The sequence below is a fragment of the Lissotriton helveticus genome, chromosome 4_1, assembly GCF_964261635.1.
Source record: "Lissotriton helveticus chromosome 4_1, aLisHel1.1, whole genome shotgun sequence".
Lineage (NCBI taxonomy): Eukaryota > Metazoa > Chordata > Amphibia > Caudata > Salamandridae > Lissotriton > Lissotriton helveticus.
In genome coordinates, this window is record NC_136063.1 from 1,027,889,605 (window position 1) to 1,028,949,532 (window position 1,059,928).

Below are 1,059,928 nucleotides of genomic sequence, written 5' to 3' on the forward strand. Positions count from 1 at the left end.
ACCACATTGTAACCACAGCTGCCACAATGGCATGGAGGACAACAGTAACAACAACTGCTAGCATGAGAGGAAAAACAGTAGTACCCATAGCTACCAGGGCAGTGTCCACAGCTGCCAACATGGCTGGAACTACAGCAACTGTGACAGCTTAGTCACCATAGTGGGAAGCAACAGCAAACTCAGTGTGGGAGTGCAGGTTTGATAAACAGGCGTGGAGGCTGTATATATTTTCAAAAAGAGCGTGGTTTATTAGCAGTAAGTGAGTTATCCACTGGGGCAGAGTGTCTCTCCTCTTGGTCTTCTCCAGAATCACTAGGTGGGGAGCAGTAAGGGGTTGTCGTAGAAGATGTTCCGGGCTCCTCTTCAGTCTTGGTGGGGTCTCCCCAGAGGCTCATAGAAAAGGAGATAGAAATGAAGCCGTCAGACACTCTTTCCTAAGTATGAATTTATGTCTCTACCAGTCACCACACCTGGGAGTGATGGAAAGGATGTTTGGGAAGAATGTGCACCGGGGAAAACCGTTTTTAACTAGGGACACGGGGAAAATGGTAAAGAAGAACCATCGTCCAAACTTAACCTGTGGCGGTTGGTTGCTGCAGAAAATGTGACCATAAAGGGGGGGAGGAATGGAAGAAAATGATAAGGTTCGTGCTCTCATGGTCAGTGCCCGTTTTCCAATACCAATGTGCTTAGCGACTTCTTAATAGTAGAAGCAAGGTCAATACCCCCAAGCAAAATACCCCTACCCTCCCCTTACCACACCTTCCGCCTCCCGCTTTCACCTTCCAAGTCCCCGGAGGCGGTATCACTCACCGGCTCCACCGCAACTCTCCTGAGTTCCGGCCGCTCTCTAGCCTCCTCCGGTGGACACCACCAACCTTCGGTCCACTGCTCCTAAGGATCCTCGTCTTCTTCCTGACCGACTTCAGGCTCCGCGTTCTCCTGCATTCCCGCGTTGTCCTCCTCAGGTTTCCTTTGGTCTTTGGCGTATCCTCTCTTCACTTGTCCGTTCTCTTCTTCGCTGGTCGTAGACGACTCCTTCCTGTGTTTCATTGGATTGTAGTATCCACTTCCTGGTTCATCTCCGCCTACTTCCGGGGTGTTTACTGGGCCTCGCTGTGGAGAAACATTACATGGGGATAGTGATTGGTATACACGCGATTCCTCCTCCAAGTCCCAGGATGCATTAGGCTGTCACTGAAGCACGGAATGTTCGTTCCAGGACGCCTTAAAGGTGAGGCTGGCGTCCTCTTTATCACATCCCCTTTCCCTTGCTGTCTTTGGACTTGGGATCTGACTGTGGGGAAACCTAGATAAGTAGTCCACAGTCCCTTGTTCGATACCTTTCCTATGTCTGGTTTGAAACCTATAGGGTTGTAGTGACAAAAACCACCTTAGCACCCTCTCATTATTGCCTTTATTTCGGGCTAGCCACTCTAAAGGGGCATGGTCAGTGTATAGGGTAAACTCCCGCCCCTCAAGATAATATCTTAACGTGTCTATGGCCCACTTAATGGCTAATGCCTCTTTCTCTATGGTGGCATAGTTTCTCTCTCTGGGTAACAGTTTACGGCTTATGTACAGAATAGGTCTTTCTCCCTGTGGTGTTTCTTGTGACAGAACTGCTCCTATCCCTTGATCTGATATGTCAGTCTGAAGGACAAAGGGCAGAGAGTAATCTGGACTTACTAAAACAGTCTCTGCAGTGAGGGATGCTTTCAAGGACTTAAAGGTCTGTACTATGTCCACCGTAGGACACTTTAGTATTTCTTCTGTTTTAACAGATTTTTGGAGTAAGTTAGTCAAAGGGTCTGCGATCTGGGAAAACCTTGGAATAAACCGTTGATAGTACCCGAGTAACCCCAGGAAAGCCCGGAGATCCTTTTTGGATTGAGGCAAAGGTATTTCTGAAATGGCGTTCAATTTAGATGTTCCGAGATATCGTACGGTTTGAGCTGCGAGATGACTCTTAGCAGGAATCTTTTTCAGACAGTATTGTCCTAAGGTTTTTATAACCTAAAAAGATGTAGCATATGTTGTTACCAGTAGTCACTATAGATAATTATGTCATCAATATATGCTCCTGCATACCTCTCATGGGGTTGTAATATTACATTCATAGCCCTCTGAAACGTAGCCGGAGCACCATGTAATCCAAAGGGTAACACTTTAAATTGGTACAATCCATCAGGAGTAGAGAAAGCTGTTTTTTCTCTATCTTGTTTTCGGAGAGGTATCTGCCAGTATCCTTTACATAAGTCTAGCGTACTTATGTATTTAACCCTCCCTATTCTCTCGACCATTTCATCCAACCGGAGAAGGGGATCGAACTCTGAAATTCTATTGACTTCTCTAAAGTCAATGCAAAAACGTACCGAGCCATCCGGTTTCTGCACGAGAACAATGGGTGAGTTCCACTCACTCACAGAGGGCTCAATTATGTCCATTTGTAGCATCTTTTGTATCTCTTCTTTAATGGTTTGGCGCGGGCCTCCGGGATACGGTAGGGTCTAAGGCGTACTCGTTTCCCGGGAGGGGTTTTTATGGCATGCTCCAAAAGAGTGGTCTTACCAGGGAATGAAGAAAAAGTATCCTGAATTGGCTCTAGGGTTTTTACCAGTCCATTCAAGAGTTCAGGGGAAAGATCAGCATCTATGCATTGATAGAACAAAGGGGTCTGGGCTTCTGTTGTGTTCACGTCTACAGGTACTGGATCCTCCCATTTCTTTAACAAGTTCATATGGTAAATTTGTGAAACATGTCTAGCTGGATATATTTCAACCCAGTAGGTCACAGGGGTGACCTTCTTCAAAACAATATAGGGTCCCTGCCATTGCCCCAATCGTTTTTGATCGGAGGATGCCATCATTAACAGCACTGAATCCCCTATGTTAAAAGATCTTATCTTAGCCCTTTTGTCATATTGTTCTTTCTCTGCTATTTGTGCTTCTTCTAAATTATTTCTTACGATTGTCCTGATTTGTCCTAAGCGGGTATGTAGATTAGAAACATAGTCTGTCAGTGGTTTGGTATCATTAGGCTCTGTTTCCCATTTCTCTTGGGCCATTTCTAGAAAAGTACGCGGTTTATGCCCATGCAGCAGTTCAAAGGGGGAGTACCTGGTACTCTTTTGTTCCTTGTACCTAATGGCGAACAAAGCGAGAAGTAACATGTCTTCCCATTTTCTGGATTCTAGGGCTAGGAGTTTCTTAAGGGTGTCTTTAATAGTTGCATTGTATCTTTCAACTAACCCATCCGTTTGAGGATGATGGGCAGCCGCCCTAATTTGTTTTACACCTAACAGATCGCAGACTTGTTTCATTAAGCGTGACATAAAGGGTGTCCCTTGATCCGTAAGGATCTCTTTCAAGAATCCCACCCTGGAAAACACTGTTATCATAGCTTTAGCTATGTTAGGAGCATCGGGCCTCCGTAAAGGTAGGGCTTCAGGAAACTGGGTAGCATAATCAACCATGGCAAGTACATAACGGCACCCACTACGAGATGGTAATAAAGGCCCTATTATGTCCATGCCCACCCTACTAAAAGGCTCACTTATAATGGGAAGGGGTTGAAGGGGTGCTCTGGGATAATGGCATCTGCTATTTCATTGGCACACTGGGCATTCTCTGCAGTATTTCTTAACTTGTTGATAAATGCCGGGCCAATAGAACCTTTCATAATTTGTTTTTCCGTTTTATCTACCCCGAAATATCCGCCTAATAAGTGGCTGTGCGCTAAGTATAGAACTTTATCTCTGAAAGGACCAGGCACTAGCAACTGGGGGTTCTGGTTGAGACTTCCTTTCCTGTACAATAACCCCTTCCTCTTGAAAAAATAGGGACCTACGTGGTGAGGGTCTTCGTCTTCTAAGGCCCTGTTCCAGGCCTTTTGTAAAACTGGATCTTCTCGTTGTGCTGCATGAAAACTTCTGTCGGTTTCCCAGGGATTCTCATCCTGTATAACTGGCATGACCAACCGACTCTTGCCTTTCTCCGCCCTTCTTATCTCTCTTGCTTTTCTTATCCTTTGATGGTGGCCATTCTTTATTGATATCTTGCGAAAAAGGAGCAGTGGCCCACCAGTCTTCTTCTTCCTTCGGATTCCCATGTAACAGCTGAGATAGCTTTGGGTAATCGTTCCCAAGTATAGCCTGTTCTGGTAAGCGGGGTATGAGCCCTAGCGTTAAGGTTGTTCCCGGATCACTAGAATGTTGTTTTTGAACCTGAGCGGTGGGGTAGGGCTTGGTATCACCATGAACACATCTTATGGCTACTGCTCCATCAATTGGGCCTAAGCGCGACCCTAGATCTTGAGGTCGAACCACACTATGGAGACATCCGGTATCTGCTAAGGCCATCATAGGACGACCATTCACAGCTACAGTACAACGGTAGGGCGGAAGTTTTTTTTCTTGCGGGGAGCAGAAGTAGTTACGGGTTACACCGATTTCCACGGGCTCTTCCTTTTGAGGACAGAACCGAGCAATATGTCCCATTCCCCACACTGAAAACATTGGGGTCCCACAGGAGGAGGTCTGATTATCGGGGTCCCTGGAATAATAGTAACAGGCTCTGGATTTTTTTGTACTGTAGGTGGTCGGGGATGGCGATGTACTCATGGACCTCCTGTTTTACCTGTAGTCTCCTCTCACCCCTTCTGAATTTTCTGGGCTCTGTTGTATGCACTTGCTATCTCTACTGCTGTTTCAAGAGTCAAATTGGCTTGTTGTCGCACCCACCTCTGAATGGGTGGATGAAGTGAGGACAAATACTGTTCCAAATAAATTTTAGCCGACGGGGAGGCAAGGTGGCGGCCGCTCCAGCGGCCGAGTGAGAGGGTCTGCAGGGCCCCTACCTGCTGCTGACCTGCCTGGCGGTGCTTCTGCTTGTTCCCCCTCTCTGGGTGCATCGGTGTGTTGGCAGCACTCGGTAGCGCTGGCAGTGGTTTGATTTGCCCTCGGCGTGTACCGCGGCATTGCCATGGCTTTGTTAGCCTTGACGGCTGGGATTTTGAAGGTACCTTCACTGACTGGACCGGGACCGGGATTGCGGGCGGACCAAGGATCGACGCGGCCGCGGAGCTGTGTTGGCGCTCTGCTGCTCTGGCAGAGAAAGACTACAGGTGCGATATCTGTGCACTTTTGGATTTTTGGCTTTTTGGCGTCCCCTCGACGAGGGGGGGAAAGTCAGCGGAGAGTCAGCAGCGGAGTAGGCGGAGCGAGGTGAAGCCGGCTGGAGTCAGTGTTTTCGGCCCGAGGAGAACTGTGGAGGCCCCCACTGCCGAAGCTCGGTACTGTTTTTGACCGGTAAGAGCTGTAAGAGCAGTAGATCCTTGTTTCAAGCCGTGGCCTGCAGGGGACATTTTGTGACTTTTTATCTAGCTATTTGTATGTCCGCTGCTGCAACATACTTGCAACATACCTGCAATTATTCCCGTATCTTGCTCCTCCTGCAGAATAAAAAGTTCCTTTTTTTTTCTCTCTCTTCTCTTGCTGCTGCCATGGCTCCAAAGGGCAAGGGAGCCAAAGGAAAGGGCGCTGCCAATGTTGATGTCAATACTACAGTATCTACAGCTGCAGTGACTGTTTCTTCTGTTTGTAATAAGGATGCTGTAGCTATTAGCTCGAGTTTGAATGGGACAGCTACTCCTGAGATCAGCACTAATGCTTGCACTTGTAATGGAAGCACAAGAGAGAGTATCATACCTGATCTGTTTAAAAAGAAAAATATTTTTGCGGCGAATACACCTAAAAACATTACTCAGATGTCAGCCATTTCCAAACAATCTAACGGGCATGGCATTGCCGACCCTTCAGGAGCCGTTTCAAAACAACGGATACAGCTGAATCCCTTGCCGCCACCCGGAACTTCCGCAATTGGAGACTTGGGAACTTCTCAGGGGAGAGATACTGAGGACGAGCTGGCGGATCTCTGTCATGCAGTTGGAGAAGTCAGAGTCTCACCACGGGCTAATGATGGAGGCTCTCAGGCAGATAAACCGCACTTTAACGCCAACTCAACTAAGCGTGATACGGCCAAGGAAAGGGACACGCTGATGCCTGCTGTAAATGATGGAGATTCTGTTGGCTCAGGGGGGCAATTCTATTCTATGTCAGATGTCTCTATAGCATCAGAAGGAGAGAATTGTGATGGTAACGACAATGAGCAGTTCTCTCTCTCAGGTGACTGGGTAGACGAGGGCATTCCATCTTATGAAGAGGACATTTTAATATCAGACTCTCTGATAAGTCAAGAGGCTCTTGATACAGTTCGGAAGATTCCGGAATTGCAGAATCCCCCCTTTATTAATAGCTCTCACATGATGGACCAACCACAATGGGAGGGGGAGCCAGAAATCTAAGAGAATCAAGGAGACATGCCCGTTAATTTCGAAGGAGAAGGTGAAATTACGCTGAAATCCATTTATAACCTACAAACATCAATGTACAAGATCATTATGGCTCACAGAGAGGAGACTAAAGCGGAGGGGCTTCGTACACAGGGAGCTGTTAGAAAATTACAAAATGTGGTCCGTCGATTAGCCAAATCATGTAATGAAATCACCACGAGAGTTCAGGAAGCAGAAGTCCGGATCTCAACTGTTGAGGATGAGCTTTCCATTCAGAAAACTTCAATTAATGAGCTGCAAAAGACTGGCCTGGACACTGATTGGAAGCTCACCGATCTGGAAAACCGCGCACGCTGAAATAATCTGCGCATATTGGGGATACCAGAACATTCTGAGGGAAAAGATGCACGTCGATTTGTCGTCGATCTTTTTATAGCAGCTTTTCCAGACCTCAAAGATTGGGACTGGGATAAAGGAATTATAAGGGCTCATCGCTTTCCCTTCACTCAGAGAAGAGATGCGGGTAGGGATTCGGGGAAACCAAGGGCTATCCTTATCTGTTTGCATAACTATCTTCTGCGAGAAATTTTGTATGATCTGGCTAGACCCCTACAAACTAGGAAGGGTTTGTGGCACAAATTCTTTGTGCGACCTAACTTTTGTCAGGTAACTGTGCAACAACGCTGGAGGCTCAGGCAGCTAATGTCACCCATTCAAGATAAGGGGGGCAGGTGTTTTTATTAAACCCTGCAAAACTGAAGGTTGTTTACAAGGGGAAAACAACCTTCTTTGTATCAGAGATCAAAGCACAGCAATTTCTGGACGCAATGTAACCTTAGTCAGTGAAGGATTTATTTACAGGAAGAAGTAACTAATTACGTATCTTTCTTTCTCTGTTTTTGTTGTGAAGGGTAACTTAACTTTAGGGTGTTAAATGGGCTTGGACAGCACGGGTAGGGAGCCTTCCTTCATGACCACTCCCCATCAATGAGGACTTCCGTCCTTACGCCTCTGTTGGGTGGGTTCTTTGAGGGTGGGGGTGGGGGGGTGGGGAGGGGGATGGGGGAGGAGGGGGGGAAGGGGTGGTGATCTTGGGGCAAGGAAATATAGTAAATGGCCAGTCTATGTCAATTAAGATTCAAAATGTGTTTGTATCTCTGCTTTTTCGCCCTAATACATTTCCTATAGCTAATGGCACTTTTTCGGCTTGTGACCGGTTTTTGATCAGACAGGAAAATGGGTAAAATTTTGTTTTGTTCGTGGAATGTGTGCGGGTTAAACGATAAAAGAAAAAGGGGTATAATGGGACAGATGCTGAAAACGATGTGCATCGATATAATATGCATTCAAGAAATTCATCTGCCCTGGAAGAATAGAGGGTGGCTTAAGGACCTTGGATTAGAGGTTGTTGGCAGTTCGCGACAGACCTCCACTATAAGGGGAGTAGCTATTCTGAAAAGATTTGGGGTGGGGCAGGTCAGAAAAACTAAGGAGGACCCTTTGGGTCGATGGGTAATAGCCGAATTGAAATTTGGTGAAGTAATTTTGACTGTCTGCTCAGTTTATGGGTCTAATGTTGACGACCCCTCTGTTTTACATCAATTAAGTATTGAATTAGCCCTATGGCCACCTTTGCTAATAATGTGCGGGGATTTTAATTTGCACTTAGAGGAGACATTTGACATACACAGCAGCAATCCCTACGCTGGCAGGAAGAAAAATGTATACAGAGCTGTTAAAGGTATTGTTCACGAATTTGGATTAGTGGATGTAGGGTTTCTTAGATCCGCGAAGACATCTGGGTGCCTCTTCTTTTCTGCTCCACACCAGAAGCACTTCAGGCTTGATTATTTTTTTGTTGCTGCAGGGCTTATTAATACTGCTGTAAATCTAGGATATAAGGGTCTCCCTAAGGTGATTTCTGACCACAATCCCATTGTTCTTAGCATTGATGTAAATTTTTCACAAAATTCGAAACCCTGGTCCTTTGAACGAAAACTCCTTTATGATTCATCCTATATTGAACATATGAGTAAATGGATTCCAGAATTCTTCTAACACAATAGGGGATCAGCCTCTATTGAGGTAGTATGGGATGCGTTTAAATGTGGGATACAGGGTGAAACATTGAGTCATTCATTAAGAAAACAGAGGGACCATAGGAAGAAGGAAGAAGCGGAGATTAATAAACTGAGAGACCTTGAGATACAACTTATGCAGGCATGTAAACTTGCACAACAACTTGCTACATTCCGATCGGAGGTTTATGAAGTCGGGGATAATTCAGGGAAGCACCTTGCTAAGCGATTGAGGCAGAAGGCTGTGTTCTCTAGTATAGAGAAAATAATGGATGTTGCAGGGAAAACGGTAAATAATACTACAGAGATACTTGAGGTGTTTCGTGAATTCTATTCTAGACTTTATACAGAGGACGTTGAGCCGGAACTCGAAGCCAGGGTAACTAAGTTTATTGACCCTGTTGTAAATGGCATTTTAGCAGAAGAAGAAAGGGAACAATTGGACTTACCTATTACGTGGGAAGAAATAGAATCCTCCCTCCTGTCCTTAGCATCGGGCAAAGTAGTAGGGCCCGACGCTATTCCTCTGGAGTTTTTTAGGGTTTTCCGATCCATTCTAAAACCTGAATTAGCTCCTTATTTATAGCAGCGCAGCAGGGTATCGCCCCTTTGTCCTGGCAAGAATCAATAATTACAGTCTTTTTAAAGAAGGATAAACCTCCCCTTCCTCCATCGTCCTTCCGCCCTATCTCATTGATCAATACAGACAGTAACATTTTTTCCAAGATCCTGGCTTCACGACTTTCCACTGTCATAACCCCATTGGTTTGCAAGTATCAACACGGCTTTATCCCTGCACGGGATACAGTCGATCATATTCACCGAATTATTACTTTTCTAGACTGGGCCCAGGCAACCCGATCAAATATTTGGCTAATCCTATTAGACGCTGAAAAGGCCTTTGATAGGGTTGCCTGGGCCTATCTGTGGGATATTCTGGCTAGAAAAGGGTTTTGTCAGGCCTTTTTAACGGCATTAAAGTCTATGTATGCTGTCCCTAAAGCACGTATCCGTATTAATGCACAAGTATCTTCTTTTTTTTCAATCACTCGCGGTACTCGACAAGGCTGCCCTTGTTCTCCTTTACTTTTTGCACTTTATATTGACCCTTTAGTTAATCGTTTTAATTTGGAAGAAAGGATCAAACCAATTTGTTTAGCCAATGTTAGTTATCGGGCACTAGCATATGCCGACGACATTGTTGTCGTTACAACCGATGTCCAGACTGCGGTACCGGTAATCAATGACTTAGCCTCCCAGTTTGGATTATTTTCAGGGTATAAACTCAATTTGACAAAAACCCAGATTTTATGCTCAGGGGATAACGACTAGACTAATTTTCTGACTGTTTCGGAGGTTACGTACCTTGGAATTAAAATTTACCTATATCCGGTATTCCGGAACTAAATATGAACCCGGTGCTAGCTAAAATAAATTCTATTCTAGAACGTTTAGATCATCTACATTTATCTCTGCATGGCAGAGATAATGTTTTAAAAATGCTTATCCTACTTAAGGTATTATACATGTATCGCTCTATACCTTTGGAATTCCCTCCCTCGTCCTTTAAAAACCTAGAAAGGGCGACATCTAGATTTTTGTGGGGTTACAAACGTCAGCGGAAAGCCCTTAAAAAAATGATCCTCAGTAAAGATTTTGGAGGGTGGAACGTCCCGTATTTTCTGTTTTACTATTTTGCGGCGACCCTTCAAGTCATCAGTCCTTTGATAATTGGGGATAGAGCCCGCATTTCTGTCTGTAGCACTCCGTCTATTTATGAAATGATTTTGGGAGAAGAAATGAAAGCCCGTTTTCTCAAGTTGATAGAACCCAGGGCCATATTATCAAGGAAGCTGCGGTAGTTTATCGCCGCTTTACCGGCAGGAAACTGCAGGTAAAGCGGTGATAATGGCCTTGATAATGTTATGTTATGTTATGTTAGCCTCATTTATTAGGCGCACAGCTGCTCCAGCGAAGGAGCGTCCTGGCGCCAGCCAAGGTAGCAACACAGCACAACAGCACAAGACGGTGCCCAAAAGAAAAGCTAAGGAAGCAGGAAGGTTTTTACAGCTCGCCGAAAGGAGAGCAAATCCCTGAGGGCACGAATCTCAAGGGGAAGGGAATTCCACAACACTGCGGCGCGCACTTGAAATGAACGACCGCCGGCCCGGCAGCGTTTGAACCTTGGAACGACAGCAAGTTCCAGATCCGAGGATCTTAAAACACGCCCCGGGACATAACGGGACAGAAGGTTGGAAAGAATCAAGGCAGGAGATCCCTTGATGATCTTGTAGGCAACACAAAGGACCTTAAACTGGATCCTTCGAGCAATCGGAAGCCTATGCAGCGCGCGGAAGGTCTTAGATGTAGGACAGAATCTAATATGAGATTCGAATTTCAATCGAAGCCCAGGTTAGATGTTCACACATCTAACCTGGGCATCGATTGAAATTCAAATCGCATATTATCAAGGCCATTATCGCCGCTCTATCAGCCGTTTCCTGCCGGTAAAGCGGCGATAAATTACCGCAGCTTCCTTGATAATATGGCCCCAAGTTACTATAAAAAAAACGAAATTTAAGACGTTAAAAGCAGCATTTGGTGTGTGGCAAAAAGTCCGGAAGCATTTGGGGTTATCTAAACTGGACGCATACACACCTTTTGAAGCTTCTGGTCTATTGCCTTCTGCAATCTTTTGTGATTTACCTTCCATTAGGTGGAATTTAAAAGGTATATGTTATTTGGGCGATCTGTTTTGTGATGGTCAATTGGCCTCTTTTCAGGAGCTTCAGAGCAAGTACACCTTAAGTAAAAATGATTTTTTTAAGTTTCTTCAGATTCGCAGCTTTTTTCAAAATTCACTTTTTGTTTCAGCTACTAGTATGAATAAAGTCCCCCTCTTGGATCATTTACAAAAATAAACATCAATTGGTACTTTGTACTCATGCTTGATGCAGGAATTTGGGGACGATCTAGATCAGTGCCAGGTGAAGTGGGTATGCAAATTGGGGATACCTGATATTGATGTTTTTGAGTCTGTTAAACTCGCTTCCGAATGTTTGATTACTGGGATGATGAAATCTCAACATTTTATGTGCATATATGACCTTTATTACACTCCTAGTAAAGTTGTTAAATGGAGTACTACAGCTGGGACGAAATGTAATCGCTGCGGCTTATACGCAGCAGATGCTGTACACATGTTCTTTCAATGCCCTAAGCTTGGAGAGTTTTTCCAACAAATAGAGTGCTTTTTGGCTGTAGTTCTTAAATCTGATGTCAAGTTAACTGCAGAGCTGGTACTAATTGGCTTAGTCTCGGGCACTTCAAGACCCAAACCATTAACCTGTTTTCTTTTTATTTGCATGGCGGTTGTCCGTGCTTCTATCACTAGGGAATAGATTAATCCGGACCACCCTTCCTTCTTCAACTGGAGGGAAAGATTATTATTTATGTATAACATAAAAACTGCTATGTATAAACTTAAGGGGGTCAAAAGAAGGGCTCTGGGAGCGAAAATATGGGCGCCAATAGCTGATTGGATCTAGTTATTGTTTGTCCTTGCATCTGTAAGCAACTATATGTTTGTTTTGAATTTGTGACTATCCATTGCTGTATTTCCTTGCATAAAACAATAAACTTAAAAAAAAAGATTTTAGCCATAATTCCATCCTTATCTGTAGTGGTTGGCTTTAGCCACTGGTAGGCCATGTCTTTTACTCTAAAGTATAAGGCTCTGGGGGTTTCTTGGGGTCCTTCCTTCATCTGGCGCAATTTCAATCTATAGGTCTCGTCATCTACTCCCAGCCTTTCCATGATGCATCTTTTTATATCCGCATAGGGTACCACACCTTGTACTGTGGCTGCCTGATACTCTGCTTGCAAGTCACCCAAAAGGAGGGGCCCCAGATACTGACCCCATTTGTCGGGTGGCCACGATGCGGCTGTGGCCATTCTCTCCAAATTATTGAAGAAATAATCAGGGTCATCCCCGCGTACATATTGTTGTAGTACTACAGAGGGTAGAGTGGTAGGCCCTCTCTGATGTCCTAGGGCTTCAGCTATTTTATCCATAGCGCTCCATGTGTTTGGCTCTGGCCGGTGAGCACTTGCTGCAGCTTGCTTCTATCTTCTTCAACTACTGTCAGGAAGCGTTCCTTAACTTTCCCCAAATGTTCCTGGTTTTCTGCCATTTTAGCCATCGCAGCCTCCATTTTGCCTTTCCATCCCACTTCTGACACCACTTGTGGGAGTGCAGGTTTGATAAACAGACAAGGAGGCTGTATATATTTTCCAAAAGAGTGTGGTTTATTAGCAGTAAGTGAGTTATCCACTGGGCAGAGTGTCTCTCCTCTTGGTCCTCTCCAGAATCACTGGGTGGGGAGCTGTAAGGGGTTGTCGTAGAAGATGTTCCGGGCTCCTCTTCGGTCTTGCTGGGGTCTCCCCGGAGGCTCATAGAAGAGGAGATAGAAATGGAGCCGTCAGACACTCTGTTCTAAGTATGAATTTATATCTCTACCAGTCACCACATCTGGGAGTGATGGAAAGGATGTTTGGAAAGAATGTGCACAGGGGAAAACCCAGTTTAACTAGGGAAACGGGGAAAACGGTAAAGAAGAAACACAGTCCAAACAACCTGCGGCGGTTGGATGCTGCCAAAAATGTGAACATAAGGGGGGGGAAATGGAAGAAAAATTATAAGGTTCGTGCTCTCGTGGTCAGTGCCCGTTTTCCAATACCAATGTGCTTAGCGACTTCTTAATAGTAGAAGCAAGGTCAATACCCCCAAGCAAAATACCCCTGCCCTCCCCTTACCACACCTTCCGCCTCCCGCTTTCACCTTCCAAGTCCCCGGAGGCGGTATCACTCACCGGCTCTGCCGCAGCTCTCCTGAGTTGCGGCCACTCTCCAGCCTCCTTCAGTGGGCACCACCAATCCTCGGTCCACCGCTCCTCAGGATCCTCGTCTTCTTCCTGACTGACCAGGCTCCGCGTTTTCCTGGATTCCCGCGTTGTCCTCCTCAGGTTTCCTTCGGTCTTCGACGTCTCCTATCTTCACTTGTCCGTCCTCTTCTTCGCTGGTCGTAGATGACTCCTTCCTGTGTTCTCTGTTTTTCATTGGATTGTAGTATCCACTTCCTGGTTCATCTCCGCCTACTTCCGGGGTGTTTACTGGGCCTCGCTGTGGAGAAACATTACACAGGGATAGTGATTGGTATGCACGCGATTCCTCCTCCAAGTCCCAGGATGCATTAGGCTGTCGCTGAACCACGGAATGTTCGTTCCAGGACGACTTAAAGGTAAGGCTGGCGTCCTCTTTATCACACTCAGCTACAATCACAACGGTGCTACTACCAGTAGTCTCTGGTAGAACAAGCATTTGAGATGCAATCGGTCTCGCTTTTTGGAACTTATAAGCATTTAGCCGTGTCCCTTGTTTCTTGTTACAGGGCTCCGTACTGCCCCCCACACCTGGGCTGCCTACTGCTTTTATTCTAGAGTCCAAATCACAATTTCTGCCGTTGATCACACTTGTTATATTCTTCTCACTAATTAACATGTAATGCAAGTACATTTCATAAGATGCATTGGAACACTTGCTCCCCAGCAACCTGTCTTCTCTGAAGCTGCTCTGAAATGTAGACAGCAGAGAGAGAGAGCAGTTGCAGTGGAGAGTGGCTGGTGTTTCCAGGGGTCGCTCCTGGTATCTGAATAAACTACTATAATTCATCTTAAGTGTCCTGCCTCTTCAAAAACACTGACTTAGAGTTAGAAGTTGTTTCTTCCTTTCACCCCATGAAGCTGCGCAGGCCATATAAAGCTGATAACTATGGAATCAAGCGTTGGAATTCGTGTTCTCAAAGCCAACAATGCGGCGTTGCACAATAAGTAGAAATGCGCACCACGGAGTGTGGTACCAAAGTAAAGAATTTGACTTTCAGGCCAACCCCGTATTAGAGTCTGATCTCGCGATGTATGTCACGCCAGCTTCCATGTCAGATTCCATGTCAGATTTCAGGTCACGCCCTACAATAAAACGAGAAATCCGGATGCAAGCACGTAAAAATATTCACCGCAGGCTTTAACAATAAAATGATTAAAACATTGAAATAGCAACTTCGATATTTCTCATTTAAAAGACTCATATTATTTTGTTATTATTTTTTTTTTTCCAGAAATTATGAGGATCTAATTTATTTTTGGTTATGATTTTCTAGTAACCATGAAATATTTATTCGTTTTCATCACAAAAGAACCCCCTTTTTCCGCAAACAATGCCATGAAGTAAGCACTGCCCAGTCCAGAGTACCTTGTAGAACTCGATAATTTTCGCTCTCAGGGAATACTTACTAATATAACAAGAACTTGGCACAAGACTCTGAAAATATGAAAAAGACATCTTTATTAAACACAATTAAGTGAGGCTACGTCACCCAACTGCCTTAGCAATTGAATGAGGCAGTCTGCTGAATGGTCTCAGCACAGACCTTTTATACCATTTATTATGCCCTAGGCACACATTTTCTCTTTGAAGTACATTTTTGTTGGTCATTCCCAGGACGTGCACACAAACCCACTTTTCAGTTTGTCAGCCCAAAATTAATCATCAATCAAACCCATAATAAACATTCTTCTTTAGACAAGCTGGACAAGACCCATAATGAAAAGGCCCGCAGCCCACATCATAAATAGACCATAAAGAAGGAACAGGAACAGATAGGAGCAAGATAAAGTGGTGTGTGCGTGTTCAATAGACATTGCAATGTCCTGCTCTTTGATCTCTATCTGACCAGCTGCCTAACAAGGAACTGGCTCAACGAGGTCAGCCTCGGGCAAGGGAGTCAGCTTTCGCCAGGTCATGCAGGAGTCAACACAAACCCATGCTAAGGTTAAATACTTAAATACTTATTCTGCCACAGTGAGGGCCTACTGTAAGGGCAATCCACAAAATGGCTGCCGTTCACAAAATGGAAGCCAAGGGTTCAGTACAAAAATGACGATTTCGAGGTGAAATCGTTACTGGAATATGACGAAAATGCTTGTACATAGTGCACTAGCCATTCTCGGTCTTTTGATATAAAAATCGTCATGCTACGACAAAGTTTATTACACGAGTCCAGAATTTTCAGTACCACAGACGCTCTTTTTGCCCTTACATAGGCAATAACCTATACTCACGCTAGTCTGAGTCCAGGTCTATATTTATTAAATCATCAAGATGTTGTTGAAGCATAATCCTATTACTTTAGCGACTCTCTCGGGACAGGTCTCCTTACACACGCCATATACAAAGGCCATATATGGCAGGACCAAAATAGGGAATGCCTCTATCTGTAGTATGTGGTATAAGACCACACACCCAACAATTACTGATGTTCACTACTAACTGGTAGTGAAATGTAAATGAAAATGCAGAAACTGTACAAAAGGAATTATCAGTAAACTCTGACCTCCTAACTAGTCCATGTTTAGGTAAAATCTGGAAAGAATGCAAAGAAGTAGAAGTAGGAAGGGACATAGGTTGGGAGGTGGGTACAGATGTGAATTGGGCAGCAAAAACAATCCCACCCAAAAAAGACAATGCCATGTTTAAAAAAAACTAGAAAACACGTCATTAAGAACATATAGACAAAGTAGTGACCGCTTATACAAATGAAATCATAATTTTTCACAACCCTAAGCAAAAGGTACATCCTAAAATTATCTAGTAACATTGTAGGTTTTCCTATGCATTTTCTGTAATTTATTATATGTTCAAGTGAAACGGTGGTGACCCTCATTAATGCTCTGAGGTGAAAAGGGGATACTCTTTCACAGAAAATTGACTTTATTCTGCTTTTACTAAACAGAATACTACTTTAAAATAATGCCAGCAGAACAATAAAATCATTCTCCTAACATGTAGTCTATACAATCACACGGAAACCTCTTGTGAAACCAGCTATGCCCAGAGTCTGTTCAAAAAGCCTCTCTGGCAGACTTCTATTGTCCAATCAAGTCTGCTCCCGTTGTTGCATGGGCCTTTGGATTCAGGCCTCCCTTGCTCTTGATGTTCAGTATCTGTTGGAGTGCCCTCCTGGCAAACACTCATAGCTCATTCACAAAGTCTCAATGTCTCAAGGCAGTGCACCGTATCTCTCCTCTGCGGCAGACACTACAGATATTGTGCGCTTCATTGATCAATGGGCACAGATCATCTTGTGCAGACCCGGGACCATTCTCAGACTCCAACACTCATCATTCAGTGTCAGAGGACGCTCAGTCTGCTCTTTCATGGGTACCAGAATGGAGTGCCTTTCGCCGCTCTTGGATCCTCCGGTGCACTGCACTTCCGTTGAAGCAAGGGAAAAAGGGGTGCGTGGCCAAAACTCAGGCCAAGGGGCTCAAGGGACTGCACACTGTCAGAGGTTAACCAGCACATAACAGGCGGTGTTTTGCACTGAAATCTCAAGGGACTGTGGCAAAACCAGCTCCTTCTTCTTGATGTTGAACGCCTTCTGATGAAGCAAGTGCGGTGCTTTAAACAGTTCATTGTACAACAAGGGGACTGCAAACAGGTGGCCTGCGATCTTCAAAGGAGTGGCCACACGCCATGGGACAAGTCTGTGTTGGAATACACTGTCATTCTCAAAGGCAACACAAAAACAAAGGCAATAGGCAAACCAGTGTCTCTAGGCTCTTCAATTGGATTTCCGTGTGAGAGCATATCTTTCATCATCATAGTGACATGGGAATTCTATCAGAATGGATGTCCTCACACATAGTGGCATCGTCTAATTGAGTTAACACATTTTATCTCAATTATTACATATAAGTGTTCCTAAAATCCTCATCTAGAACATCTTAAAAGCGGCATCACATACATATTATCATAATAATTGTGCATCAGGTGGGACTATGCAATACAAAAGCTAATTATCAAGATGTGGAAACAAAAGACAAGAACTAGAGAGTCCTGGTATTTCCATTATTTATAATACATCTGGTCCATCAAAAATTAAAGCAGTAAAAAGGAACTAAAAACTAATTTTAGAATAGGCATTGAATTTAAAAAAAATTTAATGTGTCTCCTATTGAGGTGGAAAGTTTATCTTACTATAGTATTGAGTCAGTTAATCAGTCCTAACAGTACTAACAGTCAGACTGGAAAAACATCAGAATAGGCCTAAAGAAATTCTTAGAAATCAGTCTAGTTATGCAACAGGGAATTATACATAAAATGGGGGTCCATGGTACATTACTGCAATCTGAAAGTGCGAACCTGAACAATATGCTAATAATAATAAAAAGCTGTTTGGTGAAAGGAATACGGAAAAGAGAATAGGACATATCTAAAAAATCCCCAATAACTAGGCCTGAAACAGGTGCTTGGGTGATAGTCAGGCATGTGACAAAAAATGAAACCTGATTTCTTTTACGGTCCAGAGCCATAGGAAGGCCACTTAGGAAGCAGAATAAAACTGACTAATGTGAAAGAAATTAGGTCACCATGTACAAGAGTCACAAATCTATAATTTATCCTTACGTCCAATCAGGATATATAATTTTAGGGCTGCCTGTCCTTACAGGAGAGGGCAATATCGTGACTACAAATGACACAATTTGCTGTTTATTTTTCTTCAATACTTATAGCCAAATTTGACATACACTGGTGAAGTGTTGTCTGTCTGGTTCACAATATGAAAAAAAGAAAAAATCATATCTGTGAATTTTAGTATCAGCAAAAATTTAACCCAACTGTTGACAGCGACACGTATCGTCATACATGTCACAACAACACGGGTGAATTTGTAATAATTTTTTAAGCAGCAACATACAACTAAAACATGCAAAAACGCACAAAACGGATGTCAAGCCATCAGATATACTCGCTGTAAAACGATAGCATACATAAATGAGAGGTGACACATAATACTGTGTAAGGATACCCTCCTTTTTGACAGTAGATCCCCAATAGTGGGTATCTGCTGTCAAATACAACCAGCGAGAACAATTCATGATAGATCAAAATACACAAACATGAAAAACGCATGGACATTTTTTTTTTCAAAGGAGTTGCGCAAAAACACATCTTTGTCTAACCAACCAAACTCACGTGTCTTGTCTGCTTTAAATCACCCAGAATAATCCATGAATGGTCTGTAGGCAAAAGCAACAAAAAAACATACACAACACACAAGAGAGACATTTCTGACAACAAGCGAATTTCAATTATAACTTTTAATCAGAAGACAAAACATTATACACATTAAGAAACACAAAAATAAATTTCCATTACTTAACTGTTACCATCTTGCCAGTCACCTTGCAACATGAAGCCCTTTTGAGTTTTTAGAGGTAAAATCCTTTCCATGACACCTAAAATTAGCCCTGTGCCACAATCTCTATGATAAAAACTTCTTAATTGGCAAATCGTTCTTACTTATTCATGTAGGCTTCAAAATTTTAGTAAAAGGCTGCATCTTATTTTTTTTGTCTAACACTTTTGCAACACTTCGTTTTCTGTCAAATAAAAACGACTAGCAGACATTATTTTTTAGAGCAAAAATACAAATGTCATGATGTTGGGACTTTTAAAGAAACCTTTCAAGAAATCTCTATTTATATTTCCCTTTGGAATTAAGTCTTTAACTTTGAACCAGAAATTCGACCTTTCAAAGGCCTGTTTAGCAATGTTATTCTGCATTTCACAGAGACAAGGCTCGAATTTAAAAGGTCACAATGCCAACATGACAGAGACAGAAAGCCTACTACATTTACTGTGAAGGGTTCACACATACCAGTTTTTAGAACAAATGTTTGCTACCACCCTACACAATGGTACTCATTTTAGCAACCTAACATTGATGAACGTCTGAAATGGGCCCTGCTAAATTTAGAACCTTCAACCCTGATATTAAACACAAAGTTCTGCACCGGGCACATTGGCTCACCGAGCTATGAAAAACAACCTCAATAACAACCCACAAGTTTGTATTATACCCAAATGTATGCATTTACTGAAGCCAGAGACACTTTCACTATGGTAAATGACAAGAATCTGTGTTAAAAAAAAAACATTTAACTCAATTTTGACTTTTATCTTTGGGGCACTTAAAAATAAATATCCTATAATTGTTTTACAAATTAATCATCCTCAGGATGTTATTTACACGTTACAGGACAAGACATTAGTCATATCTTATGTAAATCCTTGGAAAAATGAGCTTTTTACGCCTGCGCCAAGTGAAAACCAACATGCAAATTACCTAATTACACCGTAACACATAACTTAAATCAGATTTTAATACTGGGAGGTCATAGTATGAGTATTAAGCTTTATAAATATCAAAAAACGATTTTAAAAAGCATTTATTTTTTTCTCAAATAATTTTTCCATAATTAAGCATTTTTCGTTCAATGAAACCAATTATCTGTTTTTATGATAACTCCACATATAAAGGTAAGCTGCATCCCTTGCCTATCATTTTTAGATGCATTCATTTATGCGCCTACGCGCAAAAAGCCTAACTTAAAACATGACATTTTTCGCGCCATTTTTAAAGGGCCGTCAGTATTTAGCAAAAGAACCAAAAATATACTTTAAAAAAATTGCTTAAAGAGAAGAAAACCCCATTTGGATGTCTTCCAGTGATACAAAGTGATGAACCTTATTTTTGTAACCCTCTAAAACACTACTCTGAAATGAAAAAGATCCAACTGTGCTAAATAAACGTTCCAATGCTATTTATGGCCTTTGAAAAACAACATCTGCTGCCTTAAGGCAAGGAAAAGCTGAAAACCTGAAAGAGTGCTGAAACCTGAGCACGCTTTTAGTTTTACTGAAAACAGACATTTCAAGTTTTTAAAAATTTGTGTGCAAAAAGATGCATTTAAATCTAGCAAGAAAAAAATTCACTTTTTTTAAAAGTGTTTGCCTTTTACATGTACACAATGCATGTAAGTAAAAAAACTACAAATTCGTTTTGATACAAAAGACACAATTATTTTTTAGGCCTTCATATTCTTAGTGAATGTGAATTTTAACATCTATTTTAAGCATTTAACAGTTTGCACATATGTGTTTTTGCTTAGTCTGTATATTAAATAGCAACACATAGCGATTTTTAGCATGTGACATAGAAAATTGCTGGAGTGTTATTTAATTTCTACTTAATATTAATTATTCTGACATTTTACTTAACAGACTGAAAACATCAAGAAACCTACAAACACATTGAGCTCATTGCAGACATAAAGAGAAAAGATTTAAACACTCAGGACACACAATACAGTGCTATAGCTATTACTGAAGTTACACTAATGAGAAAAACCACATAGACATTGAAACAACACATTGAACCCACAAATCGACACTCAGGACGAAAATAAAGCCATTTGTAAATACTAGCTAAGTCATATTTACAAGAAACACGTATTATGTCATATTGGATGCTAATGACAAGGGTAACTCGTCATGCACTGCCCATTCATTTCAATGGAAATTAGTGAATAAGAAGAATATTGCCTTAGCACTAAAGGGGGTAATTCCCTGGGGATACAAAATCACCAAAGAAGAAATATGTTTTATAAATCTAAACCTATTAGATATCCCCTTTAGGGGAAGCCGGCTAATCCAAATGTATACAAAGTTGGCCAACACAAATCTCCAAATTCGCTAAGATCAGGCATCTTATAGCTCACTAATCTAGCTTCAAACTTCAAGGGGCTATCCCTATCGATACACTCATAAATATACAAGACCCTCGGTTTTTGAAAATTGCAACATTCAAAATAAAACTAAGGACAAATCAAACTAAGAGCTAAGGGCTGGGAGCGACCCACTTATACTTCAACTAAAGCAGATGGAGAAAATTCTCTTCATTACCTGCCTACACAAATTGCAATTCGCATATATAAAACATATACAACCCTATCAAAGCTATACCAAACAAATAGTTGTCCAAATTCTAACTGCCAAGTTCTAACTGCACTAACAGTCTCTTTTTTTTTTTTTAAAAACACTTACGCCAAAAAGGTTCCTCAGTCAGGAGTGACATCTTTTGGAGAGTTTAAGTCAGAAAAATCAAAAATATACTGGGCCGCAGAGACAAAGTATCCCCCAGAACCTCTGTGCACAGAGTACCTCTTTTAGTAGATTTCTGTCTTGCCTCCCCCAGTAGATTTCTGTCCTCTGACAAGATTACTCCTCCAGATAGTCACTTCTTGATGAGGCCCATCGTTGGTCGCGCCATCTGTAGAACTCGATAATTTTCGCTCTCAGGGAATACTTACTAATATAACAAGAACTTGGCACAAGACTCTGAAAATATGAAAAAGACATCTTTATTAAACACAATTAAGTGAGGCTACGTCACCCAACTGCCTTAGCAATTGAATGAGGCAGTCTGCTGAATGGTCTCAGCACAGACCTTTTATACCATTTATTATGCACTAGGCACACATTTTCTCTTTGAAGTACATTTTTGTTGGTCATTCCCAGGACGTGCACACAAACCCTGTTAGACGGACCGGGAGGGTCGGCCGAGGATAAGGGGAGAGGTCTCCGGGGAGAGCCGTCTCCAGTGAATCGTACAGACAAGTAACTCCCCCCCCCACAGACGGACACCACACAATGATAAAGTTCAACGATACTTTATATGCAATTCTTCAAGTACGGTAGAATGGTACAAGGAGGTCTGGACTCAGGGGTCCCCTCTATTCTGGTCTCTGTTTGGGAAAAGGGTAGCGGGACAGTCTTGTTACCAAAGAGATGGAAATAGCTCTCAATCCTCGAGCTCGGTGGTGTAGATGAACGGGCCGCGGCGGAGCCAGCAGGTCCCGTGATGGATGAAGGAAGACGACGGTCCGCGGCAGAGCCAGCAGGTCCCGATGAAGGTGGTGGTTACAAACGGTCCGGGGCCACGCCAGCAGGTCCCGACGACGATGAAGGATAGGGTGGTTCCCAAAGCCGCGGCAGCGCCAGCAGGCAAGACGAGGGTGCACAAGACAGAGCTACGGCAGCGCCAGTAGTCCGTCAAGGATGAGTTCTTCTTTGCGTCTCTCGACTCCAAGATACAACTGCCGTCTGGCTCTGGAGCTGTCCCAGTTATAGGGCTGGTGTGCTTTGATGTCCGGACCCTCGCACTTGGAGGTCGGGAGGTCCGGGATGAGGGGGTTCAGACACCCAGCAGGGGGGTGGAGCCAGCGCCCGGGGAGGCGATGGGCGAGCGGTACCTGGCGGGGGAGAGCCATCGACACCTCTTGCTCCCATTGACTGACCAAGTAGCCCGCTCACCTCCTGGGTGGATGTTGGTGCCGGAATGTCTGAGGCCTGGCCGGGCCCAGGGTTGAGGTCGATCGGGGGCCAGGCGGCCTCGTGGTGGAGTGTCCAAGATGGCGCCCAGGATGGGCGCGCAGGCCGGTAGTGGGTCGGCCTACGCGGTCAACAGGTTCGAGTGTAGGGGTCCCTGCGGGGACGGTGGACGTGTAATGGTGGTGTGTGGTACTTGCGTGGCTGGTTCGGGCCTGGTTGGGCCGGGGGAGAGCGGCCCTTCATGTGGCCTGTCCAACATGCGTCCCCCCCAGCTGAAGGCGGGGAGAGTTACCCATTCTCTTGGGGACTCTTCTCGTCGAGGCGGAAGAACCGGGACAGGCCATCTGCGTTGGCGTGATCTGGCCCAGGCCGATGTTCAACTGTGAAGTCCATCCCTTGTAGGGAGATGGACCAGCGTAGTAACTTCGGGTTTTCCCCCCGCATCTGCATCAGCCACTGCAGGGGTCGGTGGTCGGTCTGTACCCGAAAGGGTGTGCCAAAGAGGTAGGGCCGGAGCTTCTTGAGGGCCCATACCACCGCAAAGGCCTCCCTCTCTATGGTGCTCCAGCGTTGTTCCCGTGGTAGGAGTCGCCGGCTGATGAAGGCCACCGGCTGATCACGGCCTTCGGTGTTCGCTTGAGACAGGACTGCCCCAATGCCATGGTCGGAGGCATCCGTCTGGACGATGAACTCCCGGCTGTAGTCGGGGGCCTGGAGCACAGGGGCGGAGCACATGGCGGCTTTCAATTGTTCAAATGCAGCTTGACACTCTGGGGTCCAGTTGACTTTCTGGGGCTGATTTTTTGACGTGAGCTCTGTGAGGGGCCTCACGATAGTACCATAGTCTTTCACGAACCTTCGGTAATAGCCCGTGAGGCCCAGGAAGGCCCGTACCTCGGTCTGGGTAATGGGGGGCTGCCAGGACTGGATGGCGGCAATTTTTAGCTGCAGAGGGGCCACCAGGCCGCTTCCCACCTGGTGCCCGAGGTAGGTTACAGACCCTTGCCCAATTTGACATTTGCTGGCCTTGATCGTGAGGCCAGCTTGCTGAAGGGCGTGCAGCACTGCTCGGAGGTGGCGGAGGTGCTCGGACCACTGGTTGCTGTATACAGCGATGTCGTCTAGGTAGGCGGCGCTGAATCCTTCGAGCCCCGCCAGGACATGATTGACGAGTCGTTGGAATGTTGCTGGGGCATTCTTCATGCCGAAGGGCATGACTGTGAAATGGTAATGGCCATCGGGAGTGGAGAAGGCAGAACGTTCTTGTGCCCGGGGTGTGAGGCCGATTTGCCAGTAGCCCGCCGTCAGGTCGAAGATACTGAGGTAGCGGGCAGCTCCCATGCGGTCGATTAGTTCATCTGCCCGGGGGATGGGATGTGCGTCTGTCCTGGTGACCGCATTCAAGCCCCGGTAGTCGACGCAGAACCGGAGTTCTGGTGTGGTGCCGGGGGCAGCTGCTTTGGGGACCAGTACTACAGGGCTGGCCCAGGGGCTGTCTGAGGGCTCGATGACCCCGAGCGTGAGCATTTTGGCTACTTCCTCCTGGATGCAGGCCCGTACCCGATCTGGCACGCGGTAGGCCCGGTGGCGGATAGGGGGGCTGTCCCCCGTGTCCACATCGTGCGTACACCAGGAAGTGACACCTGGGGTGAGGGAGAACAGGCTGGCGAATTGTGACAGGAGAACTTGGCACTCCTGGCGTTGCTCTCGGGTGAGGGCCTCTGAGAGTCGGACCCCCTCTACGGAACCATCTTTCTCCCGCGTTCGTAGGAGGTCCGGGAGGGGCTCGGAGTCCTCTTCAGCCCCATTGTCTGTGGCCATCAGGAGGCTGAGTTCTGTCCGTACAAAGTGCGGTTTCAGTCTGTTAGCGTGGAGGACCCGGAGGGGGTTCCGGGAAGATTCCAAGTCGATGAGGTAGGTAGCCGGACCCTTGCGCTCGACCACTTTGAAGGGCCCTGTCCACTTGTCTTGTAGGGCGCAGGGTTCGGTGGGGGACATCACCCATACCTGTTGCCCAGGTTCAAATTCGATGGAGGAGGCATTCCGGTCATACCACCTTTTCATGTCCTCTTGACTGGCCTCTAGGTTGGCTTTTGCTAGTCCTCGGAATCGCCGGGTCTGGTTGCGGAGTGTTAGGAGGTAGCGGAAAACATCTGGTGGGTTCTTTAGAGGGGGCATCTCCCAGCCTTCCTTAACTAGGCTGAGCGGCCCTCGCACGGGGTGTCCATATAGCAGTTCAAATGGGCTGAAGCCCAGGGACTTCTGGGGGACCTCTCGATATGCGAAGAGGAGGCACGGCAGCAGCACATCCCACTGGCGACGGAGGGGCTCTTCCAACCCCCCGATCATCCCTTTGAGCGTGCGGTTGAACCGCTCAACGAGGCCGTTTCCTTGAGGGTGATAGGGGGTCGTGAACCGGTAGGTAACCCCGCACTGTTGCCAGAGAGATTTCATATATTTCGAAATAAAGTTCGTGCCTCTGTCACTGACGACCTCCCGGGGGAAGCCCACCCGGGAGAAGATCCCCATCAGAGCCCGGCCGACTACCGGGGCTGTCACAGTCCGCAGGGGAACAGCCTCCGGGTAGCGGGTGGCGTGGTCCACTAGCACCAGGATGAATCGATGGCCTTGTTTTGTGCGCGGGTCCAGGGGCCCTACGATATCGATTCCGACCCTCTCGAACGGGGTGGTGACCACGGGAAAAGGTTGCAGGGGGGCTTTCAGTTTGCGGCCGCTCTTCCCACTGGCTTGGCACGTGGGGCAAGATCGGCAATGCTGGTGTACATTGTCCCTCATCTTGGGCCAGAAGAAGTGGGTCACCAGGCGGCTATAGGTTTTGTCTTGACCCAAGTGTCCTGCCAGGGGGACATCGTGGGCCAGGTTTAGCAGAAAGTCTCTAAAACGGAGGGGTACCACTAGGACTCGGCTGGCCCCCAGCTCCGCGATTCTTTGCTCACTGTACAGCAGATCATTGTCCCAGTAGACCCAGTGAGTTCCGGAGGTATCCCCTGCGCTTTGGGCTAGCGCTTGCTGGCGGAGTCCCTCGAGGGAGGGACAGGTCTTTTGTTCTTGGCGAAATTGTTCTTGCGTGGGCCCACCCTCTTGAGGCCACTGGTCGAGGTTAGCGAGGGCTGGAGGTTGAGCTGGTTCGGGGGGGACGTCACGGTCGGTGGTTTCGGCGGGGGCGACCGGAGGCGGTGGCGCCGGCCATTCGAGTTCCTCTGGGCGGGTGTTGGCACGGGCGGTCATGGACCGGGTGGTGACGCACGCCCAGTCCGGGACGCCCAGCATCCTCAGGTGCTCTTTTCGTTCGACTGCTGCCCATGGAGAGCTTTCCAGGTCATTACCCAGGAGGCAGTCTACGGGGGCATCATCTCGGACCGTCACCTTCAACATGCCGGAGACCCCTCCCCATTCGAAGGGGACGCAGGCCATCCGACACAGACTTTCTGAGTTATCGGCTGAACGTACAGGGCAGAGAATGTTTGGTAAGTATTGTTCGGGGGTCACCAGGTGACAGCGGACGGCTGTTACACTGGCCCCAGTGTCACGAAGGGCTTCAGCCCGGCGTCCATTGATGCCCACCCATTGGCTGTACTTCTGGGTATTAGCGGGTAGGGGGACCCGCGGGACCATGTCTCTCCCCCCTAGGCAGGCGAGAGCCATGGCGGCTGGCTCCCATTCTTGGTGTTCCTGTTCATATTCTTCTTGTTCCTCTGAGATCTGTTCCTCCCCCAGAGCAGCAGCGGCTACTTGGCGGGGTCTTGGGCTCTGGTACTGGGGGCAGTTTGGGTCGTTTGCATAGTGTCCGACTCGTTGGCATCGATGGCAGGTAACATTGGCTCGATGTCCCGGTCGCGCTGGGGTGCTGCCCCGGTTGGCCGGGGGGGTGGGGCTGGTAGTGAGGGTGACCGGAGCGTTGCTTCTTCCGCGTCCTTGGCCTCCACCTCCTCGGGGACGGTGCTGACCATTGTTGTTCCGGTTCTGTTCGGAGGACCCATTTCGACTCACTCTGGTGATCTCCCACCGGTCTGCTTCAGCTGCGAGCTGCCGGGGATCCGTTAACTTGCTGTCGAGGAGGTGCTGACGAAGTTCAATGAAGCAATTGTTCGACAGATGCTCCCATACCATAAGATTGAACAGTTGTTCGTAGGTTGTGACCCTGCTTCCTTTGATCCAGCCCTCGAAGGCTCGGCTAAAGTAATTGACATAGTCCACCCAAGTTGTACCTGGGATGCGGGTGCAGTCTCGGAACCTCTGACGGTACATCTCGGGTGTGAGGCCATAGCGGGTGAGGAGTGCAGCTTTCATATGGTCATAGGAGGTCATCTGGTGGTCCGGGAGTTGCAGCAGGGCGTCGCGGCCCTCATTGAGGAATCTCCCCCACAGACCGGCCCCCCAATCGCTTTTATCGATCCGGTGTGCAGTCATAGCGATTTCATAGGCCTTAAACCATTGCTGGATGTCGTCCTCTCGGAAGTATTCTCGAACGACATCCTTGGGGATGTGTACCTTCTTCTCTGTTGCCCCTGGAGTGTGGGGTTGCTCGGGCACCCCTGCTTCTTTATTCTGTTTGCGTAGGTCGATTTCAGCTAATTTCCGCTCATGTTCATATGCCAGTTTCTTTTCCTCGAGCTCCCTTTGTCTCTGTTTCTCCTCTCTTTCTTCTCGGAGACGCAGGTGCTCTAAGTTGATTTTCTGTTCGGCCAACTTTAGTTCAACGTCCATTTTGAGCCGGGCCATTTCCAGCTCGTGTAGTCGGGTTCTTTCTCGTTCCTGGATCTCGTCTGGCGAGAGACCCGTTCTTCGTTCTTCAGGGGCCATGGGGGTTTGTGCTGCGATGTCTTGATCGGGGGTTCCGGCAGCCCCGGTTTCTGCCCAAGATTCCAGGGCCTGCTTAAAGTCATCTTTGGTATTTAGTCCGGTGGTAGCGATACCTAATTCAATACAGAACTGTTTAAGTTCACGATGGCTGTACTCGTCCAATTTCTCCATCTGGAATTTCTCCGTTGATCCGCTGTCTTTAGTTGACATCGTGATTCGCCGTGGGGTGAGCTACTCTCTGTACGGTTTATGCGGTGATTCGGATCCCGTCGCTGGCCACCAATGTTAGACGGACCGGGAGGGTCGGCCGAGGATAAGGGGAGAGGTCTCCGGGGAGAGCCGTCTCCAGTGAATCGTACAGACAAGTAACTCCCCCCCCACAGACGGACACCACACAATGATAAAGTTCAACGATACTTTATATGCAATTCTTCAAGTACGGTAGAATGGTACAAGGAGGTCTGGACTCAGGGGTCCCCTCTATTCTGGTCTCTGTTTGGGAAAAGGGTAGCGGGACAGTCTTGTTACCAAAGAGATGGAAATAGCTCTCAATCCTCGAGCTCGGTGGTGTAGATGAACGGGCCGCGGCGGAGCCAGCAGGTCCCGTGATGGATGAAGGAAGACGACGGTCCGCGGCAGAGCCAGCAGGTCCCGATGAAGGTGGTGGTTACAAACGGTCCGCGGCCACGCCAGCAGGTCCCGACGACGATGAAGGATAGGGTGGTTCCCAAAGCCGCGGCAGCGCCAGCAGGCAAGACGAGGGTGCACAAGACAGAGCTACGGCAGCGCCAGTAGTCCGTCAAGGATGAGTTCTTCTTTGCGTCTCTCGACTCCAAGATACAACTGCCGTCTGGCTCTGGAGCTGTCCCAGTTATAGGGCTGGTGTGCTTTGATGTCCGGACCCTCGCACTTGGAGGTCGGGAGGTCCGGGATGAGGGGGTTCAGACACCCAGCAGGGGGGTGGAGCCAGCGCCCGGGGAGGCGATGGGCGAGCGGTACCTGGCGGGGGAGAGCCATCGACACCTCTTGCTCCCATTGACTGACCAAGTAGCCCGCTCACCTCCTGGGTGGATGTTGGTGCCGGAATGTCTGAGGCCTGGCCGGGCCCAGGGTTGAGGTCGATCGGGGGCCAGGCGGCCTCGTGGTGGAGTGTCCAAGATGGCGCCCAGGATGGGCGCGCAGGCCGGTAGTGGGTCGGCCTACGCGGTCAACAGGTTCGAGTGTAGGGGTCCCTGCGGGGACGGTGGACGTGTAATGGTGGTGTGTGGTACTTGCGTGGCTGGTTCGGGCCTGGTTGGGCCGGGGGAGAGCGGCCCTTCATGTGGCCTGTCCAACAAACCCACTTTTCAGTTTGTCCAGCCCAAAATTAATCATCAAACAAACCCATAATAAACATTCTTCTTTAGACAAGCTGGACAAGACCCATAATGAAAAGGCCCGCAGCCCACATCATAAATAGACCATAAAGAAGGAACAGGAACAGATAGGAGCAAGATAAAGTGGTGTGTGCGTGTACAATAAACATTGCAATGTCCTGCTCTTTGATCTCTATCTGACCAGCTGCCTAACAAGGAACTGGCTCAACGAGGTCAGCCTCGGGCAAGGGAGTCAGCTTTCGCCAGGTCATGCAGGAGTCAACACAAACCCATGCTAAGGTTATGTCCTTAAATACTTATTCTGCCACAGTGAGGGCCTACTGTAAGGGCAATCCACAAAATGGCTGCCGTTCACAAAATGGAAGCCAAGGGTTCAGTACGAAAATGACGATTTCGAGGTGAAATCGTCACTGGAATATGACGAAAATGCTTGTTCATAGTGTACTAGCCATTCTCGGTCTTTTGATATAAAAATCGTCATGCTACGACAAAGTTTATTACACGAGTCCAGAATTTTCAGTACCACAACCTAACCCGTCATTTCACGTATTTATATAAAATATTATTTTTGGGTGCACTGCTAGATAAGTGGCCTGCTCAATGTCGCAGTGACTTGACTTGACTTTTGCCAAGCAAGTGCTTTATTTGCAGTGGCTACATTGCCTCTTTTCAGCGTGACGTGGCCAATAAGCGATGCAGATGTTTAGAACAAACTTTTGAAAGTCCAAATAGTGAGACATATGGGGAATGCAATGTCAGGCAAAGACAACATTCTGATGTGCAATGGTGATACTTTACACAGATGGCCACATAATTTTGTTTTCTCGTTTTCTAGAATACATAGGTGTCTCCATTACCAACATACACACATATATCTCTCTAAATGTTTTCTGAACCTTGAGGTTTCTTGAGCCCTATTAAAAGGCACACTCGCCTCGGGGGGCACATTTTGAATATTACATTTTACCCCGCTGCCCACGTCTGACAGAGCAATATACTCCATAAATATTTTTTTTGTGGTCAGTTTCATTACCACGTAAATAAAATACAATACTGCGAATTTTTATTGTGGGTGTTATTTAAACAAAAGGTTCTAATTGTCTATCACAAGTAGCAAAAACACATGCATGAGACATTGCTAAGTGCACAGTTATTGATTATGCTGTACTCAGATTTAACTCAAGCACATACACATATAAATATATAGAGGAATGGTCTAATTAATTACACCAAGATTAAACCAAGATCCACGACACGTGACAAATGCAGCTCTAGCACACCGAATGCGGATAAAATCAGTGAGTCTCAGCACCTTGTCTTAAAAAAAAAAAGTTCATAAAAGAAGCAGATGCTTTTCAGGTTTGTCAACCAATAATAACAGAACTATAATAGCATGCCTTGTGCTTTTTGCACCCCACAAGCACGGTCATCGTCCACTACTCCAGCACTAAAACCCTTGTTGCCAGCAGGCTCTACCCTTTAATAAGGCCCCTTGGAGTGTCCTCTCGCAGGAAGTACAGCTTGGGGCTGGACTGGAGCTGCCCACTAGTCGTCTCCTCCCACAGCAGCTGCAGTTCCGTTATGCAGACCGGGGGGGGGGGGCACAGCAAAAGGAAGAAGTCGCCAAGGCACGGGATCCTGTCTCTGCCCCCCAAGCAGCACTGGAAAGCCTTGCAGAAGGTATACGATCTGTGCGACCCGCAAAGGGAGCCGACACACTGTAAAGGGGGGAGAAATAAAGCAGGATCACGCGAGATGTTAACAGCCCCGACACATGTTAATGGCACTCGGCCTGGGCAGTGGAGCGCTCCTGGGGTCAGTCGTGCCCCTGAAGCCTCAGGTATGACTGGCTGCGCATCCTGCCAAGGTTAGGGGTGAGTGGCAGGGCAAGGAACGCGTGTCAAGGAATTCTTCCTGGAACAGATCTTTTTCCCCTGCCGCCCCTACAAGCGAGCCCTACAAGTGGGATAATGAACCTCCCTCGGTTTCATACGTGCAACAGCGCAAATATAGCTGTTTCTCCGCAGTAATTATGTCTACAGCTTAATGAAGCTCTGATACCAGCCACACACAAATAGTCAAAACACCTTGTTAGAAGATGTCCTGCTTTGAGCGATTTTTCGGTACTTTAGGCTAAGTGCCTGGTAGCTAGTGGCCATGATTGGAATCTTTAAAAACAAGAAAGCTTACAGTGCAGCTGTGGATGTAAAGTAGGCGGTGGCTCGCACCTTCGGTTTGAGCTTCCTTCCACTCTCAAAACCCCCAGCAGACATGAGCATGAGGCATCGACCTCGCCGGGTTTGTGAGCATCGGAGGGGTGAACTTGCTTTGTTTGCGCCCTGCCTATTGGGGAGCATCGCAGCGGTGATTCAAAAGCCTGGGCTGCAGGGAGGATCTTAAATGCCTTAGATGCTAGATGCTGCAGGCACTGTGCCAAAAAGTTAAAGGTGCGTGGCTGCCATAGTGTGTAATGTGAAGCACTGAGCATGACTATAAACATTGTCGTGCTGGGGATGGGCAAACATGGCACAGGGATTAAACAACAGCGCGCCCGGAGTGGTGTGTGGAAACCAAGCACCCCCCTATCCATATCACTTCCTGTTTTTCCATGTGCGAGACTTTTGGCTCATGCGTACAATCTCAGGAATCGCACGCATGTTAATGCTACTTCTTTAAAAACAAGCATTTGCAATGCAATAGAACTTGAATTTACGAGAGTCCTATTGTATTTAAAACATGAGTGCGGGTGGGCAAAAAGGCACAAACAGGATTGCGGGGGGTTTTGGTGGTGTGAGAAGTCACGGGAACAAATTTGTTTTTAAAGTAAAGGGGCTGATAGCCATGGAAGTATACAAATGACAACATGGCCATCAGGAGGAGAGACTAACAAGCCGAAAACCAATCAGAAAGCAGCATTTAGGATGTAAGCGAATCAAAAAGATGGGCAGAGAGTGGGCGGAGCTTACACGAAGCTTCACTGCTACAGTATATATTACATGCCTCGCGAAGCGAGCAACGCATGCGCTGCAATGCTAGGCGAGACCTAAAAATGGCATCAACAACAACTGCCCCCACAGCACCAACAGTAACAAAGACAAAAGCTTTTAGCATAACAGGCTACAGGAGCAATGGCAGGAGTAACATCTGTAGCCAGTGCAGCTCTGAATTCAGCCACAACTTCACTCCCTATAGCAACAACAATAGCTGCCTTTCATGGCCCAAGGGCTATATCAGATCAGGAACACAAGCAACACCAAACTGATTTGGTCAGGTTGGGGCTCTTTATTAAGGTGCAGCTTGAGCCTTGTGTCACATTGAGCACTAGAACTGTGTATGGGCAGACCCTTGGCACTTAGCGAATCTCATTTAGAAAATAGCATTGTCAAAGCTACAAAGTCCAGCTATGATGTGTTGATGCAAGTAAACATAGGCTTGCAGGCATTCATTGACTATTTCTGTTTCTTACTCGCGAAAGCAGCCTTTGCTGTGCCATCTATGCCTATGTCCTATTTTTTATCACCTCAGATTGCAGTGACATGCAGGAGGTTACATAGTGACACAGTAGAAGTAGTCTGTACGCATTTGTGCTTGGATGTGTTTACATGTATAACCATATTAATAGGGCACCTATTGGCTTTCTCAGTCCTTATTTACTCTGGGGGTGGAAAACAGAAAAAGGGCAGGATTGTGGCAGTTATTGCGCTATTCCCATTACCTCCCAATTCCAGTCTTTCCCAGTCCTACTGTTTTTAGTTTTGCATTCTGTGAGTGATATCATTTTTTTCCCGCAAGATGACTCATTTCCTGTAGTCAAATAAGAGCTTTTGTGAGCCCTGTGGGTTAGGTGGCTGCAACTATACTAAAAGAACTACGTTAAAAGAAATACAGAAGTGTCAAAGCAAAACATTTTTACAAAACGGAAAACAAATTAGAGCAATTCATGTCTATCCCCTTGCCTTCTTTCCAGAACTGGGAAGAGAATTACAAGTTAAGACACTTGAGGTTAGCTCATGGGTCAAAAAGGGGAGTGATTATTCCGATTTTCAACCTTTTCACTCCAGCTGTTTTACCACTGGTGTGCTTTCACACTGGGTACTACAGTACTCTTTTGTTACCATATGGTCTACATAGGCTACTATAGCCCTTTTCTGCTATTACACAGTATACTAGAGTACTGTTTTGCATTCACATGCAAAGTGGGGAAGGACACACCAAGATTTAACTTGTGCCAAATCCCTGTACTGCTGTATGCTGACAACGCTGTCCCGATAGCTAGGTCAGCAAATGGCCTACAAATACTGCTTGATTCTTTTAATGTTTTTATGAATGTTCTGGGGTTAAAAGTTAATCACACTAAATCATTTATAATGAAATGTGGACCAAAAAAATCCAAATCTAGGAAATTTTTATTGGGGAGTGAAGAAATCAAGAAAGTCCCTCATTTTACTTACCTGGGGGTTCCATTTGATGTTGATTTTAATTGGAAACTTGCTTTAAATATTAGAACGATGCATTCTCAGAATTCGAATGATGCAATTTTTAGGTTTGCTAAAAGATTGGGCCATAAGCCAACTAAAGAGATGTTATGTATTTACAAGAGTAAAAGCCTATCAGTGGTAACCTTTTGGGCTGGGGTTTGGGGATACGTAAATTCTAAATCACTTCCAATAATAGAAAATACATTTTTAAGAAGACTTTTCTCAGTGCCCCAGAGCTCCTCTGTTTCTTTTTGTCATGAGGAAGTTGATCTGAGTTATTTGAAAGACCATATTGCATATCAACCACTGTTGCTCTGGATAAAAACCTGGAAGAATCCAGAGGCCGCCCTTTGTAGGACAATACTGGCAGATTGTATGAAGCTGGATAATAGCCTAGATATACCCTGGTTAAGGAATACCAAAACTGTTTTTGCCAAAATGAGGTCACAGAGTCATGAGCGGGTAGGCCCTATATGTAATTCGTCTGGTCACCCAGAGATTTACTGCCAGCCACAAAAAGAACCCGCCCTCTATCTGCAAACCAATTTAAATGAATGGCGGAGATTTTTGTTGACTAGGCTGCGTCTAAAAACGATACATTTCTTAGTTGCTTTCCCTATTCAAGGCTCATGGTTTGCATCACTCCCTGTCTGTCTGTGTGACAGTAGCTCATGCCAAAGCACTACACACTTTTTTTTATTTTGTAGATTCTATACCCCCCAGAGGAAGCAGTTCATGTGTCCATTATGACTTGCAGCAGGGATTAGAAACTATAAACTGGCAATGGAATACCTACTCTCCCTAGGAACAAATGAGATTACATAGTGCCTCTCACTGATTGACTTTGCCTGCCATTGAGGATTGCTTTTGGGTGTTTGTTTCGTGCTATCTCTGCTTGCTCCCTGAGGCACGCCAGCTGGTGTGAGCGGTTCCGCAGTCGGCGGACAACCAACTCGCTCCCAGTCTGGTATTGCCCAGGTTGAGGACTTTGGCGTGTGCATAGCGTAAGGAGCCTACCGGGGGACTGCGAGGCCCAGCATTCTCCATTCCGCACAGTTGGTGCCTCTTCCCCCGGCGGCCATGCCCCCTGACCCCAGTCTTCATTACCTTTCGCGACACCCGCTTCGCGGGTGCCGCTCACTGATTGACTTTGCCTGCCATTGAGGATTGCTTTTGGGCGTTTGTTTCGTGCTATCTCTGCTTGCTCCCTGAGGCACGCCAGCTGGTGTGAGCGGTTCCGCAGTCGGCGGACAACCAACTCGCTCCCAGTCTGGTATTGCCCAGGTTGAGGACTTTGGCGTGTGCATAGCGGAAGGAGCCTACCGGGGGACTGCGAGGCCCAGCATTCTCCATTCCGCACAGCTGGTGCCTCTTCCCCCGGCGGCCACGCCCCCTGACCCCAGTCTTCATTACCTTTCGCGACACCCGCTTCGCGGGTGCCGCTCACTGATTGACTTTGCCTGCCATTGAGGATTGCTTTTGGGCGTTTGTTTCGTGCTATCTCTGCTTGCTCCCTGAGGCACGCCAGCTGGTGTGAGCGGTTCCGCAGTCGGCGGACAACCAACTCGCTCCCAGTCTGGTATTGCCCAGGTTGAGGACTTTGGCGTGTGCATAGCGGAAGGAGCCTACCGGGGGACTGCGAGGCCCAGCATTCTCCATTCCGCACAGCTGGTGCCTCTTCCACCGGCGGCCACGCCCCCTGACCCCATTCTTCATTACCTTTCGCGACACCCGCTTCGCGGGTGCCGCTCACTGATTGACTTTGCCTGCGATTGAGGATTGCTTTTGGGCGTTTGTTTCGTGCTATCTCTGCTTGCTCCCTGAGGCACGCCAGCTGGTGTGAGCGGTTCCGCAGTCGGCGGACAACCAACTCGCTCCCAGTCTGGTATTGCCCAGGTTGAGGACTTTGGCGTGTGCATAGCGGAAGGAGCCTACCGGGGGACTGAGAGGCCCAGCATTCTCCATTCCGCACAGCTGGTGCCTCTTCCCCCGGCGGCCACGCCCCCTGACCCCAGTCTTCATTACCTTTCGCGACACCCGCTTCGCGGGTGCCGCTCACTGATTGACTTTGCCTGCCATTGAGGATTGCTTTTGGGCGTTTGTTTCGTGCTATCTCTGCTTGCTCCCTGAGGCACGCCAGCTGGTGTGAGCGGTTCCGCAGTCGGCGGACAACCAACTCGCTCCCAGTCTGGTATTGCCCAGGTTGAGGACTTTGGCGTGTGCATAGCGGAAGGAGCCTACCGGGGGACTGCGAGGCCCAGCATTCTCCATTCCGCACAGCTGGTGCCTCTTCCCCCAGGGGCCACGCCCCCTGACCCCAGTCTTCATTACCTTTCGCGACACCCGCTTCGTGGGTGCCGCTCACTGATTGACTTTGCCTGCCATTGAGGATTGCTTTTGGGCGTCTGTTTCGTGCTATCTCTGCTTGCTCCCTGAGGCACGCCAGCTGGTGTGAGCGGTTCCGCAGTCGGCGGACAACCAACTCGCTCCCAGTCTGGTATTGCCCAGGTTGAGGACTTTGGCGTGTGCATAGCGGAAGGAGCCTACCGGGGGACTGCGAGGCTCAGCATTCTCCATTCCGCACAGCTGGTGCCTCTTCCACCGGCAGCCACACCCCCTGACCCCATTCTTCATTACCTTTCGCGACACCCGCTTCGCGGGTGCCGCTCACTGATTGACTTTGCCTGCCATTGAGGATTGCTTTTGGGCGTTTGTTTCGTGCTATCTCTGCTTGCTCCCTGAGGCACGCCAGCTGGTGTGAGCGGTTCCGCAGTCGGCGGACAACCAACTCGCTCCCAGTCTGGTATTGCCCAGGTTGAGGACTTTGGCGTGTTCATAGCGGAAGGAGCCTACCGGGGGACTGCGAGGCCCAGCATTCTCCATTCCGCACAGCTGGTGCCTCTTCCACCGGCGGCCACGCCCCCTGACCCCATTCTTCATTACCTTTCGCGACACCCGCTTCGCGGGTGCCGCTCGCTGATTGACTTTGCCTGCCATTGAGGATTGCTTTTGGGCGTTTGTTTCGTGCTATCTCTGCTTGCTCCCTGAGGCACGCCAGCTGGTGTGAGCGGTTCCGCAGTCGGCGGACAACCAACTCGCTCCCAGTCTGGTATTGCCCAGGTTGAGGACTTTGGCGTGTGCATAGCGGAAGGAGCCTACCGGGGGACTGAGTGGCCCAGCATTCTCCATTCCGCACAGCTGGTGCCTCTTCCCCCGGCGGCCACGCCCCCTGACCCCAGTCTTCATTACCTTTCGCGACACCCGCTTTGCGGGTGCCGCTCACTGATTGACTTTGCCTGCCATTGAGGATTGCTTTTGGGCGTTTGTTTCGTGCTATCTCTGCTTGCTCCCTGAGGCACGCCAGCTGGTGTGAGCGGTTCCGCAGTCGGCGGACAACCAACTCGCTCCCAGTCTGGTATTGCCCAGGTTGAGGACTTTGGCGTGTGCATAGCGGAAGGAGCCTACCGGGGGACTGCGAGGCCCAGCATTCTCCATTCCGCACAGCTGGTGCCTCTTCCCCCGGCGGCCACGCCCCCTGACCCCAGTCTTCATTACCTTTCGCGACACCCGCTTCGCGGGTGCCGCTCACTGATTGACTTTGCCTGCCATTGAGGATTGCTTTTGGGCGTTTGTTTCGTGCTATCTCTGCTTGCTCCCTGAGGCACGCCAGCTGGTATGAGCGGTTCCGCAGTCGGCGGACAACCAACTCGCTCCCAGTCTGGTATTGCCCAGGTTTAGGACTTTGGCGTGTGCATAGCGGAAGGAGCCTACTGGGGGACTGCGAGGCCCAGCATTCTCCATTCCGCACAGCTGGTGCCTCTTCCCCGGGCGGCCACGCCCCCTGACCCCAGTCTTCATTACCTTTCGCGACACCCGCTTCGCGGGTGCCGCTCACTGATTGACTTTGCCTGCCATTGAGGATTGCTTTTGGGCGTTTGTTTCGTGCTATCTCTGCTTGCTCCCTGAGGCACGCCAGCTGGTGTGAGTGGTTCCGCAGTCGGCGGACAACCAACTCGCTCCCAGTCTGGTATTGCCCAGGTTGAGGACTTTGGCGTGTGCATACCGGAAGGAGCCTACCGGGGGACTGCGAGGCCCAGCATTCTCCATTCCACACAGCTGGTGCCTCTTCCCCCGGCGGCCACGCCCCCTGACCCCAGTCTTCATTACCTTTCGCGACACCCGCTTCGCGGGTGCCGCTCACTGATTGACTTTGCCTGCCATTGAGGATTGCTTTTGGGCGTTTGTTTCGTGCTATCTCTGCTTGCTCCCTGAGGCACGCCAGCTGGTGTGAGCGGTTCCGCAGTCGGCGGACAACCAACTCGCTCCCAGTCTGGTATTGCCCAGGTTGAGGACTTTGGCGTGTGCCTAGCGGAAGGAGCCTACCGGGGGACTGCGAGGCCCAGCATTCTCCATTCCGCACAGCTGGTGCCTCTTCCCCCGGCGGCCACGCCCCCTGACCCCAGTCTTCATTACCTTTCGCGACACCCGCTTCGCGGGTGCCGCTCACTGATTGACTTTGCCTGCCATTGAGGATTGCTTTTGGGCATTTGTTTCGTGCTATCCCTGCTTGCTCCCTGAGGCACGCCAGCTGGTGTGAGCGGTTCCGCAGTCGGCGGACAACCAACTCGCTCCCAGTCTGGTATTGCCCAGGTTGAGGACTTTGGCGTGTGCATAGCGGAAGGAGCCTACCGGGGGACTGCGAGGCCCAGCATTCTCCATTCCGCACAGCTGGTGCCTCTTCCCCCGGCGGCCACGCCCCCTGACCCCAGTCTTCATTACCTTTCGCGACACCCGCTTCGCGGGTGCCGCTCACTGATTGACTTTGCCTGCCATTGGGGATTGCTTTTGGGCGTTTGTTTCGTGCTATCTCTGCTTGCTCCCTGAGGCACGCCAGCTGATGTGAGCGGTTCCGCAGTCGGCGGACAACCAACTCGCTCCCAGTCTGGTATTGCCCAGGTTGAGGACTTTGGCGTGTGCATAGCGGAAGGAGCCTACCGGGGGACTGCGAGGCCCAGCATTCTCCATTCCGCACAGCTGGTGCTTCTTCCCCCGGCGGCCACGCCCCCTGACCCCAGTCTTCATTACCTTTCGCGACACCCGCTTCGCGGGTGCCGCTCACTGATTGACTTTGCCTGCCATTGAGGATTGCTTTTGGGCGTTTGTTTCGTGCTATCTCTGCTTCCTCCCTGAGGCACGCCAGCTGGTGTGAGCGGTTCCGCAGTCGGCGGACAACCAACTCGCTCCCAGTCTGGTATTGCCCAGGTTGAGGACTTTGGCGTGTGCATAGCGGAAGGAGCCTACCGGGGGACTGCGAGGCCCAGCATTCTCCATTCCGCACAGCTGGTGCCTCTTCCCCCGGTGGCCACGCCCCCTGACCCCAGTCTTCATTACCTTTCGCGACACCCGCTTCGCGGGTGCCGCTCACTGATTGACTTTGCCTGCCATTGAGGATTGCTTTTGGGCGTTTGTTTCGTGCTATCTCTGCTTGCTCCCTGAGGCACGCCAGCTGATGTGAGCGGTTCCGCAGTCGGCGGACAACCAACTCGCTCCCAGTCTGGTATTGCCCAGGTTGAGGACTTTGGCGTGTGCATAGCGGAAGGAGCCTACCGGGGGACTGCGAGGCCCAGCATTCTCCATTCCGCACAGCTGGTGCTTCTTCCCCCGGCGGCCACGCCCCCTGACCCCAGTCTTCATTACCTTTCGCGACACCCGCTTCGCGGGTGCCGCTCACTGATTCACTTTGCCTGCCATTGAGGATTGCTTTTGGGCGTTTGTTTTGTGCTATCTCTGCTTCCTCCCTGAGGCACGCCAGCTGGTGTGAGCGGTTCCGCAGTCGGCGGACAACCAACTCGCTCCCAGTCTGGTATTGCCCAGGTTGAGGACTTTGGCGTGTGCATAGCGGAAGGAGCCTACCGGGGGACTGCGAGGCCCAGCATTCTCCATTCCGCACAGCTGGTGCCTCTTCCCCCGGCGGCCACGCCCCCTGACCCCAGTCTTCATTACCTTTCGCGACACCCGCTTCGCGGGTGCCGCTCACTGATTGACTTTGCCTGCCATTGAGGATTGCTTTTGGGCGTTTGTTTCGTGCTATCTCTGCTTGCTCCCTGAGGCACGCCAGCTGGTGTGAGCGGTTCCGCAGTCGGCGGACAACCAACTCGCTCCCAGTCTGGTATTGCCCAGGTTGAGGACTTTGGCGTGTGCATAGCGGAAGGAGCCTACCGGGGGACTGCGAGGCCCAGCATTCTCCATTCCGCACAGCTGGTGCCTCTTCCCCCGGCGGACAAGCCCCCTGACCCCAGTCTTCATTACCTTTCGCGACACCCGCTTCGTGGGTGCCGCTCACTGATTGACTTTGCCTGCCATTGAGGATTGCTTTTGGGCGTTTGTTTCGTGCTATCTCTGCTTGCTCCCTGAGGCACGCCAGCTGGTGTGAGCGGTTCCGCAGTCGGCGGACAACCAACTCGCTCCCAGTCTGGTATTGCCCAGGTTGAGGACTTTGGCGTGTGCATAGCGGAAGGAGCCTACCGAGGGACTGCGAGGCCCAGCATTCTCCATTCCGCACAGCTGGTGCCTCTTCCACCGGCGGCCACGCCCCCTGACCCCATTCTTCATTACCTTTCGCGACACCCGCTTCGCGGGTGCCGCTCACTGATTGACTTTGCCTGCCATTGAGGATTGCTTTTGGGCGTTTGTTTCATGCTATCTCTGCTTGCTCCCTGAGGCACGCCAGCTGGTGTGAGCGGTTCTGCAGTCGGCGGACAACCAACTCGCTCCCAGTCTGGTATTGCCCAGGTTGAGGACTTTGGCGTGTGCATAGCGGAAGGAGCCTACCGGGGGACTGCGAGGCCCAGCATTCTCCATTCCGCACAGCTGGTGCCTCTTCCCCCGGCGGCCACGCCCCCTGACCCCAGTCTTCATTACCTTTCGCGACACCCGCTTCGCGGGTGCCGCTCACTGATTGACTTTGCCTGCCATTGAGGATTGCTTTTGGGCGTTTGTTTCGTGCTATCTCTGCTTGCTCCCTGAGGCACGCCAGCTGGTGTGAGCGGTTCCGCAGTCGGCGGACAACCAACTCGCTCCCAGTCTGGTATTGCCCAGGTTGAGGACTTTGGCGTGTGCATAGCGGAAGGAGCCTACCGGGGGACTGCGAGGCCCAGCATTCTCCATTCCGCACAGCTGGTGCCTCTTCCCCCGGCGGCCACGCCCCCTGACCCCAGTCTTCATTACCTTTCGCGACACCCGCTTCGCGGGTGCCGCTCACTGATTGACTTTGCCTGCCATTGAGGATTGCTTTTGGGCGTTTGTTTCGTGCTATCTCTGCTTGCTCCCTGAGGCACGCCAGCTGGTGTGAGCGGTTCCGCAGTCGGCGGACAACCAACTCGCTCCCAGTCTGGTATTGCCCAGGTTGAGGACTTTGGCGTGTGCATAGCGGAAGGAGCCTACCGGGGGACTGCGAGGCCCAGCATTCTCCATTCCGCACAGCTGGTGCCTCTTCCACCGGCGGCCACGCCCCCTGACCCCATTCTTCATTACCTTTCGCGACACCCGCTTCGCGGGTGCCGCTCACTGATTGACTTTGCCTGCGATTGAGGATTGCTTTTGGGCGTTTGTTTCGTGCTATCTCTGCTTGCTCCCTGAGGCACGCCAGCTGGTGTGAGCGGTTCCGCAGTCGGCGGACAACCAACTCGCTCCCAGTCTGGTATTGCCCAGGTTGAGGACTTTGGCGTGTGCATAGCGGAAGGAGCCTACCGGGGGACTGAGAGGCCCAGCATTCTCCATTCCGCACAGCTGGTGCCTCTTCCCCCGGCGGCCACGCCCCCTGACCCCAGTCTTCATTACCTTTCGCGACACCCGCTTCGCGGGTGCCGCTCACTGATTGACTTTGCCTGCCATTGAGGATTGCTTTTGGGCGTTTGTTTCGTGCTATCTCTGCTTGCTCCCTGAGGCACGCCAGCTGGTGTGAGCGGTTCCGCAGTCGGCGGACAACCAACTCGCTCCCAGTCTGGTATTGCCCAGGTTGAGGACTTTGGCGTGTGCATAGCGGAAGGAGCCTACCGGGGGACTGCGAGGCCCAGCATTCTCCATTCCGCACAGCTGGTGCCTCTTCCCCCAGGGGCCACGCCCCCTGACCCCAGTCTTCATTACCTTTCGCGACACCCGCTTCGTGGGTGCCGCTCACTGATTGACTTTGCCTGCCATTGAGGATTGCTTTTGGGCGTCTGTTTCGTGCTATCTCTGCTTGCTCCCTGAGGCACGCCAGCTGGTGTGAGCGGTTCCGCAGTCGGCGGACAACCAACTCGCTCCCAGTCTGGTATTGCCCAGGTTGAGGACTTTGGCGTGTGCATAGCGGAAGGAGCCTACCGGGGGACTGCGAGGCTCAGCATTCTCCATTCCGCACAGCTGGTGCCTCTTCCACCGGCGGCCACACCCCCTGACCCCATTCTTCATTACCTTTCGCGACACCCGCTTCGCGGGTGCCGCTCACTGATTGACTTTGCCTGCCATTGAGGATTGCTTTTGGGCGTTTGTTTCGTGCTATCTCTGCTTGCTCCCTGAGGCACGCCAGCTGGTGTGAGCGGTTCCGCAGTCGGCGGACAACCAACTCGCTCCCAGTCTGGTATTGCCCAGGTTGAGGACTTTGGCGTGTTCATAGCGGAAGGAGCCTACCGGGGGACTGCGAGGCCCAGCATTCTCCATTCCGCACAGCTGGTGCCTCTTCCACCGGCGGCCACGCCCCCTGACCCCATTCTTCATTACCTTTCGCGACACCCGCTTCGCGGGTGCCGCTCACTGATTGACTTTGCCTGCCATTGAGGATTGCTTTTGGGCGTTTGTTTCGTGCTATCTCTGCTTGCTCCCTGAGGCACGCCAGCTGGTGTGAGCGGTTCCGCAGTCGGCGGACAACCAACTCGCTCCCAGTCTGGTATTGCCCAGGTTGAGGACTTTGGCGTGTGCATAGCGGAAGGAGCCTACCGGGGGACTGAGTGGCCCAGCATTCTCCATTCCGCACAGCTGGTGCCTCTTCCCCCGGCGGCCACGCCCCCTGACCCCAGTCTTCATTACCTTTCGCGACACCCGCTTCGCGGGTGCCGCTCACTGATTGACTTTGCCTGCCATTGAGGATTGCTTTTGGGCGTTTGTTTCGTGCTATCTCTGCTTGCTCCCTGAGGCACGCCAGCTGGTGTGAGCGGTTCCGCAGTCGGCGGACAACCAACTCGCTCCCAGTCTGGTATTGCCCAGGTTGAGGACTTTGGCGTGTGCATAGCGGAAGGAGCCTACCGGGGGACTGCGAGGCCCAGCATTCTCCATTCCGCACAGCTGGTGCCTCTTCCCCCGGCGGCCACGCCCCCTGACCCCAGTCTTCATTACCTTTCGCGACACCCGCTTCGCGGGTGCCGCTCACTGATTGACTTTGCCTGCCATTGGGGATTGCTTTTGGGCGTTTGTTTCGTGCTATCTCTGCTTGCTCCCTGAGGCACGCCAGCTGATGTGAGCGGTTCCGCAGTCGGCGGACAACCAACTCGCTCCCAGTCTGGTATTGCCCAGGTTGAGGACTTTGGCGTGTGCATAGCGGAAGGAGCCTACCGGGGGACTGCGAGGCCCAGCATTCTCCATTCCGCACAGCTGGTGCTTCTTCCCCCGGCGGCCACGCCCCCTGACCCCAGTCTTCATTACCTTTCGCGACACCCGCTTCGCGGGTGCCGCTCACTGATTGACTTTGCCTGCCATTGAGGATTGCTTTTGGGCGTTTGTTTCGTGCTATCTCTGCTTCCTCCCTGAGGCACGCCAGCTGGTGTGAGCGGTTCCGCAGTCGGCGGACAACCAACTCGCTCCCAGTCTGGTATTGCCCAGGTTGAGGACTTTGGCGTGTGCATAGCGGAAGGAGCTTACCGGGGGACTGCGAGGCCCAGCATTCTCCATTCCGCACAGCTGGTGCCTCTTCCCCCGGCGGCCACGCCCCCTGACCCCAGTCTTCATTACCTTTCGCGACACCCGCTTCGCGGGTGCCGCTCACTGATTGACTTTGCCTGCCATTGAGGATTGCTTTTGGGCGTTTGTTTCGTGCTATCTCTGCTTGCTCCCTGAGGCACGCCAGCTGATGTGAGCGGTTCCGCAGTCGGCGGACAACCAACTCGCTCCCAGTCTGGTATTGCCCAGGTTGAGGACTTTGGCGTGTGCATAGCGGAAGGAGCCTACCGGGGGACTGCGAGGCCCAGCATTCTCCATTCCGCACAGCTGGTGCTTCTTCCCCCGGCGGCCACGCCCCCTGACCCCAGTCTTCATTACCTTTCGCGACACCCGCTTCGCGGGTGCCGCTCACTGATTCACTTTGCCTGCCATTGAGGATTGCTTTTGGGCGTTTGTTTTGTGCTATCTCTGCTTCCTCCCTGAGGCACGCCAGCTGGTGTGAGCGGTTCCGCAGTCGGCGGACAACCAACTCGCTCCCAGTCTGGTATTGCCCAGGTTGAGGACTTTGGCGTGTGCATAGCGGAAGGAGCCTACCGGGGGACTGCGAGGCCCAGCATTCTCCATTCCGCACAGCTGGTGCCTCTTCCCCCGGCGGCCACGCCCCCTGACCCCAGTCTTCATTACCTTTCGCGACACCCGCTTCGCGGGTGCCGCTCACTGATTGACTTTGCCTGCCATTGAGGATTGCTTTTGGGCGTTTGTTTCGTGCTATCTCTGCTTGCTCCCTGAGGCACGCCAGCTGGTGTGAGCGGTTCCGCAGTCGGCGGACAACCAACTCGCTCCCAGTCTGGTATTGCCCAGGTTGAGGACTTTGGCGTGTGCATAGCGGAAGGAGCCTACCGGGGGACTGCGAGGCCCAGCATTCTCCATTCCGCACAGCTGGTGCCTCTTCCCCCGGCGGACAAGCCCCCTGACCCCAGTCTTCATTACCTTTCGCGACACCCGCTTCGTGGGTGCCGCTCACTGATTGACTTTGCCTGCCATTGAGGATTGCTTTTGGGCGTTTGTTTCGTGCTATCTCTGCTTGCTCCCTGAGGCACGCCAGCTGGTGTGAGCGGTTCCGCAGTCGGCGGACAACCAACTCGCTCCCAGTCTGGTATTGCCCAGGTTGAGGACTTTGGCGTGTGCATAGCGGAAGGAGCCTACCGAGGGACTGCGAGGCCCAGCATTCTCCATTCCGCACAGCTGGTGCCTCTTCCACCGGCGGCCACGCCCCCTGACCCCATTCTTCATTACCTTTCGCGACACCCGCTTCGCGGGTGCCGCTCACTGATTGACTTTGCCTGCCATTGAGGATTGCTTTTGGGCGTTTGTTTCATGCTATCTCTGCTTGCTCCCTGAGGCACGCCAGCTGGTGTGAGCGGTTCTGCAGTCGGCGGACAACCAACTCGCTCCCAGTCTGGTATTGCCCAGGTTGAGGACTTTGGCGTGTGCATAGCGGAAGGAGCCTACCGGGGGACTGCGAGGCCCAGCATTCTCCATTCCGCACAGCTGGTGCCTCTTCCCCCGGCGGCCACGCCCCCTGACCCCAGTCTTCATTACCTTTCGCGACACCCGCTTCGCGGGTGCCGCTCACTGATTGACTTTGCCTGCCATTGAGGATTGCTTTTGGGCGTTTGTTTCGTGCTATCTCTGCTTGCTCCCTGAGGCACGCCAGCTGGTGTGAGCGGTTCCGCAGTCGGCGGACAACCAACTCGCTCCCAGTCTGGTATTGCCCAGGTTGAGGACTTTGGCGTGTGCATAGCGGAAGGAGCCTACCGGGGGACTGCGAGGCCCAGCATTCTCCATTCCGCACAGCTGGTGCCTCTTCCCCCGGCGGCCACGCCCCCTGACCCCAGTCTTCATTACCTTTCGCGACACCCGCTTCGCGGGTGCCGCTCACTGATTGACTTTGCCTGCCATTGAGGATTGCTTTTGGGCGTTTGTTTCGTGCTATCTCTGCTTGCTCCCTGAGGCACGCCAGCTGGTGTGAGCGGTTCCGCAGTCGGCGGACAACCAACTCGCTCCCAGTCTGGTATTGCCCAGGTTGAGGACTTTGGCGTGTGCATAGCGGAAGGAGCCTACCGGGGGACTGCGAGGCCCAGCATTCTCCATTCCGCACAGCTGGTGCCTCTTCCACCGGCGGCCACGCCCCCTGACCCCATTCTTCATTACCTTTCGCGACACCCGCTTCGCGGGTGCCGCTCACTGATTGACTTTGCCTGCGATTGAGGATTGCTTTTGGGCGTTTGTTTCGTGCTATCTCTGCTTGCTCCCTGAGGCACGCCAGCTGGTGTGAGCGGTTCCGCAGTCGGCGGACAACCAACTCGCTCCCAGTCTGGTATTGCCCAGGTTGAGGACTTTGGCGTGTGCATAGCGGAAGGAGCCTACCGGGGGACTGAGAGGCCCAGCATTCTCCATTCCGCACAGCTGGTGCCTCTTCCCCCGGCGGCCACGCCCCCTGACCCCAGTCTTCATTACCTTTCGCGACACCCGCTTCGCGGGTGCCGCTCACTGATTGACTTTGCCTGCCATTGAGGATTGCTTTTGGGCGTTTGTTTCGTGCTATCTCTGCTTGCTCCCTGAGGCACGCCAGCTGGTGTGAGCGGTTCCGCAGTCGGCGGACAACCAACTCGCTCCCAGTCTGGTATTGCCCAGGTTGAGGACTTTGGCGTGTGCATAGCGGAAGGAGCCTACCGGGGGACTGCGAGGCCCAGCATTCTCCATTCCGCACAGCTGGTGCCTCTTCCCCCAGGGGCCACGCCCCCTGACCCCAGTCTTCATTACCTTTCGCGACACCCGCTTCGTGGGTGCCGCTCACTGATTGACTTTGCCTGCCATTGAGGATTGCTTTTGGGCGTCTGTTTCGTGCTATCTCTGCTTGCTCCCTGAGGCACGCCAGCTGGTGTGAGCGGTTCCGCAGTCGGCGGACAACCAACTCGCTCCCAGTCTGGTATTGCCCAGGTTGAGGACTTTGGCGTGTGCATAGCGGAAGGAGCCTACCGGGGGACTGCGAGGCTCAGCATTCTCCATTCCGCACAGCTGGTGCCTCTTCCACCGGCGGCCACACCCCCTGACCCCATTCTTCATTACCTTTCGCGACACCCGCTTCGCGGGTGCCGCTCACTGATTGACTTTGCCTGCCATTGAGGATTGCTTTTGGGCGTTTGTTTCGTGCTATCTCTGCTTGCTCCCTGAGGCACGCCAGCTGGTGTGAGCGGTTCCGCAGTCGGCGGACAACCAACTCGCTCCCAGTCTGGTATTGCCCAGGTTGAGGACTTTGGCGTGTTCATAGCGGAAGGAGCCTACCGGGGGACTGCGAGGCCCAGCATTCTCCATTCCGCACAGCTGGTGCCTCTTCCACCGGCGGCCACGCCCCCTGACCCCATTCTTCATTACCTTTCGCGACACCCGCTTCGCGGGTGCCGCTCACTGATTGACTTTGCCTGCCATTGAGGATTGCTTTTGGGCGTTTGTTTCGTGCTATCTCTGCTTGCTCCCTGAGGCACGCCAGCTGGTGTGAGCGGTTCCGCAGTCGGCGGACAACCAACTCGCTCCCAGTCTGGTATTGCCCAGGTTGAGGACTTTGGCGTGTGCATAGCGGAAGGAGCCTACCGGGGGACTGAGTGGCCCAGCATTCTCCATTCCGCACAGCTGGTGCCTCTTCCCCCGGCGGCCACGCCCCCTGACCCCAGTCTTCATTACCTTTCGCGACACCCGCTTCGCGGGTGCCGCTCACTGATTGACTTTGCCTGCCATTGAGGATTGCTTTTGGGCGTTTGTTTCGTGCTATCTCTGCTTGCTCCCTGAGGCACGCCAGCTGGTGTGAGCGGTTCCGCAGTCGGCGGACAACCAACTCGCTCCCAGTCTGGTATTGCCCAGGTTGAGGACTTTGGCGTGTGCATAGCGGAAGGAGCCTACCGGGGGACTGCGAGGCCCAGCATTCTCCATTCCGCACAGCTGGTGCCTCTTCCCCCGGCGGCCACGCCCCCTGACCCCAGTCTTCATTACCTTTCGCGACACCCGCTTCGCGGGTGCCGCTCACTGATTGACTTTGCCTGCCATTGAGGATTGCTTTTGGGCGTTTGTTTCGTGCTATCTCTGCTTGCTCCCTGAGGCACGCCAGCTGGTATGAGCGGTTCCGCAGTCGGCGGACAACCAACTCGCTCCCAGTCTGGTATTGCCCAGGTTTAGGACTTTGGCGTGTGCATAGCGGAAGGAGCCTACTGGGGGACTGCGAGGCCCAGCATTCTCCATTCCGCACAGCTGGTGCCTCTTCCCCGGGCGGCCACGCCCCCTGACCCCAGTCTTCATTACCTTTCGCGACACCCGCTTCGCGGGTGCCGCTCACTGATTGACTTTGCCTGCCATTGAGGATTGCTTTTGGGCGTTTGTTTCGTGCTATCTCTGCTTGCTCCCTGAGGCACGCCAGCTGGTGTGAGCGGTTCCGCAGTCGGCGGACAACCAACTCGCTCCCAGTCTGGTATTGCCCAGGTTGAGGACTTTGGCGTGTGCATACCGGAAGGAGCCTACCGGGGGACTGCGAGGCCCAGCATTCTCCATTCCACACAGCTGGTGCCTCTTCCCCCGGCGGCCACGCCCCCTGACCCCAGTCTTCATTACCTTTCGCGACACCCGCTTCGCGGGTGCCGCTCACTGATTGACTTTGCCTGCCATTGAGGATTGCTTTTGGGCGTTTGTTTCGTGCTATCTCTGCTTGCTCCCTGAGGCACGCCAGCTGGTGTGAGCGGTTCCGCAGTCGGCGGACAACCAACTCGCTCCCAGTCTGGTATTGCCCAGGTTGAGGACTTTGGCGTGTGCATAGCGGAAGGAGACTACCGGGGGACTGCGAGGCCCAGCATTCTCCATTCCGCACAGCTGGTGCCTCTTCCCCCGGCGGCCACGCCCCCTGACCCCAGTCTTCATTACCTTTCGCGACACCCGCTTCGCGGGTGCCGCTCACTGATTGACTTTGCCTGCCATTGAGGATTGCTTTTGGGCATTTGTTTCGTGCTATCCCTGCTTGCTCCCTGAGGCACGCCAGCTGGTGTGAGCGGTTCCGCAGTCGGCGGACAACCAACTCGCTCCCAGTCTGGTATTGCCCAGGTTGAGGACTTTGGCGTGTGCATAGCGGAAGGAGCCTACCGGGGGACTGCGAGGCCCAGCATTCTCCATTCCGCACAGCTGGTGCCTCTTCCCCCGGCGGCCACGCCCCCTGACCCCAGTCTTCATTACCTTTCGCGACACCCGCTTCGCGGGTGCCGCTCACTGATTGACTTTGCCTGCCATTGGGGATTGCTTTTGGGCGTTTGTTTCGTGCTATCTCTGCTTGCTCCCTGAGGCACGCCAGCTGATGTGAGCGGTTCCGCAGTCGGCGGACAACCAACTCGCTCCCAGTCTGGTATTGCCCAGGTTGAGGACTTTGGCGTGTGCATAGCGGAAGGAGCCTACCGGGGGACTGCGAGGCCCAGCATTCTCCATTCCGCACAGCTGGTGCTTCTTCCCCCGGCGGCCACGCCCCCTGACCCCAGTCTTCATTACCTTTCGCGACACCCGCTTCGCGGGTGCCGCTCACTGATTGACTTTGCCTGCCATTGAGGATTGCTTTTGGGCGTTTGTTTCGTGCTATCTCTGCTTCCTCCCTGAGGCACGCCAGCTGGTGTGAGCGGTTCCGCAGTCGGCGGACAACCAACTCGCTCCCAGTCTGGTATTGCCCAGGTTGAGGACTTTGGCGTGTGCATAGCGGAAGGAGCCTACCGGGGGACTGCGAGGCCCAGCATTCTCCATTCCGCACAGCTGGTGCCTCTTCCCCCGGCGGCCACGCCCCCTGACCCCAGTCTTCATTACCTTTCGCGACACCCGCTTCGCGGGTGCCGCTCACTGATTGACTTTGCCTGCCATTGAGGATTGCTTTTGGGCGTTTGTTTCGTGCTATCTCTGCTTGCTCCCTGAGGCACGCCAGCTGATGTGAGCGGTTCCGCAGTCGGCGGACAACCAACTCGCTCCCAGTCTGGTATTGCCCAGGTTGAGGACTTTGGCGTGTGCATAGCGGAAGGAGCCTACCGGGGGACTGCGAGGCCCAGCATTCTCCATTCCGCACAGCTGGTGCTTCTTCCCCCGGCGGCCACGCCCCCTGACCCCAGTCTTCATTACCTTTCGCGACACCCGCTTCGCGGGTGCCGCTCACTGATTCACTTTGCCTGCCATTGAGGATTGCTTTTGGGCGTTTGTTTTGTGCTATCTCTGCTTCCTCCCTGAGGCACGCCAGCTGGTGTGAGCGGTTCCGCAGTCGGCGGACAACCAACTCGCTCCCAGTCTGGTATTGCCCAGGTTGAGGACTTTGGCGTGTGCATAGCGGAAGGAGCCTACCGGGGGACTGCGAGGCCCAGCATTCTCCATTCCGCACAGCTGGTGCCTCTTCCCCCGGCGGCCACGCCCCCTGACCCCAGTCTTCATTACCTTTCGCGACACCCGCTTCGCGGGTGCCGCTCACTGATTGACTTTGCCTGCCATTGAGGATTGCTTTTGGGCGTTTGTTTCGTGCTATCTCTGCTTGCTCCCTGAGGCACGCCAGCTGGTGTGAGCGGTTCCGCAGTCGGCGGACAACCAACTCGCTCCCAGTCTGGTATTGCCCAGGTTGAGGACTTTGGCGTGTGCATAGCGGAAGGAGCCTACCGGGGGACTGCGAGGCCCAGCATTCTCCATTCCGCACAGCTGGTGCCTCTTCCCCCGGCGGACAAGCCCCCTGACCCCAGTCTTCATTACCTTTCGCGACACCCGCTTCGTGGGTGCCGCTCACTGATTGACTTTGCCTGCCATTGAGGATTGCTTTTGGGCGTTTGTTTCGTGCTATCTCTGCTTGCTCCCTGAGGCACGCCAGCTGGTGTGAGCGGTTCCGCAGTCGGCGGACAACCAACTCGCTCCCAGTCTGGTATTGCCCAGGTTGAGGACTTTGGCGTGTGCATAGCGGAAGGAGCCTACCGAGGGACTGCGAGGCCCAGCATTCTCCATTCCGCACAGCTGGTGCCTCTTCCACCGGCGGCCACGCCCCCTGACCCCATTCTTCATTACCTTTCGCGACACCCGCTTCGCGGGTGCCGCTCACTGATTGACTTTGCCTGCCATTGAGGATTGCTTTTGGGCGTTTGTTTCATGCTATCTCTGCTTGCTCTCTGAGGCACGCCAGCTGGTGTGAGCGGTTCTGCAGTCGGCGGACAACCAACTCGCTCCCAGTCTGGTATTGCCCAGGTTGAGGACTTTGGCGTGTGCATAGCGGAAGGAGCCTACCGGGGGACTGCGAGGCCCAGCATTCTCCATTCCGCACAGCTGGTGCCTCTTCCCCCGGCGGCCACGCCCCCTGACCCCAGTCTTCATTACCTTTCGCGACACCCGCTTCGCGGGTGCCGCTCACTGATTGACTTTGCCTGCCATTGAGGATTGCTTTTGGGCGTTTGTTTCGTGCTATCTCTGCTTGCTCCCTGAGGCACGCCAGCTGGTGTGAGCGGTTCCGCAGTCGGCGGACAACCAACTCGCTCCCAGTCTGGTATTGCCCAGGTTGAGGACTTTGGCGTGTGCATAGCGGAAGGAGCCTACCGGGGGACTGCGAGGCCCAGCATTCTCCATTCCGCACAGCTGGTGCCTCTTCCCCCGGCGGCCACGCCCCCTGACCCCAGTCTTTATTACCTTTCGCGACACCCGCTTCGCGGGTGCCGCTCACTGATTGACTTTGCCTGCCATTGAGGATTGCTTTTGGGCATTTGTTTCGTGCTATCTCTGCTTGCTCCCTGAGGCACGCCAGCTGGTGTGAGCGGTTCCGCAGTCGGCGGACAACCAACTCGCTCCCAGTCTGGTATTGCCCAGGTTGAGGACTTTGGCGTGTGCATAGCGGAAGGAGCCTACCGGGGGACTGCGAGGCCCAGCATTCTCCATTCCGCACAGCTGGTGCCTCTTCCCCCGGCGGCCATGCCCCCCTGACCCCAGTCTTCATTACCTTTCGCGACACCTGCTTCGCGGGTGCCGCTCACTGATTGACTTTGCCTGCCATTGAGGATTGCTTTTGGGCGTTTGTTTCGTGCTATCTCTGCTTGCTCCCTGAGGCACGCCAGCTGGTGTGAGCGGTTCCGCAGTCGGCGGACAACCAACTCGCTCCCAGTCTGGTATTGCCCAGGTTGAGGACTTTGGCGTGTGCATAGCGGAAGGAGCCTACCGGGGGACTGCGAGGCCCAGCATTCTCCATTCCGCACAGCTGGTGCCTCTTCCCCCGGCGGCCACGCCCCCTGACCCCAGTCTTCATTACCTTTCGCGACACCCGCTTCGCGGGTGCCGCTCACTGATTGACTTTGCCTGCCATTGAGGATTGCTTTTGGGCGTTTGTTTCGTGCTATCTCTGCTTGCTCCCTGAGGCACGCCAGCTGGTGTGAGCGGTTCCGCAGTCGGCGGACAACCAACTCGCTCCCAGTCTGGTATTGCCCAGGTTGAGGACTGTGGCGTGTGCATAGCGGAAGGAGCCTACTGGGGGACAGCGAGGCCCAGCATTCTCCATTCCGCACAGCTGGTGCCTCTTCCCCTGGCGGCCACGCCCCCTGACCCCAGTCTTCATTACCTTTCGCGACACCCGCTTTGCGGGTGCCGCTCACTTATTGACTTTGCCTGCCATTGAGGATTGCTTTTGGGCGTTTGTTTCGTGCTATCTCTGCTTGCTCCCTGAGGCACGCCAGCTGATGTGAGCGGTTCCGCAGTCGGCGGACAACCAACTCGCTCCCAGTCTGGTATTGCCCAGGTTGAGGACTTTGGCGTGTGCATAGCGGAAGGAGCCTACCGGGGGACTGCGAGGCCCAGCATTCTCCATTCCGCACAGCTGGTGCTTCTTCCCCCGGCGGCCACGCCCCCTGACCCCAGTCTTCATTACCTTTCGCGACACCCGCTTTGCGGGTGCCGCTCACTGATTGACTTTGCCTGCCATTGAGGATTGCTTTTGGGCGTTTGTTTCGTGCTATCTCTGCTTCCTCCCTGAGGCACGCCAGCTGGTGTGAGCGGTTCCGCAGTCGGCGGACAACCAACTCGCTCCCAGTCTGGTATTGCCCAGGTTGAGGACTTTGGCGTGTGCATAGCGGAAGGAGCCTACCGGGGGACTGCGAGGCCCAGCATTCTCCATTCCGCACAGCTGGTGCCTCTTCCCCCGGCGGCCACGCCCCCTGACCCCAGTCTTCATTACCTTTCGCGACACCCGCTTCGCGGGTGCCGCTCACTGATTGACTTTGCCTGCCATTGAGGATTGCTTTTGGGCGTTTGTTTCGTGCTATCTCTGCTTGCTCCCTGAGGCACGCCAGCTGGTGTGAGCGGTTCCGCAGTCGGCGGACAACCAACTCGCTCCCAGTCTGGTATTGCCCAGGTTGAGGACTTTGGCGTGTGCATAGCGGAAGGAGCCTACCGGGGGACTGCGAGGCCCAGCATTCTCCATTCCGCACAGCTGGTGCCTCTTCCCCCGGCGGACAAGCCCCCTGACCCCAGTCTTCATTAACTTTCGCGACACCTGCTTCGCGGGTGCCGCTCACTGATTGACTTTGCCTGCCATTGAGGATTGCTTTTGGGCGTTTGTTTCGTGCTATCTCTGCTTGCTCCCTGAGGCACGCCAGCTGGTGTGAGCGGTTCCGCAGTCGGCGGACAACCAACTCGCTCCCAGTCTGGTATTGCCCAGGTTGAGGACATTGGCGTGTGCATAGCGGAAGGAGCCTACCCGGGGGACTGCGAGGCCCAGCATTCTCCATTCCGCACAGCTGGTGCCTCTTCCCCCGGCGGCCACGCCCCCTGACCCCAGTCTTCATTACCTTTCGCGACACCCGCTTCGCGGGTGCCACTCACTGATTGACTTTGCTGCCATTGAGATTGCTTTTGGGCGTTTGTTTTCGTGCTATCTCTGCTTGCTCCCTGAGGCACGCCAGCTGGTGTGAGCGGTTCCGCAGTCGGCGGACAACCAACTCGCTCCCAGTCTGGTATTGCCCAGGTTGAGGACTTTGGCGTGTGCATACCGGAAGGAGCCTACCGGGGGACTGCGAGGCCCAGCATTCTCCATTCCGCACAGCTGGTGCCTCTTCCCCCGGCGGCCACGCCCCCAGACCCCAGTCTTCATTACCTTTCGCGACACCCGCTTCGCGGGTGCCGCTCACTGATTGACTTTGCCTGCCATTGAGGATTGCTTTTGGGCGTTTGTTTTGTGCTATCTCTGCTTGCTCCCTGAGGCACGCCAGCTGGTGTGAGCGGTTCCGCAGTCGGCGGACAACCAACTCGCTCCCAGTCTGGTATTGCCCAGGTTGAGGACTTTGGCGTGTGCATAGCGGAAGGAGCCTACCGGGGGACTGCGAGGCCCAGCATTCTCCATTCCGCACAGCTGGTGCCTCTTCCCCCGGCGGCCACGCCCCCTAACCCCAGTCTTCATTACCTTTCGCGACACCCGCTTCGCGGGTGCGCTCACTTATTGACTTTGCCTGCCATTGAGGATTGTTTTTGGGCGTTTGTTTCGTGCTATCTCTGCTTGCTCCCTGAGGCACGCCAGCTGGTGTGAGCGGTTCCGCAGTCGGCGGACAACCAACTCGCTCCCAGTCTGGTATTGCCCAGGTTGAGGACTTTGGCGTGTGCATAGCGGAAGGAGCCTACCGGGGGACTGCGAGGCCCAGCATTCTCCATTCCGCACAGCTGGTGCCTCTTCCCCTGGCGGCCACGCCCCCTGACCCCAGTCTTCATTACCTTTCGCGACACCCGCTTCGCGGGTGCCGCTCACTTATTGACTTTGCCTGCCATTGAGGATTGCTTTTGGGCGTTTGTTTCGTGCTATCTCTGCTTGCTCCCTGAGGCACGCCAGCTGATGTGAGCGGTTCCGCAGTCGGCGGACAACCAACTCGCTCCCAGTCTGGTATTGCCCAGGTTGAGGACTTTGGCGTGTGCATAGCGGAAGGAGCCTACCGGGGGACTGCGAGGCCCAGCATTCTCCATTCCGCACAGCTGGTGCTTCTTCCCCCGGCGGCCACGCCCCCTGACCCCAGTCTTCATTACCTTTCGCGACACCCGCTTCGCGGGTGCCGCTCACTGATTCACTTTGCCTGCCATTGAGGATTGCTTTTGGGCGTTTGTTTCGTGCTATCTCTGCTTGCTCCCTGAGGCACGCCAGCTGGTGTGAGCGGTTCCGCAGTCGGCGGACAACCAACTCGCTCCCAGTCTGGTATTGCCCAGGTTGGGGACTTTGGCGTGTGCATAGCGGAAGGAGCCTACCGGGGAACTGCGAGGCCCAGCATTCTCCATTCCGCACAGCTGGTGCCTCTTCCCCCGGCGGCCACGCCCCCTGACCCCAGTCTTCATTACCTTTCGCGACACCCGCTTCGCGGGTGCCGCTCACTGATTGACTTTGCCTGCCATTGAGGATTGCTTTTGGGCGTTTGTTTTGTGCTATCTCTGCTTGCTCCCTGAGGCACGCCAGCTGGTGTGAGCGGTTCCGCAGTCGGCGGACAACCAACTCGCTCCCAGTCTGGTATTGCCCAGGTTGAGGACTTTGGCGTGTGCATACCGGAAGGAGCCTACCGGGGGACTGCGAGGCCCAGCATTCTCCATTCCGCACAGCTGGTGCCTCTTCCCCCGGCGGCCACGCCCCCAGACCCCAGTCTTCATTACCTTTCGCGACACCCGCTTCGCGGGTGCCGCTCACTGATTGACTTTGCCTGCCATTGAGGATTGCTTTTGGGCGTTTGTTTTGTGCTATCTCTGCTTGCTCCCTGAGGCACGCCAGCTGGTGTGAGCGGTTCCGCAGTCGGCGGACAACCAACTCGCTCCCAGTCTGGTATTGCCCAGGTTGAGGACTTTGGCGTGTGCATAGCGGAAGGAGCCTACCGGGGGACTGCGAGGCCCAGCATTCTCCATTCCGCACAGCTGGTGCCTCTTCCCCCGGCGGCCACGCCCCCTGACCCCAGTCTTCATTACCTTTCGCGACACCCGCTTCGCGGGTGCGCTCACTTATTGACTTTGCCTGCCATTGAGGATTGTTTTTGGGCGTTTGTTTCGTGCTATCTCTGCTTGCTCCCTGAGGCACGCCAGCTGATGTGAGCGGTTCCGCAGTCGGCGGACAACCAACTCGCTCCCAGTCTGGTATTGCCCAGGTTGAGGACTTTGGCGTGTGCATAGCGGAAGGAGCCTACCGGGGGACTGCGAGGCCCAGCATTCTCCATTCCGCACAGCTGGTGCTTCTTCCCCCGGCGGCCACGCCCCCTGACCCCAGTCTTCATTACCTTTCGCGACACCCGCTTCGCGGGTGCCGCTCACTGATTGACTTTGCCTGCCATTGAGGATTGCTTTTGGGCGTTTGTTTCGTGCTATCTCTGCTTCCTCCCTGAGGCACGCCAGCTGGTGTGAGCGGTTCCGCAGTCGGCGGACAACCAACTCGCTCCCAGTCTGGTATTGCCCAGGTTGAGGACTTTGGCGTGTGCATAGCGGAAGGAGCCTACCGGGGGACTGCGAGGCCCAGCATTCTCCATTCCGCACAGCTGGTGCCTCTTCCCCCGGCGGCCACGCCCCCTGACCCCAGTCTTCATTACCTTTCGCGACACCCGCTTCGCGGGTGCCGCTCACTGATTGACTTTGCCTGCCATTGAGGATTGCTTTTGGGCGTTTGTTTCGTGCTATCTCTGCTTGCTCCCTGAGGCACGCCAGCTGATGTGAGCGGTTCCGCAGTCGGCGGACAACCAACTCGCTCCCAGTCTGGTATTGCCCAGGTTGAGGACTTTGGCGTGTGCATAGCGGAAGGAGCCTACCGGGGGACTGCGAGGCCCAGCATTCTCCATTCCGCACAGCTGGTGCTTCTTCCCCCGGCGGCCACGCCCCCTGACCCCAGTCTTCATTACCTTTCGCGACACCCGCTTCGCGGGTGCCGCTCACTGATTCACTTTGCCTGCCATTGAGGATTGCTTTTGGGCGTTTGTTTTGTGCTATCTCTGCTTCCTCCCTGAGGCACGCCAGCTGGTGTGAGCGGTTCCGCAGTCGGCGGACAACCAACTCGCTCCCAGTCTGGTATTGCCCAGGTTGAGGACTTTGGCGTGTGCATAGCGGAAGGAGCCTACCGGGGGACTGCGAGGCCCAGCATTCTCCATTCCGCACAGCTGGTGCCTCTTCCCCCGGCGGCCACGCCCCCTGACCCCAGTCTTCATTACCTTTCGCGACACCCGCTTCGCGGGTGCCGCTCACTGATTGACTTTGCCTGCCATTGAGGATTGCTTTTGGGCGTTTGTTTCGTGCTATCTCTGCTTGCTCCCTGAGGCACGCCAGCTGGTGTGAGCGGTTCCGCAGTCGGCGGACAACCAACTCGCTCCCAGTCTGGTATTGCCCAGGTTGAGGACTTTGGCGTGTGCATAGCGGAAGGAGCCTACCGGGGGACTGCGAGGCCCAGCATTCTCCATTCCGCACAGCTGGTGCCTCTTCCCCCGGCGGACAAGCCCCCTGACCCCAGTCTTCATTACCTTTCGCGACACCCGCTTCGTGGGTGCCGCTCACTGATTGACTTTGCCTGCCATTGAGGATTGCTTTTGGGCGTTTGTTTCGTGCTATCTCTGCTTGCTCCCTGAGGCACGCCAGCTGGTGTGAGCGGTTCCGCAGTCGGCGGACAACCAACTCGCTCCCAGTCTGGTATTGCCCAGGTTGAGGACTTTGGCGTGTGCATAGCGGAAGGAGCCTACCGAGGGACTGCGAGGCCCAGCATTCTCCATTCCGCACAGCTGGTGCCTCTTCCACCGGCGGCCACGCCCCCTGACCCCATTCTTCATTACCTTTCGCGACACCCGCTTCGCGGGTGCCGCTCACTGATTGACTTTGCCTGCCATTGAGGATTGCTTTTGGGCGTTTGTTTCATGCTATCTCTGCTTGCTCTCTGAGGCACGCCAGCTGGTGTGAGCGGTTCTGCAGTCGGCGGACAACCAACTCGCTCCCAGTCTGGTATTGCCCAGGTTGAGGACTTTGGCGTGTGCATAGCGGAAGGAGCCTACCGGGGGACTGCGAGGCCCAGCATTCTCCATTCCGCACAGCTGGTGCCTCTTCCCCCGGCGGCCACGCCCCCTGACCCCAGTCTTCATTACCTTTCGCGACACCCGCTTCGCGGGTGCCGCTCACTGATTGACTTTGCCTGCCATTGAGGATTGCTTTTGGGCGTTTGTTTCGTGCTATCTCTGCTTGCTCCCTGAGGCACGCCAGCTGGTGTGAGCGGTTCCGCAGTCGGCGGACAACCAACTCGCTCCCAGTCTGGTATTGCCCAGGTTGAGGACTTTGGCGTGTGCATAGCGGAAGGAGCCTACCGGGGGACTGCGAGGCCCAGCATTCTCCATTCCGCACAGCTGGTGCCTCTTCCCCCGGCGGCCACGCCCCCTGACCCCAGTCTTTATTACCTTTCGCGACACCCGCTTCGCGGGTGCCGCTCACTGATTGACTTTGCCTGCCATTGAGGATTGCTTTTGGGCATTTGTTTCGTGCTATCTCTGCTTGCTCCCTGAGGCACGCCAGCTGGTGTGAGCGGTTCCGCAGTCGGCGGACAACCAACTCGCTCCCAGTCTGGTATTGCCCAGGTTGAGGACTTTGGCGTGTGCATAGCGGAAGGAGCCTACCGGGGGACTGCGAGGCCCAGCATTCTCCATTCCGCACAGCTGGTGCCTCTTCCCCCGGCGGCCATGCCCCCCTGACCCCAGTCTTCATTACCTTTCGCGACACCTGCTTCGCGGGTGCCGCTCACTGATTGACTTTGCCTGCCATTGAGGATTGCTTTTGGGCGTTTGTTTCGTGCTATCTCTGCTTGCTCCCTGAGGCACGCCAGCTGGTGTGAGCGGTTCCGCAGTCGGCGGACAACCAACTCGCTCCCAGTCTGGTATTGCCCAGGTTGAGGACTTTGGCGTGTGCATAGCGGAAGGAGCCTACCGGGGGACTGCGAGGCCCAGCATTCTCCATTCCGCACAGCTGGTGCCTCTTCCCCCGGCGGCCACGCCCCCTGACCCCAGTCTTCATTACCTTTCGCGACACCCGCTTCGCGGGTGCCGCTCACTGATTGACTTTGCCTGCCATTGAGGATTGCTTTTGGGCGTTTGTTTCGTGCTATCTCTGCTTGCTCCCTGAGGCACGCCAGCTGGTGTGAGCGGTTCCGCAGTCGGCGGACAACCAACTCGCTCCCAGTCTGGTATTGCCCAGGTTGAGGACTGTGGCGTGTGCATAGCGGAAGGAGCCTACTGGGGGACAGCGAGGCCCAGCATTCTCCATTCCGCACAGCTGGTGCCTCTTCCCCTGGCGGCCACGCCCCCTGACCCCAGTCTTCATTACCTTTCGCGACACCCGCTTTGCGGGTGCCGCTCACTTATTGACTTTGCCTGCCATTGAGGATTGCTTTTGGGCGTTTGTTTCGTGCTATCTCTGCTTGCTCCCTGAGGCACGCCAGCTGATGTGAGCGGTTCCGCAGTCGGCGGACAACCAACTCGCTCCCAGTCTGGTATTGCCCAGGTTGAGGACTTTGGCGTGTGCATAGCGGAAGGAGCCTACCGGGGGACTGCGAGGCCCAGCATTCTCCATTCCGCACAGCTGGTGCTTCTTCCCCCGGCGGCCACGCCCCCTGACCCCAGTCTTCATTACCTTTCGCGACACCCGCTTTGCGGGTGCCGCTCACTGATTGACTTTGCCTGCCATTGAGGATTGCTTTTGGGCGTTTGTTTCGTGCTATCTCTGCTTCCTCCCTGAGGCACGCCAGCTGGTGTGAGCGGTTCCGCAGTCGGCGGACAACCAACTCGCTCCCAGTCTGGTATTGCCCAGGTTGAGGACTTTGGCGTGTGCATAGCGGAAGGAGCCTACCGGGGGACTGCGAGGCCCAGCATTCTCCATTCCGCACAGCTGGTGCCTCTTCCCCCGGCGGCCACGCCCCCTGACCCCAGTCTTCATTACCTTTCGCGACACCCGCTTCGCGGGTGCCGCTCACTGATTGACTTTGCCTGCCATTGAGGATTGCTTTTGGGCGTTTGTTTCGTGCTATCTCTGCTTGCTCCCTGAGGCACGCCAGCTGGTGTGAGCGGTTCCGCAGTCGGCGGACAACCAACTCGCTCCCAGTCTGGTATTGCCCAGGTTGAGGACTTTGGCGTGTGCATAGCGGAAGGAGCCTACCGGGGGACTGCGAGGCCCAGCATTCTCCATTCCGCACAGCTGGTGCCTCTTCCCCCGGCGGACAAGCCCCCTGACCCCAGTCTTCATTAACTTTCGCGACACCTGCTTCGCGGGTGCCGCTCACTGATTGACTTTGCCTGCCATTGAGGATTGCTTTTGGGCGTTTGTTTCGTGCTATCTCTGCTTGCTCCCTGAGGCACGCCAGCTGGTGTGAGCGGTTCCGCAGTCGGCGGACAACCAACTCGCTCCCAGTCTGGTATTGCCCAGGTTGAGGACATTGGCGTGTGCATAGCGGAAGGAGCCTACCGGGGGACTGCGAGGCCCAGCATTCTCCATTCCGCACAGCTGGTGCCTCTTCCCCCGGCGGCCACGCCCCCTGACCCCAGTCTTCATTACCTTTCGCGACACCCGCTTCGCGGGTGCCACTCACTGATTGACTTTGCCTGCCATTGAGGATTGCTTTTGGGCGTTTGTTTCGTGCTATCTCTGCTTGCTCCCTGAGGCACGCCAGCTGGTGTGAGCGGTTCCGCAGTCGGCGGACAACCAACTCGCTCCCAGTCTGGTATTGCCCAGGTTGAGGACTTTGGCGTGTGCATACCGGAAGGAGCCTACCGGGGGACTGCGAGGCCCAGCATTCTCCATTCCGCACAGCTGGTGCCTCTTCCCCCGGCGGCCACGCCCCCAGACCCCAGTCTTCATTACCTTTCGCGACACCCGCTTCGCGGGTGCCGCTCACTGATTGACTTTGCCTGCCATTGAGGATTGCTTTTGGGCGTTTGTTTTGTGCTATCTCTGCTTGCTCCCTGAGGCACGCCAGCTGGTGTGAGCGGTTCCGCAGTCGGCGGACAACCAACTCGCTCCCAGTCTGGTATTGCCCAGGTTGAGGACTTTGGCGTGTGCATAGCGGAAGGAGCCTACCGGGGGACTGCGAGGCCCAGCATTCTCCATTCCGCACAGCTGGTGCCTCTTCCCCCGGCGGCCACGCCCCCTAACCCCAGTCTTCATTACCTTTCGCGACACCCGCTTCGCGGGTGCGCTCACTTATTGACTTTGCCTGCCATTGAGGATTGTTTTTGGGCGTTTGTTTCGTGCTATCTCTGCTTGCTCCCTGAGGCACGCCAGCTGGTGTGAGCGGTTCCGCAGTCGGCGGACAACCAACTCGCTCCCAGTCTGGTATTGCCCAGGTTGAGGACTTTGGCGTGTGCATAGCGGAAGGAGCCTACCGGGGGACTGCGAGGCCCAGCATTCTCCATTCCGCACAGCTGGTGCCTCTTCCCCTGGCGGCCACGCCCCCTGACCCCAGTCTTCATTACCTTTCGCGACACCCGCTTCGCGGGTGCCGCTCACTTATTGACTTTGCCTGCCATTGAGGATTGCTTTTGGGCGTTTGTTTCGTGCTATCTCTGCTTGCTCCCTGAGGCACGCCAGCTGATGTGAGCGGTTCCGCAGTCGGCGGACAACCAACTCGCTCCCAGTCTGGTATTGCCCAGGTTGAGGACTTTGGCGTGTGCATAGCGGAAGGAGCCTACCGGGGGACTGCGAGGCCCAGCATTCTCCATTCCGCACAGCTGGTGCTTCTTCCCCCGGCGGCCACGCCCCCTGACCCCAGTCTTCATTACCTTTCGCGACACCCGCTTCGCGGGTGCCGCTCACTGATTCACTTTGCCTGCCATTGAGGATTGCTTTTGGGCGTTTGTTTCGTGCTATCTCTGCTTGCTCCCTGAGGCACGCCAGCTGGTGTGAGCGGTTCCGCAGTCGGCGGACAACCAACTCGCTCCCAGTCTGGTATTGCCCAGGTTGGGGACTTTGGCGTGTGCATAGCGGAAGGAGCCTACCGGGGAACTGCGAGGCCCAGCATTCTCCATTCCGCACAGCTGGTGCCTCTTCCCCCGGCGGCCACGCCCCCTGACCCCAGTCTTCATTACCTTTCGCGACACCCGCTTCGCGGGTGCCGCTCACTGATTGACTTTGCCTGCCATTGAGGATTGCTTTTGGGCGTTTGTTTTGTGCTATCTCTGCTTGCTCCCTGAGGCACGCCAGCTGGTGTGAGCGGTTCCGCAGTCGGCGGACAACCAACTCGCTCCCAGTCTGGTATTGCCCAGGTTGAGGACTTTGGCGTGTGCATACCGGAAGGAGCCTACCGGGGGACTGCGAGGCCCAGCATTCTCCATTCCGCACAGCTGGTGCCTCTTCCCCCGGCGGCCACGCCCCCAGACCCCAGTCTTCATTACCTTTCGCGACACCCGCTTCGCGGGTGCCGCTCACTGATTGACTTTGCCTGCCATTGAGGATTGCTTTTGGGCGTTTGTTTTGTGCTATCTCTGCTTGCTCCCTGAGGCACGCCAGCTGGTGTGAGCGGTTCCGCAGTCGGCGGACAACCAACTCGCTCCCAGTCTGGTATTGCCCAGGTTGAGGACTTTGGCGTGTGCATAGCGGAAGGAGCCTACCGGGGGACTGCGAGGCCCAGCATTCTCCATTCCGCACAGCTGGTGCCTCTTCCCCCGGCGGCCACGCCCCCTGACCCCAGTCTTCATTACCTTTCGCGACACCCGCTTCGCGGGTGCGCTCACTTATTGACTTTGCCTGCCATTGAGGATTGTTTTTGGGCGTTTGTTTCGTGCTATCTCTGCTTGCTCCCTGAGGCACGCCAGCTGGTGTGAGCGGTTCCGCAGTCGGCGGACAACCAACTCGCTCCCAGTCTGGTATTGCCCAGGTTGAGGACTTTGGCGTGTGCATAGCGGAAGGAGCCTACCGGGGGACTGCGAGGCCCAGCATTCTCCATTCCGCACAGCTGGTGCCTCTTCCCCCGGCGGCCACGCCCCCTGACCCCAGTCTTCATTACCTTTCGCGACACCCGCTTCGCGGGTGCGCTCACTTATTGACTTTGCCTGCCATTGAGGATTGTTTTTGGGCGTTTGTTTCGTGCTATCTCTGCTTGCTCCCTGAGGCACGCCAGCTGGTGTGAGCGGTTCCGCAGTCGGCGGACAACCAACTCGCTCCCAGTCTGGTATTGCCCAGGTTGAGGACTTTGGCGTGTGCATAGCGGAAGGAGCCTACCGGGGGACTGCGAGGCCCAGCATTCTCCATTCCGCACAGCTGGTGCCTCTTCCCCTGGCGGCCACGCCCCCTGACCCCAGTCTTCATTACCTTTCGCGACACCCGCTTCGCGGGTGCCGCTCACTTATTGACTTTGCCTGCCATTGAGGATTGCTTTTGGGCGTTTGTTTCGTGCTATCTCTGCTTGCTCCCTGAGGCACGCCAGCTGATGTGAGCGGTTCCGCAGTCGGCGGACAACCAACTCGCTCCCAGTCTGGTATTGCCCAGGTTGAGGACTTTGGCGTGTGCATAGCGGAAGGAGCCTACCGGGGGACTGCGAGGCCCAGCATTCTCCATTCCGCACAGCTGGTGCTTCTTCCCCCGGCGGCCACGCCCCCTGACCCCAGTCTTCATTACCTTTCGCGACACCCGCTTCGCGGGTGCCGCTCACTGATTCACTTTGCCTGCCATTGAGGATTGCTTTTGGGCGTTTGTTTCGTGCTATCTCTGCTTGCTCCCTGAGGCACGCCAGCTGGTGTGAGCGGTTCCGCAGTCGGCGGACAACCAACTCGCTCCCAGTCTGGTATTGCCCAGGTTGGGGACTTTGGCGTGTGCATAGCGGAAGGAGCCTACCGGGGAACTGCGAGGCCCAGCATTCTCCATTCCGCACAGCTGGTGCCTCTTCCCCCGGCGGCCACGCCCCCTGACCCCAGTCTTCATTACCTTTCGCGACACCCGCTTCGCGGGTGCCGCTCACTGATTGACTTTGCCTGCCATTGAGGATTGCTTTTGGGCGTTTGTTTTGTGCTATCTCTGCTTGCTCCCTGAGGCACGCCAGCTGGTGTGAGCGGTTCCGCAGTCGGCGGACAACCAACTCGCTCCCAGTCTGGTATTGCCCAGGTTGAGGACTTTGGCGTGTGCATACCGGAAGGAGCCTACCGGGGGACTGCGAGGCCCAGCATTCTCCATTCCGCACAGCTGGTGCCTCTTCCCCCGGCGGCCACGCCCCCAGACCCCAGTCTTCATTACCTTTCGCGACACCCGCTTCGCGGGTGCCGCTCACTGATTGACTTTGCCTGCCATTGAGGATTGCTTTTGGGCGTTTGTTTTGTGCTATCTCTGCTTGCTCCCTGAGGCACGCCAGCTGGTGTGAGCGGTTCCGCAGTCGGCGGACAACCAACTCGCTCCCAGTCTGGTATTGCCCAGGTTGAGGACTTTGGCGTGTGCATAGCGGAAGGAGCCTACCGGGGGACTGCGAGGCCCAGCATTCTCCATTCCGCACAGCTGGTGCCTCTTCCCCCGGCGGCCACGCCCCCTGACCCCAGTCTTCATTACCTTTCGCGACACCCGCTTCGCGGGTGCGCTCACTTATTGACTTTGCCTGCCATTGAGGATTGTTTTTGGGCGTTTGTTTCGTGCTATCTCTGCTTGCTCCCTGAGGCACGCCAGCTGGTGTGAGCGGTTCCGCAGTCGGCGGACAACCAACTCGCTCCCAGTCTGGTATTGCCCAGGTTGAGGACTTTGGCGTGTGCATAGCGGAAGGAGCCTACCGGGGGACTGCGAGGCCCAGCATTCTCCATTCCGCACAGCTGGTGCCTCTTCCCCTGGCGGCCACGCCCCCTGACCTCAGTCTTCATTACCTTTCGCGACACCCGCTTCGCGGGTGCCGCTCACTTATTGACTTTGCCTGCCATTGAGGATTGCTTTTGGGCGTTTGTTTCGTGCTATCTCTGCTTGCTCCCTGAGGCACGCCAGCTGATGTGAGCGGTTCCGCAGTCGGCGGACAACCAACTCGCTCCCAGTCTGGTATTGCCCAGGTTGAGGACTTTGGCGTGTGCATAGCGGAAGGAGCCTACCGGGGGACTGCGAGGCCCAGCATTCTCCATTCCGCACAGCTGGTGCTTCTTCCCCCGGCGGCCACGCCCCCTGACCCCAGTCTTCATTACCTTTCGCGACACCCGCTTCGCGGGTGCCGCTCACTGATTCACTTTGCCTGCCATTGAGGATTGCTTTTGGGCGTTTGTTTCGTGCTATCTCTGCTTGCTCCCTGAGGCACGCCAGCTGGTGTGAGCGGTTCCGCAGTCGGCGGACAACCAACTCGCTCCCAGTCTGGTATTGCCCAGGTTGGGGACTTTGGCGTGTGCATAGCGGAAGGAGCCTACCGGGGAACTGCGAGGCCCAGCATTCTCCATTCCGCACAGCTGGTGCTTCTTCCCCCGGCGGCCACGCCCCCTGACCCCAGTCTTCATTACCTTTCGCGACACCCGCTTCGCGGGTGCCGCTCACTGATTCACTTTGCCTGCCATTGAGGATTGCTTTTGGGCGTTTGTTTTGTGCTATCTCTGCTTGCTCCCTGAGGCACGCCAGCTGGTGTGAGCGGTTCCGCAGTCGGCGGACAACCAACTCGCTCCCAGTCTGGTATTGCCCAGGTTGAGGACTTTGGCGTGTGCATAGCGGAAGGAGCCTACCGGGGGACTGCGAGGCCCAGCATTCTCCATTCCGCACAGCTGGTGCCTCTTCCCCCGGCGGCCACGCCCCCTGACCCCAGTCTTCATTACCTTTCGCGACACCCGCTTCGCGGGTGCGCTCACTTATTGACTTTGCCTGCCATTGAGGATTGTTTTTGGGCGTTTGTTTCGTGCTATCTCTGCTTGCTCCCTGAGGCACGCCAGCTGGTGTGAGCGGTTCCGCAGTCGGCGGACAACCAACTCGCTCCCAGTCTGGTATTGCCCAGGTTGGGGACTTTGGCGTGTGCATAGCGGAAGGAGCCTACCGGGGAACTGCGAGGCCCAGCATTCTCCATTCCGCACAGCTGGTGCCTCTTCCCCCGGCGGCCACGCCCCCTGACCCCAGTCTTCATTACCTTTCGCGACACCCGCTTCGCGGGTGCCGCTCACTGATTGACTTTGCCTGCCATTGAGGATTGCTTTTGGGCGTTTGTTTTGTGCTATCTCTGCTTGCTCCCTGAGGCACGCCAGCTGGTGTGAGCGGTTCCGCAGTCGGCGGACAACCAACTCGCTCCCAGTCTGGTATTGCCCAGGTTGAGGACTTTGGCGTGTGCATAGCGGAAGGAGCCTACCGGGGGACTGCGAGGCCCAGCATTCTCCATTCCGCACAGCTGGTGCCTCTTCCCCCGGCGGCCACGCCCCCTGACCCCAGTCTTCATTACTTTTCGCGACACCCGCTTCGCGGGTGCCGCTCACTGATCGACTTTGCCTGCCATTGAGGATTGCTTTTGGGCGTTTGTTTCGTGCTATCTCTGCTTGCTCCCTGAGGCACGCCAGCTGGTGTGAGCGGTTCCGCAGTCGGCGGACAACCAACTCGCTCCCAGTCTGGTATTGCCCAGGTTGAGGACTTTGGGGTGTGCATAGCGGAAGGAGCCTATCGGGGGACTGCGAGGCCCAGCATTCTCCATTCCGCACAGCTGGTGCCTCTTACCCCGGCGGCCACGCCCCCTGACCCCAGTCTTCATTACCTTTCGCGACACCCGCTTCGCGGGTGCCGCTCACTGATTGACTTTGCCTGCCTTTGAGGATTGCTTTTGGGCGTTTGTTTCGTGCTATCTCTGCTTGCTCCCTGAGGCACGCCAGCTGGTGTGAGCGGTTCCGCAGTCGGCGGACAACCAACTCGCTCCCAGTCTGGTATTGCCCAGGTTGAGGACTTTGGCGTGTGCATAGCGGAAGGAGCCTACCGGGGGACTGCGAGGCCCAGCATTCTCCATTCCGCACAGCTGGTGCCTCTTCCCCCGGCGGCCACGCCCCCTGATTCCGGGCACTACACTTGCGTAAGCTCCACCGCGACGTGGGACGCGCGCTGCACGGAGCGCGGGGCGAAGACCGGGCAAAGAGCGGGCCGTTTGAGGCCATTAGAGACCGGTGGAGACTGGACTGGGCTACTCCCCTTGGCCTCTACTTTGTTATTGTAAATTCACCTGTCTGAGGCGCTTGCAGACCATAAGGTGCTATGTCCACGCGTGAGTATAGAAGTAGGGCAGCCAAAGGGAAGTTGCAAAATGGGACACTTGATGATTTTATTACCAGGACTAACTCCGCCATAGATATGGAGATTAATAAAATGCAGCATAGGGTCTCTATCGAACTCGATGCAGCTAGAAGGTTATCCCAGGAGCTGACTATGGCCAAAAAGTCCTCTTTAGGTCATTTTGCTCTTGCCAAAACACCTGAACGCTCAATGGGCCCAGCTCCTATTCTGACGCACGCAGTTATCCATCAGCCAGCAGCCGCATCTTTTTCAGCCCCAGCATCGATGGTGGGGTCTCCACGTTCATCCCCCCCCATCCTTAGTCCATCATTGGGTGGGGTGGCTAGGGTTGAGGGGGACCCTCCGGAGACGGTACCTATTGTTAAGTGTAAGGTAATGAGCGGGAGGATTTCCCTTACCCCCCAAAAGGGCGCCATCCATAAACGAAAGCGTAATAACACATCTGCCTACTCTAGGAAAAAGGCTAAGGTTGCAAAGGCTCAGCTCTTTACGGGGACAAAGCTTATTGTTAAGGGGGAGGGTTGCTCCCCTCCCCAGTTACCCTTTCATGCACTACCTCATGTATCCCACGCATCCCTTCCTATGGGAAATAATTGCCCCTCTGCATTAGAATTTAGTTTAGCAAAATCGGTGGGGGAATTTGACAATCTTGCAATAGAAAGTGAGAATGGTGGGGTACCACTCTGCACGATAGAAGGGAAGGATGTGGAATTTATGGCGATTGTTAACCCCCTTGGAAGTTAGACTCTCACGAATAGAAAACCAGCTGCTTGAGACAGAAAAAAGCATTCTAACTTTAGCTACCCTGAGCATATCCGAAAATAAACCGACTAGCTCACTAGTCGCTACTCTTATTCCATCAGTACCTGCTGTCATTCCACCAGCAGCTCCGGTGATTAAACCCATTCCGAAACCTCTGCATAAGGTCATTACAAGCACTTCCGTTAAGAGAGTAGCGGAGGGTGCAAATCAGCTGCCGGCTCAAGCTGCACCAGCCCCGAAAGCCATGGCAGTCCCGAGGGCTAAAGACCATAATACTTACCACTCCAGTCCACAGAGAATAAAATCTAATAAAAATCATTATAGGGGCTATGTTGATCTTCCCCCAGATGTAAGACCTTATGTAGTTGTGTTAATGGGGGTGCCGGAAATTCCATACCAACAGCAGGAAGACTTTGGGTCATTAAAAAATAAGGTAATTCATTGGTTTAATGTAAATAGGCCGCTACCCAATCACCTGAGAAGCAAAATTTCTTACGGTGCGACGGGTCCCTTGGATAGGTACCTCGCACAAATCTATCACAGGTGATTGTGTTATTGTTTCTTTTGAAGACCCCAATACTGCTCACCATATTCATTCATGGAACAATCATGGAGTAAATTCGCCCAAAACACCTAGACCCCTAACTTATTTGTATCCCCCGCGTTCACACCCTAATACGGGGGGAAACTGGAACTGGATTCCGGCGAGAAACTGTGTACAGGGTGGGCTATCCAACTACTGGCAAGATATACATGGCGGGTGGAATGGGGCACCCACTTATAATAGATTTGGGTGCCTTGAGGATGTGGATTGACTTTCCCATAGGGCTTTTGACACACCGTCCTTAGCAGATTCGTACTGTTCTTTGTCTTGCCCTTCACCGCGCTCTGCCTCTCGACCATTACAATGTCTCCCTGGAAGCTGCAATCTAACTACAGGAGAGACTAGGCACATAGAGGGGGATGTTGTTGAATATCGTGCGGGTGGTACACTCCCTGAGCCAATAATTGATAAAATTATCCACCTAGATCCAGGTGGCCAAAACACTAAGGATAACCCCCTTCCTAAGGCGCCGTATGTAATACGCTCGCTGCCAACAGAGGGTTTGCCCTGCCCTAAGTACAGCCAGTGCAGGGCAAGCGGGTGCATCTCTGTATCTAATACCAATGATAAGGCGGGGGCTCTCGGCGTGGTGTCCATACTTTCTTGGAACGTTGCCGGGCTGGCCAACAATTTAGATTCCCTGGAGTGGGCGGAACTCATTGAGGAACATGACATATGCTTGTTCCAGGAAACGTGGGCCAGGGAAAAACAGTGCCGCACAGGGTACGCTTCTTTTAACATTCCGGCCAAATGGGGTGGGAAGGGACGACCGTCTGGTGGCCTGTTGATCTGGGTAGGTTCCCACCTCGGTTGCAGGGCGAAAAACCTTGAAACCAACTCAGCGGACTTTCAGTGCGTTGTTTTGGAGTGGGCATCTGGTGCGAGTGTGGCATTGATAAATGTATACTCAAGACCGGCTGGGATAACAGGTACTTCGGGGACAATTGAGGATCTAGCTTTGTTCCTCGACTCTGCCACCCTCTGTCCTTCACTTGTAGTTGGGGGGGACTTTAATACCCAGTACGAGCCCCTCCCGGATTTTCTGGAAGGGGTAACTAGCGAAGAGGATGACCTTTGGGAGATACCTACCGTGCCGGGCCCCCCTGTAAAGTCATGGTCACCTCTAGTCACCCAAATAACATCTTTTACCTTATCCCACTCACTGAGGGCCTGTAATGGGCGGTTCAAGGGAGATATTCCACCTAAGCCCACCTTTAATAGAGTAGGTCAGGAGTCACGGATAGATTATATCCTGGTTTCAACGAAGGATTGGGCTAAAGTGAGGGACTTTGGGATAGTCACAAGGACTGACAGTGACCACAATGTATTATCGCTGAGGTTCGTGGTCCAGGGAATGCCCACTAGTACCCAAGAAGAAAATCTAGCATTTCCTGCTGGGTTAGTCGCAACTAGCAACAGACGTAGAATCAGATGGCCAAAACTCCTGGAGAATCCCAATGATATCCAGAGGTTATACGCGCTTGTGGTGCCTGCCCTTGAAAAAGTTGTGGATCTCATCCCCCAGTTATCCACCCCTGTTGAGCTTACTGTGCTTGGGGACATTCACTCTGAGCTCTGCTCTAACCTAGCAGAAGTACTGAACCCTGTGGCTTGGACGTAAAAGGCCAAGGGGAGAAGAGCCTCATGGTACAATGCTTCTTGCAGGAGAGCAAAGGAAGATCTTTTGGAGTCCCTCAAAATTCGGGAAACCCCCAGTATGATCAGGGAAAAGCGGTTGGCCTACAAGCTTCTCCTTCGCAATGCCAAAATGGAATGGGACCATGACAACTGGTCTGAAATGACGGCTGCCCTCGTACTACGAGATGCCCGGAAATTTTGGCAGATCGTCAAGCATGGCTCTGCTGAACCTATTGCGGCAGTAGACGCAAATATTGCATCTGCTGTGTGGGAGGACCACTTTAAAATCCTGTACAGCGTGGCCGATTTGGAACAACTGGGTAACCTACCCGAAGTAGCAATGGTCCAACCCACTGAACGTATATCCCCTATGGATGGGTTTACTCTGGAGGAGCTCATTATGGCGATTATGGGCCTTGCTGCTGAAAAGGCGCCAGGCTTAGACAAGCTCCCCGGTGACCTCTTCAGGCACGAAGTTAAGATCTGGGCCCCGTATCTTAGGGTGTTGTTCAATGCGATCTTGAATGGCATGACGATCCCCCCAACTTGGCTGGGGGCAGAGATAGTGCCCATATTTAAGAAGGGATCGCCTCTGCTCCCAGCCAACTACAGGCCAATAAGCCTGATAGACGTTTCCCAGAAGCTTTTTACTAGGCTTATTCTGGATCGTCTGTCGGATTGGATAACGGAATATGACATTCTGAGCCCATATCAAGCAGGGTTCAGAAGGAAGGTCTCCTCCATAGACCAGGTCTTTCGGCTGGCCCTTAGTTTTTGGAAAACGGTACAGTTGGAGGGTGGCAGCCTCTACACTGTATTCGTGGACCTAAGGACGGCCTTCGACCTGGTTCCCCGCAGAAAACTCTGGGAGGTGTTGGCCAAATTGTGGGTCCCTAAGGGCTTGCTGGAGATGATTATCCGTCTCCACACTGCCAATTTTGCACAGGTAAGGTGTGGTAAGGAGGGGGCCCTATCGAACAGGTTCCCCGTTGACAGGGGGGTAAGGCAGGGCTGTGTGCTTGCACCGACCCTGTTCTGCCTCTACATCAACGGGGTAATCTCCCACCTGAATGGGGTTGATAACTCTGACGCTCCTAAGCTGGCAGGCAGCAGGGTGCCGGCGATTATGTTCGCTGACGACACCCTGCTGCTTTCAAAGTCTTCTATGGGGATCCAGCGTGTTCTTAATGGTTTTGTGGATTTTTGCGGGGAACATGGTCTAGAAATTAACACTCTAAAGACCAAATTTATGGTCTTCAATCCCCCACCAAAATTCCGTTCTAGCCCCCACATTGGGCCAAGTAGACTCGAAAGGGTGCGAACCTTCGAGTACCTTGGAGTCACGTTAAACGAGAAAATGTCCTGGTGCCCACACCAAGAGAAAGCACTACTCAAATTGGTACAGTACTCGGGTGGGATTATGAAGCTCGTGGGAAAAAATAGGTCATCCATCCAACCCGTTGGTCCACCTCTCCAGATCTACAGGGCACAGGCAAGGGGGGCTGCCATGTACGGTAGTGAGCTCTGGGGCCATGCAGTTTCTCCAGACCTGGTGAAAGAGGAGAATAAGTTCATCAGGCGGGTGGTAGCACTTCCCCCCAGCACGCCTCTTGTCCCATTAAGGTTAGATTTGGGGATGAGACCTCTCGATGAAGATCTGGCACTGCGTACCTTGGTTTATTGGCGTAGGTTGTGGGCGGTTCCAGAACTGATTAGTTATAGGCAGGGGCTCCAGGAGGTGCTTGCTATGCCTAATGCAGGGAAAATCAAATGGTTAAATTCATTCAAATTCAAATATCACTCAAATTTGTAATGCCATGTTCCAATCAGGGATTTTCCCGGACAAACTAAAAAACACATTATTGAAACCCCTCCTGAAAAAGATCGGTCTAGACAAAACTATCCTAAAAAATTACAGACCGATTGCCAGTTTGCCCTACCTGGCCAAAGTAGTGGAGAAAGCCATGAATAGACAAATAGCTGAATACATCGAACAAAATAACCTCCTGGACGACTCTCAGTTTGGGTTCCGGAAACTACATGGAACAGAGACTGCTCTTATAAAAGCTGCTGATGATATTAGGACCATCAGGGACCAGGGAGGAACAGCGATACTGGTCCTGCTGGATCTCTCTGCAGCCTTCGACACGGTCAATCATTCCATCTTGATTGACCGTGTCAAAGAAATGGGCATACACTCAAGGGCCAAGGATCTTCTGTCTTCTTTTCTGTCTAACAGAACACAGGCAGTGACCTTGGGATCAATGCAATCTACTGATCTTGCCCTCCCATGTGGCGTTCCGCAAGGCTCATCCCTAAGTCCGACACTTTTTAACATCTATGTGTCGGACTTAGCTAGGGTGATTAAGTACTACCGGATGAGCCTGACCTCATACGCCGACGACACCCAGTTGGTGATCGCCATTAAGAATGATGGCGAGGAAGTATCCGCCCGGTTTCAGGAAGGTATGCTGGCAATCAAGGGATGGATGGCCGAGAACTGTTTACGTCTTAACTCGGATAAAACCGAGGTAATGATTTTTGGAAAACTATCTCCACAGTGGTCTACCACATGGTGGCCGACTGCACTTGGAGCTCCTCCAGAACCTGTGCAGAAGGTTAGGAATCTTGGAATCATCTTCGATGATAAACTCAACTTCTCCAGCCACGCCAATCAGGTAGCCTCATCGGCCTTTTACAAGCTTAAGATCATCAAAAAAATCCTGCCCTTTCTTCCTGAGAACACAAGGAAAACAGTGGTGAGCTCCTTGGTAATATCCTCCCTGGATTATTGCAATGGATTATTTGCAAATGCACAAGCACGGGTGGTGGCCAAACTGCAACTTATTCAAAATGCTGCGGCAAGGCTACTATCCGGTACCCCGAAATTCCAGTCCATCAAGCATGTAATCAGGAACTACCACTGGTTAACGGTGAGAAATCGCATCAGATTCAAGAGCTTGTGCCTCACCTTCAAAGCCCTTAATGGTCATGGCCCGGCGTTTCTCAAACAGAAACTAGTCCACTATCTACCTAAAAGATCTTTAAGATCTGAACAGAGGCATCTATTAACAGTGCCGCGTACCAGGACGGTCACTTGGGGTGACAGATGCTTCACTAACTCCGCGGCCAGACTCTGGAATACTCTTCCAGAGGAAATCAAATCTTCACCCTCGTTATTTCAGTTTAGGAAACTGCTGAAAACATGGTTGTTTGACCAATAACTGTCCAGGGACCACTTCCTAAGGTAGATAAATGCTCAGTCAGAGAATTTTAGCAGAGTCACAGCGCCAAGACACCTACGGGTATATGCTGCGCTTTATAAATTTAAAAAAAAATAAATTAAAACTGAGTTGGAGGGTCTAGGCCTACTGACCCTCTGGTCTGACCCCTTATCCACCTGTCCATTAATTTCCAAAAAGAGGCTGGCAAAGGTTTACTACGACAGCAAAATAGCGGCACTCTGCCGTCGACCAAACCTTGGGACACTGACGGAGTCATTTTTACGTATCAAGGACATCTACAGCTTTGAACCAGCCTTGGACAAATTATACCCTGCCTTACTCAGGAAACTCTACTTGCAATGGAGGCACGGGACTCTCCCACTTCGAGCCCTTACTAGCAAGTGGAGCGAACCCGCCGTTAGCTTATGCCCGGCTTGCAGAGTGGCCAATGAATCTGAGCTGCACATAATTTTTTTCTGCCCGGCTTATAGCGCGACTCGTAAGAAATGGATTGTTCCTGTATGTAGGAATTTGGGGTCTGTGGAGTGTCTGGCCGCATTCAGAGTGCTTAAAACTGACCTGACGGACCACATTGTTTTTGCCGTGGCTAAATACCTAGGTTCAATGTGGTCTCTGAGAAGACAATGCCTCAAGGCCGGTCTCTGAACTTTACCGTAGTAAAACTGTGATACCTTGTACCAATGAAATACTCTTACGGACTCCGCTGGATGTTGCAATGTTTTAACGTTTTAATGTTTTAATAATGTTTAATGAAATGCTTCTTCAATATCTTTTATGGTGATAAATTACCGAAATAAAGATTTATGGAATGGGATATTGCATTTTAAACTATATTTTTACTGTCAAAGTAAAAGTCAAAAGATAGCTTTATTCGATTTTACATAATAAAAATCATAAAAGCATTACAAAAAGCAATAAAAACAAATTACAATCAATTCCAGAATTAATTAGCATGCGAAGATACAGAACGATGTTAAAACAGTGGGTGAATGTTATTTAAATTAGGGATCAATTCATAGATTTCCTGCATCTAATCACATTTTTCAAGAAAGTTGACACAGAAAACATAGTCATTTCATCTTCCAGCAACATAAGTTTCAAAAGGGCCGGTCTGCACTGTCTCAATCCCCACTTTTTCAACAAATGGATTAAATATTTATTTCGTGCAAGCGAGTCAAACTTACAGAACAAGACGCAATGAATAGTAGATTGCTTTGAAATATCATCGCATGGGCACGGTGGTAGATCTTTTAACCATAAGTTATTTTCTGGAAACGATACCAGTCTAAAGAAGCTGTCCCCTCTAAAATGCGTTAGCAGCATTCTAGAGAAACTGCTCTGTACCAGAATTAAATACTTTTGTAAACCACTCCCGTGCAACATTAACTGATTCTGTATTACAGAGCCCTTTGTCCCTTCCATGTGCCATTGTTTTAATTCTAATAGTTTTAAGCATTGTTCTTTCAGTTTTTTTCTAGAAATAGAATTCAGACTACTTGGAGAAGAGAAATATTCAGGGTGTCCAAGTTCACCTAAAAAGGACTTTACATAGGAAAACCATTTAATTTTTTGTCCCTACTGAAGCTCCAAACAGTCCTGTATGATCTCTCTATTAAGGGCGGTTTTCTTCCGTGTTCCAAACTTTATGCCAAAGTAAAACCGGGCTTATTTTAATTAAATCGGACACATAGGACAGCCCGAGTTCTTTGTGGCATACATAACTTGATGCTGAAGGTGGGAGTGCCAGCAAAAATCGTAAAAACTAATTTTCGCAAATTTGAATATCTCTGATGTTAGTAATCCCCCATATTCCTGCACCATAAGTTACTGTAGACACACATTTCGACTTATAAATTTCGAGGAGAATATGTACAGGACGAGCCCCTAATTTAGTAGCAAATTTCTTTACAGCTCCAATAGCGCGAGAAAACGCTAGTTTCCTCGCTTCTGCTGCCGACACCCATGTTCCCTTTTTATTAAAAACTATTCCTAAGTAGGAAAATTTTTCTGTTGACTCTATCTTAGACTTTTCTAAAAAAGTGTTGCAAGAGACATATCTTTTAGATGTACAACACATATTAAAAGTTTTAGCAATATTTATTTTTAGTCCTCTCTCTCCCATATAATCCGCAAAGGTAGAAAGTGCTCTCTGGAGACCCACCTGAGTTCTTGACATGATTACCGCATCATCTGCGTATAAAAGAAGTGGTATTGGGACACCTTTACTTTGGGGGAAATCCGTTTTGGCCATTTGTAGTTGGGCAGCCACACTGTTTATGTACAAATTAAATAAAAAGGGTGCAAGAATGCAACCCTGTCGCACTCCTTTCCTTATATGAAAAACAGATGTGCATTCATAGTGCTCACAGGCATCCTACTGTACCGCCCCCCCCGGTCACCCTGGTTCTTTTTCTAGCGCTCTCCTGGACACGGTAGCAACACAAGCCCACTCCATCACCAACTTCATGATACTAGGAGACCTGAACATTCATTTCGATGACCCTTTAGATACTGGGGCAGCCGACTTGATCACAGATCTAGCGGCTCTCGACCTCCACCTCCTAAACTCCGGAGCTACACACAACAAAGGTCACTTGCTGGACCCGGTGTTTACAAGCACCCCCACCATGCAATTCAACGAGTCCCTCCCCCTCCCCTGGACGGACCACTTTTTAGTCTCTTTCCAACTATTAGGACCTTTCAGGAAATCTCAAAAACCTCCCACTTACACCAGGGACAGGGCCTGGTCCAAGCTCCCCACCGAAGACTGGGCCAGGACCCTAGAGTCAACTACCCCTGCCCATGCAGAAGACCCGGCTATCGCCGATAGTAAATTCAGAGAATGGATTACTACCTCCCTGGATTCAGTACTCCCATTTAGAACCCGGGAGGACAAAAACGGGAAACCAGGTTCCGCCCCGTGGTATACCCCGGAACTTCGATTACTACGTAAAAAATGCAAGAAAGCCGAACGGCTATGGAGGAAAGACTGGCAGCACGCCAGCAAGGAAGCCTACCAGAACTCAGTTAGATTTTACAAAGCCTCCATTAAGCGCTCTAAAGCCTCCCACTACGACACTCGGATAAGAGAATCTACCAACTTAGCTAGGGAATCCTTCCTAATCGTAAAAGAGCTACTGAAAGTACCAACCACTCCTTCCTCCAACGCCCCCCCTGTTGACCGAAGCAACGAATTAGCCACCTATTTTAATGACAAAATTGCCCGAATCTTAACATCCCTCCCCCCCCCCTGTCCCTCTAGTCACACGGACAATGAATCACCCTCCAGCCAAGCAGGAAGCAGCATGCGCCCCCAACTAGCTACATTTAGGGCAGTAACCTGCAACGAGGTAGATGCAACCTTGGCCAAAATGAAAAGCGGATCACCTCTGGATCCAGCACCAATTAGATTCCTCAAAACCGTAGCCCCTGTCATAGTTCCCACGATCACAGAGCTTATTAACAGCTCGCTTGCACAAGGATCTGTCCCAGATAGCTGGAAGAGCGCAGTCGTGAAAGCACTCCTTAAAAAACCCCAGCTAGACCCAGCAGACATGGCAAACTACCGGCCAATCTCACTCCTCCCTGGCATCAGCAAGGTAGCCGAGAAATTGGTCAACGGACAATTGTCTCAGTTTCTCGAGGCAAATAACATCTTACGGCAATCCCAAACTGGGTTTCGCCCGGGTCATGGCACTGATACCGCCCTTCTGGCCGTTATCGAGGAGGCAAGGCGCATTTTGGATTCAGGAGGGTCAGTGGCAGTGATCCTCCTGGATCTTAGTGCAGCCTTCGACACAGTCAACCATCGTGTCCTCCTCCAACGGCTGGCGGCAGCAGGGCTCACCGGGATAGCGCTCAGGTGGATAGAGTCCTTCCTTGCCGGGCGCACGTTCCAGGTATGGGACAGCAATCACCACTCGTCCATCCTCCCCCTCACGAGTGGGGTTCCCCAGGGATCATCTCTAAGCCCTACGCTTTTTAATGCTTATATGGCCCCCCTTGAAGACGTGGTGACACCCTTCGGCATCAAAATTGTGAGTTACGCGGATGACACACAGCTGGTCGTCTCCCTATCCCAACTAGACGACCACCCAGACAATTTGGCAAATTGCCTTACGAAAACCTATGGCTGGATGTGTGAATCTTCACTCAAATTAAACGGGTCGAAGACCGAAGTGATGATCATGGGAAAGCAATGGGTGACCATCCCCCCATCAGCCTGGCCAGACGTGTTCGGGGAAATTCCCACCCCGAAAAAAGAAATCAAGACCCTAGGAGTCTGGCTAGAACCCGAGCTATCAATGAAAACACAAGCGGCCAAAACTGCAGGAACCTGTTTTGGGCTTATGCGCACCACCCGCAAGATTCTTCCCCTACTCCCGCCCACCTCCAGAAAACTCCTAGTCCAAGGACTAATACTGTCACGGCTGGACTACAGTAACATGGTTTACCTGGGTGCCCCTGAGGCCACCTTGGCTAAAATACAACGAACACAGAACGCTGCAGCCCGACTACTCATGAACCTTCCCTCCAGAGTGTCAGCTAAACCTGCCATCAAAGCCCTGCACTGGCTCCCGGTGCGTCGAAGGGTGGAATTCAAAGCCATGTGCACGGCCTACAAACTGATTAATGGAGCTGGCCCTCCGATTCTCAGCGACCTGGTAACTCCTTATATAGCTCCCAGATCCCTGCGGTCCGAGAATGATCATCTAGCCAACATCCCCAAATTCAAAAAGACACGCACTGGAGGCCGACGCTTCTCTGTGAAAGCTTCCACCGGATGGAACTCACTCCCCCGTACCCTCAGACTGGAACCCAGCTATCTTATTTTTAGAAAAAAATTGAAAACACTTCTATTTCCGAAATAACGTCCCCCCTTTCTCTTCTTTTCTTCTTTTCTCTCCTCCATCTCATCTGGATATCAAAATCATTACAGCGCGGGGATGCCTTCGGGTCACCAGGCGCTCTACAAGTCGTTAAAATAAATAAATAAATAAATAAAATAAATAAATTCGCCCCTGTTCCCAAAACGTACTTTGGCCCCAGCTCCCCTATATAGTTCTTTAATGTATTTCAACAAGGTAGTTTCAATGCCAAGCTGCGGCAAAGTGTCCCATAAAATCTCATGAGTAAGGCAATCAAAGGCCGAGCTCAGGTCGACGAATGACAAGAACAGATTGCCCTTTTTTTGCAACAACGTATTTCCCTACGAGAATGGCCAAATTTAGACCCTGCTCGACTGTTCCTAAACCCACCTAAAAACCGTACTGGAATTTAGAGAGAATTTCTACCTCATCTGCCCATGCTTACAGCCTATTCAATATTGCTCGTCCTGCCACTTTCATGAGCGAGTCTAAAAGCGAAATCGGACGATAACACTTTGGATCGTTTCGATCCCCCTTTTTGAAAATGGGGACCACTACCGCCTCCTGCCATGTATCAATAAAACCTGTATTGTTACTACTATGGAGGACATTTGTCAAGAGGGGTGCCCATAGATCCATGTCAGATTTATAAATATCTACGGGCACCCCATCTGGGCCAGCCGCTTTTCCTGCAGCGCTTTTCGCTATAGCCAGCTCAATTTCAGGTAAGGTGAATGATGGTCATGGGGAATAAACTTTGTATTCTAGCCATTTCCCTCTCCTGAGGATTATTATAGGGAAGTTCCACTCTAGCATCCTTCTTATATAAGTTTGTAAAATGGTCTACCCACGTTGCCTCATCAATGGCCACCTCCAGAGTATCTGGTTTTCTTTCAATAAAGAAGGGGGCATTCACCGCCTTCCAAAAGCCCACCGTGTCCCTCAAGATGCATGCTTGATGTAGTGTCCTCCAAGCCTCCTCTTTTAATTCGTTTTTCCTAATTTTAATTGCGGTATGATATCTTGCTCTGGCCATTCTAATTTCAACAACATTTTTGGATCTTTCTTAAGGGTAGATTTTAGAGCTGCATGAGCTTTACTGCAGGCTCTACCAAACCATCCACCCCCCTCGATTTTTAAGCCCTTTTTAGATGGTTTGGTTAGTGCCTTATGAATTGCTTCAGAAATCTTCTAAAAAGCCACCACTATTTGGGCGCTTCCAGTATTTTCTATAAGACAAATCATAAATTCATCACGGTGTTCTTTTATTAAGTTTGCCATAAATTTCGTGGGCTCAACTTTATTCCACTTTATGTTGTACCCATTCTGCCTAGCTAAAGCTATTCCATATTTATAAAGGGTTTCCACAACATTGCCAGATTTATTACTATTCTGGACATAGCAAATAGAGAGGCACATAAGGTAATGGTCACTCAATACAGACTCCCCTCTATAACAACCTAGTACATAACCAGAATGACTATTTGAAATCAAGGCAAAGTCGATCACTGTGGTGCAACCCCTGCCCATTAAAGTTGGTAGAAAGGGGACCTGCAGGTTACATAATTCATTTCCAAACCCCAATTCCAATGAATGGATCAAGGAATTGAAAGCACTCCCCGCACTTGAGTGTTCAAAGTGAGTGCAGGGATCGCCTTTCAGATTTAGAATCCCAAAAACTCCTTGATTACTTTGGGTGCATAGATGGCAATTTAAGTCCCCCAACAACACTACACACACGTCCTCCTGTAGGTTTTCGAGCAGTTGTTGCACGCTTTGCACAAGATCTGCCAGTGTCTTATTTGTATCCTCCCTGGGGATATTGTTATACAAATTAATTAAAATGATAGTTTGTTTTCCACCCAGGGATAAGACCAATATTTGATAATAGTCTGATGTTAAGGCGCTCTTTTTAACCATGATATTTACAGTGTTAGCTATATAGGTACATAAGCCCCCGCGTTTCTGCCCCTTTCTGAAAGCTTGGCCGGTGTAAAAAGGGTACGAAAGCCATTTAAATGAGTCACCTCCCTGTCCCAACATTCTTGAAAGCAGATAATACTAAATTGTTCTATATAAGGGACACAGCCTAACACCTTTAATTTGCTCGATAAACCCGCTATGTTCCATGAAAGAAAAGTAATGGAGTCATTATCATCCTTCTGCTTTGTGAGGGCAACTTGGTTATTTGAGACCGGGAGGGTAGCTAATTTTGGTATTTCAGTTTCCATAAGATCTATGGGACTCCCCTGATCCTGACAATTGGATTTTGGGCTAGGCAAATGATTCGGGTGGATCCTCCTTGAGCAAAATCTCCTCAAGCTTGTAGTTCACTCAAGTTTTGATACATTCTCACTCACCAATTTTGTTACTATGTTGTTATTTAGGGTGTGTGTTCTGTTTGCTGGATTTAAATAATGATCTTTCATATTGCCCCCCTTGAGTCCTGGAGATTTCTTTTTAGGGCTCTGATGTCAATCCACCATTTCTAGGGAACTATAACGATTATCTAAATAAACACCTCTCCACCTAGCCTCCTGTCTTTGGCCGTGGTCGGGCACCCATCCCCTATTTTGCTGTGTCACAGTTGTCCATTCATCCTCATAGGTCAAAGGGGTATTACGTGTATAGAAGTATGCTAATGGTCGAACCTCTATGGGTGACTGCACACCAGTGTAGCTCCTGCTAGTCCAATTACATATGTACTCTACCGTACGTGTATCATTAAAACTGACCAATATGCAATTTCCAGGAGTTGTTTTGATAGTTGTGCCCACCCACGGAGCTCTGCGCACCATTAATATTCTACTTGTAATGTGAGGTAGGAGGGGCCGATTTGTGTTTAACCAATGGGACACCTTATTTTTCAAAGCCACAAAGGATTCCTCCTTGGAAGTTCTAAGCTCTGGTACTCCTGTTAGTATAACCAAGTAGGGGCTCGCTTCGGGGGGTAGATTTACAGTGGGCTTTCTTAGCGGTACACTAAACTTTGAGTCCCCTCTGAGTGAGCTGTCTAGAGTTTTCCGTGTTTTTTGAACCCCCTCTGTGGATTTACCTCCAACAGGTGATTTGACCAAAGGGATTGGTACTGCTAAGTTGGTAACAGTCTGATTCATTGTTTGGGCAAGAGTCGATTTGTTACTGGGCTTTTGTGCCACCGGATTAGTTGTTTTCAATATTGCACATTGTGGTGCCTTTTTTTCTTTGATCGGTCCTGTCCAGTCCTTCGAGTTTACTTCTAAAATGGAGAGTTGTTTTTCAATCCTTTTAAGCCTATTTACCAGCAGGGCAATAGCGGTATTAAACAGAGCCCCGATTTTTACCAACAATGTATCAGCAATCTCATCTCCTGTTTCCATGATTTCTATCCTCACCATAGGTGCTAATGTTTCGGGCTGTATAGCCAGTGTGTCTGAAATATCCAGTTCCACACTATTTTTCTGCCTTTGGGGTGTTATTATATTTCTCATGCCGTTAGCTACTTTTGCTTTTCTCCCTCCCCCTATAGTTGTATTTGCTCTTTTTCTTTTGGGTTTTGCTCCCTCCTTCCTCTCTCGTAGTTGGCGTCAGTAGCGGACCGATGTGCGAATAGGCCGAAGGCAGCACAACGCGCCAAGATCCGGATGTCACCGTGGTGGTTTCATAGTTGAGAGGCACTTCATCTGCAGTGGGGCGCCGAGATCCGGATGGCACCGAGGTGATGTCTAGCAAGTTGCTGTACTGGTGTGGTCATCCTACAATGCTGAAACTCGGCGTGGGGCGCCCCATTAGCCTGTGAGATGGCGTCAGTAGCGGACCGATGTGCGAATGGGGCCAAAGGCAGCGCAACAATATTTTCTGAAGAGAAGACACCAAAAGGCGCTGAGATTCCAAGATCCGGATGGCACCGAGGTGGTGTCTAGCAAGCTATGCAGTTGAGTTGCGTGCGCACTTGCGGCGAATAGGTCGAAGGCAGCATAACAATGTTTTCTGAATAGAAGACACCACAAGGCGTTGAGATTCGGTTACCACCGAGGTGATGTCTAGCAAGTTGCCGCACTGGTGTGGCCATCCTACAATACTGCTCCGAATAACGGCGTGGGGTGCCCGAAGGGGGGGGGGGGGAGGCGGCGTGAACGGGCCTTCCTAGGTGGAGGCTCGTCTGCTGTAGTGGGGCGCCCCTTTACCGTTTCAGTTGCCATTCAGCTTTGTTTCGGCTGCTCTTGATGCTACAGCGACAGGCGGCTGCAACAGGACTCTCAAAATGGCGGCCTGTTCTTTGGATTTGGGCCTGGTCCACTAAAATGGCCCTGGGACACCTTAGAACTCGGACGCTCGATTTTTTTTTCCTTTCCTGTACATGCAAAAAAAGGTAAATGCCCGGTACGTTACACGCTTCATCTGCCACGATGAACTCTCCAGAGGAACCGAAAAAAAATATAGTTATGGTAACTATACCATGCATCGTCATATGGAGAGGTGGCACCAATTAATTATAGTGCTGCATAAAAGAGAGATTTGGAGGAGAACCCCTGACCTGCTAGTACATTCATCAAAGAAGTGGCACTGACAGCATCAGAGGCAAGGGAAACGGTCCCAAATATTTAGAAGAACTTTGGAAAGATTAAAATGACATGTTTAGATTGTGGCAAATTAATTTCATGTGGACAGATGAGTGTTACTCTAATAAATACAGCATATGAACATCATCATAGTCGATGGTTGGTAGAGACATTTTGACTATATCCTGGACCTGCCCGTCCTCGCCCAAAATGGCGCCGGAATAAATGGGACTCGTAACTCCTTGTTGTGTACTGGTTGCAGAACCTTGAAATCACGAGATACGTATGCAGTTTTGAAGCACATGGCGGGCGGGGACGAGAATTGATTGAATATTTCGACATCCCTATTGATATTAAGTTCTGATGTGTTATTGATTACTGTACTATTGAAAGTTCGAATTAACGTCACCCATGGTACTTGCCCGCAAATGTATATCTAGATAATTTTATTGTAACTGGCCCTGTCGTATTTTAAATATAAAATGTACGTCCACCGATTCCGTAACTGTTAGACACCTTAGTTCTTGCAACCTAATGGCCCACCCGTTACGTTCCTCTACAGTGTAAATGTCTACTCATCATATACGATTACAGTTTGCTCCGTGGCCGGCCCACGTGGTTATAGGCTCGTATTTGTATAATGAAATTTTCACAATAAAGGTTTTTAAAAGAAAACATGGTAGTAGTATATACATTGGTAAAGTTTTTAATAATAGTCACTGTTTTAGAATCATTAAAAGGCAAGTGAAATAAAGCAGACCAATTACATGAAGGGTAAAAGGTATAATACGAAGGAACGCAGTAAAGATAAATGGTCAAGGGCTGTTGTGTTTTCTATTCCTGCAACATAAAGTGATCGATAAGAATCTCATATTCAGGCGTATCGGCGACTAAGACAGCAGGTCGACCCTCTTTTGCTCAACGGCTCCGTCATGGGACGAAGAAACGCTCTTTTTCTCGAAAAAAGAATATATTTTACTTGCAGGACAGTTGTAAATTTTCGGGAAAGTACATTAGCCTGGAACATTATAACATATATTTAAGAAAAAATAATGTTCGGAAGTAATAAAAAGCGTAATTTTTAGGTCATATGACCAAGCCTTTCATCATTAGAATAAGAAAAGTAAAATGAACCAATGAAAAGTTTTATTAACAAGTCACATGACTTGTTATGCTTACGTTACGCGCTGCGCGCCCCGGATGACTTCCGGATGCGCTAACGCGGCGCGTCATATGACGCATTACGCGACAACGCAGGTCCAGAATATAGTCAAAATGTCTCCACCAACCAGCGGTCGGAACACAACCCCTTTCAGCAGGCTAAATAGTTCTGTTAAATGACAACAGAAGGGACAGGCAACAAGAACCATCAGTCAAAGAGGGGAGGGCTAGTTCTTCTCTACCGGGTTACATTGGGGCGCTACCGGAACTGATCGAATTGGTAGTCTACAGTGTTTCTGGATGTTTCAGACTGAAGCTGGGGTTAGCATGAGAGCAGTACCATTTCGTAGCTCCGTCGTGGCCATTCCGCAACCAATCATGGCAGCCGCTCTTTATCGTTATTTTGGGCGGGGTGCGTGGCGGAGCCGAGCTGTTTTGCAGCCATCATTGTGTGGAGTTCAGTTCATTTCACTAGTTTTGTATTTGTCATGAGGGGTTGTTCCTAATGTTTCTATTTTAGCGAGGTCAAAAAGAGATCCCGTTAGTGGCCTACTGATTTTGCTCGATTCCTTTTCTTTTTTTTTACACGATTTTTCGTTATCTGCAAAGACTAAACAGAGTATTGCGACTCTGTGTTTGTTTGTAAATAGAGAATGAACCAAAGAGAACCAATTCTAAAACAGTAAATACTTGGATAACAATCAATCAAATGGAGAGAGAAGCAGGCACGACGTATTACAACGGGGGCAAAGGCCTGCGTTAACTACCCTTAACTATGTGCAAAGAGAGAGTACTCCTAATAGAAATGAGGGGGGGGGCACCATTCAAAGCAGATCAGTGTGCATAAACACGAAAATGTTTTCACTTACCACGTACTTGACATTCTACAGCTTATGATATTTGCTATTAAAAAACCATTGAAATTCACTGAAAAAAACATAGGTTATAGATCATATATAGTTAGGAATTAGCATTTACAAAACCTTGAAAATTCACTGAAAAAACCATAGGTTATAGACCATATATAGTTAGGAATTAGCATTTAAAAAACCTTATTTTACTCACACAAAACCATTGAAATTCCATATATAGTTAGTTGCACTAACTATATATCGCGCACCCGCAATCCACTGCTGATGATCTCACATATTACATCATTCATGACATGGTCAGTGACATCACTGATGACATCACTGATGACATCTCAAATGACATCACTGATGACATCACTGATAACATCTCATTTGACATCAATGACCACATCACTGATGATATCATTCATGTGACAATACAATGCATCTCCTCATATTTTAATATAACCTCTGTTTCACCCAGTGTTAAATACAGAGTATAATTTTTGAAACCATTGACACACCAATACTAGTTACTACATATGTACTCACTGATTCCTACGTCTACACACACATTCACTCATTCACCCATACAATCATTCATACATACAATCACTCATCTTTACAACACTATCATATGCACTCATACACCTATACAGACACTCACACTCTGCCACTCATCCATGGAGTTACTCACACACCTAGTCAGTCCTGTAAAGAATCAATCACACTTCCATTTTCTTGTCTATACAGTTAAACATAGAGCACCTTATATTTTCAAACATATACTAACACATACTTACCTTGTTATACAATCATTGATATAAGTACACATTGATCTGCACAGAGTCACACACCTCCCAGCCAGCCACACACACACTCAGTCTCCCATACAAATACTTGGACAATCAATCAATAACCCATATAGTTACTCATATAGCTACTGATCAACACATGCAGCAGTTTACAGAACAACAGACATAATGATGCACAAATTAAGACAGTTTAGTCACTAACCCATGCACTCAGTGAGACACATTTAATCACTCACTCATACAGTCAGTCATGCACCTACTAAATCCTTCGTCCAGACACTTATACATCCACTCATTCTTCAATATGTAAGACATATTTAAACTTTACAGAAACATAAAATCACTGGATGTTGTTATCAGTGATGTCATCAGTGATGTCATTTGAGATGTCATCAGTGATGTCATCAGTGATGTCACTGACCATGTCATGAATGATGTAATATGTGACATCATCAGCAGTGGATTGCGGGTGCGCGATATATAGTTAGTGCAACTAACTATATATGGAATTTCAATGGTTTTGTGTGAGTAAAATAAGGTTTTTTAAATGCTAATTCCTAACTATATATGGTCTATAACCTATGGTTTTTTCAGTGAATTTTCAAGGTTTTGTAAATGCTAATTCCTAACTATATATGATCTATAACCTATGGTTTTTTCAGTGAATATATATATATATATATACTTTACTAAAAAAATAAGCCATTTACAGGTAAATATAAACCTATATATATTCATATGTGTGTGTATAGATAGATGTTTGTGTGTGTATATATATATATATATATATATATATATATATATATATATATATATAGCATTTATACTTACCTGTAAAATTGTTATATTTTAAAACGACACCTTAACTCATGCTCACATTGAATGAATGAATGAATTAAATGAAATTTATAACCGCGCAACTAAGCCCGAAGGCATTGACTTCTATCCCAACATATACTGCCTGCTAAAATAATTTGCCACTTTGCCAGTGATAACCGCATCCCCAGAAAGGTGCTTCAGTTGTCTTGGCAGAATGAAAACCTATCTTCGGTCAACAATGGGGTAAGAACTACTCTCTGGACTTGCAATGATAAACATTTCACGAGCACATTGTCCTCCTATAGAGGCAATTGTTGACGAACTGGCGAAAAAGGGCCGTCGCTTTGAAATGGCATTGTGAAAATTGGTTATATTGTGTTCCTAAAGTGCTTTGTAGTAAAATATATTAAATTGTCCTTTTAGTTCAGTACATTCTGTTCCTTTTTCATAAGACAATAGCATATAAATGCATCAAATTAACAAAAATGTGTGCTCTAATTGCTGTCCAGTTTCAAATGCAGAATTCACCACGTTTTCTCCGCTTGACCTGAGCATTAATCGATACTGATTATCTGCCATTTTAGCCACGCCCCATTGATTAACATTAGCCACGCCCCTTCATTTGCCATGTTAGCCCCCCCCCCCGAAATTTAGACCTAGTTGCGCCCCTGATATGTGGTGCAACTAAACTGAGTTAGCGAGCGGGTGGGCAGTTGGAGCACGGGGCTCTCGGACGCTAAGCTATAATTTATGTTTTTTATTTCGATTCCTTGTCAATGAGTGTGTATTAAATACCACAGCCTGCCGGGCTGTGACCTAGACTGTCAGCTGCCTATAATAATTACGATGGGTGACGCGCGTGTTGCTTTGCCGGGGGAGGGGGGGGGGGAGCGGGCGCCGCCTGGGAGACTCCGAGTTGTGGGCACCAGCTACCAGCAGGCGTGTTACCACTGAAAATGAGTAAGTGCTGGCACTGGCAGTGTGTGTTTCTAAATCCAATACTTATGCAGCTTTAGGATATGGATAGCAATATCGAGAAACGCAGGGTAGCGGCATTCTGTCTCTAAAGCACACACTGTTTCTATCTTGTTTTACAATATGGGGGGAGGGAGCTTTGTGTGGCCCGCTCTTAGACTCACTTTGTTCTTCAATGAAACGCTGTGTGATGACTAACTTCCGAATTAAGGAAGTGGCACTCTTGTATTTTGACATTGATGGGGTTGTCTATTTGCGTGCAGCACAAATCTTTTCACTATGCTTATTTAGAGAGCAATGTTGATGGTGCGGAATTGGAAAGGATATATAGCAACTGCACAAGCAAGGTGGTGATGAACGTGGAAACTTGAGGAACCTGAGGCTGAAACCATTTTCCACTGAACTCCAGAGCCAGGAAGTAGCTTTGATGCTCATTTACTGAAGTGCAGATCATGTGCCGCTTTTGTTGCCATGAGAGAACTTTTTTAAGCAAGTGTCAAATTGAAGGTGTGATTAGTATGCCACGGTGTGTTCATGATGTCGATTACGATCTTGTTGAAATTCTTCGAAACCATACCATCAGAAGCTGAACGGCCTTTCAACAGGGAAGGTACAATTGTAGGAAAGGAACCAAATGAGGGTATAACAGTGGTGGCGCATGAGACGGGATGGGATAATCGCCTGGCAGATCTGAGTACTGTTGCATCCTGGCCCTGACATCATTTAACAATTCCCCTTCTCCCACCACGTGTCAGCCCAGAGACAGGGAGAGTGAATGTGCAGCGCAACATGGACACACTGATGCGGAGGAGCCATGTCCGGTCAGTGCCCATGCTGTGGCAGGATGTTGCATTTCCTGTCTGCCAGACGGGCCCCAGGGGACCCAGGAATTCCCCTGCTGAAGCCGGTGTTCGAAAATCGATCACCTGCTCACCTCCTCCTGACCCCCACGTGATGTGCAGAGCCCAACTTCTGCCCCAGATGTACCACGCCAGAGTAAATCTCATAGTGGGAGCAGATGGCACAGACACTGTAGCTGGGCTCGCTGCGTGACTCTCAGAAGAAGAGACAGGCTAGAGATTCACGTGGTGCCAGCCAGCAGCTCCTCGGTGGATCGTTCTGAGAGCTGTAAGGAAATTCAGGAAAGTCAGATATTAATTTAATAATATCCTGCTGCTGACATATAAATATTTGTTACGAAAATGATTAGGAGGCTCCAGCATGGCATAGGGCCCTGCAAATGAGCACACTACAGTTGTCTGTCTGTGTTGAAAATGCGCTAAGTTTGGTCTAAACTAGCAGTTTTGCTGATATATTACTAGTGCAAAGTGTTTAACATCCTTGCTTGCCAGTGACATTATGAAGCAGCACCCTTTATTTTCTCAGCACAGTTAGACTAGCTAAGTCAGAGATAAGTCATGTGATTATTGTTCCCACTGGAGAGAAGTCAGAGTTTTCTCTAGTGGCTGTTTTCACTCTAACCATTAAGTAGCGCAGAGGGTTAAAGTCTACCAGCATATTTCATTGTACTGTATTGTATGTGGATAGCTCAGTGAGTTGCTGTTTTTGTCACCGAGATCCCTTTGTTACATGTGGTTTGGCCGCACCTGAAGCTAAGGGTGCTGATTTTTTTTTAGAAATTAAATAATAGCTTCAAAAGCACCTTTTTGCAGAGTTTGACTTCCTTGTTGCTCAAATGTGTGACTTTTGATATTTGTCTATTTCTATTGACTTAGGGCCGTATGTATGAACACATTTTCCCATAGACACAGTATGGGTAAAACCCTTTGATACATCTGACCAATAATTCCATGTCGCAAGAAAGTGCCACTCTAAGTGTTACACATTTAGTTGTTGCCTGACTCTCTTAAATCCACTGAATCTATGAAAATGTCACACATAAGCAATCTGAAACATTAGCAGCTATACTCAAATGGGTGTAACTTCTGCTATTGATAAGATTCCCTCATTTTCATTGCTTAATTTTCTAGCGAGAAAGTGTCACTCATAGTCGTTTAAATGTCACTCATAATTACAATAAAAATATGAAAATGTCACACATAGCAATCTGAAACCTTGGCAGCTATGCACAACACGAGTCCAAGAAGCAGAGCACTGTCGCCCCAGCATGATTGCAGAGATAGTGCTTGCTGCAGGATAAATATTTCAGGATGTGGGTCGATCAATACAAGCCCAATAGAGAGAAAATATAATCGTTCACGGAGTGTTCCTCAGCCCTGAACTGGCTGTCATTCCCTTCAGGAGCAAGGCCTGTTGATTAGCAAGATAATGAAGCCACACCCTATATCTACGCAATCCTAAGCTGATGCTATAATTAAAACTAATTTCGCTGCTCAGCGGCGCGTGAATAACAAAATGTAGAACAAACAGAAGAGCTCCGCAGCCTCATTACTTATTTTCACACATTTTTACAAACCGAAAGCAAGAATTTAATGTGCAATTACAGGCGGTATGATTGACAATTTACAAGTTGACAGCCAGAGTTCAGAGCTCAGAGTCAAAATCGTGCGTGCCAGACCTGAGTAGACTGCCGCCCAGGTTTGTCATACTTGGCCGCTGAATGCCAGTGGCCATCTCAGGAAACGATTGGGAAATACTGTAACTCTGCACAGAACCGGCTTTGTTGTGCAAACACAGCCCTAACCGTGATAGCTGCCCTTTCTAAAACAGTTTCTACCCTTCTCCCGATCTCACCATACTCCACTGGTTGTTCTTTTCACTCGACTCGGCAGGCTTATTGAACATCAGCGCGAAGACGTCTGGTACGCACACTAATAAAACGTGATGCCTACATTTTAAAAGCAAAATCTTTTGAAATGCACAATTTTTTCACTTCTAAACTTGGCTTGAAATATTTGAGGAAGAGGGTCAGTGAAGGTGTTAGGAGGTGTTATATGGAGAAATTGCAATATGTGTGTGACACAGACACGAAAACGCTTTGGCCACCAGAGGGCAATGTTCAGGGCCGATCTGATCGGCTGGAGCACTTTCAGTTTCAGCATGCGGCCGATTAGATCGGCCTGTGGCACTGAGAGGGATTGCTTATACATGCACAGACTATCTGCATCAGCAGACGCAGGGCACAAGTTGTAAAAAAATAAGTGGGGGGACGCTGTCACCGGAAGTGACGTCACGACCGGAAGTGACGTCATCAAAGGTGGCTAGCACCATCAGTCTTGGATTTTTTATTCAGGAAAAAGTGCCCATTAGTGCCACAAATCCAGGTTACATCAAACAGCCCTGAATCCAAATGGTACATCAAGGGGGAGTTCAAAGCAAACACACAATGTTGATTGACACTTCCGTATATGTTACTTCCACCACACACGTAGGATGTACTCTGTATCTCCTGCAAATCGAGCAGCGTGTTGAAATTCAATTAAAACTTTAAACCATGTGCTCACAAATACAAACATAAAAAATAATTAGACTGTCCTTTATTCCTAGGGCCGGGGTTTGTTGTTGAACAACCACCACCTGGAGTAAGGTACATTGATTTACAGGAAATTGCCCGCTCATTATAAATACTACTGTCGCAGCCAATGAACCCTGATAAGCCACGGCTATCCGAGCCGAGTGTGTCATCAGCGCGTCAGTGTCTGTTTACAAACAGCTCCCTTCCCTCTAACACTCTCTTTTCCCCCTCCGAGTTCAGAAAAATATTTGCTTCGGATTGGCTCGTTTGAACCACACGCAGCCTCCCTCGCGGCGCCTCTGCAACCTGCCTATGTCCTGCTAAATATGTTCAAAGAGGGCATCCGAACAGTCAAGTGGAGCGAGTAGACGAGTAAAGTGGTTTTCCTGGGAAATCGTCTTCTTTAATTAAGAACAAAAAAGCATTTCTTTCCCTCTCCAGCTGTTTGGCAGGGGGGACGGCGTCCCCCCCACTGCCCCTGGTAAAATAAGTGGGGGGATGCCGTCCACCCGCGTGGTACCCCGACTCGAGCCCTGAGCAGACGTGTAATGTCACTTGCTTGTCACACCTCGGTTGGCCGATTACCAGCACCTCACGGGCAAGGAGGGAGCACAGACGGGCAGACAATGCTTGGGGTTCGAATCTTTACACTCACTCTTGAGCGCAAAAGGCATGGTTTTACCATGACTACTGATGCACAAATCGGGCAAGTAACTTTTGTCTAAACGGCAATAAAGTGATGATGATGGCTGCATTTACCACGTACGTGTTCTTGTTAATTTATCCTACTGATGGGTGTTTATTCGCAGCAAAGTGGTGGGAATGCGCGGGCACACGTGAATTCTGCTGATTTTTTAAAGCCTTTTTTTGGAAGTGGGGGTCCTTGTAAGACCCCCTGAGCAGGTCTAGGGGGTCAGGGTGTTTCTACCCTGCCCCCTTTTCTTAATTTTTAACTCCCCCCCCCCTTTTTCTTGTGACTCAGTTACCGAGCCACAAAATGGCTGTCAACACTTCCTGGTTTGAAGTGTTGTCAGCCAATCAGAGGCAAGCTCATGCTTGTATGGTTAGACTCCGCCCAGATATCAAAACTTTTTATTTTTTGAATTTTTCAGGAACTACTGAACGGACGTACACCATTTAACAACAACTTTTGCAATGAAATAGCTCTCGTATTAGGAAAGTGTGAGCTATTGGTGTTTTTTAATATGTGTTGGCTTTGAAAATATATAAATTAATAGCATTGTTATTCACAAAGCCAATAGCTTACACTTTCCTAATGCAAATCCTATTGGCTATGGCTATGCTTGTTGGTAGCAAGCAAGGACAGTGCTGTTGTGGTGCTGAGTGATGCTGTTGTGGTGCTGAGTGATGATGTGGTTGGGCTGAGTGATGTGGTGGTGTATTAGAGTGATGGGGTGGTGTCCCAGAGTGATGTGGTGGTGTCCCAGAGTGATGTGGGGTGTCTGTGAGTGATGTGGTGGTGTTCCTGAGTGATGTGGTGGTGTCTGTGAGTTATGTGGTGGTGTCTGTGAGTGATGTGGTGGTGCCCCTGAGTGATGTGGTGGTGCCCCTGAGTGGTGCCCCTGAGTGATGTGGTGGTGTCTCTGAGTGATGTGGTGGTGTCCCTGAGTGATGTGGTATTGTCCTAGAGTGATGTGGTGGTGTCCTAGAGTGATATGGTGGTGTCCCAGAGATTTAGTAGGTATATGAGGTTAAGACTGTATGTGGAAACAGTTGTTTGGGTGAGCGAATCTCTTTATGGGTGTGGTGATGAGTAAGTATATTTCTCAATGATACATGTCCAACAAAGTAGAAATATAAAAGGGAGTATATGTGACACTTGTGGGACACCCCCGCGCCGCACGGCCACCAGCGGCTGTGTGTGCCCCCTGCCTGCCCTCTGCCTCGCTGCTGCCTCGTTTTGCCGGCTGCCGCCTCTGCGAGTGTCTTTTGCCTTGTTTTGACGGTATATTGTGCTTGCTTAGTTTAACCTTCTTTTTCCCCTGTTTAACGCTTATTTTGTGCCTGTTTTATTGTATTCTCCGTGTTTGCTCTCCTTCCTTGTTGTCCGCCTACCTCGTCGCCCCCCGCCCTCCCTTCCCGCCACCGCCGCTTGTCCCCGCCCCTTTTGTCTTCTGTAACCCTCCCCGCTCCCGCCTCCCAGCTGCCCCGCCCACCCGCGCACTTGGCCTTAAATGGCGACCGTGCGACGCAGGTGAGTGTGACCCACTTGTGGGACACCCCCGCGCCGCACGGCCACCAGCTGCTGTGTGTGCCCCCTGCCTGCCCTCTGCCTCGCTGCTGCCGCCGCTGCGAGTGTCTTTTGCCTTGTTTTGACGGTATATTGTGCTTGCTTAGTTTAACCTTCTTTTTCCCCTGTTTAACGCTTATTTTGTGCCTGTTTTATTGTATTCTCCGTGTTTGCTCTCCTTCCTTGTTGTCCGCCTACCTCGTCGCCCCCCGCCCTCCCTTCCCGCCACCGCCGCTTGTCCCCGCCCCTTTTGTCTTCTGTAACCCTCCCCGCTCCCGCCTCCCAGCTGCCCCGCCCACCCGCGCACTTGGCCTTAAATGGTGACCGTGCGAACGCGCAGCGTTGACGCGCAGCGGGCGCGCCGATTGTGCGCCGAAGGCGCGCCAAAGGTAAGCCCGTCTGCGCCCGTCCGCGCCTGGACCGCGCCCAGCGCCAGGACCCCTGGACCTCGACCTCGAAGACCCCGACCTACCCGCCTGACGTACTCAGCCGCCACCCTCTTCGCTCTCAACACCGGCCGACTCCCAGAATGCCACCAAGCCACTCCAAGACGCACCCACGGACCCTTCAGCTGCCACGCCTGCAAGTTCACCTGCATCCGGACCTGCCTCGCACCAGCACCCGCCAAGCCGAACACCAGCAGCAGCCACCTCAAGTGCATCCTGCTCAACACCCGCTCCGTCCACAGACACGCCATCGAACTCTGGAACCTCCTCGACACCACAGCTCCAGACGTTGCCTTCCTCACGGAGACCTGGATGAACGCCTCTTCAGCTCCCGACATCGCCATCGCCATCCCAGAGGGCTACAAGATCGTCCGGAGGGACCGAAACGCCAACCAGATGGGAGGAGGCATCGCCATCATCCACAGGAGCACCATCCGTCTCACGACCAGCACCGACAACACCCTGACCAGCGCCGAACACCTACATTTCCAGATCCACACCAACCCGAACACCACCCTCAGAGGCACCCTGATCTACCGACCCCCTGGACCACGCACGCAATTCAGCGAGGACATCGCCGACTTTATCAGCCCGCATGCCCTCCCCTCCGCCGACTACATCCTCCTGGGAGACCTCAACTTCCATCTGGAGAACAACAACGACCACAACACCAGCACCCTGCTCGACAACCTCGCCAACCTGGGACTCAAGCAACTGGTGTCCACCCCCACCCACCTCGCCGGACACACACTCGACGCAGTCTTCTCATCCAGCACAGACATCGACTTCAGCCACGCCACAGAGCTTCAATGGACGGACCACAGCTGCGTCCACTTCACCTTCAAGAGAACAACGTCCCACCATCACCAGCAACAGGCCGCCCGCAGAAGCTGGAACAAGATCACAGCAGACCAGCTCGCCACCTCCCTGAGCCAGCACCCTCCTGCCAGCTCAGCGAACCCCAGCCAGGCCGCCGACAACCTCACGAAGTGGATCAGCAACTGCGCGGACGAACTCGCCCCGCTGAGGACCCCGCCTAGCAGACCCGGCAGCAAGAAGGCCCCATGGTTCACCGACGAACTCAAGAGCTCCAAGAAGAACTGCCGAGCCCTCGAGAAAGTCTGGAAAAGGGAACCGACACCGGACAACAGGACCTCCCACAAACTTGCCACCCGGAAACACCACCAGCTGATCCGCGCCGCCAAGAAAACAGCATTCAAGGACCGGTTGGACAACAACGCACACAACTGCAAGGAACTCTTCAACATCGTGAAAGAGCTTTCCAACCCCAGCGCAGGAAACAACGACATCACCCCATCGCAAGAACTCTGCAACTCCCTCGCCTCATACTTCCACAACAAGATCACGGACATACACAGCAGTTTCAACAACCAACCAACGCACACCATGACCGACCAACCACCCCCCCCCACCACCACCCTCCACGCCTGGACCCCGATCAGCACCGAAGACACCATCCGCACGATGAACTCCATCCACTCCGGATCACCGACCGACCCCTGCCCTCACCACGTCTTCAACAGGGCCGACGCTGTCATCGCACCCCACCTGCGAGACATCATCAACACCTCCTTCGACACCGCCATCTTCCCTGAGAGCTGGAAACACGCCGAACTCAGCGCTCTACTCAAGAAACCAACAGCGGACCCCACCGACCTCAAGAATTACCGCCCCATCTCGCTTCTCCCGTTTCCAGCCAAAGTCATCGAGAAGACCGTCAACAAGCAGATGGCCGCCTTCCTCGAGACGAACGGATCCCTCGACCCCTCACAGTCCGGCTTCCGAGCCAAACACAGCACCGAGACCGCCCTCATCGCCGCCACCGATGACATCCGAGCCCTGATGGACAATGGAGAAACAGCGGCCCTCATCCTCCTAGACCTCTCCGCGGCCTTCGACACGGTCTGCCACCGCACCCTAGTTCGGCGCCTCAGCAACATCGGAATCCAGGACAAGGCGCTGGAATGGATCATCTCCTTCCTCGACGGAAGAACACAGAGAGTCCGCCTACCACCGTACAAGTCAGAGGCCTCCGAAGTCATCTGCGGCGTCCCCCAAGGATCATCCCTGAGCCCCACCCTCTTCAACGTCTACATGAGCCCCCTCGCGGCCATCGTACGCAAACACCACCTCAGCATAATCTCCTACGCCGACGACACCCAGCTGATCCTCTCCCTGACCAACGACCCCACCGCCGCCAGAGCCAACCTGCACGAAGGGATGAAAGAGGTAGCTGAGTGGATGACGACCAGCCGCCTGAAACTGAACTCGGACAAGACGGAGGTCCTCATCCTGGGCTCCTCACCCTCCGCCTGGGACGACTCCTGGTGGCCTCCCGCCCTGGGCACCGCACCCAAACCGACAGACCATGCACGAAACCTGGGCTTCATCCTGGACTCCTCCCTCTCCATGACCAGACAAGTCAACACCGTCTCCTCGGCGTGCTTCAACATCCTACGCATGCTACGGAAGATCTTCTGGTGGATCCCCACAGAGACCAGGAAGACCGTCACCCAGGCCCTCGTCACCAGCCGACTGGACTACGGTAACGCCCTCTACGCCGGTACCACCGCCAAGCTCCAGAAGAGACTCCAGCGGATCCAAAACGCCTCAGCCAGACTCATCCTCGACATCCCACGATCCAGCCACATCTCCGGACATCTGAGAGACCTTCACTGGCTCCCCGTCAACAAGAGAATCACCTTCCGCCTCCTCACCCACGCACACAAAGCCCTGCACGACCAAGGCCCGAGCTACCTCAACAGCCGAGTCAACTTCTACGCTCCCAGACGCCACCTCCGATCAGCCAACCACGCCCTCGCCGCCGTCCCCCGCATCCGAAGAGCGACTACAGGAGGAAGGTCCTTCTCCTACCTGGCCGCCAAGACCTGGAACTCCCTCTCGTCCGACCTGCGCCTGACCGAAGACCACCTCTCCTTCAGAAAGAAGCTGAAGACCTGGCTGTTCGAGCAGTAGCGGCACCCCCCCCCCCCCAGCGCCTTGAGACCCTACGGGTATGTAGCGCGCTCTATAAGTGTCACTGATTGATTGATTGATTGACAGTTGTTGTATATAAATAAGTATACATAAGACTCAGTGGTTGTATGAGTGACTGTATCGAAAACTGTATACTTGTAATAGTGATTTTATAACACACTAAGTATGTGAGGTACTGGGTTTTTAAGAACCGGCACAGAACCGGTAACCCAGCGGTGCCAGGGGATCAACACCCAGAGACCTCGGGTTCTCCTGAGTCAGACCTACAGAAACTCGGAGTCTTCCAGGTGAAGTCAAAGATTAGTTTATTGGCTGCAACCAAGGTGACAGGGTCCTAGAAGTACGATACGAGTATATTCAGGAGACTGCACACTTTCACGAAGTTAGGCTTCCCTTCTTATACATAATATTCAGCCTTGGGCAAAACATTCCTTGGATTCGTGGTATTTCATTTATGGTTACTGATTACAAAAGAAAAGCAGAGTCATGATGACATGTACATATTTCACGTCGTGCTGCCCATAACAAATCATCCGGCAAGGCCCAACATTTCATCAGATATCGCTGGACCCCTAATAAAAATGGTCACCTCCCCATCATAAAGCAGGTGAAGAAAAGGAGTGGAGAAAGATGTGAGCGAGATATGGCAGGTGTGCGCGCTGAAATGGTTTTATGGCTGGTTGTGCCTAGATGCTATCTTGCTCGGCCACTGGGAGGGAACTGACCTAACGAGTTCGGCCTGGGGCAATGGTTCTAACTTGTACTGGGGTCAGGGAGAAGTCGATTAAGGAGTATGTGTCCTTGTGGAATCAAATTCAACTGGATTAAGCCCTATGTAAAGGGCAACATGCAGCTAAGGGGTTAGAAGGTAAAAGACGATTTCGAGGTGAAATCGTCACTCGAATATGCCGAAAATACATGTACTTGATGTACTCGTCATTCTCGGTCTTCTGATACCAAATTCGTCCTATTTCGATGAAGTTTTTATTCTCGAGTCCAGTACTAGAATATGAATCCAGATTTTTCAGAACCACAGACCCTCCTTTTGCCCTTACATAGGCAATTAATCTATCCTCATGTTAATCTGAGTCCAGATCTATATTCCTAAAGTCATTGAGATGTTGCTGCAACATCATTCTAGTGCTGAGCTCATGTCTTGACACAGGTTTCCTTACACATGATGTAACACAGAGGCCACATATTGCAGGAGCACACTCTATGCATAGACAGAACAGGAAAAGAATGGCTAAGACCATCCCAATGACCATCAGAATTTTCCATCCCCAGGCAGATATCAGTTCCCAGAACCATCCCATTAACGACCAATCTCCTTTATCCACATGAATAGATTCGGAAATCTTATGTAGTTTGGAGATGGCCCCGTACACTGTCGGAGCATTATCTGGAATAAAAATGCAACAACTGGACTGGATCAATTTGCATACTCCACCTCGGTCCGCCAGTATTACATCCAAAGCGACCCGGTTCTGAAGGGTCATCAATCGATCCGACTGGAGCTCAGCAGTCAGGTTACTAAGGGCACCAGCAGTTTCAATCACGGTGGATTCAACTACCCTTGTCAATTGCCTTATGTTTCTGCTGTTAGCCATGGCTCCCCAGAACGTCAGGACACCCATTGCAAAGTCACCAAATTCTTGACCTGCAGTGTCTTCTTTACTCAGAACACCTCTAACTACCCTTGTCTGATGGTAATCCGCCGCTGCTGTGTAGGTGGGAGGTAACAGGAATGAAACAAAACATGAGCCCGAGAAGTCAGGGGGCAACCATGTATAGGCTCTATCATGGCAGATGAAATAAGTACCCTTTGCGGCTAAAAAGGCAGGGGAAGTCTGAGATCCAAAAACGTACGTTTCTGTACAGACACTCTTCCCTAGCTGAGCTCTGGGATTCCTACCAATACCTTGCAGACACAGGTGACCTTGATGGGGTACGATCCAGATAGGGGACGATCTCTTGGCTTTCTGTTTCTCACTTAATGTAATGCCATATCCGGTCACATTCCAACCTACATATGCAAGTATCTCATCATCCGGGGTATCTTCGTAAGAAGTTACTTCCTTGATCATGTCAACTATACCCTTGACTAGGGCGCTAGTCTTGAGGTTGTCTTTTACAGAACGTAGGGGTTGGATTTCTCGTGCATATATGAACATTGTCCTATATGCCCATACTGACCCATTGTGACTAAATGGCAGGACCAAATAGGGGATACCTTTATCCGTGGTGTGGGGCATGAGACCACACACCCAACAGTTGGTTGTGTTCATTACAAGTTGGTGTTGGTGTAATAACTGAACGAAGGAGTTATTAATGAACTCTAATCTCCTATTTGATTCGTGGTCAGGCAAAGGGTGGAAAGAATGAGAGGAAACAGTAGGAGGAGGTATGGGTGATGTAGTGGGCGCAAATGTCACATGAAAAGAGAATAAAACATAGCTTATCAAAAAGACCATTACGCTAAATAGCATAAAAATACACATTATTATAAAAATGTTCTTCCTTATTGTTTTCAAAAGTCTCTGCTTAAAGTTCATTTGTTTGGCAGGCCTCTCCACATCAGGAAACTCCATCCTCTCTAAGGTGCTGCCCGCGGCGGTAGGTTGTTTCTGCTAAAGTATGCTTCCGTCAGTCTAGGGCAGCTCCCTTGGACCAACTGGAACCAGCGACCTATCGTCGTTAGCTGCACCCAAAAGTCTTTAATCAACCGCGACCCTAGCAGCGGAACCCGGATGGCGGTTCAAAAAAACCAAAAATAAGCAAGTTACCTAGATGGGAGAATCTGCACTTTCAAAAATAGGATTTGGGGAAAAAAACACATTTTTTATTAGTCCACAGGTTTTTCTCTCGGATCATAAAATAAATCACGTTTACTTTAGTCTGTTTTTCTTGGTCGCAAATTGTAGCGTCTTTTCCCGGGTACTGTCTGGTCCAGAAATAGTAGCTCAGGTTCCACAGAGTTCAATTGTTCTGATGGTGGCGCAGTGTCTTGAAAAATGTTCCCACTTTCACAATCAGGATTAGCTTCTTTTACACGTTCATTAGTTGTGCGCTCTGAGTCAGTGCCTCCTGTCCGGACCCATTGGTCATGTGGCAGAGGGAAGGGTATTTTCTTTCAATGGATCCCGTGGACCCAATTGGCCTTCCCCTCCACCCTAACAGCCGACCTTGTAGACAGGAGGACGAGGTGAGGCCCGGTCCATCTGGGCTGGTCGTTTCTTGTTCTTTGGAAGTTTCTGACAAGCACCCAGGAACCGGGGTCAATGGAGTGACCCGGTGTCTCGGAGACCGGAGGCAAGGTGTTGTGGACCTGTTGATATAAAACACGCAATTTAGCCGTCAATTCATACAAATAGTCAAGCAAAATGGGGTGTTGCAGCTCGCTAAACTTCGTGGGCCTAGGCACTCCCCATATGTTGGCTGGCCGACCAAAGATTATTTCATAGGGGCTGAGTTTCACTCGCGAATGCACAGTCATTCTGGTGGATAGGAGTGCTAAGGGTAGAGCGTCAGGCCATTTAAGACCTGTGCTCGCTTGGATTTTGGCCAATTTAAGTTTAAGCGTGCCATTGTAACATTCCACTAATCCAGCTGATTGGGGGTGATTTGCAGCATGGAACTTCTGCCTAATGCCTAGCCCTTCACACACTCTTTTCATCACACAACCCACAAATTCACTTCCGTTGTCAGACCAGACCATTCTAGGCATTCCGAACCTGGGGAAGAACTCTTTCACAAGGGCTTTCGCTGTGGACAAGGCAGTATTGTCCCTTAGGGGATAGGCTTCTACCCATCTTGAGAAGGCACAAACAACCACGAGCACGTATTTTAAGTTGTTGCACCTTTCCATGTGTATGAAATCTAGCTGCAAAACCTCGAACGGATACGTAGGAGGTGCAAAATGACCAGCTGGAGTTGGGGTTCCCCTACCAGGATTGTGCTTCAGACATACCATGCAATTCTTGACAACATTCTCTGCACACTTGGGAATCCCTGAAATCCTCCACACATGGGCCAACAACTCGCAAATCCCTTTCGCGCTGATATGGGCCATCCCATGAGCCATTGTAACCACTGCAGGCACATATGCATCGGGTAACAACCATCTCGGTTGCTTTGTCGATTCAATCCAACAACCATTCGCATCCATTCTCCCTGTACTTTCCCTCCACATGCTTAACTCTTTCTCCGTGGCCTCAGCTTGGATGGACTTCACACTTTCTATCGTGTCTTCACATATTCCAACATCACCAGTCCTTCTTTCTGGGCTCACAACATACATTCGGCTCATCATATTCTTTGCAGTTCCCTTAGCAGTTTCATCTGCAAATGCATTTCCACGACCAACATCATCAGTCACTTTCTTGTGAGCACTACATTTCACGATCGCTACTTTCAGGGGCAACGTCAGTGATTCAAGAAGCTCATTCACCAACTGACCATGCTGAATCCTAGCTCCATGCGAAGTCAGGAACCCACGTTCTCTCCACAATCGTCCAAAACTGTGAGCCACTCCAAAAGCATACTGACTGTCGGTATAGACAGTCACTTTCATTCCTTTGGATAACACACATGCTCTCGTCAGTGCCACGAGTTCAGCGGCTTGAGCTGAACCATGTGGTATTCGCGCAGTTTCAATGATTGTGTGCAAAGTTGTGACAGCATATGCTGTAGTCACATTACCATTTGGGAGTTTAAAGCATGAACCATCCACCCATAATGTACCATCACATTCAGCAAGAGGAGTGTCGAATAAATCAACTCTCCCTTTCGTCTCTTCCTCTGTTCTGAGGAAACAATCGTGCTGTTCTGAAGCATCCGATTCCTCTGTAATTGGTAACAATGTGGCTATGTTCAAGGTACTGCACCTTTTTATGTGCACATGGCTTGCTAGTAGCGTCAATTCATAACTGGACAGTCGAGCGCTAGTTAAGTGCTGTGTCTTGGTCCTATTTAACAACGTGTCTACTGCATGCGGGACCATCACGATTAGTGTATTATTCATTACTAGACCTGCAGACTGTCGAATAGAAACAGCTGCTGCTGCTGTGGCCCTTAAACAACTTGGCAATGCTCGTGCTACCGGATCCAAAGTTGACGAAAAATAGGCGCATGGCCGCTGTCTATCTCCGTATAACTGAGTCAGTACAGACAATGCACAGCCCTCCTTCTCGTGGACATATAATGTGAAAGGTTTACTGTAGTTGGGGTTACCTAACACAGGGGCCGAACATAATGCTGTGCGTAATTCGAGAAAACTTTTCTGACACTCATCAGACCAAGGAATGGGATTGGGTGTATTTGTACACGTTAGTGCCAATAAGGGTTTGGCTAATAACGAAAAATTTGGAATCCACTGTCTACAGTACGATGTAATGCCCAAGAAAGCGCGTACTTCTCTCTGCGTTCTTGGCACATGCAATTTTGCTATTGCCTGAATTCTTTCTGGGGTCAGTTTCCTCCCCTCCTTCGATAAGAGATGACCTAAGTAGGTCACCTCTTGTCGGCAATATTGAAGCTTGGAAAGTGACACCTTGTGATGCAGATCACATAGATGACGCAGTAATGCCAACGTGGCCATTTTACATATTTTCTCAGTATCCGCAGCGATGAGCAAATCGTCCACGTACTGTACGAGAGTGGAACCTTTGGGCAAAACCATTGTGTCAAGCTGACTTTTCAGAGCTTGACTGTATATTGAGGGGCTTTCGCAGTAGCCTTGAGGGGCGCGTTTAAAGCGGAAGCTGCGACCACCTAAACTAAAGGAAAAAATATCCCTGCTTTCCTCGGCAATCGGGATACTAAAGAAAGCATTCTTCAGGTCAATCACCGAAAACCAGGTGGCAGAGGCTGGAATCATAGTCAATAATGTTGTAATGTCGGGGACAACTGGGAACTGTGGCACCACTATCTTATTTACTTCTCTAAGATCAATCACGAATCTATACACAGGTGGCTGAGAAGGGTCAGTTCGTTTTAAAACAGGCAGAACAGGACTATTGCAAACATTGCCTTGTGTTTCTTCAATTACGTCTTTTTCAATCAACTCGTAAACAATCGCTAGCAAAGCTTTTTCGCCCTCATTGGATATCCTGTATTGGGGAATTCGTGGCATTTTGACATTCGACTTCAATGTTACAACATATGGTGGAATTTCTAAAAGACCTACATCATTCGGACCAGTAGCCCAAAGAATATCTGGTAGAAGTGCCAATTCTGCTGGAAGTGCATTTCTCGACAAATACATGGGAGAAACCACTTTCTTACCTAAAGTAAGTTGTACTCCTGAGGGGGAACAGTACAAAGTCGCATACAATCTTTTTAGCAAATCTAATCCTAGCAAATTTTCACCACAACCTGTTGTCAAAATAAGGGGTGCTTCGAATTCACAAGGACCAACAGAAAGAGATAAAGGGTCAGAAATCGGATTTCTAACCGGGGCGCCAGAAAAACCTACGGAAACGTTCATTTCGCCAGACAAAGGTGCGCCAGGGAGTTTGGAGTGCATAATAGAACTCTTTGTAGCACCAGTATCCAACAGAAAAGGTTCTGACACACCCGATGTAATCACCTCAACGTAAGGTCCACTCTGATCTACTGGAACTGAAACATCTCCCTCTCCTTGTCTTAGGCTGTCCTAGCAATCATTACTCTCCCACTGCTCATTTTCTGTGTAATACTCGTCAACGTAGTATTGAGCTGTCCTGTCAGATACGTTATTTTGCTGGTCAAACCTGTTCATAGAGTTTTGTGGTGGAAGGGGACGTGCGTCCTGAGGGGCGTTTCCACGCCCTCTACCTCTAGGCGCTTGCTGACTACCACGACCTCTTACGCCAGAAATTCCATTTGCACGTTGTGGTAGGGCAGGACAGTCATATTTGTAATGACCCTCTTGTTTGCAGTATAAACACTGATTGGGACCTACGCGGTTTTGATTGTAATCGAATCTTTGTAAGTTTCTCTGATATTGTTGAGGCTGCTGAAAAGTGTTCTGGTAGTTATTCTGACTATTATTATTTTTATTACCACCACCACGTGGCGGATAGGCTTGCTATAGTAAAACCTTCGTTTTGAGTTCTCTAGTTTTCTTTTCTACTTTATCTTTCTCATCTTTGTCTCTATTCTCGTAGTACTGTGCGGTAGCTAATATCTGGGCTGACGATGAGACTGCCCAAGAACTTTCCGAATCTTTCAATTTCCTACACAAGTCTGGAAGTAGGTTGTGCACAAATTTATCGACAAACAATCTCTGACCACCTTCTGTGGTCATATCTTGACCGCTGTGGTCAATGAATGTTTCTTCAAATCTGGTGAAGAAATCTGAAACAGTTTCTTCTTTCTTTTGCTTGCATGCAGATAACTTATCCCAATTTATGCGTATTGCAGGCATTATCGTTTTCATGTAATCTACTATTCTACCAGGTAGTTCCGCTATCAGAGGCTCAGGCTTGGCACCACCAACTTGTCGTGCATCTGCAGCAGTAATATTAACCCACGTGTCACCTAATTCCTGGTCATGATCTACATGGCGAATTTTTCCCCATAAAGGCTGTGGAACAACGTTCCCGAATAACATATCGATATCGGCCAAATTCATTATACATGACCCAGCAGTTTGCGACAATTCTTTATAGTACCCTGCAGGATTTTTACGCGGATCTGGTAGTGTTTGTTTGAGTGCTAAAACTTCAGCTCGCTTCCAGGGAACATGTACCCATACACGGTGAAAGTGGGGCAGGACAGGTGGGACAGCTGTCGCGTCACCCTCTCTCCATTGTGGGGGAACTTCTCTCATAGGGTATTGTCGTGCCTTTTTCCTACTAGATGCACTGGATTCCGATGGTGACCCAGAACTGCTTCCCTTACTTCGATATGAAAATAGCATTTCAACTGCTTTTTCCACATCGGGACCTACAATCATACCCTCTCCAAATTTAAATCGTACACGACACATCTCTTGTGGGATGCATTCTTGATCATTGTCTTCTAAATCTTCGCCAAGAAAGACACACATCTGTTCGAACACATATCTCTGTGTCGCTGCTTCCCATTGATGGAAAACTTCCATGACAGACTGTACATCATATTTTGCAGTGTCCAGGACCCATTTCCGAGCTAAACTATTCAGGGAATCTCTCTCTTGATAATCAGGCAGTTGACTTCGCAACTGTCTTCTACCTATGTTAGGGGTCGTAGCAGGCGACCCGAAAAGAGGTAAAAGAAGATTAGTAACAGTGCTGGCCATTTTCTGCCGAAGGGAAGGTGAAACTGAAGGACAAACAGATGAAAAAACGGGGTGAGATAAGGCGGGGGTAGAGATGGCAGAAGAGGTATCAGGAATAATAGATGTGGTACTAGGCAAAATCATAGAGGGGGCATTAGGAGATGTAGAAAATACAGTAGGTAAAATCGTAGAAAACACAGGTGAAACAGAAGTGGTCGGTGGGCCTGGAGGAGGCTGCACCGGAAAAGTAGGAGCCAGCTGAAGAACAGCTGGTGGGTGCTGTGGAAGAGCCAGAGGCGAAGCTTGTGCAACTAAAGGTTGCGGGGGTGCTGTGGCATTCTGCGCATAGGGGGGTGGTGAAGTTAATAATTGCGACATTAATTGGTCTTTTTCACGCTCTTTTGCTGTCCCTTGCTGAAGAGACGGCAAAACTGGATAACATTTATCTATTGCCATTTTACGTTGCCTGTGCAACTGCTCATTTATCTGCTCTTCCTCATTATCTTTAAACTGCACGGCAGCTTGCATTACTGAAAGTCCCCCTTCTCTCTTATTTTTCTTAGCTAATTTAATTTCTTTTTGTTTGGCTTCTTTGCGCCATAAGCGGAAAGAGTCAAACATCGCCGGCCGGGCTTTCTTTTTGAAGAGTTTAACTTCAAGGTTGTCTAAGATTTCAGAATCAAAGCTACCATATTGGGGCCATTTTAAAACACCATCTTTCCTAGTGTATTTAATCCATACCTCGTTGTAAACGATGGGGCCTACCCCATGTTTAACGTATAGCTCGTAAGTCGGAGTTCCAACTGGAGGAACCGGACATGAGTCCTCCAATCGGGAGTCCCTATTATTACTACCAAGACAAAACCAATTCCCGAGTCTAAGACTAGGCATCATCGCTCTCTAGTCTAGTTCCAAAACTTCAAAGGATTTATCGATTACGATATTTCTCGTGAATACACGAGTCCTTCGGTTATGGTGCTTGCAAGTACCAATAAAAACCTTTTGTATCTCCAAGATACCACAAAGTAAGTCCAACTAAGGACTGGGAGATGCTCCACTTATACTTAACTGAAAAATATCGATGGCTTCACCAGAAGACTCGTCTCAGCGTTTCGCTCTACCGAAAATTTCAAGGGTCCAACATCAGGGCGATAGCCAGGGCAGCAGTCCTTGTAGCCGTCTGGAAGCGGGGAACCTCGCAGTAAAGACCTTCGGACCACGTCGACATGCAGGGGTCGATGAGGTGGTGGGCCCTCCTCCGGAATTTTCACACGAAGCTCCTCACGATCTTCAGGCTGATTGGTACCACTGGAATCGCCCCAAACGCTGGGCGCCAACTGAGGTACTGGGTTTTTAAGAACCGGCACAGAACCGGTAACCCAGCGGTGCCAGGGGATCAACACCCAGAGACCTCGGGTTCTCCTGAGTCAGACCTACAGAAACTCGGAGTCTTCCAGGTGAAGTCAAAGATTAGTTTATTGGCTGCAACCAAGGTGACAGGGTCCTAGAAGTACGATACGAGTATATTCAGGAGACTGCACACTTTCACGAAGTTAGGCTTCCCTTCTTATACATAATATTCAGCCTTGGGCAAAACATTCCTTGGATTCGTGGTATTTCATTTATGGTTACTGATTACAAAAGAAAAGCAGAGTCATGATGACATGTACATATTTCACGTCGTGCTGCCCATAACAAATCATCCGGCAAGGCCCAACATTTCATCAGATATCGCTGGACCCCTAATAAAAATGGTCACCTCCCCATCATAAAGCAGGTGAAGAAAAGGAGTGGAGAAAGATGTGAGCGAGATATGGCAGGTGTGCGCGCTGAAATGGTTTTATGGCTGGTTGGGCCTAGATGCTATCTTGCTCGGCCACTGGGAGGGAACTGACCTAACGAGTTCGGCCTGGGGCAATGGTTCTAACTTGTACTGGGGTCAGGGAGAAGTCGATTAAGGAGTATGTGTCCTTGTGGAATCAAATTCAACTGGATTAAGGCCTATGTAAAGGGCAACATGCAGCTAAGGGGTTAGAAGGTAAAAGACGATTTCGAGGTGAAATCGTCACTCGAATTTGCCGAAAATACATGTACTTGATGTACTCGTCATTCTCGGTCTTCTGATACCAAATTCGTCCTATTTCGATGAAGTTTTTATTCTCGAGTCCAGTACTAGAATATGAATCCAGATTTTTCAGAACCACATATGAATTACTATTTATATGAATAAATAAAGTGGTGTTTGTATAGGTGTGTAGCTTAGTAAATATAAGTATTATCAATTGTTTGCATAAGTGAGTAAGATGGTTGCATAAGTGAATAGGATGTGTGCTGGTGTGTGGTGTGTGATGTCGATGTAGGTGTATAAGTATATTTAATAGGGTTCTATTGATCTTTGTCAGCATGTATGAGTGAATCTATAGGTAAGTGTTTAGATGTGTGTATAGAGATAGGAATCACTGAGTGGGTTTTTAGAAACTTGTATTGGTGTGTCAATGGTTTCAAATATGGTACTCCATATTTTATAATGAGTTTGGAAAGGTTATACTAGTGTATGATGAGATGTATCAGATTGTCACGTGGATGATGTCATCAGTGATGTCATAAGGGATGTTATTTGAGGTGTCATCAGTGAGGTCACTGACCATGTCATGCATGATGTAATATGTGACATCATCAGCAGTGGATTGCGGGCACACGAGTTATAGTTAGTACAACTATATATAACAGATGAATTTCAATGGTTTTGTACGAGTGACATTTCAGCTAACTATAACACCCCCAAAACCTATGATTTTTTCAGTGAATTTCTAAGGTTTTTTAAATGCTAATTCCTAACTATAACATGTCAGAAACCTATGTTTTTTCAGTGAATTTCAAAGGTTTTTTAGGTTTAAAGTATTTTATTCAGCATCTCACACAAAGACCAGCAAACATCAACACAGGGCGTTCTATTAGGGTGGGGCGAATCCCAATCCTGGCTGAACCGGTTACATGCAATGAATGTTATCAGCCCCTTGCAGCTACATCTGAAGCGCCAGTCCACAGTATGAGATAATGTTCATTTTCAAACTCCCCCCCCGGACCCCAACAACCCAACTCCCGGATCCCAACCTCCCCCCCCCCCCCCACCCACATCGTCCAGTGCACCAACCTCAATTCAGTCCAATCACAAGACCCCCACTCGCCGGGGAAGTACTCCTCCCACAAAGTTACAGAGCCTGTGCCTCAGGACTCGTGAGCCGCAGGAGGCGGAGGTATTTGGGGCAGGTAATTTCCGTGAATTCCATCAACAGCAGGGAGTGAAATGGCTGCCAAAGCTCAGAGAATTGTGATATATCCCCTGCCACCATCAGCGACAGTTTCTCCATGCCTAACACATGCCACAACCTATGGAACCAGCCCGAAACCGAAGGTACCGTGGCCGTGCGCCAATGGATCAAGATATTTTGTACCGCTGAGCCTAGTGCAATGGCAATCTGCCTACCCCTGCGGGATCTAAGTGGGTACATTAGGCTGTTCGGGAGCCCTAGTAGTGTGTAGGCAGGGAAGCGCGGCAGTTCAATGCCAAAATGCGTATCAATGTTGTCCAGTACCTCCTTCCAATATGCAGCCAGGAGAGGGCAGTCCCATAGAATGTGTGTAAGTGTACCTCGGTGTCCACACCCTCTCCAACACACTGCCTCCTTGCTGCGGTCGAATTCGTGTACTCGCTCCGGCGTGTAGTACCAGTAGGTGGAGACTTTAGTTAGAGTGTCAGTAAGGCCCATATGGTACGCTGAATGCCGTGCTCTGTAAGAGATGTTCTCCCATTCTTTAGGGCTCAGTGTCCTCCCCAATTCCCTTTCCCACCTCTCCCTACCCGGGTTATAGAAGTGTGTGGACGGAGGTTGCAACAATTTATACAGGTCTGTAATCAGTTTAGAGTCTGAAGTGCGTGTAAGCAGCCATTGTTCATAAGGTAGGAAGCGCCTGTCAGCAGTCTCCCGCACCTGAGGCTGGAGGGCCCAGTGGCGTGCCTGCATATAGCGGTGTCTCTCAGTCTCAGGGAGGGAAAACTCCTGTCGGAACTCTGTGAAGGGGATCACCCCGCCCTGATCGTACATATGGCACAGGGCCCTACAACCTGCCCCTCGCCAGTGCGCAAACGCGCCCTGTTCCATGCCCGGGGTAAAATCAGGGTTATCCACCAACGGCGTAAGCGGCGACGGGAAGGAGGTGAGACCGCACGTAGTGGCGGTAGCATCCCAAACCCGCAAAGGCACTCGTGTAACAAAGGAGGCGTACAGATTTTTAGGACGATGAATCCGGCGCAAGAACGGGATCTCCTGCAAGGGTCGCCCCGCCACCGCCTGGTCCTGAAAGAGCCAGTTCTTGTCGGACTCCCACCTACTCCATTCTACAAGACAACGTAACTGCACCGCTCGGAAATATCTACGAAAGTCCGGGATCCCCAACCCTCCCATCTCAGGGGCCAAGAAGGAGAGGGGTCTACGCATTCTGGGCTTTTTCCCCTGCCAGACAAAACGTGAAACGTCCGCTTGCAACTGCTGAATCCACCCGACCGGAGGCTGGAGTGGCAGAGCCCGAAACAAATACAGTACCTGCGGGAGAATAGTCATTTTAACCGCAGCAATCCTGCCCAACCAGGAAAGGATACCACGGCTCCAGCGGTGCAGCTCCTCCTTAATTTTAACACCCAGGGCCGAATAATTGGCCGTAACCATGGCCGGCAAGGTGGGCGCTATCTGGATTCCAAGATAGGGTACCGCCGCCGATGACCAGATCATTGGGAATCGGCTCTGCAAATCCACCCTGGTGGATGGCGCTAAAGAAACATCCAGGGCCACCGATTTCCCCAGATTCAGCTTAAACCCCGCAACCGCGCCAAAGGAGGCCAGCTCCTCGACGCAGGCCGGGAGGGCAGTCCGCGGCTCATCAAGCGATAGGATGACATCATCAGCGTAGAGGCTAATGGCGTGTGTAAAGCCACCCATCCTGATACCGGTCACGGCCTGGTTATCACGTATACGCTGGGCGAACGGCTCCATATAAAGAGCAAAGAGCAGGGGCGAGAGTGGACACCCCTGCCTGGTGCCCCTCTCGATATTAAAGGCCCGGGAGGCGAACCCATTCACCCGAACCACTGCAGTCGGGTGCCTGTAGCAGTTGAAGACCATAGTGCGGAACCTGTCCCCTATGCCTGCCTTCACTAACACCTGTTCCAGGTAGGGCCAGTGCACTCGGTCGAACGCTTTCTCAGCGTCTACCGTTAACATCATCCGCTCCCCCGGGATCCGGGAGGCCTTTTCGAGCAGATGAACAATCCGCTTCGTGTTGTCAACCGTCTGTCTCCCCGGGACGAAACCTGCTTGGTCAGGGTTAATAAGACCTGACAAGTGCGGGGCCAAACGAGCCGCCAGTATCCCAGTATACAATTTCAGGTCGACGTTGAGAAGGGATATCGGCCTATACGAGCCACAGTGCACCGGATCCTTCCCGGGCTTGGGGATCACCGAGATGGATGCTCGCAAAAGATCAGGTGGAATAGCTCCCTCCTCGGCAAAGGAGTTGAAAAGTCGGGTCAGGATAGGGGCCAGTGACGAGCAAAACGTCTTGTAGAAAAGCGCGGTATACCCGTCCGGGCCCGGCGCCTTGCCATGCTTAAGCCGAGCGATGGCCGAGATCACTTCCTCAATTCTAATGGCCCTGTCCAGGTGTTCAGCTTGCAGGGGATCCAGGGAGGGCAATGCGACCGTATCCAAGTAAGCGGCCACAGCCGGTTCATCCGGAGGGTCTCCAGCGTAGAGGTCCTCGTAGAACCCACGGAAAACGGCCGCGATGTGGGCGTCCTCCGTCTCCGTGGTCCCCGTACTGCAAGTGATCGCCTTTACCAGCTGACTCTGACGCGCCGCGCGGAGTCTGTTGGCCAGGAGCTTACCACAGCGGTCACCTCCCGTGTAAAAGGTATGGCGCAGCCGGAGAGCGGCGTATTCCGCTCGGTCCAAATCCAGAGCCGCCAGGGCCTTCCTAACCCCCTTAAGCTGTCGCCATATTCTAGGGGCCCCTGTCCTGCGATGGATCTGTTCAAGCTCGCGAGCCTTATCAGTGAGTTCCTCCCTCTTAGCCTGTCTCTCCTTGTTATCGGCGGAGGAGATCGCTAAGAATTCCCCCCGGAGGACCGCTTTCAAGGCTGCCCACTGTGTAGCCCGGGCGGTGTCTTGATTGTCATTGTGCACCAGGAATTCCCGGAGAGTTCCCTCTATGCGTTCCACTACCACCTTCCTGTGCAGTAAAGTATCCCGCAGGCGCCACGTGCGAGGGGGGAGGGCCACGGGCGGCAAACGCATCGTAGCATCGACCGGAGCGTGATCCGAAAGGGACAGCACTCCTATGTCCGAGCCTGAGACCAGTGCCTGAACCGGGGCAGTGACCAGCAAGTGGTCCAGCCTCGCATACGTCTTATGCGCATGGGAGTAATACGAGTAATCCCGATCCGCTGGGTGCATGTTGCGCCAGATGTCTAAAAGCCCCACCTCCGCCAACCACTCCTTGCCGTCGGCCGAGAGCTCCCCGACCTGCGGGTAGCGCTGTGCCGACCTGTCCATAGCCGAATCAAAGACCAAATTAAGGTCCCCTCCCAGAATAACATGTCTATCCTGTGAGGCCGTGATATCCTCGACCGCCGTTCGCAGGAAGCGCTCCTGTCGTTCATTGGGGCTATACAGGGATCCAATCGTAAACGCAAGACCCCCTATCCTGAATCTATAGGCCAACAGTCTACCCTTTATTTCTGTAAGCTTGTGGAGGACCTCCCCCTGAAAACGACTGGACACCAAAATAGCCACCCCCGCAGACTTAGAGGAACTAGATGAGAAGAACTGTGACGGGAACTTACGGGAGCGTAGTCTATGTGTGTCGTGCTGCAGCAGGTGTGTCTCCTGCAGGAGGCAGATGTCAGCGTGTGTATTCTCTAGGAGGGAGAGCACCGCCCGCCGTTTGACAGGGTTGTTCAGCCCCCTGACGTTCAGGGTAACCACTTTAAAAGAAGAAGGAGGCATAGAAGAGGAGAGGCAGCAAGCAATAGGGACCCCTCCCGCGGGGATGGAGCGCAAGAGCCCACAATATGAACACAAGCAACAAAGCAGAAAGAAAAGCACAAATGCAGAAGCAGCCTCGCAACGCAGGCAAACCAAAGTGTAGGGCCACCTGCAAAACTCCCAACAGGCGCACTGTGCACTGGACGACCCCCCTTCCCCACCCCAACTCCCGGATCCCCCCCCCTACCCCCGAAACAACCCCCGAACTGTCCCCCCACATCCTTCCCCTCCCCAGTTCCCCCCCCCTACCCTGCAACTCACACCCCAACTTCCCCAGAACTTCTCCAAATAGTCCCAGACAGGCCCAAGCGGACCAATCCGTGGAATGTTACCTTAGTGGACGTCCAGCCACACGTGCCCAATCCGGCGCCCCCTCCCCCCACCCCAAGCCAGCAATTGGAACGGTGCTATGGTGAACTCCCCCCGGAGCACATTCAAGCGGTCAAAGCCACCTCCTCCACGCTTCCAAGCTCCTCAGAGGCTGTCCGGACAGCATCTTCCTGTGCAGCCCTAATAGTCGGAGATCCCGGTCTTCTCGACCCTCCCGTCGTCCTCCTACGTGCCACTCGGTGCCATCCCCCGTCCGTCGTGCGCCGCCTCCTCGGCGTGTGGGATTCCTCCTCCGCCGCAGTAATGCCCAGGATGTCGCAAGTGTCCTGTAGGGATCTCAATTGGTGAGTCTCACCTTGCCACTTGAAAATTATACGGAAGGGGTGACCCCAGGAGTAGGGCGTGTCATGCTGCCTGAGGAAGTCTGTCACAATCTTAAACGCCTTGCGCCTCTGAAGCGTGAGAGTGGACAAGTCCTGATACAGCGCCACAGGGCGATCGCGAAAGGTGAGTGAACGTGCTTTCCTTGCCTCCCCCATTATCCTCTCTTTCAATGGGAAGTCAGGGAGGAACGCTAGAATGTCCGGAGGGGGGCCATTAGCCCTTCTGACGGGCCCCACCCTGTGAGCCCTGTCAATTCTGATGGGGAAATCATCCCCTTCGCCTAGGACTGATCGAAAGAGTTCCTGTAGGTACTGAACGATGTCCGGGGTCTCCTCCGAGGATGGCACACCTCGGACTCGTATGTTGTTTCTGCGTGACCTATTCTCCAAATCCTCATTATGCAACTGGAGGTCCAAGTGCTGCTCCCGGAGAGTCAGCACTTCTTGCTGCAGAAAGGTGATCTCCTCATCTTGTCTGTGCGTAGATTCCTCCGTCGTGGCCACCCTCTCGCCCAGTCCGTCCACCTCCCTGCGGAGCTCTCTCACCTCTCCCGCTACTTCCTGCTTCAGGGCCTGGAAGTCCTCCCGCAACGTGCCAAAGAGGGATTCCAGAAAGGATCTGGTGACCGGGGGTTCCGCCACTGCGCCAGACTGGGAGCTCCCAGCCGTTCCAGGTGAGGAGGAGGCCCTATCTCCTCTGTTCTGAGGTCTGCCGAGCATCTCCGGCAGCGTGCGATCGTTCTTTTTACCACCCTTTGGATTGGCCATGATGCAGGTCCTTCCGCCGACCCGTGCGCCTGTCGCCGCGATGCACACCACCGGTCCACGCTCCACCAGAAGTCTGCTTTCAATCCGGGGCGGACGTTGGCTTGTGCCACTCCTAAAGTCCGTAGCCTACCAGGGTCGGGTGATGAACCACAGTGCAAGACGGGGCGCCCCTCGTTCGAAATCTGCTCCCAACGCCGCACCCCCGGGGGCGGGTCGCGGCGCGGAGGTCCCAATGCGGCGTCGAAGCCCGCGGAATCCGGGGCCAAGGCCTTCACCCCACCATCATGGCTCCCAGCAGTGCTGCACTACAACTCTCCCCTCTCCTTCCTAGGCTGCACCCCAGTCGTGGCTCCCCCAGTCGCATGTACCTTCAAGAAGTCCGCTGTCGGCTCCCCTGGCGGTGTCACACAGGAGCAAGCTGGCGCCGGGAAGCTGTGGGGGTCGCCGATCCGCTACGTGCCTGCGGTCTCCTGGTCACAGTCAATGCCCGTCAGGGGCGCGCCTCCGCATTCGGCCGATCCCGGCCCTCCGCACTACTCGGAGAGGGCCGCCAAGCCGGGCACTCCCGTAGGTCCCTCCCCCGCAGAAGCAGCACCCCGGGCGTAGAGAGCACCAGCCGGCAGCTAATGCATCCGCTGCTTCAGGCGTTCCGTCCGGGTCGCCGCGAAGAGCACCAACCTGTTGACGGGAGTCGGCAGTCTCAATCCCGGTCTCCACGCAGGACTGGGCGAAGAACCCCGGTCTCACTTTGCCGCCATCTTGGGCCGCTGGGGGAGGGGCGGAAGCTCCTCAGGCACCTCGCAGTGCCGTGCAGGCACGGTCGGGCCCCCGGTCCAGGGCCCGCCAGCTCCGATCAGCTCCGTCCACTCCGGTTGGGCAGGCCTCCGCTACTCCGCCGCCCCGCAGTCCTCCACACCGCCGGGACGGAGGCGCCCCGTCAGCTCAGGTCGGCACCGGCCAACCACTCGGCCCTCTGAACACGGTGAGTTCGCGCCCTGCGGGGTTCAGCCGGCGGCAGTCAGGCAGCCCCCGGCTCCCTCGCTCCTCCTGCGACACAGTGCAGCTCCGGGGGGGAGAATTCCGCTACAGATAGGGCTCGGGGCCTTGGACGGGGTCAGGAGCTCCGGCAGACACGTCCTTCTACTCCGCCATCTTGGCCACGCCCCCTCAAAGGTTTTTTAAATGCTAATTCCTAATTATAACATGTCTGAAACCTATGTTTTTTTCAGTGAATTTCCAAGGTTTTTTAAATGCTAATTCCTAACTATAACGTGCCTGAAATCTATGGTTTTTTTCAGTGAATTACGCAAAGAAAGAAAAAAAAGAAATGCAGAAAGAAGCAACAGAAGTCCTCAAAGATGAAGAAAGGTGCAGGAAGAAGGAAAACGTGCAGAAAGAACAAACAGAAGAGCAGAAAGAAGCCTTGTTTCCAAATCATCCTATACCCTCAACTTTTTCAGACAGATACTGGTGGTAACGGAGTCTGACTAACCAGTCCTACAGCCAGTGCCATGTTAAAAGACACTTATAATACATTAAAAACACCTACATACACTAGGGAACGCTATGCATTGGGGTCCCCCTGTGATTAGCATGATCTCCTCTGTAAGCCCCTCTTGTATAATAGGGTGGGTGGATTAAAACGACCTCTTAAAACGTGCCACAGGGCGTGTTTGCACCAGATTTGACAAGAAGAACCCTCTGCCTGAGGAGAAGGAACTGGGAAAGCTGAAGGAGGAATACTGTCCCTGACCTGGGGGATTGGCCTGCAGCGGTTGCCTTTCTGCTGAAGGAGAGGAGAAAGACTGAAAGACTTTATTTTCAACTTGTGCCAAAAGATCTCCAAGGGCTTGGAAGCGAGCTTGCCCCCTGAACGAAGTCCCTGGACCCGTGGACTTCATCCGCCTCGAAGAGAGCTGTGGGAAACGCTGTTTTCCGTAGTTGCCGAGGCCGGGAGCTGTGTACGCCTCGTACGATCGACTCGTGTTCTGCCAAGCACCGTATCAAGCACCGTCCGCCTCAATCAACGCGGCTCTCCGCTCGACGACTCGTACCAACGACGTCCACGATCCGTAGCTCGCACCGTGACTGGCCGACAACGCAACGTACATCACTTCACTCATCGAATCGCACAGGTTGGAACGACACGTACACTTCCGCTGAGTTCAGGTCTGCCGATCGCACCTGGAGAGGGGTACGCTTCGCACGTCCGCGTCACACCGCCTCGCACCGCATCAAGGACTGAACAACACAGCTCCCGCAGTATGGCTCGTACGCCGCAATGTAAGCTGAACGCACCACATCAAGCACCATCCGCCTCAAACAACGCAGCTCTACCCTCTACGACTCGTATAGACGACTTCAACAAGCCGAAGCTCGCACCGTGAGTGGAGGACAACGCATCGTGCAACGCTTTCTTTTTGCAACGCCCGTCCATGCCGGACGCATCACTAAAAGGTACTGTGTTCGACTCGCACAAACATCCTGAACGCATCGGACCGAAGCGTCCGCTGCACTTGTTAGACTCTGTGTTATTTTCATTGCTGTGCGAGCCGGACAAAGAGTACGAATCGCACAGAACTCTAAAACTAAGCATTTTATCAAGATCTCTTTATTGCCAATAGTATTGTGGATTATTTTTGTCGTTATTTGGTCTTGTGCTAAGTCTTTATATAAAAGCTAACTATTTTTTATATAAAATCTGTGTGGTGTCCATTTGTAGTTTTGTCACTGGGTTACTTTATGTGGTCACAACTGCTCAACTTACAAATCCTCTAAAATAAGTCTTGACTGCTCGCGCCAAGCTACCTAGAGGGTGAGCAGGGGTTATTTTGGGGAGAGTAATTCCCTTGCCCTGACTAGAGGAGAGGGTCCGTGCTTATCACATGTACCTACCTGTGCCAACCAGAGACCCCCAATTCTAACAAGAGGCGATTTTGATTCGTGCTGCATTTTGCTTAGCATTTTATGGCGCATTCAGGGTGGAGGAACTGGTTCCAAGGAACAAAAGGGAATCGCAGGGTGGCCAGGTGAAATTAAACAACTGGGGCTCCATGATGATTTTCTTACATAAGTCCAAAACTGATCAAGGAATGAGGGGTGAGCCATAATAGTACACAAAGCTGTTGGTAGTACATGCTGCCCCGTTGCTAGATTGGGGGCCTTCATGGCACAATGGGCGCGGGCCACAGCAGGGCCACTTCTGATACTTGAGGATGGGTAACTCCTCACTGTCTTTCAGTTTGAAAGGGTCATGGGTTTGGCCATTCAGGAAGCTAGTCTGGATGCAGCTAGTTTTGGGACTCATTCCTTTAGGATTGGGGTAGCCACAGAGGCAGTGGTCAGGGGGCTGCAAGAAGAACAAGTCAAGAAGCTTGGCAGGTGGTCCTCTAATTGCTAAAAGCCTTACATGCGGTTGCACATGCTATAGCCCGTAGTTTCTGTTTCAGTCTTACTTGCAAGTTGACATCCTGTGACTCATTGGTATAATGTGGCATAGTGCTATGTTCAGTGGTATGCTTGGTCTTTGCAGTTAAGCGGTGCACTGACGGGGTTTTTCTGTTTTACGTTGCTTGCAGTTTCTTCATCTTGTGACTCAGGGGAGAAGTCTGCACTGGTCCACCATCACAACAGCAGGAGGTCACCTTGTCACTCAGAAGGTCAGCAGTCCATGAACGAACGGCACAGGTTATGGCCCAAGTTCACTCTCAGGCCCGAGAACAACAAGAAATGTGGATTGTGGGGCATTCGTATGTCCGTCGTTTAAAACGTTCTTTTCAGGAGCACTTGAGGCCAGGGCGCGTAAGTTGGGGACAAAAATAGTGTTTCATTGTCAGGGTGGAATGTGCGTGGGGCAACTCAGGGAGCTGGTGAACCGTGCTTTAAGAGAAAATAAGGACCACCAGCAATATGGATCCTGCACCTGGGGGGTAAAGACTTGGCTCGCCTGGAACGGAGGGTACTTGTGGAAGAGTTGCTTACTGAGGTGACATGGTTGGGAAGGCGGTGGCCCGATGCCATGATAGTATGGTCTCACATGATCCCAAGGTTCCTGTGGAGAGGGGGGCGAGTCGGTGCGGTGTTGAATCACGCGGTAAAGCGGATCAACAATAAGTTAGATAAGCTGTTCAGGACCCTTAAACTGAAGTCAATAGGGCTTGGGTACATCCGGGGGAAACAGTTTGTCTTGCAGGACGGGGTTCACCTCTCAGCAAAATGGAATCAGGCATTTATGGAGGACATCTTAGAATGGTTGGAGAGCTCAAGGCGCGGGACATGGCCTCTCAGGGGGTTTGAGGGGGAGACCAGATAGTCGGGCAACTATGCTGGTCTGTGGCGGTAAGGTCCTGATTGGTAAGCATAGTCTTCGGGACTTAGTGGTCAGCACCATGTAACTCCAGGGGCAGTAACAGCTGGTGTGTAGGCTGTCAGGGTACAGGGGTTGGGGGAGTCACTCTTTCCAGTGGGCCTGTGACCACCCTCGCACCCGCATGCGCATCAAGGGCGCGAGTATGCAAATGTTAAGCCCCCATTATGGAGTTTAAGGCTTAGGGCGTAGGGCGGCCCAGGGGAAAGTATCTGTCCGATAAGCCATACCCCCTGCGCAAGCTTACTCCGTTGGAGTATTTGTTCGTTTACCGGGACCAGGCGGCTGCCTGTCATTGACCTTGCCATAGGCTCTAGAGGAGGTATGCAGAAAGTATACATATGCATGTTAGATTACAGTAGAAGTGTTCTCTGTATTAGAGTATGTTAAAGTTAGTCAAGTGGGATTATGTGTATAACAATGCATCTGGACTTTCTACGTAATTGTACATAATGTCAATATTAATCAATGTTTTTTAATTTTGTATTAAATACGGCTGGGGGGTCACACCCCAATCCAAAATTTGTGTGGGGTTAAATGATTGGCTTCATGAGTTGATGGGGTAAAAAGGTTCAAATCCCTTACTCGGAAAGACATGAGCATTAGGTTTGTTTTTTGTTATCTTGCCCTAGACAGGGGCTACAACCCCTGACCCCCTAAAGTGAATAAGATGCAACTAGTTTTTGCTAGGGCAGGATGTATTCTTAATTGATTTTTCCGGGAAAAATTCCAATAGTTCACATGAAGTGTTTGAACATTTATTCGCACTCTAGAAACCAGAGTGAGTGAGATGAGTGAACAGCCAACACGTGTTTCACCCCTTACACGGCCATCCGGCCTGGGGCTTCCTCACGGCGGTTTGAAATAAATAGTAATCCATCAGCGTCGTCAAAGTATCGGGTGTCTAATCCAATCTAAATTCTCTGCGTAATGCCGGGCTAGTGAATTCGTTCTGGTGTCTTCTCTGCGTGTGTTTGCGGTACCCGGCTTGGGGTTAAATGATTGCCTTGGACGAGGGAGGGAGATCCCGTCCATCCAAGGGTGGGACGGTTTAGGTCCAAAGGTAAGAGGACTTAGGCAGTGCCAGGCCATATGCCGCGCAACTCTGAAAGTGAAAGCACGCAGCACACTGAAAATAAACAAATCAGACCTCCTGCCTCAAGTAGGAAAAATGCAATAAAGAATTAGTGCTCACGGTGTAAGAACCGAAGTGAAGTGGCCAGTAGCCATGGGATGACTCAAACGTTGGTGATTTTTGGTTTCTGCGCACTTTCACTGTGTCCCAGTGGAAAGTGCATGCGCACTCTGAGTGCATGTGGTGAGATAGGCCTGCCCTCCCATAGGAATGCATGGGGAATGTATGTGTCCCTGGTAGTTCCTGATGCGTGGGGTGTGCAGGCACGAGTCTGGTATGTGCGGACTCGTGTGATTGAATGCTGCACAATGATGCGTGCAGCAAGTTTGTGTCTAATATGGAAGTGCCACTTCTAGAAGTGTGCCTGTCTGTGCAGTGAATGTGCTGGCGTGTGATTGGCTGGAGCTGGCTGGGTTGCCAGGCTCCATGAGTCATGATGGGTCTGCCCGGTGGTGAGTGTTGAGATTAGCATGTGTGATGTGAGGGAGGGGTGCACCTGGGTCCTGAATAGGGCTGGGCTTTCCCCCACACAATGCTGGCTCCGCCCCCTGTGGTGTGTCTAATGTCCCTAGCCCTGCCAGTGAATAGAGTGAGGGGCTGAGCACATCAAGAGTGCTCACAAACCAGCTGCGACTGGTTTTTCCCCCCACCCTGAAGCCAGACAAAGGATTTCATGTATAAAAAGGGGCTGTGTCTCCTTGAAAAATGTTCTCTTCCAGGATCCTATCTGAGGGGGAGCTGCTGCTGCTGCTGGGCGCCAGGAGGACCGCCACTTGGACTGCCTCCCCTGCCTGGAGGCCCAGTGAGCTGGCTCTGGGCCCAGCCTTGCCCCCCGCAATCTTGCTGCAGTCCTAGGAGGACTTTGTTCTGGACTTGTGAACCTTTATTTGTGCCCTAGCGCTGGGAGCGCTTTACTTTCACCTCCAAGCGCCTGAAAGCGCTTTATTTCGCCCATAAGCACCTGGAAGCACTTTATTTCGCCCCTAAGCGCCTGGGAGCGCTTTATTCTGTCCACTTGTGTCATTATTCACCTAGCGCAGGGAGCGCTTTATGTGTATATAGCGCTTGGGAGCGCTTTATTTTCCTTTCGCGGCTGCCCACGCCGCGTTTTGCCGTGAGCCAACCCCGGATTGAGCCCGAGATTGTCCCCGCCGCCGCCTGGCCCGCAGCAGGAAGTCAGGCAGGCCGGGGGCGGGACCGAGGGACAACAGGAAGTCACCCTACTTCCCCCAGGGCTCCCAGGAGGAGGGAGAGCCCCGGAGTGCTGCAGGGAGCGAGGCTCCTGTGTAAGGGAAAGAGCTCTGTGTCTGCCAGCGAGGCCCCGGAGGAGAGGAGCCCCGCCCACGGCACCAGCGCGACCGACGCCAGCCCCCACCACGTTCGAGGAAGCAGCGCCAGAGAGGAGATCCGCCCCAAGGAGCTGCCGCTACACAGGGAAGCCGGTGAGTGCGGGCGTCTCGGCAAGGAGCTCCACAGCTCTGGGGGCAGTTTGCTTTCAACATAGAGCGGCCCCGGTTGGCAGTGGGCCGCTCAACGAGTAGCTGGGGCATTTCTGACAGCCCGGGCCCGAGAGGCTCCACAGTTGTTTACCCCGCCATTTTCTTTCGAGCCCAATGCATTTTGGGCATTCCTTTGTAATCGAGTCCCCCGAGCGGGACTCCCGCATTGCGGCCGCATTCTTTCTTAGAGCCTGCGAGGCTCGGGGGCATTTTAGTGTTTCGTGTCCCCCGTGGCTCTGGAAGGCCGCATTTGGTTCTTTAGAGCCCAGAGAGGCTCTTTGTTGCCCATTTGTTCTCGAGTCCCCCGAGAGGGACTCCATCACTTCGGGGGCATATTTCTATTCAGAGCCTGAGAGGCTCAGGGGGACATCGTATTTGTTTAGGGCCACGAGGTTCCAGCATTGGCCCCATTGTCTCCCCAGCTGACCAGCACTTAGTGGGCAGCTGCTTCGTTTAGGCCCCCGACATTTGGGACAGTCACAGGTTGTGACCTTATGTGATTGCTGCGCAATTGTTCCTTGCTGCACCGCTGAAGGTATATTTCTGCCTCATGTGTTTCCCTTCCCTACACCTCTTAATGTGTTGTTTATGCATCATGTGTTCTCCTGTGCTGCACCTCTGAATGTGTTTTGATGCATCATGTGCCTTGTTCTTACACCGCTGAATGTATGTTTATGCATCATGTGTTTTGTTCCCATGCCTATACCCCTAAATGTATGGTGATACTTAGGTGGTTGTTTTTCTCCTAGTACAGGTGTTGCTAGTTAGGTCCTGGTTCCCTGCGCAATATTCTCCTAAGGTGGTTAGGGTTGCGTAGGTGGTACTTAACCTTTACCAGTAGTTACTGGTTGTGTGCTAAAGTGATTATTATTCTATGATCTACAACGTGCTATTTCTAACAGTATTCATAGTGCTAAGTGTCTATTCCTGACAGTGGTCCATGTGGCCCTGTCTTGTACATATCCCCTGTAAATTCTGCCCGTGCCTGTTGGCACATTGTAAAGTGTGTGTTTTTATCTAATGGTTTTTGGTATAATACAAAGGCTATTTTTATAAGTTCAAGAAGTCTTTATTCGATTAGTTCATCATAAAAGACATAAAATACAGTATATACATATAAAACCGTTAAAACAAGTATTAAATCATTTATAGCTAATCAGCTTCTTGTACAAATATGCAAAATTTTAGAAAGGGACTCTGATACAACCATAGGTCAGCAGGTTACAAAAGACTAAGCAGTCACCATTTGGTTAAATTTGATAAGCCTGCATCTTAGCACCCATGCCCACCCAAGGAATTTAGCGACCCCCACAACAATAAGAGACTCCAAGTTGGTTTTTAGCAGTCTAGTAGCTTCCGCAGCCGATCTGGTACCTAAGTTTCTACAAACCGGTCTTAGCCATTTAGCTCTGGGGGCAGAATAAAGAGGGCACACATACAAAAAGTGATTCAGGCTTTCCCCGGTACCTTGACACCTGGGACAAAACCCCGACCTTTCTATTCCCCACTTTTTGGTAAACTCCCCAATTGGAAGCGAACCGCATCTAAATTGAAAAAATAATTTGCGGTCCAGGGGTTTAGATATGGTATCCCAGAACCATTCAAGCTTGGGCGCGTCCTTATGTACAATAAACAGTCCAGTAAGGCTGCTTGAACTCGTTTTCAAGTACATGTTATGAGTCACCCAATCCCAGTAACATTTTTTTAGTTCCTTTTTAGAGGGGAAATTGGCTGACTCAGGCGTGGACCAGAGATCTCCAAGACCCAAAGCTAGTAAAATGGCCTTGAGGTCTCTGAACCATCCGATGTTTGTGACACCAGGGCTATTTTTGACCTCCAAGCATGCAGCAGCATAATGGTGGAGTTCTGGTGTTGTCCACAGACGGCGCCAGAATGTTAGTGGACGAAGTCTTGCTTGATCCTCCACCGAGTGGCACCCCAAGTCATAAAGAAGGGGAGTTAGTGGGGTCGACTGTGGCAAACCTGTAGACATTCTCAAAAATTTATTTGGAGCATGTTTTAGTGGATCCATATTGCTACCACCCCATAATTCCGCACCATACAGGACTGCAGATAGAACCTTACCACCATAGATCTTAATAAGCGGGGACGTCGGCCTCGTAAATGACCCTTTGTGTTCCTTGATCAGTGCCCCGCCCAACTGTTGGTGTTTCAGGGTCATGAGCTCGATCTGATGGGTCCAGCTCAAAGTGTCACTAAAGGTAACTCCCAGGTAGGTGAAGTGCTTTGTTTGCTCCAGGGGGATATCCCCCATGGAGACCCTGGCGGTTATTTGTTTGTGCCCCCTTAAAACCATAAATTTGGTTTTAGACACGTTCACTTCCAGCTCATATTCGCTGCAGAACCTCTCAAACCTTGACAGTGCCTTTTGCAGACCATGTCTGGTACGTGAAATCAAGAGAGTATCGTCAGCGAACATGAGCAGGGGGATACGCATGCCAGCCAAACTTGGAGCATCCGTGGAAAAGTTGTCAAAGTATTTAGTGACCCCGTTGATATATAGGGAAAACAAGGTAGGTGCCATGACACAGCCTTGTCTGACGCCTTTAGCCACTGGAAAGTTCTCCGTCACCTCACCCGGTTTACCCCAGCGCACATAAGCAAAAGTCTGGGCATGGAGGTTCACTATGATACGTACCAATATGGGGGGCATACCCATCTCCAATAGGGATTTCCATAAGCCTGCCCTCGGGACCAGGTCAAACGCTGACCTAAGATCCACGAAGGCCGCATACAGGTTGCCTTTACCCAGGGTGACTGTCTTCCAGTGCAAAAGCATAAATCGGAATGCCTGATCCAAGGTGCTCACATGGGAGCGGAACCCAGCTTGGAGAGGGGTGAGAATGTCATACTCCTCTATCCATGCCTGGATCCTAGTGAGCACAAGACGGGTTATGATCTTCTGTACCGCGTCTATTAAACTGATCGGCCGGTAGTTGGATGGAACCGACCGATCGCCCTTCTTGAAGATAGACAATATTTCAGCACCAGCCCAAGAATCAGGTACTCTGGCGTCTGCTGCCAATGCATTTACCAAACGCACCAGGTATGGAACCCAGAGATCATGATCCTCTAGAAAAATATCCGCTGGGATACAGTCTGGACCAGGCGCTTTTCCCCTAGGAATGGCTTTCAAAACTGCTTCAACTTCATTAGCCGAAAACACAAGAGTGTCAAAAGATAATGGCCAGCTAATGGGAGCATTCGCAGTGTTACGACATCTAAATTGTTCCACAAAGTGGGACACCCATTTTTGAGGTTCAACAGAAGCGGGGCTTGGGCGATCATCCTGTGAGCTACCCCACCTGAGGAGATGCCAGAACTGCTGTAAGTTCCTAGAGCCACAGGCCTCAGGTAGAGATGTCCATCGCTCGTTGTCCCACGCGGCTTTGGCCTGACGTTTGGCTTTATTAAAAGCCTTCCTACTTTCTGTAATTAGGGCAGGGTTCTTTGATTTTAAAGCCTTAAACAGATCTGCGTGGGACTTTCTGCAGGCTTCATTAAACCAATTTAATGGTTTCCTGCCCTTCCCTTTCCCTTTGTTTGCAACGTACTTAACAAACAAAGATTTTAGGGACTGAAACAAACTGGCATGAATAGTTGAAAAATCTGAGATCTGTACATCACACTTTTCAATTTCCACCAGAGTGTTTGAGACCAGAGCTCTAATCTTTTTGCGTGCTTCCACGTCTACCGAAACCTTTGGCCAGCGCACCCTCCTCATATCTTTCGTGAGTACAATCGCTTCCTCAACAGGATTAGGCTGTCGTGCAACCGTCCCTACAAAACTAAAATCCTTCAGTTCTGCCACCAAGGGTTCGTGGTCACTTTCTTGGCGCGGTTTAACAATCATATCCAAAACCACCGGCCACATTTTCATATCAACTAAAATGTAGTCAATACGACTACTGTGCCTACCATTAAAAAAAGTGTGATTACCCGTCCTGTCCGAGCTAGTTCGACCATTGAGTGCTCGGAGCCCCCAGTTCAAACAGAGACCTTTAATATATGTGGCTGCCTGAGACCATTTAATTATCGGGGGAATTTCAAGTTGTGGGATCCCCCAAGTCTGGTCCTCTGCTTCAGTTAGTAAACCATCGTCATAACTTAATGGTTCGAAGCAGGTGTTAAGGTCCCCCATCACCACTACATGTCCGAGATTAACATTGGAACTTAAAAAATCATCTAAACAAGTAAGGGTGTGCGAAACTCTGCCACCCGTCACTCCCCTGGCATAAACATTAATCAGCATTATAACCAGCCCACTGCATGTTTGAATGCTAACTATCAGTAAGTCAGGACAATCAATAAAAATTTCTTTGACAGTTACACCTGCAGCTTGGCGAACCCATGTTGTGAGGCCACCCATAGCCCGACCTCTCAGACCTTTGGTCGCAGGCTTGTAAAAGTTCAGGAAACCTTGGAAATACACTGGGGTAATTGCCCAAGTCTCCTGAAAACACCAAATATCTCCTTGATAAATGAACTCCACCCAATCAGGAATACATGTGCGAGATTCTAAACCTGCAATGTTCCAACAACCCATAACAGTACCCTTGTTGTACATTAACTCACATAGGTTAGTAGTCTCAAAAGGGTGAGAATCATTAGACTGGGGAGGGGTTGCTTCAGGCACAGAGGCAACCAGGCTCGTACTTGGCAACATCAAACCCGCAGGCCCGGCCTGAGGACATGGCTCTGGATCTGCACCCGCTATAATAACACTCTTTAGGAAAAAAGGGGTTAATGCCATTTCCAGTGTGCCTATCTCCACTCGGTTAGCCATGCCCCCCTCAATACAATTACAGGGTTGTTTGAATAAACTTCCATTGATGATTGATGAATTGAACAGAACAACCCTCCCTCCCTTATAATCCAAGTTAGATTCATCATCCCTTATCAACGCTACTGGTCAATCATTTGTTGATAACCCTGCTAGGGGGTCATAAAGGTTCCTCAACGGTATATTCCAGTGGTCCTTAGGGTTCAGACTAGATGGATGATGATAAGCTGGATAAAAGCTAGGGAGCTGTTGGGCCTGAGGAAAAACATGGGTTAGAGGAGCTATGGGGTACAAAGTATTATTTGGTGCGGGATAGTTCAGTAAGACTGGTGGGCCAGGAGGTTGAGTTTTGATTTTAGCCCAACCTGGTGTTTGCAAGGGACAATTGTAGCTAGATTGGTTATAGGAACAATACCGTTCCTCGGGATTAATTTGAGGTCCATGGAAACTAGTTGTAAAGTTGGACCATTTGAGGAGGCTTTTGGTGTTTTTAGCATGGGGTTGTTCAATTGGGTTAATCAGGGTCTCAGGATAAAAATAACTAAGGTTCCTGGTACAAACCCCTCCCTCATGTTTTCCTACAAACCAATCTGAGATATAGGATACTACTCTGTTATCCCTAAAGTTGATGATGACTATATCACCCGCTATATCTTTTGGGCGAACCCCCACCCATTGACATCTTCTGACCGAAACAATATCCCCATTAAGATGTGCAGGAAGGGGTCTATTTGTCTTTAGCCAAAAGATGACTTTATTTTTTAGGCTTTCATAGTTTTCCCGATCCCCTTCCGAGACTGGTGGCACGCCTGTCATTACAATAACAAAGTTCATGGAATCCGGTGGTAAGTCCACGTTGTGCCTCCTTGATGGGGGTTTGTGGGGATTACCGGTTGAGGGAGCCGATTTACCCTCCCCTTTCTTTGGTTGTTGCACAGTTCCCTGTAGAGGGGGTTTGGTAGCGACTACCCTGGGATTCGCATTGGCCGTATTAGGTGGTCTTGGGGGTTTAACAGCCACTGCAGATGCTTTATTTGAATTTGTATTACCTGCCGTGTGTAAAGCACTTTGTGGGTTAGTGGATACACCCTTGCCCTTAACTGAAGTAGTAGGTTGTGTTAACTCAGAGGACACCAATAGGCGATCCAATTTGTCACTCAAAATCCTAACACGCTCCAGCAACGGTAACATGTATGATTTAATGAGCTTCTCTATGAAGACACAAGACGCCTCACTAAACCCTTCAGTAGCTAAGGCAGGAGTAGGCGAGTTTTGTGGTTCTGGCGCCGGTAGCTCTACTTGAGGGGAGATTAGTTGGTCAGGGACTACAATGGGTGGGGGTGATGATACTATCTGGCGATTTTGGCCTTTCCTTTTTACCCCACCCTTTCTCCTTCTTTTTCTCGGTGGGGAACGCACCACCCTCTTTACATCATCAGACTTAGTACCAACGTCACCCATACTCCTCAAGGGTATGTTCTCGCCGGGTTCAACACAGACCAGTGAGGAGTTCGGCAACGTGGGACAAGACCCAAGGTCCCTAGGTTGGCTATCTGGAATGTTTGCATCAACAAAGCTCGAGTGATCAATGGGAATACAAGCTAACTGATCACCACTAGTTGCACTAACACAAGGCGGCGAAATAATAGGAAACCTAAAAATGCTGGGGGTTTGGTTGATATCTGTACCATCATCCTCAATCGAGCTCAGCCCACGGGCATCCGTAGCCTGAGTAAAGTTTGAGTCTGAGGGGAAGGGCAATTGGCTTCTCTTCAGTTGCTCAATAGAGCGTCGTCGCTCGGCTCTTCTCTCAGCAAGGAGGAGATCCCTATCTACATCCTTGATAGTTTTTTTGAAAAATTTATCAAGAGGGCCAAGTGGAAAAGTGCCCACACCAGGGGGGGCTGAGTGACTCATATCGAAAGAGATAAACAGGATATATTAACTACCCGTAAAAATTGCCTTATTACAATGTTAGCAGCGGCACAGAAATGGGCAACCAACAGAGAAATAAATAATTAAAATAACATCTACATTAAAAGAAATTATCAATACCCTGGCCCAGCCCGGCCTCCTGCGGCCCCTGACGGCCACAGACGGTCCCGCCCTTGTCCCGGGCTTCTCCCGGGACGCTCCCGCACGCTCCCGCTAGCGGGTACAAGCCTTCACTTTTATAAATGGTCCGTAGAAATGTAGGCGGGGCGTGGAGGACAGGGAGAGCGGCCAGGTGTTGGTAGGCAGGCGCGGTAAGCAGAGACTTCTGGTCCTAGAAGTCCTGCTCCGCGCGCTCGCAGCCCTGGTCCAGTCCACGCTCGCACAACCCGGCTCCCTGGTGGCACTGGAGCGCAGCGGGACCCGCGGAGCGGGTTCCGCAAGTTGTAAAGGTGAGAGTAGGGTTCAGGAATGCCCAAAGACCTCGGCAGCAATAATCACGAAGAAAGGCGTCCCACGGCGGTTTCTCAGTTCAAGCCTTTTAATGAAATGCAGGCGGGCGTGGAGGACAGGGAGAGCGGCCAGGTGTTGGTAGGCGGGCGCGGTAAGCAGAGACTTCTGGTCCTAGAAGTCCTGCTCCGCGCGCTCGCAGCCCTGGTCCAGTCCACGCTCGCACAACCCGGCTCCCTGGTGGCACTGGAGCGCAGCGGGACCCGCGGAGCGGGTTCCGCAAGTTGTAAAGGTGAGAGTAGGGTTCAGGAATGCCCAAAGACCTCGGCAGCAATAATCACGAAGAAAGGCTATTTTTATATATAACCTTGTGTGGAGTTTCCTTTGTGGTGGGCCTTGGGTGTTGTTGCTGGGGGTGCACGCGCAAACACTTAACTCACATTGCCTCCAAGTTTAGCCTTACTGCTCGTGCTACGTTACCAAGGGGGTGAGCAGGGATTATCTTGGCGTGTAACTTCCTTGCCCTGACGTGGAAGTGGTGGCCTCTGACTGACTTTGGCGCAAGCCCAGGCCAGCCAGGGATCCCATTTCTAACATTGGCTGGCAGCGGAAAGGATAAGGATTTGTGTTTGCGCTGTACCACAGTGGCAACTGGCTGCACCACAAAACTCTGCATTTTAGATAAATCACATTTTGGGGATTATTGTTTTTTGAAGTTCCATATTTCTTCTCCTGAAGGTATCATTGTGTAATTGTGTCCAGTACATTTGTTCCCCGCCCTGCGCCCAGAGTTTGGTACCTGTGTCACGTGTGGTCAGGTTAAGGAATCAGGGGTGGTAGAAACTGCCTTACCAGTCTGAGGGGGGGGGTTGTGTGTGGATGAATGGTGTGTTGCACTGGACAAGTGAGTGTGAGTTCTCTGGGATAGGGAACTTGCTGAATACCTTTGTGAATTGTGTACTCCTGTTTAAGCTCAGGCCCCTAGGTTACCTGTGTTAATCTTTTCTCTAGAAAGTCTGCCAAAATGAAGCCTGTTTTTGATTTCAGTGATCTAGATACCTACAGTAAAGGGGAGCTGGTAAGGTTCTGTGAAGAGAGAGACATAGGGTGGGGTGAGTCAAACTATTACGGACTTAGGGACCGCCTGATAAGATGGCAAGAGGATCAATGGGATCTTGAGCGCAGTGAGGAAAGGGCCTGGGCCTCACACCTTGAGGGTGGTGGGCTGTGGAGAGCCCTGAAGATTCAGAAGAGGGGGGAGAAGATGACAGTACATGGGTGCCAGTAGAGAGCGAGGACCCCATAGATAGGGAGTCCCTTGCTGGGTCCAGTGTAGGGGGCAGCGCCCCATCCCTTTCCCGGTCCCTGTCCCCAGAGGAGTTGGAAGATAGGAGGGAAGAGAGGGAGCACCATCTGGATTTGGAGAAGCTCAGGTTAGAGCATGCCAAAGAGATAGCGCAGCTGGGTGTGCAGGAGAGGATGGCGGAGGCGGAGAGGGACTTTGCCAGAGAGAGATTAGCTCAGGAGGTAAGATTGTTCCCTGAGCGCAGTTTTAATTTTCTGGACTCCCCAGGGAGGGTTGAGTTCAGTGGTGGCAGCTATATAGGCATTAGTGCAAGAAGTCCCACTCCCAGTTCCCAGAGTATGGTACCTGTTTCCCCAGAAGAGGAGTATAGGTTGAAGTTCAGGGACAGTAGGAAACTGTCTCACCAGTCTTGAGAGGAGTTTGCAGGGGACTGTCAGTGTGCATTGATTGAGTGGTTAGAGGTTCCCACGGGACCTGATTTTGACAAACTGTTTGATCTTATTCTCAAGGAGAAAATGCTGAGTCGTTGTTGGCCGGAGTTGCGCCAGCACTTGTTGAGGTGTGAAACCATGGATCCTTGGGAGCTTGCAAGATAAGCAGACCGCTGGGAGAGTGCCAGAGGTTCTCTAGAGTCATTGGTGAGTGACTCCAAAAGTAGTGGTTCAGGTATCTTCCAGCCCAGCGTGGTGGAAGAGGCTCAGTGTAGCCCAGCTAGGTCCCAGGATAGCGAGGAGGGTGTAGGGGCTTACTGCCTGGCTCAGTGGAGCAGGAGTAAGTGGGAGACCGAGGGTCCCCAGACGCACAAAGCCCTGCCTCAGGACTTGGATGGTTTCTGTAGGGAACACCAGGTTGGGGACCTAGGCTGTCCTGTTAGTCCATTTGAGAAAGATCTCCTAGTGAGTAGAGGACCTGGAGCATCTGTAAACAGAGCTCCTGTGGTTCTAGAGTCTGGCAGTACCGCTCCGGTAGGGAGGGTACAGGAGTCCAGCATGAGGAGTGATTGGGGGATGAGTTTCCCAGTGGATGCACCAGTGGACCAGGGACTAGCCAGTTGGGCTAGATCTTCTTGGGGGGACCCGGCTGGCGCCACTTCTGTTCTGGGGGATCTTCACGCACTGTCAGGTGGACAGGGGACGGGAGATCTGCGCCAGACAGACAGTCACACAACATATGTGTCATTTGTTAGCCTCAGGGGGATGGTGTGTAAATCTACAGAAGTCCTGGAGTGCCAGGCATTTATTCCACCAAAGGTTCTAGACCCGAGGTTGGAAGGCCAGGTTCAGGATCAGCCTGACCTGAAGGGTAGGACGACTGTAACCAGTGTCCTGACAGGTTCTTCTTCCAGAGGAACCTCTCCAGTTGGGAGAGTGCAGACCTCTGGAAGGGGGTGCAGAGGGTGGGAGAGCCCACCTCTGACCCCGGTGCAACCTGAGGGGTTAAACCCTGGGTTGGAGTGGCGTTCTAGGTGTACCCCTCGTCAGAGGTGGAGGAACCCTAGAAGAAGAGGTAGGGGGAGGAGAGCCTTCCCCGAGACTCCTGGTCCACTTAAGGGTGTAGACCCTAGGCTGGAGAACCAGTGGCAGTCTAGTCCTGTCTTGCAGACAGGAAGAGTGGAGAATGGCTACTATGTGCCAGGGGTTATTACCCCCCGCTCTGCGAATAGGCAAGGACCAGTGGCACCTGGGTGGCCCAGGGCCTGGCCGCCGACAGCTCGGGAGTACCAGTGGGGTAGCCCAGTTGGTCCAGACAGTGTTTTGAGACGGAATCCCATGGGTTCACCGCAGCATAGAACAGGAGGGTGTCCCTGCAGTTGCGGGCCCGCGTCCGTGTTCTATCGCCCCGAGCAGGGAAGCCCATCACGGTGGTGATTGGTCTACCCTGCGTTTTGGCTGGAAGGGGGTTGTGTTGGACTTGGCCCTTCTGGCAGGTTCACCCCTAAACTTTTTGCTTTTAATGGTGACCTGGTGATGGTGATTTTAGGGTTCTGGGCACTTTCACTGTGTCCCAGTGGAAAGTGCGTGCGCACTCTGAGTGCCAGTGGTGAGATAGGCCTGCGCTCCCATAGGAATGCATGGGGAATGTATGTGTCCCTGGTAGTTCCTGATGCGTGGGGTGTGCGGACTTGAGTCTGGTATGTGCGGACTCGTGTGATTGAATGCTGCGAAATGATGTATGCGGCGTGTATGTGTCTAGTGTGGAAGTGCCACTTGCATACATGGCTGTGCGTGTGCTGTAAAGGTGCTGCCGTGTGATGGGCTGGCTGGGATGCCAGGCTCCATGAGTCATGATGGGTCTGCCCGGTGGTGAGTGTGGAGATTAGCATGCTGATGGCTGGGGAGGAGTGCACCTGGGTCCTGACTAGGGCTGGGCTTTCCCCACACAATGTTGGCTCCGCCCCCTGTGTTGCGTCTAATGACCCTAACCCTGCCAGTGAATAGAGTGAGGGGCTGAGCACATCAAGGGTGCTCCCAGACCAGCTGCAACTGGTTCTTCCCCCACCCTACCCACAGACAAAGGAATTTACAGTATAAGAAGGGGCTGTGTCCCCTTACAATTTGTTCTCTTCCAGGATCCTATCTGAGGGGGGGCTGCTGCTGGTGGGCGCCAGGAGGACCGCCACTTGGACTGCCTCCCTGCCTGGAGGCCCAGTGAGCTGGCTCTGGGCCCAGCCTTGCCCCCCTGCCTACCTGAGAGACTCTTGCTGGACTTTGGGGGCCTGAACTTTGCCCTATAGCGCCTGGGAGCGCTTTGCTGTTAATTGTTGATCCCCTCCATCACCTGGAAGCGCTGGATTCGTCCCCTAGTGCTTGGGAGCGCTTATTTCAGCCACTAGCGCTTGGAAGCGCTGTAATTGCCCCTAAGCGCTTGGGAGCGCTTTTGTTCACAGCCGGTGCCCACCCGGCATTTACCCCTCATATTTGCCAATTTTAGAGTCTCCTAGCAGGTGCCCAGCCCGCCGGGGACCTTGCCGCTATTTTTGTGGACCTTGCTGTATATTTAATTCACGGGAGCCCACCCCGTATTGCCGCCAGTTAAAGGAAATCGCCGCCGGCCCGCGACCAGGAAGTCAGGCAGACCGGGGCGGGACTGCTGGACACCCCCATGACGTCATTCCCCGGGCCACGCTCTGATTGGCTGCCGGCCCGGGACCTGACTGGCAAGCAGGAAAGCGGAAGCAACGGCGCGAGGAGCAGGGCAGCTGCAGGTGCAGGCGGGGCTCCAGTGTCTGAGGAGAGCCCCGCGCTGCCTACAAGAGGAGCCAGGCCGACGTCCCTCCCCTGGAGCTCCCAACAGCGAGGCAGAGCCCCAGAGGACAGCGAGAAGTGTTCAGGGACGGGACCGGCAGAGTGGCCCTACAGTGCCGGTGAGTGGATCTAGCCGGTAGGAGAGGGTGCGAGGCCGAAGCCCCGTGGTGCTAGTTTGGGAAGAGGGGGAGGCGTCAGGGCACATTGCCGGTGACCGCCACCCCCCCCTCTCTCCCTGGTTATTTTCCGCAGACGGGGCATCCCTCCAGAGCCTGAGAGGCTCCGACCTGGGGCATTGCTTGTTTTAGAGCCCTGAGAGGGCCCCGGGGGCCATTGTGAGTTTGAGTCCCCCGTGAGGGACTCCAACAGCGGCATTTTTGTGATTTGGAGCCCCGAGGCTCCTGGGGGCCATTGCGAGTTCGAGCCCCCCCGAGCGGGACTCCAACGACACCGCACTCCTTTACTTGGAGCCCAGAGAGGCTCTTGAGGGCATGTTGTATTTAGAGCCCAGAGAGGCTCACCGCCCATTTTGTATTCAGAGCCTGAGAGGCTCAGGGGGCATTGGATTTGTTTATGGCCACAAGACTCCAGCGTTGGCCCCATTGTCTCCACAGCTGCCCAGCACTTCGTGGGCAGCTGCTACGTTTAGGCCCCCCCTGACATTGGGACACAGGGCGTCCTAGCCCCAACAAGGCCAGAGGGCCTAGGGACAGTCACAGGTGGTGACTTATGTGAGTTTGGCGCAATTGTTCTTTTGCTGCATCTCTGATTATTTATGCGTCATGTGCCTTGTTCCTACACCTCTGAATGTGTTGTTTATGCATCATGTGTTTTCCTTCCCTACACCTCTGAATGTTTATGCATCATGTGTAATGTTCATATGCCTATACCCATAAATGTATGGTGATACTTAGGTGGTTGTTTTTCTCCTAGTACAGGTGTTGCTAGTGAGGTCCTAGTTCCCTGCGCATTATTTTCCTAAGGTGGTGTGGGTTGCGTAGGTGGTACTTACCTGGTACCAGTAGTTACTGGTTGTGTGCTATTTTGTGCTACAGTGATTTATATGCTATGTTCTAAGTGATATTCTAAGTGCTAGTTCTAAAAGTTCCCATTCCTGACAGTAGTCCATGTGGCCCAGTCTTGTACATATCCCCTGTTAATTCTGCCCGTGCCTGTTGGCACATTGTAAAGTGTGTGTTTTTATCTAATGTGTTTTGGTATAATACAAAGGCTATTTTCATATATAACCTTGTGTGGAGTTTCCTTTGTGGTGGTCCTTGGGTGTTGTTGCTGGGGCTGCACGTGCAAACATTTAACTCACATTGCCTCCAAGTTTAGCCTTACTGCCCGTGCTACGTTACCAAGGGGGTGAGCAGGGGTTATCTTGGCGTGTAACTCCCTTGCCCTGATGTGGAAGTGGTGGCCTCTGACTGACTTTGGCGCAAGCCCTGGCCAGCCAGGGATCCCATTTCTAACACTCGGCAATCCTCTAGCCCAGGATTCGGAATTGAGGTTGCTGTAGCAAAGCGTACCCGCTTCACATCCCGTCGAGCCGAACATGCACGCTAAAGTGAGGGGCCGCAGGAAATCTATTTGACTGAGATCTCCTGTTTGCGCAGCTTCCAAGGATTTTACCTAGAAGGTAACTCTGACAAAGGCAAGGATCTTTTCTAATTGATATTTGATGAGTGCAGCTGCATAGACATAGGACGCCCTCCGCGTGATGCCGGAGGTGAGTGCTTTTAAATCATCACCCCCCCCACTTGGTGGTGGGATATTCACACTAGCTTTTTTATTTAAATGTTTGTATAATATTGTATTTTTAATACAGATTTGTTAGGAGCAGGCTTACTCCTGATACTTCAATTTTACTGAATATGCGATCAAACTGTTGAGATACGAGGCATTCCAGCTAGGATCCTGGCTTCTTTTTTGACTTTTATTTCTCAGGACCTTCCCGTTTACATTATCCACTAACCTAGTCCTTATGATTTATGGCAGGAGGAAGATTTCTTCGCTTTCGATAATTTTATGGTCACAGCTCGCCTGGCGGGCTCCGGATAATACATAATCCTGCGATTGACTGTGCAGGTTACAAGTTACTAACAGAGTCGAGCTTCTTAAGTCTCCTTAGAGAATGTATGATTAAACAACTACCTCGAAGGCTAAACAACGACCAAAGCCAAACAACTATGTACTGAACCACAACTTACTGAACCACGAACATTAATCTATTGCCATACACTCTGAATCTACCACCACGTTCAAAACAACTCATGTTTGAATCACGATCCAAAAAATGTAATTTAATTAAATGAAACAACACTTCTATTAAAAACTACTTTTAATAAAGAATCTTGGGGCATATTATCAAGAAACGGCGTTAAAATTATCGCTGCTTTAGCGGCAGAAAACTGTCACTAAAGCGGCGATAATGGGCTTGATAATATGCCGAGGAGAATTCCAATAGAAGCCCAGGTTTTGGTGAGAACATGGGCTTCTAACGGAATTCTCCAAGGCATATTATCAAGCCCATTATCGCCGCTTTAGCGCCAGTTTTCTGCCGCTAAAACGGCGATAATTTTAACACCGTTTCTTGATAATATGCCCTATTGTGCCTCTACTGTTCCAGACTGGCCCAGTTACTCGCACTGAAGCAATGTTTTGCTGCAAATCAGCCCTTTTCAAAGAAAACCCAGTAACGCTTTTGCCACGACTATTACTATTTGTGTTACCTCTTTCCAAAAATGCCTATCTTGGAAATTGGGTCATCACTTCCACTGGTTACCACTTGATATTTGTTAATTGCGTGCTGTCCAAATAAGCGAGTGTGTAATTTTAACTGTGCCGTGTCAAGTTACATCCAGCCACTAGATGTCAGTTTTGCCAAAATACTGTACAAGTGCTGTTCATTTGCAGCTAGAAACGTCTGCTTATAATTAGTCCAGTTTCAGTTTTTGCACTTGGTCGGGGTTTTAAACTCAAGGTCATGAACATGGACATACTTTTTAGCCTCCTACCCTTGTCACATACTTTAAATAAATACCGATGGATCACTAATTGTCGTGCTTGCTTTTAAAAAGATGTTCATACTTTAGTAAACATAATATTGTTGAATTCTTTATTTAAACCAATTATACTAATATGATCTGTTGAAACCGTTTACCATATATGTGAACTTATAAATAAACTTACCTCTGAAAATTAGTTGTAAATGAAGTAGAAGTTAAGGAGGCCGTGGTTCAGGTCAAGTAGTGGTTAAGGAGGTCGTAGTTCAGGTACAGGTTGTTGTTTAGGATTCGTTGTTAAGCCTACTCGTTGTTAGAAGAAACGCGATATTAAGGTTGTTTCCCCTCCTTAGAAGGTGAGCTCCCAATCATGGACTCACTTTCCTCCCACTTTTACACGCACAATGAATTCTAAATATACTCCTTTTTCTTCTACAACACACCTTGCACAACTGTCCTATTGTCCTGATGAAGACTCTTTAGTGATGTCATTGATTTACACACGGTTATAGGGGTCGAAACGCTGACGTTCATTATTAAGAGTTGGTGCCCAACCAGACCCATACAATAAAGGAGGTTTGGCTAGGGTTTCTGTTATTGCCTAAACAACTCTATGAAAAGAAATATTGATGTTACATGTGCTGTGTTTTCTTTGTTAAGTTTGTATTCTTGGTATATGTACAGTCACTGTCTATTCCCTTTTATATGTCACTATTGTAGATAATCACTTATGTTAGCTGTGTAGGTTTTATACGTGTCTAGTTGTCATTTTCTAAAAATATATGATTTTTTTCAAATACATTAACGTTTTTTCAAGTTGATTGTCTTTTTGTTTAAAATATCGGTGGTGTGCGTTTGTTAAATCATTGTTGATAGTCCCACCCATGGAGGACACAACATCTCCATGTGTCCTCCCCATGGAGGACATCTGAGATGTGGCAGAACCACTGTTCGCATAATGTACCTATCCCCAGGTTCTGCATGTTACTGGACTACCCCATTAAGATTATCAATTCCAGCTGCATGTGCAGTGCAAACTGCTTGAACTCGACTTCACCCTCACCATATGTGGCAAGGTCAAATCTCTTCGAGACATGTTGTATTCAGAATACAGGCATGGTACCCCAAACACTCTCCGCCCATCTTTTCTATTGGCTCCTGTCACTGGCCTTTGTAAATGGTGGCTTTTGATTGGTCAATAGGCTTAGCAGTCCCTCCTTAGAACTGCCTTTTCTCTTCTTGCAACCTCCCATGAGGACACCCCTGTTACATGTGTTGTTACTTGGTATGTTTTAATTACAGCCTTGTAGCACTAATTTCTTAAATGGCTCTCCTTCAACGCTTTTTGTTTATTAAACCAGCGTGACACGCCTGAGCTGGAATAATGGCAGCTATGGTTGGGATCGCCGAAGGCGGCTGCACGCCTTTTTTAAAGTTGATTTACTTTTTTTACAATGGTGGCACCCGCGCTTAAGCTTTAAACATCTTTAGCTAAAGCGTTAGTGCTGCAATTGCCTAAAAAGTAAAGAAATTAAAAAAAAAATGCTTTGGTCTATTTCTTTACTTTTGAAGCAGTCGCAGCATCTTCCCTTTAGCTTAAAATGTGGAAAGCTAAAGCGTGAGTGCTGCGATTAATTTGCAATGCAATAGGTCTCGCATTACTGAAAGTTTGAGCTAGTGGCGATACATTATTATTAGCAACACCAATAACTAAAAATGTCAGTAATGCGAGACCTAGTGCATTGCAAATACTTGTTTAATGACAATTCTCTCAAGGTGCATCATATTAGTATCAACATCCTATAAGATGGCGCTCATCGTTGCCCCTCTTGCAAACCTTGAATCTCGTGAGACCAGAGGATGTTGCAGCGCATGGACAGCGGTATAAATGGGCGTTCGTATTGCTACCCTCTGGAGTCACCCGCACGTGTTACGAGAAGCGGTCAGAGATAGTTTCGACATAACAACAGTCTTTATTGCTCAGTTCTTTCTTTCCTTTTTTCAGTGCTCCAAGAGGCAAGTATGATATTTTTGGCGGGAGTTAGGAGACCGAGACGGTTTGGCTCTGCTAATCCAGTTTGTTCTAAATATGTGTACGTTTTTGAAAAATGAGAAATACAAGACCAGAGTATGACTTTGATTTGTCCTATGCATTGTAATTCTCTCTATATATATCTTGTACTGTTTAGGCAACCTCAAAAAAATATTATTTTCCAACTCAGCGCCTTAAGAAAGTTCTCGGTGGGAGTCAGGAGACACTTATTTGACCGGACATCGGGTTATGTAATACCGGTAATACAAGATTTAAATGTGATTCTGACCAGCTCCCGCATGCATGGTTAAAAGTCATTATCCGTATATTTTGCACATTGATATAATACGATTCTGCGATCTTGAGTCAGAATGTGATCTGTTTTCCAATCACTGATATTAGGGAAAAAGAAAAAAAACAAAGGACAGTTACTCTATGCAGGAGGTGTTCATGGCACCTTATTTGATTGTCATGCAATGAATCTAGTAGCCAACACATTGGCATGTTGACCCATGTGCTTTATTTGTCAAGGTACAGCAAGATTCTTAGCCGGTTTTCTGCACATCAGGGTGCAGCTGTATATTATGATATACCCGGACATGAGCACAAAACTGGTAAGACCTGTGAGCACCTTAGTTAAAAATTCCACAAGTGGTTTGCTATCATACTTAATTATTTCTTTAATATTCTTTATCGTTACTTTTTCTCCTCCACTATGTCTAATAGTTTGGCAAATTTGTATATGTTTTCCATCTGCTGGACCAGTTGAAGCAGGCAATCCTTAGACTGAAGTATATCGGTTCCATACATTGCATTCAGCCGCCCCCCATCTTCTCTTCATGGGTGTCCACGCCAGGTTTTCTGGCAGCGGTAGAATGTAATCAGCCAGGAGACCATTACGGTTAGTGGTGCTGACCCATGGGTGATTTTCCTGGGCTGACCTTCTCTTTCCACTAAGATCCTTATTACACCTTCACAGCCGACTGCAATAGTTGCATGTTGTCAGAAAATAAAATGTGGAAATAAGGGCTATATGGTAGAGTGGACACTGAAGGTCGCTTTGTCATAAAATTATATGAAGCTGCAAACCTCCGGCGTTGTATTCTAATTAGTCACACAATTTTTCAATTTTCGGGGGTCGTACCTCAAGAAGATACACAACTTCTTTCTTATACACGCATCTTCTTTTTATCTTTTTATCTATTACAAAGGCTTCATTCATACCATAAGCTTGTATATGAATAAAATAAATGATTAATAAGTTGAGATATTGGATCGGGCTGTCCATATTGCATTTTCATATCCATCTATCCACAGATAGCCCCGCCACTCACCTATAATCAGACATATGAGTGGTCCTGATGAAGGTCAATAGTTGTCATTCCCACCGAAACGTGCGTGGACCTGGTTGTTGTGAATCCCCAACTGACATCATCATAGCGGATATCGTTAGGAGTTCTCTCGCCGCCAATTCTAGAGGGGTGTATGTTCATGTGGTTGGGTGTTTAAGTGTGAGAAGCGAGTGTGTGAGTGAGTTGCTGTGTATGAGGTCAGAATGGTTGTATGTGGTTGGATACATAGGGGGTACATGACATGTCATGATCACTATTGCTCTGTTGCTGTTTGTATAGTTCCCAAATGGATCTTGGTATGAGATGCAAGTTACAATGTAAAGTAATAGCACATTTGCAATCATGAATAACTTGTGGGTTCATTCACTTTTTTTAAATTATGTATAACTAGATTATTTCCACTTTTTGTATTAACGCGAAGTAGAAATTAAAAAAAATATGTATAATTTTTTTTAAATAAAAACTATATATATAAATGATTGTTTTACATGTATAATTCAATACGTTCCATGATGGACAGCCCTTAGAGTTCTAGCTAGTCTACAAGGAAGCAATACAGGTCATGCAGGAGAATTACCCAGTATCCTTTGGGCCTCATTTATGAGAAGTGACTCATCGCTGCGTGAAAGCAGCGATGCGTCCCTTCTCAGTGCGCACTCCTTGCGACATGATGGATGCCTCATATTTACTGTATGACGCATCATGTCGCAAGGCGTTACAGATACGTCAGTATTTCTGACGTATCTGTAGGCGCAAAAGTGAGTCAGTATTTCTGACGTTTCTGTAGGTGCAAAAGTGATGCATTGCTGGAGTGTGTCAAAAGTGACGCAACTCCAGCAATGTGTCCTTTCGCATGGGGGCAAGCCCTGTAGGAAGGTGGATTTCTGACTTTATGGCTACCCCAACTTTTTGCCTGGTGTTTTTGCTGGTTTTTGACTTAGTTGGCCTGGGATCCTGCTATTCAGGGCCCCAGGCTATCTGCTCGCTCTATAAAATGGACTCCATGTACTTTATGTACATATCAGATTGGGTATTGGGTCACCTTTGTGAGTCCCTGTATAGTGCACCATAGGTACCCAGGGCATAGGTGCATCCAAGTCCAACCAGGGGCTGCAGCATGTATTATGCCACCCCTGGCTGGCCCTCCAAACTGACACCACAGGCTGATCACTCAGCCTGGGTAAGGTGGTGTAATCACCCCTTACTTAGATATAGTATCCCTATATCTACCTATACATATAGACACATAGATACCTATAAGCCACTCCTATGGTAGGCCTCGACAATCCTGGAGGCAGAGTGCTTGGTTATATGTGAGAGGGTTCTCTGGCATGAGCTGAGCCCCTCTGCAGCTTGTGGAACCATCTCCTTATAGCTGTTCTATGATATAGCCATACCATATACTCTTAAGTGCATTATAATCCTTGCGGTTAATGCTAACTTTGGTTTGATTTTATCGAAACATGTCGTGTAAGGTGTCAAACACTTTGGAATACTACCCCCCACCAGTCCTGGCGGCGGGGGTAGCATTCCACACTTCTAGAGGGAGAAGATATGTCAGAAGTGCTTTACCCGGTTAAAGTTAAACAGAGCCCCAGCATCACAAAATGAATGCTGCTGCCACAGACACGAGTCTGACCTCCTACTGCTGGACGAAACTCCGGCAGGGGAGGCCTGGACAATAGGTTTCCTGCATTGGGAGGTGCTAGCACCTCCCCAGACAGCCTGTAGTGTATTGGGGCTGGGTGGGTTGAGTGGAAAGATGCTTTTCCAGACACTGCCTGGGGCACACAAGGTGCTCCATGCATAGCCCGGTTCAAACCAGTGCTGGGGCACTCCAGCCCACTCTGGCGCGAAACTGGACAAAGGGAAGGGGGTGTAACCACCCCCTGCCCTGGTCCCACCCATAGGAGGGACCTAGAAGGTAATCCAGCCCTTTAGTTTAGTATAAAGATAGGAGCTGTGCCCATAGGCATTGGATTATCCTGGAACGAAACTCTGATACAGAACTCTTGGACCTTTGACGTTCTATACCGACTAGAAGACTGAAGACATCTCCCTTGTGGTTAAGGAGTGACCAGCCTGTGCAAACAGGCACCATCAGTAACTTGATGGTTTGCTTTGTCGACGCTCCTACCAGAACCCGAAGACTCCGCAACTCAGGACTGGACTTCTAGACTTCTCCCACTCTGACCCACATCCACAGCCGAGCTGAGACCCGTGGCGGACACGAGAGACTTGGGACCAGATTCCATGGACAACCAGCATTTTGCTAACTGCATCGAAACGCGAGGTAACTCGCAGTTGTGCATTGGGGTACGAGAAGCCCCAGACCCGAGCACCACTTGCACTGAAGCTCAGCCCTCCACACTCCAAGATTGCACGTGGGGCCGCTCTTGCATTTGCGCTCGACGCATTTTCCCGGCTCCTAGTCCATTGGCTAGTGAGCCCCCTGAAGACATCCTTTTGAAACTACACTACTAGCCTGGTTGCTCCAGGCTTGCTCCAGCTTCCTTCCAAAAGAGAAGCGTCCCAGACCTTGCTGGTCTGACTCGAAGCTAATCTTCACTTCCTGAGTGGGTTGCGGTTGCTAAGGTTTGTTGGGTCCAATCCGGATACCGACGCCGCAGTCAGCCAGAACCTTCGTGGGACAGCTCGTATCCAGCTCCTGGTCATCGTCGACACCTCCTGGACCTCATGGCTGCAGAGACAAGCTTCACATCTTCACCTGCAAAGCATCCGACATCGCCTGGTTCCTTCCTGGTTCCTTTCCGGTCACTGGCTATTGACCCAGACTCTGTCCCCTCTGCTTTCAGGTTCTTCACATCGTCGATCCACCTTTGGATCGACCCGGACACTCTTCCACTGGCCGCTTGCTGCATTTCTTCGCAGCACTCCATTGTAAGCATCGACGAAACCCGACACCGAAAGGCACGTATGCACCCGGCTTCCCTGGGTGAGGTAACACGAGTACTCCGGTGCTCCCGTGGGTCTTGACTCTCGAAGTGTTTTAGTATCGAGGGGTTTTGCCGTAGTCCATCCGGAAGTGCCCTAAAACAGTAACTTTATAACTTCTTCGATTCCCATTGTAACTCAATGGTAACCCGCGTGTGAGTTTAGACACTGCACACGCCTCCCGTGGTCCTCCTACTTCCTAACTCTTCGTTGTTTAGTGTAGCCCCAGCGATTCTCCAGGCCCTAGGCCTACTCACTGTTGCTGTCATGGTTCTTATACCACTTACTTAGTATGTGGTTCGTGAGGCCCCTAGGGCATTACCGTATTTTGTGCAACTTAACATATGATAATTGAGTAACTTGTGATGTACTTCGATCTCTGACCTCATAAAGGGTGCAGAGGGGTTGTGTTTAGAATAAATACATATATATTGGATATATACCTTGTGTGGTGTCCTTTCATTTGGTATTCAAGGGATTATAATTGGTAAAACAAACAGCTTCACATGCTCTTTGGAGTTTAGCCTAAGACTGCTGGTTCATGCTACCACTAGGATAGCTTGTCTATAAGGTTGACTTTACAACCACCATCAATAAGGGTCGTTTAGACTGGTGCAAGGTGCCCACTAGAATAGTGGACATCATATGCCAGGCTAACTTCTCACAAGCCCCATGTGAAAGGGCCTGCGTCAGTCTTACGCCTGCTGTGAGGCAGGCGTAAGATATTGACAAATTTGCACCCTAGAAGTGGTGCAGTGAAATCTGGTAGATTTCACTGCGTCACTTCTACGAGGCTTACTTGCGTCAGAACGCCCCCCCTGCATACATTACACCTGACGCAGGTATAATGTAGCGCAGGGGTTTACAAAGTGATGCATCTGCTTAGATGCGTCACTTTGTAAATAGGGAGGCATGTTTACGCTGCCAATGCTTTACAAAAAGTGACGCAACGGAAGCGCAAAACTGTGGCAAGGCCTCATAAATAAGGCCCGCTGTATTTTTCCCCCTAGCGCTTTGACCTTTGATTTGTTTTTAGGGGTACCTTTGCTCATGTAGAGTATAATACTTCTATGTAGAAACATGTTATAATTATCATATTCTTTTCCTTCTAGGTATCCCGTCTTCACAGGTTAACCATTGAGCTAGAAATGGCAGATAAAGAATGCACATTAACAAATTAAATTATTCTTTGGAATGTGCTAATAAAGCCTGGTCGAATATATTCACATCATAATTTAATTATCTGCTCTAAATAATTGATCCTGAGTTGTGAAGTCGATTTCATAGAAGTTGATAATTTCATTTCTCATTTGTTATCATCATGTAAAGGGCAGAGAAACACAGAGAGAAAATAAGCAAGAGCATCAGGCCTCCTTTCTGATAATTGTTTATTGTGAAAGATTAAAAGATGATCGATTATGTGTTATTAGTTAGGAAGAGAACAGGAAGGGCGAGAGAACAACTTTGTGTCAGAGGCTGAGACGGGCCATGAAGAATCGCTTCACCTTCATCTACTGAAGGTAACGGGGGCATCTATTCTTCACCTGCTGGGCTCATCACTCATCCTCCCAGCGCCGAAAAGAACAGCAGACGATGCTGTGTATGGAACAGAAACTGCAGCATTCAAAGCAGGGGCGTGAATGTGACACTCTCTGAAACTCAAACTAGGCTGAGTACATCTTATCAAGCCAAAGAGATGAGGGTTGGTTTGTTCTAAAGTTGCACAGTCGATGTGTTGCAGCATTTTCTGAAATTCTCATCACCTGTAAAGATTGAACCTACTATTCTGTTTATGAAGTCACTGCACTCATTGTGTGCATAGGATAGGGATTTGACTTTCAAATAAATTGCCAAAATATATCCATTGTTTCCGAGTGTTTTTGTGCCTTTCCAACATGAGCGACGGTTTGGATTCATCTCATTTTTATCGAATCGACTGATACTTTAAACATATCCCCCCCCCCCCCCCCCCCCGGTGCTGCTCAGTGCGTTGCGGAGCGGTTGCAGTCAAGTTGGGTTTCTGTCTCGGGTTGGCGCAGTGACAAGGGCCTCTGTGCAGGGGGGCTAGAGAGACAATTCTGGGGCCAAGTTGTGGAAGGACCAGAGATATCAATCGTTCAGTGTGCCACGCTTCCACTACAGTCACACCTCATGATCCTCACAAACATGTCCCATGTTGGACAAATCACAAAAAGCAACCTCACAACAATGAGCTCTGAAGGGCTTCGAGGCACTTGGAAGATAATTGTAGCACTTCATGACCTGTCATTGGCATGAAGTGCTATTTAAAAACATTTGCACCATCCAGAAAGCGCTTTTAGCCTTGCACGGCACTGGAAGGCGCTATAGAAAGAGAAATACAATACAAATAATAGATCTTTATGTGCTGCCTGTAAACAAATGTTAGTATTTTTGAACACATGAGGCCACATTTAATTTTTAAATGTTCGTTTATTGAGTTTTCCAGTAAGTGCAGATAACAGAGCATTACAGAGTCTTTAGTGCAGTCGATTCATAAGCAAAACATCCTCTATTTTACCATTGTCCACCTCTCCCCCAACCAGCCTGCCCTTGATTCGATAAACCGACATTTAGAAACGGATTTGCAGCTGCATCTGTTCATGGGTGAACGGATGAATGTAGGCGCCCCCTCCCCTCCCGCTACCAGCACCCCCCCACGAGCTGTTCTTAGGGCTGAGGAGGTTATTGCCTGAAGGGGTCGAAGCAACAATGACACCACTTTGTAAACACATGCAGGGGCAGGAACCAGGCATGCTGGCGACCCCAAGCATGGAGACCCCAGGAGGACAGTATCTTATTTATTTATGCGTTTTTATATAGCGCGGACTTTACCCGAAGGTGTCAGAGCGCTTCACAATAGGAACAGAACTGATACATGAGAACATTACAAGTGAACAAATTACAAAATCAAACGCTAAGTTACAGGAGGCAAAAGTGACAATCGTGAGCAAACAAATACAAGAGGTAGCAAACGGTGCATTACAGGAGGGAAAAGTGACAAGTGTGCAGGTTACAAAAGCGAACAAAGTACAAGTAGAGGTAAAATACTGCAATACATGGCAGACACTCAAACACACGAACAAACGTTACATAGAAAATGGTGGCACTTGTGCAAGTATCGAAAGCAAACAAAATGTAAGAGGTAACAAACAGTGTGTTGCAAGAGAAAAGTGACGTGTGCATGTTACAAAAGAGTACCAAACACAGGTAAAAGGGTAATACTGCAATAAATGGCAGACTCAAACCACAAGAACACACTGGGAAGGCACTTCCATAGTCATGGAGAATAGAAATTTTCTATAATAAAAGGTCTTCCTTCAGATAGTAGAGAGGGCATGAATTAAATTTGGAAGTGTCTTTGAAGGAGGAGAACTTTAAGGTCAGTTTTGAAGGCCTGGGAGGAGGAGGTGGTCCGGAGCTGAGGCGGAAGTGAGTTCCAGATTCTCACCGCGTTGCCTGAAATGGATTAGGCCATCGATCTTTCCTTCTTGAAAGTGGAGGTTCAAGCAGTAGATTTTCTGCATTTCGTGATGGTCTAGAGCACGGGTACTCATAGTACAGCCCGCGGGCCAGGGGCGGCCCGGCAAGCCTTCCCTGGCGGCCCGCAGACCGTGCAGACATGGTACCCGTGTTTGTTTGTTTTTGAAAGAATCTCAGCAAACACCCCTGCTGAAGTGCGATACAGAGACTCTCTGTGAGGGCCGGGCGATTTCCGTCAGAGTGGGGCTGCAGGGGCCTAAGAGGTGAACAAAGCCTCATTAGCATGCAAGTGGTCTTTAAAGACCTGTTAAGTGCTCGGGTGCGGCTGGCTGGCTTGCTGAGTGTGTGTGTGTGCCCAGAAGCTGTCTCAGCCTGGGCACACACAGGCAGGGTGAGATGAAGAGGGAGAGGGAGGGAAAGGGAAGGAGACAGAGATAGACAGACAGAGGGAGAGCGAGGGAGGGAGACAGAGGCAGACAGAGGGAGAGGGAGGGAGACAGGCAGACAGAGGGAGAGCGAGGGAGGCAGAGGGAGAGCGAGGGAGGCAGAGCGAGGGAGACAGAGGCAGACAGGGAGAGCGAGGGAGGGAGACAGGCAGACAGAGAGAGAGCGAGGGAGGGTGACATGCAGACAGAGGGAGAGCGAGGGAAAGACAGAGCGAGAGTGGGAGACAGAGGGAGGGAGACCTCAGAGTGAGGGAGACCTCAGAGTGAGTGAGGGAGACCTCAGAGTGAGTGAGGGAGACCTCAGAGTGAGGGAGGGAGACCTCAGAGTGAGGGAGACCTCGGAGTGAGGGAGGGGGAAGGAGAGAGAGGGAGACAGAGGGAAGGAGGGAGAGGGAAGGAGAGAGAGGGAAGGAGGGAGAAGGAAGGAGAGAGGGAGAGAGAAATAGAGGAAGGTAGAGGGAAATAGAGAGAGGGAGAGGGAAACAGAGAGAGAGAGGGAGAGGGAAACAGAGAGAGAGAGGGAGACAAAGAGAGAGTGATACAGTCAGAGTGAGTGAGACCGAGGGAGTGAGACAGTCAGAGTGAGTGAGACAGAGGGAGAGAGGGAGTGAGAGGGAGTGAGACAGTCAGAGTGAGTGAGACAGAGGGAGAGAGAGTAGAGAGAGGGAGGGAGAGAGAGAGGGAGGGAGAGAGGGAGGGAGACAGAGAGAGAGAGAGAGAGAGAGAGAGCGACAGAGAAAGAGAGAGAGAGAGAGAAATGTGTGTATGCCGGGTCTGGTGGCTCAGTGGACGAAGGCATCTGCTGCAGGGACCTGTGATCAACCTCATGGTCACTTTTTTTTCTAGCCCCGCCCCCCCCCCACTGACCCCTCCCCCACCGGTGCGGCCCTCGGACACAAACCACACTGTAAACTTGGCCCCCGAGAGAAAGTTTGTGAGTACCCATGGTCTAGAGCCTCCAGAGAGTTTCAGTTTATTCGCCAGGTAGCGAGGAGAGGAGGAGTGCAAGGCTTTGTGGGTGATGCATGCAGTCTTGTAGATAGATCTTGCCACGATGGGAAGCCAGCGGAGGGTGGATAACATTGGTGTGATGTGGTCGCTTCTTTAGGCCCCATAAATGAAACGAGCTGCTGAATGGAGAACAGACTTAAGGGGGAACAGGTGGGATTTGGGGAGGCCAGTAAGAAGAGAATTGCAGTAGTCCAGTCTGGAGAGAACCAGCGATTAGACCAGGGTTTTAAGGTCATGCTCCAGGAAGAAGCGACAAATCCCCCAAAGAAGGCGCAGTTGGTATCGAGCAGACTTTGCAATTGAATTAATGTGGGAGAGTAGATTGAGTTTTGTGTCGAGTATGACACCAAGGGATTTTGCTCTGTCAACAATGATGGGTTTATTGTTCCGTAGATTCATCTGGTCCATCCATGATTGAACCGCGGGAGGAGAAAGTGAGGAGGAGAGGAGGAGGAATTCAGTTTTGGAGGGATTCAGAATCAGTTTTGAATGGAATCAAGAGTAGAGCTTAGGACGGAGAGATCGTGACTGGAGGCAAACTTGAGGTTGATTTGAGTGTCGTCTGCGTTGAAATGATAGTGGACCCCGGATTTACTTAGGAGATTTCCCAGTGGTTCCAAATAGAGATTGAACAATGTAGGTGCAAGTATAGAGCCTTGAGGCACACCTTGACCCACCGCCAAAGGAGATGAGAGACTGTCCGCAATTTTGATCATTTGGGATCTATCAGAGAGGAAGGAAGCAAACCATTTAAGCACAGTGCCCTCAATGCCCATTCTCTGTTGAAGAGTGTTGAGGAGGGTGTTGTGATTGACAGTGTCAAAGGCTGCAGAAAGGTCAAGGAGAATAAGAAGACAAGACCCCCCTGAATCGAGCATCCGCAGTGCGTCATCAATCACTTGCAGCAGGGCTGTTTCAGTGCTGCAGTTTTGGATGAAGCCGGACTGAAAATTGTCAAGATCATAGTCCTTGATATGACGAGAGAGTTGTTTCGCAACACATATTTCTGTGATCTTCGCAAGAAAGGGTAGGTTAGTGATGGGGAAGAAGTTGTTGAGGTCATTCGCATCAGCAGTGGGTTTTTTAAGCAGAGGGGTGACCTGCCCAGTTTTGAAGGGAACAGGAAGGGAGCCTTGACAGAGGAAGAGGTTGACCAGAGTTGTCCAATAGGGAAGAGAATGGGTATAGAAGTCAATGGCAATGGCACTGGGGATGGGGTCAAGAGAATGGTTGGAGGGCTTTGTTTTGAGGATGCACTTGAGGACATCTTCAGAGAAGGGGTCGAAGTTCTGCCAAATGGCTAGTGATTTGCGCTCCTCTGGAGGGGTAGGATGAGCGACCTGATCCACAAGTGATTTCACTTTTTCGTCAAAGAATACAGCAAAAGCTGCTGCTTTCTTTGTAGAATCCTCCAACTTGGAGGTTGGGGGAGAGCAGTTAGTATTCTTGATGAGATCAAATAGTTTTTTGGGTCTATTTTTGGCTCAGTCAAGGAGGGTTCTGAAGTGTGATGCTTTCCCAAGGAAGATGTGCTTGTGGTACTTGGATCTTGCTGAACGAAGCGTGGCCAAATTATCGGTGGAGGGCGCTTGCCTCCATTGTTTCTCCAAGAGTCCTAGGTGCTTCCTTTCTTCATGGAGGGATTTGTTGAACCAAGGTGCTGAGGGAATGGGCCTTCTCTTTTTGCTTTGGAGAGGAGCGATGTTCTTGATTTCGACTGCAAGGACTGAGAGGCATTGGGAGGTGAGATCGTCAACATCTTATTTCTTTTTCTCCTTTCTCTTATAGAAAAATTCCCTAAATACCTCCTGAAGGGACGCTAGTTAGGTGACCCCCCGAGGGGCCCATTCCCTCCTGACTAGTGTTTCCTCACTTTTCTGAAGCGGTAAGAAATTTTTTTAAAAAACCTGACCTAGCGATAACTTTTGTCACGGGCTGTGGTCACCCACTTTTGGGGAAAATATTCCTGGTCACTTTTAATCATGCCCACTCATATGTTTCTTTGTTCCCGGTGGTATGTAATCACTCCAGTCTATTGTCGGTCTATTATTAGTCTCATTGGTGTAAAAACTCCTTCGGTCTTACTTTATGAGTCTTATACTTGGTTCTTCTTTCATGGTTTTTCCACTATGCACTTCTCTCTTATTAAAATAATCTTATAGATACACTGTCTTTGTCCTAAGTCTTATTCTGTTGTTTCACCGTTTTTCTTGACACTGTATTCATGTCTTTCCTGTCCCCCAGACAGCCTTGTATCCCGATTCCATTACTAAGTTAAATTTTAAAACATATGTTTTTGTCTGCAGATTCTGTGTCCCACATGATTTGTACAGCTCCGCCCTGACGAAGGTGCAGTCCCGGCTGGGGCTTTGCCTCGAAACGCGAGGTGGCGTTTTCTCACTGGGGATATTGCGACTGATCTTCTTTCCACCTCCCCAATGATATGTCTTCATTTATCATCTCGTGATCAGTCCAAGGCTGTTATGTATATTTTTTGGCATGTAGTGTGTATGTGATATGGTGTGTATGTTACTCTTTTGTATCAATGATAGTTTGATAGTTGACACTTCATGTGTGGGACTGTTTTGACAATTTGTTTGATATTTTGTACATTACAACTCAGTATGTGATGGATATTTATGTACTTTTTTAAAATAGATCAAATTGACTCAATAAAATGTTTATATTTTGTTCAATGAAAGATTCTCTGTCTGTCTTGGGGGCTTTTGTCTTGTTTATTAACTGACCTACTAGTTAGGCATATGATCTAATATTTATAGGCAGGTATCTTTTTTGATTTGGTATTACATATTTTCCCCACTCACCTGCCTGTCAAACAATTGGGGGTCCCCCTTTTTTCCAGTAGTTGCTTCACAGCCCTGTGCTGTGGGGGTGTTTTTTGAGAAACTGGACTGGATAATTGTTATCGTGGTATATGTCACAATAATTTTTATATTCTGATCACATTTTATTGTATTACAGATTTATTCACAAAACTTTATTGGTCCACTTTTTTGTTGTGCACTAACCCAATCTTGTTGTTCTTCTTTTCTTTCATTTTTTTATTTTGTTCACTTACATTTATTCAGTATGGAGAGCATCAAAACATTCCGATTTTCCAACGAGGACTTTGCCAAAATGATTGTCGCCTCGGTGGGCAGTGACAAACAGTTAACCCTATCTAAGGGCCTGGAGGGTGAATGGACAAAACTTAATTTACGAAAAAATCCAAACGAACTGAACTTCATGCCCATTTTATATTGGATTACCTTAAGGCAGGAACCATCCCAATTGGTTTAAGGGTCCGCAACATCCCTGTCCTATTTGTAGAGATCAGACAGTTCCTGGAGAAATTGGCCCTTATATCCAACAGATGCTCCAGTGACTGGATGATGCTCATTGTCGAAACCACCAGGGAAGTGATTGCTTTACTTGCTAAAGAGATTGAAGAGTTGGAGGAGAAGTTAAGAAAATTAGAGGAAATTAGTGCAGAACTTGATTCATTCTCAGATTACCTTTTGAAAAGGAAAACTGAGATGTTTAGAAAAGACATTCGCCTATTTTCACAAGATCGCGCCTACCCGTATTTAACTGCTAATTATTACAGCAACATGGAAGAGCAGAATCCTCGAGGATCTAGCCCCAGGTGGGGCAATAGACGGGTGACAACCTTTTCTGATACCACCGATTCAGAGAGTGAGGGATCTAATAGCTACGAACCGAACTATGATCCTAATTATAACCCAAACTTTCAGGCCAGACAGGAACCCTTTGAAAGACCAGCCCAGTCGAATCGTTTTTTAGGCAACCGCGGAGGGAATTTTCGCCCGAGAAACCGGAATCCCCATCAGGGGAATTACCATCAGGGTCAGGGCCAACCCCAAATGTATATCCAGACCAGACAACATCAATACTGGAAAACATAAAAAACATCCTGGTTTTTAATCTCTCTGAGGCGGACATTGATCCTGGGACGGTCTGTCTGTTATCTAGGGGATTATCATTTGTCACGACTACCAACTTCAATAAGTTTGAGTTTTTGAGAGACCTATACGTATTTTTCCGTAAAATAAGGTTACGGAAATTTTTTCTTAATAGGTCTGCAATTGAAACTCTGGAAAATAGATCGGGTCTTAAACCCCCTTCTGACTTCACCCCATCCCTGGATGATATTGGAAGTGAAGTTGGCATTTTTGAGAAGGCTGTTACCTCCAAAATCAATAAGATTCTCAAATATGTTCCAAAACCTCCTTCAAATCTTCCCAGAAGTGAAGAGAAGACCCTTACCTCATTGAAATCCAACAAACTTCTAACCATTAAGCCCTGCGACAAAGGCGGGGGCATCGTGATTTTCGATACCCCTACCTATGTGGAAAAAATGAATGAATAGTTATCATCTACCGACCATTACAAAAGAATTTCATCTAATCCGGAAGCCACTTTGAAACAGCGCATTCTACAGTTGGTTGAGGATGCAGTAGAGATGGGTTATATATGCCAAAAGGAAGCTGAGTTTTTAACCCCCAGCTACACACGCACACACGCCCATAATCTATGAGGTCCCCAAGACACATAAAAACACCTCAAATCCCCCCCAGAGGCCCATTGTGTCGACCATAGGGTCGGCCACTGAACCCCTGTCCAAATACGTTGACCAATTCTTAAAACCTTTGGTCACAGATTTGGAATCTTTTGTGAAAGATACTGGCCATTTCATCGCCAAGATTGATGGAACTACCTACCTGGAAGATAAGAGAACTCCTGGTCACCCTAGATCTCGAATCTCTATATACTAACATACCGCAGGAAGGGGCTCTTAGGGTGGTGGAGGATGTCCTATCATCCAAACCTGAGATCAGTAATGCGCCATTCATCATTCAATGTCTTGAAGTGGTCCTTGGGGAAAACTACTTTGAATGTAATCATGATTTTTTCCAACAAATCCGGGGCGTTAGCATGGGGGCAGCATGTGCACCCAGTATAGCGTGTCTATACATGGGGCACTTTGAACGCATTAACATCTTTAATGAGATAGCCCCCTTCCATGAAAATGTCCGGGCTTGGTCCCGGTTCATTGATGACATCTTTTTTATATGGAAGGGGGACCAGGAATCTCTTAATGAGTTCCTTCTATGGATTAATGCTGCAGACAACAATCTGAAGTTTACGGCACAGTCCAGCAATAATAGGATTGAATTCCTTGATATTTGGATTGAACATTGTAACCATGAGATTTATGTATCCCTTTTTACCAAACCTACTGCTAGGAATACCCTTTTGCAGTATGGCAGTTTCCATCTTCGCTGCCAGAGGGATAGTATCCCCTTTAGCCAATTCCTCAGAATCCGGAGGAATTGTTCTGATATCAAGGATTTCCTTCTTTAAGCTGATATCCTTAAAGAGAAACTGACCCTTCGTGGTTATCCCCACAAACTGCTAAAACATTCTTTCAAACGTGCTAGATATTACAATAGGGAGTCCATGTTTGAGCCCAAAGCAAAAGAACCTTTGGACCAAATTGTCTGTGTCACTCGACATTCCAATTTGAACCACAAGATAAGACAGGCTATCAATTCATGTTGGTACCTCCTAAACATAGATAATGATAAAGAACGTTTGCAAAGAACTATCTTTGCCTTCAGGAGGAACAAGAACTTGAAGAACCATCTGGTAAGAGGAAAACTACAGGAACCCCGTGAACTATCTCAGAAGTCCATCTGCGGTGCTGGCCCTGTCCGAGGCAACCATCATTGTGGCAACTGTCAGTCGTGCCCATATGCCTTTATCGGGGATACTATCATCACCCCGGTGCGCACCATCACCCTTACCAAGATGACCAACTGTCGCACCCCCAACGTGGTTTACATAATTCTATGTCCATGTGGTCTTGCATATGTTGGCAAAACCGGTCGAGAGGTTCGCCTCAGAATAGGGGAGCACAGATCTAATATTCGAATGAATAGATCTGGGGCTCCTCTAGTGGCCCATTGGCAGGAAAAGAAACATGCGGAAAAAGACCTTAAATGGTCTATATTGGGGAAGATCCAAGCCTACCCAGGCACCAACCCCACCTCTTTACGCAAGAAAAGAGAGGTGTTTTTGATCTACCTCCTCAATTCTGTTCTAAATGGCCTTAATGAAGAATGCCCGTGGGCCAACCCGATCGTATAATGGGACCCCCGCGGCTGGGGGGGTTGGGCCCCTTTCGCCATTCAGTTTGACTGAAAGACAGACGTGTTCTCCTGAACACGTGCGTTCCTTTACTGTTATGAAAGGGCTAGTCACTCTATCAGGTTCGTGGGTCTACCTGGTTTTGGTTTACCCGTATGCTGTTTCTCCCTATTGAACATACACATGTTGTGTATTTTGTCCTTATAAATATGTCTCCGGTCTTGTAACTCTATAGGAACATTAATTTGTTTTATTGGATGTTCTGTTTAACTGTTCACATACAGGTAGGGTACATATTGATAGGCGCCCTTACTTCCTGTAGTTGAACTATCCGACATGATACGTACTTCGTGGCCTCCACAATGTGCAGCAATCCTTTTTTTGGGCCCTTTTTATTTTCATTGTTATTATTATGTTTCCCTTTTTATGCAGTGTTAGTCCCAGTTATTGTATTCAATGGTTTTATTCGTATCACCCCCTTTGACTCTCACTCAACACTGAAAGATGGCCGCCCGTTTGTCACTATATCCCTATGCCGACCCCTACCGCAAGTCCCCTTTCTCTTTTTATGCCACGCTCGTTTCGCGATGCCGCGGCTCGAACCTTCAGGATATTTAAACCGGACAGGAATGTGTTCCAGTCATTAGCTCCTGAGCTGCGGACACCCGGTGATCAACACGACCGCGGGCCGGATTTCGCGCCAATCTTTTTCTATCCAGGTGAGTCCGGGTATCCAGTCAGCAAACTCTATGGGCGGGTAATTACCGAAATATCTGTATATAGCTGTCCATACGCTATGGGGGCATGCCCTTTGAGATCGTGGATATATCCACCGTCTTGTCTGTCTTTTACTGAGTTATTGGAGGAGGGGGCTCGTTAATAGCATATTCCCTTGGTAGTATTGGAGGGGCGTTAAGCAACTGATACTACCGGTTTTTCAACGGAAGCTTTCATCTTATGATTGCCTTTACCGAGAATGTTCATTATTATTGTTATGTTGTTTGCAGGGATCGAGCTTAGATATTTTCCTGTTCATTGAGGTTTATCCATCTTCACTTCTCCCTCATCTCCTTCGGTGTCTATATCTCCCTTGAACTCTTTTAAACACCTATCAAGTTCATCGGGAGTCCACCGGTTGAGTTCACCTTGTTACCTTGGCCCCCGATATCCCGTATCTCGTTATGAGCAGGTTGCGATCTTTTAACTATCCCAACGGGCAGACTGGACCGCCCCTGTCCCATTGAATACCCTCAGATTAGACAAAGTGGATGTTTTGTCCCCATTTTCATTTGAATTGCGTGTGAGGGTACTTGCTATTTTCTATTAGAGACTCTACATTGTTATACGGGCCGGATAGAATACGGGCAAGTGCCCCTAGCCTCTTGCTCCCTGATTTCAAGCTCCATCACGGGAGGACCAAGTGCGAGATATGTCCTCATAATTCGGCCATGGGATCCGAAACCCTGGTAGGTATCTATGGTCCTGACTTTAGACTTTATGAAACAGGACACCTTTAGTCCTCCATGTCTATAGTGGAGTAGTGTGGCTCACTGGTTAGAGGCGGCAGACCCGAGAGCAGAGGACGGCCCGGGACCAGGGTTCGATTCCCGACGCGGCAGGTTTCTGGACCAGGGTCAGCGGACTCGATAATTCTCTCGCCTCGGTGCCCACTCTGATCAGCGATCACACTCGGCAACTCTGGGCACTAGCTTGCCTCATCTTCACTAACGGCCCCACCAGACCGCCGGGGATGCCTGGTCTCACCCTGGAGATACCCATTAAGGGACCATCTCTCAGGGAAGCCAGGAAGGGTTTCGCAGCGGTCGAAGCGCGGAGGTACCCCTTCGGGAGTGATTCCAGCGCTATATAAGCACATAATTAATTAATTAATAGGGAGCCTGTCCCATTTCCTATTTCTTTTTCCCCTTTCTCTTCTAGAAAAATTCCCTAAATACCTCCTGAAGGGCCGCTAGTTAGGTGACCCCCGAGTGGCCCATTTCTTCCTGACTAGTGTGTTGAATAACTCCTCATTTTAAGATTAAAAGTAAGCTTCTTTATTGGCAGCACGATATACATCTTGTCATGGTGAAGTCCAGCATAAACTGTCCTTCAACAGTAAAGCATAACAATCCCTAGGCATGTGGAATATAGAACACAATCAAAGAACAACATGTCACATGCAGTGGCATGTGAACACTACACATATTTCTTAAAGAGACACAGTGCTACGAAGGAATGTAACATATCCCCCTTTTACAAAAGAAAACTAAAACCACAAAACTATATATAAAATACAATGAAAAGTTTAGTATGAACCAAAAAAAACTTAAGCATAATCAGCATATCTCTTAGGTAAATTGATGGTACGTTTTGTATCTTTGACCCTATAAGCCACTGAATCATTTTTGACAATATGTCTCTTCCTATCAGAAATATCATTGTCAACATTTTCAATTCTGGAACATTTGGCCAACCTTTTAATATTCCAAATCCTACCATCTTGAGTCATGACCCCGTTTGTAAATACTTTTTTAATCACAATAGGATTATTAAACTTGTTAGAACCCTTGGCTAATAAACCTGGTTTCAGAATCCTAACCCATTCTCCCACTTGAAAATCTTGTGTTTTTGTATTCCATTTTTTATCATAACACCTTTTTGTTTTCAATTGCTTGTTTTCCACTCGTTTAGCAAGGTCAACAACCCTCTCTTTATCATCCAACAATCTGCTGTAACATTTCTCCTTTAACCACCATGGTAACACGTTGGATGCAGGATTGCGACCCTTGAAAAGTTTAAAAGGACTCACCTCCGTAGTAGAATGAGGCATAATACGATAAGTGCATAAACGTTCTCTTACCGCACTCACTTAATTTGCTCCACTTTTGACAGATTCTACAATGAAATTCTTCAGTACCGGATTGTGTGAAACATTGTTCTCTGAAATACCTACGCCGCTGACGCTAAACCAAACGGCCTGCGTATGTACTGAAATAAACCTTGTAGTGTTATAAATGCCGTGACTTTTCTAGATTCCTCTTGTCAATTCAATTTGATGGTAAGCTGATCTGAGATCTAATGTTGAAAAAAATCTTTGCCCCATCTAACAGTGAAACTAACTCATTGATGTTTGGCAATGGGTGACAATCAATAACAATATTAGCATTTAAAGCTCTCAGATCTACATATAGCCTCAATTTTTGGTCCCGTTTTCTTACCAAAACTATGGGAGATACCAACTCCGATGATTCTATCGGCTCAATGATGCCCTCATCAAGTAACTCCTTCAACATACCTTTAAGTTCCTCTCTGATATTAATTGGGACACCCCTAAGTTTTTGTACGACTGGAGTGTGGTTCTTTTTTAATACAATATTATGTGAGAAATTTTTAAGTTTACCCAACTTTTCACAAAACACAGAACTAAAACATTTAACAAGATTATGTCCTTTCTCGACATTCGTGATATTTTTGCAAATGGAAGAATCAATCACTGAAACTGTACCCATTAAACTATCATCACAAAGCGATACAGGTTCTTTAGAACGAGGATTTAACTGGATCCCCAATTTCCATTGATCAAACCATCCTAATACATTAACTCCTTTGACAGATATATACAGCTTAATATTGGCTTTTCTGTTTTTAAAATGAATTTCCACCTGAAAAAAACCAACCATGTCAATTCTTGTGCCACAAAAACGTTTGGCAACAATATCGGAATCCTTCATATTATTTAACATTTTGGAACCAGCTAAAGTCTTACTGAAATATTCTTGAGATATAATGGTCCATGGAGAACCTGAATCTACCGGATGTACGTTGTTACAACGCAGGTTGTAACAACGCATACCTTTACCACGCGGCCGCTACAACGCAAGTCGTTACCACGACTTGCGTTGGAGGGCGCGGATTTAGGATTTTTATAATTTAATATTCCAACACCAGTCCCCGTAACAGTAGGGAAGGTGTTGGAATATAAATCTATAAAATTCCTTATCCCACAGCACCCTCCAGCGCAAGTCGTGGTAACGACTTGCATTGTAACGGCCGCGTGGTAAAGGTACCGCGTGGTAAAAACTTTGTGTAAGTGTGGTAAAGGTTGTTTACCGAATCGACCATAAGGGATAACTCACACTCACACACCCTGAATATGCAAGTTGGTGACTTGTAATGTAGCATAGCTTGATCATCCACAATGGATACAACAAAACCTTTTCCCCCATTGCATTCAACTTCCTTAATAGTATTAACATTTTCTTCCGATAATAAGGAAACAGAACCCTTATTATGTAACTGAGGGCGTTTGTCTCTACACATGTTGCTAAAATGACCGATTCTTTTGCAGAAATTACATTCTTTTCTCAATGCTGGATAACCTGAAAATGAAGCATAGTGAGATCTATTCCCACATCTGTAACACATCCCCTGTGAAATAAAGGTATCATTGGTTTTTTGTTTAGGTCTATAAGAATTGTATCTCGCTGTTGATTGAGAAAACTCATGTTTAACATCTTGTTTGTGTTTGATAACACAAATTTCTTCTTCAGCACTTTTCTTTTCAGAGTTGTTTCTAATAGTGTACATCCATAAATCAGACTGTTCTTGAGCTTTGGCTATGGCAATAGTCTCACTTAAGTTTGGATCACCCATTACCCAAAGTTTATCCTGGATTTTTTTACATTTGACGTGTACAATGATCTGATCACGTATCATTTCATCCGTCATCATACCAAAATTACAATGTAAACTTAATGATCTTAATGATGTTAAAAAATCATCAAATGATTCATCCTCCTTTTGTTTCCTAGTATAAAATTTGAAACGGTTGAGGGCGATACTAATGTTAGGTTTGAATCTTTTTTCAAGTCTTGCTAAAGCCTCTGTGTATACATTTAAGGAATCTCCTCCTCCTTCAGTTTGAGAAATTATTTGAGGTAAGGATCTGAAAATAACTTGACCCTCCGAGCCAAGACAATATAAAAGAATACTTTTCTTTCTTTCAGAACCCATCCTTTCACCATCGATAGCCTTCATGTAAGTCATAAATTCTTCTTTCCACCTTGTCCATGGCATAGGTGGCTCACCCTTAAGCTGAAGAAACTTGGCAGGTGGATCAAATTGCATAGCCAAAGTCTAGATATCAATTTATAATGACAATGAAATGTAGATAAGCTTGGTTAATGAGCAGCACCAAAAACGTTTGTAAAATTATATGAATAAACTTCTTAAAATAATATTGGGACTTTTGAATGAAAGAAACTGAAAATCAGAAAATGCTATAAAGTTATTAAATGTTTGATTTATCATGCAAACGAAATAGCTGGAAATTGTAAAAATTGTAAATAGGAACAGCTCGTGCTTGTTTAATATTATATAGTTCCACTGAAAATGAGAGTTCCTGAGGTTGGCAAAGCGTTGATAAGATAAATAGAACTTACTTCTTCCTTCTGTTTCCAAATACCAACTAGCCCAGGAGATAAACAAATTATTTGTAAGTGCTGAATTTCAAAGCTTCAAGTTATCGCGGAAAAGTTGCTCGTTTCATAACCATGGAAATTACAAAAACAAAATGGCCGCTGTGCATGTGTCGTAATGAACGTGATGACACAAAAACGTTCATACGTCACTGCGCACACTCAGAAGAAGCAGCAATGGAACTCTGCTCAGCAAGCACTGCCGAAGATCCAAGTAGAACGTTGCAGGTATTTACTTTTTAAAAAGCGCACTTCTCAAATATCGCACTTCAGCAATGTCACAATCTTTCCTGCTAGTATACGAAATTGTAATTATATTGACAATAGTCAAAAATAGATAAAAGCGAAATTTCAAACACAGACGGGCATTCTTTTGTGTAAATAGTACGAAATTCTCAGTACCTCGTAGAAAATAGCAGAAAAGTAATTAAGATACAGCCGCAATCAGGGCACAAGTAGAATCACTCTCAGCCGCTGGTACAATCAAAGTACATACATATACAATAAGAAATTTTACATACCAGTTGAAAAACATCGAAAATGAAGAAAATTTTTTGGGTCCAACACCACTAAAACTCGTGCGGCACAGTGGTGATTTCCCTCATCGCCAAAATCGTTGAATAACTCCTCATTTTAAGGTTAAAAGTAAGCTTCTTTATTGGCAGCACGATATACATCTTGTCATGGTGAAGTCCAGCATAAACTGTCCTTCAACAGTAAAGCATAACAATCCCTAGGCATGTGGAATATAGAACACAATCAAAGAACAACATGTCTCATGCAGTGGCATGTGACCACTACACATATTTCCTAAAGAGACACAGTGCTACGAAGGAATGTAACATAGTGTTTCCTCAATTTTCTGAATTGGTAAGAAATAAAAACCCTCCCCATACCTAGCGATAACTTTTTTCACGGGCTGTGGTCACCCACTTTTGGGGAAAATATTCCTAGTCACTTTTAATCATGCCAACTCATATGTTTCTTTGTTCCCTGTGGTATGTAATCACTCCAGTCTATTGTCGGTCTATTATTGGTCTCATTGGTGTAAAAACTCCTTCGGTCTTACTTTATGATTCTTATACTTGGTTCTTCTTTCATGGTTTTTCCACTATGCACTTCTCTCTTATAGATTCACTGTCTTTGTCCTAAGTTTTATTCTGTTTCACCTTTTTTCTTGACACTGTATATTACAGGCAGTTTGCGCTCCCTTGTGATTATTTTATTCATGTCTTTCATGTCCCCCAGACAGCCTTGTATCCCGATTCCATGACTAAGTTAAACTTTAAAACATATGTTTTTGTCTGCAGATTCTGTGTCCCACATGATTTGTACATCTCCGCCCTGACGGAGGTGCAGCCCCGGTTGGGGCTTTGCACCGAAACGCGCATTGGCGTTTTCTCACTGGGGATATTGCAACTGATCTTCTTTCCACCTTCCCAATGATTTGTCTTCATTTATCATCTCGTGATCAGTCCAAGGCGGTTATATATATTTTTTGGCATGCTGTATGTATGTGATATGGTGCATATGTTACACTTTTAGATGAATGATAGTTTGATAGTTGACACTTCATGTGTGGGACTGTTTTGACTATTTATTTGATATTTTGATCATTACAACTCAGTATGTTATGGATATTTATATACTTTTTTAAAAGAAGAGATCAAATTGACTCAATAAAATGTTTATATTTTGTTAAATGAAAGATTCTCTGTCTGTCTTGGGGACTTTTGTCTTGTTTATTAACTGACCTACTAGTTAGGCATATGATCTAATATTTATAGGCAGGTATCTTTTTTGATTTGGTATTACATATTTTCCCCGATCCCCTGCCTGTCGAACAATTGGGGGTCCCCCTTCTTTCCAGTAACATCTAGGTTCGGGTATAGCCTTGGAAGTGACAGCAAAGCTGATTCACAGAGGGAGGGCCAAGAGTTATAGAATGTGCTAGGTGAAGAGAGAATGGGATGAGGAGGTGGTCAGACCAGCCTACGTGAATAGGGGTAGCGATAGAAAGCATGCCTGCTTTAGAAATAACAAGGTCCAGGATTGAGCCCTTAGAGTGTGTTGATTCTGTGCAGTGTTGGATAAGATCGTTTGTAGAGAGGAAGGTGGCCAGCAAATTCGCGGAAGAGTCTTGCGGAGAGCCCCAGTGGAGATTGAAGTCACCCACAAAGGTCTGATTGTCTCTTTGCAAGTATGAAGTCAGTGAGTTCCTCCATAAACGAAGGGCCGCTGCCAGGTGGGCGGTAAATGGCATGGAATCTGAGGGGTGACGGTGGTGTAGTTGGAGCTCAAGAGATAGGCATTCAAAAGTGCGGAAGGCGCTGATAGGAGAAACCTTAAGTTGAAGGGAGTTTCTAAAGATGACTGCAACACCTCCCCCAACTTTGACAGTTCTGTCATTCCTAAAAATAGAATAGCCTGAGGGTAATAGGAGATCAAACATAGAGTGAGAGGTATTGTTGAACCAGGTCTCTGTTAGGAAGAGCATGTCAATATTGTGAAGGGTGATGGTATCGGAGATTTCGAGTTTGTGTTTTATTGCAGATCTGCAGTTGTGGAGCAGATAGCGCAGCTCTGTCAAGACTGTTTTGGTGACGGGGCACTTGGGCTAAGAAGGATGATAGTGATATTGTACTTATACGGGGGTGCATGGGAGGGTTTAGGTGGATGCTTGGTTCTGACAGAAGAGATGGTCGGGTCGGAATAGTGTAGATAGTTCGGTTACTCGGAGATGCTGGTTGAAGAAGCGTGGCGTTCAAGGGCTTCTGTTTGTGAACGATGTTTGCAGACGACAGGTTATGCTTGGCTATGATGGGGTGAGGGGGCAAGGTGCATCTCGTGGGAAGGTGAGAGTTTTCCAAAAGAGTTGAGGTGAATGGGAAAGTGGAAATCTTGGAGCTTAAAAGTGAAATGGTAGCTACAAGCTGGGAGATGGAGGTGATAAGAGAACCTAGCTTATTTTCAAGAGAGAGTAGGACAGAGCACGGAAGGTTGGGTGTCTCGATGGCAACAGGAGGGGGTGAAATTGGTGGTGGAAGGCAGGGAGAGGTGGGGGGACAGGAGGAGAGTTGGGGTATAGGGTTCAAAGGTGGGGAAAGGTGAAGGTTGAGAGCGGGGGTTGGTGTATCAGAGGTGAAGGGAGAGTTGTCTTTGTTGGCGTGGCACAAAGGAAAGGATTAAGGACATATTTAGGGGGAGATGGGTGCAGATCAAGGCGGTGGGGTGGAAGGAGAGGGGAGGACTGTGAGGTGTAATAGGAATGTAGGATTCATTTTCCACCCTCCTGTGGTCTCCAGGGCCCTTCTCTAAATCAGTAGGGGGGCGGGGGCGGGGGGGAATCTGTCCATCCATGTCCACACCTGCCTTGGGCCCTGATAATGATGATTTCTGTGTTTTTTTAATAAATATCTCACATGTTTGTGTGGAACCATCGTGCTTGAAGAGCAGCTTACATAGTATTACTCATTCATCGTTGAGGCTTCTGAGGAGTGACGGGCGAGGGAACAGGCGAGAGGGACTGATGAACGGTTGAGTGCAGGCCTGGGGGGATGGACAGGTAGAGGTCTGGGTAATAAACAGGTGACGGGGAGAGACCACAGGAAAGAGGGAGAGCCCGGAAGTGAAAGAACAACTGCAACAAAGAGAGATGGACTAGAGCAAGGGTGGAGGGGGAAAGACAACGGGGCAGATTTACAATTACTGGCGCATCCCTGCAAATTAGCAGGGATGCACCAGTAATTGTGCGCACCATGGGGCAAAATCTTGTAGATTTCACTCAGCCACTTTTAGGAGGCGTTCCTGCGCAGGAACGCCCCCCCCCTGCGCCGGAACGCCTCCTTACAGCGCAGGGCTTTACAACATGACACATCTCCCAGATGCGTCAAGTTGTAAATACCCCGCACCATGGCGCATCTTTTGCGCCGTCGCTGCATCACAAAAGTGATGCAACGGTGGCGTAAAAGAGGCGCAAGGGGCTTGTAAATCTGCCCCACAGAGTTTCGAGGGTTGTATGACACAACCACGCTCTCCTTTGCCGTACATTTCTTAACAACACAGGCAGAACAATGAATTCATCTGAACCATGCATTTAATTTACAACGCAAGGGGGGCGCTGGACTTTGGAATAGTATAATTTAGTATTCCAACTCCAGTCCCCGCAACAGTAGGGAAAGACGCCAATTCACCTATGCAAATCATTGTAACAACATGCATTTTAAATGGAAAGCTTCGTTCAGACACATTCGTTGTTCTGTCTGCGTTGCAAAGGCAATGCGTTTTTCGGTGGTCGTTGCATCTGCTGTGTCCCAGTTCTGAGCTCTGCTGCCCGAGTAATGAAACCAAAGAGTTCCAGGGACACGCAAAAGGAAGAGTAGTTCCAGGACAATAGCAACAGAAGACTACAACTCAACCAACCAAAACATTGCAAGAATGAAATGCTCAATGGGCAGAACAAACTCAAAAAAAGGGAGGAAAGCCATCTAATTAGAGGCAGGAAAGTTACATAAAACAGGAATAGACCAGAAATTAATACAATCATGACCACAGGGCCATTCCAAAGATCACTCAATTTATTATATTCTACTCAATAGGTCTTCATCTGAAACTCTCTATTCATGACCTAAAAAACAGAGTGACCCTTACAAGAAGAGTAGGGCTTATTACAAAGTGTGGTGACAGCACAAGGCTATGTCTGCGATGGAGAAAGCCGACTCCCCTGTCATACAGCGATCAGCCTCCTTTCCAAGCCTTATCCGCCAGACCCTAATGGACTTGTACAGCAGCACTGAGCAGAGACTGAGTCACCAACGAAGATAGAAGAGAGGCAACTGGATCAAGCTGAAATTCTTGCACATGACCCTGAGTGAGTGAGGCCCTCATCACAGTGAGCATGTGTGAGGGCCATTTTGGAGTCAGGCAGGTGCGTGTGAGCTATTCACGGCCAGCACTGCTCCCAGCTCAAAGCGTCTGCTCCGACCATGGCAGGTCCCAGCAGAATGAACATATGAGGACGTTTGGAGTCATCGAGCGCTGCCTTAACTTACTCTTTTGATTCTTGGACCACAAAAGTTCAGTTTCTTGTTGAAACCATAAGGGGAAATTTTTAGGTTGGGGATTTTTATTAGGTTGTAGTGGTATATACCGTAAAATTTAACAGTAACTTTGTGCACCCACGTTTGCTGAAAGCTCCAATTATGTCATTCGAGGTTCATGATCTACAAGTACCTGTACACATGCACACTGGAGCAAGGAGGTCTTGGAGTACAGTAAGAGAATCCTTTCTTACTAGGCAACTCCAACTATTCCTGACACAAATATTGTGGTTCAGGCTTGACGTGAATGTAAGAATGGGAAGTGGAGCAACTGGTCAATTACAATGTGGGACAAGCATAAGTTGATGCCCAGTTTGGTAAAGATGAGAGTGAGAATTCTGCCGTGCTACGTCCAGGATGGGAGGGAGACTGTAGTAAATATTAGAACAATTCCAAATTATCTAGCATGGCACAACATTTATGCTAGGTGTTGCCCAAGTCAGGATTGAACTCCCTATTAGGATATTTTTGCCAGATTTCATTTTAGCAGTAGGACAGATTTTAAAAGCTTGAAAGTGACTTTAGTTCTGAGTGTGGGTGCGGCCCTCAAGTTGTCTCTCAGTGCAGGTGAATCTGTATGCATGCAGAAACAACAGGTCACTGAAAGATTAGGATTCAGGCATGGTGCACTTCCCTTACGTGCCGCCACTCATAAGTGGGGGGTGAAGCTCCACAAAAAAATTGTCCGACCTGTAATAATAGTACGGAGACTGACCTACATGTGCTGTTTTTTTGTCTAGGATTTAAGGAAGTAAGACATTGCTGGCCACGACAGCTATGCAGGAATCTTGGAACTTCACATTGTTCACAGGCATTTAGGATCCTAAAATATGATTGTAGTACGCCTATCGTTTATTCAGTGTCCCGGTATCTGTTTTCTATGTGGTGTGTACGCCGAGCAGTTTTAAAGAAGAGCTAGTCAAATTAACTCACCCTATTTCCCGATTATGATCAGTAATCTTACTTTTTTAATATATGATTTTGTATAGAATGATTGAGATACTTGTTTTTGTTTAGAATATTTATTATACCCTACAATTTTTAGCAATCAAATATCTTAATATATACGTCTAATTTTAATGTTGAAAAAGTCGTATTGATTTAATTGTCTTTTTATATGTTTTACCTGTGCTTTTATGGTCATATCAGGCCGAAATAAAGTATCTCTTGAACTTGAAAGATTAGGATGTGCATTAAGCCAATATTTGGTGATGCAGAGAATGCCGAAATTGCATTAGAAACTCAGGCTGAAGGTTTTTGGGGGAGTGTCGGCTGACCTGGCATTTATCAGCACACCCATTAGCCAAATTAGTTAGCGCTTGGACTGGAGGGCATGGAGGTGCTGGTGCATCTGAAACTGATGAGTTTATACAATCGTGCTCATCTAAAATGAATGCTGGTGGCTCTGAATAGGGGTGCCGAAATTAGGATTAACAAAGTGTGCTGGTTTATGGAATTTCTTCGGGGAGCGGAACCGTTGAATGTTACTTGGAGAGTTCTGTGGGTGTTACATGGGCTAAGAGAAGCTCCAGAGATACAACCAGGATTATCTTGTAGACAAGCTCACCATCTCTGGTGGTTCTCGGCACACCAGCAGCCAGGACACCACCAGACTGCAGACTAAGAAGTGTCCAAAAGGAAAAAACAAGACATCAGACCTTTTCCATCCATGCACCGGGGGTCTGGACCCTGTATCCATCAGGACCGTCTCAACGCTGCTCTGATTTAAGAAAAAGCTAAAGGCGCACCTCTTTAAAACACATTACATTACAATGCATTAACCATTGACAATTCAGCTCCCACCCCCATCATTGGTTGACCGTAGGCGTGACCCTTTACAGCGGTGCGCTGTCTTTAGGATACGTTTGCACTTTAGAAATACTATATACACATGTATTGGGCTGTGCCTTCTTGTCCAGTAAACAAACTGAACTTGATAACTTGTTATCTTGAACACCAAATAATATGCCCTAGATGTTAGGATATAGGAATGCCACACCCCTGCAACGACCGCACACACACTAAAAATACTACTCGTAAATCATGTGAGAATAGAAAACCGGGGAAAACTTACTCCTTTTTGACTCAGGCCCTCGGTGTTCTGAGTGGGGGCTCGAGGATGAAGCATGCTATTGGAGTATTCTAGTGAGTGAGAGTCTTTAAAAGCAATAAATGATTCCCAGGTGAGGAGAGGCGTCGCCCTGCTTCCATTCCTTTTTGGTTTGCTGGTGTGACCAAACAGATGCCATATTTGAATGTCTACATCTTAAATGTACGTCTTTTATTGGTGAATTCTATCGTCAAGTGTTTTGCTGCACATTCTAATCACTTTCCCAGGGCCGCACGTCTGTGTCAGTTTCCATGTGGGAATGTAGCTAAGCGAGTAAAGGTACCGATTAAGTTACTTTCTACCTTACCCTGCTTTGTACAGAATCCGTTGTGAAATGCTTTGACACTTATGGCCTTTGTTCGTGCTTCACAAAAACGCCCAAGAAATCAATAACAGGTAAGATAGTGATTGGCAGTCAGATTTTCTAAGCCCATGGGTTACCCTGGAGTCAGGCGAGGTGACGCAAGGCAACGCATGGGCTTAAGAAAGACTTACTAAGCCACGGAAAGCCACAGTGCGTGGCTTAGTAAATCCAGAGTAATGCAAGGGATCACAAAAGGCTCCTTGTGTTACTCTGCGTTGGGAAGGCGTTCCATGGGTGGAGCACTGACATTCCCGTGCATCCACCCATGGATTTGGGTGCATTACCGTTTACAAGACTTGCAAACCTGGGAATGCGTCAACATCATGTGGCAACCTGACAGAGGACTAACAAAGAGAAATATCTTTATTTCTCCTTGTTATTTCCTCTTTCTAAGTTTAATTCATTCTGCAGCACATGTAGTAAGAAGAAAATGCCTCTCAGGATTGTTTTTGTGCAGGAAGGTAGTGCTTCCTGCACAAAACAATCCTACATCCAATAAAGGCACCCCGAACCATGGCACAGGGGTGCCTGAGATGGCGCAGCAGCACTCTTGGCGCCAGCGCAGGAAGAGAGCGGGAATGCATCATATCTTGGCAGATACAGCGCATGTCTGCTCTGTCCCTGTCACGCAGCGCAGCAAACTGCCTTGTTCCATTGTGTTGCATGACGTTTTGTTAAATATGCCCCTGACATCAATATCAGCCTCACAATATCCATCTAATAGATTGATTAAGAGAAATCACCCAAACCACCAGTAAAGCAAAATAAATGTATTCAAACGTTGAGTTGATATCTGTGAGTTTGTAGCTCATCTGATTCGTCGCTTGAGGCTGAAAGAGAAACAAGTTACAATTACACGGAGGACGAGCAAGAGTGTAAGAAACATCTGATATCCATAGCATTATACATTACATTTTTTACTATTTGTAAAATATGTATCTCTCTAAATGCACCCACAAAAGTCTCCTCATTCGTTAGCTTTGGCTGATTTTGATCCTTTGTAATTCATCATCGTCAAACCATTTTTCGGCCAATCTTGACCATAAAAGTGCATATAAACATTGCTAAAATTCATAACATATCTATAAAAACCATGTAAAGTGCAGTGTGCAAAACATAGCTTAAAAAACAAAAGGTAATGTAAGCATCTACAACAGGAACAAGAAGGATCGTTGCTATCTCAGGAGGTTACACAACTTGTACCTGACAACAAAATCCTAAGTGTGGGTCCGCTCCGTCACAGGGATGTTTGGACCCCCTCAGAACCCGACATATTGTCCATCGAGACACATGAATACAATCCATTTCAAGTCATTGTATATCTGCTGTCTTAGATATTCTACCATTATCCCTTGTTTTCCAACTAATCGATCAAAGCCGCCCAAAAACAGGCAAAATGGAATAAAGATTTAAATGCATCATACAACTAGATAAACATGCTAGGAACCGCTAAAACTACCCACACCATTAAAATCCTGTGCATCATTAAAACCCGTTTTACTTTGAAAACATGCTGCAACCTTAGGGATCTCGATGTAAAGTGAATGAATGAATGAATGTCGCCTCAGTGTCATCTAAGAAGCATTTTAAGACCCTTATAGCCGCCGGCCTCACGCCTTCTGGTCACCCACGCACAGCAGAGGTCTCTGCTCACAGCAAACACAACTGGCCGGGAAGAATTGTTCTGTAAAATCCCTAAAGGGGGCAGATACTGGCGGGATCCCAGATGAAGGCAAATAGGATGAAATCCACACCCCCTCACTGTAAATATGAATGGAAATGACGTAGATAATCAATATTTTCAATTGCCAGGTGATGACAAAACGAAAATGTACATTAGAGGAATGTGGAAGCGTCTCGATGTAAAACTCTCCACGTGAAGGGTCCATCCCGATGTCTCCTGTGCGAGTTCTCTTCTCACAGTGACAAATTTCACTAGAGATATCTCGAAGCGAGGTGAGGGTTTATGTTCCAGATACTTTGCTGTAAGACTTCCCTCTGAGGTGTTCACTTGCATCCTCCCACAATGTGAGCACAATAAGACTTCAGAACAACCTCGGCCAAGGGGGGGAAGAGACACTGGATCACTTCATCAACTTCCGAACCCTAAGGTTACAAACGTCTTGTACATGACAAAGCCGAGGTGCAGTATTGAGCACACAAGATTACAATATTTCCTTATATGGAGCTGATTGGTCAGTGGTCCATATTCATACCCAGTATAGAAGGGGCTCAGGACAGCCGGATGCTGAACTCTTTGCAGCCCTTTATCAAAGAACAATGGCACGAAGGGAGCGCCTTGAGGGACATTAAAAAGAGTTCTACGAACATAATTGTTTCTGCAGCTGTCGATATTGATGAATTTACATCACCCATATCTCAGCCCCATAAAGAGCGGCTGACTGAGCCTCCGCTCTTTAAATCTCCAGAGCTGCTGCCACAGGCCTGGAGATTGATGTGTGTGAAAACTTTAAAAGGGGCCTTGAGGTGCAGAATAGATCGACTCTTCTCTATCAGTGACCCTCCCATCATTCCATCTGCCTACTCTCAAACCCAAATACTCAAATCTCTCCACTGTTTCCGGTTGTGTGGTGTCTATATAGATGTTACCCTTGAAGGACCTATGGGGTTTTAGGGCCATATATTTTGTTTTTGTTAGCTTCATTCCAAGGCCCTTGTGATCAGAATAGTTTTTAAAGCTGGACAAAGATTTCCCAAGCCCCCAGGCGTTCTAGATAAAAGAAGGGAGTCATCTGGAAAACAGGGACCAGGTCTAGAAACATCTTTCAATTTGGGTGAGTCGTGGGTGCAGTCCCGAAAAATTATTTTGGCTAACAGCTCCTTAGACTTCTCGCAGTTTGGGTTCAGAGCCTTTCACAGTACAGAGCTGGCCCTAATAAAATCAACGGAGGAAATCAGAGAGGCCGTGGATAGGGGAGGAAGTGGCATCCTAATCCTCCTGGACCTAACCGCGGCCTTCGATACAGTCCACCATGGGGTCCTGCTGAATCGGCTCTCGGACATTGGAGTTAAGGGTTTAGCATGGAAACTGCTATACTCCTTTCTGGCGGATAGGTCCCAGACCTTGGATCTTGATGGAAACATCTCTGACCCCTTTTCGCTTCCTTGCGGGGTGCCACAGGGTTCATCTTTGAGCCCTACGCTTTTTAATATCTATGTGGCCCCCTTGGCCAATATCATCCAGTCATTTGGGTTCCAGCTCACCTCCTACGCTGATGACACACAGATTGTGTTGTCGCTGACGGAGGGAGTGGAAAGAGAAGCAGGGGACAGGTTTCAGAAATGTATGAGCTCTATTTCCATCTGGATGTCAGCCAACTGTCTGAAGCTCAACTCAGCTAAAACGGAGGTGATAAAGTTCGGCAATAATCCCCGGGTCTGGACACCGGACTGGTGGCCAGAAGAGCTGGGAGACTGCCCAACACCTTCCAGGAAAGTCAAGAATCTGGGAGTCCTAGTGGAAAATAAACTCACCATGGGGGACCAAGTGAACCAGGTGACCTCATCCTGCTTCATGGTCCTCAGAATGATCAAAAATATCAAGCTCTTCCTCTCAGCCAGCAACTTAAGGACGGTTGTTACCGCCCTGATTTTGTCCCGTCTGGACTATTGCAACAGCCTTTATCTTAATGTACAGAAACAACACATGTACAAGCTGCAACTGGTCCAGAATGCGGCAGTTAGATTGCTGTCGGAAACGGCTAGGTTTGCCTCGGTTAGAGGTGAGCTGAGGAAACTACACTGGCTCCCAATCCCACTGAGATCTCGGTTCAAGGCCCTTTTTGTGGTCTTTAAAGCCGTGAATGGTATTGGCCGGGAGTTTCTCAAGCATAGACACACATGGTATGTCCCTAGCAGAACCTTGCGCTCCTCTGGTTCCAAACTAGTTCAAACATCCATGTTTAAGAAAACAAATTGGGGAGGCAGAAGTTTCTTTCACTGTGCCTGGAACAAACTCCAGTTCCAACTAAGAAATGCCCCGGATTTAATCTCCTTCCACAAGGGTCTGAAAACTTGGCTGTTCTCTCAATAACAGCTCACAGATGTCCCAGGTAATCCAGTACTCAGCACCAGGACACCCCAGGGTAGCAGTGCGCTTTATAAGTACAAATAACATAACATAACATAATTAATGGAGAGAAAAAAACACACCCGCCCCAACCCCCTCTTTTCACAGGTATGAGTTCAATGAGCCCCCCATCTTATCTCCAGCAGACCTGGCAGCCCCCCCTTTTTCCCCAGCGGCCCTGGTTTTAACTGTTCTCACGAAGTCTCATGATGACCGACAAGAACGAGGCAGGAAGACCCACTTGTTTGAGCGATGCCCAGAGAAAGGATCTTGGGACCAAATCAAAAGCTGACCGTAGATCAATAAAAGCAATATTCAAATGACCCTTAAGATTAATGACTTATTTCCATTGAGTAAGTGAAAAGCTAAAGGCTTTTTAGGGACATTTTAAAAAGAAGCTTGTTTTTAGATGATGTTAAGAGGAGTTTTTACCTTATAATCCATTTTTATGACATGCTGATATAATGGCATTTTGATTGCTCTTATATATGGGCCCTTGGGATGAGGAGTGGGTGCTCCGAGTTAGGCCCATGTAGCGAGGAGGCAGCTTATGCCTTACACTGTCCTAGAAAATATAGTTTAAGCTGTGACCTTTTGCACACATTTGCCTGCACGACAATGTTGGATTAGTTTCTCTGAAAGTACCTTGTCTATACATCCAGCTCCGCACAACATTATCATGATGCCTTGAACATCCTGTACTAGGCCTCTCTACGCACTAGGTACAAAAGTTGTCCTGTCTTCACCCACGAGGCGACAGCGCTATTTATATATCCATAACATCACTCATCTAACACTCACATCATGAAGGCTGCTTTTTATTAAAAATAATAGGCATCCCGATAGATTGGTGAGAAGGCAGTTCTCGGCTGATACTGAGGGTCCCTCCATGCTGAGAAATTACCATGCTCCAGTCTGACATTGCTTGAGGAGTGTCCAACTCGAGACAAAGACGGGGTCCTTCACTCTCTCCCATCAGGTAATGGGGTTGGATCGTCCCTTGGGGGGATTCTGAGCTCTACACCCATACACACTCTAGGCACATTCAGAGTAGGGTTCACATCATAGGAGTATGTTAGATTACCATATTGCGAATATGACTGCATATATTCATTGCTTCAGCACCATGGTAGAAATGTATCTACTGTTCACTCTTCTGGTGCTTGTAAACTCCTTTATTTGCTACTGTCTATTAATCATTATGTATTTTATGCACGAATAACGTTGGTTTAATCAATATTATTGAAAATGTCTCACTGTGTATTCTCTGTATATTCCTCTGACAATAAGTGAGCACGAGTGACTGAGCGAAAGGTTCGGTACTGTTTCCACGATTCCTAAGGAATCAGGGTTGTCATGTTCAGTGGTTGACTTTTCTATAGGTATTGCTGATTAGAGGCTCTACTTGATTTAAATTGCTTTTCCCAGGATAATGCGCACTCAAGGTGGGAGTTACACTCAACTGAAGCAGCCAATGACCATGGTCTGTTCTTGAAATTACTGAACAATCAAGCATTTTATCCCACAATCAGTGTCCAAAAAGAAAGAGTCTAGTCGCCTCTTACACCTCCCTCATTTAAAGGTACGTAATCACACTTGATTAGATGTTAATCGACCATTGCAGGCTTAACACTGTGAGATAAAGATAACTGGGAGACCTGGACGGCACCTGCAGTCCAAGGTACAAACGGGGGATCAAGTACCGGGATACCCATGGCTTCATCTTCCTCTTCTGTTATCAAATATATCCCCTCTAGGGTTTGAAGGTGATAATAAAATCCCCACCAATAAGAAGGTATAACTTCAAATAAAATCAGAAAGAAGAGAATCTAAAACAGTTATAGTTGGAGACTCCTTAATGAGAGTAAGTATGTAAGTAATAATTTTATTTGTACATGGTTAATTAAAACCTTTACAAAACAATTTAAAACATTGCTAAAATTTAGCCTAAAATTCGTTTTATACAACTTTCTAAAACTTAAAAAAAAAAATGTACTCCATATCAATTTATAACCTTTATATTTAAAAGTTCATGGCTGCAGGACACTGTGTCAATGATTTTCAGTCCAGCTTTTTTTTTTAATCCGCTGGGAGCGTGCTCTTCTGTCTTTTCGCCACCAGTTCAAAAACATTTGTAACCCAACAGTTTAATTTTGTTTTGCTGGGGTTGAAGCACAGTTTGACCGCCTGCCTGCATGTTCGAACACCATATAGTTTGAACGATGGACGCAGTAAATCCTACCTCAGGTTCTTTAGTTTGGAGCAGATACAGTTACGTGGATGACATCTTTGCCAGCTTTGCACAAGCGACAGTAGTGTGGAGAGTTCTTTCTTTCCCAAGGTGGGAGATGGGAGGCAGCTGGAATTACACCTAGGCGTAGTTTTAAAAACGTTTCCTTTGTCTTTAGATTCATACCGATGTTAAGATACTCTTGAGGCTGCAGTACTGTATAATCGCTGAGTGTAATCCAGCCATGGGCTCTTTTGGATAATGTCTTCTTGTCCTCAATTGAGGAAATAATACGTAATGATTTTTTCGTGATTTTTTTTAAAGGTCAAAAGATCAGTAGAGATGTCCCAAAGGTCTGACAGACCCAAGATTTGAAGTGAATTAAATAAGTAGTCTCTGGTAGAGGATTTTTGTTGGCGAAGCAGCTCCTCCCATAAATTTGAGTTTAAAGAACCAACCTCGGCACTCCGAATCTTGTGCCAGGTTGTAACGTACATGCCACGTCTTTCCAATGTTTGTTTTAACAGACCAAATTCTAGCCGTATTTGAGCTGGAGAAAAGTATCTTGGCAGATTGAAGATTGCCCTATATAAATTTGCTATCACTATGTCCAATAACACTGCATCCTTTCCTTGAAGGGGTTCGCACCCATATGTAAGAGTCGGTTGTAGCTTTGCTTGCAAGACCTGGAGCAGCGGATTAAGTGTTAAGTCAGGGAGCTTGGCCTTTAGAGATTTTATTGTCAAACAGGTCACAGTTTCCTTCCCTCGCAAGGATTCCAGTTGGGGCTTGAACGTGTTCTTGTGGTCCAAGACTACTCCCAGATATTTATAAGTGGTTACCAAGTCCAGCCTTTGTCCGTTTAGATGCCAGATGTGTTTCCTTTTTTTCCAATGATTCACTACCATAACTTTAGTTTTGGCAAAATGTATTTGCAATCGGTTCCTTTCAGAGAATGTATGAGTTGCATTCAAAAGATGTTGGAGGCTGATCGGAGTTCGACTGATTAAAACCAAGTCGTCTGCGTACAACAGATTGGACAGTGTGGTTTTCCCGAGTTTTGGTGCGTGGCAGGGGCAGTTGTCAAGTTCTCCCGACAGGTCCGCAATGAAAAGGTTAAATAAATATGGTGCTACAACACATCCCTGTTTTGGCCCTTTTGTTGTTGGAATCTGCTTGGAGAGGTGTGTTCCTGCTCCTAATTTTACCCCTTTCCAGGTGTTTGTGTGCAGTAGTATCAATTGGTCTAAGAGTCATTATGGTATACCCCAGTTTGCCAATTTCCGCCAAAGTATATTCCGCTCAACATGATCGAAAGCAGCAGTATAATCAATGAAACACAGGTAAATCGGAGTTTTGGTTTCTTTTGCTGCATCCATCAAAAGGGTCAAGGCCATGATGTTTGTAACGGTCCCTTGACCTTGGCAGAAGCCTGTTTTATTAATAGGAAGGATGGATTTGTCGGACGCCCTTGTTCTTAACTCCTCCAGTATAGTTCCTGCAAAATACTTGGCCTCCACGTCTATGAGGGCAATAAGACGGTAGTGATTTGGACAATTCCTACTGCCCTGTTTGAAAATTGGGCTTAGTACTGATCCAAACCAGGACTCCGGTAATGTCAGAGTGTCCTTTATATTTTTGAAAACAGGGGTTAATGCTACGGACCAAAATTCGGCGTCTGATTTATACAACATTGGTGTGATACCATTTGGACCAGGGGCGCCTGTCGGTCTGCCCCTTGCTATTTGTCTCTTGATTTCCGCTGATTTGTGAATGGAGTGGTCAATCTCAGCTAAGGTAGGAAAACTTGAATCTAGCCTTAAATTGCCTTCGGAGCAAGGTTGCTCGGTTCCTCCTGGGTCTGATGCTTGAAAAGTTGCCATTATGCAGTCGTTTCTTGTTTTTTCTCTGCAGACTACTTTATTGGGCCCCGTTTTCCTTACTTCTTCAAGATACTCCCTGTTGTCAGCAGATGAGTTGTTGAAATGCTTAAAGAGGTAATTTATCCATGCTTCCTCCGTTATGTTGGAATTTAAGCCAGGATGGCCTGGATTCTTTAGTCTTTTGATCATGTGCCAAAACCTTGAGCTGTTTCTCCGTTTAGCTTCATAGAGGAGTTTAACCCATAATTTTTTATTTTTCTGTTTCTTGTTTTCCCATTTCATCCTTTTTAGCAGTTGCTTTGCTTCCAGTAAAACTTTTTGTAATTCTTGGTTTAATGGGTCTTTCCTCATCTGCCTCAAAGTTCGGTTTATGATCTGCTTATGGATTTTCATTTCTGGAGTGGGTTGCATTTTGGTCGGTGTTCTCGTCTGATGCATTAATCTGTTTGATGGCCCTATCAATAAATTCTTATCGACAGCCAAGATGAAGTTTTGCCACCCTTCTACCGGTTTACTCTTACTTTTTTCTGATTGCATATAAAGAGTTTTTACCTTTTGACATATAATATTGATATTGCATCGGAGCCGCCTTAGATTTGGGGCCACTTCGATATTAATGCCTGTAAATGGCTCGATATTATGAAGTGAGTTAGCTTTTATTGTTATTTCTTGAGGCAGGTGGTCACTGTATTCGCTGGTCCCAATCTTGAATGCGGATACAATACCAAGCATATTTAGGGATGTAAATGTGTAATCCAAATAAGAGGATTGCTGTTTTGAGTGGAACGTTGCGTTTGGCCAGTCGTCCCCCGGAAATCGCCCATTCAAGGCTCTTAAGTTAAGATGTTCTAACTGCCGTAATAGATCTTTTGAGCAGTTTGTGGCTTTCTTGATGATTGGGGAGCCCTGACTGGGCACTTCCCATGCAGGGTTGAGTTCTTGGTCAAGAGCGTCACCTTCTCCGGAACCAAAAAGATACATGTTAAGGTCGCCTGCTAGAATTATATAGTCAGAATTCTCTTCATCCAATATCTTTTTTATGGCTTCAATCAATTCATTGGCAGCTTTTCCTTTACGTTTCGGGTGGATGTAAGCATTAATTACTATAACTTCTTTGCACTGGCTGTTTAGCCTGAGCGCAATCTTTACCTCCTGCATTACGCTGGGAGGTGTTATATGGGATGCTAGTGCTGAGATCTCTCCTATTGTTGCTATGGAGGCCATGATCATTAGGCACCCTGATCGGCGACCAAAATCGGAACACCTTTTTGCCGGGATGCAGCAGGATGTGTATCCTTGGAGGTAAAAGTCCATTTCCTCCCAGGTCTCCTGCACAATAGCAAATCAAATGCGTTTAGGTATTGCAGGAACTCTGTGTCCTCACTTTTGCAAGCTAGACCGTTGATGTTCCAAATACATATCTTAATTTGTCCGGAGTTGTTCAAGACTTGATTTAGATTACTCTCCCTTTGTCAGTTTGTATGATCTGCTGTATAAATGGTGCGCTGAATTTGCCTCCAATTTTGTGAGGAAGATGACCAGGTGTGACGTACATCCCTTGAGTCTCCTGATGATAGAAAGGTCTTTGTGTCTTGGGGATGTACTCTTGGTGAGGTGCTCCTTGCTCCCTTTAGAACTGACTTGGTGTCTTTCCGTAAGGGTGTCCCAGTGAGGGGTAGGAAGGGCGTCGGATAGGGCGGTAGTTTTTCAATTTCAAGTTTTATACCCCATTGCTTAAACGTACTCACTTCCTTCATGATGTTTTGGACTGTCTCTTTGGAGTTCCAGGTTGCTTTGGTTATCTCTGAGCATTGTAGATTATTGTTTGACTGGAACTCTATTCAAAGCAGATCAGGAGCCAATATTTTCTAGGCTTGTGATTGAATGTAAGAGTCTCAGTATGTTTCATATATTCAATATATCATCACTGCCGCGCAATGTATATTGTGGGGTAAGCAGAATAGTAGCCGTGCTATCCCCGTGGTGCACTGCAGTTTGCTTTGCTCGAGTTGCCTTGCTTCCGGTGTCGCCGAGCTGTGGTGAATGGCTTAAACTGCTACTTGTGGGACAAGTTTGTTGTGTCCTACCGTGCCTTTCTCTCATTTATCTCTTGCGATATTTATTATTCCCCCTGTTTGTGTCTGTGATAACTCTGCATTGCTGGACAGAATGTTGTTGCCGATTTCTGTAGTTAAACTTTGTTCAGTTTTAATGGTCCTTATAAAATCAGGGTTATTTACAGTTTGAGTTGTTTTTGTTTGGGGGAGTCCCTCCTTCTTTCCAAGAGATGGAGATTTATGAGATGCGTCACTGAGTGGTGTACTCAAAGCCACCAATGGTTTGGCAATATATGCCGGGGGAGAGTCCTCAGAGTCTTCGGGTGAGAATTGGCGCTTTGTTTGACTTACATGTTCAACTTTTGGACTTTGGGTAATTGCTATTGGGGACAAATGTGATTGTGATTCTTTACAGGGTCCCCTGCTAATTGGGAGCTTGTTCCTTCCCTTCCTTTTTTTCTTCCTACGAGTTTTACAAGGACTCTGGACGTTGGTTGATGCACAGTCAGCTGTAGTTGAACCTACTGCTAGTAGTTGAGCCATGAGTTCAGCATCCGTGCTCTCTGATAATAGCAGAAAGCCGTCCCTGCCTGTCATATTCAGATTGCTATTTGCTGTCCCTGCTGTTTTTAATACGTCCAAGGCTCTTTTTTTTGGTTCAGGGGGGTTGATGTTCTTTGCAGAGGTCTGTGACATGCTTGTTTTTAAATATGCTATTACGTCCCCTATCATAGATGGCATGGTTAGTAACTGGTCTATGATCGGTTCAGTAGAGCTTGATGATGGTGTTGCTTGGACCGTATAGGCCGATTCCTGTCCTCTCTTTATGAGGCCATTGAGTTCTCATATTTTCAAGTCAATTCCTGAAATGGAATCAGCCATTGTTTGTAAGACGTAAAGCTGCAAGTCCCTTTTGTGGGATTGAAAATGTAGCGCTGCAGCTGAGTCTTGCAGGGTGTTTAAGATTGTTATCCATAACGACTCCGAGGTTGGGCTTTCAGCATTGTTGCTTTTTTCCATTCTTGGAGAGTTATTTGCTGCTATCATTGGATTGAAATGAGCTGGTTTCAAGTTGTAGGAGGCTATCAGTTCTTCCTATTCCTGGGTAGCTATAAAGGTCATGTCATTATTTGTTGAATGAGAGTCATTAAAAGGTAGCAGAGTCCGACGTTCTACGAGCATATGTGCTGTTGGACTGTTATATATTAATGATTGTTCCCAGGTGTCTTCTTGGGCTGTTTCAAGTGGTTTTATTTGAATAGGAGAACGATTGTTTAATTGGGAAGATAGATGTTGTTGTATTCCATCCTTGAGGTCCAGTTCATTTGATGCAGCTGATCAATCATATTGCGCTATTTGAATTGCATTCATTCGGTTGGGAGAGCTGTTGTTTAGTTGAGCAGATAGATCTTGTATATTTCCATCATGGATGACCTGAACCTTGATTTTAGCTGGGGAATCTAAGCCCACATTTTTTAGAATGCTGGTTTGACTTGAGTTTGTCTCAACTCCACTGGTTAAATGGAAGTGACCGTGGCAGTGTTTCAGCAACTCAGAGGATGAGTCCGTCTCCGGTGGGCTGTTTTTTACGATGACCGTACTAGGACCGGATGAGCCAAGTGCAATCCTACTTTGACTACTTTGATTGTTTTCTCCTTTAGCTGATAAGTCGGTACTATCACCCCCACACCTGGTTCCGGTTATCGTTGTGGTTGTCGTAGTTGCCGCTTCGGATGCATCCCCTGAGCGGAGTTGACAATTCGTCCCTGTAGGCTGAGGGGTCACAACTGGATTACTGCAAAGGACTGCAGTCAGTTTTACTTGATAATAGCAGTGTTTGCAGCCCTTCTATGCTCCCGATCTTCGAGTAAATAGCGTTCTCTGGGTCCTTCAAAAAGGAGAATTTTGTGTATATCTTTGGCTGGTAGGTACGTGTTTTTTTTCTTGCGGAGCTTCCTTTGATGGTTATAAGATCGTCAGGGCTCTTTAACATTGTAAGAGATAATGATCGCTTTGGCGATAACTCCAGTGTCTGAGATGCCGTTGGCATCTGGGAGGTCAATAACGGTATACTGACGCCAGGGAAAGTCGGTGTGTCAGTGTTAGTAGTCCCTGACACACAATTATTACCACAAGTCATGGAGGTTCGTGGACGATGGATTGTTGGTCGCCCGGCGAATAGCTAGGAGCCAAGAGCTATGGTTAAGACGGTTAATGTGGCTTGCCAGTGTGAGTCATGGGAGTTCGTGGACGATGGATTGTTTGTCACCCGGTGAATAACTAGGAGCTAAGAGCTATGCTTAAGCCGGTTATTGTGGCTAGTTCGGCAACAAGCAACAGTGGGCGATAAAAGGATGAGGATAATGCAGTGTGATAATGCACGGTGATAGAGTGCCAAGGCTAGGACGGGGTAAGAGAGCGGGGCAAGAGAAGTGTGGCTCACTGGTTAGAGGAGGCAGACCCTGATGCAGAGGTCAGACCCGGGACCAGGGTTCAATTCCCGACGCGGCAGGGTCTTGAGCCCAAATGTCCACGGACTCGATAATTCTCGCCTCGGTGCCTACTCGAATCATGGGTTCACACTCTGCAGCTCTGGGCAATAGCTTGCTTAATCTACTACGCCCCCCCCGCGGCGGGATGCCTGGTCTTCACCTTGGGGATGCCCAGTAGGGGTAATCTCTCAGGGAAAGCCAGGACGGGTTCCCAAAGCAAGCGCTAAGAGACCTGTCGGTGATTTGGCGCTATATAAATCGAAATTAACATAACATAACATAACATAACTGGGTGCTTCAGGCTTCAGGCTACTCCCAACCTAGTTGGGCCGCCTCAGCAACAGCAACACACACTTTCGAGCTGACTCTGACGTCAACCACGCTCTACCACTTTTTCCACTTGCAACTAGCGCCAAAGAACCCCCCGGGCACCAACCCAATCAACTTCTTGGTGCCGTGGCTGGGGGCAGCTCCTCACCTCCACTCTGCTATGTCGTCGTCAGTCAACGGTCTGCCCGGTGCGAAGCACAGGAACTCCAACGTCAGTCCTGTGTGGATTTGACTCAGTGTTCACCAACACGCCAGCAAAAAACCTGGACTGGACTGGACTGGACTGGAGTGCTCAAGCAATCGATAACCAATGGCTAGGGCTGATGTCAGCAGCAGTCATCAGTAAGCAGTAGCAGGAGCGTAGTAATCTGCCCCAAGCAGTCAAGCAGCCCAGCAAAAATGAGATGTCCGTTCTGCGCCGTCAAAAATGTCAAGCTGTCAGTGGGAGGGTGGGACTGCAATTGTAGGTCACCCTCACCACAACCCGCGTTACCACACGCTGCTCCCGCTCCCACTTCTGCCCTGTCCCTGTCCCGACATGCTGAATGGGACCGGGCGGATCCAAGGTGGTATCGGGCGAGCGGGACTAAAGTGGCGTTGGGAGTCGATTATCACCCCCCCTCAATAGGGATCAGCTGGGGGGGCGGCAGCACCCCCACGATGTAGTGGAGCCGCGGCATCTGCTCTCGTTGTCGGTATGGTGGTGGATCGGAGGACCGGCAAGCTGCAAGCTGCGGACCGGATTCACAGCCTGAAAGCACTGACTAGGGGATGGGAAAGACGATTATAGATCGAGTAAATATTAATCCTCATACCACAAGGTTCAAGCCCAATATATCAGGTGAATTGATACGCAAGTTTAGTGATATCTTCATTCAGATAATGAGTCCTCCTGAGGCACGGCCCGCTATTGAAATGAAATGGGTACTAAACCCATTCTGTGAATTGGTTCCATTGCCCATGCTTCCTGGAACATTAGTATATAACTGTCCACCCTTGGAAGCCCTTCTAAATCCTCTAGATTAGGGCGTAAACCTGCAACGTTCCCCAACATTTTAATAATTTAAAACGTTGTTCCTCAACTGAATCTTGCAATGAACAACACGTGCCAGGAGAGGACTTGCTCAAAAGTTGGTCTGGAACCTCGTCTGTGTTGTTGAAATTTGAGTAGCTGGTTCATCTAAAACCGTTGAAGAAGGGTAAGAGAGAAAGTTTGCTGAATGTGTAATAATTGCTTGTTTTCAGTGCTGGAGCAGAAGGACAGATGTTTGTACGGGATGCTCTCTGTGTAGTCAAAGGTACATCGGTTTTGTCTTGTACCAGGTTTGTGGGGGAGCAGGTGAATGAGTGATAAAGGGAGGATAAAGCTTGGACTGGAGGTGGTGTAGGTAAGACATGTGCATCCCGAGAAATGAGTCCATCCCTAAATTATGTCCAGCCAAAGTCAAGTACATAATATCCAATATACCCCCTCCTTGGCATTTGTAGCACCCCCCCATACCAGGACGGACAACGGAAAGACAGCAGCGCTGCGTCCTGAACCAGTAAATACCTTTGTTGTTTAGTCTTCGCATGTGAACTCTCCCATATTAGGCACATCAACCATATCAACATCAGGTGCTTTTTCACCTTGAACTCTTTTAACTGATGACCCCCTACACGGATTAAGTCCCGGTATCACAGAGACTTCGGTAAGAACGATGGCGCAAATAATCCAAGAGTCCATCTCTGGGCACGACCTGCCAGCAGAGCCAGTGGAAACCTTTGGAGCTACAAAGACTATTTCTCTTGTACTTTATGAGAGCGTTTCATAGATTCAGATAGATTAGGTCTGGCTCATGTGGGCTTTCAGGATTGGACGTCACCAGAGAAGAGTTAGTTTCATTAGTAGAGAAAGGAAGGTCCTCTCTGCTGCTAGGTCAGGCTTGATTGTTAGAAGAAAGGAGGTGTCTGTTTGCTTTCTGACCTCCTGGCTTTGACTCTTTTTGCTGCTTTAGTGTCTCTGCGCACTTTCTCACTGCTGATCTGTGTTAAAGTGCATGCTCTCCTATTGTAAATTGTATTATACATTGGTGTTTCCATGATTGGCATATTTGATTTACAGGTAAGTCCCTAGTAAAGAGCAGTGAGAGTGCCAGGACCTCTAAAACAAATGCTGCTCGTGGGCCTGCAACACAGATTGTGCCAAACACACAAGCAGACTTTCAAAGGAGTCTCAGACCTGCCACTGCAGTTTCTGCAGGCAGTTTTAACTTTCATTTCAAATTGGCAGTGTACCCACATTTCAGGCCCTAACCTTCCCTTTTTCTACATGTAAGCCACCCCTATGGTGTGCCCAAGGTACCCCTATGGGCAGGGTACAGTGTATGTCAAAGTTAGGACATGTACTCGTGTGTGTGACATGTCCTAATAGTGAAATACAGCGTATTTCATTTTTCACTATTGAAAGGCTTTCTGTTCCATAGGATAGAATGGGAAATACTTTGTTTAACATCTTACAAGTATAACTTCCCATTGGGAGAAGATTGAGAATTGAAGCTTAGGATGCCTTCACTTTTAGGAATGGTGATTTTTATGTTGTAAGTTTGGAAATAACACTTTTAGAAAGTAGGTATTTTCTTGCTTAGCCATCCTGTGTTTCTCTGTTGGTCTGTGGATTGACTGTCTGTCTTTGGAGTTACAGGGGTTGGAGATGTGCATTCTCTTCAGACAGTCATTGGGGGGGTTGAGGTGTGCCTTGCCTTTCCTGGATCAGCAAGGGCTGGGCTGAATAGACTTGGGCTGCATTTAGAGTCGTGGGAGGAGATTTCCTTGCACCTGAATGGGCCTGGTCTGCGCTGGAGAATGCAGTCTCCACCTCCTGCCAGAAAGGTGGGCCAGAGAGGACAGAACTGGTTGGACTGAGCCCTCACACTCTGCCACAAGAGAACAAAGAAATTTGATATGAATATCAGGGCCCAGATCCCAGAACTTTAGGACTATTGGACCAAGACACCTGCCACAAACAAGAGCTAGAGATGCTGTGAGGAGGATCAACCACGTTGTTGTATTCTTTGTTGTGTTGGCCTGAAGTGGCTGCTTCTGTCTTGGACAGAGAAACGACTGGACTGAACTTTCTGCAACTTCTTTGAGTGAGCTTCTCCAAGGGCTTGAGGTAGAGTTTGCCCCTATTCAAGAAGTCTCAGGAACAGCAAAGACTTCATCTTCATCTGCTTTCACCACTGGTGTTAGATTTGGGGGTCTCAAGTTGGCAGAGGTAGGTACCTTTGACAAATAGGGACCCTTGAGTCTAGTCAGGGTAAGGGGGTACAATCCTAAAATAACCCCTGCTCACCCCCTTGGTAGCTTGGCACAAGCAGACAGGCTCATCTCAGAGGCAGTGTGTAAAGCATTTGTGAACACATACAGTAACCAGGTGACAACACTACAGATGGACACCACACAAGTTGTATATTAAAAATAAGTATTTTTATATAGACTTAACACAAGACCACAAACAACAAATATCCACAATACTGTACTTAAAAATGGTAGAATTAGCTTAGTTCTCTTAAGATTTAAAATGTGACACTTTGAATTCAATGAACCTTAGGATGAGTAACGCTATACAACGAAAGTGTTGCAGGGAAGGTGATGCGTTGGTTCCTTACACGCAAGAACGGTGATGCGTCGGGCATGCGTTGGTTCTTCTCTGTGAGGGGAGGTGATGCGTCGGATTCTTACTGCGCTTCCGTGGCGATGCGACCATCAGCGCCGTGATGCGATGACGATCCGGTGCAATAAACAAAAATGGCGTCTTCTCTTGGATGCGACACGCCCAACGGCCATGCTGCGACTCAGCGATTCTTCTGAGCCACGTCAGGTCCTGCGACACGCTTCTCCGTTGATGCGGCAGCGTCTGATGCAACATCGATCATCTTCTCCGGCAGCTGCGGCAGCAACACGCTTCTTCCTGAGTCACGCTTCCAGCTCCTTGAGACACGCAGTTCCTCAGAAAGCTCAGCACCACTGCAGGCACCTCCAAAGAACTCTTGGGGAGCTGGTGGGTGAAGTCTGTTGTCTCTGAGACCTCAGCAGGAGGCAAGCTCTTTCTCAAGCCCTTGGAGATCCTTCACAAGTTGATGAAAATAAACACAAAGTTCCTCTCTCTTTTCTTTGGCAGTCAGGCAACCACTGCAGGCCAATCCCCCAAGCAGCACTTCAGCTTAGGGATAGTCTCTCTTCACTCTCTCTGGTTCCTCTCCTCAGCAAAGGTTTCTTATTGTTTCCCAAAAGTGATCTAAAGTTCTGGGGTCTGGGTCCCCCTTTTTATACACAGTTTTTCTTTGTTCTCTGAAGGCAGAGAGGCCTTTGCCTAGTCCAAATCATTTCTGGTCAGTCCTGGAGCACTCTGTTTACATTACTCCTTCTTTCCTTTCACAGTGTAGGGCAGGGACATCAGACGCACCACAGGAGGTGGAGCCAGCATTGTGGAGGGAAGGCACAGCCCTATTCAGGTCCCAGGTGCAACTCCTCCCACCCTTCTACATGCATATCTTTCTATTCAGTCTTGTGCTGACTCAACCTGTCCCCTGGAATCCCCCAGCCCCTGTCACTCAAACTCCAGACAAGGAATACACAACCTAGCAGAGGCAGGCTTGGATGGTTAGACAAGAAAAGACCTACTTTCTAAAAGTGGTATTTTCAAACACAGAATGTTAAAACCAACTTCACTAAAATATGCATTTTATCATTCTGAGTTCAGGCATACTAAACTCGAATTTCCACCTAGTTCCCTGTGTCACTTAGGATTATAAGATATAATAATCAAACTGCCCATTCTAGCCTATGGGGATCAGGTAGCATTGCAATAGTGAAAAAGGTAAATGGCTGTAATTCACTATTAGGACATGCCACACACACCAGGGCTTGTCCTACCTTATACTTACAATGCACCCTGCCCTTGGGCTTACCATCGGGGTGACTAATATGCAGCAAAGGGATGGTTTAGGGACTGGCAAGTGGGTGCACGTGCTCAGTCGACATGACAGTACCAGACTACACAAAGGCTCTGCACAGCAGGCCTTAGACACACTTTTACAGGCTGTTTCTGTGGGTGGCACAACCAGTGCTGCAAGTCCATTTGCAGCATTTGGTTTACAAGCCCTGGGCACACTCAGTGCACTGTACTAGGGTCTGACAGTAAATCAAATAGGCCAATCATGGAGTCACTAATCCATACATCAATTTACAATAGGGAGAGCATATGCACTTCAGCACTGATCAGCAGTGGTAAAGTTCCCAGAGTCATAAAACAGCCAACAACAGGTCAGAAAAAATATAGGAGGAAGGCAAAAAGTTCAGGGATGACCCTGCAAAAAGGGCCAAGTCCAACAACAGGGAACTGCTTGTTTTGAGCTGCAACAGAGGAAAAGGTAGCCTGAAGCCGTCCACAATACCACTGCTGGATCTGTGATCCGAAGGCAGTGCAGAGGGCAACGCTGCAATTCGCACTGGAACCCTGGTCTCACTAACGACTACGCCTGCTACCACGCCGCTGCTTGCACCGTGACCTGTTAGCACAGCACTTCGCACCGCCTTGCACCGCCGCCCTGGTACCTCCAACTATGCTGCTCCATGCCGACATTGATGCCGTTCCAACGCCGACATCGACGCCGCTGCTTGCACCGTGGTTTGGGGGAACCTCTCATAGGTTATACAACGCACTGCCCTCATTCCACACCACACCCTTGGGCCACCAACACCGGTGCCATCAACTCCAGTTCGTCAGCAATGACTATGCTGCTCCCTGCACCGTGACCTGCCAGCACCGCATCACTTTGCACCGCTGCCCTGGTGGCACCTACGCCACTGGATGACCGTTACTGAGCTGCTGCCTGCACCGTGACCTGAGAATGTGCCTCCCAGACCATGGATTCTGAAATATTTTCCCAAGAATGGAACCCGATTAGTATTCTTCTTGCTGTCTATCAATAGACTTTCCTTTTGTTAACTGTTTCAGATATAGGGTGCTCCCCAATAGTTTGCTCTTTTTATTGTGAAAAAAGCTTTTACGAAACTGTTATCAATTGCAGATTTTTCTTTTTACTTATTGATGTTATATACACCTTTTTACACATGCACATACTATTTACAAATGACACCATGGAGACAAAAGACAATCAATGCTTGACTGTATCTTACACTGAAACATTACATGACTGCATCACAAAAACCTATGTGAGACCTCCTTTATACGGATAGCCTGGCACGGGTGAAGGTGGCCACTGTGCAGTGTAGAAGGGAGAGAGAGAAGGGTGCCTGCTTCATATATGGCATGAGTGAAGGTTGATAGCAGATTATCAGTAAGGTGGCCACTGGTCAGTATAGAGGGGACCTTATTGAAGCTATCCACTCTCATATGCCCGAATCAAAGGTTCATGAGCAAGGGTCATAGGTTCTAGGGACAAAGGGGCATATTTACAATGAAATGGCACACCGCGGTGCTCCAATCAATTTACCTGCACCACGCCATTTAAAAAATGCAGGGATGCGCTGTATTTATGAGAATATGACCAGTGTTTTCCCTTGAGCCAGACCTGAAAAAGCTGCATAGTGCCAGAGTGCGAGGGTGCCTGCGTTGTAGGCAGGATTGTTTTTATGTAGGAGGGGGCACCTTCTTGCACAAAAACAATCCCCAGAATATTTTCCTCTTTCTATGTGTGCTACAAAATGCATCACGAATAAAAAGAGGAAATAACGAGGAGAAATATAGATGTTTCTCCTCGTTGAGCCTCCCCTGGGAAGGCGTAGGCTTTTGATGAATTCCCGGGTTTACCAGTATTGGTAAATCTGGGAATGCGTCAAAATCCATGGGTGGATGTGTGAAAATACCCACACTCCACCCAAGGAACGCCTCCCTGGGGCAGGCTCATGCAAGGCAGCAAATTGCACTGGTCTTGCATTTCTCCAGATCTGTCAAGCTGCTGAGGGACAAGCAGGGTGGCTTGATAAATATCACCGAAGTTTTGTGTCACCGTTGTACCCCCTGGCTTGGAGCAAGGGTGAAACAATACCCTTGATAACTATGTCCTTAAATTTGATAGATCTTTGGAGAATTCAACATGGGCATACAAGAGAGGTTCCTCTTTCTATTTCTCACCACACACCACCTTTTCCAGGATGGATTTTGCACTCACACACCCAGAACAGAGATCTGATTTCGGAGAGGTACAATATCTAGACTGTACACTCTCGGGCCACGCACCCCTGAATGCTGAACTCCTGAGCCGTAGGTATGTAGCTACAATCCCACAATGGAGTCTATAGACCCATGCACTAAAAGACCAGGTGTTTGGGGAAGCCCTAAGGGACGCAATCAGGGATTCATTTGTGGGAACAATATGAAAGGCGTACAAGGAGTACCGTCCTTTGTAAGGCAAAGTCTTGCCGATTCAAAGAGGCCATACTTAATGTTCAGCTGCCGGGGCTTGAAGGATAAGATGGTTTTGCAGCGGTCAGTCATTTCTTTTGAGAAAAGACAGCCATCCGTACTCTGTGGCCGTCCTGGGTGAACAATTCTTGTGCCCGTGCAGCTGTCAGGATTTGCCTTGTCTGGTCATGCCATAAAAACAGGCAATCAGCGGCCGCGGGCGAACGTTAGAGTCCTTGTGAAGCGGTCCTATGCGGTGGGCCCTTTTTTAACTCCGGGATTCCGGAAATCCTAAGAAGTGGACATTGTCCCTGCGGCTGCGGTCCTCAAAGTCGACCAGCTTGCTGCGGAGGAAGGGGATTTCTTGATCCCTGTCTGGCACCATACTCAGCCAGCCCTCCAGTGCCGTCAGCTTCTGATCTAGTGCCTCCGCACATGAGTGAAAACCAGCCAGGTCCGCCCGGATTGATTTGGCTTCATCCGCCAGTATGGATATATTAGAGTCCATCCACTCTAATCTGCTACTAACTGAGCAAATTTTCTGTAGGATGCGGTTCATAGTGACTCTCTACCGGGGTCGTCGGGGAGGCCAGAGGGGCGCTCGCGGGTGTGTCGCTAGATTTCACGACCATTGTGCGTGGTTGTTGCTTTAGCACCTCCGTGAATAAGATCTGCCCAGAGGTCATACTCCCTTGTTTTGTTGTGTTCATTCTCACCCCGGTACCATGACTCGCTGTTGCCAGACTAGCCTCAACGGACAGTCTCCTCTATACGGTCAGACTCCTTTCTACAGACAGACGTCACTCTACAGACAGCTCTCTACGGACAGACTTCTCTCTACGGACAGACCCCTCTCTATAGACAGAAACTTTTCTATGGACAGAATCTTCTATGGAAAGTCTCATCTCTATGAACAGACTTCTCTGTGTGGACAGACTCCCCTCTACAGACAGACTTTTCTTTATAGACAGACCCCTCACTACGAACAGACACCTCTCTCTGAACAGACTGCTCTCTAGATACAGACTCCTCCCTATGGACAGACTCTACGGATGGACTCCTTTCTACGGACAGACTCCACTCTATGGACAGACTCCTTTCTATGGATTTACTACTCTCTATAGATGGACTCAACTGTACAAACACTCATCTCTATGGACAGACTCTTCTCTATAAACAGACTCCTTTCTAAAACAGACTCCTTTTTTATGAACAGACTCCTCTATGTGGACAGATTCTTTGGAATGTTGGGGTTTAAACTGTAGATGACAATTGATGGGGAGGGGGCTCTGCACATCTCTATACATTAATACATCTACATGAAAGAAACCTTCTTTTCTAGTCTCTCGAGTCACTGCCCCCCCCCAAGAGACTTATCCCCAAGAGGGAACATTTTATTATTTAAAAGCATCTCTGCTTGTGCTCCTGGTCACATTGTTATCACTGCAGAAGGGGGCAGGAAGGATGAAGGGCTGAAGCTCCCTGCAGCTCTCACACCAGCCTCAGCTCCGCTCATCCCCTGTAAGGGGGGAGGGAAGGATGAGGGTCTGAAGCTCCCTGCAGCTCCCACACTCATGGGGTAGGGTTTTAGGGTTTAAGGTAGTGCAGTGGTGTTTGTGTACTATAGGGGGTCATATTTTAGCGTTTAGGGTAGTGCAGTTGTGTTTTGGTAGTGTAGGGGGTTGTGCTGGGGATAGTGTTTTAGGGTTTAGGGTAGTGCAGTGGTGTTTGAGTAGTGCAGGGAGTCATGCTGGGGGTTGTGTTTTAGCGTTTAGGGTAGCGCAGTGGTGTTTGGGTAGTGTAGGGGCTCATGCTGGGGGTAGTGTTTTAAGGTTTAGGGTAGTGCAGTTGTGTTTGTACAGTGTAGGGGGCCATGCTGGGGGTAGTGTTTTGGGGTTTAGGGTAGTGCAGTGGTGTTTGTGTAGTGTAGGGGGTCATGCTGGGGATTGTGTTTTAGATTTTAGGGTAGTGCTGTGATGTTTTTGTAGTGTAGGGTGTCATGTTTTAGGGTTTAGGCTAGTGCAGTTGTGTTTGGGTAGTGTAGGGGGTCGTGTTTCCGGGTTTAGGGTAGTGCAGTGGTGTTTGGGTAGTGTAGGGGGTCGTGCTGGTGGTAGTGTTTTAGGGTTTAGAGTAGTGCAATGGTGCTTGAGTAGTGTGGGGGTTCATGCTGGTGGTAGTGTTTTTAAGGGTTTGGTGTAGTGCAGTGGTGTTTGTGTAGTATAGGGGGTAGCGTTTTAGGGTTTAGGGTAGTGCAGTGGTGTTTGGGTAGTGTAAGGGGTCGTGCTGGTGGTAGTGTTTTAGGGTTTAGGGTAGTGCAGTTGTGTTTTTGTGTAGCGTAGGGTGTCATGCTGGGGTAGATTTAGTAATTTGAGTAGTGCAGTTGTGTTTGGGTAGTGTAGGGATCATTCGAGATTAGGGTAGTGCTGTGGTGTTTGTGTAGTGTAGGGAGTCATGCTAGGGGTAGTGTTTTAGGGTTGAGGGTAGCGCAGCTGTGTTTGGGTAGGGGAAGGGGGTCGTGCTGGGGTAGTGTTTTAGGGTTTAGGGTAGCGCAGTGGTGTTTGGGTAGTGTAGGGGGTCATGCTGGGAGTAGTGTTTTAGGGTAGCGCAGTGGTGTTTGGGTAGTGTAGGCAGTCATGCTGGGGGGTTGTGGTTTAGGGTTTAGGGTAGTGCAGTGGTGTTTGTGTAGTGTGGGGGTCATGCCGGGGGCAGTGTTTTGAAGGGTTTGGTGTAGTGCAGTGGTGTTTGTGTAGTATAGGGGGTCGTGTTTTAGGGTTTAGGGTAGTGCAGTTGTGTTTGGGTAGTGTAGGGGGTTGTGCTGGTGGTAGAGCTTTGGGATTTAGGGTAGTGCAGTTGTGTTTTTGTGTAGTGTATGGGGTCATGCTGGGGGTCATGCTGGGGGTAGTGTTTTAGATTTTCGGGTAGTGCAGTGGTGTTTTTGTAGTGTAGGGGGTCGTGTTTTCGGGTTTAGGGTAGTGCAGTGGTGTTTGGGTAGTGTAGAGGGTCGTGCTGGTGGTAGTGTTTTAGAGTAGTGCAGTGGTGTTTGAGTAGTGCAGGGAGTCATGCTGGGGGTAGTGTTTTTAAGGGTTTGGTGTAGTGCAATGGTGTTTGGGTAGTGTAGGGGGTTGTGTTTTTGGGTTTAGGGTAGTGCAGTGGTGTTTGGGTAGTGTAGGGGGTCGTGCTGGTGGTAGTGTTTTAGGATTTAGAGTAGTGCAGTGGTGTTTGAGTAGTGTGGGGGTTCATGCTGGGGGTAGTGTTTTTAAGGATTTGGTGAAGTGCAGTGGTGTTTGTGTAGTATGGGGGTAGTGTTGTAGGGTTTAGGGTAGTGCAGTTGTTTTTTGTGCAGTGTAGGGGGTCATGCTGGGGGTAGATTTAGTGTTTTGGGAAGTGCAGTGGTGTTTGTGTAGTGTAGGGAGTCATGCTGGGGGTAGTGTTTTAGGGTTTAGGGTAGTGCAGTGGTGTTTGGGTAGTGTAGGCAGTCATGCTGGGGGTAGTGTTTTAGGGTAGTGCAGTGGTGTTTGTGTAGTGTGGGGGTCATGCTAGGGGCAGTGTTTTAAGGGTTTGGTGTAGTGCAGTGGTGTTTGTATAGTATAGAGGGTCGTGTTTTAGGGTTGTGCAGTAGTGTTTGGGTAGTGTAGGGGGTTGTGCTGGTGGTAGTGTTTTAGGGTTTAGGGTAGTGAAGTTGTGTTTTTGTGTAGTGTAGGGGTCATGCTGGGGGTAGTGTTTTAGATTTTAAGATCTTCCGTTTTTTTGCGTTCTATTGGAAGGCTGTGACCATTAATAAGGGTAGTCTTTACCTGGCATTCATAGATCTCAAAACGGCGTTCGACCTGGTCCCTCGTGCAAGATTGTGGGATGTCCTGGAGAAGATGGGTTTCCCAGGGCCACTTTTAGGACTCATTGTGAAGCTCCACGAGGGGAATTATGCAAGGATCAGATGGGGCACCCAGGGACACCTGACAGAGAGGGTGCCAGTGAGGAGTGGAGTCCGCCAGGGAAGTGTTATGGCGCCGACCTTGTTCTCCCTCTTTGTGAATGGTGTTGTGGACCATCTGAGGGAGGAAGCGGCCGATGCGCCATCCCTGGAGGGGGAAAAAACACCTACCCTACTCTTCGCGGATGACACCATCTTGATCTCCAAATCCCCCATAGGCCTCCAAAAGCTCTTGGACCGTTTTAGTGTGTTTTGCACCGACAGAGGCCTCACCATCAACACCTCTAAAACAAAGCTCATGGCCATCTCACCCTCCGAAAGATTTAGGAATAATGTTGTGCTTAACGGTGACCCCTTGGAGATGGTAGATTCTTTCGACTACCTGGGTGTTAGGGTAAATAGCCGGATGAGTTGGAAGGATCACATGGCCAAAATGTTATTAAATCATAAAAGAGTTTCCGGGGTGGTTTTAAGGGAACAGCGGGAGTCGATGAGTAAACCGGTGGCACCGACTCTCGCAATCTATGAAGGCCAAGTATTACCGGCTGCCCTATACGGTTCCGAGCTGTGGGGATTTGAGAACACAACGGATTTAGTTATATCCGAAAATAAGTTTAAGAGAAATTTGGTGGCCCTCCCAGCTTCCACCCCGCTGATTCCAATGCGGCTAGATTTGAGTAGGCAATCCCTTAAAGATATAGTGCGCTTGCGCCCACTACTTTTTTGGTGCGACTGAGAAGGACCCCGGAGCTCCATAACTATGCAGCAGTACTAGATGAACTCATTCTGCTTAATACGGGCAACACGATCAAGTGGCTGTGTAATCTGAGGCAGTTGGTTGTGCAACTGGGCTTGAGTGAATCATGGATAAGCCAAACACCGCCTCCCAAGTCAGTGATTAAGAAGCTCTATTGGAACTGGGTCCAGGAGGAGGCACTATGCAGAGATGGAGGGTGTCCCCTCTCTGAGCGGTTTCTCGAGTCCAAATGGACAAGGAAACTTGAACCCTTTCTAGACTTCATAGGGAAACCTTTGGATAGATCACTTTATTTAAAACTCAGGTTCGGGACTCTCCCGGTGAACGGTTTCACCTCCGCGTGGAATAACCTTGGTGGTCTATCGAAAAAGGCGCCCTGGCTGTGCAGCCCCTAATGAGTCTGTGGCGCATTTTTTCTTCGCCTGCCCGGCATATAGGGTTGCTAGGAAGATATGGCTAAAACCATTATGTAAGGGGTTGGGCTTCAGATGTCATAAAATGGCCCTACACTCTGCACTGACACATCTTCTACTGCCATGGTGTGTGGGGTGGCTAAATACCTGGGTAGCGCATGGCAGATACGTATCAGGAGGGCTAAGCCCACCCCCCCACATAACTTAATTGCCAGATGGCCCCCCCCGGCAGGAAGTTTTTATGGCCTTTTTGCACTTGTTTTAATGAATATTTTAATGATTTTAGATCTGGGTAGTATGTAATGATGTATGTATTCAAGGATTGTTGGGTTCTTGTTTCTTACTCTTTTAATTGTACTGCATAAATTGAATACTTTTATGATTAATTTTTTTTCTCGAATAAAGTATATCCAGATTTTAGGGTAGTGCAGTGGTGGTTTTGTAGTGTAGGGGGTCGTATTTTCGGGTTTAGGGTAGTGCAGTGGTGTTTGGGTAGCGTGGGGGTCGTGCTGGTGTTAGTGTTTTAGGGTTTAGAGTAGTGCAGTGGTGTTTGAGTAGTGTGGGGGGTCATGCTGGGGGTAGTGTTTTTAAGTGCTTGGTGTAGTGCAGTGGTGTTTGGGTAGTGTAGGGGGTTGTGTTTTCGGGTTTAGGTTAGTGCAGTGGTGTTTGGGTAGTGTAGGGCGTTGTGCTGGTGGTAGTGTTTTAGGGGTTAGGGTAGTGCAGTGGTGTTTGGGTAGTGTAGGGGATCTTCTTGATGGGGGTAGTGTTTTAAGGTTTAAGGTAGTGCAGTGGTGTTTGGGTAGTGTAGGGGCCGTGCTGGGGGTAGTGTTTTAGGGTTTAGGGTAGGGCAGTGGTGTTTGGGTAGTGTAGGGGGTCATGCTGGGAGTAGTGTTTTAGGGTTTAGGGTAGCGCAGTGGTGTTGGGGTGGTGTAGGCGGTCATGCTGGGGGTAGTGTTTTAGGGTAATGCAGTGATGTTTGGGTAGTGTGGGGGGTCATGCTGGGGGCAGTGTTTTTAAGGGTTTGGTGTAGTGCAGTGGTGTTTGTATAGTATAGGGGTCGTGTTTTAGGGTTTAGGGTAGTGCAGTTGTGTTTGGGTTGTGTATGAGGTCGTGCTGGGGTAGTGTTCTCGGGTTTAGGGTAGTAAAGTGGTGTTTGGGTTGTGTAGGGGGTCATGCTGGTGGTAGTGTTTTAGGGTTTAGAGTAGTGCAGTGGTGTTTGAGTAGTGTGGGGGTTCATGCTGGGGGTAGTGTTTTTAAGGATTTGGTGTAGTGCAGTGGTGTTTCTGTAGTATGGGGGTAGTGTTGTAGGGTTTAGGGTAGTGCATTTGTGTTTTTGTATAGTGTAGGGGGTCATGCTGGGGGTAGATTTAGTGTTTTGGGAAGTGCAGTGGTGTTTGTGTGGTGTAGGGAGTCAGTCTGGGGGTAGTGTTACAGGGAAGTGCAGTGGTGTTTGGGTAGTGTAGGCAGTCATGCTAGGGGTAGTGTTTTAGGGTTTAGGGTAGTGCAGTGATGCTTGTGTAGTGTGGGGGGGTCATGCTGGGGGCAGTGTTTTTAAGGGTTTGGTGTAGTGCAGTGGTGTTTGTGTAGTATAGGGGTCGTGTTTTAGGGTTTAGGGTAGTGCAGATGTGTTTGGGTTGTGTAGGGGGCGTGCTGGGGTAGTGTTTTAGGGTTTAGGATTGTGCAGTGGTGTTTGGGTAGTGTAGGGGGTTGTGCTGGTGGTAGTGTTTTAGGGTTTAGGGTAGTGAAGTTGTGTTTTTGTGAAGTGTAGGGGGTCATACTGGGGATAGTGTTTTAGATTTTAGGGTAATGCAGTGGTGGTTTTGTAGTGTAGGGGGTCATGCTTTAGGGTTTAGGGTAGTGCAGTTGTGTTTGGGTAGTGTAGGGGGTCGGGTTTTCGGGTTTAGGGTAGTGCAGTGGTGTTTGGGTAGGGTAGGGGTCGTGTTGGTGGTAGTGTTTTAGGGTTTAGAGTAGTGCAGTGGTGTTTGAGTAGTGTGGGGGTCATGCTGGGGGTAGTGTTTTTAAGGGTTTGGTGTAGTGCAGTGGTGTTTGTGTAGTGTAGGGGGTCGTGCTGGTGGTAGTGTTTTAGGGTTTAGGGTAGCGCAGTGGTGTTTAGGTAGTGTAGAGGGTCATGCTGGGAGTAGTGTTTTAGGGTTTAGGGTAGTGCAGTGGTGTTTGTGTAGTGTGGGGGTCATGCTGGGGGCAGTGTTTTTAAGGGTTTGGTGTAGTGCATTGGTGTTTGTGTAGTATAGAGGGTCGTATTTTAGGGTAGTGCAGTTGTGTTTGGGTTGTGTAGGGGGTGGTGCTGGTGGTAGTGTTTTAGGGTATAGAGTAGTGCAGTGGTGTTTGAGTAGTGTGGGGGTTCATTCTGGGGTAGTGTTTTTAAGGGTTTGGTGTAGTGCAGTGGTGTTTGTGTAGTATAGGAGGTCGAGGTCGTGTTAATGGTAGTGTTTTAGGGTTTAGGGTAGTGCAGTTGTGTAGTGTAGTGGGTCCCGTTAGGGGTAGATTTAGTGTTTTGGGTAGTGCAGTGGTGTTTGGGTAGTGTAGAGGGTCGTGCTGGGGGTAATGTTTTAGGGTTTAGGGTAGTGCAGTGATGTTTGGGTAGTGTAGTGGATCGTCTTGCTGGGGGTAGTGTTTTAAGGTTTAGGGTAGTGCAGTGGTGTTTGTGTAGTGTGGGGGTCATGCTGGGGGCAGTGTTTTTAGGGTTTGGTGTAGTGCAGTGGTGTTTGGGTAGTGTAGGAGGTCATGCTGGGAGTAGTGTTTTAGGGTTTAGGGTAGTGCAGTGGTGTTTGTGTAGTGTGGGGGTCATGCTGGGGGCAGTGTTTTTACGGTTTGGTGTAGTGCATTGGTGTTTGTGTAGTATAGAGGGTCGTGTTTTAGGGTAGTGCAGTTGTGTTTGGGTTGTGTAGGGGGTGGTGCTGGGGTAGTGTTTTAGGGTAGTGCAGTGGTGTTTGGGTACTGTAGGGGGTTATGCTAGTGGTAGTGTTTTAGGGTTTAGGGTAGTGCAGTTGTGTTTTTGTTTAGTGTAGGGGGTCATGCTGGGGGTAGTGTTTTAGATTTTAGGGTAGTGCAGTGGTGTTTTTGTAGTGTAGGGGGACATGCTTTAGGGTTTAGGGTAGTGCAGTTGTGTTTGGGTAGTGTAGGGGGTCGTGTTTTCGGGTTTAGGGTAGTGCAGTGGTGTTTGGGTAGTGTAGGGGGTCATGCTGGTGGTAGTGTTTTAGGGTTTAGAGTAGTGCAGTGGTGTTTGAGTAGTGTGGGGGTCATGCTGGAGGTAGTGTTTTTAAGGGTTTGGTGTAGTGCAGTGGTGTTTGTGTAGTGTAGGGGGTTGTGTTTTCGGGTTTAGGGTAGTGCAGTGGTGTTTGGGTAGTGTAGGGGGTCATGCTGGTGGTAGTGTTTTAGGGTTTAGAGTAGTGCAGTGGTGTTTGAGTAGTGTGGGGGTTCATTTTGGGGTAGTGTTTTTAAGGGTTTGGTGTAGTGCAGTGGTGTTTGTGTAGTATAGGGGGTCGTGTTGGTGGTAGTGTTTTAGGGTTTAGGGTAGTGCAGTTGTGTTTTTGTGTAGTGTAGTGGGTCCCGTTAGGGGTAGATTTAGTGTTTTGGGTAGTGCAGTGGTGTTTGGGTAGTGTAGAGGGTCGTGCTGGGGGTAATGTTTTAGGGTTGAGGGTAGTGCAGTGGTGTTTGGGTAGTGTAGTGGATCGTCTTGCTGGGGGTAGTGTTTTAAGGTTTAGGGTAGTGTAGTGGTGTTTGGGTAGTGTAGGGACCGTGCTGGGGGTATTGTTTTAGGGTTTAGGGTAGCGCAGTGGTGTTTGGGTAGTGTAGGGGGTCATGCTGGGAGTAGTGTTTTTGGGTTTAGGGTAGCACAGTGGTGTTTGGGTAGTGTAGGCGGTCATGCTGGGGGTAGTGGTTTAGGGTAGTGCAGTGATGTTTGTGTAGTGTGGGGGGTCATGCTGGGGGTAGCGTTTTTAAGGGTTTGGTGTAGTGCAGTGGTGTTTGTATAGTATAGGGGGTCGTGTTTTAGGGTTTAGTGTAGTGCAATTGTGTTTGGGTTGTGTAGGAGGTCGTGCTGGGGTACTGTTTTAGGGTTTAGGGTAGTGCAGTGGTTATTGGGTAGTGTAGGGGGTTGTGCTGGTGGTAGTGTTTTAGTGTTGAGGGTAGTGCAGTTGTGTTTTTGTGTAGTGTAGGGGGTCATGCCTGGGGTATTGTTTTAGATTTTAGGGTAGTGCAGTGGTATTTTTGTAGTGTAAGGGGTCATGCTTTAGGGAAGTGCAGTTGTGTTTGGGTAGTGTAAGGGGTCGTGTTTTCTGGTTTAGGGTGGTGCAGTGATGTTTGGATAGTGTAGGGTGTCATGCTGGTGGTAGTGTTTTAGGGTTTAGAGTAGTGCAGTGGTGTTTGAGTAGTGTGGGGGTCATGCTGGGGGGTAGTGTTTTTTAGGGTTTGGTGTAGTGCAGTGGTGTTTGTGTAGTATAGGGGGTCGTGTTTTAGCATTTAGGGTAGTGCAGTTGTGTTTGGGTTGTGTATGAGGTCATGCTGGGGTAATGTTTTAGGGCTTAGGGTAGTGCAGTGGTGTTTGGGTAGAGTAGGGGTCGTGTTGGTGGTAGTGTTTTAGGATTTAGGGTAGTGCAGTTGTGTTTTTGTGTAGTGTAGTGGGTCCCGTTAGGGGTAGATTTAGTGTTTTGGGTAGTGCAGTTGTGTTTGGGTAGTGTAGGGGTCATTCGAGCAAAAACCTAGGCACACATAAATTAGAAGGGATAATCTGTTAGTGTAGACATATATAGTACATTAAGCAAGCCAACAAATACGGAGATGATCTCTTGATGAGTTTTGAATTTGTTCAGTCTTTAATTTTCAAGAAAAACCAGCCGACGCGTGTTTCGTCGCATTTGGAACAATCTTTCTGCGACTTCCTCAGGGCTGGAAAAATATACAAGCGAAACTAAGAGACATATATATCATGATGTAACGGAATGTTTGTCCAAAATTATGACGTGACTTTTATCATATTCCAGAAGTGACTAGAAGATGGGAACCCAAACCTCATAACCTGTTTAGAAAACACAAGTGCAGGCAAAATGATCATGTATGAGTAGTGATGGTAGAAAAACCATGCTGTGGAGACACAAAAAAGCCCAGATTGGAGACTTGGAAAATATCCTCTTTGTGAAATGTGTCTGTCTAAATAACATGTGTGGGCACAGTGTGAGGTTTAAAGAACTGCAAATCGTGTTCGTGAAAAATGGAAACCATCTAACCTGTATTCAAGGATATTAGATAGATGGATTTTCTGTGAGGGGAAAGAAAAGGACAAAGCGAAGGAGTAAAAGGGGGGAAAAGATAGAAGATAAAGGCGGTTTATAGAGAGATGGTAAGAAGAAAGTTCATGAAGAATGGACCTGTGTCGGACTCAGAGAAATACCACCATATGGCAAAATTATGCCATATGGAGGAAGGAGCGTGAGTGGGATACGTAAAGAAAGAGAGAGGGAGAAACAAGGACCTGAGTGGGACGGTATGCGTATCAGGGGATACAAAAACAGAAAAGATGGGTCAGAACGGTAAAAGGAATGAACATTATATACATAAAAGTGCTCACCGCACAGCCGGTGATAATTCCGACCTGTCCGGGCCCGAGACAAACTGGTCAGCTTCAATACTATGCAAGGGAATCTGATGAAAAGACGGACAAGAAAGGAATTTCCTTTAGTCTTTTAAGGTTGCTTAAGGTTAACTTATCAAATTATGTAAGATGCTCTTCAGCGCTCCGAGGTCTAAAAAAAAACACCCAAAGGTGTCGATGGGGTGAACCGGAAAAACGGCTGTGGTATGGCCGAAAACTGCAAAACATGAAACAAAAGCTTGTTTTAGCAAACGACCCGTGCCTCACTGCAGCACCTCAAAACACAAAAAAACACGCAACTGACGAGCAAAAGCTTACCAGAGTGTGGCAGTTGGTCTCGGTGGACGATGTGAGGGAATGCAAGAGGAACAGATAACTCCTCATGCGTCGGTAATCTGGAAAACAGATTCCGACGTCAGTATAAAAATTAGAACTCAAATTCAAGTTCGAGCATTTGTATAGCGCACTACTCACCCAGAGGGTCTCAAGGCGCTTGGGGAGGGGATCATTATTTGTCGAATAGCCATGTTTTAAGTTCTTTTCTGAAGGAGATGTTGTTTTGAGTAAGGCAGAGGTGAGTGGGGAGTGAGTTCCACGTCTTGGCAGCAAGGAATGAGAATGATCTGCCGCCCATTGTGGATTTTCGGATGCGTGGGACTGCGGCGAGGGCTTGATTAGACGATCTTAGTTGGCGGGTGGGTTTGTAGAATGACAGTCTAGTGTTGAGGCATTCGGGTCCTAGATTGTAGAGGGCTTTGTGTGCGTGGGTGAGAAGGCGGAAAGTAATTCTTTTGTTGGCGGGGAGCCAGTGGAGGTCTTTTAAGTGTCCGGAGATGTGATCTTGGTGAGGGACGTCTAATATGAGTCTCGCTGATGCGTTTTGGATGCGTTGGAGTTATTTCTGTAATTTTGCTGTGATTCCGGCGTAGAGGGTGTTTCCATAATCCAGTCGACTCGTGACCAGTGCGTGGGTGACAGTCTTTCTTGTCTCGAGGGGGATCCAATGGAAGATCTTTTTGAGAATGCGAAGTATGTTGAAGCAGGAGGATGAGACTGCGTTGACTTGTCTGGACATCGAGAGAGAGGAGTCTAGGATGAAGCCAAGGTTACGTGCATGGTCTGTGGGAGTGGGTGCTGAGCCCAGTGCGGAGGGCCACCAAGAGTCGTCCCAGGCAGAGGGGGAAGATCCTAGGATGAGTACCTCGGTTTTGTCTGAGTTGAGTTTTAGGCGGCTATGTTTCATCCATTCGGCTACTTCTTTCATGCCTTCGTGAAGATTGGTTTTGGCTGTTTTGGGGTCTTTGGTGAGGGACAGGATTAGCTGGGTGTCGTCGGCGTAAGAGATGATGTTGAGGTTGTGTTGACGCGCGATGGAGGCGAGAGGACTCATGTAAACGTTGAAGAAGGTGGGGCTGAGTGGAGATCCTTGTGGTACGCCACAGATGACTTCAGTGGGCTCTGAGTTGAATGGGGGAAGTCGAACTCTTTGAGTTCTCCCAGCGAGGAATAAGATGATCCAGTCAAGGGCTTTTCCTTGAATGCCAATGTTGTTGAGGCGTTGTATTAGGGTGCTGTGGCAGACTGTGTCGAAAGCGGCGGAGAGGTCGAGTAGAATGAGGGCCACCGTTTCTCCGTTGTCAAGTAGTGTTCGGATGTCGTCAGTCGCTGCGATGAGGGCGGTTTCGGTGCTGTGTTTGGCTCGAAACCCAGATTGAGATGGATCGAGGGAGTTGTTGGATTCGAGGAATGAGGCGAGTTGGCTATTGACGGCTTTCTCAATGACTTTGGCCGGGAATGGGAGGAGGGATATGGGTCGGTAGTTTTTGAGTTCCGAGGGGTCTGCTGTGGGTTTCTTCAGGAGGGCGCTAAGTTCGGCGTGTTTCCAGCTATCTGGAAAAGTGGCAGAGTTGAACGAGCAGTTGATGATGTCGCGGAGATGGGGTGCGATGATGGAGTCAGCTTTGTTGTAGATGTAGTGGGGGCAGGGGTCTGTTGGCGAGCCAGAATGGATTGAGTTCATTAGGCGGGTGGTGTCTTCAGTGGTGATTGGGTTCCAATTGCTAAGGATTTTAATTGGCTGGTTAGGATTTGAGGAGGGTGGGGAGGGCTGATCGCTGGGGGTGTTCTCGAAGCTGTTGTGGATGTCGGCTATTTTGTTGTGGAAGAAGGAGGATAGCGCATCGCAGAGGTCTTGGGAGGGAGTGATGTCGTTAGATGCTGCGGTGGGGTTGGTGAATTCTTTGACGATGTTGAAGAGTTCCTTGCTGTTGTGAGAGTTGTTGTCGAGACGATCCTTGAATGCTGATTTTTTGGCGGATCGAATCAGTTGGTGGTGTTTGCAGGTGGCTGCCTTGAGGGTGGCCATATTGCCGGTGGTTGGGTTTTTTCTCCATGTTTTCTCCAGGGTGCGGCATAGCTTCTTGGATTTTTTAAGGTCATCGTTGAACCAGGGAGCCTTTTTGTTGGCTGATTTGATCTGGTGCTTTTTCAGGGGTGCTAATTCGTTCGCACTGAGGGTGATCCATTGCTTGAGATTGGTGGCCGCTTGGTTTGGGTCCAGTGAGAGGGTGGGAGGGTTTTGGTTGAGTGATGTGAGGAGTTGGTCGGAGGTGATTTTGTTCCAGTTTCTTCGAGGGATAGGTTGTGGGCGGTTGTTGTTCAGGGTGGTTTTGTAGCTGAAGTGAACACAGCTGTGGTCCGTCCAATGGAGAGCTGTGGTGCGATCGAAGGTGATATGCTTGCTGGAAGTGAAGATAGGGTCGAGTGTGTGTCCGGCAGCGTGGGTGGGGGTGTCAACAAGTTGTTTGAGTCCGAGGTTGGTCAGGTTGTCTAGGAGGGTGGTGGTGTTGCTGTCGTGTTTGTTTTCAAGGTGGTAGTTGAGGTCTCCTAAAAGAATGTAGTTCTCGGAGGCGAGGGCATGTGGGCTGACGAAGTCTGTGATGTCATCGCAGAATTGAGTGCGGGTGCCTGGAGGCCTGTAGATGAGGGTGCCTCTAAGTGTAGTCCTGGGGTCGGTGTGGATCTGAAAGTGGAGATGTTCGGTTGTTGCAAGATTATCGTCGGAGCTGGTCGTGATTTTGATGGTGTTTCTGTGGATGATGGCGATGCCTCCTCCTCTTTCATTGGTGCGGTCTTTCCGGATAATCTTGTAAGCGTCCGGTATGGCTATGGCGATGTCGGGTGCTGATGATGTGTTCATCCATGTTTCTGTGAGGAAGGCGATGTCCGGTGATGCAGTGTCGAGTAGGTCCCAGAGTTCAGTGGCGTGTTTGTGGACCGAGCGGGTGTTAAGCAGGATGCACTTCAGGCGGTTGGAGTCGGAGTTGTGAGTGGAGGGAGTGGGTTTGGTGAGGGTCCTTAAGCAGTTGTACTTGCAGGAGAGGCAGGGGAATGGGCCGTGGGTACGTCCTGGGGTGGCTTGGCAGCAATGTGGTGTGCGTCCGGGATTGAGGGTGTGGAGAGTTGCGGCATCATATGTTGTTTTAGTGGGTTGGGAATGCCGGGGACCAGGGGCACAGGCGCTGGGTGCGGTCCAGGCGCGGACGGGCACAGACCGGCTTACCTTTGGCGCACCTTTGGCGCGCATGGGGCGCGACCGCTGCGCGTGAACGCTGCGCGTAAATGCTTCTGTCATATGTGGATAGTGGAAGGGGAGGGGAGAGGGAGGGTCAGCTGGGAAGGCGGGAGCGGGGTGGAGACTCGGGCAGGGCGACACAACAACAATATCAACAGCAAAATGGCCGGCAGCGCGAAAAGGATCAAGCAGCCAGAGTAATGCAAAATGTGCACCAAATACAGAATGAAATGGCAGTCAAGGCAGCACAGGTACAATGGTACAAGCAGCTAATTAGCAGACGAGGTGGTTCAGCTCTAATAAGGCACAGAGGTTAAAACGATCCTGCTATGTGAGTGAGATAAAAAAATAATAGCGATGTATTTAAATTAAAGCGTTCCTGCAATGCGCGTTAAATAAATAAATAGCAGCGGTGTGTTCAGGCAGCTGAGGAGATCAACGATACCAGGCTGTGAGGGGAGGCAGGTCGGGGAGCAGCGTGGAGGAGCGACCGCGTCTGTGGAGCACAGGATGGTCACAGCGCGATCTTCACAACGCGGGCCTGATAGTATTAGTGGGAGGGAGGGTCAGCTGGGAAGGCGGGAGCGGGGTGGAGACTCGGGCAGGGCGACAAAACAACAATATCAACAGCAAAATGGGCGGCAGCGCGAAAAGGATCAAGCAGCCAGAGTAATGCAAAATGTGCACCAAACACAGAATGAAATGGCAGTCAAGGCAGCACAGGTACAATGGTACAAGCAGCTAATTAGCAGACGAGGTGGTTCAGCTCTAATAAGGCACAGAGGTTAAAACGATCCTGCTATGTGAGTGAGATAAATAAATAATAGCGATGTATTTAAATTAAAGCGTTCCTGCAATGCGCGTTAAATAAATAAATAGCAGCGGTGTGTTCAGGCAGCTGAGGAGATCAACGATACCAGGCTGTGAGGGGAGGCAGGTCGGGGAGCAGCGTGGAGGAGCGACCGCGTCTGTGGAGCACAGGACGGTCACTCAGCAGATGGAGAATACCCTTAATCATGATCGGTCATAGTGGCAGAAGAGGGATATGATCCAGGGCACAAGCCCTGAAAAATAAGTGGGGGGACGCTGACGTCACGACAGGAAGTGACGTCACAAAAGGTGGCTTGCACCATCAGACTCATTGCCTCCCCTCGCTCACCCCTTAGGTGCGATTGCATCAGCGAAGCCAGTGCGTAAGCAGCGTTGTGAATGGGCTCCGATCTCGCCCCAGAGAGGCCAAAGAATGAATGTGTGGCTCCATTTGCTCCAGTTATCGAGCTCCCGGTAAAATAAGTGGGGGGACGCCGTCCACCCGCGTGGTACCCCAACTCGAGCCCTGATATGATCTTACCTTCAAGTATGTGAGCCTCTGTGTCTCGCCCTTGGGACACTGTGTTCCTGGTTGCGGACACGTGACCCATGACCCGGAAACGTTCTTATACCCCTTGCAGGTTTGCGCTAACAGAGTACGAAGGAACTAGAGCGTAAACCGATGCTTGAAGTGTTTTGGAAACGCGGGAGCCATGGCAACCGTAAGCTCCTAATAGGAAGCGTCCATTTGCCCTATGTAAGCGGCCAACAGATCGATATTATTTTATTGAAACAGTATAAAGACTATGTTTATGTGCGATGTCATGACGTGACCATAATTACGGATCTCCTGTGGTTACATTCATTTAACAAAGGGGCAATGGTAAACGGAAAAGGCCCGTAGTGTAGATGTTTTTTTTCACACAATATGTAGAAGTACTGTATAGATGCTGATTTAAGAGAAGAAATGCAGAATAGGAGAAAAAAGGATGTGTGGCAAAAAGAGGTGTATACAGGGGGACGTCATTTAAGGGATGCCCCTGTGACTTCACATAAATAAATGCAAGGGTATGCGTCACGATATGGGATACCCCAGTGACTTTACAATAGTAAATACATGGGAATTGTACCCCTTCCATAGTGTATTATTTAGTACAAATAAAACTTTGCATGTTATATTCATCTGTTCTCATAACGTTGCGTCGCTTACATGTTACAGACATGTTAGTGGTGTCAATATCTACAAGGATAATGCTTCGATGAACACCACTTTTTGACAAAAAATATCATGATGCGGCGGTATAAAAATAAACACGTCATATAAAAAGGAAGTACTTTGTAAGCATATTCTCTCATATGTTAAACCTTATCACAAATTCTGGCCAGAGACAAATCTAAGAAATAATTATGATGATAAGAAAAACCAGAAAAACTGAAAAAACAGAATGAGTGTATAATACAATTACTAAGAATTGCCAGTATACAATTTATGGAGTCATTCTTGAAAAATTCTAGAAAAGAGGTAGGAGAGAATTTGTTGTTCATGCGGATTCTGGGTGTCGGTATTCCACCTTACAAAAACAGGATTAATCACATATGAACCACAATGAGAAATAAATGCATTGTGTGCTGCGGGCCTCGTTCTACTTCAGTTAGTTACGATGGTTGTTAAAAAACAAATCAAATAAAGTGCATAAAAACATTTCAAAGAGTAGAAATTGTTTCACGTCGGGTCATGTTTACAATCGAAAAGGTGAGCGTGAGATCTTCTGTTGCATTGAAATCAAAAAGGTTGTTAATACGGTGGTGATTAAGCAGAAAAACAGTCAGAAGACACATGACGCCAAACAACAGTGCTTATAAAGGATGACCAATAAAGTTTGAAAAACGTAAGCATGCGAAAGATAAATGGCGTGCAATACTTTCCCAAAGGGTATTCTATCAGTGTAGGGGTCATGCTGGGGGTAGTGTTTTAGGGTGTATGGTAGTGCAGTGATGTTTGGGTAGTGTAGGGGGTCATGCTAGGGTTAGTGTTTTAGGGGAGTGCAGTGGTGTTTGTGTAGTGTAGGGGGTCGTGCTGGGGTAGTGTTTTAGGGTTTAGGGTAGTGCAGTGGTGTTAGTGTAAGTGTAGTGAGCAGCACATGTGCTGCATTGCTAGGCGAGACCTAAAAAGCATTGCACAAAGATGGCTGCCAACACTTCCTGGATTGAAGTGTTGGCAGCCAATTAGAACCAATTTTGTGCTTGTGTAGTTAGGTCCCGCCCAGATATATAAAGATTTTTTTCCTTTAATATCTCAAAAACTACTGAACGGATTGAACGGATTTACACCATTTAAAAAAAGGATGCTTTCTGAACCAAGCACTACCTTTTCGCCAAATTTGGTGTAATTCCCTTCAGTAGTTCCAGCTGTAGCCCTGTCTAAAGTTTCCTATGGGAAATTGATTTTCCGACCTCTTTTTAAAAACATTTCTCAGGAGCTACTGAACAGATTTACACCATTTAACAAAAAGAGTTCTCTCTGAAACAAGGGCTACCTTTTTGCCAAATTTGGTGTAATTTCCGTTTAGAAGTTCGGGCTGAAGCTGTGTCTAAAGTTTCCTATGGAAAATAACATGGAGAAAACATGTTTTGGGACCCCCCTTTTTTCTTGGCCCCAACTTGATGAATCATCCCGAAACTTTCAAGACAGGAGCTGACCAGAGTGCCCTACTAGTTTTGAAAATTTCACGAAGATTCGTCATCCAGCGCCAAAATTATTGGGAAAACAAAAAAATGCTTTTCATATGGAAACTAGGTCCTAACTATAGTAGCTTTGTTTGGCCAGATTGGGAGAAGGGAGTGTTCCTTGAGATCTCAGGGCAGGTACAGCGGCCGCTGAGACACCTGCAGTGTGCCCGCCTCTCACCTCAGAACAAGCCACCCTGTGGCAGAGACAGCATCAAGCAGCCCGGAGGCAGGGGTTAAGCACACGAGGGGAGAAATGACACCCTGCCCCAAGCATAGGCAGACCACAACTACTCCGAATTACATGAAAAGTGGGTAACACTCTCAAAGATGTGCAGATTACCTGTTCAGCCCCTCCACGACTATTTTACCCCCGTAAACAAAATTAAAGAGTAAGTGAAGGACAGAAAACACCAAATATGCTGACATGAGAAGAAGGAAAAACAGAAGAATAATTTCAAAAAGGGGGTGGTGATGGATAGAGTATCTGAGTTAATCAGAACACTCCTACCCAGTCAACAGATCAGGGCTTGATCCATCACCGTTTTTTAGCTCACTGCACCATCCCAGTTCAGAACCTGGCTATATGCAAATTAGTCTGTCCCTGGCCCAGTGCATCATGGGAACAGGGCAGACCAAACTACCAAGCCAATTCTTCACTGGAAAGGAAACAAGCTTCCGGGGACCGGTTTCTGGCATTACAGCCGTCTTCGGCCCGGCTTGCTTGAATCCTGATGGTGCAGTGAGCAAGGGACTCATGTCTGAGCATACCCTTCCACACTCATGGTGGCCAAAATAATTTCAAAAAGGGGGTGGTGATGGACAGAGTATCTGAGTTAATCAGAACACTCCTACCCAGTCAACAGATCAGGGCTTGATCCATCACCGTTTTTTAGCTCACTGCACCATCCCAGTTCAGAACCTGGCTATATGCAAATTAGTCTGTCCCTGGCCCAGTGCATCATGGGAACAGGGCAGACCAAACTACCAAGCCAATTCTTCACTGGAAAGGAAACAAGCTTCCGGGGACCGGTTTCTGGCATTACAGCCGTCTTCGGCCCGGCTTGCTTGAATCCTGATGGTGCAGTGAGCAAGGGACTCATGTCTGAGCATATCCTTCCACACTCATGGTGGCCAAAATAATTTCAAAAAGGGGGTGGTGATGGACAGAGTATCTGAGTTAATCAGAACACTCCTACCCAGTCAACAGATCAGGGCTTGATCCATCACCGTTTTTTAGCTCACTGCACCATCCCAGTTCAGAACCTGGCTATATGCAAATTAGTCTGTCCCTGGCCCAGTGCATCATGGGAACAGGGCAGACCAAACTACCAAGCCAATTCTTCACTGGAAAGGAAACAAGCTTCCGGGGACCGGTTTCTGGCATTATAGCCGTCTTCGGCCCGGCTTGCTTGAATCCTGATGGTGCAGTGAGCACGGGACTCATGTCTGAGCATACCCTTCCACACTCATGGTGGCCAAAATAATTTCATATAGCCAAGTTCTGAGCTGGGATGGTGCAGTGAGCTAAAAAACGGTGATGGATCAAGCCCTGATCTTTGGACTGGGTAAGAGTGGTCTGCTTAATTCAGGCACTCTGTTCATCACCACCCCCTTTTCTGAATCATTTTGTCCACCATAAGCGTGGAAGGGTATACTCAGATGTGAGTCCCTTGCTCATTGCACCATCAGGATTCAAGCAAGCCGGGCCGACGACGCCAGAAATGGCAGAAACCGGTCCCCGGAAGCTTGTTTCCTTCCCAGTATAAGAATTGGCTTGGTAGTTTGGTTTGCCCTGTTCCCATCATGCACTGGGACAGGAACAGACTAATTTGCATATAGCCAAGTTCTGAGCTGGGATGGTGCAGTGAGCTAAAAAACGGTGATGGATCAAGCCCTGATCTTTGGACTGGGTAAGAGGGGTCTGCTTAATTCAGGCACTCTGTTCATCACCACCCCCTTTTCTGAATCATTTTGTCCACCATAAGCGTGGAAGGGTATACTCAGATGTGAGTCCCTTGCTCATTGCACCATCAGGATTCAAGCAAGCCGGGCCGACGACGCCTGAAATGGCAGAAACCGGTCCCCGGAAGCTTGTTTCCTTCCCAGTATAAGAATTGGCTTGGTAGTTTGGTTTGCCCTGTTCCCATCATGCACTGGGACAGGAACAGACTAATTTGCATATAGCCAAGTTCTGAGCTGGGATGGTGCAGTGAGCTAAAAAACTGTGATGGATCAAGCCCTGATCTTTGGACTGGGTAAGAGGGGTCTGCTTAATTCAGGCACTCTGTTCATCACCACCCCCTTTTCTGAATCATTTTGTCCACCATAAGCGTGGAAGGGTATACTCAGATGTGAGTCCCTTGCTCATTGCACCATCAGGATTCAAGCAAGCCGGGCCGACGACGCCTGAAATGGCAGAAACCGGTCCCCGGAAGCTTGTTTCCTTCCCAGTATAAGAATTGGCTTGGTAGTTTGGTTTGCCCTGTTCCCATCATGCACTGGGACAGGAACAGACTAATTTGCATATAGCCAAGTTCTGAGCTGGGATGGTGCAGTGAGCTAAAAAACGGTGATGGATCAAGCCCTGATCTTTGGACTGGGTAAGAGTGGTCTGCTTAATTCAGGCACTCTGTTCATCACCACCCCCTTTTCTGAATCATTTTGTCCACCATAAGCGTGGAAGGGTATACTCAGATGTGAGTCCCTTGCTCATTGCACCATCAGGATTCAAGCAAGCCGGGCCGACGACGCCTGAAATGGCAGAAACCGGTCCCCAGAAGCTTGTTTCCTTCCCAGTATAAGAATTGGCTTGGTAGTTTGGTTTGCCCTGTTCCCATCATGCACTGGGACAGGAACAGACTAATTTGCATATAGCCAAGTTCTGAGCTGGGATGGTGCAGTGAGCTAAAAAACGGTGATGGATCAAGCCCTGATCTTTGGACTGGGTAAGAGTGGTCTGCTTAATTCAGGCACTCTGTTCATCACCACCCCCTTTTCGGAAAAACAGAAGAGGCACATGCGCCTAGGCTCACAGGGCCGAGGCTTTACATACCGGAGTCCTTGCAGGGTCAATGACAAGCTGTTCTGATAAAATAAAATAAAAAGTGCGCAATGGTGAAACATGAAAGTGGGCACCATGTTGATAAAAGAAAGTCAAAAGCGGAGTGTCAAGCACACGTCATGTATGAGACTCTGTTTTTCTTTCCTTAACAGTGCACAACTGCGGGACTGATTGTTGCTCAATACGGATAGTTTGCAATGGGTGAAGGTGGGCAGCATATTATCAGGACGGTGACCACTGGCCAGTATAGAGGGGAACGAGACTAGGGTGCCCCCTCTATGTGGATAACCTGCACGGGAGAAGGTGGGCAGCAGATTATCAGGAAGGTGGCCACTGCCCAGTATAGAGGAGAGCGAGCCAGGGGGGGCCTTGATATTTGCACTGGTCATTGGACCAGTGGCACAGTTGCTAAGGGCACAGCGCGGTAATGATAGTTTTCTGGTGGGCGATGCATCAGAGTTCACATCCCTATATGCTGATGTCATATTACTGACCTTTAGAGCCCAGGTGGCCCCCCTGGGACAGGATGGAGAGCATGATCGGGGAGGGTGGACACCAGTCTGGGTTTAGGCTGAATGTGAACAGATCTATCCTTTTTCACATTAATGCGGCTGGCCTGGGCAATGAGGCCCTCCTGATATACAACGCCGGTCCACCCCATGTAAGTATTTGGGAAGTTATCTGAGCACCAACCCCGTTGAGGTTTATGAGGGCAATGTGGGCGCTTCATTGACGGGGTTGGAACGAGGCATTGACAGTTGATGAAACCTTGAATTTACAGATGACGGTGAACCCTTTTCATTCAATAAACAAAACAGGGGAATATTACCTGAAACCAATGGAAACTGATGCTGAGTCATGGGAGGGACATGTAGTATTAACTGGTTAAACTTGTTATTTTTTATAAATATGTCTATGTATTATATTCATGTGCCTTGTTCAGGTAGTGATTATAACTGTTTGTTTAGTGTGTTTGACACACTCAAGATCTAAATAAATTGTTTCTGAATCTAAATCTATGAACATGAACCTCTGTCAATAGACTTCTGTCTGCAGATAATGTTCTTCTATCAAGAGACTCCTCTATATGGACAGACTCCCCTCTATACAATTGTCTACGGACAAATGTCACTCGACAGACTGACTTCACTCTACGGACAGACTCCTCCCTAAGGACAGACCGCTCTCTATGGACAGACCCCTCTCTATTGACAGACTTTGCTCTATTGACAAAATCCTCTCTAAGGAATAGACTCCTCTCTATGAACAGACCCTACACTAACAACAGACTCCTTCCTAACGGACAGACTCCTCTCCAAGGACAGACCATTGTCTATGGACAGACTCCTCCCTATGGGCAGACCCCTTTCTATCGACAGACTCCACTCTATGGACTGACCCCTCCCTATGGACAAACTCCTCTCTACAGACAGCCTCCGCTCTATGGATAGACTCCTCTCTACTGAATTGATTCCACTCTATGATATAGACTCCTATCTATGGACAGATTCTTCTCTATGGACAGACCCTTCTCTGCGGTCAGTCCTCTCTGAATGGACAGACTCTGCTCTACAGACAGATTCCTCCATATGGACAGACTCCTCTCTAAGGACAGACCCCTCTCTATCGACAGACTCCTTCCTAACAGACAGACTCCTCTCTATGGACAGAATACTCTCTACATACAGAATTCACTCTACGGACAGGATCCTCTCTATGGACGGACCCCACTCTATGGACAGACTCATACCTAGGGACAGACCCCTGTCTATTGACAGACTCCTCTCCATGGACAGACTCCTCCCTACAGACAGACCCCTCCCTACGTACAGACCCCTCTTCATGGACAGACTCCTCTCTATGGGCAGACCCCTTTCTACAAACAGACTCCTCTCTATGGACACGCTCTTCTCTACCAACATTCAGTTCTCCTTGGACAGGCCAAAGTCTATGGACAGATTCCCTGCTATGGAAAGACTCCTCACTATAGACAGACTACTGTCTACAGACAAACTTCACTTTACAGACAGACTTCGCTCCACGAACGGACTTGACTCTACAAACACTCTCATCTCTATGGACAGGCTCATCTCTATTAACAGACACCTCTCTATGTACAGTCTCCTACCTATGGACAGACTCTTCCCTATGGACACTCTGTTCTCTACAAACAGACTCCTCTATATGTACAGATTTCTCTATGGGCATTCTCCTCTGAAAGGACAGACCAGTCTCAACAGTCAGGTCCTCTCTACGGACAGACTCTTACCAATGGACAAACACTCCTCTCTATGAGCAGACTCCTCTATGGACAGACTTCTCTATAGGCACAGACTTCTCTCTATGGACAGACCCCTCTCTATGAACAGACTCATCTCTATGGACAGATTCCTCTCTAAGAACAGACTCCTCTGTGTGGACTAACTCCTCTCTGTGGACAGACTCCTCTCTGTGGACAGACACCCCTTAATGGACAATCTCCTCTCTACTGTACAGACTCGTCTCTACAGACAGACTTCACTTGATGGACAGACTCCACTCTACAAACCCTCTCATCTCTATGGAGGGACTCTTCTCTATAAACAGACTCCTCTCTATGGACAGACTTCTCTCTGTGGACAGACTCGTCTAGGAACAGACTCCTCGCTACAGACAGACTCCTCTCTATGGACAGACTCCTCTCAATTACCAGACTTCTCTCCTTGAACAGACTCCTGTGTGTGAACAGGCACCTCTCCGTGAGCAGACTCCGCTCTATGAACTGACTTTTATCTATGGACATGCATCTCTCTATTGCCACACTCCTCTCTCTGGACAGACTCCTCTCTCTGGACAGATACCTCTCTAAGGGTTGACTCCTCTATATTTATTTATTTATTTATTTGCTTATTGAGCGCCTGATTCAATTCCCGAAGGGATATCTCTGCGCTTTTTTTTTGCTTCTGCTGTTTAGTCGCTGTTAGTTTTCAGTTATGAGTAAGATTGAGACATAAGGAATGGGGATTGTATTTAGGGCAGCGTGAAAAGATATGTTTTGAGTTTTTTTCTGAAAGATTCAAGGCTAGGGATCAGTTTCAGTGCAATTGGTAGGGAATTCCAGATTATTGGTCCTTTGTACGATAGAGCGCGTCCACCTTGTCTGGCTTTCCTCACTTTTGGAACCTGTAGCAGTAGGTGGTTGCTGGAGCGCAATGCACGGCCGGGGATGTATGGTACAAATATTTTCTTAAGATATTTGGGACCTGTACCGAACAAACATCTATGTATCATGCAGCATATTTTAAACTTGATACGGTGTTTTACCGGCAGCCAGTGGAGTTGGTGTAGGAGGGGACGAGAGGGGGTTCTATGGGGAGCATTTAGAGCTAATCTTGCTGCCGTGTTTTGGACTACTTGTAATTTCTCCAGTTGTTCCTCATTAGCTGATACGTAGAGGCCATTACAGTAGTCCATTCTACCTATTATAAGAGTTTGAATGAGTGTTTTCCTGTGGTTGTCTGGCAAAAAGGGGAAAACACGTCGGAGCAACCCCACCACATGGAAGCATGCACCTGTCACTTGGGTTGTGTGTTCCTTGAGTAGGAGCGCTTGGTCAAGTTTTATACCAAGGTTTTTTACTGTTAGTTTTGGGTTTGGGACCGGACCCAACTCCAGAGGCCACCAATCTGGAGACCATAAAAGAGTTGCCCCCCAAACAGAATTACTTCGGTTTTTGTCACATTACATTGGAGATAGTTTTGTGCCATCCATCGTGCCACTGCTCTCATCCCGTCCGCAAAAGTTGTTTGTACAGTGGGTGTGAGGGTTTGGAAGGGAAACAGAAGTTGGGTGTCATCAGCGTATGACACCGGGGTAAATCCATAAGATCTTATGATGTTAGCTAAGGGGGCCACGTACACGTTAAAAAGCGTGGGGCTTAGGCATGAGCCCTGTGGCACTCCCTTAGTGAGCTCCCTTGAGATCGAAGAATGGGAGCCCAATTTAACACCTTGTACACGTCCCGAGAGAAAACTCTCCAACCAAGACAAAGCCGTTCCCTCCACACCTATATCCCTCAGTCTGTCGAGAAGAAGTTCATGTGACACCGTGTCGAAAGCAGCGGAAAGATCTAACAGCACCAGAATCACTGAGCTGAGCTATGGATGGACTTTGCACTACGGACTGACTCTACTCTACTAACAGACTACTCTCAATGGACAGACACCTCTCTCTGAAAAGACTCTTCTTGGTGAGCAGACTCCTCTCTACACCAGACTCCATTCTATAGACAGACTCCACTCTACAAACACTCATCTCTATGGACAGACCCCTCTCTATGGAAAACTCCACTTTATAAACACACTCCTTTCTATGGACGGACCCCTCTCTATGGACAGATTCCTCTCTATGGACAGACTTCTCTGTGAACAGACTCTTCTCTATGAACAGACCCATCCTTAGGGACAGACTCCTCTCTATGAACAGACTCCTATGTGTGGACTAACTCCTCTCTGTGGACAGACTCCTCTCTGTGGACAGACTACTCTGTGTGGACAGACTTCCCTCAAAGGACAATCTCCTCTCTACTGTACAGACTCGTCTCTACGGACAGACTTCACTCGATAGACAGACTTCTCTCTAAGGACAGACTCCTTTCTATGGACAGACCCCTCTTTAAGGACAGACTCCTTTCTATGGACAGACCCCTCTCTAAGGACAGGCTCATCGCTACAGCTAGACCCCTCTCTATGGACAGACCTCTCTCTACGGACAGAAGCCTCTCTACGGACAGACGCCTCCATATGGATAGACTCCTCTCTACAGGAAGACTCTGCTCTATGGACAGACGCTGCTCTTTGGAAAGACCCCTTCATAAACAGACTCCACCCTACAAACCCTCTCATCTCTATGGAGGGACTCCTCTCCATGGACAGACCTGCCTCTATAGACAGACTCCTCTCTATAAACATACTCCTTCCTATGGACAGACTCCTCTTTATGGACAGACTCCACACTATGGACAAACTCCTCACTATGGACAGACTCCTCACTATGGACAGGCAACTCTCTGTGAGCAGACTCTTCTTTGTGAACTGACTTTTCTCTATGGACAGACCCCTCTCTTCTGACAGACTCATGTCTATGATCAGACCCCTCTTTATGAACAGACCCCTTTGTATGGAAAGACTGCTCTCTATGGACAGAGTCCACAGTTTTGAACACAAGCTACTCACAATCTCTGTAATTCAATATATGTAAGTGTAATTTAAAAACAATTATTTTGAGGGGTGAGTATAACATAGGAATGCCTTCTTCCTCTATTTTATTAATTCCATTATTGTTGATTTTTTTATGGCTCTGAAGTGAACTGTCAGTAAACACATGAAAACCCCTTCCCAGGACAGACACAGGAATCTCACCTTGGTGTTCAGTTGCAGAGACCTCAGTAACTGAATCTTCTTAATCCGAGTAGAGTTTGAGTTTCCCCTGTGACAGCTTCTCCAGAAGAGCTTCTCCCAGGTCTGCAGAGCACTCATGTGAGAGTTGAACACCACCCAGGCTGTGGAACAAATGCAGGTGCATCAGTCAGACCCGGGGTATCTCACCCATGGGGATTTCATACGAACTCTAAGCCCCGTCTTCCCTGAGGGCGGGCTCTGGCCACACACACCCTGCAGAGGAGCCCCTGTGTCCGTCTGTCATGTCCAGACCCCACCTAGGACGCGCCGCTCAATCAAACCCATGTCTGGAGCAGCATCAGAATCTATTAAACCACACGTAGGAGGAGCCTTGGGCAGCGCACACCCTGAACTGATGTGCTTCAAGGCGCTCTTAAATGTGATGATGAAAGAGAGAACAATGCAATAAAGGCATTGCTTAGGATCACACAATCTGCTCACCAGGAAAGCTGCGATTGAATGTTATATTGTTTGTATTCTGTCTCACAAACCTACACACATTCTCTCACAGACCTAGCCACATTCTATCTCACAGACCTACACACTCATTATCAGGGGTCTGCTGCACCAGCTGGCAAATTAATGGCCCAACCGCTGTGCTTGCTGCCTACATGCCACCCACTCACAAACAGACAGACACACACACACACACATCCAGCCACACACAAACACAGACGCACATACACACACACACAGGTACACAGAGCCACATAGACACATTCACAGGTATACACTGCCACACAGACGCACACACACTCACACGGACATCCAGCCACACATACACACAGCCACACACACTAGGGGATACATCACACTTCCAGCAGTGATGTCATATGACAGTGACGATCAGCTGTCATTGGGCTGTCAAGAGGCTGAGACTGGACTTTAGGAAATGATTAGGGGGGTGTTGCACCTCCTACACCCACCTTCAAGTTACGCCCCTGACTATATACAGTCAAATGTACTTTCCTCATTGTTCTGTCCATCTTTAATATGGAAGTTTAGGGCCAGCAGCGGATCTGTTAATGGGCGGAGCACCTAGTTGTAGAAGGTGCCTGGGCAGTTATGGGCAGTTCTGCACCATTGTCGACATTTTAGTCCAAATACCTGAAAAACAAGCTTTAAAGAGTGCCCTTCTGCGCCATTAGAGGTGGGGTTGCTCCAAACTCAGTTCTCGGACTTGGGTACCCCCACTTTACAAACCTCACTTTTTGCACACATTTTATTGTCATGAAATGGATGTGTCTTTTCCAAAACATTATAAAATATATGTGTGAGCCCCACCTATGATGCATATTTTAGAAATCAATGACGTGATAAGAACTGCACAGCTCTGTACCTCAGCTTCTGTAGTTTGCAGTTTGGATGTTTTAGGCCTTCACACAACTTCTTCACTCCAGTGTCTCCCAACTTTATGTTGCCCAGCTCGAGCTCTGTGAGAGATGAGTTTGTTTCCAGGACAGAGGCGAGGTCTCCGCAGCATGCATTGGTGAGCGAGCACTCTCGCAACCTGCAGGAAAGAAGAGATATGGAGAGGAGTAAAGCGGAGCACAGACAGGGGCGTCACGACTTAAGTTTTATCATTATTTCCTTCCCGTCCTTGACTTACTCCCCTCTAGTGACACATCCCCACCTTACACATCCGACCATGCCCTGTTTATATAGGAATCTCATGGGGGAGTTCTCAGACTGGTAGAGGCAGAGCTAATTGGTCATATTTATAAATATATTAATATATGTTTTATGCTGCAGACCCTCTCCTGTGGTGCGAAAGGTCAACTCACAACTTTAGCAGTTGTTGCAGCTAGTTGTATATTTACACAGAGCAGCTTTGGGTCAGAGGTCTTCATCCATTGGTCTGTTATATTGTCATTCACATTTTGCTTCTATTCACCACAGTATATAGTCTGGGGCAAAGTGCCAGCCCTCTCTACCCAATGGCTTCCTTCATTCTGAGTGACAGCACAACGCCGACTCACTGCCTCCTAAAAAACATTCCTTTCTTCTCATTGGTAATGCTGATTTAAGGTGTTTTTCAAAATATTTTAATTATTTTTATGTTCACTTTAAACACCATTTTTTTGCCTACACTTTGGGTGCCACACTCTATACTGCTTTATTTCCGGGCTCATTTTTAAAGTTAGTAAGTGTCCCATGATACGAAGCCTTGCGCATGCGCAATAGTGGTCTGCTCAAAGACTGAGGATCAGTAAGATGTAGAAAGCGTTCTGATTATAAATAGCTCCAGAACAATATTTTCCAGATTAAAAATATCAATGATGAACAATTCCTTTCAAGTCAGTATTGAGGTGAGTAAGTTACTTTGAGCAAGTGTTATGAAGAACTTACCTCTATGTGAATTCTTTCACACAGAACTACACTATTTAAATAAACACTTCACAATGCATTGACACAAGCCCTGAAGCAGCAGGTAAGTCCATGAAACATGAGTTTGTAAGTGCAAACAGTCACCTCAAACCACAAGGACATCTATTTATACTGTGATGCAAGAGTTTCACAGATTGAATGGACCTCAGATCTGCTCCAGGTAGCGTGTCCTTTAAGCTAAAGGACATTCATTCATGGTAACTCAGTGTGGTTCAGTCCAAGGAATAGCACAGGAGGGTTCTTGCTATGCTGGCTTAAGTGTTCGATTTTAATTATAAAAGTTCCTTTTTCATTCTTAATGGAAATCTTGTGATATTGAAGAACTCAACATTGTTTTCAGTCTGTTGAATATTCTGCTGAAATTGAAAAATAAGTTTGTCCCCAAAACAGTACCATGTGTAAATAACTAACATGCCGGGTGAATCCTTGGATATATTTGGTTGAATACTTCGAGGTCGCCCAAGTGGGTAAAAATCCAATGATGCGTTGTAAAGAAGGGGCAGGTTGGTCGTGTTTGAAGGACAATATTTCAATACTAAAGCGATGAAAGACACATTAGTTTAGAGGAAAGTTCACTGTTTAGAGACCAATTTTGAATACACCACAAAAGTTCCCTTAGACTGCACAACATTTTTCTAATAAACTAACAGTTTTTCTTTTATTAATATTTCTAAAATTGTATAATTAAAAACAACATACATTTAGTTGTCCATGTAAAATTTCTCGGTCAATTTTCAGAAGCAGCCTTCCAATTTCCTTCCCTCTAAAAACAGAATCCTGTCACAAAACCGGAGGTTCGATTATTCTGAACCTTCTGTACAGTGAGCTCGAACAGCACACAGTGGCGGTACCTCTTATGGGGCAGAGGGGCGTCCCCCCACCTGAATTACCCTCAAAGGCCCAGTGATGAAAAATAAAATGATAATTCATCACCATTTTATTTGTTATCCCCCGTCCTGAACAGAGCATCAGGACAGGGCGGGGCCGCTGCTGAGTAACAGAAGCAGGGAGGAGTGTGGGCTGTCTATGCACTGTTTAAAGTCCACATCTTTTTTGGCCTGGCCTGTATGCGACAGTCATCCGCACGTGCACTTTGAACATCTCCAACTCAGTTGTCATTAGGCGGCTGGGTTAGAGCAAGCCCAAGCCTCCAAAGCTCTGTGGAACGCCGAGTGATGCTGCTCCCTCCAATCAGGGCGCTGTGGAGCGCCGAGTGAGGCTGCTCCCTCCAATCAGGGCACTGCTCTCATACTGCTTAAAGCAGCACCAGGATTGGTCAAGGGAGCTGCAGCATCCAGTACCTGGAAATAGAGGTCCGGAGCGGAGGACGTCATGTTCGTCTTCAGGTAAATGTTACCTTTTTTTAAATATTATTTTCATGAGCACCCTCCCATCACAGATGCAAGCCATCACCTGCTGCACAGTCAATAAAGCAATACATATAAACATGCCTGCATTATTAATAAACATGGCAGCTTATATGTCCAAAGGTTGATCAGGTTAGCGCACTAGTCATTCAGTGATATTTTGCCTCTTAGAGGGTAGGTGACATCATTGCCCCTGTATAAATAGCCCTGACTGAGAGCACACTTCCTCGTCTTCTTTGCTGCTCTAGTGGGACATATGAACTCATTCAGCCACCTTTATTTCGAAGCTGTTCTTTTAATATTGGGATATTGTCCGATATGTAGTGTGCAGCCCTGACAAATACCACGGTAAGGGCTAGACTGATACGCTTTAGTGTGGCGGACCACATCACCGCACTCTAATGCATAGTCACGCATTACATTAATAGTGCTTTGACACCATCCTGCATGCTGCTAGGCACAAGCCGGGAGTGACCCTCGGGGGGAGGAGCTGAATTAATAGCAGCAGGGGACCAGTAGTGACCTTCGCGTGGGGAGGAGCTGAATTAACAGCAGCAGGGTACCGGGAGTGACCCTTGGGTGGGGGGAGCTGCACTAACAGCAGCAGGGGACCGGGAGTGACCCTCGGGTGGGGAGGGGCTGCATTAATAGCAGCAGGGGACCGTGAGTGACCTTCGAGTGGGAAAGAGCTGCATTAATAGCAGCAGGGAACCGGGAGTAACCCCTGGGTGGAGAGGAGCTGCATTGATAGCAGCAGGGGACTGGTAGCGACCCGCGGGTGGGGAGGAGCTACATTAATAGCAGCAGGAGACCGGGAGTGACCCTCGGGTGGAGAGGAGCTGCACTAACAGCAGCAGGGGACCGGGAGTGACCTTCGGGTGGGAAAAAGCTGCATTAATAGCATCAGGGGACTGGGAATGACCCTCAGGGGGAGGAGCTGCACTAACAGCAGCAGGGGACTGGGAGGGGGGAGCTGCATTAATATGAGCAGGGGACCGGGGGTAATAGTGTCGTTCATATTTCCTAAATAAGTGGCATTTTTAAAAGTTCCGGAGATTATCCACAGTTCAGTCTATGGTGAAACCAGATAAGTCTCTTTCAGAAAGTGAAAAAAGTCTTTTGCTTGCTGTTTGTAGGATTTTTGGGCTGGCGTTTCTTCAGAAAACGTATCTAAGTTAATGAAATAGCCAGAAGCAGTTCGATCAATTGTTGGAATTGCAACAGGATTTGTAGAATCACTGTGTTTTCTTGTTTACATCGAACTAGTTGATCATTTGTTACATTTGTGTAGACAGGTGTGTCTGATCGAACTGTTACTTGAGTTTCAAGAGGAATTAGTTCCATAGCATTGTTGCTTAGTCCTTCATTTCTTACTGGTGACTCTTCGATGGTTATGAGCCTTAAAGTTTGAAACTCTTGGATAATAGCGAGAGGAGGGCGTCTGCTACTAGGGCGGAGACCACGAGGCCTACTGTTGAGTATTGGCCACATAATGTGGATTGATGAGGTCGATTGACACAAATATTTTCTCCTTTTTTCCAGCAAGGGGCGGCAGAAGTACTGTTCTTGTTCCTTGGACAGCTAGGACAGGTGCAGGTTGTCTGTAGGAAGGTCAAAATTCCTTCTTATCCGCAATTTTCTTTCTGACTAGATCCCCAACTCTTGGGACCCAGACAGGCCTTGCCGGGTCTGCAGATTTTTCCCCAGTGGCGGTTGGCTTCAGGTACACGTTGCTTTGTTTTGTTCTTAGTTCATTTACTACAGCCAAACAATCCTTGATATCAAAGGGTTTGTTATCTGCCACTGTGCTTTCACATTCAAGATCAGGTATCCACATTCTTGTCCCTAATAGGACCTCATATGGAGTGACCCCCCGCTAGAGAAGCTCTTGGCAGGTTATTGAGAGAGCGTTGGACCCCATGAAGATGTTTTACCCGGCCATCTCCTGAGCCCAATACTCTAGCTGTTAAAGATTGCTTTATGTCCCAGTTTTTCCTTTCCACAACAGAATTTCCCTCGGGATGGTACAGAGAGGAGTACCGCAATGCTACACCCAGACTAGGCATGGCCTCTTTGTAAGCCCAAGAGCTAAATGCAGGACCCTGGTCAGAATGTAGTGTGCCTATTGCGTATGTGCCGATAAAGACTCGCAAATCTTTTATAACAGTTCAAGCGTCAGCCGAGCGCTGAGGCTACATCCATAGGAACCTTGAGCATGAGTCCACTGCAACCATTATGTATTTATAATGGCCGTCCCTTTGCAAGGGACCACAGTGGTCCAGATTAACACAAGCTAATGGTTTGTCTGAAATTAACAGGGGTGTCTGCGCGGGACGTTTTACTGTGGAGACTTTCATCTGCTGGCAGATATCACATTCCAAGACATACTTATTGGTTTGTTTTCTCATGCCTGGCGACCAATATCGTTGTTTTAACTTGTTGCCTGTGGCAGGAATTCCAGCCTGGTGCTGGACATTCCAATCGCGGGCGGGGTCGTGACGGAACCCAGCCGTCATGCGCACATGCCACCCGTGGCTCATGATGGCTAGATTCCGTCATGAGCATCGAATGGGTTAATAAAGAAACGGTTGCAGAAACACCTGCAGGAGCAGAGCCTATCCCCTCGTGTGCTGCTAGGATTCGTCCTAATCTACGTTCCATGTTTGGAATTACTCTGTCCCCCACTCCAGGGATTCGAGCAAAAGGAACTTTGTTCACATTAATTATATATGAGTATTGAGTGGAAATTTCTTTGGAAGTGCTGCGCCACTGCCTTTGCTTGAAGCATTGCAAGCCAACATTATCTCACGGTCTATTCTCATTTTTGAATGAGTGATTACAGCTACGGAAGCCATGCGAACAGCCCCCTTTGTGGCTTCGTCAGCCAATGAATTCCCTTCAACGTGAACACTATCATGTTGATGACTCAGTGTATGTATCACGTGAGCCTTTGGTAGTTCGTTTTTCAACTGAACTACTTGTTCCCAAAGCGCTTTATGCTTAATTGTGCCACCTTTTGCATACTTGAATCTGTTTTAACCCAATTCTGTAAATATTCATTGTATGATTGAACACTGTAAAAAGAATCACACACTTTGAGTGTGGGGAATTCGCGATCCATGTTACTACTGCCACTATAAATGCTTTTAGTTCAGCTAGTTGAGCTGTACAGTCTCTTAGAGACTGTGTTTTAGTGATGATAGGATGGAATTTTCCATCTCGCATGCGACCTTTAACAATTGCACACACAGCACTGTATGCTTGCTTGCTTCCCGTTGCGTTTTGCGCTGATCCGTCAGTATAAATGATAAATTCATACTGATTGAGAGGCAGAATTTCAGTGGGCAGAGGACATTCTTGTTCATATTGCAGGAATGCTTGTGTCGTTAAATTTGGATCAAATCTGTATTCTACATATGTTGCAGCAAGAGAATTAACCCATTGCATCCATCTTAGATGTAAAGCTTTTGCATTAGGAATGCTTGCTTTTGTAACAACCTCTAGGGCTCGTACCAGAGTTAAGTCCATAATGTGTTTCCCCCTGAGCCAGTGCTCTTTCATTTGCTACTGCGGTCTGTACTGCTGTCAACATTTTCTCTGTTGAAGTGAAGTGCATTTCCGCTGTTGTGTATAAGTGGGATTTGTATGCAATTGGTACAGTTTGACCTTCACTAAAAGTTAAATATGTGTACCCGCACTGACCCGGAATTATACGGATCACCAAACTGCGTACGTTTACGTGTATCTGTAAGTGATTTGTAGCTAACATATTAGCTTGAAGTGAGCGCAGGATTTCTGTATGTTCCCGTGTTTAATGTTTTGCTGAGAAATCAGGTTTTATTAGTTTGTAGAGAGGTTTAACCCTTTCTGCGTAGTCTAAAATGTATGTTTTGCCGAAAATCAGGAAACCCAGTATGGACTAAGTTTTTTAGCAATTTTGGAGCAGCGCACATTTTTCTAAAAAGTTAGCTGCCAGCCATTTGCCTTCACTCGACAGCTCACATCCTAGAAATATGAGGTGGGCAATTCTTGATCTTTTAAAGTTGAATTTGTAGCCCTCAGAGGCGAGTCCCAATATGATGGTAATCACCCTGTTCAAGTGCCTATCTAATTCGTCTGTTAGATAAATATCATCGACATAAGACAATGCTTCATCATCCTATATTTGTAGTAACTCTGTTACCCTAGCTGAGAATAACCCTGGGCTGTTCCTGTACCATTGTGGGATACGACAAAAGTGACGCCGGGTCCCCATTATTGAGAATGCTGTTAAGTACCTGCTTTTAGGCACTATATTTTGGAGAAAAAATCCATTTGAGATATCTAATGCAGTTTTGTATTTTTTCCGCACAATGTTATTTATTAATGCTGCACTGTGTGCATTTTGTACTGCAAATGTTTTAGAACAAGAGTTCAAGTGTCTGTAATCCAAAACTAGATTATATGTATTTATCAGGCTTGGCCACAGGAAACAAAGTATTATTCATTGAAGAAGTGCAAGTTTCAATGACCCCACGGTATTCAAGTTGATCTAAGATCTCCCTGACCTGTTTTTTAGCTTCTTGCTTTGTTGGGTACTGCCTTTGTGCAGTTGGATCACTTTTTAGTGGTATTATGTGGTGGGGTGAGTCCACATCCATCCAACATGGTTTTTATATAATGCTGGGGCTAGGGCAACTGCCCATTTCCTGGGATATGTATATTTTAGATGAATTGTAATTAGGTCAGAGAAGGTTGGCCTAATTATTTCTTTGGCATATGGGTACTCCCTGACAAATACTGGCGGCCAATCGCATTCTTCTAGCAGGATATCATACCCCTCAATAATCTTTCCCAAAAGAGTCCATTAATTTTTCTGGCTTGTCTCCTTCCATTCGGAGTGTTATTTCATATAACTTGTGTGGAGCACAAAACCTAGTATCAGCAGTTTCTACTGTGATGTACTCATTCAGGTTCACTATCTCCAGAAGTTCCTTCAGGTTCTGGCGAGCTATTGATATTTCTGCTGCACTGTCCAGCATCGCCTAAGCCCATTCCCCATTCAGTAGCTGTGTCCTCAGTATTCTTGGCATGTCTGATTTTTAGACTTGCTACCTTCTTTTTTTTAAATTGAAGTTTGGATTTGTTCTCCAGAATGTGCTGCTTGTCTTTGGACTTTGTACGTTTTTCTTTGTGCTCTGACTTTCCTCCTTGTTCGGATGTCTTCAATGAGATCTGAAAGGGATGAGAGGAACGTGTATCAGTATACTGATACCCGTCAGGCTTCTTCAAATTCTCCTTATTCCTGAGGTTATACCTCTTTTCAGAGGGCTCCTTTTGAGGAGACATACCTTGGTATATTGAGGTCTGTTCTCTTTAATATTTTGTTTGTTTTCCCACTTTTTAGAAGAAGCATGGTTCTGTTTTGAACTGTCCTTCTCAGGACTTCCTGACAGCTCTGGCTTGAAAGCTTTTCCACCTAAGGTGTCTCTGCCTAATTCTGCATATGACTTTTGTATTATTCTGGGTAGTTCTTATTATTGTTCTGTTAATTCGACCTCCCTTAGGAGCTGGCAGATCGCCACTGATGCTGCTTCTCCTATAATTTTAGATAATATTATGGTAGATACCTGGTTGAAATTGTTTAATAATTTCATTCCAAAGTTCAGAGCAGGTTCTGTCCCGTATTCATTTTGAATTTGTTTAGGACATCTGGTATCACTGCCAAAGAAGGTATACCATTAGTTTTAGTATATATGGAAGCAAATACTGTGCCCCAAGAGGTGCAGTCCTCCAGTTGTGGTGTGATTCCCATTGGTAAGCAGATTGCTAACATTACGTACTTTTCATAAGGGCAGGTATTTGGAAATACTGTTTCCAGTTGTGTAATTGCCTGAGCTATCCAGAATGGAATTTGTTCACGTTTCGTGGGCATTTTACCCATGACTGAGTGTAAAGTTTGTGGAGTCATTTTTAGTGTGTTCCCCTGTTGAGGGGTTTGATTTGGTATTATCAATGGTGGCTGGACTCAATGTCCACATGACATATTGGACTAATTGTCTATAGATTTTTATTAACTCTTTATGTTGAGTAAGTAATTCACCTGTGGTGTGTAGCCGGCTAGAATCGGCCATGTAGCTCCTGGTCTAACTAGTGGACCAAGCCTTGTTATATGTGTTATGTGTTGTAGGGTGCCATTAAACCAGATATTATGTTCCTGGTAAGTGAGAAGAACCTCAATATCCTCAAAAGGAGTATATTCCGTGGGTGCTTCATCTTGTTTCTAGAAGTTAAAATAGTGTGTAACTGTATTTGCTTCTGGGAATATGACACAGGAGTAGAACACCTCTGTCTGAAATGCCTTGTGTGCCTCTATCACAAAGGCTACTCTACCACCCCTGGATGTTAAACTGTGTTTTATAAGTTTATCAGTGATGGCTCTCTTTAAGTTTGGATGAATGATTAGACCCTCATTGTCCGCTTCATCTAAAGCTGAATTTTGTATGATGAGCGCAGGTCAATATCAGGATCCCCTTGCAGTGACATTGTGTTTAGAACACGGACTTGGTTTCAAAGATAAAAAGATAAGGTGCGCAATATTTTTGGGACACTGTTGTTCAATATTGATAAAACCCAACAGCTAATACATAGGATTTCTCCTACTCAGCTGCGGAGGACTTTGTCCCTACCCACTCCAGACGTCTTTGGACTTTGTGAGTCGGGGTCTCTAAGAAAAGCATGACTGAGCTACTCAGAATCTACTGTTAAATTAGTGCCTTACCAAACATTGGTAGCGCCATGTAGTTTAGTTCCTATTTCCCTAAATAGGTTTTGCGCTTTTATACAATAGTGTTGGTATAGGACTGAGTCAGTATGCCCCTATCACTAATGCTAACCTTGTTTACCATGTACCAGCTAGCTCACATGGCCACTAGAAACTTCTTGGAGACAAGAAGGGAATAGTTTCTGACAACCACATAACATGACAACCCTGATCCCTCAGAATCGTGAAACACTAGACAACGTCTCGCTCAGCTAATCGTGCTTGCTTAGGTTCTAGAGTAACACGGAAATAACAGAGGGGTGTTTCAATAGGTATTCATTGAACAGCCTTTTTTCTCGTGTAAGAGATATGAGCTGTAACAATCATAAGACAGTATGCGAGATTTAAATTGCACAGCGTTATAAGCATAAAGAAATAGTATCGCTCTAGCATTGTTCAATACTTATGAATACATTCGTATACATAAAAACATATGACTAAAAGTACGAGTACTCATGGAATGCATCCCTAACTGAATCTACCCAAATGTACCTAAACTAAGTGTAGGACAAGATGAGAAGTAGGTGCGGTATTCCCATAGGATGTTATGCTGTAGTTTATTATGCTATGGTAGCTGCATTAATAGCAGCAGGGGACCGGGAGTGACCCTCGGGGGGGAAAAGATGTATTAATAGCAGCAGGGGACCAGGAGTGACCGTCAGGAGGGGGGAGCTGCATTAATATGAGCAGGGGACAGGGAGTGACAGTCAGGTGGGGAGGAGCTGCATTAATAGCAGCAGGGGACCGGCAGCAACCCTCGGGTGGGGAAGAGTTGCATTAACAGCAACCGGAGACCGGGAGTGACCCTCCGGTGGGGAGAAGCTGCATTAATAGCAGCAGGGTACTGGGAGTGACCCTTGGGTGGGGAGGAGCTGCATTAATAGCAGCAGGGGACCAGGAGTGACCCTCTGGTGGGAAGGAATTGCATTAACAGAAGCAGGTTAGGGGACCGAGAGCGAACCTCGGCGAGGGGGACCTGCATTAATAGCAGCAGGGGAACGGGAGCGACCCTTGGGTGGGGAGGAGCTGCATTAACAACAGCAGGGGACCTGGAGTGACCCTCGGGTGGGGAGGAGCTGCATTAACAGCAGCAGGAGACTGGGAGTGACCGTGGGGTGGGGAGGAGCTGCATTAACAGAAGCAGGGGACTGGGAGTGACCCTCGGGGGTAAAGCTGCATTATTAGCAGCAGGGGACCAGGAGTGACCCTCGGGTGGTGGAGCACTGCATTAATAGCACCACGGGACCGGAAGCGACTCTCGGGTGGGGAGGAGCTGCAGTAATAGCAGCAGGGGACCAGGAGTGACCCTCGGGTGGGGAGGAACTGCATTAATAGCAGCAGGGAACCGGGAACGGCCCTCGGGTGGGGAGGAGCTGCATTAACAGCAGCAGGGGACCAGGAGTGACCCTTGGGTGGGGAGGAGCTGCAATAAAAGCAACAGGGGACCGGAAGCGACTCTCGGGCGGGGAGGAGCTGAAGTAATAGCAGCAGGGGACCAGGAGTGACCCTTGGGTCGGGAGGGGCTGCATTAATAGCAGCAGGGGATAAGGAGTGAACCTCAGGTGGGGAGGAGCTGCATTAATAGCAGCAGGGGACCGGGAGCGACCCTCGGGTGGGAAGGAGCTGCCTCAATGGCCGCAGGGGACCGGGAGTGACCCTTGGGTGGCGAGGAGCTACATTAACATCAGCAGGGGACCAGGAGTGACCGTAGGGTGGGGAGGAGCTGCATTAACAACAATATGGGACCGGGAGTGACCCTTTGGTGGAGAGGAGCTGCATTACAGCAGCAGGGGACCGGGAGTGACCCTCTGGTGGGGAGGAGCTGCAATAAAAGCAGCAGGGGACCGTGAGCGACCGCCGGATGGGGAGGAGTTGCATTACCAGCAGCAGGGGACCGGGAGTGACCCTCTAGTGGGGGGAGCTGCATTAATAGCAGCAGGAGACCGGGAGTGACCCTTGGGTGGGGAGGAGCTGCATTAATAGCAGCAGGGGACCGGGAGTGACCCTTGGATGGGCTACAGCTGCATTAATACCAGCAGGGAACTGGTAGCGACCCCCGGGTGGGGAGGGGCTGCATTAATAGCAGCAGGGGACCAGGAGCGACCCTCGGTGGGGAGGAGCTGCAATAAAAGAAGCAGGGGACCGTGAGTGACCGCAGGTGGGGAGGAGCTGCATTACCAGCAGCAGGGGACCGGGAGTGACCCTTGGGTGGGAAGGAGCTGCATTAATAGCAGCAGGGGACCGGGAGTGACCCTTGGATGGGCTACAGCTGCATTAATAGCAGCAGGGAACCGGTAGCGACCCTCGGGTGGGGAGGAGCTGCAATAAAAGCAGCAGGGGACCGTGAGTGACCGCCGGGTGGGGAGGAGCTGCCTCAATAGCAGCAGGGGATGGGAGTGACCGTAAGGTGGGGAGGAGCTGCATTAACAACAGTATGGGACCAGGAGTGACACTCAGGTGAGGGTGAGCTGCATTAACCCTCGGTGGGGAGGAGCTGCAATAAAAGCAGCAGGGGACCGGGTGTGACCCTCGGGTGGAGAGGAGCTGCATTAACAGCAGCAGGGGGCCGGGATTGATCCACGGGTGGGAGGAGCTGGTGGGAAGGAATTGCATTAACAGAAGCAGGTTAGGGGACCGAGAGCGAACCTCGGTGAGGGGGAGCTGCATTAATAGCAGCAGGGGACTGGGAGCGACCCTCGGGTGAGGAGCAGCTGCCTTAATAGTAGCAGGGGACCGGGAGTGACCACCCGGGAGTGACCCTCAGGTGGGCAGGAGCTGCAATAATAGCAGCAGGGGACCGGGAGTGACCCTCGGGTGGGGAGGATCTGCAGTAATAGCAGCAGGGGACCGGGAGTGACCCTTGGGTGGGGGAGCTACATTAATAGCAGCAGGGAACCGGGAGTGACCCTCGGTTGGGGGGGAGCTGCATTAATAGCAGCAGGGGACTGGGAGTGACCCTCGGGCAGGGAGGAGCTGCATTAATAGCAGCAGGGAACCGGGAGTAACCCATGGGTGGGGAGGAGCTGCCTTAATAGCAGCAGGGGACCGGGAGTGACACTCAGGTGAGGAGGAGCTGCCTTAATAGCAGCAGGGGACCAGGAGTGACCCTCAGGTGGGGAGGAGGTGCATTAACAGCAGCAGGGCAGTGCTGTGCACACTGGCTGCAGACGGGAACCACACTCATTGTCCTCAATCTAGTATGTCTGGGTTTATTCTGATATAATCCAAAATGTGACATCAACTGATCCACCTGCAACTGCACAACGCAGCGCGGTCTGGGCTCAGCTGATTGCATTGATTGAATGGTCTGAGATGACTCTCTTAAAAGAATACTGAAACCACCTTAAGCAGTAAGTTTTGCCGGACCCTGACAGCAGCAAATGCAGAAAGAAGAATTAACGAGAAGAAATAAACACATTTATCTTCTTTGTGCCTCCCTTGGGACGCTCCACCCATGAAAGCCTCCGTGGGGCAGAGTAACGCAGGGCATAAACTCGCGCTGCCTCGCATCCCTTCAGATTTACCAAGCACCGCAGGGTCACGCAAGGGGCCTCGTGTGACTTGGAAAATCTCAGCTACGTCTTGCGTTACCTTGGGTGGAGCAAGCACGAAGCAAAACTTTGATAATATGCTCCTTTGGGACATGTGATATATCAAAAGTACACGTTAGTTCTGACTCAGATGATTTAAGTTCTGTTGTTTTAGTAGATGAAGTGCCCTATTTACTTGTTGTCGGTCAGGCCATCCTCCACAAGGGCACGGAGTAAAATACTCCATCGCCCTGGTTTAGGTCCTGACTATCAAATTTAGAAATGTCCTTTGGACCCACAGACAGTTCTAGCATTTACAGGAACCGTTGTCAAGGCGGTTCCTGTGAATGCATGGGAACTTTGACATATGACTCGCTCAAAGAAGACGGACCCGTACCACAAAGTTTCCAAAGTGGTTTATGTTTGAAAATTTAAAAAAAACAATGCCCCTTCACTATGGGTTGGGGTGTGGTGCAGTGGTCAGGGCGGTTGACTCTAGAGCACGGGGTTTGCAGTTTGATCCGCAGCAGCAGCTCAGTTCAGCACCATGCGACTCTGGGCAATAGTTCACTTAATCTTCCCAACAGCCCCCAGTGCCTTGAGACCCTTAGGGGCGATTAGTTCACGCTTTACAAAATACGGGGTTACCATAAGAGTCATCTTCCATGGTGAGGAGTAAATTTTTAGTTTTTTACTGTCCCTTACCACCAGGGTTTCCCTGTCGGTGACAAGCAATAAAAAAACAGCTATATGTCTACCTATCCTAATTGGGCAGGCAGACATATACGCAATTCTCCCTACAGCCCTTAATCTGTTGGGCCGTCAGAGAAGTTTATTTGTCCATGGTGGAGACAGACAAGTCTCAACCGTGGTCAAACTATGCTCAGCCTTCTTTTAAATTCTGCGGGCGAACATAATGTTGGCGGTAAGTACACTGCGTCACAACAGAGTATGCTTACGCCAACATTTAATTCAGACCCCATGTCTTTGTGAGTCTGACTCAGATAATTCAGTTTCTAGGTTTGTGATACATTCAGCAAAGGCCAAACGTTTCTCCAGAGACAACAGGTTAAGATTATAAAGAAAGAGATCTGATCAGTTTTGAAAAACAAAAGATTCTATCTTCAAGTGTTAGTCAGGATAGCGAGTGTGTTGTCTGCATCCATTTAGGTAATTTTTCCTGCCCCTCTTCACTTCCAGCTGTTCCGCATTTCAAGGCACTACATTTGAGATAGAACCTCTCGTACTCCGCTTTAATTTCCCTTTCAGAAGATGCGAGCGAGTTTTTTTTCTACCAAATGGAGGCTTGTAACGGAAGACCTATTTTGGGACTAGTTTCTGATATCTTGTTACAGTTAAATACAAGCAAGTGAGGCTGGGAGGCTCTATGTGGAAAGGTCGTAACAGGAGGAAATTGTTCTTGAGAAGTTACTCGACGCGATAGTATGATGTTACTTAGCATGCATTTACATAGCATGCTTTTACTACTCGGTTTTTACTTCGCAAAAGCATTTACTTTGCATTTTTTTTAGTACGCATGTCATTACTTCGCAAAATTAGTAATAACATTAGAATTTGCTTTTCTTAGCGGTACCTTACTTTGCATGCTTTTACTACGCGTTCAAAGTGTTTTAATTTTTTTTATTTTTTATTATTTGTAACCTAACCACTGTGACGGGAAGCCAGGGAAATAGGGGATTTGGGCGGGTTATTAATTAAAAAACATATCGGTTAACTACAGCACTACCCTAAAACCCTTTACAAACTACCCCCTACATTACACATACACTACAACACTACCCCCTACACTACACATACACTAGAACACTACCCTAAATCCCAAAACACTACCCTACACGTACACTACAACACTACCCTAAACCCTAATACACTACCACCTACACTACACATACACTACAACACTACCCTAAACCCTAAAACACTACCCCCTACACTACACATACACTACAACACTACCCTAAACCCTAAAACACTACCCTACACTACACATACACTACAACACTACCCTACACCCTTAAACACTACACCCTACACTACACATACACTACAACACTACCCTAACTACACTGCCCCACTTATCTCTCTCTCTTCGTAGTCCCTCTCTTCACCTTCAACCATAAATAATTTTACATTTTTAACATTATTTTTAAAAAAACGAAAAACGAAGTAAAATAACACGTAGTAAACAACATTGCGAAGTAAAGGCATGCTAATTAAAAGCATGCGAAGTAAAAGACAATGCGCACTAATAAATGCTAAGTAAAACACCTGCGAAGTAAAAGATGCGAAGTAAAGGTTGCTTCCCCTCGACGCATATAACCCTGTCAGAACTTTCAGCAGGTTCCTTCGGCAGGAAAAATAATATCATTCCTCTTTGGCAGTGATCCTCAGAATGAAAGTGTGACTCTGGCTCATGGTCACTTGTGACATTTCCAGGAAGTGCGGGTGCAAATTGTTCTCCACCTGCTGCTGAGATCCAAGTGCAACATTCAGGACGGAAACCATGTGAGACATCTCAGTGGGTTAATGCATGTGTCCAAGTTCTTTCGGTAACCTGTAGCCATTCATTTGAATTCTGTGTGTTATCAATGGACATGCTGCCGCCGGAGGGGACCAAAAGGCAGAGGAGCATGGACACAGAATTGTTCCCAGTGCGTCGACGGCAGGGTGCTCTTGCGAAAATCCGTCCTTCCCTCCTGTGATGCTCACCTCCCAATTTTTTTTTAATGCAAACAATTGTTCAAGTACACCACTTGGAATAGAGGCGATTTTTGGACAATTAAATTAGGGAAAGAGACCTACCCAAATGAAAGTAAAAAGTATAAGAAAGAAAAGTGCTACCCAACACCCATGTAAAAATTATTTTTCTTAGTTTTCAAAAAGGAATTTTTAAATATTATCAAAAAAGCGTATCACAAGCACATATACAAGGACATTAACCCCTTGGTCGTGGCGGTAATTTCGCCGCGGCGCTAGGGGGGACCGCACGGTGCCGCCATGCTCGTGACGGAACCACTCCGTCACGAGCCAGGGGCGCGCTGTGCTTGTGATGGAATGGTTCCGTCACGGCCCTGCCCGCTCAATAGAACGCGGCGCGCAGGCACGGCGGCCGGGCCGTGACGGAACCATTCCGTCACCAGCACAGCACCACCGTGGCTCGTGACGGAATGGTTCCGTCAACAGCATGCAAAGGGTTAACAATGGCGATCACACAGTTACACAAACAGCGTTACAAATATAAACAATGACAGGTGTAAACATACAAGTTGTGGCTGAGGGAAAAATACAAATGCACGTTTCAAAACAAAACAGAAATACACAACGAAACAATTGTGTCTCATTATTTAGAACCACATCTTTGGCGTCAACGGCCTTTCAACCCATAGATAAATGGAGGGTCATCATCAAGACAAAAGCATCAGATGTAAGAGAGTCCACTGAATTTCAATAAAAACGTCTAAAATGGAATATATGTACGTGGGTTTCAGAAAACAATTGACTTAAATAACACAGATCCTCAGAATTGTGACCTAGATCAGAGAGAAACTTCTCATAAAGCTAAAGAAAAATATGGTAAGGAAAACACCCGAAAGATGCGTACTATCTAATAAAAAGAAAATAGAAAATAAAGAAAAAAGTTATATCTGATTCAGGTGTCTCCAACCATTCGATCTTGAGCTACTGGTATCTTGCTGACACATCCAGAGTAGCTTACAGCCTTGAGTCCATTTGTAAATAAGGCTGGCTCAATGCAGTGTTGCATCTTCCATTTACAGTGAAAGAAGCCTGTGCTTATTTCAGTCAGGCCTCTTCAGCCGCAGGCAGCAAGACCTGGTAACGATCAGTGTGTCAATTCTGACTTATGACCCAGGATGGGGCACAGAGGGGAAGAGCTGAAGGACTGATGGATTTAACTCTTAAATAAAAGTTAATGTCAACTCAGTAACGTAACGGAGTGCGAGAACAAAATGTGTCTGAATGATGTTCAATGGGAGAAAATTAAGATGAACTGTTAACTTAATGATTGAGTTTTCTCTTCATTTTAATGTTCTTCCATTTCAAAGTGTTGCTTTTACACACAGCGGGCATCTTGCTCTCAGTGGCTGGTAGGAATGACAAGTTTATATCTGAAATATATAGCAATTTGGGATAAATGTACAAGGCAAAAAAAGTTCCATATTATGAAAGACTTTTCTGCACTTTCAATTTCTCCAAATTAAATAAAATAGTAGTTCAAGTATTTTGTTCAAACCGTAGTGTCTGACTCTATGGACGTTAAAGCCAGTGAAGCCGGGCGTGGGGGTGTCTAGTAACAATGCACGAGTTGCTGGGCCATTAGTAGCTCACAGTGATTTTCCCATAACATAAGTAGCTTTCACTACAGAAAAGGTTGGAGACCCCTGGTCTGACTGGAACTAAAAGCTTAAAACACCGACATCTGTTTTGCATGTAGAGGACGGATGTTTCTGTGAAAGTTGCTATCTGGGTCCAGAACCCACTTGGAGCATTGCTCTTTGGTGTGTGAACCCCAAATATCTTCATTTGCTTATGGGTTCACTGGTGTCATCCAGGCAAGCATTGTGAATGACCTCAGGGGCCTGCGGTATCAACAAGCAACAGAATTGTCCTACCGCTCTGCTTGCTATCTACATGCCACCCACTGACAAACAAACAGGCACACATACAGACACTCCCACACAGACACACACACAGGCACACATGCACAGACACACACAGCCTCAGATACACACATAGACACAGATACACAGCGCCACACAGACACACACACAGGTATACACAGCCACACAAACACACACAAAAACACACAGACACACACAAAGCCACATATAGACACAGCCTCAGAGAAACAGACAGACACACAGGTACACAGAGCCACACAGACATACACACACAGGTACACACAACCACACAGACAAACACACAAACACTAACACACACAAACACAAACACACACACACACACACACACACACAGCCACATAGACAGTGGAACACACAGCCCCCCACACACACACTAGGAGATATATCACACTTCCAGCAGTGATGTCATATGAGAGTGATGACCAGCTGTCATTGGGCTGTCAAGAGACTGAAACCTGACTTTAAGGAATGATTAGGGTGTTGTTCCACCTCCTACACCCCCTTCAAGTCACGCCCCTGACTATGTACGGTCAAATGTACTTTCCTCATTGTTCTTCCCATCTTTAATATGGAAGTTTAGGGCTAACAGCGGATCTGTCAATGAGCAGAGCGTCTAGTTTGAGAAGGTACCCGGGCAGTTATGGGCAGATCAACGCCATTTTCAACATTTTAGTTCATATACCTGAAAAACAAGGTTTAAAGAGTGCCCTTTTGCACCATTAGGGGGGGTTGTTCCAAACTTAGTTCTCGGATTTGGGTAACCCACTTCACAACCTTCACTTATTCAACTCATTCTATTGTCACAGAATGGATGTGCCTTTCCTACAACATTATAAAATATATGTGTGAGCCCCACCTACAATGTACATTGTAGAAATCAATGACGTGATAAGAACTGCAAAGTTCTGTACCTCAACTTCTGTAGTTTGCAGCCAGGATGTTTTAGGCCTTCACACAACTTCTTCACTCCAGTGTCTTGCAGATTATTGTACGCCAGGTTGAGCTCTGTGAGAGATGTGTTTGTTTCCAGGACAGAGGCGAGGTCTTCACTGCATGAACTGGTGAGGGAGCAGCCATGCAACCTGCAGGACAGAAGAGATATGGAGAGGAGTAAAGCAGAGCAGAGACAGGGGCGTCATAAATTCAGTTTTATCTTCTTCCCGTCCATGGCTTACTCCCCTCTAGTGACACATCCCCACCTTACACATCCAACCACTCCCTATTTATGTAGGAATCTCATGGGAGGAGTTCTCAGACTGGCAGAGGTGGAAATAAATGTACATATTAATGTCTGTCTTTAGTTTGTCTTAAGTTTGTCTTAAGTCAAACTTAAGACAAAATCCTAACTTTACTACTACTAAATGCCTTCTGTGAATACCAAAAGTAGTAAGTTTAGGATTTTGTCTTAAGTTAGTTCTGTGAATCGGCCACTACTTCTTTGGGCCTTCATGAATTAAAATGCGGGGGTCTGTTGCAGATTGCCAGCTTTGGGTAGTTCGATGTTCGCGGGCTTTAGATTGGATTGAGGCGCATCGTCCAATTTTTCTTGAGGAGCTTTGCATTACCCTGGGTATCGGTGTATCCGAGGGACGGCTGCAACAATGAGCAGTGTTGCCTACACCACGGACATTGTAGTTTGCTATGGCAAAGCTGGATCTATGCAGAGTTGCGGCTCTGTCATAGAAAACTTTGCTTCGCAAGATGGAAACGAGAGGAGGATTATTGCTCTCACTTTTATTAAGCAAAGAAGATTTGCTTTTGGGCAAAGGGAGCTTGCATGGAGCTGCTGACTTTGTTGAAAATGAATACTGGGTAACATTAACAAAAGGTTGCAGATCACAAGTTCACCAAATTTCATCCCAACAGTTTCTGCAACATTGAATGCCACGTGTAGGTCATAAGTTCACTATACTTTATCCTAACAGTTTTTGGAACATTCAACAGTATGTGCAGGTCAGAAGTGGACTATTTTTTTAAAGTTAGAAAATAACCTTCCAAATGCAAATAGTAGGTGTGGTTGCGCCTCTCACGTGTGATCTTATCCTATGTAGTGTACGTTTCAAACATTTTTTATAAACCAATGAGAAACATATTTTTTTTTACAAAAGTAATATGCACATTAGTTTACACCACATAATGTTGTTATGACACAATCAGTTATCGATTTCTGAAAAAAAAGCTTGTTTTCCACCTCTGTGATGTTGCAAGGGTTACATGGTCTTGTGTGTAACGTATAGGGATGAATTGGGGTGTAATATCGGCCGGGGTACTGTACAAGGAATATTCTTTTGCAGATTGAAGCTTGTGGGAAAATACTGGGGGGCTGAGGCGGGGGGGGGGGCTTTGACACAGACATGCTTTATTAACTTCAGTGAGATGAAAAAAATGAAATGTTGTTTCCACGCTTTGTGCATTGTTTTGTGCAGACTTCTGAAGGACATGTGAAAGTAAGTTAAGGTATTTTTAGGCAACGAGCTTGTGATGTTCCTGCGTATATCACAGGGGCAACAGATCGAGAGACTGGGAATAACACGTCCCTTGAGACCCCCCCACTCCTTTCCTCCCGGTCCCTAACAGTTTTTCTCCCGTGGTATGTAAAAGGAAGGTAACAGTGGCATGTGTGTGTTGACTGTCACGGGGCTGCTGGGGGCATCTGACGGGCAGACAGAAAGTTATAATCAATTTCTGTGCTATATAAAAAAGCCACACACATGGGCATATTTTAAAGGAAGTGGCAGAGAGAGTCGTTAGCGTTCTGGGCCTAATTTGTCTTTCCGCCACTTCAGAAATATGGGGCTGCACTATATTAACAAGGATATGGTGGAGCCTTGCATTTCTCACTGCAATGACGCTAAGTTTCACAACTTAGGGCCAACGTCAGCATTCGTGCACCAGAGTGTAAGGGTGTCTGCGAGCAGGGAGGTTTGTTTATGTACAAGAAGGTGTCCCTTCCTGCACATAAACAAACCTAAATTGCTAGTTTGTAATTTACGTGTGTGCTGCTTCACACAGCACAGATGTAACTTACAAAACAGCATTTTGAAAAGATGTTTATGTACAGGAAGGGATATCTTCATAACCAAACCATGGCATTTTGCTTTTTGTATATGTGCTGCAGAAGGCAATACACATGGAAAAAGCAAAAACGAGGAGAAATAAAGCATTTCTTCTCGTTTCTCTAAATAAAGACCAGGGTTTTTATGGTCTTAACTCTGGCGTTGCCTCCTATTAACGCTGCCCTTATTAATAGGATGCAGCATCAAAATCAATGGGTGTTGAGGTGGGATGCCCCTCACAGTACCCACTGGATGCCCCTTTCAAACTAAACATTGCGTGAAAGGGGGCTTTTTTAGCAAGGCAGTGTTAAACTATGTTAAGTGGCTTAACGCTGCCTTGTTAATAAGGCGAGGCCCCTATCGCCACCACAACATCAGTGAAAGTAACATTGTGGTGGCGATAGGGGCTTGTTAATATGCCTCAGAGTTGCAACTTACACATAGCTCAAATTTGCATTGCTCGATGATTGGTGTTAACATTTAATTGTGCTAAGGTATGTCTATGCTTTCACACAAATTATATATTGGAAGATGCGATAGCTATAAAACACAGGTATACATGTAGTTGTATGTTTCTTTTAAGTATGCTGCTAGTACGAAAAGGCACAGGAGATATATGCATTGTAATAGTAATATGACGACACTGTCAACTGTAACTTGAAAAGAGTTTCTGGTTTGCATTTGCTTAGGCTCAAGATTGTTAGTAGTTGGTGGGTAGTGAACATGGGGCAGGAAAATAACGTTAACAACATAGTGGGAAAAACAAATTAACTGTCAGTAATGACACAGACATGATACATTTAAAAAACAATTATTTTAAAGAACATGGCGTAATGTGCAGTATATGTGCCATAAGAAAAAAGAAAGTGTATGATTGAATTAAAATCAGAATAGTAGTGAATCGACATCTGATAAAGGGAGATGTTATCAGAAAAAGAGAATAGAGAAAGGACCATCTTGAGTTACATTTCTCTCGCAGCCAAAAAGAAATGTTATTATAAATTAGAACATCTCAGATGTTTATCTGCAGACTACATAACATTTAATATAGATAGTAAAGTTCCCAACTGCCAAGTCGACTAGCTCTGTAACAACTAGGCAGAGTGGAAACATCAAAAGAGCATAACCAAGTCTGTAAAGGGGATTCGTAAAGAAAGTTAATGTCTGAAATTCCAAAAAAGAAGGAAAAGCGGAAAGAGAAATAGTAAAATAAAAATAAAAATAAAAATAGTGTTCTTGAAGTGTAGAAATGAGAGCTTGTCAAATCTGGTTACCATGTGCACTTATGGAGATTCATTGGAGCTCAAGAACTCAGAAGCACGGTGATATGCAATCAGTTCCAAAAGGTCATCTGCACCTCTCCAAGCAAAGAGGGTGGCCATCCAATTTAGCAAGTTGAAGGAACAGACATGGTCATCATAATCTTCTGCAAGCAGGACCATGAAAGGGCAACTTGCATGATATTCAATGATAGTCCGTTGCAAGAGGCTCTCCGTATGAGCGCATGTACTGTATCTTCCCTTTATTGCGTTATTATAGGCATCCATCAAGCACGTGTCTGTGGAACAAATTTGGTCATGAGCCACTAATGGAGGCAGCAACACTTCATAATCCAGGGGATTGTGTGAAGTAGTAGAGAGGCAGACATGGAGATCGCATTTATAGTGGCACCGGAGACAAAAAAACAGGTTGAACACAGGTGATGTACACCTAGCGGAAATTCAGGCGATATCTGATGCCAAATATCGCAAATGGCAAGCATTTAAAAATTTGTAGCATTCGTCAACAGTTTAGCTCCATTTGTTCTGGATGGGGTTGAAGCAGAGGATGGGCAGCCATTTTGTAGTAGTGGCTATAGAACAACTTTTCCAGAAACAAGGAAAGAGCACCAAGGGACCCGCCAAATGCGCTTGGAAAGTTAGTCTGAATGAAATCCGGTATTAGTATAAAAGTAGTCTGAAAAGAGATAAGAAGGCAGGAGTGGTATAGTTTAGAAAAATGTGGTAGGCCTTGAGTTTCAGACTGATTAAATATTTGGTGTATAAATTGTGCAAAATGTAGTGGCAGATTTGCATAGAAGACTGAGTCAATGTCACTTGATAATTTAGCCACCTGTTATTTCAAGGTCGCACAATATGAGACCCGCTTGTTGTTGAAACAATAGCGCTTTCTGTTAGTGTTCGCTATGAATATATGTTTTCAAAGTAGGAATGGAAAGCCACACCAAACTATCTTCAAGCGCATGTGGGGGAGGAGAAAAGACAGTGCTTACACGTTGTGAAAGACTTGGTCTGTACGGGACGCCTGCTTGTAGGTCAGAGCACTTGCGGTTATTTGAAATAAGATGATTGTTTTTCAAATGCACACTGAGCATGGGATTAACAGCAGCTACTGGAATTTGTTTAAAAAACTATTTATATTGGGAGCTGAAAGTTAAAATTGCTGTTTAATTTAACTTGTGTATAAACTAAAGAATAGTGAACAAAGCAAAGTGTGGTGGTTCTCTGTTACTAAAACTTACTTATCTTCATTTTGACAGCAAAATGCAAAAACAAACAATGAAATTCATGAATAAAAGTAGTTTCAAGGTAGTGCAATCATGGAGGCTGTGGTATACAGAGATCAATCAATCAGACATTAGCAACAGGTACTACCCATGCACTCCCACAATAACTGAGAAATTACTCTCAAAGTCATCATTTGACTTAGGCAGTTTCCGTGCAGTATTGTAAACAGGAAGGTATAATCTTTTTAATAACACAGGGGCATATTCTAAAGCCCCTATCGCCACTTTTAGCAAAGTTGTCATTTTTTGAGTACAGAAGTATGCATGTATATATGTATACTTATGAAATAAACATAAGTTTCAGGGACTTTATCGTTAGAAATCTTCATTTAAAAAACCTTTGAAATTCACTGAAAAAAACATAGGTTTTAGGGACGTTATAGTTAGTTGGACATTTCTCTTGTACATTACCAGAGAATTTTGGACGTTGTAGTTAGTTGAGTTAACTATAACTCGTGCCTCCGCAATGCACAGCTGATGACGTCACATATTACATCATTCATGAAATGGTCAGTGACATCATAGATGACATCTCAAATGACATCACTGATGACATCATCCACGTGATAATCTGATGAACTTCCACACACCCTAATATAACATTTGATACAACCACTCTAAAATACAGACTACCATTTTGGAAACCATAGAGACACAAATACCAGTTACTACATACCCACTCACTGATTCTTAAGTATACACACACATGTACTCATTCACCCATACAGTCACTCATATATGCAGTCATTCATCAATAAAGCACTATCATATGCACTCATACACCTATACAGACACACACACTGCCACTCATCCATGCAATCAATCGCACACCTAGTCAGTCATGGAAAAAATCAATCACACTCCCATTTACTCACCTATATAGTTATACACACACCACCACAGTTATTCATACACATACTAACATATACTTACTCTCTTATATAATCACTGATACAAGCACATACTCATCAATACAGTATCTCTCACAGTCATTCACTCTCACATATAGTCATTTATATACTCCAACATTCACATATACTACCTTTCACAAATGTGGTTACTCAGACATGTACCACTGAGCCATTCATTCACCCACCAACACAGACATACACCCACCCACCCTTACAGTCCCTCACAAATGCACTCTTGAACCCATACACCCTGTGAATCACCTACTTACACATCTATGCACAGAGGCACAACCCCCCCCACCCACCCACACAGACACTCAGCCACCCATACAGATACTTAGAGAACCAATCAATAACCCATATACACACACATAGCTACTCACCAAGCCATGCAGCTGCTTACACACCAACTGACAGATTAATACAGACATTCACACAGTTTAGCCACTAACCCACGCATTCAGGAAGATACGATTAATCACTCACTTATACAGTCAGTCACGCACCTACTAAATCATCCATTCAGTCAGTTATATACCCACTCATTCTTCAGTATACCGTGGTGTATATATAAAACATATATAATCTTTACAGAAACACAGTCACTGGGTGATGTCATCAGTGATGTCATTTGAGATGTCACTGACCATAAATGTTCAACTAACCATAACGTCCCTGAAACCTATGTTTTTGTCAGTGAACATATATATATATATAGATACATATACCCCGTAATGTAAAACATTTAAAAAACAAACCATTTTAATTACAAATAAAGAAAGCAAACATAAAAAATGACAATTTACTAAAAATATTAATAATTGAAAATATTAGCCAGTTCATGTTTAGTATCTATAGTATCTATAAAATTGTAATGAAAAAATCTATTTATTGGTAAAGTTGGATTTATAATTCCAATTTTGAAAATTACACTTTCAGACAGTTGGCATGTCCTGCCCATAGCCTTTTCATACCTGCAGTCTATCTTATGTCACATGACTGGGTGTAACTGAAAGTTAGACTTTGTGAATTCCTCCCAGAAAGTCACACAATAGAGGCGTTAGGTGTGCCTGAATGAACCAATGGCTGTGCTCTGCCTTCACACAAATGACATCACCTCCACATTGTTATTGCAGCCAGCTTTGACACAGGGCAGAGGAGTCAGTAAATTCCATGACTTCTAAGAAACTTTCTAAAAGCGTCTCCCCCCTTCCAGAGGAAGGGAACCAGGTATAAAAAACTAAGACCCTCAGCCCCACTCTTCAGCTCAATTTCTGGATCTGCGGAAGGACTCTTAGAGGACTGCCTGCTGCTGTGACCTGCTGCACACTCTGGAAGACTGCCTTGCTATATCTATAAGGACTGCTTTGCTGCCTGGAGGCTGCCTTGAACCCTCAGAGGCCAGCCCTGCTGTTAATCCAGAGCATCTTCACCTGCACCCTGGACTACAATTGTGACACCAAGGACTAGATTTCGGGCCTCCTATTCAGAGCCACAGAGACACAAAAGGCTTCCACCATCTTGAATCCACACATGAACCCAGTCTGAGTAAGTCCTGTACTCCCAAGTCGAGTCCCACCAGTCCTGGACACTTGGTTGTGATGTGAAAGGTGCCCAGATAGCCAAAATCTAAAACTGCTCTGAAAACTAGAGTAGACTGGGACTGACCTGCTTGTCTATCTGCCCAAGGTGTATCTCTGGCTGGCTTGACTTTGCTGCTTCTCCCGCTATGTTCTTCTTCACTCCCCTCACCGGGCACCTGGACACACATACACAGGCACACACTAGCTCTCCCCAAGGTCGAGAGCCACCTGTGTCCCCCTTATCAGAAAGATTTATTTGTTGTTTATAACTAGGATGCTTTGCTAAGAATGTGAAATCGGTTTATTGTACCTCACAAACTGTATATATGGTCAGCTAAGTCTTCTGAACATTAAGATTCTTTCCTTAGACGCATTCTGTCGATACTCTCCCAGCCGCTGCTTTTAACTAAACAAACTTGTTCATATTTTGCCAAACGCCTCTTGTCTTTTCAGTTTTTTCAAGGTAAATTCATACCCAAGCAACAAACCCTTTCAAGAGGGGAGAAGCTTCTAGAGCTTTCCACCCACTGAGGTGTCAGGTAGGGGTGGGTGAAGAATTCAGCCCTGCATGCAGAGTTTGCAGTATTGCCCACTCACCGAAGAGTGCGGAGTTCTGAAAAAGTCCACAAAGTGATGCAAAGCAAGTTTTTTTCTCTTGTGCGGCTCACCACAATGGGTTGCTGAGGGCTCATGGGAATAAACCTCGCTCTAGACTTCCTCCCAGCGAGATTTCTCATCGCGGGTGGTTGCTGCAGGTCGGACCGCTTGCGTTGAGAAATCTGCTGTTCAAGTTGAGGAAACTGTCACTTGAGTATAATGTCTACTCTAGCAGTAGAAAGCAGCTTTGCCCTTTGGCGCAACACATGGTGCTGTTTGCGCTGATTTTACAGCATGGGGCAAAATCTTGGTACCAAAAATCAGCGCGAGCAGTGCGACTTAACAGACTGCCCCACTGGCAGAACTCCGTGGAGCGCGGCAGAGTTTTTCTGGCACTACGCAGAGTTCCGGGGAGTAAAAGTCTGCAAACTCCACCCAGGCTTAGTGTCAAGCCTCCCTTTTGCCTCCCTTTTTCCTCCTTCTCCTGCACAAGCTTGTCTAGGGTCACAATAGACTTTTGACAAGTCCTTTGTGAGAGTGCTCCGGCTGAGCCACAATGTGCAAGCATGGTAGGTGACAATTCCTCCCCATCATTAACTCAGAGTGGTCAATCTGGAGAACCGGGCCTTATGGGCCGAGCGGCGCAGGGTACGCCTAATATCTCCGGGTTCACCTGCCTTGTCAAACAGAGACACAAGACACTCTGTTAGGCGTAGAAAATTGGGTTTATTAGCTGCAGCTAAGCACAGTTATCCAAGAAGTACATGGTATGTTCTTAGGAGACTGCCACTTAATTCCGTGGCGCACAATCTTTTATAGGACACATATTTACAACGTCTACTCCCAAAACATACAAAACTGACAAATAGGATACGTTTGAAAACAAGCTATCAAGTATCTTGAATATGCCCTTCTTTCAGACCCCGTGTTCTTTCCTCCCCTCAAGTTAATCAATGCTAGTGCCTGTAATCCAATTTGCAGGTGGCAGGACGTATCTACGTGCCTCAAAGGATAGTTGTGTAATAGGAGAATACAAGGAGAGAATAGCGAAGGCCAGTCAAATAAGATAAAGTAAGAAAAGAATGGTGAGACCCAAACAGTCAACTAAGACAAGGATCAATCAGTCTAGACATGGATTAACAAACTCGGCCAGACCCTGACATCAGTTTCATAAACAAGGACAAAGGGTTACTTTTTAACAGAAGAGACGCATAGCAGCTGGAAAAGCAAAAACACTACCTTTGCCGTGCTGCCTGGGTGAAGGCAACACAAAATGGCGGCTGGACACAAAATGGCGGCTAAATACGAAGCGAAGCCGAAAACCACAGAACCTCAGCCCCTCCTTTTGCCATTACTCAGGCAAAACACAAAGGACTCAAGTTAGTCTGAGTCAATGTCAATGGTCATGAGGTCATTGAGCTGTTGCTGCAACATCATTTTAATGTTCTCTGTTTTCTGTGACACAGGCTTTGGGACACACAAGGTGGCACAAAGACTACAAATGGCGGGGCCACACTGCAAACAAAGACAGCACCAGAAAATGATGGCTAAAATCATTCCAAGGAAAGTTAACACTTTCCATCCCCATGTGGACAGTAGTCCCCAAAACCATCCCATCACAGACCAATCTCCTGTGTCCTGATGAATAGACTCGGAAATTACGTGTAACTTAGAAATGGCTTGGTATACTGTAGGGGCATTATCAGGAATGTAAATGCAGCAACTAGACCCAATCCATTTACAGACTCCTCCTCTATCTGCAAGGACAATGTCTAAAACCATTCTGTTTTGCAAAGTCATACGACGATCCGCCTGAAGTTCGGCTGTCAGATTACTCAAGGCTCCTGAAGTCACATTTATCGTAGCCTCAACAACACGAACTAGCTGTCTAATGTTTCTGCTATTGGCCATTGGGCCCCAAAAAGGAAGAAACCCTTTGATAAAGTCTCCTCCCTCTTGTCCAGCTGTGTCTTCAGAATCAATAACCCCTCTGCCATATCTTTTTTTGTGATGACCTGAAGGAGCAGTGTATGTCGGGGGAAGAAGGAAAGCCACATAACATCTTCCTGAAAATTAGATGGGAAGCCATGTATAGGCTCTATCATGACAAACAAAATATGTACCTTGAGATGATACCAACGGTGAAGAAATCAAGGGTGAATAGATGTATGTATGGGAACAAACACTCATTTCCTGTTTATTCTTATTATTCTGACCATTTATCTGCAGACATAAGTTACCTCAATGAGGTATGGTCCAAATTGGCAAAGATCTTCTTTGTCTAGCCTTATCAGTGAGGCTGGTAACGTAACGAGTCACGTTCCAACCGTCATATGTTCGTTTCTCATCAACGGGAGTATTACCAATCTCTGCAATTTTAGCCATAGTCACTATTCCCTTTATCAAAGAACTATGACTAAAATCTGCCCCACCAGTATATGGACCACCAGGAGAATATCGAAGTTGATTCTGGTATGCATTAGAAAACATAGCCAAATAAGCCCAAGCGGAACCTTCATAAGAAAACGGAAGGACTAAATATGGCATCCCTTTCTCAGTGTTATGGGGCATAAGCCCACAAACCCAACAATCAGTAGTGTTGACTACCAGTTGATGTTGATGTAACAACTGGATGAATGAATTGTTGAAGTATTCTGTTCTCCTAATTTGCTCATGATCTGGGAGTGTATAGAACTTATGCGGGGAGGTAGTAGTAGAAAAAGGCAAAGAAACAGAAGTTGGAGCAGGTGTTTGCTGCATAGTGTGGACAACCCAACCCACACAAGCTAATAAAATACATAAACATACTAAAATACACAATGCTACGCCACATCGACTAAACAATAATTTCTTATACTTGTTTTTCATTTGAACCTTTTTATCATTCCCTCCCACTTTATTATCCATTCTCTAAAGCGTTGCTCACGGTAATCTTCCTAGATCACTTAGTTGTGGTTATTAGCCGTCCTATGACACTGCAAGTCCTGCAGACCTATGTCACTACTCAGGTCACAGCCTAAGACTCATACCGTGACCCTGCAACTTGATGGATAGTGAAAAAGGAAATGTCTTTCAAAAAGAGTAACCAGAAAAAAAGAAAAAGTTCAATTGTCTTTAGTCAACCTAGGTCTTAGGTTGTACTGCGTCTTGCCAGGTATCGTTTGATCTCGAAACAAAGTCTCTGGGTTCGTTGTAGTCAATCGCAAACGTGTTGGTACAGCTTCTTGCAACACGTCGTCATCTTCTTTCTCAGAACTTGTCCAGTCCAGGCGTGCACTACTGAAAGGTACAAATCGGGGTACTTTTTCACTCTCGCTGTCACCTACACCTTCTCGGACCCACTGGTCGTAAGGTAAAGGCAAAGGTACCCTCTTACAGTGCACGCCGTGGACCCAATTTTTCTTCCCGACGACCTTCACTGCTGTACGTGTTACGAGGATCACCTGTCGCGGCGGCCCCCAACGAGGTTCCAAATTCTTCTTCCTCTGAAAATTCTTCAGACAAACAAAATCTCCGGGTTGAATGGAATGACCTGGATCTGAGGAAGCCTCCGGCAAAGCATTTTGAACCTGTTGATGAATAACACGTAATTTAGTGGTGAGGTCATGCAAGTATTCAACCAACAATGGGTATGGAATATCCAAATTATTTTTCGGTCGAGGGACTCCCCAGACATTGGCTGGGCGCCCAAAAACGACCTCATAAGGACCAACAGCCTGATTCATGAAGCGAAATAGCGCCCGCAATGGCTGCGAAAACGCAATTGCGGGTGCAAAACACGGAATCGGCATTCAAGTACGAAATAGCGAAATCGCAAAAAAATAATAGCGAGCGGAATAGCGATTACGCTGTAAAAGTCGCAGACTCCGGGAAGTCGAGCATTAGCGATAATGAAATAGCGACCAACCACGGAATCTGCGAATTGAATAGCGAAACGCAATATTGTCTCAATCGGCATTCATGAAAGAAATACATTAGCGAAAAATCGCTAAATCGCACATTAGCGCGGCGCAATTTAAGGACAACTCAAAGCAGGTGGTAACCATAAAAGCCATGATTAACCAAAATTTGAAAAACTGTTAGCCAATCACCAACAGGTCCAGGCCTGACCAATCACACATAAGGACATTCAGCAGCAGCAATAGGCGTTCCACAATGCCTGGGATGTACATGGTGGTGAGGCGGCGAAGGCTACAGCGAGCAGCACGGAGGAGACGCATGAGGCAGGCAAGGATTTACCGGCAGCGGGTCACCTTGCTGGGGCAAACCAGAGAACAGATTTATGCTAAATACAGGCTGAATGGGGAAATGATCACCTGGCTGATACAAGAACTCGACCCCATCATGCAGCACCCAACAAGGCGAAACAATTCTGTGCCCACACATGTGCAGGTATTGTGCAGCCTGCACCTCCTGGCATCCGGCAGTTTCCAGGGCATAGTAGCCGCTGCTGGGGGGATTTCCCAGCCCACCATGTCACGCTGCCTCCACACTTTTGTTGACGCCATGCTCACCCAGCTCCACCGGCACATCACATTTCCCACGAGCCAACAGGATTTGGACCTCACAAAACTACAATTTTATAATGTTGCCCATTTTCCCCATGTCCTTGGCTGCATAGACTGTACCCACGTCGCCATCTGCCCACCAGCTGGCACGGAGTATATGTACCGCAACAGGAAGTCGTACCACTCCCTCAACATACAGATGGTCTGCAATGCCAAGACCATCATCACTGACATTGTGGCCCAGTACCCAGGGAGTACCCATGACTCCTTTATCTTCAGGCACAGCGGACTCCACACACGACTGATCAGGGGAGAGTTTGGGGAAGGACACCTACTTGGTAAGTACACTTTGTCTACAATGTCACATTGCTATGAAGTAACTGCGCTGCACAGGCAATCAACATCTGCTCCTCTCATTCAGGTGACAGTGGCTACGCCCTACGGGAATACCTCCTGACCCCTTACCTCAACCCTGCCACACCTCAGCAACGCCGCTACAATGTTGCGCACATCCGGACAAGGAACTGTATTGAAAGGACATTTGGCCTGCTCAAGAGCAGGTTCCGTATACTGCACAAGACAGGTGGGGCCATGTATTACAGTCCTGCAGCGTGCTGCCGCATTGTGGCTGTCTGTGCAATGCTTCATAACATTGCAACCAAGCGCCGGATACCAGTTGACATCTCAGGCAGTGAATCTGAGGGGGACGACCGGCCACCAGCACATGCGCACCATGCACGCGGGGAGAACCCAGCTGAAGGCCACAGACGTCGCAACCACATCACAGCTAACAATTTCTAGCCCACCCCCTTCCCCCACCCCACATATCACAATTGCATGCAAACTGTAATGATTACACAAGGCGTATGTGTGCACCAAAATAAATATATTTGTTTGAATCACAAAAAAATAAATGGGTCTTCGTAACAACTATTTACAAAATGCAGTATTCATGCATACTGCATGAGACGCTCCATGGCAGGCTTAAGTTCAGCCTGCGCCTGTGTCCCTGACACAATGTCATTGGCGCCTCCGGCGCACAATTCCCAGGCGCCTGGGAGCCTCTTCCTCTTCCTGGGCAGCTGGAGCTGGGGCAGCCCTTGTGCTGCGCCTAGGTGGGGGGGCCTGCGTGGCAGAGTGGCTGCTGACACTAGAGGCACCCTCACTAGCATCATCACCCCCCACAAATGCCGGAATCACAGGTGCGTGCAGTGCGGTGACGGCGGTTGTCAAATGCTCCAGCACCCGGGTAATATCCTCGCAGCACTGGACGAGTTGGTGCTGCTGGGTTAACGAGCGCCGCGCAAGCAGGGTGGTGGCATTTGCCGAGGCATAATTGGAGCGGCTATAGGTGGACAGCCGGCTCAGCAACTGGTGGTGGCGCCTGCTAGCAACACTTCGGTGCTTCACCAGCGCTGCAGTGTTGTGTTCCATAGCCGTCGCCATGCGGTCAATGGCCGCCGTCATGCGGTCCACCCTCTCGCCCACTCCCGCCACATTGCGGCCGATCTTCTGCAGCTGGAGCTGGATGGCTCCTTGCTGCTGCGACTGGCGCTGGTGTAAACGCAGCATGCGCCGCTCCACACTCATGCAGGTGTGGAAATGGCCATTGCCCCTCCTGGTGGTCGGCCGCTGTGTAGCGGATGTGGCTGGCCCAGATGGTGGTGGACGAGCTGCAGGTCTTGCAGCAGCTGGTGTTGCAGGTGCGGCAGGTGTGGTGGGTGGCCTGGCCTTGGCAGCCGGTGGGCCTGAGGCGGATGCAGCAGGCAAGGTGGGTGGCCTGGCCTTGGCAGCCGGTGGGCCTGAGGCGGATGCAGCAGGCAAGGTGGGTGGCCTGGCCTTGGCAGCCGGTGGGCCTGAGGCGGATGCAGAAGGCAAGGTGGGTGGCCTGGCCTTGGCAGCCGGTGGGCCTGAGGCGGATGCAGAAGGCAAGGTGGGTGGCCTGGCCTTGGCAGCCGGTGGGCCTGAGGCGGATGCAGCAGGCAAGGTGGGTGGCCTGGCTGCTGGTGTTGGCGCTGCCGCAGGGGCTGGTGGCTGGGTAGCAGGTAGGGATTCCTCCTCCTGGGCCTCCTCGTCGATCAGCAGCCTCTCACTGTCGCTGCTATCTCCCGCACCTGTGAGGGTAAGTGGATACTCATTAGGTGCATGTGACTGTCAGACGTGCAGATGTTACATGCATGCTGGGTGTCATTCCCTGGGTGGCTGTGTATTTGCGCACTTTGGAACCTTTCGGGCCGCATTGTGGTACTACTACATTGTGGACATACTACGTCTCCCACAATGCTTCAGGGCATTTCCTGATGCACGGCATGACTAAGGGCCAATGAGTGAGCCTATTTGGTCAGGGGCGGTCATAGGGGACAGGGTCGCAGTCGCATTCCACTTACCTTGGGTGTCTTGGGTGGGGCGGGAGGAGTCCAGAGGGGTCACGCCAACACACTCCTCCCTCTCCAACGTGTCCTCTACCCGGTCCTCCAGGGGGGTGTTGGGTGGGACAGTCGGTCCACCACCTCCGGTGCCTGATGCCTCACCAAGGCGCTCCGCCACCCTCTCCTTGGCACGCCCTCGGAGGTCGTACCACCGCTTTTTTAATTCCTCCAGGGACCTGTCCGCAACGCCCACAGAGTTCACGCTTGCGGCAATCCCCACCCAGATCCTCCTCTTCTCCTGCTCTGGGACCCTCCGGGAGTTTGCACCAAACAGCTGGTCGTGGTTGGCCACCACACCCTCTATGAGGTTCTCCAGCTCCTGTTCGGAGAATTTCAGTTTGCGCTTGCGGCCAGCGCTGTTGCTGGGTCCGGGCTGCGGGTCGTCTGACATAGCGGTCGCTATTTCGGCGGGGTCGGGATGCGCAAACGGCGGGTTGGTGGCAGCTTTCCGTCGTGGACAGTCGACTGATAGCGTCACTGTGGTGTTTGGGGGTGGGATTTGGCTGCTTCCTGGTTGTGATGTCATCACGGTGCTCGGAATGCGTCTTCCCGTTTTCCAGATCCCGCGAGAATGCGACTCGCAATCCCGTGCAATCGGGATTGCGAGCGCAATCTCGTGCGATCGGGATTGCGAGTCGCAATCCCGATCGCAGGTACCCGGAAATAGCGATTATTCTGCGTTTTTTGTGGGTCGCTAACGGCTTTAGCGCCCGCATGCGAGTCGCTATTTTTTCTCCGAAAAGTACATGAATGCCGTTTTGCGTTTCCTCAATAGCGAGTCGCTATTGATCGCTATTAGGGACACGCAAAACGGCCCGTACATGAATCAGGCTGTAAGTCCTAAACGAGAATGTACAGGTGTTCTCGTAGAGAGAAGTGCCAAGGGTAAAGCATCGGGCCAAGCAAGACCCGTGCTGGCCTGAATCTTTGCTAATTTGAGCTTGAGAGTGCCATTATAGCACTCTACCAAACCCGCTGACTGAAGGTGGTTTGCCGCATGGAATTTCTGCCTAATACCAAGACCTGCACACACCTTCTACATAATTTGACCTACGAATTCACTTCCATTGGCACTCCAGACAATGCGCGGCAAACCAAACCTCGGGAAGAATTCCTTCAAGAGGACTTTGGCAGTGGACAAAGCAGTATTATCCTAAGGGGTAGGACTCTATCCATCTGGAAAAGGCACAGACCACCACCAGAACATACTTGAGGTTATTGGAACGTTCCATATGAATGTAATCAATCTGTAATACCTCAAAAGGATACGTAGGGGGAGCAAAATTACCTGCCAGAGTTGGGGTTCCCTTTCCTGGATTATGCATCAAACAAACAATACAATGCTTTACCACATTTTCCGCACATTTAGGGATACCTTCATTCTGCCATACTGGAGCCAGAAGCTTGTATATTCCTTTCGCACTGATATGAGCTGGACCATGCGCCATAGTAACTACAGGCAGTACATAGGCATCTGGTAACAACCAATGTTGGTGTTCTGACAATTCCGTCCAACACCCTGTCACGTCCAACATTCCCGTACTCTCGCTCCACTTTCTCAATTCATTCTCAGTTGCTTCTTCTTGGATCATTTTCACACTTTCTACTGTGTCCTCACACATACCTACTTCTCTGACCCATCTTGCAGGACCTGCAACATACAGACGACTCTTGACATCTTTCGCTGTTTCTTTTGCTACCTCATCTGCAAAGGCATTCCCATGACCCACATCATCAGTGATCCTTTTATGTGCTCTGCACTTCACAATTGCTATCTGAGTAGGCAAGGCAAGTGATTCAAGAACGTCAGTTACCAACTGACCATGCTGTATTTTAGTCCCATGGGAAGTAAAGAATCCTCTTTCCTTCCACAAACGACCGAAGCTATGAGCCACGCCAAAGGTGTATTGGCTATCGGTGTAAACAGTCACTCTCTTTCCCTTTGCCAACACACACGCTCTCGTCAGTGCAATCAACTCAGCTGCTTGTGCTGAATTCTGTGTAATGCGTGCAGTCTCTACTACTGTATACAAAGTAGTAACAGCATAAGCTGCAGTCGTCTCGCCATTAGGAAGCTTGAAACAAGACCCATCCACCCATAGGATCCCATCCGGGTCCACGAGTGGTGTATCTTTTAAATCTATTCTGCCTTTAGTTTCCTCCTCTGTAGGAAGAAAACAATCATGCTGTTCTTGTGTATCTTTCTCTTCTGGAATAGGTAACAATGTTGCTGGATTTAAAACATTACATCGCTTGATATGTATGTGACTAGCCAAAAGCGTCAACTCATACCCAGACAAGCGAGCACTCGTGAGATGTTGCGTTTTCGTTCTGTTCAAGAGAGTATCCACTGCATGTGGTACCATAACAACAAGAGTGTGATCCAATACCAATCCAGCAGATTGGCGAATGGAGATCGCCGCTGCTCCTGTTGCTCTGAGACAACTAGGCAATGCCTTGGCTACCGGATCCAATGTAGCCGAAAAATAGGCACATGGCCTTTGTTTGTCTCCAAATTGTTGCGTTAAAACTGACAATGCACAACCTTCTCTTTCATGTACATAGAGTGTGAAAGGCTTACTATAATCTGGAGTACCCAACACAGGAGCAGAACAAAAAGCAATACGTAAATCAGAAAAACTCTTCTGACATTCATCAGTCCAAGGAAGAGGTAGGGGTGTATCTTTCAGAGTAAGTTTCAACAAGGGTTTAGCCAACAGAGAAAAATTCGGAATCCACTGTCTACAATAAGAGGTAATACCCAAAAAGGCACACACCTCCCTTTGTGTGGATGGTACAGACATTCGTGCAATTGCATGAATACGTTCTGGGGTCAATCGCCTTCCCTCCTTCGACAAGAGATGACCTAAATAGGTAACCTCTTGGCGGCAATATTGTAATTTAGAAGGTGACACCTTATGATGTAAATCAGACAAATGACGCAAAAGCGAAACAGTCACATTTTTACAAACATCCTCTGAATCGGCAGCCACTAACAGATCATCCACATACTGAATAAGAGTAGCACCTGGAGGCAAAGAAAAAGCGTCAATCTGGGATTTCAAAGCCTGACTATAAATGGAGGGACTCTCACTATAACCTTGAGGTACACGTTTAAATCGGAAATTTCGGCCTCCAAGAGAGAAACCAAAGAGATCCCTACTCTCCTCAGCAATAGGAATGCTAAAGAAAGCATTCTTAAGATTAATAACTGAGAACCAAACAGCCGAAGCAGGGATCATTGTGAGCAAAGCAGTAATATCCGGGACAACGGGAAACTGAGGGACAACAATTTTGTTGACCTCTCGAAGATCAATCACAAAAGGGTATACAGGAGGCTTAGAAGGATGAGTACGTTTAAGAACAGGCAGAACAGGACTATTACAAACATTTCCTCTCATTTCTTCAACCACACCCTTCTGAACTAAATCATAAACAATAGCCAACAGAGCTCTTTCGCCATCGTTAGAAATCTTATACTGAGGAATGCGTGGCAATTTAACATCAGGCTTGACAGTAATCACGTAAGGTGGAATTTTGAGCAAACCAACATCATTCGGACCCGTGGGCCAAAGCGTAGCAGGAAGTGAACGCAATTCAAGTGGCAGTTGATCCTTTTTTTTTTGGGGGGGGATTATAAACTTTTATTCGCCATCCATGCACACACACAGCTTTCCGCCTACAACCCTGGGGCCGGCAGCAATCTAGGATTATGTCAATATAATATGCAAGTCCAATGCTTCTGAAAGGGAGAAAGAAAGAAATTGTACCAGACACTGCACCGGCGTCGTCTGGTCTAGTTGTCCAAGCTTCAAATAAAACAACGATATTATTGTTGCAGGAACGCCGTTGCCCCAAGTCCTTACCCCCCAGTTCTCCGGGAGAATGAGTTCGGCGGCCTCCAGTGCTGCATTGGTAGTCTCATGGGGTGTGCGCACCCAACAACGTGGTCTAAGTCTAACCTTCCTAACCCAACAGAACCACTAACCCCCCTCCTTTCCCCCCTCGACTGCCTGTGTGCCTTGCCCTTTGTGCAACTGTCTTCTCATTGTTATGTGTCTTATGCCCAGACCTAAGCTTCCCGCACCCTCCCCACCAGCCCATTCTCTCACTCACTTTGTGCTCCTAACCGGAATATCTCCCTGTGAGGGCAGCCTATGTGTCCTGTGGTCTCCAGTGTCAGAGATAACCTAGGTGTCCCACCTGTGCGGCCCCTCAGGGAACTTTGAAATTATCTAGTCCTCGTTGCCTTCCCCCCCTCTCATTGCTCCTCTGTCTCCTCCTGATCCTCAACCGCGTTGTTCCTATTCGAATTGTATGTCAGGTATTGGTCCCAGAAGTTCCGTAGCCTACTCACAGGGGGTAGGAGCTCACTATACAGCTGAGATTGCGTGCAACTGTACAACATATCCCTTTCCCATCCTCGTTTAGTTGGAAGCGGGCCTCGCATCCAACACTTCGCGACCGCTCGCCGTGCCATAATTAACCCTATGCCAGCCAGGCGACGCGTAGCTAGAGGTAAAACTCTGGTGTGTCCCAGCAGAGCCAACGCCGGATCCACTGGGAGCTCAATCTCTAGTATCCGCCCCAGCTCAAGAAAAACATCTTCCCAGAAGTTGTTAATTCCCGGGCAGGACCAAGCTAGGTGTAGGAAGTCCGCCACTGACGCATTGCAACGTTCACATTCGGGCGTCTGCCGGAGCCCATATCTGTGCAAGCGTTCTGGAGTGTAATACACCCTCTGTAGAAATTTAAACTGAATGAGCCTATGTCTAGCATTCAGCGACACCCGTTTCGTGTTTTGGCAGCAATACTTCCACATTGTGTCACTTATCTCCGTCTGTAAGTCTCGTTGCCAGGGCCTGTCGGGCCTTCGAGGGTTCTTGTGTTCGGTGACACTGCCCCATCTTGTACAATCTTGCAATCATCTTGCAGCTCGATTGTGTTTTTATTACGTAAGTCAGTTCCGGCAGTTCTGATGGTTCCTCCATATCAGGCCCCAGCAGCTCCTGCAGTGCTGCGCGGTCTCTGTGCAGATGGAAACGGTGCAGCAACGTCGCAGCGACCTGGGAAGGAGCGACCTGGTCCCAGGTGACTACCCTCCCGTCCTTGAACAGGTCCCCCAACTTGAGTATGCCTAGCTGATTGAGGGCACGCGTGACTCCCTTTTCTCGCAGCGGTGGAAGCCATACAGCCCATTCTATCGGAACCAGTGGGGAATACAGCAGCGGGCAGTCATGGCTCCCAGCCAAAGAGTGCCAAGCGTGATTCGTAGTCGTAATAGAATCCAAAGTGCTCACCCGTCGCGTGGCCGGTTCAAATATAGTAGCCGCTGGCGGGTGGGGTTTCGTGAATAGCGTCTCTAGAATCACGTGGGGGATATTGCTATCCCCATGTATCCAAGTATGCAAGTGCATCGCTTGCGCGACCCTGTAGTACTGTTCTACATCCGGGGCTCCCAGTCCGCCTTGGTCATATGGGAGGGTCAGGACTTGCCACTTAACCCTAGGTTGCTTACCTCCCCATGCCAGTCGCGTGAGGGTCTGAATTAGCGTTTTGAAGAATGCCTTAGAGAGGACCACCGGTGGGTTGTTAAAGAGAAACAAAAACCTCAGGAGTACCAGCATTTTCATGAGCGCGATGCGGCCCATGAGGGACAGCGGCAACCTACACCATCTGTCAACATCTTCAGTCAGCTTCGTGTAAGCAACACCGTAGTTTCCCCTGACTAAGACATCCGGGTCTGGGTGTAGCTGTATGCCTAAGTACCTAACCGGGTCTTCCGACCACTGCAATGGGTAGTCCATGACAAATTTGTTCGTCGCCGGAGTCAGCGGGAATGCCACCGATTTGGACCAGTTCACCCCTAGCCCAGATAGGGCTCCGAACTGCACCACCTCCCTTAGTACTGGTGAAAGGTTGAGTTCCGGGTCTCTGACATACAAAAGCGTGTCGTCAGCATACGTGGAGATACAGATCTTATATGTAGGGAAATTAATACCTTCATGACTGTGGTATTCTCGGAGTGCACACGCTAGGGGTTCCGCCACTAGGGCGTATAGCAACGGGGAGAGCAGGCAACCCTGTCTTGTGCCCCTGCCAATTCCGAACGCCTCAGTGACTGTATCACCAATTCGTAGCCTGGCAGTTGGTTTATAATACAGAGCGCCTATCATTTGTAGAAAGGGTTCACCCAGGCCCAGTTTCCTAAGCACCCTGGACATGAATGGCCACTCCACGGAGTCGAAGGCCTTCTCCATATCTAGAAATATTGCCAACGCCTTATTCTCCGGCTTCACATGCTGCATCGTCCCCAGGACCGTGCGAATGTTGTATGTGAGGTTCCTAGATGGGATAAATCCCGCCTGTTCCGGGGCCACCAGTTCCGGGGCTAGAAGTGCAAGCCGCGTCGCCAGTACCTTTGCGTACAGCTTAGCATCAACATTGATCAAGGAGAGGGGTCTGTACGAGCCGCATTCCGAGTCTGGCTTCCCCGGCTTAAGTATCGTTATGATAAGTGCCTCTCGCATAGTCGGGGGCATGGAGCCTTCCAAGCATATATCATCAAATAATGCTGAGAGGTAGGGGACCAGTTGTTCCTTAAATGATTTGTAGAAGCCGACAGTCAGCCCATCGGCGCCCGGAGCACTACCAGACCGCATACTATCTAAGGCCTCCTCTATTTCCTCCCTTTGGATGGGCATCATAAGGAATTCTCTTTGCGAATTGGACAGTTGTGGCATCTTAATATAACTCAGGTATTCGTCAATTGCCCCTTCCATTCCCGTTGATTTCGATTCGTATAGAGCAGAGTAGTACCGCCTAAATTCCCCAACAATCTGTTCCTCGTCTGTGAGGATCCCTCCCGTACTCGAGATCAGCTCGCCAATTAGTAGTGGCCGTCGCTCATGCCTAATCATCTTAGCCAGGAGAGAACCAGGCCTTTCACCCTCGCCGTAAGTGCGGGGCGTAGCATATTTGCCCATGTGTTGTACCTCTTTGTCTGCCTCTGTGTGATATTCCGTCAGCAATTGTTTGATCTGGTCCAGTGCGTCTCCCTCTGGTTCCGCCTGATGCCTCCCTTCAAGGTCTGTTAGCTGACTCGCCAAATATTTAAGCCGCTGCCTAATGGACTTCAGGACACTGGAGTGTTTGGCCATGGCTATCCCGCGTATGTAGACCTTAAAGGTCTCCCATAGCGTCTGAAAACTTTCCACGGATCCCGTATTCGTCTCAAAAAAGTTTTCGATTTCATTCGCGAGTTCCCCTCGGAACACCTCGTCCAGTAATGAGTACGGGGGGAAGCGCCACGTAAATGGGGGGATCCCGCGCACTGGCGTCTCCAGGATCAGGAGGAGAGGAGAGTGGTCAGACAGAGTGCGTGGCAATATTTGACAGTCCCTCAAGTTATTGGATAGCTGTTGTGATGCAAGCCAGTAATCTATTCTAGTGTGTAGTGCATAATACGCAGAATAATGAGTGTACCCCCCTCTGGAGTGATGTCTACTGCGCCATACATCCAAGAGTTCCAAGTGCATCATCTCAGTTTGGAGCGCCGTAGCAGCCGCCGACAGGCTCCTGTGTGGTCCCGCAGATCTGTCCAGATCCGGGTCAAGGACCAAGTTAAAGTCCCCGCTCCAAAGCATATACGTGTAATCATACTTCTTGCATCTCCTGGCTAAGTCCACGTAGAAATCAGGTGAATCATAGTTAGGCCCATATACATTCACAAGCAGCAAGTCATGCCCCTGGCCCCTGCATCTGCAGATGACGTACCTCCCCTCTGGGTCCGTCTCTAGAGACGTCAATGTGAGTTTGGAGTGCGGGTTTACCCATATTAGTGTCCCCCTCGAGTGTGTGGTAAAGCCCGCTGCAACACTGCATCCCGCTAACCCTCTGTGTTGGAACATCCTGCTGGTGAGAGGTAAATGTGTCTCCTGTAAGAGGGCGAGATCTATGTTATGCCTGCGCAGGTAACTAAGGACCTTTCTCAGCTTCCTGTAGTCATTGAGGCCCCTGACGTTCCACGTCAGTGCCCTCAGATGAGTCCGTGCAGTGTCGGACTGTGGCGTAATGATCTCAGCCCCAGCCATAGTTTACAATGTGTGTGTGAAGACTAACTTGCAAAAGTATCCATCGTCCCGCGAAGCGGGGTCTGGTAGTCGGCATAGTGTAAATTTGTCGGTCCCGAAACTAGTGGGACTCACCCAATTGTCAGCTGGCAGCACCTTGGCAGTCAAACACAATAACCACTGGCACCCAAATACAAATACAAACCCCAACATTCCCCCCACCACCCACAGCAGACCCGCCCCAATTTGGCCTCGCAGAATCCCGTCCCACCCAACCCTCCCTAGCAACAAGTAAAACATTCCCATGTGCATAACGCTCAGAGGCAAAGGTAGCCAGCCGGCACGACCCAAGCGTCCAACTTCCGACTCTGTTGCCCGGCCCCCTTCCCTCCGCCCTGCACCATCAGTAATGTGTAAATGCACCAAACCTCAGGTCAATGAGTGTAATTCCCACGCAGTCCTCGTGTTGGTCCCCCTGTCCTCTCATTTCCATATGCAATCCCCTTACCCCGCCCACACCACACCCGTCCGAGACCTCCCCAGGGCTTGGGACCAGAGTGCACTCCAGTATTAGTCATTCCACATGTCCATTCCCCAGCCCCACTTATCTGTCTCTGCTCATCAGTGAGTCTCGCATCCGAGGCAGTCTGCCGCGGTCTAGGTAACTATGGATCCCTCTCACGAGTTCACTGCGCTCCAGACAACATAGATTCTGATCACTCTTGCTCTTCAAGGCGGCTTGATTCCGCTTCCTGCCGTTGCCCCGCTTGTCCATCCGTCTTCTCTCGCGCCCACGTCTTCAAAGCTTTCTGCAGGACTGCTGGGTCCGTGAAAATATGCGAGTGGACTTGTCTGTTCACTCGCAATTTGGCTGGGTACAACATTGCGTAGTCTAGGCCCAGTTCCCTGAGACGTTTCTTGTGCGGGGCAAAGTGTTTGCGTGCTTCCTGTACCCTCGCTGTGAAGTCTCGGAATATGGAGATGGATGACCCCTCAAATTGCAGTTCTCCTTTAGCTCTAGCCAGTAAGTGGCAGTTGATCCTTAGACAAATACATAGGAGAAACCAATTTATCACCCAAAGTAAGGTGTACACCAGAGGGGGAACAATACAATGTTGCATGTAGACGTTTCAATAAATCCAAACCCAACAAATTCTCACCGCAACCAGTCGTTAAAATGAGCGGGGCTTCCAAATCATAAGGACCAATGGAGATAGGCAAAGGACAAGAAACCGGGTTGCGAACTGGGGCGCCAGAGAGTCCTACAGAAACATTTGTTAAGCCAGACAAAGGTGCCCCAGGGAGTTTGGAGTGAATGATAGAACTTCTCATTGCACCAGTATCCAAAAGAAATGGCTCTGAAACACCCAATGCAACAACGTCAACATAAGGCCCATTCTGATCCACTGGAACTGATACCACTCCCTTGCTTTGTCCATGGCTGTCCTAGCTAGCATGAAAATCCTGATTTTCGCTTTCAGTACAATAATCGTCATTGTAATATTGTGCAGACTGGGAATTCTGCTGATCAAAATAATTCATAGAATTCTGAGGGGGGAAAGAACGCTGTTCCTGCGACAACCTCTACCCCTAGGTGCTGACTGAAAACCACCACGGCCTCGTGGCCCTGGCAGTCCACCATTACGCTGCAATAAAACCAGACAACTACTCTTAAAATGACCTTCCGCTTTACAGTAGGCACATTGATTAGGACCCAGCAAAGGTCGCGGAACAAAAGGTGCAGGTTTCTGTAACAATCTTTGAAACTGTGAAGGCTGTTGCAATTGACACTGAGCAAAACGAGGGGGATAAGCTTGTTGCAAAAGAACCTTCGTTTTTAACTCTTTAGTCTTTTTCTCCATTTGATCCTTTTCTTCCTTATCCCTATTTTCGTAGTACTGAGCAGTAGCTAATATCTGGGCAGACGAAGAAACGGCCCACGAACTCTCTGAATCTTTCAATTTATGTGATAATTCTGGAAGTAAATTAAATACAAATTTATCCACAAATAATCGCTGTCCACCCTCAGTACTCATATCTTGACCACTATGGTCAATGAACGTCTCCTCGAAACGGGTAAAGAAATCGGAGACACTCTCATCTTTCTTCTGTTTACACGCAGCTAACTTATCCCAATTAACACGTAGGGCAGGCATCATCGTTTTCATTAGAGTGATTATTCTACCAAGCAATTCTGTGATCAAATCATCGGGTTTAGCACCACCTACTTGTGCTGTATCCGCGGCAGTTATAGCAGCCCAATTACCACCTAAAGCTTGGTCGTGGTCTTCCCTACAAATCCTGGCCCACAATGCTTGAGTGACTGCATTTCCCATCAGCAAATCAATATCTGCCAAATTCATAATACACGCATCAACGGTCTGTGACAGCTCTTTATAATACCCAGCAGGATTCTTACGAGGGTCCGGTAAGGTCTGTTTAAGCGCCAAAACTTCCGATCGTTTCCAGGGGACATGTACCCATATACGCTGGAAATGAGCTGGGATAGCCGGAACAGCGCCTGCCTGTGGAACCGCATCTCTCCATACCGGAGGAACTTCTCACATAGGATAATGTTTCACTTTACGCCGGACCGCAGGATCAGGTTCAAGAGAAGCTTGAGAGAAAAAGGAAGACCTAAAAGTGACAAGTGTCTGGACGGCATCCTCAACGTCGGGACCCACAATAAGTCCTTTATCAAATTTAGCCTGTATGTCAAACAAACCCTGAGGAGGTAAATCCAAATCCATATCTCCCTATCCTTTAACAAGAGTATTACACATAACATTAAAAACATATCTCTGCGTGGGCGCATTCCAATGAAGAAAAGTGTCCAGGATATCGCGCACACTATACTGTGGACCACTCATGATCCAATTGTAAGCAAGAGAGTCCAACTTAGTCCAACTTAACTCGCTCATCAGAATCTGGAAATTGACTACGGGATTGCCTTCGAGACAAAACAGGAGTCAAGTTAAGAGACCCAAAGAAAGGTGAGAAAAGACCAGAAACAGTATCGACTAATCGTCGACGAGCCGTAGGAGAATCTGACAATAAAACAGGAGACAACGTATTAAGCACAGCAGGAGAAGAGCTAACAGTTGTAAGAGGAACTGATGGTAAAGGAGACTGAGGTACAGAAGTCCGTGGCAAAGGAGGTGGAAATACTGGAAGAGGCAATTGTGGGAGAGCCGGAACAACTGGTTGAACAACAGGTTGCTGAATAACAGGTTGTAATGGGGGTGCATTAGCACCTAGTACATAAGGCAGAGGTAATCTCAACAAATGAGACATTAAGGGATCTTCGTCAAGATCTTTATTCTGTGGGGGAGTAGACAACACAGGATAACATCTATCTATTGCCATACGATGCTGTCTATCTGAGACTTCAATCATCTGATCAGTCTCATTATTCTTAAGCTGTTGAGCAGCCTGTAAAATCGTCATATCTTGCGCTTTCTTATTTCTTTTTGCCTGTTTAATTTCCTTCTGTTTGGCTTCCTTACGCCATAGGCGGAAAGAGTCAAACATTGCCGGCCGGGCTTTTCTCTTAAACAAAATTGCTTCTAGGTTATCTAATATGTCAGGCTCAAAGCTACCATTTTGTGGCCACTGCAGAACACCAACTTTCTTCGTATATCGGATCCATGTTTCATTAAAAATAATGGGGCCAAGACCATGTGTCGAATAGAGCTCATAAGTGGGAGTTCCAACCGGAGGAATTGGACAAGAGTCTTCTACCTGGGAATCCCTATTACAGTCAAAACAGCAAAACTTCCTAAACTTACTATGCCCAGGCATTTCGTAACGAACTGGACTGTTCACAAACTTCAAGGGGTTAAAGCAATGAGCACAGCACAAACGTACTTACCCCTTGGCTTCGACTAGTGCAAAAGTCGAATAACAAAAACAAGACAAAAGGGTGGGCGCTACCCACGAATACTTAACTAAATGTTTTCTCACGCCAACAGATGTCCGTCTAACATCTCGCGATACCAATCATCACCAGAGGGCCAATGCAGGGCGGCAGTCAGGGCAGCAGTCGTCAGCAGCCGTCAGAAAGGAGTAGCCGTGCTGCAAAAGACTTTCCGTCCACTTTGACATACAGGGGTCGCTTGACGTGGTTCGCGAATCCTCTGGAATTTTCTTGCGAGGCTCCTCACGACCCTCGGGCTGAACCGCTACCACTGAAGTCACCCACACGTTGGGCGCCAGTTGGAGCACAGCACAAACGGAGCGGGGCAGGGCACGCCTACTATCTCTGGCTTCACCTGCCATGTCAGACAGAAACACGAGACACTCTGTTAGGCATAGAAAATCGGGTTTATTAGCTGCAGCTAAGCACAGTTATCCAAGAAGTACATGGTATGTTCTTAGGAGACTGCCACTTAATTCCGTGGCGCACAATCTTTTATAGCACACATATTTACAACGTCTACTCCCAAAACATACAAAACTGACAAATAGGAAAAGTTTGAAAACAAGCTATCAAGTATCTTGAATACGCCCTTCTTTCAGACCCAGTGTTCTCTCCTCCCCTCAAGTTAATCAATGCTAGTGCCTGTAATCCAATTTGCAGGTGGCAGGACGTATCTACGTGCCTCAAAGGATAGTTGTGTAATAGGAGAATACCAGGAGAGAATAGCGAAGGCCAGTCAAATAAGATAAAGTAAGAAAAGAATGGTGAGACCCATACAGTCGACTAAGACAAGGATCAATCAGTCTAGACATGGATTAACAAACTCGGCCAGACCCTGACATCAGTTTCATAAACAAGGACAAAGGGTTACTTTTTAACAGAAGAGACGCATAGCAGCTGGAAAAGCAAAAACACTACGTTCGCCGTGCTGCCTGAGTGAAGGCAACACAAAATGGCGGCTGGACACAAAATGGCGGCTAAATACGAAGCGAAGTCGAAAACCACAGAACCTCAAATCCTGCCAACATGCATCCTTCCTTTGTCGCATGTCTATGGGCAACACACAAAGACCAGCTGCCAGCTACATCTAGACATGTGACCCAGGAACAGGCCGCAGGTACCAAATGTTTAGGGCAACAAAATGGCAACTTTCTAAAAGTGCAAACATAACAAGATGATGCACGCAGTAAAGAAACCTTTCACCCCCATCATTCTTTTGCTCACTGTTCCACCCAAATTTAGACCCAGCCATATGCCAATCAGTCTTGACCCTGCTCTTTGTGGGAACAGTCCAACCCAAACTGCCAGGCCAGGTCCTCCTTGGACTGGAAACAAGCATCTTGTGACCAGTTTCGGGGCATCAGCCCTCATCAGCCAGGCTAGCTTGAATCCTGCAGTGGCACAGCGAGCAAGGGACACTCATCTGGGCATACCCATGGCCACTTGGGCAAAAATAGCAAGCACAACAAGATAATAGACAGAGTGCTGAAACCTTTCAAACCCTCACCCCCAATCAAGAGATCTGGGTTTAATCCATTGTTGTAGGAAACTGCTTCTTTTGGACATGGTTAGCATCACGTTTTGCCTAGAAAATTGTGTAATTTTGACTTTAAGTGTACAGGGTCCTTGCCTACCAGGTCCCCTGAGCCAAATATCTGTCCCTAAACTGTACTTATTTTCCACAATTGGCACCCCTTTACCTCACTTATAAGCCCCTAGTATAAAGCACCCTGGTACCTAGGGCCTTGTGGTTAAAGATTGTCCCTAAGGGCTGCAGCACAAATTGTGCTACCCTAAGGACCCCTCACCAAGCACATGCACCCTGCCACTGCAGGATGCATGTCTTGCTATGTTATGTTTCATATAGGGACCCTAATATAGGCCTGGGTAATATCATAACCTTTCACATACATCATCTCCCCTACAATACACAGTAACAAGCATTTTTAGGTAAGAACCTTTTACCTAGTTCTAGGCTTGGGCGCAGAAGGAAGGTTTCTATGAACAATAGTGTTCTATGACTTCATCTTTAGACTGACACAACATGAATGAATTTTCATGAGAGTTCTTGGAAACAAGACAAGGGGCTACATCCACCTGCATAATATCTACTCACAAGGTTCCTCCCATATGTCATCTTCATAATGAACAATGTCCAATACAAGAAACAAGCACAAAGGCACCCTATATACTTTTCCATATAAATAGAGCACCTCTCACTAGCATCATTTAGAGGGAACCAAGACTTCCAGGCCAACACATTGACCAGAGACGCTGAGGCTCCTGCATGCAGACGCTCAAGCTGACAGTGGTCTAAACATCCATCACGGGGTGATCAATTCGAGACCAGGATGAGGTCCCACACTCTCGATTCAGGTAATGAGGTTGACTAAATCCTAGCGGGATTCTTGGCTTCACACCTACTCACATGCTAGACACACTTAGGTACATCTAGATAGGCATTGTAGGAGTACTCGCTTTCTTTTATAAATGCATTTTATATCCATGTATGTTTTCATGACCATTGCAAAATGCCAGAGACGTCTGGAGTGGGTAGGCAAAAACTCCAGCACTGCTGACATGTGTCACGACCTTCAACACGGTTTCCAACAAGGTCTCACACATCATAAAAAAACATTGGCACACCCTGAAGACAGGGAACCTCAATTGGGACCCCCCCCACTTTCTCACAAGAATGCCAAATCTATAAAAGATGCTCTAGTATCAACATGACCGGTCCACCAGCAAAAGCCAGGGAACACCGTCCTGAATGCCAGGGGGCTCCCCAGAGTCACAGGACATTTTGCATGTGGCAATTGAAGCAAATGCCACCTGACTGAAACCACCAAGAATCTGAACCTAGAACCAGGCAAGACATGGGAACACACTAATTGCAACACAGCACATGTAATATACCGGATTGTGTGCCTTTGCAATCTCACTTACATTGGGATGACAAACGGAGAGGTGAAAACAAGAATCTGCGAGCATCGGAGCACCATAAGATGCAAGAAAAACACCACAAAAATGACCAACCACTTCCTCAAAGCAGGGCATACTACCAACGACATGCGCTGTGTCATAATAGAGGCTCTGGACCCTAACATGCCCAATATACAACACCAACTACTGCAGAAAGAGCAGAGATGGATCTATTGCTTATCCGGCCACAAGACAGGCCTCAATGACAATATTCTGTGGAATAGCCTCAATAGATCATAACAACCGCCCTGTTACACTTCTGTAGATCACATTCAGGCCCACTAACCAGGGACCATGAGATTAAGCTCTTCACAGACAACACAAGGATCTGGAAATTACCATTTCGTGCTATGATGCACGACGCCCTCTGACCTGCATGATGCACGATGCCCTCTGACCTGCAGTGCACACTTGCACCCACAGGTAACCCCCTAAGAAGCACGATGGTCTAAGCACCTGTACAGGGGCACTGAGACGCAGCCCAGATGACCACCCTATGACTAACGTGCTTTTCTCTTAATAATCACCTTTCCAACACCTAAACCGACTAAATACATTCGAGGTTCATTACACCTCTAGGAACAACCATAGGAACAACCATGATGTGCTCCCCACATGACTACTCTGGGGTTTACACATTGCACTCCTGACAAAAAAACCTCCAATATGGCCGCCGAATGGATGCCCACAGTTGAGCACCCAATCTATTCTTTGGGCAGACTAACGCGCATGCGTGCACATGCGGGCTAGTCTTTTGCCGAGTCATGCCCGGTCAACCATGCAGCCCGACACGTACCGGGGCTTGACTGATCTCTTTAAAAGCTGCTTCCCTTGCAGTACCCAGCATCAGCTGGGACTATGGGTGATGATACAGATTTGCAGCAGGACACTCACGAGACCAAGTAAGGAAATGCGCGCTCCAATATTGCCATCCATTTTCGAGCCCACCCAGACCTTCATGCTCACTATGGCGCTTTTCAATTGCAAATTGGGATGTCGTAAGAGAACCCCCACCGAGCCTCGATAATCTGCCACATACCAATAAATAGTGTAATTATGACTTAACCAATGTGCATGTTTTTAACTTTTTAACCACTCTATAATCGATCGTGCATGCACAATGTCACACGATTATATGGCGTTGTTCTTGAAACTAACTACCGATAAGCACAGTGTGCCTGTGGACCACTCTGCACAGACTCTTAGTGGCCCCCACACACCACTATGTGCCACAGCAAGCACAGACTATGGGCTCCACAGGGCGTCACCACCACCCTGTGGTAGCCACTGGCCTGCTCGTGATCGCACCATCATTCCATACTGCATGCACAATCCCACAAGCCTATGCTCATGTCAACATGTCGCTGCGATCACAGCAAGCTCAGCCTACATGCTCCACAGGGCATCACCACCACCCTGTTGTAGCCACTGGCGATTGTGCCATTATTTCACATTGCGCGCTTGCTCCCACTAGCCTATGCTCATGTATAGATAAGCACAGCATGCTTGAACTCTTCCGCATGTACCTGCAAGCATGGGCAACACAATCACTGTAGTAGTCATCTAGACAATGACTGTAGCACATTCTTATTGCCATAAGATTGTATTTTATGTTGCGATAAACTGTATGTCTTGTCATGTCTTTTCCTCTCCAACAGGTTATTTTTCAAGTGTCATTGAGTACGCCGACACTTATACCATACACCTTAGTGCGTGTGTAGGTACCGCACAGGTTTTCACCTGGTATCCTTCACCTTTGCCCCTCACTAATCATTTACTGTTCCTGACGAAAGCCCTTTCACTTTTTAAATGTGCTGAAACATGTAGACCGCCACACAGTCAACTACAGTAATAATTCATGGACAGTTGCACTACACATATTACTTTTAATCATTTCCTGAGCCGCCAATATTAAAATTTGAGGCAAGGATTCTCAGAGATATTTTTAACTTTAGTAACACACCTCACATCACATATTTGCACAACACCAGCTCCGCTGTAATCAGGCATCGTATTACAACCGGGGGGCACTCAGCCGCCCGGTTAAATGATGAAGCATGACACTACCTAGGTTGGTGTGTGAGGGGTCTTTTAATAACACAACATATATATAGGGTAGCACACCATTTGTTTACTCAATTAATCCTGTTTGCTTAAATCATGTCCATCAGTTTATACATTGCGTGCTCACAGGAAACATGCTCAGCCCGTGAAGCTCGAAATCAACTGAACAACATCCGAATGGGGGCACATTCCGGCCCCAACCTGTGGCACAGCGTTTTCAATTGCATTTGCATCCATCCAAGATATTCCGCCGAGCATGAGGATGACGATGCAAATTAATCCTGTTTGCTTAAATCATGTCCATCAGTTTGTGCGTGCCCCATTCGGATGTTGTTCAGTTGATTTCGTGCTTCACGGGCTGAGCACGTTTCCTGTGAGCACGCAATGTATAAACTGATGGACATGATTTAAGCAAACAGGATTAATTGAGTAAACAAATGGTGTGCTACCCTATATATAGGTTGTGTACCAAATTGTAGCCCCTTGGGTATGCACCCACAAAGAAGTGAGTGATTGAAGTATTTTGAAGAATACGCATCGTCATCCTCATGCTCGGCGGAATATCTTGGTCCTTGAAGCAAGTTTATTTTCAGAAGTCAGAATAAAACTGAAATTTTAATATTGGACATTTAATAAATGATATGCGCACAAATGTGTTAATGTTTAGCATTGTGCTTGGCAGTAGGAGCGACTGTTGCATTGCCCACAATGGATTATATGTTTAATTACACGACGTAGCGATCGGGTGCACTATGGGAGTTTGAGTTTTCTGAGGCTAAACAGGGAGGTGAATTATGGACCAGCTGGCGAATACATTGCGCTAACTAGGGAGGTTCATGGGAGGAGGGGCGAAGGCTATGTATAAAATCAGGTTGTTATAAAGGGAAGGTGATTCTTCTCCGGATTGAGATTTAGTGAGGAAGTTGTCAAGTTGTCAAGTTACCAGCGGGTAAGGAAATGCATGACTGGGTAGCCCCATGATGACAATGTACGAAGAGTAATGTACGTATGAAGATCGCACTGATAATTATCGGGAGTAAGAGGCCGGAGGATGTTGACCTTTCAATTAGTGAGACGTGGTTAGATAAAAGAGTTTATCTAGAATGCATTGCAGGTTGATGTGAACATGGATAAAAACAAAAACACTTGCGCAATGAATACGATTGTGTTCCATTATCAGGGCATAGAAGTAATGTATGTTTAACTGTTTGCTTTCAGTTTCCCCTGACAAAGGACCCTTGGAGGTCTGAAATGCATTGGGACATAATAAACTGCTTTTAAATGGATTCAGCACTTGTTGTGTTGTTGGGAGAGGTTCGGATGGCTCCGTAAGAACATAAGAAACCTTGAAAATGGCTTTTTCCTTGCATGAGGATACAGAACTGAGATGAATGGAAAAATAGAAAAAGAATCGTATGAAAAATGATGAAAATTAGATATAAGCGACAAAGGATTAAAAGTGGATGCAAATGCAATTGAAAATGCTGTGCCACAGGTTGGGGCCGGAATGTGCCCCATTCGGATGTGGGTCTTTTAACAACACCTAATGGGTCCATGTTCATACTACAAACAGTGATTGTAATACATACACATAGTGGGTCCATCCACATTGATTTAGTCTTGGGCAAAAACTCTGCCACAGCTGAGTATGCGAGATTTCCAATTTACTGGCTGCTGGTTAATCAAGCATTTCGTTCCCAAAATTGTGCAAAACACCTTATCTTAGTTCTTTGGGAAAGTTGTTTTCATATTCAGAAAACAATGACTGAAGACAATGATAATCCTGCAACATGTCTCAGAGGACGAGAAGGATGCAAATGCAATACATATCGCACCCAATGGCAGGCATTCGCTGACACTTAAACTTGTTAAACACGGTTTAACAGCCAGAAGTGGCATAGTAATATATGTGATAGAGGCACACAACGATTTCCAGACAGAGGTATTTTATTCGTGGGTTACATTCCCAGCAGCAAATCCAACAAAAAAGTTTCCTTATTACACGCATGAAGAAGTACCAGCGGGTTACACTCCGTATGAGGAGACTGAAATTCCACTCACCTACCAGGAACATTTATAATTGTGTAATGGTGCCCTACCCCACACAAGAAGAAGAGTAATACTTGGTCCGTTAGGAAGACAAGGAGCCGCATGGCCGATATTAGCGATCTATGCACCACATCCTGACACTGACACAATGCCTCATGATGAATTACTCTTACAACACAAAGAGTTGATAAAACTTTACAGGAACATTACACAATTCGTCATGAAGACACTTGCGGTCCAAACAACAGTAATTACAACAAATGCAGCTCCTACACAGAGCACACCTACTAAAATTACTCCACAAACATTACACGTGGTAATGGGTAAAATGCCCACGAAACGTGAACAAATCCCTTTCTGGGTATCCCAGTTAGAAGCAGTATTCCCAAATACTACTTCAGTTGAAAAACACAGAATGCTGACAATCTGCTTGCCCACGGGGAGTACAGCACAAATTGAGGATTGTACCTCTTGGGGTACAGTCTTCGCTGCCATATATACCAGAACTCACGATATATCATCCTTAGCTGTAATACCAGATATGTTAAGACAAATACAGAATGAGTACGGGGCAGAACCTGCTCTGAACTTAGGGATAAAATTACTAGGTAATTATGCCCAGGTATCAACGATTATATTGGCAAATATTAAAGAAGAAGCAGCATCAGTGGCAATCAGCCATCACCTACAGGAGTTCAGTGTATTAGAACAGGAGAATGAACTACCCAGAATAATTGAAACTGCATATACAGAGCTAGGCAGAGACAGTTTGGGGGGAAAAGCCTTAAAACCTCAACCTATGGGCAGTCCTGAAAAGGACACTTCTAAGCAGACACCGGCTTCTTCTAAAAAGAAGTGGGACAATAAAAAACAACAAAAGTCTAAAGACAACAGGTCTCAATTCCGAGGTAGATCTCCTCCACAGGAGACCTCTGAAAAGAGGTATAACCTTAGGAATAGGGACAACATTAGGAAACCTGACAGGAATCAGGATACTGATACACATTCCTCTTGTTCCTTTCAGGGTTAATTGAAACATTGAAAAATTCCGAGAGAGAAGGACGGTCAGAACACAAATAAAAGCACTGTTGTGGAGCATTTTAGGGCCCTAGTGTAATTTTCCCGATTCATGCCCATATATAGGTATAATTCACCCTATCCTTATAAAGGCATAGAAATCATAACCATATTTAGACTTAGCCTATGCAGTCCAAATACGGCATAGCTACTTCCATAGTTCCGAAAATCTACAACGATTTCTTGGAAAAACCCGCCTTCAGCAGTCAGGGACTTCCCCCTGCTTGAATATTGATTTATCCAAGAACTCATGGAGTTTTCAAAAAACTAAGTCTTTGATGACGTTATTATGTCCAACCTTACGTCAAACTCGTCACCTTTAAGGTATAAATATGCCCACACTTGCCTAGGCAAACAAACGATGGTTTGGAGCAGTTTGACTATCTACTTGCCCGACGCGCCCTGCTGCAGCAAGTGCCGAAGGAAGCCGACCCTCCAGCTGACGCACTGAGAGACGCTGTCCTTTCTCAAGCCGAGAAATCCAGCTCCAGTGTTTCCAGGATACCCTTGCGGGTTGCTGGGAAATCGAGTCCTGAGAGAGAGATACCAGACCTCCTTCATTCTAAAACCAAGGTATGGAGCGGATTAGACCCTTAGAGAATTCTTGGATTAGATTCTTGGCAAAGAATACTAAACTTAAGCTACACCTCACTTCTTCCCTTGTACTAGACCTAGGTTAGGTACACCGGGGTAGGAGTATTTTAGAAGCACCAGTTGAGTACTTTTAGTAATTATTTATCAATGTATGTATTTTATATATTTTATGGCTTATAAACCATACCATGCTTTTACAGTATTATTTTATAATACTCTTTGTACTGTACGCACTGTACTATGCAACCAGTATTACGATTGTAGCAGTTCATTTCCTCTGCATGAGAAAGAAGACTGTTCAATAAATACTTTTATTGAAAACGCCCGTCTCTCTATTTCTCTGCACCTCTGGTGATACGAAGCATGCACGATTGACTGAGTGAAATAACTATCTATTGTTTCCATGACTCTGAAGATACGTTTTATCTTGGGGAAACAAAGTTGTCATGTTTATGCGGTTGTCAGAAACTAATCCCTTCTTGTGAATTTGAGAAGGTTTCTAGTGACCTCTGAGCTAGCTGGCACACACAATTAAGTTTAGTATATTCCATAGAGACCTAGTCGACCTCAGTCCTACGTCTAAACTACAGGATATACTATTCTAATGAGCAGAGCCTATTGGGAATATAGGAACTACAATACATGGCGCCCAACGTTTGTTAAGGCACTAATTTAATGCTAGATACTAGAGTAACTCTGTCGTGCTTTTCACACAGACCCCTTTTTCCCCGTAAAATACTCCAAAAGACGTCTGGAGTGGGTAAAAAGGATATAATATCCGCCATAACTAAGTAGGACGAAAATCCTATGTATTAGTTTTTGGTTTGTTCAACGTTGACGGATACAGTGTTCCAAAATATTGTACACCTACTATTTGTTTCCTTGAAACTTGCTTGTAAACTTTCGGTCAACAAAATGTCTGACGACAAAAGGGACAGAGCTGCACTAGCAGCTCAGGCAGTTTTAGACGACACAAGTCTTCAACAAAATGACCCGGATGCTATACTCATCCTGGTAAATATAAGGAAAACAATCACTATAAAACTCATAGAAAATGGAGTATCGTCGAGAGGTGGTAAAGTAATGTTTGTAATAGAGGCACATGAATATTGGCAGACAGAGGTATTCTATTCATGGATTCTGTTTCCTGCAGCAAATGTAGTAACACATGAGTTCCACTACTACAAAGTAGAGGAACCTCCAGAGGAATACGTTCCTTTTGAGGATGTTGAAATTCCACTAACTTACCAAGAGCATCAGCTCTGGTTTAAAGGCGCCCTACAACATCAAAATCACATTACCAGGCTCGGTCCACTACGTAGACCAGGAGCAACATGGCCGGTACTAGCCAGCTATACACCACATCCGAAGAAATTGTTCCTTGAAGGAGGACTTTTTCAAGGAATCCGACGATTTAATTACCCGCCTAATGGACAGGGGTTACCCCAAGAGACTTCTGAGAAGATCTAGAAAAAGAGCTTGGTACCAGGACAGGTCAATCCTACTGACGCCAAAAGAACGTACATCATCCCAGGAACGGATGATATGCGTGACGACACACTGCACCAAAAGCAATGAAATCAAAAAAATCATTAATAAACATTGGAGCTTGGTGGCTGATGTTATCGACACCCCTGAACCACCGATGCATGCCTTTAAAAAGGCGAAAAACATAAGGGATAATGTGGTCCGTTCCCTGTTGGACACGCCACAGGCGCCGACCATTCGAGGACTTTGGAACCTACCGAAAGTAGTAGGCAATTTCAGATGCACCACCTGCAGAGCATGTCCCACATGTTGGGAAACTAAAAAAGTGACTCACAATAACCTCACCGTAGACCTCAGGTCCCTTACAAACTGCAACACCAGTGGAGTTATTTATGCTATTCTATGTCCATGTGAGCTCATGTATATTGGACAAACTAGGCAAAAAATTAAGAACCGGATCTTTCAACATTGCAGCAGGATCCGATGTCAAACAACAGGGGCACCACTAGTTGAACACTATCTGGACAAGAAACACATCCCAGAAGCTATGAAATGGGTGATACTTGAAAAAATCACACTGGGCCCTAGAGGAGGTAATTTGAATTCCATTATGAATACTAGGGAGTGCAAATGGATGCACACGTTCAATACCATAACGAAAGGACTGAATGAACTTGATGCTAACTTTGCACAAATGGCAGGACTTGACCCTGAGTAAACATGCCACAGTTTAACTATATTTGACGTACACTACTGATGCAGTTAGCACTTCAGGGACATGTAGAAACTACCCTAACTCTGATGATATCAACCAATGTATCCACAGTGTATTAAGTAATTAACCAACTGTTTGATTATCATATGCACAATAATCGTATTAACATTCTAGATGGGATTACCATGAGCAAGACATCGTGTTGGCCCACACATGTATATGGAATTAGTGCAAAATTTACTTAAACATGGTTTTTTATGTGACAATGCAGGTGTATAACCTAGACTGTGCAAGGACCAGCTGCCCACTTCGATGGGATACATCCATAGCATGTTTTGGTTTTGTCCGAATCATTGGAGTGTGAACTTGCTACCAAGACAGAATTATTCATTGACATGAATATTGTTCCTGACTGCATTCAGCCTGATGAATAACTACATTGCAGCCCTTCTTGAATGGGTTAATATTGCAGGAATAATGAAGGAACACATGTCTCATTTAATGCAGCCACAATAGGCCGCCCCTTGAAACAGGCCTTTTTTTCAGACGCCCCCTAGACAGGTTAGCACCTTTTTTCATACGGCCCCTTAGGAGACTTGCAGGAGATTGGTCCAGACCTGCCGAGCCTCCACAACTAGCACTGAGCTGCGGCACCGCGAGCTACCCCTGACTCATCAAAGAGTGCTGCATCCTGACGGCAGAGCAGACGCCGATCTAGACCAGGTAGGAGACCCGACGGGATTCCCTCCTTACTCCCCCAACAGACCCATAAAGCCCCTATGAGGTCCCACGTTAGTCTCTCACCGCCTTCACCGAGCGGACTTTAATCTTTAAAATGTAACGCTGATATGGTGTCATTTGACACGATGTTCAAACAACTAATGATTAATACCGTTGAACCGGGCCTCCTTCGCCCTAACTGAGCGGATTCTGTACTTTTAAATGTTTAAAATGTAACGCTGATATGGTGTCTCCACCGATCGCGTTTTTGTCCAGTAGAGCAACAATGATGGCCTTTTCTATAAGAAGCCATTATAAGACATTAAGACCGCAATAGCAAGGACTTTTACCATATTCCCTTTATAAATGCTCCGACTTTACAACTAGTTCCCTCTAATCCCTCTACAATGCCATGAACTTGTACGACTTAACAGTCCGTCTTCCAGCTCTTACTATGCTCATTTTTTGATTATTCAGAATGGTGCTATTTTCGCACTGAAAGAAGAAATCGTCCTTCATTGGACTTCCATCCGTGACAATTACACATGATCACAGGAACATTGCCCAAGTAAGTCTCCCGCCCGTTCTCCGCTCTTTAACGGGTACATGACTCAGCTACCAGTGCTTTTCATTGAGATATGTCCCTCACTTTTTAGATTTCCTTGGAGCCTACGCTGGTCCACGCAGGGACGGTTCAGACGTCGACCGTTCACAATAATGTAGGTATCCCCTTACCTATAGTCTTTACGATGAATTCAGTTCACCACAAGCATCTAATGCGACACTGTTTTAGGTGCTCACATTCGGTATCTATCCTGACGAAGACCCCAGCATGAGGCAACAATAACCCTTACAACCATACAGGGGTCGAAACGTAGACTACACCAACCCACCACGCCATAGGACTCAACGCAATGGATTTGTCTAGCCTATGTGTGATGTGATTCGGGAACATGTGTACTAATTTTAGTGTAAAGGCCTACTGATTCCAATGTGATGCTATCAATGTCACACTACCTTTACCCAGTCCCTCACAAACCCTACCACACCCCCTCCTTTCTTCACTGAGAGCACCCTCGTTGTAATGATTTGAAAATTACACATTTAATTATGAAGAGTAAAAGTTTATTTTATGATGTAGCAACTATATCCTACACGATTGTAAGAATAAATACAATCAAATCTTGAATATTGCAAGCTTTGTTGTTCACGTTGTTTATGAATGAATAATGATATGTATATGTGGTGAACTTTTGTACGAAGTAATACAGAAATATCTATGAATAATTGCGCAAACTCGGACCACTTTTCTTGTACTTACTTATTAACCCAGGTCCATGAGTTTTTAGGGTACACCCTGTTATAACTCAATACACCGCATCCTGACACTGGAAAAATTACAGGTCCAGAACTGCTAGCCCAGCTGAAACAGTTAAATAAAATACATAGACAATTGGTTCAATATGTCATGCGGACCTTAACAGTCCAACCAGCTGTAAGAATTCCACAGCACACCCCCCATCGGGGGAACACAAAAAAAAATCACACCACAGACTATAAAGTCATTCATTGGTAAATTGCCCGCAAAAAAGGAGCAAATTCCATTCTGGTTAGCCCAGAAAATTACTCAAATAGAGGCAGTATTCCCTGATAGTACACCTCATGAGAAACACAGAATTTTAACAATCTGTTTACCAATGGGGATTGCACCACACATAGAGGACTTTGACACTTGGGGTACAGTCTTTGCTTCAATCTACACAAAAACACATGGTGTTCCGTCTATGGAGGTAATACCAGACGTCCTAAGACAGATTCAAAATGAATACGGACCAGAACCTGCTTTGAATCTTGGTATGAAATTACTAAAAGATTTCAAACAGGTCTCGGCTATACTATTAGCCAACATTAAAGGTGAAGCAGCACCCGTGGCGATCCGCCAAAAACTAAAAGAAACATATTACTGAGCAACCATATGAGCTTGCCAGAATTATTGAAAAATCCTATGAAGAACTAGGTAGAGATAGTTTGGGTGGGAAACCTGTAAAAAACCCCAACTAACTGAAAATCCTGAAAAAGTGTTTATTAAAAACAATCTCACTTCTCTTAAGAAGAAGTGGGAAAATACCAAACAGACACTTCCTAAAGAGAAGCGTTACCACTCCAGAGGAAGGTCTCCTCAACAGGAGCCCTCTGAAAAGAGGTATAACCTCAGAAATAGGGATAATTTGAGAAAACCTGATAGATATCAAGATACTGATACACGTTCCTCTCGTACCTTTCAGACTTCCTCACAGAAATCCGAAAGAAGAGGACGATCAGAACAAAAGGAAGAACGTGTGAAGTCCAAAGACGAACAGCACGTTCCTAAAAATAAGAAAACTCAATTCACCAAGAAGAAGGTAGCAAGTGTTAAGCTCAGACATGCCGAGGATATTGAGGACACAACTCAAGAACGGGGAATGGGCCCAGACAATGCTAGACAGCGCAGCAGAAGTCACCATAGCTCGCAAGATCCTGAAGGATCATCTGGGGTTTTTGACCCCTATTTGAAAACACAAGAATTTCTACAATACGAACAAGAATGTCCTCAGCCTATTGAGATTCTGCCTCTAGAACATTACGGCTGTATAATTTATACAGACGGATCAGCACAGCCCGAAATTGGGGGTAAACAAGCCTATAGTGCTGCGTGCACGATTGTTAAAGGTCGCTGGCGCGAAGGTAAATTCAGACCAATGGTCACTAAAACTCAATCACTCGGAGATTTTACAGCTCAGCGAGCTGAACTACAGGTTTTCAAGATGGCGCTTGAAAATACAGATTGCGAATTTCCCACACTCATAGTGTGTGATTCGTATTACTGCGTTCAATCTTACAATGAATATTTGCAGAACTGGGTTCAAAACGGTTTCAAAGATGCAAAAGGTGGCACAATCAAGCATAAAATGCTTTGGGAACAAGTAGTTCTATTACAGAAAGAACTACAAAAGACTCACGTGATCCATACACTGAGTCATCAACGTGATGGCGTTCACGTTGAAGAGAATTCATTGGCTGATGAAGCCGTGAAGGCAGTTGTGCAAACGGCTTCCGTAGCTGCAATCACTCGTTCAAAAACAAAAATAGACAGCGAAATAATGCAAGCTGTCCTTGCTTCAGTAAAAGACAGTGGTAAAGCACTCCCGAAAGTCTTTCCAGTGAAGTACTCATATATAACTTATGCAAATAATGTCATTTTGCTCGAATCCCTGGAGTGGGGGATAGGGCAATCCCAAACATGGAACATAGGTTAGGACTAATCTTAGCAGCACACGAAGGGCTTGCCTCTGCACACGCAGGAGTTTCCGCCACAGTATCATTATTAAAACAGAGATATTGGTTTCCGCGCATGAGGATACAAACTAGAAACTATGTTCTGGAATGTGAAATCTGCCAAAAAATGAAAGTTTCTACAGTGAAACAACCTGCGCAGACACCCCTTCTGATTTCAGATAAAACATTAGCGTGTGTTTACCTGGACCACTGTGGTCCCTTACAGAGGGATGGCAACTATTAATATATCATGGTCGCAGTGGATTACTGCACAAGATTCATTTGGATGTGGCCCCAGCGCTTGGCTGACGCCCGAACTGTTATAACAGATTTCCGAGTCTTTATGGGCACATACGCAATCGGCACGCTACATTCGGACCAGGGTCCTGCGTTTAGCTCTCGAGCTTACAAAGAAGCCATGGCCAGCTTGGGCGTTGCATTGCGGTACTCAAGTCCATTCCATCCTGAGGGAAATGCGGTAGTGGAAAGAAAAAAAGTGACACAAAGCAATCTATAACAGCTAGGGTATTAGGCTCGGGTGACGGGTGGGTCAAACATCTAAATAGTGTCCAACGTAGTCATAACAATCTGCCAAGAAATTCTCTGGGTGGAATCACTCCTTACGAATTATTGTTTGGTACTAGAATGCTCTTCCAGGATCTTGATTGTCAAACTTCAGTGGTGGAACAAAAACCCTTTGATATCAAAGACCGTTTGGCTGTTTTACAGGACTTAAATGAAAGAAAAAGAAGTCTGAGTAACACAACACAAAGCCCAACGACCATTGAAGAAAAACCACCTGTCCCAGCAAGACCGGTCTGGATTCCAAAGATTGGGGATCTAGTCAGGGAAAAGATCGTGGTGAATAAGGAATTTGGGCCTTCTTATAGAAAACCAGTACCTGTCTTAGCAATCCTCGGAACAAGATCAGTGGTACTACTGCCGCTTGCTGGAAAAAGGGAGAACAGAACCGTATCCATTGACCTGGTAAAACCACATCATGTGGCTGATAATAAGTAGTATGCCCAGTGGACTCCCAAGAAGTAGCAGACGACCAAATCTGGCTACTATCCAAGAGGTTCAAACTGAAAGACTTATCACCTTTGATAAACCTCCAGTGAGAAAAGAAGGACTATGCAACAAAGTCATGGAACTTGTCCCTCTTGATACCCAAATATCAGTTCGTCAAGAAACTCCAGTCTACAATGATATAGCCTCTGACTATACCAACATGGCTAAGAAAGAAACAGCTCCAGCGATTCCGAAAAATCTGGATGCAATCCCAACAATTGACAGAACTGCCTCTGGCTATTTTATCAACTTCGATAACTTTTCTGAGGATCCCAGTGAACCAGAAACAACGCAAGAAAAAAACATTTTAAAGAAAAAATAACAGAACTCTTTTATCAACTTGAGAAAACATATCTGGTTTCACCATGGGTTGAATTTTGGATTGTGTTAAGTGTACTTTTTCTCCTACTATGGCTGGAAAAATGATAGATGGAAAATACAGTCCAATGGACACAGAAAGTAAGAACATCAACTTGCTCCTGAAACCTCACAAATCATCTCATTGTGAGCGAAGAGACCTGTCATCAGTAAATATCACAGCAGTTCCTATACCTGTCGGTATATCACGGGACACAACTGATTATGACATTTATGGCCCGGTGGAACTGTTGAAGATTCCACACCAGTTTAAGGTTTCTTTAAGTGACTTTGTTTCACCCAGCACATTTTCTGATGATTGGGACTTTGAGACTGTTAATAACATGATGACAGATTTAGAAATGTCAGCTAAATTCACAAAACATGAATACCTAGAAGGTTCATCTGATTATGAACAAATGTATTGTTTTAATCATTATGGTCAGCACTATTTGCATAAATCTGCAAACCCTAGAAATGTTTTTACTTATAATCAATGGGAACATTTTCCAACGTCGCCAAAGGGCAGCTCTAAAACATTTTATGAAAAGTTTCCCTACTTCTCAGGTGTTAATGTCACAAATCCAGAAACGTTTTATTTCAAAAATGTAAATAAGACAGGAATGAAAAACATGTTGACCAATACTAAACAAATTTATTCAGCGATCTTTTATGCTCATCTGTCTACATTAGGGTTTAACTTTTGGAAAGACAACATTGAGAAAGACTGTCTGGGGCACAAAAGACTGGCAGGTGCAAGGTTTAGAAGCCTTATTCAGGGCCTGCATTATCCCAGAACAAATAATGTTTTTAAATGATACTATTCAACAAACATCTTGTCTTGGCTTGGCTAAGATAAAAGATTTGAACAAACCGTTATAAATAACTCCATTCTTGATAGTAACAGCACTACAGATGAGGAGGTAGATGTAAATCAGATTTTACAACATAAGAGAACTAATCCTGATTGGAAAACATGGTTAATCTGGCCCACAGACACAAATAACTGTCAGGATAGATTCCTGAACAAAACACAAGAGTTCACACTGAATAGGCCAGATCCAAGATATTCCCAGAGACAACATCCAGGGATAGTAACAACTTACAGTGTAGGAAAACTATGCCTTGAGTGGCTACAGAAATCCACACTTCCAGAAATTAGACAACACTTAACTTTATTTAAAGAAGGGGTTGATTTGCGAGACTTCTTACTTAGTCCTCGTAAACAACGTCAAAAACGTTTAATATACGCCGGTATATATGCTGCTTACAATGAAGCTTGGAAAATAACGCAAATGGAAACTGCAGAAAAAATACGAGAAATTGATCGTATTAATTTAGAGAAAGCTCTCTCTGTAGTGGACAATGGGTTAACGACTCTGTCCTCCAGAATTTATTCTTTGGACAGCATTGTATCCTCTGCCATTGACATAATAGAGCAGGATTTGCTGATGTTACAAAATGGCCAGTCTCAATTGCGTTCTATAATGCTGCTAGGCTGGACGTTACAAAATCTCCGTTCAGGCTACGTGCCATGGCGTCTAATCAATTCCACGTCATTGTTTACTGTGTTTAACCTTACAGATAAACAAATCTTGTTGGCACAAAGAGGAGCAGACTATACGGTGCTGAGCATTGAAAAAATGGAAAGATTACCATTCACTGTTTCTGAGAAACCTGTCGTGGAATGGATAATACATGGCACCATCACGATACCAGTGACGATTTTCAAGTTTCAATATTGCTTAAGACACATACCAGCAGGCATGTATGAAAGGTTGGGTAAAGAATACATAAAGTCAACCTGGGATTTACTGTATACACACAAATGTTGGAGTGGGGGAAAGGAAGTATTTCTTAGCGGACAAAATTGTAAAAACTCACTAAGCGGTACACATTTATGTCAAGGTATTAATTTACACGGAGCCTGCGATGGTTCTTCAAATAACCTTTCTTGCCATCTGCACGGGTCACCAACAGCAGTGATAGATCCAGTTTTTAGGCAGCTATCCAATGGTAGCTATGTAATGTTGAATGATCACAGCTGTTGTGGCATGTTGCCAGGAAAAGCCTATCCAGTTAATGTGTCGGTCAGGGTCACTTGTTGTATGCAAGTATTGTTTCCAAAAAGCAAGACAGACAGGGAGTCGGCGTTATGGCCTTCACTGAATTTCTCTTCTATACGAATTGATACTTTAAGCAGAATGAAAGCCATTCTTTTGCAAAAAACTGTGCCACTGACCTCGTCCAGAGAGACGTATGAACTACAAGTTGCAAGGACTTCTGCAGACATACATACCTTATTATCAACAAACTGCCCAATATATTTCGTAGAAATGTTGGGTAATATCTTAAACATGTCTGATACGAGTGGTATTGCACATGTATTTAAGTCAGTTTTTTCGGGACTGTTAGCACCCTTTGAAGCAGTCCTCGGCATTTTTCCAAATTCCGTGCACTCTGTGTTCGGCGGTCTGCCTCTCATTTTGGGACTCGTAGCAGGAATTCTATTTTTGTTCCTTCTGCTCCGATATGGCAAGTCCAGTCACCAACGATACCCAGATTACCATGGAACAAGCTCTCCTAACATGCGGGATCGTGATAGAATAGCACAGATCCTTGGCTTGGCTCATTTAAGAGATCTGAATACCATTTGGTTCCTTTCGTTCAGACCAATCTGGCAAGATTGCATCTTACCGGTTCTACGATGCCTGCTTTGAGGAGAGGAATGCGTGTTAGACGTCTGTCTTACACTTCCATCAGCACTGCCAACGGATGTTGACGCTTTGCTAGGTCCGGTAACGACTCATGCATCGTGTTGCCCCCAACGGCTGCCAATTCTGATGACGGCATTCATTGAGATCTCACCGGCGAATTCCGCAACTGGTGAGGTACGAGGAACAACAGGCACACAGGTACTATCTGCTATGAACATTGCTAACACGGCAACTGACGCTGACGGCGATGCTTCACATCTGTGCACTAGTGATCTACTTAATGAAGTAGTTCCACTTTCACCTACTATGGTAGACGATCTCTTTGCCAGCTTAGACAATTTGATGTTTTCTCCTGACACCGAGAATAACTTTTGAAACTTGAACACAGTGTTCCATGGACTCTGAAATTTGGCCTTCGCTTTTTCAAAACATACCTTCTAACTGGGGAACTCTATTTTTCTACGGTTTTAAATTTGAACTTTTTCCAAAAACAGAACTTTTTCTATTGGCACAGAGTAATCTGCTTAAAGTAGAACTATTCTTAGAGAACAAGAATTCATTTTCCTAGAGACAATATTTGGCCTTGTCCTCAAAACCAAAACAGTATATTTATTCTGCTATGGGATGGTCTCGACCTTTTTCTTCTGTAAACACAGAGCCATTTCATAAATGTCGTTTATGATTCGTTTAGATAGCATTTCCAATGTCAATCAAATATGCTTTGATTGATAACTATTGCTTTTAAAATGCGTACAGTACAAATGCTCATTTATGTATACAACCATTTTTCAAATGCATTTTTTATGTATTTTTTGGTGGGATTGTAGACTCATGCTTTAGTTATGTTTTAGATGCTTACTAATTTAGTAATGTCAGTCATAATATGTGGAGTAGGTTTTGTGGAGCATTTTAGGACCCTAGTGTAATTTTCCCGATTCATGCCCATATATAGGTATAATTCACCCTATCCTTATATAGGCATAGAAATCATAACCATATTTAAACTTAGCATATGCAGTCTAAATACGGCATGGCTACTTCCACTAGTTCTGATAATCTACAACGATTTCTTGGAAAAACCCGCCTTCAGGGACTTCCCCCTGCTTGAATATTGATTTATCCAAGAACTCATGGAGTTTTCAAAGAACTAATCTTTGATGGCTTTATTATGTCCAACCTTACGTCAAACTCAGCACCTTCAAGGTATAAATATGCCCACACTTGCCAAGGCAAACACACAGTGGTTTGGAGCAGTTCGACCATCAACTTGCCCGACGCGCCCTGCTGCAGCAAGTGCCGATGGAAGCCGACCCTCCAGCTGACGCACTGAGAGACGCTGTCCTTTCTCCAGCCGAGAAATCCAGCTCCTGTGTTTCCAGGCTACCCTTGCGGGTTGCTGGGAAATCGAATCCTGAGAGAGAGATACCAGACCTCCTTCATTTTAAAACCAAGGTACGGAGCTGATTAGACCCTTAGAGAATTCTTGGATTAGATTCTTGGCAAAGAATACTAAACTTAAGCTACACCTCACTTACTTCTTCCCTTGTACTAGACCTAGGTTAGGTACACTGGGGTAGGCGTATTTTAGAAGCACCAGTTGAGTACTTTTAGTCATTATTTATCAATGTATGTATTTTATATATTTTATGGCTTAGAAACCATACCATGCTTTTACAGTATTATTTTATAATACTCTTTGTACTTTACGCACTGTACTTTGCAACCAGTATTAAGATTGTAGCAATTAATTTCCTCTGCATGAGAAATAAGACTGTTCAAAAAATACTTTTATTGAAAACGCCCGTCTTTCTATTTCTCTGCACCTCTGGTGAAACGAAGCATGCACGATTGACTGAGTGAAATAACTATCTATTGTTTCCACGACTCTTAAGATACATTTTATCTTGTGGAAACAAAGTTGACATGTTTATGCGGTTGTCAGAAACTAATCCCTTCTTGTGAATTCGAGAAAGTTTCTAGTGACCTCTGAGCTAGCTGGCACACACAATTAAGTTTAGTATATTCCGTAGAGACCTAGTCGAACTCAGTCCTACGTCTAAACTACAGGATATACTATTCCAATGCGCAGAGCCTATTGGGAATATAGGAAGTACACTACAGCACACACAGTCCAGAGACAAGCAGTGCGCTCAAGACTTTACTTCCAAAAAAGATGAAAAGCCAAAATCTAAACCTCAGTTTAAAAAAAAGAAGGTAGCAACCCTGAAAATCAGACATTGCCAGAATTCTGAGAACACAACTTTTGAACGGGCAATGGGCTACGATGATGCTAGACAGTGCAGCAGAAGTAACAATAGCTCGCTGGAACCTGAGGACATTTCTGGTGACAGCAGACTTGAATGATTACATCACGGTGGAAATACCGGACAAAAGGGTGAGCATCCCACATAAGGTATATGAAATAACTCTCCGGAATGAAGGGGACAAGCCCAGGAAAGTAAAATGTCTCTTTTGGAAGAACCTATCATCTGGTTATGACATCCTGTTAGCAGAACAAGATAGGCCTCCAGCATTCCTTTTGGAGTGCCGTAGGGGAGAAGATATAATTTTTTTATCCTTCTCCGACCACCTTCCCATACACCTAAAACATACATATGCACAGGAGTGGGCAGTAGCCCTAGCTCCAGCATTATACAAAAATAATGGGATGAGGATTCAACCCACCAAGTGATCCCATTAAAAGCTTCACCAAATACTCAGAGGCAATACCCTATAAAGCAAGAAGCTAAATAAACAGGTCAGGGAGATACTGCATCAACTTGAATACCAGGGGGTCATTGAAACATGTACCTCACCAATGAATAATCCTTTGTTTCCTGTATCTAAACCTGACAAAACATATCTTCTACTTTTAGAATACAGACATTTAAACACTTCCACTAAGACATTTGCAGTTCAAAATGCACACAGTGCCACATTAATGATTAACATTGTGCGGAAAACATACAAAACAACACTTGGAGAGGCACTTGACAGGGTGAGTACCATTATGATGGGATACGCCTCTGAGGGCTACAAATGTAACTTTAAAAAATCAAAAATTGCCCACCTCAATGTCCTATTTTTGGGATATGAGCGGTCAAGTGAAGGGAAAAGATTGACAGCTGACTTTTTAGAAAAGGGTGCGCTGCTCCAGCAGCAACATTTTTTTTAAATGTACAATCAATACTGGAATTCCTGAATTTTGGCAGAGCATACATTTTAGATTATGCAAAAAAGAGTAAAACGCCAGATATTGAACACAGGAACGCACAAATATCCTACGTTCCATACAGGAAGATATGATAGCTTCCAAACACGCGTAAACGTATGCTACTTTGTGATCCGTATAAAGCGGGCCAATGCGGGTACACCTACTTAACATTTAATTAAGGAGAAACAGTACCAATCACATACAAATCACACCTGTACACAAATGCAGAAATGCTTTTCACTTCAACTGAGAAAACCCTGACAGCAGTTCAGACCGCTGTAGCAAGAGAAAGAGCACTGGTTCAGGCGAAGCGCTTAATCGTCGTAACCCCGGTACCGGCTTTAGAAACTGTTACAAAGGCTTGCATTCTAAATGCAAAATCCTTACATCCGAGAAGGATACAATGGGCTAATTCTCTTACTGTAACAGACTTTGAATACAGGTTTGATCTAAGTTTAAAAACACAAGCATCCCTGCAATGCGAACAAGAATATCCTCTACCAAATGAAATCTTGCCTCACGATCAGTATTAATATATTATTTACACTGACGGATCTGCTCAACAGGCCATAGGGAGTAAGCAGATTCCTTGAGTGGGGGATAGAGTAATACCAAATATGGATCACAGACAAGGTTTGATTATGGCAGCACACAAGGGTTTGGGCTCTGCGCATTCAGGCGTTACAGCGACTATTTCACTATTGAAACAGCGCTATTGGTGGCCAGGTCTAACAAAACAAACTAAGGACTATGGGCCAGATGTAGGTAATCTCAATTGACCTATTCTTAAATACCGAATTTTACTGATTCGGTATTTAAGAATAGGTAAATGGGATGTAGATAATTTTTCGGTAACAAATACCGAATCGGTAAGATTTGGTAATTAAGAATCGTTATTTATCGATTCGGTATACCGATTCAGTAATTCCCATTCATTCCTGTGGGCGTGGAGGCCCATAGGAATGAATGGGAATTACCGATTCGGTATTTACCGAATCGGTAAATACCAAATCGGTAATAGGGGGAACCCCTTCAAGGGTGGCAGGGTGTCACATTGACACCCTGTTGCACCCCTGAATAGTGCATGGCTGCACATGTGGCACACATACATGCCCTAAGGGCATGTATGTCTGCCACATGGCACTGAATAAAAAGCACAAAATTGCTTTTTAAAAGGCATTCGGAATTTACCACCAACTAATAGTTGGTGGTAAATAACGAATCCTTAAATGTAAAAAGCACTCACTTGAGTGCTCTCTACATTAAGGATTCGGTACTTTACCAAATCTGTATGTTAAGAATTCGGTAGTTTACCGTTTCCTTAAGTTACCGATTCAGTAAATTACCGAATCCTACAATTTAGCCACCTACATCTGAAAAGCCTAATTCCGGTCGGTAACGGCCGAAATTTGGTAATTTCGGCCATTACCGACCGGAATTAGACTTCCTACATCTGGCCCTATGTCTTGAAATGTGACATCTGTCAGCAGATGAAAGGATCCACCATACCACGCACAGCACAGACATCATTAATAAAATCAGATAAACCTCTCGTATGTGTGTATTTGGACCACTGTGGCCCCTTAAAAACAGATGGGGCTTACAAGTATTTAATGGTTGCAGTGGATTTCTGCTAATGTTTCCTATGGGTTTAGCCTCAGCGCTCGGATGACGCGCGAACTGTTATAAAATATTTGAGAGTCTTTATCAGCACATACACAGTTGGCACATTACATTCTGACCATGGTTGGGCGTTTAGCTCACGGGCTTAGAAAGAGGCCATGGAAAGTATGTGACCAACCGTTCAGAAGTGGCAGGATTGGCTATGTTCTGGGGACAAGGCACATTGATGACAGTGGCAATTTAGTATAACCTAAGGCCTCCTTTGAATGCATGTTATGTTAGCATGGCTTATTAGAAGTATAAACGCCGTTTTACTTTTTGCCACTTTTGCACACAACACTGCACATAACTGTTTTTGTAAGTTAGGCTTCGTGAAGGTCGACACATGAGAAAAGGTTTGTTTTCAACATCTCTAGACTTACATCGTGCCCATAGTCTGCACAGTGAGTGCTGAAGCCGTCAAGGTTATCATAATAGGGTAGATGTTGTTCGACATGATCGAGTAACGCTTTTAGACAAAACAATTTGGCAGCTGTGAGCCGACAGATTCTGGCGCCTTTATTTTTCCACAGTTGCCTTGATTTCACACACTTGGAAGATTTTCCGTTTCCAGGGATGCAGAGAACTAATCAATCAATCATGACACTTATAAAGCACACTACACACCCGTGAGGGTCTCAGGTCGCCGGCGAGGGGGTGCTGCTAATGATCGAAAAGCCAGACCTTGAAGAGGCTCCTGAAGGTCAGTAGGTCCTGGGTCGGTCGTAGGTTGGTGGGGAGGGTGTTCCAGGTCTTGGCGGCGAGGTGGGAGAAGGATCTGCCGCCGGTGGTCATTCCTCGGATGCGGGGGACTGTGGCGAGGCTGGCAGAGAGGAGCTGGTGGGTGGGGGTGTAGAAGTTGAGTTGAGTGTTGAGGTATGCTGGGCTGGTCTTGTGGAGAGCTTTGTATGCATGGATGAGGAGCTTGAAGGTTATCCTCTTGTTGACGGGGAGCCAGTGCAGGTCTCTCAGGTGGGGTGTGATGTGGCTGCGGCGGGGGATGTCGAGGATCAGACATGCTGCAATCGCCTCAGGAGCTTGGCCGACGTTCCTGCGTTGAGGGCGTTTCCGTTGTCCAGCCTGCTGGTGACGAGGGCCTGGGTGACTGTTCTTCTTGTCTCAGTGGGGATCCACTTGAAGATCCTGCGGAGCATTCTGAGGGTGTTGAAGCAGGATGAGGAGACTGTGTTGACCTGCTTAGTCATGCAGAGAGTGGAGTTGAGGATGACCCCTAGGTTGCGTGCATGGTCGGTGGGTGTCGGGGCTGTTCCTAGGGTTGCAGGCCACCAGGAGTCATCCCAGGCTGAGTGGGTCGAGCTGATGATGAGGACCTCCATCTAGTGCGAGTTCGGCTTCAGTCGGCTGTTCCTCATCCATTCGGCGATGGCCTTCATTCCTTCGTGGAGGTTGGTCTTGGCGGTGTGAGGGTCTTTGGTGAGGGATATGATCAGCTGGGTGTCGTCGGCGTAGGAGATGATGTTGAGGTCGTGCTGTTGGGCAATGTGGGCTAGGGGTGTCATGTAGATGTTGAACAGCGTCGGGCTGAGGGAAGAGCCCTGGGGTACACCGCAGATGATTTCGGTGGCCATGGTGCGAAAGGGGGGGGAGACGGACGCTCTGAGTTCTGCCGGAGAGGAATGATGTGGTCCAGTCCAGGGACTTCTCTTGGATCCCGGCATCGTGTAGGCATGTACCTAGTGTGTGGTGGCAGACCGTGTTGAAGGTGGCTGACAGGTCCAGGAGGATGAGGGCTGCTGTTTCTCCATTGTCAAGCAGGGTCTTGATGTCATCAGTGGCGGCGATGAGGGCGGTCTCGGTGCTGTGGTTGCTGTGGAACCCGGACTGGGACGGGTCCAGGATGCTGTTCTCCTCGAGGAAGCGGGTCAGTTGCCTGTTGACGATTTTCTCGGTGACCTTCGCCGGGGACAGGAGCAGGGAGATGGGTCAGAAGATCTTGAGGTCCTTGGGGTCCGCCTTGGGTTTCTTGAGTAAGGAGTTTATCTCGGCATGCTTCCAGCTTTCTGGGAAGGTTGCTGTCTTGAAGGAGATGTTGATTACTTTCTGGAGATGGGGTGTGATGGCTGTGCTGGCTTTGTTGAAGATGTAGTGAGGGCATGGGTCCAGTGGTGATCCGGAGTGCATGGTGTTCATGGTCCCACTGGTTTCCTCGTCGTCGACGCTGGTCCAGGAGAGCAGGCGGTTGGTGCAGGTGGTGGTCATGGGGGCAGTGGTTGTCGGGGCGATCGTGGAGATGAAGCTGTCGTGGATGTCGGTGATCTTGCGGTGGAAGAAGGTGGCTAGTAATTCGCACATGTCTTGCGAAGGCGGGATATTTTTGGTGTTGGAACTGGGGTTGGAGAGTTCCTTCACGATGTTGAAGAGCTCTTTGCTGTTGTGTGCGTTATTATCCAGGCGGTTTTTGAAGGAGGCCCTCTTGGCGGCTCTGATGAGTTGATGGTGTCTGCGGGTGGCGTTCTTGTGGGCAGCGTAGCTGTCTGGTGTTCGTTCGCGGAGTAATTTCTTCTCCAGTTTTTGGCAGGTTCGTTTGGAGACCTGGAGGTCTTTGGTGAACCAGGTGGCTTTCTTGCTGGTGTGGTTGTTGGAGGGTGTCTTGAGCGGGATGAGGGTGTTGGCGCAGTCGTTGATCTACGGTCTGAAGTTGCGGGCGGTGGTGTTGGGGTCAGCGGGTTAGGCAGGTGGGCTCTCGGCGAGGGTGTTGGTTAGCTGGTCTTCTATGACCTTGCTCCAGCAGTGTCGAGGCATCTGTTGGGTGTGGTGGTGCGTGGTGAGCTTCCTGAAGGTGAAGTGGATGCAGTGGTGGTCTGTCCAGTGGGGTTCAGTGGTGTGGTTGAAGGAGGCGTGGGGGCTTACGCTGAAGATGGGGTTGAGCGTGTGGCTGGCGGTGTGGGTTGGTGTTGTCATGAGCTGTCTAAGTCCGAGGTTGGCGGGGGTTGTCAAACAGGGTGGTGGAGCTGGTGTTGTTCTCGAGGTGGGAGTTCAGGTCCCTAAGGAAGATGTAGTCTGTGGAGGCAAGGGCGTGTATGCTGATCAAGTCGGCGATGGAGTCGCTGAACTGTGGTCAGGGTTCGGGGGGGTCTGTAGGCGAGGGTTCCTCTGAGGGTGTGGTTGGGGTTGGTGTGGATCTGGAAGTGCATGTGTTCGGCGGTGCAGAGGGTGTCGTCGGTGTTGGTCCAGACTCAGGATGTTTCTGTGGACTTTGGCGATTCCTCCTCCAATGCCGTTGGTACGGTCCCTGCGGGTGATCTTGTAGTCTTCAGGGATGGCTATGGCGATGTTGGGGGCTGAGGTAGGGTTAGCCAGGTCTCCATCAGGAAGGTGACGTCTGGGGAGGTAGAGTCGAGAAGGTCCCAGAGTTCGACGGCGTGTTTGCGGGCGGAGCATGTGTTGAGGAGGATGCATCTGAGGTAGTTGGGTTCTTTTGTTGGAGGTTTGGTGGGCCGGATGCTGGTGAAGCCGCAGATCCGGCAGGTGAAAGGTCCTTGGGTGCACTTCGGGGTGGCCCAGTAGCAGGTGTCTTTTTGTCTGGGGTTGAGTGCGTGGAGGGTGTTGGCATCATAGCGGAGTCGGGCGTTGTGTCGTTCGCAGGTGCCAGGGGTTCTGGCACTGGGCACGGTCCAGGCACGGATGGGCGCAGACGGGCTTGCCTTAGGCGTACCTTCGGCGTGCCAGTGGCGCGGCGGCGCAGCGGCCGCCATAAATGGAGAGGTGGGAGGGAGGTGCAGCTGGGAGGCGGGAGCGGAGTGGCCAATGGGGGACGAGGGGGCGGGCCAGCAGGGGACGCAGTGGCGGTAACCGGGGATTGGAGGGGGCGCCAAGGGAGAGCAGAAGGAAAAAGGGGGGACAGTGGGGGAACAAAATCACGCTACAACGTGGATGAACTAACACACACAATTATACAGGACAATTATACAGTACAATACGAATCACCAAATCCAAAACGACGAGCAGAGCCTAAGCGGGCTTCGAACCCTGACACAGCGGCAGGAGCTGGCTGGGAGCACTGGTGCAGAACAGGTGGAGCTGCGCGGTGCGTAGGGCGACATGCCTGGAGGCAGGGTAATGCTGAACCAGATGTGATTTACTCTTACATAGGTCCTTTATAGGGAAAGTGTTATAACTAGGTGCTATACTACCTGTTTTCACCAGCATTATAATATGCTTTCTCCTTTTGTGTTTTATGGAATTGTAACAATGCTGACCATATTATTTCTAATCATATGTCTGCTTATGTTGGCTAAGATACTGCACCTGAGATCACGTCGTTAAAATAAATATTTTTAACTTTACCGTGTCTGCTCTTTACTCCTGTTGTGGACTGGTATGGGAGTATAACGAAAGAGTGTTCTCACTTCCCACCATTCTTGAGTTTGTACTAAGTTGCATGTTCTAGGTTGTATAATCATTGGTTGCTTTGCTATAGGATGAAGAGCTAATGTGACACAGATGCTAGCTGGTTTGGGTTTTTTCTAGGTACTGAGGTGAGTTTCTGGTACACCACAATTCACCGATGTCCTAGGTCTCTGTGCACAGTTCTGTGTATGAGCAAGATCCTTGGAACATGGCGCAACCAACAAATGTGGTCTTATTTGAGCCTCTCGAGTAGTGCTTATATCAGTCCACGACCCACTCACTATTGTTTCCGGATGATAGTGGTGTAGGGATAAACCTACCTATAGTTACATAGGCCTCTTCAAGCTTGGTAATATAAAACGGTTTTCTATTGAATTACTACCCAGTTGTGCTCTTAGAATACATTGTACTTATCTTACACTGTGTCGATATGGCTGCGGATGATATCCCAGTACACAGCCGTATGGCTGTGCGCACTCAGTTGCAGGATTTCCAGGTCTCTTTAGATGGCATGACAGTGGTTTTTGTTGTATCTGCAGACGCAGCGTACCCGTTTGAGTTGTTTTATTCATGGGTCACGTTTCCTGCGGTTGATGCTACTACTGGTGTTTTTCACACTTATACTCCAGCTGCCGTGCCTGTAGAGTACATTCCGTACCGAACACAGGATGTTCCAATTTCTGTTTGGCAGCGTGCCATTTGGTTTAATGGCGCCCTTCCCCAAAGTATGACAGCGGTCAGACAAGGACCCTTGTCGATTGCAGGCGCTTCTTGGCCTGCTAATGTGGCGCAGTGTACAGCTGCAGAATTAAGGAACCTTTATGCATCTGCGGTGTCAGTGATAAGGGGTCTGGTTCAATTTTTTACCCGGGTGGTACGGCACATCCAGTTGGGCTGAAGCTTAGTTCCGTTATGGTTAATGCAGTTATGGGCAAGCGTCCCCAAGATAAAGATGAAATGCCTTTCTGGCTTGCCGAGAAATTTGACCAACTGGAGGCAGTATTCCTGAATGCCACTCCTGTGGAGAAACACAGGATCCTTACCATTAGTTTGCAGAAAGACTTAGTGCCGGACCTAAATGACTGTACAACTTGGGGTGTGATTTTTGCGGCAGTCTATACTAGGTGCTTTGGCACCCAGTCAATGGCTGTCCTTCCCTCCGTCATTAAGCGTGTTCAAGATGAACACAGCCGGAGGCGGCTGTCCAGTTGGGAATGTGACTCATGGGGGCGTTTGACATGGTTTGCGATCTCGTCCTTGCTAATGTGAAGAAAGATGAAGTAAGCTTCCAGGTGTCTAATGCTTTGCGCGATGTTGCTGATGCCGACCAACCCCGTCCGTTACCGAGAATTATTACGGAGGCTTATAAGACCATTGGCCGTAATAGTGTAGGTGTTAAGCCTTTTGCTAAAAAACAGACACAGTTGCAAACTCAACAGGTGTCTTCTGATAAAGATGATCGCCAGAAAGTTCCGAAACAAAATTGGAGTAAGAATAAAAAGCAGGGGAAACAGCAACAGAAACAGGGGTCCTGTCTTGCTTCACCTACACCTGTCTCTACTCAGCGAACTTATGAGTTGCGCGACCGCACTACTATTAAGTCACCTGATAGATTTTAGATTCCTGAACAATGTTCTCCTCGCTCTTTGCAGGAAACATCGGTTTCGCCCACCAGTAAAGGAGCCACGTAAGGCTGACGGAAAAGGCAAGCAGGACGACTCATCACGTCAAAGGCCTCAGTTTCCAAAGAAGAAAGTTGCAGCTTTAACAGCGAGATATGCCACAGATAGTGAGAATGCAGCTTTGGGCACTGACGCTGTTGGACAGCGCGGCGGTGATTACCATAGTGCGAGAGGCGCTGCATCCACTACTGAAGGTGACAGCGACTGACACCTTTATTGTAGTAGAAACAGCTGACCCTAGAGTGGCTCCCCCTGACAGGCTTTTTGAAATTGACCTTTTAATTGAAGGTGACATACAGCGTACTATAAAAGATTTTTTGGGGAAAATCGGACTACGACATATCACATTTTACTTGCGGAGGTCGACTGGACCCCACCATTTGTCTTGGCCGCTCCACAAGGGGAGGAGGTGATCCTCCCCAGTTTTGCGCACACTGTCCCGAGGGAGCAGGCTCTGCGTTTTTCAGAAGATTGGGCTAAGGCGCTTGCGCCGGCTTTGTACCGTACTCATTGTGGCTGGGATAAATTCTCCCCCAGTCATGAGATTCCCTTGTGGTCTATGCCACCGGCTCAACCTCAATACCCCATGCGACGTGAAGTCAAAGCTCCTGTGGCAGAAATCCTTGAACAATTGGAATATCAAGGTGTGATTGGAACGTGTGTGTCTCCGATGAATAACCCTCTTTTTACTGTGACAAAGCCGGACAGCTCATACCGTTTGGTATTGGATTACCAACACTTAAATTCTCATTGTCGTACGTGTGCGGTCCAAAATACTCACAGTTCTGCTCTTGTGGATAGTCTTGTGCGTAAATAGTTTAAACCCACACTTGACATATCCAATGTTTTTTTTGCCCACAACATGTCCTCTATGAGTAGTCAATGGACAGCGTTTACCTGTGGCGGTAAACAACGCCTCTTTCGTCGTTTGGCGATGGGCTATAAGAACAGTCCTGGCCCCTTTGCCGCCTGCATAGTGTCTCTATTGGAGAGACTTTACCCAGATGCATGTTCGTATGTGGATGATATCTATCTAACAGATGATGAATTATGGCCGCATCTGTGTCACGTAGACCGCATAATTTGTCACTTTGCGGACTTCGGTTAGAAATTTAACTTTGCAAAGTCCCACATTGCAGAGTACACAGGGTTGTTCCTGGGCTATGAGCTCAACAATGAAGGACGAGGATTAGCTCCTCACTTCCTGGAGAAATACACACAGCTGCGAGCTCCCACAATACTGAAAAATCTACAATCTTTACTGGGCTTTTTGAATTTCAGGCGTACATACATTCCCGATTATGCCCAGCGTATCAAGCCTCTTTACGCTTTGATACAACCTACTTTCTCCAAATGGTGCTGGCTGCCTGAACATTCAGCCATCTTGCAATCTTTGCAGGCTGATCTTCTAGAATCTAAATTCTTGTTGACCGGTGATAACCACACCAACCTGGTGATAAGAATCGTACCAGGGGCGGTGGGTTTCACGTACCTCACTTTTAATGAGGGAGACACGGTCCCTATCGCTTACAAGTCACACTGGTACATCTCGGCTGAGTTGCGGTTTTCTGCTGTGGAAAGAGTTTTGACAGCAATGCAAATGGCGATTCTTAAGAAACGTGCACTGTCGCAGGAAAAACCCATTTTGGTTGTTACTCCGTATCCTGCCTTGGAGGCAGTGACGAAAGCTAGTGTACCAAATTCCAAAGCTTTGGACCCACGGTGGATAGAATGGGCAACGTCATTGACATCCCCAGATGTCATGTTCATTTTTGATTCCTCTCTGCAGACTCAAGAGTTCTTGCAGTATGAATTTGTTCATCCTGCTCCTCTGACCATGCACCCATTTGAGGATTTCCGTTGTAATATTTACACCGACGGAAGCACGCAAGCGGCTACGGATTCAAAGCACACATATTCTTCGGGTCTGTGCAATTGTGGTAGGTACTACGGTGGATGGTGAATTCAAGTCTGATGTCGTGCATACACAGACATTAGGGGACTGTACTGCCCAATTGGCAGAGCTTCATGCTCTGATGCTTGCATTGGAGTACGCAGATCCCAGTGTGACTACTCTTATCGTAAGTGACACCTACTACTGTGTTCAACCGTACAATGACAATCTACCCTTTTGGACTCAAAATGATTATCGGGACTCCAGGGGTCGCACAATAAAACATAAAATGATCTGGGTTCGAGTGGCTGAACTTAAAGAATGGCTGCCACTCGTGTTTGTAATTTATACTCTGGGTCACCTGCGTATTGGTGCTCACGCTGTTGGCAATTGTCTCGCAGATGAAGCTGCGAAGACAGCCGTTGCAACATATGCAGTAGTAGCAGTTACACATTCCAAAAGTAAGATTGATGATGACATCTTGGCAGCTATTGCCACAACAGAGAAGGGAGGTAATTACCCTAAAGGATTCCCTTCAAAATACTCTTATCATTTAAGTCCTGATAAAGTTCTGTTAGAAATGAGATTTCTGGTTGGCTAAGGCTTGCGCCAAAGCAAGGGCAAGGAAGTCACCCGCCAAGATAACCCCTGCTCACCCCCTTGGTAGCTTGGCACGAGCAGTCAGGCTTATCCCGGAGGCAATGTGTAAAGCATTTGCACACGCACCCACCAGCAACAACATCCAAGGCCCACCACAAAGGAAACTCCACACAAGGTTATATATAAAAATAGCCTTTGTATTATACCAAACACATTAGATAATAAACACACAATTTACATTGTGCCACTGGCACGGGCAGAATTTACAGGGGATTATATACACAGGACAGGGCCACATGGACCACTGTCAGGAATAAGCACTTGGTAGAACTAGCACTTTGTAGGAATAGCACTTAGAACATAGGATAATTGTAGCACCAAATAATACTTGCAGAACACAACCAGTAACCACTGGTAACAGGTAGGTACACACTACGCAATCCTAACCACTTTAGGCATATATCACGCAGGTAACCAGGACCTCACTAGCATAACTATACTAGGTAAAAAAAACTCCTAGGCATAAACCATATCTAGAGGCATCAAGACAGGGTGTGCAAAACATACTACACACAGTACATTTCTTAACACCCAAAAGCATCAGCACATAAATCATAATAGCACATAAATCACATTAGGGTCCAGGCTGCGCCACTGCGCCAAAACCTAAACGTAGCAGGGCCTAAACGCTGCGGCGGGCACTAAGTGCTGCACAGCTGTGGAAGGCCAAAGTAGGGGCGAAGGAGTGCGACTCACTCCTGTGTCCAAAGACATGTCCCTAGAAAAGAAAGAACCTAAACGGTGCAGCTGCCCACTACTTGCTGGGCAGCTGTGGATCAAAACTGCGACATGGGCTCTCACTAGCCCTCTGGAAGAAACACTGCGCAAAAGGTTGCGCATTTTAGAGCCCTCTGGCTCTGAAACAACTGTGTGCATGGGAGCACTCTGGCTCCTTAAAGAAATAAATGCCCCCATCGTAGGAGCCAGGGGGCTCAGCATGGGCTCCTCGGCCCTTTAAATCAATAATGTGCCCCCGGAGCCATCTAGGCTCTGAAAACTACTGGGGCCTCGGAGCCACGGGGCTCTGTAAGGGAAACTTGCCGCAAGGAGCCCACAGACTCCTTAAAGAGATACATGCCCCCAAGCCCCTCACAGGGACTTTTAAACAAATATGGGCCAAAGGGTGGAGCGGCCCGCTGCCAAACGGGGCTGCTCGAATACTGCCCCCCCTCTCTGGACTCCCTCGCGAAACTCACCGGGGGGCGGAGGCCGGACTCTGATCCCGGCTCGTGCAGCATGCGCGGGGGCCCTCCCTTTCACTCGGGAGTCCCGCCTGCCGGCAACATCGCTTCTCTCTCCAAGCTGGCGGCGGGCAGCCTCTCCGGTCTCCCTCTCCACACGGGAGACCGGCAAGGCGCGGAACAAAGGGTCGCAGTAGGTGGCGGGCAGCCAATCCCAGCGCGGCGGTGGGCGGGAGTTCCTGGAAGCACGCGGACGTCCTGCCCCGCTCCAGGCGCCAGGCCGCCTGACTACCGGTTTTGCTGCGGCGGTGACGCCGGCATCACTTTCGGGGGCAATAACGAGGGGTAGGCACCCTCGATAAAGAAACAAAAAGCAGAAGCGGGGTGGGCACCCGCTAAGGCTCCCAGAAACGGGGAGGCACCTGTAAATAATTAAATTGCTCCCAGAAACGGGGTGGCACCTGTAAATAATTAAATTAGCGGGGTGGGCACCCGCTGGGGCCACAAAAGGGCAGGAGCACTTCCCCCTCAGGGAACACGACAGCGCTCTGCCCATGAACGCAAACATAAAGCGCCTGCCAGGCGCTGGGGCACAACAACTACAAAATTTCCGAAGAAGGATCCCCCAGAGCAAAGGGTCCCAGCAGTCCTGGGCATCAGGAGGGGCAATGCAGGGCCCAGGGGCCAGCACACAGGGCACTCCAGCAAGCAGACAGCCCCCATGGCGGTCCCTCCTGGGCCCCACCAGCAGCAAGTCCCCTCCTGTTAGGATCCAGCAAGAACTCCAGGCATCCAGGGGCTCGGCAGGGCCCAGGGAGGCAAGCCTTCCCCTGGGCCCCAGCAGCAGCACATCCCTGGTAGATTCAAGTCAGGAAACAAGAACATTTTACATGAGGTCACAGCCTCTTTTTATACACACACTTCCTTTGTCTAAAGGTGCAGGCAAGGGGCGAACCAGATGCAACTGGTTCTGGAGCACTTTGTTTTGCTCAGCCCCTCTGCCTATTCACAGGGTGGGTCAGGGACATCAGACACACCAAAGGGGGTGGAGCCAGCATTGTAGAGGGAAGGCCCAGCCCTATGCAGGTCCCAGGTGCACTCCTCCCTGCCATCAACATGCAGATCTCTCCATTCACCACCGGGGCAGACCCATCCGGACTCCTGGAGCCAGGCACACCAGCCAGCTCCAGCCAATCACAAGCCAGACAGTCAAATCACATTCACTGCACAGACAGGCCAACTTCTAGAAAGTGGCACTTCCACACTAGACAATAAATCCGCGCACATCATCGTGCAGCATTTAATCACACGAGGCCGCACATACCAAACTCGACCCTGCACTCCCCACACATCAGGAACTACCATAGACACACATATTCCCCATGGATTTCTATGGGAGGGCAGGCCAATCTCACCCACGCACTCAGAGAGCGCACGCACTTTACACTGTGCCACAGTGCTAAAGTGCGCAAAGACCAGAAATCACTATAATGAGGTAACATTAAAAGGCAACAAGTTCAAGGGTGAACCTGCCAGAAGGGCCAAGTCCAACAAGTTCCTTGGATCACTGACATAATATCGACTACAAAAATATAGGCATTTAAAATATCGACTCCAAAATATAGACTACAAAAATATCGAAGTCCTATCTACAAACAGGTAAGTACAAAAATATCGAATCAAAAATATCGTTTAAAAATATGTACTTTGTAAAAATATCGAATTTATTAAAATTAATGTAAAATTAAAAAAATATTAAAAATAAATAACTAAAATATACTTAAAAATACTTAAATAACCTTAAAATTATTAAATAATTATTTTAAGTTATAAAAAAATAATACCATTTTATTTGTTAAAACATATATATATATATTAACATAATATTATTAAAAAATATACAATATTATTACCGTAGCATAACAAGAGTGTTAAAATTACTATTCCCACTCCAGTGAGTGCAACAGTAGGGAAAGCGTTGGATAGCGTAGGGGTAAAAATCACTATTCCCACTCCAGTGAGTGCAACAGTAGGGAAAGCGTTGGATAGCGTAGGGGTAAAAATTACTATTCCCACTCCAAAGAGTGCAACAGTAGGGAAAGCGTTGGATAGCGTAGGGGTTAACATTACTATTCCCACTCTAAAGAGTGCAACAGTAGGGAAAGCATTGGATAGCGTAGGGGTAAAAATTACTATTCCCACTCCAAAGAGTGCAACAGTAGGGAAAGCGTTGGATAGCGTAGGGGTAAAAATTACTATTCCCACTCCAGTGAGTGCAACAGTAGGGAAAGCATTGGATAGCGTAGGGGTTAAAATTACTATTCCCACTCCAAAGAGTCCAACAGTAGGGAAAGCGTTGGATAGCGTAGGGGTTAAAATTACTATGCCCACTCTAAAGAGTGCAACAGTAGGGAAAGCGTTGGATAGCGTAGGGGTAAAAATTACTATTCCCACTCCAGTGAGTGCAACAGTGGGGAAAGCGTTGGATAGCGTAGGGGTAAAAATTACTATTCCCACTCCAGTGAGTGCAACAGTAGGGAAAGCGTTGGATAGCGTAGGGGTAAAAATTACTATTCCCACTCCAGTGAGCGCAACAGTAGGGAAAGGATTGGATAGCGTAGGGGTTAAAATTACTATTCCCACTCCAAAGAGTGCAACAGTAGGGAAAGCGTTGGATAGCGTAGGGGTTAAAATTACTATTCCCACTCTAAAGAGTGCAACAGTAGGGAAAGCATTGGATAGCGTAGGGGTAAAAATTACTATTCCCACTCCAGTGAGTGCAACAGTAGGGAAAGCGTTGGATAGCGTAGGGGTAAAAATTACTATTCCCACTCCAGTGAGTGCAACAGTAGGGAAAGCGTTGGATAGCGTAGGGGTAAAAATAACTATTCCCACTCCAGTGAGTGCAACAGTAGGGAAAGCATTGGATAGCGTAGGGGTTAAAATTACTATTCCCACTCCAGAGAGTGCAACAGTAGGGAAAGTAAATACTTCATATATTATTTAAAAAAAGATACATTAATATCTATAAAAAATTATTTAAAAGTAATTACCAATTTAATATAATATAATAATGAATCAATTAAAATTACAAATTACAATTAATTACTACAATTAGTTACCTATTAATAAAAATGTATTACAAATTAACAATTAATTAACAATTAAAAATTCATTAACAATTAATTCAAATGAAATACAATTAAATAAATTGAATTATTTAATTAATTATAAATAAATTACTTCCCACCCTATTCCCCTATAAACCCACAACCCGCTACAGAAAATAAATTAGTAAAATTAACATAATTAGCAATTAATCAATTGAATAAAATTAATTGCCAATTAAAATGTAATTAATTACCAAGTATAAATTAATTAACAATTAATTAAAAATGAATACCATACATATTTAATTAATTATAATTAAATTACTTCCCACCCTATTCCCCTATAAACCCACAACCCACTACAGAATTAAATTACGCAAAAATTAAAAAAACAAAATTCATTAATTTAAATAAATTATAACATAAATACACACTTTTCACACATATAATAACATAAAAAACACTATAAAAAATTCGATATTATTAAAAATTCGATAATTTTAATAAACTATATTATATACTTCGATATTTTAACTTTCTATATTTTTAACATTCGATATTACATTACCTACCTTAAAAACGATATTTTTGATGTCTATATTCTGTCCATTCGATATTTTGTCCATTCTATATTTTAAACTCGATATGTCCATTCGATATTTTTTACTCAATATTATGACTGTTTACCAAGTTCCTTATGTGAGAATTAACGATGTTGGTGACAGGTTAGTACCCAACGCAGACCACAGACAGACTGACTTTGATTACAGCAGCCCACGTTGGGATGGCCTCTTCACATGCCGGCGTGTCAGCTACTGTATCTCTTCTCCAGCAACATAATTGGTGGCGGGGTTTGTACAAACAGATGCGTGATTATGTCCTTCAATGTGGCATTTGTCAGCAAATTTATCCTTCTACTACTGCACGCCCGCCCCAAACTCAGTTGTGCATATCTAATAAACCACTTGCTTGTGTTTATTTAGATCACTGCGGTCCTTTCTCCTCTGATACTGCGTATAATTACATCTTAGTAGCAGCTGATTCTTGCACACGCATTGTGTGGTTGTGGCCTCAACGCCGTGCTGATTCCAGAACTGTCGTAAGGGATTTGCGTGTCTTTGTGGGAATTTTTGCGTGAGGTACCTTCCATTCAGACCAGGGTCCAGCGTTTGCCTCTAAGGCGTACAAGGATGACAAGAGTTCATTGGGGGTCCAGGCCAAATTTTCGTCTCCATACTGTCCTGAGGGTAATACTGTTGTGGAGCGGATGAACCATGACTTAAAGCAATCCTTGACAGCGAAGGTATTAGGACTGGCTAACCCACCTAAATAGCATACAACGTGCACTAAATAATCTCCCTAGAAGGTCTCTGGTTGGGCGGACCCCATACAAAATGCTCTTTGGCAACAAAATGTTTCTTCTGGACCTTGAAGGTCTAGACATGGTGGCGGGAGCCGCATCCTTTGACGTAGATGAACATTCTAATGTTTTACAGAACCTACAAAAGAACAGAGACAGTCTTGAAAAGGAACATTTTCCCTCCACATCTGATGCTGCGTTGCAGATTCGGGTAGTCGGCTGGCTACCCCAAGATGGCAAACTGGTCTGAGAGAAGATGGAGAACAAGAAGGAATTCGGTCCCGCCTATAGAGCTCCAGTTCCTGTGCTTGGCGTGCAGTGTACAAGAACAATCATTTTACCTCCTCTTCCTGGGCGAAAGGGGAACAGGTACATTTCCATTGACAATGTCAAACTACACATGGTGGCCGATTCTTCATAGTAGGACACCTGCGGTCTCATGTCCGGTGATGGTGAGACACTCTGTTTTGGCCTCGGATCCTGCCATCGGGCCTGATGTTGCCATTGAAATTAATACAGTTGCGAATCCTTTATTGAATCCACCTGCTGGTGATACTCTTAATGATACTGAATATACTTACCCCACTAACTTATCTATGCCTGATTTGGAGACCCGTGTGACTAATCATTGCACTACATTCAAGAAAGAACTTCAATTAGACTAATTGATGGAACTTTTGCTCCCCACTCCTCTTCACACATCATGAAGAGGGACCAGACATTTGTGACCACAGACAGACTGACTTTGATTACAGCAGCCCACGTTGGGATGGCCTCTTCACATGCCGGCGTGTCAGCTACTGTATCTCTTCTCCAGCAACATAATTGGTGGCGGGGTTTGTACAAACAGATGCGTGATTATGTCCTTCAATGTGGCATTTGTCAGCAAATTTATCCTTCTACTACTGCACGCCCGCCCCAAACTCAGTTGTGCATATCTAATAAACCACTTGCTTGTGTTTATTTAGATCACTGCGGTCCTTTCTCCTCTGATACTGCGTATAATTACATCTTAGTAGCAGCTGATTCTTGCACACGCATTGTGTGGTTGTGGCCTCAACGCCGTGCTGATTCCAGAACTGTCGTAAGGGATTTGCGTGTCTTTGTGGGAATTTTTGCGTGAGGTACCTTCCATTCAGACCAGGGTCCAGCGTTTGCCTCTAAGGCGTACAAGGATGACAAGAGTTCATTGGGGGTCCAGGCCAAATTTTCGTCTCCATACTGTCCTGAGGGTAATACTGTTGTGGAGCGGATGAACCATGGCTTAAAGCAATCCTTGACAGCGAAGGTATTAGGACTGGCTAACCCACTTAAATAGCATACAACGTGCACTAAATAATCTCCCTAGAAGGTCTCTGGTTGGGCGGACCCCATACAAAATGCTCTTTGGCAACAAAATGTTTCTTCTGGACCTTGAAGGTCTAGACATGGTGGCGGGAGCCGCATCCTTTGACGTAGATGAACATTCTAATGTTTTACAGAACCTACAAAAGAACAGAGACAGTCTTGAAAAGGAACATTTTCCCTCCACATCTGATGCTGCGTTGCAGATTCGGGTAGTCGGCTGGCTACCCCAAGATGGCAAACTGGTCTGAGAGAAGATGGAGAACAAGAAGGAATTCGGTCCCGCCTATAGAGCTCCAGTTCCTGTGCTTGGCGTGCAGTGTACAAGAACAATCATTTTACCTCCTCTTCCTGGGCGAAAGGGGAACAGGTACATTTCCATTGACAATGTCAAACTACACATGGTGGCCGATTCTTCATAGTAGGACACCTGCGGTCTCATGTCCGGTGATGGTGAGACACTCTGTTTTGGCCTCGGATCCTGCCATCGGGCCTGATGTTGCCATTGAAATTAATACAGTTGCGAATCCTTTATTGAATCCACCTGCTGGTGATACTCTTAATGATACTGAATATACTTACCCCACTAACTTATCTATGCCTGATTTGGAGACCCGTGTGACTAATCATTGCACTACATTCAAGAAAGAACTTCAATTAGACTAATTGATGGAACTTTTGCTCCCCACTCCTCTTCACACATCATGAAGAGGGACCAGACATTTGTGAATATAACTGCTTGGCCCGTTTTAGATCGGATTGTATGGGATGCTGTAAAGTTCCAGATACATGGGCCCACAGAGGTTATTAATGTTCCCAGATTACTCCGTGTTTCTATGGGGGGTGTGGTTAAACAAAATATCTGCATTGATGATTGGGACGTCCAAGCCGTTGAGGCTTTATTTTCTGATTTGAAATATTATGCTGCTTTTGATGCTGAAGATTTATAACAAGAGTCTGTGAACTATGGTGATTTGTTCTGTTACCAGCACTTTGGAAATCACTTTCTGCATAAAACAAATACATTTAGAAATGTAGTTAATTACACACAGTGCGAACATTGTCCCGCACCTGTTGAAGGCAGCTCCAAAACTCTGTTAAAAAAGTTTTCATATTTTACTGATTTTAATCATTCAAACTCTGATACATTTTATTTTAAGATGACTGAGAAGTCCTCTTCCAAGGTTAGACTCACCCACACAAAATTACTGTATTCAAAGTCCTTTATTGACCAGTTGGCTGTTGGGGGCTATGAGTTGTGGAAAGATACCATTGATCTTAAATCTGTTTGGGGTTCTAAAAGTTGGCAAGTGCAAGGCACTGAAGCTTTGCATCGTGCATGCCTCATCCCGAACCATATGTTGTTTTTGAATGCTTCTATTTCACAACCCACCTGCTTTGGATTGGCTACTTCTAAAAAAATTAAATGCTCTTTCATTTCCTGATTTGGGTGAATATCTCCATTTGAATAATTACACCAGTACTTCCCTTACTGATTTACAGACCCTGTTGTAAAACGCATCCTTTAATATTTCTGGTCTGATCCTGAAGGCTGGCTGCTGTGGCAAAAAAGTGCAGATTCCTGCCAGCACCGTTTTCTAGGTCTGACCCCTTGCTATACAGAGGTTAGAGTAGATCCCCGTTTTGAGAGTGGCCATTCTGTCACTACCTATTCTGTTGGCAAGCTATGCCAAAGTTGGCTTAGGCACTCCACTTTAGCGTCAGTGAAATTACATTTATCCAAATTACCTGACACTGTTGACCTGAATGACTTCGTGAAAGATCCTGCAGCATGCAAATCTAAAAGGTGGATATATGCTGTTTATAACGAAGTTTGGAAACTGTCACAAATCGAAGCTGCTTCTAGGCTCAGAGCTATTGATCAAGCTAATTTAGAAAAAGTACTTGCTGTGGTAGATAATAGCATTAACACCCTTTCTTCCCTTATTTACACATTAGATAATATTGTTTCATCTGTTGTTGATATTGTACAAGAAGACGTTGCAGTTCTGTACCATAGACAAAATCAATTGCGTTCTATAAAGCAGTTTGCATGGACTCTTCAAATTGATAAATCTGGCAAGGTGCCTTGGGATTATATGAACACGACATCTTTATTTTTGCCTTTTAATTTGACTGCTAAACAACAATTTATGTTGATGAAAGATGCCACATTTTCACTGCTGCATATTGAAAAACTGGAACCATTACCATTTTCAGTGGCCGAGGCAAATTCGGCAGTTTGGCTCATCCATGTGTTAATAACTCTACCTTTCACTTAGTTTAAAATTGAGTCTTGCATGAAACACTATGTGATAGGTAGATTTGAACCTTTAGGTGGTGCTTATCTTCATGAAGTCTGGAATCTCCCGTTTACATATAGGTGTTTGAGGGAAGGAAAGGAAGTTTATTTGAAAGGTGAAGACTGCACATCCACACCAGATCACTCATTAGTCTGTAGAAATCTGCAATTGCATGGTTCTTGTAATGTACTAGCACCAAATCTTGCATGTGTTTTGAAAGGCACTCACCCCCCGGCTATTACACCAACTTTCACGTTGCTTGCAAACGGAAGTTATTTGTTATTGAAAAATGAAGATTGCTGTGGTATGCTTGCGGGAATACTGTACATCGTTACTGTTTGCCAACGTGCTGTTTGCTGTAAGAATGTTCTGTTTCCTCCTCTACAGGGGAGGCTCTATGTATCCATCTGGCCTTCTATTCTGACCTTGAAAGCAGAGTTCAACAAGATGAGTCGAATAAGAGGACTTTTGTCCCAAAAGGAAGTCTCCCTTACATCTGCACGTGAAACCTTTGTGCTTCACGTTGCAAACACCCGTACTGAGGTACATGCCTTATTAAATACAGATCTCCCCCTGCATTTTGGTGCTTTGATTCAAACAATATTTAATGCCTCGTCTACCACGGGCCTGACGCACTTTTTTAAAGTAGTAAGTTTTGGCCTTGTGACCTCATTCCAAACTATATTTGGTGTGATATCAGCTTTTTTTCATTCGATTTTTTCAAGTGTCTTCGGTAGTTTCCCGTTAATTCACGCTTTGGGAGCGGGTGTACTGCTATTGATTTGCTTACTCCGAAATGGATGCACATTTTGTGCCCCACGACAATCTGCCCCGGCTGCTCCAGCTTCGTAACTGGATGCTAGAATACTATGGTTCACTGCCTCTGGCGACTCTGAGTATGCCGTATGGTTTATCTTTCCGGTTTTCATACTTTACTTGCGTGCAGCCTGTTTTCCATTGCCTGGATTGTGGATTTGAAGGGGCCCTGGATTTGTGTCTCTGCAACACGGTGTCTCCTGACCTGGATTTTAATCTACTAATGAGTCCCTTAGTTGCTCATGAAATAGATTGTTCTGGTTTCAGGATTATGGCCTACGCAGTGGCTCATGGGGTCTTGGGCAATTGGAACATATGGACTGCGGACAATGACTTTCTGGCACGCAGTTATCTCGAAGAAAGCACGAGTTGTCCTCTGTTAGACCTGTCAGCCCTAGGGTGGTCTTACCCCGTTTTTTCGCCCTTGCCTTGTATTTTCCACCATCTTTTTTGTTGGACCTAGGTCTATGGGCGCCAATCAGTGCTAAGGTGCAGGTGTTCTCTCCTACCAACATGGCTGCCACAGGCCCCTGCTACTGCAGAGTGGTCTTTTTAGTAACACATTAGTAGCCAGGAGCAGGCTGGGATACAGTAGCAATGCCATCCTGCCTTTTGTGCCCATAGCCCAGACTGTGGAAGCTCCTGGAACCTTCCGGAACTGGGGAGGGGTTACACTTTGCTGCCTTGAGAGAGTGGTCACCTGACCTAGGGGTATTTAGGCGGTAGGGCCTAGGGGAGGAACCTATACCACTGGAAGTGACTGGGCCTAGGCACTGCTTTCTAAGTTGAGTGAGGGACTCTACCAAACCCACTGATCTGGCCCAGCATTGGGGAACCCAGGAACCACCTCCAGTGAGCCAAGGGAACCATGCCGCCTCTGTGCCACCAACTCAACCCCCTTTCTTCTGCCCCCCTAAGAAACTACATAAGAAGGGTGCAAGAACCATCAAGTGCCGCAAGGAAGCCCTACCTACAGTGAGGACTGCTGGGGGATCAACCAGGTAACCGCGCTGCATCATCCAGGCGCTTTCCTGCACGATCTGTGCCCCCCTGTGCTGTCCTGCCTCAGCTATCTCGCCCTGAACTGCCAGAACTGTTTGCTGCTGGGGCTGTCTGCCTTTTAAGCGCTCCTATTTCTCAGCGCTAAAACCTCCTTGCGCTGTCCTGCCCAAAACTGTGCCTGGGAACTCCAAAGCGCCGCATTCCTAAAGCGCTGCTTGCCTGACTCACCGCTGCAGCCCAGGTCTTATCTGCGTGCCCCATTGCAGTCCTGTTGCTTCTAGGCTCTGTTGCCTCCTAAAGCACCATTGCCACTCAAAGCGCGGTGCCCCCCAGGGTGCTGCGGAGTTCGGAGAGCTCACCTCCTGTTGCCCCGTCACCACCGCCGCCCGGCGTCATCTGTGCTGTCGGAGTTGTCCGACCTCTTGCGCGCCTACCGTTTCTACCGCGCGGCCCCCTGAGCCTGGGGAGGGCCGCTGCGGGATTGCCCTGTAGGCCGCGCCGGGCCTAGTGAAGCCAAGGAGTGCGGTGTCACGTGGCTGGGGCGCTGGCCACGTCACTGGCCACGCCCCCAGCCCGCCACACACGGTGGCTGCTGCTGCCGCGCCCGCCGTAGGCGCACCCTGATAGGCGGCGGCCGGCGCGCCCCCAGGATCCACGCCCTGATAGGCTCCCGGCCCGTGAGGAGTCCCGGAAGGCCGGAGCCACGCTGGGCCTGCGGGAGGCTCCGGGAAGAGCGCCGGAGCCGCGCAGGCCTCCCCTGGCCGGCCCACTCGACAACAAGGCCGGAATTCAAGTGTAAATCCTCCCGGCGGAGGGCCCCAACTCCGAGGGAGAGCGGGGCTGTCGAGGAGCCCCCAAAACCCCAAGAGGCAGCCCCGTGACTGCTCCCCCCTGCCGGAGAGTGCACCTGGGCCCTGTTGGTCCTGCTTAATCCCGTGTGGGCCCACAAGCGCTAAGATGAGAGGGGAAAGTCCCACAGGTCCCCCTGAACTGGGTATTAGCCCCACATGGTGACTATTTTTGTAATAAAGTTAACCCCTGGCTAGGGGAGTGTTCACTGTAGCCTGCCCTTAAGCAGGAAGCTGAGTTGATATTATTGATGTGCCATGCCAGCAGAGGTTCTTATGTCTAATGATCCATGAAACACTGTTTTCTTTATCCTGCTTAGATCCCATGTAGATATTGAGGCCTACCTAATGAAATGTTGATCGAGTTCACATGGAATGAATTACGTACCTATTCTTTTATAATGAAATGTTGCCTGAGTTCTCATGGAATGATTTTACCTATGCCTACAATGAAATGTTGCCTGATGAGTTAATGCTGAATTGATTACAATGAATTATTTACCAGCAATGAGCCTAATCTAGATAAAAGCATTTGTTTTAAAAAGATTAGCTGGTGTGGTCTTGGTTTATTGCGTGCGTTTTCTGTCTCACTGTGAGTGTGTGCTGCATGGCTACTCTACACCTTGCTTTCGGGTGCCTCCCCGCTCGCGCCAAGCTACCGCAGTGGAATTGGTGACCCCAGTTCTCACATCGTCTGATGGTGCTAGAGGCTCCGGTGATTGAAGAACATGTATGTTCATTTCCATTACTTAATTAGATGGCTGAAATGTTCATGGAGGATTTCAGCTTCATAGAAACGTACTGGACTCGTGAACTTTTTCTCTGATGCATAAATGTTTTTTACATTTTTTTTAGGTCTTATTTACAACATGGCCACCCATGGATGTTTTCATTGACTTGGTTACTTTTTAATTCGGATTATTACTCCCAATTATCAAGTTTGGCAAACATTCTGAACTTGGTTCTGTCTCATTCGAACTTGAACTTTGCGTTCTATCGTGCCTCCTTTATTGTGCGTTCTCCCATCAAGGGAGGGTGTAGTATGGCTTAAGGCCTCCTTTGAATGCATGTTATGTTAGCATGGCTTAATAGAAGTTTAAACGCCATTTTACTTTTTGCCGCTTTTGCACACGACACTGCAAATAACTGATTTTGTAAGTTAGGCTCTTGAAGGTCGACACATGAGAAAAGGTTTGTTTTCAACAGCTCTACACTTACACCGTGCCCCTAGTCTGCACAGTGAGTGCTGAAGCCGTCAAGGTTATCATAACTGGGTAGATGTTGTTCGACATGATCGAGTAACGCTTTTAGACCCAACAATTTGGCAGCTGTGAGCCAACTGAGATTCTGGCGCCTTTATTATTCCACAGTTGCCATGATTTCACACACTTGGAAGATTTTCCATTTCAAGGGATGCAGAGAGCTACTTGCTGATCCAGATGTGATTTACTCTTACTGAGCGGAAAGGTAATGGGGTCCCTCACACAAGCCTAAGAGACCCTCTGTAGTTTATAAACATAGCTCCTATATAGGGAGGGTGTTATAACTAGGTGCTATACTACCTGTTTTCACCAGCATTATAACATGCTTTCTCCTTTTGTGTTTTATGGAATTGTTACAATGCTGACCATATTATTTCTAATCATATGTCTGCTTATGTTGGCTAAGATACTGCACCTGAGATCACGTTGTTAAAATAAATATTTTAACTTTACCGTGTCTCCTCTTTTCTCCTGTTGTGGACTGGTATGAGAGTATAACGAAAGAGTGTTCTCACTTCCCGCCATTCCTGAGTTTGTACTAAGTCGCATGTTCTAGGTTGTCTAATCATTGGTTGCTTTGCTATAGGACGAAGAGCTAATGTGACACTGATGCTAGCTGGTTGGGGTTTTTTTAGGTACTGAGGTGAGTTTCTGGTACACCACAATTCACCGATGTCCTAGGTCTCTGTGCAGAGTTCTGTGTATGAGTAGGATCCTTTGCAACAGCAATATTCTATCAGTAATGGTAACATCAGTGGATTAAATGGAGTCATTATCCTCAGGCGATTTGCAAGTTTGATTGTAAATGGCAGCTTCAATCAATCAATCAATCAATCATGCCATTTGTATAGCGCACTACTCACCCGGGAGGGTCTCAAGGCGCTTGGGGGGAGGGGTATGCTACTGCTCGAACAGCCAGGTCTTGAGTTGTTTCCTGACGGCGAGATGGTCCTGGGTCAGCCGAAGGTGGATGGGGAGGGAGTTCCAAGTCTTGGCAGCCAGGTAAGAGAAGGATCTTCCTCCGGCGGTGGCTCTTCGGATGCGTGGTACGGCTGCGAGGGCGAGGCTGGTGGACCGTAGCTGGAGGGTGGGCGTGTAGAAGGTCAGGTGGTCGTTGAGGTACTTGGGGCCCAGGTCGTGGAGAGACTTGTGTGCGTGGGTGAGGAGCCGGAACGTGATCCTCTTGTCGACGGGGAGCCAGTGCAGGTTCCTCAGGTGGCTGGAGATGTGGCTGCATCGGGGGACATCCAGGATGAGTCGGGCGGAGGCGTTCTGGATGCGCTGGAGTCTTTTCTGTAGCTTGGCTGTGGTTCTGGCATAGAGGGCGTTTCCGTAGTCCAGTAGGCTGATGACGAGTGCCTGGGTGACAGTCTTCCTGGTCTCGGTCGGGATCCAGCGGAAGATCTTGCGAAGCATATGCAGGGTGTTGAAGCACGATGAGGAGACGGCGTTGACTTGTCTGGTCATCGAGAGGGAGGGGTCCAGGATGAAGCCCAGGTTGCGTGCGTGGTCGGTTGGCTTGGGTGCGGTGCCCAGGGCTGGGGGCCACCAAGAGTCGTCCCAGGCGGAGGGCGAAGATCCCAGGATGAGGACTTCCGTCTTGTCCGAGTTCAGTTTCAGGTGGCTGTCCTTCATCCACTCGGCGACGTCTTTCATCCCTTCGTGTAGGCAGGTTCTGGCGGTGTCGGGGTCTCTGGTGAGGGAGAGGATCAGCTGGGTGTCGTCGGCGTAAGAGATGATGTTGAGGTTGTGCTGGCGTGCGATGGCTGCGAGAGGTTTCATGTAGATGCTTGAAGTTCAAAAGAGGAAATCAAACTGTTCTTGTTCCGCCAATCTCTGCCTTGCAACAGAACAAAGGCTGCCCCAGTTTTAATCACTTTAACTTGAGGAGTATATTGAGATTCACCTTTAAAGACAAAAGCATTAACTTTGAAATCACACTCCCATACCTTGTGCTTGGTATCATACAAACTCTTTTGTTTGTTCTGTTTCTCCAGCACACTATCTCTTACACTTAGATCATGTGAATTACCTTCATCCCCAGCGGACTCACAACCTGAGGCAAGTTGTAGCCAACCTGGGCAAAGTTTAGTTTTTGCTTCTCTACCTCTCACACAACTTAAGGGAGACACACCAGAGGTAGAGTGAGGAGTAGTTAAGTAACTCCAAATTTTGTCTACTGAAAATGTTATCACATCTAATCGAGCAGAGAGTGAAGTTTGGATACCTTGTTTTAGAATACAATTAGCTCTTTCCACGTGACCATTGGAAGATGGACTATAAAGAGCAACTTTCAAATGTGTAACATCAAATCTTGTTGTAAAATTATTCATTTCTCTAGACACTAAATGTATTCCATTGTCTGTGACCAAGAACTGTAGACATTCAATTAAAAATATTTTCTTAAGAAAGTCAATAGCTGATTTATTGTACTGTGAATCCACAAAAGAGTATGGAATCCATTTACAAAAGTAATCAACCAACACTATAAGAAATTTCTATTAGATGGCAATAAATTGAAAGGCCTGGAAAAACCAAGAGCTGCTTTAACCCAAGGAACTGAAGGCAAAGATACAGGCTGAAGTGGCTTGATAGCGGTAACCCAATGTTTGTCCGAAACCAGGCATTGAAGACCCCTATCAATTAGAGCAGCTACCATCCTGTTCAAACCAGGCCACCAGAAAATTTGTTTCAATTTTTTTACTTGTAGACGAAATACCTAAATGACCATTATGAGCCATCATAATGATGCGCTCACGTAAACTTGATAGTGGAATAAACAAATTGCCCTGCATACAAATTTGTCCAACATATGAACTTTCCACAGCCACGCTAGCAAAACTATGCAATTCTTCAGATTGCAATTTCCCAGATGGCCATTCTAACTTAGTAAAGTTGAAGATCTTCTGAAGATTTTCATCCTTAGCAATGACAGACTCCCACTCTTCCTTTGATATTATCCCATTGCATGCATGAACAGCATCCACTATAGCAACAACACATTCCTCATCCCCTCCAATATCAGGCTCCAAGCTTAGAGGCATGAAGGATAAACAATCTGCTATAAAATGTTTCCCACCTTGGATGTATTTTATGGACATGAAACTCTTTTAGTTTTGAAAATAACCTCATTAAGCGTGGCAACGCATTGCCAGTCCATTTCCACTTAGTAAATATACTAGTGGTTTGTGGTCAGTGAATAAGTAGAAACATGTTCCCCAGATATATGTCTTAAACGTATCCACCACCCAGACATAGGCAAGGCCTTCACGCTTGATGGTACTATAGTTTACCTCAGCAGCAGACAAAGTGCGTGATGCAAATGCTACTGTATTCTCGTGTCCATCGACAAATTGTCCAAACACTGCTACAATACCTTTTAGACAAGCATTCACCATGATAAAAGATTTACCATTCGGGTCAAAAGATTGTAGAGTGGGAGCACTAAGTACTCGGTTGTACCAGCAAGGCGTACCCCGGAACAAAACCTGCATAGTATTCGAAAAAGTCCTAAAAAGGATCTTAGGGTAATGTTGTCTTTGGGAGCAGGAGCGGATCTTATGGCCTCCACAATACAAGCCTTTGGATTAATCCCTTCTGCTGAGACGGTATGGCCTAAGTATTCCACTTGTTGTACAAACAACCTACACTTATCCACTTTCACTTTCATACCATACTCTTCTAATACTTTAAATACTTTGTTTACGTCAAGCATATGCTCTTCTTCAGTTTTTGAATATACTAGTATATTGTCTTTGTTCGCCTGAACCTGAGGCTCATTACCAAATAGGGCGTCCATCATCCTCTGGAAGACACTTGCAGCTGATGCAAGGCCAAATGGGAGCCTCAGGTACTTAAACGCTCCAAAAGGAGTGACAAAAATAGTTAAGGGTTGAGATTCTGAATTTAGTGGTATTTGGTGATGAGCAGAATGGAGATCTATTGTGGAGAAACACAGCCCGTCCAATGTTGACCATCATTTCTTATTAGCGTGGAAGGGGGTGACAGTCCACAAGTATGTTCTGATTTAGTGACTTCAAATCCACACATAATCTCAGATCTCCTGAGCGTATTCTGGTCAAAAGGACGGTAGAAACCCACTAAAAAGAATCAGTTTTAGCAATAATGCCTTCAAAAGTAAGGGATTCTAGCGAAACCTTCAAATCATCCCTTATACTTAAGGGTACAGGGCGGACTTCGCAAATAACCGATGTTAAATACATTTTTAGCTTGATCGTGTGTTCAAACCTGGGGAATCTGTTGGCCATTGAGTGAGTCTTGCTGATTTGGTTCTCTACAGCTAAGAAAGCCATATCTCCTGGTACTACGGGAACAGCATGCCCTGGGCGCAGGTAAATTCCTAATTTGTCCAAGTCATGGCAACCAATGATGTCCCTTCCTTTCACTGCAACATATACATTGGTGCTGATTTGTCTATCCACTCAAGAGACGTAATAAAGTAACATGTAAGCTCAATGTGCTGTTCGCCAAAAGCATGAGGACAAATATCAAGGGAACTCAAAATTGTTTCAACTGGCCAATGCTTAGGGAATGTGGAATCCGCTAATATTGTGACCAGTGCACCCGAATCTGCCATCATTGTAATGGTCTCACCACCCACTGTAGCTTGGCAGAAACGCCCTTTGATGGCTCCTACTGGGTCAAGAGAAGGGGTGTCAATAGTGAGAATAACATTAAAAAATCTCGCACTACACTCTCTCAACTCATCAGAAAAATTGGAAATATCCACATGACTAATTCTGACCTTATCAGAATTAGCCGATATGCTTCCTCATGCTCCCTGAAAATGCCGCACTCAGGGACAACTATTCATTTTTTTCCTAAAGCAGGACAAGTGGGATGGTTACCGAAATGACTCCTCGAGCCACACCTGTAACAAATTCCCTTCTTAGGTTTAATTGCTTTGTTAAGGGTAGCCTCCATTGAATCATCTGTAATAGATTAACAGGAGATGAACTAGGGAAATCATTATTTGTATGCAAACCTAACTATTTGTAACCTGAGAGGTTATTATTAACCTCTCTATACGTTATGTTATGTTATGTTATAAAGTTTTTGTATAGCACCTATCACCGCCGGTCTCTAAGCGCTTAAACAGAAAGAACATAACATGCTGTCACCCCAAAACCCTCTGCTATCTCTGATTAGGCCGGAAGTATTGCCTTTTTAAATAGGTACGTCTTCAATTTCTTCCTGAAGGAAAGTAGCTGTGAATCTTCCTTCAGACTGGCCGGTAGCTCATTCCAAAGTTGCGGAAGAATCACCGAGAAAGCTCTGCCTCCTTTAGTTTTTAGTTTAAATCTGGGTTGAGTCAGATTGGAGTTCTGACCTGAGCGCAGAGTTCTGCCGGGAACATACCTCCTCAGGCGCTGCTTAATGTACTCTGGGGCTTTACCAAGGAGTGCCTTATGGGCCACACAGAGACATTTAAACTGAACCCTGAGCTTCACAGGCGGCCAGTGCAGCTTCCAAAGGAGTGGGGTTGCATGTGAGTTTCTCGGTAGAGAAAAAATCAATCTAGCTGCATCGTTCTGCACGACCTGCAGCTTCCTCAGCAACTTCTGTGGCAAACCAAGATACAGAGCGTTGCCATAATCTTGCCTCGAGATTACTGTAGCAGAGACGATGGTTTGTAGGGTGGAGGCTGAAAGAATAGGGGTCAGCTTGCGTAATTGCCTCAACACACCCGTGCAAGAGCCTACCACAGCCGAAACTTGAGGGGCCATGGTAAGATCTGCGTCGATCTTTAGACCTAGACTTTTTACCACCGTACCGGGAGTAGGAGTTTTTCCTAATTCTGGGGGCCAGTACAGATCACCCCAAGGATTTGCCTGGTTGGTGAGCACCAGTTCCTCCGTTTTCTCAGCATTCACCTTCAAGAGGTTGTTGGTCATCCAATTGACCGTGAATCTGAGCAAGTTCCTCACTGATTCCTGACCCTCCCTTGTATCTTCCAGCTGCACCAGCAGCTGGGTGTCATCTGCGTAGTAAAAGATTTCACAATTCCTACGTATGAGCTCCTCCATCAGTGGTTGTAGGTAGATGTTAAAAAGTAAGGGGGAAGTGCGGACCCTTGGGGCACACCCCATGTCACCTCACTAATCCCTGACAGCTGGTCCCCCATCTGAACCCTCTGAGTGCGTCCTGACAGGAAGGATTCTAGCCACTTGAGCGCCTGTCCTGTTATCCCCAGCTTAGCGATACGGTCCAGCAAGATGGTATGGCTGACCCTATCAAAAGCTGCCGACAGGTCTAACAGAATCAGGGCGCATGGCTGTTTCTTGTCTGCCCTGACTCTCAGCTCATCGGTGACTGTGGCCATAACTAGTTCTGTACTATGCTGTGGCCGGAAACCAGCCTGTCTGGCATGGAGTAGATGGTGTTCCTCCAGAAAGCTGGCTAACGTGTTCAGGACGTGTTTTTCTAAGATCTTACTCAGGAGTGGTAGCTGGGAGATAGGCCTATAGTTTTTCAGTACCTTAAAATCGGCTCCCGCTTTCTTGAGGAGTGGGGAGACTCTAGCTTCCTTCAGCTGGGCTGGAAGGTAGCCCGCTTCAGTGAGGCATTCAGTAGGCTCAGTAACTGAGACTGAATACCGGGCAAGGCCAGTTTAAAAATTTTCGGGGGGCAGGGATCTGTGCTAGAACCTGATTTGACATGGCCAACAAGCTCCGCCAGTCGCTTTTCATCAATATATGGGAAGCTGTTCATGGTCCCCGTATGCAGCTGACTATCTTGGCAGGATGGCAAAGGCGGTCCAGCTGGGATCGTAGTAATATCCGTCAAGATGTCCTGTACCTTCTGGAGAAAGAAGCCTTGAAAGGTATCGCAATCGGGTTGATCACCCGCAAGACTTTTCTCGCCCAGCTGCGTAAGTTCCCTTAAAATCACAAAAGTCTCCCTTTGTTTGTTTGTAGCCTCTCTAATCCTGTTCTCATAAAAGGCGGATTTCATCGCCAGGATGTCCATCTTGTAACTAGCAAGAAGTGATTTAAAGGTTAGTGACTCTGCTGGACAGTAATTGAGTCTCCACCTTCTCTCCGCCTTGCGGAGGACTTGCTTCTTTTCCTTGAGAGAAGTGTCAAACCATGGGGCTCCCTTTCCTTTTGTTCTAGTCCTCTCCATTCGCCCTGGGGCAAGCTTATCTAGCAATATCAATTGTCTCATTCAAGGTCGAGTTTTTACATGTCAAATGTCTCTCCTTAACCTTCTTGGAGTAACAGTTAAAATCAAATTGGTCTCAAGTAGAGGTCCACATTGTTCTCAAACTCACACTTGGACACTAATACACGCAATGTAGCAATATATTCCTCCATAGTCTCATCCACAGCCTGTTTGCATTTAGAAAAATTCTCAAATATGCTCAACCATTCCTTCCATTTAATATCAAGTCTGCCTGGTTTCTGTAGGAAGGGAGGAGGGTGCATAGCTTGAACAGTTGCCATGATACTGAATCTCAAAGTTGGAAACAAAATGTTTCACCTGAGTCAATGTGTGAACAAAAAATCTCACCTGAAACAGGGTGCACTCATCAAATAAATCCTCTCAGTCTCCAGCATTTTCTGTATTTGTCTTCCTGCATGACAGGCCCAAAACAATGAGGATTAGTGGGAAAACGCTGCTCAGAAGCACCCAATAATTGCAAACGCGGGAACAGCTGCTTGAAAGAAGTACATGGACTCCTACGTCAAGCGTGTGCATCAAGACGCTCAAGACGCAGGGTGACAGGTCAAGTAGGCATTGCCAAGATGCAGAAGAGACGTGGTCCTGGTAGCGTCACAACAGGAGGAAGGCACACGAAGGCTTGAATCTTGGCTGCAGTCAAAAACTCCGGCAGCCTCGCAATGGCAAACATCCAATACAGGATAACGAGCAAAAATAAAATAACACAAAGTCTCATGAACAGAGATCTGACTCACGGTCACACCTCAAATGTGATACAGTGCACGGCCGTAACACGTCCAATAACAATGTTCGATCAGTGGGTCTTCATGTTCCCCAGAAGAGAATCATAGTGAAGATTCTTTTTGTTCTCCCTTTCTCTTCCTTTGAGGCTTACCCCACTCCTGGTACCAACATGTGGGAAGGGAGCAATGTAAAGATTTGCAAGAGAAACAGGCACTTGTAGAAGTTCAAAGATACATCTATTCTAAGCGAACAACCCACCACTAAGGACGCATTCAGATGCTTCAAGGGACTCACCAGGAATGACCCTTGAGTTCCAAGAACCATCCCGCATGTTCCGTAGAACATGGAATAACAATCAAAAGAATACAGTAGAAAGCGATGAATTGCACATGCTACAGTGCCACAGCAAATGGGTCAGGAGTATGGGATCTTAATTGACTCCATAGGCAAAGTGGCAGGAGAAGACTCATGGGGGCATATTCTCAAGGACTTATTGCCGAGTTATCGGCACTTTAGTGCAGCAAAAGTGGTGAAAGAATTATCGCCCCATTCTCAAGCTGATGCAAACTGCAGATCTCGCCAGTTTTCCAGCGATAGCTTCCACTAAAAACATCACCACAGATGAGAGCGACAACTAACGCTAATGATATGCAGAGTAGGCGTTCCCATGCAAAAACACGCGAAAACACCACTTTGCGATATTCTCAATGACCAGCCAGACCTGCGATCCAAAAACAGGCGATAAGGCGCGTTAGTAGCAGGGATTCAACACCTGCCCTTTACTGGTGTAAAGCAGGATGACTACCTGCAGTATGAAAGGGAGCCCAGCACACAGCCACATCTGGAGACCAACACATGTCATGGAGACAATGATCATGCAGCTCGGAGACCCAAGAGGTCCACAACACCCACCCATTGTGGACATGCGCAGACAGGCATGGCAATACTGTGCCGTAGGAATGCAAGTGATGCAATCGCACAGCGCACATAAGTATGGGTTCAGGGGAGGGAGGAGCAGCTGTGAGGTAATGTAACACACAGTGATGCTGCTCATATGCCACATGCAAGACATGTCAAAAATGAATCCCAAAGTTGCATACATCCCACACCACCCCCAACAAGCCACTTCACAGTTCCTGAATACAAGCAGATGACAAACCAACACTAGGGACGAAAGCTCCTTTGTCTGAACTATCAGGCGGAAGCACATCTGCACCTATGACCTCGGAATTGCATGTGCCCGGCACCCCCTGACAGATACTATAGCAGCTGGTGCCGACTCCCACACTACGCACAGCCAGACGAGAGACCAACGTATACACACCCCACACACAGGAGTCCTTGCTCAAAGCTATCTTGCATGGAATGGCCTCCACACTTACTCCTGCAACATCCCAGGCATATAACCGGTGCACACTAAAATAACTCATTGATCTGAGACGTGGCATTTCATCCACAGAACTGGCACAGGTCAGAACAGTGCCTCTTCAACAAGAGCCACTAACGCATTGGCCGAACATCCCGGACACATGCACAACCCCTGTCACGTGGAACTGTAGCATGCGCGAATGCTGCATTTACTTGGGGCACTGTGTAACAAGTGAAATGCAGAGGCACTTGTTAAGTAAGTAAAAGTATTTATTCCAAAAGAAGAAACTCCACCCGGCAACGGAGCGTCTGATCAGCGGCAAGCCAACGGTTACAATGGCAAACCGTAGATCTAACGTCCATGCACGGATGACCAGACATTTGTAAGATAACATGTTATACACGAGCTCTTAAACATATCGTCACACGCCGCGTGGGGCTCCACGCGGCGTATGACGTAACTTTATACATTACATCACCTTCCTCCTTACAACAGCAAACAAAGAGGAATTAAGTAAATACTTAAAATTTCACAAATTCATTGTACCTTTCTGGGGTTTTAATACGTCTGCCGAATGAAGAAAATTGTTGATTAATGGCAGTGTTTTGAATATCCAAACCATGTCTGACAGGAAGTGGTTCATCAGAATGACACGGAACATCCAAATCATGATTGACCGGAAGTGATTCATTAGATTGACTAGAATCATTCGCTACATGTGGACCATTAATCCAAAAAGACCAGTCTAAATCATCAGAGATGTTAGAGTACACTCTACTTTTAATAATTTCAGCTTGACGTTCTGTAATCCTTACTAATTGGCGCTTATTCCACCAACCTCTTTTATTAAGGAAAGCGGACCCTTTGCTGACTTTTAACACTTGAACAGGTGTACAAAATTTTGAACGACCTTTCGTTACCTTTCCAGGACTTTTAATTAACACCCAGTCACCTACTATAATATTCACAAGATTACTGTTTAAATCCTTGTCAAAATTTAATTTCAGTTGATTTTGTTTTTCTCGTACAACATTCTTAATTGAATGAAACTCGGGAGGTTTCTTTACAGAATCTCTTTGTAACCATGATGGAAACAAAACAGAACGATTTTCTCTCCCCCTCAAAAGGGAAAAAGGGGATACGCCAGTTACACAATGAGGGGACGTGTTGTAATGCCAGACTTTTCGGGTAACAAATTCTCCCACTTTATAACCACAAGATATAGCAGTCTGGATACCCTCCTTAATTACTCTATTTCCTCTTTCTACGAGACCATTTGAAGATGGGAAATATAAGGCTACTTTAAGTTGTTTAATATCTAACTTTTTTAAAAACGTATACATTTTATCAGACACAAAATGTGTACCATTATCTGTAACTATAGATTTTGGAGTTCCTTCCAGATCAAAAACTTTCTTCAGAAAAGTAATGGTGGAATTTGAATCTGGCGATTTAACAAAGTCAAAGTATAACCATTTAGAAAAATAATCGACTAAAAGGATCACATATTTATTCTCCTGTTGAAGAATGGAATATGGACCTGAAAAGTCTACTCCAACTTTTTCCCAAGGTGAATCGGGAAATTCCGTGGGGTGTAAAGGCATTCTCGTAGTGCGCCAATGTTTGTCTGATAATAAACACTCAGGACAAGTATCAATTAGATTCTTGACCTGAGCATCCAAGGACGGCCACCAATAGTTTTGCTTAATCCGCATAGAAGTCTTTGTTATTCCTAAATGCCCCTGATGTGCCAAATTAATAATAGATTCTCTCAGTTTAAAAGGGGGAACAAATTTCTCACCTTTGCGAACAATATCGTTTTCAACAAAGAGTTCATCTGCAACTTGAGCGAAACTCCGTAGCTCTCCGCTCAAATTTCTCGGTTCAGGCCAATGGTGAGTAGAAAATTCCATAACTTTCAAGAAAACATTATCATCTTTAGTGGCATTTTTCCAATCTTCCTCTGAAATGATAGTACTAACTTCATTTATGGCATCAACTAATGTGACGCATTCTACATCTTCCACTACCGAGTCTTCTTCATCATCTTTGCACATAGCCATTCTGGATAAACAATCAGCACGAAAAAAATTTCCACCTACTATATGCTTAACTGTAAAATTAAATTCTTGTAATTTTGACACTAGCCTCATGAGCCGAGCTGACAAAGATGTAGAGTTAGATTTAGTAAATATATAAATCAGGGGTTTGTGGTCAGTAACTAACTCGAATTTCCTTCCCCAAATGTACATTTTAAATTTGTGAACCGCCCAAGAACAAGCTAACGCTTCCCTTTCGATTGTACTGAATCTTTGCTCAAAATCTTTTAATGCTCTAGAGGTGAATGCAACTGTTTGTTCTTGTCCGTTCACTCTCTGGGTAAGAATTGCCCCTAAACCTGAAATACTTGCGTCTACTGTAATAATTGAGGTGGCATCCTCCCTAAATGCATGTATGGCTTTTGCAGAAATAATCATTTTTTTGACTTCACAAAAAACTTTATTTAAATCATCGGTCCAAATGAAATTTGACCCTTTTCTTAAAAGTTGTCTCAGTGGCTCAACTAACTGCGAATAAGATTGCACAAACCTGGCGTAGTACTCTGCCAGACCGAGAAAAGATCGCAAAGCGTCTTTATCTGGGGGAGGTTTTGCATCTTCAATAGCCCTAACAACAGAAACTTTTGGAGTAATGCCTTTGTCTGAAACAGTATGACCCAAATAGTCAATTTTATTTACTGCAATTTTGCATTTTTCCTTATTAACTGTCATATTTTTAGAGATTAAAATTGATAGGACTTTTCTGAGAATTTTGTTATGTTCGTCTAAAGTTTCAGCAAAAACTAAAATGTCGTCCAGGTATGCTTGAACGCCTGTAATTCCTTGTAGTAACTCAGCCATTAACTTCTGAAAAACACTACCTGCGGACGCCAGCCCAAAAGGAAGGCGCAGGAATTTGAAAGCCCCGAAGGGAGTAATGAAAGAGGTGAGTTCTTGTGACTCTTTAGACAATGCAACCTGGTGGTACGCTGACCTCAAATCTATCAGTGAAAACCACCTGACCAATGTTTGCTAGTAGTTCATGGATTCTTGGTAGGGGATGACAGTCGATAATAATGTTCTTATTTAAAGAGCGTAAATCCGCACACAACCTAATTTTTCCAGTCTTTTTTCGAATGACTACAATTGGTGCGACCCATTGAGAAGAATTAATAGGGGAAATGATACCTTGTTTGCATAAATCATTTAACATTTCTTTTAATTCTGTTCTAACGCTCAACGGAACTGATCTGACTTTGTGTGCTACAGGCTGAGCCTCTGGGGTTAATCTTAATTTATGCTCGAATCCTTTCACGCTCCCAACCATCTCTTCAAAAACGGGTTTAAATTCTGATAAAATGTCCTGAATATTTGCATTAGAATTCTCTATGCTGGCCACAGGAAGCCTATCAGAAACTGCTTTGAATTTAGGCAAGTCTCCAACTTTGATGGGATTATCCTCACCAGGAACCAGATAAAGTCCCATCAAGGCTAAATCTTTCCACCCCACAATGTTTTTACCTTTTTCGGCCACATACATTTTTGTAACTGTTTCTCTTCCCAGACACTGAACCAAACCTTCAAAATAACCCAACATATTAATATCCTTCTCCCCAAACGCTCTTGGATTGACATCAGATTCCAATAATTCAACTCTTTTGTCCCATTTTTCATAAAAGGTAGAGTCTCTGAGGATGGTATATGGCGAACCCGAATCCGCCATGACCTGCAATTGAACATTATCAATAATGGCGGAACATAAAGGACCCTTAATAGATTCTACATCGCCATTAGAATCCAAAGTTACAATAATGTTTTTAAATGAATTTGCACAATCATCTACATCAATGCAATTAATATTAGGGTTTTTCTTTGCAAATCTACAAACGCCTTGAAAATGGCCTATTTTTTTACAAATGGAACAACGCTTTTTGATACCTGGACAGTTTGTAGCATTTGCTAAATGATCCCTTGAACCACATCTGTAACAGAAAACGTTCTTTTTCTTTTGAAAATTTTTGATTTGACTTTTGTTTTTAGGATTAATTGCACAAACAATACATTCTTGGTCAGAATCAGAGTAGTCTAAAGCGTTAATTCCTTGATTAGATGGTTCCATTACAACCTTACTGGTTAAAGTGGAGCGTTCAATACTAAGTGCCAGGTCGATGACTTCACTTAAAGATGGATTTTTACATCCAAGAATCCTTTGTTTGATTTTTCTAGAGACACAATTGAACACAAACTGATCTCTTATGAATTTATCCGGGGAAGGTTCAAAATTACATGTGATAGCAAGAACTCTAAACGCAGCAATGTATTCTTCAACCTTCTCTTCCTCCTTCTATTTCCTGGAATAAAAATTGTGTCTCTCAAGCATGATGTTAGGCTCATCACAAAATTGTTTTTTAAGTCTAGCGATGGCTTCAATATATATATTCCAAGTATTATCTCCACTTTCATCTTGAGAAATAGGAGGGGCAATAGGAACAATACTTTTAAAAATTTGTTGGCCAGCTTGACCTAAACAACCAAAAAGTAATGCAAATTTTCGTTGTGCAGAGTAGCCAGCAGCATCAATGGCAACTAAATGATTCTCGAATAAATCAAACCATTCCGACCAGATAATGTTAGGGGTACCTGGTTTACTCAAGAAAGGAGGTGGCTGTGTAATCTGATGCCATTGGTTATCAGTCATGTTCAAAATTGAAGGGGTAAACAAGGCAACTCCTAACAGACTTTAAATGATGCAGTTATCACCAATTTGTGAATAAGTAACTCTTAACAGACTTTAAAATAATGCAGTTATCACCAAATTGTGAATAAACGAAGTAAATGGTATTTAGAACATATAGTTTTCTCTTGGACTGATGGAGCGTGCGTATCGCAGTAGTGACACGCAGAGGGAGCAATTTATTCAAGCGTGCGCATCGCTGATGAGAATACAATTGAATAAAAGAGCGAGCGTATCGCTGTAATTGTTTGTAACATTAATATGTAGATTGTTAGAAGCGTGCGTATCGCTGAAGCAATACGCGTCTAAGTCTTTTGACTTGGTTCGTCTTGAACATATTTTTTCAAAATAAACTAAATGGTTAACAGTACCTTGTTCCAGACGGGGAAAACGTCTACCTTTTGTGTTTGTTTTCTTTCGTCGAGCGCAAACCAATAGAAATGCGCGTTTAAATGCACGATTGTAGCCGTCCAATGGGTGAGGGTCGATCTGGCCAAAAAGAGAATGTGTGGCGAATAAACGAACCCCTCTCAGTTTTTGATAACCCTATTGGATGTCGAGACGTGCTGAAATGCTCCGGATCCGTAAAATGCAGCCAAACACGAAGATGAAGAAGTGAGGTGCCGTTGTCCAGGATCGTAAGTGATTAATTAATTTGTAATTTGCGTGGGAAAGGGTGGAGTTTGATCCCCAGCGTCGCCAAATGTAACAAGTGAAATGCAGAGGCACTTGTTAAGTAAGTAAAAGTATTTATTCCAAAAGAAGAAACTCCACCCGGCAACGGAGCGTCTGATCAGCGGCAAGCCAACGGTTACAATGGCAAACCGTAGATCTAACGTCCATGCACGGATGACCAGACATTTGTAAGATAACATGTTATACACGAGCTCTTAAACATATCGTCACACGCCGCGTGGGGCTCCACGCGGCGTATGACGTAACTTTATACATTACACACTGCCATTGGCAGTGCTGCAGATCAGTTACCGGCTAAGCTTCCGTCTTGCCAACGTCACCTGCATTCAGCCTGTGTAGCATTATCGATTGTGCATATTCGAGTGGTGCATGGATGTCTGCCTATCCAACAGGATGGTAGATGAACTGGATTTTGACATGTGTGTGCGCCCCCTGTTGGCACACGACGAGTACTGTCACTGTAATACCCGTTTATGGAATGCCTTGCTAATTGGCTTACATGCTGGCAAATGGACCTGGGAGATTGTACACATCCTCCTGTGCAGTGACCTCATTGAACTGCTCCTCTATTGGGCTGTAGTGCTAATTGGTGAAAGGGGGTGGACGCAGCACATCTATCCGGACCTGCTAATGGATGGACTCACCGTCCTGTTTGATGGAGTCGACAACGACCTCATGTTGAAAATGATGGCCTATGAAGCTGCAATTGCTTTCATGGACGAATAGCTACGTACCTGCAGCCACAACTGATTTGAACCCATTGCACATGTCCCGACACCTTGTTGCATCTTGCAGATCTGGTCCCATATCCCATGACAACAGTGGAAATGGCTGCATTCGCCTGGACTCCGACTACATGAGCGGACAACTACGCGGCTTAACACACACCTGTGAAAGGTGATGCACTTCCCCGGAGTAGACAGCGGCGATTGGCAACATTCCAAATTCTGATATACTGCTGCATTGGTCTGCATGTTGTGGCACTTATCTTGCCCCTACTGACATGCATATGCTCACAAAGTCTATGCACCTTCACTTGTATTCAACTGTGATGAGTGTTGATTTGAATGGCAATGGGTGTTTCACTGCCTATCTGGGCCACTGCCATACATGCGCATTGATAGCATTACCCAGGGAGTACCTTTTTATTGAATCACTGTCCCCACATTCATCCACACTTACATACTTGATTGATCATAGCCTTGACACATCTGTGTGAATTAGAATGTTAATTCACATTCAGTGGTTGTGTTGAAGCTGGAGCAGTACAGGTTCATGGAAACCCCACTTCACATTTTTTCCCCTTGGAGGTTCAGCCAGAGTCCTTTATGGATTGACAAGTTCAGCGGAAGTGGAAGACTTCAGTCTGTAGTGTGTTTGCTGTGTCATTGGTAACCAAACAAAATATGGCAGTCCATGTCGAGGTTCCAAGGTGAGTGTCACTGGGTGTTTCGGGGGACAGTGGAAGGCGTTATTCCAAGGCATGATGCAGAGTGCGGAACCAAGCTGAAACTGGCCATATGGCCGAGATGAATGCTACCACTTCATTCTGAGCACAAAGCCGGATTCGTCATCATCATCATAGTCCTCTGATGTGTCAGGTGCCACACATGTTGGTGGTGGTGTTCTCTCTGCATCACTGTGTGGCAGTGACACATCAGGGGCCGGAGGTGGAATGTCTGCTGCACTGTGTGGCACTTCAGGGAGCGGAGATGTGGATGGAGTGGTAGCAGCAGCATTCATCCTTGCCAGGCCTTGTGGTGGCAATGCCATGATGAGGGTATGCAGGGCATGGAAAACCCAGCTACCTCTCGCTGGTGTGCAGCCATGGCAAACATTCTTTCCTCCTGCATCCACTCCAAGCTCTCCATCATTCTCCTTATGCTTATGTGTCCCAACTCCTGGCTGACATTGCAGGAGCCACTCTGACTAGACAGTTGTTCTTGGCTCAGTGTCATGACTCCAGCGATGTCAGCCATGGATTGTTGGACAGCATGGAGCGGACAGTGGGTGTCCGTTAGGGGCTGGAAGTGGTCCCTGATGGGACTTAGACACCCACGATTGGCAGTTAGTTTGGCTGCCATAACATGCCATGACAGTTCGCTAATGTATTGTTACAGTTTTTATCCACAGAATAGAAAACACGGGAAAACCCACTTTCAGTGAGCCCCATGCAAGTTGCTTGTACATATAAAGTAAGCCCTGGAATAGGAATTTTAAACACTTTGGTGGCAAACAGATAGAAGTAGTATGTTTAGCTTTTATCTACTTCTATATTTCATCTCGTACTCCACGTATCCATTCTTTATCTCTTTTTATTTTCCTTGAATTAGTTTAAGTGAAGGCAGTCAACATTGTAAACGAAGAGGGTTAAATAGTATGGTCTTCTCAGTGTAACTTCGAGTAAGGAATGATTAACACTAAACCATGTCATTTTTCAATGTGAATTGTATCTTAGTTTATTTTTTATTATTTTCAGATTATTGTGACATTTCTTGACGAAGGTGTACTTTGCGCCGAAACGCGTGTCGAAGGTTTATTATTCTGCCACTTTTTGGTTTTTAACTTTAATTCCTTTTGTGTCAACCATGTATAAAACAATCAAGACCATGATGCTTTTAAAATCCAAATAAATTTGTATTTTTAACTTAGAATTGCTATTATGTCAATAGGGCATTGAATAACTGACATTAAATCTTTGTATTTCTTATACTCTGGTTGTTACAGTGAGTTTATTATTATTACATACATATATGATAGTGATATAATTAAGTTGCCCAGGAATTTTTTATTAATTGTGTATTACCCTGTCCTAGGAATTGTACTAGCAATTTGTCAGGGGGTCCTTGTTACTCACACCAGATTTTTCTCTGTGGACAGACTCCCCTCCACGGACAGACTCCTCTCTATGAACAGACTTCTCTCTACAGCCAGACTCCTCTTTATGGACAGACTGACTTGCCTCTAGAAACAGACTCCTGTCTATGAACAGACTTAGATATATGGACAGACCCCTCTCTATGTACAAACTTCTCACTACAGGTACACACCTCTCTATGAACAGACTCGTCTCTATGAATACACTCCTCTCTTATAAATAGGCTCCTTGCTACGGACAGACTCCTCTATGTGGACACTCTCATGTCTATGTACAGACTCCTCTCTGTGGACAGACTCTTGCCTGTGAACAGACTCCTCTCTACCAACAATCTTCTCTCTATGGACAGACTCCTCTCTATAGACAGACTCCTTTCTATGGACAGACTGACTCATCTCTATGAACAGACTCCTTTCTATGGACAGACTCCTTTCTATGGATAGACTGACTCGTCTCTATGAACAGACTGCTCTTTACCAACAGACTCTGTTCTATGGACATACCTTTCTCTTAGGACGCATTTCTCATTACGGACAGACTCCTCATTATGAACAGACTTTTTTTTCTATGGAAATACTTTTTTCTATAGACAGACTCCTCTCTATGAACTGACATCTCTCAGTGGACAGACTTACAGACGTCTCTCTATAGACAGACCACTTTCTGTTTACAAACCTCTCGCTACGAACAAAGTCCTCTCTACCAAAACTTCTCTCTACAGACAGATTCCTCTTTATGGACAGACTGACTCGTCTCTAGGACCAGACTCCTTTCTATGAACAGACTTAGATATATGGACAGACCCCTCTCTATGTACAAACTTCTCACTACAGGCAAACACCGCTCTATAATCAGACCCCATTATATGGTCAGAACCCTCTTTATGGACAGACAGGCTCCTCTCTATGAACAGACTTATCTCTATGACCAGACCCCTCTCTGTAGACAGACATCTCTATATGGACTGACTCCATTCTAAGAAAAGACTCCTCTCTTATGAACAGGCTCCTTGCCAGGGACAGACTCCTCTCTGTGGACAATCTCGTCTCTATGCACAGACTCCTCTCTGTAGACAGACTCTTTTCTACGGACAGACTCTTGTCTACGGACAGACTCCTCTCTACAAACAATCTTCTCTGTATGGACAGACTCCTTTCTATGGACAGACTTTTTTCGATGGACAGACATTTTTCTATGGACAGACTTTTTTCTATGGACAGACTCCTTTCTATGGACAGACTGACTTCTCTCTAGGAACAGACTGCTCTCTATCAACAGACTCTGTTCTATGGACTTACCCTTTCTTAGGACAGATTTCTCAGTACGGACAGACTCCTCACTATGAACAGACTTTTTTCTATGGAAAGACTTCTCTCTATAGACAGACTCCTCTCTATGAGCTGATGCCTCTCTGTTGACAGACACCTCTCAGTGGACAGACTTACAGATGTCTCTCTTTAGAGAGACCACTCTCTGTGGACAAACCTCTCGCTACAACAGACTCCTCGCTACAAAAAGGCTTCTGTCTATGAACAGACTTACGCATTGAAGCGCAAGTCACTGCCTTGCATTTCTCTGCATGGTGGGGGGTTACATGGGTGAAGCGCTGATCCAGCGGCCTATAGGAAATATATCATAAACAACGCTACCCAACTTCATAACCTATATACAAAATTCTACACTAACTTATGGACCCATTTATAAACATGACATATTTGGCCCTACTGAATCAGGTGGTCAAATTAAACCTATGTACACCGTATTTACAAAATATATACAATTATATACATCTGCGGAAAGAATATTGCCATTAGAATAAATCCTAACCATTTAAACGACCACCATTGGCGATGGGATCTAGCTAATAGTAACCTGCACTTCTGAATAACCAAGACCAGCTTGTTTGTCAAAAGTAAGATTTTATTTACTAAATTATGGTATTTCAAAATGAAATTTTATTATTGTAATTTTACTAACATTAAAATAAGCATGTTTGAAAAGCTTCATGAGAAAAATACATTTTAGTAAGAAATTCAAAGTTTAAGTAAGATTTTAGCAGTTTAGCATTTCTAAAGCCTAAGTCCCTAGCTAAGCTAAATAAATGGAAAATAAAGTAAAGTTCTTTGAGGATTCTTACGTGCTCCACGCAAAGTCCAGCAGCACTTCACCCTCATCGGAAAGTCAGAAAGCAGCAGCCAGCCCATCCCTAAGGGCATGACTTTTTATACCTTTCTATGCTAGCTAAACTAAGCGAAGGAAAGTTTTCAAAAATCCACGAAGTCCCATTGGTTCAGAGTGACAAGTGACATGTCACCCACATTTCAAAAGTTCCATTAGGTCACGTTTCTTAAAGACCATTGTCTTTTCCGAATGCAACCAGGAGCTTCCTTGGTTTGCAACAATTGTAAATTAATGTTCTCACAGTGTTCATTTCATTTCCGCGGGTGCCAAGTTAGAGCTGACAAAATTGTCCTTTATCACTGACTTCCGACCTTGGCCACGTCCGACAAAATGGTGACAGCATGTCAGATTTGCTTAGTGAATGCAGCTTTGACGAATACTTTTTTCAGAATGGGCATCTCGTGACTTGTGCAGAAGTAAAATTCAGCTTTAGTAAACTCGAGCAAACTAGGCCCAAAAGCAGGCAACTTATGCTTTCTAGTAATAAACAAACACAAGAAAAGTATTAATGTAAGAAATAATGTTGATTCTGTATCCACCCTAGGTTTACTAATTAATTAACCCTCCCGATTAGTCTAATGTTACCTAGCAAATGCAAACAATTAAGCAGCGTTTATATCTACCAGTCTTCATGAATCCATGAAACTTATATGCACCTAGAATAGTAGAAATGACATCACATAGACAAGGGAAAGCAAAAATAAGCACATGCTTCTTTTAAGTTTGCTGCAGTTAATAATGACAAAAACGAAAACAACAAATTATTTTTATTATTTTGCACGAACAAAAAGATGCAACATTTATGCACGTTTATGAGCACACATGTTAGTCCCCCCATGTGTAAAGTTTAATCTAGGTTGTATTAACACGATACATTACAAATTATTAATATTATTATTCATGTTATGGAAATATGACTTTGCGAGTTTAAACAACATTTTGTTTTCTATCTCGCTCCATCAACTCCCTCATCTGGTGATTAACAAATCACCACACCAACACCCAAAATTTTGGTAATTTAAATTTCCGAGAAATTGATTCAAATTCATTTGTATCAGTAATCCTAAAAATCTGTTTCTACATAATCTTTGGAATTAGCATAACGCTCTCTATGTAACTCCTGTAATTCAATCTCCCTTTCTTCTTCTTTTCTAAGTTTATAGATTCTTTTCTTTTCTTTCAACTGCTTCTTTCTCTTATGCAACAAACAACCTATTTTTGTCAAAATAAAAATGAATACTATTATAATCAAAGGTGCCAAAATCTTGCCAAGAATTGAACTACCAATATCATGAAACCAATTTTTAATTGCTTGGAATCTTTTTGAAAGTTTCCCTGTAAAATCATCTTCTTCTAAAGGAATTATCTCTGAATGCATTTGTGTAATGTTTTTAATGTACATCTCAATATTCTTACTTTCATCAGGTATATATGTGCAACAATGTTGTACATGTAAAATGCCACAGACTCCTCCCTCTTTTGCTAGGAGTATGTCTAAAGCAAGGCGATCTTGAATCACCATAGATCTGATTGCAATTACCTCAACATTCACTAATTGGAATCCATCAGCTGTGTCTGTTGACAATCTGTCAACAATTGTGGACAATTTTCTAATTCTCCCTGCATTTAGGGTTATACCAACAAAAGGTATTACTGCTTGAAAAATATCTCCCAGAACTTCTGTAAAAGTTTCTCTTTTGACTCTATTTACATAATTATGAATTTTGAACAATCCGTCTGAATCTCTATCAACATGAAACACTTTAGGAAAAACAATTCCCACATAACAAGTTCCATACCAATGGTCTGGAAGGTTGTAGTAGGCTTTGTCACCACAAACAAAATAAATCCCAGGGAAGATTGGATCTTTTCCACCTTTGAATCCCCAACCTCCCAAAATCTGATAAGTATCTTCACAGTTACTTGCACCTACAAAATAATTATCAAAAAGTGTATTATCTCTTCTAATGCAAAGCTTTCCACTAACTGGTTTATCTATGTGAATTGCAACATTTTCAAGCATTTTGCCATTTAATTTCTCATCCTCTTTTTGCCAGAATTTTGACTTAGTCTGCTTGACTAATTCATTTCTTTTGTAAATTGCTCTTCTCTCCTCAACCATATTCAAAAATTTCTTTCCCTCAGCACTCAATTTGCATGTTAGATTATTCTTGTAAGCATACTCGTAAGTGAGTTCGTTAGTAACAAGGAAAAATTCTCTCATTTGTTTAGCTTTCTTGTGCTTATTTAAAGCACCCTCAATCTTTATATTCGCAAAAATCTCGTCAAAATCTGAATAGTAATATTCTAAGCGTCCAGTCTGATAAAATAAGCTAGTTAACACACTACATGTTACACCATATGTAAGAGGAAGCATATTGTATGTCACTCCCTCAGAAACAGAAGCAGGTAACTTGACACAGACATAGCAGTCTTTAGCATCCATTACCTTGACATATTCACTCAAAAGCTTAGTAAATGTATTACTTGAAAAATCACTAATAGATTTATCTTGATGAATGTTAGGTTGATGATCAATAACTTTAGCAGATGCACTATGTTTAGTTTGACTAACCAAAGCTTTGCTTGTCATGTTAACTTTGTGTAATTCTCTATTCATCTCTAATGGGATGATCACAGCTAAAACTAACCAGAGCAGAATTAAAATGAGCAGACACACCAGAGTCATCTTACAGCATCTCTTAAAAACAGAACACTTTGAAGTGCTCTCCTTAACATAAGGCATTTTTGGTTAGTTTTGCCACAAAATTAAAAACAAAATTTATTTTAAAATTTCTAAGAATTAAACTATTTATACCCCCCTTTTAAAATAATTTTATTTTTAAAACCCTAAACAAGTTTTCTTCGACCTTATGTCATACATAAGATTTCTTCAACTAAACAGTTTTTCTTCGACCTTATGTCAGCTAACAAATTTTCTTCAGCCTTTTGCCAAATTAAAATTTCTGTACTTCAATCATTGTCACTAATTTCCTCTATTTCCTTTTCTTCTTCACTACTACCATAAATGTCAATAACGGGTGGAATTACTAAATAAGTCCACTCAGGAGACTTGTATTTCTGGTTTGGTCTCACTATTCTTTTTCCTTTTCTCGACACCACTTCAATTTTCCTTCCAACTCCCACTTCCTTTCCAGGAATCTTTTGACTACTGATTTCTTCAACTTGCTCTTTAGGTTTCTTGATCAACCTGACTCTCAATCTTCCACCAGGCCAGTAGTCTGCTTTTCTCACGTATTTCTTCTTTGGTTCAGAAGCATTTGATTCTGACTTCCAAGCCCTTTTCTTTCTGTTTTCACTTGCACCATCCACGTCACTTTCTTCAGTTTCGTAGTCTGAAATTTCAATTGACTCAGGAACTTCTCTATTCGGCAGTTTTACTCCTTCAGGAACACTTCTCTGTTTTCCAATACTGGTACTTGGTAATTCGTCTTCTTCTTCTTCTTCAATTACCTCCAACTTCCCAGACTTTGGATTTCTGTTCCTTACTTCAGAGCTTGTTTTCTGCTTTTCGATACTCTCCTGGTCTGAAACTTCTTTTTGTTTCGCTTCTCTGTCTTTAATAGAAACAACTGAATCTTCAGTTATCTTTCCTTTTAACAGATTCTCTTCATCTTCAGAATCTATTTCAATAATTTCCAAGTCTTTTCTTGTTGAATTTTCATCCACAGGTATAGGTTCCAGATGTCGACCTTCTTGTCGATCTTCAGGATCTGGATTTATTTCACCTTCTGCTTCAGAATCAGAATCATCTGTAGTATCACTTTCAATATCAGAACTCTCAGGAGTTGGTACTGGAATAGTATGACTAGGATGAATCCAACGTTTCAATCCTTTGCATTTTACAGCATTAGTAGTGATCAAAATTATTTGCCTAGGCTTCTGCCATCTAGGAGCCAGACAATTTCTTCTCCGATGTACTTTCGTTCTGACCCAGTCACCAGGTCTCAGGTCATGTGTCAAAACTTTCTCATTTGATTGTGCTTCAGTTCCCACCTGATTAGATACAGAAGTCACTATATCAGATAACCTTTTACAGTAATCCAAAATAGCACTGTCATTTATGCTCAACAGTTTACCTACAGGTACAAAAGCTTGCCTCATAACTCTTCCCATTAAAATTTCATGAGGACTCAAACCTGTCTTTTTATCTGGTGTACTTCTTAATGACATCAAAACAAGTGGAAGAGCATCTGTCCACTTTACACCTGTTTCAAGACACATTTTTCCAATTCTGTTTTTAATTGTTCCATTAATCTGTTCAACTACCCCAGATGCCTCTGGTCTGTATGCACAGTGTATTTTCTGCTCAATGCTCAAAGCTTCACAAATTAACTTCATCAGTTTGTTATCGAAATGGCTTCCTCCATCACTCTCAATAGTGACTGGAAAACCGTACCTTGGGATAATTTCTCTGAGCAGTAGTTTTGCTACTGTAATTGAATCACAATGTCTTGTAGGAAATGCTTCTACCCATCTTGAAAATAAACAAACGATCACAAGAACATATTTTAAGCAATTGTGTAAGGGCATTTCAATGAAATCCATCTGTAACCTCGTAAAAGGACCACCCTCTCGACCAATTATTCCTGTCCCCACCAATGATTTTCTGTTTGGATTCATTTGTTGGCATGATAAACACCTTTGACAAAAAGATTCTGCAATTGTTCTGAATTTAGTATTGAACCAAGTCTCTCGGAAAAGTCTAATCATAGAATCTCTTCCAAGATGTGCTGGGCCATGATATAATCTGGCCATATCTGCAATCAAACAATTCGGTAAGACTACTCTGCCATCTTTGTAAACCCACACTCCATCTTCATCACGTGGTCTACAATCTGATCTTAACCACAGATCTTTTTCCTCATCATCTGCTTCATTTTGTAAGTCTCTAATCTCATTCCATGTTTCTACAACTGTTGTTAGCATTAATGAATTTGAATCAGTTTCTTTACTTCTTTCCCGATTGTATGAATAACCTTTTCTTGCACAGTATTTTGCCGTTTCATCTGCAAATGCATTGCCTTTTGAAATATAATCAACTCCTTTAGTGTGCGCTGCACACTTGACAATTGCGATTTCTTTCGGCAATTGTATTGCTTCAATTAATCTCCTTATGAAAACTGCATTTTTAATTGGAGATCCTGCTGATGTCATATAGCCTCTCTGAGACCAGAGTTGTCCATAATCATGTACAACTCCATACCCATACTGACTATCAGTAATGATGGTAACTCTTATATCCTTTGATACTTAACAAGCACGAATTAAAGCAATCAATTCAGCCACTTGTGCTGATCGAACTCCTTCAAGACATGATGCTTCTTCAACATCTGCAACTGTGCAGACAGAATATGAGGCTTTCAAGACACCTCCTTCTGATCTCAAACATGAGCCATCTACAAAGTAGACAAAATCTGATTCAGATAGAGGTCTATCTTTGATATCATGTCTTGGTTTCGTGCAGAATTCCATAACATCTAAACATTCATGTTCTGTTTCGATGTTATCAATGATCTCAGAATCAGGCAGTAATGTAGAAGGATTTAGATTCAAACATCTTGAAATCGAAACATTATCTGCTCCTAGTATGATTTTCTCATACTTTGTCAATCTGCTGCTTGTCAGATGCTGAGTTTTACCTCGTCAGCAATATTTCAACTGAATGAGGCACAAAAACTTTTACAGGAAATCCCATAATGATTCCTTCACTCTGTTCAAGACTAACACTTGTAGCTGCAACTGCTTTCAAGCAACCTGGTAATGCTTTTGCAATGGGATCAAGAACTGCAGAGAAGTATGCAATAGGTTTCTTTAAATTCCCATGTCTCTGAATCAATACAAACAATGCACATCCTTCTCTCTCACTACAGTACAGTTCAAAATCCTTCTCATAATTCGGCATACCTAAAGCAGGAGCTTGGCATAAGCTCTTTTTCAAATTCTCAAAAGATTCCATCTCAATTTCATTGAGAATAATTGGATCTTTTACATCAGACTTTGTCAGTCTCTGTAGTGGTTTTGCAATTACTGAAAATCCACTTATCCATTGTCGACAGTAACCAACCATTCCCAAGAACATCCTGACTTGTCTCTGTGTTCTTGGAGGTTGCATTGCTTGAATCATTTTAATTCTCTCAATTGTCACTTGTCTTTTTCCCTTTGCAATTCTGTGACCAAGATATTTTACTTCTTGTTTGCAAAACTGTAATTTTCCTGGAGACACTTTATGTCCCTCTTCTGCAAGGCGATTTAACAGTATTATTGTGTCTGTCACACAATTTTCTCTTGTCTTTGCAGCTATCAACAAATCGTCAATATACTGCACTAACGTAGACCTACCTGGTAAGTCCAAGTTTTCCAAAGATCTTTTTAACAATTCGTTAAAGATTGAAGGACTTTCTGTATAGCCCTGAGGGATTCTAGACCATCCGAGGGTCTTACCTTGGAATCTGAAAGCAAAGATTTCATAACTGTCTGGATGTAAGGGAACAGTAAAGAATGCATTACAAAGATCAATGACAGTGTACCATTCAGCATCATGTGGAATCTGGTACAGAATTACTGCTGGATTTGGAACCACAGGACAACATGGAACAACTATTTGATTAACCTTTCTCAAATCTTGTACGATTCTAAATGCTCCATTTGACTTTTTAACTCCCATAATTGGTGAATTACAAGGACTACTCTCCATTTCTTTTAATACACCTTGTTTGATTAATTTTTCAATTATAGGCGTAATACCTTCAATTGTTTCTGCTTTCATTTTATACTGTGGAATGTTAGGAAATTCTATTCCCTGTTTCAATGTAATTTTTACTGGATCTACGTTTTTCATCAGACCCATCTCGTTCCCAGTAAAATCCCATATATCAGGTTTCACTGTTTCCTTGAGCTCTTCAGGCAAATCTTTCTTTTCAAATGCAGGAAACAATTTTGTTTCTTCTGCTTCCATCATCATCATTGTCATTCTGTATAAACCATCTTCCTCCATTGTTTGTAACTCAACTCCATCAGGAGAACAATATATTCTGCAATTCATTTTACACAGAATATCTCTGCCTAGTAAATTTACTGGACTACTATTACAAACCACAAATCTGTGTTTGTCTCTATAATTTCCAATTTCAACTGGAACTGGATCAGTTAAATCAGTTTTAATTTGTTGATTGCTTACTCCAACAACTTGGATGGTATCCCCAGAGAGAGGTAGGTTTTCAATTTCCACTGATCTAACAGTAGAACGGGTAGCGCCAGTGTCCACTAGAAAAGTGATGTCTACATCGTTAACTTTCCCGTTTACAAATGGACCAGACTGGTCAACCTCAAGAGTGGCTCCAACAACACACTCTTCCTCCTCTCTCGGGCACCGTCAGCAATAATCATCAGAATCACTGTCTTGGCTTTCTGTTAACAAAAATTGTTGTGAAGCATTTTGCATTTGCACCCTTTGTTGTCTTTGCTGTTTTTGCGGTTTTATTACCTGTTCATTTCCCTGAAATCCCACATTTGGATTATATTTTTGAACTCCCCCACAATTCGGAAATGGTGGTTGTGGCAATTGATCCTGACAGTTATTCACCTGTTGCTGTTGCTGTCGCTGAATGTTTAACTCGTTTAACCCCTGTTGCATCTGTAGCTGTTGCTGCAGGTCAACACCATTCTGCATCTGTGGATTTAATAAGGGATTCTTTAAGTTTCTAGGAGGTTTAGGACACTCGTCTCTCCAATGTCCAATTTCGCCACAATTAAAACAAGGTAATCTTTGTTTCAACTCCTCAATCTTTGGGCTAAATTTTCTTGGAAAAATATTACCTTTAAGCTTTCCTTGTATCTGGTTCGTATTTCCAGTTTGAACAAAATTTGTGTTCTTATTTCCCATGCTGGCAATTTGTTGCTCAGCCACCTTTACCTGAGCCCACATGGCTTTCTCTTTGAGCTTCTTTTGTCTCACCTCTAACTCATCACTGCAATACTTAGCTTTTCTCAGAATATCATCCACAGAAAGTGATTGCCATCCTACAATGCTATTCCTGATCATATCTGCAATTTCAGGTTTTAGTCCATAAACGAATCTATAGATAAAATGACTCATGTCCTTTTCATCTAATTTTTCATAGCCACTGTATTGTTTAAAAATTAACAGTAACCTCTCATAAAAGGAATGAACTGATTCTTTTGTTTCCTGATTTGTCCTTTCTATTTTAACCCAATCAACTTCTTTGGGTGGAATTTTGTTTTTCATCCAAACGATCACTTTTTCGTAAAAATCCATTACAAGAGGATTTGGGGCACCTGTTTCTTTGATTCGTTCAGGTTCTGTTTTTGGCCAACTTATTGATATTTTACATTCTGTCCAAAGATCTGATGGTACGACAATGTCGAAAAATCCATCTAAATCAATCCACAGAACTTTTGACACTTTGATAAATCTATCCACTTGTCTATACCACTCTACCGGTTTCTCCCTCAATTTTGGAAAATCATTTGTAAATAGCAGTATGTCCTGTCTTGACCAAGGGACATGAACATATCCTCCACCTGCAATCTCTCTCATTGGATATTGTTTTGACAATTTTTCCAATCTTTCATCTTCCTTCTTTTTCGTCCATTTTACTCTCCATTTATTGAGTTCTCCCAGGTTTTTGATGTAAACAATCAAATCTTTTATATGCACTATTCTTCCCATTGAGTTCAAACTCTCAATGTCACTTTCCGAAAAGTCTAGTCTGTAATGTTTTGCAAAATTCTTTTGTTTACTCACATCGATTTCAAGTTCGGCTGCTAGATCTTCTAATTGATCATATTTATTTTTTGTTTTCCACTGAATACTTTTACAAATGAACAGTAGTTCATCATCTCGATAATAATTTAAACTATCTGGACCAATTGTTCCAATTATTAATTCTTCGATATTTGCTTTTAATTTAGCCACATCAAGTTTTGGAGTAGTTACCCTAACTTCAGGACTCCCTACATCTGAAATAGCACCCATTGGTGTTTTTGGAGATAAATCCTCATTAAAGGTTAAATCTGGCATTCTCGATCTCGAAGAGTTTATTTCGGATATGTCTGAGTAAAATTTTTCAGCAGCCTTTTGAATTTCTGCATTTAAAGGAATAGTTAACCCTGTTTTGTTTGATTCTTTTTGGTCAAATACAGGTTGAACAGGACCAATCGTTACTGGAACTGTCACAGCTTCCATGCTTTTTGTCATTCGTCTAATTAATTCTTCTTTAGATTTAAAATATTCAGCAGAATCAACAGCTTCGACATTTCTTGTTTCCCTTGCATAGTCTTTTGGAGCTTCCCTTGCTCTTGGAGTCATTGTAAAATGTCTACCTTCATTTCGAGCATTATCAAATTCTGGTCTTCTTGGAGTTTCAATAATTTCACAATTATTTGGATAAAGTTTAGGAGTTTCATTAATTGGAGGTGCACTCGGTGAAGTTTCAGTAGAAACCACCGGAGTAGACCATGATCTAGGAGGTCTCAAAGGTTGATTCTTTCTAGCTGTAGTGTATATTTCTTCCATAACTGCATCTTCAGATTCGCTTTCTATAGATTTCCCAGCAGGAGTACCCATAACCATTTCCTGAATTAAATACAATCCTTCACTCATGTTTCCCTGTCTCCACATTCTCAATCTGTCTTCATGAGTATCTCTTCTCCAAGGTGGAGTTTTAGTAGGTCTTTTAATTCCACTAGCTTCTCTTTGTAATTGATACATCTCATCTTCCCACTCAACTAAAGCTTCAAATTGAGTTGGTCTCGGTTTTGGAATAAGAGCATTCATTTTCTCTCGTAAATTTCTCAAGACTTTTACATTAAATGAACCATCATCAGGCCAAGTTAAAACACCGTCGTTCTTAGTATAGCGTTTCCAGCTATCGAACCATAAAACAGTATGATATCCATATTCACCTTCCATGTACGCTGCAGGTGTTTTATACTTATGAAGTAATTTACCACCTCGCGTTTCGATTTTCTTGTCGGGTGAAAATAAATTTTTAAGTTTCTGAAATAATGTTGGCTTTTTCTCAACATGTTTAAAATGATAACTCATTTTTAAAAGTAAAATTTAATTCGTAAAATCGTTCGTAAAATATTTCCGGGATGTTCCGCAAAGCAACCAATCCGTGCGCGAAACACACCAACAAACCAATGACAGTTGAGCTACGTCAGTTTCCTGCTCAACGAATAAAAATGGAGTTTTTCTGAAGGACCAATCAGCTTACAGGTCGTCAGAGACTCAAGAGCCAATCAGAGTATATCTTGTGACGTAGGTCACCCAATCCCAGCGCGGCTCTGTGACGTACACAGCAGCTGCGGTTTCTCGCTTCTCACTCCTAGCGCTTACCCCTCCTTCACAAAATCTTTTCACAGCGCCATTTTAAGGGCACTTTTCAGTGTAAATTAATTCTTAAACAATGACAATAAGGACTCATCTGTTTGTTTCACTATTTAGGATAGTTTACATACATTCAAGTATCCACACTTCGGAATAGTCGGCGCTATTCACACTAAGGATAATTTTCAATCGTCGGTAGAGTAACTCTTACCCCACCCTTCTAACACGTAAAATTATGAACTCGTTTTCCTCTGAACGCACCGCGAAGTGACAGTTCTAAGAGTTCCACTTGAATCATAAATTACAAATCAAATTCGCACTTTCACACGGAAAATTCCCTAAATTCAAACACACATGAAATCCGTACAGGACTCTCACCTGTTTATAGAAATCATGCACTGTTAGCAAAATAACGACGTTATCCGTACAGGACTCTAACCTGTTTATAGATATAAAACATGTACCCCTACAGGACTCTAACCTGTTTATAGATAATCATGCACCGACGCTACTCTGCCCTTCATTCAAGCTCGAATATAACTAATACTTTTATCACAGTGAGTTTTATGGAAGGCGCTTTGTCCCTATTCTCATGCTGCTCTAATTTCTTAGAAAACCCTCACTTTACAAGATTCACACCTAGCCCTAACACTGTGCTGCACGGCGACAACACTATGGTACACGGCGATACCACTTGTGATACTCGGCGATATCACTGCAAACAGAACAGATGACTTGCGTGACTAATTTCTCGCCACACAATCTATACCGGTATAGCTTACAGATAGCACGAAAAACAAACTCAACATGTGTTAAAACATCGATCCTATTTCCATACCATAACACTTTAGTAACCCTTAGCAACCAACATATTACCTTGGTTACCCTTAGCAACCATCCTCTGCTACCAGAGAATTGATCCAGCGGCCTATAGGAAATATATCATAAACAACGCTACCCAACTTCATAACCTATATACAAAATTCTACACTAACTTATGGACCCATTTATAAACATGACATATTTGGGCCTACTGAATCAGGTGGTCAAATTAAACCTATGTACACCTTATTTACAAAATATATACAATTATATACATCTGCGGAAAGAATATTGCCATTAGAATAAATCCTAACCATTTAAACGACCACCATTGGCGATGGGATCTAGCTAATAGTAACCTGCACTTCTGAATAACCAAGACCAGCTTGTTTGTCAAAAGTAAGATTTTATTTACTAAATTATGGTATTTCAAAATGAAATTTTATTATTGTAATTTTATTAACATTAAAATAAGCATGTTTGAAAAGCTTCATGAGAAAAATACATTTTAGTAAGAAATTCAAAGTTTAAGTAAGATTTTAGCAGTTTAGCATTTCTAAAGCCTAAGTCCCTAGCTAAGCTAAATAAATGGAAAATAAAGTAAAGTTCTTTGAGGATTCTTACGTGCTCCACGCAAAGTCCAGCAGCACTTCACCCTCATCGGAAAGTCAGAAAGCAGCATCCAGCCCATCCCTAAGGGCATGACTTTTTATACCTTTCTATGCTAGCTAAACTAAGCGAAGGAAAGTTTTCAAAAATCCACGAAGTCCCATTGGTTGAGAGTGACAAGTGACATGTAACCCACATTTCAAAAGTTCCATTAGGTCACGTTTCTTAAAGACCATTGTCTTTTCCGAATGCAACCAGGAGCTTCTTTGGTTTGCAACAATTGTAAATTAATGTTCTCACAGTGTTCATTTCATTTCCGCGGGTGCCAAGTTAGAGCTGACAAAATTGTCCTTTATCACTGACTTCCGACCTTGGCCACGTCCGACAAAATGGTGACAGCATGTCAGATTTGCTTAGTGAATGCAGCTTTGACGAATACTTTTTTCAGAATGGGCATCTCGTGACTTGTGCAGAAGTAAAATTCAGCTTTAGTAAACTCGAGCAAACTAGGCCCAAAAGCAGGCAACTTATGCTTTCTAGTAATAAACAAACACAAGAAAAGTATTAATGTAAGAAATAATGTTGATTCTGTATCCACCCTAGGTTTACTAATTAATTAACCCTCCCGATTAGTCTAATGTTACCTAGCAAATGCAAACAATTAAGCAGCGTTTATATCTACCAGTCTTCATGAATCCATGAAACTTATATGCACCTAGAATAGTAGAAATGACATCACATAGACAAGGGAAAGCAAAAATAAGCACATGCTTCTTTTAAGTTTGCTGCAGTTAATAATGACAAAAACGAAAACAACAAATTATTTTTATTATTTTGCACGAACAAAAAGATGCAACATTTATGCACGTTTATGAGCACACATGTTAGTCCCCCCATGTGTAAAGTTTAATCTAGGTTGTATTAACACGATACATTACAAATTATTAATATTATTATTCATGTTATGGAAATATGACTTTGCGAGTTTAAACAAAATTTTGTTTTCTATCTCGCTCCATCAGCGCCGGTAATCCCATGCATCCACCAATGTATTCTGAAGCATTCCTAGATTTACCCTCACTGGTAGACATGCAAATTCTGCAGAATTACACGCCTCCCCATAGAGGTGTAACAAGGAGAAATATGTTTATTTCTCCTCATTTTTTTCCTCTTTCTAAGTCTGCTGCATTATGACGTCGCAGGACAATAGCAACGTCCATAAAGAGATCCACTGAATACAGAAAGTCAATTTTATTTTTAATGTCAGTCCTTCTGGAGGAGGAGAGACCATTCTCTTCCACATTGTCCAGTAGTTTTAGGGCAGTTATCGCCACAGCTTATGAGGGCAGTGCTAAGGGGGGTTCCTGGTTCTATAGAGGCATATTCCACAAGAGGAAGGGCCACATCACTGGCACAGTGCATGGGGGTCTCCAAAGCTGGCATATGTAAGGCAGCTACTTGGGCTACACCTTTTTATGTTAATTTCTCATTACAGGCTAGAAGTGGCACAGCAGTCTGAGTTAAGTTTTCGGTACATCAGTCATAATGGAGCAGTAGCAGGGAAGTAGTTACCCTTTCTGTTCTTTTTTTTGGTTGTTTCTTGTTTATGTTTCCTGTATTGTTGCAGAGAGATGTGGAAAGGTTGGTAAATCGTTACAATGTTGTTATCTTTCTGATATATCTGGGTGTTTGGTGATTTTGTTTCTTGATGATGAAGAAGGTATCTTGGTTACACCTGATGAAGTCAGGAACGGCACAAGTGAGGTGAACTGAAGGGGAGGTAATGGCTGGATTACGTTCTGGTAATCTTTATTACTCCAATTGTTCCTCACTTGCCCAGTACGTATGACCCTCCCCTCCCCCCTCATTCCTCATCAGCCTATTTGAGGGCTTCCTACAAACAGGAAATGAGGTGGGGTGAGACAGGGTTTTTATGGGATACCTCTCTGTAGTCATGGAAAGTGAAGAAACCTTTACAATGAGTGAGGCGAGGGCAGTAATGCTGCCACATTACTCCCTGAAATACTAGGACGAGTGAGGAAGAGTTGGAGTAATGAACATTACCAGTAAGTAGTCCAGCCGTTAACAACCCAGGTTATCCACCACTGGTGCCTGCTGTTATTCAATGTGCGCCTCAGTCAGCGGCAGGATACCCTCCCGGGTGATAGTGCGCTCTACAGATCCAATGACATCACTATAACACTGCGGGGTGCAGCAGGACAAACACGTCTCCCAGGTCCATTCGTGATCAGGAGGACAAACGCTGGTTTATAATTTGCATTTTGGGACTTGTAGTCTTGTTCTCCCAATATAAAACCAGAACTACAAGTCCCAGAGTGCAAACAAAGAACCTGCAGATAGCCATACATTGACCTTTGACATTTGGCACCTATAATAACACACTAATATAGAAAGTAATCACTCTTATGTCAGCTTCTGGCTAAATGGGCCCCTTTATCAGGGAGGACTCGGACCTCACTGCACTGTGCTGGGATTATCACATCCCGTCACCACAACACAGGCCCAGGGTCGGCTTTAAAATAGAGCGGGGATCGAAGGGTGACAAGCTGCTAGAAAGGCTGTCGAAATCTTGGCTGTGTAGTGCTCACGCATGCACATATATCTCATTCATACACACACATGTTCATACATGTTCACAAACAAAGCACTCTCTGACACACATGCAGTGCTTGGAGGATTTGTAATATCATTAAGAATAACTGATTCAGGTGTCTCCAACCAGTCGATCGCCAGCTACTGGTATCTTGCTGACCCCTTCAGAGTAGCTCGCAGCCTTGAGTTCATTTGTAAATAAGGCTGGGTCAATACAGTGTTGCATTTTCCTTTTACAGTGAATGAAGCTTCTGTGTTTTTTTCAGTCAGGCCTCTTCAGCTAAAGCCAGGCCTGCTAAGGCTCAGTGCTCAACTGATTTATGACCAAGTCAGGGGCACAGAGTGTGAGAAGTTAGCCTGGCATATGATGTTGATGAAGCAAAGCTTTGCATATTTTGCGGCTTGCCGAAATCAAGAACCTCGTTTATGTGTAACAAGGTAACCCGTGTATGTTTTACTAACATTTATATTTAGTTTGGAGAAAGACCGTGAAGCTTGCACATGTGTTTTACTAAAATAATTACTCGTGTCCCCTAAAATGGCCGCCGCTTGTATTTTAGTTACTGCGCATGCGTCAGCCACACTCACGTGTCCTGACGCGTCTGCAGAAGTGGAGGGAAAGTTATGCGCATGCGTAATTCATAGCTGTGCTTATCATGTGGTACAGCTCGTGCCACTGCTCTTGTGTCCGTCTCAATGTAGCTAACATTTAATTGCATAAGTTTGTTTCTTGATGATGAATTAAAAGTACCAACCCTGTGATGTGTTTTTCATAATGACATTATTATGTATTAATTTGTTTTCGCTTGCTTTTCATGTACCGCGGGAAATGGGGGTCTGAGTGAGAGGAGAGCCATATTGGAGGTCCCTTCTGCGCCTGTGCGACATTCGGCAGCACGAGGGACCTTGGCCGATGGAACATAGCCAGCTGGCAGTGATGGGCGAGATGCTCCTGAGAAAGTCACCTCTGCCCTGCGAGAACAGCGAATGTGGCTCCTTATATGATACATTGTATTGTTGCGCTACTGTTAGCTCATGGGAACCCCAAATCTGCTAGGCGGTACCCAAATATGTAAATGAAGGCTTCAAATCGTGTATTGTGATTGGTGTGTTACCCAAACCCTACCTTAGGACCAATCGAAATTGAGGGATTCTGACACTTTGCAACATTGGGGGGTGGTACACTGTCCCCAAACTGTATATCTACCCTGGGTTCACCTAGTGAACCGTCCGACTTGTCTGGTTTAGCTGACCTGTCACTGACCCAACGCACTCAATAGGTGACTGAAGATACAGAGCGCTGCGGAGCACTCTGTCCGAATTTGACCATAGACTAAGGTTCTACTGAACCTTAAAGTGCTGGCAAAGCACTTAGCTGGGAGTTCGCTGACCCAATCGGGGTCTTGATCGATAGCTGCAGAGCGGGTGGAGCGCAGGCGTTGCTTCCGAACTGTGGGTTCCGGTCCTGTCCTGAAGAGGGTCCTGTCCTGAGGGTTTGCTGTCCTGTCCTGAGGGTCCTGTCCTGATTCCTATTCCGAGGGGATCCTGTCCTATCCTGGGTGTCCATTCTGCACCTACTGTCCTTTGAGGGGTATCCTTCCTTGAGGGTTTCCTGTCCTTAACTGACCCGTGGCCAGGGTTTGGTTTCCACACCTTTCTAGGTAAATATCACTCTGAACCTCTTGAAATTCTTGCACCTTCTGAATTTCTAACTTTTGCTTAAATAAAGTCAACATTGCATATGTTATATTTCCATGCCTTTCCGCAACTATTGAACAGTCATTTATAATTTTTGCAAAGTTATTCCTATGTCTTCTCATTTGTTAGAAATCATATTTTGCATAGCAGTATGTCATTTCCTGATATGGTCTAGAACTTCGTTGCCTAGGTTGTTCAAAGGCCCTTTCACCTTAAGTGAAGCGTGTTATTCATTATAAATTCTTCTATAGTCACACACACTTAGTCTATCACTGTCTAGATAATACTGACTTATATAGTATCTTTTCTCGTTACATTTTATTAGTACTTTGATGATTACTCTGTCATTATTTCTTTCTGCCTATGTGATTTACGTTATCTTGGTTATTGATTGCCTTATTTTACTGTACCTCATGCAAGAAAATATTGAATTTAGATAAACATTTTAAAACTTCCAGTTGTCCGTGGTCATTTAAACAGTATTTGAATGTTATTGGTTGGGTTTGTATTTTGCTGCCTTTCTTTTTACAGCTAGCTCCCTGATTCATTGTGGTCATTAGGCACCCGCATCGGTGGATGGTAAGTCGGGTGCATTGAAAATTGGTAGCAGGGAACACACACACACCAACCTGATAGAGCTCGTGAAGTCACCCGATCGATGTATATGGTGATTTGAAAAGTATATGGGCCCTGAAGCCGGAAACGGCGAAAACTGTTGGCCGGGTGGCCTCGCGCGCTCTATCAGTTTTCTGGTAGATCAGAGGATGGTTAGGGACTAGCTAAAGGTTAGGTAGGACCAGTTAGACTAGTTAAGTCGGAAGCTGCTATTATATTAATGCTGCTAAAAGAGCGGCTGTTCTGAGGGAACTGATCACTCTCTTGTGAATACGCTGCTGAAATTCATGAATTACTGTATTGCTATTATTCTTGTTCTTATATTGTTATATGTACTAATCCATGCAATTGTCAACCGTCTTGTTTCTTGTTGTCCGAACTCCCCGGGGAATTGAAAGGGCAAGTGGTGAATAGAATCCATTGTCCTGAGGTCACAGGTTCGAGGAAAGTTAGGTGCAGGTTAGGATAACCGGGAAGCACTAACTAGGGTTTTCTGAATACATGTGTGAATAAATGACAGTAACGGGGTTCATTGGCAAAATTCCCATAGTGGCGTAACCTAGTAAGGGTCACATCGGAAGATTAGCAGGTTCCTCGGAGCTAGCGTGAAAACAGAGGGGTCCGCTGAGAAACCTTAAACTCGGAATATATCCCGGAAAGAAGTGGATGAGTTTAGGGGAATAACAGGTTCACCGATGCTAGAGTGAAGGGTAGGCGGAAGAGATCTGCCCGCAGCGAGTGAAAAGTAAATGGAAGTAGTTTACTTGCAGTAATAGAATTCTTTCTCTGTCTAGACACTTGAGCACTGTGGCGAATGTGTATTTGTTGTAAAATAACCAAGCACCGAGCACTTTAAAAGAAAGAAAGTTTCCGTTACCTTGTGAAGGGAGGGAGTCAGTCGCGAAGCGCCTCTGACGTCACTCTGTGCCGCGCTGGGATTGGTAGAAGCAGCAGGCGGGTAGCGGAGCTGAAAATTGTAAAGGAGGGGTGAGCGCCAGAGCGTGGGAACTGTCTCACGAAGGGGCCGCGCACCCATTGGCGGAGCTTATTTTGTGTCGCGCACCCATTGGTTGCACGAATTTCTGAAGCGCGTTCTGATTGGAGGTAGTTTGTAAACAAAGTTAGCGCAGAAGTCGTATGTGGCACTCGCGGACTACAGAGACGCGACCTGATCCAAGGCATCTAGGGTTTGAAAGGGATCAGTGGAAGGCTAACAGATACGATATTATGTACGGAACCAAGAGAAAAATGTCCCTTGTAAATAAGGTGAAAAATTATTTTAAAACGGACAAACCGATTAAATCTAGGGAAGGTGTTCTTGTCCCAGCACCCAATACTCCCGCCTCATTCATGATGTTTGACCGAGGGTACAATACCTGTGTGTGGCTGGAGAATTGGGTGAAGTATACAAAAGATGACGGAGTATTGGCTTTTCCGTTAGATGGTACTTTCAATGGTAGGATCTTATTTAATTTAAGAACCCGAATGAATGAGCTGCATCCCAGACCAAGACTAACGCAGTATGAGGCATTAGAGGAATGGGAGATTGAGGCTTTTGAAAGAGAAAGACCCCGAATGGACAAGGGTTTGACCAAGTGGTACCCCAGGCTGAAACAGGAGTCCAGGGATAAAAGGATGAAGCAGTGGAGGCAGAGCATGATTGTTGAGGGTCTGTTTCCCATGATGCCGGCATGTCATAACATTGGAGCGGGTGAGAAAAGTACTGAAAAATGTAAGCATTGGGGGGCCCTGGGGGATTCAGATGATGAACTAATAGATGACATCTGTACCAGAAGTCCGCCACCTTACAATGAGGGAACCCGACCTTCCAGTGTAGGAGATGTTCCCCGACGCCACTTCCTAAAGGAAGAAGACAGGTCCCTGGGACTGGGAGGGGGTGGTCAAGTATTACCCTATCCTGAGAAACCCGAACTGGCGGAAACAAGGGAGATATATCCCAAAGTGCCCGCAAGTCAGGAAGAAAAATATCCACGTACGAAAACTTTTTTCCCCAGACCCTTGTATGAAAGCGAAGAGAAACCTTCGAATTCGGGACTGCCTTTTGTTCAACCTCCATATGGGGAAGAGCGCAGGTCCTTTAATACTGGAACTTTATTCCCGAAACCAAATTATGGGGGAGGACCGAGTGAAACGCATCCTACTGCCCCGAGTTTTACTCCTCTGCCTACTGCCCCGAGTTTTACTCCTCCATTGACCCCACAGATATTACATGACACAACTCTAAGAAGGGTACTAGTGGAAAAGGAGCAAGAGGCTCTAGCTAGACAAAGAACAGAAATAATTCAGAAAATTTCTCAGATAAATACCAGTCCTGAGGCATTGACTATTCCAGTAACTATTGGACCGGTGGTCCCGTTATACGGAAATGGTCAGGGAAATCCGATTACTCCAGTCATGACCCCAGTCATAGCAACCCCGAGACAGGAACCAATCATCATAGATGATCAGTCCAGTGAGTGTGAGTCTGAAGTTGCATTCTTGGAATTGCCAAACAAACAGACTGGAAAGGGAATACAGCAGAGGTATAACCCTTTTAATACAAAAGAAATTAAATTAGAGACAGCAACCGGTACTAGGAATGTCCCTCTGGTAACTCCGGATGAAATTGAGAGTTGGAGTCGTGAATTAGAGAAGCAGACTCCGCAAACAAAGCCTTTAGATCTCTACAAGCTGAGGGTCGAAATAGAAGAATTAATGGCAGGAAATGTGGGGTTGGATCGATTGAATACCTACTCTGAAGAAGAATTGTCGTTCATATGTAAAAGCTTTACAAGGAACACCAGAGTGCTCCATGAAAAACTGACCGAAACAGCAGTTAGTATGGGGGTAGATATCTCCAAATCCAAGCCCTTACAGAAACCGTACAGAGCAGACTTCTCAGACAAAGATATAGAACACCTGAATGTGGCAGGGAAGAAGTTGCAGATTAAAGAGTTACTGGGGGTACTGCAGAAATGGGGAGATGTGGAAAAATGGAGAAGCAGGTGGGCGAAAAAGAGGGAAGAGGTTCGCTCCCGACAAGTGACTCCCGAGTTTGCTTTAAGAGAGGTAGAAAAACCTGAGCAGTTATGCCCCATGCGCGAAGTTCCAGGGGGGAAATATGTGCATGTCCCCTGGTCTAGGCAGGATATTGTGTCCTTTACGAACGATTTTCCAAAATTACGAGAGAAACCAGTTGACTGGTACCGGCAGGTGGAGAGGTTCGTGAAGGTACAGAAATGTCTGTGGAAAGACCTGGATGGGTTTTTCGACATTGTGGTTCCGGTAGATTTATGGACCCAGTGTAAAATAGCCATAGATTGGCCCAGTGAAGAGTATCCCAGAAACAAGGAAACTGGAGAGCCATCAAAGGATGTCATGCGAAAGTATGAGCAGGTAATTCAGCATTTGAAAGAAAAGGTGCCCGCAAAGGAAACTGATTGGACAAAAATAGATAGAACGACACAGGAAAGGGACGAGACAGTGCACTCCTTCTATGAGAGGTTATTGCAGGTATTTAAAACATACAGTGGTATCGACAACATCGACCTGAAGGATATGACGCACTTTATTTACAGGTTTGTAAATGGTTTAAGACCTGAAATTTGTCAGTGGATAAAAGATAATAAAATCTGTTGGCATACTAAGAAAATGGATGAGGTCCTGCGGTACGCTAAGTACTGCGAGGACGAGATGGCAGAAAAGAAAAAGGCCCTTAAGGAGAAGGTTATGTGGGCTCAGGTGAAGCTCGCAGAACAACAGGAAAAACAATTGAGTAACATGGTTAAAAATGCTGAGAACAAAGGTCCTGGGGGAGGGGGTGGAGGAAAGCCCCGGCCCAAATTTAGCAGGGAAGAGGCTATGAAAAAATTTCCCTGCCATCAGTGCGGCGAAATTGGACACTGGCGAAACGAGTGTCCCCAATTAGTCGATGTTAATGAGACAACTCCTGATTTAATTCCACAGACGCAGAAAGAAAGACCAAGAAAGACTCAACCCCAGGTAAAAACAGTTCAGGTGCCTCGAGCACCCAAACAGGTATACAGGGGAAGACAGGCAGAAAATGAAGAGATAGAGGTTTGGGAAAGCGGGGAGAACAGAAATACAGCAACTTCGCAGTATCTGCTGAATGATACCTTCCTTTGTAATGATCAGGACTGACGGGGCCTGAGAGGGGAGGACGAGGAGTGCGTACTTGGCGCTTCCTTGCCGGTAGACCAGTCTGGACCATATATTGAAGGAAAGGTTGACGGAAATGATGTCACCTTTCTGTTGGACACTGGCGCTACCCGTTCTACTGTAAGAACAGTGGACGTTCCAAACCTACCCCTCTCGGGAGAAAATATCCAAGTAGTAGGTGTATCTAATCAATTGATTAGTACTCCTGTTACCGAACCAATGGAGATTTCAATTGGAAATTTTAAACAGATGCATAGATTTGTCGTCTGTGACACCAGTCCAGTAAATTTACTGGGACGTGATTTGCTGTGCAAAATGAATTGTACCATCTTTTGCACACCAAAAGGTGTTGAAATACAGACCCCAGATGAAGACGGCATTTATAAATTATTGTTGCTTAGACCTGACTCAGAAATTAAAAGATTGACCCTGCAGGACTTGCCCCAAGAACTACAGGAAGCCGTAAAACCAGAGGTGTGGGATTTCACTGGAAAGGATGTGGGGTTGATGAAAGATGTGGACCCCATACAAATAGCCATCAAGGACAATGCAGTATATCCTAACACTAGGCCCTACCGAATGAATGCTGAAGTGAAAGCAGGTGTCACTCTGGAAATACAAAAATTATTGGAAGGAAACATCATACAGGAAGTGATGAGCAGCCCATGCAACTCACCGATTATGGGCATCAAAAAGCCTAGTGGCAAGTATAGGGTAGTGCAGGACCTGAGAAAGGTTAACAAAATTGTAGTTCCTTGCTGCCCTATTGTCCCAAACCCTGCAGTAATTTTGTACCAGATTCCTTGGGATGCTGAGTGGTTCACTGTGATTGATTTGTGTCATGCATTCTTTTCGATACCCCTGCACCCCGACAGCAAATTTCTTTTCTCATTTGCTTTCGAGGGTCACGTGTATTGTTGGAACAGGGTCCCTCAAGGGTATACAGAGAGTCCCTCTATCTTTAATCAGATCTTGAAAAAATGTCTAGAGACTTTGATCTTACCTGGGAACTCTGTGTTAGTCCAGTACATAGACGACCTTCTACTGGCATCTAAAAGTCACCGGGACTGTGTAGTTGACACCATTGCCCTCCTAAATCACCTGTGTGAGAAAGGGCATAAAGTGGCCCCTGACAAACTACAGTTCTGTGCAAAATCAGTGAAATATCTAGGACACCAGATAGAAAAAGGTGTCAGGAAAGTCACTTCAGAAAGGGTGAGAATAATTCAAAAAATGCAGTTGCCCCGGACTCAAAAAGAAGTCAGAATGTTCCTGGGTGTATTAGGGTACTGCAGGCAGTGGATTCTGGGATTTGCAGCCTTAGCCAGGCCCTTGATAAAAATGACCACGAGAGGAATGCCAGATGTTGTACAGTGGGACGATGAAAGTCTAATGGCTTTCACAAGATTGAAAAACTGTCTGTGTACAGCCCCTGCGTTGGGAATGCCAGATTATTCCAAAGAGTTTGCACTATTCTGTGACACTCGCGATAATTGCGCATTGTCAGTCCTGACTCAAGAACATGGCACAACCAGGAGGCCTGTGGCCTATTTCTCTGCCACACTGGACCCAGTAGCTGCTGGGTTACCAGGCTGTCTGAAAGCAGTAGCTGCTACCTGTGCAAGTTTGGAACAGAGTGAGTCCATTGTCATGGGACATCCTGTGACCGTGTATGTTTCACATGGAGTGGTAATCTTATTGACCAGAACTAAAACACAGTATCTCACCCCTAGTCGGCTGACTAAATACGAGAGGATTCTTGTGGGTGCAGCAAATGTAAGCATTGTTAGGTGCGGTATTCTGAACCCTGCCACCTTACTCCCCGACCCCTTGGAAATGGAGGGTGGGGATGATGATGAACATGATTGTATTGATCTGACAGAGTTCAGTACCAAGCCACGCCCAGACATAAAAGAAGTACCATTGCCTGAGCATGATAAAGAACTATTTGTGGATGGTTCCTGTCTAAGACATGAATTAGGAGGCTTGAGTGCTGCTTATGCAGTAGTGTCTTTCACAAAAATTGAACAAGCAGGTTACCTATATAACATCAAGTCTGCACAAGTAGCCGAATTGATAGCCATGATAATGGCTTGCAAAATTGGGAAGGACTTACGCATAACAGTGTATACTGACAGTCAGTACTGTTATGGCGTTGTGCATGACTTTGGCCAATTATGGCTGCAGAGGGAATTCATGACTTCCTCAGGTACTCCCATTCGGAATGCAAAAGTTGTTCATGACCTTTTAGAGGCCATCCAGTTGCCCAAAGAACTGGCAGTGGTAAAATGTACTGCTCATCAAAAGAGCATGGACAGAGTATCTCTGGGAAACGATTATGCTGATCGAGTGGCTCAATGGTGTGCCAAAGATCGGTATATTGTAAATCCAAAACGAGGGGGGCCAGGAACCAGCTGCCAGCTTCAGGTGTTTGAGGAAGTGCCTACATGGGATGAGGTGAGAGAGTGGCAGGAGTCGGCTCCTTGGCAAGAAAGAGAAAAATGGAAGGAGGATGGCTGTAGACCGAGGCGTGTGGATGGTGTGATTTTGGGCCCAACTGGTATGCCTGTGTTACCCCGACACTTGCTTGGCACAATGGCAAGATTAATACATGAAGGATCACACATTGGTAGGGATGCCATGATTCTGGTATTTCAACAGACTTGGTACAGCAAAAAGTTCAGGAAGGTAGCAGAGTCCCTCTGCCAGAGGTGCCTGTCATGTCAACAGATGAACCCAGGCAAAAGGACAATGGTTGAACTGAGCAAGATTGGGAGGTCAGGGGGTCCCTTTATAAAAATACAGATTGATTTCATCACCATGCCCCTTTGTGAAAGAAAGAGATATGTCCTTGTCATTGTGTGCGTATTTTCGAAATGGGTAGAAGCTTACCCTACTCCCAAAAGTGACGCACTGACAGTAGCGAAGTGTTTACTAAAAGAACTGATACCTAGGTTCGGAATACCATGCATTATTGAATCAGATAAGGGTGGACATTTCCAGAATGACATACTGGCTGAACTCTGTAAGGCCTTTGGAATAAGGCAGAAACTCCATTGTGCATACCACCCAGAGGCTTCTGGAATAGTGGAACAAGTAAATGGAACTATCAAAAACAGACTAGCAAAGCTGACAGATGCTACTGGCATGAACTGGGTGAAGGCCCTGCCCCTGGTCCTGATGGGACTGAGAAGTGTTCCAGACCGCAAGACAGGCCTAAGTCCCCATGAAATCATTATGGGAAGAGTGATGAGACAAGCATGGGTGCCAGGAAGCAAACTGTTGAGTATTACTGATGATTTGGTGCTTGAATACTGCAGAAGATTGGGTGACCAAGTGCGTTCTATCTCTCGCCAGATTGGAGACGACGGCATCCTTAATCCAACGACTCCTCTCCACAACTTGGTTCCAGGAGACTGGGTCAAAATAAAGAAGCACACTCGATCAAGCTGTCTGGCACCAAGGTGGGGAAAGAAACGCCAAGTAATCCTGGTAACAACCACTGCAGTGAAAGTCGCAGGTGTTCCCCAGTGGATCCACGCCGGACACACTCAGAAGGTATTGCCAGACAAAGGATTTGAAGAACCAGGGCAACCAGCAGAGGAACCTGAAGAAGTCAGACCAGTAGCAACTGACAACGAGCAGCCCAGCACCAGTCAGGTTGCAGGAACAGCAGACGTTGGCCCAGGAGTAGTTGACCGCGAACTGCCAAGAACCCAGCCTGCTGAAGAGGTCCAGGAAACTGAGCCAGGAGTAGCTGAAGACGAGCTGCCAAGCATATGGCCAGAAGAATGGATACCGATGATTGATCTGACCGAAGATCCTATCAGAACAAGAGAACGACTTAGTGAGGGTAGAGAGTGGACTAGTCAGGAAAAGCAAGGCACAGGCGAAGATCCTCAGCCACTTGAGATTCAAATCAAAACTGAGGAAGGAGAAGGTCAGACAGGGACAGAGCACGTGATTGATACAGATCCAGTGAGTAAGACTGAACAAATACCCGATACTGAACAAGTACCCGATACTGAACAAGTGCAGGATACAGAGCAAGTGTTTGATACTCCTCCGCTAACTCCTGATGTGGATAAGGGACAGACTAGACATAGAGTAATAGTTCGAGCAGAAGAAAATCAAGAGATCGAAGTGCTTGAACAGGATCAGATAGGGTTAGAAAAACGGGTTCAGGAAACAGAAACAGGAACAGAAACAGAGACAATCGAAAGCCAAAAACAAAATATTCCTGAACAAGGCCAGATTAGCAACCAGGCAGAAAAATTTGATGCTAGCCCTGGAACTAGTCAGATAAGGGAAGTAGAGGAAGAAAGTGGAGAAGAATTACCACAAGAAAAAGAGAACAAGAGAATAAGAAAAGAAAGTGAAGTCCAAGTACCGACTAAGAGACTAAAGAAAAGAAACAACCTTGAGCCTAGGTTTGTAAAAAGACTAAGACTAAGGATAAAGACAGTGGAAGAAAAACGTGCAGAAGCAAGAAGAAGTGCTCGAATAGCAGAACAAGAAGAAGACTCTTCCAAAAGAAGGAGTGAGCGAATAAAAAGACAAAACAAAAAGTACAAGTCTCCTGAATGGACACTGGTTTTGGAAGAACTTGAAGATCTTGATATAACTGACGTGAGCGACGGAGAACCTGTCCCAGAGTACTCAGCTGAAGAGGAAGACGAACCACCGTGAATTTGCACAAAGTAAGCGAGTTGTGTAAAAAGTAAAAAAGAGGGGTGAGAACACTCCTACTGAGCTAAAATGTCTGATTCAACAGTGAATGGTAGTCCTAGTTGCAGCCGTTTTAAGACGTGTTGCAAAGTGTGTATATGTAGTGTAGTAGTGCTAATAGTTATCTGGATAGGATTAACAATTTTCATTCCCTTTGCTGTAAGTAAAGATACTAACATTGTCCCTACTGAAGTTGTAAATACTGACAATGAGGAGCTGACAACACAGAGTGTAGAAAGACATGAGAGAGCATTGAGACAAACTAAACGAGACTTAGAAGCATCAGATGAGAAAGGACTACATTATCATGGCATGAAGAACAGGACACATTTAAATGTTTTCGCAAACTTGTTAATACACTATGTAGAGACTATGGAAATCGAAGATTGCTATGTCTGCATGAAGCTACCTACTTCGGTGGCTGAAGGCGTGACATACCATCATCTGCCATTGACATATGGAATTTCCTGTAGCATTTTAGCTAGTTTATTTTACAAAAGGGGACCGTTACAGTATTATTACTCTAACAATGACGTGATCTTTTCTGAACTTCCTATACGTGGGAACTTGAATCCTGTACATACCAAAACTGACACCATAAGATATATGGGAGACTACTTTCTGACTATAGGGAACATTGACATAGCAGACGCACACAGAGATAACTTGACTTGTTCTTTGCGTGAGCAGGAAAAGATGTTCCTGAACATGGCAGAGAAAAGGAGAATTAAAATTCAGAAGAAGGCTAATGACGAAAGTCAGAAAAAGCCAAAGTGGGCAGAAAACATGGAAGGCACCTCATCTGGTGGAGCGGGTCCTGCTCTGTTGCTGGATTTTGAAAAGAAAGGCAAGCTATGTCTTCACCGCGAGAAGACTAGCTATTATAATAATGTTTTCATTGGTTCCAGTGAATGCGAACATAATTACAAGGTAATTGGAGGTTGGGGTTTCAAAAATGGGTCAGAGCCTGTGTTTCCTGGAATTTATTATATTTGTGGGGACAAGGCTTATTTCAAATTGCCGGATCACTGGTATGGAAGCTGCTACTTTGGCATTGTTTTCCCGAAAATATACCATGTGAATGGAAAAGCTGGAAGCAATGAAGATACTAATGGCTTAGTGCGTAGTAAAAGAGAAAGTATAGGTGAAATTATGGGTAGTATTTTCAGTGCACTGATACCTGGAGTGGGAGTGGTTCTGAACACTCACAGAATTTGCAAATTGTCTACTATAGTAGATGTGCTGTCTACTGAAACAGCTCATGGATTCCTGCTGGTAAATACCGAAATGGTTGCGATCAGATCAATGGTTTTACAAAATCGACTTGCTCTTGACACCTTATTAGCGAAAGAGGGCGGAGTCTGCCGGATGTTGAAGGCGCAACATTGTTGCACTTATATTCCGGATAAAAGTGTACAGATCAAAAGATATGTGAAAAACATTACTAATTTGGCAAAGGAACTCAAACCACTCGAGGTTGATAGTGCCTGGAAGAGACTGGTAGATGGTCTCTCAAATGTAGGTCATTGGCTTGCTAGCATAGGTAAAAGCTTATTATTCAAAATTCTGATGCCAATTGGTATTATAGGTCTTATTATACTTTCCATTTTCTTATGCTGTAAATACCGCAAGCGCACCAAAAAGCACGAGGTTAATGCAAGAGGAGTGAAACGAAGTGTGGATGAGATTGAATTAGAGGAAGTGAATGATCAGATATACAAAAAGGTGAAAACTTCTCACCCGGCTAAAACTGAAAGAGAAAAGTTAGAGCGGTTGCTGGAAGAAATAGAACTTTATAAAGTGTGAAAGAAAGTTGGCATCTGGTTCCAGTATAATTTGTGATGATAGTAGATATCATCAAAGAGGGGATTGATGAAGCAAAGCTTTGCATATTTTGCGGCTTGCCGAAATCAAGAACCTCGTTTATGTGTAACAAGGTAACCCGTGTATGTTTTACTAACATTTATATTTAGTTTGGAGAAAGACCGTGAAGCTTGCACATGTGTTTTACTAAAATAATTACTCGTGTCCCCTAAAATGGCCGCCGCTTGTATTTTAGTTACTGCGCATGCGTCAGCCACACTCACGTGTCCTGACGCGTCTGCAGAAGTGGAGGGAAAGTTATGCGCATGCGTAATTCATAGCTGTGCTTATCATGTGGTACAGCTCGTGCCACTGCTCTTGTGTCCGTCTCAATGTAGCTAACATTTAATTGCATAAGTTTGTTTCTTGATGATGAATTAAAAGTACCAACCCTGTGATGTGTTTTTCATAATGACATTATTATGTATTAATTTGTTTTCGCTTGCTTTTCATGTACCGCGGGAAATGGGGGTCTGAGTGAGAGGAGAGCCATATTGGAGGTCCCTTCTGCGCCTGTGCGACATTCGGCAGCACGAGGGACCTTGGCCGATGGAACATAGCCAGCTGGCAGTGATGGGCGAGATGCTCCTGAGAAAGTCACCTCTGCCCTGCGAGAACAGCGAATGTGGCTCCTTATATGATACATTGTATTGTTGCGCTACTGTTAGCTCATGGGAACCCCAAATCTGCTAGGCGGTACCCAAATATGTAAATGAAGGCTTCAAATCGTGTATTGTGATTGGTGTGTTACCCAAACCCTACCTTAGGACCAATCGAAATTGAGGGATTCTGACACTTTGCAACATTGGGGGGTGGTACACTGTCCCCAAACTGTATATCTACCCTGGGTTCACCTAGTGAACCGTCCGACTTGTCTGGTTTAGCTGACCTGTCACTGACCCAACGCACTCAATAGGTGACTGAAGATACAGAGCGCTGCGGAGCACTCTGTCCGAATTTGACCATAGACTAAGGTTCTACTGAACCTTAAAGTGCTGGCAAAGCACTTAGCTGGGAGTTCGCTGACCCAATCGGGGTCTTGATCGATAGCTGCAGAGCGGGTGGAGCGCAGGCGTTGCTTCCGAACTGTGGGTTCCGGTCCTGTCCTGAAGAGGGTCCTGTCCTGAGGGTTTGCTGTCCTGTCCTGAGGGTCCTGTCCTGATTCCTATTCCGAGGGGATCCTGTCCTATCCTGGGTGTCCATTCTGCACCTACTGTCCTTTGAGGGGTATCCTTCCTTGAGGGTTTCCTGTCCTTAACTGACCCGTGGCCAGGGTTTGGTTTCCACACCTTTCTAGGTAAATATCACTCTGAACCTCTTGAAATTCTTGCACCTTCTGAATTTCTAACTTTTGCTTAAATAAAGTCAACATTGCATATGTTATATTTCCATGCCTTTCCGCAACTATTGAACAGTCATTTATAATTTTTGCAAAGTTATTCCTATGTCTTCTCATTTGTTAGAAATCATATTTTGCATAGCAGTATGTCATTTCCTGATATGGTCTAGAACTTCGTTGCCTAGGTTGTTCAAAGGCCCTTTCACCTTAAGTGAAGCGTGTTATTCATTATAAATTCTTCTATAGTCACACACACTTAGTCTATCACTGTCTAGATAATACTGACTTATATAGTATCTTTTCTCGTTACATTTTATTAGTACTTTGATGATTACTCTGTCATTATTTCTTTCTGCCTATGTGATTTACGTTATCTTGGTTATTGATTGCCTTATTTTACTGTACCTCATGCAAGAAAATATTGAATTTAGATAAACATTTTAAAACTTCCAGTTGTCCGTGGTCATTTAAACAGTATTTGAATGTTATTGGTTGGGTTTGTATTTTGCTGCCTTTCTTTTTACAGCTAGCTCCCTGATTCATTGTGGTCATTAGGCACCCGCATCGGTGGATGGTAAGTCGGGTGCATTGAAAATTGGTAGCAGGGAACACACACACACCAACCTGATAGAGCTCGTGAAGTCACCCGATCGATGTATATGGTGATTTGAAAAGTATATGGGCCCTGAAGCCGGAAACGGCGAAAACTGTTGGCCGGGTGGCCTCGCGCGCTCTATCAATGTCACTAGTTCTAGTGGGCACCTTGCACCAATCTAAATCGACCCTTATTGTTGGTGGTTGTAAAGTCAACCTTACAGACAAGATATCCTAGTGGTAGCACGGACCAGCAGTCATAGGCTAAGACTTCAGAGAGCATGTAAAACAAGCTGTTTTACCAATTATAATCCCTTGAATACCAAAAGAAAGGACACCACACAAGATATATATAAAACATATATGTATTTATTTCTAACACAACCCCTCTGCACTCTTTATGAGGTCAGAGATCGAAGTACATCACAAGTTACTTAATTAGCATACGATAAGTTAGACAAATACAGTTTTGCCCTAGGGGCCTCACAAACCATATACTAATCAAGTAGTATAAGAACCACGACTGAAACAGAGAATAGGCCTAAGGCCTAGGGAATCGCTGGGGCTACACTAAACAACCACGGGTTAGGAAGTAGGAGGCCCACAGGAGGCGTGTGCAGTGTCTAAACTCACACACGGGTTACCATTGACTTAGAATGGGGAACGAAGAAGTTACAAAGTTAATGTTTTAGGACACTTACGGATGGACTACGTTAAAACCCCTTTAAACTAGGACACCTCGAGAGTCAAGACCCACGGGAGCACCGGAGTACTCGTGTTACCTCACCCAGGCAAGCCGGGTGCATAGGTGCCTTTCGATGTCGGTTTCGTCGTCATTTTCTATGGAGAGCTGCAAAGAAGTGCTGCAGGCTACCAGAGGAAAAGTGTCCGGGTGGATCCAATGGTAGATCAAGGATGTGAAGAACCTGAAAGCAGAGGGGACAGAGTCTGGGTTACTAGTCAGTGACCAGGAAGGAACCAGGCGATGTCGGGTGCTTTGCAGGTGAAGAGGTGAAGCTTGTCTCTGCAGCCACGAGGTCCAGGAGGCATGAACGATGACCAGGAGCTGGATACGAGCTGTCCCACAAAGGATCTAGTTGACTGCGGTGTCGGTATCCGGATTGGACCCAACAAGCTTTGGCAACCGCAATCCACGCAGGAAGTGAAGATTGGCTTTGAGTCAGACCAGCAAGGTCTGGGGCGCTTCTCTTTTGAAGGGAAGCTGGAGCAAGTCTGGAGCAACCAGGCCAGCAGTGTAAATTCAAAAGGAAGTCTTCAGGGGGCTCACTAGCCAACGGACTAGGAACCGGGAAGACGCGTCAAGCTGAAATGCAGGAGCAGGCCCCACACGGCACTCATGGAGTGTGGAGGGCTAAGCTTCGGTGCAAATGGTGCTCGGGTCTGGGGCTTCTCGTACCCCAATGCACAACTGCGAGTTATCTCAGCAGTTGATGCAGTTAGCAAAATGCAGGATGTCCAGGGAGTCTGGTCCCACGTCTCTCGTGTCCGCCACAGGTCTCAGCTTTGCTGTGGATATGGGTCGGCGTCAGAGAAGTCTGGAAGTCCAGTTCTGTGTCACTGAGTCTTCGGGTTCCAGCAGGAGCGTCGACAAAGCAAACCGGCAACTTACCGGTGGTGCCTGTTTGCACAGGGTGATCACTCCTTGACCACAACAGAGATGTTTTCAGTCTTCTAGTCGGAATAGAACGTCGAAGCTCCAAGAGTTCTGTATCAAAGTTTCTTTCCAGGATAATCCAAAGTCCTGGGGACACAGCTCCTATCTTTATACTGATAAAAGGGGCTGGATTACCTGCTAGGTACCTCCTATGGGTGGACCTGGGAAGGGGGTGGTTACACCCCTTTCCCTTTGTCCAGGTTCGCGCCAGTGCGAGGCTGGAGTGCCCCAGCAACTGGTTTGAACCAGGCTATGCGTGGAGCACCTTGTGTGCCCCGTGCAGTGTCTCAGAAAGCATCTGCTGATGCAGCCCTCTCTGTCCCAATACACATCTGCCTGTCTGGGGAGGTGCTGGCACCTCCCTGGACAGGAAACCTATTATCCAGGCCTCCCCTGCCAGAGTTTCATCCAGCAGCAGGAGGTCAGACTTGTGTCTGTGGCAGCAGCATCCATTTTGTGATACTGGGGCTCTGTTAACCCTAATGGGTAAAGCAGTACTGACATGTCTTTTCCCTCTAGAAGGGTGGAATGCTACCCCCGCCGCCAGAATTGGCGGGGAGTAGTATTCCAAAGTGTTTGACACCTTACACGACATGTTTTGATAAAGCCAAACCAAGGTTAGCATTAACCGCGAGGATTATAATGCACTTAAGAGTATATGGTATGGCTATATCATAGACAGCTATAAGGAGATGGTTCCGAAAGCTGAAGAGGGGCTCAGCTAATGCTAGGGTACCCTCTCACATAAAACCAAGCACTCTGCCTCCAGGATTGTCGAGGCCTACCATAGGAGTGACTTATAGGTGCATATGTGTCTATATATAAGGTAGATATAGGTATACTATATCTAAGTAAGGGGTGATTACACCACCTTACCCAGGCTGTGTGAACAGACCTGTGGGGTCAGTTTGGAGGGCCAGCCAGGGGTGGCATAATACATGCAGCAGCCCCTGGTAGGCCTTGGATGCACCTATGCCCTGGGTACCTGTGGTACACTATACAGGGGCTCACAAAGGTGACCCAATACCCAATCTGGTATGTACCTAAAATACATGGTTACAATTTTAAAGCGAAAGCAGATAGGCTGGGGCCCTGATTAGCAGGGTCCCAGCCCAACTAAGTAAAAAAAACAGCAAAACACCAGGAAAAAAGTGGGGGCAACCATATAGTCAGATTCCACCTTCCTACACCGAGGTGAAGAAATGAACGACTGATGGATTTAACTCTTAAATAAAAGTTGATGTCAACTCAGTAACAAAACGGAGTGCGAGAGCAAGACGTTTCTGAATGATGTTAAATGGGAGAAAATAAAAATGAACTGTTAACTTAATGATTGAGTTTTCTCTTCATTTTAATGTTCTCCCATTTCAAGGTGCTGCATTTACACCCAGGAGGCGTCTTGCTCTCAGTGGCTGGTAGACATGAGATATTTATATCAGAAATATATAGCAATTTGGGATAAATGTAAAAGGCAAACAATTTTCCATATTATGAAAGACTTTTCTGCACTCTAAATCTCTCCAAATTAAATAAAAGTGTAGCTCAAGTATTTTGTTCAAACCGTAGTATCCATCTCTATGGACATTAAGCTTAGAGTCAGTGAAGCGGGCGTGGGGGTGTCTGGTAACAATGAGCAAGTTACTTGCCTTTAGTAGCTTCAAAATCAGAAGTAGCTCTCACTACAGAAAAGGTTGGAGACCCCTGGTCTGACTGAAACTAAAAGCATTCAACACCGACATCTGCTTTTGCAAGTAGAGGACAGATGTTTGGGTGAAGGTTGTCATTTGGGTCCAGAACACCCCTTGGAATATTGCTCTTTGGGGTGTCGGTTCACTAGGGCCATCCAGGCAAGCATTGTGAATGACTGTCATGGGCCTTTTGCCCCAGCAGGGATATCAAAGAGCCCGACCGGTGTGCGTGCTACCTACATGCCACCCACTCACAAACACACACACCCACATACAGTCACACACACACAGCCACACACACAGCCTCAGAGACACACTTAGACAAACAGACACACAGGTACACAGCGCCACACAAAAACACACCGACACACACATACAGGTATACACAGCCACACATAGCCACACAGGCACACACAGGTACACACACCCACACAGACACACACACAAGCACACACACACACACAAATGCACAAACACGTACAGAGCCACATAGACAGTGGAACACACAGCCACAGCCACACACACACACACACACACACACAAGAACTAGGGGATATATCAGACTACCAGCAGCTAGGTCACATGACAGTGACGACCAGCTGTCATTGGGCTGTCAAGAGGCTGAGACCTGACTTTAAGAAATGATTAGGGGTGAGGGGTTCCACCTCTTACACCCCTTCAAGTTGCGCCCCTGACTATATATGGTTAGATGTACCTTTCTTATTGTTCTGACCATGTCCATCTTTATTAAGGAAGTTTAAGGCCAGCAACAGATCTGTTAATGGGTGGAGCATCTAGTTGGAGAAGGTGCCAGGGCAGTTATGGGCAGATCTGTGCCGTTGTTGACATTTTAGCCCAAATACCTGAAAAGCAAGCTTTGAAGTGCACCCTTCTGCACCATTAGAGTGGGGCTTGTTCCAAACTCAGTTCTTGGACTTGGGTAACCCACTTCACAAACCTCACTTATTGCACACATTGTATTGTTGTGGAATGGATGTACCTTTTCCAGAACCTACAATGTATATTTTAGAAATCAATGACGTGATAACAACTGCACAGCTCTATACCTCAGTGTGTGTAGTTTGCATTCAGGAAGTTTTAGGGCTTCACACAACTTCTTCACTCCAGTGTCTTGCAGTTCATTGCCGACCAGAAAGAGCTCTGTGAGAGATGTGTTTTTTTCCAGGACAGAGACGAGGTCTTCGCAGCTTGACTCAGTGAGGGAGCAGTAATCCAACCTGCAGGACAGAAGAGATATGGAGAGGAATAAAGCAGAGCAAAGGCAGAGGCGTCACAACTTCCGTTTTATCTTTATTTCCTTCCCGTCCTTGCTCCACTCTAGTGACACATCCCACCTTACACATCTAACCACGCCCTGTTTATTTAGGAATCTCATTAGGAGAGTTCTCAGACTGGCAGCGACAGAGCTAGATGGACATATTCAAAAATATAATAATGAGTGTTTTATGTTGGAAACCCTCTGCTGTGGTGTGAATGGTCAACTCACAACTTTAGCAGTTGTTACATCTAATTGTATATTTACACAGGGTATAATGCACAGAGAGATGTTCTTTTGTCAGTGGTCCCAGTAGGACTAGGTGTTTACTCTGCGGTGTTCATACAGAAGAGCACTGCGCCCTGTAAGGCTGGTGGTGTTTGTCCTGCAGTTCTTCTCTGAACACAAGATTACAGCCTTGAGCCATCCACAGCCATCACATTTCTAATTTCCACAATATCTTTTAGTGGCCAAGATACAGCTCATTAATCTTGAAGACACAAGTTGTGCCCAGCAGTGCTGCCTGTGTCCCGGAAGTGGTTGTTTAACTCTCTCCTACAAGCCGTGATGGTGTTCAGTGGGGGGTGTGGTGAAAGAGGCCTCTGCTGTCATGAGTTTAGGAAGTGACAACCCTTGACAAGGCCTCACACACAGATCCGCCTCTGGGGGTGTCACAGACATGCACACAACCCTTCAGTGTGACACTGGCTCATGGTCACCTGTGACACTTCCAGGAAGTGCAGGTGCAAACTGTTCCCCACCTGCTGCTGAGATCCAAGTGCAGCATTCAGGAAATAAACCATGTGAGGTAGCTCAGTTGGTTAATGCACATGTCCAAGTTCTTTTGGTAACCTGCAGCCATTCATTTGAATGCTGTGTGTTTTCAGTGGCCATGCAGCCATGGGAGGGGCCCAAAATGCAGAGGAGTATGAACGCGGAATTATATACAGCGCATACCCCGACGCCTGGGTGGTCTTGCGCATGTCCATCCATCCTACTAGCTCTGCGATGCTCTGCATCAGCTCCTCAGCAGCGACGGGGGGCCACGAGCAGCCAAGGCCCTGTCCAGGGGAGGGGTACACTATCACCCTGGACATGTCCATCATAGATGCACAGATTTGTTTACTGTGCAGTGCAGGCAGGGTGGTGGTGCAGGGAGGCTTCAGCTATAAGGATGAAGGGCTGCTGTGGTGACAGGAGTGCTGGCAGATGAATTGGAGCAGTGGTGTCAGACAGCAGAAGTTGTAGTGTGCGGTGGGTGCCCCCAGATGTAGTGCAGCTGTGCTGACAGGGTATTGAGGGAGACTGCGGATGCAGTGTTGGAAGGAAGACAGGGCTGGTGATGTGCTGTGGATCCAGGAAAGCAGTGGCTCATGTGCGGGGGGGCATTGTTGGCTGCCCGGTGAATGGTAGCTTGAACTAGTAGTGCCTCTGTAGGACATCTTGCTCTCCAAGGAGCTGAGAAATGGTGCAGGATGTGACAGCGGACAGATATCGTGCTTGATCCATACAAGTTTGCACAGTTCCCCATCCCCCCTGTATACAAAGGTGTCTCCTTGTGGTAAATAAATAAATAATACCCTATTTTTCAATGCATAAACAAATAACAGATAGCTCAATAAAATAAGAGTCAAGATTCGAGGTAGTAGGAGTTTCTTGCAGGTTTAATACAGCATAAGGACAGGAACAGGACAACCTGCACAGAAATAGGATGGCAAGCCTGGCAGCGCTGCCAGGGTCTGGACAAGGGAAGGAGTAAGGAAGGAATCTGAATGAATTTTAAATAACAATACATGAGCATATATACATAGCGCAAACACATAGCATTACATTGCAATAGGCGTAGCAGTGGGTGGAGCAAGAGGCGTGACGCGTAGCAGTCGCGAAAGATAAGGGTGAAAGTAGGTGTAACTGGGCGTATACATAGACATGTGATGCAAACGTAACAGAATATGTCATGAATGGGGCGGAAACCATGGAGGGGGCTACCTAAGGAGCCGGGACCTCTAACCTAATGGTGCGCGCAAACTGGCAATGACGTATTACTAGGAGAAGCTGGGGGCTATGAACTCTGTGCTAGGAGCAGAGACTAAAGTCTGGAGGGTCGGAGCGACATGTACCTAAACCCTATCTAGTATCTGATGTTTAGGGAACATGTTGATATAAACTAGAAGTCAAGAGGGGAAAGGCTAACAGACACTAAGACTGGAGCATGCATTATTCTACATGTAGTGCGTGATGAAGAATATTAAATGACCATTAAATGCAGTATTTCTCTTAACATGGAGACCTAAAGGCTAGACAATGACGGAAACTATTGATGCAGTTCAGTAGCTCAGGAATGCAGAGAAGGAGGGCTGAACTGATAACTGGAATCATAACATAGTCTTGGCAGACTCAGAGGCAGAGCCAAGCTGCACCGGGCACTGCGAGGCAGGAAGTAAGTGAAGGGTCGAGGATACAGGTGGGGGCTGGATCGCTCCTCAGCGAGGGCTTCAGGAGACAGGAGCTGAATCTGGTGTCCGGGCCCTTTTGAGGCCTAGAAACGGGGACTTTATAATGAAATAACGTGCACACTGAGAAACGTGGCAACATAACTTTACATAGGCCTGATATTCGTAGTATTCACGAGAACTGGAAACTGACATACTAGAGGTGGACACAACTGTAATTGCGTCTTTAATCAAACATGGGGAATAACATATGCATATTAATCATGCACACATAACATATGATGGATGACACGTAGGGACACAGAACATGGCAAAATTTACTTTTCCACATTCCCTCCTTGTCACTACGTTTCCATCAGGAAACATCAATATTCATGATACCATCTATCATTTCATACAGTATCATTTGCTCGTCTCGAATTCTCTTGGAACTGGATTTAGAACGGGACTTGGGACTAGGAGTTATACTAGGAATACAGGATGTAGCACAAATGCCGCAAATCGCAGGGCCACATTGTATACAGAGGCAGCAGCTGAATATGACCGCTACTGCAATACCTAGAAAGGACAAGACTTTCCATCCCCAGGCGGAAATTATACTCCAGAGCCAACCGGACCATGTCCAGGTGCCTGGATCTTGGTGTAACAGATGGGCAATTTTATGAAGTCTGGTTATAGCTGAATAAACAGACGGCGCGTTATTTGGAATGAAAATGCAGCAACTAGACCCGATGACTCTACAGGCCCCGCCCCTATCGGCCAGTATGACGTCAAGGACGAGACGATTTTGCAAAACGACAAATCTCATAGCAGATTGCTCCTCGGTTAAGTTACCTAGAGCAGAGGCAGTCTCATTTACTACAGCTTCAAGGGTTCTGGTTAATCTGCGGATTAACTTACTATTCTGGACAGGTCCTATAAAGAAGAAGAAACCTTTATTGAAATCTGTATACTGTTCTAGAGTGGTTTCAGTATAATCGACAATTGGGGACTCAATTTCCCTTCTATGTCTAATGTGTACTAGATGTGTGTTTCTGTGATAATCAGATGGGGCTAGGAAAACAGGTGGCAGTAGGAAGGCAATGTAACAGGTTCCCTCCCAATCGAGGGGCAGACGGACGTATGCAGTTTGACCACAAATAAAATAGGAATGACGTGAAGCTTTGAAAATAGATTTCCCACTGTCACTATACTTGACAATAGTAGTACAATCACTATGTCCTACATGTACAGAACCATTATTACGGACACATAATTCGCCTTTGACTGGTAGTACTGAAATTGCGGGTAAGTCTGGAGTAGTATCAGACTGAACATTCAGGACCATGAAATTCGACGAATAATTACCTAAATTATGCACTTCATTTTCTAGATCTAAACCTATTCGGTGAGGGAGACCTTGCTTGTCTGGGAAACATGTACTGTTAAGAAAAGACATATCTGTTGAGGATGACGTTAACGTGGACCATGCTCCACACGAACCATTATGTGAAAAGGGATAAGGAAAAAGTGGCAGAACTCCCTTCGGTGTCTGGAAAGGGGGAGTCGACCACACACCCAACAATTAGTGGCATTGCTGGTCTGGTGTGAGTAATGTAACATACGGATAAAAGTATTATTACGCATAGCGAGTCGGTAAGAAAGTTCATGAGGAGGCAGATCACTAAACATGTGCTCTATAGTAGCATTAGCAGACATATTTACATGAGGAACTGGAAGATATAGGTAGAATGCATAACTGGTGCAGGAAATCATAATGCTGAGAAATAATATGAAACTTAGAAAAACGATACATCGGATTGAGTTTTGACTGACTCTCTCACTATGGGGGTCTATTTTATACATGTCAGAAACAGTCTAACCGTTTCACCTAGGGGAGGACTTAGACAATCAAACTGACTGACTTATTTTACTAGACCGGAGTTTCTGTTTATACTCCTGTTGCGGAGTTTCCTCTAACAGGGGAGGGTTTGAATCAATGTCATTTGCGGGACAGTCCTTGAGAACAATGCTTTGGCAATCCTTCAAATCCTGGGAAATGTTCTTTAAGGCAGGTTTCAGTCCTTTAAACAGTTTGACATGAGAAAGGTGTATCCATCCTTTTCGGCCTTCTAACTTCACGGCTGTACGGGTGGTGAGGAGGACCTGCCGGGGCTGCTTCCAGCGGGGCTCCAGCGGACTTGATCTGTCAAAATTCCTCACCATTACCATGGATCCTGGAACGATTTCATGCGGTGCCACCTCGGTATTGTCTGGAAATGCGGCGGCAACCTGTGAACGACATGAGTTGAGGGCAGACATCAAGGAAGCTAGGTAATCTGTCAGCATATTACTTGAAACATCGGTAATACTTCGGGGTCTAGGTGTACCCCACATATTAGGGGGGCGGCCGAATACGACCTCATACGGGGACAGACCTGATCTGGAATGTGCGACCATACGCATGTAAAACAGAGCGACTGGCAGAGCTACTAGCCAGTCCACACCTTTTTCTTTACAAACTTTGGCGATGCGGATTTTCAGGGTCTGATTATGTCTCTCAACGAGACCAGCTGCTTCAGGATGGCGTACACAATGGAACTTCCACTGGTACCCTAACAAAAGGGAAACGTGCTTCATGAGTTCAGATGAGAATGGCTGGCCGTTATCAGAATATACGACTCTAGGGAGTCCATAACGAGGGAAGAATTCACGAACCAGCTGCTTGGCAGTGGTCGCGGCTGTGTAATCTGGGACTGGATATGCTTCTGTCCACCTGGACAAAGCGCATACAACTACAAGGACATACTTGAAACCTCGACATCGCTCCATCTGAATATAATCCATCTGGAGGACTTCAAAAGGGTGGTCAGGGGGCTGGAAACCACCTTGTTCCACCGGGACACTTTTACCTGGATTGAACTGACAACATATCATACAGGTACGGACTTTCTGCTTAGCTGCAGCTCGTAAATGCTTGTTGAACCAAATGTTCTGGATACTGTCTATCATTGCTTTTTCTCCTAAATGTGCTGGACTATGTGCGGTATTAATAATGACTTGAACCATAGAGTCGGGGAGAAACCATGTGGCTCTACCCTTCGTTACCCAACCTTGATCTGTCTGGACCCCTCCTTGTTCGGACCATTTCTTGATTTCATCGGGAGTAGCATGTAACTGGATATCTATGACATCTTGAGTAGGGTCCTTAACTGTCATACATTTAGTCGGATCTGGAGTGTGTGTCATGTTAACTGGAATGTCTGGAGTCTGGGCTGTAAGCTTGGCTGTGCGATCTGCTAGATCGTTACCCTGGGAAATAATATCAGTGACTTTCGTATGTGCCTTGCACTTCATGATGGCAATGGATGTCGGTAAATGTATTGCATCTAACAGAGCTTGAATAAGGAGACCATGCTGAATCTTGGTTCCATGAGAAGTCATGAAACCTCTCTCCTGCCAGAGCACTCCAAAGTCGTGTACGACTCCAAATGCGTAGCGTGAATCTGTGTAAATATTAACTTTCAGGTTCTTGGCGTGTATGCAGGCTTGTGTCAGAGCAACTAGCTCTGCTGCTTGAGCGGACAGAGTGTCAATACGGTGTGTCTCAATAACTTCAGTGTCAGTAGTCACTGCATACGCGGCGACTAGATCTCCTGTACTGGTTCTCATGCATGAACCATCCACATAAAGTGTCAGGTCAGGGTCTGGTAACGGAATATCTGTCAGATCTTGTCTTGGTTTTGTCGTAATGTTAATTACTTCCACACAGTCATGTGTGTCAGGATTTGAATTAGCTGATGGTAACAGTGTAGCAGGGTTCAGAATGTTGCAGGGTCTGATTTCTATGTGTGGCTGGAACAGTGTCAATTCATAACCTGTTAAACGTGCAATTGTCAAGTGCTGAGTTTGTGTTCGATTTAGAAGAACTTCAACGGAGTGTGGAACTTGTACTGTCAGGGAGTGTCCTAAAACTATGGAATCACTTTGTCTAATAGCTAGTGCTGTGGCTGCAACTGACTTGAGGCACGCAGGCAACGCCTGGGCGACTGGATCTAATGTGCTCGAAAAATAAGCACAAGGCTTGTATTGTCCTGCTTGATCTTGTGTGAGAACAGATAATGCTGTACCTTCACGTTCTGTGACGAAAAGTGTAAAAGGCTTACTGTAGTTCGGTGTTGCTAGAACTGGAGCTTGGCATAAAGCTTTCTTTAACTCGTTGAAACTAAGTGTATGTTCAGATGTCCAAGGGAGAACAGTCGGTGCGGCTGCCTCCTGTGTCGTTAACTGTATCAGTGGCTTGGCTAAAAATGCATACTGAGGAATCCATTGTCTACAATAAGAAGTAAGGCCGATAAAAGCACGTACCTCCTTCTGGGTCTTGGGCTGAGGAAGACTCGCTATCAACTGGATACGGTCTGGTGTCAACTGCCTACCCCTCTTGGACAGTAAGTGTCCTAAGTATACCACTTGCTGGACACAGAATTGAAGCTTCGAAGGGGACACCTTGTGCCCCATCTCGGCTAGGAAATACAGAACTGTAAGTGACGCACGCTCGCAGTCACGTTCAGAGCGGGCTGTGATCAGTAGATCATCGACATACTGGAGCAGGGCAGTGTCAGTTGGCATGTGAACATTATCAAGTTGTCTCTTAAGTGCTTGACTGTAAATACTAGGACTTTCTGTGAAACCTTGAGGAGCGCGTGTGAACATATAGCTCCTTCCATTTAAACAGAATCCGAAAAGAAACTGGCTGTCTGGATGAATTGGAACACTAAAAAATGCGTTCTTGAGGTCAATTACTGTAAAGAACGTGGCTTCGGAATCAATGGCTGTCAATAGGGAAGAGATGTCTGGGACAACTGGGTACTGAGGAATAATACATTTATTAAGTTCTCGTAGGTCGATCACTAATCGATATACTGGGGGTGCATTCGGATCAGTACGTTTCATGACTGGAATGATCGGAGAATTACATACGTTGGAGTCAGTTTCTACAACTACTCCTTGAGCGATGAGCTCGTCAATAATTTTGGATAAGGCTGCTACAGCCTCGGGTGGCAATCTGTACTGTCTGATTCGTGGTAACACTACACCTGGTTTGAGAGTCACACGATGGGGTGTGATTTGCATGTACCCTACATCAGTTGGACCTTGCGCCCATAAATACTGCGGAACATTAAACAATCGTGGATCAAAATCACGTAAAACATAGTGACCCTTAAAGTCACGTAGGAACAGACGTATTCCCTCTGGGGAACAACATATAACTGCACCTAACTCTTTCAGTGTTTTAATGCCTAATAGATTTTCTGGACATGACTTAGTAAGTAACAGATCAGTAGTACGGGACAATGGACCTACTTCTAGAGTGACTGGCTTTGAGATTTCATTTACAATGGGTTTTCCTGAAAATCCAAGGGAAACATTTCTAGAGCCTGAGAGCGGAGCCCCTGGAACTTCGGCGTGACTAATTGTGGTCCTACTTGCCCCTGTATCAATCAAAAACTTTCTGTCTTTCCCTAGTACTTGACTATGAACATAGGGACCCTCTTAATCTACAGGTACCTCGATGAGAGGCAAGCCTACCTCCCTCTCTAGGCTATTTCATGAATACTGCTGGTATTCTGGATACTCAGACTGTGCATACTGGTACATCTGCTGTGTAACATGCTGTGTTGCAGCAATAGGCTGCGGTACTGTAACTGTCTGATGTGCATTCTGTGGCTGAGGAGTCTGTGAAACTTGTTCTTGTCTAGGCGGACGTGGTCTTTCTTTAGTCTTACCGGTAGCTATGTTGTGTTTCAGAACTGCACACTCGTTTATAAAATGACCTGGCTGTTTACAATAATTGCAGTTCCCTTTAACGGGAGCCGCAGGATGATTGGCTTGATTCGGACCCCTCTTCTGACTGTCTTGAGGAACGGATTGTGCAACTAGTACTTTCATTTTCGTGTCTTTCATACGTTTTCTCTCGTGTTCTTGTTCTTCCCTGATTCTATTCTGGTGATACTGGAGCATCTGCAACATTTGGGACGGGGTATTAGCTTGCCAGGTACTTTCGACTTTCAGAACTCGATTTTTAATTGGTGGACTTGAATTCTCGACTAATTTAGTAACAAAGAGATGAGGGTATGACTCGCTACTTGTCTTGAGGCCACTGTTGATACTAAAACATTTTTCAAATCTAGAATAAAAATCACTAATATCTTCGTCTTGTTTCTGTTTACAGGCTGAGATTGCATCCCAGTCTTCCTTTTTCGTTGTTAACAATCTGGGTAAAACCTGAATCAATAATTCTGGTAATTCTTTACATTTCTCTCCTAGACCGGTACCTGGTACACGTGACTTATCTTCAGCTTCTAGAACTGTCCAATCTATCTTTTTCTCTCCCACCTCCCATTCTTTTTCCTTAAGCTTTTCATACACCCCTGCGGGCAACAGAACTTTTAACATTTTAATTATATCTGGGTAAGTGTATTCTCCCATACGGAGCATGTCTTTTAATTCTCTATGGAACCCTGCTGGATCTTTGTCATGACAGGGAATTAATTTCTTCATTTCAAGGAGTTCCATCTTTGTAATCGGGGTATAAACAAACACTCGTTGCATTTCACCATCCTCTGTCTTAACTGGATGCACTTCTCGTAACGGGTTCTGTCTTTCTATGTAAAATGGTTTACTTTCTGGGGGTGAGACATGAACAAAATGCGGGTTCAGAAACGTTCTATATTTGTGGCGCTGTTCTAGAATGACACTAATTAGATCGGTACCTAGACCTCTCCATCTATACTGGAGTAACTCGTTCAGGATATCATGTAACGGACCTGGATCAGAGTGTTGACCCTCATACAGAGTAATGAGGTGCTGGATCATATACATACCCACCAGTCGCTGCTCGGCTGGGGGCAATTTCAGAAACATTTGTGCCACTATTTCGTCTGGAAAAGTGGTAGAATCAGTAATCCATCGGACTGCTGATCGGGCTAGTTCTTGTTCATGCATGGTACTTAACTCACTATAACCGATTCGTGATTTCAGAATGTGATCGGTAGCTTGAAATACTTGTTCTAGAGGACCTTGTTCTGGTGCTGAATGATGGGAAATTGACTTGTATTCTAGGCGTAAATGGCGATCTGGAAATCTAGATTTTCCTACATACGCTATTCTGGCGGGATTCTCGTCATCTTCCTCTTCAGGATCAGAATTACTTTCTTTCTCGCTTACTTGTGCTGCTTTACGTTGTTCGTGTATCTTTATTATTTCTCTACGGATTTTCTTGTACATACTCTCCATAGCACTGATGGTATTATGTTTACCCTCGGCTATATTATCACTCCACTTTGTCAGGATTTTCATTTCGGCCTGATCTTTAGACGGGTAATCTTGTTCTCTTATTAGACAGTTAATTAAAAACTTTAATATCATACGCTGGATCTCAGCTTTCCTTTGAGACATGGCATCACTAATACTTTCTGGATCATCCCCTGTACGGATGAAACGATATATTCTGTCTAGATCTTCTTTCATGTTTGGTAGGGTGACTAGATACTCGGTCACCCTCCTTACGCGTACTGAATATAAAACCATATTATTCTCGCCTGGAACTGGGTCATAGACACATTCGCCAAGGGCTTGCCTGATTTCTGCAACGGACTTATTACTCTTGGGAGTACGTTGTGATGCTTGAGCATGTAATTCGAGTGCTGATAAACGCTTGCGTGGCGGCGGGGTTTGAGGAGGACCTCCTCCTGCGGCCCCTAAACTAGAATCGTTGACTGATATTCTTCGTGGCAGTGTGGCGGGAAATTGAAATGCTGGCTGGACCGGGGGTACCGTAGCAGGTACTGCAAGGGGTACCCCGGTATCTGGAGGAGCGGGGTGTGCCTGATTTACTGGGACTGGCGGAGCGCGAACAGGATTTGCATATTCAGGGACTGTGTCGTCCAGATAGGACGAAATAAAAATATCAGCTGCGGTCGGTTTGTGACGTAGCTTGATCGGAACTAATGGTGGCGGAAAATTACTGGATGCCTCCGGGGTCGCTTTTGGCAAGCCCTCGGCAAGAAGAGGGTACATACCCTTAATAAGGGCATTCCTCTGTCTGTCTCTCTGTTCAGTTTTGACTTGTTCACCTATCTCGATTAGTTCTTTTTCTTGGGCTCGCTCTTGGGATTCTCTACTTAATTCTGACTTTCTGATTTCTTTTTCGGTTCTTTTATGAGATTCTTTGCGCCATAACTCGATGGCATCTTTCTGTGACTGTCTGGCTTTCTTTTTCCATAATGCCTCTTCTACTCTCATGATGCACTCGGCATCCCACGTACCTGATACAGGCCATCTATACTTTTCTTCTAGCTCCTTGGTATACTCTACCCATAAATCTAGATACAATATGGCGCTTATGCCATGCTTCTGATACATAAAGTGACCTGGGCTGTCCCTAGGCGGGACAGGAACTGCTGCTTCCAGCAGACCTTTTCTGGTTTTTAACTGACGTAATTTCGAAAAGAGCGGCATGACTGTACTATAATCTGGACACAATACAATACACAATAAACACGATACTTATTCCCCATTCATACCACGACATTAAAATACATGAAAAACATTTAAAATAACAGTTCGAACAGAATACCACCTGAAATACTGAGAACAGAACACATGAATTTTCTCGAGAACAGAACTGACTAGAACAGAAACTAGATGCACTGCTAAAACAGTACGAAACTTACCGGTCTCATAAAGAGACACGTCAGGACCCGCATCCACCGAAGTGGACACTTCGTTTGTGGGACTGTGTACCACCAACCCACAGACCAGAGTCAATTAAATTGACCCTGTCTAGATACCACCCCAGTAACGGTACTCACCGGGCAGCAAGAACGGAAGGCCTCGGACTGGACTGGACTGCTACGACGACGGACGACGAACTTCGGACTTCGGACTTCAGTTACGGGTGGACCTCCGGATACCTCGGACCTTGGACTCTTGGCTTGGGCTCTGGTCGGGACTCGCCGCGTTCCTCCACCGTCTCGTCTGGATGCTGGACCGCCTCCTCCGTTTCCTCCGTGGGCCTGAGGGATACTTGAGCAGAAATATCTGCCACTGCGCAGAAGAGTTCCGTCACGACTGCAGAGGGTCAGGGGGTCGGCGTGGCTTCACCGACGCGTGGGGAAAGGGCAAGTCCCTATTCGGGCGCCATTATGTGGTAAATAAATAAATAATACCCTATTTTTCAATGCATAAACAAATAACAGATAGCTCAATAAAATAAGAGTCAAGATTCGAGGTAGTAGGAGTTTCTTGCAGGTTTAATACAGCATAAGGACAGGAACAGGACAACCTGCACAGAAATAGGATGGCAAGCCTGGCAGCGCTGCCAGGGTCTGGACAAGGGAAGGAGTAAGGAAGGAATCTGAATGAATTTTAAATAACAATACATGAGCATATATACATAGCGCAAACACATAGCATTACATTGCAATAGGCGTAGCAGTGGGTGGAGCAAGAGGCGTGACGCGTAGCAGTCGCGAAAGATAAGGGTGAAAGTAGGTGTAACTGGGCGTATACATAGACATGTGATGCAAACGTAACAGAATATGTCATGAATGGGGCGGAAACCATGGAGGGGGCTACCTAAGGAGCCGGGACCTCTAACCTAATGGTGCGCGCAAACTGGCAATGACGTATTACTAGGAGAAGCTGGGGGCTATGAACTCTGTGCTAGGAGCAGAGACTAAAGTCTGGAGGGTCGGAGCGACATGTACCTAAACCCTATCTAGTATCTGATGTTTAGGGAACATGTTGATATAAACTAGAAGTCAAGAGGGGAAAGGCTAACAGACACTAAGACTGGAGCATGCATTATTCTACATGTAGTGCGTGATGAAGAATATTAAATGACCATTAAATGCAGTATTTCTCTTAACATGGAGACCTAAAGGCTAGACAATGACGGAAACTATTGATGCAGTTCAGTAGCTCAGGAATGCAGAGAAGGAGGGCTGAACTGATAACTGGAATCATAACATAGTCTTGGCAGACTCAGAGGCAGAGCCAAGCTGCACCGGGCACTGCGAGGCAGGAAGTAAGTGAAGGGTCGAGGATACAGGTGGGGGCTGGATCGCTCCTCAGCGAGGGCTTCAGGAGACAGGAGCTGAATCTGGTGTCCGGGCCCTTTTGAGGCCTAGAAACGGGGACTTTATAATGAAATAACGTGCACACTGAGAAACGTGGCAACATAACTTTACATAGGCCTGATATTCGTAGTATTCACGAGAACTGGAAACTGACATACTAGAGGTGGACACAACTGTAATTGCGTCTTTAATCAAACATGGGGAATAACATATGCATATTAATCATGCACACATAACATATGATGGATGACACGTAGGGACACAGAACATGGCAAAATTTACTTTTCCACATCCTAAGAGCTAAAATATGTCAGTTAGTGATATGTGCTGTCTCGCTCAAATACAAGTAACACACTTGAGTCCCTCGACGTTTAAATAATTGTTTAATTTGTTTTCCTGATGGTTCGCTGACCAAATATCAGCTCTGAAAATATTGTGATACAAAAATATCGTGATATAAATATTGATGTCAAAAATATTCTACACTTATAACTATCAAAATATGGGAAAAATATTGTTGTCACATATCATCGTATAAAATATTGTTTTTAAGTATATGTGGATTTAAATAGTAATTATTAATATAACAGTAATATAATCAAAATAACATATTTAAACAAATATAAGATTAAACGGATCTAAACAAACTTAAATATACCTATGTATATATGATACATGGATCCTGCTCTTTCCCTCCACATTCCACTTCACCAGCATGGAAGGCAAACACAGAAAGACGTCACCAAACACCAGGACACAATCTGAGGTTCGTATTTTTTTTCTTTTATTCTTTTCTCTTCATATCAATAGCAAAGTGCTTGTGCATACAGGAAACAAATGACCTACGCGTTTCGGCCACAGGGCTCTGTCTGGGTCATACATACATACATATACACATATATATATATATATATATAGTTAAAAGACTGTTATTAAGATAATAATTCTTAATTCTATTATACTTTAATAATGTCCTACATAATGTAGAAATGTAAAAAAGAATATATATATATATACATATATATATATATACATTTACATATATATTACCTACTGGCGGTCGGCAGTAGATAGTTATAGTTAGGACCTATTATCCATAGGAAATCCGCAACATTGTGACGAACAGGTGACGAATCTTGCAAAATTTTCAAAACTGGTGGGGCGCTCCGATCCGCTCCTATCCTGAAAGTCTTGGGGTGATTCGTGGAGCGGGGGCCAAGAAAAAAGGGGGCTCTCAAAATGTGTTTTCCCCATGCAATTTTCCATAGGAACCATTCATCGCGGCTACAGCCCGAACTGCTGAATGGAATTACACCAAATCTGGCCAAGAGGTAGTGGTTCAGACTTGTGCCTTTTGCTTGAATGGTGTAAATCCTTTCAGTAGTTGCTGAGAAAATCAAAAGTAAAATCACATGTATATCTATGGCCGCCGTGGACAGGCGCATCCTGAGCGCACCCTAAGCGCATCCTCCTGATCACGCACTGAATGCTAATTGGCTGTCAAGTGATTGTCAACATTCGAAACCAGGAAGTGTTGGCAGCCATTTTGTGCCTTGGTAGAAGCAAGGCTGAAGAAGTCAGTGGAACAAGTGTGCAAAACGTATAAAGGGGCAGGTTAGAAATACCCTGAACCTTTAGACCTGCTTAGGGGGTCCCACAAGGACCCCCAGGGCCCCCCCCCCAAAAAATATATTGTTTTTAATAACGGCAAAATGCGAGCAGGGTGTGCGGATCTAATGAAATGAAGCGCAGGCTTAGTAATTAGCCACCGGGGGGCCAAATCCTGGGGGAAAGATATTAAATTCATGGGGGCCCCAGATGGGACCCCAGCCCCGGGGACCGCTACCCCCCGGGCTTACAAAGTAAATGGTTGGGGGGCTCAAAGGGCACCACCCAGAAAAATTCATGGGTGGGAGGCTCAACGGCCCCCCAGCCCCGGGGACCGCTACGCCCCGGGGCTTTCTTAAAAGTGGTGGAGGGCTTAATGCCCCCCAAGACCCGGTGACTACCACCCCCGGGGCTTTCTGTATTGTAGTCCCCCTCCTGGAGCCGTTGAGGGCCCTGGGTACCGCCACATCCCAGGGCCGGCTCCTGCAGTGTCTCGGGTGCCCACCACCGGGACACTGCTGATTTCTATGAGAGGGTGGGAGTTTCGTGACTCCCGCTCTCCCATAGCAAACTTGGTTTGGATTTTAAAAGAGAGAGCAGGGAAACCTGCTCTCGCTTTCAAAATGCAAACCATATTGCTTTTCCAAATGGGGAGCTGCATGTTAGCAGCTCCCCATGCGGAAAAGCAATGCCGGCTCCCGAAGGACGCGGGGAGCTGGCTGGGACCATGGGGGCATTAGGGCTCCTCCCACGGTCCCCAACGTTGCATATAGGCCCTGGGGAATGGGGTCCCCGGGATAATAGAAATTAGTGATAGGTGCTATTTTTTTTTTTACGGTAAAATTAGGAGTCACGCACCCAGCGCGGCGCCCAGCGCAGCCCCCTGGTGTGAACGCGTTGGGTGCACGACTCCTAACGTGTAGGGTGCGTGACTCCAGCACATTGGGTGCATGACTTCTACGCGTTGGGTGCACGATTCGGACACGTTGGGTGCGCAACTCCAAGCAAAATAAAAGTAATATTTTTCAGATACACATTAAGCGTATGTGTTTAGATCTCGGGTGGCTCTAAAAAGAGCCGTTGTGTTTATTGAGAGATATTGGTACCTACAAGTAAGTACCTATGCGGAGTCTAAAGTTGATGAGGAAGACTCTGTTACCCTCACCTGTAAAATGCACACAATCTCTCCTATAGATGCCATCCATATTGAAACGCAGATTGTTGTGGTAAATTGACCCCATCCTATAATCTCAGAGAAAAGCAGAAACAGATTTATTGACATGTTTGCTAGCTTTCTCAATCTGTGGATAAAATTGATTGGTCCAGTTCCATTTCTGCCTTTGGCATATGTTAGAATAGACAATGGCAGTTTGGGGGAAAGTGACATCAATTTTCTAAAGGTGTCCTTCATAAGTATTTCCAGACTCACCCCAGTCAAAGGGCCTGGGTCATGGCCACCACAGTGCACAATTATGAGGTCAGGGTGTTGGAGATGCAAAAAGGATTTAACCAATGGCATCAATTGGAGCCACTTTAACCCTCGCTGTCCAATCCATTTAATGTCTACATTTGGCAAAGCTAGGTCTTTGTCAATGCCTCTATTTTCTGCATACCTTTGGCTCCAGAAAATATAAGATGCAGTTTTCAAAAAAGAAAAGCAACGATTGCTTGTTTGACAACATTCTAGACTGACCCTCAGCCCCACTCTTCAGCTCAATTTCTGGATCTGAGGAAGGACTCTCAGAAGACTGCCTGCTGCTGTGACCTGCTGCATACTCTGCAAGACTGCCTTGCTATATCTATAAGGACTGCTTTGCTGCCTGGAGCCTGCATTGAACCCTCAGAGACAAGCCCTACTGTTAATCCACAGCCTCTTCACCTGCACCCACGACTACCAGAGTGACACTATGGGTAGATTGCAGGCCTCCTGTTCAGAGCCACAGAATCCCAAATGCTTTCACCATCTTGAATCCACACATGAACCCAGCCTGAGTGTGTCCTGTACTCCCAAAGTGTCCCACTAGTCCTGGACCATTAGTAGAGAGGAAAAATTTGCCCAGAAGCCCAAAAGCTAAAACTGCTCTGAGAACAAGAGAAGATCGGGACCAACCTGCTCGTCTATCTGCCCAAGGTGTATCTCTGGTTGACCTGACTTTGCGGCTGCTCGCACTATGTTCTTCTTCACAGCAACAAATTCCAATCAGCAGGTCTTTCGCATAACAGGTATCTAAGCCCCAAAAACTGTCTTCAGCTACAGCCTGCTTCCTCGTCCCATTGGAGATGTTCAACTTTCACAAAAGAGATTAAATCCGAACATAGAAATCTTCACAGTGGCTTCGACCCAAGGCTTCCCGACGATGATGTTTCCTCCTCGAACACCACATGCAGGCTTGTCCGCTGCATTTTACTCTAAGAAATTGGGTTACTGGTTGGGGGACGTGAAACCCTACTCAAGAAGCAACCATAATCCTTGTAGAGGAGGCACAAGCAAACCCCAAATTAACCTGGTCTCAACCCTCTGGTAGCTTGGCACAGAACAGTCAGGCTTAACTTAGAGGCAATTTGTAAAGTATTTGTGCAACACTTCAAACAGTAATAAAGTGAAAAATGCCAGGCAAAAAGGACTCTACACTAAGTTCGAAAAACAAAGCTTTCTTCAATATAAAAGACTAAAACAACAAACATCCAACCAGTAGATACATGCTGTTTTAAAGATTTTAGGGAAAGCAGCACGATAAAGCACAAAGCATCAACTGTGCATATCTGGTTGTGCCGGACTAAGACAAAGTCACAAGCTCTAGTTGACAACAAAAGAAAGTGGGCTGGCCACAGGTGGTCAGTTAAGCCCGCTGAACAAAGTTCCTTAAATTCTGGCTTGTGGAGAATTGTGAGGGTCCACATCATGCAGCGATGCGTCGGTTCCAATGTGTGGCGAGGCTATAATGTGAGGTCCTGGTCACTCTTAAAAATCTCTTCACAAACTACTTGTTGTGGTAAATTGACCCCATCCTATAATCTCAGAGAAAAGCAGAAATTTATTTATTGACATGTTTGCTAGCTTTCTCAATCTGTGGACAGAATTTATTGGTCCAGTTCCATTTCTGCCTTTCGCATATGTTAGAACAGACAAAGGCAGTTTGGGGGTAAAGTGACATCAATTCTCTTAAGGTGTCCTTCATAAGTATTTCCAGACCTACCCCAGTCAAAGGGCCTGGGTCATTGCCACCACAGTGCACAATTATGAGGTCAGGGTGTTGGAGATGCAAAAAGGATTTAACCAATGGCATCAATTGGTACCACTTTAACCCTCGCTGTCCAATCCATTTAATGTCTACATTTGGCAAAGCTAGGTCTTTGTCAATGCCTCTATTTTCTGCATACCTTTGGCTCCAGAAAATATAGCTGTGTCCCACAATCCACACTCTAAGCATCTTGAAGGGAGGTCTGGATGCAGTCAGAAGGTGTCTATATGTGAAATGGCATTTTCAGGAGTAAGATTTTTCTAAAATGGTGGATAAGATGCAGTTTTCAAAAAAGAAAAGCAACGATTGCTTGTTTGACAACATTCTAGACTGAAAAGTAGTCTGCATGTTTGTTTTTTAAAAGCATATTTTTTATTGGTTAAGAAAAAAGTGTTTGAAAGGAACATTAGATAGGATAAGCTGATATTTTGAAAGGCCAAGCACACTTGCTGTTTGGATTTGCAGCACTGCGTGCTGAACTTGTGACCTGTGTGTTCAGTTGAGTGTTCCATGAACTGTTACTATGGTAACAGGCATTAAGCAGAATGGGGGTAGGGTTCAAAGTTGAATCAATTGGAAAGGGTTGGGATGTGTAACCAATAGAAATGTGTGTTAGCTTTTGAATTATTGTAGGAAGCAATGTGATTTGATATTTACATGTATATGTGTGCAGAATGAGAGGGCAGGGTAGAAAACTCTACCAATAATAAATGTACCCAGTGTCTCTTCTTATACTTAGGACGTGGACTGCTTCAAGCTCCTGTTCACTATGCATGTAGTTCTCTAACCACCTTTACACTGGGGTTTCAGGCCTACAATTACCCAGTCAGTATCCATACACTACAACAAATACCCTGTTACTGCTCTTGCAATCCTATAGTGACCCTTTCAGCACCATGTACTAATCCATTCACTGAAGAAAAATTCAACCAATGATAAGTTCACCCAGTGTCTCTCCTTGTACTACTCTAATTATTCAGTCAGTATCCATGTAGTCATGCAGCGAGCCAGGCCTTAGGACATGGACTGCTTTAAACTCATATGCATTATGCATGTAGTCTTCTAACCACCTTCACACTTGTGTTTCAGGCCTACAATTCCCCAGTCAGTATCCATACAGTGCAGCAAACACCCTGCCACTGCTCTTGCAATCCCACAGGGACTCTTTCAGCACCATGTACTAATACATTCAATGAAGTAAAAATCAACCAATTATAAATTCACCCACTGTATCTCCTTATAGTACTGTAATCATTCAGTCAGTATGCATGTACTCATGCAGTGAGCCAGGCCTTAGGACATGGACTGCTAAACTCCTATGCATGTAGTGGTCTAACCACCTTTACACTTGTGTTTCAGGGCTACAATTCCTCAGTCAGTATCCATACACTGAAGCAAACACCCTTTCACTGCTCTTGCAATCCTATAGTGACCCTTTCAGTAGCATGTACTAATCCATTCACTGAAGAAAAACACAGCCAATTATCAAATTATCCAGTGTCTCTCCTTGTACTTCTCTAATCATTCAATCAGTATCCATGTACTCATGCAGCTGCTTTAAACTCCTGGGGCCCGATTCACAGAATGAACTTCAGACTCAATCCTAAACTTACTACTATTTTGGTATTCACAGAATGCACTTACTACTTTTGGCATTCACAGAATGAACTTACTACTTTTGGTATTCACAGAAGTTAGGATTTTGTCTTAAGTTTGACAAACTTAGGGGGGCGTGGCCAAGCAGCATGGCCGACAGGACGTGAGCTCCACCAGCTCCCGTCCTGAGGACCCAGTTATCCTGCATATTTATCCTACCTGGGTTGTTTTTTGCCTGATTCGGGGGCCGGAAGCTCCTCTCACACTGGGGGGCCCCCTTCCTGGAAAACCGCCGGCAGACATCCGCGAGTTGCCCCGGAGGCGGTGCTGGCGCTCTGAGGGCCGGACCTCTGCATACGTGAGGCCGGGGTCTGCGGCCCGTACCGGAGTGGTGTTGCGGGGGCGGACCGGCCTTGCGGCACTCCCAGGTGGTCGAGAAGCCGATTGAGCGACGGCAGAGCCCGCTCCCATCTGGGGCTCCGCCTTGGAAGAGATCGTGTGTGGCTGGTGGACCTGCGGACAGCCTCTGCTGTGTCTCTGCGGCTTTGTCCTGGATCCGGTGGGTAGGGACGTGGCGGCGGCCGCCCTTCCCCCAGGCGCTGCTTGAAGAACGGAGCGGGAGCCTCCCGGTCGGGTGAGCGCTCCTCGGAGAAGATCTCCTTTGTCTTTTGGGGTCCTGAGGAGCTGGCCTGGAGCCTGTGGCGGCCGAGGTGTGCGAGGCATTGCAGGACATACAAGATCGGATCTGCGTCCCACCCCCACTGGACCGCCATCTTGCTCCTATGCCGAGGCAGCCGTTCGCCACAACAAACGGGCTTGTAACCCAGAGGCCCGCTGCCCCACCACCATAGGCACATTGTTGGCGAGAGCCCTGGAGGCTTGGGAGGTCGTACTTGTGGGCATAGGGGTGAGTGACTGCAACCCTGGCTCCCTGCTCCTCACGAGGGGACTGCCTCCTGCGGTGGCCTGCTTGCCCCGGGCCCCACCACCTGACCGGCGGAGACCGTATGTGCTGCTGGCTTTGCTGCCTACCATCCTGCGGGCCCCAATCCTCTCTTGGGTGCCTTCTGCGGAGTCGGACTGTCGCTCCAGATTGCACCTGCAGTAGCTGCGCCCCTGGTTGAGGCTGAGTGGCATTGCTTGGGCCACAACACTGGCGATACTGGCCTTCCCGGGCACCCCCCGTTATGTTATGTTATGTTAATTGAATTTTTGAGCGCACAGCTGCCCCAGCAAAGGGGCGTCCCGGCGCTATATCTGAGAAGGTAACATAACTAACAACACAGAAAAAGTAGGGGGTAATTAATAAGGCAAAGGAAAAAAATAAGTTTTAACAGCTTTCCTGAAGGACAAAAGGTATTCTAGAGAACGAATGTATAGAGGGAGTGCGTTCCACAGTTTGGAGGCCAGAACCGTAAACGATCGGCCACCCAGTCTACATTTTTGGAAACGAGGAACAAGTGCCAGATTTTGGCCGGCAGAACGAAGGCTGCGCGAAGGGGTGTATGAAGTCAGAAGGTGCTGGAGAATGGTGGGAGTGTCAGTTTTAAGAATTTTAAACGCAAAGCAAAGGGTTTTAAACTCTATGCGTCTAATTACAGGTAGCCAATGCAATTTGTAAATTGTACTACGGGCTGAGCAGAAGCGCAGCAAGCCCACTAGGGCCCTGGCTGCCGCATTCTGAACCCGTTGGAGTCGCAGGACTTCCGCCTGGTTTGCGCCCACAAACAGTGAGCTCGCGTAATCGAGCCTTGATAATACGCTAGCTTGTATCACCGTCTGGCGGGTGGGGGCATCAAAAAATTTGAGGATAGGCCTCAAACCGCGCAGAATGCCAAAGCACATGGATGCCACCTTCTTGGTATGGAATGAAAAAGTCAGTTTGGAGTCCAACCATACGCCAAGATTTTTAAGTTCTGAAACAGGTTTTGGGGGAGGACCCAACTCTTTAGGCCACCAACTAGCACCCCACAGATCAGGATGTTTCCCCAGTACCATCACCTCAGTTTTGAGGGCGTTGAGTTGTAAACAGTTGGCGGTAAGCCAACTAGCAACAGCCCTCAAACCATCCGCAAAGTTCGAAGCCAGTTGGTCAGAGCCCCCATTAAGAGCCACCGCCAGCTGGGTATCATCGGCGTATGATATCATAGTGAGACCCCAACTCTTCGCAACCTCCGCCAAAGGTTGAACGTAGAGGTTGAAGAGAGTGGGGCTCAACGCCGAGCCCTGCGGGACTCCTTGGGTGATGGCATGAGGCTTAGATCTAAACGGTGGCACTACAACCTGAAAAGATCGTTCCGAAAGGAACGATTGAAGCCAATCCAAAGCCCTGCCTGAAATACCTGCCTCACCAAGCCTACGTATAAGAATGGTGTGAGAAACAGTGTCAAAGGCGGCACTAAGGTCCAAAAGGACCAGTGCCGCCGTTTGACCTGCATCTAGTACAGAGCGGAGGTGTTCAACCATGCATAGGAGTGCCGTCTCTGTACTATGTCCAGATCTAAAACCATTCTGTGTAGGATCAAGTAGGTGTGCAGAAGCCAGATGTTTTGTTAAGATGTTATTCACATGGGCCTCTGTGATCTTTGCCACCCAGGGAAGGAGGGAGATAGGTCGATAACTCTCCGGCTTCAACGGATCCAATCCAGGTTTTTTTATGATGGGCATGACACAGGCAGCCTTCCAAGTGGGTGGAACTGAACCGGTGGTAAGGGATAGCTCCACCAGGTGGCGGATAGGAGGAAGGCAGACGGACGCTGAGTCCAAAAACTGGGCAGGTCTCAAAGGGTCGTCCGGTGAGCCAGACTTGACCTTGGCCGCTAGGAGGTTGAACTCCTGTTCCGATGGTATGGGAAGAGAGGCCAAGCACTGAGAAGTACGCAATGCTAAGGTCGTATTGTCCGGGTCAACTTTGGGAAAAGAGCGATATATGGCATTTACTTTTTCCACAAAGAAGCCTGGAGCTGCCTAGAGTTGAGATCTGGTGTATGGCATTTATGATTTGAGGAGCAAACTGGAGGCATGCACCTGGGCGGCGGTGGCTGAGTGAGGTCCTTGGCGATCCACTGGAGGGATTGATGAGACTTCTAACTGCTGGCAATGTGCACGGATAGGATGTCGCGGTCCACCCAGCCCCACACCATTACGCAGTATACTACCCGGCGGCTGCCATCGCAACAGATTACGCGACAGACAGGTCAGGAGGAGAGTGCGGATGGGCCGGCGGAGCCTTCCCGGGCGGACATATTGAAAGCTATACAGGGATCCCATTCGGCGCTGGATAGGCAGATAGAGACTGTATCGATTGATGTCAATCTTTTGCGGACGGATCTCCGAAAAGTGGCGGATAAGGTCGCAGATGCTGAGGGTAATATTACCCAACTACAGGGTGAAGTGGCCTCCCTACTGAAGAGGTCACGCACCTCACGGCCACGACGCATGCATTGGAGCGGAGAGCTGAGGACGCAGAGGGTAGGGCGCGTCGAAGCAACATTAGGGTCCTAGGTGTGCCGGAACGATTGGAGGCGGGGAATGTAGAGCGCTTCCTGGAGACCTGGATCCGGACTCAGCTGTGCCCGCACGGCCTGTCGAATGTCTTCATCATCGAGCAGGCGCTTATGCCCTGGTCCCCCCTCCGCGCCCGGGTGAGCCCCTGAGGGCACTGATTGCAAAGATCCTAAACTATAAAGACCGGGACTGCATCTTGAAGGCGGCAAGGGAGGCCGAGTCTCTTAAGCAAAAGCTCCGGGAGATGAAGCTCCAATATATGCTATTGTATCCGGCCAAGCTCAAGGTGCTCTCACAGGGCTGGGCGCACTTCTTTGAATCCCCGGCGGACTTGTGGGAGTGGCTGGAGATAAGGGGTGACGACCTGCCCCCGGGAGAACGTGGGGGGCCCCGTGAGACGTGGGGGACCCGTCCTCAGAGACGACGTCGCGGAAGAAGAAGACGCCGGTCTGGATCGGAGGGCTCCGAGGGGCCTAGAGTCACGGTGGGAGAAGATGGTGCTCTGCTTTTGGAACCTTCATTGGCGGTGGCTAGCCCGGAGTCCTCGGGCGCGTCCGCCCCTGGGGAAATTTTGGTTCCGGACACCTTGCAGGACACTGTGCCAGGTACAGACTCTACGGCTCCGGTGATCCCGGAGACTGGACTTTCCGAGCCACTGCCGGAGACGGCTCCGTCTTGAGGTACTGTCTGGTTTATAGAATGTTGTCCTCCGCTTTGGGGGGCCTTCTGTAGGGTCTCTGGACTGTGGAGGATGCTTGTGACCCGTACTATTTTGCCTTTGGATGGTTCGGTGGAGCGAAGGACTTGCATCCTACTGAAGGGGGTCTATGAGATGGGAACCATATATATTTGGATGGAGGGGAGTCCGACCTGAGGCCGATACCAGTAGCCATGTCTAGGGACTGTCCTGTAAGCTTGGGTCCCGTGGGGAGCTGGAAGGGGGGGGTGGGTGGTGTTGGCTTGGTTGTTTTGTGGGTGAGTGTTGTGTGGGTTGAATGGGGTGGCTGGGTACGTCCTGGCACCGGCAGGGGGAGGGCAGGGTAGCATGTTTTGTTGTTGCTGTCATCTTGCTCATGGGTGGAGGTGGGGGAGATGTTCTGGGGGGTTGGGGGATCGGGGGTTTTCGGAGGGTGGGTTGGGTTGGGAGCGGGAGTTGTTGCTGGCATCAAGTATACTGTGATTAAGGTTTCTGTGTGGCTGGTCTGGCCGGCTGGACCTTCCGGCCTGGATAATGTTCGGGCCCGAGGGTGGCGGATCACATTGTGTGTTTCATATGGCCCGGATGGGCGTAATCACCGACTATGGGTTTTAAATTCTTAACCTGGAAAGTGCGCTGATTGGGCACTTGCACCAAAAGACACAGGGTCCTTTCCTTCCTCAGGCGACATAGGGTCTCCGTTGCGTGTCTCCAGGAGACCCACGTGAACAAGGAGGGTGCTCAGAGGCTGTCCAAGAAATGGAGGGGCCAGATGTTCCACTCCTCCTTCTCCACTTATGCCAGGGGGGTTCTAATTTGGGTGGCGCCTGGGGTTCCCTGTGCCGTTCAGTATGTTGAGGCGGACATCGAAGGCAGGTACCTGCTGCTGCGGCTCAGGTTGAATGGTAGGGATTTCCTGCTCTTAAATTCCTATGCACCGAATGTCGATGACCCTGTTTTTTTTCCCCATCTTCAGGAACTCATTGTCTCGGACCTAGATGCCCCCTTCCTCTGGTTTGGGGATTTTAACTGCGTGTTAGATCCGGATCTGGATCGGCATCCTCCTCGCTCTGGCACGAAGCCGCGCATGACGGCGCGCCTCAGGGAAGTGTTGCATAATTTGGGGGCTGTGGATGTGTGGCGTACGGGCCACCCCACTCAGAGGCTATATACTTGTTATACCCCGACGCACGACACCCACAGTAGGCTAGACCGCATCCTTGCGGCCAATATTGCCACGTCTCTCTCCTTGACGGTTACCTACCAAGCCCGTTTCCTGTCGGACCATGCTCCAGTGACTTGCATAGCGCAATGGGCTGACCAGGCTGCGCGTCCCCGTACTTGGCGGATGCCAATGGACCTTCTGCAGGACCAGGTGGGGAGGGACCATGTGGCGACTGCCCTGACTGATTATATAGATCTGAACTGGGAAGGCGGTGATTTGCCCTACTCTACCAAATGGGAGGCCCTGAAAGCGGTGGTGAGTGGTGCCTGTATGGGCCTCACATATGGGGTCCGGAAGCAATTGCTCTGTGACTTAAGGGATGCAGAGGATATACTCCGGCGCTGTCAGTCTCTGCCAGATCCCATTGCCTCGGACCGGGAGGCGGAAAGGGAGGCCCAGGTGTCCGTTCATGACATTCTTACCCGTCTAGATAAGTATACTTTGGGCCAGTATAGGCAGCGTCTCCACCGCGAGGGTGACAAGTCTGGTCGACTGCTGGCCTGGATTCTTCGGCGAGAATTCGCACCGGAGCGGATAGTTGCCCTACGGGCTCCTGCTGGTGGTATGGTGCACTCGGAGTCTGATATTCTTGAGGTCCTCCGATCTCACCTGCAGACGGTGTATACGGCAGACCCCGCGATCACGGAGGCCTCCTACCGGCCTTATCGCCAGGGATTGGCTCTCCAGGTCCTCTCGGAGGAGGCGGCGGAGGAATTGGATGCGGCATTAATACTCCGGGAGGTCAGAGTGGCGTTGGCCGCCCTACCACGGGCTAAGGCGCCGGGCGGAGACGGTTTCCCGCCTGAATTCTACCATTCGTTTGGCGATGTCCTGGGCCCCCTCCTCTTGCTGGTTTTAATGAGGCCCTGGGGTCTGGCGTTCTTCCGCCCACCATTAATCAGGGAGAGGTCTGTATGATCTTGAAACCGGGTAAAGATAGTTGCGACCCCGCGGCGTTCCGGCCTATCACTCTGATCAATACAGACGTAAAGATCCTTACCAGGCTACTGGCCACTCGTCTGGCCCCACACATGGCACACTTGGTCCATCAGGACCAGTGTGGGTTTATCCCTGGTCGTAACACTGCGATGAACCTGCGGCGTCTGAACCATATCCTCCACGAGGTGCGTGGTAGCGGGGATCCTCAAATCCTGGTGTCAATTGACCTGGCTAAGGCCTTTGACACGGTCAGCTGGGGTTATCTATTGGAGGTGCTCCAGATGGCAGGGCTAGGGCCAGTGTTCTGCAATTGGATCCGAGTGCTCTACGGGGCGCCCGGTCTAGTTTTCGGCTTGGGTCGGCCCGCTCCGAGGAGTGGTCCTTGGGGAGGGGCACTCGTCAGGGGTGCCCCCTGTCGCCGCTCCTGTTTGCCCTGGCGATAGAACCCTTGGCGGTCTCCATCCAGGCTGAGATGGCGCAATGGGGCATTAGGGTGGGCGATACCGTGAACGTGATCTCCCTCTATGCAGACAACGCTCTGTTCTATCTGACCTCCCCGAGTGACTCGCTCCCCGCTTTGCTGCGGTTGTTGGACCGCTTTGGTGCGGCCTCCGGGCTGCGCATTAACCCTGGGAAGTCCCTGATTTTTCCGCTGGCGGGATGTGCTGTCGATCCGGGCGTGAGCCTCCCGTGCCTAGGGCTGAGATGGGAGTTGGAGGCCTTCCGGTATCTGGGCATTCAGGTGGCTTCGTCTGACGAACACCTGCTGGTCGCAACGCTGAACGGGTGCTCTGCTCTATGCACCAGTCTAAGTCCTTCTGGAATACGCTTCCTCTCTTCCTTGTGGGGCGGTTAGCGGTTGCTAAGATGGTGATGCTGCCTAGAATATTGTATGTCCTGCAAAATACTCTATGCCCGCTCCCCTCGCGAATATTTCGCACGCTCAACTCGCTGCTCACATCTTTACTCTGAGCGGGCGGACGTAGTAGAGTTGCTCTGCATACTGTGGTCCGGAGTTGGGTGGCCTGGAGGCCCCGAGGTTTGACCTCTATTATTACGCAGCGCAGATAACTGGGAGCTGCAGCTCCTGGCGGGCAGAGCGGACGAGAAGGCTTTGCGGGTGGCTTTGATGCAGGGACGGAGGGCGGACGAGGCCCTGCCCTATGTGGTGCGCCATGCGGCGGGAGTCTGGCAGCGAATTGTGGAGAAGGTATTGCGGCAGGCCCCCTTTCATAGGGAGCTGCCGGTGTGGATCTTGGCCCCGGTGCTAGTGCGCCACGGACGCCTTTGACCTGAGCAGGGGACAGTACCTGCACTACAGGGGACTCCAGGAGATGGCAAGGGCGACCTGGCCCCAGTTCCCGGAGGTGCCTCCACTGACACACACCCTCAACATCCTCCTTTCCTGCGGTAGAGGAAAGCGGCTGATCTCTCTATTGTACTCAGCCATGCGACGGGATTCAGCCCCGCCAGTCGCGCCGTCCTGGGCGGCCTGGGAGGCGGACCTGGGGATGGCTCTGGAGCCGGGACAGCGCAAACGTATTGGGCTCCTGACCCGGAAAGTCTCGTGTAATGCACCGTTCAAGTTGATCCACTTAAATTTTGTGCATCGCACCTACATGACCCCGGTCTCCCTGAATCGCATCTCGCCAGATAGGCCCTAGGTGTGGGGCGGAGAGAGCTGGATTCTTCCATTTGGCTTGGGAGTGCCCGCAGGTCGGTAGCTTTTGGAGGGTGGTGGTGGAGCATATTGGCCGTGTTACGGGCCTCCGGATTGCCCTGGATCCACTTCATTGTCTCTTGGCCCTGGTACCCAAGCCCAAAAAGAGGAATTTGTCCTACAAGTTTCTACAGTTGTTACTGGTGCTGGCAAGGCGGCGTGTGGCTATCACTTGGATGGGGCAGAGGGCCCCCGAGTTATCCCTGTGGCTTAGGGATGTTAGAGAGTGGTCCTTGGCTGAGGAAACACACATGCAGCGCACGCGCCGCGATGAAAGGCTTCAGGAGGACTTACTAGCTTGGAGGATGATGTGTGCTGAGGGGTTGCCTGATGATGACTCGGATGCCACTAGTGCCGAATTGTTCACCCCTGAGGGGTCTGGGTCCGAGGAGGATGGGGCGGGAGGCGAGGTGGAGGGACCTGTTTCAGAGTAATGCCCTGCTGGGCGCGCACTAATGTTCGCTATTGTATAACCCTGTGATTTGTCTTGATTCCCAGAGGATTGCTTATAACTGTGATGTCTGCACCCTATCGTGCCATGAGAAAGTAACCGGACTTTTGCACGTACTCTATTACTGATGCCATGTACGGGGGGGTTTGTTCTGTTGATATGTGTTTCTATTGGAAAACTTAACTGTACAGATGGATGGGAGACGGGCTCAATGGAGGACGTAGGAGGAGGAATAAATGAAAAACGGTGGATACTAGAGATGCACGTGTACTGTATGCAAACGATTATGATTATCTTTGTGGCACCTTCCAACTATACGCCGCCCGGCCTCCGGGCTGTGGGCCACGTGGCTGTGTACTATCCTGAATGTTGCCTTTGGTTAATTTCACCTCTAAGTGCCTACGAGGGGTTCTATTTGATTATGTCTTTTATGTTTTCCGCAATAAACATATTTTTCAAAAAAAAAAGTTTGACCAACTTAAGACAGACTTAAGTTAGGATTTTGTCTTAAGTCTGTCGTAAGACAAAATCCTAACTTATGTAAATACCAAAAGTAGTAAGTTCATTCTGTGAATGCCAAAAGTAGTAGGTGCATTCGCTGAATACCAAAATAGTAGTAAGTTTAGGATTGAGTCTTAAGTTCATTCTGTGAATTGGGCCCCTATGCACTATGCATGTTGTAGTCTAACACTTGTGTTTCAGGCCTACACTTTCACGGTCAGTGTCCATACACTCCAGCAAACACCCTGTCACTTCTCTTGCCATCCCATAGTGACCCTTTCTGCACCATTCAATCATATTCATTGAAGTAAAACCCAGTGTCTCTCCTTGTAGTACTGTAATCGTTCAGTCAGTATCCATGTACTCATGCAGTGAGCCAGGCTTTAGGACATGGACTGCTTTAAACTCCTATGCACTACGCATGTAATCCCCTAACCACCTACACACTTGTGTTTCAGGCCTACAAAGTAAATACTAAATGCTGAAACTAGTTGGGAGACTTGAATGTTTTTATAAAAAATTTTTTTATTACATGTCGAACACGAAAACATTTCGTAATATTTTTGCAAGTATGGTGTTTTGTAAATAATTGAATGTTTATGTGTTTCTTACGTTAATTTATTTATGTATTTCAGAAATGTTTATGTGGCTCCTGATGAAGGCGTTGGTTTAAACGCCGAAACGCGCGTCGAGAAAGTATTAATTGCCACTTTTTACTTTTTCCCCCCTCACTTTTTCTGATTATATTAATTTGTATGAATTTTGAGATATTTTTGATTGACATTCTTAATTGATATGTTTATATTTCTCTGTATAAATTATTTTAGTATTGTAACAATTGTCTGCCTTGTCTAAAACTTTTTTTAAATTTGTATAGCTACAATATGCTTTTAAAAGGAATATCATTAAAAAGAGTATAATTTTTTACATTTGTGTTGTTTTGGTGTTCGATAAATTAGCTTCTCCCAGTTCTAATAATCCTGAAATGATATTACACATATGATTATTTTCCCTGTTCCAGAGATTATCAAATTTTAAACAGGGGGTCCTTGTTGTTTACATTATATCAGGCCAACAAAGCGCCAGTCACTATCCATACACTGCAGCAAACACCCTGTTACTCTCCTTGCATTCAAAGATCCTAATTCTAAAATATGAAGTTCTCAGAATTTTAAGTTATAAAAAATAACTGAAAAAAATGTGTAGTGTTTTTTTATTTCTTTTACTGTGAAGGTAAGTTTGACTAAGTATTAAAATGCACAATGGCCTGTGTTTGCACAAAGGTGAAGAAATGGAAGATGGACAGAGTAGATATGTGTGGAAAGATGCTCTGTGGGTGTTTTAAGTTACAGGATAAAGTTAACAGCAATAGTGAGTGTCTCTAGGGCCAACAACCCCACAAGATATGTGCAGAAAGTGCGAGACAGTTGCATTGCAAACAACTATAAAATGGTACATGGCTTTAGAGCACCTCTCAGTAACGTAGCTGTATGGTGTTCAATAGAGAGACATAGTGGGCTACTAAGGTCCAAGGAGTTTCAGGATTAAAAGAGACTAAATTCTTTAACTTAAAACACGTCACAGAGTGTGTTTGCACATGTCACATCAGGCCCCATCCCTTCCCTTCACAACTCTATAAATATGTCCTATCAGTTTGCCAAAATCTAAGTACTTATACATTTACCTTCCTATCTCTTTGCAGTACTGAAATTACTCTAATTTTTAGTCATACAGTTAAGGATTGGCCAAGCCATTAACCCTAGTACAAGTTAATTTCTTTATATACTATGCAAGGAGATCTGCAAGAAGCTACAAAGTATTAATACAGTCTTGAAAACATTCAGTTTATAACTATGTAGTTTTGGAATCTCCCTGTCATAGGATATCATGTGACCTGAAAAAAAAAGATTTGATTGGTTTATGATATTTCCCATTGTACCTATTGAATACCAATCATTTCAATCATTCTTCTTTGAGCATGTTTGGAGACATAACGCTGTGCTTACCTCCTGTCACTCTAATGCAATTTTTCAAACAATGAACTAGCAATATATTGTTATTGTAACAGTCTGCCATTACCTAAGCACTTATGTGGCACATTTAGAAGCATCCTGTGCCAACAATATGTCACTTTTTGTAACATAGTTATAGCGCAAGACAATCTTTCATATTTACAAAGAGAAGAAAAGGTACTCTGTGTACCTTTTCTTCTCCATGTAAATTCGACCTCATCATACACACCACTTTGCATTAAAAGGGCATTCTATTGGTGTTGCTGTGCATGTTTGCACAGAACACTCATAGAACAAGACACATCTCCAGATTTATCAGAAATCACAAATCTGGACATGTGTGTGACTGCTGCACCATCCTCCAATTGGTGTAGCAAGGCACAATAAGGAGAATTGTTTTCATTTCTTCTCATTTTTTCTCTTTCAATATATGCTACAATGCACAGCATACATTTTAGGAGAAAAATGCCTTCACTGATTGTTTTTGTGCAGGAAGTTGTGTCTTCCTGCACAAAAACAAACTCCACACGACACAGATATCCTTCCACCATGGTGCAAAGGTGCCTGTGTCACCACATGGCTGCAATTTAAGCAGCAGTGCAGAGGGAAACACAGACTTGCAACATATTTATGTACATATGCTGCATCCCTGTGCTTTGGAAGTACCACAGCACACTGCAGCTAAAGAGCTTACAGTGTCATGCTGCAGCACTTCCTTATAGTTCTGCACTTATACATTCACCATACACCACACATTCTTTCAGTCAATTATGCAGTACACATACATTCATCTAAACTTTCACACACTACCATACAAATATAGCTCTTTTTTTAACCAGAGAAGTTAGATCTGAAAAGAACTCTTTTAAAAAAAAGTTTTGTGTTTTTCTGAATGACTTTTTTGCATTTTTATTTTTAAAAAAGAGAAGTGAAGCAACAAAACAATGAACTTCTACGCGCCCACAATCCACTGCTGATGATGTCACATATTACATCATTCATGACATGGTCAGTGACATCACTGATGACATCTCAAATTACATCACTGATGACATCATCCACGTGACAATCTGATACACCTCATCATATACTAGTATAACCTTTCATCACTCACTATAAAATATAGAGTAACATTTTTAAACCATCGAAACAGCAATAAATGTTTCTAAAAACCCACTCAGTGATTCCTTGGTCTACACACAAATCTAAACACTTACCTATAAATTCACTCATACATGTTGAGAAAGATCAATAGAAAACTATTAAATATACTTATACACCTATATCAACATTACCCACCAGCACACATTTTATTGACTTATACAGTCATTCTATTCACTTATACAAACAATTGATCACACTTACATTTACTTAGCTACACACTTATACAAACACCACCTTATTTATTCATATGTAACTCATACTTAGTGACTTATAAAATCACTATTACAAGTAAACATTTATCTCTACAGTCACTCATATAATCACTGAGTCTTATGTATACTTATGTATATACAACAACTGTCACAAACACTGCATTTTATATTTCTACTTTGTTGGACATGTATCATTCAGAAATAGATTTACTCATCAATACACCAATAAAGAAATTCACTCACCCAATCAACTTTTTTCACATGCAGTCTTAACCTCATATACCTACTAAATCAACTCTTTACACATCTTTGGACAGTCACACACCTCCCACCCAACTACAAACACATTCACTCTCCTATACAAATACTCACTTAACTATTAAAAACTAATATACAGTTTCACATACCTAGTAACCAACTTATACCCTAGTTTACACAACAAGAGACAGAGTGATACAGATATTCACACAGTTAAATCACTATCCCATATATTTAGTGAGACACTTTAAATTAGTCACTTAGACAGTCTATAACAGTGCTACTAAATCCTCCATCCAGACACTTATAAATCCACTCAGTCTTCAATGTAGATTCTTATATATATATATAATACCTATTTAAATATGGAACAAACCACATTCACTGGATGATGTCATCAGTGATGTCATTTGAGATGTCATCAGTGATGTCACTGACCATGTCATGAATGATGTAATATGTGACATCATCAGCAGTGGATTGCTGGCGTGCGAGTTATAGTTAGTACAACTAACTATAACAGAGAAATTTCAATGGTTTTGTACGAGTGACATGTCCAGCTAACTATAACACCCCTAAAATCTATGGTTTTTTCACTGAATATATATATAGATACATATACCCCATAATATAAAGCATTTAAAAAACTAGCCATTTTTATTACAAATAAAAAAAGCAAACAACAAAAAAATGACAATTTACAAAAAATATTTAACACATTAAAAAAATTAATAATTGAAAATATTTTATTTGAAATTGACAAAAACATAATCATTTAAATTGTAACAATATAAAATAAACTATAACATTTAACATTTAATACATATACTATTCCCAGTACAATTTATACAAAAGTATGCACACTATTATAGTAAGGAGAAATACAATCTACTAGTCCCACTTCATGCAATACAACAGTAGACAAGCATTAGAAATGCAATAGGTCTCGGATTTATTTGAGTTAGAGCTACTGGCATTGTAAATGCCAATGTCTTTTAGCCATGTGTTATGGAGTGTATGCATGTGGTGTGTAGGAGAATTATGTGGGTTGGATTGGAATTGTAGCAATGGTGGCATGCTGCGCTTTAGATGAATATGTTTAAAAGTAAAGTGCACCATACTGCGATTGCTACAATAGTTAATTGTGGATGCGTTAACAATTGATGTGTGCACTGATGGCTGGTGGTGTGTGTGCCTGTAGAAATTGTGCACTGAGGGCTGGTGGTGTGTGTGCTTGGTGGAAGCGTGCACTGATGGCTGGTGGTGTGTGTGCCTGGTAAAAGCGTGCACAGACGGCTGGAGGTGTGTGTGCCTGGTGAAAGCGTGCACTGATGTCTGGTGTTGTGTGCCTGGTGGAAGCCTGCACTGACAGCTGATGGTGTTTGTGCCCGGAGAAAGCGTGCACTGACGGCTGGTGGTGTTTGTGCCCGGTGAAAGTGTGCAGTGACAGCTGGTGGTGTGTGTGCGTGGTTGAGTGTGTGGTGGTGAGTGTGTGGTGGTGAGAGTGGTGTGTGTGTGTGGAGAAAAGGACTCTTAGGCCACGCCCACTACTGGTGCAGTGGGACGCTAGGCCCGAGCTGGTTCTGGTGATATTTACAAACTGCTCGACCTTTGACTTTGTGGTTTATGATGTCACCATAAGCCCTGGGTGGCAATAGTGGACAAGATCACACTGTTGCCCTTTATCTGGTCTCTCCCATAGGCCGACTTCCTTAAGGAGAGACCTTGAATGCAGGTGTCAAAGGTCAACGTCCCCTCCACCCCTGCCTTGATTGTGCTCTAAGCTTCAAACGGGGCCGATTCGTGACTTCCTCCGATTTTGCAACATTGCCTTCACCCCTGCCCTCCCGCCCCCTGGCAAACCAGTTAATTACCCTTTACACATACAAATCTCACCCCCTGGCCAACCAAGAGCCTCTTTGTGCTCAGTAATTCATCGCCCCAGCCCCCTCCTTGGAATTCTCCCCCTCCCTGCGCAGGCACATTTACATGGTTATTGTCTGTGGAGCTCACGCCCATGAATAACCCCCCTCACTTGAAGGAAAAGTCTCCCTCAGCCTTGAGGGGTCTCCAGGGTCGGTTCACCATCCCCTGGTGAAGAACTGCAGTCCAAAATCATATCTGAGTACACAATGAAAGTGAGTTTAAACACAGATAACACTGGGCATTGTTGTAGCGCCCACCGCCCTCTTGGCGCTAGAATAATGCGCGTCATTCGCGTCCGCTGGTGTGTGCCTTTGCAGTGATCTCAGAAGGATGAACGCCGAGTTTGGTTCTGAGGGAGTCGAACCAGCAGCACCTCTGCAAAAGGCGCTTTAACCCACCGAGCTATCTCCAAGCTCCACGGGTGCCCAGTATGGCCCCCGTGAGACCATGGGACCCAGGTCTGCAAGCCACGACTTCGAGGCGCGTTCCCCTGTATGAAACCGACCCGCATCTTTGAGAGACTAATAACGAATGTGGGCTACTGTGTTCAGCTGAATCGGCCCCCTTTGCCTTTGGTACACAGCGTCCGATCACTTTTTCACTTTGTGTGATCACCATGGGCGCCTGCACTTGTACATGTTATCTAGATTGAGGCATGTTGTCTGGAACGCGTACGTTTGTTCACCTTTTTGTTACCGTGTCATAGGACTGGTTAGTTAACAGACTGCTGGTTAAATCACGTCTGTCCATGTTCAGCACTAGGTCATTCTAGCGCTTCGATGACAGTTGTAAACAGCGCCACGCGCCTCGCATGGCGGCGGACACCACTGTAGCGTGTGAGGGGCAAAGGGTAACCTAGGCTGCGGAGTGGGGCCTAACTAACATATGGCACAATGATAAGACACGGAGGCTAGCTACTGCTTAAGGGCCAAAGACCCCGAGCGGCCTTGCGCCCGTTTATTTATACCCGAGGGCGACCCCGCCCCCAGGCTGCCCGGAGCCGCTGACTGGGAGTTGGGTTTGGTCTCAGGTTGTACCTTTGGCTTCGCGGTATCTCGGGCCCCGGTTCATCTGATGATCCTATTGCGGCACCTTCGGGGTCTGGTGGGGAGGCATTAGAGCTCGTGTTACCCCGGATTGGCGAGGGTTCAGTGTCACGAGGATCCGGTGCTGTGTTCGGAGGCAATTGGCAGTCCCTCGTCGAGTTCCATGTCCCTTGATGTTTGTTCTTGCACTGCTTCACCTGGGGACACTCGCTTAAACCAGGATACATGGTGCCGTGGATGTTCACAACCTCCCATATTTCCGGCTCAAACGTTGTTTGGTATTTCCAATGATGGTGACGGGTCTTGAGGACCGCCTGATCTCCTACTGCAAGTGGTCTGATTCCTGCTCCCCTTGCTCGGCTCGCCCTCTCATTTGTGCTCCGTCTCCGGTCCTGTGTTGCTTCGTGATCTAACTCGGGTGCCCGCCAGGCTGGGCTCACTGGTACACAGTCTCGAGGGGGTCTCTTAAACATGATGTGTGCTGGAGCACACTTGGTGGTACAGTGTGGCGTTTGGCGGTATGCGTTCACAAACTGAGACAAACATTCTTCCGCTGCTTCTCCTTTCTCCACGCCAATTTTGAGTGCCCGGTTCATTGTCCCCATAAACCGCTCCACCTCCCCATTGGCCTGTGGCCATTGCGGCGTGATCTTCCTGTGGCGTATGCCTCGCCTTGTTAGGTAAGTTTGGAATTCGGCGCCCTGGAACGGTGGCCCATTGTCCGATCGTACTTCATCCGGGAACCCCAGCATGGCGAACACTCTGTCCAGAGCTGGCTTTACGTGACTGAAGGCGGTGGAGGGGACCACCTCCACCACGGGGAATCGTGAGCATGAGTCAATCAGCACCATGGCCTGGCGCCCATCAGGGAATGACCCGAAGTCAATGCTTATCTTGGACCAAGGTGTATCACACAACTCCTCCGTGATGACTGGATGTGGTGTGGGCTCCTGGCTCATGATGATGCAGGAGTGGCAGTTGCGGATTTCTTCTTCCACCGCGCTGTCCATGCCAGGAAACCACACCCTTCCCCGTAGCCGAGCCTTCGTCTTTGCTATGCCTTGATGCCCCTGATGGGCAAGTCGTACAACTTCCTTCTGCAGGCCCGAGGGAATGACTATGGTGGTGCCTCGTAGAACCACTCCATGTGGTCCTGTGCTCAGCTCACTTTGTACGCGCCACATGTGTTGGCGGAAGGTCTGTTCCTCTGCCGTGAGGGCACCCGCCCCGTGTAAGAAGTGTTTCCAACTTCGGTCCTCCAGGGTGCGTTTCACTCTATGAAGACACTCATCCCGGTCGGTGGCTGTCCCAATTTCTTCCAGCGTGAGGGCCTTGGGGCACGCCTCCTGTGACAGGATTCTCACAAATTCTTCCAGCTCTTCTAAGTCTTCGCGCTCCAGTAGTGCGGAGTCATTGTGCTGGTGGCGTGAGAGAAAATCTGCGGGGTTGTCTGCTCCCGGCCGAAAAACGACCTTGAACCTGTACGTCTGAAGCTGGACAGCCCACCGCTCAATCCTGGGTGGCGCAAGTCTGGTCGTCCCCGCAAATAGCGGAACCAATGGTTTGTGGTCTGTTACAACCGTGAATTCATGTCCGAACAGGTAGAGATGAAAGTATTGACACGCCCATTTTATGGCTAGCGCCTCTCGTTCAATCTGTGCATAGCGCATCTCAGTGGCCGTCAATGCCCGGCTCGCATAAGCTGTGGGCACCCACGTGTGATCCTCCGTCTTCTGTAACAGGACCGCCCCCAGCCCGACCGGGCTGGCATCTACGACCACCTCCGTCTGGCGATGTGGCCTGAAGTATGCCATGACCTTATCGTCAATCAGGGCCTCTTTTATCGCTCGAAAAGCATCGTCTTCCTTCACTGACCATGTCCACGGTTGTCCTGCTTTGGTGAGGACTCTCAGTGGTTCCGAAAGGGACGCCAGATTTGGAATGAATCGGCCACAATAAGTGGCCATCCCTAGGAAGCTGCGGACTTCCGTTGCAGACATCGGCTTGGGCGCCGACCTGATGGCCTCCGCTTTCTTGGGGTCCACTCTGAGCCCCTCACGAGAGAAGATGTACCAAAAGAATTCGACTGACTCGTTGTAAAAAGAGCACTTTTCCCGGTGCAGCGCAAGTCCATGGTCTGCTAGCCGTTGGAGCGTAGCTCGCAGGTGCCCATGGTGTTCTTCCAGTGTCTTGGAGAACACCAGAATGTCGTCACTTAGATTAATGACTCCAGATAGTCCCGATAATGTTTCTCTGATCGCGTTCTGAAAGACTTCTGCAGCCGAGGACACCCCAAAGCTCAGACGTTTGCACCTGCGGAGACCGACATGGGTCGAGAATGTCGTGATGTTACGGCTGTCCGGGTGTAGCTCAAGCTGATGGTAGCCTGCGTTTAAGTCCAGTTTGGAAAACCATTTGGCCCCATTTAAGTCTGCCACTATGTCATCCATAGTCGGCGTCAGGTGACGTTCCCTTTTCACAGCCATGTTCGGGAGACGCATGTCCACGCATAGCCGAATTGCGCCCGGTTGCTTTGGCTTGGGCGCAACCACAAGGGGTGACACCCATGGTGTGGGCCCTGACACTTTCTCGATCACTCCCAAATTCTCAAGTTTGATGAGCTCCTCCTCCACCTGCGGCCGCAGGTGGAATGGCACCCTCCGGTGCCGCAGGGCAGTCGGCCTCACTGTGTGGTCTATGTGCAACTTAAACACCTTCCCTCTTAGCCGTCCCAATCCTTGGAACAGTGTCGGAAAGTCTCTCAGCAAGGCATCTGCGTGTCGCTCGTGCACTTGGTTGGCGAAAAACACGAGTTGTAGGTCCTCCGCTGTGTGGCAGCTGAGCAGCGTGCCCCTTCGGCCTCCTGTAACATGGAAATTGGTGTGCACCTTCTGGTCATTGCATGATACGGTCACCTCAATCACTCCTCGTAGGGGCAATGGTTCATCACTGTCGTAGGTGTAGATTCGGGCTTTTGAAGGCAAGAGTGGTGGGCGAGGATGGAGCTGTTCATACTGCGTGCTATCCATCACGTTCACCGATGCCCCTGTATCGATCAGTGCCTTCACCAGGTGTCCCTCAATGTCAACCTCGCACATAGGTGGCGGTCTTTTCCTGGATCCGTCTCTACCCACGAAGGAGACGAAGAAAACGTTGTCATCTTCCTCCTCTTCATCCTGCCGGAATGCAGTCTGATGTGTGTCGTCGCACGGTCCGGTGTCCTCAAGAGAAATCTGGCGTATTCCTTGGGTGACGTTCCTTCCGCTTGGCCCGGCACGGCGGCTGCTGCGGCACACCTTGGCGAAATGGTTCATTTTTCCACAGTTGGAGCATGCCTTGCCACGTGCAAAACACCGTCCGTTCGGGGGATGGTCCATCCCGCAGTTCCCACACGCGGACCGGGAATTGGGTGTCAGCTGGTTCTTCTGCGCGGAGGGCGGGGACCGTCTCCGCACCACATCCACGTGTTCCTCTTCGCCGGCGCCACGGGTCCGTCGAGCGCAGCCTGCATAGCTTCCGCTCGCGCGTTCGAGAGCTCATGCGACCTGGCCAGTACCAGGAACTCATCCAGGCTGATCCGTGGTTGTCGTAAGATCAAACGACGCAGTTGAACGGACCTGCATCCTTGTATTAGTTGTGCTCTGATCTCCAGTGTCCTGTCGGGCAACTCACACGACGTTGCTAGCTTGCGTAACCTTGCGTAGAAGACGTCGATCGCCTCCCCTTCCGCCTGGCGGGCCTGGCGCAATTTGAACCATTCAAAGTCAGGGTTTGCGTGGGGGTCGAAATGGCGGTTGAGGGCTGTGATTGCCGCCGTGTAGTCGTTGCTTTCTCCTCTGTCAGGCAGGGTTTCGAACAGTTCATAGAGTTCATCGCCCCCATAACATAATAGGAGCGAGCGTTTGACTTTATTGTCAGTTTCCCTCACGCCCACAAAGTAGTGCTCTAGGCGTCCAATCCATAGGCGCCATCATGCCGCAGCCGTGGATGGCTCAGCCAGCTCGCTGAATGGCGGAATCGGGGCCGCCATGGCATGGCCCAGCGTGGCGGGAGCAACGATCTGCGCAGGGACTTGAGGTGGCAGACCCCCCTGCACCTGTCCTGCATTCAGCGGCGGTAATGGTGGGGGAGTGGGAACTCGCTGGGCAGGTCCTGTGGCTGCTGCCCCTCCGGTCACCTGCACACTCATCTCTGGTGTTAGCGTCGTCTACTGGCAGAGGGGTGACCCTGGTGACCCTCGGTGACTTGCTGCGTGGCACGATGTCAGCTCCGTGTTTTCTTGCTGGGCAGCCGCTGTGTAGTGGAGTACCCCCCTTCTGCTGGTGATTCTGGGCCCTTGGTGGCTTCTGAGCAGTGGTATTGGGCTTGCCTCGCCCAAAAACGGCCGAATTGGAGCTCCGCGAGATGCTTCGGTGGGGTATCCTTCCCGCTTCCGCGAGATGCGTGAGCTTTTGTAGGGGGAGCGGCGAGGGCCGAGCCAGTCCCTCCGATACGCGCCACATGCGTCTCCCCTCCCACGCGCACATAGGCCGACCGTCTGCACTAGAGGAGCGGTGGCACAGGGCCCAACGACGAGGCCACCATGATGCCGGCTTCCCAGCAGACGCGGCTCTCCCTCCACAGGGTGGCTCACCTTTCGCGCAGCGACAGGCGCTAGAATCCCGCCGACCCTGGCAGGCCTGGAATGATCAGCACAGCGGGGTGGCACCCGCGCGGGACAATTGCGCCGGCCGCATGCTCCAGCGCAGGCAGCGCGAGCGCGGCTCCGGCGACACCGCAGGACACAGCAGGTATGTCCGCGGGGCGAGGCGTGGGCAGAAGACCCGCCTCGTCGCCAATGTAGCGTGTGAGGGGCAAAGGGTAACCTAGGCCGCGGAGTGGGGCCTAACTAACATATGGCACAATGATAACACACGGAGGCTAGCTACTGCTTAAGGGCCAAAGACCCCGAGCGGTCTTGCGCCCGTTTATTTATACCCGAGGGCTACCCCGCCCCCAGGCTGTATGCGTGCATGCGTGCGTGAATGGACGGGCCGAATGGCTCCGCCAGTACAACCACCGAATGAGGGGGCATTTAACACCGTATGTGGGGGTGGGGGAGGGGCCCTGCACACCCCAAGGACAGGCAGGGGCAGCGTGCAGGCCCTGAACGGATCCAGGACAGGCAGAGGCAGTGAGCAGGCCCTGCACGGATCCAGGAAACGCAGAGGTAGTGTGCAGGCCCTACACGGAGCCAGGACAGGGAGAGGCAGTGTGCAGGCCCTGCACGGAGCCAGGGGCAGTGTGCAGGCCCTGCAAAGACCCAGGACAGGCCGAGGCAGTGTGCAGGCCCTGCACACCTCAAGGACAGGAGGGGCAGTGTGCGGTCCCTCAACGGATCTAGGACAGGCCGACGCAGTGGAAAGGCCGACGCAGTGTGCAGGCCCTGCACGGATCCGGGACAGGCAGAGATAGACAATAGACCCCACCCCCACCTGCTCACCAACCACTTTCATTGTGTCTTTCGTGGTCTCTCTCCCAATCACTTCGTTTGCACCTTTCCCTCTTCACCCCACCCGCACCCTCCTTCCATCTTTTTCTGCCCCCACTCGTCGACCGAGGCAACCATGCCCTGCCTTTTCTCGTCGGAACGAACGCCAGGCGTCGCACGAGCCCCTTCAACGCCTGGAGACAGTTTTGTTTTGATTGTCTCATTATTTTCAGCCATGAATGCGAACTAAAAAGTGACCGGTAGGGGGCGGCACCGGCACTTCCAATGAAGGTTATGATTTTTTTACGATCGCGAAGGTGTTTGGCATCGAAAAGTTTCATTTTGTGTTTAATAACGATTTGTGCGAATGTAGTTTGCTGTATGGCTGAATATTTTTGCTTTTCTTGCAGTGTGTAGTATTTTTGGGAAAACCACTTTAACAAACGAACACCTTTGTTTTTGTTTTTTTAATCCGCATGTTCCCCCCTTCCTCCTTAACAATCAACACGATAGAAGGATTTACGCGGTTAATTGGGTTCAAAGTGGGAGATTTGCATTTCAAAATAAAGTCAAGGCTTGTGTGAAACCAAACAATAAGGTGATGGACCTCAGAGAATACAAAGCAAGGCAGGATAGCCCATGGCGTCAACGCGCCTGTTGCTGCTGTGTGCAACATTCAGCTTAGACGGACATTCTTACTGGGCCGGCTTTGTCCTTCATCCTTCCAAGTTTGAAATGTACACTGTGAATTCTACAGATGCCCTAGTGCTGTATGGCCGTCCCCTGAGAAGGAGTTAAAATGCCGTGACTCTCGCCTTAATCCATCTAGACTGGACTCAGCATTCAAGCCAACATCCATCAAAAGGGGCATTTTAATTTAAAAATAAACGCAATGTTTACTGCACCATTGCCCCAACGGGTACAATTAAACATACAAAAAATATACATAAAACCAATAACTTTTTACCTTTTACAAAGCCATGCAATTGATAACTCATTAAAAACAGCGTTTGGTGTTTTTTACTCAGATACTTTCAGTCCAGGAGTCCACCTACCCGGTGCTTTTCGATGGCATGTCACTTTACACACTTCACAACCAATGGCAGGTCGGAACGCTGCTGTGGAAACGTGGGGAAAGCAAGCGTTAGGGAAAGCATTGTTCATTCATTGCTTGGCCTCTGTGCTGGAAGCCTGCAGTGCTCGCTGGGAACGGATGGAGGGCGGGGCTGTCTAGGGACGGCCAGATGGCTCACACTGCAGAAATGTTTATTTTATTTTATATGGTGCGCGTGTTGTCCGAGCTGACGTCAGAGCGCTTTGATGAAAAGGCACAGTAGACGCTGTAAACTAGGTGCATTTAGAGTCGAAACAATCGAATCAGGACGCTCAGGGGTAATAAGCGCTAAATAAATAAATAAATTGCCGTGCACTTCTGTGTTCGTCACAGAAGTGCTCTCTGGATGAAGGAAGGTTGTGAGTTAAGTTTTTGGTGACCCGCGGGCGGCACGGCCGGGAGAGGCGCGATATTTAAAAACAAACCATATTTTAAGAGGAGGACACAGCAAACATTGGGGCACACGCGTCCGGCATCTGGCTTCCATTAACACGGACCAACAAGCTTTGCAGGGAGCCAGCATGCGCGCACACACATGTGAAAAAAAAATAGTAAATGCATAGATGTGAATGGCCGCCAAACATCTGGCTTCAATTACCGCGGACGATGACAGCTGGTAATTGATGAAATATACACTTCTCAGGCTCGTCTCCGCACGGAAAATGCAGGAAGTACAGCAGCTCAAAATCCTATAGCCTATTGCGTCCTGGCTTGTAAAAACACAGCCATGCGCCGGCCAATTGCCAAGCAGCTGCCATACATTCCGAGGAAAATTCACGCGCTTCTCTGGAATGTCCAGGGCACCTCGCCGCACTCGCCTCAAGAGGACTCTGAAGCCACACCCACTTCGTGGAGTGTAGGCCGAGCCCTAAAAAACGATTACATTACACAGGGGTAAAATGTACAATTCCCACTCCAGCCAGTGCAACAGTAAGTAAAATCTAGGATTAGGGAGGGGTAAAATGTACTATTCCCACTCCAGTCAGTGAAAAATTAGATACAAGCCAATTCACTTCAATGTAATGAAATAATTTCAACATAATAAACAATTAAAAATATAAATTAGTAAAAAAGAAATATGATTATATTTTTGGGTAAAAATTAAATACGATAAATACGTATGACAACGTTTAATACACATCATAAAGTACTACACATATTATAATTGAAATACAAAACCATACTCTCAAAATATTAAAAACTAATGAACACAATATAAGTTACATCAATAAAACACAATACAATTATGAATATATATAAAATAATGAATAACAATTTTAAAAAATACCTATTTTGTAATTTATTACTGAATTAACTTTCTGCCCTACACTTCAACTAAGTACACAACACATATCTAAAAATCTTTCACAAAATAATACTATTTACACATAGTACATAATGAAAATATTAGTTAAAATATTCATAATAATTATTTATTCCTAAAATAATTATAGTTAATTACCGCCCAATGATTTAGCCATAACAATATACTAACAACCCACACCAATTATATAACTTCCATCATTTTCATAAATAAATCCCAAGTAAACAATTATTATTAACTAATAATTATCTAATAATATTTGTTATATTTAATAAATTCTATTTTTTGACTGGAACCAGGTAGGCAGTTCATGTTTAGTATATATGACATTGTAAGGAAAAATCCTCTTTATTGGTAAAGTTGGATTTATAGTTACAATTTTGAAAATGACACTTTCAGACAGTTGCCATGTCCTGCTCATAGCCTTTTCATACCTGCAGTATATCTCAGGTCACATGACTGGGTGTAACTGACAGTTAGACTTTGTGAATTCCTCCCAGAACGTCACACAATAGAGGGATTAGTTGTGCCTGTATGGACCATCTGCTGGCAGGATGGGGGGGGGGAGCTGAGGATAGCCCCACTTGCAAATAAATAGGCTGTGCTCTGCCTTCACACAAATAACCTAGCACATCCACATTGCCATTGCAACCATCTTGCACCCAGGGCAGGGGAGCCAGGAAGTTCTACATACTTCTAAAAAAACCTCTCTAAAAGCTTCTCCCATCTTCCAGAGGAAGGAAACCAGGTATAAAAAATACGACCCTCAGCCCCACTCTTCAGCTCAATTTCTGGATCTGAGGAAGGACTCTCAGAAGACTGCCTGCTGCTGTGACCTGCTGCATACTCTGCAAGACTGCCTTGCTATATCTATAAGGACTGCTTTGCTGCCTGGAGCCTGCATTGAACCCTCAGAGACAAGCCCTACTGTTAATCCACAGCCTCTTCACCTGCACCCACGACTACCAGAGTGACACTATGGGTAGATTGCAGGCCTCCTGTTCAGAGCCACGGAATCCCAAAATGCTTTCACCATCTTGAATCCACACATGAACCCAGCCTGAGTGTGTCCTGTACTCCCAAAGTGTGTCCCACTAGTCCTGGACCATTAGTAGAGAGGAAAAATTTGCCCAGAAGCCCAAAAGCTAAAACTGCTCTGAGAACAAGAGAAGATCGGGACCAACCTGCTCGTCTATCTGCCCAAGGTGTATCTCTGGTTGACCTGACTTTGCGGCTGCTCGCACTATGTTCTTCTTCACAGCAACAAATTCCAATCAGCAGGTCTTTCGCATAACAGGTATCTAAGCCCCAAAAACTGTCTTCAGCTACAGCCTGCTTCCTCGTCCCATTGGAGATGTTCAACTTTCACAAAAGAGATTAAATCCGAACATAGAAATCTTCACAGTGGCTTCGACCCAAGGCTTCCCGACGATGATGTTTCCTCCTCGAACACCACATGCAGGCTTGTCCGCTGCATTTTACTCTAAGAAATTGGGTTACTGGTTGGGGGACGTGAAACCCTACTCAAGAAGCAACCATAATCCTTGTAGAGGAGGCACAAGCAAACCCCAAATTAACCTGGTCTCAACCCTCTGGTAGCTTGGCACAGAACAGTCAGGCTTAACTTAGAGGCAATTTGTAAAGTATTTGTGCAACACTTCAAACAGTAATAAAGTGAAAAATGCCACGCAAAAAGGACTCTACACTAAGTTCGAAAAACAAAGCTTTCTTCAATATAAAAGACTAAAACAACAAACATCCAACCAGTAGATACATGCTGTTTTAATGATTTTAGGGAAAGCAGCACGATAAAGCACAAAGCATCAACTGTGCATATCTGGTTGTGCCGGACTAAGACAAAGTCACAAGCTCTAGTTGACAACAAAAGAAAGTGGGCTGGCCACAGGTGGTCAGTTAAGCCCGCTGAACAAAGTTCCTTAAATTCTGGCTTGTGGAGAATTGTGAGGGTCCACATCATGCAGCGATGCGTCGGTTCCAATGTGTGGCGAGGCTATAATGTGAGGTCCTGGTCACTCTTAAAAATCTCTTCACAAACTACTTGTTGTGGTAAATTGACCCCATCCTATAATCTCAGAGAAAAGCAGAAATTTATTTATTGACATGTTTGCTAGCTTTCTCAATCTGTGGACAGAATTTATTGGTCCAGTTCCATTTCTGCCTTTCGCATATGTTATAATAGACAAAGGCAGTTTGGGGGTAAAGTGACATCAATTCTCTTAAGGTGTCCTTCATAAGTATTTCCAGACCTACCCCAGTCAAAGGGCCTGGGTCATTGCCACCACAGTGCACAATTATGAGGTCAGGGTGTTGGAGATGCAAAAAGGATTTAACCAATGGCATCAATTGGTACCACTTTAACCCTCGCTGTCCAATCCATTTAATGTCTACATTTGGCAAAGCTAGGTCTTTGTCAATGCCTCTATTTTCTGCATACCTTTGGCTCCAGAAAATATAGCTGTGTCCCACAATCCACACTCTAAGCATCTTGAAGGGAGGTCTGGATGCAGTCAGAAGGTGTCTATATGTGAAATGGCATTTTCAGGAGTAAGATTTTTCTAAAATGGTGGATAAGATGCAGTTTTCAAAAAAGAAAAGCAACGATTGCTTGTTTGACAACATTCTAGACTGAAAAGTAGTCTGCATGTTTGTTTTTTAAAAGCATATTTTTTATTGGTTAAGAAAAAAGTGTTTGAAAGGAACATTAGATAGGATAAGCTGATATTTTGAAAGGCCAAGCACACTTGCTGTTTGGATTTGCAGCATTGCGTGCTGAACTTGTGACCTGTGTGTTCAGTTGAGTGTTCCATGAACTGTTACTATGGTAACAGGCATTAAGCAGAATGGGGGTAGGGTTCAAAGTTGAATCAATTGGAAAGAGTTGGGATGTGTAACCAATAGAAATGTGTATTAGCTTTTGAATTATTGTGGGAAGCAATGTGATTTGATATTTAAATGTATATGTGTGCAGAATGAAAGGGCAGGGTAGAAAACTCTACCAATAATACATTTACCCAGTGTCTCTTCTTATATTTAGGACGTGGACTGCTTCAAGGTCCTGTGCACTATGCATGTAGTTCTCTAACCACCTTTACACTGGGGTTTCAGGCCTACAATTACCCAGTCAGTATCCATACACTCCAGCAAATACCCTGTTACTGCTCTTGCAATCCTATAGTGACCCTTTCAGCACCATGTACTAATCCATTCACTGAAGAAAAATTCAACCAATGATAAGTTCACCCAGTATCTCTCCTTGTACTACTCTAATTATTCAGTGAGTATCCATGTAGTCATGCAGCGAGCCAGGCCTTAGGACATGGACTGCTTTAAACTCATATGCATTATGCATGTAGTCTTCTAACCACCTTCACACTTGTGTTTCAGGCCTACAATTCCCCAGTCAGTATCCATACAGTGCAGCAAACACCCTGCCACTGCTCCTGCAATCCCATAGGGACTCTTTCAGCACCATGTACTAATACATTCAATGAAGTAAAAATCAACCAATTATAAATTCACCCACTGTATCTCCTTATAGTACTGTCATCATTCAGTCAGTATGCATGTACTCATGCAGTGAGCCAGGCCTTAGAACATGGACTGCTTTAAACTCCTATGCATGTAGTGGTCTAACCACCTTTACACTTGTGTTTCAGGGCTACAATTCCTCAGTCGGTATCCATACACTGAAGCAAACACCCTTTCACTGCTCTTGCAATCCTATAGTGACCCTTTCAGTAGCATGTACTAATCCATTCACTGAAGAAAAACACAACCAATTATCAAATTATCCAGTGTCTCTCCTTGTACTACTCTAATCATTCAATCTGTATCCATGTACTCATGCAGCTGCTTTAAACTCCTAGGGCCCGATTCACAGAATGAACTTCAGACTCAATCCTAAACTTACTATTTTGGTATTCACAGAATGCACTTACTAGTTTTGGCATTAACAGAATGAACTTACTACTTTTGGTATTCACAGAAGTTAGGATTTTGTCTTAAGTTTGACAAAATTAAGACAGACTTAAGACAGACTTAAGTTAGGATTTTGTCTTAAGTCTGTCTTAAGACAAACGTAAGACAAAATCCTAACTTCTGTAAATACCAAAAGTAGTAAGTTCATTCGGTGAATGCCAAAAGTAGTAGGTGCATTCGCTGAATACCAAAATAGTAGTAAGTTTAGGATTGAGTCGTAAGTTCATTATGTGAATTGGGCCCCTATGCACTATGCATGTTGTAGTCTAACACTTGTGTTTCAGGCCTACACTTTCACGGTCAGTGTCCATACACTCCAGCAAACACCCTGTCACTTCTCTTGCCATCCCATAGTGACCCTTTTTGCTCAGCTGCTTTGCGAACGAGTGAGCAAGCGAGTGAGGGAGGGGCTTCGCGCCAACGCTGCTGCTGCCGCCGGTGACCGACGTTACTGGGAGCCGCTGTGGAAGCTGCCTGTGGAAGCCGCGGAGGGGTGCCGCGGGGGAGCCATAACCCTCGGAAATGCCCTGAGCACCTTGTGTGACCCTAAGCACCTCAATACCTCCGCACGACCTGAAGGCTGCGAGCGCTGGAGCCCGCTGTGAGGCGTTGCTGAGAGCCGTTGCTGGGAGCCGCCGGGAGCCGGGAACCACGGAGGACGTAGCTGCGAGAGCTCCCGAGTCTCCCTGCTTTCCCTGCATCTGCACATGAACGCTTGAACGTTTGCAACCCGGGCTGGGCTGGGTTGAGCGCAAACAGACAAAACAGCCAGAGCAAGGCACATAGCAAGTCAAGCAAAAGACTATTTATCGAGCGCCAAGCACCAGGCACCAGGGATTCAGCAACATTGGGCTGAGCCTGTAGTGCCACCCCACCCTTACACCTCATCTCTACCCCTACCGGATACTCGATAACTTGATAACTGCTGGCTGTCGGCTGAGGGTCAACTGCTCACGGGTGACGACTGACGGCTGGCTCTGCTCAAGGAACGAGGCGAGGAGGTTGGATGTGGCCCTTCCGCGACTCCTATGTGGCTGCTGATAGTCTGGAGGTAAGCCGCAGCGCTCTTGCGGAGGGGGCTGCGAAGCATGGATCCGGCAGGGGGGGGGGGAGCATCAAGGAGCCCTAAGGATCCCCCCAGCTACGCAGGCCCCTGAGTTCCTGCCTGCATTACTAGCCTGCCTGTTATCAAGCTCAGACGAACTAAGCTGAGCAAGGAGCCCAGGCGGTGCCTTGGAGGTGTAGTTGGAAGCTGCACCGACTGGACCATCAAGGCCGTCCACTGCCCCCCTATTGCCCTACTGCCCTATAGCCCCTCTGCCGCTGTTTGTTGTCTACTGGACGCTATTGGTCGCTACTTTGTCGGACAGAATGCCGCCCGGACAGCATGAAATCAGGGCGCGTCCGTGGATGCTCTTTGAGCAAAGGAGGTACAAACAAACGCAAACGTACGTTGAAAGCTTTCGATGGGACAAGAGAGGAACCACCGACCAAAACCAGGCAGACAACACAGAGCGAATGCTCATTAATCGACATAACAACTGATAATTCTGACTTTAACAGCCCAAGAAGCGAGCAAACAACAAAATCAGATAAGAGTAGCAAACCAAAAACCTGCCACTCTGTGTTCCAGCCAAAATCTATACAAAGTTCTGCTTCTTAAAAAATGCGGAGGACACCTTACTCTCAAATGTAAACAAATCTTCAGGCCTACAGCAACCTATCGAACCATCCCAGCCCCCTCAGCCTGCACAGTATATTGGCACACTGAAACCAATATGCAAGGGAAGCCCTAGCCCCAGCCCTACAGCCAGAATCGCCCCACAAGTGACATCAACCCCTCAGCGTGATAAAAGCTGCACTACTCAGGACTTTACAAACACTGGGATAAAGCCTGGAATGAAAATTGTCTTAGAAACAAATCTTATTCAAATACACAGGACAAACAACGCAAAAAACCTGTTTACAGACAAACTCTATAAGAGCTATACAGACCTCGACAATATTGCTAATGATACACCTTGTGAGGAAAATATAATCAGCACGCGCAGCAAAACCAACGCACCAACGAACTGCGAACTGAAAAGCGAAGAGGCAACAAAGTACCTCAGCGACCTCAAGGAGGCAAACGTAAGCGCTGAAAAGGAGCATTGGAAAAAGAATAATCCAACCCTGGGAGCCTTAGCTTCATCTCAAATCGCACAAGAGATTGACTATAACAGAACATCGAGGCCTGAGAGGGTTATAGTCAACACAGACAGGCCACCAACTTCCCCGTCAGAGGTGATAGAAATATCCTCATACCTGGGAAAGGAAGAGTGGGAAGATCTTCTAGCTGCATACTCCCAAGATAAAAGCAGAAGCGAGATAAGCGCTAATACACCGATTATGATAAGTGATGGCTCACAGGAACAACTGGCAGAGGGTGTAGGGGCGTCAGAGAGGGGTCAAAAACGATCCATAACTTCAGGAAATCAAGCAGAAACCCAAAACACACAAAGCAAGAAAGCGCTTGGCCCAGTCTGCTTAAAACAATACAACTCCTGGTAGAAGCCCTCAACTGCCAATCGGATAAAATGGACACCCAATTAACGCTACTGGACACACTGGCTGTATTTGTGGTCGGCATTGATGGGAAGCTGGGCACGCTAAGCACACTTCTTCAAAATAAGCTGGATCAGCCGCAAGACGCAATCGGGAACAACAGAGGTGGATGTGGATGCGGCCTAATCATCGACAAACTGTCGACACTCCCAACAATACTGAGCAACCTGTGCACACAGCTCAAAAGGTCTGCCAAGTGCCAACAAACCCACCTCTGCAACGGTATCTTTGAAGAAGAGATAGATAACTCAAGGAACAAGGAACTGCTGGCAATTAACGAACAAGGAAACTCCAAAACAAGAGCCCCCTCACCCAACATATCCAAAAGCATAGAGGCCAGCGAAACTGGAACACCAGACCCTGCACTCTCTGATAACTTGGAAGAAGATAAAGTATACACAAACATGAATGCCAAACAAAGAAGAGCAAAAAAACGGAAAGGTAGGAAACATAAAATACACTCGAACCGCGAAGGCTTTACGCATCTCTTTGGGAACATCCCAGCCACAGAACAAAGTATAGTTCAATCTGAGGGAGGCACTTGCATACCAGAGTCTGAGGGAGGCACCAGTACACCTGAGACTCCTGCCAAGTTAACAAGCCCAACTCAACTAACCGACAGGAAGGGGCAAAAAACTAAGAACTCGAAAACACTCAGACATATTATACATGAAAACTCCGAAGCCGGATCACAAGAATTACACCTCCAACTCTGTGGGGCCAGCAAAGCAACTCTTGAATCCGATTCGAAACGGCTGCCAAAATGCAGCAGGATATTTGGTACTAATCTTCCTCAAATCGCAGAGCAAGAATACACACCGGGCAAAAGGCCTGGGAACAATCCGGGACCAAAATATGTAGGGAAGGGCAAAGGGTCGTCATATAGCCAACTATCCACAATTACTCAAGCGATCCCGTCTACACACCTATGGGTGGGTCAGTTAGAAGAAGAACCAGCAACCACAGCGACTGCGGACCTCACGCGCCACCCCCCTTGGCCCGGAGCGAGCTACCAACCGGCTAAGCCGCCTGTACCAAATCAGCATAAATCTGGCCGAGAAATAAGAGTCACTGCAGTTAATACTAAGCGGTCTGAACCAACCACAACACGATTAGCTGAGCATATGCCACCAAGCCAACTTAATATAGAGAGTGGGTTCACAAATGAACAAAAAAATTTAACAGGCGCCACATGGTTCAACCCGGATTACATATCGCAAGGAAGGCACAATACACTCAACAGATGCAACATCCTACGACTGCTATTCCCAAATTCCCTCCTTGGCAGAAGTGAAAAGCTCTGACCTTGTATCCATCGAATTTATAGACGATGACTGCACAGGCAGAGAAAAAACAAAAGCAACATGGACAACTATGGCAATCTCTCAGAAAATACAAGCCGAAGCAGAGACCTTTAAAAACTGGGGGATAACAATAAAACCATACACAAAGCCAAGATATCCAGAAATATTAATCCCGGTGGAAAAAGGTGGCAGATCAAGCAACCGCAAAAAGTCCCAGAACTTCTGTTCTGAGAGGCGCGGCAGGGCCAGGTGGAACAAATAATGACCAACATACCGGCATCACTCGACGGATCGGAGACGAGAAAATACTACCCACTGGATTGTCTGACTTAAGATGGATAGCCAGAACTATAAACAACAACAAATGACAAACCGGCCCTAAGTTAAGTGAACGCAATCATGACCTATTACGAATATGCTCGTGGAACATCAACGGCTTAGCCTCTAAAATATCAGACTCAGAGTTTATGGACTATATTAGAACCTTCGATGTCGTGGCACTACAAGAGACATGGCTTGCAGATCCCCCGCATCTTCAGGGATACCTGCGCTTCTACACCGGCGCAAAAAGGACAGCCAAATACGGGCACCTGCAAGGTGGCCTAGTAACTTATGTATCAGCTACAAGCATCCTTACGGTAAAAGAAGTTGGACCATCTTCTACAGCCGCGCTGGCAGTTAACTTTCCATTGGCGCAATTAAAAACAGGCATCGCTGATACCGACTTCACTTTAATCAACGTCTATGTTCATCCGAAAAAGAAAACAAAAGCAGTCAAGGACCTATGCAACTATATGGAGGAGTGCATAAGGGAAAGACCTACAACCAACGTCATGCTCACTGGGGACTTAAATCTCAACCTCATGGGTATCACTCAAGAAGATGAGATCCTAACCCAAAACCCAATTTGGGGCATCCCACTACAAGGGAAGTCGCAAACATCCAAACAAACAAAATTAGGCAACAAGACTATAAGATTTGGAACATTTTAACATCAGGGCTCTAAATGGAAGGTTTTCCGGAGACAACCCTCCGGCCCCCAACATTTCACTCAACAAGAACAAGTAGTATATTAGATTATACCTTCATTTCACTACCACTATTCCAACACATACGCTCTTTTCGGATAGGCCGAAGCGGAGACAGCGATCATTGTCCTCAAGAAACCACTCTCGAAACCGTGAAGCCCAAATTTGAGCAATCCAATAAATCAAAAGAGTCTGTCCATACCATCAACTTCAAAAAAATCAAATACTCAGTAGCAACAGATGAAACCCTAGTTGAAACAGCATTTTGGGGCTCGCACTGGATCATGCGAAACTGCTAAATGGAAACAATTCACAAAAGCTATGTCTATTTACGCTACAAGATCTAAGCCATATGCAAAATCAGGCTACGACAGATCGAGCAAATTTACTCAAGAGCATAAAGAAAAAAATGAGAGGCACAAAAACATCAATTTACCGTACATTGAGAGAACTTCAACAGAAATCCATGGATAAAGTAAAGCATGACCACCTACGGAAATTAAAATCAACTTTGAAAAAACTAAAATGGGAAGCTAATAAATCCATGGAGGATAATCTATGGGCAAGATTTCACTGTGATATTAAACGAAACGATGGGGCTAGGTTCTGGAAATCCATAAACTCGTTCATAAGACCTACGCACCATGGGGTTTCATCCAATATCACAAAGGAGACATGGGCAAACTATCTTGGAACCCACTTTAATCAGGCAACGGGAAATAACCAGGTGTCAATACCGGACCCCGAGATGGATATCTGTAAAAAACTCTCATCCAACAGCGACATCAGCTTCCAAGATGGCCAGAACTCAACTCTAAATGACGATTTGCCGAATTTACAAAATACTATCCAGCGCCAAATTAAGAAAGGAAGAAGTGAGGGAGCTCCAGGACCGAATGGAATCCCTCCAATCCTTTACAAACAAGACGTGAAAGGTTGGGCAGCAGCTCTTGAACCCCTTTTCTTGGGGATAAGACATTACAACATCCTGCCAAGCTCCTGGAAGGGTTCCATCATTTCTCCAATTTTCAAGGCAGGAGACAAGGCTTCCCCACAAAACTATCGATTGGTGGCCTTAATTGATAATGAGGCAAAGTATTTTGCAGGCATCAACCTAGATGAACTGTTGGCATGGGCCACGGAGAGATCCCTAATTCCGGTCAACCAGACAGGCTTTGCCAAATCAGTAGGTACAATGACCAATATTTTGACCATGGGCATGCTCATAGATAAGGCAGAATCAAACAAAATGCCCATCCATTTCTGCTTTATAGACTACAAGGCTGCCTTTGATCACATAAATCGGAAAATGTTATGGTCTAAACTGAACGGCTGGGGATATCGAGACCTCTGTTGGATCTGCTGATCAACCTTCATACAGAGACCTGGGTACAGATAAAGGTGGGGGATGGATCAATTCTGTCTAGGCGTATACAGACCAACAAGGGCCTGAAACAAGGCTGTGTCCTGGCCCCACTCTATTCAACCTGTTTTTGGGCGACCTTGTACCGATCCTAAACAGCTGCAACTCCCATGCTCCTAAGCTAGGAGGGCTCCAATTACCTTGTCTACTATATGCAGATGATATAGTCTTAATAAGCCACACAAAGGTAGGGCTTCAACATCTCCTGAATGCAACATATAGCTATTCAAATGAAAATGAACTGACCATAAATCTGGAGAAAACCCAGACGATGACCATCAGCAAGAACAAAAGAAAATCATCATCATGGTTCTGGAACAAGACAAGAATCGGAGACACGCCAATATACAAATATTTAGGTGTAAAGATTGATAACAGCGGGCAGTTCTCCACCCAGAGAACAAGCATACGAGGAAAAGGGCTATCTTTGGCAATCTCACTTAAAACACTAAACAGCAAACTAGTAATCCGCGCTAAACTCCTCCCAACAATCACCTATGGGAGCGAGGTACTTAGAGGCAGAGACGCCAAGATCCTCGATAATACAATCACAGCTGCTTATAGAATTATTTTCAGCCTGCCCAAGCAAACCTCGCCAGCACAAATCAGGCTAGAATTTGGCATCCAACAACAGCTCCTGGCAAGACAGGGGGCCTACATTTCAGCCTGGGACAAAGTGAGGAAATCCAAACAATGAACAATAAACGAGCACCTATGTACGGAGCTAGTGCAACATCCATCCTCACCAGCAGCCAAGTTCCTCACAAGCAGCCTGGCAAACATGGGATTAAAGCAGCTTTGGGACACCCCAGTAAACCATCCAACACTTAAAAATTGGTCAAGAAATCGATCAAACAACTATCGTGGGTTCAAGATAAGGCAGCCCTTTCTAAAAGAACGCACGGTTGGATGACCTTGAACTCTTACTCAATGAAAGCACCACAGAGTTACTTTGGTGTGGGGTACGCCAAATACGCTAACATGTGTTTCTTAAAGTACAGGTTAGGCTTGCTACCCTGCATCCAAAACTTCCCCTGCTGGCTAAAAACCAAAGCAGGCTCCCTTTGTCGGTTATGCGGCCTAGCGCAAGAGGACATGCTGCACTTGATATGCTCCTGCGAGAAACTGCTGGACGAACGGAAATACCTGCTGAAACACCACTTAAATCGACGAGCGATACGCACATGAAGGAATGCAGTTCTTGCCTGTTTTTCATCCCAGGATCCTCAGCTGAATTGCAGCTTTGTAAAATTTATGAAGGCAGTGGAAAAGAAGATGCCAAAAAATTAATCTCTAAGGGTTTCGATATTGCTGATTAAACATAACACCACCCTCTGTCGTGGTTGACTTTATGAGAAAATGAGGGTATCGGGAAACCAAAAATATTTTATAATACAAAACAGAATCAAAATTTTAAAAAACTAATCGCACAGGATGACATCTTGTGCCTAATTGAACCGAGGAACTGTGACTGCGTTATACCGGTTTTTACCAAACATGTAGTTTTAATATTTTTTTTGTTTTAAATCTGCTTTGTATTGCAATTGTTTTTAGTACCTATGCTTAATAAAAATTACTTACTTACTTACTATAGTGACCCTTTCAGTAGCATGTACTAATCCATTCACTGAAGAAAAACACAACCAATTATCAAATTATCCAGTGTCTCTCCTTGTACTACTCTAATCAATCAATCAGTATCCATGTACTCATGCAGCTGCTTTAAACTCCTAGGACCCGATTCACAGAATGAACTTCAGACTCAATCCTAAACTTACTACTATTTTGGTATTCACAGAATGCACTTACTACTTTTGGTATTCACAGAAGTTAGGATTTTGTCTTAAGTTTGTCTTAAGACAAACTTAAGACAGACTTAAGGTAGGATTTTGTCTCAAGTCTCTCTTAAGTCTGTCTTAAGACAAACGTAAGACAAAATCCTAACTTCTGTAAATACCAAAAGTAGTAAGTTCATTCTGTGAATGCCAAAAGTAGTAGGTGCATTCGCTGAATACCAAAATAGTAGTACGTTTAGGATTGAGTCTTAAGTTCATTTTGTGAATTGGACCCCTATGCACTATGTATGTTGTAGTCTAACACTTGTGTTTCAGGACTACACTTTTACGGTCAGTGTCCATACACTCCAGCAAACACCCTGTCACTGCTCTTGCCATCCCATAGTGACCCTTTCTGCACCATTCAATCATATTCATTGACGTAAAACCCAGTGTCTCTCCTTGTAGTACTGTAATCATTCAGTCAGTATCCATGTACTCATGCAGCGAGCCAGGCCTTAGGACATGGACTGCTTTAAACTCCTATGCACTACGCATGTACTCCGCTAACCACCTACACCTTGTGTTTCAGGCCTACAATGCCCCAGTCACTATCCATACACTGCAGCAAACACCCTGTTACTCTTCTTGCATTCAAAGATCCTAATTCTAAAATATGAAATTCTCAGAATTTTAAGTTTAAAAAATAACTGAAAAAAATGTGTAGTGTTTTTTTATTTCTTTCACTGTGAAGGTAAGTTTGACTAAGTATTAAAATGCACAATGGCCTGTGTTTGCACAAAAGTGAAGAAAGGGAAGATGGACAGAGTAGATATGTGTGGAAAGATGCTCTGTGGGTGTTTTAAGTTAAAGGATAAAGTTAACAGCAATAGTGAGTGTCTCTAGGGCGAACAAACCCACAAGATATGTGCAGAAAGTGCCAGACAGTTGCATTGCAAACAACTATAAAATGGGACATGGCTTTAGAGCACCTCTCAGCAACGTAGCTGTATGGTGTTCAATAGAGAGACATAGTGGGCTACTAAGGTCCAGGGAGTTTCAGGATTAAAAGAGACTAAATTCTTTAACTTAAAACACGTCACAGAGTGTGTTTGCACATGTCACATCAGGCCCCATCCCTTCCCTTCACAACTCTATAAATATGTCCTATCAGTTTGCCAAAACCTAAGTACTTATACATTTACCTTGTTATCTCTTTGCAGTACTGAAATTACTCTACTTATTACTCATATAGTTAAGGATTGGCGTAGCCATTAACCCTAGTACAAGTTAATTTCTTTTTATACTATGCAAGGAGATCTGCAAGTAGCTACAAAGTATTAATACAGTCTTGAAAACATTCAGTTTATATCTATGTAGTTTTGGAATCTCCCTGTCATAGGATATCATGTGACCTGAAAAAAAAAAGAGATTTGATTGGTTTATGATATTTCCCATTGTACCTATTGAAGGACCGCAATCATTTCAATCATTCTTCTTTGAGCATGTTTGGAGACATAACTCTGTGCTTACCTCCTGTCACTCTAATGCAATTTTACAAACAATGAACTAGCAATATATTGTTATTGTAACAGTCTGCCATTACCTAAGCACTTATGTGGCAAATTTAGAAGCATCCTGTGCCAACAATATGTCACTTTTTGTAACATAGTTATAGCGCAAGACACTCTTTCATATTTACAAAGAGAAGAAAAGGTACTCTGTGTACCTTTTCTTCTCCATGTAAATTCGACCTCATCATACACACCACTTTGCGTTGAAAGGGCATTCTATTGGTGTAACTGTGCATGTTTGCACAGAACACTCATAGAACAAGACACATCTCCAGATTTATCAGAAATCACAAATCTAGACATGTGTGTGACTGCTGCACCATCCTCCAATTGGTGTAGCAAGGCACAATAAGGAGAATTGTTTTCATTTCTTCTCATTTTCTCTCTTTCAATATATTCTACAATGCACAGCATACATTGAAGGAGAAAAATGCCTTCACTGATTGTTTTTGTGAAGGAAGTTGTGTCTTCCTGCACAAAAACAAACTCCACACGACACAGATATCCTTGCACCATGGTGCAAAGGTGCCTGTGTCACCACATGGCTGCAGTTTAAGCAGCAGTGCAGAGGGAAACACAGACTTGCAAAATATTTATGTACATATGTTGCATCCCTGTGCTTCGGAAGTACCACAGCACACTGCAGCTAAAGAGCTAACAGTGTCATGCTGCAGCACTTCCTTATAGTTCTGCACTTATACATTCACCATACACCACAAATTATTTCAGTCAATTATGCAATACACATACATTCATCTATACTTTCACACACTACCATAAAAATATAGCTCTTTTTTTAACCAGACAAATTAGATCTGAAAAGAACTTTTAAAAAAATATTTTTTTGTGTTTTTCCGAATGATTTGGTTTACTTTTTTGCATTTTTATTTAAAAAAAAGAGAACTGGAGCAACAAAACAATGAACTTCTGCGCGCCCACACAATCCACTGCTGATGATGTCACATATTACATCATTCATGACATGGTCAGTGACATCACTGATGACATCTCAAATTTCATCACTGATGATATCATCAACGTGACAATCTGACACACCTCATCATATACTAGTATAACCTTTCATCACTCACTATAAAATATAGAGTGACATGTTTAAACCATCGAAACACCAATAAATGTTTCTAAAAACCCACTTAGTGATTCCTAGGTCTACTCACAAATCTAAACACTTACCTATAAATTCACTCATACATGTTGAGAAAGATCAATAGAAAACTATTAAATATACTTATACACCTATATCAACATTACCCACCAGCACACATTTTATTGACTTATACAGTCATCCTATTCACTTATACAACCAATTGATCACACTTACAATTACTTAGCTACACACTTATACAAACACCACCTTATTTATTCATATAGATAGTAACTCATACTTAGTGACTTATAAAATCACTATTACAAGTAAACATTTATCTAAACAGTCACTCATAAAATCACTGAGTCTTATGTATACTTATGTATATACAACAACTGTCACAGACACTGCATTTTATATTTCTACTTTGTTGGACATGTATCATTCAGAAATAGATTTACTCATCAATACACCCATAAAGAGATTCACTCACCCAATCAACTGTTTTCACATGCAGTCTTAACCTCATATACCTACTAAATCAACTCTTTACACATCTTTGGACAGTCACACACCTCCCACCCAACTACAAACACATTCACTCGCCTATACAAATACTCACTTAACTATTAAAAACTAATGTACAGTTTCACATACCTAGTAACCAACATATACCCTAGTTTACACAACAGGAGACAGAGTGATACAGATATTCACACAGTTAAATCACTATCCCATATATTTAGTGAGATACTTTAAATTAGTCACTTAGACAGTCTATAACAGTGCTACTAAATCCTCCATCCAGACACTTATAAATCCACTCAGTCTTCAATGTAGATTCTTATATATATATATATATAATACCTATTTAAATATGGAACAAACCACATTCACTGGATGATGTCATCAGTCATGTCATCAGTGATGTCATTTGAGATGTCATCAGTGATGTCACTGACCATGTCATGAATAATGTAATATGTGACATCATCAGCAGTGGATTGCTGGCGTGCGAGTTATAGTTAGTACAACTAACTATAATGGAGAAATTGCAATGGTTTTGTACGAGTGACATGCCCAGCTAACTATAACACCCCTAAAACCTATGGTTTTTTCAGTGAATATATATATATATATATATATATATATATATATATATATATATATATATATATATATACACATATACCCCGTAATATAAAACATTAAAAAAACTAGCCATTTTTATTAAAAATTAAAAAAAGCAAACAACAAAAAAATGACAATTTACAAAAAATATTTTACACATTAAAAACATTAATAATGAAAAATATTTTATTTGAAATTGACAACAACAATCATTTAAATTGTAACAATATAAAATAAACTATAACATTTAACATTTAATACATATACTATTCCCAGTACAATTTATACAAAAGTATGCACACTATTATAGTAAGGAGAAATACAATCTACTAGTCCCACTTCATGCAATACAACAGTAGGAAAACGATTACAGTACACAGGGGTAAAATGTACAATTCCCACTCCAGCCAGTTCAACACTAAGGAAACTGTAGGATTGGGGAGGGGTAAAATGTACTAATCCCACTCAAGTCAGTGCTAAATTAGATACAAACTAATTCATTTCAATGTAATGAAATAATTTCAACATAATAAACAATTAAAAATATAAATTAGTAAAGAAAGCAATATAATTATATTTTTTTGTAAAAATTAAATACGATAAATAGGCATGACAACGTTTAATACATATCATAAATTACACATATTATAATTTAAATACAAAACCATACTCTCAAAATATTACAAACTAATGAATACAATATAAGTTACATCTAAAAAACGCAAAACAATTATGAATATATATAAAATAATGAACATAATGTAAAAAAATACCTATTTTGTAATTCATTACTGAATTAACTTTCTGCCCTACACTTCAACTAAGTACACAACACATATCTAAAAATCTTTCATAAAATAATACTATTTACACATGTTACATAATGAAAATATTAGTTAAAATATTCATAATAATTATTCATTCCTAAAACAATTATAGTTAATTACCGCCCAATGATTTAGCCATAAAAATATACAAACAGCCCACACCAATTATATAACTTCCATCATTTTTATAATTAAATCCCAAGTAAACAATTATTATTAACTAATAATTATTTAATACTATTTGTTATATTTAATAAATTCTAATTTTTGACTGGAACCAGGTAGGCAGTTCATGTTTAGTGTATATGAAATTGTAAAGAAAAGTCCTCTTTATTGGTAAAGTTGGATTTATAGTTACAATTTTGAAAATGACACTTTCAGACAGTTGGCATGTCCTGCTCATAGACTTTTCATACCTGCAGTCTATCTTAGGTCACATGACTGGGTGTAACAGACAGTTAGACTTTGTGAATTCCTCCGAGAAAGTCACACAATAGAGGGATTAGGTGTGCCTGAATGGACCATCTGCTGGCAGGATGGGGGGAAGCTGAGGATAGCCCCACTTGCAAATGAATAGGCTGTGGTCTGCCTTCACACAAATAACGTATCACCTCCACATTGTCAGTGCAACCATCTTGAACCCAGGGCAGGGGAGCCAGGAAGTTCTACATACTTCTAAAAAAAACTCTCTAAAAGATTTTCCCACCGTCCAGAGGAAGGAAACCAGGTGTGAAAAATAGGACCCTCAGCCCCACTCTTCAGCTCAATATCTGGATCTGAGGAAGGACTCTCAGAAGACTGCCAGCTGCTGTGACAAGCTGCATACTCTGCAAGACTGCCTTGCTATATCTATAAGAACTGCTTTGCTGCCTGGAGCCTGCATTGAACCCTCAGAGACAAGCCCTACTGTTAATCCACAGCCTCTTCACCTGCACCCATGACTACCAGAGTGACACTAAGGGTAGATTGCAGGCCTCCTGTTCAGAGCCACAGAATCCCAAAAGGCTTTCACCATCTTGAATCCACACATGAACCCAGCCTGAGTGTGTCCTGTACTCCCAAGGTGTGTCCCACTAGTCCTGGACCCCTAGTTGAGAGGAGAAATGTGCCCAGAAGCCCAAAAGCTAAAACTGCTCTGAGAACAAGAGGAGATCGGGACCAACCTGCTCGTCTATCTGCCCAAGGTGTATCTCTGGTTGGCCTGACTTTGCGGCTGCTCGCGCGATGTTCTTCACAGCAACAAATCCCAATCAGCAGGTCTTTCGCATTACAGGTATCTAAGCCCCAAAAACTGTCTTCAGCTACAGCCTGCTTCCTCGTCCCATTGGAGATGTTCAACTTTCACAAAAGAGATTAAATCCGAACATAGAAATCTTCACAGTGGCTTCGACCCAAGGCTTCCCGACGATGATGTTTCCTCCTCGAACACCACATGCAGGCTTGTCCGCTGCATTTTACTCTAAGAAATTGGGTTACTGGTTGGGGACGTGAAACCCTACTCAAGAAGCAACCATAATCCTTGTAGAGGAGGCACAAGCAAACCCCAAATTAACCTGGTCTCAACCCTCTGGTAGCTTGGCACAGAACAGTCAGGCTTAACTTAGAGGCAATTTGTAAAGTATTTGTGCAACACTTCAAACAGTAATAAAGTGAAAAATGCCACGCAAAAAGGACTCTACACTAAGTTCGAAAAACAAAGCTTTCTTCAATATAAAAGACTAAAACAACAAACATCCAACCAGTAGATACATGCTGTTTTAAAGATTTTAGGGAAAGCAGCACGATAAAGCAGAAAGCACCAACTGTGCATATCTGGTTGTGCCGGACTGGGACAAAGTCACAAGCTCTAGTTGACAACAATAGAAAGTGGGCTGGCCACAGGTGGTCAGTTAAGCCCGCTGAACAAAGTTCCTTAAATCCTGGCTTGTGGAGAATTGTGAGGGTCCACATCATGCAGCGATGCGTCGGTTCCAATGTGTGGCGAGGCTATAATGTGAGGTCCTGGTCACTCAAAAATCACTTCACAAACGACTTGTGTTGCAAAGTCCAGCTTCAAGGATGCGTTGCACAATCGGGGCGATGCATCGATTCAAGGGAGCTGCAAGGCAGCAATGTTAGGTCCTGTTTCATTGTCAAAAATCCTGTCACAGAGGACTGGTGATGCAAAGTCCAGCTTCAAGGATGTGTTGCACAGCCAGGGCGATGCATCGGTTCTGAGGAGCTGCAAGGTTGCAATGTGAGGTCCTGCGTCATTGCATCACAGGTCCTGTGTGACAGGATTGTCGACAAAGTCCAACATCAAGGATACATTGCACGGTCGGGACGATGCGTCAGTTCTGATAACCGGTGATGCTGCAATGTGAGGTCCTGCATCACTGTTGACAATCCAGTCACAAAGGACTTGCGATGCAAAGTCAAGCATCAAGGATACGTTGCACGGTTGGGGTGATGCATCAGTTCTGATGAGCTGCGAGGCTGCAATGTGATGTCCTGCATCATTGTCGAACATTCTGTCACACAGGACTTGCATTGCAAAGTCCAGCTTCAAGGATGCGTTGCATATTCGGGTCAATGCATCAGTTCTGAGGAGCTGCAAAGCTGCAATGCGGTGTTTGGCATTGTCCTCGAGGCTGCCACTGACAAGGGTTGCGAGGGCCTGCACTGAGATGCATCACACAGTGGCAGTTTCGAAGAGATTGCCAGCTGTGGAGGCTATGTGGGTCTTTGCAAGGGGTCCAATTGACGTAGCAGCAGAGATGAATCGGTTGTGCTTGTGGTAGCACTGGCCAGCAGAGGAGATGCGTCTGTTCCGCTGGATCCACAGAAGCTGACAGAGTGACCTCAGGCCCACTTCCAAGGGTCCAGGGCTGGTGGGGGGCTGGCACCCCTTGGCAGGATAGACTCACAGATGGCAGAGCCCAGGTACTGGGTTCAAGGATGTTGGAGTCTTATGTCCCTGAGTCTTAAGTCAGGAGCCCAGCCAAGTAGCCCTTGGAGTCACTTTGGGACCCTGGGTTCAACAGATACTGGGGCAGTCCTTCTCACCCATGCAAGAGGGCAGCAGGTCAGCACAGAAGAGCAGCAGTTACTTCAGAGCAGCCCATCAGCAGAGTGGCAGTCTTTCAGCAGCACAATAGTCGTTCTTCCTGACAGACTATCCACAGGTCCGGAAGTGTACTGAAGAGTTGGTGTCTGATTTCCATTGTTTATACCTAGTTGTCCCTTTGAAGTGGGAAGCAGCTTCGAAAGGTTTCCACCCCGCTGATGTGTTAGGCATCCCCTTCCTCTCTGTTCTGGCCCCAGCTTGTCTACAGTCATAATAGAACAGTGTCAATCCCTCTGTGACACATATGTTGACATATCAAGAGGATAAAGTAGTTGAAAATTCAACTAGAGAGGGGAATGTTAATATTGGTGAATACGATGTCATCACACACCATGATATATGCAGGACCGACCACACCAATAAATGCAATGTCAATGTATGCCATAAACTGTGCACGCATAACCATTTTGATACCAGTAGAAACAATGTCAAATTCAAATTTCAAATTCTTTATTCGGTATATAATTATAACCATATAGCATACAGAAAAGATACATATAATACATCATAAATTTTAAAAGAAAGCCGATATCATATGGAGTCCAGGGCATGTACAAGGTATCCGCAAAAATGGGTAGGTAAAACAAATTATGAAAGATAGGGTTGAGATATTTGCCCAAAATGCATTACAAACTATTAAGTACATTATTACATAATTTCCTAAAGTGACTAAGTGTGTAGTCCCGAAATTTATCAAATTATATTGGAATAGCACATAAAATATTTATCAGTATAATTTCTAAATTAAAACATGTTAAAATTCATAATGTAAGATGATTTCATCTAATCAATATAGTGAATTATTTTAAAAGGATAAAACCAATACACCAGTGGTATACAGATTATTAAGATTGCTAAAAACATGTATGGGTCATAAAATGATAGATTTCCTTCTGGAAACACATTTTAAAATGTAAGAAGCTACATGAAAGCACACATCTGCGCTACTCAAGTCAAACATTAACTGCAAGGCTTCTTTAGTACTTCTTATGTTGGATTTTAGGAATAGAGGCTTTAAATACACTTTCCTATAAGAAGTATAAAATTTGCAAAAGAGCATAAAATGGCAGCAGCTCTGTTTGGATGTCTCATCACATGGACAAGGCAGAGTGCTACTCCTTCTAATTTGAGGAAAAGACACTAAGTGGTGTACAGTGCCAAGTCTCAACCGGGTCAAAACGAATCGGTGAGCATTTCTAGTAACAGTTGACAAGTATTGTTGGAAGCCTTCTGTGGTATTGTGTTCATTATAGAAGGCATATGTATGTTGGGAGGCATGTCTATTGGATCTGGCCTTCTTAGCATTTTCCAAGAACAGATCTTTAAACTCCTTTTTTGAGACCTGAATACCCAATTCTGGATTCAAAAGAGGGTCGAGATCAAAGACTGTCTTGAACAAAGACCGAATGTGTCTGAACCAGGGAATACGCATATGGTTGTCTAAATTTAAACAATCCTTGATAACAGTTTGTGTGAATTCTGTTTCTGCTTTAGACCAGATGGATCACCACAGGGAGAGGGGTCGTAATGCTGCCAGATCTCCAATGTAAGCTAAACCTACTTCCCTATGTGAGATCTCTATGGAAGCGGATGCCAGGGTACATAAAATACGATTTAGGAAAAGATTTTCCTGGTGTTGGAGCAGCTTACTGCTGCTTGTATTATGTCCCCAGACACCGGCCCCATACAGTGCAGATGACAGACACCTCATGGTGTAAATATGGATCATTTCTTTTATTCTGCGATTCCCCAGCTTAGTTGCGAATCGAAAGATGCTGGTAATGTTCCTCGTCAACTTTAAATGTACAGACTCCTGTTCGCTGGTCCAGCCCCCGTCCCCAGAGAAAGTTATCCCTAGATAGCAAAATTTCTTGACGGGTTCTAGTCTAACGATATCTAGGAAGAAGGTCCTGTTCTGTTTGATCATTTTCCCACATGCCATTGTAAAAGTTTTGGCCTTGTTAATTACTAGTTTCCGTGTGGCTATAAAAGCAGAAAAACTATCAATGAGGAGCTGCAGACCATTTTGGGTGCGCGATATAAGTACCGCGTCATCTGCATAAAGCAGAATTGGGATGGGCTTTCCATCAATACGTGGTGCATCCGCCACTACAGCTCTAAGTATCGTATCTACCTCATTAATAAACAAAGAAAACAAAAGTGGTGCTAAAACGCATCCTTGCCATATACCTCTGTTAACTTTGAAGAAAGGGGTGCATTCGCCAGCCGTTCCATAACGTACCTTGCATGTTAAAATTTCATATAATCTAGCCAGAAAATATATAATATCTTTCGGTGCTCCCATACCAATTAAAACAGGCCATAAAAGCGAGTGCTCGACCAGATCAAAGGCAGAGCTGAGATCGGCAAAACATAAAAAGAGATTTCCTTCCTTAACTGTAGTATATTTATTAATGATGAGGTCAAGGTTGACGCATTGCTCCATCGTACCAATCCCCCTCCTGAACCCATACTGTACCGGTGATAGAATGGGTTCCTCTTCTGCCCAAGTTTCCAATCTGGCCAGAAGGACCCTACTTAGTATTTTGATGGAGGAGTCAAGGAGGGCGATGGGTCTGTAATTGCATGCCTCAGCCCTAGAACCCTTTTTAAATAATGGTATAATAATAGATTGACCCCATGTTTGAGGTAATTCAAACTCAATGGCAGCGTTAAAGAAACGTGTAAGGATTGGTGCCCACAGTAGTTTCTCATGTTTATATAAATCTATTGGCACACCATCCGGGCCAGGGGCCTTACCGCCACTGCTTTTCTCTAGTCCTACCAAGACCTCGTTCAGAGTAACGGATAGTGCAATGATTGGCCATTGGCCTGAACTTTGTAAACTCAATTCATCTGAATTAAAAACCTTGGAAAAGTGCTCTATCCAATCTGCACAACTAACGTTGGAAGTTACTACAGGGATTGTGTCATTCTTTAGTAAAGGGCAATTGATTATCTCCCATAAAAGTTTGCTATTTTTTAGGGTTGCCGCCATATCTAATTGTTCCCATGCCTCATCTTGTAATTGTTTTTTCCTTATTGCGAGCCTAGTTTTATAAACATGCCGTTTTTCCCTAATTTGTTCCACATCTCTTGGTTTGATTGACATCACATGTTTTAATGAGGCTAATGCCTCCGTGCAGTCATTATCAAACCAACCAGTTGGGTTGGGTCTGTGTTTACGATTCTTACCAGTCAGTAAGCCCTCTATGGTAACATGAATCTTATTGATCCTGGGTAACATATCTGCCGGATTATACTCATCTTTGAGGCAATAACTTATGTCCTCACCACATGTATCTGTTTTCTCCGCTAACAGTTTATGCGGGTTGATTTTCGGCCACTTAATTCTAGGGCCATTAGGTCTGTAGGCCAATATTTCTTGGGTCGGTTTGCTATGAATACGGGTTTTGGGGCCCCAGCCGAGTAGGGTTAGTAAAATGCTGTTGTGATCGCTCACAACTTGCTCCTCAATCCATAAATCGCGATATGCGGTACCATTTGATATTAAGATATGGTCAATGTTGGATTTGTAATTCCTGCCCGTAAAAGTTGGGCATCTAATGTCTCCTCTCTTTTTGGAGCAATCCAGAAGCTCCAAGTCTAATTTTGCGGCCAATCTATTCAAAGCCAACCCATATTTGTCATGTGAGAAATGATTTTGGGTTTGGGTACTTCTGTCCTCTGGATCATAAATGGTGCCACAAATCCCCTTTTGGGCATCGACACAGGCTTGTAGGTTAAAATCACCTGCCCAAAGAATGACAGGCAATCTCTATAATTAATAAGGAGGTTATCTATTGCTATGTCTATTTCCCGTATCACTAGGTCTCTGTTTGTATTAAAAATGTTATTATAGAAGTTAATAATCATCAAATCATTAGTTTGTTGATGTTCAAGATAGATTATTAAAGCATAGGTACCAACTTCTATTTGTTTACCTAGTTTAAATTCGGTGAGCCCGGTGGAGATCAATGTCAATAGGCCTCCCTTTGCCCTACAAGCAACCGATTCCTCGGCATTGATGAAAAATGGAATATAACCTTCAACAGTAATTTGATCTCTATACCATGTCTCTTGGAGACATATAATGTCGTGCCCTTTTAAAATGAAATCATTCCAAAATGGGGTGTCAAATTTGCTATTTATGCCTGCTATGTTCCAAGTTATAAAGTTCAGGCCTGCTCCTGCTGCGTGTGATAATTGATGCGGTGAGGATGACCTGTGACTACCTATAGATGTTATATCAATGATATGCGTGTTATTAGGGTTGGGTGGGACATATGTATCAGTACAAGAAGTTTTTACAGAGTTACATAAATGTTGATCTTTCTCCAAAATTGCGGGGGGGTCCGCGACCAGAGCTAGATCGTTTATGGTAGATCTAGTGTTAGCTGTTATTTCCTTGACAGGGTACAGATTACCGGTGTTTGCAACCCGCACTTCCTCATTGCCCTCCTCCCGCCCATCATCCAAGGTTTCCACAATCGCTCCATAGTTGGAGCCCCTCTGGGAGAATTTATCAAATTTGATAGTTACAGGCAAATCAACCTTACAAAACAGTCAGTCCACTCTCTCTAGATCTGAGAGTGGGTCAAATCGGTTTAATAAAGGTAGATGAAACGTAGCCCTGTTATATGTGTTCCCTACATGTTGCCCCCTTCTGAAGGAATGGTAGTGATGTAAAGAGGGTCCTTGTCTCATGCCAGGATAAAAGTAGTGTAAATCTAGAGTTTGGATATCACCCTCTCTTCCAAACCTTGGTTCCCTGCGGATAAAATCAACCACCCAGGGATCTTTAAAACTCACAATAACACAATCGCCATCCAAGTCCTTAGTAGTCTTTCCAACCCAAGTTACCCTCCTGACATTGAGTATCTCTGTATTGGAGAAGGGGGGTAATGTTCTGTTGGTGTTTAGCCAATAAGTGACTTTATGCTTCAGATCCCTGTATGTTTCCCGCTTATCGGTTCCGATTGCGCGTACTCCTACCAAGATAATTGTATAAGGTAATGCTTCCGGAGGGAGGTTTCTACAGGGGGCTCGTTGGGATATATGTTTATTTTTCGTGTCACCCTGTGGCTTAGGCAGGTTGGTTGCTGTTGGAACTCGTGAAACTGGTTGGTTCTTGGGCGTTATACCTGCCCTAGCAGCTGTAGTACTAGCAGACCCCTTTGGGTTGGGATCTGGGGTACTTTTGTGTAACATAGTTGTCGCAGGGCGGGTAACCAAGGCAGTACTCGCATTGGGATTCTTGTTAGCATTTTTAGGGTTCAAGACTGTAGATTGTGTTACGGTATTTGGGTGTGAGATTTTTGGCAGTTTTAGGGCAGTAGTAATGACATCAAGTCTGGTTGTATTACCAGCGACTAGTTTTTCTATATGATCTAGTTTGGAGGTAAGCTGTTTCGTCCTTTCGAGTAAGGGTAACATTAGGGGCCTGACTAGCTTTTTCAATTTCTCCACTAAAGTCGCCTCACTACACCCCAGTTGGGTTAAGAGGGGATTTTCACTAACTACTAGAGGTGAAGTAACGGGTGGTACAGGCTCTCGAGGAACCCTTTGCACTTTTTTCCGCCTTTTTGCTGGCGCCTTCTTTGGTGGAGTGACACCTCTTTTTCTTTTACCAGGTGGATCAGTAATACTGATATTGCCGATAGCAGTAATCTCTGGGGGGTCTTTATTAGCATTCACGGAGATAACACATGGGGGAGACAATAATGCTAGTGATTTATCAAGACTAATGCTATTGTTAGAGATATTATGTGTTTCAATATTAACATGTGCAGTGTAAGCGGACCGGGGTAGCTGTGATAAAGAAATGGATAAAGCAGGTGAAATGGATAATGCAGGTGAAGAAACGTGGGAAGCATGAGGGGTCAAACTAATGGGAGTAGAGCTCATTAAAGAACACATCTCAGTGCCATCAATTCCCTCGGGTGAATGGTTTGTCACTGGACTCAGGGTGACTAGTGGAGTAGTGCTTGGTACAGGCTCGGGTGTTACAGACGTTGCTATCTTGCCAAGCGAAGAGCGCTTCCCTGTTAAAAGGTCCAGCGACAGACGCTTCTCCACTAATGCTATCTCTTTCTCTATAACCACCTTAGCCCGTGTCAGGAATTGGTCGATAGTGCCTGTTGCAACCCCCCCCAGTGGATGCGATGGTGACCTTACGGTCCTTCCTGAGTGTCCGTACCATTGTTCGACAAGAAGGCTAAGATGATGAACGGGACAGTTTGTTGTACAACAAGAAGGTAAATACCGATGTAGGTGGTCTGATGTCCAGTGTCCAACGCGACAGAGGGGTGGCACGGCCTCTGAGGGCCTAAGAGGGCCCGCCCTTTGCCCGGGCTTCGCCCGGCGTTCCGCGGAGCGGGTGGTCAGCCCCCTTTGTAGCGCCTCCTGGCGCAGTTGTGACTGTACCCACCTGCACCCAGCCGCTAAGGTTGCTGGGGTTCCGAGTCCTCCGCTCGGCGGCCGTGATGTTATCAAAGTGCGGCGGCGGGAGGAGTCGTGCGGCAGGGTAGGTAAATGGCCAGGGATTAGCTTTTCCTCCTCAGAACACCAAAGTTCGGTTCAAAAAGGTCTCCCCAGCTCCGCCGGTGATCAGCCCCCTTTGTAGCGCCTCCTGGCGCAGTTGTGACGGTACCCGCCTGCACCCAGCCGCTAAGGTTGCTGGGATTCCGAGTCCTCCGCTCGGCGGCCGCGAGGTTATCAAAGTGCGGCGGCGGGAGGACTTGTGCGGCAGGGTAGGTAAATGGCCAGGGATTAGCTTTTCCTCCTCAGAACACCAAAGTTCGGTTCAAAAAGGTCTCCCAATGTCTCACAATGTCAACGTATGCCATTAACTATGCAGGAATATCAATGTCATTACTAGTGGAGACAATGTCTATGTACGCTATGACAACTGTACTCATAATAATGAGCATGTTGGTAAATGTTACAGTGGCTGACATGTTACATATACATATTAACAAACTCATAGAATTGCTGTTGATTTTAACCGAGATGACCTCCCCATCAACTCGGAGTCGGAGATACGTGGTCAGATTGGCTCTGTGAGCCAAACCCAGGCCTACCAGTTGGCTGTTCAAAGTGGGGTATACTAAGCCCAAAGACAAATGCGCACCCAGGGAAAACCCTTATCAATCCCACAGATAGGAAGTCTTACCAAAAACAGGTCCGAGGCAATTGGCCCCAATATCACATATTTGGCCAAAGGCGGGTTCCTAAAATACCGTATAGTCACATGCCACATAAAGTTAGGAACACTTAGCCAATCAGGACACAGCATGCACACCAAAAGTAGCAATCATGCGTTCTCTCACGCCGGGCACCTGGACACACACACAGGCACACACTAGCTCTCCCCTAGTCGAGCGCCACCTGTGTCCCCCTTATCAGATAGTTGTATTTGCTGTTTATGACTAGGATGCTTTGCTAAGAATGTTTAATCAGTTTATTGTACCTCACAAACGGTTTATATGGTCAGCTAAACCTTCTGAACATTGAGAGTTTTTCCTCATATGCATTCTGTCAATACTCTCCCGGCCGCTGCGTTTAATTAAACAAACATGTTCCTATTTTGCCAAATGCCTCGTGTCTTTTCAGTTTTTCAAGGTAAATTCATACCCAAACAACAAACCCTTTCACAAGAGGAGAAGCTTCTAGAGCTCACTGAGGTGTCAGGTAGGGGTGGGCGAAGAATTCTGATCTGTCGGCGGAGTTCGCAGAGTTTTGCCCACTCTGCGAACAGTGCGGAGTTCTGAAAAACTCCCTGAAGTGATGCAAACCAGGGATTTTTCTCATGTGCGGCTCACCAACAGTAAGCTGATAAGTGCTCGCGGGAAGAAATCCTGTGCTAGAATTCCTCCCAGCAAGACTTCTCATCTCGGGTGGTTGATGCAGGTTGCGACCGCTCATGTTGAAAAATCTGCTGTTCAAGTTGAGGAAACTGCCACTCGAGTAGAAAGTCTACTCGCGCGGTAGAAAGCAGCAACGCCCTATGGCGCGACGCATAGTGCTATTTGCGCTGATTTTACAATATGGGACAAAATCTTGGCTCTACAAATCAGTGCAAGCAGCGCAACTTAACAGACTACGCCACTGGCGGAACTCTGTGGTGCGCAACAGAGTTTTTCTGGCACGTCGCAGAGTTCCGCGGAGTAAAACTCTGCGTAATCCGCCCAGGCTTAGCGTCAAGCATCCCTTTCCTCCCTTGTTGTGTGGCGTTTTAAGCTCTGAGTGAATTTTCCCGATTGATGCCCTTATATAGGTACAATTCACATTGCCCTAATATAGGCATAGAAATCAAACCCTTATTTAGGCATAGCCCATGCGAACCAAATACAGGCATGGCTACTTCCACCCGAACTAAACGTCACAACGATTTCTTGGAAAATCGGCTTAAGCAGTCAGGGAACTTCCCCTTGCTTGAATATTGATTTCTACAAGAACTCTGTTAGTTTTACAATGAACTATTCCCAAGGGGTTCATTATGACGTTCTAATGCCTGACTTTACGTCAAACTGTGGCATTCCTAAACACCTTCAAGGTATAAATATACCTTCACTTGCTATAGCAAACTACGGTGGTTCGGAGCAGTTTGACTATCTACTTGCCTGAGGCAGCTCGCTACAGCAAGTGCCGAAGGAAGCCGATTCTCCAGCTTACGCACTGATCAATAGGCTGCCCTTCTCCTGCCGAGAATCCAGCTCCAGTGTTTCCAAGCTCCCCTTGTGGCGTGTTGGGAAATCGAGTCCCGAGACAGAGATACCAGACCTCATTCATTCTAAACTAAGGTATGGAGCTGATTAGAACCTAGAGAAATCTTGGATAGATTCTTGGCAAAGAAAACTAAACCTATGCTACACAATCCTTACTTCTTCCCGCTTACTAGACCTAGGTTAGGTACATTTAGGTAGGCGTATTTTAGAAGCACCAGTTGAGTATTTTAGTCTATGTTATTTATGTATGTATTTTTATATGGCTTAGAAACCATACAATGCTCTTACAGTATTATTTTATATTACGGTTTACGCTGTACGCATTATACTTTACAGTCTGCCTATTGATTGTAGCAGTTCACTTCTCTTGCATGAGAAAGAAGACTATTTAATAAACCTTTTTATTGAAAACACCTGTCTCTCTATTTCTCTGCAACTCTGTAGAAACGAAGCATGCATGATTGACTGAGTGAAATACTTATATATTGTTTCCACGACTTTGAGAGATATATTCTTATTCTTGGGAAACAAAGTTGTCATGTTTATGCGGTTGTCAGAAACTAATCCCTTCTTGTGTATTCCAGAAAGTGTCAAGTGCCTCTGAGCTAGCTGGCACTCACTATTAAGTTTAGTATATTCGATAGAGACCTAGTCGACCTCAGTCCTGTAGTGTAGTTCCTATATTCCCAATAGGCTCTGCGCATTGGAATAATATAAACAGCAGTGTAGACGTAGGACTGAGGTCGACTAGGTCTCTACTGACTATATTAGACTTAATTAGTTTTGCCAGCTAGCTCAGAGGTCACTAGAAACTTTCTCGAATGTTCAGGAAAGAGTTAACTCTCTGGATTTAGACAAGAAGGGATTAGTTTCTGACAACCGCATAAACATGACAACTTTGCTCCCTCAGAATAAAGAGTGTATCTCTAGAGTCGTGTGAAAACAATAGACGGTTATTTCACTCAGTCAATCGTGCGTACTTAGTTTCACCAAAGTGCAGAGAAATAGAGAGACGGGCGTTTTCAATAAAAGTTGTTATTTATTGAGCAGTCTTCTTTCTCATGAAAGGGAAATGAATTGCCACAATTGCAATACTTATCGTGAAGTAAAGTGCGTACAGTAAAAGTAGTATTATGAAATAATACTGTAAAAGCATTGATATGGTTTCTTAGCCATATGATACTTTAAAATGGATAAAATATATACATAGATAAAAACATTGACTAACGTACTCAACTGGTGCTTCTAAGATACGCCTACCCCGGTGTACCTGACCTAAGCCTAATACGTGGGAAGGAGTAAGTAAGTAGCAGTTTAAGTTAAGTTGGTTTTTGCCAAGGAATTTGAATCAAGAATTCTCTTAAGGGTTTAGTCAGCTCCGTACCTTGGTAATAGAATGTAGGAGGTCTTGTATCTCTCTCTCAGGACTCAATATCCCAGCAACCCGCAAGGGTGACTGGAAACACCAGAGCTGGAATTTTCTCGGCTGGAGAAAAAGACAGCGTCTTTCTCAGTGCGTCAAAAGGGAGGGGCGGCTTCCTCGGGCTCTCGCATCAGCTGGGCTTCCGGGCAAGTAGATAGCCGCTCTGCTCCAAACCACCGTGTGTTTGCTTAAGGCAACGTTGGTATATTTATCCCTGAAAGGTGCCGGGTTTGACGTAAGGTTGGACATAAGACGTCACTAAGAACTAACAGTTCTTTCTGGATTCTAGGAGTTCTTGTGCAAATCAAAACAAGAGCAGGGGGATTTCCCGGGCTGCTGGAGGCTTGGTTTGTTTAAAGAACGCGTTGTACTTTCTAGGAGTCTAGGGGAGTAGCCTTGCCATGTTTGGACTGCATGGGCTATTACTGAATATGGATATGATTCTTATGCCATTATAAGGATATTATTTATTATAACCATATAAGGGCATAAATCGGGAATATCGAATTAGGGTCCTAGATAGAAACACAACACCCACTCCACGTATTTATGTCCATCATTACTAAAAACTAAGCAATATTAAACATATAACGATGCATGTGTGTTTTCCAACCCACCCCAAAATACACATTTCGCATTTGAAATGGTATATGGTAAATACACGGAAAATGAGTATTGGTACTGTACGCTTTTCAAGCAGTGTTATCATTCAGTTAAATGCATATATATATCAGCTGAATGAATTGCGAAAATTACACACGAAATGGCTCTGAATACAGAAAAGAGAAGGTCGAGACCATTTTATCACATATTTATACAAGTGCTGTACATGTGCCAGAGGCTGAGGTAAAATATTGTCTGTAGTTATCCTAAAAATAGAAGGTCTGTTCTCTAAGAATAGTTCTACTTTAAGCAGAGTACCATGTGCCAGAAAAAGGGTAAATATTTTGGAAGTGAAAAAAAATAATTTCGCTTTCAGGGGAAAAATAGTTCCAAATGTTTTTAGTAGCTTTTGTTTATCAAAACTGAAGGCTGAATTCAGAGTTCAGGGAACGCTGTGTGCTCGTTGTTTTTAAAAGTTATTCTCGTTGTTCAGGAGAGAACTTCATATCAGACAGCCTTGCAAAAAACTGGTCTACAACATCAGATGAAAGTTCGACCAAGTTCGAAAATGCTGAAATTGTGCATATGTGAGAATGATTGCTATCAATGTCAGGATCAGCAATGCTCACAGAAGGTTGTACCTGTGTGGTGCTGCTTTCATCTCGTACTCCACTGCCACCTACTCGTAGTGGTGAAGTCTCAACGAATGCTGTCATCAGAATAGGTAACCGCTGGGGACAACACGATGCATGAGTCGTTACCGGACCTAGCAAGGTATCTATATCCATTGGTACTGCTGATGGTAGTGTAAGACAGACGTCCAACACGCATTCTTCTCCGCATAGCATACATCGAAGCACAGGTAAGATGAAATCTTGCCAGATTGGTCTGAATGAAAGAAACCAAGTTGTACTTAGATCTCTTAGCCGGGCTAATCCGAGGACTTTAGTGATACGGTCCCGGTAGCGTATAGCTAGGATCGTTTCTCCCATTGTTGCTGGAGTCTTGTCTGTGGCTTGGCTTGCCATATCGGAGCAGAAGGATCAAAAATAAAATTCCTGCTATGAGTCCCAAAAGTAGAGGCAGACCGCCAAATAACGAATGGACAAAATTCGGGAAAATGCCCAGAACTGTTTCAAAGGGTGCTAACAGTCCCGAAAAAACTGTCTTAAATACATGTGCGATGCCACTGGTATCAGACATGTTTAAGATTTGACTTAACATTTCTACGAAATGGACGGGGCAATTTGTTGATAATAGGGAATGTATCTCTGCCGCTGTCCTTGCAACTTGCAGATCATACGTCTCTTTGGACGAGGTTAAAGGCACAGTTGTCTGTAAAAGAATGGATTTCATTCTGCTTAAAGTATCAATTCGAATTGAAGAGATATTCAAAGAAGGCCACAACGCAGCCTCCATGTCTGGATTGCTGTGTGGATACAATACTTGCATACAGCAAATGACCCTGGAAGTGACGGATACGAGAAAGGGTTTTCCTGGCACCATTCCACAAAAGCTGTGGTCACTTATTAGAACATAACTGCCGTTGGAAAGCTGTGTGAAAAATGGCTCTATCTGTTTTGCAGGAGTGCCATGCAGGTGACATGAAAGGTTATTTGAAGACCCTTCGCAGGCTCCATGCAAGTTAATACCTTGACACAGAAGTGTCCCACTTAGTGATTTTTTTACAATTTTTACCACTAAGGAATACCTCCTTTTTTCCTTTACTATAACATTTGTGTGTATAAGGTAAATCCCAGGTTGATTTGATGTATCCTTTACCTAACCTTTCATACTGGCCTGCTGGTATATACTCTTGGCCATATTTAAACTGGAAAGTTGTTATTGGAATTGTAATTGTTCCGTGTATCATCCATTCAATGACAGGTCTTTCTGACATTGTCAATGGTAATCTCTCAAGTTTTTCAATGCTCAGAATCGTAGTCTGCTCCTTTTTGTGCCAAACTGATTTGTTTATCAGTAAGGTTAAAGATAGAGAATAATGACGTTGTGTTGATTAAACGCCATGGCACGTAGCCTGAACGCAGATTTTGCAACGTCCAGCCAAGCTGTACAATACAACGCAATTGAGACTGACCATGTTGTAACATTAGCAAGTCCTGCTCTATTATATCAATAGCAGATGATACAATGCTGTCCAGTGAATATATTCTGGAGGACAGAGTCATTAACCCATTGTCCACTACAGTAAAGTGATTTTTTTAAATTAGTGCGATCAATTTCTCGTATTTTTTCTGCCGTTTCAATTTGTGTTACTTTCCAAGCCTCGTTGTATGCAGCGTATATACCGGCAGCTATGAAACATTTTTGACGCTGTTTGCGAGGTCCCAGTATGAAATCTCGCAAGTCAGCACCGTCTTTAAGTAAAGTCAAGTGTTGCTTAATTTCAGCCAGTGTGGATTTCTGTAGCCATTCGAGGCATAGTTTCCCTACACTGTATGTTGTAACTATCCCTGGATGTGGTCTCTGGGAGTATCTTGGGTCTAGCCTGTTCTGTTTTAACCCCTGTGTTTTGTTCAGGAATCTATCTTGACAGTTATTTGTGCTGTGGGCCAGATCAACCATTTTTTCCAATCAGGATTTGTTCTGTTTTGGTGTAAAATATGAGATACGTCTATTTCAACATCTGTAGTGCTATTACTATCAGGTCTTGGCTTCGAAATAGACGGTTTATTTAAGTCTTTTATCTTAGCTAGGCCAAGACAAGTAGTTTGTTGAATTGTGTCATTCAGAAATATTATTTGTTCTGGGATCATGCAGGCCCTAAATAATGCTTCTAGGCCTTGTACCTGCCAGTTTTATGAACCCCAGATGGTTTTTGTTTCAATGTTGTTTTTCCAAAATTCAAAACCAAATGTAGACATTTTGTCATAAAATGTTTCAGAATAAATCAATTTTGTATTTGTCAACATTGTTTTCATTCCTGTCTTATTTAACATTTTGAAATAAAACGTTTCTGGATCATGGTCATTAAACCCTGAGAAGTATTGGAATTTCTCATAAAATGTTTTCGAGCTGCCTTTTGGCGGAGTTGGACAATGTTCCCATTGGTTATAAGTAAAAACATTTCTAGGCTGAGCAGTTTTATGCAAATAGTGATCACCAAAATGATTATAACAATATAACTCTTCATAATTTGATGAACCCTGCAAATAATCATGTTCTGTGAATTTAGCTGACATTACTAAATCTGACATCATATTATTAATGTTTTCAAAGTCCCAATCATCAGAGAAAGTACTTGGTGTCACAAAGTCACTTAAGGAAACCTTAAACTGGTGTGGATATTTCAAGAGCTCAACCGGGCCAAAAATTTCATAATCCGTTCTGTCCCATGCTACCCCACCGGGTATTGGATTGGCTGTGATGTTCACTGATGACAGTTCTCTTTTCTCGATGTGAGAGGATGTGTGAGACTTTAGGACCAAGTTGATGTTCTGACTTGCTGTGTCCATTGTACTATATTTTCCATCAATGAATTTTCCCAAACTTAGAACCATGATGAGCCAAAACAGGAGGAAAAGTACACCTAACACAATCCAAAATTCAATCCACGGCGAAATCAGATATGTTTCTTTTAGTTGGTGAAAAAGTTCAGTCATTTTTTTCTTTGAAAGTTTTTGTTGCTGGCGTTTCTTCAGGCTCGCCTGGATCTTCAGAAAAGTCATCGAAATTGATGAAGTAGCCAGATGCAGTTCTGCCAATTATTGGAATTGCTTCCGGATTTTCATTTGCTTTTGGATTTTTCTTTGTTTCATTAGCATAGTCTGAGGCTACATCGTTGTAGACAGGTGTTTCTTGACGAACTGTTGCAATTTGGGTTTCAAGAGGCGCAAGTTCCATGGCTTTGTTGCATAGTCCTTTTTTATTCACTGCAGGTTTATCAAATGTGATTAGTCTCTCAGTTTGAACCTCTTGGATTGTAGCAAAATTTGGTCTTCTGCTATTTCTTGTGAGTCCACTGGGCCTACTACTTATTATTGGCCACATGATTGTGGTTTTACCAGGTCGATGGATACAACTCGGTTCTCCTTTTTACCAGCAAGGGGCGGTAGTACTACTGATCTTGTTCCGCTGACAGCTAAGACAGGTACTGCTTTTCTGTAAGAAGGCCCAAATTCCTTCTTCACCGCGATCTTTTCTTTGACCAGATCCCCAATCTTTGGAATCCAGACAGGTCCTGCTGGGACAGGTGGTTTCTCTTCAGTGGCTATTGGCTTTAACTTTATATTACTCAGACTTCTTCTTGTTTCATTTAAGTCCTGTAAAACAGCCAAACGGTCTTTGATATCAAAGGCTTTTTCTTCTACCACTGAAGTATGACTATCTAAGTCCTGAATGTGCATTCCAGTACCGAACTATAGTTCGTAGGGAGTGAGACCTTTTAGACAATTTCTTGGCAGATTGTTAAGACTACGTTGGACACTTGTTAAATGTTTGACCCACCCATCACCCGAACCTAATACCCTCGCCGTTATGGATTGCTTTATGTCCCGGTTTTTTCTTTCCACTACCGCATTTCCCTCAGGATGGAATGGAGAAGAGTACCGCAATGCAATGCCCATGCTGGCCATGGCCTCCTTGTAAGCCCGAGAGCTAAACGCAGGACCCTGGTCAGAATGTAGCATGCCAATTGCGTATGTGCCGATGAAGACTCGCAAATCTTTTATAACAGTTCTGGCGTCAGCCGAGCGCTGGTGTCTATATTTTAAGTGAATCTAGTCTTAAATATTATGAGGACGCATTTCTCCTGCTGGATTTCCACGTATAGATAGCCTGATGCTTTCTAATAAAGGGGTCCTGGCAATACTCCGGTCGGTTCACGACTGCGATCTCTGTTGCAGTCCGGACAACTCTTTGCAAATTTGTAATGTTGCAGGCTCATCCCCGGCCACCAGTATTCTGATTGTAATTCTTTTAGAGATTTCACGATCTCTTGGTGCCTTAAACCCTCTCCCATGTGTGCGTCTGCTATCAATAAGACTCTCCGGTTTGTGTTTGGAATTACTCTGTGCCCCACTCCAGGGATTTGAGCAAAAGGAACCAGAGTGTGCATCAATTATGTATGTATTACTGAGTGGATAGTTCAGAGGTAATGCTGCAGTCGCCTTTTAAACACGCTTTTACCGCCAGCATGGTTTCTCCGTCTATGTGTTTTTTAGAACGCTTTTTGTGGCTACGGAAGCCGGTTGAACCGCTTCCGCTGTGGCTCTGTTAGCCAATGAATTCCCTGCAACGTGAACGCCATCACGTTGTTGACTCAGTGTATGTACCACGTGAGTCTTTCGTAGTTCTTTCTGCAAAATAACTACCTGTTCCCAAAGCTTTTTATGCTTTATTGTGGCACCTGTGACATCTTTGTAATCGTTTTGAACCCAGTTCTGCAAGTCCTTATTGTAAGACTTGACACAGAAATGCGAATCGCACACTATTAGTGTCGGGAATTCACGATCGGCATTTTCAAGCGCCATCTTTAAATATCTGATTTCAGCTCGCTCAGCTGAACAGTTTCTGAGTGATTCAGTTTTGGTGACTATCGGACTGAATTTACCAAAGTGCCAGCGACCTTTAACAATCGCGCACGCTGCATTGTAGGATTTTTTATCCACATCGTAATGTTGTGCAAATATGTCCATGTAGATTACACATGTGTACTGTTCGAGAGGCAGAATTTCGATTGGCAGGGGATATTCTGCTTCATATTCTAGATATTCTAGTTTTTTCATTTTCGGGTCAAAATAGTATTTCACGACTTCTGCAGCAAGAGAATTTTCCCATTGTATCCATTTTGGATCTAATGCCACAGCATTCAAATTGCGTGGGCTTGTTAATCCCTCAAGGGATGATTCTGCTGTTAAGACAGTTATCCTCCTGTCTTGGGCTTGGGCTCTTTCATTTGCTACAGCAGTTTGAACCGCTATTAGAATCTTTTCAGTAGAACTTAATTTCATTTCAGCTTGTGTGTACAAGTGTGATTTGTAAGCTATTGGTACCGTTTCTCCCCCATTAGAGGTCAGGTACGTGAAACCGCATCTTCCTGGGATGACTCGGATTACAAGGTTGCGTATGTTTTCGCGAGTTTGCAATTTTGTTTTGGTTAACATGTCTGTTTGCAATGATCTTAAAATTTCTGTTTGTTTCTGAGTCCAATTTATTGGTTTGAAATCAGGTTTTATTAATTCATATAGAGGTTTTACCCTCTCTGCATAATTTAGAATGTATGTTCTTCCGAAATTCAGGAAACCTAGTATTGATTGTAAGTTCTTCAGTGTTTTTGGTGCTTGGAGTACAGCGCACTTCTCTAAGAAGTTGTCTGATAGGCTCTTGCCTTCACTTGATAATTCATATCCTAAAAACAGGACAGTTAGATGAGCAATCCGTGACTTTTTAAAGTTGAATTTGTACCCTTCAGCAGCGAACCCAAGTATTATGGTGTTCACTCTTTTCAAGTGAGTCTCCAGGTCATCATCTATGAGATGTATGTCATCGACATAGGATAATGCCTCATCATCATATATTTGTAGTACCTCGGTTACCCTTGCTGAGAATAATCCTGGGCTATTCTTGAATCCCTGTGGGAGTCGACAGAAGTGTTTTTGTGACCCCATTATTGAGAAAGCGGTCAAATACCTGCTTTCAGGTGCAATGTTTTGACAAAAGAATCCATTAGAGATATCTAATGTCGTTTTATATTTTTTGCGCACAATGTTATTCATTAGTGCTGCACTGTGTGAGTTTTGTACTGGAAATGTTTTGCAGCAGGAGTTTAGGTGTCTGTAGTCCAAAACTAGACGATATGAATCGTGTGGCTTGGAGACAGGAAACAAAGGATTGTTCATTTGTGAGGTGCATGTTTCAATCACCCCCCTGGTATTCAAGTTGATCTAAAATCTCCCTGACTTGCTTTTTAGCTTCTTGTTTAACTGGGTACTGCCTTTGTGCAGTTGGTTGACTTTTTAACAGGATTTTGTGGTGAGGAGAATCCTCATCCCATCCTACATGATTTTTATATAATGCAGGAGCTTGGGCCACTGCCCATTTTCTAGCATATATGGATTTTTTATGAGTTGAAATATGATTTGAGAAGGCAGGCATAATCATTTCTTCGCCATGAGGGCACTCCCTGACAAACTCTGGTGGCCAGTCTTTCTCAGCTAACAGAATGTCATAGCCTCTCGAAAGGTTATCCCAAAAGAGACCCCTTACTTTCCTAGTCTTGTTCCCCTCTATACGCAATGTTATTTCGTATAATTTATGGGATTTGCTAACTCTGGTATGTGCAGTTTCCACTTGAATGTATTTATTCGTGTCCACTGTCTCCAGAAGATTCATCAGGATCTTGCGAGCTATGGTTACTTCTGCTGCACTGTCTAGCATTGTCTGGGCCCACTCTCCGTTTTTCAGTTGTGTCCTCAGTATCCTCGGCATGTTTTATTCTAATACTTGCTACCTTCTTTTTTTGAAATTGTCATTTTTTACTTTGATGAGCAGGTTCCTTGTCTCTGTACTTGACGTGCTCTTCCTTGTGTTCTGACCGTCCTCTTCTTTCCGATTTCTGTGAGGAAGTCTGAAAAGATCGAGAGGGACGTGTATCAATATCTTGATATCTATCAGGTTTTCTCAATTTATCCCTATCTCTAAGGTTGTATCTTTTCTCAGAGGGCTCCCTCTGGGGAGACTTGTTTCCTCGGTCCGGAGATCTCTCTCTCCGTTGAGGAGACCTTCCTCTGGACTGGAATCGTTTTTCTCTGGGAGTGGATTGTTTATTACCATCCCAATTCTTTTTTGGAGTATTTAGATTATTTCTAATAAAGGTTTTTTCAGGTTTTTCAGTTAGTTGGTGTTTTACTGGTTTCCCACCCAAACTATCTCTACCTAGTTCTTCATAGGATTTTTCTATGATCCTGGCAAGTTCAAATGGTTGTTCTGCTATATCTGTTTCTTTCAATTTCTGGAGGTAAGTTATATCCTCCATTGCCAATTGAACTAACTCTCTATATGCCTTTGTTAGTTCCTTTAGTTTAACTAAGAGTTTTTTGCTCGACATTTTTTCTATGTCGAGATCTGGTGTGTAGCTGGCTAAAACCGGCCACGTGGCTCCTGGTCTACCTAGTGGACCGAGCCTGGTAATGTGATTTTGATGTTTTAGGGCGCCTTTAAACCAGAGCAGGTGCTCTTGGTAAGTTAGTGGGATTTCAACGTCCTCGAAAGGAGCGTATTCATCCGGAGGTCCCTCTATTTTATAATAGTGGAATTCGTGTGTTACAGCGTTTGCTGATGGAAAGTTTATCCATGAATAGAATACCTCTGTCTGCCGATGTTCATGGGCCTCTACCTCGAATATGACTGTACAACCTCATGGTGATACTCCATTTTCTATAAGTTTTTTAGTTATAGTTCTTCTTACATTTACCGGGATGATTATAGCATCCGGGTCATTCTGTTGGAGAGTTGTGTCATCCACTAAGAGCTGAGCCGCTATTCTAGCTCTCTCTGTTTCATCGTCACTTTCCACCATTTCTACTGACAGAAAGTTATTTTTTGTTGCAGATCAAGTTTCAAGGAAACAAAGATTAGGTGCACAATATTTTGGAACACTGTATCCTTCAACGTTGACTAAACCAAAAACTATACATAGGAATCTCTTCCTACTAAGTTCCGGCGGATTTTAACCTTTTACCCACTCCAGACGTCTATTGGAGTTTTTACAGGAAAAAGGGGTCTGTGTGAAAAAGCACTACCGAGTTACTCTAATGTCTTGCGTTAGATTATCGCCTTACCAAATGTTGGGCGCCATGTAGTGTAGTTCCTATATTCCCAATAGGCTCTGCGCATTGGAATAATATAAACAGCAGTGTAGACGTAGGACTGAGGTCGACTAGGTCTCTACTGACTATATTAGACTTAATTAGTTTTGCCAGCTAGCTCAGAGGTCACTAGAAACTTTCTCGAATGTTCAGGAAAGAGTTAACTCTCCGGATTTAGACAAGAAGGGATTCGTTTCTGACAACCGCATAAACATGACAACTTTGCTCCCTCAGAATAAAGAGTGTATCTCTAGAGTCGTGTGAAAACAATAGACGGTTATTTCACTCAGTCAATCGTGCGTACTTAGTTACACCAGAGTGCAGAGAAATAGAGAGACGGGCGTTTTCAATAAAAGTTGTTATTTATTGAACAGTCTTCCTTCTCATGCAAGAGAAATTAATTGCCACAATTGCAATACTTATCGTGAAGTAAAGTGCGTACAGTAAAAGTAGTATTATAAAATAATACTGTAAAAGCATTGATATGGTTTCTTAGCCATATGATACTTTAAAATGGATAAAATATACATACATAAAAACATTGACTAACGTACTCAACTGGTGCTTCTAAGATACGCCTACCCCGGTGTACCTGACCTAAGCCTAATACGTGGGAAGGAGTAAGTAAGTAGCAGTTTAAGTTAAGTTGGTTTTTGCCAAGGAATCTGAATCAAGAATTCTCTTAAGGGTTTAGTCAGCTCCGTACCTTGGTAATAGAATGTAGGAGGTCTTGTATCTCTCTCTCAGGACTCGATATCCCAGCAACTTGACAAGGCAGCGCACGGCTGCTTAGAGCGGTCTGGGCGCTCTGTGAGTAGCGCTGTATTTTAAATTGCTATTTCTTCATTTTAGGTCTGTTGGGACCCTTGTTTCTAATTCCCCCTTACCTGCACTATAGATTGCCATCTCCACCGCCGTTTGGCGGGTCCGGTGCCTGGGGCGGGCCGCCATCTTTGCTTGGGACAGAGGCGCATAGTTAGAACAGCGCTTCACTGCGCATGCGCCAAACTGGGAACGCCTATTTAGGGCGAGTCCCTGCATTTCTCTCCCTTGACAAGGCAGCGCACGGCTGCTTAGAGCGGTCTGGGCGCTCTGTGAGTAGCGCTGTATTTTAAATTGCTATTTCTTCATTTTAGGTCTGTTGGGACCTTCGTTTCAAATTCCCCCTTACCTGCACTATAGATTGCCATCTCCACCGCCGTTTGGCGGGTCCGGTGCCTGGGGCGGGCCGCCATCTTTGCTTGGGACAGAGGCGCATAGTTAGAACAGCGCTTCACTGCGCATGCGCCAAACTGGGAACGCCTATTTAGGGCGAGTCCCTGCATTTCTCTCCCTTGACAAGGCAGCGCACGGCTGCTTAGAGCGGTCTGGGCGCTCTGTGAGTAGCGCTGTATTTTAAATTGCTATTTCTTCATTTTAGGTCTGTTGGGACCCTCGTTTCTAATTCCCCCTTACCTGCACTATAGATTGCCATCTCCACCGCCGTTTGGCGGGTCCGGTGCCTGGGGCGGGCCGCCATCTTTGCTTGGGACAGAGGCGCATAGTTAGAACAGCGCTTCACTGCGCATGCGCCAAACTGGGAACGCCTATTTAGGGCGAGTCCCTGCATTTCTCTCCCTTGACAAGGCAGCGCACGGCTGCTTAGAGCGGTCTGGGCGCTCTGTGAGTAGCGCTGTATTTTAAATTGCTATTTCTTCATTTTAGGTCTGTTGGGACCCTCGTTTCTAATTCCCCCTTACCTGCACTATAGATTGCCATCTCCACCGCCGTTTGGCGGGTCCGGTGCCTGGGGCGGGCCGCCATCTTTGCTTGGGACAGAGGCGCATAGTTAGAACAGCGCTTCACTGCGCATGCGCCAAACTGGGAACGCCTATTTAAGGCTCCTCCCTTAGCGTAGCGGGATCGCGTAGCGGGCGCGTCCTCGCGTGGCCGGAGTCGTGCCAGAGTCCTGCCCGTCTGCGACCGTCCGCGGCAGGACGCGCTGGACGTGGCTGGGCTCTGACTTTGCTCCTGGCTGTTCCCCTGTCCATCATGCTGTGTTACTCTAGAGATAGTCTTTTAGCCATCAATCAGTCACGGGAGATCTGTGGCACGCCTCGGGCTGATCCCTTATGCGGCCCTTTTACGTGTGGGTGTGGATGTTTCACTCTTTCCGCCCCCTTAAGTAGGGGCTGTAGGGATGGCAGCACTGTGGCTGTTAGTCCACAGCCTTCTATCAGCATTTGGAATTTAAACGCTAGGTCGCTTGTCAAGCATCATCTAGACATTTTTGACCTGCTAGGCGATGACTCTCCAGACCTATTCTTCCTGACCGAGACTTGGCTGCAGGACGCCGACACGGCCGTTGTCAGCTTGGCCTTTCCACCGGAATATTCGGTATTCACTCTTAACCGAGCTTCCAGAGGTGGAGGGATAGCTCTTGCAGTTAAGTCCTGCTATTCCTGTACCTGGCAGGGTCAAAGAATTTCGGGCTGTGAGAGCGCAATGTTTAAGGTAGCCATTACGCCTAATTTCACCCTGTCGGGGCTTTTGATCTATCGGCCCCCAGGGAGTGAAGTAGCTTTTAGAGCGGCGCTACCAGATGCCATTAGTGTACTGGCTGCAGGGTGTTCTAACTTCTCCATCATAGGGGATTTAAATATGCATTTTGATAATCTTGCTAGCCCTACGGTGTCCAGTTTCTTGGCAGATCTTGAGGCGCTCCAGCTGACTCAGCTGGTGTTACAGCCCACCCATTCAGGGGGCCATATCCTCGATCCGCTTTTCACCAACCTTTCGGAAGCCTGTATTTCCAGCTATACACCATTGGCATGGACTGATCATTATTTGATACAGATCCACTGCCCGACACCGGCTATACAACCTAAGTCAGTGGTGTGTTCCATCCCGAGATGACGTTGGAACAAGCTAAAGCTGGATGAGTTTTTCCATCTTTTATCAACCGACCCATTTGACACTACCGGGTCAGCTGATCAGGTCTATGATAGGTTTTGTGACTGGGTCACCAGGGCCTTAGACTCCCTCATCCCAATTGTATGCTGTAAAGTGGGGACTGGTAAATCCAGCCCTTGGTATGATGACTCGCTGCGGGCATTGAAGGTTTCCTGTAGGCGTGCAGAGCGGGCCTGGCGCAAACTCTACGACAGCGGGAAGAAAATCTTGTACCTGTCTACGGTGAAATTATATCACCGGGCAGTGTGCAGAACCCGCGCCGCCTTCTATGCTGCACAATTCAGGACGAGTTCTAACCCGTCTAAGGCTATCTTCAAGGTGCTGAAAGATCTCACTGCCAAAAAGGTTACGACGAGCCACCAGAGCTCGGTTGAGCACTGTGAAAAACTAGCTGGTTTCTTTCTGGAAAAGGTCAACGCCATTTATCGGGCCTTCCCGCTGACGACTCCCTCGGCTAATCCACCTCCTAAGCCATTAACATCTGAGGGGTTGCATTCCTTTCCCATTTTAACATCAGAAAGCCTCGATAAATTGGCTCACCAAGTGAAGTCGGGGTCCCCTGCGGATCCGCTTTGCTCATCGGTGTTTAAAGACTTAGCGGTACATGACACCTCACCGTTATGCTCGTTGATCAATACGTCGCTTACTTCCGGCGTAGTTCCATTAAAGTGGAAACAAGCTGTGGTTCGTCCTATCCTTAAGAAACCTAATTTGGATGGCAGCAAGCCTGAGAGTTATCGACCAATCTCACTCTTACCATGGCCTGCTAAGGTGACTGAGGCGCATGTCAACGCGGTCCTCTCGGAACATCTACTTCATGCTGACGTCCTCGATGTGACGCAGAATGGATTTAGGGCCGGTCACAGCACGGAGACTGCTCTGCTGTATATGGTGGAGCATCTTCGCTCCGTGCTCGATGCGGGTCAAACGGCGGCGCTGGTGCTATTAGATCTGAGCGCCGCCTTTGACACCGTATCGCACCCGATCCTTCTGCGTCGCTTAGAGGAAGCCGGTGTCACCGGCATCGCTCTCCAGTGGTTCCGGTCGTTTTTAGCCAATCGGGCCTTTAGCGTGACCGTCCCGCCGTACCAGTCCAAATACCATCCTTTGGACCTGGGGGTTCCTCAAGGCTCCTCGCTGAGTCCTACGTTGTTCAATCTTTACGTAAGGCCGCTAGCTGAGGTTGTCAGGCAATGGGGTATGACAATGGTGTCATACGCCGATGACACCCAGCTAGCGGTTACGATCAGCGGGGATGCCGATGTTGATGCCCCCAGGTTCCAGCAAGGACTGCGGGCGGTCGCCGGCTGGATGACGTCCAACTGTCTCCAGTTGAACGCTAGTAAGACCGAGGTCATGATTTTTGGCAAACAATCGGAACGCTGGGGAGAGAGATGGTGGCCAGGGGAGCTGGGTCCGATTCCCATCCCAGTTGCCGAGCTTAAAAACCTCGGGGTCTGGCTGGACCCTTCCCTAACGTTTGCTTGCCATACCAAGCGTATGGCTGCCTGCTGCTTTGGTATCCTGCGCGGGCTCCGTCCAGTGCTCAAGTTCTTTGACGCCTCCACTAGGCAGCTCATGATCCAAGCTACCGTCATCTCTAGGCTGGATTATGCGAGCTCCCTGTTGGTAGGTTTGAACCAGGCTGAGATTGGACGCCTGCAACGGATGCAGAACGCTGCAGCAAGATCGGTGGCAGGATTACCTAGATCTTGCCCCACTTCCAGTACTTTGCGCTCATTGCACTGGCTCCCGGTGGCCCAGCGGATCCAGTTTAAGGTCCTCTCGGTCGCATATAAGATTCTGAAGGGATCCCCAGCTGTGATTCTGTCGACACTTTTGGCCCATTACATTCCAGCCCGAGCTTTAAGATCTGCTGATCTAGAACTGGCTATTGTCCCGCGCTTTAAGCGGAGTAGGGCTGGCGGGCGCTCCTTTAAAGTTCGGGCAGCGGTGCTTTGGAACTCCCTTCCCCCGGCGATTCGTGCCCTTGGGGATCTTCTTTCTTTTCGCCGGGCGGTGAAAACCTTTTTATTCCCTTAGTTTAAGTGTGCTTGATTATTGTTTCGTTGTGTTGTGCAGCTGCCTTGTCGGGCGCCAGGACGCTCCTTGGCTGGAGCATCTGTGCGCCTAATAAAAACGCATAACATAACATAACATAACATAACAAGGGTGACTGGAAACACCGGAGTTGGAATTTTCTCAGCTGGAGAAAAAGACAGCGTCTTTCTCAGTGCGTCAAAATGGAGGGGCGGCTTCCTCGGGCTCTCGCATCAGCTGGGCTTCCGGGCAAGTAGACAGCCGCTCTGCTCCAAACCACCATGTGTTTGCTTAAGGCAACGTTGGTATATTTATACCTGAAAGGTGCCGGGTTTGACGCAAGGTTGGACATAAGACGTCACTAAGAACTAACAGTTCTTTCTGGACTCTTGGAGTTCTTGTGCAAATCAGAACAAGAGCAGGGGGATTTCCCGGGCTGCTGGAGGCTTGGTTTGTTTAAAGAACGCGTTGTACTTTCTAGGAGTCTAGGGGAGTAGAGCCTTGCCGTATTTGGACTGCATGGGCTATTACTAAATATGGATATGATTCTTATGCCTTTATAAGGATATTATTTATTATAACCATATAAGGGCATAAATCGGGAATATCGAATTAGGGTCCTAGATAGAAACACAACAGTCCTACGTCACATCCATAGTATATACTATTCAAATGCGCAGAGTTTATTGGAAATATAGGAACTACACTACACCCTCTCCTGGCACAAGCTTATCTGGGGTCACAATAGACTAGTGACAAGCCATTTGTAAGCGTGCTCAGGCAGAGCTGCGATGTGCAAGAGTGGTAGGTGAGCATTCCTTCCCATCATTAACTCAAAGTGGACAATCCTGCCAGCACGTATCTTACCTTTGTCTCATGTCTGGGAGCAATACACAAAGACCAACTGCCAGCTACACCTAGACATGTGACCCCGGAACAAGTTGCAGGCACAAAATTGTTCGGGCAACAAAATGGCAACTTTCTAAAAGTGCAAACATAACAAGATGATGGCTGTAATGCAGAAACTTTTCAACTACTCACCCCCAGTCAAGAGATATTGGTTTAATCCATTGTTCTTTAGCTCACTTCGCCACCCCGTTTGGACCCAGCCATATGTAAATCAGTCTGGTCCCTGGTCTTAATGCAAACAAACTGCCAGGCCAATTCCTCCCTGGACTGGAAACAAGCATCCTAGGACTGGTTTCAAGGTTTCACCCCTCATCAGCCAGAATAGCTTTAATCCAGTGGCACAGCGAGTCCAAGACCCACGTCTGGGCTTACCCTTGGCCGCTTGGGCAAAAATAGCAAGCACAACAAGATGATGGACGGAGTGCTGAAACCTTTCAAATCCTCAGCCCCAATCAAGAGATCTGGGTTTAATCCATTGTTGTAGGAAAATGCTTCTTATGGACATGGTCAGCCCTCACTTTTTGCCTAGAAAATGGTATAATTTTGACTGTAAGTGTACAGAGTTCCTACTTACCAGGTCCCCTTTGCCAGATCTCCTTCGCTAAACTGTACTTTTTGTTTCCACGATTGGCAACCCCTAAGCTCACATACAAGCCCCTAGTAAAAGGTACCCCTGGTACCTAGGGCCTTGTGGTTTAGGATGGTCCTTAAGTACTGCAGCATGAATTGCGCTACCCTAAGGGACCCCTCACCAAGCACATGTACCCTGAAACAGCAGCCTGCGTGACTTCCTGCAGACAAAAGTGAAGAGTCGACATGGCACACATCCATGTGTACCATGCCCACAAACACTGCATGGGATATAGGCAAGACACCCCTCTAGCAGACCTTAGCCCTAAGGTAGGGTGCACTATATCTCCTTTGAGAGCATATCTGCATGAACAGATGTGCCCGTGCAATATCCTTGTCAAAAACTGGATATGTTAAGTGTCCAGGAAAGCCATGGTAAGTTAAAGGGCTGGACACTCCTCATTATGAGTTCCACATCTACATGGTGGCTTCACTAAAGTATGGGATATTTAGTTCCAAATGTCTTAGAATAATAATCCTGCACTGATTGCAGTAGCAGATGTATTCAAAAGTGCACACAGAGGACCCGTTAGAGGGGTCCCCTGAAACCTACCAACCCTTAGAGTGGACACCGACTGGCCCGAGCCAGCTTGCTGCCACCAGACAGTGTTCTGGCATCATGGGGGGTGTGCCTTAGTGTTCTGAGGCCGAGAACAATGCCTTTCCTGGGTGGAGGTACTCACAACTCCCCCTGGTCAGGAAAAGCCCTCCGTGGCAGGGAGCGTCAAAGGCCTTGCCGCCTTTGAAACGCGAACCCAGCCTCTCCTGTTAGAGGGAGCAGGCCCCCTTCCTGTCCTCGCTCCTTTTTTGGCTGGAGGATGGACGGTAAAATGTAGAAAGAAAAGGGAAGCCCCCCCTCTGCCAACTCCACCCCTCAGGTGCTGGAAGTGAGATGAAGTACACTTTTCAATGCTCACCATCTTGAAAATAGTGGGAGGGACAGGAGGTAGGCATTATATTGGGCGCAGACACCCAGGTAAAGGGCCCATTGGCCACTACCTGTCATCCTTAAATCTGTAATATCCTTAAATCTAGTATTTCAGTGGCTTCCCCAAGCCCTGAACTTCAGTTCATGATGATCTAAGAGGAGGCGGACACCAAAGAGTCTCACCAGCAGGGAAGACTGCAGAGACCAACCTACTTTGCCCCAGCCCTAATGACTGCAGCCCTCGCCAATCCTGCACCAAAAGATGATTTGTCCTGCAGGGCCTAAAAAGGAATCTAGAATCACTGAGCATGGGAATTGAGGATAGAAACGCTATGAATATTGTATTACAGGAGACCTGGGAAGTGCAAGAGGGGTGATTAGCAAGATTTTTAGAAGTAGTGCAATTAAAAGCAAGTTTGGTTAGCCCACTGATGGGCTTGCTTTAATTATTGGTGTAAAATATGGGATTGAGGGGAGGTTATTATTTCAGGAATATGCTAATTTCCTGACAGTTTCAGTGAGTGGTATATTACCTGATAAGTAGGGCAAGAGGGAGTGAAAAGTATGCCCAGATTTCCTATTAATTAACAATTACTTCCCTCCAAGTGAAACACTGGATAACCAGTCGAAGGAGCTTGTAGCCCTGATGGATAGGGTGAGTTTATATTTCCCAAAGGTTGCTATCATGTTAATGGGAGACTTTAATTACAAAATCCCATCTAATTCAGTAAAGGACGAGTTTCAAACAGAGAAAGAAAATATCCTGGGTATTTGGAGTTTCACCGGGTGACGGGAGAGGGAGGAAACTGGATCTGTTGCTTGATAGCGTAACTTTAACCCTTCTGAATGGGAGATGTGTAGGGGACCAGCCGGCGCAGTGCACCTTCGATAATGAAGAATGTGGACATTAATAGATTATATTATGATCTAATGTTTTGGTTTGGTCAAGGACCTAGTGGTTTAACTGGCAGTGATCATAAACCTATAAGTTTTACACTGCAAAGGGAGGTTCGATTAAGAGATGAGGGGCAAAAGGTTCCAACAACATATAACTTGAATAAGTGCAGAGTAATATGGACTGGTAAGCTGAAACGCCATGTACAAAATGAAATGAAGGAAATACTTAAAGTACAGTCTTCTTTGATGCCTGTAGGAAGGGAGCGATGGAAAGATCCGCAAGAGAAACAGGCAGTTGTAGAAGTTCAAAGATATTTTTATTCCAAGTGAACCATACGACAGAGGACGCATCCCGATGCTTCAAGGGACTCACTAGGATGACCCTTGAGTTCCAAGAACCATAACAATCAAAAGAATACAATAGAAAGCAGTGAAGTACACATGCTACATCACCCTCCCCATAAAAAAAACATAGGTAAGTATAATACAACTCATATTCTTTGTAAGCTTAATACAACTCATATTCTTTGTAAGCTTAATACAACCCATATTCCTTGAATTTTGCTGGCACTTTAACTATTCTTGAAGAACGGATGACCACAGCACCTTGATTGACTAGAATATTTGCTTCTGTGACCAACCGTTCAGAAGTGGCAGGATTGGATAAGTTCTGGGGACAAGGCCCATTGATGTCAGTGGCAATATTCTAGTCAGTAATGGTAACATCAGTGGATAACATGGAGTCATTATCCACAGGCGATTTGCAAGTTTGATTGTAAAGGGCAGCTTGAAGTTCAGAAGAGAATATCAAATTGTTCATGTTAAACCAACTTCTGCCTTGCAACAGAACAAAGGCTGCTACAGTTTGAATCACTCGGACTGGAGGAGCATATTGAGATTTGCATTTTAAGACTCATCAACTTTGAAATCACAATCCCATACCTAGGGGCCCATTAGGATGTCGGACGGATTGTCACTGCCATGCGGGCGGTGGCGATCTGCCCGACATCCTTGCCCGCCCGCCACCCATTTCCCCCCGCCATATTACTATGGCGGGGGGGACCGCGGCAGGAAACACCGTCCGCCTCTTTTCCGCCCCGTTTGCCTTGCGACCGGGGCGGAAAAGGGTTTATATGGTGGTGGTGTCTGCTAGACACCACCATACATATTAGGATGCATGCAGGAGGGTGCCTTTCCGTGGCGGGAAGGCATGCGGTCTTCTAGTTTGGGGGCCCGTTTCAGGCCCCCAGGATGATGGGGGTGGGGGAGGCACAAGTTCATGCACAACGTGGTAGGCACCGCGCACAGCCTGCCACGTTGTGCATGCACATGCACGACATGCATTTTAAGCATTGAGTGCTGAGAGCACCGCCCGCCACAATGTTAAAAATGCAGGATACGTCCGCCACTGTGGCGGGCGCATCCTAATTCCCCCCACGGGACTCCCGCCCCTTATGGCGGGAGGTCCCGTTATCCGACAGGATGGCGGGCAGACAGAGTCCGCCCGTCATCCTAATGACCCCCCTTGTGTCTGGTATCATACAAACTCCTTTGTTTGTTCCGTTTCTCCAACACTCTATCTCTTACACTTAGATCATGTGAATTACCTTCATCCCCAGCTGACTCACGACCTGAGGCTAGTTGTAGCCAACCTGAGCTAAGTTTGGTTTTCACTTCTCTACCACACAGACAACTGAATGGGGAAACACCTGTGGTAGAGTGAGGAGTAGTTAAGTAACTCCAAATTTTGTTTTCTGAAACTTTTACCACATCCAATCGAGCAGAAGGTGCACTTCGGACACCTTGTTTTAGAGTACTTTTAGCTCTTTTCACATGACCATTGGAAGATGGACTATAAAGAGCTACTTTCAAATGTGTAACATCTAAGCTTGTTATAAAATTCTTCATGTCTCTAGACAGAAAAAAATGTGTTTCATTGTCTGGAACCAAGAACTGCGGACATTCTTCAATTAAAAATATTCCCTTAAGAAAGTCAATAGCTGACTTAATGCTCATAAATCTGCAAAAGAGTAGGGAATCCATCTAGAAAATTAATCAACCACCACAATAAGACATTTCTAGTTAGATGGTAAAAATCCAGAGCTATTTTAACCCAAGGAACTGAAGGCAAAGAGACAGGATGAAGTGACTTGATAGCAGTGACCCAATGTTTGTCCGAAACCTGGCATTGAAGACACCTATCAATTAGAGCAGCTACCATCCTGTCCAAACCTGGCCACCAGTAGACAAAATACCTAAATGACTATTATGAGCCATCATGATGACGCGCTCAGGTAAACTTGATGGTGGAATAAACACATTGCCCTGCATACAAATTTGTCCAACACATGAACTTTCCGGTGAGCAGTCAAAATATTGACTTTTTAATATCGAGTTAACCATAGTGATACACTTAAATATCGATGTTCTTTATATCGATGTTGAAAATATCGATTTGAAGTGTTTTGTAAAATATCGATGTTAGTAATATCGATTGAAAAAATATCGACATGTCAAAATATCGTTTTTGTATATTTGAATTTCTTTAGAGTTAATTTCAAGTTATAAATTATTTTAAATGTTATAAAATAAAAGAATATTTTTATTTTTTTTAGGAGTGGGATGTTGGTTTTATAGGGGATGAGGCTGGAGAGTGTTCTAAAAATATTGTTTACATTTGTAATAATTATTTAATTTAAATTATTAATTTAAAATGTAATTTCGAATTTCAAATAAAAATTTGGGAGCGGGATGTTGGGTTTATTGGGGATAAGCGTGGGGAGTGTTTTCAAAATATTATTTTAATTTGTATTATTTTAAAATGTAAAGTATTAATTTAAAATGTAATTTCGAATTTCAAATAAAAATTTAGGAGCGGGCTGGTGGGTTTATGGGGATAAGGATGGGGAATGTTATAAAAAAAGTATTTTATTTTTGTCTTAATTTTAAAAATTAAAATATTAATTTAAAATGTAATTTTGGATTTCAATTAAATATATAGGAGAAAAGGGTTTATAGGGGAAAAGGGTGGGGAGTGTTTTAAAAAAATTATGTTTTAATTTGTAATACATGTTAAATTAAAAATATTTTAAAATGTAATTTCAAATGTTTTAAAAGAATAATTTAGTATTGGGATGTTGGGTTTATAGGGGATAAGGGTGCTGATTTAAAAAAATAGTTTTTACATTTTAACAATTTAAAACAATTTTATATGTAAATTATCAATAAAATTTCATTTTTTAAAATACAGTTTTATGAGTGGGATGTTTATAGGGGACACGTGTGGTGAGTTTTGTAAAAATTAATTATACATTTATAATACATTCAAAATAATAAAATATTAATTTAAATTTGTTTTATGTTTTAAAATAAATGCAGTAGTGGGAACCTATTCCAATTAAATAGTGACTGGAGTGGGAATAGTAAATGAATTAAGTTTAGTGTCCAGCACCTACCCCAATTAAATGCAGCCTGGAGTGGGAATAGTAAATTAATTAAGTTTAGGGTCCAGCACCTACCTCAATTTAATACTGAATAGAGTGGGCGATTTTAATTGTTACACCTGCCAGTATGCTTCAAGGGGACTTTGCGACTTTATCTCCTCCCCGGATAACAATGAAGATACCTCTAATCATTTTATGCACTAGAAAACAGGGGAGGCACTAAATAGCTTTTTAGCACATTTTAACTTAGCTTTTGCGAATGAGCTATGCTCACCACCGATACCTTTTAAACCCTCTTTTCATGGAAGAGGGTTAAGTTCCACCATTGACTTTGTACTCTTTTCTAAGTTGCACGCCTCCTTGATATCCTCATGGGATACGTTAGATCATATATATGGTGATCATTACCCCATAGCCTTTTCTATTTCTTTACCATCCCTTACTATAAGTCATTGTACTCATTTGGTAAGGTATGACCAACCAATCGCAATAGGGGCGGTAAATGGCTACACTCTTAAATGGGAAAAAATTGAGCCTGCTGGCCTTCTAAAGAACTTAATAGAGACGAGGTGGGAAGACGTGCATATCTGCCTGTCTATGACAGAACACCCTCAAAACATTTTGGAATCCTTTTCAAAAATACAAGAAACCCTAAAAAAGTTACTTACCCGCCAGTTTAAGACAGGACCCTCTATATTTAGAGGATGGTTTGATAATAATTGCACACGAGCACTTAAGTCATTGAAAAAGGCCTTACATTCCATCCCGAAGTCCTCATCTGAGATACGTCAGGCTAGATGTCGCTATCGCCATGCTATCAAAAGCAGGATTAAAACTTTGAAGGTGGAGGCCTGGCAGACACTGTTGTTAGCCTCCGAAAGCCGTGACTCCTCGGCTTTCTGGAAGCTAGTCAATGCCCCTCTTCCGTGGGTTAAAATCCCGGAGAATAGGTTAGATCTGGCCATTGATGGAGATAACTGGTAAACTCCTTAGCACACGTTTAGTAATTTCATAAGATATACATGTATTTCACTATACAACAAAATGCATTTCAAACAAAATGATCCTTAGTATTCAAGGTATTCTTTGGTGTGGTTTTTATTTCAGGAGACGTCCCAGCCAACACGTGTTTCGTCGTAAAGGGAATGTAACCCACGACTTTCTCAAGGCTAGTCTTCTTGTTGTTGATATTTTGAAGTTGAGGTGATACTTCCGACCCTCAAGGGGTTCTGTTGGGGATTTATTCGAATCCGGTGATTCTTGTAGAGGTATTCAGTGTTAAGAGTGTTCAAAAGTGCAGCTTTCGCTGTAACTTTCAGTCGTGCAATTCCGTCCCCTCTGCCATGTATGCGAAGCCTTGAGAAAGTCGTGGGTTACATTCCCTTTACGACGAAACACGTGTTGGCTGTGACGTCTCCTGAAATAAAAACCACACCAAAGAATACCTTGAATACTAAGGATCATTTTGTTTGAAATGCATTTTGTTGTATAGTGAAATACATGTATATCTTATGAAATTACTAAACGTGTGCTAAGGAGTTTACCAGTTATGTATGGCCCTAGCCAGCTTTAGAAGAGGGAAAGTGGTTCTCTTCTCCTTATAGCACTGTCCCAAGATTTATCAATTAAGAACAACATAGGTGGACTTTCCTGTGTGGCACCGGTACCTAGAATCAATACCACTAAACCCGATCAAAACATTGATGGAGATACTTGGGCTGCTTATTTTCAACAGCTGTATAGCAACCTAAGTTTTCTAGGGACATCTCCAACGGATCACATTCTTCCCTCTCCTACTATTACAGTGGGCTTGAGAGAGTGTGTTCCTGATTTCGTTTTCTCATGTGATGAAGTTATCCTTGCCATTAAGGAGAGCAGATCTGGCAAGGCACCCGGTCCAGATGCTATACCAGTGGATGTCTATAAGGCTGAAATAGATTTTTGGGCCCCGTTATTAACATCTGTTATGAACTGTGCAAATGCTTATGGCCTAATTCCAACTTGGCTAGAAGCCATTGTGGTACCTATATATAAACAAGCATTGAAAATGCAATAGGTCTCGCAATAGAAGAGTTTGACCTTTTTTGTTTTGCAAATGGATGAGTGGCGTTGCGTGGATGAGTGGCGTTGCGTGGATGAGTGGCGTTGCGTGGATGAGTGGCGTTGCGTGGATGAGTGGCGTTGCGTGGATGAGTGGCGTTGCGTGGATGAGTGGCGTGTGTGAGTGGCGTTGCGTGTGTGAGTGCCGTTGCGTGTGTGAGTGGCGTTGCGTGTGTGAGTGGCGTTGTGTGTGTGAGTGGCGTTGCGTGTGTGAGTGGCGTTGCGTGTGTGAGTGGCGTTGCGTGTGTGAGTGGCGTTGTGTGTGTGAGTGGCGTTGCGTGTGTGAGTGGCGTTGCGTGTGTGAGTGGCGTTGCGTGTGTGAGTGGTGTTGCGTGTGTGAGTGGCGTTGCATGTGTGAGTGGCGTTGCGTGTGTGAGTGGCGTTGCGTGGATGAGTGGGGTTGCGTGGATGAGTGGGGTTGGAATGCAATAGGTCTCGCATTAGAAAAGTTGTAGTTATTGGTCTAGTAAATGACATATCTTATTTATTTTTTGGTTGTTAAAATTGCTAAATTGATGGCTTTGTCATTTACAATGCCAATAGTTATAACTTTCGCGAATGTGACACCTATAGCATTTGGAATGCAACATGTTTTGAATTTACGTGACTTATATGGCAGCTCTGGTCGTTATGCCACATCTCTGGAGAGCAGGAGAGTGCAGCAGGGGAGAGAAGCACAGCAATGCAATAGGTCTCGCATTAGGAAAGTTTGAGCTATTGGTATTGTAAAGGACACATTTTTTATGTATGTGCTTGTTTTGAAAATAGAGTAATTAATAGCTTTGTTTTTTACAATGCCAATAGTTTTATCTTCCGCAAATGTGACACCTATTGTAACACAATATGTGTTGTGAGGGTGAGTGAGGGTGAGGGTGAGGTGTTGATGGTGAGGTGTTGAGGGTGAGTGAGGGTAAGGTGTTGAGGGTGAGTGAGGGTGAGGAGTTGAGGGTGAGTGTGAGGGTGAGTGAGGGTGAGGTGTTGAGTGTGAGGCGTTGAGGGTGAGTGAGGGTGAGGGTGAGTGAGGGCGAGGGGTTGAGGGTGAGTGAGGGTGAGGGTGAGTGAGGGTGAGGCGTTGAGGGTGAGTGATGGTGAGGGTGAGTGAGGGTGAGGGTGAGGGATTGAGGGTTGAGGGTGAGTGAGGGTGAGGGTGAATGAGGGTTTGAGGGTGAGTGAGGGTGAGTGAGTTTGATGGTGAGTGAGGAGTTGAGGGTGAGGAGTTGAGGGTGAGTGAGGGTGAGTGAGAGTGAGTGAGAGTGAGGGGTTGAGGGTGAGGTGTTGAGGGTGAGTGAGGGTGAGGTGTTGAGGGTGAGTGAGGGTGAGGGTGAGTGAGGGTGAGGTGTTGAGGGTGAGGGTGAGTGAGGGTGAGGAGTTGAGGGTGAGTGAGGGTGAGGGTGAGTGAGGGTGAGGGTGAGTGAGGGTGAGGGTGAGTGAGGGTGAGGGTGAGGGTGAGGGTGAGGAGTTGAGGGTGAGTGAGGGTGAGGGTGATGAGGGTGAGGGTGAGTTGTTGAGGGTGAGTGAGGGTGAGGTGTTGAGGGTGAGTGAGGGTGAGTGAGGGTGAAGGTGAGTGAGGGTGAGGTGTTGAGGGTGAGTGAGGGTGAGGGATTATTGAGGGTGAGGGATTATTGAGGGTGAGTGAGGGTGAGGGTGAGTGAGGGTGAGGGCTTGAGGATGAGGAGTTGAGGGTGAGTGAGGGTGAGGGTGAGTGAGGCTGTGGGGTTGAGGGTGAGTGAGGGTGAGGTGTTGAGGGCGAGTGAGGGTGAGGGTGAGTGACGGTGAGGCGTTGAGGGTGAGTGAGGGTGAGGGTGAGTGAGGGTGAGGAGTTGAGGGTGAGGGTGAGTGAGGGTGAGGTGTTGAGGGTGAGTGAGGGTGAGTGAGAGTGAGGGTGAGTGAGGGGTTGAGGGTGAGGAGTTGAGGGTGAGTGAGGGTGAGGGTGAGGTGTTGAGGGTGAGTGAGGGTAAGGGTGAGTGAGGGTGAAGGTGAGTGAGGGTGAGCGGTTGATAGTGAGTGAGGGTGAGGGTGAGTGAGGGTGAGTGAGGGTGAGTGTGAGTGAGGGGTTGAGGATGAGGTGTTGAGGGTGAGTGAGGGTGAGGGTGAGTGAGGGTGAGGAGTTGAGGGTGAGTGAGGGTGGGAGGGTGGGTGAGGGTGTGTGAGGTTGTGGGGTGAGGGGTGAGGGTGAGGGTGTGAGGGTGAGTGGGGGTGTGAGGGTGAGGGTGTGTGAGGTGTGTAGGGGTGAGTGAGGGTGAGTGAGGGTGAGGGGGGGTGAGGGTAGTGATGGGGTGAGGGTGTGAGGGGTGAGGGATGAGGGTGTGAGGGTGAGGGTGTGAGGGTGAGTGAGGGTGGGCGAGGGTGAGGGTGTGAGGCTTATTGAGAATGTGTGTGGGTGTGTGAGGATGTGTGAGAGTGTGTGAGGGCGGGTGTGTGTGAGGGTGGGGGTGTGTGAGGGTGGGGGCATGTGAGGGTGTGTGGTTGAGGTCATGAGGGTGAGTGAGGGTGTGTGAGGGTGTGAGGGTGAGTGAGGATGTGTGAGGTTGAGGGTGTGAAGGTGTGTGAGGGAGGGTGGGGGTGGGTGAGGGTGTGTGAGGGTGTGTGAGGGTGTGTGTGTGAGGGTTAGTGAGGGTGAGTGTGTTGTAAGGGAGGGGGGGTGAGGGTGGGTGTGAGTGAGGGTGTGTGAGGGTGAGGGTGTGTGAGGGTGTTTGTGTGTTGTGTATTTGTGTGATTGTGGTGTGTGTGCTTGTGTGTGTGTGTAGTTGTTGGTGTATCATTGTTGTATTATATGTTTTGGAAATGTTAAATAGCAGAAGTGTGACTGTCCCATAATTATATTAACGTATTTAAGTTATTGCGTTCTAGTTTTTTTTTGGAATCCCGTACTATTTTGATTGACGTCCGTGTCAGCCAATGAGATTTCAAAATCCTCTCACGTTGCGTAACAATTTACTCGCGTCTAATTGGAAATCCCCATATTGTTGAAAGCGGGTCCCGTGTAAGGAGTGTTGGCTTCGTTGTCTGTTCCGTGCATCGTTCGACAGGTAAGTTGTTTTTTGTTGTTTGTTTTGTGTGTGTATAGTGTTATGAATTATTCGATTTGTTGTTTCCTATTAGTTTTATTGGCATAGTAGTGTCTTTGTTTTGCAACGAAGGATGTTTATTTTGAATTGTCGGCTCTTTATGTATGTAATGCATTGTATCCTATTGTTCAGATCTTTTTTTTTTTTTTTTTTTAAAGACCTTTATTGAAAAGAAAGGCAATTACAAATCAACAGGAGCCCTGAGGCTCACACGTGCGGTACATTACAAAGTACTGAAGCACAAAGGATTCATTACAGAAGGACTGAGGTCTAGTTTTAAAAGTTTTCCTTGTAGGATAGACATGAACAGGATAACGTGGTGCAACAAGGCAATACTGTTATAAAACAATCAGGATAGGTAATCGTGAAGCAGAAGCAAACACCAGAGTCACTACGTAGCACCCAGGAAAGAAGCGTCTAAACCCCAGGGAAGGAAAAAGGGGAAAAGAATAGAAGGCCCATAGAACAAAAAGAAAAATTAAACAAAAATAAAGCAGCCCCACCCCCTAAGTACCCCCCACCCTGCACCCCTGCAGCTGGCTACGGCCTGACCCCCCCTAGCAGTGTGCCTGTCGCCCAAGAAAAGGAGTCCCGAAATATAGAGAGGAAGAAAAGGAGAGAATCCTAAAACTCTCCGAAAAAAGAAAAAAGTGGGGAGGAGCCCACTACCCGTCCCCCAGCTCCGCCATTCCGTACCAATAGTTCCGACAGTGGTCTGACGCACAACAAGTATAATATGTACAATATGCAGCGAAAGTGGAGCCGCAGCAGCAGCGCGCAATATATGTAAGGCAACAACACCCAATCCAAGCGCACGCCCCCGCTATAATCTTCTATCCCCACCGATACATGTCAGGGTCACTCAAAAAGACTAGATCCCTCGCCGACCCACCCACAAGAATGGCGCAAGAGTAGGAGTCAGTAGCCCGATGGCCATAGCACGGTCCCAAAGCACAGAGTGGAGCACAGCGGCAATATCAATAAACAGAATACCGACAACATGTCCCCTCCATCACAATCAGTAACCAGAAATCCATCAGTCCAATAATGGAAGCGTCTATCCTTGTCCCGTCCTCTCCTTACCACCGCAGACCCGTGCAGTCAATGTAGGTGCAGACGGCAATCCAGGGAATAAACCACGATGCAGGTGACACGGTGCAAATAAGGCAATGAAGTCCAGGAGTCCCAAAGAAAGCGCCGAGTATGCCATCCCAAACTCTCCGAGGGTAGCCAGGGCAGGGAGGGAAATCACTGTATACATCTCCTCCCGGAGCAAATCTCGGGGGTCTGCGAACATGGCAAGGAGGGAGGGCTCGCGTCGTGGCGAAGGTTCCAAAGTATACGATTTCGGGAGCCACTCTCCCGTGACTGATGGCAGTGGCAGGCTTGGGGTCACGAGGGTGCCACCGACTCCAGTGGACACCACCGGAGCACAGGCGAAGGTGGAACAAAGAACGGCGCCGAGTTCCTGCGCGTCGGCCATCTTAGGGCGAGTTGAAGCACTGAGGATGCCCTCCATTTTGTCCAGCAGGGTGTAGCCAGAGCATAGAGCCTCAGATCGGAAGGAGAGGACCGCTTCCAAAATGCTCCCAGAGCTGTAAGAGGGAGAACACAATGTATCAGGCATGTTTCTCCACTCAGTGAGTCCAAAAACACCAATCACGGCCAATTAGTCAGGATACACAGCAGCATGTCCGCCATAGCATCAGGCAGGGAGACCCCGGGTAGGAACAGGCAGCGCACCCTAGAAGGACAGCCAGGCACGCTGCGAAGTCAGATGTCTGAGCCTGGGTGCAGACAGTAGGGTAGTCCGTTCAATACGTCGGTCCGCTTGGTTTCGAGCGCCTGGCCAGATCGGAAGCCCATCGCCAATAGCGGGACGAAATGCAGGCAATAAGCACACAAATCACAGTGCAAGTGTCCGTAGCGGTAAGGTTGTAGGCTGGTGCAGTCGTCGCAGAGCCAAAAGTGCAGCGGGACGAGAGTGCGGGGTCCGCTGGCCGATGATAGCCGCCAATCGGGACCGCTCCGTCACTAAGTCCGGGGGGGCGCGTCTGATGACCGGCCTCGATAGACACGCGAGGCCCCGGTCTGTGCGCCGATGCGGGCCGCCCGCTGCGTCCAAGTATTTCTCCGACTTGCCAAGGAGTAAAAGCTTCAGGATTTCGTGAAGGGTCAGCGAAGCGCGTTTGCTATCGGAATTAGCCACTGCGGTGCAGGATATCTGGCAGGAGAAGCTTGAAGGCGGAGACGGTCCCCGGAGCCGAGGGACTACACGTCCGCTCCGAGCGCCATCTTGGCTCCTCCCCCTATTGTTCAGATCTAATTTTTAAAATGTTTGCTTTTGGTTAGTAGTTGTGTTAATAATTAGAGCAGTGTTTTTTTTGTGTAATTGTGTAGTATGTTGTATATCTGCGTGAATATTTTATATTGTTTCAACTCTACGTTCTGTTATTTCAGTTATTATTAAATGTATGTTTGTATAGCTTTTTATTTTGATGTGTATGTAAATTTCGTGCTGTGGTTTGTGATACTTCCTCTTCGTTAATAATCAATGCAATGTCTCCGCTTTGTGTTACGATGTATTTTTAAAGCAATATTGTCTTCTTATATATGCTTTCTCCATGTTGCTATCAGAATTCTGACTAATGTCCACATTACTGTAGAGTAGCGATTTTTTTTTTGTATATTTGATGTAATTTCGTGTGAATAAATGCTCGTGTTATATTCGTACGGCTTTTTGTGTAACTCTTGACAATTGTGTTTAATCCGTCCCATTCCCCGGGTGAATAATGCTTATTTATTCCCCCAATAAAAAGTAGGCTGTTTCACATTTGTGTTTGTACATCCTCGCCCTCGCTTCCTGCCAGATATTTTTTCGTTGTTTTGTTGGTGTTATATTGTCCGAATCATTTTTGTTTTGTGACCTGAAGCCTGATAAACATCCTTGCATGCTGTAGCTCACATTTGGGAAGTAGATTTTGTGTGTAACGTATCTGATGCACGACTCCGTTGACCCCCTTTGTTTTTAATTTCGTCCTAAAATTTGTTTATGTCTCAGAAAATGGCATAAAATTTATCAATTTGTTAAATGCACAATAATTTTTTTTAATAGGGTGGAATAGGAGGCTATTTTTTGAGTCTTTACTTATATTGTGTTTTGTTTAGTTTAATTTGATTGTTTATTTGGCTGGTGGATTAGGATGGCGTATTTTTCCTTTGGATTTTGTTTTCTAGGATGTATTTCTGTTGCGTATCTTGAGGGTGTATTTGGAGGGTGAATTCGGCTGTTAGTTTATTAGGGTGGATTAGGACTCTGGATTTCTATGTTGGAGTTAGAGTGTGGATTAGGATGGTTTATTTCTATTCTTCCTTTGGATGCTGTATTTGTGTGTGTGTGTGTGTGTGTGTGAGGGTGAGTGAGGGTGTGTGAAGCTGAGGGTGTGTGACGGTGTGTGAGGGTGTGTGAGCGTCAGTGAGTGTGTTTGCTGCATGTCTGATGCTTGTGGATGTCTGATGCTTGTGGATGTCTGATGCTTGTGGATGTCTGATGCTTGTGGATGTCTGATGCTTGTGGATGTCTGATGCTTGTGGATGTCTGATGCTTGTGGATGTCTGATGCTTGTGGATGTCTGTTGCTTGTGGATGTCTGTTGCTTGTGGATGCCTGATGCTTGTGGATGCCTGATGCTTGTGGATGTCTGATGCTTGTGGATGTCTGATGCTTGTGGATGTCTGTTGCTTGTGGATGTCTGTTGCTTGTGGATGTCTGTTGCTTGTGGATGTCTGTTGCTTGTGGATGTCTGTTGCTTGTGGATGTCTGCTGCTTGTGATGCTTGTGGATGTCTGACGCTTGTGGATGCCTGACGCTTGTGGATGTCTGTTGCTTGTGGATGTCTGTTGCTTGTGGATGTCTGTTGCTTGTGGATGTCTGTTGCTTGTGGATGTCTGTTGCTTGTGGATGTCTGTTGCTTGTGGATGTCTGTTGCTTGTGGATGTCTGTTGCTTGTGGATGTCTGCTGCTTGTGATGCTTGTGGATGTCTGACGCTTGTGGATGCCTGACGCTTGTGGATGCCTGATGCTTGTGATGCTTGTGGATGTCTGATGCTTGTGGATGTCTGATGCTTGTGGATGTCTGATGCTTGTGGATGTCTGATGCTTGTGGATGTCTGATGCTTGTGATGCTTGTGGATGTCTGATGCTTGTGATGCTTGTGGATGTCTGATGCTTGTGGATGTCTGATGCTTGTGGATGTGTGATGCTTGTGGATGTCTGATGCTTGTGGATGTGTGATGCTTGTGGATGTGTGATGCTTGTGGATGTGTGATGCTTGTGGATGTCTGTTGCTTGTGGATGTCTGATGCTTGTGGATGTCTGATGCTTGTGGATGTCTGATGCTTGTGGATGTCTGTTGCTTGTGGATGTCTGTTGCTTGTGGATGTCTGTTGCTTGTGGATGTCTGTTGCTTGTGGATGTCTGATGCTTGTGGATGTCTGATGCTTGTGGATGTCTGATGCTTGTGGATGTCTGTTGCTTGTGGATGTCTGTTGCTTGTGGATGTCTGTTGCTTGTGGATGTCTGTTGCTTGTGGATGTATGATGCTTGTGGATGTCTGATGCTTGTGGATGTCTGACGCTTGTGGATGTCTGACGCTTGTGGATGTCTGACGCTTGTGGATGTCTGACGCTTGTGGATGTCTGCTGCTTGTGATCCTTGTGGATGTCTGACGCTTGTGAATGTCTGCTGCTTGTGGATGTCTGCTGCTTGTGGATGTCTGATGCTTGTGGATGACTGATGCTTGTGATGCTTGTGGATGTCTGATGCTTGTGGATGTCTGATGCTTTTGGATGTCTGATGCTTGTGGATGTCTGATGCTTGTGGATGTCTGATGCTTGTGATGCTTGTGGATGTCTGATGCTTGTGGATGTCTGATGCTTGTGGATGTCTGATGCTTGTGATGCTTGTGGATGTCTGATGCTTGTGGATGTCTGCTGCTTGTGATGCTTGTGGATGTCTGATGCTTGTGGATGTCTGTTGCTTGTGGATGTCTGTTGCTTGTGGATGTCTGTTGCTTGTGGATGTCTGCTGCTTGTGATGCTTGTGGATGTCTGACGCTTGTGGATGCCTGACGCTTGTGGATGCCTGACGCTTGTGGATGCCTGACGCTTGTGGATGCCTGACGCTTGTGGATGCCTGACGCTTGTGGATGTCTGATGCTTGTGGATGTCTGATGCTTTTGGATGTCTGATGCTTTTGGATGTCTGATGCTTTTGGATGTCTGATGCTTTTGGATGTCTGATGCTTGTGGATGTCTGATGCTTGTGGATGTCTGATGCTTGCGATGCTTGTGGATGTCTGATGCTTGTGGATGTCTGATGCTTGTGATGCTTGTGGATGTCTGATGCTTGTGGATGTCTGATGCTTGTGGATGTCTGATGCTTGTGATGCTTGTGGATGTGTGATGCTTGTGGATGTCTGTTGCTTGTGGATGTGTGATGCTTGTGGATGTCTGATGCTTGTGGATGTCTGATGCTTGTGGATGTCTGATGCTTGTGGATGTCTGATGCTTGTGGATGTCTGATGCTTGTGGATGTCTGATGCTTGTGGATGTCTGATGCTTGTGGATGTCTGATGCTTGTGGATGTCTGATGCTTGTGGATGTCTGATGCTTGTGGATGTCTGACGCTTGTGGATGTCTGCTGCTTGTGATCCTTGTGGATGTCTGATGCTTGTGGATGTCTGATGCTTGTGATGCTTGTGGATGTCTGATGCTTGTGATGCTTGTGGATGTCTGATGCTTGTGGATGTCTGATGCTTGTGATGCTTGTGGATGTCTGATGCTTGTGGATGTCTGTTGCTTGTGGATGTCTGATGCTTGTGGATGTCTGCTGCTTGTGATGCTTGTGGATGTCTGCTGCTTGTGATGCTTGTGGATGTCTGTTGCTTGTGGATGTCTGTTGCTTGTGGATGTCTGTTGCTTGTGGATGTCTGTTGCTTGTGGATGTCTGCTGCTTGTGATGCTTGTGGATGCCTGACGCTTGTGGATGCCTGACGCTTGTGGATGCCTGACGCTTGTGGATGCCTGACGCTTGTGGATGCCCGACGCTTGTGGATGTCTGACGCTTGTGGATGTCTGACGCTTGTGGATGTCTGTTGCTTGTGGATGTCTGCTGCTTGTGATGCTTGTGGATGTCTGACGCTTGTGGATGCCTGACGCTTGTGGATGCCTGATGCTTGTGATGCTTGTGGATGTCTGATGCTTGTGGATGTCTGATGCTTGTGGATGTCTGATGCTTGTGGATGTCTGATGCTTGTGGATGTCTGACGCTTGTGGATGTCTGACGCTTGTGGATGTCTGACGCTTGTGGATGTCTGACGCTTGTGGATGTCTGCTGCTTGTGATCCTTGTGGATGTCTGTTGCTTGTGGATGTCTGTTGCTTGTGGATGTCTGATGCTTGTGGATGTCTGCTGCTTGTGATGCTTGTGGATGTCTGATGCTTGTGGATGTCTGCTGCTTGTGATCCTTGTGGATGTCTGTTGCTTGTGGATGTCTGATGCTTGTGGATGTCTGATGCTTGTGATGCTTGTGGATGTCTGATGCTTGTGGATGTCTGCTGCTTGTGTTGCTTGTGGATGTCTGTTGCTTGTGGATGTCTGTTGCTTGTGGATGTCTGTTGCTTGTGGATGTCTGTTGCTTGTGGATGTCTGATGCTTGTGGATGTCTGATGCTTGTGGATGTCTGTTGCTTGTGGATGTCTGTTGCTTGTGGATGTCTGTTGCTTGTGGATGTCTGTTGCTTGTGGATGTCTGTTGCTTGTGGATGTCTGATGCTTGTGGATGTCTGATGCTTGTGGATGTCTGATGCTTGTGGATGTCTGATGCTTGTGGATGTCTGATGCTTGTGATGCTTGTGGATGTCTGATGCTTGTGGATGTCTGCTGCTTGTGATGCTTGTGGATGTCTGTTGCTTGTGGATGTCTGTTGCTTGTGGATGTCTGTTGCTTGTGGATGTCTGCTGCTTGTGGATGTCTGTTGCTTGTGGATGTCTGATGCTTGTGGATGTCTGATGCTTGTGGATGTCTGATGCTTGTGGATGTCTGATGCTTGTGGATGTCTGATGCTTGTGGATGTCTGATGCTTGTGGATGTCTGACGCTTGTGGATGTCTGCTGCTTGTGATCCTTGTGGATGTCTGATGCTTGTGGATGTCTGATGCTTGTGATGCTTGTGGATGTCTGATGCTTGTGATGCTTGTGGATGTCTGATGCTTGTGGATGTCTGATGCTTGTGATGCTTGTGGATGTCTGATGCTTGTGGATGTCTGTTGCTTGTGGATGTCTGATGCTTGTGGATGTCTGATGCTTGTGGATGTCTGATGCTTGTGGATGTCTGATGCTTGTGGATGTCTGATGCTTGTGGATGTCTGATGCTTGTGGATGTCTGATGCTTGTGGATGTCTGACGCTTGTGGATGTCTGCTGCTTGTGATCCTTGTGGATGTCTGATGCTTGTGGAAGTCTGATGCTTGTGATGCTTGTGGAACTCTGATGCTTGTGATGCTTGTGGATGTCTGATGCTTGTGGATGTCTGATGCTTGTGATGCTTGTGGATGTCTGATGCTTGTGGATGTCTGTTGCTTGTGGATGTCTGATGCTTGTGGATGTCTGATGCTTGTGGATGTCTGATGCTTGTGGATGTCTGCTGCTTGTGATGCTTGTGGATGTCTGCTGCTTGTGATGCTTGTGGATGTCTGTTGCTTGTGGATGTCTGTTGCTTGTGGATGTCTGTTGCTTGTGGATGTCTGTTGCTTGTGGATGTCTGCTGCTTGTGATGCTTGTGGATGCCTGACGCTTGTGGATGCCTGACGCTTGTGGATGCCTGACGCTTGTGGATGCCTGACGCTTGTGGATGCCTGACGCTTGTGGATGCCTGACGCTTGTGGATGTCTGATGCTTGTGGATGTCTGTTGCTTGTGGATGTCTGCTGCTTGTGATGCTTGTGGATGTCTGACGCTTGTGGATGCCTGACGCTTGTGGATGCCTGATGCTTGTGATGCTTGTGGATGTCTGATGCTTGTGGATGTCTGATGCTTGTGGATGTCTGATGCTTGTGGATGTCTGATGCTTGTGGATGTCTGATGCTTGTGGATGTCTGACGCTTGTGGATGTCTGACGCTTGTGGATGTCTGACGCTTGTGGATGTCTGCTGCTTGTGATCCTTGTGGATGTCTGTTGCTTGTGGATGTCTGTTGCTTGTGGATGTCTGATGCTTGTGGATGTCTGCTGCTTGTGATGCTTGTGGATGTCTGATGCTTGTGGATGTCTGCTGCTTGTGATCCTTGTGGATGTCTGATGCTTGTGGATGTCTGATGCTTGTGATGCTTGTGGATGTCTGATGCTTGTGGATGTCTGCTGCTTGTGTTGCTTGTGGATGTCTGTTGCTTGTGGATGTCTGTTGCTTGTGGATGTCTGTTGCTTGTGGATGTCTGTTGCTTGTGGATGTCTGTTGCTTGTGATCCTTGTGGATGTCTGTTGCTTGTGGATGTCTGATGCTTGTGGATGTCTGATGCTTGTGATGCTTGTGGATGTCTGATGCTTGTGGATGTCTGCTGCTTGTGTTGCTTGTGGATGTCTGTTGCTTGTGGATGTCTGTTGCTTGTGGATGTCTGTTGCTTGTGGATGTCTGATGCTTGTGGATGTCTGATGCTTGTGGATGTCTGATGCTTGTGGATGTCTGTTGCTTGTGGATGTCTGTTGCTTGTGGATGTCTGTTGCTTGTGGATGTCTGTTGCTTGTGGATGTCTGTTGCTTGTGGATGTCTGTTGCTTGTGGATGTCTGATGCTTGTGGATGTCTGATGCTTGTGGATGTCTGATGCTTGTGATGCTTGTGGATGTCTGATGCTTGTGGATGTCTGCTGCTTGTGATGCTTGTGGATGTCTGTTGCTTGTGGATGTCTGTTGCTTGTGGATGTCTGATGCTTGTGGATGTCTGATGCTTGTGGATGTCTGATGCTTGTGGATGTCTGATGCTTGTGGATGTCTGATGCTTGTGGATGTCTGATGCTTGTGGATGTCTGACGCTTGTGGATGTCTGACGCTTGTGGATGTCTGCTGCTTGTGATCCTTGTGGATGTCTGATGCTTGTGGATGTCTGATGCTTGTGATGCTTGTGGATGTCTGATGCTTGTGATGCTTGTGGATGTCTGATGCTTGTGATGCTTGTGGATGTCTGATGCTTGTGGATGTCTGTTGCTTGTGGATGTCTGTTGCTTGTGGATGTCTGATGCTTGTGGATGTCTGATGCTTGTGGATGTCTGATGCTTGTGGATGTCTGATGCTTGTGGATGTCTGATGCTTGTGGATGTCTGATGCTTGTGGATGTCTGATGCTTGTGGATGTCTGATGCTTGTGGATGTCTGTTGCTTGTGGATGTCTGATGCTTGTGGATGTCTGTTGCTTGTGGATGTCTGATGCTTGTGGATGTCTGCTGCTTGTGATGCTTGTGGATGTCTGATGCTTGTGGATGTCTGCTGCTTGTGATGCTTGTGGATGTCTGATGCTTGTGGATGTCTGATGCTTGTGATGCTTGTGGATGTCTGATGATTGTGGATGTCTGTTGCTTGTGGATGTCTGATGCTTGTGGATGTCTGATGCTTGTGGATGTCTGATGCTTGTGGATGTCTGATGCTTGTGGATGTCTGATGCTTGTGGATGTCTGTTGCTTGTGGATGTCTGATGCTTGTGGATGTCTGATGCTTGTGGATGTCTGCTGCTTGTGAGGCTTGTGGATGTCTGCTGCTTGTGATGCTTGTGGATGTCTGTTGCTTGTGGATGTCTGTTGCTTGTGGATGTCTGTTGCTTGTGGATGTCTGTTGCTTGTGGATGTCTGTTGCTTGTGGATGTCTGTTGCTTGTGGATGTCTGATGCTTGTGGATGTCTGATGCTTGTGGATGTCTGATGCTTGTGGATGTCTGATGCTTGTGGATGTCTGATGCTAAGCATGTCTGATGCTAAGCATGTCTGATGCTTGTGGATGTCTGATGCTTGTGGATGTCTGATGCTTGTGGATGTCTGATGCTTGTGGATGTCTGATGTTTGTGATGCTTGTGGATGTGTGATGCTTGTGGATGTCTGTTGCTTGTGGATGTCTGTTGCTTGTGGATGTCTGATGCTTGTGGATGTCTGATGCTTGTGGATGTCTGATGCTTGTGGATGTCTGATGCTTGTGGATGTCTGATGCTTGTGGATGTCTGATGCTTGTGGATGTCTGATGCTTGTGGATGTCTGATGCTTGTGGATGTCTGATGCTTGTGGACGTCTGATGCTTGTGGACGTCTGATGCTTGTGGACGTCTGATGCTTGTGGACGTCTGATGCTTGTGGACGTCTGATGCTTGTGGACGTCTGATGCTTGTGGACGTCTGATGCTTGTGGACGTCTGATGCTTGTGGACGTCTGATGCTTGTGGACGTCTGATGCTTGTGGACGTCTGATGCTTGTGGATGTCTGATGCTTGAGGATGTCTGATGCTTGTGGATGTCTGATGCTTGTGGATGTCTGATGCTTGTGGATGTCTGATGCTTGTGGATGTCTGACGCTTGTGGATGTCTGACGCTTGTGGATGTCTGACGCTTGTGGATGTCTGACGCTTGTGGATGTCTGACGCTTGTGGATGTCTGCTGCTTGTGATCCTTGTGGATGTCTGATGCTTGTGGATGTCTGATGCTTGTGGATGTCTGATGCTTGTGGATGTCTGATGCTTGTGGATGTCTGATGCTTGTGATGCTTGTGGATGTCTGTTGCTTGTGGATGTCTGATGCTTGTGGATGTCTGATGCTTGTGGATGTCTGATGCTTGTGGATGTCTGATGCTTGTGGATGTCTGCTGCTTGTGATGCTTGTGGATGTCTGATGCTTGTGGATGTCTGCTGCTTGTGATGCTTGTGGATGTCTGATGCTTGTGGATGTCTGCTGCTTGTGATGCTTGTGGATGTCTGATGCTTGTGGATGTCTGTTGCTTGTGGATGTCTGTTGCTTGTGGATGTCTGTTGCTTGTGGATGTCTGTTGCTTGTGAATGTCTGTTGCTTGTGGATGTCTGTTGCTTGTGGATGTCTGTTGCTTGTGGATGTCTGCTGCTTGTGATGCTTGTGGATGTCTGACGCTTGTGGATGCCTGACGCTTGTGGATGCCTGACGCTTGTGGATGCCTGACGCTTGTGATGCTTGTGGATGTCTGATGTTTGTGGATGTCTGTTGCTTGTGGATGTTTGATGCATATGGATGCTTGATGCAGATTGCATGTCTGCTGGGGTGACAGCGTCAGTACAAGTCAAGCTCTAAGTTGGTGTGTGCTGGGACGGGCAGTGTCAGAACTGGTTGCCTCGGGGAAAAATACAAGTTCTCCCTGTAAATAAAGAAAGAGGAGGTGAGAAAGGAGGGTCCGGCTTGGAGCTGGGAAAGAGGCTGAAAGGGAGGGGAGAATGCATGGAGCGTATTCCAATGAAGTCTGTTGCGAGGCGTGGGGGGTGGGGGAGGGGAGCAGGCATATGGTGTGTGTGAGCAGCCTTTGATGTGCGAGAGAGTGGCCGTGAAAGAAGTAAACAGCAGGCATGTAATTAGGGGGGAGGAGAAGTCGCGCTGGGGTGAATACCTGAGGCCAAGCTGCCCGCGGGAGGGAGGCTGATGGCTGTGATGTAGACGCGCGTCGTGAACTAGCCTCTTGTTGCCTGTGGGAGGGAAGACGGAGGGAAGGCAGAGAAGGGGAGGGGGGAGGAGAAATGCGACACGGCGGGCAGGGGAGGGGGCGGAGCGGGGAGAGGGTGTGAAAGCAGCAGGGGCCTGGAGTGCGGCTAAGGGAACTGAAGAAATGCGACACGGCAGGCAGGGGAGGGGGCGGAGCGGGGGTGTGGGAGGAGTGCGCCTGAGGGAAAATACATGCAAGGCAGGCGGCTGGGGGCATGTGCACGCGCTTTTAAGCTCAATGCGCATGCGCATTGAGCTTGAATTTCACGGGCACTGCAAGGAATCGCCACGATTCCTTGCAAGTTGGTTAAAGACTGTTTAAGCCCCCATAGTCTCGCAAGCTCGATGCGCATGCGCATCGACAGGCGAGACCTAAAAAGGGGATAGGCACATACCCTCTTGTTATCGTCCTATCTCCTTGCTCGATGCCCTAATGAAAATTGCGGGACGTATTATCCTTAAACGTATGAATAACTGGACAGAGGAGGCTGATGTCCTCTCTAGATTTCAATACGGTTTTAGAACAGGTAGGGGTACGGTCGAGCAGAGCTTCCATTTATATTTCTTAATTTCTAAATATGTCGAGGCTAAACATGGTAACATTTTTGTTACATTTATAGATTTAAGCTCAGCCTTCGACTGTGTTGACCACAACCAGTTATTGAGAGTTTTAGAGCACTTAGGACTGAACTTATCTATTCTTAATTTTATCATTGCTTTGTATAGGGATGCAGGGGCCAGGGTGCGGTACGGACAGAAAGGGGAGTGCTCCTCAAGATTCACCATTGGCAGAGGTGTGAGGCAGGGGTGCATTTTAGCCCCCCTGCTTTTCTCGCTCTACATAAATGCCGTTGGTGATTTCATGCAGAGTGTTGAATGTGATTACCCTAAGGTAGAGGGTCATGCCATCCCAATCTTGTTATACGCAGACGATGCGGCTATTTTGTCTCAAACAAGGTTGGGGCTGCAAAGGGCGGTCACTAAATTTACTCTCTTTATGAAAGAAAAGGGTTTGAAGGTAAACATTGCTAAAACCTTTTCCCTGCCTGTAGCAAGGGAATAAAGAAAACCCCATGCCCGATATTTATCGAGGGAAAAAAGATAGACACTGTTGAACAATTTCCATATTTGGGTATTTGCTTTCATAGAAAGGTGTCCTGGCAGCCCGCTGTAAAAGCCAGGAAGCTTGCTTTCTCAAGAGCGATTGGCGCACTTCGAGATTTTGCTAGTAAAATTGGGGGGAGACCAGTCAAGCAGCTTATTACCATTTACAAAGCAAAGTGCGTATCAACGGCAATCTATGGGGCAGGGCTCTGGGGCTTCAATACAATAACATCAATCCAGAAGGAAGAAAACAAGTTCCTCAGATACCTCCTAGGTTTGCCGAAGTCAACGTCTACTTATTTGACGCACATAGAGTTGGGGCTACCGTTTATCTCTGATCCAATTAAGATTGAGCCCATTCTCTTATGGCATAAGCTTTGGACTACCCCAGAAACGGCTTTTAATCGTGAAGTAATAGCTGATTGCCAAAAATTGGAGGGGGCAAGACACATAAAATGGATGTCTTTCGTTGAAAGCATGTGTCTGGAAATTGGCCACCCGGAGTTTTTCATCGACCCATCGAGCCTGGAGCAAATATCGAGGAAAGCTCTGAGAAGGCTCTTAATGGACCATTTGGAAGCCAAAAGATGGTCTATCCAAAAGGACAATAAAACTGTTTTGGCTTTCCAAAGGATCACTATGACCCAGGGTCTTCAATTATACTTGGCAACTGACATTAATTGCTTTTCAAGAATGCTCCTATCCAGATTTAGATTGGGCTCCTTTTTTCGGCTAATTACTTTCCCCTCGTGCAATGATTGGTCTCGAAACCTGCTCCCTTGCCCTTGTGAGGATGTTGCATCCCAATCTAATATACATTGCATACTTTTCTGTAAATATTATCAAGTACCTAGAAAATCTTTATTGAAACCTTTACTGAAGACCTGGGGACTGCGGTCTTGTAAGGATGCTTTTGTTCGTCTACAACAATTGGAGAATAGGGAAGTGATACTTATTGTGGAAAAGTTTTTAAAATTGCTGCTAAGGTTCAGGAAGTCAATATGATACATGAAGTTTTTATAATTATTTATTGACTATATAGTCTTCTTAATATCTTTTGTATTGTAAATGTTACATTCCTCGGTCCCTTGCGAAGCCATGATTTACTGGCATCTTATAGATCTATATGTGTTTTTTTTAAATTGTAATTCGATTATTGTAATATGTGCTTTTATGATATCCTTGTGATTATCGAATAAAGCTTATTGAATTGAATTGAGTGGGAATAGTAAATTAATTACATTTAGTGTCCAGCATCAACCCCAATTAAATATTGACCGGAGTGGGAATAGTAAATTAATTAAGTTTAGTGTCCAGCACCTACCCTAATTTAATCATGACTGGAATCGGAATAGTAAATTAATTAGGTTTAGTGTCCAGCATCTACCTCGATTAAATATTGACTGGAGTGGGAATAGTAAATGAATTAAGTTTAGTGTCCAGCACCTACCCGAATTTAATCATGACTGGAGTGGGAATAGTAAATGAATTAAGTTTAGTGTCCAGCACCTACTCCAATTAAATATTGACTGGATTGGGAATAGGAAATTAATTAAGTTTAGTGTCCAGCACCTACTCCAATTAAACATTGACAGGAGTGGGAATAGTAAATGAATTAAGTTTAGTGTCCAACACCTACCCGAATTTAATCATAACTGGAGTGGGAATAGAAAATTAATTATGTTTATTGTGCAGCATCTACTAAATATAGACTAGAGTGGGAATAGTAAATGTATTAAGTTTAGTGTCAAACACGTACCCCAATTAAATATTGACTGGAGTGGGAATAGTACATGAATTAAGTTTAGTGTACAGCACCTACACCAATTAAATATTGACTGAATTGGGAATAGTAAATTAATTACGTTTAGTGTCCAGCATCTACCCCGATTAAAAATTGACTGGAGTTGGAATAGTAAATTAATTAAGTTTAGTGTGGAGCATCTACCCCAATTAAATACTGGATTGAATGGGAATAGTAAATTAATTGAGTTTAGTGTCCAGCACCTACCCCAATTAAATATTGAATGGAGTGCAAATAGTAAACTAATTACGTTTAGTGTCCAGCTCCTACCCGAATAAAAAAACTTGACTTGTGTTGGAATAGTAAATTAATTAAGTTTAGTGTCCAGCACCTACCCTAATTTAATCATGACTGGAGTGGGAGTAGTAAATTAATTAGGTTTAGTGTCCAGCACCTACCTCAATTTAATACTGAATAGAGTGGGAATAGTAAATAATTACATTTAGTGTCCAGCACTTACTCCAATTAAATACTGACTGGAGTGGGAATAGTAAATGAATTAAGTTTAGTGTCCCGCATCAACCCCAATTAAATACTGACTGGGGTGTGAATAGTAAATTAATTAAGTTTAGTGTCCAGCATCAACCCCAATTAAATACTGGCTGAAATGGGAATAGTAAATTAATTAAGTTTACTGTCCAGCATCTATCCGAATGTAATCATGACTGGAGTGGGAATAGTAAATTAATTAAATTTAGTGTCCAGCATCAACCCCAATTAAATATTAACTGGAGTGGGAATAGTAAATTAATTAAGTTTAGTGTCCAGAAGCTACCCCAATTTAATCATGACTGGAATCGGAATAGTAAATTAATTAGGTTTAGTGTCCAGCATCTACCTCGATTAAATATTGACTGGAGTGGGAATAGTAAATGAATTAAGTTTAGTGTCCAGCACCTACCCGAATTTAATCATGACTGGAGTGGGAATAGTAAATGAATTAAGTTTAGTGTCCAGCACCTACTCCAATTAAATATTGACTGGACTGGGAATAGGAAATTAATTAAGTTTAGTGTCCAACACCTACTCGAATTTAATCATAACTGGAGTGGGAATAGTACATTAATTAAGTTTATTGTGCAGCATCTACTAAATATAGACTAGAGTAGGAATAGTAAATGTATTACGTTTAGTGTCAAACACGTACCCCAATTAAATATTGACTGGAGTTGGAATAGTAAATTAATTAAGTTTAGTGTGGAGCATCTACCCCAATTAAATACTGGATTGAATGGGAATGGTAAATTAATTAAGTTTAGTTTCCCGCATCAACCCCAATTAAATACTGACTGGGGTGTGAATAGTAAATTAATTAAGTTTAGTGTCCAGCATCAACCCAAATTAAATACTGACTGGAGTGTGAATAGTAAATTAATTAAGGTTAGTGTCCAGCACCTACTCCAATTAAATATTGACTGGAGTGGGAATAGTAAATGAATTAAGTTTAGCATGCAGCAACTACCCCAATTAAATATAGACTGGAGGGGGAATAGTAAATTTATTAAGTTTAGTGTCCAGCACGTACCAAAATTAAATAGTGACTGGAGTGGGAATAGTAAATTAATTATGTTTAATGTCCAGCATCTACCCCAATTAAAAATTGACTGGAGTGGGAATAGTAAATTAATTAACTTTAGTGTCCACCACCTACCATAATTTAATCATGACTGGAATGGGAATAGTAAATTAATTAGGTTTAGTGTCCAGCATCTACCCGATTAAATATGGACTGGAGTGGGAATAGTAAATGTATTAAGTGCAGTGTCCAGCATGTACCCCAATTTAATCAAGACTTGAGTGGGAATAGTACATTAATTAAGTTTAGTGTCCCGCATCTACTCCAATTACATATTGACTGGAGTGGGAATAAGAAATTAATTAAGTTTAGTGTCCAGCACCTACTCTAATTAAACATTGACTGGAGTGGGAATAATAAATGGATTACGTCTAGTGTCCAGCATCTACCCAAATTTAATCATGACTGTAGGGGGAATAGTAAATGAATTAGGTTTAGTGTCCAGCACCTACTCCAATTAAATATTGACTGGAGTGGGAATAGGAAATTAATTATGTTCAGTGTCCAGCATCTACCCCAATTAAAAATTGACTGGAGTGGGAATAGTAAATTAATTAAGTTTAGCGTCCAACACCTACCCCAATTTAATCATGACTGGGATCAGAATAGTAAATTAATTAGGTTTAGTGTCCAGTATCTACCTCGATTAAATATTAACTGGAGTGGGAATAGTAAATGAATAAATGTTAGCGTCCAACACCTACCCAAATTTAATCATGACTGTAGTGGGAATAGTAAATGAATTACGTTTAGTGTCCAGCACCTACTCCAATTAAATATTGACTGGACTAGGAATAGGAAATGAATTAAGTTTAGTGTCCAGCACCTACTCCAATTAAACATTGACTGGAGTGGGAATAGTAAATTAATTAAGTTTAGTGTCCAGCACCTACCCGAATTTAATCATGACTGGTGTGGGAATAGTAAATGAATTAAGTTTAGTGTATCCAACACCTAAACTAATTTAATCATGACTGGAGTGGGAATAGGACATTAATTAAGTTTAGTGTCCAGCACCTACTCCAATTAATCATGACTGAAGTGGGAATAGTAAATGAATTAAGTTTAGTGTCCAACACCTAACCTAATTTAATCATGACTGGAGTGGGAACAGGAAATTAATTAAGTTTAGTGTCCAGCACCTACTCCAATTAAATATTGACTGGACTAGGAATAGTAAATTAATGAAGTTTAGTGTCCAGCACCTACCCCAATTTAATCATGACTTGAGTGGGAATAGTAAATTAATTGAGTTTCGTGTCCAGCACCTACTCCAATTAAATATTGACAGGAGTTGGAATAGGAAATTAATTAAGTTTAGTGTCCAGCACCTACTCAACCTAGCAACATTGACAGGAGTGGGAATAGTAAATGAATTAAGTTTAGTGTCCACCACTTACCCGAATTTAATCGTGACTAGAGTGGGAATAGTAAATTAATTAAGTTTAGTGTCCAACACGTACCCCAATTAAATATTGACTGGAGTGGGAGTACATGAATTAAGTTTAGTGTCCAGCACCTACACCAATTAAATATTGACTGAAGTGGGAATAGTAAATTAATTAAGTTTAGTGTCCAGCATCTACCCCGTTTAAATACTGGATTCAATGGGAATAGTAAATTAATTCAGTTTAGTGTCCAGCACCTACCCCAATTAAATATTGACTGGAGTGTGAATAGTAAACTAATTATGTTTAGTGTCCAGCATCCACCCCAATTAAAAATTGACTTGAGTGGGAATAGTAAATTAATTAAGTTTAGTGTCAACCACCTACCCGAATTTAATCGTGACTGGAGTGGGAATAGTAAATTAATTAGGTTTAGTGTCCAGCATCTCCCCCAATTAAATACTGACTGGAGTGGAAATAGTAAATTAATTAAGTTTAGTGTCCAGCACCTACCCGAATTTAATCATGACTGGAGTGGGAATAGTAAATTAATTAACTTTCGTGTGCAGCATCTACCCCAATTAAATATTGACTGGAGTGGGAATAGGAAATTAATTAAGTTTAGTGGCCAGCATCTCCCCCAATTAAATACTGACTGGAGTGGAAATAGTAAATTAATTAAGTTTAGTGTCCAGCACCTACCCGAATTTAATCATGACTGGAGTGGGAATAGTAAATTAATTAACTTTCGTGTGCAGCATCTACCCCAATTAAATATAGACTGGAGTGGGAATAGTAAATTGATTAAGTTTAGTGTCCAGCAGCTACCCCAATTAAATACTGGATTGAATGGGAATAGGAAATTAATTGAGTTTAGTGTCCAGCACCTACTCCAATTAAACATTGACTGGAGTGGGAATAGTAAATTAATGAAGTTTAGTGTCCAGCACCTACCCCAATGTAATCATGACTTGAGTGCGAATAGTAAATTAATTGAGTTTAGTGTCCAGCACCTACTCCAATTAAATATTGACAGGAGTGAGAATAGGAAATTACTTACGTTTAGTGCCCAGCACCTACTCAACCTAGCAACATTGACAGGAGTGGGAATAGTAAGTGAATTAAGTTTAGTGTCCACCACCTACCCGAATTTAATCGTGACTGGAGTGGGAATAGTAAATTAATTAAGTTTAGTATCCAACACGTACCCCAATTAAATATTGACTGGAGTGAGAGTACATGAATTAAGTTTAGTGTCCAGCACCTACTCCAACTAAATACTGACAGGAGTATGAATAGTAAATGAATTAGGTTTAGTGTCCAGCATCAACCCCAATTAAATACTGACTGGAGTGTGAATAGTAAATTAAATAAGTTTAGTGTCCAGCACCTACTCCAATTAAACATTGACTGGAGTGGGAATAGGAAATTAATTACGTTTAGTGTCCAGCATCTACCCCAATTTAATCATGACTGAAGTGGGAATAGTAAATGAATTAAGTCTAGTGTCCAGCACCTACTCTCATTAAATATTGACTGGAGTGGGAATAGGAAATTAATTAAGTTTAGTGTCCAGCACCTACTCCAATTAAATATTGACAGGAATGGGAATAGTAAATTATTTACGTTTAGAGTCCAGCATCTACCCCAATTAAAAATTGACTGGAGTGGGAATAGTAAATAATTAAGTTTAGTGTCCAGCACCTACCCTAATTTAATCATGACTGGAATGGGAATAGTAAATTAATTAAGTTTAGTGTCCAGCACCTACTCCAATTAAACATTGACAGGAGTGGGAATAGTAAATGAATTAAGTTTAGTGTGCAGCATCAACCCGAATTAAATATAGACCGGAGGGGTAATAGTAAATGTATTAAGTTTAGTGTCCAGCACCTACTCCAATTAAACATTGACTGGAGTAGGAATAGGAAATTAATTACGTTTAGTGTCCAGCATCTACCCCAATTTAATCATGACTGCAGTGGGAATAGTACATTAATTACGTTTAGTGTCCAGCATCTACCCCGATTTAATCATGACAGGAGTGGGAATAGTAAATGTATTAAATTTAGTGTCCAGCACGTACCCTAATTAAATATTGACTGGAGTTGGAATTGTAAATTAATTACGTTTAGTGTCCAGCATCTACCCCAATTAAAAATTGACTGGAGTGGGAATAGTAAATTAATTAAATTTAGTGTCCAGCACCTACCCTAATTTAATCATGACTGGAATGGGAATAGTAAATTAATTAGGTTTAGTGTCCAGCATCTACCCTGATTAAATATAGACTAGAGTGGGAATAGTAAATTAATTAAGTTTAGTGTCCAGCACCTATTCCAATTAAATATTGACTGGAGTGGTAATAGGAAAATAATTAAGTTTAGTGTCCAGCACCTACCCGAATTTAATCATGACTGGAGTGGGAATAGTAAATTAATTAACTTTCGTGTGCAGCATCTACCCCAATTAAGTATAGACTGGAGTGGGAATAGTAAATTAATTAAGGTTAGTGTTCAGCATATACCCCAATTAAATACTGGATTGAAAAGGAATAGTAAATTAATTGAGTTTAGTGTCCAGGACCTACTCCAATTAAACATTGACTGGGGTGGGAATAGTAAATTAATTAAGTTTAGTGTCCAGCACCTACCCTAATTTAATCATGACTGGAGTGGGAACAGTAAATTAATTAGGTTCAGTGTCCCGCACCTACTCCAATTAAATACTGACTGGAGTGGGAATAGTAAATGAATTAAGTGTAGTGTCCAGCATCAACCCCAATTAAATACTGACTGGAGTGTGAATAGTAAATTAATTAAGTTTAGTGTCCAGCATCTACCCCAATTAAAAATTGACTGGGGTGGGAATAGTAAATTAATTAAGTTTAGTGTCCAGCACCTACCCTAATTTAATCATGACTGGAGTGGGAACAGTAAATTAATTAAGTTTAGTGTCCAGCACCTACCCCAATTAAATATAGACTGGAGTTGGAATAGTAAATTAAGTAGGTTTAGTGTCCAGCACCTACCCCGATGAAATATCGACTGGAGTGGGCATAGTACATTAATTAAGTTTGGTGTCCAACACCTACCCCAATGTAATCATGACTTGAGTGGGAATAGTACAATAATTAAGTTTAGTGTCCCGCAGCTACTCTAATTAAATATTGACTGGAGTGGGAATAGTAAATTAATTAAGTTTGGTGTCCAGCATCTACCCCAATTAAATACTGGATTGAATGGGAATAGTAAATCATTGAGTTTAGAGCCCAGCACCTACTCCAATTAAACATTGACAGGAGTGGGAATAGTAAATGAATTACGTTTAGTGTCCAGCATCTACCCCAATTAAAAATTGACTGGAGTGGGAATAGTAAATTAATTAAGTTTAGTGTCCAGCACCTACCCTAATTTAATCATGACTAGAGTGGGAACAGTAAATTAATTAGGTTTAGTGTCCAGCACCTACTCCAATTAAATACTGACTGGAGTGGGAATAGTAAATGAATTAAGTGCAGTGTCCAGCATCAACCCCAATTAAATACTGACTGGAGTGTGAATAGTAAATTAATTAAGTTTAGTGTCCAGCACCTACCCCAATTAAATATAGACTGGAGTGGGAATAGTAAATTAAGTAGGTTTAGTGTCCAGCACCTACCCCGATTAAATATTGACTGGAGTGGGCATAGTACATTAATTAAGTTTAGTGTTCAGCAGCTATTCCAATTAAATATTGAATGGAGTGGGAATCGTAAATTCTTTATGTTTAGTGTCCAGCATCTACCCCAATTAAAAATTGACTGGAGTGGGAATAGTAAACTAATTACGTTTGATGTCCAGCATCTACCCCAATTAAATATGGACTGGAGTGGGAATAGTACATTTATTAAGTTTAGTGTACAGCACGTACCCCAATTAAATATTGACTGGAGTGTGAAAAGTAAATTAATTAAGTTTAGTGGCCAGCATCTACCCCAATTAAATACTGACTGGAGTGGGAATAGTAAATTAAGTTTAGTGTCCAGCACCTACCCAAATTTAATCATGACTGGAGTGGGAATAGTAAATTAATTAAGTTTAGAGTGCAGCACTCACACCTATTAAATATTGACTGGAGTGTGAATAGTAAATTAATTACGTTTAGTGGCCAGCACCTACTCCAATTAAATATTGACTGGAGTGGGAATATTAAACTAATTATATTTAGTGTCCAGCAGCTACCCCAATTATATATTGACTGGAGTGGGAATAGTAAATTAATTAAGTTTAGTATCCAGAACCTACCCCAATTTATTCATGACTGGAGTGGGAATAGTAAATGAATTAAGTCTAGTGTCCAGCACCTACTCTCATTAAAAATTGACTGGAGTGGGAATAGGAAATTAATTAAGTTTGTGTCTAGCACCTACTCCAATTAAATACTGAGTGGAGTGGGAATAGTAAATTAATTAAGTTTAGTGTCCAGCACCTACTCCAATTAAATATTGACTGGAATGGGAATAGTACATTAATTAGGTGTAATGTCCAGCATCTACCTCGATTAAATATGGACTGGAGTGGGAACAGTCAATTTATTAAGTTTAGTGTTCAGCACGTACCCCAATTTAATCATGACTTGAGTGGGAATAGGAAATTAAATAAGTTTAGTGTCCAGCACCTACTCCAATTAAATAGTAACTGGAGTGGGAATAGGAAATTGATTAATTTAGTGTCCTGCACCTACTCCAATTAAACATTCACTGGAGTGGGAATAGTTAATTAATTAAGTTTAGTGTCCAGCACCTACCCTAATTTAATCATGACTGGAGTGGGAACAGTAAATTAATTAGGTTTAGTGTCCAGCACCTACTCCAATTAAATACTGACTGGAGTGGGAATAGTAAATGAATTAAGTGTAGTGTCCAGCATCAACCCCAATTAAATACTGACTGGAGTGTGAATAGTAAATTAATTAAGTTTAGTGTCCAGCACCTACCCCAATTAAATATAGACTGGAGTGGGAATAGCAAATTAAGTAGGTTTAGTGTCCAGCACCTACCCCGATGAAATATTGACTGGAGTGGGCATAGTACATTAATTAAGTTTAGTGTTCAGCAGCTACTCCAATTAAATATTGAATGGAGTGGGAATCGTAAATTCTTTATGTTTAGTGTCCAGCATCTACCCCAATTAAAAATTGACTGGAGTGGGAATAGTAAACTAATTACGTTTGATGTCCAGCATCTACCCCAATTAAATACTGACTGGAGTGGGAACAGTGAATTAATTAAGTGTAGTGTCCAGCACCTACCCCAATTAAATATAGACTGGAGTGGGAATAGTAAATTAAGTAGGTTTAGTGTCCAGCACCTACCCCGATGAAATATTGACTGGAGTAGGCATAGTACATTAATTAAGTTTAGTGTCCAACACCTACCCCACTTTAATCATGACTTGAGTGGGAATAGTACATTAATTAAGTTTAGTGTCCCGCAGCTACTCCAATTAAATATTGACTGGAGTGGGAATGGTAAATGTATTAAGTTTAGTGACCAGCACGTACCCTAATGAAATATTGACTGGACTGGGAATAGTATATTAATTAAGTTTCGTGTCCAGCACCTACACCAATTAAATATTGACTGAAGTGTGAATAGTAAATTAATTAAGTTTAGTGTCCAGCATCTACCCCAATTAAATACTGGAATGAATGGGAACAGTAAATTAATTGAGTTTAGTGCCCAGCACCTACTCCAATTAAACATTGACATGAGTGGGAATAGTAAATGAATTACGTTTAGTGTCCAGCATCTACCCCAATTAAAAATTGACTGGAGTGGGAATAGTAAATTAATTAAGTTTAGTGTCCAGCACCTACCCTAATTTAATCATGACTAGAGTGGGAACAGTACATTAATTAGCTTTAGTGTCCAGCACCTACTCCAATTAAATACTGACTGGAGCGGGAATAGTAAATGAATTAAGTGTAGTGTCCAGCATCAACCCCAATTAAATACTGACTGGAGTGTGAATAGTAAATTAATTAAGTTTAGTGTCGAGCACCTACCCCAATTAAATATAGACTGGAGTGGGAATAGTAAATTAAGTAGGTTTAGTGTGCAGCCCCTACCCCGATGAAATATTGACTGGAGTGGGCATAGTACATTAATTAAGTTTAGTGTCCAACACCTACCCCAATTTAATCATGACTTGAGTGGGAATAGTACATTAATTAAGTTTAGTGCCCAGCAGCTACTCCAATTAAATATTGACTGGAGTGGGAATAGTAAATTAATTAAGTTCAGTGTCCAGCACCTACCCCAATTAAATATTGGCTGGAGTGGGAATAGTAAATTCTTTACGTTTAGTGTCCAGCATCTGCCCCAATAAAAAATTGACTGGAGTGGGAATAGTAAACTAATTACGTTTGATGTCCAGCATCTACCCCAATTAAATACTGACTGGAGTGGGAATAGTAAATGAATTAGGTTTAGTGTCCAGCATCTATCCCAATTAAATACTGACTAGAGTGTGAATAGTAAATTAATTAAGTTTAGTGGCCAGCATCTACCCCAATTAAATACTGACTGGAGTGGGAATAGTAAATTAAGTTTAGTGTACAGCACCTACCCAAATTTAATCATGACTGGAGTGGGAATAGTAAATTAATTAAGTTTAGTGTGCAGCACTTACACCAATTAAATTTGGACTGGAGTGGGAATAGTACATTTATTAAGTTTAGTGTCCAGCACGTACCCCAATTAAATATTGACTGGAGTGTGAATAGTAAATTATTACGTTTAGTGGCCAGCACCTACTCCAATTAAATATTGACTGGAGTGGGAATAATAAACTAATTATATTTAGTGTCCAGCAGCTACCCCAATTAAATATTGACTGGAGTGGGAATAGTAAATTAATTAAGTTTAGTGTCCAGAACCTACCCCAATTTATTCATGACTGGAGTGGGAATAGTAAATTAATTACTATTAGGGGCCCATTAGGCTGTAGGGCGAATCACCTCTGACCGCATGGCGGTGGTGATCCGCCCTACATCCTTTCCCACCCGCCACCCATTCACCTCCCTGCCCATATTAGTATGGTGGGGGTACCGCAGCGGACAGGAAGACCGTCTGCTCCTTTTCCGCCCAGTCAACAAGTCAACTGGGCGGAAAAGAGTTTAATATGGTGGCGGTGTCTGCTAGATACCGCCATCCATATCACGATGCAGGCGGGAGGCAGCCTTTCCATGGTGACAACGAAGGCATGCGGATTCTGAAGTTGGGGGCCTGTTGCGGCCAGCCAGGATGTTGGGGGGCGGGGGGCATCTTTGGTACCCCCCTGCATGTGCATGCACAACATGGCAGGCACCACGCGGTGCCTGCCACGTCGGGCATGCATATGCATGACATTAATTTTTTGCATTGCGGCGGGTGCTGCTGAAAGCACCACCCGCCACAATGTTAAAAATGCAGGATGCGCCCGCCAGTGTGGCGGGCGTTTCCTCATCACCCTGACGGGATCCCCGCACTTTTGGTGGGCGGTCGCTTTTCACATCAGGATGGCAGGTGGACAAAGTCCGCCCGCCATCCTAAAGATGCCCTTAGTGTCCAGAACCTACCCAAATTAAATATTGACTGGAGTGGAAATAGTAAATTAATTAAGTTTAGTGTCAAACTCCTCCTCCAATTAAATATTGACTGGAGTGTAAATAGTAAATTAATTAAGTTTAGTGACCCGCATCTACCCCAATTGAATATTGACTGGAGTGGGAATAGTAAATTAATTAATTTTAGTGTCCAGCACCTAATCCAATTAAATATTGACTGGAGTGGAAATAGGAAATTAATTAAGTTTAGTGTCCAGCATCTACCCCAATTAAATATTGACTGGAGTGGGAATAGTAAAATGGGTGGGCCTGTCGCACAAACACACCCATATTCTGTCTCACAGACATACACACAATCTGTCTCTTAGACCTAAAAATATTCTGTCTCACAGACCTACACATATTCTGTATCACAGACCTATACATATTCTGTCTCACAGACCTACAAATATTCTGTCTCACAGACCTACACATATTCTGTCTCACAGACCTACACATATTCTGTCTCACAGACCTACACACATTCTGTCTCACAGGTACACACCGACACACACAGACACACTCACACATGGATATATCACACTTCCAGCAGTGATGTCATGTGACAGTTATGACTAGTTGTCTTTGGGCTGTCAAGAGGCTGAGATCGGACTTTAAGGAATGATTAGCGACATGTTCCACCTCCTACACCCCTTCAAGTTACGCTCCCGACTATATAAGGTCAGTTGTTCTTTTCTCACTGTTCTGTCCATGTCCATCTTTAATATGGATGTTTAGGCCAGCAGCAGATTTGTTAATGGGTGGAGCTTCTAGTGGGAGAATGTGCCAGGGCAGCTATGGGCAGATCTGTGCCGTTGTTGACATTTTACTCCAAATACCTGATAAAGAAGCTTTAAAGATTGCCCTTCTGCACCATTAGGGGGGCTTGTTCCAAACTCAGTTCTCAGACTTGGGTACCCCCACTTCACAACCCTCACTTATTAATCCAGCAGAGATGGAGAGAATCGCTTACAGACACTCAGGATCTCCACATCGTTTCAGAAGGGTAAGCAATAGAGGTTTCTCCTCACTTCCAGGAACCTCATTTCGTCCCTACTCCATGGCCATCGGTTCCAGTGAGGTCACGGCTCCATCTTCTTCCTCATCAAGATGAGTCATCATTCCTGTCCCTTCTCAAGAAAGGAGGAGTGGATGTTATTCCCCTGTATTTATTGTGAGAAAGATTTGGGAGACTACAGAATGACCATTGATCTCTGTTTTCTCAATACTCTTATCCCGTAGGTACTTTAAAATTGAACATTCTTCTGCAGGTGATTTCATGAATTGGGTAGAGAAATCTCCTGACCACAATAGAATGCATGCCTGCATGTTCCCGGAGCACCGTCCCATCAAAAATATCTTGGTTTTGCCATGGACAGACATCACTGACATGCTTTCAGATCATAAATCAGACTCTACAGAGCTTCAGATTTTCCATCAATTGGCCAAATTTCCACCTGGCGCCATCCCAGAATCTGTAGTATTTTGGGAAGGTTTTTGACACCACTACAGGCTGTGTCTTCTTACCAGAGACGAGGAGAAAGAGTGTTCAGAGTCACCTAAGAGACCTATCAGGAGGATTGGAAGCTTCAGCAAGGCAATGGCAACAGGTTCAGGAGGGATACAGTAAGAATCTCTTTTGCTTAGCTAGAACCGTAAGTTCTTCAGATTCATATCCTTTTTGAATAACTAAGTACAGTTTTTTGGTTTAGTTCTTTTCCGTTGGCAGTAACTCAGAATATTGTTTTGTGATCTCGACGCCACCTTGGGATGTCGTCTGTCATACACTGAATCATTGGATGCCTCAGCAGAACAGTTACGAGCATATGATTCCTGTGACGGATGCAATTCCGGAGTTCCTGGCACGGTGGGTGGACTCAGACTCCCTAACAATGGGATCAGCCCCCCTGTACCAACCCTGTTGTCCTTACAACCGATGACAACAGTGTGGAATGCAGCTGTGTCGGAACTATCTTTCACTCAGGGTCATTGGAGTGTGTTGGAAAGGGGGAGATTGTCCAACGAGAGAGAATTAATTGCAGACTGAGGAGCGATTCTGGAAGTATCTTATCATTTGCAGGGCAGACCCTTAATAATAAGAACAGAGTATCTCATGTTTGAACCACCTCTTTGTGGCAATCTCTTCTTCTATAAATGAGATAACTAACTGGATTTGACTCCAAGCTCAGCACCATCTATTGCCCCTGAGGGCAGTATTTATCAGGGGAGTCATCCATTTGCAGGCAGATTATCTGGACAGAGTATTTCCGTGTTCTGTATCAAGCCCAGCAGTATTCCAGGCGATCTCTCAAAGGTGGGGAGCCTCTCAGGAGGATCTATATCTGAGCCTCAACAACGCTCACCATCAGGAACTCCTCACAAGAGTGTAGGAGACTCAGGCAGCTGGGGTAAATGCCCTGTGCAGTGCATGGCCTGTGGGCATCCCTTATCCACAGGATCCTAGAAAGTTTATAGAGAGAGCGGTGGAGATGGTGTTAGTCCTTCCGGATTCGAGAAAGAGTACTTGGCCCAAGTTGGAGCGACTAGGATGAGCGTTAGGGAACGTTGTTGCAGTTTGCGTACCACTAACGGAAGTAGTGGGAGAGGAGGAAAAGCGTACGCAAATAGTTCTGACCAGTTCATCCATATCACATTGCCTTTGGACAGTATTTATCAGGGGAGTCATGCATTTGCAGGCAGATTATCTGCACAGAGTATTTCCGTGTTCTGTATCAAGCCCAGCAGTATTCCAGGCGATCTCTCAAAGGGGGGAGCCTCAGGAGGATCTATATCTGAGCCTCAACAACGCTCACCATCAGGAACTCCTCACAAAAGTGTAGGAGACTCAGGCAGCTGGGGTAAATGCCCTGTGCAGTGCATGTCCTGTGGGCATCCTTTATCCACAGGATCCTAGAACGTTTATAGAGAGAGCGGTGGAGATGGTGTTAGTCCTTCGGATTCGAGAAAGAGTACTTGGCTCTCTTGCTCTGTCAGCTCGCGGTAGAATGAATGCATGAATGAATAAATGAATAATTGATGTTTGTAGAGCGCATGGCTACCAGAAGGCCTCCCAGCGCTTAGGAACAGAACCTACACAAATGATCTTTGAGCGGCCAGGAACAGGAACGTTTTAAGCTGTCTACACAAGGACAGATAGTGGTCATCCAGACAAATGTGGTTTGGAAGAATATTCCAGCTTTTGGAAGCAATGTAGGAGAATCATCTTTCCCCGCTCCTAGACTTATATTTCCTAGGCTATCCATGCGCTTATTCCCAGAGCGCAGGGCTCTACTGGGACGATAGGGAGAGATGGAGTGCAACATTGGTGGGGCCTTAGAAGATAGAATCTTGTGAACAATGCATAGGACCTTGAATTCTCTCTGCGACTGGGAGCCAGTGGAGAGAAGCTATTTATGATCACGCAGATTCCCTATAGGGGGTCTGTTGGACTTGGCCCTTTTTGCAGGGTCATCCCTGAACTTTTTGCCTTCCTCCTATATATTTTTCTGACCTGTTGTTGGCTATTTTATGACTCTGGGCACATTACCACTACTGATCAGTGCTAAAGTGCATATGCTCTCCCTACTGTAAATGAATGTATTAATTGGTGAGGGTGTGGGTATCTGGAGGCAAAGTTTAGGAATTTTGCGTTTTCGTGGGTGGCAAAGAGGTCTATCTGAGGTTGTTCCCACATTTGAAAGAACGGATGAAGAACTTGTGGATGAAGTTCCTATTTGTGGATTTGTTGCGTTTGTCGACTTAGTAGATCTGCCATGGTATTTTGTACTACTGGGACATGTTGGGCTAATAGGAAGATGTTTAGTGGTATAGCCCATCTCCATATCTGCTGTGCTAACTGAGAGAGATGCAGAGAGTGTGTCCCTCCTTGCTTGTTTATGTAATACATAGCTGTCATATTGTCTGTGCGGACTAAGACAGCTTTGCCTGACACTTGAGTTTGAAAAGCTTTTAGGGCTAGAAACACAGCTAGTAACTCTAGGTGGTTGATGTGCAGTAGCTTTTGTTGCGGTGTCCACCTGCCTTGCATGGTGTGATGCAGGAGGTGGGCTCCCCAGCTGGAGAGCGATGCGTCCGCTGTTAAGACTATTTGAGGAACTGGCTCTAGAAACGGTCGCCCTTTGGAAAGGTTTTGGGTGTTCCACCATTGCAGAGAACGATGAGTCCGACTGTCTACCAACACGAGGTCTGTTAGTTGACCGTGAGCCTGGTTCCATTGGCGTGCTAGGCACTCTTACAGTGGACGCATTTGCAATCTTGCGTGCGGGACTACGAATATGCAAGATGCCATCATTCCTATGAGCTGCATGAACACTTGAGCTGGTAGTGAGTGTTGCGGCTTGAATTTTGTTAGAAGAGTTTGTACACTTGTTACTGGAGAGGGATACGTTAGTGTTAGTTGGGTGTTTATTGTAGCGCCAAGATACTGTTGCATGTGTCAGGGTTGTAGATGCGACTTGGTGTGATTTATTGTGAATCCCAAGTTGTGAAGCAGTTGAATGGTAGCGTGGGTGTGTTGTACACACTGGTTGTATGAGCTGGCTTTTATGAGCCAGTCGTCCAGATATGGGAAGACATGTATGTGCTGTCTTCTTAAGTGTGCTGCTACTACTGCTAGGCATTTGGTAAACACACTTGGCTCTGTTGTGACTCAGAATGGGAGCACTTTGAACTGGTAGTCCTGCCCGTCTAGCACAAATCTGAGATATTTCGTGTGCGCCGCGTTGATGGGAATATGGAAGTAGGCGTCCTTGAGATCTAAAGTGGCAAGGAAGTCGTTTAGCACCAGTAGTGGAAGGACCTGTTGAAGTGTGACCATATGGAAATGGTCCGACTGAATGTGAACTTTTAGAGGTCTGTGGTCTAGGATGGGTCTTAGTGATCCGTCCTTTTTTGGTATCGGAAAATACAGTGAGTATACTCCTTTGTTTTTGTGGTGCTCTGGAACTATCTCTATTGCATTTTTCTGCAGGAGGGATATTACCTCTTGTCTGAGCAATGTTAAGTGTTCCTGTGACATTGGGCGCTGCCTGGCTGGTATGTTTGGGGGTGTAGATTTCATTTCCAGACAATAACCTGATTGAATAATTTGTAACACCCACCTGTCTGATGTGTTGTTTTCCCAGGCTGGCAGGTATTGCTGGAGTTTTCCCCCGACAGGAGTGGAGTGGGGCGGGGCGGGGGGAAGAGGAAGGGAGTCATTGGGCAGAGCGGGAATTGTTATTTTTACCTCTGCCCTTGTTGTTGTTACCCCTGTACCCACCCCTTTGGTAGCCCTTGCCATAAGTGGATTGTGTAGGGGCTTTGTATAAGGCTGAGGCTGTGTCTGAGGAGTATCCTCTGGTGGCACTTCTAGAGGATGAGCGACAAAATGAATGTCTGGGAGCCTGCGACTGCAGGGCTCCCATAGATTTGGCGGTGTCTGTATCTTTTTTCATTTTTTCGAGAGATACATCCACATTGGGTCCAAATAGGTGTTGCTCATCGAAAGGTTGATTAAGAATGGCAGTTTGTACTTCAGGTTTGAAACCTGATATACGTAGCCAGCCGTGTCTGCGTAGTAAGACTTTGGTGTTGACTGCTCTAGACGCAGTGTCTGCTGCGTTGAGGGCACACCTGATGGAGGTGTTTGTAATGTTTATACCCTCTTGGATTAGTTTGTTTGCCCTATCCCTGTACTTATCAGGGAGGTGTGTCATTATTGACTCTAATTCGTCATAATGTGCTCTATCATATCTTGCTAACAATGCCTGTGTGTTGGCGATACGCCACATATTTGCTGCTTGAGACGCAGTTCACTTTCCTGATGCGTCTAATAACTTAGACTCCTTATCTGGTGGAGCAGCAGCACCTGATGTTTGCAAGTTTGCTCTCTTGCGTGCATTGGAAACTACAAGTGAGTCTAATGGTACTGGTCCCTTAATGTATGTTGGATCAGAAGGGGCGGCTTTATATTTCTTCTCTATACGAGGATTAATGATTCTAGTTCTGACTGGATCTTTGAATACTTCAGAGGCATGTTTAATTACTCCTTTGAGCATTGGTAAGATGGATGTAGACCTTTGTGCGTTATCAAAAGTATCCATCAGGAAGTCTTCGTCTACAGGGTCTGTGTGTATGTCTACCCCGTGATATTGTGCAGCCCTGTGTATCAATTCTTTAAACCCTATGGTATCTTCCGGTGGGGAAGGCCGTGAGGGGTATAAGTCATCCTGAGGGACATTTGGGACGTCTGGAGTGGTGTAATCATTCCATGGGTCGGGTGATCCTGCAGGTGTGTCTGGATCAGGCATGTTACCCCCCCATATCATCAGAGCTATCATTCCTATGAGAGGATGCTGGGGAATGCTGTGGTATGGGAGTTTGTGGTGATGGCATAGGTGGAGGAAAAGGGCTAGGCAGTCTTAAAGGCACAGTAGCAATGTCCTTTCTCTTTGGATGCGGAGCTGGGGCTGGTTTGTCCAGTGGTCGCTTTTTCAGGGCCAAAATCAACTGTCCAGTGATTGGGTCCTTAGCCAGAGTCTTTGGGCAGGGTCTGGATAATATACGTCTTCTGCCGGAGGCCGATCTGTAGGTGCGGAAGCGGCTTGCTTTGGCATTTTGACTAGGTCCTTTTTCGGGGAGGCCGGAGTTTTTCTCGGCTCCGAATGTTTTTTCGGTTCCGGATGTTTTTTGGGTCGGGTGTTGTTTTCGGGTCCGGTAGCTTGTTCGGATCAGATGCTTTTTCGGTTCCGATTGTTTTTTGGAATCCGAAGGTTTACTTGGTTCCGACCTGGGTTTCGGTGCCGATGGTTTGGGCGTCGGCATAGCAGGCGTCGATGTCTTTTTTGGTGCTGGTAAGTTGGCGCCGGCACCATGCGAAGGCTGGCTCGATCCCGAGTTGCCTGAAGGCTTAATTGGCTTCTTCGCCGGGCCTGAAGGTGGGGCAGTAGAAGCGGAGTGTTGGTGTGCACGCGAGCCTGAGGGCGAGGGTGTGACCGGGGCCTTCTTTAGGGGTGTCGAGGAAGGGTTTGGGTCGACGGTCTTACTTACGACCCGTTGCGCTGGAGTGATGTCCTCGACATCGGAATCTTCTTCCTGTTCAGAACCGCTGTCGACGTCTTGTTGTTCAGGGACATTGATGCCTTCCTCAAAGATGTCGTCCGGAATGGAAGTTGAACATCGAGCCATAGTTCTTCTCGCTCTTCGGTCCCGGATAGTCTTTTTGGAGCGGAGAGAGGCACAAGCTGAGCAGTCCTTTGCCTCGTGCTCCGGAGAAAGGCAGCAGAAATCCAGCAGAAATGTCGGGAGTCAGATACACAAAGTACCCACACAGTCCCCCACCAACATAACTCCTTACTGTTCTGGAGAAGTGACCTCTCGCAACTGCCTGTTTCCGGGTCGCCGCGCAGCCTGTTGCGACTCTAGAGGCTCGAAATTTTATGCTGCCATCACCGTCAACAAACGGTCTGCCCCCTCACGTGACATGCGTGAACATCGGAGTACTATTAGATGTGGCAGATCTAATACGAGGCTCAAAACGCACTTCCTGGAGCTGGGACATACGCCAGAGGATCTCAGGTGGACTCCCGACATTTCTGCTGGATTTTTACCAGACTTTGCATGTTTATAAACGCTTATGCCGGTAATGGATGACCTCTGTAGGCGATGTGATTACATCAATTTCACAGACAGTGGGACATGGCGTATGCTAAACATTTCCTTGTTCCTAAACACAGGTTGTGCTCTTGGGAGACTTCCCTGCCGGACGCCATTTCTAGTTTGTAATATTGATAAACTCAATGAGTACACGGCTGGGACCAGCTCACAGTGACTATATAATTTCATGTTGGATGTTTGCCTTCTCGTAAATATTATATATTTGAGAGAGGTTGTACATACAATAAGATGTGGTAATTTGTTTTATGCAGTTTCTGACATTTAATTATCTGTCCTTTTAATTAATACCCGGGGTGAGAATTGCGATCACCAGCAGGGTTTTGCAGTGCATAGGTAGACGCTACAAGTAATCATAGACGGGGCACATGGTAGACACAACAGAATTGGATGCTTGAAAGGGGATTTCCTATTTTGGCACGTAAATGTGAGTACATATATCATTATGCTTCTTTTCAGTATTTGGACCCCGTGTTTTTGGGAATCTCTTCCACACGTGATGATCAAGCTATGATCACATAAGACTAGTTTACTTTGGCACTCTGACCGAATTGCGGTCGGGCCAATCCCAGGACTGGGAACGATAGATGTCCTGAAGAAGACCGGGTGACCTTTGAGGCGCAGTAAGTCGGTCGGAACATGTTGGCACAAGCAGTATTAGGAGGGGTGTTGTGAGAACCTAATTTTCTCATCTAAACACGACCTACCTTATCTTCTTTTAATCCTGGTTGAGGAACCTATAAATAAAGTTCTGATTGGTATCCTCAAACCAGGTTTAGAGCACTTCCCATTAACTGCACTTTGTCGTATCACCATTCGTATTTGTATTTTTGATTTGTAGAGCGCCTTATCACCCAGGGGTCTCTAAGCGCTTGGCGGGAAGTGGATACAAGTGGACACAGAGTTGTTTAGGGGAAGAAGCTAGATGGTACCCCATGCCTCCTGGAATAGCACGGTTTTTAGCTTTTTCCTGAAAGGCATCAGACTTGTTTCCTTGCGCAGGTTCTCAGGCAGTTTGTTCCATGCACTGGGGATTGTGTGGGAAAACGTGCGACCTACTATAGAGGACATTTTGAACCGTGGGCAGATCAATAGTGCGGCTTCTGCTGACCGTAGATTCCTGCAAGGGGCATACGGGACAAGACGTTCCTTGATGTATTTAGGGGCTTGCCCATATAGGGCTTTAGGCGTAATGCATAGGCCCTTGAACTTGGCCCGTTGGTTTATTGGCAGCCAATGAAGTTTGCGAAGAAGGGGGGTGGCATGAGTCCTTCTTGGCTTGTTAAAAATTAGCCTGGCCGCATCATTCATAACGATCTGAAGTCTGTTCATTAGTTTTTTCGGAGTACGGACATACATGACGTTGCCGTAGTCCAGCCGTGCCAGGATTAGTGCTGATACTGCTCTCCTGAGGGTGTCCACCGTCAGGATGGGCGACAGTTTGCTTAGTTGTCTCATTAGGCCCACACAGGTGCCCACTACAGCTGAGACCTGGGCTGACATAGTGAGGTTGGCATCTACAACTATGCCAAGACTTTTAACTGTTTCTGCCGGTACTGGGGGGTTTCCTAATTCAGTGGGCCATAGGAGGTCACTCCAAGGGCTAGATGATGATGTAATTGCAAGCACCTCCGTCTTATCAGGATTGATTTTTAAGGAGTTTGCCGTCATCCAATTGAAGGTGAATTTTAAAATATTTAGCAATTTTTGATCTGCTGTTGGAGTGTTACCAATTTGATTTGATGATCTGGGTATCATCAGCGTAATTGTATATACTGCAGTCCATCTGATTCAGTGATGAAATGAGGGGCTGCAGATATGCATTGAACATCAAGGGTGACAGGGCCGAGCCCTTTGGGACTCCGCAAGTGATCCTTGCTGTCTCTGATATCAGGTCATCCAGTTGTACTCTTTGAACCCGTTCCCAGTCACAGGGTGGTATTCACTGCTCTATCACTGTTTTTGTTATATTTGTATTGTGTCTTGTGATTTCTCATTCTTTACCCCTTCCCTTATGCTCCGCCCTGAGTGTGGCTACACCAGGGCGTTTTGTAAGCAGACCCGATGATGAAGCATGTCACACACTTCGGTGTGTGTCAGGGCAGTTTTTCAAAACAGATGTATTTTTGTCTGTCCCGTGTTACACGTGTATTCTAATCTCCTCACCCCTTCTTGTGTGTAAACTGTGCCATGGGGGTTCGGGATGGTGGAGTTGTGTAATCTTTTTGAACCTCTCCACTCTATTGTGATTAGTGAAGTGCACCCAATTGCCAGTCCCTAAACCTTCCCTTGACTTCATATTAGTCACCCCTATGGTAGGCCCACGGGCAGGGTACATTGTAAGTACAAGGTAGGGCAAGCCCTGATGTGTGTGGCATGTCCTAATAGTGAATTACAGCCATTTTCGTTTTTCACTATTGCAAGGCTACCTGTTCTCCATAAGCCAGAATGGTCTGTTGGAATTATTACATTTTATAATCCTAGCAGACTCAAGGAACATGGTAGAAATTGGAGTTTTGTATGCCTGGACTCAGAATAATAAAGTACATATTTTAGTGAAGTTTATTTTAATATTCTGTGTTTGCAAATACCACTTTTAGAAAGTAGGTATTTGCTTGCCTAACCATTTGAGCCTGCCTCTGCAAGGTTGTGTATTCCTTGTCTGGGTTTGTGTGTGACAGGGCTGGGGAATTCCAGGAGACAGGCTGGGGCAGCTCGTTGGTGAATAGAGAGATCTGCATTTAGATGGGAGGGAGGAGTTGCACCTGGGACCTGAATAGGACTGTGCCCGCCCCCCACAGTGCTGGCTCCAACCCCTGTGGTGCGTCTGATGTCTCTGCCCTGCACATTGAAAGAAGAGAAGGGAGACTGTCAACAAAGTGCTCCAGGACAGTACTTGCCTTCCACAATGCTGGCTCCACCTCCTGTGGGGCTTCTGATGTTCCTGCCCTGCACTGTGACAGGAAAGGAGAAGTCTGGTAAACAAGAGTGCTTCAGAACTGGTTTGGACTGGGCATAGGCACCTCTCCCCTCAGAGAACAAAGGATTTTGGGGTATAAGTATTGGGATCCTGATCCCATGAGATTAGATCACTTCTGTACTTACAAGATGAAACCTCTGCTGAGGAGAAGGAACCTGAAGAAGAGTGAGGAGAGACTATGCCCAAGCTGAAGTGCTGCTTGGGGAATTGGTCTGCAGTGGTTGCCTTGCTGCCAAAGGGAGGAGAAAGACTTTGTGGACTTTTCTTTCAAACTTGTGCATAGATCTCCAAGGGATTGGGAGAGAGCTTGCCCCCTGAACGAAGTCCCAGGACCAGTGACTTAACAGCCTTTGTGAATTGCTGCTGGAAACAAGTGGCTAAAGAGGCAGGGAGCTGTGACCGACCCTCACGACCGGCCCGGTGTCCTGTAGGCACCGCTTCAAGCAACGTCCGCCTCGAACAAGGCAAGCTCTGCGCCCACTGACTCCGTCCTGACCCCGTCACCGAGCCATAGCCTGCACCACGACTGGTAGACACCGTGACGTGCAACGTCTCGTCACACCGAATCGAACTGGTCTGACCGACGCAGTCACTGCTGCGGACTTCGAGTCCTGGAACCGCTCCGGAGTTGGGCACCGCCTCGCATGCTTTGCGACACACCGCCCAACTCGCACCGCTGTCCGGACTGATCGACGCCAGCTCCCGAACTCCGGCTCGTTCGCCGCACTGCAAGCACCGCATTGAAGCACCGTCTCGCCCTGCAACGCAAGCCTTGGATCCACCGACTTTGTCAACGGGCCGCTGCCTGCACTGCATCGAGGGACAACGCAACCTAAAATGCTCCTTTATGCACCGCGACGATCACCGGAACCGGCTCGCACATCCGTGCCGGCCACCCCAAGGAAAAGGTACTGTGTCTGTCGGCATTTGAGTGGGCCCGGACCGCCGCGGTCCGCTGGATTTGTTAGACTCTGTATTCTTTCAGCAACGCTGTAGATGGACAAGGCTACCAACTCGCACAGAACTTTGATTGAAGCCTTTTTAACCAGAACTCTTGAAACCTAATAGTACTGTGGATTATTTTTGTTGTTTATTGGTCTTGTGGTAACTCCATGTAAAGCATACTTATTTTTGATTTAAAACCTTGTGTGGTGTCCATTTGTAGTGTTGTACCCCTTGTCCTGACTAGAGGAGAGGGTCCCTGTTTGTCACAAGTACCTACCTGTGCCAACTAGAGACCTCCAATTCCAATTCTAAAAGGGTCTGTAAAAGGAGGCGACCTGCACAGTTTTGCTCTGTCTGTAGCTTTTTTATCGTTGACCGCGGGGAGCCCAGATAGAGAGTGTTTGCGTAATCTAGACGTGAGAGAATCAAGGTTTGAATCAGCAGTTTCCTGGCATTGAAAGGCAGCAGGGGGAGGATTTTCCTAGTGTCCCATGACTGATCCCCTGGTAGACATGCAAATTCTGCAGAAGTACACGCCTTCCCATGGAGGTGTAACAAGGAGAAATATGTTTATTTCTCCTCGTTTTTAGGTCTCGTGACTAGCGTTAAACTGCGCAACACTGTTCGCGCAGCGAGAGTCCTTTTGACGGGGTTTCAGAAATGGACCCTGGAAACGAACACGGGTGCGTGTTAATTTCCTATGGTCTTCTCTGATTGGGCTTGGAGTGCCTGTTGTTTTGTAACAGAACACGCAATAGGCCATAGGCGGTCGCGTTGCTCCGCCAATGGCCAATTGGTGTCTGTTACGTGCACCAAAGCCCATATGTGTTCAATTATCGTGCCCAGACATGGGCGCGATAATTGCAGACATATGCCTCACAGTGGCGCGCGCGCCCGTACCACTCGCTGGCTTTTTTTTTATCCATTTCACAGGGAAGCCGTGTTTTGTTCGGTGTTCTCTGCACCTTTCCTGCCGGGTTGGTTTCTTCCTCACACCGTGCCCAGTCCTTCATCCTCCCGAGGGCTGGGCCCCTGACAAGCTACGGGGGCAGTGTTGGCATCTGTTTCCATTCCATTCTGTGCCTTCCATCTCTGAGTCTACTCCTCCTGGCTGTCCCCATGCGTGTTCGTGTGCAGTCACGAGGAAGCCCCTGGTGCCCAGCATGGGTCCTACCAGAGCGACATGGGCGGCAGTGCTGGGGGAGTGCCCACCTCGTCACCAGTGACCCCCGCGCACCCCTTGACCTCCCCCCGCCTGCGGTACCAGGCTGCAGGCGGCTTCCTGCGGTGAGAGGTGAAGAGCCATCTGTCAGGCTGCGGGTATATGCCAGGGCCCGGTGCTGACACGACAGGCAGGGCCCGTGCGGAAGGAGGAAGATGGAGCGAGGGCGGAGTGAGTGTCACCGGTTGCCCTGGACAGAAGAGACAATGCAAGCTGCTCCTTGGGTTACTGCAGCTGCCATCTCTGTGCACCCGGGGGCGAGAGGCATGGGAAGGGGCGAGTGAGGACTGACCACTTGGCATTCTCATACTTCCAGCAGGACTTCAAAGCATCAGGGCCCCAACACAAATGTTTTCAAACCAAAACACAGCTACACAGACCGCTTCCCACACTAGACGTGCAACAAAAGCTCATGCCCCCACCCTGAGGCCCGTCTGGAATCACCCGGATCATTTTTAAGCGCTATGTCGTCATCCTAGCTGCGGCTGTGCGCTATACACATTCAGGATGGCAAATATGACCAGCGAGCCCTCTTTGTTGGCACACCATTGAATCTATGTCTACCTCTGTCTTTTCGTTACAGAGCTGCATGGTCCATTTTAGAGCATTTATGGACAGAATCCCTACTCTCTTCACACCCCTTCCCCACCACACATAGTCTCTCCCACCCAAGAAGCCCCCGGTAACCTAGGCGACAGTACGTGTTTGACCTAGGTAACTTCCAAGTATGCGTTGCTTATGACTAAAAACAATGCCCATCATGGGCGAAGGACGTCACCAGGGAAACAAGCATTTGCAATGCAATAGGTCTCGCATTATTAAAGTTTGAGCTATTGGTTTTCCATTATTATTAGCAATGCCAATAGCTCAAACGTTAATAATGCGAGACCTATTGCATTGCAAATGCTTGTTTCCTCTTTCTAAGTCTGCTGCATTCTGACGTCGCAGGACAATAGCAACGTCCATAAAGAGATCCACTGAATACAAAAATTCAATTTTATTTTTAATGTCATTGTCCAGATGTTTTAGGGCAGTTATCGCCACAGCTTATGAGGGCAGTGCTAGGGGGGTTCCTGGCTCTATTGAGGCACATTCCATGAGAGAAAGGGCCACATCTCGGGCACAGTGTATGGGGGTCTCCATAGCTGCCATATGTAAGGCAGCTACTTGGTCTAGACCTTTGTATGTTTATTTCTCATTAAAGACTAGAAGTGGCGCAGAAGTCTGAGTTAAGTTTTAGGTACATCAGTCCTAAAGGGAGCAGGGGAGTAGTTACCCTTTCTGTGCTTTTTTTGGTTGTTTCTTGTTTATGTTTTCTGTGTTGTTGTAAAGAGATATGGAAAGGTTGGTAAATGGTTACAATGTTGTTATCTTTCTCATATATCTAGGTGTTTGGTGATGTTATTTGTTGCTGATGAGGAAGGCATCTTGGGTACACCTGATGAAGTCATGAACGGCACGAGCGAGGTGAGCTGAAGGGGAGGTAATGGCTGGATTACGTTCTGGTAATCTTTATTAGTTCAATTGTTCCTCACTTGCCCAGTACGTATGACCCTCCCCTCCCCCCTCATTCCTCATCAGCCTATTTGAGGGCTTCCTACACACAGGAAATGAGGTGGGGCCTGTTCCCCCAGCAGACAAATTAAATAGCCCGACTGCTGTGCTAGCTGGCGACATGCCACCTACTCACAAACACACAGACACACACACACAGCCTCAGAGACACACAAAGACACACAGACACACAGGTACACAGAGCCATACAGACACACACACACTCATAACCTAGAGGAAATCTCTACTTCCAGCAGTGATGTCATATGACAGTGATGAGCAGCTGTCATTGGGCTGTCAAGAGGCTGAGACGGGACTTTAAGGAATGATTAAGGGGTTGTTCCACCTCCTACACACCCCTTCAAGTTGCGCCCCTGACTATCTATGGTCAGATGTACTTTCCTAATTGTTTTGTCAATGTCCATCTTTAACATGGAAGTTTAAGGCCAGCAGCTGATCTGTTGATGGGCGGGACATATAGTTGGAGAAGGTGCCCAGGCAGATCTGCGCTGTTGTTGACATTTTAGTCCAAATATTTGAAAAACAAGCTTTAAAGTGAGCCCTTCTGCACCATTAGAGGGGCTTGATCCAAAATCAGTTCTCAGACTCGGGTACCCCCACTTCACAAACCTCACTTATTGCTCACATTTTATTGCAATGGATTGGATGTGCCTTTCCCACAACATTATAAAATATATGTGTGAGCCCCTCCTATGATGTACATTGTAGAAATCAATGACGTGATGACACCTGCACAGCTCTGTACCTCAGTGTGTGTACTTTGCAGCCAGGAAGTTTTAGGCCTTCACACAACTTCTTCACTCCAGTGTCTCCCAGGTTTTTATTGTGGCTCAGGTCGAGCTCTGTGAGAGATGCATTTGCTTCCAGGACAGAGGCAAGGTCTTCGCAGCCTGAAACTCTGAGGGAGCAGCTACCCAACCTGCAGGACAGAAGAGATATGGAGAGGAGTAAAGCAGAGCACAGACAGGGGTGTCGCAGCTTCAGTTTTATCTTAATTTACTTCCCGTCCTTGACCTACTCCCCTCTAGTGACACATCCCACCTCACACATCCAACCATACCCTGTTTATATAGGAACCTCATGAGGGGAGTTCTCAGAGTAGCATAGGCAGAGCTAAATGCACATATTTATAAATATATGAGTACGTGTTTCATGCTGGAGACCCTCTGCTGTGGTGTGAAAGGTGAACTCACAACTTTAGCAGTTGTTGCAGCTAGTTGTATATTTACACAGGTTGTGATGCACACAGAGAGATATTTTCCTCAATGGTCCCTGCGCCACGAGTTGTTTGCTCTGAAGTTTTCATACAGAAGAGCACTGCACCCTCCAAGGATGTTCAGTTTTGTCCTGCAGTTCTTTTCCGAACACTAGATGGAAGCCTTGAGCCTTCGACAGCTTTCCATCATACAGCCATTACATTTCTAATTTACACATTATCTTTTAGCCGCCTTTGTGAGCTACCCCAGTCGCCTTTGTGAGCTACCCCAGCCATTTGCTTCTCCCAGCAACTGTCCCCTACTGGTGCTGATATCCACTTTTCATCGGGAGAATTGGCAGGAAAACTAAGATTGGAAGGGGGTGTGCCCACCTGTACCAACCCCACCCCTCAGGGGGGGAGGTGAAGTGAAGCCCAACTCTGAGTCCCTGCCATTTTGAAGATGGAGGGACCCAACCAACCAGAGTGAGGCGTATGCCTCCTTCCCACTGGAGGGTGGCATAATAGGAGGTTTTACACACCCTAAGGAAGGGACCCATTGGTCCCGTCCAGTACCTACCTAAGATCAGAGCCAAAAAGAAGAAGCAAGAAGAAGTACAGACAGCCGTGTGGAGAGAAGAGGAGGTCCCCAACTGACTTGTCCCCAATCCTACCGGCCTGTCCTGACCTCAGACTCCCCCAACAGAACCTCAGTGTGTTCTTCAGCCAGCAGTCCTCAAAAACTCGGAGAACCTGTCTCTGCAACTAAAAAGGACTTTGTCTCCCACGAGCGCCGGACTTGCTCAAAGGTAAATGATTCTGACTTCAACCGAGTACTTGAGTCGCCAACACTCTGCCCCAGGCAAACCGAGCCCAAGACACCCAACACCATCAGGAGGACCTCCAAGCAATCCTAGCCTGGATCTCAGTGACCCCTGAACCTTAACAAGCTCCCAAACCAATGCTACAGCCAACAGCTAAACGGTCCCCTCAACCGTGACAGAAGGCGGCACCCTAACCGACTCTGTAACTGAAGCAGTCCAGAAAGAGCAACCATGACCGCCCGACAGACTCCATCACCGAATAATTGCGGTCACAGGACGATGACTCTCAAAGACTCCATTCGCCTCAACAGCAGCTGACTGACTCCGAGGGAACTGAGACCGAATCAGCAGCCTCAGCCAAGACCCCATCCCACACCTGGCCACCTCAGGGCAGTTGGTGGTGTTGTTTTTGTTGGCCACTGGGCCCTAAAGTGTTGACCTCAACCCCAGGAGCTTTTTGTTTCCTAACCTGGTGGCCTGCTTGCCCGCAGTCCACAAGCCCACAACCATGCTTAGCCCGTTGGCTAACGTGTGGTCCCGGCACTCTGTACCCAGCCGCCTACTTGCCGCTGGTGGTACGAGTCGAGTGCCCATCTTTCCGAAATCTACTTACGACCCATAACCTTTGTTTTGTAGAACCAAGACCAAATGTGTATTGTATAATAATGATATTCTACAACGTATTATCCATCTTTCTTTCCTCAGGAAATGTTCCAGCCTAGTATCTAGAGATACCTGGCTGTGTAAGAAAAGTAATTGCAAAGTAATTTTGGCTATCTGCAAATGAAAAGTAATGCTACTGTTAGGCCTGGGCGGTAAATTCCGTTCCGCTCGGGAAATTTGCGGAATTTCGGTAATTTCGCGTTCCGCAGAGAACGCGAAATTGTCAAAAATTCTGCGTTCCGCAACTTCACGAAATTTTTTGCTTGTTTGCGTTCTCAAAATGCGTGTTCGAGAGATATTTCCCCTCGAGCACGTAAACAGCAATGGCGAACAGTAAAAAAGCATCGCGAACAAGCAATTCTGCGTGTTCGCGGGGATTTTTTACCTTTTCGCAGAGATTTGCGTAACGCGATTATGCAAATTCCGCCCACCCCTAGTTTCAGTAAATGATTCACTGCATTTCAAACTGTATTTAAATTACATATGCTTGCAAAGTATTTTGATACTTACCTGTACCAGGCCTGGCTTGGTTCTAGAAAATTAATGTAACTAAATAATATTTTTAATCAAACAAATTGGGCTGAATTCAGTCTTCGTGTGAAGTATTATCTACTTTTACCTCTGCCTATCTTTGGCGATCCACTGGACTCTGTGCACACTATACCTTACTGTGGTATAGTGTATACCGAGCCAGCTTCCTACATGAATCACAGGCAACTTCTAAATGCAACTAATGAAATGTTGAGGCGAAAATTGTACACAAAGTTATCACAAGGGAACTGTAGGGGTACAGTTCCAGACAGTCCTAATTTGAACCTGCTCCCCAGTTATTCAAAGTAGTGGTAAGATCAATGCTACTCAGCAGGCTCAGTCCTAGGTCAGTGACTCCCACCTTTGCCTCCATTTCAGAGAAGGAGAAGCTGGGTGATCACCCATAGGCAGAGGCTACACTTGCGCCCGCTCTGGGTTTAAAATACAAATCCAGCTTCCTACAAGCAGAAGTTGTAGTGTGCAGGGGGCACCCACAGATGTAGGGCAGCTGTGTTGACAGGGTGTTGAGTGAGTCTGTGGATGCAGTGGTGGTAGGAGAACAGTGCTGGTGTTTTGCAGAGGATGTAGGGGAGTATTGAGTAGGGGACGCACCAGCAGATTTACAGCAGCTGTGCTGGCACAGTGATGAGGGATAGGATTGATGTTGTGGTGGCAGGAAGACAGAGCGGGCACTGTGCTGTGGATGTAGGAGAGCAGTGGTGGCAGACTGCTGACGTAGTGTGCAGAAGGGCACTCACAGATGTAGGGCAACTGTGCTACGGTGCTGGGGAGACTGTGGATGCAGTGTTGGCAGGGGGACAGTGCTGACGTTGTGGTGTGGATACAGGGGAGCAGTGGCTCACGTGGGGGATGGGCATTGCTGGTTGCCCAGTGAATGGTAGCATGAACAAGTCCTGCCTCTGGTGGCCATCTTGCTCTCCAAGGACATTTGAAATGGCATAGGATGTGACAGTGGACAGATATCGTTGAAATAAGCATTTCCTTTGGGTTCCCGGTACCCTTGTTGCCATAGGTGTTGTTTCAGTGCAATGCTTGGATTATACCCATATTCATCTTTTCGGGTTTTTGCTGTTTAGTGTTTCTGCTCATGGTTTGGTAAAGCTGATGATGTGTTGCAGGATATTCTTGCCTCTAGGGACTGTGGCTGTCACCCTGTAGGAGCAGCAGAGGGCTTTATGATTCACCAGACCTAGTGTCACACACGTATAGCGTGCAGTCACCCCATGCGTGACACAAGACAGCCCTGGAGTTCTGGTGTGATGACTTATCATTCGTTACACGCTCTCCCTCACAGTCACAAGATATAGTGCAAACTTAAGCACAAGGTGCACTACTAGGGCTTTAAGTGTGCTGCATCTCACTGGTGCTGGGCACCAGCAGTTTTTTAAAGGGGGCCTCAAAACGGGTCCATATCGGGTTCTGTTTTGAGCCCTGGCACAGGTGGTCAGTTATTTTCTGAACTGCATTGACACTGCTCACCTCTCACTAGTGTGCACTGCCCACTCTATTGGACTGGAAAGTATTTTCCTTAGACTCCTCCTTCTAGCATTATGCTTAAGTTAGCATTTGCTGCAACATTTTGCTTTTAGCCGCCATCTTGTGTGATGATCAAAACTAACTTCTGTTTCATCCTGCCTGCCTCAGCAGAAATCAGCTTCGACATTTTTTTTAATTTCTTCAATGCTGAGCTTTGTTGCCCTAATGAATACATTATTGTACCATTGCATACTCTTGTTAGATAGGCCTGTTCTCATACTTACAGTGGTGGGCACGGGCGGGGTGGCCTTAAAGCTGAGATAGCAAGTGTCTGATCCCAGGAGTGTAGCTCATCTTCTGTGCCTTTGTTAACCTGCTCCAACTGGAAATTTCCAGTTATGCGCGGGTCTTGTTGGGTATTGGAAATGTATAACCTCAAATGTCATATTGGCGTGGTCAGTCCCTCTGCAGCTATCCGAGGAGGCTGGTCAGACTGGACTCCGCTTGAGTGCAATACTAACATATAACTTGGTTTGTATTCTCTACTGTCTGACCGACTCTTCATTTGTATGGAAGGCTGAGAGGGGTCGCGAGTGACCTTGGTGGCCCTAATCGGGTCACTTCATTCAGTTGGTGCCCGAACAGGAACCCCATCGGGCGAGTGACCCATCTTTGCCCATGGATTGGTGAGGAGGACGGGCCATGTTGGGTCGGATGGGCGGCCCAGGAAGCCCTGCACGAGAAAGCCTAGTACTCGCAGCTGCCCCACCTGTCTGACCGGGCGGTGCATTGCCCAGTGGTCATCCTGGCTGGGGTCCTGAAAGGCAAAACCCTTGGATATGACCGTTTGATACGGAGAGTCGGCAGTGGAGAATATATTTGTTTGACCTGTGTGCACCAGGTGAGTTTGCTTTGGTTCTTTGTGATTGTGGCGCCATATTGGTTTAGATTTGTCACAGTCTGAGGATCATTTTGGAACAAGTGCTTGAATTTGTATTGAGTTCTTTATGAACATGGTACCAATTTTTTATTTGTTTTTGATGGGGTCTGTGGACCAACTTTGGTAACAGTGTCTGTGAAATATCTGTTTGAACAAGTAGTCAGCATGTTTTCTGTGTGTCGGGGTGAAAATGCCCTGTCTCAGTAGGCTGTGCTGTGTGGGGTGTTGTTGTTGTTCTGCTGATGCTCGGTTGGAAGAGAAACAGCCTGCGCCGGCAGAGGGCACTCTGAATTATGATATGTACGTTAAACATGGCCTTGGACCTATTATATTTAGTACGTTATGGCACAAATATAGAAGGGACAAGGCCAAGTTGCAGTGGCCATTAACAGGTACCTTTGATGACAAAAAATTGAATTACTTGCAGAAAAAAATGTTTGCCAAAAGAAGTAGACAGTCAATGTTTGATTATCTTCAGGTGTGGCAAAAGGAAGCTAAGCAGACGAGAATGAGAGCGGAGGTCCGGAAAGAAAAGACGCAGACAGTAACTCAGAAAGCTGTAGTGTATGACAGACAGAAAATAGAGAAAGGGATGGAGTGTGCGGATAGGAGGTTCAGATTGTAATGTGTCATGTCCTATGTTTCTAGGGAGGAAGATGATCCGTTCGTGGAGGAACTATTAGAGACTCAACCTCCACCTCCATATGCTCCACAGAGAATATTTCCCGCTGTTCCCCTGCCCTAGCCATCTGTTCCACCTGTTTCTGCGGCTCCTGTTTCTTCTGCTAGTGACCAGGCTGTTTTGGTCATCGCCTCCCTGACCTCTCTTTCAACTTCGATCCCTGCAGTTACCATGACTGCTAGTCTTCCTACTAGACCTGTCACTTCTGCATCTCTTTCCCCAGTTCTCAAACCTACTTCACAGCCTATGATAACATTGACAGATGCTTCCGTTGCTACTGCCTCTCCACTCTCCAATACCCCAACACCATTGTGTTTTGGAACTCCAGTGTGCAGATTTGAAAGTGGTGACTGGGCGACTGTTAAGGAGTGATTGGGATGGATGGTGATATGATCTGATGTGGGAGATGAAGGGAAGAGGATGGTAGCCAATCAGGCCGCCCAGTGGCCTCGTAACCCAGTTTACAGCATGGAGCATGTGTGAAGTGTGCTGAAAGATTACAAGCTGTTCGTGTAACAGCATGCCCTTAAACACATGTTAATTGTCCAAACAGTGGCTCTCGAACAATACATATACACACCTTAGATTAAAGACCCATAAAAGTGCACTATGCATTCAAGAAGAATTAGAGAAAAAGAACAGATAAAGAGAGGCCTGAAAGAACCATAATATCAAAGAAAATCTTGTACAATGTATAAATACTTTTAATCATGCAAAAAAACTGATTAAGACAGTTACACTCCTACACAATACAAAACACAGCACATATCAAAAATCAATCAAACGAACAATGGCAGAGGAAAATATTTCGAAGACAATCAACACAGAAAATAATCAAAGTATTAGTGTCCTCAATGATTTAGGCCATGTTGGAGGCGTCAACGGCGTTTCAACCCCAGGTGGTTTTCAGGGTCATCATCAGGGCTAGAAGATTCAGGATTGGGAAGCAACCACTTAGCACAAATTTCTAAAAAAGCTGTTTACCATGAAAATCCTCCTTGACTTCCACGTAGGAAGGTATATTTGTTATACATGAACAAGAAGGTCCAAAAGCTGAAATTACAAAAGTCAACTATCTGAATATCAAATCCTCAGTTGGGGGCATCCGAAAACCAGCGAAATACAATTACAATTCAGATTATGAAGAAGCTCAACAAAACATCCGAGCTATCTATCGAGAATTTTTATTGGAAAAGACTCGGCGTGTTGAATCTCCGAAATGCAGCGACCAGCACCAAATGCCGCGATGACATGTCAGCAACATTGATTGGATTGTGTAACAGTGCTTTGATGGCAAAACACCCTAGATCATTTATGATATTAGGGACCATGTGTATGCATCTGACATGGCGCCTGATCAAGTTTTTTGTAATGTTGCAGTGTTACTCGGTTATCGAGGTAGGTTAATTCAGAAAAGCCCAACGGCGATATCCCAGTTTCCAATGAGGGAAGTTCACCCCTTATATCACCAGAAATAATAGAGTTAAAGGATGTGCAGGTTGTTGTTGTATGGCAGTGGGTGGAAGCCCGTTTTCAGGTGCAATGGGTGGATACCTCGTGGAAAAGGAGTGAAGTATTGTCCCTTAAGAGCCAGTTACCCAATCCTAGAAAAATCCTACTGCATATTACAAGGGATTGACGGAAGCAGTCTCGTCGACAGTGATGATAGACATTGAGATGTTCTTTGGTTTGTTGGTGCCAGTTGATATTTGGCGGCAAGTACCTACGCAAGACCACGCTGTGGAATTGTGTGGTCCTTGGGAAGAGAGTAGATGAGGGACAAGGAGAGGAAGCCTGGTGAGAAGCATAAGGCTGAGAATACTAGCTTTGCCAGGTCGAATTATTACGTATATGCACTCTCTTATTCCCCGTAGAAGAGTAGATTGGGACAAGTTAGCAGCATGTCGCCAGAAGAAAGATGAAAGTGTGTCCGATTTTTTTACTTGGTTTGAGGGTGTGTTCTTGGATTTCAGTTGGCAGGACTTGTCAATGGAAGGAGGTGTGCGATTGTTCGTTAACAGATTTGTTATGAACCTGCCTCCAGAGATCGCGACTCGGTTGCAGGCCTTGGAGAGCACTAGGACTACCTCCTGCCCTTCGGTGATCTTGAGTATGGTGCAGTATTATGAGCATAGAGAGAACGAAGAGAAGGAAAAGGTGGAGATGACAAATAAGGAATTGAAGACAAAGGTATTGATGCAGCAGGCGTCTAGGAGCAACAGTGGAGGACATGGTACTGGTCCGGCCCGACAGCTGCCCCGCATTGGCAGGAATACTGCTAGTGCCTGTGGGGCCGAACCAGTACTCATAATGCAAGGAGGAGAGGCACTGGCGTAGTGAGTGCCCGGCGTTGTTGCAGAAGGTTGCGGCCCCTAGGTAACGGGGTTCTAGAGGACAGGGTTGTGGAGCAAGTGGACCCGACAGGGCTCAGGAAGACAAACCATTGCAGGGTCCTTGTGATCAGAACTATTTTGACAAACCTAGAGGGAGACAGTATTATCATGATGATTTGGACGAAGTGACTAGGTTGTCCCACAACTAGGACAGCCAGGTAAAGGGTGAGGGACCAGTTCAGATACTTGTAGATCAGCGCTGACCTCACATTACTGCTGGTTTGCAGGGCTCAGCTAAGGAATTCTTGGTGGATACAGGTGCAATGAATAGCTCTGTTTCTCATTCACTGGTCCCCAGGGGAGCCTTGTCTGGCCATAATAATGTTTCGGTAGGCTTTTCGGGTGTGCCGGTTGTGAGCCCCATTTCAAAACCCCTTGCCCTGACTATTGGTCATTTTACTGTTGATTCAACATTTTTGCTGACAACTAATTGAAGAGAAAATATGATGGGACTATGTTATGTTATGTTATTATAGGTCTTCTATAGCGCGTGGCTACTCCAAAGGAGTGTCCCGGCGCTTTATGGTCCAGACCAAGAAAGAGAAAAGAAACATACACCACATAACAATAAGAGAACAGAACAGCAAGGGCAGAATAGGACATTGTGAGACTCTAGTCAGTAAAGAGCCAGGTCTTTAAGCTCTTCCTGAAAGCAGATAAGTTGGACATGGAACGCAAGGACAGAGGTAGGGAGTTCCAAAGCTGAGGGGCTAACAGCCTAAAGGATCGCCCTCCGATACGGGCTTTCTTTATGCGGGGGACTACTGCTAATGCCAATGACTCTGATCTTAAAGATCGTGCCGGCAGATAGAAAGCCATCCTCTTTTGTAAGTATTGGGCCCCCGCGCCATGCAAGGCTTTATGAGCCAATGTCATAGCCTTGAACATTAACCGCTTCCGGATGGGGAGCCAATGTAAGGTTCGCAGTAGGTTAGACACCCTCACTCGTCGATGCAGGCCAAAGATGGCACGAGCGGCAGCATTCTGGGTCACCTGCATACGCTGTAAGAGGTATTCCGGCAGGCCCAGATACAGGATATTAGCGTAATCGAGTCTGGACCCGATGAGGGCCTGAACAGTTATTCTCCTATGGTCCTCCGAGAGTAGCGGAAAAAACTTCCGCAACATCCTGAGGATACCGAAACATGTTCCTGTAAGGGTCAGCACCTGAGATTTGAGAGTAAGCCCATTGTCTATTTTAATTCCCAAGTTCTTGGCTGACTCGGAGGAGTTGGCTGGAGGGAACATGTCAGCCGGCCACCACCCCTGCCAGTCCGGTTCCGAGGGGCATCCGAAAAAAAGTATCTCGGACTTATCCGAGTTGCACTTGAGGCTGTTCAGTTGGAACCAGTTAAAAACAGCCCCAAGGCACTCACGGATACTATCCCCCTCGAAATCTTCGCCCCTACGGCAGGTGAAGAGAAGCTGGGTGTCGTCAGCGTAGGAAACGATCTGGGCCCCAAAGGATTCCACCAAAGCCGCCAAAGGGGTCATGAAGATGTTAAAAAGAGTTGGGCTCAATACTGAGCCCTGAGGAACTCTGACTCCCAAAGGCGACATTTCGGCAGATCCAGGGGAGGCCCAGACTGTTTGCCGGCGGTTGGTCAGAAAGGAACGAAACCAACTGAACACCGAGCCCCTCAGACCGATGGCATGTAGCCTTATGAGGAGATCCTCATGGGGGACGGTGTCGAAAGCCGCCGACAGATCCAACATAACCAACATCACCCTGCCTCCGGCATCCAGCGCCTCCTTAACAATCTCTGAAACCTCCAGGAGTGCGGTTTCTGTACTTAGGTTAGGTCGAAAACCTGATTGAGACGCGTGCAGAAGTTTGTTAGATTCCAAAAAATTGGAGAGGACGCCATGAATATGTTTCTCCAAGATTTTCGTGAAAGCCGGGAGGAGCGAGATAGGCCTATAGTTAGCAGGGGTGTCTGGGGCAAGGCTAGGCTTTTTAAGAAGAGGGATGACCATGGCCTGTTTCCACAGATGTGGAAGGGCTCCCTGACTCAAAGAAAGGTTTAAAATGGGATTAGCAAGAGGGTTAAAAACTTCTGCCATTCTGGCTCGAAATTTGGCAGGGCAAGGGTCACGTGGTGATCCAGATTTCAAACTCATCATAAGTGCTAGTGAGGACGATTCCGTAAGAGGTGGGAACGCCGCTAGCACGGGGCCGGAGGTAGGCACATAGACTGACTCTTCCAATGAGGGCGGGATACCAGTTATAGGCCTCGGGGGAAAGGAATCCTGTATCTGCCTGATTTTGGTGGTTAAAGAAGTTGCATGCTACAATGTACTGTTCCCCGGCAGTTGTCTATATTACAAGGGGTCCTAGAGTGGTCAGCAGTGTTTGTCCAAGGATGCACCCCTTCCTGCTGAATTTAAGGATGTGCTGGCCACGTTGTGGGCTACAGGTGATACGGACGTAGGGCTGTGGCAGATACCCCCGGTTTCAATTAGGGTAAAAGACAATGCTGTTTTGCCTAGAATTCCTTAGTACAAGATACCGCAGGCTGGGGAGCGAGCTCTATTACAGAATATACACAACTTGATTAAGTCAGGAGTTGTTGAAGAGACGACTGCGAATGTGTGTAACAGTCCTATCCTTCCTATTCTTAAGAGGGCACCCTCGGCTTACTCCGATGACCAGCCTGATGTCTATCCCTTTATAAGTGATTTGCGTGAAGTGAATAAGATAGTGGTCCTTCTGTTCCCAGTGGTCCCTGACATCACTGCCCTTTTGACAATGATTCCTTCCTCTGCTAAATTATTTTCCGTAACCGATTTGAAAAATGCATTCTTTAGTATTCCGATCCATCCAGATAGCAGGCACCTGTTTAGGTTTGCCCTAGCCTGCAGGAGTTTTAGATTCTGTCGAGCTCCTCAGGGGTATACTGAAAGTCCCAGCATATATAGTCAAGCTCTAAAATGCCAATTGGGTTCCCTCACACTACCCCCAGGTAATGTATTGTTGCAGTATGTGGACGACCTGCTGATTGCTTCCGATACTGAAGAAGGTGGCAAAGATGCAACAGTTAAATTGTTGCTGCATTTGGCGCATCACGGACATAAAGTGTCCCTTTCAAAATTCCAATATTGTCGACAGGAGGTCACCTAATTAGTTCACCTACTGTTGAAGGAGGGAAGGAGACTAACACCTGAATGCATTAGTGCTATTGTTAAAATGCCCTTCCCTATAGAGGGATGTGCGAGCTTTCATTGCCATTACTTTGCATTGTCGGCACTAGATCCCTAACTTTTCATTACTAACAAAGCTGCCGCTGCAATTAACCACTAAAGATGTGCATGAACCCTTGTCCTGGACGCCTGAGTGTCAGCAAGCTTTTTAACAGTTCAAAGTTGCGCTTTGCTCTGCGCCTGTGCTTGGCACGCCTGATTACACAAAGTCATTCTTGATCTATATACAGGAGACGGCCGGTTGTGCACCTTCTGTCTTAACAAAGACATTTGGAGGTAAGCAGAGGCCATCTGCTTATTTTTCTGCTTTGCTCAACAACATAGCAAGAGCCCTCCCGAGCTGTCTAAGAGCGGTCACGGCTGTGGCCGTCTCTATCCGACAATCGGCGGGGCTCATTCTTGATACGGATCTCCCAGTTATGGTACCTCATGCTCTGGATACAATTTTGAATAAGACAAGGACGCAGCACCTTACTAGTGCGCGTCTGACTGGTTATAAGTTGACCCTTTTCACACCACTTGTCACGATCAAGTGATGTGCCATCCTGAACCCAGTCACGTTACTACCCCTCCCTTCTGAAAGCTTGGAAAGCGACATACATGATTGCATTTTATAGACTGAAGAATAGACGAAGGGGCAGGTAGACTGACTGATGTTCCCTTATCTGACCCCAAGGGGAACTATATGTTGATGGCTCTTGTTTCAAATTACTGGATGGCACAGCAACTGCTGCATATGCAACTACTACCCTACACACAGTAGTTGAGACATCATGAGTTCCCTATCAATCAGCCCAAGCATCAGAGCTAGTTGCCCTCCTTCGAGCTTGTGAGTCAATTGAGGGACTGCCTGTCAATATTTAAACTGACGGCTAGTATGCCTTCGGAGTTGCCCATAATTTCGGGCAGCTCTGAGAAGAGAGAGGCTTCCTGACATCACATGGGTTAAGGATTCAGAACGCTCCCTTGATACATAGACTTTTGTCATATCTGCACGCCCCAAGAAGTTAGCGCTAGTGAAGTGTAGTGCCCACAAGGCAATTACTGATGATGTGGGAAGGGGAAATGCATTTGCAGATCAAATAGCTAAGAAGACAGCTCGAACGAAGATGAAAAAGATGTTCGTGGCAGGTCCCACCCGATGTTACTATGTTTGAGGACACAATGGACAGTGTGAAAGAAATGCAGAGTGAGGCAATGATTGAGGAGTTGGCAATATGGCAGGAGAGTACAGCATTTTTAGACAAGGATGGGTGCTGAACGGATAAGCCAGGAAAGCAAAGGTGGATGCTGCCAGACGCATATGTCCTCCTTGTAGTCACCATGGCGCACGGGCAGGCTCACATTAACACCAAAGGTAGATGTAAACTACTAGACCCCATGTGGCAGAATGACAACATCTCCAAGACAGCTGCTCACCTGGTGAAATACTATATGGTATGCATGAAGCATAATCCTGGAAAAAGCACTCCTACACCCCTGGTCATATTGCAACCCCCTCTTTCCCTTTTGAAGTCCTTCAGATGGACTTCGTTGAGATGGATCGGGTCAACAGTTTGAAATACGTGTTAGTGGTTGTCTGTGCATTCAGCAAATGGGTTGAGGCTTATCTCACTAAAGAGAACAGGGCCTTAGCCATGGCAAAAGAACTCCTGAAAGAGTTTTCCCTCACTTTGGTTTGCCCCGTTTGATCTCGAGTGACAATGGCAGTCACTTCAATTCAAAGTTCATCCAGCTGGTGTGTGATGGCTTACAAATAAGGCAGCGGTTCCATGCTGCTCATCACCCCCAGTCAGCAGGTTTGGTTAAGAAGTACAATGGTATTATCAAACTGAAAATGGCACAAATTCAGGAAAGTACAGGACTGAAGTGGCCAGATGCTTTAACATTAGCCCTGTTGTCCACCAGAGCTATGTCTCACACTAGGACAGGGTTATCACCGTACGAGGTCGTGTTCGGCTGCCCTGCAAGTGTTTGGTAGACTACCCCTATGAGTGGACAAAAAAATCCCGTTCTATTCACCAACAGATCCAGGACACCCTGCTACTGCAGCCAGAGGGGCCCGGGCATGATATCCAACCTGGTGATTTCATCCTTGTAAAAAACTTCCAGCGGAAAGGAGGTTTGGAGCCATGCTGGAAGGGACCTCTTCAGGTGCTCCTTGTGACCAGGAGCACTGTGAAGGTGACCGGTCGGAAGAACTTGATTCACACGCACCATTGTCAGAAGGTACCACTGTCTCTTACCTATGACCAGTGGGTGCTTCAGGGCATTGGTGATCACGAGACGGAACAGGTGCTACACTCCATCCCCTTCTCTGATGCCCAACTGAAGTGGACGCAAACAGAGGAGGAGAACAACGCTGCGTTAAATGAGGCAGTGCCCCCTGAAATAAAGGCCATCTAGAATTCCCTTTCTATTGGCCCATAGTTGCTTGAGCCCCAGTCCATTGGCCCCTCTGAGTTTGAGCCCCTTTTCATTGATGACTCTGTGCCCGGAGTGACTAGATACAATTTGCGTCCTCGATGAAGGGACAGTGCACCAAAGGAGAAGTCAGATTAGTAGGGATAGACTGAGAGGCTGAAGAATAGAGTGTGTGTACCCTGTCTGTAGTACCAACGGTAATTTAGGGAAAGGGAGATTGGGGCATTGTTCAGACATTGGGCAGGATAAGCTGAGGGTGTCTTCCTGGAGAAGGGAGAGTGCCCTTTCCTGAACGGCGTGGCATTTCTTCCAAGGTCCGTGATTGCGCAGCCCCACCGAAGTGCTCACAATAGCACAACCGTGGATGAACAAAAGGAGTCTGCCACTGGCTCTTAACGGATGATGGGAACATTTTGCCCATTCCTTTGTTTCTTTGTTGCCAGCCCAAAGTCATTGCATTTTGTTTCCTCTAATGATCATGTATCTTTTGGTCGCTCAGTTGTTGAGGAAGAATAACCTTTTGAAGCCCCATGTTCAGAGAGGGATGGGGTGAATGGTTCAGTTGGTCAAAAGGGGGTAAAATAGTCTTCATAGTGATTGTTCTGGTCTCTATAATAGCTATACTTGGAATATTGTGGTTTCTGAAAGAAAAATACCATGTGCATTTTTTGATTGGTACAACACCTGTTCCCCCTGGGCATATATTTGTCACCCTAGCCCCTCACAAATGTGAACATAGGAAAACATATGTTGACAATGTGTTACTCCAAATGCTGCATCTGGCACATGGTACATCCAATATTACAAAAACTGTTAAATTTGCGGACTTCTCCCTTCTATAACACACAAGAATGATGTCTTGTTGTCAATGCCCTTCTCTTATCTTGGAAGCTGTGAATCATGGTTCCAGCTTTTTACTATGGTATACACCCATTATCATTCTGATGCTATGAATATGACCTCTGCGGACTACGAGACTGTATTAGAGTATATACATGTATATCAAGTGTTTACCCCGGGGGAACAAGGGGCCCCGATACGTTGTCTCCGACAGCTTGCATAAATGTCTATGAAAGGGAACATAATGTCACCTGGCTTCAAAATTAAATGTTGGATTTCCAGAGGTTTAATGTCACTGAATATAATAAGTCTCTCCAAATACGTAATATTACCCAGGATGTGGTTATGCCAGTGCCAGTGGTTAACACAACGGCGAGTTTCTGTGTTCATGGAATTGGAAAGGTTAAGGTGAGAGTGAGTAATTGCAATTACACCTATGTACTGAATTCCGAAAGTAGCCCACCTCTGTTGCCTCTGCACAATGCCTACTTTGTTTGCGGGTCCCAGGCTTATGTTTGGTTCCCCGGGGAGGGTCTGGAACGTGCTATCTCTTTCCTCCTTCCCCCAGTGTATACAGCGCCCTCCAACTACGACAGGGATTATCGATTGCAGAGTAGGAGTGCCCATATATCCCGTGTTCGAAGGGTTATTAAAACAGAGGACACTGATCAGACAGGCAAAACTTGGCAGCAGTTCACTAATGCTATGAAAGGTATTGTTCCCTTTTGTGGCCCCATGCCTAATATTCTCAACATCCGTGGGCTCACTAGGGTGGTGGAAGGGGTCATTAACACCACAGCAGGGATCCTGACCAACCTAACAGCTGAGCTTTAGGCTACGAGACTTGTTGCATTGGAGAACAGGATGGTGTTAGACGTCATCCTAGCTGATCGGGTTGGAGCTTGCCACATAAATGGCAGTAGCTGCTGTGTTTACATACCGGATTACACCCCTAGTGTCTATACTGTGATACAGAACTCCACAGTCTTGCATCTGACATACACAAAGAAAATGTTACATGGTCTTTTACTGGGTGGTTTTGGGGTCTATTCACGTCTTAGGGTTGGAAGATTTTCATCTTCCTGATAGCGATAGCTGGTATCATATTAAAATGCTGTCTGTGCATACACTGCCTTTCCTGCCTGCTGTGCCTGCTGTGTACAAATACTGACGCCCCACCCCAAAGTCCCAGACCATGACTCTAAGACAAAGGCCATGATGATGCAGGATATCCAGGACCTGATGTCAATCGATGAGGGCCTTTTCGAATATTGATGGTATATGAATGGATTTGTAATATGCTCATTACATAATGCTGACAGTTCTAGCTCTAAATAGTAGCAACAGTAGTTAGCAAATGCTCAAAGGGGGTCTGTTGGACTGGAAAGTATTTTCCATTAACTCCTCCTTCTAGCATTATGCTTAAGTTAGCGTTTGTGGCACCATTTTGCTTTCAGCCGCCATCTTGTGTGATAATCAAAACTAACTTCTGTTTCATTAAGTTATTTATTTTATTTGCAAAGTTTTATATAGCGCTGGCTACATCCGGAGGCATTAGAGCGCTTTACATGAGGATCAGCGAGTTACAGCTTACATAATTACATGGCTAAAAATAGACAGGAGAAATACATGAGATTACACAAAATTATAAATTGTTAGCGCATGCACACGTCTTATGGGGAGTGAAAGGTAAAGGGGGAAAGGTAAAACAGGGGTAAGAAATGCAGGTAGGAAACACAACCTGGGGACGAGTAAAACAATCTCTGATGTCCTACTGGGTAGGTGATGGCTGAGGGATGAACCAGAGCCAAACTCCTCAATAGCTGCATAGGACAGCTCCACCGGGCATCAGCCAAGGTTGCTCGAGCACTGCGGTATGTACAGACAGTTATGGTTTCTGCCCAGGGGACATCGGTAAAGTTCCATCAAGAGCATCGGTCACGGAGTTACAGGGAAGCGTTATCCGTCTCAGCCTCCAGCTATCCCCAGGTCAAGAGTGGTGAGCGGAGAGGTAGAAGGGGTAATTCCAAAGTCTGCAGATCATCCCCATTCTCCGCAGTAGTAGTGAGAGTTGGGTATTTGAAATTTGGGCATTTCTTAGCCTCGACCAGATTGTTTGCCGTGGGTGGATTTCTTTTGTGGCAGCCTTTCCGGTGCAAAGGTTGGTGGTGTGCAGCGTGGCACCCGGTTTGAATCAGAGGAACAGCCCCGGTGCACGTCTTGGCGGTGCACTTGTTGTGAGGCTTCCATGGCGCTCTGAGGGAATGGGCGTGTCTCACAGCAGTGGTCAGCTGGGAAATTCACCCAGAGGGCAGAGACAGCAGTAGCTGACATAGCTGACATTATTTTGGCGGTAGATACAAGGGGAATGCCTCACCAGGCTATGAGGCAAACCAAGGAGCCTGCAGGGCAGAATTCAGCGCAAACCCAGGGGCTAAGACAGGAATCTCCACTTGTGAGCACTGAGGTGAATGCAGGTAAGCCCAACGACTCCTGTCTTTTGAAAAAGCAGCTGGAAAATACAGGCAAAGGGAAGCAGAGGAAGTTAACGGAACATGTACAAGCCGGGGCCTGAAATTAACTAAGGCAGTGGAAGAAGGGGGGCTACACTTTATGGTGATAATCTAGCCATTACCCCTGTGTTGCCCCAACAAGCAATCACTGATTTTTTCAAAACAAAGGATGGAACAGGGAGCCAAATCTCCATTGAATCTCCGGGTAAATCATGCGCCAAGATATTTATTCAAGTCTTACGTGAAGGAAAGGGGGGCACCATCTTGGTACACCAGGAGGATCAGGAGGATCTGGAGGATAGTGAGACGCTGCCTAAAGTTGTGGGCAACAACGGTCCTGCACTCTATGCAACCAGCACACTCCCAATAGATGGGACAAGGGATCTGGGAGGGATCACTGGTATGGATGTTACCCCGAGAACAATGGCGCAGGGAGGTACTGGGAATGAATCCTAAAGGGTACCTGACTTCCAGCTAATGCCCTATCTATGCTACCTGATGGTGCCTCTGGGGAGCCGGCTTATACCATAGGTCTAGACAGGTTATTATCTATCGACATAACATCGGATGGGACTGATAAATTATTTTCCCACACTGAGGAGTCAAAGTCAGGAATCCCGGATTCCGGCCGCAGTGAAACAGAGTGCAGTTTATCAACTTCAAACTCTAGCACACTCAAAGCACCAGAGACTGCACTCAAATGCCCAAAACATTGGAGAAGTTCCAAGGGCTGTAAGGGCCATACAGAATCGTGAAAAACACAATGGAAGATGCTCTGCTGGCCCTGGACTGAAGTGGGATTATGCCCATACAAAGATGACCCGTAGACGTGGTTCCCGTCCAGGTAGAACACTCCTTAGGTGGACATCAAGCTGAGGGGGCAGCTACTATGAACTCTGGCTTGAGTTTGAGTTTAGAGAATATTAAAGGGCACTGGGCAGAGACACAGGCTGATGGAAGGAAAGCAAGACAGGCTAAAAAGAAGTTGGAAGGAGCTGTATGAAAAATAGAGAGATTGGTGAAAGGTTGAACACCATGGAAGAGAGAACATCTATTGTTGAAAGTGAACTGTCTTCTGTAAGAGAGCAGACCAAGTCTCATGAAGCGCAACTAACAGATGCCATGTGGAAACTGGACGATTTGGAGAACCGCCACAGAAGAAATAACCTTCACATCCTTGGGATCAAGGAAGGCCTGGAAGGGGATTGCATTTGTTCTTTTATTCTTGACCTCCTTAAAGTAGCTTTCCCCGAGCTTACGGGTTGGGACTGGGAGCGCAAACTGCAGAGGGTTCACTGGTTTCCATTTACCCCTCATGAAATGTCTTGTAGTGATCTAAACCAATCAAGAGCCATCTTGGTCTTTTTTGGCAATTTTATGCTTAGGCGGGCCATATCAGAGAAAGACAATCCTTAGGCAAGACGGCAGAATAAGGAGTTTTCCTTTTTTGTCCGCCCTGATTTCTGACATTACAGTGGAGCGCAAATGGCGATTACTGCAGTTAATCAAGCCTTATTAGGTTTCCGGTTTTGAAGCATTTTTGCTGTCCCCAGCTAGGTTGAAAACAATTGTTAGAGGGTCTGTAAGGTTCTTTAATTCCGAAATACAAGCCAGAGAGCATTTGGACTAGGCTTTGACGGAGTAAAAAATTGAATAAAGCAGGTTAGATAAGGGAGCACTGTATAAAGTGGATCTTGCCCAATCCCCTTCTACAAATGGAGGGGGTGACATCAATACAGAGAACAGGAACATTGGACCGAGCCACAGCGAATCCTAAGAGAATGTGGCTTTGGGACATTTGGGATAACTGGGTAAAGACAGCATGCCACTGATTGTTATCTCTTTTTTTGCTTCTCTTTTCTTTTCTCTTCTTCCCTTCTTTTCCTACATTATGTGATGAGTTTGTTATTTTTACTGGTCCAATGATTAATACCAAGATAAACAGGTAGCTTCAGAGGAAGGAGCTCTTCCCCTATTGCTACCATGGTTTAAAGCTTAGCACCTGTTTAAAGGAGTCTGTTCCAGGCTGGCAGCACGTTTAAGTCTCGGGATGTTTTTTTTACATTCACTCCATTGGGGAGAGGCCGAGATCTTCCAGTCAGATGCAGCTGCTTGGATCACTTGACACCTGATAGAAAATGGAAAATGAGGTCTAAAAAAAAAACCCAACAAAAAGAGGGCCGAGGTCAGATCTCGCGAGATAGGGGGTTCCTTATATAGATAATTTATTTTAAAATGGCCCCTCCCTTTTTTTATTTATATTTTTTGATTGGTCTACTTTCTGACAGTATGGGGAAATACTTTTTCCGGCCCGCTCTTGCTGTGTCATGCATGGTTGGCTTAGTCTATAATAATGGTTGTAAGGGGTGTCTAGGGGGTCAGGGGGGTGGGTGATGCAGCGGTTCTTGCTCTCTATCACTCAGACCTGGTGGTTCTGGCAGCTTTCAAGGGTAGGGGGGTAGATGGAGGGTTGGGTGAAAGGGGGCACGGGGTTTGGGAAGGGGGTCATGTGGCAAAAAGTTGGTATGTAATTTGCAACAAAAGTTTTTTTTTTTTCCAGAGTTCCTATTAATTGTTGAAGAATACTGTGCAAATAAGAATGGTACAGAGAGTTTTTTGTGGGAAGCATATGCCTGTGTCATTATGGACAGTAAAGATGATCTATCGGTATAATGGCTAAGTTACGTATCGCCACTGTTAATATCTGTGGACTAAATGACAGTGCTAAAAGAAGAAAGATTCAAGAAGATATTACATTTCTACAAGCAGATCTGCATTGTCTTCAGCAGACTCACATACATGGAATGACAGTAATTTGCTTAAGTCTTTGGGGCTAACAGTTGTTGCGTATACAACTCAAGATGTTAGGACTAAGGGGGTGGCCATTTTAATGAAAGGCAGTGTTATTACACCTGGGAGAAAGGCGGTGGATAAAAATGGGAGATGGATAATACTGGGTGTATAGGAGGTATGGGTTCATTTACATTATGTTCAGTCTACGCTCCAGTATTAGATTACCCTGGTCTATTGAACATTTTAGCACATGGACGTCTCTGCACACGTTTGCCAGACACTATTGTCTGGATTCTTAGCTTCGCTGGGAGGTATCTGTTCAAAGGTATGGAATCTGCAGCTAGATGTCTCTATCAGATGGACTTGTTACTTACCTTCAGTAACGCCTTACCTGGTAGACATATGATCTAGCCGCAAATTCCTTACCAACCCGCCCATCCATAAGGTGCAGGACCATCCTGGCCTGCATCTTATGTAGTCTGCGGGGATATGAATATTAATGGGTCCAGAGGTGCTTCAGGTGGTCAGGGGGTCTCTAGTGAGGGGCATAAACCACAGTCCTCTAGGGCAATTAAAAAACTTAAGGGATATTGGATTGGTGGATGCATGGCCTAGTTTAAACGCCCATGAGCCTGGATATACCTATTTCTCTGCTCCTCACCACAAATTTGCTAGGCTGGATTCTTTTTTAACTTCACCATCCTTGCTTCAGGAGGCCCGGGCGGAGCTTTTTCCCAGAGTAATGTCTGATCAGAATACTGTTGTTCTGAAACTCTCTTTTGTGGGACTTAGAAAGGAATATAAGAGCTGCTCTTTTGAGAGGGCACTCCTATTTTATCAAGAATATGTTAAATATATGAAGGGTTGGATTATGGAGTTTTTTGGTAACCACAAGGATAATGGCCCACAGAAATGATTTAGGATGCTTTCGAAGCAGCAGTAAGAGGAGGTACACTGTGATATAGCTTGATCAAACAAAAGAAAGGGACAGGGCGGATTAAAGGGCTCTATCAAAAACTTGCTTTTTTAAAGAGTTAATTAGTACTGTGACCAGAGGAGGACATATTTCTCATGCTCTGAATTCAATAACTGTAACTAAAGTCTGTCTGAATGATTTTAATGACAAGAAGACAGCAGGGACATTCCTTGCCAAGAGACAGGATTGCTACGAATACAGCGAAAGTGTTGGCCGATTATTAGCAGTAACGGATAGGCAACAGATGGCAGCAGGGCATATAGAGCAGGTTAGCAACATGCATGGAAATATAGTCTCAGACCCTGCAGACATTTGGGAGGCCTTTATGGTATTTTATGAGGAATCATATAGGGCTTTCCCTATAGTTAGCCTCCAACTGTATGGTGAACTGGCTGATTTTACCACAAATCAATCAATCAATCAACAGCATTTGTAGAGGCACTACATACCTGTGAGGGTCTCAAGGCACTGGGGGAGGGGGGGGGGGCGCTGCTGATCAAACAGCCAGGTCTTGAGTAGCCTTCAGAAGGTTAGCCGGTCTTCGGTCTTTTGTAGGTTCAGTGGGAGGGTGTTCCAGGTTTTGGCGGTGAGGTGGGAGAAGGACCTCCCGCCGGTGGTTTTCCTTCGGAAGCACGGGATGGTGGCAAGTGCGAGGTCAGTGGAGTGGAGCTGGCGGTTGGGGGTGTAGAAGGAAAGACGTTTGTTGAGGTAGTCTGGGCCGGTCTTGTGGAGTACCTTGTGTGCATGGATGAGGAGCTTGAAGGATATCCTCTTGTTGATGGGTAGCCAGTGCAGGTTTCTCAGGTGGGGGGTGATGTGGCTGTGACGTGGTATGTCGAGGATCAGTCGTGCCGAGGCGTTTTAGATGCGTTGTAGTCGTTTGATGAGCTTGGTCGGGGCTCCTGCGTAGAGGGCGTTTCTGTAGTTGAGTCTGCTACTGATGAGGGCCTTCTTGTTTCTGTCGGGATCCACCTGTAGATTTTGCGGAGCATGCGGAGGGTGTTGAAACAGGAGGAGGAGATGGCGTTGACTTCCTTGGTCATGGAGAGCGTTGAGTTGAGGATGATTCCTGGGTTGCGTGTGTGGTCGGTGGGTGTCGGGGCTGCCCCCAGCGCCGTCGGCCACCATGAGTCATCCCAAGCTGAGGGTTTGGAGTAGAGGATGAGGACTTCCGTTTTGTCCGTGTTCAGTTTTAGTTGGCTGGTCTTCATCCAGTCGGCAACGGCCTCGTGGGGGTTGGCTTTGGCGGTGATGGGGTCCTTGGTGAGGGAGAGGATCAGTTGAGTGTTGTCGGCGTAGGAGATTATGTTGAGGTTGTGCTGTCCGGCGACGTATGCGAGCGGGGCCATGTAAATGTTGAACAGTGTCGGACTGAGGGAGGAGACCTGGGGTATGCCGCAGATAATCTCGGAGGCTTAGGATCGGAAAGGGGGGAGGCAGACGCTCTGGGTTCTGCTGGAGGGGAAGGAGGTGGTCCATTCCAGGGCTCTATCTCAGATCCCTGCGGTGTGGAGGCATGTTCATAGTGTGCGGTAGCAGACGGTGTCGAAGGCGGCGGAGAGGTCCAGGAGGATGAGTGCTGCGGTCTCACCGTTGTCCAGCAGTATCCAGATGTCGTCAGTGGCAGCAATGAGGGCAGTCTCGGTGCTGTGGTTGCTGCGGAATCCTGTTGGGGGAAGGGTCCAGAATTATGTTTACTTCGAGGTATCGGGTTAGCTGTCCGTTGACAATCTTCTCGATGACCTTGGCCGGGAATGGGAGTAGAGAGATGGGCCGGAAGTTCTTGAGGCCTTTAGGGTCAGCCTTGGGTTTTTTGAGTAGGGCGTTGATCTCAGCGTGTTTCCAGCTTTCTGGTAAGGTTGCGGTCTTGAGGGAGAGATTGATGACGTTGCGCAGGTGGGATGCGATGGAGCTGCTGGCTTTGTTGAAGATGTGGTGTGGAAATGGGTCTGATGGGGAGCCGGAGTTGATTGTGCTCATGGTCTTGATGGTGTCAACGATGCTCACGCTGGTCCAGGCTAGCAGGGGGTCGTGGTAGATGGTGTGCGGAGAATCTGTTGCATTCCTGTCTGTTGGGGTTTTCTGGGTGTTGAAGCTGTTGTGGATGTCTGCTATCCTACGGTGGAAGAAAGTGGCGAGGGAGTCGCACAGGGCTTGCGACGGCAGGATGTCGCTGGTATTAGAGCTGGGGTTGGAGAGTTCCTTCACGATGTTAACGAGCTCCTTGCTATTGTGTGTGTTGTTGTCGAGGCGGTCCGTGAAGGAGGTCCTCTTGGCCATCCTGATGAGGTGGTGGTGGTCACGGGTGGTGTACTTGTGGGCTGCGTGGCTGTCCAGGGTCTGTTCGCTGTGCCATTTCTTCTCTAGCTTCCGGCAGGTTCGCTTGGAGGCAAGGAGTTCTGGGGTGAACCAACTGGCCCTCTTGCTGGTGGCTCTGTGGGGGGGTTTCTTCAGCGGGTCGGGGTGTTGGCGCAGTCGTTGATCCTGTGTCTGAGGTTGCGGGCAGCGTAGTTGGCGTTGGAGGGTTCGGTGGGTGGGCTGAGAGCGAGGTTTGTGTGAAGTTGGTCTTCGGTGATTTTTCTCCAAAAACGGCGGGGGATCTGTTGGGTGCAGTGGTGTATGGTGGGTTTCTGGAAGGAGAAGTGGATGCAGCGGTGGTCGGTCCAGAGGAATTCGGTGGTGTAGCTATAGGCGACATGGGGGCTTGCGGAGAAGATGGAGTCAAGCGTGTGGCCTGCGGAGTGGATGGGCGTTGTGACGAGTTGTCTCAATCCGAGGTTGTCAAGGTTATTGATCAGGGTTGTCGAGTTGCTGTTGCTGTTGTTCTCCAGGTGAAAGTTCAGATCTCCGAAGAGGATGTAGTCGGGGGAGGTCAGGGTGTGCGTGCTGAAGAAGTCTGCTATGGAGTCACTGAACTGGGGTCAGGGTCTGGGGGGTCTGTAGACAAGGGTGCCTCTGAGGGTGGAGTTGGGGTCTGTGTGGATCTGGAAATGCATGTGTTCGGCAGAGCTGAGAGTATCGTCAGTGCTGGTCGAGACCCTGATGCTGTTCTTGTGGACGATGGCGATTCCTCCTCCGACTCCGTTGGTGCGGTCTCTGCGGGTGATCTTGTAGCCAACAGGTATGGCTATGGCTATGGCTATGTCGGATGTGGAGAAGTTGTTCTTCCAGGTCTCTGTGAGGAAGGCGAAATCCGGGGATGCTGTGACGAGCAGGTCCCAGAGCTCAACGGCGTGTTTGCGTGCGGAGCGGGGGTTCAGTAGGATGCATGGAGGAGGAGGTGGTTGGGGTCTTTCTTGGCGGGTTGTTCGGTGGCTCCGATGCTGGAGTAGCTGCAGTTCTGGCAGGTGAAAAGACCATGTGTGCATTTCGGGGCGGCCTTGAAGCAGGTGTTGGTCCTTCCTGGGGTGAGAGCATGGAGTGTGCTGGCATCAAAGTGGTGGTGGTCGTCGTGGCAGGTGCGGGGATCACGGGTTATGGCGCTGGGCGCAGTCCAGGCATGGACGGGCGCAGATGGGCTTGCCTTAGGCGCGCCTTCGGCGCACCCGCTACGCGCATCCACCCAGCAACCGCCATATATGGGGATGTGGGAGGGAGGAGTAGCTGGGAGGCGGGAGGCAGGGGCAGCGCATGGCAGGGATGGGGCGTGGCCACAGGGGATGCAGCAGCGGGAACGGGCAGCGAGGGGGGGACAGAGGAGAAAAATGAGCACAAGATGCAAAAGTCAATCAGAAGAAAAAACAGGCAAAACAGTGGCAGCGGGGGGAGACGGGAAAACGGGCACAAGATGCAGAAATCAAACAGAGGAAAACAGGCAAAACTATGTCAGCGAGGGGGAAGACTGGGGCAAAACGGACACAAAGATATAAACCTAGGGCCTACCACTTGCCACGAGGGATGAGGCGCATGTGGTAGCCTGTGGGTGGAGATGGGCCTCAACTTTCAGCAGCGGCAGGGCACACTGGTGGAGCTGTGTGGTGGGGGAGCAACCTACCAGCCGGTCAAGGGTCTTTCAGGAGGAGGGTGCCCTACTGGGGTTGGATGTTTCTTTTGAAGAGTTCCACATAGAATGCGGAAAATGCCTCAGGGGATTGTTTTTGTGCAGGATGATGCCCCTTCCTGCACAAAACAATCCTCCTTGCAATGCAGCTACCCTTGTACCATGGTGCAAGGGTGCCTGCGTTGGCACTAGGCAGACAAAACAGTGCCAGCACTGGGACATATAGCTCAAGGCCCTTAGACAACTCTTCTGTAGAACAATGGGAGGAAGTGCCATGTGATTGGTCAGACTTTCACCTGAAATTGTGACAGATTTTCAGGTGCATACCTTATGCGAGGCTATGGGCCTCTTTCCAAACTGGCAGTGACTTATTCCTATGTTAAAGGCAATGAGATGGTGGTCCGACCATACTCGAACTTCAGGTGTGTCAGGGGAAATCGTGTGATGATTAGTAAAAATTAAATAAAGTTAGTGCCGGCTATGTGAGTCGGACTAGTCACACATCGAGAAAGCTTTAGTACGGCCAAACTATCCATAAGGCTCCTTCCCTCCTGGTGATGGGACTCATCCAGGCATGGCCAGCACAGGTAAGAGTGGTGGGGCGGTCGGGCGCTCTTACCTGTGCCAGCAACGCCTGGGCTCACCTACTTGACAGTTGAAGTCACCAAACAATGTGAAGTTGAAAAATGTAAGTATATGAGGAGAAAGTGCATCTCCTAAGTCTGGTGACGGAGATAGTTGGGAATCTGTGCTGTCTGGAGTTGTCGAGGGTTGAGGAGGAGGTGGTAGGGGGGATGGGAGTTGGGGAGATTGGGGATAGCTGGTCACTTAGGTTACTTAAGTTAATATAACTAATTAACAATACAGTGTATCCAATCATAAAACCACATCCTTATAAACTTTCATGGTGTACACTCAGGAAGGATAAGAAAGATCAACAACAACAACAACATACGGATGTCTTCAATAGAAATGGAAAGGGGCTTGCGGCAGCTATAGAGTGCACCTATGGAGACGCCGCGCTTGTTCCGGAGGGTGAGAGCAGCAGTCAGGGGCAGGACTAAGAGCTGGTATCTCCCAACAAATATGACTCTCATACACGTGTATTCAAATGATCTCTCTTCGGCGGTATATACTGGGTACCCGCTTTCTTACACGTGCGTGCGTAATCATTGAGTCATTTTTTGTATTGTGCACCCTCCACCAGGAGGTTTTGCCTTAGGTTTAAGGCAGTAGTGATCGTGGATAGTGGGGGGGGGTTATGGTGGTGGTGTAGTTGTTAAAAATCCGGACAGCCAGACAAAGACAGTTTTAATAAGTCTGGATTCGGACTGTAAGTAAAAAGTTAGGTGCACTTTCTGAATTGGTTAGGGATTCAAGTGCATATTGTATATAGAGTTTAAAAAGAGGTCAACATGTTTCAGCCTTTGGTAGTCAGAGGATCTTAGGCTTTCGTCAGGACCAATGGGGGTGAATAAATAGTGAAAAAATCGTTGTGAGAAGAAAAGAGGTAAATTGACCGGATTCCTCGTGATTCAAGGTTTCATTGTACCTGAAAAATAAAGAAACACACACACAAACAACAAACAGGGAGATGGGGTGCGGGAAAACACATATTATGTACAATAGTACCTTTTAGTTATTTAAGGAACTAGAAAATGGCAATACTTTTCTCATACTCATTTCAGGCGTCAACTCTTCCTTCGTCATACTTCGGTGGGCAGGAAAGACTAATACTGTATTTAGGTGCCCATAAATTTAACATTGTACTTTCTTAGTGCGTGTTCTATAGTGAGAACCGTTGTAATTTGTGGCCGCTTTTGTGATTGCATTCACACTCCAGTCACACCATGCTTACTATCACATATCATTCAGGTGTTTGATTTTTTTCGTGCCGAAATGAATTATGCACATGCTCTTATGACCCGAGATTGTCTGTGAGTCATTATTTGGGCAGTGCATTGTGCGTGACTCGAGTGGTGCCCAATGCGCTATGACCGCTTTTATTCCTCGTGCATACCTTGTTATATTTGAAGAAATACTTCCTCGGGGATTAAGGCTGATCGAGAGAGGTCTTACTAGAGGTGTATTAAAAACAAAGTGTTACCAGAGGCGATCTCGTACTTGCGGTTTTGCTCTCGCGCTTGGTGCGCTCGGCTCTCAGCGTTACCTTAGTGCCTTCTTACTCGCTCTTCGCCGCATGTGCTGGCTCTGCCTGTCATCACCCGGAACTACAGGGCGGTGTAGTTCCGGGTGGATTTAAACGTAGTGATGCTAAAAATGGAAGAGTTACTTTCCGGTCGTTCTTTCTTAGCATTGCTACTTGCCCATTTTTCACGGGTTGGCGTTAATAAAATTAAATTAAAATAAAATGAAGTAATATTTGGTAGCAATTAGTTTACTAAGATTAGTTGTGCAAAGAATTATTAAATGCATCAGTTTTAGAAAAGATGCTTCACGATCGATCCAAGTCGATGGTTATTGCTATCTTATGGAATCTCTAATGTATTTTATTTAACTTTTGGGGGGATAACTAGGTGAAATTACAGGTGAAATTACAATATTTGGTAATAATGTTACGAAGGGATATTGCTCGTTTCAGCCGTTTTTTGTCGAGTTGGTGGCCCAAGGTGCACGTGAGGGAATTTTTTAAGCTAGTATGTTATAAGTTGGCATGGGAATTACCAAGTCTTGTGTGAAGGCACTCAACTTCTATTATGCTCTCATAAAGCACTGCCAAATATTTCGGGTATGTGGTGTGAGCAGAATAAACAGTCCACACGTGTTCTCTGTTTGAGGTACATTGTTACAGACGGGCTTGGAATATTAATTATCTGTTGAGGGACAGCCAAGGAACAGAATCGTTAAGGCCCTGAGTATCTGTTTTGAGCCTGTGGACCCAACGTTGTTCCTTTTCGAACAATATTCTTGCAGCGTTTCTGTCTACTGTGTCTAGACTTTCTAGGATTACCCAGTGCAGGTCATTGGCTGTATGTTGTTTCTCTTTGTAATGTGATGACATCTTTGTCGTGCTTTTCTTGCAGTTCACATTACTCCTGTGTTCACAGAGTCTCTGTTTGGCTTTTCGGCAGGTCATCCCAATATATCGCATGTCACAAGGGCATGTGATCATATATACAACGTGGCTAGTGTTGCAGTTAGTGTGTTTTTTCAGTTTCCATGAGAAGTCTGGAAGTAACTGCAGTTCTTTCGTTGGTTCTGTGGTTGCACACACTACGCAGGTCCCACAGGGGTAGTGTCCAGTGATTGGGGGGTTATTCCATAGACCTGGTTGCTGTTTTTTCTTTTTCGGAGGTGGTCTTGTGTGGACCAGAAGATCTTTTATATTGCTGCTTCTTTTGTTTGCAAATCTTGGTTTTGACCAGGTCAGGGTGTTGGATGTTATAATCCTCCAGTTACGGTTGATTATCTTTTTCACGTGGTTTGTTATTGGGCTATAGGTTGTTACACAGGTAGTCCTGTCATCGGTCTGCTTTGGGTGACTTTCAAGTAGAGATCCTCTTGGTTGATTTCTAGCTCGTTTGGCACAGGAATTGATAATTCTTTTGGGGTAATCTCTAGCCGTTAGTTTTTCACAAAGATCGGTAGCTTGGGATTTATAGTCTTTTATGGAACTGCAATTTCTCCTTAGTCGTAAAAACTGACTGTATGGCAGGTTTTCTCTCAAAGGGCGGGGATGGAAGCTATTGAAGGATAGCAGACTGTTCTTGGCAGTGGGCTTGAAGAATGTTCGAGTTTGTAAGGTGTTTCCTTCGGCAAAGATGGTTATGTCTAGGAAATCGAGGCTCTGCGCATCGGATGTGTATGTGAATTTGAGGCATTCATCTTGATTGTTCAACCACCTATGGAAATCTGTTAATGATTCTCTGTCTCCTTTCCAAATTAAAAAGATATCGTCAATATATCTCTTCCAGAAGAGTATATGACGAGAGAAGGGGTTGTTTACATTATGGATGTAAGTCTGTTCGAAAGTGCTTACGTAGAGACCTGCCACGCTAGGAGCAAAGGTACTCCCCATAGATGTACCATGTTGCTGGAGATAGAGGTTGTCTTTATATTGGAATTTTTTTTCCATAAGGGCCAGTCTGCAGCATTCCAGTACGAAGTGTCTTGGAGTTCGATGGTTCCATTCGATGTTGAACAATATTGGTTCGAGAGTCTCTAAAGTCTTCTGTTGTGGAAGGCTTGTGTAGAGGCTCTCGACGTCTAAACCTACTAAGAGCATGCTGTTTTCTGAGTACTCAAAGTTCTCCAACTTATTGATCAGGTCACGTGTGTCTTTTAGGTAGGTAGGCGTGGTCTGGACCAGTGGTCTCAGGTACTGGTCCGCAAATTGTGACAATGGTTCTAGAATGGAATTGATCCCCGAGACAATTGGTCTTCCTGGTGGGGGCATCTTGTCTTTATGTGTCTTGGGTAGGGAGTAAAAGTATGGCGTAACTGGTTCTTTTGTTATCAGATAGTCCGCCTCTTTTTTAGATACCCAGTTGTTACACTCTGCTTCCTCAATCATCAGGGCTATTGTCCTTTGTAAACGTGGTGTTGGGTCAGTTGTAATCACTTGGTAGAATTTGGTGTCCGCTAATAGAGTCATACATTGATTATCATATCCTTCTGCTGATAGTAGGACTACACCTCCGCCTTTGTCCGCAGGCTTGATGACTATGTCATGATTATCTTTCAATTCAGTCAGAGCGATTTTTTCCGCTTTTGTTAGGTTCTGGAATGTTCTCGGAGGATGTTGATTTAGTTCTTCAACTTCCTTCATGATGGCCTGTTCGAAGGTACTAATCTCAATGGGTACTTGTGAGTTAAGTGGGCAGAAAGTGGACTTGTTTCTTAAAGAGGTGTCTCCTTCTTGAGGTTGTTGTTCTCCTTTGAAAAACGCTTTCAGTTTCAGCGTGCGGCAAAAGTTTGCAAGTTCGCACTTTGTTCTGAAAATATCTGTTTTTGGGGTTGGCACGTAGCCCAATCCTTTGTTCAGGACACTTGTCTGGTTCTCTGTCAGTTCTAGTCCTGTTAGGTTGACTATTAGATTGTCGGGCCTTGTCCTGTGTTGGCTTTGGTGACGCTTCTGGTTTGAACCTGTCGCGTCTGGTCGGACCATGTTATTCCTTTTTGCCTGGACCTCCGGTTGTTCTGGCCATTCCCTAAAAAAGGACGGCCTTGCTGGTAATTTTGAGCACCTTGTGGGGGCATTTGGTGGTTCATGGGTATCGGGAAATATGGGTTTGGCCACCCTTGAAACTGGGGATTAAATGGATGGAATGGTATTCCTTGTCCATTGTTTTGAAAATGAGGGGGGCGCCAGTAGTTGCCACGGCCTCTTTGTTGTCCTCTTTTGTTCCTGAAGTTTCCGCGACCTCGTGGTGTGGTGTCATCTCCGCTCTGGTTTGAGCTGTTGTCTGATGACATGTTGTTTGTGTCCGAGTTATCATTAAGTTTGTAGTCTTTGCTTCCAAGGAGAACCTCTTCAATTCTTTTGCAAGTTTCTGCAATTTTGTCTGTGTTAGATAAATTGCAGAAACTTGCAAAAGAATTGAAGAGGTTCTCCTTGGAACGCATTCATCCTTACAGTAGCAAAGACTACAAACTTAATGATAACTCGGACACAAACAACATGTCATCAGACAACAGCTCAAACCAGAGCGGAGATGACACCACACCACGAGGTCGCGGAAACTTCAGGAACAAAAGAGGACAACAAAGAGGCCGTGGCAACTACTGGCGCCCCCCTCATTTTCAAAACAATGGACAAGGAATACCATTCCATCCATTTAATCCCCAGTTTCAAGGGTGGCCAAACCCATATTTCCCGATACCCATGAACCACCAAATGCCCCCACAAGGTGCTCAAAATTACCAGCAAGGCCGTCCTTTTTTAGGAAATGGCCAGAACAACCGGAGGTCCAGGCAAAAAGGAATAACATGGTCCGACCAGACGCGACAGGTTCAAACCAGAAGCGTCACCAAAGCCAACACAGGACAAGGCCCGACAATCTAATAGTCAACCTAACAGGACTAGAACTGACAGAGAACCAGACAAGTGTCCTGAACAAAGGATTGGGCTACGTGCCAACCCCAAAAACAGATATTTTCAGAACAAAGTGCGAACTTGCAAACTTTTGCCGCACGCTGAAACTGAAAGCGTTTTTCAAAGGAGAACAACAACCTCAAGAAGGAGACACCTCTTTAAGAAACAAGTCCACTTTCTGCCCACTTAACTCACAAGTACCCATTGAGATTAGTACCTTCGAACAGGCCATCATGAAGGAAGTTGAAGAACTAAATCAACATCCTCCGAGAACATTCCAGAACCTAACAAAAGCGGAAAAAATCGCTCTGACTGAATTGAAAGATAATCATGACATAGTCATCAAGCCTGCGGACAAAGGCGGAGGTGTAGTCCTACTATCAGCAGAAGGATATGATAATCAATGTATGACTATTAGCGGACACCAAATTCTACCAAGTGACCCAACACCACGTTTACAAAGGACAATTGCCCTGATGATTGAGGAAGCAGAGTGTAACAACTGGGTATCTAAAAAAGAGGCGGACTATCTGATAACAAAAGAACCAGTTACGCCATACTTTTACTCCCTACCCAAGACACATAAAGACAAGATGCCCCCACCAGGAAGACCAATTGTCTCGGGGATCAATTCCATTCTAGAACCATTGTCACAATTTGCGGACCAGTACCTGAGACCACTGGTCCAGACCACGCCTACCTACCTAAAAGACACACGTGACCTGATCAATAAGTTGGAGAACTTTGAGTACTCAGAAAACAGCATGCTCTTAGTAGGTTTAGACGTCGAGAGCCTCTACACAAGCCTTCCACAACAGAAGACTTTAGAGACTCTCGAATCAATATTGTTCAACATCGAATGGAACCATCGAACTCCAAGACACTTCGTACTGGAATGCTGCAGACTGGCCCTTATGGAAAAAAAATTCCAATATAAAGACAACCTCTATCTCCAGCAACATGGTACATCTATGGGGAGTACCTTTGCTCCTAGCGTGGCAGGTCTCTACGTAAGCACTTTCGAACAGACTTACATCCATAATGTAAACAACCCCTTCTCTCGTCATATACTCTTCTGGAAGAGATATATTGACGATATCTTTTTAATTTGGAAAGGAGACAGAGAATCATTAACAGATTTCCATAGGTGGTTGAACAATCAAGATGAATGCCTCAAATTCACATACACATCCGATGCGCAGAGCCTCGATTTCCTAGACATAACCATCTTTGCCGAAGGAAACACCTTACAAACTCGAACATTCTTCAAGCCCACTGCCAAGAACAGTCTGCTATCCTTCAATAGCTTCCATCCCCGCCCTTTGAGAGAAAACCTGCCATACAGTCAGTTTTTACGACTAAGGAGAAATTGCAGTTCCATAAAAGACTATAAATCCCAAGCTACCGATCTTTGTGAAAAACTAACGGCTAGAGATTACCCCAAAAGAATTATCAATTCCTGTGCCAAACGAGCTAGAAATCAACCAAGAGAATCTCTACTTGAAAGTCACCCAAAGCAGACCGATGACAGGACTACCTGTGTAACAACCTATAGCCCAATAACAAACCACGTGAAAAAGATAATCAACCGTAACTGGAGGATTATAACATCCAACACCCTGACCTGGTCAAAACCAAGATTTGCAAACAAAAGGAGCAGCAATATAAAAGATCTTCTGGTCCACACAAGACCACCTCCGAAAAAGAAAAAACAGCAACCAGGTCTATGGAATAACCCCCCAATCACTGGACTCTACCCCTGTGGGACCTGCGTAGTGTGTGCAACCACAGAACCAACGAAAGAACTGCAGTTACTTCCAGACTTCTCATGGAAACTGAAAAAACACACTAACTGCAACACTAGCCACGTTGTATATATGATCACATGCCCTTGTGACATGCGATATATTGGGATGACCTGCCGAAAAGCCAAACAGAGACTCTGTGAACACAGGAGTAATGTGAACTGCAAGAAAAGCACGACAAAGATGTCATCACATTACAAAGAGAAACAACATACAGCCAATGACCTGCACTGGGTAATCCTAGAAAGTCTAGACACAGTAGACAGAAACGCTGCAAGAATACTGTTCGAAAAGGAACAACGTTGGGTCCACAGGCTCAAAACAGATACTCAGGGCCTTAACGATTCTGTTCCTTGGCTGTCCCTCAACAGATAATTAATATTCCAAGCCCGTCTGTAACAATGTACCTCAAACAGAGAACACGTGTGGACTGTTTATTCTGCTCACACCACATACCCGAAATATTTGGCAGTGCTTTATGAGAGCATTATAGAAGTTGAGTGCCTTCACACAAGACTTGGTAATTCCCATGCCAACTTATAACATACTAGCTTAAAAAATTCCCTCACGTGCACCTTGGGCCACCAACTCGACAAAAAACGGCTGAAACGAGCAATATCCCTTCGTAACATTATTACCAAATATTGTAATTTCACCTGTAATTTCACCTAGTTATCCCCCCAAAAGTTAAATAAAATACATTAGAGATTCCATAAGATAGCAATAACCATCGACTTGGATCGATCGTGAAGCATCTTTTCTAAAACTGATGCATTTAATAATTCTTTGCACAACTAATCTTAGTAAACTAATTGCTACCAAATATTACTTCATTTTATTTTAATTTAATTTTATTAACGCCAACCCGTGAAAAATGGGCAAGTAGCAATGCTAAGAAAGAACGACCGGAAAGTAACTCTTCCATTTTTAGCATCAGTACGTTTAAATCCACCCGGAACTACACCGCCCTGTAGTTCCGGGTGATGACAGGCAGAGCCAGCACATGCGGCGAAGAGCGAGTAAGAAGGCACTAAGGTAACGCTGAGAGCCGAGCGCACTAAGCGCGAGAGCAAAACCGCAAGTACGAGATCGCCTCTGGTAACACTTTGTTTTTAATACACCTCTAGCAAGACCTCTCTCGATCAGCCTTAATCCCCGAGGAAGTATTTCTTCAAATATAACAAGGTATGCACGAGGAATAAAAGCGGTCATAGCGCATTGGGCACCACTCGAGTCACGCACAATGCACTGCCCAAATAATGACTCACAGACAATCTCGGGTCATAAGAGCATATGCATAATTCATTTCGGCACGAAAAATCAAACACCTGAATGATATGTGATAGTAAGCATGGTGTGACTGGAGTGTGAATGCAATCACAAAAGCGGCCACAAATTACAACGGTTCTCACTATAGAACACGCACTAAGAAAGTACAATGTTAAAACTATGGGCACCTAAATACAGTATTAGTCTTTCCTGCCCACCGAAGTATGACGAAGGAAGAGTTGACGCCTGAAATGAGTATGAGAAAAGTATTGCCATTTTCTAGTTCCTTAAATAACGAAAAGGTACTATTGTACATATGTGTTTTCCCGCACCCCATCTCCCTGTTTGTTGTTTGTGTGTGTGTTTCTTTATTTTTCAGGTACAATGAAACCTTGAATCACGAGGAATCAGGTCAATTTACCTCTTTTCTTCTCACAACGATTTTTTCACTATTTATTCACCCCCATTGGTCCTGACGAAAGCCTAAGATCCTCTGACTACCAAAGGCTGAAACATGTTGACCTCTTTTTAAACTCTATATACAATATGCACTTGAATCCCTAACCAATTCAGAAAGTGCACCTAACTTTTTACTTACAGTCCGAATCCAGACTTATTAAAACTGTCTTTGTCTGGCTGTCCGGATTTTTAACAACTACACCACCACCATAACCCCCCCCCACTATCCACGATCACTACTGCCTTAAACCTAAGGCAAAACCTCCTGGTGGAGGGTGCACAATACAAAAAATGACTCAATGATTACGCACGCACGTGTAAGAAAGCGGGTACCCAGTATATACCGCCGAAGAGAGATCATTTGAATACACGTGTATGAGTGTCATATTTGTTGGGAGATACCAGTTCCTCGACTTGTGAACCCATGGTTTAAGCAGGACAAGTGATCCTTTCCCCCTTCTGATTATAAAAGTCAACCTTGGAGACTGAAAGGATCTTCACTCTACCTCCCCCATCCCCATGATTATGCAGGACTAAGAGCCCCAGAGACCAGCAGGCCATGAGAGAACCGGCAGCCCCTCCCTCTGACCACCTGTGGGCCATATCTACCTCTCGCGCCTCCCGCTTCACGAGAGACGCCGTGCTTGTTCCGGAGGGTGAGAGCAGCAGTCGGGGGCAGGACTCAGAGCCCCAGAGACCAGCGGGCCACGAGAGAACCGGCAGCCCCTCTCTCTGACCATCTGTGGGTATTTAATTGTCTGAGGACTCCCGCATCGCGGGATGCGCGTGGGACAGTGACGTGCTAAGCCCGGGCAAAGGGCGGGCCGTGTGTGGCCGTCAGAGGCTAGGCTGGCCCCCCCTTTCAAGCACCGATGTTTGAGGGTGCACTGGATCCTGTTGGTGCTGACCCCTGACCGATGAGACAGGAGCAGGTGCCTCGGACTGTGAGTGACTAGGCGGAGCTGCCACCACTGAATTTCTGTAACAAATGCATATGGTGGGGTGGAGCTGGGTGGCTTGAGAAATTGGTTACCAGGGGTGACTTTATCGATATTATAGATTGACTTTGGGACTTGGAGTTGCATTTGGCTGTGTCTGCTAACTTGGCACCTAACTTTGCAGGCGAGTGTTAGATCAGCTACATAATGGCCAGTACTGTGCAAACAAGATCAGCCAAACGGTCTAATGGTATTCCATCTAACCCCAGCTCTGCGACCAAACAAAAGAGAGCACTCACCCCCACAACTGCACAGCCCACTGCAATTGACCAAATGTTGCAAAGGGGGATTGGGGTGGTATCCAGTGAAATAGAGCGAACTGAAAGACGCCTATCATTAACCCCACAAATCGACCGGACTGCAACAACTCAAGAAACTGAGAATGATATCATGGTTAATTCCCCGCACAGCCCATTAGCGTCACCATTTTTGGAGATTCCATGTGCTCAGATGGTGAACAAAGTTGATCCGGCGAAACCTAAAGCCGGGAGAAAGGCATCCACCAGTAAGAAAAAGGGGGCTAGTCTTAGAAAATCTAAGTCTAGGAAGTGTAAAACGACCCCTGTTCAGAATGAAGTAATAAGTGTGGCAGGGGAGGAGGCCGGGCATGTGACGCAACTGCGAGTACCCCCATCTGGGTTTCCCAACTTATAATTGATCTACAGTGCCATTTTAAACAAGTGGTTAATACACAGATGAAATTAATTGTGAGCAGACTAGACAAAATTGTAACGCTAGTGAAAACAAGGGGGGAGGGGGTCAGGGTGGCACTACGCCCCCCATCACTGTAGCTAACCCCAATGCCCCTGAGACTATTGTAGAGAATGGGCACAGCAGACCACCCGTTGTGCAAACCACCACCGCTATGGATTTAATACTACCCATAATTGGCCAACAGCCAAGTACCAGCGGTGCTCCCATTAGAAGCACCCCGAGTACAGGGAAGGTATCTACTGCCCCATCAACTACTATTGCACAAGTCCTAACTAGCGATGCCTCCACCAGAGATACCCCGAGTATTGGAAAGGCACCTACTGTCCAGTCAACCACCACTGCACAAGTCCCAACTTATAAGCGGACCACCCCGGAACCCCCATTACCGGGTCAACCAAGAGGGTCATACGTAGTCATACTTGCGGGGGTGCCAGAATTGAAGCCAGAACATACAGAATCTCATGAAGTACTAAGGAATAAGACTATGTTCTGGCTAAATAAGAACAGGCCGCCTCCAGGGAATGAGCAGGGGAAAATCTTGCATGTGCGGAGAGTGAGCTGGTTGGGGAATAGGAATAAGGACATTAATGGTAACTGTGTGGTGGTCAATTTTAGGGACCGTAGAGTAGTTAATCACATTTTAATAGGGGGACCTGTAACCCACCCAAGCAGTATAGGATCCTTGCCTTTGGATTACTTTTACCTGAGGAGAAACCAGAGTTATAATCAAGGCCCTGCTTATCAGGGAAGAAGCGATAGTCTCAATGATGGAAAGGGACCATGCCATCTAAGAATGCCAGGTGCCTTCCTAGGAAACCCGGGTGCACTGAGTCTAAGGAACCGTTTTGACCCCTTGATGTCATTAGAAGAATTGGATTGACTAATGTACAGTAGAGTTCCCTTTAAGAAGGTTTTAGGGGAAGAGGGAGGTTTTATCATCACCCATCAGGCTGTACCCCTATTCCCCTACCCCGCACTGAATGAGCCCACTAGTGTTGAAGATGATTTGAGTTGGGGCGCGCAGTTGATGTATAAGAATGATAGCCGGAATTTACCAACAATGGTAGAAGTGGCCCCAATAATTGAGCATCTTATTAAGAGCCCTCTTGACTCCACTATTGTTTCTGGACTTGCCTTTGGTCTTTGCCTAAGTTACTAGGGAGTGAGGACGTATTGGGAGCAGATCAATCCTCTCTGTCATCTTTTAGACAAATGACTCCATCTGGGCCTACAAGACTCAATGTTGATTTAATTTGTGAAAGTTCAAATGACAAAACTCGTGCTACACCTCAGCCCACAATAAGATATATGCAAGGGGGGCTCAAACTAGAATCGTGGAACATAGCTGGTTTATCAGCTAAATTTGATAACCAAGAATGGAGGCACTACATCGCAAGTTTACAGATAATCTGTTTGCAGGAGACTTGGGCGGTAGACAGTAGTCCCTTTCAATTAGCGGGGTATAAGCGTTTCTCTGTGCCCGCTCAGAAATCAGTGTCGGGGAGAGCCATGGGAGGGCTTTCTACATTTGTTGATTTGCATATGGACGGAGTGTGGACCAATTTAAACTGGACCTCAAATAATATGCATCCACTGGGGTTCTCTAGAAATGGGTTGAATGTGATACTGATTAACCTGTATAATGCCGCTGTAACTAAGGGCAAAGAATCCATAATACAGGAAGTAGATAACAGGTTAAGTGCGGAGACAGCCCGGAGGAAGGGGGCGGTGGCTCCGTTTGTAGTATTAGTTGGCGATTTCAATTGCCATCTATGCCCTACCTATTGCCCCCCCAACGTAGAGTGGGTGGAGGAAGGCACGCATCTCGAGCATACGAGTGAGGGGATTGAAATAGGCAAGGTACTGAAAAGCCATACTCCTTGCGACCAGGAGCGCTGTGAAGGTGACCGGTTGGAAGAACTGGATTCACACCCACCATTGTCAGAAGGTACCACTGTCTCTTCCCTATGACCAGTGGGTGCTTCATGGCATTGGTGATCACGAGACGGAACAGGTGCCACACTTCATCCCCTTCTCTGATGCCCAACTGAAGTGGACGCAAACAGAGGAGGAGAACAACGCTGCGTTAAATGAGGTAGTGCCCCCTGAAATAAAGGCCATCTAGGATTCCCTTTCTATTGGCCCATATTTGCTTGAGCCCCAGTCCATTGGCCCCTCTGAGTTTGAGCCCCTTTTCATTGATGACTCTGTGCCCGGAGTGACTAGATACAATTTGCGTCCTCGACGAAGGGACAGTGCACCAAAGGAGAAGTCAGATTAGTAGGGACAGAATGAGAGGCTGAAGAATAGAGTGTGTGTACCCTGTATGTGGTACCAACGGTAATTTAGGGAAAGGGAGATTGGGGAATTGTTCAGACATTGGGCAGGATAAGCTGAGGGTGTCTTCCTGGAGAAGGGAGAGTGCCCTTTCCTGAACGGCGAGGGATTTCTTCAAAGGGCCGCGATTGCGCAGCCCCACCGAAGTGCTCAGAATAGCACCACCGTGGATAAACAATAGGAGTCTGCCAGCGGCTCTTAACGGATGATGGGAACATTTTGCCCATTCCTTTGTTTCTTTGTCGCCAGCCCAAAGTCATTGCATTTTGTTTCCTCTAATGATCATGTATCTTTTGGTCGCCCAGTTGTTGAGGAAGAATAACCTTTTGAAGCACCATGTTCAGAGAGGGATAGGGTGGATGGTTCAGTTGGTCAAAAGGGGGTAAAATAGTCTTCATAGTGATTGTTCTGGTCTCTATAATAGCTATACTTGGAATGATGTGTTTCTGGATGAAAAATACCATGTGCATTTTTTAATTGGTACAACGCCTGTTCCCCCTGAGCATATATTTGTCACCCTAGCCCCTCACAAAGGTGAACATAGGAAAACACATGTTGACAATGTGTTCCTCCAAATGCTGCATCAGGCACATGGTACGTCCAATGTTACAAACATTTTTAAATTTGCGGACTGGTCCCTTCTATAACCACAAGAATGATGTCTTATTGTCAATGCCCTTCTCTTATCTCGGAAGCTGTGAAGCATGGTTCCAGCTTTTTACTATGGTATACACCCATTATCATTATGAAACTATGAATATGACCTCTCCGGACTACGAGTCTGTATTAGAGTATATACATGTATATCAAGTGTTTACCCCGGGGGGAAAAGGAGCCCCAATACGTTGTCTCCGACAGCTTGCATGAATGTCTATGAAAGGGAACAAAATGTCACCTGGCTTCAAAATTAAATGTTGGATTTCCAGGGGTTTAATGTCACTGAATATATTAAGTCTTTCCAAATATGTAATATTACCCATTATGTGGTTATGCCAGTGCCAGTGGTTAACACAACGGCGAGTTTCTGTGTTCATGGAATTGGAAAGGTTAAGGTGAGAGTGAGTAATTGCAATTACACCTATGTACTGAATTCCGAAATTAGCCCACCTCTGTTGCCTCCGCACAATGCCTACTTTGTTTGCGGGTCCCAGGCTTATGTTTGGCTTCCCCGGGGATGGTCTGGAACGTGCTATCTCTCTTTCCTCCTTCCCCCAGTGTATACAGCGCCCTCCAACTATGACAGGGATCATCGATTGCAGAGTAGGAGTGCCCATATATCCCGTGTTCGAAGGGTTATTAACACAGAGGACACTGATCAGACAGACAAAACTTGGCAGCAGTTCACTAATGCTATGAAAGGTATTGTTCCCTTTTGGGGCCCTATGCCTAATATGCTCAACATCCGTAGGCTCACTAGGGTGGTGGAAGGGTCATTAACACCACAGCAGGGATCCTGACCAACCTCACAGCTGAGCTTTAGGCTACGAGACTTGTTGCGTTGGAGAACAGAATGGTGTTAGACGTCATTCTAGCTGATCGGGTTGGAGCTTGCCACATAAATGGCAGTAGCTGCTGTGTTTACATACCGGATCACTCCCCTAGTGTCTATACTGTGATACAGAACTCCACAGTCTTGCATCTGACATACAAAAAGAAAATGGTACATGGTCTTTTACTGGGTGGTTTTGGGGTCTATTCACATCTTAGGGTTGGAAGATTTTCATCTTCCTGATAGCGATAGCTGGTATCATATTAACATGTTGTCTGTGCATACACTGCCTTTCCTGCCTGCTGTGCCTGCTGTGTACAAATACTGACGTCCCACCCCAAAGTCCCAGACCATGACTCTAAGATAAAAGCCATGATGATGCAGGATATCCAGGACCTGATGTCAATCGATGAGGGCCTTTTCGAATATTGATGGTATATGAATGGATTTGTAATATGATCATTACGTAATGCTGACAGTTCTAGCTCTAAATAGTAGCAACAGTAGTTAGCAAATGCTCAAAGGGGGGTCTGTTGGACTGAAAAGTATTTTCCATCAAATCCTCCTTCTAGCATTATGCTTAAGTTAGCGTTTGTGGCACCATTTTGCTTTTAGCCGCCATCTTGTGTGATAATCAAAACTAACTTCTGTTTCATTTAGTTATTTATTTGCAAAGTTTTATATAGCGCTGGCTATAACGGGAGATATTAGAGCGCTTTACATGAGGATCAGCGAGTTACAGCTTACATAATTACATGGCTAAAAATAGACAGGAGAAAAACATGAGATTACACAAAATTATAAATTGTTAGCCCATACACACGTCTTATGGGGAGTGAAAGGTAAAGGGGGAAAGGTAAAACAGGAGTAAGCAATGCAGGTAGGAAACACAACCTGGGGACGAGTAAAACAATCTCTGATGTCCTACTAGGTAGGTGATGGCTGAGGGGTGAACCAGAGCCAAACTCCTCAATAGCTGCATAGGACAGCTCCACCAGGCATCAGCCAAGGTTGCTCGAGCACTGCGGTATGTACAGACAGTTATGGTTTTTGCCCAGGGGACATCGCTAAAGTTCCATCAAGAGCATCGGTCACGGAGTTACAGGGTAGCGTTATCCGTCTCAGCCTCCAGCTCTACCCAGGTCAAGAGTGGTGAGAGGAGAGGTAGAAGGGGTAATTCCAAAGTCTGCAGATCATCCCCATTCTCCGCAGTAGTAGTGAGAGTTGGGCATTTAAAATTTAGGCATTTCTTAGCCTCGACCAGATTGTTCGGCGTGGGTGGATTTCTTTTGTGGCATCCTTTCCGGTGCAGAGGGTGGTGGTGTGTAGCGTGGCACCCGGTTTGAATCAGAGGAACAGCCCCAGTACACGTCTTGGCGGTGCACTTCTTGTGAGGCTTCCATGGCGCTCTGAGGGCATGGGTGTGTCTTACAGCAGTGGTCAGCTGAGAATTCACCTGGAGGGCAGAGACAGCAGTAGCTGACATAGCTGACATTATTTTGGCGGTAGATACAAGGGGAATGCCTCACCAGGCTATGAGGCAAACCAAGGAGCCTGTAGGGCAGATTTCAGCGCAAACCCAGGGGCTAAGACAGGAATCTCCACTTGTGAGCACTGAGGTGAATGCAGGTAAGCCCAACGACTCCTGTCTTTTGAAAAAGCAGCTGGAAAATACAGGCAAAGGGAAGCAGAGGAAGTTAACGGAACATGTACAAGCCGGGGGCCTAAAATTAACTAAGGCAGTGGAAGAAGGGGGGCTCCACTTGATGGTGATAATCTAGCCATTACCCCTGTGTTGCCCCAACAAGCAATCCCAGATTTTTTCAAAACAAAGGATGGAACAGGGAGCCAAATCTCCATTGAATCTCCAGGTGAATCATGCGCCAAGATATTTACTCAAGTCTTACGTGAAGGCAAGGGGGGCACCATCTTGGTACACCAGGAGGATCAGGAGGATCTGGAGTAAAGTGAGACGCTGCCTAAAGTTGTGGGCAACAACGGTCCTGCACTCTATGCAACCAGCACACTCCCAAAAGATGGGACAAGGGATCTGGGAAGGATGGCTGGTATGGATGTTACCCCGAAAACAATGGCGCAGGGAGGTACTGGGAATGAATCCTAAAGGATACCGGACTTCCAGCTAATGCCCTATCTATGCTACCTGACAGTGCCTCTGGGGAGCCGGCTTATACCATAGGTCTAGACGGGTTATTATCTGTCGACATAACATCGGATTGGACTGATAAATTATTTTCCCTCACAGAGGAGTCAAAGTCAGGAATCCCAGGTTCCGGCCGCAGTGAAACAGAGTGCAGTTTATCAACTTCAAACTCTAGCACACTCAAAGCACCAGAGACTGTCCTCAAACACCCAAAACATTGGAGAAGTTCCAAGGGCTGTAAGGGCCATACAGAATCGTGAAAAATCATGGGAAGATGCTCTGCTGGCCCTGGACTGAAGTGGGGTTACGCCCATACAAAGATGACCCGTAGACGTGGTTGCCGTCCAGGTAGAACACTCCTTAGGCGGACATCAAGCTGAGGGGGCAGCTACTATGAACTCTGGCTTGAGTTTGAGTTTAGAGACTATTAAAGAGCACTGGGCAGAGACACAGGCTGATGGAAGGAAAGCAAGACAGGCTAAAAAGAAGTTGGAAGGAGCTGTACGAAAAATAGAGAAAGCCTGTGTTGAGATTGGTGAAAGGTTGAACACCATGGAAGAGAGAACATCTATTGTTGAAATGAACTGTCTTCTGTAAGAGAGCAGACCAAGTCTCATGAAGCACAACTAACAGATGCCATGTGGAAACTGGAGGATTTGGAGAACCGCCACAGACGAAATAACCTTCACATCCTTGGGATCAAGGAAGGCCTGGAAGGGGATTGCATTTGTTCTTTTATTCTTGACCTCCTTAAAGAAGCTTTCCCCGAGCTTACGGGTTGGTACTGGGAGCGAAAACTCCAGAGGGTTCACTGGTTTGCATTTACCCCTCATAAAATGTCTTGTAGTGATCTAAACCAATCAAGAGCCATCTTGGTCTTTTTTGGCAATTTTATGCTTAGGCGGGCCATATCAGAGAAAGACAATCCTAAGGCAAGAAGGCAGAATAAGGAGTTTTCCTTTTTTGTCCGCCCTCATTTCTGACACATTACAGTGGAGCGCAAATGGCGATTACTGTAGTTAATCAAGCCTTATTAGGTTGCCGGTTTTGAAGCGTTTTTGTTGTCCCCAGCTAGGTTGAAAACAATTGTTAGAGGGTCTGTAAGGTTCTTTAATTCCGAAATATAAGCAAGAGAGCATTTGGATTAGGCTTTGACGGAGTAAAAAAATGGAATAAAGCAGGTTAGATAAGGGAGCACTGTATAAAGTGGATCTTGCCCAATCCCCTTCTACAAATGGAGTGGGTGACATCAATACAGAGAATAGGGACATTGGACTGAGCCACAGCGAATCCTAAGAGAATGTGGCTTTGGGACATTTGGGATAACTGGGTAAAGACAGCATGCTACTGATTGTTATCTCTTCTTTTGCTTCTCTTTTCTTTTCTCTTCTTCCCTTCTTTTCCTACATTATGTGATGAGTTTGTTATTTTTACTGGTCCAATGATTAATACCAAGATAAACAGGTAGCTTGAATCGGAGGAAGGAGCTTTTCCCCTATTGCTATCATGGTTTAAAGCTTAGCACCTGTTTAAAGGAGTCTGTTCCGGGCTGGCAGCACGTTTAAGTCTCGGGATGTTTTTTTTACACCCCCTCCATTGGGGAGAGGCCGAGATCTTCCAGTCAGCTGAAGCTGCTTGGATCACTTGACACCTAATAGAAAATGGCAAATGAGGACTAAAAAAAACAACAAAAAACAAAAAGAGGGCCGAGGTCAGATCTCGCGAGATAGCGGGGTTCTTTATATAGATAATTTATTTTAAAATGGCCCCTCCCTTTTTTTACTTATATTTTTTTATTTGTCTACTTTCTGACAGTAGGGGGAAATACTTTTTCCAGCCCGCTCTTGCTGTGTCATGCATGGTTGGCTTAGTCTATAATAATGGTTGTAAGGGGTGTCTAGGGGGTCAGGGGGGTGGGTGATGCCGCGGTTCTTGCTCTCTATCACTCAGACCTGGTGATTCTGGCAGCTTTCAAGGGTAGGGGGGTAGATGGAGGGTTGGGTGAAAGGGGGCACGGGGTTTGGGCAGGGGGTCATGTGGCAAAAAGTTGGTATGTAATTTGCACAAAAGTTTTTTTTTCCAGAGTTCCTATTAATTGTTGAAGAAGACTGTGCAAATAAGAATGGAACAGAGAGTTTTTTTTGGAAGCATATGCCTGTGTCATTATGGACAGTAAAGATGATCTATCGGTATAATGGCTAAGTTACGTATCGCCACTGTTAATATCTGTGGGCTAAATGACAGTGCTAAAAGAATAAAGATTCAAGAAGATATTGCATTTCTACAAGCAGATCTGCATTGTTTTCAGAAGACTCACATACATGAATGACAGTAATTTGCTTAAGTCTTTGGGGCTAACAGTTGTTGTGTATACAACTCAAGATGTTAGGACTAAGGGGGTGGCCATTTTAATGAAAGGCAGTGTTATTACACCTGGGAGAAAGGCTGTGGATATAAATGGGAGATGGATAATACTGGGTGTATAGGAGGTATGGGTTCATTTACATTATGTTCAGTCTACGCTCCAGTATTAGATTACCCTGGTCTATTGAACGTTTAACAGTTTTAGCACGTGGGTGTCTCTTCACACGTTTGCCAGACACTAGTGTCTGGATTCTTAGCTTCGCTGGGAGGTATCTGTTCATAGGTATGGAATCTGCAGCAAGATGTCTCTATCAGATGGACTTGTTACTTACCTTCAGTAACGCCTTATCTGGTAGAGACATGATCTAGCCGCAAATTCCTTACCAACCCGCCCATCCTCCTGGGATATGAATAATAATGGATCCAGAGGTGCTTCAGGTGGTCAGGGGGTCTCTAGTGAGGGGCATAAACCACAGTCCTCTAGGGCAATTAAAAAACTTAAGGGATATTGGATTGGTGGATGCATGGCCTAGTTTAAAAGCCCATGAGCCTGGATACACCTATTTCTCTACTCCTCACCACAAATTTGCTAGGCTGGATTCTTTTTTAACTTCACCATCTTTGCTTAAGGAGGCCCGGGCGGAGCTTTTTCCCCAGAGTAATGTCTGATCAGAATACTGTTGTTCTGAAACTCTCTTTTGTGGGACTTAGAAAGGAAAATAAGAGGTGGTCTTTTGAGAAGGCACTCCTATTTTATCAAGAATATGTTAAATATATGAAGGGTTGGATTATGGAGTTTTTTGATAACCACAAGGATAATGGCCCACAGAAATGATTCGGGATGCTTTTGAAGCAGCAGTAAGAGGAGGCACACTGTGATATAGCTTGATCAAACAAAAGAAAGGGACAGGGCGGAATAAAGGGCTCTATCAAAAACTTGCTTTTTTAAGAGTTAATTAGTACTGTGACCAGAGGAGGACATATTTTTCCAGCTCTGAATTCAATAACTGTAACTAAAGTCTGTCTGAATGATTTTAATGACAAGAAGACAGCAGGGAAATTCCTTGCCAAGAGACAGGATTGCTACGAATACAGCGAAAGTGTTGGCCGATTATTAGCAGTCTTGGTTAGGCAACAGATGGCAGCAGGGCATATAGAGCAGGTTAGGAACATGCATGGAAATATAGTCTCAGACCCTGCGGACATTAGGGAGGCGTTTAGGGTATTTTACGGGGAATTATATAGGGCTCCCCCTATAGTTACCCTCCAACCGTATGGTGAATTGGCTGATTTTACCACAAATCAATCAATCAATCAACAACGTTTGTAGAGGCACTACATACCTGTGAGGGTCTCAAGGCGCTGGGGGGAGGGGGGGCGCTACTGATCAAACAGCCAGGTCTTGAGTAGCCTTCTGAAGGTTAGCAGGTCTTCGGTCTGTCGTAGGTTCAGTGGGAGGGTGTTCCGGGTCTTGGCGGCGAGGTGGGAGAAGGACTTTCCACCGGTGGTTTTCCTTCGGAAGCACGGGATGGTGGCAAGGGCGAGGTCAGCGGAGTGGAGCTGGCGGTTGGGGGTGTAGAAGGAAAGACGTTTCTTGAGGTAGTCTGGGCCGGTCTTGTGGAGTGCCTTGTGTGCATGGATGAGGAGCTTGAAGGATATCCTCTTGTTGACGGGTAGCCAGTGCAGGTTTCTCAGGTGGGGGTGTGATGTGACTGTGGCGTGGTACGTCGAGGAACAGTCGTGCCGAGGCGTTTTAGATGCGTTGTAGTCATTTGATGAGCTTGGTCGGGGCTCCTGCGTAGAGGGCGTTTCTGTAGTCGAGTCTGCTACTGATGAGGGCGTTGGTGACTGTTCTTCTTGTTTCTGTCGGGATCCACCTGTAGATTTTGCAGAGCATGCGGAGGGTGTTGAAACAGGAGGAGGAGATGGCGTTGACTTGCTTGGTCATGGAGAGCGTTGAGTCGAGGATGATTCCTAGATGGCGTGTGTGGTCGGTGGGTGTCGGGGCTGCCACCAGTGCCGTCGGCCACCATGAGTCATCCCAAGCTGAGGGTTTGGAGCAGAGGATGAGGACTTCCGTTTTGTCCGTGTTCGGTTTTAGTTGGCTGGTCTTCATCCAGTCGACAACGGCCTCGTGGGGGTTGGCTTTGGCGGTGATGAGGTCCTTGGTGAGGGAGAGGATCAGTTGAGTGTTGTCGGCGTAGGAGATTATGTTGAGGTCATGCTGTCCGGCGACGTGTGCGAGCGGGGCCATGTAAATGTTGAACAATGTCGGGCTGAGGGAGGAGCCCTGGGGTACGCCGCAGATGATCTCAGAGGCTTCGGATCGGAAAGGGGGGAGGCAGACGCTCTGGGTTCTGCTGGAGAGGAAGGAGGTGGTCCATTCCAGGGCTCTGTCTCAGATCCCTGCCGTGTGGAGGCATGTGCATAGTGTGCAGTTGCAGACGGTGTCGAAGGCGATGGAGAGGTCCAGGAGGATGAGGGTTGCGGTCTCACTGCTGTCCAGCAGTATCTGGATGTCGTCAGGGGCAGCAATGAGGGCAGTCTCGGTGCTGTGGTTGCTGCGGAATCCTGACTGGGAAAGGTCCAGGATTCTGTTTTCTTCGAGGTATCGGGTTAGCTGTCCATTGACGATCTTCTCGATTACCTTGGCCGGGAACGGGAGCAGAGAGATGGGCCTGAAGTTCTTGAGGCCTTTAGGGTCCGCCTTGGGTTTTTTGAGTAGGGCGTTGATCTCAGCGTGTTTCCAGCTTTCTGGGAAGGTCGCGGTCTTGAGGGAGAGATTGATGACGTTGCGCAGGTGGGATGCGATGGAGCTGCTGGCTTTGTTGAAGATGTGGAGTGGAAATGGGTCTGATGGGGAGCCGGAGTGTATTGTGCTCATGGTCTTGATGGTGTCAACGATGCTCACGCTGGTCCAGGCTAGCAGGGGATCGTGGTCGATGGTGTGCGGAGAGTCTGTTTCCGTTCCGGTCTGTTGGGGTTTTCTCGGTGTTGAAGCTGTTGTGGATGTCTGCTATCTTACGGTGGAAGAAAGTGGCGAGGGAGTCGCACAGGGCCTGCGACGGCAGGATGTCGCTTGTGTTAGAGCTGGGGTTGGAGAGTTCCTTCACGATGTTAAAGAGCTCCTTGCTATTGTGTGTGTTGTTGTCGAGGCGGTCCTTCAAGGAGGTCCTCAAGGCCGTCCTGATGATGTGGTGGTGGTTGCGGGTGGTGTACTTGTGGGCTGCGTGGCTGTCCAGGGTCTGTTCGGTGTGCCATTTCTTCTCTAGCTTCCGGCAGGTTCGCATGGAGGCAAGGAGTTCTGGGGTGAACCAGCTAGCCCTCTTGCTGTTGGCTCTCTGGGGGGGTTTCTTCAGCAGGGCGCGGGTGTTGGCGCAGTCGTTGGTCCTGTGTCAGAGGTTCCGGGCAGCGTCGTTGGCGTTGGAGAGTTCGGTGGGTGGGCTGAGAGTGAGGTTTGCGTGAAGTTGGTCTTCGGTGATTTTTCTCCAAAAACGGCGGGGGATCTGTTGGGTGCGGTGGTGTATGGTGGGTTTCTGGAAGGAGAAGTGGATGCAGTGGTGTTCGGTCCAGAGGAATTCATTGGTGTAGCTATAGGCGACATGGGGGCTTGCGGAGAAGATGGAGTCAAGCGTGTGGCCTGCGGAGTGGGTGGGCGTTGTGACGAGTTATCTCAGTCCGAGGTTGGCGAGGTTATTGATCAGGGTTGTCGAGTTGCTGTCGCTGTTGTTCTCCAGGTGAAAGTTCAGATCTCCGAGGCGGATGTAGTCGGTTGAGGTCAGGGTGTGCGTGCTGAAGAAGTCGGCTATGGAGTCACTGAACTGGGGTCAGGGTCTGGGGGGTCTGTAGACAAGGGTGCCTCTGAGGGTGGAGTTGGGGTCTGTGTGGATCTGGAAATGCATGTGTTCGGCAGAGCTGAGAGTATCGTCAGTGCTAGTCGAGACCCTGATGCTGTTCTTGTGGACGATGGCGATTCCTCCTCCGACTCCGTTGGTGCGGTCTCTGCGGGTGATCTTGTAGCCGACAGGTATGGCTATGGCTATGTCGGATGTGGAGGAGTTGTTCTTCCAGGTCTCTGTGAGGAAGGCGACATCCGGGGATGCTGTGTCGAGCAGGTCCCAGAGCTCAACAGCGTGTTTGCGTGCGGAGTGGGGGTTCAGTAGGATGCATGGAGGAGGAGGTGGTTGGGGTCTTTCTTGGCAGGTTGTTCGGTGGCTCCGATGCTGGTGTAGCTGCAGTTCTGGCAGGTGAAAGGACCATGTGTGCGTTTCGGGGTGGCCTTGAAGCAGGTGTGGGTCCTTCCTGGGGTGAAGATGGACTGTGCTGGCATCAAAGTGGTGGTGGTCGTCATGGCGGGTGCGGGGATCACGGGTTATCGCGCTGGGCGCGGCACGGTCCAGGCGTGGACGGGCACAGATGGGCTTGCCTCGCTACGCGCGTCCGCGCAGCAACCGCCATATATGGGGAGGAGCAGCTCCGAGGCGGGAGGCAGGGGCAGCGCATGGCAGGGAGGGGGCCTGGCCGCAGGGGATGCAGCAGCGACAACGGGGCAGCGAGGGGGGGACAGAGGAGAAAAATGGGCACAAGATGCAAAAGTCAAGCAGAAGAAAAAACAGGCAAAACAGTGGCAGCGGGGGAGATGGGAAAACGGGCACAAGATGCAGAAATCAAACAGAGGAAAACGTCAGCGAGGGGGAGACCCCTTGATGTCGTTAGAAGAAGTATTGGATTGACTAATGTTCAGTAGAGTTCCCTTTAAGAAGGTTTTAGGGGAAGAGGGAGGTTTTATCATTACCTATCAGGCTGTACCCCTATTGTATGTATGTATGTATTTATTTTTGTAGAACGCACATATCACCATTCGGTCTCATAGTGCTGACAGAGTTTTAGGAGATACAGAAATGAAGAGGTATTACATCATTGCCTTGAATAGTAGAGTTTTGAGTTCTCTCCGGAAGATTTTGTGATTCTGGTTTGATCTTAAGGCCGTAGGCAGGGCGTTCCATGCCATAGGGCCAACCTTCGAGAAACTCCTATCTCCATTTCTAACCGTTCGAACTCTTGGTATTTTTAGGAGATATTTGTTTGAGGAGCGCAATGTTCTTTCCGGGCAGTATCCCTGAAGCTTGTTTTTTAGGTATTTGGGGCCCTGTCCATTTATTGATTTATGCACTAGGCAGCAGATCTTAAACCTTATGCGCTTTCTGACTGGGAGCCAGTGCAATTTCTTCAAACACGGGGCGGAAGGAGTGCGTGGGGGCAGGTCAAGAGTCAGTCTGGCTGCTGCATTCTGGAGTGTCTGCAGCTTAGTTAATGTACCTTCATTCGCATCAGCCAGAAGTGCATTGCCATAATCAAGGCGGCTGATGATTAGGCCTTGCATCAGTGGTTTACGGTAGAGCAGGGGTAGCCATTTGAATATTTTCCTTAGGCTTCTCATGAGACCTATGCAGGTGTGAACTACTTTGTCTATGTGGGGTGCCATGGTCAACTTGTCGTCTAGGGTAATGCCCAGATTTTGAACGGTACTTTTTGGAGATGGGCAGGGTCCAAGTTCCTGTGGCCACCACTCATGCGACCAAATGGATTTGGCAGCGCCGAAGAGCATTATTTCGGACTTGCCAGCATTTAGCATCAAGAAGTTATTGGTCATCCATGACTTTATCTCTAACATGCAGTTTCTGAATCTCGCTTTTGTCTCAGATGGCTCACGGTCAAGGGTTATGAGGATTTGAGTGTCGTCGGCGTACGACAGTGTGTCGAAGCCGAAGTCCCTAATTAATTTGGCCAAGGGTGATACATAAGCATTAAATAGGGATGGGCTTAAAATTGAGCCCTGGGGCACTCCCTTATTGTTATCCATTGCCCCTGACAAAAAAGGTCCTGACTTGACCCTAGAGCATCGCCCTGCAAGATAGCTTTGGATCCAACCTAGGCCTAGGCCTTCGACACCCATCCCCGCAAGTCGCTTTAGTAGGACCTTGTGGGATATGGTGTCGAAGGCCGCCGAGAGGTCTAGCAGGATGAGGATGGCTGAGTGTTTGGAGTCCAATGCTAGCCGGACGTTGTCAACCACCTCTATCAGTGCGGTCTCAGTGCTGTGAGAAGCTCTGAACCCCGACTGCGAGGGATCCAGGAGCATATGTTCTTCCAGATATTTAACTAACTTTGTGTTGATAATAGATTCCATCACTTTACCAAAAAGTGGTAACAAAGATATGGGGCGGTAATTTATCGGTTGTTTAGGGTCTGCGTTGTTTTTCTTCAAGATTGGCCTCACAGTGGCTTCTTTCCAGAGGTTAGGGAAAGTAGCACGTGTTAGAGACGCATTAAAGATGGATGTTAGTGTAGGAACCAGGGCGGGAGTTAATTTTGCTAAAATCTGGGCAGACGCAGGGTCTTTAGGAGATCCAGATTTAGCTTTTCTTAATTTGTCAGCTACCTCATCCTCCGAGATTGTTCTGAAGTCAGATAGATTCTGTTTTACGAGGTTTATGGTAGATGGGTCTACGTGGCATACTTCACTTATTGGGCCAGTTTCTGTGGGCAATGATTCATGGATTATATTTATTTTATCTTTAAAATAGATAGCTAATTTATCAGCCCATTCCTGGGACTCCTGTGCGATCTTTTGGCAGGCAAGGGGGTTTGAGAACTCTTTTACAATAGAGTAGAGTTCTTTCTGGGAATTTCCAGCTGCTTTAATTTTTTCCCCAAGATAGTTTTTTTTTGCAGTGGCTATACTGCTCATGTATTCTTTATGTGCTATTTTGTATTGTAGTTTGTCAATGGTGTTTCTTGATTTGCGCCATTGTCGTTCAATTTTCCTTGTAGCTAGTTTAATAGCTTTCAATTCATCAGTGCACCAAGGCGATTTCATTTTCGGGCAGTTTATTTGGCGTTTGGGGGCTATAAGATCCAGGGTCTTACTGATTGCGGAGTCAAAATCTAGTGCCGATTTATTCAGCTCTATGTCCTCGCTTACTCTCGGGGGTACAAAGGTTTTGGAAAACGCTTCTAGGTTGATCATCTTCCATGGGCGGCTCATCATTTTTTCTTTAAGATGCTTAGGAGCAGGCTCACTGGTTTTAATAGTGAATTTGATTATTACATGGTCGGACCATAAGACGGGAATTAGTTCATTTATATGCGTTTCTTGGGAGTTGGTGCATACAATGTCTAGCGTGTGACCTGCTTTGTGTGTGGAATCGGTTTCAAGCAGTCTTAGGTCAAGGGATTCAATACTATGCATTAGTTCCATAGTGTAAGGGTCCTCGTGTTTTTCCATGTGGTGGTTAAAATCGCCTAACAGAACATTTTTACACGCTAATATATGGGGTGCTAAAATGCTAACTAACTGGGTGGCAAAATTAGCTTTGGTTTCTGGGGGTCGGTAAATCAAGGCTCCTTTCCATGACTCCTTCCTATTATTATAGGCAAAAGAGAAGATTAAAAACTCTCCCAAGGAGTCTAAGTGTGTGTCGATGATGGTGATTTCAATTACCTTTTTGTAAATTATCGCAGTCCTTCCCCCTCGTTTGTCGGTTCTATATAGTCTGGCTATTTTGTAATCAGAGGGCAAAGCTGCCGCTATGTCCGGACCCGATGTTTCCAATAGCCAGGATTCGGTTATAAAGAAAAGATCCGGGGCTTCTTGATCAAGTATGTCCCAGATTTCTAGTGCGTGTTTAGGAAGCGACCGCACATTTCCGTATAAGCAAGTTAACTGTTTCCGAGTTAACGGAGGGCTAGGTTTAGTTAAAAGCTCAGTGTTTGCTAATTTGGTCGGGTTGAGGGACTGGAGCTCTGTGCGAGTATAAGTGATCATTTTAGATGTTATATTAGTTTTTACCTGGTTGCTGACAATGAGCCGTCAGAGCGTAAAAGAGAGTTGGCCTGTCGTCGGCCTGGCGCGGACAGGCGCAGACAGGCAGGGCTTGACTTTGGCGCGACTTAGGCGCGCTGCCTGCGCGTCGCTGCGCGAGTCCGCTCTGTGCACTCCGCTATATGCAGGAGTGGGCGGGACCGCCTTCCGGGGGGTCTAGAGCGCTTACCGGTGTGGGCTACCGGAAGTGCTGTTGTGGGAGGAAGGACCCCGCCGTGCTATCGGCACAAGCCGTGACGGATCGGGCGTCCGACAGGTAATCAGGGGCACCAATTCAAATTCACCACAATATATTTCAATCGTTGTGGAAGAATGCAATGAAGGATGCCTTATTTAAACACGGCGCTGCACAGTTAAAATTCAAGATACAAGCTGGCTCGTAAAATTCAGACAGTCTCGTTCTTTGTTACAAATTCAAAAGTGCTCAGGTGCTCACGTGCAAAATGCGGCTTGTAAGTTTCAGTTTTCAATTCATACAGGTTTTAAAATTCATACAATGTTAAAAATGGGCGAAGCAAGAGTTGCCTTTCAATCACGCAATCTCTTAGTAATCTGTTCCCCTAACCCGCACTGAATGAGCCCACTAGTGTTGAAGATGATTTGAGTTGGGGCGCGCAGTTGATGTATAAGAATGATAGCCGGAATTTACCAACAACGGTAGAAGTGGCCCCAATAATTGAGCATCTAATTAAGAGCCCTCTTGACTCCACTATTGTTTCTGGACTTGCCTTTGGGTCTTTGCCTATGTTACTAGGGAGTGAGGACATATTGGGAGCAGATCCATCCTCTCCGTCATCTTTTAGACAAATGACTCCACCTGGGCCTACAAGACTCAATGTTGATTTAATTTGTGAAAGTTCAAATGACAAAACTCGTGCTACACCTCAGCCCACAATAAGATATATGCAAGGGGGGCTCAAACTAGTATCGTGGAACATAGCTGGTTTATCAGCTAAATTTGATAACCAAGAATGGAGGCACTAGATCACAAGGTTACAGATAATTTGTTTGCAGGAGACTTGGGCGGTAGACAGTAGTCCCTTTCAATTAGCGGGGTATAAGCGTTTCTCTGTGCCCGCTCAGAAATCAGTGTCGGGGAGAGCCATGGGAGGGCTTTCTACATTTGTTGATTTGTATATGGACGGAGTGTGGACCAATTTAAACTGGACCTCAAATAATATGCATCCACTGGGGTTCTCTAGAAATGGGTTGAATGTGATACTGATTAACCTGTATAATGCCGCTGTAACTAAGGGGAAAGAATCCATAATACAGGAAGTAGATAACAGGTTAAGTGCTGAGACAGCCCGGAGGAAGGGGGCGGTGGCTCCGTTTGTAGTATTAGTTGGCGATTTCAATTGCCATCTATGCCCTAACCTATTACCCCCCAACCTAGAGTGGTCTTGCTGCCCGGTGGAGGAAGGCACGCATCTCGAGCATACGAGTGAGGGGATTGAAATAGACAAGGTACTGAAGAGCCATACTTTAGAACATACTATTGATTTGGTCACTCTTGGAAGGGATGGTGCTGTCACCCCAACCTTTAAAGGCAGAGGATGTAGTTCGTACATAGACTACATTATGGTTTCTAGTTTATTTAAGGACTGGATAATAGGGGCTGAGATAGAATGGAATATATTTAGTGATCACAACCCTCTAGTTCTCGAGATAAGGAACTTTCCCCCTATAAAAGATAGGATAAGGGAGATGGCAGGAAGTATCGAGAAAGTATTGGACCAGGGAAGACGCTTGAGATGGTCTAAAGTCGATGGGGAGGCCTTTTATAAATTGCTATTGGAAATTGGAAAATAACCTATCGGGGAGTGTTTAGACCTCTCTGTGGAGTGAACGTTTGGGGTTAGGGCATTTGAGACAGTAGCCCACCTGATAGACGGTCTACTTAAATCCACTACCCTTGTGAGGTCACACACTGCCCCGAGATGGTTTAACAAAGACTGTTCCCGAGCACAGAGGGATTTAAAAACCAGTCTGAAAAGCTTCCCCCGCGACAAGTTTAGAATTACGCAGTGTAGGAGCGCATACAAAAAGGCGATTAAATATAGGAAGTCCACCCTCCAATTACAAGCCTGGGAAGATCTAAGGGAAGCAGCAGTGAGAAGAGATATGACTGCGTTCTGGAAAACAATAAACAAACCATGTTTCCAGGACAATAATTCTCCAGAATTTGGCACAACTATCCTGCCCGAACAATGGTGTGACCATTTTAAAGGTCTGTTCAATCACTCAGAGGAGAATAACTACAATAAAGGGGGGGGGAGGGTTGCCAGTGGGTTTTCTCTGTAGAATTCTCTCTGGGGGAAATTACAGTGGCCATCCAGGGTTTATCACGGAACAAAGCCCCGGGTCCAGGTGGCATTCCACCTGACCTCTTTTTAAGCAATGTTGATTTATGGGACCATATCCTGACAAGGATGATAAATGTGGCTGTTGCAACTGGCCTCCCGCGTTCATGGTCATCAGCAACAATAGTCCCAATTTTCAAAAAGGGGAACAGGGACAACCCTCAGTGTTACCGAGCGATTTCACTGATAGATGTGACAGCTAAAGTTCTGGGTAGAGTGGTCCTAATGCGCCTTACTGACTGGGCTGAGGATCATCGAATTATTACCGATGTCCAGTATGGATTCAGATCAGGGAGATCGACGATGGATCAGTGTTTGAACCTCTATCTGTTGGTGGCTAAATATACTATAGCCAGTAATGAAGAGGTATATCTAGGGTTTATGGATCTCACCGCAGCCTTTGATCATGTCAACAGAGAGAAGCTGTGGACCCTGATGACCAGTCTAGGAGTGGATCAGGGCTTGGGAAACATTTTGAGAGCATTGCACTGGAACACCTCTGCTAATGTGCGCTTTAATTTGGAAGGGGGTACCACAGAATCCTTTCCCTGTAACAGCGGAGTTAGACAGGGATGCATTCTGGCCGCCTCTCTGTTCTCTCTATATATAAACAACCTAGATCAGGCATTAGGCAAATTAAAGGTGGATTCCCCAAGAGTAGGAACTCGACCCGTCCCAGTGCTGCTGTACGCGGATGACGCGGTACTGCTAGCCCGTACTCCCGAAGGACTCCCGTGTTTGATAGACGGGTTTGTTAGTTTCATGGACACCCTAGATCTATCAGCCAACCTGACTAAGTCCTTTGTCATGTTGGCTGGCACTAAACCCTGTAAGAAGTTTTCCTATAAAATAGGTACACACAAAATAGGACAGGTACAAACCTTCATCTATCTTGGCCTGTTATTCGATGGGTTTTTAAATTTTAAAACATTATTTGAAGAGCGATGTACCACGTTAGTGGCCTCGACCGGTGCTATAATGAACTATGGGCGTAGGCTGGGGAGGTGGTCACCGGAGCAAATTATGAACCTATATAGCTCAATATGCTGTTCAAAAGTGTCTTATGGGTCAGAAGTTTGGGGTTTTGCAAATATACAGCAATTACAGCTAGAGGAGAACAAATACCCGAGGAAGGTGCTCAAAACTCCAAAAAGCACTTCGGTCCTGATTGTCCATGAGGAACTGGGGAGGCCTTATATTGAGGTTCTGGTAAAGGTTAGACCCCTCATGGCCTGGCTAAAGATTTGGACCAACACGGAGGCAGACCTGAGTAAACAAATTATTAGAGATTGCCTGGATAGGGATAAAGGAATGAGAATCCCATGGCTAAAGTACGTGAAGACCTCCCTCGAAGGAATTGACTGCGGGGATCTCTTCACAAATCCAGCGGAAATTATCCCTCAAGACAAACTCTGAGTTAAGAGAATATTTTGGAGCAGGTAGCCTCACGTAGCGCAGTAGTCGAAGGAGGCAAGCCCACAGTCTGCGCTCACAGTTTGGTCAAAACAGGGGAGGGTATGGAACCTTATCTCGCTCTCATGTCCAACGCACAGAATAGATTTTTAATCACCCGTTTTAGGCTCAACCTTTTACACCATCTACTGGCCGATCTGCCAGGTTTTACTTTAACAGTTGAGCAGAAGGGTGCCTGCGGCTGCGACAATCGGTCCCTGCAAGACACCCTTCATTTTGTACTATTTTGCCCATTTTATGTATTACCCAGGCGTAGATTTTTTGTAGGTATTTTAAAACAGGTTAAGTTTAGACATGCTAAGGTCGCCCTATTATTCCTGCAAAGGGCCAACGATCCCCTCACGTTGTTTTGTATTATGAATTTTATCAAGGTTGCTTTAAGGCTGAGGAACACAAGAGGGTTGTGCTGATTGAATTTCATATAAACTATTTTAAATTCAACTCTGTAGCAAGCACTTGTTGTTTATGAATTGTATGTTTTTTGTCCCTTTTTAACTGTATAAATATGTACTTTTATGGTGTTTTCTAAATACCGAATAAAGGATTATTTGATTTGATTTGAGCGCACCTATCCTTAGTGGAGTAACCGTAATCTTAGTGCACAAGGTGCATGGGACTGGAGATTCAAACCCCTAAATCTCCTCAGATACAAAGTATCCAAAAATTCCTAAAATACAATAGTCCAGCACACTTAAACCAAACCGTAATTCGTCAAAAAATAACTAAACATGTATGTCAACATTTATCATTCATAAATCAAGGTCACAAAATGGCAATTCTAGCAGAAGTTGTATCTCCAAATCCTTTATTAATGACTTCTTTTTTTCTCTTTTTTTCAACAAGTTAAAAGACCGTAGCCAACGAGTTTAATCCTCGTTGACTTCTTCAGGACAGGATAGAACACTGTCTAAAATCTTCACCATATATTTCCAATTTTATAATTTTACTTTAGATCTAGAGATAAGTCATGATCTAATATCTCAGATGTGGAGCAAAATCAAAATATGTTAGGCACGAACATGGGGCCCGATTCACAGAACTAACTTAAGCCAAAATCCTAAACTTACTACCATTTCGGTATTCACAGAAGGCACTTACTCATTTTGGTATTCACAGAAGGAACTTACTCATTTCGGTATTCACAGAAGTTAGGAGTCCTAACTTTAGGACTCCTAAATGGATTCTGTGAATACCAAAAATCTTAAAGTTAGGATTTTTCTAAGGTTTAGGAGTAGTAAAGTTAGGACTCCTAACTTTAGGACTCCTAAATGCCTTCTGAGAATACCGACAGTCTTAAAGTTAGGATTTTTCTAAAAATCCTAACTTTAAGACTGTCGGTATTCTCAGAAGGCATTTAGGAGTCCTAAAGTTAGGAGTCCTAACTTTACTACTCCTAAACCTTAGAAAAATCCTAACTTTAAGATTTTTGGTATTCACAGAATCCATTTAGGAGTCCTAAAGTTAGGACTCCTAACTTCTGTGAATACCGAAATGAGTAAGTTCCTTCTGTGAATACCAAAATGAGTAAGTGCCTTCTGTGAATACCAAAAAGGTAGCAAGTTTATGATTTTTGTCTTAAGTTAGTTCTGTTAATCGGGCCCCATGTTTGTGCCTAACATATTTTGATTTCGCTCCACATCTGAGATATTAGATCATGACACATCTCTACATCTAAAGGAAAATTATAACATTGGAAATATACGGTGAAGATTTTAGACAGAGTGTTCAATCATGCCCTGAAGAAGTCCACGAGGATACTATGGTACCTGAGGCCAAACGACCCATTCGAGAAAACACAAAACAATCCAGTGCGGCGCATCTTAGTGACCAAACTGCAAGTGGTGTTGGTGAATGAGGTGAAAGGCTGACCAGGGAATCAGATCCAATAGTGGTCAAAGGTGTAGAAGAGGAAGACATTTTTGTTATGCAAATCAGCCCTGTCTCCAGCTGTGCAGCTCACCCACATCAGCAACATCGCAATGGTACAAGACTCTGGTCGAGACACCAAGGCAAGAGCGCACAGTGTCTGCCCCGGTGAGACGCATATTGAGCCTACCAATGTCTGACCTCAAGAAGTCACCTGCATCAGTGGCACCAGAAAAAAAATCCAGGCTACTATTCCTGGCATGTTTAGGCAGGAGGGGCAATACGAACGCAACCACCCAACGGCACGTTTGTACATCACAAAGCTGGCTAAAATGTTAGTGCTGGACTTCCTCCCTTTTCACTTTTGTGTGAGGGGCAGGTTCTTTAGAATTTGAGGTAGCCGCCTGCCCGAAATGGGAGATTCCCAGCAGGTCCTATTTTGCCAGAGTTGCTGTTCCAGCGCTACATCACGATGTGATGGAATTACTTGGACAAGCTTTGCAGCAGAGTGCTGTTCACACTATCCACCTGACAACAGACATGTCGACCAGTTGCCAGGCCACTGATTACATGTGAATCACTGCTCACTGGATCTCTTTTGTGGGGGTTAGAGAAATGAAACTCGCAGGTGTTGAAAATGTTGAGAATTTTAATGGTGCATTAAAGCATGCAGCAGTAGTCATGTTCGCCATGGAGAAATCCCATACTGCTGCAAACATCTTGAAGACTTCAACAACAAGGTCTTTCAATGGCTGCAATCAAGAGGGTTTAACATTGGATTTGTTGCTATGGACAATGGCAGTAATTTAGTTAAGGACATGGCCGATGGTGGATATTTCAGGGACCTGTGTTTGGTGCACTGCATTAACATCATTGTTCAAGACTTTCTGAAATAAGCATTTGCAATGCGATAGTTCTCGCATTAGGAAAGTTTGAGCTATTGGTATTGTAAATGACAATTTTTTTATTAATGTTTTGTTTTTGAAAATAGCGAAATTAATAGCTTTGTCATTTACAATGGCAATAGCTTAAACTTTTGTAAATAACTTTTGTGAAGATTATGTTCAGTGTATTTTATTGTGACGAAAATCCAAGAACAGAAGTGAAAAATTAACATCTTTTTGTTACATTTGTAATAAGACTTGAAAAATTGAGAGAACATATTTGAACCAGGTGTTGAATGGTTGCACAGATTGATGCTGTGGTGGCACTGAGTGATGTTGTTATGGCGAACGAGTGATGCTGTGGCGTTCAGTGTAGCTTTGGGAGCGCATAGTGATGTTGTGGTGCCCCTAAGTGATGCTGTGGTGGTTCTGAATGATGCTGTATGCTATCCTATGTTTTGTTTTGTTATGCTATGCAATGTTTTGCTATCCTATGCTTTCATTTGTTATGCTATGCTATGCTGTGTTTTGTTATGCTATGCTATGTTTTTATTATGCTATGCTATGTTTTGCTATGCTATGCTATGCTGTTTTGTTATGCTATGCTATGTTTTGTTGTGTTTTATTATGCAATGCTTTGTTTTGCTATGCTATGTTTTGTTATGCTATGCTATGCTATGTTTTGTTGTTTTTGGTATGCTATGTTTTGCTATGCTATTGTATGTTTTGATTTGCTATGCTATGTTTTGTTGTGTTTTGTTAAGCTATGCTATGTTTTATTGTGTTTTGCTATGTTTTGCTATGCTATGTGTTGTGGTGTTTTGTTATGCTATGCTATGCTTTGTTATGTATTGCTATGTTTTGTTATGCTATGCTTCGTTTTGTTTTGCTATCCCATGCTTTGTTTTGTTACGCTATGCTATGTTTAGTTTTGCTATCCTTTGATTTGTTTTGTTATGCTATGCCATGTTTTGTTGTGCTATGCTATGTTTTGTTGTTTTTTGCTCTGCTATGCTATGCTTTGTTATGCTAAGCTATGTTTTGTTGTGTTTTATTATGCTATGCTTTGTTTTGCTATGCTATGTTTTGTTATTCTAGGTTTGTGTGAGGGTGAGGGTGTGTGAGGGTGAGGGGGTGATGGGTGTGAGGGTGAGGGTGTGTGAGGGAGAGGGGGAGGATGTGAGGGTGAGGGGGTGAGAGGGTGAGGGGGTGTGAGGGTGAAGGGGTGTGAGGGTGAGGGTGTGGGGTTGTGAGGGGGATGGTGTGGGGTGGTGAGGGGGTGTGAGGGTCAGGGTAACAGGGGTGAGGCTGTGTGAGGGTGAGGGGGTGTGGGGGTGAGGGTGTGTGAGGATGAGGGGGTGTTAGGATGAGGGGGTGTGAGGGTGAGGGGGTGTGAGGGTGAGAGGGTGAGGGGGTGTGAGGGTGAGAGGGTGTGTGAGGGTGAGTGTGAGGGTGTGTGAGTGTGAGGGTGAGTGGGTGTGAGAGTGAGGGGGTGTGAGGGTAAGGGTGTGTGAGGGTGAGCGGGTGTGTGAGGGTGAGGGTGTGTGAGGGTGAGAGGGTGTGTGAAGGTGAGGGGGTGTGAGGGTGAGGGGGTATGAGGGTTAGGGGGTGTGTGAGGGTGAGGGTGTGAGGGTGAGGGGGTGTGGGGGTGTGAGGGGGTGAGGGGGTTTGAAGGGGTGAGGGGGTGTGAGGGTGTGAGGGTGTGAGGGTGCGTGAGGGGGTGACAGGGTGAAAGGGTGTGTGAGGGTGAGAGGGTGTGTGAGGGTGAGAGGGTGGGTGAGAGGGTGGGTGAGTGTGAGAGGGTGGGTGAGAGGGTGAGTCAGCGAGACCTAAAAACAAACGAGTTATTGGTGCTGCAAATGCCAGTTTTTATGTTATGTTTTTTTATTTGCAGTGGAGTGATCATTTGACCTATTTAAAGAGATAGGAAGGAAAGGGGATGGAGAGCAAACAGTGAAAAGCCGTGGGAGGTACGACTAGTGGTTACACTGCTGCCGTCACGCCATATTAAACCTGCATCTGTCCCAACACTAACAATGGGTAAAGAAAGCAAGCGGCTCACCGTCATTATCCCACACAGAACACAAAATCTATTAAAGCAGGCGGAAGACATGAGGCAAATGAGCATGCGCTCAATAGAGACACATTTTATATGCCACATACGTAAAACGTGCGCAAACAGTTGAGAATGAAACAGATAAAAAAAGAGGAGAGAAATAAAGTTTCCGTTAAGCAGCAAAAAGGTGTCAAGTAATCTAACGTTATTACACAAAAAGTAGAGCTTAAGTAATCCCATACCACGTAATGAGGCGTGCACCGCGCTGATCTTAACCAACGGGAATGGAGTTGATAAAAACAAATTACCAGCTTCCTCGTCACATCTAAAGTGCCAATGTGGAGAGGGTAGGGAGGAGGAGACAGCTGCAGGCTAGGAGAGGGAGCGAAGAGCAGCTGCTCGGAACGGGAAGCAATTAACAAGGGAGGAGTCGCACTGCGCTGTGCAAAAGTAAAGGTGTGTGTGTTAAAGGGCGGTGCTCAGCTCTGCAAAGGGCATACATTATGAAAAAATAAAGGCAAGCTTAAAGTGAAAGCTGCACCTTTAATAAAGACTTGATGTTTTGAAAAGTGGATGCAGCGAGCCTTGCATAAAAAAAGGCGCTCAGCCGCTATTAATTCAGTGAAAGCGCGGCATGTTGCGCTTTGAAAAATAAAGACTTTGTGGTTTAAAATGGTAAAATAAAAAAATGGCGCTGCCGCTATATTTAAAGAGAAAGCGAGACATGCGAGCATTAGCAAATAGAGAGCGCAGCTGTTCATAATTACAAGGAGAATTGCCATGTTCCTGCTCTGGCCCACGGATGAATCCAAAAGGGTTAATGGTGAGAGCTCCGTGCCTGTGCGCTCTCTGCATTGCTGTGGGGCGGGGGAGTGCATTCCTTTCAAGTCTGATGTGGGGGGCGGGGGAGCGGCAGCCTTTGAAGTCTGATGCCGAGGCACAGACAAATGGTGGTGTGTGATGTGGCTGGCGATAATGTGCACGCGCATAGCTCACATGAACTGTACACGATCCGCAGCTAGGTAGACTTTTCTTTTCCGCTTACTATAATCTCACCTATTTATCCCTGCGGGATAGAGCAGGCGAGACCTTAAAAGAAGACCGTGTCAGCACCTTACTGACCACCTGCAGAAGAATCTGCATACATTTCAGCCCCTCTTTTAAAGCCCTGAGGCAGCTGAGGATCATTCAATGTGAGCATAGAATGCCAGTCAAAGCACTCATCCAGGAGGTGCCAACACGTAGGAACTCAACTTATTACAGGCTTGAACAGTGCAGACCACTCAACGAATATGTCATGCAAAGACTAGGGGATGCAACTGTGAAAGGCATGATCATTGAGATGGACCAATGGGGCCTAGTCAAATGCCTGACTGAGATGCTGCTTTTATTGTAAAGTCATGCTGTGCCCTGGGCACCCCCCACTTTTTCGCAGACTGGTACTGGTGGCAACTGACTATGACTGACCCTTGGCTCTACCTAACCAGGCCCAGGGTATGCTGAAACACACACTTAGAATTCAGGGAACGCTAAGGTACACTATGGGTTAGGGTACCCCTATGATTGGTGTGGCTCACTGGTTAGAGGAGGCAGACCTGGAAGCAGAGGTCAGCCCGGGACCAGGGTTCAATTCCCAGCTCGGCGGGGTCTTGAGTCCTAAAATGTCCATGGACTCGACAATTCTCGCTCCGGTACCTACTCGATTCACGGGTTCACACTCTGCGACTCTGGGCAATAGCTTGCTTAATCTCCACAACGGCCCCTCACGGCGGGATGCCTGGCTTTCACCTTGCGGATACCCTGCCGGGGTTATCTCACAGGGGAATACCAGGATGGGTTCCCTAAGCAAGCGCTTAGAAACCGCTCGGTGATTTGCGCTATATAAATTCCTGTACATTTACATTGGCATGACCTCCCCTATAAGTTCCTAGTACATAATTGGACAAGGGGATAAAAACTACCTTGAAGTCCCTAGTATATAATAGGGAAAGGCAGTTTAGAGGCCAGCAGCCCTTACTGTACTTGCATGTGTGCATTGCTGAAGCCTGAGGTCAGTTTAAAAGGAGCCCCGTGTTGCAGGACTGCTTTTAAACTACACATTGTGCCCAAACTCGACTTTGGTGTTTGGGGCACTTAAAACTTAATGACTACAATATTTTGGCATGTTAGGTAGCTCCAAGGTCTTCCTTAGGTGTCCCAGGATGGGGGGAGGGGGGACAGGTACTGAAAAGAAGGATCCGTTCAAAATGGGGTTTATATGCCCTGAGGTTAGTGAAATTTCACATTTAACTCCCCACATTGTAGTAAAGTGCTTCCCAAAGTCAGGTTGTGTGCTAGGAGTACAGTGGAGGTAGGATCTGCAATATTTTGACATATTCAGAACCCCTAGATTCTCCCCTAGGTGTTTCAGGGGTGGGGCGTGGAGTCCTGTAGATATAGGCAGAGTCCTTATAAAAGATGTTTGCAAGCCCTGGTAGTGGAGAAATTGGCCAGTTCATTTTTCTTATTGTAGATCCCCAGCCCTTATCACATGGTAAGAAGTTATTAATTAATAACTCACAATAGGGATAGGCGAAAATATCATTCAATGACTCAATAGAATGGTATTGATAAATCCAACCATATGCTATTGATGATTTCATCCTAAATGTACAGACACAACGTTATAAGACTTTATTGTCCTACAGCCACAGTTCAACTTTCTAGTGGTCTGCCCTGATTGGCGATAGTTAAGTGGATTAGCCAGGATGCTGTGATGAGGTAGTAAGTAGTCCCTGGGGTGGCAGGGCCATTGTGGGAGGACAGGGTTCTGTTGCAGAGGAATGCCAGAGCAAAGGGAGGAGACATAAACAATGGTCTTCAAAGTGAGGAGGGGACAGGTCCAAGAAGCCAAACCCATCTACACCCTTACCCTTTGAACGCAGCCAGATGTCAAGCTTAAGGAAGGAATGTGCAGATGAGAAGGGGGATGGATATTATGGAGATGAGCCATCCTGGAGGTTGGTTTAGCCAGCTTTTGCCTCTCTGCTGAGACTTCAGCAAAATTAAATTTTGGAGAAATGGTGCTCTCTGGGAGAATATAGTGCCACACTTTGGAGAATATTGTCATACCCGGGGGTGTTGCCCTGCACCTCATTCGACAGGAGTGCCCTCTTTCTTGACCCAGAGAACTTAGAATAAGTATCTGAGAGGGACAGAGCATCTCATTTCTGCTACTTCAAACTAGAAGAAGGGTCCATGTGGAGAAGACTGGGCCGGCTGCATAATCTGGAACTACAGCCCTGTGGACCTAACTTGCTACAAAAGAGTGGACTCCCTGAAAACTACAGGTTAACAGTGCTTACCTGGACCATCACCACCAGGAATCCCCAGCCTGGAGTACTGCCAGAGTATTTCTGCGGGTTTTGTCCAAGTGGTTCGTGGGAACTGAAGTACCAAACTTTCAAGGACCATATTGGAGCTTCCATACGCTTGGAGTAAGTTTTGGACACTTTCGGACCTTCTGAGGAACTTCAAGAAGAAGTTCCAGAAGTTTGGAGAACTTTGGAGCAACTTTGAAAAAAACCTCCATAAGTGGACCAACTCGGTCTAGCCATCCAAGCCGGCGACTCTCAACCACAAGCCAGCCTGCCGTCCAGGTTTGTCCTGCTGAAAAGCTCATGAGGTCTGACTTTCAGAGTTTGACCAAGAGCTCATCGAAACCCAAGCCAGTGAACCCTCACCAAAGTCGGCCTGGTGAAGAGCAGCGAGGGACCCCTGGAGAAAAAGCTCCATAAATGTTTCTAGTCAGAACATAGGAGAGATGACCAGAACAAACCGGAAGAGTTAAGCCACCGACCTACTACTGCGATCTGGCCTGGATCTCTAGTTGGTCCAGCTGGAAAGCTCCATAAGTCTGACTGCCATATGTTTGACCGGGAACTTATCACAAGGCAAGCTGGCCTACCTTCACTGAATCTAAACTGGCTGAGTTCTTTGAAGAACCCTGTGAAGAAAAACATCAGAAATGTTTCTAAGTCAGAAGGTAAAAACTTTGGCCGAGGCCTACCGTGAGAGGTAACAGCGCAGGAATCCATCGCGGTCGATCTGAAACTTTGACTTTGTCCCAGTCTAGCACGACCAGATTTCCCAATAGGTGTAATAGGTTTCTATGTGCTATATCGTGCTAAATCTTTAAAAATTCATATCTATGGTTCCCTAAATTGGATTTTTTCGTTTTGGTGTCAGTTTAAAGCTTTCCATGTCAGACTTTCTGACATGAAAATCTGTCGGATAGCTACTTTGGCAGCCCCTAGCAGGGCACCCATTCTTCCATAGCCTCCAGTTTGTGAATCCCTGCACCATGTGGCAGTCACGTTGAGGTATCTGCCATGGGATGCAGGGATTAACAGAATCTCCCATTTCTCCATGGGAGATTGTGTTACGGCTGGTTTACGGCCACAGCACAAGCTCCCATAGACAAATGGGAGTATGAGACTGCACCATGTGTGGTCGCATTGTAATCAAGGTGTCGAGATCGCTGACTGTAGGTCAGTCTTCCCGAGACCGCAACATCCTCCGACATCGTAATTAGTCCCTTTGCATCATCCATCATTACATCTGAGCCACAATTCTTGATACACGTTACAAACCATTACTGGCCACATTAATTCCTTTTTTAGTTCTGAAGTGCAGCCTTCAACTTCAGAGCCTGAGGACAGGGCTGTTGGCTCACAGCACCCTAAAACAATAAAAAGAACACCAGCAACAACAGGAACAGTAGCATCAGCCCCAACATCTGCACATGATTGGTTTGTAAATGTAAATGTTTGTAAATGTTTTTGAGCTTGTAAAGCGCACTGCTACCCGTCCATAGGTCTCCTGGCACTGTATAACTCTGGGGAACCCGTCCTGGCTTTCCCTGTGGGATGGTCCCTTGCTGGGAGTCCCCAAGGTGGAGCCAGGCATCCCGGGAATTGGTGGGGCCGTTGTGGAGATTAGGCAAGCTAATGCCCAGAGTGGCCGAGTGGAACCCCTGATTAGACTAAGCACCGAAGCGAGAAATATCGAGTCCGCTGACCGAGGTCCACGACCCTGCCGCGTCGGGAATTGAACCCTGGTCCCGGGCCGACTTCTGCTCTTGGGCCTGCCGCCTCTAACCAGTGAGCCACACTACTCCACTTTCTACTATCTGGATGATCCAAAAGAGGCCTATCTTGATCAAAACCCATTGGTGTATTGGTATGGGAAGAGGTGCCAATGGCCAGTGCTCAGCAGGATGGCAAAAACCACCTAGCTTGTCAGATAGCCAGTGTGCCTGCTGAGTGTGTGTTCAGTGCAGCTGGTGCAGTTGTCACAGTGAGAAAAACACGTCTCTTGCCCCAAATCAAGGAGGGGTTAAATATGATCAAATTGAATTAGCACTTTATACCACTGAATTATACCATACCTGAAGTACGACAGGAGGATGAGGGTGATTGATCAGACTCAGGTCATGGTAGTAGTGTGTTAGATGATCTACTTCTAGGTAAACCACCTGATTTTGAGGACAAACTGTACTTCCCTGACTTGTAGGCCTGGGTAACTAACCAAAGAACTTTCTCTATCGCCAAACTTCATTGATGACAAATATAAATATAGCTAGGGTATCATTACTTTATTTTGTTTGTTTGTGTCTGACTGACTAATGCAGCCCCATCATTTGTGACACATTTTATTGCCGGATTGGAGTTACACCAGTGTGCAGTGAAGAAGCCTCCCCCAACCCATTTCCCACAAGGACATTGGAGAGACAAATTTGTGCCTATCTCCATCCCATGCCTATCTATCCTTTCTTTATTTCTCTATCTGGACTGCCCAACATTATTTGATATACTGTCAAGATTTCAACAAAGCGGGGCTTACCAGACAGCCCGTACTGCCTGTTTTGTCCTTCGGACTTCCTGAGGTTCAACAACACAGGTGGTGGTTCTGCAACTTCCTCGAGGCCTGACCTGTCCTCTCTACAAGTTTGAGGCCAATATCCCTCGTCAGAACCGCTGGAACCGAGCCCCTGTTCAATGCATCAACTTGTCGTTGCCACGGCGTGTTGGGTCTGTACTCCAGAGATCTTCAGGCTACAAGAAGCTCCAGCCTCCGGGATCTCTTCCTTCCAAGCTCAGCGTCCTCACTGCACCTTGGGCATTTGCTTATGGTGAGCTGCTTGAGGTCCTCTTGCAAGTCCTGTGCCATTGGCCTGTGGGTCCTCGAGGGTCTTCTTCTTCAGTGGGCTCCCCTGCTTGCTTGGGGCCTGCTCCTGCTCTCCTGCTGATGGTGAATCCATTTTACCTTGCTCGTCCCAATGTTGCTCCGTCTTCGTTCTCTATGCTAGTTGGTCTGCCAAGGCTTGTTGGTGCTCCCGTCACTTACATTCTACTTGGGACAGCATGTGCATAGCTCCTGTTCTTCCTCTGTGTCAACTGGTCCTCAGTTGCCGTGACAAGGTCACCGTTGACTATTCTGAACCTCAAGACATTGTGGGCGTTGTTTCTTTGTGTGTCTGGTCAATCCTGAATGGCATAGACTCTGTACCCTCTGCTTGCAGGTTCCTCACTTCCAGAATCCACCCTTGGATTCCTTCAGAATTCTCCACCTTCTTCTCCAGAGGCATTTTCTTCCAAGTCTTCCATTGTCGTCTACGGAGTTATCCTACATCTCTTCACCCCTCTGCACCTGGCTTCCCTGATGTAAGTAACCTTGTTCCTGGGGCATTCAAGGGTGGAGTGGCTCTCCAACCTTCTGTCCTCCAAAGGAATTCTACAGGGTCCTCTAGGAAGGGTCCTTCTTTTGCAAAACTGTAACTGCACCTTCTTGAATTGCATCCATGTCAGGATGTGGTTTTCAGAATGTTTCCTAGCAGTCCTCCTCTGCAGTGAAGCTTGGGAAATGAAGAAAGCACTGTAGCAGGAGCCTCGGGAGGGAGCTGATACAGCAGCAGGACAGAGAGCAGGGAAAGACATAGCAAGAGTGACTGGGATAAAAGGAAGGTAAGAAAGGGGTGTAGATTGAAAGAGGATCAGATAGCAAACACCTGAGTGAAAACTAGACAGCAGCAATAGATATAGTGAGAGAAGAACAGATTTAGGAAAGTGCGTATGAGTGAGCCAGAGAGGAGGAGAAGGAACGGAGGAGGGATTGGGAAAGGGGCTAGAATGAAAAGATACCTTGGACCAAGATGGACAAAACTGCTAGCAAATAACTCGGTTAAAGAGGATTGAGGACAGGAAAAATGAGAGAGGGAGAGAAGGAGTAAAATAGACCATGGAAGAGTGGAAAAAGAGGTTATACTCTGTGATAAAATAGCAAATGATTTTGTGAGAGAGAGAGAGAAATAGAGAGTAGAGGTGGAAGGATCTTTAGAAAGAAGGCAGAATGTTAAGAAAGAAGGGCGGAGGAAAAATAATGGGAGAGATTAAACGAGGGGAGAGAGAGTTGTGATGCAATGAGAGACTGAAAATTCGGAAACCGAGATGGAAGAGGGGAATGGGCAAGGCAGAGTTGGGGGGAGGGAAATGGGGGACAGGACTAAAAGGGAGGAGCGAATGTCTATAGAGGGAGAGGAGGAGATAGAAAGGGGAGTCGAAGAAGGGAGGAAATTAAAAGAGCAACTAATAAAGAGTAAGGTAGGGTGGACTGACCACTCTGAAAAACATAATAGTGATGGAAGCAAAGATAAGTGGAGTAACAAGCATTGGCCGCGTAGGCGTAGAAGTGACGGGGCCGTCAATGTGAGACAGTGAGCCATTGACTGGAGGAAAGGCAAAAGCTAATCAGCCATGGCAGCGAGCAGTGACAGCCTGCAGGGCACACCGAGGCTGCAAACCCTGGCGTGCAGCAAGAGTGCAGGATAAAAATACACACACATCAACCTCTGTATTATCAGAAGCAAGGATTCGGAGACAAGAGAGTGTTGCACACAGAAGCAGCAGACACACGAGGGTTTCATAGGATCGCCGATGCCTCAAAGCTGTGGCAGCATTAATGGCCAAGTGGCCGTGAAAGTGACGCAGCCATGTGGCTGTGAAAGTGAATGTGGGCTGTAAGGGTGCCCGTGAGTGATGCACTTAATGAGCGATGACGAGTCAGCAAAGCGAGATGGCGCCTGTGCTCGTAACTGTGCGCATAACCACACGAGAGGCCACACAAAAAGCTGTGGTTGGGTTTTTAAAGCCCACTGACTAAATGACTCACCAGGACAACGCATGCGCTGGCTCAGGCGAGACCTAAAAAGCCATGCCTTCCCTGGACCGGAAACAAGCTTCCGAGGACCGGTTTCTGGCATTACAGCCGTCTTCAGCCCGGCTTGCTTGAATCCAGTGGCAAAGCGAGCAAGGGACTCCCGTCTGAGCATACCCTGCCACACTTATGGTGGCCAAAAGCGGTACAAAAGGGGTATGCTCAGACGTGAGTCCCTTGCTCGCTTTGCCACTGGATTCAAGCAAGCCGGGCTGAAGACGGCTGTAATGCCAGAAACCGGTCCTCGGAAGCTTGTTTCCGGTCCAGGGAAGGCATGGCTTGGCAGTTCGGGCTGGACTGTTCCCATGAGGCACAGGGTCAGACTGATTTGCATATAGCCATGTCTGAACTGGGGTGGCAGAGTGGGCTAAAGAACGGTGATGGATTAAACCCAGATCTTTTGACTGGGTGTGAGTGTTTGATTGGTTCAGATGCTCCGTCCATCACCACCCCCTTTTGTACCGCTTTTGGCCACCATAAGTGTGGCAGGGTATGCTCAGACGTGAGTCCCTTGCTCACTTTGCCACTGGATTCAAGCAAGCCGGGCTGAAGACGGCTGTAATGCCAGAAACCGGTCCTCGGAAGCTTGTTTCCGGTCCAGGGAAGGCATGGCTTGGCAGTTCGGGCTGGACTGTTCCCATGAGGCACAGGGTCAGACTGATTTGCATATAGCCATGTCTGAACTGGGGTGGCAGAGTGGGATAAAGAACGGTGATGGATTAAACCCAGATCTTTTGACTGGTTGTGAGTGTTTGATTGGTTCAGATGCTCCGTCCATCACCACCCCCTTTTGTACCGCAGCCCAGAAAAGAGCCCATGTGGTACCTGGGCCATTCTGCGTGAATCTTTGGGGGGCACCACATGTACCTCCTGGGCCCATAGCGGAGGACCACAGGGGAAGGGGTCCCTGCTGCGGCCCCCAAAGTTCCTTTCCATTTGCCTTTACATGGCGATTGAACCACCATGTAAAGGCAGAGGGAAATGGACATCTTAATCCCTACACCGGTCCCTGTACAGGGCACCACCCCTGGAGTAGAGAGGTGCAGAGTTCTGACAGCAGAGCTATCTTCCAGCCTACGTAGAACAGAGAGGACTAGAGCTCTGACAGCAGAACTATCTCTCAGCCTACGTAGAATAGAGGTGCGGATTTGTCCCTCTCTGCAGCATGAGGTACCTTTCATCTTACAGCTGCCCTCTCTGAACCCTGCTCTGCTTTTCATCTAACAGCAGTTCCTCTACGATGCCTGCTCTGCCTTTTGTCCCAGTCTAGCACGACCAGATTTCCCAATAGGTGTAATAGGTTTCTATGTGCTATATCGTGCTAAATCTTTAAAAATTCATATCTATGGTTCCCTAAATTGGATTTTTTCGTTTTGGTGTCAGTTTAAAGCTTTCCATGTCAGACTTTCTGACATGAAAATCTGTCGGATAGCTACTTTGGCAGCCCCTAGCAGGGCACCCATTCTTCCATAGCCTCCAGTTTGTGAATCCCTGCACCATGTGGCAGTGTGGCAGGCACGTTGAGGTATCTGCCATGGGATGCAGGGATTAACAGAATCTCCCATTTCTCCATGGGAGATTGTGTTACGGCTGGTTTACGGCCACAGCACAAGCTCCCATAGACAAATGGGAGTATGAGACTGCACCATGTGTGGTCGCATTGTAATCAAGGTGTCGAGATCGCTGACTGTAGGTCAGTCTTCCCGAGACCGCAACATCCTCCGACATCGTAATTAGTCCCTTTGCATCATCCATCATTACATCTGAGCCACAATTCTTGATACACGTTACAAACCATTACTGGCCACATTAATTCCTTTTTTAGTTCTGAAGTGCAGCCTTCAACTTCAGAGCCTGAGGACAGGGCTGTTGGCTCACAGCACCCTAAAACAATAAAAAGAACACCAGCAACAACAGGAACAGTAGCATCAGCCCCAAGATCTGCACATGATTGGTTTGTAAATGTAAATGTTTGTAAATGTTTTTGAGCTTGTAAAGCGCATTGCTACCCGTCCATAGGTCTCCTGGCACTGTATAACTCTGGGGAACCCGTCCTGGCTTTCCCTGTGGGATGGTCCCTTGCTGGGAGTCCCCAAGGTGGAGCCAGGCATCCCCCGAATTGGTGGGGCCGTTGTGGAGATTAGGCAAGCTAATGCCCAGAGTGGCCGAGTGGAACCCCTGATTAGACTAAGCACCGAAGCGAGAAATATCGAGTCCGCTGACCGAGGTCCACGACCCTGCCGCGTCGGGAATTGAACCCTGGTCCCGGGCCGACTTCTGCTCTTGGGCCTGCCGCCTCTAACCAGTGAGCCACACTACTCCACTTTCTACTATCTGGATGATCCAAAAGAGGCCTATCTTGATCAAAACCCATTGGTGTATTGGTATGGGAAGAGGTGCCAATGGCCAGTGCTCAGCAGGATGGCAAAAACCACCTAGCTTGTCAGATAGCCAGTGTGCCTGCTGAGTGTGTGTTCAGTGCAGCTGGTGCAGTTGTCACAGTGAGAAAAACACGTCTCTTGCCCCAAATCAAGGAGGGGTTAAATATGATCAAATTGAATTAGCACTATATACCACTGAATTACACCATACCTGAAGTACGACAGGAGGATGAGGGTGATTGATCAGACTCAGGTCATGGTAGTAGTGTGTTAGATGATCTACTTCTAGGTAAACCACCTGATTTTGAGGACAAACTGTACTTCCCTGACTTGTAGGCCTGGGTAACTAACCAAAGAACTTTCTCTATCGCCAAACTTCATTGATGACAAATATAAATATAGCTAGGGTATCATTACTTTATTTTGTTTGTTTGTGTCTGACTGACTAATGCAGCCCCATCATTTGTGACACATTTTATTGCCGGATTGGAGTTACACCAGTGTGCAGTGAAGAAGCCTCCCCCAACCCATTTCCCACAAGGACATTGGAGAGACAAATTTGTGCCTATCTCCATCCCATGCCTATCTATCCTTTCTTTATTTCCCTATCTGGACTGCCCAACATTATTTGATATACTGTCAAGATTTCAACAAAGCGGGGCTTACCAGACAGCCCGTACTGCCTGTTTTGTCCTTCGGACTTCCTGAGGTTCAACAACACAGGTGGTGGTTCTGCAACTTCCTCGAGGCCTGACCTGTCCTCTCTACAAGTTTGAGGCCAATATCCCTCGTCAGAACCGCTGGAACCGAGCCCCTGTTCAATGCATCAACTTGTCGTTGCCACGGCGTGTTGGGTCTGTACTCCAGAGATCTTCAGGCTACAAGAAGCTCCAGCCTCCGGGATCTCTTCCTTCCAAGCTCAGCGTCCTCACTGCACCTTGGGCATTTGTTTATGGTGAGCTGCTTGAGGTCCTCTTGCAAGTCCTGTGCCATTGGCCTGTGGGTCCTCGAGGGTCTTCTTCTTCAGTGGGCTCCCCCGCTTGCTTGGGGCCTGCTCCTGCTCTCCTGCTGATGGTGAATCCATTTTACCTTGCTCGTCCCAATGTTGCTCCGTCTTCGTTCTCTATGCTAGTTGGTCTGCCAAGGCTTGTTGGTGCTCCCGTCACTTACATTCTACTTGGGACAGCATGTGCATAGCTCCTGTTCTTCCTCTGTGTCAACTGGTCCTCACAGTTGCCGTGACAAGGTCACCGTTGACTATTCTGAACCTCAAGACATTGTGGGCGTTGTTTCTTTGTGTGTCTGGTCAATCCTGAATGGCATAGACTCTGTACCCTCTGCTTGCAGGTTCCTCACTTCCAGAATCCACCCTTGGATTCCTTCAGAATTCTCCACCTTCTTCTCCAGAGGCATTTTCTTCCAAGTCTTCCATTGTTGTCTACGGAGTTATCCTACATCTCTTCACCCCTCTGCACCTGGCTTCCCTGATGTAAGTAACCTTGTTCCTGGGGCATCCAAGGGTGGAGTGGCTCTCCAACCTTCTGTCCTCCAAAGGAATTCTACAGGGTCCTCTAGGAAGGGTCCTTTTGCAAAACTGTAACTGCACCTTCTTGAATTGCATCCATGTCAGGATGTGGTTTTCAGAATGTTTCCTAGCAGTCCTCCTCTGCAGTGAAGCTTGGGAAATGAAGAAAGCACTGTAGCAGGAGCCTCGGGAGGGAGCTGATACAGCAGCAGGACAGAGAGCAGGGAAAGACATAGCAAGAGTGACTGGGATAAAAGGAAGGTAGGAAAGGGGTGTAGATTGAAAGAGGATCAGATAGCAAACACCTGAGTGAAAACTAGACAGCAGCAATAGATATAGTGAGAGAAGAACAGATTTAGGAAAGTGCGTATGAGTGAGCCAGAGAGGAGGAGAAGGAACGGAGGAGGGATTGGGAAAGGGGCTAGAATGAAAAGATACCTTGGACCAAGATGGACAAAACTGCTAGCAAATAACTCGGTTAAAGAGGATTGAGGACAGGAAAAATGAGAGAGGGAGAGAAGGAGTAAAATAGACCATGGAAGAGTGGAAAAAGAGGTTATACTCTGTGATAAAATAGCAAATGATTTTGTGAGAGAGAGAGAGAAATAGAGAGTAGAGGTGGAAGGATCTTTAGCAAGAAGGCAGAATGTTAAGAAAGAAGGGCGGAGGAAAAATAATGGGAGAGATTAAACGAGGGGAGAGAGAGTTGTGATGCAATGAGAGACTGATAATTCGGAAACCGAGATGGAAGAGGGGAATGGGCAAGGCAGAGTTGGGGGGAGGGAAATGGGAGACAGGACTAAAAGGGAGGAGCGAATGTCTATAGAGGGAGAGGAGGAGATAGAAAGGGGAGTCGAAGAAGGGAGGAAATTAAAAGAGCAACTAATAAAGAGTAAGGTAGGGTGGACTGACCACTCTGAAAAACATAGTAGGGATGGAAGCAAAGATAAGTGGAGTAACAAGCATTGGCCGCGTAGGCGTGGAAGTGACGGGCCGTCAATGTGAGACAGTGAGCCATTGACTGGAGGAAAGGCAAAAGCTAATCAGCCATGGCAGCGAGCAGTGACAGCCTGCAGGGCACACCGAGGCTGCAAACCCTGGCGTGCAGCAAGAGTGCAGGATAAAAATACACACACATCAACCTCTGTATTATCAGAAGCAAGGATTCGGAGACAAGAGAGTGTTGCACACAGAAGCAGCAGACACACAAGGGTTTCATAGGATCGCCGATGCCTCAAAGCTGTGGCAGCATTAATGGCCAAGTGGCCGTGAAAGTGACGCAGCCATGTGGCTGTGAAAGTGAATGTGGGCTGTAAGGGTGCCCGTGAGTGATGCACTTAATGAGCGATGACGAGTCAGGAAAGCGAGATGGCGCCTGTGCTCGTAACTGTGCGCATAACCACACGAGAGGCCACACAAAAAGCTGTGGTTGGGTTTTTAAAGCCCACTGACTAAATGACTCGCCAGGACAACGCATGCGCTGGCTCAGGCGAGACCTAAAAAGCCATGCCTTCCCTGGACCGGAAACAAGCTTCCGAGGACCGGTTTCTGGCATTACAGCCGTCTTCAGCCCGGCTTGCTTGAATCCAGTGGCAAAGCGAGCAAGGGACTCCCGTCTGAGCATACCCTGCCACACTTATGGTGGCCAAAAGCGGTACAAAAGGGGTATGCTCAGACGTGAGTCCCTTGCTCGCTTTGCCACTGGATTCAAGCAAGCCGGGCTGAAGACGGCTGTAATGCCAGAAACCGGTCCTCGGAAGCTTGTTTCCGGTCCAGGGAAGGCATGGCTTGGCAGTTCGGGCTGGACTGTTCCCATGAGGCACAGGGTCAGACTGATTTGCATATAGCCATGTCTGAACTGGGGTGGCAGAGTGGGCTAAAGAACGGTGATGGATTAAACCCAGATCTTTTGACTGGGTGTGAGTGTTTGATTGGTTCAGATGCTCCGTCCATCACCACCCCCTTTTGTACCGCTTTTGGCCACCATAAGTGTGGCAGGGTATGCTCAGACGTGAGTCCCTTGCTCACTTTGCCACTGGATTCAAGCAAGCCGGGCTGAAGACGGCTGTAATGCCAGAAACCGGTCCTCGGAAGCTTGTTTCCGGTCCAGGGAAGGCATGGCTTGGCAGTTCGGGCTGGACTGTTCCCATGAGGCACAGGGTCAGACTGATTTGCATATAGCCATGTCTGAACTGGGGTGGCAGAGTGGGCTAAAGAACGGTGATGGATTAAACCCAGATCTTTTGACTGGTTGTGAGTGTTTGATTGGTTCAGATGCTCCGTCCATCACCACCCCCTTTTGTACCGCAGCCCAGAAAAGAGCCCATGTGGTACCTGGGCCATTCTGCGTGAATCTTTGGGGGGCACCACATGTACCTCCTGGGCCCATAGCGGAGGACCACAGGGGAAGGGGTCCCTGCTGCGGCCCCCAAAGTTCCTTTCCATTTGCCTTTACATGGCGATTGAACCACCATGTAAAGGCAGAGGGAAATGGACATCTTAATCCCTACACCGGTCCCTGTACAGGGCACCACCCCTGGAGTAGAGAGGTGCAGAGTTCTGACAGCAGAGCTATCTTCCAGCCTACGTAGAACAGAGAGGACTAGAGCTCTGACAGCAGAGCTATCTCTCAGCCTACGTAGAATAGAGGTGCGGAGTTGTCCCTCTCTGCAGCATGAGGTACCTTTCATCTTACAGCTGCCCTCTCTGAACCCTGCTCTGCTTTTCATCTAACAGCAGTTCCTCTACGATGCCTGCTCTGCCTTTCATCTTACAGTGGCACTTCTGCAGCCTGCTCTGCCTTTCATTTTATAGCTGCCCCTATCCACAGCCCTCTCTGCCTTTTATCTTACAGCTGTCCCTCTCTGCAGCCTGTTCTACCTTTCATCTTACAGCTGGCCCTCACCGCAGGCTACTCTTCCTTTCATCTTACAGCTGGCCCTCTCCGCAGGATACTCTTCCTTTCATCTTACAGCTGGCCGGAGCCTGCTCTGCCTTTCATCTTGTAGCTGGCCCTCTCCGGAGGCTACTCTTCCTTTCATCTTATAGATGCTCATCTCTGCAGTCTTATCTGGCTTTTATCTTGCAGCTGCCCCTCTCTGCAGCCTGCTCTGATATCCATCTTGACGCTGCCCCTCTCTCCAGCCTGCTCTGCCTTTCATCTTGCAGCTGTCCCTCTCTGCAGGCTACTGTTCCTTTCATCCTAGAGCTGACCCTTTCTGCGGTCTTCTCTGCCTTTCATCTTACAGATGCCCCTCTCTGCAGCCTGCTCTGACATTCATCTTGAAGCTGCCCCTCTCTGCAGCCTGCTCTGCCTTTCAACTTACAGCTGCCCCTCTCGTTAGCCTTCTCTGCCTTTTATATTACACTTGCCCTTATCTGCAGACTGTTCCACCTATCATCTTACAGTTGTCCCTCTCTGCACCCTGCTCTGCTTTTCATCTAACAGTGTTACTCTACGCTGCCTGCTATGCCTTTCAACTTACAGCAGCCCCGCTGCGGCCTGCTTTAACTTTCATCTTACAATTGTCCCTCTCTGCAGCCTGCTCGGACTTCATCTTGCAGCTGCCCCATCTGTAGCCTGCTCTACCTTTCATCTTACAGCCTGCTCTACCTTTCATCTTACTACTGGCCCTCTCCACAGACTGCTCTGACTTTCATGTTGCAGCTGCCCCTCTCTGCAGCCTGCTCTGACTTTCATCTTTCAGCTACCCTCTCTGCATCCTGCTCCACCTGTCATTGTACAGCTGCGAACCTGTCTGCAGCCTGCTCTACCTTTCATCTTACAACTGGCCCTCTCCACAGGCTACTCTTCCTTTCATCTTACAGCTGGCCCTCTCCGCAGCCTGCTCTACTTTTTATTGCCTGGAACAAGATCACAGCCTACCAGCTCGCGTCTTCCCTGAGCAAGAAGCCTCCCACCAGCACAACGAACCCCAGCCAAGCCGCCACCAACCTCACGAAATGGATCAGTGACTGCGCAGACGACCTCGCCCCTCTGAAGACCCCACCGAGCAGACCCGGCAGCAAGAAAGCCCCATGGTTTAACGACGAACTCAAGAGCTCCAAGAAGAACTGCAGAGCACTCGAGAAAACCTGGCGCAGAGACCCAACACCGGACAACATGACTGCCCTCAAGCTCGCCACCCGAAAACACCACCAACTGATCCACACCACCAAGAAAACCGCATTCAAGGAACGACTGGACAACAACGCGCACAACAGCAAGGAACTCTTCAACATCGTGAAAGAGCTCTCCAACCCCAACGCCGGAAACAACGACATCACCCCGTCGCAAGACCTCTGCAACTCCCTCGCCTCCTACTTCCACAACAAGATCGCGGACATCCACAACAGCTTCAGCACTCAACCGACGCACGCCACGACCGAACCACCGCCCCCCACCACCACCCTCCGCGCCTGGACTCCGATCAGCACCGAAGACACCATCCGCACGATGAACTCCATCCACTCCGGATCTCCGACAGACCCCTGCCCTCACCACGTCTTCAACAAGGCCGACACTGTCATCGCACCCCACCTGCGGGACATCATCAACACCTCCTTCGACACCGCCACCTTCCCGGAGAGCTGGAAGCACGCCGAACTCAGCGCTCTACTCAAGAAACCATCAGCCGACCCCACCGACCTCAAGAACTACCGCCCCATCTCGCTGCTCCCGTTTCCGGCTAAAGTCATCGAGAAGACTGTCAACAAGCAACTGGCCGCCTTCCTCGAGACGAACGGCTCCCTCGACCTCTCGCAGTCTGGCTTCCGGGCCAACCACAGCACCGAGACCGCCCTGATCGCAGCTACCGATGACATCCGAGCCCTGCTCGACAACGGAGAAACGGCGGCCCTCATCCTCCTGGACCTCTCCGCGGCCTTCGACACCGTCTGCCACCGTACCCTAGTACAGCGCCTCAGCAACGTCGGAATCCAGGAGAAGGCACTGGAGTGGATCATCTCCTTCCTCGCCGGAAGGACACAGAGAGTCCGCCTCCCCCCGTTCAGATCGGAGGCCACCGAAGTCATCTGCGGCATTCCTCAAGGCTCCTCGCTCAGCCCAACACTCTTCAACGTCTACATGAGCCCCCTCGCAGCCATCGCACGCCAGCACAACCTCAACATCATCTCCTACGCCGACGACACCCAGCTGATCCTCTCCCTCACCAACGACCCCACCACCGCCAGAGCCAACCTGCACGAAGGGATGACAGACGTGGCCAAATGGATGACGAACAGCCGCCTGAAACTGAACTCAGACAAGACGGAAGTCCTCATCCTAGGATCCTCACCCTCCGCCTGGGACGACTCCTGGTGGCCCCCCGCCCTGGGCAGCGCACCCAAACCAACAGACCACGCACGCAACCTGGGCTTCATCCTGGACTCCTCCCTCTCCATGACCAGACAAGTCAACGCCGTCTCCTCGTCGTGCTTCAACATCCTGCGCATGCTACGCAAGATCTTCCGATGGATCCCCTCCGAGACCAGGAAGACGGTCACCCAGGCCCTTGTCACCAGCCGTCTGGACTACGGCAACTCCCTGTACGCCGGAACCACCGCCAAACTCCAGAAGAGACTCCAGCGGATCCAGAACACCTCAGCACGACTCATCCTGGACATCCCCCGCCGCAGCCACATCTCCGGACACCTGAGAGACCTGCACTGGCTCCCGGTCAACAAGAGAATCACCTTCCGGCTCCTCACCCACGCACACAAAGCCCTACACAACCAAGGCCCAGGATACCTCAACAGCCGCCTCAACTTCTACGCTCCCAAACGCCAGCTTCGATCGACCAGCCACGCCCTCGCCGCCGTCCCCCGCATCCGAAGAGCCACAACAGGAGGAAGGTCCTTTTCCTACCTGGCCGCCAAGACTTGGAACTCCCTTCCGACCCGCCACCGCCTGACCCAAGACCACCTCGACTTCAGGAAGCAGCTCAAGACCTGGCTGTTCGAGCAGTAGGGGACCCCCCCCCCCGCGCCTTGAGACCCTCCGGGTGAGTAGCGTGCTATATAAATGCTTTGATTGATTGATTAATTGATTGCCTCCTACTGATATTCACTGGGTGCTTTTGCTGGATCAGGAGACCTGAAGCTCCTTTAACACTGGACAATCAGCTGTTTGAACAGAGCTCAGCACACTACTTTGACCTCTTTAGGCAAGACCGAGCTTTGAGGGACAGTCACAGTCCAGTAACGGTGACCGGTGCAAGGTACAACAAGCCTTGTGAAAGGGCAAGAGTAAATAGTTTGCAGATTGTATTGAAACGCGTTAGTTTTCAGCACCTGAGGAGATCCATCGTACAGCAGAGTGAGAAGAAGCACTGAACATAAGAACTGAGGGCAATACACACCTGTGATCCTCTGCACCCGAGGAGATCTGTCCAACAGCAGAGTGAGAGAAGATGCACTGAAGACTAGAACTGAGTGCAAACACACCTGTGATCTTCTGCACCTGAGGAGATCTGTCCAACAGCAGAAGAGAGAAGATGCACTGAAGACAAGTACTGAGTGCAATACACAACAGTCATCCTCTGCAGCTGAGGACATCTGTCCAACAGCATTGAGAGAAGATGCACTGAAGACAAGAACTGAGTGCAATACACAACTGTGATCTTCTGCACCTGATGAGATTGGTCCAACAGCAGAAGAGAGAAGATGCACTGAAGACTAGAACGGAGTGCAAACACACCTGTGATCCTCTGCACCTGAGATCTGTCCAACAGCAGGAGAAGATATACTGTAGAAAAGAACGGAGTGCAATACACACCTGTGATCCTCTGCCCCTGAGGAGATCTGTCCAACAGCAGAAGAGAGAAAATCCAATGAACACTTGAACAAAGTGCAATACGCACCTATGATCCTCTGCACCTGAGGAGATCTGTCCCCCAACAGAGTTAGAGAAGATGCACCGACGACAAGAACTGAGTGCAATACGCACCTGTGATCCTCTGCACCTGAAGAGATCTGTCCAACAGCATTGAGAGAAGATGCACTGAAGACTAGAACTGAGTGCAAACACACCTGTGATCCTCTGCACCTGAGGAGATCTGTTCAACTGCAGAGTGAGAGGTGATACACTGAAGGCAAGATGTGAGTGGAATAAGCACAAGTGAGTGTGCACCAGAAATGCCGATGCGAGAGGCAGAAGCTTATTCATAGGAGGGGCTGTGGTGGTGTAAGTGAGGCACAACCAGGAGAAATATCTTAATTTCTCCTAATGTTTCCTATTTGTATGTGTGCAGCATTCTGTGGTACACATAGAAAGAGGAAAACGCCTCTTGTGATTGTTTTTTCACCGGTGTTGGCGCACGGCAGCCCATTGTGTGCGGGCGGAGGAGAAAAGGGCAGGAATGTGCTGTATCAGATAGATTCAGCGCATTCCTGCCCTTTTCTTTTACTTTAGGAAAGCACAGCAGGAAGGCCTGCAGTGCTGCCCTATGGCAAAAACTCATAAATGAGGCCCTGAGGGCGGACTGCGAGGAAAGGCTTAGCAAGAGACAAGCAAATTGGGAGATCATTAAGGAGAGGGGGTAAGGGAGAGAGATTATCAGCGTGAAAAACAAATGTCCGCTCCTTTATATTGTCATTTCTAAGGGTCCGAGGCTCGTATAACAATGCACTCCCTGCCGTGGGCCTGAATCAGGCCCTACATAATCTGTACGTGTCCCCTCTGTGGCCTAACACACAATGATGCGTCCACCCCCCCCTAGAGAATGAAGAGGGCCTTGGAGCCCCCCGCAGAGAATGAAGAGCTCCTCGGAGCCCCCCCAGAGAATGAAGAGCGCCTCGGTGCCCCCCGCAGAGAATGACGAGGGCCTCAGTGCCCCCCGCAGAGAATGAAGAGGGCCTCGGAGCCCCCCGCAGAGAATGAAGTGGGCCTCAGAGCCCTCCCCCAGAGAATGAAAAGCACCTCAGAGCCCCCATGTCTCACGGACATTCCTTGGCCTTGTATCCAGCAGCCTGTCTGTTAACAGCAGGGAGACTGGATGGGGTAGGCGAGGAACAGACCTGCCCTCTAGTTAAGACGTATTCCCTTTGAGCCCAAAAACCTGAGAAACAGGCTTTAAAAAGTGCCCCTCTGCACCATGACAGAGGCTTCTTTCATGACCATGGATTTGGGCTTGGGTACCCCCACTTCACAAACCTGACTTAATTCACAAATGTTATTAATGGGTGCCTTTCTCACAACATTAACAGAAAACAGACAATCATGTAAACAGTAAATGCACATTTAAAATATACGTGTGAGCCCCACCTACGATGTATATTTTAGAAATAAATGACTTGATAAGAATTGCACAGCAGTAGTAGGGTGTTGGTGTGTGGGGTGAAAAATCAGCTGCAGTTGAGACACAGCTCAAATTGACTGTTTATGTTAGAAAGATGTTTAATAAAGATTTGAAATATGAAACGCAATTTGATAATGCTTTCTGGTATCAAAATATCTGCAATTCTCTTTATGTAATGATGTTTGTTACCTGTGCCTCGGATAATGGATAGGAATATTAAGATTGGCTCGGAGGGAGGAGCTTCGCGCGATTCCAAGATGGACGCGTGAGCTATGGGCTCCCGAGACCCCTTCCGCCTCCCGCGACTATCCTGTGAATGATCCTGATTATGACGACAGGTACTTTTTATTGATGCCCTGCTGATGCCAGCGTTCCTTTCCATGATCGATTTGGCCGTCGGATACTGGACTTACTGCACCCTGAACTTTGAGGCCTACATCGTATGCCAACCGGGGGCTTGCGTCCCCGAGGTACCCAGTTGGCAATCCAACAACAACGGCTGATAAGCCACGCCTCCTGCCCCTGGTGTACTTTTGGTTTCGTTTCTGCTCCTTGGTGTAAACGCCCAATTCCAGATCGGAGTTCCGATTCTGCTCTCGCTGCCAGCCTGTTGCTAGCGCTGTGTCCCTATCCACTCGCAGTTCCGAGCCTGCCACGACGAAGATCGTTTTGCTTGGATTCTACTATTCCCGTTGGAGCTCCTTCCACGTCATGACGGGCAGAACAGTCGTTGAGAGACGCGGCGCTAGAGGTTCGTCCCGAGGGGGGGTCACCCAATCTCAGACCATTGATCGATTTACTCGACCAAGGGGCTCCCCGGGCGGATCGAGTGGTGCCCTGGAGGAAGCTGGGGACGGTGCTCCTGATGACGAGGAGCCAACATTGAAAGATGTTATGGGCGCTATTGCGAGTGTTCAATCTGCCATGGGCCAGCAATATGAAACTCTGGCGGCTAAGATAGATACGGTGGCGATTGATGTCACCCTCATCAGAGCAGACCTTGGGAAAACAAACGAGCGTGTCAAATCTCTCGACCTCAAGAGTGCTAGTCTGACCACGGATGTCTCGGAACTCCAGACCACGGTCCGCTATCTTCGGACTACTTGTGACCTGTTTGCCAATCGGTTGGAAGATTTTGAGGGCCGGGCCAGACGCAATAACGTCCGCATTGTTGGTGTCCCGGAGAATTCTGCCGACATGCCTGTTGATATCCTGGTGGAGGACCTCGTGCTGAAGCATTTGGTCCCGAAAGGCCTAAGTACATTCTTCGCTGTGGAACGGGCTCACCGTGTCCAGGGTGGCAAGCCAAAGTCGGGGGCCGCTCCGCGGCCCATAATTGCTCGACTCTTCAATTTTCGTGATAGAGACGCTATCCTGCAAGCTTCACGAACCAATGGGCCCACTAAATTTGAGAACGTTTCAATTAGTTTTTACCCGGACTTCACTCAGGCAGTACAGAAACAAAGGATGGGTTTTACGGGTGTGAAAAGGCGCCTCAGAGACCTGGGACTGAAATATGCTATGCTTTTCCCGGCCCGCCTGAGAATCGAGCATGCTGATCGTGTGTTCTTCTTTGACCGCCCTGAGGTGGTTAGTGACTGGTTGGACACTTTGCCGACGCGTCATGAGGGCCCGGAGGACTCGAGAGGCGCTGAGGGAGGCGTGGAGGGCCAGGAGCAGTGAGTCTACATCGGCGAGCCAGAATCCGTTGCAGTGGCTTAGAGACTATGTTTCAAGCATGGTGTGAATGCCCGGGGGTGGGGGGGGTTCAGGGGATCTTCCTCCTCTGGGGACTTTTCTCTCTTTCTGTAGGTTAGTTCAATGGGGCGACAGGCACACTGCAAGTTGGGGTGGCTCTTAGGTCTACCGCAGGGGTGCAGGGAGGGGGGTTTGTATTTGATGGGTTCACTGGGGGTGGTGGGGGGGTTCTTTTCTTTTTGTTTGTTCCGAGGCTGTGCTTTGCTTTACATTTGCTTTCATGTGACTGTTTCGAGATGGGGAGGGCGGCCAGTCTTCTTCCGGGATGGGGGGTAGGGGACTTAGGGTGTTGAGCTGGAATGTTAACGGTCTTGGGGACAGGATAAAATGTGGGATTGTGCTACAATACTTGAAGAGATGTTCCCCGGATGTGGTCTTGCTCCAGGAGACCCACTTGGTGGGCAATACATGTCATGCATTGAACAGAAGAGGTTATCGTTTGGTGGCACACTCCGGCTTTACCTCGGGATCGAGAGGGGCTGGTATCCTGGTCAGGAATTCCCTTCCCCTGGAGTTAGATAACACAGTGTTGGATGACAGAGGCCGCTATGCTGGCATTACGGGGAGATGGGAGGGGAAATTGATTTCCATACTGTCTATTTATGTTCCGCCTGGGCTGCAATCTACCACATTCGCCGACTTGGGTGAGGTCATTTTGGGTTTGCCTGAAGGCTTGCTGGTGTTGGGTGGAGACTTTAATTATGTGGTGAATGGAGAGAGTGATTGTAGCCCCCCCAGGCTCCTCCCTACATCGCAGTTATGGTTGGGGAAATTCTTGGACGCCTTTGGGTTGGCCGACTGTTGGAGACAACTGCACCCTGGCCGGTTTCAGTACACTTTCCACTCTGGAGCCCATGGAAGTCTCTCGAGACTTGACTATATCCTCGTACCGATGGTGCAGTTGATCTCCGTGCGTGAAATTAAACACCTGGCTAGAGGGATCTCGGACCACTCCCCGATGTGGCTCCACTTAGATATCTGTTTAGGGACTGGGGGCCGAATTGCCCCAATCAATCCATGGCACTTTCGGAACCCCAAAATCAGATCTGAGGTGGTCAAATGCATACATTTTTATTTTGCCGAAAATGAGGGATCGGTGTCTTTCCCAGTCTCCCTATGGGAGGCCTATAAAACTGTGATCCGTGGTCAGACTTTGTCCCTGGTTGCTGATGGAAAGCGGCGTAAACAAGAAGAGGTGGTACGCTTGGAGTCTGAGATTACTGGGTTGGAGGAACGGTTGGAGGCTGGGGTTACGCCTGAGACACTGCATGTTTTGGCTCTTAAGCAATCTGATTACAGAGCTTTGGTGACTGCCTCGGCTGAGGCAATGCATCGTATGCAGCAGGGGCGTCTCTATGATGTGGGTGATAAAGCGGGGAAGTTGATTGCTTGGCTGGATAGGCGAGACAGATTGAATCGTGTGGTGCCTGTGGTTGAGAGAGTTGATGGAACGCAAGTCGTGGACCCGGTTGAGATAGTTGAGGTGTTTGCCCAGCACTTTCGGGTCGTGTACGCGCCGGTTTCGGGCTTGCCGGAGGAGGACTCGCGTTTGCTACTTCGTGATCTTGAGTTGCCCAGTCTTTCGGAGTCAGACGGGGTATTAATGGAGGCTAATTTCTCCATCGATGAGGTTGCGCTCGCTATTCGCTCTCTTCGTTCAGGGAAGGCTTCGGGCCCTAACGGTATACCGGTTGAGCTGTACAAGCTATGCCCAGACAAAATGGCGCCGTATCTGCTGCGTATGTTTGCGGCGTCGCGAGACCTTGGATATCTTCCCAGGGACCAGAGGCTGGCCTCTATTGTAGTCATTCATAAAGACGGCAAACCCCGCGAGCGCTGCTCATTGTATCGCCCGATTTCACTTTTAAACGCTGAACCCAAGATATTGGCGAAAATACTGGCAAACCGACTGGCCACGGTGATTAGCGGACTGGTTCACCCTGATCAGTCCGGTTTTATCCCCCAGCGCAATACTGCACTCAATCTTCGTCGTCTGCATGGCGTCATCGCGAGGGCGGGGTCTCTTAGTGAGCCGGCCATCTTGGTTTCTCTTGATGCTTCGATGGCCTTTGATACGGTCGAGTGGCCATATTTGTGGGCCACTCTCGCCAAGTTCGGTTTTGGTCCTAAATTTATTGCATGGGTTAAACTACTGTATGAGCAGCCGTTGGCGCAGGTGGTGGTTAATGGTAGAGCTTCGGAGCCCTTCGCTCTCGGGCGAGGCACGAGGCAGGGATGTCCTTTGTCGCCGCTGTTGTTCGCACTTGCGCTCGAGCCGCTAGCCGCCTGGCTCCGATGGGAGCCCTCCCTAAAGGGTATTCGGTGGTCCCCTGATTTCGAAGACCGTGTATCATTATATGCCGATGACATCTTGTTGTATTTGACGTCCCCCCGTAAGTCACTGGGAGTTCTCTTTGATGTTCTGCGCTCCTTTGGACGTAACTCCGGGCTGGTTATCAATTGGTCCAAATCCTGCATCTTCCCGCTCACCGGTGACCCTCTTTCTTTGCCCCGAGTATGCCCGATCCCGGTTCGTACTGATGGTTTTAAGTATTTGGGGATTTATATTTCACTTGACCCTGTGTTGCGCTTTGACCAGAATTTGCTGCCTCCGCTCGCCCGGCTTCGGTCGGACGTCGCGGCTTGGTGTAATTTGCCCTTATCCCCTTTGGGACGGGCAGCCCTGTTTAAAATGATGTCTCTTCCCCGGTTCTTGTACGCCGTGCAAAATACACTTGATCTTGTGCCGGCTAGCTACTTTCGCGAAATTGAGTGCCTCCAGAGGAAGCTAGTGTGGGCTGGCCGACCCCGTATTGCGTTAGCTAAGCTCACGTTACCCTGGTACGATGGGGGCATTGCGTTACCTGATATACGACGATATTATTGGGCATCTCAACTGAGTGCTGTAAACCATGCTATGTACGGTCCAGTTCCGAATCCCGCTTTCGAAATGGACCGGTTACTCTTACCCGGGGGAGACTACTACAGGGCATTCTATTCTCGAGGAGCTAGGAAGAATTTGACGGGACCCACTGGAGTGGCGGTGCGGGTATGGGGCAGCGCGACCGCGGCTACAGGCTGGACTGATAGGCTGACCAGAGCGACCCCTCTGTTTGCCGCGGAGAGGCTGGGTGAACTATGGACTTCAAAAGGGTTTGATAGATGGGATCTCATCGGGATCAGTAAGTTGGGTGACTTCTGGGTTAAGGATAGAGTTAAGACCTTTGCTGAACTGCAGCAGGAATATGGTTTGAACGATTCGGAATTTTTTCGATACCTTCAGGTTCGTCATGCCATTGGGTTGGTTTTTCCGGCCGGTTCTGACATCCCGGAGAGCTCTCCCCTGGAAGACAGGGTGCTGGACGGACATGTTCCGGACAGCACTATCTCCCTTATTTATAAGAAACTTATTAATACTCGATCAGACTTGCTTGTTCACCTACGTAGTACCTGGACTAACGATGGGCTGGAACTGGATGATGAGGATTGGCAGGCCGCGATATCCTCTCCTAAAGAGGTTGCGATTCCGGCGCGTCTGCGACTTGTTCAGCTGAAAATTCTGCACCGGGTCTATGTCACGGGTCCCCGATTGATGCATATGGGTTTCTCTGAGGATGGATTGTGTCGGCGGGGCTGTGGTATGCTTGCTACCTTCCTCCACATTGTATGGGAGTGTCCGGAGGTTGTGTCTTTTTGGAACGGAGTACATGCGGTGATGAGTGAAGTTACGAATGTTAAGTTGCTACCTGAAGCCAGGCGCTGTCTACTGAATGTATGGGAACCGAATGATTGCAATGTTGCTCAGACTCAATGGGTGACCCTGGGGAACATGGTTGCGAAGAGGGACATTGCACAATTGTGGGGATCTCAGAGGGCTCCATCGGTCTCCAGGTGGGAAGACAATATGGACTGGTGCATGTTCAGGGAGAAGATTGTTTATATCTCCCGTGGCAGACCCAAAAAATGGGGTAGGGTATGGGACCAATGGAACTCATTCCGTGGGGATATATGCGACCCCCCTTTCATTGATCCCCCTGACACTCCTTGTTCCCCTTGACTGTACGTCTCGGCTCCTTCCTGTTCTGTGTTATCGATAGGTCATTGGCTCTGGGTCCCCCTTCTCCCCCCCTTTTTTGTTCTCCTGAAGGTTTTCCTTTCATATTGTCTTTGGACTGTCTCTCCCCGCATCATGTGGAACAGACCTAATCACTAGGGCATAGCCTTGTTTTTTCTCTTCTTTGTTTTTTCTTTGTTTGGTTGTTATAAAATGAAACCTTTCAATATCCTGTAGTTCTGGAATTGACCGATATCATGCACCATGGCTGCCGGACCCCTGGTTGTCGGCTGATGAGCTGTGTAACTTTACTTTGTTTTGCGATATTGCACTAGCCGGCCCAGTGGGTTGTAGGCATATATCTGTGTTTTATTTCTTACAAATAAAGGTTTTAAAAAAAATAAAAATAAAAGATTGGCTCTTTGAATACATGTGGACTTAATAACCCTAAGAGGAGGCAGGTTTTGCCTAAAATTTTGCAGCTGTTACGTGTTGACTTACTTTGCTTACAAGAAACGCATATTCCTTTGGCTGATAGGGGTCATTTGAAAAATCGAGGGTTGGAAGTAGTTGTATGTTCTAAGCAAACTGGGGTTAAGAAAGGGGTGGCTGTACTCATGAGACGAGGGCTTGGTGTCTGTATAAAGTCTGCAGCAGATAAATGGGGACGTTGGGCAATTGCTGAAATTTTGATTAATCAAAGTAAATTTACATTCTGCAACATTTATGGTTCTAATCTGGATGATGATGAACTTCTGAATTATATGAATATGGAGCTTGCTCAGTGGACACAACCTGTTATTATGTGCGGTGACTTTAATATACATTTGGAAGCTCAGATGGATATAAGAGGGGGAAATGTATAGACAGGTAGAATAAAACAGGTATTTACATCATTGAGGGGTTTGGTTCTAGAGCATGGGCTCCATGACGTTTGGAATAGACTATACCCTGATGATCCTGGTTTCACCTTTTTTTCTTCCCCTCACTCCAAATTTGTTCGGTTAGATTATTTTTTTGTTTCCTTTATACTGTTAGGAAAAGTCAGCATCGAGTTACAGCCCAAGTTAGTATCGGATCATAATCTGGTAATATTAGAACTTGTTGTAGGTCCTGAGCTAAGAGAAGCAAAATCGGCTTGGTCGTTCGAGAGAAAATTATTGCTGGATGAGGAGTATTGTCAATATATGAATACAATAATTGTGGAATTTTTCTAAATCAATAGAGAAACGGCTGAACAGAAAATAGTATGGGATACCTTTAAGTCTGTAGTTAGAGGAGATACTCGCAGCTTTGCAAATTATAAACATAGAAAAATCCTGGCTAAACATAAAAAGGATGCTGATTCAGTCATAATGGTGGAACGGAAATTAGCTAATATGATTAGGCTGGGCTAAGATTTCTCTAAGGCTCAAACTGGTCTCAGTATTAAAAGAGCAAATGCGTACGCTAATCTAGCAGATCAAATAGTGGATAAATATACTCAATATAGGGAGGAAGCCTATGAATTCAGTGAGAAAACCGGCAGAGTTTTGGCTAAGAGGCTAAGGGAGAGAGCTGCTTATAATGAGATCACTAAAGTTATGGATATAAATGGAACTCCGCAAGATACAAAGGAGGGCATCCTTGGAGCTTTTCAAGGGTTCTATCAAGCTTTGTATAGTGAATCAGGAGCAGAATCACAGGGAAGCCAGGAAGAAATACATTTGCAAGAATTGATATCTGAGGGATTGTCAGATACGCAAAAAACAATATTATCTGTTCCCTTGGCATGGGAGGAAGTAGAGGAGGCTTTACTAGGCTTAGCACAGGGTAAGGTTATGGGCCCCGATAATGTACCGCTTGAATTGTATTGAACTTTTCGGAATATCCTGAAAAAGGAGCTGTTAGAAGTCTGCCAACAGGCTTTTTTTTTCTTTTTTTTTTTTTTAAACCTTTATTGTACAGAAGGCGCGCACAGATACGGGCCTACAACCCACCGGGCCGGCCACCACAATAAAGAAACATACGAGGCAATACAGGAGAGACAACAGGATTTCTAAATAGCTCATATGAAAGGCAAAGGCAACAAGTCTTTGAGTCGCCATCACGGACAGGATAAAAGTAGGTTAATTTTATAATAGAATAAAGGGTGTCACAGGATAATGTCAATCTATAAAGTCCAGAGGGCCGTGGCGGGCCGTGAGCAAGCCGAAGTCTCCAATACAGGAAAAGACCAACAGAACAATACATTTTGGCAAAGGCAGAACTTGAGTCCCACATCAAGAACAATCACAATCGCTGCTCAGCACCCACCCGCCACTATCAGGGCACATAATAATAAAACAGCGAAAAATACGTTTACATAACTAAAAGCCCTCCGTTACAACGACCCAAGGGAGGAAAAGAAAATGGGGTGGGGAAAAGGAAAAAAGGGGAGGAAGAGGACATCAAAAAAGGGGAGGGGGAAAGTAAGGGCGCAGCGTCAGTGCACGCCCCCCACGGCTAACAAAGCACCCAATACTAATTCGGCACATGGAACTAGTGGCAACAGGAGAAATGAATGCGTAGTAAACCGTGACAGCAGACATACCAAAAGGGCCATGCCAGCACAAACACCCCGGGGGGCTACGTGCCGACACCGCGCCACGAAATTAGGGGATACATAAGAGCCATAGAACCAAAAAGAGGAACAAGGAAAGATACAATAAACAGACCCCCCCACCACCCCGCACAGCCCACCCTGCAGAAGGCTATGGCCTACCCCCCAGCAGCGTGCCTGTCGCCCTAATTAGAACCCGAAATATAGAGAAATATAAGAAAGAAAGAATCACTTAGATGAAAAAAGGGGGGGGAAGGGGAAACAGGGAAAAAACAGCGGGAGAGGAGCCACATAATCAAAACCCCTTCAGCTCCCACCCCCCCGCCCGAAAATACTCAGAGCCCACGGGAAGATAATAAACACACGGATAAGCTCCAGGAACGTAAAGACGTATCAAACATAATCATACAATTATGAACGGATCACCCAACCATACCACAAAATAACAGTCCACAGAGGCAAGATCAGCTCAAGCCTGCCCTCGTTTTTCGCAAACTGTAATCGTCCAGCGCACCAGGAACCAGATCACATAAAACAGGAGCTGAAGAACAGGGAGTCGAATCAAAAATACACTCAAGTTGTAGCGATCGTGACCCGGATGATCCAGAAAGTACAGTAACCACTTCAGGCAAAGCAGGCAAAGTTCCGATGAGAATACGGAGAAAGCCGGTCCAGCGGCACCGTCACAGGATCTTCGTACGGCCATGTGAGGCAAAAGCGGAAAAGGAGACCCATCAAGGTCGGTCCAGACGGGATCCAGCCGGGGAACCTCCGGAGCAGAAGGAGGCACAGGACGAAGAAGGGCAGCGGACCCCCGCACATCCACACCATCAGCAGCCTCCAGGTCCACGACCCCAAGGAAAGTTCCAGCAGCACACAACAGAGATGAAGCCGCACAAACCGAGGGGGGTCCGGCAGGCCCAACAAAGGGACCCCCCTCCAGGATAGCGGTCGGTGCGGTCATGGGTGCCCCCCAGGAGCGCAGGGCGGTGAGGATGTCCCGGAGCGTAGGCTCACCTTTACAGTATTCAGCAAACGTGCCGCGCGGCGGACTCGCATCGCCGGTCCCCGCAAGGCCGAGAATCATGGGGCCGGCCGCCATCTTAGAAGCCCGGCGGGGCCGCTGCGAACACCGACCCCCGCCCGGATATCAGCGGGGCAAAACAGGATACCGGCAACCACCAGCGGAGGTGCCACCAGGGCAGGAAGGGGAGCCACCAGAAGAAGGCGATGCGCCGGCACCCCGCACGCCGCCGGCACCGTTCTCCGAGTCCGGGCGGAGGAACTCAAAATGGCCGGGCCGGAGAACAAAGGGGAGACGAGCCAGATGTACGGTCAACCCCGTCCATGGAAGTCAGCTCCCCAACACCAGGCCGCAGGACCGCCGGACCAGGTTCGGGAGGCCGCAACCGGTCTATTAGCACATCGGCCCCTCCGACCGACTCCACACCACCACCAAGGGCCGGCCACCGCGCCCCGTCCAGCCCGGGCGCCGCCAAGGAGTGCCAGGCCCGGCCGCTCCGGAGGCCCCGAAGCAGACAGGGGCGTAACTCAGGATCCGTGACACCCAGGAATCACCGGAGCAAACGGTAAGTGCCTGTGAGTTATCGTCGTTCCACTGCACATCGTGGAATACTTCCCGGGGCAGGATAAAGTACAGGATATTTGTTGCAGACAGGAGAGTGATCGGAGCCGAGCTAAAACGCGGCCATCTCGGACGCGAGCTTGGCTCCTCCCCTGCCAACAGGCTTTTTTAGGTAATGCGCCTGATTCTTGGTCCAAAGCAATAATTGTGGTTTTTAAAAAGAAAGGAAAAAAAGATACAGAAATGGGGTCTTATAGGCCCATCTCATTATTAAATTCAGATAGTAAAGTATACTCAAAATTAATGATTAAGTGATTTGATGCCAGGGTTGGTGTCTCAAAGACAACATGGATTCATTCGAAGGAGGGACACTACAGATCATGTTAGAAGGATCATTTCCGTGCTGGACTGGGCACATGGTGCTTACTCCCCTGTTGATGTGGCCCTGTTGGATGCTGAAAAAGTATTCGCCAGGGTCTCATGGAAGTTCCTGTGGTCAGTTCTAGCATGGAAGGGGTTTCCGAAAGAAATTATTTCAGCCATTCAGGCATTATATTGTTATCCAATAGCTGCTATACGTATCTCGGCTAGTCTGTCGGGGATATAGCGATAGCAAGGGGGACAAGGCAGGGCTGTCCTTGTTCCCCCCCTTTTATTCGCTTTGTACATTGAACCATTCATATCCACCTTGGAGAATAACGCTGGGATAAAACCTGTTGTGATAAATAATGTGTCTTATAAAGTTTTCGCTTACGCGGATGATATTGCCGTGGTTACGTCTGATAAAAGCAATGCCATACCGATGATTATTGAAGCAGCTGAGGTATTTGGACAGTCTTCGGGTTACAAATTAAATGTCTCTAAGACGCAACTGATTCACTCAGTTGCAGGCCGACCATCTGATATTAATTTTGAACCAGAGGCAACTTATTTAGGCATTAGGATTTCTCCAAAAGTCGAGGATATTATCTCCTTGAACTTGGATCCAGTAATTACTTCTTCAAATAAGATACTCAAGAGGATTAATAAGTTACATCTGTCTCTTTATGGACGCAGCAATGTCCTAAAGATGCTTATTTTTCCCAAATTTCTGTATATATTTCAGACCATTCCTTTGCTTATATCAGCTAGTTTTTTCCAGCATTGAAAGAATGTGTGGGAAGTTTTTGTGGAGTTATCGCCGCTTTAGAAGAGCTATTAAATGGTGCATGCTTCCTAGAGCGAGAGGAGGCTGGGGTGTTCCCAACTTCCGTTTATATCACTGGATCGCTATATTACAACATATGGGGGTGATAATTTTGCAGGACGATTCTACGGAAGATTTTGCTGCACCGTCTATCTATGAGATGTTACTGGGAGCTGAGGCGAGGCAAGGCTTAAATCGTATAATTGAACCTAGCTATTACAAAAAAAACAAATTTAAAGTATTTTTGACTGTATTTGAAATATGGAAAAAAGTTTTTAAAAAACTTGGTATAGTCCCTAACCTGAATTTGGAAACCCCACTTAAAAACTGTTTTTTACTTCCGCACATATTTAGAGATCAGGCTATGGGTAGGTGGTGTTACTGGCATCTGTAAAATTGGGGTTTTTTTCAGAGGGAACAGTTTGTTTCTTTTGAATATTTGCAGAGGAATTATAAGTTAGCCCGAATAGATTTTTTCAAATATCTTCAGATACGTAGTTTTTTTAACAAAAAATTATCCAAAACCAGATTTTACTAAAAAGAATAGAAATCATGGAAGCAATTAAAGGAAGATCCAAAATGGGGCCTCTATATCAGATTCTCATTGAAAAGAAGGAGGATGACCTTGAGGGTTTGGAGGTAAAATGGCAAAATAGATTAGGGATTGAGGGCATTAAATTTGAGAGATTTATTGATTTAGCTATGAAGGTTTTTTTTAATGGCCCTTTACAGAGCCAGCTGTCAATATTTGATTTATATTATACACCGGAAAAATTATCTAAATGGAATTCCACAATTGGGAATAAATGCAACAGGTGTGGGTTAAAGCTGCGGATGCATCTCATATGTTTTATTTTTGCCAAAAGCTTACTCAGTTTATTAAATAAATAGAGTTTTTTCTATTAAATTCTTTGGGCATTCAACAAAAATTGTCGGTCGAGTTGGTTATTTTTGGCCTCCAGGAAAACCCGACAAATGCCTTAACATCAGCTGATGAAGTATTTATTTTCATTTGTATGTCCATTTTTCGTTTATGTATTACCTCTCAATGGCTCGACGCTGAACCCCCAAGCTTTCTTAATTGGCTATCCAGAGTATTATCCATCTATCATCTGGAGATTGCAGCTTATAAAACTAAGGGTATGAGAAGAAAAGCCTTGGGGTTGAAATTATGGTCTCCTATTGCTAATTGGTTATAATTATGAGGCCTCGTAAGGCTCAAATGCTAAATGTATTTCTCTTTTTTTTTTAAAAAGATTGTTTATGGTATTCTGTGTTTATTTTCTGTTATTGAAAAGTTTAATTAACTATGATGTATTCTTCCTTGATGGTTTATATTTTGTCTGTACTGTGTTTTCTTCTGTATGCTGATAACAATAAAAAAATATTTAAAAATAAAATTAAAAAAAGAATTGCACAGCTCTGTACCCCAGTTTCTGTAGTTTGCAGTTTGGATGTTTTAGGCCTTCACACAACTTCTTCACGGCAGTGTCTCCCAGTTGCTCATTTTCGCTCAGTTCAAGCTCTGTGAGCTCTGTGTTTTTTTCCAGGACAGATATGAGGCCTTCGCAGCATGAATCGGTGACGGCGCAGCCTCGCAACCTGCATAACAGAAGAGATATGGAGAGGAGTAAAGCAGAGAACTGACACGGTAACCGCAACTTCAGTTTTATCTTCATTTCCTTCCCGTCCTTGACGTACCCTCTTCTAGTGACACATCCAACCTTACACATCCAACCACGCCCTGTTTATATAGGAACCTCATGAGAGGAGTTCTCAGACTAGCAGAGGCGGAGCTAAATGTACATAAATATATTAATATAGGTTTTATCCTGTAAACTCTGCTGCGGTGTAAATGGTAAAGTCACAACTTTAGCTTTTGTTGCAGTGACCTGCCTATTATTACACTGCTTGTTATGTAGCATAGACTGGCTTCTGATAAGAAATCTTCAACCATTGGTTTGTTAAAACGTCGTTCACAGTTTGTTTCCGCCCTCCACAGCCTACAGCAGGGGCACTCAAAGGCCTGTGCATTTTGTTCACATCCACCTAAAAATAGTTCCTTGATCTTTAGTGACAAACTGGATTTAAAATGTGTAATTTATTTTTATATTAATTTTAAAAACTGGTTATTATTTTTTCCTGAACCATTGTTGCGCAGTTAGATGATTTATTTTCAAGTTAAAAAGTGTTTAAATGACATTTCAGCCGATTTTTCTTTGAGTGCTTGGTTAGATGGTGATGTAATCTGGTCTCATTCACCAATAATATTAAAATTCATTAAATAAATTAAATGGTTATGTGACGTTACAACGCATGCCATTAGCCCGCATGCAGTTGCAACACCAAACTTTACCCCGACTTGCTGTTGGGGGAGTGCTGGAAGTTGGAATAGATTAATTTTCTATTCCAACTCTAGTGTGTGCAACAGCAGCGAAGGTGTTGGAGTTAAATCCAACACCGTCTACCCACTGCTTCACACCTTTTTCGTTGCAACATCATGTGGGGTAAATGCATGCGTTATAACGGTTGCGGTGTAAAGGCTGTTTCCCAAATTAAATGCTTGCTATTTAAAAACATAATTATTAAAACAGCTACATCACTGAATAATTAAAAATATGTTTAATTTGTAATGCCAAGTAATGGCAAAAGAAACAATTCCAAATAGTCCTATTTCTGGTGAGGGACCGGATCTAGTCCTAATACATTAAACTCCAAGCATGATATGACACAGTGCCAAGACTTGGTTGAGTGGTCCTTCTTCTGTGTTTATCTTTGTAGCCTCCAGGTGAAGGGCAGCCATTGGCTGGGGTTCCTGTTACTCTTTAAAGGGATTCCGGTGAGTGATAATAGGTCACCTAATGAGACAATTTACAAAGATGCCTCTTGTCATATGTGCTAATCTCAGCAGCACTGAGCACACCGTGATCCTCAGCAGCTCTGCTGTCTAAGCACACTGTCAACCTCAGCAGCTATGCTATCTGAGCACACCATGAACCTCAGCAGCTCTGCTGTTTAAGCACACCCTGAACCTCAGCAGCTCCGCTGTCCAAGCACACCGTGAACCTCAGCAGCTCTGCTGTCTAAGTACATTGTGAACCTCAGCAGCCCTGCTGTCTAAGCACCCCCTGAACCTCAGCAACTCTGCTGTCTAAGCACACAATGAACCTCAGCAACGCTGCTGTCTGAGCACACCCTGAACATCAGCAGCTCTGCAGTCTGACCACACTGTGAACCTCAGCAGCTCCGCTGTTTAATCACACTCTATAAACCTCAGCAGCACTGCTGACTAAGTACATTCCACAAACCTCAGCAGCAGTGCTGTCTAAGCACACCGTGAACCTCAGCAGCTGTGCTGTCTAAGCACACCGTGTACCTCAGCAGCTCTGCTGTCTAAGCACACCCTGAATCTCAACAGCTTTGCTGTCTTAGCAAACCGTGAACTTCAGCAGATGTGCTGTCTAAGCACACGGTGTACCTCAGCAGCTCTGCCGTCTAAGCACACCCTGAATCTCAACAGCTTTGCTGTCTTAGCAAACCGTGAACTTCAGCAGCTCTGCTGTCTAAGCACACCCTGAACCTCAGCAGCTCTGCAGTCTAAGCACACTGTCAACCTCAGCAGCTATGCTATCTGAGCACACCGTGAATGTCAGCAGTGCTGCAGTCTAAGCACACCATGAACCTCAGCAGCTCTGCTGTTTAAGCACACCCTGAACGTCAGCAGCTCCGCTGTCTAAGCACACCGTGAACCTCAGCAGCTCTGCTGTCTAAGCACATTGTGAACCTCAGCAGCCCTGCTGTCTAAGCACCCCCTGAACCTCAGCAGCTCTGCTGTCTAAGCACACAATGGGACAAGCATGGGGAGCGTTTTCGCTCCCAGCATAGCCGGTCTTTATGTAGCCCATTTTGAAAAAACCTACATACAAACCATCACCAACCCCTACACAGCAAACATCAAAATATGGCGTCGCTACATCGACGACATCCTGATCATCTGGGAAGGGAGTCAAGAAACCTTGGATAATTTCCTCTTGTGGATCAACAGCTGTGACGACTACCTGAGATTGACAAGCACCAGCAGTGCCTCTGAATTAGCCTTCCTAGATCTCAGTATAAAAGCAGACCAGAATGGCTTAACGACCACAACTTTTTATAAACCAACATCAAGAAACTCCCTCCTGAGGTTTGATAGCTTCCACCCCAGACCTCTAAGGGAAAACCTCCCTTATGGTCAATTCTTGCGACTCAGACGCAATTGCAGCCGGATCCAGGATTTCAAACAACAATCAACCACCCTAATCCACAAACTGGAAGACAGGGGATATCCCACCAGGATTTTGAATACCACCTGCAAAAGGGCACGGAATCAAAATAGGGAGGCCCTACTCGAGGCAACAACAAGACCGCCTGAGGAACCGACCCTGACCTGTGTTACCACGTACAACACTGTATCAAACCAGGTCTCCAACATAATCAACAGGAATTGGAGGATTATAAACTCAGGCAGCAGAAATTGGGAAAAACCGAGGTTTGCCTACAAAAGAGCAAAAAATCTAAAAGACTCCCTAGTCCACACTAGACCTCGACCCAACAATGCCTCGAGAGACAACACCGTTCTCAACGCATGGGGCTTACCAAAACTTACAGGACACCAGCCGTGCAATAACTGCAGTGTATGCCACTTAACATTTCCATCCAAAACCCTGGAACCAGGAAAAACATGGACACAACGTCAGTTCACCAATTGCAATTCTTCCAACCTGGTGTATCTAATAACATGCAGATGTGGCCTACGATATGTTGGGATGACTACCCGCAAGGTACGAACCAGAATGACGGAACACCGGAGCACCATCCGATGTGGCAAAAACATAAGTAAATTGACAGACCATTTTTTGTCCCAACACCACACCCCTAATGATTTTACTTGGACTGTCATTGAACAGTTTGACATAACAGAAAACAACGACAGGCACCTCCTCCAAAAGGAACAACGTTGGATATACAGATTGTCCACACATACTGGGGGGCTAAATGATTCCATACCCTGGAATTCATTAACAAACTGAACTAAGAATTAGCCTAAACAATATGTCCCTTTGTCTTCTCCCTTCTCAACAAACGTATACCACTGTGCATCTGAGTGTGCTGCCATTGTAATCTAATACCTAACCATTACCCATCAGTAGTGCCCCTTCAAACTGTAATCTTTTAACTTTTCATAACCCACAAGCGTCCTTAAGCTTGTTCACTCTACACGTGCAATATAAACGTGCAATTTCAAGCCCCCTAGCGCATTGGCCGGACCAGCGGGCGCTCCCTTTGCTCCCCCGCCCATGCGCGGTAGCCGGGCGCTCTCATTGCTCCCTCGCGCATGCGCGGAGAGCAATATACTAATGCGCATGCGCCCGGCGAGGGCCACTCCTTCGCGCATGCGCACAGCTACAATGACATGGCGCTTCGCGCAATTGCACCCCTCCCTTTGTTTCTACACTTACACAGGTGCAAGCAATAACGGAGGCTTTATAAACATGACCGGCCAGGCCCTCCTTTCACAACCGGGCGCCGCAGAAGGACGACAGGTCCAAGGAGGAACCAGGCCGACAATTTCGTGAGTAACGAGACAGCGCACTACAGCTACCACTGGGGTAAGGTGTTGAGGTCTTCCCTTACAGGTCGGATGATTTTAAAAGCTGTTACAACCTTCTTTTAGGGTCTTTTTCTCTGCCAGGCGACCCAAGGAGGCTTTGTACAGAAAAATACTGTGTGAGGATAATGCTCTTTTACTTACCTGAACCTCACATTGGTATTTTCCGTTTTCTAGCTCACCACAACAACCGGCTTCTAGATAAAATCCACATGAGTCTTGTCACTGACAAGACCACACTTTAGCCATACATAGTTCGTTCACTCACCTTATAAGACGGTTGAATGACGGCTAAACTTGCAATATAATGCTAATGTGACTCTACCCTGTACGTCTGTCTGTGTCCCCCTTTATGTTATATGTAGCAAAGCGAGAGGGATCCCCCCTCTCACCCATATAGCACCTTAGGGAGTGCTACACATAGTAAATAAACACACTCACTATAATTTAGTTTATTTATTTAATTCACTTTTTACACATACTCACTAGGTCCTGAGGAAAGCCTGTTTTAAATTAAGAAAGGCCAGGCTGAAACATGTAGACCACACAGGACACTGGAGGTCATAATCCATACTCCAACGCGTCCGTCTGCCTTTTAATACACCAACAGAGGCCCAGTAAATTAAAATATTGTTTTACCCTCGGGTACTGGGACCATCTGTATGGTTTTTTAATTTTCACCTTCACACTCACTACACTGCACACTCAGCAAGTATACCAGCTCCGCAGTAATCTGGCGTCGAAGCACACCCGGGGCACGCTAGGTGCCACTGTGGTGGGCCCGATGATGAAGCATGCCACCAACTAGGTTGGTGGGTGAGGGCTTTCTGAAAAACCTACTGGTTTCCTTGACGCACGTACTCCATTGAGTCCTTTCCTTTGTAACTTAGCTAGTCCTCTTTGATTTTGACATAATCACACAATGAACCTCAGCAACGCTGCAGTCTGAGCACACCCTGAACATCAGCAGCTCTGCAGTCTGACCACACTGTGAACCTCAGCAGCTCTACTGTTTAATCACACTCTATAAACCTCAGCAGCACTGCTGACTAAGTATATTCCACAAACCTCAGCAGCAGTGCTGTCTAAGCACACCGTGAACCTCAGAAACTCTGATGTCTGAGCACACTGTGAACTTTAGCAGCACAGCTGTCTAAGCACACCGTGAACCACGGCAACTCTGCTGTCTCCTATAAAATACAAAATTACCCCCTGTATAATTTCTTTTATGACTCAACTTTTGAGTGACACAAACTAGTCACAATACAGTTTGTGAGGTATCATTTATTTATACCTTCTTATTTTGTTGTTTTTTCAATCTTTTTCAATTTCATTAATGTCTAAGAAAAACACCATGACAAACAAATACACCACAATTCAACATATATATATACAATTTCAAAATACATCTATATACAACCTGCACATCGAATTTCCTTTTTGTCAACAGACATTTTCATCAACAGACATTTATTGCGATTAGAGTTATTTAATAACACTAATGAAAATGCTATGCAGCATCTGCCTGAACAGTCCACTACCTATGAACCAATGTAATACAACAAAAAATAATACAATAATTCTACAAAGAATACATTTCAAAAAAAGTAAAGAAAAAGAAGAAATTTTGCGAAGACCACAACTGAATTCATTGGTCAACTGGACATTTAAAGTGCATATTTTTCAAATGCCGACGCGTTTCAAACCCTGTCACTTGAATTGTTGGGTTCTCATCAGGGCTCTTTCGTTTATAATTGTCTGTGAAATATACGAAATAAACTTTATTTTAGTTTTTGTCTATCCTAATAGATTCCCCATTTATATCTTTACTTATTGGTACTACAATTTTACCTGATTTCCAGCCTTTTGCCGGTCCAAGGACTCTCTTGGTCAGTTATCATTCAGCTTACATATTTCCTACAATACAAGTAGTCAAAATCAGCCCTAGTTGTTGGTACGAACAGGATAGTCATTCTAATGCTTAAGCTCATCTCAGACGTACCCAGTGGTGTCTTCAGGTTAATGTGGACACCTCGTGGTACTTCGTGCTTGTTCTTTTGTCGTAATTGACCTCGGTTTGTACAACCTGCAAGCCACAATATGGCATTTTAGTCTCCTGTTATGCTTTCAAATCACACGCACTCACAGACGAAAAGGCATACCTTCAACTCTGGGGAGGCAGATTCACCGTTCTTAACCTCAGGCTCTTGGGCTAGGATTAATCTCGAGCGCCATTCTGGGCCATCGTCCTGGGATTTCCTTAAATATAAATAAGCGGGCGTTTGTTTTAAGTTCCCCGTATTATTGCAACTTGCCGGATTAGGCACGCGACTCGGTTTTGGCGTCTTACCTGTCCGTTTGAAGCTCCGAGTTCGACTGAGTCAGTCGCTGAGTTTGGCGGCCATCTTTGAATGTGTTCTTTATACTCGTTTGTTTCATTGGAAAGGATGGCGGCCATATTGCAGTGTAGTTTGCAGTTTTTTTTTAAACATTCATAATCTTGATATTTCTGATAAAGTATTTAGCCCAGTCATGGCGCTGTCGAATTTTAAAATTAAATAGGCTTCTTTTTTCAACAGCATTTTTTCAACATCACCGCTTATTTGCTGGTGATCGGATGTGAACAATACAGACCACCTGAAATCATTTTCTCCATGTTGTTTCTCAATAAAGTGTTCGACCATTGGGGTAGATACAACTTTATTTTTTATTCTAGACCGGTGCTGGGTTATTCGCACATTTATTTGCTGAGTAGTTTTGCCTATGTACAGTTTTGGACAAGGGCATACAATGCTATACACGACATTGCGTGTTCGACAGTTAGAGAAACCAACATGTTTCCATTTTACATTTTTGTGCTGGAACTCTTTGCCCTCGATTGTATTGGCACATGACACGCAATTTCCGCACTTATGGTGTCCTTCAATGGGTTTCATACCCCATTGCGACAATAAGTCACTTTTCAATTTAGGTAAGGCTATGTCTGCCCGTACCACTTGTTGGCCAATATTTCTGTTTCTCTTATACGCGAAGAGGGGGCGTGGAAAAGGGCACTCTAGATTTTCCAACAGGTGCCAATTTTTCAGTACCATCTGTCTCAACTTGTTAGTATCAGGGCCAAACGTTGTTACACATACGAGTCTATCTAATGCCTCCTTCTCTTTTTTCTCTAATAGACACTCCCGTGGTGTATATCTTGCCCTCTTGTGAGAGTGCTTGAGCAGTTTTTTCGGGTATCCTCGATGTTTCATTTCCTCGCAGAATTTTTCTGCGTGTTGGTCAAAGTCCCTTACTTCCGTACAATTTATCCTTATTCGGAGCAATTGGCCGTATAGCAAGTTGGCCTTCAAGTTTCTTGGGTGCGCACTCTGATGGTGCAAAATTGTATTACGGTCAGTTACTTTCTTAAACAGAGATGATTTTAGAGTCCCTTCTGAACATGTGATTTCTACGTCCAGAAATGTCATTCTGGCACTACTCGAATCAATGGAGAATTTAATATCCTGATGTTTCGCATTTAACCAAATGTGGAACTCCATCAATTCGGCGTGGCTCCCCTGCCACAGGAGCCACACGTCGTCGATGTAGCGGTACCACTGTTTAATGTGTCCTTTGTATGGATTGTTGTTGTCCACAAACCTTTTTTCATATTCTGCCATAAAGAGGACAGCCATCTCAGTAGTTCTTTTTTAGTGCCACTTCCGCCAGTTTTAAAATAAATGTAGTTGGAACCCTGTGTGGTCGCTCTCTGGCTTCTAAATAGAGCTCCATTACTTCTAGTGCTTCCTCCTGAGGTATCTGGGTATACAATGATATTACGTCCATTGTTACCTTAAGTTCTGCTTCAGGGTCAAACTCGGTTTTCTCGACTTTCAATAGGAAGTCGGTGGTGTCTCTTAGGTACGATTTTACTGTCCTGATAAATGGTTTTAGAAAGAAGTCCGCATACTTCGCAATGGGCTCCAAGCATGAGTCGCACCCAGAGACGATTGGACGTCCTGGGGGATCTCTTTTGTTTTTATGGATTTTTGGGAGGAAGTATAGAATGGGAGTCCTTGGGAATTTCTTCACCAAGAACTCGCATTCTTTAGGGCCCACAAACCCTTCTTCTCTTCCTTGACTGATGATTTCGGCTATTGTCCCTTGAATTCCTTTCACAGGATCCTCCTGTAATTTCCTGTACCACACTGTATTGGAAACTTGTGATAGTGCCTCAGCTAAATATTTTTCTCTAGGCCAGAGCACCACCGCTCCGCCTTTATCGGCCTGCTTAATCACGATGGACGAATCTTCTTTAAGATTTTTCAATGCCACTCTTTGGTTTTTGCTGATGTTTTGTTGCACATATTTTTTACTCTTTTCCAGCTTAGTTATTGAAGACAGCATTGTTTGTTCGAAAGCGTGAATCTGTTTAGGGATGTTTTGGCTTGGGACAAATCTGGATCGATTTCGTAGACCCGTTGTTTCGTTGTCTGGGCTGGAGGATTGATTAGAAAAAAAGACCTTCAGTCTAATCTTTCGACAAAACTCAATCATTTCAAGTTTAGTTTTTGTGAAATCAGTATATTGGCTTGGGACAAATTTGAGTCCAAGATTTAAAGCAGACTCCTCATCTTTTGTCAAGACCTTCGAGGATAAATTGACTACCGTCGTGGGACACCCTACGATTTGTAATAATTCCTTCTGGTTCGCATCTCCCATTGGGGCTTGAATCTCGCCTTTGGTTGCGGACCTTTCTCTAAAAAAGAGACCTGTTTTTTGCCTGTATTGCCTCGTGCCTCTGATCCAGATGAATCAGATGAGGAAGTCTCTGAGAAAGTTTTAAATCTGTAGCGGGATCTGCCCTGATAATTCGATAAAGCCCCTCTTGAGTCTGGCTATGTGTAATATTCGTCCTTTAAGAAGGGGTATGCCTTTTCGGAGTGAATGATTTAGAATCTTTTTCGTATTGTGCAGTCTTGTTGTTTATGGTAATGTCTTTAAATAAAATAATTTCTTTTTCAATCTTCTCTAAGAGAGCTTTAGCTTCTGGAATGACGTCACTGTTCTGGATCGCTTTAGTAAGGTCCTCAATCTCTTGAAGTTCTTTAACACAGAGTCTTTGGGCTGTTTCTATTGTATGCACCATTAAGTCACGGCTACATTTGGTATTTATACAACTGAATCCTTTCCTATATTCGATGTCCTCTGTGAATATGACTGGTGTGTTCTTAACCTGGAGACCCCACGGAATTGTACCTCCCACCAGATGTTTTAGGAGGAAGTGGCCATGGAGTTCAGTCCGGATGTGCTTCTTACTCAGTCTCACTAGTTTATCTGACTCGTTTTGTTGTTGGGCCGAAGTGCTTAGTGTTATATTTGCAAATGGGGATGACGCTATTAGGCTTTGTATATGGCTTTCAGTAAACGACAGAGTGTCTTTCTCAGCCATTCCAGGGGAGAAATTGACTCCCCACGTGATTAAATCGATATGTCAGTGAAAAGTGACTTAGTCTTTTGCCCTTGCTACTCTCGCGGGTAGTTTTTGTCTATCCTAATAGATTCCCCATTTATATCTTTACTTATTGGTACTACAGGTAAAATTGTAGTACCAATAAGTAAAGATATATTTTTTGAAATGTATTCTTTGTAGAATTATTGTATTATTTTTTGTTGCATTACATTGGTAAAGGTATTATTATAAATAAATGATACCTCACAAACTGTATTGTGACTAGTTTGTGTCACTCAAAAGTTGAGTCATAAAAGAAATTATACAGGGGGTAATTTTGTATTTTATAGTATACTGAAGGTCCAACCCACTGTATGTCCCAGGACCTAACTCCATTGTTTAAAGAGTATAGAGCGGGTAAACACCCGCGAGAGTAGCAAGGGCAAAAGACTAAGTCACTTTTCACTGACATATCGATTTAATCACGTGGGGAGTCAATTTCTGTCCTGGAATGGCTGAGAAAGACACTCTGTCGTTTACTGAAAGCCATATACAAAGCCTAATAGCGTCATCCCCATTTGCAAATATAACACTAAGCACTTCGGCCCAACAACAAAACGAGTCAGATAAACTAGTGAGACTGAGTAAGAAGCACATCCGGACTGAACTCCATGGCCACTTCCTCCTAAAACATCTGGTGGGAGGTACAATTCCGTGGGGTCTCCAGGTTAAGAACACACCAGTCATATTCACAGAGGACATCGAATATAGGAAAGGATTCAGTTGTATAAATACCAAATGTAGCCGTGACTTAATGGTGCATACAATAGAAACAGCCCAAAGACTCTGTGTTAAAGAACTTCAAGAGATTGAGGACCTTACTAAAGCGATCCAGAACAGTGACGTCATTCCAGAAGCTAAAGCTCTCTTAGAGAAGATTGAAAAAGAAATTCTTTTATTTAAAGACATTACCATAAACAACAAGACTGCACAATACGAAAAAGATTCTAAATCATTCACTCCGAAAAGGCATACCCCTTCTTAAAGGACGAATATTACACACAGCCAGACTCAAGAGGGGCTTTATCGAATTATCAGGGCAGATCCCGCTACAGATTTAAAACTTTCTCAGAGACTTCCTCATCTGATTCATCTGGATCAGAGGCACGAGGCAATACAGGCAAAAAACAGGTCTCTTTTTTAGAGAAAGGTCCGCAACCAAAGGCGAGATTCAAGCCCCAATGGGAGATGCGAACCAGAAGGAATTATTACAAATCGTAGGGTGTCCCACGACGGTAGTCAATTTATCCTCGAAGGTCTTGACAAAAGATGAGGAGTCTGTTTTAAATCTTGGACTCAAATTTGTCCCAAGCCAATATACTGATTTCACAAAAACTAAACTTGAAATGATTGAGTTTTGTCGAAAGATTAGACTAAAGGTCTTTTTTTCTAATCAATCCTCCAGCCCAGACAACGAAACAACGGGTCTACGAAATCGATCCAGATTTGTCCCAAGCCAAAACATCCCTAAACAGATTCACGCTTTCGAACAAACAATGCTGTCTTCAATAACCAAGCTGGAAAAGAGTAAAAAATATGTGCAACAAAACATCAGCAAAAACCAAAGAGTGGCATTGAAAAATCTTAAAGAAGATTCGTCCATCGTGATTAAGCAGGCCGATAAAGGCGGAGCGGTGGTGCTTTGGCCTAGAGAAAAATATTTAGCTGAGGCACTATCATAAGTTTCCAATACAGTGTGGTACAGGAAATTACAGGAGGATCCTGTGAAAGGAATTCAAGGGACAATAGCCGAAATCATCAGTCAAGGAAGAGAAGAAGGGTTTGTGGGCCCTAAAGAATGCGAGTTCTTGGTGAAGAAATTCCCAAGGACTCCCATTCTATACTTCCTCCCAAAAATCCATAAAAACAAAAGAGATCCCCCAGGACGTCCAATCGTCTCTGGGTGCGACTCATGCTTGGAGCCCATTGCGAAGTATGTGGACTTCTTTCTAAAAACCATTTATCAGGACAGTAAAATCGTACCTAAGAGACACCACCGACTTCCTATTGAAAGTCGAGAAAACCGAGTTTGACCCTGAAGCAGAACTTATGGTAACAATGGACGTAATGTCATTGTATACCCAGATACCTCAGGAGGAAGCACTAGAAGTAATGGAGCTCTATTTAGTAGCCAGAGAGCGAGCACACAGGGTTCCAACTACATTTATTTTAAAACTGGCGGAAGTGGCACTAAAAAAGAACTACTTCAAGTTCAATGACCAGTTTTTTATGCAGATTAAGGGGACCGCGATGGGTTGCCCTTATGCCCCTGAGATGGCTGTCCTCTTTATGGCAGAATATGAAAAAAGGTTTGTGGACAACAACAATCCATACAAAGGACACATTAAACAGTGGTACCGCTACATCGACGACGTGTGGCTCCTGTGGCAGGGGAGCCACGCCGAATTGATGGAGTTCCACATTTGGTTAAATGCGAAACATCAGGATATTAAATTCTCCATTGATTCGAGTAGTGCCAGAATGACATTTCTGGACGTAGAAATCACATGTTCAGAAGGGACTCTAAAATCATCTCTGTTTAAGAAAGTAACTGACCGTAATACAATTTTGCACCATCAGAGTGCGCACCCAAGAAACTTGAAGGCCAACTTGCCATACGGCCAATTGCTCCGAATAAGGATAAATTGTACGGAAGTAAGGGACTTTGACCAACACGCAGAAAAATTCTGCGAGGAAATGAAACATCGAGGATACCCGAAAAAACTGCTCAAGCACTCTCACAAGAGGGCAAGATATACACCACGGGAGTGTCTATTAGAGAAAAAAGAGAAGGAGGCATTAGATAGACTCGTATGTGTAACAACGTTTGGCCCTGATACTAACAAGTTGAGACAGATGGTACTGAAAAATTGGCACCTGTTGGAAAATCTAGAGTGCCCTTTTCCACGCCCCCTCTTCGCGTATAAGAGAAACAGAAATATTGGCCAACAAGTGGTACGGGCAGACATAGCCTTACCTAAATTGAAAAGTGACTTATTGTCGCAATGGGGTATGAAACCCATTGAAGGACACCATAAGTGCGGAAATTGCGTGTCATGTGCCAATACAATCGAGGGCAAAGAGTTCCAGCACAAAAATGTAAAATGGAAACATGTTGGTTTCTCTAACTGTCGAACACGCAATGTCGTGTATAGCATTGTATGCCCTTGTCCAAAACTGTACATAGGCAAAACTACTCAGCAAATAAATGTGCGAATAACCCAGCACCGGTCTAGAATAAAAAATAAAGTTGTATCTGCCCCAATGGTCGAACACTTTATTGAGAAACAACATGGAGAAAATGATTTCAGGTGGTCTGTATTGTTCACATCCGATCACCAGCAAATAAGCGGTGATGTTGAAAAAATGCTGTTGAAAAAAGAAGCCTATTTAATTTTAAAATTCGACAGCGCCATGACTGGGCTAAATACTTTATCAGAAATATCAAGATTATGAATGTTTAAAAAAAAACTGCAAACTACACTGCAATATGGCCGCCATCCTTTCCAATGAAACAAACGAGTATAAAGAACACATTCAAAGATGGCCGCCAAACTCAGCGACTGACTCAGTCGAACTCGGAGCTTCAAACGGACAGGTAAGACGCCAAAACCGAGTCGCGTGCCTAATCCGGCAAGTTGCAATAATACGGGGAACTTAAAACAAACGCCCGCTTATTTATATTTAAGGAAATCCCAGGACGATGGCCCAGAATGGCGCTCGAGATTAATCCTAGCCCAAGAGCCTGAGGTTAAGAACGATGAATCTGCCTCCCCAGAGTTGAAGGTATGCCTTTTCGTCTGTGAGTGCGTGTGATTTGAAAGCATAACAGGAGACTAAAATGCCGTATTGTGGCTTGCAGGTTGTACAAACCGAGGTCAATTACGACAACAGAACAAGCACGAAGTACCACGAGGTGTCCACATTAACCTGAAGACACCACTGGGTACGTCTGAGATGAGCTTAAGCATTAGAATGACTATCCTGTTCGTACCAACAACTAGGGCTGATTTTGACTACTTTTATTGTAGGAAATATGTAAGCTGAATGATAACTGACCAAGAGAGTCCTTGGACCGGCAAAAGGCTGGAAATCAGGTAAAATTGTAGTACCAATAAGTAAAGATATAAATGGGGAATCTATTAGGATAGACAAAAACTAAAATAAAGTTTCTTTCGTATATTTCACAGACAATTATAAACGAAAAAGCCCTGATGAGAACCCAACAATTCAAGTGACAGGGTTTGAAACGCGTCGGCATTTGAAAAATATGCACTTTAAATGTCCAGTTGACCAATGAATTCAGTTGTGGTCTTCGCAAAATTTCTTCTTTTTCTTTACTTTTTTAAAAATGTATTCTTTGTAGAATTATTGTATTATTTTTTGTTGTATTACATTGGTTCATAGGTAGTGGACTGTTCAGGCAGATGCTGCATAGCATTTTCATTAGTGTTATTAAATAACTCTAATCGCAATAAATGTCTGTTGATGAAAATGTCTGTTGACAAAAAGGAAATTCGATGTGCAGGTTGTATATAGATGTATTTTGAAATTGTATATATATATGTTGAATTGTGGTGTATTTGTTTGTCATGGTGTTTTTCTTAGACATTAATGAAATTGAAAAAGATTGAAAAAACAACAAAATAAGAAGGTATAAATAAATGATACCTCACAAACTGTATTGTGACTAGTTTGTGTCACTCAAAAGTTGAGTCATAAAAGAAATTATACAGGGGGTAATTTTGTATTTTATAGTATACTGAAGGTCCAACCCACTGTATGTCCCAGGACCTAACTCCATTGTTTAAAAAGAACTCTGCTGTCTCAGCACAAGGTGAACCTCAGCAGCTCTGCTGTCCAAGAACACCATGCACCTCAGCAGCTCTGCTCTCTAAAGACACCATGAACATCAGCAGCTCTGCTGTCTAAGCACACTGTGAACCTCAGCGGCTCTGCTATCTAAGCACACCCTGAACCTCAGCAACTCTGCTGTCTGAGCACACCCTGAACCTCAGCAGCTCTGCTGTCTAAGTACACCGTGAACCTCAGCAGCTCTGCTATCTAAGCACACCCTGAACCTCAGCAGCACTGTTGTCTGAGCAAACAGTGAACCTCAGCAGCTCTGCTGTCTAAGCACATGATGAACCTCAGCAGCCCTGCTGTCTAAGCACCCCCTGAACCTCAGTAGCTCTGTCTAAGCACACAATGAACCTCAGCAACGCTGCTATCTGAGCACACCCTGAACATCAGCAGCTCTGCAGTCTAAGCACACTGTGACCCCCAGCAGCAATGCTATCTGAGCATACCGTTAACCTCAGCAGTGCTACTGTTTAAGCACCCGTAAACCTCAGCAGCTCTGCTGTGTAAGCACACCCTGAACCTCGGCAGCTCTATTGTCTAAGCACATTGTGAAACTCAGCAGCTCTGCTATCTAAGCACCCCCTGAACCTCAGCAGCTCTGCTTTCTAAGCACATGATGAACTTCAGCAGCTCTGCTGTCTAAGCACACCATGAACCTCAGCAGCTCTGCAGTCTAAGCACACTGTGAACCTCAGCAGCTCTGCTATCTAAGCACACCCTGAACCTCAGCAACTCTGCTGTCTGAGCACACGTGAACCTCAGCAGCTCTGCTGTCTGAGCACACGTGAACCTCAGCAGCTCTGCTATCTAAGCACACCCTGAACCTCAGCAACTCTGCTGTCTGAGCACACGTGAACCTCAGCAGCTCTGCTTTCTAAGCACATGATGAACTTCAGCAGCTCTGCTGTCTAAGCACACCATGAACCTCAGCAGCTCTGCTCTCGAAGGACACCATGAACATCAGCAGCTCAGCTGTCTAAGCACACCGTGAACCTCAGCAGCTCTGCAGTCTGAGCACACTGTGAACCTCAGCAGCTCTGCAGTCTGAGCACACCGTAAACCTCAGCAGCTCTACTGTCTAATCACACCGTGAACCACAGCAACTCTGCTGTCTCAGCACACTGTGAACCTCAGCATCTCTGCAGTCTAAGCACACCATGAACATCAGCAGCTCTGCTATCAAAGACCACCCTGAACCTCAGCAGCTCTGCTGTCTAAGCACACAATAAAGCTCAGCAACACTACTGTCTGAGCACACCCTGAACATCAGCAGCTCTGCAGTCTGACCACACTGTGAACCTCAGCAGCTCTGCTGTTTAATCACACTCTATAAACCTCAGCAGCACTTCTGTCTAAGTACATTCCACAAACCTAAGCAGCAGTCGTGTCTAAGCACACAGTGTACCTCAGAAACTCTGATGTCTGAGCACACTGTGAACTTTAGCTGCACAGCTGTCTCAGCACAATGTGAACCTCAGCAGCTCTGCTGTCTAAGAACACCATGCACCTCAGTAGCTCTGCTCTCTAAGGACACCATGAAGATCAGCAGCTCTGCTGTCTAAGCACACGGTGAACCTCAGCAGCTCTGCAGTCTAAGCACACTGTGAACCTCAGCAGCTCTGCTATCTAAGCACACCCTGAACCTCAGCAACTCTGCTGTCTGAGTACACGTGAACCTCAGCAGCTCTGCTGTCTAAGCTAACTCAATGAACCTCAGCAGCACTGCTGTCTAAGCTAACTCAATGAGCCTCAGCAGCACTGCTGTCTAAGCACACTCCATGAACCTCAGCAGCGGTGCTGTCTAAGCACACCATGAACCTCAGCAATTCTGCTGTCTGAGCACACGTGAACCTCAGCAGCTCTGCTGTCTGAGCACACGTGAACCTCAGCAGCTCTGCTGTCTAAGCACACCCTGAACCTCAGCAGCACTGTTGTCTGAGCAAACAGTGAACCTCAGCAGCTCTGTTGTCTAAGCACATTATGAACCTCAGCAGCCCTGCTGTCTAAGCACCACCTGAACCTCAGTAGCTCTGTCTAAGCACACAATGAACCTCAGCAACGCTGCTATCTGAGCACACCCTGAACATCAGCAGCTCTGCAGTCTAAGCACACTGTGAACCTCAGCAGCTATGCTTTCTGAGCATACCGTGAACCTCAGCAGTGCTACTGTCTAAGCACCCGTAAACCTCAGCAGCTCTGCTGTCTAAGCACACCCTGAACCTCAGCAGCTCTGCTTTCTAAGCACACGATGAACTTCAGCAGCTCTGCTGTCTAAGCACACCATGAACCTCAGCAGCTCTGCTCTCTAAGGACACCATGAACATCAGCAGCTCAGCTGTCTAAGCACACCGTGAACCTCAGCAGCTCTGCAGTCTAAGCACACTGTGAACCTCAGCAGCTCTGCAGTCTAAGCACTCTGTGAACCTCAGCAGCTCTGCTATCTGAGCACACCGTGAACCACAGCAGTGCTACTGTCTAAGCACCCATAAACCTTAGCAGCTCTACTGTCTAAGCACACCATGAACCTCAGCAGCTCTACTGTCTAAGCACACTGTGAACGTCAGCAGCTCTGCTATCTAAGCACACCCTGAACCTCAGCAGCTCTGCTGTCTAAGCACATTGTGAACCTCAGCAGCTCTGCTGTATAAGCACCCCCTGAACCTCAGCAGCTCTGCTGTCTAAGCACACGATGAACCTTAGCAACTCTGCTGTCTGAGCACACCCTGAACATCAGGAGCTCTGCAGTCTAAGCACACTGTGAACCTCAGCAGCTCTGCTGTTTAAGCATACTCCATAAACCTCAGCAGAACTGCTGTCTACGCACACTCCACGAACCTCAGCAGCGGTGCTGTCTAAGCACACAGTGAACTTTGGCAGCACAGCTTTCTAATCACACCATGAACCACAGCAACTCTGCTGTCTCAGCACATAGTGAACCTCAGCAGCTCTTCTGTCTAAGCACACCATGAACCTCAGCAGCTCTGCTTTTTAAGCACACCGTGAACCTCAGCAGCTCTGCTATCTAAGCACACCCTGAACCTCAGTAGCTCTGCTGTCTAAGCACACTCCATGAACCTCAGCAGCACTGCTGTCTACACACACTCCATGAACCTCACCAGCAGTGCTGTCTAAGCACATCGTGAACCTCAGCAGCTCTGCTGTCTAAGCACACTGTGAACCTCAGCAGCTCTGCTGTCTAAGCACACTGTAAACCTCAGCACCTCTGCTGTCTACGCATACCGTGAACATCAGCAGTGTTGATGTCTAAGCACACTGTGAACCTCAGCAGCTCTGCTGTCTAAGCACAACGTGAACCTCAGCAGCTCTGCTGTCTAAGCACACTGTAAACCTCAGCACCTCTGCTGTCTACGCATACCGTGAACATCAGCAGTGTTGATGTCTAAGCACACTGTGAACCTCAGCAGCTCTGCTGACTAAGCACAACGTGAACCTCAGCAGCTCTGCTGTCTGAGCACAACATGAACGTCAGCAGCACTGCTGTCTGAGCACACCGTGAACCTCAGCAGCTCTGGTGTCAAAGCACACCATGAATCTCAACAGCTGTGCTCCCAAAGAACATCATGAACTTCAGCAGCTCTGCTGTCTAAGCACACTGTGAACCTCAGCAGCTCTGCTATCTAAGACCACCCTGAACCTCAGCAGCTCTGCTGTCCAAGCACACAATAAACCTCAGCAACACTGCTGTCTGAGCACACCCTGAACATCAGCAGCTCTGCAGTCTGACCACACTGTGAACCTCAGCAGCTCTGCTGTTTAATCATACTCTATAAAACTCAGCAGCACTGCTGTCTAAGTACATTCCACAAACCTCAGCAGCAGTGGTGTCTAAGCACACCGTGAACCTCAGAAACTCTGCTGTCTCAGCACAACGTGAACCTCAGCAGCTCTGCTGTCTAAGAACACCATGAAGATCAGCAGCTCTGCTGACTAAGCACACCGTGAACCTCAGAAACTCTGCTGTCTCAGCACAACGTGAACCTCAGAAACTCTGCTGTCTCAGCACAACGTGAACCTCAGCAGCTCTGCTGTCTAAGAACACCATGCACCTCAGTAGCTCTGCTCTCTAAGGACACCATGAAGATCAGCAGCTCTGCTGTCTAAGCACACTGTGAACCTCAGCAGCTCTGCTGACTAAGCACACCGTGAACCTCAGAAACTCTGCTGTCTCAGCACAACGTGAACCTCAGCAGCTCTGCTGTCTAAGAACACCATGCACCTCAGTAGCTCTGCTCTCTAAGGACACCATGAACATCAGCAGCTCTGCTGTCTAAGCACACGGTGAACCTCAGCATCTCTGCAGTCTAAGCACACTGTGAACCTCAGCAACTCTGCTATCTAAGCACACCCTGAACCTCAGCAGCTCTGCTGTCTAAGCTAACTCAATGAACCTCAGCAGCACTGCTGTCTAAGCTAACTCAATGAGCCTCAGCAACACTGCTGTCTAAGCACACTCCATGAACCTCAGCAGCGGTGCTGTCTAAGCACACCGTGAACCTCAGCAGCGCTGCTGTCTCAGCATACAGTGAACCTCAGCAGCTCTGCTGTCCAAGCACACCCTGAACCTCAGCAGCTCTGCAGTCTAAGCAGACAGAGAACCTCAGCAGCACTGCTGTCTACGCACACTCCACGAACCTCAGCAGCGGTGCTGTCTAAGCACACCGTGAACCTCACCAACTCTGATGTCTGAGCACACTGAACTTTGGCAGCACAGCTGTCTAAGCACACCGTGAACCACAGCAACTCTGCTGTCTCAGCACACCATGAACCTCAGCAGCTCTGATTTCTAAGCACACCATGAACCTCAGAAGCTCTGCTGTTTAGGCACACAATGAACCTCAGCAGCTCTGCTGTTTAAGCACACCGTGAACCTCAGCAGCTCTGCAGTCCAAGTGCACTGTTAACCTCAGCAGCTCTGCTATCTAAGCACACCCTGAACCTCAGCAGCTCTGCTGTCTAAGCACACTCCATGAACCTCAGCAGCACTGCTGTCTACACACACTCCATGAACCTCAGCAGCGGTGCTGTCTAAGCACATCATGAACCTCAGCAGCTCTGCTGTCTAAGCACACCGTGAACCTCAACAGCTCTGCTGGCTAAGTGCACTGTTAACCTCAGCAGCTCTGCTATCTAAGCACACCCTGAACCTCAGCAGCTCTGCTGTCTAAGCACACTCCATGAACCTCAGCAGCACTGCTGTCTACACACACTCCATGAACCTCAGCAGCGGTGCTGTCTAAGCACATCGTGAACCTCAGCAGCTCTGCTGTCTAAGCACACCGTGAACCTCAACAGCTCTGCTGGCTAAGCACACTGTGAACGTCAGCAGCTCTGCTGTCTAAGCACACTGTGAACCTCAGTGGTGGTTCTGTCTAAGCAAACTGCGAACCTCACCAGCTCTGCTGTCTAAGCACACCATGAACATCAGCAGCTCTGCTGTCTAAGCACACTGTGAACATCAGCAGCTCTGCAGTCTGACCACACTGTGAACCTCAGCAGCTCTGCTGTCTAAGCACACCATGAACCTCAGCAGCTCTATTGTCTAAACACACGGTGTACCTCAGCAGCTCTGCTGTCTAAGCACACTGTGTACCTTAGCAGCTCTGCTGTCTAAGCACACTGTGAACCTCAGCAGCGCTGCTGTCTCAGCATACAGTGAACCTCGGCAGCTCTGCTGTCCAAGCACACCAAGAACCTTAGCAGCTATGCTGTCTGAGCACACCCTGAACCTCAGCAGCTCTGCAGTCTAAGCAGACAGAGAACCTCAGCAGCACTGCTGTCTACGCACACTCCACGAACCTCAGCAGCGGTGCTGTCTAAGCACACCGTGAACCTCACCAACTCTGATGTCTGAGCACACTGTGAACTTTGGCAGCACAGCTGTCTAAGCACACCGTGAACCACAGCAACTCTGCTGTCTCAGCACAACGTGAACCTGAGCAGCTCTGCTGTCTAAGCACACCATGAACCTCAGCAGCCCTGATTTCTAAGCACACCATGAACCTCAAAAGCTCTGCTGTTTAAGCACACAATGAACCTCAGCAGCTCTGCTGTTTAAGCACACCGTGAACCTCAGCAGCTCTGCAGTCTAAGTGCACTGTTAACCTCAGCAGCTCTGCTATCTAAGCACACCCTGAACCTCAGCAGCTCTGCTGTCTAAGCACACTCCATGAACCTCAGCAGCACTGCTGTCTACACACACTCCATGAACCTCAGCAGCGGTGCTGTCTAAGCACATCGTGAACCTCAGCAGCTCTGCTGTCTAAGCACACCGTGAACCTCAACAGCTCTGCTGGCTAAGCACACTGTGAACCTCAGCAGCTCTGCTGTCTAAGCACACTGTGAACCTCAGTGGTGGTTCTGTCTAAGCAAACTGCGAACCTCACCAGCTCTGCTGTCTAAGCACACCACAAACCTCATCAGTTATGCTGTCTGAGCACACCCTGAACCTCAGCAGATCTGCAGTCTAAGCAGACAGTGAACCTCAGCAGCTCTGCTGTCTAAGCTAACTCAATGAACCTCAGCAGCACTGCTGTCTAAGCACACTCCATGAACCTCAGCAGCGGTGCTGTCTAAGCACACCGTGAACCTCAGCAGATCTGCTGTCTAAGCACACACTGAATCTCAGCAGCTCTGCTGTCTAAGCAAACTGAGAACCTCAGCAGCGCTGCTGTCTCAGCATACCGTGAACCTCAGCAGCTCTGCTGTCCAAGCACACCATGAACCTTAGCAGCTATGCTGTCTGAGCACACCCTGACCCTCAGCAGCTCTGCAGTATAAGCAGACAGAGAACCTCACCAGCTCTGCTGTCTAAGCTAACTCAATGAACCTCAGCAGCACTGCTGTCTAAGCACACTCCATGAACCTCAGCAGCGGTGCGGTCTAAGCACACCGTGAACCTCAACAGATCTGCTGTCTAAGCACACAGTGAATCTCAGCAGCTCTGCTGTCTGAGCACACTGAGAACCTCAGCAGCCCTGCTGTCTAAGCAAACTGTGAACCTCAGCAGCTCTGCTGTCTAAGTAAATCATGAATCTCAGCAGCTCTGCTATCTAAGCACACCATGAACCTCCTCAGCTCTGCTGTCTAAGCACACTGTGAACCTCAGTAGCTCTGCAGTCTAAGCACACTGTGAACCTCAGCAGATCTGCTGTCCAAGCACACGGTGAACCTCATCAGCTCTGCTGTCTAAGCACACCATGAACCTCAGCAGCTTGGCAGTCTAAGCACACTGTAAACCTCAGCACCTCTGCTGTCTACGCATACCGTGAACCTCAGCAGCTCTGCTGTCTAAGCAAATCATGAATCTCAGCAGCTCTGCTGTCTAAGCACACTGTGAACCTCAGCATCTCTGTAGTCTAAGCACACTGTGAACCTCAGCAGCTCTGCTATCTAAGACCACCCTGAACCTCAGCAGCTCTGCTCTCTAAGCACACAATGAACCTCAGCAACACTGCTGTCTGAGCACACCCTGAACATCAGCAGCTCTGCAGTCTGACCACACTGTGAATGCCAGAAACCGGTCCTCGGAAGCTTGTTTCCAGTCCAGGGAAGGCATGGCTTGGCAGTTCAGGCTGGACTGTTCCCATGAGGCACAGGGTCAGACTGATTTGCATATAGCCATGTCTGAACTGGGGTGGCAGAGTGGGCTAAAGAACGGTGATGGATCAAACCCAGATCTTTTGACTGGGTGTGAGTGTTTGATTGGTTCGGATGCTCCGTCCATTACCACCCCCTTTTGTACCGCTTATAGCCGCCATACGTGTGGCAGGGTATGCTCAGACGTGAGTCCCTTGCTCACTTTGCCACTGGATTCAAGCAAGCCGGGCTGAAGACGGCTGGAATGCCAGAAACCGGTCCTCGGAAGCTTGTTTCCGGTCCAGGGAAGGCATGGCTTGGCAGTTCGGGCTGGACTGTTCCCATGAGGCACAGGGTCAGACTGATTTGCATATAGCCATGTCTGAACTGGGGAGGCAGAGTGGGCTAAAAAACGGTGATGGATCAAACCCAGATCTTTTGATTGGGTGTGAGTGTTTGATTGGTTCGGATGCTCCTTCCATCATCACCCCCTTTTGTACCGCTTTTGGCCGCCATAAGTGTGGCAGGGTATGCTCAGACGTGAGTCCCTTACTCACTTTGCCACTGGATTCAAGCTAGCCGGGCTGAAGACGGCTGGAATGCCAGAAACCGGTCCTCGGAAGCTTGTTTCCGGTCCAGGGAAGGCATGGCTTGGCAGTTCGGGCTGGACTGTTCCCATGAGGCACAGGGTCAGACTGATTTGCATATAGCCATGTCTGAACTGGGGTGGCAGAGTGGGCTAAAGAACGGTGATGGATCAAACCCAGATCTTTTGACTGGGTGTGAGTGGGTGAACCTCATCAGCTCTGCTGTCTAAGCACACCATGAACCTCAGCAGCTTGGCAGTCTAAGCACACTGTAAACCTCAGCACCTCTGCTGTCTACGCATACCGTGAACCTCAGCAGTGTTGATGTCTAAGCACACTGTGAACCTCAGCAGCTCTGCTGTCTAAGCACACCGTGAACCTCAGCAGCTCTGCTGTCTGAGCACAACATGAACCTCAGCAGCACTGCTGTCTGAGCACACCGTGAACCTCAGCAGCTCTGGTGTCTAAGCACACCATGCATCTCAACCGCAGTGCTCTCTAAGAACACCATGAACTTCAGTAGCTCTGCTGCCTAAGCACACTGTGAACCTCAGCATCTCTGCAGTCTAAGCACACTGTCAACCTCAGCAGCTCTGCTTTCTAAGACCACCCTGAACCTCAGCAGCTCCGCTGTCTAAGCACACAATGAACCTCAGCAACACTGCTGTTTGAGCACACCCTGAACATCAGCAGCTCTGCAGTCTGACCACACTGTGAACCCTAGTAGCTCTGCTGTTTAATCACACTCCATAAACCTCAGCAGCACTGCTGTCTAAGTACATTCCACAAACCTCAGCAGCAGCGCTGTCTAAGCACACCGTGAACCAGAGCAACTCTGCTGTCTGAGCACACGTGAACCTCAGCAGCTCTGCTGTCTAAGCTAACTCAATGAACCTCAGCAGCACTGCTGTCTACGCTAACTCAATGAACCTCAGCAGCACTGCTGTCCAAGCCCACTCCATGAACCTCAGCAGCGGTGCTGTCGAAGCACACCGTGAACCTCAGCAGATCTGCTGTCTAAGCACACAGTGAATCTCAGCAGCTCTGCTGTCTAAGCACACTGAGAACCTCATCAGCGATGCTGTCTAAGCAAATCATGAACCTCAGCAGCTCTGCTGTCTAAGCACATTGTGCACCTTAGCAGCTCTGCTATCCAAGCACCCCTGAACCTCAGCAGCTCTGCTGTCTAAGCACACAATGAACTTCAGCAGCTCTGCTGTCTAAGCACACCATGAACCTCAGCAGCTCTGCTATCTAAGCACACAGTGAACCTCAGCAGCTCTGCAGTCTAAGCACACTGTGAACCTCAGCAGCTCTACTATCTGAGCACACCGTGAACCACAGCAATGCTACTGTCTAAGCACCCGTACACCTCAGCAGCTCTGCTGTCTAAGAACAGCGTGAACATCAGCAGCTCTGCTGTCTAAGCACACTGTGAACGTCAGCGGCTCTGCTAATTAAGCACACCCTGAACCTCAGCAGGTCTGCTGTCTAAGCACATTGTGAACCTCAGCAGCTCTGCTATATAAGCACCCCCTGAACCTCAGCAGCTCTGCTGTCTAAGCACTCGATGAACCTTAGCAACTCTGCTGTCTGAGCACACCCTGAACATCAGGAGCTCTGCAGTCTAAGCACACTGTGAACCTCAGCAGCTCTGCTGTTTAGGCATACGCCATAAACCTCAGCATCACTGCTGTCTACGCACATTCCATGAACCTCAGCAGCGGTGCTGTCTAAGCACACCGTGAACCTCAGCAACTCTAATGTCTGAGCACACGGTGAACTTTGGCAGCACAGCTGTCTAAGCACACCGTGAACCACAGCAACTCTGCTGTCTCAACACAACGTAACCTCAGCAGCTCTGCTGTCTAAGCACACCATGAACCTCAGCAGCTCTGCTTTCTAAGCACACCATGAACCTCAGAAGCTCTGATGTTTAAGCACACCATGTACTTCAGCCGCTCTGCAGTCTAAGTGCACTGTGAACCTCAGCAGCTCTGCTATCTAAGCACAGCCTGAACCTCAGCAGCGCTGCTGTCTACACATACTACATGAACCTCAGCAGCGGTGCTGTCTAAGCACATTGTGAACCTCAGCAGCTCTGCTGTCTAAGCACACCGTGAACCTCAACAGCTCTGCTGGCTAAGCACACTGTGAACCTCAGCAGCTCTGCTGTCTAAGCACACTGTGAACCTCAGTAGTGGTTCTGTCTAAGCAAACTGTGAACCTCACCAGCTCTGCTGTCTAAGCACACCATGAACCACAACAGCTCTGCTGTCTAAGCACACCATAAATCTCAGCATCTCTACTGTCTAAACACACCGTGTACCTCAGCAGCTCTGCTGTCTAAGCACATTGTGTACCTTAGCAGCTCTGCTGTCTAAGCACACTGTGTACCTCAGCAGCGCTGCTGTCTCAGCATACCGTGAACCTCAGCAGCTCTGCTGTCCAAGCACACCATGAACCTTAGCAGCTATGCTGTCTGAGCGTACCCTGAACCTCAGCAGCTCTGCAGTCTAAGCAAACAGTGAACCTCAGCAGCTCTGCTGTCTAAGCTAACTCAATAAACCTCAGCAGCACTGCTGTCCAAGCACACTCCATGAACCTCAGCAGCAGTGCTGTCTAAGCACACCGTGAATATGCGGTCGGGTGAGGATCGAGCAGGTAATACCGAGCGGTTTCGCCGATAGGAACAATGTTTCCACGAGGTGATCCCGCCCTCGCCTGAGACCATGAAGTGCAATTTAGCACCAATACATATACGCCAGTAAGATACAAATCGTATGTATAAACACGCATGTCTAATAAGTAATAGCGCAAAAGAATAATATCAGAATCAATCCTATTTATTTAAATATAGGAGTGGTATATACAGGGCTGGACCCTGTATGGTCCTGATGAAAAGCTTGGGGAGCTTGAAACATGTCGACCACATAACACTGATCTAGCCCAATTTAAGGTTAGATAACAGTGTTACCCCATTTTATCATACCAAACTAGGAGCAGAATAAATTGTTGAGGCCCACTAGAACGGTATTTTTAATCACACAACCACTCCACCACCACAACACTTTACACCACACATAGCCTTTCACAAATATAGTGCTCCTGCGTAGTTCGCTAGTCGCAGCACGCCCCTTTTCGTAGAGAACTGGGATGGCCCCAATGATGAAGCATGTCACCGTGGGGAAACCCCGGTGAGTGAGGGGACTCTAGAAGGAAATTTTTCTTTCTCCTTATGGTAGACACTGACAGAATTACGCAGTAACCATACATACAAACTAGGTCTCTGAACCCATCACAGTGGGTTCCTGACTTTTTGATATAGACTGGAGGCTGACCTAGTTTGTTTATCCTCCCTCTCCCCCCATTTCTTCTAAGAACACCGTGAACCTCAGCAGATCTGCTGTCTAAGCACACAGTGAATCTCAGCAGCTCTGCTGTCTAAGCACACTGAGAACCTCAGCAGCGCTGCTGTCTAAGCAAACTGTGAACCTCAGCAGCTCTGCTGTCTAAGCAAATCATGAACCTCAGCAGCTCGGCTGCCTAAGCACACCATGAACCTCCTCAGCTCTACTGTCTAAGCACACGGTGAACCTCAGCAGCTCTGCTGTCTAAGCACACCATGAACCTCAGCCGCTCTGCAGTCTAAGTGCACTGTGAACCTCAGCAGCTCTGCTGTCTGAGCACACCGTGAACCTCAACAGCTCTGCTGGCTAAGCACACTGTGAACCTCAGTAGTGGTTCTGTCTAAGCAAACTGTGAACCTCACCAGCTCTGCTTTCTAAGCACACCATGAACCTCGCAGGTCTGCTGTCTAAGAGCACACCATAAACCTCAGCATCTCTACTGTCTAAACACACCCTGAACCTCAGCAGCTCTGCTGTCTAAGCTAACTCAATGAACCTCAGCAGTACTGCTGTCTAAGCACACTCCATGATCCTCTGCAGCGGTGCTGTCTAAGCACACCGTGAACCTCAGCAGATCTGCTGTCTAAGCACACAGTGAATCTCAGCAGCTCTACTGTCTAAGCACACTGAGAACCTCAGCAGCGCTGCTGTCTAAGCACACTGTGAACCTCAGCAGCTCTGAACAGTGAACCTCATCAGCTTTGCTGTCTAAGCACACCATGAACCTCAGCAGCTTGGCAGTCTAAGCACACTGTAAACCTCAGCACCTCTGCTGTCTATGCATACCGTGAACCTCAGCAGTGTTGATGTCTAAGTACACTGTGAACCACAGCAGCTCTGCTGTCTAAGCACACGTGAACCTCAGCAGCTCTGCTGTCTAAGCACACCGTGAACCTCAGCCGCTCTGCAGTCTAAGTGCACTGTGAACCTCAGCAGCTCTGGTGTCTAAGCACACCATGAATCTCAACAGCTGTGCTCTCTAAGAATACCATGAACTTCAGCAGCTCTGCGGTCTAAGCACACTGTGAACCTCAGTATCTCTGCAGTCTGAGCACACAATGAACCTCAGCAACGCTGCTGTCTGAGCACACCCTGAACATCAGCAGCTCTGCAGTCTGACCACACTGTGAACCTCAGCAGCTCTGCTGTTTAATCAAACTCTATAAACCTCAGCAGCAGTGCTGTCTAAGCACACCGTGAACCTCAGAAACTCCGATGTCTGAGCAAACTGTGAACTTTAGCAGCACAGCTGTCTAAGCACACCGTGAACCACAGCAACTCTGCTGTCTCAGCACAACGTGAACCTCAGCAGCTCCGCTGTCTAAGAACACCATGCACCACAGCAGCTCTGCTCTCTAAGGACACCATGAACATCAGCAGCTCTGCCTTCTAAGCACACGGTGAACCTCAGCAGCTCTGCAGTCTAAGCACACTGTGAACCTCAGCAGCTCTGCTATCTGAGCACACCCTGAACCTCAGCAACTCTGTGGTCGGAGCACACGTGAACTTAGGGAAGCACTGCTGTCTAAGCTAACTCAATGAACCTCAGCAGCACTGCTGTCTAAGCTAACTCAATGAACCTCAGCAGCACTGCTGTCTAAGCACACTCCATGAACCTCAGCAGCGGTGCTGTCTAAGCACACCGTGAACCTCAGCAGATCTGTTGTCTAAGCACACAGTGAATCTCAGCAGCTCTGCTGTCTAAGCACACTGAGAACCTCAGCAGCGCTGCTGTCTAAGCAAACTGTGAACCTCAGCAGCTCTGCTGTCTAAGCACACCATGAACCTCAAAGCTCTGCTATCTAAGCACATTGTGAACCTCAGCAGCTCTGCTGTCTCAGCACACCATGAACCTCAGCAGCGGTGCTGTCTAAGCACACCGTGAACCTCAGCAACTCTGATGTCTGAGCACACTGTGAACCTTGGCAGCACAGCTGTCTAAGCACACCATGAACCTCAAAGCTCTGCTATCTAAGCACACCGTGAACCTCAGCAGCTATGCTATCTGAGCACACTCTGAACCTCAGCAGCATTGCTGTCTGAGCAAACAGTGAACCTCAGCAGCTCTGCTGTCTGAGCAAACAGTGAACCTCAGCAGCTCTGCTGTCTAAGCACACTATTAACCTCAGCATCTATGCTATCTGAGCACACCGTGAACCTCAGCAGTGCTACTGTCTAAGCACCCGTAAACCTCAGCAGCTCTGCTGTCTAAGCACACCCTGAACCCCAGCAGCTCTGCTGTAAGCACATTGTGAACCTCAGCAGCTCTGCTATCTAAGCACCCCCTGAACCTCAGCAGCTCTGCTGTCTAAGCACACGATGAACTTCAGCAGCTCTGCTGTCTAAGCACACCATGAACCTCAGCAGCTCTGCTCTCTAAGGACACCATGAATATCGCAGCTCTGCTGTCTAGGCACACCGTGAACCTCAGCAGCTCTGCAGTCTAAGCACACTGTGAACCTCAGCAGCTCTGCTATGTGAGCACACCGTGAACCACAGCAGTGCTACTGTCTAAGCACCCGTAAACCTCAGCAGCTCTGCTGTCTAAGCACACCATGAACCTCAGCAGCTCTGCTGTTTAAGCACACCATAAACCTCAGCAGCTCTGCTGTCTAAGCACATTGTGAACATCAGCAGCTCTGCTATATAAGCACCCCCTGAACCTCAGCAGCTCTGCTGTCTAAGCACACGATGAACCTTAGCAACTCTGCTGTCTGAGCTCACCCTGAACATCAGGATCTCTGCCGTCTACGCACACTGTGAACCTCAGCAGCTCTGCTGTTTAAGCATACTCCATACACCTCAGCAGCACTGCTGTCTACGCACACTCCACAAACCTCAGCAGCGGTGCTGTCTAAGCACACCGTGAACTTCAGCAACTCTGATGTCTGAGCACACTGTGAACTTTGGTAGCACAGCTGTCTAAGCACACCGTGAACCACAGCAACTCTGCTGTCTCAGCACAACATGAACCTCAGCAGCTCTGCTTTCTAAGCACACTGTGAACCTTAGCAGCTCTGCTGTCTAAGCACACTGTGACCTCAGTAGTGGTTCTGTCTAAGCAAACCGTGAACCTCAGCAGCTCTGCTTTCTAAGCACACCATGAACCTCAGCAGCTCTGCTGTCTAAGCACACTGTTTACCTTAGCAGCTCTGCTGTCTAAGCACACTGTGAACCTCAGCAGTGCTGCTGTCTCAGCATACCATGAACCTTAGCAGCTATGCTGTCTGAGCACACCCTGAACCTCAGCAGTTCTGCAGTCTAAGCAGAGAGTGAACCTCAGCAGCTCTGCTGTCTAAGCTAACTCAATGAACCTGAGCAGCACTGCTGTCTAAGTGATGGAGCAGGTTAATGAACAATATTTTGTTCTGCCTTGTGAAGTCAGACTTCCATAATGTTTAATAAAACTAATATGTTTGCTGCATGTTATTAAACCAACCTAGAATAAAAGTTGAATTCATCAACATGAGGGTTTAACATTATGTGCTCTATGTTGCAGCAAGTACGTTTTAAGAATAATTTACTAACCTTGTTTGTTTGTCTATTTGTCTTATTAATTGCGGCTGTTTAATTAATGGCATGTGCCTATTTTATGTATGCTTTTGTCTATGTGGTGTCTTTTTATTTTATACAGGTATGTGGAGAATCCTGCTGGACTAAGTGAAGAATGGTAGATATAAATGCTGCTTTATTTGTTTGCTTCTGCTAGGTAATATAGACTAATGGGTTAATTAATTAGCAAAGGAGGGTGGGAAACAGAACAAATGTCTATTCCTTAATTAATTCATGTTTTATGTTTGTTTATATAATAGTTTTACAAATGAAGCTTAGAGATGGCTGCAGAAAAATAGCGCACTTTAAAAAAGTGACGCAAGAAAAAGGTGGCGCCGAAAATTGACGCTTTCTGAAAAGAGGCCTGTTGATGAAAAGGCCACAAGAGAAAATTATTCTGAAAAAGATGAGAAGCCTATGAACTTTTATTTTGAAAGGTTTGAAAAGAACTGCCAAAAGTGACTCTGTGGAGAGGTTTGCTAAATGTGCCACGGAAAGCTCAGAACGGACAAGCTCAAGGCTGAAAGGAAGAGACGTGATGAATTTTGCATTGCTTGAACTTCTTTGCTACAAAATGTAGCAGCCTAAGGAAGTGCTGCCAAGATTCTGTACATGAACAATGAGCTAGTGAATAAGTCCGGACATGAGGAAGAAGATGTCACAAATTTACTGTGGCATGAGGTGGCTCAGCCAATGGAGAGCTAGAATTCATCTGTTGGAATGTGAAAATAGTTAAATTAGCTTTAGTTTTAGGGTATAAGAATGGGCTCAAAGAACAGACATTTGGCTTGCGCTCGTGATTCCAGAGGGACGTGTTATGCTGATGGACAACATACGTAAGGAAAGCATTTTTATTAATTACTTTATTTCTAGGCGATGAGGGTAGAGACAGAGAGATAGTTAGGGTTTGGAAATGCTTATTTTTACTTATTTCTGCTAATGAATAATATTTCTTGTATTATGCTCTCTTTATTAATGCTGAATAAACCTCTCTTTATGACATTTTCTAATGCTTGTTAATAAAATTCCAAAACCTGAGTTTTTCTAGATATGTTTAAATAAACTGATGAAATGACAAGCTGGTCTTGTTTATTGTGGATAGTTTAAACAACATATATAGATCTTATCGCCTCATGATTCAGTCGCTCTGTTGTTGATATGGGCCTAGTATTGTATAGTATGTTTAATGGTAGTAGGTAGAGACATTTATGCAAAACTTTGGTGTGAGCGCTGGATCATAAGCACACTCCATGAACCTCAGCAGCGGTGCTGTCTAAGCACACCGTGAACCTCAGCAGATCAGCTGTCTAAGCACACAGTGAATCTCAGCAGCTCTGCTGTCTAAGCACACTGAGAACCTCAGCAGTGCTGCTGTCTAAGCACAGAGGGCGCCTCAGCAGCTCTGCTGTCTTAACACACAGTGAACCTCAGCAGCTCTACTACGTAAGCACACACATGAACCTCAGCAGCTCTGCTGTCTTAGCACAGCAAGAGCCTCAGCAGTGCCTCTTTCCAAGCACACCGTGAATCTAAGCAACACTGCTGTCTAAGCACACACCGTGAACCTCAGCAGCTATTCTATGTAAGGACACTGTGAACCTTAGCAGCACTGCTTTCTAAGCACACTGTGAACCTCAGCAGCACTGTTGTCTAAGCATACAGTGAACCACAGCAGCGCTGCTATCTAAGCAGGCATCATGAACCTCAGCAACCCTACTATGTTAGCACACTGTGAACCTCAGCAGCTCTGCTGTCTAAGAACAGTGTGAAAATCAGCAGCTCTGCTGTCTAAGTACACCCTGAACCTCAGTAGCTCTGCTTTCTAAGCACACCGTGAACCTCAGCAGCGCTGCTGTCTAAGCACACCGTGAACCTCAGCATCGTTGCTGTCTTAGCATACTGTGAACCTCGACAATGCTGCTGTCTAAGCACACTGTGAACCTCAGCTGCCCTACTATGTAAGCACACCGTGAACTTCAGCAGCGCTGCTTTCTAAGCACACAGTGAATCTAAGCAGCGCTGCAGTCTAATCACACACCATTAACCTCAGCAGCTCAGCTGTCTAAGCACACCATGTATCTGAGCAGCACTGCAGTCTAAGCACACACCGTGAACCTCAGCAGCCCTACTATGTAAGCACACCGTGAACCTCAGCAGCCCTACTATATAAGCACACCATGAACCTCAGCAGCTCAGATGTCTTAGCACACTGTGTACCTAAGCAGCGATGCTGTCTAAGCACACACTATGAACCTCAGCAGCTCTGCTGTCTAAGCACACCGTGAACCTCAGCAGCTGAGCTGTCTAAGCACACCGTGTATCTAAGCAGAGCTGCAGTCTAAGCACACACCGTGAAACTCAGCAGCCCTACTATGTAAGCACCCCATGAACCTCAGCATCATTGCTGTCTCAGCACACCGTGAATCTCAGCAGCCCTACTATGTAAGCACACCTTGAACCTCAGCAGCGCTGCTGTCTAAGCACACCACGAACCTCAGCATCGTTGCTGTCTCAGCACACTGTGAACTTCAACAGCCCTACTATGTAAGCACACTGTGAATCTCAGCAACACTTCTGTCTAAGCATACTCTGATCCGCAGCTGCGCTGCTATCTAAGCACATACATGAACCTCAGCAACCCTACTATGTAAGCATACAGTGAACCTCAGCAGAGCTGCTTTCTAAGCACACTGTGAAACTAAGCAGCCCTAATATGTAAGCACATTGTGAACCTTAGCAGCTGTGCAGTCTAAGCTCACATTGAACCTCAGCAGCTCTGCTGTCTAAGCACTGTGAACCTCAGCAGCTCTGCTGTCTAAGCACACTGTGAACCTCAGCATCTCTGCTGTCTAAGCACACGGTGAACCTCAGCAACTCTGTTGTCTAAGCACAATGTGAACCTCAGCAGCGTTGCTGTCTTAGGACACCGTGAATCTCAGCAGCGCTGATACATAAGCACACCATGAACCTCAGCAGCTCTGTTGTCTAATCACAATGTGAACCTCAGCAGCTCTGCTGTCTAAGCACACCGTGAACCTGAGCAGCTCAGCTGTCTAAGCACACCATGTATCTGAGCAGCACTGCAGTCTAAGCACACACCGTGAACCTCAGCAGCCCTACTATGTAAGCACACCGTGAACCTCAGCAGCCCTACTATGTAAGCACACCGTGAACCTCAGCAGCCCTACTATATAAGCACACCATGAACCTCAGCAGCTCAGATGTCTTAGCACACTGTGTACCTAAGCAGCGATGCTGTCTAAGCACACACTATGAACCTCAGCAGCTCTGCTGTCTAAGCACACCGTGAACCTCAGCAGCTGAGCTGTCCAAGCACACCGTGTATTTAAGCAGAGCTGCAGTCTAAGCACACACCGTGAACCTCAGCAGCCCTACTATGTAAGCACACCATGAACCTCAGCATCATTGCTGTCTCAGCACACTGTGAACCTCGGCAGCGCTGCTGTCTAAGCACACCGTGAATCTCAGCAGCCCTACTGTGTAAGCACACCTTGAACCTCAGCAGCGCAGCTGTCTAAGCACACCGTGAACCTCAGCATCGTTGCTGTCTCAGCACACTGTGAACTTCAACAGCCCTACTATGTAAGCACACTGTGAATCTCAGAAACACTTCTGTCTAAGCATACTCTGATCCGCAGCTGCGCTGCTATCTAAGCACATACCATGAACCTCAGCAACCCTACTATGTAAGCATACAGTGAACCTCAGCAGAGCTGCTTTCTAAGCACACTGTGAAACTAAGCAGCCCTAATATGTACGCACATTGTGAACCTTAGCAGCTGTGCAGTCTAAGCTCACATTGAACCTCAGCAGCTCTGCTGTCTAAGCACACTGTGAACCTTAGCAGCTCTGCTGTCTAAGCACACGGTGAACCTCAGCAACTCTGTTGTCTAAGCACAATGTGAACCTCAGCAGCGTTGCTGTCTTAGGACACCGTGAATCTCAGCAGCGCTGATACATAAGCACACCATGAACCTCAGCCGCTCTGTTGTCTAATCACAATGTGAACCTCAGCAGTTCTGTTGTCTAATCACACCGTGAACCTCAGCAGCTATTCTATGTAAGCCCACTGGGAATCTCAGCAGCTCTGCTGTTTAAGCACACTGTGAACCTCAGCAGCTCTGCAGTCTAAGCACAACATGAACTTCAGCAGCACTGCTGTCTAAGCACACATTAAACTTAGTAGCTCTGTCTAAGCTTAGTGAACCTCAGCAGCTCTGCTGTCTAAGCACACTGGGAACCTCAGCAGCTCTGCTGTCTAAGCACACGTGAACCTCAGCAGCTCTGCTGCCTAAGCACACTGGGAACCTCAGCAGCTCTGCTGTCTAAGCACACATGAACCTCAGCAGTTCTGCTGCCTAAGCACACTGTGAACATCAGCAGCGCTGCTAAGCACACCATGAACCTCAGCAGCTCTGCTGCCTAAGCACACTGTGAACCACAGCTGCCCCTTTTCTGCAGCCTGCTCCGCCTTTCATCTCACAGATGATCCTCTTTGTAGCATGCTCTAGCCTTCATTTTACAGCTGCCCTTCTCTGCAGCCTGCTCTAGCTTTCATATTACAGCTGCCCTTCTATGCAGCCTGCTCTAGCTTTCATCTCACAGCTGCCCTTCTCTGCAGCCTGCACTAGCTTTCATCTCACAGCTGCCCTTCTCTGCAGCCTGCTCTAGCTTTCATCTTACAGCTGCCGTTCTTTGCAGCCTGCTCTAGCTTTCATCTTACAACTGCCTTCTTAGTAGCCTGCTCTACCTTTCATCTTACAGTTGCCCCTCTCTGCAGCCTGCTCTGCCTTTCATCTTACAGCTTCCTCCTGCAGAATGTGAAGACGGCCTCAGAGCCCCCCATGTCTCACTGGCATTCCTCGGCCTTGTATCCAGCAGCTGGTCTGTTAACATCAGGGAGACTGGTGAGGTAGTTGCCCTCACTGGGAGGAACAGACCTGCCCTCTAGTTAAGACCTATTCCATTTTATCCCAAATACCTGAGAAACAGGCTTTAAAAAGTGCCCCTTTACACCATGGCAGGGGCTTCTTTCATGACCATGGATTGGGGCTTGGGTACCCCCACTTCACAAACCTGACTTAGTTCACAAATGTTATTAATGGGTGCCTTTCTCACAACATTAACAGAAAAGGGATGTATGTCATTACATCGCATACGAATACCACGCGTGCCATTACAACGCGGGTATTACTAAGAGATGTCAATGACATTGCATGCCATTACATCGCATATTTTTACCACGAGTATGCCATTACAATGCAAAGGCATGCATGGTAAAGCTATACTCGTGGTAAAAGTATGCAAGGTAAGTGACGACCCTACACCTATACAACACACTACTCCCATCACTACACTACCCTAAACCACTACTACACTACCCACACTACTCCCACCCCTACACGACCCCTAACCCTAAAACACTACTACACTACAACACTACCCACACTACTCCCACCCCTACACTACCCTAAACCCTAAAACACTACTACACTACAACACTAGCCACACTACTACCACCCCTACACTACCCTAAACCCTAAAACACTACTACACTACAACACTACCAACACTACTCCCACCCCTACACTACCCTAAACCCTAAAAACAATACTTCACTACCCACACTACTCCCACCCCACTCCAACCCCACCCCCACCCCTACAGTACACTACCCTACCCCAAACCACTACCCCCCAGCACAATCAGCCTTACCTCTTTCCTCGTGGTTCCAGCGTCGCCGTCTCTGCTCCCGGTTCCTGCTTCCTGCGTCGTCAGAGGTCCACGTCGTTGTGAGGAAACAGCCTCAGTTTCCTCACGACGTGGATAGCCATTACATCAAATGCGTTGTAAAAGCGCATGCGATGTAATGGTATGCGTTTTTACCACGCGTTGTAACATCGCATGCGTTGTAACGCATGCAACGTAATTGCAACGCGTGGTAAAAACCACTTTGAAATGGCGGTTCCCCACAGAAAAGAGACAATCATGTAAACATTTAAATGCAATTTTTTAAATATATGTGTGAGCCCCACCTACGATGTATATGTTAGAAATCAATGGCGTACAAAGAACTGCACTGCTCTGTACCTCAGCTTCTGTAGTTTGCAGTTTGAATGTTTTAGGCCTTCACACAACTTCTTCACTCCAGTGTCTCCCAGCTCATTGTCTCCCAGGTCGAGCTCTGTGAGGGATGTGTTTGTTTTCAGGACAGAGACGAGGTCTTCGCAGCATGAATCGGTGAGGGCGCAGCCTCGCAACCTGCAGGACAGAAGAGACATGGAGAGGAGTAAAGCAGAGCACAGACAGGGGCGTCACAACTTCAGTTTTATCTTCATTTCCTTCCCGTCCTTGACTTACTCCCCTCTAGTGACACACCCCTACCTTACACATCCAACCACGCCCTGTTTATATACGAGTCTCATGAGGGGAGTTCTCAGACTGGCAGAGACGGAGCTAAATGTATTTATTAATAAATATACTAATACATGTTTTATGCAAAAAACACTGTGCTGTGGTGTCAACTCTCAACTTCTATGAGTAGACTCGGGGTAACCCAATAAACCCTTGTAGGCTTGGGCAAGGTAAATGTTTAAGGTAAAGAGAGAGCTACAAGGGATTTTATTTGTTCACTAAGTACACTTAATTTTGTTTATGTCAGTCATGCGGTCATCAATTAATTAGACCCTTTTGTATCCATAGAATGACTAGTACATTCAAAATGTAGTTCAAAAAGTACATTCAATGAATCATAAGGCGAGGAGAATGGAAAAGAGCACACAGCAAATCAGTTATATCATGAAAAAATTATATTTGAAAGAATCAAAAGATCTGAATCATGGGGATAAACTTGAATTAATCATACAATAAAAAGTCATGAATAGCTGTACATATACATTGACACATCAATTCACAACATGTCATCAACTCCAATCATGGTTAAAGAAGACCGAATTCAGAAATGTAAAAAGGTTTCTTTCAATGCACAAATGCTGTGGAGATTATGTATTTGTCGACGTTTCGGTCTTCCTTGTTCACATCTATGAGACCATCATCAGGACTAGTATTTTTCACAAAGAAAGCCCCCTATGTAAAAACAACTATTGTAACGATGAACTGTTATTTATTGAATGTGAACAAAGATAATAATGGTATGATTTGTAAAAATTCCTGTTCAGGGTGCTGTAATTATGAACATGTTTACATGTAAAACTTGATGATATATGTATTGAGCTTTATACTTCCTTGAAGTAATTGTAATATTTCGGAAAAGAGTATAAATAAAATTGAAAGCGATACTTTGATGGTTTAAATATACATAAACTTAGTCATAATAAGAAAAATATCAATTTGATATCATTTGACTAATGTTTCTGATTCATTGTATTAAGATCAAGATTATTAAATTGTATGATGACTCGCATGTAAAGGTTTATTTATAACCGTTGATGAACATCAGGTTAGAACAAATAGATACCGTTTGTTACTATTATTAACCACTACAAAATGGCTGACCCGTTTGTTACTATTATTAACCACTACAAAATGGCCGACCCATTTGCATGGCTCCAGTTACCAAACTTTGTCAACAACCCTAGTTCTACTTCCGGGTCATAACATATAAAAAGCGACACATTTCAAAGCAGTCTTGTTGCTTGTCAACTCGGGACGCTGAAGGATTGCATGGTCGATATCGTATTCCGTGTGATATGTAAGTACTGCAAATAACGCTAAAAGTTTCTTGTGCAGATATCGTAGACTAAATGAAAGCATAGTCTTAGGATTTTTGTGAGCTTTATCTATGCTAACTGTGGCTGCCTGCCTGTCAAGTTTATCGTCATATTAGGCAAAATACTAATAATGGATGCTGCATTCTAAGCACCTTATATTTTATGACTTCTAATATGTCATAACAACTCTGTGCTCGGTAAGGGCGTGAATCTAGAGGCCTAATTGGAGGCATGATCTCTTGAAAGAATTACTGCAGCAAACCTGTAATGACCATGTGACTAGATTAATCTACACCGGGAAATGTTACCTGTATTGGCGTGAAGCCATATTTTAACACTGCGCTTTGAATTTTCGAGGTAACTGTCATATGATAGTCCTTTTTCTGAGAGTGTATGCAGGGTACCAATCTGAAGTATAGCTGACTATAGTCCTCTCAAAACATTGAGGATTACGCGTTTTTGGTAATGACTACTGTGACCTGAGTACACCGTTTAAATGGCGCTATTGTGTACTCGGCTCCCATATAACAATTGGCTTTAACGTTAAATTTGTTGCAACGATATGTGTTCAAAGAACAATATAAAATAGATAGTTGCAATATATCCTTCTATTTTAGATACCACGACTTCAGCCTGCCAACTATAAATTCCTGAAAAGATTCACTAACTGCCGCAACACTGATTGAACATCATTGCCATTACGGGTATGTCGAGTTAGATTACATTTTGTATCTGATTTATCCAGTAACCACTGTAGGATGTATATTAAATTGCTATACATCCTGCTAGATCCTGTTGACGAACAAATATTCAAAATTGAAGACCAGTCGCATCTGCGCACAGTCTTTAAAAGTGAGTTTTGGCTTTCACCAGTCTACTTTAGTGATAAAGAACTAAGGAGTACAACACTGTATAGCCTAAGGATCAACATGTCACTTTTGGGCATTTAAAAGAGGAGTACATCTATACTACTATTATAAAGAGAGAACTTTGAACCTTTGAGGCGGGTAAACTCAGGAACCACAGCTCCAATCCAAACCCCCAATACATCGTTGTAATTGTCAGGGTCTGCAGATGGACATAGGCTATATAAAAAAATAAAATATACGTTCTTTAAAATATTTATAATTTTAAAAAAAGTAGTCCCTTGGAAGTAGTGGCGGCCGCAGATTGCTCTGAAAGCTGTCAAGGAGCGACCAGTGAAATGGATGCAAATAAACGTGCTGATCTGAACTGCGTGTGGCTTTGCTTTAATTTGGGGCTTCCTGTTTAGACTATATGGATATCGGCTGTTTGCCCAGTCGAGAAGCGAGGCCCACCTTACGAAGGGTTCGTGCAGGCTCTGAGAAGGGGCTTGCAAAGACGGAACGAAGACAAGAGCAGCTCCAATGCAGGTGGTGCTGCCTTGAGCACGAATTCACTGCTGCAAAGCGCAATCTGAGGGCTTACAGCGCTTTACTTTACTCCACTTGGTGAATACTTGGTTCAAATTGCAAGGACTGTTGAGTGGCCCCACTGTGGGAAGAGGGCCAGCGTACTACAAGGCACAGAAGGATTTGTGATTTAGCCACGCCCACTGTGGCAGGTGCCAGTGATTATATGAGCAGACGCGGCCAAAAACTGCTCTTCCAGCCCTTCGTGAACAATGCCTCTGAAGAAAGGGTTATTTCCTGAAACGCGTCAGGCTTTACATGTTCAAAGATTGCTCTGAAAGCTGTCAAGGAGCGAGCAGTGATATGGATGCAAATAAACGTGCTGATCTGAACTTCGTGTGGCTTTGCTTTAATTTGGGGCTTCCTGTTTAGACTATATATATATATATATATATATATATATATATATATATATATATATATATATATATATATATATATATATATATATATATATACTACTATTATAAAGAGAGAACTTTAAACCTTTGAGGCGGGTAAACTCAGGAACCACAGCACCAATCCAAACACCCGTACATCGTTGTAATTGCCAGGGTCTGCAGATGGACATAGGCTATATAAAAAAATAAAATATACGTTCTTTAAAATATTTACGATTAAAAAAAAAGTAGTCCTTTGGAAGTAGCGCCGGCTGCGACGTGCGTGCTGACATCAGGAGCGCGGGTAGAGCGGCGTACAGGAGCGCGAGGAGGAGCGGCGGACATGAGAGCGGGGAGGAGCGGCGGACAGGCACTGAGGAGCGGCGGACAGGCGGGGAGGAGCGGCGGCTGAGGTAGGTGAAGCGGCCCGGGTGCGGCTCATTGGGGGCCTTGAAAGTGGCGGGTGCGCTCCGGGGGACCCACGGACAACGTCGGGGCGTGCGGGGGCCCTGAAGCCTGAGACAACGTCGGGGCGGACGGGGGCCCAGAAGCCTGATTGCTCCTGGACAACGTCAGGACGGGCTGCTAGTTGTTTAATAAAGTAAGAAGTGTGAGCATTTTTGCTCTTTTTTTTTGATACCACATCAATAGGATGTGTAGCACACAGTATCTGTTATGTCTGTTATTATTTTTGTAAATAGCTTACTGATGTTATTACACCTATGGATACATTCAGTAATTGTATATAATTGTTTTTACATAGGGGGCTTTCTTTGTGAAAAATACTAGTCCTGATGATGGTCTCATAGATGTAAACAAGGAAGACCGAAACGTCGACAAATACATCATCTCCACAGCATTTGTGCATTGAAAGAAACCTTTTTACATTTCTGAATTGGGTCTTCTTTAACCATGATTGGAGTTGATTGACATGTTGTGAATTGATGTGTCCATGTATATGTACAGCTATTCATGACTTTTTATTGTATGATTAATTCAAGTTTATCCCCATGATTCAGATCTTTTGATTCTTTCAAATATCATTTTTTCATGATATAACTGATTTGCTGTGTGCTCTTTTCCATTCTACTCGCCTTATGATTCATTGAATGTACTTTTTGAACTACATTTTGAATGTACTAGTCATCCTATGGATACAAAAGGGTCTAATTAATTGATGACCGCATGACTGACATAAACATAATTAAGTGTACTTAGTGAACAAATAAAATCCCTTGTAGCTCTCTCTTTACCTTAAACAACTCTCAACTTCAGCACTTGTTGCAGTGTCCTGTCTATTATTACACTGGTTGTTATGTATGCATAGAGGGGTTTCTGATCAGAAAACTTCACCCATTGGTTCGTTAAAATGTCCTTCACGTTTTGCTCCACCCACCACAGCAGACAGCAGGGCAATCACAACCCTGTGCACATTGTTCACATCCGCCTAAAATAGTTCCTTCATCTTCAGGGACAAAGCTGATTCAAAATGTGTTATTTATTGTTATAATAATATTAAACACAGGCTAATTACTTCAGGTGCCCATTAGATGCTGATTTTTTTTTAAGTTCCTAAGTGTTTAAGTAACATTGCAGCTGATTTAGATTAAATTCTCAGTTAGATAAACATGTATTCTTGGCTCCTTCACCAACAATAATAATACATTCTACTGGCATGAATGAAAGGCTTGTTTTTTTAAAACAATCATTAGAAAAATACCACATCAGGGATGATTTTAAAAATGTTAAGTTTGTAATCACTTGTGTCTGCAATAAAAAACTAATTAACATTCACACAACCTGCCAAGGCCAGACCAATTGGATTTGTCAGTGCTCTTTTCTTGGATTTGAACTGTTGGACTTGGCTCTTTTGGCAGGTTCATCCCTAAATTTTTTGCATTCTCCTAGCCTTTTTTTGTGACCTGGTGTTGGTGGTTTTAGGCCTCAGGGCACTTTAGCACTGTGGTCCAGTGTAAAGTGTGTGCGCTCTCTGTGTTACATTGGTGGGATTCCCTGATCAGTGTGTGTCAGTGGAAATTCCTGGTATGAGAGAAGCAGCACCGTCGAATATGGTATGTATGAAATTGTGAGAATAAATGCTGCGCAATGGTGTGAGCAGATTTATTGTGACTATTTGGGAAATGCCACTTTTAGAAGTTGGCATTTTTGTGTGCTATGTGTCTGCCTGCCTGATGTGAATTGCATGTCTGGCTTGTGAGTGACAGGGGCTGGTAGGTGTGTGTGGCTCCAGGAGACAGGGGGAGTTAGCGCTAGGCTGAATGGGACATCTGTGCTGGGAGTAGTGGGAGGAGTAATCCCCTGACCCTGAATATGACTGTGCCCAGCCTGGACAATGCTGGCTCCGCCCCCTGTGGTGAGTCTGATCACCTCGCCCCCACCTGACAAAGGGAAGAGGAGCTCGGAAAACAAAGTGCTCTAAATCCCCACTGAACCAGTTGCATCTGGTTCCCCAAGCCCTGTGCTCCAGACAAAGGAGGGAAGTGGTATAAGTATAGGGGCGGTGACCCCATGAGGTGGTTCTATGCTGGTGTGCTGTACCTGACTTGGGGGCGTGCTGCTGCTGGGGCCCAGGAGAAACTGCCATGGTGGCTTACCTCCCTGCTGGAGGACCCTGGGTGCTGGCCTCCCTGAGCCCAGCTGTGCCCCCTGGACCTGGAAGAACATTTTTGCTTGGGATGATGCTTTTTGATGAAGGACTCCTGCTTCTAGCGTCTCGTGAGCGCTGTGATTTATTTTCTTTCTTTTGCCCAGAAGGAGGAGAGTGTGAGCTGCGCTGCGCAGAGCTGCAGCCCCTTTTAGGGGGAATCCCCATTGTAGGGATTCACCCGTGATGCCAAGAGGAGCGTGTCCCCACCCCGCATTTTGCCTGCCTAGAGGGAGACTACTTGATGAGTATTTAAAATCGCAGGTGCCCACCCTGCATTTTGTGCCTTTGCAGGTGCCCACCCCGCTTATGTGCTTTGATTGATGGGGGGTTCCCACCCCGCTTTTCACCGCCGCAGCATGGGCCGCCTAAGAAATCTTCTCCCGGCCGCAGCAGGGCGACCAGGAAGTCGGGCACGTCTGCCTGGCCTGAGGCGGAGCCTGCGGCCGGAAACCGGTAGTCTGGAGCCTCGCTGGCTCCACATCGATGTCCAGGTCCCAGGTGCAGTGAGGAGAGGTGGCCAGGGCCACCGATGGCAGCAGAGGACTCCTGTGAGCAAGGGAAATCCCGCGTGCAGAGGAAATGTTGGCACTGGTCGGCGGAGCTCTCGTAGGGAAGAGAGAGCCCCGCATATTGCCAAAGAGCCAAGGAGAGGAGACAGAGTCTGCACGCAACAGCCCAGTGAGTGGGGCTGCATGCTGGCACCTTGCGAGTGCCTGAGTCCTGAGAGGGCCCGCAGTTGCGGGCTGTTCCAACGATGGGGGCCAGTCTTTCTTTTGGTATTGGTGCTCACGAGGCACCCGGGCAGCCATGCTGGATTTCCTGAGCGGCCCCCGCCTGATGGGGGGTCGCTCCAATGTCGGGGGCCATTTCCTCAATAGAGCCCCAGAGCGAGGCCCAGCAGCCCCGGGCTTTTGTTTCTGCACAGCTGCACCGCTGTAGCAGGCAGCTGCAATGGAGGGGGCATTTTTGATAGAGTCCCAATGGGGACTTGAAAGGCACAATGGTGCCAGGCCCTTTAGCTTGTTCTCAGCTGCGCCGCACGAGCGCTGGCAGCTGCAGAATTTTACATATTTGTTCAGAGGGCATAGTGAGGGCCCAGGCCCACATTCTACATCATAGCTGCAAGGCAATTAGCGTCAGCTGCAACGTTTAGGCCAACAGTTCTTTAATTTACTATGTTCACTTTGTGATGGTTCTGGTAGTGGTCCAGTTAGCCCTGCCAGGTGTATATAATCCCTGTAAATATTGCCTAGTGCCTGGTGGCACAGTGTATAATATGTGTTTACTATTCTAATGTGTTTTATGATAATACAAAGGCTCTTTTTGATATAACCTTGTGTGGAGTTCCTTTTGTTGTGTGCCTAGTGTGTTGTTGCTGTGCGTGTGTTGCGCAAACGCTTCACACATCGCCTCCGGGATCAGCCTTACTACTCGTGCCAAGCTACCAAGGGGGTGAGCAGGGGTTATCTTTGGCGTATAACTCCCTTGCCCTGACTACAGTGGTGGTTTCTGCCTGGCTTTGGGGCAAGTCTTAGCCAACCAGAAATCCCATTTCTAACATGAAGCATACCATGGAAGCGCAAGTGATTCCTGCCTTTCTCTCAATTTCTCAGTTTTCCTATTCTCTCCCCTCCTCCCTGGTGCTCTCTCTCCCCCCCTCTGCTTTCAGATGCCCCCCTCCTGCTTCCATTCCATTTCATTTTCCGCTCCGCCTGGAACTCTATTGGGTGATTAGCCGCACTTTATAAATCCTGATGGATTGATTGATTGATTGATTTATTGAGAGGTGTTACAGGAGAGGCTGCTCCTTGTCAATCCAATCATACACCCTCTTCACTCAGGGAAAATGACTTTATAGAGGGGTGAGTTTCTGATTGAAGCCTTTTACAACCAGCCTTCCCCCATAGAAAGATCTCAGCAAAGAGGCCATGTTGTCGTAAAACTGAACAATTCACTCTGTGTGGAGTTGTACAAGAAAGAGCGAATGTTTCATCAAACTCTACCATACACAATCTGTACCCTGTTAACACATGCTACCACAGGGCCTAGCCTTTCTCTAAAACCTTGCACACAGACCCTTTAATCTGTTCAGAGATATCAGTAGAGAGCTTGCTGTTTGTAAACCCTTTCATACCCTGTGTTCACTCAAAGAAAAGGTCTTTGCAGAGGGGTGAGTTACTCACTAAAGCTTTTTACACTCACCCTTTATGCATTCGAGAGGTCTCAGCAGAGAGGACATGTCATAAAAAAACAAGAGTTCACCCTGTATAGAGTTGTAAGAATAGAAGTTAGTATTTCATCAAACTCTGCCATATAAATCTGCACTGGGCTAATATGTGATAACACAAGGCTTTGTTTTTCTCTGAAGCCTTCTACACAGACTCTTTACTCTGTCCAGATGTGTCACTAGAGTAGTGAGGGTGCTGTTAGTAAACAGAATCATACACCCTGTGCATTCAGAGAAAAGGTCTTTGCAGAGAGGCGAGTTAGTCAATAAAGCCTTTCACACCCAGCCTTTACCCCGTAGAGAGGTGTTAGCAGAGAGGGGGTGTTGTCATAAAAAAATAGATTTCACCCTGAATAGAATTATAAGACAAGGGCAGGCTTTAATCTAACTCTACCATACATCATCTGCACCCTGTTAGAATGTCATTACACAAGGCCTAGTGTTTCTCTGAAGCTTTCTATAAAGACCCTTGTTGAGAGCAGAAACCGGATGTTTCATCTTCTTGAAGTGCATGAGAGGGTTTTACTCGCTCTGACGCCTCCTGCAGGCTTCTTGCAGAACTTTTTCAAGAGTTCTCAACGCAAAGTTAAGAAAACATCAATATAGATGTTTTAAGTGAGAGTGTATCGTTACAAAGTGTATGAATATTAAGAGAACCGGACATGTAGCAGCCGGTATTCCTTTTATCCTGTTCCATTTTGTTTAACTGAGCACTAACTATTCTTGGTTCCTTGACTGTAATATGTTTTGTAAAAAAAGCTGTTATTTTACATTTAAAAAAAAACTAAAAATGCCTTGGAAAAAAAACAAAATTAAGTAGTAGTTAGATATGGTAAAAATATTTTTTTAAATAAAAAAAACGTAGAAATTCACTGAAAAAAACAAAGGTTAAAGGGATGTTATAGTTAGGTGAAAATGTCAGTGACAACATAATGTTTTGAACAAAAAAAACACAGAAATTCACCAGTTACTTCCCACTTTTCTACTCATATCAACGTCATTGCTCAATGTACAATGATGACTGTGAGGGGTTTGAAACAGATAAAAGCTGTCCGTAGAAGGGCATTACATTTGGAACAGAAGTTGAGTATCTTGAAGAACTTGGCTTTCTCTGAACAGTAGTATACATATTGAACGGCGTGTGCAATGAGGATTTCTCATATATATGTGGTTGATTATTAATCTGACGTAGGGTGCCTGTGAAGTGTATTTTGTAGGGTCAATGTTCCATATAACACATGCTTGCTACACCTATGGGAGTTCAGTTCAATTCACATGTTGTGTAAAGCGCATGGCTACCCACCGCAGCCTTCCCAGTGCTATCGGTCCTAGCCGGAGTGATGGATGTTTAGGCACAAAGATAAGTTTTCAATTGTTTTCTGAAGCTCATTAAGTCGTCATCTAGTCTTAGGCTGGTGGGTAATGAGTTCCAGAGTTTCAGAGTGAGATAGGCGAACCACCTCCGCCTTCAGCTCTATAAACTCTGGGACAACAAGAAGGTGTAGGCGGTTTGACCTGAGATCTCTATTGGAACCGTATTAACATCGCTTCGGGATCTAGGCAGCATAATTAGGCTTGCGAGAGAGCAGTACTCCCACATTGAGGGTTAGAAGGCTCATATCTTATTCCACTGCACTAGTACATATATTGGTGGAGGGCACTGACACTCCGATATTTCCACTTAAACAAGACACTATATGTTCCTCCTATGTGTTGTGTGGGTAAAGCTGGAATTTGTGGTTTCCTTATTATATAGTATGTTGGTGCACCTCGCCGAGAAAGCAATTGTGGGACTGTGTCTCCTGACCTACAGCAACAGGGTTTATGTTTTTTTTTATTATCACAGAGTAACTGTTAGAATTGGTCCTGACTAATGCCTAAGAACCAAGAGCTGGGTCATGGAAAAGGAACAAACATGTTGACCATCTTAGGGGAATATGTTTTCCAAACCTCCTTTTATGTTCCTTTTAATACTATCCACTGGAAGCACTTCATTAAAATTTGTTTTTAGCCTACCAGGAGATAGTTTTAGACCCACTACACTTCATATACTTAGCCCTCTGCCTCTCACCCACACCTCAAGCTCTTCTTTATTACCTAAAAAGCATCTCAGCTGCTCTCCGGTGGAGAGTTGTAGCCCTCACCATGTACCTTGTTGTACTGGTGTGAGGAGGAAACCCAATGATGAAGCCACCCTCTGGGGGAGGAGGGTTCTCGTCCTTTAAGAATAGCATTTTCTTCACATATAATACCATGCTCTTAATGACCTGGCAAACCCTTATGTGTGCTATAAGTAAAAGGTACGACATGTACTTGTATGTTTTACATGTCTTGGTAGTGGCAAACACCACAATGTGTTTTGTTTTTCACAACTGTGAGACCTACTCCTCTCATAGGTTCACATTGGGAAATCCTTAATACACTTAAAGCTGTAATGCCTGATTAGAAAAGAGTGGCTTTGTCATGGTTCATATCTTTGGAATGGTAATGATAAATTCTATTTACTGGTTAAATTGGATTTAACAGTACTATTTTAGAAATCCCACTTTTGGACTTACCCTGACTCGGATTGTGGTTCCTGCTTGGACAGGGTGCATTCATCTGCCAACCAGAAAACCAATGTCTAACACTCCAGTTTGACAAGAGAGTTGAAAATGGTCCCGCCAGGCAGGAGCAAAGACATGTTTCCCTGCTGCTGTAGTGCAGGCTGGTAAACTACTATGGCCTGGGGGTAGTCTCCCCAGGACAGGGTTCCCAGTCCAATTAAAGGCTCAAGGAGCAGGTGTGAGGCCCCCTTCCATTTAACTTTAAGTGACGGCCCTAGGAATGGGGTCCCCTGGCCATTTTTAAGGCTAGTAGATGGGGTTGCAAGCTCCCCCCTCCTTAATAAACACATTGGGCCTTGAGATATCAGGTCCCAAAGGCCAAATAAATGCTCAGGGAGGGGAGCTGAGTGCCTCTCCCCTTAATCAAGATATTGGGTCACAGGGGATGGTGTCCTAGCACCTTCAACAGCTCAGGGAGGGGGCCACGTGCTTCCCTCCCCTATTAAATAGATTGGGCCCCAGGGGATGCTCCTCCTCTTCGAGCACACCATAGGAGTGACTGCACTCTTTCATAAATATCCTTGTTTCTTTATTCAATATAAACTGTCATGATAGTGTGACTCAGCGCTCCACCCGCAGCTTTCTTTTACAATAATTGTCGGGCCACGTACTACCCATAGATTGGGCGCCTACGATTAACACAAAGATGTGCGGCACATGTCGTTGTTCTGCAAAACTGACTAGCAAAACTGACAAGCCGGCAACCCATGGAGCCTACTGCCTTTTCCCGAGCCTCTTGGAAGCCTGGCGCCTTGCTGGGCTCTGTAATATTACTACAAGCACTTTAAAGCAGCTGATGCCCGGTTCCACGAGGTCTGTATTACAAAATTGTGCTGGTTAGAGAGAGTTCACACTCGGTGCCGATTGTGGGACTGGGCCTTGGCGGTAGTGTGTTTCCCTTTGTAGCATATTAGGGATTACAACCCCAGGACTCAGATCCCTTTAGAGCCTCTGGCATGCCAAACGGAAGCAGGTATTGCCCAGTGCAAAATACAGCCCTAAGGCTAACCTGAATTGGTCATTACAATTCTTAACAGGCATTGAGCGTTTTGCGTGCACCTAGTGCTGAGCACTTTCCGCTCTCGGTCGAGTGATTTTTTGGTGCCCTTCTGACCTCAACAGTGATCATGCACCAAGGGGAATACCTAGAGGAAGAAACCATCAAGGTCTTTTCTCTAGACAACGAGTGTTGTGAGGCGGTGGATGCCTCCATGGGACCTTTTGAAAGGTGACTGATGCAATTGGCTCACTCTTTCTCAGGGCCCCTGGACCGATTCCATGAAGAACTCCTGCCCTCGGGTTCTCTACAGGAACCAAACCACCCTTTGCTCAGGCCCGCCAAATGGAAAGTTGATCCTAGCATGTACCTCAATGCCTTTATTAGGTTGAAGAAGGCTTTCCTTGTTCACCCTGACCCAACAGACCTAGACGGTGTGGATGACGCCTTGGGCGCACCGCTCAATCTGACTTTGTCCCATTCCCTACCATCCCTACCATTCCCTGATGTCCTCCTCCTACTCCCTGTTGCACCCTTAGACATCCAGCTGCAGGATTCCTTCAACATGCTTGACCCGACGACTTGATGTGCCCGCGCTCGGTAGACTGATTCCTGTCAGCAAAAGTGGGCAAATACGTAGCAGGTTGACTGTGCAAACCTCTGGAGAATGAGGCATGGGCCCGTCTCTGGACGGAATGTCTGCGCCCCTCTCTAACTTGCAAGGTAGCCCTTATGCCCGAAACAGGTGCTAGAATTGCCACATTCCTCCTAAAGTACATTCGGGATCCTAAGAAGGGTATAGACAGGTCCTGGAATTCCTGCCAAGATAAACTATTGGATGTCATAGCGCCGCTCACAAGAATCCTGGAGATGGCAAAGGAAGCCAAAGCTTTCGGTAACATGAATTCCCACAACGTGGTATTCGGCTGGGTGCAACACGCTGTAATTTTCCTGGGAAATGTCAATTGTGTTCTGTCGCCAGAGAGACAATGGTCCCTCCTGATAAAGGTGGATCCCAAGCTGGGGAACTTGGCGGTGATGGAGGCAGGAGCAGCGGCTCGAGGGGGGTTATTTCAGGGAGCCCTTTATTGAGGAACTAGGGACATTTCTGGCTACATTTACTTTGTTGGGTAGGGCACAGGCTTCAATCAAGAATCACCCTTGAATTGTTTTCGGGCTGGCCATGGTAGAGGGCGCTCTGCCGGCCGCTTCTACACACAAGGCCCTCTTTGGGTTCAGAGCTTCTGCAAGGCCAGGATCCATCCCATTCTGAGGAGTTCTTCCCCACGAGAAGAGGCCATAGAGGCTTCAATGGTGAGGATTCCTCCAGGGGCAATTTCAATCTACCCAATCAAGACAGTGTTCTCTTTTCTTACAAACTAAAGGTGGAGCGTTGTCTGGCTTTGCTTCTTCACAATTAGGAAGCTCTGCCCTCCAATCCATAGATTCTGCAAACCATACAAGGCTTTCAAATTGCGATTTACGGTTCCCCCATACAACGCTCGCGTCCCCATCCTCTAGTTTTTTTCAGGGAACCAGGCTGCCTTGATAGATCAGGAGGTAGAGGATCTGCTCCGCAAGGAGGTGATCACCCCGAAATCTCTTCCTATTAGAGAAGCGGGACAAAGGCCAAAGACAGGTGATGAACCTCAAAGAATTCAACGAGTAGTTGTTGTACTGCCATTTCAAAATGGAGGACATACAGCTTTTGTGCTACCTCCTGAGGCTGTCTGAACGGATGGTTCATCTCGTACTCAAGGACGCTCTGCATTTATCCCCCTCATTGCAGATTCCTTCAGTTCTGGTAGTGGGACAGGGTCTACAATTTCAAAACCTTGTCGTTCTGACTCTTTCCAGCTCCTGGTGCTTTACCAACCTCTTGAAACGGTCATGAATCCCTCAGGTCCCGGGTTACTGTCTAATTATCTATTTCGATATTCTCCTCCTCATGGATCAATACCGGTTTACTTTGTTGGGGCAGCTGAAAAAGTCAGTTCATTTGCTAGAAAGCCTGTGGTTTCTGATCAACAAGATGAAGTCACTTCTGACCCTGTCCAAACAGACCACTGTTCTGGGGTTCATTGTCAATTCCACAGAGAAGACTTTGAGTCTCCCTTCTTGGAAGGTGGCTAAAATTCAGTGGGAACCCACGCAACCTCACTACGCCAGATCACGAGAGTAGTGAGCCTCCTGTCCACCTTGATCAAAGCAATCTTTCTGGGCCTGCATTTTCTTGGCCTTGTATTACAGGGCCCTACAATGCTTCAAGGCTTTCCAGCTCCGCAGGGGCCTTCAGTATTTGGAACGTGTTCCTTTGACAGAGGAAATCAGGAACGAGATGCAGTGGGGGTTGGTACACTTGGAAGCCAGGAACAAGTGCACCATTCGGCTCGGATCGGGATATAGTAATCTAATCCGATGCCAGCAAGGTAGGTTGGGGCGTCCGTTGCGGGGACTCATTCACCGGCAGAAAATGGTCTGTCGATGAGCAATCATTGCACATAAACTGCCTAGAGCTCATTGAGGGTTCCTTTGCCATAAAGTGCTGGACCAAGGGAAAGGTGAGTTGCTGTGTTCTAAAGATGCACAACGTTTCAGTGCTACAGTACATCAACCATCTGGGTGGCACTGGATTGAAGATACTGGTAGACCTAGCCAGGGATTTCTTGGTTGCTTGCCTGTCCAACAATGTAGCCATCACGGCACAGTCATTTCCAGGAGCATTCAACAAGGTTGCAGATTAGTGCTCCAGGGAGTGGTCGGACATGAGTCTCTGGCGAATTAACCCACAGGTCTTCAAGGCACTAAAGAATAGATTAGTTCCGTTCAAAGCAGATCATTTTGCATCTCACCTTGACCACGAGGTGGATAGGTTTTTTAGTTGGAGGCCGTATTCGCTGGAAGCAGTGAAGGATATCTCTCTCCGGCACTGGTTGAAGGAGAAGGGGTGCGTGTTTTCACCCCTTTGTAATGATAATGCATCAGTCTCAACACTGATATGAGCCAGAAAGCAAACATAGTCCTAATAATGCCATATTGGAAGTCTCAAGTTTGTTTTTTAGTTCTTCTGGAACTTTCCTGGGATTTTCCAATCCTTTTACCCCAAGCACCAGATGTTCTTCAGGATCTTCTGGGCAATAATCACCCTCTAATTCTGCAGGGAAGTATACCCCTCATAGCATAGTGTGGTGGATTACAAGGAAAGGTGGCAAATACTGGTCCTTTCACTTGAAGCTGAACGAATGCTGGCTATGGCCTGGGCTGGCGGAATGTTGCAGGGATTCTCCGTAGGCACAGAACTGTGCTTGGGACCACAGAGCCTTAGTAGGTATCATACTATTCCAAATTGGTTCCCACTCTCTCGAAGAAATATATACTAATTCAGACCAAATTAATATATGCATTTCTTTTTATTAATAACCTAGTCTTGAAAGTATATGATTACTGGAAGGACAATATTGACTTAAAATCGGTATGGGGCCCTAAGTCCTGGTAGATCCAGGGTGCAGAATCACTATTTCATGCATGTCTGATACCCATGCAAATTATCTATCTTAATGACACAGTGCAACAGACTACTTATCTAGGGTTGGCTAAGATTAAAGAATTGAACACTCCCACTATCCTTGGCCCTCTTTGATAATTGGCAATCTAATACAAAGTATACTGAAGATCAACTAAATATTACAATGAGAAACTGTACATTTAATTCTTCTTTGATAGCTCCGGCAGGGTGAGCATTAAGGCAGTCGGACATGAATGTTTGTCATTCTCATTTTGTGAATACTGTGTCTGGGTTCAAATTAAATTGACCTGATCCCTGATACACCCAAACCTCACGTTACAACACTGTTACTACTTATTCAGTAGGTAAATTATTTCAACAATGGTTTGAACATTCCACATTGTCTGAAGTGAAAACAGCATCTTCATCTCCTGTCCGAAGATATAAGCATATCTGAGGTCCTTTTGCCCAAATCCCCACTTTGAAGTGATTTGTTTATGCTGGTTATAATGAACTTTGGAAATTGTCGCAACTGGAAGCTGCAGTTCGTTTATGTCAAATTAATCATGATAATTTAGATAAAGTGCTTGATGTTGGTCGACATCAATATTAATACACTGTCATCTCGTATTTATACTTTAAATAATATTGCGTCATCAGTGATTGATATTGTACAAAAATTAGGTTTCCACCTTGTATTATGGATAAAATAAAATTAGATCAGTTAGGGAATTTAGCTGGACACTGCAAACACTTAAGATTGGGCGTGTGCCTTGGCATCACCTTAATTGTAGCACATTGTTCTTACCATTTATTTTGCCACACAAACACCAATCAATGGGTATGAAAGATGCTAGTTACACCACGGCACACATAGAAAAGCTTGAACAACTTCCCTTCATTATTGCGGACAATCATAATGCGGTGTAGTTAATGCATGGCGTTATCTTGGTACCCATTTTGACCTTAGAGTTTAGTGTCTGTATGAAACACTTCCCAGTAGGTAGATAAGAACCCCTTGGGAGCAGCTACACGCATGAATTATGGTCCCTGCCTTTTCAATATCGTTGCCAACAAGCTGAGAGACGTTTTTGAAGTCTCGCCTCAGCCAGGGCATGCGCTGCTCTGGAGAGACTTTTAGTACATGGGCTTAAAAAATTTGACCACACGCTTTTTGTGTGGCCTAGAGCATGCGGTTACTCACACAGTTACAAGCACATGCGCCATCTGGCTTTCCTGTCTCCTCATGCTTCATTAAGCGCATCGCTCGCGGGCACCCTTACAGTCCGCAATCCCAATCACTTTCACTTTCACGGGTGCACGGCCACGTCACTTTCACGGCCGCGCGGCCAATGCTTGTAATTCATTTACTTTCATTTTTCACCCCATCCCTTCCTGGTATTATTTCCAGCCAGCCTTCTTTAAAGCTTAGTTCACCATATCGCACACTAAAACGCTTAGAAGGGGCAATTAAGCTAGGTTTTGCATTGTTTCAGTAAATACATATTAGCCATGGTTTAATAAAGGACTCTAATACTTTATTGGTATTCCCCCCCCCCTAGAATGCTACATTCTTCTGATCCCCCGTTACTCACAGCATCGGAATACCAAGCATCGTCCTTCATTTGTTCCCAGGCTGGTGCCTAATTTCTAAATGAATCAGTGCCGGTGCTCAGTGGCGTGTGGCCGGGGCTGTTGCTTATGGGTACCAGACAGCCCTTGCCCTGTTCCTATATCTCACTCTTGCAGGTTCTGAGTTTCTCCTCTTGTGACGGGTTTTCCATTGTTCTCCCCCCTGTTTGTTATTCCCTCTCTTGCTTTCTGGGAAATGTCGATGAAGGGGAAAAAAGTGCCAGTCCCGAAAAATAGTCCACACTGGCTCAAATTAAGCACCACTAGACCCGAAAAAAAGTTCTCTCGTCCACATTAAATGAGCGATGGGCGTATAAAAAAAAAAGCCTTTGTGTAGTTCCTCGTTCTCAGATCTATTGCCCAATCACTCGTATATGAGGGGAACCCCGATGTTCTAAATACTAGGGCTGTTAAAATAGTTATACCATTTTCCATAGTTTTTATAAGCTTTATTTTATAATAGTCCAAAAGGCAGTTCAGGCAAGACCTAAAAAAGAAGACAGGGAGAACCGTTTAGCGGTAACTGGCCAGTACCCTCTTAGGTGCCCCATTTATCCCATACTTAATAAACCTCAGGATGATTCCATCTTGTTAGATCGACCTCCGCCCCAATTTAACTTTCCCTCTGCCCCTGGGGATGATCTTTCCGATGAAGAACATCTTTCTTCAGTCGATAAAGACATAGATAAGCAAGACGGGCGGCAGACTCGCTCTGCTTTGACTGTTGACGAAAAAGTCAATATCAGATCCACTGTTCGCAAAGAAGCTTGTGGGACTACTTCTGCTCCAGATCTTGTAGCGAAGATTCAGCAGTGGAAGGATTTAATGCAGTTATATTTTGCAGAGAAGGTTTCCTGGGAAGTAATAATTGGTTTTAGAACCGTTTCTAACAACTTAGAGCCCACTGATTTTAAAACATTTAAGTGATGGAACTTTCCTTTCGTCAATTATATCTGATCTAATTTGGCGAGTAGTTAAATTAAGACATGATACACTACATTTAAAAGCGGAGCAAAAAAGCAGTTAGTAAAGTTAAAACTGCGCAAACAGTTCAGACCTCTGCGCCAAAACAAAAAGTTTCGGGGCAAGATAATTACCCTAGTGATACTGTAGTTGCTGTGAGACTGATGTGTTAAGTTGTGATTTTGTATTTTCCTCCGAAGGGTGCGGAAACAAGTGCCGATAAAGATTCATATGATGCAAAGGAATATTTTGTCTATATTTGGGTCCATACACCTTGGAGTAGAGCAGATGGTATTGCTCTTAAAAGCTGCTTTGCCGGACCCGTGGAAAAATCTGGCCGCTTTCTATGAAGAAGTGGAAGGAGCCATTAGCTCCTGCACTATGACCTTGCCAGATATTGATATGTTTTTGGACTAATTTTGCCCCCTGATATGTGGAGAACAATTTGGAAAATAGATGATAATGTAGCATATGGTGATACTTGGGTGCATTTAGAAGAAATAGATGGGGCCAGGGAGCCTGCGCATAAACCACAACAGGTGATATTAGATCTTCCCAAAGCTATTGTGACTAAGTTACAAACTCTCATATCCCCTAAGAAAATAGTTTGGACAATGTTAGCATCTTGTAAACAGAAAGCGGATGAGTCAGCTTCTGATTTCTTTACATGAATTGAAGAGACATTCCATGACTTTAGTGGGCAGTCATTGACAGACGATACGGGTAAGCATCTGTTAGCGACCAATTTGTCGACGAACATGTTGCCAGAAATAGCTAGTCACATAAAGGCCAATGAGAGTTCATGGACAACGTCTACCCAAGTCACCATTTTGACTATGGCCCAGCATTATGAGCGTCAGGAATTGGAAGCAAAAGGAAAAGAGGATGAGAAGGTTAAGGATTTAAAGAGGAAAGTTATGTTGGCTCAAGTATATGCTCCACCATTCAGAAGTTGTGGTAGAGCTGTACCCCCTTTCTCTCGAACAACTTTGTCTTCTGATAAGTGTGCTTATTGTAAAGAGATTGGACATTGGCATTCTGAGTGCCCCCTTTTGCAAGGTCAGCAGTATCAACGGGTTAGAGGAAGCATGAGAGGACGCCCAGGGAATTCAGGGCAAAGGGGAGGAATTGGTTTGAGGCAGTTGAACACAGACCAAAGTATTCTAATACCTTTGATAGACTAAATCAATATCAAATGACAGATTATTCGACTGATGGTCTTGGGGATTCTGATTATGCATAGGAATGCCTAGGATGGGGGAAGGAACCAGTTGAGGTCCCAGTAGATAAGAAAGGTCCTTATGTTGATGCAAATGTCTTGGGCTCTACTGATCAGTTTCTGGTTGATACAGGATCTACTCGTAGTGCTTTGTCAAAAAAATTGGTTCCTAGGGCTCCCCTGCCTGGCGCAATGATAAGATCTATAGGATTTGATGGGACACCTACATGTAGAGGAAAAAAACAACAAGTATGTCCCTGAGCTATCAACATCTAATCTTTACCAACATAACAATCTGTGACTGGATACAATAGAGACAATCGCCTAAACCTTAGTTGTGTCAGCCAACACTCAAATAATCCACTTCAATCCAAACAATGTGATATAAAAATAGTATCTTCGATTTATTACATATACATTTTAAAAACACTTTCCCCATAAAACCATTTTGTATTGATACACATTTTATTACAGAAAACAAAGTCGACGCTGCGTTTCGGTGACTTCAAGTGATGTTCACCTTCTTCAGGACAGTTTTCTTACTATTTCTGTGAAGTTTCTAACAATGCTGGAATACGGAAATTTCACACTTCTGGGTCACTCCAGGTGTGTATCAGTCTTCAAGGAGTTCCAAGCCTAGAGACCATGGTTGGAGCCACCGTACTGGGTTTTTATATAAAAAAAAAAAATTCCAGTGCGTAGCCTAAAATCAACTCGTCAAGAAGCCTGATAGGGTCTACTTGTCAGTCGCCACTGGATGTCATCTGAGCTCGAGATACCATTATAGGTTATAATTCCCGAGGATAGTTTCTGGTCCTGTATTTTAGAGACCACTGTACAGGGTTAGAGGTAGTCTCTCCTCAATGGACCTATATTTAATATCACGGCCTCCCTGCTCACCCACCGGTCTCTCTTTTCCGATTCCCCTCTATTGTATCCAGTCACAGATTGTTATGTTGGTAAAGATTAGATGTTGATAGCTCAGGGACATACTTGTTGTTTTTTTCCTCTGTACTTACCCAGTCCCTATTGTATGTAGTAGGGTAACTCCCTCTTTATTTACACCTACATCTAGCCCACTGTCACAGCCACGTGCATTTAGTCTCGATAAATTCACTGTAGAAAGTCCATTTTTGCTTTCCTCTAACATGCCAGATAACATTGTGGGTATCAATATGCTCAAATATTTTCGTGCTACAATACGTTGTTCCCCAGTAGATGTGAGTGTTATTTTAAATGATAACTATCCAATGGTTGAGAGGTCTTGTCTCATTAAAGAGGATATTGCTCTGGCATCCTTACCTAGTGCTTTGTGGGCTAAATCAGATACCGATGTGGGACAAATGGTTATCCCACCAGTACATATTCAAGTGAAGGAAGGTGCTTTATTGCCTCGACTGCCCCAATATAAAATATCTCGGAAAGGCCAAGAAGCATTGACGCATCAAGGTGGGGATTGTGGAAGAAGTCCCTTATAACATCTGTAGTAGCCCTATTCTTCCTATTTTGAAAAAAGACACTGATAATAAAATTTACAGATTCATTATTGATTTATGAGAGGTTAACAAAATTGTGGTGCCCCAAAACCCGGTAGTCTCTGACATCAGGACACTTTTTACTATGGTTTCTCCTACTGCCACTACATTTAGTGTCTATTCATTCTGACTGCCGTTATTTGTTCGGCTTCACTTTGAATAATAGATCATACAGATTATGTAGAGCTCCACAAGGGTATACAGAGAGTCCTAGCATTTATAGCCAGGCATTGAAAAGGCAGCTTGATTATTTTCCTGTACTGAAAGGGGTGGCTCTTATTCAATATGTCAACAACATCTTGTTGGCTGCCAATACCCCTGAACAGTGTAAAGAAGGAACACTGTCCTTGTTATCATTCCTTGCCTCTCATCATCACAAAGTCTCTAGGAAGAAGTTGCAATTTTGTAGACAGCAGGTTTCCGATTTAGGTCACCTATTGTCTAAGGAGGGACGTGCACTCACACCAGATCGCATTCAGACCATTTTAGACACACCTGTGCCCTGTACTCAGATGGATGTCCGTGCATTGATTGGCCTTACTTCCTTTTGTAGACAGTGGATCCCTAGCTTTTCATACATTATTAAACCCTTGTTGGCCCTTTTGACTAAAGACACTCCGATGTTTCTCCCATGGACTACTGAATGCCAGAATGCCTTACAACAGCTACGTCAAGCTCTTTGTTCTGCACCAGTATTAGGAACTCCAGACTACACTAAAACTTTCACACTCTATTTACACGAGAGGGAAGGTTGTGCCCTCTCGGATTTAACACAGACACACAGTGATAAACAACGTCCTTGCGCATATTTCTCAGGTGTCCTTGATCCAGTTGCCAGCGCGCTGTCTGGTTGTTTTCGAGAGGAGGCGGCAGCAGCTGTGTCTATACATCAGAGTGAGGAAATAGTCTTGTCACATAGATTGTTTGTGTTAGTACCTCATTCAGTCAATACCTTGCTAAATCAAACAAAGACACATCATCTGACTAGTGCTCGCTTGACAGGATATGAATTGACACTTGTGGCCCCTCATATCACGTTGAAAAGATGTTTGATTCTGAATCTTGCTATATTATTGCCACTTCCAGCTACTCAGTCTGAGTCACAAGAGCTACATGACTGTATATCACTTACTGAAGAACAAACAAAGGGTTGTGTTGACCTACGAGAAAAACCGCTTTCTAGTGTTGATGCGGAATTGTGGGTCTATGGATCTTGCCTGAAGTTGCCTGATGATACTACATCTGCTGCTTATGCAATTGCGACACTTTAGACAGTAGTTGAGACAGTTCGTATCCCACGGAAGTCAGCTCAAGCAGCTGAGTTGATAGCACTGACAAGAGCATGTGAGCTTAGTACATATTTGCTAGTTAGCATTTACACTGATAGCCAATACGCCTTCGGCGTGACGCCTAGCTTTGGCCAGCTCTGGAAAGAAAGACGCTTTCTCACTTCACATTGGATACAAGTAGTGCATGGGGAATTAGTACATAGTATCCTTACTGCCTTGACCGATCCTAAGAAAATGGCAATTGTTAAATGTAGGGCACACAAGAAGGTTGACCGATAAAATTGGAGAAGGCAATGCCTTTGCGGATTGCACAGCTCAGGAGACCACAATGCAGCGAAGAACCACATCTATGTAAGTAGTTAAGTCACAGGTTGAACGTTGGCATGAGGCCAGGTGTTGGACTTGGCCCTTTTTGCAGGGTCATCCCTGAACTTTTTGCCTTCCTCCTATATTTTTTCTGACCTGTTGTTGGCTATTTTATGACTCTGGGCACTTTACCACTGCTGATCAGTGCTAAAGTGCATATGCTCTCCCTATTGTAAATGAATGTATTAATCAGTGGTTCCATGTTTGGCTATTTGGTTTACTTGTCAGACCCTAGTCTAGTGCACTGAGTGTGTCCAGGGAGTGTAAATCCAAATGCTGCTAGAGGAGGGTGTCGCCGCTGGAACGGTCGCACTGCACCGCATCGGAAAGAAGCGTGCCGCAACGAAGAGGAAGCGTGTCGCTGCTGCTGCCGTCGCAACTCCGGAGAACAAGGGTGTCTCCGCTGAAGCTGTTGCACTGCACCGCATCAGGAGAAGAATCTCGCAACGAGGTTGGAGCGTGTCGCCGTGCCTGCCGTCGCAACTCCGAAGGAGGGTGTCGCCGCGGGAACTGTCGCATTGCACCGCATCGATCAAGAGCACCTCGCATCCCCTGAGAAGCGCGCCGCTGTCGGAGCTGCTGCCGTCACATCTTGGATGTTGCCGCTGTAGCTGTCGCAACGTGCGGAAGCTTCACGCATCGTGGGAGAAGAGTGTCGCCGCTGGAGCTGTTGCCGTCGCAATGCCTTTGCGGATTACACAGCTCAGGAGACCACAATGCAACGAAGAACCACATCTATGTATGTGGTTAAGTCACAGGTTGAACGTTGGCATGATGCCAGGTGTTGGACTTGGCCCTTTTTGCAGGGTCATCCCTGAACTTTTTGCCTTCCTCCTATATTTTTTTTGACCTGTTGTTGGCTATTTTATGACTCTAGGCACTTTACCACTGCTGATCAGTGCTAAAGTGCAGATGCTCTCCCTATTGTAAATGAATGTATTAATCAGTGGTTCCATGTTTGGCTATTTGGTTTACTTGTCAGACCCTAATCTAGTGCACTGAGTGTGTCCAGGGCGTGTAAATCCAAATGCTGCTAGTGGGCCTGCAACACTGGTTGTGCCACCCACAGAAGCAGCCTTGTAAAATGTGTCTAAGGTCTGCCATTACAGAGCCTGTGTGCAGTCTGGTACTGTCATGCTGACTGGGCAAGTGCACCCACTTGCCAGTCCCTAAACCTTCCCTTTTCTTCATATCAGTCACCCCTATGGTAAGTCCAAGGGCAGGGTGCATTGTAAGTATAAGGTAGGACAAGCCCTGCTGTGTGTGGCATGTCCTAATAGTGAATTACAGCCATTTTCGTTTTTCACTATTGCAAGGCTACCTGTTCTCCATAAGCCTGAATTGGCTGTTAGAATTGTTACATTTTATAATCCTAATAGGCTCAGAGAACATGGTAGAAATTTGAGTTTAGTATGCCTGAACTCAGAATAATAAAATCCATCTTTTAGTAAAGTTTATTTTAATATTCTGTGTTTGCAAATACCACTTTTAGAAAGTAGGTATTTGCTTGCCTAACGTTTCAAACCTGTCTCTGCTAGGATGTGTATTCCTTTGTCTGGAGTTTGAGTGACAGGGCTGGGGGATTCCAGGAGACAGAATGAGTCAGCGCAGTGGTGAATAGAGAGATCTGCATCTAGATGGGAGGGAGGAGTTACACCTGAGACCTGAATAGGACTGTGCCTGCCCCCCACAGTGCTGGCTCCACACCCTGTGGTGCATCTGATGTCTCTGCCCTGCACAGTGAAAGAAGAGAAGGAGTCCTGTCAACAAAGTGCTCCAGGACTGTACTTGCCTTCTACAATGCTGGCTCCACCTCCTGTAGGGCGTCTGATGTGCATGCCCTGCACTGTGAAAGGAAAGGGGAAGTCTGGTAAACAGAGTGCTTCTGAACTGGTTTGGACCGGGCAAAGGCCCCTCTCCCCTCAGAGAACAAAGGATTTCTGGGTATAAATATTGAGACCCTGCTCCCAAGAAATTAGATCACTTTGGACTACAAGAAGAAACCTTTACTGAGGAGAGGAACCTGAAGAAACTGAGGAGAGACTATTCCCAAGCTGAAGTGCTGCTTGGGGGATTGGCCTGCAGTGGTTGCCTTACTGCCAAAGGAAGGAGAAAGGAACTTTGTGTACTTTGCTTTCAACTTGTGAAGGATCTCCAAGGGCTTGGAAAAGAGCTTGCCTCCTGCTGAAGTCTCAGGGACAACAGACTTCACCCCCAGCTCCCCAGAGTTCTTTTGGAAGTGCCTGCTGCTGTTTTGGGCCTTCTGAGGAACTACGTGTCGCAAGGAGCTGGAAGCGCGACTCAACGAGAAGAAGCGTGTCGCCGACGCTGTGCCTGCCGTCGCAACTCCGGCGAAAGGAGGTTGTCGCTGCTGGAACTGTCGCACTGCACCGCATCGAAAAGAAGCGTGCCGCAACGAAGAGGAAGCGTGTCACCGTTGCTGCTGCTGCCGTCGCATCTCCGGAGAAGGAGGGTGTCGCCGCTGGAGCTGTCGCACTGCACCGCATCAGGAGAAGAATCTCGCAACGAGGTCGGAGCGTGTCGCCGTCGCTGTGCCTGCTGTTGCAACTACGAAGGAGGGTGTCGCTGCAGGAACTGTCGCATTGCACCGCATCGATCAAGAGCACCTCACATCCCCCGAGAAGCGCGCCATCTTCGGAGCTGCTGCTGTCACATCTTGGACGTCGCCGCTGTAGCTGTCGCATCGTGCGGAATCTTCACGCATCGTGGGAGAAGAGCGTCGCCGCTGGAGCTGTTGCTGTCGCATCGTAAGGGTGTCACCGCTGCAGTCCACGCATCGGACCGAGAGCTTCTCGCATTCCCGAGAAGTGTGCCACATTTGGAAGATCTTCACGTCTTTATTTCTTTGCACCTGAACTTTGCCGCAATTCCCATCGCTGCGACATTGATTGTCGTGGAAGGGCAACGCAACTTAAGGTACATTGACGCAGAGTGTTGCATCTAAGAACTGAACTGAACTAAGCTTAAATCTACCATCTTAAAGTAATCATAGTGTGTATTGAATTGAATAGACTCTTATAAAGCGCATGGCTACCCGAAAGCATCCCAGCGCTGCGGACTTAACATAGGGAGCAGATGGAGTTATGGGAAAAGCCATGTCTTCAGTTGCCGGCGAAACGCTAGATGGTTGGTTTCCTGTCGGATGGAGAGAGGCAAGAGATTCCAAAGCTTTGATGCATTATATGAAAAGAGACGGCCTCCTGTACGCACCTTCTTAATTCTAGGGACCTCTGCTAAAAGAAGAATGTTAGAACGAAGGGTCCTAGTGGCATTGTAGTATTTAACAAGGTTCGTAAAGATAGGTGGGCCTTTGCCCTGCAAGATTCTATGAACCATGCACAGAGCTTTAAAATGAATTCACTCTTGTATGGGGAGCCGGTGTAATGCTTTTAAGGATGGTTTTGCTGAGGAGCGGTTGTTAGTACCTGTGAGGAGTCGTGCTGCTGAGTTCTGTACTACCTGTAATTTGTGGATAACTGAGGCCTGAGCTCCTAAATAAAGAGCCTTACCATAGTCCAGCCTTGATAGAATGAGGGTTTGGACTAAGATCTTTTTAGAATTCTCCGGTAATAGGGGCAGTATTTTCCGGATTGACCTCAGCAGACCAAAGCAGGTGGCCGCTGTTTTCCTGGCTTGGGTTCTGAAAGTGAGCTCATGGTCCAGCCAGAAGCCCAGACTCTTTATTTTCTTTTTCGGGATTGGGTCCGGTCCCATACATGGCGGCCACAGAGTACATGGCTCAAAGGTTGCATGATGGCCCATCAGCATGAGCTCGTTGAGTTTAAGGTGGGACTGACTCATCCAACTCGCGACTTTTTTAAGACATGAGCTCAGGTTTGTGGAGGCTGGTACTGGCTGGTTCAATGCCACAATGAGCTGTGTATCGTCTGCATAGCTAACAAGTTGTATTCCAAAGGGTTCCACTATTTCCGCCAGTGGGGACATATACACGTTGAAGAGAGTGGGGCTCAGGGAGGAGCCCTGAGGAACCCCACATTGCAAAAGGCATGGTTGTGAACGGGTGTTCCCTTCAAATACCTGAAAGTATCTTTTCTGGAGGAATGATTCCAGCCAAGAGAAGGCTGTGCCTGTCACTCCTAGTTTTTTTAGCCGTGATAGAAGGATACAGTGATTCACTGTATCAAAGGCTGCACTGAGGTCTAGGAGGATAATGGCTACACACCCTCCGGAATCTAGGATCTTTCTAGATTCCTCGACCACTGCCACTAAGGCAGTCTCCGTACCCTGTCCTGGACGGAAACCCGTCTGGGAGTGATGAAGTAATTTAAAAGTTTCCAAATATGAGGAGCTTCACGCGGATCCAAGATGGACGCGTGAGCACAGGGCTCTCGAGACCCCTTCCACCTCCTACGACTATCCTGTTTAATATCCTGGTTTAGACGACGGGTTTGACTGAAGGAAGCCCTGCTGATACGAAATCGTCTTTCAAAAATTCGATTTGGCCGCCGGACGCCGGACTCGCTGCATCTCGAACTTTATGGCCTACACCGGCCGATGCCCACGGTCTCAAGTTGCCGTAATGCCAGAGTGGTAATTGAACAACAACGGTCACTGAGACTTGATCGCAACCCTCGTGCTACTTTCGGTTTCGTTTTTGGTCGCTGTCCTCCGTGGCTTCCTGCCTGCCAGTACTGCTGGTCCACACTTGGCGGCCGGCCCCCAGCGCATCTTCTGTCTCTCGCATTTCCCGACTATTCACGGCGGATCCCTTGAGGGTTGCCTTCGCTGTACCCTTTTAGGGGTCTGCTAGGACTCCTCTGCCACCATGTCGGGTAAACCTGAGAGCGAGAAGCGGGCCACCAGGATTACGAATCGAGGGGGTTCTACTCAGTCTAATACCCTTGATCGCTTCACCCGCCCGAAAGGCATCCCTGGGGGGCTGGGTAAAGCCCCGGGTGAATCTGGAGAGGACCTTCCTGCAACAGATGACCTAACGTTGAGAGACGTCATGGGCGCCATTGCCAGTGTACAGACCTCCATGGGCCAGCAGTACGAGACACTGGCCTTGAAGATTGACACCGTGGCTATCGAGGTTAACCTCATCAGAACTGATCTTGCAAAGACTAATGAGCGGGTGAAATCGCTGGACATTAAAACGACAAGTCTCACTACAGATGTTTCGGACCTTCAGGCTGAAGTCCACAATCTCCGGAAATTTAACGACTTGTTTGCTCGTCGGCTGGATGACTAAGAGAGCGTGCCAGACGAAACAACGTCCGCATCATTGGCGTTCCGGAGCGTTCCGACCCCGTTTCTTTGGATCTTTTGGTTGAGGACCTCGTGCTGAATCACCTGGCACCTAAGGGCCTCAGTAACTTCTTCACTGTGGAGCGTGCCCATAGAGTCCCAGGTGGGAAGCCTAAATTGGGTGCGACGCCACGGCCCATTATCGCCAGGATCTTCAACTTTCGGGACAGAGATGCTATTCTCCAGGCCTCGCGCACTGGCGGGCCCACAAAATTTGACAATGCATCCATCAGTTTTTACCCGGATTTCACGCAGTCAGTTCAAAAACAACGCATGAGCTTCACGGGCGTGAAACGACGCCTCCGTGATATGGGCCTAAAGTACGCTATGCTGTTTCCGGCCTGCTTGAGGGTCGAATACGAGGAACGCACTTTCTTTTTTGATCGCCCGGAGGCTGCTAGTGACTGGCTTGATACTCTACCGACGCCGCGTGATCGATCTGAACATTCCGGCGGTGCTGAAGGTGGCCTGGAGGAACGGGTGGAGTGAGTCCCCGCCGGGGGACCGGCTTTATAGACTTGCAGCAGTGGTCTGACTACTATTGTGTGCATGTATATTGTCTACCCGGGGGTGGGAGGGCTCGGGTCTCTTCCTCCTCTAAGGGGTTCTTCTTTCTTCTCGTAGACTAGTTTAATGGGGCGACAGGCACACTGCAAGTTGGGGTGGTTCTTTGGAGCGACGCAGGGGTGCAGGGTGGGGGTGTGTGTGTTGGGTACTCTTTTGGGGCCGGAGGGGGGGTTTCGTTTTTTTTGTTTCTTCCGAGGGTTCATTTTCAACCACGATTTCCTGGATGTGACCGTCCTTATGCGGGGGGGACGCTGGGTACACTTTTGCAATGGGGGGTAGGGGGCTGAGGGTGTTGAGTTGGAATGTGAACGGGCTGGGCGATAGGGTTAAGCGGGGGATAGTTCTGCAGTATTTGAAACGTCTTTCACCCGATGTTGTCTTGCTTCAAGAAACTCATTTGATAGGGAACACTTGCCATGCGCTGAATAGGAGGGGGTATCGTCTGGTGGCGCACTCAGGTTTCACCACGGGTTCTAGGGGGGCGGGCGTCTTGGTTCGCAACTCCCTCCCCTTGGAGATAGATGACGTCATACTTGACGATCGTGGCCGATATGCGGCCATCATTGGACGATGGGAGGGGAAGACGATTTCCATACTCTCTGTCTATGTCCCTCCAGGACTACAGTCCACTACGTTCTCCGATTTAGGTGGGGTGGTTCTGAACTTTCTCGAAGGCATGTTAATAATGGGTGGTGACTTCAATTCAGTGGTCAGTGGTGCTGATGATCGTAACCCCCCCAGGGCTCTCTTGAAGTCGCAGTCATGGTTGGGTGATTTCCTTGACGTAATGGGTTTAGTGGATAGCTGGAGGCAATTACACCCTGGACAACTGCAGTACACCTTTCATTCGGGTGCGCATGGTAGTCTTTCGAGACTTGACTATATCCTTGTGCCAGCGGTGCAGATGGTCTCCGTAACGGAAGTGCGTCATCTGGCTAGGGGGATTTCGGATCACTCTCCACTCTGGCTTGGGATTGATTTGTCCTTGGGAGCGGAGGGCCGTGTTGCCCCGATTAACCCTTGGCACCTACGCAGCCCCAAAACTAGGGCTGCGGTGGTTAAATGCATGGAACACTACTTCAATGAGAACGTGGGCTTGGTGTCCTCTTCCGTTTCCCTCTAAGAGGCTTATAAGACTGTGATTCGGGGTCAGGCCCCATCTTTGATTGCTAGCGCGAGGAAAAGTAAGAATGAGGAGGTCGTTTGCCTTGAAAATGACATCACAGCTTTGGAGGAAGATTTGGGATCTGGGGTTACCCCTGAGACGTTGCATGTTTTGGCCCTTAAACAGGCTGACTGCAAAGCTCTGGTGACGGATGCAGCCAGGATGATGTTTCGTGTGCAACAGGGGCGAATATATGATGTTGGCGATAAAGCCGGGAAGTTGATTGCTTGGTTGGACAAAAGGGAGTGTTTGAATAGGGTTGTGCCCGTTGTGGAAGGGGTGGATGGTTCGCGGGTTGTGGACCCTGTTGAGATAGTCGCGGCTTTTGCTCAGCACTTCCAGAAGGTTTACGCGCCGGTCTCGGACAGACCGGAGGAGGACTCGCATTTACTACTGAGAGATATCGCGCTGCCTAGCCTCTCGGAGTCCGACCGTGAGCTTATGGAAGCAGACTTTTCCGTGGATGAAATAGCGCTTGCTATCCGTTCCCTTCGTTCAGGCAAGGCCACTGGCCCGAATGGTATTCTGGTAGAGCTGTATAAGCTGTGCCCGGACAAAATGGCGCCGCATCTACGTCACATGTTTTTGGAATCGCGAGATCTCGGACTTCTTCCCCGGGATCAGAGATTGGCGTCCATTGTAGTAATTCACAAAGATGGGAAACCCCGTGAGCAATGTTCGTCGTATAGACCGATCTCGCTTCTGAATGTTGAGCCTAAGGTTCTGGCGAAAGTATTGGCGAATCGTCTAGTCAGTTATTGGTGATTTAGTACATCCAGACCAGTCGGGATTTATCCCCCATCGTAATACTGCGCTCAACCTTCGCCGTCTTAATGGCGTCCTGGCGCGGGCGGGATCACTTCGTGAGCCGGCCATCTTGGTTTCTTTGGACGCCTAGATGGCCTTTGACACGATAGAATGGCCGTATTTATGGGCGGCTCTCGCGAATTTCGGCTTCGGCCCGCGTTTCATCGGGTGGGTTCAGCTCCTCTACGAACAACCGTTGGCTCAAGTGGTGGTGAATGGCAGGGCCTCGGAGTCCTTTGTTCTCGGCAGAGGCACGCGACAGGGCTGCCCATTGTCACCGTTGCTCTTCGCACTTGCTCTTGAACCCCTTGCCGCGTGGCTTCGATGGGAGCCGTCGCTTAAGGGCATTAGTTGGTCCCCGGGATATGAAGATCGTGTTTCATTGTATGCTGATGATATCTTGTTATACTTGACTTCCCCTCGTAAATCACTGGGAGTTTTCTTTGACGTTTTGCGCTCCTTTGGGAGAAATTCTGGCCTATCCATCAATTGGACCAAGTCCTGTATTTATCCGCTCACTGGAGAACTGCCCTTGCTGCCCCGTTTCTGCCCGATACCGGTAGTGCGTGACGGCTTTAAATATTTGGGGATTTATATTTCCCTGGACTCTGCGGTGCGGTATGAGAGGAATTTACTGCCGCCGCTTCGGCGGCTGCGGTCGGACGTCGCAGGTTGGTGTGCCTTGCCGCTGTCCCCGTTGGGGAGGGCCGCCCTGTTTAAGATGATGTCTCTCCCCCGATTCCTTTAAGCCCTTCAAAACACGCTCGATCTGGTCCCTGCTAATTATTTCCGTGAAGTTGAGGGCCTCCAGAGGCAATTGGTATGGGGCGGGCGGCCTCGCATTGCGTTATCAAAACTGACTTTACCTTGGTATGATGGCGGTATAGCGCTGCCCGACATCAAGCGCTATTACTGGGCATCTCAGTTGAGTGCTATCAACCACGCCATGTATGGACCTACCCCCAACCCTGCATTTGAGATGGATAAATGGCAGCTGCCTGGTGGCGACTTCAATAGGGCCCTTTATTCTAAAACGGCTAGGAAGACGCTTACTGGCCCTACTGGGGTCGCGGTGCGAGTTTGGATTAGTGCGACGGCAGCCACGGGATGGACTGACAAGCTGACTAGAGCAACTCCGCTTTATGCGGCTGAACGGCTGGGGAATCTTTGGGCGACGAAGGGGTTTGACAAGTGGGATCTTATAGGTATCAGTCGAGTAGGGGACCTCCTGATCAAGGACAGGATCAAGACTTTTGCCGAACTCCAGCGGGAATATAGCCTGAGTGATAGGGAATACTATCGCTATCTTCAGATTCGCCATGCATTTGCTTCGGTATTTCCGGTTGGTACCGTTGTCCCGGAATCTTCCCCCCTGGAAGATAGGGTGCTTGATGGACATGTCTTTGATAGTGCCATTTCTCTTATATATAAGAAGCTTATTAATGACCGCTTTGGCCTCCTTGTACAGCTCCGCGATGCCTGGTCCACGGATGGGCTTGAGTTGGACGACGAAGACTGGCAGGCCGCGGTGTCGTCTCCAAAGGAAGTCGCGATTCCGGCGCGTCTGCGGCTAGTGCAATTAAAAATGTTACACCGCGTCTATGTCACGGGTCCACGCCTGATGAGGATGGGTTATTCATTGGATGGGTTGTGCAGGCGTGGCTGTGGTATGCTTGCTACTTTTCTCCATATCATATGGGAGTGTCCGAATGTGGTGTCTTACTGGAGAGGCGTGCATGACATTATGGAAGAAGTGACGGGAGTGTCTTTAATGCCGGAGGCTAGGAGGTGCCTTCTGAACGTCTGGGAGCCCAATGATTATAGCGTGGCGCAGACTCGGTGGGCTACCCTCGGCAACATGATCGCCAAAAGGGATATAGCCCAATTGTGGGGATCCCAGAGGGCGCCCTCGGCGTCGGCATGGATGGAATGTATGGATTGGTGCATGTTTAGGAAGAAAACGGTGTATACCGCCCGTGGTAGGCCTAGGAAGTGGGGGAAGATGTGGGGTCAGTGGAATGCATATCGAGGAGAGATCTGTACCCCCCCCTCTGTAGATACCACTACTGTCCCTCTGTCTCCGTGACCTCGCATTCCATTCGCCCTTCTCCTGTACCACACGGTCTGCTGGTCCACTCTTGGCCCTCCTTTCCACCCCCCCTTTTGGATTTATCCTTCTTTAGATCAGCCTTATTGGCTGGCTCCCCCCCCCCCTGCTAGTGGAGATGGTCACTTCTACAACAGTCTTACCTTGGACTTGTTTTTGTGTTTTGTTTAAAATATAAAATGTGAACCTTTTTATTATCCTTTACAGTAGCCTACCCTGTTTATTGACGTGTACACCTTGCGCTTGTTTCCAGGGGCTGTTGGGCCTTGTTCTGTTTTTGGCTTTGCTGCGGATTATTACTGACCGGCCCTGTGGGGTTGTAGGTCTGTATTTGTATGACTTTTCTGAAAATAAAGGTTTTTGAAAAAAAAAAAAAAGTCATACAAGGATTAAAATGCACATTAAAAATAATATTGAAATAGTCCTTTTGAGTTTTTTATTGTTTGTATTATTGAAATGAGAACAATATGTGGCGACAATGATGTTTGATGATTATAAGTGAAACAGAGTATGATCAACTGCAACAAATGTGAGTTTTAATCCTTGTATGATTTTAATTCGTGAATACTATTTGATGTAAAAATAGCAGATTTCATTGTATTTTTTTTTAAAGAAATAAATATGACTGATTTTCAAAATTGAAAGAAAAAAAAAAAAAAAAAAAGTTTCCAAATATGCAGAGAGTTGGCGGTTCACGTGTCTCTCTGCTACCTTACAAATGCCCGGGAGAAGGGATATCGGACGGTAGTTATACCAATCTCCAGGGTCAAGATGTTTTTTTTTACTAAAGCTTTTACCATGGCCATCTTCCAATCCCGGGGTACTAAACCCTGTTCTAAGAGAGAGTTGACTAGATTGACCATGGGAGCGCTAATGACGGGGGCGACAGATTTATAAATGTTAAGAGGGGCAGGGTCCAATGGAGAACCACTATTAATCGTGTTAAGGATAGAGTGAGTAGGTTCCTCCGTGAGTGGGCTATAGGATTCTAGCATGGGGGAATACTTCTGGAATTCTGTTCCGTGCTGTATATGAAGGTGCTCCTTATTCACTGGTGGGAAGAGATCGAGTATACCCTGAATTTTAGTAGAGAAGAAATCTGCTAGCTTCTCACATCGGTGTCCTGTAGAATCAGGAGCCGTTGGGGGATCTGGGACTTTCATAAGTCTCTTCACTATTTTGAATATTTCCTTGGGTGCATTAGAGGAGGATATGATTTTTGCTTCGTAGTAGACTGCCTGTGCTAGTTTTAGTGCAATTTTATAGGAGTTAATGGCGACCCTTTAATTGTGTTTTTTATCTGTTGAGAAGTCTTTCCTCCATTCTCTTTCCAGTCTTTTGCACCCCTGTTTTAATTTGCGGAGCTCGGGGTGAACCATGGCATCTTATTTGATCCAGTTTTTTGTATTTTAGATCTCATGGGAAGTACTACCTCTAATGAATTCTCGATCCATAGGTGGAACTTACCGCTAGCTGTCGTGGGATCAGGGTGATGTGGGGGTATGGTGCAGAGCAGTTCCTTTTTCCATTCCTCCGTGCCTAATTTAAGCCACTGGAGGGCTTGAGTGTGGGAGGATATTACCACCGAATGGGAGGTGGTTGCCATACAAAAGGGACTAAAAAAGGGTCCAACCAGGGGATGGAAACAGGCTCTTTCCCTTTTAATTCTAAAATGTTTGAGAATATAGGATCCAGAAGGTGCCCTTTAATATGAGTAGTTTGATGGACTTTTAGGAGCAACTCACACGCTTCCAAATTGTGGGCAAGATCGTTAGTGATTACATCTTGGGGGTTATCAAAATGCAAATTGAACTCCCACAGGAGATTAAAGTTAGAAGCAGTGCTGGCCAGATTAACCACCGCTTCAAGCAGTGAGTTGCAGAATTGTCCCACAGCTCCCGGAGGGCGATATAGAAGGATCCCCACAAACATAGTAGAGGGAGTGAGTGCAATAGAGAACTGAATATTTTCACAATCTGAGAAGGGGCTGCCCAGAATACGACAGCCTAGATGGTCTTTGTAAAGGATAGCATCCCCCCCCCCCCCTTTTTTACCTGTCCTATCTGCTCTCCTGATCTGATATCCTAGGGGGAGTGCCTGAACAACATCCGGGTCTGAGCTAGGTCCTAATCATGTTTCCGTCAGGAAAAGCACATCAAGTGCGGTGTCCTGTAGCATCAGGGAGATTTCTGTTGCGTGGCTAGGCAAAGATCTGAAATTAAGCAGCACCATGTTGAGCTGTTTCCCATTCTTTGTGTGGCTTTGCCCATTAGGGAATAGCTCATACATACAACGCATGCAGTTCTGTTGTCTTTTCTCCAGGTCAATAGGGTGTTTGCATGGTGAGCTTAAGGTGTTCCTGAGTTGCAATATTGTGTCCCGTGAATAATGGATGGGGGCTGCAGAGGAACCAGCAGGGGTTCTGGGCCCTAGGCCCGGTCGGGCGCGGACGGACGGGCGCAGACGGGCTTGCCTTTGGCGCAGGCGCCATATTGGCTTTAAATAGAGTGAGGCGGGAGGGTAGTCAGAGAAAAAACAACCACTAGAACGCCTCCCCTCCCGGAAGTGTAAATTCCCCCGAGGTAGCTCCGCTCCTCTCCTCCACTCAAACAGCTACTAAAAAGCTGCGTTGGACCGGCAGAAGGAGTCGGAGTATGTTGCAGTATGCAGCAGTGACGGTGAGATGATAGCAATCTTATCCACAATTTTAAAATGGTGATAGAACAATGACTGTACAGTTATAAAAGATAGCAGCAATAAGTATAGAATAAGTTTAAAATTCTAAAAACAGAGTTAAACAGAGTTACGATGTCTGCATCAGTAACCGGCTCTACCTTATAGTCCGCTGTATTTGTCGTTTAATGGGCTTATGTTAACTCTGTATAAAGTCTACTTATTTTTTATATAAAACCTGTGTGGTGCCCATTTGTAGTGTTGTCACTGGGTTACTGTATGTGGTCACAAATGCTTAACTTACATCGCCTCTGAAATAAGCCTTGACTGCTCGTGCCACGCAACCTAGAGGGAGAGCAGGGGTTATTTTAGGAGTGTAAACCCCTTGTCCTGACTAGAGGAGAGGGTCCCTGAGTGTCACAAGTACCTACCTGTGCCAACCAGAGACCCCCAAATCTAACACCAGGCAACTTAGTGCTGGACATGCAACAATCCGCCTTTGCTGAGGAATTAGATCAATGGTCCAAAGAGGGAGCATTGGATGATGAGGGCTGTTAGAGGTAGCACCGCACTGTGAGTGCTGTGCAGCATAAGTAAGAGGTAGCGCCACACTGTGGATGCTGTGCAGCATCATTAAGAGGTAGCACTGCACTGTGGATGCTGTTCAGCATCGGTAAGACCTAGCACTGCACAGGTGTTGCTGTGCTGCATGGGTAAGAGGTAGCAGTGCACCGTGGAGGCTGTGCATCATCCGTAAGAGGTAGCAGTGCATAGTAGATGCAGTGCAGGCATCAGTAAAAGGTAGCACCACATGGTGGATGCTGTGCAGCATGGGTAAGAGGTAGCAGCACACCGTGGATGCTGTGCATCATCCGTAAGAGGTAGCACTGCACAGTGAATGCAGTGCAGGCATCAGTGAGAGGTAGCACCACACTGTGGATGCTGTAAAGCATACATAAGACGTAGCACAGCATGGTGGATGCGGTGTGCAGGCATCAGTAGGAAGTAGCACAGCACGGTGGATGCAGTGCAGGCATCAGTAAGAGGTAGAACCGCACAGTGGATACGGTGCAGCAACGGTAAGAGGTAGCACCACACGGTGGGAGCTGTGCAGCATTAGTAAGAGGTAGCACTGCACTGTGGGTGCTGTGCTGCATCCGCAAGATGTACCACTGCACAGCAGATGCGGTGCAGCATCGATAAGAGGTAGCACCACACTGTGCATGCTGTGCAGTATCGGTAAGAGGTAGCACCACACGGTGGATCCTGTGCTGCATCCCTAAGAGGTAGCACTGCACACTGGATGTGGTGCAGCATCTGTAAGAGGTAGAACCACACTGTGGATGCTGTGCAACATCGATAATAGGTAGCACCGCACCGTGGATGATGTGCACCATCGGTAAGAGGTAGCACTGCATGGTGGATGCTGTGCACTATCAGTAAGAGGTAGCACTGCATGGTGAAAGTGGTGCAGCCATCAGTAAGAGGTAGCATCACACAGTGGATGAGGTGCAGGCATCAGTAAGAGGTAGCACCGCACAGTGAATGCGGTGCAGCAGCGGTACGAGGTAGCATTGGACTGGGGATGCTGTGAAGCATGGCTAAGAGGTAGAACTGCACTGTGGATGCTGTGCAGCATCAGAAAGAGGTAGCACCACACAGTGGAGGCCATGCAGCATCAGCAAGAGGTAGCACCACATGGTGGATGCTGTACCGCATCGGTAAGAGGTGGCACCACACTGGGTATGCTGTTCAGCGTCGGTAAGAGGTAGCACCACACTGGGGATACTCTGCAGCATCAGTAAGAGGTAGCGCTGCACAGTGGAGGCTGTGCAGTATCAGCAAGAGGTAGCACTATATGGTAGATGCTGTGCAGCATCGGTAAGAGGTAGCACCAGAGAGAAGATGCTGTGCAGCATCGGTAAGAGGTAGCACTGCACTGTGGATGCTTGCAGCATGGGTAAGAAGTAGCATCGAACTGGGGTGCTGTGCAGCATCAGTAAGAGGTAGAACCACACAGTGGAGGCTGTGCTGCATCCGTAAGAGGTAGCACAGCACGGTGAATGCTGTGCAGCATCAGTAAGAGGTAGAACTGCACAGTGGATGTTCTGCAGCATCGGTAGGAGGTAGGACCACACTATGGATGCTGTGCAGCATGGGTAAGAGATAGCACTGCACTGGGGATGTTGTGCAGTATCGGTAAGAGGTAGCACCGCATGGTGGATGCTGTGGTTGTTTGAAAAGTTTTTTATAGCGCTGGCTAGACCCAGAGGTATCGGAGCACTTTACCTGAAATAGGACATTGTTTCAGACCATTGCTACATAGTTCCATCAGTTACAGTTGCAGTTACCAGTATATGCTTAGGAGAAAAATGTGAACTTACACAATAATATAAGATATTAGCACGTAGCATATCCAACACACCCATCATATGGTGAATGGAAGGTAGTGGGGGAAAGGTAGACAGGGGAGAGGAAAGCAGGCGGAGTCAGGTAGATCTGAAGGGGGAAAGTACTCCAGGGGGAACAAAGCAGCCAAGGCAGTCAACGAGAGAGACAGATAAAACCGTGAAGATCAATGTTCGATGTCCAGCTGGGTAGGTGACGGCCGAGGGGGTGACCTAGAGCCAGACTCCGCTATAGTTGCATAGGACAGCTCCACCGGGCAGAGGCCAAGGGTACAAGGGTACGCGGTGGATGCAGTGCAGCCTCGGTAAGAGATAGCACTGCAGGATGGATGCTGTGCTGTATTGGTAAGAGTTAGCACCTCACTGTAGATGCTGTGCAGCATCGGTAAGAGTTAGCACCGCACGGTAGATGCTGTGCAGCAATGGTAAGAGGTAGCACTGCATGACTGATGCAATGCAGCATCGGTAAGAGGTAGCACTGCGGATGCTGTGCAGCATCAGTAAAAAGTAGCACCAAATAGTGGATCCTGTGCAGCATCGTTAAGATGTAGCACCACACGGTGGATGAGTTGCAGCCATCAGTAAGAGGTAGCACCATGAAGTGGTTGCAGTGCAGCATCGGTAAGAGGTAGCACCGCACAGCGTATGTGGTGCAGCATTGATAAGAGGTAGCACCATACAGTGGATGCGGTGCCCCATTGGTAAGAGGTAGCACCGCACAGTGGATGCTGTGTAGCATCGGTAAGAGATAGCACCGCAAGGTGGGTGAGTTGCAGGCATCAGGAAGAGGTAGCACCACACAGTGGATGAGTTGCAGGCATCAGTAAGAGGTAGCATTACACAAAGGATGCAGTGCAGCATCAATAAGAGGCAGCACTGCACAGTGGATGCGGTGTAGCATCGGTAAGAGGTAGCACCACACAGTGGGTGAGGTGCAGGCATCAGTAAGAGGTAGCACCGCACAGTGGATGTGGTGCAGCATCAATAATAGGTAGCACCGCACAGTGGATGCGGTGCAGCATGGGTAAGAGGTAGCACTGCACTGGGGATGCTGTGCAGCATCGATAAGAGGTAGCACTGAACTGTGGGTACTGTGCAGTATTAGTAAGAGATTGCACCACACTGTGGATGCTGTGCAGCAATGGTAAGAGGAAGCAATGCACTGTGGGTGCTGTGCAGCATCCGTAAGAGGTAGCACTGCACTGTGGGTGCTGTGCAGCATCCGTAAGAGGTAGCAGTGCACTGTGGGTGCTGTGCAGCATCGGTAAGAGGTAGCACTGCACTGTGGGTGCTGTGCAGCATCCGTAAGAGGTAGCAGTGCACTGTGGGTGCTGTGCAGCATCAGTAAGAGGTAGCACTGCACTGTGGGTGCTGTGTAGTATCAGTAAGAGGTAGAACCGCACTGTGGATATTGTGCAGCATTGGTAAGAGGTAGCACAGCACAGTGAATGCTGTGCAGCATCAGTAAGAGGTAGAACTGCACACCCCCGGGGGGGCTGGGCGAGGCGAGAAGAGCACCGAGAGACAGCCACCCGTGAGTGTCGACGGGCTGGGGAGAGCTCCAGGCAGGTTCGGAGTTCCGGAGAGATGCAGTGTTCTTCGTGTGTCGAGCGACCCCGTCAACAAGAGGCACCTTTTGCTTCACGAGTCCCCAAAGCGAAACTCCCACGTGGGTAGCATTTGGTGATTTTGGAGCCCCCGAGGCTCCCAGGGGCATTTCTGTTTCAGAGCCCATGTGGCTCCCACACCCACGGGGGCATATTGGTTTAAGAGCTCACGAGGCTCCAACGTGGGGCAGCATTTGATGATTTAGAGCCTACGTGGCTCCAACGTTGTTTGGGGGTTATTTTGCTATGTAGGAGCCCCCAGAGGAGAGCCAGGAGGCACGCTGGTGCCAGGCTCAGTTTCCCCAGCTGCCCAGCACTTAGTGGGCAGCTGCAGCATTTAGGTGGTGCCCTGCGCATTGCTGCATTTGCAGCTGGTAGCCCTGACATTGTTGGACAAAGGGCGTTTGAGCCCCTGAAAGGCCAAGTTGGCCTGGGGTCAGTAAATGTGATTCTTGCGCAAGTTGATTACCTACTGTGTTCACACAGTTTATGCCTAATGTTATTTATGCATAATGGGCTATGCCTTTATGCATATACCTCTAAATGTGTTTCAGGATTAGGAGGTTGTTTTGCCTAGTATAGGTTATACTAGTGAGTTTGTGTCCCTGCGTGATCTAGGCCTATGGTGATTAGGGTTGCGTAGTGTGTACCTACCTTTTACCAGTGGTTACTGGTTGTGTCCTACAATAGGCATTTTATGCTAAGTACTATTTCTACCAAGTGCTGATTCTGACAGTGGCCCACGTGGCCCTGTCCTGTGTTTATAATCCCCTGTAAATATTGCCCAGTACCAGTTGGCACAGTGTACCTGTGTGATTATGATCTAATGTGTTTATGGTAATACAATGGCTATTTTTATATATAACCTTGTGTGGAGTTCCTTTTTGTGGTGTGCCTAGTGTGTTGCTGCTGTGTGTGTGTGTTGCACAAACGCTTTACACATTGCCACCGAGATAAGACTGACTGCTCGTGCAAAGCTACCAAGGGGGTGAGCAGGAGTTATCTTGGTGTGCGACTCCCTTGCCCTGACTAGAGTGGTGGTTTCTGCCTGGCTTTGGCGCAAGCCAACCAGAAATCCCATTTCTAACATTGGTTGTCAGCGGTTGGGATTGGGACTTGCTTTTGCGCAATACCACAGCGACAACTGGTTGCACTACAAGCTCTGCATTTAGATAATCACATGTTTGGGGATTATTGTTTTTTAGTTAAAATTTTCTTTCTCCTGAAGGTGTCCTTTGTAAATTGTGTACTCCTGTTTTAGCTGAGACACCTAGGTTCCTTGTGTTGAACTTTTCTCGAACGTCTGCCAAAATGGAGCCTGCTTTTAATTTCTGTGGTCTGTTTAGATACAGTATGTTGGAGTTGGTAAGGTTCCGTGCAGAGAGAGACATAGAGGTAGGTGAGTCAGACACCCAGTCCAAACTGAGAGACAACCTGATCCTATGGCAGAAGGATGACTGGGAACGTGAGCACAGTGAGGAGAGGGCCCGGGCCTCACGCCATGAGGGTCATGGGTCTGTGGGGAACCCCGAAGAGTCTGAAGAGGAGGAGGAAAATGACAGTACATGGACACCAGTGGATAGTGAAGACCCAATAGATAGGGAGTCCCTTGCTGGGTCCAGCGTAGAGGGCAGTGCCCCATCCCAATCCCTGTCCCCAGAGGAGTGGGTACCTAGGAGGGAAGAAAGGGAGCATCAGCTGGCATTAGAAAAACTCCAGAAGGAAGGCTATGAGCATATGGTAGCTCAGAAATTGGAGTTGGAGAAGAGGAAGTTAGCCTTAGAGGAGAAAAAGGCATTATGGGCTCAGGAGTTGAGTCTTAAGGCGCTGGGCCTTGAACAGTGTTAGACCTGGCACCTTGGCGTGGGTCTCCCTTCCACTTTTTGTTACTGTGCCTCATGTGTTTTGCTGATGTTAGCTGCTCAGAGCACTGTGCCACTGCCAATCAGTGCCACAGTGCAAGAGCTCCCTGTGTAAAATGTAAATGTTGATTGGATTCCATGATTGGCTTATTTGGTTTACTGTCAGACCCCAGTAAAGTGCACCAGGAGTGCCCAGGGCTTGTAAATCCAAATGCTGCTAGTGGGCTTGCAGCACTGGTTGCGCCACCCTCAGAAGTGGCCCGGTAAAATGTGTCTAAGGTCTGCCATTGCAGAACCTGCGTGCAGTCTGGTACTGTCATGCTGACTGGGCAAGTGCACCCACTTGCCAGTCCCTAAACCTTCCCTTTACTTCATGTGAGTCACCCCTATGGTAGGCCCAAGGGCAGGGTGCGTTGTAAGTATAAGGTAGGACAAGCCCTGATGTGTGTGGCATGTCCTAATAGTGAATTACAGCCATTTTCGTTTTTCACTATTGCCAGGCTACCTGTTCCCATAGGCCAGAATGGGCTGTTAGAATTTTTACATTCTATGATCCTAACAGACTCAGGGAACACGGTAGGAATTAGAGTTTAGTATGCCTGAACTCAGAATAATAAAATACATCTTTTAGTAACGTTTATTTTAATGTTCTGTGTTTGCAAATACCACTTTTAGAAAGTTAGTATTTGCTTGCCTTACCATTTCAGCCCTCCTCTGCTATGATGTGTATCTGCTGTCTGGTTTCTGTGAGTGACGCTCTGTCTTCCACTTTTCACAGCATACGAGCGCCTGAAGTAGGATAACGTGCAGCGTGGCTGCAGACGCCTGAGGCAGTAGCATTGATTTAGGTAAGCCGCCACTGCCTCCCATTGGCAATGTTCATTTAAAAACAGCCTCTTGGGACATTTATGGGACATGTACTTATGTTTGGCATTTTATTTTTAGAACATGCTGCCGCTTGCTCAGACATGGTTCACAAAAGCTGGGGGTAAGTCACAAAGTCGAAACCCCGTTAAACGGATTATGACGATTTATGACAACTATTAGTGATCAGTGTTATCAGTTTTGTCATCTGTATGTCCTGTGTCTTTTGTTGTCTGGTTGATTTTAGATACTGACACACCAAAACTTCGCAAGAGCGTCATTAACCCCGATGATTAAAGGTAGGAAAGGTGGTACTGAAGGGCGCTGTTTGTGTTCTGGCCATGATAAGGAAAGTTTCAACATTGTTGGTCTTCTTTTTTTTTCTTTTTAAGAGTCTTTTTTGGTCCTGAGGAGAACCCCTTATTTATCGGGTTCGAAACGCGTCGGCCTGGTCCCAGGTCACATACAATATGCGTCTAAATATGATATACAGTACCAATGGGTTGAGATTTTGATCATTTTGTTAAACATATAAAACTAAGGAAATTGTTGTTTTTTGTAATTTGAGTTTTATTCTCTTTTGTTGCTGACATTGGGACCATTGTCTGACCCACACTGTTTTTGTGTGGATGGATGCGGTATGGTGTATGAATGAGGAGTGTTTGTCTTGGCCAAAGGAGTAAAAGAGGTGTGATGTATTAGTGTGTACATATATAGGTAGATTGTATTGTATTTATTGTATATATTGTTGTTTCTAGTGTTTTCAAATAAACTTTATGCACAAAAAGTGATTTTTTTGGTGCAAAATTAATAAATGCAAAAAAAGTGGAATAAACCATTGAGGGGTGCAATTCAAAAAGCAGACTGCTATGTTTCATTCATAAAGTTGTTTTGAATAGGATTCCTGAGAGTTAAGCTCAGTACTGGCATTTGTTCTGTTTATTTGCTCCTGTATTCAGAGCCTACGGTTGCTGAGCGTGGGTCAGCCCGTGCGCTGGTGGTACCCCAGAGCTTCAGAGCCTTCCTACCGGAGCTGGCTCACGATGTGCCATTGGCAGGACATTTGGGGCAGGACAAGACCTTTGAAAGGCTGGTCACCCACTTTTATTGGCCCCAACTGCGCAAGAGCTCAGACGTTCATTGCAGGACATGTCAGACTTGCCAGGCAAGTGGAAAGAGTGGGAGGAAGGAGAAGGCTCCTCTCCAGCCATTCCCTGTGGTCAGTACCCCATTCCAGCGAGTGGGGATAGACATTGTGAGCCACTGGACCCCAGTACAGCCATGAGCAACAGGTTTATCCTGGTCCTAGTGGACCATGCCACCCGGTACCCGGAAGCCATCCCTCTGAGAACAGTGACAGCCCTCGTGGTGGGACGTGCACTGATGGGAATTTTCTCTAGAGTGCGATTCCCTCTGGAGGTGGTGTCTGATCGGGGTACCAATTTCATATTCAAGTATATGAAATCCCTTTGGCAAGAGTGTGGTGTAACCTACAAGTTTACCACACCTTACCATCCCCAAGGAAATGGGTTGGTTGAGAGATTCAACCGTACCCTCAAAGGCATGAGAATGGGTCTGGAAGAACCCATGAGGCGTAAGTGGGACATCCTCTTACCATGCCTTCTCTTTGCTTACCGTGGGGTGCCACAGAAGTCTCTAGGGTTCAGCCCCTTTGAGCTCCTGTATGGCCACCCAGTGAGAGGACCTCTAAGTCTGGTCAAAGAAGGCTGGGAGCAATCTCCCAGGAAACCTCCCCAGAATGTATATAGCTACATGCTGGCCTTCAGGAACGAGACTAGGCGTTTCAGGCAACTTGCTGAGGCAAATCTAGAAGCCAGCCAGGAGGAGATGAAGCGGTGGTACGACCAGAATGCCACTCTGATAGAGCTTCAGCCTGGACAGAAGGTGTGGGTCTTGGCCCCCGTGGAGCCTTGTGCGCTCCAGGACAAGTGGATCGGCCCCTTTGAGGTTGTGGAGCGCAAGAGTCCTGTCACCTATTTGGTGGACTTGCGGTCTCCCAGGGACCCCTTGAGGGTCCTGCATGTCAACCGCCTGAAGCCCCACTTAGAGAGGTCTGAAGTGGGCATGCTCTTGGCAACAGATGCTGGAATGGAGGAGGAGACTTAGCCTCTTCCTGACCTCCTGGCAGCCACAGAGCAAGATGGGTCAGTGGATGGAGTTAACCTCTCTCCCACCCTGACCCCTGAGCAACAGAATGACTGCCGCCAGTTGCTGGGACAGTTTTCTGACCTGTTCTAACTGGTTCCTAGTTTCACAGATCGGTGCGTCCATGATGTGGATACAGGAGACAGCTTACCTGTGAAGCACGAGGCTTACAGAGTAACTGACAGGGTCAGGGCTTGCATCAAAGAGGAGGTCTCAAAGATGCTTGCCCTTTGGGTGATTTGAGTCCTCCAGCAGTCCTTGGGCCAGCCCAGTGGTCTTGGTCCCGAAGACTGACGCGCACCCCATCCCCAGAGCTGATGAGCTCATTGATAGGTTAGGGCAGTGGTTCCCAAACTTTTTTGACCCGTGGCTCCCTTGACCTAATTGGCAGTGGGCCGTGGCTCCCCATCATTTTTTTACCGGCGCACCGGGGTGCCGCAGCGCAAACTTTGCGAACCACCGCAGTAGACCTTTGTACCCTCTACCATTCCTATGTGACTCTTAGAGTTTATCCATTTGTATCTCTTCCTTGAGTGACTTTACAACCTGTACATTTGCAATTTTTTATATTTGTCTCTTCCATGTGGGACTTTACTACTTGTACATTTGCAATCTATTTCTGTTTATATCTCTTTTCTGTATGACTTTATAATTTGTACATTTGCAATTTTTTACTGCTTGTATCTTTTATGTAACGCATGTAATCCTAAGTCCTTATGTATCACAACTGGTTCTTATGTAAAGCGCTCTGACACCTCACGGTAATGCTCCTTCCTTGCGAATAAAAACAATTGAGTACCCTTCCCTCAAAAAGTATTTGCCACAAAGAAATATTTGTAAGCTATATTTTAAAATATCTGTTTCTTTGTACACTTGCTATCACACTTATTCAAGGCTGTCCGCCTCTATTCCATACATCCAAACCGGAAGTAAGTGTACTGGCCCCACTGTAAAAATCCACCTCTGCAACAGTAAATATTAACACAATCTTTGCTGTTTTGACAGCTTTCTTCCACTCTATTTTCTGCCATGCTGTCAGCCGCAAGAACGTGTTCGAAGCTATTTCTGCCTACAATTCCGATTTATGACACATATACAGATGCCGCCACACTCCACGAAAGGGAAAGTAAAATGGAAAGCACCAGAGCTTTGTGTAACTTGTATTTACCATTAACAAAAACGTTCATTCAGGAACAAAGACTACTGCTTAAACTGTGAAACAACCCATAGAGCAATGTCCACAGCACTCTCCGTAATCGCACCGAGCTCTTAATTGAGCCATTTAAATGCAGAGGGCGAGGGCTGGGATCACCTTCAGCACAAAGGAGCGAAATCCTGGGCGGCGCCGCGGCGCCCCTGGCTTCTCATCACGGCGCACCGGGGCGCCGCGGTGCACACTTTGGGAACCACCGGGTTAGGGGCTGCACAGTACCTCAGCTCGTTTGACTTGATGTCTGAGTACTGGCAGAACGCCTTGACTGATGGGGAAAGGAGAGGTCAGCATTCTCCACACCAGATGAGCATTTCCAGTTCCGGGTTATGCCATTTGGAATGAATAATGCCCCTGCCACCTTTCAGAGGTTGGTCAACCAGGTGTTGGTTGGACTGGATGAGTGCAGTGGCACCTACCTGGATGACATTGCAGTGTTCAATGTCACATGGGAAGAACATCTGTGCCACCTCTGGGAAGTGTTGTTGGCACTGCGGAAGGCAGGCCTCACGATCAAGGCGAGCAAGTGCCAGATCGGGCAGGGTTCTGTGGTGTACTTGGGACACCAAGTTGGGAGCGGCCAGGTGGCGCCTCTTCAGCCCAAGATTGAAACCATCCTGGCTTGGGAACCCCCCAAAACCCAGACCGAGGTGAGGGCCTTCTTGGGACTCACCCGGTAGTACCGGAGGTTTGCCAAGGGGTATGTTAACATTGTTGCACCCTTGACAGAGCTGACTCCCAAGAAGCAGCCAAAAAAAGTGATTTGGACTGACACCTGTCAGAAAGCTTTTGAGACCCTGAAGACTGCCATGTGCACGGCGCCCGTGCTCCTGGCATCCAACTTCTCCAAAGAGTTCCTTGTACAGACAAACGCTTCAAAGCATGGTGTAGGGGCGGTTCTCTCACAGATTACTGAGGTGGGCTTTGACCAACCTGTAGCCTTCATCAGTAGGAGGTTAGTTCCACGGGAACAGAGGCGGAGTGCAATTGAGAGTGAGGCATTTGCTGTGGTCTGGGCACTGAAGAAGCTAAGGCCCTACCTGTTTGGGACTCACTTTCGGGTTCAGACAGACCACAGGCCCCTCAGATGGTTGATGCAGATGAGGGGTGAGAACCCAAAGCTGTTGAGGTGGTCCATTTCCCTACAGGGTATGGATTTCACGGTGGAACATCGCCCTGGTACAGATCACGCCAAAGCTGACGGTCTGTCCAGATTTTTCCGCCTTAGTGATGAGAACTCCCTGGGGTAGGGTAGTTCTCCCCACATTTCAGCTGGAGAGGACACATGTTAGACCTGGCACCTTGGCGTGGGTCTCCCTTCCACTTTTTGTTACTGTGCCTCATGTGTTTTGCTGGTGTTAGCTGCTCAGAGCACTGTGCCACTGCCAATCAGTGCCATAGTGCAAGTGCTCCCTGTGTAAAATGTATATGTTGACTGGATTTCATAATGGGCTTATTTGGTTTACTGTCAGACCCCAGTAAAGTGCACCAGGAGAGCCCAGGGCTAGTAAATCCAAATGCTGCTAGTGGGCTTGCAGCACTGGTTGTGCCACCCACAGAAGCGGCCCAGTAAAATGTGTCTAAGGTCTGCCATTGCAGAACCTGCGTGCAGTCTGGTACTGTCATGCTGACTGGGCCAGTGCACCCACTTGCTAGTCCCTAAACCTTCCCTTTACTTCATGTGAGTCACCCCTGTGGTAGGCCCAAGGGCAGGGTGCATTGTAAGTATAAGGTAGGACAAGCCCTGATGTGTGTGGAATGACCTAATAGTGAATTACAGCCATTTTCGTTTTTCACTATTGCAAGGCTACCTGTACCCATAGGCCAGAATGGGCTGTTAGAATTGTTACATTCTATGATCCTAACAGACTCAGGGAACACAGTAGGAATTTGAGTTTAGCATGCCTGAACTCAGAATAATAAACTACATCTTTTAGTGAAGTTTATTTTAATGTTCTGTGTTTGCAAATACCACTTTTAGAAAGTTGGTATTTGCTTGCCTAACCATTTCAGCCCGCCTCTGCTATGATGTGTATCTGCTGTCTGGTTTCTGTGCGTGACAGGGCTGGGGGATTCCAGAGGCCAGGGGTAGGTAGCCTGGTGGTGAATAGAGAGATTTACATCCAGATGGGTGGGAGGAGTGCACCTGGACTCTGAATAGGGCTGTGCTCTGCCACCACAATGCTGGCTCCACCTCCTGTGGAGCGCCTGATGTCTCTAGCCTGCTCCCTGAATGAAAAGTCAGAGACATGTCAACAAAGGGCTCAGGAACTGGTTCTGGCTGGAAAAGGCCCCTCAACCCCAGAGGAACAAAGGAATTAGGGGTATAAGTATTGGGACCCTGCTCCCAAGAAATTAGATCCTGCTTTGACAAGAAGAAACCTCTGCCCGACGAGAAGGAACTGGGAAAGCTGTAAGGAGGAGTACTGTCCCTGACCTGGGGGATTGGCCTGCAGTGGTTGCCTTGCTGCTGAAGGAGAGGAGAAAGACTACAAAAAGACTTTGCTTCAACTTGTGCAAAAGATCTCCAAGGGCTTGTATGTGAGCTTGCCCCCTGAACGAAGTCCCAGGACCAGTGGACTTCATCCGCCTCGCAATCCGCTGCTGGAAACGCTGTTTTCAGTATTTGCCGAGGCCGGGAGCTGTGGACGCCTCATACAACCAAATTGTGTCCAGCAACGCACCGTACCCCGCCTGTCCGCCTCAATCAACGCGATCCACGAACCGTAGATCGCACCGTGACTAGCCGACCTCTCCGCGTACAAACGCTTTGCCTCATCGAGTCATCCTGGTTGGTACGATCCGCACACTGCCGCCGAAGTTCACCGCTGCCGATCGTATCTGAAAGGGGAGTACGCTCCGTACGTCCGCCTCGCACCGCAGTCAAGACTGAAGCCACGGCTCGCGCAGTACGGCTCGTATGCCGCATCGTAAGCTGAACGTCTCGCATCCAGGACCGTCCGCCTCACTCCACGCAGCCCCCCGCTCTACGCCTCGCACCGACAACTGCACAAGCCGGGGCTCGCACCGTAAGGGGCCGACAACGCTTCTGGATCACCTTCTTTTTACAGCGCATCGTCCGTGCCGGACACAATGAAACTAAGGTTCTGTGAACGACTCTCACTGCATTTGGGTGCGCACCGGACCGGACTGTCCGCTGCGCCCGTTTGACTCTTTCTGGGCATTTTCATCACCGTGAGAGCTGGACAAAGGGTACGAATCGCACAGAACTCTAAAATACGCATTTTTAACCAGAACTTTGCATTGCTAACAGTATTGTGGTTAATTTTTGTCGTTATTTGGTCTTATGCTAAGTCTTATATAAAAGCTAACTATTTTTTATATAAAACCTGTGTGGTGTCCATTTGTAGTGTTGTCACTTGATTACTGTGTGTGGTTACAACTGCTTAACTTACATCGCCTCTGAGATAAGCCTTGACTGCTCGCGCCACGCAACCTAGAGGGTGAGCAGGGGTTATTTTGAGAGGGTAATTCCCTTGCCCTGACTAGAGGAGAGGGTCCCTGCTTGTCACAAGTACCTACCTGTGCCAACCAGAGATCCCCAATTCTAACAAACAGCAAAAGCTAGAGGCTGAGAGGGCCTTCGCCAGGGAGAAATTCGCTCTGGAGGGTAGATTATCCCCTGAGCACAGTTATAGTTTTCTGGATTCCCCAGGGAGGGTTGAGTCCAGTGGTGGCAGCAATATAGAGACCAGTGCAGAAAATCCCATTCCCAGTTCCCAGAGATTGGTACCTTGTTCCAGAGAGGAGGAGTACAGGTTAAAGTTCAGGGACAGTAGGAAACTGTCTCACCACTCTTGGGAGGAGTTTGTGGATGAATGTAATGAGACAATGGTCGCTTGGGTAAGGCTTAACCCGGAACAGGATTTGGATGGACTGTTCAAGTTGGTTCTCAAAGAGAAAATGATCAGTGTTTGTTGTCCAGGGTTGTGTCAACACCTGTTGAGGTGTGACTCCTTTTGTCCTTGGGAGCTTGCTCAGGAAGCAGAGCACTGGGAAAGTGTCAGAGGTTCTGAAGAGTCATTGGTGAGTGATCCCAAAAGTAGTGGTTCAGGTATCTTCCAGCCCAGAGCGGTGGAAGAGGTTCAGAGTAGCCCAGCTAGGTCCCAGGATAGCGAGATGGGTGTAGGGGCTCACAGCCTGTCTCAGTGGAGTAGGAGTGAGTGCGTGACAGAGCGCCCAGATGCCCGAAACCCTGTCTCAGAGAATGGATGGTTTCTTCAGGGAACACCAGGTTGGGGACCTAGGCTGCCCTGTTAATCCATTTGAGGAGGATCTCCTAGTGTCTAGAGGACCTTGAGCATCTGTAAATAGAGCTCCAGTGGTTCTAGTGTCCGGCAGTGCCACTCCAGTTGGGAGGGCACAGAAGTCCGAAGTGAGGAGTGAATGGGGGGGGGTGTTCCCCAGTGGAAGAACCAGTGGACCAGGAACTAGCCAGTTGGGCTATGATTCCTTAGAGGGACCAGGGTGACACCACTTCTGTTCTGGGGGATCTTTGTGCACTGTCAGATGGACAGGGGTCGGGAGATCTGCGCCAGACAGACAGTCACACAACATATGAGTCATGTGTTAGCCTCAGGGGGATAGTGTGTGAGTCCCCTGAAGTCCTGAAGTGCCAGGCAAGTATTCCGCCAAAGGTTTTAGACTCAAGGTTGGGAGGCCAGTTTCAGGATCAGCCTGACCTGAAGGGTAGGACGTCTGTAACCAGCGTCCTGACCGGTTCATCTTCCAGGGGTACCACTCCAGTTGGGAGGGTGCAGAACTCTGGAAGGGGGTGCAGAGGGTGGGAGTCCTCACCTCTGACCCCGGTGCAACCTGAGGGGTTAAACCCTAGGTTGGGAGAGTGGTGTTCTAAGGGTACCTCTCAAATGAGGAGAGGGCGGAACCCTAGAAGGAGAGGTAGGGGGAGGAGAGCCTTCCCCGTGACTTCTGGTCCGCCTGAGGGTGCAGACCCTAGGTTGGAGGATCAGTGGCAGTCTAGAACTGTCCTACAGAGAGGAAGAGTGGAGAATGGCTACTAAGTGCCAGGGGTTACTACCCCCCACTCTGTGAATAGGCAAGGACCAGTGGCACCTGGGTGGAAGGGCCTGGTCCTGGTCGCGGACAGCTGGAGAGCACCAGTGGGGTAGCCCAGTTGTTCCAGACAGCTTTTTCAGAAGGAACCACATGGGTTGGTGATTGGTCTGCCCTGTGTTTTGGCTGGAAGGGGGTTGTGTTGGACTTGTCCCTTTTGGCAGGCTCACCCCTAAACTTTTTGCTTTTAATTGTGACCTGGTGTTAGTTGCTTTTGGCTTTGGCGCACTTTAACACTGTGTCCCAGGAAAAGTACGTGCGCACTCTGAGTGCATGCTGTGAGGTTGGCCTGCCCTCCCATAGGAATGCATGGGGAATGTATGTGTCCACGGTAGTTCCTGATGTGTGGGGAGTGCAGGGGCGAGTTTTGTATGTGCGGACTCGTAAGATTAAATGCTGCGCGATGATGTGCGCAGATTTAATGTATCTGGTGTGGAAGCGCCACTTCTAGAAGTTGGCATGTCTGTGTAGTAAATGTGAATTGACTGTCTGGCTTGGGATTGGCTGGGGCTGGCTGGTGTGCCTGGCTCCAAGAGTCAGGATGGGTGTGCCCGGTGGTGAATGGGGAGATCTGCATGTTGATGGCAGGGCAGTGCACCTGGGATCTGAATAGGGCTGGGCCTTCCCTACACAATGCTGGCTTTGCCCCCTATGGTGCGACTGATGTCCCTAGCCTGTCCTCTGAATGGGGAGAGGGGCTGAGCACAACAAAGTGCTCCAAAAGCAGTTGCATCTGGTTTTCCCCCTTAATCCTGACTTTTGAGACAAAGGAAATGTGTATATAATAAGAAAGGGGCTGTGACCCCATGGAAGTGGTTCTCTTGTTCCTGACCTGAAAGGGGGGCCTGCTGCTGCTGGGCGCCAGGAGGACACCGCCCCTGGGGACTGCCTCCCTGTTGGAGGGCCCTGTGAGCTGGCCCCTGGGCCCAGCCTTCGCCCCCCTGCTTTCCTAAGGACTTTTCCTGAATTTTGCCTTGTAGCGCTTGGGAGCGCTTTATTCTTCCTTGTAGTGCCTGGGAGCACTTGATTTTGCCCTCTGAGGAAGCACTAGACCGAGGTGTCTTGCAGCGCCGAGTTTCTACCCCCGGGAGGAAGGCTGGTGCCTGCAGCGAGGAGCGGCGTCGTGGGGATCCCCCCAGCCTTGTGCATTTGAAATACCCCTAGCGGGTGCCCACCCCACTAGGGGCTTTGTGCCATTACCGTTTTTAATGTCCCTTAGCGGGTGTTCACCCCGCCAGGGACTCTGCCTTTAACCGAGTGCCTACCCCGTCTCACCGCCGCGGGCCCAGGGATCCGCGGCCGAGCTGCTGCTGACGTCACGAGGATGCCGTGCTGGGATTGGTCTCAGCCGCGGGCGTGGCCTCGCAAAGAAAGGGGGCTCGAGCAGCAGCAGCCGCACCACGAGGCGGAAGGGATCCGAGAAACCCCCGGTCCCCGGGGGGGGGGGGGAGCGGTCGAGGCGAGAAGAGCACCGGGAGACAGCCGCCCGGTGAGTGTCGACGGGCTGGGGAGAGCTCCGGGCAGGTTTGGAGTGCCGGAGACTCAGTATGTGTCGAACGGCCCCGTCTGGTCAGCGGGCCTCTCCAACAAGAGGCACCTTTTGCTTCACGAGTCCCCAGAGCGAGACTCCAACGTGGGAAGCATTTGTTGATTTTGGAGCCCATGAGGCTCCCAGGGGCATTTCTGTTTCAGAGCCCACGTGGCTCCCACACCCACGGGGGCATATTGGTTTTAGAGCCCACGAGGCTCCAACGTCTTGGGGGCATAGTTGTACTTAGAGCCCACGAGGCTCCAACGTGGGGCAGCATTTGATGATTTAGAGCCTACCTGGCTCCAACGTTGTTTGGGGGTTATTTTGCTATGTAGGATTCCCCAGAGGCCCCAGAGGAGAGCCAGGAGGCACGCTGGTGCCAGGCTCAGTTTCCCCAGCTGCCCAGCACTTACTGGGCAGCTGCAACGTTTAGGTGGTTGCCTGCGCATTGCTGCATTTGCAGCTGGTAGCCCTGACATTGTTGGACAAAGGGCGTTTGAGCCCCTGAAAGGCCAAGTTGGCCTGGGGTCAGTAAATGTGATTCTTGCACAAGGTGATTACCTACTGTGTTCACACTGTTTATGCCCTTGTGTGATTTATGCGTAATGTGCAATGCCTTTATGCCTATACCTCTAAATGTGTTTCAGGATTAGGAGGTTGTTTTGCCTAGTATAGGTAATACTAGTGAGTTTGTGTCCCTGCGTGATCTAGGCCTAAGGTGATTAGGGTTGCGTAGTGTGTACCTACCTTTTACCAGTGGTTACTGGTTGTGTCCTACAATAGGTATTTTATGCTAAGTACTATTTCTACCAACTGCTGATTCTGACAGTGGCCCACGTGGCCCTGTCCTGTGTATATAATCCCCTGTAAATATTGTCCAGTGCCAGTTGGCACAGTGTACCTGTGTGGTTATGATCTAATGTGTTTATGGTAATACAAAAGCTATTTTTATACATAACCTTGTGTTGAGTTCCTTTTTGTGGTGTGCCTAGTGTGTTGCTGCTGTGTGTGTGTGTTGCACAAACGCTTTACAAATTGCCACCGAGACAAGCCTGACTGCTCGTGCCAAGCTACGAAGGGGGTGAGCAGGGGTTATCTTGGCGTGTGACTCCCTTGCTTGGCGCAAGCCTTAGCCAACCAGAAATCCAATTTCTAACACTGTGCAACATCACTAAGAGGTAGCACCGCACCATGGATGCCGTGTAGCTTCGATAAGAGGTAGCACCGTACTGGGGATGCTGTGTAGCATCGGTAAGAGGTAGCACTGCACTGGGGATGCTGTGCAGCATCGGTAAGAGGTAGCACTGCACTGGGGATGCTGTGCAGCATCGGTAAGAGGTAGCACAACACTTTGATTGTGGTGCAGCTTTGGTAAGAGGTAGCACTGCATGGTGGCTGCAATGCAGCAACAGTAAGGGGTAGCACCACACTGGGGCTGCTGTGCAGCATCAGTAAGAGGTAGCACCGCACTGGGGATGCTGTGCAGCATCGGTAAGAGGTAGCACCACACTGGGGATTCTGTGCAGTATCGGTAAGAGGTAACACCACACAGTGGAGGATGTGCAGCATCAACAAGAGGTAGCACCACATGGTAGATACTGTGCATCATCGGTAAGGGGTAGCACCACACTGTGGATGCTGTGCAGCATCAGTAAGAGGTAGCACCATGTTAGAATTGGGGGTCTCTGGTTGGCGCAAGTAGGTACTTGTGGCAAGCAGGGACCCTCTCCTCTAAGTCAGGGCAAAGGATGACCCTTCAGAATTACCCTTGCTCACCCTCTAGGTGCGTGGCGTGAGCAGCCAAGGCGATTCTCCAGGCGTTAGTCAGTTAAGCATTTGTAGACACACACACAGTAAAATATACCAATCCCCCCACAAATGGACACCAGGCTGTGAGTATATAAAAATACGCTTCTTTATGTAAAATATATATATCTCTTAGGTCAGACTTATCACAAGATCAAATAACGTTTCTGGGGTGCCCACAGGTTGTAAATAGGCAAGCTTTCTTTGTTGTAGTTCAAAAATGTACTTTCAGTCTTTAAGATGGATGTTTTCCTGCAGTGGACCTTTCAGGATGGCTCTCTTAGTTCCTGGGGGGTATTGAGGGTCACACTGCTCCTTCCCAACTTGTTGCAGCCAGCCCAGGGGCTCCGGGATGCTTTCTGCCCGTTCCGGGCCGAGATCGGGGCCCGACCGCCCAAAGCTCACGCTTCCCGCGTGGGACGCGTTCGGCCCTGCCGGGGCTGGTGATGCGCACGGCCCCCACGGGTCTGGGGGACTCAGGCGGGGGTTAGTGCTGGCCTCAGAGCGGCCCACGGAAGGCAAGGGCCAAAGGACCTGGGGCCGCTCCTGTCACTGTGGCCGGGGCGCTGGATGCAGCCTGTGATTTCCCTCGCCCGCCTGGATCGGATTCCAGCGGGAGGGGCTGGAGCGCTCGCACAGAGCGGAGCGGCGCCGCGAGCAGGGACAGAGAGCGGTGCGAGTCAGCTGCGAAAGGCGGCTCGCACCACAGCTGATCTGGAGGCCGGGGGCACTCGTAGGCAGGGCGGCTGGCACAACAAAAAGGGGGAAAACAAACGTTGCGGGCCCCGAGCCCGTTGACGGTCTCGGTGGCGGCTTTCCTCCGGGGACAAAGGCGAGGTGCCCAGCAGCTCGGTCAGAGCGAGGCTGGCACCCGAGGCGTCCGTCCAAGTCGGAGGTCTGTCCCCTGGGTCTGTTTTGCGTCCGGTAGGGATTTCTGGCGGGAGGGTGAGGCACAGCAGCGGGCCCTCTTTAGGCGGTCGACACAGCGATCCCCTCAGCGGGGGAAGAGCGGCTCAACGGAGCGGAGCTCTTCCTCGGCGGGGACGAGGAGACACAGTCGGTCACGGCCTCAGGGAGGGGCTGGGGGGCACCACAGCAGCGAGCCTTCCAGGCGGTCAACACAGCGATCTCCTCAGCGGGGGAAGAGCGGCTCAACGGAGCGGAGCTCTTCCGCGGCGGGGACGAGGAGACACAGTCGGTCACGGCCTCAGAGAGGGGCTGGGGGGGCACCAAAGTCACAGCTCCGGCAGTAGTAGATATCCCGGTTAATTACCGGCAGACGAGCAGAGGCAGGTTGAGCCAGATGGTCCTGTGGCTCAGGTCAGGGGGCAAGCTCAGTCAAGCCCTTGGAGAATGTTTCAGCACAAAGCAGCAAAGTCTTTTCCTATCAAGTCTTTTCCTCTCCTTTCTCAGCAAGGCAAGCAGCAGGCCAGTTCTCCCAGCGTCTCTTCTCCTTCTAGTCGGGCAGAGGTCCTTCGTGGTGAAACAGGATTCTAATTTACAAGGAGCAGGGCTCCTACTTTTATACACAGTTTCTTTTGTTCTCCCTGGCCAGGGGGGCCTCTGCATAACTGCTCTCAGCTCCTGAGCACTTGTGGTGGGTACTTCTGCTGCTGCATTCAGTGTGAGGGCAGGCACATCAGCCGCTCCCCAGGGGGGCGGAGCCGGCATTGTGAAGACAGGGGCAGCCTGAGCACTCTGTTGACAAGCTTCGGCCTTTCCTGGGCCAGGTGCAGGCTGAGTCATCAGTCGCTCCCCAGGAGGGCGGAGCCAGCATTGTGGTGGCAGAGCACAGCCTGATGCATCATTCAGGGGAAACTCCCACCACCCACTAAGGTGTCATCTGGCTATTCACTACCTGTCAACTCCCAGCCCTGTCACTCACACACACCAGACAGTCAGATCCACATCCAAGCAGAGGCGGGCTGAAATGGTTAGGCAAGCAAATGCTAACTTTCTAAAAGTAGCATTTGCAAACACAGGATATTAAAATAAACTTTACTAAAAGAAGTATTTTATTATTCTGAGTTCAGGCATACTAAACATTAATTTCTACCATGTTCCCTGAGCCTGCTGGGATTATAGAGTGTAATAATTCCAGCAGCCCATCTGGCCTAGAAGGGAACTGGTAGCCTTACAATAGTGAAAAACGACTTTGGCAGTAATTCACTATTAGAACATGCCACACACATCTGGGCATGTTCTACCTTATACTTACAATGCACCCTGCCCTCAGGCCTACCATAGGGGTGACTAATATGAAGTTAAGGGAAGGTTTAGGGGCTGGCAAGTGTGTGCACTTGCCCAGCCAGCATGACAGTACCAGACTGCACGCAGGTTCTGCAATGGCAGACCCTCGACACATTTTAAGGCTGCTTCTGTGGGTGGCGCAACCAGCGCTGCAGGCCCACTAGCAGTATTGGCATTCACAAGCCCTGGCACTCCTGGTGCACTTTACTGGGGACTGACAGTAAATCCAATGAACCAATCATGGACATCAATCACATGTATACTTTTCACAGGGAGAGCATATGCACTTTAGCACTGGTCAGCAGTGGTAAAAGTGCCCAGAGTCATTAAACCAACAAAAACAGGTCAGAGAGAGTATTGGAGGAAGGCAAAAAGTTTAGGGATGACCCTGCCAAGAGGCCCAGGTCCAACACAACCCCCTTCCAGCCAAAACGCAGGGTAGACCAATCACCACTGTGATGGGCTTCCCTGCTTTGGGCGATAGAACCTGGACCTGGCCCGCAACAGCAGGGGCACACTCCAGTTCTATGCCAATCTGAACCTATTTCAAATCCTCTGTCCATACTCTCAGGGTCCACCAAGCCAATCCCTGGGGCACCCTTTTCTTCCCCTGTGGACACCACCTGTGCAGCCTCTAACCTTAACTGGCTCACAGGTGTGTCCCAACAGGCAGTCATCAAATCACAGTGGCCACTGACAGTAGTCAGGGCTGAGACCCAGGCCTTATGCCTTTCAGGGCTTTCAAACCTCTGTGGCCTCAGAGAGCGGGGGGCAGTAGCCCCAGGTGCTTGGCACCTTTTGTCCCTTCTCTCTTCTGTTAGTCCAGGTATGCTATCCTGGCACTGACCCACCAGCCCCAGGCCTGTAGCTGGCGGCTGGACCAAACACTGGGGTGGCCTCTCCCACACCCGGTCCTCTTCCTTGGGGCTCTGTACCCCCCCACCTGGAGTGGTACCCCCTTCCAGAATTGTCAGGGCACCTGTGGCAGGTGATCTGCACAATTCTCCCACCAGTTCAGGGGTGCTATCCTGCAACTGGGGCACCAGGTCAGGGGGGACACCCTGCACCTGGCCCTTAAACCTAGGGTCTAAACCCTCAAGTCGCACCGGGGTCAGAGGCGAGGACTCCCTCCCTCTGCACCCCCTTCCAGAGTACTGCCCACTCCCAACTGGAGTGGTACCCCTAGAAGTGACATGGGTCAGGACACTGATTACAGTGGTCCCACCCTCCAGGTCAGACAACACCTGAACCTGGCTCTCCAACTCAGGGACCCAACCCTGCAGTTGAACAATTGCCTGGCGCACCAGGACTTCTCGGGGAGCACACATGCCCCCCCTGAGGGTGGCACGTAGCTCCTGTGCCGTGCAACAGTCTGCCTGGTGCAGATCTCCCAACCCCTGTCCCTCTGACAGTGCGGGAAGATCCCCCAGGACAGAAGTGGTGTCCCCCTGGTCATTCACTGGGGACGCAGCCCTGCTGGCTGGCCCCTGACCCACTGGTTCTTCCACTGGGGACTCTCTCCCCCTCTCGCCCCTCCTTCTGGACTTCTGCACCCTCCCAACTGGAGCGGTACTGCCAGTCACCAGAACTACTGGAGCCCTGTTTACAGAGCCTCCACGTTCTCTAGCCACTGGGGGATCCCCCTCAGAGGGTGACTCATCCGGACAGCCTAGGCTCCCCACCTGGTGTTCCCTTAAAGAACCATCCAGGCTCTGAGACTGAGGTTGGGCACTACCGGGACAACACCCATTCTCACTCCTTCCCCCTAAGGACAGGACGTGAGGCCCTACACCCCTCTCACTACTACAGGACCTAGCTGGGCTACTCTGCGCCACTTCCACCACTCTGGGCTGGAAGATACCTGAGCCACTCCCCACAGGATCACACCCCAATGCCTCTCCAGACCCTCTGGAATCCACCACAAGGTCTGCCTCCAATGTGAGCTCCCTGGGGTCAGAGAACTCACTCTCAAACAGGTGTTGGCATAGCTCTGGAAAACTGGGACTTAAAGTATGCTCTCCCACAATTGGATTACACAGCCCCCTAGCAGGGTTAACCAAACTATCCTTCACCTCACCATCCAGCGCCTCACACACATACCCCACACCATTCTTCTGAGACTGGCCAGACAGTAGCGGACTGTCTCTGTCACGCAACCCACACTCTTCTGGGCGGTCCTTACACTCACCCACCAGGACCTCAACCATGGGGGAATCCCTCCCACCACTAGGACCATGAACTCCTACACCAGCCACCCTATTCCCTTCAGGGACGCTGCGCACTACTGGAGCTACCTCATGCCCTTGAACCTCCTGGTGTATGTTAACCCCCTCCAAGTCAGGTGCCATATCTCTAGGTGCGCGCGCTATGCTGTCAGCACTAGATACCTGAATGTTGCTGCCACCATCTGAGCTGGACTCCACCTCCAACTCAGCAAAGCTCAATCTGCGAGCTACACAAATCTCTGGATGTTGGGCGGAAGCCCTCCTGGCTTCAAGCTCCAAATCAAGTTCTTTCATCCTAAAGTAGTGATCTCTTTGGCGTTTTAGCGCCTCCATGGCTAATTTTTGGCTTTCCATTGCCAATTTATGCTTGTCCATTTCCATTTGTCCTTTTAATTTCGCCATCTCTATTTCATGTGCCCTGGTTGCTGCCTTGTCTGCCAACTCCTCTGGCGACAAGCATCTGGTTGCTGCCTTTTCCATCCTCACTGAACCAGGCATGACGTTTCACAAGCACATGGAGATCTCCCAGCAAAAATAAAAAATGGAAACCTGTGGCTATGTTATAGATCTGCTCTCACTATGTGGTGATCAGCAATTCACTGTATGTCAACTACAAATGCAAATTCGCAAATCCTCACCGCTGCGACCAATGTTAGAATTGGGGGTCTCTGGTTGGCGCAAGTAGGTACTTGTGGCAAGCAGGGACCCTCTCCTCTAAGTCAGGGCAAAGGATGACCCTTCAGAATTACCCTTGCTCACCCTCTAGGTGCGTGGCGTGAGCAGCCAAGGCGATTCTCCAGGCGTTAGTCAGTTAAGCATTTGTAGACACACACACAGTAAAATATACCAATCCCCCCACAAATGGACACCAGGCTGTGAGTATATAAAAATACGCTTCTTTATGTAAAATATATATATCTCTTAGGTCAGACTTATCACAAGATCAAATAACGTTTCTGGGGTGCCCACAGGTTGTAAATAGGCAAGCTTTCTTTGTTGTAGTTCAAAAATGTACTTTCAGTCTTTAAGATGGATGTTTTCCTGCAGTGGACCTTTCAGGATGGCTCTCTTAGTTCCTGGGGGGTATTGAGGGTCACACTGCTCCTTCCCAACTTGTTGCAGCCAGCCCAGGGGCTCCGGGATGCTTTCTGCCCGTTCCGGGCCGAGATCGGGGCCCGACCGCCCAAAGCTCACGCTTCCCGCGTGGGACGCGTTCGGCCCTGCCGGGGCTGGTGATGCGCACGGCCCCCACGGGTCTGGGGGACTCAGGCGGGGGTTAGTGCTGGCCTCAGAGCGGCCCACGGAAGGCAAGGGCCAAAGGACCTGGGGCCGCTCCTGTCACTGTGGCCGGGGCGCTGGATGCAGCCTGTGATTTCCCTCGCCCGCCTGGATCGGATTCCAGCGGGAGGGGCTGGAGCGCTCGCACAGAGCGGAGCGGCGCCGCGAGCAGGGACAGAGAGCGGTGCGAGTCAGCTGCGAAAGGCGGCTCGCACCACAGCTGATCTGGAGGCCGGGGGCACTCGTAGGCAGGGCGGCTGGCACAACAAAAAGGGGGAAAACAAACGTTGCGGGCCCCGAGCCCGTTGACGGTCTCGGTGGCGGCTTTCCTCCGGGGACAAAGGCGAGGTGCCCAGCAGCTCGGTCAGAGCGAGGCTGGCACCCGAGGCGTCCGTCCAAGTCGGAGGTCTGTCCCCTGGGTCTGTTTTGCGTCCGGTAGGGATTTCTGGCGGGAGGGTGAGGCACAGCAGCGGGCCCTCTTTAGGCGGTCGACACAGCGATCCCCTCAGCGGGGGAAGAGCGGCTCAACGGAGCGGAGCTCTTCCTCGGCGGGGACGAGGAGACACAGTCGGTCACGGCCTCAGGGAGGGGCTGGGGGGCACCACAGCAGCGAGCCTTCCAGGCGGTCAACACAGCGATCTCCTCAGCGGGGGAAGAGCGGCTCAACGGAGCGGAGCTCTTCCGCGGCGGGGACGAGGAGACACAGTCGGTCACGGCCTCAGAGAGGGGCTGGGGGGGCACCAAAGTCACAGCTCCGGCAGTAGTAGATATCCCGGTTAATTACCGGCAGACGAGCAGAGGCAGGTTGAGCCAGATGGTCCTGTGGCTCAGGTCAGGGGGCAAGCTCAGTCAAGCCCTTGGAGAATGTTTCAGCACAAAGCAGCAAAGTCTTTTCCTATCAAGTCTTTTCCTCTCCTTTCTCAGCAAGGCAAGCAGCAGGCCAGTTCTCCCAGCGTCTCTTCTCCTTCTAGTCGGGCAGAGGTCCTTCGTGGTGAAACAGGATTCTAATTTACAAGGAGCAGGGCTCCTACTTTTATACACAGTTTCTTTTGTTCTCCCTGGCCAGGGGGGCCTCTGCATAACTGCTCTCAGCTCCTGAGCACTTGTGGTGGGTACTTCTGCTGCTGCATTCAGTGTGAGGGCAGGCACATCAGCCGCTCCCCAGGGGGGCGGAGCCGGCATTGTGAAGACAGGGGCAGCCTGAGCACTCTGTTGACAAGCTTCGGCCTTTCCTGGGCCAGGTGCAGGCTGAGTCATCAGTCGCTCCCCAGGAGGGCGGAGCCAGCATTGTGGTGGCAGAGCACAGCCTGATGCATCATTCAGGGGAAACTCCCACCACCCACTAAGGTGTCATCTGGCTATTCACTACCTGTCAACTCCCAGCCCTGTCACTCACACACACCAGACAGTCAGATCCACATCCAAGCAGAGGCGGGCTGAAATGGTTAGGCAAGCAAATGCTAACTTTCTAAAAGTAGCATTTGCAAACACAGGATATTAAAATAAACTTTACTAAAAGAAGTATTTTATTATTCTGAGTTCAGGCATACTAAACATTAATTTCTACCATGTTCCCTGAGCCTGCTGGGATTATAGAGTGTAATAATTCCAGCAGCCCATCTGGCCTAGAAGGGAACTGGTAGCCTTACAATAGTGAAAAACGACTTTGGCAGTAATTCACTATTAGAACATGCCACACACATCTGGGCATGTTCTACCTTATACTTACAATGCACCCTGCCCTCAGGCCTACCATAGGGGTGACTAATATGAAGTTAAGGGAAGGTTTAGGGGCTGGCAAGTGTGTGCACTTGCCCAGCCAGCATGACAGTACCAGACTGCACGCAGGTTCTGCAATGGCAGACCCTCGACACATTTTAAGGCTGCTTCTGTGGGTGGCGCAACCAGCGCTGCAGGCCCACTAGCAGTATTGGCATTCACAAGCCCTGGCACTCCTGGTGCACTTTACTGGGGACTGACAGTAAATCCAATGAACCAATCATGGACATCAATCACATGTATACTTTTCACAGGGAGAGCATATGCACTTTAGCACTGGTCAGCAGTGGTAAAAGTGCCCAGAGTCATTAAACCAACAAAAACAGGTCAGAGAGAGTATTGGAGGAAGGCAAAAAGTTTAGGGATGACCCTGCCAAGAGGCCCAGGTCCAACACACCACATGGTGGATGAGGTGCAGGCATCAGTAAGAGACAGCACCACATGGTGGATGCAGTGCAGGCATCAGTAAGAGACAGCACCACATGGTGGATGCAGTGCAGGCATCAGTAAGAGGTAGCACCACACTTTGGATGCAGTGCAGCATAGGTAAGATGTAGCACCACACTGTGGGTGCTGTGCAGCATTGGTAAGAGGTAGCACAGCACTATGGATGCTGTGCAACATTGGTAAAAGTTAACACTGCACTGTGAATGTTTGCAGCATGGGTAAGAGGTAGCACCACACTTTGGATGCTGTGTTGCATTGGTAAGAGGTTGCATCACATTGTGGATGCTGTGTAGCATCCGTAAGAGGTATCACAGCACGGTGGATGTAGTGCAGGCATCAGTAAGAGGTAGCACCACACTGTGGGTGTTGTGCAGCATCAGTAAGAGGTAGCACTGCATGGTGGAGGTCGTGCACCATCAGCAAGAGGTAGCACCACACGGTGGATGCTGTGCAGCATTGGTAAGAGGTAGCAGCGCACTCTGGATGCCTTGCAGCATGGGTACGAAGTAGCACTGCACTGTGAGTGCTGTGCAGCATCGGTAAGAGTTAGCACCAAACAGTGGAATCTGTGCCGCATTCATAAGAGGTAGCACAGCATGGTGAATGCTGTGCAGAATCAGTAAGAGGTAGCACCACACTATTGATGCTGTGCAGCATGAGTAAGAGAAAGCACCACACTATTGATGCTTTGCAGCATGAGTAAAAGAAAGCACCACACTATGGACGCTGTACAGCATGAGTAAGAGAAAGCACCGCACTGTGGATGCAGTGCAGTATCGGTTAGAGGTAGTGCAGCAAGAGATGCTCTGCAGCATGGGTAAGAGGTAGCACCACACGGTGGATGCTGTGCAGCATTGTTTAGAGGTAGCACCGCATGACTGCTGCGATGCAGCATCGGTAAGAGGTAGCACTGCACTGTGGGTGCTGTGCAACACGTGTAAGAGGTAGCACCGCACTGTGGATGCTGTGCAGCATGGGTAAGAGGTAGTACTGAACTGTGGATGCTGTGCAGCATCAAAAAGAGGTCGCCCGACCCTGTGGCTGCTGTGCAGCATCGGTAAGAAGTAGCACTGCACTGTGGGTGCTGTGCAGCATCAGCAAGAGGTAGTACCACACTGTGGGTGCCGTGCAGCATCAGCAAGAGGTAACACACACAGTGGATGTGGTGCAGCATTGGTAAGAGGTTGTTCCGCCCTGTGGATGCTGCACAGCATCAATAAGAGGTAGCACTGCACTCTGGGTGCTGTGCAGCATGGATAACAGGCGGCATCACACTTTGCATGCTGTGCAGCATTACTAAGCAGTGGAACCGCACTGTGGATATTGTGCAGCATAGGTAAGAGTTAGCACCACACTATGGACGCTGTGCAGCATGGGTAAGAGGTAGCACAGTACGGTGGGTGATGGTGAACATCAGTAAGAGATAGCACCACACTATGGACGCTGTGCAGTATGTATAAGAGGTAGCACCACACTGTGGATGCTGTGAAGCATCCGTAAGAAGTAGCACAGCACGGTGGATGTGGTGCAGGCATCAGTAAGAGGTAGCACCACACTGTGGTTGCTGTGCTGCATCTGTAAGAGGTAGCACCGCAACAGTGGATGTGGTACATCATTGGTAAGAGGTAGTTCCGCACGGTGGATGCTGTGCAGCATTGTTAAGAGGTAGCACTGCACTGTGGGTGATGTGCAGCATGGTTAAGAAGCAGCAACGCACTTTGCCTGCTGTGCAGCGGCAGTAAGCGGTAGAAACACACTGTGGATATTGTGCAGCATCGGTAGGCGGTAACACCACACTGTGGGTGCTGTGCAGCATCAGCAAGAGGTAGCACCACACTGTGGGTGCTGTGCAGCATCGGCAAGAGGTAGCACCACACGGTGGATGTGATGCAGCATTGGTAAGAGGTTGTTCTGCCCTGTGGATGCTGGGCAGCATCGATAAGAGGTAGCACTGCACTCTGGGTGCTGTGCAGCATGGATAAGAGGTGGCATTGCACTTTGCGTGCTGTGCAGCATTAATAAGCGGTAGAACCGCACTGTGGATATTGTGCAGCATCGGAATGAGTTAGCACCACACTGTGGATGCTGTGCAGCATGAGTAAGAGGCAGCACTGCACTGCGGATGCTGTGCGGCATCGGTAAGAGGTAGCACAGCACGGTGGGTGCTGTGCAGCATCAGTAAGAGGTAAGCAAAAACAACAGGTGATGGACAGAATGCAGAACAATGTCATACATTCACCCCAGTAAAGCGATCTGGGCCTAAATCCATCGTTTTTTTTGCTCACCATGCCTTTCCAGTTTGAACCCAGCCATATGCAAATCAGTCTTGACCCTGTGCCCCATGGGAACAGTCCAGCCCGAACTGCCAAGCCAGGTCCTCCCTGGACTGGAAACAAGCATCCAAGGACCGGTTTCGGGCTTTCAGCCCTCATCAGCCTGGATAGCTTGATTCCAGTGGCACGGAGAGCACGGGACTCACGTCTGATCATTCCCATTCCACTCGGGGTGACAAAAGCAAAAACAGGTGATGGACAGAATGCAGAACAATGTCATACATTCACCCCAGTACAGAGATCTGGGCCTAAATCCATCGTTTTTTTGCTCACCATGCCTTTCCAGTTTGAACCCAGCCATATGCAAATCAGTCTTGACCCTGTGCCCCATGGGAACAGTCCAGCCCGAACTGCCAAGCCAGGTCCTCCCTGGACTGGAAACAAGCATCCAAGGACCGGTTTCGGGTTTTCAGCCCTCATCAGCCTGGATAGCTTGATTCCAGAGGCATGGAGAGCACAGGACTCACGTCTGAGCATACCCGTTCCACTCGGGGTGACAAAAGCAACAGGTGATGGACAGAATGCAGAACAATGTCACACATTCACCCCAGTACAGAGATGTGGGCCTAAATCCATCGTTTTTTTTGCTCACCATGCCTTTCCAGTTTGAACCCAGCCATATGCAAATCAGTCTTGACCCTGTGCCCCATGGGAACAGTCCAGCCCGAACTGCCAAGCCAGGTCCTCCCTGGACTGGAAACAAGCATCCAAGGACCGGTTTCGGGCTTTCAGCTCTCATCAGCCTGGATAGCTTGATTCCAGTGGCATGGAGAGCACGGGACTCACGTCTGAGCATACCCGTTCCACTCGGGGCGACAAAAGCAAAAACAACAGGTGATGGACAGAATGCAGAACAATGTCATACATTCACCCCAGTACAGAGATCTGGGCCTAAATCCATTGTTTTTTTGCTCACCATGCCTTTCCAGTTTGAACCCAGCCATATGCAAATCAGTCTTGACCCTGTGCCCCATGGGAACAGTCCAAGCCCGAGCTGCCAAGCCAGGTCCTCCCTGGACTGGAAACAAGTATCCAAGGACCGGTTTCGGGCTTTCAGCCCTCATCAGCCTCGATAGCTTGATTCCAGTGGCATGGGGAGCACGGGACTCACGTCTGAGCATACCCGTTCCACTCAGGGTGACAAAAGCAAAAACAACAGGTGATGGACAGAATGCAGAACAATACCTCACAACGCTCTATAATATCCTCGTCAATTGATAAAGCTATTCCGCCGTGCACGTTCAACTCTCATAGCGATCTATCTCTGTGCCACTTCCATCTCCACAGTTATGCCAATATTCGCTAATGAGCATCCCATGTCATGATTCACCGCTACATCTCTATGTGCTTGATTTATAATGAACCTCTCTTTTCACGTCACTCACAGATAAACATTAGCTGTTCCTATGTTTTATTCTGTTTTACTTGCTCGCCTGAAGTCACTTGATTTGTGCACTCAAAAACAGTTGTTGACATGCTGAATACTTTACGTTTCTGGTGATTCGGACAGGTCACTGTCCTTTGTTTCCCTGTTTTTTATCCCAACAGGCGTTATTTGTATACACCAGGCAATTGTTATTTTCTAGTCCTGATGATGATCCCTCTAATTAATGAGCTTTGGATCCAAACGTCGTCATTTCAAAATAGTACCACTATGGTCAATTCTGTGTAATTAGTGTGGTCACTATTTGGCTAAGCTTGTTTTATTGAATACTAAATGCAAGCTACCACAGCTCTTAGTTTTTGCCTGTAACTCCGTTTGTTTAACTGTCTATTTGTTAATTCATTTCCCCCCACTTCCCTCCTTGTGTCGGGTGCAGGACTGCGTCCCATTGTAATGTTTTTTCGTATATTCCTGACTACATTTGAAACATTGTCACAATAAAAACTCTTTGTCCGGCTGGGCATTGAATATATATAGCACCCAACAAGGTCTATATCAAATTTTTCTAAATATTAATGTTTACTTAGGACCATTGTTTTCTTAATATTTGCATCAGTAAGAGTTAGCACCACACTATGGATGCTGTGCAGCTTGGGTAAGAGGCAGCACTGCACTGTGGATGCTGTGCAGCATCAGTGAGAGGTAGCACAGCACTTTGGATGCTGTGTAGCATCCGTAAGAGGTAGCACAGCGCGGTGGATGTAGTGCAGGTATCAGTAAGCGGTAGCACCACACTGTGGGTGTTGTGCAGCATCAGTAAGATGTAGAACTGCATGGTGGAGGCCGTGCAGCATCAGCAAGAGGTAGCACCACATGGTGCATGCTGTGCAGCATTGGTAAGAGGTAGCAGCGCACTGTGGATGCCTTGCAGCATGGGTATGAAGTACCACTACACTGTGGGTGCTGTGTAGTATCGGTAAGAGGTGGCACCAAACGGTGGAATCTGTGCCGTATTCATAAAAGGTAGCACAGCATGGTGAATGCTGTGCAGCATCAGTAAGAGGTAGCACCACATTATGGACGCTGTGCAGCATGAGTAAGTGAAAGCACCACACTATGGATGCTGTGCAGCATGGGTAAGAGGTAGTACTGAGCTGTGGATGCTGTGCAGCATCAACAAGAGGTAGTCCCACCCTGTGGATACTGTGCAACATCGGGAAGTGGTAGCACCGCTATTTGGGTGCTGTGCAGCATCGGCACGAGCGAGCAACACATGGTGTATGTGGTGCAAGATTGGTAAGAGGTTGTACAGCCCTGTGGATGCTGTGCAGTATCGATAAGGGATAACACTGCACTCTGGGTGCTGTGCAGCGTGGATAAGAGGTGGCATCACACTTTGCGTGCTGTGCAGCATTAATACGCGGCAGAACCGCCCTGTGGATTTTGTGCAGCATCAGTAAGAGTTAGCACCACACTATGGATGCTGTGCAGCATGGGTAAGAGGCAGCACTGCACTGGGGATGCTGTGCAGCATCGGTAAGAGGTAGCACAGCACAGTGGGTGTTGTGCAGCATCAGTAAGAGATAGCACCACACTATGGACGCTGTGCAGCATCGGTAAGAGGAAGCACCACACAGTGGATGCTGTGCAGCATGGGTAAGAGGTAGCACCAGCCTGGTGGATGCGGTGCAGGCATCAGTAAGAAGTAGCACCGCACAGTGGATGCGATTTCAGCATCAGTAAGATGTAGTTCCACACTGTGGGTGCTGTGCTGCATTTGTAAGAGGTAGCACCGCACAGTGAATGTTGTGCAGCATTGATAAGAGGTCGTTCCGCACTGTGGATGCTGTGCAGCATCAATAAGAGGTAGCACTTTTCTGTGGGTGATGTGCAGCATGGGTAAAAAGCAGCATCGCACTTTGCGTGCTGTGCAGCGTCAGTAAGCGGTAGAACCACACTGTGGATATTGTGTAGCATCGGTAACCGGTAGCACCACAATATGGATGCCGTGCAGCATGGGTAAGAGGTAGCACCGCACTGGGGATGCTGTGCAGCATCTGTAAGAGGTAGCACCACACTTTGGATGCAGTGCAGCATAGGTAAGACGTAGCACCACACTGTGGATGCTGTGAAGCATTGGTAAGAGGTAGCACCGCACTATGGATGCTGTACAGCATCGATAAGAGATTGCACTGCACGGTGGATGCTGGGCAGTATAGGTAAGAGATAGCACAGCAATGGATGCTCTGCAGCATGAGTAAGAGGTAGCACCACACTGTGGGTGCTGTGCAGCATCGATAAGAGGTAGCACCGCACTGTGGATGTAGTGCAGCATCGGTACGAGGTAGCACCGCACTATGGGTGCTGTACAGCATCGGTGAGAGGTAGCACCGCACTGTGGGTGCCGTGCAGCATCGGTAAGAGGTAGCACCACACTGTGGGTGCCGTGCAGCATCTGTAAGAGGTATCACCGCACTGTGGATGCTGTGCAGCATCGGTAAGAGGTAGCACCGCACTGTGGGTGCTGTGCAGCATCTGTAAGAGGTAGCACTGCACTGTGGATGCGGTGCAGCATCGGTGAGAGAAAGCATCGCACTATGGGTGCTGTGGAGCATCGTTGAGAGGTAGCACCGCACTGTGGGTGCTGTGCAGCATTGTTAAGAGGTAACAACACACTGTGGGTGCCGTGCAGCATCAGTAGGAGGCAGTACCACACTGTGGATGCTGTGCAGCATCGATAAGAGGTAGCACCACACTGTGGGTGCCGTGCAGCATCTGTAAGAGGTAGCACTGAACTGTGGATGCCGTGCAGCATCTGTAAGAGGTAGCACCGCGCCTCATACAGATGCTGTGCAGCATGGGTAAGGGGTGGTTGCATCCCACAGGTCCCAAAGGCGAGTTACACTTCCTGCTCTACCTCTCAGCTCTGAACAGTATCAGAAAAGGGGTCTGTGAAGCTATAGCGAGTTGTTATGGAGTTTGCAGATTCCCTTCCCTTGATTTTACTGAGCAGTTTCTCTCTAAAAGGCCATAGCAAGCCTTCTCATTAGGCTGCGTGGGGTGTCTGGGATTTTATTCTGAAGTTTGGTCTGTGTGGGGACAGAAAAAAGAGTGGTAAAGTACAGTGGATCCTAGGGGTACACACCTGGAGGTCAGGGAGACAGTGAATTTACATGCATGACTCCCCAAAGTACTGTAGCCCCAGGCCCCCCTTCCCCACCTAGTCACTAATTCTGCCCCTTGGATCCTTCTGCTGCCCTGCAGGGCCAGACAGGTGCGGGATCTGCTGCTGCGTCACTGTCTTCAGCCTTTTAGGTTAAGTTTTTGCATAAATCTTGCTCAGGTCTCTGAGCCTGAATGTACATCTCACTTCGAATTTTGTAGCTTGACACAATAACTGTAGCATATTTCAAAGAACAGTGGTCCCTAATCAATAGGGGATGTACGAGAATAAATATAGGCTAAATAGGTACTATATAGAGGGCATATTTAATACTAGACAACCACATTTTGTACGTGGCGCAGTGATTAAATATTAACCATGACCGAGCTAAGGTGGTAAGTGGAGACTAGAATGGCGCATCACCCGACACGTAATCACTGCGTCACGTACAAAATGTGGTTGTCTAGTATTAAATATGCCCTCTCATTATTTATGTTTTTTCCTCCCTTCTTTCCCTCTAATTTTCAACGTTCTGATGATATTATGTTTGGCTGAACTATTTCCCCACAGTCTGGGCTGTATTTTCTCATGTAAAAGGCATGCAATTGTTGTCCTGAAGATGAACTCTGAATTTAAATAGGGTTCGAAACGTCGCTCACCTGATCACACTATATGCCTATGAATTGTAAATATGATTGGAAGTAATAGTGTGTCTTTTCAACTTGTCTGTATATATTTATGAAAAACAGACTGTTTGTACTTGCCTCTACCTTCTTGTTTGTTCTTTCCTAAATGTGTTAGTCAGGCATCGGCTGGTGTCCTGCTTGTATACACACTACATTGTATATGTATTTTGATATACTCCAAATTAAACACTGCCCGGCTGGGCAAAGAATATAGTACCTATTTAGCCTATATTTATTCTCGTACATCCCCTATTGATTAGGGAGCACTGTTCTTTGAAATACGTAGCTACCCAAGGTCCTTAGCTCATCGCTTCTTTGGGTTGCCTTGTTCAATATAATAATACAATAACTGTAGCAGTCACTTCAGGACGCTCTTGGTAAAGTCCTCCTAATCAAAGGCATTTACTCTAATCATGAGGGCATTAAGATTAATTAATCTTTAGATAGGATTGGCAGGAACTGCAATTTTGATCTCTTGTTAAGGCAGATTACATTTGACCCTAAATACAGGAGAAACAGTGCTTGGAATGTACCACTCCGCTTCATTAGAGGGGCGCGGTCTTTGACTACGGATTTGGAATCTGGCACCAGCACTTCACAAGCCTCACTCATGCACGAGAAAGGCTGTACCTACCACAAAACAAACAGAAAAAATACAGTAATTTATAATGTGATTAGGAAACACACAGATCCATACCACAGTTTCTGCAGTTTGCAGCTGGGATGTTTTAGGCCTTCGCACAACTTCTTCACTCCAGCATCTTCCAGATGATTGGCTAACATGTCGAGCTCTGTGAGAGATGTGTTTGTTTGCAGGACAGAGGCGAGGTCTTCGCAACATGAACCTGTGAGGTCGCAGCCTCGCAACCTGCAGGACAGAAGAGACGTGGAGAGGAATAAAGCAGAGCACAGACAGGGGCGTCAGAACTTCAGTTTTATCTTTATTTCCTTCCTGTCTTTGACTTCCTCCTCTCCAGTGACACATCCCCTTGTCAAACATCCACCAGATCCTATTTATAAAGTGAGCACAGGAGGGCAAATAACAGACTAGAAAAGGCAGAAATAAATGTACATATTAGTAGGTATTTTAATACATGTTTCATGCTGGAGACCCTTTGCTGCGGTGTGAATAGTCCACTGATATCTGTAGCAGTTACTGCTGAGACCGGTCTATTAATACACGGGTGGCTCTCCATACATAGATCAGGTTTGGGAAGAGGTCTGCATCCATTGGTATGCAAAAATGTTTTGGCCCTTGCCCACCTGGAGATCCTTCCTTTCCTAGTCCCATCGGGGGTCGACACTGTGCAGGAGTATGTTGTGGAGTTGGGAAAGAAGGGTCGGGCAGAGTATGTGAAGGAACCCCATGCAGGGCACCTCTGGACACGCTGTACTCTTGGTGGTACATGGACATACATGTGCCTGCCCTGTTTTACTCCTCTTAAGCAGCAGAACCGTGAGCGATCACAGGTTGCTTAATGACCCCATTCACAAAGATGCCTCATGTGATGTGTGTCAACCGCACCCAGGTCTGGTATCAAATCAAGCAAGACCCCTTGGGTTTCTGCTCTCCCAGCACTCAGCTCCGCCTACCGTGCACCTAGGCAGAGCCTCTTGCCTTTCACCGCCGCTGACCATGGTTCAAGGCCCTGTGCCTCGCCATCGGACTGCTCTACTTTTCAAGCCGGTTTCTCTCAGCTCTACTCTTTCCTGTCATTTATTCTTATTGATTTTCTTTATTTCTTTATTCTATTTCTTTAGTCTATTCCTTTACATTTTTCTTTACTTTATTTCTTTCAATACTTTCTTCACCCACTTTCAGCCTCTTTCTGTCATTTTCCTGCTGCAGCTGCCCAGGAAGCCCCTCCCGCTCCAGCCTCCCAGCTGTCCCGCCCTCCCCTGACCCCTACTTAATGGCAGCCACTGTGCGCTGAGACGAGCAAGACCCCTCGGGTTTCTGCTCTCCCAGCTCACAGCTCCATTTATAGTGCACCTCTGACTTTCACCGCAGCTGACCACGGTTCGAGGTCCAGTGCCTCGTCCTGCTCCACTTTTCCAGCAAGTTTCTCTCGGATCTACTCTTGCCTGTCATTTATTCTTATTAACTTTCTTTATTTCTTTCCTTTTTTTTTTTCTTTCTTCCCCCGCTTTCGGCCTTCTTCTGCCATTTTCCCACCGCTGCTTCCCCCGAGGCCCCTTGCTCTTCCGCCTCCCAGCTGTTCTGCCCTCCCCCGACCCCTACTCAATGGCGGCCGCGCCGCAAGTGTGCTGCTGGCCCACCGAAGGCGCGTCAAAGGCAAGCCCATCTGTGACCCTCCCACGACCAGAACCAGGAACCCTGGTCCTCCGACCCGCCAACGCTACAGCTCATGGGCTCTCTATGCACTCAACATTGGCAAGAACAACAACTGCAGGCTCTCCTCACCTCTCGTCACCCACGAACCCTTCACCTGCCAACACTGCCGACACTCCTTCATCTTCACAGAGACCCAGGACCCACCTCCACCCTCTAGCAACAACTCAATCGCACCCCAAAACCTGCAATGCAGCCTCCTCAGTGTCTGCTCCCTCCACAGACATGCTGCGGAAATCTGGGATCTCCTCGACAGCACCACCCCTGACGTCACCCTCCTTACCTTCAAAACAAACATCTCCCACAGATGTCCACACCAGCTCCAGTGCAGGAATTGGAACAAGATCTCAGACGACCACCTCGCCACCTCCCTCAGCAGCTGTGCTCCCACCACCAACGACGACCCCACCAATGCTGCCCATACTCTACACAACTGGATCACCTACTGCGCCAACACCATCGCCCCCCTCAGGAAAACTTCGAACCCACATGCCAAGAAAGCCAGATGGTTCTCCACTGAACTCCGAGAATCCAGACAAACCTGCAGACGCCTCGAAAAGCTATGGAGGAACTCCCAAACCCCAGCCGACCTCGACAACTTCAAAGCAGCCATCACCGCCCACCACAAACTCATCAGGCACTCAATGAAGAAAGCACTCAAGGACAGAATCTCCACCAACGCACACAACAGCAAGGAACTCTTCAGCATCATCAAAGAGTTTGCTAAACCCAACAGCAAGACTACCGACATCCCACCCTCCCAGGACCTCTACGACATACTCAGCGCCATTTTCCATCACAAAAGCAAGACCTATGACAACTTTGATGACAACAATCTCCACGAGGAACCCACACCCACCGCTCCCTACACCACACAGCCGACACTGGACAGCTGGACCGTCCTCAGCATCAAAGACACCCTAAAGACTATGAAGACAACCCACTTCTGGGCTCCCACAGATCCCTGCCCCCACCTCATCTACCACTGAGTCACAGACATCATCGCCCGCAAGCTTCAACGAATCATCAACTGCTCCTTTGAGACCGCCTTCTTCCCCGATGACTGGAAACATGCTGAGATCAACCCTCTCCTGAAAAAACCCTCTGCGTACCCTACCGACCACAAGAACTTCAGAACGATCTCCTTACTCCGGTATCCGGCGAAAGTCATTGAAAAAGCTGTCAGTGAACTCGCCTCCTTCATAGATGACAACAACATTGTCAACTCCTCTCAATCAAGCTTCAGAAACAATCACAGCACCAAAACCACCCTTCTCGTCGCGACAGACGACATCCGCTCCCTCCTCAACAGAGGTAAAACTGTGGCCCTCATCCTCCAGGACCTTTCCACTGGCTTTGACACAGTCTCACACCGCAACCTAGCCCGCAGACTCCACAACGCTCATTCCTCTCTGGCAGAATGCAGCAGGTCAGACTCCCTCCTTTTCTCTTGGAACGCACACCGACCACCTGTGGAGTCCCCCAAGGATCCTCCATCAGCCCCACCCTGCTCAAAGTCTACATGTACACAGACAACACCAACTCATCCTCTCCCTATCCAACAAACCAAACAGCTCCAAACACAACTTTCAAGAAGGAATGGAAGCAGCCGCCAGGTTGAAGAACAGCTGCCTACAACTCAACACGGACAAAACTGAAGTACTCATAATGGTCCCAAACTCCGAAGCCTGGGACGATACCTGGTGGCCCTCTGCCCTTGGGAACCCTCACTCCCCCACGGACCACGCAAACAACCTCAGAATCATCCTGGACTACGAACTCAAAATGGACTGCCAGATCAACACGGTCACATCTTACTGCTACCACACCCTCCGCCTACTCTAAAAGACCTTCAACTGGATTCCCCTCGAACACAGGAAAACTGTAGACCACAGCCACATCAGCAGCAGACTGGACTACAGCAACGCACTCTACGCCAGCATCAACAAGAACCTCACCCGCAAACTCCAGATATCCAGAATGCTGCTGCCAGACTAGTCCTCAACCTACCACGCTACTGCCACATCAGCCAACACCTACAGCCACTACACTGGCACCCTGTCAAGAAGAGAATCACCTTAAAGCTTCTCATCCACGCCCACAAGCCCCTCCACAACACTGGACCCGCCTACATGAATCACTGCCGCTCGTTCCATTCACCCCAAAGATCCCTACGCTCAGCCCAGCTGTCTCTTGCGACTGTACTAAGCATCAAGAAGATCAAAACAGGACGCTCCTTCTACCTCCTCATGGCCAAGGCATGGAACACCCTTCATCTCCACCTCTGACAGACACCAACACTCTCCAAATTCTTGAAGGACATCAAGACCTGGCTCTTCGACGAATCACCGTACATATCCAGGAGCTGGGCAACCCCCTCAGCACCTTGAGACCCTTCCGGGTGAGCAGCTGTGCTTTACAAACCCCTGATTGATTGATACTACAAGGCTCACAGGTCCAGACTTGTAATGGAAAGAGTACTGCAGGCTCCTGCTTGTGAGGGGCGGGTGGGGGGTAAAGAGCCTGGCCCCACTGAGGGCATCTGCTAGAAATGGAAATTTTGGTCAGCTAGGACGTGTGCCAAACACTCCACTCTAGTCAGGATAAGGGAGTTACACTCCTAAAATAGCCCCTGCTCACCACCTTGGTAGCTTGGCACGAGTAATCAGGCTTATCTTAGAGGCAGTGTGTAAAGAATTGCACATAACCAACAGTAATACAATGTACGTACTACAAAAATAAACCACACCGGTTTAGATAAATATCCAATGTTTTTATATATTTAAGACAAGACCAACAATGATAAACATGCACAATGCAGTACTTAAAAATCTTCGGTTATCAAATACGCTTGAAAAATAGTTCCTTGATGTCGATAGCTCCGTCCGGGGCTATCACGTCATCAAGAGCAAACAAATCCAAACAGTTCTGGCTGACCTTGGCATCGCAGGCCAGCTACGGTGTCGGGAAGACCCATAAACAGTACCTTTAGAAATGCAGGGCGTCGGCGAGCTCTCGTTGAGCTTCTGAAATCACGGCGTCAGCAAGCGTCTGTTCCGGAGGTCGGTGCAGGTGTCACCAGGGCCCTTGAAGTCACACGCGTTGCAGGTCGAATTCCTCTCTGTTGAAGTTAGGAGAGCTGGGGTCGGCAAGCGTCGGGTGCTGCGGTGCGAAGTGCAGCAGTTCAGCGTGCGGTGCCCTCAAGTCGCAGTGAGAGCAGTGGTTCGGTGCGGCGTCAGATGGCATCGCCGGTGAGACCAAGGTCGTGGTGCGAAGTGAATGGGGTGCTCGTCGCGGTCCTGGCAGGTCGCGATTCAAGCAGCGGCGTCGAAGTGCTGTCGTCGGCTGACGAACTGGAGTCGATGGCCCCAGCAGTACCAACCCTGGTGGTGGGTCTGCGAACCAAGATCACACCAGGAATTCCTAGAAAACAGAACAGCCAAAAAAGTCACCTCTCCGCACTTGGCTGTCCAGGCAATAATGTTTTGTAAACATGTGCAGTGATACCCACGTTGCTGCCTGACAGATGTCTTGCAGGGGGACACCCCGTTCCAAAGCAGTAGTGGCTGCAGTTGCTCGGGTGGAATAAGCACGCAGCCCTACCAGAGGCTATTTTTGAGCCAAAGACTAACTGGTTTTGATGCACATGACAACCCAGCGGGAGATAGTCCTCTTGTGCACACCCCAACCTTTCTTGGTGCCAACATAGCCAACAAAGAGTTGGTCATCCACCCGGAACTGTTGTGTGCAGTGGAGGTAAAACGAAAACGCACATGTTGGGTCCAAACAGTGGAGACTTTCTTCCTCTCTCGAAGGATGTGAAGGAGGGAATAAAGTGGGCAAGGTAACAGTCTGTCCAATATGAAAGGCCGTGCCAACTTTTGGCAAAAAGGAAGGGCTGGGGCTGACCATAACCTTGTCCGGATGAATGGAAAGGAAAGGAGGTTTACAAGAAAGAGCCTGGAGCTCACTCACTCGCCTAGCGGAGGTGTTGGCAACCAGGAAGGCAGTCTTCAGAGTCAAAAGACGAAGACGATAGTTGTGAAGAGGCTCGAAAGGAGCGCACATCAGATTGGTCAAAAGTAGATTTAAGTCCCACTGTTGCATCACAAACAGAATAGGACGGAAAAGGTATGTGATGCCTTTGAGAAATCGATTTACAACAGGGGGCTTGAAAAAAGAAGGCTGATCTGGTAGCCGGGCCAAAGAAAGAAGGAACAAAAGGACCTCTGAAAGAGCGGTAGAAAGGGGATCCACGGCCTTTGCTGTGCACCATGCCACAAGTTTGTTCCACCTGCAGGCATATACCACTTTAGTGGAGGGACGCCTGGCTGCCAGAATCACATCACAGACTACAGGAGGCAAGTCAAAGGGAATCAACGCTCACCGCTCAATCTCCACGCAAGAAGGTGGAGACTGGACAGGTTTGGGTGCAGGACCATCCCCTGTTGCTGTGACAGATAATCCTCCCGAAGAGGCAGACGAATCGGGGGATCGACGCTCATACTGAGTAGCTCAGGATACCAAACTCTTCCAGCCCAGTCCGGCGCCACAAGAATAACTTGGGCCCGGTCGTGTCTGATCTTCTTCAGCACTCTGGTAGAAGTGGTATAGGCAGAAAGGCGTACAATAGACCGCAACTCCACTCGCGATGAAATGCGTCTCAGAGCGAGTGCCACCTTGGAAATTCCATCACGCAGAACTGATGACATTGCGCATTCTCTTCGGTAGCGAATAAATCTAACCAAGGCTCTCCCCACTGTTGAAAGAGACCTTGCGCCACCTTCGAATGAAGACGCCATTCGTGATCCATCATGCACCTGGGCTAAGCTCGTCCGCCCTGGCATTTTGCAGGGCGGGCCCTTGATCGTGAAAGTGGCGCAAGGGGGTTGTAAATCTGGTACACAGTGTTCTGTTTTACTTTGCTTTCCATTCTGTCATGTAGAGGATCCTGGGTAAATATAATGGTTTCTGTACAGCCAGGACCTTTCAACCCTACCCCCAAACGGCTTACTGCCTGTTACCATAGTAACAGTTCATGGAACACTTAAGTGAGCACAGAGGTTAGAAGTTCACCACACAATGTTGCTAATCGAAACAGTTACTGTGCTGGAGTTTTAAAAGTTTTCCATAGGAACCGTTAATCGCAGCTACAGACTCTGATAAAGAGCTTGTAAAGAGTTCGCCTCAGTATTATACTTCTAGTTATAAATATCATTTCTATTTTTAAATGTTTTCTAACTATATGATTATCACACTAAATAATAGTGAAATGTTGTCAGAAAAAGACGTATATACTTTTTAAAATTAACTTTTATTAAAACAACAATAAATAACTAGAAGCATAACTTTAAGATAATAATATAATAAATAACTAGAAACATAACTTTAACAAAACAATATAATAAACAAAATGTGATATGGACTCCAATAGAAGAAGGGTAGGTAATCTGCAAAACAAAAATGTAAAAAAGAGTTTTCTAAATTAGATCGCTGTGACTAAATGAGGTCAAACATTACAAGTTAAGGTAATACTTGGCAATATTTCTTTATTTGCACATATGCAGTGTGCCTGATACATTCCACCTCTCTTATAGGCCCGCGTTCAAGAGGTGTCTGTACGGAAGTGCCTACTGCGTCAGATTTACAGTATGGATCAACAGGTCTTTAAAATGATTCAGAGATGAGACAGAATTAGGTGAGAGATCAAGTCATTATGCAGGACAATATTCTTTGGGGCTTACTTACAAGCCCCTTGTGCCACTTTTGCGTTACTTTTCCCATGTTAAAAGTGACGCAAAAGTGGCGCAAGGGGCTTGTAAATAAGCCCCTTTATGTGACCAAGAGTTCACAACTTGAACTCAGCTTTGGTTGTACACGGCAGAGTGGAATATAAACTTTATTGTTTAGTTAATTAAAACCATAACAAAACGAAGATGGAAGAGAATTTAACATTACAATAAAATCAATAAAATTACTGCATAGTACAGTTTAAAATGCAAAATTTGGGATGATACTGGTAGGAGCTTTATCCGAGTGTTCGTCGTTAAAATAGTTGATAATACTGAACATCTTATTTTAAGATATCAAGAGCTTTCAGCCGCTTTTCAAAGGCTATCAAGAATTTTATAAATTTGCAATTAATTATTGGATCTGTTGAGTCTAAGGCACCAATAATGGCAGATCTACAGGTGCGTAGGCGTTTGGCCTTAAAAATGTTCTTTAAAAAGAGTGTTCGCTCCTGGGTCAGTGTTTTGCAGTGGCATATAATGTGGATGATATCTTCTTTTGTAATGCCGCATAGTCGGCAGGTGTTAGCTTCTGGGCGTTTCCAGGCAGGTTCATCCGCCAGAGTTGGTAGTTTGCCGAATCTCACTGCCATCAGCCTTTTTTTTTATAAACACGGAGTATGTTGATGCAAGGTAGGTAGCCGGGATGAGATTGTTATAGCTGTTAATCACGGTCCATGCGTGGGAGCGGGCGGCGAAGATGGCTTTGTCCGTAATTAGTGAGTGAAATTTGGCTGCTTTTTTTAGAACCTGTTTAAAGGACGTGAATGGTAGGTTTTTTTCCCACAAGGTTACCGTGCATGTTTGCTCCAGAGCACCTGTCAGATATTTGTTTGCGGCAGAATTTTGTTGATTTTCTAATTCCTGCCATAACAAGCTGTCCAAGGTGTTATTTGTAGAATTCGATTTAATTCTATACCATGCTCTAATGCTTGTATAGAGTCTTCCCAGTGTCTCGTTCATCAGGCCAAATTCTAAACGCGTCTGGGCAGGAGAAGCTGAGCGTGGAAGTTGCAAGGCCTTCTTGTAGATTTTTGCAGTAAGGCTGTTTAAGGTAATGTCATCCTTTCCCTGCATGGCTATGCTTGCATAGGATAATGTTGGAAGTACTTTGGTTGCCATCACTGTTAGTAGAGGTTTCAGCGAAGGGCCTTGCAACTTTTTTGCCAGTGAGCTAAGTGCGAAAATTAGAGCTCCGGCTCTCTGCTTCATATATTTTTTTGGGGCGTTCAGAGTGAGCTTGTCATCGAGGTAGTAACCTAGGTATTTGTAGTTTGTTACTCTTTCAAGTGGTTTTCCCTCAAATGATATGCTAAGTTGCACTGTACGACGGTTGGTTATCGACATTGTTTTTGTCTTAGCTAAATTCAGAGTGAGGTTATTTGCCGTTAAAAATTGTGATGTTACTGACAGTAGTCTGGACAGGCCCACTTTAGTTAGGCTCATAAGAACAATGTCATCAGCGTATGCCAAATGGGTAAGATGAAAATTACCAAGTTTCGGTGCGTGCGGAGTGGACAGGACCGTCCATAGCTTTAAAACTTTAAAAGAGAAACGATGTGTGAGAGAGAGAAAGAGAGAAAAAATGACATTAAAACTTGAGAGAGAGAAAGTTATAGATGGAGCAGTTAATATTGGAGAAAATCTTCGTAGCTCACCTTTTGCCTCAGTTGTATGTCCAAGCATGTGCTGGTTCGTAGTGCACCCTCCAGTTTAGTGATCTGAATGATAGTATATAGAGTTAGTAATAGCATAGTACATACAACTGCACACGTATATTTTTGCTTTATTTATTTGTACACTCAGGATAATGTATTTCATCAACTTCCACTGTAAGGAAGTGTCTGTGCGCTGTTTTTCTTCCAAAGTAGTATATACCATGCACTCCCACTGCATAGCAGTGAGTTCCCAATATTGCGTACCTAGACTGTTGCACCCCATTGACTCGCAGAGTCCGGAGGTGAGTGTTTTTCTTGGGAATTCAGAAGCAGATTTAGAAGCTCCTTGCGCCACGTTTCCCATGTTAAAAGTGACACAAAAGTGGCACAAGAGGCTTGAGTATCTGCCCCTCAGACTGTTGTAACCTATTCTCACTTGTTGGAGGTAATTGTACATTTCTACGCAGTGAAGCTGCTGCACACTACCCCCTCTCTCCTTTCACAGTTGACTTGTCGTTGTTTCGGAAACAAGTTTATTTGCACACCTTGTGCCATTGGTGTGATTCAAAGAGGGTGCACCACATGTCGAAGCAGCCTTCTCAGACGTTGTTACGATGGCAACGCATCAATGCAGAATCCACGAACTTACGCCAATTTGTGAAACAACCTGTAAGATAATGAAAAGGAAGTTAACATTGTGTGTCATTTCTTTATCAAAGGAGAGAGGAAGTGAGAGAGTGACTGAAAAGAATATTCGCAGCTCACCCTTCTGTCACTGGTGTGTTTTTCACCACGTGCTGGGACAAAATGCACCCTGAAGCTCTACATCTAAAAGATAGTAAAAGAAAGATGTTATGATTGGTGGGCCCGATTCACAGAACTAACTTGAGACTACAGCCTAAACGTACTACTTTTGGTATTCACAAAAGGCTTTTAGTAGTAGTAAAGTTAGGATTTTGACTTAAGACAAACTTAAGACAGACCTTTGACAGACCTAAGACAGACTTAATACAGACTTAATACAGACTTAATACAGACTTAATACAGACTTAATACAGACTTAATACAGACTTAATACAGACTTAAGTTAGGATTTTGTCTTAAGTTTGTCTTAAGTCTGTCTTAAGTCAAACTTAAGACACAATCCTAACTTTACTACTACTAAATGCCTTCTGTGAATACCAAAAGTAGTAAGGTTAGAATTTTGTCTTAAGTTAGTTGTGTGAATCGGCCCCTGAATTTGTTACTATCTTAATGTGGAGTACACTAAGATCGCCCTTTCACACACCTTCCCTCCCGCATTTAAAAACAACTATTTGTACAGTTTATATTCCGGACATTTGACCGATTATAAATACGTTGCTGCTATTGGAAAAAATATATATATAAATACAATAAGGTACGGTATATAGGACAGCATATACCTATATTTCTGCGCCGGTTTTTTGTATCCAGTCTGCTGCAGCCCATTGACTCCCTCCGATGCGCACCCAGGCCTCACTGCTCACCTTTTCGTGGACAGGAAACCTTCTACATTATGCAGTCCCGCTCTGCCACCAAGAAGTCTGACATATGGTGCCGAGTCTTTATATCGGTATGGCTAACAACATACTCGTGCTCCCATCATCATCGCAGGTTCCTCACCTGCTCAGTCCTTCCCGTACCACGAACTCAGTGACACAAGAGGCCACGCACGTAGTGGTGGGCCCTTGTACTCGGTTGTTCGGGCCTACATGAGGCGTCCAAACCACGAGGACGGGCCATCTCAGCTTTTGGGATGGGAGCAACTCTAAAATGGTGTCGAGCTCGTGGGTGCCGTCTTTTTTGTTGGTACGGTCACGTATGTAGTGACGCATGTGCTTGATGGGTGTGGTGTGGGTGTATACCAGCCATGAGGGAGTGTGTGTGTGTGCCGTTCTGACAACTAGACCTGGAACTAAGAAATCACTACAATGGAAATCTGGGCAATGTTTCATATTTGTTTTTTCCTGGTAGCGTAAGTGGAGTGGGCTGACCTGACGTATGCCAGTGGTGTGCGAGGCTCTGAACCATGATTCCGGAGCTATGGGCATGATTCCGTTGTTAGCTATATGAAAAATCAAGTGATTCAGGTATCCATGTTGTAATGCTGACGTCACCCGGGTCTTAAAAGCAAATGTGTCATTATATCTGTAAAGTTCCACAACTTGGCCAACATGGAAGGTACGGGGTATCACTGACTCTATATTCGTTCATCGTTGCATACATAAAATATGGTGGATATTACGCATTTCGGTGATTATGAATGTTTGTTGTACATTCAGTGGAGTGTTGAAGCTGTAGTAATACAGGGCTGTGAAAGGTTTAAGTTGCAATTTTTGGCACATGAAGGGCAGCTAATATATATACGTATGTGGTTATTCAGGTACACTATAGAACTTGGTGCTGGAAATCAGTGTTCGAGGCTCGGAGTTGCGTCCACATCCCGTTATTGTAGAGTAATGACGTAATGTACGCGTGCCTGAAAATGTACTGTAAATACGGTGGTCATGTAAATTGCGGATATAGATTTGAGTTGATTTTGCGCCATATAAATATGCTAAAAAAAAGGAGGAGGAATAGCCCACACTTACTGTCAGAGGTAAGATGGTTGTATACGTTATTTATAGGACAAAATAATGTGGTAGGGTGCAGGAGCAGCATTTTACAAACATAATAAATACACAGACACAGATAGATAGTTGAAGTGGGTACGGGCACGTGTGCTCGACTCCATTTTATTACATTGTTGTTGGTAACAAGTAGAATAGTAATCATGATATCACACACAGATATTTAATCATAAACGGTTTATGACTTCTGCTGTACAAAGGTAGGAGCACTGTATGTGAAATAATACACAGAAGATTCTATCTTAAAGAGTTCATGAGTTGTGGTGCACTGAGGAAGGGGCGGTTTGTTTAGAGTCTGCGATGATGCGTGGTTCAGGCAGACCGCACTGGTAAAAATGTGTTTTGACTATTGAATTTTGCCTTAACAAGGGCATGTGGCAATTATTTACGGTGTACTAAGTTAGTGGTACATCTGGTGTTTAGCGTGTGCTCACCCTGCGATGATGTGTGGTCTGAGCGGGCTGCACTGAAACCATTCACTGTTGCATACTGGACTATATGAACTTTGAGGGGGGAGGGGCAAAACTAGCATAGAAGGTTATCAATTGCTGTGCAAACTAGGTGTACTGATTGCTCCCCATAACAAATTAAACAATTCCTCTTCACGCAGTGCATTCTAACTTTCACAAATTGGGGACGTATGTCTGGTGGCGATGTTGAAGGTGATACCCCAGAGGTACTCGGTATTGCCGGTGGTGGAGGTACATTTTGGCGCAATCTTCTACATTCTTTGTGACCATAGTTCACAAGATGCAACAATTGAAAGTGCTTGTGCATACTAGCAGTACAATAGCACTATTTTTTTCTCTGCTTTAAATAAATCAAGGCTGAATTTAATACTGTCTGTAGTGTAGATCAAAAGGAAAATTCAAGTTCTGTACCCTACTGTCCACAGTGTACATCGAAGCTACTAGTCAGTACAGTTATAGAAGAATGCTTTTTTCACTTACTTTAACAAAATCTGAATACATACAGTATAATTGTCTCTGCATTACATAAATCAAGGTTGAATTCCCTACTATCTATAGTGTAGATGCAAATGTGAATTCAAGTTGTAAACCCTGCTGTCTGCAGTGTAGATCTTAGGGTGGAGTGCATCATCTGCAATCATGATTGAAGTGGAAGATCGAACATGTATGCAGCGTGCATTTTAATATTCAACTAAATCTATAAGTGATATATTACATTTTTGAAGGAAGCATACAAAAGGGATATTGTGTAGGGTTTGATAGGTGTTATACTTCATTTGGTTTCCACTGAGTTAGTGGTACCTGAAACAACAAGGTTCTGTGGAGCCTGCAATGATTTGTGGTCTGGGCAGACCGTACTGTTAGTAATGTTTTTTGTGTTGTGAATTTTGGTTTAGTAAGGCTACGTGGCGATTTTGTGTAGGTTTGAGGGATGATTTTTGGTGCACTGAATTAGTAGTACCTTTGGCGCTTAGCGTGTAGTATCCTGCGATGATACGTGGTCGGCTGGGGGACAGTAATTGGAGTATAGATCAAAGACACCACTCGACACAAACATCGATGAATGGTTTTTTTATCACAGTTAACAAAATCTGAGGACACAGAACAATTGTCTCTGCCTTAAATAAATCGATAATGAATTTAATATTGCCTGTAGAGCTAAAGCGCCACTGGTACCAAGTTGTGAACCCTGCTGGTTGCAGTGTAGACCGAAGGCAGTAGTTGATACAGACATCAAGGAATGCTTTTTTGTCACACACTTTAAAAAAATCTGAGGACAGTACAATTGTCTCTGACTTAAATAAATCGAGAATTAATTCAATGTTTGTAGTGCTGATGCGCTCCTGATATCAAGTGGGGAACTCTATTGATCGCAGTGTACATTTAAAAGCAGTACTCAGTACAGACATTGAGGAATGTTTTTTGTTGCATCATTTAACAAAATTGTCTCTGCCTTACATAAATCAAGGCTAACTTCAATGCTGTCCCTAGTGTAGATGCAAAGCTGAATTCAAGTTGTGAACCCATCTGTCCGCAGTGTAGATCGAAGGCAGTAGTTGACACAGACATCAAGGAATGCTTTCTTTGTCACATATGTTAACAAAATCTGATGACACAGTAGAATTGTCTCTGCCTTAAATAAATCGAGAATGAATTTAATATTTTCTGTAGAGCTGATGCGCTTCTGGTATCAAGTAGTGAACTCTTTTGATCACAGTGTACATTTGAAGGCAGTACTTTGTACAGACATTGAGGAATGTTTTTTGTGGCATCCATTAACAAAATTGTCTCTGCCGTACATAAATCAAGGCTAACTTGAATGCTGTCCATAGTGTAGATGTAAAGCTGAATTCAAGTTGTGAACCCTGTTGTACGCAGTGTAGATTGAAGTCAATTGTTGACACAGACATGGACGAATGCTTTTTGTCGCTTATGTAAACAAAATCTGAAGACATATAGTGCAATTGTCTCTGCATTAAATAAATGAAGGCTGCATTTCCTACTGTTCAAACTTTAGGAAAATCTGAGGACATAGTACAATTGTCTTTGCTTTAAATAAATCGAGACTGAAATCAATGTTTTCTGTAGTGCTGATGCGCACCTGGTATCAAGTTGTCAATTCTACTGACCACAGTGTAGATTGAAGGCAGTACTCAGCACGGATACCGCCGACAAATTTAGATCCAAAGTTGAATTCAAATTGTAAACCTTGCTGTCCGCAGTGTAGATCGAAGACAGTAGTCGATACAGACATAAGTCTGCGGTGCTGAGTTCGCAATGGGCCTGTATCGACTAGGCACGTGGTCATGGCGGCAGCCACGTGGCAGGGTGCAGACCTTCGCTGCGGCGCAGTCTCTTCTCTTTGCAGAAGTGAACAACGCCCAAGGCGTAGCCTAATTATTTATAGTCTTACGTTGACGTTGTTTACGTTGGAGTAGCCCAATCCACTTCTGTTTCAACGGGGTGGTGAACACAGCTACATGACCAAAATATTCCCCAGTTTCTGAGATAATATGGTTGCGTCCACTATTCAGTACACTACACGTATCAATGGTAAATCAACACACGGAAGAGTTTTTGGTTTGTATAGTGAATTGTGTATAGTATTTCACTGGTAGTCTTAGATTTGTGTACATTTTTGTTGATGTTCGAGTTCTTTCCCTTATACATACTTGGTTGCCACATCTCTGTACATTGAGCTAGTGTGCTGTTGAGGGGATATATTATTTTGGAACGGTCTGATGTCCTGTTTTGTGCTGCCTCTGAGGTAGTAGGGGGAGGGGTCCGAGGGGTGGTTGTGGTGGTGGCGCCGCTGGACATTGTGATTTTGTTTGGTGTCGGATGTGTATAATTAGAACCTCTATCACATATTGCTCTTTAAACATGGGTATGAGTTAGATGTAATTCACGCAGTACATAGTCGATGTTCTTACATTAGTTAAATGTTGATGTTAATGGTAAGTAGAACTATTGCCGAATTTTTTAGGTAGCATTGCAGATTTGGTTTCTTGTTCAAAATATGGGGAAGTGGTCACCATTATAAGTAGGAATTGTCATTTAAAAAACCTTTGAAATTCACAAAAAAGAACATTGGTTTCAGGCAGGTTTATAGTTAGGAATTATCATTTAAAAAAACTTTGAAATTCACTGAAAAAACCACAGGTTTCAGGGGTGTTATAGTTATCTGGACATTTCACTCATACAAAACCATTGAAATTCCTCCGTTATAGTTAGTTGTACTAACTGTAACTCTCGCACCCGCAATCCACTGGTTATGATGTCACATATTACATCATTCATGACATGGTCAGTGACATCACTGATGACATCTCAAATGACATCACTGGTGACATCACCGTTGACATCATCAACGTGACAATCAGATACACATCATACAATACTATAACCTTTCATCACTCACTGAAAAATTAGTACCATATTTGAATCCATTGACATAGCAATACAAGTATCTAAAAACCCACTCAGTAATTCCTAGATCTACACTCACATCTAATCACTTACCTATAGATTCACTCATACATGTTGTCAATGATCAATAGAACACTATCAAATATACTTATATTAACATTACACACCAGCACATATCCTATTCAGTTATGCAGTCATCCTACTCACTTTTGCAAACAATGTACCTTATTTACATTTGCTCAGCTACACACTTACAAATATCACTTCATTTATTCATATAAATAGTAACTCATACTTAGTGTGTTATGAAATCACTATTACAAGTATACAATTATCTATACAGTCACTCATGCAACCAATGAGTTTTATGTACACTTATTTATATACAACAACTTTCACATACACTGTCTTTTATTTGTTCTACTTTGTTGGACATGTACCATTGAGGAATGTTTTTGCTCATCACCACACCCATAAAGATATTCACTCACCCAAACAAGTATTATAATACGTAGTCAACCTCATATACGTACTGAATTAACTATTCACATATCTTTGGGCAGTCACAGACCCCCCCCACCGAAGCACAGGCACATTCACTCTCCATTGCAAATAATCAGTTAACTAATCAATAACTAATATAGAGTTTCACGTAGCTAGTAACCAACTGGTGCGGCAGTTTACACAACAACTGACCAAGTAATACAGATATTCACACAGTTTAGTCACTGTCCAATATATTTAGTGAGACACAATAAATTACTCAAGTAAACAATCAATCATCAATTACACTCCTACTAAATCCACTATCCAGATTTTTATATATCCACTCATTCTTCAATGCAGATTGCTATATATATAATACATATTTAAATATGGAACCAAACCACATTCACTGGATGATGTCATCAGTGATGTCATTTGAGATGGCATCAGTGATGTCATCAGTGATGTCACTGACCATGTCATGAATGATGCAATATGTGACATCATCACCAGTGGATTGCGGGCGCGAGAGTTACAGTTAGTACAACTAACTATAACGGAGACATTTCAATGGTTTTGTATGAGTGAAATGTCCAGCTAACTATAGCACCCCTGAAACCTATGTTTTCTTCAATGAATATATATATATATATATATATATATATATATATATATATATATATATATATATATATATATTCACTGAAAAAACCATAGGTTAGAGACCATATATAGTTAGCTGGACATTTTATTGACATAAAACCAATGAAATTCCATATAGTTAGTTGCACTAACTATATATCGCGCACCCGCAATCCACTGCTGATGATGTCACATATTACATCATTCATGACATGGTCAGTGACATCACTGATGACATCACTGATGACATCTCAAATGTCATCACTGATGACATCACTGATGACATCTCAAATGACATCACTGATGACATCACTGATGACATCATCTAGTGTCTGTGTGTTTTTGTAAAGTTTAAATATGTTTTACATATTGAAGAATGAGTGGATGTATGGAAGACTGAGTGTGTGTGTGGCTGGCTGGGAGGTGTGTGACTGTGCATATCAATGTGTACTTGTATCAGTGATTGTATAAGAGAGTAAGTATGTGTTAGTATATGTGTGAAAAAGTATGGTGTTCTGTGTTTAACTGTATAGATGAGGAAATCGAAGTGTGATTGATTCTTTGCAGGACTGACTAGGTGTATGAGGGCATATGATAGTGTTGTAATAATGAGTGACTGTATGTATGAGTGATTGTATGGGTGAATGAGTGAATGTGTGTGTAGACGTAGGAATCAGTGAGTGCGTATGTAGTAACTGGTATTGGTGTGTCATGATGTCATCAGTGATGTCATTTGAGATGTCATCAGTGATGTCATTTGAGATGTCATCAGTGATGTCACTGAAGTATGGTGTTCTGTGTTTAACTGTATAGATGAGGAAATGGAAGTGTGATTGATTCTTTACAGGACTGACTAGGTGTGTGAGTAACTCCATGGATGAGTGGCAGTGTGTGAGTGTCTGCATAGGTGTATGAGTGCATATGATAGTGTTGTAATAATGAGTGACTGTATGTATGAGTGATTGTATGGGTGAATGAGTGAATGTGTGTGTATACGTAGGAATCAGTGAGTGCGTATGTAGTAACTGGTATTGGTGTGTCATGATGTCATCAGTGATGTCATTTGAGATGTCATCAGTGATGTCATCAGTGATGTCATTTGAGATGTCATCAGTGATGTCATCAGTGATGTCACTGACCATGTCATGAATGATGTAATATGTGACATCATCAGCAGTGGATTGCGGGTGCGCGATATATAGTTAGTGCAACTAACTATATATGGAATTTCATTGGTTTTATGTCAATAAAATGTCCAGCTAACTATATATGGTCTCTAACCTATGGTTTTTTCAGTGAATTTTCAAGGTTTTGTAAATGCAAATTCCTAACTATATATGGTCTATAACCTATGGTTTTTTCAGTGAATTTTATTGGTTTTTTAAAAGCTAATATCTATAGCTGTAAAATATATTCTTTATTACGTGACGTATCACGTAGCCACGTGAGACGCCTCATGACGCGTTGCATAACCGTGACGTATCGGCTCTGCAGCGCAAACAAAACCCGTAACGTAAGCGTGCCGGAGCACGCTTACAGATATATATTTTTTTTTAACCTTAATTAGACAAAATCCACACGTGCACATATCTTGAGGCCTTGCAAAGGCACATCAAACAAACAGTCCCTACAATTTTGCCAAGTTTGCTGGAAATCTATTCCCTTAATTTTTTTTTTACTGTTTCTCTTGGTTTTCCCCTTGTTACGCTTACCGGGACGCTACCCGGTACGCGAACCGGACGCTCCAAAAACACAAGATGGCGGACTCCCGTTACGCTGCCGGTTAGCTGCCCGGTTCGCGTACCGGGAAGCGCCGCTACCGTGAAAAACCGCAACAATTTTTTTATTTTTTTTGCCCCGCGGGGGACTTTAATATCCCCCTCATCAATCCTAGGGGGTCAGGAGGGGTTTACCTTGCCCCCTTTCCTTCATTTCCCCCTTCTTTTTTCACCACATCTTGTCTCTCGAACCTACCGAGAGACAAGATGGCGGCCGCTCCGGACTGTTTACAATGCTGACAGCTACGCTGCCGGTTAGCTGCCCGGTTAGCTGCCCGGTGAGCTGCCCGGTTCGCGTACCGGGACGCGCCTCTACGGCGTAAAAGCGCAAAAAAATATTTATTTATTTTTTTTGCCCCGCGGGGCACTTTATTATCCCCCTCATCAATCCTAGGGGGTCAGGAGGGGTCTACCTTGCCCCCTTTCCTTCATTTCCCCCTTCGTTTTTCACCACATCTTGTCTCTCGATCCTACCGAGAGACAAGATGGCGGCCGCTCCGGACTGTTTAGAATGTTGACAGACACCGGAGAGCCAATCAGCTTCGCTTCGCGAAGTTCCGTTACGCGTCAGGTACGCGAACCGGGGCGCTAACCGGAGCGCTGTCACAGATATATATATTTTTTTAAACGTTAATTTCTCAAAATCCACTGGAGCACATATATTGAGACATAGCAAAGGCACGTCGGGCAAACCATATCTACAATTTTGCCAAGTTTCATGTAAATCCATTCAGCCATTCGAGCTAAAAGTGAGTCCAACCGCCCTATAGAAAAATGAATGGGAAAAACGCGTTTTGGGACCCCCCTTTTTTCTTGGCCCCCCCTTGACGAAACCCCCCCACATTTTCAGGGGCTGCTCAGAAACAAAATGTGCCATTTTCCTGAAAATTTCAGCCAATTCCGTCCACAAACGCCAAAGTTATTAGACATAGAATTTTCAGAAATCCCATAGAGAAAAAATCCTAACTATATATACCCACTGGCTATCGCCAGTAGGTAATATACATATATAAACATATATAATCTGCATATCTATATACATATAAATGCATGCATACATATACATATATGCATACATATGCATGTTATTTACATGAAAGTTTTAAAAACACTAATAAAAGCAAAGCTAAAAAGCCACCTCATTACAAACAGAATGACTAACTTAAACGAGGGTGAGACCTATTGCATTTTCAATGCTTGTTTACTTTGGTTCTATCAAGAAGGCATTCAGATGTGTCACACATTTGCCATAAATTCTGAATGTTAGCACTCTAGTTGCTCATTAGATCACTGTAGTAAAGCTAGTGCTCACCAGGGAAGTCTGCTGCTAATCATGGTTTGCAGCCATTTTCCCGCATTTTTTATCCCGCGGACTTTCAGTCCGCATACCATTATCCCGCAAGGTCATTGACCTCGCATACCATTATCCCGCATTTTTTCAAAACGCATGTGCATTTATCACGCATGCCTTTACAAAGAATTACGTTTTAAAGGCATGTATGGTAAATGCATTTGCGTTGTGAAAACCACGATGACGAGAGAGGTAAGTGGGTTTGTGTTAATTTTTTCGTGGGTTAGTTATTGTGTAGTGTAGTGTTGTGTAGTGTAGTGTTGTGTTAGTGTAGTGTAGAGTTGTGGTGGTTGTTTAGTGTAGGGTCATGCTGGGGGTAGTGTTTAGGGTTTAGGGTTGTGTTGTAGTGTTTGCGTAGTGTAGGGTCATGCTGGGGGTAGTGTTTTAGGGTTTAGGGTTGTGTTGTTGTGTTTGCGTAGTGTAGGGTCATGCTGGGGCTAGTGTTTTAGGGTTTTGGGTAGTGGTGTAGTGTTTGCGTAGTGTAGGGTCATGCTGGGGCTAGTGTTTTAGGGTTTAGGGTAGTGTTGTAGTGTTTGCGTAGTGTAGGGTCATGCTGGGGGTAGTGTTTTAGGGTTGTGTTGTAGTGTTTGCGTAGTGTAGGGTCATGCTGGGGGTAGTGTTTTAGGGTTAAGGGTAGTGTTGTAGTGTTTGCGTAGTGTAGGGTCATGCTGGGGTGTAGTGTTTTAGGGTTTAGGGTTGTGTTGTAGTGTTTGCGTAGTGTAGGGTCATGCTGGGGGTAGTGTTTTAGGGTTTTGGGTAGTGTTGTAGTGTTTGGGTAGTGTAGGGTCATGCTGGGGGGTAGTGTTTTAGGGTTTTGGGTAGTGTTGTAGTGTTTGCATAGTGTAGGGTCATGCTGGGGGTAGTGTTTTAGGGTTTTGGGTAGTGTTGTAGTGTTTGCGTAGTGTAGGGTCATGCTGGGGGTAGTGTTTTAGGGTTTAGGGTAGTGTTGTAGTGTTTGCGTAGTGTAGGGTCATGCTGGGGGTAGTGTTTTAGGGTTTAGGGTAGTGTTGTAGTGTTTGCGCAGTGTAGGGTCATGCTGGGGGTAGTGTTTTAGGGTTTAGGGTTGTGTTGTAGTGTTTGCGTAGTGTAGGGTCATGCTGGGGGTAGTGTTTTAGGGTTTTGGGTAGTGTTGTAGTGTTTGCGTAGTGTAGGGTCATGCTGGGGGTAGTGTTTTAGGGTTTAGGGTAGTGTTGTAGTGTTTGCGTAGTGTAGGGTCATGCTGGGGGTAGTGTTTTAGGGTTTAGGGTAGTGTTGTAGTGTTTGCGCAGTGTAGGGTCATGCTGGGGTGTAGTGTTTTAGGGTTTTGGGTAGTGTTGTAGTGTTTGTGCAGTGTAGGGTCATGCTGGGGGTAGTGTTTTAGGGTTTAGGGTAGTGTTGTAGTGTTTGCGTAGTGTAGGGTCATGCTGGGGGTAGTGTTTTAGGGTTTAGGGTAGTGTTGTAGTGTTTGCGCAGTGTAGGGTCATGCTGGGGTGTAGTGTTTTAGGGTTTAGGGTAGTGTTGTAGTGCTGCGCAGTGTAGGGTCATGCTGGGGGTAGTGTTTTAGGGTTTAGGGTTGTGTTGTAGTGTTTGCGTAGTGTAGGGTCATGCTGGGGGTAGTGTTTTAGGGTTTAGGGTAGTGTTGTAGTGTTTGCGTAGTGTAGGATCATGCTGGGGTGTAGTGTTTTAGGGTTTTGGGTAGTGTTGTAGTGTTTGCGTAGTGTAGGGTCATGCTGGGGGTAGTGTTTTAGGGTTTAGGGTAGTGTTGTAGTGTTTGCGTAGTGTAGGATCATGCTGGGGTGTAGTGTTTTAGGGTTTAGGGTAGTGTTGTAGTGTTTGCGTAGTGTAGGGTCATGCTGGGGGTAGTGTTTTAGGGTTTAGGGTAGTGTTGTAGTGTTTGCGTAGTGTAGGGTCATGCTGGGGTGTAGTGTTTTAGGGTAGTGTTGTAGTGTTTGCGTAGTGTAGGGTCATGCTGGGGGTAGTGTTTTAGGGATAAGGGTAGTGTTGTAGTGTTTGCGTAGTGTAGGGTCATGCTGGGGGTAGTGTTTTAGGGATAAGGGTAGTGTTGTAGTGTTTGCGTAGTGTAGGGTCATGCTGGGGGTAGTGTTTTAGGGTTTAGGCTTGTGTTGTAGTGTTTGCGTAGTGTAGGGTCATGCTGAGGGTAGTGTTTTAGGGTTCAGGGTAGTGTTGTAGTGTTTGCGTAGTGTAGGGTCATGCTGGGGGTAGTGTTTTAGGGTTTAGGGTAGTGTTGTAGTGTTTGTGTAGTGTAGGGTCATGCTGGGGGTAGTGTTTTAGGGTTTAGGGTAGTTTAGTTGTTTAGTGTATGCTAAAGGCATATTCGTTCTAAAAGTTTTCGTTATTTTAATTTGCGGCCTAATAGTACATGCGGGATTTTTTTTGTGGACTGATGGTATGCGGACTGATGGTATGCGGGATTTCGTCATATATTCGCTAATCATACTTTCTATGGCAAAATGAACCCCCTCATTTTGTTCCTTTTTAAATTAAATGTTTTAAGAGTTACCACTTTATTCCAATCAAGATGGCTTCAGGTGTGCCATACCTTTGTAATAAGTAGGACTGTTAGCACTCTAGTTGTTCTTTAGAACACTCTGGGACATTCTGTCATTGGGCTATAGTTGGGCTACATCTGGCTGATATTTGGGCTACATTTGTTTTTTTTTGTCTCTGGTGGCCATCTTTGGGCTACATTGGGCTACATTGGGCTACATTTGGGCTCCAACATATATATAGCCCAATATATATTTTTCAAAGTTAATTTTCATAAAAACCACTGGAGCATATATCTTGAGACATAGCAAAGGCACATTGGGCTACCAGTCCCTACAATTTTGCCAAGTTTGGTGTAAATCCATTCAGCCGTTCGGGCTAAAAGTGAGGCCAACCGCCCTATGGAAAATTGCATGGGAAAAGCACGTTTTGGGACCCCCCTTTTTTCTCGGCCCCCCCTTGACGAAACCCCCCCAAATTTTCAGGGGCTGCTCAGAAACAAAATGTTCCATTTTCCTGAAAATTTCAGCCAATTCTGTCCTCAAACGCCAAAGTTATTCGACATAGAATTTTCAAAAATCCCATAGGAAAAAAATCCTAACTATATATACCTACTGGCTATCGCCAGTAGGTAATATATGCACATATATATATATATATATATATATATTATATATATATATATATATATATATATATATATAATTACCTACTGGCGGTCGCCAGTAGGTATATATAGTTAGGATTTTTTCCCTATGGGATTTTTGAAAATTCTATGTCTAATAACTTTGGCGTTTGTGGACGGAATTGGCTGAAATTTTCTGGAAAATGGAACATTTTGTTTCTGAGCAGCCACTGGAAATTTGGGGGGAGTTGGTCCAGGGGGGGCCGAGAAAAAAGGGGGGTCCCAAAACGTGTTTTTAACATTGAGTTTTCCATAGGGCGGTTAGCCTCACTTTTAGCCCGAACGGCTGAATGGATTTGCACGAAACTTGGCAAAATTGTAGGGACTGGTAGCCCGATGTGCCTTTTGTAGGTCTTAATATATGTGCTGCAGTGGATTTTGAGAAAATAACGTTCAAAAAAAGATATATATCTGTAAGCGCGGACCAGGCAGCGCCCCGGTACGCGTACTTGACGCGTAACGGAACTTCGCGTAGCGAAGTTGATTGGCTCTGTGGTGTCTGTCAACATTCTAAACAGTCCGGAGCGGCCGCCATCTTGTCTCTCGGTAGGATCGAGAGACAAGAGGAGGTCAAAAGCGAAGGGGCAAATGACCTTAAGGGGGCATAGTAGATACTCCCTGACCCCCTAGGTTTGATGTGGAGGCTTTAAAGGGGCCCCGCTAAGCAAAAAAAAAAAATTTTTTTTTGTTTTTTTTCGTGGTTAGCGCCCGGTACGCGAACCGGGAAGCGTACTGGGGAGCGTATTGTAGGTAACAGTATCCTTAGTTTACTCCCTAGAGCTGTCTTTCTTTTAACATAACTGTGTATTTCCTTCCCTTATAGTTACTGTTCTTTTTTAAAAAATATTTTTTTGGTTAGCTTCCGGTACGCGTACCGGGTAGCGCTCCGGGAGCGAACTAAGAGAAATACAGGTTGGCAGAGTTCCAAATATTCTACCAATTTTTTTATAATGGGGAGTTAGTTCTGAAAAGAACTTTTTTTTTAATGTTTTTGTTGTTTTATATTTTTTTTAGTATTTTTTGAACATTTTTTTACTTTTTTTGTATTTTCTGAACGTTTTTAAAATTTTTTTGGTTTTTTTGGGGGGGGGGGGGAAACAAAAACGATCCATTATAAAGGGCTCAACAGGAGCAAAAAAAAAAAAAGAATTTATTTTTTGGTGCGTTTTGTGCAAACATTAATATGATTTTGAATTGCTCGCAAAATCAAAGTGATGCTACTTTCTCTGTAGCAGATGAAAGCGCCACATTCCACGCACACTTGTTTTACGTGCCCAAACAACATTTGGATGTTTGCAATCACCTCCCTCGCCTCTGGTCCCGACACCTCTGGAACCACCGATCTTCTTGCCATTTGGAGGGGATTTTGTTGTTGGTCACGTAGCTGGGCAGCACTATAGTTATTTGGGTGCCACCTACTCATATGCCGATGCATAGTATGATTGCCATAACTATATTTTTTATCAGTGCCCCTTGACAATCTGTCACCGCATATGCGGCAAAACACGTAACGAGCATTCACTTTCTTTTGCCCCTCAGGAATTCTGTAGAATTGCCAGATATAATTCTCCTGTCGATTGTACCTCCTGGGCTCCTCTGGCAAAAACTCATGCTCTTCCTCCTCTTCCTCCTCTTCCTGTTCTTCCTCTTCTTGCAGAATTACTTCTGCAGGTGGTCCTCTCTTTCTTGGATTTGGTGGAGGTGGTGGGCTAGCACCAGCTGAAGCTACTAATGAAGCCATCACAAAGTCTCAATAAAGGGTCTTTCTCTCACCAAGATGAAAGTCAGAGTGATGAAAGAAGGAGGGGTTTTCATCATTTGGGTAAAACAAAAGTTCTAAACCAATGAAAAGTGTCCATTTTAGATCACATGACCTTGTATTACATCATTAGGAAACCAAAAGTGAAATGAACCAATGAAAAGTGTTATTATCGAGTCACATGACCTGCTATGTTTACATTACGCGGTCGGCGCCGCGCCGCGGATCGCTTCCGGTTCGCGTACCGCTGCGCTTCCGGGTACGCGAACGTAGCACGTAATATGACGTATTACGCGAGAACGCGAAACGTCATGCTGACGCGAAGCGTCGCGATGTTGTTTTGTAACGCGAGAGGTGCGCTAAAGGAACGTTTACCAGTTCGCGTACCGGGTCGCGCCTCCGGATTGAGCTAACGGGAAGCTAACCGGTACGCGTACTGGGAGCGAAACAAAAAAAAATAAAAAAAAAATTGTATAAAAAACATGTAAAAAATATTTTTCTTTTTAAAGAATAATACATTGTAAAGGTTTTGATATTAGCTATTAAAAAACCAATGAAATTCACTGAAAAAACCATAGGTTATAGACCATATATAGTTAGGAATTAGCATTTACAAAACCTTAAAAATTCACTGAAAAAACCATAGGTTATAGACCATATATAGTTAGGGATTAGCATTTAAAAAACCTTATTTTACTCACACAAAACCATTGAAATTCCATATATAGTTAGTTGTACTAACTATATATCACGCACCCGCAATCCACTGCTGATGATGTCACATATTACATCATTCATGACATGGTCAGTGACATCACTGATGACATCACTGATGACATCTCAAATGACATCACTGATGACATCACTGATGACATCTCAAATGACATCACTGATGACATCACTGATGACATCTCAAATGACATTACTGATGACATCACTGTTGTGATAATACGATGAACCTCTTCAGACTCTAATATAACCTTAGATACACTCAGTGTAAACACAGACTCACAGATTGTCACTCATCCATGAAGTTACACACACACCTAGACAGTCATGCAAACAATCAATCACACCTCCATTTCCTTAACTATACAGTTAAACACACCTTACTTACTTATTCAAACAAATACTAAAACATATTTACTCACTTATACAATCCTGGATACAAGTTCACAATGATCCATACAGCCACTCACACATTCACTGGCTCTTATGCACAGTTATTTATATATGTCAACTCTCACATGTACTGTATTTTACATATGTACTTAATTTGACATGTAGCACTGAGATATCTATTCACTCACCAATACAGTCATGCACACAGTCAACTGCCCATACAGCTGTTTCCAACATGCACTTTTGAACCCATACATCTATGCACAGAGTCATACACTTCCCAGCCACTCACACACACACTCAGTCTCCTATACAAATGCTTGGGCAACCAATCAATAACCTATATAGTTACTCATATAGCTACTGATCAACACATGCAGCAGTTTACAGAAGAACAGACATAATGATGCACAAATTAAGACAGTTTAGTCACTAACCCATGCACTCAGTGAGACACATTTAATCACTCACTCATACAGTCAGTCACGCACCTACTAAATCCTTCATCCAGACACTTCTACATCTACTCATTCTTCAATATGTAAAACATATTTAAACTTTACAGAAACACACAGTCACTGGATGATGTCATCAGTGATGTCATCAGTGATGTCATTTGAGATGTCATCAGTGATGTCATCAGTGATGTCACTGACCATGTCATGAATGATGTAATATGTGACATCATCAGCAGTGGATTGCGGGTGCGTGATATATAGTTAGTACAACTAACTATATATGGAATTTCAATGGTTTTGTGTGAGTAAAATAAGGTTTTTTAAATGCTAATCCCTAACTATATATGGTCTATAACCTATGGTTTTTTCAGTGAATATATATATATATATATATATATACACATATACCTTAAAAAACCATAGGTTTTAGGCCTTATATAGTTAGGAATTAGCATTTTAAAAACCTTTGAAATTCACTCAAAAAACTATAGGTTTAGGGGTGTTATAGTTAGCTGGACATTTCACTCATACAAAACCATTGAAATTGCTCCTATATAGTTAGTTGTACTAACTATATTTCGCGCACCCGCAATCCACTGCTGATGATGTCACATATTACATCATTCATGACATGGTCAGTGACATCACTGATGACATCTCAAATGGCATCAATGATGACATCACTGATGACATCATCCAATGAATGTGGTTTGCTTCGATATTTAAATATGCATTATATATATAGCAATTTGCAATGAAGTATGAGTGGATATATAAAAATAAATATTTGGATGGAGGACTTTAACAATTTATAGTGTCTCACTAAATATAGTGGATAGTGTCTAAACTGTGTGAATAGCTGTATCACTTTGTCAGTTGTTGTGTAAACTGGTTCTCCAGTTGGTTACTAGCTATGTGAAAGTCTATGTTAGGTATTGATTAGTTAAATGAGTATTTGTATGGGAGAGTGAATGTGTGTGTGGTTCGGTAGAGGGTGTGTGACTGCCCAAAGATGTGTGAATAGTTGATTCAGTAGATATATGAAGTTAAAACTACATGTTCTAACAGTTGTTTGGGTGAATGAATATCTTTATGGGTGTGGTGATAAGCAAATATATTTCTCAATGGTACATGTCCAACAAACTAGAAAAATAAAAGGCAGTGTATGTGTCAGTTGTAGTATATAAATAAGTATACATAAGACTCAATGATTGTGTGAGTGACTGTATGGATAACTGTATACTTGTAATAATGATTTTATAATATACTAAATATCACTTACTATCTAAATGATTAGATGAAGTGGTGTTTGTATAAGTGTGAAGTGGTGTTTGTATAAGTGTGTAGCTAAGTAAGTATGTAAGTATGATCCATTGTTCGCATAAGTGAGTACGATAACTTCATATGTGAATAGGTTGTGTGCTGGTGTGTAATGTCGGTATAGGTGTACAAGTATTTTTGATAGTGTTCTATTGTTCATTGACAGCATGTATGAGTGAATCTACGGGTAAGTGATTAGATGTGTGTATACATCTAGGAATCAATGAGTGGGTTTTTAAATACTTTTATCGCTGTGTCACTGGATTCAAATATGATACTCTGTATTTTACAAAGAGTGATGAAAGATTTTACTAGTGTATGAAAAGGTGTATGTGATTGTCACGTGGATGATGTCATCAGTGATGTCATCATTGATGTCATTTGAGATGTCATCAGTGATGTCACTGACCATGTCATGAATGATGTAATATGTGACATCATCAGCAGTGGATTGCGGGTGCGCGAAATATAGTTAGTACAACTAACTATATAGGAGCAATTTCAATGGTTTTGTATGAGTGAAATGTCCAGCTAACTATAACACCCCTAAAACTTATAGTGTTTTGAGTGAATTTCAAAGGTTTTTTAAATGCTAATTCCTAACTATATAAGGCCTGAAACCTATGGTTTTTTCAGTGAATTCGCAAGGTTTTTTAAATGCTAATTCGATTAGCGGATAACGTTTAAATATGTTAATATCCTTGTGGGACCACCTGAGCAGCCCAGGGGGTAAGGTTGTTTCTACCCTGCCCCCTCTTTGCATTCTACACGTTTGTTTTTCTGCTTCTTTTGTGCCTCAGTCTACCTAGCACAAGATGAATGCCAACACTTCCTGGTTAGAAGTGTTGGCAGTCAATGAGCATGCTGCTTTCCTGTGAAAGGCATGCTGATTGGCTGCCACTGTCTGTCAACACTCCAAACCAGGAAGTGTTGGCAGCCATCTTGTGCCTCGGTAGAACCAAGGCACAAGAAAGCAGTGAAACAACGGTGCAAAACACGCAAAGGGGGCAGGGTAGAAGCACCCTGACCCCCTAGGCCTGCTCAGGGGGTCCCACAAAGACCCCCCCAGAACCAAAAATATATATTTTTTGGTTTTCCCCATGGTACGCTCAGGGTGCGCGTACCGGGAAGCGTACATGGGAACGCACCCAGCGCTTACCCCGTGAAAATTTAAAAAAGGTGTTTTTTAGCCCTTCAGGGTCCTTCTAGGCCCCCCTCAGAAAACCTAGGGGGTCAGGGGGTGTCTACCCTGCCCCCTTTTAATCATTTCCCCCTTTTTTTTCACCTCTTGTGTCTCGATTTTACCGAGACACAAGATGGCGGACTCTCCGGACTGTTTAGAATGTTGTCAGACACCCGAGAGCCAATCAGCTTTCCGCTCGCGCACTTCCGTGGCACGCCGGGTGCGCTCCCCGGTAAGCGTACCGGTGAGCGCTTGGAGCGCGCCTATAGATATATATGTGTTACTGAAGTTTATTTTCGAAAAAACCACTGGAGCAATTTTCTCCAAATATAGAAAAGGCACTTCTGCGTACCAGTCCCTACAATTTTGCACAGTTTGGTGTAATTCCGTTCAGCGGTTCGGGCTGTAGCCTTGTCTATTCGTCCTATGGAAATTTACATGGGGAAAACACGTTTTGGGACCCCCCTTTTTTCTCGGCCCCCACTTCACAAATCCCCCCTAAACTTTCAGGGAAGGAGCAGAGCGGAGCTGGCCTAAATTTTGGAAAATTACACGCAAATTCCTCAACGGGCGCCAAAGTTATTCCCAATAGAATGTTGCAGATTTCCTATGGTAGCTAGGTCCTAACTATATATACCTACTGGCTATCGCCAGTAGGTAATATATATATATATATATATATATATATATATATATATATATATATATATATATATATATATATATATTTATATGGAGCTGTATATATAGGATTTCCATATATAATTTTTATATTATTATTTCCATGGTCCCAGCACATGGGCGGGAATAGTCAGTGCTTATGACTATTGATGAAGATCCCCTGGAAGAGAAGTCACTGCCTATTAGTGGAGGAGGTGAGAGTGTGGTTGTTACCTCGGCCTCTCCCTTTGTTGTTATTTTCCCTGTATCCACCTCTAAAATATTCCCTGTTGGGGGATGTTTGTGTGGTGTTTTTGTAGGAAGAGGAAGCAGTGTCTGCACTGATAGTCTTGGATGCTCCTCTTTAGAAGGAGCGTCGAAAGGAACAACATGTGGATGGAGACTGCAAAGCTCCCATGGATTTAGCAGTCTCTATGTCCTTTTTCATTTTTTCTAGAGTGGTGTCTACAGACGGTCAAAAAAGTTGCTGCTGATTGAACGGCTAATTGAGGATAGTTGTTTGTACCTCATGTTTGAAGCCAGAGATGCGCAACCAGGCATGTCGTCTGAGTAACACGCTAGTGTTAATGGCCCTAGAGGCGGTGTCTGCTGCATCAAGGGCACATTTGATTGATGCATTAGTTATTAATTTCCCCTCTTGAATCAAATCATTGGCCTTGGTCTTATACTGATCAGGTAAATGTTGCAATAGGGTTTCCAATTGGTCATAGTGAGTCCTATCGTACCTAGCAAATAATGCTTGTGTGCTGGCTATCCGCCAGTGATTAGCTGCTTGGTCAGCAACTCGTTTGCCAGAAGCATCTAATAATTTAGACTCTTTGGTCGGAGGTGGTGCATCACTGGTGGTCTGAGAGTAGGCATGTTTTCTAGCGTTAGTTACAACTAGGGAATCTAAAGGGAGTTGACCTTTGATGTAGGCGGGATCATTGGGAGCGGGTTTATAGTTTTTGTCAATTCTCGGTTTGAGAATTGTGGCCCCAACAGGCTCTTTGAATACGTCGTGGGCATGTTTAATTACACCTTTTAACATTGGCAGGGTTTGTACAGTCTTTAGTGATTGTTCAAAGGTGTCTATAAGAAAATCCTCCTCCGTGGGTTCCGAATGCATTGGGACACCATGGTACTGAGCCGCCCTATTTACAAACGGACTAAAACCAATATTGTCATCTGGGGAGATGGCTTTGTTGGGTATGCATGGGGATCAGGGAGGTCTGGACGATCTACTGGGTCATCATAATCGTCCCAATTGTCTTGTGGTACTTCTGTATCAGCATCAGGGTCAATAAAAGGGTCATTGTTGCCTCCCCATCCCCTAAATCATCATCAACCTGTGGTAGTGGTGAGTTTGGTGGAAGTATAGGAGAATGTGGAGGAGAGACAGGCTTAGTAGGAAGAACAGGAGAATAAGGTTGTAAAGGTGAGGTAGCACAGTCCTTCCTCTTTACAGGCACTGCAGGAATGCCTGGGGCGCCCAATTTCCTGTTCTTGTGTGGAACAGTAGACATATGTCCTGTTTTAGGGTCTATCTGGAGTGTTTTTTGTTTCTGATCGATAGGATCCGGTCGAAAAAGTTCTTCCTCTTTGGTAGACGCTTTCGGCGCCTATTTTTTCGGGTCCGAGCGAGGTTTGGATTTCTGCTCCGGATCTTTCGAAGGTGGTTTTAAATCCTTTGCCTTCGATGTGGAGGCAGAAATCATTTTTGGTTCTGAAAGTTTTGGTTTCGGATCCAAGCCTTTTTCTTCAATGCGTAGCCGGTCGGTACCGACGTCTTTTTGGGAGTAGGCTGTGCGCCTGCTTCGGTGCCAATGGCACCTGTGGGACACTGATATGCGGCTTGCTGGGTTACGAGCGGCTGGAAGGCTTGTTCTTTATCTTCGGAGCTGGGACGGGGGGTTTCTGAAGCTTGTTTTCAGTCACGATTGGGGCCAGCAGGCGAATTCTTGACCAGGTCCTTCTTTTTTGCAGGTGGGGTTGGGGAACAAGCAGTTGTACTCACTCGTTGACCTGGAGTGAAGTGCTTCGTCTGAGTCGGAGTCGTCTGCTTCGGACACGATTTCCAGATCCTCAGAATCCTCTTTCGGGACATCGGGCCTTCATCCAAGATGTCCACCGGTACCGGAGCTGCTTGTTGATCCATGATGTGTCGTCGGGCCTGACGATCACGGATGGTCTTTTTGGATCGAAATGAGGAGCAGGCCTGGCAATTATTCTCGTCATGCTCGGGCGAGAGACACAGGTTACAGACCTTGTGGTGGTCACTGTGTGGGAATTTGGCCCCCCACTGGGGGCTTTCTTTAAATGGAGTCCTTTCCATGAGCCGTAGGCCCGAACGGTGTCAATAGGTCTAGCGGCCCGCATCGATGACCGGAATGGAATATTTGAGGAGCGTGTCGAAGATGAGGCAATCGAGAACAATACAGTCGCGTTTATGATGGTTTGCGTGTCAAAAAGGTTTAGAGAATATGGTGCCGAACTGGAGCGCAGAGTTTACATCCAAACCCGATGGCGGAAAAAAACAATCTCAGGATGGAGTCGATGCCCATGCGCACTATCGTCCAAGGGAGGAGTCACCTATCTCGTGACTACAAAAGACTTCTTCCAAGACAACAAGGTGCAAGGATCCGAGCCCAACACCAGATGGCGATCTATGCACAAGTGTACTATCAGCAGCTCATATGCCTCGAACAGAGAATTCCACCATCCTGGTTTTAGGTGGAATCAGGTTCTCTGAGTAAGGGTTATGACTATTTCCCATAGGAAGTGGTCATATAGGGGGTGTAGTCACACCAAAGGTGACTAGCCCATTAACTACTACCTGTGACTCCCCTTAACACCCCAAAATTGAGTATTAAGGTGGCACCCCTGATTCAGGGAACTCAGATTCGACAGACCCAGAAGAAGAGGACAAAGAAGAGGCGCCAAAATTAGAACTGAAAATTAGCCGTGGACTTTTTGGCACCAAAACCCTACCTGCCTGCACCGGTCTCAACAATCGTGAATAAACCGACTCGTCCTGCAGCTGAGCTTCTACCAAGTACCCTGATAGACTGTCAGCCCTTCGTAAATTGCAAGCAATATCCCCTGGAGTAGAGCAGCTACTCCCCTGCAGTCCGAAGGCACCAAACAGCAGAGTCAGGTTTACCTTGCTGCCGCTCCCCAGTCGCACCAACGTAGCAGCCCCCCAGAAAGAGGTCACCATGTTCCAGGAGGTCAGATCCATCTCCTCACCAAGTGAGAAGACGCCAGAATCCATTTAGAGCCGCGCAGCACCAATATCAGGAGTACCGGACCCCTTGCAGCAGCCAAAGCCTGTTTATTTATTTATTAGTTATTTAATTATAAAGTTTTATATAGCGCAAACAAGATCCCGAGGGATATCAGAGCACTTTCCAATAGGATGGAAGGAAGGTCATAAATACACAATAGTCATCAAGTAGGGGTAAAGAAGACATAAAAACAGGATTAATCACATAGTCCAGGAGAATTGCACCATGGAGGGTAATTCAATAAAACAGTTTGAGTCCAATGACACAGCGACTGAGCAGCCATCAAGGGACATCAGCATCACAGAGACCGACTTCCAGAGTGGCCCAGGTATGCTGATTTTTGCACCCTCAACTGGTAAGACCGACAATAGCAAGGACCTACAATGCACCAGCCCAGCCGATCTTACCCCTCTGGGTTTGCAAGAACCAACTGTGCTGCTTTGCTCCCAGGACCCTGGTGAACTGAACCCCTCATTGGAAGCTCTCGGACTTGTCCTCAGGTCCCCCTCTGCTGCCCGATTTTAGGTGCCTTCCCCCTCTCTCCTTCCTGTATACCCATAAGACTACCAACCCGAACAGCACCTCTACACCCCAACTCCACAGGGCTGGCACATTCTAACTGCATGTAGTACTGTGGGCCTTACCCCCTTCCACCTTAAATCCTGAAGGGGACCCCCAAACCTACTGCAAGTACCTGAATACCGTATATGTCTTTTTCTCCCATACGAAAGCATTACGTGCAAAAACGCATGTAAGAGAACATTTTACTTACCTGGGAAATTTGATATCTCAAAACATACTTAATTGTTTACAAAGTTCTCGGTATTAAAATTTATAGATATATCCACCTTATTTTTCTAAATTGGTCTCAGATTTATTCTTTGAGTGTATGTCTCATTTACTGCCTCTGTGAGTACCACAAATGCTCAGCACTAGCCTCTGATAAACCTAAATTGCTGCACCACACTGCCACAAAAGAGAGCATTTAGTGCTTTCATGCTTGTCTCTGTAAACCAATAAGGGTTGCCTGGATTCTCTGCACAATGTACTCCATTTTAGTGCACTATATAGAGAGCCAGCCTCCTACAGCGGTAACACATGGGAAGCTGGGTAAGGCATTCAAACAAACGTTGTGAAGTAGCCAAACGCCTGGCCATATAACATGTTTTTCCTGATCAGTGGAATTAAAATGCAAGGTCCAGATTTGTAAAGGGAGGATGTGACCTAACTGCTACAGCGGTCGACCTTGAAGCTAGGGACTTGGGTTGGAGTATCGGCAGGGACGATCAACATCCTGTGATTCTAGGCAAATCACTTAATATCCCCTTGCCAAACAAATAAAATTAATGTGTACATCTGTAACGTAACTGCATGTACCTGTATACCGTATATGTCTTTTTCACCCAGAGGAAAGCATTACGTGCAAAAACGCATGTAAGAGAACATTTTACTTACCTGTGAAATTTGATATCTCAAAACGTACTTACTTGTTTACAAAGTGCTCTGTATCAAAATGTATATAGATATATCTACCTTATTTTTCTAAATTGGTCTCCGATTTATTCTTTGAGTGTATGTCTCATTTATTACCTCTGTGAGTACCACAAATGCTCAGCACTGCCCTCTGATAAGCCTAAATTGCTCGCCCACACTGGCACAAATGAGAACATTTAGTGCTTTCATGTTTGTCTCTGTAAACCAATAAGGGTTGCCTGGACTCTCTGCACAATTTACTTCATTTTAGTGCACTATATAGAGAGCCACCTTCCTACAGACAGTAACACATTGGAAGCTGGGTATGGCATTCCAAACAGACTTTGAGAAGTAGCCAAACGCCAGGCCACCTAACATGTTTTTCCTGATCCATGGAATAAAAAAGCAAGGTCCAGATATGCAAAGGGAGGATGTGACCTAACCGCTACAGCAGTCGACCATGAAGCTAGGGACTTGGGTTCAAGTGTCGGCAGGGAATATCAACATCCTGTGATTATGTGCAAATCACAATCTCCCTGTGCCAAACAAATAAAATAAATGTATCCGTGTGCATCGTAACCGGTGCTCATGTAAAGCGCTCTGATACTTTCGGGTCGAGTTCACGCTGTATAAAACTATTTTTAAAAAAAAGGCAACTCACACTTTTGAGCAATCTACAAGTTTACAACTGTTTGGATATTCACAAATACCATAACTTGCCTTTCATTTATTTCCACATCCCTTCAACTGTCCTTCCTACCCCTACCACAAACATTTAACACACGCTTAGAGGAAATGGAAAATGTGCGCATTATTTCAAACAGAAGTGGGAATGCCACGTGTAATTCCAGTCCACACTGCAATTCCCTCTTCCCTGGGGATTGACTCATGACAGCAGGAATTCCACGAGGGAGTGACACACACGAGCAATATATCTGGACACTGAAAATCTCTTAATGGAGTTCCTCTAGACTCGTATTGTGACAAAGAGGACACCGCAGTTGTAATATGAATTCGCTCCACTGAAGGTGAGCTGTGCCCCTCACTCACAGCAGCACAGGGGGGTAACAGTCACTGCAGCCACAGAAGTGCCATGAAACAAAGTGCCGAGCGTGGAGTAGCAATGTGCAATACAAGATAACCCCAAGCACACCCCAGAAATGCAATGCTCCACCAAAGGTACAATGTGATTTCCTGTGTTTTATGCTGCGCATCCCTGACAGGAAGTAACATGCTATCAATTTTTATTTTTACTCTGAAACACAGGCGTTGTGAAATATACACGATTGAGAGACTTACCAAAGTGTGGAACATTTCATTAAAAGCGGCTTCAGCGCTCTGACATCCTCGGGCCTCACTGTAATGGCCTGTAGATCAATGCTCTCGACTCCTGAATACTGTAAACTGAATGAGAGTGCTCTGAAATCCATGGAACTCATCTTGCGCCTTATCTCCCTGGGTGTTAACTGTATGTGTTTCACACATACAGGTTCTGTTTTCACAAACTCTTCATCTTGGGTCTCATACAAACAGTGGAATAATTCCATGGTGTGACTAGTGAGTTCCTCTCCTTGTTTTAGTTTTAGTTTTTCTGTTATCCAGGCCTTTAGAGCAATTTTTATTTCTGGTGAAACCTTCCACTGGTATTTACTGTTTACCTTATCCAGTCTCTCTGTATTGAGAAGGCCGAACAGAAAGCGCACGGTCAGCATCAAGTGATTGTTTCCCAACTCTGTGTATTCCTTCAGTAAGCGGGTCACGCCTCGCTGCTGAGACTCTGTGGTCTGTGCGGCTGCATCCTTACCTTCTAGTTTGTAAAAAAGCGCAGCAAAAAACTCTTGAACACTCAAGTGGATGAAGCTGTAGACGCTGACCTTACAGGTTAATTCTTGAAAAATATCATTGTTCAGGAAGAGGGATTGTAGGGCCGGTATGTCTACACCATGATTAACTATGTCATCTTTATCAAATAGGATTTTCTGCTGATAGACGCCTTCCTCAGCCAAGGCACACAGCCTCTTTAAGTTACTGGTAATGTTTTGCTGCACAGAGTCTAAACTCTGCTGCTTTAATAAATTGAAAAGAAAAAGCAAGTAGACAGAAGTAATTGTTCTCAAATCACACAAAGCATCCTCCTTATCTTCCATCTGCCCCTTGATGACAGTGCAGACAATCCAGCACACGATGGGCACAAAACACATGGTGTAGAGAATTTCATTTTCTTTTACAATTCTGATAGCGTCTGCAGCTTGCATTTCATCCCCAAAGAACCTTGTAAAATATTCTTTCCTACCAGCTTCAGAAAATCCAAGTATCTCTGCGAGGCGTTCACCCTTCACGCACTGTTGGAGGGCGTCCAAAGCAGTTGGCCTGGTGGTGATTATTATATATGACTTTGAAAGATATATTTTCCTTAATAAACTGAAGATTGTTTTACCCTCTTGAGATGTTTTATCAGGATCATCGGACAGCAAATCTTCAGTGATTTTAAATTCATCAAAGCCGTCGATGATGAAGAGCAGCCTTTCGGGGTTGGCTTCGATCTCACTCATTGACAGGCGTGGCCCCCCTTTAATGCTGTGTAAGATGAGGTCAGCGAGTGGCCTCTGTGCACTCAGCTGGTTATATTCTCTGCAGTGGATGTAAAACACATACTCAAATCTGTCCTCGAAGAGATTGTCCGATGCCCAGTCGAACATGATCTTTCGGGCAGTCATTGTCTTTCCGATCCCAGCCACTCCCTGGAGCACCACAGTTCTGGGGATGTGCCCATCCTTTTCAGGGGAAAATAAATGTTCGATGCTAGAGTATGAATCTGCAGCTCTTTCTGCCATAAGCTTTAGATGTCTCTCTCCACATGACAATATTTCATGTTCTTTTTCCTTCTTATTACGGTAGTGCTTTAAAATGAGGAGCTTTGTATACCTTTCTTTTAAAGTCACAATTTCACCGATTCTACCGTCATTATCTTTCATCCCTCTGTATTCATCTTTAATATATTCCTTGTACTGCCTCTTGGGATCTGTTGAAAAACAGAGAGAACATATGAAAAATTTGCTTAGGACTATAATGCGAGTTAACAGCGATACAGTTTAATTTAACTGCACAGTCACAATGAACATGAAACACTACTTATGTATTTATAGTTGCCGCTACGGTTGGTTCTTGTTTGGTGATATCGAAAAGAATGATAAATTACGCTGTGAGATCTTAACATCGGGGATTCATTGTTGTCCTGAAATGACAGACTTTGGATTGAAATATACAGGGAAGGAGCATCAAGGACATAATTCCCAGGAAAGAATAGTATAATAGGAAATGGACGCTCAGTTATAACTACATTTATTTCCTGAAAATTTCTATCAGCAAAAGAAAAACATCACAGGTTCATCAAACAAGGAAGCAAAATACTTAAGAAAAACAACAAAGTTAGCAGGTCTTTATCTCCCTTCCACAGATGTCCTCACGCCCACGAGTCCCCGAGCAGCCACCCTTTAAATGCCACGTCCTTCACTACAATGTCTGTAATGGATTCTACACCCCTGAAGAAGTAGTGTGGGAGACTCTACATTCATCAAGAGAGTCATCGCTGATGACGAGTGAAGATCACACGAGGAGCCGCTGGGGGCCACAGTCCAGGGGTGGAACTCCACACACCACCAATGTCAAGGTAGATGCCCAACTACAAGTGCCCTGGTAATGAGTGAGGTGTGCGCTGATCCCGGAACCTACGCTACCCCAGGCTGTGCCATTCATCAGAAACCGTATAAACCTGCTAATCTGAGTTTTCGTGGGAAATTGGGGAATTACATGCAGAATTGCTGTTTTCTGCAACTCTTTCAACATGTCTGGCATTTTTACCACTCATTATTCCCTGATAGCTTTTGAAAGGATTATCCTTGTGAAATTCATCAGGGGCTAATTGCTGGGGTGCAGTATTTCCAACAAAAACTTAAATTCCAGTGCATGCATAACACTCTTATTTGTAAAGGGATTGGATTACACTCAAACTCAAAATTAAAGCCATTGTTGAGGTATCACTCCCACATTTTCATGCCGACTGCTATATAGGATTACAGAAATAATCAGTGCTCTTCACAAACACATGAATGGAACCAACACAAAAATACTGCAAGAACGTCCCAGTCAATATCAGAATTACAGATAACGTGCGGCCCATCCAAAAACACACTATTTACAATTAACAAAAATGCAAGATACAGATAACCTACATCTGTGAAGTTCTGTGTGAAAAACTAGGTTGAAAAATAAAAAAGATGAAATCTAACATTATATTTTTTTTGCAAGTGGCGCAAGAGAACATTTTACTTACCTTCTGTAACGCTCTTTCTGGTGATACTCTATTTAACCACAGACTCCTCATCTCAGAATCATCCCCCGGCACCAGATTGGACCTGGAGACTTTTCATAGCTAGTTTGCATCGTACAGGTCATCGCTGTATTCATACCGCCCCAGAAGTGACAAAGCAGCGCTGGATAAGCCACCCTTTCTGCACCCTCAGACGTGGAGCATCAACAACTGTAAGAAACAGTGTGCTGGATACTAACTTGGAGCCTTTTATTAGATTTTAAAAAGAGACCAGGCGGAACCAAGCTGCCTTTCTGTGCAGGTCCGTGATGCAGACGCACGCAGTGGGCGCATCGCTCAGACCAGAAGCACACCAGGGGCAAGCCGGTCTGCCCCCATCCACGTCCGTTCCAATGGCCTGCGGTAGCCACTACATTGGAACTTCCAAGGTAGAGTCCTAACATCTAGCTTTTTTGAGGAGCTTTAGGCAAAACCCAAATCCTATCGGTCACATCTAGAACCCAAGCCACTTACTGGGCCGGTTGCCTGCTACATGTGTCCAATAGAGATTGGGGTCACCAACGATCGAGCCAATCTTATGCCACCTAAATCTATCCCATCCCCTTGTTCCTTACAGGGAGGCCTAAATAACATTCATTCGCTAACTAAACATGTTCAGGAAGTACAGGACTTAACCATCGACAACCAACTGGATGTCTTATTTATAACAGAGGCATGGTTAAAACCTTGTGTAAAAAAAGATGTGAGGGTGTGTAGTTCCTGGGAAGAGGAAAATGTTATAGCGGTCTATCAGGTCAGTGGAATATCCTCCAATTGGAGTAAGTCCCCTCACACACCCAGAGAGCTGTCATGCTTCATCATCTGGGCATGCTCCTAGTTGGGCCGGTGCTGCAATGCCCGCCGGGAACCCGCAAAGGGACTCTTTGCCGGAGATTTTTTATGTCGAGCCTAGAACAGCGCATGCGCTGTTGCTCGACTTTTAGTAAAGGGCATCTCGAAAGTGCTACCCAGGCGTTTGCTCGCTGGCTACAAGCTTGAGTGCATGTGCGCATGCACGCGCAGCCATCTGCCTTTCTTTTGTTGTTTAAGTGCCTCTCACAACTGCCCCTCCCCCACCACAGAGCGCGTCTCATGGCTGCGCGGCTATGTCACCATCGATCGCTTTTACGGCTGCGCGGCCGTGTCTCTTTCACGGCCAGTGCTGGTTTTATTTCCCACTCCCGGACTTGTTTTACTTGGCACTGCAACTTCTGGTCGCATTGCTCCATTCCAAATGCAAGTTAACTCGGGTCTTACCGTTCCGCACATCTTCCTGGCTCCATGTAACTCGAGCCTAACAAACCGCAAACATCGGAGGTTCATTTGCAGCGCTGTTCTTGCAGAAATGTGGGCGCCTCTCACAACTGCCCCTCCCCCACCATAGAGCGCGTCTCACAGCCGTGCGGCCGTTTCACCATAGATCGCTTTCACGGCCGCGTGGCCAGGTCTCTTTCTTGCCAATGCTTGTTTAATATTTGGGCCAGCCATGAACGTTTTTAATGTGGTCCCTCCAGCAGCAACGGAGGGCAGTGGCAAACTATAGTCCCCTTTCTATGTCTATCCCGTTTTTTTATACGAAAATCTCTCACTTTTGCAATTCATTGGTGCCTTTACAATTGATAAAGAAAATGATTTCAGAATCTTGGCTTTCAAAAAAATACAAACCCGTACAAAGCAAGAAGAGTTACTCGACATTTGCTCTGAAACAGCAGTTGTCTCAAACTAGAGAAACTTAACTGCCCCCAGAAGGTATTGCTGCTTTGTAACATTTTTAATTAGCTCGCAATCACTGAGCAGCACGCCCAGGGAGCTCGCGACGGTGCAGCGATCCTGCTGAGCTGAGGCGTTGTGTCCTCGACACAGACAAAGCCTCTCTCCAAAGGATGACGGCTCTTTTTCTGACTTCTTAGCCCACCTTGGCTCTAATCCCACCGCCCCCAAAAATGTTCTAATTGTAGACTTATTTAACATACGAAGTATAAAATATTTATACATTTCCTCAGTTTGTAATAGGTACAGTCAGGCCACTTTGGTGTACCTTACATGACTGTCCACTAGAAACCACTAACCTCCACCTCATCCCGAGACCCTGAGAAGATGTAGGACCATCCCTGGAGCTGCTTAGACCCTCCTGACGCCACATTTCTCTTGCATAATGTACTGCAGACTGGTGCCCAGCATGCAAAGGTCTGGCAATGGTCCTGAGGAAAGGGCAGAAGCACCCATCCCGAGCCTCATCCTCGACAGGTTACGACAGTAAACACCCTACTTGCATGTGTTTTTCTATGTATCAAACCACTGTTGGAAAATGAGCATCTGGAAGCTGATTGGAGCATCCTGTATGTATGTGCAAAACAGTTCATCCGTTTTTGCAACAGGATAAAAGTGTCTTTGTGAAAAATAACCACACTTCTCTCTCACACTTACAATTCATGTTTTCCCACTGTGACAGTAATTCAATAATAACAAGCATTGGCATAGCCAATAGGTCTCGCCTTTGGGACCTTATAAGTGTGTAGCCATGCAACAGCTGATGTTGTTGCACCAAGGATATTGTGCTGCATAACTAAATACTTAGAAGGTCCCAAAAGCGAGACGTATTGGCTACGTCAATGCTGGTTTATTTTTGCTGGTGAGTGTGGGTGTGTGGGGTGTGGTGAGTAGTGCATGAAAGAGGTGATTAAAAAAAGGTTTATTGATGCTAGGTTTGAGTCAACTTTATTAATAGAGCTCACTAACCCAATTAAAACCAGTGTTGCTCGTGTGGGATGCAATGGTTCTGGAGAGCAGTTGTGATACGTTTTAAAGCTGTGTGGTCAACATGTTTCTTGCCTATTGAAGCCCCAAAGGGGTCTAATGGAAATTCATCAGGACCTAGAAAGAATATCTTACACTACTGCATGACTGATTCTTTTGAGTGTGCAGATAATTGAAGTAACCAGTCACGCTGTACGATGACAAGGCATGATTCTACCTTGTATATTAAAACGACCTGAAAGAAAGGAGGGACGGACAAAACAAAGAGCACAGTTTGTGTAGAAATTCTGGTAAGAAAGTTGAGAGTGCTTGGTTATAGCGAGTTGCCATTTCTTTTGTAAATCACCTTTTTCTATTTCATAGTGTATTACAAGGTGACAATTGCTAGAAAACACGTATATGTAGCATCAGCGGTGTGCAAAAAGCTTTTTTTAACACTAACATGGACTTCGTCGGGGTTTACCTTAACTTGACCTAATTGATCACCAGTCATACTTAAACAACATTGTTGCAGAGCCCGTGTTTGTGTTTGCTAGACCTCTGATCAACAATATTTGTTTTGTGACAATAGTTAAAGGGCCGTTAAGTGCATTGCTTCAACACACACATCAATTTCCTGAGTGATTTTTAGGGTTCAATTACTCACCCTTTTTGGCCTCGATATCGTCCGTATGTATCGTGACCTGGATATGTACTAGTATACCGGGAAAGTTGAGAATGATCATGCGCTTTACCCCGGTTGTTGCAGGGAGTGTCCTCGATAGTCAGTACTCATAAGTTTGTGGCGTTGTGTGCACCTATTGTATTGTATTGTAATTGCATTTATATAACGCTTACTACCCCTCACGAGGCATCAACTCGCTTTTTCAGCGAGTAGCACGCTACTCCGGGACCCATAGAGGATTAGTGTTGAATTAGTATAGTGAAACATGCAAGTACATTTTAAGTGGTGGATAGGTTAGTCAGTTATTTGGATTCGGAAGAATAGCAGAAGGATAGAAGAGGAAATAAAAAAGGTTTGCATTTATATAGCGCTTGTTACCCCTGATAGGGTGTTAAAGCACACTACTCCGGAAACCCATAAAGGATTAGTGCTGAATTAGTATGGTGAAATATGAAAGTAATTTGAGTGGTGGGTAATAGTCAGTTATTTGGAGTGAGAAGGGTAGTGGAGGGATAAAAGGTAAGAAAAGTTTGCATTCATCCAGCACCTGAGCACATGTTACCCCTGATGGGTGTTGAAGCGCTTTGCTGGCAAGTAGCACTCTACTCCGGAACCCATAAAGGATTAGTGTTGAAAATGTGTATAGTAAAATATGAAGTAATTTGAGAAGTGGATATGGTATTCAGTTATTTGGATAGAGAAGGGTAGGTTGAGGGATAGAAGAGAGAAAGAGGTCTGCATTTATATAGCACTTGCTACCCCTTAATGGGGTTTTAAAGCACTTTATTGGCGATTAGCACACTACTCTGGAGCCCATAAGGATTACTGTTGAATTAGTATGGCGAAACATGAAAGTACTTTGAGTGGTGGATATGTTAGTCAGTTATTTGGATTGAGAAGGGTTGGGGAGGGTTAGAAAAAGGAAAATGGTTTGCATTTATATAGTGCTGGTAACCCTGATGGGGTGTTGAAATGCTTTATTGCCGAGTAGTAGGGGTGGACGGAATTTGCAAAATTGACTTTCGCAAATTATCGTGAAATTGCTCAAAATCTCTGCGAGCATGCGGAAATCTCACGAAGATGCGGAGATTGCTTTTCCCACCCGTTCGCAATGCGTTTTTGCGTGCTCGCGGGGAAATTTATGTCCAACTTGCCCATGCGGTCACTAATGGGCTCGGCCATCTTGCTCGCGATGCTTATTTCCTGTTCCGGATCGAATGACGTGTTCACGATCGCAAACTTGCGCGGGATAGCGTGACCTGCTACCGACAATCCAACATCTTATGGTGCACGCAAACGGATAGGAAAACTCGTTGGCGAACGCAGGGACCCCGGTAAGTCGCTACCATGCGCACAAGAACACAGTTCTAAAGCACGAACAAGAAAATACTTCCGTTTCGCGGCAGATTGCGAAAGTTTTGACATTTTCGCGCTCTCTGTGGAACGGGAAAATGTCAAAATATTACAAATTCCGCGAGCGGAGCGAAATTTACCGCCCATGCCTAGCGAGTAGCACACTACTCTGGAACACAAAGGATTAGTGGTGAATTAGTATAGTTGAATATGGCATTTGAGAAGTGAACATGTTAGTCTGTTATTTTGATTGAAAAGGATAGTGGAGGGACAGAAAAGTGAGAATTTTTGGGGGGGGAGGTCATAGCAGTAGGAGGAGGCTTTTGGATGAGTAAAAAGGGGTTTTTGAAGGGGAAGAGTCGATTGATTACTACTTGATTGGTTCTTTGATTGGAAAAAGTGTATTGTCTTTTGGATTAGATTATTACTGTCAGGCCTTTTTAGAGCTCTCCCTAGTGAGAGACACTAGGGCTGCGAGTGATTTTACTGGTGTACTACTTCTGGCAATTTTATTGATGAATTTGGATGAGAAAACGGCAAAATAGCGTTTTTATGAGATTTTACATTGGGGGGCTCTAAATAATAATTTTAGTTGGGGAATTGATGTAGGCACACTGACACCTTCTTTCACGCTTTAATTCCTTTGTTCTGCCTCGCCCCAGCCGTTTTTTGGAACTTGCTGTTTGCGGCGGTGGGCGCCATCTTAGGTAGGGCTGGGGCTGCGCTCTAGTCGCGCTGCCCTCCCGCCCTCCCAGGCTATTTAGAGCCGGTCCTTCTAAGCCCTCGCTGCCTTTTTAGAGCTCTCCCTAGTGAGAGACACTAGGGCTGCGAGTGATTTTACTGGTGTACTACTTCTGGCAATTTTATTGATGAATTTGGATGAGAAAACGGCAAAATAGCGTTTTTATGAGATTTTACATTGGGGGGCTCTAAATAATAATTTTAGTTGGGGAATTGATGTAGGCACACTGACACCTTCTTTCACGCTTTAATTCCTTTGTTCTGCCTCGCCCCAGCCGTTTTTTGGAACTTGCTGTTTGCGGCGGTGGGCGCCATCTTAAGTAGGGCTGGGGCTGCGCTCTAGTCGCGCTGCCCTCCCGCCCTCCCAGGCTATTTAGAGCCGGTCCTTCTAAGCCCTCGCTGCCTTTTTAGAGCTCTCCCTAGTGAGAGACACTAGGGCTGCGAGTGATTTTACTGGTGTACTACTTCTGGCAATTTTATTGATGAATTTGGATGAGAAAACGGCAAAATAGCGTTTTTATGAGATTTTACATTGGGGGGCTCTAAATAATAATTTTAGTTGGGGAATTGATGTAGGCACACTGACACCTTCTTTCACGCTTTAATTCCTTTGTTCTGCCTCGCCCCAGCCGTTTTTTGGAACTTGCTGTTTGCGGCGGTGGGCGCCATCTTAGGTAGGGCTGGGGCTGCGCTCTAGTCGTGCTGCCCTCCCACCCTCCTCACACACTATAAAATGTGTATACCGGCCAGACGGCGCAGCGGGCTGGCGCAGCGGGCGCGCCGGATGCGCGCCTAAGCCAAGCCCGTCTGCGCCCGTCCGCGGCCGGCCGGGACCAGGGGCCATGACCCCTGCCCAAATTATCAGTGTGGTCCCAGACACAAGTGGAAATATTACCTATACAAGCCGCGAACTGCTGGATGTAATTGGTAAGACAACCACAAACTCTCTTGAATGTGCTCACATGGGTCCGATGGATACTTATGGCCCATTTAGTTGTTACAACTGCAGATGGGAATGCACCCCAACACTGAACCCTGTGCCATTACATCTACATACATTCCCTCTTAAATGCATTTATATGAACGTAAGATCACTACCCAAACATTCAACGTATATCTGGGACCTTCTTAACGAACACCAACCTGATTTAGTGTGTTTATCTGAAACATGGCTCGATGAGCATAATATCCCAGATATAGTTATAGCCCTTCCCCCAAACTATAAGATATTGAATGTTAACAGAGTTAAGAAAAAGGGTGGCGGTGTAGCTCTACTGTTCAGAGACCATCTTTCATGCAGACAAGAGAGTATTGCACCTGTTGGAAACTATGATGTTCTGGCATTTACGGTGTCCATAAACACCAGTGTGCTATTTGGAGGCATTTTAATCTATAATCCTCCGGGCTGCACATTAAATTTTAGTTCACAGTTACTCACACAGATTATGCCTGTCTGTTTGAAGAACAAGAACATCCTCCTCCTTGGGGATTTTAATATACATCTGGACAATAGTAGCAGCTCCTTGACGAATCTATTGGTGGAAGATATGGCTATCCTGCAGCTATCTCAGAGAGTCCATCAACCAACACACATTGCAGGACATACATTAGATTTGATATTTTCCAACATCGAATCTATTGACATCGACCCTCTAATTCCATTGGTATGGACCGATCATTATATGATCACCTTCCGTATTAATCTCCCCATCCCCCAGACCAAAAAACATAGTGCATTCATAGCAAATATGAGAAACTGGAAATCCTTTACATTGGAGAAATTCAGTAATCATTTCTCACACCCATCTTGTATAAGCACTAACATCCATGAGGAAATAGACCTGCTTCAGAACAATATTAAAAATGCACTGGAACATTGTTCGACCACCCAATCCCGTCACAAACCAGGCAATAAAAAATCAGAGAGATGGTACGGACCTGAGCTCAAACTTTTAAAAAGAAATTGTACCTCTCTTGAGCATAAATGGAGAGTATCCAAGACAGATGAAACTAAAGATAGTTTTAGAAAAGCTCAAGCACTCTATCATAGAGCAATTAGAAAGGCAAAAAAGGACTATTTCACACGCAGAGTATCTGAGAATAAAAATTCATCAAAAGAACTCTTTAAAATTGTTAGAGAATTATGCAGCCCTACTAATCTCTCCGTACATCTTACTCCCTCACAGGAGAACTGTAATAAACTTAATGATTTTTTCTGCGAAAAAATTGATACCATCTATGCCTCCTTTTCAAAATCAGGGATGGAAAAAAACGAACAATATGCACCAAATGTTGCACATACCATCTGTCATACTTTTGGTCCTTTTTCAGAAGAAGAAGTAGAAAAAGTCATGCTTGAGGTCAAGTCTGGTTCACCACTCGACCCATGTCCACATCACATTTTCTCCCAGCTCACCCCTGTAATATGTCCAGTAGTCACCAGAGTATTTAATCTTTCCCTTAGCTCTGCCGAATTCCCAAAATCATGGAAACAGGCTCTAGTTACTCCTTTAGTAAAGAAGGCTGGGACAGATGTTAACAATCCAGCCAACTATAGACCAATATCCCAGTTACCTTACCTATCAAAGGTTCTGGAAAAGCTGGTCAATAGACAACTTTCCACATTTTTGGAAGTTAATGGTTTGCTGGATGCCTCACAGACGGGGTTTCGGGCAAATAACAGCACAGAAACTACACTCTTAGCGGTGACAGACAGTATTAGGACCAAGGTAGATCAAGGTAGTACAGTTGCTCTGATACTCCTTGATTTATCAGCGGCTTTTGATACCGTACCCCACCATCAATTATTGAATACTCTGGCAGAGAAAGGAATTCAAGATAAAGCACTTGGATGGTTAACATCGTTCCTAGCGGATCGAACCCAATCAGTTCGCCTGGGTGACTATACATCTCCTCCGCGACCTATAAAATACGGAGTTCCTCAGGGGGCGTTGTTGAGCCCAACTCTGTTCAACGTGTTCGTCTCCTCATTGGCAACCATCGGCAAAAAATGGGGTGTCGAAATGTGTTCCTATGCGGATGACACCCAGCTGATGGTCACCATTGATGAAAATGATGATTCTAAAACTAGACTGACAAACTGCCTGACCGAACTGGCAACATGGATGCAGGACCATTGTCTTAGACTTAATGCTGACAAATCCGAAATTCTATTGTTTGGCAGATGCACACAGGTCTGGGACAACAGTTGGTGGCCGAGCGATTTGGGCTTGCCTCCTAACCCGACTACAAAAGCTAAAAACTTAGGAATAACACTGGATAAGGACTTATCCATGAAATCCCATGTCTCCATAGTTTGCGGCAGAGGCTATGGCCTTTTGAAGATGCTCAGACGATTATTTCCCTGGGTTCCGACAGATTGCAGGAGAACACTAGTCCAATCACTATTGCTGAGTAGGTTGGACTATGGTAATTCACTGTTTGTGGGAATGGCAGATTACCTATTTTCCAAATTGCAGTTGGTTCAGAATGCCGCTGCCAAAGCCATCTGTAATAAAAGAAAATATGACTCAGCCAAAAAATGTATGCGTGAGCTCCACTGGCTCCCAATGCGACAACGAGCCATTTTTAAACTGTTGTGTATTTCACACAAAGTACTCCACGATACAGGCCCCATCATCCTACATGATATGATCAGATTTCATAAACCCTCTAGAAACCTACGATCTATGACGTCCGGAAGAGCATCCATCACCCGAGCTCGGACTGTCAGGATGGGAGAGAGGGCTTTCTCTCACATTGCCGCAACAAAATGGAACGAGTTACCCCACAAACTCAGAACAACTGACTGCTTCCTTTCTTTTAGGAAACAACTAAAAACATTCCTTTTCCCCAGCCCAGATCAATAATTTCTAAAGTGTTGCCGTTAAATCACTTGTAATTCTTCTTTAGCGCCGTGATGTCCTTTTAGGATGAATGTTAGCGCTTTACAAATAAAATAAATACAAAAAATAAATACAAATTTAGTATTGAGTGTATAATTTTATTTTTTACTGACTGTATTTTTTACCTGATTTTATCAATTAAGATTCTGTGACACAATTAGAATGTATTATGATTATTGTTTTTAACTAGTGATGTATTAAAAATATGATACGTATATTCATGGACATTGTTATTTGTCATTGGTTTTTTGTGATACCCTCCGCCTATATATCTGTAACAATTATGATTGCCTAGGAATTGTTTTTTTCACACATGCTTTATTCCCTGTCCCAGGAATCGCACGATCAAAGTTCAGGGGGCCTTTGTTTATTCCCTATGCAGCTCGTGTGGAGGCATTCTAAGTGGGGAAGTAAACCCTGCTTGCAGCTCGTGTGGAGGCATTCTAAGTGGGGAAGTGAACACTGCGTGCAGCTCGTGGGGAGGCATTCTAAGTGTGGAAGTGAACACTGCGTGCAGCTCGTGTGGAGGCATTCTAAGTGGGGAAGTGAGCCCTGCGTGCAGCAGTTGTGGAGGCATTCTAAGTGGGGAAGTGAGCCCTGCGTGCAGCAGTTGTGGAGGCATTCTAAGTGGGGAAGTGCACACTGCGTGCAGCTCGGGTGGAGGCATTCTAAGTGGGGAAGTGAGCCCTGCGTGCAGCAGTTGTGGAGGCATTCTAAGTGGGGAAGTGAGCAAGACGGGTTAGCAGGTACAAGTTTGGTGGATGCAGCAAGATCCTTATGCAAGCACGGTTGAGCTTGTTGTTCAATTACGTATTGAAGGATTGGCACTGTTGGGGTTGTGAAACGTGGCCAGGAACCGGAAAGGCCGGGTTAACACCTTCATTTTTATTGCACTTACACCACACTGTTGAGCACTATTAAGTGTGCTATTAAGGTAGCCCAGCCTCCTACAGGAAAAGGAATACAGAGCTCGTAGGTTTGTTAAAGGAGGGCTGAATAAACCAGTGGGTGGCAAGTTGGTTAAAACTACGGGTACATCAGTGTGTGAATCTCGTCCTCACGAAAGCCTTGATGGAGAATGGGCAATTCAGGTGCTAGTAGGTCTGCAGCACTACAACAGTCTGAAGCACAGCACTGGTAGTAAATTAACTCATTTTCAGTAATAGGAGATGGAGTTGCACAATTTAGCTGCGACACAGGGTCAACAATCTTACAATGCGTTGCAGTTATCTGATGCCCGAGCCCTGTTACCTTAAGAAGCTACATGGGTTCATTCTTTAAAGTCGAAATGTCTTATAGCTCCACTATGTGAGTTCCAACACAGTGCTCAGAGTAAGAGTGCAAAGTTAATAATCCCTTTTCTCGTACAGGCAAAAGGACCACAGAGTTGGATAGTAAAAGTGCAGCCAAACCATCAGTTGAAGTGTCAACGTTGGTAAATCCTAGGGGGGGTACTAAGAAGTGAGGGATACTGGTGCATAGGAAACCCTGATTGAGGTTGGGAAGATTACTTGACAGTAGGTCCACAGCATTACATCAGTGCACCCTAGCAGTGGTATTAATTTAACCCATTTTATCACTAGGATGAACAACTTATTAGCTCAATACATCTGCAGAAAGAGGAACAAAGCCAAGCGCAGCCATGTGCGAGGCATGGCTACTTACAGCTAATCATGGCTGCCATTGATGGCACGTGGCTCTAGACTCCTGAAAGCCATGGAAGCAACAGAGAAGATGGTCTGTCCAGGAATGTGAAATGTGAACGAAGAACTGTGACTCCAGAACAAGCTTTGGCAACAGCAAGGCACACAAGAAATCAAGCATTGGTAACACCAGGAGAGTATTCTAAGAATCAGTGCCTTCACCCAATAAGTGCTAAATAGTAATGCCTGTAGCAACATTGCACAGAGAGCAACATATTGCTGGATCTATATCCCTGTGTTATACACATATGATTGATCCATGATCCCAGAGGGTGTTGACAAAGCATACAGAACTTGGACAGGAGCCGGTGAGACCTGACACAAACTAACCCTTGGAGTGACTTCTGGTAGATCTGGGTGCAGATGTAGATGTATGGCTCAACTGCAGGGCTGGCATCTGGGGGTTCAACGCAGCAAAGCTGTCCTTTGAGGTACAGGAACAGTCTGGCAGAGTGCACAGTAGGTCACTGCAGTAGGCATTTTTCTGAGAGTCCTTCTGCAGGACTAATGGTAAACGGAAGAGTGGGTTTGAAGGTCCAATTATTATATCCTGGTGCAGTGCTACTACAAGGTGTGAGAAGTTTCTGGAAAGGTTCTGTGAAGCTCTTGGAGTTTCCTGACTCCCCTTCCCTAGCCCCAAGCTGGCTGCAGTGACAATACAGGGTTTTTAGGTCTATTGTGAGGAGACAGAACACAGCTTATTCCAGTGCATGTGTGGCTGTGCTCAGCTCCTCCCCCGCCCATCCTGCCAGTTGATGGCCCATTGAGGCTCAGCTAATCCCACTATTGTATGACTGTTGGGGAGGAATTCACAAAGTCCAATTGTTGGCTACACTCAGCCCTTTGTGCCTTCAGCTTGTCTGGGGTCACATGACTAAGGGCAGGGAAATGCCAACTTTCTATAAGTTGCCAAGCAAAATACAAGTGTAGTGAATGCACTCCTTCCCGTAGTATTTTAATTTTTTGCTGTGACTGCCAAATAAATGCGTGCAAGCAGCGCTGTGAAACTTCCCCTCACAGCAAGTCAAAGACGCAGGAAAAAAGTGATGCTGATTGCGACCCTAGCTGTTGCACTGCTACGAAGGCAAAATTCTGCCATGTAATCAAATTTTTTCTAGTTTTAGCCAAGTAATCGATAGTAAACCAGTCAATTTAACATATTGTGCACCCCATGGTTTTTGGATGAAAAGAAGATGATTTAAAAGCAAGTGAGTGTCACTCTGGAGACAGTGAAATCTCAAAGTTCACCAGGATCAGCATATTCCACCGATTGGAAACATCACAAACTCTATCATTTTCTGCACGTTGCGGACTTCAATGACTATTTCAGTGAATATGATGTTGTTTATAATTATTATTTTCAGACAACACAACTCAAGGTTATATTTTGGATAACTTTTCACGTTTTGTTTGGCGTTAACAGGTTTTCGTTGATGGAGTATTTATGTAAAAGGTAATAGTGGGGTAATGCATTATGGGAATTGTAGGAGAGATGTTTTTTGTAAGGAGCACGTCTTAGTTAAAAAGGGATGTCACATGGTTTCATTGAGCACACCTGTGATAGCGTTGAAAAGAACTACTTGAGAGGGAGCGAGCAACTTCATTAACCTTTTGAGAATTAAGGAGGAAGTTAGAGACTGTAATGCCACGTTTGGCTTACACAAGGTAAATTGGGAGTATTTGATTCGTGCAATGGGAGAGGCTGTTTTTATTCATCATTTTTTATGGGTAAATACAAAAGGGGCATTTGCTGAGGGCATATTTGATGTTTAGATCACACAGTTTCTTTTAAGAGAGGAGACTTTTGGGTTAATTGCCGTTTTTGTGTTATTTGGGACACTGCGAGGGTGGTTAAGGGTGGGAAATCTGCAAGGTTTAAAGGGATGACATCTTATTTGCGCTTTTGTTTTTGAATCACTGAGTCTGTCATGTAGAGTAAAGGGTGGCTAAGTGTATGTTTTTAATATTTTATAGCAACCCCTGACGAAGAACCTTACAGGTTCGAAATGCATTGGGTTAAATGGAAAGTTGCGAAATACACACGTTTTATGTTAAAGCTTGGGTGAGTGGCATAAACGTTTGAAAATGAGAAAATAAAGCATCTAGTGAATTTGAGCTGTCTCTGGATTGACTCTATATATTTACCAAGAAGAAGATGAGTACAATATGTTATATTGACTGGTTTACTATGGATTACTTGGCTAAAACTAGAAAAAATTTGATTACATGGAAGAATTTTTCCTTCGTAGCAGTGCAACAGCCAGGGTCGCAATCAACTTTCTATATGTGGCATTTTCCAAATTGCAATCAATAATTTAACTTTACCATTAAAGAGGGTTTATGATTACAATTCCATAGGTACCAAACATGGCATATCTACCTGTCGCCTAGGTGGTGGTGTATTCTATAGATGTGCCAGTAGGGTTTAGCAGGACATAAGAAACCTAATACATTTTTCTTTACATGATGTTCTTTATTCACAAGTATTGGTCACAATTCATTATACAGTTCTTTCCCTCTCTTTCTCTTTCTCTCTTCTTAGGTCAGGCTCAAGAACACCAGGACCACCATGATGAAAGATGCCCCTTGAATGAAGCAGAAGGAGCCAGAGGTACTTTTCAAATCATCTCGTCTCTAAATCATGGGTCTGGGTATGTGAGGGAAGACACCACTTTTCTATGCGGTCAGCAGGTGAAGGTTTTAATGACCTCTCTTCTATCTAAGTAAAGTGCTCTCACTAAGTCTTTGATTTGGAGAATGGCTTCATCAACAGTCATTTAGCAAAAGAAAAAGAACAAATAGTAAAAGAAAGTTATGATCCAAAATTACATTCCGGTCTTTGTATGGGGAATTTACTCAAAGCACTTGCTATTCTGTAAAGAATTGTCCAACAAGTTCAGACTTGATACTCTGAATGCTTAAAAGTGGAGAACCCTTACTTTTGTGGCACCCGCGTCTTCACTTTCAACCTGTTGTGTGTCGATTTAGATACCATATATAGGTTTCCCGATTTATGCCCTTATAAAGGCACAATTCTCATTGCCTTTATTTAGGCATAGAAATCCGACCCTTATTTAGGCATTTTCCATGATAACCAAATACAGGCATGGTCACCTACATCCATCCCTGTCACAACGAGTTCTTGGAAAACCAGACTCTTAAACCCTTAGGACTTCCCCTGCTTGGATTATTGATTTCTCCAATAACTCATTTATTATGCATGAACATCTATTCCTTAGGGGTTCATTCATGAGGTTCCTCTGCCCGACTTTTATGTCAATACTGGCATTCCTAAACAACTTCAAGCTATAAATATACCTTCACTTGCCATGGCAAGTCACGGCTGCATACTTGCATGGCTCAGCTGCACAGCTCGCCACAGCAAGTTCGGAAGGAATTCGAGTCTCCGCCTGACGCACTGACCAGACGCTGTCATCCTCCTCACAGAGAATCCAGCTGCAGTATTTCTGACTCCCCTTGTGGGGTATTAGATATCGAGACCTGGAGAGAGATTACAAACTCTTTCATTCCAAGGTATGGAGCTGACTAGAACCTAGAGGGACTCTTGGCAACTCTTGGAAAAACTAAACTATAGCTAGCTATACTTTAGAAAACAGCAACTACTTCTTACCGTGTACTACACTTTGGTTAGGTACACTGGGGTACAACTATTTAGAAGCACCAGATGAGTATTTTCATTTTAGGCTGTATTATTTATGTATGTATTTTTATGAATATATGTCATAGCTACAAACCATGCTGTAGCAGTATTATTTTATCTTACTACTATATCTGTACTTATTATACTTCACATTCTGTCTTACAATTGTAACAGCTCATATCTCTTGCACGAGAAATAAGACTGTTCAATGAACCCTTTTTATATAAATGCCCGTCTATCTATTTCTGTGTAACTCTGTAGAAACGAAGCATGCACAATTGACTGAGTGAAACTGCTATCTATTGATTCCACGATTCTGAGAAGAACTGTTCCTATTCTAACGGAAACAAAGTTGTCATGTTTATCCGGTTGTCAGAGACTAATCCCTTCTTGTTCAATCGAGAAGTTTCTAGTGACCTCTGAGCTAGCTGGCACACACAAGTAATTAAGTTTAATGTACTCGATAGAGGCATACTGACCTCAGTCCTATGTCAAAACTATAGTGTATATTATTCCAATGCGCAGAGCCTATAAGGGGTATATGGACTACACTACATGGTGCCCAACGGTTTGGTAAGGCACTAATTTAATGCTAGATACTGAAGTAACTCAGTCATGCTTTTCTCAGAGACCCTCTACTCATAATACTCCATAAGACGTCTGTAGTGGGTAGAGATAACATCCGCCATAGCGGAGTAGGATGAAAATCCTATGTATTAGCTGTTTGGTTTATTCAACGTTGAAGGATACAGTGTTCCAAAATATTGTGCACCTTATCTTTGTTCCCTTGAAACTTGCTCTGCATTTTTCATTAAACAATGTCTAATAACGAGACTAACAACGGAACCGGTGGAGCTGTACCCGACGATGTTGCAGTAGTTTTTGATTATACAGGTTTTAATGAAACCTAGAGCCGTTTTTGTGATAGAGGCACATGCATCTTATTAGACAGAGGTATTCTACCTATGGATAGTATTCCCAGAATCACATCCAGCAACACATTTGTTTCACTTCTACAAAGAAGATGATCCACTTGAGGAATATATTCCTTTTGAGGATAATTAAATTCCTCTCACATACCAAGAACATGATCTCTGGTTTAAAGGCGCCCTAAAACATTTAAATCACATTATCAGGCTCGGTCCACTAGGTAGACCAGGAGCAACATGGCAGATTTTAGCAGGTTACACACCTGACCCTGAAATTGAATCCATGTCGGACAAGGAATTATGTAATAACATAAAAAATTTATAGAATTATACAGTTAAACCACAACTGTCTGAAGGACCTGAAAAACACTCTACTAAGCACAATCCTACATCTTCTAAAAAGAAGTGAGAGAATAATAGTAAACAACATTCAAACGAGAAACGTTCTCATTCTCGAGGTAGGTTTCCTCAAAAGGAGCCCTCCGAAAGGAGGTATAACCTCAGGAATAGGGATTATTTGAGAAAACCTAACAGGTATCAAGACACTGACACACGCTCCTCTCGTACCTTTCAGATATCGTCACAGACATCTGAAAGAAGAGGACGGTCAGAGCACAAGGAAGAATGCGTAAAGTCCAAAGACGATCAACACGTTCAGAAAAAAAACCAAAACCTACATTTTCCAAAAAGAAGGTAGCAGGTCTGAAGATCAGACATGCCGAGAATTCTGATAACTCAACTGAAGAACGGAGAATGAGCTCAGACAATGCTGGACAGTGCAGCAGAAGTAACAATAGCTCGCCAGAACCTGAAAGAACTTCTGGAGACAGTGGACTTAAATGAAGACATTCAAGTTGAGACTGCAGACACCAGGGTTAATTCTCCACATGGGTTATATGAAATAACACTCCGGATGGAGGAAGACATACCAAGAAAAGTAAAAGCACTCTTTTGGGAGCAACTTTCAAAGGGTTACGATATACTTCTAGCAGAACAGGATTGGCCACCAGAATTTGTCAGGAAGTACCCACATGGCGAAGACATCATTATGCCAGCCTTCTCCAACCATGTTCCAGCATACCATAACATTTCATAACATAACATAGCATAACATCACAGAACATCATATGACATAACATAGCTAAGCATAGCATAGCATAAAATAACCTAATATTACATATCATCATACGACATAACATACCATAACAAAACATCATATGACATAACATACTATAACGTAACATAACATAAAATAGCATAGCATAACACACCAAAACATAGCATAGCAAAACATAACATCAGATAATATCATATAACGGAACATCACATAACTTCATATGACATAACATACCATAACATAGAATAGCAAAGCATAGCAGAGCATAACATAACATAACATATCATATGACATAACACACCATAATATAACATAACATATTACATATCATATGACATATCGTAACATCACATAACATAGCATACCATCACATAACATCATATGACATAACATAACATAGAATAGCAAAGCATAGCATAGCATAACACCATATGACATAACACACCATAATATAACATATCACATAACATCATATGACATAACATCACATAACGTCATATGACATAACATAACATACCAAAACATAACATAAAATAACAAAACATAACATGACATTACATGACATAACATAACATCACATGCCATAACATAACATAACATAACATAACATTCTTGAATATTATTCTACACAAAGACTGTGTCTGCAAATCAGCCTTAAGAGAACAGATGAAAATAGAACCACCACAAACCGATTCTGAAAGTGCAGAGAAACACATCTTCTGTCTGCTTTGACAGTATAAATGCAAGAGCCACACTTGATATTCTACTTTCAAACCCTTTGACCAAGGCAGGGAATGCTCCGCAGAGTGGCCAGAGGGCCGCTGTGCTCCTAGAGCTGGTGTCTGAGGGAAAGTGGGTTGAGATTGAAGTGCCCCCCACACACTTTTTGACTGGCTTTTGATGCAACTTTGACTGTAGGGTACTGCGTCCCTGCTGTCCAGGCTCCCGGTACCAATGTTCTTTCCTAGACACAGATCTCACTGACACTTATAGTCTCTCAGTCCCCCCTCAGCAGCCCTTCTCATGCAGACGGGCTGCTAGGATACCAGCATCTCACTGAGATCCCGGACACAGAGCTCACTGACCCTTAAAGTCTTTCAGTCACCCCTCAGGAGCCCTTCCAAATCCATTAGTCTAACATGATATTAGTATGTCACTGACTGATGTCACTGACACTTGCAGCACTCAATTGCCCTTCTCATCCTGTCAATCTACCATAATGCCAATATCTCAGTGACCTGTCAGACACAGAGCTCACTGGTGCTAGTAGCCCCCCATTCACTCTTGGAGCCCCTCTCGTCCCCTCAACCTACATATCAGCATCTCACTGAACCTCGAGACACATCACTCATTGAGCAGAAAAGCGCTTCACTACGGTCACTGCACAAAGCAGAATTGAAGAACTTCTAGCCCAGGGGGTTACTGTCCTAGTGCCGTAGGAAGAGTGGGAGAAAGGCTGTTGCTCACTTATTCTCTTGGTTCAAAAGCTCCTAGGAGAATATCATCTGGTTGTGGATCTCAAGGGAGTAAACCAAGTCAGATATCATCAATAATATAAAATGGTGATTTTACAATACATTCTTCCCCTCACCTGCCCTGGGATGTTTCTGGTTTCTATAAACCCGATGGATTTCTACCTTCATTTATCTACACACCAGTCCTCTCAGAAGATGTTGTGATTCTTTGCACTGGGGCACCAGTTCCATTTCTGTGTTCTTCCTTTTGCCCTCTCGTTGCCTCCTCGAGCCTTCACAGAGACCGTGGCTCCTTTGGGTGGTGCCTGCATGCATTGTGTTGTTGGCACCTCTCTATCTTGATGACCGGCTCTTTGTGGTTCTTCTTCTTCAAAGGATCTGCGAGCTCTCAAGATGGTGCCAGTGTCTGGAGTCTCATGGGTTTCTCCTCAATGCAAGAAAGTCTTCTCTAACACCCACCCAAGAACTGCAGTTCACTGGGGCTGATTCAACTCCGAGCTGGGGAGAGTTTTCTTGATTCCAACTCTCCAGAAGAAACTCAGGCTGCAGCACAAGCAGTCTCCAGGAGGCCCCGGGTCAAGAGTAGTTGAGGGTATAAGGAGACATGGCGTCTTCCCTGTGCTTGGTACATTGGTCTCACCTACGCTTGTTCCATCTGGTGTACTATCTTCAGGGGAGATGGAGTCCGATGTCACAATTGCGACTGTCTGTGACAGTTTCTCCAGCGATTTTTCAGAAGTTACAGTGGTGGCTAATCCCTTCCAATCTGGCAGTCAGAGGTCCTCTATCCCCACTACCTGTGACCATCACTACAGATTCGAGCAGTCTGGGCTGGGGGCTCTACCATGGGGAATATAACGTGCCAGGGACTTTGGACAGCACTGAAGGCGAAGAACTCTTTGAACTGGAGGGAGCTGGGGGCAATGCACAGAGCTCTTTCTCCTTTGTTCCTCTGAATGTCGAGCGGTCTAGATAAGAAAAGATAACCCTGTCACGAGGTCTTATATCAGTTACCTTGGGGATACCCGGGCTACTTTGTTGGCTGCCCTGGCAGAGCAGATCAGGTTAAGGCAGAGGCGAGCCTTCTCTCCCTGATATGAATTTATCTTCCAGGAAGGGAGAATGTGCATGCCGATCCCTTGAGCCAGAATGGTTTCTCTTCTCCATCCCAGGCCCCATCACCTCACATATTCAGGAGATAGCAGTTTGCTTCAGATCCCCATGGCAGGACGTGTTTGTCTCTCTGCAGGATGCACCTCTTCCTCTGTTTTGTTCCCTTCTTCCATGACAGAAGGCCTGGGGGTGGACGTACAGAGTTTCAAATGGCTCAGGGCTCTCCTCTATGCCTTCCCTCCCTTTCCGCTCATCAGTAAATCTCTATCAAAGGTCTAAGAGGAGAGGGTGGAGGACCTTCTGGTGGATCCATACTACAAAACACAACCTTGGTTCCTGTTGAAACAAATGGTTCAGACCTCTTAGAGTGTTCTTATTGTCTCATCTTCTCTGACGTAATCGGAATTGCCAGATTCCTCCCTTCGCCGCCTTTCTCTGGGGGTTTAGAAATGGAAAGGCAGAGACTGGACTTTGTTCTTCAGACATTGCAGCCTCAGTTCAGAATTCTAGGACTGAAGTACGCTCTGGGTCTGTGAGAGACTTTGGTCTAATTGTACGAAGTGAAGTGCTGCGGATGGGTCTATGAGTGGCGTAAGGTACTGGAAATTCACAGACATGATTTTATGTTAGGCTTAGCTGTGTCCACTCTGAGGAGTCAGTGGGCAGCAATCAAGGCTATTAAAGCCCTTCTTTGGCACTTTTTGACCCTTTAACTAGCTGATTTTTAAAACGTTTTCATCTCAGAAGGCCTGTGGTTCATTCCCATGTTCCTTCATGGTATCTGCCAGTGGTGCTCCCTGCTTTACAAGAATCTTCTTTTGAGCCCCTTCCCTCAGTATCCCTTCGAAATTTGACTTTTAAAGTTTTCTTTCAGGTCGCCAATACTGCAGCCATAGATTGGGGGTTATTGGGGCTCTTCCTTGCCAAGGCCCTTATTTACGTTTCTTTGTTGATAATATTGTGATGAGACCTAACTTTACCTTTCTCCCTAAGGTTTCTGTCTCTTTTTGTCTGTCTCAGGACTTGGTTCTCCCTTCTTTCTCTCCTTTACCAATCTCAGAGAAAGAGATTTCTTTGAATTATTTGGACCTGGTTAGGACCCTAAGATCAATTTGCAAAGAACGGCCTCATTTCAGAGAGTGGATTCTTTGGTTCTCACTTATGGGATGAGGTCTAAGGGTCATAAGCGCACTGTTTCCAGGCTTAGCAGGTGGATTAAAACAGTGATTGCCTTGGCTTACCAAAGGGTGGGTCTCTCCCTTCCTTCTCAGGTTCAGGGAGGTTCCACTGGGAAGGTCTCTTCCTCATGGGCAGCTTTTCAGGGTCTACACAGATATTTGCACAGCAGCCACTTGATCTGACTGTCATACTTTGATTTCCCATTACAAATTTCGATTGGGTGACGTTTATTCCTCTTCTTTCAGTTCATCTGTGCTTTCCTCAGTGCATGCTTATTTGTGTGTTTCTGATATTGTTTTTTTTAATAAGCACAGTGGGCCTGATTCACAAAGGTAAACCTTTACCCACATACAAATATAGGTATTTTTATGTGCATAGAGTCCACACTACTAAGATACTACTTGTAAATCCCTTTGTGAAGAGCAAACAATCATAAACTTACATGAAAGTGGAAGTTTATCTTTGTGAATCAGGCACCGAGTGTTGCATTGTTTCTGTCTTTTCCAATTTTTCCATTAGGGCTTGGGTGTGCGATCATGACGCAAGGACTGTGGCGAGGAAGACAGACAAGGTAGGTAGTGACTCAGTTATTTACGGGTAAGATTTATTACTCCGAGTCAGTCTTCTTTGCCGCAGTCCTTCATTAGCTTCCTCCATCCCTGAGAGTGTGGGGGGGGGAGGGGAGGGGCAGGTGGTAGTATTTACGCTCGGGTAATGCAGGAAGTGTAGTGCCTTGGCTGTGCCAGTGTGTTCCCCGATTCACAGGACTTCCTGTTGGGGCAATTTTAGTGTGGGCATTATAGTAATTGTTTCTTGTATTTTTACGGGTGAATGCTGGGCACGAGTCATGAGTCAGCAAGGAATGTGGTGAAGACTATGACTCGGAGTAATGAAGATTACCAGTAAGGAACAGAAACACTACACCTCTTGTTACCATCAATCTGTCCTCTTTCCATAGACTTTACATCACCTCCTCATTCATTCCTTGTACCATTCCTTACTAGTTGCTATGATGGTGAGAGAAACTCATTGAGGTCACTCCAACCAAGCACCTCTTTCTCAAACTTTTTTTTAAAAATAACTTCCTCCCGCTTTAAAAGGAGGACGGACTAACCACTCATCCCGGTTTAACAAGCCTCTATAAAGACTCCAAAATAAACAATCATTGGAAATGCAATAGGTCTCACATTTTCTGAGTTAGAGCTATTGGCATTGTAAATGGCAATGTCTTTTACTATGTGTTAAGAAGTCTATATATGTGGTGTGTAGTGGAATTAAGTGGGTTGAATTGGATTAGTCAGTTGTGGAATTGTGTGGCGTGGAATTGTGTGGTGTGCTGTGGAGTGGATTTGTGTTGTGTAATTATGTGGCATGGTGTGCAGTAGAATAATGTGACTATAGTTTGGAGTAGAGGTGGAGCAGCCCACATCAGCTGTGGGGCATCCATTTTCCATACTCAGAGAGTAATATAGGTATAAATTGAGAAACAATTTCTGGCCAAGATTAGTGCACAGATGTAAATATCATTGAGGTAAAAAAATCTGTCCATCCAGTCGATAAGAGAGATGAGCACCAGCAGACCCAATCAATTTGACCTGCAGTCCTGAGACAATAATACCATTGCCCGAGAGGCGGAGACCGCGGGCTATTGCCATGTAGCAACCAGAGACACCTAACATTTAGGGCCTTTAATACAAGTCTATATAAACTCTCCCAAATAAAACAAGCATTGGCATAGCCAATAGATCTCGCCTCTGGGACCTTAAAGGTGTTTTGCCAGAGGTGTTTGGAAAGAGATGCAATTTAACATAAAGGGATCCCACACCTCATTGATACATTCAGTACCTGCAGTTTAATCAAATGAGAAGAGGGAATGTGGGAACCTCTTATAATATCTCAATTACTGGAGAAGGCACGCTTTACTGCAGCTTGGGCGTGCTTTCACCTTATAAATATTTAACACACGATCCGAGGCAGTTGAATGCTAGAAGCGAGAAGTGAGGGAGAGAGAAAGAGACGGAAAGAGGAAGAGACTGAGAGAGGAAGAGACTGAGAGAGGGAGGGAGGGAGAGAGGAAGGGACAGAGAGAGGTAGGGACGGAGGGAGAGAGGTAGGGACAGAGAGAGGTAGGGACGGAGGGAGGGAGAGAGGAAGGGACAGAGAGAGGTAGGGACGGAGGGAGGGAGGGAGAGAGGAAGGGACAGAGAGAGGTAGGGACCGAGAGAGGGAGGGAGAGAGGAAGGGACAGAGAGAGGTAGGGACGGAGGAAGGGAGGGAAAGGGGAAGGGACAGAGAGAGGTAGGGACGGAGGGGGGGAGAGAGGAAGGGACAGAGAGGTAGGGACGGAGGGAGAGAGGAAGGGACAGAGAGAGGTAGGGATGGAGGGAGGGAGGGAGAGAGGAAGGGAAGGAGAGAGTGAGAGGAAGGGATGGAGAGAGGGAGGGAGAGGGAAGAAGAGCAGGATGGAGATAGGGAGAGAGGAAGGGATGGAGAGAGTGAGAGGGAGGGATGGAGAGAGGGAAGAAGAGTGGGAGGGAGAGAGGAAGGCATGGAGGGAGGGATAGATGGAGGGAGAGAGGAAGGGATAGAGGGAGAAAGGAAGGGATGGAGGGAGTAGGAGACGTAGGGAAGGAGAGAGGGAGGGAAGGGGAAAGGAGTGAGAGAGGAAGGGACGGAGAGAGGGAGAGGGGAAGGGCCGGACGGAGACTGAGTGAAAAAAAGAAATAATGAGAAATAGCAATGAAGAGAGGGGTGAGAACGAGAAAGTAGACAAGAGTTAAAGAGAGAATAGAGAAAGCTGAAGAGATGAGAAGAAGAGAGACACACATGAAGCACATGAGCAAGACTATGTGAAAGAGTGACCGAAAGAGATTGAGTATGAGAGAGAGAGCGGGAAACAGGGTGAATAAGAGAGATGAACAGCTAGAGAGGGAGAGAGAGAGAGAGAGAGAGAGAGAGAGAGAGAGAGGGGCAGAGACTGTGAGAGAGGCAGGTAGGTGTCACCGGCAGCAGAGCTGTTGATGGAGCAAGGTGGAAAAGCGAAATTTTGCGTACCCCTTGCGAAGTCACACTTCAATACCTATAATTTGTACTAATGGAATGTTATGCGTGAGGCCTAAAATAAAACGGAGTCACTCGATTATTGTGGCCACAAAAGAAATACGCATGCGCAAGTTCTGAATGCGAGCTGTTTGTGCCTGGAGTGACTACGGTTCAAGGACATGATGGCCTGGAAGTGTAGATGGCTGCCAAAATGATGAGCACAATGGTACAGAACGTGGGAATACATGCTAAAGTTGGCAGTGGAGAACAGGACTAGGCCGGACTTGGGCTAAACAAAGGACCCATTAGAAAATTGCGGACGGAAGAAAAATGTAATTTGTGATGATGAAATGATGCTCATCCACCCCAAAATTGTCCAATCAGAACTCAAATTTAGGTTGAAAGTTACACTTTTAGATAGATAGAGCTAGTGAAAAAGGTATAATAAGTGCTGTTTTGACTGAAGAAAAAACTTCTCTTCTATTTCTACCGGGGATGCTGCTGGAATGCTGATTTTCCTGATATGTAAGACTGCATACATTTTATTTCCTTTCACAGGGAGATGCACTTTAATTGAGAGTTTAGTTAGGGATGTTAGGAGAATAGATGATTAATTGGGAACTATCTGTCTTTTACTAATACTTGCTTTATAAAATAACTGAAGATGTCTAATTTCGAGTTTTGTTAAATAAATGAACCCAGCTGTCTTAAATTTAAAACTCTTATTCTTTAAATGTCGTCTTTTGAAATAAAGAAATAAATAAAGTGAATAATTTTAGACATGCTGAATTTGCTCTTAATAAAAATTAGATAAATGGAGAATTAAGCTGGTCTTGAGTTTTCCAACGCCTAATTTTTTACTAGCAGATCCATTGATCTCAATAGTGGTGTCTAAATAAAATGTCGCATTTTATGAAAACCATGGTAAACGCATCTAAACTGCAGGTGTAAATAGTATAAATATTGAATTTAGTTTTAGATACTCCACTATGATACAGCAGCTTTTCCTTTGAATTTCACCGATCCATGAAGTAAAGTGTAAGTGTTTATGAGTGATTTGCAGGGTTTATGGGCCCCACTGATGAGAATATGCTAGAAGTTATACTTCAGGGAAAGGTGACATGGATTTAAAATTATTTCCGGAGAAGCGCTGCATCAGTAATTAGCTTGGTAGCAGAGCATTGGTTGCTATAGAATTAGCTAGGATTATGTATAAAATGTTATATAAGAGTTTTGATGTACAGAATTATGACTAACATCTGTTAAGTTCGTATTGCGTTATATGTAGTCCTGAAAAGGCTTCAGAGTATTGCGTGAAGCTGGTGCCTCTGTCTGCAGGCAGAGGAAGTGTGGCAATGAAGTCGCACATTGCATAGTCTGTTTCAAAGAAGTAGTATCGTCGTATACTGCGGTGGTATCGTCGTATATCACTGTTTAGGGACACTACGTGTGAAAGGATAAATGCATAGCGAGGACAGTCTATAAAATCTTGGCTTTCAAGTATAGGGATCATCACGTATCCTGATTTAAAACATATCGCTGAGAGAGTAATAGAGCTTAACCCGAGCTTGTGAGAAGGGTAAAGGCAGAGGCAAGCGCTGCTTTATCGGCGAGTGTAAAATTCTGTGGTAGAGTAGAGGTAAGCGCTGTCTACCAGAAGTACAGAATACTTGCATGATTGAGAAAACTATTACTTTTGTTTAGCGAAACAGACAAATGGAGTTGTTTTATGCAAGTTACTAACCGATTCAGTCAAATATCTTGTAAATACGGCTTCTCGAAAAATCCTGTAAAGGAGGGGTCAGTCGGCGCTGCAGAAGCCGGAGCGCTGGTGACGTCAAAAGTGCCGCGCTGGGGTTGGTACTCGTGACCAAGACACAGTAGGAGCTGATCGATTCATCACGAAAGGCAGCGATACTATTGGTTAAGCCTGTGGTTCCCAAACTGTGCGCCGCGGCGCCCTGGTGCGCCGTTATCAGTAGCCAGGGGCGCCGCGCACGATATGGGAACGATAGCGTCTGGTCGTGTGTAGGCAATAAATATTTTGCATCTATTTGAGGCCCTACCCAGGGCCTGAATGCAGGATGAACGTATTTCAGCATGTCACGTCACCTGGTCTCTTTGGTCAGACAGAGGAAGGCTATCGTAGAGGAATGAACACACATATTAAACTTTTGTTTCCCTCTGTCTTGACCGCACATACCTGTTTGTGATTTCTGAAGAGGGTCCCACGAGGCACAGCAATAACAGGGCGGGCGAGCTGCGTCTGCCAGTAATGGCGCAGAGGCTACATCTGCGAAAACAGGTGCAGCGATGTCAGTTTGAAAGGCACTTGCAAAACACTAATTCTCGAAGGCCAGATATTATATTTTCACAGTAGTCTTTATATCCCGAAGTGCCCATGAGAATTTATTGACCTGTAACTTTTGTTGCTAGAAACATCATTTACACGATGTTTTCGGAGGCAAAACATGGCACGTCACCTAATATTTTTTCAGATGTGAAAAATTGGTATACATTCTTTCAGAGATCATGTGATCTCAGGCCTGGTGTCCTGCGAACAGGGGGCGGCGGGGGGCAAGAGGTCTCTTCCAGGGCTGCAGCCTGAAGACATGTTGGAGGGGCAGGGGGGGCAAGTGCCGCCTGCCGGGTGGAGGGAGAGGGGACGAGCAGCGGGACACGGGCTTGCAGTCTGCTTTGATTTTCATCCGTGACTATTAATATGAACTTCAGGGTGCCAGACAGCTCTCATCCCATTCACAAAGGCTACCGCTCCAAATTACAATTATTTAAAAAGTAAATTAATTCCGTTTTCAGCAGGGAGGTACAGCTTTTTGCACGAATTGGATTGACCTTTGAACAGTCTTCCTGGGATGAGGTTCAAACCTTGGTCCCCACTGGGCCTTGTGTCACTACTGCTAGCTGCAGAACCCATGTGCCGTCATCAAACCTTTCCTTCCCAGCACTGCAATGCACAAGCAGTGCATCCAGAAACAGCACACAACGCATTGGTAACATTCACGGCAGTATTCAAAAGAAGAACAACTGTTTCTTGTCATAAAAATGGAGCAAGGGGTGCTGGTAGCTTCATTTTGCGATCTACCATAAATACTGCAGTCTTTGTCTGCCTTGCTCGATAGAGATAAATGCTAGAACTACAGTTGGAAAGCTCTCGTTCCTCCCAGAGCCTGTCAGATAAAGATGGTCCTTTCCTTGTTATTTTCCAGTTGCAAGACGCATCCTCCCCGGGAGTTCCACTACTCTTCTCTGACAGTTTTATGACCATGATGATTGCTTACAAATGCCCTTTCATTAATTCATAGAGAGTATCTCTCCATGCACACCTGCAGTATTTCTTATTTTTGAGATTTGTGCTGCAGCTCCCGCTCCTCTTCTTGCAACATCTATTGCTAACACCCCATGTGTAGTTCTTGGCACAACACACCCAGCTGCAGTTCTGCCTCTCGCTGCATCTACTACTGCTCCTTCTTCAATCTACTGCATCTTCTGCTTCAGTTCCTGTTACACTCATTGCTGAAACCCTACTATAGTTTGTTTTAGTTGAGTTCCTCCAGCTGCATGGTCGATTGCTGCATTCCTGCTGCATCTCTTGCTTCAGATCGTCTGCTAGCATTTCTGTAATTCTTGACTCAGCTTCTCCAGCTGCAGTCAATAACTTGCCTTCTATTGGATTTAAAGCTGTACCGTTGGTTTGTTTGCTCAAGCCCTCTTCCAGCAATTCCTGGCCCTACTGTCTGTTCATCTTGCTTGTGGGACCACTCCTGCTGCACACCTTCTTTATTTCTTTTATTCCTCCCTCCATACCCCCACATCTGTAGCATCCACCGATGCCCCTCGGCTATTGCATTTATTTGTTACAACTAACAGGCAGACTCGGCCTCATGTATGAAAGTTTGAAAATGATTAGACCAGTGGGCTCTGCCATCCCAATTAATTTAGGAAGCGAACAGGAAATATTCCCGAGGTCGTGCATACATCCACCCCCCCCCACCCCACCCGTTCATCTGTAAAAAAAAAATGGTGGGGAGCCATGGCCAACTGCCAACTAGGTTAAGGGAGCCACGGGTTAAAAAAGTTTGGGAACCACTGGGTTAAGCAATAGAAAGACGTATCTTGTTCTAATTGGTGCGTTCGTGTAAACCGCGCTGTGATAGGTTGGTGATATGGAACAGCAACAGGGAAGTGCGCGATCTTTTGAAAGACAGGGAATTAGCCGAAAAATTGATTACTATTACGAAGAAGAAAGAAAGAAACCTTCATGGTTGAAGAAATTGAAAAGTGTGTTTGTAAAGGATAAGGAAATTATCACAAGAGAGGGAAAATAACTTCCTCCGGCAAAAATGCCTGCTTCCTATATGTGGTCAAAATATGGTTACCATACGTGTGTTTGGTTAGAGAATTTGGTAAGATATACCAGAAATTATGGTGCATTAGCTTTCCTGGAAGGAGGATCTCTTGATGTGGCAGTTTTGAGAAATTTGAGAGAAAAGAAGATGAATCTTGACCCAACACCTAGACCGACTCAGTTTGAAGCTCTAGCTGAATGGGAGGATGAGATGCATGAGTTGGAAAGTGAAAGGTTGCAAGGACATATCAGACCCAGAGGTAGATTTAGAAATCTATGGGGAGAGACACATGAGAGTAGAATGCGTAGATGGAGAAATGCCAACATGTGTGATGGCATGTATCCAGTCAGATTAGTGGATGAATATGAAGGACGGAAATGCACAGAGAAGAGAAAGAATTTAGAAACAGGGAATCAAAGCTATGGTGAAAGTGAATCAGAGGATGCTGTACTAGAGGAAATATTAGAAGACCACCAACCATGTTCTTTATGGACTACACCTAATGCTCCAACAATAGATGAGAGGATGAATAAAACCCCAAAACAATTTTCTAATTTTAGAGATGTACCTGAAAGAGTGGAAGTAAGATATAATCCAAGCACTTCAATAACAGAACCAAGACTTAATGGTACCCCTAAGCAAAGTAATGAACGAGAAAATTTAAATAGAATAGAAAGGCGAGTTGAACAACAAGTCACTACTGCTGAATATATAAGATCTACAAATCCATTGACAGAACAGATACAGGAACGTATGAAAAACATGGAAGCAGTAACATTTCAATCTTTATTTCGATCGATTTAGATCATAAAAGAAATACAAACAATTTCCAATATAAAATCCAGTAAGATTGGTTAAAAAGCATTACAATGAGTCTGTTAAAATCATTTGGTATATATTACAAATACAAATCATGAATACAGTTCTTTTATCCCAGATCTACCTCATATTTCAAAAAGCGGGAGCAGATGTGCCACATCGCAGTTAAAAATGTTGCTACTGCAAACACTATCGGAGTTGAAAGATCCGTCTTTAAGATTCTATAAGCAGGGAGATATTGGGTGAAGCCTAAGTTTTTAAGAAGGGGGGCAAGCCAGTATTTCCTAGATCTTTGGTATGCTTTGCAAAAAAATATAATGTGCAATTCGTCTTCCCGGTGGTGTGAGCATGACGGGCACTGTTCTCTAGATAGTGACTGGCCCAGGAATTTGTGAATGCCCTAATTGGAAGTGTGCCATAGCGCCATTGCATAAATAGTTTTCTGGTAAGGACAGGAGAAATACCGTCTAGCACACACTCAAGATGGTACAAATCTTTAGATTTAATAAACAGGTCTGTCAAGGACCCATCCCTTGTATTCCCCTTTGTGGCCGATAGCTTCTGCTCATAGAGAAAATAGATTTAACGCAGACACCTGTAGGACCATCAGAGCATGAATTAAGTAATACGATTAAAACTTTGACATTAAAAAAGCATGAACCTAAAGTATTGGATGTAGCAACATTAAAAGTGGATATGGAAGAGTTAATTATTGGAACAATTGGGACAGAAAGATTAAAAACATACCAAGATGAACTTATGTTCATGTGTAAAAGTATAACATGGAAAGCGAAGTCAGTACATGATCAGTTGGAAAATTTGGCAAATGAATTCGAAATAGAATTTGCAAAGAACAAATCATTGCAGAAATCCTATAGAGTAGACTTTTCAGAAAAAGATATTGAAAACATGAACACTGCAGGAAGGTTAACCCAAATAAAAGAATTAATTGTTTTATTACGAAAATGGGGAGATGTGAATAAATGGAGAGTGAAATGGGACAAGAAGAAAGAGGAGACTAGTGATAAAGTGTCACAAATGGAAAATGAAAATAGTGATGCAAGTCAAGGAAAACCGAAAGGAAATTTCCCCAAAACGAAATTAGTAGGAAATATAGGAGAGCTCAAGAATAAGTTTCCTTGTCATAATTGCGGCAGGATACGGCATTGGAAGAAAGAGTGTAAGTATCCACCAAGAGTTAATCCAGAAAATGCATCATTGAATCCGCAGGTGCAGAATGAGGTAATTCAACAGCAACCGCAACAGCAGCAAATAGTTAATCAGCAAAGTCAGGTGCCACAACCGCCACTTCCACACAGTGTAAATCAACAGTGCAGCGACAGGATTCAGCGGAGTCGAACAGGTAAATAGATCACCTAGAGTGAATGTGAGTCCTCAGTATTGGTTGCAAGAAGAAGGTGGGAGTGAGTCGGATGACAATTTCTGACGGTACCTGAGAGAGGGAGAAGAGTGTGTGCTTTGAGCCACTCTTGAGGTAGATCAGTCTGGTCCATTTGTAAGTGGAAAGGTGAATGATGTAGAGATAACTTTCCTGGTGGACACTGGTGCTACCCGTTCTATTGTTAGATCAGGGGAAGTCCAAAATCTTCCTCTCTCAGGAGACTCCATCCAAGTTGTAGGTGTTGCCAATAGACCGATTAAAACTTCCTTCACACAACCAGTTGAAGTAGAAATTGGAAATTTCAAAGACATGCATCGATTTGTGGTGTGTGATAGAAGCCCCGTAAATTTGTTAGGACGAGATATTTTGTGCAAGATGAACTGTGCCATATACTGTTCACCAGATGGAATAGAATTGCAAACCCCAGATGAAGATAGTCTGTACAAAATGACCATGCTTATGATTGAGGCAGAACAAAACAAATTGTTTCCTGTTTTTGATCGAGAAAAGATACCGGATGAATTGAAAAAGGTAGTAACAGAAAAGGTGTGGGATTTCACAGGTGAAGATATTGGACTAATGAAAGATGTAGATCCTGTAAAAATCTCTATAAAAGAAGGTGCAAGTTACCCGAATATTCCTCAGTACAAAATGACTGCAGAAATAATTGAAGGAATAACCCCAGTGATAAACAAAATGATTGAACAAGGCATACTGAGAGAGATAGAGAGTAGTCCTTGTAATTCACCGATAATGAGACTGAAAAAGCCAAATGAAACCTTTAGAATAGTACAGGATTTGAGGAAGGGTAATAAAATAGTTGTCCCATGTAGTCCGATTGTACCAAATCCAGCAGTGATTTTATATCAAATTCCTCATGATACGGAATGGTATACTGTGATTGATCTGTGTAATGCGTTCTTTACAGTTCCATTGCACCCAGAAAGCCAGCCAATTTCTGCGTTCAGATTTGGAGACCGTATCTTGGCATGGTGCTGAATTCCTCAGGGGTATACTGAAAGTCCATCTATCTTTGATCAATTGCTAAAGAATTTATTAGAGAGTTTGAACATGCCTGGAGAGTCTGTATTGGTTCAATATATCGATGATCTCCTTGTGACATCGAAGACAAAAGATGCATGTGTAACAGATACCATTGCATTGTTGAATCATTTGGCTGAAGAGGGACATAAAGTGTCTCCGTCAAAATTACAATTTTGTCAAAAGGAAGTGCAGTATTTAGGTCATAAAACTGTCAAAGGAATTAGACAAGTCACTACAGGAAGAATCAAAATGATACAGGGAATGCAGCCACCAAAAACTAAAAGACAAGTGAGAATGTTCCTTGGAATGGTGGGTTATTGTAGACAATGGATTAGTGGATTTTTATTGATTGCAAAGCCACTGCAAAGATTAACAAGGGCAGATATCAGAGACCCTGTAGTTCTGACTAAAACTGAAATGGAAGCATTTGAACAACTGAAAACGAGTTTATGTGACGTACCGGCTTTAGGGATGCCGGACTATGAAAAGGAATTTGAACTATATTGCAGTGAACGAGAAGGATGTGCATTGTCAGTATTACTTCAGAGACATGGAAAACCGAGAAAACCTATTGCGTATTTCTCAGCTGTTTTGGACCCTGTTGCAAAAGCATTGCCAGGCTGTCTGAAAGCAGTAGCAGCCACAAGCGTTAGTCTGGAACAGAGTGAAGGAATAGTGATGGGATTTCCTGTAAGAGTGTATGTACCTCACTCTGTGGAGATTCGCCTCACTAGAACAAAAACACAGTATTTGACCAACAATAGAATGACCAAATATGAGAAGGTAATTCTGGGAGCAGAAAATGTGACAATTTCTAGATGTGTAAATGTGAATCCTTCCACATTGCCTGACACAATGGAAACAGAAGTAAGAAATGAAGTTGATCACAAATGCTTAGATGTTCTTGAATACTGTGCCAAACCAAGAGCAGACAACAGAGATGAGCCATTGCCTGAATCAGATTATGTGATGTTTGTAGATGGTTCGTGTCTGAGAACAGATGAGGGTGTTTTGAGCGCAGCATATGCAGTCTGTACTGTGGCAGATGTACTGGAAGCTTCTTGTTTAAAAGGAATTCGTTGTGCTCAGATGGCAGAGTTGATTGCCCTGATTCGATCATGTGAGTTGGGAAAAGAAATCAAAGTGACTATAGTGACTGACAGTCAGTATGGCTTCGGAGTTGTCCATGACTACGGACAACTGTGGTCACAAAGAGGTTATTTGACTTCTGCAGGATCACCCATACGTAATGCAAAATGTGTGCAAATGTTGCTTGATGCCATCCAACTGCCAGACAAATTGGCCGTGGTAAAATGTCCAGCACACAAAAAGGGAGATGATTATATCACCCGAGGTAACAGGTATGTAGACTCAATTGCTAAATACTGTGCCAAAAATCTTGCATCCATCAATAAGGAAAGGGAAAAAGAGCAGGTTTCATGTCCTTTAATGCTAACAACTGTAGTTGAAACTTGGCAGGTAGTGAGGCAAATGCAGGAAGAAGCTGATGAGGAAGAGAAAAATGTCTGGTTAAAAGCATGATGTAGACAGATAGAGGAAGATGAAATATGGGTTTACAAAGATGAAAGACCAGTAATGCCTGATAGCATGATTTCAAATATGGCCCGAATGTACCATGGTCAAGCTCATATTGGGAGAGATGCCATGCTTCGCTTATTCAGACAGACGTGGTACAATCCCAAGTTCAGGATGATAGCTTAGAGCTTATTTCAGAGATGCCTAGTTTGCCAGCAGTTTAATCCAAACAGAAGAACTATTGTGAGTTTGGGAACCATAGGACGGGAGGGAGGTCCATTCACATGAATGCAATTGGATTTCATTGAGCTTCCGCCATGTAACAGACTCAGATATGTTTCGGTGATCATCTGTTTCTTCTCCTGATGGGTAGAAGCTTTCCCCACAAGAAGGAATGATGGGCTAACTGTTGCAAAACTACTTTTAAGGGAAATACCTAGATTCGGTTTTCCAGTGACAATTGAAACTGATCGTGGCCCACATTTCCAAAATGAACTCATACAAATGGTATGTGAAGCACTGGACATTCGTCAGAGATTGCATTGTGCTTACCGACCTGAGGCTTCAGGAGTGGTAGAGCAAGTTAATGGAACAATTAAAAGCAAAAATGTGCTTAGCGACAGGACTAAAGTGGCCTGATGCCTTGCCACTTGTTTTGATGACCTTAAGAAGCTAACCTGACAGAAAAACTGGATTGAGTCCACGTGAGATCTTAATGGGAAGGGTGATGAGAATAGCAAATTTGCCAGTAGATAAATTGTTGACAATTAATGATGACATCATACTGGATTACTGCAAAAACCTGTCTGACGTGGTAACTTCTGTGTTCCATCAGGTGGGAACTGACTCAAACACCAAAGAGAAAAGTCCAGCACATGATCTAGTCCCTGGAGACTGGGTGAGAATAAAGGTACACCGCAGCAGAAACTGTTTGGTGCCTCGTTGGCAGAGACCAAGGCAAGCTGTTTTGGTTAGCACTACTTCAGTCAAATGTACTGGAGTAAAGAGATGGGTACACGCAAGCCACACTATCCTTGTGCCTGAGCCGGAAAACTTAAACGAAGAAGGTGAAAGCACAACAGATTCGGATTCTGAAGGTGAACCAGAGAGAAGTTCAGATACTGAAGATCGACAGGAACGACGATATCTGGAAGTATAAGATACAAGCTCTGCGCCTGAAGGAGAAAGTCCTTAAATAGCGAATTCTGACGATCAATCTGAAGATCGAGAATTGGTAAAGACTGACACCAGTAAGGGCACTGAGCAAAGTGAAGATAAAACTGGTGAAGAAGAAAATCCTGAAAGACAGACTGGAAGCTCTGAAAGCAGGAACGAAAATCCTGACACTGGAAAAGCGGAAACAGCTCATGAAGAAGATGAGATTCCAAGTACCACCTATGGAGATATTCATAACAGAGTGAAAGAACTGTCTAAAAAGAAAATTGACTCTGAAAAAGAGAAAGACACTGTGAAAATCATTATCAACGAAACTGTCGAAAACACTGAAAGTGAGACTGATGACAGTGCAGATGAAACTCCATTAAGGAAGAGTCCGAGGAAAAGGGCTTGGAGAGTGGAACATAACACCACGGAGCCTAAGACAAAAAGATTTTGTAAAGGAGATAATTGGCCTAAAGGAAATGGACTGAGATTTAAACTGGTTAACAAAGTAACAGGTCAACGAAATAACCAGTCAAAGAGAGGCATTGGGAAAGAAAATAGAAGTTGTGCAAAGGCCAAAAAGAGTTAGAAGACCAAATCAGAAGTATAAATCACCTGAGTGGACGTACATAGTATTACCTCCAATTGAAGAAGTAAACAGTAGCCAGGAAAATTTGAGTTGCCCACAGACACATGGAAAAAGTGAGCAAAGAACTGAACCACAAAGAATAATGGTAATTGATCAGAAGGACAAGGTGGAAAGTAAATCTGAAATTCAGAGGGGGAAAAAGGAAAGGGGCATTGTAAGTAGAAAGAAAAATGTGTAAGTGTCACAAGGTCAAAAAAAAAATTCTGTTAGAAAACAAAAATGTGTAAGTGACATTAGGTCGAAGAAAACTTGTTAGAAGGGGAGAGGCTTATAGGTGACGTAAGGTCAAAGAAAATCTGTTAGCAAAACTGGCTGTGTAAAAAAAAAAAGGCTACTTATGATCATAAAACGAAATGTTCTATTTTTAGAAAATGGTGCAGAATGTGCTTAATATGTACTGGATTATTAATATTGATATGGATAATTTTAGCTGTTATTATACCTTTTGGAGATAACTTAGTGAAATTGAAACATAATGGGAGTTCATGTGAACAAGATGTGGAACTAAAACCGAATAAGCAGCATGTATATAATGCACTGAATAAGAAAAAGCCTGCTACAGTTATGGGAGAATATTTCTCAGAAGTAGATGAGTTAAGTCATGATTATGCGTTTAAAAACAATTTAACATGTAAAATGAGATTAGAAGAAAAGACGTTCTTAGATATGGTTGAAGAAAGGCGAATTGCCTATAAATGTAAAGAAAAAGTGAAGCATGAAAAATCAAAATATTGGACATTTAATGATGAAAATATTGATGAGAGAAATGTGAATGTAGCGATAAACATAGACACTCCATTGTTAGGGAAATTCTGTATTAGGAGAGACAATACTATGTATGACAATTATTTTGTGGGAGCAAGTCAATGTAAAGATACTTATCGAATCCAAGGGGGATGGGGATTTAAAGGTGGAAATGATCCTGTTTTTCCTGGTGTTTATTTCATTTGTGGAAATAAGGCTTATTATAGACTGCCTGACCACTGGTATGGGACATGTTATGTGGGTTTGGTTTTTCCTAAAATTTTTCATGTAGATAGAGGAACTAATGGAATTCATGAGATAGGTAAACCATTAAGTCGTAGAAAAAGAGAGAGTGTCAAAGAAATAATAGGTGATGTTTTTGGAGCACTGATACCAGCGGTGGGAATATCTTTCAATGCAAATCGAATTTGGAGATTGTCAATGATAGTAGATCGTTTGTCAACAGACACAGCAGGTGGATTCCTAATGGTAAACACTGAAATGATTGCTATGAGAACTATGGTAATGCAAAATCGTCTTGCACTTGACATTATATATATATATATATGGAGTTTGTGGAATTTTGAAGGTACAGCATTGCTGTACATACATTCCAGATAAAAGTCAAAACATTGAAAAGTACATTACAAATATTACGGAACTGCATAGAGAAATTGAACCACTAGAGGTTGATGGTATTCTTGAACGACTTGGTAAAAGTTTTACAGCAATTAAGCATTGGTTTCAAGAAATAGGTAGTTCAATTATAGGTAAAACACTAATTCCAGTAACAGTAATAGTATTAGTCATTTTAATGATAAGGTTATGCTGCATATACAGAAAAAGAAGGAATGTTAGAAAGTCATTAAAGAAAATGATCCAAGAGAGACGAGAAAGAGAAAGAGAAAAAGGTGATATAGAAATGGAAGAGTTTCAAGAAAAGATTTTTAAAGAGAAAAGGATACTAAAGTATAGACATACTAATCTTAAGAATTTGAAACATGGGGGGCGTGGCCAGCAGCATGGCCGACTAGACGTTCCTTGCCGGAGCTCCGGCCGAGCTGCACAATTATCCGACAGTACCTATCCCCCATGGTCCCAAACAGACGCCAAAAGAAAGAAACGACATCCTAACACCTGGAGGAATGCCTCAGTGACAGTGTGGAGCTGTTTCAGCCGAGAATCGGACAAATACGACCCCAGAGGCTCCCCGGCGGCCATGATGACGACCGCGGCGCTCGGTGAAGCGCGGCGCTCCTAGTGCCCCACCTTCGGTCCTGCCACACAGTGCCCAGCTGACAGGGGCTCCGCGACCCCCCTGGCCGCCAAGAGTGACCTGGAAATCGCCGCTGGAGGGAAGAAGATACGCCAAGGCGGTCGCGGACGACCCGCTACCTACACCAAGATGGCGGCCGGCGGAGTGTAGGGCGGACAGTGCAGACGGGACCCCCCACTGCGGCCCTCCCCGGGTCGCGGAGGGTCTGAGAGACACCTACGGGGCGGAGCGGAGGTGAGCCTGGGGCAAAGGAGCCGGGAGCCGACCCCACAAGCGCCGGGGGGCAGACACTGACTCACTCGGCGCCCGCCTTTACCAACATGGCGGCCGAGCTGCTGAGACTCCCGGTCTGACAGGCACTAACGAGGGAGACGTGACTGAGGGCCGAGAACCACAAGGGGAGTGAAGGCCCGGATCCCCCTGTGAGGACGCAGTTTGCTGGGACCCATGTGTGAGAGCCGGACACACGAACCCCTACCTGCAGTAAAGAACGCCGATCAGCAGAGCACGGTGAGAGGCCGGGGGGAGCTCAGAGCTGAGGCGGGAGGAGTGCCAAGGAGACCACTGGCGCGACACTGCGGACAGGGGCACCCGGAGAGATTTTACTGCCACTCGCTGCATGTGGCTGGGCACATCGGCGCCACAGAGAACGGAGACCTGCGCAGGGAGCTCCCCGGCCTACGGACGATATCAGCATGGGGAAAGGTGACCAGGCGCACAGATCCACGAGGCGGGGCCCCATGGACGACTTCACGGCAACGCGGTCCGGGGCGGCACAGCAGTCTCAACAGCCCGACGCGCGCAACGGCACGGCTATGCTAATGGAGGCCATCCAAGCGTCCAGGACCGATATACAGGCATCCCGGACGGTCCTGGAGACGAAAATCGGAGAGGTAGGGTCCGAGGTGACGCTACTACGGCAGGACTTCCGCAATCTAACGGAAAGGGTAACGGTGACCGAATCTAGATGGACCGATAATGAGGAAGCGATCACAACGCTCAAGAAGGACATGGCGGAACTGCAGGCCTCTCACCGTCAACTGCTGTGGAAGGTGGATGATGCCGAAAATAGGTCAAGACGCAACAACCTTCGCTTTGTGGGCTTTAGAGAAGGGATTGAGGGAAGGAACATGTCCGCCTTCCTCCTCGCATGGCTGAAAAATACCTTCCCAACTGCACAATTCTCCCAGTGCTTCATCATCGAAAGGGCACACAGGGCGCTCCTAGCCAAACCTCCGGAAGGAGCACGACCGAGACCAGTCACAGCGCGCTTCTTGAACTATGCGGACAGAGACCTGATCCTGCGGGAAGCCAGGAAATTGGGGGAGATCCGCCTGGAGAATACCACCATCATGATCTTTCCAGATTACAGTCAGGAGGTCTCGAAGCAACGCCGCTCGTTTGACTCGGTGAACTCAAAGCTGAGGTCTTTGAACATTACTTACATGCTCCTCTTCCCCGCCAAACTCAGGGTAATTTATAAAGACAAATCCATCTTTTTTGCTCACCCGGAGGATGTGTGGCAATGGCTCGAAGAGCGACCCATTCTGAATAGTAGAGAGGCGGCAGGCCGAGCCGCGCTGGACAAGACAGTACGAGAGGGGCCGCTCTGGGAGATGCCGAAACCACAGCGAAGGGGTTCGCGGAGGACGCAGAAGAAAGCTCCAGCAACACCGTACAGGACACGAGACAAGGAGGGTGAGAGAGGAAACAGATCGGCGTCCCCGGGCAATGACTCGGTGGCGGGCTCGAGATTCAGCTGCCTGAGGAATGGAATCCGCTCAGAAGGTGATGAGGTGGAAGACTCGGAGGACCGCATGTCCGGAGGAGAGGAAGACGAAACAATGGACAACTCAGTACATCCGCTGGTCACAGTAATCCAGCAATTGGAACAGGATTCTTCAGGCCAAGGGATGAATATGGACACACAGGACTCACATTCGTGAACATGGCTGTATAGGGATCGGAGGAGATAGCGGCTCGGCGAAACGGAGCAAGCAAGTTGACACACACCCCCTATCGTTCTTTAAGTTCTTAGTGTTGGTTCTTGTTTAGCGTGGGGAGGGATGTGTGGGAGGGCGACAGGCCTTCTCCCTTCGATGGTTCAGGCCCAGGTTGGGATGCAACTGGAAGGGGAGGGAGGTGGGGAGGGGGGTGCGGAGGGAAGTTGGTTCTTGTATTGCCTCCTGTTGGGGTTTACAAAGGTTATGGGGGGGAGAGGGGAATCTGTTGAGGAACAGCAGAGACATGCCATCCCACAGCTGGTGACGTCCCTACTTCAAGGTCCCACCCGGGGAAGACTCAGAGCAACACAATGGCAAGTACATTAGACGCCCCACACATGGGTGACACAGGAGTCACGGTGCTAACATGGAATGTGAACGGCCTGGGGTCAAAAATCAAGAGAGGTTTAGTTAGTGAGTACCTCAAACGACTGACACCGGACATCGTCCTCCTCCAGGAAACACACCTTAGAGGGAATCAGTGCGCATTTATTGCGCGAGGACGATATACTGTCCTGGCACACGCAGGATACATGGCGGACTCCAGGGGGGTTGCGATCCTTATAAAAAAATCGACGCCGTTCACAATTACACACACTTGGTTAGACCCACAGGGCACATATGCGGGAGTCCAGGGGATGTGGAGAAGACGTAGGTTCACGATACTATCAGTGTACGCCCCACCCAAGTTACAGTCTTGCACACTGAAGGCAATTGCTACTATCCTCCTAGAGACAGCCGATACGACTCAAGTAGTGGGGGGGACTTTAATGATGTCATGTGCACCGCACAGGATAGGTCGGGGACTCCCCGCACAGTAGGGTCCACAACAGCCCTAGCCCGGCAAATGACTACCATCGGCCTCACTGATGTATGGAGATGGCTCCATCCAACACACGAAGCGTATTCCTTTTACTCGGGGGCACACAAAGTCTTCTCCAGGTTAGATTATATTTTTGTGTCCAGACAGGAAATCGCGGTCGGAGACCTAGCAGAATACAAGGCACGGGGGATCTCCGATCACTCCCCGCTATATGTACAGCTGGGACGAGGGAAAAGGGAGAGGCAGACGCAATGGCGACTAGCGGCATGGGACATCCAAACACCGGAAATACTTAAGGGTATGCGTGCGGACGTACGGGTCTACATGGCCGAAAACGAGGGATCGGTGGACTCCGGAATTACCCTCTGGGAGGCAATGAAACCAGTCCTGAGAGACCGCATTCAGAGTAGGCTGGGAGACGCTAGGCGGACTCGTCAGGGTCAGATAGCGAGTGAAGAGGTATCCATCTTAAATTTAGAAGCGGAGTATCACCAACAGAAGGGTGAGGTCCGCCTCAGGAAATTGATTGACGCACAGAGACAATACAGGGAATTAGTCACGGGTGAGGCGCGCACTCAGGCATTGGCAACATTGCACCGGTTATACGATGTAGGTGACAAGTCGGGCAAACTTTTAGCCTGGCTGAGTAGGAGGGAGAGAGCAGCGCGATGGGTGGATCAGATCACGTCAACAGGGAAAAGACGGGTAAACACAGATGGAGACATAGCAGAGGCCTTCGCGGCCTACTACGAGGACTTCTACAGGGCCAGGGACCTGGGCGACAGTGAGGACGCCCAACGCTACTTACGTGATATGGAGTTGCCGACATTGTCCGCGGAGGCTTATGCAGCCCTGGAGGCGGATTTGACGTTGGAGGAAATCTCTGAAGCTGTAACGGCGTTGAAACCGGGGAAGACTCCCGGGCCCAATGGCTTCCCGGCGGAATTTTTTAAACGAACGGCGGATCTGTTGCAGCGACACATGAAGACCCTATTCACAGACGCGTACCAAGCGGGGAGTCTCCCGACAGATTTAGCCTTGGCCACTATTATCCCAATCTACAAAGCGGGAAAACCCAGAGACGACTGCTCCTCCTACCGCCCAATCTCCCTCCTAAATACGGAGACGAAAATTCTGGCCACTGTCCTGGCTCGGCGGCTAAGGCAGGTGATTACGGAGTTAGTACATATGGACCAATCCGGCTTCCTTCCGGATAGGGCGACCAAATTAAATCTCCGTCGTACTCATAACTGGTTACAGGAGGTCCGCGAGAGAAGTGAACCCCACTGGTTTCTCTCCCTGGATGCGGAGAAGGCATTCGACGCAGTCCACTGGCCTTTCCTGATGGAGACCCTCCGACGATTTGGGATTGGACCCAAATACATGCAATGGGTTTGGCTCCTGTACTCCGACCCGAGAGCGAGAGTGCGGGTCAATTGAAGGTTGTCCCGTGAATTCCCCATTGGTAGAGGTACGCGCCAGGGCTGCCCATTGTCCCCCCTCCTGTTTACCCTTACGATTGAAATCTTAGCGGTGCGGATTAGGCAGAATCAGGATATCAGAGGCTTCAGGTGGGGTATCACAGACGAAACGCAGGAAAAGATATCTCTGTATGCCGATAACGTGCTATTGTTCGTGACGGATCCGGACAGGACAATCCCAGCACTATTCAGAGAGCTAGGCGAATTCCGGGCGAGGGCGGGACACAGGATCAATTGGCACAAATCGGTCCTTTACGACCCACAAGGCAAGGAGCCGAGTGAGTGCCTACCAGAGCTGCTTATCCACACTAAGGACGGCTTCCAATACCTTGGAGTATATATAACGCTAGACAAGGAACGCTCCTTCTCTGCGAATATAGCCCGAATAATGGTAGAAACAAAGACAGAGATGGACAGATGGAGACAGCTCCCACTCACCCTACTGGGTCGCGCCGCACTGTATAAAATGGTCCTACTGCCCAAGTTTCTCTATGCACTCCAGAACGAGTATTATCCCCTGCCGTCGGCGACTTTGAATAAAATACATGCGGACCTGCGCACCTTCCTGTGGCTGGGGAAACAGCCTCGTGTAGCCCTCTCCACACTGCAGCGACACCAATATAGCGGGGGAATCTCGCTTCCCAACCTGGAGGCATACTACTGGGCGGAACACCTCGTCCCAATTAACGAGTGGCTGCATGCGGCAGCCGATCACCCCACCTATGCACTGGAGAGATCTAAATGGTCACGCAAATCTATACTACACTACCTCTATGGGGAGACGGTAGGCCAGCAATTCCTTCCCGCCACTAGGATAACGTTAACGGCGTGGCGGAGCGACAAAAAGAATGGGTTGGGACAAGAGGATCACCCGACAGACACCACTGTGGTGCTGTAAGTGGCTAGGAGAGCTTAATAAGCTGAAAGGCTTTAGAAGATGGGATGACATAGGCATCTCCACTGTAGGAGACGTGATAGCAAGAGGGGAATTAAAAACCTTTCAGGCGCTCAGAGCAGAATTTGGCCTACACACCACCCAGTACTACAAATACTTACAACTGAAGCACGCGTGGAGAACACAAAACACTACACTTGCAGATATCCCAGAATATGCACCACTGGAGGGTAGATTGCTGCAGGAACAGATGCAGGGTGGGGCAATATCCCTAACGTACAAGACTCTGACCAACAATATGCTAGGTGACCTACAAGCCCTACGAGACAGATGGGAGGCGGGTGTGGGAGACATGGAGGATCTAGACTGGGAACTCGCCCTCATGCACCCCCGTGAGGTGGCAATTAAGTCACGACTCCGCCTCATACAATTCAAAATACTCCACAGATCCTACTTTGACAGGGTGAGACTCTTTAAAATGGGTAGGATAACAGACACAACATGCCTTAGATGTCGTCGACACACTGGTGATTTTTTCCATACAATATGGGGGTGTGAAATAATTCAAGAATACTGGGAGGATGTGTTCCTGGAACTGGAGAATGTACTGGAGGTGGACTTACCACGAGACCCTAGATTGGCATTGTTGGGTATGATCACAGAAGTGGACCTAACCCGCCCCTTGACTATCTTTCCAGTACTGACCTTAGTGGTGGCGAAAAGGGATATCGCACGCTGCTGGGGGGCGCCCGAAAAACCGGTTATGGAGGAATGGCGGCGGGGATTGGATTTGTACATGGCGGCAGAGAGAGTTACTTATCGAGCAAGGGGCTGCCCCAAAAAATTCAGGAGAGTCTGGGCTAAGTGGAGACAATACCATGGACTAGATTGAGACTGTGTGGACTAGTAAAATGTGGTCGAGGAGAACCTGGACGGGATGGTATGCACATTGGGGACCCATAAGTATTATACGAGTACTTTAATGCCCGTTCTTGTGTGCGGGATTGACGGGTGAGCTACATCGGGAGAGGGAGGGGATCAGGAGGGAGGAGGAGGGAGAGAGGGGTTGGCGGGTTGCTGTTCCAAGGATTCTGTTGCGTTTCTTCTATTTTTTCTCACTCTTGCTAGTTTAAAAGCAAAGTCTTCTGCTGCAGGGTATGACATACCGTAATTAAAAAGAAAAGTTGCGTGACTGACGGCTAGGGCGGAATGTTGACACCCTACCGTCTGCCTGTCTTTTTCTGTAGATGTGATACTCCTGATGCAACAATAAAAAGAATAAAAAAAAAAAAAAGAATTTGAAACATGTTCTGAAATAAAATTTTACAAAAAAATTTTGGAAGGTATTTGGTGATAAATCACCAAAGGGGGGAGTTGATGGAGCGAGGTGGTAAAGCAAAATTCTGCGTACCCCTTGCGAAGTCACACTTCAATAACTATAATTTGTACTAATGGAATGTTATGCGTGATAAATCAACTTAGAATAAGAAATGCACCTACACAAATACACGTGGGAAACTAATTTTGCTTGTGTTGCAATCATAATTAACTAATTATGTGATTTTGTCATGTCCTAAACTAATGAGCAGCTTTAAGATAATGGAATACAGCATAAATGTGCTTTTGTTTATGTCTTATTGTGGCAAAACACAAGGATAAGTGAATATATTACGCTTAAATGTGGCTTTTTGCTAGGTAACTACTAATAGGGAAAACCTTAGTAGGGGGAGGTAAACAGAAGGGTTAAAATTCTTAAATTAACGTTCGTTTGTGTTTGTTTCTATGATAGTTCCCATTTTGACTTGTGAGGCCTAAAAGAAAATGCAGTCACTCGATTATTGTGGCCACAAAAGAAATACGCATGCGCAAGTTCTGAATGAGAGCTGTTTGTGCCTGGAGTGACTACGGTTCGAGGACATGACGGCCTGGAAGTGTAGATGGCTGCCAAAATGATGAGCACAATGGTACAGAACGTGGGAATACATGCTAAAGTTGCCAGTGGAGAACAGGACTAGGCCGGACTTGGGCTAAACAAAGGACCCATTAGAAAATTGCGGACGGAAGGAAAATGTAATTTGTGATGACGAAATGATGCTCATCCACCCCAAAATTGTCCAATCAGAACTCGAATTTAGGTTGAAAGTTACACTTTTGGGTAGTGGGAGGAGGAACATGGCGGCGGCAGGCTAGCGGCTGCTGCGAGGCTCTGCTCCAACATGCCCTAAGACGAGTCTAAAGTCGGTCTCTATCTGCTACAATACGGATTATGGCTGCAAATTGAACGGTGAGATGGAAGGTATTACCTGGTAATGATGTTCGTTTTCGCTCTTTGAGGATTTTTTCTGCTTTCCGCTTTCCGTCCAGAGTCTGCAGGGACACGGACGCGGACCGAACACAGAGGCACTAGGACCCACGCGCAGCACTGGGCGGGTTCCTGAGATGCGAGAACGTGAGCGGAGGTACACGGAGGAGCGGCTCACCAGGCAGCTGCATCAGATCCAGAGTGAAGAGATCACCCTGCATACGAGGTTAGTTGAGAGAGGCTACGTTACAGACACCTTCCAAACGGAAAAAACAACAGAAGCCTCCAAGTTGCGGGTAAGCTGCCATAATATATTGCTTCGTTCGAGGGTTGCTTTCTGGTATCGAGCGAGCGTTTTTGCATGTCAGGCTCACCCTGTGACAAACTTCACTAGCCGGGATCTTGTAGGTTGTATGGAGCCAGACAAAGCTTCTCCTCTGTTACAAAATGCAACTTTAATATCAGACAGCACGCGCAGCACAGGGGCATTAATTCAGAGCCCCGAATTTGACAGTATACCAGCTTTAAAGGGGATTGTTGTTGATTCGGAGAAAGGGGGTGTAGTAAAGAACCGCTATCAGCTACGCTCCAAGCAGGAACTTAAGAAGAAAGGAGTTCTTAACCCTTTGGATTTAGTGGAGGGTGCAAGAAGTGGGCCAATCCCTATTTCACCACTAAAGATAAACAGGAAAGGGGGTGCAAAAAGGGGGAAATCTAAGCAACCATTAATACCTAGAGGGACTCCCTCTCTAACAAGTTATTTTAAGATCATGGAACAAGCAGTGGCCTCTAAAACAGACAGTATCGGGAATGATATAGAAGATGGAGGAGTGGATAAAGGGCTACATGGAACGGAGAAATCCACAAGAGAAACGGTCAATAAGATACACGCTATAGCAGACTCTCCTCTCCTCGCTACTTTCCCCCTGAGCAAGAAGTATGCGATTCTGGAGACAGCTAATCTTCAGGATACCACAGGAGTGGCAGCAAATCATCTTCCCAATCAATGTCTTGAACAAAGGGGGTTTACTTCATCGGATGGCGAGCAAGACAATCAGATTGTTGAATCCATACCCAAGAATCTTCTAACATCCCCACAACCCAGTCTGGAAAATGATGCTTCTTCCACACAATTGAGTGGGGCAGCGGGAAACACTGGGGAGAATGGATTAACAGAGGACAGACTGGGCTCTTTATTGCATTCGCTCAGAGAGGACCTACTGGCCGGATTTGAGATTTCCGAAAAAAAACAGAGGGGTCTGCATGACAGATTCGACTTGTTGGAGGCTAAAATTGAAGGTATCAGCGCTAGAACTAGCGATCTAGAAGTGAAAGTGACATCTCTTACAGAGTCTTCTAAAGAGAATACTAAAGGCATAGACGCCCTGAAAGCTCAGAATCGAACTCTAACCATGGACTTAGAAAGGTTGGAAACTCAGTGCCGACGCAACAACTGGAGGATCCTCAAAATTCCGGAAGGTGCAGAAGTTGAGGATATAAAAGGCTTTGTATGTAGACTGCTCCGTGAGGATATCCTAAAGGATCGCCCAGACATTAATTTGGAAGCAGAGATTCAGCGGGTGCATAGGGACCCGTTCAGGCTACACCCAGAACGGAAGGCGCCCAGGAAGATCCTTGTGTATTTTCAAACTTACAGCGTTAAAGAGCTCATTCTTACCAGATGTCTTTCGCGTACCACTTTCAAGCTAACCCCTACCAAGTCAGATCAGATATAGGTGGTGAAACAGCCCAAAGACAGTGGGAGCTTGGCTCCAGAATGCCAGAACTGCGTTCAATGGGGGCACAAGTTCAAATGAAATTTCCAGCCGTCCTCAAAATAATGTGGAACAACAAAATGTACACTTGCCACTTCCCGGAGGAAGCTGATGCTGTGTTAACTAGGATGAAGGAGAGGAAGGAGTAGATAAGGCAATTGTATTGAGATGCAACTGTTATCCTAGTTTAATATAGTATAGTATAGAATGGTGTGGGGGTAGTGTTGGTAAAGGGAAAAAAAAGGGGGTGTGTTTATGTCTGGGGGATAAAACGGAATAAAAAACGGAACAAACATAAAAAAAAAAAAAAAAGGAATCAAAAATGGGTCGAAAAAAAAAACAAATATATATATATATATATATATATATATATATATATATATATATATATATATATATAAAAAGGGAATGGGTTGAAAAAAAAAAAAAATATATATATATATATATATATATGTTCCAGCGCGTAGCAAGGTTGAGGGATCAACAGAAGCCGGAGCCCGCCAGGAACGTGATGTTGGAATTCGAGGGAAGGGGGTATTTTATCTCCCTAAGCTAATTCGCCTCGCATTTGGCAGCTGACTCGAAGAATCTACATCAGGGAAATGGCTATGGCAGGAGTGAGGGGACAAAGAGGAATGACTACAGTTTGGGGAGCGGTGTGAACAGTCCCTACCAACCTACCTGTGACATGCACGGACCTATTGTCTTGAAGTTTCACCCCCACGCCACCGACCAGGTTACTGCTAAGACTATGCATTCTGGGTAATGCAGTTCCTAGGACTGTAATTGGAGCTGCACAGGTGAGCCCACAGCTTAAGGGGGAGGAGCATGAGTGCAGTCAAGTATTCCACGCAGGAGGTGTTTCACTGGGGAAGGACACAGTTTTGGGCGCTGAGGAAGGTCCTTTGACCGAAATGCATTCGCCGCTGCTGGCATCCTCCTTAATAAAGTAGCTGTTCTCTCAGAAATCCCCTCCGGCCTCTGTCTTCTTGGTTTGCTGGAAGAATTTTCGTGACATTTTCTGCGCCAGCCAGAGGCGCAGCACAGATGGCCCCTGCCAGATAAAGAGACTCGGCTTCGTAACTGGTGTTCCGCTGTTCCAGCGCGTAGCAAGGTTGAGGGATCAACAGAAGCCGGAGCCCGCCAGGAACGTGATGTTGGAATTCGAGGGAAGGGGGTATTTTATCTCCCTAAGCTAATTCGCCTCGCATTTGGCAGCTGACTCGAAGAATCTACATCAGGGAAATGGCTATGGCAGGAGTGAGGGGACAAAGAGGAATGACTACAGTTTGGGGAGCGGTGTGAACAGTCCCTACCAACCTACCTGTGACATGCACGGACCTATTGTCTTGAAGTTTCACCCCCACGCCACCGACCAGGTTACTGCTAAGACTATGCATTCTGGGTAATGCAGTTCCTAGGACTGTAATTGGAGCTGCACAGGTGAGCCCACAGCTTAAGGGGGAGGAGCATGAGTGCAGTCAAGTATTCCACGCAGGAGGTGTTTCACTGGGGAAGGACACAGTTTTGGGCGCTGAGGAAGGTCCTTTGACCGAAATGCATTCGCCGCTGCTGGCATCCTCCTTAATAAAGTAGCTGTTCTCTCAGAAATCCCCTCCGGCCTCTGTCTTCTTGTTTTGCTGGAAGAATTTTCGTGATATATATATATATATATATATTGTATATAAGGGAAACCAGAGACCGACATCTCTTACATATAGGGGTAGGGCAGAGGAGGTTCAGGGCCTCGCCAATCAGGAGGGGAGGTTTCCTCAGAGGGAGGGGGGAAGGGTTCAGAGGGATGGGGGAGAAAATCAGATTAAAAAAGTCCTCATTCGTCACAAAACTTTATTTCTTTTGAAATTTAAATGTTACAATAGGCTACTATTCTTTCAGTCATGAACAGAAGGACAGTAAGATCACATGATGGCCCAACCAAGATCTACTAAAATTCTTTCCTGGAACCTGAATGGGCTAGGGAGTCGCAAGAAACAGTTAAATATCTCTCACTATTTAAAAAATACTGGAGCTTCCATAATTCTATTACAAGAAACACATTTGGAAGCAGAGGAATGTAGGAAAATATTTACTAAACTCAATTGGGTCCAGGAGATTCTCTGTTCAAAACAAACGGGCACAACGAGAGGGGTTGCAATAATATTTAGCGTTAATAAGGGAATTATACTGCATGATTGGGCCACAGATCAGTCAGGGAGGTGGTTGGCTGCAGTGGTTTCAATAAGCTCGGTTAAGTTTTTATGCGGGGTTTATTATGGTCCGAATGAGGATAATCCTAGTTTCCTTCAGAGATTAGAAAAATATATGATCCAGTACACAATCCCTATTGTGCTAGGGGGCGATTTTAACCTGTTATTAGATCGCACCTCCAAATCCAGATATAATTGCCCAAAAAAATCTCTCGACTTTGAAGAATATTATGAAAGATTATACGCTGTCTGATGTTTGGAGAGTCAAATATGGCACAAAAAAACAATATTCTTTTTACAGCAAAAAATACCACCAGTTCTCCAGAATAGATTTTTTTCTATTAGATCAATCGCTCCTAGAAATTACGGATTCTATCTCTTATACTCCGATCGGCTTGTCTGACCATTCAGCGGTTGAATTAAATATCAATATTCAGAAGAATTTTCCAAAATATAGGTGGACACTGGATAGGACTATTCTTTTAAATGAAGCATTTAACATTAAAGTCAAAGAAAAGTCCACAGAATTCTTCGAATTTAATGATGAAACTGCTCCTGAGAACATTGTTTGGGATGCATTTAAATCTTACTTAAGAGGAATATATAGTTCCCAAATGATCATAAATAGGAAGCTTAATAAGGAAAAGGATACTAAAGAGCTTAGACTAATTAAAATAAAAGAAGAACAGCTTCTTTCCGCTACCCTGGATGATAGAATTAACGTACCAAGACTGGAAAAAGAATTAGTAGACTTACAATTAAACTTTAGATCAAGAACCGAAAAACTACTTAGGGATAAATGGGAAGTTAGTAAATTACGCAATTTTGAATATGGAGAGAAGTGTGGGTCCCTGCTGGCCTGGAAAGCTAGGTCGGAGAGAACTAGAAACAATATCAAAACTCTGACACAACGAAGGACTGGAGTTGTTTTGTCAGAAGATGACGAGATCAGGCAAGAAGCCAGAACATTCTATCAAGAACTATATACGGATAAAACTAACTGCCCAATGGACGAGTTGGACACTCTGTCGATCTGGGGTGATTTACCACAATTAAAAGACTCAGACATAGCTCTTTTGGTAAAGGATATATCAGAAGGAGAGATTAGACTTCAACTAAAGAAGATGGCAAGAAATAAAGCTGCAGGTCCCGATGGTCTCCCAATAGAGACTTACAAAGAAAATATTGAAGAAATCCTAGTTCCAATTCAGAAATTATTCAATAAAATTTTTATTCAGGGAGAACAAATACCATCTTCATGGTTGGACGCTACAATCTCATTAATTGCTAAACCGAATAAAGATCCGGAAAAGATAGAATCATATCGCCCCATCTCACTCCTAAACTCTGACCTAAAAATATATTCTGGAATTTTAGCAACTAGATTGGCTAATGTTATAAAGTCTATTATCCATCCCGACCAGAGGGGATTTATTCCTGGACGCCAATTGAACGAGCTTACATTTCAAGTAATCGCCGCTATAGACTACGCTACAGAAAAAAAGAAGCCTCTTGCTATTGTCGCAATAGACGCAGCCAAAGCGTTCGATCAAGTGAATTGGCTTTTTCTTTGGAAAGCGATGATGAAGTTTGGTTTTCCAGAGACTTTCATCAATGGAATTAGAACTTTATATAGGGGTCCGAGAGCCAGGATCTTGGTGAATGGCGGATTGTCAGACTGGTTAAATATTTGTAGAGGGACAAGGCAAGGATGTCCTTTATCTCCATTATTGTTTGATATATATATTGAGCCTTTTGTATGTTTTTTAAGACAGGATCCTATAATTCAGCCCTTCAAAATAGGAGATTTAACAATTAAGACAGCTCTATATGCAGATGATCTCCTTTTGTATACTTCAAACCCATTAGATGCAATTCCAAGATTATTCCAACTTGCAGAGGATTTTGGCATTGTTTCAGGGTATGGCATTAATAAGGAAAAAACTGATATCATGTGTTGGAATATTCCAGTCCCTATTCCAGAAGCTAAAATCAAGATGAGATACTTGGGTATTCAGCTTAATCATAAACTAGAAGAAATCCCCAAGACTAGTTGGGAAGTAGTGATAAAAGAGGTTAGGAAACTTTTAACCAGATGGAACTCCCTGCCTTTTAATATCTACGGTAGAGTAAATTTGGTTAAAATGATCATCTTACCAAAAGTAACCTTTCTTTTTAATTCCATTCCCTTAACATTTAACAAGAAAGATATTCTTAACCTGCAGGGTAGGATAGGTTCCTTTATTTGGGCGACAAAATCTCCCAAGATAGCCTGGAGGAAGTTGAGGAGAGGACTAAAAATAGGTGGCCTTGCTCTCCCAGATTTACTTTTATACTGCTATGCTTTCCAGTTTAAAAATTTCAGACTTCTAGCTAATAAATTAGACTCCACTTCTAATGGAATACTCTTCCAAGCCATGTTGTCAGATCTTCCATACGGGGCTGACTTCTTCACGTTTAAATTTGGAGATCAAAAATTCTTTAAAAAGGTCCGACTGAAGCTTCTGAAGGCTGTTCTACATAACTGGCTACAGATACGTAGGATGTTAGGCATACAATATTATCATGCATATGCCCCGATATGGTACTCCCCTGGTACTCCGGAATGTTTGACTGATCAATTAGCACTTCCGTTAAAGAGAGCTGGTCTCTCCAAATGGGGGGACTTTTGTGATACATCAAGAGTATTAAAATGGGAAACTCTGGCGGGTCTAACCGGGGGTACTCTCACGAGATTTAAGTTCTATCAATTATCGGCCTGGTGGGGAAGTCAAGCTTGGGATTCTGATGATGAGAGCCCCCTACTAGACCTAATTAGTAGCAACACGGTTAGAAAAGGGGAGACTGCCCAATGGTATAAAATCTTCATAAACAACAAGGACAATCAAGAGGTAGAGATTACTAAGTTATGGGACCCCACTATGCTTCAGATTTCGGATAACCCAGTTAAACTATGGACGGACTCTTTTTCTATGTCTCAAAAAATAATCAAACCTTCTAATTTAAGAAGAAATCATCTATATACATTGTACAGGGTTTATTGGACTCCAGCGAAACTTTCTAAGATGTCCTCAGTTCAATATTCTTGTCCCAGATGTAAGTCACAAGAAGCAAATGATATACATATGTTTTTTGAATGTCCCAGTATAAACAACTTTTGGGGACAAGTTTGTGGGTTTTTGGAGGAGGTACTTTCATTTTCACTCACATATACTTAAAGTTTTTTTTTTTTTGGTCTCCCACTTGATTATGACATTAATAGCAACCTATCACAGTTTATTTTTTACGTAATAGTGATTGCCCGAAGAGAGATCTGCAAAGAGTGGAAGTCTGCGCTTCCCCCGACATTTGCAGACTGCCTCAAAAACATCATGGCGGTGAGTAAATTGGATATTTTATGTGGTGGAGAGAAGTCTGCTATCCTATGGTCAGCCTTGAATGCCTGGAGTGAGAAATAGTCCAATGATTATGCCAGAGGTTTTGTGGTCCTGTCCTTCCTATGTAGCAAGTACCAACACGAGAGGAAGTTGGACGGGTAACAACCTTACCTCTGGGCAATTTTCATTGGCTATCCACAAACAAGAGGGCTGGTAAAGTTGGTTTGTGTCAGTGGCCTGAAGAGCGCCTACTTAGAGCAACTATCTACTGGTGGCATATATGAGGACAAAAAAAAAAAAAAGAAAGTTACACTTTTAGATAGATAGAGCTAGTGAAAAAGGTATAAAAAGTGCTGTTTTGACTGAAGAAAAACTTCTCTTCGATTTCTACCAAGGATGCTGCTGGAATGCTGATTTTCCAGATATGTAAGATTCTGCATAAATGTTATTTCCTTTCACAGGGAGATGCACTTTAATTGAGAGTTTAATTAGGGGTGTTAGGAGAATAGAGGATTATTTGGGAACTATTCGTCTTTTACTACTACTTACTTTATAAAATAACTGAAGATGTCTAATTTCGAGTTTTCTTAAATACATGAATCTAGCTGTCTTAAATTTAAAACTCTTATTCTTTAAATGTCGTCTTTTGAAATAAAGAAATAAATAAAGTGAATAATTTTAGACATGCTGAATTTGCTCTTAATAAAAATTAGATAAATGGAGAATTAAGCTGGTCTTGAGTTTTCCTACGCCTAATTTTTTACTAGCAGATCCATTGATCTCAATGGTGGGGTGTCTAAATAAAATGTTGTATTTTATGAAAACCATGGTAAACGCATCTAAACTGCAGGTGTAAATAGTACAAATATTGAATTTAGTTTTAGATACTCCACTATGATACAGCATCTTTTCCTTTGAATTTCACCAATCCATGAAGCAAAGTGTAAGTGTTTATGAGTGATTTGCAGTGTTTATGGGCCCCACTGATGAGAATATGCTAGAAGTTATACTTCAGGGAAAGGTGACATGGATTTCCGAAGAAGCGCTGCATCACTGTCGCTGTCCCCTTGGGTCAGTAAGTACTCACACAGGTCAGTGTGAGGGGCGCAGCCTTTCAAGCGCTACGTTACACAGTCTAACTAAATACAAACTAAACACTTTAAGCAAAACAAATGGGACATTAAAATGAAGTGTAAAAAATAGAAACGAATGCTAATCCGAAATGCAGTTTTAACAGGACCCCCTTGAAGCACTGACATTTTACTGTAGCGCTGACTGTGGCGCTGGTCTTTCAACCTCCTATGTACAAATTGTCATGATCTGCACTATAGAGCGGTTTGTAGCAGTGGCGTAATGAAACTTGAGAGCAGACCCCCGGACACCCCCCACCCCCTGAAAAGTACTTTGAGAGGCCCCCCCGGACGCACTCGAGCTCTCAGGCCTGGGTGCCGTGCTGAGAGGGCTTCTGGTGCTTGGAGCCCCCCACCCCACCATTCAGAAGTTAACATAATAGGCTGTAAACATCCCAAATACGCATTTGTACCGAACCGGCAATTCAAAGCAGTAAAGATTTCACAACTGAGTAGCAGCAGCCACAGATTAGCAATATTTTCTCTAACATCATGTTAACAAATCCATGGACATACACATACATACATACCTAAATCCAGTGTAGCATTTCCAGTTTATACTGAAGGTAGAAGCAAAGAGGGACCCGTTTATTAAAAGTTTGTAAATGTAAAACACTAAACATTGTATCAATAGGAACTGTACGGATTTCCAGTATTTTTTGATTCACACAAAAAAACAAACCAAGAGTACGCAAGCACATCTATGATCGCATCTATGATCGCAGTTTTCCATTCATACTCCTCGGAATGAGTGCGTGTGCATGTGATCTTCCCATTGCTGGTTAGCTACATATTTTTCAGACTTATAGACAATCCATATGAGAAACTTTGGCAAATGTGCACAAATTGTTCCCCTTGGAAAAATCCCATCCACTGACTACACCCAATGACATAGGGGAGGTGTTCACTCCCAACAATGCATATCACTTTCGTAAACCAGTAGTTATGTGCTTTGCTGGATGTGAAACTGTGCACACAATTGATTAGACTACTAGCAAGATTTCAAGTTTGTGGGGGGTTTTGCACGTCCTTTGGTTACTCCTAGCCATAGCTTTAAACAGTCCACAGTACGAGTAGACTCTTCAGTCCAATTTAGTCTACAAAAGTAACTGTCTGCAAATCTTGAATCCGTGGATCGAGTAATTGGTGTACACAGGAAAGCGGAGATGCAGAAGGGCGAAAAAGCAAATGAAAGGCAAGAGTGAAAAAAGTGAAAAGAGGCTCAGAGGGGATAGAAAAACGTAGAAAAGGAGCAGATGAGAGGCAAAAGTAACAACGAGAAGAACAAATGCCTGTGATATGGAAAAGATGGAGTTCACTTCAGGAATGAACTGGGGACCAACCTTTAGAGCAATACCGTCCTCAAAGATCCTTAGAAAGGGGGGATAGCTGCAATTAGTAAGTAATGAGACTAGGAATAAGGAATCAGAATAATGAAAATTAGTGGTAAGTAACCAAGGCCTTCTCCCTATTCTGCCCACTTACCCTGGTTGACTTTCCACCAGTCTGCCTGGTTTCTCCTCTGACTCTGCACCTATTTCTCTTAGGCTGACCGCTTTATCCTAGTATATTTTCTTCCGTTTATCTCTTATCCCAGTTGCCCTCTTACCTCTAGTCTTCCCCTTCTCCACTGCCCAGCTCTGCCCTCTTTTCCTCCAGCCTGCCCAACCTAACTCTGCCCTACCAGTGCTACCCAGTCTATCCATCTTTCTGTTCTCTCTCCTGAGTTTACCGCCCTGCTTCCCTATCCACTCATCTTCTCAGTTTTAATTTTTGAATTATCAGGTGGAAGGAGGAGAAGCGCACCCAGAAGGTCACATGACCTGGTGGTCACCTGACGTGTAAACTGATGGTGGTAAATAGTGCGAGCGGTGGGTAATTGAGCTGGCAGTTGGGTGAACAGAATCTTCTTTACCAGGAAATTACAATGGCCAGGCCCCTAACAGGATGATTTAAGACACGCAATCATTTACAAAAATGTTTTTTTTTTATTTTCTCCAACGCTTCGTCCTTAATCCCCTTTGGTATCGCTTTGTTCGCCCTAAGTGGGCCTGCAGTACTTCTTGTGCCAACCACTTAAGTAGTACCCCTAAAACATGCCCTAGGACTGCCACTGCAGCCTAAATATATTGTTGCACTGCCATGTCAACTTAACAATAAAATCCCCTTAGCAAGCCTTAAACTCCTCTTTTATTACATATAAGTCACTCCTAAGGTAGGCCCTACATAGCCCAAAGGGCAGTGTGGTGTGTTATTTAAAGGTTGCATATGTAATTTTAAGTTTTACATGTCCTGGTTGTGAAAAAACTCCCAAATTCATTTTTCACTACTTTGAGGCCCACCTCTCCCATAGGATAACATTGGGGATTCCTTGTGACATTTTCGACGCTGAAGTTCCTAATTGAGAGGAGATAGATGTATCAGGTTTGGTACCTGTGAAATTGCAATGATAAACCCTCTTTCATGGTAAAGTTGGATTTCATTACAATTTTGAAAATGCCACTGTTAAAAAGTTTGTGTTTTCTTGTGCTTAACCATTTGTGCCTACAGCCTATCTTGGATCACATGACTTGGTGTAGCTGAAAGGTAGATTTTGTGGATTCCTCCCAGATAGACACAATAGAGGGACTAGGTGTGCCTGGATGGACCATCAGCTGGCAGGATGGGGGTGAAGCGGAGTACAGCCCCACTTACAACTGAATAGTCTGTGCTCTACCTTCAAACAAAGGGTCTTATCACTCTGTATTGTCACTGCATCCAGCTTGGAACCAAGACAGGGGAGTCAGGAAATTCCATGCACTCCAAAAATCCTTGTTTGAATCTTCTCCTATGTTTTAAGAGAAGGCCACCAGGGTATAAACATGGGGCTTATCTCCACCTCTTCAGGACACTTCTGGACCTGCGGATACTCTTCAAGGAAGAAGGACTGCTATGCTGCTACAAGGACTGTCACTCTGCTGGCTGTTGCTCTGGAAAAGTTGCTGCACTGCTGTGCTGACCTGCTGCCTGCTGACCTCTTGCTGGGGAAAAAGAACTGGACCTAAAACTCCATCTTGAACCCAGGACCCAGAGTGACTCAAAGGGCGTGTCTGCTAGCCTCCGGATCACAGCCTCTTGGACATAAATGGTTCCCCATCAGGTCCTGGACCTGTTTTCAGGGAATTCCTGACCCCTAGAGATGCCGGTCTGGTCCTGGACCCTCGGTGTGGCTCAGAGCTCTTAAAATCAAGATTTGGGCCCTTCGCGACTGAACAGCCTCATTTGCACTGGACCCGCACTGCTCGGTCAGCACGTGCCACCACCCGCCCATCTGTTCACACAGCATCATTGACCATTCGAGGAGGACTGCCAGCGCAAAGTACCAGCCGGCCCATCCACAATGCCCAGCCTGCTCCTTGCACCACGCCGATCTCTGCCCGCAACGTTCTCCTTGCTCCTCGCTACCCACTCCAACACAAATGGGACTCTTGATACAAAACTTGAAAATATAAAACTTCAGCAGAACTAATGCACAAGTTACTACTTGTGTAACGATGTATCTGTAAGAGACATTAGTTAGTGATAGATTCCTCACCTTAGAATATCCCCAGGCGTCAGACTGGATCCGGAAATTTCTGCGTAGCAGTACCCATGTGCGTCGGTAGGCGTCGTCCGTGGTCCGCGTCCGTCGTCGGCGTCGTAGACAGTGCGCCAGTGGAGGTGGTGATGGCGAACCCTGCCCCCCACTGGCGTTACATGGGCCTGAAAGCACGGACTAGGAGGGTTTAGAGGCGGATGCTGCAGGGGCAGGTGTGGACTGGCCTCGCCGTTGTCCCCGACCGCCGCCACGGCGGTTTCCACGTCCGCCACTGCGCTGGATGGTAGTCTGCGGCACGTGGCTGGCAGGACATGTGGGGGCGCCCCTTCCTTGGCCACGAAAGGGGCGAAAGGCAGCCGTTTGATGGAGCGGGAGTCCTTAAGGCGCTCAAGCGCATGGTCTGCCTTGTCACCAAAGAGGCGACGGCCATCGAACGGCATGTCCATAAGTGTGTTTTGGACATCGACCGAGAAATTGGTGGACCTCAACCAGGCGTGACGACGAATCGCCACCGTCGTTGCCATCGCTCTGCCTAGAGAGTTGGTAGTGTCCAGCCCACACCGGATGGAATACAGCGCCGCATCTTGGCCTTCCAAAAGGGCCTGGCTGCCCGTACCTCCATCGGGCATTCTGGCAGCACGGCCGCGACCGCGTCCCACAGAGAGTGGGTGTAGCGGCCCAAGAGGCACGCGGTATTGACTGACCGCAATCCCAACCTCAGGGAGGAGAATACCTTTTTTCTGTAAGTCTCGTACCTCTTGGAGTACTCGGGGGGAGCCGACGGGAATGCGGTCTGGGAATTGGAGGCCTGGATAACCAGGCTCTCAGGGGTGGGGTGGGTAGACAGAAAGCAAGGGTCACCCAGAGCCGGGCGGTGGCGTCTGGCCACGTTCCTATCCACAGGCTGCCCTGTGGCGGGCCTGGATCAAGTGCCCAAACAAACGTCTGACAAGGCTTCATTAAATGGCAGCAGAGGCTCAGCCGAGCTTGACTGCGGTTTAAGGACCTCAGTGAGGAGGTTAGTCCTCACGGCCGCGACGGGGAGCTCAAGGCCCAGGGCCTTGGCCGCCCTCATCAGCACCACGCTATAAGCAGCCCCCTCCTCCGTAGCCACGCTAGGAGGCGAGACAAAACCAGTGTCGGGCGAAGTGTCCAGACCACTGGCCTCCCCAAGCTCTCCTGTCCAGGCCGCAGAAGACTGACACTCACGTGCCAGAGGGTCCTCAGACCCATCCCAATCCTCCTCATCACCCACCGCCTGGTACTCAGGCTCAAAAGATGGGGTCGGGTCATAGAAATAAAATTCTCCCATCAGCTTCGAGAGCGGCGCCGCTCCGGCGCCGGACCCGAATCGAGGGCAGGACCAGGGACGACGTTGTCCTGGGATGGCGCCGGGGGCGACACCCGTGGGGCTGACGCCGGCGAGGTCGTGAGGTCGACCGGCGGCGACCCGGATCCGGAACCGGACCTAGAGGGGCCCTGCGGCGTTGGGACCGAAGTCGCCGACGGCGCCGGGGCCGAAGCACCCAGCTCGCGTGGGGACCCAGTCGGAGCCGCTTGACCCGAAGGCGCCGCGGAACCTGACGGCGGAGCGAGCGCCCTCATGGCCATGAGGAAGTCTGCAATCTCCCCCGGCGTCGCGTCCTGCCCAGGGACCGGCGGGTGTGGAGCAGGCCGCGACACCTGCGGCTCCAGCAGAGCCGCTTGGGCGGTGTCGCCCGAACCCCTGGCCGCGTCGCGCGAGCGTCGGAGTGAGTCAGAAGAGCGATGATGCCTCTTCGACTTCTTGTGCCTCTTACCTGAGGACTTCGAGTCCGAAGACCGATGACGACTCCCGGAACTGTGGTGGTTCCAGCCCCACGACCGGTCCCTCGACCTCCTTTCGGACCGGGAGCTCGAGCGGTGCAGGCGGACTGCCGAAGCTCGAGTCGCTTACGGGAGCCCCGTCTAGCCTTAGACGTCAGGGACCAGCAGTCGGAGCAGGACTTGTCGTCGTGGTCCAGGCCTAAACAGTGCAGGCACTTGCGATGGGGGTCAGTAACCGACAGTCGGTTGCAGTCGGCGCAGGGTTTAAACACCGTCGGAGTCGAATAGACTTCGAAAATGGATCAAAAAGGATCTCAAAAGGTTAATCAAAAAGTGACTAGGGTACAACTTTTTCCAGATCTGCGCTAGCTGGCGTGGAAAAAAGAAGAGAACTGACGTCAGCACACGGAGGCGGCGTCTAAGTACTCCGACGACGTCATCACGGCGCCCACGACGGCCGCGGACGACGCCTACCGACGCGCATGGGTACTGCTACGCAAAAAAATTCTGGAATCAGTCTGACACCTGGGGATATTCTAAGGTAAGGAATCTATCACTAACGTGTCTCTTTCAGATCTGGCACTGTAACCAACCTGTGCACCATCACAGTCAACTTAAACGTATGACTTTGACCTGGTCCAGATCAACCAGATAGCTGCAGATCATATGTAGGCACTATATTACAGTTTATTCTTTAAAAATTCATAACTTCTGTTCTACTTTTTGTTTGGTATTGTCACTGTTTTACTATTTGGGGTTTGCTTGTGCCACGCCCTGACTAGGATAGTGATTGCTGGTGGAACAGGGCTCTCACTTCAGTCAACCAGTAACCCACTATCTAACACTGGTGATCAGCTGTGTGAATAGGACTTGTGTTTGTTCAGTGCCATACAGTGATTTGGTGTACACTACAACCTCATGTCTAAGGCCATGATCCCGTTAGGCACGTGACGCACAGGACGACTACCTTTATTTCCTTCATTGCCTTCGTCCCTGTTGTGTTTCTTTCTCTTGCCAGGAACCCATCCACTCATGAGGAACTCGTACTGCTCCATGTGTGAGTTCGAGGGTGCTGACCTTCTAAATGCAGCTCTCTCACTAGATACAGAAGGATTTTTATTTGATTTTATGTTATATTGGACTTTGTGTTTGTGCATGACTCCTTGCGCACCACTCTCGTGAATCAGTGGTGTCATACTGGGTCGATGTGACGGTGTGACATGCCCTTTGATAAATATCAAGTATAAAGTGTCATTAGTTTGTGAACTTCGTGATCCCCTTATTGGGAGGTAACATGCCTCCTTGTTACAAACTAAAGGTAATTCTATCAGTTCACCACTAGAACGTAGACTACTCTAATCCTTCAGATAGAAGACTGAGACTATTTATCCACACAAGTCTAGTTGCATACATCAAACCAACATCAACTTTATCTGGTAGAAAAGAGACCTCAGGTGACGTTGGAGGATAATGAGCCCTTAAGCAAAACTCATCCCTCTTTCTTGAATTTACGATCTTTATTTGCTGTTAGATTGCCTTGACATCCGCTGACATGATGTATCTATTCAGCTTTCAATATTGAATGTTTTTTTCTGCCTCCCTTCCTCTGCCATGTTTCTGTATCTTTCTTACATCCATATACTAAGTTTGGTACCCATTTGGCTGAAGAGAGGTAATTGAATGATCCGGTAACACTGATTTTATATCCTGTATGAGACCTTCTTATGTTGTCCTATGGGAGATCCTCTTTGTGTACGACTGATCACCAGATCACCAACCTCTGGTCTAGGGGTTTTTTGTTCATCTCTTCCAGATGAGATGGTATGTACTCCATAAGTCATATATACAGGCTACAAATACTCAATGGCCAGTATACACATCTGTTTATTGTTTAATATTATTCTCATTATTTGTATGCAGGGTGACTTAATTCTTTTTGGTCCTGAAGAATGCCCACAGACCCCGGTGGGGTCTTTGAAGGGCAGAAACATGTTGACCTTAATCAGGGATATATTTGTTGATAACCCCTAGTCCTCTTCGTTTTTAATCCTGTCCAAGGGCACCGCACAATAAAGATATTTGGTCCCCTGGGGACAGTTTTAACATCTTTTTCTATTTCTTTTGCGCTCGACCCGTCACTCATCATATTTTTGGTCCCCTCTCTATAAAACACTTCAGCTTCTCTTCTAGTTTGGAAGAGTTGTAGCCCACACTAAGGACCTTGCGACCCTGGTGTGAGGAGGTAACCCCATGATGAAGCATGTCACCTTTGGGTGAGTGAGGGTTCTCGACTTAAGAAAGGTCTCTTTTCGCCATAAACAGGACACACAACCTCTTGACCCTTTTATTCCATCACTATAACTTTTAGGATCTCCCTCCTCTATGATTTCCCGTTTATGATTTAATGAGGTCTCTAAAAAGGGTAAACATGTTTCTGGCCTGTGTATGTCAGCCAGTGATCATGTGGTGATTCTTCAGAACCTACTCTACAATTGACTAGATCCAAATCATGGCGTAGTGATCAGTCACACAACAGGTCAAAAAGTAATGGTGTGCCTTAACCGGGAGTAAAAGGATTACCTGGAACATAAAATGACAAACGTATCACAAACATCATCATTTTGTTAAAAATGTGCTACCCCAAGGCATGCAACAATCCCTATGACTGCATGCCCCTACTTGTGCACATAACATACAAGCGCACCAACAAGCATCTCATGGTGCAATAAGCTACATCCTGGAACAGTGTAGACTGAGGCTTACTTCGTTGAGAAACTGAAACATACTCAATTAGTGTATCACAAAAAACACCATGAGGAGAGGACAGAGGAAGCGCTTGATTGAGCGCCCTGTGCGGTGGAAAAAACCACAATGTAATTGTCATATTTTTCTGGTAGTTCTTTAGGGTAAATGCTCTCAATTAAGGGGTGGTTTTATTTATTCTTAAAACCTACTCTAGGGAAGAAGCCAAGAATAAGAGTCAGTATGGGCCTTGCCATATTCTTGATGTGCCACCCACAATGATAAGTGTACAGGAAGACTAGTCCTGAACGTCGGGCGAGACCAAACTTTCGCGACATGGGAACGGAAGAAGCCACCATGCATGAGGACATCTAAATGCACGTGTGAAGAGCTCCGACAGACTAAAGTATTGGGATAATGATCCTACCCATGTATCTGTTACTGTATCTCATGGGCTTGTCAACAGTTTTGAAGTTGATGTTAAATGCACCTTAAGGGAGGAATATGTATCAGTTCTAGTGCAAGATAATAAGTCTCTGAATATAGTCTTAAAGAGGAAGCAATCTGGGGGTGCATGTGATGGACTGGTAAGTAGAGTAGCCCCAGTCTGTAGCTTCTGAAGTGACCCATCTGAATCCCTTGACAATTAATGCAAAAGGAACAAAGAACAGGTCCATCCGAAGCTCACACATTCTTGTCCTTAATCATCACAGTATGGCCCCAAGTCCAAATGCAGGTCGGTGCTCACAGCTGGTAGAAGGGGAAGAAGACGTACTTAAAAACAGGGAACATAAGCCATCAAGCCTTAGGCTAGTTGTGTGTTCAATCCCCCCCACAGGATCTCATCAATAAAGCCCTCTTTGTGAATGGACACCTGAAGACCCAGCTCTGTTGTCTTTCTTAAAGAGGGTCTCTTGGCTCATGAACAGGTGTGATTCGAGTACCGTCCTTTTCAAATCGTCCGGAGTATGGCCAGCATTAAAAACATGTGTGCTCATCTTGGTGTTGGGATTTTAACACCTTACATTGCTCTGGTGTTCTGTGATTGTCACTTTTATTCTCTGGTTGTCATCCCTATGTATTTTAACTGACAGGGGCAGGTGATCATATAAATACAATTCCTAGAAGTGCATGTGTGTGCTTTCCTTGTGTCCACATCAGAGTGTAAATGAGTCTAATAGTCTTTGCGACCTCAGTTGAGACACATACATTACATTGGCCGCAAGGGAAGTGTCCAACAGCTGGGTGCTGATTCCACCGTGGTTTTTGTGATGTGACTGTAGATTTTTTGGGTATTGTATGGATGAAAGTGTCTTTCAGGTTTGCTGTTCTTTTGTACGCACACCTTGGAGGGGTCAGAGTGAGGTTTCCTATCTGCAGTATAGCCCTGTGTTTTCTGATAATTTTCTGCACCGTGTTGGATTCTGGAGTGAAAATCATGACGCATGTCAGTATATCTGATTGGGGTCTCCTTCGTGTATCAAGTAGCACCTGCCAGCTGTTGCGTGCATGTTTTGTGCACTTTATTGGGTAATCACATTTCTCCAAACGGTGTGCGAGCTCTGTTATGGCGGAGTCTCAGAATCTGCCCATAGAGTAAATGATCCTGCAGTGCCTTAGGGTGGTGGTTTCCATAGGGAGCAAGCTGTGACGATCAGGGTTTTTTTTAAGTCTTGGTGTATAGCCTACCATCTGTCAATTGTATCATCAGGGCCAAAAAAGGTAGTCCTGTTTCTTAAATATCGGCTGTAAAGTGCATTAAAGGGTTCAGTGTATTAATTCACTCGATAAAGAGGGTACAGATGTCTTAACCTGCTTTCCAAAAAATCTAAATGTCATCAATGTATCAACGTTAAAACTGAATATTTTCAAAGTAAGGGTTAGTGATCACAATGGCACCCCCTTTGTCTGCCTGCTTTATTATGATGGTCGTGCCTTTTGATAGGGATTGAATGGCTTTTGACTCTATTGGATAGATTATGAAAAGTGCTGGTTCTGCAACTCTTTTCAACCTCCTTGGGAACTGCTTGTTCAAATGTTAATAATTCATTGGGGATCATGCTGGAGTTGGGAATGAACGTAGAAGGATTTCGTAGGCCGGAATCAGTTGTTTCTTGTTCAGGCTTTATCAAGAAAAAAGCTTTTAATCGGAACTTGTCAATTGTAGAGTAGGTTCTTTATTGTGGTCCTGAAGAATCGGCACATGATCACTGGCTGACATACACAGGTGAAAAACATGTTGACCCTTTTTTACAACAATTCTTCTGTGGAAAAGTAAATTTTGCCTTGCCATGTGTGCCTACGTGTTCCCCATCCTATGTTATATGTGCATGATCGATATGCATATATCCCCTCTGATCGATTAAAGACGCAATTATGGTTGTGTCCGACTCTAGTATGCCAGTTTCCAGTTCTCGTGAAAGCAACGAGTATTAGGCCTATGTTGCCACGTTTCACAGTGTGCACGTTAATTCACCGCATTGTCCCCGTTCCTAGGCCTCAAAGGGCCCGGACACCAGATTCAAGCTCCAGTCTCCTGAACCCTCTCCGAGAAGCGATACAGCCCCCACCTGCATCCCTGACCCTTCACTTACTTCCTGCCTCGCAGCGCGGTGCCCGGCCTGGCTCTGCCTGCCTGTCTGCCAAGAGTATGTTATGCTTCTAGTTATCAGTTCAGCTTTCCTTCTCTGCATTCCTAAGCTACTGAACCGCATAAACAGTTTCAGCTATAGTCTAGTCTTTGTCTCCATGCAAGAGAAATACTGTATTAATATTCATAGAATATTCCTAGCACACGCAATACATGTAGAATATATGCATGCACCAGCCTTAGTGTCAAGTAGCCTTTGCCCTGATAACTTTTAGATTCTATCAACATGTACTCCAAACACCAGATACCAGATATGCTATAGGTACATGTCGTCCTGACATCGCAGACTTTAGTCTCCTCTTCTAGTGCAGAAGTCATAGCCCCAGTTCTCCCTGGTAACACGTCATTGCCTGTTTGCGCGCACCACTAGGTTAAAGGTCCCAGCTGCTCTCAGGTAGCCCCCTCCATGTTTCCGCCCATTCATGACACTTCTATGACGTTTCTCATCACATGTCTCAGTGCACGCCCTGCGCACGCCTTCTTCTTCCGCCCATGTGTTCTTATCTTACGTTTGTCACAAGTTACGCCTACTGTATGTAATGTAATGTAATGTTGTACTATATATATGCTGCACTGTCGATGAAATGGTGCAGCTGCCTTCCTTCCTATTTTATTTCAGGCTGTCCCGTTCCAGTCCCTTCCCTTTTGCCTGAATAAAGCCCGTTCAACTCGGACACATCGGATCCTGCCTCTTATTTATTGAGCTATCTGTTATTGTTAATATATTCAAAAATAGTACCGGTAATTAATTATTTACCACATAATGGCGCCCGAATAGGGACGAGCCCCTTCCTCACGCGCTGGCGATGCTACGCAGGCCCCCTGACCCTCTGCAGCCGTGACGGAACTCTACTGCGCACCGGCAGATATTTCTGCTTCAAGTCTCCCTCAGGCCCACCGAGGAGACGGAGACTGCGGTCTGACATCCAGACGAAGCGGTGTGGAATGCGGTTCGTCCCGACCAGAGCCCAAGCCGAGAGAGCAAGGTCCGAAGTATCCGGAGGCCCACCAGTTTCCGAAGTCCGAAGTTCGTAGTCCGGCGTCGTAGCAGTCCAGTCCAGTCCGAGGCCTTCCAGTTTCTGCTTCCCGGTGAGTACCGTCGCGGGGGAAGTATCTAGACAGGATCATTAGTTTGTTCCTGGTCCGTTGGGTTTGGGTACGCAGATCCAGTCCGAAGTATTCACCTAGGTGGATGCGGGTCAAGACGTGTCTCTTTATGGGACCGGTATGTTCTGTACTGTTTTAGCAGTGCATCCAGTAATTCTAGTAAGTTTCGTTCGAGAAATTCATGTGTTCTGTTTTCAGTGTATCAGTGTATCAGGTAGTATTCTGTTCGAACTGTTATCAGTGTATTTTTATGTCGTGGTATGAGTGATTTGTATGCTATTTTATTACTGTGATTTTTATGTATTGTGTTCCAAGTGTATTACCGAAATGCCTCTGTTCTCGAAATTACGTCAGTTAAAGACCAGAAAAGGGTTACTCGAAGAAGCAGTTCCTGTCCCTCCTAGGGACAGTCCAGGACATTTTATGTATCACAAGCATGGCTTAGATGCCATAATATATCTAGACTTATGGGCGGACTATACTAAGGAACTAGAAGAGAAATATAGATGGCCTGTATCAGGTACATGGGATGCCGAGTGCATCATGCGAGTAGAAGAAGCATTATGGAAAAAGAAAGCCAGACAGTCCCAGAAAGATGCCATCGAGTTATGGCGCAAAGAATCTCATAAAAGAACCGAAAAAGAATTCAGAAAAACAGAATTAAGTAGGGAGTCCTCAGAAAGAGCCCAAGAAAGGGAATTAATCGAAGAAGGTGAACGAGTTAGAACAGAACAGTCAGACAGACAGACAAATGCCCTTATTAAAGGCATGTATCCTCTTCTTGCCGAGGGCTTGCCAAAAGCAACCCCGGAAGCACCCTGTCATTTTCCGCCGCCATTGGTCCCGACTAAGCTACGTCATAAACCGACCGCAGCTGATATTTTTCTTTCGTCCTATTTGGACGACACAGTCCCAGCCTATGCAAATCCTATTCCGCCTGCTCCCGTTAATAATGTAATTCCTGTTCCTCCAACCACTGGTCCCGTGGGTCAAGTTCATGTTCCAGCACCCCCGGACCAGCCTACAGGACATGTACCCGTTTTGCCAGTCACTCTACCAGCCCGTACAGTATTCACCGACGATTCTAGTTTAGGTGCCGCGGGGGGAGGTTCTCCTCGTACCCCGCCTCAACCAAGACGTCTGACGCTACATGAACTAGCGTTACAGCGTACGCCAAAAGTGTCTACATACGTAGATATCATGCGAGGTCTTACTGAATGTCGTTATGATCCAGTTCCAGGCGAGGATCACATGGTCATATATTCATTACGTTTAAGACGGGTTGCCAGTTATTTGGACACCCTGCCCGACATGGGAGAACATCTAGACAGAATATATCGTTTTATCCGTACAGGAGAGAATCCAGGAAGTATTCATGAAGCCATGGTTCAAAGAAAAGTCGAGACTCAGCTCATGATTTTAAAGTTCCTGATTAATTGTTTAATAAGAGAGCAAGATTGTCCGGATAAAGATCAAGAAGAACTGAAAGTCCTGACTAGGTGGAGTGACAATATAGCCGATGGAAAACACAAGACACAAGGTTGTATAGAGAGTATGTACAAGAAAATTCGTAGGGAAATCATAACTATACACGAGAAACGAGAAGTAAAACAAGCAACCGAGAAAGAGTATGACTCTTCTACGGAAGAGGTAGACAACGAGAATCCCGACAGAATAGCGTATGTAGGTAGAACTAGACTTTCCGACCGACATTCACGCCTAGATTACAAGAAAGTTTTTCCTCCTCCACCACCAGAACAGTGTTCTCTTGAGCAAGTATTCCAAGCTACCGATCACATCCTGAAATCACGAATAGGGTATAGCGAGCTTAGTACAATGCATGAACAAGAACTAGCCCGATCAGCAGTCCGATGGACTACTGATTCTACCACGTTTCCAGATGAAATAGTGGCTCAAACTTTTCTGAAACTGGCCCCAGCCGAGCAACGCTTGGTGGGCACATATATGATCCAGCACCTCATTATACTGTATGAGGAACAGCATTCTGATCCAGGTCCCCTACATGATATATTAAACGAGTTACTCCAATACAGATGGAAAGGTCTAGGTACCGATTTAATTAGTGTCGTGTCATTCTAGACCAGCGCCACAAATACCGAACGTTTCTGAATTCACATTTTGTTCACGTCTCACCTCCAGAAAGTAAATCATTCTACATAGACAGACAGAATCCGTTACGAGAAGTGCATCCAGTCAAGAAAGAGGGTGGTGGTCTAGAACGAGTATTCGTTTACACCCCTATCACGAAAATAGAACTCTTAGAAATGAAAAAGTTAATTCCCTGTCATGATAAAGATCCAGCAGGGTTTCACCGTGAATTAAAGGACATGCTCCGTATGGGAGAATACACGTATCCTGATATCATTAAAATGTTAAAAGTCCTGTTGCCTGCGGGCATATATGAAAAACTCAAAGAAAAAGAATGGGAGGTGGGAGAGAAAAAGATAGATTGGACAGCATTAGAAACTGAAGATAATACACGAGTTCCAGGTACCGGTCTAGGGGATAAAGCTAAAGCTTTGCCCGAATTATTAATCCAAGTTTTGCCAAGATTACTAGCCACGAAAAAGGAAGATTGGGATGCCATCTCAGCCTGTAAACAGAAACAAGACGAAGATACTAGTGATTTTTATTCTAGATTTGAGAAATGTTTCATTATTAATAGTGGTCTGAAAACAAGTAGTGAATCATACCCTCATCTTTTTGTCACCAAACTAGTCGAGAATTCAAGTCCACAAGTTAAAAAATCGAGTATTGAAAGTCGAAAGTACCTGGCAAGCTAATACTCCGTCACAGATGCTCCAGATGCTCCAGTATCACCAGAACAGAATCAGAGAAGAGCAGGAACACGAGAGAAGACGTATGAAAGATACGAAAATGAAAGTACTAGTTGCACAGTCTGTTCCGCAAGACAGTCAGAAGAGGGGTCCGAATCAAGCCAGTCATCCTGCAGCTCCCGTTAAAGGGACATGCAATTACTGTAAACAGCCAGGTCATTTTATAAACGAATGTGCAGTTCTGAAACACAACATAGCTACTGGTAAGACTAAAGAAAGACCACGTCCGCCTAGACAAGAACAAGTTTCACAGACTGCCCAGCCACCACAGAATGCACAACAGACAGTTACAGCACCGCAGCCTATAGCTGCAACACAACACGTCACACAGCAGATGTACCAGTATGCACAGTCAGAGTATCCAGATTATCAGCCATATTCATGAAACAGCCTAGAGAGGGAGGTAGGCTTGCCTCTCATCGAGATTCCTGTAGATCAAGAGGGTCCCTATGTACATAGTCCAGTATTAGGGAAAGACAGAAAGTTTCTGATTGATACAGGGGCAAGTAGGACTACCATCAGTCATGACGAGGTTCCAGGGGCTCCACTCTCAGGCTCTAGAAATGTTTCCCTTGGATTTTCAGGAAAGCCTATTGTTAATGAAATATCGAAACCAGTTACTCTAGAAGTTGGTCCATTGTCCCGAACAACAGACTTGTTACTCACGAAATCTTGCCCAGAGAATCTGTTAGGCATTAAAACACTGAAAGAATTAGGAGCAGTAATATGCTGCTCCCCAGAAGGGGTCCGTTTGTTCCTGCGTGATTTTAAAGGTCATTATGTATTACGTGATTTTGATCCAAGATTATTGAATGTACCACAGCATTTATGGGCGCAAGGTCCAACTGATGTAGGTTGTATGCATATCACACCCCATCGGGTTACTCTGAAGCAAGGTGTTGTATTACCACGAATCAGACAGTACAGATTGCCACCTGAGGCTGTAGCAGCCTTATCCAAAATTATTGACGAACTTATTGCCCAAGGAGTGGTTGTAGAAACTGACTCCAATGTATATAATTCTCCTATCATTCCGATCCTGAAACGTACTGATCCTAATGCACCTCCAGTTTATCGATTAGTGATTGACCTTCGAGAACTTAATAAATGTATTATACCCCAGTACCCAGTAGTCCCAGATATTTCTTCCCTATTGACAGCCATTGATTCTGAAGCCACATTCTTTACAGTTATCGATCTCAAGAACGCATTTTTCAGTGTCCCCATTCATCCAGACAGCCAGTTCCTTTTCGGATTCTGTTTAAATGGAAGAAGCTATAAATTCACACGAGCTCCTCAAGGTTTCACAGAAAGTCCTAGTATTTACAGTCAAGCACTTAAGAGACAACTAGACAATATTCACATGCCAACTGACACTGCCCTGCTCCAGTATGTCGATGATCTACTGATCACAGCCCGTTCTGAACGTGACTGCGAGCGTGCGTCGCTTACAGTTCTGTATTTTCTGGCCGAGATGGGGCACAAGGTGTCCCCTTCCAAATTGCAATTCTGTGTCCAGCAAGTGGTCTACTTAGGACACTTACTGTCCAAGAGGGGTAGGCAGTTGACACCTGACCGTATCCAGTTAATAGCACGTCTTCCACAGCCCAAGACACAGAAGGAGGTACGAGCTTTTATTGGCCTCACTTCTTACTGCAGACAATGGATTCCTCAGTATGCATTTCTAGCCAAGCCACTGATACAGTTAACGACACAGGAGGCAGCCGTATCGACTGTCCTCCCTTGGACCCAGGAACATACACTTGTTTTCAATGAATTAAAGAAAGCTTTATGCCAAGCACCTGTTCTAGCAACACCGAACTACAGTAAGCCTTTCACACTTTTTGTTACAGAACGTGATGGTACTGCATTATCTGTTCTTACACAAGATCAAGCAGGACAATACAAGCCCTGTGCTTATTTTTCTAGCACATTAGATCCAGTGGCCCAGGCTCTGCCTGCGTGCCTCAAGTCAGTTGCAGCCACAGCTCTAGCTATCAGACAGAGTGATTCCATAGTGTTAGGACATTCCCTGACAGTACAAGTTCCACACTCCGTGGAAGTTCTTTTAAACCGAACACAGACTCAGCACTTGACAATTGCACGTTTAACAGGTTATGAACTGACGCTGTTCCAGCCACACGTAGAAATCAGACGCTGCAACATTTTAAATCCAGCTACACTGTTACCGTCAGTTACTTCAAATCATGCCACACATGACTGTGTGGAAGTTAACACCATGACAAAGCCAAGACAAGACTTGACAGACATTGCATTACCTGATCCCGACCTGACACTTTATGTGGATGGTTCATGTATGAGAACAAGTACAGGAGAACTAGTAGCCGCGTATGCAGTGACTACTGAAACTGAAGTTATAGAAACACATCGTATAGACACCCTGTCTGCTCAAGCAGCAGAGCTTGTCGCTCTGACCCAAGCCTGCATACGTGCCAAGAACCTGAAAGTTAACATATACACAGATTCACGTTATGCATTCGGAGTCGTACACGACTTTGGAGTGCTTTGGCAAGAAAGAGGTTTTATGACTTCTCATGGAACCAAGATTCAGCATGGCCCCCTTATTCAAGCTCTGTTAGATGCAATACATTTACCGACAGCTATCGCCATCATGAAGTGCAAGGCACATACGAAAGCCACTGATATCATTTCCCAGGGTAACGATCTAGCAGATCGAACAGCTAAGCTCACAGCTCAGACTCTGGACATTCCAGTTAACACGACACACACTCCAGATCAGACTACTTGTATGACAGTTAAGGACCCAACACAAGATGTCATAGATATACAGTTACAGGCTAATCCCGATGAAATCAAGAAATGGTCCGAACAAGGAGGGGTCCAGACAGATCAAGGATGGTTGACGAAGGGAAAAGCCACCTGGTTTCTCCCCGACTCTATGGTTCAAGTCATTATTAACACCGCACATAGTCCAGCACACTTAGGAGAAAAAGCCATGTTAGACAGTATCCAGAACCTTTGGTTCAACAAGCATTTACGAGCAGCAGCCAAACAGAAAGTGCGTACCTGCATGATCTGTTGTCAGTTTAATCCAGGTAAAGGTGTCCCGGTGGAACAAGGTGGATTCCATCCTCCTGACCACCCTTTTGAAGTCCTCCAAATGGATTACATTCAGATGGAGCGATGTCGAGGTTTCAAGTATGTCCTCGTAGTTGTATGTGCTTTGTCCAGGTGGACAGAGGCATATCCAGTTCCAGATTACACAGCTGCGACCACTGCCAGGCAGTTGGTTCGTGAGTATTTTCCCCACTATGGATTACCTAGGGTCGTGTATTCGGATAACGGCCAGCCATTCTCATCCGAGCTCATGAAACAAGTTTCCCTTCTGTTAGGGTACCAGTGGAAGTTCCATTGTGTACGACATCCTGAAGCAGCCGGTCTCGTAGAGAGACATAACCAGACCCTGAAAATCCGAATCGCAAAAGTGTGTGCAGAGAAAGGTGTAGATTGGATGGTAGCACTGCCAGTCGCCCTTTTTTATATGAGAATGGTTGCTCATTCCCGTTCAGGTCTGTCACCCTATGAGATAGTGTTTGGTCGTCCCCCCAATATGTGGGGTACACCTAGACCCCGTACAATAACTGATGTTGACAGTAATATGCTGACAGATTACCTTGCCTCCTTGATGTCTGCACTACAATCTTGTCGTTCACAGGTTGCCGCTGCATTTCCAGACAACACCGACGTGAAACCGCATGAGGTCGTTCCGGGTGATTTTGTGCTTATAAGGAACTTTGATCGTTCAAGCCCGCTGGAGCCCCGCTGGAAGGAGCCCCGCCTCGTTCTTCTCACCACCCGGACAGCAGTGAAGATTGAAAACCGAAAAGGGTGGCTACACGCGAGCCACGTCAAGAAATTCCATGGACTCAAAGCAAAAACTTTTCTCAAGGACTGCCCCGTTCTCAAGGACTGCCCAGACTCTGACTCTAAAATTCCCCTGTTAGAGAAAACTCCGCAGCAGGAGTATAAATCCAAGTTGAGGTCTAGTAAGTCAGCCAGTTTAATTGTCTAAGTCCCTCTCGGGTGAAACGGTTAGACAGGTTCCTGACATGTATAAGATAGACCCACACAGTAAGAGAGTTAGTCAAAACTCTAAGAGAATACGCTATCGAAAGAATCTTTGCAGCCGATGTATAGTCACTCTGTTCTTTCTATTGTTCCTGAGCCTTATGGTTACATGTATAAGTTATGCGTTGCATTTATGTTTTCCTATTTCACATGTACATGTTTTCTAATGTTACAGTAGAGCACACATTTAGTGACCTGCCTCCTCACGAGTTATCCTATCGTCTTGCTATGCGTAATAATACTTTTATCCGAATGCTGCATTATTCACACCAGACCAGCAATGCCACTAATTGTTGGGTGTGTGGTCGACTCCCCCCTTTTCAGACACCGAAGGGAGTTCTGCCACTCTTTCCTTATCCGTTTTCACATAATGGTTCGTGTGGAGCATGGTCCACGTTAACGTCATCCTCAACTGATATGTCCCTTCTGAATAGAACATGTTTCCCAGATAAGCAAGGTCTTTCCCATAGAACAGGGTTAGATCTAGAAAATGAAGTATATGATCTAGGTAATTATTCCTCGAATTTCATGGTTCTGAATGTTCAGTCCGATACTACTCCAGATTTGCCTGCTATTTCAGTTCTACCAGTCAAAGGCGAATTATGTGTCAGAAAGAATGGTTCCACACATGTAGGACATAGTAATTGTACTACTATGGTCGAGTATAGTGACAGTGGGAAATCTATTTTCAAAGCCTCACGTCATTCTTATTTTGTTTGTGGTCAGACCGCATATGTTCGTCTGCCCCTCGATTGGGATGGAACATGTTATATTCCTTCCTACTGCCACCAGTTTTTCTAGCCCCGTCCGATTATCACAGAAACACACATCTAGTACACGTTACATAGAAGGGAGACCGAGTCCCCAATTGTCGATCAAACTGAAACTGCTCTAGAACAATATCAAGACTTCAATAAAGGTTTCTTTTTCTTCATAGGCCCTGTCCAGAATAGTAAGTTAATACGTAGGCTAACCAGAACCCTTGAAGCAGTAGTGAATGAGACTACTTCCGCTCTAGGTAACTTAACTGAAGAACAATCTGCTATGCGTTTTGTTGTGCTCCAAAATCGTCTCGTTCTTGACGTCATACTAGCCGATAGAGGAGGAGCTTGTAGAGTCATCGGATCTAGTTGCTGCATTTTCATTCCTAATAACGCGCCGTCTGTTTATTCAGCTATAACCAGACTTCATAAAATTGCCCATCAGTTACACCAGAATCCAGGCACCTGGACATGGTCCGGTTGGCTCTGGAGTATCATATCTGCCTGGGGATGGAAAGTATTGTCATTCCTAGGTATAGCAGTAATGATCATATTCAGTTGCTGCCTCTGTTTACAATGTGGCCCTGCGATTTGCGGCATGTGTGCTACCTCTTGTATTCCTAGTCCTAAGTCCCGTTCCAAGACAATTCGAGACGAGCAAATGATGCTATATGAACAGATAGATGGGATCATGAATATTGATGTTTCCTGATGGAAACGTAGGGCACAAGGAGGGAATGTGGAAAAGTACATTTTGCCTTGCCATGTGTGCCTACGTGTTCCCCATCCTATGTTATATGTGCATGATCGATATGCATATATCCTCTCTGATCGATTAAAGACGCAATTATGGTTGTGTCCGACTCTAGTATGCCAGTTTCCAGTTCTCGTGAAAGCAACGAGTATTAGGCCTATGTTGCCACGTTTCACAGTGTGCACGTTAATTCACCGCATTGTCCCCGTTCCTAGGCCTCAAAGGGCCCGGACACCAGATTCAAGCTCCAGTCTCCTGAACCCTCTCCGAGAAGCGACACAGCCCCCACCTGCATCCCTGACCCTTCACTTACTTCCTGCCTCGCAGCGCGGTGCCCGGCCTGGCTCTGCCTGCCTGTCTGCCAAGAGTATGTTATGCTTCTAGTTATCAGTTCAGCTTTCCTTCTCTGCATTCCTAAGCTACTGAACCGCATAAACAGTTTCAGCTATAGTCTAGTCTTTCTGTCTCCATGCAAGAGAAATACTGTATTAATATTCATAGAATATTCCTAGCACACGCAATACATGTAGAATATATGCATGCACCAGCCTTAGTGTCAAGTAGCCTTTGCCCTGATAACTTTTAGATTCTATCAACATGTACTCCAAACACCAGATACCAGATATGCTATAGGTACATGTCGTCCTGACATCGCAGACTTTAGTCTCCTCTTCTAGTGCAGAAGTCATAGCCCCAGTTCTCCCTGGTAACACGTCATTGCCCGTTTGCGCGCACCACTAGGTTAAAGGTCCCAGCTGCTCTCAGGTAGCCCCCTCCATGTTTCCGCCCATTCATGACACTTCTATGACGTTTCTCATCACATGTCTCAGTGCACGCCCTGCGCACGCCTTCTTCTTCCGCCCATGTGTTCTTATCTTACGTTTGTCACAAGTTACGCCTACTGTATGTAATGTAATGTAATGTTGTACTATATATATGCTGCACTGTCGATGAAATGGTGCAGCTGCCTTCCTTCCTATTTTATTTCAGGCTGTCCCGTTCCAGTCCCTTCCCTTTTGCCTGAATAAAGCCCGTTCAACTCGGACACATCGGATCCTGCCTCTTATTTATTGAGCTATCTGTTATTGTTAATATAGTCAAAAATAGTACCGGTAATTAATTATTTATTTACCACACTTCCACGAAGCTTATGAAGACCATTGTATCCTTTTTAATCGTTTCCTAGCTTACGGGCTCCAACTCTACAATGAACTGATGGCCTCTGTGCGTATAGCTTGCCATCATTCTCCCTTCTTCGCTATTGGTCACAGGGCTGCTCCCTATCCCCTCTTTGCCTTGGCGGTGGTGTCCCTGGCGGTGTGAGTCCGTGGGGATCTGATGCTCAGATGTTTTTACTGGCCACACTCACAGCCAGACTGTATTGCGCTTTACGCAGATGATGTCCTGTTTTTTATGACGACCCTTGGATTTCGGGCCCACGCATTCTGCAGATCCTCCAGGTCTTCGACCAGAACTCTGGGCTCCACACCAACCCTGCTAAATCAGTGCTCTTCCCAGGATGTGGCCATCAGGGCAGAAGCACTTTGGCATCCCAGTTAAAACAGGGAATGGAAAGGCTTCAATATTTAGGAGTATTTGTGTACCCCTGTCCACAAACTTCGTGGACACGCAATATAAATCTGCTTCTCACCAACCTCTACGATGATACAGCTATCTGGTCTTCCCTACCTCTCTTGCTATACTGAGGGTCTGCTATATTTAAAATGGTCTCTTTCTCTAGGGTTCTTTACGTCATCATAATTTCCCTTACCATGTACCGCGGTGTGGTTTGCGCAAATTAATGCCATACACAATCCATTTTTATGGGTGGGGCGGCGATTTGAGTGGCACTTCAGACCTGAACGCAATCCACATAGGCATCCCGTCCTGCAGTTAATCTACAGTGCGCAGTGTCTCGACTTTTTACCACACGGCAGTCGTACGACGATCAGGCTGCGGCAGTATACGGATTGACGAATGAGATGGCACATGCGGCTGACGCAGGCGACGCCCTTATGGTATGGTAATCATTTACGTCAGGTGGTCGCACTGAAAGGATTCCGCCAATGGGACCTGATTGGTATCTCCACTTTGGGGGACATTATGTAAGGCACCATCCTCAAATCATTTCCGCGACTGCAGTAGGAGTTCATTCTCCATAAAACCCAGTTCTATAGGTACCTCCAACTACGTCATGCCTTGACTCCCTCGCTTGCAAACATAACCGACCTTCCTGAATTCTATCCGCTAGAAGGCTGCCTTCATATGGGTGATCTAGGTGCACACAAAATAAGACAGATATACCAGATGCTGAAGACGCACTCCAGCAAACCCTGCACAAGACAAGGAAGGCGTGCAGGATGACATTCCAGACCTGACGGATGATCACTGGGTGGAGGCGATAGCTAGTACACGTGCTGACAGAAACCGTCTTATTCAGTTTAAGTATGTGCACCGCATGTATTACACTAGTCTTCGTCTTTGGAAGATGGAAGTGGTGGTTCCCCCCCAATGCTTACGATGTGACAAGGAGGAGGAGACATTTTTCCATACGGTGTGGAGCTGTGTGGTTTACAGCCCTTCTGGCATGGGGTATCGACCTGCCTTAAAGCGTTGCTGTCCTGGGACCTCCTGAACGATCCCTGACTGTTTTTACTTCATAGTACATTAGACATAGGTGGGAACAGATATAAGCAGCACCTACTCTTTCTTGCCCTCACAATCGCCAAACGTGATATTTCTCAATTATGGAAGGGTACTTTTCCACCGACAATAGGAAAGTGGCGAAGAGAGCTAGAAAATGCATGGGTGCAGAGATGGCGGTTTTTCAAGCAAGGGGGTTCCCCCAAAAACATAAAAGAATATGGTCTCGATGGGCCGCATACCGGGACATTGATCTTCCTCCTCGTCCATCACAATCCCTGTAACAGTAGGGTTAGCAGACCACAATTTATTGTTTTATCTTTTTGGGTAGAAGAAGGTATTGAAATTTGCTTGCCAATGTGGGTGGGGTGGGAAAGTCTGCGCTCAGTTTTCAGGTGTTTTTCTTTGGTTATGTATACAAATTGTACCCATTGATATTTCCACATCTGGTACCTTTTAATAATTTGTCTTCCTGTGGATTATGTTAGGTCCTCGCCCACGTGGTACTTTCGAAACCTAATAAAATAAGTTTTAAAAAAAATGTTTTACAGATGTAGGGTAATCATATCTCTTTAAATCAGTTGAATAAAAAAAAAAGAGTATATGAGTACATAGTGTGAAAGGAGGGTCATTTAGGTGGCAGTTGGGTGAACAGAATCTTCTCCATCACGTAATTACAATGGCCAGGCTAGTAACAGGATGGTGTAGATCAGTCAATCATTAAAAAGACTACATTCTTTTTTTCTGGCAGCCTTAAGAATTCAAGAAGGTGGAATTTAAATAATGTATATATCTTACCTTCCACATATGTTTCATGCAGTTCACCTTTATTATTGAAGACTGAAAAAGAAAAGTGAAAATCTGTTATCAACTTAGTATACAACATATAACATACAAGTGACCAATATGTGTGAGGTAAGTCTTGATAACATTCTTTAAAATTCTGTCACCGGGCCAGTCGCTCATGTCAAAGTCAAACCTAATAAAGAAGAAGGGCCACCTGTCATGTCGAGGATCATACATGTCATGAGCTTAAGGTAGTTTAATACTGGGTAATTTGACTGAATGAATATTCTGCGCTGAACTTTTTCAAGATAATACCTCCAGTGAGACAGATTCTTTTATCACCCACAGCTCCTTGTAATAGACGGTGTAGTTAACTTCCAGTGATGTCAGAGATAAGAAATAGTAAGCCACAGGATCAATCTCATCTGTTGGTGGGTCTTCGTAGGACAGAATAGTTCAATAGCAAAAGATTACGCTTCTGGCTACATAACTGTAGCAACCTGGGAGATTACAAGACACAGGCAAAGGATTTGGAAAACAAACTTGTGAAGAGAAACAACCCAATCAAGACAATAAGAAATGCCAAAAAAAGAGCGTGCAATCAACCCAGAGAGAACCGGTTACAAATAACGGCACATGAAGAACCTGAAGATCTGTTCACTTGCATTACCAAATACAATACAGCATCAAATACTGTGAAAAAGTTCATTAACAAGAACTGAAGGATTCTCACCTCAAACACCCTAAAATGGCCCAAACCCAGGTTTGCCAACAAAAGAACCAGAAATATAAAATACATCCTAGTACACACAAGACCCAGCATGGTGACAAAGAGGAACACTATAACATCTGCATGCAACTTAGACCCGATGACAGGACCCCTGTGATTCCTGCTCTGTGTGCAAATTGACAAAAGTAACTAAGAACCTACAACTACTACCAAACCTAAAATGGGAGCTATGGAACCATACAAATTGCAATACCACACATGTAGTGTACAGGATTGTCTGCCCTTGTGACTTAAAGTACATAGGAATGACTTGCCGTAAGATAAAACAACGCATTATGGAACACAGGAGTAAAATCACATGCAAAAAGGCAACAACAAAGATGAGCAGGCATTTCATTGAGCACAATCATCTCCCAGAAGGCATCAATTGGGTGGTACTAGCGACTCTACCTGTCAAGAGCTACAACGCTGAACAAATCCTGTATGAAAAAGAACAACGTTGGATGCACGGACTTAAAACTGACAAGGAAGGGCTGAATGACAATATTGCATGGCATTCATTAGCATAGGTGCATAATATGAACTCGCCCCAAATTCCTCTGAATAAACAGCCTAACAACCTTGGTTTTAACCTTGGATTTAAAACGCAAATTCCTCAATCCTAGGCATTCCCAAATATATTACGTAGCAATGCCACCTAACAATTGTAATTTCCAAATATAGAACTTAGCAATGCCGCTATTAACATAACATCATGTAGCCACCATGAATGTAGTCTCTCTTCCCATTCTTACATAGGAACATATGTGCCAACCACCATTGCCAACCACCAATAGACTGCAGTCTATTGTCTATTTCGACACTCTGAGCTGATGCAAATAACGCCTGGGAACGTGACCGCGTCACCCGGGAAACCACGAACAGAGTCAGAACAAGTTGTTCCGACGGAGCGCCGGTAAGCCATGAAGAAGCACACTCCTTGAGGAATCGGTAACCGTGAGTAAAAGGATACTATCCTGATTTCCCCCCTTTTTTTCCTAATCAGTAAGAGGTTCTCCTGACTCAGTGGTGTCCCAATGCATCTTTTCACAACGAATTCGGAGGTAAAGATTACTTTCAATGTCTTAAATAATTTTGCGGACCTCTAGTTATTTTACGCACGAGAACACTGAAGATTAAGATTCTAATTATTATGCATAAGACTAAGTGATGACCCCAATGTACCAATAAGCGTGCCAACCTTCCCCGTAAACACAGCTTTTTTACACTCTTGCCGTAAGATATAGAATTCACCATACATCGGCGTGCATGAGATAATAGCGCAAACATAACATCTACTCACACTCTAGCCGTTTATCTCGAGTACAACCAGACATGTGAATATACAATGACTATTCCACTGTTAGTGCACACAACCACTGTCTCGCTAATAGTGTGTCATGACACTGCGGCCATTTAATTACTGCACAGCACTTTTGAAAGAATGAGCCAATGTTTATTCACAACTACGTAATACCATTGCAACTTACACACAAAAAGCTCTAGTAATCTAAAGATGCTCCATAAAAACCTCTACCGTATCTATAACACGGAGACCATCTACCGGGTTTCCTATAACTGGCCTAACCAGTTTGCCACCGAGAACTTTTTAAACTTGACCTTTGCATCATTTCATACTCAACTCTAGCTCTGCAATACACACTGGTGTGAATGGAACGCCCATCGCTCTGTACATACCCTATTCCAAATTGGATCCCCAGGGACAATATAAGTTCAAAAAAAAGTCACAGCTAATTAAGATCTAAAGAAACTTGTTACCAACTAATGACACAATGTTTTTTCTGCAATGTTTCTCTTTATTCTTTTCCATTTAGGCACAGATATCATAGATCTGACCTTAACCAACTAAGGTGGTGAGTAAAAACCCCCTTACTTCACCCTTAAGAGCAACAATTAGGCTCTTAACCTACTGGTCCTGACGAAAGCCTCTAGAGATCCCAAGAGGCTGAAACATGTTGACCATGATGACCACGATCACCAGTGCAATAGACCAGAAACTAAGTCTATACACGCACAACTTTGTTTTTAGTTTCCTATAGCACATGCTTCAAGAATAAAACACATGAGACTTGAATTTAGGAATTTTAATTCACTTTTTTGAGCACAAGCATACCCTTTTTTAGGTCTCGCTGAGCAATGCGTAAGCATTGCGGCGAGATTCTAGTAACCGGTCCGAAAACTCTACTGAAACTGCAGATTAGACACAGTTCATGTGAGACAGGCGCGTGCACAAGCCAGCCACGTCGCACACCACCATTTGTCTGTGCCTCGGCATCAGACTTCAAAGGCTGCCACTCCACTCCCCCCCCCCCAATCAGACTTCAAAGGCTGCCGCTCCCCCGCCCCCCATCAGACTTCAAAGGAATTCGCTCCCACTCCCCCCCAGCAATGCAGAGAGCTTGTTTTTGGAAGTAAGTGAAAGCCTACCATGCTTGTTTACAGTAGACTTGCTCCTCAGATGCTGTTGCTGTGTTGCCATCTCTCTAGGGACACTCATCTTGAAAACACTCGACTTGCTAGCTGCAATGCTACATCCGTTATGCTTTGTCTCTAGACACGTTGATCCCTCACAGACTGTGCTGACTCTGCCCCTCCTGATTCTGAAACTGACCAACGCAGTCACCACTTCTCTTCGTCTTATGATGTCTGCCCTGCCACTATTTACTTTGGATCCTCACCCTTACACCTCCTCACCCTCACACCCTCTCACCCTCACACACCCTCTCACCCTCACACACCCTCACACCCCCTCACATCCTCAACCCCTCACAACCCTCTCACCCTCACCCCCACACACCCTCACACCCTCACACCCTATCATCCTCACACACCTCCTCACCCCCTCACACCCCCTCACCCTCTCACCCTCTCACCCCCCTCACCCCCCTCTCATCCTCTCACCCTCACACACCCACACCCTCACACACCTCCTCACCCTCACACCCCCTCACTCTCACCCTCACACCCTCTCACCCGCACACCCTCTCACCCTCACACACCCACACACCCTCACTCACCCTCACACCCTCACCCACCCTCACACCCTCACACACCCTCACCCACACTCACTCACCCTCACACCCCTCACTCACCCTCACACCCTCACCCCCACACACCCTCAAACACCCTCACCCCCTCACCCTTACACCCCATCACCCTCAAACCCCCTCACCCTCTCACACCTCCTCACCCCCTCTCACCCTCACACACCCTCACCCTCACACACCCTCACCCTCTCACCCCCTCACTCACCCGCACACCCTCACATCCCTCTCACCCTCACCCCCAAACACTCACACACACTCACTTACCCTCACCCACTCACAACCCTCACTCACCCTCACACCTTCACACACCCTCACATCCTCGCCCTCACACCCACAACCCCTCACAACCCTCTCACCCTCACTCACTCACCCCCTCACACCCTCACACCCCATCATCCTCACACACCTCCTCATCCCCTCACACCCCACACCCACCCTCACTTACCCTCACTCACCCTCACCCCCCTCACATCCCTCTCACCCTCACTCACCCTCACCCCCTCACACACCCACATCTCACACACCCACACCCTCACACACCTCCTCACCCTCACACCCCCTCACTCTCACCCTCACCCCCGCACACCCTCTCACCCTCACACACCCTCACTCACTCTCACCCTCACACACCCTCACTCACCCTCACCCACCCTCACACCCCTCTCACCCTCACTCACCCTCATCCCATCTCACCCTCACACCCTCACACCCCATCACCCTCAAACCCCCTCACCCCATCACCCTCAAACCCCCTCACACACCTCCTCACCCCCTCACACCCTCACACACCCTTACCCTCACACCCTCACCCTCTCACACCCTCACCCACTCTCACACCCTCACATCCCTCTCACCCTCACCCCCACACACCCTCACACCCTCACACCCTATCATCCTCACACACCTCCTCACCCCCTCACACCCCCTCACCCTCACCCCCCCACCCCCCTCTCACCCTCACACACCCACACACACCTCCTCACCCTCACACCCCCTCACTCTCACCCTCACACCCTCACCCACCCTCACAACCCTCTCACCCTCACTCACCCTCACAACCCTCTCCCCCTCACTCACCCTCACCCCCTCACACCCCCTCACCCTCACAGCCTCACCCTCACACACCCTCACTCACCCTCACCCCCTCACCCTCACAACCCTCTCACCTCTCACCCTCACCACCCACACACCCTCACCACCCCTCACCATCACACCCCCTCACACACCTCCTCATCCCCTCACACCCCCTCACCCACCCTCACTTACCCTCACTCACCCTCACCCCCCTCACATCCCTCTCACCCTCACTCACCCTCACCCCCTCACACACCCACATCTCACACACCCACACCCTCACACACCTCCTCACCCTCACACACGCTCACTCTCACCCTCACCCCCGCACACCCTCTCACCCTCACACACCCTCACTCACCCTCACCCTCACACACCCTCACTCACCCTCACACCCTCACCCACCCTCACACCCCTCTCACCCTCACTCACCCTCATCCCATCTCACCCTCACACCCTCACACCCCATCACCCTCAAACCCCCTCACCCCCTCACCCCATCACCCTCAAACCCCCTCACCCACCTCCTCACCCCCTCACACACCCTTACCCTCACACCCTCACCCTCTCACACCCTCACCCACTCTCACACCCTCACATCCCTCTCACCCTCACCCCCAAACACCCTCACGCACACTCACTTACCCTCACCCCCTCACAACCCTCTCACCCTCACTCACCCTCACACCCCCACACACCCTCACAACCCTCTCCCCCTCACTCCCCCTCACCCCCTCACACCCCCTCACCGCCTCACCCTCACACACCCTCACTCACCCTCACCCCCTCACCCTCACAACCCTCTCACCTCACTCACCCTCACCACCCACACCCCCACACACCCTCACCACCCCTCACCATCACACCCCCTCACACTGAAGCTAATCTTCCCATCCTGCGTGGATTGCCTTTGCCAAGGCTTGTGGGTCCAATCCGGTTACCGACACCGCCAACAGCTAGATCCGTCGTGGGAGAGACCGTCTCCAGCTCCTGGTTGTCGTCGACGCCTCCTGGTCCACGTGGCTGCAGAGACAAGCTTCACCTCCTCACCTGATTGCATCTCGACATCGCCTGGTTCCTTCCTCGTCACTGGCTAGTGACCCAGACTCTGTCCCCTCTGCTTTCAGGTTCTTTACTGATCCGTTCCACCCTTGGATCCACCCAGACACTTTCCTCCTGGTCGCCTGCAGCGCTTTCTTGCAGCTCTCCATAGGATTCAACGACGAAACCCGACACGAGAGAACACCTATGCACCCGGCTTCCCTGGGTGAGGTAACTCGAGTACTCCGGTGCTCCCATGGGTAACAACAATCCAAGTGTCCTAGTTTAACAGGGTTTTCCCGTAGTCCACCCGGAAGTGTCTGAAATCTATAACTTTGTAACTTTTACGTTCCTAATGAAACTCTATGGAAAACCGTGTGTGTGTTTAGACACTGCACACGCTTCCCGTGGGCCTCCTACTTCCAAGCCCTTGGTTGTTCAGTGTAGCCCCAGCGATTTCCTAGGCCCTAGGCCTACTCACCTTTCCTGAAGTGGTTCTTATATCACTTACTTAGTATATGGTTTGTGAGGCCCTAGGGCAGTGTTAGTAATAAATACATATTTATTTGATATATACCTTGTGTGGTGTCCTTTCATTTGATATTCAAGGGATTATTATTGGTAAAACAGCTGGCTTCACATGCTCTCTGAAGTTTTAGCCCAAGACTGCTTGGTCCATGCTACCACTAGGATAGCTGGGCTATAAGGTTGACTTTACAACCATCACCCTAAAGGTTGTTTGGACTGGTGCAAGATCCTTGGTTGTTCAGTGTAGCCCCAGCGATTTTCTAGGCCCTAGGCCTACTCAACTTTCCTGAAGTGGTTCTTATACCACTTACTTAGTATATGGTTCGTGAGTCCCCTAGGGCAGAATTGTAATTGTGCAACTTATAGTATGCTTATTGAGTAACTTGTGCTGTATCTCAAACTCTGACATCATAGAGAGGGGTTGTGTTAGTAATAAATACATATATATTTGATATATACCTTGTGTGGTGTCCTTTCCTTTGATATTCAAGGGGTTATTATTGGTAAAACAGCTGGCTTCACCTGCTCTCTGAAGTTTTAGCTTTAGAATGCTTTGTCCATGCTACCACTAGGATAGCTGGTCTATAAGGTTGACTTTACAACCATCACCATAAGTGTTGTTTGGACTGGTGCAAGGTGCCCACTAGAATAGTGGACATCATATACCAGGCCAACTTCTCACACAGTTGATGCTGTAGTGTGAAGGGTGGGATTTGACAGAATTCATGATGGGGGGCTTTGCGTGTGGCAAGGTTTTGGCACCAATGGGCTTGCTCACGGTCAAGAAGAGCCCAGAAACTTCAATTCAGCTTCACTGAGGACACACCAAGAGTCTAGTGCCTGAGGGGCACCACTTGCAGGTCAGAAGCTCACTCCAGCTGGATATGGGTGCTGGGTCAGGTGGCTGGGAAACCTGGTATGTCCCTGTGGCTTGAAAAAAGAGGCCAGCAGACTGACCCATGGTGTGACTCTCATAGCCCTTTGTAGGGGTGGGCGGAACTGGCGTACTTTCACACCGAGGAATTCTGCAGAGTTATATAACAACTCTGCGCGATTCTGCAAAGTTCCACAAGCATATGAAATAGGCAGTGTACGCTGATTTCTAACACCGGAGGCGTGTTCTGCGCCAGAGGGTGCGGTTTCTTTCCTGTGGCTTCAGTATATTTTCTACTCCAGCAGCAGCTTTCTCATTATGAGCTGCCCGCACGCACCCACAGTGAGAAAATCTTGGCGTGTGCCATCCTAGCACCTGCAAATCACACTAAGGGATGCCAACGTAACGCTGGTGAACCGGCACGCGAGAAAGAACACGGCAGTTAGAGTTTTGCCGTAACTACGCATAACAAGCTTAACATGGAGTCAGCTAAACTAAGCTGGAGGAGTGAAAGTTATCGCCCACCCCTAATCCTTTGTTCAGATGCAGGTCTAAATCCCTATGATTTAGGCAGAATGGCAGTAGGGCAGCAATCCCGCAAGGAAGCAGTCCAACAAGGCAGCAGTCCTCTCAGTAGCACAGCAGTTCTTCTACCTTGCAGAGTTTCCACAGGTCCAGAAGTGTACTGAAATGCTGGTGTCTGGGTCCAATCTTTATATCTAGTGCCCTTCTTTGAAGTGGAGAGAGTTCCTAGAGATTCCCTTTGAAGTGCACAGGTTTCCTGCCTCCATTGCTCTAGTTCCAGAGTAACTACAGGGGGTATGCAGCCCTTTGTGGAAAGATAGGACAGAGCCAATTCAGTTGCAAGTGGGGCTGTACCCAGGTCCACCGCCATCCTGCCAGTTGATGACCCATCCAGTAACATCTATGCTCTCTAATATGTGTGGCTGTCTGGCAGGAATAAGCAAAGTCCACCTGACAACTGCACCCAGTCATGTGATCCAGTGACTGTCTACAGGCACTAGATGGATAGAACAAGAAAATGCCAACTTCCTAAGAAAAGACAATCAAACAATTTAGGATGACAAAGCATTGCTGGCAAAAATTGCTAAATAGATTCCGGAATTCAAGGAATTCACAATTAATCTAAAAAATATAAAATTTGGGAAGGATAAAAAAAACATTTAATGTGGAAACAGCCTACTCTTACTTACAAAATGAGTTTTATTCACCCCCGGACTCAAAGATTTTTACCTGAGTACCATACTAGATCTGAAAGAAAATTAATTTCTTTTTCGAACAGTTCATCATCCCCCACGGGTGGGTCAGACACTGGAGAAGGACCTTCCAATCAAAATCCGCAGTTAAGAAATCACCTACAACAATTTTTAGGAAGAGGCTGGCAAAGAGGTAGAATGAGAAATAGATATCAGAACCAGCCATGGGAAATGAAAACTCGTCGACAGTTTTACAAGAACCAACAGGATCTCCCATTTTTAACCTTTCCACCAGATCTTTGACAAAAGAGAGTGTTCTCAAAAAGGGGCTGTCTTTCAACCCTGTGAAACAAACCAAATTTGTCAGGTTAAAAACTGAAGCTTTAGAATTTTATCGTAAATTACACCGCCAGGCATTCTTTATAAATCAGGATTTTTTTACAACGTGGGGAAGCTTTTGGATTAGGATCAGTCCACCTTTTGTCCCTATCCTAATCAGATTCCTAAAGATATTCTCACCATGAGCAAACAGTGTTATCAGCTATTGATGAGTTGGGAACTAAAAAGGAATACATTAAAAACTACATCACTAAAGATCAGAGAATTGCATTGGCACAGTTACAAGTGGATGAAACAATTGTGATTAATCAGGCTGACAAAGGTAACGTAATTGTAATTTGGGTAGCAGGTGAATATAAACAAGCATTTGCATAGCCATTAGGTCTCGCCTTTGGGACCTTTTAAGTGTTTAGCCATGCAACAGTTGTTGTTGCACCAAGAATATTGTGCTGCATAACTAAATACTTAGAAGGTCCCAAAAGCTTGACCTATTGGCTATGTCAATGCTTGTTTTTTTGTGTCAGTCATCTCTTTTTCACCTTCTGACATGACATTTAGAATCATGTTATGCCTATTATTTTTGGTGCGTTGGTTGTCTTGAGTTTGGTAGCTTTCTACATCATTGGTGGAAAGGAAGCCTTGGGGGTGAATGATCGCCGAACAAAAGACACATCACATATTGCCGTCAGGAGTCGGTGGTCACGGTAGCCTGTATTAAGGTCAGTTCCTTCCACAGCCTGAATAACTGCTGCGTGTGTGCTGCAGCCTGCTCTTGACTGGTATTCTAAAAGTGAAGGGTTGAGTTGGTTGTGCAACAAAGAGTTGCTAGCTAGATTCAGCAGCGTAACTTGTGTTATAAGATTTTATCAATGAACCCTGCATCTCGGTCGGGGTTTGGCAGACTGTTTCAATGACAGTTCTGTGGCGGAAGATGATATCTCAATACAGCTCAGGAAGACCACAGAGTAAAAGAGAGCGAGTGAACAAGAAAGACCAAGAGACCCAGAGAGAGAGAGCGAGAGACAGGAGAAAGATGGAGACAGGAGAAGAGAGAGGGAGAAGGGACGACAGATGAGAGGGGGGCTAGAGGGAAAAAGATGGCGATAAAAGACTAAGCGATAAAGAATGCAGGGTGGTGCGCGCGCATTAATGGAAATGGAGCCCGCGAGTGGTATGTTAGAAAACCAAGAGCGACGGGTGGGTGGCGGTGTGGGTACGACACAGAGAGCAGGTAGGGGTCGGGAGTGGGTCGACCCAGATGTCCATCAAGAACTGACACTAGCATGAAGCATGCAATTAACACAAGCGCTAAAACACAAGCGTGGCACCACGGCCGCAATTGTGTGTTTGCTGGCCCGGGAGTGGTGCGTGCGTGTATGCGTGCACCCTGCTCTTTTTCAAAGCACATACTTAGGCTTTCCTGTTTTCAGTTTCTATTTTTGGTAAATTCTGGTGGGGTTTTTTCAATATCTTAAAAAACAGTTGTTATCAGTGGTTACACATTTTCACCCCACTAAAAACAGCAGAAAAGGTGTTTTTCCGGTGTTTATGGAACGTTTTGCTTTTATTATTGCTTGCTTTCTGCACAGAAAGAACATGGTATATAGACAGTGTACTTATAGTGTATATGAGGTCCAAATAGATGTTTGCAAATTAATCTTATTGTAGTACACCATACAATACTTCTTCAGTGAGTCTTTGGGTCATGTGCGCTCGCTCTTTCCTTCCCATGTAAACTTCTGTGAAAAGGCCCTATCAGCATTCTTAGCCCATTGGGCAGAGAACCATCAGCTAAGGGACACAGTTGGGATGACTCTTTCTTTGAGGCCACATAAAGCACGAAATGATAAATATTTGCGTTTTAGTTCCTGTGAATTAGAAACCAGTGCACCAGAATAGACTAAAAAGTCAATAGCATCCCTCCTTAACTCTTAAGATTGTAAAGATGCTTTCAGCATACCATCTAACAAGTGGCAAGGATCTACTACAGGGAATCACTTCAGCTCGGGTATCAATTTTGACAGGTCATCACACAACTTTTTTATATACGTAGCTGAATCACTGCAAATACAAACATCACTCCAATCTTTGCTGAACTTGGAAAGAACCTTTTTTGCAGAGCATTACAAGTGACACTGCGTTCCATGTTTTCCAAAAGTCTGGTGTCATGTTTTCACCACTATCCCAGATGCTTGGTGATATATATACTTGTCACTATATCTTGCATTGAATGTTTAAAGCCTGAGGTGTTGGCAATTCACCTATTATCAATATTGACCCACTAGAAACTATGGTCTGATGTATTAAGGGTGTTTACCCATTCTGTGTGGGTAAATGTGATGACACATATTAGGAAAGAATTTTATGTAACCAGCCATTTTACCTATCAGTGAAACAATCAAATGCAGCCAAAAAATCAAATATGAGTTTGATATTTCCTGATTCTCTATAGTTTATAAAATAATTAAACTAGACCTAAAACATGAAACTAAACCCTGCATCTTTACACCAAAGGCCACAAAACTGAAAAAGTAAAAGGAAGAAGAAACAATATTTTAGTGGCAGCCCTAAAGAACAAAACTCAAGCAGAATAATGTTAGCCAGTCTTTCTTACTGCTACTTGTATAACAAAGTTACATTGTATTGACCCCTTCAGGAAGTAAAAAATGACTTTCACTCTCTTTTTCCTTTCTTTGAATGGCATTTAGTTTGTGGTTGTCCAGGTGTTTTTTCAGTGTTTATATGTTTTCACCGGTGAGGGCTATTTTTCTTTCAGTGGGGTTTTATCAGTTATTATAGGTTTAAACCTAAAACCCCACAGCCTACACATACTTGTGCTTGTGGTGCGCCGCTGTGCACTCCCGCAAGGCGTATGCCGCCACACGCAGGAGTATGTGCTTTGAAAAAGTTGTATGACGGCTAAAGGTCTCCTATGCAGGGCATGCGCACTGCGTAGGCGACACCTAAAAAGGAGACAGACAAGTGCACAATAAAGAATGCTACCGTAAAATTCCTGGTGACTCCACAAAAGAGATCCATAGTGAAATTGCAGAGATTGTCAAACAAGCATTTGATGAAGGTTATATTGGACCACATGAATTTGAGTTTTTGAAAATGGGGAGTCCATGAATTGTGGCCCTTTATCTATTACCTAAATTGAATAAAGACCCGCCCGCTTCGCTAGGGCGCCTGATAGTTTTGGGCTGTGATTTGGTTTTGGAACCCATTCCTAAATACATTGATGTATTTTTGAAGTCCCTGGAACAGTAAGTGCCGTCATATTTAAAGGATACTATGGATTTTATAAAGAAGATTGACAATTTGGAATTTAATGCCTTGGCTCAGAGATTGATCACATTAGATGTTACATCCCTTGACACACAAATACTGCAAGACGATGGACTGGTAGAAATGTAATCATTTTTGGAAGAAAGACCAAAGCCACATCGCCTTCCAAATAGCTTTATTCTTGAATTAGCATAAAGTCTATTGAGAAAAAATTATTTTCAGTTTGGGGATAAGTACTTCATTCAAAATTAAAGGAACAGCCATGGGTTATCCTTTTGCTCCAGAGTTTTTTTTATTTTTTATTGTTAAAGATCTTTATTAAGAAAGTTGCACAAAATGTTACAATATATGCAGGCGGAAAGTTCGCAATCAATAAAGAAGACATTTTTTGTAGAGACAATCATGCATAAGCAGCCCGGTATGTTACGTGGAAAAAAGCTGCGTGGAATGAGGCAGAAAGGACAGGGGAATGCTTGGGAGAGACCAAGTGCTGATGAAAATGGTAGCAAGGAATCGGTAGGGCGTGTGCACGGAGGGGCTGCACATCATGAGCCATCCCCAACGGCAGCCACCAGTGGAATGCTAGCGGACGGTGCAGGAGAGGCTGCAGAGGGCAAGGTGCTCTGGCGTGGAGGTAAGAAACGAGGAGACCCCAAATGTTAATCGGACGGCTGGTTGCCGGCACCAGCTCCCAGAATTCGGACAGCGCAGCGTCTTCAAGGCAAGCGCTGACTTTGGGTGCAGACCTTCGTCCCCAGTGCATTGAGACCCTACGGTGGAGAAGTGTGGCTCACTGGTTAGAAGCGGCAGACCCTGAAGCAGAGGTCAGACCTGGGACCAGGGTTCAATTCCCGACGCGGCAGGGTCTTGGTCTCAATGTCCGCGGACTCGATAATTCTCGCCTCAGTGCCTACTCTAATCATGGGTTCCACTCTCCAACTTTGGGCAATAGCTTGCTTAATCTCCACAACGGCCCCAACAGCGCTGGGATGCCTGGCTTCACCTTGGGGGTGCCCTGGAGGGGGCATCTCACAGGGAAAGCCAGGATGGGTTCCACAGCGGTATACAGCGCCAGGATGCCCCGAGATGGGGCGCCAGTGCGCTTTACAAGTATACACACATTTACATTTTACATTTACGCTGTGCAAGAACAAGAACCATGGCGGTCAGCTTGCAGGAGGCATCTGGGCAGTATTTCACAAAGCCTAAGAGGCAGAGCAGTGGGTCTGGTGTGACAGGCGTGGAGGTGATCTAGGTGATGGCTGCACACACATCGCGCCAGTAGGCAGAGACCTTTGGGCAGAGCCAGGCTAGGTGAGAAAAGTCGGCAGCGGGAGTGGAGCATCGTAAACATCTGTTGCTGGGAATAAGGCCCATTTTGTGCAGCATGACAGGAGAGCGGTATAATCTATGCAGGTATTTAAAATGTATGAGGTGCAGGCGGTAATTGGGGGACAGGCATTTAGTCTGATTGCTTCAGTACAGCCAGACCTCTTGAGAGACATTGGTGCTCAAGTCCTCACTCCAGGCGGCGCGGTCAGCAGTAGTCGGGGACGCCACCAGCGTGAGGGCGTAATTCCTGGTGACCAGCTTGCGAGGGGAGCTGGATGTGTAAGCAAAGTCAAGGACAGCCATCGAAGGGGGAACCTGAGGAAATGTGGTGTGAATCTCCCTGCAGGACGTTCTGAGCTGGTAATACAGCAGCGTGTCCATGGGGCCGGACTCGGAAGCAAGGGTGAAGAAGGTATTATCAGGATAAAGGTCCAACACCGTGGCTAGCCCTCGGCGAGCTGTGCGCTTAACCATTCCGGCAGTCTGCAGTGGGGGTAATGCCAGGTTGTGTGCAATGGGCATGGCATTAGCGGAGAGCATACTAGAGCCGGAGTATCTCCTAAGTCAGTCCCAGGCCCAGCTCAAGGTTTCCACTGCGTCTATTTCGCCGTGCCGGGTTTTTACAGGGGCAAAGAGAGCAGTCAAGTGCGGCCTGGGGGCAGCGAGGTCAGCCTCCACCGCACCGTGAGGTTGAAAAGGCATTGGGTGCAACCACAAGTGAAGGAAGCTGGCTTGGGCGCTGAGGGCTTATAACTTAAAGTCTAGGGCACCCAGTCCCCCTCGTGATTAGGGCAGTGTGAGAATGTTGTATGCGATTCTGGGCTGGCGCCAGGCCCAGACAAGGGTGATTATAAGTGAGCGCAGTCTGCGAAAAAGTGAGCCATGAGAGGGATGGGGATGTTCAAGAATAAGTACAGAAACTTTGAAAGCACCACCATCTTGGCGATGGCGATACGCCCCACCAGGGAAAGAGGCAATCGTCACCAGAGGTGAATTTTGGTCTCCAACCCGTACATGGCCCAGCCAAAATTCGCCTTCCACAGTTCGTCCACATGCCTGCTGAGCCAAATGCCCAGATATCTAGTAGGTCCCGACGCCCAAACACATGGGTAGTCCAGAGTGAAGGGGACAGTGGCATCTGTGAGGGGAAAAAGAACGGACTTACCCCAGTTGACCTGGCTGCCGGACAGACCCCTGAAGTGCACGACCTCACGGACCAAGGGGCCGAGATTCTCCTGGGGATGGCAGACATAGAGTGTGACATCATACGCATACATGGAGACGACCAAGGCACGAGCCGCAAAGTCGAGACCCCTCTGGGTGTGGTGTTGCCTGAGCCTGGCAGCGAGGGGCTCCATAGCAATAGTGAATAGCATGGGTGACGCTTGCCTTGATCCCCTTGTGACAGGGATGGGCTCCGTGATTTGACCGCTAATCTGAAGGAGGGCAGTGGGGAGAGTGTTAAGATGCTGGACTTTGCGCAGAAAAACCAGGCTAAAGCCCAAGCGAGGAAGAAGGTTAAAGAGGAATGGCCACTGAAGAGTATCAAAAGCTTTGGTGGCATCCAAAAGGGCAGCCACGGCCAGGAGAGCGGTTTTCATTTGATGGAGGACGGCGAATATAGTCCGGAGATTGTGCGAGGTGGAGCGGCTGGGGATGAAGCCTGACTGGTGTGGGCACACTATCAGGGGCATGAGAGGGAGTAGGCGGGAGGCTAGCAATTTGGCGAATATCTTGTTATCAGTGTTCTTTTGCTCCAGAGTTGGCCGTATTGTTAACGGCCACATTCGAGAAAAGATGTATTTTATAAAAAACAATCCTTTTATCTATCATATTGAAAGATGGGTGAGGTTCATTGATGACACTTTGTGTGTTAAATCCACAAGATAACACTCTGAATCAGTTTTTGGAGGTTTAAACCACATGTCTTCTGATATCAAGGTCAGTATAACCAGCAACAGCTCCGCTATTACATTTAGGTTGTTGTAGAAGTTGAAAATAATGGACGGCTGCAAACTACTCTGTTCTCTAAACCAACAGATCAAAACAATGCACTACATTACACCAGTCATCACCCATGGAGTCTCCGTGACAGTTTGCCCTACGGACAATTTCTTAGAGTCAAGCGAAAGAGTAAAGTGAATCATTTTTCCACGCCAAAGCATAGAACGAAAAGCTCAAAGAAAGAGTGTACTAAAAAAAATTGGTTAGGGATTCTATGAAATGAGCTTGCTGGACCGCAACAGAGACTCTCTTGGAGAAAAAAGAGAAACCTAGGACAGAAAGCTTGTGTGGGCTCAACATTTTGTCCAAAAACAATTCAATTCAAAAGGATCATCAGACAGAGTTGTCACTGAATTTAAAAAAGTTGATAAAGCCCTCATAAAGCCACTGTTTGCTTTAAAGAAGGAGAGAACTATAGGTAGTCAATTGGTCCAGGCCTACACACCACCACCATTAATGAAAACAATTTGCGACAACTGTGGAATTTGGTACCATTGGAAGGAAATTTCAAGTGCAGCATGTGTGAAGGTTCACTGTTCCAGCACAAAACATTCACAAACTGTAAAACTAGAATGTGGTTCATGCGGTGAGATGCCCTTGTTAACAACTATATATTGGCAAAACCAATCAGGCAATACGTCAAAGGATCATGCAGCATAAGTCAAGAATAGGCCATACGGTGATGGCAGCCCCACTGGCTAATCACTGGATGGAGAAAAAAAACCATACTGAAGCAGATTTGCGATGGCCAGTGCTATCAGTCAACAAACCTGACCCTTGCGGAGGGGATGTAGACATAAAATTAACCCAAAAAGAAGCGTATCTTATTTTTGATTTTAACATTGTCACTAATGGACTTCATGAAATGACCGAGGTGTCATAAATCCAGAGAAGCCCTTACCATACTTTTAGCCTTAAATGCATTTATTCTCTTTCTTTGATCTGCTTGCGGGTTTCTTTCCCTCCCGGCTCCCAGAGATGCCTTGGCAAACTACATTCCCCACAATTTCTTTCGGGGTATTCTCGGAAGAAGGAAGCATCTGCGAGCGTCACACAGTGTTTTCAAAATGAGGTAGATTTAGCTCTGCGAGTTCGAAGCTACCAAAAAGGTTTCAGATAATTTCTGAAAGTGACACACTAAATTAAGTGGTTATCTCCATACATGCTTCATGTGTCATTGTACCATGGTGTTAAAAATGGGATTTCTGGTTAGCTGAGGTTTGCGACAAAGCTAGGCAGAAACCACCACTCTAGTCAGGATAAGGGAGTTACCCTCATAAAATAACCCCTGCTCACCCCCTTGGTAGCTTGGGAGGAGCAGCTAAGCTTATCCTAGGGGCAATGTGTGAAGCAGTTTCACATAACCAACAGTAATACAGTGAAAGCTCTACAGAAGGACGCCACACCAGTTTAGAAAAATAGCCAATATTTTTATATACGTTAAGACAAGACCGAATACAACAAAAATCCACAATGCTATATTTAAAATATGCAGTTATCAAAGTAAGTTTCATACAATGTTCCTTGATGTCGATAGCTCAGTCCGGGGCTACCACGGTGTCGTGAACAACAAATCCAACAGTTCTGGCTGGTCGCGGGGTCGTGGGCCAGCTACGGTGTCGGAAAGACCCGCAATCAGTACCTGTGAGAAGTGCAGGGCGATGGGACCCTTGAAGTCACTCACGGTGCAGGTTGACCTCCTCTCTGATGGAATCAGGAGCGTGGCGTCGGCAGGCGTCAGGTGCTGTGGTGCAAAGTGCAGCCGTGCGGCATGCAGTGCCCCCAGGTCGTGGTGCGAGCATCGGCTCAGTGGTGGCGTTACAGAAGGCGTCGTCAGTGAGGCCAGGGTCGCGGTGCAAGATGAAGGCGCTGCTCGTCATGGTACTAGCAGGTCACGGTGCAAGCAGCGGCTGCGTTGTTGCTGAAGCACTGTAGTTGGCTGACAAGCGGGAGTCGATGGTGCCGGCGTCGGTGGGCCAAGGCTGTGGTGCGGGATGAGGGCGGTGCTTCTTGTGACTTATGAGTGGTGCCCTCGAACCACGGTGCAAGCAGCGGCATCGATTTCGGCGTGGAGCGGCGGCATCAGGGAGGCCAAGGTATCCTGGTGAGGCAAGGCGGTGCGGAGTGCGGTGCCCCCAGGTCGTGGTGTGAGCAGAGGCTCGGGTGGCGTCAACAGGCATCATCAGTGAGACCAAGGTCGTGGTGCAGCGCTGTGGCAGTGCTCTCTGTGGTGCCAAAGCTTTGGTGCAAAGCGAGGCAGTGCAGAGTACGGTGCCCACAGGTTTTGGTGCAAGCAGCGGCTCGGTGGCGGCGTCAACGGGCATCATCGGTGAGACCAAGGTTGCGGTGCAGCGTTGCGGCGGTGCCCTCTGCGGTGCCTTCAGGACACGTAGTCGGCAGTGGCAGCGTAGAGTTGCTTTTCCTCGGTTACAGCACAAAACATACAGTCCCCCGTGCTGTGGCAGAAGAGCTTGAAGTCTTTTCTGTTCCTGAGACTTTGTGAACAGGGGGAAAGCTCTACCTCAAGCCCTTGGAGAGAATCACAAGTTAGGTTGCAGAAAGTCCAGTCCAGGCCTTTCACTGCCCAAGACAGAAGCAGCCACTGCAGGTTATCCCAAAAGCACCCAGCAAAGCAGTCCTTCCTTCTTGGCAGTCTTCTTGACCCAGATGAGTTCTAAAGTTCAGGGGTCTGGGACCCAATATTTATGTCCAAAAACCCTTTGATCTGTTAGTCAGAGAGGGCCTGTGCCCGGCCAGAACCAGTTCTGCCTTCCTGGTGTGAATTCCTGGCAGGAGGTGGAGACGGCATAGTCAGATGTACACCAGGCCCTTTGAGGTGCAAGGAAATCTCCTCCCTCTTTCCCCATTGTAGCCCAGGTCTATTCAGCCCTTTCCTGACCTACCTAGACTACCTGGAGCCACACCTGCTCCGCAGGCTTCTGTCATCCAAAACCCAGACAGGCAATCCACATTACAGCAGAGGCACATGGGATGACAGAGCAAGAAAATACCGACTTTCGAAGAGTGGTATTTTCAAACACAGAATGTAAAAATCACCTTAAATAAAAGATGCATCTTTAGATTTTCTTACCTAATTCCAAGGGCCAGTTATGTTCATAAGATGCTATAAACAAACCTCCCATCCTCTCCTATGGGGAAGCAGTAGCCTTGCAATAGTGACAAACGAAATTGACTGTAATTCACTATCGGGACATGCCACACACACCCGGACATGTGACACCTTTCACATACACTGTACCCTGCCCACTGGGGTACCTTGGGCCTACCTGAGGGGCACCTGATGTGTAAGAAAAGGGAAGGTTAGGGACCAGCAGTGTGTGCACTGACAAGGTTCACAGGGCGGTCCCGGATCGCAAAAGGGCTCTGTGATGGCAGGCCTGAGTTACCTTTTTACGGGTCATTCAGGTGGGTGGCACAAACTAGTGCTGCAGCACACCGACGGCGCTTGAGTCGTAGGCCCTAGCACAGAGAGTACACTCAATTTCTTATTTTTTTTCAACAAGCTTTATTCGAATATTAAAAATTTGTCATAAAAGCACAAATAAAACGCAGCACATTCCTTATACAGCTATTAACAATAAAATATTCTCATAATTATAATCACATTAGTATGATTTTCTACAAGTTAAAACGTTCTTTAAAAACACTAGAATTAATTCAGCAATATAATCTTCGTCAAGTAGTTGTAACAAGCATTTGCATGCAATAGGTCTCGCATTAGGAAAGTTTGAGCAATTGGTCTAGTAAATGACACATTTTTTATTAATGTGTTGGTTTTGAAAAAAGCTAAATTAATAGCTTTGTCATTTACAATGCCAATAGTTTTAACTTTTGCAAATGTGACACCTATAGCATTTGTAATGCAACATGTTTTGTATTTACGTGACTTAGATGTATTGATATTACAAATAACAATGGCTTTTAATTTTTTTTTTGTAAAAGTTGTTTTTATTGCATTTGAAAAAGGAACCAAATGGAGGAAAAGACAGAAGAGAAAAACAGGCGGCAACATTGCAGTAGTACACACATTAGCCCAGCAATTACGCCTGACGTACCCATTAAGAGCTTCGGGTTACAGTTAATCGCACAAAGCGGAGTCTAGTAAGACAGTGATAGCTAAGGGGTTCAACAGCCAGGCGTTCCACAGTGTCCCTGCTGAGTCTTCCATGAGAAGGTGCCATCTCAGTACACTAAGTCCCTCGGGATTGCCCCGGGTAGGTCAGTGCCCCCCCTCCAGCAAGCTAGGCCGCAACAAAGACAAAACCCCCCCCAACCGTCTTCCCTACCCCCCTCCCCGACGTGTCCCCCCCCCCAGGTAATGGCGCCAACTAACATTCTCATTCTGCCTCACGCATTCACATCAATCGTGTAATTAGACCTGAAAAAGGTGGAGTGTTCGCAGGGCTGATGGACAAACAGCAGATGGTAATCCATTCGATAAGAATCTGACTAACGGTCCCCACCGGAACATAAAATTCTTAAAGTTGCCCAAGATGTCCGCCATTCTCTCCATGCTCACCAATTTCCATAGTTTTGCGTGCCATAGCGACATAGCCGGGGCTGCTGGTCTTTTCCAGGCCGCAGCCAGTGTAAGTTTGGCCGCTCCCAGGCATAGCCACATAATCTGTTTGTCTGCTTGCGTCTAATGTTCCAGTAGCGGATCCCGGAGGCCCAAGATGACAAAAGATAGGGAGTCCGGGATCAGGTACCCCAACATGTCTTTGATATGAGATAGAATTTCGGTCCAAAAGGGTCGGATGAGTGGACAGTCCCACCAGATGTGGCGAAAATCTCCCAGTAAGCCACAGCCCGTCCAGCAGCGATCCGAAGACGCCGGGAATATGCGATGAAGTTTCGAAGGGTAAAGGTACCAATCAAACATAGTTTTGAAATGGGCATCGCGGAGATCCGCTGAGTGATTGTGGGTCCTAATGTCCCTCCAGAGACCCTTCCATTCATCTTCCGTTATGTTCCTACCCAGCTGACCTTCCCAGTGGTCCATATAGCGGGGACGCAGGGAGACCACTGTGTTGAGCAGGAGCTTATATAGAAAGGAGATCGTTCCCTTCATCGTAGCAGTTCGTAAAAGAAAGGCTTCAAAAGGAGAGGGCGGTCTCGTAGCTGCCTCTCTCAGACCAGAAGAGGTCGCCCAATGAATCAGCTGGGCATAACGGAATTGTTCCGTGGGCGGCAGGCCATAGTCCCTCATGCAGTTGGAAAATGTGAGGGGTTCCGTGCCATGAAATAGATGTGTAAGGGCCCTACAACCGCCCTCCCTCCAAGGCCGAAACGGCCCTTCCTGCAGCGCCGGCGGGAAAGCCGGATTGAAGTGTAAAGGAGTGAAGGGGGAGGGGAACGACGTCCAGCGCTCGTCTCCCGATACCGTGTCCCACACCTTTAGAACAGTGCCTGTGGGGGTGCTGATGTAAGCATTCTTAGGCCTGTCTGGCTTGGGCTTCCAAGCCAGGTCCCAGATCGACCTACCAGCCACACTCCTATCCATGTGTAGCCTGTGTTTTTCAGATTCCTGTTGCGACCAATCTACCATGACCCTCAACTATGCGGCCTTATAGTACAGGTGCATATCCGGGAGGCCCACTCCACCCTCCTCCCTCGGGCGCCGCAAAGTCGCATAGGCGAGGCGTGCCCGTCCCCCCTGCCAGATGAATTTCAGCAAGAGGGTCTTCAGCCGTCGAAAGAAGTCTAACTCCATTGGTATGGGGAGGGCCTGAAAAAGGTATAGAAACTTAGGAAGGAGGACCATCTTAATGGCGTGGATCCTGCCCAGCCAAGTAATGTATTTCGGCTTCCACCGGTCCAGTTCCCCCCTCACCGCTGATAACATGGGTGGAAAGTTCGCTGCGAACAGGGAGCCAATAGAAGGCGTCAATCGGACCCCCAAATAAAGGAGGGAGGACGACGCCCACGCCAACGGCGTAAGCGGACGCAAGCGTTCCAACTCGGCCGGCGGGAGCGTTAAGTTCAAAATAAATGACTTGTCAAAATTTACTTTGAATCCGGCCACCTCTTCATAGTCGGACAGCAGAGTTCGAATGTGTGGCAGAGATAGCGCCAGGTCCCCTACAGAGAGTAGCACATCGTCCGCAAAAAGGGAGATTTTATGTTGCTCACCTGAAAAGGGGAGTCCCTTTATCTGCTCCTGCTCGCGTAGCGCGATGGCCAGAGGTTCAATGCTTAAGGCAAATAGCAGAGGAGAAAGAGGGCAGCCCTGTCTCGTGCCCCTGGTGTGGGCGAAGCCAACGGAACGGTGCCCATTAACCATCACCCTGGAGCATGGAGTGCTGTAGTTCGCTCGAATCATGGTGATGAATTGTTGCGAGAATCCACAGGCTTCCAATGTACGGAACATGAAGTTCCAGTCCACCCGGTCAAAGGCTTTTTCCGCATCCAGCCCTACCAGCACAGCTGGGAGACGGAACCTCGAGGCCTTCTCAATGAGGTGGATCACCCTCCGCAAGTTGTCGTGTGTTTGTCGCCCCTTGATAAACCCCGACTGATCCGGGTGAATAATGGCCGGCATCAAATCCCGGAGTCTACGAGATAGGATAGCGGAGTATAGCTTAGCATCTATGTTGAGTAGAGCTATCGGGCGGTAGGACGAGGAGCGGTTTAGGAATCACGGAAATCAGAGCCTCGGACATGGAACCCGTGGTACGACCCGAGACTGCCATTTCAGTGAAGAGGGGTACCAAAAATTCGCAAAGCTCCGTAGCAAAGGTTTTGTAGAATAGCGCCGTGTAACCATCCGGACCGGGAGCTTTGTGGAGCTTAAGGTCTCTGATAGCCTCCAACACCTCCTCTCTAGAGATGGGGGCCGCAAGCAGTTCATTCCATTCTTTCGAGACTCGCGGAATGGGGAGGGCAGCCAGAAAGCGATCTTTAGCTGCTTGGTCTAGAAAATCACCCTTATACAGTGTCTCATAGAACCGGCCAAAAAGGCGTGCCTTATCCGCATCGTTGTGGCAGAGCGACCCCGAGGAGTCCAGGATGCCACCTATATACTCCCTCTCTCGTTTATCGCGCAGCTGACGAGCCAGGTGTCTGCCTACCTTATTCCCCTGAGAGTAGGATAAGTGCCGAAGCCGAAGCAGGGTAAATTCCGCACGGTTGGCGTAGTGGGCCTTTAGCTTACCCCGCACTGCAGTCAGTGGTCTTAGTGTGAGCCTAGACGGTTTGACCTTCTGGGCTTGCTCTAAGTTAGCCAATTCCGCCTCCAATTCCTCCCTCTCCTTCCGTCTCAACCTATTGAGGTTAGCATTAAGGTGAAGGCATGTACCCCTTATGGAGGCCTTACACGCATCCCAGGTATTAAAGAGGGAGGTGTCCGATGCCGGATTGAGGGTCCAGAACTCCCTCACTGCTCTGCGCAGCGCCCTGCAGGAGACGTCATCCCTGACAAGAGCCGGTGGGAAATACCATTTCCTCACACCATCCCCCCCGGAGGCCCAGTGTAGCCCCAGTACCAGCAGGCTATGGTCCGAAACAGACAAAGGGAAAATGCTAGAGTCCCGGACAGCTCCCTGAAGTGCCTGGCTCAGAAAAATATGGTCAAGCCTGGAGTAGGTGTGATGAACAGGGGAGAAGAACGTGTAGTCGCGCGATTGGGGGTGCAGAAATCTCCAGCAATCAACCAAGCCAAGTTCACCTATCATAGTCTGATTCTCAGTGGAAAACACCCCAGCACCCGCCCTCTGCGCCTGTGAGCTGTCTAGGTCTCTGTCCCAAACCATATTGAAATCCCCCATAAGCACCATGAGGCCTTCAGCAAAATCCCCCGCCTTGTCAAGCAGGTCACGGAGAAAGGCATTCTGCCCCGCGTTGGGGACATACAGCACCACAAATGTACAAGCCACTCCATCAAGCACTCCCTTGACCATAAGCCACCTCCCTTCCTTGTCCCCGCTAACCCCCAAAGGTTGGAAATGTAGAGATGATCGAAAGAGAAGCGCCACTCCCCTATGTTTGGTGGATGCAGAGGACCTATAGATTAGCGGGAAGTGCCTATGGCGCAGGCGGAGTACGTCTTTACGCGCCAGGTGGGTCTCCTGGAGTCCCACAATATCTAAATGATGATCAATATTATATTTCCATACTTTTTGGCGCTTTTGAGTCCCTTGACATTCCATGTCCCAATGCTAAGCGGCATAACGGTAAGTTAGAATCCACCCCCTCTCAATCAATGCAAGTGCCTTCTCCCTTCTCCAGCACCTAGGAAACACACCCTCTTGGTTCAGTGATATCCTTACCGCCGGGACTCTACCGAATTCTGGACCCCTGTCAGCATCCGATAACTCAAGGTCAGTAACAAAGTCCTCCCAGACTACAATCACCCCCAAAGGCCGAGCAGTCAAGAGCTCCAGGAGCACATAAGCAGCGTGAGGAAGGCACACCGCACATTCATACCAGGCGCCATCACCACCCAGCCCACCCACCCCCCTCCACCAGACTCCCCACAACCCCCCCAGTGCCCCCCCCCCCAAACCAAACCCCAACTCAAAAACAAACAAATATACTTAGCAGTCTCAACGAATCGTCCCAGATCAGTGCAGCGCACAGAATAGTCACCAGGAAGGGGGCGGGAGATTCCATGCGGGACTCCCATGGCCTCGGTCCGGGGTGTCTTCTCACAAAGTACCACCGTACCCACGGAACCTGAGTGCACGAGCCCCTCCGGCGCCCACAGACCAGCAGCCCACACTTCAGGCCGCTCCGGAGCTCTGCTGTGAAATCGTCAGCGTCGCTGAAGCAACGGAAGCTACCGCATCCCCCCTCTCCTGCAGGCAGGTAGCTCGATCAGGCCGCCCGCGGTCTGATGTCGATCCCACTCTGTGCCAAGAGGAGGATCGATGTCGTCTCCTCGTCGAGGGGCTGCTCGCCCTTGAGGCCGGGGCTTCATCCTCAATGCCTAGGAGCTCCTTCGCCACCTGTAAGGAGCGGATCTGCACCAACTTATTCTGCCACCGGAAAACTATGCGGAAGGGGTGGCCCCAGGAGTAAGGAATGCTGTGATTCCGTAGAAACGCCGTTACTGGTCTAAACTCTCGCCGTTTCTGAAGGGTCGTTGCCGCCAGATCCTGATAGAGTTGCGGGCGATGTTCCCGAAATTGCAGATTAGGAACTTCTCGCGCTTTCCTGAGGATTCTCTCCTTTAGCTGAAAATCGTGGATACAGACGAGAATATCCGGGGGCGGCCCTCCTCCCCTTCGGGGTAGACCAACTCTATGGACACGGTCCATCCGAATCTCATGTACGTCTTCTTCGCCCAGGATCTGAAGGAATAGCTCTTGCACGTAGCTCCTTAGGTCTCCTGCTTCGCCATCCCACGGTACCGCCCGTATGCGAATGTTATTCCTTCGGGAGCGGTTCTCTAAGTCCTCCGCGTGGGATTGCAAGTCCAGGTTCTGTTCAGTAAGCCTCAGCATGTCCTGCTGCAGTTGGTGGACGTCATTTGCCATGCTGAGGTCGTGATCCTCCAGTGTGGCCACTCTCTCCCCAATGCCGTCCACGTCTCGCCTCACCTCCCGAAGGTCAGACGTCAATTGCGCTCGGAGGTCCGAGATATCCTCCTTGATGGATTTAAATAGGTCAGTCATAAAAGCTTTGGTGACTGGCGCCTCATCGTCAGATCTTTTGGGAGAGGAGCTCGGGCCAGGGGATGCAGGCGGCTGGGTGTTCTTCGGCTGGCCGTCCTTACCATTATTCCCCTTGCGCGAGATGGTAGACATTGCAGCCCCCTTCGCTTTCCTGGGAGACACCACGAACGGCGCCTTCCCACACTACGGCAGAATCTAGTTGAAGCCACTACCTCGTGCCCTCGTCTTGCGTCCAAAGCTCCAGCTTGAGCTATTGTCCCCAAATGTGTCAGTGCGTCAGGCAGACCCGGTCCAGCAGGGGAAGCCCTTGTAGCTCCAGCTCCCACTTCAATGCCAGGAACGTCGTTGCAGTACCAGCATGCAGACTCAGGGGAGTTGAAAGTCCAGGGGGCCTGACCCCTCCCTGCGGACCACACCAGCCAGGTCTCGCTCTCAGAACCACTCTTCAGAATTATTCCCCAGGTCGGACCCGCTCCAGCATAGACCCAGTCCCCGAGCTGTAGGGGGGGGGGGAGGGGGAGACCGAACTTGTGCCCAATGGCCGCCCCTACGACCCCCACTGCTCTCTCAACGTCCGTGCCCCCAGATTTTGTGTACCTGCTGCTCACGCCGGTTCCCCACTGCAGCGTCGCCTGTCTCCAAGGGGCCAAGCGCTCACGTTGTCCCGCGCCCTTGCCCCGGCCCTCAGCCACCAGACCAGGCCAACCAGACACACGTGGACCCAAGCTGAAGGACCCAGAAATAGTCGCTTCGGGTCTGTCTCTGCTCGCTCCCGTGGGGGGCCGACCGCACTCCCCTCGGGGCCGTTACCGCTGCTGTCCACAGGTCGGGTCACTGGGCGCGGGCCTTGGCAGCAGTCCAGACCGCCTCCCGGACTAGGCCTCAAACCACGGCCTCGATTGCTCCGGCGACCGCACTGCAGCTCCGAGTGCTCGGGCAGATAGGCTCCGCCTCCTCTCCGGGGTCCGGGTCGCGGCGATCGGACTTCTCCTCACCGCCGCTAGATCCCCGCAGCACCGTATCACCGAGTCCCGGTGCTCCCGCCAGCTACTTTCCGCCGGACACCTCCAAGATGCTGTTCACTGACCCTCTGCGCCGCAGCTCGTAGCGGCGCTCAGGCCCGGGCACCGCCGCCGGCTCCGGTCCCGCTAGAGCGAGCTCAGGGATCGCTGGAAACCGCTCCTCTGCCGGCCACCTCAGTAAAAAAGCTCCAGAGCGGCCAAAAGCCCCAGGAAGACGCCCAGGGCCAATGCCGCACAAAGCTTTTGTAGGGCCCGGCGCCGGAGGGGACTAAAACACGTCCTACTCCGTCGCCATCTTGGCCACGCCCCCCGGCTTTTAATTTTTTTAAATAATTAATACTTAAATAAAAGTTATTATAATTTATAATGGCAATAGCTTAAACTTTTGTAAATAACTTTTGTGAAGATTATGTTCAGTGTATTTTATTGTGATGAAAATCCAAGAAAAGAAGTGAAATATTAAATCTTTTTGTGACATTTGTAATAAAGCTTGAAAAATTGAGAGAACATATTTGAACCAGTTGTTGTTGAATGGTTGCACAGATTGATGCTGTGTGGCGCTGAGTGATGCTGTGGTGCCTCTGAGTGATGCTGTGGTGGTGCGATAGATAGATAGAGTGAGGGCGATAGATAGATAAATAGAATGATGGTGATAGATAGAGTGAGGGCGATAGATAGATAGAGTGAGGGCGATAGACAGATAGATAGAATGATGGTGACAGATAGAGTGAGGGCGATATAGAGAGTGAGGGCGATAGACAGCTAGAGTAAGGGCGATAGACAGCTAGAGTGAGGGCGATAGATAGATAGATAGAGTGAGGGCGATAGATAGAGAGTGAGGGCGATAGATAGAGAGTGAGGGCGATAGATAGAGTGAGGGCGATAGATAGATAGAGTGAGGGCGATAGATAGATAGAGTGAGGGCGATAGATAGAGTGAGGGCGATAGATAGATAGAGTGAGGGCGATAGATAGATAGAGTGAGGGCGATAGATAGATAGAGTGAGGGCGATAGATAGATAGAGTGAGGGCGATAGATAGAGTGAGGGCGATAGATAGAGTGAGGGCGATAGATAGAGTGAGGGCGATAGATAGAGTGAGGGCGATAGATAGAGTGAGGGCGATAGATAGAGTGAGGGCGATAGATAGAGTGAGGGCGATAGATAGAGTGAGGGCGATAGATAGAGTGAGGGCGATAGATAGAGTGAGGGCGATAGATAGATAGAGTGAGGGCGATAGATAGATAGAGTGAGGTGATAGATAGATAGATAGATAGATAGATAGATAGATAGGAGTGAGGGCGATAGATAGATAGGAGTGAGGGTGAACGATAGATAGGAGTGAGGGTGAACGATAGATAGAGTGAGGGCGATAGATAGATAGAGTGAGGGTGATAGATAGATTAGAGTGAGGGCGATAGATAGAGTGAGGGCGATAGATAGAGTGAGGGCGATAGATAGAGTGAGGGCGATAGATAGAGGGCGATAGAGTGAGGGCGATAGAGTGAGGGCGATAGAGTGAGGGCGATAGAGTGAGGGCGATAGAGTGAGGGCGATAGAGTGAGGGCGATAGAGTGAGGGCGATAGAGTGAGGGCGATAGAGTGAGGGCGATAGAGTGAGGGCGATAGATAGATAGAGTGAGGGCGATAGATAGATAGAGTGAGGGCGATAGATAGATAGAGTGAGGGCGATAGATAGATAGAGTGAGGGCGATAGATAGATTAGAGTGAGGGCGATAGATAGATTAGAGTGAGGGCGATAGATAGAGTGAGGGCGATAGAGTGAGGGCGATAGAGTGAGGGCGATAGAGTGAGGGCGATAGAGTGAGGGCGATAGAGTGAGGGCGATAGAGTGAGGGCGATAGAGTGAGGGCGATAGAGTGAGGGCGATAGAGTGAGGGCGATAGAGTGAGGGCGATAGAGTGAGGGCGATAGAGTGAGGGCGATAGAGTGAGGGCGATAGATAGATAGAGTGAGGGCGATAGATAGATAGAGTGAGGGCGATAGAGTGAGGGCGATAGATAGATAGAGTGAGGGCGATAGATAGATAGAGTGAGGGCGATAGATAGAGTGAGGGCGATAGATAGAGTGAGGGCGATAGATAGATTAGAGTGAGGGTGATAGATAGATTAGAGTGAGGGTGATAGATAGATTAGAGTGAGGGTGATAGATAGATTAGAGTGAGGGTGATAGATAGATTAGAGTGAGGGCGATAGAGTGAGGGCGATAGAGTGAGGGCGATAGATAGATAGAGTGAGGGCGATAGATAGATAGATAGAGTGAGGGCGATAGATAGATAGATAGAGTGAGGGCGATAGATAGATAGATAGAGTGAGGGCGATAGATAGATAGATAGAGTGAGGGCGATAGATAGATAGATAGAGTGAGGGCGATAGAGTGAGGGCGATAGATAGATAGATAGAGTGAGGGCGATAGATAGATAGATAGAGTGAGGGCGATAGATAGAGTGAGGGCGATAGATAGAGTGAGGGCGATAGATAGAGTGAGGGCGATAGATAGATAGAGTGAGGGCGATAGATAGAGTGAGGGCGATAGATAGATAGAGTGAGGGCGATAGATAGAGTGAGGGCGATAGATAGATAGAGTGAGGGCGATAGAGTGAGGGCGATAGATAGATAGAGTGAGGGCGATAGATAGATAGAGTGAGGGCGATAGATAGATAGAGTGAGGGCGATAGATAGATAGAGTGAGGGCGATAGAGTGAGGGCGATAGATAGATAGAGTGAGGGCGATAGAGTGAGGGCGATAGATAGATAGAGTGAGGGCGATAGAGTGAGGGCGATAGATAGATAGAGTGAGGGCGATAGAGTGAGGGCGATAGATAGATAGAGTGAGGGCGATAGATAGAGTGAGGGCGTTGATAGATAGAGTGAGGGCGATAGATAGAGTGAGGGCGATAGATAGATAGAGTGAGGGCGATAGATAGATAGAGTGAGGGCGATAGATAGATAGAGTGAGGGCGATAGAGTGAGGGCGATAGATAGATAGAGTGAGGGCGATAGAGTGAGGGCGATAGATAGATAGAGTGAGGGCGATAGAGTGAGGGCGATAGATAGATAGAGTGAGGGCGATAGAGTGAGGGCGATAGATAGATAGAGTGAGGGCGATAGATAGAGTGAGGGCGTTGATAGATAGAGTGAGGGCGATAGATAGAGTGAGGGCGATAGATAGAGTGAGGGCGATAGATAGAGTGAGGGCGATAGATAGAGTGAGGGCGATAGATAGAGTGAGGGCGATAGATAGATAGATAGAGTGAGGGCGATAGATAGATAGATAGAGTGAGGGCGATAGAGTGAGGGCGATAGATAGATAGATAGAGTGAGGGCGATAGATAGATAGATAGAGTGAGGGCGATAGATAGAGTGAGGGCGATAGATAGAGTGAGGGCGATAGATAGAGTGAGGGCGATAGATAGATAGAGTGAGGGCGATAGATAGAGTGAGGGCGATAGATAGATAGAGTGAGGGCGATAGATAGAGTGAGGGCGATAGATAGATAGAGTGAGGGCGATAGAGTGAGGGCGATAGATAGATAGAGTGAGGGCGATAGATAGATAGAGTGAGGGCGATAGATAGATAGAGTGAGGGCAATAGATAAATAGAGTGAGGGCAATAGATAAATAGAGTGAGGGCAATAGATAAATAGAGTGAGGGCGATAGATAGAATGATGGTGATAGATAGAATGATGGTGATAGATAGAGTGAGGGCGATAGATAGATAGAATGAGGGCAATAGATAAATAGAGTGAGGGCAATAGATAAATAGAGTGAGGGCGATAGATAGAATGATGGTGATAGATAGAATGATGGTGATAGATAGAGAGTGAGGGCGAGAGATCGATAGAGTGAGGCATGAGGCAGATAGATCGATAGAGTGAGGGCGACAGATAGAGTGAGGGCGACAGATAGATAGATAGAGGGCGAGAGATAGAGTGAGGGCGAGAGATAGAGTGAGGGCGAGAGATAGAGTGAGGGCGATAGAGTGAGGGCGATAGAGTGAGGGCGATAGAGTGAGGGCGATAGAGTGAGGGCGATAGAGTGAGGGCGATAGAGTGAGGGCGATAGATAGAGTGAGGGCGATAGATAGATAGATAGAGTGAGGGCGATAGATAGAGTGAGGGCGATAGATAGATAGAGTGAGGGCGATAGATAGATAGAATGAGGGCAATAGATAGATAGAATGAGGGCAATAGATAGATAGAATGAGGGCAATAGATAGATAGAATGAGGGCAATAGATAGATAGAATGATGGTGATAGATAGAGTGAGGGCGATAGATAGAATGATGGTGATAGATAGAATGATGGTGATAGATAGAGAGTGAGGGCGAGAGATCGATAGAGTGAGGCATGAGGCAGATAGATCGATAGAGTGAGGGCGACAGATAGAGTGAGGGCGACAGATAGATAGATAGAGGGCGAGAGATAGAGTGAGGGCGAGAGATAGAGTGAGGGCGATAGAGTGAGGGCGATAGAGTGAGGGCGATAGAGTGAGGGCGATAGAGTGAGGGCGATAGAGTGAGGGCGATAGAGTGAGGGCGATAGAGTGAGGGCGATAGAGTGAGGGCGATAGATAGAGTGAGGGCGATAGATAGATAGATAGAGTGAGGGCGATAGATAGAGTGAGGGCGATAGATAGATAGAGTGAGGGCGATAGATAGAGTGAGGGCGATAGATAGATAGAGTGAGGGCGATAGATAGATAGAATGAGGGCAATAGATAGATAGAATGAGGGCAATAGATAGATAGAATGAGGGCAATAGATAGATAGAATGAGGGCAATAGATAGATAGAATGATGGTGATAGATAGAGTGAGGGCGATAGATAGAGTGAGGGCGAGAGATAGAGTGAGGGCGAGAGATAGATAGAGTGAGGGCAATAGATAAATAGAGTGAGGGCAATAGATAAATAGAGTGAGGGCAATAGATAGATAGAGTGAGGGCGATAGATAGAGGGCGAGAGATAGATAGATAGAGTGAGGGCGATAGATAGAGTGAGGGCGATAGATAGAGTGAGGGCGATAGATAGAGTGAGGGCGATAGATAGAGTGAGGGCGATAGATAAATAGAGTGAGGGCGATAGATAAATAGAGTGAGGGCAATAGATAAATAGAGTGAGGGCAATAGATAAATAGAGTGAGGGCGATAGAGTGAGGGCGATAGAGTGAGGGCGATAGAGTGAGGGCGATAGAGTGAGGGCGATAGAGTGAGGGCGATAGAGTGAGGGCGATAGAGTGAGGGCGATAGAGTGAGGGCGATAGAGTGAGGGCGATAGAGTGAGGGCGATAGAGTGAGGGCGATAGAGTGAGGGCGATAGAGTGAGGGCGATAGAGTGAGGGCGATAGATAGATAGAATGAGGGCAATAGATAAATAGAGTGAGGGCGATAGATAGATAGAGTGAGGGCGATAGATAGATAGAATGAGGGCAATAGATAAATAGAGTGAGGGCAATAGATAAATAGAGTGAGGGCAATAGATAAATAGAGTGAGGGCGATAGAGTGAGGGCGATAGAGTGAGGGCGATAGAGTGAGGGCGATAGAGTGAGGGCGATAGAGTGAGGGCGATAGAGTGAGGGCGATAGAGTGAGGGCGATAGAGTGAGGGCGATAGAGTGAGGGCGATAGAGTGAGGGCGATAGAGTGAGGGCGATAGAGTGAGGGCGATAGAGTGAGGGCGATAGATAGAGTGAGGGCGATAGATAGATAGATAGAGTGAGGGCGATAGATAGAGTGAGGGCGATAGATAGATAGAGTGAGGGCGATAGATAGATAGAATGAGGGCAATAGATAGATAGAATGAGGGCAATAGATAGATAGAATGAGGGCAATAGATAGATAGAATGAGGGCAATAGATAGATAGAATGATGGTGATAGATAGAGTGAGGGCGATAGATAGAATGATGGTGATAGATAGAATGATGGTGATAGATAGAGAGTGAGGGCGAGAGATCGATAGAGTGAGGCATGAGGCAGATAGATCGATAGAGTGAGGGCGACAGATAGAGTGAGGGCGACAGATAGATAGATAGAGGGCGAGAGATAGAGTGAGGGCGAGAGATAGAGTGAGGGCGATAGAGTGAGGGCGATAGAGTGAGGGCGATAGAGTGAGGGCGATAGAGTGAGGGCGATAGAGTGAGGGCGATAGAGTGAGGGCGATAGAGTGAGGGCGATAGAGTGAGGGCGATAGATAGAGTGAGGGCGATAGATAGATAGATAGAGTGAGGGCGATAGATAGAGTGAGGGCGATAGATAGATAGAGTGAGGGCGATAGATAGAGTGAGGGCGATAGATAGATAGAGTGAGGGCGATAGATAGATAGAATGAGGGCAATAGATAGATAGAATGAGGGCAATAGATAGATAGAATGAGGGCAATAGATAGATAGAATGAGGGCAATAGATAGATAGAATGATGGTGATAGATAGAGTGAGGGCGATAGATAGAGTGAGGGCGAGAGATAGAGTGAGGGCGAGAGATAGATAGAGTGAGGGCAATAGATAAATAGAGTGAGGGCAATAGATAAATAGAGTGAGGGCAATAGATAGATAGAGTGAGGGCGATAGATAGAGGGCGAGAGATAGATAGATAGAGTGAGGGCGATAGATAGAGTGAGGGCGATAGATAGAGTGAGGGCGATAGATAGAGTGAGGGCGATAGATAGAGTGAGGGCGATAGATAAATAGAGTGAGGGCGATAGATAAATAGAGTGAGGGCAATAGATAAATAGAGTGAGGGCAATAGATAAATAGAGTGAGGGCGATAGAGTGAGGGCGATAGAGTGAGGGCGATAGAGTGAGGGCGATAGAGTGAGGGCGATAGAGTGAGGGCGATAGAGTGAGGGCGATAGAGTGAGGGCGATAGAGTGAGGGCGATAGAGTGAGGGCGATAGAGTGAGGGCGATAGAGTGAGGGCGATAGAGTGAGGGCGATAGAGTGAGGGCGATAGAGTGAGGGCGATAGAGTGAGGGCGATAGATAGATAGAATGAGGGCAATAGATAAATAGAGTGAGGGCGATAGATAGATAGAGTGAGGGCGATAGATAGATAGAATGAGGGCAATAGATAAATAGAGTGAGGGCAATAGATAAATAGAGTGAGGGCAATAGATAAATAGAGTGAGGGCGATAGAGTGAGGGCGATAGAGTGAGGGCGATAGAGTGAGGGCGATAGAGTGAGGGCGATAGAGTGAGGGCGATAGAGTGAGGGCGATAGAGTGAGGGCGATAGAGTGAGGGCGATAGAGTGAGGGCGATAGAGTGAGGGCGATAGAGTGAGGGCGATAGAGTGAGGGCGATAGAGTGAGGGCGATAGAGTGAGGGCGATAGAGTGAGGGCGATAGAGTGAGGGCGATAGATAGATAGAATGAGGGCAATAGATAAATAGAGTGAGGGCGATAGATAGATAGAGTGAGGGCGATAGATAGATAGAATGAGGGCAATAGATAAATAGAGTGAGGGCGATAGATAGAGTGAGGGCGATAGATAGAGTGAGGGCGATAGATAGAGTGAGGGCGATAGATAGAGTGAGGGCGATAGATAGAGTGAGGGCGATAGATAGAGTGAGGGCGATAGATAGAGTGAGGGCGATAGATAGAGTGAGGGCGATAGAGTGAGGGCGATAGAGTGAGGGCGATAGAGTGAGGGCGATAGAGTGAGGGCGATAGAGTGAGGGCGATAGAGTGAGGGCGATAGAGTGAGGGCGATAGAGTGAGGGCGATAGAGTGAGGGCGATAGAGTGAGGGCGATAGAGTGAGGGCGATAGAGTGAGGGCGATAGAGTGAGGGCGATAGAGTGAGGGCGATAGAGTGAGGGCGATAGAGTGAGGGCGATAGAGTGAGGGCGATAGATAGAGTGAGGGCGATAGATAGAGTGAGGGCGATAGATAGAGTGAGGGCGATAGATAGAGTGAGGGCGATAGATAGAGTGAGGGCGATAGATAGAGTGAGGGCGATAGATAGAGTGAGGGCGATAGATAGAGTGAGGGCGATAGATAGAGTGAGGGCGATAGATAGAGTGAGGGCGATAGATAGAGTGAGGGCGATAGATAGAGTGAGGGCGATAGATAGAGTGAGGGCGATAGATAGAGTGAGGGCGATAGATAGAGTGAGGGCGATAGAGTGAGGGCGATAGATAGAGTGAGGGCGAGAGATAGAGTGAGGGCGAGAGATAGAGTGAGGGCGAGAGATAGAGTGAGGGCGATAGATAGAGTGAGGGCGATAGATAGAGTGAGGGCGATAGATAGAGTGAGGGCGATAGATAGAGTGAGGGCGATAGATAGATAGAGTGAGGGCGATAGATAGATAGAGTGAGGGCGATAGATAGATAGAATGAGGGCAATAGATAAATAGAGTGAGGGCAATAGATAAATAGAGTGAGGGCAATAGATAAATAGAGTGAGGGCGATAGATAGAATGATGGTGATAGATAGAATGATGGTGATAGATAGAGTGAGGGCGATAGATAGATAGAATGAGGGCAATAGATAAATAGAGTGAGGGCAATAGATAAATAGAGTGAGGGCGATAGATAGAATGATGGTGATAGATAGAATGATGGTGATAGATAGAGAGTGAGGGCGAGAGATCGATAGAGTGAGGCATGAGGCAGATAGATCGATAGAGTGAGGGCGACAGATAGAGTGAGGGCGACAGATAGATAGATAGAGGGCGAGAGATAGAGTGAGGGCGAGAGATAGAGTGAGGGCGATAGATAGAGAGTGAGGGCGATAGATAGATAGAGAGTGAGGGCGACAGATAGATAGATAGAGGGCGAGAGATAGAGTGAGGGCGATAGATAGATAGAGAGTGAGGGCGATAGATAGATAGAGAGTGAGGGCGATAGATAGATAGAGAGTGAGGGCGATAGATAGATAGATAGATAGATAGATAGATAGATAGGAGTGAGGGTGAACGATAGATAGAGTGAGGGCGATCGATAGATAGAGTGAGGGCGATAGATAGATAGAGTGAGGGCGATAGATAGATAGAGTGAGGGCGATAGATAGACAGAGTGAGGGCGACAGATAGACAGAGTGAGGGCGACAGATAGACAGAGTGAGGGCGACAGATAGACAGAGTGAGGGCGACAGATAGACAGAGTGAGGGCGACAGATAGACAGAGTGAAGGCGATAGATAGATGTGTGTGGTTGTGTGTGGTTGTGGGTGTGGTTGTGGGTGTGGTTGTGTGTGGTTGTGTGTGTGGTTGTGTGTGGTTGTGTGTGGTTGTGTGTGTGGTTGTGTGTGTTTGTATGTGTGTGTGGGTGTGTGTGGTTGTGTGTGTTTGGGTGTGTGGTTGTGTGTGGCTGTGTGTGGTTGTGTGTATGTGGTTGTGTGTGTGGTTGTGTGTGTGGTTGTGTGTGTGTGGTTGTGTGTGGGCTTGTGGTTGTGTGTGGTTGTGTGTGTGGTTGGGTGTGTGGTTGGGTGTGATTGTGTGTGTGTGTGTGGGTGTGATTGTGTGTGTGTGTGGTTGTGTGTGCGTGGTTGTGTGTGTGGTTGTGTGTTTGTGTGGTTGTGTGTGGTTGTGTGTGGTTGGGTGTGGTTGGGTGTGTTTGGGTGTGTGGTTGTGTGGCTGTGTGTGGTTGTGTGTATGTGGTTGTGTGTGTGGTTGTGTGTGTGGTTGTGTGTGTGGTTGTGTGGGTGGTTGTGTGTGGGCTTGTGGTTGTGTGTGTGGTTGGGTGTGATTGTGTGTGTGTGTGTGTGATTGTGTGTGTGTGGTTGTGTGTGTGGTTGCGTGTGAGATGGTGTGTGTGGTGTGGTTGTGTGTTTGTGTGGTTGTATGTGTGTGTGTGTGCATGGTTCTATGTATGTGTGTGCAGTTAGAGAAGGATGTATGTGGAAGAGAGCAGCAGATCAGAACAGGAGAAGAGAACAGGGAGTTGGAGAAAGAGGTGGGTGGAAGAGAACAGCAGATCAGCACGGGAGAAAAGAACAGGGAGTTAAAGAAGGAGGTGAAGTGGAAGAGAGCAGCAGATCAGAACAGGAGAAGAGAACAGGGAGTTAAAGAAGGAGGTGGGGTGGAAGAGAGCAGCAGATCAGCATAGGAGAAGAGAACAGGGAGTTAAAGAAGGAAGCGGGTGGAAGAGAACAGCAGATCAGCACGGGAGAAAAAACCAGGGAGTTAAAGAAGGATGCGGGGTGGAAGAGAGCAGCAGATCAGCACGGGAGAAAAGAACAGGGAGTTAAAGAAGGAGACGGTGGAAGAGAGCAGCAGCTCAGCACAGCAAAAGAGAACAGGGAGTTAAAGAAGGAGGCGGGTGGAATAGAGCAGCAGATCAGCACAGGAGAAAAGAACAGGGAGTTAAAGAAGGAGGCGGGGTGGAAGAGAGCAGCAGATCAGCAGAGGAGAAGAGACCAGAGAGTTAAAGAAGGAGACGGTGGAAGAGAGCAGCAGCTCAGCACAGCAAAAGAGAACAGGGAGTTAAAGAAGGAGGTGGGGTGGAAGAGAGCAGCAGATCAGCACAGGAGAAGAGAAGAGAACAGGGAGTTGGAGAAGGAGGTGGGTGGAAGAGAGGAGCAGATCAGCACAGCAGAAGAGAACAGGGAGTTAAAGAAGGAGGTGGGGTGGAAGAGAGCAGCAGATCAGCACAGGAGAAGAGAAGAGAACAGGGAGTTAGAGAAGGAGGTGGGTGGAAGAGAGCAGCAGATCAGCACAGGAGAAGAAAAGAGAACAGGGAGTTAGAGAAAGAGGCGGGTGGAAGAGAGCAGCAGATCAGCTCTGGAGAAGAGAAGTGAACAGGGAGTTAGAGAAGGAGGTGGGTGGAAGAGAGCAGCAGATCAGCACAGGAGAAGAGAAGAGAACGGAGTTAGAGAAGGAGGTGGGTGGAAGAGAGGAGCAGATCAGCACAGCAGAAGAGAACAGGGAGTTAGAGAAAGAGGCGGGTGGAAGAGAACAGCAGATTAGCACAGGAGAAGAAAACAGGGAGTTAAAGAAGGAGGCAGGGTGGAAGAGAGCAGCAGATCACAACGGGAGAAGAGAAGGGAACAGGGAGTTAGAGAAGGAGGTGGGTGGAAGAGAGGGAGCGTGATAGAGGGAGGGAGGGCGATAGATAGATAAAAGTGAGGGAGGGCGATAGATAGAGTGAGTGAGGGCGATAGATAAAGTGAGTGAGGGCGGTAGAGTGAGTGAGGGCGGTAGAGTGAGTGAGGGCGGTAGAGTGAGTGAGGGCGGTAGAGTGAGTGAGGGCGGTAGAGTGAGTGAGGGCGGTAGAGTGAGTGAGGGCTGTAGAGTGAGTGAGGGTGTGAGGGCGGAAGAGTCGTAGAGTGAGGACGTGAGGGCGGTAGAGTGGTAGAGTGAGGGCGGTAGAGTGGTAGAGGGAGGGCAGTTCCTTCTACAGCGCCCTCGACAATAGCAGTTGAAGCGTCCACAGTACTTTCAGGATTTCATATAGGATTGCTAGGAACCAGATCAGTCTGAGTGCCGACCAAAATAGTCTTCATTGTACCAAATGATTTTGTATTTTTAACACGATTTTCAAGTTGGGATCCCTTTATGTTCTTAGGGTTTTGTGCACCAGCACCCCGCTTCCGTTTAGCTGGTGGCTCTGGCGCTTTTCTTAAATCAGAGCATTTACAACCCCGAGCTCTGGTGGTAGTGCTGGGTACTTCTGGAGTCATAGATAGTGGATGTTCCAAAACTATAACAGAAGAATTTAGTGAGACATTTGAAGGCGTTGCAGGTAATGATCTTTATGTAGGAGCCCCAAAACAGGGTCAGAGGTACCCAACAAAGACCGTCTCTGAAAATTCAATGGATCCAGAGAGAGACGTTGTTCTGTTATTTCTATTTGGTGGGTCAATAATGACTCTGCCCTGACTAAGAAAGCGTTCAATGTACCAACAACTCACTTTTCCTTATTAATTATTTTGCCTTAAAACGCTGGGCCTTGAAAACGCAAACTCCAAGAACCCCCACAGATATATGTAAATGTTGTGCAACAGTACCTGCACGCTACTGCTTGTTGCCACACAAATGTCCGGATATCCAGATGTCAAGGGGGAGGCCCAGCCTCCTCCAGGCTCTGCTGGGCGCAGAAGGGCCCGCCCTTGGCCCGGGCTTTGCCCTGGCGCAGCCCGGGCACACCCGCGCGTGTCCCGCGCTGCGGGTGTCCGCTGCCTCTTGTAGCGCCAACTGGTGCTAATTGGTGACGTGTGAGGCTGGATGCCACAGTTGCAGGTGAGCTGGTCCTTGTAGTCTCCCCCTGTTCTCAATCACCGCAGTATAGCTCAGGGCTTAGACAGGGCACAGGCAGCAGTGTTGGCGACGGAGTTGGGTAAGAGCATCCCGCGCTGCTGGTGCCCGCGGCCTCTTTGTAGCACCTCCTGGTGCTAATTGGTGACGTGTGAGGCCGGGCGCCGCAGTTGCAGGTGAGCTGGTCCTTTTAGTCTCCCCCTGTTCTCAATCACCGCAGTAGAGCTCAGGGTTTAGGCAGTGCACAGGAAGCAGTGTATTCTGCTAGGGACTGACACACGAATCAAGCAGGCCAATCATGGAAATGTCAATCCATACACATTTTACTACAGGAGCACCTGCACTTTACCACTGATCGATTCAAAAGGGGGTGGCGATGGACAGAGTATCTGAATTAAGCAGAACACTCCTACCCAGTCAAAAGATCAGGGCTTGATCCATCACCGTTTTTTAGCTCACTGCACCATCCCAGTTCAGAACCTGGCTACATGCAAATTAGTCTGACCCTGGCCCAGTGCATCATGGGAACAGGGCAGACCAAACTACCAAGCCAATTCTTTACTGGAAAGGAAACAAGCTTCCGGGGACCGGTTTCTGGCATTACAGCCGTCTTCGGCCCGGCTTGCTTGAATCCTGATGGTGCAGTGAGCAAGGGACTCACATCTGAGCATACCCTTCCACACGTGGTGGCCAAAACGATTCAAAAGGGGGTGGCGATGGACAGAGTATCTGAATTAAGCAGAACACTCCTACCCAGTCAAAAGATCAGGGCTTGATCCATCACCGTTTTTTATCTCACTGCACCATCCCAGTTCAGAACCTGGCTACATGCAAATTAGTCTGACCCTGGCCCAGTGCATCATGGGAACAGGGCAGAATTGGCTTGGTAGTTTGGTCTGCCCTGTTCCCATGATGCACTGGGACAGGGACAGACTAATTTGCATATAGCCAGGTTCTGAGCTGGGATGGGGCAGTGAGATAAATAACGGTGATGGATCAAGCCCTGATCTTTGGACTGGGTAAGAGTGGTCTGCTTAATTCAGACACTCTGTTCATCACCACCCCCTTTTCTGAATCGTTTTTGGCCACTACAGGTGTGGCAGGGTATACTCAGACATGAGTCCCTTTCTCACTGCTCCATCAGGATTCAAGCAAGCCGGGCCGAAGAGGCTGAAATGCCAGAAACCGGTCCCCGGTAGCTTGTCTCCTTTCTGGTGAAGAATTGGCTTGGTAGTTTGGTCTGCCCTGTTCCCATGATGCACTGAGCCAGGGACAGACTAATTTGCATATAGCCAGGTTCTGAGCTGGGATGGGGCAGTGAGATAAATAACGGTGATGGATCAAGCCCTGATCTTTGGACTGGGTAAGAGTGGTCTGCTTAATTCAGACACTCTGTTCATCACCACCCCCTTTTCTGAATCCTTTACCACTGATCAGCAGTACAAAAAGTGTGCAGAAACGCTAAGTCAGCAAAAACAGAGTCAGAACCGGGAGGTCAGAAAGCAAAAACTCTGGGGAAACACGCCAAAAGATGCCAAGTCTAACACATGGTTTTAGATTTTTCATGTCAGTTACATCAAGCACTTTTAAATAGAGAGCTCCTCCGGAGTTGCACACAGTGACAGTTACATAACATGAATTAGAACGGGATCATGAGGTTGGGTCAAGTGTGGGGAGACTGTTGCCTATTGACTCGTATGTTGCTCGCTAGTCACATCAAACACACACATCTAGTTCTAAAGAGAGCGCTTTCGTAGTTGTTCCAAGTGATGGCTAAAGTCATCCGATTTAGAACGGGTATACTGAGGTTGGGTCAAGTACTTGAAGACCGCTTGTTTGGTTGTCACTGCGCCGGATGTTCTTACATGCACCTTTCGTAGAGGTACAATTTATTTACATCAGTTGTTTTCCATTTCAGATTGAGCTTGGTCTAAAGCAAGTGAGATATAGCGTTGCAGCAGGTGCCATAGCTTGAAGAGTGGCTCCTTGTGATCCATGCAGAGTTTTTGAGGAAATAACGTTGTATTCATCAGAATAAGTTAGTTAGAAGACAATAGCCAATGTTTATGTTTTTGGTATATGCAAAAACAACAGTTGATGGACAGAATGCAGAACAATGTCATACATTCACCCCAGTGCAGAGATCTGGGCCTAATCCATTGTTTTTTTGATCACCACACCACCCCAGTTCAGACATGGCCATATGCAAATCAGCCTCGACCCTGTGCCTCATGGGAACAGTCCAGCCCGAACTGCCAAGCCATGTCTTCCCTGGACCGGAATCAAGCATCCTAGGACCGATTTCTGGCTATCAGCCGTCTTCAGCCAGGATAGCTTGACTCCAGTGGCGTAGAGAGCACGGGACCCACGTCTGAGCATACCCGTCCCACTCAGGGTGAAAAATGCAAAAACAACAGTTGATGGACAGAATGCAGAACAATGTCATACATTCACCCCAGTACAGAGATCTGGGCCTAAATCCATCATTTATTTGCTCACCACACCACCCCAGTTCAGACATGGCCATATGCAAATCAGCCTGGACGCTGTGCCTCATGGGAACAGTCCAGCCTGAACTGCCAAACCATGTCTTTCCTGGACTGGAATCAAGCATCCTAGAACCAGTGTCTGGCTATCAGCTGTCTTCAGCCAGGATAGCTTGACTCCAGTGGCGTGGAGAGCACTGGACACACGTCTGAGCATACCCGTCCCACTCGGGGTGACAAATGCAAAAACAACAGTTGATGTTTCCAATCCAGGGAACAAATGGCTTGGCAGTTCGGGCTGGACTGTTCCCATGAGGCACAGGGTCAGACTGATTTGCATATGGCCATGTCTGAACTGGGGTGGTGGAGTGAGCTAAAGAATGGTGACGGTTTAAACCCAGATCAGTTGACTGGGGGTGAGTTTGATTTGCTCAAGCGCTCCATCCATCATCCCCTTTGGTATCGCTTTGTTCGCCCTAAGTTGGCTGGGTATGCCCAGACGTGGGTCCCTTGCTCACTCTACCACTGGATTCAAGATAGCCTGACTGATGAGGATTATGAATCCGAAACCGGTCCCAGGATGCTTGTTTCCGGTCCAGGGAAGACATGGCTTGCCAGTTCGAGCTGGACTGTTCCCATGAGGCACAGGGTCAGACTGATTTGCATATGGCCATGTCTGAACTGGGGTGGTGGAGTGACCTAAAGAATGGTGATGGATTAACCCAGATCAGTTGACTGGGGGTGAGTTTTTCATTTGCTCAAGCGCTCCGTCCATCATCCCCTTTGGTATCGCTTTGTTCGCCCTAAGTTGGCAGGGTATGCCCCCTACGGCCCCCACCCCCCGCCGGAAGTGACATCACTGGGGACCCCCAGGGTCCCGCACACTAGACCACTCATTGGGGGTCTGTGCCATCCTGTGGCACTAAGGGTGGCCGCCCTCTTAGGTGGCCCCCTGCGGTGGCCCGGGGCAGCCTGGCATAGTGCCAATATCGGCCCATACCCCAAACCACTCACAACAATTTCTCTTAATAACAGACACCACACAATGTTTTGTTGGAGAAAGTTGTTGCAGCTTTATTTGCATAAAGACTATGACCAACTCTGCACATCCCTCTCTTCTTACACAGACACCCCACCCTACCCTTCCTCTCCCTGGGGCACTATGATAATTGTGCTTTTAGAATGATATATGCAATTGGAACAAGCACATTGTGATTAAATAACTGTGTTGAAGCATTTGTTTTTTGTTTTTTTATTTGTGTTTGATGAATTTTTAAAGTATTTGCTTGTGTACTTCTGATACTTCCCGCTGGGACCCCTTTGTTTGTATCACACCGCTGAAGTGCAGCCTCGGAGACTGAGCCCCAGTGCTCAAAAGTTACAGCTGAGCCTACTGGACCCGGGAGCCTGTTGGAGGGCTATTTGGCCTCCCAGATGGAATTTATTGCCAGAAGAAGGCAACCACTGGTTTAAATGCCACCAGAGACCAGTTGCTGGTCTTTGGCTGGGCCCCATCAGGACTTTGAGGGACATCGACCTCTTGAGGGCCCCTTGTCACCGGGCCTATAACTGCGGTATCCTTGAACATCTTCCTCCTCCTACATGCTATGCATCAGGATCACTTCATGGAATTCAACACCATTTCCCACTGCACCCTAGCCACCAGGCTCCGCGATGCCCTCAACTGGATCCACTCCTTACTCATCAGCAGAACTCAGCAGGTCAGACTCCTCCCTACCTCTCGGAACTGACAGAGACGGACTGTGGAGTGCCCCAGTGCTCCTCCCTCAAACCTCTTCAAAGTCTGCATGGGCCCCCTCGCAACCATTGTCAGGAACCACGGACTCAACATCGTCTCATATGCCGGTGGCAGCTCCTCAACTCCCAGTGCTAGTCGCCTGGACTCCTGATCTGAAGCCTCAGGAACATAACAGGCATCCAACAACCATGCATCTGCACCTGCACTCTGACATCTGTAAGTCCACCCTTCCAAGTAGTGCCACCTCCGTCCTGGACTCTTGGAAGTAGGCTTAAGGTGCTTGCAGGCTTATGTGGATCCAGCGGAACCGCCACTTGTCCACTGCTGCGCAGCGCAAACCCCAATCAGAACAGATGCATATCCATTGATGCATGGATTAGACCTGTTTCAAAACTCACATTCCAGCCAACATTGCCTACAGAACTGCGGCTACACAACACATCCTCAGCTCAGACCCTCACATCTCTCATCAATGGCAGCCTCGATGATGATTACAGACTCCGCATCGCAGCCTCGCAGCTCCTCGGAACTGATGAATCGCCTTGACTGTGTGACGCATCCCAGACTCCAAACTTTGCATCACAAGCACCTCGATGTCTACGCAACAGAACCTTGCACCCCAGCTTTACCGCATCTTGGAATCGATGCATCACTTCGATTGTGTAATGCATCATTGACATGGATCCACGCAATGCTCTGAAAACCAAGATTTAAGGTACTCGGTTCAGCGGCCCTACCTAGGTCCCTGTGACTGGCCTGCACTCCATCATGGTTGGCTTGAAATTGTGACTTTGGGAAAGATGTACAAAGCATTTTTCTAGTCACAAACGATTCGGTTCGCAGAATCGGTTTATTTTATTTGCGACTGGAAAAATGTTTTACAAGTGTACAAAATGTGGATCACATTTTGCATTTGCTGTCTGGTATCTGGAAGGGTCTTGTTTAGGGTGTCCCTTTCAATTACTGAATCGGTAGGGTATGTATTACTGTTTTGCGACTAAAATCTGGTTGCAAACAGTAATACTTCACCACCAGTTTGAAACTGATGGTAACCCTTTCCTTTCACAAGGGGGAAGGGGTCCCCAAGGGACCTCTTCTCCTTTGGGAATGTAAATAATGATATTTTTTTTAGGTTTCATTTTTGTTTCATGATACTTCAAGGGGTGAGGATGTGGTCTAACAGCTAGAGCAGTCAACCTCAAAGCTGGGGCACTGGGTTCGAGTCTCGGAATGGACGCTCAACATCCTATGATTCAAGGCAAATTACTTAAGCTCCCAGTGCCTAACAAAAATGAATGCTCATGTAAAGCGATCTGATGCCTTCGGATCGAGTTTGCTCTGTATAAAACTCCCCCAAAAAAGTTTTTAAAAATTCTATTTAAATGCATCACATTTTTCTGTAAGGAAACTAATTGTAAGTCAAGTAGAACTGTTTGGTGTAGTAATGAATGGATGTGGTTATCCGTAAAGAAGTTTAACGCCAATAGATACTTTTAACTGTTTCTCAGTAGCATTTATCTTCCTCACAAATCCGAAAGCAGATTGAATCCTGAAGGAAAGTTCTCAGCTGTGGGTCAATACACTGCAACCTGCAGGTGGGACGTTTTCACCTGGTTTATGTGAATGTAGCTATGAGTTAAGATGCAGCAATGGAGGAAGGCACAGTGATGGCTTCTACTGCTTCCATGGTATCTATTCTCTCGTGTCCCAGCGTAACCCCCTCCCCTGCCTTAACCAGGACTGATGTTTGCCCACTTTATGGCTGCTGCTTTAATGTGTTGGAGGGTGCTGTACCAATCTGTTCCACGCAAGTATCGGGCCATGACATGCAGGGAGATGGGTAAGGGGCTTCACACCATGAAGAAACTCCAAAAGATTATGGCCAGGTTCATTCACCACTGGGGCTGATGCGACTACTCCTATAACTCTGTTTACCTGGAGACCAGGTGCCCCGGGGTTTCAATATCCACATCCCATGAGGGCTTCACCCCACTGAAACATTCACAAAGAGAGTTTAATACATTCTAACCGCCTCATCTCTACTCTCACCCTGCTCTCTGGGTTCGCCCTACACCCTCTCCAATTAGCGCCATATGCCTGCTGTCCTCAGAAACAGTTGCTCCTCCACAGATTACAACTTCCTGTGTTCCTGAGGGTAACAAAGGTGTGTCGTCCTACTCCAGACTCTAGGCGGTCATCATCCCAGACAGATTAGGTTTTGGTTCCCTGTTCACTTTACGGTAAAGACTGGACCTCATTTTCCTTCTATGACTCTGAGAGCCCTGAAGAAGACCAAGGCACACAGGGATATAGGGGTTAAACACGTGTGGGGTGGGCGCAGTCCAGAAGGTTCCTCATACGGAAAGTACATCTAATACCAGCAACAACAGGAAGCTTAGGGTTTCAACATTAGTTCATGAACTGTTAAGAAAACAACAACCAGCTAAAGCATTCTCAATCGAAGAGGGATAAACTAATAATACTGTTATATTTGATATGAAATAAATCCTTTCTATTTTACTGAATACTGTTACATCTGTTCATTATTTTTGCTTCTGAATATATGAAGGCTTTGCTTATCTATTTGTTTTGTTTATTTATTTTGTCATCTGGGAGGCCTTACCTATACAGTCACATCAAACATAGTGCCCGGGATCCAAACCACTGCTAATAGAGTGACCCACTGGGACGCAAGACACTTATGAATACCAGGCACATGTAACATACATGTCCCATTCTAGGACAGCATAGATGGACACACAGGCCTTGGTGTAGATACTATTTCAGGTAAACAGTTGTGTATATTTGCTGTCTCCACCCATCTCTGCTGTTTATCCACCAGCAGAGTAAATAATAATATTCCTCTACTATTGATCCGGCCGATTAACAGGAAAACTACTTACCCGGCAACAGATAAGCCGCCGCCCAGACTCCACGACCCCTTTATCATGTGGTGTCATTGAAATGCGCACTTATGAAGTGAACTTTACCCCGGGCCACCACTTCTTGGGTGAGGGGGCGCAAACACACTGCATACAACTAGATGAAACAACACAACATAACCGACTAGAACACAAACTCACACATGACACAACCATTGTGCTCCACCAGAGAAGACCTTTTTGTTTCTTTCTGCAGCTGTAGTTTGTATGTAATGGAAATATAAGAACTGTCATTAAAAAGCTCTAATGAGACCACAGCCTCAAAGCCTCACTGAACACAGGGTTTAACAATCTCTGCCATTCCAAGTCACACTTTTTTATTCTAAGTTCAACAAGAACGCATTGCTCGGCACCAAGTTCACAGTACAAGTCTCAGGGTACTTACATCTCTGTACTGAAGCTTCAAATTCTTCCAATAGGTCGAGTCTGGGAAGTTTCTTCAGTAAGTCTTGTGTGATCTCGAAGCCTTTTTGATCACCGTAATAATGAATCATAGTGTTTGAGACATCCATACTGTCGGCACTTTCAAGTAAAGATGTTGGGATCTTTTTCTGTCCAGCTTTTACGGCAGAGTCTGGTAACTGAAGCTTGAATTGCTTGAACTGTTTGCCAGATAGGTCTTCCAACAATTTATATATCACAACTCTGGCTGTCTCTGGGCTGCTTCCATCAGCCATTATAAAGCATGAACAGCGGTGGCTGCAATAAAAAAATGCATCTTTCAGGTGAATTTAGCTGAGATTCATTACACATAGTCAATGTTATGGAGGTCTGATTGGAATCATGACAACACGAGCCTCTGTGTAGGGCACTGGAGCCCTGGTAATCATATATACTTACACATAAAGACAGAGCCCTTAGATACTGATAACCTTACATATAGCAGCAGAGTCCGCCAGATTGAGAGCCTTACATTTATTGATTGAGCCCTTAGATACTGATAACCATACATCAAGCAGCAGAGGCCGCCATATTGAGAGCCTTAGGTAAAGCGACAGAGCCCTGACATTTCCAGAGCCTTACATTTATTGATTGAGCCCTTAGGTACTGATAACCTTACATATAGCAGCAGAGTCCGCCAGATTGAGAGCCTTACATTTATTGATTGAGCCCTTAGATACTGATAACCATACATCAAGCAGCAGAGGCCGCCATATTGAGAGCCTTAGGTAAAGCGACAGAGCCCTGACATTTCCAGAGCCTTACATTTATTGATTGAGCCCTTAGGTACTGATAACCTTACATATAGCAGCAGAGTCCGCAATATTGAGAACCTTACATTTAATGATTGAGCCATGACGTACTGATAACCTTACATATAGCAGCAGAGTCCGCCATATTGAGAACCTTACATTTATTGATTGAGCCATGACATACTGATAGCCTTACACATAGCAGCAGAGTCCAACATATTGGAGCCTTAAGTAAAGGAACAGAGCCCTGACATTTTCAGAGCCTTACATTTATCATTCAAGTCCTTACATACTGAAAACAGAACATAAATTAACAGAGCCATCGAAACACACAGCCTTAAATGTATCAATCACCCCAGGCATATGCATAGCCTTGAATATTCCAAAGGAGCGTGTCATGTTCAGAGCTTTGCATAGAGCGATAGAGCGCTGGCATTTTCAGAGCTTTGAGTAGAGTGATAGAGCCCTGTTATGTTCAGAAGTTTGAGTAGAGAGATAGAGCCCTGCCATGTTCAGAGCTTTGTATAGAGTGATAGAGCCCTGTTATGTTCAGAGCTTGAAGTAGAGTGATAGAGCTCTGCCATGTTCAGAGCTTTGAGTAGAGCGATAGAGCCCAGTCATGTTCAGAGCTTGGAGTAGTGATAGAGCCCTGTTATGTTCAGAGCTTGGAGTAGAGAGATAGAGCCCGGTCATGTTCAGAGCTTTGAGTAGAGCGATAGAGCCCAGTCATGTTCAGAGCGTTGCATAGAGAGAGAGCCCTGTCATGTTCAGAGCTTTGCATAGAGAAATAAAGCCCTGTAATGTTCAGAGCTTTGAGTAGAGATAGAGCCATGTCATGTTCAGAGCTTTGAGTAGAGCGATAGAGCCCTGTCATATTCCGAGCTTTAAGTAGAGAGATAGAGCCCTGTCATGTTCAGAGCTTTGCATAGAGAAATAAAGCCCTGTAATGTTCAGAGCTTTGAGTAGAGATAGAGCCATGTCATGTTCAGAGCTTTGATTAGAGCGATAGAGCCCTGTCATATTCAGAGCTTTGAGTAGAGAGATAGAGCCCTGTCATGTTCAGAGCTTTGAGTAGAGCGATAGAACCCGGTTATGTTCAGAGCTCTACCTACAGCCCCAACCCACGGAGTCTTTAAATACTCGCATACAGAGCCAAATAACACTCAAAGACTTGTACACAGCACCAGAGACCTGATATTTTCAAATTATTGTATATATTAACAAAGCCTTGATGTGATAGTGCCAGAGCCCTGCCATGTATAAAAAGACTTAGGGAATATCAGGAGAGTCCGTATATAACAGAGACAGTGCACATAGTAACAGTTGTAATAGAGTTGCTACATTTAGGTAAGTGTGGAGTTAGAGCTCATAGCAATTTACCCTGATACAACAGCAAGAGAGTTATGGCATACAGTAACAAAGCCCTGATGCTTTTGTGACAGAGTCTGATCATACAGTAATAGAGCCCTGATGCTATAGTGGCAGAGTCTGTTCACACAGTAACAGAGCCTTGATGCTATAGTTACAGAGTCTGATCGCACAGTAACTGAGCCTTGATGCTATAATGACAGAGCCTGATCGTACAGTAACAGAGCCCCAATGCTATAGTGACAGAGTCTGATCAGACAGTATCAGAGCCCCAATGCTATAATGACAGAGTCTGATCGTACAGTGACAGAGCCCTGATGCTGTGTTGAAAGAGTCTTATCATACAGTAACAGAGCCCCAAAGCTATAGTGACAGAGTCTGATAATATAGTAACAGAGTCCTAATGCTATAGTGACAGTCTCATTGTACAGTAACAGAGCCCTGATGCTATAGTGACAGAGTTTGATCATACAGCAACAAAGCCCTGATGCTATAGTGACAGAGTCTGATCATACAGTAACAGAGCCCTGATGCTATAGTGACAGAGTCTGATCATACAGCAACAAAGCCCAGATGCTATAGTGACAGTCTGATCATACAGTGACAGAGCCCTGATGCTGTGTTGAAAGAGGCTTATCATACAGTAACAGTGCCCCAATGCAATAGTGACAGAGTCTGATAATACAGTAACAGAGCTCCGATGCTAGAGTGACAGAGTCTGGTCAGTCAGTAACAGTGTTCTGATGCTATAGTGACAGAGTATGATCATACAATAACAGAGCCCCAATGCTATAGTCACAGAGTCTGATCGTACAGTAACAGAGCCCTGATGCTATAGTGACAGTCCGATCATACAGTAACAGAGCCCTGCTGCTATAGTGACAGAGTCTGATCATACAGTAATATGGCCCTGACAGAGTCAGATCAAACAGTAACAGCGCCCGGATGCAATAGTGGCAGAGTCTGATCAGACAGTAACAGAGCCCTGAGGCTATAGTGACAGAGTCTGATCATACAGTAACAGAGCCCTAATACTATTGTGAAAGCGTCTGATAATACCGTAAATGAAGGCCCTGATGCTATAGTGACAGAGTCTGATCATATAGTAACAGAGCCCAGATACTATAGTGACAGAGTCTGATCGTACAGTAACAGAGCCTTGATGCTATAGTGACAGAGTCTGATCAGACAGTAACAGAGCCCTGAGGCTATAGTGACAGTCTGGTTGTACAGTGACAGAGCCCTGATGCTATATAGAAAGAAGAGAGTGAGGGTATATACGCGTGTAAGTGTTATTATTTTATATTGCAAAAATATCAAGAATTAGCAGAGTGCGGTACAGGGTGAAAGGCACAGATACAGTCAACGTGTGACTGAAAGCGATGCTCATTCCTTGTTACTGTATCATGATGTTTTGTTCTGTAAAGTGATGTATCTTCAACTTAACGGCGATAAGCAAGCAAAAATAATGTGAAGTGATTGCTGTTTCAATAGACAATGAATGAATGAAGGAATAAATAGTTTACTAGTCAAATCCTTGAACACGACTCAACTCATACCATACAAAACATATTTTTTTAAATCAAAAACGTATTATGCATCAGCTGCAACCATTGCACATCTAAATGGTAAACCTTCTCATTATTTACTGCCCTTCATGACTATATGAATAACAATTTCAAATATAAATGATAAAAAGCAGTGAACCAGCCAGCCCAACGCCTTCCTAGAACCCAAGGAGTAATTGGTCGCAGTCGGACCTTTTCCCTGGTTGGTTATCGTGTGTGTTCTTTACGATGCGACCAGTTGGGATTCTGCAGATGAATACCATTATTCAAGACTATGAGCGCTTAAAGTGCCATGTGCAAGTTCATGGAGCGGGTAAATATAGGTGCTTTACTAAGTGGTCACTTGTAATTCTACCGATAAAGTGCCATTGTGCAAAACTATGTGCTGTTAAAGTGCCGATGTGCAGGACATAACTGCTGGTTTACGCAATTTTTGCCGTACCATAGCGGGATAGGGAGCAGCTACTATCGTTATCCCTAGCAACCCGTTCTTGCGTATCCATTTTACCCGCTCATGAAAGTTTACATAGCCTGACGGGAGTGGCAGAACCTTATATCAATTTCTCTGGCAGCCCTTACTAACCGACCCCGGGACCTACTAGAAACTTGTCCATCTCATCACAGCTCCCACAAGGTTCGCCCAACACACGACCTATTAACTAGACAACAACTTCCACCCTTAATTGGTTAGAGCATATAATGGTAAATTCCATGCATCCAGTGAACATTTTATACAGTTTTTCTCAATACAAGTGGCTGAAAGCGAAAGCATGTACTTGGGACTGTAACTAACTGATGCTAATTAATGAACTGGTGCCACAAACCGCCCACGAGAAAGAATGTGAGAAGACCTTGAAGAACTGGTTATGAAGGCTCAGACAGGCCACTATTTTTAAGTCGTCCTAGACAGCACTGTTGCTCCGAGACATGTTGCATATACTTTGTGGGCTTACAGCCCACCCACTACTTTTCATTTGTTTATGCCGGTGTCCTTTAAAAATCCTTGCTTCCGAGTGGTTGGTCTTTCCTCTTTGTCCCACCTTTTCTTCAATTGGTTACTCCCAGGAGCTGCCCCCTAGTACTTGTACTCTTCACTTTTCCCATGTTATTAATTATAAGAGGGACTACCTTTTCCATTTTTTAAGAGTACTGCCCACAAGTGTTCAAACTTTTCATTGCTTTATTACCACGGCGCCCGCTTTCATGTGTCACCATTGCGGCCATATTTTATCGCGTGCTCTTGACCTGAAAGTATTCAAGAGCTTTACAGGCGCACACAGGGAGAATAAATGATTTGTCCAGAATGCTGAGCCGATGGCGAGATTCTAACACGGTTCCTTGAGATCTAAAGTCGTCAGCTCTGGTCATTACGCCACATCCTCAAGCCAAATTATTACCTTGGGAGACAGTCATTTTAAGGTCAGGCAGATTATTTGGGCAACATACTATATTTCTAAATTAATGGATTGAACATCAAAACAAAAACATATTTCATTAGAAAATACTACTGTAAAGATTAAGTGAGGTTTAAATTATGATAACGTTCAAGAGTGTTAATTTCCATGAATGGCACTCACGGTGACATCGTCAGAAAATAAATCACTTGTCCTTTATCTGTTTCAGTATGCATTCCATGCGATGTAATTGGCAGTCATGACTTTCTTTTGTTATAATGTCTGCGTTTCTATTTGCTGTCAGTCACCATCGCGGCCACATCATTATATAGCGTGATCTCAACCCGAAGGTATTCAAGAGATTTACATGAGAGCACAGGAACATTACATGTGTACATTTGCAACAAACCATTAATCATGCTGTCAATTTGGTAACGGAGCTATTTTCAATCAGAGTTTCCTTCTTGCTTTGAGTTACTTCATCGCTTGGGAGTCCTTGCAGGTAAAAGTGTTACAGGCTCCGGTCAGTCGATGTTGGACAATAGAGGTTCAACCAGGGCTTGCCGAGAGGATGGCGGGTCTGGGACACTGGGTTGAAATTGGAAATTCACATTGGCAGAAGGGAATGTGCATGTATCTAACACCAGGAGACCATTAAACAAAAAAAAAAAATATATCGGATTTTAATACTAATTTAATGTAATCTGTGTTTTCATGAGGTGTAGAGTGAGGTGAGGCACTCACTATGTCAGACCTGATTAAGTTGTAACACTTGTGAGTTTCTCTAATCTAACTTTTATCAATGAGTCTCCTGGTTCCACCGAGCGGGGAGGGAGATTTGGAAAGACAGTCATATACACGGAACATGTGGGCTACTGGGGTGGACTATATCTTCTTCTTTCAATGTTCCCATTAGGATAGGAGACAAGAGAGTTTCCTATGTGTGAGGGCGTCCATTGTGCTGGAGGACTGGATCGAGGTGTCAGTGGAGTGATAGACATGGTGATTTCTCATGAGTGATAGGCTCTTCTTACTGGTCTGCCCCTGTGTTTAAGAGTCACGTCCATCTACAGACTTTTTGCCATCTGTTGTGCATTACCGATTTACATTTATTTGCAATCATTGTTTGAAATTGTATAATCTCTTGGTTTTGTACTATTTTTCAACCAATTACTCTGAACGTTTTGTTTAACTAAGGCAGTTCCAGTTTTATTCTTTTCCCTTGTAGATAATGAACATATGGTATGTTTGAGCCAAGTTTGCATGTGTCGAATGTGTGGTGAATGTGATATGATTGTAGTTTTGAATGGTGGATCGTTTTAAGTGACTGTATTCTTTTGTGTCCGTTCTCATCTTGATTTTTCCTATTGTTTTCTCCTTAAATGTAAAAATGAATTTTATAAAATATTGTTGATTTTCCATAAATAAAATTGCGATTAATAAGCAATCCCTTTCTGGAATTTGATCTTCTGTTTGTGGAGGATTAATCACAGTCCTAAGTTATGTTTATCAGTACTGGCACCTTCTTCTGTTATTTGTGATATAGGCTCAGCCTTGCTGATTAGAGCCAGCCCCATTTTGTTCTCACTCCCAGGTCTTAAGTCCTAAACAAGCATTGGCATAGCCTTTGAGACCTATTAAGTGTTGAGTCACAGATATTGCCAATGTTTTTAAGGTATGTTGTAGAGCAATGCATCTGCTGTGTTCAGTACTGTAAGGTTTGTGTGCAAGTTGTGCTTAGTGTAGTGACGTAAGGGCAGTCGCATGGTGTGCAATGTCATGGTGAGTTGTGATATGATGTGTGTTGGTGGGATGTATGTGTGTAGTCTGTTTTGGTGGTGTGTATGTTGGTGGTATATGTAAGTTCACATCCCCTAAAAAAACTATTGTAATGATATTGTGTGTGTTGTGCGATGGGTTTGTGTCTTTTGTAATGTTTTGAAATTAAATACATTGTTTTGTTAGTTGTATGTTATTTTTCTATATGTACTGCTCAATAAAATATGAACCTAAGGACGGGCTGGAACATTGTTTATGGTATTTCAACCGAAAGCAAAGTGTATTCTCCTTGTTGTACTTACTGTACTGAAAATGCGTGGAAATGAAAACCAACATAAATATCTATTTAGCAGTGAAACTTATATGTGTGTGCTCATTACCTTGCAACCCGCATCTTCGTTTAGCTTGAAATTCAAGTAAGTGAGGATGGGGGCAGGAGTAAAGACAGCAGGGACAATAGGAGGGGGGGTGGGAGTAAAGAGATGACTGACAAGGGGTGGGCAGGAGTAAACAGATGACGGACAAGGGGAGTGCGGGCGGGAGTAAAGAGATGGGGGACAAGGGGTGCACGGGCGGGAGTGAAGAGATGGCGGATAACGGGTGTGCGGGCCGGAGTAAAGAGATGACGGACTATGGGTGGGCGGGCAGGTGTAAAGAGGGCACGGACAACGTCGTATGGAAAACAAGCGGAAGAGAAAGCACGCTTGTTCCTCTGGGAAAGGTGTTGTCGCAGCAGGCCTGGGCAAACACACCCCTCATCCAGCAAGGCCTGGAAGACATTGGGGCAGAGGTGGCATGGGAAGGGGTCAGAAAAAGCACAGGAAGGAAACAACGGACATGCACTGGCAGCCAGGGGCAGGTAACGGAGGCCCTAAAAACACAATTCTGCCCACCCTAAGATCACTTGGAATGTTTATTACTAAAGGAAAAATGTTTTGGAATCACTCCATCAAGGTTAAAATGGCAAGCTTTAAAATTGCTCCTAAAACAGATTAAATTATTAAGAACTCCAAATACGGACCCATCTCCTACTCTCCATTCAAGGCTTGCCAGGGTGCGCGAGCCTCCTGTTGCTGGAGTAGTTAAAGGAATAATATCTCTTGACTTATTGCCAGTTGGGTTTTTGCGTCTGTAGTGACAGAGACAATGTGATTGTGCATACAAGAACACATATTGATGCTGGACAATTAATTTTTGTCCTCTGAACCTTTTTCTGATTTGTTGAAGTATTGATGAGATAAACCAGAATTATGTATTTTAATGACCTAAAATCTGTGGCCTGCAAAAGCAGAATAGTTTTTCTTGAGCTTCAACTTTCTAGCATATGGAAGTGAAGCTTGATTGATGGAAAATTAGCTAGCTCTGAGCACTGATGTGTTCATCTTCACGCTCATGTGATCACACATGATGCATTCTGCTGCCAACTCAACACTTGCAACAGGCCAATGTGGTATCTGCTTCACTGGTAGTGAGTTAGGAACCTTTGGAAACATTGAACCTCAGGTCTTTCCAGAATCTCAAGCCAATCCGAAGAAATTTCTTTCCATCTTTTGTGGAAGTTATGGTATGTGAAAATGTGGTGTCCATTTTGATTGCAAGATATACGTGGTGCAAAAAGATAGTCTCATCATGGCTGCGCTGCTGGAACCTGTGCGTCTTGGTCCTGCAAACCCTGAGCAGGATGGTTCAGCCGAGCCATTCTTGAATATAGTTTGACTGCCGGGGCAGGTTCCATTATTTAATGATTTGCAGTAGTTGTGTCCTTGCAGTTCTCCCTCAGATCGCGCTGGTACCAACAGAATACCACCTGTTCAGACTGGTTGGCAGGAGACTGGAAATGTGTGGTCTCCATTTAGTCAGTAGCTTGCCCAAACACCAACGCCAATGTGCTTAGAGCAGTCAACAGGCTACCGAGATTACCAGTTTCATACAAACTCCTACGGTTATTTTTTGCCCTTATTTTTTCAGTGTAGCACAAGTGTTATGTTATGTTTTTTTTGTGGTGTTTTGTGTACTGCTCTTTCGTGTGTTGGCTGAGCGATGGGTTACTCTCCGCCAGCCTAATATGCCATGCTTTTCTCAGTTGAAGGTCTGTCAGCTCCCCATGTTGCATGACGTAGGTAGTAAGAAATAGATATTCATATAATTACATATATTGTATGTACTCAGACACACAGGAGAATGTGGAGTAATCGTGCATGGAGAATACGAAGCAAAACAAATCAAAAACTCTGGGTAAGTGTCACTCAAAACCAGCATGTCCCCTTGTTTCAGAGGTGATTGATGGAGTGGCTGATGGACCTTAACAGCATCCCGCCTTTGTTGGTGAGGGGAGGGGAGGCTCGCCAAGGCATATCGTTGGTCCCTGGACTCCTGAGCGAGAGCTGTGCATCTTGGGTGGCCCTTTGCATGGTCGCTCCCCTGCTGCCACATGTGTGCTGGTCATATCATGGTCCTCGTGGTTGAAGAAAGGTGTCAGAAAGAGGAGAGGCCTTCTCTCAGCTGACATTCTTACCTTGCATCACACACCCAGCTCTGACTAGAGGGAAAAAGGGCGCCTTGGTCAAGCAGCATCCACACCTCTAATCGACCCAAGACACTGAACGAAGAGCTCGGACATCCTATATTTTAAAACGTTTTCCTTTCAAATGGGCATGGGAGCCGGGGTCGGTGTTGTGGGGGGTGTGTGTGTGTGTGTGTGTGTACTGCCGGAAACTGACAAAAGTAGGTTGCTGGACGATTAATACATCGACACCGTGAATTGTCGAAGTTGAGCATTTGAAAACGTTGGCAGCCTGCTACCAAAAAACTGAGGGCTTCTTTTCCAACAAGCCAGCAAGTGCTGCTGTGGCTCCACCTCCCTGCCTGGCTATTTATCTGCCAGGACCTTTGTGACTCAAGTGCAATTTACAATAGTAGCGAGCGAATGTTACATAAGCACAGGCACGGGTCCACGATGATGCACGCTTTTAGTTGCAAGTGTGCAGCGAGGCACCATTGTACTTCTGTGAATGGAAAGTTAAACAAGCATGTGCGCGCAGTGCATGGTGCGTGCCGCGCTAATTAAAAACAGATGGCCCCTGCTCGTTACCGCATGCGGTAGGCCGTGGGCGGATACATTCAGACATCTTTGACCAATTGCGTGATATCTTTCTCAGAAAGACACATGCATAGACCAATGGGAAAAAACACACGCACAAGCGTGTGGAAAGCATAGGGCGATTCCAAGAACTTGTTTTCCTAGAGCAGCGCATGCACGCTGCGCTATGCTCGACCTAAGAAGGAAGTGGGGGAACTGACCAAGTGACATCTTGGCACGTACCATTACAGCACATGACGCGACATCACGACCCGTGACACGGTACGGGGGAATCACAGGAAGTGACCTCTCTGGAAGTGAAGTTCTCCGAAGACTTGGGCGTGAGTCGTACAGTCCGGTAGGTTAAAAATGTTTCTACAGCTTGAGCTATGTCTAGCCAATTTGCCAGTTTGCTTCTCAATAGTAGCACACCAGCGTATTACATAAAGTGCCTCGGGAGCGCAACAGGCGTTTGTTACCACTTTGCGTGCCCCTGAGGCACTTTGGTATTACAGAAGGGGCCGCAGATGCTTGTGCAGTCTTTTCTGTAATACCGATAGCGTAGGCACACATAAAGAGCCAGTACTATCTGCAAGGGGGCATCCCCTCATTTGCATAGGGACAAGCCTCATGCAAATGAGGGTATCCCTTTGCCTCGGCACATTCTATATAAGAAGGCGCGTTTTCTCTGTTTGCGCCCAGCACACCTGTTTTAAGATGCAAACAGGGAAAGTGCACCCTATACATAATAGGTCCCATATGCTATAGTGGGTAGTTATTTGCAGGCAGTTCCCCTTAAAAGAAGTTGTAGGTCAGGATTCACAATTGACTTTTGTAACTTGCACAAAGCCCATGTCAGGGAGTTTACAGATGCCTGCCGGGCAAGCATGTGCACTGTTGTTCAGCCTCACGTCCACCACCACGTTCACAACCCCCACCACGTCCACCACCATGTCCACCACATCCACCACCGCCACCACCACGTCGAGGCTTTACAGAGCAGATTAAGGCTGTTCAGCCCTCACTAAAGATAGTCGCAGGTGCATGTAGAAGGGATGTTTGGCAAGGATTTTAGTGGGAGAGGACATGGGAGAGTTAGACGAATAGAACAAGAATTCAAAATACAATAGGTCTCGCCTTTCATTAAGTTAAAGCCATTTGCTTTGCTATACAATACCATTAGCAAAGCAAATGGTTTTAACTTAATCAAAGGTGAGACTTATTGCATTTTCAATGCTTGTTTAAATTAGGGGTTAGGGTTTTAGGCCTAATGGCAGTGGAAGGGGCTGGGGTAGTTTTAGGGAGCGCACTGTGGTAGGAGGGGGTCGGGTAGTGTATGTTAAGGGTTAGGGACATCGTGGGGTGGGATAGGGTATGTTATGGGTCAGGTAGGGGGGGTTTATAGAATAGGGTGAGGGGGAGGAGGGGAAAGTAGTGGCGAGTTTAGCCATACATACCCCTTTACCATTCACGCCTTTACCAAAGAATTGTGTGGTGAATGCATGCGTGGTAGAAAGGAATGCGTGGTTCAGACCCATTCGGGGTTCGGGCTGCGTGGTTGAGGCACGCATGGTTCAGCCAAGTGTGCCTCTATCATACAACCGAGGTAAAGTTTTCCCTATAATGCTGCATAATTTCAGCTGCCCTGGCTACAGAACTTTCATTTCATATTCTATTCTATGCTTAGAAGAACATGTGCAGCAGCGGGGTGCAACTCAAGGAGGAGAATGACCCGGATTACACTGGATCCCAAATACTCCTCCTATGTCGCTTTCAGAGGCACTCGAGTTGCCACGAGGGATGTCCCTGAAGGATCCCAAAGAGTCCATTATTGTTCATCAGTGTTACCAGACAGGAGCCCAACTTCTGCACACCGCATCCCTGTATCAGTAGGTGGGAAGATGAACCCAGGTAAGCAGCATGTAGAGCTTGTAGTGTAGTTCCTATATTCCCAATAGGCTCTGCGCATTGGAATAATATATCCTGCAGCTTAGACGTAAGACCTAAGTCGACTAGGTCTCTGCCGAATATATTAGACTTAATTGTGAGTGCCAGCTAGCAGAGGCCACTAGAAACTCTCTCGAAACTACAAAAAGGGATTAGTCTCTGACAACCATATAACATGACAACTTTGTTTCCCCAGAATAAAACATATCTCTAGAGTCGCGGAAACAATAGACGGCTATTTCACTTAGTCAGATGTGCATGCTTCGTTTCACCAGAGTTGCTTAGAAATAGAGAGACGGGCATTTTCAATAAAAGTATTTATTGAACAGTCTTATTTCTTAACCGCATGCGTGCGGGCGGAATTCCGCCCGTACGCTGGGTTTTTTAAAATCGCACTTTACGTGACGAGCTGGGCTCGTCATGAGCGTGCGAGGAGGCTACGCCATGACGAGCCCAGCTCGTCATGAGCGTCGAAGGGGTTAAGCATAAGAAATGCACTGCTACAATTGAAATGCTAGTTAAGAAGTACAATGCATATAATACGAATAGTATTATAAAATAGTACTGTAAGAGCATGATATGGTTTCTAAGCCATAAACATAGAATAAATAAAATGCATAAAATACATACAGTGACAAAATAGCGGCTAAAAGTACTCAACTGGTGCTTCTAAATACGCCTACCCCGGTGAACCTAACCTAAGTCTAGTACGAGGGAGGAGTAAGTGTGGTGTAGCTTAAGTCTAGTAATTTTCTGCCAAGAATCAGTTCCAAGAATTCTCTAGGGGTCTAATCAGCTCCGTACCTTAGTTTTAGAATGATGGAGGTCTTGTATCTCTCTCTCAGGACTCGATCTCCCAGCAACACGCAAGAGTAGCCTGGAAACACCGGAGCTGGATTTCTCTGCAAGAGAAAAGACAGCGTCTTCTCAGTGCATCAGTTGGAGGGTCGGCTTCCTTCGGCACTTGCAACAGTAGGGCGTCGGGAAAGTAGTTAGTCGATCTGCTCCTAAACCACTGTGTGTTTGACTGGGCAAATGTAGGCAGTTTCAGTTTCAGTTTTAAACTTTATTCGGTTATCAAAAAACAACCATGAAAGTACAGATAAAAACACAATCGGATTAGAATCAAGAGTAAAAAATATGCTTGTCTGGTTACAATTCATTTAGGTGATCGATTTCCGAAATTTAAAAACAGTTTTAAAATATACAGACAGAGATGCAACAGTTAAAATATTATCAAGCCGTAAATATAAAAAGGCAGGGCGGCACTGATTATAATCCATAATCTTTAGTAAAGGCACAATCCATCTTTTTCTGGGATTTGTATAGAATCTACAGAAAAAAAAAAAAAGAATATGAATGTCTGACTGTTCAGACAAATCATCACAGGGGCACTTAATAAGTTGTTTACACCAAGTATTCATAACAGGAAAGCTAACAGATCTAAAAAGCAGATTAAACCTAAAGCGCGTCAATAAAAATCTTTCAAAATCACTCATAGATAGTGTAATATAAGGTTGCATGTATTCTGAGGTCATGATCAATTGGTGTGCGGCCACAGTTTTTCTCAACATTTCTGTACTAATTCTTTGGTCGCCCAAATACCTCATACATTTCCTGGGAACATGGTTCATAGTTGTGGGGGCCTCGTAATATTCTAGGTGGCCTATCTGTATCAAAAAAGTAATTACATAACTTAACCACCTCACCTTACCACTATTTTCTAAACTCATTGCATCCTTAAGAATAGAGCGATTAAAGGTGCATTCCTCCGTTGTCCCAACCCTATGCCACAAAAGAACTGGAGCAACCCTAATTCTATCTTCTAGATAAGGCTCCCCTAGCTCAGCGTGGCAGACATAAGTTGATACACTGTCTGGAACTGCTAAGAGTAATCTCAAGAAGGTGTTCTCCACCATCTGCAATGGTTTTACATTTATATGTCCCCAAAGTCCTGCGCCATAAGTGGCAATTGCCACACAAGTTGCTCTGTACACGGTTAAAATCCCCCCCAAGTGTTTTTTTGCCCATCCTTTTACTAAAAGATTTCAAAGCCATTATAGATTTACAGAACAATAGGCGCCTAGTTTGTATTGTTTCATTCCATCTGCCAGATTGGTCAAATAGTACGCCGAGGTATGGGAAAGTAGGGGTGTGCTCAAGGGGTTATAATCCACCATATATTGTTTTTTCCTTTTTGTGTTGCCTGCGGCCATAGGTCATACTAAACGTTTTAGTACAGTTTGTTTTCAGATTTAAATTAGACATAAAAGCTGTAAAAGTATTAACCATCGTTTGCATGGCCAGTGGTGTCCTGGCCATCAGGACCGCATCGTCGGCGTATAAGAGAGCCGGGACAGATCTTTTGCCGACAAGCGGCATGTCCCTACACTCCTCTAATAATACTCTTTCAAGGTCGTTAATATAAATCGTAAAAAGAAAAAAGAAAAGGAGCAAGGACACAGCCTTGCCGCACTCCTCTCGCAATGCTAAAAGAGTCAGTACACTCCATTTTTCCCATACATAACTCGGGCAGTAGTCCCTGAATAAAGTTCCCTGAGGTAGTTAATTATGTTTATATCTACCCCTAAGTTCTGGAGAACCAGCCATAATTTAGAATGGGTGATGCAGTCGAAAGCTGACGTCAAGTCAACAAAGGTTAAAAACATGCGACCACCCTTTACTTTGGCGTATTTTTCTAAAAGTATATGCAAATTAAGGCATTGGTCAATAGTGCCCAGGCCTTTCCTAAAACCGTACTGGAGTTCACTGATTATGGAATGTTCATCCGTCCAAAGTTGCAATCTATTTAAAATTACTCGGCCAAAAATCTTAATGGTAGAGTCCAATAGTGCAATGGGGCGGCAGCATTGACAGCTTGATCGATCGCCCTTCTTAAATATTGGAACAATTATTGACTCACACCATGAGGGAACCAAGCCATTTGAGCAGGTTGCTTTAAAAACGTGGGTAAGCAGCGAGCCCCAAAGATCCATATTGCTCTTATAAAGATCAACTGGAACGCCATCGGGTCCAGGCGCTTTACCTCCTGCGCTTTCTTTTATACTCGCATTTACTTCATTTAGCGTGATACCCAGTTCCAACAGAGTTCTATGCTGTGCCATTTCAGTCCCCACAGGGTCCTGACTATGAGATTGGTCCCGCTCACTCTCCGCGCGATACAGTTCTTCATATTGTTTAACCCACTCGTTTTCAGAAATGGCTAATTCCACCCTGGCCTTAGTTTTATCCGTAAAAAGAGGCGCGTTTACTATTTTCCAAAATGCGGCAGAATCTTTGCTCTGGGATGCCTCGCACAATGCTACCCATGCTTCCTTTTTAATGGTTTCCTTCCTTATTTTTAGTTTTTTTTTGGTAGTCCCTCCTTAACTCTTTAACAAGATTGATATCTCTTGTAGGGGCATTTAAGGCGAGCTTAAGTTTGGAATAACTCTTAGTACAGGCGGTGTCAAACCAGCTCGATAAATTCTCCTTAACATGTTTTGTCTCTACCCAGAGACTATTTTTAATCTTTTCGGCAATAATCCCAACATTTGTAATAACTACGGAATCACCCGCATTTTCGTCTAGACAAGCTTTAAAGCTAAAAATAAATTTCTTTATCAGTCGTGTCAGAAAATCTCCCGGTACAACTTTACTCCATTTTAGAGTGTAACCGTTCTGCTGGCTCAGGGCAGTATTACTTATATGCACATTTGGTGCACTTATCTTGGGCTTATGGTTGCCTAACTTTACAATCTCCAGGCTTAAGGGGAAATGATCACTCAAAGGGTTATCTAAAATGTTGAACTCCTGGACCTCTCCACCATAGCTAGCTGAAATTAATACAAAATCTATGATGGAGTATGCACCTCTCCCATTGAACGTTGGGCGGAATGGGACTTTACTACAACAGATTCTATTAGCAAAGCCCAAATAACAGGCAAAAATTCCCGCAGGTAGTATGTTCAAAGTGACTCAAACTGGTAACCTTATCCAGCATTACGCCACAAGTACCTTTTTCCCCACGTTTGCACAGGGTGCAATTAAAGTCCCCACCCCATATGATGCAAACTGCTTTTACACTTCCTTCAAGCAGACACTTAATATTTTTTCCCAAGGTTATGAGTGTTCCTTCCATAGTTTCAGCCGATAAGTTGTTATAGAAGTTGACTATAATCATATGGAGGTTTGGGTCAACAACTAGCCTAATTATGTGATAGTACCTGTTGTCAAAAACCATCTCGATATTACGACACTTAAGTAGGTTCGACACATAGGTACACTGTCCCCCTTTAGCACTCCCATGTAATGAGCTAATTGCTGGTGAATTAAAAGTTTTAAAACCACATAGATGTACAGCCTCTATCGACCATGTCTCTTACAGACTTACAATGTCGTACTTATTATCCAAGTTTACCCAGTTGCTATTAGATATTTTAGGTTTTATGCCCGCGAAGTTCCAAAACAATATTGGCCAAGTTCCCTTTCTTTTTTCAGCATTCACTAAACTAACAGAGCCAGAGATATGTACAGCATCTGTTAATGTATTTGCACCATTACCACTATTGGTCATGATGCCTGCACATTCCTTATCAGTTTCCCCTAGACATATTCCCTGTTCCACACTCCTATTTTGGGATATTGCGGTAACTTTTCATTGGATCAGACTTTTATTTACAACGGTGGGGACCGTGTTATCACTAGGACAACTAAACTCCAGTCAGTCCACCCCTTCCAATCCCTGGAGCGTGTCAAAACGATTAAACAAGGGAATGCGGAAATCATTTCTATATACAGGAATTGGACCTCTTTGATACATTTCTCTCGCATTTAGTGGAAAAAGGGGCATATTAAAAAGAGAGGGTGGGTAAGAATAGTTCAGATCGAGGCTTTGAATACCACCATCGCCTTATGATCTTGCCAGTCACAGATATGTCTAACCACCCGCATATCTCTAAAATTCACAATTATGCAGTCTCCACTTAGCTCCTTCGATCTATGACCTATCCAACTCACCCTTCGCACGAATACAATCTCTGCTTTAACGTTACCCAGCAGTGGTCTATTTTTATTGAGCCAAAAGGTAACCTTATTTTTCAGTTTGCTATGGGTTTCTGTTTTACCTTTGTGAATCTCAGGAAATCCAGTCAATATCGTTGTATAAGGTGCCGATTCAGGTGGTAGATTAATACAAGGATGCATTATTTTTCCTTTATCAGGACTTCTGATGCCAAATCCTGGATTTGTTTTTTCCCCAGACCATACAGATGCCACAAAGTCTTTTCCAACTTCCCCCACAGCTTCTTTTGCTACTTCCTGGGCAATTGGAGTTGCCATTACTAACCCTTTCCTGGTCTTATTTCGATTAGCTATTTGTAACCCGTTCACTGTGACTGCTGTTAAAGGGACTGTATTTGATGGATTAATGTTAGTCCCATGATCTGTTCCGATTTGTGGTGCAGAGCCAAAGTTCCGCACCCTAGCAGCAAGATTGTCCAATGTCTGCGCGTTACTTGTGGCAACCCGTTCTAACTTCCCCAGACTCTCATTTATCACTTTTACCCTTTTTCAAGCAAAGGCTGCATTAAAGACTTCATGATCAGCTCTACTTGTTCCATGAAGCCTTCCGGTATTTGTGATATTAGGGAGAGTCGCTTTAATGGCTGTGGTGTAGAGATGTTGGGGCTTTTATTGGCGATCGAGGACCTTCAATGTTTATTAATGGTTTGGACGATAAAGTCGGATTTCCCCCTTTATTAGTAACCCTACTTACTTTTGGGCATCTACCCTTTTGCAAACCTCCCCCTCGCTTCCTTTTAACGCTGGACCTGTTGAATGTTTTTTAGTTAGTGTGTCAAATTGAGCATTGGGAGTACTTGTTTCTGCTGGCCCATTGTCTGTTGAAGAAATGCTTTCTTTCGTGGTGTTAACCGTAGCATGAACAACAGGCCCAGCAGACCCAGTACTCACTTCCAGCAAAGTGTTACCATTAGGTATCGGGGTACGTAGCAATTCCGGTGTTTTTGCTGTCATAATATTACCCAGCGAAGATCTCTTTGAGTACAGAGGTTCTAGTGATATTCGCCTTTCAGTAAGAGCTATTTCATGCTCTAGGACTACTGCGGCTCTAGTTATGAATTGGTCTAAGGTCCCAGTAACCGTCCCACCAATAGAGCCTAGCGCTGCCTTCCTCCCCTTCCCTGATCTTAACGCCATTTCCTTGAACGTTTGGCACCTTTATCTTATCTAATACTTCAGGGATAACTATAGCAATAAGGCAGCAGTAACCAGATGAAAAATACATAAAATAGTGAGGAAACAGTAAATATATATATCTCACTTTGACAGAGTCACGTTAGGGGGGTGGCCCAGCCCAGCCTCTGACAGCCTTAGATGGCCCCGCCCTTGGCCCGGGCTTCTCCTGGCGCGCTCCCGCGGGTGTTCTGCGCAGCGCTTGCGTCACGCAGTTAAGTACGTACAGGTAGGGGGCGGGAAGAGGCACACAGCTGCGCTGAGTTACGGGGCTGCTGGTCCTCGCAGTCCCGTCACGCTAGTCCTCCCGAAACAGCAGGGTCCATAGGCAACTTCTGCCAGCAGTGAAATTATGTCCCAAAAGCACCAGGGTCCAAGAGCAACTACTGCGAGCGGCTCCCGCGAAGCGGGGGCCGCGAGATGTTATAAAGCAGCAGGCAGGCAGGGGCGGGAAGAGGCACACAGCTGCGCTGAGTTACGGGGCTGCTGGTCCTCACAGTCCCGTCACGCTAGTCCGCCCGAAACAGCAGGGTCCATAGGCAACTTTTGCCAGCAGTGAAATTATGTCCCAAAAGCACCAGGGTCCAAGAGCAACTACTGCGAGCGGCACCCCTCGGACTCAAAAAATACCCTGTGAATTAAGCAGCTCGAGAGAAAGGCAGAATCTCTCTGCTATCCCGAGAGGAGCCCGTCGACTTCCTGCTTCAAGCTTCCCGAGTGTTGAAGGTCACGGCTCAGAAGACGTGATCTTTAGTGGACAATCTGTCAAAGGGCAACAGCACGAAGTCACGAGCCTCTGAAAGACCAACTTTGGGTTTCCTTTTTCTGGCTCCGTGCACCGGTTCCACTCTTGAGAAGTGTTGAAGAGGTGGGGCTTGCACTTAAACCACGACAGGAAGTAGAAGCGACGTATGCGTGATGCGATATGGTGGCTCTAATGATGGGCTTACGCTTCAAATGTAGGCATATTTATACTTTGAAGGTGCCGAGTTTGACGTAAGATTGGACATAATATCGTCACTAGTGCCTCAGTTCCTTGAAAACGCCAGGAGTTCTTGGATAAATTAGTATTCAAGCAGGGGGAAGTCCCTGACTGCTGAAGGCTGGTTTTTCCAAGAAATCGTTGTGGATTCTCGGAGTTTAGTGGAAGTAGCCATGCCGTATTTGGGCTGCACAGGCTAAGACTAAATAAGGCAATGATTCCTATGCCTATATAAGGATTGGGTGAATTATACCTATATATGAGCATGAATCGGCAAAATTACACTAGGGTCCTAGATTCCCACATAACAAACTGGCTGGAGAGGGGTCACTTCTGCTTTCTGAAAGTACCCCTGCCCCCTTCCCAGCCCCACCCCAGACTCTCAAACATACTGCTGGCAAGAGAGCTTCTAGAGTGACTCCTATTGATGGCATGATGCCAGCAGCTGCTATGAGACAGAGAGAGGGGGAAAGAGAGAGAAAGCCATAGTGGCTGAAAAGGGTAGAGAGAGGTGCTTGGAGGTATGTATCAATAGAGACGGTGACGTGGAGGCCAAGGGAGCACAGATCACACCATGCACCCTTAAACATCTCCCCCCTCCCCCTATATCACTTTGATCCTCAGCAGCCTTCTAGTATCTGCTGAGGGGCCAAGGAAAGGGTAAAGAAGGGAAACCATGGAAAGTAAACAGTGCTCTCAGACTCACTTTCAGTTCCTGACACTACCTCTATACCTACGACCAGGGGTAGAAATGGGTCACAGGTCAAGCCATGGGTAGTAGTATCTACACAAGACAAGACTTCCCATCCGTAGAGGCTGACAGCTGGAGAGAGAGAGAAAGAGATAGAGTGGGGGAAACCTGGAGCTACAGAAAGAGCAAATGAGAATCTAACCTCTGCAGTGAAAGCGAAAGACCGGAAGAGCGGAAGTCCATGTCTTGGAGGCTTGTCGTTGGATCCTTTCCTCGGTCATGACTGTGTGTTGGGTAAATTGCCTGTCACTGCTCGCAGGGTCCTTAGGATCCCAGAGGTGCGGGGCAGCAGCACGCACCTTGAGTGTTTGTGTATAATCTCTGTTAATGATAATTCATTCCATTTGATCCTTGGACCTGGTTATTAGTGTCAAATGTGTCCCAATGGCTCTGTTTTGACAAGCAATAGAACCTTTTACATTTTGTTCTGCTGGAAACATATGGTCAAATGTCAAAATCCTTATGCCCAAACAGTGGTCATTAGAAAGAGGGTTTTCACCAGAGCAAGAACAGCTTAAGGCAAACAGATGGTTAAAAACTGGAGCTTTTCCCTAAACCGCCCTGGCATCAGAGTAGGTCACAGCCATCATCATGGTTTCTCTTCCACTAGCCATGAATGATAGCTGGCTACAGTGCCTTTGTAAAGGGCCAGTGTCTACAGACACACTTTGTTTCCATGAGTATTCAGGAATGGTGTAAGGGTTTCCAGTGATCCACGCTTTGTCATCGGCAGGGCGTTCAGTACACAGACAAGCTACTGTTTTGGCCTGTTGCAGGTATTCAGTGCCACCAGCAGGTGGTGTGGCTTACCTCTCTTCATTGATCCAAGAGGAGGTGGACAGGGCTGTTCCTGGGGAAGGAAAGGTTGTGTGGTGTGCTGGTCACAGGGAAGTGGACACGTGGAGGTTAGCGTGTGTAAGCCTACCACTGGGTATCCATTGTGTTGGATATGGTTGCCTCACACACCCTTGCAGGTGTCATGCTTCATCATAGGTAGTGCTCCTCGTCGGGTAGGCGGTGCAATTCCCATTTTTAATGGTAACGAGTGACCGCCCGAATAAAGTAGTCTCAGGTACCCTTCGCTGCTTTTTAATTCACATTCCAGTCTACAACACATCTGGCCCCATACCCACACTTCACCAATAGGCAGTTGGATTAAAAGATCTCCGCCAAAGAGCCCCTCTTTGAGGTGAGCCCGTTGGGAATTGCACCGCCTACCCGACGAGGAGCACTGCCTATGATGAAGCATGACACCTGCAAGGGTGTGTGAGGCAACCATATCCAACACAATGGATACCCAGTGGTAGGCTTACACACGCTAACCTCCACGTGTCCACTTCCCTGTGACCAGCACACCACACAACCTTTCCTTCCCCAGGAACAGCCCTGTCCACCTCCTCTTGGATCAATACTTACGCAGGGCACGGACTGCGGCTGGACCTTCCACTCCCTTCGAGTGGTAATTACGCCCGCACTGATCCCATTGGATCACTCTCCCCCTTTTTTGTAAACACACACTTACCTCTCTTCATGCAATTGCTGGTCCTGTGTGTGATAATTTATTTATTTTATTTGAAAAGTTTTATATAGCGCTTCAAGACCCGGGGGTAGCAGAGCGCTTTACATGAACATTAAGATTCCAGTCGGTACAGTAGATTCAGTGGGATCAAAAAATATACAGACATCACACATTTAAAAAAACACTTCTTAAATAAGCAAATAGGCTAATAGTTATGGCCATGAGTAGAACGAAAATTTCACTACAGACAGTTAACACAGAAACAATAAAAAAAGGCAAGGGAGCTAAAGAAGGGTCGTTTACCCGGGACAAGGCTTTCGTTTATGCAGTTAAATGGGATAGGGCTGATTAAATATACATTGTCCGAAACATGCAGACCAGCTCAAATTAGGAAAAGGGGAGAGGGAGAAATTGGGGCTTTTAAGTGAGGAATCGAAGAGAAATCGAGTGAAATAGGGTGGGAGGGAGCAAAAGAGAGGAGAAGGGAGCAACGAGTTTGTGGGAGAATTGAGGCGGAGCTAGAGGTAAGTGTTGAAAGGAGGGAGGGTAGCATTAGAGTGGAGAAAAAAGTCAAGGAGTGAGAGAGAGGGGAGAAGAGTCGGGCAGAAAAAGACTGTCAGGGGGGAATGAATAACGGGGGATGAATAAAGGGTTGAATGCAGCAATTATGGACCCCAGTATTTGCAGAGAAGGTGGGATTGGAGGTATTTTTTAAAGCTGTGGTACAAGGGGTTGCAGTGTAGGTCTCTGGGGAGGGCATTCCAGATGATCGGGGCATTTCCCGAGAAGGAGAGGGATTGTGTGGAGCTCCTATTTGATGGGGGGGGTGGGGGGGGGGGTGAGAAGTAGAGCATTTGATAAACATAATATATTGTGTTGCACTTCCCAGTGTCCTGCCTAGTGTGTCATCGATGTGAGAGCTGCTGCAGTTCACCAATGGCACCAAGATCACAAAGTAAAAATTACAGAGAACTTAGAAGAAATGAGGTTTAGTTATCTGTATTTTCCGTACATTCCTCTGCTATATTCAGCGATCACTTTTATTGCACACAACATAAGAACAAAAATGGAACGAGGTCCTGTCCCCCATAACCATACTGCAATGTTTCTGTCTCTGGCAAAAGGGAATGCCTGCAGGACAAACAAGCATTGAAAATGCAATAGGTCTCGCCTTTGATTAAGTTAAAGCCATTTTGCTTTGCTAATGGTATTGTATAGCAAAGCAAGTGGCTTTAACTTAATGAAAGGCGAGACCTATATATAAACAAGATGTTGGCAAGAACAAAGGGAGTCAAGTGGTTCTCCACGGTGCGGTGGACCTTACCTCAGCATACCATAAAGAAATGTTAGCACCGGTCTGGGCCATGGAGCGGTTCAGACAGTTCATATGGGGTTCGAAATTTCTACTCCGCACGGATCACAAATCACTGGTGAGGGTCCTGGCCTCTAGCGGCCATGCACATGCGACACCCCGCATTGCGAAGATGACCCTGAGGCTACTGGATTACGTATATGACGTGGAGTACCTTCCAGGCACCAGAAACAAGGTGGCGGATTTCCTAAGCAGGGCGGCGGCAATGGAACCCGCCTCCGATCAGGAGCCTACAGAATGGAAGATTACATGGTCGCACTCACGCAAGACCATGAAGCAGTGATCAGTATGCAGGAGTGGGAGAAGGCCTTTGCGGATGACGACACTCTCAAGGCAGTGAAGAAGTACGTGACACGAGGATGGCCAGAGAAGAAGCACATAGAAAGCAGTCTGAGAAAGTATTGGGAAGTTCGAGGAGAATTGTCCATCGGAGACAACCCAGTGTTCCTCCTAAGAGGAGACAAAGTGGTCCCCCCACAGCCCTTAATAAGCCATCTTCTCACCATCCTACACGAAGGACACCTAGGAATAGTAAGACCAAGGCGAGGACCAAGCAGGCGTATTGGTGGCCTGCCATAGACAGTCAAGTGGAAAGGCACGTAAGAATGTGTGAACAGTGCAACAACGCAGACAAAACAAGTCTTGCTACGCCCGCCACTAGGGAGATTCGCCTCTCCCTCTAGTCCCTGGGAAGAACTGTCGGTGGACATCTTGGGCCCCATTTTGGATACAAATGGGGTACCCAAATATGCGATAGTGCTAGTGGATAGATACAAGTGGCCGGAAGTGGAAGTGTGTGAAGAAGTCAACCCGAAGAGGTGCTGTCCTTCCTCACCGCCACGTTCTTAAGGGAAGGTATCCCAAGAATTGTGACATGTGACAATGGGCCGCAATTTGTATCAGCGAGATGGACAGCCTTCATGGAGCGCAACGGAATAGAAGTCAAGCACACCCCAGTGTACCACCCCGCAGGGAACGGACTAGCAGAGAGGTTAAATCGTGTGATCATGGGCTTGGTACAAGCTGCGATAAGTGCAGGAAAGAACTGGGAGAAGGAACTCCAAAGGATGATTTGGGCCCATCGCATCACCCCGGCGAACACTGGATACAGCCCGTTCAAAGTTTTACGTGGCCGTGACCCCTTCACAAGAGACAATCTAGCGTGGAAACAACTAGTTATCCAAAGCAAGTGGTCCCAGGCAGTAGTACGAAGCAACATAGAAAGGGCGCAGGACCTGTACACGGAATACTTCAACAAACACCATAATGTCAAGGAAATCACCCTGGAAAAGGGTGAATGGGTAAGAGTGAAACAAGCTGTGTTAAAGAGGAAAGGAGACAGTAAGTTCAGCCAGGGCCGGCTCTAGGCTCACGGTGGCCCTGAGCAGGGAATGTAGGTAGGGGGCCCGAGGCCGCCAAATCCCTGCCAGGGGCCGCCACGCAAATATGTATCTAAGGATATATATTGGCGTGGCGGCCCCTGTGGTTTGGCGGCCCTGTGCAGGTGCACAGCTTGCACATGCCTTAGGCCGGCCCTGGTTCAGCCCACTGCTACAAGTAGTTGAGCCCTACGCAAGGTCGGCCTTGTAAGTGATGGGAAAATATGGTCCCAGGACAGGCAAGATGCAACTGGACATGAGATGGGAAAACGCGAAAGGAACAGAATCCACCGCCCTTGCGGGAAGCAGCGCTCCAGAAACAGCAGAAGCACCGGAAGGAGCAAGTGAAGGCCCAACTATGTCCAACCAAGGGAGCGAAGATCTGGACACCCCGGATGGGTAATGATGTCATGAATAAAGCCGGTCAGTGAACACCCCAGAGCCCGTGCAGGAGAAAGATCGAGACTGGTCGAGGATATGAGAGACGGAAGGCTCCCCATGAATGAACACCAAGTGGACAATGTCCCGACGCACCCACGCACGAGAGTGGGTAGACTGGTCAAGTTGCCGAAGAGGTTTGAGAACTCGGACATGAATATCATGTAAGACTACATTTACCCCACTTTTCCCTTGTTCCCCCCACCTTCCCTTCCTGATCCTTTCCCCTTTGTAAAGGAGGGAGATATGTGGTGTCGTGCTCTAGTTGTTGGGCGCGGCATGCAGAGCATCATGGGATATTGGCGGGCAGCCATTTTCTGAGTGCCGATTGCCAGCGAATGAAACAAGTGCTTTCCCGGCGCACAGGATCATTAAAGCTTTAATTCAGAAGCTTACCGCGTCGCGTCTCTGTGAGTGATTGCTGCCGCGGTTCTTACATACTGCCTCGCAGATTTCACTTTACAATTATTTTACAGACGGAAGAGTGGGGCTATAACCATGAGGCTTTTTAATGTGTTTTTATCCGCCTACGTGGCTTAACCCCTCGCCTGTTTACATATATGTTCTGCGCATGAAAGCAGAACATGGCAGCAGCCATGCACACTGATCCGGAGAGTGGAATGGCAAGTTCTAGCTCAGTATAGCACCCGGAGCGTTTTTAATATTCAGATTTGTGTAGCGTTCCTGCATCACTAAGTATAAGGGCCCCTTACATGCAATTCATAACGCTGTATTAAATGTATAGGAAAACATCCACCTACATGAACAAGCCTAGAATAGAGCGCAGGTATCAAGAAGCTTCAGAGCAGCCTGGCAGAATCAAAGCAATGTGTTGTACACCCGTTAACTGCCTGGAGAGAACATTTAGTTCAATAAAATGAGGGAGAGGTGTGGCGCCGCGGCCAGGGCGACTGACGCTGGAATCTGGGGACCACGGTTTTTTCGATCCCCGGCTCCGGCGGCAGGTTAGCCCAGCACCATGTGACTCTGGGCAATGGCTCGCTTAATCTCCCCGACGGCCCCCAGCGCCTAGAGACCCTTACGGGTGATTGTGCGCTTTACAAATGTGGACTTTACTTTTACTTTAAAATCAGATGGGATGAGTTTTTAAGCGTTTTTTCTTCTTAAATTGATGTTAAGACACTGCGGGGCTTATTTACAAGCCTCTTGCGCCACTTTTGAGTCAGTTTTAACATGGAAAAGTGACGTACGGGTGGCGTAAGGGGCTTGTAAATAAGCCCCAGCATTGCTATCCGTAGATTTAGCTCAGAGATGTTTGACCATCACAGTCATGTTTTGCCCTTTCAGGTGCTCATCAGTGTGAGGCACTGGACATGCTGTGGATGTGTCATAATGGGGGTATTATTTCAGATGTGGACATGGAGCGGGCGCTTGGTGTGAGATAAAGAGGCTTCTTGCTGGTCTTAGGTAACATCCCCTTGTTCAGCTCAGGATTGACTCCGACTGGCAGTCACGTGTCAAAATCAGAGACGAAAGAAGCCTAACCTGAGGAACAACTCTTTACAATGGAGCGTTTTCTGAGAGCATGTGTGGAGAGGGAGAGGGGGTAGAAGGGACATCAGCCTCCCAGCATGTCTGAACCGCTCCATATTCAATCCAGACTTCTTTCAGCAAAAGAGGCGGCTGTTTCCGAGTCCAATGATTAAGCCACACATCACATGTCCTAACCAACGGTCCCAGAGACACAGCCCTCTTACTCAAGAAGCGCCCTTCACAGTTGTTTTAAAGCCCAAATATGGCCGAAGGGATGGGATTATCAGCCACGGTGGCAAGATTATCACAAAAATGTACTAGCAGAACGCATTTATATCATCTTTCCAGGTTCCCCACCAAGGGTTTACCTTGCCGTGCCTAATGTACAGAACACATGCTAAAGCAATCATGGCCGTGCCTCATGTACCGAACACATGCTAAAGCAACCATGGCCGCGCCTCATGTACAGAACACATGCTGAAGCAATCAAGGCCGCGCCTCATGTACAGAACACATGCTAAAGCAACCATGGCCGTGCCTCATGTACAGAACACATGCTAAAGCAAGCATGGCCGCGCCTCATGTACATAACACATGCTAAAAGCAAGCATGGCCGCGCCTCATGTACAGAACACATTCTAAAGCAATCATGGCCGCGCCTCATGTACAGAACACATTCTATAGCAATCATGGCCGCGCCTCATGTACAGAACACATGCTAAAGCAATCATGGCCGCGCCTGATGTACAGAACACATGCTAAAGCAACCATGGCCGTTCCTCATGTACAGAACACTTGCTAAAGCAATCATGGCCGTGCCTAATGTACAGAACACATGCTAAAGCAATCATGGCCGTGCCTAATGTACAGAACACATGCTAAAGCAATCATGGACGCGCCTGATGTACAGAACACATTCAAGCAACCATGGCCGCGCCTGATGTACAGAACACATTCTAAAGCAACCATGGCCGCGCCTGATGTACAGAACACATGCTAAAGCAACCGTGGTCACGCCTGATGTACACAACACATGCTAAAGCAACCGTGGCCATGCCTCATGTACAGAACACATGCTAAAGCAACTATGGCGGTGCGTAATGTACAGAACACATGCTAAAGCAACTATGGCGGTGCCTAATGTACAGAACACATGCTAAAGCAACCATGGCGGTGCCTAATGTACAGAACACATGCTAAAGCAACCGTGGTGGCGCCTCATGTACAGAACACATGCTAAAGCAACCGTGGCCGCGCCTCATGTACAGAACACATGCTAAAGCAACCATGGCGGCGCCTAATGTACAGAACATTTGCTATAGCAACCATGGCGGCGCCTAATGTACAGAACATTTGCTATAGCAACCATGGCGGCGCCTAATGTACAAAACACATGCTAAAGCAACCATGGCCACGCCTCATGTACAGAACACATGCTAAAGCAACCATGGCCATGGACTGCCCGCAGTGCCTCGAGGGCTTTGCAACCTCTGGCCTCATTCCCTGTGTCCCCAGGGTGTGTTTGCGTGATTCACGCACACACGACCGGGGGCTCCAAACCGCAACTAAAGGAACATTCAATTATTGCACAGAGCTGTCACTAAGGGATGAGAAGAGAAGTAAGCATCAGAGTCTCGGCGAGGAGGGAAAGGAAGTGAGAGAAGAATGAAGAACTATCACAGACAGCGGCCAGTGAGTGCAAAGCCAGTGAGTGCAAAGCCAGTGAGTGCAAAGCCAGTGAGTGCAAAGCCCGCGAGTGCAAAGCCCGCGAGTGCAAAGCCCGCGCAAGAGCAAAGCCCGCGCAAGAGCAAAGCCCGCGCAAGAGCAAAGCCCGCGCAAGAGCAAAGCCCGCGAGCGCAATGCCCACGAGCGCAATGCCCGCGAGCGCAAAGCCCGCGAGCGCAATGCCCGCGAGCGCAAAGCCCGCGAGCGCAATGCCCGAAAGCGCAAAGCCAGCCAGCGCAAAGCCAGTCAGCGCAAAGCCAGCCAGCGCAAAGCCAGCCAGTGCAAAGCCAGCGAGAGCAAAGCCAGCGAGAGCAAAGCCAATGAGAGCAAAGCCAGTGAGAGCAGAGAAAAGGGTGCATTAAAAAAGCACCGGATGATTCTCAGCAAATATAGACCATGGTGAATGAGGAGGCGAGTTTAAACTCTGCCACAACTCGAGAGTAAATCCCTACCAATGAGTGGGGTGTGGGACAGGTCTGCTAGAGAGGGCGGGGTGGGGTGACACAACACACATACACTAAACTCGCCTGATCTGCGGTGCAGGAGGCTCCCCGCGGCGCACAGAGGAGGCCCGAAGCTCAGCCCGCAGAGGGTCGTTTACCTCTTCTTTATATCCGCGAGGGCCCGCGTTAAAAACGCGGCTGCGCAGCTGGGGACGGAAGGGGGGGCGCTAAACTTAGTATCTCCACCTTCGGCTTCTGATTCCCGCCCCGGGCCTCGTAGGGCGTCGCAGGGGGCGGAGGGTGGGCCGAGAGCGCAGGCGCCCCACCTGGACCCCCAGCCCTGGCCCAGGGAGGAAAGGGCAGCGCAGAAAGTGCTTTAAAGTGCGATTTACATTCGGTCAATGCGCACTAGAAGCGCTGTTCCTAGAGATCAGCGGAGTGCGGGGGACAAGAATGCACGAACGGGAGGGGGGGAGAAGTCACGGACTGCGGGAGGGGCGGGGCAAGCTTCCGGCCCCGCCAGCGCTGCCAGATGTTTTCAGCATTCTCGAGCCCACAGACAACCAAAGAGTCCCCAAAGTGTCCGATCTTGTCCCTTTGCGGCGGGGGGGAGGGGGGCTCCAAGAGCACATGTGTCTAAAAAGCGCTTTGAATCCTAGAATCAGGCTTCGGTGGAGTGCTGTGTTCATATGTGTGCAGGGCACACGTCCTAAACAAGCATCGGCATAGCCAAAAGGTCTCGCTATTGCGAAAGTTTAAGCTATTTGCATTGTAAATGACACTGCCTTTTATTTAACACATAAATAAAAGGAATTGCAATTTACAATGCCAATAGCTCAAACTCTCGTAAATGCGAGAACTATTGCATTGCAAATGCTTGTTGATTATAGCATATTACCTGGCGGACATGCCCTTTTGATGCTGTTCTTTTTATACCTCAATGGCTATGCTTGCATGCGCTGCCAAGGCGACACCTAACAAGCATTTGCAATGCAATAGGTCTCACATTTACAAGAGTTTGAGCTATTGGCATTGTAAATGACAATTACTTTTTTATGATTTGGGTTTTAAACCATAAATAAAGGCATTGTCATTACTAATAGCATAAACTCTCGCAAACGCGAGACCTGTTGCATTGCAAGCTGTTCTTATAATGAATCGGCTCCTCCTCTCCAGCTTTACATCGGAGGTAGGAATACAATTGTAGCTTTGTTTGAAGCTGCCAGCGGTGGCTCGAGGGGGCATGCTGTCCCTCTTTGAGGGTAGGATGCTTGTGAGGAGTGAGCGCTGCTTGTGAGGAGTGAGCGCTGCTTGTGAGGAGTGGGCGCTGCTTGTGAGGAGTGAGCGCTGCTTGTGAGGAGTGAGCGCTGCTTGTTCTCTGTTCTTGTAGAAAAGTCAGCCCATATCGCACCTGATGCCCAGGCTGCTGGTGCAGGGCGACTCTTAGTTCCCATCTTGAATAATTACCAAATAAAGAGACGGGCACTGGAAGCAGGAAGACAAGGAAAAAGGTTTATTTCTCATGAGGAGAGCATGTCATTTCGGACACTCGCATAGTGTCTTCGGGAGGTGCTCTAACAAGTTTCTCTGAGGCTTCGTCTTTTATACACAGGTTTGTGGCACACAGGCATCCTTTATTACAATCAAGACATTGTGAAGTACGAAGATATTCCATCACGTGGCTACAGTAGGGGCCCTTATCCTCCATACAATAGGAGGGGGCTGTCACGCAGCTGAGTGTTCTGTTGATTCCTTTGGAATGTGTGCTCCTGATCGAATCTCAGGGGGTGGGGAGGTCATGATCAATAGTGGCTCTTTTTAAGAGAGGCGAGTGCATACAGTAGTGGGCAATAAACTGTATCCTCAGGCTAAGGGGTGACCAGCGGTCCATGTAGACAATTAGGTTCGGAGGAAGAGGTCATCAAAGGAGGGGTATTCATGGAGGGAAAGGAGGTGTTGGTCAGGCGCGGGGTGCGATTTTCAGAGACAGAGTCATGCGGGAGGGGAGGGCTCATGACTTGTGCATGTGAGAGGGGGGGCAGTCAGGGTGCATGGGGGAAGCTTGCAGGGTCAGGGAAGGGGGCTGGTGATCGATCGCAAACAGAGAGACCACGGTACCTAAAATGGCTGTTGTATATATGTGTGCATGGGTCTATGCTGGCGGGGTAACACAGTCAGTGTTTTGCAATGTCCATTCTGCTTACGACAAGAGGTACAGTGAACACAAATGAACGCCGCTTATGTACACATACATTGCCATTTTCAACAGTCGCCGCTTTTTTTACATAAGCAAGTTCAATTTCTACCTAGTCGATGCTATAGGCAGAATGCAATACATGTTAATTTACATTTGTTGGGTTCTTCATACAAGCCTAGAGATCGGCATAATATTTAGTCGGTGTAGAATCAAGGAAAAATGTTCCGACACATTATAAAATCAAGTTCACATTTTCTCTCTAGTGACATCAACATACAGGAAAAAATGCTCTGATACCTTCGGGTCTTGTCAGTACTATAAGAGACGTTTGAAAAACTAACTACATGAGTGACCGATGAACATTTTAAAAGGCAATACAAAATGGTTGAGGGAGGGATTCAATTCGATACAAGCAATTAGTCAAGGGGTGAGTAGAAAGTTCTGGAAAGGGGGAGGGTCTTTGTCGCAATGTCTTTTAACAGAGTCCATCTTCTTTTGTTGGCGCTGCTGAGCACCGGCGGTGGAGCTATAGGTCCAGCTCGGATTCATCCTTACACGTTGCAGGGTGCGATCAGTCCTCTGCTGTTAGATCACAGTCCTGTTTCCTAACTTATTTTCTTAGGGGTGCCTCAAGCTGGGCACCTGCGTGTCTTTTCTTTTTCCGTGGCAAAACCTCATTCTATAGTCAAAAGTTTATGCGAAAAAGGGTGAGTTTGTTGGATAATCGAGGGAAGAGAGGGCGGAGTGGGGCCAGATCTTTGAACACACCAAGGGACCAAGGGAGCAAAGGACAGCGAGCAGGCAGGCCCATCAGTCGGACTCAAAAGGGGACGGGGACTTCAGGCACGAGTGGGTCAGCAAGTCGAGGGCTTCAAGGCAGCCCTTCATTCCTTCATCTGCCGAGTTTGAGAGTTGTGCCTCGTCCCGCGTCTCGTTGCTCTGCGGCTCCACCTTTGGTTGCGGTCACACGTGCTTCATGATCTGTGGCCAGGCTGTGCATCACGTCCAGCTCCTCTCCTCCGGTGATTGTATCTTTGAATGGGTAAAAAACAAGTTTTAGAAAAACTGGCAGGAGAAGACATTTATACATCTCAATTCCGTCCCCAATCCTGCGTAGGTGGGGGATATGTTCATCGATCACAGTCAGAAGTCGTCATTTATGGAGTCTGTAGGAGGGCATTGTTATTGATTTCATAAACCTGTGTGGCGTTCATGCGCGGCGTATGGTGAGAGAAATTGGACTTTTATACATGGTGTATTATATCATCACTCAAAACTCGAGCCCCTATGTAGAGACTCACCCTTTTTCATTTTAACCCAGGTACTGACAGTCTTACACTTCCCTTCGGGGTCGGCTAACTCTTGCAAGCAGGGGCATTATCGTCATGACGAAGGGGGAAGGGGCAGATGTTAAACATGGCTTTCCTGGGGAATGACCGTTAATCAAGGTCATCAATTACGTTTCGTGGGTAGCTGACATGAGGCTGGGGTTAATCGGGGGAAGCGTGGGCGCTTTGGACAGGGAGCTGGGGTCGATCGGGAGAAGTGGGGTACTCTGGACATCCGCACTTAGGTGCAGGGGGGTGGGGCAATCGGGGCATTGGGGATCGCATTTCTAACGAACTGAGAAACAGAAGACCATTGACGTTATAGTCCCCCTATAAAAGGCCAGATTAGGGGACGTCCGTCGTCCTACCTGTCCTTTCCTTCATTACCAACTCGGGTTCTATCGTTTTGCAGAAAGGAGAGGTAGTAATATGGCAAGTCACAATCGTTTTGGTTTTGGTCAATTTTGCTGAACACCTTGGTGTTCGAGGGAACCCAATTATGTTTTGTGCCGGAGGGGCACAACGTCACCATAGAAGGAAAGAGGGAACTGGGGGGGGGGAGGGAGAGAGAGAGAGAGAGAGAGAGAGAGAGAGAGAGAGAGAGAGAGAGAGAGAGAGAGAGAGAGAGAGAGAGAGATATATATATATATATATATATATACAATAATGGGCCATTCAGTGCGCGCACAACACGGAACAACAGGGGTTAAGTAATACGGAAACACAGGCAGAGGGATGACGTAGATCCATGCATCACGTACACACAAACTCAGACGGGGGAGACAGTACATGTATTATATACAAAAATCCAAGACAAAACATAGAACAGTTATTGGCCAAAATGATCTCCTCCTGACGCTGCGCATTCTCAGCATCCTAAGCTCTCTTTACTTTTTCTTTTCTTTTTATTGTCTGCTGCCTTTACTGGAGGTTGTGGTTGCACACACTTACGTCTCTGCCACTTGGTCATGAACTAACCTGGTCGGGCTAGTGCTCACGGTGGTATTTTCGAGTCATTTTAGCAAATGTGTTTCCAGGCTGAGACAATAGTCGGTGTTAGTTGGAGAACAATGGGGCAGCTTTGAGTTACATGTCTATGAGGATGCGAAAAAGGAGGTAGTAGGTTTTTAAATATTGGCAATATTCCTAGTCCTCTCGGCGGAGGATACTTGTGTAAACCTTACCTCGGAATATTCCCTAAACTTTCCCTATTTAGTTAAACGTAGGAATGTATTCATTATTGTACGTCATTTTTGGTTGCATTATTCGGGGTTTGTCGTGGTTAGGTACCATAATCAAACGCCTTTTTCCCGTCTCTTCGTCCGTTAGATCACCATTTTCCTTTTCGTATTTTTAATCGATGTTCCAAAGTAACCTGCAGAAAGAGGTAAAAAGAAGGGGGCGGGGCAACATTTAAAAACACATCAGCGCGCATAAACCCGAAAAAGGCTTTTACTTACTACATACTCGGTCTATCTCCACGGAGCGCAGTTCTTGCCAACTTGGCATTTAAGCCCAGATGAACCTTTTAGTGTGTGAGAGATGATTATCGGAAGCCGGTGTGTGGTATTGTGGACCGTATGTAGGGAGGCCAGGTGGCACTCCTTCGGGGCGACTTAGGGACATTTTAGCACAATTTTCCTGATACAGGTAGCATATAAAGTATAGGCTGAATTCCAGGGTTTTTTTTTTTAGCGGTTGCTTTGGGCTGTACAAAAATGTGCAAAATACATACAACAAAAACCTGGACCATTCATATTTGCACTATTTCTGCGTACTATATGTTTTAACCCTTAACTAATCGAGCTGAGCCATTTCACCTGTGTTTTTAGTTATATCGGAAATAGTGATCATTCATTTGAAACTTATCAACTTACGCGTGACAACTACGTTTGCTTTTTCCAAAAATCCTTTAATAAGAATGTCGGTGTACAAATACGGGCCTACAACCCCGTGGGCCGGCCACGGAGCAGGCTGGAACTGTAGATGTGGGGGTACTTTATTAGTGGAAAACTTAATGGAGTCGGTGGTCGTTAATTTCATAAAAAGTGCGCCAAGTGCAATAAAAATCATATCGAATCTTTAGTGTGAGCGAGTATCATAAGCATTGAAATTTCGAACTTTCAATAATCATGATGCGCCAAAACTTAACAACAATTCATTGTCCGAATGTTCAATCGGTACCCATCTCATGTCAATACATATCCTATGACACCAAGGCTGAGCAATCGGGGTACAATAAGGAGTTGAGAGTTTCATTTGCATCGGCGCCATTTTGGGTGCAGTCAGGCAGATCCAGGCATAGTCTGAATCTCCACTAACTCGTGGTTGGCCCAGAGCTTCCTTTTGGCAGTCCAAAAAGTTCCGTTAAAGGGCAAAAGAAAGGATCGGTGGTCTGAACCATCAGTCAAAAGGGGAGGGAGGCAACAATCTTTTTTACCGGGTCATACTGTGTTTTCACCGGAACTGATCCGAACTGTAGTCTGCAGGATTCTAGTCATTCAAACTGAGGCTGGCGCCAGCATGGGAGCGCCGACGTCCTGCGGCTACATTTCCATCGTACCGTGGGCAATCATATCAGTCATTCCCCATCGGGGGTATCTGCGGGAGTCAGGGACTCCCGCGGCTCCTCTAGAATCTTCAAGGACGAGGAGAACTTTTATGATGGTGGCATCCACAAGCAACCGGGCCATTCCTTCATGCTGGGCCCGCTCTTGCAAGGTTGACCGCCATTTTGAGAGTTCGGCAGCTACCGGCGATCGCGGGGTCAAATGAGCAGACGGGCTCCAACCTGCCGGGCGAGGTGTCGCAGCATCGCCACAGTGGATGAACCCTTTTCCGGGTGCGTGGAGCGTCGCTGCACCGCAAGAGTGGACGAACCCTTTGCCGGGTGCGAGGAGCGTTGAGGGTGCAGCTGGGGAGCCTCCACCTGGGGAGGTGGGAGAGGCTCGTTCGTGCTGCCTCTCCCTCCCGGTGCACCCCACGGCGTCTCGCTTGACATTTGTTATGGCCGGACCAGGCGATGAGGACGAGGGGGGGGTCGGAGGCATGTGCAAGACATCCCGCCCAGGGTTGTCGCAGCCATTATAAAAGAAAGAAGTGGCGTCTGGCATGTTTTCGGGCCGGGCCTCCGGTTGGTGGCGGCCGGACGCTCTTCGCTCTGGCCCCAGGAACGGGTCCCTTGGTTCATCCGGTGGGGCAGGCCTTGGCGTGTGGCACCGCCTTCGAGCTATTCGCGTAGTGGTCCTTCCACCCCACCGCCCCTGACGGGTTTTGTAGACATAAAAACGCCCAAAAACTACTAGAAAGTAGCCCAACATTGCTACTTTGGGGAAGGAATGACTGGAACGGCGTCAGGCAGACGGCGAAATGCATTGTGGGTTTCGTTTGCCGTTGCAGCCGTTTGTCATGTAAATAGTTGCTTAAATGTTTTTTTTTTTTGTTTGTTTAAAAATAAAACGTGTTCACCTGTTACTTTGCTATAGTGTTGTATATTTTCTATTATTCGCCTAAGGTTTGTCGTTAATTGGGCGGGGTGGGTGGTGGAGCCAAGCTGTCTCGAAGTCATAGCGTTGAGTTCGGCTTTCCTCACCAGTTTCGTATTTCCTGAGGGGTTGTTCCCTATGTTTTCATTTCAGCGAGGTTAAAAAGAAGATTTCATCAGCGGCCTACTGATTTCACTCTATTCCTTTTCTTTTTCCTAACGATTTTTATTTATTTATTTTTTTTCTTTTATTTGCTAGCACGATACGGCGGCTAATCCGCATTTTTATATTTGTCCTTTTGTATTAGGGGTACCCTTATGGCCGAGCTAGATGACCTACCTCCAATAAATGGTCCGGGTGGAACTGGTTTACCAATCAGTGGGGAGTAGATAGGCATGACAGATTACAACGGGGGACAAAGGTCCGCATTACCTACCCTTCCTTACTTGCAAAGACTAGACAGACATTTCTATTCCACGTTATTTGCAAACAGAGAATACCTCCAAAAAGAACAATTCCAAACAGTCAATGTTCGGACAATCAATCAATCAATGAGGAACGAAATAGGCACGACGGGTTAAAAGCTTGCGTTACCTACCCTTCACTATCTGCAAAGGGAGAGAGAATATTCCTATTCTTCCCCGTTTGCAGGCAGAGAAGATCCTTAAGAGAACCAACTTCGAACAATTCAATGCTCGATCAAACAATCAATCAATGGGGAGAAAAAAATAGGTATGACGGATTACAATGGGGACAAAAGTCTGCATTACCTATCCTTCACTATCTGCAAAGACTAAACAGAGTATGGCGACTCTGTGCTTGTTTGCAAATAGAGAATCTCTCAGAGACAATAAAGTGAGTAATACTAGTATTTTCAAACAATCAAACAATCAATTTCGCAATTTGTCGTGTGTCACGACCTTACCCGGACCGGACCATGTGGACAGTTCTTCGCCTTCCTTTTTCCAGCGCCCGATCGTTCTCTTTCTCCATGTTTTTACCGCAGCATTCCTGTGGGATTCCAGTCAGGACAATAGGTCACTTTGAGAGAGGTCCGTTCGGAATCGGTGAAGTTCATTCAATCGGCAGCCGGACGAGGGCCCTCTCAAGGCAGGTATACTCCAATCATTTAGATGTTCACCTCATCGTCTGGACCTCTCTTACCGGACCTTATGTTGCTGATGGACCCCGCGTTGGGACGCCAATTGTAGAAAAGTCAGCCCATATCGCACCTGATGCCCAGGCTGCTGGTGCAGGGCGACTCTTAGTTCCCATCTTGAATAATTACCAAATAAAGAGACGGGCACTGGAAGCAGGAAGACAAGGAAAAAGGTTTATTTCTCATGAGGAGAGCATGTCATTTCGGACACTCACATAGTGTCTTCGGGAGGTGCTCTAACAAGTTTCTCTGAGGCTTCGTCTTTTATACGCAGGTTTGTGGCACACAGGCATCCTTTATTACAATCAAGACATTGTGAAGTACGAAGATATTCCATCACGTGGCTACAGTAGGGGCCCTTATCCTCCATACAATAGGAGGGGGCTGTCACGCAGCTGAGTGTTCTGCTGATTCCTTTGGAATGTGTGCTCCTGATCGAATCTCAGGGGGTGGGGAGGTCATGATCAATAGTGGCTCTTTTTAAGAGAGGCGAGTGCATACAGTAGTGGGCAATAAACTGTATCCTCAGGCTAAGGGGTGACCAGCGGTCCATGTAGACAATTAGGTTCGGAGGAAGAGGTCATCAAAGGAGGGGTATTCATGGAGGGAAAGGAGGTGTTGGTCAGGCGCGGGTGCGATTTTCAGAGACAGAGTCATGCGGGAGGGGAGGGCTCATGACTTGTGCATGTGAGAACGGGGGCAGTCAGGGTGCATGGGGGAAGCTTGCAGGGTCAGGGAAGGGCGCTGGTGATCGATCGCAAACAGAGAGACCACGGTACCTAAAATGGCTGTTGTATATATGTGTGCATGGGTCTATGCTGGCGGGGTAACACAGTCAGTGTTTTGCAATGTCCATTCTGCTTACGACAAGAGGTACAGTGAACACAAATGAACGCCGCTTATGTACACATACATTGCCATTTTCAACATTCTCACAGCCCTCCAATGCGAGCTCTAACAGCCCTCCACTGTGAGCTCTCGCAGCCCTCCACTGCAGCTCTCACAGCCCTCCACTGCAGCTCTCACAGCCCTCCACAGCCTTCTCTCACAGCCCTCCACTGCGAGCTCTCACAGCCCTCCACTGCAGCTCTCACAGCCCTCCACTGCGAGCTCTCACCGCCCTTCACTGCGAGCTCTCACAGCCCTTCACTGTGAGCTCTCGCAGCCCTCCACTGCAGCTCTCACAGCCCTCCACTGCAGCTCTCACAGCCCTCCACTGCAGCTCTCACAGCCCTCCACTGCAGCTCTCACAGACCTCCACAGCCTGCTCTCACAGCCCTCCACTGCGAGCTCTCACAGCCCTTCACTGCGAGCTCTCACAGCCCTCCACTGCGAGCTCTCACAGCCCTTCACTGCGAGCTCTCACAGCCCTCCACTGCGAGCTCTCACAGCCCTCCACTGCGAGCTGTCACAGCCCTCCACTGCCTGCTCTCACAGCCCTCCACTGTGAGCTCTCACAGCCCTCCACTGCGAGCTCTCGCAGCCCTCAACTGCGAGCTCTCACAGCCCTCCACTGCGGGCTCTCACAGCCCTCCACTGCCTGCTCTCACAGTCCTCCACTGCGAGCTCTCACAGCCCTCCACTGCGAGCTCTCACAGCCCTCCACTGCGAGCTCCCACAGCCCTCCACTGTGAGGTCTCGCAGCCCTCCACTGCAGCTCTCACAGCCCTCCACTGCAGCTCTCACAGCCCTCCACTGCAGCTCTCTCAGACCTCCACAGCCTGCTCTCACAGCCCTCCACTGCGAGCTCTCACAGCCCTTCACTGCGAGCTCTCACAGCCCTCCACTGCGAGCTCTCACAGCCCTTCACTGCAAGCTCTCACAGCCCTCCACTGCAAGCTCTCACAGCCCTCCACTGCGAGCTGTCACAGCCCTCCACTGCCTGCTCTCACAGCCCTCCACTGTGAGCTCTCACAGCCTCCACTGCGAGCTCTCGCAGCACTCAACTGCGAGCTCTCACAGCCCTCCACTGCGGGCTCTCACAGCCCTCCACTGCCTGCTCTCACAGCCCTCCACTGCCTGCTCTCACAGCCCTCCACTGCGAGCTCTCACAGCCCTCCACTGCGAGCTCTCACAGCCCTCCACTGCGAGCTCCCACAGCCTTCGACTGCGAGCTCTCGCAGCCCTCCACTGCAGCTCTCACAGCCCTCCACTGCGGGCTCTCACAGCCCTCCACTGCGGGCTCTCACAGCCCTCCACTGCGGGCTCTCACAGCCCTCCACTGCCTGCTCTCACAGCCCTCCACTGCAAGCTCTCACAGGCCTGCTGTGCAGCTCTCACAGCCCTCCACTGCGAGCTCTCACAGCCCTCCACTGCGAGCTCCCGCAGCCCTCCACTGTGAGGTCTCGCAGCCCTCCACTGCAGCTCTAACAGCCCTCCACTGCGGGCTCTCACAGCCCTCCACTGCCTGCTCTCACAGCCCTCCACTGCGAGCTCTCACAGCCCTCCACTGTAGCTCTCACAGCCCCCCACTGCAGCTCTCATAGACCTCCACTGCGAGCTTTCACAGCCCTCCACTGCGAGCTCTCACAGCCCCCCACTGGGAACTCCCAAAGCCCTCCACTACAGCTCTCACAGCCCTCCACTGCAGGCTCTCACAGCCCTCCACTGCCTGCTCTCACAGCCCTCCACTGCGAGCTCTCACAGCCCTCCACTGCGAGCTCTCACAGCCCTCCAATGCGGGCTCTCACAGCCCTCCACTGCCTGCTCTCACAGCCCTCCACTGCCAGCTCTCACAGCCCTCCACTGCAGCTCTCACAGTCCTCCACTGCGAGCTCTCACAGCCCTCCACTGTGAGCTCTAGCAGCCCTCCACTGCAGCTCTCACAGCCCTCCACTGCGAGCTCTCACAGCCCTCCACTGCGAGCTCTCACAGCCCTCCACTGCGAGTTCTCACAGCCCTCCACTGCGAGCTCTCATAGCCCTCCACTGCAAGCTCTCACAGCCCTCCACTGCGAGCTCTCACAGCCCTCCACTGCCTGCTCTCACAGCCCTCCACTGCGAGCTCTCACAGCCCTCCACTGCGAGCTCTCACAGCCCTCCACTGCCAGCTCTCACAGCCCTCCACTGCGAGCTTTCAGAGCCCTCCACTGCAGCTCTCACAGCCCTCCACTGCGAGCTCTCACAGCCCACCACTGCGAGCTCTCACAGCCCTCCAGTGCGAGTTCTCGCAGCCCTCCACTGCAGCTGTCACAGCCCTCCACTGCGAGCCCTCACAGCCCTCCACTGCAAGTTCTCACAGCCCGAAGGGCTGTGAGTGAGGGGTGCAGATTCTGCTCTTCAAAACAAGCGCAAAGAAGGATGGCGGCGGAGATTTACAAAGTGACAATTAAAATAATGTAAGCAATAGTAAAGGCTGTAAGTCTGCCTTTTTAATCAAAGCATTTATTATAGAGAAGCCAGTTTGCGCATGTGAGTAGTGCCTTTGGGGGAACGCGTGAACAGCTGTGAGAATCTATTATTGGGTGTGCATAGATGGAGGGGAACATCACTTACAACGCAACTTTTACCACGCAGTGCCTTTACGACGCAACTTTTACAACGCAAAACATTACAACGAAATGCGCTGGGGGCGCTCTAGGATAGGGAATGTGTTTAATGTACTATCCAACACCTTCCCTACTATCCACGGGGACTGAAGTTGGAATAGTAAATTAAACAATTCACTATCCAGCGCCTAAAAGCATTATGCGTTGTAATGATATGCGTTGTAAAACTCGCGTTGTAAAAGCATGCGATCTAAAAGCATGCGTTGTAATGTCGTACATCCATAGACGGATATATGAGCAAGTCATTCATGGAAGGATGGTTGAATAGATAGTTGAGTATTTGCAAGTGTAAATGAGGTACGAGTATACGAGTGCATGAATGAATGAAAGGGTGGCTGAGTGCACGGACAAGCGAGTGAATATAAAGAGTGCTACCTGGGTAGATGAGTGGGTTATTAGAAGAACGCATAGATCACGGACTGGTGAATGTATTGAGTGATTACTATGTATGCGAAAAACATTGGATGAATAATTTAATGAGTGCATGGATGGACAAGAGCGCAAGTAGAGGAGACTATGGATGGTTATGTATGAGTTAGTGAGTGAATGGACATATTTACAAGGATTAATGGGTGGGTGGATGAATGAATGGATGGATTCCTCGATGAATAAGGTTATCCTGAGTTGTTGCAGTTTGTGGCAGAGGAAGCTACAAGGTTGGTAGGATATGCAAGAGGGGGCAATCCAGGCCAAATAACACAAGTAAAAGACAAATGAAAAGCAATGTCAAGAAAGGGGATGGACTTGATGCCCACAGACCTATTACAGAAGGTCTCGAAGAGTTCGACCTAAAAACTCACAGACCCAGGGGTGGGAGAAAAGTCAAGTTTGGCTGTTGCTGCTTTAGGGACTGGGAGAGAAACCATGAAATCTGTGTCTCAAAGTGCTGGGGTGTGGAGGAAAGGAAAAAAAGTGGTCAGTAGCGTTTGTGAAAAGCGCTGCGCTGTTAAAGAAATAACTTATGCAGAAGTAAACAAGAGCCACCAGGGAAATTGCTGCTTAGTAAAACAATACAAACCACACCCACACGACTAAAAGTCTAGAAAGCCTGCTTGACAACTATTCACTGATAGCCCTGGGGCACTAGGAAGGGTGAGGTTTGTCTTACAATGGCCTCCTTGAATTTTAAACATAAACACAACATTAGGAGGCATTTACGACATGCACCTAGTATGACCGGTCATAGGAGTAAAAGTTTGTAAAATACAAAGTGTCAAAGTGAATACTTACTGTGAGCAAAATCAGGCAATGCTGTAAACGGGTCATTTTAAGCAGGAGTTATACAACTGAAGGAAGAACAGAACTTGTCATGCATGTGTGGCACCAGGGATGCTGACCTGCTGATTGAATACTTTCGTTTTCAGTTTCTTACAGCTGGCTCAGACTGTTGCCTCATTGGAAAATCCCTAAATCCGAGGACAGGCAAGATCTGCAACAAAGACAAAAAGCAGACGCCGTACTGAAATATAAAGCACAGCGCCCATGCAGAGAAAAGTAACGCTTATGGCGTCCCATGAAGTGGGCGCCATGCTTATATTAAAGCAAGTATTGGCATAGCCAATAGGTCTCGCCTTTGGGACCTTATAAGAGATTATTAAGGCCATGTCCTTACCTGTATTTAAAGGTGCTGTTTAAGCATTAACACATTTAATTCAGCGTTCTTAATTTTAGCTTTTCCCCTGACTAAATAATGAAGTAATACTATTATAAAATGTGCTGCATTATGCTGCATGATTCCAAAGGCCTGTACACACTTATTGGGTTATTGGAAGTATGTGGTTAGTAGTGGGCTAGATTTCAATGTACTGAAACCATAAATATACACCAAATATTGAGTCCGGAAATGGAAAACCCTTGTTAACAAATAAAGTACTGTATGCCCTTAAAGGCTTGTGCTTAGAATAATACTTGCTGAGCAGAAATTCTATGCTGACTCTTGCCTACTTCAATGTAAGTCATCATATACACACACTATTGACACATGCATCACTAAATACATAATTCACAGTCACAAGCCACTTACTCAATTACATACAAATAAACGCACACTTTAAAATGCACGTGACCAAGATGTACATCATTACATGCACAAGTCACGGCCGAACATAGCATAACACATACAAAATATTGCCACAAGTGTCATCACAAACACGTCACACTGACATATAACTACCACATGCATAAGTCACCACAATGAAAATATCACAGGCACACATCACCATAATAAGTAAAGAAAAGACATTGCACTGCAGTAACCCAGACAAAGTAAACTGCAGCATTTTATGGGTTTTAAAGAGGGAAGGGGGAGGAGAGCGTGGGAAGGATAGGATAGAGAGGAAGAGGTAAGAGGGTAGGCGGGGAGACAGTGAAGGGGCAGGCAGCAGTAGTGTAAGGGACAGGAGCTGAAGAGGAATCTTCAAGCTTGGGTACGTTACGGCTGCACATTTGTACGCCCAGGTCATATTCTTTGTGACCCCTCTGAATACTTTCACAAAGACAGCCACCTTTGATTACATCATTGCGTTTGTGTTCCAGATGGTGCTTGTTAGATTTTGGGGTCTCTAGTTGGCTCAGGTAGGTACTTGTGGCAAATAGGGACCCTCTCCTCTAGTCAGGATAAGGGGATTACACTCCTAAAATAACCCCTGCTCTCCCTCTAGGTTGCATGGCGCGAGCAGCAAGGCTTTACTTCAGAGGCTTTGTAAGTTAAGCAGTTGTGACCACATACAGTAACCCAGTGACAACACTACAAATGGACACCACACAGGTTTTATATAAAAAATAAGTATACTTTATATAGAGTTACCACAAGACCATAAACGATAAAAATACACAATACTACTACTTTAAGATGGTAGATTTAAGCTTAGTTCAGTTCAGTTCTTAGATGCAACACTTTGCGTCAATGTACCTTAAGTTGCGTTGCGTTTCCAGGACGAGCAATGTCACAGCGAAGGAAATGCGGCAAAGTTCAGGAGCAAGGAAATAAAGACGTGAAGATCTTCCAGATGCAGCACGCTTCTCTGGGATGCGAGAAGCTCTCAGTCGAATGCCTGGACTGCAGCGGTGACACCCTTACGATGCGACGGCAACAGCTCCAGCGGCGACGCTCTTCTCCCATGATGCGTGAAGCTTCCGCACGATGCGACAACTACATCGGCGACATCCAAGATGCGACGGCAGAAGCTCCGACGGCGGCACGCTTCTCGGGGATGGGAGGTGCTCATGGTCTATGCGGTGCAATGCAACAGTTCCAGCTGCGACACCCTCTTCTTCGGAGTTGCAACGGCAGGCACAGCAACGGCGACACGCTCCGACCTGGTTGTGAGATTCTTCTCCTGATGCGGTGCAGTGCGACAGCTCCAGCATCAACACCCTTCTTCTTCGGAGTTTCGACGGCAGCAGCAGCGACGGCGACACACTTCCTTTTCGTTGCGGCACGCTTCTCTCCGATGCGGTGCAGTGCGACAGTTCCAGTGGCGACACCCTCCTTCTTCGGAGTTGCGACGGCAGGCACAGCGACACGCTTCTTCTCGTTGAGTCGCACTTACAGCTCCTTGCGACACGCAGTTCCTCAGAAGGCTCAAAACAGCACCAGGCACTTCCAAAAGAACTCTGGGGAGCTGGGGGGTGAAGTCTGTTGTCCCTGAAACTTCAGCAGGAGACACGCTCTTTTCCAAGCCCTTGGAGATTCTTCACAAGTTGAAAGCAAAGTACACAAAGTTCCTTTCTCCTTCCTTTGGCAGTACGGCAACCACTGCAGGCCAATCCCCCAAGCAGCACCTCAGCTTGGGAATAGTCTCTCCTCGGTTTCTTCAGGTTCCTCTCCTCAGTAAAGGTTTCTTCTTGTAGTCCAAAGTGATCTAATTTTATGGGATCAGGGTCCCAATATTTATACCCCAAAATCCTTTGTTCTCTGAGGGGAGAGGGGCCTTTGCCCAGTCCAAACCAGTTCTGAAGCACTCTGTTTACCAGACTTCTCGTTTCCTTTCACAGTGCAGGGCAGAAACATCAGACGCCCCACAGGAGGTGGAGCCAACATTGTGGAAGGCAAGTACAGTCCTGGAGCACTTTGTTGACAGAAATCCTTATCTTCTTTCAGTGAGCAGGGCAGATACATCAGCCGCTCCCCAGGGGGTGGAGCCAGCATTGTGGAAGGCAGGCACAGCCCTATTCAAGGTTCAGGTGCACTCCTCCCTCCCATCTAGATGCAGATCTCTCTATTCACCACTGGGTGACTCAGCCTGTCTCTTGGAATCCCCCATCCCTGTCACTCACAAAACCAGACAAAGGAATACACAACCTAGCAAAGGCAGGTTTTAATGGTTAGACAAGCAAATACCTACTTTCTAAAAGTGGTATTTGCAAACACAGAATATTAAAATAAACTTTACTAAAAGATGTATTTTATTATTCTGAGTTCAGGCATACTAAACTCGAATTTCTACCATGTTCTCTGAGCCTGCTATGATTATAAAATGTAACAATTCTAATAGCCCATTCTGGCCTATGGAGAACAGGTAGCCTTGCAATAGTGAAAAACGAAAATGGCTGTAAATCACTATTAGGACATGCCACACACATCAGGGCTTGTCCTACCTTATACTTACAATGCACCCCGCCCTTGGGCCTACCATAGGGGTGACTAATATGAAGAAAAGGGAAGGTTTAGGCACTGGCAAGTGGGTGCACTTGCCCAGTCAGCATGACAGTACCAGACTACATGCAGGCTCTGCAATGGCAGACCTTAGACACATTTTACAAGGCTGCTTCTGTGGGTGGCACAGCCAGTGCTGCAGGCCCACCAGCAGCATTTGGATTTACAAGCCCTGGGCACACTCAGTGCACTATACTAGGGTCTGACAAGTAAACCAAGCAAGCCAATCATGGAATCACTAATCCATACATCAATTAAACAATAGGGAGCACTTGTACTGTGACACTAGATAGCAGTGGCACTGTGCCCAAAGCATCTAATACCAGCAAAAATAAATGAGGCAACAGAAAAAAATGGGAGGGAGACCCACGCCAATGGTGCCAGGTCTAACAGTGCTAGAATCATTTACTTCACCTTATTTTGCTTAATTACAACAGTCAACACCTTATTTTTCCAAATAAATCATAACAAAGTAATTTCATTAGCATCACAGCAGGCTGTTGGAATATTACTGCTATAAGACTTTGCAAACAATTAAACTTTGTCTGAACCTGCCAACGCACAGAACGCAACATTATTGTCAGATCTAAAGGGTGTAAAAGTGTCATTTCAGGGCAGAACAAATAGCCTGGGTGTCATAATGTGCACAGAGCATGGTTTACAAGTAAATGTAAACACAATTGACCTCATCATCTTTCCACAACAAGACAGATAAAGTATAAATAAACATCGTATATGTTTTTTCAGCCAGTTCCTAATCACCTTGACGCACTATTTTAACTGTGGTGAATTAGGCCCCTGGGCACTACCCCATGTGCTCTTCAGTGCTTGAAATACCCTCGTCCAGCATCCTGTTTAGGGCTTCAGAGCAGATGATAAGGGGCACATTTTTGGTTAACATCAGACAAACCTGTGAAAGGGAAGTGCCATCATTGTTGCGTTGGAGACGGAAACAAGTTGGTGGGGAAAGGGAATGGACATTAATTTGTTGGCAAATGACTCCCTCTTCTGGAAAACATTCACACAAATATTTAGAGTAGTAAATAAGCCGATCTGTCTGGCTTTACAAAAGACACTTCGTGGGGAGGGGAATGCCGACTTGTTATCCTGATGTGATGCGCTATTGCCATGGTCTGGCTGCTCTGGGTGGTGCAGGACATTCATTCATCCCACTGTTCCAAACCAAACAAGCATTGGCATAGCCAATAGGTCTCACTTTTGGGACCTTCTAAGTATTTAGTTATGCAGCACAATATCCTTGGTGCAACAACATCAACTGTTGCATGGCTAAGCACTTATAAGGTCCCAAAGGCGAGACCTATTGGCTATGCCAAGGCTTGTATAGCAATCCGGTGGTGAGCTTAGACTGGCTACAAACGTACCTTCATAAACGTAATGTGTTCTTATAAATATGTAAAGTGGATGCTTGTGGTCTACGTCCTGCTTTTTGATGAAGAATGGTTTACATCAACTATTCAAAATGGCGCTAAAACAAGCGCTTTAATGGAAGAGGAAACCATTAACAGAGAGACATCACATTAGCAAAAAGAACATATTGCTCCTTATTAAGGCTAAAGAAAGCCCGGACTCACAAAGGCCATTTTCAAGGTTAATGTTGGTTTATGGCAGAGAATGGCGGGCTTCGTGTCTGCTAGCCACGCTCAAAAGCAAACTAATCAGGTGGCAATCCATTTAGTAGTGCATGATTGTATGCCAGGCATCCCTTCAAATATACAGGAGTAACACCTACATAAGGATTGGACAGTGGGTGTTACAAGTCTTCTGAGTGACTTTGTGAGCTCCTAAAAAAACATTAGTTTTCAAGTATTTATAAATTCCTCTCTCCCTCTCTCACCCACGAAATGGTCAGCTATTTACAGATGATGGAGCGAGATTCAGAATAATATTTAGTTTTGACTCGCAAAGTTAAACTTCCATAATAAAATAACCGTATTAATAGGTTTGCAATGAAAAGTACTAATCAACGTAAGTTTTAAAATGCATTACACGACACATGGGACTAATTTATGTGCTCTATGTTGCACTTGCAAGTAGGTTGAAAAATAATAAACTAATCTTGTCTATTGTCTTTGTCAGTATTAAATGCGGCTGTATAACTAATGGCATGTGCTTATTTATGTGCTTATGTTATGTCTTTTATGACAAAAATGCATAAAAGAGTTCCAGCAGTTCCTGAAGAAGAAGGTAGATATAAAACGCTGCTTTTTGTGATAAAGCTAGGTAACATAATTAATGGGTTAATAATTAGCAAAGGGGGTGGGTAACAGAATGGTTTTCAATACTCTAATTAATTAATATCTTGTGTTTGTTTGAATATTAGTTTTCAAGAGAGAGGCCTAAAGCCTGAGGCCTGTGAAAGTGGGTGTTGTCGTGAAGAGCCGAGCACAGAGAAATGAAAAGTTTTGCCACGTTGATGTTCAGCAGAAAAATAAATAAAATAGACTGTGCAAGACGTGCTCTGAGAGTGACGATTCCAAGGACAGGATGCGGCAAATCTGCCAAGCTAAGGAAGTAACGGACTGTTAGTAAATGTTGCATTTCCGAGGAAGCCAAAAGTCGCGTGAGTGAAAGGACAATGGAGTTTTAGAAAAGCTCAACTTTGGATTGAAAAAGGTGATGATCTCACATGGACTGACATCTATCAGCCAATTGGAACTCTGGATGGCAGAAGAATGTATACTTTTAGTGGAGATTAGCTAGTTAGAAAGGTATAAAACCTAGCCCATGGGCAGGAGGGCGTCTCCTCGCTTCCCGATACCTGAAGGGCATGACATGCTGTTGGATTTTGGCGCACGTAAGGATAGCAGTCTTTAATGACTATTCTTTTAGGTGGAGTGAGTTTTAGACAGGGAAATAGATTAAGGGTATGGAAACTGTTAGTTACTTAGTTCATGCTGAATGATTTGCTCACAATTGTCAGTCTAATAAGTCCTTTCCTCAATAAAATGCTGCTAATTTGCTAATAAATAAAGATTCTTATTTGAAAATGCTCTTTCTTTGAATAATAAAGTAAATAAAATTAGATTTTGAAACAACAAGCTGGTCTTGTTTATTCATGGTCTAGTTACCATCAGTTGATCCATTTACCTAAGTGACTTAATTTAATGATTATTGATTTAAAACCATGGTTAGAAATGATGAACTGCAGTTGTATATAAATGTGTAAATAGTTTTATGAATAGTTGTGATTAATTAGGTCACATGATTCAGCTGCCCAAAATTTGTCTCGTTAGTTTATGGGCCTTGTGAGAGATTTATGATTAATGGTGCATATCATGGTGTTGGGTAGCGTTGTTGAGACAGATTTTCTATAGGGGCGCTGGATCAATAACTTGGTAGCAGAGGATGGTTACTATGGTAATGGACATGCTACATGGTAGTTACATAGGATTCATGACTAAAACATGTTAAGTTTGTCAAGTTGTTATATGTTGTCAAAAAGGTTTTTTCCAGCAGTGTGAAAATTCCTGGTTTGCCGGCTAAAGTGTAGTGTGACAAATGAAGTTGCACAGTGCATTTGTTCTGTTTCAAAATAGTGGTATTGTCATATACCACTAGTGTTGTGGACGTACAGCACAAGTTTAGGGATTTTAGGTGTGCTAGGTTAAATGTATAGTGAGGATTGTCTATGAAATTGTAGCTTTTGAGTATAGGGACTTGGAGCCTGTTTTAAAACTCACTGTGAAAAGAGTAATTGAATTTATCCAAGCTTGAGTGAAGGGTAAGGAAGCGTCGTCTATCTTACTGGCAAGTGTGGGTTTCTATGGTTGGTTAAAGTCCTACCAAGATTCATGTATGAATGGTTAGGTTTTCTTCCATTTGAAAATGCGTAAATGATTTTGTAATTACGATCGAGTTAAACTTTGAATTGGTACTATATGTGCATTCAGAGGGAAACAAGTTTGTTATTACTTGCTAGAAGGGTAGAGTAAGGCTATTTACGTTATCAACGAATCTGAATATTCTGTGAGAGTAGCGTTGTCTATTCCACGCAAGGAATACTTGAATGATTGTAAAAGCTATCACTTTATTTTAGCGAAACAGACAAATGGTTTGTTTTTCTTTAGTTACTAACTGAATTCCATTGAAAAGAATTGTTAAAATGGCGCTATAAAAATATTTTGTAAGGGAGGGGTGAGTTTGTGGAGTGAGAGACAGCGAAGCTGCAGCGGCAGTGTACGTTACAGGGTCCACGCTGTGATTGGCTAACATACGTCACAGCTAGCGCACTGATTGGTTCACGTGACAAAGACGAGCTGACAGCTGATTGGTTCATTCTGAAAGCGGCAATTCTATTGGTTGAGCAAGGTAGTGCCGTAGCTTAACCTGATTGGCTTGTTGGTGAGTTCCGCGCACGGATTGGTTGGTTTTGCGGAACCACAAGAAAATACTTTCGATCATTTAGAATTAAGTGGATTTGATTTAAAACATGAGTTATTACTACAAGAAAGAGGAAAAGAAGCCTACATGGTTTCAGAAATTGAAAAATATATTTAAACCTGATAAGAAAATTGAAACGCGAGGTGGAAGATTACTTCATAAGTACAAAACACCCGCAGCTTATATGGAAGGTGAATATGGTTATCATACTTCTCTATGGATGGAGAATTGGATGGAATATACCAAAGATGATGGTGTGTTAGCATGGCCGGAAGACGGGTCATTTAATATTAAGGTTTTGAAAAACTTGAGAGAAAAAATGATGGCTCTTGTGCCAAAGCCTAGACCTACTCAATTTGAGGCTTTAGTTGAATGGGAGGATGAGAAAACAGAGGTATAACAAGAGGTCCAAAATTAGACATTAATAAGGAAACTCATGAGGATAGAATGCGTAGATGGAGACGCGCAGACATGTGTGATGGTTTGTACCCAGTAAGAGTAATGGTTACTGAAGTACCAGGTCAAAAGAATACTCAAAAGAGAAATAATATTAATGAAGAAAATGATTCAGAAGATGCGGTTTTAGAAGAGATTTATATCACAAAACAGAAACCGCCACCTTACCATTTTCAACCAGTTTGTTCATGGTCTTCCCCGAGAGTTCCTCCAGGAACTTCTCCAAGTGCTCCTCAAAGAGAAATTATTGATGAGACATCTCCCATCTCCCATGTCAAATCAAAGCTATGGAAAAACACCTGAAAAAGTAGAAACAAGAACTAATTCTAGTATATCTGGAGAAAATAGAAATTATATTGAAATTCCTAGAAATGATTTTGAAACCCCAGTGCAGAGAAATGAAGCCCCAAGGAATGTAATGAGAACAGAAAGATGTGATGAATTACCAAATTCCTCAGAATATTTTCGATCAAAAGATGAGTTAATACAACAGTTAACTAAAGGCATGGAAGCAGTAACAGTACCAGTAACGATTGGACCTGTTCAACCAGTATTTGATCAAAGGGAAATTAGACACTCAGCTTTGACTATTCCATTAAATGCAGAAATTCAAAAAGTAGCTGAAAAATTTTACTCAGATTTATCAGAGATTCACCGAGAAAAAACAATGCCTGAATTAACTTTTAATCAAGGTTCACCATATAAAACTCCGTTTGGTGCAGAATCTGATAATGAAACTCCAGAAAAGAGCATAAATAAAATAGGTTTAACACATTCTCCACAAAGCTCAGAATTTAAATTACTTGATGTGGCAAAGTTAAAAGCAGATTTGGAGGAATTGATTAATGGAACTATTGGACCTGACAGTTTGAAGCTATATCAGGATGATGAATTATTGTTTATTTGTAAAAGCATACAATGGAAAACGAAAACTAAGTATGATCAATTAGAGGAAATGGCTACTGAATTAGAAGTAGATTTGAGTAGGCAGAAAAATCTGCAGAAACATTACAGAGTGGATTTCTCTGAAAAAGACATTGAGAATATGAATACCACAGGAAGAATAATTAATGTAAAAGAATTAATTGTGTTCCTAAAAAGATTAGGTGAATTAAGTAAATGGAGAGTAAAATGGACAAAGAAAAGAGAGGAAGAAAGAAGAGAAAGAGGAGAAGTAGCAAATCAGTTTCCAATGAGAGAAATAGCAGGTGGTGGATATGTGCATGTTCCTTGGACAAGACAGGACATTTTATTGTTCACAAATGATTTCCCTTGGCTGAGAGAGAAACCTGTAGAATGGTATCGACAGGTGGATAGATTTATTAAAGTTTCAAAAGTTCTGTGGATTGATCTAGATGGATTCTTTGACATTGTTGTCCTATCGGATCTTTGGACAGAATGTAAAATTTCTATAAGTTGGCCTAAAGAAGAACCTCCTCGAGATAAAATAACAGGTGCTCCATCACCAGATGTTATGGACTTGTATGATAAAGTAGTTGTGTGGTTAAAAAACAAGATTCCCCCAAAAGAAGTAGATTGGGTTAAAATAGACAGAACAAATCAGGAACCAAAAGAATCAGTACATTCATTTTATGAAAGATTGCTGCTGGTATTTAAACAATACAGTGGCTATGAAAAATTGAGTGAGAATGACATGAGCCATTAAAGATTTGTTTATGGCTTAAGACCTGAAATTGGTGAAATGATTAGAAACGGAATTGTAGGTTGGCAATCACTTTCAGTTGATGATATTCTGAGAAAAGCAAAATATTGTAGTGACGAAATAGATGCAAAACAGAAAAAGCTAAAGGAGAAAGCTATGTGGGCACAGGTAAAGGTAGCTGAACAGCAAATAGCAACCCTAGAAAATAAAAATGTTCATCAGAATCAAGGTAAATTTAAGGGTAATTTTAATAAGCCAAGATTGATGGGAAATATTGAAGAGCTTAAACAAAAACTCCCATGTTTTAATTGCGGCAAAATTGGACACTGGAAGCGCGAATGTAAAAATCCACCCAGAAATTTAAAAAATGCACCATTAAATCCACAGATGCAGAATGAGATAAATCTGCAGCAACAGCTACAGCGACAGGTAGTGAATCAGCAAAGTCAAATTCCACAACCGCCACTTTCTAACTATGTAAATGTGCAGAGATACAGTTCAGAAACGGGATTCTGCGGAGGTGAACAGGTAAACAGACCGCAAAGAGTGAATGTGTCAAATATTTCTCAACAATATTGGTTAAAAGAAAATGGAGGGAGGGATTCTGAAGATTACTTATGACGGTGCCTGAGAGAGGAGGAAGAGTGTGTGCTTGGAGCCACTCTTGAGGTAGACCAATCTGGACCATTTGTAAATGGTAAAGTGAATGATGTAGAAATCACTTTTCTAGTGGACACAGGTGCTACCCGTTCTACTGTTAGATCAGTGGAAATAGAAAACCTACCTCTCTCTGGGGACACCATCCAAGTAGTTGGCGTAGCTAATCAACAAATTAAAACAGATTTAACAGAACCAGTCGAAGTTGAAATTGGTCATTTAAAGATAAACATAGATTTGTAGTTTGTAATAGCAGTCCTGTAAACTTGTTAGGTAGGGATATTTTATGCAAGATGAATTGCAAAATATATTGTTCACCAGATGGTACTGAGCTCCAAACTCAAGAGGAAGACGGGCTTTATAAGCTAACAATGTTAATGGTTGAGGCAGAGGAAAGTAAATTATTTCCTGCATTTGATAAAAATAATCTACCTGAAGAACTAAAAGAGACAGTCAATGCTAACATTTGGGATCTCACAGGAGATGAAATGGGCTTGATGAAAAATGTAGACCCAGTTAAAATTACAGTAAAACAAGGAGTAGATTTTCCAAATATTCCTCAGTATAAAATGAAAGCAGAAACCATTGAAGGTGTCATACCTGTAATTGACAAATTTATAAACAAGGGGCCAGATGTAGGAGCCCTAATACCGGTCGGAAACGGGCGATTTCGGCCGTTTCCGACCGTTATTAGGGTTTTCATATGTAGGGGCATGTTATTTTAAGAATCGGTAATTTTACCGATTCGGTATATATACCGATTCAGTAAAATACCGAATCGGTATATTTACCGAATCAGTAAATCTTTATGTAGCTGACACTCCTAAGAGTGCCACAGGCCCTTAAAAGTCGGTATTTTACCACACAATCCTATTGTGTGGTAAAATACCGAATTCAGGTGTGCATGCACATCTGTGCATGCACACCTGTGCCTTGTGACACACAGACATGCCCTTAGGGCATGTATGTGTGCCACATGTCACACAAGCCTGTACTTGGGGGGCTAGAGGGTGTCAAAGTGACACCCCCTGCACCCTTGCAGGATTCGGTGTTTACCGATTCGGTAAATACCGAATTGGTATTGCCCATTGATTCCTAAGGGCTTCAAGGCCCATAGGAATCAATGGGTAATACCGATATTTACCGAATCGGTAAATACCGAATCTTACAGATTCGGTATTCCTGAATTCGGATTTACCTAAATCTGCCCCCTTCCCATTTACAGACTCTTAAATACCGAATCGGTAAAATTCGGTATTTAAGAGTCTGTAAATGGGAATTACCTACATCTAGGCCGGTGTTTTAAAAGAAATTGAGAGTAGTGCATGCAATTCACCGATTATGGGAATCAAAAAGCCAAACGGAACTTTCAGCATTGTTCAAGACCTGAGAAAGGTTAATTAGATAGTTGTTCCATGTTGCCCAGTTGTACCAAACCCAGCTGTAATTTTATATCAAATTCCGCATGATGCAGAATGGTATACAGTTATTGACCTTTGTAACGCATTCTTTACTGTTCCATTGCATCCAGATAGCCAGCAAATTTTTGCGTTCAGGTTCCAGGAGCGTATTCTAGCATGATGTCGTATCCCTCAAGGGTATACAGAGAGTCCATCTATTTTTAATCAGTTGCTAAAGAAATCCTTGGAAGATCTAGATTTACCTGGAAAATCAACATTAGTGCAATACATAGATGACCTCCTTGTGGCTGCAAAAACTCGAGATAATTGTGTAAGAGATACTATTACTCTTTTGAATCATTTGCCAGATGAAGGACATAAAGTGTCTCCTGCAAAATTACAGTTTTGCAAATAAGAGGTAAAATACCTTGGTCACAGAATTGCAAAAGGAATCAGGCAAGTAACAATTGAAAGAATAAAAATGATTCAGGCAATGCAACCCCCAAAGACACAAAAACAGGTCAGAATGTTTTTAGGAATGGTTGGCTATTGTCGCCAATGGATTAGTGGATTTTCAGTAATTGCAAAGCCACTGCAGAGACTGACAAAAGCAGATATAAAAGATCCGATTATCTTAACAGAAACTGAGTTAGAAGCTTTTGAAAAACTAAAAAGAAGTTTATGCGAAGCACCTGCTTTAGGTATGCCAGATTATGAGAAAGAATTTGAGCTGTATTGCAGTGAAAGGGAAGGTTGTGCATTATCAGTTCTAATTCAAAGACATGGAAAACTGAGAAAGCCAATTGCTTATTTCTCAGCAGTTCTTGATCCTGTTGCAAAAGCATTACCAGGCTGCTTAAAGGCAGTAGCTGCAACTAGTGTAAGTCTTGAGCAAAGTGAAGGAATTATAATGGGATTTCCTGTAAAAGTATACGTACCCCATTCTGTGGAAATTCTCCTTACCAGAAGCAAAACACAGCATTTGACAAGTAACAGGTTAACAAAATATGAAAACATTATTCTAGGATCAGATAATGTTTCAATTGCGAGGTGTATAAATTTAAATCCTTCCACATTGTTGCCTGAGGGTATTGTAACAGAAATCAGAAATGAGAATGACATTGATCACGAATGCTTGGATGTTTTAGAATATTGCACCAAACCTAGGCAAGATATAAAAGACGTACCTTTAGCTGAATCAGATTTTGTTTATTTTGTTGCTGGTTCATGCTTAAGAACAGATGAAGGTGTTCTAAGTGCAGCATATTCTGTCTGTACAGTTGCAGATGTAGTGGAAGCCTCTTGTCTCAAAGGAATTCGTTCAGCTCAAGTAGCAGAATTAATTGCTTTGATTCGTGCATGTGAAAGAGCAAAAGAGTTAAAAATGACCATAGTGACTGATAGTCAGTATGGATATGGCGTAGTCCATGACTATGGCTAGCTCTGGTCTCAAAGAGGTTATTTAACTTCAGCAGGAACTCCTATCAGAAATGCCAAATTGATCAAGAGATTGATCGATGGCATTCAGTTACCAGAGAAAATCAATGTCGTGAAATTGCGAAGTTCTGCGCAAAGAACAATATGGCAATCAATCGGGAAAAAGACAATGAACATGTTTTGAACACACTTATGCTAACATCTGTAGTTTAGACATGGCAAGGAGTAAAAGATTTACAAGATGAGGCAGGTGATGAGGAGAAAAACACATGGTTAAAGGCAGGTTGTAGACAGCGAGAAGAAGATAGAATTTGGGTTTACAAGGATGACAGACCAGTAATGCCAGACTGCATGATTGCTGACATGGCTAGAATGTATCATGGTCCAGGACATATTGGAAGAGATTCTATGATTAGGTTATTCAGACATTAAGGACAGAAGTAAATTCAAGGTCAGAAGGAATATTGAACAACCCCTCATCTCAAATGTAAATGTGTGCATGTCAAACAAACATTGGCAAAGTCAGCATGCCTGGCTTTTTGTGAGCAGAAGTGTTTAGTAATTGTAGGTCAGCATTTTGTGTTTTGCCCCAGTGTTAATTGCAGATCACATCTCTCTAAGCTTATCCTTTTTGTGGGAGAAAGCTTGATAAGGACAACACTCTTTAGCTGCAAAACCGTCCTCCAGATTTAGTGAACGGGCAGTGGGGATACACTAAACTAGGCCCCAAAAGAATATTTGCTTAGAGCATGGAAGGCAGGCATGCACGACAGGCACTCAAGAGAAAAGAAATATCAGCATTATATAAAAGAAAGATGAGGAAAATGACTCTGTCTCTTCCTTACTGCCCAGAGCAGACACAGACAATGTCCTCTTCTTGTCTGTGCTGGCAGCTGCCCCCCCTCTCTTCCTATTATTCCTTCTCTTTGTGTCTTGCTCCTCACTTACTGAAAACCCTGACTTGAAGAAATGGTTCACAACCTCTCTTTCCTTCTTTCATTTAGTTGCTTCCCCGTGAAATGGATCCAAAAAAGACAAGCGGACGCCTTGCGCTGACGAGGAGCGGAGGAGACAGCAGGGGGAGGGGGTGGGTAAGAGCGGAGGGGGCCTGTGCCGGATTCCCTTGTGGGAGCGATCAGGAACCATATGTCAAAGCTGACCCATTCTCCCCTGCACGCCTCCCATGTCTATAAGTGAGGAGGGAGCTACCCTTTTGTCAGGAAAAGGATTGGGTCAACAATCATAAACAAAAACTCCTTCTCCTGAATTTGACAACAAGACTTATAATGCTATCCTACCTTGGGCAGAGATTGCACAAGTCGGGAATTCAGTCTAAGCGTGGGTTACCAAATTTACAACTTAATCAATTGCAGATCAGTATTGCCATGAACAAATATTGCAAACACAAAATTTCAAATTTCATTCATTTATTAATTTTTTTTGTTAAAAACACTAATACATGGGGCGTGGCCAAGACGGCGAACATGGCGGACGCAGCCTAGACGAGCTCCGTCCCGCCGAATCTTCATCCTGCCTGCATCCTGTGTCGCCCCGACCATACTGCACCCCAAAACCGTGTGGCTACAAGCGGCTCTGGTGGCGACACCCCAACGGCGAATTTGGAGTCCCGGCGGTCCAGGGCCAGATAGATACGGCCGCCGGGGGCCCGACGGCGACGAGGCCTTCATCCCTGGCTGCCGCCGGGTCCTCGATTGCCGGTCAGCCCGACCGGAAGTGAGGGGAAGCTGGGGGGGCGCCGGCGGAAGATGCCGCTCCGGTGAAAAGAAGCTGCGGTGCGGCGGTGGGGGTTGGGCTGACCCCGTCCGCGCCTAGACGCTCGGCGCGACAGTGCCAACGACGGCTGGAAGAGGACGAAGAAGGCGCCCTAACATCGGCTGCAGAGGGGTGAGGAGTGGTGGTGCCGGACCCCACTCGGCGGCGGTTTCGAGCCGCGGGGCAAAGGCGTACTGAAGCATCAGGGAGGCGGCTGCCATACCGACTCCCCTAACGGTCCCCCCCCCTCCTCATTGGAACTGTGACCCTGCAGAACTCTCCCCGGGTGCTGGGCAATAGGTGCGCCCCAGCTCGGCGGTCGTATCGGACCGCAGTGAGGGGAGCGGGCTGGACAGACCCCCACAGCCCTTGCACAGACACAAGCTGGCCGGCGGCCCCGGGACACGTGGGCGGAGCAGTTGGGAGACGCGGCACGGACTCTGAATTGCTTCCAGCGAACCTGTGGTGGAGTGAGTGGCCCCCGTTGCCGCGTGCCTCGGCCGTGTGGACCCAGCACTGTCTCCGGCCACTGGGTGCATAGTGACTTACAGGTGCTCCGCAGGGGAGTGCTCCGCATTCCGAAACTCCCCGGGCCACGACCTACCCCGGTGACCTCGGAGACGCTCATCACCGGAGAAAGCACATCCAGTGAGTGGTGCCCTTGGCTACTGGCTTCCCCGGGATTGAGACTACTACTCTGCCTGCGCCATGACGAGGGGGGGCGGCGGTGGCAACGCTTCCAAACAGGGCCCGATGGACAAGTTCGCGGGCCCCAGTGGGGGTGCGGGGGCCTCTGGCGGTCCCCAGAGCACTGGACCGGACAATGCAGCGTTGATGGTGGCGATCACGCAGTCGAGGGACATGCTAGACGCGAAAATCGGAGCAGTTGGAGCCGACGTGACCCTGCTCCGACAAGACCTACGCAATGCGGTCGCACGCATCACCGAAACAGAATCCAGGATCACGGAGGTTGAGGACGACTTGGTGATTCTCAAGAAGAAAGTTGCCGCCATGGAGGGGATCCAGAAGGGTCTTGCGCTGCGGGTGGAAGACGCGGAAGGGAGGGCCAGAAGGAACAACCTGCGCTTCGTGGGCTTCCCGGAGAACTGCGAAAAAGGGAACATGGAGGCCTTCCTGACCCAATGGCTGGAGGGATGGCTCCCCCCGGACTCCCTGTCGCGCTGCTTTGTGGTGGAGCGGGCGCATCGGGCACTTCTTCCCAAACCGCCCGATGGAGCTCGCCCCCGCTCGCTGATTGCTAAACTGCTCAATTATCATGATAGGGACGTTATCCTACGTCAAGCCCATGCCCAAGACCCTCTAATGTTTGAGAACCACAAAATCCTTGTGTTCCCGGATTATACAAAACTGGTCCAGCAGCGGAGACAGTCGTTCACTGCGGCAAAAGCACGTCTGCGAGAGCTCAAAATTCCATATGCTTTACTCTTCCCGGCACGTCTGCGGGTGGTCTTTCAATCCCGCACCCAGTTCTTCAATTCCCCGGAGGAAGTGTTTGAGTGGACAGATGAAACGGTGCGAGTCAAGGTGAACACTCCCCCTAGGAGGAACTCGGATTCGTCGACCACCGGGAGACCCCCGAAACCGCCTAGGAGATCACGCAGCAGGAGTAACTGGAGGTCACGCTCCCAGAAGCGCCCTCCTCCCCGAGACGAGACAGCCGAGGCGCCGGAGGGGACGGATTCTTCCCCCTCTAAATCTTGAGATCCTCACACTTCCGCTGATTCCAGAATTGGGCCTAAAAGGCTGATGAGGTGCCTTGACGGATGGAGCAGGCCTGGCACTGCTCTTGGACATGCCACTTCCAGATGAACTACGTGATTCCTTACCCATGGGTGGCGGTGGGTCGGGAGGCGCTCGCACGAGAGCGGGCCTACTCCCGGAGTTCATTCCCACGTGTTGGGTGGGGGGTTGTTGTGTACTTGGTGGGTAGTTGGGTGGGATCCATTGGTGTAGTGGGTCTTGGACCTCCCGTTGGAGGGTTGAGATTGCCTGCACCGCGACAGGTACTTCAATGTTGCTGAGGTATGGGGTGGGGGGTTGGAGGGGGGGTCGTTGGTACAGTTTGGGGCACGGGAGGGGGTGTAGGGGGGGACAGGGGGTTGGGAGATCCAGGGATGGTGGGGGGGTAGTTGGGTCTAGCTCTAGCATGGTGTTTACGAGAACTTGGAGGCAGTGATATGTGCGTGTGTGGTCTTGGTGGCCCGAAGATCTCAGATTTTGGATGACTGATGGCGGCTGAAGGACAGGGGCCGAATCTTCCGCGAGCCTCGCTGCGTATATTGAGCTGGAATGTGAGAGGGATGCTCGATAAAATCAAACGGAGTGCGGTTCTACGATTGGGGAAGACTGAAAAAGCGGATGTTTTGCTACTTCAAGAGACGCACCTTATGGGCACCAAAGTCCTTAGTTTGCGGAGGTATGGGTATGAACAAGTGTTCCATGCTGGGTTCACGAGCGGGTCCAGGGGTGTAGCTATCCTGATACATCGTAGGGTCCCTTACACACATGACACACAGTGGCTGGATGTGCATGGACGGTACGCATTTATTAAGGGGAGGCTGGGGAGTGAGCCAGTGGTCTTTGGCAGTGTGTATGCTCCACCCCCCCCTCCAGGACACTCTGATTGAACGACTGTTTGATGTGTGAACTGACGTCCCACTTGTACTTACGATTGTGGGTGGCGATTGGAACGACGTGATGGATGGGAGACTTGATCGCTGTAGGCCCGGGGGAGGTCAGCTCTCTGATACTACTACACGACTGAGCAGAATGGCGCGAGGGATGGGTTGGATTGACACCTGGCGATATCACCATGCATGCAATTGCGAATATACATTTGTCTCTGCGGTCCTCAAATCCTTCTCTCGCCTAGACTACCTGTTCGTCCCACAGCCCTGGATAGGAAGGATCTACTCTACTTCCATACTTCCTAGGGGCCTATCTGACCACTCCCGACCGCGCTGACATTGAGCCTGGGTGTGCGGCGACAGCCGTTTCGCTGGCGCCTTTCCACGTGGCACTTGCAGCGCGATGACTACCAATCACACATGAGGGAGGCAATAGCACACTACTGGGCGGAGAATGAGGACCCGAGTATGGATGCCATGACCTTGTGGGAAGCCCTGAAGCCGGTGCTTCGGGGCGTGGACATCGCATGGTGCGCCGCGCACCGTAGGACCCGCTCATTGGCTTTGGCGGAAGCGGCTGCTCAGGTACGAAGCCAAGAGGCGAACTGCCTGACGGGAGAGAGTGGAGACGAGGTGACCAAGCTCCTGCACCTCCAGCGGTCATACACCTCCCTATTGCTGGACGAGGCCCGACAGTCTTGGCTCGCTACACAGAGCAGAATCTACCAATGGGGGGACAAATCTAGCACGATGCTATATAGGTTGTGTCAGGATACCTATCAAGCCCAACCCCTGCCGGGCCTCCGAGACGCTGCGGGTAACCCTATCTCGGACCCCGGGATTCTGGCCCGGACGTTTGCTCAATACTACGAGACACAGTATGCCCCTCGGGGATCCCTCCCAGCGGAGGAGATCGACAGATTCCTCGCTGATCTTCCACCCCGGGCACTCTCGGATGAGGCCCGAGATCGATTGGACCTTCCGTTGTCAGCGGAGGAGCTAGGAGAAGCCCTAGGCGGACTGAACGCGGGCAAGGCCCCTGGGCCCAATGGATTCCCGTGCGAATATATGAAGATGTTTCATCTCCAATTAGGGCTGCGCTATAAGAAGGCCATGGAGGTAGCTAGGGGCCGCGGAAGACTGCCAGCAGACTGGCGACATGCCAGAATTGTGGTTTTTTGCAAACCAGGGAGGCCCCAGGATAGCCCGGAATCTTATCGTCCGATTTTGTTGCTGAACGTTGAGGCGAAGATACTGGCAAAGGCTTTGGTGAACCGCCTCCTCCCGTATATCACAGATCTGATCCATGCGGACCAGGCAGGCTTCATGCCCCACAGAGCGACGAGACATAATATACGGCGCGCGCATTTAGTGGTGGAGGCGGTGCGGGCGGCGGGCATCCCTGCGGCCCTTCTGCTGGCGGATATAGACTGCGCCTTTGACTCCCTAAGCTGGCCTTATCTTCGAGCACTCCTCCTCCGACTCAATCTGGGCCCCCGTTTTCTATCTTACATTCACTTGCTGTATACGGACCTGACGGCAGCGGTCAGGGTTGCGGGCGGTCTCCAGCTCGTTCCCCATTGGTCGAGGCACCCGGCAGGGCTGCCCTCTCTCACCTTACCTGTTCGCTTTGGCTATGGAACCGCTCGCGGCTTGGGTGAGGATAGATGCCCAATTGCGCGGAGTGGAATTGGTGGGAGGCCCTTCTGACAGGATTGCCCTTTATGCTGACGACGTGCTTTTCTTCCTCACAGACCTTAATAAATCAGGGCCGAGGGTCCTGGAAATAATGCGTGTTTTCGGTGAGGTGTCCGGTCTTGGACTTAACGTACGGAAGTCGAAAATATGGGTCCTGGGTGACGGAGGGACCTTGTGTCCCTGGGCCTCGGCTCTGCAGGAAGCGACGGGAGGCCTTAAATACTTAGACGTCTTTCTGACGGATATACCGGGAGTGTCGTGGTCTCGCAACATAGTGCCAGTATGGGACAAAATTCGTTCGGATATGCAGACGTGGTCCAGGATACCCCTGAATGTCTATGGCCGCTCGGCCATTTTTAAGATGGTGGCCCTGCCCCGTATCCTTTACCAACTGCAAAATCACCCGTACCCGGTTCCGCCGCAGTGGTTTTGGCAGGTGAACTCCGCCTTAGGTCGGTTCCTATGGACTGGGGGAGCAGTGAGAGTGGCGCTCCGCACCTGCTTCCTGTCGGCCTACTGTGGGGGGCTGGCCACGTCGGACGTCCAGTCCTACTATCAGGCGTCGCACCTGCTTGTCCTTAACGAATGGTGGTATGGGGATCGAGGCGACCCGACCTATGCCCTAGAGAGGTATATGATGGACCCGGACACGCTCCATACTATCCTATACTCGGCGGCTATCCGGAAAAGGCTTCCGATGGTCACCCAGGTAGTTTTCAGAGTGTGGCGCGACGCTCTCCGCCGCATGGGGTGGTGGAATAGGTTAACGAGCGAGACTCCCCTGTGGCACAATGGGAGGTTGCCAGGTTTGGCTTCACTGCGGGGCTTCGAAGGCTGGGACGCCATTGGCATCTCGGCGCTGGGCCATGTTCTAAAGGGCACGACCCTCAAATCGTTCCAAGCATTGCGGGAGGAATATGACATGCCCCAGTCCCAATTCTTCAGATACCTACAGCTCCGACACGCTCTGGCCCCCGCAATAGCAGACATAACGTCCTTACCAGAATTTAGCCCCTTAGAAGCTAAGATATTTATGGGGGAATTGGAAACCAAGAAAATTTCGACCATATACCAAACGTTGGTGACCCATTGTTCCCCCTCTCTTGATAAACTGCGGGCGGTCTGGGAGGATGAGCTGGGGGAGTTGGAGGAGGAGGACTGGAGGGAAGCCCTGTAGGCCCCTAGCGGAGCAGCGATAGCAGTGCGCCTGCGCTTTATCCAATTTAAGTACCTACATAGGGCGTACTATACGAGGGAGCGACTGTGGAAGGCGGGGCTGATAGCCTCCCCGGAGTGCCTGAGGTGTGGAAGTGCGGTAGGCTCCTTCTTACATACAGTATGGGGATGTGTACGGCTGCAGAGATTTTGGACTGGCGTGTGGGACTGTCTCGAGGAAGTTTTGGCATGGGAACTCCCCCGCACACCGAAACTGGGCCTCCTTCATGTTATGGAACAAGTGGGGGGTAATAGATACAAACGCCACCTGCTTCTTCTGGGTCTCACGGTGGCCAAGAGGGACATAGCCCAAGCTTGGAAAGCCCCCAGGGCTCCGCTGGTAGGGGTGTGGAAGCGAGGCATGGACTTCAACATGGGTCTGGAACGCCCAATCTTTGAGGCCAGGGGCTGCCCCAAGAAGCACTACCGGATCTGGAAGAAATGGGCAGACTATAGGGGCCTGCTACTGGACCCCCCGGCAACTCGGGCCACTGATATAGACCCTATTCGCACTGCCCCTGAGTGAACTGAACCACATGCTGTTATTAAGATGCTTAAGCTCCTGTTCTGGACAATGTAAACACCGTGCAGGGTGGGGGTGGGTACTGGGCTGGATTACGGGGAGGGGGGTTTAGGGGAATGTTGATTGAATATTTCGATCATTATTGCACTTATAAGCTCACTGTCTTCCTGCTTCAATGGAAGCAGTGTTTCTTCGCTATTCTGTCAACTGCTAAAACCAAATAAAATTTGTTCTGAAAAAAAAAAAACACTAATACATTATATCATATGTATTCTGCAGACAATTCTATGCACATCAGTATAAAATGTTTTTCAACTCAATTTAAAAACCAATTCCTAAATACTACTATTAAGCATTGTTGCATAAATCTCAATATACATCATATTTCTCAAACATACAGAGCAAACTATCTCATTCCATCAATGTACAACTTGTTTATTACACATAGAGAACAAACTGTCGATGCAGCGTTTCGGTGCCTCACACAATCTTGCACCTTCTTCAGGACTTGTTCATTAACATGGTATCCAGGTTTATATTTCCTTCCTGGCACTCCCTTGTCACTTTTCGGAGTGGGTTGTCTTCAGTTATTATGCTATCAAACAGTATTTATGATGTGTCATCTTCTTTATTCTTTAAAGTAGCTATGTTTAATACACATCCAGATTGATTAAAAAAGAGAGGGACCAACTTCAATCCGGTCCTATCTCTTGATGTCTTGTGATGATAGGAAGACGCCTCTGGGAGCTTACTGTTCACTGCTCTTCTCACACAATTTAATCTTTGGTTAGTGCAAGAACCTGCTTTTAAACTTGAATTCCACCTTCTTACTTCTTTTAAGTATGGAAACAAGGGCCACTATATTGCAGTTTTTGTGGATTGCTTGTTTAAAGTAGCTGAACTGCGCGGCGTCTTCCTGCTTCATGTGTCGCCTCCCATGCCTGCCATCTGCTGCCCAAGCAGTAACCAATTAAACTTTGAAATATATAGCCCAGCCTTGTTTTAGTTGTTTATGCTACCGGACCATTTCAGTGAACGAGCCTGTGGTGTCTGGAGGGCCCCCGGGGAAGCGAAGACACTGTCTAGTCTTCCCCTGGGGTCGTTCACGCAGGGAAGGGCCAGGCTGAGGGGAAGGGGTGTGATTTGGGGGGTGGGTATAAGACTGCAGGAGGGGAAGGCGACTTCAACTTCCTGCATTCTGGCATTGCTGGGTGGGAATGATTTCAAAGGCGGTTTAGGTTTTCCATTTTGTACGGCGGTTAGCGGTTTCTCAGAAAATACTTACAGGTTCTATAGAGGTCGCGATTACAGGTGGCGGCGGTGCGGTGTCATCGGGAGCCACTGGTCGGTGGTTCCGTGCGTGGCGTCGTTCGGGCTGATCAACTTGGGCCAGTATGTCGGAGTTGACTGCTGAGGCAGTGCGGGAGGCTTTGCTGGTGCTCGGGAGGTCGGGCGGGAGGACCTGTTGCGGCCGGGGGTATTGAGCCAAGCTTGGGTGGGCATGGAGAGGACAACGCGGGCGGCCTCCGCAGGAGTGTCTACTGCTGTACTATCCTGCATGGAGGAGCCGGCTCCGGCAGGGCGAGGCACGGCGGGCAGGGGCGGGCGCCGGGAGTAGAGGCGCACCGCGAGGAGGACGGCGCAAGAGCCTGCCGCCGCGGCCTGTGTTGGCCGCACCGGGGCAATCTGTAGTGGGTGCCCCGGGGGGGCACAGGACGCTCCCCCCATGGTCAGAAATGCGTTTTTTGCGGTGGTTCCGCCTGGGGAGCAGAGCGAGGGGGACAAGGCTGTGGCTGCTGGAGGGAGAAAGGGGGCTGTTCTTGCTGGAGGGAGGGGTCCCGGGGGGGGCAGTCCATGTGGGGGTAGAGCGGGAGGTGGGTAGTGATGGCGAGGAGTAAGTATGAGCGCAAAATCCGTTCCGCTCGCGGATTTTGCGAATTTTCGGTAAATTCGTGATCCGCAAACGCCCGCGAATTTACCGAGAATTCGCAAATCCGCGAGCGGCGGATCCGGGGGCAAAAGTTGAAGCCTGGCCTGTTGTAACTATTTTACGATGGCGCCGGCAAGCTGCCAGCGCCATCCTAAAATAGTTACTAAGTTAGCTTCAACAGGAAGCTCTAATAGATAAAATAAAGCAGGTGCTCGATTTTATCTATTAGAGCTTCCTGTTTAAGCTAATTTAGTAACTATTTTAGGATGGCGCTGGCAGCTTGCCGGCGCCATCGTAAAATAGTTACAACAGGCCAGGCTGGTGTGCTTTCTTTTCTTCCCAAATCTACCGTTGAAAATCAGCTGTGATGCTGGATAGAGGCCTTTGCATCCTTGACTTTCACGAGCGCAATCCCTTTGCTGTTCCTGTGACCAGGAGGGTCTGTCTCTTTATCTACTGCTCTCTGATCGGTCTCAGACCTTTTACACACACAAGAGGCATGTGCACTTGCATGGAAGCCCCGCCCACACACTCTCGGTGTGCACCGTCTTCCCGCCATTGACCCACTATGATTGGACAGCTCACCCAAGGGCACCCCTGCGCCCTTCGGGGCGATTGCATAGTAACACACACAAAGTCGCTGGAACTAGTTGAAGCTCAAATTCAGTGACTCATTCATCAGCCCAAAAACAATCGTGCGCATCATCGAGGCTGGGCAGGTGTGCCTTCTTCCCAAATGTACAGTCGAAAATCAGCTGTGATGCTGGATAGAGGCCTTTGCATCATTGACTTTCACGAGCGCAATCCCTTTACTGTTCCTGTGACCAGGAGCTTCTGTCTCTTCATCTACTGCTCTGATCGGTCTCAGACCTTTTAAACACACAAGAGGCATGTGCACTCGCATGGAAGCCCCGCCCACACACTCGCGGTGTGCACCGTCTTCCCGCCATTGACCCACTATGATGGACAGCTCACCCAAGGGACCCCTGCGCCTCTCGGGGCGATTGCATAACACACACATGGTCGCTGGAACTAGTTGAAGCTCAAAATCAGTGACTCATTCATCTGCCCAAATCCGCGGATCCGCAAATCCGCAAAATCCGCCGATTTTGCGGATCCACGATCCGCAAATCCGCAAATCCGCGGATCGTGGATCCGCAAAATCCGCCCATGCTTAGCGAGGAGGCTGCCTTTGTGGAGGGGGGGCCCTGGAGGAGGGGGAGGGGCCTTTGGATCTTTCAGTTGCTTTCCGGTCCAGCACCCCATTAAGTCAGGGGGCTGGGGGTAGGCCCCCTCAGGTGTGCCTGGAGGAAGTTAGGCCTTTGGGGGCAGTTAGCACTGCAGTGGACATTCCTTGGAGGAGCATGCAGGGAGTAGGGCTCAGGGGCTACTGCCCTCCTTTGTTGGGCAGATGGGAGGATATGGATCTGGAAACCAAGATCAGGGAGCAGAGGCGACTGGTCCAGGAGGCGGATGCCCGGTGGGCAGAACTCGAGGCCATTAGGGCTGGTGCGAATTGGGATGAGGAGATGGGGGGCCCACCTATGCCTACCTCAGAGGAGGAGTTTTGGGCTGAGCTGGCAGACCTGGAGAGAGTTGGTAGGGCCCGAGGTGTTCCGGTGGGAGGTAGGGGTGCCAGTGGGGGGCAGTTAGGGACAGCCAGGACGGCGGCGAGGCCCAGCAATGCCAGAGCCCGCCCGGGCTGGAGCGGCCTGGGGGGTAGGGGGGGTTCCCAGCTGGCGGAGGTCAGCAGAGGGCTGGCAGGTTCGGCGGGGCGCAAGACTGCCTCTGGACACCGCCTTGAAGCAGTAGGGGAGTCCGCGGCGGCTATCCCTCTATCGCAGGATCGGACACCGGCAATGTGTGTGGAGCGGGCAATGGGGAGTGGTGTGCAGGTGTGGAAGGGTGTGAAAAGAGTGGTTCGTGAGGTGGCGTGGAAGCCGGTGGAGGATGAATGGGCGCTGGAGTTGGATTATGGTGCAGAGAGTGAGGAGCTGGAAGAAGGGGAAGTGAGAGATGACGAGGACAGGACGGGGGGAAGGAGCAGAGCAATAGCGGGCTTGGTGTCTTGCAGGCCCCTCGGAAGAAGACTGGCAAAGCGAAGGCGTCTACGACAAAACCCAGCTGCTCGGAGTGACGGCCGAGTGACGCAGCCAAATTTGACAGGTGAGGGCGATTGGTGGGCTGCTTGGGAGGAGGGCCCGAAGGAAGGCAGAAAGAAGGCGTGCAGGTCAGTGGGAATGGAGGACAGGTCTGTGAGGGAGGCAGGGGGTATGGGGGCCGGGGGGTCAAAGGTGGGGGCGCATGCTGCTGCTTCAGGTAAGAAGGTGGTAACGGCAGGGGTACAGACGGACAAACTCCGGGGGACGGGGGGACGGACGACCGGTCAGAAGGGAAGGAGGACAAAGACAGAAAGGGGGAGGATAAGCATCAGAAGAAGTTGCCCTACATGGGTTTGGCAATGCCCCTGGGCACTCACTTATCCGAGAAGATCAAGGGTAGGATTTGGAAGCATGAATACGTAGATGTTTTCAAGCTGCTACACAGGGAGGTGCAGGCAAAGGAGGGCTCTAAGGAGGAGGAGTGGGAGCTGACTAGGCGTCCCAGAGTGCCTGTGACTATGGAGAATTGGACGTCGGCCTTTCTAATATACGCGAGTGTCTACTGTGAGAAGCACCTGGATAGGGCAATTCCTATTTTGAAATACATGGATATTATCAGAAAGGCTCAGTTACAGTTTGGGGGTTTTGCGTGGCTGAGTTATGACGAGGAATTTAGGGCCCGGGTTAGCGTGAACCCTGAAAAACTTTGGGGGGACATTGATCAGGAGCTGTGAATGCAGTGGATGGCATCGATGCACTCGTCGGCCTCCAAGCACACGGCTAGTGGGCTACCAGTTCCCTATCGGTCCTTTCCGTCACGGCCCACCCAGTCTGGGGCGGGAGGAGTGGTCACATCTGCAGGGCACACAGCTCCAACAGCCAAACCAGGCACCAGCACGACTGGTGCATGCTGGAGTTACAACAAGGGATATTGCTCGCGATACCCGTGTAAGTTTAAGCACGAGTGCTCCAAATGCGTTGCCGGCACGCGGTCACCCAGTGTTTCACACTGGCCACACCTTCGGAACAGTTGCGAAACACAAATGCAAAGGGTAGGGGACAGCCTGGCCAGAAGGGCGCCTACTCCGGTTAAGGTGGAGGCGATGGCCCAGTGGCTCCCGTGTTACCCTGACAGGGAGGCATCGTTGAAATTGCAGTGGGGTTTCACGGAGGGCTTTAGAGTGGGCTAACAAGGACCGCGGGTGCGGAGATGGGCAGACAACCTTAAATCAGCGAAAGAATTGCCGAGGGTGGTGGCGGCCAAGTTGCAGAAGGAGGTGTTGGAGGGCAGAGTGGCAGGTCCATTTGCGGAGTGGCCCCTTGAGCATCTGATCATTTCCCCGTTGGGAGTAGTGCCAAAAAAGGAGGAAGTGAATTTCGTATGATACATCACCTTTCCTGGCCAGAAGGTCAGTCCGTGAATGACTTCATCACGGAGGTAGACTCCCGGATGCTCTATGCGTCGGTGGATGACGCCATTCGCCTAGTGCGGGTGAGCGGGCCTGGGGCGGAAATGGCAAAATGCAATATCAAATCGCCTTCCGTCTTTTGCCGATTCATCCGGCGGATTTTGCTCTGTTATGCATGCAGTTTGCGGGGGCCATCTATGTGTACAAGGTCTTGCCCATGGGGTGTGCCATTTCCTGTGCGCTTTTTGAAGTTTTCAGCACATTCTTGCAGTGGGCTTTCACTCAGAGTAGCAGGCACCGGGACGTGACGCACTACTTGGATGATTTCTTGTTCATCGGTAGAGCACAAGCGGGGGAATGTGGCAGGGCCCTGTCGCATTTCCAGGAGTTGGCATTGCATTTTGGAGTGCCATTGGCGCCGGAAAAAACAGCTGGTCCAAGCTCTTGCTTGACGTTCCTAGGAATTGAGCTGGATTCTGTTCAGTGGACGGCTTGCCTCCCCCAGGCAAAGGTGGAGGAAATCCGGGCATGTCTGTTGTGGTCCATTGGGGAGAAGAGGATTGCCCTCCGGGCTGTGCAGCAATTGCTGGGGTTCTTGAACTTTGAATGCCGGGTGGTGCGCGCAGGATGGACGTTCTGCAGGCGGCTCGGTATGGCCATGTCGGGGGCAATCTTACCACACCATAGGATCCGGATCTCAATGGGGGTGTGGGCATACCTACGGACATGGCTGACGTTCCTCTCTGACTTCAATGGGGTGTCTCTAGATTTTGTGGAGGAGCGGCAGATTCAGATCTATTCAGATGCAGCGGGGGCAGCAGGTTTTGGCCTCTTTTGGGATGGCAGATGGTGTGCGGAGGAGTGGCCGGCCCAGTGGATGAAGCAAGGGAGGAGCATTGCATTTTTGGAATTTTTTCCCCTGTTGGTGGCACTGGAAGTGTGGGGGCAGAATTCCAGAACAGATCGGTGTTGTTTCATATAGACAATATGACGGTGGTCGAGTTGGTCAACCGACAGAGGGCAAGAGACATCAGAGTGTTGTGTCTGTTGAGGGGGTTCATGCTGCGCTGCCTGAGGTTGAATGTGATTTTTCGGGCCAAGCAGGTCCCTGGAGCGAATAATGACATTGCGAATGCTTTGTCTCGTTCGCAGTGGCAGCGATTCCGGTGGTTGGCACCTGGAGCGGACCAGTACAAGACCAGACTGCCGGCCGGCGTCTGGTCCTTGGGGGAGTGAGAGTGTTAGGACTGGTGGAGAGCTATGTGGCGGACTCAACGAGGCGGACATACAGGCTGGCATGGAATGAGTTTGGCTCCTTTATGGGAGGGTGTCAGGATGTGGCATGCGGAGTTCGTTCAGTCATCAAGCAAGGGGTGTTACAGTTTGTGCTACACTGTATGGACAGGGGGCTGTCGGCTGCGACCATTGCAGGGAAGTTGGCAGGGTTGTCATTCTATGGTAGTTTGTTTTTTGGTTTCGACCCCACGAAGGATGTGATCATTGGTAGGATGCTCAGGGGTTGGGTTAGGGAGACCGTGGGGAAGCAGTGACTTTTGAATTGCTGGTCCGTTTAGTTGAAGTGTTACCATTGTGTTGTTATGATGGTTTTGAAGTTCGCCTGTTTAGGCTGTGTATGGTGTGGATGTTTTTTGGGGTATTCAGGGTTTCTGAGTTGTTGGGGACAAGGGCCAAGAGTGGTAGGAGGTTTGAGGAGGTCAGATTGGAGGTGGGACGTCTGGGGATCTGGTTGGGTCAGTCCAAAACGGATCAGTTGGGGAGGGAAAAGTGGGTTTGGTTGTGTGAGAGTGGAGGGGGGGTTGTGTGCCCGGTGGCGGAGTGGAGGTCTTTCGTGCAGCTGGTGGGGGTTTTGCGTTATGCGGTGGGCAGGCTGGGTTTGAATCCGGCAGGCTTTGGGACCCATTCCTTTCGAATTGGGGCAGTGACGGCAGCGGCAAGGTTGGGTTGGTCATGGGACAGAATAAGGCGGATTGGTAGGTGGAAGTGTCGATGTTGTGAGCGGTATGTCAGGAAGTAGGGTTTTTGGGCTGTAACCAGGGGATTGGGTTTGAGGATGGCTGCTTGCAGGATGTGTATTAATCTATTTCTCTTTCGTAGGTTGCATGGGCGGACCAGGGGCCAAGACGGTCACATGGATTGTGGGGCATTCGTTTGTGCACTGGGCATCGAAATACGCAGAGCAACAGGTGTACGGCCGTAACCTGGGACTCAAAGGACATCAACATAAGGTGCACTGGTGGGGGAAAGGGGGGATGCGATGGGGGGCACTCTTGCCTTGGCTCGTGAAGATGGTCCCTCAGAGGGGATGCCCTGATCTGTTGATCATTCATTTGGGGGAAAATGACTTGATTCTGCTGTCGGGTTTGGTGCTCTTGCAGTTGATGCAGAGGGATCTAGAAGTGATGAAGCAGCAATTGTCTGGGACTTGCATAGCTTGGACTGAATTTATCCCCAGGAGAGTTTGGAGAGGGGCTAACAAGCATGGGGCAGTCGAGAAGGCTCGGAGGAAATTGAACAGGGCGATGAGGGTGTTTTCTGAGGGCAGAGACATTAAGGTGATAGCCCATCCCGGACTGCGACTTGAGGAACGATTGCTCTTTAGGGACGACGGAGTGCATCTTTCAACGCTTGGGAATGCCTATTATATGATGGAAGTGCGTGATGTGGTAAACAAGTTGTGGAACGAGGCGATATGGTGCCACAGGGATGTTTGAGGGGACGGTGGCGATAGATGCACAGTAGAACCCTGAGGGGGGCAGGTAACCGCCCTAAGGGGGTTCCCTGGTTGGCGGTATTTGGAAGGGGTGGGGAGTCACTAGCAGGCGCACCCACCCTAGTGGGGGGAGGAGTGAATGGTGGGGGGCGACTGGTGGCATGAGAGTAGTGCCAGGATGTGAAGAGAGATTGGAGGAAAGGGATGAAGAACGGAATGTGGCGTGGAGTGGAATGGAAGGTGAGGCTGGAGTGTATGAAGATGGAGTTGATGTTGGGGGGAGATTTATTGTTGTTGTTTGTTGTATTTTGGTGTTTATGTTTGTGCAGCCTGGTCCTAATAAAATGGCCTTTTACGCTTCACAACAGTGTGGCCTGATTTATTGCGCAATGAAGTGTACGAGTTTTAAAATCGACAATTTGTCTTTCTAGCTGTACTACATGCACATGCATCATGATCAGATCTTACATGGTGTGCCCTGGGCAGATATAAAGGTAAGTAATCAGATTCGATCTCAGGTCCTGCCCCAAAAACTAAAAGGAATAAGCAGTCAGCGCCTCGAAGCTGTGGCGCACAGTACAATCAGAGGAAGCCCGGAGACAGCCTCGGGTAGAGGGTTGCATCCTGGTGGCAAAAAGTTATTGGGGAAGTTACACAATCAACTCGGACATCGGCCGTTGTCTACGATCCCGGGAAAGGCCCTTTCATCAGTAAAATGAGCCAGGGGAACCAAGAAGGCATCGAGCAGAAAGTACACTCGAGGAAAACAAGTCACCAACATGCGAGCTGCGTGATGCATGCACGCAAGTCTGACATCTGACACATAACAGATCGCACACTGCGCACCCCGGCTCATAACCGCAAGCACTAGGCCATGGGCGGATACATTTGCTGGAAATGGTGGGACATGCACCCACCTTTGCCCAATTGCGTGCTGTCTTCGCACGCAAAGCCCAATAGGAAAAATGCACACAAAAAAACACGCACGAGCATGTGAAAAGTACAGATTGATTCCAAGAGGTAATTTTCGTCTTGACCTAAAAAACCACTACTGAAAGCAGGCACCTACTAAAACATTAAGCAGGGGGCACGTGCTGTTAATCTAAAGCGGGCGTCGTGCTTAATCTTAAAGCACAGTGCCCACGGCAGGACGGGCTAGTGCCCAGGTGGGATGGGGCTTAGTGGCTGCGAGTCTTCCATGCACCATTGTTGCGAGTGTCTTGATTGATTGCTATGCCGGGTCTGTTGGCTCAGTGGACTAAAGTAGCCACTGCAGGGGCCTGTGTTCGACCTCATGGTCACAGGTTCAAATCCCGGCTGGTCCACTCAGCCATTCATCCATCTGAGGTCGATAAAAGGAGTACAATTGACTTGGGTAACAACAAACATCTGTTATTCAGCACCAAGATACCCATAGTGGTGAACGTGCGCTTGTCAGGATTGGCAGTAGCTCAAGGATAATAAATGCCACTAACCTCAACCTTGTGACCAGCGGAGACGATGCATGAAGATATGCCTCCCAGTTCCTCCCCAGCACGACTCCCAACAAAGGTATCTTGAAACCCTCTGCGTGGACTCTTGCCCCGGGGAAAAGGGAAGTGGACAAAATAATAAAAGAGCTGTAGTTTCAGTGGTTCCCGCAAGGTCTGGTCAAAAAGTACTGCTAGGCACCAAGAAGGACTCCCACTCTGCAGAAGGGGACAACAATGCAGAATTATAACACCTGTTCATTCCCAAATGTTAACAGCTAAATGCAAGATATTGCTGTCTCGCCTTACCAGAGGTAATACAGCTAATCAAGGTAATTCTTTCCCTTTTCTTCGCAGAACAAATAACGTGAAACATAAATAATATTGTCCAATCCAAAGTGTTCCTCTGATGGCTCATACAGCAGATACGCAGTACGTGACTTAGGCTAGCAAAAGAAACATGAAGAATTCCCAATGTCACTTGAGCGTAATACTTAGGCAAGAGTCTTGTCCAAAAGATAGGCGTTGTTAACAACACAACGCGATGTAAACGAACTGTTCCTCAGCCTGTGAGAACTCGATTTAGGTTGTGCAGGAATTGTCTCTTCCACGGAGTTCAATACAAATGAGGGAGACAAGGCTACTTCCCCAGAGCACTAAAAATGATCTCACTCAGGACGCGTCTTAAATATCAGACGCGTTCAGGGCAACATCGCATTTCACCCACTGCCTGCACGATAAACGCGAAGCCACGCGTTTAAAACTGCACCGCGGCTTTTCCCTGCAAAGTACACAGGAACACGAGACAAGACACGGAGGAGGCGAGCCCGCACTCCAACCGCGAAAGTACCTGATGCAAGTCTCGACTGAACACGGATCTCCTGTACAATGTCCCGAACAACAAAGGCTGCAATCTTCAAGCTGAAATCCGGCGGGGAACACCATCCGCCATTCCTCGAAGAAACCAGATTGATTGACAAGCACCTTCTCCACATGAAGGAGGTGCTTAAGTAAATTCCGCCCTAAGCCTCATAGTTCCTGCCCCTAGGCATACTGGTAGTTGTAGTTTTCAGGATGAACACCCTTGCATTAGGTCGACCAGGGAAACAGCGGAACCTACGTGAATGGTATGGTAGTAGCCCTGTCGGCAACATGATCGCTACAGCGCTTTACAAATACACATGTTATATTATTTGGGTGACAGTGTTGCCAGAGTTTGATACCCATTGTGAGAAGTTAGCCTGGCATATGAGGTCCACTAGTTCTAGTGGGCACCTTGCACCAGTCTAATCGACCCTTATTGATGGTGGTTGTAAAGTCAACCTTATAAAAAGCTATCCTAGTGGTAGCATCGACCAGCAGTCATCAGGCTAAGACTTCTGTAGGCGAGTTAAGCGAGTTGTTTTACCATTTATAATCTCAAATGAAAGTACACCACACAAGGTATATATAAAATATATATGTATTTATTCTAAACACAACCCCTCTGCACTCTTTATGAGGTCAGAGGTCAAAGTACATCACAAGAATCTCAATTAGCATACAATAAGTTGCACAGTATACAGTATACCCTAGGGGCCTTACAAACCATATACTAAAATATTGGCATAAGGACCACTTCTGGAATAGAAATCAGGCCTGGGGCCTGTGGAATCGCTGGGCTACTCTAAACAACGAAAGGTTAGGAAGTAGGAGGCCCATGGGAGGCGCATGCAGTGTTTAAACACACCCGCGGGTTACCATTGACTTTCCATGGGAAACGAAGAAGTTACAAAAGTACAATTTAAGCACACTTCCGATGGACTACGATGGAACCCTTTTAAACTAGGACACTTCGAGAGTCAAGACCCACGGCAGCACTGGAGTACTCGTATTACCTCACCCAGGGAAGCCGGGTGCATAGGTGCCTTTTCGTGTCGGGTTTCGTCGTCGTTTTCAAGGGAGAGTTGCAAGAAAGTGCTGCATGCGTCCAGAGGAAAAGTGTACGGGTGGATCCAAGGGTGGATCGAAGATCTGAAGAACCTGAAAGCAGAAGGGACAGAGTCTGAGTCACTTGCCAGTGACCAGGAATGAACCAGGCAATGTCGGGTAATTTCAGGTGAAGAGGTGAAGTTTGTCTCTGCAGCCAAGAGGTCCAGGAGGTGTCAACGATGACCAGGAGCTGGATTCGAGCTGGGCCATGAAGGATCTAGTTGACTGCGGTGTAGGTATCCGGATTGGCCCCAACAAGCCTTGGCAAATGCAATCCAGGCAGGAGAAGAAGATTGGCTTGGTACCAGACCAGCAAGGTCTGTGGCACTTCTCCTTTGTAGGGAAGCTGGAGCAAGCCTGGAGCAACCAGAAAAGCAAGTTAGATTTAAAAGGAAGTCTTCGGAGGGCTCACTAGCCAACAGGCAAGAAACTGGGAAGACGCATCGATCTGAAATGCAAGAGCGAGCCCCAGGGGACACTCGTGGAGTGTGGGGTCCTGAGCTTCGGTGCAAATGGTGCTCGGGGCTGGGGCTTCTCGTACCCAATGCACAACTGCGAGATACCTCGGGAGTCGATGCAGTTAGCAAAATGCAGGATGTCCTAGTGGTCCGGTCCCACGTCTCTTGTGTCTGCCATGGATCTCAGCTTTGCTGGGAACGTCGAGCAGTGTCAGAGATGTCTGGAAGTCCATGTTCTGTGTCACAGAGTCTTCGGGATCCGGCGGGAGCCTCGACAATGCAGACCGGCAAAGTTGCTGTTGGTGCCTGTTTGAACAGGGTGGTCACTCCTTGACCACAAGGGAGATGTCTTCCGTCTTCCAGTCGAAATGGAACGTCGAAGGTCCAGGATATATGTTTCAAAGATTCGTCCAGGGTAATCTAAAGTCCTAGTAACACAGCTCCTATACTTATACTAAGTTTAGGGGCTGGACTACCTGTAAGGTCCCTCCTATGGGTGGACCTGGGGAGGGGGTGGTTACACCCCCTTCCCTTTGTCCTTTTTGCACCAGAGCTGGGGCTGAGTGCCCCCGCAACTGGTTTGAACTGGGCTATGCATGGAGCACCTTGTGTGCCCCAGACAGTGTCTGAAAAGCATTCACTGAATGCAACCCACCCTGCCCCAAAACACTAAAGTCTGTCTGGAGAGGTGCTAGCACCTCCCCTGACAGGAAACCTATTTTCCAGGCCTCCCCTGCCAGAGTTTCGTCAAGCAGCAGGAGGGCAGACTCGTGTCTGTGGCAGCAGCATCCATTTTTTGATGTTGAGGCTCTGTTTAACTTTAACCGGGTTTACCAGTAACTACATGTCTTCTCCCTCTAGAAGTGTGGAATGCTACCCCCGCCGCCAAGACTGGCAGGGGGGGGTAGTATTCCAAAGTGTTTAACACCTTACACGACATGTTTTGATAAAGCCAAACCAAAGTTAGCATTAACCGCGAGGATTATAATGCACTTAAGGGTATATGGTATGGCTATATCATAGAACAGCTATAAGGAGGTGGTTCCGAAAGCTGCAGAGGGGCTCAGCACATGCTAGGGTACCCTCTCACATAAAACCAAGCATTCTGCCTCCAGGATTGTCAAGGCCTGCCATAAGAGTGACTCATATGTGTATATGTGTCCAAGAAAGCTCTGACCTGAGTCTGGGTGGTTGGAGCAGTCCAGTCCATTATGGTCTGGATTTTGCTCTGCAATGGTTGAACCTGGCCTCCACCTACAAGGTGGCCCAGGTATACAACCTGACTCTGCCCTATCTGGCACTTGGTAGCCCTGATAGTTAGGCCTGCCTTCTGCAGGACCTCCAAAATATTTTTCAGATGGATCAGGTGATCTTCCCAGGAGAAGCCAAAGACAGCAATATCATCTAGATAACCTGCACAGTAGTCATCCAGGCCTGAGAGGACTTGGTTCACCAACCTTTGAAATGTGGCAGGTGCATTTGTCAGACCAAAGGGCATTACCAAAAATTGATAATGCTCACTAGGGGTTGAAAATGCTGTATTTGGCTTTGCATCATCAGCTAGTCTGATCTGCCAGTGGGCAGCTGTCAGATCAAATGTGCTCAAGAACTTGGCAGATGCCAACTTATCTATGAGCTCATCTGTTCTGGGTATTGGATGGGCATCTATCCTAGTGACAGCATTGAGACCTCTGTAGTCCACACAAAACCTCATCTCTCTCTTGCCATCTTGGGTGTGAGGTTTAGGCACAATGACTACCGGACTGGCCCAAGGGCTCTCTGAGGGTTCAATAACTCCCAATTCTTCTGGACTTCTGTCCTGATACAGTCCCTGACATGATCAGGTTGGCTGTAAATCTGACTTTTACCAGGCAGACTGTCCCCAGTGTCCACTTCATGAGTGCACCAGGTAGTCTGACTTGGAGTCAGTGAACACATATGTCTGTATGCCTGCAGAACTTGTCTGCAGTCACTCTGCTGCTGGTCAGTAAGGCTGCCTGCCAAGGCTACAGCATCAACTGACCCATCAAAAAGGTTCTGAGAGAGCAGGTCTGGGAGTGGGTCACTCTCTTCCTCCTGTCCTTCATCAGTAGCCATGAGCAAGCCCATGTCTGCTCTGTCAACATATGGTTTCAGTCTGTTGACATGAAGCACCCTAAGGGGGCTCCTGGGAGTTACAAGATCTACCAAATAGGTAACCTCTCCCTTCTGTTCAACAATAGTGTGGGGTCTACTCCACTTGTCTTGGAGAGCTGCTGGGGCCACAGGCTCCAACACCGACACTTTCTGCCCTGGCTGGTAAACAGTCAGCAAAGCCTTTTGATCATGCCAGGCCTTTTGTAATTCCTGGCTAGCCTCAAGGTTTTTGGATGCCTTTTTCATGTACTCAGCCATCCCGGAGCAGAGACCAAGTACATAGTCCACAATGTCTTGTTTGGGAAGTTTGAGAGGTAACTCCCATCCTTCCTTCACCAGACAAAGGGGTCCTCTTACAGGATGCCCAAACAAAAGTTCAAAAGGGCTGTAGCGAACCCCCTTTTGTGGGACCTCTCTGTAGGCAAATAAAAGGCAGGGCAGTAGGAGGTCCCATCTCCGCCTGAGTTTTTCAGGGAGACCCTTAATCATGCCCTTTAAGGTCTTGTTGAATCTTTCAACTAGACCATTGCACTGTGGGTGATAGGGTATGGTGAACTTATAGTTCACTCCACACTCCTTCCACATTGCAGTCAGATAACTAGACATAACGTTTGCACCTCTGTCTGAGATTACCTCCTTAGGGGAGCCCACCCTTGAGAAAACTCCCAAGAGGGCTCTTGCCACAACAGGTGTTGTAGTGGTCCTAAGTGGAATAGCTACTGGGTATCCGGTGGCATGATCCACTACCACCAGAATAAACCTGTGCCCAGATGCTGTTTGGGGATCCATTGGTCCAACAATGTCAATCCCAACTCCTTTAAAGGGAACCCCCACCACAGGTCGTGGTATCAGGGGGGCCTTTGTAGTGCCACCTGCTTTGCCACTGGCTTGGCAGGTTACACAGGAGCGACAAAACTCCTTTGTGTCTTCTGACATGTGGGGGAAGTGAAAGTGAGGGACAAGCCTGTCCCAAGTCTTGTTCTGGCCAAGATGTCCTGCTAAGGGAATATCATGGGCTAGTGTCAAAAGGAAGCCCCTGAATGCAAAAGGTATGACCAACCTCCTGGAAGCACCAGGCTTGGGGTCTCTAGCCTCTGAATACAGGAGCCCTTCATCCCAATAAACTTTATGGGTTCCACTAGCATTCCCTGCAGTCTCAGCAGCAGCTTGCTGTCTGAGGGGTTCAAGAGAAGGGCAGTCCAACTGCGCCTGCCTCAGATCTGCCCTGGAAGGCCCCCCTGTCCCAAGAAACTGAACCTGATCAGGTTCAAGCTCTTCTAGGACAGGTCCTTCTTCAGGCTCACAACTAGCTTCCTCAGAAGGCTGATCCTCATCCTCAGGCAAGGGGGAAGGCACTGCCTTTACCCTACTGCTCCTTGTCCTGGTAGGCAACTGGTCCATTATCCCAAAATCCAGTGCCTGTTCAGTGTTAGGCTTTCTGACCTGTGACCTAGTCACTGCAAGGACATGTGCTGAGATTCCTAACATTTCTGCATGAGTCATGTACTCCACTTCAGACCAGGCTGAAGTCTCTAGGTCATTGCCAAGCAAACATTCTACAGGGAGGTCTGAATTAACAACAACCTTCTTGAGGCCAGTTGCCCCTCCCCAGGAGAAATTAACAAATGCCATACTGTGGGTGGAATTGACATTGCTAGCATTGGTCACTAGGTTATTTTCACCTATATGATCTGTCCAGGGTTCACAAAGCTAGGTGTCACCATTGTGACACTTGCACATGTCTCCCTGTAGGCCTGAGCCATTTTATCATTGATTAAAGGGGTTTGTCTGTACTTTCCCAAGTTATTGGGACTCACAGTAGAGGACATGGCTATGTCCCCATCACAGACTAAAACAGCTTTAGTTGGTATTCAGACTAGGCCAGACTCCATCCCTGTTCCCAGGGTTAACCCTACTACACCCTTCTGTTGAGAACCACCACTTGGAGCTGAACTAGGGGGAACAGTTGGCTTAGGGGCACTGGTGGTTGGAGTGGTCTCCTTCTTGGTGCAATCACTGGCCCAGTGAGCATCTACTTTACAAACTTTGCACCATGGTTTCTTAGGACCTTCTTTCCTTTTGTATTGTTGGGAACCCCCACCATTAGAAGCTTTTTGGGGACCTTGAGAAGACGTCTGGTCTTTTGCTTTCTCCCCACTCTTTTGGTCTTGCTTCCTCTGATCACCACCTTGGTTCTGTACCTTCTGCTTCACCCTGGTTCTGACCCATTTGTCTACCTTCTTTCCCAATTCTTGGAGAGAGGTCAGATCAGAGTCATTCAGGTGCTGATGCAACAACTGGTTCTGACAGTTACTAAGAATCTGTTCTCTCATTATAAGATTATACAATCCTGTATAGTCACTTACTTTACTGCCCAGTAACCAGCATTCCAGAGCCTTAGTAGCACAATCTACAAAGTCAGTCCAGTCCTGAGTCTGTGTCTTCTGGGTGTCTCTGAACATCAACCTATACTGTTCAGTGGTTAGGCCAACCCCATCTATTAGAGCACTCCTCAGGACTACATAATTGTCAGCATCCTCATCACTAACTGTGAGAAGCTTGTCTCTACCTTTGTCTGCTAAGGAGAGCCACAAGATTGCTGCCCACTGACTCTGGGGTACCTGCTGTACTTTGCAGGCCCTCTCCAAAGCAGTTATCCACTTGTGGATGTCATCCCCAGTCTGATAGGGAGGTACAATATTGCCTAGGTTTCTGTGGTCATGAGACCTATCCCTACCACTAGGGATCTTGCTGCCACCAGTGGACTCTAGCCCACACAATTTCCTCTCTCTTTCAAGAGCCAGGGTCTCTTTGGCAAGGGCAATTTCTTGCCTCCTGATTCTAAGCTTGACTTCCTTCATCTTAGCTTTATGCTCTCTTCTCTGAGGGGAAGTCATTCTCCTTTGAGCAGAGTCATTGGACCCTACTGATGAGTCAGAATGTTCAGATCCACTGGAAAGGGATCTGGGTCTTCTGTTCACATCATTAGGCCTTCATGGAGGGATAGAGGGAGGCCTTCCTAGGCTACCTCCACCCTCAGGTAGTCCTGTTTTTTCAAGTGAGGGTCATCAGTCTCTCCCTGGCCTGCAGCCTCATCATCCTCAGACACCAGTGGGGCTGGCCCACTAGGATCTTCCTCTGTTGATGGATGGCCCCCCTCTTTCTACCCTGGCTATCTGGGTCTGATGCTTTCTCAACATCATCTAACACTAAGATATCTACCAGGTCCTGAAAGGTTGGACTCTGTCCTTGTCTTAACTTTGTGACCACACACAAGCTTCTCAGTTCTTGAAAAGTGAATGTGTCATACTTAGAAGGCAACCCTGGGTTGTCTTCTGGCAGAGACCCTCTAGGCCCTGCCTTCAAGGACATTGCTAGTGAGGTGTGGTGTGTGCACCTACCTACACTACTTGTTTCCTACTAGAACTTCTCTAGGAGTTGTAGTCAGGGTGTGCTAAGCCCTTACCACCTACAACTGCTAAGTTCAGTAGAACCTATGTATTATAAGACTTGATTTATATGTACCTACAGGTACCTTGATGATTTTTCAAATGATATTCTCGAGAATTTATTTTTTATTAGTGTTTTTTATCGCCATTTCATAAAGGTAAACAACAATCCGCACATGCATTGGCAGAAATTAGCGACATCAAAGATACAGACATTGTCATACTTTCATGGATAGGTTACAGTTGTCTCAATGTGTCTGTTCCATGTATCAGACCCAACGACCCATTCCAAGTTTCGTCAGAAAGCTCCTCCCTGCGAGCTTATTGTGGGAGTGCCCTCCAGTTCAGGATTTCTAACATCTATCTCACTATGTACATACCCATTGTCAGTCTGTTGTTTGTGAGGATAGGCCAGTGCACTGTATTGTGGCTGACCCTAGTCCAGTCTCCCCTTCTGCCTGACTGTGCACATCCTCTTCTTCTGCATTTTCTCTTAAGCGTCTCCTCTCTAGAAAGCTGGACCAAACGTTTTTGGGTCTATTACGAGGTGGTAGCAGATCACTATAGAGTTTCGTTTGCGTACAGCAGTATGTCATCTCTCTGGACCATTGCGTCAGCGTGGGGATAGGGCCTCTCATCCACGTGCTTGACATACATCTCCTGGCCAGCAGAAAAGATATGTCCACTAGTCTCCTGTGTGACGGCCGTAAGGGCTTAGAGTAACCCAATATGGCTAATAAGGGGTCGGGGGTCAGAGTCAATTGTGTGATGTCATTAACCTCCTTGTATACTGCACACCAAAATGCTTGAATATCTGGGCAGGACCACGCTACATGTAGAAAATCCGCAATCTGTGCCCTACATCTCTCGCGGCTAGGGCTGTCCCGTAGGCCATATCTATGCAGCCTTTCAGGGGAGTAGTAGACCCTATTTAGGTACTTAAAATGTAGTAGTCTATGTCTTCTGTTAGGAGATATTTATTTGGTTCTAGTGCAGCAATACTGCCATGTCTCCTCGTTCAGTTCCGTTTGAAGATCGGCTTGCCACGCCAGTCTCGGTTTAGCGTATTCCGCTGTTCTCTCCGAGAGGGCTATGCTATACAATTTAGTTATTAGTTTATTCGGGGACTTAGCGTCCATCACATAGCTAAAAGCTGTAACCACTCGTGGTTCCTCCAAGTCTTCCCCCAGAAGATTCCTTAGCGCATGTCTCACCCTATGGTACTGGAATCGCCGCAACATTGAGCTGTCATTATTCTCTGTTTCAATCTCCTCCCATGTGTGTGCAGTACCCTCTGTGAACAAGTCTCCCATCTTATTAATATTCAACGATTTTAGTGTCGCCAGCACCGCTGTATCCAGGCATGGGGTCAGCCAGGTGCACCACTCAATAGCAGCCTTCGGGGCATGGTGCCAAGCATGTGTCACCGCATTTAAAGAATCTAGTATGCCCGTCCGTCTATCTCGGGGTTTTTTCAGCAACGCTGGTAGTGGTGTCGGGTCTGCTATGATCGTCTCAATGCGTATGTGTGGAATATTTGTCGGGCCATGTATCCAATAATATACAGGTGCGCACTGTGCTGCGCGGTAGTATAGCTCCAGATCCGGGGCATTCAAGCCTCCTGCTGCATAAGGGCGGGTAAGAATATTCCACGCCACTCTCGGCTGTTTCCCAGCCCATGCCAGTCTGATCATTAATCCTTGTAATTGTCTGAAGAAATTGTTCGATAGCACCATAGGGATGTTGCTGAACAGGAACAGAAAAAGTGGTAGCACAATCATTTTCATGAGTGCGACACGTCCCAACAGCGACAGCGGCAGGGTGATCCATTTATCAATGTCCTCTTCTAGTTTTGAGACTGCCTTCCCATAGTTTTCCCTTAGAACTACCTCCGAGTCGGTGTGGAGACGAATCCCCAGATACCATACTGCGTCCGTGGTCCATTGTATGGGGTATTCCGGGTCGAATTCCCTCGTTGATGGAGTGAGTGGGAACATGAGTGACTTATTCTAATTGACGTGGATCCCCGAGAGGGAGCCAAATAAAACTACCTCTCGTAGTACCGCAGATAAATGGGTCTCTGGGTCTCTAACTTACAGCAGGGTATCGTCCGCGTATGTGGAGACTATCAGAGTGTATGTGGGGAATCAAATACCCCTGTGGCTGTGGTATTCTTTCAAGGCACATGCTAGAGGCTCTGCCGCCAGGGCATATAGAATAGGGGATAGGGGACAGCCATGCCTTGTGCCCCTCCCTATCTGTATCGTGTCTGTGACAAGCGAGCCAATACGTACACGTGCTACTGGGGAGGTATACAGGGTAGCTAGTAGCTGTAGGAACAGTTGACCCATGCCCATCTGACCCAAAACATGTCTTAGAAAAGGCCACTCGACAGAGTCGAATGCCTTTTCCATGTCAAGTAAGACGGCCACCGCTGGGACTTCAGAGCGTGTGTGCTGGAATGCTGCAAAAACCGTTCTAAGGTTGTATGTTAGATTACACATAGGTACAAATCCAGCTTGTTCCGGAGCCACCAACGTGGTAATCATTGGGCTTAAGCGGTTGGCAATTAATTTGGCGAATATCTTCGCATCCACGTTCAGTAATGACAAGGGGCAGTATGATGCACAGTCTCCCGGGTCTTTCCCTGTTTAAGGATGGCGACCAGAATTGCCTCCCGCATTGTGGGCGGCATGGTGCCCGTATCCGCCATATCCTCTAATAGAGCGTGCAATTTAGGAAGCAGTAGATCCGTGAATGCCTTGTAAAAGGCCACGGTAAGGCCATCGCATCCTGGCGCTCCCCCTGACCTCATGGCAGAGAATGCCATTACTATTTCCTCTCTTTCTATTGGGCGAACTAAAAATTCACGGTGCACATTGGTGAGCCCAGGCAGCTCAATATGTGAAAGGTAATCTAGGATACGTTCATCTGCTGCGGGGCCGCGTGATGCATACAATGTTGAGTAATATTCTCGAAATCTCTCTGCTATCCTAACGTTTGAGAGTGGCTCATCTGTTATCGAACAGCTCATGGCAGGTATCCTCGCTCTGCTCCTCTCATGCCTAGCCATCTGTGCTAGCACTGCACCTGGGCGGTCCCCTTCGCCATATGATCTAGCTGTAGCGTATTTACCTAGATGTTTGACCTCAGCGTCCGCTTCCTCATGATATTCCTGTAATGTCGCAGTCAGCTCTCGGGTAAGCGCCTCGCTACAGTCGCTCAGACACCTATTTTCCAGCTCTTTAAGCTTGGCTTCTAAGGCCTGTAGTCTGCCCCTAATCAATTTAAGGACTCCTGAGGGCTTGGAGATGGTGATTCCCCTAATGTATATCTTAAATGTTTCGCAGACAGTCTGTGGCGATTCCACTGACCCCTCGTTGGTAACGAAAAATGTTTCAGTGGCTGTCGCTTGTTCCTCCCTAAAGGAGGCATCCAGTAACGAGTATGGGGGAAAACGCCAAGCAAATGGGGGGATACGTCGCGTTGGCGTGACAATCAACATCAATATTGGTGAGTGGTCTGAATATGTGCGAGGAAGAATCTTGCATCTTTGAATTGTTGTTGTTAAATGCGTTGTGGCAAGCCAATAGTCAATCCTAGTGTGTATATTATATTGAGCCGAATAATGTGTGTAGCCGCCTATCATGGGGTGTCTCTGCCTCCACACATCACACAAGTCTAGGTGGGTCATTTGTGTTTCGAGGACCTTGGCGGAGGCTGAAGGGTGACGTCAGGACCATCCGATCTATCAATGCATGGTTGCCTAGTCATATTGAAATCTCCTCCCCAAAGTATCTCATCTCCTGTGTGTGTCCTAATCCTGTCGGCTATCTCCGAATAGAAGTCCGGGTGATCGTAGTTGGGGCCATATGTGTTTACTATGCAGAGCTCCATGCCGTTCCCCCTGCATCTCGTAATTTTGTATCTTCCATCCCTGTCTGTCACCAATGGTGTCATTGTCAGTTGTGCTTTCGGATTGACCCATGTAAGGACTCCACGTGAGTGCGTTGTGAACCCCGCCGCGTGTGTGTTCCCCATGAGGCCTCTAAAGCGCAGTATGTGACTATCGGTGGGCAAGTGCATCTCCTGATTAAGTGCTATGTCCACCTTATATCTGGACAAGTATTGTAGGATCTTCCTAACCTTCCTATGGTCGTTAAGACCTCGTACATTCCAGGTCATCAATGTCAATGTGTCCAGTGGTTCTCCTGTCTGGGTCACTTCATCTGCCATAATCTGTCTACGTCTCTTGTCAATGGTGTCTGTGCATATATCTCCTCAAAAAAGTCTGTCAATGTCATGTGCGGCAATCTACTAACAACAACATCTGAGTTAAAACATTCTCCTCTCAACCCCAACCAGACGCCTTCTCGTCTCCCCGCCCCCCATCCCGTGCCCACCCACGCATGCCCTTCCCCAACTAGGCCGCGGACTTCCACCACCTCAACATGCCCACCCCAATTTCCCTTCTCAGCACAAAAACTTATGGGGGCAAGCCCCGCAGTCCGAACTCAGTGGAATTCACATGTGGGCAGAGGTAGCAGGCACTACTTAAAATCTGTACGTAACATATTCTTATTGCCGCCTGCCCCTCCCCCATCTCAACACCCATATGGGATGTGTGTGACTATTACCCGCAACCGAAGGCACATTAAACTCAACAATGTCTAGCTTTCTCATATGGGGCATATTATTACTTCACATATCCTATCAGGATAGCTTCTCCTCCGTGATAAATCCCTGCCCCCATGCGACTCGAGCTTTTATAAGATAGGGACCTCTCTATACTAAAGCTGTATGATGTAGTCCTGCATATCTAGAGCTGACCACTGCAGGCGATCTGCGTCTTACAAAGGGAGGCTTCTGCAAGGGGCGTCTCCGCCCCCAAACCACCCAGCATACTATTTCAAATTACCCAGAGTCAAGGGGTACACCATAGTCAATGTATCTAACAGTCTCAAGTTCCTTCCCCTATTTATGTCTACGCGCCTTAGGGGCACAGTCCCAATAACTTATCTGTGTGAAGCAACATTAGTCTTGCTCGTCCAGGGAGCTTCTCATCGCGCTGTTCTCTCCACTCGGTGAGGGTCGATCCACTTGTTGACATTCCTTGAGGGCTCTCTGCAGGGCTTTGGGATCTGTAAAAATCAAAGACTTCCCCAGTCAGTTGATTCTGAGCTTCGCGGGGTATAGCATCGCATAGTCCGCAACCATTTCACGCAACTGCCGTTTCATCTGTGTGAATTGTCTCCTCACCTCTTGTACTCTCGAGGTGAAGTCCGGAAACAGTGACAGAGTCGATCCTTCGAATTGCAGGGCTGTTTGTCTCTGGCTAACTTCAATGCTACATCTCGGTCTCTATAGTTGAGTAACTTGGCTATGATTGGTCTCGGAGGCGCTCCTGGTTTAGGTCTCAGACCCAGAGAGCGGTGTGCTCTTTCTACCACGAACATAGCGGAGAATACAGAGTCACCAAGCAGTTTCTTAAGCAGGTTTTCAACAAACACCTCCATATTTCCGGTCTGCGTGGTCTCTGGCAGACCCGTGATGCATAGGTTGCAGCGCCAGGAGCGGGCTTCTAAGTCCTCCGTCTTGTACAGTAGCGACTGCATGGCTTTGTTCATTTGTTTGTTATCCGTATCCAAGGTGGTATGCGCCTCCTCTACCTCTGTAATGCGGCGCTCCGCAATATCCATTCTCTCCACCTGTTTGTCTAGTCTCTCCGCCATCCTATCCATATGATAGGCGAGTGCGTCCATCTTGGTGCCTAGCGAGGCTATACCTCCTTGTAGACTCTGCTCCATTGCCAATACTAAGCCTCTTATATCTTGTGGGGTGTCTTCCAGTGGGTCTCGTTCCCCCAAATCCTTACTTACCATGGCGTCGCCTGTCTTAGACCCTTTCGGGTCAAAGGAAAATGTAGGCTGCGACCTGTCAGTGTGCCCCATGGTGTAAGGGTCAGACGTGTCTCCGAGTCTGAGAGGGGCAGATTAGTCGTGGTCCAAGCCCACCGTGGCAGGCCAGCGCACGCTGCAAGTTGTATATAGATAGAGATCCTATACTGTGGCCACAGTCACCCTGGAAGCCCCTCAGTCCCAGTTCTCAGCAGCGCCGCAATGCCGAGGTCTCCGGGCTCCTTCCTTCAGTCCCCGCTCGCCCGCCGCCTCCTGGGCTTTTCCTCTCCACAGTGCCCCTCAGTTTCGTCGGTCAGCAGCGTTCCCCAGTATATGCTCCCTGATCAAGTGCAAGCGGTCAGTGCGGACCGCTTCCTCCAGGTCTTTCCTCCAGCCCAGGATGCTGTCTCCCAGCTCAAGTGGGGGGGAAGGCGGGGGGGGAGGCAGGATGTCAACCGAGTCACCGCATCGCAGATCAGGGCAAGAGTCATAAATGCAGAGCCTTTCAGCGGTAACCCCACACATCAGACACCATCACTCCACCTTGGGCAGGTCTGTGGCGAATCTGTTTCCAATCTAAAATGGCCGCCGCTGTCCCTGTCCCCGCTGTCCGAGCGCTTCTGCTTTGTGTTCCACCAGCGTGCAGTGTGGTGGCGTCTCGCCAGCGTATGTTCCCCGTCGTCTCCGAAACCGTGGCTGCTCTCGGCCCTCGGTGGCGGTCAGGGTGCCCAAGCACTTTTGTTTATCGGGGACCTCCACCGGTTTCCAGACCGCCCCCTGTGCCTACTCGTCTCTCCTCCGTTTGCGGGCGCACCTTCTGGGTAGTGCTTCCGGAGCGGCGAACTCTCCGAGGGGGTCGAGTCTTACCGCCTCTCTTCTCCGATGGCCCGGATTGCCGCTCTCTCCTTCTGGTCCCGTCTCTCCCAGCGCCTGTCGCTCCGATCTCCCCAGCGTAGCACGGCATGTCCCGTAGCTGTTCTCCAGTGGTGGGGGGGAGGGGAGGGGAGGCCGGATCCCGCAGTCTCCACCGTCTCGGCCGCTCACCTCCCGCAGTGTCGTCGCCGCTCACAGTAGAGTCGGGACAGGACCCTCAGATCCTCTCCATCCTAGCACGCCCCACCTGAGGTCGCAGGCGTCCGGGATCTCTCCGCCCATTCCAGAGCTCCTCCTTTTTCAGGACGCCGCGCCTCGTCAAGTCTCCACACACCAGGCCTCGCTGATCTTCCCGGTCTCGTAGAGTGGCACTCCGCTCCAGTCACCGCTAGTTTGCACCCCCAAGTGTTCCGTTCCCTAGACCGACGTCTGCCAGTTACCGCAGGTCGCCACACAACAGGATAATTGCAGGATATTGTAATGAGACGGGGGAGCTCTCGGCTCAAGCAGCCATCTCGGTTGCGAGCTAGCTCCACCCCGCCAATATTCTCAAGATTATTTGGTAAAACAAATGCAAGCTCTTATCCCACCCGCTGCCACCAATGTGAGAAGTTAGCCTGGCATATGATGTCCACTAGTTCTAGTGGGCACCTTGCACCAGTCTAATCAACCCTTATTAATGGTGGTTGTAATGTCAACCTTATAGAAAGCTATCCTAGTGGTAGCATGGACCAGCAGTCATCAGGCTAAGACTTCTGTAGGAGAGTTAAGCAAGTTGTTTTACCATTTATAATCTCTTGAGTACCAAATGAAAGTACACCACACAAGGTATATATCAAATATATATGTATTTATTCTAAACACAACCCCTGTGCACTCTTTTTGAGGTCAGAGGTCAAAGTACATTACAAGAATCTCAATTAGCATACGATAAGTTACACAATATACAGTATGCCCTAGGGGCCTCACAAACCATATACTAAAATGGTGGTATAAGGACCACGTCTCGAATAGAACGCAGGCCTGGGGCCTGTGGAATCTCTGGGGCTACTCTAAACAACCAAAGGTTAGGAAGTAGGAGGCCCACAGGAGACGCGTGCAGTGTCTAAACACAGCCGCGGGTTACCATTGACTTTCTAAGGGAAACAAAGAAGTTACAAAAGTACAATTTAAGCACACTTCCGGATGGACTACGATGGAACCCTTTTAAACTAGGACACTTCGAGGGTCAAGACCCACGGGAGCACCAGAGTACTCGTGTTACCTCACCAAGGGAAGCCGGGTGCATAGGTGCCTTTTCGTGTCGTGTTTCATCGTCGTTGGAGAGCTGCAAGAAAGTGCTGCATGCGACCAGAGGAAAAGTGTCCGGGTGGATCCAAGGGTGGATCGAAGATCTGAAGAACCTGAAAGCAGAAGGTACAGAGTCTGGGTCACTTGCCAGTGACCAGGAATGAACCAAGAATGAACCAGGCGATGTCGGGTGATTTCAGGTGAAGAGGTGAAGCTTGTCTCTGCAGCCACCTAGTCCAGGAGGTGTCAACGATGACCAGGAGCTGGATTCAAGCTGTCCCACAAAGGATCTAGTTGACTAGGGTGTCCGTATCTGGATTGAACCCAACAATCCTTGGCAAATGCAATCCACGCATGAGATGAAGATTGGTTTTGTTGCAGACCAGCAAGGTCTGTGGTGCTTCTCCTTTGTAGGGAATCTGGAACCAGCCTGGAGCAATCAGGAAAGCAAGTTAGATTTAAAAGAAAGTCTTCGGAGGGCTCACTAGCCAATGAGCAAGGAACTGGGAAGATGCATCAAGCTGAAATGTAAGAGCGGGCCCCACTGGACACTCGTGGAGTGTATGGGCCTGAGCTTCGGTGCAAATGGTACTTGGGACTGGGGCTTCTCGTACCCCAATGCACAACTGAGAGATACCTCGGGAGTCGATGTAGTTAGCAAAATGCAGGATGTCCAGGAGTTCCAGTCCCACGCCTCTCGTGTCCGCCACGTGTCTCAGCTTTGCTGGGAACGTCGAGCAGCATCAGAGATGTCTGGAAGTCTGTGACCTGTGTTGTAGAGTCTTCGGAATACGGCGGGAGCCTCGACAATGCAGACCGGCAAATTGCTGTTGGTGCATGTTGAACAGGGTGGTCACTCCTTGACCACAAGGGAGATGTCTTCCATCTTCCAGTCGAAATGGAACGTCGAAGGTCCAGGATATATGTTTCAAAGATTTGTTCAGGTTAATCTAAAGTCCTAGGGACACAGCTCCTTTACTTATACTAAGTTTAGGGGCTGGACTACCTGTAAGGTCCCTCCTATGGGTGGACATGGGGAGGGGATGGTTACACCCCCTTCCCTTTGTCCAGTTTTGCACCAGAGCTGGGGCTGAGTGCCCCCGCAACTGGTTTGAACCGGGTTATGCATGGAGCACCTTGTGTGCCCAAGGCAGTGTCTAAAAAGCATTCACTGAATGCAACCCACCCTGCCCTGATACACTAAAGTCTGTCTGGAGAGGTGCTAGCACCTCGCCTGACAGGAAACCTATTGTCCTGGCCTCCACTGCCAGAGTTATGTCCAGCAGCAGGAGGGCAGACTCGTGTCCAGCAGCAGCATCCATTTTGTGATGCTGAGGTTCTGTTTAACTGCTACCCCCGCCGCCAGGACTGGCGCAGGGGGGGGGTAGTATTCCAAAATGTTTGACACCTTACACAACATGTTTTGATAAAGCCAAACCAAAGTTACCATTAACCGCGAGGATTATAAAATGCACTTAAGAGTATATGGTATGGCTATATCATAGAACAGCTATAAGGAGATGGTTCCGAAAGCTGCAGAGAGGCTCAGCTCATGCTAGGGCACCCTCTCACATAAAACCAAGCACTCTGCCCCCAGGATTGTCAAGGCCTGCCATAGGAGTGACTTATAGGTGTAAATGTGTCTATATAGGTATATAGATATAGGTATACTATATCTAAGTAAGGGGTGATTACACCACCTTACCCAGGCTGTGTGAACAGACCTGTGGTGTCAGTTTGCAAGGCAAACCAGGGGTGGCACAATACATGCTGCAGCCCCTGGTAGGTCTAGGGTGCACCTATGCCCTGGATACCTAGGGTACACTATACAGGGGCTTACAAGGGTGACCCAGTAACCCATCTGGTATATACCTAAAGTACATGGTATCAATTTAGAGAGAGTACAGCTAGGCGGTTGACCTGATTGGCAGGACCACAGCCATACGAAAAACCAGTGAAGCACAGCAAAAAGTGGGGGTAACCATAGGAAGCAGACCCTACTCTCCTACACCCATGCCAAGCCCAAAGTTGTCCATGTAAAAGCTCAAATTCAGCCCAGCGCATGCCAATTCAGCCCAAAATTAAAAATCTAAAATAACGTATAAAATAAGCTCCAGTAAACACTTTAAGTATATTCTAATTACTCTTCAGTAGGCATATGGTGAGGGGAGAATCAGTGGGAACCTGTGCACCTCTGCAGTCCTGTTCATATTCAATTTATTTCTCTTCATTTTGAAGTTCAGTCCCCACTGTAACATTTCCACTGGTACTACTGTCACACAAATCCAAACCCAAATTTAGCACTTTTGGAAGAATTTAATACTCCTGGGAAATACCAACACATATTTTTGCAGTTGTTTAATATTGCAACATTGGTTCTGGACACAAGTGTGCCAGCTTGAAGTAATGATTGTGTTTGCTGCCTACGCAGGCTAAGGTTGGGGCTCTTTAGAGTGGCACGCACAGAGAGTTAGCTTTGCTCACAACTGAACGATGCTGAACATCCTGTTATTCTGAGCAAATCACTTAATCTCCCCGTGCCTAACAAAAATGAGTGTGTTCATCTGTATTGAAGCTGGTGCTCATGTAAAGCGCTCTGATACCCGATTTCTCGGGTCTAGGTCGCGCTACATAAAACTCTGCTAAAAAAAAAAAAAAAACTGTAGAACTGGCCTGAGTCCATCAAAATGATTGCACAAGTGAGTGCACAGCCGACTCAAAGCAGCAATTTAATGACATTTTTATTGCCATAACTGTGCGCTGCCCAAGCTTTAAAAAAATGTGCATAAAGGTCAAATATAAAAGCACAAAAAAGATACCCTCTGAGTGAGTTTTTCGAAAACATTGGAAAAATATTGGCCATTTGTGCGGGTAATAGTCCAATCTGGCAAATCTATTGGGCTGAGCCGTGCAGTTGCCATTCTGAAACCTAAAGCTGCCTCGCAATTGAAAAAAACATGAAGCGTGTTTTAAAACGGGTGCTTTGCAAAGAAACGGACCGGGCCATTACTAATAGAATTATAAAAGCGGGCGGTGTGCTGCAATGTTGTGGTTGTAATACAGGAAAATCATTAAAGAAAATAGTGTTCACAGCCTAGATAAAGCAGACCATGTAACAACACAAGTACACAGTCCAGTTCTCATGGGAGGTTACGAATGCAGACAAGGCGGTACCAAGGAGGGACCACTAAACCTATTCATGAATCGGATTCCACCATTTTGGAAGGATGGTAACAGGAGCCATTTGAAAAGATGGGCGGAAAATGGGCGGAGGTTCAAGACCCTACCTGAATACAGCATGCCTCACAGAGCAGCGCACGCGCTGCCCAGGCTCGACCTAAAAACAAGGATTTGCAATGCAATAGGTCTCACAATTACGAGAGTTTGAGCTATTGGCATTGTAAATGACAGTGCCTTTTATTTATGTGTTGTTTTTAAAACAGATAAATAAAGGGCATTGTCATTTACAATGCCAATAGCTTAAACTCTCGCAAATGCAAGGCCTACTGCATTAAAAATGCTTGTTTACTTTCCCATGCTGTCTATCTGCTCAGCTATTGCCCTGGAAATCATGAAAGATAGCACACTTTTCCATATTTTTATGCTTTTAAAAATAAATACAGACTATCTGTAAAAACCGCAAACTTGAAGCCTTAGTTAGAAGCTGATTGGTTACTGGAGGTTGTTGCCGTCCACGTTAGCAGGCGCTGGTGAGGTCAGTTAGATATTCACAGCCTAGATGGAATGGGGGGGAGTCTAACTGTGCCCCTGCCCTCAGTTCTCATCAAACACCTCCAGTCCAGTGGGCCACTACAAACCCCACACGCTTGCAGCCAGAAAACTTGGTAATTAAAGGGGCGCACTCCTTCATGACCTAGTGACTAGGGGGTGGCGACCTGTCACTCTTGTGAGGGCAGCAGGCCTGGGCCCTCTAATCCTCCGGTCTCAACCCTAATTTTTTGACTGTAACACTATTGGCAACACCAGCAGCTGCCCTGCGGCATTAGGGTTTCTTGTGATGGACACAGATTTGGACACAGTACATATCACTGCTCCTTCGTTTTGTCCCCATAGAAAATATTAGTTTTATCCTTTCAATTTGGGTGGCGATTCATTCATGTGCCTTGGTCCATCGATGAGTAACAAAAGCTTACTAGCAACTCCTTTTTAGATTGAGCCTAGAGTTAGCGCGCATGCGCTGCTCTGTGAGACTTGCTGTACTGAAGTATGGAATAGAAGCCCCGCCCACTCCCCCATATTTTTCTTTGGCTTGTGCCTGTGTTCTTCGAAAATGCGGGCTTCTGATTCCTTAATAGGCTTGTTAGTCCCTCCTTAGTACCGCCTTCTCTCCATTTGTAACCCCCCATAGCTACTGGCCCCTTTACTTCGGTTGGTACACGATATGTGTTATTTAGTCTTGTAAGCACTATTTTCTTTATTGAGTTTCTCCTACTTCAGGCACAGCGACGTGCTTTACTTACATTTAGCGTGTATTGCGTGCTTATACTTTCCAAGCAGTCGGAACAATGGTGGAAGCTTGTTTGCAATGCCACAGGTCTCACATTTAAATTTTAATTTTAATATTGCAAATATTTTTTACTAAGCAATTGAGCTGAACCGTGCCGCGTGGGTGAAGGCGGCCATTCCCCTTCAGTGAGTCACGGCTCTCAAGGGGCATTTTGTAAGAGCTGTGAGTTGAATTTTGAAGGCTGTTTGTTCCTTTGGGAAAAATGTTCTGCGTTTAGGCCTGCTCGAAGGCTTCACTTTTATTTCATACGTGTCCTATTGTGAAAAGTCAACAGTAAATCAAAGCAGATGACCCACGTTACCTACAAATGCACCGCGGCGTCTCCATAAAGACGCGAGTGCTCAAAGAGGTGCAAACAAACAGGCATGAAGCAGGAACAGAGCGGCCAGCCACGGCTTGGCTTCAGGGACTCTTATCATGAATTGAAAAGCAATGCTTCTATGTAATAAATGATTTTAAATCACAAGCGACGCTACCAGCATTCAGCTGCAGATTTGACTTCTACTTTGACGTCTACAACCTTTGTTTTCAGGTTTATATGGAGCGAACTCGATCCAAAGGTATTGAATCGCTATTCTTAAGTGCACCACTTACATTACACAAATACACATTCATTTTTGTAGGCACATATTTTTAGGCACAGGAGGTACATTTTTTGCCCAGAATCACAGGATGTTGAGCTGACGCCGAGACTAGATCCTGGTTCCCCAGTTCCAAAGTCGGCAGCTCTTGCCATATTGCCACATGCATGCCAACATTTTAGAAGAGGAAAGTGGGCAATTAAAAAATAATGGAGTGAATGTATTTCCCCAGAGGATTTCTACTGAAGCAGAGGCGATTCAGGCAGGAGACAGCCCAAATGAATCAATTTTTAGCCTCCTGCCAAAGTCAGGTCTATCTGCAGTTATGATGCTACATTCAACGAAGGAGTATTAACCAGGAAAGTCGCCCTTCGAACTCTATAGCCACACATAATTAAAACACCCATCCTTTTCCTCATGTAGGAATTCCACTTCCAGAGATGTTTATCACTTTTAACCTCCAATAAAGTCTAAAGTAATGTATCTTGTCAGATAAAATCTGAAGCCATGCCACGTCCATGACTTGTGGCGTTGAGAACTGTGTCCTTCTGCTTCCTTCTTTGCATTCTGTTTGACCTCATACTTTCTTTTCCATCCATTCGACTCGAATCCTGAGCCTACTCGAGGCGCAATGCCTGCTTTTGAGAAGCCTTGTGTCTGAGTCTCAGATGCCTGTGTACATAAAAGTGATTTCCCTCACAAGGCTCATTCTCCGAGGCTGCGCCCATCTTTAGGAAGTAGACCTCGACCCCCAGGAAACCCCCTTGTTGCTTAGAGGATGTCTGGGACTCACATCACACCCAGCCAGGACTGGCCACTCCACACTGTCTGTCTGTCCTTCAGAACTGAGTGCAACAGTAGGGAAAACGTTGGATAGCGTAGGGGTAAAAATTACCATTCCCACTCCAGTGAGTGCAACAGTAGAAAAAACATTGGATAGCGAAGGGGTAATAATTACTATTCCTACTCCTGAGAGTGCAACAGTAGGGAAAGTGATGATTTAATATTAAAAGAAGATTACATTAATTATCAATACCAATTAAAAAAAAATACCAATTAATACCAATTAATTACCATTTAAAAAAATAATACTTACCAATTCATAAAAATGAATTACCAATTAATAATTAATTATCAATACATATAAACAAAAATAAATATTTACGTTATTACAATTAAATTACTTCCCACCCTATTCCCCTATAAACCCACAACCCGCTCCAAATAATACAATTAACATAATTATCAATTAATCAATTAATAAAAATGAATTACCAATTAATAACAATGTATTACTAATTAATACAAATGAATTACCAATTAATTAATTATCAATCAATTATTATCAATACATATAAATACAAAATAATATTTAATTTCCTATAATTAAATTACTTCCCACCCTATTCCCCTATAAACACACAACCCGCTACGGAATTAAATTACGCAGAAATTAAATTACATAACATTCAAAATTAAAGATACATTACAAAAATAATACATAATTTTAACACATATACTACCATACGTATACTAATTTTTTTCCGATATTATGTAAACTGATATTTTAAATTCGATATTATGGAAATCGATATTTCCTACCCCAATTTCGATATTCTATATGTATATTTTGGTACTCTAATGTGCTGTCCTATCTATATTTTGGAGTCGATATTCTGTCCTGTCTATATTTTGGATTCTTTATTTTGTTCGTTTACCGATTAAGTGATTTGCCCGAAATCACAGGATGTTGATCCAACACCAATACTCAAACCCAGTTCCCCAGGTTCATAGATTTCATGTGCACGGTCCGTAAGACAAGGGCTCCTGATGCGAGGCTGCGCCATAAATTACGGAGAGCAAGGCCATAAAATCAGCAGGACCGCTGGTGTTTTGTGGTATAAACCAAACCCTTCCTTATAGACAAGAAGCCATTTCAGGAATGCCGCCTTTGAAATGCTGAGCCGCGGCCCCAAAAATATATTTATGGCAGCTGTGCAGTGGTCCTGCCCACTTAGGAAAGAGGTGTACCTCAACCCTTTCTCGCCGTATACAGACAGAAGCAGTGGTACTCTGAGCGCACTTACTGCATAGATAAGCCAGTTTGTAGTCCTGGCTAACTCTTGTACTCTCTCTTTAATGATGGGTGCCGAAAGCCTTCTCCTTTAAATACGCAGAGGATATGCTGCTATTTTTAATTTGCTGTAGTTGCTACACATTTGCTTTACCTGTGCAAAAGGCACTCAATCCAACGAGCCATCTGCTTCTTATCTTCCTTATGAACTGCGGCTGCCCGCGGCGCACACAGTGAGCCCTCTATGAGGACGGCCTCCTTAGTGCCGCTTCAGGCACTTCCCCGCGCCTCATCACTGGGACCCCCTCCCCTTGGAGTCCCCCTTGGGTCTGGCGTCTCTGCGGCATTATTTCCTGTCCGCAGTGGGCTGGGGACAGATATTTATACCTGGCCTACCCACTGGACACCCTCTCTGTCCCCTGCCAGACATGCTGTCAGGGGGTGTCGTGCCGGGTCTGGCGTCGGCTTTCAGTGTGGTTGGCGGGCTTACAGGGCGATCCGGAGGCAGATTGTCCTGAAGTGTGTCCTTTCAGGAGCATAATAAGGGTGTATTATGCCAAAATCCCAGGACTCTTTACGGCAGGACCCTGGTTGAAAACTACGGCGCCCCGCTATGTCCGGGCGGTTGTAAGCCTGAGCAACCAGGGGCTTGTCTGGTTATGCTCTGCCCCTAAAAAGAAGTGAGTAAAAGGAATGGACTGGTGGTCCATGATATGTAACCCCCACATAAATGGTAGCACTGACTGGATTGGCCATGGTGCAGTTTGGCTCATCAGGTGGGCAGGGCAGCTTAGGTTAGTCACCACTCCCTGCCCGTGGATCGCTCATAAGTTAACCCACCAAGTTGGCATACTCTTTGTCTGTAATAAACCTGCTGGAAACTTTTTTCCAACGAAAAACCTTGCGTGGACACTTTATTTTGCGCAGCCAAGCCTGGTGTTGATTCCCACGGCTGGAAACACAGTGCCAGGAGGCGCTTGAAATTCAGAAAGCGGGCTCCCGCAGCATGGGTCCCGCAGGCAGCCCTGGTGTTGTTTCCTGCGGCTGGAGCCGCCACTCAGCCTGCCGCCAATCACAGCGCCAGGAGGCGCTTGAAATTCAGGACGCGGGCTCCCGCAGCGTGGAACGCTCGCGGATGTGCTCGGGCAAAGCCCGGAACAAGGGCGGGCCAGTCTGCGCCCGTCAGCGGCAGGAAGAGGTAGGCGGGCCAGGTCTCTTGACACAGACCTTTCCAGACACAGGACACTTGCTTGCTCATTTTACTGGCCTGCTCCTATACAAGTAAGCACATTTTCTATGTAACTTAACAAAATTGTTATGGTGGTAAACCTGAAATCACTGGGGGGAAAGGCGGCCACACCAAAATATCTGTCTAACTCCACACTTGACTGTTTCATACTGCAAGCTGCAAAAGTTATTGACAAGGAGATCGAGGTTGCAGAACGGTGGTTATCTGTGGGAGAAGGTCCGGTTGGTCCCATCATCGAACCACCGGCTATGGTTGATGTTCAGGCCACCCAAATTATTGACATGGTCAAAACAATTATGCACCCATGAGAAGCTCAGTGGTTTCATCTCCTGCCCAACAGCCCTGTTCAACACCTTTAATTTCACCAGCGCGCGACATGGTAGGCAAAAGGAAAACAAAGGTAAAACATATGGAGCCCATACGGTGCACATAGACCAGATCTAGGAAAAATCTTTAGGCCTCAAGCCCAGAAGCCCCCGCAGAACTTCTACAAGGATTACCCACCATGAATGGCTCTAATCTGTCATTACCCTCTCACACCAAGGCAATCTCCCCGCAACTCACTGCAGCGCTTATGTCCTTTCTAGAAGATACAATTGCCAAGAATTTCCTTCCAATTTTAGCCAGACTTGACAAACTGGAGTCTACTGTGGAAATAATGCATTCTTTGGTTATTGATATATCATTAGGGGTTGGGGCAAAAACGAAAGCGCCAGATGGGGGATCTGATCATGGGGAGAGCACAAATCATGTTGAGGGGTCCTCTGCCACATGTAATGATCAATTACCCTGCCCTGTGAGCAATGGTATTCTTAGAAATTCTACTAATGTAGCAGCACAGAAGTACCAAGGGCCTGCTCGTTCCAGACACCTAAGCAGAACATGCATGCCCCCTAGTAAAACTAGGCCTAGTCCCCCCCCCCGCAACCACTAGAGGGAATAGTGTAGGTACAAACCAACAAACACCCTCATTACTGCCCCCTAAAAACAGATTAGCTAATCCAGATGATCAGGTGACTCTCCATCTCCCACCAGAGTGCTGTCCCTATGCGGCAATTCTCACCAATGTTCCCACCCTGCAGGAAAACCAAACCGAATCACAGACCCAGGTAAAGAACAAAGCCTGCCATTGGCTTTTATAGAATACAAATTTTTCAAACATAAATTATCACATTTCGTTTGTGAGACGAGTTAGTTGGGTTAGCCCGCTATGCAAGTCCCTCCCCGGTGACTGTATTTTTATAAATTGCAGATCTCGGCTGCTAGTCGGCTATTTGGCTGAGGGTCCTACCCAATAAATCAGAGGCTGGGCCAAGAGATTGACATTTTACCACTTGGGTTCTTTTACAGGCATCTCGAATGCTGAGGCAGGAATACCCTGGCCATTAAACCTCGTAATATGACGCCCCCTATGCACCTGGAGGCTCCCCCCCTGGAAATAAGAAATAGATGCCATCTCCTGATCGATCTAGACTCACAAGATTGACCATCCATAGCACCTTTATCTTTACCAGTCACCCCTGAGGATCCGTCTGCCATGCAGTCTGATGATACATCTATGTCACACACTAACAGCAATCCTGTTCCATGCGACCCAGCAATTAAGAGTAACCACCACTATCACCAATTAGAGCCCAAGCGAGTCATTAACAACTTAGAACACACACAGGTATCCCTACTCAAACTCCCGGATTTGAAACTTCTATCCTGGAATGTAGCAGGCATAAAGTCCAAGCTAACTGACCCCGTCTGGTGCAAGCTAGAGGATGATTTCCACCTATGCCTACTGCAGGAAACCTGGGCAGTAGGACATGTCCACAGGGTGGGTTACACCACATATAGTATTAAAGCCAAGCAGTCAACCGTTGGCTGCCCAGCGGGTGGTCTCGTAATCTGGGTTAAAACACTTTAACTTGCAAAATCAAGGTCCTAAATCTCGGCTTAGAGGAAATTCTTGAGCTGGAATTATCTTTTGGTAAGGGGAATGTGCAAGTTCGGTTATTTAATATCTATAACCGTTTTAATAGTCCCCATAGGCTATACAGGACAATAAGAACACTAACTAATTTCCTTGATTCAGCCATGGGAATCACCGACTCATAATTGCAGGTGATTTTAACACAACTTTTGAACCTGTTGATTATATACAAGACCTTATCTCAGATGGAGATAAAGCCAAGGGATTGCAAAACTCCAGAAACCAGCCATTAAGAAATATACTAGGGTGTGGCAACAGGTTTTATCATTTATTATTGCATTTGGGGTCAGAGCCTGTAACAGCCAGGCAGACTCTGATAAAGAAGCATGCCACTATACTCTTGTCGATCTTGAACTCTGGTCCAGTGTTAAAGATATGGCTGTATTAACCTGGGAAGACAGTGATCATAATGCTGTGGCTCTCACGCTGTCCGGTATAGCTTTATTGTATAGACACCCTTGGTCTGAGAGCGCCCCGCTTATTACTAGTAATACCAACAGGATAGTCAAATGTCCCTGATATTAGCTGACCCTGAAGGAACCAAAATATTACATTAATGGACTATACTCACCAATAGCCCATGTACCATATATCTAAATAATAATTCAGTCGGCAATGGAGAAGGTTCAATCGTTTATTCTGCAAAATACAAACCCTGACAGGGGAGCCTCAGTCTACACGACCCTCAGAGTTGTGCAGAGGAAACTGCCTACGTGCAAGAGATACAAAGCATATATCCGTTTCACACATAGCACGATGACACCTTACTAGGAAAGATACAGCTTGTCAGTGAGCCAGCAGGAAGACCCATATAAGGCACAATTGATTGCTTGCAGCTAAGCCCAAGCTATTCCGCGGGCAGGTCAGTTAGGTGCCTCCCTTTCTATCTGTAGCTCGTGGAGTGCAAAAACGGAATCCGCTAGAATGTGCGCATCCCACTCGAGGGGCAGGTGTGACCTTGGGTTTCCCTGAGCTACAAACTAGCAAGTCTAACAGACAACTAAGCCTCCATTGTGGTTTCGTACAGACAGCCTAATCACGTGATTTCAGGAAAACGATGCATGAAATAAAGAAACGAAACATGAGGGGCCTAGTCATACCAATAGGTTAAAGCGCACAGAAAGTGAATCATTCATTGCTATGATAATAATCTGAATAATGCAACGCTAATGTGTGGTTATAGGTTATATTGTGTATATTAGGCCAATAACATGTATTTATCGAATTTATATCCCATCAGACGGCCCTTTTGGCCTACTATAGCCCATATAACTAGATCTATTTTACAAACACTCCCTCATCAATCTGCATAAGGTCCGAAACCTCCTTCTGAATCATTTGTTTTTCCACTTTGGTCTGGCGAGAAATCGTTTGGGCCGAAGTAATTCTAGCTGCGCAAAAAGAGCAACAAGCTGGGCCACAATGGAGGCATAGGCAACAAGTAAATATGACCCCAAAGGCTCCAGCAAGTATCATAAATATTTTCCAACCCCAGGTAGCTAAAAGACCCCAGAACCATCCACTGAGGGACCAAGTACCATTGTCGACATGTGCTTCACTAGCTAACCGGTGTAATTTCTGAATTGCAAGATGTATAGTTGGGGCCGAATCAGGAATGAAAACGCAACAAGAGCTGCCGATCACGCGGCAGGCTTCTCCCCTATCTGCGAGGATGACGTCAAGAACCATTCGGTTCTGAAGCGAAACAAGCCTCGTCGCCTGAAGCTCAACGGTGAGGTTAGTCAAAATCTCAGTTGAGGTTTGTACCACGTTTTCCACTATTCTTGACAGACGTCTTATGCTACGACTATTAAAAATAGGCCCCCAGAAAGGGGTTAGACCCTTTGCAAAATCTTCAAATTGTTGCAAGGAGGTGTCTGTCTGATCAGTACTATCAGTATCGAAACTCCTAATACTTCGGTTATCTGGTATCTCCCTTCGAAATAGCTGATGTGTCTTATGATAGTCAGGTGGGGCAATATAAACAGGAGGGTAAAGAAATGAAAGGTAACTCCGCCCGGCCCATCCCCGGGGAAGCCAAGTACATGCGTTTTCACTGCATACAAAATACACGTTAGGGGGGGTGATCACAGGGGGAGTGCTATATGTCTGCAGGGTGTAGGTGTAGTTACACTTACTGCTCCCTACCTTAACATGACCTCGTCCCTGGATGCAAAAAGGGGAAGTGGTGTTTATAATGGGAATGGGCAAGGCTTTGTCATTCGTGACGTTTCGTTCCTTAAAATTTTGAAAATACATAGTGGAATTGAAAAGCTCAAAATCTTGCATTTCTTCTTCTAACCAGGAAGCATTTTTATATTCCGTATATACATTCATGCAAGCATTTGGATCTAAGGATCCCTCTCCTCCATTGCCTTCAGCATCAAATCCCTGGTGCTGTTCTATACACTTCAGAATGGCCTCATAATCTTTTTCGGTGTATATCTTAGGGTTAGCTACATAATGAGAATACATCTGTGATAATAATTGGAACCAGGCTTCACAGCTAGCTACGTGGGACAAGGGTAAGGAAATGAACAATTCATGCTGGTGCATGACTGATGGAAGTAACCCACAAACCCAACAATTCGTCTTATTGGTCGTACTGTGGGTGTGATGTAACATTTCAATAAAAACATTTTTTGCATAAGTTTATCTGTGCCTAGCCTTGTGTGGAGGCAAGGAATAAAAGAGGTGCTCCTCTGGAGCAGGGGTAGTTCCTAACAATTTTTGTACAGGATGTTGGAATTCTAAATACACAAATACACACATCAAAATTATGGTGATTATGACAAGAAAAGCAACGAATGCCACCTTCACTCTGGTGGGCCATCGGAAAATAATGGCATGTTATCAATATACCGTCGAGGGGCAAGTGGCCGTTCATCCTCCATTGCAAATCGGGCAAAAGGAAACATGCTCTCTATAAGTCCAAAACTAACTCGGTCTCTCTCTAAAAGTCCAAAACTAATCTCTGTATCCACAAAGCATGCACACCACCAGAGGGTTTCTTCTTCCCACTAAGGGATCTTCTCCTTGTGTCCATTTAGAGCCTCACAGGTAGACTCCTATCGTTCATCAAAAGAAACCAATTTATTTATTCCAGTAGTACAACCGCGACCCTTAACTCAGTCTTTCTTTCTGAACAGAGCTATTTATCACAATGTTCCAAGCTCTCAACGAGTTCAGTCCAGTGTCTCGCTCAGTACCCCAGTAATTCCATCCAATATTTCTCAACTCAAGTCTCTCTCTAGCTCCTACCATCGGAAGCTGGGGTACCGCGCTTTCGGGGCCGCAGTTCGTATTTACAACGGCCAGGTCGCTCCTGGTCAGAAAACAATTCTGCTGCAAGGGCATCTGATGCATTCGAAGCTGGTGATGCACCGGGAAAAACAGCCTCCGCTGGTTGAGCCTGCGCCCTTTCAACTGTGGGCAACACCTCACTTGGCTGTCCCCTTTCCTGGGCATCTGAAAAGGGCACAAAGCTTTGAATCAGCTCTCCTTCTTGGCTCGGAATTCCTTCGCGGTTTTGCAAATCAAAGGGCAAAGGCAGCGGCAGGGGTTTCAGATGGCTGATGTGGATCCAGTGCTTTCTCCAATGCACCTTCACCGCCGTCCTCGTTGCCAAGATTATCTGATAGGGGTCCGACCACCTCGGCTCCAAACTCGATTTCCGTTGGTAATTCTTCACCAGGACCCACTGGCCCGGTTCCAGGCGATGTCCAGGACCCTCCGGTAGTGGCTGCAAAGTGTCCGATACCTGTTGATGAATAGAACGCAGATCTTTAGTTAAAGCATACAGGTAATCTGTCATCAAAGGGTAATCAATATCCCTAAAGGATCGGGGTCTGGGGACTCCCCACACATTGGCAGGGCGACCAAAGATCACCTCGTATGGGGACAATCCAGTTCTGGTGTGAGGGGTTGTCCTTAAAGACAATAATGCCACTGGAAGGTCATCGGGCCATTTCAGCCCAGTACTTACACAAATTTTTGCCATTTTCAACTTCAGAGTGCCATTATATTTCTCGACCAGACCCGCCGACTGGGGATGTCTGGCGGCATGGAACTTTTGTTTTATCTGCAGTCCATCACAAACACTTTGTACTAGCAGAGCATTAAAATGAGGCCCGTTGTCTGACCAGATGATTCGGGGTAAACAATAGCGGGGGATATATTCTTTAATCAGGGCTTTAGCAGTTACAACTGCAGTAGCTTCTTTGGTGGGGTAGGCTTCGACCCATTTACTAAAAGCACAGACCACCACCAATACATACTTCAAATTATTCACTCTTTCCATCTGAATGTAATCAATTTGTATTACCTCAAAAGGCAGAGATGGTGGTGCAAAATTTCCACTTAAGACAGATTCTCTACCCCCGGGATTGTAACGCAAACACACAGTACAGTATTTTACTATATGTGCTGCAGTCTTGGGAATGTTTGGGTTGTTCCATACTGGATCCAAGACAGCGCAAATACCTTTCATGCCTATGTGGGCTGGGCCATGGACCATTGTTACTACAGCATATACCAATGAATTAGGAAGTAACCATCGCTGTTTCTCAGATCGATCTATCCAACATTAATTTTTATCCAATTTCCCTATTTCCTGTTCCCATCTCAATACTTCATCTACTGTTGCTTCTTTCTGTAATTCGCTTACGCTTTCAATGGTATTGTCAAACAGGGATGTCTCAGCCACCCACCGGGCCGATGTACTAGGGAACATGGGATTCATTTTAGTCAGGGCTGTTTCTTTCGCTACTGAATCAGCAAAAGCATTCCCCTTCCCAGTAGAATCAATGACTTTCTTGTGGGCGCTACACTTGATGATGGCCACTTTCTCTGGCAATGTTAAAGCAAACAACAGTCGATCAATTAAGGGGCCGTGCTGAATTTTCTGACCATGTGTAGTAAAGAAACCCCTCTCCCTCCACAGCCTCCCAAAGCTATGGGCCACGCCAAAGGCGTACTGGCTGTCCGTAAAATGTTCACCCTCAGTCCTTCACTCAATTCGCATGCTCTTAACAAGGCTATTAGTTCAGCTGCCTGGGCTGAGTGATGAGAAATCCTCGCGGTCTCCACTACAGTCTTTAATGTTGTAACAGCATAGGCAGCTGTCGCAGTGCCATCTGGCAACTTAAAACAGGAGCCATCTACATACAACTCCCCCTGGGGTTCTAGTAAAGGGGTGTCAGGGAGATCTACACGCCCCTTCGTTTCTTCTTCAGTTCTAAATATACAATCATGGACATCGTCCTTTCCATCATTTGAAGGGAGAGGCAATAATGTAGCTGGGTTCAAAGTAGCACATCTTTTGATTGTGATATGTGGTGCAAACAGGGTTAATTCATATCCTGTGAATCAAGCACTCGTAAGGTGCTGGGTTTTAGTTTGATTCAAAAGGATATCCACAGCATGCGGTACCATAACTGTGAGGTCCGTATTCAGGACTATTCCTTCCAATTGTTGGATAGCCACTGCCACTGCAGCAGTGGCCCTCAGGCAACTTGGAAGGGCTCGTGCGACAATATCCAGGACCGATTAAAAAAATGCACAGGGTCTTTGCTTGCCGCTAAAACCCTGTGTTAACACTGAAAGTGAGCAACCGTCCACCTCGTGCACATAAAGTGAAAAAGACTTCCGGTAATCCGGCGTACCTAAGACAGGAGCAGAACAAAGAGCAGACTTTAGAGAATCAAAGGCTTCTTGACATTCATCCGTCCAGGGTAGGGGTTCATGCACATCTTTGGTTGTTAGATACAACAAGGGTTTAGAGAGGAGTGAATAGTTAGGAATCCACTGGCAACAGTAAGAGGTTATGCCAAGAAAAGCACGAACATCACGTTGAGTACGAGGTACAGACATGTTAGTTATCACAGATATTCGTTCTGGAGTCAATCGTCTCCCCGCTTTCGACAGTAAGTGGCCAAGGTAGGTCACTTCCTGTCGACAATATTGGAATTTAGAAAGGGACACTTTATTACCCTTTTCAGCCAAATGTTTCAACAATTTAACCGTGGCCTCCTTACAACCTTCCTCTGTATCGGAGGCCACCAAGATGTCATCCACATATTGGATGATCGTATTTCCTGCAGGGAGAATTAATTCATCAAGGACTGCTTTCAAAGCATGACTGTAAATACTAGGACTTTCTGTATAGCCTTGGGGTGCGCGTGTGAATCTAAAGCTTCGGCCAGCCAATGAGAATCCGAAGATATGTCTGCTATCAGAGTGGATTGGAATGCTAAAGAAAGCATTTTTTAGATCTATTACTGTAAAATATTGAGCCGTAGGGGGAATCATTGTCAGAATTGCAGTGATATCGGGTACCACTGGGTATTGCGGGACCACAATTTTGTTGACCTCTCGGAGGTCAATCACAAAACGATATGTGTTTTTATAATCTGGGGCACCGTCAATTGGTATCTTCTTTAAAATCGGTAAAATCTGACTATTACAAACATTGGCAGCGGTCTCCTCTACTACTCCTCTCTGAATGAGGTCACGAATAATGTGCAACAAGGCCTTTTCACCTTCTGGTGAAATTTTATACTGAGGAATGCTGGGCAGCTGTGGTGACACAGGGGCTATTCTTAACAGACCTACATCGGTATCTCCTGTAGCCCACAGTGTCTTTGGGATCGTAGAAAATTCAGGGGGAAGGCTTTCGTTTTTTGAAAAATACAGAGCTGCATTCGGGGGTGGTGTTTGCATTGTTAAATAGACACCATCAGGGGAACAAATTTGAAGTTAAAAGAAAAGGTGCATGCATTGAAACTGGGCCTATAGTAAAAGGCAAAGGTTTAGAAACGGGGCTTACCACCGGTATTCCAGAGAATCCCACTGATACGTTATTTTGGCCAGACAGAGCAGCCCCTGGGACCAATGCATGGGCAACTGAGCTATTCATTGCCCCAGTATCCACTGGGAATTTTCCCGACGTTCCCAACAGTTCCCCTTGTACATAAGGTCCCTCCTGGTCAACTGATACTGTAAAGTGGCCCCCGCTCTGTCCTTGGCTGTCTCATGCATAATCCTGTCCGTCATACCCATCATCCCTGTAAGTCTCATTGTAGTACTGTCTGTTTTGGGGATCATCAAAATAATTTTTCCGTGACCCTTCATGTTGCAGGTCCTCTCGTCGCACGCTATTTCGGTCCATATTTTCTCTGCCCCTTCCTCGTCCTCTACTGGGACCGTTCCGTGCCAATGACAGAGGGCAGTCTGCCCTCCAATGTCCTTCCTGCTTACAATATGAACATTGATTTATACCAATGTTCGGTGGGCCTCCCCTACCTCGCCCCGTCATTGCACCCTTCTGATATGAGCCACGTACTCCCCGCCATGTATTCTGTCCTCTACTAACTTGCTGTAACAAAACTCTAGTTTTTAAATCCTTATTCTTCTTTTCTGACTTTTCCTTACTTTCGTTTTCTCGATGTTCATAATATTGACCCATACTAAGAATTACTGACGGGGCAGCCGTAGTCCAGGTGCTTTCGGCTGCTTGGAGACGGGACATAACTTCGGGGAGTAAGTTTGTAACAAACCTATTTACAAACAACCGTATCCCACCTTCCGTGGAGAGGTCCTGCCCACTAAAGTCAATAAAGACCTTCTCAAATCTGGTGAAGGAATCGGACACACTTTCATCCTACTTCTGTTTACAAGCCGTCAATTTGTCCCAATCAACTTTCCTTGGAGGGAGGAGAGTCTTCATATACGTAATGATTTTATCTGGTACTGCTAGTACTTCGTCCCTAGGCTTATCTCCAGGCTTCCACTCCTTGTCCCAATTCTTTAATTGGTCCCACGTCCCTCCTAATTCAGGAACATGGTTCGTGTCATGTATTTGTCTCCAGATGTCTACCAGGATCAAGAGACCAAAAAATAACTCAATATCAGGTATTATCATGATAGCAGAATTGGCGGCCTCAGCTAATTCCTTATAGTAGGCAGTGGGATTTTTACGGGGGTCGGGGAGCTGAGCTTTCAGAGTGAGAACCTCACTGCGTTTCCAAGGGGTATAAACCCATTGTTCCTGAAGCCTGGCATCCACGCGAGCCCTAGTTACTACGTTATTAGCATCCTTTAATTCGGGTACTTCAGGATAAAAGAGAGGATGTACTTCTCTCATGGGGTGCTGTGCTCCCCAATCAGCACATTTTCGGTGCATACGTTCACGGTAATGTACAAGTGTCTCTACATTCTGAAATACCTCATCAGCCTGTAATTGAAACTTATGGGCTTGATCTCTTATATCACGCAGTATTTGGGGAGGGAGTCCCTCCTCAAAACACTGTTCCCATAGTGCAATTAATCGTATCGCCATATTCTCTAGAGCCAGTTGCTGAGCAACAGGCTCAAAATCTTTCATGGTACTCCAAATGTCTTCCAAGGTGTTTATGGCATTTCGCATCCACTGGGATGCCTGTATTACTATAGCCCTTCTTTCTTCCGTACCCAATAACGACCTAGTATAGACTCGCTGATCACTCAAGTCCGACCTAAGACGCTTGGGTGTGGTGTCCAGGCAAGCCGTATATTGGGGATCTAGAGCGGTCTGAATCGGATGGGAAAGAAATACGGGGTGTGAAGAGGAGGGGACAGCCGCGTCCGGCTGTAAGGATATCAAGGGTGAGGTAGTTTGTCGAAGAGTAGGAGGGGGAAGTAACCCACTCCGTACTGACCCATCAGCAGGGGCCGTGGCCACCGTTATTCTTGGTGCTCCAACGGCTGATGCTGCTCCGAGTTGGTCCACTCGTACCAAAGGCACGGCTGGATATAAGCCTTGCGGGGCATGAGGAGGAGGTGGTCGGGCTTCTAATAAGTCCTCTAATTCGTCCCCAGGATCGGGTCGAGCCACATAACTTTTGTCCGTCTCTAAACAAAACTGCCTATCCATTTGTACAATGTTCTCTTCCACCTTCCCTTTATCATAAGCTAAAGCTTTCTGGGTGACTGTCTGTCCTGATTTAAGCTTTCCCAATTTCTCTTCTCTTATCCGTCATCGTTTTGCCTCCTTCAACCATAGGTTCAAGGAATCAAACATCGACTGACGATTTTTCTTCATAAATAGTTTGTTCTGAATATAATTAATCTTTTTCTCATCAAATGAACCCGTTAGCGGCCATTGCAAATCAGAATTATCCTTTGTATTCTTATGCCACAGCATGTTAAACAATATCGGTTGAAGACCGTGTTTCACATACATATCAAAACTGGGACTGCCTTCGGGAGGGGCAGGCTGTCTTTCTTCGAGCCTCGCACCTCGCCGACAGCAGCACCCAAAACATATTTTACTAAAACAGGGCATTATGGAAATAGTTACACAAGTTCTACTCACATAGAAACCATTCACAGTCGGACGCGTCCTTCTCACCACTTACATGCTCATTCCTCCTATTTTCTCGTCATAAAGTGCTGTAAAGTGTCGCAAGGCAATTACTTATTCTATGCAAATGACGTCTTAAAAAAAAAACGAACAGAGCCCGTCGACTCCTGTTTGGGGAATCGACCGAATTCCGGACCAACAAAATTCAACCACAAAAGAAACAGTCACCAGACTGTTCTGAGAGCACCTGATAGGTGAACCACGCCATCCCATGGTCCTGTTCTGGTTGGGCCGGGCATTTGGGCACGTAGCTCAGAACCCTAGCTTACCCAGTTGCTCCCGGGGCTTTCCCGAAGAGGATTCGGCCGAGCGAGTAACTCCGTACACCGCTAAGGCACCAGGTGTGGTCTCAAATGTTCACAAAACAAGTCCGTTAGGTATCTGCCCGCACGACCACTTTGCCGCAACGTCAGACCCCCAGATTCCCATGTGGTCCGGCTTCCCCGGCCACCAACCAAAAGCAGTTAACCGCTACCAAAGAGACACTTTTCCAAGTGTCCTTCCTTTAATACAATCAAAATTCACTCACCTGGTGCACTCAGGTCGATTGCGAATTCTCCACTGCCGACTCCTAGACAGACCGGCACAGTCTGTCTTTCTCTCCGGTTAAGCCCGTAGGACTCCGGCGTAGGGTCTTCAGCAGCTGGGAGGGATACTGGGCTCGAGAGTGGAATTACTTGTTTACGTACCACAAACAGGTGTCTCAAATCAGGATCCTCTTTCTGTCCACCCACTCGGCCAGAACTCCTCCTTGTCCCTTCTACTCCTGTTTACAGGAGGGGATGAAGCTATCGCGGGGTCCCGGCGGAGTCGCTAACTGAAGGAACCAAAATATTACATTAATGGACTATACTCACCAATAGCCCATGTACCATATATCTAAATAATAATTCAGTCGGCAATGGAGAAGGTTCAATCGTTTATTCTGCAAAATACAAACCCTGACAGGGGAGCCTCAGTCTACACGACCCTCAGAGGTGCGCAGAGGAGACTGCCTACGTGCAAGAGATACAAAGCATATATACGTTTCACACATAGCACGATGACACCTTACTAGGAAAGATACAGCTTGTCAGTGAGCCAGCAGGAAGACCCATATAAGGCACAATTGATTGCTAGTAGCTAAGCCCAAGCTATTCAGGGGGCAGGTCAGTAAGGTGCCTCCCTTTTTATCTGTAGCTCGAGGAGTGCAAAAACGGGATCCGCTAGAATGTGCGCATCCCACACGAGGGGATGGTGTGACCTTGGGTTTCCCTGAGCTACAAACTAGCAAGTCTAACAGACAACTAAGCCTCCATTGTGGTTCCGTACAGACAGCCTAATCACGTGATTTCAGGAAAACGATGCATGAAATAAAGAAACGAAACATGAGGGGCCTAGTCATACCAATAGGTTAAAGTGCACAGAAAGTGAATCATTCATTGATATAATAATAATCTGAATAATGCAACGCTAATGTGTGGTTATAGGTTATATTGTATATAATAGGCCAATAACATGTATTTATCGAATTTATATCCCATCAACCCAACCACTCTTCCAAAAATACATTCAGAGGTAGAGCAAACCCTTTTAGGTATGAGTATCACTATTACTCAGTTACTCACGGTAGTGGGAATACCTGCCGGGCAGGGACGTGGGGAGGGGGAGTGGCAGGGTGGGGGTAGTAATGTATGGATTATGGAGCTTTACAGGTAAGTAAACATATACATAAATAAAACGAATTTCATTGCGTGCACTGCATCACCAAATGTGATATAGCGTCAGAGCCAGTAAGCCAGTGAGCCTATCTAACCTTGCCTTGTGCTCGCCTACGCAACAGTCGCAACTCAGTGAGTACAATTGGGGTGACTGTGATTTATGAATCTGTGAGCTGCTTACTGGGAATCTGTGTACTGTGTACTGTGTAATATCTACTGTGGGAGCTGCAGGGGGGAGAGAGGTTCGTGGATAACTTGGAGAACCCGGTCTGGGTAAGGGGTCCCCATTATCACCATTATCACCATCTACCGAGGTCCCTTGCTCTATTTGCCATACTACTATAGTGCACAGCTTTTCCTTCCTGCCCTTGCTCTTGCCCCCTCCCTGACGGCAGCTGTCCACTCTCAATAGGGCAGAAGGGCCTGGTAGGGTAAGCATCCAAGGGTAAATGGGAGGTAGTGACGTGTAGTAAATTTGAGCGGTCATCAGAGGAGGGTATACATACTAACCCAGTTTCTGCAATAAACTGTTAACAGCAGCTTGGAATACAACTGAACTGTGCGCACCGCCCTCACCAAAATCGGGGGCCGGGGACAAGCAAGAATATAAGGAAATATGCGCTCTGGTAAAGTGAGAACAACGGGAACAACTACCAGACGTACAAAGAAAATACAACAGCCAAAGGTGAAAGCAAATATTGCAGGAGCAAATCAAACTTTAATCTCCCCAATAGCCAGAATGTTCGCAAAATCAGGAAAAATCCCGGATAAGTTTGAATTCATGAAGGATCCAGCTGGTGCTCTTATTACGATGTATAAGGATAGGGAAAACGATAAACTTCAAACTCCAATAAGGCCGACAAGTACAGAAAAATACAGTGGGCAAATTATCCAAAGTACTCCCCAAAACGGAGGCTGCAACCTTGAAAGGAAGGAGCAAGAATTCCAAATCTCAGACCAGGATATCTTAAATGTATCCATCCATCCAGATAAAAAAAATGGAAAACCAATTGATTTAGATGAATTAGAAATATTGGACATACAGGATATACAAGACGCACCTATTAAAAATGGCACGATGGAATCAAAACAAGCAGAAATTCCTATAGAAGTAAATGTGGAAATTTTGAAAAAACCTCAGTCACCAGTTGATGAAACCAAGACCAAACCAACTAGTACACTAAGTCATACTACCGGGTATGAAAACAAAGAAGAAAATGAATTGTTGAAAATGTGGCAAAATAATAAAATAATTGAGGATGTGTTTTCAAAAACAAACAACTTCCCTAAGTCAGATTGTACCCCATCAACGGAACAAAGAAACGGAAGGCCAATTAAAGGTAATGTAAGAGATACAAAAATGCTGGATGTTGGAATAAATTGGGATATATTCTATCAAACATCGACACTAACTCTAGAAGCGTTAAAATACCAATCGAACAAGATGGATATTCAGATAGACCTACTCACAATGATGGCAAATGCAGTAACTGGGATAGATAGCAAACTTGCACAGCTAAACAATTTAATAGTCAGAGTCCAAAATGATAAACAAAAAACGGACATTGAATGTATTTGTACTCCAATTATGGATAAACTTATAGAAATACCTGATGTTTTGCATACCATAATAGAAGACACAAAAAAGGCTATGAAAAAAGAAAATGACCAGGAAGTGAACATAAGGAAATATAAATGGGAAGAGACGGAAATAGCAAAAAAGAAAGAAAAGAATCCCACATCAAATGTTGATAAAGAAGAAATAATAAAACTGAGGATGTCCCAGAAAAAAGAAAATGTACAGGATGAAAGAGACTTGCTAATAGAAACCCTACAAAGGGATGATATCCAAGAGGAAAAAACTAGTATAGTAACAAAGGTAAATTATGATTGTAAAGAACAGGACCCAAACGGTTATATTATGTCAAAAAGACAAAGGAAAAAACTTCGCAAAGCAAGGAAAAATCAAAAGCCTAACTATTACAAGTATGAGGAGTCAACAAAAACTGATGTTACAACAAAAAATGATGGATTGCAACGAGAAAAAACAACTGAAGAAAAAACTTCTCCTATAACTAAAAAAGAGCCTAAAAAAGTATTTCCAATATTTGTACAAAAACCACTACTGGAACAAGCGACTAATAAAGATGCCACAAAAGGACAAGAAATGATGAAAAAGAACCAAATGGCCACAACCAATTCTCTAATGATTACAGAAAAAATAAAGGAAGAAGACGAAACCCAGGAGGACAATGTAAAATATGTATATATGAATGGATCAATTGACAGTATGCCATTAAAAACAACTATAAAACCAAGTGAGCAACAATACCAGCACCAGGATGTGAACACAGAAACAGGCTTTAAATTAAATAAGAATGGTGAAAGAAGTTTGAGTACAGAAAGAACAGTAGAGCCTAAAATCAAATTACCATACTGGGATCATCTGGTAATTGAAAAACGGGAAGGAGAAAAAATAATTAGATACAGACCAAATCAAACAATGGCAGCCTCGCAGAAAGAAAACCAATTATCCGAAGAGAAAATACAGCTCATATTTAAACCTGAATACGAATCCAGAGGAAGATATGACACACTGAATAGAGGGAACATCCTTAGACTATTTAAAACAATTCCAGCTTTAGACAACATCAAGAATGAAGATATTAATTCTATTGAATTCATTGCTGACAAGAAAAGTACCCAAGAACTAACACTGGTCACATTAAAATCTATGTCAATAGCAGAACAAATATTAAAGGAGTTTTCAACATTTAAGGCCTGGGGAATATTTATCACAAAACTGGAACCAAAAGCCTATCCTACTCCACTTATTAATGAGATAAATTTGGTTCAAACAGTAAAAAATACCAAACAAGAAGGAACAGTGTTAAGGAATGCCCGGGGGAGATCCAACAGCACATCCAGAGTGACACCACCACCTTCAATACTAGAAACAACCTCACGAATAAATGAAAAATGGATTGCACAGGCTCTGCATAGTAATAAAGCACAATGAAGGAATAGTATCTCAATCCCCCAGAGAAAAATAACTGAATTGAGAATGTGTTCATGGAACATAAACGGAGTAGGGACAAAGCTCTCCAATGCAAAAATAAGGTCTATTCCTTTTCCCTGTCATATCCTATTTCTTCAGGAAACCTGGGAAGCACACCCATTTATATTGGAGGGTTATGCAGGATACTATGAAATCGCAAGTAAAACTCATAGGTATGGACGCCCGAGTGGGGGGTTAGCAACTTTTATTTCCAGTAGCATACAAGCTGAACATGAGCAACTTGCAACACACAGTAAAAACATACTTATAGTCAGACTGAAATATAAAGGTACAGACCAAAAGGATAGGTCATTAATTATGATCAATGTTTATATCCATCCAACAAAAACAAGTAGAGCAACCATATGTGCTACCCTCAACTCCATACTATTGGAACAAATCCTAGAAAATCCATTAGTGGATTATGTGATGACTGGGGATTTTAACCTTAATTTACTAATACAATTCATAAGGGATGACGTCTCACAATCACAAGACCTTCAATGGTCAATTCCGCAGCAGGAATATCAAGGAGTAACGACCAATAAGGCACGAAACCAAATAGGTATAACATTCATTAAAGACATAGAAGCATTAGGGCTGCGAGTACTTAATGGCCGATTTAAAGAGGATACTCCTCCTGCATATACATATATCGCACATAATGCAAGAACTAGGATTGATTACACAATGGTTTCACTCAACATATTTCAAAACATAACATCTTATAGAATAGTCAAGGTTGGAGATAGTGACCACTGCCAGCAGATAATAACTACCAACATTAGACACAATATTAACCAACCGTACCATACAGTGCTGGGGTATACTGGAACAATAAATTATAAAAAACTAATTTGGACTAATCTGAATAAGGATATTATGAATGAGAAAGTTGAGAATATTATAAAGAGTTGCTTTACCGAAAAAATAACAGAAACTGCAGTTGAACAGTGGGTGGAATTTACTAAGAAAATAGTGAAACCCCAAACCCAGGTTAACCCTGACAAAAGGAATGTAAAATGGAAAGAAGAAGGAAAGGACTCATGTATGAATCTTCCGTACACAATAGCAAAATTAAAAAGAGACCGTAACAGAATAAGAAGACAAATAAAAACCACAGCGACTAATGATGAAAGCTTGAATAATCTAAAAACATTAAATCAATCCTTGAAGAAACTAATATGGAATGAGAAACACCAAGCTAATCAGGAAATGTGGTCTAAATTATTTCATGCAAGCAAACAAGCAAACGCAAGAGAATTTGGGAAAATTATAAACAAATTGGTACGGCCGAACAAATTGGTAGTTTCATCAACTTTAAGTGAGCAAGAATGGGTTACTTTTCTTGAAAAGCATCTAAACACAAATGGAATGACAAAAATCATTGCAAACATACAAGTGAGCTCTACAATAAGTAATGAGATCCAAGAACAACTTATAATCTCAAAAGATCAATTAGTAAAACTAATAAGGAAGCAGAAAGATGGGGCACCAGGCCCCAATGGGATACCATTTGCCCTTTATAAAGAAAACCCATACTTTTGGTCGAGCTATTTGGAAAAAGTATTCAAAGAAGTTATAGAGACAGGCAACATCCCTGAGTCCTGGCGAGGATCTCTAATTTCCCCCATATTTAAGAAAGGCAATTGGGCACTTGCAGAGAACTACAGACTCATCACATTACAAGATACAGATGCCAAGCTGTTTGCTGGAGTTCTGTTAATTAAATTAAATGAATGGGTAACAGAAAACAAGATTTTGCCATTAAATCAAACTGTTTTTATTAAGGGGCTTGGAACAATGACAAACATTATGGCACTATCATTAATAATTGAAAAATCACTCAGGGTAAAGCAGCCCTTGTATCTGTGCTTTGTAGATTTCAAATCTGCTTTTGACTGCGTGCAAAGGAATCTATTGTGGAAAAAACTTATTGAAAAAGACATTCCAATTGAACTATTAAAAATGATTCAACTGTTACACAGTAAAACCTGGGTAAGAGTAAGGATGGGGGATGGTCGATCATTAACAAAGGAAATTCCAGCAACATAAGGGCTAAAGCAGGGATGTGTATTGGCCCCCCTCCTTTTTAATCTATTCTTAGGAGATCTATCAGGGAACCTTGACGAACTTAATGCACATCCGCCGAAGTTAGGGGATAAATTGATATCCAACCTAATGTATGCAGATGACGCCATCCTTCTAAGCCATACTAAAATCGGACTTCGGCGCTTAATTAATAGAACGGTTCTGTATGCCCAGGAAAATGGAATGGTAATAAATGAAACCAAAACAAAAACCATGGTTGTCACTAGGAACACTAAACTGAGACAAAATAATAAATGGTACATGGAAAATACCCAACTAGAACAAATAGAAGTGTACAAGTACTTGGGTGTACTATTTGACCAAAAGGGAAACTATAAACTTCAAAAACTGGACATACAAAGGAAAGCTAACTCATTAATTGCAGCATTTAAAATAGCACAGAGATCGCTTGGAAATCTGACCTATCGTCCGCTCTTGAAAATTATAGGGGCTAAATTGCTCCCAACAATAACATATGGCAGTGAGGCATTAATAGGGACGGATGCAGAAATGATAAACAAGGTCCTTTCCAAAACATATAAAACTCTCTTCTATCTCCCAAATAATGCTTCACCAGCTCAAATTAGACTTGAGTTTGGGTTAAACAATCAAGCCTATGCAAGAAAAGGCCAATTTATTAAAACGTGGTATAGGATTAAAAATGACCACGATAACCATATATCTCAGTTACTCGGGCAAGAAATAAATAAGAACACAAGAACACCTGCATGGAAATACCTCAATGATGCACTAGAAGAGTTTGCACTAACGCCCATCTGGAACAATACGATAAGTAATGGATCCTTTAAAAAAATAGTAAATCGAACAACAAACCACCTATCACTTATAAAGGACAAAGATTTGCTGGCAAAAAGAAAACACTCGTGGTCCGTAATAAATGGATATGAAAAAGAGAAAGTACAGGAATATTTGGAAATACCTTGGTCTGAAAAAAGCAAACAATGTCTGGTGAGAGCAAGATTTGGGATTCTACCAGGCCTTAGTCATGCCCCGCCATGGAAAAAATCCAACAGCAGCACATTGTGTAGACTTTGTAATGGTGGAGAAGAGAATATTGTCCACCTCTTATGTATCTGTCCCGGACTCCGCAACGAAAGATGTGCTATACTTAAATTTCACTTTAATATGCGTGGAACAAGGACATGTAGCCAGGCATTGAAAGTCTGTCTACATTCGAATGATATAGTCATGAACGCTGCCTTTGTAAAGTTCCTAAAGATAGCATCTATAAAACTGGGAGAATAAATTAGAAAAATGTTTTTATAAATTCTTTTAAAGAAATTTTTTATGAAATAATTGCTTTTACTCTACTGTATTTATTGAATGTGTTTTTGTATTGGAAATGTAAGATTTTAAATAATCAAACAATAAAGAATACTTTATAGATTTATAGATTTATTATAGATTTGATATAGGGACCCCTGCTCCAAGTAGTTTTTAACACCATCATGTCCGGTGGTGAAATCCCGGCGACCTGGAGGGGCGCCAATATTTTCCCAATCCATAAAAAGGGAGACAAAGGGTCTCCCAGAAACTATAGGCCCATCAGCCTTATAGACGTCTCCCAAAAAATCTTCTGTAAAATTATTTCAACCAGAATCCAAAACTGGATTGAGGAAAATAAGGTTTTATCAAACTTACAGGCACGATTAAGGTCCTCCACAAGTATCACCGACCAAGTTTTTAGATTTCTTTTGTTAATTTGGAAGGAAGTGACCATTAAAGGAGGCCACTTGTATGTTGTATTTGTGGACCTAAAAACTGCCTTTGGTTCTATAGATCGGTCCCAACTCTGGCTAGCTCTGAGCGGACTAGGACTACCACCTTACATACTTAAAATCCTGATTTGGTTACACCATGACAGTTACGCCAAGGTCAGGTGGAACTCCGATGGTCGTCTCACAAATGACATATCGGTCCCGAAAGGTGTTTGTCAAGGTTGCGTCCTTGCCCCAACATTATTTACCTTTTAAATTAATGGCCTAATAGTAGAACTGTATGATTGAGGTGGCGACCCCCCGAAATTGGCAGGCAGTGTATTGCCCTGTATGTTTTTTGCAGATGATACACTACTCATTGCCAGAACACCTGGAGGGATTCAAAACCTCTTGAATAAATGTGAAAAAGCCTGCAAAGAGAGGGGTTTAGAAATAAACTGCTCCAAAACCAAATACATGACCTTTAATCCCTATAAATCCCACAAGGGTAAACTTGTGCTGGGCATGCAAACCCTGGAGCAGGTCAAGTCCTTAGATTGTCTGGGAGCACGTATCAAAGATAGGCTGTTATGTACACCGCAAATAGAAAAGAGTACACTGACTCTCCAACTTGCTGATTGTGCAATACTGCGAAGGGCCAGGGCGTCTCCCTACCGGCCAATTTTGCCTATTTTAGTACTTCACAGGGCAAAAGGTCTAGGTGCGGCCCTATATGGGGCTGAGGTATTGGGGATGGAAAATATGTCGGCCTTAACCCTTGCCGAAAATACATTTATTAGAGCCATCCTGAACTTGCCAATGAATACTCCCCTCTTGCCGCTAAGACTTGATCTTGGATAAAAACCCATAGACGACTTTGCTATCCTCAGGGCACTTCTGTTCTGGATTAGGGTCCGGACTAGTAACACACAGGTCCTGGTGAAGGAGGCCCTGGGCGAGCTGGTTGCCCTGCATAAACAAACAGGTTGCATTAAGTGGTTCAGCAAGATCAAGGAGTGGCTTTTAAAACTAGGGTTGTGGCATTTCTGGGAGGAGCCAGGGTCCATAACTAAATCAATGGTTCCCCTTTTCATAAAAAGGTATTGGGAGTTCATGGACTCAGAAAGTTTAGAATATACTGCACATGGCACTTTAACCATGTATTTTTAAACTTTAAAGGAGGGTTTGGCTTTGAAATGTTTCTGGATGACATCGAACCCCCCAGGCAAGAGCCCTGTATACTCAATTTAGATACGGAGATCTCCCTTTAAATGCAAGAAGAAGTACCTGGGGAAATGCGTATGTTACTCTATTGTGTCCTAGATGCTACTCCTTTCCTGAGTCCCTTCAGCATTTCCTCTTTTGTTGTCCCTCCTATGCCGACCTTAGGAAAACCTGGATAACTCCAGTTTGCTGTATACTATCTTTTAATCGCCCCAGTGAAGCCATACGTATTTTTAGATCAGACACCACAAGAAGGCTTGTGTTTGCTATCTTGAGATTACTGCTGTTTGCCTGGTGGAAGAGGTCAAAAATGGTTAAAACTGCGTCCGGAAATTAGACTTGTTAATTTACCCTAATTTGGCCTCATGGTATGATCTTGTGTACTTTGCAAATAAAGATATATATATATATATATATATATATATATATATATATATATATATATATATATTGCGCAGCGCGACTAATTACTGCTAAGCGGTGGGTTGCCAATACCAGCACAATGATTTTGCGTTCCCCTTCCCACTTTCCTCCGTCTCCTCTCTCGCATTTTTGGATGCTCTTTTCTTCTCTGCCAGTCTTTCCATCTTTTTGCTCCCTCCGAGTTTCTCTGTGTTCTTTGATTGCATGTTTGTTCTCTTTTTTACTCTTTCCTGGGCTGCTTCATCCTGTATTTTCACCTGCTTTATACCACTTCATTTTGTCTTTCTCATCTGCAACCTATTCCGTGCTTTGAATTCACTTGTTCTTCTGGCTCGTTGTTTGTTTTCTTTAGACAAAATTCCATTTCCAGTAGGCAGCTTGCCAAGCATTTTTGAGCCCCACAACACATTGCACTGCAGTGCATGCTGTTGGCAATTCCTAGGTTATACATGTTGTTGGACTTGGCCCTTTTGGCAGGGTCATCCCTGAACTTTTTGCCTTCCTCCAATATTGTCTCTGCCCTATTGTTGTTGGTTTAATGACTCTGGGCACTTTCCCACTGCTGACCAGTGCTAAAGTGCATATGCTCTCCCTACTGTAAAGTGTATATGTGATTGGTTTCCATGATTCGCTTATTTGGTTTACTGTCAGACCCCAGTAAAGTGCAGCAGGAGTGCCAGGGCTTGTAAATACAAATGCTGCTGGTGGGCCTGCAGCACTGGTTGTGCCACCCACAGAAGCGGCCTAGGAAAATGTGTCTAAGGTCTGCCATTGCAGAACCTGCGTGCAGTCTGGTACTGTAATGCTGGCTCGGCAAGTGCACCCACTTGCCAGACCCTAAACCTTCCCTTTACTTCATGTGAGTCACCCCCATGGTAGGCCCAAGGGCAGGGTGCACTGTAAGCATAAGGTAGGACAAGCCCTGATATGTGTAGCATGTCCTAATAGTGAATTACAGCCATTTTCGTGTTTCACTATTGAAGGCTACCTGTTCTCATAGGCCAGAATGGACTGCTGGAATTGTTACACTCTATTATCCCAGAAGGCTCAGGGAACATGGTAGAAAGTCAAGTTTAGTATGCCAGAACTCAGAATAATACAATACTTCTTTTAGTAAAGTTTATTTTAATATCCTGTGTTAGCAAATGATACTTTTAGAAAGTTAGCATTTGCTTGCCTGACCATTTCAGCCCGCCTCTGCTAGGATGTGAATCTGCTGTCTGGTTTCAGTGAGTGACAGGGCTGGGGGAAACAGCCAGAGTCTCCAAATCAAAGTGCTCCAAAACTGGGTTGAACCAGGCTCAGGCCCCCTGGCCTGCAAGAACAAAAGAAACTGTGTATAAAAAGAGGATCCCTGCTCCTAAGAAGGTAGATGCTGTTTGCGCCAAGAAGAACCTCTGCCCGAAGAGAAGGACCTGGGAAAGCTGCATGGAGGACTACTGTCTCTGACCTGGGAGACTGGCCTGTGGTGGGTGCCTTGCTGCAAGAAGGAGAGGAGAAAAGACCCAGAGAGACTTTTCAACAACTACTTGTGCTTTTGTGAAGAATCTCCAAGGGCTTGGACTGAGCTTGCCCCCTAAACTGAGCCCCAGGACCATTGGGCTCATCCTGCCTTTGCCCGTCTGCTGCTGGACTGCTGTGTCTCCCCCTCGCCGTAGCCGTGATCTCTGGTGTGCCTCGCCCCCTCCTTGGGCCGTGACGTTGGTGCCTGGCCACCCCTACCATGTGAGAGCCCCGCTCGAGTCGAGCCCCTCTCCCTACGCTTCGTTGGGCCGCCTGCCCCCCTGTCACCTGTTGTGTGCATTGTAAAACGTTATTCACGGTCTAGAGACACTTTTAAGAGAAAGCACATATCCTCGCATAAAATAATATTGTGTGCATCAGAAGCAAATCGTTATACTGGACTTGTATTTAAACCTACATCTACCTATCTATATTTTACGTAAAGAATAAATATTTTCATATAATTACGCCTAGTGTCCATTTCTGGTGGGTCATTTTATTACTGTGTGTGATCAGGAATGCTTAACTGACTAACGCCCTGAAGATTAGCCTTGTCTGCTCGCGCCACACTACCTAGAGGGTGAGCAGGGGTTATTCTGAGGAGTGAGTCCCTTTCCCTGACTAGAGGAGAGGGTCCCTGCTTGTCACAAGTACATACTTGTGCCAACCAGAAACCCCCAATTCTAACATTGGTGGCAGCGGAAAGGATGTCGAATTTGCATTTATGAGTTATGTACAGTAATTATTGATCACCACGTAGTGAGTTCAGACCTATGACGCAGCCACATACTTGTGATTTTTGTTTTGCTGGAAATCTCCATGTGTTTTTGAAAAGTCATGCCTGGCTCAGTTAGAATGGAAAAGGCAGCATCCAATTCATGTATTGACTGTGATTGGGAGAAACTAGAAAACGACACCAATAAACAGCTCAGGAGCTACTGCAAACATTTTAAAATTTCCATGACAGGACTCTCCAGAAGGGAGCAGTTCCAAAAGGCGCTGAGGGCCTGGGTCAAGGCAAGGAATGCCCCTGGAAATGTGATTGAATTTGGAGATGCAGAACGGCAGCTGGAGGGACCACTGGGTCCAGAAGGGAGGGGTGCAACCTCCCCATTGGGTAGCAGTGTTTCTGCCCGAGGCCGGTCGCCAGAAGAGTTGGCAGACAGGGCGGTAGCCAGGGCACATGAAGCGGAGATGGCAGATGGAAATGGAAAAACAAAGAATAGCAATGGAAAGCCAAAAATTAGCCCTGGACGAAAAGAAAATTCAGCTTGAGCATGACTTGAGAATGAGGAAAATTGACTTGGAGCTCGAGGGGCTTGAGGCCATGAGTGTTTCAGCCCAGCAACAACAAATGTGTGTAGCTCAGAGATTAAGCTTTGCTGAGTTGGAGGTGGAGTCCAGCTCAGATGGTGGAAGCAACATTCAGTTATCTAGTGCTGGGAGAGTAGTACACACACCCAGAGATGTGGCACCTGACTTGGAGGGGGTTAACATACACCAGGAGGTTCAAGGACATGAGATAGCTCCAGTAGTGCGCAGTGTCCCTGAAGGGAATAGGGTAACTGGCATAGGGGATCATGGTCCTAGTAGTGGGAGGGACACTCTACTGACTATAGATGAGAGGTACAGGGAGAGGGGATCCCCCAAAGTTGAGGTCCTGGAATGTGAGTATGAAGACCCCCAGAAGAGTGTGGGACAGAGACAGTCAGATACTGTCTTGCCAATCTCATGAGAATGGTGTAGAGTATTTGTGTGAGGCACTGGATGGTGAGGTGAAGGATAGTATGGTTGACCCTTGTAGGGGGCTGTGTGATCCAATTCTGGGAGAGCATATTTCAAGTCCCTGTTTTCCAGAGCTATGCCAACACCTGTTAGAGAGTGAGTTATCTGACCCCAGGGAGCTCACATTGGAGGCAGACTCTTTGGTGGATTCCAGAGGGTCTGAAGAAGCATTGGGGAGTGATTCCAATAAGAGTGGCTCAGGTAACTTCCAGTCCTGTGTGATGGAAGAGGTTCAGTGTAGTCCAGCTAGGTCTCAGTGTAGTGGGAGGGGTGTAGGGGCTCACGTCCTGTCTCAAAGGAAGAGGAGTGAGTGTGGGATCTGTCCCAAGGTACCCGAAACCCAGTCTCAGGGCCTGGATGGTTTCTTAAGGGGGCATCAGGTCGGGGCCTAGGCTGTACTTGTAGGCCATTTGAGGAGGATCTCCCAGTGGCTAGAGAACGTGGAGACTCTGTAAGCAGAGCTTCAGTAGTTCTGGTATCTGGCAGTACCGCTCCAGTTGGGAGGGTGCAGAGGTCCAGATGGAGGGGTGAGAGGGGGAAAGAGTCCCCAGTGGAAGAACCAGTGGGTCAGAGGCCAGTCAGAAGGACTGCGTCCCCAGGGAATGACCATGGCGACACCACTTCTGTCTAGGGGGATCTTTGCGCACTGTCAGATGGACAGGGGACGGGAGATCTGGGCCAGGCAGACTGTCACACAACACAGGAGTTATGTGTTACCCTCAGGGGGAACATGCGTGCTCCCAAGGAAGTCCTGGTGCTCCAGGCAAGTGTTCAACTGCAGGGTTGGGTGCCTGAGTTGGGAAGCCAGGTACCGGGATTGCCTGACCTGGAGGGAGGGACATCTGTAATCAGTGTCCCTACCAGTCTGTCTTTTTGGTGTACCACTCCAGGTGGGAGGGTACCGCCGTCTGGAGGGGGGTGCATAGGGAGGGAGTCCTTGCCTCTGACCTCGGTGCAGCCTGAGGGTTTAGACCCTAGGTTGGAGAGTCAGGTTCAGGTGTTGTCTGACCTGGAGGAAGGGGCGACTGTAATCAGTGTCCTGACCAAAATAGCTTATTAGGGTACCACTTCAGGTGGGAGGGTACAGCGCCCAAAGGAGGAGGACCGGGTGTGGGAGAGCCCCCCCAGTCGTTGGTCCAGCCGCCGGGTAGAGGCCTGGGGCTGGTGGGTCAGTGCCAGGATGTCATACCTGACCTGACAGGAGGGAGAGTGGATAAAGGGTGGAAAGCACCTGGGGCTACTGCCCCCCGCTCTCTGATGCCACAGGGGTTTGAGAGCCCTGAGAGGCCTAAGGCCTGGGTCTCATCCCTGACTACTGTTGGTGTCCACTGTAACTTGCTGTCTGTCTTTTGGGACACACCTGTGAGCAAGTTAAGGTTAGGTGCTGCACTGGTGGTGTCCACATGTGAAAAGAAGGGTTCCCCATGGATTGGCCTAGTGGACCCTGACAGTATGGACAGAGGATTTGAAATGTGTTCAGATTGGCGTAGAACTGGAATATGCCCCTGCTGTTGCGGGCCAGGTCCATGTTCGATCGCCCCAAGCAGGGAAGCCCATCACAGTAGTGATTGGTCTACCCTGCGTTTGGGCTGGAAGGGGGTTGTGTTGGACTTGGCTCTTTTTGCAGGGTCACCCCTGAACATTTTGCCTTCCTCCTATATTTTATCTGACCTGTTGTTGGCTATTTAATGACTCTGGGCACTTTACCACTGCTGATCAGTGCTAAAGTGCAAATGCTCTACCTATTGTAGAGGGTGGCAGTAATGAACCAGAGGGTGGCAGTGATGACCCAGAGGGTGGCAGTGATGAACCAGAGGGTGGCAGTGGAGAACCGGGGGGGTGCTGTGATGAACCAGAGGGTGGCAGTGATGAACCAGAGGGTGACAGTGATGAACCAGAGGGTGGCAGTGGTGAAGCAGAGGGTGGCAGTGGTGAACCAGAGGGTGGCAGTGATGAACCAGAGGGTGACAGTGATGAACCAGAGGGTGGCAGTGATGAACCAGAGGGTGGCAGTGGTGAACCAGAGGGTGCTGTGATGAACCAGAGGGTGCAGTGATGAACCAGAGGGTGACAGGGATGAACCAGAGGGTGGCAGTGGTGAAACAGAGGGTGCTGTGATGAACCAGAGGGTGGCAGTGATGAACCAGAGGGTGACAGTGATGAACCAGAGGGTGAGAGTGGTGAACCAGAGGGTGGCAGTGATGAACCAGAGGGTGGCAGTGGTGAACCAGAGGGTGGCAGTGGTGAACCAGAGGGTGGCAGTGATGAACCAGAGGGTGGCAGTGATGAACCAGACGGTGGCGCTGCTGAACTGCCCAGGAGCCCTGTGGGTGTGAGCCCCTGCGCTGATGAGCTGCCCAGGGGTTGTGAGCCCACGCGCTACTGAACTGCCCTGGGGCCCAGTGGGTATGAGCCCCCGTGCTGCTGAACTGCCCCGGAGCCCTCTCAGTGTGAAAATCATTTGTGCTCAATTGCCTGGGAACCCTCTGGGTGTGAGCACACATTGTGCTAAGTGTCCCCCTGCCCCCAGGAATTTCGGGCGAAGTAGTTATGTTTGCTGAAGGGCTGTTTACCTCGGACCGCCTCGGGAAACCAACCCAGCTTGTGGTGTTTGCCAGGAGCAACCCGGATCTGACGGGGGAACACGGGCACTGTTCTGCTGTTCCAAGACCCTGCTGGGAGCAGTGAAGAGGCAGAGTGTTTGGGGACCTGAGGGAGACCTGCTCAACATCGTATCGGAAAAGGTGGGTCATCAACACAAACCCCCAATAGGCAAGAACAGTACTACTATGAAACAAGGGCCCCACCGAAGTCAGTAACGAACATGTGGACTTCTCGGAATGGTAGTCCCTTACATCGGACTACAAAATGAAAGACATTATAGGTGTCAAATGGGAGCCAGCTGTACTCTGTCAAGTGGGAGGAGCTAATGAGGTTAAATAAAGGGCGAAACCCAAATTCGACTGTTGATGGCATCTGAAGAAGACAGAGAGTCGAAATGCATCATGCCAAAATACTTACATTAAACAAGATCTTCCACTGAATCCCCGCTGTGTCCTTTCGGTGTCTTGTAAAGGAGTTGCTGTTTTTTTCTTGTCTTTGCACGCAAGCCAGTAAGCGTGCGAAAGGACCCACTCTCAAGAGTCCGAGGAATTTCTGGCGAAGTTGTTATGTTTGCTGAAGGGCTGTTTACCTCGGACCGCCTTGGGAAACCAACCCAGCTTGTGGTGTTTGCCAGGAGCAACCCGGATCTGACTAGGGAACACGGGCACTGTTCTGCTGTTCCAAGACCCTGCTGGGAGCAGTGAAGAGGCATAGTGTTTGGGGACCTGAGGGAGACCTGTTCAACATCGTATCGGAAAAGGTGGGTTATCAACTCAAACCCCCAATAGGCAAGAACAGTACTACTATAAAACAAGGGCCCCACCGAAGTCGGTAACGAACATGTGGACTTCTGGGAATGGTAGTCCCTTACATCGGACTACAAAATGAAAGACATTATAGGTGTCAAATGGGAGCCAGCTGTACTCTGTCAAGTGAGAGGAGCTAATGAGGTTAAAGAAAGGGCGAAACCCAAATCCGACTGTTGATGGCATCTGAAGAAGACAGAGAGTCGAAATGCATCATGCCAAAATACTTACATTAAACAAGATCTTCCACTGAATCCCCGCTGTGTCCTTTCGGTGTCTTGTAAAGGAGTTGCTGTTTTTTTCTTGTCTTTGCACGCAAGCCAGTAAGCGTGCGAAAGGACCCACTCTCAAGAGTCCGAGGAATTTCTGGCGAAGTTGTTATGTTTGCTGAAGGGCTGTTTACCTCGGACCGCCTTGGGAAACCAACCCAGCTTGTGGTGTTTGCCAGGAGCAACCCGGATCTGACTAGGGAACACGGGCACTGTTCTGCTGTTCCAAGACCCTGCTGGGAGCAGTGAAGAGGCATAGTGTTTGGGGACCTGAGGGAGACCTGTTCAACATCGTATCGGAAAAGGTGGGTTATCAACACAAACCCCCAATAGGCAAGAACAGTACTACTATAAAACAAGGGCCCCACCGAAGTCGGTAACGAACATGTGGACTTCTGGGAATGGTAGTCCCTTACATCGGACTACAAAATGAAAGACATTATAGGTGTCAAATGGGAGCCAGCTGTACTCTGTCAAGTGAGAGGAGCTAATGAGGTTAAAGAAAGGGCGAAACCCAAATCCGACTGTTGATGGCATCTGAAGAAGACAGAGAGTCGAAATGCATCATGCCAAAATACTTACATTAAACAAGATCTTCCACTGAATCCCCGCTGTGTCCTTTCGGTGTCTTGTAAAGGAGTTGCTGTTTTTTTCATATATATATATATATATATATATATATATACCACACACAAGTTGCCTGGAAAACAGAAGGAGTCCACAAGCAAGGTAAGATTATGGCATTTATTTCCGGTTGAAAGCAGCAACGAAATGGATGCAAATTCAGGCAGCAGCATCACAGTCCAGCCTGACGCGTTTCGTGACCTTACTTCATCAGAGGCTAGGACAAGTACTTAAAGGCAAGCATTTTTCCAGGCACATTATAATCCCCGCCTCGGTGGGCGTTGCCAAACAGATGGCTTCTTGGTATTTGTAGTCGCCTTCTTTCTCCAGTGAGTAGCTCACCTCTAAGCACCTGATTAAATTTGTTGATAAAACCACAGTGGGGTGTGCCAAGTTTACATCACCAGTCGTAGCTGTCTTAATTCTCCCAACAGGTGCCCCTCGCTTCCAAGTCGGTGGCGTTTTTAGCGTCTCCGTGGTGGGCTACACGAGCCCCAGGACTCACTTCAGCGGCTCAGGCTCGCCGCTAAAATACCACACACAAGTTGCCTGGAAAACAGAAGGAGTCCACAAGCAAGGTAAGATTATGGCATTTATTTCCGGTTGAAAGCAGCAACGAAATGGATGCAAATTCAGGCAGCAGCATCACAGTCCAGCCTGACGCGTTTCGTGACCTTACTTCATCAGAGGCTAGGACAAGTACTTAAAGGCAAGCATTTTTCCAGGCACATTATAATCCCCGCCTCGGTGGGCGTTGCCAAACAGATGGCTTCTTGGTATTTGTAGTCGCCTTCTTTCTCCAGTGAGTAGCTCACCTCTAAGCACCTGATTAAATTTGTTGATAAAACCACAGTGGGGTGTGCCAAGTTTACATCACCAGTCGTAGCTGTCTTAATTCTCCCAACAGGTGCCCCTCGCTTCCAAGTCGGTGGCGTTTTTAGCGTCTCCGTGGTGGGCTACACGAGCCCCAGGACTCACTTCAGCGGCTCAGGCTCGCCGCTAAAATACCACACACAAGTTGCCTGGAAAACAGAAGGAGTCCACAAGCAAGGTAAGATTATGGCATTTATTTCCGGTTGAAAGCAGCAACGAAATGGATGCAAATTCAGGCAGCAGCATCACAGTCCAGCCTGACGCGTTTCGTGACCTTACTTCATCAGAGGCTAGGACAAGTACTTAAAGGCAAGCATTTTTCCAGGCACATTATAATCCCCGCCTCGGTGGGCGTTGCCAAACAGATGGCTTCTTGGTATTTGTAGTCGCCTTCTTTCTCCAGTGAGTAGCTCACCTCTAAGCACCTGATTAAATTTGTTGATAAAACCACAGTGGGGTGTGCCAAGTTTACATCACCAGTCGTAGCTGTCTTAATTCTCCCAACAGGTGCCCCTCGCTTCCAAGTCGGTGGCGTTTTTAGCGTCTCCGTGGTGGGCTACACGAGCCCCAGGACTCACTTCAGCGGCTCAGGCTCGCCGCTAAAATACCACACACAAGTTGCCTGGAAAACAGAAGGAGTCCACAAGCAAGGTAAGATTATGGCATTTATTTCCGGTTGAAAGCAGCAACGAAATGGATGCAAATTCAGGCAGCAGCATCACAGTCCAGCCTGACGCGTTTCGTGACCTTACTTCATCAGAGGCTAGGACAAGTACTTAAAGGCAAGCATTTTTCCAGGCACATTATAATCCCCGCCTCGGTGGGCGTTGCCAAACAGATGGCTTCTTGGTATTTGTAGTCGCCTTCTTTCTCCAGTGAGTAGCTCACCTCTAAGCACCTGATTAAATTTGGCCGACTACAAATACCAAGAAGCCATCTGTTTGGCAACGCCCACCGAGGCGGGGATTATAATGTGCCTGAAAAAATGCTTGCCTTTAAGTACTTGTCCTAGCCTCTGATGAAGTAAGGTCACGAAACGCGTCAGGCTGGACTGTGATGCTGCTGCCTGAATTTGCATCCATTTCGTTGCTGCTTTCAACCGGAAATAAATGCCATAATCTTACCTTGCTTGTGGACTCCTTCTGTTTTCCAGGCAACTTGTGTGTGGTATTTTAGCGGCGAGCCTGAGCCGCTGAAGTGAGTCCTGGGGCTCGTGTAGCCCACCACGGAGACGCTAAAAACGCCACCGACTTGGAAGCGAGGGGCACCTGTTGGGAGAATTAAGACAGCTACGACTGGTGATGTAAACTTGGCACACCCCACTGTGGTTTTATCAACAAATTTAATCAGGTGCTTAGAGGTGAGCTACTCACTGGAGAAAGAAGGCGACTACAAATACCAAGAAGCCATCTGTTTGGCAACGCCCACCGAGGCGGGGATTATAATGTGCCTGAAAAAATGCTTGCCTTTAAGTACTTGTCCTAGCCTCTGATGAAGTAAGGTCACGAAACGCGTCAGGCTGGACTGTGATGCTGCTGCCTGAATTTGCATCCATTTCGTTGCTGCTTTCAACCGGAAATAAATGCCATAATCTTACCTTGCTTGTGGACTCCTTCTGTTTTCCAGGCAACTTGTGTGTGGTATATATATATATATATATATATATATATATATATATATATATATATATATATATATATATATATATATATATATATATATATATATATATATATATATATATATATATATATATATATATATATCTCACGAAAATGACCTCCTTTGTGTAAAGAAATCCACACACAGCGGGGATATATATATCTTTACTCTGTCAAATTACCATTAAAGTATATATAAATAAATACATTAAAACATATACAAACTCTTACAAACCACAATAAAACAGCATCTATATTTACAATGATAAAAATTAGTTGATTTATTTAGGACACTACCCACTTATAAACAAATACACGGATGATAACTCTTCTGTCTAATCAATCCTTCATGCTGGGTGTACATCAGTACATATTGTGAATAATAATACAAGTTCTTTAAATCAGTACATAGCACATATAGCGGTCATAAAAAGGTATTGTAATCCTTGAAAAGAACAGAGCAAATTATACCAGTATTACATCCTAAGACTTAAAAAAAAATATCAAGTAGAAAGTAATAATCATTGTAGCCTTATACATTCTAACTAAGAACCATAAAGTGCTATGTGTCTCCGGGCAACAATATGCCCATGTTAAATGCCATACAATAAAGATCACTTTGACTGTGGCTACGCTTACAACTCTGTTAATGCAGGAACTTCACTTACAGCCTGGAAAAAAACTTCTGACACTTAAACCAGAAGCTCAGCAGAAATGTGCCCACAGCAAATACAATGAAGGGTGTAATGTCAGATCTTAGTATTCTCAGAGGCACCCTTTATTGCCTGATACCCAGTCTGCAATAAATTGGACAGATACCTTTCTGCGGTAAAGTGTATTCAATGCAAAAGAAAAGGATATGTTCCACAGTCTCCTGTGCATCACCACATGCTGGGCATATAAATATGGCTGAGGTCAACCCCCAAACAGTAAATGACCTTAAAGGTAACCAGCCAAATAATTTTTTTTGCCATAGGTGGTGAGATCTGATCATAAAAAAACTCAAATTCTGCATTGGACTTGTTGCTCAAGCACAAAAAGGTCAAGCATCCCGCTGATCTATTGGCCACATACTGGTATGCTATGTATGCCCAGTACTTAGCTTTCAATATTGGACTATCATTCTTACTGAAGTATTCTGGGCTTTCCAACAAATGAGACATGCCCAACAGTTTGCAACATGATTTCATATGTCTAAACCAGGGAATTTGTTTGGTACCACTTAGTTTCAGAACTTCTTTCAGAGATTCACAGTATTTGTTTATCTCTGGAGTGGACCAAATACGTAACTAGTTGGTAAGTGGCTTAATTACTGCTACAGCTGCAATGCTTCTCACGGCTAGCTTGTGTAAGTCACCATGCGGCCAAAGCTCAGCACCATAAAGTGCAGCATTTTGCGCTTTCATTTAATACATCTATAGGGCAGGAGTAATTGACTTGGACCGAGACTGCTTATAAAAGCGCAGTATGGATTGAGACTTGTAGTATAAGGTTAGTTGACTTTTGTCTATTTAGGGCTTCCAACTCAGGGTTTCTGTTGGTCTTATACCCAGGTAATCAAATTTAAATACCCTGGCTGTTGATTTCTCCATTATCTTTACTGATCTGCACTTCCCCTTAGTCTTGCCCAAAAACATATATTTACTTTTTGTGGGAGTTTAATTCCAAGCCCTTAACCTCACAGAAACCCATACATTTATTAATTAGCCTGTCGAGTCCCATTGAGGACCTAGATAAAAGTCAGCGAACAGCAGAATCAGCACTTTCCCACTGTTCAACAATGGAGAATCATTTACACAATCCTACAGTTCAGTGACTGCTCCATTTACATGAAGGGAAAATAGTTTGGGTGCATGGACACATCCCTGATTTACTCTTTGCCTAATGGGGATTTTATTAGTTAATTCTCCTGCTCTCCCCCAATGGACCTGTGCATAGTTGTGCTTGTGCTGCCTTTCCAACAAGTTTACCAATTGGTCCGGGGCTCCCATTTCTTTTAAAACTGACCAGATGATTTCCTGAGGTACCGAATCAAAGGTGGCGCGAAGGTCAAGAAAAGCTACGTAGACATTTTGCTTTTTAAGTTGCACATATTTCCAAATTAATTGAGCCTGAACACCTGATTTCAGGTGCTAGTTTTAGAGCGGAAACCTGCTTGATAGGGCAACAGAATCTCATTCTCATTCATCCAAGTTACTAGTTTGACCCAAACCTGTCTGGAGAAGATTTTCTGTATATTGTCTAGCAGGTTAACAGGCCTATAATTCAATGAGGCACAGGCATCACCCTTTTTAAATATGGTTCTTATGTCCGCCCATCTTCAAGTCTCAGGTATTTCCCCCATAAGCAACTGCGTTAGACAAAAGATTTAAATAAGGGGCTCAGATAAGTGGTTCAGACTTGTACAAGTCACCCTGTACCCTACCAGGCCCTGGGACATTTGCTGGTTTCATCTTCTCTATCACTCCCAGAGTGTCATCCAGGCTTAAGAGAACTCCCTCGCTACCAGCCACCCTCCTTATTTCATTTGGTATACAATTGGACAAGTTTTCACTGTCATCCAGGCAAGCAATTACTTTGCTGTTTTGACATAATAAGAAGAAATGATCAACCCACATCTCAGGTGTACCTTTTAAAGCGATAAAGCATCCCTGTGGGTCACGTGTTGCATTGGAGATCAAATTGGGAAAGGAGCAACGTGGGATAGCTGTCTCAGCATGTTTGTTCTTGAAGCTTGCTTGCACCTCCTGGCAGCACCAAGTCTGATTGCCATTATGACAGACTGTTGAAGTGGCCAGGTGGGGGAAAGGGTTAAAGGGAGGGAACATCGGATAAGGAGACCATAAAGAAAGATGACTACCTTTGTCAAAATACTCATAAACCCCTAAATCCTTACCCAATAAATAAGAAAGAATATTCACATACATATATAATGGAGAGCAACTCTAACCCCAGTATTCACCTGTAAGAAGGAACAAATATAAACCAGCAAACAGAAAGCAATGAAAGCAGAACAGCACATTTTTTCAAGTGCTACCAATAAACCACACCATCATATCATACCAGGATATTGTGGAACTATGTGTTTAGCACTTCACCTAGCCTTTGCAGACTATTACATTGTTATTTCAGAGTTATCAGGTCCTACCTATTTCACTTGAAGTTTGTCTGCAAGGGTCAATCCCCCAAAAAGTATTTACAATAACTTTATTAACTGTTCATTTTGTTCAAAAATAGAACACTTGAAAAAATGAGAGGGACCCTTTGTACACCAAATGACTAGGGTTCAATCTAGAAAAATAACAATGTATCCTTTGGTTGGTAAATACTGAGAGAACTCTTACTCATTCACTCACCTAAATCACACACCTTAAATCATGGGGGGATACAATACTAATTGAAAAAGCAGAGTGGCAATACACAAGAAAAATATTAGAAATGTTACGTATCAATTTCTTAAAAGCATATAAAACAAATGTGGCAAATTAAAAAACAGTTAATCATATATAGTATATTTATGTTCAAAATCAAAAAACATCACACTATGAATAAACAAATGAACAGGCTCAATAACAAAGACAATTAGACGAGAGTATTAAAAAGACACTACTCTTTGTCTTAAAAGGACCATATCTGTATGAGGTAACATTAGGACTGGACCCAGATGTACAAAAGACAATCAATATCTAGGATGCCAGTCCACTGTGCGGATTAAGGTTCTATTGCGTCAACGAGTTTCAATGGTATTATCTTGATTCAAATGATCAAGACTAAATATATTACTCTCTGATAATGTCTACTATTAAAAACATACAAAATATAGACAATAACCAAAATGGGCAATTGATGAAGGGTTAAAATCACGCTCTACCATCTGATCACTAAAAAGAGCACAAACAGAACATTTCAATCACATGATTAATCTGTCAAATTGTTAAAATATACATCTAAAACTACAAAAAGTCATTCACAATGTTCACAACAACACTGCTTTAACAATTACCTCCAACTCCCTCTATACGTATCACATAACACATTCATGGATTCACACTCAGTTCTACCCAATTGGCAGAACACTACGAATCCATACATGAGTGGGCATCTTCTCACCTTAAAAAGTAGGTTGACCAAAGTGCAGAGGTCACTTCTATCCTGAAAGTTCTTGTTTGGAAATATAACATGCTTCATACAACACCAGAAAGTATTTTAAGAAAGTACCTAAATAAAGACCAGAAATAGTGTCTCAGAACCAGCACATTGCATCTTATTATGCCTCTTATAACCTCATTCGATGTTAGAGGCCCTAGTCACTTGTAATTATGATCCTGTCTCACATTGTATAAGGATTATTAGGAAATGCAGATTTGAACAACAGCTAGCCTTACTGTCCTTCTTTCATTGTAGAATCTAAAACAAGGGGCTATTGTACTGTTTATAATGGAACTCCCATAATGTCTATTGTTGCCATAATTATACAAATATCAACCTACCTCCAGCACCATTAAGGGATAACCTCCAATGTTGGTATAATGCTGCCTACTAAAGCCTGAATGATATATCACAGGGTTCCTATATGCCCTTCAATTGATAGGATCTGCAGGAAATAATAAAAACAGAACTCAGTTAGTTAGGGAGTACCCTTCACTTAATAGAGCCCAAGCAAAGAATATCTTACATATGTTCAGGACAGGACTCCAATACTAGGCAGGATAGTTCTATCTAGCGATACTAATCTAGACATACTCCCATACGCCTACACAAAATAAACGTCCAGTTACTTTTAAATGGCCACTCTTTAATACTAGGGACACCCTACCCACATAATAAGCAGAGAGATATAATATCAGAACTCTAACCATAGTTATAACAATAGCCCATTTTGTTAAGATAAAAGTTCTTTTAGAACAAGTATCATCTCTACTCTGGCAACAATATTCTATTGGTCTATAAGTGCCTCAATAAATACCTTAAATCCTTTAGTATGGGTCCGCCATTCTGCGTCTGTCCGCTGTTGTTTCTCAATAAACACCAAGCAGGGCTTTTTATACAGCCTAGCTTGTTGAATCTAGGTCGACCAGTAATTGGACCAGATGCCCAGGGAGAAATGTATCCATTGCAAAGAAGACCGCAAAAGTACTTCGACCATCTTAGAATGGTCAAAAATACTATCTGCTCAGTTCAGGGAACTTTCTCTAAGCTTGCACTTACAAGAGCTTTTTACAAAAAATATGTCTTAAAGTAAGCGGCTTCTGTATTTTAATGCAAAACCTTAACTGCCTACATTGTTGAATCAAGAGGTGGGTCAACCATCAAGCTGTATAATATATCTAACGCGAAGAAGACCATGAAAGTAGTTGCGCATCTTAGAATGGTCAAAAATCGGTAAGGGAACTTTATCTAAGCTTGCAATTAGAAATGTCCTTTACAAATAATATATGTTCTAATCAGCAGCTTCTGTAATTTAATGCAAAACCTTTACTGCCTACATTGTTGAATCAAGAGACTGGTCAACTATTAAACCAACCACACCCCAGAGAGAATATTTGCCTAGCGCAAACCGGATCACAAAAGTATTTCGGCCATCTTAGATTGGTGTCAGGAATCACGGGAGGTTTCCTCCTCATACCTCCTCGGTGGCATCTACCCTCCCATTCCAAACCCAAAGAGTACTCTATCCTTTAAGTTGGAGTGCTAGTTGGCACCGCAGAAACTCCAACATGGCTGCCAACATTCTGTCACTGCAACAGCTTACTGCTGTTTAGCAGTCTAGTCTTCTAAAACAATCACAGCCTGGTGAGGTGTGCTCCAACAATCTACTGCGCACTTCACCAAAGAATCTACTAGGAGAGCATCTGAAAATGGAGCGTCGTGGAAGTTAGTCAGGGTAGACTCGAAATATCCGGGTTTTAGCTTCGTCGGTAAAAGTCCTGGTTCTAACAATAAGGTTAGTGCTGAATTAAAAGTATTTCCGAAGTCCAAAGACTGGTTTATAATTTCCCTTGTAGAGAAAACCTTAGCGTTAATGAGGAGGAAATAAAAGTCAAACTTTTAGAGTAATGTTCATCTAAAACATTAAAGAATGCCTTGCTCCTAAGAATTCATCTTTGTAAAACATTTCAGAGTTGAGCTGACACTGGCGTGACCTTTCCACACATTGTGTCAGAAAGAATAAACTGTGCAAGTTGCAGAAGCTAATATTAGAAGAAAGTCGTATTCAAGCACATTATTTGTCTGTGCTGTTTGGGCTTTCATTTAAAGAGGTTTAAATATTAACATGAGTATTTCCTTGCCCTCGTGAAGGAAACCCATAAATAATTCTCTTGACACTCGCAGTTCATTAGCTCTTGGAACTGTGTGTGTTGCAGTACATGTTTCTAGTGTTCTGTTTATTTCCTGTTAAGCTGCATGAATAAACTGGAGATTGGCTGTGTTTAGCCAATAGTTTAATCATTTAATAAATATGAGAAAGCTTATCTCTCTCTCTCATTCAAATTAAAACCCCACAAGAGAGTCCCTTGCTCATTGCACCATCAGGATTCAAGCAAGAGAAGCTTGTTTCCTTCCCAGTGTAAGAATTGGCTTGGTAGTTTGGTCTGCCCTGTTCCCATGATGCACTGGGCCAGGGACAGACTAATTTGCATATAGCCAGGTTCTGAGCTGGGATGGGGCAGTGAGCTAAATAACGGTGAAAAAATCCACCCCCTTTTCTGAATCGTCTTTGGAAAACTTCCAGCATCAGCCCCATAATGTGTTTCCTACATTTTTTATAGAATTCCCCTGGGATTGAGTCAGGCCCTGTGGCTTTGCCGATTGGGGTCTGGTCTATCGCTGTTAAAAATTCTTCCCAGGTAATAGGGCCCTCAAGTTGATTTCCCTCTTCTTCTGATAATTGACCCAGGGCCACTCCTGTTAGATATTCCTGGATTTTCTGGCTCCCACCCCTGATATCTTCAGTATACAGTTTCTGATAAAATTTCTGAAATGCCGTAATAATGGCCTTCGTCTCCGTCACCAGCCCAAGGTCAGGATCCTTAATCTCTCTTATCCTGGCGTGCACTGTCCTTTCCCTGGTGCGTATTGCAAGAAGGTGCCCTATTTTTTCACTACTCTCATACACCCGGGATTTCCATGCCTTATATTTACCCGCTGCCTTTTTAACTGTTATTTGGGTGATAGCAGATTTTGTCTGCGCCGCCTCTGAGTCTGTACCAGCATGCAAGACCTCTATCAGTTGGGCCTCAGCTGCGGCTAGTTCTTGATATACTATTTGTAGCCGGTTCTTCTCTTCCCTCTGAGATTCCCACCCAAATCTGTTTGTTTCGCCCCTTAGCCCTGCTTTCAGTGTGTCCCACATGACACTTAAACTAGTGCTACCGTAGTTTTCTTCTATAAACCTGGGGATCCATTCACCAACCTGCCGGATGTAATCTGCCTCACTTAAGTAAGCCCTGTTGAAAGACCACTGTGTCTGCCTGAAAGGTAGCTCCAAATCTAGCTCAACCACTAGGGGGTTATGGTCTGACATCACTTTTGGAAATAGCTTGATTGTACTATTGGGGGCTAGTTCCTGAGAAACAAAGAAGTAATCCAGCCTAGTAAAGACTTTATGGTGTGCGGAGAAATACGTTAAAACCTGGGTCGGCCCCACTGCCTGCATCTGATATAAGGACTTAAACACTTTGGGTTTCCTCCCCTGATAGGGAAGCTTCCTTAAGGCGACTTTACAATTCAAATTTAAATTTAGATCCCCACAAAGAATCAACGGTAGGGTCCAACCTACTAGTTCTGTCTTAAGCCAATCCAGCAGACCTGAGCTATCCAATACTGACCCGTATACCGAGCATAAAGTAAACATTTTATTTTCAATGCACCCATGAACAATCATCCATCTGCCGAGTCTATCCACCTGACATCGGGGGAAGCTAAGGAAGCCCCGTGCCCCGTTCTTTGCCAGAACAGCCACCCCTTTTGTACGACATTCTTGGGACATATTTGCAACAATATAGTACCCGGACAGTTCCAAAAGTCTTTTCCTACTACCCTCGAACCTCGTTTCTTAGAGGCATAGGATATCGGCTCTCAGCACTTGTACATCAATACTGGTCTGCCTCCTTTTCTGGGGGTCATTTAACCCGCAAATATTTACAGAGGCTATTCTAATTTTCCTCCCCATTTATAGAATAGAAAAAATAGCAGAAAGATTGAATCAGATAAATAAAGTCAGACGCCTGAAGAAATAGTGAACCACCGCATTTTATACCCACCCATCTCCTGTGATATATTACTGCTTCACCCGTGGTCCCGGACCCCCCCGCACAACCCCACCCTCCCCCTCCCTTCAATGTGGCAAAAAAGGTTCTGAGACCCTTGTGATGCCTCCTGCATGTGTTAGCGCCCCCCACCTGCCCCCCGACCAGGACCCCACACCAGAACCGCTTACGTGTAACTGCCCAATTAACCAAACAAAAGAAAAAAACTCTAATTTCCTGCTACCCATGTCCTTAAGCTCATTCAAGTATTCCTGCGCTTGAATCTCAGAGGTAAACACTCTAGCCATGCCTTTAAAAATCACTTTAAGCCTAGCTGGGCTCAACAGAACGACATCACACCCTTGCTTCTGGAAGGGGTAGATCAGAGAGCGAAGTCTCCATCTCCGCTCTACCGTGGTGTGGCAGAAGTCGGGGCGGACAAAGAAGGAATGCCGTGCTGCGGTTCTTTTTGCATCGGGCCGGGCTTAATGGCTTGGCGCAGCAGAAAGTTACCAAAAAATATTAGTATGGCCCTCGGTTTGTCATCCTGGCCTGGTCTTTTCTTTAGCATTATAGGAAACCTGTGCACCCTTTGTACTTCTGCATCCCAATCCCAGTGGGACAGTTCTGACAAGACCTCACGAAGAAGTCTCAAAACAAAACCTCGGATGTCATCTCCTTCCTCCTTTTCCGCAATCCCTAGCAGTCGTAGGTTATTCCGCCGCCGTCTGTTTTCGAAGTACTCCAGCTTCCAGAGAACGTCCGTTAATCTGCTTTCTTGCGAGGTGGTTTGCTTTTCGGAGCTCCCAACTGTTGCCTCCAGTTGGACTACGCGCTCTTCCAGTGCCGCCGTACGGACGTTAATCTCGGTGCAAGCCTTATTGACCTTCCTGACAGCCCCCTGAAGCTTTCTGGTGGCGGCATGGGTCCTCTTGTGCTCTTGTCGGGCTTCTGTCTGGATTTGCTTTAGGGTAGCATAAATTAAATCCATCGAAGCTGGGCTGCCTTTCACCTCTGATCCTGTGTCTGCACCTTTGTTGATATACTGCCAAGGTGTGGTGTCAGGGTCCAGTACTCCCTCCAGGTGTGAGGCAGAGTAGTCCCAAACCAGCTGATTTGACTGGCTAGCATCAGACGTAAATCCGAGCTCTTTCCCAGAGTCTTTGTGGGGTTTCTTCCTGCTGCGGGCCGGCAAGCGCTTCTGGGAGTCAGGCTTGAGAATGGGATCGCTGCTTTCTGAGGAGAGCTCATCAGGACTGCTCTGCCAGCTCTCTTCTGATGCATCAGATTCATCCATCATAGAATAAAAATTATCCACCTCAGGGGTCCCTATGCCTGCTCCTGCCATAAGTGCCTGGCCCATTGCATCCAATAAGTTTTTAGACGGGGTTTGGGGGGTTCTGATATCTGGACTTCCAGTCTTTCCTTCAGCTGCCGCCGTGTCCACCATAGTTTCTACTACTACAGAGTGTTGTGTGCTTGGAGGAGCCGTAGTAAAGATGTTTGCAAGGTTGTCGGCAAGACCATTGATCTCCTCTGCGCTTGACACCAGGCCCTGAGTAATGGTGGTGGTGGTGGTAAGTACATTTTCTTTTGGCCCTTTTTCAGCCCCCTTGGCAGCCCCCTTTGCAGCAGCTTTATCGACACTCTTATCGGCACTCTTGTCGACTACCTGCTTTTTTGACCCAAAATCTTTTAACCCAGCATTTTCATCTTTTAAAATGTTGCCATTAGTGTTATTGCTGTTAGCGTTAGCGTTAGCGATTTTACCTTTGGTAGTTCCTGGGGCTGTTTGTAAAGAGGAAGAATTGCTGGCGCCTCTGCCAGCAAACATCCCCGGCAGAGTTGGTGCCTTGCTGCGGGCTCCTTTCTCCCCCTTCCGCTCTCCTTTGGGTTGTTCTCATCCCCTGTGCGCCGTCCCCGTTCAGACCAGAGCGGCGAGCATCCGCGTTGGAGTCAGGGGCTCTGCACTCGCCGGCGCGCCGAGAAGAGGATGCAGGTAGGGATGCCAGATTGTCACCCGCTCCGATTACTTCCTTCACTGTCTTTCCTTTCGGGGGCATTCTGGCATGGGTTGGGCTCACCGGCGATACCACAGCGTAACTCTGATTCCTCCTCTGCTCCGTACTCCTGAACACGGCGGTCACAGCTCCTCTCCAGGTTCGAAGCGCTTTGATGGCGAGAGTCAGCGCCGCCGGGAAAAGTCTGAGCCGCATCCGTCAGAGGCTAGGTAAGAAAACTATTCTTTAATGGGTGTACCGATATCCGATATCTCGCAGCATGACTGTAGCAATTTTCAAGCAATTTCCAGCATAGTTAGGCAGTAACCAGATGCTCCAGAGTCAGAAAGCGGGGCCGTGGTCAGGAGACAGCTAACCGCTAGACTCACACAGCCGCCATCTTGCCGTCCTCCCCGCCTGCCATTCCAATGTACAAAGCATGGGTGTGAGGTTCCGTAAAAATTATTACGATGTTCTGGGCATTGCCGAATATGGACGAGTTTGGTATCTACGAACCGCAAATGACGAGTTCGGCAAGTGTGCGAAATTTCGCTACACTACCTGCCAGGGTTCGTTTAATATTACGTGTTCTTCATCTGAAACCCTTGGGTTCCATTTTAGATACGGCATCCATGTTGTTTCTTGCCCTCACGTAGTCAGCGAGCAGGTAACTGTTCGCTCCTTGACCCTCTAGTTCCCAAGCCTTGCGGAAGACGCATGTGCCTTTCATGCGTCTTTATGGCCGGAGGAATGACACAGCAAAGGCAGATGGCTCAGCTTGAGGGTAATCTGGCCGTGCCGGCCTATTGTGACAGCCGTGCAGGAGATGGGATCCAACTCTTTGATCCTACGATCATGCTTCCGATATTACCCCCACACTCTTTTCTCTACACGTGTCTGACTTCCTTGCAGCTGCTCTTGTCTCTCCTTCTTGGTCATTTACAACTCTAATGGGTGTGCCTAATGGTGGGAAGATGTACTTTTACAGTTGGGAACCGGCATGGCTATTTATAAAGATGTTCCGGGATTCTGAACACATGAAAGCGACCCTTTTGAAGTTTTACTGTGGGAACTGAATTGTAACCTTTTGTTCACACGTTGTGCAATGGCAACATTTTGTATAATAGAGAGCGACCTACAATACAATTTGAAGCAGACTCTCAGAACCTACACACTGTTGTACTTCTTGTGACTTTTGCCTCCCTGCAGTAATAAACGCTGATCTTTGACGCCGAAGGAAGTATCCCGTGTCTCTGTAATTTGTGCGCCGAAACAGGTATCCCATGAAGGTTAAAGGTGTTGTTCCCTGGCACCGCTGGTACTGTTAAAAGTCCAGTCCTTCAGTTGGCGCCCAACGTGGGGCGACTTCAGCGGTACCGGTCCAAAGCCTGATGATCGTGAGGAACTTCGTGTGAAATCTCCGAGGGAAGGTGCACCCCGCTTCATCGATCCTGTTGTCGAAATAAGTGGCCCGAAGTTTTTCCCTGCGAAGATTCCCGCCTCCTGACGGCTGCGACGGACCGATGCCCTGACTGTCGACCTGTCTTCGACGCCCGGCGCAGACCTTACGTACAAGCGAGACAATAGACGGGCCTTCCTGGTGACGCCATTGAAGTTCTGAGTTAAGTATTTTGTGGGTCGCTCCCAGTCCTTAGTGGTTGTTCTAGCTTTTTGAAAGCTTTGTTGTTAGCCTTTAAGGCTTTGTTGTAATAGCTCACTGAGCTTTGTAATAGCCTTAAGGCTTTGTTGTATTGCATGGTTCCATTGCATTTGTGGTTCTTAGTATTGGTTCTTAGTATTATTTGACAGTTGCAATTGCCAAAAACCGAGGGTTTTGACTTACACGAGGTTTAATTACTTCGGTAATCCTTGAAGTTTGATACTAGGTTAGTGTGCACGATGCCTAGCCATAGTGATTTGTTTCGTATTTTCAAATGTTGCGCAATGGATTCCCGGTTGGAGGACTCGTGTCCGATACCTCCAGTTGGAACTCCGATACATGATCTTTATAGTCGACATGGTGTAGGTCCTATAATCTATAATGATTACTGGGTTCGCTATACGAAGAAAGATGGTGACCTTAGATGGCCACCACATGGAACTTTTGAACTTTCGATTTTAGATAATCTTGAGGCTAAATTATTTTTAAAGAAAGCTAGGCCAGCCATGTTTGATTCCTTTCGGATATGGCGTAAAGAGGCCAAGCAGAAAGAAATCAAACAACTTAAAAAGGATCAAAAGCAAGAGTTTGTTCCGATAATGCAATCTATAAAAGAATGTAGACAAGACAAAGAAGAAAAGGACATGGAAATCTCTACTAGATTGCATCACATGAAAATAGATAAATGTTATCCGGTTTTACCGAACAAATTAGAAAAGAAAGAAGAAGATTTAAAGGAGGATTCCTTGTTATCATATTTGATGAAATCACCACCTCCTTACGTACAGGGTGCTACTGCTCCTGTAGCTCCTCCTGTAGCTCCCCCTGTTGTTCCTCTTGTTGCTCCAGCGGCTGCGGGTCAGCCCGTTGTTAACCCTACGTTTGTTCCACCACCTGTCCTTGTTCCTACTGCTCCTGTACCTGTACCTTCGCAGACTGTTGTTTCTGCTACTCCGACTACCTTGTCCGTCCCTACTATGCCTTCCTTCACCTCCAGTGTTGTTGCCCCTGTTTTTCTTTCCCCTTCTGTTCGTAAGCGTGTTCCTAACTCTGTTGCTACCCTTTATTCACCTCTTTCTGGTCCATTATTTTCGTCTAATTTATCTGAAACTCCTCAGAGACGGAGTCAGATCCCTAGTGGTAGGGAGAAAGAGACGTTAATAACCATGGCACATAGGTGGATAAGACATTCTGCTAATTACACTCCACGTGTGGTCTTCGACACGTTTTCTCAGTTTAATGAGCCTACGCAGAGATTTGTATTTGAAGAGATGTGTAACTTTTTGAGGGAAGAATGGTATAATGATGATGTAGATGATGTACCGCCCGACATAATTGAACTTCAGAGTCACTTTTCGAACGGTATGATTACAGGAGAAAATGTACGACGTGCTGTGGAACGCTTATTAGCGTTTAGATCCACAGCACATTCTCGGGCGTCAGCAGATGATACCACCGAGAATTGGAAAGCGGTTCCTGGTCAGTATCCCATGAGAGAGGTTCCGCCACTGTGGGTGCCTGGTGATCCTAATGCAAATCCTGTGCTTCTACCGCATTTTCGAAGAGTGTGGATACATCTTCCATGGAAACGATCGGAAGTTTTGCAAGTGAAACAATCCTTACCCGATCCGCGTAAAAATCCGGCTGGTTATTATAAGGAGTTATCGCAACTGGTGGAAGCTTCTATTATGAACCTTGCCGATATCGACATGTTGTTTGGTAATGTTGTACCGCAACCAGTTTGGGCGAAAATTCGTCAAGCAAACCACGCAAATGAGCTAGGTGGTGATTGGGCTGCACTACTAGCGGCTGATGCATTACAAGTTGGTGGGGCTAAGCCTGACCAGCTAATCTTAGATTTGCCTCAGAAAATAATTACGCTCATGAAAACTCTCATGCCAGCGATGAAGGTGAACTGGGATAAGTTATCAGCTTGTAAGCAGAAGAAAGACGAGAGTGTCTCAGATTTCTTTACAAGGTTCGAGGAAGCGTTTGTCGACCACAGCGGCCAGGACATGGGCGCTGAGGGAGGCCAGCGGTTATTCGTTGACAAATTCGTGTCAAATTTGCTGCCTGAGCTATGCAACAAATTAAAGAATTCAGAGAGTGCGTGGGCAGTTTCAACCCCTGCGCAAATACTAGCAACGGCCCAGTATTATGAGAATAGGGAAAAGGAAGAAAGTGATCGTGTAGAGAAGAAAACGAAGGAACTCAAAACGAAGGTTTTGTTGCAGCAAGCATACCCTCCACGATCAAACCAAAATGATTCACAACAGCAGTATCGACCATGAGCACAGCCTGATAGGATGCAGCCGCGTTCTGACAATTTTGATTATAGATCTTCACTTGGGTATAATCAGTGCGCATATTGTAGGAAAGAGGGACACCTAAAATATGATTGTCTTGCCTTACGGGACCGTCTAAATGGTGTGTCGACACGAGGAAACCGTGGTAGTGGTCCTCAACAGGCATCACGAGGTAGAGGTCGTGGTTCATTCCAAAATCAGATTGATCGCCATCAAAATCAATCAGATGCAAATAATTGCTTTGACCAGCGAAATATGGGGTCAGTTCGATCTGCACAGTATAATGTGGATGATTATTACGTAGAGCATGAGACTGTTGCAAATGACCATTACTAGGACAGCCAACGACAAAGAGAGGGAGTAGTGTCAGTTCCGGTCGATCAGAGTGGGCCTTACGTTGCAGTGGCTACATTGGGTGTAGTTGAGCCTTTTCTGTTAGACACTGGTGCGACGAAAAGTTCCATCATGCATTCGAAACTCCCTGGCGCACCTTTGTCTGGCTCAACAAACGTTTCCGTTGGATTCTCTGGTGCCCCTGTTAGTAACCCAGTCTCTAGTCCTTTACCGCTTATGATTGGACCTCGTGAGCTAACGGCTCCACTGATTCTATCTACAGGTTGTGGTGAGAATCTTTTGGGGCTGGATTTGTTGAAACGACTATATGCAACATTGTACTGTTCCCCAGAAGGAGTGGAGCTTACATTGGGACGGAGAGTGATCTCTCCAATGTATTTGTCGGTCGACAAATTCCCACCGGAATTGTGTTCCCTCCCTGCGTCCTTATGGGCCACAGGTCCCAATGATGTGGGCCTGTTAGACATTCCACCCTATGTAATTCAATTGAAACCAAATGCGCGATTACCGCGTTTACCTCAATATCGTATTTCTCTTGAGGGCGAACGAGCACTGTTAGCAATCGTTCATGATCTCATTGGAAAAGGTGTTGTTGAAGAAACTCGTGGAAACGTGTGTAATAGTCCTGTATTGCCAATTCTGAAACGAACTGACCCCAGTAAACCTCCTGTGTATCGCTTCGTTATAGATTTGAGAGAGGTAAATAAAATAGTGGTTCCACAATTTCCTGTGGTTCTTGACATTACGGCCTTACTAACAATGATTCCGGCATCTGCCTCCTGGTTCACAGTGATCGATCTAAAGAATGCTTTCTTTAGCATTCCGATTGCCGAGGAAAGCAGAGATCTATTCGGATTTTCATTAGGTGGTCGCAGTTTTAGGCTAAAACGCGCTCCACAGGGCTACTGTGAGAGTCCATCAATCTACAGCCAAGCACTTAAAGGTCAACTTGATGCCTTTGTTTTACCTAAAGGTGCAGCTTTGATTCAATATGTTGATGATCTTTTAGTGGCAGCTGATACAGAAGCTATTTGCAAAACGGTTACGGTATCATTGTTACACTATCTACATGACTTACACCACAAGGTATCGCCTTCAAAGCTACAGTATTGTTGTCAAGAAGTTACCTATTTAGGTCACTTATTGTCAAGAGAAGGGAGAAGGTTGACCCCAGAGAGAATTGCAGCGATTTCCCGAATGACTGTGCCAAAAACCCAGAGAGATGTTCGTGCCTTTTTAGGTATTACGTCCTACTGCAGACAATGGATTCCAAATTTTTCATTGTTGGCGAAACCATTGATAGCCCTTACGTGCAAGGATGTCCCATCCCCAGTACCTTGGTCTGAAGAGTGTCAGAAAGGTTTTTCTGAATTGCGTGATGCGTTGTGTTCGGCTCCTGTGTTGGGCACTCCTGACTACAGTAAGCCATTTACACTATACGTTCACGAGAGGGATGGTTGTGCGTTGAGTGTTCTGACACAACCTTTTGGCGACAAACAACGCCCATGTGCCTATTTTTCTTCGACTTTAGACCCAGTAGCAAGAGCCTTGCCGAGTTGTTTAAGGTCTACAGCGGCAGCTGCGGCGTCCATTCGACAGTCCGCAGGTCTAGTCATGGATAATATGCTTACGGTAATGGTTCCGCATGCAGTTGACACTCTATTGAATCGAACGAAAACTCAACATCTGACAAGCGCAAGATTGTCTGGATATGAGTTGACGTTGCTGGCCAGTCATATACGGATAAAACGATGTAATGTGTTGAATCCAGCAACATTGCTGCCGATCGACACTGAATTAAGTGGTGAAGCAGTACATGACTGCTATCTCAGAACTGAAGAGGAAACTAAGGGTCGTATTGACCTAAAAGATACTCCATTGACAGATCCCGATGGTACTTTGTATGTGGATGGTTCCTGTTTTAAATTGCCGAACGGTGATGTGACAACTGCGTATGCTGTAGTAACATTGAAAACTATTGTAGAAAGCGCAAGATTAAGTCAGAAATCAGCTCAGGCTGCTGAGTTAGTCGCCTTGACAAGAGCGTGTGTGTTGTCTAAAGATAAACGGGTGAATGTGTTTACAGATAGCCAGTATGCGTTTGGTGTGGCACATAGTTTTGGACGACTGTGGAGAGAGAGAGGATTTCTTACGTCGCATGGCACGAAGATTCAACATGGTCAGCTTGTAAATGATCTTTTAGATGCACTCACATTGCCTAAACAAGTGGCCATAGTCAAATGTAGTGCACATCAGAAAATAACAGATGATGTGGGTCGTGGTAATGCATTTGCGGATGAAACGGCTAAAGAGACGGCTAAAGATTTGACGAACAGAATGTATGTTACGAGCTCAGTGAGATGGCCAACAGAGACTGGTATGTGTGAAGACACATTTGAAAGTGTGAAAGGAATACAGAATGAAGCCACTGAGACGGAAAGGGCAAAATGGAGAGAGAGCACGGGAAGATTGGATGGGAATGGATGTTGGGTTGATTTCTCAGAGAAGCAGAGATGGATGTTACCGGATGCGTATGTGCTCGCTGTTGTTACAATGGCTCATGGTATGGCGCACATCAACACGAAAGGTATATGCAAGTTGTTGTCTCATGTATGGAAGAATGATGGGATTACTAAATGTGCAGAGAGATTGGTTAAGAATTGTATGGTGTGTTTGATGCACAATCCTGGTAAGGGCACCCCCACTCCACCTGGCCATTTTGCCCCTCCTACGTACCCTTTCGAAGTTATTCAGTTGGACTTTATCCACATGGAGAGATGTAATAATTTGAAGTTCGTCTTGGTGGTGGTGTGTGCATTCTCTAGATGGATTGAGGCCTACCCCCTTAAGGATAATACGGCCTTATCCACGGCAAAAATTTTGCTCAAAGAGTATTTTCCCCGCTACGGAATGCCTCGGGTCGTATGGTCGGACAACGGAAGTGAGTTTGTTGGGAGTGTGATGAAGAGTGTGTGTCGCGGTTTAGGGATAGTACAAAAATTTCATAGTGCAAACCATCCACAATCAGCAGGCCTGGTGGAAGGATATAATGGCACCCTAAAACTAAAATTGGCCAAAATTCAGGCAACAACTGGTTTATCATGGCCCGACGCTTTGCCTCTGGCTCTCCTGTCGACCAGGGCAACTGTACACTCTCGAGTAGGGCTCAGCCCATATGAGATTGTGTTCGGCCGTCCTGCTAATGTATGGGGAGTCCCAAGACCAAAGGAATTTGACAGAATTGAATACCCTATGTTGATTGATTATCTCTATGATCTGACTGCTAAATTGAGTTTGATTCATCAACAGGTCTTTGAGTCTCTGCCGTCACAAACAGAGGGTCCTGGTCATCGACTTCAACCAGGGGACTGGGTCCTTGTTAGAAACTACGGACGAAAACGAAACCTAGAACCAAGATTTGTGGGCCCGTTTCAAGTACAGCTGGCTACGAGGACGGCGGTTCGATTACACGGACGTCGGAACTGGGTACATGCTACCCACACGAAGCGAGTCCCGTTTCCTCTGCCGTCGGACACCTGGATAAGAAGAGGTCTTTCTTCATCTGAGACCGACACTCCACCACGTTTCGTTCCATTCAGCGAAGCTCGGCTTGTATCTGACACCGTTGCTGACTCCTCTCAAACAATCTCGTCCACGTCAACCTTGGAAAATTTGACTGTTGAACAATTGCCTGAACAATTGAACACTCCTTTGCCGTCCAATCCATTGTTTGAAGATCAGACTCGCCCTGGAAGTAGCCGATATTTTCTTCGTCCACGAACAAACCACAAATAAAAAGATTTTTTTGTTTCTAGGTTCTACATTGCTCTGAAAACAGTGGACATTATATATTGTGTATCTTTTTCTTTTTTTTCGTACAGCCAAGAACATTATTTAGTTAGAACCTACCATCCAGGTTGACCGTAAGGCCGTGCGGGTACTCCCTTCTGTTTAGCAGCTATCAACACAAGGTTGGTTTCTATTATCAATTTCTGGGAACTCCTGGGAATTGATAACCACTACTCAGAACGAAGTGCGTCAAGAACGTCGCGGACGGTCGTTAGGGGATGGAATCATCATTGTCTGAGCTGTTGAAAAGAGAAGAAATGTTGGCGCAAAGATCTACATTGCAGAAAATATGTCATACAAAATGGTTTTTCTCACAAGTAATCATACTGTTTCTCACCATATCTATGCTATTGGTAGGAGGAATATATTATGGGTCTCAGTTCTTATTGTCTTCTGCTACACCTACTCTTCCATCTCATGATCAATATTTCGTTTCTACTGTTTCTCCACATTCCTTTTATCCTCTGCCTCAACACGAACAAATCAGACGTGCGGAATTCAGAAACAACTCTTTTATCCAACTCCTGCATCAGCATCAGTTAGTGGTAAACACTACCAATTGTTGGGTGTGTGGGTTAATGCCACATACCATGGATAAAGGTATTCTGTACTTAGTTCTGCCTTATAGTGCACAAGGGTCAGCTCGAGCATTACAAACTATGTTTCGTAGCGCACTAGATTCCTATCCCCATCGAGAACCACGCTCAGCAAACTCTGGTCCTGGCCCGTACCATAAGACTCTGGCGAGAGCTATTGCAGACTTAGATAGAGATATTTTTGACGCATCGCTCATCCCAGAGGAAGAGGTGCGAGCATATAAGGAACTAAGTGAAGCTGAGTACAGCTTATCAGTAGGTGAGAGGCAGCTTAAAAGCTCGCCACCGATATGGATTGTACCTCACCTTGGTAATTTCTGCTTGAAAGGTCTTGGTCGAAATCCGAGAGCTCAGTTTGGGGAGAGTGCTTGTACCGAGACGTATGTCTTACCGACGCTCTCTTCCCCTGTTTTCCTGCCTGCCAAGGGTACCTACTTTGTATGTTATGATCGAGCCTATACGTGGTTACCTCATGACTTTTCGGGTACCTGCTATATTGCGAATCTATTGCCTCCCACTTTTACTGTGGCCTCTGATTATCACAGAAATAGAATTGTAAGAGGTGTGGTTAGCAAAGAAGATACTTCCGGACAAGAAGCGGGAGACTTCTTTAAGGGTTTCCTACCGTTCTGGGGACCGATGGTTAATAGCAGGAACTTGAGACAGTTAACTCGTGTAGTAGAATCAACTGCCAACATAACTGCAAATGCCCTTGGTAATTTGACAGCCGAGCTCCAAGCGGATAGACTGATGACGTTGCAGAACCATATGGTTCTAGATATCGTTCTAGCAGATAGAGGTGGGGTTTGTAAAGTCATCCATTCGAGCTGCTGCATATTCATACCTGATAACGCTCCAACGGTTTATCAAGCCATCTCTAAGTTGCACAAAATTTCGGAGTCCATACACGTGGACGAAGGAAATTGGACGCTTCTGGGATGGTTTTGGGGTCTGATGTCGACTTGGGGTTGGAAAATTCTGATGATCATAGGGGTTGTTGTAACATTTCTGTTTTCGTGTTGTCTTTGTGTGCAATGTGGTCCTGCCTTATGTAGCCTTTGTGCTACGACGTGTATAAGACAGCCCGTTGTCACCAAAGAGGCATTGAAGGATAGAATAATGTATCAACAACATCTGGATGATCTGATGAGTATCGAAATTGATTATGATTCCGACTAGTGCTTGCCTACATGAGGGCAAAAGGACCGTCTGAGGTTCCGTAAAAATTATTACGATGTTCTGGGCATTGCCGAATATGGACGAGTTTGGTATCTACGAACCGCAAATGACGAGTTCGGCAAGTGTGCGAAATTTCGCTACACTACCTGCCAGGGTTCGTTTAATATTACGTGTTCTTCATCTGAAACCCTTGGGTTCCATTTTAGATACGGCATCCATGTTGTTTCTTGCCCTCACGTAGTCAGCGAGCAGGTAACTGTTCGCTCCTTGACCCTCTAGTTCCCAAGCCTTGCGGAAGACGCATGTGCCTTTCATGCGTCTTTATGGCCGGAGGAATGACACAGCAAAGGCAGATGGCTCAGCTTGAGGGTAATCTGGCCGTGCCGGCCTATTGTGACAGCCGTGCAGGAGATGGGATCCAACTCTTTGATCCTACGATCATGCTTCCGATATTACCCCCACACTCTTTTCTCTACACGTGTCTGACTTCCTTGCAGCTGCTCTTGTCTCTCCTTCTTGGTCATTTACAACTCTAATGGGTGTGCCTAATGGTGGGAAGATGTACTTTTACAGTTGGGAACCGGCATGGCTATTTATAAAGATGTTCCGGGATTCTGAACACATGAAAGCGACCCTTTTGAAGTTTTACTGTGGGAACTGAATTGTAACCTTTTGTTCACACGTTGTGCAATGGCAACATTTTGTATAAAAGAGAGCGACCTACAATACAATTTGAAGCAGACTCTCAGAACCTACACACTGTTGTACTTCTTGTGACTTTTGCCTCCCTGCAGTAATAAACGCTGATCTTTGACGCCGAAGGAAGTATCCCGTGTCTCTGTAATTTGTGCGCCGAAACAGGTATCCCATGAAGGTTAAAGGTGTTGTTCCCTGGCACCGCTGGTACTGTTAAAAGTCCAGTCCTTCAGGTGAGCCTAGTGAGATAGCTGCCCAAAAACTGCAATAAAATTTTAATTCACCAGGATTTTGCTAAAGAATCTGTTAAGACTCGCAAAGAATTTACTGACATTCGCCCACGGTTACGAAGTCTTGGATTTAAATATGGTTCGCAGAGGAGTGCTTGTGCTGTTGCCTGTTTTATCCTGCACGTTACCCTGGGAAGTGCTGCTGGTGAGGTGAAGCTGCGTTGGGGGAAAGCGTGGCTGTAAAGGAGGACGGGACTGCGAGGCCCACCAGGCTGTGCGTGAAACACCTGGCACACCTGCCGCCTCTTCCTGGGACTCCTCCCCTCTATCACCGCCTTCATAACTCCTCGCGGCCCCCGCTTCGCGGGAGCCGCTGGCAGAGGAGTGCTTGTGCTGTTGCCTGTTTTATCCTGCACGTTACCCTGGGAAGTGCTGCTGGTGAGGTGAAGCTGCGTTGGGGGAAAGCGTGGCTGTAAAGGAGGACGGGACTGCGAGGCCCACCAGGCTGTGCGTGAAACACCTGGCACACCTGCCGCCTCTTCCTGGGACTCCTCCCCTCTATCACCGCCTTCCGGTATAAGATCTGGTGACGTAGCGCGTAGCGGGACGCGTGTGCGGGACTTATCCCGGGACAAAGCCCGGACTAAGGGCGGACCCTCTGAGACCCTCCGAGAACCGAGGAGACTGGACTGGGCATATCCCTTGTCCTTCAGGTACTGATTGCTTCTGTTATTGCCCATTACCCCTTCTGATTTGCTTTATTGATCTATCCTTCATAAATGTCTTCCGTAAACACAGAACAATCCTTGCATGATAAACAAGGAATGCTTCTAAATGGAACCCTCGACAACTATTTTTCAAAATCTTCCCCTGACATTGCTAGGGAGATTGTCTTGGCGGAGCGGCGGGCCGACCGTCGCCGTTCCGTGGAAAGCATAAAAAATGGGTTAGTTTCACTACTACCAATTCCTGCTACTGGTCTTATCGACGCTGATACTGGCTTACTAGTTAATGAGTCGGTAAATATACCGGATAGCCAGCCCCTGGAAGTGGACGTGGTTGTGCTTTCACCTAATACTTTACCTAGGACGGTCACGAATGGTTTATCTTCATCATCACATGCCAGTAGTTCAAGTACATTGAAGGGAGATGTCCTGCCCCCAGTGAATCTATCCCGTAATAGGGCAACAAAACTGATACCCTCGCAAAAATATTATGGTGCGCCTCCGACTAAAAAACGGCGGAAAAGGCGGGATCCACTGCAACCCAAGTTGAGTTGTTCTGATTTTGGCAAAAAGGCGACCAATATTGTCAAGAATCCCTGTGTTCTGCAATCAGATATAGAGGGGATTCACACTTCATCTTCATCTTTAATCTTGACAAATTTGCCAACAGATAAGGAGGACAGTATGGACACCAGTGTGGCTGTTAATGCACCAACTGAGAATTAGGGTGTTGTGACATTACTTGATATTGAGTGTCTGATTAAATCCTACTCCGCATCTATTTTGGAGAGGTTGATGGAAGTGGAGTGTAGACTGTGTAAAATTGAGAATGCATTGGGTAATAAGGACGTTGTAATTAATACTGGCTCAAATCATGTAACTAGTTTAGCAACAAACAATGCATCGCAACATATGTCAACTACAGTCCAACCACCTTTAATTATTCCCATTTCTATCCCTTTAATCCCTCCTGCAACCGCATCTACCTCCAAACCTATGGGGAACATAGTGACAGCGACTGCCCAACACCACCCACCCCCTAAACCTCCCCATCATAAGATCTCTGACCAATTGTCGGCTAATGTTACAAATAAAACCATTGGTAATATATCTAATATACCGTTGGGGAAATCGACAAGGGAGGCGGGGGAAACCAGACACACCTGGGGGAAACCCAGAAGGACTCCTTTGCCTGAACTTCCACCAGAGGCAGTACCCTATGTGGTAGTCCTAACAGGGGTGCCTGTGCTTGGACAAAATAAGAGGGAGGGTTTCGCCCAATTAAAAAACAAGATAATGCACTGGCTGAGTATTCATAGGCCAATTGCAAATCATATTAATGGTGAAATTGCCCATGTTCGTCGTCTTGAATGGTTGGGGGGTAGACCCAAAGACATCGATGGTGATGTGGTAGTGGTGAATTTTAGGGACCCCAATGCGGTTCAATTTATATTGAACTGGCAGACAGGCAGCTCCAATAACACCATAATCCCAAGACCCTTAACGTATTTTTACCCAAGGTCAGTGGTGTTTTCATCTCAGTATCATCCTCCACAGTATATAACCCAAACCCAGCCACCCAATTACCCTATTGTACAGCAGGCTGGGAGCAATCAGTATGCTCTGTACCCTCAGACTCTACAGAGTACAAGAAATTTGTATTATGCTCCCTGCTCTGTGGTAGCCCCAGATCCTATGGGATGGAATTATGTTACAGCTAGAACACACAATTCCCAGAATAGAAGGATGGATCATTTAACACCCTTCACACCTCTGGAAACGTCAAATAGATTCGATATTTTTAGCGGTCTAGACAACTGTGATTGATGTTTCTTGAACTGGGGGGATGAGGGAAGAGAAATAAGGAGTCCTGCTGTTGGGGGTGCTGTCAACGAATCTGATGTATTGGTGACTCCTGTGCCTCCTTCTTTGGCTAAAATTGTAATTTATGATACAAATATTGTTGAAGATTTGGTAGTACCCACAAGTAGTTTGAGTCAATTGCCTTCTGAGGAAATACCCATGGCAACTCGATTGGTTGCTACCACTATTGAAGAGACACCAGGGGTCATTACTGATACGTCATATGCACTCGGGGAGCCAGTAAAATGAGTCTGCTGGAATATAGCAGGAATTGTAAAAAACCTGAGGGATCCAGAGTGGGCTAATTTTATAGAATCCTTTGATTTCTGCCTATTACAGGAAACATGGGCAGTTGACACGCCCCATAGGGTGGGCTACAAGACTTATGGAATTGGTGCGACCCCCTCTAGAAGTGGAAGGCTGTCGGGGGGACTTTTGATTTGGGTAAACATAAATCTAAGGGTAAACATCGAGTTGATAGATGTCAATTCTGTAGATATCTTAGTACTAAAAATTACAACTTGCAATGGGAAGAAACTATTCCTAATAAATATCTACAATAGGCCTGCACCCTCTTCAAAAGAATCACCAACCCTTTCTACATTAGATTGTTTTTTGAGTGGGTTAGATCCTAGGGAGGACTTTGTTATCCTGGCTGGCGATCTAAATTGTAATTTCGAGCCAGTTTTGGGTCTCAGCAAAATCTTTGAGGAGGAAGACCAGGCAAATAAAATCCCTATTCTCGAGAACATTAAATCGGTTAAATGTTCTACCTTGGTTTTCCAGCTGATCAAATTATGTACGGAGCATTTTTTTAGGGCTTGCAATGGTCGGTTACCTTCCGATACCCTGAAGAAGCCAACCTTTAGTAGGAACAACTACAGAAGCAATTTGGATTTTGTGATTGTTTCTATACCCCTTTGGTCGCATCTTGTAGATCTTGAAGTAATGGAGAGGGTTGAAAGTGACCATCTTCCCTTAAAATTGACTTTAGATGTTGCACTGTTCAATGATTTATTCCAACCTCTTCCATTCGAGGAACGTGGTGGTGACAATACCGAGATCCATATTAGTAATAATAGAAGATCGCTTAAATGGCCATTTATATTGGATCACAGTGACATCCTCAGTGAAATATATTCACTCTTTGCTGGGACTTTTGCATCTTATTTAGGTTTAACGCCTGAGGAGGAAGTCAAAACCTCCTTTTTGACATTACATCAGGAGTTTTTTTTCCAAGCTAAAATTATTAGTTACCAAAATGCCTAAAAAAAACCAGCAAAAGACCACAAATCTGTCCCATAGCAAGCCCTGGTATGACAGATCCTGTAGAGAGTCAAAGAGGGAATTATTATGTGCGATCAAGTCCAAGTCCCAGTTGGATGTACAAAAAGCAAGGAATAATTACAAGTCCGTTCAAAGGGCTTCGAAATAGCATGGGAGGAAGATAAATGGGCCGAAATGCTGCTAGCCGCCAGATCACGCGACAATGTAGCCTTCTGGAGGCTAGTCGCAAATGGGAACCATGTAGGTAGGGTGGCCAGGGATATCTTTCTGGACGAGCAAACTTGGGTTACCCACTTTACAAATTTATACAAAAAATATGATGATCCCCTTAAGGCATCTAATGCAGCAAGCTACGAAACCCCAGCAGACTTTCTTGTTTTTAGTTTAGGGGAAACAGAGTTGGCAATAAGCCAAATAAAATCTGGGAAAGCACCTGGTCTGGACAAGATTCCTGGGGACTTATACAAGCACGACTTAAAAATATGGGCACCATATATCAATTACTTGTGCAATAAATTATCTTGTACTTTAGAATTTCCTGAAAGTTGGAAGGGAGCAGAAATTGTTTTAATATTTAAAAAAGGAGATAGGATGGACCCCTGTAACTATCGGCCAATTAGCCTAATGGACATCCTCCAGAAAATCTACTCATGACATATTTTACTACGCGTGAGTGACTGGTTGGAGGAAAATAAAATTTTAACCAAATTTCAAGCCGGTTTTAGATCAAAAGTCAGCACTATAGATCAGATCTTTAGATTCTGCTGCCTCTATTGGAAGTACGTAATGATTAAAAGGGCCCATTTATATGTTGCTTTTGTTGATTTAAGGGCAGCATTTGATTTAGTGCCACGTAATCTTCTGTGGAAAACCTTGAGTGCAGCAGGTATGCCAAATAATTTAGTAGTTCAGATTAAAGAGTTACATGAAGGGAATTTTGCGAGAATTAGATGGGGCCCAAATGGTGAACTAACGCAAAAAATTCCAATTGAACGTGGAGTCCGCCAAGGATGTGTCCTGGCCCCTACGCTCTTTTCCATCTTCGTAAATGACATCCCCTCATATTTAGAGGGATGCAAAAATGACTCTCCTAAACTGAACGGCGAAAGGGTATCATCCCTATTATTTGCTGACGATACCATCTTGATTTCCCAAACAAAAAATGGCTTGCAGACATTATTGAATACTTTTAATGATTACTGCAGCCAAAAGGGGTTGGAGATAAATGGGAAAAAAACAAAATGCATGGCCCTAAATCCAACCAAACCAGATAAGTGCTGCCTAACATTGAAAGGACTAAAGTTGGAATCAGTGCCCCATTTTTCATATCTAGGGGTAACACTAGATTCCAAACTTACTTGGAAAGCACAAATGGAAAAAAGCAAACTGATATTTGCCCAGAATGTTAAACCAATACTCAGGGAGCAAAGCCTGAGCACTAGTAAAGCGGTGACTCCAGTGATGGAACTATTTAAATTCAAAGTCCAATCATCAGTCCTTTATGGTGCAGAAATATGGGGGCCGGGGTCTAAAGAGACTTTTAGTGTCCTAGACAACAACTTTATGCGAAGCTTGGTAAGGGTCCCGAGAGGTACACCACTAGTACCCTTGCAATTGGACCTTAACTTTAAAAGAACTGACCATCAAGTCCTTATTAGACCATTAATGCTATGGGTTAGATTATGGCATGTTCCCGAACTCCAAGATTACAGAGATGGGCTGAAAGAGATCATGGCGCTGGACAGCCAGAAAGCTATCCCATGGCTTAGGCATGTTAGGACTTGGTTCAGTAACATAGGCCTGAAACATTTCTGGGAGAACCCGGAGCTGTTACCCCCTAACCCCAAATTAATTTTAAAAAGGGCCTTCTGGACCTTTATATTAAATACGACTGTAAGCACCATAAGTAGTGGGACATTAGCTTCAAAATTTTTAAACTTTAAGGATGAACCACTTTATGAGACTTTTATGGATGAAATAGAGCCCCCACTTGCCAAAACATTATTTTTAAAATTTAGATATGGTAATCTTTTAATAAAATCAACTTTGGCTCGTTGGGCTAGGAACTGCGACCCATCTTCTTTAGTATTGGATGAAGTCTGCTCAATGTGTGAAAACAATCAGATAGAGAATGAGCAACATATCCTCCTTTTCTGCCCCTTGTATGCTCAGGCTAGAAAGAGATGGATCAAACCAATATGCCTATTGTTAGGCTTGAGGTCTTGTTCACAGGCACTGAGAATTCTAACTACAAATACATCGCAACAGATAACATTTAGTGTTAGTAGATTTTTACTCTCTATTTTTTTCCAGAGAAAAAAAATGGGCCATCAGCTGTAACTGAGTTTTTATTCCTTTATGGGCTTGAATTGATTTGTCTCCTGGAAGTACTGTGGTGTCCATTCAGTGTTCATATGATTTTATTGTTATGCTCCAATTGTCTTCCAACATGAATTGCACAGTTTTAAATAATGAGTTTAATATCTTAAATACGAATGTTATTTTATCTATTGAACTGAAATGTATGTATTGTTCTTTTATTGCGTAAAGCCGAAATAAAGATTTGAAATGAAATGAAATATGGTTCTTTTGATCCTTCAACAATGTGAATCTGGATGGACAGCTTTTCAAAATCCTTTCAATGACCTGAAGACATGCAGACTTTTTTGGATCATTTTTGGATCAACATTCCCAGCTTCCTGTGGATACACATGAGACTGTTAGTTGAGTATGATTGTATTAGTTTTTCTGGCTAACCTAATTGTTTAATTCCTTACAAGGCTCTAATAGTTCGGTCATGCTTGCAATGCGTGTGTGCGTTTCAAGAATTTTTTTTTTTTAATCCTCATTTGCCTCAGACTGCAGTCGACAAAGTAGAATGTCAATACTGATGCTCGGTTTCAAGGAGACGTAGGTAATCGAATTGGAACCCAGGGACAACGCCCGCCTACCGGTATACACCAATCCCACAGAATGTTGCTAGCCCCTTTCTGAGAAAAGGGGTGGTCCCACTCTCTTCTGGTGAATTGTGGCCAAAGACTGTTAGTGTGGGCCCGCATGAAATAGGAACTGGGCAAAGAAGCAGGGCCCAACATAGTCTGAGAGTTCCCATAGAGGCATAATCATAGGATCAAAAGGTAGTTTAAACTCAAAACAACGTAACCCCCTAAACCTCACCCGCCCCAAAGAAGACTAGCCCCAGAAAGACTAATGCTTTGACCAATTAAGCAAACAATCCCAAAATACTTTCTTCTTACTGTTCTGCCATCTACCTATATCTATCTTGGAAACCCTCTAAGGGAGGACAGCCATTCCGAATACGTGGGAGGTCTAGCCTCCACCCATCTCCTACAAATTTCCCTCCTAGCCAACAGACTTGCATGGAATAGGAACCCCCTAGCAGGGCCTATAACTTCACTAGCTATGCCAAAGATGATCAGGGCAAGAGAGATTTGGACTGGGGTACCTACAATATCAGCTAAAGTTGCCCCTACTTTCTCCCAGAATTCTGTTATTGCTGGGCAATCTTTAAACATGTGTATATCTGAGGCATTTACTATGTCACATTTCTTACAACTGACTAGTGGGCCCTTCGTTATTTTAGAGAGTTTTGCCAGAGATAAATAGGCCCTGTGGGTAGTAAAATAGTGGTTCCTCCTAAGCCAAGCTGGTTTTACAGAAGCAAACAAGGTATAAAAGGAAGTCTGCCACAGGTCTTCCCAGTGCTCATCTGGCATAGAAGCTACCCACAATTCTTCCACCAATTTAAAGTCTCCATCAACGGCTTCTTCTATAGACCAATAAAAGAAAGAAACCTCTTTGCGCCCCACAGGCCTTGATACTAGTTGCTCCTCTAGAGTGCTCCCTATGCCTATTGATTTTTTGAGATTCTGTGACCAACTCTGCAGCTGTAGGTACTGAAACCTTGACATACCCTCCTCTAGCTTATTGTGGAAAGACACCCATGATGAAAGTGACCCACCAGGGGCCAAATCCCTCCATACCATAAAACCTGCTGTTCTAAGTGGTATGGTTGACTTGTCTTTCAGACAGTCTGGAGCCCCTGGAGAATCCCAACGGGGAGCTAAGCTTGAGTAGTAATTTAGGCCAGTGCATTGCTTAATTCTAGCCCATATTCGGGCCACTGCCAACAGAATTTTCAGTCTGATCTTCTTGAAGTACTTTTGATTGCCATATTTAAAGAGAAACCCCTCAAGCGGCAGCCCCACCCCCTTTAACATACCGGGGAACATGACCCCCCTCTCTGTTCAGCCACATACTAGAGTGTGATAATTGAAAAGCCCAGGCATAGTACTGAAGATCAGGGAGCATAAAGCCCCCTTTCTCCCTCCTACACCTTAGCTTCTTCCACGCTATCCTCATGGCCCTATATGCCCATGCAAATGAATTAATTGCTTGCTGCAATTTATCAATTGCCTGTTTTTCAAAATGTAGGGGAATAGTATTAAAGAGGAATTTAATTTTCGGTAGTCTAATCATTTTAATCAGATTAATCCTACCCAAAATGGTCAGTGGGAGATGAGCCCAGGACTTCATGAGTTTCTAACATTTCCTGGAGATATTTGCAAGATTAGTCCCAGCGATCTTGTCAACATTCTGTACAATCATGACCCCCAGATATCTCATGTCACTCTTGGTTTCGTCCCGCCACTCCGGCAGGTTCCATGTCCTGATTTTTGTTTTCTCCGCATTCATCTCATAGCCAGAAACCTGCCAAAAAGCTTGTGCCAGCCTGATCACCCGAGGAAAAGACACCTCCAGGTCAGATGACAGGATCAAGACGTCATCCGCATTCAGGGCTACCTTCCTCTCCCACGCTCCAAAATTAAATGATGTAATACTCGTCTTATCTCTAGGGCACTGAGCAAAGGGCTCAATGTACAGGTCAAAGAGGAGCGGGGAGAGAGGGCAGCCCTGTGTGGTGCCCCTAGTAATCTTGAAAGGATTAGTCAATTTACTATTAACTAGAAGTCTTGCCGAAGGGTCTTGTTATATATGCTGTATAACCAGGCAAAATTACTCTCCAAAATTGAACTTTTCCATTACTGCAGAGAGATATATCCAGTTGACCCTGTCAAAGACCTTGGTGGTGTTTAGTGTCATTGCTGCCAGAGGTAGAGAAAAGGTGGATGCCAAGTCCATCTCTCCGATAAAATCATGAGTGAGATCAAATAGGTTTCTGCCTCTTACAAAACCCTTCTGATCAAGATGCAACAATCTACCTGCTACTGCTCCCAACCTATCTGCGAGGATCCTTGTAAAACCTTTATAGTCCGTGTTTAAAAGGGAGATGGGTCTGGAAGACCCGCAGTTCGCTGGGTTCTTTCCTGCTTTCAGGATTAATGAGATGGTAGCTTCTCCCCATGAAGCTGGGGGTCTAGCCACTTCAGATAGTATATTGTTAAAAAGTGCAGTAATGGTCGGGAATATTGCCTCCCCCAGAGATCTATACAGTTCCGCAGGGAGCCCATCAGGCCCTGCAGCCTTACCCCTCTTTCAAGCGGAGATGGCCTTCCTGACCTCCTGTTGGGATATATCCAACTCCAGATTTTCCTGCTAGGAGGGGTTTAAGGAAGCAAGCGTGTTTCTACTTAACCACTCCCTCACACTAGTTCTGTCTACTATGTTAGATTCTTTGTATAGCTCCTGAAATAAGACAAAGAAGGCTTCTCCAATCTCTTCGTCGGTGGATATCCTCGCTGTCAATTTGTTTTCTCACATTTCGTGTCCTGTCCGACTTGGTCTTCCATCCCAGGAGTTTACTGGCTCCCTCTCCATATTCAAAATGGGCCAACTATCTGGCCTCCAATCTTTTTGTGATCCTCACCTTGATAATGGTGTCTAGTTGATCTTTCAAGGTCTTTAATTCCACCATATGCTCTTGACGTTTTTCTCCCTGATCAACCTCAGCTCTACTGCCTTCATTGCAGACTCTGTTTGCACCACCTCTTCCCTATATTGCCTGTCCTTATAGCATGCCCGGCTTGTGACCATACCTCTCACGAAGGCTTTCCGAGCTTCTCACACCATTGAAATCTCGGTCGAACCAATATTTGTGTTAAAAATAAGTACTTGACTTCAAGTTTATCAAGAAGTAATGAACAATCAAACGTCCATTCCCTTGATTGATCTTTCTCTGCCAAGCCGAAGTCCATCCATATGGCCGCATGGTCTGACAAATAGGGGGTCAGGTAGCCCATATTCTTGATCTTGCCTCTAAGGTCGTTGCTGGCCAGGATATAGTCAATCCTTGACTTATGACCATACTTATTGTTCTATAAGGAGACGCCTAACTGGGAACACTACCTTTCCCTCTAGACGTCGCACAATCCAGTCGGTGCCATCATTGTTTGAAGATAGTCCGAGACTTGGACAGCACATTTGCTCTGCTACTTGGGGACTTATCTAGCCAGGCATCTAAAACTATATTGAAGTCGTCAGCTATGATAATTAGTTTTGGGAATTCCAGCAGATCTGCAAAAATTGCTTTCAAGGAGTAAGAGTCATCTTGATTGGGTCCATATTAGCCTACCACTGTTAAAAGAAAACTGTGAATAGACAGTTTGGTAATTACCCACCTGCCACATGGGTCCATCATTGATTTTAAGACACACATATTAGCTTGCTTTTTAACCAAGATAGCTACACCCCTAATGTTTGCACTCTGATTGGTACTAATAAAATATTCCACCCATTTGAATTTACTAAAGATTCCTACCAATTCCTCTTTTAAAAGGTGCGTTTCCTGCAAGATGATGATCTGTGCAGAAGAGTCTTTCAGGTACTGTAAAATTCTTGTCCTCCTGGTTTTCACTCGCAGGCCATTAACATTCAAGGGTAAAAACTGGATAATAGTCATGGCGGTTCAATTAACAGAAACCTGAATGTACTGGAGTAACGATCCCAGACTAAACATAACGAAGATAAGTAAACATAACAAAATGGGGAAGGAGAAACTTTTTTCCTTTTTTACCACTAGGCTCCCCAACTCATGCTCCCCTTCCATCCCCTTCCATCCCCCTACTTACCCCACCCCAGGAGAACCCTAACCCCATTTACCTGGACTAATAGTCCAGCTTCTGCCTGCCAAGGCGACCTACCCTATGTCTTCCTTACTCTATATACTAGAAAAAGACTAGAGACTGAGGCTCAAGGAAGACACTCCATTTCCAATTTCCTATGAAGCTGCTTCTGAAAGAATGCCTCTATAATCATGAGTTTAACTGGATTGTAGTTGGTGAGTGGTCCTGTTGTGCATTTCACTGAATCCGTTTCAAGATTGGTATATATGTTATGTGTTGTCGTTTTCTATGCATCTTTCTTTTTTTTTCTCCCTACTGTCTTTTTCTAGAGCTACTTCTTTTCCTTTTATGCTTCAAACTTTATTTCCTCTTCTTCTTTCTATTTTCCCTATCTCACTATGGTTAACAATAATAATTTTAAGCTTGTTTCATTGAATGTTGAGGGTCTAAGGCATCCTGTAAAATGTACCATTTTTTGGATTATTTAGGTAGCCATAAGCCAAATATTTGCTTCATTCAAGAGGGACATATTGAAGATAAAGTGTTAGCTTTTTTTAAGAAAAAGTGGATTGAATCTATTATTTCTTCTCCTGTGGTAAGCAAAAGAAATTGCGTTGCTATCCTTTTCGCAAAAAGATTGCATTGTCAAATATTAGGTAAATCCATTGACACAGAAGGTAGATATATTACAGCAAAAGTTAAAATTCAAGATAGTTTTTTTTTTATTTAAAAAAACTTTTATTGATTTATTGTTGAATCATAATACGGTACATCAGTGCAATAAACAATCTGCAATTCAAAGAGCACATTGTATCTCAAGTATATCGCACCTTCTCGCATCAATATATTCCTAAAGAAAATGACCCAAGTGTAGCAGAATTGTCCCCCCCTCCAGGCCCTGCACAGCAAGAACAAAAAAAAACTGCAAACAAATGGGACATTTGTCTCGTACATGGATAAGTCATATAAAGCATCAAATCTCGGCGACCCTGTCGCACCAGCCTCCAGCACCATCCAGTCTGCCACCACCCATGCGTCACAAAGGAGGCAAGGCAACCTCCGAGTCTGTGACCTCTGTGGTATTTACAGTAGCTCCCTCCCCTTCAGCCTGTGTAGCTGCTTCCTGCTGATGTAAGTATGCAGTAAACGGACCCCAAATGTCCTTTGGCCATGACTTTACTGGCAGCGTCTCAGCATAGTAGCTCAGGTTGTCCTGCCAAGTAGTCATTGTGTGGATCCAACACTTAAACCTGGGAGCGTGTCCTCTTCCCCAGCGACAAGCTTCATGACGTTTTGCTAAGAGTAGTGCCATGGCCAGGAACTTTTTATGCGGGGTGTTTATATTCTGTGACAATCCCAAGAGGGCCAGTAGCGGGCAAGGGTCTATTTGTATTCTAAGCATACGTGAAAGTCCCTCAAAGGTGCCTGTCCAGAAGTCAGCTACCAGGGGACAATTCCATGCCAGATGGAAAAACCTGCCCCCTCTCTACCGCATCTAACCCATCTATCGTCATCTCTAATAAGCAACCTATAAAGTTTGGCCAGGGTGTGATAAAGTCTATGTAAAAACTTTAAATGTATAAGGTGCAGTCTACTGTTACCTGTTATAGATTTTGTGTTTGAAAAACTATTTTCCCACTGGTCATCCGATAACGGAGTACCCAAATCCCGGTCCCACTCCTGCCTGGCCTTAACTACATGGGATGGCGCAGCAGTCTGCGTGTGTCGGTAAAGTAGAGACACCGCATGCACGGGGGGGGGAGTCTGTTTGCAGAAAAGCATGAAAGGGGGCCAGCACCGTCGGCTCTTCGGGGAACTCAGGAGTGGCTTCTTTCACACTCTGGCGGAGGCGAGTATAGAGGAAAATGTCTATTGTTGTGGGCGTGCGCGGAGCGAAGAATTGTTCCACAGTTTGGAACCGTCCTCCCAGGTAAAGATCACCCCATGTGCGATATTTCAGGCCTTTAAGCATTTTACAGCAAATTGCTTCGCACGTAACGTTTAGCAATGGATTACTCAAAACAGACATATTAGGGGAGTATAGCATCGGAGATTCCAGCTTGCGGGCTATGCGTTGCCACGCTATTACTGTGCAGTCCACAGTTGAGGGGTCCCTGACGCGCTTTTTAACCAAGGTGAACAGGTAGGCCGCCTGAGGTGTTGGGGCCATGTAGCCATCTTCAACTGCCAAGTGAGGCAAAATTCAAGATACAGTTATGTTTTTAATGAATGTATATGGACCAACAGTTGATGACCCTAATTTTTGGTCTATTCTAAACTCTGAAGTTTTCAAGTTGGGTAATGACCCACTTATAGTGGAGGAGATTTCAACCTTGTACATGACCCTCTTTTAGATAGATCATCTCAAACTAAATTTCGGCCACCCAGAGCATTTTTTACTCTAAAATCTTTTTTTAAACAACTAAGTGGGTGGATATTTGGCAATTGCATTATCCTACTAAAAAATCGTTCAATTTTTTCCTCAAACCCTCATAATTCTTATTCAAGATTAGACTATCTATTCATTTAATGACAGTTCATTAATTCAGTTGTTACTCCTAATATTTGTAATATCGATACTTCTGATCATGTTTTGGTTTTTCTGGTATTGTGACTTGACTCAAATTTTAAAGCTCAATCCAGATGGCATATGAACACTAACATTATTCTAAATGCATTTCAAGATTAGTTCCAGCTTAACCCAGAAGGCTCTACTTCTATAGTGAATCGAGGGGATGCTTTTAAAGCTTATATTAGAGGGACTTCCATTTCTCTTATGGCACAGAAAACAAAACCCTTAATTCCAAAATTAAAGGTTTAGACATACAAATTGTAAACATTTAAAGACTTTATATTACTTCCAATGATCCTCAATTCAAAATAAAATTACAAAAATTGTGTTTTGAATTGAATTCAATTTTATGAAGAAGAGCTGGTATACAACTTTCTAACTCTAAAGCCAAATTTTGTTTTAATGCCAACAGATCTGGTTGACTGTTGGCCAACTATTTACGTATTAAAAATAAAAACTCTAATAAATTCAATTCATGGTCCAAATGGCAAAATTGCATTGTCACAAAAATATATTGTTAATTATTTTTTTAATTATTACTCCAATCTATATATAAAGCCTTAATTCGATGATCCTTCCCTGATTGATTGTTTTTTATTGACCTGTGGATTACCTAAACTTCCACAGTTGACCAAAGATAAATTAGATTTGCCTATTACTCTAGAAGAAATACAATTTGCTATTAAATCTCTTAAACAAAATAAATCCCCAGGTCCCGATGGAATTCCGGCAGAGTTTCATAAAGAATATGATTTGCAATTTATTACTCATTTGTTTAAACTTTTTTCCTTTTTAGTGCTTCTGGTTCAATTTCAGGATCATTTACTGAAGCTTTGATTGTTGTTTTACCAAAACCTAAGAAAGATCAGACACTCCTATCGAATTACCACCCTATTTCCTTAATAAATCAGGATTGTAAACTATATGCTAAAATTCTTGTAACCCGACTGACCTCCGTAGCGGATTCTCTTATCCATCCTGACCAATCTGGTTTCATGAAAAATAGATATTTTGTTAATAACACAAGAGTTTTGTTACATGCTATTGAGCAAGGGTCTACTCTTTCCTTACTGTCTGGAGTACTTGCATTGGATGCTGAAAAAGCTTTTGATAAAGTTCATTGGCAATTCTTATTTCACTTTAGCTGCATTTGATTTTGGTGATGTGTTTATTCGTATGATATCTGCTCTTTACTCTAGCCCTACTGCTTGCTTATTTATAAATGGTCTCATTTTGAATCATTTTTTTCTTTTTAGAGGTACCAGACAAGGTTGTCCACTGTCCCTTCTATTATTTGTTCTTGTTATCGAACCTTTACTTGCTTCCAGTAGAAAATGTAATGGTATCACTGGTATTAGTATTAAAGAGGTCTCCATTAAAACATTAGCATATGCAGGTGATGTACTTTTGTTTATTAGTAATCCTGCATCCTCACTTCCTCCTTTGTTAGATATTACCTCATCATATTGCTTAATTTCTGCTTATACATTAAATACCAATAAAACTGAATTTTTCCCCTATAAATCCCCATTGTATCCCAGATATGCTACCCATAAAAGAAATAGTCTTGCAAACAATCAAATAAAATACCTTGGTATTTTGTTCTCTTCATCTATACAAAAAACAATTACTTTATATTGTGAGTCTATTATAAATTATATTAATGGTAAATTATCTAAATGGTCTCCACTTCACTTTTCCACGTGGGGGAAAATGGACCCAATAAAAATGACTATAGCTCCTAATTTCTTTTTTTTTAGCTATGATTCCTAATCCATTTCCAATGAAGTTTTATAAAACTATTGATTGTTATCTTTATAAGTTTCTTTGGAATAATAAATCACTTCACATTAGTTATAAGAAATTAAAAATGACTAAATGTAATGGAAAATTTGGTATGGCAGATTTTTTTTAACTTCCATAAAGCGTTTATCTCAAATCAAAGATCTCTTTGGTATGTCACTCTCGCCTTAATAGTCCTCCTACATGGCTTCTTATAGGAAAAAAATGTTGTGGCTCCGTATCCATTGTCTACTTTATTACCATGTCCAATAATGTAGTATTATTGAATACTATTACTATTTTGAAATCTACAAAGTTAACACTAAATGATTTAGATTCACTTTTTCAATCAACTATTTTAAAATCTGTAGAGATGTCATTATGGTACAATCCACTACTAAAACTCTCTTGTTCTGTCAAATTTTGGCAGTCATGGATTAACACGGGTATTTTCTACCTAAAAGATATGTACCATGATAATACTTTTATATCGTTTGATGTATTACACACAAAATTTCACGTCCCTTTTGATTTCCTTAAAAATCTACTTTTATGAAATTCTAAATTAGACTCCTTTCCTAATAATATTCCTTCAAATATAAAATCAGACTTAACAATTTATGTTCAAGCGGAATTCTCTTCCTCTCATGCTGTTTCATTAATGTATAAGAAGCTAAATACATCTCAAGGTAACAATATTGAGACGATTTCAACATTTTGGAATGATGAACTTTCTAAATCTTTTTAATATGATACATGGAAAAAAATATTGTCGAACAATATTTGAGGATGGTTAACTGTATCAATTTATCAAACAAATTCTTATATTCTGTTTAATTGCTTATGCACCCCATTAAAGTTCCTTAAAGCTAAACTTCTGAATTTTAATTGTTGGCATTGTAGCCTGCATACAGGCCTTTTAAAACATATACTTTTTGAATGTACATTTATCTTAAAGTTTTGAAATGAAGTTTGGAGTGTTATACCAAAAATACTCAGGGCCTCATTTATGAGGTTTTGCTGTAGGGAAGCGCAGCAAAGAAAAGTGCAGGAATGCGCTGTATCTATAAGATACGGCGCATTCCTGTCCTTTTCCCCAGCGCCAGCGCAGAATGGGCTGCCTGCGCCAACGCAGGCACCTTTGCACAATGGTGCAAGGCTGCCTGCAATGCGTGGATGATTACTTTTGTACAGGAAGGGAAACCTTTCTTACAAAAATGATCACAAGAGGGTTTTCCTCTTTCTATGTGTGCTGCAGAATTCAGCACACATAGAAAAGGGAAAAATTATGAGAAATAAAGATATTTCTCCCCGTTGCACCTCCCTTACGCCTCCCCTGGGGAGGCGTCAGCTTTTGGCACAGCCTCAGATTAACGATTTCTCGTAGATCTGGGGCAGTGTCAAAAGGCCATGGATGTTGCTGGAAACACCCCCAGCAACACCCATTGCATGCCCTTTTAACGCAGAACACTGGGTTAAAACGTCTGATATTTATCAGGTAGTATTAAGCCAAAAAAAGTGGCTTAGTGCTGAGTGATAAATATCACAGAGGCTTCTGCGCCACAGAACGTCACAAAAAGTGACATTCCAATGGCACAAGGGGCCTCATAAATTAGGCCCGTAATATCTCTGATGAGCTTTCATTTACTTTGCTGATATGTAAATCTGTTGCTCTTTCTGAACAATTATCTGATTTGGATTGTAAACTTTTTAATTTTTTGATGTCAGCTGCTCTTAAGTCTATTACTGCCTGTTGGAAAGATGTGTTCTTATTATCCTTTCATGCTTGGTGGTCTTGGATTATTTTTACTAGAAAGGGTACCATATTATCTTTGTCTGGTATTACTCATAATTGTGACTCTTATCATTCTTTTTGGAAACTGGTTGATCACTATTTATCTTCTTAGTTATACTTTCTTTCTATATATTGTCTTATATTATATATCGCAAATGTTATAATAGCTCTATTTGAAAATATTTGTACGATAATTACTGATTGTTTCTTACCTTTCCTTTTATGTTATGATTGTTTGATTTGCTCAAACGCTCCGTCCATCATCCCCTTTTGTATCGCTTTGTTCGCCCTAAGTGTGGCAGGGTATGCTCAGACGTGAGTCCCTTGCTCACTTGGCAACTGGATTCAAGATAGCCTGGCTGATGAGGATTATGAATCCGAAACCGGTCCCAGGATGCTTGTTTCCGGTCCAGGGAAGACATGGCTTGGCAGTTCGGGCTGGACTGTTCCCATGAGGCACAGGGTCAGACTGATTTGCATATGGCCATGTCTGAACTGGGGTGGCTGAGTGAGCTAAAGAATGGTGATGGATTAAACCAGATCAGTTGACTGGGGGTGAGTGTTTGATTTGCTCAAACGCTCCGTCCATCATCTCCTTTTGTATCGCTTTGTTCGCCCTAAGTGTGGCATGGTATGCTCAGACGTGAGTCCCTTGCTCACTTGGCCACTGGATTCAAGATAGCCTGGCTGATGAGGATTATGAATCCGAAACCGGTGCCAGGATGCTTGTTTCCGGTCCAGGGAAGACATGGCTTGGCAGTTCGGGCTGGACTGTTACCATGAGGCACAGGGTCAGACTGATTTGCATATGGCCATGTCTGAACTGGGGTGGTTGAGTGAGCTAAACCCAGATCAGTTGACTGGGGGGGAGTGTTTGATTTGCTCAAACGCTCCGTCCATCATCCCCTTTTGTATCGCCATGATTATTACATTCACATTACTCTATACCATGCTCTTTTTTGTATTGTCATTGTTTAGCATTATTACAAAATTTAATAAACTATTTTGAACACAAAAAGTGTATCACGTTCTTATGCCATTCTTACATGGGCAATAAACCTATGGACTGATTTCAGTGTCTTGAAATTCAAAAACACATATGCTCATATTGTCATCAGATGTAGCACACAAATCACAGCGCCACTAATTCATCTGAAAACAGATATTAACTACTATGGGTACCAAATGCCTATTCCTGGCACTACTCTAGAAATAACCTATCTTCTTCCATGCATATTGTACTTCGGTTAGAGGGTGTCTGGAAAGCTGATGGACAGCAGTTAATGATTCTGATGCACTGCAATCTTCACACAATCAATGCCATCCACTCTTCCCTGGAGTTTAACCCTTTCTGCACTGTTCCAAGTTTGCAAATGTACTATTGCTCTCTGTGTTTCCTTTTTTTGTCTAAATCACCACCGCAAATGTTCCCTTTGTTTTTTTCCAAGATGAACCATTTGAACTCACTACAATCATGATTAGCTTGGGCATAATGGTCTGTGAGCGGAGGATGCTGTTTCTTTGTTCTCGGTGTGGATTTATGCTCGAGAAGTCTTAATCTAAGCTCCCGACCAGTTTCGTCCACATACCTAAGTCTGCATGGGCATATGAGGAGATAACAACACAGAAAGGACTGTCAATGGTCTGTACAACTTATGGGGGTAAAGAACAAATGTGATGGACTCTGTGTCTACCTGTAAAGTGTGTACAACAAAAAGGAAATGAATCCCATCAGCCCACCCATATGGCAGAGCTTCATCATCTGGGATAGAACCAAAGATGGTCCGGTTAGGGAGCCACACACCTGTTGGAATTATGTGCTTCTCCAAACCCGAGGAACCACCAGTGATGGATCATACCAAAAATCAAATCAGTTTGGAATGGTGTGGGATGTTAAATTGCAGTGAGAAAAAATGTGTGCAAAAAGAATCAAAAAGTGAGATGTAAAATTGGCTACCATGATTTAAGGAAAACTTTATTAGGGAAAATCATGGTGTCAAAATTAAAATGAGTGTGAGACAGTTTGACACAATAACTGTCTATTAAGGATGGTATTTGGTCAACATGTTTCAGCCATTGTAGGAAAGTTAAGCCTACTGGGCTTTCGTCAGGACCTCTTAAACACTACTGCAATTAAGCTTAACCTAAGCTTAGTGAAAAAAGCAAAAATTAACACAAATAAATGATACCAAACATCCTACCGTGCATTGGATTTTCCAGACGGGGGATGTCTGTTTCATAAAGTATTTAGGATTCTTTCCCAAAAATGCTTGGGAGAAAGCCTCACCTCATCCTGGCCACTGCTCAGGGTTGGAGGCCCCGCTCTGTCCGTCGGTACCCCTGGACTGATCCTGAGCCGAGGGGGGCCACCTCCCCCCCTCGGCTCAGGATCAGACATCCCCCGTCTGGAAAATTCAATGTACGGTAGGATGTTTGGTATCATTTATTTGTGTTAATTTTTGCTTTTTTCACTAAGCTTAGGTTAAGCTTAATTGCAGTAGTGTTTAAGAGGTCCTGACGAAAGCCCGGTAGGCTTAACTTTCCTACAATGGCTGAAACATGTTGACCAAATACCATCCTTAATAGACAGTTATTGTGTCAAACTATCTCAAACTCATTTTAATTTTGACACCATGATTTTCCCTAATAAAGTTTTCCTTAAGTCATGGTAGCCAATTTTACATCTCACTTTTTGATTATTTTTGCACACATTTTTTCTCACTGAAATTTAACACCCCACACCATTCCAAACTGATTTGATTTTTGGCATGATCCATCACTGGTGGTTCCTCGGGTTTGGAGAAGCACATAATTCCAACAGGTGTGTGGCTCCCTAACCGGACCATCTTTGGTTCTATCCCAGATGATGAAGCTCTGCCATATGGGTGGGCTGATGGGATTAATTTCCTTTTTATTGTACACACTTTACAGGTAGACACAGAGTCCATCACATTTGTTCTTTGCCCCCATAAGTTGTACAGACCATTGACAGTCCTTTTGTGTTGTTATACTGTGAATAAGGGGTTTGTCTGTCCTTTGGTCTTTAAATAATTTTCCCCTTAGACCCTCCACCAACCTTGTTTTTGACATATGAGGAGATATACAAGATTCATACTATGACAGTTGTTAAGAGTATTAGTTCTTATGATAGTACCATTAAACTCAAAGGTTTTGGTGATGATGCAATGGTCACAAATGGAGCAATTGCCACATTTGTGGCTCCCTATGGCCTAAGTGTTCTCAATTGTTCTCTGGGCACTACCTGTCGGATTCCTATACCTGTTAACCAGGGAATTTCATATATTTTTATTTCGTCTAAATGCATCATTTAAACTCTTCCAGTTTCTGGTCACGATATTTTTAATCTGGTTGCTCATGCCAGAAAATTGACTGACAAAAACTATTTTTACATGATTTTCATTATTTTTCCTATTTCTGTTCATATACAGCATGCAATTACGATCATAAAATCTTGCACGTTTGTATGAATGGTTAATCAATTTCTTTGAATGTTCTCTATCTTTCATTTTGTTTTTGAGAACATTAGAGTGTGTGTTAAAGTCATCAATTGGCGAACAGTTCCTGAGAATTCGCAGTAATTGCACAAAGGGAATGTTATCCCACTGGGCTCTGAGATGATAACTCCCTTAATGAACAAGACTATTCTTGTCGGTTGACTTGGTATACACCTCCACCGCCAAGCTGCACTCATTGTCTTTGATACATATGTCAAGAAAATTTACTCTATCCTCGCTACACTGTGCTGTAAACCTCAGGTTGGAATCCCCCAGGTTCAACCATTCAATAAATTCATCCAGGCGTTCCTTACTGCCTTCCCAAATAAAAATGATATAATCAATAAAGTGATAACAATGGCTGACATTCTCATAGAATGGTGCCATTTCATAAAAAATATTGTGTGATTCAAAATTCCCTACATAAAGACAGGACAGACCAGGGGCACAAGTACCCCTTATAATGGTCCCTTTGGTCTACTAGAACAAATCCTCCTTGAATAAAAACTAAATATTCTTCATGACCATTGTAATACAATATATAATGAATTCACCACTACCATGTCCTAAGTCTTCACCCTCCATCTGGGAGGCTACTACTCTGATTGTATCATCCTGGGGAATGAGAGCGTAGAGGGCTTCAATATCCACAATTGTGTCACCTTGTTGAAGCCCTTTCCCTCAAAAATGGAGATGGCATATGCTAAATCCCAAGATAAGATTTTTTTTTCTGAACCAAGGGTTTGATAAAAAAATTGGCAGACTTAATAAGGGGTTCTGATAGGGTACCTATGCTACTCCCAATTTTGTCTCATCAGTGGATCATTTTAATTTTTGTGGACCATGGGGAGTTCATATATGGCTGGAGTAATGGGAGACCTGTTGTTGAGGAACCTAGGGCCAGATGTAGGTAGGATTGATTTACCACTTCTTAAATACCTAATTTTACCGATTCGGTATTTAAGAAGTGGTAAATATAAAGGGGGGAGATGTAGGTATTTCCAGATGTGGAAATACCGAATCGTTAAGATTCGGTATTTACCGAATCTGGAAATACCGAATCGGTATTTCCTATTGATTCCTATGGGCTGTGAAGCCCATAGGAATCAATGGACAATACCGATTCTGTAATTACAGAATCGGTAAATACTGATTTTGGCAAGGGTGCAGGGGGTGTCACTTTGACACCCTCTGGCACCCCAAAAATAGGCATGTGCGCCACGTGGCACACAGACATGCCCTAAGGGCATGTCTGTCTGTCACATGGTTAGGTGTGCATGCACACATGTGCATGCACACCTGAATTCGGTATTTTAACACCCAATTGGATTGGGTGTTAAAATACCGAATTTGTAGGGCCTTTGGGACTCTGAAGAGTCCCACCTACATATGGATTTACAGAATCGGTATATTTACCGATTCGGTAAAATACCGAAGTGGTAAATTTACCGAATCGGTAAATATACCGATTCTGTAAATTCTGACCCACCTACATCTCAAAAGCCAAATACCGGTCGGTAACGGCCGAATTCGGCCGTTACCGACCGGTATTTGGCTACCTACATCTGGCCCCTAGACTCTTCTTCACAGACCTACCCTTCAATCTTTGCCCTGTCTAACAGTTGTTCAATTTCCTGTTTAACGCTCACCAACCTAGCATGTGATACCATAAGGTAATGATACGGCACTGCTAAAAGACTCCCCATTCTGACATTATAATCAGTTGTATCAAGAACAACCACTCCACCGTCCTTATCAGCCGGCTTTATGGTGATACTTGTATTATCTTGCGGGCATCTAAGGGCATCTCTATGTGTTTTAGAAAGGTTGTTGATGGATCTATTTGGAAGTTCTAGAATCTTTTTTATGTCAATTTCTACAACCCTTTCAAAAATGTCAATGTTCTTGTCGAGTGAATTGAGGGAGGACGTACATTTCAAATTTGGTTTGAAGTTAGACACATCAGTAGATACAGGACAATAATCTGTTTTAAAAAAACCTACTTAACCTGATTTTCCTAAAAAAGGATTTAAGGTCTCTCTCTAATTCAAATTCGTTCAAGGCGGTAGTTGGGGCAAAACTAAATCATTTCTCTAGTACCTCTTTTTCAACCCTAGTGAGATTTCTATTGGAAAGATTAATAGCAAACCTATCAACCTCTAGTATTTCTGGTTTCTTGTTTTCAGTTAGTCTTGTTGTGGATAGTTCCTCCCTTTTTCCCTCTGTTGTGATTCCTGTAGTTTCCCTGTCATGGCCCTAAAAAAGACTCCTGCTTGAAGTTGAACCCAGATCTACCTTGTGATTCTTTGCTATGGTCCTCATCTTCACTGCTGGACCCAGATGTTTCAGAGAAAGTGACCCGTTTGGGACCTCACCTAGAGCAAACTGGCCTCTGAAAGTAGGGATTTTCCCATCTTTGTTCCTTCCTAATATTGTAGTATTGTTTATTCAGGTAGGGATATGCTACTTCAGTATTGAATTCCTATATATATCAGCTTATTGGTTTTCTTATTAATCATATATTCCCTATAATCATTTGCCTCCTGCTCTAATTCTTCAAGTTACTTTTTTACTTCCTTCAATGCCGTGCTCTCTTAAATTTTTGCCTCAAGTTCCTCTATCATTTCCTCACTACAATAAGTACTTCCTGAATGGTCTCAATAATTAAAATAATCCAGTCACGACTACAACGATTCGCTATAAACGTCCAAGTCTCTAAGAACTTCCTATTATCTGTAAACCGGCCCGTTTCATTCCTAATTTGTAGCCCTATTGGAATTCCTCCTGCTTTTAAGTATTCAATCAAGAATTCTGCATGTAGCACTGTTCGAATGCGCTTTTTCTTCAAATTCAGGACCTTTAACAATTGGTCACTATTAAGTGGATTTGCACTAATTTTTCCTCCGCTACGGAGATTTTGATTGATCAACTGATTAAATTGGTCCTCAGAGAACCCAAACGTTTTTAAAGTATCCATATTGTATAGAGTGGATTATAAGAAATTTCAATTAAACACAAATGACAGATGATTACGGCAAATCAAATACCACCTCTTCAACCACACTAATTCTACATAAATCTCTTGAAAAAATGAGAGGGACCCTTTGTACACCAAATGGTTTTGGTTCAATCTAGAAAAATAACAATGTATCAGTTGGGTGGCAACTACCGAGAGACCTCTTACTCATTCACTCACCTAAGTCACACACATTCAATCATGAGGGATACAGTACCAATTGAAAAAGCAGTGTGCCAATAAACAAGAAAAATTTCAAAACAGTTAATCATACATATTATATTTATGTTCAAAATCAAAAAACATCACACTATAAATAAACAAATGAACAGGCTCAATAACAAAAGATAATTAAACAAGAGTAATAAAAAGACACTACATTATCATAAAGGGACAATATCCAATTGATGTAACATTGGGGCTGGACCCAAATGTACAAAAGACAATCAATATCTAGTGTGGCAGTCCCCTGTGTAGATTATGGTTCTATTGCATCGTTGCATTTTGATGGTATTATATTGATTCAAACCATCTTCATCAAGACTAAAGATATTACTCTCTGATGTTATCTACATTAAAAAACATACAATTATTATACACAGACAATAGCCAAAATCGGCAATACTAACAGAAATTTTCAATCACATGATTCATCTGTTAAATTTTTAAAATATATATCTAAAACTACAAAAAGTCAATCACAAAGTTCATGACAGCACTGCTTTAACAAGTACCTCCAACTACCTCCATACGTATCACCTAACACATTCATAGATTCACACTCAGTTCCACACAATTGACAGAAGGCTACGAACCCATACATGAGTGGGCATCTTCTCACCGTAAAAGTAGCTTGACCAAAGTGCAGAAGTCACTTCTATCCTGAAACTCCTTGTCGTAAAATATAAACTGATTCTCCCAATACCAGAAAGTATTTAAAAAAACACATAAATAAAGACCGTAAATAATGTCTTAGAACTAGCATATTGCATCTGACTATGCCTCTTATATCCTCATTTGGTGTTAGAGGCCCTAGTCACTTGTAAATATGACCATGTCTCACCTTGTATAAGGATCAATATGAAATGCAGATTTGAACCCTCCTTCTTCCTTATTTCCCTCTTCCCTCCCTCTTCTATCCCTCCATCCTCTTCCATCCCTCCATCCTCTTACCTCCCTCCCTCTTCCCTCCTTGCCTCCCTCCTCCCTCCTGGCCTCTTTCCTTTACTTCCCTCCTGCCCTCTTCCCTTCCCTTCCCTCCTGCCCTCTTTACTTCCCTTCACTCCCACCCTCTTCCTTTCCTTTACTTCCCTCCCTCATCCTTTCCCTCCCTCCCTCTTCCCTTCACTCTTAACCCCTTCCCTCCCTCTTCCTTCCCTCTGTCATCTCTCGCTCTCTTCTCTCCCTCTCTCTTCTCTATGCCCCCTCCCTCCCTCTTCCCTCCTTCATCTTCCCCTCACCCAGTCCGCAACTAACATCGCCGAGCTTGCCACACCCCACGCAATCCCCTCCACAGACTACATTCTACTCGGGGACCTGAACTTCCACCTGGACAACCTCAATGACCCAGACTCCATCACTCTGCTCCATAACCTCGCCAACCTCGGACTGAAGCAGCTGGTGAACACACCCACACACGGAGCTGGACAGAACCTCAACCCAATCTTCTCAGGAGGAACAAACAACCGTTTCAGCCACACCACCAAGCCCCCCTGGATGAACCACCACTGTGTCCACTTCACCTTCAACACCACCGCCGCCTCCAAGCCCGTGCCGCGACCACCATGAAGGAACTGGAGCAACGTCACAGAGGAACTCCTCATCACCACCCTCCTCCAAAACGCCCCCAGCACCACGACCAACACCAACTCCGCAGTCACAGAACTTCACCGCTGGATCTCCCGCTGCAGCAACAAATTCGCACCCCTCCGGCACCCCACCAAACAACACGCTCTGAAGGCTGCCTGGTTCACCACTGAACTACTCAAAGCCAGACGCTCCTGCTGACTCCAGAGAAAACCTGGCAAAACATAAAAACTATGGAAGCACTAACTAACCACAGGGGTGCCCTGAAGGAATACCACCTGTGCAAAAGAGACACCAAACAGACCTTCATTTGACCTAAAGTCCAGACCAACGCATCCAACAGCAAGGAACTGTTTAACGTCATTCAGCAGTACACTAAACCCCCAGCGAAGCCACAAACATCACACTGTCCCAGGAACTCTGCGACAAACTCAGCTCATACTTCCATCTGAAGATCAAGGCCCTCTACGACAACTTCAGCGAAAAGAGGCAGGACACAACCTCTCCACCTTATGCTGCAGAAAGGCCAACAATCATGACCTGGAATCCCGCCATCGTCAAACATATCACCGTGACCATGAAGAAAACCCATTCAGGTGCCCCAACGGACCCCTGCCCATCGCACATATTCCACAGGGCCGCCGCCACCATTGCACCCAATCTTAGACTGACCATCAACTTATCCTTCATGTCTGGCATCTTCCCAGAAGCCTGGAAGCGGGCAGAGGTTAAACCACACCTCATGAAACCCACGGCCGACCCTACTGACCTGAAAAACTACCGGCCTATTTCTCTCCCTTTCGCGACCAAGGTCACTGAGAGACTCGCAAACGCCCAGCTGACCACCTTCATCGAAGAGCACTCCATCCTTGATGCCTCCCGGTCTGGATTCCGCAGCAACCACAGCACAGAGACCACCCTTCTCATCGCCACTGACGACATCCACATGCTACTCGACCAGGGTCACACCCCGTCCTTCATCCTTCTAGACCTCTCCGCAGCCTTCAACACCATTTCCCACCGCACACTTAAAGCCAGACTTCACGACGCGGGGATACAAGGAGCCATCCTCAACTGGATCAAATCATTTCTCGCTGTCAGAACCCAGAGGATCAGACTCCCTCCCTTCATCTCAAAATCCACCGACATGAACTGCGGATCACCCCAGGGTTCTTTGCTCAACCCCACTCTCTCCAACATCTACATGGCCACCCTCACCGCCATCATAGGACAGCATGGGCTCAGCATTGTATCCTAAGCTGATGACACCCCCATCTCATCCTCTCACTCACGAAGAAAACCAAAGACACCAGACTCTGCTTCCAGGAAGGAATGAAGAATGTGGCAGCCTGAATGAAAGACAGCTGTCTAAAGCTCAACTCAGAGTAGACCGAGGTCCTCATACTCGGACCCTGCATGTTCGCCTGGGACACCACCTAGTGGCCCTCCGCCCATCCCTACGGACCACGCACAAAACCTCGGCATCATCCTCGATTCCTCCCTCTCCATGAATCGCCTGATCAACGCCGTCGCTTCTACCAGCTTTAACTGCCTGCGCATCTTCTGCAAGACCCTCAAATGGAACCCCCCAACTGCAGAAAGATTGTCACCCACACACTCCTAACCAGCAGATTGGACTATGGCAACGCCTTATACGCAGGAATCAACAGAGCTCTACTACACAGACTCCAGACGATCTAGAACGCCGCTGCCAGACTCATCCTCGGGATTCCGCGCCACGAACACATGACCCAACACCTGCAAGAGCTCCACTGGCTCCCAGTTGAGAAGAGGATCACCTTTAAACTCCTCATGCACGCCTACAAATCCCTCAACAACATCGGACCCAAATACCTCAACGAGAGAGTTTCCTTCTGCGTACCCAAAAGGAACCTTCTCTCCACTGACCTCGCCCTGGCAGAAGTCCCCCGCATCTGCACAAGAAGAACAGGCGGGAGAGCCTTCTCCTACATCACAGCCAAGACCTGGATCTTGCTCCCCGTGCACATCAAATGCTCCCCAACCACTGCGAACTTTCAGGAAGGACCTTAAGACCTGGCTCTTCAATACTGTGACTGATCCGGAGCTGCCCCCACCCCAGCGCCTTGAGACCCTCATGGGTGAGTAGTGCACTTTACAAGCCCTTGATTGATTGATTGATTGATTTCCTCCTTCTCTCTCTGGTCCCTCTATCCCCTCCTCTCCCTCCCCTCCCTCTCACCCCTTCCCTCTCTCTTCCCTCCCTCTCTCTTCCCTCGTTCCCTAATCCCTCCCTCTTTATTCCCTCCTGCCCTCATACCTCCCTCTTTCTTCCCCCTTCCCTTATCCTTCCCTCTCTCTTCCCTTCTTCCCTCATCCCTCCCTCTCTTTCCCCACCCTCTTCCCTCCATCCCTCCCTCTCATCCTATTTCCTAGCCTCCCTCCCTCCTCCCTAACTCCCCAGTCTTAACTCCTTCCCTCCCTCTCTCTTAACTCCCTCCCCCTCTTCTCTCCCTCCCCCCTTCCATTTTCTTTCCCTTTCTTCATTCCCTCTCTTTCCCAACCCTCTCTCTTCCCTCCTTCCCTCTTTTCTCCCTTCCTTCTTCTCATCCCAACCTCTCTCTTCCCTCCTTCCCTCATCACTCTCTCTAACTTTCCTCCTTCTCTCATCTCTCCGTCTCTTCCCTCCTTTCCTCATCCCTCTCTCTAACTTCCTTCCTTCCCTCATCCCTCCCTCTTTCTTCCCTCCTTCCCACATCCCTCCCTCTCTCTCCCATTCCTCTCTTACCTCCCTCTCTCATCCATTCCTCTTTCCTCCATCCCTTTTTTCTCCATCCCTCTTCCCTTCTTCTCTCCTTCCTCCCTCTCTCCCTCTCTCCCTTCTCTCCTCCCTCTCATCCTTCCCTCTTTCCTCCCACTTTTACTTCTCACCCTTTCCTCTTCCCTGTGTCCCCTCCCTCTTCCCTCCCTCTCTCTTCTTTCCCTCTACCTTCCCCTTCCCTCCCTCTTCCTTCCTTCCCTGCCTATTCCCTCATTCCCCCTATTCCCTCCCGCCTTCGTCCTTCCCTCCCTCTTCCCTACCTTCCCTCTTCCCTCCCTCTCATCCCTTTTCCTTTCTTCTCTCTCTTTCCTCCCTCTCATCCCTTTTCCTTCCCTATCTCTCTTACCTCCCTCTATCTTGCCTCCCTCTATTGCTTCCCTCTCTCCTGCCTCCCTCTCTCCCCTCTCTCTTCTCTTGCTCTCTTTCCTCTCTTCCCTCTTCCTCTATCCCTCCTTTCCATCTTTCCTCTATCCCTTCCTTACATTTTCCCTCCATCCCTCCTTTCCTCTTCTCTCACTCTTCCCTCTTCTCTCCCTCCCTTCCCTCCCTCTCTTCCCCTTCCCCTTCCCTTCCTCTCTCCCCTTCCTCTCTTCCCTCCATCCCTTTTCCCACTTACCTCTCTCTTATCTATTTTCCCTCTTTCTTCCCACCCTTTCTCTTCCCTCCCTCTCTCTTCCTTCCCTCTTCCATCTCTTCCCTCCCTCTTCCCTCCCTCCCCCTCCCCTCTTCCTTCCCTTCACTCTTCACTCCCTCTCTTCCCTCTTCCTTCCCTCTCATTCGTTTTCCTTTTCTCTTCCTTTCTTCCCAACCCTCTCTCCTCCCAACCCTCTCTGTTCCCTCCCTCCCTCTTTTCTCCCTTCCTTCTTCTCATCCCTCTCTCTCTAACTTCCCTCCTTCCCCCATCTCACCCTCTTTTCCCTCCTTCCCTCCTTCCTCCCTCTTTCTTCCCTCCTTCCCTCTTACCTCCCTATTTCCTCCCTCCCTCTCTCTCCCCGCTCTCACTTCCCTCCCTCTCTCTCCCCCTCTGTCTTCCCTCCCTCTCTCTCCCCTCTCTCTTCCCTCCCTCTCTCCCTTCTCTCATCCCTCTCACCCTTCCTTCTTCCCTTCCTCTCTTTACTCTCATCCTTCCCTCTTCCTTCCCACTCTTCCCTTCCACTCTTCCCTCTCACCCTTTCCTCTTCCCTCCCTCTCTCTGCCCTCTCTCTTCCCTCCCTCCTTTCTCCCTCTATCTTCCCTCCTCTTCCCTCCCACTTCCTCACCTCTCTCTTGCCTCCCCTCCCTCTTCCTCCCTTCTCTCTTGCTTCCCTCCCTCCCTCTTCCTTTTATTCCCTCTTCCCTCCCTCTCTTCCTTCTCTCTCATCCATTTTCTTTCCCTCTCTCTCTTCCCCCTCTCTTTCCTCCCTCGCTCTTGCCTCCCTCTCTTCCCTCTCTCTCTCTTCCTTCCCTTCATTCTTCCCTCTTTCCCTCCCTTCCATCTTCCCTTCATCTCTCCTTTCTTCTTCTCCCTTCCCTCTTTACTCCCTCTCTCTGTGCTCACGCTGCCCTTCCTCTCACTTGACTCCCTCTCTTTACTCTTCCCTCCCTTCACGCTTCCCTTCCTCTCTTCCTTCCCTTCCCTCTTCCCTTCCTCTCTTCCCTTGTTCTTCTCTTCCCGCCTACTCTCTTTCCTCCCTGTCTCTTTGTTCCCTCTTCCCTCCCTCCCTTCTTCCCTCCCCCTCCCTTCTTCCTTCCCTCCCTCCTTCCTTCCCTCCCTTCACTCTTCCCTTCTTCTCTTCCCTCTTCCCACTCATCCCCTTTCCTTTCCTCCTTCCTTACCTCCCTTCCTCTTTCTTCCCTGCCTCTCTCCCTCTTAATTACCTCCCTCTCTTCCCTTTTCTCTCCCTTCTTTCATTCCCTCTCTCTTCCCAACCCTCTCTTCCTTCCCTCTTCTCTCCCTTCCCTCTTCTCCTCCCTCCCTCTCTCTTTTTTACCTCCTGTTTCCTTCCCTCATCCCTCCCTTTTTCTTCCCTCCTTTCTTCATCTCTTGCTCTCTTTTCCCTCCATCATTGCTCCCTCTTCCCACCCTCAAGCTTCCCTCTCGCTCTTCTTTTGCTTTCTTCCATCCCTCTTCCCTCCCAATACAGTCCCTGTTGGACTTGGCCCTTCTGGCAGGTTCACCCCTAAACTTTTTGCTTTTAATGGTGACCTGGTGATGGTGATTTTTGGTTTCTGCGCACTTTCACTGTGTCCCAGTGGAAAGTGCGCGCGCACTCTGAGTGTATGTGGTGAGATAGGCCTGCCCTCCCATAGGAATGCATGGGGAATGTATGTGTCCCTGGTAGTTCTTGATGCGTGGGGTGTGGAGGCTCGAGTCTGTTATGTGCGGACTCGTGTGGTTGAATGCTGCGCAATGATCCGTGCAGCATGGTTGTGTCTAATATGGAAGTGCCACTTCTAGAAGTGTGCCTGTCTGTGCAGAGAATGTGCTGGTGTGTGATTGGCTGGAGCTGGCTGGGGTGCCAGGCTCCATGAGTCATGATGGGTCTGCCCGGTGGTGAGTGTTGAGATTAGCATGTGTGATGTGAGGGAGTGGTGCACCTGGGACCTGAATAGGATTGGGCTTTCCCCACACAATGCTGGCTCCACCCCCTGTGGAGCATCTAATGACCCTAGCCTGCCTAGTGAATGAAAAGGGTGGCTGAGGAAAACAAAGTACTCCAAAACCAGCTGCGACTGGTTTTTCCCCCACCCTGCACCCTGAGACAAAGGATTTTAATGTATAAAAAGGGTCTGTGTCCCCTTGCAAGTTGTTCTCTTCGGGAATCCTGTCTTGAGGGGGGTGGCTGCTGGGAGCCAGGAGGACCGCCACTGGGGATTGCCTCCCTGCCTTGGAGGACCCTGTGAGCTGGCTCTGGGCCCAGCCTTGCCCCCCCTGCCTACCTAAGAACTTTCCTGGAGCTCTACCTTGCTTATGCCCCTACATGTCAATGTTAGAAATGGGATCCCTGGCTGGCCAGGGTTTGCGCCAAAGTCAGTCAGAGACTACCACTTCCACGTCAGGGCAAGGGAGTTACACACCAAGATAACCCCTTGCCCTGACGTGGAAGTGGTGGTCTCTGACTGACTTTGGCGCAAGCCCTGGCCAGCCAGGGATCCCATTTCTAACATTGGCGGCAGCGGAAAGGATAAGGATTTGCGTTTGCGTAGTACCGCAGTGGCAACTAGCCGCACTACAAAACTCTGCATTTCAGATAAATCACATTTTGGGGATTATTGTTTCTAAATTGTTCTTAATGTAATTTCTTTGGAAATGTGTTTCTTGTGCACTGTGAGTTAGGTGTCACTAGTTCAGGGTGGTTTTCTATCCCCTAAGTGCAGTTTGAATATTCTGGATTCACCAGAGGGTGGCATCCAGTGGTAGCAGCGTAATTGTGTCCGGTACATTTGTTACCCACCCCGCTCCCAGAGTTTGGTACCTGTGTCACGTGTGGTCAGGTTGAGGAATCAGGGGTAGTAGAAACTGCCTTACCAGTCCGAGGGGGGGTTGTGTGTGGATGAATGGTGTGTTGCACTGGACAAGTGAGGGTGAGTTCTCTGGGATAGGGAACTTGCTGAATACCTTTGTAAATGTTGTACTCTTGCTTCAGCTGTGACCGTTAAGTCCCCTGTGTTGCACGTGTCTGTGAGCATCCTGCCAAGATGGAGTCTGCTTTTAATGTCTGGAGTCTGTTTATGCATGAGTTGAGAGAGTTTTGCGAAGAGAGAGACATTGCAGTGAATGAATCAGACACCCAGTCCCAACTTAGGGGTAACCTAATACAATGGCAGAAGGATGACTGGGAGCGTGAGCACAGTAAGGAGAGGGCCCAGGTCTCACACCATGAGGGTGGTGGGTCTGAGGGGAGCCCTGAAGAGTCTGAAGCAGAGGAAGAAAATGACAGTACAGGGACGCCAGCAGAGAGTGAAGACCCCATAGATAGGGAGTCCCTTTCTGGGTCCAGTGTAGGAGGCAGTGTCTCTTCCCTTTTCCTGTCCCCAGAGGAGTGGGAAGATAGGAGGAAAGAAAGGGAGCACCAGCTGGCTTTAGAAAAGCTCAGGCTAGAGCATGCCCAGGCTATGGCACAGCTGGGCGTTAGAAAGCAACAGCTAGAGACTCAGAGGGTCTTAGCGCAGGAGAGGATAGAGGAGGCTGAGAGGGCCTTCACCCGAGAGAAATTACCTCTGGAGGGTAGACTATCCCCTGCGCGCAGTTTTAATTTTCTGGACTCCCCAGGGCGGGTTGAGTCCAGTGGTGGCAGCTATATAGAGCCCAGTGCGAGCAGTCCCACTCCCAGTTCCCAGAGTATGGTACCTGTTTCCCAAGGGGAGGAGTTAAGGTTGAAGTTCAGGGACAGTAAGAAACTGTCTCACCAGTCTTGGGAAGATTTTGAGGAAGAATGTTGTGGGACACTGTTTGATTGGGTACAGGTTCACACGGAAGATGATTTTGACGTATTGTTCGGAATGATTGTCAAAGAGCACCTGCTCAGTTGTTGTTCACCAGGGTTGCGCCAACACCTGTTGGGGTGTGGATTGTCTGAGGCATGTGAGCTTGCAGATGAAGCAGACCCCTGGGAAAGTGCTAGAGGTTCTTTAGAGTCATTAGTGATTGATTCCGAAAGTAGTGGTTCAGGTATCTTCCAGCCCAGCGTGGTGGAAGAGGCTCAGAGTAGCCTAGCTAGGTCCCGGTATAGTGAGGGGGGTGGAGAGGCTTACTACCTGGCTCAGTGGAGCAGGAGTCAGTGGGTGGCTGAGAGTCCCCAGATGCCCGAAGCCCTATCTCAGAACCTGGGTGGTTTCATGAGGGAACACCAGGTTGGGGACCTAGGCTGTCCTGTTAGTCCATTTGAGGAGGATCTCCTAGTGTCTAGGGAACCTGGAGCATCTGTAACTAGAGCTCCAGGGGTTCCAGTGTTCGGCAGTGCTACTCCAGTTGGGAGGTCCGAAGTGAGGAGTGATTGGGGGATGAGTTCCCCAGTAGAAGAACCAGTGGGTCACGGACTACCCAGTTGGGCTAGGTTCCTGTGTAGTGACCAGGGTGACACCACTTCTGTTCTCGGGGATCTTCGCGCACTGTCAGATGGTCAGGGAGATCTGCGCCAGACAGACAGTCACACAACACATGAGTCATGTGTCAGCCTCAGGGGGATGGCGTGTGAATCCCCAGAAGTCCTGGAGTGCCAGGCAGTTATTCCTCTAAAGGTTCTAGACCAGAGGTTGGAAGGCCAGGTTCAGGATCCGCCTGACCTGGAGGTAAGGACGGCTGTAATCAGTGTCCTGACCGGTTCTTCTTCCAGAGGTACCGCCCCAGTTCGTAGGGAGCAGGACTCTGGAAGGGGGTGCAGAGGGTGGGAGAGCCCACCTCTGACCCCGGTGCAACCTGAGGGGTTAAACATTGGGTTGGGATGGCGTTCTAGGTGTACCCCTCGTCGGAGGTGGAGGAACCCTAGAAGAAGAGGTAGGGGGAGGAGAGCCTTCCCTGAGACTCCTGGTCCGCCTAAGGGTGTAGACCCTAGGCTGGAGAACCAGTGGCAGTCAGAGTGGAGAATGGCTAATATGTGCCAGGGGTTACATCCCCTCGCTCTGTGAATAGGCAAGGACCAGTGGCACCTGGGTGGCCCAAGGCCTGGTCCTGGCCGCAGACAGCTTTAGAGTACCAGTGGGGTAGTCCAGTTGTTCTAGACAGTGGTTTTGGAAGGAATCCCATGTGTTCACCGCAGCGTAGAACAGGAGGGTGTCCCTGCAGTTGCGGGCCCGCGTCTGTGTTCTATTGCCCCAAGCAGGGTAGTCCATCACAGTAAAGGCCTGGGGCTGGTGGGTCAGTGCCAGGATGTAATACCTGACCTGACAGGAGGGAAAAAGGATAAAGGGTGCAAAGCACCTGGGGCTACTGCCCCCGCTCTCTGACGCCACAGAGGTTTGAGAGCCCTGAGAGGCCTAAGGCCTGGGTCTCATCCCTGACTACTGTCGGTGTCTACTGTAACTTGCTGTCTGTCTTTTGGGACACACCTGTGAGCAAGTTAAGGCTAGGTGCTGCACTGGTGGTGTCCACAGATGAAAAGAAGGGTTCCCCATGGATTGGCCTGGTAGACCCTGAGAGTATGGACAGAGGATTTAAAATGTGTTCAGATTGGCATAGAACTGGAATATGGACCTGCTGTTGCGGGCCAGGTCCATGTTCTATTGCCCCAAGCAGGGAAGCCCATCACAGTAGTGATTGGTCTACCCTGCGTTTTGGCTGGAAGGGGGTTGTGTTGGACTTGGGTCTTCTGGCAGGTTCACCCCTAAACGTTTTGCTTTTAATGGTGACCTGGTGATGGTGATTTTGGGTTTCTGCGCACTTTCACTGTGTCCCAGTGGAAAGTGCGTGCGCACTCTGAGGGCATGTGGTGAGATAGGCCTGCCCTCCCATAGGAATGCATGGGGAATGTATGTGTCCCTGGTAGTTTCTGATGCGTGGGGTGTGGAGGCTCGAGTCTGGTATGTGCGGACTCGTGTGATTGAATGCTGCGCAATGATGCGTGCAGCATGGTTGTGTCTAATATGGAAGTGCCACTTCTAGAAGTGTGCCTGTCTGTGCAGTGAATGTGCTGGCGTGTGATTTCGCTGGAGCTGGCTGGGGTGCCAGGCTCCATGAGTCATGATCGGTCTGCCCGGTGGTGAGTGTTGAGATTAGCATGTGTGATGTGAGGGAGTGGTGCACCTGGGACCAGAATAGGGATGGGCTTCCCCCACACAATGCTGGCTCCGTGCCCCTGTGGAGCGTCTAATGACCCTAGCCTGCCTAGTGAATGGAAAGGGTGGCTGAGGAAAACAAAGTACTCCAAAACCAGCTGCGACTGATTTTTCCCCCACCCTGCACCCTGAGACAAAGGATTTTAATGTATAAAAAGGGGCTGTTTCCCCTTGCAAGTTGTTCTCTTCGGGAATCCTGTCTTGAGGGGGGCTGCTGTTGGGCGCCAGGAGGACCGCCACTGGGGATTGCCTCCCTGCCTAGGAGGACCATGTGAGCTGGCTCTAGGCCCAGCCTTGCCCCCCCCCACCTCCTGAAGGACTTGTTGTCTTGGGGAGCGCTTTGCCCTGGCCCCTGGAACCTTCTAGCGCTGGGGAGCGCTGTAATTGTGCCACTAGCGCCTGGGAGCGCTTTACCTTTTCAATAGTGCCTGGGAGCGCTTTACTTGTCTTCTAAGCACCTGAGGGTGCTTTATTTGCAAAGGCCGGTGCCTACCCGGCATTCTTCCCGCAGTATCGTTGAACCGAGCGGCGCGGGTACCACCCCGCTCATTGCCGCACTTTTTAGCCGGTGCCCACCTCGCATTTGTGACGCTCGTTGCACTTCGCTCTGTATTTAATTCACGAGAGCCCACCCCGTATTGCCAGAAAAGAATCACAGCCGCAGCCCAGGAGTTCTGAAAACGTTGCCGGGCCGCTGCCTAGCACGACCCGGAAGTGCCCCAGCCTGCCCCGGAAGTCCCGCCGTCGCAGGGCAGCACGAGCAAAGGAGAGGTGGCTGAAGGTGCAGGCGGGACTCCGTTGTGGGAAGGAGAGCCCCGCGCTGCCCAAATAAGAAGAAGGAAGCCGGTCCCCACCGACGCAGGAGGAGACTGGGACGTGAGAGGAGTCCTGCAGTGCCCCGGTGAGTCCCGTAGTTGTCTAAGGTCACCGGTGCTGCTTTGAGGAGAGGGGGGCATCGGGGCACATTGCCGGTGCCCGCCCCCCCTCAGTGGTGATAGTGTGGTCCCAGGGGCAGGGTCTGGAAGGGTAGAACGGCCAAGGTTGGTAGTGGGCCGCTCCCCTGTTACCCCGCAACGGTATTCCCCGAGTCCCCCAAGCGGGACTCCAAAGGAGGGGGCATATTTGTTGAGAGCCCCAAAGAGGCTCAGGGGGGCATTGAGGTGCATCTCGAGTCCCCCGAGGAGGGACTCCAACGTCGGGAGTAATTGCCTCATTGTTATTCAGAGCCTGAGAGGCTCAGGGGGCACCACTATTCTTTAAAGGCCCCGTGCAGGGCCCGGGCATTTATCTGTTTTGAACCTGAAAGGCTCCACTGGAAAAGGGGGCATTTTGTATCACGAGTCCCCAGAGGGGGGACACCAACGTCGGGGGCCTTATTATTCAGAGCCTGCAAGGCTCACAGGTGGTTCTGAGCCCCCTTGGTTGTTTCTAGAGTCCCACAGGAGAGCCAGGAGGCATGCTGGTGCCAGGCTCCCTGCTACAGCTGCCTAGCACTTAGTGGGCAGCTGCTCCGTTTAGGCCCTGACATTTGGGACAGTTCCAATGTTAATGCTAATGTGATTTCTGCGCAATTGTTCCTTGCTGCACCGCTGAAGGTATATTTCTGCCTCATGTGTTTTCCTTCCCTACACCTCTGAATGTTAGGATGCATCATGAGTAAAATGTTCCTATGCCTATACCCCTAAATATATGGTGATACTTAGGTGGTTGTTTTTCTCCTAGTACAGGTGTTGCTAGTGAGGTCCCGGTTCTCCGCGTGACATTCTCCTAAGGTGGTTAGGGTTGCGTAGGTGGTACTTACCGGTTACCAGTGGTTACTGGTTGTGTGCTTTATGTTCTATTTTGTGCTACATTTTCTATTTGGTTCTACAAGTGTTCTATGTGCTAATTACTATTCCTACAAGTGCTAATTCTACCAAGTACTAAGTCTAAAAGTGCATATTCCTGACAGTGGTCCATGTGGCCCTGTCTTGTACATATCACCTGTAAATTCTGCCCGTGCCTGTTGGCACATTGTAAAGTGTGTTTTTCATCTAATGTGTTTTGGTGTAATACAAAGGCTATTTTTATGTATAACCTTGTGTGGAGTTTCCTCTGTGGTGGGCCTTGGTTGTTGTTGCTGGGGGTGCATGCGCAAACACTTAACTCACATTGCCTCCAAGTTTAGCCTTACTGCTCGTGCTAGGGGTTATCTTGGCGTGTAACTCCCTTACCCTGACGTGGAAGTGGTGGTCTCTGACTGACTTTGGCGCAAGCCCTGGCCAGCCGGGGATCCCATTTCTAACAGTCCCTCTATTCTGTCCCTCTATCTTCTCTCCCTTCTCTCCCTCTCTCTTCTCTCCCTCTCGCTTCCCTCCTTCTCACTTTCCTCCTTTCCTCCTTTCTTCCCTTCCTCTCTTTTCCTTCCCTCGCTCTTTCTTCCTTTTCTTTCTCTCCCTCCCTCTCTCTCCCCTCCATCTATCTCCTTTCCCCTCCATCCCTCTCCCCTCCATCCCTCTCCCCTCCATCCCTCTTCCCTCCCTCCCTCTTCCCTCCATCCCTCTTTCCTTCTGTCATCTTCCCTCCATCCCTCTTCCCTCTACCCTCTTCTGTCCCTCGCTTTCCTCCCTCTCTCTTCCCTCCCTTTCTCTTCCCTTCCTCTGTTCCCTCTCACCCTTTTCTTATGCCCCTCACACTTCCCTCTCAATTTCTCTCTCTTCCCTCTTACCAATCTCATTCCTCTTCTCTCTCACCCATCTTCCCTCCCTCTATTCCCTCCCTCTCTCTCCCCTCCCTCTTCTCTCCCTCTCTTCCCTTCCTCCTTCTTAACTCCTTCCCTCCTTCCCTCTTAAATCCCTCCCTCTTCTCTCCCTCTCCGCTCTTTTCTCACTACCTCCATCCTCTCCCTCTCTGCTCTTCTCTCCCCCACCCTCTTCTCTCCCTCTCTTCCCACTCCGTCTCTACCCTCCAGCATTCTCTCTTCCCTCTGCCCCACATTCCTCCCCCTCTCTTCTCTCCTTCCCTCATCCCTCCATCTCACTTGCCTCCTTCCCTCCCTATATTTCTCTCCCTTCCCCCATCCCTCTCTCTTCCCTCCATCTCTCTCTCTTCCCTTTTTCTCTCTTCCCTCCCTCTCTTCACTCTGTCCCTCATCCCTCCCCTCTCTACTCTCTTTCCCTAATCTCTCCCTCTCACTTCCCTCCTTCTCTCTTTCCTCCTTCCCTAATCCCTCTCTCTTTCTTCCCTAATCCCTCTCTCTTCCTGCCCTAATTCGTCTCTCATCACTCCCTCCTCCCCCTTTTTCCTGCACTCCCTCTTCCTTCCCTCTATTCCACCCCTCTTCCCCTCTTCTCTATCTCTCTTCCCTTTTCCCTCCCTCATTCTGCTCCCTCTGTTCCCTCCCTCTCTGTTCCCTCTGTGTCTGTTCCCTCACTCTCTCTTCACTCCCTTTCTCTTCCCTCTCTTCCCCAAATTGGGGGGGGTACTACGGCTTCCCTCTTTCCTCATCCCTTCCTGCCTCATCCCTCCCTCCCCTCCCTCTCTCGTCCCTCCCTCTCTTCCGTACATCCCTCTTCCCTCCCTCTCTCTTCCCCTTCTACCTCCTCTTCCCTCTCTCTCTCTCTTCCCTCATTACTTCCTTTTCCCTCCCTCTCATCTGTTTTGCTTCCATCCCTCTCACTTCCCTCCCTCTCTCTTCCCTCCTCTCTCTTCCATCCATCTCTTCCCACCCTTTCCACTTCCCTCCCTATCTTATCTCCCTTCCCTCTTCCCTCCCTCTCTCTTCCCTCCCTCCCTAGCCTCCCTCTCTCTGCCCTCCCTCTCTCTGTCCTCCCTTCCTTCCTTCTTCCCTCTCTCCCTTGCTTCTTATTTCCCTCTCTACCATCTTCCCTATCTCTTCTCTCTTCCATTCCTCTTCCCTCCTCTTACTCCCTCCCTCTCTGTTCCCTCCTTCCCTCTTCCCTCCTGCTCTATTCCTTCCTTCCTTCTTCCCTCCCACTCTCTTCCCTCATCCTTCCCTCTCTCTTCCCTCCCGATTTCTTCCTTCCCTCTTCCCTCCATCCCTCTTCCCTAACCTCTCTTACCTTTCTCTCGCTTTCCCCCTCTCTCTCTTCCCTCTCTCTACCCATTCTCTCCCCCCCATCCCTCCCTCTTCCCTCTCTCTTCCCTCCCTCCCCTTTCTGCCTCTCTCCTCTCTTCCCTCATATCTTTCCCCCCTCTCCTCCCTTTTCTTTTACCCCTCTCCTTTATCTTCCTCCCTCTGTTCTCTCACTCATTCTTATCTCTTTCTCTCCCTCTCTTTTCTCCCTCTCTCTTCCCTTCTCTCTCTTCCCTTTTCCATTCTCCCTCTTCCCTCCATCACTCTTCCCTCCTCCCCTCTTCCCTCCCGGTCTCTTCCCTCATCCCTCTTCCTTTCCACACTTACCTTACTCTCTATTCCCACCCTCTCTATTCCCTCCCTCTCAATTCCTCACTCTCTTCCTCCCTTTCCTCTTCCCTCTCTTCCCTTTTTAATCCCTCTCTCTCCCCCTTCTCTCTTACCTCTCTCTCTGTTCCCTCCTTCCCTCTTGCTCTCTTCCCTCCTTCTCTTTTTTCCCTCCAGCTTTCTTCCCTCCTTCTCTCATCCCTCCCTCTCTTCCCTCCCACTCTTTTCCTTCTCTCCTGCTCTTGTGCTTCCCTCCCACTCTTTTCCTTCCCTCTACCCTCCATCCCTGTTCCCTAACTTCTCCCTTACCTCTCTCTCTTCCTTTTCTCTCTCTCTTCCTTTTCTCTCTTCTCTTTCCCCTCCCTCTTCCCTCCCTCCCTCTTCCCTCCTCTCTCCTCTCCTCTCTTACCTCCCTCTCATCCCTTTTCCTTCCCCCTCTCTCTTATCTCTCTCCCTCTATCTTCCCTCCCTCTTTCTTATCTCTCTATTTCCCTCTCTCTTATCTCCCTCTCTCTTCCCTCCTTCCCTCTTCCCTCCATCCCTCTTTCCCCCTCCCCCTTCCCTCACTGTTGGACTTGGCCCTCTTGGCAGGGTCATCCCTGAACTTTTTGCCTTCCTCCAATATTCTCTCTGACCTGTTTTTGTTGGTTTAATGACTCTGGGCACTTTACCACTGCTGACCAGTGCTAAAGTGCATATGCTCTCCCTGTGCAAAATGTATATGTGATTGATTTCCATGATTGGCTCATTGGATTTACTGTCAGTCCCCAGTAAAGTGCACCAGGAGTGCCAGGGCTTGTGAATGCCAATACTGCTAGTGGTCCTGCAGCGCTGGTTGCGCCACCCACAGAAGCAGCCTTTTAAAATGTGTCTAGGTCTGCCATTGCAGAACCTGCGTGCAGTCTGGTACCGTCATGCTGGCTGGGCAAGTGCACACACTTGCCAGCCTCAAAACCTTCCTTTTGCTTCATATTAGTCACCCCTATGGTAGGCCCTAGGGCAGGGTGCATTGTAAGTGTAAGGTAGGACAAGCCCTGATGTGTGTGGCATGTCCTAATAGTGAATTACAGCCAATTTCATTTTTCACTATTGTAAGGCTACCTGTTCTCTTAGGCCAAGATGGGCTGCTGGAATAATTACACCCTATAATCCCAGCAGGCTCAGGGAGCATGGTAGAAGGTCAAGTTTAGTATGCCTGAACTCAGAATAATAAAGTACTTCTTTTAGTAAAGTTTATTTTAATATCCTGTATTTGCAAATGCTACTTTTAGAAAGCTAGTATTTGCTTGCCTAACCATTTCAGCCTGCCTCTGCTAGGATGTGTATCTGACTGTCTGGGTTGTGTGAGTGACAGGGCTGGGGGATGACAGGTGGTGAATGCAAGGATTACACCTTAGTGGGAGGTGGGAGTGCCCCTGGACTCTGAATAGGGCTGTGCTCTGCCACCACAATGCTGGCTCCACATCCTGGAGAGCGACTGATGACTCAGACCGACACCTGGCCCAGGAAGAGGTAGGACTTTCCACAGAGTACTCTTGGCTGCCCCTGTCATCACAATGCTGGCTCCACCTCCTGCGGAGCGTCTGATGTGCCTGCCCCTCACACTGAAAGGAAAAGCCAGGAACAGCACAACAGAGTGCTTCAAAACTGAATTAGGCTGTGCAAAGGCCCCCCTGGCCTGAAAGAACAAAAGAAACTGAGTATAAGTATGGGAGCCCTGCTCCCAAGAAACTAGATCCTGTTTCCTACAACGAACCTCTGCCCAACTAGAAGGAGAAGAAGAAGCTGGAAGGACTGGCCTGCTGTCTGCCTTGCTGAGGAAGGAGAGGAGAAGACTTATTGAAAAGACCTTGCTGACTTGTGCTTGAAACTTTCTCCAAGGGCTTGACTGAGCTTGCCCCCTGATCTGAACCCCAGGACTAGTGGGTTCTCTGTGCCGTGGCCCATCTGCGATTGAGCCGTGTGTTTCCTCCCGCCGGAGGCAAGACTGCGCCCCCCTCGCCCCCTCCTAGCATTGTGTCACTCGGGAGCGTGCCTGCCCTTTCACCCGTTGAGAGCCTCGCCCTGCCCAGAGCCGCTCTCTGCCTCTCGGGTCAGGCCGCCCGCTCCTCTGCCACTGTTTGCTACTGGAGGACTTGGAGTGTTCATCTGCCCCCTCCCGCCGGAATCCTGGTCTCCCCGAGCGCACACCCATAGCCTGGACGGCCGCCCGTGTGCTGTTATTGCACCTGGCTGCCCCGCTGTGCCCTCTGACCTTAGGAAGAGGCCGCGCCGCATAACCAAAGGACTGGCCACCTCTACAACCCGTATTAGAGATCTCCCTGCCGCGCCCCGCCATCTGGAAGCAACCCGCTGCCCACAGACCCCAAGGTACGTCTGACCGAGGAAGCGCTCTACGACGCGTCCACCTGCCTGGCCCAGGAGCGGACGTCGTGCACTTCCCTGGACGAACTGCACACTACGGGCTCGGGGCCCGCAACATTTGTTTTCCCCGTTGTACACTGTGCGCCTTCATCGTGCCCAGTACGCCTGTCTGCCGCCTGGACCGCTGGCAGAGTTCGGCACGTAACCGGGACAAGCTTCTCCCCCTCTTCGCATCAGTGTACGAGTCGCAACAGCCCAGTACGACTCGTACCCGCCTCTGAAACAGCGCTGTACGCGGCGTACCGCGGGAAGCGTGAGAGTCGGCAGGACCTCGCTCCCTGGCCCGTACGACGCGCAGGGAAGCTCTGGAAAGCGTACAGCTGGTACGGTCCGTACCCCAATGCCTAGATAGGGTACCCACAGCGTGTAGAAGTAGTTTGAGACAAACAAGGACTACAAAGAAGTAATCTACAATCTAAGAAGAACAATTGCCATTATTTCCTATCTTGTGGCCAAAGCTAAACCGTTATCAGAGGTCTTGTGATATTTCGCCTGCATAGATATATATATTTTTTACATAAAGTACCCGTATTTTTAGATAACCCTTGACTGGTGTCCATTTGTGGGGGGATTGATATATTTACTGTGTGTGTGATTACAGATGCTTAACCCAATAATGCCTGAAGATTAGCCTTGGCTGCTCACGCCACGCACCTAGAGGGTGAGCAAGGGTAATTCTAAAGGGGTCATCCTTCGCCCTGACTTAGAGGAGAGGGTCCCTGCTTGTCACAAGTGAAAACTTGAGCTAACCAGATACCCCCAATTCTAACACTCACCCCTTTTCCCTTTCTCCCTCTTCCCTCTCACCCTTGCCTCCCACCCTCTCTATTCCCTCCCACTCTATTCCTCCCTCTCTTCCCTGCCTCCCTTCCCTCTTCCCTCCCTCTCTTCTCTCCATCCCTTCATCCCTTTTCACTCTCTCCCTTCTCTCCCTCTCTTCCGTCCCTATCTTTCCTCTTACCTCCCTCTATTCCCTCTTCCCTCCCCTCTTCCCTTCCTTCCCTCTCTTCCCTCTTCTCTTTTCCTTTCCTCCCTTTCTTCTATCCCTCTTTCTTGCCTCCCTATTTCCTCCCACTCACTTCCTTCCCATTTTCTTCCCTCCCTCTCAATCCCCTCCCTTTTTCTTCCATCTCTCTCTTTCCCATCTCTCTCCCCTCCATCCCTCTTCCCTCCATCCCACTTCCCTTCCTCCCTCTTCCCTTACTCTCTCTGCCCCCTCTCTCTTCCCTCCCTCTCTCTGCACTCTGCCCTGCCTCTCTCTGCCTTCTGCTCTCCCTCTCTCTGTCCTCTTCCCCCTATCCCTCTTCCTTTCATTCCGCTCCCATCTGCCCTCCATCCCTCTTCCCTCCCTCTCTCTTCCGCTCTACCCCCCTCCCTTCACCCCTCCCTGTCCTACTGCCCTCTCTCCTCCTCCTCCCTCCTCTCCAATCCTCTCTCCTCCCCCTCTACTCCCTCTCTATTCTCTCTCCTCCACCTCTGCCTCTCCCCCCCTTCGTCTTCTCCCACTTCACCCTCTCCTCCCTTTCCACTCCCCCTTCTCATCCCTCTCCTCCCTCTCCCCCTTCTCATCCCTCTCCCCACCCCTTCTCATCCCGCTCTTCCCTCTCTCCTCCCCCTTCTCATCCATCTCCCCTCCCCTTCTCATCCCTCTCCTGCCACTCCACTCCCCCTTCTCATTCTTCCCCTTCTCATTTCTCCCCTTCTCATTCCTCGCCCTTCTCATTCCTTGCCCCTCTCTGTCCCCTTCTTATTCCTCTCCTCCTTCTCTTTTCCCTCTCCTCCCTCTCTTTCCCATCCTTACCCTCCTTCCCCCTCTCCCCACCCTTCCCCTCTTCCCACCCTGCCCTTCTCCGCGCTCACCTTTCCCCACTCACCTTTCCCACTCACGTTTTCCAATCCACCTCTCCCCACTCTTCCCCTCTCCCCACTGTTACCCCATACCCCCACTCCCCCTCCCTGTCTTCACCCCTCCTCCTTTCTTCGCCTCTCTCCTCCTCCCCTCCCACCCGTACCTCCCTCCTCCTCCCCTTGCTCTACCTCTCCTCCCCTTCCTCCCCTTCCTCCCTCTCCCCTCCCTCCACTTCCTCCTTCTCCCCTCCCTCTCTTCCCTCTCCCTATTCTCTCACCCATTTCCATCCCTTTCTAACCTCCCACCCTCTTCCCTCCCCACTTCCCTCCCCTCCCCTCTTCCCTCTACCTCTTCCCTTACCTCTTCCTTCCCTCTCCCCCTCTCCCTCCTCCCCTATTCCCTCTTCTTTCTTCCCACTTCCCTCTTCCTTCTTCCCACTTCCCTCTTCCCTCTGACCTCATCCATCCTCCCTCTTCTCCCCCTCTTCCCTCTTCAATTTTTCTTCTTCCCTTCCCCCTCATTCTTCCCCCTTTCCTCGTCCCTCTGACCTCTTCCCTCCCCCTCTCCCCTTTCCCCCCTTACCTTACCCCCTCATTCTTCCCTCTTAGCACCTTCCTCTTCCCTCCCTTATTCCCTGTCTTCTTTACCTCTCCCTCCCTCCTCTCTTCTTTCTCCATTTATCCCTTCCTCCTCCCTCCTTCCTCCCTTCCTCCTCTCTCTTCCCTCCCTTTCTCCTCCCTTGCTCCCTACCTCCTCCCTTACTCCCTCCCTTCCTCAGGGGAGTTGATAACGAGGGTACAATAGATCTGGAAGATGCCTCCATGGCCCAGACTCTCCATTAGAAATTTGGCCTCCAATAGGTTGAACTCCGGTATCAGTAGAGTTGGGTATGTGCTAGGGTATAGGTCTGGTGCAGGTCTTGCAAAGATTGTATGTGAGATTTGGACCACCAAGGGCCAAATTGCAAAATTCCTATGTGATCCCATGCTTGAAATTCAGGTAGCATTGCTCCCTACCCACCCATGCCAAAGGGGAGTTTGTTGAGTACGTGCCGAAGTGCTGCTCTTCAAGGGAGAAATGCCACCCTGGATACCAGCAGCATGGAGTTTGGAACAGGGGATCCTTAGAACATTGCTTGCAGATTTGAAACCCCCAGTGAGAACTATTCCAGGCAGTAGACAGGGTCAGACAATCACCTGTTGAACCCTGTCATGAATGACCAGAAGGTGGGAGGATAAGTATTAAATATAAAGGTTGGACATGCCAAGACCGCCATAAAAAGGGACACGTTGACAGTGTGATAAGGCCAAACGCGGTCATGAGCCCACCATAGGAATGCCTTTGCAATCCCGTCCAAGTCACAAAACTACCTCCGTTGCAGCTGAAGTGATACCTTTTGGAAAATATAGACAAATTGCGATAGGATCATCAATTTGTTTAGTGCAATGTGCCCCATTACATTCAGAGGAAGGGATTGTCATCTGGTTATGCTTGTCTTTGCCCTCTGAATTAGAGACTGAAGTTTAAGAGCCCATGTGAGTTCAGGGTGCAAGCTATCAAAAGGCCCAGGTATTTCAAACTAAGTTGACGGAGAGGGACAGTTGTCTGCAGTCAAAGTAGTCCTTGGAGGGCACCAAGAGGATAAACTCAGATTTTGAAGGGTTCGTTTTCAGACTACAGGCTCTTTCAAAGTTCTTGAATAATTGGAGATATTGAGGGCCACTTTCAGATGGGTCAGCATGATATATACTCCAGGTCCATCCGCTAAATTGGGGATCTGTATGGATCATTTGGGCCAATGGCTCCTAAGCTAGGGCATCAAGGAGCGGGGGATATAGGGCAGCCCTGCCTTGGCCTCGCTCTATAGAAAAGGGAGCTTAGAAGACACCTTTACCCATACCCGTGTCATGGGGTTGTAGTAAAGAACATGAACCATCCTATGGAAGCACGGACAGAAATCTGTCCGGGCCTACACCAGTTGGGGATAGCCCCAGTCTCCCACATTAAACGCCTTTTTGAAGTCAATAAGGAGTAGCCCAAGGTATTGGGGCAGTCGGTGAGCCAGAGTCACATGAAGGTGACGCAGACATGGCCGTGTGTCCCTAGAGGGCAGGAAGCCACACTGGTTTAGCTGTATCAGGCTGGCCAACACGTGTTTTAACCTGTCTGCGAGTACCCCGGCATAGACCTTGATTTCACAACTAAGCAGGGAGATAGGGTGGTAACTGGCACAAAGTATAGTAAGGGGTTGCGTCTTGGGTATCACCACTATGGTGGTGGAGTCAATTCTCCCTGGAAAGATCTGGCCCGACAGACCTCTTTATATAGTAGGGGAGAAGGGCCCCCCAACACCTGGAGTAATATTCCATGGGAAAACCACCTGGGCTGGGGGTTTTACCAGAAGTAAGCCCAAACAACTCGCTCCTGAACCGGCAGAGCCCATGATGCCCAGACCTGCAGGCATAGCAAATTCCTAAAGCCTCAACCACGTCAGTAAGGTGGCGGGCCCTGGTGCGTCTTGAAGCAGTAGAGGTGCTAGCAGTACTATCCAGGGCAGGGTCTAAGACTGCATTAAAGTCACTCCTTAATATTATGAGTTCCTGTGGGACGCGTGCCAGGAGTTTGGAGAGATCTCTCAGACCCACAGGTAGGGATGAGGGTGGAACATACACACTTATTAAAACAGTCATTCTTTGCTCCAGTGTACCTTTCAAAGCAATAAAGCATCCCTGGCGGTCAGGTGTTATGTTGGAGATCATAATGGGAAAGGAGCTTCATAGGGTAGCTGTCTCTGCGTGTGTGTTCTCGGAGCTTGCACTTTGTAAGAAGGTTCACCTCCAGGTAGCACCAAGCCTGATTGCTGGTATGACACAGACTGTTGGATTTTGTCACCTGCCCTGATCCCCCCCTTCATCTTCTCAACAGCTCCCTGGCCCAAGGCGTAGTTCCCAACCCCTTGAAGTCAGCGGTTATTGTGCCGATTCTTAAAAAACCTGGGGCAGACTCTTCTGTCCCCGCCAATTTCTGCCCCATCTCCCTCCTGCCATTTTTGGCAAAGGTGCTCGAGCGCCATGTCACCTGCGCCCTGAGCTCCTTTGTGGAGATGCACGGAGCTCTTGCTCCCCGCCAGGCTGGTTTCCGCCCCGCACACTCTACGGAGTCCGTTGTCATCTCGGTCTTGGACAACCTCAGGGAGGGTATGGATACCAACCAATGACAGGCTCTTGTGCTTCTCGATCTCTCAGCCGCCTTTGACACGGTGGATCATACCATCCTACTTTCCCGTGTCAAGGCGGCGGGGATTGGGGGCACTGCTCTGGTCTGGTTATCCTCCTTCCTGAGCGATCGCACCCAGGCCGTTCGCCTGGGTGATTTCACAGCGGACGTCCGGAAAGTTCAGTGCGGGGTTCCCCAGGGTTCCTCCCTTTCCCCCCTCCTGTTTAATCTTTATGTTGCCCCTCTTATTTTTTCTCTTCAACAAATGGAGGTGGCCGTATTTAATTATGCGGATGACCTCCAGCTTGTTTTCAATCTGTCTTCTTCCCCTTCTTCTCTTCTTAACTTTCAATCTGTTATGCTTCATATCCGGGACTGGATGAGCCACAATAATTTGAAACTCAACCCCGATAAGACCGAGCTGGTGTTGACGGGTGGTTCATCCAGCCCCTGGTCCTCTCTTTTTTGGCCCCCTGCACTGGGCCCCTCCCCTGTCCCCACTACCTCTGTTAAAACTCTGGGTATAAAACTCAATTCTCAACTCACCCTTCATTCTCAGGTCAGCTCCGTGGTATCTTCTTCTTTCCTTTCATTGCGCACTATTCGCAGGGTGTCCCGTTTTTTTACTTTCTCTGCTCTTAAACCTATCATTTTGGCCATGGTGGTGTCCCGCCTGGATTATGGCAACGCCCTATATGCAGGTATTCCTGCATATAGTCTTCGGCGCTTGCAGCAGATACAAAACCAGGCGACCCGCCTGGTCTTTAACCTTCCAAAATTTCACCACTCCTCCCCTCTCTTGAAAACCCTACACTGGCTTCCTGTGCGAGCCCGGGTCCAATTCAAACTCGCCTCCATTACTTTCCTAGCTCGACAGGGCTTGGCACCCGCATTTATCTCTTCTGAGATTACCCCCTATGTTCCCGCCAGGGAACTGCGTTCTTCCTCTCAGTCCCTCCTCACTATCCCTCGCTATCGGAGAAAGAAGTGGGGAGGTTCGAAATTTGCGACCCTTGCCCCAACCCTGTGGAATTCCCTCCCTTTTCAACTTTGTTCCCTCACTTCTTACTTAGATTTTCGCAAACACCTTAAGGCTTACCTGTTTACCAAGGCCTTTGACTAAATATTTTTTAGCTTCCCTTGCTCCCTAGGCTCAGATCTTTTCAGTTTTAGCGCCAAGAAACCGCTGGTGTATGTGCGCTGTATAAGTATTTTTAAACTCAAACTCAGGTGTGGAAAATGAATTAAGGGAGGGACCAGCGGGGAAGGAGACCTGTAAAAAAAGAATCAATAGTATGACTACTTTTTAAAAATACTCATAAATCCCCAATTCCTTACCTAAGAAATAGGAAAGAATATTTACCTACTTTTATAGTAGGGTGCAACTCTAACCCCAGTATTGCCCTCTAAGAAGGATCACATATAAACCTAACCCCCAAACAGAAAGCAATGAAAGCAGAACGGCACATTTTTGCAAGTGTTACTAATAAACCACACTATCATATCATACAAGGTTCTTGTGGAACTAAGTGTTTAGCTCTTTACCCAGCCTTTGCAAACCGTTAAATTTATATTTCAGAGTTATCAAGTCCTACTGATTCAACTGGAAGTTTATCTGCATGTGTTAATCCCCAAAAAAGGATTTACAAGTACATTATCAACTATGTTAATTTTGTTCAAAAATAGAACAGACTGAAAACATCAAACCTAAACTGTTTGGAAATATTAACTCAAAAGAAAACAATAATAGCCATATTACTATTTTAATTTTACTCCTACCTAGCACAACCTATCTAGAGAGCATAGGGTGGATGGTATTCTACCAGATACCTTAGAGGGGTCAAACTCCCCATTTACTTGCGTACATGTGTCATCAGGTAGCCTGTCTGGTGTAGAACAGGTTGCTGTCCCTTGCAGGATAGTGATGAGATTCAGCTGGGCTAGAATTCAGCCACTTTGACAATACATTGATATGCTCCACTATCTAACAAAGGCTTAAGCAGATTGGATAAAATAAACTGGACCCATTTGAACTTTGCTTGAGCTCTGGTATGGCTGGCATGGTTCATTCTACCCACCCAGAGCTGCTACCAAATAGACAACAAAGGAGAGTTTGTGCAGTGTTCCCGGTACTTGGCAAAATGTTCTAAACAAGGTAATGTGCTGACAAAGCAAATTATTTAAAAGCAAACATTTTTTACACTATCTCCTACAGGAGGTCAAAAATAATGTGCTAAAAGGCATCCTCTAAAAAGATATCAACTTTGCACATGAACATGTAAAAATAGAAGTGTTTGTGCAAAGTGTAGTATTTTTACGTAATACAAACGCATGCACACACAAGTATTGACCGTTTAGTACTTAGTTGTCCATTCTTATTCTGACAGGAACGCAATAGCAGCTGCATGTACAGTTTTGCCATGTTCGTAGGGCATGAATAAATTTGCAGAGTTCCTTTCTGGTACCTGTTAATAATTAAAATACAATGTAAACTTTGAGGCTAGGTGCCACTGTATATACAACTGAGACCACTGAAAGGATGTATGACGTTACAACGCATGCTATTACAATGCATGCCTTTACGACGCAAGTTTTACAACGCAAGTCGTTACAACGACTTGCGTTGGGGGGCGCTGGATAGTGAATAGTTTAATTTACTATTCCAACTCCAGTCCCCGTGGATAGTAGGGAAGGTGTTGGAAACTATTCCCTATCCTAGAGCGCCCCCCAGCGCAAGTCGTTGTAAAAGTTGCGTTGTAATGGTTGCGTCGTAAAGGCACTTCGTTGTAAAAGTTGCGTTGTAAAGGATGTTCCCCACTGAAAAGCTTGATCATGTTAAATTCGTGATATGCCTAGAATGTAAAAGTTTGGCTGTATTCCAATTACGGTTGCTCCTTGAACACCATTATGAGGAAAACTAAAGTAATGGATATATAAATTGTGGCTTGATTTTAAAGTACTAATTAATAGAAACATATTAAAACTGGCCCTAAAAAGAGTGTGCCTCCCATTGGGAATTACCTTCATAAGAATTCCAGGCAGATCAGATAAATCCAGTATCCATTGTTACCAAGCACAGAAAATTCTGATTTTTGCTAAATAATTTAATAATGCAATTAGTCCATTTCAAAAACATCCTAATTTTGAATAGATCTACTTTACATTACTCTGCATAACAGATTGCTTAGCTCTTAAAATTAGAGCTTACAGTGAGATTCCCATCTGAGATCCTACCAGTCAGATCATATTGCATACTCTCTTTTTTCCCCTCATATTACCTCTCACAATCAAGCACCCTCCTGACCACCACTGACTCATATGCTAGTATCGGGGGTGTCTATTCTCAACCAATGTTTGTGCCGAGTAACCCCTGGCACCTCACACCACAAGCTGACAAAGAAGTTTAAACATAGAACTTCATGCTATTCTGTTAGTGGCCAGTAAATTCCAAATTAACCCTTGTTCATCCTTCTTTTTATTCAAATTCTGCTTGTGATGTAAATCCCTTTAATATCGTACAGATTTCCACCACTCACTCCAATTAGAAGCTGTGGCTTGACATCACCTCTTACATATCTCCCTTCTTGCCAAGAGAACTAAATAGAATATTAACTATTTGTGGAACATAGAGAGACCCATCAAACTGGATGCTGGGCAATTGGCAAACACATTAGTAACATCTGCATCTCGGGCTCTGCATCTTTTACACTTAACCTCTCCACCACCTCTTATCTTTGCCAAGTACATTCTGTGCAGGGTGAAGAATTGATTCCTTCTTAATGCAGGGGACTTGATTACAGCATAAAGTGTGCTTAAGGATACTTGCCATAGTTCCTCTAGCTCTTCCGTTGGCGGGTAACCATCCTAGAGCAGATATGGGGGCCTCATGTTCTCTTCCGCTGCTGCAACCAGGGTACCCATACCACAGAGCCACCTCCTCCTTCCTTAGTCTTGAATCCTGTAGGTCCCTCTCCATTGAATTTTCTCCTTGGGTTGACAACTGTTGCCCCCTAACCCAAGCAGATACTTGATAGAACTTAAACCTGGAAAGCGAGCCATTGGTTAAATATCTCCATACATCTCATGATAGGCACATGCCCCTCTCCACCATCTCCCACAACTGTGTTATTCCACAGTTTTTCAGGGGTATTGTCAGACAATGCAGTAAACACTTTGGAGTTCTAGGAGAGTCCCATACTGGTGCCCACTCATTATAATAATAGATACCCAACAGAGAACAATACTGGTACCACGTTTTCAGTGAGGCCTTCAGAACTTTCAGCCTAATTTTCTTGAAGAATTTTGGTGCACTGAATCTGTACATGAAACCCAACTCCGATATATTAACCAGCATAGCATAGTACATACAGCCCCCAAGGGTGTTATCTGGCCGGAGCAGGAGCATTCTACTATTCTTCATACAATAAAGTTGAAAGTCAGGGAGCCCCAGCCCACCACTTCCTAGCCTTCTTCTTAGCTTCTTCGATGAAAACCTAACCCCTTTTCAAGCGTAGATAAAAGCGGTGGTTCTGCCTTTAATTCTTGAGAGAGTTTTCTTATCAAATCGATTGTTATCAAATAAATAGGAGAAGGTGGGTAAAATAGACATCCGAACCAAGTTGACACAACCATGCAGGGTGCGAGAGAGATTATGCCACTTCTTTACAATCTTTTCTACTTCCTTGGAAACTTTCTCTAAATTCACCCTGAGGATCTCCTCTGGGCACTGTAAAAAATTTTTCCCTAGGTGTTTTAATTCCTTTGAAAAACGTATGCCACCATCATCCTGGTTCCATGTCATAACCTCTGTTTTGCTGCCATTTAGCTAATAGCTTGACAGCCTCCCAAACGTGTTCACCTCTGCCATCAACTTTGGAAGAGCTTGGCTTATATCTGCTGTGTACAAAATAAGGTAATCCGCATATAGAGCAATCTTCCTGGAAAAAACTGCTATGCTGAAAGGGTTAATTTACCTGTTCTGTCTTAAGCTTTGTACCAGTGGTTCAATATAGAGATCTAAGAGGATAGGTGACAGAGGGCAGCCCTGTCTAGTGCCTCCTCCTATCTTTTCCCCAGCTGCAACAGACCAATTAACCAGAATTGTCACTCAAGGTGCCTTGTATATCTTGCCCAGGAGATTCCTGAATGGCTTGCCTATCTCAAAAGCCTTTAATGTGCTTCTCGGATATTTCCAATTCACATTGTCAAAAGCAGTGTCAAGGGGGTATAATAGTGAGGGGGGCTCCATGGGTAAAAGCAAGATCTATTGATCCAATCAAGGTGTGCAAGTTCACTATGTCTTCCTGGTAGAAAACCTTTCTGATCTTCATTAATTAGAAACCCGGCTGCCTTACTTAACCTAGATG

The 1,059,928-nt window shown here is 46.6% G+C and overlaps 1 protein-coding gene across 1 annotated transcript; it reads right to left on the reverse strand.

The window, feature by feature from the left end:
- Positions 1 to 211,881: 211,881 nt before the first annotated feature.
- On the reverse strand, positions 211,882 to 858,478 carry LOC144828103 (NACHT, LRR and PYD domains-containing protein 3-like). Its single transcript, XM_078686228.1, is given in 13 exon segments — positions 211,882 to 211,981; positions 213,220 to 213,390; positions 231,561 to 231,731; positions 357,840 to 358,010; positions 408,340 to 408,353; positions 497,459 to 497,618; positions 591,398 to 591,571; positions 627,227 to 627,397; positions 697,085 to 697,255; positions 732,728 to 734,440; positions 753,785 to 753,821; positions 809,230 to 809,244; positions 858,187 to 858,478. Coding segments are annotated over 13 exon segments (3,360 nt in total).
- Between the last annotated feature and the right edge of the window lie 201,450 nt (positions 858,479 to 1,059,928).